Source organism: Staurois parvus, unplaced genomic scaffold, assembly GCF_062004578.1.
Source record: "Staurois parvus isolate SC_StPar_1 unplaced genomic scaffold, SC_StPar_1.0 ptg000130l, whole genome shotgun sequence".
Taxonomy (NCBI): Eukaryota; Metazoa; Chordata; class Amphibia; order Anura; family Ranidae; genus Staurois; species Staurois parvus.
In genome coordinates this window covers 3,135,131-4,217,500 of record NW_028317926.1, presented here as the reverse complement: position 1 = coordinate 4,217,500, position 1,082,370 = coordinate 3,135,131, and the positions used below count along the sequence as shown (strand labels likewise).

The 1,082,370-nt window shown below is 41.9% G+C and overlaps 3 protein-coding genes, 2 long non-coding RNA genes and 1 pseudogene across 13 annotated transcripts; 2 read left to right on the top strand and 4 right to left on the bottom strand.

Annotated features, from left to right (window-relative positions):
- Positions 1-123,674: 123,674 nt before the first annotated feature.
- MYRIP (myosin VIIA and Rab interacting protein) lies at positions 123,675-733,105 on the top strand. The gene is given in 18 exon segments (XM_089672529.1): positions 123,675-124,036; positions 238,345-238,467; positions 397,552-397,773; positions 546,587-546,723; positions 551,519-551,599; positions 552,534-552,631; positions 599,277-599,357; positions 601,660-601,800; positions 629,408-629,585; positions 632,072-632,727; positions 650,787-651,023; positions 693,303-693,491; positions 709,484-709,645; positions 712,290-712,394; positions 715,906-715,966; positions 724,090-724,211; positions 726,844-726,867; positions 726,869-733,105. Coding segments are annotated over 17 exon segments (2,838 nt in total). The 5' UTR covers positions 123,675-124,036; positions 238,345-238,357; the 3' UTR covers positions 727,103-733,105.
- LOC149466426 (uncharacterized) lies at positions 203,042-203,721 on the bottom strand. Its single transcript, XR_016312074.1, has 3 exons — positions 203,618-203,721; positions 203,429-203,524; positions 203,042-203,315 (listed from the first exon to the last, which is right to left on the bottom strand). It is a non-coding gene; the product is annotated as an uncharacterized LOC149466426 (long non-coding RNA).
- A 21,805-nt stretch (positions 733,106-754,910) lies between the features above and the next one.
- On the bottom strand, positions 754,911-789,718 carry LOC149466424 (uncharacterized). Of its 2 annotated transcripts, XR_016312073.1 has the most exons (4): positions 789,424-789,718; positions 786,695-786,865; positions 774,790-774,900; positions 754,911-757,615 (listed from the first exon to the last, which is right to left on the bottom strand). It is a non-coding gene; the product is annotated as an uncharacterized LOC149466424 (long non-coding RNA). The 2 variants fall into 2 exon arrangements; XR_016312072.1 differs by lacking the exon at positions 774,790-774,900.
- Positions 789,719-836,909: 47,191 nt separating this feature from the next.
- CMBL (carboxymethylenebutenolidase homolog) lies at positions 836,910-877,256 on the top strand. Of its 8 annotated transcripts, none has more exons than XM_089672523.1 (9): positions 836,911-837,107; positions 841,624-841,878; positions 842,421-842,488; positions 843,988-844,083; positions 852,348-852,569; positions 866,298-866,405; positions 868,649-868,791; positions 873,700-873,791; positions 876,714-877,256. In XM_089672523.1, exons 5-9 carry the CDS (start codon positions 852,355-852,357, stop codon positions 876,894-876,896), a joined length of 741 nt encoding a protein of 246 aa, XP_089528649.1. In that variant the 5' UTR covers positions 836,911-837,107; positions 841,624-841,878; positions 842,421-842,488; positions 843,988-844,083; positions 852,348-852,354; the 3' UTR covers positions 876,897-877,256. The 8 variants fall into 8 exon arrangements, with proteins under 8 accessions (XP_089528654.1, XP_089528649.1, XP_089528648.1 ...); XM_089672522.1 differs by having other exon boundaries at positions 841,624-841,914; XM_089672524.1 differs by lacking the exon at positions 842,421-842,488.
- A 33,895-nt stretch (positions 877,257-911,151) lies between these two features.
- LOC149466422 (uncharacterized) lies at positions 911,152-917,904 on the bottom strand (annotated as a pseudogene).
- Positions 917,905-922,315: 4,411 nt separating this feature from the next.
- EIF1B (eukaryotic translation initiation factor 1B) lies at positions 922,316-935,551 on the bottom strand. The gene is made up of 4 exons (XM_089672520.1): positions 935,267-935,551; positions 925,950-926,113; positions 924,451-924,552; positions 922,316-922,655 (listed from the first exon to the last, which is right to left on the bottom strand). The coding sequence occupies exons 1-4, from the start codon at positions 935,295-935,297 to the stop codon at positions 922,611-922,613; spliced, it is 342 nt and encodes a 113-aa protein (XP_089528646.1). The 5' UTR covers positions 935,298-935,551; the 3' UTR covers positions 922,316-922,610.
- Positions 935,552-1,082,370: the final 146,819 nt, after the last annotated feature.

Genomic DNA, 1,082,370 nt, shown 5'->3' with positions numbered 1-1,082,370 from the left:
GCATATATTCAAAAACAGCAAAACAAATACAAACATGGATTAAAGCCTTGCCACACTCGGCATCTAACTGCAAACACAGGTTCCTATCTACCTGTCTGGATACAGCCTATCGCTGCCCAGACACAGGGGGTTCACACAGAGCGTCTCCCAGTCCAAAATCATACTGATTTACTCTCATGCAGTATTGTTTGGTTGCTCCCCAGTCTGTCCTGCATAGCAAACTGGTTCCAGGTTGGAGCATTCTCTCTAAGCAACCTGGGAGTTTTATAGAGCCCTTATCCTACTACAGCTGAGCTCATGAAATCATCAGTGAGCCAAACAGGCTGACTACACAGCGCAAAAGGAGAAACAGTCAGTGTAGAGCATGAACCTGGGACAAATATACCTCCCATCCTGGACACATCCCTTAGTTCTTCCTGCCTTCCTGTCATATACCCCCCCTCTTGTTTCAACCTTGGGGTTGGAACACAGGTTGCTAAGCATGCGTGCACTCGGGACAGGGCATCTGCATTCCCCATTCTAGCACCGGGGCGGTGCTGTATGATGAAACAAAATTCTTGAAGGGCCAGGAACCACCTATTCACTCTCCTATTGGTCTCTTTGTTCTGTGCCATCCACTTTAAGGGAGCATGATCTGTTACTAGTTCAAATTGTCTACCCAAGAGATAGTAGCAGAGAGAATCTAGAGCCCACTTTATTGCTAAGCATTCTTTCTCAATAGTGGCATAATTTTCTTCATGGGACCTTAATTTCCGGCTGAAATATATGACGGTGTATTCTTCCCCTTTTAAAACTTGAGACAACACAGCTCCTAACCCAACATCTGATGCATCAGTCTGGACCACAAATCCCTTGAAAAATCAGGGGAGTACAACACTGGCTGTCTACATAAGGCCCGCTTTAAGGCTTTAAAAGCTGCTTCTGCTTCAGGGGTCCATTTGACCATGACAGACTCCTTCCCTTTTGTCAAATTTGTCAGGGGAGTAGCCTGTGAGACAAAATGAGGAATAAACCTCAGGTAAAAACCAGCAATTCCCAAAAACGCTCCTACCTGCTTCTTGTTGGTGGGGCGTGACCAGCTTTGTGTGGCTTCAACTTTGTTGACCTGGGGCTTTATCAGACTTCTCCCAATGGTATATCTCAGATACTTGGCTTCCTCTAGCTCAATGGTACATTTTTTTCGATTGGCCGTAAACCCAGTTTTCCAGATAGAATCTAGCACTGCCTGGACTTTCGGCAAATGTGAGTCCCAATCTTCACTATGGATGACCACATCATCTAAGTATGCTGCAGGGGCTGGAGGGTCTTCTCCATCACCTGTTGAAATGTGGCAGGAGCATTCTGCAACCCAAAAAGCCTCCTCCAATACTGGAAAGAACCCACTGGAGTTACAAATGCCGTCTTTTCCTTAGCTGATTCCGAATCTGCCAATCTCCAGTGTTGTCATATACCGGGCTGTCCCTAGGCGATCAATCAGTTCGTCTATACGGGGCATGGGATAGGTGTCAAACTTAGTGACTTTATTCAGTTGGCGAAAGTCATTACAACACCACTAACTTCCATCTGGTTTGGGCAATAACACAATAGGACTGGACCAGTTGCTAATTGACTCCTCTATAACCCCCAGTTCAAGCTTATTTTTTATTTCTTGGCGAATTGCTGAGCTTCTGGAATACGGTAGTGTTTCAACTTGACCCTTTCCCCTGGAGGGGTAATAATATCATACTCAATCCGACACCCAGCCAGGGAATGCTGAGAATTTTTCCTTATTGCGGAGCACAAATTCTCTAGCTTCCTGTTGCTGCGTTTGTGATAGAGTCTCTGCTACCCCGACCTCTGGGACTTCCAAGGTAGGCGGAGCAGGAATCGGGGAAGTTTCAGCGACCAAGGATTCAATATCCTTCCAGGGTTTTAATAAATTCACATGGTACACCAGCTCAGGTTTTCACCTTCCTGGTTGGCTAATTTTATAATTCACATCCCCCATTTTTTCCAACACTCCATATGGGCCCTGCCATTTGGCCAGGAATTTACTTTCAACCGAGGGGACCAACACCCTATCACCAGGTGAAAAAGAACGGTTCCAAGCTCCACGGTTGTAAATTCTTTGTTGAGCCAACTGGGCTTGAGCCATATGTTCCTTCACAATAGGCATTACTTGTGTTATTCTGTCTTGCATTCGGGCCACATGTTCAATTACACTTCTAGGAGGGGAACTCTCACTCTCCCATGTTTCCCTTGCAATGTGCAAGGGAAACATGGGGTGTCTCCCATACAGTAGCTCAAAGGGAGAGAACCCTGTGGATGATTGGGGAACCTCTCTGATTGCAAACATTAAATAAGGTAGTAGACAATCCCAATTTTTTCCATCTTTATCGACCACCTCCTTCAACATTTGTTTTAACGTTTTGTTAAACCTCTCTACCAACCCTTCTGTCTGAGGGTGATACACTGAAGTACAGAGTTGGGTCACCTTCAGAAGTTTGCAAAGTTCTTTCGTTACCCTAGACATAAACGGGGTGCCCTGATCAGTTAGTACTTCTTTGGGAAGGCCTACCCAGCTGAAAACCTGAAAAGGCTCTTTGGCAGTTGTTTTGGCAGAGGTGTTTTGGAGAGGAATTGCCTCTGGGTAACGGGTGACATAGTCCATTATCACCAAGATGTGTTGGTGCCCTCTAGCGGACTTTAGCAAGTGGCCAACCAAATCCATGGCGATTCTCTCAAAAGGGACCTGAATGATGGGCAGGGGAACCAAAGGACTGCGGAAATCTGGCATTGGGGCAGAAATCTGACACACTGGACAGGAAGAAAAGTACATTTCTACTTCCTTAGTGATCCCAGGCCAATAGAACCTCTGTACGATTCTCTCTCGGGTTTTTTCAGCTCCTAAATGTCCCCCTAGAATGTGCCCATGGGCCAGTTCTAAGACCAATTTGAGGTAAGATTTAGGCACCAGTTGTTCTATGGTTTCCTCCGCCCTCTGTGACACCTGGTATAATAGGTCCCTTTCTATGATGACGTATGGGAGGCCAAGCCTCTCATCGGGATTCACAAATTCCCTGTCTATTTTTACAACATTCTCTCGGGCCCTTAGTAATGTAAGTTACTTCAATTGTTCAGTGGCAAAACTTTCTCTATGTACTTCTAAGTCATTAAATACTAGAGGTTGCTGTTCCACTTCTGAGGTTGTAGGCTCCTCCCTATGTCCTGTTTCCCTGCTAATACTGACAAGGGAAGCTCAGGCGAATCCTCACCCTCAGAGGTTTCCCTAGGAGAACCTTCAGGCTCTGAAGGACCGTTTAATGGGAAATCTGGGCCATTCCAGAACTTCCAGAATTTTGGGAAATCCCTTCCCACAATGGCATCATGTGGTAGTTGGGGAACCAGACCCACCTGATGGTACAGGTTACCCAGGGAGGTCTCAAAGGACACTGTTGCCACAGGATACTCTTGAGTGTCCCCATGAACGCAAATGTCTGCCGGTTTTCTAGGGTGCAAGGTTTTTTCTGTTACCAGTTCAGTTTTGACCAAGGTAACCAGGCTACCTGAATCCAACAACACAACATTTTTACCATTGATACACATTTTGCATAAAGGTTTCTCATTTCCCTTTACAGCAATGCCAGTAATAGTTGCAAATAGGGACTGCCGTCTCTCTGTAAGAAAGTCACAGTGCATTGGTTCATCAGTACTTGGGCAATCTACTGCTATATGACCCTCTTCCCGACAGCGGTAACAAATTATCCTTCTGCTAACTTCCTGCGGGCTTTGCCTTCCAGGCCGCTCTCGCCAGACATTAGAAAAAGCTCCCAAAGTACCTTCAGTTCCCCCTTTTCCATTCTCTCCACCCCCATCCCTTGGTGTAATCTTACCAATAGCCAGGGATAATCTGGCCTTGGGGTGGAAAGTCCGTGAGGGAAGAAGTAAGATTTTCAGTTGCTAGGTACCTCTCCACAAGGTCCACAAGCTTGTCCGCTGTTTCCAGATCTCCATGACTTACCCATTTCTTCAAGGTAGTAGGAAGAGACCTGTCCATAACCACCCATTCCACTATCTTTGGTCCAGACAGTGTATCGGGTTGCAACCATTTCCTGGTCAAATGAATCAGGTCATACATTTGGGATCGGGGTGGTTTTCCCAGTCAATAAGTCCAGTTGTGTACCCGGTTACACCCAACCGTGCCAAAATTTCCATTTTCAAATGATCATAGTTCTTGGCTTCCTCAGGCTCGAGGTCAAAATAAGCCTTTTGGGACTCACCAGATAGCAGGGGGCCACTAGTCCAGCCCACTGTTCTTTAGGCCAACTTTCTTTTTCCTTTCAAAAGTGGTCAGAAACATCTCAGGGTCATCATCTGCAGTCTTCTTTGGCAGCAGGTGACTTACACAGAAAGATGGTATGGTAGTAGATTCACTCCCAGCCTCAGTCTGCTGCCTCTGCTGAAGCGGTTTCATGATGGCTGCAATTTGCTATTGGAGTATCTGTTCCTGCCGTTCCAAGAATTCCCTATGGCGGGCCTCCATCTGTTCCAGGGCTTGCTGCTGGACTGCAAGGCTCTGTTGTGAACTTGTATTTGTTTGCTTCTGATTTGCATTTGCTTGCTGCTGATTTGCGTTTGCCAAAGCAAGCTGTCTTAGGATCTCTTCCATGCTGGCCTTACTTCACCTGTCTCGTAAACCTCGCACACACACACTCTCACACACTATATTTCCAAAAGTATTGGGATGCCTGCCTTTACATGAACATGAAATTTGATGGCATCTCAGTCTTAGTCCATAGAGTTAATTATTGAGTTGGCCAACCCTTTGCAGCTATAACAGCTTCAACTCCTCTGTGAAGGCTGTCCACAAGTTTTAGGAATGTGTCTATGGGAATGTTTGACCATTCTTCCAGAAGCGCATTTGTGAGGTCAGGCAATGATGTCGGATGAGAAGGCCTGGCTTGCAGTCTCAACTCTAATTCATCCCAAAGGTGTTCTATCGGGTTGAGGTGCAGGCCAGTCAAGTTTCTCCACCCCATACTCACTCATCCATGTCTTTATGGACCTTGCTTTGTGCAGTGGGGCACAGTTATGTTGGAACAGGAAGGAGCCATTCTCAAACTGTTCTCCCAAAGTTGGGAGCATGAAATTGTCCAAAATGTCTTGGTATGTTGATGACTTAAGAGTTCCCTTCACTGGAACTAAGGGGCCAAGCCCAACCCCTGAAAAACAACACCACACCAAAATCCCTTCCCTCCAAACTTTACACTTGGCACAATACAGTCAGGCAAGAACCGTTCTCCAAATAATAAATATATGCAGCGCTAAAGATAAATAAGTCAAATCCCCATTGTTAAAAAGTCCAATAGATTACACAGTTTCTAGGTTTAACATATCGCATTAACGTGACTTCTGTGATATATCAAAATCTGGGAGACTGTAATGTTCGTGACTCTTGTGATAATACACTGAGAGTAGATTGCACTAACCGGATATATATGCAAATGAAGCATGGAGTAATTAAGACCTACTCCTAGTACTCTGGAAGTAGATCACTTGGAAGGGTAGTTGTCATCTCCAAACTTGCCACTAGGTGTCATATCTTACAGGACAGGCAGAGGTAGAAAATCCACAGACAGCAGCAGCAGCCAGATGAGGAGTTTAACCAGGGATATCAGCCAGCCGAAATACAGGATATATATAGAGCCACCCTCAATGAAGGAAAGGAGCCACAGGCCAGAATCTTTGATAGTGTAGCAAGGGTTTTATTGGTAAAATACAAAACATACGTAGAAACCACTTACAAAGTGAGAGAAAAGGTCCACAGCCGTCCAGCAATGGCCATGCAATTGTAGAAGATATCTGGGGGGCACCGTTCTCCAGCCAACTGCTGAACCCAGACATGTCCATCGAATTGCCAGAGAAGTGTGATTCATCACTCCAGAGAACACAGCTTCATTACTCTAGAGTCCAGAGGTGGCGTGCTTTACACCACTGCATCAGACGCTTTGCACTGCACTTGATGATGTAAGGCTTGGATGCAGCTGCTCAGCCATGGAAACCCATTCCATGAAGCTCTCTATGTGCTGTTGTTGTGCTAATTTGAAGGACACATGAAGTTTGGACGTCTTTAGCTATTGAATCTGCAGGCAGTTGACGACATCTGCACACTGTGCACTGACCCCGCCCTGTCATTTTATGCAGCCTACCACTTTGTAACTGAGTTGCTGTTGTTCCCAGTTGCTTCCACTTTGTTATAATACCAGCTGACCATTGAATATTTAGTAGCAAGGAAATTTCACAGATGGAAACCTATCACGGTACCATGCTTGAATTCACTGAGCTCCTGAGAACGACCCATATGATCACTCGATGTAGTAACACATTGAAGTCTCCTTCCTAAAGAGATCCTATGTTCTAACTAAATTCAAAAACTGTAACTATCAAACATTAACTGCAGCACCACCTGCTGGTAAAATCTTGTAGCGTGCTATAATAGTGTACTTTTATGGTAGGACATCCGACTGCCAAGTGTGTAAGTTTGGTTCTACTGTAGGTTGGGAAATGTATAGAGCCCTCTATTATACTACAGGAAGAAATCCCAAGTAGTATCAGTAGTTCTTGAGAATCTCTATTAATCCTCTTTCTCATTTGTTATTATATGTTTAGTTTAAATTGCCCAGGTTTTTGACAGGGTTACCATAAGTCTTTATTTAGATAATGGTACTACTTTTTTTTACTAATGTGATATGTAATTAATATTTTGCCAACATGAAACTATAACTGATACATTGGGGCATGCCTACCTAATTGCATTGCATCTCTACTTTGAGACAAAGATGTCTCAAAGTAAATTACGCTTTAACCATATTTGAGAATAGGATCTATGCATTTCTTCAAAGTGTGACTTACATTTGCTGTCATGATGCAATACTATGGGTGAGAATGAAAAAAAATTGCATTATCACATATTTGTAGCTAGTAAAATAACCTAGTGAGAAATACAGATACAAGCCCACCAAGATACATCACTTAAATAAATAGTTAAAATAAGGATAATACATTCAATAATACAATACAAAAGACATAGCTCAAATTATACAACAAAGAGGGGTGCCTGATTTTCATTTTATTTGTTTGGTTTCTGGTTCACCCAGCTCCGAAATTATTATTTAAAATGAATTAATTGTACAGAGATAAATATTTGTGAACTGATAATGAGAAGATTGAAAACAACTTTAAATTTACATAGACAGGGTTTCAAACAAATATAATGCAAATAATGAATAATGCAAATTATACCATTATTAAAGGCATTCACTAATACCTATGATAACATACTGTTTACTGTGGACCTGAACTCAAAACATGAAGATTTGCTTTTTTATATGGAACATTTAGAAGTATTATTTATGCATAGGAAAAAATATACCAGCACACTTTCTGGTATGTGACAGTGCCTAGTGTCCTGTGTCTATAGCTTCAAAGTTTTATATCTTCAGTGTGAGATACAGTCAGGTCTATAAATATTGGGACATCGACACAATTCTAATATTTTTGGCTCTATACACCACCACAATGGATTTGAAATGAAATTAACAAGATGTGCTTTAACTACAGACTGTCAGCTTTAATTTGAGGGTATTTACATCCAAATTAGGTGAACGGTGTAGGAATTACAACAGTTTGCATATGTGCCTCCCACTTGTTAAGGGACCAAAAATAATGGGACAGTTGGCTTCTCAGCTGTTCCATGGCCAGGTGTGTGTTATTCCCTCATTATCCCAATTACAATGAGCAGATAAAAGGTCCAGAGTTCATTTCAAGTGTGCTATTTACATTTGGATTCTGTTGCTGTCAACTCTCAAGATGAGATCCAAAGAGCTGTCACTATCAGTGAAGCAAGCTATCATTAGGCTGAAAAAACAAAACAAACCCATCAGAGAGATAGCAAAAACATTAGGCATGGCCAAAACAACTGTTTGGAACATTCTTAAAAAGAAGGAACGCACCGGTGAGCTCAGCAACACCAAAAGACCTGGAAGACCACGGAAAACAACTGTGGTGGATGACCGAAGAATTCTTTCCCTGGTGAAGAAAACACCCTTCACAACAGTTGGCCAGATCAAGAACACTCTCCAGGAGGTAGGTGTATGTGTGTCAAAGTCAACAATCAAGAGAAGACTTCACCAGAGTGAATACAGAGGGTTCACCACAAGATGTAAACCATTGGTGAGCCTCAAAAACAGGAAGGCCAGATTAGAGTTTGTCAAACGACATCTAAAAAATCCTTCACAGTTCTGGAACAACATCCTATGGACAGATGAGACCAAGATCAACTTGTACCAGAGTGATGGGAAGAGAAGAGTATGGAGAAGGAAAGGAACTGCTCATGATCCTAAGCATACCACCTCATCAGTGAAGCATGGTAGTGGTAGTGTCATGGCGTGGGCATGTATGGCTGCCAATGGAACTGGTTCTCTTGTATTTATTGATGATGTGACTGCTGACAAATGCAGCAGGGTGAATTCTGAAGTGTTTCGGGCAATATTGTCTGTTCATATTCCGGCAAATGCTTCAGAACTCATTGGACGCCGCTTCACAGTGCAGATAGACAATGACCCAAAGCATACTGCAAAAGCAACCAAAGAGTTTTTTAGGGGAAAGAAGTGGAATGTTATGCAATGGCCAAGTCAATCACCTGACCTGAATCCGATTGAGCATGCATTTCACTTGCTGAAGACAAAACTGAAGGGAAAATGCCCCAAGAACAAGCAGGAACTGAAGACAGTTGCAGTAGAGGCCTGGCAGAGCATCACCAGGGAAGAAACCCAGCGTCTGGTGATGTCTATGCGTTCCAGATTTCAGGCTGTAATTGACTGCAAAGGATTTGTAACCAAGTATTAAAAAGTGAAAGTTTGATTTATGATTATTATTCTGTCCCATTATTTTTGGTCCCTTAACAAGTGGGAGGCACATATGCAAACTGTTGTAATTCCTACACCGTTCACCTGATTTGGATATAAATACCCTCAAATTAAAGCCGACAGTCTGCAGTTAAAGCACATCTTGTTTGTTTCATTTCAAATCCATTGTGGTGGTGTATAGAGCCAAAACTGTTAGAATTGTATCGATGTCCCAATATTTATGGACCTGACTGTATAAGACACTGTGCATCTGATTGCTGTTATTATGAGATTAGGAATGATTAGGAGATATTAGTACTGTTCTGATCACTGTTTTCCTTGCTGGAAGCTCTGACATGAAGAAGCAAACCCCGGTCTCTATTCAAATGGTCACCTCCACACAAATAAACAGTTATATGCTGCAGTGCTACATATAAACATAAATGAAAAAAATATATATAAATATACTCTCTAAATAAATATAAATGAGCCCGTGATATGATCCTCACAGGATCTAAACATAATGTGGTAAAAGTGAAAAAATGTCCTTTGCTTGGACCAAAATTATATTAATAAAATATTGGTTTGATTCATATTTGTTCACTTTTACCACGATATGTTTAGATCCTGTGAGGATCATATCACTGGCTCATTTATATTTATTTAGAGAGTATATTTATATATATATTTTAAATGTATGTTTATATTTAGCGCTGCACCATATAACTGTTTATTTGCTATCACACCTATAGGTATAGGATTGAGGTGCTAGTGGCTTATTCTATATTTTTTAGGTACATATTAAGTGCAGGGGGAACACTACCTTGATTTGTTCATCCACCTCCACACAAAGACACAGGGCAGAACAAAGCATGGCAGGTCAGTGAGCTCCTGGTCACGCTGGATGCAATCTAAAATCGCGCTTTTTGTTTGCAGCGTTTTTTGAAGATTTCCCAACGATTTCTTATGTTTTTCATTGCGTTTTTGAAGTGCAATTACTATTATAGTCTATGTGAAATTGTAACAAATTGCAAAAAAAGTAATACAAGAACTACTTTTGAAATCGCGCTGCAGCAAATCATGTATGTTAAGACACTCACATTCACATTCATTAGATCCGATTTCAGGTACGATTTCAATTCCCAAATCGCGGCAGTGTGACCCAGGGGCTAAGAGAGGAAAGATCTTCTGAAGATAGACCACAGGCAGTGTTGCAATACTAGTAACTGTCCTATGCCTATCTGACCTATGGCATTTATGGTACTGTGTTGCCATTTAGAGTTTGAAGGCAGAAATGCTTCCTTTGTAGAAATTGATGTGGTGGGAAACTGATGAAGCAAGTGGGAAGGACTACAACTGAATGTGAAGGGTTGAAAGCTTCCCAAACAAAAAGATTGCACCTAAAGCTGAAAAGAAGTCCTCAAGAGAGACTGCAAAGATCAAGAACTTTTTTTCCTGCAATCACTAGAGGTCGGGAGTCCTGTTCACTCAGGTTTTTGGTGGACTGACTACAAAGGAAGCTAAGTGACTTTCAGCGTATCCCTATGGCATGCAAACTATTGCCAATGTTCATTTGATACTACATAAATGTGTGTATGTATATATGTATGTATATTCCTAACACCCTGAATGAGCTGCGTTGTTTTCCTGTACTGGTGAGGAGTTTGAATGCCATCACTCTTGTATACGAAAACCACATTAATATTCTACTGGGTTTCCTTCTTTGAGGTTACTGCAAGAATTAGACAAACAGCTTAAAAGAAAAAGTGAATTACAAAAGCTCATCGCACACCTCCTTCAGCATTTGACCAAAGCTCTCAAGGCACCTGCTCAGGGTTCTCAGTTTTCCAGAGACTCCTTAATGACCCACATCACTGTGATGCCCAAAGATGTGAAATATCCCTTTTTATGGACCAGTTACAGGCCCATCTCCCTCTTGAACCTTAACCTAAAGATCCTCACCAAAATTGCAGCGAACAGCCTACTCCTCCCACATCACGAATATCATCAACCTGGACCAAATAGGTTTTTTGCCCAACAGAAAGGCCAGGGATAACATAATCAAAGTCCTCAATCTTATACGTGCCATCTTGTTCTCCAAAACCCCATGGATTTTCTGACTGATGCCGAAAAGGAAATTCCTATTCACTACATTGAAATACATTGGTCTGGGCCCAAAATTCCTCAACTGGTCTACACGATATATCCCATCACATCAGCAGTAGTCAAGGTGAATGGAACCCTGGCTAGCCCATTCACAATCACCAACAGAACTAGGCAGGAATGCCCCTTTCACCCCTTCTATTTCTCTACTTGGAGGCACTCTTGGTCAGAATCAGAGCGAACCCAAACATTTGTGGGATGACCATAGGAGATACACAATATAAAATCTGGATGATGACCTCCTTGTTTCTATTACCTATTAAAAGTATTGGACTTATATAGCAAACTTTCCTTTTTAAAAAGCAATGCTCACAAATCTGAAGCAATAGGAGCTGCCCTATCTTCTTCCCAAACCCTTACTCTCCAAGCAAGTTATACATTTCATTGGGCCCCCAAAGCCCAAAAGTATCTGGGCACCCATATGTCAACAGACCTGAAGAATACATTTTGACCGTAACTTCCCTCCGCTCCTTAGCAAGACTCGTCAACTTCTGCAAATATAGAATACGGTCTATTGTCTTGGTTTGTCCATTACAATATCCTCAACAATCTTCCCGAAATTTCAATACTTACTTATGACACTACCTATTCATATCCTCACCTCTTTCCTTAAATCAGTGAATTTGATTTTTGCTAAAATTGTATGGACCCAGAAACACCCCAGGCTCAAAATTAGCATGTTAGCTTCCCCCAAAAATATGGAGGCCTGGCATTCCTAGACATACAGAAATATCATACTGAAACTCACCTTACCAGAATAGTGGATTGGCACAGACATAGCAAACTAAAAGAATGGGTCATCCTAGAACAACCTACCACTACCATCCTCTTGCGCCGCTTACCGTGGTGCGCTGCTTACTGCTGCTTACCACTCATGTTCCCACTTCACTGAAATCGCACCCATTGATTGGTCCCACTATCACCCACTTGGCGAGGTAATGTAAATCTCTCCCCTGCCCCCCTCATTTATACCCAGTTATCTGCAACCCAGCATTCCCAACAGACAAGAGTCCAGGCCCCTTTACGGACCATTTTAAATGGGATTTCTTTTAAGCATCTCACTTTCTATCCACTACCCGCTGGCCCCTGACAGGGACCCTCACTAATGACACAGGCCCCTTTCCACTGGACTTCTGGAGAACATCATAACTCTGCCACTTCCTTCTTACACTACCAGCCTTGTCAGGCTTTCAAAAAACACCCACTTTGATTCTCTCTGCACCACGCAAGAACCCTCAGACATACCATCCTCGATATACTCCCTTGTTTCTCAACCAGAGGATGATTATTGTCCTTCGTTCCTAATCATATGGGAAGAGGACCTCAACTTTACATTCTTTTTACAGCAAAGACAGAGGATCCTCTACTTTGCTCAGAAATCTTCCATCTGCACACACACTCAAGAAACAAACTTCAAAATCCTCACATGATGGTATAAAACACCCACAAAACTCCAGAGGTAATTTCACAACTTCGCAGACCTATGCTGGCGGTGCAATGAGGCCACGGGCACACTCTTGCACATTTTCTGGTCTTGCCCGCGACTCTGACCTTTCTGGACAGAGGTTAGATCGATCACGCAACAATTTAACGACTTAAGGGTACCCAAATGGCAAACATTTTTGCTCCTACATCACTCCTCTATCCCTTTCAAGACATTAAAAAATCTGTACTTTGACAACTTTAAAAATGCAGCCAGAGCCCATAACCCTCCATCTGTTGCACTTTGACTTTGAAAAGTGTAGGGCACGAACCACACAGAAGACCAATAATAAACATGACATGTACAAAAAGATTTGGTTCCACTGGGACTATTATATCTTTTCAGGTGAGGGAAAGGCACGTTTAGCTGGATATCATTTCTCCTCATTGGGGGATTCTTCAACTGTTTAGACCAGGGGTCCTCAAACTACGGCCTGCGGGCCACATGCGGCCTGCTGAGGACATTTATCTGGCCCGCCGGCAGGGGCGTATTTGCCGCGAGGAAGGGACACTAAGTACAGGGGCAGGCAGGGGGCTGCTGTATCTTACCTGGCTCCGTGTCCCAGTCCCACGACGATCCAGTCCAGGAAGCGCTGCTCCTTCATTCACTCTGGCCACTCCCTTGCTTGATGTTCGCGCTGCCGCTCGGCTCCGCCTCCTCACCGGTGATTGGGCGCCAGAACTGTAGCTCAGGAAAGGCACACAGGCGGCCAATCACCTGCGAGGAGGCGGAGCCGAGCGGCCCCGCGAACATCAAGTGAGTGAAGGACAGCTGACAGGTAAGTGTGCCGTGCAGATGCTGGAACAGGGGTCAGCAAGTTAAGTGTCATTGGTGTCAGTGGGAGGAATAGTGCCCCATCATTGGTGTCACTGATACTAATGATGGGGCATTATTCCTCCCACTGACACCAATGATGGGACACTATTCCTCCCCCCACTGACACCAACAATGGGGCACTATTCCTCCCCCCACTGACACCAACGATGGGGCACTATACCTACCCCCACTGACACCAACGATGGGGCACTATCCCCCCCCCACTGACACCAACGATGGAACACTATTCCTTCCCCCACTGACACCAATGATGGGGTACTATTCCTCCCACTGATACCAATGTTGGGACACTATCCCCCCCCCCCACTGAAACCAATGACGGGGCACTATTCCCCCCCCACTGACACCAATGATGTACTATTCCTCCCACTGACACCAAAGATGGGGCACTATTCTTCCCACTGACACCAATGATGGGGTACTATTTCGCTCCATAAGACACACTTGGGGGGAAATGTCTGTGCGTCTTATGGAGCGGCCGGCCCAGTATTCCTGCCGCCGTTGTATGTCTGCAGTCTCTGGCCATCTCCTGTACTGTGTCTGCAGTCTCTGGTCATCTCCTGTACTGTGTCTGCAGTCTCTGGTCATCTCCTGTACTATGTCCGCAGTCTCTGGTCATCTCCTGTACTGTGTCCGCATTTATTCATAGTTTTTTTTTTTAAACTATAGTCCGGCCCTCCAACGGTCTGAGGGACAGTGAACTGCCCCCCTGTTTAAAATGTTTGAGGACCCCTGGTTTAGACCATCCATGCCTGAGGGAATGGGGATACCCTCCTCCACTCCTTATGCCCCTCAATACCCCTTCCCCACATTCTATTTATTTATTTATTTTCCTTTTCTTTCCCCCTCTTGCTCCTCTTACCTTCCCCCTATCACCTCCCCTATCCCTCCTCCCTGCTGTACTTTCCTTACTATAAAAACTAAAAAGAATCACTGATGCTGATGATGTAAGACTAGGTTTCCTCTCATTGTTAAGAGGGTACACCCAACAGAGGATTATTGTTCCCTTTTGTATGCTGACAAGATGTTCCCGTGTAACTAGTACTCTGTTTTTTTTTTTTGGGGGGGGGGGTTTGTACCCTGTGGGATCACCACCTCTCACACTATGCAAATGTGTTTTATGTCTGTATGTGTAAACTTCAATGTGATTCTTTATATACATAAAGAATTTTAAAAAAAGTGAAGTGGGGGTGTATTGTTAGTTTACTAAGCTTTTGAGAGAACTGGAAAACAATTGCTTTTTTATTGCTTGGGTTCAAGATTAAAGACAAACCCATGCAAACATTGAAATAAGCAGCTGAAGTAATTTAATGTAAACTATTTTACCTTCCAATGGATTTGCAATTCTGTAGCAGCCAGAGTAGCAGCACATAGGCAAGGTCATTTATGTGTTTTCATTTCCTGTAAGTATGTTCCCAGAGTTAGACCAACAACACTGAGCAAAGCAGTAAACTTACAGTGCTGACTTCCTTTGACAATGTGAGTGCTGCTGTTTAGAGTATTACAGGAAACAGTTAAAGACATACAGTACTTAGATACTTATACTAGTATAAAAATGCAATACATGTAACAATTTCTAATGAACACATAACTTGGTTAATAATGTGTTTTTACATATGCTTGAAGGCATATTATTGGAATATTGACAAAATAACTTTCTTCTAACTTCTTTTATCCAACTTTCTGGAAGAATTAACCCATTTGACTTTATAAGTTCAGTATATAAACAGTGACTAAAAAAAGTACACGTAAACAGCACTGTTTATGTGTACTTTTTTTAGTCACTGTTTATAGATTTTTTTTTCATTTAAAACGGCAGCTTGGTTTATATATTTAATTATTGGTTTAATAATTTTTATTTTATTTTTGTGTACCAATATTTTCACCATTTCTTGAGCGCGGGGATATAGACTGGTATCATCCTATATATTTTTAATTTATAACTGAAGTGTAGTCATACTTTTTGTTATAGATGAAGCCATCATACAGAACATTCATGACAATGGGATTCATCAGAATCTTCATTATATAGAAATAGTGCGTATATGGTACAAACTTCTGTAGGTTCAGGTAGTGCTAAGATCTAGGCTCCTTCTGCCCTTCTCTCTGCCATTCCCAATTTTTTCCTTGGCTGCAGAAATTCTTAGTTATCAAAAATCATTGTAGCTGCAATTTGGAAAAACAATCAGTTGAGTAACATTTGTAAGCATTTGATAATCATCAGTGACTGATGGAGATCCCACATGCCAAATAACATTATGTTGACCGCCCCATTATGCCACAAACACATTTCACAGTCAACTGAGTATAAGGGTTATTAAAAGGTTAGCACACACAAAATACAACAAAACATAGCTAACATGCTCAAAAACATACAATTTATTGTTTGTACATAATTGTCCATAAATTTAAAAGGTGCATAAAAACCCACAATATTTCCATATTAGTATAAAAGTAACCCTTAAAAACACCCAATTGTATCCTATGTGGATCCATGCACATCCTCCTATGAGAGACAACAATTTTCCAAGGAAGGGATGGAGGGAACAAGAAAATTATGGAAGAAAGGAAGGCACAGGGGGAAGAGAGGAGGAAAGCGAAAAGAAAAAGAGAAGATTAGGAGAAGGAATTTTTAATTTAAGAGATACTGTTTTAGCAGAAAATGAAATGAAAGTATTCGATTTGGGTTTAAAATATGTACCAAGGGCCAATATCAATAAAATTGATACATTTATGGATGTGCAGAAATTTGTGAGGAAATTAAATATAAAGAAATTTTTTGAGACAAACAAAGGGTCAGTAAATAACGAGAAAACACAAAATGTAAGTAATTTTCCACTTAGTAATTTAAAGAATGCTTCTGCATTCAATCCAAAAAACAAAGGCAATGAACTTCTTGAAGTATTTAAACATATGGTTGAAGATGACATTAAAGATATTCAATTTAAAAATAAAAAGAATAAAATCCCTCAAGATATTGCGATGGGTATAAAAGAACTTGAAAAAAAATAAAAATGTGGTAATTAGAGCTGCAGATAAGGGGGGCAGTATAGTGATATTAAATAAAATTGATTATGAAAATGAGATGGAGAGATTATTGAATATTAAGGATACCTATATTTTATTGATCAAAAATCCTACTAAGTTGTTAAAAAATCAATTAAAAAAGATTATTAAAAGGGGTACTGATTTAGGAATTTTGAACAAAAAAGAATCAAGAGATTTATTATTAAAAAAAACCCTAGAATTCCCATGATCTACTATCTGCCTAAATTACATAAAAATAGAATTAAACCATTAGGTAGGCCAATTGTAAGTGGCATTAACTCGATATTTGAAAGAATTGGTGAGTATATTGACCACTTTTTGCAAGAAATTGTAATTAATAATGAATGTTTTTTAAAAGACAGTGGAGATTTGATTAAATATTTGAAACCTTTGAGGAATGTAGATGACTTCTTGTTGGTAACAATAGATGTGGAGTCATTGTATACTAGTATAGATCAGAATGCTGGGATTGAGGCAGTGCAGTAGGCATTGAAACATAAAACTAAACTTAATAAAATTCACAGACTATTTATCATCAAATTATTGGAATTTGCAATGAAGGATAATTTCTTCTGGTATAATAGAACTTTCTATAAACAATGTAAGGGAGTGGCTATGGGAGCCAAGTATGCACCAAGTGTTGCTAATATACAGTTGTGGCCAAAATTATTCAACCCCCAATGCTGTAAAGGGGTTTAGGGACTATAGTGTACATTTGGAATTGTATTCAGAATCAAATCCTACAAGGACGTTGTAACTACCCAAATGCAACTAAAATGACATCAATTGTTTATGTAATACAGTAGTAAATGGTTCTTATGTGGTTTCTTCATTGCCACAATTATTCAACCCCTTAAAGACTACCACTCTGAAGAACAGAGGTTCATACAGGTGCTTTCCATCAGGTATTGAAAACACCTATGGATGTCACCGAGCAGCAATCAAGCATAATAAGCACCAATTAGGCAGCTTTAAAATGACTGTGATACTCAGCTCCTTCTAGACATTTACTGGTGTGGTTACAAACATGGTGAAGGCAAGAGAATGGTCCAGGAAGACAAGAGAAGAGGTGATTTCTCTTCACAGGAAGGGCAATGGCTATAAGAAGATTGCAAAGATGTTAAACATACCAAGAGACACCTTAGGAAGCATCATTCGCAAATTCAAGGCAAAGGGCACTGTTGAAACGCTACCTGGTCGTGGCAGAAAGAAGATGCTGACTTCGACTGCTGTGCGCTACCTGAAGCGTAGAGTGGAGAGAAGTCCCCGTGTGACTGCTGAGGAACTGAGAAAAGATTTGTCAGATGTGGGTACAGAAGTTTCAGCCCAGACAATAAGACGCACACTGCGTAATGAAGGCCTCCGTGCCAGAACTCCCAGGCGTACCCCCTTGCTGTCTCCAAAGAATAAGAAGAGTCGACTGCAGTATGCCAAAAGCCATGTGGACAAACCACAAAAGTTGTGGGATAGTGTTCTGTGGACTGATGAAACAAAATTAGAACTGTTTGGGCCCATGGATCAACGCTATGTTTGGAGGAGGAAGAACAAGGCCTATGATGAAAAGAACACCTTGCCTACTGTGAAGCATGGTGGAGGGTCAATCATGCTTTGGGGCTGTTTTGCTTCTGCAGGTACAGGGAAGCTTCAGCGTGTGCAAGGTACCATGAATTCTCTTCAGTACCAGGAGATATTGGATGGAAACGTGATGCAGTCCGTCACACACCTGAGGCTTGGGAGACGTTGGACCTTTCAACAGGACAATGATCCCAAGCATACCTCCAAGTCCACTAGAGCATGGTTGCAGAGGAAAGGCTGGAACATTTTGGAGTGGCCATCGCAGTCACCAGACTTAAATCCGATTGAGAACCTCTGGTGGGACTTAAAGAAAGCAGTTGCAGTGCGCAAGCCTAAGAATGTGACTGAACTGGAGGCCTTTGCCCATGAAGAATGGGCGAAGATACCCGTAGATCGCTGCAAGACACTTGTGTCAAGCTATGCTTCACGTTTAAAAGCTGTTATAACTGTAAAAGGATGCTGTACTAAGTACTAAGATTGAATGTCACTTGGGGGTTGAATAAAACTGATAATGCTGTGAGCACAGAAAAGACATTTGTGGTTATTTCATTATAACTGTTATGTTATATTTGTCTGACCTACAAGTGCCTCTTTAATGTAAATGTAAGCAAGATGACTGAATGATCAAAAGCAATGTCAAACTGGCCAAAACACTCAATTTCAGTGGGGGTTGAATAATTTTGGCCACAACTGTAGTAATGGCCAAATGGGAGGAAGAATTTATCTATAATAAGTAGCCAGAGATGGTATTATATAAACGATACATTGATGATATTATAATAGTATGGAAAGGCACTAAAGAAGAACTAAATCTCTTCAAAATCAACTAATATTAATAATAATAATGATTTAAAATTCACCATGACAAGTAACTTTGATCAAATAGATTTTTTGGATCTGTCCTTATTCAAATGCGAAGGTCAAATTTATACTAAAACATACTTTAAGGAAGTGGACTGAAATAGTTATATACCAGTATCTAGTTATATACCAGTATCTAGAGGCTTTATAGCACACCTAGGAGTCAATTTACTCATATTAAAAGAAACTGTAATTTAGATACTGATTTCTTGTCACAAACCGGTTTGTTGATAAAAATCTATCTCTCAACCCCCCACCTCACCCCCTTGGTCTCCGCCCGAATCACACACCTACTGAGCGACATATCAGACTGGATGTCGCTCCACTTCCTTAAACTGAACCTCTCCAAAACAGAGTTTCTTGTCTTCCCCCCAGCCCGGACACCACCCCCCATTGACTTCTCCATCACATCCAACAATGCCACCATTAAACCCGCCCCGCAGGCCAGAGTACTTGGTGTCAGTCTGGACTCCAACCTATCCTTCCAGCCCCAAGTCCAATCTTTAACAAACTCGTGCAGACTCCACCTCCGCAACATCGCCAAAATCTGCACGTTCCTAACCCCAGAAACTACTAAACAGTTCATCCACTCCCTCATCGTATCAAGACTCGACTACTGCAACTCCTCCTCACTGGCCTGCCTCGCCGCTGGCTATCCCCGCTTCAGTCCATCCTGAATACGGCTGCCAGACTCATTCACCTTTCCAACCACTCCATCTCCGCCACCCCCCTCTGCCAATCCCTCCACTGGCTTCCGATTGCGCAACAGATCAAATTCAAAATCCTAACACTGACGTACAAAGCTGTCCACCATACTGCCCCGTACTACATCACTGACCTAATATCCAAGTACCGCCCAGCACGGACACTCCGCTCCTCACGAGACCTCCTTCTCTCTAGTTCCCTGGTCTCCTCCTCCCATGCCCGCCTCCAGGACTTCTCCAGGGTGTCACCCATCCTCTGGAACTCCCTGCCCCAACCCATCAGATTATCACCTACTCTCCTCTCCTTTAGGCGCACCCTGAAAACCCATCTCTTCAGGGAAGCCTACCCCACCCCCTGCTAACTTGCCGACCTCCTCCACTCTTCCTACCACTCCATCCCCCACAGCTATCTCCTCCTGTACCACCATCCCCTCCCTCCTAGATTGTAAGCTCGAAAGAGCAGGGCCCTCGATCCCCTCATGTTTTGCATTGTATTGGGATTGTTCTGTCACATGTTCTGTCCCCCTTTGTAATGTACAGCGCTGAGCGAACCATTGGCGCTTTATAAATACTGTATAATAATAATAATAATAAAAAGATTTATAGAGAAAGGATATGATGAAACCTTTTTAAACAAAGAAAGAGATGTTATAAAATCTAAGAATAGAGATGCTTTATTAGAAAGGAAGAAAGGTGAGAGTAAGAATGTAAGAGTTGGGTTTATTACTGATTTCAGTGCTCATTACAAACATATAGAAAAAATTATTAAGAAACATTGGCCTATACTAATGAGGGATAAAGTGTTGAGGAATATTATTCCAAGTAAACCAAGCATTATATATAGAAAAAATAAATCTTTTAGAACAAGAATCATACATAACATTATCGATCCACCAAAATGCATGAGCTTGTTTCCCGGTCTGGAGGGATTCCATTATTGTAACAAATGTAAAGCATGTAAAAACACCCCTAAAAAGAGAAATAGGGTAATAAAAAATGTTAGGTCTTCTTCAACCAATCGATAATTAAAAATTAAATCATTGATATCTTGTGAATCCAAACATGTGGTATATATGCTGGAATGTCCTTGTCATTTACAGTATGTTGGAAGAACAGTTAGAACTTTAAAAACAAGAATTGAAGAATATATAAATAACATTAAGACAGGATTTGATAAACACAGTGTATCTAAACATTTTATGTATCATGATTTTCTGGGAGAGGGATGGACATGTTAAAAGAAGTTTCTAAAAAGGAAACTTTTTGGATATATAACTTAGATACCCGTAGACCACAAGGGTTAAACATTGATATTGATCTCAATTGTTTCCTCACAAATTTCTAGATGTCATGATTTTTGGATTATTAGCCTATGTGTTAAGTTAGAGTTTTTCCTTAATACATTGGACCTTTAAAAGATTGATAATAATAAAGTGTATGGTACACTACTTTGTTTATAGGAGTGGATAATATGAATTACATTTTTACTAGCTCATTTATAAATGTGTGAAGTTAGAGTTTTTCTTTAATGTGATGGCCCCTTTAAAAAGATCAATAATAGAAATTAGAAAATTCAAGCGAGCGCTCATAAAAACCAGCAGCTAGAACACTCAAAGGAATCACAATGACCTCACAAGACAAACCATAAAATATAGTGCAGCGCTGAAAATAAATACATTTTAGTTCAATACATGTTCATAGGAATCTTGTGCAGAATCATGAAAAGCTTCCTCTCCTAAGATACACTGATGACAAAAATCATATAGCAGAAATGCGCACTCACCGACCGCGCATTAGAAATGCACATATAAGTGACCATCAACCCGAATGGCTGGCAACAGGTGGTACATCCCTCAGGGGTAAATCATCAGCCTTGGGTGAAGTAATACACAGCAGGGCGCAGAGATCTCCTTAAGAGCAAATGGACAGCCTAGATGAATGGGCTCCCTCCTCTGGATAATAGATGAACTGGGAAACTGCTGCTGTGAATCTGAAACCCTCAATAAACCCTCAATAATTGTTTTTTTTCTCAATATTGTCGTTTTTTATTGATAGCGCAAAAAATAAAAAAATGCACAGGCGAGCAAATACCACCAAAAGAAAGCTCTATTTGTGGGAAAAAAAGGACTTAAAATTTTGCATGACCACGCAATTATCAGTTAAAGTAACACAGTGCAAAAAATGGCCTGATCAGGAAGGGGGGTAAATCCTCAGGAGGACAAGTGCTTAATAGACTGATTTATTTAAAAAAAAGCATACATTGAAGAAACATACATAATGAGATTATATATATAATAACAAAACGTGTCTGTGTTTTTCAGTCCTTTTCACTGCATGTTTTTAAGTCCAAGACCGATTATCCTCTCTGGGGATGTGAGCGGTGTGTGCATGTGACAACTGAAAATCTCATGAAGTAGCAATAAGCATACTGTAAATTATTGATTCTATGTGAAAAATAATAATATGCATATAGATTTGTATCTATTATATGTGTACTCTCATTATGTATGTTTATTTCATGCATGATTTCTTAAAGTGGAGTTCCACTCAAAAGTGGAAGCTCTGCTTATTTGCCTCCCCCCCCCTCCACTGCAATATTTGGCACCTTTTGGGGGGGAGCGGATACCTGTTTTTGACAGGTACCCGCTCCCACTTCAGGCTCAGTTCGCTGTGGCGAAGTGAGCCGGAAGTTCAGCACTCTCCTCCCTCCCGCAGTCTCCTGGGAACATTCACAGGACCAATTAGGAGGTGCAGCGCGACTCGCGCATGCGCAGTGGGCACCAGGCTATAAAGCCACAAGCTGTCACAACATGGTGCCCACAGTTGAGATACCAGTGCCATGTAGGAGAGAAGGGGAGAAAGGATGGTGTGGGTGTGAGCATTGCTGGACCCTGGGACAGGGTGGTCCAAGGTGTGTTTATTAAAAGTCAGCAGATACAGTTTTTGTAGCTGCTGACTTTTACTAAACACAAAAACGGCTGGAACTCTGTGGCATGTAAATTGATATTTCATATACTTTTTAACAAACATATAACTGCATTATTTTTTATTTTTTTTTAATTTCTGCCTGAACTTTCTCTATCTGACATTGCATGTCATATTTTCTTACACTAACAAAGTACATTCTGTTAGACTATTATTTCTTTTCTCATTTTCTTGTTAGAATATGTACACATTCAAATTCATAGGATACGTGACAGAGCTAGTGAATGCATACAGGCTCAGGGAGAGCTTCCTAGCGTATCACCATTGTTGCAAAACCGTTTGCTGCCATTAAAATTTAGCCCAACACATTCTTTAATAATCCCATTTGCTACAGACGCAGCAAAATTTAATATGGTGAAAAATAACTTTACAATTTCCTGTAGCCTTTAGAAACCTAGCTCAGACAGTAATTATCTGTAACTGTATTTGCACCCTGTGCTCTTACAGTCCATTTTCCATAAAACACAGAATTCAAATTAGTTCCAGCTAAATAACACCCTATCTATACAGAACCAAATGTTAAAGCACACCTTAATTTAGCATTAAAGTATGTGCTTGGCTAGTGCTGGATAAATTAAATGGAAAGATGTTATTTTTATCAGTGAAGCTTTAAAGGTGATATCCGGTTTTCAATATGTTGACTGTTTGGAATCCTTTAATGTAATAACTCTGGACAATAAACTTGTTGCTGTTTGAATTTATTTGTATGACTAAAGTTTACCCTTTTTGCAAAGAACACTCTTAAAAACGCAATACCAAGCAGAACCAGCAGGTGGCACTGCACATATTATCAAGAAATGCAAGTCCATTAAAACCAAGTGTGTGTGTTGGCTCCTGGGCTGAGGTCAAAGTTTGAAAAGATTGAAATTTGGTTTAATTAATTTACGGTAGGTCAGAAATATAATCGGCGTTGGAAAGCTAGGGTTTCTCCTAATATTTGGAGGAACTACAAAATATTTACATTTTTATAAACCCTTGCTGTTACTCACATTTCTTAGCTAAAACTCTCAAGGAGCTGAGAATTATCACTCAATAAATTGTTTTCACGTTGAATACCCAGTCAATTGCATATGAAATAAATAAACAGGATTTTGCTTTTTCCTTGATCGGATAATTAAAGTGAATCTCCTCTCTAATTTATTGAACAAATATTCTCAACTATTTTAGTAAAACAGCCTTAAGGTGATATTACCTACTTTATGTCCGGACACTTTCACCACCTTCCAGTCCAGGAAAATTTTCAGCTTTCAGCACTGTCACACTTTGAGTGACAATTACCTAGTCATGCAACACTGTACCCATATGATATTTTTATCATTTTTTTGAGACAGGTAGATTTCTTTTTGTGGCATTTGATCACAACTGGGTTTTCTATATTTTTTGCAATATCAATGGAAATATACTGAGAAGTTTGAAAAAAATCTTTTTGCTTAGTTTTTGTTAAAAAATTTTCAAATAAATACTTTTTCTTCATAACTTTAGGCCACAATGTATTCTGCTACATTTTTAGGGTAAAACCGTCAAAAGAGTGTATATTATTTAGTCTGTGTGAAAGCTAGAGAGTCTCAAAAATATAGTGGATGTATTTGATAACTGATCAGTTGAGATCCTAAAATGCCGGATGCTGGTATGACGTCTGGCAGTGATCAGGACACTGGTATGGGGTATGGAGGTGATCAGGATGTTAGCATGCGGTATGGCGGTAATCAGGATGCTGGTATGGCGGTTATCAGGATGCTGGTATGGGGTATGGCAGTGATCAGGGCACTGGTATGCTGTATGGCAGTGATCAGGATGTTGGTATGCCATACGGCGGTGATCAGGGTACTGGTTTGGCATATGGTGATGATCATGGTGCTGGTATGTGGTATGGCTGTGATCAGGATGCTGGTATGGCATATGGGGTGATCAGGATTCTGGTATGGGGCATGGTGGTTGTCAGGATCTTGGTATGGGGTAAACAGGAAGCTGGCATGGTGTAAGGCGGTGATCAGGATGGTTGTATGACATATGGCAGTGATCAGGGTACTGGTATTGGGTATGACTGTGATCAGGACGTTGGTATGGTGTATTGTGAGCACTGGGACAGGTGATAGGGGTTGACTGCATTATTTATTAGAGACTACACAGGGGCAGTGATCAGGGATACTGGGGCAGTGATCAGAGAAACTGGGGTGACTGGCATAGCAGTCTGTGAGTGTACATGCAGCCTGACAGGCTGCTGTACACTCACAGGCTGCAACATTGGCTCTCTCTGCTCTCACAGTGAGAGCAGAGAGAACTGATGCTAAGTTTCAAATTCTATGGTTTACTGTGTGATTGGTGATTGCTGTGTCCAATCACATGGTAAAACACCATGTGATCATCCGGACACAGAGGTAATGTGATCCGCTGTGTCTGGGTGACACGGATTGCTGGCTCCCATGTGCACTCTCTGCCATTGAGGAGGGGGATTCCCGGAGAGCCGAGGCTCTCTTGCGCATCACTGGACCACAATGGGGCTCAGGTAGGTATTAGGGAGGGCTGAGGGGCTGCTGCACACAGAAAAAACCTTGAGCCTTTACAGCCACTTTATTACTGTACCTAAAAATAACATAAATGCTTTACCAAACTGAATCAGTAGGCGGCACTATAATTATAATGCAGAAATACAACTCCTTTAAAATCAGGAGTGTGCATGGTCCAGAACACTGGGCAGCACTGGGCAGCACTTGAAAGCATTTGATCCCGTTTAAAATAACTAAAGCATCTAGGTGATCTAAACCAGGTATAGCAAGTGTAGTCCAAGGACATGCAGGTACGTGTAATTCTTGAAACAGTAAGTATTGCTCTCGCATATAAATGGACAGACACTGCATATCAATAGGTACTTTGTAGTGGCATCAGCGAGTGATAGTTTCATAGGTTTTCCAATGGATTTGAAATGGGAAAGAAGAGGAAGAGAGAGCACCTATATCTAAGTGTAGTAATTGTGAGGAGACCCGTAACAATATAGAAAAGGTAGGTATTGTACTCGCATATATATGGATAGGCACAGCATGTCAATAGGTACTCTATAACAGCATCAGCAGGTGGCAGCTTCAGAAATTCTCCAATGATGTGAAATGGAAAATGTGTAGTTATAGTGAGAAGGACCCGTGGTCCGTGGCCAAAAGAAAGGTAGGTATTGTTTTCAAATAAAAATGAATGAGTACAGCATATCAATGGGTATTTTATGGCATCAACCTGTGATGACTCCTTGGATTCTCCAATAAGTATGAAGTGATAGGAAAAACGGGAGAAAATATATTGTGGCGTTGCCTAATTAGTAGTAGCGGCAAAAACTGGCGAGCTAAATTGAAACAGTACGTATTGCACTCACATATAAATGAATAAATCCAGCATATCAATGAATAATCAGTTAGTGGCAACAACTGCAGTCAGCAGCTTATTAAATCCTCCCACAAATATGGAACGCTAAAAAAAATAGAAGGAGAGAGGACAAACCGCTCTCCGTGCAATACCAATAGAGAAATCGATATAGTCCTAGTGAAAGGTACACAGGCAATAAATCTCCAATTGCTATAGGCAGATGGACATAGCAGTAACTGCTGTGATCCAAACATAGATTGAAAAGCAAGAAGAACCAGTACTGCTAATCTGCAGTATGATAGGGGACCACAGTGGACAGCAAGGAAGTATTGGTGAAGATGAACAAACAGCCATGATGACATCACATGTAGGGGTGGAACAACATGAAAGCTGAGACCTGCTGACCTTGTTATAGAGTACCTATTGACATCCAAAACCCACCATTTTTATACTGTTAGCAGTCTCCGCATCATTACTACACTTAGATATTGCTCTCTTTCTCTACTTTCCCATTTCATATCCAATGTATGAAACTGTCACTTGCTGATGTCGCCACGGAGTGCCTATTGATATGCTGTGCCCATTAATTTGTATGTGAGTGCCATACCTACAGTATATTCTCAACATTGTTACCCAATACCGATTTTCTCACTAATACTACACTTGGACAGTGGCGCTTTCTCTGCCTTTCTCCTGTCTTGCATGAACTGTTGAGAAGATTACAGAGCTTATACAAAGAGATACTATTGAGTACAGCCATTATCCAGGGAACTTGTTTGTCATTTTCCTTCTACTACCAATGGAGGGACGATTTACTGGTTTTACTCTTTTTTGCAGTGGGTTATAAGTAGATCCTCCTCCAGGGGTTATAATTGTATTCAGATTTCTTTACATGTAATTCTCAGAGAACTCAAAGGTACAGGCTGCCTGTGACCTTTGGGTTTTTTACCTCTCTCTTTCAGAAAGCCCTTAACAAGAACTCCCCAAGGAGCAAGGTCCACCTTGCTTTGGCCTAGGTGCACCAAAGTACCCCACCCCTGTCAGGGGGTTTGCACCCTGGGGGAATTTAGGAGATGAGAGACCCTTCCTACCTTCAGAGGTTAATCCATTGCTGTACCCTCATGCACTTTCTTCATGAGTTGTGATTACACTATTCACTTTTCTGTTCACAGGAATTCAACAAGTACTAAACAGCAGAGTTCCATATAAAAAGGTAAGCAATTGAAATGTAATTTTTTTAGATTTAGACAGAGAAGGGTGGGGTTAAACCCCCGGCAAATTTACTCTTTGCTGTGTTGTCCCAAAAACGCAGCAGAAAGTTAGAATAAATCTCTTAAAGTGGACAGTAATTTCCCTATTAGACAGTTGCCACATTGGAAGATTTCCCCTTTCTTTTGTTCTGTGGACAACTCTAAAATCCTGGGCTGTCACCAGTACAACAGAATGATGGATATGGATCCCCCCAAAGAGGAAGCAGACAAAAATAAAAACTGACAATGGATCTAACCCCTCCAAAACTATCAAATTAAATAAAAAAACATTTTTTCCTAGAATTACAGTTTACTGTAATTTTTGTTGTTTTCCATGCAATACAGTCTTGACAGCTATATCCTTATAAATATAAAAAAAAATGTAATACTCTCATTGTATGTTTGTCTACACATTGTCATGGTTTATTACAATCTTGTGTTGCATACAGTACAATGTTTTAACATAAGTACTCTTTGTGTAGTCTTGACCCGACTACCTACCAGGGGCGGACTGACAACTCATGAGGCCCCCGGGCAATAGGGGATCCTGGGGCCCCTGTGTCCTTGCCCACACTCAAAGCACACCCAAAAAAGCCTATAAACGGTACCTGGGGCATTTAATGGGGCCCCCTACTGACCCCAGGCCCTCGGGCACTGCCCGAGTGCTCAAATGGTCAGTCCGCCCCTGCTACCTACATATCTAAGTGTATTTTAAATGCAGAAATAAAACAACTAACTGTACATTTTACCAAAATAAAAATAATATATCAAAAGGGGTCATATTAAATTTGCCTGTAACAAAATTTGTCCTAGAAAGCTAATACAAATAAAACTAACAATGTATTAAAACAATAAAATTGCAATGCTTTTAAAAGCATATTTAACAATTGGAAAGCATTTCAATGGACTCGTGTGTTTTCTATTAGATGTTCTTGGTTTCTATTAGTTTGGTCTTTTGTACCTGATTTAGGAACATTTTGTGATCTATTATCGAGGTTTGTAATGGATTGGCTTAATTAATTAGCCCTAGGCTTGCACATATCTTACATCTTTTTAATCTTGCCAACAGCTTCTGTGAGCCAACTCATCATTCAAGAATTATATGACTGCAGTTGTTGGAAACAGTGTCAAATCTCCACTAACAAAACAAAGAATGTGACAGAAAAACATATTTATTTAAAATATTATAAGACCACTATGGATATGGCATTATGTGTAATGTTATGTAGTTCCCAATGTCTTTGAAGCCTAGATGTCAAAGATTATTTTCATTTTAATTTGGTGTACTGTTCTAACCTATTCTTTTTAACATAGGTTGACATGAAGACAAACATTACCATTTTTAAATTAATGTATACATTTTAAACTATTATTATACAGGATCATTTGGAAACTCGGCAGTGCCCGAGGGCCCGGGGTCAGTAGGGGACCCAATTAGATGGCCCTGGTATCTTTTTCATAGGCTTTTTTGAGTTTGGACAAGGACACAGGGGCCCCATGAGCCCCTATTGCCCGGGGGCCCCATGAGTTGTCAGTCCGCCCCTGTACAGGGATTACGTATATAGCGCCAACAGTTTGCTCAGCACTTTACAATATGCCAGGAGACAATACAGCAACAATACAGTCCAATACAAGAGGGTTAGGAGGGCCCTGCTCCTTGGAGCTTACAATCTAAGAGATAATTATATCAGACAATTACAGCATTAAACAGAGACACACTGCTACCTGCAAGCTGCAGTGGCCTCAGAAAGCTGAAACCATTTTTTCTCTAAATTAAGCATTCAGCTGGCAAATGTTTATAGCTGACAAGGGCATCACATGACCAAGCAGGCCTCTGATTGGTTCAAAATTGTTAAATGGACTGAGGCTCTCAGCGACAGTTGGGTTTGGTAGCTAGCAGCCATGTAAAGTATTGGCTGCTACCTGTCAAAAGGATATTTATAAAGGCATCCTTTGCATGGGACATTGTGCTGAGAAGTGTTCATAAACAAATTGCAGGTAAAAAGAAGTTGAAAGGACTTTGTTAATCTGCCCATTCAAGTTAAAGTAACAGAGCCTCTTGCTCGCTCAGCCCCCAACCCACTTATACTCTACTTTTCATCTCTCAGCCACTTATGTCCTCTATTAGAATTTTAAGTCAGGCTCTGCATAAGCTCTTTGTCAGAGGATGTCAGAGCTACCACAGGGATGATGACTTCATCTCCTTCCACACAAGTAGCAAGCATGCAACTACTGTAATTCCTACTCAAAACCTGCAAACTTGTTTTGAGTAATTGACTTCTTGGCTAGCATTTTCACCACTAGGTCAGAAGAGACAACAACATAGTTCTTGCATGATGGGATCCCCCTTTACCAAAACCCACTCTTTGTTTTGTGTAGGAAGACATAAAGGTAAAGCGTTTTTTGACAGAGTAGGGACTGTTTTTTTCTTCCATCTGTGTCATATTGTGATGGTTTCCTAATTTCTATTTGGTTCCAACCCTGCAAACACAAGAGGAAATGAAAGGTAACCTCAAAGTGAGAGAAATCCCTTTTTAGACCCCTTTTGCCAAACCTGTGGCCCTTTGGGAATTTTTGCATTGCCCTCTGGGCCCCAGCAGATATTATTCTGTGTATTTCCTATTGCCCTGTTAAAGCAGTGATTTCTAGCAGTCTCAAATAACATGTCTCATGACAATGACTGTGTCAGTGCTCCCGGGTATGACCAGAGGTGTGTGACTGACGCAGGGAAACGCAGACTTCAGATATGTTATAAACAATATAATTTATTAACACTAACAATACAAACATAAACGCAGTGCAATACTAAAACATAAAACAGTGCAAACAAACCAAACCAACCACCCACAGATAACAGTACATACAATGCAAGCGTCGTCAAGCAGGCCGGGTCAATATCAGTCAGGCAGGTAGGTACAGGGGGAGCAAGCGGAGAATGGTCGGGGTCACAGGCCAGGTTCAGCAGGTAGCGGGCAGCGTAGTACAGAGGGTCAGGCAGAGGAGAATGGTCAGACAAGCCAGGGATCAGGAGCAGGAGAATGGTCAGACAAGCCAGGGATCAGAGCAGGGTCAGCAGAGAATCAGACAGGAACAGGGAGCAGGAACAGGAAACAGTCTGCAGGTCTGAATGTCCCTTAAATACACTAGTATAATTAGTTCCAGGTGTTTGACTGGCTGCAAGGTTGAGTCTCTCATTGCTGGGAGCACCCGCTGGCCAGCCCTGGTACTGCAGCTCATAAGGCAGGTGAGTCCCACTATTGCTGGCCAGTCCATTCCTGACAGTACCCCCCCCTCAAGGAGCGGCCTCAGGACACTCCAAACAGTCCTAGCTGGGCAAAATGTTCCACCGCCTGGGTCTGGTAACTGGCGGGATATCAAAGACTGGCACACCGGGCAGGACTCCGGGCAGCGGCACACCGGGCAGAGGCACATCGGGCAGGACTCCGGGCAGAGGCACATCGGCTGGACTCCGGGCAGAGGCACATCGGGCTGGACTCCGGGCAGAGGCACTCCGGGCTGGACTCCGGGCAGAGGCACATCGGCCTGGACTCCGGGCAGAGGCACATCGGGCTGGACTCTGGGCAGAGGCACATGGGGCTGGACTCCGGGCAGAGGCACATCGGGCTGGACTCCGGGCAGAGGCACATCGGATTACCAGGCGAAGCAGCAGGCAGCGGGCCACCGGGCGGAGCAGCAGGCACCGGGCCCCCAGGCGGAGCAGCAGGCACCGGGCCCCCAGACGGAGCAGCAGGCACCAGGCCCCCAGGCGGGGCGACAGGCACCGGGCCCCCCGGTGGGGCGACAGGCATCGGGCCCCCGAGCGGAGCGGCGGGCGCCGGGCCCCCAGGAGGGGCGACAGGCATCGGGCCCACAGGCGGAGCGGCGGGCGCCGGGCCCCCAGGAGGGGCGACAGGCATCGGGCCCACAGGCGGAGCGGCAGGCATCGGGCCCCCGGCGGGGCGACAGGCATCGGGCCCCCCGGCGGGGTGACGGGCATCGGGCCCCCCGGCGGGGCGGCGGGCGCCGGGCCCCCAGGAGGGGCGACAGGCATCGGGCCCCCAGGAGGGGCGACAGGCATCGGGCCCCCAGGCGGGGCGACAGGCATCGGGCCCCCAGGCGGGGCGACAGGCATCGGGCCCCCAGGCGGAGCGACAGGTCTCGGGCCCCCAGGCGGAGCGGCGGGCGCCGGACCCCCAGGCGGAGCGACAGGTCTCAGGCCCCCAGGCGGAGCGACAGGTCTCAGGCCCCCAGGCGGAGCGACAGGTCTCGGGCCCCCAGGCAGAGCGGCGGGCGCCGGACCCCCAGGCGGAGCGGCGGGCGCCGGACCCCCAGGAGGAGCGGCGGGCGCCGGACCCCCAGGCGGAGCGGCGGGCGCCGGACCCCCAGGCGGAGCGACAGGTCTCGAGCCCCCAGGCAGAGCGGCGGGCACCGAGTCACCAGGCACGACAGTGGGCTCCGAGTCAACTGGCAAGACTGCGGGCACCGAATCAACTGGCAAGACTGCGGGCACCGAGCCAACTGGCGGAACAGTGGGCTTCGAGTCGTCTGGCAAGACTGCGGGCACCGAGTCGTCTGGCAAGACTGCGGGCACCGAGTCGTCTGGCAAGACTGCGGGCACCGAGTCGTCTGGCAAGACTGCGGGCACCGAGTCAACTGGCGGAACAGCGAGCATCGAGTCAACTGGCGGAACAGCGGGCATCGAGTCAACTGGCGGAACAGCGGGCTTCGAGTCGTCTGGCAAGACTGCGGGCACCGAGTCGTCTGGCAAGACTGCGGGCACCGAGTCGTCTGGCAAGACTGCGGGCACCGAGTCGTCTGGCAAGACTGCAGGCACCGAGTCGTCTGGCAAGACTGCGGGCACCGAGTCAACTGGCGGAACAGCGGGCACCGAGTCAACTGGCGGAACAGCGGGCATCGAGTCAACTGGCGGAACAGCGGGCTTCGAGTCGTCTGGCAAGACTGCGGGCACCGAGTCGTCTGGCAAGACTGCGGGCACCGAGTCGTCTGGCGGAACAGCGGGCATCGAGTCAACTGGCGGAACAGCGGGCACCGAGTCGTCTGGCAAGACTGCGGGCACCGAGTCGTCTGGCAAGACTGCGGGCACCGAGTCGTCTGGCGGAACAGCGGGCATCGAGTCAACTGGCGGAACAGCAGGAACCGAGTCGTCTGGCAAGACTGCGGGCACCGAATCACCAGGCACGACAGTGGACTCTGACTCAATTGGCACGACAGCGGGCACCGGGTCATCAGGTACCGGATTGTCTGGCTCGACAGCGGGCATCAGGTCACCAGGTATGACAGCGGGCACTGGGTCACCAGGCATCAGGTCATTTAGCTCGCCAGCGGGCACCGCGTCATCTGGCAAGGCAGTGGGCACCGAGTCACCAGGCACGACAGCGGGCTCTGAGTCAACTGGCATGACAGCGGGCACCGGGTCATCAGGTACCGGATTGTCTGGCTCGACAGTGGGCATCGGGTCACCAGGCCTAATAGGATCGTCAGGCTGGATCAGTTCATCATGCTGGGTAAAGGCATCAGGCTGAATGCAGGCATCCGGCTGAGTAAAGGCATCAGGCTGAGTAGAGGCATCAGGCTGAGTAGAGGCTTCAGGCTGAGTAGAGGCTTCAGGCTGAGTAGAGGCATCAGGCTGAGTAGAGGCTTCAGGCTGAGTAGAGGCTTCAGGCTGAGTAGAGGCTTCAGGCTGAGTAGAGGCTTCAGGCTGAAGAGAGGCATCAGGCTGAAGAGAGGCATCAGGCTGCGTACAGGTATCAGGCTGAGTAGAGGATTCAGGCCGAGTAGAGGCTTCAGGCTGAGTACAGGCATCAGGCTGAGTAGAGGCTTCAGGCTGAACCACGGAAGGCAGGTTCACCGGTTTGGATACTGGCAGGATGGTATTGGTTGGAAAGAATTTTCGCTTTTTTCTGGTTTTAACTACTGGAGCACTGCAAGTAAACGCAGGTCTGCAAACAAATGGAGCAGCTGGAGACAGAGAAGAACTGGAGGATGGAACAGGGGAGGGAGCAGTTGCTACAGAGGGCTTTTTTACAGGGTTAAAGGCAGGATAGGTGCAGCGAGTGGGAACAGGGTACTGACATGCGGTAGATAGCAGGGCAGGAGGAGCTGTTGGGAATGCAGGAATAGAGCTTTGAGGAAATGGATTAGAAGCAGGACTGGGTTTTTGTAAGCTGACTGAGGCTGGGTGCAACAAATCTGTCCATGTCTGCAGTATGGGTTGAACAAAGCTGAGCTTACACAAAGCCTGTCTGACCAAAGACTGCACTGCGTTTATACAATCTCTTAGTGTCTGTGGTGAACATGCAGCATAATGCTCCAAGAAGCAATCCACATCATCCTCTAATAACCATACCAGGGACTCTACCTGGTCGGCACTAAATGGCGGCAAAAATTCATCCCTGCATTCAGGGGTACCAGATGAAACCAACTCCGCACAAATCTGAATCAATGGCTGCACCTCAGAGAATTCTGTGCCCTGATCTACTAGATCATGAGCGAGCCGTATACATTCTAGTAGTTGATCCCGGGTATACTCCTTCAGAGTTTGATAAGCATACTCTCTGTCATCAAACACTAGCAGATATAAATACACAACCTCATCAAGATCCATCCTTCCCATCAACAAGCCAAGATGGCTTCCCTGTGCAGCCACTTTTGGTCAGGATTGGCCTTGGTGTAATGTCAGTGCTCCCGGGTATGACCAGAGGTTTGTGACTGACACAGGGAAACGCAGACTTCAGATATGTTATAAACAATATAATTTATTAACACTAACAATACAAACATAAACGCAGTGCAATACTAAAACATAACACAGTGCAAACAAACCAAACCAACCACCCACAGATAACAGTACATACAATGCAAGCGTCGTCAGGCAGGCCGGGTCAATATCAATCGGGCAAGTAGGTACAGGGGGAGCAAGCGGAGAATGGTCGGGGTCACAAGCCAGGTTCAGCAGGTAGCGGGCAGCGTGGTACAGAGGGTCAGACAGAGGAGAATGGTCAGACAAGCCAGGGATCAGGAGCAGGAGAATGGTCAGACAAGCCAGGGATCAGAGCAGGGTCAGCAGAGAATCAGACAGGAACAGGGAGCAGGAACAGGAAACAGGGCCCAGGAGAAACACAACACCAAGGCAGAGTCTGCAGGTCTGAATGTCCCTTAAATACACCAGTATAATTAGTTCCAGGTGTTTGACTGGCTGCAAGGTTGAGTCTCTGATTGCTGGGAGCACCCGCTGTGAGGGACCGCCGAGCGGCACCACTAGCACTCCACTGGTCAGGTGTGCCCAGAGCGCGGAGTCTAAGCCCCAGGGTACTTGTTCACCAGGGCCCCTGATGGTGGGGATGGACTTGTAGTACCCCGAGACCAGGTCGCCTCTACTGAGCACACCTGTCAGTGGTAGGGGTGTTCGCCAGGGGCTCCAACCAGGGAGAGCCAGATGTGAGGAGGTCGGGTGACCCCGATGGGATGGATGGATGGATGGCTGAGCAAGTGCGTAGTCAGACAGGCCGAGTCGGTAACGTAGAGGATGGTAGGGTACAAGGGAGCAGGCAGAGGATCGTCGGGTCACACGCCAGGTCAGCAACAGGAGGTCAGATCTAATGAGGGGCATCCAGGGAGAGAGGTCAGGCAAGCAAGGGTCTGGGCAGGAGAAATCAGCAGGTCAAGAAACAATCCGGGTCAATAAACTTACTAGGCACAGGTACAGAATCACAGGAAGCAGGTAAGACCAGAAGGCAACGAAATGACAGCTCAGGGACCTTTAAATATCCCGCCCTGCGCTGCCATTGGTGCCCAGCGGGCGGCCGCGGCTTCTACTGCGCATGCGCGAACTCGAACGCCGCGGCTGGCCCGGACCTAGTGCCCGTGTACAGGGCGGAGCAGTGCGCCTGCGCCGGGACCATCGCGGGAGGGATCGAGGAGATCCCTGACACCCGCTGGCCAGCCCTGGTACTGCAGCTCATAAGGCAGGTGAGTCCCACTATTGCTGGCCAGTCCATTCCTGACAGACTGTATCCTAAAGCATGTCCTCAGTCTCCCAACAACTCCTCTAGCATGTTTACAGTCTCTGACAGTCTCCTTCAGCATGTCTGCAGTCTTTAACCATCTCTTGTATCCTGTCCACAGCCTCTGACCATCTCTCCTGTATTATGTCCTCAGTCTCTGACCATCTTTTATATAATGCATATACTCTTGGACCATATCCTGTTGTGTGGCTGCTGTCTCGGACACTGAATATTTTACATGCTGCCCTTTGGTGATGTTGAAGGCCACACTAGAAGCCTCCCATATCAAGAAAGTTGGCCACCACTCTTTTAGACAGTTGTCCTGGCAATAAGTTACTCCATTAGAAAACGTCCCTTCTATTCCTGTTCCAGTAAAAAATCTAAATTTTGCTTTTTTCTTTACATTCAATCCTGATGACAATAGTTACCAGAATATATAAAGATGGTGAATCTTCCAAACGGGAGTATAAATCGCAATAAAAACAAGGTTGCTAACACTTTCTTACTGTATACAAGAATAAAAAAAGATGGCTTTACATACTCTTTGGATATGTCAACGCTCTTCAGCACTGCCCTCTTCTATTGCTGTTCAGAAATTGTTAGTATTTTCCTCGGTTTCACACTTATGAATGTATCTAGTCCTTGGATCCTAATCATGTATGGAGGGCTGAGAACAGAGTGACATCCAGCATAGTTCAGCAAACATAAGACTTTTACGGAGAACTGCTTTCATCCAGAGAGAACTAATTAAAAAGCAGGAGCTCAGGACACCACTTAGTACAGCTAATGTAACATTTACCTATTGCTCTTTGGTGGGAGAATAGATAATGTGCAATCCAGGACATCCAGCATCTTAAAAAAATCTTATGTAATTGTACAAAACTTCCAATGCATCCTGATTGACATCACACTTATAGAAGAGGCTAAAAAAGCACCTATTGCATTATAGGAGGTAAATATTTTTAATGAGACATGGTGAAGAGTGAGGCTTGGTCACACCTTTACACTACACAATTTAAAGATCACACCTGATAGAGTGCACAGTGCAGTGGCTGTCATGCATGGCAACTCACATACATTGTCAAAAATGCTATATGTGCACTAACCAGTCCTTTGAGGTGAGTTGGCAGCCCTTCAAATGAACTGACTACCTTAACTCAAGGTGCTTACCAATTGTGAGTTAAGGCTTTCTTGATAAGTCTTAGAAACAATTGAGTACTGTCCGTGATACTTTTTTTTATTTTATTAAAACAAACAATTTTAAGGACAAGCTTCCGGGGAGTGTCCCCTTCTTCAGGTCAAAGCAGTACTGATCACAAAGGGTTAGAAGAGATGTTTTGGAGTTGGAAGGAAAAAAAAAAGAACAAATAAGATAAGACACAGCAAAAGCAAAGTCTGGGGAGGGGGGAGACTACACTCACAGAGGCAGTGATGCTTGAGGTGATAAAACTGTTGGATAATGAGTGAGGAATCCCATGTCCAAATTCAGGCCGTTATCATGTGTGTCAAATAGAATTATCATTCTTAGTTCAAAAGTTTTTCTTTCCTGGATGGATTTGAAATTTCCTTTAAGAACTAAAATATTGAGGTCTTCCATAATGTGGTCTGGTTGTGCGAAATGGTGTCCCACAGGTGTGCAAAAGTCATCTTCTTTATGTTCCTTGATGGTATGTCTGTGCAAATTCATCCTTGTTTGTAATTTCTGTCCTGTTTTGCCAACATAAGATCCTTTGTTACATTTTCTGCACTGGATAAGGTACACAACATTACTGGAGGTGCAGCTGTATGATCCGGAGATATTAAAGATCCCTTTTGAGTGTCTGACACTTTTTGATGGATTGATTTGGTTGCACAGTTTGCAGCGTATTTTATTGCAGGGTTTGCTTCCATTTTTTGTGACATCATAATCAGAAGGAAGTTTCCTCAGTTTATTTCTGAGGTTGGGGGGTTGTCTGAAGGCCAGTATTGGGGGTTGCTGGAATATTTCTTTCAGACTTCCATCCTCTGTTATGATGGGTTGTAAATCTTTGATTATTTTTCTTATTCCTTCTAGTGCTGGGTTGTATGTGGTTACTAAAGGTACACGGTTGTTTGTTTTAAGTCTTCAAAGCATAAATCTGGGTAAGACATCCTTAAAGCAGAATGTCACCCATTTTAGCAAAGTCCTCTCACCTGCCTCTACCCCTTACACATTTGCAAAAAAAACTTTTTTTTTAACTTGCTAAATCTTCCCTTAGGTAGGGATGACATTGTGGGCACCTGCACATCTACACACACCATGGGTCTCTGCTAGTTCTCTGGTGGAGACCCCTTGATGTGTCTGTGCATGCTCAAGATCTCACAAACTCTCAAAAGACAACCCAGAATGCACTTTGCTAGGTCTTCCGCAGGCATAGACACTTTGCAGGGTCTCTGCCAACATATTGAAAATCAAACATATGCGCAGAAATGGTGTGGGGTCTCTCTAAGGTGCCATAGACCAGGCAGAGGTTTTTGGATTGTCTAAGAGCGGCTAAGGGAGAGCTTCTCCTTCTAGCAAGACAATGCTGTATTCTATGGTGGTCATTTTTTTTTGAGACAGGGTCAAATGTTAGGGATTTTTATTTTTCTGGGGGCTTAGGTAGGGTAAAGTTCACTTTCAACCAGTTGCAGTCTGAGCCAAATCTGACATTCCTCTCCTACATGGAAAAATCTGTAATTTTTTGCTAGAAAACTACTGATAACCCAAAAACATTATTTATATATATATATATATATATATATATATATATATATATATATATACACTTTAATGACTTTTAATGTACAAAATACAGTATAATGCCCAATTGTTTGAGTAAATAGATACTAAACATGTCACATTTTAAAATTGCGCATGCCCGTGAAACAGTGCCAAACTACGGTGCCTAAAAATGTCCATGGGCAACGCTTTAAAAGCCTTTACAGGTAACCAGTTTAGAGTTACAAAGGAGGTCTCACATAGGATCTTTTTTCCCTGTCTGTGCCCTGTTCAAGAGATTTCCCTACATTTCCTGTCTTGTAGACTTAAAAGGATGTGAGGTAAATCTTCTCTAAGTCTCCCTGAAACAAGTGTCCCTTGCCTCCTGTTCTTGTGGCAGCTCAAAATTTCAGATTGTCCCTTCACTTTTATTCCTATTGTTAATGGACAGGATAAACAGAGGGGTGAATCTTCCTAGCTGGAACACAAATAGCAATAAAAACCTCACAGGGGTTCCAACCAGGGGCGGACTGACACCTCATGGGGCCCCCAGGCAATAGGGGATCATGGGGCCCCTGTGTCCTTGCCCAAACTCAAAAAAGCCTATGAAAAAGGTACCAGGGGCATCTCATGGGGCCCCCTACTGTGCACGATTTTCCAAATGGTTAGTCCGCCTCTGGTTCCAACCCTTCCCCATTCTATTCAAAACTAAAAAAACTTATTGTAACACTTCCTCGCTTAGAGTGGTAATGGACACTCACTGTATTGTATGGATGTAGAGAGGTGCAGTGTTGTCACTTTGGGATGATTTAGACTACATAAACCTCCCCTTTCTGCTTATCTCTATTGCAACAGGAGGAGAGATTTTTGTAGTTCACAGACTATAGCTGGGAAGGCTGATAAGGTTCTTTCAGAGTTAAGCTCAGTGCATAGGATGGTACTAGGACATTGGATTTCTGGCAGGGTCAGCTTTACTTAACCAATAAAAAGAATACTAATACAGCCAACGAATCGAAGGACTGGTAAACCGCAATATATTTTTGTTCTTAGTTTTAGATATGCTTGATAAGTGACATTTGACTAAGGGCACGGTCACACAGTTTCATTTCGGTAATGCATTTTCATCTTCAATGGCTTTTGAATGCACAGATGCATTGCAGCACACTTCAGTGCAGCTACCTTTCACTGGAGTGGGCTGTGTTGCAAAAAAAGGTGCATTCCCATTTTATCAAATGTTTTTGTGCGTTGCCAGCTCACTGACTTGCACCAGGAGACTAAAGTGTGCATATGCCTTAAATGCTGCTTCTCTGTCTGTATTTTGTCTATAGAGACCACCATCAGAAATGCTACATCAGAAATAAACTATTCTCTGTAAGAATTTTTGCCATTTTAATCCAGAATACAAAGGTCCCATAGTTTTTTTTTCTGGAGATTACAAATAACAATACAACTTCATTCTACATTTGAATAAACATGTTTTGAATTGAATAAAAACTGTACATGGAAAACTATAAGGGCCAAAAACTCTAAAAGTGGAACATCACTCTCTCAATCAGGGCTGCTGTTAGAAACCACGAGGCCCCGTACAACCAATGTAAAAAGGCCCAAAATAAACACAGTTTACTAGGCTTTGGTTATAAATGAACACAGTAATTGCAATCACTATTGTGTTCATTCAGGAAAGGAAGGGGCTGGTAAATGTGACATACAGTTGCAAGAAATAGTATGTGAACCCCTTGGGATTACGTGGAGTTTTGCATGAATTGGGCATAAAATGTGCTCTGAACATCATCTAAGTCACAACAATAGAAGAACACAGTCTGCTGAACATAATACTACACAAACATTAGATGTTGCCATGGTTTAATTGCACATAACATGTAAACTTCTTCTAGGGGGAGGTGCTGCCCCCCTGAAAAATGCCACCCTAGGCAAGTGCCTTGTTTGCCTTGTCGTAAATACCCCCCTGCATACAGGGGATCAGTTCCAGTAATTGCTCCCCCCCCCTGCTGTGCTGATCACCCTCCTTGTCCACATCTGAATCACCCTGATGCTTGGGCCTCCCTGCTGGTCTGGGCCCCGTACAGGAGGACCAGTAGTAGCCCTGCTCTCAATCAACATAGACTATTTTTAATCTTGCTGCTAGCATTAGTAAATAGATAGGAAAATATGTCATATTTACTTGTTTTCAACTTTGTTTTACATTTTTTCAGTTATATCCTGGTTTCCATGCCTAGGCAAATGATGTCATACAGCCCAGAAGTCTTCAGGAGGGAGAGTTCTCAGCTTAGCCTATCCCTGAGCTAAGGGAAGATGGATTCCAAGAGGTAAATGATACATGAATCATCTGCCCTTACTCAAGATGGCCACTGCCAGAAATGCACAAGGGGTGTTTTTCAAAATTATTTCTCAGCAAAATAAAGCATGGAGACATGGATGGACACATGAGTTTGCTTTGAATATTAAAAATGAATTAAATAGCATTTTTTGGTTTGTGTTGCTCAGACGCAGTGCAGTTCCACTTTTAAGTTAGTTGCACTTGGAAGTAAAAATCTACTGAAGTTTAGGCCGCATTCACACTTTGCATTTCCTAAATGTGCCACATAATGCACAGGAAACGTGCATTTTACAGCTCATTCAGAAACTCCTGAAGAAGTGTTGCGAATGTGCATGTGAATTGTTAATGGTACCCCAAATGCAATTAGCACATGCAAACGTGCCAAAACATGCACTGAACAAGGCTGCCCTATGTGTGACACATGGAAAAATGCATAAAGCACACATAGCTCACTACAAGAAGTGTGAATGGGGCCTCATACTCTGGATTTTTTAAATAGAAAGATCCTGAATAAAATGTTCCATAAAGACCTTGCGTATATACAGTACATGTATTAGTATACATGAGGAAAATTCTTCTTCTCCCATTTCTTCTAGTTTCCAGTGTTGCAATATTACACGTATTCGCTCGTATACATGGTTATACAGTACATTTGTATGTCATCATCCAAAAAACATTAGTGTTTTAAATAAGTAATTATAGTGTCCAAACATAAATTAGTGTCCAAAAAATATATATATATCTTCAGTGACTTGAACCAATTGTGAAAAATCCACCACCAAAGGAGATTAAATGAACTCACCAGAGCTAATGGCTGGTCAGATTATAAACCAGCAACAGCGCTTGTGCTCTGGGAGCAATGAACCCGATGTCCAAATAGATATGGTGATGTTTCAGATACTTCCAGATAATAATAATCACAGACAAACAACTTTGCAGCCCAAGCTCTTACGATGAACTTCTCCACTCTTTTAATTAGGATTATTGTTGCCAAAATTTATTTTGGGTGGGATATGCTGCTGACATTTTGGTATTTTTTGTAAGTGGCGCTTCTTTCTTTTTTAATTTGACATTTGTATGTGTGTAAATTACTAAAACAAGTTTTAGGTACTCATCTCTGTGTTTCTGATCTTTACGCAGCTCTATGCATTGTTCCATTGACAATAATACATCTATGTTCAGTTAAAAAAAAGTCAAGTTTTTTCACCCCTGTCTAAAGCTGAAGTTTAATAGCAGGTAAAGGGATACACACCGGTACAAATAATATCAGTCACAGACACAGAACAATCAAGCCATTCAGAACTTCCTTACTGCATACTTGTTCCAGGTCAGTGGTTCCCAAATATATTAAAACCATTGTATAGGAATGGCAGCCAGGCAATCTGTGTTTTCCAAATGGGAGGTCTGCCCCCATATTCTCTCAATCAGAATTTATTTTCAAGTTTTTGTTGAATTTTATGTTTCCTACAAACATCCTTAGTCTTATGAAAATTCATTGCTTTGGTTATTAAGTGAAACTGAACCAAATGAAAGTCTAATCAATGTGTATTAAATAGAGGTAGATGGAGGGAAGATCGGTATTGTTATTTGGAAGAGGTTTTGTTTGTCTGCCATTGATTTTTGTCTGACTGGTGCTGTGTTTATTGATGCTTTACACATCTTGGCATTATTCTTGCATGGCTTTTCCATTACACCAACTCCTAAAAAGTAAATGTGCTGCAAAATGCATTTAACTAAGTGGCTGCAGTAATTGGATGGCCTAATATACCAGCACAATATCATGCTGGATCACTATTACTTTTAAAAAAGGTTCTGTAAATATCTTCAAGGACCCCAGCAATCCTCTAGTCTAATGCAATATTCATATGCAGACTAATTCCTATAGAGTGGATGCAGGTGATAGCAACATCTGGTCCTTAGAGCTTCACCATTTAAACACCCAGTTGGGTTAATATGTGTTACCAGAATAAGACACTGAAGAATGAAATTACTCTTGAGGTCCCATTCACACCTGAGCGATGCTCCCATGTTGCCATTCTTAGCTTGTTTTTGAAGCAGCTCTATTCATTTGAATGGTCTTTCCACTGCTACAAAAATGTGCTTAACCAATTGCCAACCACGCTATAGCCGAATGACGGCTACAGCGCGGTTGTCCAGTTCTGGGTGGGTGTTATAAGACCTCCCACGCGCCCCCGTGGCCACGCACCCAGCGATCTCTGTGATTACTGTGTCTACGGACACAGCTGATCACGTGATGTGGTAAAAGGCCAATCACAGTGGCCTTTTACCATGTGATCAGCTGTGTCCAATGACACAGCAGATCACCGGTAAATGCAGTTGCCAGTTATCGGCTGCACTTTCCTCACACTGTCACAGCATAAGGAATGCACTGCCGATAACCGGCAATTGTTAGAGGACAGATTGGTACCGATCATCAGGGCACTGATGATCAGTGCCCTGATGAACAGTGCCCAACAGTGCCACCCACCAGTGCCGCCCACCTGTGCTAGCAGTGCTGTCTACAAGTGCGCAGCAGTGCTACCCACCTGTGCCCATCAGTGCCACCCACCTGTGCCCATCAGTGTCTAGTAGTGCCACCCAACTGTGCCCAGCAGTGCCACTCACCAGTGCCCATCAGTGCCACCCAACAATGCTGCCCAGCAGTGCCACCCATCAGTGCCACCCAACAATGCTGCCCAGCAGTGCCACCCATCAGTGCCCAGCAGTGCCACCCATCAGTGCCACCCAACAATGCTGCCCAGCAGTGCCACCCATCAGTGCCCAGCAGTGCTGCCAGTTGGTGCCACCTATCAGTGCCCATCAGTGCTGCCTATCCGTACCACCTCATCAGTGCCGCCTATCAGTGCCCATCAGTGCTGCCTATCAATGCCCATCAGTGCTACCTATCAGTGCCCATCAGTGCTGCCTATCAGTGCAGCCTCATCAACACACATCAGTGAAGGAGAAAAGTTACCTGTTTGCAAAATTTTATAATAGAAACAAAGAAACTTTTTTTTCAAATTTGTTTCCCTTTTTTGATTTATAGCACAAAAAATAAAACACCCAGTGGTGATTAAATACCACCAAAGGAAAGCTCTATTTGTGTGAAAAAATGATAAAATTTCATATGGGTACAGTGTTGCATGACCGTGCAATTGTCATTCAAAGTGCGACAGAGCTGAAAGCTTAAAATTGTTAGAGGGAGTTGGTTCCTAATTTGTTGTCTCTTAATTATAGTCAGTATTAAACTAAATGACCATCCAAGACTGCCCTATCCACAGGGAATTATGCTAGGTGCTTTCACCAGAGAATAAACAGTGTTGTCACCCTATTACAGGAAGTGTTTGAGTAACTGGTCTACTAGCAGGATCAACAGGTAATATAACTACAGTATGTTACTGGGGGAAAAACCGTTGTGTTATTGCTAGAGACAGACACTATCATATGGTATATGTCATTTTTTATTTTCCCGTAACACCACTTTAATTTGGTCTTTTAGGACATACTGTACATATAACAATTGATAAGCATTAGTAAAGGGATTCCTTAGATAGTCATATGAAGACACAAAGATTGAAATTCTGGCACAAAAAAATATGCACATAAGATTATTATAATAAAATCATGAATTGCAATCCTCAAACAAGGAACCTGAGATGTACGCAGAAAAATGCATTAGGCTACAGTGTGTATTGAGATAGATTGCAAAAAATGCAACAAGAACATAATTTTCAGGTGTTGGGTGCGTTAGCCAAGTATACAGTATATTCTCACAGCAGTATTTAAACAAAATGTATATATATATATATATATATATATATGTGTGTATATATGTGTATATATATATATATATATATATTTATATATATATACACACTAGATGGAGCTGAAGATCATAGGAATTTAGGAATTCATCTATTACAGAAATTGCACCCACAATTTGTGCAGCCTTCATGAATGTGTGTGATATTTGTCCAATTAAAGTTTTATAAATAGACCCCTTTTTGCCTTGGTGACAATGGTCCCTAGGACAACTACAGAGGATTGAGCTGTAACTTTTCCACATTCTATCCAAAACTTGATAAACACTTTGTAGTCTTACATACTGCATATATTTTAGGAGTGGGTGTTTAGTTGAATTCAATAAATGAAAATGCAGAGCTGACATTTTTGTTAGAATGCTCAGAATGTCTGTACTCACAATTTAAGATCAGTATACGAACCTATTAAAGATATCATTTTCTTTCTTTATTGTTTTTTTAATTGGCTAACAATCATTACAGTCCCTTTTACTGGTCTATCTATGTTAAAGCTGAACTCCAGCGTTACCCAGGGGCGGACTGACAACTCATGGGGCCCCCCAGGCAATAGGGGATCATGGGGCCCCTGTGTCCTTGCCCAAACTCAAAAAAGCCTATGAAAAAGGTACCAGGGGCATCTCATGGGGCCACCTTGTGACCCCGGGCCCTTGGGCAGAGCCCGAGTTTCCATATGGTCAGTCCGCCCCTGGCGTTACCTTTAGAATTGCAAAGTTGTAGAAAGCTGTAAAAGCTGCAATAAGTCAAACAGACCCCGCCTCATTTCCTGGTTAGAGGACGTCCAGCATCATCCATCTCTGTCTTCCCCAGCCTTACTGTTCCTGTCCAGATCCATTCATTCAATGGAGTTCTATTCTTTTATTCAGGGAGGCTCAGCATCACATGTAGATATTACCTAGATCAGCATGGAGCCTGTCTAAAAATGCCCACTTACCCCCAACTGATATCAACCTATTAGGGGATTTTGACATTTGTGTAACTCCTCACAAGAGTTAAAATTGAAATATCCTCCTGTGCTCAACTATGAAATTACCTAATAAATAGCCAGCTGCTATCACCTATTCCCTATACCTCAGGATGTGTAAATTATAACAAAAAATAGTGAAGCGCTATACAAGTGCCTCCTCACCTCCTAACATTGACCCTTAAGGGCCACAATACCTTGGGTAATCCTCAAACCAGACGGCTTCCCACACTATGGCTCCACCGACTCCACCAACTCCAATCCGGCTCCGATTATAACTCAGCGCATCAAATATCCCTTTCACACAATAGGCTCAGTCATGCATGACACGGGTAAAGAGAAAGACCTCCATAGTGTAATACCGCTTTATTAATGAAAAAACGCCAAATAAATGGACACTCACATTAAAATCCTATTAGTACAGCAGTTTCCCATGTCCTATGGGTGTACTAGGGGACTTGGGTGTACCAAGATGGCGTCAAAACCGGAAGTGCATCACCGCTGCAACCGGAAGTGTGTCACCGCACATGCTCTCTACGAGTTACACCACGATAGGACACGTGGCTTCCTCAGGATTTTAATGAAGTGTTACTGAATAACAAATTTTTATTTTTTTGTGAAAAGTTGACAGTCTTCTAATTCCCAAGTCTTGCTGCTTCCCCTCTCACTGATCTATGCATTTGGTTTCATTGGCTCTTATAGAAAGGTTAGAGGTGTCACTGACATGCAAGCTGTGACTGACAGCCTAGAATTTCCTTCTTCTTCTTGCCATGCAAGTGGGGAGATGGTGTTACCCAATCAGGAAATCAGGAATTCGGGAAACATATTGGAAGGATTTTCCTTCTAAATATGTTCTATATATTTAAATATTTTCCAATCGCTGATATTGATGCAACTATGTTTGCTAAATAGACAACACATTTGTACGTATCTACTGATAACTGTAGCATAAGCAGGGCTTTTTTTAAGCAGGTACAGAGTGGTATGCAGTACCAGCATCTCCAGCACTGATTGTAGGGGTACTGGAGTATGCTTGAGGGTCTATTGATGCTCACTACTAGGGAATCTATTGTTGCTGGGGGACATTTACTGTTGAAGGAGGGCCTATTGTTGCTGATTTTTGGAGGTTCTATTGATGCTGCCTGCTGTGGGGGATCTTTTCTTGCTAGCGGGGGTCTGTTGCTGCTGGTGTAGATCCATTGTTGCTGGGTAGGATATATTGCTGTTGGGGGGTCAACTGTTGCTGGGGGGAGGTCTGCCGTTGCTGGGGTAACTTTTATTGCTGCTGGGGTCTATTGTTTCAGGCTGCAAGGGATCTATTTAACAACCTTTCTTATTATTATTAACAAGTTTCATTCTAAATTATACTAAATGATATTTGGATTTGGATTCTCTAAAGATACTTGGAGATAGGTAGAGTGCAGAGACAATGAACAGTGCTCAGAGGAGGGTAGGGGTGGTGACAAGGAACCAGGGGCAGACTGACAACTCATGGGGCCCCTGGGCAATAGGGGATCATGGGGTCCCTGTGTCCTTGCCCAAACTCAAAAAAGCCTATGAAAAAGGTACCAGGGGCATCTCATAGGGCCCCCTACTGACCCCGGCCCTCGGGCAGTGCCCGAGTTTCCAAATGGTCAGTCCGCCCCTGCAAGGGACAGTGCTCATAGGTGGGGAGGGGGAGACATGGGGTGACTCGTGGGAGGGGGAATACCTGCATCTATTCTCTGAGGAAAAAAGCCCTGAACATGAGGGTTAAAATATCTAAAACCAAGCAGCAGAGATCTGCAGTGTTGGTGTACTAAACCATAGGATCCAAAATTTAATGGGAACATTCATTTACCTAAAGGGGTCAACATTCATGAAAACATGCATCCACAATGAAGAGAACCCCATTAAATGGTATGAAGATAAGTAAATGATGAATCATCGGATTTGTAAAATATCTGACTGTATGCAGCCAGTTTCCTTTGACTACGTTTTAAAGTCCTGTCTTACTTGTCTGTATTACAGTACTTGTTTCTCCTTCCAGTGATTAAATAAGAGCACCTTAAATGTCCTTTATTAACTTTCAAGTATTGGGCTTTAGAACATACAGTATATAACTTGGCAGATGCAAACGTAATTCATTTTATTCGTCTTCAGTAATTCACTTAAAGGGTCTCAATCAATTTCTTAATGCTTCATCAGGTTCAATGCAAATGAGACAATTTGTGTTATTAAGCTTTTTGCCTAATGAAGTTGAAACTGTATTTTCAAAGTCTTAACTCATTTTTTAATCATGATATCATTATCTACATTGTTTAATCAGCATCACTTAGAGCACTTTTATTTTATTCAGTAGACACTCGATACACTGTTTCATAGTTTAACAGGTATAATATAAGAATAAAAATATAACACATACAGTATAAGGGTGATAACTGATGGGAAACGATTCCATTGTTTCAGTACAATAAATTAGTATTATCGTTATACAGGATTTATTTAGTGTCAACAGTTTGTGCAGTGTGTTACCCCAAAAAAAGGGAGACAATATAGTTACAATATAATTTAAGGGCTAAGGGGCTTTATTTCTGAGAGCTTGCAATCTAAAAAGAAGGGGAAGCGTTGCTAACAGTAGTAACTGTGTGGTATGAGTTGTTCAATAAAGAAGCTGTTAGCTAGAGGCAGGATAGGTTTGCCAAAAGGGATGAGTTTTCATGGGTCACCCAAGAGCAGACAAAGTAGGAGACATACAGGTTGGAGTAGGAATTTAGAGGATGGTAGAGGCTCTGGAGATGAGCATGAACAGAGGTGATAAGGGATCCAGAAAGAAGGAGGTCTTGGGAAGAAAAAAGAAGACAGTGTAGGCAGGGGCGGACTGACAACTCATGGGGCCCCCGGGCAATAGGGGATCATGGGGCCCTTGTGTCCTCGCCCACACCCAAAAAAGCCTATGAAAAAGACAATGAAAGGTACCAAGGGCATCTCATGGGGCCCCCTACTGACCCTGGTCCCTCGGGCAGTGCCCGAGTGCTCAAATGGTCAGTCCGCCCCTGAGTGTAGGTGATATTTTGAGATGAGGTTGGTGATGTAACTGGGGATAAAGTTGTGGGTGGTTTTGTAAGTTGTTGTTAGCATTTTGATTTTTTTTTTGTTGGGTGATCGGAAGCCAGAGGAAGGAATTGGCAATGAGAAGTGGCTAACATTGAGCAGTTGGTAAAGTGGATGAGTCTGTTGGCAGCATTCATGATAAAGTATGTAAATCTGATATACAGTATACAGTCATGTCATGTAAAAGTATAGCCTTTTCACAGTGTTCATAGTTATATACAGTACTTGTGTAGCTACATAGGCTGTAGCCTCAAAACACAAACTTGTGGTTGATCCAGAAGGAGGCAAAAATCCTTAAAGTGGTTCTAAAGGCTCAAGGTTTTTTACCTTCATGCAACCCTGATGAAGTCACGACGCACGTGACGCTACGCGTCGGTTTGTCTACTTCCTGGTGACGTATGTCCGGACACAGTGGCCATATTGGATTCCCCCAGGTGCATGCATATCTACCCACAGGCTGGGAAAAACGCTTTTTTATGGAAAGGAGCATGTGAGTGGAAAACTTTGTAATTTTTAACTTTGCCTATTAAATTTACTACACTATGGAAGGCTTTCTTGTCTTTTTATGAGTTGCATAAGAGAGGAGGAGGAATAAGGAGTCTGCCAGAGGAATACACCACTGAGGTGGTAACTGCTTTGAGGCCCTGTGTGGGTCGAGGAAGGGAGGTGAGCAGGCATTGCTGCCATTTGAAGGAGAGTACTTGCACTTAGAAGTGGAGATCACGTGTGTGTTCCAGCTTAAAGCACAGTCACATGCATGGAATATTTTTTTCACCTTTGATATTGTCTTGTTCACCTATGGCATATATCATTTATGTATAATTTAGACACCATTGTATGTGGCCAATATTCTGTTTTCACGTATATATATTCTGTTCATTATATTTGATTTATGCACTATATATTTAGTTTCCTAATGTGTGTTATTTAGCTATTTTGGTTGACACTATTTTTTCTTTTCACTAGAGGGAGTCAACACACATTTATTATATATAGTGGTCACTTTGATTTATAATTACACTATATGGAGATACATGATTGTATTCATGTGATACAAGCGCTTCACTAATTTTTAATTTTATTTTGCACTTATTGGTATCAGCTAAGTGACAGCAGCTGTATTTTGTCAATTATTCCCATGAGCGCAGGAGGATCCCTTATTATTTTGCCTCCAAAGCAAGCTGTTTACTGTGGGGGCACCCGCCAGGAAGGAGGGGCCAGAAGAGCCTGCGGGGGACCAGAGAAGAGGAGGATCCAGGCTGCTTTGTTCAAAACCATGACACACAGCAGGTGAGTATAGACATATTTGTTATTTTTTCTTAAAAAAAATAAACTTTTAGAATCACTTTAATGCTCTAATATGCTCCAGTAAGGAAAATATTCATTCCTGAATTCCTGATCCCCTAAGACAATTGGATCCTCCATGGATCAACAATCTACAGTGTTAATTACCTTCTGAGGAAGTCTATTCCACATTTTCACAGCTGTTACTGCAAAAAAAATGTATCTATGTAACCTTTTTGCTCTAGGCGTAAAAAAATGCCTCCTTCTTATTTTCAATTATCTTGAAGTGAACAATTCTGCATCGTGTACTATATTGACCATTTATGTATTTATACAAGGTGATCATATCACTTTAAACTTCTCTTCATTGGGAAGAATAAATTCAGTTCAGTTAATCATTCAAGTAAATCAATTTTCTCTTTTCATTCTCCCTAGTTTCGCAATATTGTTTTTATGAATCGCATATTCAAGATTAGATCTTACTAATGCTTTATATTAGGGCAAGATTATGGAGGGGATTTTCTAAAACTGGAGAACATAGAATATGGTACAGCTTTGCATGGTAACCAATCAGCTTCTAACTTCAGCTTGTTCATTTAATCTTTGAAACTAAAACCTAGAAGCCGGTTGGTTACTATGCACAGGTTCACTACATTCTGTGAGCTCCAGTTTTAGTAAATCAACCCCTATATCTTTCTTTTGAGTGTATAACTTTTTTATACAAGAAGATATCTTTCTCACTATATGATTATCTAATGTAAACAACTTTGAATGTAAATGTTTCTATGAATAGTTTGCTAATATATACAGAAAACAGAGAAGCAATATTTTTTATTATAAATTAAGGACCTGTACTACATCATAGCTGTCAGGGCAGTGTATAAGGGTGTACCACTGCTTCTCCTATACGGGGCCTGGGCCAGCAGGGTGAATCAGATGTAGGCAGAGAGAGTGATCAGTGGTGGTGGTTGGGGGAGGGGCAATTACTGGAACCCTGTATGGTTCTTTCTGCAGAAGCTGAAAGCTAGCTTCTTCTCTCCCTCCAAGGGAGCCATACAAGGGATCAGTTCCAGTAATTGACCCCCTGCCACACTGATCACCCTCTCTCTGACCCACACATTTCCTAATGCTGCCCAGAACCCCCTGTGTGCCCATTTCCCGCAGTGCTGCCAGCTTTCCTCCTCTCCTTTCCGCCAGCAGCTGCAAGCACACAATAGGATCCTTCAGGATGGAGAGCGAGGGAAGGGTCTGGTAATTATGTCATATTTATCAGCCCCTTCCTGTCCTGAATGAACACAAGGAGTGATCAGTACCAATCACTCACTGTGCTCATTCATAACTGATTCATAGTAAACTGAGGGGGGGGCACTGTCAGGTTGGCTGTATGAGGCCCTGTGGTTTCTAAAAGCAGCCTTGATGACTGCCTTACTGCTTCTGTCTCTTAATAAAAATCTATGGGACAGGTCTGATCTTTCTATATACTGTAGATGTGAATTGACACTAGAAGGTAGTCAGCCATTTTTATACAAGGTATATTAAATTCATAACTGTGCACATGAATAAATAAGGTAACTGTTTAAGGGTTTACAAGCAATATATTCCTAATACAGTTAAAGTGTTAATAAACCCAACAGATCTAAAAATATCTTCACATACAATATTACATTATAATCATAAATACATCATTTCACATTCATTTTATGTAAAGTGTAAGAAAAAAATCTGGTTGATCCCGCTAATCACTGATGTTGCCTCCCTGGTTGTGTCCCCCTGCAGCCTCAGATTCTATGGTTTGGCCATTGCCACCGACACTGCACATGCTCCTTTATTTTCTGTGAATAGGCAGCCGATGTAGGCTGCGCACATGACTTAAGAACCCTGGTACCAAATCTGCGGTCCAATGGCCATATGCTACCCTTTGGTTTTTGAAATGCAGCCCTCAGTCCCCAACAGTCAGTAACAGGTAACAGACAGTAACAGACTGACCATTTGGAAACTCGGGCACTGCCTGAGGGCCCAGGGTCCATAGGGGGCTCGTTGAGATGCCCCTGGCACATTTTTCATCAGCTTTTTTGAGTTTGGGCAAGGACACAGGGGCCCCATGATCCCCTATTGCCGGGGGCCCCATGAGTTGTCAGTCCGCCCCTGGTCAGTAATAGTATAATTGACTTATATAACAGTATTCTCTAGTAGTTTTATGAACAGTGTCCCTAGTCTCTGACTCTTTCCTATAGCAGGACTTCAGTCCCCAACCACTCCTGTAAAACAGTCTCAGATAATTTACTTGAGTAAACCTTTAATCTATGACAGTCCCTGTAGCATTACAAATAATAAATATTGTAAGTGATCCTTTGGAGATAACAGGGGAGTTATATCACTTTAATTCTGTTAATGTGTCACACTCAGAGATACATTATAAACATAGGCAGGTCAGGTAAAATGATCAGTTAAGCAAAAGGGATACTTGGCTAATTTAGTCTTTTTAAGGAGCAGTGCCATTACAGAGGCTGTCATTGCTTAACCACTTGCCCTCCAGAGGATTTACCCCTCCCCGGCTTCCTGACCAGGCCATTTTTTGTGATATGGCACTGCGTTACTTTAACTGACAATTGTGCGGTTATGCAACACTGTACATAAATGAAATCTATGTCCTTTTTTTCCCACAAATAGAGCTTTTAGTGGTATTTGATCACCTCTGTGGTTTTTATTTTTTGCACTATAAACAAAAAAAGTGCAACATTTTAGAATAGAAACAAAGAAAAAAAAATTTTTTTCAAATTTTTTGCTAACAGGTCATTTTTCTCCTTCACTGATGTGCGTTGATGAGGCTACACAATTAGGCAGCACTGATGGGCACTGATAGGCGGCGCTGATGAGGTGGCATGGATATGCAGTACTGATGGGCACTGATAGGCGGCACTGATATGTGGAACTGATGAGCTGGCACTGATGATGCTTCACTGATGATGCTGCACTGATATGCAACAAAGATGGGCACTGATTTGCGGCACTGATAGGCAGCACTGGTGGATGGCACTGTCTGACGGCACTGACTTGCGGCACTGATGGGTGGCACTGATGGGCGGCACTGTTGGGTGGCACTGAAAAAACAATATTTTTGAATTTTTGCTATAAAACATATCCAGTAAAAAATCAAATTCCGTCATAAATTTAGGCCAAAATGTATTCTGCTACATGTCTTTGCTAAAAAAAAATCCCAATACAGGTAAATTGACTGGTTCACGTGAACGTTATAGCATCCACAAATGGCGGTATATATACTGGAATTTTTATTTTTTAATAGTAATGGCGGCAATAAGCGACTTATAGCGGGACTCCGGCAGGCATTCTGACACTGGTTGGGAACTGACTAACTGCCACTGACATCCCGATGACACTAATACAGTGATCAGTGCAAATAAAAAGCACTGAGACTGTGCTAATGACATTGGGGAGGAATGGGTTAACATCTGGGGCGATCAAAGGGTTAACTTTGCTCTGTGCTGTGTTTTACTGTGTGCTGTGTGTGTTTTACTAGGGAAACATACTGCTGTGTATTTTTCTGTTGTGCAGAGAAATACAGAGCAGCATGTTTCTGCTGGCAGGAGAGAAACTTGTGTTGTTTACACACAGGTCTCTCCCCTGTCAGTGATTAGAGATGAGCGAATCGAAGTATCCGAAGTGGAATTCGAGTCGAATATCGGAAAAATTTCGATTCGTGCCGAATCCGAAAAACAGCCTAATTCGGACGCGCGAATCGAAATTTTTCCGAAAATGGCGGCTGACATGTGCGGCGACGGAGCGGGGATGTCGGGGAAGGCGCGCAGACAAGGCGCGCTGCCCCATAATGCATTCCTCAACGACATGTGATCGCATCAGCCAATCAGCAGCCAGCCAGCCAGCACTGTGTAATGGTCGAGGTATATATAGCGGCCATTTTGGAAATCTTCATTTGCCTGCAGTCATTGAACAGAGGCAGACCGCTCTGTACTAGGGACAGGGACAGAGTTAGGGCCACAGAAACGAGAATTGGGGACAGAGAGAAGTTACTTAGGGACAGAGAACCATTACTCAGGGACACAGACTTGTTAATGAGGGCCACAGAATCGTTATTTAGGGACAAAGAAACGCTAGTTAGGGCCACAGAATTCATACTCAGGGACAGACAGAATTTTCACTCAGTGCCAGAGAATTGTTACTTAGGGCCACAGAAACGTTATTAGGGCCACAGAATTTTTACTCAGGGACAGACAGAATTGTTACTGAGTGCCAGAGAATTGTTACTCAGGGACAGACAGAATTGTTACTGAGTGCCAGAGAATTCTTACTCAGGGCCACAGAATTCATACTCAGGGACAGACAGAATTGTTACTCAGGGACAGACAGAATTGTTACTGAGTGCCAGAGAATTGTTACTCAGGGACAGACAGAATTGTTACTGAGTGCCAGAGAATTGTTACTCAGGGACAGACAGAATTGTTACTGAGTGCCAGAGAATTGTTACTCAGGGACAGACAGAATTGTTACTGAGTGCCAGAGAATTGTTACTCGCACAGACACAAAATTGTTACTTGCACAGACACAGAATTGTTACTCGCACAGACACAGAATTGTTACTCAGGGCCACAGAATTCATACTCAGGGACAGACAGAATTGTTACTGAGTGCCAGAGAATTGTTACTCAGGGACAGACAGAATTGTTACTGAGTGCCAGAGAATTGTTACTCAGGGACAGACAGAATTGTTACTGAGTGCCAGAGAATTGTTACTCGCACAGACACAAAATTGTTACTTGCACAGACACAGAATTGTTACTCGCACAGACACAGAATTGTTACTCAGGGCCACAGAATTCATACTCAGGGACAGACAGAATTGTTACTGAGTGCCAGAGAATTGTTACTCGCACAGACACAAAATTGTTACTTGCACAGACACAGAATTGTTACTCGCACAGACACAGAATTGTTACTCAGGGCCACAGAATTCATACTCAGGGACAGACAGAATTGTTACTGAGTGCCAGAGAATTGTTACTCAGGGACAGACAGAATTGTTACTGAGTGCCAGAGAATTGTTACTCAGGGACAGACAGAATTGTTACTGAGTGCCAGAGAATTGTTACTCGCACAGACACAAAATTGTTACTTGCACAGACACAGAATTGTTACTCGCACAGACACAGAATTGTTACTCAGGGCCACAGAATTCATACTCAGGGACAGACAGAATTGTTACTGAGTGCCAGAGAATTGTTACTTAGGGACAGACAGAATTGTTACTGAGTGCCAGAGAATTGTTACTCAGGGACAGACAGAATTGTTACTGAGTGCCAGAGAATTGTTACTCGCACAGACACAAAATTGTTACTTGCACAGACACAGAATTGTTACTCGCACAGACACAGAATTGTTACTCAGGGCCACAGAATTCATACTCAGGGACAGACAGAATTGTTACTGAGTGCCAGAGAATTGTTACTCAGGGACAGACAGAATTGTTACTGAGTGCCAGAGAATTGTTACTCAGGGACAGACAGAATTGTTACTGAGTGCCAGAGAATTGTTACTCGCACAGACACAAAATTGTTACTTGCACAGACACAGAATTGTTACTCGCACAGACACAGAATTGTTACTCAGGGCCACAGAATTCATACTCAGGGACAGACAGAATTGTTACTGAGTGCCAGAGAATTGTTACTCAGGGACAGACAGAATTGTTACTGAGTGCCAGAGAATTGTTACTCAGGGACAGACAGAATTGTTACTGAGTGCCAGAGAATTGTTACTCAGGGACAGACAGAATTGTTACTGAGTGCCAGAGAATTGTTACTCAGGGACAGACAGAATTGTTACTGAGTGCCAGAGAATTGTTACTCGCACAGACACAAAATTGTTACTTGCACAGACACAGAATTGTTACTCGCACAGACACAGAATTGTTACTCAGGGCCACAGAATTCATACTCAGGGACAGACAGAATTGTTACTGAGTGCCAGAGAATTGTTACTCAGGGACAGACAGAATTGTTACTGAGTGCCAGAGAATTGTTACTCAGGGACAGACAGAATTGTTACTGAGTGCCAGAGAATTGTTACTCGCACAGACACAAAATTGTTACTTGCACAGATACAGAATTGTTACTCGCACAGACACAGAATTGTTACTGAGTGCCAGAGAATTGTTACTCAGGGACAGACAGAATTGTTACTGAGTGCCAGAGAATTGTTACTCAGGGACAGACAGAATTGTTACTGAGTGCCAGAGAATTGTTACTCAGGGACAGACAGAATTGTTACTGAGTGCCAGAGAATTGTTACTCGCACAGACACAAAATTGTTACTTGCACAGACACAGAATTGTTACTCGCACAGACACAGAATTGTTACTCAGGGCCACAGAATTCATACTCAGGGACAGACAGAATTGTTACTGAGTGCCAGAGAATTGTTACTCAGGGACAGACAGAATTGTTACTGAGTGCCAGAGAATTGTTACTCGCACAGACACAAAATTGTTACTTGCACAGACACAGAATTGTTACTCGCACAGACACAGAATTGTTACTCAGGGCCACAGAATTCATACTCAGGGACAGACAGAATTGTTACTGAGTGCCAGAGAATTGTTACTCAGGGACAGACAGAATTGTTACTGAGTGCCAGAGAATTGTTACTCAGGGACAGACAGAATTGTTACTGAGTGCCAGAGAATTGTTACTCGCACAGACACAAAATTGTTACTTGCACAGACACAGAATTGTTACTCGCACAGACACAGAATTGTTACTCGCACAGACACAGAATTGTTACTCAGGGCCACAGAATTCATACTCAGGGACAGACAGAATTGTTACTGAGTGCCAGAGAATTGTTACTCAGGGACACCTAATCGTTGAATTAAATAGTATGTCAGACAACATGCAGAGGAGTGGCAGAGGAGGCAATGTTTTAGGAGCGAGCAGACGTGGCAGCAGAGGAAGGGGTCGAGGCAGCAGTATTCGCAGCCAGAGGCCAGTGCTCCCGGTGTCATCCAGCGGTCGTGTCTCCACCGACAACCCTGCCGTCATTGATTGGTTGGCTCGGTCGTCTTCCTCTTCCCAGGTCACCTCTGACACCTACAGCCAACGGTCGGTGGGTACGTCAGACACAACCGTTAGTTGGCATGGCCCGGGAGCAAGCCCACTGAAATCACGTGTCCTCTACCTGCCCCTGTCCTTTGCTGTTCCCTCACCAAGCGAAGTATCGCATGCTGTGGGCTCAGCCCCACTGTACAGTGAGGAAGAGCTAACAGAGGGCGGTCAGGAACGGGGGGAGACATCGGCCTTTTCAGCAGCCAAGCGAACAAGTACTGGCGAGGAGAGTGGCTCGGTAGCCGGTCTAGAGACAGGTCTGTCTCCTGACCCAGACGCAGCCGAGGGGGCTAGTAGTGAGGCGGAGACCCTACTTGATGATGAGGAGGTTGATCGCACTTGGCAGCCTCGTCGTCATCAGGCAATTTCTTCCGCATCATCAGGAGAAGAGGGTGGCAGCTTGGCAGCGAGCAAAACAGTCGGTGGGTTGCCCAGGAGACAGCAGCAGGGTCGCATCAGTGTCAGTGGAGCCAAACGTCCACGGAGTAGAGCACCAGCTCCACTGCAGCCTACCACCACGGCCAGTAGTGGTGCCGGTGCGCACGGAGGAAGTAGCAGTCAGCCAGTGAAGAGTAGCGGGGGCAAAGTTTCCTACTCGGTGGTGTGGCAATTTTTCCTCAAGCCGCCCGAGGAAGTAAACGTAGCCGTATGTCGACTATGTGGCCAGAAATGCAAGCGTGGCCAGGGGGCCCATGTTGGGACTACAGCGTTGCGTCAGCATATGCAGCGTCACCATTCGGTGGCCTGGGAAAACCGTGATAAACATACGGCGGTTCTGCCTGCCCCAGCCCCCGCTCCATCACCCGCTCCGTTACTTGCTCCGTCACCCGACGTCGTCAATCGCCCTCTATCAGCCAGTCAAGGCTCCAACACCTCTGCTGAGGGGAGTTGTCGCTCTTTGGCATCTTCCGCTCGTTCAGATGCTCCTTCTCCTGCTACTCCTCTTCTCGGATTCCGTCAACAGTCTTTCTTGGAATCCGTATCCAAGAGACAACAGTTTGCGAGCACGCACCCGACGGTGCAAAAGCTGAACGTCCTCCTGTCCAAGTTGCTGGTGCTGCAGTCCCTCCCTTTCCAACTGGTGGACTCAGCACCTTTCCGAGAAATGATGGCTTGTGCCGCGCCGCGGTGGAGAGTGCCAAGCCGTCATTTCTTTGCCCAAAAGGCAGTGCCAGCCCTGCATTCACATGTAGAAGAGATGGTGGGCCAGTCTTTGAGCATGTCGGTCTCTGCCAAAGTGCACGGCAGCGCCGACGTGTGGAGCTGTAACTACGGTCAGGGACAGTACATGTCATTTACGGCCCACTGGGTGAACGTGGTGCCGGCACAGCCGCACCAGCAACTTGGACAGGTCACGACGCTTTTGCCTCCACGTTTGCACGTCCTTGGTCCAGCAAGCATGTCCGCCTCTACCACCTCTTTTTCCGCCGTGTCCTCAGCCGCCACCCCCGTGCCAAGTCCCATTACCCGACCGGCATATCACATGTGCAGGGCGCAACGGTGTCACGCTGTGCTGCACCTGGTATGCCTTGGCGAACGTAGTCACACAGGGGAGGAACTGCTGAGTGTAATGAACAGAGAAATCGACAGATGGCTGTCTCCGCGCAAACTAAAAATCGGAACCATGTTGACTGACAACGGAAAGAACATGGTGTCTGCTCTGCGTCAAGGAAGGTTGTGCCATGCGCCATGCATGGCTCACGTGTTCAATCTGGTTGTCAAGCGGTTCCTAAAATCCACCATCCCACTGCAAGACATCCTTAAAATGTCACGTAAACTGTGCATGCATTTCAGCCATTCCTACACCGCAAAGAACACCCTCATTGAGCTGCAGCGGCAGAACGGAATTCCACAGCATCGCCTGATCTGCGACGTTGCAACAAGGTGGAATTCAACCCTACACATGTTAGACCGCCTTTACGAGCAGCGAAAGGCCATCACCGATTTCCTGATGTTACAAGCGGATAAAGGTACTCCCCTGTGTAACTTAGATGTCAGCCATTGGCAGCTCATGCGTGACACCTGCCGCTTGCTCAGGCCCTTTGAGGAGGCCACGCTATTCGTGAGTCGGCAGGACTATGGGATGAACGACGTCATTCCTCTGTTGCACGTCCTGGAACAAATGCTGTTAACAATGGCTGGTCAGGGTGCGGTAGACGTGGCGCACAGATCTCAACGCCACATGACCCCTGTGGGGGCAGGACAGGAAGAAGAGGAGGAGGTAGAGGAGGACATTTGTGCTCAGGAATTATTGAGTGAAATGGGTGGTTTTTCCACTCAGCGGACAGGAGTGGAGGAGCAGGAGCATCTGGTAGAGGAGGAGGAGGAGGAGACAGAGGACCCAGACGCACCGTGGCAGTATGCTGTGGAGATGGAGGCAGGGAGTCCCTCGCATTCCTTGGCACAAATGGCCCATAGCATGCTCGGTTGCTTGCGTAGCGACAGCCGAATAATAACCATCAGACAGAGGGATGACTTTTGGCTGTCCACCTTGTTGGACCCTCGCTACCGGTCCAAAATGGTGGCCTTTTTCACACCTGCTGAGAGGGAGGCCAAAATTACGTACTATAAAAACCACCTATGTAGTCAGTTGGTCTCTGCCTTTGTGCGCCAACGTCCATCCTCAGACACTGTGGGCCCTGTGCGCTCGCGTTCCGCTGGCATGGCAGCAGGGGAGGGGTGGGGTGGTAGGAGCAGTGGCAGCTCCACCAGCAGCGGCTGCCTCAGTCTGCAGTCGATGATGAGTAGCTTTCTTCACCAGCGCAGTGAGGAAACTACTAACCAGCCGCAGCAGCAGCAGCAGCATCAGGTGGACCTGGAGCAGGAGCTCAAACAACAGGCTTGGGCCTACTTGGACAGCACCCTGCCAACCGAGGTAGACAATCCCCTTGACTACTGGGCAACGAAACTTGACCTTTGGCCCCAACTAGCTGAATTTGCCCTTGAAAGGCTGTCATGCCCGGCCAGTAGCGTGGCATCGGAGCGCGTGTTTAGTGCGGCAGGAGGTATTGTAACTCCGCGGAGGACACGACTGTCCACCCAAAGTGTGGAGAGACTCACGTTTGTGAAAATGAATCAGGCGTGGATTAGTCTGGATTTCAAACCACCAGTTCCTGACACAACTGACTAAATCCGCCATGAATCATGCCTCAAACATGTGCCACTTTCAGGTCTCCTCACACTGCTGGTGTGTTTAATATTTTGACATAGGGTGCTGGCAGATTACGGGCCTCCTATAGCTGCTGCCAGGCCCCTAATCTGCCATAGGCCCCTATATACCGCCTCCTCATGCTGCTGCTAGGTCCAGAGTCTCTCATGGGTCCCTGTATGGCCTCCCATTGCTGCTGTCTCCATCGCCACACTCTGCTGCCATGTGCCACTTTCAGGTCTCTTCACACTGCTGGTGTGTTTAATTTTTTGACATAGGGTGCAGGCAGATTACGGGCCTCACATAGCTGCTGCCAGGCCCCTAATCTGCCATGGGCCCCTATATACCGCCTCCTCATGCTGCTGCCAAGTCCAGAGTCTCTCATGGGTCCCTGTACGGCCTCCCATTGCTGCTGTCTCCATCGCCACACTCTGCTGCCATGTGCCACTTTCAGGTCTCTTCACACTGCTGGTGTGTTTAATTTTTTGACATAGGGTGCAGGCAGATTACGGGCCTCACATAGCTGCTGCCAGGCCCCTAATCTGCCATGGGCCCCTATATACCGCCTCCTCATGCTGCTGCCAAGTCCAGAGTCTCTCATGGGTCCCTGTACGGCCTCCCATTGCTGCTGTCTCCATCGCCACACTCTGCTGCCATGTGCCACTTTCAGGTCTCTTCACACTGCTGGTGTGTTTAATTTTTTGACATAGGGTGCAGGCAGATTACGGGCCTCACATAGCTGCTGCCAGGCCCCTAATCTGCCATGGGCCCCTATATACCGCCTCCTCATGCTGCTGCCAAGTCCAGAGTCTCTCATGGGTCCCTGTACGGCCTCCCATTGCTGCTGTCTCCATCGCCACACTCTGCTGCCATGTGCCACTTTCAGGTCTCTTCACACTGCTGGTGTGTTTAATTTTTTGACATAGGGTGCAGGCAGATTACGGGCCTCACATAGCTGCTGCCAGGCCCCTAATCTGCCATGGGCCCCTATATACCGCCTCCTCATGCTGCTGCCAAGTCCAGAGTCTCTCATGGGTCCCTGTACGGCCTCCCATTGCTGCTGTCTCCATCGCCACACTCTGCTGCCATGTGCCACTTTCAGGTCTCTTCACACTGCTGGTGTGTTTAATTTTTTGACATAGGGTGCAGGCAGATTACGGGCCTCACATAGCTGCTGCCAGGCCCCTAATCTGCCATGGGCCCCTATATACCGCCTCCTCATGCTGCCGCCAAGTCTAGAGTCTCTCATGGGTCCCTGTACGGCCTCCCATTGCTGCTGTCTCCATCGCCACACTCTGCTGCCATGTGCCACTTTCAGGTCTCTTCACACTGCTGGTGTGTTAAATTTTTTAACATAGGGTGCAGGCAGATTACGGGCCTCACATAGCTGCTGCCAGGCCCCTAATCTGCCATGGGCCCCTATATACCGCCTCCTCATGCTGCTGCCAAGTCCAGAGTCTCTCATGGGTCCCTGTACGGCCTCCCATTGCTGCTGTCTCCATCGCCACACTCTGCTGCCATGTGCCACTTTCAGGTCTCTTCACACTGCTGGTGTGTTAAATTTTTTAACATAGGGTGCAGGCAGATTACGGGCCTCACATAGCTGCTGCCAGGCCCCTAATCTGCCATGGGCCCCTATATACCGCCTCCTCATGCTGCTGCCAAGTCTAGAGTCTCTCATGGGTCCCTGTACGGCCTCCCATTGCTGCTGTCTCCATCGCCACACTCTGCTGCCATGTGCCACTTTCAGGTCTCTTCACACTGCTGGTGTGTTTAATTTTTTGACATAGGGTGCAGGCAGATTACGGGCCTCACATAGCTGCTGCCAGGCCCCTAATCTGCCATGGGCCCCTATATACCGCCTCCTCATGCTGCTGCCAAGTCTAGAGTCTGTCATGGGTCCCTGTACGGCCTCCCATTGCTGCTGTCTCCATCGCCACACTCTGCCATGTGCCACTTTCAGGTCTCTTCACACTGCTGGTGTGTTAAATTTTTTGACATAGGGTGCAGGCAGATTACGGGCCTCACATAGCTGCTGCCAGGCCCCTAATCTGCCATGGGCCCCTATATACCGCCTCCTCATGCTGCTGCCAAGTCTAGAGTCTCTCATGGGTCCCTGTACGGCCTCCCATTGCTGCTGTCTCCATCGCCACACTCTGCTGCCATGTGCCACTTTCAGGTCTCTTCACACTGCTGGTGTGTTTAATTTTTTGACATAGGGTGCAGGCAGATTACGGGCCTCACATAGCTGCTGCCAGGCCCCTAATCTGCCATGGGCCCCTATATACCGCCTCCTCATGCTGCTGCCAAGTCTAGAGTCTGTCATGGGTCCCTGTACGGCCTCCCATTGCTGCTGTCTCCATCGCCACACTCTGCCATGTGCCACTTTCAGGTCTCTTCACACTGCTGGTGTGTTTAATTTTTTGACATAGGGTGCAGGCAGATTACGGGCCTCACATAGCTGCTGCCAGGCCCCTAATCTGCCATGGGCCCCTATATACCGCCTCCTCATGCTGCTGCCAAGTCCAGAGTCTCTCATGGGTCCCTGTACGGCCTCCCATTGCTGCTGTCTCCATCGCCACACTCTGCCATGTGCCACTTTCAGGTCTCTTCACACTGCTGGTGTGTTTAATTTTTTGACATAGGGTGCAGGCAGATTACGGGCCTCACATAGCTGCTGCCAGGCCCCTAATCTGCCATGGGCCCCTATATACCGCCTCCTCATGCTGCTGCCAAGTCCAGAGTCTCTCATGGGTCCCTGTACGGCCTCCCATTGCTGCTGTCTCCATCGCCACACTCTGCTGCCATGTGCCACTTTCAGGTCTCTTCACACTGCTGGTGTGTTTAATTTTTTGACATAGGGTGCAGGCAGATTACGGGCCTCACATAGCTGCTGCCAGGCCCCTAATCTGCCATGGGCCCCTATATACCGCCTCCTCATGCTGCTGCCAAGTCTAGAGTCTGTCATGGGTCCCTGTACGGCCTCCCATTGCTGCTGTCTCCATCGCCACACTCTGCCATGTGCCACTTTCAGGTCTCTTCACACTGCTGGTGTGTTTAATTTTTTGACATAGGGTGCAGGCAGATTACGGGCCTCACATAGCTGCTGCCAGGCCCCTAATCTGCCATGGGCCCCTATATACCGCCTCCTCATGCTGCTGCCAAGTCCAGAGTCTCTCATGGGTCCCTGTACGGCCTCCCATTGCTGCTGTCTCCATCGCCACACTCTGCCATGTGCCACTTTCAGGTCTCTTCACACTGCTGGTGTGTTTAATTTTTTGACATAGGGTGCAGGCAGATTACGGGCCTCACATAGCTGCTGCCAGGCCCCTAATCTGCCATGGGCCCCTATATACCGCCTCCTCATGCTGCTGCCAAGTCCAGAGTCTCTCATGGGTCCCTGTACGGCCTCCCATTGCTGCTGTCTCCATCGCCACACTCTGCTGCCATGTGCCACTTTCAGGTCTCTTCACACTGCTGGTGTGTTTAATTTTTTGACATAGGGTGATGGCAGATTACGGGCCTCACATAGCTGCTGCCAGGCCCCTAATCTGCCATGGGCCCCTATATACCGCCTCCTCATGCTGCTGCCAAGTCCAGAGTCTCTCATGGGTCCCTGTACGGCCTCCCATTGCTGCTGTCTCCATCGCCACACTCTGCTGCCATGTGCCACTTTCAGGTCTCTTCACACTGCTGGTGTGTTAAATTTTTTGACATAGGGTGCAGGCAGATTACGGGCCTCACATAGCTGCTGCCAGGCCCCTAATCTGCCATGGGCCCCTATATACCGCCTCCTCATGCTGCTGCCAAGTCTAGAGTCTCTCATGGGTCCCTGTACGGCCTCCCATTGCTGCTGTCTCCATCGCCACACTCTGCTGCCATGTGCCACTTTCAGGTCTCTTCACACTGCTGGTGTGTTTAATTTTTTGACATAGGGTGCTGCAAGATAACGGGCCTCACATAGCTGCTGCCAGGCCCCTAATCTGCCATGGGCCCCTATATACCGCCTCCTCATGCTGCTGCCAAGTCCAGAGTCTCTCATGGGTCCCTGTACGGCCTCCCATTGCTGCTGTCTCCATTGCCACACTCTGCTGCCATGTGCCACTTTCAGGTCTCTTCACACTGCTGGTGTGTTTAATTTTTTGACATAGGGTGCAGGCAGATTACGGGCCTCACATAGCTGCTGCCAGGCCCCTAATCTGCCATGGGCCCCTATATACCGCCTCCTCATGCTGCTGCCAAGTCTAGAGTCTGTCATGGGTCCCTGTACGGCCTCCCATTGCTGCTGTCTCCATCGCCACACTCTGCCATGTGCCACTTTCAGGTCTCTTCACACTGCTGGTGTGTTTAATTTTTTGACATAGGGTGCAGGCAGATTACGGGCCTCACATAGCTGCTGCCAGGCCCCTAATCTGCCATGGGCCCCTATATACCGCCTCCTCATGCTGCTGCCAAGTCCAGAGTCTCTCATGGGTCCCTGTACGGCCTCCCATTGCTGCTGTCTCCATCGCCACACTCTGCTGCCATGTGCCACTTTCAGGTCTCTTCACACTGCTGGTGTGTTTAATTTTTTGACATAGGGTGCAGGCAGATTACGGGCCTCACATAGCTGCTGCCAGGCCCCTAATCTGCCATGGGCCCCTATATACCGCCTCCTCATGCTGCTGCCAAGTCTAGAGTCTCTCATGGGTCCCTGTACGGCCTCCCATTGCTGCTGTCTCCATCGCCACACTCTGCTGCCATGTGCCACTTTCAGGTCTCTTCACACTGCTGGTGTGTTTAATTTTTTGACATAGGGTGATGACAGATTACGGGCCTCACATAGCTGCTGCCAGGCCCCTAATCTGCCATGGGCCCCTATATACCGCCTCCTCATGCTGCTGCCAAGTCTAGAGTCTCTCATGGGTCCCTGTACGGCCTCCCATTGCTGCTGTCTCCATCGCCACACTCTGCTGCCATGTGCCACTTTCAGGTCTCTTCACACTGCTGGTGTGTTAAATTTTTTGACATAGGGTGATGGCAGATTACGGGCCTCACATAGCTGCTGCCAGGCCCCTAATCTGCCATGGGCCCCTATATACCGCCTCCTCATGCTGCTGCCAAGTCCAGAGTCTCTCATGGGTCCCTGTACGGCCTCCCATTGCTGCTGTCTCCATCGCCACACTCTGCTGCCATGTGCCACTTTCAGGTCTCTTCACACTGCTGGTGTGTTAAATTTTTTGACATAGGGTGCAGGCAGATTACGGGCCTCACATAGCTGCTGCCAGGCCCCTAATCTGCCATGGGCCCCTATATACCGCCTCCTCATGCTGCTGCCAAGTCTAGAGTCTCTCATGGGTCCCTGTACGGCCTCCCATTGCTGCTGTCTCCATCGCCACACTCTGCTGCCATGTGCCACTTTCAGGTCTCTTCACACTGCTGGTGTGTTTAATTTTTTGACATAGGGTGCTGCAAGATAACGGGCCTCACATAGCTGCTGCCAGGCCCCTAATCTGCCATGGGCCCCTATATACCGCCTCCTCATGCTGCTGCCAAGTCCAGAGTCTCTCATGGGTCCCTGTACGGCCTCCCATTGCTGCTGTCTCCATCGCCACACTCTGCTGCCATGTGCCACTTTCAGGTCTCTTCACACTGCTGGTGTGTTACATTTTTTGACATAGGGTGCAGGCAGATTACGGGCCTCACATAGCTGCTGCCAGGCCCCTAATCTGCCATGGGCCCCTATATACCGCCTCCTCATGCTGCTGCCAAGTCTAGAGTCTGTCATGGGTCCCTGTACGGCCTCCCATTGCTGCTGTCTCCATCGCCACACTCTGCCATGTGCCACTTTCAGGTCTCTTCACACTGCTGGTGTGTTTAATTTTTTGACATAGGGTGCAGGCAGATTACGGGCCTCACATAGCTGCTGCCAGGCCCCTAATCTGCCATGGGCCCCTATATACCGCCTCCTCATGCTGCTGCCAAGTCCAGAGTCTCTCATGGGTCCCTGTACGGCCTCCCATTGCTGCTGTCTCCATCGCCACACTCTGCTGCCATGTGCCACTTTCAGGTCTCTTCACACTGCTGGTGTGTTTAATTTTTTGACATAGGGTGCAGGCAGATTACGGGCCTCACATAGCTGCTGCCAGGCCCCTAATCTGCCATGGGCCCCTATATACCGCCTCCTCATGCTGCTGCCAAGTCTAGAGTCTCTCATGGGTCCCTGTACGGCCTCCCATTGCTGCTGTCTCCATCGCCACACTCTGCTGCCATGTGCCACTTTCAGGTCTCTTCACACTGCTGGTGTGTTTAATTTTTTGACATAGGGTGCTGCAAGATAACGGGCCTCACATAGCTGCTGCCAGGCCCCTAATCTGCCATGGGCCCCTATATACCGCCTCCTCATGCTGCTGCCAAGTCCAGAGTCTCTCATGGGTCCCTGTACGGCCTCCCATTGCTGCTGTCTCCATCGCCACACTCTGCTGCCATGTGCCACTTTCAGGTCTCTTCACACTGCTGGTGTGTTAAATTTTTTGACATAGGGTGCAGGCAGATTACGGGCCTCACATAGCTGCTGCCAGGCCCCTAATCTGCCATGGGCCCCTATATACCGCCTCCTCATGCTGCTGCCAAGTCTAGAGTCTGTCATGGGTCCCTGTACGGCCTCCCATTGCTGCTGTCTCCATCGCCACACTCTGCCATGTGCCACTTTCAGGTCTCTTCACACTGCTGGTGTGTTAAATTTTTTGACATAGGGTGCAGGCAGATTACGGGCCTCACATAGCTGCTGCCAGGCCCCTAATCTGCCATGGGCCCCTATATACCGCCTCCTCATGCTGCTGCCAAGTCTAGAGTCTCTCATGGGTCCCTGTACGGCCTCCCATTGCTGCTGTCTCCATCGCCACACTCTGCTGCCATGTGCCACTTTCAGGTCTCTTCACACTGCTGGTGTGTTTAATTTTTTGACATAGGGTGCTGCAAGATAACGGGCCTCACATAGCTGCTGCCAGGCCCCTAATCTGCCATGGGCCCCTATATACCGCCTCCTCATGCTGCTGCCAAGTCCAGAGTCTCTCATGGGTCCCTGTACGGCCTCCCATTGCTGCTGTCTCCATCGCCACACTCTGCTGCCATGTGCCACTTTCAGGTCTCTTCACACTGCTGGTGTGTTAAATTTTTTGACATAGGGTGCAGGCAGATTACGGGCCTCACATAGCTGCTGCCAGGCCCCTAATCTGCCATGGGCCCCTATATACCGCCTCCTCATGCTGCTGCCAAGTCTAGAGTCTGTCATGGGTCCCTGTACGGCCTCCCATTGCTGCTGTCTCCATCGCCACACTCTGCCATGTGCCACTTTCAGGTCTCTTCACACTGCTGGTGTGTTTAATTTTTTGACATAGGGTGCAGGCAGATTACGGGCCTCACATAGCTGCTGCCAGGCCCCTAATCTGCCATGGGCCCCTATATACCGCCTCCTCATGCTGCTGCCAAGTCCAGAGTCTCTCATGGGTCCCTGTACGGCCTCCCATTGCTGCTGTCTCCATCGCCACACTCTGCTGCCATGTGCCACTTTCAGGTCTCTTCACACTGCTGGTGTGTTTAATTTTTTGACATAGGGTGCAGGCAGATTACGGGCCTCACATAGCTGCTGCCAGGCCCCTAATCTGCCATGGGCCCCTATATACCGCCTCCTCATGCTGCTGCCAAGTCTAGAGTCTCTCATGGGTCCCTGTACGGCCTCCCATTGCTGCTGTCTCCATCGCCACACTCTGCTGCCATGTGCCACTTTCAGGTCTCTTCACACTGCTGGTGTGTTTAATTTTTTGACATAGGGTGATGGCAGATTACGGGCCTCACATAGCTGCTGCCAGGCCCCTAATCTGCCATTGGCCCCTATATACCGCCTCCTCATGCTGCTGCCAAGTCCAGAGTCTCTCATGGGTCCCTGTACGGCCTCCCATTGCTGCTGTCTCCATCGCCACACTCTGCTGCCATGTGCCACTTTCAGGTCTCTTCACACTGCTGGTGTGTTAAATTTTTTGACATAGGGTGCAGGCAGATTACGGGCCTCCCATTGCTGCTGCCAGACATGTAATCTGCCATGGGCCCCCGTACCGACTCCTCATGCTGTGACGTTGCAACAAGGTGTAATTCAACCCTACATATGTTAGACCGCCTTTACGAACAGCTAAAGGCCATCACAGATTTCCTGATGTTAAAAGCGGATAAAGGTACTCCCTGTGTAACTTAGATGTCAGCCATTGTCAGCTCATGTGTGACACCTGCGCTTGCTCAGGCCCTTTGAGGAGGCCACGCTATTCGTGAGTCGGCAGGACTATGGGATGAATGAGGTCAAATCGGCCATGGGCCCCCGTACCGCCTGTTCACGCTGATGCTGGTCCCACAGTGTGACCTGGGTCCCTGTACGGCCTCCCATTGCTTCCACTCTGCCATGTACCTCTTTGAAATCTCCTCACACTCCTGCGGTTGTCCATTTTGTCATAGGTTGCTGGCAGATTAGCGGCCTTCCATAGGTGCCGCCAGGCCCCATATCGACCATGGGCCCCCGTACCTCCTGGTCACGCTGCTGCTGAGCCCACAGTGTGACCTGGGTCCCTGTACGGCCTCCCATTGCTTCCACTCTGCCATGTGCCACTTTGAAATCTCCTCACACTCCTGCGGTTGTCCATTTTGTCATAGGTTGCTGGCAGATTACAGGCCTTCCATAGGTGCCACCAAGCCCCATATCGGCCATGGGCCCCCGTACCGCCTGGTCACGCTGCTGCTGGGCCCACAGTGTGACCTGGGTCCCTGTACCGCCTCCCATTGCTCCCACTCTGCCATGTGCCACTTTCAGGTCTCCTCACGCTCCTGCTGGTTTCCATTTTGTCATAGGTTGCTGTATGGCCTCCCATTGCTGCTGCCTCCACCGCCACACTGTGGCTCCAAACACTGGTTTTGGCCCCGTGACTGGCCAAAGGAGTGAAGTGTGCAGTGATTCTAAGATCGACGGCACTCATCTGCATGTCATACTGACAGACAGTATTATTTCTCTTCCCCAGCAGACTCCAAGGGCATTTAAATTAAAGGTACAGTGTTCTGCACTAATATTAAGTCTCTCTGAAGCCTAGAAACACCCTTTTTTAAGTTAAATTCACAGCGAATTTATTCGACTCGAATCGAATATTGTCCACGAATTCGCCGAATCAGTCGAATCGAATTTTTCATTTCTTCGCTCATCTCTATCAGTGATACTCAGCGATCACAGGGTGCCGGCGGGGAATCTCTGGCCAGGACCCGGTGATTGACATCTGTAGCCGCCAATGGTGGCGCAGGTAGGGTGACACGTGAGCGCCCCCTACCCGGAAATGCTAAATCATGTATATACATGATTTTATGCAGCCCTGCTGCCCTGTAGCAGTAGTTCTGCTATATATATATAACCTGTTTAGTGATGGTTTTAAGCACTACTAAACATAATACCTAGCTTCCTACGTACCATAATTTAGCAGTTACCTGAGGTTATCGCCAAGGTAATGACAACCAGGTAGGCCATTTATGCCTAACTATTAATGCTGAAAACTTAAAGATATACAGTTTTTATATTTTATATTTTTCTTTCATTGTTAAAATTGTAGTCCAATATTGTCAAGTGAATATGATATATTTCATATGAATATAGCAGTCAGCAGGTGGTGAGTGTGAGGCTAATATAAAGGTTTTTTGGAAGGTTCATTTACTGTTATTCTGTGATACCCATACACATCCATGACTCTCCCTCCTCCTGGACTGTAGCTTTCCTATCCTCTCCTAGAAGAGAGGGTAATTTTTATTCTTCAGTAGCAGCCATCAAGTTTTTTATTTTAAATCCCAGCAGAATCTGCTATATTGTGATGCTCCAGAATCCCAATCCAGCACATTATAAACTAAAATTAAACCATCATGGGGCTGTAACAATAGCATGCAGCTTACCATTTAACACCCCTATGCTAAACAAACTAGACCAACAAGGGAACGTGCTTGAAATAATGTATACCACCTGATATGGAGGATACAATCCCATATGGGAGCGCTACCAATATCCCTAACATAGTAATTATTTTTAATATAATATGCTATTTTTATTGTAATATATTGTATTTAGCTCAAATGGGAATTTAACGGTACTCAAACACAATTTTTATGTCAATAACATTACTTTATTTGTTTATATCATAAACACATTTTCAATTAAAATATGGTGCAGCCGGTACACACACATATATATGCAATGTATATATATATATATATATATATATATACCCACCCCTAATCTGTTTTCTTTTAGATGAAAAAAATAACTGTATGGTGCAAACATATCCATCAGATATCCTCAAAAGGAGTATTTCCATATTTATCTTAAACTTTAGAAAACAGATTTGTTCTCAACACATTTTGTGGTCTTTATATGCCACTTCTTCAGCAAATAATGGGGTATAGATATGTGAATGAATAACTAGAATGTATTGAAAAGAAATCTGTTTTGTAATGTTTAAGATAAATATGAAAATGTTTCTTTCAAGGATATTTGATGTATACTATGCTTGTACCATGTGGTTATTTTTCATCTAAAAGAAAACAGATTAAGGGTGGAAATATATACACAGTATTTGGCACTATTAATACACATGTATACCAGTTGCACCATCTTTTATTAGAAAATAGGTTTACAATATAGTAAATAAAATACATTATTTATGACCCCCCCGAAAAAAAATTATGTTTGGGTGCTGGTAAATTCCTATTTCAGCTACTGTAAATATATTGTTTGTTACTTGAGAAGGATGTACTCACAGCATGAAACAATTTTCCAATGTCTGCTTCAAAGCTATTAGCAAACCTTTCTGTTTCTATAGACGGAAGTGTTACCCTTTCATTTTGCCAACTACTATGCATATTTGACCACAATCAGAACTTTTAGTTGCAACAGTTTAAGCCCTCATGCACTCCAGGCATTTAGCAGTGGAGTACTGGATATTTAGATCAACTATGCTCAACCAGGGTTCTGTGGAACCTTAGGCTCCTCCAGAGGTTGTTAGGTATTTCCTGAGCTGTGGCTGATTGATCTCCCATATAATGGTGGCTGCATAGCTCCAGGTGCACTGCAACTCGGCAAAGCTGCAGCATGACACTCATTTTTTTGTTTAGCATTCTGTAAGGCTGACCACCAATGTGAAGATTGTATTATTCCTACACCAATGTAGGAGGCAATTTTGTCCATTGACCCCTGATAAATTGGTTTTAGTAAGGGTTCCCTGAGACCTAAAAATTATTTTATGGGTTGCTCTGGTGTAAAAAAAAGTTTAGAAAGGCTGCTTTAGATCATGTTCTGTATTTGTATAACTTTTAGGTCATGGAGGTTCTGTACTGATCAGCAGGGGATCAGCTCACTGATCCCCTGCTGATGGAAAGAGCAGGTGCAAGACAAATCCAAGTCTGCTCAGTTTCTGCAGAGCAGACACAAACAGAGCCCAATCTGCTGTATGGGCAGCTGGGAGCAAACAGGCTCCACCTGTCTGTTTACAGCCAACTACCCTCTGATCTGATTCACCTAAATGGATGAGGATGGGTCCCCTTGGTCTGTCCATGGGGATGCATGGACCATCCGATCAGGTCCGGCTAAATTGCTAATAGACGGAACTGATCAGATCGCCTGGGTAAAAGGGGTCTGATTGTAGACTACGTCTTTGCTTGTGTTTTTGTATTTTGTAGCCTTTTTTGCAACTTTTTATGTTTGTACTGTCCAGATATAGCAGTGTGTGTTTGCAAAAATATTTTGTACTAGCCTGATTTCTGCTACAAAGCAGAGTATTCTGTGTGGAAGTGCCAAGGTCGTGGTCTCTCACAAGCTTGTGATTTGTGAGAGGTTGTAGCCCATGCATGTGCCAATAATGCTACTAAATATTGGAAAAACGCAACCTTTCATTCTTCTCCTCCTATACTAAGGAAGCACATTGCAAGAAATGATTTGTAAACTTTGTAAACTACGTTATTTTTTTCCCTAACAAATAATGGAAATAAATAAATAAAGTAAGTTCATAAAAATTAGATGTAAAAAAGTTTTTACAAGTTACAAAAATAATAGTTTCCTTTAAAAGGAATGTAGAAGAAAGAATAGTGTGTGGAATATAATAAGGCCTTTGTAGTTCAAAGAACACGGAATGGTGTTTATGACTACAAAAACAGTTTTGTTGTCTGAGCACTCAACACACATTTCTGTTTTTTTACAGAATGATTACAGTTCAAATGGATTTTCCACAGTACAATCAGGAAATATACAGCTCAGGAATAACCTCTTGAGCAATGAAATAATTTGTTGTATGATGTGCAATAGTTCATACTTCCAATTGGTTTTAACAAAATTTCGCTGTCATTACAAACACTATTCGCATTTATCACAAGTTTAATGTGATATTAAAAGCTACTTTTTTAATTAAAATAAATAAAGATGTTAAATTTAACTGCTCTCTGTCATGACATTGAACAGAGCGGTCCCTCACCACATCTTTGACAGTCCCCTGCTGATGCCACCTTAGCAAGCCAGGTGCTAAGGGGCACTCGTGCACACACTCCAGAGCTGGGCTGTGTGCATCCACAGACATACACTATATGATCAAAAGTTTGTGAACACCTGACCATCACACCTACAATATACAAGTTTGTTAAATATGCCAATCCAAAAACATGAGCATTGATACACAACTGATCAACACTTTGGAGCTATGACAGGTTCCACTGAAAAGAGTGTTGTGGGAATTTGGCCCATTTAGTATGAGGTGATTGTATTAGTACACTTGCGACAGAACCAATTGAGTACTGACGTGATACTTTTTTTTATTTGCACTAACATACAATTTTGAGGACAAGCTTTCAGGGTATCAACAAGGATGAATTTGCACAGACATACCATCAAGGAACATAAAGAAGATGACTTCTGCACACCTGTGGGACACCATTTTGCACAACCAGACCACACGATGGAAGACCTCAATATTTTAGTTCTTAAAGGAAATTTCAAACTATTCAGGAAAGGAAAACTTTTGAACTAAGAATGATAATTCTATTTGATACAAAAGATCATTTGGACATGGGATTCCTCACTCATTATCCAACAGTTTTACGACCCCCTCTGTGAGTGTTGTTTCCCCCCAGTCTTTGCTTTTGCTGTGTCTTATCTCTAGTCTAATCCTAGTTTTATAACCATTGCTGTGTACATTTGTTTGTGTGTTTCTTTCTGGGTTTTTTTTCTTCCCCTTTCAACATGTATTTTAACATTCTGCTAAAACTTTGTGAAGTAGTACTGCCTGGATCATTTAGTAAAAAGAGCACTTGTGAGGTCTAGAATGATGTTGAACAAGGTCTGGCACGCAATAGGCATATCCCAAAGATTTTCAATAGGGTTGAGGGCAAGACTCTGTGAAGACAACTCAGGTTCCTCCACACCAAACTCATCAAACCATATCATTTTGGTCCTGACTTTTGGGCACAGTCACGTCCTAAAACTGTACTCACAAGGTTGAAAGTACAGAGTTGTTTAACCACTTGCCTATTGGGCACTTATACTCCCTTCCTGCCCAGACAAATTTTCAGCTTTCAGCACTGTCATACTTTGCCTGACAATCACTCAGTCATGCAGCACTGTACACATATGGAATTTTTGTCTTTTATTTCACACAAATATAGCTTTCTTTTGGTTGTATTTAATCAGCTCCGGGGTTTTTTTTCTTTTGCACTATAAATGAAAGACCAAACAAATTTGAAAAAAACACATTTTTCTTAGTTTCTGTTGTAACACTTTACAAATAAGTAATTTTTCTTCATAAATGTTGGCCAAAATTTATACTACTACAATTCTTTGGTAAAAATAACCTAAATAACCTATATTATTTGGTCTATCTGAAAGTTATAGAGTTTACAAGGTATGGCACTAATCATTGAAAATTGATCACACCTAATCAAGCCTGATGTACTGATGGATATCATTTCTTGAGACACTAACAAGCCAGGACAGTACAAATACTCCCCAAATTACCCATTTTTGGAAAGTAGACAGTCCAAGGTATTTAGTAAGAGGCATAGTGAGTTTTTTAAGTTGTAATTTTTCCCACAATTCTATTGAAAATGAAGTTTTGTTTTTTTTTGTTCTCACATGGCATATGCATACTTGCAACTGCATGCCACAAACACATTCTGCTACTCCTGAGTATGGGGATACCACATGTGTTAGACTTTTCCACAGCCTGGCAACATAGAGAGACCCAACATGCAACAAACACTGTCAGATGTCCTACGGATATATATTAAACATTTAATTTCTTGACTACCTATTATACTTTTGAAGGCCCTGGAGCACCAGGACAAAGGAATAACCCACAAAATGACCCCATTTTGAGAAGCAAACACCCCAACGTATATTCTATGAGGCATAATGAGTTGTTTGAACATGTCATTGTTTTCCACAAGTTTTTGGAAAGTGTGAGAACTAGCATGAAGGGTAGAGCTTTAAAGTACACAGCAACTCACTTTCTTATTTTTAAGGGCCATTTTTCCCAATTTTACTTAAAGTCCAAAACCATAGATTTCCCTCCTAGGGGTTTTTAGCATTTTACTCTTCCAAACACAGACATTTACCCTCCTGGCTTAAACATACAATTCTGCCGCTCTGGCTTTCCACTTCAGGCTCACATCTGTCTCCTGCAGACTCTTTTCTGAACGGCTCTGTGCACACAGCTAGCAGACCCTGGTTGCTCTGGCTCCCACCTCTCCTCGGAAGAGCTCTCCTGACTCCTGGGCAATGACCTGCTCTCTGCCAGGGTGGAGCCCAGAACCCTGGTCCTGACTCTAGAAGGGACCCACACACACCTGCACAATTAGTCTCCTTGCAATCCCAAAACCTGGTCCCAGGCTTGGAGATTTCCTCCTACCCAGATCACTGTGAAATCTGCAAACAGAGTTTTACAAAGAACCGAGGCAACTGAAAACACAGTTTCCTCCAACTTAAACAAGCACCCTGGAGCCCCTCAACCTGCCTCATTGAGAATCCTGGGCGAAATATCCTTTTTACATCGTAACAGATCACCACACTCTCACAAAAGAAAATGAAAACTTATTTTTTTTACACAATGTTGTCCATTTATAAGATATTTTCAACAGATAGCACGTACATACCAAAAATACCACCCCAAAATACATTCTGCTACTCCTCCTAACTATGGAAATACCACGTGTGTGAGATCTTTCTACAGGCTACACTTCAACGTATTTTTTGTGAGGCATAATGAGTCTTTTGAACATGTCATTTTTTTCCACAAATTTTAAGAAAATGTGAAAAGAAAATGAAAATGTTTATTTTTTACACAAGGTTGTTCATTTATAAGATATTTCCAACACATAGCACCTACAAATCAAAAATTACACCCCAAAATACATTCTGCTACCTCTCCTGATTATAGCGATACCACATGTGTGAGACCTTTCCACAGCCTGGCCACATAGAGAGGCCCAACATCCAAGTAGCACCATTAGGCGTTCTAGGGGCAAAAATAAATCAAATTTCCTGACAACGTGCCATGTTTTTGAAGGCCCTGGAGGAACAGGAAAGTGGAAACACCCACAAAATGACCCCATTTTGGAAAGCAAACACCACAATGTATTTTCTAAAAGTCATAATAAGTCTTTTGAACATTTTTTAACACAAGTTTTCAGAAAATGTAGGAAAAAAATGAAAATTTATTTTTTTTTCAGACAAAGTTGTAAATCTATAAGATATTTTTAACAAACAGCATGGACATACCATGAATTACACCCAAAAATACATTCTGCTACTCCTCCTGATTATGGGGATACCACATGTGTAAGACCTTTTCAATGTTTGTACAGATTATGCGCCCAACATTGCAACAAGTGTAACACAAAAATCAACAAACACTGTATAGGAAATAATGTAAACAACAGATTACCTGTAGTATGAGGAGAGCATTAGTCCAGGTCAGTACAGGCAGCAGGCTGAGATGCATGCAGCAGGCAGGAACCAGGTCCATAAAAAGTCTTGGGTTGGTACAGGCAGTAGGCAGAGTTATTGTCAGCATAGCCAAAGTATTGGTCCAGGCAACAGGCAGGAACATCAGGCTTAGGGCCTCGGTCAGGTAGAAGCAGGGCACAGGGGTAGAGGCTTCATCCTACCCAATCTCTTCGAAACCTCTGGACAAACAGACCATGTTACGGGAATTACATAACCTGGAGAAAGCCAAAAATATTGCTTTGTATGCTGCAACAAGAACCTTCATTGTAAACACCTGCACTCAATAAGTAGGATGGGGGGGGTCACATAATTTTTGCCATATATTGTAGTATTTGAGATTATCAGGTGTCCACAAACTTTTGATCATATAGTTTATCTTAGTGCAGACTTCTGGGAAAATTAGTGAGCCATTCACACAAGCAGGAAATTATGTTTCTTTATGTAACACTTCCAGGTTACCATATTGTATTGAATTTTACAGAAAATTACAACTTTGCATATAAGAAGAAGAAAGATAACTTTTAAATCATTAAATTATAATATGATTTGTGTTGCAATAGTATGTGCTATATTATTTTTCTTAATTTGCTATATTTTTTCCCAGGAAAATAGAGTTACCCTATAACATTATTGCTATCACATAAAGGGCCAATAGCCACCTAAGTGATAGCATCTTGCTGTTTACTGGTCCTCTTTAAGGAGTTTTTTAGATCCCTAATGTCACCTATGGATCCCAATAAAGTTGATCAAGCACAGATCATGCATGATCAACTTCATACCCCACCAGGGGAATGACAGCTCTGAATCCAAGTAATGTAATACACGTTTCTTTGGGGTTTTCACTAGAAGGAGGATCAGCGAATGGATTTTTTTTTTTCAGTTAACACTGTGATTGTCTCCCAGTATGCATTTAAAGCAGCATCAAGTTAGATAAAGCTTGCTTCATTACCTGGCTGGAGGATGTCCAGCATCATCTAAAGTTCTAGACCTTTCTTCCACCTCTGACCTGTGCTTGGCATGCCTCTTTCATTTATAGGATTTCAGTCCTTTCAATCTTGAAGGCACAACATCTCATACGGGTGATAACTAGTCTGAATGTAAATACAGCCTGCCTAGAAATGTATATTCCTCCAAACTGAAATCCACCTATCAAAGCATTTTGAGATTAGCTAAACAGCTTCCAAAAGGCAGCCCACTTCTTGTACAGTATTCTGTCAGCTCCTCCATTCAATCATTTGTCAATGGATCTGAAAAAAGAAATGTAATGTCACCCACGTACAGAAGCCCGTTTTACTTAACACACTGGGGATGACTAAAACTGGTGCACACAGAATCCGTTGCAGCTGTGCATAGTAACCAATCAGGTTCTAGGTTTTATTGTCAAAACTTATTGGAACAAGCTGAAGTTAGAACCTGAGTGGTTACTATGCACAGCTGCACCAGATTTTGTGTGCGCCGATTTCATTAAATCTTCCCCACGGTTACATATAGGTTAATAGACAGCCCACTAAAATACTTACATTGATAAATATTAAGAACAGAATCACTCAAAGGCTTTTATCAGAGTTTAGCAGGAGCAGAGTTTAGGAGCAGTTAAACATCCCTCTCCCGAACGCAGAATTGTGTTCAGGAGAGAAATGTTTTGGTAAAAAACGCCAAATGCAGGAAAATAGCATGTAAACGTACCTAAGCGCTGTGTTTCTATGGCAAGTACTCTGGTGGTACTGCATTTACACGCTGCGTTTAGCATTTTTCTGCTGCCAGCAGAGTAAACGTTCCAGTGTACATGTATCCTAAGATATCTTATAGATTTCTAAGGTCCCACTCACAGCAATCACCACTAAGATCCCAGTTTTAGCTCCCTAGACACTGCACATGATGGAAACTCAATCAAATAATGCAAATTCTAAGTTTCAGTATCTCTGCCTGTACACACCCAGCTACAGATTCTGGATCCCCAGGTAGTCTGTCCTCTGATCAACATGCAAACATTGAATAAAAAAAAGAAAGATACACTCCTAGAAAAAAAATCTGATAAAGTTGTTTATTAATTGTTGCAAATGCCAAAATCCTGAACCGCCTTCCTCTAACAAGCTATGAGATTAATCACAGATAAACTGAAATGCATTAGCGGGTGGAGGTTGAAATGATTTTTCCATTTGCACGAAGTGGAATAATGAACATCATTATTGGCTGTTATCATGGAGAGCAGATTTCCTTTTCTCTACAATGTTTTCATTGTGTTAACCCAGCCATAACAAAATTGCCTTACAATATCCAGGAAAAATGGGCAATAGTGGGTCCAAGACATAAGGATCAACATCAAGTCACCTTTCCACCTTTATCTTTCTCCTCAAAATTCGTCAAAGACTTAGCCAGATATAAGAATAATCCAAGCTTCTCAATTATTGACTTCATTGCTCCTATTCCCAGCTACAAGAAAAGAAAACCTCATCACTAAATACAGAGACTTTAGAAATGTCACCATCAGAAAGATAGGAGTTAATTAGTAAAGGAGAAGTACAGCCAAAACTCTTTTGGCTGTACTCCTGTGGATCACAGGAGTGCAGTTTGTTCTGCCTTTCTGTGGCCCATTTTCAACTGAGAGAAGGCTGAAGCCCACTGTTGGTTGACCTCACTCAGCTGGTCCAGGCTTAGAAAAGATCCCAACTTTAAAGTCAGGATTTCTTACATTTAGAGCCGGCAGGGGACAGATGCAGCCTTGGACCAATGCATCCATCTAGGTAAGTATGATTTGGGGAAAAAAAAAATATATATATCATACTTCTCTTTTAAATGAAGAATTAAAAAAAAAAGAAAGAAGGGAGTTATCCCCCTCTCAGCTACGACAACAAAAAAACAGACCCAAATTCCTACTGTCTCCTTTACGACAAACCATATCCTCTAAGGAAATATCATGCATTCAAAGGCAAGTCCTTTGAAGAATGCAAGGAGTTTCCAAAGAACCATGCCATTTGTTTCAGATTTTGTGAATCCACAGAGCACTTTGACAGAGACTGCAAGGCTACAGTTAAGTATGCAACAACATGCACGTATCAGCCTTACACTAATCCCCTTTAAAAAAAGATTCTACATCTAATGAAGACCTTACAACAGCGTGTTTGTTTCTTCTTTCTGAAAACAGGAAACTTTATTTCAGAGAAAAGACATAGAGTTTACCATAGATGCAGCTACAAACCTATAAACCATCTACTGGTTGAAGAATATATCTCTACTGAATACTGATGTAGTTGTTGCAAAAAATACATGAACAATATTTCAACAGGACTCTCAGACAAAAGTAGCGCTAAAAGTACGTGTTTCTTGGAGCACAACCTAAGAAAGGTATCGGTATCTATGCTGTTTTGTATGACCAAAGCAGTCTTTCTTTTGCCTTTTCAGAGTTTTTCTATATGTATATGGAGTAGTACTGTCCTACATACTGAGCACGTGCTGGCACAGGATGCATTGCTGAAGAATTTATTATTTCAGACTTACAGAACTGAAGGAATTTATGTTCCTACATTCATCAAATGCAACCAAATGCCCTATGAAACAGAGGAGATCCCTACACATGAAGACATACATCATTCCTCTTTGATTTGACTGGTTACTTCCTACCACTTGACAACAACGCCAAAAATAATGTACAAAAATACATGAAAAGTTGAAAGAGAACATGAATATGAGGCTGATTAATTTACAAAGCCCACTAGTAAATACCAGATTAGCAAGATTCTAACATTTAGTCCAATGTAAAGTTCTGATTTTAATTGTACTGATTTGGAAGAAAGGCTTAGTTTTTATGGTTAAGGTATAAAAAAAGGAAAAAGAAAATAATTTGAAAAATAAAATTACATTATTTTAAGATCTTTGTTCTTATAAATGTTACATAAATTTGAAAAGTATGGGCAATGGCTGGCTTCTGATGATGTCTTACCAACTATAAGAGGATTCATGTTCACAAGTTTCTTATAAATTACAGTATGTTTATAGATTGTTTTACAATTAAAAAAAATCATTTTGAGTGCAGATTTCAAATGTGTACACACATGCAGAGAAACGAATACAGACATCCATGAAAACACAGCACTGTACATGCTCTTTGCATGCAAATTAAAGCTTGACACATTTTGCAGAAACCACTACAATAACATTTTTCTTTTCTAAATGACAAGACATTATTTAAACATAATTAATGCTAAGTCAGATGGAACACTCTGTATCCTTTTTTTCTGTCAAGTAACACTAAGCAGATAATAAAAGTAAATGTAACTTGTTTTATGGGGAACAAGTTAGCTATGAAATATAAATTAGTTTCACACCTTATTATTTACCTGTCTGGCTGTCAGACAAGACCAATTGGTTGGCATCATGACTTGCTTATGGGCTCAGTGTATTGCATAGATCACTTTGTAGTTCATTATTTCTTGCTGCTTTAATGAGTATTGCTTTGCCTTGAATAGAACTGCAACTGCTCTAGAGCTTAGTGAATGAGATAAAGCTTTACTTTGCAAAGAATAACCATTTACATGCAAGAAAAATAAAAAAAATTACATTTTTGCATGTACATGATTGGATGATGGAAGGCAGCAGAGCTTTTCCTCATTTACTAAGCTCTGGAAAAACTGCACTTGCAAAGTGCACAATCTAGTTCCCTTTAGTAAATCAACACCAATGTGTGTATATGCAATTGTATACTCTTGTAAACAGGATAATAACATGTGTAAGAGGAGTAGGTGAGGGGGGGAGGGCAATCCTGGGGGTATGTACATTTGCAGAAATAGAGAGTCAGAGAAGTCAAGCCCTGTTAAAGTAAATCTTCACCCTGAAAAGGGAATTGCCTCCTCTCCAACCCTCTTCATCTCTGATACGCAAATATTAAATATTGTTTTTCCTTTACCTTTTTTTTGTAGAAATATTTCGCCCCCCCCCCCCCCCCACCACCTTCTAGGGAAATGACATGTGCTGTTCTCCCTGTGCCTCCTGGGATATGCATGTCACATATCTCGGGAGGCATAGTCATCCCGATGATGTCACGCAAGAAGATAGTAGGGAAGAGGATCTCAGCAGGACAATGCTGGATCTGCTGAGTGGGTGAGTACCTTAACTGTGAAGAACTTGCAACCCAGTAAGGAGGGGTTAAAAAAATTGGGAAGCTTTAAATCAAGGCTCCAGAAGGGATGGGTCAAAACCTGAAGGGATAAAATGGTCAACCCAAGGTTGCCATAGTTTGGTGAATGCAGGAACTCTGACCTGTAGGGTGGCTTTTATTTTACTATTGATCATTGCCTGTGTCACAATATGTTTGGTTTTGATGAGGCAGTTTAAAAGTTTTCCAGGCCTTTGTTAACATTTCTTTAGCAGTGGTGGTAACCTGATGGAGAAGTTTAAATTGCAACTGAGTGGGTTCAAAGGTGTTCTTGTTAAGAAAAGCAACTATAGGTTCTATATGAGACTGGTGTACCAACAACTGTAGAGAATATCCCAAAACCTTCAGTTTAAAATGTGTGTACTAATGGGCATATCCACCATGTGTGGAGATAGGTGTTTGGCTCCCCACATCCTCTATAACAGGTGGGTGAATAAGTAGGAACAAACTTATTAACCCAAGCAGGTACCAAATATCTTATAGGAGGCTTCCATAGCAGTCACAATCTGAGAGCAGGACTTAGTTGCCATTCAGATGTCAGACCACTCCTCTAGTACTAGATTCACATTGAGGTCAGCTGCCTATTTAGGGAGATATGGTGGGAGATGAGGGTATAGATTAGTGATCAAATGTGAGAATAATCTAGAAATGAGGCCAGGTAAATGGAAATCATTGGTGCATATGCTCTCAAAACAAGAAAGATGTTCCATGGATGACCATGACTGAATAGTGGATAAAAAGAAATGTTTTACCTGAAGACACTGGAAGACCTCTGAATGGGGAAGATTGTATTTTTGAGAATAGTTTTTTTTTTTTTTATATTTTAACCACTTCACGTCCAGCCCATGTACAGTATATAAATGGCCAGGCAGGAGCAGTGCAGGAGCGGGTTGCCATTCATAAATGGCGCCCGCCATTTTGGATTGTGCGTGCTCCCTGGGACACAGCGGAACATCGATCGCTGTACGGGACCTCTGTGTGAGGTACCGATCATGTGATCACTGATTGGCCAATACAGTGATCACATGAATAGTAGTAAGCAAGATGTCACATCTGGCATCATTGCTTGCCAAGTGTGAAATCGGTAAATGATCACAGAGATCACATGGTACAAGGCTATTCACAACAGCCTTGTACCATGTGTCAAGCTGTGACCAATTACAGCTCACACAGTATTTCTCAATGGCTGCAAGAATGCAGCCAGAGAGAAGAAGAAATGATTGCTTTTACAGCCTTTCTGGGTGTCAAAGCAATCAGTGTGAAAAAAGTAAAAAAAAAATCTTCATCACCCCCTACAAGTAGTACAGTGCCACTATGGTGACACTGTACTGCTAGGGTGACAGTATGTTAAAAAAATAAAAATAAATAAATAATAATATAAAAAAATAAAATAAAAATGTAAAACAAATGTTTTGAAAAATTATGATTTTTGGTTATAAACTAATTTGGGTTATATTTTTTTACTAAAAGGATAACTGAATACATTTTGGCCAAGATTTATGATGAAACATTATTTATTTGCAAAATTTTATAAGAAAAACACTTTCTTAAAACATTTTTGAACTTTTTCATTTATATAGCAAAAACAAAAAAATTCCAGTGGTGAATAAATACAAAATAAAGTTTTATCTGTCTCAAAAAAATGCTAATAAATTCAGATGGGTACAGTGTTGCATGACAGCACAAATTGTCATTCAAAGTGTGACAGCGCTGAAAGCTGAAAATTGGCCTGGACAGGAAGGGGGTAAAAGTGTCCGGACATGAAGAGATTAATATTTAATTTTAATGCGAGAATGCAGTTAACAAAGAAAGTGGCAAATAAGACAATACAAGAACTACATTGTACAGTTTATTGAGATAGTTGAACACAGTAACAGTACTAGATCTAAAGATAACCATTAATGAGCATCTTGATGGATGGTGGTTGGTCTCGCAATTAGCAAGTGGAGGGAAGGTTAAGAGGCCTATTTTTTTTTTAATTGGTTAGACGCACAATTTACAATTATTTTCAGTGTTAAATCTGCTAAACATTACATGTTTTACAGAGTTAAAACATTTAAAAAAATATTTTCATAACAAAAACCATACATGCTGGTTGCTAATACTGACTACAGATATGAGAGGAGAGATATGCCAGTTCTCAATATGACTGTTGATGCCAGGAAGGATGGATTGTGTAGCACAAGTCACTGAAGCATTAGGGATTGTGCACTGTCCTGCATATGGGACAGAGGGCCTCCAACAATTTCAAATATACTCCAGCAAGAACTAGGGCAATAAGAAAGAGTATAGAGTGCTGCAGGATGCACAGGAACCTACTGGACCCCAGTCCAGATATGAAAGAGGGACACCTTTCAGCACAAATAGATCTAATAAAACTGGTGCACTCTATGCATAGTAGCCAATGAGCTTTTAACTTCAGCTTGTTCAATTAGGCTTTGGCAAATAAACCTGGAAGTTGACAGGTTTCTATACAGAGTTGCACTAGAGTTTTGCACTCTCCAGTTTTAGTAAATAACCCCCAGTATGTAGGCAAAAGACCCCCCCCCCCCCCGTCACTCATCATATTACACAAACCATGAAAAATTATTATGCAAAAAATGGTCGGATAAAATACCTGGAATATCCAGGTGTATTGAAAGCTTGCATTCAAGGCCAGATCTAGCCTGTCTAATCTGGGGGTGCAGTAGAAAAAGTCAGGGGGCACCATGTCAACACACTTTCAGTGCATCCTCTCCTCTCTTAGTTCCCTACATCTCCATGTGACTGCAATGAAAAGCACATGTGATAAGCCAGTGTTTTTCAACCTTTTTTATGCATGGCACCCTTTAAAGATATACAGATCCCGAGACACCCCAGTCCTAAACTGCATTAATTGGACAGAAGGATACTGACATCTGTACTGGATGATGATGTCACCCACTCCATGGTGCCACATGGGGGAAACCCCTCTTCACATCAGATTCCACTCATCACTTCAGAGTCAGCCACCTTTACGTCACAGTCATCCTCCTTGAAATCAGAGTCACCCCCATTTTAAAAGAATCCCCTCTTCCCATTGGAGCACCTGCCATTACAACAGAGCCCCCCCCCTTCACAACAGAGTCCTGATATCATAACAGAGTCCCCCCTTTTTATATAGCAACAAATGATGCCATGGATCCTGGTAAACCACTCCTGCACCGTGGAAACTAATGATGTGGTGTGGTACATAGGGTCAGGGCACTGTGTAACCATGCTGCCTTGGCAGGGGCATTTTATGAAAGCAGCAGGCCAATGTGTAAGATTATTACTTGGCCTTTCTGCCAGAGGAAATGAGAATGAAGCGTATACAGAGTGCCACAGCAAAAAGTGTTGTTTTGCGGCTTTAAGTAGCCCTTGCTGGTTTATTTAGTAGGCTGAACGAAAAAAGAAAATGAACAGATTCCCCCATCCACACAAGCAAGGTGAATAGCGGAATACTCTCTGTTGGCTTGATGTGGTTTGATGTAAGTGGGTGCCGTAAGGAACAAGCAGCTTGGTCAACGCAAGTCAAAACATATCCTTACCACACCATGGATCTTCAAAAGAACATCCAAAAGTTTATTAAAGAAATCACATCACAGCAGTAAATTGTAATGTTTCAGGGCCACACAGGAGCCCTTCATCAGACACAAGATGCCTGGGGTCCTGTGTGGCCTCTGGGTCCCTGGGTCCTGTGTGGACCTGGAATGTTGCAATTTACTTCTGTCATGTGGTCTCTTTTTTGGATGCTTTTTTGGATGCTCTTTTGAAGATCCATGGTGTGCTGACAATATGTTTTGACGTGCGTTGGCCAAGCTGCTTGTTTCTTATGGCACCCACTTACACCAAACCATATCAAGGAACATGTGCGACAGGAATATTCCACTTGATCCAAGTACCCAGCAGTGACATAGTAACAATTCACTAACATAATAATACTCTTTCTTTAGCATCAATATTTCCTTCATTTTTTTATCAAAGAAAATGCTTATATTAAAAAAGAATTAATTATAACGTGCCTTTAGTATATACAGTATATATATATATATATATATATATATATAACTGGTTTAGAGGCACTCAAGGGTCTTGCAGAGGAGTGTTTTTATTGTCAAAGATTCGATGAAGCTCAGTTTATCTTTCTCAAGACACTACAACATAGACGTCCCACTCACCTACAACACCCCCTAGAGATGACCTTACACAGTCCAAGGGTTAAAAGACACATACAGGGAAAAAGTAAAAAAAAAGATCACAAAAGGAATAAAACACAATAAATCACCAAAACATATGCAAAATCATAGCTGAAATTAAGCTATCAAAAATAGCTCCTACATGAAGATGGCAATTTGCAGAAAAAGTGGAACAAACAAAGGAGGCAATGAATACTCACAAGATGGCTGAACCTAGCACATGGCAAACACAAGGCAGGCATAGCCTATCCATAAGAAGTACCATGAAAAAAATAATAAAACTACAAGTGGTGCAAGGACAACAAAGCAATAAATGAAAAATTACCATATGGCCACAAAAATAATACCCAAGACCAAACACCCCACTTGTGCCAAAAGTAAACAGTCATAGAAGTTTGAATTGCACCCTATATAAGAGCATAAATCCACAGAAAACATCAAGAGTGCACAAAAACAGGAATGCATACAAATGTATGTACTATAAATCAATACTCCACTACAGGGGTGGACTGACCATTCGAGCACTCGGGCACTGCCCGAGGGCCCGGGGTCAGTAGGGGGCCCATGAAATGCCCCTGTTACCTTTTTATAGGCTTTTTTGGGTGTGCTTTGAGTGTGGGCAAAGACACAGGGGCCCCATGATCCCCTATTGCCCGGGGCCCCATGAGTTGTCAGTCCACCCCTGCTCCACTACCAGATAGAAGAAACCGGAGGACTCAGCTATATAAATAGTTGCAGAGGAGGAATGATGGTGAGAACCCCAAGACTAACACCACTAGGTGAAAAACATGTCATACCAAACAGAAGAAGTAAATGTGGAAAACAAGTGAGGTTTCCATGAAAAACAAGGGTCTGGACAACCAAAAGCTGTAATAGGGTTTGAGTTGCTCCTTTTAACTCTCAGCATCTGGACATATGAGATTCCATGGACTAGTGCTAGGGGGTGTGCACTGCGTGCATGAAGTAAAGTGTTTCTATCAGTTGGCTTGTGGTATAGCCGGATCCCCAAGATTGTATTATCATCGATGACTATTTTATAAATGTTGAGATCCAGGAAATTGATGTTAGTATCAGAAGCTGTAAGGGCCAACCTGATTGCGGTAGAGATATCATTGAGCTCATCAATCCTCCTTGTCAGATCTTCACCACTTCCAGAGCAAAGGAGCAAGAGGTTGTCTATATAGCAACCCAGGCAATAAAATGTTGTCTTCATATTGGTGTATGAATTTATTGGCAAAGGAGGGTGCAATACTAGAACCCACAGCAGTCCTGGAACACTGTAGGTAGAATTTTTCATCAAATTTGAAGTAATTAAAAGTGAGGATAAGCAAAGGTCAAGTAAAAAAGAGATAGGTGGTTTGACATGTTCGAGTTTCATAAGGGCTTCGTGTACTGCCTGAATCCCTTCATAGTGTGGGATGACAATATAGAGGCTTTTCACATCTAAAGTAGCCAACACACAGTTGGAATTGGGCCTAGTTCCTGGAGTAGGTTGATGACCATTCCTGAATCCCTTAAAAAGGAGGACATGTGTCTTACAAAGGGCTTCAGGGCATAATCCACAAATACCGCTAATGGTTGCAAGACTGATTCTCTAGCAGATATAATTCGGCACCCTGGAAGGTATTGTGAATCCTTGTGGATTTTATGGAGGTATATATAATTGGACATCGCGGGTGTTCTGTAGTGATATATCCAAATTCGTCTTTGGTAATCCATCCTTGGGCATAGCCCTCACTGAGTTTAGCATTGATAATATATTTGAAGCGAACAGTGGGGTCAGTGGGTAATAAAGTGTAAATCATGCTGTCCTAAAGTTGAAGCAGGATTTAATTCCGGTAATCAGATACATCCTGTATCACAATTGCATCACCATTGTCAGCAGGGTAAATCACAATGGGGGAATCAGAGGAGAAGGACTTTATAGCTTCCCTCTCAGCCCTGGTGAGATTGTTTCTGAAGACCTCCTTAGTGGTTGCAAACTAATGTTTTATTTCATGATCCACAGTCTGGCAGAACATCCTCAGGATGGGGAGGGGGTACCTCGGAGGCCTCAGTGTTGCTATGTGGTCGAAATGGAGTAGGAGACATCATTGGTGGAGAATTTTTAAATGTGTCCTGGAATGCCAGTTTTCATTCAAAACTATATGTCAATTTGGAAATCAAAATCCTTAAACTTATTAGTGGGCACAAATGAAAGTCCTTTATCCAACAAACTACAGTAACTTGATAAAGTATTCATAACCATTGAAATTTTTCACGTTTTGTCATGATACAACCAAAAACAAAAATGTATTTTATTGGAATTGTATGTGATAGACCAACACAGTGGCACATAATTGTGAAGTGGAAGGAAAATGATAAATGGTTTTCAAAATTGTTTACAAATAAATATCTGAAAATATCTGAAAAGTGTGGCATGCATTTGTATTCAGCCCCCTTTACTCTGATACCCCTGCTAAAATTTAGTGGAAACAATTGCCTTCAGAAGTCACCTAATTAGTAAATAAAGTCCACCTGCGTGTAATTTAATCTCAGTAAAAATACAGATGTTTTGTGAAGCCCTCAAGAGGCTTTTTAGAGAACATTAGTGAACAAATAGCATCATGAAAGCCAAGGAACACACCAGACAAGTCAGGGATAAAGTTGTGGAGAAGATTAATGCAGGGTTAGGTTATAAAGAAAATATCCCAAGCTTTGGATATCTCATGGAGTACTGTTCAATCCATCATCTGAAAATGGAAAGAGTACGGGACAACTGCAAACCTACCAAGACATGGCCGTCCACCTAAAGTGACAGGCCAGGCAAGGAGAGCATTAATCAGAGAAGCAGCCCATGATAACTCTGTAGGAGCTGCAGAGATCCACAGGTTAGATGGGAGAATCTCTCCACAGGAAAACTATTAGTTGTGCACTCCACAAATCTGGCCTTTATGGAAGAGTGGCAGGAAGAAAGCCATTGTTTAAAGAAAGCCATAAGAAGTCCCGTTTGCAGTTTGCAAGAATCCATGTGGGGGACACAGCAAACATGTGGACATCTGCACATCAACCTGAACACACCATCCCCACCGTGAAACATGGGGGTGGCAGCATCATGTTGGGATGGAGGAATGTAGCGCTACTCCCATAAACTACTACATATAAATATATAAAAAAAATAGTAAGTGAGAAAAAATATATATATTTTTTTATAGATTTTTTTATATATTGATATGTAGTAGTTTATGGGAGTAGCGCTACATTCCTCCATGCAACTGTTTTACATGATCATTGGTATATGATTTAATGTTAGCAGCAGCTCCCAATCAGGTTGCTTACACCATTAGTGTTTGAGCGCAGGAGGTTCACACCATCATGTTGGGATGCTATTCTTCAGCAGGGACAGAGAAGCTGGTCAGAGTTGATGGCAAGGTGGATGGAGCCAAATACAGGGCAATCTTCGAAGAAAACCTGTCTGCAAAGTCTACAAAAGACTTGAGACTGGGGCGGAGGTTCACCTTCCAGCAGAACAATGACCCGAAACATACAGCCAGAGCTACAATGGAATGGTTTAGATCAAAGCATATTCATGTGTTAGAATGGCCCAGTCAAAGTCCAGAACTAAATCAAATTGAAAATCTGTGGCAAGACTTGGAAATTACTGTTCACAGACACTCTCCATCCAATCTGACAGAGCTTGAGCTATTTTGCAAAGAAGAATGGGCAAAAATGTCCCTCTCTAGATGTGCAAAGCCAGTAGAGACCCAAAAAGACTTGCAGCTATAATTGTAGCAAAAGGTGGTTCTACAAAGCACTGACTCAGGGGGGCTGAATACAAATGCACACTTTTCAGATATTTATTTCCCTTCTACTTCACAATTATGTGCCACTTTGTGTTGGTCTATCACATAAAATCCCAATAAAATAAATTTACAATTTTGTTTGAAACATGACAAAATGTGGAAAATTTCAAGGACTATGAATACTTTTTCAAGGCATAGTATGTTAACCAGGGGTAAGCAGATGCTGGCTAAGGTTGAAAAAACAGTTTCTTTTAATCTTTGGGCCGACCTCTTCCTCTTAGTGTTGTCACCCCTCCTGATCCTGCGCCTCCACAGACTTTGCCAGTGGGAAGGGGGAGGCTGGTGTGTCCTGAAGCCTGTTGAGACCGAGTAGGGTATGGCCCTAAAAATGGCTGTGATTAGTGGTCAAGGTGTTAGCCTGTGAGGTGTTAGAGTCTGAGTCAGTGGAGGTATTCCCAGAGCTGTCATCCACAGTTGGAATGTTGGGTCAGTTGATCCTCCTGTTTCTGAGGTAGCAGTGCGTCTCCCATGAACTAGTTTCTCTTCTTTGAAAGCTACAAACATGCAGTGATAGTTATTGATGTTATCCTCAAGTTTCCTGAGCCAGTCTGTATCAGTGGCAGTGGTAAGTGCACAAGCTCCTCTTTAGCTAGGTCAGAGCAAACAGAGGTAAGTTGTTTTTCAACAAAGTCCACTGTTAACAGAATCAGGTCAAAACTGAATTTGTTTAAAACTGCACACAGCTTTGAGCAGAATTCTGTATCTGTCCTGACAAATGTGGGAATATTCTTAATCCCGAATCCTCTAGGAATTTATTTCTGATGGTGGTATTCACTGAGGTGTTGGCCGTGCAACAATAAATCTGTTAGCCGTTTCTTTAAGTGAGCCAAAATGCTATATGGGTCCTCAGGTTTAAAAGATCTGGTGGTCTGTGTAGGACCAGGAGCAAAAATAATCTTACTGGCATCTGCTACTGAAAAGGAAAGTTCCTTTGAGGTATCGCTGAATCTGCCAGAAGTTGCTGTTGTAAGGAGACATAGGCAGTCTTGCACAAAATCAAGATAATTAATAAAATCATCAAAGGTTAACATGGCAAGTATTCATAAAATGGTTCCAAAGGTAGCCATGGCACTCTATGTTTGACATAAATGCCCAGGTGCTCACCCTCAAGGAAATCTATATAAATCCAAAACTGGTTTAGAGGCACTCATGGGTCCTGCAGAGGAGGAAGATCAAAAATAGCTGTTTATTTATTGTCAACATTTCAATGAAGCTCAGTCCATCTTTCTCAAGACAGTAAAATATAGAAGTGAACAGACTAATGAACCCAAAGTCCCACACGAAAACAACACCCCCTAGTGATGACCTCACACAGTGTAATTAACTCCTTCTGTTTGGGATGACATGTTTTTCGCCTAGTGGTGTTAGCATTGGGGTTCTCAGCATCATTCCTCCTTTGCAACTATTTATATAGCTGAGTCCTCTAGTTTCTTCTATCTGGTAGTGGAGTATTGATTTATAGTACGTACATTTGTATATATTCCTGTTTTTGTGCACTCTTGGTGTTTTCTGTGGATTTATGGTTTAATATGGGGTGCTATTCACACTCCTATAACTGTTTACTTTTGACACGTGTGGGGTGTTTGGTCTTGAGTAGTATTTTTGTGGCCATTTGGTCAGTTTTCAGTTATTACTTAATCATCAGTCCTAGCATATCACGTGTTGTTTTATTATTTTTTCATGGTACTTATTATAGATGGTTCATGCCTGCCTGGTGTTTCTCATGTTCTATCTTGGGAGTATTCATTACCTGCTTTGTTTGTTCCACTTTTTCTGCAATTTGTCATCTTTATGTAGGAGATGTTTTTGATAGCATGATTTCAGCTAAGATTTTACATATTTTGCTTGTTTGATGAACTGTTGTGTTTTATTCCTTTTGTGGTTTTTTTTTTTACCTTTTCCCTGTATGTTTCTTTTAACCCTTGCACTATGTGAGGTCATCACTAGAGGGTGTTGTTCCTGGGTGCGACTTTGGGTTTATTAGTCTGTTCACTTCTATGTTGTCTGGAGAAAGATGGACTGATCTTCATCGAAATGTTGACAATAAAAAAAACCTGCTGTTTTTGATCTTCTTCCTTTGCAAGACCAATGAGTTACTCTAAACCAGTTTTGGATGTATATGGATTTCTTAGTGGGTGAGAACCTGGGCATAGAGTGTCGTGACTAACTTTGCAATTGTATATATATATATATATATATATATATATATACTGTTTATATATATTAAATATAAAGTTCTATGATACTTACAGTAGAAATATTTATTCTTTACATTCTTTTTGTATTTTACTATTCTTTTTGTGGAAGCTTTACATTTTTTATTACATTGTTGTAGCCTTGTTAAACAATAAAAACCAACATGCACTAGGGAACAGAAGGCTCAGTCATAACAAAGAATTTCAAGAAGCATAATAATAAAATGTCATTGATTACTATAAATCTCTCTCTTTTATCAGCTGTATATCATTGATCACAAGCCTCAAGTGGATTATGGGTCAATAAAATAAGCACTGACATTTTCTTTTTGTCGCTGTAGAATGGACAGCGTGATTATTGTGCTACAAGACAACCAAGTAATCTATCCATTTATCTGTAAAAATCATTTACTGGATACTTAAATGCGTCACAAAGAAGGTCAACAAGCAGTATGACAAGATGATGCAGGCATGATCACATGACTTTTATTAGGCAAGGTAGAGAAATAAATTTCAGGACAAAACCAACTGTTTATAAAGTATAAAGGCAAGCTAGAGTAAAGCTTTAGAGGGAGAGGGCATTATGAACAGCACAATTTAACCACTTGCCTATAACCCTATAGCAGATATACTGCTATAGGGCGGGCGCTCTGTGCAAAATCACATATATATACGTGAAATTGCCACTCCGGGCAGGGGGCACACTCGTGCGCCGCCCTACCCATGCTGTCATTGGTTGCACGGATGTCAATCACTGGACCCAGACGACGATTCACAGCCGGCACACGGTGATTGCCGCTAAAGCTGAGAGGAGAGAGATCTGTGTGTAACAACACAGATATCTCGCCTGTCAGCATGGACATGCTGATTTCTCTCTCTCTGCACAGCAGAGAGAGAGAAAGCAGCATATCCCCCTACTAAAACAGCACACAGTGTAAGCACAATACAACACAACACACAGCTAACCCTTTGATCGCCCCAAATATTAACCCCTTCCTGCCCAGTGTCATTAGTACAATGTCAGTGCTTTTTATTAGCACTGATCACTGTATTAGTATCACTTGAGATGTCAGTGGCCGTTAATCAGTTCCCACCCAGTGTCAGAAAGCCCGCCACAGTCCTGCTATAAGTCGCTGATCGCTGCCATAACTAGTATCAAAAAATAAATAAATAGTATAAAATCGTATAAAAAATAAATAAAAACTCCAGTATATATACCGCCATTTGTAGACACTATAGCCTTCATGTAAACCAATTAATTTACACATATTGTGATTTTTTTTTCAGCAAAAACATGTAGCCAGGGGCGGACTGACAACTCATGGGGCCCCGGGCAATAGGGGATCATGGGGCCCCTGTGTCCTTGCCCAAACTCAAAAAAAGCCTATGAAAAAGGTACCAGGAGCATCTCATGGGGCCCCCTACTGACCCCGGGCCCTCGGGCAGTGCCCGAGTTTCTGAATGGTCAGTCCGCCCCTGCATGTAGCAGAATACATTTTGGTCTAAATTTATGAAGAAATGTAATTTTGTAAAATTTTTTATTTGATATGTTTTATAACAAAAATTCAAAAATATTGTCTGTCTTTTTTTATTTATAGCGCAAAAAAAAAACTAAACACAGAGATGATCAAATACCAATGGAAAGCTCTATTTGTGGGGAAAAAATTACATAAATTTAATTTATGTACAGTGTTGCATGACCACACAATTGTCAGTTAAAGTATTGCAGCACCGTATCGCAAGAAGGGGGGTAAATCCTCTAGAGGGCAAGTGGTTATAATATTGGCAGGTCAATACCTAATTTTTTTCATGACCACATGAAAACCATAAAAAATATAGAAACAGTAAGGGTGAGTTACTAGTTTTGTTGAACTACAAGTTTAGAGCATGCATAGGACTTTTAGCTTGAAACATGTTTATCTCTTTTTCTACCATTTCATGTGGTGGTAAAAAGGTGAAAAAAAATCAAATAATCTATGTGTTTCATACATTGGTTCATTGGTTTACGATCATTTTTAAAAATCATCCACCTTAGCATAAGTTGGGGATCTAGTAAACGGACATGCTTCAAGTAAGTGCTGCACTTAAATGTAAGCACTGTTGAGATGTCTCTCCTATTGGAGGGAAGAAATTAAACCGCTCTGTACCCTGAATGGAAATTATGACATGCACTGTATATGTGTCTGAGTCATGGAGAACCTATGTCTGGTGGTCCAGTACTAGATATGGCCATGGGTCTTGTGGACAACCTGGACCTCTGGGCCTGGGTGCAGCCATGCCTATTGCCTATATGGTTTATGTGACTTTTGCAACAGTTGTGCTTTAAACCTGTCATGAAGAAAACTTGGAGGTTGCCATTACCAACCTTTTGATAATGCTAGTCTTCTAGCTCTAATGCTATGCCTATTGCTTCAATACTTTGTCACTGACGTTGAATGAGTATTTAGAGTGAAACATTTTTAAAACCTTTTCTAAAGGTATAATTGTTCTAGGTCAGTGAATCAGAAAGTACTAAAATTAGAGGGGCACCATAACTGCCAGTCATCAATAGCAGTCCCCAGTTATTTGTTATGACAGATGTATGTATGCCATTTTTCTAACGTCTTCACTCCCCCAGTTACCATCTTTCTAGAGGCCCGGCAAGCCTCCTGCCTGGTCAGAACTGGATATCCGCAATCAGCAATATTAATGCCCACTGCTGACTGGAGATTGACATGTAAGACTCCTGCAGAAGGGCTGCTTATGCCACAGCAGTGATCCTGTCTACTGCCTGGACCTTACTGTGGGAATTAATTATCCACATTAAGACATACAAATGTTAAAAATAGTATTTGGATGCACATTGGGTGTTTTTAAATTGGTTATAAAAATATTGAGCTTTAAATGTCACATACACATTTAATGTCACATACACTCACTGGCCACTTTATTAGGTACACCTTGCTAGTGCCAAGAAAATATCCCCCACACCATAACACCACCACCAGCAGCGTGAACCGTTCATACGAGGCAGGATGGATCCATGCTTTCATATTGTTTACTCCAAATTCTGACCCTGCCATCTAAATATCGCAGTTGAAATCAAATGCCCATTCTCCTCTGACCTCTGAGATCAACAAGATATATTCGGCCACAGAACTGCCGCTCATTGGATATTTTCAATTTTTTGGGCCATTCAATGTAAACCATAGAAACGTTTGTGCTTGAAAATCCCAGTGGAACAGCAGTTTTTGAAATATTCATTGCAGCCCGTCTGGCACTTACAACCATGCCACATTCAAAGTCATTTAAATCCCCTTTCTTTCCCATTATGATGCTCAGTTTTAACTTCAGCAAGTCATCTTCACCACTTCTACATGCTTAAATGCATTGAGTTGCTGTCATGTGATTGGCTGATTAGCAATTTGTATTGCCAAGCAATAAAAAGGTGTACCTAATAAAGTGGCCTTTAAGTTTATATGAGGTAGGCCTGGGACATGACAGAGTGGGGAGTAAACTGCAGCACAGTGCCTGATTGTCTCTGGCTTTAGAACATGCTCCTTTCTAGTTCAGACAAACAATATCTTCTAATATCCAATAATATATTTCCTTGAATTTATAGCCTGAGCACTGAGTTTCCATTTTCTCACGGCTTAGAGACTCTCTATCTCTGTATCCTGCAACACTAATCACATTTAAATGACTAAACCAGACTTGGATCTGATTGAGGGATAAAATAAAGTTTCCAAGTACTGATATTTTTTTAAATCAGACTTTTGGTATGGGAGAGACAGCAAGGAGCCTACAGTGGGTGTTCCATCATTATATGCATGCATGATCCAGGATCACCAGGATCCTGGAACATGCCTGCATGAAAATGTAACTACTTAGCAAAGAGACTGTTCTCCCTTTATTTCTCTCAATGTTTTCTTTTCAATTTTGGCTTGAATAAACCTTTACAATTGGGATGTCCAATTCAAAGTTCGGACCTGCACTTCTCTGGAAGGTCTATTATTTGTCAGAAGGGCTATTGCATCTGTGATTCCTCGCCTGCTGTCAATCAATAGACACTGCAGCATTATAAACGCTAAATTAATTTTAGCCTATGCATATTTCGCAGGTGTGATTTGTTACTGTGCTATTATTGACCGTAGTGCTAATGTACTGCTACCATTGTTGTACTGGACCTCATAAACATACACAAATGTAGGATGATATACTCTTTATTATGTGCCTGCTTCTTGCAACTAGTACAGCAATGTATACAGCATTGTGTAACGGCTTGGATAGCCAACCAACATCTCTATGTCCTGTTTGTACATTCATAAAAACTAGGAAAAGCCACATAAAAGCAACATTTTCACAGTTTTCTTTTTACCAGACAAATGAAATGAAAAAAAACGATAAATGTGCGGTTAGAATTATTTTAACAAAAAAAAAGTAATGCTGTGGTTTAATAACAGCTTGGCAAAATGACTTCAAACATGTGATGCAAATTCTAGCACAGTGCCAGAATACTAAACAGCAATAATGTAATCTAACTCACTGCAGTAAAGAAAGTCTAAAATTCCTTTGTTACTTGTTCACAAATTCCTCCAGCACGTGGTAATTAGTAGAATTCAGAAAGAATGTGAGCTGAAGGAAAAAAAACCCTCCGATTTTATATACCTGTAAATGCTTGCGGACACATTTACCAAATAATTTCATTTAGAATGTAACAAGAAACCTTGTAAAATATTTAAATATCTCTATACAATGAAGATATAATTATAGGGCCCACTTACAAACCTACTTACATTCCTGCTGGTCCAACCTGTAATTGTAATGCATATTTCCTCAGCCAATCATGATGCTTACAGCTAAAAACAGAGGGTTATATAAGGCAACCTATTCATAGTGTAACAAAAAAATCTTGTAAATTATTAATGAAACTATATACAACAAAGATATTGTTATAGGTCCTGCTCACAGGTTTGTTAAAAAAAAAATGTACTGATCGTATCTGTGACTGTATGATGTAAAAGAAGTAAAAGAGGAACAGTCACCATCACTTGGTTGAACATTGATGATTAAAGCGGTAGTAAAACTAAAAAAAAAACAAATGATTTTCCCCTGCAAGATAATGTCATAATGTGCTACTATGCATCACATACTAGCACATTATGAAATACTTACCTGAGATCAAAGTCCTCTAGCTGTGAGCTGTCACCGCTGCAGAGGCTTCCATCTTCACCGAGTTTTCTTTCCGGGTTCCCAGGCCACTTGAATAGCCGAAGCCACGATGACTTCACTCTCACGCTTGCACGCAGGAGCTACAGCTACGGCACAAAGCTCTGAAGGAGTGGTATGGGTATGCCATTCCTTCAGAGGGCATACGCCGGTGATGTCACCGGCTTCCACTCACTAGAATATCTCCTAAATGGTGCACGTTTAGGAGATATTAATTATACCTACAGGTAAGCTTTATTATAAGTTTACCTAAGGATAAATGTATAAAAAATTACTTTACTACCACTTGAACGTGTATTTATTTGTGAAATATCACATAGGTCAAAGACATCCAACCTTTCAAACCCACACTTCCTCAAGAAGACCACTGTATTGCCTTGAGGAAAGGGACAATATGCAGCCCCAAAACATTGACTATCTTTGACCTATATGAAGTTTCACAAATAAATACTTCATGTAAATGCTGGTGTTTAATCTTCTTTTCCATGGTTCTGCACAACGCCATCAGTTAGTGTCACTACTGTACTAGGAAGTGCAACCCGGAACTGTATCACTTTATGACTGTATGATATGTTTCTCTAGTAAACTATGATGCTGATTATTAATGTGTACGAAAAGTCAAGAAAGCACCAACTTCCCAAATGGTACCCTATAGATTGCCTAATTACTATAAGATGTTGATTTCTTTGAAATTGCCATAAACACACCTGATTTTTCACTGTTTGCTTGCACAAGACTGCTAATGGTCTATATGTTTTTTTTCCCTGTAAGTGGAGAGAATAGGAGGGAAGCTACAGATGAGTGTCTAGAATGAGTGGTGCCATAGGTCGGTCAGTGTTTTTGCACATGAGCACTGGAGAAAGCCTCTGACATGCCCAATGCTTTTAAATAAATAATGAGATGTTTCTGCTTCTGGGTACTGACAACACTGAGAAGATCAGGAATTTTACTAGCGGCTGAATTGCATTGTCGGCTCACAAAATAAGGACATATTCATGGGAATGGCAAGATCAACACAAAAACTAATGCAAGCCATAGATGGGTTGAAAACCGGCTGTTTTTTTAAATAAAAAAACTAAAAATCGGTCATTCAATAGGCCGACGTTACCACCAACGGTAAAAAAAAATCGGCTGATTTTCGTCCCGTCTACAGCCGGCATTTAATTACTTCTGTCCCTGCAGAGAGCTCCGCTATTATATTTGACATGAAAAAGTATTGCGGTTGCAACATTGTATCTATTTGTATCCATTTCAGATACAGATGTTTTTATTCGGATACAAATAGATACATTGTTGCAACCGCAATACTTTTTCATGTCAAATATAATAGCGGACTGGAATTCTTCTTTTCTTCTTCTTCTTCTTCGTTTCTTCTTCTTTTTCTTGTTCTTCTTTTTCTTCTTCTTCTTTTTCTTGCAGGTCACGGCTCATGCACAGATTTTTTATCAGTAAAAAGATCGGCTGATTTGCCCATCATTGCCGCAAAAATCGTCCGATCGGCAAAATCGAATGATTTTTTTTCCAGCTTTACCGATCAAAACAATGTGCCAAAATCCAGAAAAATGGCCAACCAATTAACCCATTAACGATGCGAAAATCGGACGGTTTTTTTTTTTCGGCCGAAAAATCAGCCGATTTTTGACACATCTATGGCCTGCATAAGCCTGTAAAAAATTAGCAACATGTGAATGTAAATATATAATGAGAACCTTGAAAATGACAATTGATCTCTTTTTTTTTTTTATTAACACTTTAAAGCAGAATCTCACTCTCTTAGTCAACACTGACTATTTTTAATCCTTAGATAAAGTACACGAAAAGGTGCGATTTGAGTGTAGTAAAATAACATTTTTATAGTGGCAAAAGGACAATTGGTAACTCACATGTAACAGTTTAAAAACTTGCTCATCAACAAAGTTGTGTCTCTGATGGTAAAGGTCTCAATGCAACAGGGAACCCAAAATCTAGTCCAGGGCTTAAACCAGACTTTTAAGCTGGATATACCTGTAAAACCGAAGAGGCACCAGTGGGCACCAAACTAAGTGCAGCAATAAGAGTAATAATATGTGTATATAAAATTGGCAACTCAAATACATGCTTATAATAAGCAGGATTTTGTCTTCATGTATGTGAGTTGCCAGTCTTGTAAACACCTAATATTACTCTTATTGCTGCACTTTATTTGGTGCCCTGTGATGTTTCATTGGTTCTACAGGTAAAGTATAGCCAGCTTACAAGCCTGGTACAAGCATTGGACTAGATTTTGAGTTTACTGTTGCACTGAGACCTTTATCATTATAGGCACATCTTTATTGATTAGAAAGGTTTTTTATTAACTGTTACATGTGAGTTGCCAATTGTCTTTTCACCACAATAAATATGCAATTTTACTACACTCAGATTGTGCCCTCTCCTGTCCTTTCTCTGTTATTCTTAGAGATACTTCAGTATTCCAGAGGCGGTGCACCGAGTGTCCTGAATCAAGCAAGAGTTTCCCGGGAAAGCCAAATTGGACTATAAGAGCTCTATTGCTGAACTCATGACATCCTAATTAGTTCACATTACACTTTGCTCCATATATCCTTACCTATTTATTTTTAATCCTTATGCTGCTAGCAGGGGCGGACTGACAACTCATGGGCAATTGGGGATCATGGGGCCCCTGTGTACTCGCCCACACTCAAACCACACCCAAAAAAGCCTATGAAACGTACCAGGGGCATCTCATGGGGCCCCCTACTGACCCCGGGGCCCTCGGGCAGTGCCTGAGTTCCCAAATGGTCAGTCCGCCCTTGGCTGCTAGCATTAGTATATCATTAGGAAAGCATATCATGTTTGTTTTAAGCTTTTTTTTTTACATTTCCTCAGTTACTTCCTAGTTTTCAGGCCAAATTATGTCATACATCCCTGGAGTCTTCAGGAGGAGAGGAGGGATTTTCTCAGCTAAGCAGGCCCTCCTGCATGCATGCCTGAATGAAGAGAAGATGGATTCCAGGAATGCTACATGAATCATCTGCCCTTACTCAAGATGGCCATGGCCATAAATTCTAGGTAGTATTTTTCAAAGTGGTTTCTCATCAAAATACATGTACCACTACTCACTTAGGGATTGATGATGAATTTGGGTCCCACTATAGTCCTGCACAGCCATTTATTCAGTATTTTCCATTCAACCTTTCATCCGAAGACAGAAATCAGTCCTTGAGCATTGGTTTTGTTGTTTATTGAGGGGTTTAGAACTTGGATACAGTAAGGGGGGGGTATAGAATGCCCAAGGGAACCGATATCTGAGGACAACTTCCTGAACTATTCATAAACTTCTCTTCTCTGTTGCAGGCTCTGTTGGAGCGATAGCCATCAGCTCCTAATTGTACCACCCTAGATGAACTCCTCTTCACTCAGCAATCTGGAGACTTTTCCTGAGCAGGAGATCCAGCTCCCGTTCCCTAAAATGGGTAACAGTCACTAGCAGGGGGCTAATCTGGTTTCCAACCAGAGTGCTCCTTCCCCTATCCACCCAGGGGGTGCAGGTGTATTCACTCAGATCCACTCCTGTACCGCTTGCAGGATGGCTGCAGCTATCAGGCCTATCAGCTGGGCTGCTCCTTCCCTGCCATACAAGTGGTCCTCTCTCAGGGGGCCAGTGAGTGCTGAGCTTTCCTCCTCTCTGACTCAAGGCTCACAGGCAGGCCCCATCCCACTAGGCCTTCTGACAGCCTTCTTCCTTCAGCCTCACATCTTCCTGCTCCACACTCCTCTCCCACCACCACACTTGATGCCACTGAGCAGGCGCCAACACTTTTAAGGGGGTCCCAGCCCCTTGCCAAGCCTTCTGTTGGGGAGTGGCTGAGGTCCCTCAAGAGTGCAGCCAGCCACTCCTCAGATCCAGCCACTGCCTTCAAGGCCCACCTCAGAGCAGGGGGAAACTTCAGAGGGGCTGGCCTGCAGAGTCTCTCAGTCCTGACCAGAATTTGACCCCTCTAGCTATCTCACCTGAGCTGCTAACCAGCTCCTAATTAACCATTAGGGTTTAGCTCGGAGGGTGCTACATACAGCATAGAGACATGGATGGATGGGTGTGTTTGCTTTTTGAATATTAAAAATTAATTATAACAAAGTTACTACCCTGCGCTATGTGTGTAAGAAAATTTCATTAAACAAATTGAACAACTGCGCTCACTCTCTCTTCTCACCAAAATACACAAACAAATAATATTAAAATAAATGTGTTGCGCTGTTCAAAATATTAATTCACTAAGGTGTATTATTAAATTCATAAAAAGTAAAAATAATTAATGACTCATTAGTGAATTGTGCTCATCAAGTGATAGCCAAAAGTGATATGTGCTTGCAATCTTCACTGCCATGCATGCCACTCAAAAGAATCTCCGTTGCCCCAGTGACAATGTACATTGGGAAGAAACGCGTTGAGTGGAGACTTAGCGTTGTCGTCATTATACCCGCTGGGGTGCTGGACACTTTTGCTTAAGATATGCCTTTTGATTTTAATCAGTTTTGAGTATAGGTCTGTGTTTTAAGTAAATGTTTTTTATACATACTGTACCACGAGCGGTCCCCTTCCTTTTCTTATGTGGGTCTGCTGATTGATTCACTTCTACAATTTGGGCTGCCGCCTGATGGTGGTGTTACGAGTGGGGTCCTTTCTGGCCTTACCAAAGGCTGATCCTCTGAGTTTCCATTGGAGCTCCAAATGCTGATCCATCCATCTGAGATTGATTTCTTCATAAAGCGCTGTTAGACCTTGATTTATAGGCCTCAGCTTTTGGTAAGAGGCTTGTATTGTTTTGAGTGGCACGTGAAGATTCCAAGCTACTGTACATTTTATTTTGTCAAATCAACCTCTGTGCACTTGGAGAGTCTCCTAATTGAGAATATACTGTAACCAGGGGCAGACTGACCATTTGGGCACTCTGGCACTGCCTGAGGGCCCAGGGTCAGTAGGGGGCCCCATGAGATGCCCCTAGTACTTTTCATAGGCTTTTTTGGGTGTGGTTTGAGTGTGGATGAGGACACAGGGGCCCCATGGTCCCCTATTGCCCACAGGGGCCCCATGAGTTGTCAGTCTGCCCCGACTGTAACTGAGATTTTGATTTCTCCAACACACTCAAATTTAGAAAACGTGGAAGCCATGATATTGCAACATGCAGTATATCAAATGAATGCAGGCTGTATCTGCATACTTTTGGAATATGTATACATGATAATGTTACAAATATATAGTTCAAAATACAAAGTAACATGTGTGTTTAGCTAATGCACATAATAAAGCTGTAAACATCTAACATTCAAGTTAGTAAGTAGAAACAATAAGGAAAAATGCACTAATCAGTATAGGGTTTCACCTATTGAAGGTTTAATGGCAATGATATTTTTTAACTGCTACAGGACCATAATTACTAGAGTAATAACTAATTAAGAAAAAAAACAATTATTTTGCCTATTGATGTTTTCAAATAAAATGCGAGACTGTAGGGTCAGCAATCAGATAATGCCTGGTATAAAGCTTTACCTACTGAAGAGAGTGTAGCTAATTAAGATGTGATACAGGAACAAAGACTAATTTGAACAATGCAACAATGCAATTGTCAATTAATGAATACCTTCACCCTTCTTAACCACTCATTTTACTCATACCCTCCCATCAAAACAATCACACATTTATTTATTTTTAAATACCACTTTTTGTTTTAGTTGTCCGCAGCCTCCTGGAATACTCATGTCACACATTCCAGGAGTCTGGGGGGTACTCTAAAGTGCATGCACTGCAGCACATTTTTAGGGGGTTCTTGCAGCCAGTCCCCTGTTGATGTGCCATGACAATGACATCAGAGAATTAGATGGTGATGCAGTGACAAGAGGAGAAGAAAATATGGTGGGGGAGAGGTGAAGTTTCTGTTTAACTCCCCATTCAACCAAAAATTAAGCTTAATACAATTTTTAGTATATAGTGTTGGATGGTAGGGATGATTCTTAAAGGTTAAGATTTATATTCTGTTTTTAGCAGCATGTAAGAATGCTATATAAATCTTCCATTAAAAAAAAAAAGCATGTCTATACAGAAGATTGTAGAGTGAGCAGCACCTCAACACCAAATCAATGTATTCTGATGTTTTCCAGGAATACATTCATGGAACCCCTTGCTTACCCCACCTATGCATGGCTGCAGAAAGATGTCTTGTGTCATTATGAATACAGTTAAGAAAACACAATCTAAACTTGAAGAAACTGGAATTCAGCTCTGTCAATGAACCCTAACTTTGGGTAAACTGTCTTGTGATCCCTGAGCAAAAAACATTAATCTCTGAGTTTGGCTAGATTTCTGAAAATGTAACAAAACAATAATAAAAAGCTTCTTTGTTCCCATGCACGTATACACAGTTCAACACAATGAAAATTAGACCTTTGACAAATCAAAATGATGTAGAGATGGAAAAAATATCAGCTAATAACTGTATTCAGTCCACATTTGAATTTGTGCTTTGTATTTTTGCCTGCCCACTTCTTGCGTCATCGTTAACATCTTCCCTCCCCTCCCTCCTTAAACTGCCTATGCCATTCAAAAACACTGGATTTCTTCATGGATTGTTCATCATACGTCTGTTGTAACAGAATAGTTTCACTGGCACTTTGCCAATTTTCACACAAAATTTGATGTTAATCCACTGCTCCAAATTCATTTCACTCATTCTCCACCAACAGAGAAATACACACATGTGTTATTTCTTCTACTACTCCGTAAAGACTGACTCAACTGGTCTATGACCCAGGCAAGTGCAAGTTAGAACATGTCAGAACATGCTCAAGTGCAAATGGCTGTGAGACTCACCACCATAGTGCTACGTCACAGGCATTACGGGAATTTAACTTCACACCTTATACATACACTATATTGCCAAAAGTATTGGGATGCCTGCCTTTCCACTCACATGAACATTAATGGCATCCCAGTCTTAGTGCACAGGATTCAATATAGAGTTGGCCCACCCTTTGCAGCTATAACAACTTCAGCTCTTCAGAGAAGGCTGTCCACTAGGTTTAGGAGTGTGTCTATGGGAATGTTTGACCATTCTTCCAGAAGCGCATTTGTGAGATCAGACACTGATGTCGGATGAGATGGCCTGGCTTGCAGTCTCCACTTTAATTCATCCCAAAGGTGTTCTATCAGGTTGAGGTCAGGACTCTGTATCGGCCAGTCAAGTTCCTCTAGCCTAAACTCGCTCATCCATGGACCTTGCTTTGTGCACTGGTGCACAGTAATGTTGGAACAGGAAGTGACCATCCCCAAACAGTTCCCACAAATTTAGGAGCATGAAATTGTCCAAAATGTCTTGGTATGCTGATGCCTTAAGAATTCCCTTCACTGGAACAAAGGGGCTAAACCCAACCCCTGAAAAACAACCCCACACCATAACCCCCTCCACCAAACTTTACACTTGGCACAATGCAGTCAGGCAAGTACCGTTCTCCTGGCAACTGCCAAACAGATTGTCCATTGGATTGCCAAACAGAGAAGCGTGATTCATCATTCCAGAGACTGTGTCTCCACTGCACTAGAGTCCAGTGGTGGCATGTTTTACACCACTGCACCCGACGCTTTGCATTGCACTTGGTGATGTAAGGTTTGGATGCAGCTACTCGGTCATGGAAACCCATTTCATCAAGCTCTCTATGCACTGTTGTGCTAATCTAAAGGCCACACAAAGCTTGGAGGTCTTTAGCTATTGACTGTGCAGACAGTTGGCGACTTCTGTGCACTGTGCACTTCAGCATATGCTGACCCTGCTCTGTCATTTTACATGGCTGAGTTGCAGTTGTTCCAAGTTGCTTCCACTTTGTTAGAATACCACTGACAGTTGATTGTGAAATATTTAGCAGCAAGGAAATTTCACAGATGGACTTATTACACAGGTGGCAACCTTTCACAGATGTTTGTAGAAGCAGTCTGCATGCCTAGGCACTTGATTTTATAAACCTGTGACTATGGAGGTGATTAGAACACCTGAATACAATGATTTGGAAGGGTGTCCCTATACTTTTGGCAATATAGTGTATGTGTATATACCTGCATACCTAAATATACACATATACACATGCTGCACATGTGCACTTGCATAGAAATGAAGAAAAAGCAATATCAGATGGTAAGTGATAATGTGTGATAAGTTCATTTCTGGAATTCTTTCTTGTACCAGGCCAATAAGTCAAGCTTTAAGCAGGTTGCAGTTGAGCTAGTTAGGTGCTACCCTGGATGGGAGCAGCATTATGGTTAATGTTGTTTGTGATCTTTTGTTTGGTGAGTTTCTTTGGGTCCGACCCAGTGGTCCTGTGATATAAAAAAGGGACAGTGGTCTGGAGCGAGTGGAGCCAAGCCAAGTTGGGAGTTGTAGAGAAAGAGTGTAAAGCTAACTTCTGGGAGCTTGTCATGATGTAGGAGGTTATTGGGACCTGAGGTTTGCCTCGAAGACACCAGCCACTGAAAATGGATCTTTTCATACATGGACTTTACCACTACAGGTATGCCAGGGCAGCATATAGCCTGAGTTAGGATTAGAGATGTAGGGTCTAGAACTGTTATTATTATGGACTTTGTATGCTCAGGATCTAGTATAGTTTTGAAACTTTGCCTTCTGCCTGGTCGCAGTTATTCAAAGAATTGTAATGCATGGTTACCAAGGAATCAGCTCTGATGAAGAAGGGATCTCCCTTCGAAACGCATCAGCTTCTTCCTGAGAATCTCCCCTCTTGATGGGATTCACACATGTCTCCTAACCCAGGGACTCGGTTTTGGGATTTGATATGTCTGTTTTATTGCTACTCTTGTGAGTATAATTCCTATATCAATAAATCTACTAATTGCGTACGGAGGTAATGCACAAGGTTGGTGCACTTTGTTCTTTGTTCCTTTCTACAGTTTATATCGAGCTTCCCCAGCTTTGTATTAGAGCTGCACAATATTTGATTGGTCCTGCAGGAACTTCTTCTACATATCATACTTTACATTGGTCCATCGGTCCTCTACTGATCTGGGTCCCTGAGTGCAGGAGGTGTTATCTGTGTTTAATGGAAGCAAAAGAGTTTGTTGAAACCGCTGGACAAGTGGATGTGGGCAAGGCTCAGTGCGTCCCTCCTAATTTCAAATCTACAGTGAGAGTGTACATTATTACAGGGACCTGAGGGTTAACTGAAGGACAGTTATGGTGCAAGTGTGCATGATGTACATCTCTAAGGGTAGAGGTCAGCCTTCAAGTTGAGCTCCCCCCCGCGAGCCTCGGCCTTGTCCCAGGGCATTGATTAAAACAGCACAGAGTAAAGGTACCTCATGTGTAAAGTAGAGATCCTGGTGCCCAATGAGGGGGAACATGGAGTAAGCACACCCACCTACCCCCAACCAGCTTGCAAAGTGGCCTATTCAGCTGCCCTGATGAACAGTGTAGATGTCCCCTCTGAGGAATGCTGATTAGAGGCTCGGACAGCGCGTGAGGCAAAGACTGCTGATAACTGGCATTTCCTTGTTTACATGCAATCAGCTGTGATTGGACACAGCTGATCACATGACAGAGCCAACTTCATTGGCTTTTTACCCTGATCAGTGATCCGCTGTGTCCCAGGGACACGGCGCACCACCGATTGCCACGCCACATCATATGATGTCCTCCCAGAATAAGAGAACTGTCGCCCACCCATCATTTTCTTATATGGCTGACGGGAGGCGGTTAAGCACCAAAAGAAGGTAAAAATAAAAAGTGCTCCCATAATCCCACCCAGGAATTTCTAAGCTTTGTATTCCTTAGTGTTTGTAACCCATTACAAATTGCAGTATTCTTCGCAATACATTGACGCACATTGACGCACATTTATTGCTTCAAATTGAAACAGATTGAATTCTATTCCATGTATTCCTTGCTTTGGTCTTGGCTGAAGCGGCAGTAATAAAGACAAATGTCTCTAGAAGGTTTATAGGAAAGAAAACAGTGGCAACCATTGTTACTCTACTAGAGGAAGCAGCTGATGCCTTATCAATTTCTGCTTTGTTTCCTTTAAGGGAACCCAAAACAAACAAGCTTATTTCTTTTACTTTTATGAGACCCACATATGGTCATATGTAGTTTTATTATATAGCTTTTGTTCTTGAAGATAGAGGATTCTCTGTACTTGTACTGTCCAGTGTACATGAGGCCCAAGGCATCAAAAGCTAAGTACTAGATATTTCGAAATTATCTTTCAGCAAACTTCAATCTAAAAGCTTGGTCAGCACTCATTCAGGTCTGTGTTCCTCAGTCCCATACTGGAGCTGCAGAGTGCTATTGAGGGTAAGTCCTCATGCACACTGGACATTTTGATAATGCTGGTAATGTTAGCTGTGTAAAGTCACGTTAAAAATGTGAGTTTTTCAGCTTTTTTTCATTAGCGTTTAGCGGAATTTTGCCACGTGTAGTGTCTTTTTTCTGCGTCTGTGTTTTTTAGCGTTTTTTTGACCCAAAGAAAAATATTTTTTTTTTGTAAAAGTCAAAAAATGCCGGTTTGCGCTGTTTTGCCATGTTTTTCAGTGTTAGAGCGTTTTTACAGCTAAAAAACTCCTCTAGAAACCCACTAGTTCTGGGGGTTTTTTCAGCCAAAAAATGTTGATTATAGTCTATGTGTGCATGTACACATAGGATAACATGCTGGGGGGTTTACTGGCTGTAGAAAAAAAATGTCAAAAGCCAAAAACAGCAGCTGTAAAAATGTCAAGTATGCATGAGGGCTGAGTGTATCTTCATTGACAACTTCCCTTCCGGCACATGTACAGAAACGGCTGGACAAGAGCAGTGCAGGAGCAGGTGGCTGTTTATAAATGGCCTCCGTATTCACTGCCTGCGCGTGCTCCCTGGGAGCGGCAGGCCCGCAATCCGGTGCCCGCTGTGTCCGATCGTTGTACGGGACCTCTGTGTGAGGTCCCTTTCATGTGATCACTGATTGGCCAGTCAGTGATCACAGGAACAGTAGTAAACAACATGTCACTTCCTGACATCATTGCTTACTATTTTGAAATGTGTGAATGATCACAGAGGTCACATGGTACAAGGCTATTCACAACAGCCTTGTACCATGTGACAAGCTGTGACCAATCACAGCTCTCACAGTATTTCTCAATGGCTGCAAGAATGCAGCCAGGGAGGAGAAATTATTGCTTTTACAGCCTTTCTGGGTGTAAAAGCAATCAGCGTAAAAAAAGAAAAAAAAATCTTCATCACCCCCCACAAGTAGTACAGTGTCACTAAAGGTACCAGGGGCATCTCATAGGGACCCCTACTGACCCCGGGCCCTCGGGCAGTGCCCAGTTTTACAAATGGTCAGTCAGGCCGTGTGTGGGAGGAAACCAGAGTACCCGGAGGAAACCCACACAGGCACAGGGAGAACATGCAAACTCCAGGCAGGTGGTGCCGTGGTTCCAAAGTAAAAAGCATATAGGCACAAGCAGGGCCGAATCTAGCCTGTCTGATGTGGTGGTGCAGAAAAAATGTCAGGGGGGCAGAGAATGGGAGATCAGAAAGGCACTGTACAAGGGGTCAGCAGGGTATAGGATAGGGTCAGCATTATGTAGGGCAGTGTACAGATGGCATTCATTTGTAGGGCAGTGTACAGGAGACAACAGAGCTGAAGACAGGGGTCACTGCTGGCAGGGCAGAGGACAGGGGTCACTACTGGCAGGGCAGAGGACAGGGGTCACTGCTGGCAGGGCAGAGGACAGGGGTCACTGCTGGCAGGGCAGAGGACAGGGGTTACTGTTGGCAGGGCAGAGGACAGGGGTCACTGCTGGCAGGACAGAGGACAGGGGTCACTGTGGGCAGGGCACTCAGAAGAGTTCCTTCTCCCATCCCTGCACTGCACACAGCCTGGGTACAGGCGGAAGAGCTCCTCTTCCAGGGGAGGACAGGGGAGTGATACAGGCAGCCTTCCCCACCCCGCTGGGCCCAAGCTGAGCAGATCATTGATTTAGCTAGGCAGTACATTTACAAAGCTCCAAGGAGAGGACAGCTGTCTGCAGTATGGTTCAGCGGGCAGGTAGAGTGTTCAGGGTGGAGTGGGGGGCAGTTGGCTTTGGGGAGGGAGCACAACTAAAATCTGGGGGGCATAGCCCATTCCAACACCCCCCTAGATCTGGCCACTGTTTCAGGGGTGTGCTTATCTATTAGGACGAATAGTATACTCATGTTTTTGGGGCTTTGGTCATTTTTTGCCAACTCAATAAAATCCTGGGGGGGATTTACTAAAACTGGAGCACTCAGAATCTAGTGCGGTTGTACATGGTAGCCAATCAGCTTTTGACTTGAGCTTGTTTAGTTACATTTTCACAAGAAAACCTGGAAGCTGATTGATTTCTATACAGAAGAAACTGGCAAATGTGAAGGGTGAGGCTGAAATAGTAGTGGTGGGATGAGGTGTATACTGTTCAATTATATGGGGGGGGTTTGCAGAGCTGCACCAGATTTTGCACTCTCCAGTTTTAGTAAATCCCCCCATGTGTGCTTTTACCAGAGTTTAAGAGCAATAGTATTCAGAGGCAGTAAAATGCTCCTCTCCTGAAAGCAGAAAAATCTTGTCCAGGAGAGGAGAATTTTGGCAGAAAAACGCTTGACACAGCAAAACAAATGTAAACACGTCTAAACATGCATTAATGCTAGGCGTGTTTAGCGCTTGAGTGTTAATTAACTTCAATGGCTAGAATAAATTATTATTCCAGCCAACAAAATGAATTAACACCCAAACACTTGACTTGGCTAAACTCTTGACTTGGCTTAATGCAGTATACACATTTACAAGTGTCGAAAGTTTTTTTGCTGCCAGGAGAAAGGTGTCTAGGTAGTTGGTCCAGTGTGCATTAACCCTTAGGGGCACTGTCCCTATAACTTTGGCCAGTCAAAAAGAGAACAACAAAATGCAACCCAAAGTGCTGGAGGATAGGGATGCACCAAAATTTCGGTGGCTGGAATGTTTTGGCCGAAAACACCCCTATTGGCCACTGGCCGTTTTGAAAATAAGCACAAATACAGGTGCTGAAAATAACCCCACCCCTCATTGCCCACCGATGCCACTGCTTGCCATCACCTGCTGCCACTCGGTAGTTCTCAGCCTTACCTGAGAAACCATTGAACAAATACATTGCTGCCCATAGAGATCAGTGAAAGAAAGATGGATTCCACTCATCTCTATGCCCTTTGGGGACTGGAGCGATGTCACTTCCAGTTCCAGCACCTTGCAAACAAGGCCTTTTTTTTTTTAAAGCACTAGATCAACACTTTTTTTCTAATGCTTTACATTGGTGAGGAGAGATGTGGGGTCTTATCGACCCCATATCTCTCCATAAAGAGGACCTGTCACTAATTATTTCTATCACAAGGGATGCATGCATTCCTTGTGATAGGAATAAAAGTGATTACAAAAACATTTTTTAAAGGGGCAGTGTAAAAAAAAAAATTAAATAACTTAAAAAAAAAGTTTAAAGTGCCCCCTTCCTCCCATACTTGCATGTAATAGTGAACGCATACGTAGGCCATGCCCACATATGTAAACAGTGTTCAAACCACACACGTGAGGTATCACCAGGAACCTCAGAGCATAATAATAATTCTAGCACTAGACCTCCTCTGTAACTTTACACTTGGTAACTTGTAGACATTTTCAAAGCGTCACCTATGGAGATTTTTAAGTACTGTAGTTTGACGCCATTCCACGAGCGTGTGCTATTTTAAAACATAACATGTTGGGTATATATTTACTCAGCGTAACATCATCTTTCATATTTTACAAACAAATTGGGGTATATATTGTTTGTTTGTTATATTGTATTGTGTTTGTCCCCTCAGAGGGGACATGTACACTGATCATCAGGGCACTGATGATCAGTGTAGTCCCAGCAGTGCCACCTGTCAGTTTCCATCAATGCCAGCTGTCAGTGCTCATCAATGCCACCTGCCAGTTCCCATCAGTGCCACATCAATGCCACATATCAGTGCCTACCAGTGCACATCAATGCCACATATCAGTGCCCATCTGAGCTGCCTTTCAGTGCCACCTATCAGTGCCAATCAGTGCCACCTATCAATGCCAGTCAGTGCCACCTATCAGTGCCCCCAATCAGTGCCATCTATCAGTGCCAGTCAGGGCCCCCTAGAATGTGCCACCTATCAGTGCACATCAGTGCCCGTTAGTGCCACCTAACAGTGCCAGTCAGTGCCACCTAACAGTGCCAGTCAGTTCCGCCTATCAGTGCCAGTCAGTGCCGCCTATCAGTGCCACCTATCAGTGCCATATATGAGTGCTGCCTGTCAATGCCCTTCAGTGCCACCTACCAGTGTCTCCTCATCAGTGCCCATCAATGCCACCTATCAGTGCCCATTAGTGCAGCCTATCAGTGCCCATTAGTGCAGCCTCATTAGCACACATCAGTGAAGGAGAAAAATCACTTATTTACAAAATTTTATAACAAAAACTAAGAAAAAAATGTTTTTGTTTTTTCTAAATTTTCAGTTGTTTTTGGTTTGTTTAGCAAAAAATAAAAACTCAGAGGTGATTAAATAACACCAAAAGAAAGCTCTATCTGTCTCAAAAGAATGTCACAAATTTCATATGGGTACTGTGTTGCATGACTGCGCAATTGTCATTCACAGTGTGACAGCGCTGAAAGCTGAAAATTGTCCTGGGCAGGAAGGGGGTATAAGTGTCCTGTAGGTAAGTGGTTAAGGAAAAATACTGAAATATAGGCACTAGATGGAGCTACCAATCAAAGGAAATCAACACATTGAGCAAAATACAGTCAGAATTTGTGACAGCTGGGTGAAGGCTTGTGACATTCACTTGTCAAATGTATTATTAATAGACCCCTAAAGAGGTATTACACCCAGAAACCAAAGTGTATTATATTGCAGCTTACCAACAAGAGTGCTGGAAAGGTGGTGTCTGCACTTGTTTTATTGTTTTTAGGCTCTTTCACCTATTGATTTGGTCAGTAGGTCTGTTATTTTTCAGCTTCCTTTAGCAGACCAAGCTGTTCGGCAAAAGTGTCAATTAGAGTGTTGAGACAAACCATTTACCACTCACAGATGTGCTTACAATGATAAGGTTTTATTCTTTCATGTAAAATCTTTATCCCAAAAGGAAGAAAAACTGTTTTCTGCACCTGCTTAAAAAGTGTTAGTTGGAATCTGGCTTTAATTTATTATTAAAGTCCATCTAAATCTCCTAGGACGCCATGCTCACAATACATGTTTGATCACTTGTATGTGTACACAATGTCTCTTTTCGTTCTGCTCTGTAAAATCTGATTCAAAACGCAATAAAGACAAATTTGCCTTTAAATCTCCTAGGACATCTAACACTACCCTCTCCCCAGATTGAGAATACTACTGTCCAAAGGTGTTTCTATTGAGAGTGGAGACCCCCTAAGACAGGAGGTGTATTACTGGCTGGATCACCAGGTGAAAATAAAGCAAAAAAGCCTAAAAAAAAGAAAATGAAAGCAGCCATCACATTTAAGGATTGGTAAATTGGAAAATATTAATTTTTTTTTTGTTTTTAAGTTTAATACTGCTTTCCCAAGCAATAGTAGTAGAAAGCTGGTGACCACTTGTTTCCTTGTTTCAGGTTATATAGCTGCGGGTTACTTTGAAGTCCACCAAAATTCACTGCACCTCAGCTGAAACTGATCTTGTTCAAATATTTTATTGAAGAAAAAGAAGAAAGTGCAACATCAGTTCAATACAGGTTTAAAGAATGACGTGAACAGGAAACAAAAGGCAACTGGGTCATAGATGGTCATATGAGTAGATGGCCGATAAATTGAGACTCTGTAGAGGATCCATTGATATGGACTATACCAGGGGTAGGCAACCTCCGGCTCTCCAGTTGTTGCAGGACTACAAGTTCCATCATTCCTCTGCAAGTCATAGCTGTATCTGTCAATTTTGTAATGTTGCAATGCCTCATGGGAAATGCAGTTCCACAACAGCTAGAGAGCCGCAGGTTGCCTACCCCTGGACTATACATATAACAGGAGTAGAGGTTTATTAATATCTATACAAAGAGTGCACAGGAGTAAATTAACAGCAAATAAAGCATGGTAATAGGTAGAGTGGGTTTAGGGGCGGACTGGGGTCAGTAGGGGGCCTGGGGTCAGTAGGGGGCCCCATGAGATGCCCCTGGTACCTTTTTCATAGGCTTTTTTGAGTTTGGGCAAGGACACAGGGGCCCCATGATCCCCTATTGCCCGGGGGCCCCATGAGTTGTCAGTCCACCCCTGAGTGGGTTAGATGACGATTAGTAGACATCACCATAAAGGTAGTTTTTATTGGTAAAGTAGGTATGCATTAGGCAATTGAAGAAGGGACGGCCCAGAGAAGTAAATAAATGCTCCCGTGCGAAGGGGGAATAGTTAAGGGATTCCAAATACATTGCTCCTGTGTAGATAGTGTTGCAAAACCCACTAGGAAATAACACCTTCAAAATAGAGAGAAGGTGGGCTGAAGGAAAAAAATAAATAGAATAAGGAAATAGAGTAATAGAGAGAAAAGAAAGTGGTGTGGGGGAATCCCCCGGTACCACTGGGGAAGATGGAGTTGACATATATTGCAAATAGCACTGTCTAGAGTCATCATTTAGAGATTCATCAAAGTTCGGTTAGAAAAAATTTGTCACCCATGGTGTCCAGAGTGCTTTGAATTTGGCTACCCTATCCAGAATGGTCGCTTCTATTTTTGCAAGTATCATAGCTTGCATTGAAATTGAATTTTTATAACAAGCATATGCATTGGTTCATTTATATGCTGTTGGATTTACAGTTACACCACATCGCATACAAAGCTTTACAATTTCAAGTTTTAGTGTGTAAACTCACACATGCACAGATGTTGCAATAATATTTATTGCACATTACCGCACTTGATTCACAAACCGACAAGTAGGAAAATTCAACAAACATACGGAAGAAAATCTGCCATGGAAGAAACATTTAGGCTGCCATTAGTGAGCTCTTCTTCTAAAGTGCATGTTCACATCTGTGTGCTGTTTTAGGTGTGTTGAATTTTAGGTACTTTGTACATGTATTTTTGCTGCATTCCCATCAAACTGGATTTTGATTAAAGTGCAAAGATGCAGCAAGCACAACGTTTTTCTAATGTACGGCACCTAAAAAACACAGAACGTACACAGGTGTGAATGAGGCCAAATATGGCAATTACCTGGCTGTTGTGCTGGTACCCTTGTTTTAATTTTAACCCCTTGACGACGAGCGCACACAAATGTGAGGCCTCTCAAAGTCTGAGCCTTGACGCTGAGCGGCCGCACGTTTGCGTGCAATTAAGAAAAACATATGCTGAGAGCATGCGCCTTGTGCACTCCCAACACACATGTCCAGTACTCTTGGAAAGGTCCCGATCTCCTCTTTCGATTGGGACCTTTCCCGATCATGTGACTGCAGTGACAGCGAATTACGGCAATCACATGACCCTAAAACCCCGCCCCGCCTCCCGGCTTCTGAATCCCTTAAAGGGCTGGGAGGCACCGGCGCCAAGGGGTTAAGAGATACTGACCAGTAATGTGTGTGTAAGCAGGTGCAGGTGGCTAATCTGCCACTAGGTGGCTCTGTCCCAGAATAGTGTGTAGTGACAGAGAATAGTGTAAACCACAGCACCACCTGCCTGGAGTTTGCATGTTCTCCCTGTGCCTGCGTGGGTTTCCTCACACCAGGACACCAGGGGTGGACTGACCATTTGGAAACTCGGGTACTGCCTGAGGGCCCGAGGTCAGTAGGGGGCCCCATGAGATGCCCCTGGTACCTTTTTCATAGGACTTTTTGAGTTTGGGCAAGGACACAGGCCCCATGGTCCCCTATTGCCCGGGGGTCCCATGAGTTGTCAGTCCGCCCCTGCCTCACACACTCCAAAGACGTGCTGGTAGGTTAATTGGATCCTGTCTAAATTGGCCCTGGTATGTGTATGTAAACACACATATAAAAGAAAAAATACACAACAAACACTAAAGAAAATGGTGAAACAATGCACATGCATCCCTTTATTAAGGGCAAAAGTGACATAAATCACAAATGGAAAGAGTGATAAATATATGGCATAAAATATGCCTGCAAAAGTGCCGTGAAAAAAGGACCCACAACTAGTGTGAATAGTACCTATAGTGATATACGGTGAGACTGTCAGGATACAAACCCGACTCAAGACAAGACTTTAGGACCACACAAAGTCCTTCCACATAAATGTGTTTCAAAAATGTGATTAGTGACCAAAATAAACAAATATAAATAATGTGCTTCAGCCCCTAATTGGGACTTATTTGTGCTAATACAAACACATCAAAAAGTGACACAAAGTGAATAACACAATGTGCTACAAAAAATATATAAAATACCCTACTAAGCCACAAAATTCCACAAAATATGTGCCGCCAAAAATAACAACAGTTAACAGAAAATGTCCCAAAGTGAAATCTTCAAACAGCTGAATAAAGTGAAAAATTCCAATGGAAAAAAATGGTGATGCAGGTGTAGTTAAATGGGCTGCATGCTGCTTTCACATCTGACTGCTGCGGATCGTCCACTTTATGTGATTGACAGTACTGTCAAGTCACCCCAAATAGTATGTCTATGTAATGTGACTGTAAATTCCATGGTGAAGTAATATAAGTAAAGTGCGGCAACTCTATCTTTTTGTGTGGACATTCTTTTCTTCGGGATATAAAAGCTAATGGCCAGAAATACAGGGTCAGGACAAGGGGTGGGTACTAATGACCCTGGGAAGGAGACAGTGTAAGGGAACATGGCTTAATAGAAATATGCTGTGTGCTGCTTTCACATCTGACTGCTGCAGATCATCCACTATATGTGATTGACAGCACTGTCAAGTCACCCCTAAATAGTATATCTATGTGATGTGACTGTAAATGCCATGTTGAAGTAATATAAGTGAAGTGCAGTAACTCTATCTTTTTGTGTGAACAATCTTCTTGCACCCTTGGCTTTCTTTCCAATCCAGTCGACTAGCTAGTCTTAGTATCAGACTAACAAAATAAAATATGCGTATTTGTTCCAGGGAAGCATCTTTGAGACAGAAGCCAGCGAGACATTATAACAGTCAGGTAACCTGCATTTCAAAAAGAGATCTGCAATAGCATCCCATTATTTCTGCCATGACAGGTTAAATTATATTGTAATTTATACAATTCTGTACCTACATGAAAGGAAATTCAATACTCCCATGGTCTATGAAACATGACAGTAAGACATGCCATAATTGTCCGCCTTGTGTTATTAATCATGTCTGAGCATCCATTGTAAATATTTCAGGAGTAATTACTAGTTTTATAAAAATGATATATATGCAATTATTTTGAAACATGATTGTTAGGGCTTATTCACGTAAGGAAAATACAAAAAGGAAGAAAAGTGTAATGTGAGGATTGGTGAGTGCATTGCAGCCTCTTTTCACCTCTACAGTAAAAAAGGATGCTCTGCCATACAGTTGTGTCCTACTAAAGTACATGGAAGTGCTGATCTGTATTCATTTACTTGACAGCTGCCCTGACTATAAAAGGACGCCAGAATACCTTCCATTAAGAGCTACATCTCATCGCCTACAAAGTCACCAGAGTGACTGTCCCCTTCAGGTTATATATATTTACAAGAAAGGGGGTGGCACATTACAGTTAAAAGCCAAGAAAACATTGACGGCTGAGTAAACATTAAGTTCAGGTTCACTGAATTTTAACAGGATTCACTGAACCCTCTGCAAATCAAACACAGACAGATTTGTTCATTCCTAATCACAATAGCAGCAGAATATTAAAAATAGCTTTATTGACATAAGAAAAGCCATGTGATATCTTTCACGTGACTTTTATATCACCACACCATTTATGACATAGAAGGGGAGAATTATTAATCACTTGCACAGTGCCCTATAGTAGAAATACTCCTACAGGGCGGCATGGGTGCGCAAAATCACGTATATATACACATGATTTTGCAGTTCTGGGTAGGGGGTGCGTGCGTGCCACGCGTGTACCCTACCTGCGCTGCCATTTGTGGCCTCGGCTGTCAATCACCGGGTCCTAGCCGTTGATCAAAAAAAGGAGGGATGTGAAAAGGGATTCACAAGAAAAGCGGTTACATCATAAACAGAAAGCAATACTATAGTATCACTTTCTGTTCATGATTTAACCACTTTTCTTGTGAATCCCTTTTCACATCCCCCCTTTTTTTGATGTACGGTTTTTGGTTACTTGGCAGGTGATATACGTTCAGCGATAAGCTAAACTTATGGTGCCTCTTCTTTTTTGTTACTGGCCTAGTCGGTGATCCCCACCAGCAGGGACACTGATAAGGGAGTTTCATTTGGGTGCAGCATTGCATGACCGCGCAATTGTCAGTTAAAGTAATGCAGCACCGCAAAAAATGGCCTGGTCAGGAAGGGGGATAAATCCTCTGGAGGGCAAGCGGTTAAATCTGGTGCACTCAGAATTATGGTAGCCAATATGCTTCTAACTTTAGCTTACTCAATTAACATTTGACAATAAAACCTGGAAGCTGATTGGTTAAAATGCAGAGCTGCACCAGATGTTGCATGCTCCAGTTTTAGTAAATCTCCCCCAACGATCACACATCACACGTTTACTACAACAAGAAGAGGGAGACCCACTGTAATCCAAGTACTCCAGCTGGAAATGTAACTCCCATTGCAGAATGTTCGATGCTTAATGCAATGCTTCACACTGCACATATAAACCCAAAGAAAGAATGCATTCATAGAATGCATGAAGGTAAAAAACCTTGAGCCTTTACATCCAATATAAATCCATAGGTAATGGTGCTTGGAAGGTTAAACAACAGATAGAAGAATCCTCCACTGTCACCCCAGTAATACAACCTCTTACCAATAGGATCTGACCACCTTAAAAATGGTCAAATAGCGCAATTTTAAGCAGCCACCCTGCTGGTTTGAAACTTATGATAAGCTGGTTTTTATTCTGATTGATGTAAGTGCAATATTTTTAATAAATTGATGTTTGCGGTTTTACTACACTATGAGATGGCTTTGCTTTCTCTTTAATGTATGTCATCTTGAGAAGAGATCTGGTCTATTAAATATTGGATTCGGATGGAGAGTACATTCACAACGAATTGACTGATGACTCTTATCTGGAGGCTTAAAACTGTGCTATTTGACCATTTTTAAGGTCGTCAGATCCTTCTGGTAAGAGACTGCATTATTGGGGCGACGGTGGAGGATTCTTCCATCTGTTTTTTCACCTTACAATCACCATTACCTATGGACTTAAAGCGGAGTTTCAGCCCCCGGGCCCACCCCCCTAAAAAAATTACAAATACTGTAGCTGCTGACTTTTAATATTAGGCCACTTACCTGGCCAGGTTTCCAGCAGTGTCCTCACCTCGACCCAATTCTTCAATAGGCTGTCGGATACTGGGGCCACCATCTCAACTAAGGGAAACTGGCAGTGAAGACTTGTGGCTTCACCAAAGGTTTCCAACTGCGCATGCGCAAAGCACGATGTACTTTGTGAATGGCTGCAGTCCTCTGGGACCTCAAAAGTGTACCAGAAAGCTGCGGGGGGGAGGGGGGGACTTCCTGCCCAGTTTTCCACAAGTAGGAGCGGGTACCTCTCAAAACCAGGTACCAGCTTACCCCTCCACCCTAAAAAGTGCCAAATATGGCAAGGGGGGGAGGAAGCAGAAAAGTGGAGCTTCCACTTTTGGGTGGAACTCCGCTTTAGGAGCAATTGCATGGACACTATATTGCCAAAAAGTATTTGGACACCCCTCCAAATCACTGGATTCAGGTGTTCCAATCACCTCCATGGCCACAGGTGTATAAAATTAAGCACCTAGGCATGCAGATGTCTTCTACAGACATTTGTGAAAGAATGGGTTGCTCTCAGGAGCTCAGTGAATCCAAGCGTGGTACCATGATAGGTTGCCACCTGTGCAATAAGTCCACCCGTTAAATTTCCTTGCTACTAAATATTCCTATTTCAACTGTTAGTGGTATTATAACAAAGTGGAAGCAACTGGGAACAACAGCAACTCAGCATGACAGAGCTAGGTCAGCGCATGCTGAAGCGCACAGTACGTAGAAGTCACCAACTGTCTGCAGAGTCAATAGCTAAAGACCTACAAACTTTGTGTGGCCTTCAGATTAGCAGAACAGTGTGCAGAGAGCTTCATGGAATGGGTTTCCATGGCCGAGCAGCTGCATCCAATCCTTACATCACCAAGTGCATATGCAAAGCACCGGATGCAGTGATGTCATGCATGCCACCACTGGCAGTGGAGACGTGTTCTCAGGAGTGACCAATCACACTTCTCTGTCTGGCAATCCGATGGACGTGTCTGGATTTGGTGGTTGCCAGGAAAATGGTACTTGCTTGACTACATTGTGCCAAGTGGAAAGTTTGGTGGAGGGGGCATTATGGTGTGCGGTTGTTTTTCAGGGTTTGGGCTTGACCCCTTAGTTCCAGTGAAGGGAACTCTTAAGGTGTCAACATACCAAGACATGGATGAGCAAGTTTGGGGTGGAGGAACTTGAGTGACCTGCACAAAATCCTGACTTCAACCTGATAGAGCACCTTTGTAATGAATTAGAGCGGAGACTACGAGTCAGGTCTTCTTGTCCGAAATCAGTACCTGACCTCACAAATGTGCTTCTGGAAGAATGGTCAAACATTCCCATAGACACACCTTGTGTACAGCCTTCTCAGAAGAGTTAAAGCTGTTATAGCTGCAAAGAGTGGGCCAACTCAATATTGAACCCCTACGGACTAAGCCTAGGATGCCATTAAAGTTCATGTGCGTTAAAGGCAGGCATCCCAATACTTTTGCCAACATAGTGTATGTTATTGATCTATCCCTTTGTGTTTTCACCAGCTTATGCTTATGTTGTATACACTTTTTCACATTTTTGTGGTGGGGCTAATTGTATTAATGTATAGCGCTGCAGTTATTATCAGGGTTTTTTTTTTTTAACGGGAACGTAGGGGAACGCAGTTCTGGCACCTCCAGCACTGGGTGCTGGGGTGTGCTAGAGGGTCTATTAATGCTTGCTGCTAGGGGATCTATTGTTGCTGGAGGAGATCTATTTTTGAATGGGGGGTCTATATTAATTCTGGTAGGTGATCTGTTGTTTCTAGGGGGTCTTATTTTTCTGGAGGGTCATTTGTTGCTGGGGGGTCTAGTGTTGAGGGAGGGGGTCTATTATTGCTGGCTGCTGGAGGGTTTAGAGATTTGATATTGCTGCCAGGGGTCTATTGTTGCTGTAGGGATCTATTGCTGTTGGGGGGGTTTATTGTTGCTGGCGGTGTATTGTTGCTGGCTGCAGGGGATCTATTTTACTGCTTTGTCTTTCCAAATCACTTAGCACAACACTATGATACTTGGTTCTGTATTATCTAAAAGGGGTGGTACTGGGAGGTGGAACCAAGTGACGATGCTCAAAGGTCGGTAGGGGGTGGGGACAGGGGTGACTCAGAAGGAGGGAGTTCCTGCATCTATTCTCTGAGAAAAAAAGCCCTGCTTATTGTTATATATTTTTAGTCCTCGTGCATACTGGATGTTTTTACAGCAGCTGTTTTTGGATTTTGGTGATTTTTTTCTAAAGCCAGTAAACTCCCCAGCATGTTATCGTATGTGTCCAAGCACACATAGACTTTAATCAGCATTTTTTGGCAGGGGTGTTTTTTTGCTGCAAAAAAACCCCCAGAACTAGTAGGTTTCTAGAGGAGTTTTTTAAGGCTCCAATGCACACTGGGAGTTTTAATAATGCTCATAGAGTTAGCTGTGCAAGTTTTTCATTTTTGCATCAGCGTTTAGCTGTGTTTTTCCGCGTTTGTGGTTTTTAGCATTTTTAAGCATTTTTTACACTCACACAAAAAATTTGCTCAAAAAAGCCCAAAAGTGCATGGACACATAGAATAACATGCTGGGGAGTTTACTGGCTGTAGAAAAAAATGCCAAAAGCCAAAAACAGGAGCTGTAAAAATGTCCAGTGTGCATGAGGACCTAAGCTATAAAAATGCTCTAACACTGAAAAACATGGTAAAACGCGGTAAAATGCGGTAAAATGCGGTAAAACACAGCAAACCAGCATTTTTGTCCTTTTTTGAGCAAATTTTTTGTGTATGTGTAAAAAAATGCTAAAAAATGCTGAACACCACAAATGCGGAAAAACACAGCTAAACGTTGATGTACAAACACTGAAAAACTCACGTTTTTAACATAACTTTACACAGCTAATGCTCAATGGTGTATCTATGTTTTGTGATGCCCTAGGCAACACAAAAATAGGCTGCCCCAACCTTTCCCGCTGAGAGAGCCTGACACCGACCAAAACATCCCCCCTCCCACTGTGGAGAGAGCTTAACACCGACCAATACCCCCCCCCCCCCCAAAGGAGAGAGCCTGACACTGACCAACACATCCCCCCTCCCACTGTGCAGCGACCAATACCGACCAATAACCTCCCCCCCAAAGGAGAGAGCCTGACACCAGCATACACCACCTGCCCACCCCCACCCCCCCCCTGGCCAAGAGAGCCTTCCACTACCACCGCCTCCCCCATACACTTGCCACCACCCCCCTCCCATCTCTGGCAAGAGAGAGAAATTCACAGGCACTCACATTCACAGCTCTGGATATCCCTGGGAATGAGAGTGGGGCTCTGCACACACCGTCAAGCAGCCCACAGGCTCTCTTGGATCCCACCTGGTCCCCATGCAGCGTGTGTTCATTCTTCTAAAGGGCAGTGCAGCCCCCCTGAAAAATGTCGCCCTAGGCAAAAGCCTTGTTTGCATTGTGGTAAATACGCCCCTGTTAACGCTACCAGCATTATTAAAACGCCCAGTGTGCATGGTGCCTAAGAAACTCCTCTAGAAACCCACTGGTTCTGGGCCAAAAAACGCTGATAAAGGCTATGTGTGCATGGACACATAGGATAACATACTGGGGAGTTTACTGGCTGTACAAAAAACCGCCAAAAACCAAAAACAGCAGCTGGAAAAACATCCAGTGTGCATTTGGATTTAGCCATAAAACCGCTCTAATGCTGAATAACATGGTAAAAAGCGGTAAAAAGCAGTAAAATGTGGTAAAACGCGGCAAACCGGCATTTTTTCACATTTTTTTAATCAAATTTTGTGTGTGTGTGTGTAAAAAAATGCCAAAAACCACAAACGCAGAAAAACATGGCTAAACACTGATGCAAAAACACTAAAAAAAGCTGAAAAACTAATGTTTTTAACGCAACTTTACACAGCTAACGCTACTAGCTGATTAAAGCCTATGTATGCATGGGCACATAGGCTAACATGCTGGTGAGTTTACTGGCTGTAGAAAAAAATGCCAAAAGCCAAAAACAGCAGCTGGGATAACATCCAGTGTGCATGCAGATTTAGCCATAAATATGCTCTAACACTGAAAACCATGGTAAAGAGCGGTAAAATGTGGTAAAAAGCGGCAAACCGGCATTTTTTCCATTTTTTTTAGCAAATTTTGTGTGTGTGTATAAAAATGCTAAAAACTACTAAAAATAACAAACGCGGAAAAACATGGCTAAACACTGATGCAAAAACACAAAAAAAAGCTGAAAAACTCACGTTTTTAATGCAACTTTACACAGCTAACGCTACTAGCGTTATTAAAACACCTAGCGTGCATAGAGCCTAAAATACTTCTCTAGAAACCCACTAGTTCTGAGGTTTTTTCCAGCCAAAAAAACACTGACTACAGTCTATGAGTGCATGGACACATAGGATAACATGCTGGTGATTTTATTGGCTGTAGAAAAAAATGCCAAAAGCCAAAAACAGCAGCTGGAAAAACATCCAGTATGCATGCGAATTTAGCCATAAAAGCGTTCTAACGCTGTAAAATGTGGTAACACGTGGTAAAATCTGGCAAAGCATAATTTTTTGGTTTTTCTTGTGAGTGTAAGACAATGTTAAAAAATGCAAACGTGGAAAAAAATGTGGCTAAACGCTGATGCAAAAATGCTAAAAAACGCTGAAAAACTCATGTTTTTAACCTCCCTGGAGGTATTCCCGAGTGTAGCTCGGGGTAAAGTTTCAGTACCACAAGCGGTAACCCCGAGCTACACTTGGGAATACACTGCAGCATTACTCCGGGATCTCTTCTGCATTTACCTTGTCCTTTGCTCCCGCGATGTCCCCCCTGCAGCGTCCCCGGCAATGTCCTCTGGCCGATGGCGGCATCTGTCTTCTGGGTTCCGTTCCCTGCGACGTCAGGACGTACGGGGACGGCACTGGCGGGAAATTTGAAAATTTTAAAGGTGACATTCACTAAATTCACTAAAATCACATAGTAAAACATTACTGTATCAAACCATTTCACATACATGTTGTCCCGAGTGCTTTGTCCTGTGCCCTGCCTACATTTTTACTGTTCTTTCTGCCTGGAAACTGAGAAAAGTCCATGGCGTCCAAAAAGCGTCCCTTTCGGTCAAAAGTGGTTTTAGACCAGCTAGAGAACAGTGATAGTAAATTAGAACCACTTGCAGAATTGAGTAATAATGATTCGTGGGGAAATTCGTCATCAGACACTGAAAACGATTTTGCGGCTTTGCTCAGTGATGTGCGAACTTGGTGCTATATTTCAAATTTCAGTGTTTTTGGTTTGATTATATTATTGAATTAAATGTATTATTACTATATTATTATTTTTTATGATTATTTATTAAATTATAATTTATGATTTCGTGTTTCAAATTTTAACATACCCGGAATGTTTACTAGACTTTTGTTCGGACAGATTTCAGTGAGTTATTCTTAAACATTACAGGCCTAGAATAAAAAAATGACATATTTCCATGCAAAAAAATGTACCGCTTTGAGCACAGAAATATGGACATAATCAGACCGCTAGAGAGGTTAAATAACCCATTTCTGTTTTCATTATATAACTTATTTTAGACCTAATGATCTACTCAATAGGTCCCTATGCTTCACTATGCAATGACTGCTGGGAGGGTCTGAAAATATCATCAGACTTGCAGCAGCTTCTAGTGCACTATGTGAGAAGCTCACAGTGTGCAGTGAAATCAGAGGTTAATGTGACTTTACACAGCATTATTAAAAATGCCCAGTGTGCACGGAGCCTTATGATGGGCCTGGCCTGCTTAAAATGCTAGCTGCTTTTTTTCTTCTTTTTTAATGATTTTTTAGAGCTGGAGCGCAAGTGATCTGTTTGTGTTTTGTATGTTCTATTTTGTATGTGTTCTGATGGGATACAAAGTAACCAGCAGATGACAGGCAGCATGCTCAGTCCACATTCCAGGCACAGCACCACCTAGGTGCCAGCAGGGACAGATCAGGAGCCTGCACGTCTGCGGAGAAGCGGGGATGCCGTATTTCTCATAAAGCCGGCTCAGCACAGAACAGTGACCCGGTCCGGAGAGCCTTCATTGGGCAGAGTGGGAGCGGCGCAGCACACACACACACTCTCACACACACATATACAATTACCGGCTGTCATCTACAAGCAGCGCTCCGCATCTTCCAGTAGCCAAGCCCGCAGGAGTCTACTGCAACCCACCACCATCCAGGCAGCTGCAATCACCGGAGCCTTTGACATCTCATCCCTGCCATAGCTCAGCAATCCCTGGCAGTACCCTGTCCTCGCTGCCCTCCAGCTAAACTGGCACACAGGTATCATTTTACCATGTACCCCTTGTATTAGGAAGGGTGTGGGCTGAGCATCCTCCCTCCATCCCAAGGGGCATACACTGCGGGTGTTCTTGGATCAGGAGTTTGGAAGCAGAGAGGTGGCAATCACCAATGCCATGAAAGAAAATTCTGCTGTGCTCTACTATAGCTCACTGTATTCCAGATGCATGCTCATAGTATTGCTGCTTGGAGGTCAGGCAGTATGTCCTAGTTTTTAAGTTACTTTCATTCTGGCAGCATGTTTCTGTTGGCAGTGGAATTATTTGGTGCACTTGGATAGAAATGGGCTTTATGGATGAGCCAGAGGGAATGGTCCAAGGAGAAGGAAGGATGAAACAGATGCAAGCCTAGTTATTTTAATGGTAAAAATAGCCTCTCTCTTAAAATGGGTTTGTATATTGATCTAGTAAAGTCGTGGAAAATCATGATTCTACTGCCCATGTATTATCAAACCATCGGTCCTTATTAAGCTGAATAAGTAGCATTAAATGGAATCAGTGCCATAGACAGTTATAAATACCTGGAGTATGGCAGGTATCAAGTATGCCACCCTTGGCAGAGCAATGGTAAGTGAAAACAGTTGATGGATATAGTGAAACATTTTTACAGTCAGTTTTGCATGCATGAACATAATAATTGAATGAATTTTAGTAAATATTTAATTAGACGGAATATATTAATTATACAAAAAGCTAATTGGGCTTTAATATTCTGGATTCATAATCATCTGCTTAAACATAGCCTTTAGTGACCAAGGTGAAGAGTTGAGGTTTCCATGAGCTGCATACTGTTAATTGAATAAACTGAAAATAATAATTAGATTGAAAGCTAGTTAGGCTTTACTGTAATGTTTTTGGTGTAAGCTATTTGTTGTAACATAGTCCTTGGTGGTCAACGTGAAGCGTCATCAAGGTTCCCATTGATGGTGTACTGTTGATTGATTGAATAAAATGCAAATAATAATTAGATGAAATGCTAATTGAGCTTTACTTCACTGTTTTAGGTTTAAATTATATGTTGTAGTATAGCCCTTGGTGGTCAATGTAAAGAGTCATCGTGGTTCCCATTGGTGGCGTACTGTTGATTTACAAAAATGAAAATAATAATTAAATAAAAAGCTAATTGAGATTAACTTTACTCTTTTAGGTTTAAACTATATGTTGTACCTTAGCCTTTGGTGGTCAATGTAAAGAGTCATCGAGGTTCACATTGGTGGTGCACTGTTGATTGATTGATTGAATAAAATGAAAATAATAATTTGATAAAAAGCTAATTGAGCTTTACTTCACTGTTTTAGGTTTAAACTATATGTTGTAAACTAATGTTGATTGACTGAAATGAAAATAATAATTAATTAAAAAGCTAATTGAGCTATACTTTACTGTTTTATGTTTAAACTAAATGTTGTATTATAGCCCTTGGTGGTCAATGTAAAGAGTCATCGAGGTTCCCATTGGTGTTGTACTGTTGATTGATTGAATAAATTAAAAAAAATTATTAGATAAAACGCTAATTGAGCTTTACTGTTTTAGGTTTAAACTATATGTTGTACCATAGCCATTGGTGGTCAACGTGTAGAGTCATCAAGGTTCCCAATGATGGAGTACTGTTGATTGATTAAAATGAAAATAGTAATTAGATAAAAAGCTAATTGGGCTTTACCTTACTATTTTGGTTTCAAAACTATATGTTGTAACTTGAACTTTGATGGTCAACGTAAAGAGCCATAGAGGATATCATTGATGGTGTACTGTTGATTGATTAAAATGAATACATGACTTAGATAAGAAAAAAAACAAATTGGGCTTTACTTTATTACTTTTGGGCCAAGAATTCTGGGATTCAGAGGGGAGCTCAAGGGCACCGCATCCCAAATGGCAACAAAAATGCAGGAAAAGGGAGAAGGGGATACAAAGAAAGATAAAGGGGAGGAGAATGAACTCCTCACTAATGAAAAGAAAGTGGGCGGAACTTTAAGGGTGACAAAGGAGTTTATTCTCCTCCACTTTATCTTTTTTTTGTATCCCCTCCTCCCTTTTCCTGCATTTTTATTACTTTTGGTTTATAACTATCTGTGGCAATATATTCTTTGGTGGTCATTGTGAAGGGTCACAGAAGTATCTGTTGATGGTGTACTGCTGATTGATTAAAATGAAAAAAAAAATGTATTAGAAGGCTAATTGGGCTTTACGTCAGTATTTTAGGTTCAAAACTTTCATAATGTGTCCTTGGTGGCCGTTGTGAAGAATAATTGAGCTTCCCATTGATGTGCTATTGTTGATTGATAAAAAAATTAAACTATTATTTAGAAAAAAAGCTGATTGGGCTTTATGTCACTATTGTAGGCTTAGAACTACCTGTTGTAACATAGCCTTTGGTGGTCCATATGAAGACTGAGGCTTACATTGATGGTGTTGTGATGATTGTTTAAAATAAAAATATGAATCAGATAAAAGGCTAATTGGGATTTGCTTAAGTGTTTTAGGTTCATAACTGTCTGCTGTAACATAAACTTTGGTGGACAATGTGAAGAACCATTGAGGTTCCCATTGGTGGTGTAATGTTGATTGATTACAATGACCTTAGGACATAGACTTGCATTTGTTATATTCACCTGTTCCTTGACTGACTGCAAATTCATAAACAGATCTAGTTGTTTGAAGTACTCTACAAAATAAGGCTCTCACCTTAACAAGCATCCTTTGTCAAGGGCATCTATTTTACTTTCTTAAACATAATCACTGTTGACAGTGAAGTGCAAATATTTTTTTGCTTTCTTTTTTTCTCCTTACCAGTTAAAAACTCCAAGAATAAAAATGAAACAGAGTGCAAGACATTGATATGTCCTTCATGCGGAGAGCACCTTGTAGGTGGTAGACTCTTGTGGTGGCCGACTTGTCTCACTGTTGTGTGTTACATTCAAGTGTTACCTGTCACTGCTGCAATGTGCACAATATATACAGTATGAGAGGGCATTGCTTGGGTAATTATTTTTTCATGTTTCTGTATTCTCAGTTGTGCAGTAAGATTATGATGGCATAAATACTTTTGAGTAAGGGAGGCATAATATAATGTACATTTGCAGAGAAAGCCATATTTTTTAGGAGCCAGTGAGAGCACATAACCACTAAAGTGGAACTAAAGTTAAAAAAGAATTGCAAACAGACAGGCTATTTATTGCAGAAGAGATGGCAATGTCTCTTCTGCAATAAAGCATACTTACCTGTCTGATAGGAATCTCCTGCAAAATGTACACTGAGCTGCGCATGCGTCACTCAGTTTACATTTCCGGCAAAGTGCCCATGTGGAAGTGAAATCATCCCATGCTAATCAAGATCGGCACCCAGAAGAAAACAGTGAGAAGATGCCGGCCCTGGTGAGAAATTTTATGGGCGTTGGAACAATGGAACAGAGGTACGTATTTTTGACTTTAGGTCCTACAGTGACCTCATTCAAGACCAGGGCATTTTTTTGCTATTCAGCACTGTGCTACTTTAACTGGCAATTGTGCGGTCATGCAACACTGTACCAACATAAAATTTCTATAAATTTTTTTCCCTCAAATTGAGCTTTCTTTTGCTGGTATTTGATCTCCGCTGGGTTTTTTATTTTCTTGCTTTATAATGGAAAAAATACTGAAAATTTTGAAAAAAACGCCTTTTCTGTCTGTTATTAAATTTTGCAAAGAAATCTTTTTTAGTAAATGTAGACCAAACTGTAGTCTGCTACATTTCTGTGGTAAAAATAACCCAAATCAGTGTATAATTTTACGTCTGTGTGAAAGTTATAGATTCCACAAACTATGGTAAATATTTTTGAAAGTTGATCAGTCCTGATGTAGTGACGGCCTTAAATGCCAGGACAGTACAAATACCTCCCAAATGACCCCTTTTTAAAAATGGTAGTCAGCCCAAGGTATTTAGTAAGAGGCGTGGGAAGTTTTTCGCACTTGTAATTTTTGTTGTAAAAATTTTGTGGAAAATGAAGTAATTAAATAAAATGCTTTTTTCACATTTTTTTAAAATCCTGTCACCAGTGCAGTAAAGCTTCATCATATGATGGGTGTAGCAGTGATCAGGGATACTTACTGGTGACAGTATGTTAAATTGTTTTTTAATAATTTTATATTCAATTTGTAAACATTTTTTGTATTGCTCATAGCCATCACAACAGTGTGTATAATAAATAAATATTAAAAGATCAAAGTTTGATATAGGTCAGTGTCAGGGTTAGTGTTTGGGTAAAGTAAAGGTCAAATGTCAGGGTCAAAGGTCAGGATCAGTATATTTTGGGCAAGATTTTAAATTATTGTCAGTGTCAGTTAGTGTCAGTGTGTTTTAGGCAGAACAAAAAAAAAGCAAAATGTGCACTATTGTTTCTGGGCTGTACTACGGGCACAAACAGCAAATAACATACATATATGTGGTATCACTGCAGTTGTCAAGAGCGCGAGAAATGATTTTGGGTTGTTCTTTGGTGGTAGGTTATGGAAGTAACAAGAAATATACTGCTAAATTTAAAAAATATATATTTTTTTTACTATTTTGGGGCAGTTTTCCTTTGATAATAAAAAGAAAAATCAGGAGATATTCATTACCATTCACCACCAAATAAAAGTCCAATTTGTCCTGAAAAAAACAAGGCATATTTCACCTGGATGCACAAAGTAGATGTGATGATATGTACGGTTTTACTAATACATGTCAAAGTTGAAAAATTGTGCTTAGGCATTAGGATTTGTTTTACCCTTAGGCGTGAAGGTGTAATGAATATTGAAGTGAGACTTCTTTTAGATGCTAAAGTAATTTCGAAAGTTGTTTTCAATATGTTTTTCTTCAGCTTTTATTAAGGCAGAACTATAGTCTGCAAAAACCTACCCCACCCCCCTTTGCTACTTCGGTGCCTCTGACATCTGTTCCTTGGCATCGTCTGGGTAGCAAGTTTTTGGTTGTCTTCATTGGCTGGTGGGAAATGTTGTAACTCCTGTGCATGAGCACAATGAGTTAATTCTTTCTGGTGTACATTCTAAAGAAGATTGTGAACAGGCAGCTAAGTTTGTTTAATTTTGGAAAAGAAATTGTATGTGTCTTCTGCAATAAAGAGTGCTTGCTAACAATTTTTAATTTTTTTCATTTTAATTCTGCTTTTAAATAATACCAGGTGATCCTGACATGTCCTGGTTCAGACTCTGTCTTCCAATTGTGCTCCTGTGTTATTACCCTGTCACCTGATGCCTGATATAAGTGGCCATGCTAACACACAATGTGTGGGCTTGGTCCAACGCTGTCACTATCAGGAGGCTGGAGGAGTTTTGCAACTCACGGGCAGCACAGTGGCTAAATGGTTAGCACTTCTGCCTGGCAGTACTAGGGTCATTGGTTGGTTTGGATTCCAACCACGGCACCACCTGCCTGGAGTTTGTGTGTTCTCCCTGTGCCTGCATGGGTTTCCTCCCACACTCCAAAGACATGCAGGTAGGTGAATTGGCTCCTGTCTAAATTGGCCCTAGTATGTGTATGTATGAATGTGTCACGTACCTGATGGGAGACTGAAATGACGAGGTCGGCCTCACTTGTGTCACCAGCCCTGACCCCACTGGAGTTGGAACAGAGGGAGTCTAGGACCCAGGGGAACAACAGTAGTTGTTGTTTGCAGCTCTTGCAGACGATGACTCTGGAAGAATGATGATCCTCTGATTCAGGCACAGTAGTAACAAGCAGAGCAGGTCTTGTAGATTGCCAGGCGTGCACCAGAGCAAGGCAGGTAGTGAGGGTAAGAGACAAGAGCAGTGTCATGGAATAGCCAGGGTCATCAACAGTCGGGCAGCACGGTACAGAATCAGAAGGAAAAGCCAAGGTCAGGAGCTGAGCCGAAGTCAGGAACCAGTATCAATCAGGAGAGCAATCAGAGTCAGGTGAGGAACAAGCCGGGTCAGCAACAAAGGAATCACACAGGAACAAGCAGGACACAGGGGAGCTGAAGACCAGTCAGCACTGAACATGAGCAGAGACACTCCTTAAATAGGCCATCTGGCGCCAATCTTCGCTGTGCGTGTGCGCGATCGCGCATCACGATTGGCCTTGCCGGAAATCCCTTACAGAATGTGAGTTAGGGACCATAGATTGTACAATATATATGTAAAGCGATGCATAAATTGATGGTGCTATCTAAGTACCTGTAATAAATAAACAAACTCTGAAATGAAAATGATCAGAATGGTAAAAAAAAAGCATTTTAAAAAACATATTATTACTTTGGCAAACAAAATGTCATGTAGTTGGGGTTTAGATTTGCTTAAAAAAGGCACAATTATTTAAGTTGACTGAATAACTTAACACGCTGTTGGAAGTTCTTCATTGAGTGAGTGAGGGTGATTATTATGGTAGTCAAGAGGGTGTTTCCCACCAATATGCTTTGTTTTGTTTTGGTGTAAACATCATCAATATATGGGTCACCTTCCTCTAAATTTTTTAAATTTTTCAGGATTTTTGGACATTTTAAGGCTTTTCAGCTGTTTAAATCCTCTCAAAAATGCCATGGGGCTTTACTTCCAAGCAGAGTCTGTTCTTGCTCCCAAGCGGTTTCCTCTGTCTCACTACATTAGAACTTTGTAATTAAAGCAAACCTTGCATGACACAGATTACATTCTAAATGTATAATCTTCTTTGCCCACTCAGCTGTCTAAAGTAATGTTATTTGTTTAAAAACATAACCTGCATTGGGTTTTGGTTCAGAAATCCCAGGCCAACGAGCTCCATGATTCTGATTCAGCTTCACGTGGCCAACTGATGCGTCCTGCTGTGCTGGTCATTCGGTTCAATGATTCTCCCTTGTACCTAGCATAGGCTACACAGCTCTTTGTGTGTTTAAAGTCTGATGAGACACTTTTGGTGAAGTGCGGAGAAAAATGAAAGCAGGAATCAAGTTCACGTAGTACTGTCTGAGGCTACACAAATATGGCAGCTGCAGAATATACTCCTAAATGGAATGGAAAAACAGGATGATTGGCCGAAAAAACAGTGATGTGGTGGATGGAATCCTTTATTGGAATCCTTTACATGCAATAGATAAAAGCATGACAGCTCCAAGACAGGGCAGAGGAGCAGTAGATGCGAGGTCAGAAAAAAGTAAACGCTACTAAAATACCGCATGAGTTATTTTATCAAGTCATGCAGTATTTTAGTAGTGAAAACCATGTGTTAATGTTGCAGCTGTCATCGGGGTTCCTCACTGACAGCTGAATGTAAAAGAATTGCCAGCAATTAAAAATGGATTTGAGGGGAATTCCCATGCCAATATGTAAAAAAAATGGCGTGGGGGTCCCCCCAAAATCCATACCAGACCCTTATCTGAGCATGCAGCCCGGCAGGTCAGAAAAGGGGGAGGGGATGAGCGAGCACCCCCCCTCTCCTGAACCATACCAGGCCACATGCCCTCAACATGGGAAGGTGCTTTGGAGCGGGGGGGGGCTCCCCCCCGAAGCACCTTGTCCCCATGTTGATGGGGACAAGGGCCTCTTCCCCACAACCCTGGCCAGTGGTTGTGGGGGTCTGCAGGCAGGGGGCTTATCAGAATCTGGAAGGGGGCCCCCAGATCCACCCCCCTCCCCCGGTTGAATGAGTATGGGGTACTTGGTACCCCTACACATTCACAAAAACAAAAAGTATAGTGTGAAAAAAGACAGGACGCGGTCTTTGACAAGTCCTTTATTAAAAGAAAAAACTAACAGAATGTCCCCCGCAGTAGCTAAACAGTGACTCTGCCCTGTCAGTTGTAGTCACTAACTGGGTATTCAGGTAGCCATTGGTGCTGATTGTCAAATTATATTAGTGGTCCGGGGATTTGAAATCCCTGCTCTTCGCCCTCTACTCTATACAACACATCCGGGACAGACCAGAGAGGTTCTAATAGGTCAGTGCTGGTGAATTGCTCTGGTCCACCCTGCAACTCTGCACAGAGGAGAGGGAGAAAAGGGGTAATTCAGATACTCTGGAACAGCTGCATGGGCACTGATAGCTCAGGATTACTGGAGTTAAGTAGAGTGGGGACTGAGTGTGCAGAGGGTATACAGTGTTAGGTTACCATTGCATTTTTTCTCTAAAGGTGTACTAACTCTTTAAAGTGGTTGTAAACCCCCCACATATACCCAGTGAAGTGACCGGCCTCAGGTGATACACAGATATGAAACAAATCCTCCTACATAAGTTGGACCTGTTTATCTGCAGTTTTCTCTTTTTACATCTGCTCAAAGTGCTGAATTTAAAAAGCTTTTCTGAAAGTTCAGAAAAAAGGGGGCATAGAGCTAAAATGACACACTGCAGAGCTCAGTGAGGAGAGCTCTGAGAGCTGATTGGGGGGAAGAGACACACACCCTACACACAGCCCACAGAAACAAAGCTGAGGCTTTTAATCTGCTGGCAGTCCCTCCCCTGCCACAATTTTTCCCTTGGTGTCAAGAAAACTTGTCAGAAGTGATTCATGCTGATAACAAATTTGAATTAAGTACACACTATAGAGGGATATGCTTTGTTCATATTTCATGTCTGGGGATTACAAACGCTTGCCAAGCCTATTCTGACACTTCTCTCCCACATGTTAAATGTATCTTTTTTTTCTAGAAAATTACTTAGAACCTCTAACATTATGTATTTTTAAGCAAAGGCCCTAAGAAATAAAATAATGGGTGTTTAAATTTTTTATGTCACATGGTATTTGTGCAGTGGTTTTTCAAATGCACTTTTTTGGGAAAAAATAACACATTAATGAGTTTTAGTAAACACAAACACAATTTATTACTAATTGCTTTGGTAGAATATAAAATATGATGTTACACCAAGTAAATATATACCAAACATGTCACAGTTTAAAATGCTCACATCATGGTGACAATCTACCTAAAATTATCCATAGGTGGCATTTTTAAAAACCTTTACAGGTTACCACTTTAGATTTACATGGGAGGTCCAGTGGTAGAATTATTGTTCTCACTCTGATGCTCACGAGATATCTCACATGTGTAGCGCAGTCACTGTTTACATATGCATGCGCCACTGCATGAGAGCACGGGGGGGCAGGGGCCCTCAATTTTTTTTGTATTATTGTATTATTTATTTTATTATAACACTGTTTATTTAAAAAAAAAAAAAAAGATCAATTTTATTGCTGTCACAAAGAGTTTGAACATCCCTTGTGACAGGAATAACAGTGACAAGTACTCTTTTCCTTTGGGCTCCAATGCAACCGGTCAGACACAGATTGGTCTGATAGACTGCTTCACTGGCTGGTAACCCGCCAGTAAACAAAGAGCCGGAACTGGAAGTGAATAAATCGTCGTCGCTTCCGGGTTCTGATGTCACACAGTGGAAGGAAGTACTTTAGGTCATCTCACTGTGTGCCAGGCTTAGGATGCCACTGGTTGCATCCTTACTGGGCTCCTCGATTTCTCAGGAGAGCCCGGTAAAGGCAGCAGTGGGAAGGGGGGTGGGACCTGTGATGATTGTGCGAAATAGAGACATAGACACTGAAAGCCATCTTGTTAGGTCGTGGCCATGTTGTCTCTCCTGTCCTCCCTCCTCCCTTTTGAATGGAATGTGGGGCTGTGGGTGGACAGAGGTCAGGAGTGCCTCTTGTCCTAGATAAACTCTTCTTTCTTTTATTTCTCTGTTGTTTTATTGCTCTCTTTATATCTTTGTTACATCTTTTTCCGTAAATATTTTAATTGCACCATTTTGACCTTTTTAGTAATAAATCCTATTTTCTGAAAAGTGTTGAACTGTCTCTAAAGTTTTTAATGCAAACTAAAAAATCCCTGTCTCTGAAGAGTGCTACTGTATGTAATAATCCTCTGAATACATCTGTCTGTGTCTGTGGTGACAGTGTGTGTTACAGATGCTTATACTAATATCATAGTGTTACTGCTAAGATTTGTGAGTTTCCTCTTTCTCTGCAAAAAGGTGGTGGTGGCAGTGTGAAGTCTGCTGGTCCTCTTTCCACACGTTCCTGAATTCCCTGCATGCTTTGAAGCTTCTCCTCTACTGTTTACTTTCATTTTCTAAGGACTGCATATTCCATGGTACCTTGCAGCCTGCAAGCAGTGATTCCTGTACTGACTTCACCTCCTGAAACTCCTCCTCTCAGTAGTATCAGGACAAAGTCAACCCGTGCCCTGAGCAAAGATGGGCAACCCACTCCCCCCAGTATTGCCCCCATTCCTTCAGTACAGTGCTCCTCCAACCCCCAGCTCCCTCTTTCTCTCACCACCCACTACAGATCTCCCCCACCCCAAGTCACCCCCATTGTACAGAACTCCATTTTCCCCCCACCCCCCAGTACATACTGTAAAGCTCTCCCCCTCCCACCCCCAGTGCAGAGCTTTCCCCCAGCCCACCAGAACAGAGCTTCCACACCCCTTAGCCCTCCAGAACAGAATTTTTTCTCCTCCCACCCCCCAGGACACAGAGTCCCCCCTCATCCCATCCCCCAATACACTTAGTTCCTCCCACTCTCCCCCAGTACACTCAGCTCCTCCCACCACATTTTCAATGTGTCAGGTAATCTGCTGCTGCAAAGTTATGCTCATTCATTTGTCGGCACCGGCCCCACTCTACTTTACTGTCCCAGCCTCTCAATGATGTCAGGACTAGAAGTCATCTGTCGGGCAGAGTAAGTTAATTGTTGCACCCGGGGCTTTTTCCCCTTCTGCCCTCCGCCTTGTCCCAGCCCTGCCTCTCAGCACCTCTCTAGTTTAGAAGACAGGCTCTATGAAATGTGTGACACATCAGTGTCTACTCACAGAACATAGAGAATATGTGTCACAGAATTCAAGGAAGTAATTGCGTGGAGATCTTCACAAAGTAAGTTTACAAACGTCATGATTTTTTTGATTTTTGGAGTGGACTAGAAATATTTGAAATACAATGTAGAGATGAATATATGATTTTACATTTTGACCAGGGATGCACTTTGAGTTGCAAAGCAGTTTTTCATTGGCATAGGGACCTGCCATACTTCATTATCTATGGCAGCCATCATGCTACAGACTTCATTATGAAATAATTGTTGAGTGCTGCTGTCTGTCTCATTTGCGGGATTTTTCTAGACCTGTTAATTTTATTACTGATCATCACTATTAAATAAGCCTGTTGCCATTTTAAAGAAACACAAGATGCTTCATTCTATCCTAAAGGAAACATAAAATGAGGAAATATACAGTATATGTGGCTATGGCTGGCCTCTGAAAATCTGTGCATGTCACTCTGATTCGTTGGTTTCAGCACTGACCTGGAACAAGTATGTAGATCAGGACTTCACTCGTAGGCACCTTTCACATGAGTGATCTGATAAGGTCCACCTGTCAGTTTTTCGGACCCTCCATTCAGCCCTATGTATTGGCGAGTGTAATCAGACTTTGGTCTGTTTACACCTGCCCCCCTCCATCTCAGCAGATCAAATCTGAGGGCAGTTGGGTGTAAATGGACAATGGAGTCTGTGCCGGTGCGGCGTCAGACCCCAGCCCTTTTCACTAACTTGTGACCGAAGCACCAGCCAATCTAAGACCGCACTGCCACTTGCGTAACAATACCACTCTCAGCTGCTCCCTGCACAAAGATTTTCCAGCTCGCTGGACCACAATCGGTCTGCCAGCAGCCTGAGAGCGATTGTTACTGGGTCAGGTTAATTACACAATTAACCCTTCACACTGCTACCACCACCTTTTTACAGAGAAGGAGGAAACTCACAAATCTTAGCAGTAACACTATGATGTTTGAATAAGCGTCTGTATACACACTGCCACTGCAGACAGATGTATGCAGAGGGTTGAAACACATGGTAGCACTCTTCAGAGACAGGGATTCTTTTAGTTTGCATTAAAAACGTTAGAGACAGTTTCAACGAGTTTCAGAATATAGGATATATTACTAAAAAGGTCAAAATGGTGCAATTAAAATATTTCCAGAAAAGATGTAACAAATATATATATAAATAGAGAGAGCAATAACACAACAGAGAGATAAAAGAAAGAAGTTTCAGAAGGTAGCATACTTGCAGAAGTCCTTGGTTTAAGCAGAGTCCAAGTGTCCGAAACAAAAGGTTGTCTTTTCTCCCAAAGATGGTTCCTGGTGTTAAAAGGGAGAATCTCTTCTTCTCTCTCCAGGCATGACAGCCTTTTTTCTAGTGTCCCAGCAGGGGGTGGCTACTGAAGCCAAGGGCCTCATTTGGGGAGGGGTGTTAGGCGGAGGACCCAGGCTATGACCAAATCCCTCCCAAGTTTATACCATAGTCAATAACCTTCAATGTGTACATGTAGCATCCTAGCCACTGGTAGATTAATATGCAGAATCATATTCTGAACGTCCAGACACTAAATATGGCATATCTTGCCATTCCAAATAAAAAGATCTGCTTTCTACTCTCTTGTAGATGCCACGTAGGGATGTAAGGTGTCACGTGACTCGTATCAAAATGACCTATCTGAATATGTGCTTTATTTTAATGTGCCCTGTTCCTGTTGAAGTTTATGAATTTGTATGAAAAAGTGATTCAAGTGGGATGTACGTTTTATGGCCACTCTGAGATAATGTTTCTTGTCAAGTGAACGACTGAGTTATAGTTTTACGACCGGGCAGATGAAAGTGTTTGTCAGACCCTCTGGCACCAGGCTTAATTGGGGTTACAACCATGAAGCTTATCCAGCTGTGCCTTATTCACTTGTGACCCCCAGTGCACACACACAGACCACATTCCATTCCAAGAGGGAGGGGGGACTGGAAGGAGTGAGAACGATAGTTGCAGAGTATAATACAAATATGTTAGTCAGTGTCCGTAACTATACGCACAATTATCACAGAGTCTGTTTACTCTCGGCCGTCCATAGAGCAGAGTGGGTTCTGTCTGGGACCACTCTGCAGAAACTAGGCAAACCTGGGCCTGTCATCTGCCCACTCTGCTCCAATCAGCATGGGAATCGGTAGATCGATCCCCTACTGAGCAAATCAGAGTCCGCCCTTTGTGAAATGGACTTTATCCTTTTATGTGCATGTTGCAGGTCAGTGGCTCACAACATGTTGACTTTAAGTCCTCATGCACATTGGACCTTTTTACAGCTGCTGTTTATGGCTTTTGACATTTTTTTTACTACAGCCAGTAAACTCCCCAGCATGTTATCCTATGTGTCCATGCACACATAGACTGTAATCAACATTTTTTTGCAGGGGCGTTTTTTGGCTGGAAAAAAACCCCCAGAACTAGTGGGTTTCTAGAGGAGCTTTTTAGTTGTAAAAATGCTCTAGAAAGGCATGGAAAAACACGGTAAAATGCGGCAAACTGGCATTTTGGACTATTTCGACCAAAAGAAAAAATTGGGGGGCTAAAAAAACCGCTGAAGAAACGCAAATGTGCAAAAACACTGCTAAACGCTAATGAAAAAACGCTGAAAAACTCACATTTTTAACATGACAGCTAACGTTACCAGCGTTATTAAAATGTCCAGTGTGCATGGAGCCTAAAGACAGCCAGATAATTGGTATTAGCAAAAGGAGTGGCAGCTGTATATCAGTTAAAGTTTGCTTTGACAGTGCCTGGCTTCCCGATGTGCTGTCACAACCCTCTGAAAAAAATGGGGAAAGTTGAACACCCTATCCCCCCTCTCCAAATGTAGTGATTGATAAGAAAGTGATCAGATCACTGGGTGTAAGCCTTGTAATTTGGGAGGTAGCAGAGATAAAGATTTTGTCTTTTAGAAAGTCAATATTTGCATAGGATGTTTGGGGACTCCAGCAATGCATTGTGAGCAATGGCTTATGCAGATGGGTGGCTGCCGATGAGATTCTGCATTTTTTGCCAACAGAGAAACTAGCCCCCTGCACACCTTGTTTAAGAAATAGCCACCCCCAGTAATTGGAGTTTATTTGCATCTGAATGTGGCAGACTAGCCTTATAGTAGAATGGGGCCACTTTGGTTGCTTACTGTAATGCTTAAGCCCTTCCCACCCACTCTTGAGTCCCTTTAAAAAGTTCTGAGCACCTGTGGGTGGAAAAGATAAATGATCAGGTGATTGGCTGTCACAGTAGTTACATGATTGGAAGCCGTTCCCACTGGCTACTGATTGTTGGTACGGACCAAGAGCTGTCTTTGACAGCTTGGTCTCTGTGCTGGGAGCACACAGTGAGAGCACTCTCAGCACAGAAACATCGGATTTATAGCAGACCCAAGGACGCTAGATGTGCAGCAACAGGTTAAAGTGTATGTATATCCAAGGCTTTTTTTCACATGGAACTTGTGGAACTCAGTTCCACCACCTCTGGGTCAGGACCTCTACCCCCTTCCCACCACGAGCACTTGTAAATACAGAAGTTCAGCTTCTGTGTTTAACAGTGATAGCTTGTCTCCCAGCGGCTCCCACAGATCTGATCTCCTGAGCGGCTCCCACTGAATGCAAGATAGGGACAAGGAAGATGCAGGTGCCTGAGGTGCAGTGCAGATCCCGACACCCCCACTGGATGAGCTCCATGCAAGTAAGTACAAATTCTCCCCCTAGACAAATGTCTCCAGAACAAGTGTCCCCATTTGAAGATTTTCCCTCTACTGCTGTTCTGAGAACAAATGTAAAATTATACATTTCCCCTCATTTTTTGTTTTGGTGCAAAAGCAAACAGGACAGTGTTGGAATCTCCACTTTAGGACACAGACAGCAATAAAAACTTGACAGGCCCTTCCTCACGCTACCAAAAACAAAATAGTTTGATGGAAATGAAAATTATCAACCTACAGACAAATGAATTCAAAGACAGCGCAAAAATCAAAGTGAAAAAAATTATGCAGCAGGATAGTCCATTTTGCTGAAATTTCATTGCAGCAGCTCAAAATGGTACTCAGTAGTTTGTATGGCCCCCAAGTGCTTGTATGCATGCCTGACAACATCGGGGCATGCTCCAAATGAGATGACGGATGGTGTCCTGGGAAATTGCCCCCCAGATCTGGACCAGGGCATTACCTTGCTCCTGGACAGTCTGAGGTGCAACCTGGTGGCATTGGATGGACCGAAACATGATATCCCAGAGTTGTTCTATTGGATTTAGGTCAAGCAAACATGGGGGCCATTCAATGGTATCAATTCCTTCATCCTCCAGAAACTGCCTGCATACTCTCACTATATGAGGCCGGGTATTGTCGTGCACCAGGAGGAACCCAGGACCATAGTGCACCATAGTAGGGTCTGACAAAGGGTCCAAAGATTCATCCGATACCTAATGGCAGTTAGGGTGCCATTGTCTAGCCCAGTGGTGGGCAAACTGCGGTTCTCCAGCTGTTGCAGGACTACAAGTTCCATCATGCCTCTGCAAGTCATAGGATTCATGCTTGTAACTTCCGGTCTTTGCAATGCCTCATGGGAAATGTAGTTCCACAACAGCTGTAGAGCTGCAGTTTGCCCACCCCTGGTCTAGCCTGTAGAGGTTTGTGCATTCCTCTATGTATATGCCTCCCCAGACCATCACTGATCCACCACCAAAACGGTCATGCTGAATGATGTTACAGGAAGCATAATGTTCTCCATGGCTTCTCCAGACCCTTTAATGTCTGTCACATGTGCTCAGGGTGAACCTGCTCTTATCTGTGAAAAGCACAGGGCACCAGTGGCGGACATGCCAATTCTGGTGTTCAATGGCAAATGCCAATCGAACTCTATGGTACTGGGCAGTAAGCACAAAGCCTACTAGAGGACATCAGGCCCTCAGGCAACCTTCATGAAATCTATTTCTGATTGTTTGGTCAGAGACATTCACACCAGTGGCTTGCTGGAGGTCCTTTTGTAGGGCTCTGGCAGTGCTCATCCTGTTCCCCCTTGCACAAAGGAGCAGATATCGGTCCTGCTGATGGGCTAAGGACCTTCTACGGCCCTGTCCAGCTCTCCTAGAGTAACTGCCTGTCTCCTGGAATCTCCTCCATGTTCTTGAGACTGTGCTGGGAGACACAGCAAACCGTCTGGCAAAGGCACGTATTGATGTGCCATCCTAGAGGAGTTTCAACCTCTGTAGGGTCTAGGTATCGCCTCATGCTACCAGTAGCGACACTGACTCTAGCCAAATGCAAAACTAGTGAAAAACAGAAAAGATGAGTAGGGAAACAAATGTCAGTGGCCTCCACCTGTAAAGCCATTCATGTTTTGGAGGTCATCTCATTGTTGCCCATCTAGTGCACCCAAGGGCGGACTGACCATTTGCAAACTCGGGCACTGCCCGAGGGCCTGGGGTCAGTGGAGGCCACATGAGATGCCCCTGGTATCTTTTTCATAGGCTTTTTTGAGTTTGGGCAAGGACACAGGGGCCCCATGATCCCCTATTGCCCGGGGGCCCCATGAGTTGTCAGTCTGCCCCTGAGTGCACCTGTTGTAAATTTCATTAACATTAAAGCAGCTGAAACTGATTAACAACCCCTTCTGCTACTTAACTGACCAGATCAATATCTCAGGAGTTTGATTGACTTGATGCTATACTCTGATTAAAAAGTGCTCCTTTAATTTTTTTGAGCAGTGTATATTCATTTATTTTCTCAAAATTCTATACATTTAAATAAGCAGTGTGACAAACCCGCTTTATGAGTCATACAGATTATTCTTTAAAATAGATTGTCAGGTATTTTGCCTTCATTCTCAATATTACAACTGAATTTCAGCCTTACCATTAATCTTACACAGTTGTAGAGGCTCCTCTTTTGTAGTAAAATTGCTTACTCGGATTTCACTGCACACTGTATCTTCCTCAAAATGTGCATTAGAAGCCGCAGCAATTCAGATAAAGCCTGCCTCATTTCCTGCTGGAAGATATCCAGCATCTTCAATCTCTTTTCTCCTCAGCCTTATGCAGGCCATAGATGGGTCAAAAACCGGCTGTTTTTTAAAAAAAAAATGAAAAATCGGTCGTTCAATTGGCCGACGTTACCAACATTGGTAGAAAAAATCGGCTGATTTTCGTACCGTCTACGGCCAGCAAATATAATAGTGAAGTGTCCCTGCAGAGAGCTCCACTATTATATTTGACATTTAAAAGTATAGCAAAGTTGCAACATTGTATCTATTTGTATCCATTTTTGGATACAGATGTTTCTATTCGGATACAAATAGATACAATGTTGCAACCGCTATACTGTTAAATGTCAAATATAATATCGGACTGAAATTCTTTTTTTCTTCTATCGCTTCTTCTTATTCATATTCTATTTCTTCTTTCGCTTCTTCTTATTCATATTCTATTTCTTCTTTCTCTTCTTCTTATTCATATTCTATTTCTTCTTTCTCTGCTTCTTATTCATATTCTATTTCTCTTTCTCCACTTCTTATTCATATTCTTTTTCTTCTTTCTCTTCTTCTTATTCATGTTCTATTTCTTCTTTCTCTTCTTCTTATTCATGTTCTATTTCTTCTTTCTCTTCTTCTTATTCATATTCTATTTCTTCCTTCTCTTCTTCTTATTCATATTCTATTTCTTCTTTTTCCTCTTCTTGCAGGTCACGGCTCATGCACATTTTTTTTATCGGTAAAAAGATCGCACGATTTGCCCATCATTGCCGTGACAATCGGCCAATCAACAAAATCGGCCATTTTTTTCCAACATAACCGATAAAAAAATGTGTCAAAATCACGAAAAACGGCCGACAAATGCACCCACTAACGATCTGAAAATCGGCCGATTATTCTTTCGGACGATTTTCGACCCATCTATGGCCTGCTTTACTGTCTTTGGCCCACCCTTTTCATCCACTGGATTTCAGTTCTTTTAATCAAAGAGGTTTGGCATCACATGTACACATTACCTAGAGAAATTATCATGCAAATGCAGTCTACATGGGAATGCTCACTTCTCCAGACTGGCGTCCACCCATCAAGGCATTTTGATATTTTCATAGGGCCACCAAGACACAGCCCATTGCTTGAATAAGGACTGTGGGATCTTGAGAGGAGTACTGGAGCAGGATGCTGTGATGTTTTCAAGAAGCTATGAACAGCACTATGCTGGTTCCTCCCATCAGTGATCTGCGTGCATTACATGGAGAAGCACAGGGAACCAGTAATGATATGATTGTATGAAGTAATGTAGTTCTGGGCTGCACTTCTTGTTGTGACCATTGTAGCTAAATGGTTTCGTGCAGCAACAAAGGAAAGAAGGCGAGTCACCGGCACTTGGTTGAAAGCTAAAGTGGAACCTCAGCCAATAATACAACTCTGTTCCGCCTGGCTCCTCCCTCTTTCTCTCCCATAATTGGATACAAATTCCAATTTTAAAAAAAAACATTTTAACCTATTTAGCTCCACATCACAGCACTTCCTTGTTTCTCGCCTAAGTGAGAATGACATTGAGACCCTTCTGGGATGACTGATCATGTCAGCCACTCCAGGAGACAGTCTTACTGTTTTACACATGCAGGATGACTCTGCAAGAATGCAGATGTACCACAGGTTTTTAGAGGGGCCTTGGCGCATTTTCCTACCCATGTGTGGATGCGCTGAAAATACTAACCACAGACACCAACAGCTTTTGCGCAAATGTGCAGAAATCCCCACATGTGTGGGCATTTGCTGCAGGTCTCTGCTGGGTCCTGAAGACCTGGCAGAGGTTTTCGGCAAATCTGTGTGTATCACCCTCCTAGTTAGGTGCTAGGATGTGTATTGTTAGATTAAGCATAGCTGTGTTTCTCTGGTTACCAGAGAGGCTGTCAGGTAAATTCAGTGTGGTGTTCTACTTAACTGAGTGTTGTGATTGATTAGTTAGGTCTGCTCATAATGCTCTGGTGCTGTTGGAGTTTGCCTGAGTTCTGTCTGCCTTCAGGAAGCTATGAGAGCCTTCCAGAACATGGGAAGGGGCTAGGCAAATGAACAGCATGGATATGGATACCAGCCTTGGCCAATTGCAAGGGAAGGCAGTCCCATTGCATGCTGGGAGTGGGATTTATGTTCTAGGAGCACATGGGTTCAGGGTCTTTCCCAGGAGTGGATTGCACCAGCCAGGCTGGAGGCAGGTTTCCCCACCTGGCAACTTCTGCCATGTGGCCTCAGGTGGGTCAACTTGAGGGCCTGAAGCAGCTTAGAGAGATACCCTGATTTTTCAGGAAGCTAACTGAGGGGAGTTGTCTGCCAAGGCTCTGTCTAGTATCACTGGAGGGTTTCCCTTGGAAGATTGGAAGGAGGCATCCACTCTATCCTTGGGCCTTGTGAGTACTGACATTGAGGAACTTGGGGATGCTGTGTGCTTGCTACCTTACCTGGTGCTTGATAGTCAGCGTGGGCCTGGAAAAAGGGAACACTGGCTAGTGTTCTGAAGAGCTGGTCTGAGTATTGCTACTGCAAAGGGACTTTGCTCAGCTATGTTACCTTTGGCCTGTCGCAGTCTGTTGTAACTGGCTTGTGCCTGAGGAGCTCAGCCCTGTAACTATTACTACTGCTAAAGGGACTTTACTCACTTCTAAAACTACTTGCTGCTATATGATACAAGGAAGTCTGCTATCTACTGTCAGCCAAGACTTTTACAGTGTTCTACTAAGAGATCAGCTGTCCTCAGTGTGAATAGTTCTGATTTGGAGTATTCTACTACAATCCCCAACTCTATCCCCAGTTCTACAGTAACCTCCAAAAACAAAACATCCCCTAGACTGGTCATTGAAGACAACGAGCGTGTGCATGAGTGTATTTGGCTGTGGAAATACACTGTGCCTGGAAACTGGGGCAACAAACCAGAGTCTCCTGTGTGGGTAGTAATACATGTGCATGTGCCAGATACCTAAGGATGGGCAGGGCTGAACTAGGCAGCTGCCTAGGGCGCATCCATGGCTGCTGATCTCCCTACCCTCCGCAAGCTTGCTAGCACTCCACTGTTCACCTGTTTTCACTCTTCGCTCAGGTGGACACCAGCTGTGCTCTGGTATTTGTCCCAGCCCGCTGGTGTTCCCAGGACAGCTGAGCCCCGCCTCCTGGTTCCCTGGTGTAGCTGTAGATCTGTATCCCGTTGCTGCAGGGGATACATAATTTCAAGGGATATGGGATCTTTCTACTACACCGATGATCATGTGACCTCACCTTGTCTAGTCTTTGAGCGGTCATGGTGATGTTTGAGGGGTGTGGAGGCGGGGTAACAGAAAATCTGCTGTGCGGTGGCATGGGGTATGGGAGGAGTCGGGGCAGGTTCCTCCCAGTGTGGTTTGTGGCAGCTGAATCTGGATGTTAATCTGAGGATGGTGAGTACTGGGGGAAGGGAGGGGTGGTTGCCGTGGGGAACAACTGACACCCACATTGCTAGACTGAGTGTACAATGGAAACAGACAGGAACACCTTTCCCCCATAGTGGAGTTATACAGGGAGGTCAGGTGATGGGAGGCGATTTTGGTGTTCCCTTAGTACACATCTGGTGTGTAGGGAGGTAAGTTGCCACCTTCATAGTCACACAATGTGCTCTGTACAGGACTCATCTCTTCTGTGCTGTGTGACTCCCGAAAAAGAGCCCCGGGGGAAATGATGGGGGGGGGGGTGACCCTATAATGGAGCACAGGGGGGGGTGAAGGTAACTGGGTCATTACCGGCCCTGGGTATGGAGGTTGATGGGCGAAGAAGCAATTCCAGGGGACTGAAGTTGCTCTTTAACACATATTTATTTTTGGACCCGGTAGGGTTCCTCTGTATTGCCTTCACTGTGTGGCCTTGAAGGAGGGACCCTGCACGACCCCCAAACATTGGCTATATGGACGTTAAATGATGAAATATGTTTGATTCTTCAAAATTCAATGCTGATGACTCTCCTTCCTTCCTTTGGGTCTAAAAGTATATAATAAAAATTGAAAGGTTTTTTTTCCTTTTGCATGTTAGTAATAAGGGAAAGAAGGAACCAGGGAAGACATATATAAACAGATTAAACTTCGGCTTTAACATACATTCAGAAGTGTGAACTGCACTGGTTTTGTAGATAACGGTGTGTTTAAAAGCATCTATGGAACAAAAAATGTTCAAATGTTATATTACATTTTACCTAATGGTAGTGTGACCAGGCTGGGCTCTGCTAGGTCTTTGATCCCTGGCATGTGCTCTCTTTTTAATCTGGAATGCTGTATGTCCTTTGACTGACTCCATTTACTGAGCTTCTTCATCGAGCAGATATATTTGAAGCATTAGCGCATTCATTCTGCTCAGGCCCAAGCTTCAAATTTTGGCATATACTGTTGTTTTTTTTTTGTGCATGAATCAGATGTATTATTTTTTGTTCTCTGCAGATTGGGTTACACATACTGTATATCAGAAACTTATAATAAATGTGGTGATGGAAATCTAGTTCTGGGACAAGTCATTTTGAAGGTGACCCAAAAAAACTGTCCTAAGTAAAGGGTTGAAAAAAAATTTTTTTTTGAAAGAACATGGAAGGATTGTAACAATTGGCAATTCGTATTGCTATCTATGTGCCTGCTTGGGTGTTTTTCCCTGTGCTGTCTTGCAACACTGTGCCCAAACAAATTTTTTTGCATTTTTATGAGACAAATAGAGCTTTCTTTTGGTGGTATGTAATCACCACTGGGGTTTTTATTTTTTGCTAAACAAATGAAAAAAATGCTGAAAATTTTGAAAAAAAAGTTTTTTCTTACTTTCTGTTATAACGTTTTGTAAATATGTGATTTTTGTCTTTCACTGATGTGCGCTGATGAGACTGCACTGATAGGCACTGATAGGCTGCACTGATGGGCACTAATAGGCAGCACTGATAGGCACTGATAGACAGCACTGATGAGGAGGCACTGACAGGTGTCACTGATGGGCACTGACAGCCAGCACTGATGGGCACTGAACTGTGGCACAGATGTGGCTGCTCTGATAATTAGGGCAGTGATTATAATTGTGGATGCCTCCTGTTTACATTTCCGCTTACTGGCTCTCCTCACCTCATGCTCTGTCAGCGTTAGGAGAACACTCTCGATAACTGGCATTTTCTGTTTACACTGTGATCAGCTGTGATTGAGCACAGCTGATCAAATCGTAAAGGGCCACTCTGATTGGTCCTTTACCGCGATCTGTGAACAGCTGTGTCTTAAGGACACAAATTGTGCGCGATGCACACGGGGGGGGCGTGGTTTTGGGAGAACACCCTCCCAGAACTAGCCGACCGCTTTGTAGCTGTCAGCTGTCTTTTGACTATAGCACAGTCAGAAAGTGGTTAAAATAACTAACATGTCCTAATTACCTGCTCTGTGTAATGGTTTTGCACAGAATATAAAAGATCCTCCTCTTCTCAGTTCCCCATTGCCGAGTGCCCCCAGATCAAGCTGCCTGTTCTGGGGGCACTGATGTGTGCTAGCTCTCGAGTCACCTCTTTGTGTCTATGGTTGGCTCCCTCTGCTGTGTCTCAGCCAATTAGGAGAACCGAAACTCTCGTGCATACTGCTGGATCGAGATGGAGCTCAGGTAAGTATTGGGGGGGAGCTGCGGGGGAAGCTGCACACAGAAGGTTTTTTACCTTAATACAAAGAGCACACAAGGGTAAAAAACACTGAGCCTTTAAAACTGCTGGTTGTAAAGGTTTAAGGTTTTTAACCTTCATGCATCATGTGTGAAGCAGCCTCCCCATCCTTTTTAATACTTAACTGAGCTTCATTGTGATTCAGTGATGTGCATGAGAGCCTCGGTTCTCTAGAGACTGTCCCACTTCATTGGTTGAGACAGCTGAGACAGCAACTGGAGCCATTTCCTGCTGTAAATCACAACCAGTGAGCAAGTGAGGAGAGAGGGGGTTGGGGCTGAGCCATGGCCATGTGTGTGAATGGACAAGCAGAGCAGGTGCTCAGGAGCAAGCCTGCTTAGGTGCCTCTATAGCAAGCTGTTTGCTGTGGGAGCACTTGGCAGGGGGGAGGAGCCAGGAGCACAGGCAGGGGATCCATGAAGAGTAGAATCAGGGCTGCTCTATGCAAAACCATTGCACAGAGCAGGTAAGTCTGACATGAGGGGATTAGAGACACTGCACACCGCTAGCTCAACTGGTGAACAGAAATATGAAGAGACAGGGCTCAGGAGGAGCTCATGGCGGAGGCCATTAATATTTCTCTTCATCTGTTGAGCTATTGATCTCTCATCCCCTCATATATTACTGCTTTCTGGATTAAGCATAAGACAGCCTGCACCTTATATTGCTGTGAGACACTGGATTTATCAGAGCACCTTGAGCAGTGCTATAAGTTCCATAGGGTATTGAAGGTAAATACAACATGTTTGTTATTATTTTTTCTATTGCCTTTAATATCATTGTAAGCTCCTTGTAGTCCATTAGAGTTAACCATCTTTTTTTCATGGTCTTTTCCCATGAGTCATTTTTGTGAATTCATAATTCGAGCGCCCTGTCTTGTAATGAAGGACAGATAATCCCAAAACAGCCTCTGAACCCTCCTTGTTGCCTCTTACATACGAAAAGCCTAATGTAGGAGAAATGGTCAGTACCAAATTTGACATACCTGAAGAACTGCAGTGTTTGAATCAGCAGAGTATCTATTGGTTTCTCTTGACTGGAAATTGCTCTTTAACTGAAAGCCTGATTCTCAGAACAAATAATTTTTTTCCCAAATTCTACACAACCAGAAAAATCGACACAGTATTATTATTATTATTATTATTATTATACAGGATTTATATAGCACCACACACGTGTACATTTCTACTAATTGCTAATGACAACTGAAACTTTTGTTTGGCTACCAATGCCCTTTGGATGTTTACAGACAAGCCCACAAATTTAATCATTCTGCTGGACTTAGCAGTATCTCGAAGCAGCTTTTGCCAAATTTAAAATTCTGAACCTCACTCCAACTGATCAGCCTTCGTAAGATCATTTCAGCTGTAGAACAAGAAACCTAATGCGTCTCTGGAAAGCTGGTACTCTATTGATTTATATAAAAACAAATATAAGCTACGGCGTAAGCCTCTACAAATGTACTGTGAGTGAACAATAGTCGGTTGTAAAATATTAATGTGCAGCACTGGCTGTTTTTAAATTTTGGTGATGTTTTCTTATGACGGTGAAAAAATATTACATCCCTTAAGGGCCTGTTTACAACTTTGCTTCTTAAAAGGTGCTTGACTTATTTATGTGTTTTTAAAGTAGAACTGTAGGTAAAACATTTTTGTTTTCATTTTGGATGGAGCAAGGGATGGTTATAACCCCTTCCAGTTTTTTTTTTCTGTGGCCCATGGGGAGATTTCCCTTTACTTCCTGTCCCATAGCCACAACAGGAAGGGAGAGGAAATCCCTCCAAAGTGAAGACAATCCCTGGTAGTCACCAGAACTAGTGACCCCATTGGAAGATTTCTTCTCTATTCCTGCACTAATGACAATTCAAAATTTAGGATTTTTTTCACTTTCATCCTTAGCGATAACATTCATCGGAACAAAGAAAGGGTTTAACTTAATTGAATTACCAGTATTCACTAATTCTTATGAGCCTCAACATAAGACTGTGGATATCACCATATCAGGAACATAAGGCCCCAACATAAGACTGTGGATATCTCCATATCAGGAACTTTAAACATCGCAGGGTTCAAGTTGCAGTTTCTTGTTAAAAGGACTTTTTCTCTTCTAAGACCATTGTTATTCAATTTAGGGTATTTATAGTAATTTATGCCATAGTATACATTTACATAATACTCTACATGCCCTGTCGTGACAGTAGCTTACTCTTTTGAACAAGTCTAATATTGTGGTCTTACTAAAGAATTGTGTCTCCTGCATTATTAAGCTATATTGTTGAAATATGTCTGAACCCACAGTGTCAGAGGTGTCAAGAAGTTTTCAAGGTCAGGAAAACCATTGGATATAAGTAATATCAAGTGGCCCCTGTGGGGGTAGAGCTACAGAAGGACTCATGATGTTACTGAACCATCCAAAAGAGTGTTGGAATTAAGATATGCTGGAAACTATAAAAACAAAAACGTTTTGGTTGGCGGTCTTTAAGGAGAGGGGTGTTGAAAAGATAAGCTAGAGGTCTGCTTTTAAGAGGAACTTCACCCACTAGGTTGTGTTTTTTCCCACATCATCCGGAGATGGCTGTTTCTTCCTGATTCAGGCAGCCACCCCCCTGATGACATGCCACTAGGTCGCTCTCCTCTGGCTGATGGGTGGATGTCGATGCAGCAGAAGCAGAGTGGTCAATGTTGTTTTTGTCTAGGTGGCAATAGAGATCGGGACAGGCTAGAGTGTGCAGAAAAAAGGTAAATAAAATGAAACGTAAACTTTTTAGATTGTGGAGGAAGAGAGATTTTATTTCCAATAAATTTTGTTTGAAAAGAGCATACAATGGACATCAACACAAGCACTTCCTACAATTTCACAAAGAATATGGTGCTCTTAGCAAATAGCCTAAAACAGGCTTACAGTATTCATAATCTATAGAGCATAGCACATCCAGCTAAACAAGCTGCAAAAAAATCTCCTCAACATTTCATGACGGGGAGAGAATTTTAATAGTGCAGAGTAATTTTTTGGAGTGAAGACCTGCTTTACAATAGAAATCCACTTCCAGGTGAAACATTTGAGAGGCTGATAGACTAGCGACAAAGAAAAATGAGAGAAAAGCTAAGTAAAGACCACTCATATCTGCTGAAAATCAGTGTCTTATTGGCTACAGTTGCATTTTAAGGAAAAGTAAGAATTGTGACTATGTAAAAACGAACGCAAGGTGAAAGGCCACATTGCTACAATTTACATGCTATTACGTGAGGCAACCTAGAAACTGTCTTGCATGACTCTTTTGAAAACAGATTTGAACAAGGCTTTTGAAATGGCACAACCTGGTGGCTTATATATTTAAAGTCTTAATTAACATTACATTAATAAAAGCAAATTATAAACTAGCACGTAGATGGTACCTGATCCCTACAAAACATTCTAAATTTAACCCAGGTATATTGTTAAAATGTTTCCAGGGATGCTCAATTGAGCTCAGTTGTGGGCACCATGTTTCTTGTATGGTGGTTGTGACTGAAAGTCCAGAGGTTTTGGGCTAGGGTTTATTCTCTTATGTACACTGTAAGCATGGTTAACCTAAAAAAAATACCCTGAAGAGGCCTTGTTGGGAGTCTGTCCTCCCCAAAATTCCTAGGGGATTGGGTAAAATGCTATTGTATGTGTTTCTAGATTCTAGAATAGCTGTAGCCATTAGCTGACAAAAGTCAGTGATCCCCTTGGAGTCAAAACTAAGCGCAATTGGATTATGGTTAATGATAGGTTGTCTAGCATTTTGTATAATACAGACCAAATCTGAAGCCATTTTGGACCCTAAATTCAGTATATCTCACCTTCATGACCTGCTGTGGTTTCTACTGTATTAAATCTATTACCTTCTCAGTTTCCTGCTCCTTTCTCCTATTTGTTAGTTGTTGAATTTTGTGACAATATGATCTCATAACATTTATCGATGTTTAATTGATGCTTAGACTTTATATATGGAGGCAAAGAAGATAGTCTTGTTGTATCCCACTTGCTTTTGTAAAATAGAACATATACACTCTCTGTACTATCAGATTTTCTATGTGTATTCATGCTCTTGTAAACTTTAATAAAAATATTGCAACAGAAAAGAAAAATGTATTTAAACATTTTTTTAATTTAGGCTATGGGGTTCTTGGTCCATTACAGCCTTCAACATGTTTTCATCAATTTGGACAGTTGCATGTCATGTGAAAATATGTCATGAGGCTTTTTGGAGAATGGTTAATCTGTGTTGTAGAATAACATAATAGGATTAAAAGAGATTTTCAGTCACAAGATAAAACTTCTCTATGTGATCATAGGATTTGCTTCTTACTTTGAATGAAGAAAAGTGGATAATTAGACTTTTTTTCTAGAAACCTCTGGTTTTAATCTAGCAATCGATTTTCATGTGCTGTTTTGAAGATGTGGCTTTTTGTAGTATACATTCACATAACATTGTATATTCACATAACTAGCCTTCATCAAATTAATCTATTTCACTTGGCGTTGTTACTGTGAATTAATATACAGTTCACCTATTTTTCATAAGTCTCCTACGTCACAAGTTTGATGATCTATATACCACAATTCTGGAACTTGGTACAATGCCCAGGTGCCACAAAAATAGGGACTTTTTCTGTAGTTGTAGATTGGGAACCTTGGGATTAGAACTTCTATTTGGTTGTTATTGTTTTCTGTGCCCCTGCTGGGGAGATTAAGGGCTCCTTAACATGGGCTTCAATACCTTGGGGGTTATTTACTAAAGCTTAAGAGTACAAAATCTGGTGCAGCTGTACATGATAGTCAATCAGCTTCTAACTTCAGCTTGTTCAACTAGGCTTTGACAAAACCTGGAAGCTGATTGGTTTCTATGCAGGGCTGCACCAGATTTCGCACCTTCAAGCTTTAGTAAGTAACCCCCCTTGTGTTTATGCAGCATTTAAGTAGTGTTTTGTTTTTAAAGCCTCATAACCACTCTATAAAGTGGTTATAAAGCCTAGACATTTTTTACCTTATTACATTCCCTTGTTTCTATCATTTCCTAACCCCTGTTTATACTTACCTGAGCCCTATCTTGATCCAACACTGTGCCTGTCTGTAGTGGCTCCTGTTCTTGTCAATCAAATCCTATGAGTAGAGACTGGGGGGCAGGGCTGAGTCACTCTGTGTGTTAATAGATGCACACAACCCAGTTCGGGATTAAGCCCAAAGGTGTACCACAATAGGAAGTGGCTTTCTGTGTTGGCACATTGAGAGGAGTAGGAGACAAGAGTGTCTGTGGTGGACCCCAGAAGAGGAGGTTTGGGGCTGCTCTGTGCATAGAGCAGATAAGTATAGCATGTTGGTATTTTTGTTAGTTTAATAAAAAAAATGATCCTTACAATTGTATTTTAATACCTGCCATGAATATTACAATGGACACCACACAGTGCAGTTGTTTTAAAAATTAGGCAGCCTATTGCTTTTAGGAGGCTCGCCTTAACCACGTCCATAGCATTTACGGCATATTAGTGAAGCATTTATAAAGTGTTAGCTGGGTGCTGGGGAAGAGGCAGTGGAGGTTCCTGTATCCCAGAATGGACTAGAAAATAGGAGAGGGCTAGGACAGAGCAGCTCCAGCCACTACCTGTTTGCACAGAGCATCCGTATGGTAATACTATTTGCTTCTGTGTGCAGGCAGCTATACCGACATTGCCAGGAAGGAGCAGAGAATTATGGTCAGTGGGAAAGCTTTTTGCTTCAGCAAAGTGTTGGTGCCATCAAGAGTCAGTGCCCATAATCGACCACAACAGCAAGTGTCGGTGCCAACAAATGACCTCTCCAGCGAACTTGGGGACCAACATCCGTAACAGTATTTTCATGATCATCTTGAGTTGGATGAAGCCAAGTTTCAAAGAGATCAAAGTATACAGTCATGGCCAAAAATATTGGCACCCCTGCATTTCTGTCAGATAATGTACCACATCGCCCAGAAAATTGTTGCAAATTTTGGAGTTTTGCATGGAATGTGTCAGATTTGGTTTTTTGTTTCTCCACTTTTTTGTGTCATACCAATACAAAACGAGAGAAATAAACATGAGAATGTCTAAACATTTGTAATTGCAACAGTTTTCTGGGTGAAATGGTGCATTATCTGACAGAAATGCAGGGGTGCTAACATTTTTGGCCATGAGTGTATGAATTCATCTTGCAGAGAATTCACAAAAATGCCTGCTATCACATCACAACCTAACCAGGCCTCAGATCATTTCCTCCACATCACTTCCATTTTAAGTATTTCCCCCTAGAAAAACAATACTTTTATGGGCATTTAAAGAGCATTCTTTTTTTTCTTTTTTATTATTTTATTAATTTAATATCATAAATACAAATACAACAGTTTTCCACACACAAAGATCATACAATCTCCATAACAGATTTTTACATAATCCCACCCCCCATTTTGTCACTTCCTACTTTAAACCTCTTTCTTCCTGTTCCAATATTTTATTCCTAACCTTTTTTTTTTTTAACTCACTCCACTCTCCTTCCCTACCTATCAAAAACTAGAAAAACCATCTTTCCTATCCTATCTGAACCCTTCTTTTACCCCCTGATCAATTCTAAATATTTCCTGGATGTTTTAAAAACTGTCCATCTGTCCCAAATATTGTTACATTTTTCAATTTTATCATCTCCAATATGATATAGTTCCTCCATCCTGTATATAAACTCCACTCTAGTGATCTAGTCCATGATTTTCGGAGTTTCCCAAGCCTTCCAGAACCTAGGGATCAATCCTTTTGGCGCATTTATTAAATGAAATATCATCGTGCTCTTATATTGTTTCACCATGAGATCAATATTATGAAATAAACAAACACAGGGATCCTTCAGTACACTAATCCCCATTATTTCCTGTATTTGTTGTATTATTCCCTGCCAAAATTGCTGTATTTTAGGGCAAGCCCACCATATGTGTGCCATTGCTCCTTTCTTCCTGCACCCCCTCCAACATAAAGGTGAATTCTCTATTTGTTGATTATGTGCCACACTGGGTGTAACATACCACTTTACTAAACATTTATAATTAATTTCTACTGTATTCATATCCATTGCACATGTGTTAAATTAAATATTTTCTTTTTTTCTTGTTCATTTAATTTTGTTCCTAATTCCTTTTCCTACTTTTCTAAAAACGGTGGAGGAACAGCTCCAGATATAGCAGTAAGACTCATATATATTTAAGTAACGTGTTTTCTCATTATAAACATACTAAAAAGTTGTTCAAATGGATACATGTCTTCAGTCATCCTTAGTGGCTGCGGGAGCGCTGTAACAAAATGTCATAATTGATAATAACGCCACTCATCTAACATAAAAAATCTTTTCTTCTTGTTTTTTAAATCTATAAAAGTGCACAATTCCCCTTTCTCAGTAATATCTTTTAAATGTGCGTTTCTATCTTTTAACCATTTACCTGCAATATTCTCTTTCTGAAAGAGCTTTGTTGATTCTTTTTTTAACGCTTCCAAAACGTGTCATAAATGCTATGAGTGCTGCTTCATAAGCAACATATGTGTAAACAAGCCCTAACTGTCTATAACCAATGTCACTGGGAATAAAAGTAAGCAAAAAGCCAACATTTTGAGTTTCCACTAGAACAGAGGGGAAATCTTCCAATGGGGACCTTGTTCTGGTGACAACCGTCTAAGATGGGATTTTGGTCACGTTGGAGAGATTTCATTCAAGGTTCCATTCTGTGTCCAGAACATGGAGTAAAAAGAAATTTCTCCAATGGGACACAGGTAGCAGAACAAAAAAACTGACAGGGTTGTTAAACAATCCACACTTTATCCAAAATGGAACAAAAGGTTCCGGATTTAGATGTCAGAATCTTGTAAAAAAATCAGGCAATTTAAATTAAGGATATGATAAAAAAATTGCATAAGAAGAGATTATCTTCACTAAACACAGAAAGTTGAAATGATCAGTATTCCACAGATATAGGCAGGAGAATTTATTTTCAAGTTTCAGCTTTGCTTGTAATAACTGATCTTGGCCCTGCACTTGCCTGCCTCCTGGGCTCACTATTAGTCAATGAGGCAACCTGTCACATATAAAGACAAATAGTGACTCCAGGCAGGAGACAGGACACACTTAACGTTATTGATCAAGATTTGCTCATGAATTCAGATGCTTACATGTATCTGTGGATTGACTGATCAATTGGAGATATGGTTTTCAGTGAGGACAACTTCTGCTTATGTGTATTCTCACAAGCTGGGGTACAGATAGCAATGAAAACTTTATAAAATGGATGGGTTGAATGACAAAACGGACCCAATTCTCCCATCTGCACATTTGAGGAGGATGGTATCCTTTTGTGCCTATGTATTTCGACATTGGGGGGACTTCTCCGCCATCAGAATACATTGATCAATGCTAAAGCCTGCAGCGCCTATCAGGCAGAATTTTTCTCAACAGGCTGGATGAACAGAAGGCTGGTAGATGCCCATTCCCAAATGTGGCCATTCCCTGCAGCCAACTGAAGGAGTGCACACAACTGGCTGACAACGCTGATGCTAATTGCTATGCAATAACTTAACATTGTCAGTCTGCAACAGGAAGTGCTGTTAATGCCAGGATCTCAAAGTAAGAAATGTTACAATAGAGAAATTATTTGCTAAAGAAATTTGTATACAGTTAGATATAAGTGAAGGGTGGAATTTACTAAAACTGGAGAGTGCAAAATCTGGTGTAGCACTGCATAGAAACCAATCAGCTTCCAGGTTTTATTGTCAAAGTTTAATCAAGCAAGCTGAAGTTAGAAGCAGATTGGCTACCATGCACCCATGCACAGCTGCACCAGATTCTGAGTATTCCAGTCTTAGTAGATCTCTTCCATGATGCCAAATACACTAAAATTTAGATTTTGGATTTACATTCACCTTGCATGATTTGCATACACAAACAATAGTTGTCTTAATTTGATGATAGACAGGAAAGCCGCCTCAGTACTTCAATACATAAATACTTAATACATAAAATACACTGGTATATAATTAGTATGCTATATAAATCAATATTTATATTCATCATTAATTTACTGTAGCACTTAAGTATTTTATTCTGCATGATTGTTCTGAGTCAGTCTGTAAGAGATTATAAAGTGACAGATAACAAACAACGTGGCACAAAGTTATTCACATTAGGTTCACTACAAAGGACAAGAAGGTAATCTTTGATACTAGAGGAAAAGAGGTTTAACCTAAGGATATAGAAAGGCTTCTTCACTGTAAGAGCTGTGAAAATGTGGAGTAGACTCGCTCAGGAACTTGCTCTGGCCAGCTCAGGTGATTGTTAAGAGAAAAAAAAAGCTAAATATGTTCCTAAATGCACAGAATATAACTGGCTATTAACTTTTTCAGTAATAACTCCAGAGTTGGTTGATCTGGAGAATATCCAATTGCCTTAAGGAATCACAAAAGAGGATTTCCCTAGGTGGAGCACATTGGACCATGTTTTAAAAGATTTTTTTTACTTTCATCTGGATCCACTGTGGGTATAGGGTTCTGTATATGGAGCTTTTCAATTTATTTATTCTTTTTTTATTAGTTAAATTCAATTAGTGTTTGTGGTTTTTTTCAGCCTGATTAACTATGTCATTCACGTAGCTATCATTTTCCAAAGCTGGTCATCAGTTGCAGCTTATTTATATAGTTTATATATTCTATATTTTATAGATTTTTTTATGGTTCAAGAGATTAGCCAGCAGCACTGATAGCTGTCCATGTGGTTCCTGTGCTCTGCAGGATACAGTGCATACAAAATACATAACAATGGAAAAGATTTATCAGCTTCACTGTTCAGAAATGTGGTGCAAAAGGAGGTGAGTTATACATTTTATATGACAAAATTCCCATAAAATTGCTGCTCGCTTAAAGAATTCCCTTCCCTGCTGCTTACAGGTAGCACAGGGCTAATATAAAACATGCCCCTGATCACGATCTTATAGTGCATGTCTTGTCTTTTAGGACAACTGAATTTGTGTTAGATAAATAACTGTTCGTGTCTTCTATTGCTTGATCAGTTACCATCAGTGTGTAGGGATCTGCTGTCTTTTACTGTATGTACTTGTAAATAGCTTTTGCTTAATAATTACCACAGAGTTAGTGGGTTGCAGACAGGTACTTCCTGTCCCTGCTAGCTGGATCAGAAACCCTGATTAGAGGACTGTGATTGTCAGGACCTGGATCACCTGCTGGTGGCACTTTTGTTCCTGGAGCTGAAGGGTGCAGTTCCAGTGGCCCCCAGCAGATGTCTCCCACCAGCCAGCAGATCCCAGTAATTGGGATCTGCCTGATTCTGGATGCTAGGAAAGTATATAATCCCTCCCTTAATTTTCCTCAATGCTTGATAGCCACATACCTGCTTGCTGATTATCCTAATTCTGACCCCTGCCTTATCTATATCCTGTTACCCCATCTCTGCAGTACCATTCCCCGTTATGCCCTGTTTATCTGTACTTCCACTTTGCTTGAATAAATTGTAGTATAATTAGCATGCTTCTGTCACTTTGTTTTACAGTACATATACTGTTCACATATATTTTTATGTTTGCCATGTACTGTATACTGTTTTTTTGTTTGTGGATGGGGTTTTGTTTCGCTATTAGTAAATCCTACTTTAATAATACTCAGTCTGAATCCAATTTCCTAAGTACAGCTACACTGATCTGGTCATCCCAGCTGCCACTGAATACCTGAATTTAGTATTCCTATACAGCGAGTCATTTCCAGGAAGTAGACACAGAACTGTGCCACATGTCCTTATATACATAGAGGCTGTTGTTACTTCTGTATTTTCACCCAGACCAGAAGCAGATACTATTAGACAAGTATTTCCATGCTCTAATAGTTTAACTGCAGCTGGCCATAGCTTGTTGAGTGTGTATATGAATCCTTGTGACAGATGTACTTCTGTTCTATTGTTATTATCTCACATGCACTGTGCCAGATAGCTAGGCCTGTGCTAATGTATGTGTGTAGTGATCACCTTCCAGTATATTAGTACATTAACCTGTTTATTGCAAAATGCAGCTCCTGCTATTTTAGTTAACCCTGTTCCTTCTGGTCTGGGATTTCATAGCTAGTTTTAGCTCAGGGCTCGATAACCAGCATAGGCTAGAACCAGGTTAGGTATCAGATAGCCACTTCTGGTAGTTAGAGGACCAGATGCATGACAGATTAGAAACTGCTAGGGACTAAGACACATGCAGGTAGAGTATGGCTGGTGGAATGGGCTCCAGTAATACTCTCAGACTTGATAAAAGCAGTGGGCTGGCTTTTGGATGGAAATATGCAAATATCAAAAAATCTTGATGGATGTCAGTCTGGAGAAATGGGCAATCCTAGACAGGGCAGACTAGACTGCCTTAGGTAATGTCCACATGTGATGCCAAACCTCCATGATTGAAAGGACTGAAATCCAATGAATGAAAGGAGCAGGCCAAGTAGAGTAAGATTGGGAGGAAAAGGCTAAATAATGTTGGATGTCCTATAGCTAGGAAATTAGATGGTTTTTTTCTGAGCTGGGCTGCTTTCATCTTGCTGCAAGTTCTAAAGCACACTGGGAGATGCTTGCAATGTGCAGTGAAACCAGAATAAGCAATTTCACTACAGGAGAAGAGCCTATACAACTGAGGATAAGATTGGAATTTACTTTTAACAAGGCAAAAAGAGACAAATAATGGACGTTTGTGCTTTTTTGATTTACAAAATGGTTTGGAGAAGGATAGAACTGAGCTACAATCATTTGAACACAATTGTTCAACATGCATGAAAATGTTTTCTCAGATAAATGAGGCATTTATCTGGATAATATATTTTTCAGCCATGCATAGCAGAGTCTTGCATAATATATATATCAACATATTTTTTACATAGATTCCACAGAGACATAAAAATGGAACTTCCACAAAGCGTCAGTTGTACTAAGTGGGTCAGCAGAGTGGTAAACCTGTAAGCATGACATACAAGATTCTCCATAGTCATCTTTCCAGTGAGTAATTATTTAAAATATGGAACAATCTAAAAAGTGCCTGAAAAACCTTGACCTATAAACCAAGTGGGCAGTTTATTATGTGTTTCTGCTCTTCCATGTAATTGCTTTCACAGTCTGTGACAACATAATACTTTCTATTTAATTCAAAGTAGAAGGGGCAGTTCAGATTAATTTTGTACGTATGCAGTTGAGAAGGAGAATGAAATAGATTTGAATTTACTTTTCTGTATTTGATATAATTCAATGGGTTATGAGTAGGATGATCCTCTGTCGTCAGTGGAAAATAATACAATGTAGCTGTAGTTATTTGCAGCACGGATTCCTAATCACCTGACTCACAACAGCTGTAGGACACGTCAAAGTTTATATGGACCTATGTACTAAACAGCTGACTATTACACCAAGGCTATAATGTTATTTGTAAATTTTATTTTAATTAAATTTCGGTTTATACGTTTTAATCAGCAGTTTCGTCATAGCCAGCGTACTTGTCAGGAGTCAACAGCTGAGATAGCCAGATCTGTGTCACAACACTTAGAAACTGGGACCAGACTTATCTGGACCAATACCAAATCCTCATCACAAAATGTAGTAGCTCTAGAAACAAACTATAAAGTATTGACTCATTGGTACCTGGTCCAGGCGAAGATACACCCCTAATTACTCCCCTGAGTGTTTCCCGAGGTTGTGCTGTGGCGGGAACCTTTTATCATATCTGGTGGGCTTGTCCGGTAGCCCAAGCTTTCTATACAGACATTTTTCATATTTTATCTAGGCTCAGTGCAAAGCCGCTCATACCCGACCCAACAGTAGCACACCTAAATTTAAGCCCTCATGGCATCACTAAATCAATTTAAACTCCTCCTACAAGTCACCACGGCTGCCAAGCAGATAATAGCCAAATCATGGAAATCTCCCTCCTTATGCACAGTAGCAGTGCATCCTTCCTTATGCATGAGCAGGTGGTGGTGGATTTACATGCCTACTTTTGTTTATTGCTTTTAACATTACGGTACATGCCTGAGGATAATTCTGTATATGTGATTTTTTTTTAAACAAACTTATTGAACAAATGTATCATAACAAACTTATTGAACAAATGTATCATGAGCTGTGGTAATAATAATTTTAGCAATGTTTGCCAAGACTTGAAAATTATTTCAAGGGCTCGTCATGGTAAAAAGTTTGAGAAAGGCTGTATGAGGTTATGCATGATGATATTATAATGTCAGTGTCATGGGCCCATGAATAAAATCAGTTTTCGAGTTCAGTTAAATATAAAACAAGATACCTAAAATGAGTTGTGTAAATTCCTATGTGGATGCTCAGCAGAGTTCATATAAAAGGTATCTCTTTTGTAGTTGGCTGAATGTTCTTGTTGACTGATTTTTCTTTTCTTGGATTTTCTTCTGCCTCAACTTCACCTATTGAAGCTGACTACAAAGACATCATGCTGTACTGTTTATGTAAATAAGACTTCTCATCCCTTCTTCTCTATCCCTTTTGTGAGAACAGCTTACAGAAAGACTTTTCAAAGTGGAGCCTTTTACTATTCTGATCAGAAAAAATGTAAAAAGGATAAATAAAGAACAGAAATAATTATAAATTGTGTTTAACTCTGAAAGGCTAATTATTCATGCTGTTAATGTCAAGAAGCTGGAGAGCTGAAATAGTTCAGAAAAGTTCATCTTAAGTCATCTCTCATCTTGCCAGCAGTGCAGAGATAACTATCCTCATTTGTAAGAATTCTGCATGCACAGCATCATGTAACGTGCTCTGATTGACCTCTGCAGAGCTCTCTTGCAGCCATCCAATAAAAGAAAGGTAAATGATGAAAGTTCCCAACTGTTAAAATTTCTATGAAAGCTAATAATCTGCTCAACCTAGCAGGCAAATTAATCCTTATGAAGTAGTTCAAAATCTTGCACAATATGCACCCTGCAGCTGCCCCGTCAAGACTAATTTTTTACATCCATCAGAAAACTTCAATTTTTTAAGGTTTTGCCTAGTCACATCCCAGGTTAAAAATATTATTCATTATACTAAGCAAAAAAAACACGTCTGAAAATTGCTACCACCACCCCTTTGTGCATATTTCAAACTAAACATGAAAGCTATAAAACTTTATTTCATGAATATGATGAACGTAACTTAGAGAACATTTTCAGCATGTATTCAAATGTTAGATCCCTTGTTTTAGTTTCTCATTTTTAAATTTACCTGTCAATGAGGGTTGCCACATTGTTTCTTTTATTTGAACAAAGCTTTGATAGAAGATATCAATGTATACAATACGCTTTACAGATGGTTTAGTTATAACCACTGGAAGGGACATCTGGTATTCAATGTATGAATGTATTTTTGATGAATGTATGACACCGTTGCCATGTAAAAATTATGAAAATCCTAGAAACAAATATTTTCTGAAACTTGAAATAACTCATAATGAGTCCTCACCCTAATTTCTCTTTCATATTTTTCGCAGTGCTGCTGGTTGTTAAAACAGCAGGCCTGTTGCAGTGAAGCTGTAAAGGTGTTTCTACGGGCATAGTTGATGGATATGTTCAAAGGTACATCAAGCTCTTGTACTGTATATACATAGTATATACTAGGGATTCAATAAAATCTCACAAACTACAAAGCCTGATAAGTCAGGTTTGTGAGTATTGTCATTAAAGTAGAACTACCGTGTTTCCCCAAAAATAAGACACTGTCTTATATTTTTTTTTTTGGTTCAAAAAAACACACTAGGCCTTATTTTCGGGGTAGATCTTATTTTTTTAATGTACAGGCGTGGACAGGGAGTGCAGAGGTGAGCTGCAGCAAGTTGTGGATGAGGGTGACTATAGAGAGAGTCCAACTGATGACAGTTATGAACTGCAGTCAGGTGTTGCAGAGGTGAATTGACAGGTGAGTTTCAGACGGTGCAGAGATGAGCCACAGACAGTGCAGGGGTGAATTGCAGACAGGGGATGTAGAGGTGAACTGTGGCTGGAAGGGTGTGTAGAGCTGAGCTGTGGCTGGGGGCAGCAGAGGTGGGTTGCAACTCTGCTCACCTCTGCACCCCCCCAGCCACGGCTCACCTATGCACCCTGTCTGCAACTTACCTGTCAATTTACCTCTGCAACACCTGACTGCAGCTCACCTTTGCACATCCCCCCTCCCCAACCACTGCCCTCATATGGTTAGCTAGCTTTGCAAAACACAGCTGTCAGCAGCCAGCCCCTCTCTATAGCAACTCCCATTTTAAGTCCCATCTTCCTATACAGTGCACCAAGCGCGCTCACTCGCTGCTCCATCTCTTCCCCACTGGCCGGCGATCACCCCTGGGGCATCGGCTTCCATGCTTTAGGCTGCAGGATGAGATGCCCCACCCCTAAACACACTGCGCCCACAGATATATGTTCCTTCTCTGTCCCACAGTGAGTACAGAGGTAGGGAGGTTCTGTGAGAGCGGATGGTGCTGTCACTTACAAGAGGGACTGTCACTTGCAAACACAAAAGCCAAGCTTCTGTTTTTGTAAGAGACAGTAGATATTGGTGTGCACAGGGCCAGTGTCAGAGGTGGCGGAGCACGTTCCAGTTGCAAAAAAGCTCTGACCACAACTAGATCTAATTTTCGGGGTAGGTCTTATACTTTAGCAATTCCCAAAAAATAGTACTAGGTCTTATTTTCGGGGTAGGTCTTGCTTTTGGGGAAACATGGTACATTCTTCTTTTTAAAAGAAAATAAGCATTGCAGCACTTTAATATTATTATAATTATTGCATCTGCACTTACATTTTCACTTAGTTTACCTTTAGAGTCTCGCAAATAACTGTTGAACCTGCCAGCTTCATTTGCTGATGTGGTAATGATGCTGCACTGCTCCTGATTTCAGAGCGACCACTCAAGTGTGCTATACATGTTTGCATCAATTTAATTGAGCCAGTTTATTATTATTATACAGTATTTATAAAGCGCCAATGGTTCGCTCGGCGCTGTACATTACAAAGGGGGACAGAACATGTGACAGAACAATACCAATACAATGCAAAACATGAGGGGATCGAGGGCCCTGCTCTTTCGAGCTTACAATCTAGGAGGGAGGGGATAGTGGTACAGGAGGAGATAGCTGTGGGGGATGGAGTGGTAGGAAGAGTGGAGGAGGTTGGCAGGTTAGCAGGGGGTGGGGTAGGCTTCCCTGAAGAGATGGGTTTTCAGGGTGCGCCTAAAGGAGAGGAGAGTAGGTGATAATCTGATGGGTTGGGGCAGGGAGTTCCAGAGGATGGGTGACACCCTGGAGAAGTCCTGGAGGCGGGCATGGGAGGAGGAGACCAGGGAACTAGAGATAAGGAGGTCTTGTGAGGATCGGAGTGTGCGTGCTGGGCGGTACTTGGATATTAGGTCAGTGATGTAGTACGGGGCAGTATGGTGGACAGCTTTGTACATCACTGTTAGGATTTTGAATTTGATCCGTTGTGCAATCGGAAGCCAGTGGAGGGATTGGCAGAGTGGGGTGGCGGAGATGGAGCAGTTGGAAAGGTGAATGAGTCTGGCAGCCATATTCAGGATCGACTGAAGCGGGGATAGCCAGCGGCGAGGCAGGCCAGTGAGGAGGGAAAAAAGGGGGGGGGGGGGAAGGGGTAGCCACCTAACATGACACGTAAATATGTGTCATATAAATATCTCCGCCTCACTAGTGTGGATTTATAAACCCAAATGCTAAACAAAAACATGACAGCATGACAAGTGCAATACTGCTCACACAGAGTGGTTATTAGAAAATCCAAGCGGAGTAATATAATAAGTATTAACAAACAAGTTTTATTCGATCACATGGATCATACTGAGGTTAGACAGAGACATGGTAAACAAGTCTTTATAAAATCACTGAATTAAAAACATTTGGCGTCTCCAGATCTAATAGTATTCGGCAATCAGGAATCCACATAAGGCAATGAAGTTCCTAACTACTAGATCAAAGGATTTCCATATTTTCCATATAATATCTGCATAAGGGGAACATTCTTCAAAAAAAGTCTTGGTGACCACCACAGTGAATAGAATGACCTCCTGAAAATGGAAAACAAGAAAGAAAGGATCATAGTAAAGGGACCAAAAAATAGGATATATGCACTAACCATATGCAATAACAAAACAACCCCATGACAGGTATATATGTTATTCCGTTACCTTCTCATAAACTGAACCATCATGAAAGGATGGATATATGGATTTCCTGGATAGCCACCCCAAATGGAAATGTATCCACAGTAGTAAGTGATGCTAAAGGTGTATAAATAAAAAACATGAATATGAAGCTACCAACAGACCTGAATGAGACTAAAATAAGGGTAAAAATCTAAAGAATATTACCATACAAAAGATCAAGGGGACTCCTCCTCACTTGAAGTAAGATCAGGTCTGGATGAAAAAGTGAATATGGGGGTGGGCAGCCATGTAGTTGATATGTAAAGTCCAGACTGGTTGATACAGTCTATGTATATATGAATATATAGACCCAAATCTGGGTTTCCAAAAATTGCTCAGTAGTGAGAAAGTAATGCGGTTCCTTAAAAATATGTATGAGACTGTAGAAGCATGCCACAGCACATATAAAGCATAGTATACAGATATTCCTCCAATAGGAGTTCAAAAAATTCTCCCAAGTGAGGTAAATAGGCACAGGGTTTAAAAAATGTGAGGGTATGTAACCCGTTTATATTGATAGCACTAAAGCCTAATTTAGCCTAACGGCTATAAACTTGCCACCAGTGGAAGTAGGCTGTGACTCAAAGTTGCCATGTGCGGGCTGCTTTGGATGATATCCTCATCATAATTAGAGTGTCTCCTGCCTTTCCAGTGTGGAGCTGAAGCAAACCGCTTCTTCCTTCCTCGTGGGCACCGCGCCCTATGGAGACGCCGAGCGTAATGATGTCATCACGTTGACGCGTTTCATCCGCCAATCACCGCAGACTTCGTCAGAACTCAGTTCTGGATTTTCCGCTTGGATTTTCTAATAACCACTCTGTGTGAGCAGTATTGCACTTGTCATACTGCTATGTTTTATGTTTTTTTTATTTTTATTTTTACAGTGAGGAGGGAGTTGCAGTAGTTGAGTCGTGATATGATGAGGGAGTGGATAAGCTGTTTAGTGGTTTCTGGGGTTAGGAACGTGCGTATTTTGGCGATGTTGCGGAGGTGGAGTCTGCATGAGTTTGTTAAAGATTGCACTTGGGGATGGAAGGATAGGTTGGAGTCCAGAATGACACCAAGTACTCTGGCCTGCAGGGCGGGTTTGATGGTGGCGTTGTTGGATGTGATGGAGAAGTCAATGGGGGGTGGTGTCCGGGCTGGGGGGAAGAAACTCGGTTTTGGAGAGGTTCAGTTTAAGGAAGTGGAGCGACATTCAGTCTGATATGTCGCTCAGTAGGTGTGTGATTCGGGCGGAGACCGAGGGGGTGAGGTGGGGGGTTGAAAGATAGATTTGTGTGTCGTCGGCATAGTTTATCTGCTACATCCTCTGGAAACTTTGAAATAGAACCTTCATTGCTACAGCCAATATGATCCTACAGCACGTTTTTGTTAGAGTCATCCACTTCTGAGAAGACTGAACAGAAATAATTGTTTAACTGGTTTACTACATTTAAAGATCAAAAGTATTATACTCAGTTTTCTTTTGTAAACCCATAAAATCTTTTCTTTCTATTGCTGATATACCTAAAACAAATTTTGGTTCTTAATGGACTATCCATTCTTTCCTCTTTACTGTGCTTTAGCAGAACTGATAATATATTTGGCTCCCTTATGTCAGTTTTTATACAATAATTGTGCAGATGTTTTCTCATCTTACCTTTGCAGTGAATCACAGCGGTTTTCTCTTCCGTTTACTTATACCAATATCTGTCTGATAGAAAATCAAGTTGCCTCCAGGATGGTAGACCTTATTCATACCCATTGAATACTGATGGCAACTTTTTAATTATTTTTTTTAAAAACCAATTTCAGCAAATATCACCTTTTGAAATCTAAAACCCTTGTTTTGAAGGTGATTATCCATATTTTGTTATACAAACAAACCAAATATATTGGTAATCACTAGAACTAGATTTTTTTCCACCTCAACATAAGACAGTCAATTACCATTTGTCAATACTAGGTCTAAGATATGTTCTCTGGTTGGATTTTTTACTGACTGTTTTAGAGAAACCTCTTTCTAAAGGCTGCCAATATATCTCTGCTAATACTTGTAAGTGCAGTAAAGTCAGGCGTGTTGAAGTCACCCATAATTAAAACCTCTCCCTTCATTGTCATTTGAGTTATCTTGTCAACCAATAGGTTATCTTAATCCTCTGACTGTCCCAGGGGCCTGTACACTACACCATTACTAATGGAAGATCCCTTTCTGGTTTGTCGGCAGAACCATTTGTTTTCTGAATTAATGTTAGTTTTATGCTCTTCTTGACATAAATACCAATTCCACCTCCTCTCTTTCCTACTGTTAGGTTCCTGTGTAGTGCATGCCCTGGTCTAGTTATTTCTTATTCATTTGAGTCCCTGAACCATATCTCTGCAATCAGAATAAAGTCCACGTTATCCCTAGACAAAATGTATTACTTAAACTATGAGCATTAGTGCACATGATGAGACAAACACTGTTGTCTACTGTTGTATACATATAACCACCTTGCTAGTGCCATGGAGTTCCAAGGTGCCAATTTGGGATACTTTTCATCAAATAAATGAAAAAAAGAGCTATAAAATCAGATAGAATAATTACATACGGAAGCTCTTAGATTTTTGGGCAGCTGCATCCAATGTAATCTCCTGATGAGGAGATAGCAGTCTTAGCAGTCTAAAAAAACTAAAGAAGGGAAATGGCTCAAAGAGTAGCTAAATTATATATATATATATAAAAATATACCCTGCAGTATGGGGCAGCATAGGAGTATCAGTCTTAAATAGTCACCCAATGTGGTATACCAGAGTACTCTCTTCTGTTACAGGACCCACTGGAAACACAGCATTAAAAATGAGCAATTCATTTCCTTACAAACCGAAATGCGGATGAAATATTCATTATTCAGAGATTCAGATGTATCACAATAGTAATGGATTTCAATGAATCCGAAATAAATTATGACAATAACAACAAATTAATTTGTATTTGTTTACAACTTCAAAGGGTTTTGTAATTTTAATAATACAATGGCCTAAGTCAAGCAAAATATTAAAGTTGCAAGCAAGTCGCATCAAAATCACAAGCAAGTTGCCTCAAAGTTCAAACTGCAAGCAAGTCGCATCAAAATCACAAGCAAGTTGCTAGCAAGTCACATCGTAGTCGCAAGCAAGTTGCAGTAATAACATAACGACATAATAAATGAATTATGACTTAAATAACTTCTGAAAATATGAATCGATTCAGAACAACGAATATACAAAATGAATCCGAACATACAAAATGAATTAAAAAAATTAATCATTTCACCATAATGAATACGATGAAATGAAATGATTGACTGATGAATCAATCCCAAAAAAACAATTTTTTTTCATCGTGCACATCATATAATGAGGGTTGGAGTGCTCAAATCACTGTTATTAGGAGTGTAACAAGAAGCAAAAGCTGGAGTGCTCAGATAGCTGTCTTCTGGTTCTGGTTTCCTCTTCGGCTTTCCTGTTAGTTGTTGCTGTGCAGCACTCAGATATACAGTAAAGTAAAATGCCAAAATAGGATGTTGAGATGCAAGGAATCAGCCTTTATTTCAACTTGTTTCAAAGCAGTTAAAGCGATTCTAAAGGAAAATTTTTTATTTTTGGAAAATAACAAACAAGCCTATACTTATGTACTGTGTGCAGTGGTTTTGCACAGTGCAGCCCTAATCCTCCTCTTCTCAGGTCCCCCGCAGGCTCTCCTGGCCCCTCCCTCCTGTCCGGTGCCCCCACAGCAAGCAGCTTGCTATGGGGGGGCACCCGCTGCTCCCTGTGTCCATTTACACACGGAGCCGTGGCTTCACCCCACTCCCTCTCTCTTCTGATTGGTTGACTGGCTGTGATTGACAACAATGGCTCCCACTTGCTGTCTCAGCCAATGAGGAGGCAGAGACCCGGGACGGCCGAGGCTGTCATGTACATCGCTGGATCACGATGGGGCTCAGGTAAGTATTGAGGGGTTGGGGGCACTGCTGCACACAGAAGGTATTTTACCTTCATGCATAGAATGCATGAAGGTAAAAAACCTTGAGCCTTTACAACCACTTTAACTTCGCTCCTTCTTCAGGAACAGTGTACAATTAAAAATCAGCTATTTACTGGTGGATTGAACCTCTAACTGTATTACCCACCCACACAAAGCCTCACATTTGTTTTTACCAACCGGGGACAGAAATGCAGTTTACCAATTAAATCACAGCTCTCATTTTTCGATATATATGCATGTCTAAAAAACTCCTGAATTCCATACTAAGTAGCTCAGTGTTGTTGTGTGAGGAATGCAGACCATCTCTTTTATACAGACCATCTTCCAACATTATAACTAACATAACCAAAACCTTCAGCTTTTTGATTATGTTAGTCATTTTAAGATGGAGCTCCCTATAACCCAGTGCAATCCCTGCTTTCTGATTAGCAAATGTCACAGACATAGGTAGTGCATTGTTTTTAATGTGTTGGCTGTCTCAAACTTCAAGTATGAGAAGCAGAAGTAATGCAAAACCATTGTATGTCATAGGCAGGGGTGTATTTACCACAAGGCAAACAAGGCATTTGCCTAGGGCGGCATTTTTTCAGGGGGCACCCCTGTAAGAAGGGATGGAAGAAAGTACATACACAGGATAGGCACAAGGTGGGATCTGAGAGATGCTGCGGGCTGCTTGATGGTGTATGCAGAGCCTGACTCTTTTTCTCAGGTATGTCCAGAGCTGTGAAGGTAACTGTCTTCTCTCTTGCCAGGGTTGGGGGGTGGTGGTAGAGGAAAGGCTCTCTCGGCTGGGGTGTTGTTGGTCAATGTCAGGCACTTATCGTGGGTGAGGGGGGTGTTTGTCAGTGCCAGGGTCTCTCCATGGAGTGGAGGGTGGGGGGGCTGGAGCCGATTTTTGTGTTGCTTAGGGCAGCAAAAAAACCTAAATACACCACTGGTCAAAGGAAAACAGTAAGCAAATGTTTAAAAAGTAAATGTTGCAGCCCCCAAATCCATATGAAATTATAAATCATGCACAGAAAAAAAGCTTAAAAAACCTGAGTAGCAATAAAAATATGACATAAAGCTGATCTATTTTCATCTGTATAAAAAAATAAAAATACTATATAGTTCTTTTAAATACTGTAGCACACACATGGTTGCCTCTGTGTTACAATGTTGCATACTTGAGACTTGTGCTAAGTTTTTTTGTTAGAAAAGCTTACTAGTATGGCTTAGTATAAAAGACTTTTTTTTACATGGGACATTTCATTTAAAGCATTCCAATGATCTGATTTTTTATGTATGCCTGACCTGTCAACTTTTATTTCAAGCACAGTACTGGCAGGCATATATATATATATATATATATATATATATATATATATATATTCTATCACATGCCTGAAATGCCGATGAATACACATAATAGAAGATTTTTCCTTCAGCCTTTAGTGCGTCAGTAAAAATTAAAATAGCGTGTTTTTCATAAACCCAAAGCATTAAGTTATGTCTGTGGCCATGCACACACATCAGCCTACTGTAGGTATTACCAGGGGAATTGTTTAGATTGGCCAAGCTGCGACAGTTATGCAAATCAGGGTTTAATTATGGTGTACATAGTGCACCGCTAATTGCTTACAAAGTATTGCCTACTAAAATGAAATTATTCAATGTGTCTATAAACTGAAGAAGCATTTTACTTGTTATAACAGATGAGTATCATAGTTTAAAATACATGTATATGTTTTGGTTCACTTTTAATTGCTTTTCATAACTTTTAATTTTAATTTTATAATTCACTTTTAAATACCATCCCAATTAAAATTGAAAATAAAGAATAAATAGTTAACTGCATCCTTTCTCAACCAGGGTTCCATAGAACCCTTCAATTCCTCTAGAGATTTCTAAGGGTTCCTTGAGCAGTGAACAATGGTGGGTATTAATCTCCCACCATCCCTGACCATCAATGTAAGGGAGAATTTTTACGAGGACACTACAATTTTCACAGTCTATGTTTATTTTTGGTCATTATTATTACCATTTATTTCATTTCATGAATATGAATGCAAATAATTATGTAATTTGGAGCTAATGCACCATAAGCTGTGGATACATTTATAGCAGGGGTTCCCAGGGGGAGATGAAAATGTTTTGAGAGGTTTCTCTAGGAATAAAATGTTGAGAAAGGCTGGTGTACTGGACGGGCAGTTTGGTTTTTCATCCAGGCATTGTTATAGAGCATATTTTCTTAACCTTTTTTCAGTCAAGGCACCCTTTAAAATTAGGGAAAATCTCAAAGCACCCTCTAACTACATGGACAGTCTCGAGGCACCCTGTTTTAAAATGTAAAAAACTATTCTAATAGTTTTACATAATGCATAATGCGTAGGACACCCAACGTTAGAGGTGATTTATTCTTCCAAATCAAATATATTTTTGCACACTGGTACTGACTAGAATTCCAAAGTTTCTCTTCTCCCTAGGTTTTTCTCCAACGCTCAGCTAATGTGACCCCAGTGGTGATGGAGAGGGGAAGGGGACGGTCAAACTAGGTAACTGTGCAGACGACCAACATCCTCCTTATCAACTGATGATGTCAATGGTTGTTGGAATGCCTGCGGCTAGAGGGTCATAATGGTACTCAATGAAAACCTGCGGCTTTGTGTAACTAGTGCTGTGCAAACTGTTGGCACTATATAAATCCTGTATAATAATAACTAAAAGGCAGCCTTGAGCCACCTCTGGCTTTTACACAGTTTTTGGGCAATTCTTAGGTATTTTACAAGACACTCCTAAAGAGACTTCAAGGCACCCCGGGGTGCCTGGGCACCCTTGTTGAAAAAGGTTGTTATAGAGCACTGGAATACCCATTTTCTTTTGTCTATAATTATTGATTTTGGATGCAATTTCTGGTGATGATAGATCTTATCCCATATTCTGCTTCTCACACACAGAAAGCCTGATGTAAAAACAAAAATGCCAGTACTAAGTCATTTCCTAGAATCACCAGCCAGATTCAAACCTGACTTGGGAATTGAAGGAAAAAAGAACATACTATAGACTTCAGGAAATAACTCCTAGTGCCATGCCACTAACTCTATAAGGTTTGTATGCTTATTCTGCAAGGGGTTACACAGAACTCAGATTAGGGTAAATCCAGTGGTTTTACTGATTTAAAGGCTCTCTGCCACTTTGCAAATTGCTCTTGGCAGGCCACCCACTGTGCATCCTGAGTCTGGTTGGCGAGATGCAATGCAATGTCTGGTTTAACCTGGCATGGTTAAAAATTTTAGTCAAATTAAAATGGTGAAATTACTTCTTTGTACTTCTGGTATACCAACAGTGAGACCTCCCCCCCATAGTTTCTCCTTCTACCCTAACCGCTTGCCCTCCACCCTATAGCAGAAGTACTGCTACAGGGCGGGAGGGCTGCACAAAATCACATAAATATATGTGATTTGCATTTCCGGGTAGCAGGTGCCGCTATTGGCTGATCGGGGTGTCAGTCACCGGGCCCTGTCCCGGTCGGGACTCGGTGATCGTCGGTAGGGCTGAGAGGGGAGAGATTTGTGTATAAACAACACAGGTCTTTCAGCAGAGAGCAGAGAGATACAAAACAGCATGTTTCCTTAGGAAAACACACACAGCACACAATATGAAACACACACAGCACACAGTTAACCCTTTGTTCCAGATGTTAACCCCTTCCTGCCCAGTGTGATCAGTACAGTGTCAGTGCTTTTTATTAACACTAATCAAAGTATTAGTGTCACTGGGGATGTCAGTGGCCGTTAGTCAGTTCCCACTCAGTTTCAAAATGCCTGCCACAGTCCCACAGTCCCTCTTTAAGTCGCTGATCACCACCATTAATAGTATAAAAAAATAAAAATACAAATTCCACTCTATATACTGCCATTTGTAGACGCTATAACTTTCACAAAAACCAATTAATATACACTTATTGGGATTTTTTTTAGCAAAGACATGTAGCAGAATACATTTTGGCCTAAGTTTATGAAGAAATTAGATTTTTTTAATTTTCTAGTCAAAAATACTGGGTTTTTTTTCAAAATTGTCAGTCTTTTTTTGTTTATAGAGCAAAAAATAAAAAACGATCACGAAACTGATCAAATACCACCGAAAGAAAACTATTTTATGGAAAAAAATATCATACATTTCATTTATGTACGACCTTGCGTGACCACGTAATTGTCAGTTAAATTAACGCAGCGCCGTATCGCAAAAAATGGCCTGGACAGAAAGGGGGGTAAATCCTCTGGTGGGCCAGTGGTTAAAGACCAATTGATCCTTCAGTTTGAATCAGCTAAATACATTCTTGGTGCATCAAAAAAAATTATGTGTGAAGTCCTACATTTTTTCTCCTTCTAAAGCTGCCACAGCATCACTAGAACAGTGACAGCTAACACCTACAGAGTGGCACCCTTGGTCTTTGTGGGGAAGCAGTGCAATCTAAAACATCCCCTAAGTCAGAGCACCAGCTCCACAATCAGCAAAACTTGTGAACCTCTGCTCTGGCTCTGATTTGGCAGGGGTGTGTCAGAACTCTGCAGAGAGGCCACTGCTTCCATATAGAGAGCAACCGTTCCACTCTGCAGCATGCTAGCAGGGGACAGACTTTTCCTTTCAAGCTGTGGCTGCTTTTTAAAGAAAATATATTGTATGACTTTGCAAAACATGTGGTTTGATATTCATAGAATGTATTTAGCTGCGTAAAAGTGATTCTACAGCCAAAACTTTCTTTACCTTAATGCATCCCCTGCATTAACCTCCTCGGCGGTATGATTCTTTCCGATTTTTTGTGCTGAAAGCAGTACCATTTTTTTGCATGGAAATATGTAGTTTTTTATTGTAGGCTGTAATTTTTAGGAATAACTCACTGAAATCTGTACGAACAAGACTCTATTAACATTCCGGATATGATAAAATTTGAAACACGAAATCATAAATTATAATTTAATAAATAATCATAAAAAATAATAATATAATAATAAATTTAATTCAATAATATAATCAAACCAAAAACACTGAAATTTGAAATACAGAGGCAAATTTGCACATCGCTGAGCAAAGTCGCAAAATCGTTTTCAGTGTCTGATGACGAATTTCCCCACATATCATTATCACTCAATTCTGCAAGTGGTTCTGATTTACTATCGCTGTTCTAAAACCGCTTTTGACGTAAAGGGACGCTTTTTGGACGCCATGGACTTTTCTAAGTTTCCAGGCAGAAACAGTCAAAATGCAGGCAGGGCACAGGACAAAGCAGTAGGGACAAAATGTATGTGAAATGCATTGAAATAGCAATGACAGCAAAAATAACATTTTTTAAAAAATTCTAATTTCCCGCTGGTTCCGGCGCCTGTACGTCCCGACGTCACAGGGACCGGAACACAGGAGCCGGATGCTGGCATCGGCCGGAGGAGATGGCCGGGGATGCTGGAGGGGACACATCGTGGGAGTGAAGGACAATGTAAGTGCTGCAGGGACCCCCAGAACAGCGCCGCATGGTAAGCCCGAGTGTAGCTCGGGGTTACCGCTTTTGGTATAGAAATTTTACCCCGAGCTACACTCGGGAACACCGCTAAGGAGGTTAAGGTATGAAGCATTTTTCAGCTTGCTGTTCCCCACCTCCCTATATGCTTACCTGAGTTCTCAATTGACCCAGCGCTGTGCACAGCTCCATCTCTTCTCTTCCCTCTCTTCCCCTTCACACACAGACTCAGGCAGCAGTAGAAGTCACCGGCTGCCGCTGCATTTTATCAAATGATGGAGGAAGAAGGGCTCAGGGCTAAGCCTCTCTTTGTGTGTCAAAGGATCTCGGCTCCATAGACACACACACATAGACACACACAGCTCAGGAGCAAGCTTGCACTGTATGCCCTATAGCAATCTGATGAGGAGTTAAGATGGCCAATGGGGGACCCCAGAAAAGGAGGGTCAGGGCCACTTTGTACAATACCATTGCACAGAGCAGGTGAGTAAAGCATGTTTATTATTTTAATTAAGAATGTTAAAAAATTACCTTTAGTAACACTTTTAAATGGGAGTCCAGTTGGTCTTTAAGTCATGAACCTATGAAGGCAACACTATTATTTCTTTTTTTATACTCCATATAATATTAAAAAGTAAACAAACCAACAGGAAAAGTGAGACCTTCTTTGTAAAAGTCACAGTACACAAACCAAACTTTAAACTTTGGTGTGGAGATCTCACCGCTTTCATTAAAAGATTGATAAAGGTCCAATCCAGAAATATTTGCCTCCCTGGATTCTTCCAATAATCTGTACATTCCCTGGCAATTTTACCTATGTTGATAATTAGTTTTTTTGTTGAGAAATGTTGTACTAGAAGAATGTCAACAATCATGTGGCCAGTAGAATGATTGGCCTGCGACGAATGTCCACCACATTTCTGGCAAACCTGCCAACCTAGCAAACCCTCTTTATTTCCAATGTCGATATGCCTGTTGTAAAATATTAGAATATTTAAGCTCAGAGTAGGTGAAATCAAATCAGAAAATCTTGTCAAATGTGACTGAGAAAAATTTAAATATTTGGGGACCAGACATCTAGGTATCTGGAAGAACCTATGTGCCAACCATGCTTGAATTGGCATGTAAACAACATTTCAGTTTTCTTTTAAGATGATATTTTAGTCTAGTTTAAATTGACAGGTGTGTGTACGGATACATGAATTATGCTGAAATCTTGACAGAATAGACAGTAGTGTAATTATTATATTCATGGATTTCTGAATTCAGAAGGACTGTGCTAGGTCTGATACAAAACACACATTTAGCATTCATTGATGGACACAGCTGACCTCTTGTGTCACCAATATGCTAATGAAAAAAAGGATTTTACATGCGAACAAAAAAAAATAATGTTTTCTAAAGCATATAATGTTATATTAATACATCTATATGAGGATACTGATAACAGCATTACTATAGAGCTTCAAAATATGGGGAAAAGGAGCTATTGGTAATTATAAACTATGGAATAGTGTTGGTAAATTGTGTTACAACTTAGATGCGCAGTAATAAAGATTTGTATGTGATGTTGAGTTTGCTTACAGAGAGACCCTTGGCAAGAATAGAACATTTACTTCCATATAATTATAATGCTATTGCAATGCACATTTATTTTCTAATTTACGAATGTACAGAAAATTAGTAGTTTAAAATTTAGTAAAAAAAAGTAATTTCTATCTTCTGATTGACATCCTTTTATTGACAGATTAAAGTGATAGAAATGTTTTTGTGCACATCAATTTAACTATAATTTTAGACATGTATGTGCCTAATATGAACATTTAAACAGCCCTCAAACTTTCCATCCACAACCATTTTCTGTGTTTCTTTCTGATAACTTACATAAGCAAAACAGCTCCAACTCTTCAGGCTTGTCAAATATGGGTAAGCCTCTGTTGAGTTATACAAGATCCAAATACCTATACTTCCAGCTTGTGTTGCCACTTAACATTTTGTCTCACAGGGGTAGTTTCAGACAATTTTTTGGAGTGCTATGTTGGAAATTTAAGGGGGGGCTAAGTCCCTGTACGCCTGAATCCGGTTTATAATGAAAACAGACATAACAGTATGAGAAATACTCTATAACAAAGCAAAATTGCAATGTTAAATAGAAACTGCTCACAGGGGTAAATGTACTAAAACTGGAATGCTCACAATCTGCTGCAGTTGTGTGGTAGCCAATCAGCTTCTAACTTCAACTTACGCTTGGGCAATAAAACCTGGAAGCTGATTGATTTCTTTGCAGAGTTGCACCAGATTTTGCACTCTCCAGTTATAGTAAATAATCCCCACAGTGTAATAAAAAAAATAAAGCTTGAGCACATGGAAATATACATGGTGCAGGGTCAGAATTATTTCTTGTTCAAATATTTTATTGAAAGGTAACATAACAAAATTGTTGGTTACAGATCTAGAGGTGACAAGTACATAAACTCAACAGGAAATAACCGCAGTACAGTAGTAATTCCACACATGCCAGGAGGGTGTTTATGAATGTCGGGGGAGCAACCCCTACCAGTGTAGATAAAAGTAATATCAGTTTCCATGAAAGGATACAAGATAAACAGGTTTAAATATTGATAAGTATGCAGAGAGCTACATCAGCTATGGGTTTGGTTAGTGATATGTGCTGGCTGGTATGGTGATTCAATAGAGGGATCCTTTGCTGATGAATTTGTTTGCTTGATCAGGCGGGAAATGAACTGTAGGCATTGCAGTTGACATGATTGGGAGTGTGCCAGTAGTGGCCAGTATGGGGACAATCATTGTGTAAAAAAGAAACAGAGGGGTAGAGAGGAGAAAGGAAAGAAGGTACAGGAGGGGAGAAGAGGGGAGGTGTGAAGGGAAGGGGAGGGCAGGGGATGAAGAGTGCAAGTGAGTTGTATGTAGAGGTGGGAAGTGGCGGGAGGGAGGTATGGTGTGGACTATAAGAGGAGAGGTATGGGGAATAGCGAGGGAGCCCCGAGGGAAGGTGCAACCTTGGCACTGGATATGAACCAAGGGCTAGCATAGATCTTAACATGGAAGAAGTAAGGATTCATCAAAGACGGGTGGATGGAAGTGATCCACCCAAGGTTTCCATAACAGTTCATATTTGCGCACTTTATCTAAAAGGACTGCTTTGATCTTAGCGTGGATCATGGCTCTAGTAATCCTGTGTTTAACCTTTAAAATGTGCAGGTGGGAAGACTTCCATGCCTTAGCAATGGTTTGTTTTGCTGCAGTCGTGACCTGCAGAAGGAGTGTGAAGTGTATGTAAGACATGTCTGGGGGTCTTTTATTGAGAAGGGCTGTAGCTGGGTCAAGAGGTAGGGAGTAGGGGAGCATGGTGGAAAGAATATGGAAAATCTAATTCCAGAAAGAGAGGGCCAAGGGGCAATCCCACCATATATGGTCATGAGTGCTGTGGTTGGCGCAGCCCCTAAAACAGGCAGAAGGGTAGAGGGGGAGATATTTAGCTATCTGAGCTGGAACCATGTACCATCTCATGAGTACTTTATAACTTGTTTCTAAAGCCACTATGTTTTGTTAAGCAGATTTAGTGTCAGCCAAATATCTTCCCAGTCGTTGGGGTCAAGGTTAAGACTGAGGTATCTCACCCATCTGGTGACGTATCATAAGGATGAGGGTGGTGGATGAGCCAATAGGTGAGAACAGAGTGTGGAAATTAGGCCTCGGGCATGTGGGTTGTTCTTGCATGTTCTTTCAAATTTGGTCTTTGCTGGCAAGGGTGGAATCAGTCCGAAGGTTAGGTGCGAGAAAGTGCTTAATTTGCAGGTATTGGAAAAGTTCAGACCCTGGAAGGCGGTATGTTTTGCATATTCATGGTAATGGCTTGAATGTATCTGGAGTTGCTAATCTATGGGCCCGAGTAAGATTGCTAGAGGACCAGTGGTAGAATGCAAAAGGGAATGTCCAAGCTGGTGCAAAGGCAGGATTGTGAAGGAAGGATAGGAGGGGATTATGGGGAGAATGTAGACTGAAGCGAGTCTTGAGTATCCCAGAGAAATAAACTGTGCTTGGTAACTGGGTTTCTGAGTGTGCAACGGTCTTTCGGGTGAAGCCACAGCAATTTTGCGACTGATAGAAAGGGGTCTTGTAGACAGAGTGGTACTTAGGGAGTTGGGCAAGGTGTGCTACTTAATATTATTTGGTGAAGTGTGGAAGGCTTAGGCCTCCTGTGGTCTTAAAGGAGAAAAGAGTTAAAATTCGAAATTCATAGTCTAGCTTTGCCCCAGACATAGGACTGAGTTTGATGTTAGAGAATCCTGAGGAAGTAGTATGGAACAGGGATGGGGAGGACACGAAAGAGGTAGAGAATTTTGGGTAAGATGGACATTTTAACAACAGTGATGCCCCCGATCCATGCCAGGGGTAAAGAGGACCAGGATGTCATAAGGTTGGTTAAGTGTGTTAACATGGGTGGGTAATTGGTGGGGAAGAGTGCGGATGGGTCGGCAGTTAGTTTGATGCCTAAAAAGGGGATATGATGCGTGGACCAAAAGAACGGGAGAGTAGCTTGGAGATGTAGGAGGGCAGAAGGGGGTACAGAAATATTAAGCGCTTTAGATTTTTGGGGGTTGACTTGCAGGCCAGAGATAGCTGAGAATTGGTCTAGTGCAGTCAAGATATTGGGGGCAGATTTTAGAGGGGTCATCATACAGAGAACTATATCATCTGCAAATAGGGTCAGTTAATGGTGGTAAGCGCCAAGCTCCAGTCCTCGGATATTGGGGTTATTATGTATCAATTGTGCTAGAGGTGCTTGTCGCATCCCGCGTTGGATGGGGAATGGGTCAGACTTGAATCCCGTCCCGCATATTTCAAATAAGCTTTTGGCGAGGCATATAGCGATGCGATCCAGGAGAGAAAGTTTGGTGCGAAGCCCCAGTTGCACAGGGTGAATTGTAAGTATGGCCAGGAGACTGTGTCAAAAGCTTTTTTAATGTGGAGAGACACGAAGCATGTGGGAACACGATGATTCCTGGCTGCGTGAGCGAGCAGAACTGCTTGGCGTACCCCGTCTCTAGCTTGTCTTAGGGGCATAAACCCACTTGATCTTTGTATATGAGAGAACCGATTACCCTGTTCAAACTTGCAGATAATATCTTAGCTAGTATCTTGATATCGATATTAAGGAGGGAGATGGGTCTATAGTTTCCCACATGGAAGAAAAATATATTTGAAATATATTTTAAAAATATTCTTCCCAGATATATTGACATATATTTGAAATACTACAATTATGGCCATATTAAATATATTTCAATAAATAAATATATATATATATATATATATATATATATATATATATATATATATACTGCATGGTGAAATGCATTTTCATTACAAAATATATCAAAAATATTTTTAAAAATACATTTCAAATATACTGTATGTCTTTAAAAATACAAATCTACATTTTTGGAATGCATTTACAAATATATGTAAAATATATGTTAAAATTACTTTTTTATATGTTAAAAAAATCTGAAGATTTTTTAAAATATATTCTTCATATTTTTTTTTAACATATAAAAAGTTTTGTGAGATCAGAGTCGACTGAGTAACTAAGTGCCCAATGTGGGCTAAACGGAGAGTCAGCAAAGGATCCGACTATGGGTCGGAGAAGAGGAAGAGCAAAAGGTCCCCAGAGTGCTATCAATCCATGGAGTTGGGTGGAGCTTGTGCTGGTGAGGCAAAGCGACCTCGCTTGTTGGTTCCACGGGGGTTGGACCCATAGGTAGAGGTGGTGGCATTCAGTGGAGAGCAAGAAACGGATCTGCGTCTTGGTCAATTATCAGCAGACGGAGATGAGGGAGTCTCTAAATGTAGTTCTTCCAGGAGAGCTTCGTGTTCTTCGGAGGACTTACAAGTGTGCTTGGTTCCCTGGTATGTAAAATGGAGACTGAACGTGAAGCCCCAGGTGTAGGCGATACGGTAGTGTTGCAGGGTCAGTAGATAAGGCTTGAGAGTTCTACGCTTGGAGATAGTCAGTTGCGAGTGGTCTGAGAACAGCTGGCATTCGTGACCTTGGAAGGAGGGTTGTCGTGCAGCTGACAGGAGTTGCTCCTTAGTGTAGCTTAGTTATGATATCTCTTGGGGGGCCCTCTGATTTGCGTGGGGTCAAAGCTTGGTGAATCCTGTCCATTTCAAGCCTCTCCATGGAAATAGAAGAAGCTAATTCCAGGAATAAGACCGTGATTGTGTATTGGAGATCAACAACGGATTCAGGGATGCCGCGTATTCTACGGTTAGAGCATCTGGCCCTATTTTTGTAGTCCTCTAACTGGGATTGTAGACTGAGGTACTTTGAGGGATTCTAATTCATCTGTGTGGTTGCTAAGTGTAGCTTCTAGGTCATCAGCCTTCATCTCTAGGTCTGAGGTATGCTGGCCTAGTTCGCAAATCTCCCTGAAGAGGTGCTCTGTGATTTGGTCAGAAGTCTGTTTGAGTGCCTTTTGCAATATCCGCTCGAGCTGCTTCAGTAGGTCTGAGTGAGGAGAGGCGGTGTGTGGTGAAGGAGAGGAGATCGGGGCATCTGCCTCCAAGTCTGTATCTGCATCTTCCCCGCTGGTGTGGGGTGTCTGTTTGGGAGAGCAGGATGTGTTCACGTGTGCAGATGGCGGAGCTGCCATTTTGGGGGAGGCCCACGCCAGCACCTCTCAGATGCTTTTCGGTTTAGCCTTATGCCCGGTGCCCCCTGAGACCATTCTGCGAGCTCCTGGGTGCTTACCAGTCATGTGGGAGAGTTGTGCTGCCAATGTGGAGGCCCAGCTGCTGTTCCATTCGGCTGTGTGAATGGCGGTGGAGCAGAGCTCTAAGATGGCTTATCCAGCTCAGGCGGCTCCCTTACATTGCTGGTCAGCAAGTGCAAAAATCTGTTCTATAATTGGTGTCAGTGGGCCTTAAAATAAACCATGGTTGCCAATGTTTTAAAAGAATTAGGAACATAACTTCAAATGGATTGAAAAGAAAAATGTAATGCACTATGTGGACTTCCTGTTGCCTGCTTTGAAGAGATTGAGAAGAAAAATGCAGCGTGCAAATGTGTAAACAAAAAGTGTCCAGCAATAACCTCCAGCATTTATCAGAGCCAGAAATGATAACCCCCAGCATGTGTCACAGTCAGCAAGGATCACCCCAGCATGTGTCAGGGCCAGCAAAGATAACTTCCAGTATGTATGGTGCCTGCAGTAATAAATCTCAGCATGTGTCCGAGCCAGCAAGGATAACCCCAGCATGTATCAGAGCCAGCAATAATAACCCTCAGCATGTGTCAAAGCTAGCAAGGATAGGCCCCAGCATGTGTCAGGGCCAGCAGTAATAAAAACCAGCATGTATTTGAGCCAGCAAGGATAACCTCAGCACATGTCAGGGCCAGTAGTAATAAATCCCAGCATGTGTCACAGCCAGAAATGTTAAACTTCAGCATGTGTCAGAAGCAGCAAGGAAAACCCCCAGCATGTGTCAGAGCCAGCAAGGATAACCCCCAGCATGTGTCAGACCCAGCAATAATAACTCCCAACAATTATAACCCCCAGCATGTGTCAAGGCCAAAAATGATAATCCTAAGCATGTGTCAGGGCCAGCAGTGAAAACCCCCAGCATGTGTCAGGGCCAGAAATGATCATTCTAAGCATGTGTCAGGGCCAGCAGTGATAACTCCCAGCATGTGTCAGTGCCAGAATTAACCTGACTTAAAAACATCTCCCACCTATATTATAGAGATGGGCAGAGGGAAAGATATTCAGTAGTTTGCAATACTTTCTATCCTATGGTTCTAATCCTGCTCTGATCATTGTGAGTGAGCAATGTGAGGACAGGAAGTAAGATACTGGCAGGATCACCAGGTGAAAGTAAGGGAGAAACACTGAAAATATAAAACCATTGCAGCTACCAATATCTGGTAAACTGCAACATATATAGTTATAAATATAGTTATGGCTTAAGTTTTATGTGAATAGCAATTCTGATTTTGCCTCATCACTGTTCATTGTGACTGTTCTCATATCGTACATAGTATATAGTTAAGCCCCAGTAGTACCGGTACTTGAATCTGTCACATTGCCTGTCAAGAGTGCACTGTGCGTAGCCAGTATGGCAGGCATGAAAACTGCTGAATAGTTTAGCAAACAGGAAAGATGAAGAATGAAGGCTGTAAGAGATGAATTGAATTATGTTATCATAAGATCAAGATATTTTATGGAAAAGGTTGAATTATATCAGTAAGGGACAAATAAAATTATTTGTAATTTGTAGATTAACTGCAATTAGAAGGCATGTAAAGTGATTTTGTATATTTTTTTCTTATTTTTTATTATTACTTCTCAAAAGAGAGCTTTGCAATCAGTAATACAATAGAGCAGCTGAAGTTTGGATCCAAAGGATATAGGGAAGACACAATATGAGCAGATAAAACGTAAAGGGGGACATTACTCTCTCAATCAACATTTACTATTTACATTTCCCCAATGAATTCCTGGTTCCCAGGTCTAGGCAAATTATGTCATACATTCAAGGAGTCTTCAAGAGAGGAAGAGGGGCTTTCTAATCTAAGCACTCCCTCCTGTCTGAATTCCTGAGCTAAGGGAAGATGGGTTCGAGGTACTAAATGCTACGTGAATCATCTGCCGTTATTCATGATGGCCACTGCAGAAATGCTGTAAGGGTGTTTTTCAAAGTGATTTGTCAGCAAAATAAAGCATGGAGACATGGGTGGATGGGTGAGTTTGCTCTGAATATTAAAAATTAATTAAATAGCATTTTTGGTTTGTGGTGCTCAGATGCAGTGCAGTTCCACTTTAAAGTCAGTTGCACTTGGAAGCAAACATTTACTGATGTTTTGACCGCATTTACACTTCACATTTCCTGAATGATGAATTATGAATAAGGTCTTTTTCTGAAACGTGTTAACGTGGATCATGCTATGAAACATTTTTCTCCTTGTTCTCAATAAAAAAGATTTTTGCTTATTTTCACTTTGTTGGTGACATTAATTTATGATTAAAAATGAATTAACTGGTTCCTGCCCAGCCTGTTTCAGAATGACAGCTGGGTGGGACTTCTTTCGTTCTGGGAGGCTGTCATGACATACTTGCCACACATGCATTCCCCTTGGGGCGTGCAGCATTACATTTGTTTATGAACTGTGTCCCTCAGATACAGCGCATCACCAATCAGAGTAAAGAGCCAATGACGTTGACTCTTTACGATGTGATCAGCTGTGTCCAATCACAGCTGATCACATGTAAACAAATGCCGTGCTGAGGAAAGGAAAGCTAGTAAGTTGTTTTCCTGTGACAGGGACATTTACACTGATAATCAGGCCACTGATCAGTGCAGTTTCATCAGTGCAGCATATCAGTGCCCAACAGTGCAGCCCTGTCAGTGCAGCATAATAGTGCCCATCAGTGAAGCATGTCAGTGCCATCTATTAGTGCCCATCAGTGCAGCCTCATCAGTGCCTCTTCAACAGTGCCCATCAGTGCAGCTTATATATTTATGTATATACATAATACTGTATGTCTATAACCTGTTTATGTATAGGCAAATATCTACATCTACAGTACATTTGACGTTCAAGCATTTTCTTAGCTATCTGCTGTAAAGCCCCAGATGTAGATCTCGGCTGTTATCTTGTCTCTCGATAATAATTTAGTAAATTGGTTGTTTAGAAACATAGGAATTAGCACCAGATAATCACTCAACTTGCTTCATTTGGCAGTTTTCCACTGGCTGCATGACTCCAGGCTTATTTAACTTTTTGTATTTCCTTATACAGTATTTGCCTTAGCTTTCATGACCCCTGCAGCTATAATTCTCAGATTTTGTTCATATGTTAGCAAAGAATAATCAAAATGAGTATGACTCATTACAGTAGGGTAATATAAAGCAGGAGTCTACTTTTAAATCCCCTGTTCTCCTCACCCATCCTAATAAACTCTGTAGTTGATTTACTAAAACTGAAGAGAGCAAAATCTGGTGCAGCTCTGCACAGGAACCAGCTTTCAGTTTTTTTTTTTTTTTGTTAAAGCTTAATTGAAAAATATGAAGTTGGAAGCTGATTGGCCACAGCTGCACCAGATTTTACACTCTCCTGGTTTAGATAATCAACCCCTCTGTGTCATTTATGACCATGGTAATCCATTGTGTTATTGGCCATTCACATGGCCCTGGACAGCTGGTGCACACTAAACTGCAGCGGGTCATCCCACTATATGTGAACAGGGCCTTACAGTGTAGCCATGCATTTCAGTATAATTGTTTAAAGAAGCCTCTTTCAACCAGGGTGCCCAGGCTCTCTGGCGTGCCTTCAGGTATCTTCAGGGGTGCCTTGGAAAATTGCCTAAAAATTGCCCAAGTATTGTATGCAAGCTAACAGGTTGATGAAGCCTGTATTTTAGTTACACAAAGCCATAGGTTTTCATTGTGCACCAATACAACTTTCTATCCACTGACGACATAAAAAATCAATGATGCCATCAGTTAATAAGAAGGACATCGGGCATTCTTGCTTGCCCCTCCCCTGCTCCTCTCTGTGAGCACTGGGGTCACATAGCTCAGTGATAGAGAGAAACTGAGGCAGAAGAGAAACAATGGAATACTAGTCAATACCCGTGTGCAAAGCTGTATTTGCTTTGGAAGAATAAATCACCTGTGACGTTGGGTGTCCCTCATGTGCAGATGTTGCTGCATTCTGTAAAACTATTAGTTTAGTTTTTTACAATTTGTAATGGGTGCCTTGAGATTGTGCAGAATTTTAAAGGGTACCTTGAGATTGTGCAGAATTTTAAAGGGTGACTCGAGATTGTGCAGAAATATAAAGGGTGCCTTGACTGAAAAAAAAGGTTGAGAAACACTGGTTTAAAGTATGACTAAAGACAAAACATTTTTTTATTTTTGGATAGAGTGGAGGGAAATTAAAACACCTGTCATGTTTTTATTATAACCCTCCCTTAATCTATCCAAAATAAAAAAAAAACACTTTCGGCTATAGTTCTACTTTAAATATTCTGCTGTGTATGACTCATGTATGGGTTGAACATTTTTTTATTATCTTTCCTTTATGTGGTGTGTGTGGTTAGTTTTTTTGTTTTTTTTATCTGATCTTTTTGCTGCATTCACAAAAAAATCCATTGAATGAAAATGTATTGAAACTGAACAATACAATTGTAATTTGGTTTGGAAAAAAAAAACCCTGAAAAATATGCCAAAAAAAATCTTTAAAAAATTATGAAAATTTCAAACAAATGTAGATGAAATACACGTAATTTTGATGTCTGTGACCTTTTAGACAGTACTATCACCCTCCCTGTGTTGTACTGGTGGAAGGCAATAGTAGGTGGTAGATATAATATTTTTAAGTCCATTGTACTTTCAGTATTTGTTAGTTAGAATGTATATGCATAGTAATTTTATATGTATTAAAGAGCAAAATTTTAAAAAATTACAACAAACAACTACAGCCAAAACGTAATTTTATTTATTTAAAATGGGGGGGAAGCAAGATCTTCTTTTAGGTTTATATTGCTGAGGAGAAATGTGGAATCTTGAATGCACAATTCCATTTCGAAGGACAAACCTCTTCTTGCTAATAATTGTGATTTTCAGCAGAGAGGTCACTTCACGGAGCCTTGTCAACCAATACATTTATCTCTGTTGGGTCTCTGATGAAATGGGTCTCAAAAGAAGTGTTATCTTCTCCTGATGCCCCCTGGTTACACATATAATCAGCCCTGATGAGAGGAGCACATAACTAACTGATTTTGGCACATGAGTTGCTGTCAAAACCAAACATGTTGTGGAAGCTTCATGAATTTGGTGCAACACATTAACAAGAGAGATTAACACCAGAAAAAGTGGCATAGCAACTTTATTAAATTCCCCCCGTAGTTACTAAGACTGCAGCAGCCAGAATCTTAAGCAGCTGTTCATGGCAACTAACTAGCTTCTAGCTTTCCTTTTCAAAGCTTTTGCCCCCTTTCACAAAGCCATTCCAATGAGGTCCGCCTGTCAGTTTTTTAGATGGACCTAATTGGAAGGTCCATTAATCCCTATGGACAGGTGGGTGTAAACAAATTTGTGTCTGTTTACACCTGCTTACCTCCAGGTCTGATCAGGTCTGCTAAAAAAACGGAAATGGATCTGTCCTCTTCCACCAGACATTTTTTAACTGTTTTTCAAATCCTACTGAATCTGCATTAAATCCGAACTGCCAGGACACCAGACATATGTGAGCACTAAGTTACTAAGACTGGAGCAGCCGGAGTCCGCACCTGAACCAGACCGCACTGCTCAGAAATCATACAGGACTCTTTTTCAAACCGTACTGAATCCACATTGCCAGTGCACCAGACATATGTGAACTCTTTTTCAAACCGTACTAAATCCACATTGAATCTACACTGCCAGTGCACCAGACATATGTGAAAACTAAGTTACTAAGACTGTAGCAGCCAGAATCTGAAGCAGCTGTTCGTGGCAACTAATTGGCTTCTAGCTTTCCCTTTCAAAGCTTTTGCCCCCTTTCACACAGCCATTCCGATGAGGTCCACCTGTCAGTTTTTTAGGTGGACATAATTGGAAGGCCCATTCATCCCCGTGGATAGGTGGGTGCACACATATTTGTGTCTGTTTACACCCACCTACCTCCAGGTCCGATCAGGTCTGCTAAAAAAATGGAAATGGATCTGTCCTCTTCCAGTTAGGGGAAGCTGATCGCAGAGTAGTCAGGTGTAAATGGACAGCATATTCTCTTTATTCCTGCCCACTCATAGAGCTGAGCAGGCTGTGTCCATGTCCACTCTGCAGAAGTTAAGTGGACATGGGTCATCCATCCCGCTCTGCTCCAATCAGCAGTGGATCAGCTCACAGATCCCTTGCTGATCAGGATGTGTGAAAGGGACCTGAAAGAACAAGGTGAAAATTGAAGATGATTGGTTGTTCTGCACAGCTGCTCCAGATTGTGTCTGCTTCTATTTTAGTAAATTCCCTGCACTGACTGATAGCGGATTCACACATGTATGGTGCGGATTGAAGCTGACTGACAGAGTAGATGTTCAGCGGTTTATGCCAAGACTGCTTCTACAAACATTTGTGAAAGAATGGGTCGCTCTCTGGAGCTCAGTGGATTCAAGCGTGGTATCGTGATAGGTTGTCACCTGTTCAATAGGTCCATCGGTGAAATTTCCTTGCTACTATATATTCCACGGTCAACTGTTAGTGGTGTTATAACAAAGTGTAAGCAACTGAGAACAGCAGCAACTCAGCCACAAAGTGGTAAGCCACATAAAATAACAAAGTGGGTTCAGCAAATGCTGGAGAGCACAGTGCGCAGAAGTCGCCAACTGTCTGCAGAGTCAATAGCTAAAGACCTCCAAACTTCATGTGGCCTTCAGATTAGCACAGCAACAGTGCATAGAGAGCTTCATGGAATGGGTTTCCATGGCCAAGCAGCTGCATCCAAGCCTTACATCACCAAGTGCAAAGCAAAGTGTCGGATGCAGTGGTGTCAAGCACACCGCCACTGGACTCTAGAGCAGTGGAGACGTGTTCTGTGGTGTGACTGATCGCGCTTCTCTGTCTGGCAATCTGATGGACATGTCTGGGTTTGGCGGTTGCCAGGAGAATGATACTTGCCCGACTGCATTGTGCCAAGTGTAAAGTTTGATGAAGGGGGGATTACGATGTGGGGTTGTTTTTCAGGGTTGAGCTTGGCCCCTTAGTTCCAGTGAAAGGAACTCCTAAAGCCTCAGCATACCAAGAGATTTTGGACAATTTCATGCTCCCAACTTTGTGGGAACAGTTTGGGGATTGCCCCTTCCTGTTCCACCATGCAGTGCAGAAAGCAAGGTCCATAAAGACATGGCTGAGTGAGTTTGGGGTGGAGGAACTTGGCTAACCTGCACAGGGTCCTGACCTCAACCTTACAGAACACCTTTGGAATGAATTAGAGCAGAGACTGCAAGCCAGGACTTCTCATCTGACATCAGTGCATGGACCTCACAAATGTGCTTCTGGAAGAATGGCCAAACATTCCCATAGACACACTCCTAGACCTTGTGGACAGCCTTCCCAGAAGAATTGAAGCTGTTATAACTGCAAAGGGTGGGCCAACTCATTATTGAACCCTATGGACTAAGACAGGGATGCCATTAAAGTTCATGTGCGTGTAAAAGCAGGGTCCCAATACTTTTGGCAATATAATGTATGTGAACTGGCACTAAGGCCTACAGATTTAAGACATAAATACATGGTTACTACATTAAGACAAATGTTATCAGATCCAGATATCGTATGTTTTCAGGGAGAAGTAAATAGTGTAAGTTTTATAAATAACAATGTTGCGGTAGCGTCTGCATATTGCTGGCTGTGTACCAAAGGCCTGTTTATGACTTATTCCCAAGCCTTAGATCAGTTGTCTTTGTTCAATGAAGTCATGAAATGTAGGAGATTTGTTAATGATTGCATAATTGGCATATGGTCATTTGCTGATGGGAAATCATTACCTTGGACTGTTTTGTGTACATGAACTGGAAACTGTTTTTATTTCATTTGCTCTTGACATTTTCTCCTGCCTGTCAGTGGACACAATGGATGAGATTCTTTATTCAGCCTCTCATATTTCCAGCATGACAGACTGTTTCACAGGAGCTGATCTATTATATTTATTTGCAAGCATTTGACATTGTGATATAGTGTGCTGCATGTCAGCCCATTTATTCATTTGTACAAAGCCGGGATGATTCCAAGTAGGGTGCTCAGTTTATCAAAGTAATATACTTGTAGCAATATTGTAACATCATTATGCTCATTATGTAAGGGATGGAGGTAGCTTAATGCCCCTTGAGACAACAGGAAGCCAAGATACTGCTCAAAGAAGTAACTACTGTTATGCAGCATTGGAAATCCTAAATATCCTGAATCAAGTTCAGTAGCCAGGGCACTATTCTCATAACTAGTGCTCCTGACCACTGGACGCAATGGGGTTGGTCTTATAAACACAAATAGAATTTTTGTTTTGAAAAGGAAAATTTACCAGGGCTTAGTGAATGAGGTGCGCCTCTGCTGATTTCCATCATCCAATCATGCAAGGGAAAAATTTTTTTTTTTCTTGCACACGCACATTCACAATTAGCTCTGAAGAAAATGCATTTACAAAAACGCCCTTTTTTAGGTGGGTAGCCCTAGGGAGGGAGGTAAAAGAATAACTCAACCACCTGCTTTTAATGTGTGCCCCCCTCTTCTGGCTACCCATGTGAAAAAGCCCTTAGTATATCAACTCTGATATCTCATGAAATTCACAGGATCCTAGTGATAAAAGCAGCATGTAACATCAGCTATTATAAATCATAGTGGAATTCCTAATGCTCTTTTCTTTTACAATGTATTTTATTATAGACAACACAACAACAAAGAAACAGTCAAAAGCAAGATCACTGACACAAAAGAATAAAGTATACAATTCTTCTGATGAAGGACATAACAAGCACACTGAAGTATTGACAAGGAGAGAAACATACATAAACACAATACATATAAGGGTGGAATGAAACCTTCTAAATTGCATTAATAGCAAACAGGTAATGACCAATGTACTAGTAGGCGAAGGCCAAAGATAGTCACAAAAATCACATACAGAGGGTAGGTAAAGCTGGGCACAGAGCTGCACTGGACGCACATCAGTACTCTACACCAAGGACTCTCGAGAAAGTCCGACAGGTATAAAAAACATTACAGGTATGATTCTTTAGAAGTATTACAATCAGTGCAAATAGCATGAAGACTAACAAAAACAGGAGAGAAAGAGAAAGAAAAAAAAGAAAAGAACAGAAGGGAGAAATAAGGATAGTAAAGACAAAGAAAGGGCTCCAGGGGATCGCACCAGGAGAGTCTTATATCGACAGAAGGGTTGGGCCACATCAATCCAGGGGCACCAGATCTGTAAAAACATTGGAAGGGTGTCTAACACCATGGGCATTAGCTTCTCATTAACCATTATAAAATTCATCCGGTTCTTAACGGCCTTGAAGCTAAGAGGGGTTTTCCAAGCTCTCGCGATCATTAATTTGGTAGCCATAAATAGATGCGATGCCAGCTGCCGTTCAGGACGAAGTAGGCCTACTAATGGTTTAAATAATAGCACCTATGGGTTGCGCTTAATGTCTGTGTGTAATCCATAGTCTGCACACCTTGGGGCTAGTCCATCAAATATGAGCCATGGTGCCTATTTGTTGACAACACCGAAAGCAATTCGGAGAATATGCGGGGATAAAACGAGCTAGCCGGAAAGGCGTAAAATACCATCTGTAAAGGACCTTATAGGCATTTTCTAAAATAAGAACATTCCTCGAACATTTAGACAATGCTTGAGTCATGGTCCGCCAGTCTTGCTGATCTAGACAACCCCCGAGTTCCGATTGCCAACACTGATGATAAGAACGAACCGGGGGTGTCCAATAAGAAATAATAGCCGAGTAGACAAGAGAGATCAAGCCTGGTGCATGAGGCCTGTGCCTGCAAAGACTTTCAAAGTGAGTCAGCCTATAGGGTCCCGAATGGGCTTGTAATAATGTATTAAGACAGTGACAGAGTTGAAGGTAGCCAAAATGCTCCCTCAACGGGATGTCATAAGAAGAATGCAGAGTCTCAAAAGTTAGTTTCCGAGTATGAGAGAGCAAGGAATGCACGTCATAGAAGCCATGAGCCGGCCACCATGCAAACTGTCCAGGATTGTCAAGGCCCAGGGGAAACAATGGATTCTGGAGTAGATGCATCAAAGGTAAGTGAGCAGAAATGAGACCAGCGGGATATTTAATGGAGTCTCAAAGTCAAAGTGTGTGCATTAATGTTGGACTAAGAAGCGAAGGGCGATAAACGGGGAAGCCACGGCAAAGAAGAAAGTGGTGTCAAGTAGGAGTCCATCAGATCCACAGTAGCCCATAGGGGAATATTGCGAGACACGTGAAGATGGGCTAGTGGAGCAATATTCGCCGCTAGGTAGTAAGCATGAAGATTCCGGAGAGACAGCCCACCCTCGGTCCTTCGGGAAAATAAAATTATTGTATTAATTCTAGGGCGTGTGCAGCCCCAGATAAAAAACAGAAGTTACCGCTGATGAATGCATAATATATGCAAAGGGACAGGGACTGGTAAAACCCAAAACACATATAATAATTTAAGAAGTCATACGGATTGCATTAATTTGCATTAATTCTGCCGAACCACGAGAGCGGGTGATTAGCCCAAAAGACAACATCTCCGTCAAAGACATCCTTAAAGACAGGAGGGAAATTAGCCTGATAAAGTCCTTCATAAGACGGGGTGAGCCTAATTTCCCTAAAAAGAACAGCGAAGGAGTCCAGAACTGCCAGTAAGTTGGGCAGAGTAACCCACGGATTCATAACTGACAACAATATATCGTCCGCAAACAACGTCAACTTATACTCAGAGTCGGCTACATCCAATATCAGGATGCATACGAATAGTTTCTGTCAGGGGTTCAAAAGCCAAAATGAATGATATGGGAGAGAGCAGGCAACCCTGTCTAGTTCTTCTACCAATCAAAAACGGCGAGAACTCAAAACTATAGTATTTAAGTTTTGCTTGGGGGCACGTATATAGCAACGAAATCCAACTCAAGAACGAGGGAACAAAGCCAAAGTGGTAAAGGACCAACATGAGGTAAGGCCAAGATAAGGCGTCAAAGGCCTTATTAACGTCCAAGGATAAGAACATCATTTCAATTTTTCGGATGAGAGCCTGGTGTTGTAGCTGTAAAATTTGTCTGATCGCGTCCCCTGCTTGCCTATGGGTTCAAAGCCCACCTGATCTTTTTTGATCGGACGAGAAAGAAAAGAGTTCAAACGAGTGGCTAAAATTTTTGTAAGGATTTTCATATCGACGTTGATAAGAGAGATTGGCCGATTATTTGCCCAAGAGGAAAGGTCCCAGTCCGGTTTTGGGATCAAAATCATTAGCAGTCAGCAAGTCAGGGGAAAAGGCTGAGCCTCCTTTCACTGCATTAAACATGGCTGCAAGGTGAGGGGCCAGAACATCAGGCCCTGGACGTTTGCTTGTCTTCAAATCGGCGATACAGCTCAAGACTTCTGATATTTGAATATCACAATCCATCAAATCTCTATGAGCTTGAGACAAAGTAGGCAAGGACAGTCGAGACAAAAAGTCAGAGATAGCATGGGGTTCAGCCTGAGTTGGGTCTGTGTAGAGTTTAGCAAGGCGGTACCGAAACTCCTTCAACACCTTTGTAGGATTTCTAGTTAGGACATTATGATGAGTAAGCAGGGAAATCAGTTTAGGATTGATTGTAAAAGAACGCAACCTATGTGCTAGCATAGAATCTGGTTTTTTTGCTCTACTGTTCCACTTCTGACGCGTCCAGCGCAAGGAGCGCTCAACATCATCTGTTAAGCAGAGATCCAATTCCAGGCGAGCCTGGTCCAACAACCTACGGTTGGAGGGAGTTGGTGATTGTTTAAATTGAGATGACACAGTAGCTAACTGTGATTCACGCTGACGCTGTTTATGTTACCTCCCCCTTTTGCGCCTCACAGCTACTCAAATAATGTGACCTCACAGGACAGCCTTGTAAGCTTCCCACAGTGTCACTGAAGAAGAAACAGAGCCTGAATTGAGCTGGAAATATTCTTCAGATTTGCGCAAAAGGTCCACCTGAACCCCTGTCAGCGAAGGCAGGGAGTTGTTCATAATCCAAGAGGAGTAGGAAGGATTACAAACGAGGAATCGACAGACCACCAAAATGGGGTCATGATCAGACCACGGTACAGTAAGAATAGATATGGAGCGCAGGAGAGGAAGGTGTTTTTCTAGAGCATGGTCAGTTCTGGAATGGGAGTGATGTGGGAGAGAGTAATGGATGTAATCTTTTCACCCAGGGTGGAGCTCATGCCATAAGTCTACCAAATCATGAGTCTGTAAAGTTTGACCAAAAGATTTGGATGCAGCAGAAGGATTAGAGTCCTCTGGGGGATACTTATCAAAGATAGGATTCAGAACTAAATTCGAATTCCCCGCTACCAGAAGAGTGCCTCGTTGATGGATTGCCAAAAGGGAGCAGACATTTGATAAGAAAGGTCCAAGATTAACATTGGGAGCATAGTAGGTCAAAAGTGTAAAGTCTACATCCTGAATTGTACCCTGCAATAAAAGATACCCACCATTTGGGTCCGCAATACGCTTCACACAAACAAATGGGGTTTTCTTATGGAAAGCAATGAGGACTCCCCTTTGCTTTGTAGGGCCAGTAGCCTGAAAAACCTGAGGATAGCGAGCATCAAAATACTTAGGGCTAGAGGTAGCAGAAAAGTGAGTTTCCTGTAGGCAAGCAATATCCACATGGCGAGCCTGGAGGAGCTTAAATATCTTTACTCTCTTTTGGGGGGTGGAGTTCATACCCTGAAAATTCAGGGACAACCAATTTAGCGACATGGTAACCGAAAAAGAAGAGGAAAGCCTCCATTTCAATCCCCGGGAACCCTGAAAAAGATTTGATTAAAACACAAGATACATAAAAACAACAGACCAGGAAAAGCAAAAAAAAGACAAGAAAGAAAAAAGAAGACATAAAACCATCTCGTATACAAGCAATATACATTTGGCATAAGATCAGCACAAATAACATAACAGCCAGCTGTGGGGGATAAACCAAAATGTAGGCTGGGTAGCAGGCAGGACAACGGTCCAATCCACACACTAGCTGGAAGGGGGACGCAGTGGTCACTATAACAGAAATTTATTTAGCAAACAACACAGGCTAAGTAACTCCACTATCTAGCAATCATCAGATGGTGAATAAGGCCATATGAACTACAGTCAACGAGGGACAGAGAGGTGGGAAAAACTCAGGATAGCCATAGGCACGAGACCGCTTACGGGTCTCGCCCAATAAGCAGGGTCATACCCCTAGCAGAAAATCTACCCCCGGTGCCGCCCACTATCAGCAACAGAAGTGGGGCCAATTAAACAAAGCTAAAATGTCCACAAGGGCCTAGGCCCCAATAAAAGAGGTAATGTATCACGTGACTACTCAGGGGCTGGAAACTAACAAAAAAGAGCACTCAATGGCAGTGTCGCCCTTACTGCAAAAATGTCAGCTCACAAAGACTTCCTGGAAGCTTTGAGCCTGAAGAAATCGAAGAGCTTGAGAGCTGTTTTGACTCAAGGGAGGTGACTTGCGTGAAGATTGGCATCCCCGCAACCCTGCAGGGATAGAGACCTCCTCAGCCTGGGATTGTGGCAAGTCAGGTTTCAGTTCATGGAAGTGACAACGAAAATTCGCAGGAGAAGAAGCCTGGAACTGACAACCTTGATAGAGAAAGGAGAGCTTAAATGGAAAACCCCATCTATATTTGATATCAGCGGACTGTAGAATTTGTAGATAGGGCCTCAGGGTGTGGCATTTTGCTATTGTGACTGGAGACAAGTCAGCAAACAGCTGAAGGGAGTTACCCTGAAACTCCAGTGTTGGTCGGTTTTGAGCCGCCTGCAGGAGGCGCTCTTTAGTGCGGTAATAGTGGAACTTAATAATAATGTCCCTTGGGGGGCCCTCTGTGAATACAATTGAAATCCAAACGTGCCAGAGGGGTCTCAGAAGCCAGTTCTTGAAAAAGGGCAGTAGCAGTACCTTGTAAATCAGTTACCACTTTCAGGTACCCCACGAATGCGGAGATTATCTCTATGGGCCCTATTTTCTACATCTTCCAATTTATCCTTTAAGGTCTCCAGCTCTGCATGTAAATCCTCCACCACCTGCTCATGGCCCTTGGGGACAGTAGTCACCAGATCCATACGCTGTTCTAATTGATGAGCATGATGACCCAATTCCTTTAGACCTTTTACCACATCGGAGGACAGCTTGCGAGAGGCAATTGTAATCTCTTCCCGCACAATGGAACAAAATTTATGTAATAAAGCTTAAGGATTGTGCTCAAAAGAACTAGTTAAAACAGAGGGAAACTGGTGTTGACTATCCTCACCCAAGTCCGGATCTTCTGTGAGCCAAGTGGTGTCATCGGGCTCAGGAGGGCTGGGCGCCATCTTGTCGGGCTGCCGGAGCGGGGAGTCTTTTTGCTGGGCCCGGTGTTTGGGCTTAGTGCACAGGGTGCAATGCATCTTTGGGCGTAGGCCACGTGTTCTGCAAGCACCTCTGACCTTTTGTACCAGTGTGTGGGAATTAGAAGCCTGATATGCCAGGCCAATGGCAGGGGGAGGAACCTGACTATGGAGCCGAATGGGAGATTGTGGTAAGATCTCCCGTACCCAGGCTCCCCCAGCGTACAGCCAATAGGTTGGAATGACCTACCGAAGCCAAGCAGGACTTATTTGCTGATGACCCCCACGTGTGAGACCTGGCACCCGGGCCATCGTCCAGCAGTCCTCGGTTCACTGGGAGGACTGCGGGAATGTGCAGGAGGAGGCTGAACTGAAGGGTGGAAAGCCCTGTGAACTAAGATACGGAGGACGCTGGGTGGGCCGTGGGGAAGCCCAGGGAGGAGAGAGATTCCAGCCGGCACAGGAGAGTGCACGTGGACCTGTTCTTCCCTCTCTCTCCCCTCTCTCCCTGTCTCCCCCACCCCTCCTGAATGATTACAACTTGGGTCTGCAGTGGAAGCTGAGAGAGACAAAGTAGCAAATGCATTCCAGGGAATTCCATGCCAGATAGACTGCTGAATTGGAAGGGCCCTCTTTTGAAACCCCCCTGCCAAGGAGATAGACAGAAGCTACCCCCCCAGATGTGGAGAAGTGAACGCTTTAAGGGTGAGAAGAAACGGAATGTAATATATGTTATGTGTTAAAAGGAAAAATTAAGTAAATATGGACTGTTAAAGGAGTGGGGGTTGCATATAGGGCTCACTACGGAGACTATAGAGGGTCTTATATTCATATATTCAAATAAATAAAGAACGTTAGCTCCTATAGGGGGCCCACGTGGGAGAGAGTGGGAAAGAAGAAAGAGAAGATCTAAAAAGGAGGAGGAGATTATTAAACCCACTAGATATTTGAAATATAGAAAAATTAATCAATTAAGAAATATATCACCGGGCAGGATAAACAGACCCCTGAGAGGCAAAGTGGAATCTATGAAAAAAGTGTGATAGTAGTGGTGGGAGCCCCAGAAGATCCCTGGGAATGTCCAATATTATTGAAAAATTTGAAGAAGCAGATACAGAAAAGATAAATGTTCTGGATAACTTTGAAGATCAAGATTCACATTTACCGACTAAAATAGAAATAGCAGAAATGTTTAAAGGTCTGGAAATATCTATAAAAAAGGAGATGGGAAAGCTACACAAATATTAAGGGCATGTTCTTTCTAGAGTGGAGGAGATGGAAAAAAAAAACAAACAGGCACAAGAGATACAGGCCTTAGAAAATAAAATGGCGGAAATGAAAAAGGTACAAAGAAATCTGCTTTATAAACTGGAAGATCAGGAAAATAGGAATAGAAGCGACTTAAGGATACGCGGTTTATCAGAGACTCCCCAAGCAGAACGCTCGATATAGCTGGGGGTTCCCAGCATGTTTGATCGGCTGGAAAAATGGACGATCGGCAAGATTAAAGTTTTCTGAAGAATTGAGAGACTTCTGTGAGAGACTAGTTGCAGAAAATAGACATTCCTGGGTGGGGAAGGGGGGGGGGGGGAATGAGAGGGGGCGGGTAGTTTAGGAGAGGGATGGGGGAGGGGGGGGAGAGGTGGTGGGTTTTCTTTTTCTTTTTCCACTTTTCCTCCTTGCCCCCTCCCTCTCCCCTTCTCCTCCCTGCTCCCCTTTTTCTTCCCCTCCCCTTCTTTGTTTTTTATTTTTGTCTTGGCAGGACGTTGGGGGAGGGTAAAGGGGAAGAGGTGTTCATAATCAGAGCTCCACCCTAAAGTGGAATCAAGAGTGGGATTAGGACCACAAATGATTCAGAGGCAAAAGAATAGCCTAAAAAGGGTGGGGATGGGATGGGAGGTTGGGAGGGAGGGAGAAGGACATGAGGGGGAGTTGCTAGCCTTAGTTTATGCAGGACAGTAGGAGATATATTAGTCTGGAGAAATTCTGGAGAACGAAGGAGAAGGTATAATGAAGAGAGGGAGAGAAAGGAGATGGGAGAAGAGGGATGAGAGGAGGTAAGAAAAAGAGAAGAACGGAAGAGATTCGCTTTGTGACTTATAATGTCAGAGGTTTAAATAGCCCAGGGAAGAGATTTAGGATATTTAACCGTTTCAATACCGTGCAATTTTACACCTTCCTGCCCAGGCCATTTTTCAGGTTTCAGCGCTCTCACACTTTGAATGACAATTGCGCGGTCATACAACACTGTACCCAAACTAACATTTTATCATTTTCTTCACACAACTAGAGCTTTCTTTTGGTGGTATTTAATCACCGCTGGGGTTTTTATTTTTTGCTAAATTAACAAAAAAAGACCAAAAATTTTGAAAAAAAAACACATTTTTCTTTGTTTCTGTTATAAAAGTTTACAAATAAATAATTGTTTTTCATAAATTTAGGCCAAGATGTATTCTGCTACATGTCTTTGGTGAAAATAACCCAAATTAGGATGTATTTTTTAGTTTGTAGGAAAGTTATAGAGTTCACAAACTATGGTATAGATCTGAATATTGATCAATCCTGAAGTACTGACAGGCAATCTAATTTCTTGAGGTCCAAGAATGTCAGAATAGTACAGATATCCCCATGACCCATTTTTGCAGAGTAGACAGTCCGACGTACTTCATAAGAGGCATGGCGAGTTTTTTGAAGTTGTATTTTTTTGTCATAATTTTTTGGAAAATGAAAAAATTAAAAAAATTATTTTCACTATTTTTTTTTTTACATACTGTCACCAGTGCAGTACAGCGTCATCATATAACTGGCATGGCGGTGAACAGGGACACTGACTGGTGACAGTATGAAATATATATATATATATATATATTTTTTTTTTATTTTTTTTTTTAATTTTTTTATTATATTTAATTTTTTATTAATTTTTTTTTTTTTTTTAAGATTTTTTTTTCATATTTTACTATGACCAAAGTAGTACAATGTTACCATAGTAACATTGTACAACTTTGGGGAAGTGATCAGTATTTTTTTTTTTTTTTTTACACAATTTGCTTATAGCAAAGAATTACTTTGCTATAAGCAAGCATTTACCTGAATGAAATCGATTCATTCAGCTTTTTTTTTTTTTTTGTGCTTAGCTGTGATTTGGTCACAGCTAATGACATGACATGTGCATGTGATTAGCTGTGACCATTCACAGCTAGGCACTAGTATACAATGGATGGCATCATGAATGAAGCCATCCATTGTATACAACTGTCATGTGACCTGCTGTGATTGGTCACAGCAGGTCACATGGTACCAGCAATGGGAGCCGGTACTCGGATCTGTCATCGGCGTGTCCGAGGTGCACGGCCGGTGACAGATCGCACTGCTGCGCCGCTCTGCATTAGCGCAAACTGCGCATGTGCGGGAGCACGCCAAATGGCGTGCACCCGGAGTGCAGAGACAGTTTTGAAGTCGCCAAACGGCCATTGGCCGGGCGGCTAATGGTTAAAGAACTTCAGCATAGACTCCCTTCAGTGGTATTTCTACAAAAGACACATCTAGTACAAGAAACAAATGTGAAGCTACAATCCAGATATTATCCAGAGTGGTATTATGCAGATTCCCCAATTAAACGTGCAAAGGGAGTGGCAATAGGATTTGCGAAAATATAAGGGCTAAGTTGGATGAGAGATTGGTAGATCAGGAAGGGAGATTCCTGTTCTTGAAAGGAAAACTACAGGAAATAGAGTGCACATTAGCAAACATTTATTGCCTGAATTTGAACCTGGAGGTATTTTTAAAAAATATTCTGAGGAAATTAATGGATTTCAAAAAGGGTAATTTGATTGTGGCTGGAGATTTAAATTTTTGTATGGATCCACAGATGGATGTGGCCTTTCTGGTGCAGAGAGATAGTAGTAGGTCTCTGAAAAACTTTTAAAAAATGTTATTTCCACGTCAACTTGTAAATATTTGGAGAATTAAGCATATGAAGGAAAGAGACTACACATTTTACTCTCATGCACACGAGATGTATTCAAGACTGGATTACATACTGTTGGACCATAGACCTATTGAGTCTCTGGTTAAAGCAAACATAGAGGTTATGTCGATTTCTGATCATGCTCCTGTCACAATGCAATTACTATGGGGAAATGAGCAGAGGGGAGGAAAATTATGGAGGTTGAATGAGTCACTACTCCAGGACCAAGAGACAGACTAGAAAGTTAAGAAGGAAATAGAGCAATTTTTTGAAGAAAATGACTCTGAGGAAGTGTTGGTAGCTACAGTGTGGGAAACACATAAGGTTTATATCAGAGGGATTTTAATAGCGATAGGAACAAAAAAGAAGAGGGAAAGAAGAGAAAAAATAAACACACTTTTAAGTGAACTCTGTGACTTAGAGCTGACACATAAAAATAGAATAACAAAAGAGATCACACAGAAGATATTAAATAAAAGAGAAGAATTAAATAATTTCCTGGAAGAAGAGAAGATGAGAGTGTTTAATAAAATGATAAATGAGAGATATAGATGGGGGGGATAGACCAGGAAAGTATTTAATGAGGGCTCAGAGGAAAAACAATCTTGGAATTATATTGAAAAAATAAGAGATAATAAGGGAGAATTAGTCCACTCAACCAAAGATATAGTAAAAGTGTTTAAAGAATATTATAATAAGTTAGATAATATTAGGCCCCATGGTACCATAGGAGAAGATGAAGTAAGAAAAACAGAAAGAAGACAGGCATATTGAAAAAAGGCGGGATTACCGAAATTAAGCGAAGAACAATTAAAATCCCTGGAAACAGCAATAACTCAGGAAGAAATACATCTAGCATTAAGAAGTACGGTAGCAGGGAAAAGTCCAGGGCCCAATGGGTATACAGTGAGATATTGTAAAAAATATGAAGAAATATTACTACCTAAACTGAGAATATATATGAATGCTTTGGGAGAGAGATGGAAATGAGGAGGGAATCCCTGAAAGCTCATGTGGTTCTCATACGAAAGGAAGGCAAAGATGACACTCACTGTTCAAGCTATAGACCGATTTCTTTATTAAATACAGATACTAATCTATATGCAAAAGTACTGGCAAGTAGATTAAAGGACCTAATGCTGAAATGGATCAATATAGATCAAGTAGGGTTTGTCCCAGGGAGAGAGGGTAGAAACAATGGATTAAGATCCCTGTTCCTCATACAAAAAAGTAGGAAATAGAAAATCCCCACGTTGGTACTCTTGATTGATGCTGAAAAGGTACAAGGTGGGAAAAGTGGGTAGAATTTAAAAAGTCAGAGTTATACCTAGAATATGTGAAATAGAGAAAAGAAGATATAGGTGACAAATACAATATAATAGTATTATTCTAGAATTAGGATCTCTAGAATGAAGGGAAAAGTGCATAACCAAGGTGGGGTGGGGGGGGGGGAGGGAAGAGGGAGGGGTAAAAGGTTACCAAGATTAATGATATATTTTGAGAATGTCAGACAAATTTGTGTAACTTATTTTGTCTGTTTTATTAGCTTTTGTATATTCAATATGGCAATTTTAAAAGAAATAATAAAATATTTAAATAAAAAAAAAAAAAGAAGCCTGATATGTCGAGGTAAATGATCCAGTGGCGCAGGACAGGGAGATCAAACAACCTGCTCATGCGCATGCGTCCCCCAACGGGGGTCTTTTACATAGGAATGATCTCTACAGGGCAATCCATGCACCCCGCCATAGACTTTAAATTGTAGAAAAAATTATCACAGCTAAAAAAGCTGGGGTGGTAGATGCTGGCCGCTCCGCAGAGCCTCTGGACCAGGCCAATCCTCTTCTCCCACGGGGAGAGCACACGGGCTCTTTTAAGTACAGGCCCCAGCAGGATTCTGGCCCTGTGCACAGGATACAGGGGAAGCAGAGAGTATCACACTCCGCCTGTCAGTAGCTCACCTATCCAGGCTCCAAGCTGTGCCTGAGTGCAGTATAGAGGAGGTCCGGGCCTCGTGTAGGCCGTGGCTGACCTCATGGGCCGCAGTAGGCCCCTCGTGGGCCGGGTATAGAACAGGCCGGGTCCGGGCCTCACATAGGCCATGACGGGCCACGTAGGCCGCGACGAGCCTCGTAGACCGCGATCCATTGGAACCGCGGGCATGGGTCAATCCGACCTGGTTCCCCCCAGCAGTTGGCGGCCGATGTCCACGGGGGTCCCTTAGATCAGTGGGACCCTGCTATGTCAAGGATGGACACTGATTATAAGAAGATGCGGCGGAGCTCCCTCCTCTCCCGCCACCATCTTGGACACACCCCCCTCCTAATGCTCTTTTATGTTGGATGAAACAGAGCAGAGCCTAAGTGGTTAGGTGGCGCAAAGGTACAGTTCAAACAGTGCTTAGTAGACAGTGGTTGGGAAAAGTATATAATTCAGCAAGAATATAATAGTTGGAAAAAGGTGATTGACTGATTGACATAGTGTGAAAGCAGACATTGTAGACATTGGTGGTCCCTGGCATATGGGACTTGGTTTTAATTATTATTATTATACAGTGTTTATATAGCTCCAAAGGGTTTGCTCAGCGCTGTACATTAGCGTGGGGGATTGGTCAATAAAGTTTAAACCTTTAAGAAGAACTTTCTTAGATGTTGGTAAGTGTAAATTATATATATAGCAGAGTTCTGCTATAAATACATATCTATATTTTCCTTGAGTACACTGAACTGCAAGCACCTGAACTGCCTTTGTTTTGCTGGGTTGGGTTAATTAAACGCTAGCATAAAAATAGCTGTGATAATATATGTCACATCAGTTTTACTCATAAGGGAAAAATAATGATGTAGTTGAGTTCTAATTTATTCCAGCAATAGAAACACAGCATGGAACACTGACATATATTATATTCAATCAGGGCATTGTATTAAAGGTGTAAGTATTTAATTTGCTTACAGACTCCGTATCAAAAAAAACTCATGGAAGCTGTTGATCAATTATGAATATTTGTAGTTTTATAATGAAATATGTCATTTTTTTAGGTGACATTTCATTATGTACCTCAAAGTATTTTTTTTTTCTCTTCTGAGATATGGCATATAGTATTAAGACCTGAGTGAAGACATAAGGGTAATCCAATGTAATTGTAATCTGACTCTGTTGATAAACATATACAGTTAGGTCCATAAATATTGGGACATCGACACAATTCTAACATTTTTGGCTCTATACACCACCACAATGGATTTGAAATTAACAAGATGTGCTTTAACTGCAGACTGTCAGCTTTAATTTGAGGGTATTTACATCCAAATCAGGTGAACGGTGTAGGAATTACAACAGTTTGCATATGTGCCTCCCACTTGTTAAGGGACCAAAAGTAATGGGACAGAATAATAATCATAAATCAAACTTTCACTTTTTAATACTTGGTTGCAAATCCTTTGAAGTCAATTACAGCCTGAAGTCTGTAACGCATAGACATCACCAGACGCTGGGTTTCATCCCTGGTGATGCTCTGCCAGGCCTCTACTGCAACTGTCTTCAGTTCCTGCTTGTTCTTGGGGCATTTTCCCTTCAGTTTTGTCTTCAGCGAGTGAAATGCATGCTCAATCGGATTCAGGTCTGGTGATTGACTTGGCCATTGCATAACATTCCACTTCTTTTCCTTAAAAAACTTTTTTTTGCAGTATGCTTTGGGTCATTGTCCATCTGCACTGTGAAGCGGCATCCAATGAGTTCTGAAGCATTTGGCTGAATATGAGCAGATAATGTTGCCTTTTGATCTCATCTTGAGAGTTGACAGCAGCAGATTCCAAATGCAAATAGCACACTTGAAATGAACTGTGGACCTTTTATCTGCTCATTGTAATTGGGATAATGAGGGAATAACACCCACCTGGCCATGCAACAGCTGAGAAGCCAATTATCCCATTACTTTTGGTCCCTTAACAAGTGGGAGGCATATATGCAAACTGTTGTAATTCCTACACCGTTCACCTGACTTGGATGTAAATACCCTCAAATTAAAGCTGACAGTCTGCAGTTAAAGCACATCTTGTTCGTCTCATTTCAAATCCATTGTGGTGGTGTATAGAGCCAAAAATGTTAGAATTGTGTCGATGTCCCAATATTTATGGACCTGACTGTATATATATATATATATATATATATATACATATATATATATATATATATACATATATATATATATATATACGCACATATATATATATATATATATATAGTGGGAACTAGCATCAAATGGTAGAGCTTTTTTAAGGCACAGAGCAACTTGCTTCTTCTTTTTAAGGGCCTTTTTGCCAAATTTTATTTAAAAGAAAGTTCCATAACATAAGTTTCCCGCGCAGGGGTGTTCACCATCAAAGCAAATGCAACAATATTCAGCCTCCTGGCTCTCTTTATCAGCCCTGCTGGTTAGCAGTACCTCTCTTTATGTGAGTCTCCCAGACCCCTGGTTAGTCCCAGCACATAGCATTGGACTCCTTCCAAAATATGGCTTTTTTCACACAGCTAGCCACTAGCACACAGCTACTCTGGCTTCCACCTCTCCTAGGTGAAGCCCACCTGGCTAAGCAAAATGGTAGTGTGACAAGAACACCCCTACCTGGAAAAAGAAGGTTACTAGGTGATCCACGCGGAGTAATATAAATTCAAAAATATTCCAAACAATACTTTATTTGATCACATAGATCATAAGGAGGTTAAACATGAGCACGGTGTACATATGAAAAAATAAATAAAATCATGTTAAAAAGCACTAGGCGTCTTCAGTTTCGGGTCATCTTAGCAAATAGAGTACCATAAGGCAGAGTTATATAGTGGTGATGTAGTTATCCTGGGTTTCCATGGGTTTTCATCTAGTATTCAAATGAACCATGTATTCAGCAGATGTGTTCCCAATATATGTCAGGTATCTCCTGGTATGAAACAGCTGGAACACAGAAATACATAGTATATATATAGAAGTATGAAAACCAAAAAACCAAAATACATCCAAAGTTCACCAGACCTCCCTCTACAGTAGTCAATGGATACTACTATTACCTTCTCAATAGTGAAATTAACAGGCCAACTTCTCAAATGTAGGGACTTCCTGGATAGCCACCCCAAGTGAAACAGGGTCCACAGTACCAAATGATTCTGAGGATATATATAGAAAAATAATGATACATATAAAAATCGTGGGCATCAGGTCACCCTGAAAACAGGACACACATAAAGTGAGTATATTACCATAAATGAAGATCAAGAAGACTTCTGTCGACTTGAAATAAGATCAGGTCCTTGATGCTTTTCCAAGATACATGTGGGGGTGGGAAGCCAGGTAGTCACAATACATGGATTCCAAACACATAAACCGTGTATATAGCGTATAGCAGGCTATGCAGGCCTGAGTTTTTAGACCCAATATAGGGTTTCCAAAAATTACTCAAAATGAGAAGATTATTGCTCCATATACTATGTATATAGCATGTAACAGGCTATACAGGCCTGAGTATTTATACCCAATAAAGGGTTTCCAAAAATTACTCAAAATGAGAGGGTTATTGCGGTTTCATGAGGATATGGCTATGTCACAGCACAAACCCTGGATAGGATAGCGTATATATATATATATGTAGATCGTCCTCAAAAGAGGATTTACAAAAAATTCCCCGAGTACACAGGGTAATTTAGGCACATATAGCATGCCCTTTTAATACCATAAATGCTCTATAGATCTCAACAGCCGTAAGCTGAAATAACTTGCCACCGGTGGAAGATAAATTTCCCTGAAAGATTGCCGTTTGCGAACCGCTGCAATAGTAGCCTTATGGTAGTTTTCAGAGGGTCAAGGGCCTTCCTAGCAGAGAGCTGTGACACCGCCGTTCCTTCCCGCCTCGTGGGCGCCGCACCCAGTGAAGACGCCGAGCGTAGTGACGTCAATACGTTGACGCGTTTCGTCCGCCAATCACCGCAGACTTCGTCAGAACTGGGAGGGGACTTCAGTACTTCGCCTTATATGGTGCTCTAATTGCATACCAAAGAGTCTCCACCTCGCCATCTTGTGTTGAAAGAGTATCACTACATTGGAATAATCCAAAGTGAATTAAAACACATATATAAATTTAAATTTAAAAAGGTTGTAATTCTCCTTTCTTTTATAGAAGGAAAAATACTTAAGGAGATAATGGCCTATCAGATCAATGAGGAGATGGATGCAGAAATTAGGTCTGCGTTTACAAAGAATTTAGATCCCCAAGTAGAGGGAAATGAGGGTGACATCAAGACCAAGTTTAAATTACATAAGAAATTAACTACTAAATATTTGAATAGAAAGTGGGATATTACATCCCTTGAATCATATATAGAGAGAGGAATTGTTCCTAGGGGATTAAGAGAAAGGGTAATTCCAGCAGAACATCTTCACACCTCCAGATTTCTGGAAAAGTGGAAAGAGGTCTGTATAAAGCATGGCATAGAGATCATGCGACTAATTGTGGAAGAAGAGAAGGTTCAATTGAATGAACTCTCTAATGAAATTAATGAGAGTGCAAAATCACTTGATCCCCTGAAGAACGATGCTGAATTTGATAAACACAATGATTTTCTTAGAAAACAGATAGAAAAAATACAAAAAAATCTGAAATTTACGAAACAACAAAAATTTAGAAGAGATTTAGAGGATTGGGAGAAAGGTGAGATATTCGATCTAACAAATAGTAGAGGAAGAAGTCGATCAAAACGTAAAAAACATTTCTCTAGGAATAATAGAGGATATTCGTCAATGAGTGAAGATGATGATGAAAGTTATAAGAGATCGGTTAGTTTTTTAGAAGAAAAGACAGCTGGCGAGAACCAGGGAATATTGAAACAAACAAACAAACAAATCAATGGGACAAAGGAAGAAAGAAGTACTCTAGCTACCCTAAAACTACCCAATCAAAACCGTACCCGAAGCCACAAGAGATAAAGATCAACCTAGAGGGGGGAACCAATGATCTTAAGGTAATAAATCTTTCCAAATTTGTATTGAAAAAAAGACATTATGATCTATTGCGGAAAGGTTTAACCTTCTCCCCTACGGATAAAATGGACCTATTTGAGGTCTATAAAGACCTAAATTTGTTTCTGAGAAAGATCCTTCTGAGAATTCCATATTTATCTAGAGAAGGACAAAATCCCTACGATCTCAACTCAGAGAGGGAACAACAGGCATTGAGAGATCTTATTAACCTCTCTGAGGAGACTCTTACAGAAAGTGAGCTTGGGGAGGAGGATGTCTCTAATAAGTGGAAAAGACACACTAGACTTAAAACCCCTTCTAGAAGAATGCCCAACATTAGGGAAAACAAATGGTTAAGTACTTTTTTAGATCTAGTACACGATGACCTGGGGAAAATAGACTGGACAATGAGGAACTTTGATAATCTCACGAGGGGTGAAAGAATAGCCCTTAGGGAACTTAAGAATGCTAAAAATATTGTGATCAAAAAGAGTGATAAAGGGGGAAATGTAGTATTACTGGAGAGTGTGGAATATGAGAAGGAGGTACTTCGACAGTTGAAGAGCCAGGATACATATCGTAAACTACATAATAACCCGTTCCCAAAACTTGTGGTTGATTTAAATAAAAAAGTGGGATTGGCACATGGAGCAAATTTATTAACCAAACGGGAATGCGATATGTTGACAGTCGATGTATACAATATTCCCACCTTCTATGTAATCCCAAAAATACACAAAAACCCCTCTCAACCACCGGGACGCCCTATAGTATCGGCCATTGGTGGCCCTTTGGAACCAATAGGCAAATTTGTAGACGATTTAATCAAGGATCTGGTTTTTGAACTCAGATCTTATGTAAAAGACACGGGAGATGTACTTAAAAAGATCTTAAATGTAAAAGTGCCAAAAGGTGCACTCCTGGTCGGCATTGATGTGGAATCATTATACACCTCTATCCCACATACCTGGGGACAAAAAGCTGTGGCCCACTTTCTGGAGACACATTTTCCTGAAATGGAGGCTCAAAATGAATTTATACTGGACTTGTTGGATTTTATGCTGACCCATAACTGTTTTCAGTTTTTGGGTTCCTTTTACCAGCAAATATGTGGTACCTCCATGGGAGCACCTTGGGCCCCGGCATTTGCATGTCTGCATCTAGGTCTATGGGAAGAGGAGTTAGTATATCCCTCTACTCCCTATAACCAATACGCAATAACTTGGTTGCGATATATTGATGATGTCCTGATGGTCTGGGATGGTAGTATTGATGAGCTTAAAAGGTTTATGGAATTCTTGAACGAGAACGATAGAAACATCAAACTTACTTATACAGTAGATAGAGAGGTGATAACTTTTTTGGATTTGTCAATCTCTATCTACGGAAATAAATTGGTCACTAAAACATTTAGAAAGGAAACAGCGGCTAATACACTTCTCCATGCTAATAGCTATCACCCAAGGAGTTTAAAACAAGGAATCCCCATTGGTCAATTTCAGAGAATAAAAAGAAACTGTACAGAAGATCTGGAGTATAGATATGAATCTATTCAGCTATATAAGAGGTTCAGAGAGAGAGGCTATTCACATAGAACCTTAAGAAGAGCAAAAAGAAGAGCCCTCGGTAAAACAAGAGAGGAACTGATAAATAAACCAAAATTAAAGTTAGCTGAGAACCTTGAAAACCAACCGGTAAGATTTATAACTAAATTTGGACAACAATGGGGTGAGGTTAAGAAGGCCCTGGACTCCCATTGGTACTTATTAACTCAAAATCCGCAGATAGCCAAAGTAGTAGGAGAGAGCCCCCAAATGGTAGCAAAACGAACTCGGAATCTAAATGATATACTAGTACAATCAGAATTCCAGAGGGCACCACAAAGAAACTGGTTAACGAGGAGGACTGGGGTATATGGAATGTTCCCCTGTGGCCATTGTCAGATTTGTCCATTTGTGCATAAGTCTAATCAGTTCTTTAATAATGATAACTCTAAGATATTCCAAATACGAAGCTTCATCAGTTGCTCAAGTAGCAAAATAGTGTACATGATAGAATGTCCTTGCAAGAAGATGTATATAGGTAAAACTAAAAGAAACCTTAGGACGAGGATTGGTGAACATCTGAGAGATATCAGAAATAAAAATAGAAATGTTAGAAAGGGAGAAAAAGAAAATCCATTGGCTCAACACTTCAAAGAAGTTCATGGGGGCAAAACAGATGGTCTAAAAGTAAAAGGGATCTTTCTGTTAAATATTTCAGCTCGTCGGGGTGACTTTGATAAAGTCCTCCTACAAAAGGAAAAATTCTGGATCTATACCCTGGGAGCACTTGCCCCATACGGACTCAATACAGAACTTAACTTTGGGGTTTTTTTGAAATGAGTCTTTTGGAACCCCCTATATATCCCAAGCTATAATCTATACTGTGGTATCTTTTATGTGAATTGAATATGGACATATTTGGACAAAATATGACCCTAACCCTGTACTTGATCCTATTTCCTTTAGATAATAAAAACAAAATCTTTATAATAATTGGATTGATATTGAAGCTGAGATAACGGGATTTGGTCTTGATGTTCTCCTCTTTAGAATAAGTATTGTGCTAATATTGATCTCCTCTTTATCATTAATTCCTTTTTTTGAAGTTGATCTGACTGTTAACATTTAGGCTCCTTCCTTCTATATCCAGCAACCATTTTAAATTTAAATTTATATATGTGTTTTAATTCACTTTGGATCATTCCAATGTAGTGATACTCTTTCAACACAAGATGGCGAGGTGGAGACTCTTTGGTATGCAATTAGAGCACCATATAAGGGGAAGTACTGAAGTCCCCTCCCAGTTCTGACGAAGTCTGCGGTGATTGGCGGACGAAACGCGTCAACGTATTGACGTCACTACGCTCGGCGTCTTCACTGGGTGCGGCGCCCACGAGGCGGGAAGGAACGGCGGTGTCACAGCTCTCTGCTAGGAAGGCCCTTGACCCTCTGAAAACTACCATAAGGCTACTATTGCAGCGGTTCGCAAACGGCAATCTTTCAGGGAAATTTATCTTCCACCGGTGGCAAGTTATTTCAGCTTACGGCTGTTGAGATCTATAGAGCATTTATGGTATTAGAAGGGCATGCTATATGGGCCTAAATTACCCTGTGTACTTGGGGAATTTTTTGTAAATCCTCTTTTGAGGACGATCTACATATATATATATATACGCTATCCTATCCAGGGTTTGTGCTGTGACATAGCCATATCCTCATGAAACCACAATAACCCTCTCATTTTGAGTAATTTTTGGAAACCCTTTATTGGGTATAAATACTCAGGCCTGTATAGCCTGTTACATGCTATATACATAGTATATGGAGCAATAATCTTCTCATTTTGAGTAATTTTTGGAAACCCTATATTGGGTCTAAAAACTCAGGCCTGCATAGCCTGCTATACGCTATATACACGGTTTATGTGTTTGGAATCCATGTATTGTGACTACTTGGCTTCCCACCCCCACATGTATCTTGGAAAAGCATCAAGGACCTGATCTTATTTCAAGTCGACAGAAGTCTTCTTGATCTTCATTTATGGTAATATACCCACTTTATGTGTGTCCTGTTTTCAGGGTGACCTGATGCCCACGATTTTTATATGTATCATTATTTTTCTATATATATCCTCAGAATCATTTGGTACTGTGGACCCTGTTTCACTTGGGGTGGCTATCCAGGAAGTCCCTACATTTGAGAAGTTGGCCTGTTAATTTCACTATTGAGAAGGTAATAGTAGTATCCATTGACTACTGTAGAGGGAGGTCTGGTGAACTTTGGATGTATTTTGGTTTTTTGGTTTTCATACTTCTATATATATACTATGTATTTCTGTGTTCCAGCTGTTTCATACCAGGAGATACCTGACATATATTGGGAACACATCTGCTGAATACATGGTTCATTTGAATACTAGATGAAAACCCATGGAAACCCAGGATAACTACATCACCACTATATAACTCTGCCTTATGGTACTCTATTTGCTAAGATGACCCGAAACTGAAGATGCCTAGTGCTTTTTAACATGATTTTATTTATTTTTTCATATGTACACCGTGCTCATGTTTAACCTCCTTATGATCTATGTTATCAAATAAAGTATTGTTTGGAATATTTTTGAATTTATATTACTCCGCGTGGATCACCTAGTAACCTTCTTTTTCCAGGTAGGGGTGTTCTTGTCACACTACCATTTTGCTTAGTATGTACCTTTTGGGTTTATGGATCCACACTTATACAAGTGAGTCGGGGATAAGTCAATGACACCAGCTATACGTGTCATTCTGGGTGGCCTGTTTGTGTTTTATTGTTGTGTGAAGCCCACCTGGCTCCTGGCAATGACCTGTCTGCCTGGGTGGAGCCCAGAATTGTCGTTAGGCCTCTATCAAACGACCTGCGCACACCTGTGCAATCAGTGTGCTGGGGGTTCTGAAAACACGGACCCAAGATTGGAGATTTCATCCCTCCCAGATCACTTAGAAATCTCCAGGCTTCGGATCCCAAAACGGACTTTACGAATAAATGAGGAAACTGAAAAGCCAGTTTCCTCTGCATTACATAAACCCTCTGGAGCCTCTCAACCTGCCTGGTTGAGAATCCAGGGTTAAAAGCTTGATTTCGACCATGGCAGGATAACTCGCTGCCACTATATATATATATATATATATATATATATATATATATACAGTGGGGCAAAAAAGTATTTAGTCAGCCACCAATTGTGCAAGTTCTCCCACTTAAAAAGATGAGTGAGGCCTGTAATTGGCATCATAGGTAGACCTCAACTGTCGGGGCTCCCGGGTATGACCAGAGGTGTGTGACTGACGCAGGGAAACGCAGACTTCAGATATGTTGTAAACAATGTAATTTATTAACACTAACCATACAAACATAAACGCAGTGCAATACTAAAACATAACACAGTGCAAACAAACCAACCAACCAACCACAGATAACAGTACATACAATGCAAGCGTCGTCAGGCAGGCCGGGTCAATATCAGTCGGGCAGGTAGGTACAGGGGGAGCAAGCGGAGAATGGTCGGGGTCACAGGCCAGGTTCAGCAGGTAGCGGGCAGCGTGGTACAGAGGGTCAGGCAGAGGAGAATGGTCAGACAAGCCAGGGATCAGAGCAGGGTCAGCAGAGAATCAGACAGGAACAGAGAGCAGGAACAGGATACAGGGCCCAAGAGAAACACAACACCAAGGCAGAGTCTGCAGGTCTGAATGTCCCTTAAATACACCAGTATAATTAGTTCCAGGTGTTTGACTGGCTGCAAGGTTGAGTCTCTGATTGCTGGGAGCACCCGCTGGCCAGCCCTGGTACTGCAGCTCATAAGGCAGCTGAGTCCCACTATTGCTGGCCAGTCCATTCCTGACATCAACTATGACAGACAAAATGAGAAAAAAAATCCAGACAATCACATTGGCTGATTTGGAAAGAATTTTCTATCAAATTATGGTGGAAAATAAGTATTTGGTCACCTACAAACAAGCAAGATTTCTGGCTCTCACAGACCTGTACCTTCTTCTTTAAGAGGCTCCTCTGTCCTGCACTCATTACCTGTAGCAATGGCACCTGTTTGAACTTGTTATCAGTATAAAAGACACCTGTCCACAACCTCAAACAGTCACACTCCAAATTCCACTATGGTGAAGACCAAAGAGCTGTCGAAGGACACCAGAAACAAAATTGTAGACCTGCACCAGGCTGGGAAGACTGAATCTGCAATAGGCAAGTAGCTTGGTGTGAACAAATCAACTGTGGGAGCAATAATTAGAAAATGGAAGACATACAAGACCACTGATAATCTCCCTCGATCTGGGGCTCCACGCAAGATCTCACCCTGTGGGGTCAAAATGATCACAAGAACGGTGAGCAAAAATCCCAGGACCACACGGGGGGACCTAGTGAATGACCTGCAGAGAGCTGGGACCAACGTAACAAAAGCTACCATCAGTAACACACTACGCCGCCAGGGACTCAGATCCTGCAGTGCCAGACGTGTCCCCCTGCTTAAGCCAGTACATGTCCGGGCCCATCTGAAGTTTGCTAGAGAGCATTTGGATGATCCAGAAGAGGATTGGGAGAATGTCACATGGTCAGATGAAACCAAAATAGAACTGTTTGGTAGAAACACAACTCGTCGTGTTTGAAGGAGAGAGAATGCTGAGTTGCATCCAAAGAACACCATACCTACTGTTAAGCATGGGGGTGGCAACATCATGCTTTGGGGCTGTTTCTCCGCAAAGGGACCAGGACGACTGATCCATGTACAGGACAGAATGAATGGGGCCATGTATCGTGAGATTTTGAGTGCAAACCTCCTTCCATCAGCAAGGGCATTGAAGATGAAACGTGGCTTGGTCTTCCAACATGACAATGATCCAAAACATACCACCCGGGCAACGAAGGAGTGGCTTTGTAAGAAGCATTTCAAGGTCCTGGAGTGGCCTAGCCAGTCTCCAGATCTCAACTCCATAGAAAACCTTTGGAGGGAGTTGAAAGTCCGTGTTGCCCAGCGACAGCCCCAAAACATCACTGCTCTAGAGGAGATCTGCATGGAGGAATGGGCCAACATACCAGCAACGGTGTGTGCCAACCTTGTGAAGACTTACAGGAAACGTTTGACCTCTGTCATTGCCAACAAAGGATATATAAAAAAGTATTGAGATGAACGTTTGATATTGACCAAATACTTATTTTCCACCATAATTTGCAAATAAATTCTTTCCAAATCAGCCAATGTGATTGTCTGGATTTTTTTTCTCATTTTGTCTCTCATAGTTGAGGTCTACCTATGATGCCAATTACAGGCCTCTCTCATCTTTTTAAGTGGGAGAACTTGCACAATTGGTGGCTGACTAAATACTTTTTTGCCCCACTGTATATATATATATATATATATATATATATATATATATATATATATATAGTTGCAAGAAAAAGTATGTGAACCCCTTGGGATTACGTGGAGTTTTGCAAGAATTGGGCATAAAATGTGCTCTGAACGTCATCTAAGTCACAACAATAGAAGAGCACAGTCTGCTGAACATAATACTACACAAACATTAGATGTTGCCATGGTTTAATTGCACATAACATGTAAACATTCACAGTGCAGGGAGGAAAAAGAATGTGAGGCCCTAGCTTAATGACTTCTCCCAGAGCTAATTGGAGCCAGGAGTGAGTCAACCTTGACTCCAATCATTGTGATGATATTGGATGTGCTGCTGACAGCTGTCCTGCCCTTAAAAAACACACACCTATTTTGGGTTTACTGGTTTCAAGAAGCACTGTCTGATGTGAACCATGCCTCGCAGAAAAGAGCTCTCAGAAGACCTACGATCAAGAATTGTTGACTTGCATGAAACTGGAAAGGGTTACAAAAGTATCTCCAAAAGCTTTGATGTTCATGTGTCCACGGTAAGACAGACTGTCTACAAATGGAGAAAGTTTAGCACTGTTGCTACTCTCCCTAGGCGTGGTCATCCTGTATAAATGACTGCAAGAGCACAGCGCAGAATGCTGCATGAGGTAAAGAAGAATCCCAGAGTGTCAGCTAAAGACCTACAGAAATCTCTGGCACATGCTAACATTTTTGTTGACACATCTACAATAAGGAAAACATTAAACAAGAATGGAGTACATGGGAGGACACCACGGAGGAAGCCATTGCTGTCCAAAAAGAATATTGCAGCACGTTTGAAGTTTGCAAAAGAGCACCTGGATGTTCCACAGCACTACTGGCAAAATATACTGTGGACAGATGAAACCAAGATTGAGTTGTTTGGGAAGAACATACAACACTATGTGTGGAGAAAAAAAGGCACAGCACACCAACATCAAAACCTCATCCCCACTGTAAAACATGGCGGAGGGAGCATCATGGTTTGGGGCTGCTTTGCTGCCTCAGGGCCTGGACGGATTGTTGTCATTGATGGGAAAATGAATTCCAGAGTTTATCAAGACATTTTGCAGGAAAACGTACGACCATCTGTCCGCCAACTGAAGCTCCACAGAGGATGGGTGATGCAACAGGACAATGACCCAAAGCATACAAGTAATTCAACAAAACAATGGCAGCATACACGTAATTCAACAAAACAGAGGCTGCAACAGCACAGAATACGCCTTCTGGAGTGGCCCAGTCAGAGTCCTGACCTCAACCCGATTGAAATGCTGTGGCATGACCTTAACAGAATGATTCACACCAGGCATCCCAAGAATATTGCTACACTGAAACAGTTTTGTGAAGAGGAGTGGTCCAAAATTACTCCAGATCGTTGTGCAGGAAACGTTTGGTTGAGGTTATTGCTGCCAAAGGAGGGTCAAGCAGTTATTAATACTTTTTCCTCCCTGCACTGTGAATGTTTACATGTTATGTGCAATTAAACCATGGCAACATCTAATGTTTGAGTAGTATTATGTTCAGCAGACTGTGTTCTTCTATTGTTGTGACTTAGATGATGTTCAGAGCACATTTTATGCCCAATTCATGCTAAACTCCACGTAATCCCAAGGGGTTCACATACTTTTTCTTGCAACTGTATATACACAATATCTCACAGAAGTGAGTACACCCCTCACATTTTTGTAAATATTTTATTATATATTTTCATGTGACAACACTGAAGAAATGACACTTTGCTACAATGTAAAGTAGTGAGTGTACAGCTTGTATAACAGTGTAAATTTGCTGTCCCCTCAAAATAACTCAACACACAGCCATTAATTTCTAAACTGCTGGCAACAAAAGTGATTACACCCCTAAGTGAAAATGTCCAAATTGGGCCCAATTAGCCATTTTTCCTCCCCGGTGTCATATGACTCATTAGTGTTACAAGGTCTCAGGAGTGAATGGGGAGCAGGTGTGTTGAATTTGGTGTTATCACTCTCACTCATACTGGTCCCTTGAAGTTCAACATGGCATCTCATGGCAAAGAACTCTCTGAGGATCTGAAAAAAAGAATTGTTGCTCTACATCAAGATGGCCTAGGCTACAAGATTGCCAAGACCCTGACATTGAGCTGCAGCACGGTAGCCAAGACCATACAGTGGTTTAACAGGACATTCTACTCACAACAGGCCTCGCAATGGTCGACTGTCAAGGTCCTACCTTTTCCCAGAGGTTATGTTACTCCATGTGCTAGCATCCATCTTGGATTTCTGCTGAGCATGATGGGAATCTTTTATGCCTTCAGGTCTCTGAGGTCCATCCCCCAGAGGGGTGTGGCTGAGTACATATAAGCCTGGGATCTGCACATGCTCTTTGCACTTGTGTCTTGTGTCTTTGTCTTGCTACAGCTCTGTGTATACGCTCGTGACTCTTCTGGTATTCTGACTCGGCTTGTGACTAAGACCATTCTCTGCGTTTCCCTTTGATCTGACCTTCTGTTGCTGAACCCGGCCCGTGACCTGTGATTCTCTGTCTACTGTTCTGTACTGTTTTGTCCCGTTGTTATGGACCCGGCTTGTCTGACTACGCTATTGTCATTCTCACCAACTACACGCCATTGGCGGCGGCCATTACCGCAGCTGGGGTGTCTCGGGGGCCGCGACCTGGTCCCTGGTTGCGTCAAGTCCATCCCCACCATCAGGGGCCCTGGTGAAGGGCAGCCTGGGACTTAGACTCCGCGCCCTGAGGGACTTCAGTCTGTTGGTGGTGGTTGTCGTCAGCCAGTGCGTTACCCTGCCACTAGGCCTACCTGTCCGTTCCACGGCCCTGCCCTGACATTACACAAGTGCCATGAATCCTGACGGTGCAGGTACGCCTTCACTTCCTATGTTGGTTGCCAGACTGGATCAACAGGATCTCCTGTTGGATCAGTTCGCTCAGGCGTTGCAAACTCTGCTGGCACGCACCGCGCACCTTACTCCTGGTGTTATTAGGCCGGTTGTCACTCCGGTGGTCGCTCCCGCTGCTGTTCCGCTTGCTGTGCCTACCGCCGCGGCTGATGCGGCACCCGCGGTGTCCAGAGGTATGACCGGTTCAGCCCCTCTTCCACAGCGCTTTGGGGGTGAGCCGAGTCAGTGTCGTGGGTTCCTTAACCAGGTGGGGATTTACTTTGAATTAATCCCCTACGCTTTTCCGACTGAGAGGTCAAAGGTGGGTTTCCTCATCTCACTACTCTCAGACAAGGCCTTGGCCTGGGCGAATCCCTTATGGGAGAGGAATGACCCCGTGATTCACGAGTTTTCCGGTTTTGTCGATGCCTTCCGTAGGGTATTCGATGTACCGGCTCGCTCCGCCTCGGCTGCCAAGCTGCTCATGTCTATGCATCAGGGTTCACGGACCGTGGCCGAGTACGCCATAGAGTTTCGTACCCTGGCAGCAGAGGTGGGTTGGAACAATGAGGCTCTGGTGGCTGCGTTTTCTCAGGGTCTTTCTGATGCATTGAAGGACGAGATCGCAGCCAAGGAATTGCCTGTGGAGCTGGAAGCACTAATTTCCTTCCTGATCCTGATTGATACCAGGCTCAGGGAGAGGCCTTCACTCAAGGAATGCCTGCGGAGGCCTTCCAATCGACTGGCACCTGCGTTTTCTATCCCACCCATTCCTCCCTCTCCTCCCACGCCTCCTGGGGATAGATTGTCTGGTGGTGAGCCCATGCAGCTGGGGTTTGCTCGCCTTTCCGAGGGAGAGCGGGCCGCTCGGCGTCGGGAGGGTCGCTGCCTGTACTGTGGTCTTGGTGGGCACTTTCGGCTGTCCTGTCCGGTCCGTCCGGGAAACGCTCGCACCTGAGATCCTGTCGGGGACAGATCTTGGGTGGAGTCTCCTCGTCCCCGGCGTTCCGCAGAGATAAGCCACTGATCACCGTTGTCCTCTCTTGGGCGGAGGGCTCGGTGACGGCCCAGGCGTTGGTAGATTCTGGGGCTGGCGGGTTGTTTATGGACAGCTCGTTTGCTGCCCAGCACTCCATTCCCCTGCAGGCTCGAGTTACCCCATTGGTTCTCGAGGCGATAGATGGCAGGCCCCTGCAACCACCGCAGGTTACCCACGAGACTATGCCAGTTGAGGTAGCTATTGGGGCTGTTCACAGGGAGTTGGCCTGTTTCCAGGTGATTTCTTCTCCGCACTATTCGGTGGTTTTGGGGTATCCCTGGCTCCAGATGCACAATCCAACCTTCAATTGGCAAACTGCCGAGATTCTCTCGTGGTCTTCACAGTGTGGGGCCGGGTGCATCCGTGGGCCGGTTAAGGTGTTGTGTGCCTCCTCAGACTCTGCGTTGCCCACTGATTATGGGGAGTACCAGGACGTGTTTGATAAGGTACGCGCTGGTGCCTTACCTGCTCATCGTCCTTACGACTGCGCCATATCCTTGCAACCCGGTGCCACTCCTCCGCGTGGCAGGGTGTATCCTCTCTCGGTTGCGGAGAATAAGGCCATGGAGGAGTACGTTGCGGATGCGCTTTCCCGGGGGCACATTCGTAAGTCTACTTCCCCAGCAGGAGCGGGCTTTTTCTTTGTAAAGAAGAAGGGTGGTGAATTGAGGCCTTGCATCGATTATAGGGGTCTCAATCGAATCACCACTAAGAATGCCTACCCGATTCCCTTGATTACTGAGTTGTTCGACCGCCTTAAGGGGGCAACAGTCTTTACCAAACTTGACCTTAGGGCGGCGTACAACCTCGTACGGATCAAACAGGGGGATGAGTGGAAGACCGCGTTTAACACCAGAACCGGTCACTACGAATACCTGGTGATGCCCTTCGGGTTGTGTAACGCGCCCGCAGTTTTTCAGGAATTCATAAATGATGTCCTTCGTGACTTGTTGCAGCAGTGCGTGGTAGTTTACTTGGATGACATCCTGGTTTACTCTGCCTCCATGGAGTCCCATATCCAGGATGTCAAGCAGGTGCTGCAACGATTACGTGAGAACGAACTTTTTTGTAAACTTGAGAAGTGCGAATTCCATCGATCCCAAGTTGCCTTTTTAGGCTACATCATTTCTGCGGAGGGATTCTCCATGGACCCTCAGAAGGTTTCGGCAGTTCTGCAGTGGCCTCGTCCCAATGGCCTTCGGCCCATTCAGCGCTTTTTAGGTTTTGCCAACTACTATCGGAAATTCATCAGAAATTTCTCCACGCTGGCAAAACCTCTCTCAGACCTAACCAAGAAGGGCAGCAATCCTCACGAGTGGCCATCCGAGGCCATCGTAGCTTTTGAGGCTCTGAAATCCGCCTTCGCTTCGGCTCCGATACTGTCTCATCCCAATCCTGGATTGCCCTTCGTCCTTGAGGTTGATGCATCCGAGACAGGAGTAGGCGCTCTCCTGTCTCAACGTCGGTCGCCCGATGGACCCCTACTTCCCTGTGGGTTCTACTCCAGGAAGCTTTCCTCTGCAGAGTGCAACTACCAGATTGGAGATAGGGAGTTGTTGGCAATCATTCTGGCTCTCAAGGAATGGAGGCACCTGCTCGAGGGCTCCGCAGTTCCGGTCCTCATTCTTACCGATCATAAGAACCTGACTTATCTTTCGGAGGCCAAAAGATTGACACCCCGTCAAGCCAGATGGGCCTTGTTCTTGTCGCGGTTCAACTATGTGGTCTCCTATTTGCCTGGTTCCAAGAATGTCAGGGCTGATGCATTATCGCGGCAATACTCTGAGTTGTCCAGGGAGGACTCTGAGCCAACCTCGGTCATACCTCCGGATCATATCCTGGCTGCCATTCGTACCAGTCTGACTTCTCCCCTTGGGGAGCAGATTTTGGCGGCTCAAACTGACGCTCCTCCCGAGAGACCGGAGGGTAGATGTTTTGTACCCGAGGGGTTGCGCACCCGTCTGCTGCGTACCTACCATAACTCCAAAACTGCCGGGCATCCGGGGAGGAACCAGTTGTCTTGGGTCGTCTCTCGGTTGTTCTGGTGGCCAACTCTCCGTGCCGACATCGCCTCTTATGTAGCGGCATGTTCGATCTGTGCCCAGAATAAATCTCCACGGCATCTTCCAATGGGTCTTCTGCAACCCATTCCCAATGGGGAGCGTCCTTGGTCACACCTGGGCATGGACTTTATTGTAGACCTCCCTGTGTCTCGGGGTCATACGGTCATCCTCATGGTCGTCGATCGTTTTTCCAAAATGTGCCATTGTATTCCACTCAGGAAATTACCAACAGCGCAAGAACTGGCCACGGTCTTTTCCAGGGAGATTTTTCGCCTGCATGGGTTGCCCAAGGTGATTGTCTCGGACCGCGGGAGTCAGTTCGTGTCCAGATTCTGGCGCGCCTTCTGCTCCCAGTTGGGCATTAGTCTCTCCTTTTCTTCAGCCTACCACCCGCAGTCCAATGGGGCTGCGGAGCGTTCCAATCAGGCCTTAGAACAATTCCTTCGGTGTTATATCTCGGACCATCAGGACGATTGGGCCGATCTCCTGCCTTGGGCTGAGTTTGCCAGGAACTCAGCGGTCAACTCCTCCTCCGGGATGTCCCCCTTCATGGCCAACTATGGGTACCAACCCGCGGTATTACCTGAGAGGTTCTCACCACAGGACAGTCCGGCTGTGGAGAACCATCTTGCTGCCCTGCGTTCTTCATGGGGGCAGATCCAGAGGGCTTTGAGGGACTCGGCTCAGCGTCAGAAGTTCCAGGCTGATCGCAGACGGTTGCCCGCTCCTTCATACCAGGTCGGCGATCGGGTGTGGTTGTCTACTCGTAACCTCAATCTTCGGGTGCCCACACCCAAACTAGCTCCCCGTTTTGTCGGTCCTTTTCGCATTCTCCGCAAGGTGAATCCGGTGGCCTATGCCCTTGCCCTTCCACCTGGGATGCGGATCTCCAATATCTTTCATGTATCACTGTTGAAACCTCTGATCTGCAATCGCTTCACTACCTCTCTGCCTCGGCCCCGTCCCATTCGGGTTGACGGTCATGAGGAGTATGAGGTGAGCCGGATCCTGGACTCTCGATTGGTGCGCGGCCGATTACAGTTCCTGGTTCATTGGCGCGGTTATGGTCCCGAGGAGCGTTCCTGGGTTCCTTCCGCGGATGTCCATGCTCCTGCCCTCCTCCGCGCGTTTCATACCCGCTTTCCTCGGAAACCTTTTTGTTGAGCCGCGGAGGGGGAGGGGCCCTTGAGGAGGAGGTACTGTCAAGGTCCTACCTTTTCCCAGAGGTTATGTTACTCCATGTGCTAGCATCCATCTTGGATTTCTGCTGAGCATGATGGGAATCTTTTATGCCTTCAGGTCTCTGAGGTCCATCCCCCAGAGGGGTGTGGCTGAGTACATATAAGCCTGGGATCTGCACATGCTCTTTGCACTTGTGTCTTGTGTCTTTGTCTTGCTACAGCTCTGTGTATACGCTCGTGACTCTTCTGGTATTCTGACTCGGCTTGTGACTAAGACCATTCTCTGCGTTTCCCTTTGATCTGACCTTCTGTTGCTGAACCCGGCCCGTGACCTGTGATTCTCTGTCTACTGTTCTGTACTGTTTTGTCCCGTTGTTATTGACCCGGCTTGTCTGACTACGCTATTGTCATTCTCACCAACTACACGCCATTGGCGGCGGCCATTACCGCAGCTGGGGTGTCTCGGGGGCCGCGACCTGGTCCCTGGTTGCGTCAAGTCCATCCCCACCATCAGGGGCCCTGGTGAAGGGCAGCCTGGGACTTAGACTCCGCGCCCTGAGGGACTTCAGTCTGTTGGTGGTGGTTGTCGTCAGCCAGTGCGTTACCCTGCCACTAGGCCTACCTGTCCGTTCCACGGCCCTGCCCTGACATCGACCAAAGAAGTTGAGTGCATGTGCTCAGCATCATATCCAGAGGTTGTCTTTGGGAAATAGATGTATGACTGCAGCCAGCATTGCTGCAGAGGTTAAAGGAGTGTGGGGTCAGCCTGTCAGTGCTCAGACCATATGCCGCACACTTCATCAAATTGGTCTACATGGCTGTTGTCCCAGAAGGAAGCCTCTTCTAAAGATGATGCACAAGAAGCCTGCAAACAGTTTGCTGAAGACAAGCAGACTAAAGACATGGATTACTGGAACCATGTCCTGTGGTCTGATGAGACCAAGATAAACTTATTTGGTTCAAATGGTTTCAAGCGTGTGTGGCGGCAACCAGGTGAGGAGTACAAAGACAAGTGTGTTTTGCCTACTTTCAAGCATGGTTGTGGGAATGTCATGATCTAGGGCTGTTGAGTGCTGCTGGCACTGGGGAGCTACAGTTCATTGAGGGAACCATGAATGCCAACATGTACTGTGACTTACTGAAGTAGAGCATGATCCCCTCCCTTCGGAGACTGGGCCGCAGGGCAGTATTCCAACATGATAACGACACACCTCCAAGATGACCACTGCCTTGTTAAAGAAGAAGGGTAAAGGCGACGGACTGGCCAAGCATGTCTCCAGACCTAAACCCTATTGAGCATCTGTGGGGCATCCTCAAATGGAAGGTGAAGGAGTGCAAGGTCTCTAACATCCACCAACTCCTTGAAAACATCATGGGGAAGTGGAAGAGGACTCCAGTTGCAACCTGTGAAGCTCTGGTGAACTGCCCAAGAGGGTTAAGGCAGTGCTGTTAAATAATGGTGGCCCCACAAAATATTGCCCAATTGGGCAAGTTGATGGCTTTGGTGCATGGAATCTGTGACAGCATCGCTTAGTAACACCGCTCTGTGTGTATGTTGGCTGTTCTTGGCATTCCATGCACTGGAGCCATCAGCTTGCCATATTTGTATGATTTTATGGAAGTTTCTGTCTATTTCAATTACACCTATGCGTGCATGTGGGATAGTTGTTAAATAAATAAGAAGTTTTTTAACATACTTCACATCGGCTGGGTCTTTATTTTTACCTGCTGATGACACTTGCTACGGGCCTTATGGATCAGCTGCAATGGAGCTGGAGCTGCATATTATATATTGAGTGCAGTATGACCATTTATAATATTATGGTCCAACTGCTCTGGTAAGAGGCCCTTTTGTATAGTGGTGGAGGTGGTGGATCTTTCTTTATTGGTGGCACATTGTTTGGCAGCAAAGTTGTAGAACCGCATTGACCACTTTTACTTGTGGATTGGAACTGTCTATGAGAAGAGGAGTCTTCAATAGAGAGACACTTTACTTTGATTCTTCTATGGACACTTTTTGTGGCATTTCATTATTTAATTCTATCACGTATTCAACAGAACAAACTCTCCTTCAAAAGTAGCAGGTTCAAGTGTCAGGACAAACCATTTGCCACTGAGAGGGATGCTGTACATCTAACCCTCCCCCCAGACTGACAATGCTGCTGTCTGTTGCTCCTTCAGGCAAAGTGGGGGCACTCTAATTTAGTAGGTGTGTTACTGGCCAGATCACCAGGTGAAAAGCAGAACTAAGAAACTAAAACTAATGCAGACACCAGATCCAATGGGTAAGCTGCAATATAGTTTTGGGTTTCATACTGCTTTAAGGTGGTATTCTAAAATATTTAGAATGGGGAATCTTTTTGAGAAATAATTTTAGAAGAGAAAAGTTTAAATAAATATATAAAATATATACAGTGCATTCATAAAGTATTTGGACCCCCTTCACTTTTTTCAATTGTGTTATGTTGCAGACTGATACTACAGTTGTTTAAATTCTTTTTTCTTCTTAATCTATACTCAGTTCCCCATAATGACAAAGTGAAAATAGAATTTTAGAAATGTTTGCAAATATACAAAAAAGGAAAAACTGAAATATCACATTGGCATAAGTATGCAGACCCTTTGCAACAACACTTGAAATTTAGTTCAGGCGCCTCCCATTTCTCTTGACTGTTGCTGAGAAGTTTTTACACCTTGATTGGAGTCCAACTGTGGTAGATTAAATTCATTGGATGTGATTTGGAAAGGCACGCACCTCTCTATAAAAGGCCTCACAGCTGACAATGCATACTGTATCAGGGCAAAAGCCAAGAGGTCAAGGGAACAGCCTGCAGAGTTAACAGATAGGATTAATGCAAGACACAGATCTGGGGAAGGCTACACAAACCTTTCTGCTGCACTGAAGGTTCTCAAGAACACAGTGACATCCATAATTCTCAGGGTAGAAGGGCCTTAGTAAGAGAGGTGACCAAGAGACCAATGGTAACTCTGATTGAGCTCTATAGATCCTACGTGGAGATGAGACAATGTTCCAGAAGGCCAACCATCCATGCAGCCCTCCACCAATCTGGGCTTTATGGCAGAGTGGCTAGACCAGGGGTAGGCAACCTGCGGCTCTCTAGCTGTTGTGGAACTACATTTCCCATGAGGCACTGCAACATTACAAAACTGACAGTTACAGCTATGACTTGCAGAGGCATGATGGAACTTGTAGTCCTGCAACAGCTGGAGAGCCGCAGGTTGCCTACCCCTGGGCTAGATGGAAGCCTGTCCTCAATGAAAATACATGAAAGCCCATTTGAAGTTTGCAATGAAGAACATCAGACAGTGAACTCTCAGACTGAGAAAGATTATCTGGTCGGATAAAACCAAGATTGAACTGTTTGGCCTCAGTTCTAAATGTTATGTCTGAAGGAAACCAAACACCGATCATCACCTGCCAAGACCATTCGTGAAGCATGGTGTTGGCAGCATCATGCTGTGGGGGTGTTTTCAGCAGCAGGGACTGGGAGACTTATCAGGGTTAAGAGAAAGGTGAATGGATATCCTCAATGAAAACCTGTTCCACAGTGCTCAGGACCTCAGACTGGGCTGAAGGTTCACCTTCCAACATGACAACGATCCTAAGCACACAGCCAAAACAACAAAAGAGAGGCTTAGGGAAACTCTGTGAATGTCCTATAGTGGCACAGCAAGAGCCCTGACTTGAACCCTATTGAACATCTCTGGAGAGACCTGAAAATGGCTGTCCTCCAACGATCTCCATCGAACCTAAGCTTGAAAGGGTTTGTAAAGAAGAATGACAGAAAATCCTCCAATCCAGGTGTGAAAAACTTGCTGAGTCATACTCAAAAAGACTTGAGGCTGTAGTTGCTGCCAAAGGTGCTTCAACTAAAAAACTAAAAAAGAAAAGTTTTAAGATCCATTTTAAGCAACTCAGAATAATTTTTATACTGACTGTACACATAAAGATAACCGACTAATCACAGACTCAATTGTTTCAAGAAAAACAATGGTTGAATTTCACTGGACTTTCCACAAGGATAAATAGTTAATATTATGAAATTGATTGATTAAACTGCTACTTTAATGTGGCCAATTTCTGAAAGATATGATTCTATCATCAAAATGAACATCATTTGAACTGTCTGGCAAGCATTAATCTTGTAGATTGAGAATGTGCACTGTTGAAGAAACACACCAAAGCCAATTGGGACATTTAAAAAAATGAACTCTAACAAGTACATCCTCTATGGGAATAACATTTATATGAATAAAAGGAAAGAAACATAGCTGAACAGTAAAGTTTTAGTTATGATAAAGCATGAAAGGAAAGCATTTAAATCCCTACAGGATGATGGTACTGAGATCACATTAATGAAATATTAGGGATGTTATAAAACTTGCAAAAAAGAAATCAAGTTAGCAAGGTTTACAGCTGAAAACAAATGGGTAATGATGTTAAACTAAATCTCAAAAGGCTTTAAAAGTTTGTAAACTAAGAACAGGAAATTTGAGTATAGAGCTTCTAAAACATAGCAAAAAAGAAAATGTAAATACATGTTTTTTGGTTGATATTTGCCTTAATAAGAAATAGGTGCAGTAAGATTTAAAATATTAAGATACATAAAATATGTGTACATGCATGGGAATTTCTGAATGTAGTGGACTTGTGTACAAGAATCATAATTTGGACCCCCTTTCAGGACAAAAATAAAATGAGGTGTGCTGTGGCAGAAAGTGGTTTGCACTGAGATAAAAAATAGGCGTGGCTGAAAGTGGTGTAGTTAAATGAGTCCGAGATGACTTGCTTAGTATATAATGAGACGATGTGGAATAGGAAATGTACAGCACAACGTACTGAATGAGGCTGTGCAGAATAGGGAATGTACAGTGCAGTGTATAGTTGGGGTGTTGAGGCATAAACAATGACCAGCACAGCATACAGAATTATGCTGTGCAGGACTAGTAATGTACAACACAGTGTATAGATGGGGTGGTCTGGAATAGGAAATGCCCATCCCGGCTTACAGAATGAGTTTGTGCAGAATAGGGAATGTATAGCGCAGTATATAGATAGGGCAACGTGGAATGGACAATGTACAACACAACATACAGAATGAGGCTGTGTAGAATAGGGAATGTACAACACAGTGTATAGTTGGGGAGGTGTGGAATTGGCAATATACAGCACAGCATACAGAATGAGGCTGTGCAGAATAGAGAATGTACAGCACAATGTATAGATGGGTGGTCTAGAATAGGGAAGGTACAGCGCAGCTTTCAGAATGTGACTGTGCAGAATAGGAAATGTACACTGCAGTGTATAGTTGGGGTGGTGTGGAAAAGGGAATGTACAGCACAGCATACAGAATGAGGTTTTGTAGAATAGGTAATGTACAGTGCAGTGTATAGATAGGGCAGTGTGGAATAGGCAACGTACAGCACGGCTTACAGAATGAGGATGTGCAGAATAGGGAAAGCACAGCACTGTGCATAGATGGAGCAGAGTGGAATAGACAATGTACAGCAACAGGCATGCTGAAGAATAGGCAGTGTACAGCCCAGCGTACAGAATGTAGCTGTGCAAACTAGGGAATGTACAGCACAGTGTACAGAATGAAGCTGTGCAGAATAAGGAAAGCACAGTGCTTTGCATAGATGGGACAGTGTGCAATGCAATAGGGAACGTACAGCTCAGAGTACAGGATGAGGGTGTGCAGAATAGGGAATGTACAGCACAGAGTATAGATGGGGTGGTGTGAAGTTGGGAATGTACAGCACAGAGTACAGAAAAGAATAGAAAGTTATATTTGAGGCAAAGTTTCAGAAACAATGATCTAGTACAGAGATGTGTGCAGTGTACCATAATATACAATTTTACGGTAACCCAGCTCTATGAATATAGTGAATGTGGAAAAACCAAATGATTACAGAGTAAAAGGATCAAATAATGTATCCTTCTAACATTGTTTTTCCACAGTCACAATACTTATAGGATTGGGTTACTGTGAAGTGGTATAATCTGGTACTGGACACAGTTATAAGAGTGATAACAGTTATCATAAATGTCATCACTCGTGGTTGTCCAGCAACAGATAGAATAGATTTAAAGCAATCTTACCAGACCAAGATAAAATAGCAAATTTGAGACTTTATAGGTATTACACTTACTAACAAAATAAATAAAGTGCTCAAAATCAATTTTTCTTTATTGTACCTTAAATGTACTGTATATAAAACATTTTTTAAAAGCCAATATGTACACCTTGAATGCTGCTCCATTACATACATATATTCCATGAGTTTATTCAATACATATCCTCAGGTATACATTTCCTAACCATCAACCTTAGTTCACATACAGCTACAGTGCTCAGCATAAATGAGTACACCACTTCTGAAAAATAAGATTTTAATAAATATCTCAATGAACACAAGAACAATTTCCAAAATTTTGACAAAACTGAGTTTTATAGAATATCTGTTTAGCTCATTACATAAAAGTAAGGTAATAATATAACTTGGATTACAAAATCTTCAGTTTTACGCAAATAAGTTGATGCAAAAATGAATACACTCCACAACAAAAAACTACTACATCTAGCATTTTGTATGACCTCTATGATTTGTAAGGACAGCACCAAGTCTTCTAGGCATGGAATGAAAAAATTGGTGACATATTGCAACATATATCTTTTTCCATTCTTCAAGAACGACCTCTTTTAGAGCCAGGATGCTGGATGGAGTGTGATGGTCTACTTGTCTCTGCAGAATTCCCCATAGGTGTTGGATTGGGTTCAGAGCAGGAGACAAGCTTGGCCACTGAATCACTTTCACCCTGTTCTTCTTCAGAAATATAACAGTGGCTTTAGATGTGTGTTTTGGATCGTTGTCATATTGGAAAAGTGCACGACGACCAAGCACATGGAGTGATGGTAGCATCTTCTCATTCAAAATAGAGCAGTACATCTGTGAATTCATGATACCAGCAATGATATGTAGTTACCCAACATCAGCAGCACTCCTGCAGACAGACATTTATCCTCACTTCTGCTTTGATCACTGGCACTTTCCTGCTTTATCCAAAACATAACAAAGGTAACGTTGAGCTTGAATATGTAGAAAAATATCAAATGTCAGCTATGAGACTTGGCAAGTTAACTATCTCTAACAAGAACTGGACAACAGACAAGTCCATTGCATATTGCTGAAAGTGGAGTTTACTATTAGCTTAGGAAGGGGTTTTACAGTAAGAGTGGATAAGCTGTACAATCTCACTACCTGAGGAAGTAATAATAAAATCAATAATAATAATAATGCCATTTATAAAGGTACTGGATTTTGTTCTTGGAGCCAATGATCACTACAGCTACAATTACTAAAGGAAAGTTTAGAAATATTTTGATCTCGGAATTTGATTGGCCATTTGTATAGTTAGGCAGGACTTTTTTGACCATAGGCAAAATTAGCTACAGTTGTTGGGTAGCAGGTTTTATTTTTCTTCCTTAGTATTAAAACTACAAGTGTTGTAAGATTCGAATTTGATGACCATGATTTTTTTAACAGTCTAACACAGTTTTTGAAACAAAAAAAATAATATTGTACTTTTTCTTGTTTTCTTGTGTTTAAGTGTACTTATACCTAAAAATAATATGTTTAATTACTTAGCGGATATGTTGTATACCTGAATTGGACGAATCCCAGTGAGCAGGTTTGGCCAAAACAGGTGAAGTCCCCTGATCACCAGAATATCCTGTCCAGGACAGGTAGCCATTTCCTTCACTGCCAGTATTGTGCTTTCATCATTCACAACCCCATTGTTTCTGTTAGATTGCAAATGGGCACAGAGCAAAATAAACACACACTTGAGCTTAGAATATACCTGGAGATAGATTTTTGTGAACCTTGTAGATTATTATCTCTGTATTGACCACAGTCACCTGTTTATTGGTCTCCTGCACTTCAAGTGTCAGGTTTATCAGTAGCCATTCTTCAAGTCAGTAGCCATTCCTCAAGTCATTAGCTCCTGTCTAATAAATAGCTATTGGCACCATATAAACTAGGGTAAGGACCCTTTCAGAACAATGTGCATGGAGTAACCCATGCATATTACTACAGGAACTATATGTCAGGGATCTCCTCGATCCCTGCCGCGATGGTCCCGGCGCAGGCGCAGTGCACCGCCCTGTGCAGGGACACGGGCACTAGGTCCGGGCCGGCCGCGGCGTTCGAGTTCGCGCATGCGCAGTAGAAGCCGCGGCCGCCCGCTGGGCACCAATGGCAGCGCAGGGCGGGATATTTAAATGGCCCTGAGCTGTCATTCAGTGCCTTCTGGTCTTCCCTGCATCCTGTGAACCTGTGATCTTCTACCCCTTGTAAGTTTTGACCCGGATTGAACCTGACCTTGCTGCTTTCTCCTGCTCTGACCCTTGCTTTGCCTGACCTCTCTCCTGGATGCCCCCTATTGGATTTGACCTGCTGTTGCTGACCTGGCGTGTGACCCGACCATTCTATGCCCGCTGCCTTGTACCTTGCCGTCCTCTCTGTTACCGACCCGGCCCGTCTGACCTTGCTCATCCATCCATCCATCCCTTGCAGTGGGGTCTTCCGACCTCCTCACATCAGACTCTTCCCCGTGGGAGCCCCTTGCGCATACTACTACCACTGACGGGCGCACCCAGTAGTCACGACCTGGTCTCAGGGAGCTCCAAGTCCATCCCCACCATCAGGGGCCCTGGTGAACAAGCACCCTGGGACTTAGATTCCGTGCGCTGGGGACGCCTATTCAGTGGAGTGCTAGTAGTACCGCCGGGCGGTCCCTTACAGTACCAGAAGGCCATGACTGAGTCTAGAGGAGGTCCCTCGCCGCTTGAGGAGATCTGCAGGCACCTGTCTAATTTGACACAGGCCGTATCGGCCCTGCAGGATAGATGTCAGCAGATTGAAACCCAATTCCAGACCTGCACTATATCCGTTCCCGTCCCACAGGCCGCGGTCCCCGCACCTCCAGCCGTAGCAGCCCCTGTGCTGGTGTCTGGGGCATCCGCACCACTCCCGGCGGCCGACCCCCGAGTACCCTTACCGGAACGTTTCCACGGGGACCGCACACGCTTCAGATCATTCCGCGAGTCCTGCCTCCTCTATTTTGAGCTACAACCCCGAACCTTCGTGACTGAATCCGTGAAGGTGGGGTTCGTCATCTCCCTCCTGCAGGGTGAACCCCAAGACTGGGCCCATCGATTACGGGGAAAAAATGACCCTCACCTCAGTTCGGTTGACAGTTTTTTTGATGCAATGGCCATCCTTTATGATGACCCGCAGCGGGCAGCTTCTGCTGAAGCTACTCTGTACACGCTCCGGCAAGGCCGCCGAGCGGCGGAGGAGTACGCATCTGAGTTTAGGCGGTGGATGGGGGATACTCGCTGGAACGAGTTCGCACTCCTGCATCAGTTCCGTATAGGCCTATCAGAAGGCCTGAAAGATGAGCTCGCCCGGGTGGAGGTACCTGAGACTTTAGAGGACTTAATAGCACTGACCATTAAAATTGACCGTAGACTGCGGGAACGCAGGTTTGAGAGGTCCGGCCAGGGTCATGGAAACCCCTGGGGATCATTTCAAGGTCCCAGTCAAACACCTAGGCCAATCATCCAAAACCGGCCACCTGGAGATAACCCCGAACACATGTAACTCGGCCTGGCACGGCCTAAACTATCCATAGAGGAACATCTGCGCAGACGATCCCAGAACCTGTGCCTCTATTGTGGCGAAGCTGGTCATATGGCACGTTCCTGCCTGCAGAAACTGAGTAAGTGCACCTCTTCTTCCTTATCCATTGGCAATGTTGGTCCATCCCAATACTTAGTGGTACCCCTTTCCTTTCAGCTTCCAGAAAGGACCGTGGAAGTATCGGCCATAATTGACTCTGGGGCATGCAGCTGCTTCTTGGATATTAATTTTGCTCACCAGCAGGGTATTCCTCTCCTATTGAAACAGAAGGGGTTCAATATTTATTTGGCCGACGGTTCCCGAATAAAATCGGGGGTAGTGAACCAGGAAACCCCCTCCATCACCACTGTCATTGCCGGCCAGCACCAGGAACTCCTCCGCCTGGATGCTATAGCTTCACCCCTCTTCCCAGTCATTCTGGGGCTCCCATGGTTACGGGCCCATAACCCCCAGATTGACTGGGAGACCGGAGTAATCACGTTCCCTTCCCCATACTGTCGGGTATACTGCCGCACGTCGGGCCCGGGGGCCCCCCAAATCCTCCTGTGCTCTGAGGGGGAAGCTGAATTAAAACAAGTAATCCCTGCAGTCTACCATGGGTTTCTAGATGTGTTCAGCAAACGGGGAGCCGATACTCTACCCCCCCACCGCCCTTATGACTGTCCCATTGACCTGTTACCCGGCTCAGAAATTCCTTTTGGGCGAATCTTCCCCCTTTCAGAGCCCGAATTGGGGGCCCTAAAGGAATATATCGAGGATAGCCTCCAGAAGGGGTTCATCCGCCACTCCACTTCACCGGCGGGGGCGGGAATCTTCTTTGTTGAAAAGAAAGACAAAACCTTAAGGCCGTGTATCGATTACAGGGAATTGAACAGGGTCACGATAAAAAACCGTTACCCACTACCGTTAGTACCAGAGCTGTTCCAAAGTTTAAAGTCAGCAGTGGTTTTTACCAAGCTGGATCTGAGGGGGGCGTACAACTTGATTCGCATAAGGGAGGGGGACGAGTGGAAGACGGCCTTCCGCACCCGCTTCGGTCATTTTGAATATCTGGTCATGCCGTTCGGGTTGTGCAATGCTCCGGCCACTTTTCAACACTTTGTGAATGATATTTTTAGGGACTTTCTGGATGTCTTTGTGATCGTTTATTTAGACGACATTCTGATTTTCTCCCCGTCTTTGGGGGAACACAGAATACATGTAGCAAAAGTATTGGGGCGGTTGCGGCAGCATGGGTTGTACGCCAAGGCAGAGAAATGTTGTTTTCAACAATCCAGCATTGCCTTCTTGGGCCTGATTATCTCCACCGCGGGGGTCGCGATGGATCCCCAGAAGGTCGCTGCAATACTGGATTGGCCTGAACCCACAGACAGGAAAGGCGTCCAACGATTCATCGGCTTTGCAAATTTTTACCGGAAGTTCATCAAGAACTTCTCGGGTCTGGTCTCCCCCATTACTCAGCTAACCAAGCTGGGAACCCGATTCAGATGGACACCAGAAGCGCAGGGAGCTTTCAAAGCCTTGAAGAAGCTGTTCACTTCGGCACCCATTTTGGGTCACCCAGACGCCGCCCTGCCCTTTATCTTGGAGGTAGATGCATCGGAGAATGCGGTAGGCTCCATCCTCTCCCAACGAAAAGGCACCAAGGAACTGCTCCACCCTGTAGCGTTCTTCTTACGGAAGCTTACCCCAGCAGAGAGGAACTATGATATCGGTGATCGAGAGCTACTAGCGATCAAAACGGCGTTAGAGGAATGGAGGTACCTGCTGGAAGGTGCGGTGCACCCCATCTTAATATTTACTGACCACAAGAACTTAGAGTATCTGAGAACCGCCAAGCGTCTACGCCCGCGACAGGCGAGATGGGCACTATTCTTTTCAAGATTCAACTTCCACATTACGTACCGGCCAGGATCAAAGAACACTAAGCCGGATGCGTTATCACGGATGTACGAAGACGCCAAGGAGATCCCAGTACCCGACACCATCCTGTCCTCGGGTAACTTCTTGGTCCTTCAGTCGGACCTTCGTTCCAGGCTAATGGAGGCATCCACAAACTTCTCTACCCCAGGCGGAGGGCCGCTCCAGAACAAGGGGGGACTCCTATGGAGGGAAGATTGAATTGTGGTGCCGGAAGAAGCCCGAACCCTGGTCTTGGGGCATTGCCACGACCACCCGATGGCGGGGCACTTTGGCCCAGAAAAGACCCTGGAACTTCTCCGACGCTCATTCTGGTGGCCAGACATGGCTAAGGATTGTAAGGGCTATGTAAGGTCCTGTGTCACCTGCCAGAAGAACAAGCCATCAAGAAACAAGGTTTGGGGTCTGCTGCGACCCTTACCTATTCCTGAACGACCTTGGCAAAAGATCTCATTAGACTTTATAGTCGAGCTTCCGCCATCCCGAGACCACACGGCAATCCTGGTGGTCGTGGACCGCTTGTCCAAGATGGCCCACTTCATCCCGTTGAAGAAAACCCCCTCGGCGGCCGAGACCACGCGAGTCTTCATTCGTGAGGTAGTCAGGTTGCATGGGGTCCCCGAAGACATTGTCTCAGACCGAGGGGTCCAGTTCACGTCTAGATTCTGGAGAGCACTGTGCAAAGCCCTGGACATCAAATTATCTCTCTCCTCTGCGTTCCACCCTCAAACTAACGGTCAAACCGAAAGGACCAATCAGACCTTAGAGCAATACTTAAGATGCTATACTTCGTTTACTCAAGATGACTGGCTGCCACTTCTACCTCTAGCGGAATTTGCGTATAACAACGCCCGCCACTCAGCAACAGGGCAGTCCCCGTTCTTTGCCAACTATGGCTTTCACCCAGTCTTCCTCCCGGATTTGGTTTCGGAATGCCCAGTACCAGCAACACAAGATGTGGTAACGTTCTTCGCTGCGAACAATAAGAAGCTTCAAGAGGCCATCAGTCGGGCCCAGGAAGACTACAGGAAAGCATTCAACAGGAAACGGAGAGGAGATCTGGTATTGCGGCCTGGGGAGAAGGTTTGGCTGGCGATGTCCAATTTAAAGATGCTTTGCCCGTCAAAGAAATTGGGACCCAAATTTATAGGCCCCTTCTGCATTAAACGGATGGTTAACGAAGTAGCCTACGAACTCGTCCTCCCTGACACGCTCAAGATCCACCCGGTCTTCCATGTGTCCCTGCTGAAGCCAGTGGTCCCAGATGCCTTCCCTGACCGGGAATCTAGACCCCCGGAAGCGGTAACGGTCGAGGGAGAAGAAGAGTTTGAGGTTGAAACAATCCTGAAGTGTCGAAGGAGGGGAGGCCAGACCCAATTCCTTATCAAATGGAAGGGCTATGGCCCTGAGGACAATTCCTGGGAACCAGCCCATAATGTCCATGCACCCAGACTTGTCCGGAGGTTTTTTCGCGATCACCCGTGGTGGAGAGATCGGGTGGGCATCCGGAGGCTGCCCGTAGGGGGGGGGCCATGTCAGGGATCTCCTCGATCCCTGCCGCGATGGTCCCGGCGCAGGCGCAGTGCACCGCCCTGTGCAGGGACACGGGCACTAGGTCCGGGCCGGCCGCGGCGTTCGGGTTCGCGCATGCGCAGTAGAAGCCGCGGCCGCCCGCTGGGCACCAATGGCAGCGCAGGGCGGGATATTTAAATGGCCCTGAGCTGTCATTCAGTGCCTTCTGGTCTTCCCTGCATCCTGTGAACTTGTGATCCTCTACCCCTTGTAAGTTTTGACCCGGATTGAACCTGACCTTGCTGCTTTCTCCTGCTCTGACCCTTGCTTTGCCTGACCTCTCTCCTGGATGCCCCCTATTGCCCCCTATATTTGACCTGCTGTTGCTGACCTGGCGTGTGACCCGACCATTCTATGCCCGCTGCCTTGTACCTTGCCGTCCTCTCTGTTACCGACCCGGCCCGTCTGACCTTGCTCATCCATCCATCCCTTGCAGTGGGGTCTTCCGACCTCCTCACATCAGACTCTTCCCCGTGGGAGCCCCTTGCGCATACTACTACCACTGACGGGCGCACCCAGTAGTCACGACCTGGTCTCAGGGAGCTCCAAGTCCATCCCCACCATCAGGGGCCCTGGTGAACAAGCACCCTGGGACTTAGATTCCGTGCGCTGGGGACGCCTATTCAGTGGAGTGCTAGTAGTACCGCCGGGCGGTCCCTTACACTATAGCTGACTGTGTCCTTTCACTCAGCAGATCTAGACATGAAATTGCAATGTTTGGTAAATCTGGGATAATAAAGTTCATATTCTTTTAATCAAAAAAAGGCCATTTTGATAGTTTATATTGACTGCAATTAGCTCTATCCTTCTTTAGCGTCAAACCACAGTTTTGCCAACACTACATTTTCTGCAATCTGCACTTAAAAGTTAGAAGGTATCAATATATTTTACTATCTATATCATTCTACATTGTGCTTCCAAGTACAATAACAGTTTGTACTCTGATTTAGGGTTGCCACCTTTGTTTGGGTCAAAAACAGGCAGAGCAAGGATGGTGTTAGTACCTAATGCAATTAGCTGAATGGTGGTTGTGGCCAAATTGCAGAGGTAGGGACTTAAAGAAGTATGATTAAATAAAACTTGAGCCTACTCTGCTCTGGGCGAAGAATTATGGCTTTTCTGATGCTGCATAGCAGATTTAGCTGGACAGCACTGGCCAAGAGTGCATGGGAGGAGCCATTTCTCTCTTAGTCAGCACTTCCTGTCACATTCCACAGCACCCATAGGCTCAGGATGCAATGGAAGGCAGTGCAGCTGCCATGAGTCCCTCCCTCCCTCCTGAAAATATGGGATATACTGCATCCAATCTTGAATCAGAAAAGGACACAGCATGATATATTGACTCAGGTCATTTTGAGACATGTACTCTCTATGCACACATTTCAGCCAGTCCTGTGTTGTCTCTCTATATTTTCTTTGAGCATCTGTCTAGCTCTTTATGTGACATGATGCACAGTAAAAGTCATTGTGTGTTTAGGAGGTGCTTTCCTGCTACAGGACTCTTCATATTTATGTTCTAGCACCATGCAGTGTGGGGTCAACTAAGGCATCTTCTATCCTCCAGTTATTGTCCTGATGAGGATCTGAAAGTTAATGTGCTTTCTACAGAAGTCCATGAAAGTTTTCTGATGAGTTGAGACCATATGGTCGCCTCCTTGAACAAGGATGCCAACCCCTATCTAGATCTGATTATCTCTTTAATCCTGTCTCCTATGTTCACACAAAATTTGTATAGTTTATGGATAATTCAGGGTTTTTTTTGCCTATTTTTCATTATGTGAAAAATAGAAAAATTACACCATAGTTTTAATCAGTAATGAGATATTTATGTCTTCACAAACATCCTGGCAATGACAAATATGAAGCGATCTGCAAGTGGAAAAAAAGAGGAACGAAGCTGTAAAACAATCTTGCGTTACAATTTTTTTTTCCTACATGAGTTCATCAGCAAAGATCTTTCAGATACAGAAATAACATATCTGCCTTCAATAGAATCAAATGTTAAATTTCTACATCACAATAAATGTAGGTACATACATAACACCAATCTGCCATTGATTATAATGATGTATCAAACACACATAATGAAAGCGCACAAAGTAAAAGAAAAGTTATGACAATATATAGAAGCTGGTTAGTGGTCACACTGTAGATCGATTTAAACAAATATAAGTTACCCAATATATCATAAGTCCTGAATTCCTTTATTTCTGATGAAAAATTGAAAGTCTACACTGGAACATTCAAACTAGATACTTAAAAAAGCGTAGCCTGGCCTGTGTCTCCAACAGCATTTTTCAGCTCAGCAAGCATTGTCAGCACAGAATCTACTCCGCTATCCAATAAAAAAGTTGAAAGAAGGCAGATAAAAAATAATTGAGCAATTAAAACCAGTATCCAGTGTTCTTTTATTTTTAATGAAAAAATTAAAGTTGAGAAAGGCTACACTGGAACATTCAAATCACACACTTCAAAAAGTACAGCCTGTCCTCCTAACAATGTTTTTTAGCTCAACAAACATTATCAGCACACTTGTCCAAGCTACTCTGGTATCCAAAAGAAAACTGAAAGAAGACAGATGAAAAAATATTTGAGCACTTAAAAACAGCATCCAGTGTATCTTATATAAAGCATTAAAAAATAGCCATTTTGTGACACCAAGCAGCATCTAGTTATGGCAAGGAACTTGTTAGTAGAAGTACCGAATGAATATGGAAACCGTAAAAGATGCTAGAAGGTTATGTCACACATTGCATCTGTAATGCAAAGATTTCTTGTTAACAAGGTGAAAAACAGAAATGCTTTAGCTTGCCGCTAGATTTTTTACTGGCAGAGCTGATACAACAGAATTCATACTTTTTGTAGGGAATCTACAGGAGAAGAGCATGAGAGATATTACGTTTATAATTTCTTTCTAGGATGCTACTTCTCAGGGATATACCATCCATAGAATGAGAACTTGGCTGAGCTAGGTTAATGTACTAATTGAACTTAGATCTCCCACAAAAGGGAAACAAATGGCCCGGTAACAAATATGTTGGACAAAGCAAGCATTTGTAAAGTGTATTTAAAGTTGTTGCTTTGTTTTTAAGTTTTGGATAAAACAAGGATTGGTTAAAACTACTTTTAGTTCTTTTTAGTACTTTTTTTCACCATTGTCTGTATCTTAAAAGAGAAATTGCATTTAACTTCCTGTTTTGAAAATTCAACAGGAAGTTAGAGAAATTTTGCAAATTGAGGGGAAATTCACACTTAGTGTCTCCTTTGGGCGATTACCCTCACTTTCTGATTACCTTTACCTTCTGTTCCAGTTACAACAGTAAAATTTTCAATTTCCCATAACATTCTTTTTCAATGACAATGATCACCAAGACAAAAAGAGAGGGTGGATACAATCAGATATGAATTCTTCCTCTTCCCCACACAATCCAAATGAAAAAAAAGTTTTGGTTATAAATACACTTTTGTGATAAATACACTTTAGCACATATAATAATGGAATAATTATAACAACATGCTTTATATGCCGATCATGAGAATGTGAGGCATATAATTTTGGTGAGTGAGTGTCCTAGAGGGATATGGTGGCACTGAGCACTTTGTTGTGGAACAATTTAATTGGAGAAGACCTGAAGTTACCAATGTTTAATGAAATGTTTAGATATTAATGGGACTTTTCTTCTTTTTTTTTTTTTGCACTACTATAACACTGGGTGATTTTTTATTGACTTTTCTTACACCTTTATTCATTTTCAATGTCATTTGATTATAATATATTAGGAGTTGATTGGTCTTGATATATATTGCACATAGGATAGCACCTCTGTTCTTTTTTTTGTTTTGTTATTTAGAAGGAACTGGGTTACATAACTTTAATTTGTTATTAAGTGGCAGCTGCTCATTTAGTCTAGTGCACGGGTGTTTTCTGTGGTGCGGGGGGCGAAGCTGTTGGACATAAGAGGGAGAAGCACAATAGCTTATTGTTTTATAAAAAAAAATTTACTTACTTTACACCCTGGCTTCTGCCCACTAGGGTGAAGCAGGTCTTTTGGCAAGATACTGAGAAAGCTGAGGATCCCAAATTCTCTAGCACAATGCAGAAGCATCTTTTCTCAGGATTTTGGAGGGAGGAGCGGAATAAACTGATCTGGCATAAACAAAATATGTCAGTGTCTCTGCAGTGAACTTTGAGAATTACTTTTTTCACTGTGTCTGCAGCTATATAGATCAGGGAGGACTTGTTTTACACCTTTTCTGCCCTCAGTCTGGTGTTCAATTCACTTTAAAGGTAAACTATAATAGTATTCATAATTTATATTTACTCCTTTAACTTATAATATTTTAAACAGTTTTTTTTTACTATATTATATGTATACAATGCAATGGCAAGGGCTTCCAGAACATTTTGGATTAGTTACTGAGCCAGAACAGCAGAAACAGATTGCTTGGAAGCACATGAGTAATGTAGCTAAAGCTGTAGAGAAAAAATGTTTTTTAAGCTAAATAGCAGCTTTAAAGTGATACCAAAGCCTCATTTTTTTCAATATTAAACATGTCATACTTACCTGCTCTGTGCAGTGGTTTTGTACAGAGCAGCCACGATTCACCTCTTCTCAGGTCTCCCGCTGGCTATTCTGGCTCCTTCCCACTGAACATTGCCCCATAGCAAGCCGCTTGTTAGGAGGGCACTGGTATGTGCTCATCCCTGAGCCCTGCTCTCTGAGCCCATAAGACACAGCAGCGTGGGACTTTGTCCCATCCCTGCTCCCTCCTCACAGACTGTGATTGCCAATGACTCCCGCTGCGGCGTCTCAGCCAATGAGGAGGAAGAGACTCATGAAAGCTGATTTTCCCCATGAACATCGCTGAACCAAGATTAGGCTCAGGTGAGTATTTGGAGGGGAAAGGGGGGGGTGGGGGTGCACTTCACATGATGCATGAAGGTAAAAACTTTACGTTTTTAGATCACTTTGATGTGTTACATTACTATAGGTGATTTCCTTTGAATTATAATACCATGATTTTCTTATAACAGACTCAAGTTTAAAAACTTGAAAACACCAGCAAGTCCGATCTGATTTCATATGGGAATGAGATAACAAGCTTTGTAAATAGCATTCATTACCATTTTTTCCTGCATACCTGTACATACATTTGAAATACAAATTATGTCATTCTGAAATAGTACAATTTGTCTTCTTGTTGCCATGGTGTTCTGTCCACAAGTGCCTACGGATGACAACCAAATGTTAGCGTAAAAACATCATTCCATTCTACTTTTTTTCTGCTCTGATCAATGACTAATGTTACAATACTCTGACTGATGGTAGCAGATAAGGTGTGAGCATGTTACTATCACACATTGCTTTATGCATGGTTATGTTGTATTGCTAGGAATTTATTTTTTATTATACAAGGTAAAATACATGCATGTTATCTTGTAAATTAGATTCTCACAAACAGAGAGTAACCATTAAAGTATTTTTTTTACAGATGCTAATGGCTTTTATTGTGCATATACCTCATGTGAAATATTTATAATGCCTATAATTAGCAGAAACGTTTAGTGCCTTTCCAGGTGGGGAAGTGATGGAGGAATCTACGTGATTTACAGCTTCTTTTAATTGCTTTTAGAATCAAGAAAGACATGGGAAGGAAACTGGATCTTTCTGGTCTGACCGAGGATGAAGCAGAACATGTCCTTCAGGTTGTCCAGCGAGACTTCAGCCTCAGAAAGAAAGAAGAGGAACGGTTAAGGTAGGAAAATGTTCTCACATCTCCTTATTTTTAAAATAAATGGCAATATTATAAGACATAATAAATGCTGGACATTTTTATAGCTTAGGCACGCAAGTTGTAAAATTTTCTTTGCTTGTCAGTGCAAATATATTAGTATTCTAGTGATGCAATGTGCTTTTATGCATTTATGGGCACTGTACTGCATTCATAATGTAATAATGTTTGCATTTTTATGAAATATGAGGCTTAACCCTTTTGATCACAGAATAACTGGAAAAGGATGAAAAAAAACATTTGTTGCAATAGCATGCTACCAAACACAAAAAGGATAAAAACCTCACTATGACACTATAGTACAAGAAGATTCATTGGAAACATATTGCCTGCTAAAAAATAAAGGGTGTTTTATTGATAAAGTGTATTTTCCTTTACTCTAGATATACAGTATTTAAATAGTATCTATGTATATTAGCCCTTTTTCCAATGGATCTACAACAATATTAAACCTTTACTGAAAAAGTAGGGGTATGGGTTTTTTTGAGGGTTTTTTCCCTAAAGGGGCCCTGCCGCTATATCACATGGCAAAGTCATATCTGTAAAAGAAGAGTTTCGAATTATATCTTTCCTGCTGCCTAAGACTGCTGTACTCATGTAAAGTCAACAGGGATTTCAGGATCCACAGGAACCAACACTTCCAGAAGTTGAACTCCTTGGGTACCCTACAGCTGTCACTAATTCCTCCTGCTGACCACCATTTCCCCTGTTATGACACAAGAGGGTCACTTTAAAGAGTAACTCCACTTTTGTTGAGAAAAAAACAATCCCATTTGGCTGATCAATGAACATTGCAGGGCTTTTAACCTCCCTGGCGGTATGATTATGTCAATATTTCTGTGTTCAAAATGGTACATTTTTTTGCATAGAAATATGTTGTTTTTTTATTGTAGGCCTGCAATTTTTAGGAATAACTCACTGAAATCTGTCCGAACAAGAGTCTAGTAAACATCCCGGGTATGATAAAATTTGAAACACAAAATCATAAATTATAATATAATAAATAATCATAAATAATAATAATAAATTTAATTCAATAATATAATCAAACCGAAAGCACTGAAATTTGAAATATAGCTCATAGTTCATAGCTCATAGTTCGCACATCACTGACCTTAGTTGCAAAATCGGTTTCAGTGGCTGATGACCAATTTCCCCACAAATCATTATCACTCAATTCTGCAAGTGGTTCTGATTTACTATCGCTGTTCTCTAGCTGGTCTAAAACCACTTTTGACGTAAAGAGACGCTTCTTGGATGCCATGGACGTTTCTCATTTTCCAGGCAGAAAGAACAGTAAAAATGCAGGCAGGGCACAGGACAAAGCACTAGGGACAAAATGTATGTGAAATGCTTTGAAACAGTAATGTTTTACTATGTGATTTTAGTGCAGTTCGTGAATGTCACTTTTTAAAATTTTAAAATTTCCCGCCGATTTCCGGCCCCCGTACGTCCCGTGCGTCCCGACGCTTGCAGGGACCGGACCCCGGAAGACGGATGCTGGTATCTGCCGGAGGAGATGGCCCGGGACGCTGCAGGGGGGACATCACGGGAGCGAAGGACAAGGTAAGTGAAACAGGGATACCGGAGCAATGCTGCAGGGTAATCCCGAGTGTAGCTCGGGGTTACCACTTTTGGCACTGATAATTAACCCCGAGCTACACTCGGGAATACCGCCAGGGGGGGGTTAACAAGCTTTTTACAAATTCCTTCCTGTTTCTGCTCTGAAGAAATTGCTGTTTGTTGAGTGCAGAGTGAATCTGAATAGGTATGACTTTTTCATAATTAATTAGGTGATGCACTTGCAATGTTCTAATGTGGAAAGGTGTAGGGTCTGCATCCCTTGAAGTAATTAAGCATTTGGGAGATGATATTTTTTGCAGAGGCTGCCTAAAATCTGACATATTGTATGTCTTAGTGCAAACTTCAGGGAAAATCAGTTAGACAACCACAGAAGCAGAATATTAAATTTCTGGGGAAGTTCTATACACCAACTGTGTACAGAAGGCCTCCAGGTTGCCATATTATAATATTCTCCCTGTCCCCACTCCTGGTTAAATAATTAAATACCATAATTAAATAAACATCTATATAGTTACAATTTATTATTATAATTTTTTTATGTATTATGTACAGAACGTATTTATATTACTTATAAATAAAGGGAAACACTGGAAATATAACCCTTAAAGAGTAAAAAGGAAAAGGAGAGCACCTTGACTCCAAACATAAGACTATTAAATACTACATATCAAAAGAACATTAGGTTCCTCTCCAAACATCATATTGTCTCTCCATGAAAGATCACAGTTGCACTGTGAGACCAACAGACATCATATTGTCATCAAGGTGTTAATACTTCCACCATCTCATAGTATGAATCAGAGTCCCAAAGGCATGTAAGGATTAGTCATGTCCAAGCTGTTAATAGTCTTATTTAGATGCAAGCTCTGCAAGGTATCCTCAATGCGAATGTGACTACCTTTGGTCTTTAGTTATTCTTTACTATTTGTACCATCCTAAAAAGGTGGTTATTTTGTAAATTCAGGGTCTGTCAGGAAATTTGAATGATTCATTAAGTCAGCGATACTGATTATTTAAGCGGTCAATATATGACGGTTGCCTCCAATATAGAATAAATTATTAAATATAACTCAGCTGACCTATGTAATTATTTCCTGAATTCATGCTCTATGTAAATTTTTTTTTAACACAGTAAAATTGTGTGAAAGTACAGACAATGTAAGTTTATTTAACAATTAAGTCATTAACATTCACGTATAGCAACAGGATTCATAGCATGACATAGACACACAAAATTCATATTCCACAATGCAAATCATGACTTATTTAGGGATAAAACGAAATTCCCATTAATAGCATAAATTGAATAACTTACTGTTCACTTGTAGGTATCACAACCAATAATCAAACTAATCTAGCAAACAACTAGATCCACGCTTATCACACCCTTTGCTTCCTCTGCTAAAGAATAAAGGGGCCAAGTTTATCTACAGGCTGTGATGATACAGCTTGGATTTAATTATTTATTTCCTAGGGAATTGTAATAACGTGAGTGGCAGGTAATGTTAAAATCTAGCACACAATAAGGAAATATATCTAGGTAAGTTATATTCAGGAGTAAGATGGAATTTTTCAAAATGATTATCAAATTATACGTTATCCAGAAAGAGATTAGTGTTGAATTAAACACACTTTTCCAGTAGGACCTTCAGGTGCTGTTCACACTAGGGTATTTTAAATTCTGCGTTTCTGTATGTGATTTCAAAACGCTCTGCTAAAATGACAAATCACAGAAATGCATGTTCCTCCTTAATCAGCATCTTTGATTGTTGGCATTATCCTCATCATCATCTCAAATCACAGAACCACATGTTCAGGTGCCATTCATGTTAATGGGACCTCAAAATGCGATGCGGTTCTGCAGCGATTGTTGAGTGATAAATCGCACGGCAGTAGTGGAAAACCGCATCACGTGACATGTCACCCAAAAGAAGTTCAGGAACTTCTTTTGGGTGACACACATTGTGCGATGAAGTTTGCAGTGTGATTTATAGTGCGACAATCGCAGCCGCAGCAGAACTGAAATGTTTTCAGGTGCCATTAACATGAATTGCACCTGAACACATGGTTCCACGATTTGGGATAATGATGAGAATAATGATGATAATCAAAGATGCAGATTAAGGAGGATGAAACTGAAGAGATCAAGATAAATCTCTTTTCTCTCTGAATTTCCTTTTTTGTCCCCAAAAATTCCCTTATCTATCGAGTAATATTACCCATTAATTACTTGTTTGCACAGTCAGTGGTTTCACTTGCCCACCAGATGGCACTCTAAGACTAGACATTAGTGGTGCACCGAAATGAAAATTCTAGTGCCAAAACCAAAACCAAAAATTCAAGATGCACGGCCGAAAATATTGTATATTTTTCAAAATCAATTTTTTGCGAAAAATTACACTTTAATGATTAAAAAAAACACAATATATACCCCATTAATTTGTAAAATATGAAAAATGATGTTATGCTGAGTAAATAGATACCCAACATGTCATGCTTTAAAATTGTGCACGCTCGTGGAATGGCATCAAACTATGGTACTTCAAAATCTCCATGGGTGATGCTTTACAAGTTTCTACAGGTTACCAGTGTAAAGTTACAGAGGAGGTCTAGTGTTAGAATTATTGCTCTTGCTCTGACATTTGTGCTGATACCTCACATGTGTGGTTTCAACACCGTTTACATATGTGGGCGTAACCTACGTATGCGTTCACCACTACATGCGAACACGGGGGATGAGGACACTTACTTTTTTTATTATTATTATTATTTTTTTTTAAATGTCCCTTTAAAAAAAAATTGTAATCACTTTTATTCCTATCACAAGCAATGCATGCATCCCTTGTGATAGAAATAATTAGTGATAGGTCCTCTTTATGGAGAGCTATTGGGTCAATAAGATTCCACATCTCTCCTTTACAATGTAAAGCATTAGATCAAAAAAGCATTGAACTAGTGCTTTAAAAAAAATGGCTTTATTTACAAGGCTCCGGAACCGGAAGTGACATTGCTCCGGTCCTCCAAGGGCATAGAGATGAGTGGAGGCCATCTTTCCTTCACTTATCTCTATGCCCAGCTCCGGGATCATTCGGTGGTTTCTCAGGTAAGGCTGAGAACTACCGAACAGCAGTGGGTAGCAGCAGCAGCAGGCAGGGGTAAGGGATGGCAGTGGTAAGGGGGCGGGGTTATTTTTGGCACCTGTATCTGTGCTTATTTTCATATCGCCCAACAGCCGATAGGGGTGTTTTCGGCTGAAACTTTTCGGTGCATGCCTGCTAGAAATGGCTATGCTGGGAATAAAATTAGATTTTATTCAAGTTAGTCTTATAGGGGATATAATAGTTTTATTGCTAGATTGATCTAAATATATCATTTTACTTATCACATATTTTAATATGATTTGTAATATTAATCCTAATTATATTATCATCTTAATGATGTAACACTGGCTGAAAGTGTGTGATCTTATCCAGTGATCCATGTCAAGTACTAATATTCTTTAAAGCAAAACTTCACTCAAAAGGGAAAGTATTTGCCAAGGCCCCCCCCCCCCAGACATCACAGGTCCCAGGAGACAATGGAGCCATTCATGGGACACAGTGCAGCTCATGCATGTGCAGTGAAAAGCCAACTGTGAAGCCGCTGGGAGTCACAGTCAGTGCCCACAGTATTTGTAGCTGCTGACTTTTAAATTTTTGTTTACAGGGTGAAGATCTCTTTAAGGGTGTCTGCATAATACCTCATTTTCTCATCCCATTTATTATAAAATATAACTTTCATTATTATGATAATACTTGTACATGATATTATATCTCTTTGTAATTGCATCCTTTTGGATACAATGATGTCTTACACAGCCGTGGCCAAATGTTTTGAGAATGACACAAATATAAATTTTCACAAAGTCTGCTGTTTCAGTGTTTTTAGATCTTTTTGTCAGATGTTACTATGGTATACTGAAGTATAATTACAAGTATTTCATAAGTGTCAAAGGCTTTTATTGACAATTACATTAGGTTTATGCAAAGAGTCAATATTTGCACTTTTGACCCTTCTTTTTCAAGACCTCTGCAATTCGCTCCTGGCATGTTGTCAGTCAACTTCTGGGCCACATCTTGACTAATAGCAGCCCATTCTTACATAATCAATGCTTGGAGTTTGTCAGAATTTGTGGGGAGTTTTTTTTGTTCACCCGCCTCTTGAGGACTGACCACAAGTTCTCAATGGGATTAAGGTCTAGGGAGTTTCCTGGCCATGGACCCAAAACTTTGATGTTTTGCTCCCCAAGCCACTTAGTTATCACTTTTGGCAAGATGCTCCATCATGCTGGAAAAGGCATTGTTTGTCATCAAACTGTTCTTGGATGGTTGGAAAAAGGTGCTCTCGGAGGATGTTTTTGTACCATTCTTTATTCATGGCTGTGTTCTTAGGCAAAATTGTGAGTGAGCCCACTCCCTTGGCTGAGAAACAACCCCACACATGAATGGTCTCAGGATACTTTACTGTTGGCATGACACAGGACTGATGGTTGTGCTCACCTTTTCTGGGTTCCCCAAGCAATCAAAAAGGGATTTCATCAAAGAAAATTACTTTACCCCAGTCCTCTGCAGTCCAATCCCTGTCCATTTTTGTAGAATATCAGTCTGTCCCTGATATTTTTCCTGGAGAGAAGTGGATTCTTTGATTCCCTTCTTGACACCAGGCCATCCTCCAAAAGTGTCCACCTCACTATGTGTACAGATGCACTCACACCTGTCTGCTGCCATTCCTGATTACGCTCTGCACTTGTGGTGCCTTGATCCTTCAGCAGAATCAACTTTAGGAGAGGGTCCTGGTGTTTGTGGTGCTTGTGGACTTTCTTGGGTGCCCTGAAGCCTTCTTCACAATTGAACCTCTCTTCTTGAAGTTCTTGATGATCCGATAAATGGTTGATATAGATGCAATCTTATTAGCAGCAATATCCTTGCCTGTGAATCCCTTTTTGTGCATAGTAATGATGACTGCACGTGTTTCCTTGCAGGTAAGGATTTCAAGCACCACCATCCTATTAAAGATTCCAGTTTGTTATTCTAACTCAGTCAGCATGACAGAGTGATCTCCAGCCTTGTCCTCCTCAACACTGACACCTGTGTTAACGAGAGAATCACTGACATGATGTCAGCTGGTCCTTTTGTGGTAGGGCTGAAATGCAGTGGAAATGTTTTTTTGGGGGCATTAACTTCATTTTCATGGTACAAGTGGACTTTGCAATTAATAGCAATTCATCTGATCACTCTTCATAACATTCTGGAGTATATGCAAATTGCCATCATAAAAACCGAGGCAATAGACTTTGTGAAAATTAATATTTGTGTCATTCTCAAAACTTTTTGCCAGGGCTGTATATACCATATATAAAATGAAAAGTGTTCTAATATATTTTAAAGCTATGACTTGCAATAGGGTCCATGAGGTTTGAATTATTTTTTTTTCATAATAGTGAAATACAGTCAATTCACCCTAGAATTAACTTTTCTTTATATTTAAGTCCTTGTAGAAAGATTCCAGAAAGCTGTAGTTTGGTAATGGTTTTCAATTTGTTCTTCAGTTGCTAGTATTTCTCATTGGAGAAGGTGTTGTTTCTAGTCAGCTGGATAAATATTGAGTCAGAAATTGTTTTCCTCAACCATAAAACTGGTGAGTTTGCTATTTCCTTGCATAAACAGCATTTATATTGTCTGAATTAGTTTCACTTTAGAAAGAATTTCCCTTTATGCAGGTGGTGTTTGAGGACAATTAAGATCAATTGTACACTGTGTCCTTGCAACCAGGGCCATGGATAAGGGGGTACTACCAATCCTTCTGCAGGGGGCCAAGACCAGCAGGGGGCCCCAAGCAGCTGGGTGAATCGGATGTGGCCAGGGAGGGTGATCAGAACAGCGGAGGGGCGATTACTGCAACTGATCCCCTGTTTGGCTCTTTAGGCAGCAGCTGAAAGCTGCCTTCTCTCCTTCCCATCGTCGTTCAGCTGCTGCAGAGAGATCCATACAGGGGATCAGTTCCAGTAATTGCCCCTCATCACCCTACTTGTACATCATATGTTTCCACCTGCTGCCCAGGCGCCCCCACGCCCACAGTGCTTCCAGCTACCCTCCTTTCCTTCCCAGGCACTAGGACAATAGATGGAGAGTGGGGGAAGGTTCCAGTAAATATCACATTTACCAGCCCCTTCCTTTCCTGAATGAACACATTGAGTGATTGGTACTGATCACTTGCTGTGTTAATTCATAACTGAAGTATAGTAAAATGTGTGTGTGGGGGGGGTGTCAAGTTGGCTGTATGGGGCCCCACGGTTTTTCTTTTTTAATATTATACGGGACTTATATAGCGCCGACAGTTTGCTCAGCGCATTATATTATGGAGGGAGACAGTACAGTAATAGTACAGTTCAATACAAGAGGGATTAGTGGGCCTGCTCCATGGAGCTTACAATCTAGGAGGGTTTATGCAAACTTTCCATACAGCAGACTCTCAGTGTTTTTTTAGTTTTAAAATCGGTACACCTGTGGTTCACCAGAAGGTTATTTTGCATATTTTCTTTAGAATTCATATGATAATTATAATTGTATATCAGAAAAACCTTGACAGGTCACTTGGCTTCATAACTTTTTCTTCTTTTTAATTGATTTTAATTTTGAGGGGAGGTTCTAAGCATTTACCTTGAGTTATTGGCTTAAAAAAGCATTTTGAATATAGTGTTTTGGATTTCTTGAATTTGTGGAGTATGTATACTATATTTATGCAATTTTTCTTGATGTTTGGAGAGGCAAGTGAAGCTGTTTTGATATCTAGTATTTACCTACATCTTTATTATTAATGAGTTTATTCTGCATCTATAGAAAGCGAATATGTGCTGATGATTGCTTCTCATGATCACTATATTTAGTGGCAAAAACCATCAGTTAGTCAAATGAGAGTGGCAGCAATGCAATTCATGGTCAAGCATTAGCACAACTAAAATAATGACATGGTTAGCAAAGCTCCAAAATATTTTCTTGTTCTTGGGCTTACATACACTTTACAGTACCATTTTAGGCTGATAGCATCTATAGTTAAACTTCTATAACATGTGCATCAATTTCCATTATTTTCATATCCTCAGAGGTAAACAATAGGGGAGATTTACTAAAACCAATGCACACAGAATCTGGTGTAGCTGTGCATAGTAACCACTTAACTTCTAACTTCAGCTTGTTCAATTAAGCTTTGACAAAAAAAACTGGAAACTGATTGATTACTTTTCACAGCTGCACCAGATTCTGTGTGTACCAGTTTTAGTAAATCTCTGTGAGTGTCAAAGTGACCATTGAACTTCCACATCCCTGGTGGATATGGTAACATTTACAAAAATGGAGAAGTTGAGCTTCATTTTTCTCCCTAAAGACATTGTACACTTTCAAATGTTTTTGTTGTTTAGTGTGGTTATATTCCCAGTGCTGTATTTTGCCTTACCTTGTAATGATGGGCTCACATATTGTGGCTGCAGTTTGTGATCAACAACCCTATGTCCATGTATTGCTTCAGCTATCTGGTCCCTGTACATCAAAGGGACAGGACAATTCCCTTTTTTGGGTCACAAAGCTTCCATTACATGACTCCCCATCCCCTATGTGTTGCATCACAAATGTAGGAGTGCTAACATTAATGAGCATTCTGTTTTTAAATACTCTGCCTGGTGGTGTCTGTTTCAGATCTAGTTACTGTGTAGCTCCCACCTGCACCAGGACTAGGCTTAGTGAACCAGAGATTATGGGATATGTAGTTTCTTAATAGGAAGAGGCAGTTCTCACACTACAGACAGAGGTCATGCATTAACCTATGCAATGCTATGCCGCATGCCTCATGTTTCAATACAAAGTGCTGAAACGAAAGTGAAGATTTCCTCTACTCGAAGTTATGTGTACACATCAAAAAATTACACCATGAAACTATATGATCAATGCACATTTTATGTGGGTGAACAACACAAGAAGAAGGTAGGAATGTTTACCATGCCTTTTAAGTAAATCTAAATAAAAATGTATTATATTGCAGCATACCTGTCCTTAGACGTGGTGGCTGCATTATTTTACTTTTTGCTGTCTAAGTACAGAAAACAAATTGAACTTGCCACAAATGCAGTGTTCTTTTTACTGCTTGTGAGCTCACCTTAAAGTGGAAGTTTAGTAAAATCCTAGCTTTTTACCTACTCTCTGCTACAGTCTAATCCTAATCTGCTCTGTTAAGAATAAAATCACTATACACACCTGTTCTGCTGCTGCTCCAGTCCATTCCCACGCTGAGCTTTCCGAGCCAGCATCAATGTGTGTCAGTGTGCAGGAGAGGCAGCCAACAATGGAAGCCCCATAGTAAGTCCATTGGCGACATCACGTTCCAGGCATTTCACAGCCATTGTTGGTTCTCTTCTACACATAGCAGCCTCCTCTGGAGACTGGACTGGAGTGGCTGCAGAAAAGGTAAGTTTAGTGATTTTTTTCTTTACAGGGCTAGATACATTAGGCTTAGAATGTGGCAAAGAGTAGGTTTTGACTAAACTTCCACTTTAAGGTGTAAACAATGTTGTCTTTCTTTGTTAATTTTTGCAAACCACATAGGTATGGTAGGAGGGGACTCCTGTCTCTAGAGAATTGGAATTGGGATTGTGGGTTTTAAAAATGTATTTCTTGCATTTCAGACATGCATTGTTATACTGATCTCGTAGTACAAGCAGTGTGAACACATTTTCTGCCAGCATATATATTTATAGGAGCTGATGTGGAGATCTCAGGGGCGTGAGCCTGATCTCTCTCACAATGGTTGGAGCAGCAGGTGATTGTGGTACCTTGGCCTGTCTCTTGATCAGTGAATTGAGAAGTTCCTCCAGATTATTATTATTATACAGTATTTATATAGCGCCAACAGTTTGCTCAGCGCTGTACATTATAATGGGAGACAGTACACAAGACAGTACAGTAACAATACAATACAATACACGAGGGGTTCGAGGGCCCTGCTCCTTGGAGCTTACAATCTAGGAGGGAGGGGAGAGTGGTGCAGGAGGAAATAGCTGTGGGGTATGGAGTGGTGGGAAGAGCGGAGGAGATCGGCCAATTAGGTGAGGGCGGGGTAGGCTCCTCTGAAGAGATGGGTTTTCAGGGTGCGCCTGAAGGTGAGAATGGAAGGTGACAGTCTGATGGATTAGGGTAGTGAGTTCCAGAGGATGAGGAAGCCCTGGAGGAGTCCTGGAGACGGGCATGGGAAGAAGAGACCAGGGAACTGGAGAGTAGGAGGTCTTGTGAGGAGCAGAGAGTGCGTTTTGGGTGGTAGATGGATATCAGGTCGGTGATGTAGTTTGGGGCAGTGTATGTTAATGTTAATATTTTGAATTTTATGCTTTGGGCAATCGCAAGCCAGTGGAGGGATTGGCAGAGGGAGGTGGTGGATACGGAGCGGTTGGTAAGGTGGATGAGTCTGGCCGCAGAATTCAGGATAGACTGAAGCGGGGATAGTCTGTGTTGGGGTAGGCCGGCGAGGAGGGAGTTACAGTAGTCAAGTCGTGATATGATAAGGGAGTGAATGAGTTGCTTTGTAGTTTCTGGAGTTAGGAATAACTCCAGATGACATAAACATTATATGCAGAAGCATAAAGAATATTGTGGATGATCACAATATCCTGCAGCCATTTGCTGGCAGCTGTATATTGTTGCCACCTTGTCAAAATTGTCCATTTTGGTGGCGTTGTAGTCTGAGAACATTTGAGGTTTTGTATCCTATCTGTTGTTTCACGATGACTTCTTATACACAGTGCAAAACAAACTTAGAGTTCACAGGACTTCACAGGTCTTTCCACCACAGTCAATGGCATTTTGTGAAGCTCTGACTTCTTTTTTTTCTCACAGTCCATAATATGGTCAGTTTCCTCTACTTTACTTCACTACCAGTCTGTAGGATGTGAACAAATTGTCCCATGTGACACTGTAACCTTGAAGTCCTTCATACACATACAACATCACCTGAATCACCTGGTTCTTTTCAGCTGTAGTAAATATGCAAAAAGAGATGTAACACTAATACTACACCGTGTTCCAAATTATTATGCAAATGATATTTTTCTCATTTACCTAAATAATTGATGTAAATAACAGTCAGCATAATTCTCATGTTATCAACTATTAAGAGTACAATTCACATTTTATTGAACAAACCTCCTAATAACAGTATTTTTGTTAAACATAAAAAACTTACAATGCACTGTTCCATATTATTACGCACAGTAAGTTTCAAAACACTTTATAGGCTGTAAAGAACTGAAAATTGTCATTTGTTGTGTTTGCAGCATATTTACTGAAATCAAAAGCTATTTCAATCAAACTTTTAACAACATTTTAACTTTTTAAACATTTTAACAGGTCACATTGTAACATAGGACCCCTTATTTGATAGCAGCTTCACAAGTCTTGCATCTATTGAACATGTGAGATTTTGGACAGTTTCTCTTTGAATTTGTTTTCAAGATGTCAGAATAGCCTCCCAGAGCTGCTGTTTGGATGTAAACTGCCTCCCACCTCATAGATATTTTGCTTGAGGATGCGCCAAAGGTTCTCAATAGGATTGAGGTCAGGGGAGGATGGAGGCCACACCATGACCTTCTCTCCTTTTATCCCCATAACAGCCATTGATGCAGAGGTATTCTTTGCAGCATGAGATGGTGCATTGTCATGCATGAAGATGATTTTATTACGGAAAGCATAGTTCTTCCTTCTGTACCTGGGAAGAAAGTGGTCAGTCATAAACTCCACATACTTTGCAGAGGTCATCTTTACACCTTCGGGGACCCTAAAGGGGCCGACCAGCTCTTTTCTCATGATTTCGTCCCAAAACATGACTCCACCACCGCCTTGCTGACGTCGCAGCCTTGTTGGAACAGGGTGGACATCCACCAACCATCCACTACTCCATCCATCTGGACCATCCAGGGTTGCACGGCACTCATCAGTGAACAGGACTGTTTGAAAATTAATCTTCATGTATTTTTCTGCCCAATGCAGCCGTTTCTGCTTGTGAGCATTGGTTAGTGGTGGCCAAATAGAAGGTTTATGCACAGTTGCAAGACTCTGGAGGACTCTACACCTTGATGTCCGTGGGACTCCAGAGGCACCAGCAGCTTCAAATATCTGTTTGCTGCTATGTAATGGTATTTTAGCAGCTGCTCTATTTATCCTGATGCATGGATCTGGCAGAAATCTTCCTCAATGTGCCTTTATCTGCACGAACCCGTCTGTGCTCTGAATCAGTTGCAAATCTCTTAATAGTGTGATGATCACGCTTAAGTTTTTTGTAAAATATCTAATGTTTTCATACCTCGTCCAAGGCATTGAACTATTTCACTCTTTTTGGCAACAGAGAGATCCTTTTTCTATCCCATATTGCTTGAAAATGGTGCTCTGCTTAATAATGTGGAACACCCTCCTTTAGTAGTTTTTCCTTAAATTGGGCTCACTGGCCAATCTAATTATCACAGGTGTCCGAGATTGTTTTCAGTGATCAAAAGAGCCCTGACCCACAATGCCATCCATGAGTTACACTGAGAAACAAAATATTTAATCTTTGTGATACTTAAATAGAATTTGCATATTAATTTGGAACGCGGTGTAATAAAATGTGAAACACACAATTACTCAATTATAAATCACCCAATATACAATACTTATGATAACAACATACCATATATATAAGATAATAAGTGAAAAAAACATGCAAAGTGAAGAACCCTCTCAGGCACTGCCTTTATTAAGAGGTCAAATGATGAGGTGAATATACACAATGAAATCATACACATCCAATAAGTGTAAACAACACTCACACCACTGTGTATGTGATATGATCCTCCTGGGTCCAAAAGGACTAAACAATAAATGGTGTTCAGGTGCTGACTGACCCCAAAACGCACTTAATACATAAACGAATCCCCCACTCTAACAAAAATTTCTTCCAAATATAAACGCACCTACAATGACATGCATGATAGTGCAATACAAAAACATATAATGTGCTCACACAAAAGAAATATAACAGAAACAATGCATGAAGCTTCATATGCGTTTGCTTCAAATACAGATAAAAGTGTCCAATGTGGCAAAATACCACCATAAATTCCTATACAGTGAATCAAAGTGTCCAATGAGGTTAAAAAACACCATAAATGTCTATACGTTGAAAACTCCTCGTGCTGGTGAATATATAGGTATGTCAAATGACAGGAAGCTATCCAAAATCAGCTGCAATGCACGCTCACCTCCATGCCTCAACCTGTAAGGGCCAAAACACTTATAGGACCACTAACATGGATCCTCCATGCCTGGAACTCCTCTGGGATCTGGTCACTCTCGCCACAATCGTCTCCCCTCAGATACAGGCTTACTGGTAAAGGACCTCCTCTCCAAATGGATATGTAAATTGTGGCCAATTATCTCATTAAAAAAACATAAATGAACACTATGGAGTAAAAATCCTCCATAAAATGCACTCACATTTAAATTCAGCTTGGTCACAGCATTGATATAAAAATCTCATGTATCAGGTGTAGTTGCATGGGTGTACCAATATGGCGTCCAAACCGGAAGTGCGCCACCACGTGCTGACGCGTTGCGTCACGTTAATCACATGACTTCATCATGTGGACTAGACAAACCTTTCTGCTTAGTAGTATATTGATAATAATCCCAGCACATCCTACACCTGTCCTTTTCTATGGAGATGTCTCACAGTGGAGGAGTTAAAATTGTTTTTGAGCCTTACGTTTAACATGGGGCTTACAAAAAAAAAGAATTGCATGCCTACTGGTACACCAATCCCATCCATCATATGCCTATCTATTCTGCTGTAATGTCCCGGTCGTGCTATAATCTGATCATGCGATTTCTGCATTTCAGTGATAACTCACAGTGCCCTCCCCAAGATCATCCCAACTATGACAAGCTATACAAAATCAGCCCCCTAATAAATTCCTTTGCTAAGAGATTTGCAGAACTTTATGTCCCTGAGCAACAAATTTGTGTTGATGAATCCCTTGTCCACTTCACTGGCCGGCTGGGATTCAAGCAATACATCCCCAGTAAAAGGGCCAGGTATGGATTGAAGCTGAACAAGTTCTGGGAAAGAGCTACAGGATATGTGCATGCATTCCATGTGGACGAAGGCAAAGACTCCCAGCTCCAGTCCCCTGAGTGCCAAACCTACATCGGCACAAGTTGCAAAATGTTTTGGGACATGGCATTCCCACTGTTCCAAAAAGATTATCATATCTACCTTGAAAACTATTATACCAGTCTCCCTCTTTTCCGGCATCTGTACCATGAGAAAACTTTAGCCTGCAGTACCACCCGAAAAAAATAGAAAAGGCTTCTGCAAAGTTTAGTACCCAAAAGGCTACAAAGGAGGAATCCGCAAGTCTGAGAAATGAGGAAGTGTTGGCCATGAAGTGGAGGGATAAGAGAGATGTTTACATCCTATCCACTATCCACAATGACACCTCGGTGGAAATTCATGGAAGACACAGTCCCATCCAAAAACTTGAATGTATCCATGATTATAATTGGTTAATGGGGGGGAGGTGGATTTAAATGACCAGATGCTACAGCCCTATTTGTCAATAACAAATCCCTCTTCAGGTACAAATAAGTTGCAATTTATTTTTTTCATATGGCCGTTTACAATGCATTTGTCATCTATCAAAAGTCAACAGAAAGACCCACCACCTTCCTCAAATATATAGAAGAAATTATCACTGCCCTGATCTACCAGCAAGGATCCCCCCCAGAAAACATTTGCTCTGATTGTGTGAGCAGACTTCACAAGCATCATTTACCAGAAAACATTCCACCCACAGAATCAGGAAGAAGACACTAAAAAAAATGGGTATGCGGCAGAAGAGGAAAGACACCAGTGTTCATTGTCCACGATGTCCCTCCCAACCAGGCCTATGCATTGGAGACTGCTTCCGACATTATCACACATCACTAAAATATTTGTTCCCCTAATATTGGGTGGGACAAAGACTCTACCCCGTGGCCAGGGCTTACCTGACCGAGGCCTTAAGCCTGATGTTCCTTTCTGCTGCTTGGACCAATACTGTGCTGACCATATCTCTGCCTGCTGCCTGTAATGACTACCCAGGACTTTTTATGGACCATGTTCTTGCCTGCTACCTGAACCAGTACCTTGGCTCTGCTGACCATATCTCTGCCTGCTGCTTGTAATGACCCAGGAGTTTTTATGGACCATGTTCTTGCCTGCTACCTGAACTAGTACTTTGGCTGTGCTGACCATATCTCTGCCTACTGCCTGTAATGACCCAGGATTTTTTTGGACTGCTGCCTGGACTATTTGTTTGGCTATTGCTGACTGCATCTCTGCCTGCTTTCTGGACCACTGCTTTCCTCTGCAGACAACTTCTCTACTACAACCACAGGTAATCTTCTGTTTACCCTTTGTTTAGCTAGGCTGTGAAAAAGTCTTAGGCATGTGGTATCACCATACTCAGGAGGAGTAGCAGAATGTATTTTGGGGTCTAATTCTTGCTATGTCCATGCTGTGTTTTTAGAAATATCTTATAAATTGACAACTTTGGGGAAAAAAATGTTTTCACTTTCTTTCCACATTTTTAAACACTTGTGGAAAAAAATTACAATTTCAAAATACTCATGCCTCATAGAACATACTTTGGAGTGTTTGATTTCCAAAATTGGGTAATTTTGTGGGTAATTCCATTGTCCTGGTGCTTCAGGGCCTTCAGAATTGTGATAGGTAGTCAGGGAATTAGATGTGTAATTTATGCCCCTAGAACACCTGATGGTGCTACTTGAATGTTGGGCCTCTGTATGTGGCCAGACTGTGTAAAAGTCCCACACATGTAGTATCACCAAACTCAAGACAAGTAGCAGAATGTATTTTGAAGTGTAATTTTGGTATGTACATGCTATGTGTTAGAAATATTTTATGAATTGACAAATTTGTGTAAAAAAATATGTTAACTTTCTTTCCACATTTTTCAAAAACTTGTGGCAAAAATGACACATTCAAAAAAAACATTATGCCTCATAGAATTTACGTTGGGGTGTTTGCTTTCCAAAATCGGGTCATTTTGTGGGTAATTCCATTGTCCTGGTGCTCCAGGGCCTTCAAAAATATGCTAGGTAGTCAGGAAATTAAAAGTGTAATTTATGCCTCTAGAATGCCTGATGGTGCTAATTGGATCTTGGGTCTCTGTGGCCAGGCTATGAAAAAGTCTCACATATGTGGTATCGCCATACTCAGGAGGAGCAGCAGAATGTGTGTCTGGGTGTAATTGCAAGTATGCATATGCCGTGTGTTTGAAATAACGTGTTAATATGACAATTTTGTGTTTAAAAAAAAATTCTTAATATTCCCAAGAATTAATGGAAAAAATAACAACTTAAAAAAATTCACCATGCCTCTTGCTAAATAGCTTGGACTGTCTACTTTCCAAAAAGGGGTCATTTGGGCAGTATTTGTACTTTCCTGGCATGTTAGGGCCTCAAGAAATGAGATAGACCGTCAGGTGTGATAAACTTTCAATGATTGGTACCATAGCTTGTAAACTCTATAACTTTCACACAGACTAAATCATATACCTTGATTTGGGTTATTTTTACCAAAGAAATGTAGCAGTAAAGATCTGGCCTAAATTTATGAAGAAAATTTACTTATTTGCAAATTTTTTTTAAAGAAATGAAATAACTGGTGTTGGACAGAAGGCTTGGCTCGCAGTTTCCACTGTAATTCATCTCAAAGGTGTTCTATCGGGTTGAGGTCAGGACTCTGTGCAGGCCAGTCAAGTTCCTCCACCCAAACTTGCTCATCCATGTCTTTATTGACCTTGCTTCGTGCACTGGTGCACAGTCATGTTGGAACAGGAAGGGGCAATCCCTAAACTGTTCCCATAAAGTTGGGAGCATGAAATTGTCCAAAATGTCTTGGTATGCTGACACCTTAGGAGTTCCCTTCACCGGAACTAAGGGGCCAAGCCCAGCCCCTGAAAAACAACCCCACACCATAATCCCCCCTCCACCAAACTTTACACTTGGCACAATGCAGTCAGGCAAGTACCATTCTGGCAACTGCCAAACCCAGACATGTCCTTCGAATTGCCAGACAGAGAAGCATGATTTGTCACTCCAGAGAACAAATCTCCACTTCTCTAGAGTCCAGTGGTGGCGTGCTTTACACCACCGCATCCGACGCTTGCATTGCACTTGGTGACGTAAGGCTTGGATGTAGCTACTCAGCCATGGAAACCCATTCCATGAAGCTCTCTATGCACTATTGTTGTGCTAATCTGAAGGCCACACGAAATTTGGAGGTCTTTAGCTATTGACTCTGCAGACAGTTGGCGACTTCTACGAACTGTGCGCTTCAGCGTTCGCTGTCCCCACTCTGTCATTTTATGTGGCCTACAACTTCATGGCCTGAGTTGCTGTTGTTTCCAGTTGCTTTCATTTTGTTATAATAACACTAACAGTTTATCATGGGATATTTAGTAGCAAGGAACTTTCATGGATGGACTTATTGCACAGGTGGCAACCCATCATGGTACCACACTTGAATTCACTGAGCTCCTGAGAGAGACCCATTCTTTCACAAATGTTTGTAGAGGCAGTCTACATGCCTAGGTGCTTGATTTTAAACACCTATGGTCATGGAGGTGATTGGAACACCTTAATCCAATGATTTGGAGGGGTGTCCCAATACTTTTGGCAATATAATGTATTCACCATCAGAATTCTTCTTTAATTTCAGAATAAGAATCCCATTAATGTACTAGATTGCATAAATGAGCAAGGTAGTCATATTAAATACCCTAACCAAACACCCTTTAATAGAAAGATTATATTTTTAGAGTATTTTTGATAATATTTGTTAAACCAGTAGTATTCAGACTTGACCGATATACGTAGAAGACATTTAGTGAAGCTCTGCATGACCTGAGGGCATAGTATGTGACTTCTAGATGTATCATCAGTTCAGTTTCATGTGCTCCTCTGCTTTTCATTGAACTTTCACTCACATCCACATAGCCTGCACAGAGATCTACGTTTGACATTTATGCAAGCTGACATCAAGTCATTGATGTAAAAACATTTATTCCAAAACAAGTTAGTATAAAAATGTGTGTTTACTGCATTATTCTCAGACATTAAAAAAAAAGGCGATGGATATTCTTATTTGTTACCTGTCAGACCATTGTAAACTATAGCATTCGTCATATAGATTATAAAGAATCTTTTTATGTTACGATTTCCACACTTAACGTTGCGCAAAGTTCAGTGTGTAAATGGAAATCCATAGTAAATATTTTTCCACTTTTCAAGTATGAAGAGCAGAAATTGATAAAAGCAAAAATCTTGTTGGCTTGTTATAAAGAATAGTTTTAAAAACCTACTGAGAGTGATTTAAGAGAATCAGATCATAAGTAATAAGGAAAGCAATTGCTCATAGCAACTAATCTGATTTAACATTTCAGATTAAGCAACAAACCTGATTTTATTGGCAGCTGCTTCATTTTTGCTTCAGTTTTCTTTTCCTATCCAAGTACTAATTGGGCCCGACCCTGCTTAGCTTTAGAGATCAGACGAGATCAGGCACATTCAGGATAGTATGGCCGTAGGCCAGTTTTCTTTCTTTAGCTTCACTGTCCCTTTTTGCAAGAATATGAATGAGGATGATTTGCGCCTAATCTTAGAATATGTAGTAGTGCACGCATTTCATGTAAACCTGTCAGTTAAAAAGAAGAAAGTGAGCTTGCCCTTTCTTCCTTCCCTAAACATAAAAGGTCTGATTGCTATACTATAGAGTGGTATATTCAGTATAAAGACAGGCTGATTTCACGTATAATACACAGCCCCCCCCAAAAAATAAATCTTTTTTCTTGGTGCCTTGCTTTTTAGACCTGTTCTTTAGTGTGTTGATTCAGAAAGTCACATTGGCTAGAATGTATCAGCACTAGTTTCTTAGATCTGGTCAAATTTATATAATTATTTAGTCAGTTTTTGAAAAGATCTTGCTGATCAACTTGTTCATCTGTTACCTATTTTGTGTTTTGGTGCACAAGTTCGCAGATATAATGAGAGAGTTTACGTACTTCCAAATGTAATTTTACATTGGAAAAATTGGATTCTAAAGTTTAAGTTATTTACTGTTTTATAGTTATGATCATATAAGAGGGGTGTGCATATTGCTACTAATATAGTTTCATGTTTGCAGCTTGAGCATCGTAGAGGTTATGGCTACTTTTTTTATGTATTTCTTTTATGCTATGAGGAGATTAAGTAAAACACTGAATTAAAATATCCTAATTTTTGATGGGCAACCAGAGTGAAGAGTGGTATATGGCATTTATGCTGTACCTCAGAAACTAGAGCTGATAGGGAAAAATCAGCTCCATTTTTGGTCAAATATACACAGGAGCAGGTCTAACATTCGAGGCACCAAAATGTGTGTTGGGCTGTATTATCTTTGTATAATGGGATACTGAACTGCATAAAGGAATACTGGAAAAGGGTCTTCTTCCACCCTCAATGAGAAAAGCATTAATCGTGCTCTCACTAAACCAAATAAGGATCCCCTGTATGGCAAATCCCAATCACCAGTCTTATTGATCCATATAGATGTCAAAATCCTGGCTAAAATGACAGAATGTAGATTAAATTTTGTTATTCCCACTTCTGTGAACTTGGGGAACAGGGTTCATAACAGGTAGGTTCACAAACACTATTATCTGCAGTCTCTTTACTAATCTTCAAATCTTTCACCATTCTTCTTCACCAAAGGCCATTTTAGCATTAGATACTTATAAAGCTTTTAACTCCATAGAATGGCCCTATATGATTTTGTAAAAACTTTGTTTTGGGCCTACATTCATTTGTTCATTTAATCTCTAATGCCTGGCACTTTTAGTACCTTCAACTTAGGCATGTGGCTGCAGTCCAGTTGAGTTTATGAGGTAGTCATAGTAGTCATAGTCAGATATAAAGAAAAGGGAAAGCAGATTAGAGGGAGGATTAACATATTAACATCTTAAGGCATGCTTCCCATGGGGTCATAACCTAGACATGTTTTTTTTTGGGAAGAAGTTTACTGTCATGGATTCCAGACTTTTGTAGGAGAATTCCAATTTTTCATTCAATAAGGGACATAATCAGCCTCCATTTATATTATATCTGGTGACCCTGCCATGTCCCTGTCCAGCCAATTCCTGTTATAGTGAGTATACCTTGTCCCTGTCTCTCAAATTCTATTCATCATTTTCACCCTGTCACATGTGCCCTGGGTTGAGACTACAAATGGCTGTGTTGGCTGGTATAACCACCAGGGAACCCACCCTAAGAAAGGCCATGAGGTGCTTGCATGTAGACTGTAAGTGGCTTTAAAGATGTTGCAGGAGGTCAGTGGCACCAAGATGGTACAAAGGAAGGTAAAACAAGGTAAAATGAATTACTTTATTTAAAAAAGGTAATTTTTTATGATACACAGTGCTTTGGTCAACTAATTTGTTGTCCAGCTAGGGCTTAACATCTACCAAGAGTCAAGACCATATCAAAGCTGCTATGCTGATATATAATTTCACCAGTAAACAAAAGTAACTAATTTTTGTTACACCTGTCTAACAATTCATGCTTTATTTTCACTGTAATAAATTATGGTGTAACAGCATTATAACTCCTGTGGAGACGTAAATTGATTATCGCGCTCCACGGGCAACAGGAATACTGAGAAAAATATGATAGCATCATATGTCCATGAGTCATACTAGATGGGACCAAGAAACAGCTTTTGTTTTTGTAACCTCCTTTCTAAATAGATAATTAGTCTACAATTTTCCAGCTATTCGGCAAATGCAGTTCAGCCTACGTTATGAGCTCCAGCCATTCTTTTATGTTTTCAAGTATGAAGCGCTAATAAATTGGGGAAACTGCAGTATATATAATGCATACATTTATATAACTTACCTTGAGCTACGCTAACTGAAAGGATTAAACATGGACCACCTAAGGAGGGCATGAAAACCTAATATACATGTTCTGCTTTTCAGACTTTCAAAGGGACTATTTTGCTTTACATTTTTAATGTTACATGTACTAATGTAAAAAGATAAAACCGTTAAACAATATTTATGAATTATTTACATAAACATTTATTCGATGATGGCATTCTAATAGCCCAGAGTTCCTACTGAATTGGTTGAGTTACTCTCCCAGCTTTGTGTATTATGATTAGCTTTTTTCTTTGACTTGGCAAGGGGAACACATCCCCCCCCCCCAGGTTTCTAAGATGGTAATGATGAAAACTATTTAGGCCAAGGTATTTTTCATCTGATGCTACATAGATTCAAGTAGATGAAGCAAATCCACAATATCATACAAATTTTACCCCTGCTTTGAAATGCAGAACGTTGCTTTGTGAGAATCAAGCAGTTCTTTGGAATTGTTTTGGCTTTCCTATTGTATGTGCTAGTGATGTAAAGGGTAAGGGCACTTTCAAACAGATTGTAGTTATCCTTTTTACCCCTCCTCCTACCTAAACAACCCCACCCTCCTCTGATACATTCTGATCTTCATCGTTTGGCCACAGCTTTTTGGCCAAAATGTTTTTTTAATTTTTTATGTGCCAGCCACATTTGCGTAGTAGGTCCTCATAGAACTTTATGGGGCTGTGTCCCAATTCTGGAAATACAAGATAATCTCTTGGAAGGGAATAGGAAACTACATCCCAGGCATGCCCAAAGCACAGAAGATTTGCTTGTCAGATGTTAACAAATGGCGGAGGCTGAGACCATGGGAATGTAAATTAACGAGAAGCTTCAGTTAGTCAAAAAGTTAAAATACAGTTTTTGTAGCTGATGACTTTTAATAAACAGACACTCAGCTGTCCAGGGATGCAGCGCTGTCCTCACCTGGGTTGATTCCTCACTGGTCTTCAGGGTCTCCGAGGCTCCTTTTGGGCGAAGTTCTGCTTTAATATACATCCAAGGAGGGGAAAGTTAAGATAGTTTAGGTTGGGGGAGGGGTGAGCAAAGAGATTAGTGCAAGCTGTGCTGTCATACTAATGGTTAGCTGTTAGCTAACTAACAAAGCTGACAGAAGCAACGTTGTGTTTCATTCCAAAGCTGAATTTACTTCTGTGAATAGTTCTGTAAAACTGCAATACAATCACAAAGTGAAATTGCAATATGCTTGTGTACATGTGTCTCACAAATGCATACAATGAACACATTTCTTGCAAACAGCTACCTACAAATCACATTGAATATATTGAAATGCTATCTAGATATATATGTGACTTTGAAAAACACCATGAAGAACTTACAGGCATATGTGTATCAAAGGGAAGAAGGAGGCCTTCATTGGTGTTCTGGAAGCTAAACTGGTACTGGACTGATGTGTGAGTGAAACTTCCTGTTTCAGGATTTCAATAGACTGCAATTGCAGTGACTGCCCAATAGATGGCTCCCTACTCAACAGAATGATGTGAATACAGAACATGTGTTGTTTAACCTCCTCCCACTGGCCCAGTGTCAATCAATTCACATCTATGCCACATCAGTGCCTACCAGTGCACATCAATGCCACATTTCAGTTTCAGCTATCAGTGCCAGTCAGTGTCGCCTATCAGTACCAGTCAGTGATGCCTATCAGCGATGCCTATCAGTGCCGCCAATCAGTGCCAGTCAGTGCTGCCTATAAGTGCCAGTCAGTGCCACCTATCAGTGGCCATCAGTGCCGCCTATCAGTGCCTGTCAGTGCCACCTAACATTTCCAATTAATGCTGCCTTACAGTTCCAATCAGTGCCGCCCATCAGTGCCAGTCAGTACTGCCTATCAGTGCCATTCAATGCTGCCTATCAGTGTCCATCAGTTCCGCCTATCAGTGCCCATCAGTATGGCCTAACAGTTCCAACTAGTGCTGCCTAACAGCTCCAATCAGTGCTGTCTATCAGTGCCCATCAGTGCTGCCTTTCAGTGCCCATCAGTGATGCCTGTCAATGCCCACCAGTGCCACATACCAGTGCCTCCTCATCAGTGCCACCTATCAGTGCCCATCAGTGCACCCTATCAGTCCCCATCATTGCAGCCTCATTTGTGCACATCAGTGAAGGAGAAAAATTACTTATTTACAAAATGTTATAACAGAAACTAAGAAAAAACTTTTTTTCCCACAATTTTCAGTCTTTTTTTAGCTTGTTTAGCAAAAAATAAAACACTCTGTGGTGATTAAATACCACCAAAAGAAAGCTCTATATGTCTCAAAAAAAGATGAACATTTTGTTTGGGTACAGTGTTGCATAACCGCGCAATTGTCATTCAAAGTGCGACAGCACTGAAAGCTGAAAATTGGCCTGGCAGGGAGGGGGTAAAAGTGCCCGGTAGACAAGTGGTTAAAAGTATATTTATTTAGACAGATGTCCGAGTTAGCCCAACATCCCACCTTACCTATCATCTGCCAAAAAAGATTTTATATTCTGTTGGAAAATTCATTTATGATATATTTTTCTGTACATCAGTCATTTTGTAATTATTGTTGTAACTATTGTTGTAAAATAAACTAACCAACATTGATGCAAGTTTGTCTATTTTTTTGTCAGTTGAGATGAAAAAATGCTTCATCTAGGACAGGGGTCTCCAAACTCTAAATAAAGGGCCAGTTTACTGTTCTGCAAACGTTACTGTGACTGTGACCAGTGGGAGAGGAAATGTCTTTGTGTCAGTGGGAGTAAACAGTGTCCTCTTTTCGGTATTAGGGGGAGGAATAGTGCCCCATTGTTGGTGTCAGTGAGAGGAATAATGCCACATCCTTGGTGTCATTGAGAGAAATAATGCCCCATTGTAGGTGTCAAGGGCAGGAACTATGCTCCATTGTTGCTGACAGTGGAGCAAAAAGTTGCCCAAAGGTCGGAAAAAAGCAAGCAAAGGGCTGCATCTGGCTGCAGTTTAGAGACTACTGATCTAGGACAAGGCTTAGGCAGAAAACATATCCTTGCCACACCTCCTATTACTCTTTTCTTCATTTTATATAAACTATCAACACTCAACTTGATTAGATGCATTTACAGACATCTGCAAAGATATACATCAGCAAAAATATAATTGTACAAATTAAAACCCTTTGGCAATTGCTAAAAAAACATGTTTGAGCTTAGCAAGAAAATTCCTTTATGATTTTTGAGAAAGGAAAAAAAAAATAGTGACTGCTAATTTTCCTCTGGGAATGATCAACCTAACCCAAACATTTGCATTATAGGCTATATGAAAGTTAAGAATAATTCAAATGCATTTAGTAATTTTGGTATTTAAATAATGTGTCTATGTGTGTAGATCTGCACATCTGACCTAGAAGAGAAGACAAACAGTTGTGGGATATTTGTATCCAAAAAGGAACTGCGCCTTCAAAATAGGGAAAGAAGTTCTAATACCTTGTCATGCTATCCAAAAGTAAAAAAAAAGTTTCTGTGGAGTTGAGTTTTAGGCTGCTTTCACACTAATAAGATTTCAGATGCGACTTGAGTCGCACAGAATGGCATGACAATGGAAATCACATTGTTTTCAGTGGTGCCTGTTTACATCAATGTAACTTATCAATATAATCAAGCGTTCATGTACTACTTTGGTGCACTTTCAGTACGAGTTTCACCCAGGGGCGGACTGACCATATGGAAACTCGGGCAGTGCCCGAGGGCCCAGGGTCAGTAGGGGGCCCCATGAGATGCCCCTGGTACTTTTTTCATAGGCTTTTTTGAGTTTAGGCAAGGACACAGGGGCCCCATGATCCCCTAGTTGTCAGTCTGCCCCTGGTTTCACCCCAAAGAATATGCACATCTAAGCTGCATACAAGTTGCACTACATAATTGCACTGAAAATCAGATCAAAATCTGATTGCAGCTGTGTGAACCTAGCATTAAGCAGCTAAGGACTCCTGTTCAGGGTATCAGAGCTGCTATGTGCAGCTATTAAGGCTCATATACTAAAGCCCAATACACATGGTAAGTTTTTTTTGTTCCACCCAATGGTGGTAACATATTTGAGCTTCCTCGAACCTTATCAATAACTAATGTCAATACTTATAATGTAGGCATCCATACAATTACAAGAGACAGCATCCATATACATTCATTAAAATACCCCTCCCATTTTGAGCAGTTGACTCCTGACTGAGTCAAGGAGAATTTCTGATAAACGCTTAGCAACTGCTATGTAGACTTTTAGTATGTGCTTATTTACTGTTAACAGTGATATTCCCAGCTCTTGGAAATTCATTTATTATTCCAGACATACCAAAATGTTCACCTGGAAGGCCTTACTTTGACATCCAAAATATTTCTAAAAAAGACTAAACACTATGGGGTTTATTTACTAAAGCTGGAGAGTCCAAAATCAGACTCCCTTCTGCATAGAAACCAATCAGCTTCCAGGTTTCATTGCCAAAGCTTCATTGAACAAGCTGAGGTTAGAAGCTGATTGGTTTCTATGCAGAAGGGAGTCTGATTTTGGACTCTCCAGCTTTAGTAAATAAACCCCTATGGGTCTATTTTTTTTAAGTAAAAAGCTTGGAGCATGTTACCCCCATATGTAGGGTGTAAGGTGTAACATGTTCCAGCAGTCTCCCAGCACCCCCCCTGATCCCTCCTTCCCGCTGTCACTTTTCAATAACAATATGGCTGTGTGGAGCTCTGCCCACACAGATGACCCATTCATTATCAGCGATCTGTAAAAGAATGAACTACAAGTCCCGTCTGTCACTGTGGGACACAGCTTGCAGTTCTCAATGAATTACGAGGGCACTGCTAAGCGCTCTCGTAGTTCACTAACAAGCCTGCAGCTTTCAGTTAGCCCATGTAAAGGTGCAGGCTGAAAGCTGTAGGGCTTCTCTGCAGAGGACTGATGTTGCACCCATGAACCACTGATCGCAAGTGTAATACTGTGCAGGCCCCTGTGGGAAAAAATACTAAATGCAAATTTTTCCTGCAAAAATATGTGTATTTATGAATTTTCCCCCAAAGGGGAACTTATCCTTTAAGTTTTGTTTTTAAATAAAAGTCTTCAGTATTTGATCCTTTGTTAAAAATCAGATCTAGTTCATTCCTTCATTATCCCGTTCTCCTTAGATTTTTGTACAATTTTTGTTACTGTTTTATACTGTTGCTTTTACTGTTCATAAAAATATTCTTGTTTTTGCTTCTTTAACCTTTAAAATATAGGAAAAATTCATATTTAAAGAAAATATGACCCGTTTTTGTTAACCCAATAAAAAAGCAGTATGTCTCATTTCACATAGTTATTGCTGATATAAAGTATATGTATAGCCAAGCTTTTTTTCTTAGTTTTGATAGGGTTCAAATTCTTCTCTGCTCTACCCAACTGTCCTTTGCTGCCTGTGTCCCCACAGAGGGATTCACCTTCTATAATTGCCCTGATGACTATTGTTGATACAACCCAAAGTGAAATATTTTACAGTGGCAACTGTTCAAGATGAGGATTCCTCTCACTAAATAACCCTTCTCCCACCTCCTGTTGCATTCCCAGGACAGGAAGTGAATGGAAAGATCCCCAAAGGGGCATAGACAGTAAAGCATAAATGGAAGGCGGTTTTAACACTTCCTTCTATTTTTTCAAAACATTTTGGTACATTACAAGTGGACTTTCCCCTCGAAACATAAAAAAAACATAGATGCATGCCATTCATACGCAAAACAATGTTTTTTTCTTTAAACTTACATTTTGATTTTTTGAGCATGTCTCTTTCCTGAGGCATAGGTGATCTAGCCAGTGCCTCCCAGCTGCCCCCTTTGAAGGCTATGTCATTAGTATCTTCAAGGGAACACTCATAGGTAAAGTATGAGATCTTGTGAGTCTTCACAACATTTTTCTTTTTTTCCTATATAGAGCTGGAGTGGATGTCAAGGGTAGGATGGCCTTGAGAACAAGAACGAGGAAACTGCCCACCAATGATGTCTACTAGTCAGAATGGCGGTGGGGGATTATAGGAGGAGTATTAGTATGTGTGAAAACAGAAACTAAGGCAGCAAGAAAATATAGTTAGATGTGCTTGTATATATATAGTAATTACATTAATGGTGGCAGTTTTATATGAGGAGGAGAGTTCAGAAGGACTGCTTTAATAGGCCTATAGCCAAAAAGTGAAAGTGGCTCTTAAGCTCGACTGGCTAACTCTGGAGTGGATGTCATCAGTGGCCTGGCCTAGAGAACAGGGAAGAGGAAACTGCCCACCAATGATGTCAACTAGTCAAAATGGCGGTGGGGGAGTACAGGAGCAGTATTAGCTTGTGCAAAAACAGAAACCAAGGCATCAATAAATTATAGTTAAATGTGCTTATTTTTATATAGTAATTACACCAATGGTGGAAGTTTTATATGAGGAGGAAGGGGGAAAAGGTCTGTTTTAATATGCCTATAGCTGAACAGTGAAAATGGCTCTGGAACTTGATTGGCTAGATTTGGAGTGAATGTCATTGATGGGCCAGCCTAGAGAACAGGAAAAGGGAAGCCCTCCACTGATGATGTCTACTAGTCAAAATGGCAATGGGGGAATATAGGAGGAGGAGAAGGGAAGTATCAGCATGTTACCATTGAGAACCACAGCACAGCCATTGGTCTCTCCCCACATGCCAGGGTGCTAAGTGTAATCCTAGACTCTGACCTCTCCTTCGGGCCCCACATCCTATCACTGGCTAGATACTGCCACCTCAGCCTCCATAACATTTCCAGAATTCACACCTTCATGACTATTTACACCATAAAACAACTTATCCATGCCTTGGTTATATCCAACCTTGATTATGGCAACTCCCTCCTCACTGGTCTACCTTTACACAGGCTATTCCCCCTTCAGTCTTATACGAATGCTGCTGATAGATTTATATACCTTAATAACCGATCCGTGACTGCTGCCCCTCTCTGCAAATCCTTTCACTGGCCTCCACTACCCTAATGGCTCTGGAACTTGACTGGCTAGATCTGGAGTGCATGTCATTGCTGGGCTGGTCTAGAGAACAAGGAAAAGAAAGCCCTCCACTGGGGTGGATTATAGAAGGAGGGGAAGAGTAGTATTAGCATGTTTGAAAATCCTTAACAAGGCAGCAAGAAAATAAATGTCTGCTTTAATAGGCCTTAAATTTTGCAGGTAAAAGAATGTGCATTTAATATTTTTGTGCAAAGGAGCCTGTAAAGCTTTGCCCCAGTGATCAGTAGATCGCTGGTGCCATGCAAGTCTCCTGCACACGTGTCAGAATATCTGCTTGCCACACAGGATGTATGAGCAAGTAGATATAGTGACAGGAAGCTTCAGTGAACTACCACGGCGCTCCACAGGTTTGGAGGCTAATTTATTGCACATACAGTAAGGTTCTCAGTGAGTTTAATTACCACCTTAATCAGCAACAGAAATTGTGTAATTAATATGTGTTTGGTTTTAAAGGGATGAGGTGGCAGCCCTAATGGGAACATGTTACCACCCTAAAAACAGATAGAACAAATAACACGTTCCAAAGGTGACCTTATCCTTTAACTACTTAAAGTACTGCCGATTTCCAGCAATTGTCAGAGGACAGAGCGGCACCGATCATCAGGGCACTGATGATCAGTGCCCTGATGATCATTGCCCAGCAGTGCCACCCACCAGTGCCACCCACCTGTGCCCAGCACTGCTGCCCACAAGTGCCCAGCAGTGGCACCTACCTGTGCCCATCAGTGCCCAGCAGTGCCACCTACCTGTGCCCATCAGTGGCTAGTATTGCCACCCACCTGTGCCTAGCAGTGCCACCCACCAGTGTCCAGCAGTGCCACCAGTCAGTGCCGTCAGTCAGTGCCACCAATCAGTGCCCATCAGTGCCGCCTATCAGTGCCCACCAGTGCCGCTTAGCAGTGCCCATCATTGTTGCATATAAGTGCAATATCATCAGTGCTGCCTCATCAGTGCCAGCTCATTAGTACAGCCTATCAGTGCTGCCCATCAGTGCCCGTCAGTGATGCCTATACTTGCCACCTCATCAGAGCCCATCAGTGCCGCCTATCAGTGCCCATCAGTGTTGCATATCAGTGCACGTCAGTGCTATCAGTGCAGCCTCATCAACGCACATCAGTGAAGGAGAAAAATTACCTATTTGCAAAATTTTAGAAACATGAATAGAAACAAAGAAAAACTTTTTTTTTGATTTTTTGCTCATTTTTTGTTTATAGTGCAAAAAATAAAACAGCCAATGGCGAGTAAATACCACCAAAAGCTCTATGTGTGTGGGAAAAACATTCTAAAAATTAAATATGGGTACAGTGTTGCATGACCGCACAATTGTCATTTAAAGTGCAACAGTGCTGAAAGCTGAAAATTGGCCTGGGCGGGAAGGGGGTATAATTGCCCAGTAGGCAAGTGGTTAATTAAATAGAAGATGCCATTTCCATGTTACTGGGCTGCATTCTAGTTACCAGGCAGTGAAATTACAATGAGGCTAAATGAGTTCAGGTTTGCTGCCCACAACTGTTATGTGGCTTAGGAGTCAAACATTCTTCGGATTCACTTTAATTATTACACACCAGTCTAATGTTTTCTGTGCAGGGCAATCAAAAGGAGCACACACGTTTATTTTAGTATGTGATATTGGAAGGCACATATACTCACATATACGGGGCAGCACAGTGGCTAAATGGTTAGCACTTTTGCCTGCCAGTACTAGGGTCATTGGTTCAAATCCCAACCATGGCAACCTCCTGCCTGGAGTTTGCATGTACTCCCTGTGCCTGCGTGGGTTTCCTCCCACACTCCAAAGACATGCTGGTAGGTGAATTGGATCCTGTCTAAATTGTCCTTAGTATGTGTATGTATGAATGTAAACTAGGGACCTTAGATTGTACGCCCCTTGAGGATTAGGGACTGATGTGAATGTACAATATATATGTAAAATGCTGCATAAATTGACGGCGCTATATAAGTACCTGAAATAAATAAAATACTCCATTTTTTTCTTTGTGTGAATATGCCACAGTAAAATATTAGAGGATCCTGTGGTATTTTAATGGCTAGTTTAATCCAGCTTCTTATTACTTAAATGAATATTTAGTTGATAACATGTGGCCATGCCATTATTAAGCCAATTAGCTTCAACCACCACATCTTTAACCTTTAAAATCCTTCCATGGGAAGAAACACATTCAGGAGAAATGAGCTTAAACGTGTGGGCACATGGCTTAAGTAGCAGCAGCAGTAAAAATCAAATTGCTGGATTATAAACTGGGTTCACTAGGGAGGATTTATCAATGTTTTCATCAGTAACCCTCATGCACACAAGAAGTGTGTGTGTGCGCTAATACACATGAATCCCAAAATCAATACACTGCAGGCCAAGAGGCAGCTAAATTAATTACATGACGCCAGTACAATTCATAGCCATGCTGAATTATGGAGGAGGGTTAAAATGATTAGCGATGAAAATGTTACAGTTCCTATTAGGTATTATGCTATGAAAAGTTCCAGCTGTGGCAGAGAATTTTTTTTTTCACATTTATATCCATGTGCCCACAGTGCAAATAATTATTTGTTTGTAATAATAGTACACATGGGCTTGCAAAATCACCTGGGTTTTAAAGCTGATCTCTGACCTTGTACAGTTGTGCAGGTTCCTGCTTACTCTGATTTCACTGCACACTGTGAGCTTCTCACATAGTGCACTAGAAGCTGCTGCAAGTCTGATGATATTTTCAGACCCTCCCAGCAGTCATTGCATAGTGAAGCATAGGGACCTATTGAGTAGATCATTAGGTCTAAAATAAGTTATATAATGAAAACAGAAATGGGTTATTTAACCTCTCTATCGGTCTGATTATGTCAGTATTTCTGTGCTCAAAGCGGTACATTTTTTTGCTTGGAAATATGTAGTTTTTTTTATTGTAGGCCTGTAATTCTTAGGAATAACTCACTGAAATCTGTCCGAACAAGAGTCTAGTAAACATACCGGGTATGATAAAATTTGAAACATGAAATCATAAATTATAATATAATAAATATTCATAAAATATAATAATATAATAATAAAATGTTTAATTCAATAATATAATCAAACCAAAAACACTGAAATTTGAAATAGAGCTCCAAGTTCGCACATCGCTGAGCTCAGTCACAGAATTGTTTTCAGTGTCTGATGACGAATTTCCCCACGAATCATTATCACTCAATTCTGCAAGTAGTTCTAATGTACTATCGCTGTTCTCTAGCTGGTCTAAAACTGCTTTTGACCTAAAGGGACGCTATATGAACGCCATGAACATTTCTCAGTTTCCAGGCAGAAATTGCAGTAAAAATGCAGGCAAGGCACAGGACAAAGCACTAGGGACAAAATGTATGTGAAATTGTTTGATACAGTAATGTTTTACTATGTGATTTTAGTGTGTTGAGTGAATGTCACTTTTTACATTTTTGAATTTCCCGCCAGTTCCGTCCCCCCTACGTCCTGTATGTCAAGACGCTCGCAGGGAATGGAACTCGGAAGACGGATGCCGGCATCGGCTGGAGGAGATGGCCAGGGACGCTGTAGGGGGGACATCACAGGAGCGCAGGCAAGGTAAGTGCTGGAGGGATCCCTGATCAACGCTGCAGGGTAATCCCAAGTGTAGCTTGGGGTTACCACTTCTGGTACTGAAAGTTAATCCCGAGCTACACTCGTGAATACCGCCAGGGGTGTTAAGGCTTTTTTCAAATGAGGCGGACTCGTCAGTGGATCCGCTTGCTCAGTGGGGGATCTCTCCACTGATTCCCGCTGAGCTAATGGATGACAGGTCTGTGTCTGTTCTGTTACTGCAGAGCAGACACAGCCCACTGTTTTCCATGGGGCAGTCGGATAGAAACGGACCACCTGTTCTACCTGACTGTCATCCGATCCACCAGACAGATGTGGAACAGATCCCCATCCATCTGTTTTTAGTGTACTGGATCAGATCAGATGCCGTCAGTTGTCAGCTGCCACTCCATAGAGAGCTATGGATGGTCCTACCGGGTCTGACTGAAAAAGTGACTTGCTGACCCAAGTCAGTGTGAAAGGGGCCTAAAACTTACATTATCATATTGATCGGAGGGGCTAAATATAGGCGGATTAAATTTTAGCTCTCCAGTGACCTACAAATGTATATACTCTCCAGCACCTCCAGGAAATCAATGCCAAGGGAAGGCCAGGGGGACAAGGACAAAGGAAGCCTATGGATAGCATTTCAGTGATGCAGCCCTCCTCAGTTGGGGAAATCAACAACTAGAAAAAAGCAAATAGCTGGGACAAACACCTAGTGCATTATCCAAGGTTTATTAAAAGTGTAAAAAAGGACAAAAAACATACAAACATAGCATGTGTATTGATAGCTCTGAGGAAAGGGATTCATCCCTGAAATGCGTCAGAGGGCTGATCGGTTTGTTAATCGGACACTCTACCATTCGTGTGGCCATCTCCATGGTTTTATGGGCTTTATATACGTGCTATGTTTGTGTGAGTATGTTTTTTGTCCTTTTTTACACTTTTAATAAACCTTGGATAATGCACTAGGTGTTTGCACCACCTGTTTGCTTTTTTCCAGTGACGTAGTCATGATTGGGGTTATGGAAGAATCTGAGCATTGAATCTTAAAGGCATAGTACACTTTCAAACGTTTTTGTTGTTTTAAATAGGTATTAGTGTAGTTATATTCCCTTTGCTGTTTGTTTGCCTTACCTTGTAACAATGGACTTACATGTTGTTCCTAAAGTTTGTTGTATCATGGCTGATCAGTTCTCCTTTGTCCATGGTTTGCTACAGCTAGCCTGTCCCTAACTGCAACGGGCAATTCAACTTCCTGTTCTGGGCAACGCAGCATCCAATGCATATGCTGTCGTCCACTTTACATCACATCAAAAATGTGTGGATGCTGATGTAATAAAAAAACATCTGCATGGTGACCCCTCTATGTATCTGTGAATGTTCTGCCTGCTTGTGTCAAATCTAACTATTGTGTAGCTCTCACCTGCACCAGTACTAGACTGAGGGTCCAAGGGATTGTGGGATGTGGAGTTTCTTCATTGGAAATGTCAGTTCTCAGACTACAGACAGAGGTCATGAATGAAACTGTACAGTTGCATGCCGCATGATTCTACAGATATAAATTGCAGACACTGGAATGTGAAAAATTACTCTACTATAGACTCTACAAACAGAACAGCTAATTACACCATGATCAATGCACCCCTTATGCAGATAAAAAAACACAAGGTGCAGGTAGGAATGTTTATAATGCCTTTAATAATTAATTTTGCTGGCTCCTTGATAGAAGGACTCTACTCCTTCAACTGGACTTATGCCCCATACGCATGATAATAAAATAGTACGAAAAATTTTCTCTTAGTTGATGAGCAGGATGTTTTAACCAATAACGATATTGTGAACGAAAAAATCCAGTTGAACAACAGTGAAAAATGTTGTCGTTTCGCCTACGAATGACCGATTTTCTATGCGGTGGTATGACTATCACACAAAAAAAAACCTATCCAGCGCTATCACACATAAGTGGAAACAGAAGATGACCCGGATGTTTATGTCCAAGGACTCAAAAAAAAATCCAAATGTTAAAAGTAGATTGGCCTAATGAGATAATGAAACCAGAATTCTGCATATTATATTTTTATGTATCACTATTTATGTATATAGATAATGTAATAAACTATATTATACTCATTGCTGTTAATTGTGTATATCGCTCGTTCTGGCCGGAAGGGCATGGCTACAAGGTCACACGCTCACTGCATCACTTCCACTTGTACGGAAGACGTCAAGACTACGTATTGCCCGACAAGCTATTTTTTTAGATTGGTTAATGTGGGCCATGATTTTGAACAACGAACGAACGTCTCTCGGTCATTGGATGACCGATCGGTCGATTTTCTAATCATGTATTCCCACCTTTAGTGAGGAGAGGTCATCATAAGTCAGGTAGTGGAAGCTTTGCCAACTGCCATAACCAGGGGCGGACTGACAACTCATGGGGCCCCTGGGCAATAGGAGATCATGGGGCCCCTGTGTCCTTGCCCAAACTCAAAAAAGCCTATGAAAAAGGTACCAGGGGCATCTCATGGGGCCCCCTACTGACCCTGGGCCCTCGGGCAATGCCCGAGTTTCCAAACGGTCAGTCCGCCCCTGGCCATAACTCATATACTGTCTCCCAGCTTCTGAGTGTGCAGTTTGTGAGGTCAGGCATTTGACACAGCAACAAATTAGATATCTAGAGGAATTCTCTACACAGTATAGATATTTCCTCAAGATGCTGTATCCGCACAGAAAAAAATGGTTTCAGGTTTAGAATGTCATAGCTGGCTGCTGATAGAAATGAAAGAGGAATGTCTGATAATATCAAATCACAGCATGCCTTCTGTAGGCACCTTGTATATTCAGTTTCATATGAAAGCTGAAGTATTCTTTAGGCTGCTTTTGCAGTGATCTGTTATTTTTTTTCATTTTTGCTTTAAGAATAAATAAATGATCTTTAAATCCTCTGGAACTCTTAACACCCTTCTTTAGTTGTGGGTCTGATGCATTTTGCAAACTCCTGCTAGCTGTAATTTTATTGAAATGTCACAATATGACATTTCATCGCTTGCAGTGCGGTGTAATGCATCGCAACACGCTGCGCTACATTAAAATGCAGTATGTCTTATATTTTTTCTGCGTAAACCATCTCCACACAGTAGTATTAACTGAACATAAGTGGTATGAATAAGACATAAGGCAAATTGCCTTGTGTATGCATTAAGACAGCATTCAGCAATCCAGCACACATTCCCTGAAAATCATAAAGACTACCACACACAGACTTTGGGAAAGTTTCTCGCTTGTGTTCTAAAAGTTTTGCAGTGTGTGCAGGGATGGGCTGACAACTCATGGGGACCCCGGGCAATAGGGGATCATGGGGCCCCTGTGTCCTTGCCCAAACTCAAAAAAGCGTATGAAAAAGGTACCAGGGGCATCTCATGGGGCCCCCTACTGACCCCCGGCCCTCGGGCAGTGCCCGAGTTTCCAAATGGTCAGTCCGCCCCTGAGTGTGTGCCAAATTCATGTGCCTGTCTGGAACTTGTACTTGAATTAGGTGTATGCTGCACCACTTTTAGAATGCATGTGAAACACTTTCACAGAATCTGTCTCTGTATGTGAAAAGAAAGTTGGTCTCAATTAGCTCCAATTTATCAAGGTATGAACTGTCTGTACTTTATTTTGAATTTGGAGCAGGCATTGCACCACAATATAGAAGTGGAGCAAAATAGAAAGGTTGCAGGTGTTTTTTTAATTAAACATGATACATGAACAAGAGCAGTTAAAACATATGTAGACCCTCATCTTGTAAAACAACCCATTCAGTTTAAAATAGAAATTAAATGAAAAAACATTTGTGTATAGATAAAATTATTAATACCTTTTTTTCCTCTTTTATGTGTGATCACATTCCCTCTGTTCTCAGCTGCATAACGATCTTAGAGAGCTAGGGGGAGAAACAACAGAACAATGAACTTGAAATGCTGTGCAGGATTTGCGTGTCAGCAGAAGTCTGATCAATGGAGGAGAGCAGACTGAGTTCTCAACACAGTCAGAAAACTGACTACACTGACTACAAAATACATATTTTTTTTTATCAAATTTCCAGTTTTTTGGTATATATAATTTTGTATTTATGGTGTGTAATATCACAGTTTGAATCATATATATATTTAATATTGTGATATGAGGGAGCGCCACATTTATAGGTATATTTAATAGTCAGAAAACTGACTACACTGTGTTCTTCTACTTAGTGTGGTCAGTTTTTAATGGGAAAGCAGAGAGACTGGCAGAAACACCAGTAAGCAATACAAAGAGAACAGGATACTTCCTCATACAAGTACATGGTACACCAGGTACATATCAGGAATATGAAATTTTGGGTTGGCATATTCTTTAACACAGAAAAGAAATGCAGCAGCTTTATTGAATTCCCCCTTGGTGTGAATGGGCCCCATCGCAGCAAAATTGCACTGCACTTGGAGTGCCAAAAAGAATAACTGGCAAAGAAGCGTGCATTACGTGTTTTGCTGCAATTTTTGATTCGAGGGGCAGAGTTGGACAGATTGTGCCCGTGATTCCAAATCACTAGGTGTGAACGGGGCCTAATAAAGGTTTTTCCTAGTATCATTTTGTCACAAATGTTTACATCTGTCAGTACTAACATACAGTGGGTATAGAAAATAATTACCCCGCTTTAAAATAATCACATTTTGTTGCTTTGCAGCCTGAAATGAATACAGACACAGTTTTTGTTTTATCCAGCTGTATTTATCCAGTGCAACCTATAACATCCAAGTGAAAGATATAATACCAACATGTCAGAGAAAAATATAAAAAAAATCAAAAACAGGATCACTGAGTTGCAAAAGGATCACTCCCCCCCCCCTCCTAAAAATGACTCAATTAGGTGTAGCTGATCACTTTCTCAATGGCACACAAAGACATTTGACTTTCAACTGTGATCAGCTGTGGTCATCATGAAAAGAGCTTTCCGGGGTCATTTCAGTCCCTGATAGTGCAACTGAAACAAACAATCAACTATGGGTGGCAAGGCAATGTTGAAAGATCTCTGGGATAAAGTTGTGGACAGGCACAAGTCAGGAGATGGATACAAAAACATTTCAAATGCTTGAAGTACAGTGAAGTCTATTATTAAGAAGTGGAAGGTATTTGGTACAACACAGACCCTCCCTGGATCAGGAGGTTGCTCTGAACTGGATGAAAGAGCCAGGAGGAAACTGGTCAGAGAGGCTACCAAGAGGCCTACGGTAACTCTGTGGCAGTTGCAAGAATTTATGACAAAAGAGTGGTCATTGTGTGCATGTGACCACAATATCACAAATTATCCACAAATGTGGCTTGAATGAGAGGGTTGCAAGAGAAAGCCACTCCTCAAGAAAGGCCACATGCAGTCACGACTAAGCTTTGACAAAACGCACCTTGAAGATTCTCAGGTCACATGGAAAAAGGTGTTATGGTCAGATGAGACAAAAATTTAATTATTTAGCCTCAATGTCAAACGATATGTCTGGCGGAAATCCAATACAGGTCACCAACCAAATAACACCAGTCCTACAGTTAAAAATGGAGGTGGTAATATCCTGTTATTGGGGTGTTTCTCTGCAGCAGGGACTGGAGCACTTATCAGGATAGAAGGAAAAATGGATGGGGCAAAATACCATCAAATTCTTGAGGAAAATCTGCTGCCCTCTGCCAGAAAGTTGTCAATGGGAAGAATATTTACCTTCCAACATGAGAATGACCAAAAGCACACAGCAAAAATGACCACACAGTGGTTGAAGGAGAAAAAGGTGAATGTTCTTGCATGACCATTGAAAATCTGTGGACTTACCTGGAGACTGCAATCCACAAATGGTCACCATCAGACTTAACTGAACTTGAGCAGTTCTGCAAAGAAGAGTGGGCAAATATTGCAAAGTCTAGATGTGCAAAGTTAGTAGAGACAAATCCCAACAGACTAAAGGCTGTAATCAAAGCAAAAGGTGGTTCAACAAAATACTAACACAAGGGGGCAATCCTTTTTCAAACTCGGTGATTCTGTTATTGAATTTTTTTTTCTTCTCTGATACACTATATTGCCAGAAGTATCGGGACACCTGCCTTTATACACACATGAACTTTAATGGCATCCCAGTCTTAGTCCGTAGGGTTCAATATTGAGTTGGCCCACCCTTTGCAGCTATAACAGCTTCAACTCTTCTGGGAAGGCTGTCCACAAGGTTTAGGAGTGTGTCTATGGGAATGATTGACCATTCTTCCAGAAGTTTATTTGTGAGGTCAGGAATTGATGTTGCTTGCAGTCTCCACTTTAATTCATCCCAAAGGTGTTCTATCAGGTTAAGGTCAGGACTCTGAAGGCCAGTAAAGTTCCTCCACCCCAAAAACTGTCTTCATGGACCTTGCTTTGCGCACTGGTGTGCAGTCATGTTGGAACAGGAAGGGGCCATCCCCAAACTGTTCTCACAAAGTTGGAAACATGAATTTGTCCGAAATGTCTTGGTATGGACACCTTAAGAGTTCCCCTCACTAGAACTAAGGGGCCAGACCCAACCCCTGGAAAACAGCCCCACACCATAATCCCCCCTCTACCAAACTTTACACTTGGAACAATACAGTCAGGAAAGTGCCATTCTCTTGGCAACCGCCAAACCCAGACACATCCATTGAATTGAGTCCAGTGGTGGCGTGCTTTACACCACTACATCCGAAGCTTTGCATTGAACTTGGTGATGTAAAGCTTGAATACAGCTGCTTGGCCATGAAAACCCATTCCATGAAGCTCTCTGCTCACTGTTGTTGTGCTAATCTGAAGGCCACACAAAGTTTAGAGATCTTTTGCTGTTGACAGTTGGTGACATCTGCACACTGTGCATTTCAGAATGTGCTGACCCCGTTCTGTCATTTTACATCGCCTACCACTTTGTGGCAGAGTTGCTGTCATTCCCAGTTGCTTCCAAATTGTTATAATACCACTAACAGTTGACCGTGGAATATTTAGTAGCAACGAAATTTCACAGATGGACTTATTGCACAGGTGGCAACCTATCACAGTACCACGCTTGAATTCACTGAGCTCCAGAAAATGACACATTCTTTCACAAATGTTTGTAGAAGCAGTCTGCATGCCTAGGTTCTTGATTTTATACACCTGTAGCCATGGAGGTGATTGGAACACCTTAATCCAATAATTTTGAGGGGTGTCCAACACTTTTGGCAATATAGTGTATGTTGGTGTGATATCTTTCATTTGGATGTTATAGGTTGCACTGAGTGAATACAGCTGGCTAAAATATAAACTGTATCTGTCTTCATTTCAAGCTGCAAAGTAACAAATTGTGATTATTTTAAAGGGGGGGTGATTATTTTCTATACCCACTGTACATCTAACTTCTGTAACATTGTCTCGCACTGCATGATTATGGAATGCATGATTCTGCAATAATAACCCATCATAAAACATTTATTAGACCCCATATAGATTGAAATCCAAACTGTATTACAGTGCCTTTGTTCTGTATGTACCTCTGCTGCAGGCAAGGCGGCTATGCTGTGATGTGCTGGCATTCTAAGACAAACACTTGAAGCCAGGCTAACCTTCCTTGTGGAGTCACCGCCAGTCCCGCAGACGTCCAGCCCAGAGATCAGTAACAGAAAAGGAACACAGCCCACTTCCTTTAGCTTGTCATTCTCTGGGAGCGAAAGGTCGGCAGAGATTTGGCCTTGTTTTTATTCGGCAGGAAGATCGGCCTATACTGCAGCACAAAACAAAAGAGGTCTCTCAGGCTTTCAATTTTATGTTATGTGAAAATTGTGTTTGGCAGGAACCGCTCTTTGGAGATTTCAATTAGGTTTTGTTGCACTCATACATATTTGACTAGCCGTATAAAAATGTCATCCTTTATATGTTATTAAAAAGGCCTGCACTGCATTATGGACTATCTGACCTTCTCTTTGAAGCATGTATAATGGATTGTGTACGAAAGCTGCATAGCCAAGGTTTTCATTATTTGTTTTTTCTCTCTTAAAGGGAATGTATGAGTGTACAATTATTTGTTTACTTATACTATGCATGTAAAAAAAAAAATATTTGCTGTAAATAATGTTTGTTAAAGGATAAGTTCACCAACATGTTCCACCCATTTTTACGGTGGAATATGTAACATATTCCCATAGCTGTAGGTAAAGCCCACCCCCAAAAAGTCTTCCCATACTATCTGTCAGATTTGAAAACAGCGAGTGAAGGTGGGGCTCCGCCCACACGGCCGCGTCACTCATTCACAGTGTTCTGTGAATGAGTGCCTACAAGTCCCAGCAGCCTTAGTGGCTGTCAGCTGGTAGTTTTCAATGCTGTGGAGCGCCGTGGTAGCTTCCTGTCAGTATATCTGCTTGACCTGAACATCCCGTACGGCAACCAGACTTTCTGACAGGTCTGCAGGAGACCTGCATAGCATCAGCAATCTAACGCTGGTGCAATGCTTTACAGGCTCCTTTGGACAAAGGAAACAGAAAACACACATACATTGAACACCAAATGAAAAACAAAACTACCCTAAACAACACCACAAATGGGATTTTAATATGTAAAACTACTGCCGAGGTTAGCAAAAATTAAGTCTTGTTTTGTTGGCCTCATTCACAGTCTGCCCCCAGTTCCAAATTGCACTAGAATTGTGGCAAAACATGCAAAACGCATTTGGTGCCATTCATTCTTAATGGCACCCAAAACACCATGTGAGTTTGCTGTGATTTTTGCGTAACAAAATGCAAGAATGCTGCAGCAAAATGTGCCTAGCTCAGGGCCAAAATTTGGCCCCTAAGCTTCTATGCCATGGCAAATGCACATAGAGCAGCCTATTCATGTGAAGTCTGCATTGGATCAGGAAAACCCTGGACAGGTAAGTGTCTCTTTATTACAAATCAGCAGCTACAAGATTTGTAATTTTAAAAAAAACTGCCTGAAGAACCTCTTTAACCACTTCAGTATTGGATATTTTCACCCACTCCCTGTCCAAGCCACTTTTCAGCTTTCAGTGCTGTCACACTTTGAATGACAATTGCCTGGTCATGAGACAGATAGAGATTTCTTATGGTGATATTTAACCACCACTGGTATCTTTTATTTTTTGCTAAACAAACAAACAAAAAAAGACCCAAAATTGTGGAAAAAAAAGTTTTCCTAGTTTCTGTTATAAAATTTTGCAAATAAGTAATGTTCCTACCTCACCGATGTGCTCTGATGAGGCTGCACTGATGGGCATGATAGACTGTACTGATGAGCACTGATGAGGTTGCACTGATGTGCACTGATGAGGCTGCACAGATGAGGCTGCACCGATGGGCACTGATATGCTGAACTAATGGGCACTAATAGGTGCCACTGATGGGCACTGATAGGCGGCACTGATATGCTGCACTGATGGTCACTAATAATCCGCACTGATGGGCACTGATGGGGCTGCACTGATGATCAGCGCACTGATGATCAGTGCCCTGATTGTTAGTGTAAATGTGTCCTGTCAGGATTTCCGGTTATTGGCTCTCCTTTCTTCACACAGTGACAGCGCGTGAGGAAAGGAAATGCTGATAACCTGCAAGTTTCCTTACATGCGATCAGCTGTGATTGGACATAGTTAATCACATGGTAAAGGACCACTGTGATCGGCCCTTTACCTCGATCTGTGATCAGCTGAGTCTAAAGGACACAGGGGGGCATGCAGGTGGTGGGGTTCTTGGAGGACGTCTATAGACGCCCTCCCAGAACTATAAATGGAGTGGTGTATTCAGGTTTTGTGCTGCCCAAGGCAACACAAAAATCAGACGCCCCCCCTCTCTGGCAGAGAGAGCCTGGCACCAACACTAGAATCCCCCCCCCCAGAGAAAGCCTGACAGTGACCAATACCCCTGCTCCATTCCCCCCCCCCCCCCACATGAGAGAGCTTTTCACTAACACCCCCCCCACCTGACGACAGAAAAAGACACTCACCTTTACAGCTCTGTACATCCCAGGGAAAGACAGATGGGCTCTGCATACACCATCAAGCAGCCCACAACCTTTCTCAGATCCCGCCTGGTCTCCATGCCGCACATGTCCCCTCTTCTGGGTTGCACTGCTGTCCCCCTAAAAAATGCTGCCCTAGGCAAATGCCTTGTTTGCCTTGTGGTAAATACGCCCCTGGCTATATGACTGCACTGTAGCTGTCTTTCGGCTATAGCACAGTTGGAAGGTGGATAATTACTTAAAGTGACCATACACTAGCAGAATTTTATGTGCAAACTTTCAGTTCAGGAGGGTTCATTTGCTTTTCTAGTTGTCAGTGGGGTCAAATCGATATTCGTTTTTTAATGCATTGAGAAGAAAATTTAAAAGAGCAAGATGGAAACTTTTTTTCTACAAAATTGTAACAAAATTGTAACAGTGTATGTGGTTTTCATTTGAGTAATTACATTCATTCCAAAATCAAGTGTCAAAAGCAAATGAAATTCTGAAGTATGAATGTTCATATGAACATTGATTCTTAAATCTACTACTAGTCTTCTAGAGCATAGCCAACAATTGTTTTATGATGCACAAACTTCAGCAAACAAAACAACATTTGTTTAGGTGGGATAACCATGAAATTGTTCCTGACATAACCCATATATGTCCTCCACCTTAAAAAAGATCAGTGAGGTTGATCAAATTATACTCCGATATTGGGACCTGTTCACAGCTAATATTACCATTATTTGTATGTGTTGCTGATTGGTGAGAAAAGCACTAAGTAAAAGCTGGCAAGGCAAAATTAGCTATAGCGACATGAATTAAGCTGCTGAGTCACTCCTTATCCCTTGATAAATAAATGCCTTATAGTAGTGTACTTGTATCCTGCTGTTTGTGAGCTTTTAATACCTGCTGGCTTCCATTTTTAATGCAATTCAAATCCATCATTATATAAGGCTCCCCTCTGGCTTTTCCTTATTCCAACCACTAAGTCAACTCGTGCGGATCTATGAAATATGTAATATTAACGTTGTGCATACATTGTGGAAAAACAGCGTGTTCCAGAATGTGAATAAGTATTTGAAAAAAATACATTTGTATTGATTTGGACTTGTTGTGCAGGCTATTATGGCTATAAACACCTTAAATTTAAAATAAATCTATTATACATTTTTACAGGCATCAAACATTTTTTCTAGGTGTATTCGTGTTTTTATGTGAGTGGGTCTAATGACAAGTACATGCAGACATTTTACAATGGGGCATTATAGGGTCTCATGTACACAGGGCGTTTGCCCAGCTCTTCTGAACACCTTTCTCTTGGCAAGAGAAAAGCAGCACTGATAATGCACCTAAAGTCCTGTTTTTCAAAGGTGTTTAGGCACATTCAGGTGCACCAAGTGATTGGGCATTCATTCATTTCATTGGCCAGGATGTATGTATTCTTGCCATTGAAATGACGAACGCTCAAGCACTAAACACAGCTAGTATTTAGGCACGTCAGATGTTTTTTTCTCTCCAAACACTCCTCTCCTGATTGCAATTTTAGTGCCTTCAAATTTCTGCCCCTACACATATCTAAACGCCTGTAAATGCTTATGTGAGCATGAATACATAGACTAACATGAAGGAGCGTTTAGAGGCAGAACCCCCCCCCCCCCCATCAAACACCTATAAAATGGGCATTTTTTTAACTGCATTGTGCTTGAGGCCTAAATGAGCTGTATTCAGTGCTCTGAGGACAGAACTCAGAACAGAGTGCATGTAAGAAAAAATTGCAGCAGTGTCAGATCTAAACCTGACCATACACTGGTAGAATTTTATGGGAAAATTTTCATTTTTAGAACATTTCTCAAATTTTTCTGCTTATTAGTCAGGTCAAATAAATGTTAATTTTCTACCAAAGTAATGAACATTCGTTTAGAAATCTGCTAGTATAAGGCCAGTTTAAGAGGTCCAGGAATGTGCATTGTAAGACATCAGACATAACAAAACAGTGTTCAGTACAGCCCTGGCCAAAAGCATTGAGAATGACACAAATAATAATTTTCATAGTCTGATGCTTCAATGTTTTTAGATCTTTTTGTCAGATGTTACTATGGTATACTGAAGTATAATTACAAGCATTTCATAAGTGTCAAAGGCTTTTATGGACAATTACATTAAGTTTATGCAGAGTCAATATTTGCAATGTTGGCCCTTTTTTTCCAAGACCTCGGCAGTTCACCCTGGCATGCTGTCAGTCATCTTCTGGGCCACATCCTGACTAATGGCAGCCCATTCTTAATCAATGCTTGGAGTTTGTCAGAATTTGTAGGGGAATTTTTTGTTCACCTGCCTCTTGAGGATTGACTAAGAGTTCTCAATGGGATTAAGGCCTGGGGAGTTTCCTGGCCATGGACCCAAAATTTCAATGTTTTGTTCCCTTAGCCACTTAGTTATCACTTTTGCATTATGGCAAGGTGCTCCATCATGCTGGAAAAGACATTGTTTGTCACCAAACTGTTCTTGGATGGTTGCTCTTGAAGGATGTTTTTGTACCATTCTTTATTCATGGCTGTGTTCTTAGGCAGAATTGTGAGTGAGCCCACTCCCTTGGCTGAGAAGCAACCCCACACATGAATGGTCTCAGGATGCTTTACTGTGACACAGGACTGATGGTACTGCTGACCTTTTCTTCTCTGGACAAAGTGTTTTCCAGATGCCCCAAACAATCGGATTCATTAGAGAAAATGACTTTACCCCAGTTCTCAGCAATCCTTTTGCAGAATATCAGTCTGTCCCTGATGTTTTTTCCTGTAGAGAAGTGGCTTCTTTGCTGCCCTTCTTGACACTAGGCCATTGTCCAAAAGTCTTCACCTCACTGTGCGTGTAGATGTACTCACACCTGTCTGCTGCCATTCCTAAGCAAGCTCTGTACTGGTGGTGCCCCGATCCTGCAGCTGAATCAACTTTAGGAGACAATCCTGGCATTTTCTGGACTTTCTTGGGTGTCCTGAACTGAATTGTTTACAACAATTAACCCTCTGTTCTTGAAGTTCTTGATGATCAGATACATGGTTGATTTAGGTCCAATCTTAGTAGCAGCAATATCCTTGTCTGTAAATTCCTTTTTGTGCATAGCAATGATGACTGCCCGTATTTCCTTAAAGGTAAATTAATATTTGTGCTGTTCTCAAAACTTTTGGCCAGGGCTATATATCTGTCATTTGCAGACAGCACAAGTGGAACATTTTGCTAACAATTGTTCATTGACTTCAGTCAAGACATTGTGGCTATCACAGGTGAAATGTCTGTAAGAGATTAAAGTGGTTGTACAGGTTTAGTTTTTTTTTCTCTAAAATAATAAACATGTCATACTTACCTGCTCTGTACAATGGTTTTGCACAGAACAGCCCCAATCCTCCTCTTCTAGGGGCCCTCTGCCAACAGTTCTGGCTTCTCCTGCCTTTTGAGTGCCCCATAACAAGCTGCTTGTTATGGGGCACATACACGGGCTTGATCCCTAACTGCGCCACTGTGTGCATCTATTTACACACACAGTGCAGCTCAGCCCAGCTCCCTGCTCTCTGCTCAAAGGATTTGATTGACAGCAGCAGGAACCAATGGCTCCTGCTGCTTCCAAAGCCACCTTTGAGAAGAGGGAAGAATAGAGCAGCGCTGCTGCATATGGGCACAGCGCTGGATCGGGATCAAACTCATGTAAGTATTTAGGGGGGCTGGGAAGCTGACATGGAAAGGTTTTTTTACCTTAATGCAGAGAATGCATTAAAGTAAAAAAAAAACATTTACCTTTACAATCACTTTAAACATTTGGTGGTCTGTGCATCTATGGGTTCTCAAACAAAACTTCGACAATGACATTCCTATTTCTTAAAGTGACACTAAACTCAGGTTTTAAAAGAAAAATTCTATTGAAGTATGTATTGTTAACTCAAAAAAGTACATTCTGTTGCTCCTCCGAATCTCCAAATGTCTTTTTTTTTTGCTGCTATTCACTCTGCATTCACAGGACAGAGAGGCAGCAGCAGGTGCCATTGGCTTCTGCTGCTGCCAATCAAATCCTGTGAGCAGAAAGCGAGGGGTGGAGCTGAGCAGTGCTTTGTGTATTTATAGATGCACAGCCCGGCTCAGGAGTGAGCCTGTATGTAGGATCCCATAGAAAGTGGCTATCACCCCTTCACCCTAATTATACTTATCTGAGCCCTCATTCAATCCATAACTGTGTGGCTTCCCATGGTAGCACACGGAAAAGAGGAGGAGCCAAGATCTCCGGTAACGGACCCAGAAGAAGAGAATTGGTGCTGCTATATGCAATACCATTGCACAAAGCAGGAAAGTATGATTTTTTTTTATTTAAAAAAAATAAACAGCCTTTACAATAACTTTAAGCAGCCCATAGATGATTCATTTTTAGTTTTTTGGTTGTTGTTCAACCAGCGGGATGATATGGATTGGGGATCCTCCCCACTGAACTATTGAGACTTCCCTGCTGTCAAAATACACTGAGCAGTGTTTCTGGCTATGGTTGGCGGTGCTGATCGAGTGGGGAAAATCTGACAGGCTGATTGTACAGAAGTCAATAGGTAGACCGATTTCTGTACAACCAGCCTGCCCAAACATGGAATGAAATTTGGTCGGTCCCTGGTGAACAGGATGAATTTCGATCCATATATGGCCGGCTTAAGTCCATGAAAATGTTGCGTTGTCAGCCCACAACAGAACTTTAGTAGCTGAGTGCATTTCTGCACACACACTTTGGGCCACCTGTAGGTTCCAGAGATTTAAATCTGTTCCTATGCTGGACTTATAATATCCATGATACAACCTCTGCTTGTTCACAGTGTTGCAATACGAAGGAGACACCACAACCAAGGGCTAAGGAGCAGCTCAAATTTTGAATGAGGTCACTTACATCATTAGCTAAATTTTTCTACACTATACCTCTCTGTGAGACAAACTCTGGTCCAGAAATCAAAACAGTTTAAGTTATGCATTACTGGCCATCAACAAAACCAGTGATTTAAGCACACTGACCCACAAATCTATCTCTCAACCCCCCACCTCACCCCCTCGGTCTTCGCCCGAATCACACACCTGCTGAGCGACATATCAGACTGGATGTCGCTCCACTTCCTTAAACTGAACCTCTCCAAAACCGAGTTTCTTGTCTTCCCCCCAGCCCGGACACCACCCCCCATTGACTTCTCTATCACATCGAACAACGCTACCATCAAACCCGCCCCGCAGGCCAGAGTACTTGGTGTCATTCTGGACTATAACCTATCCTTCCAGCCCCAAGTCCAATCTATAACAAACTCGTGTAGACTCCACCTCCGCAACATCGCCAAAATACGCACGTTCCTAACCCCAGAAACCACTAAACAGCTCATCCACTCCCTCATCATATCACGACTCGATAACTGCAACTCCCTCCTCACTGGCCTGCCTCGCCGCTGGCTATCCCCGCTTCAGTCGATCCTGAATACGGCTGCCAGACTCATTCACCTTTCCAACCGCTCCGTCTCCGCCACCACCCTCTGCCAATCCCTCCACCTTCCGATTGCGCAACGGATCAAATTAAAAATCCTAACGCTGACATACAAAGCTGTCCACCATACTGCCCCGAACTACATCACTGACCTAATATCCAAGTACCGCCCAGCACGCACACTCCGCTCCTCACAAGACCTCCTTCTCTCTAGTTCCCTGGTCTCCTCCTCCCATGCCCGCCTCCAGGACTTCTCCAGGGTGTCACCCATCCTCTGGAACTCCCTGCCCCAACCCATCAGATTATCACCTACTCTCCTCTCCTTTAGGCGCACCCTGAAAACCTATCTCTTCAGGGAAGCCTACCCCACCCCCTGCTAACTTGCCGACCTCCTCCACTCTTCCTACCACTCCATTCCCCACAGCTATCTCCTCCTGTGCCACCATCCCCTCCCTCCTAGATTGTAAGCTCTAAAGAGCAGGGCCCTCGATCCCCTCATGTTTTGCATTGTATTGGTATTGTTCTGTCACATGTTCTGTCCCCCTTTGTAATGTACAGCGCTGAGCGAACTATTGGCGCTTTATAAATACTGTATAATAATAATAATAATGACTAATGCATTTGCAGTGAACCTACATTAATTTGCCTTATCACTATAATTGCAGGATGACTAAAAATATATAAATATTAGAAGCAGTTTTCTTTAAGAAACAACAGATCTTAGATTTTTATTCTTAATGTTCTTTATCAAAGTGCAAAATTGCATTGAGGGTAGCGTGTTTTTTGACATGAAGGTTAAACTAAAGGTTCTAGACGTAAATTAATTGATTCATGTCTAGCTGTTCCACCAGCAAATCTTGAAGTATACGAGCTGTATTACATAGGCACCAAAAATGCCATGCTTTTAGGCATTTTTTTAATGATCTGAATGCATAATATGTGTAAACTAGCACAGTATTTAGATCAATTAAAAAAAAAAAATCTGCGTTACTGGTCAGTATTTTACAGGCGTACACATCAATACACATAAACATCAGACCTTCCCTCTGGAACAGAAAATTATATTATTTGAATAATTGCCGTTTTGGGAGCTAGAGGAATTGTTATGCATGTACAGTTGTGACCAAAATTATTCAACCCCCAATGCTGTAAAGGGGTTTAGGGACTATAGTGTACATTTGGAATTGTATTCAGAATCAAATCCTACAAGGACGTTGTAACTACCCAAATGCAACTAAAATGACATCAATTGTTTATGTAATACAGTAGTAAATGGTTCTTATGTGGTTTCTTCATTGCCACAATTATTCAACCCCTTAAAGACTACCACTCTGAAGAACAGAGGTTCATACAGGTGCTTTCCATCAGGTATTGAAAACACCTGTGGATGTCACCGAGCAGCAATCAAGCATAATAAGCACCAATTAGGCAGCTTTAAAATGACTGTGATACTCAGCTCCTTCTAGACATTTACTGGTGTGGTTACAAACATGGTGAAGGCAAGAGAATGGTCCAGGAAGACAAGAGAAGAGGTGATTTCTCTTCACAGGAAGGGCAATGGCTATAAGAAGATTGCAAAGATGTTAAACATACCAAGAGACACCTTAGGAAGCATCATTCGCAAATTCAAGGCAAAGGGCACTGTTGAAACGCTACCTGGTCGTGGCAGAAAGAAGATGCTGACTTCGACTGCTGTGCGCTACCTGAAGCGTAGAGTGGAGAGAAGTCCCCGTGTGACTGCTGAGGAACTGAGAAAAGATTTGTCAGATGTGGGTACAGAAGTTTCAGCCCAGACAATAAGACGCACACTGCGTAATGAAGGCCTCCGTGCCAGAACTCCCAGGCGTACCCCCTTGCTGTCTCCAAAGAATAAGAAGAGTCGACTGCAGTATGCCAAAAGCCATGTGGACAAACCACAAAAGTTGTGGGATAGTGTTCTGTGGACTGATGAAACAAAATTAGAACTGTTTGGGCCCATGGATCAACGCTATGTTTGGAGGAGGAAGAACAAGGCCTATGATGAAAAGAACACCTTGCCTACTGTGAAGCATGGTGGAGGGTCAATCATGCTTTGGGGCTGTTTTGCTTCTGCAGGTACAGGGAAGCTTCAGCGTGTGCAAGGTACCATGAATTCTCTTCAGTACCAGGAGATATTGGATGGAAACGTGATGCAGTCCGTCACACACCTGAGGCTTGGGAGACGTTGGACCTTTCAACAGGACAATGATCCCAAGCATACCTCCAAGTCCACTAGAGCATGGTTGCAGAGGAAAGGCTGGAACATTTTGGAGTGGCCATCGCAGTCACCAGACTTAAATCCGATTGAGAACCTCTGGTGGGACTTAAAGAAAGCAGTTGCAGTGCGCAAGCCTAAGAATGTGACTGAACTGGAGGCCTTTGCCCATGAAGAATGGGCGAAGATACCCGTAGATCGCTGCAAGACACTTGTGTCAAGCTATGCTTCACGTTTAAAAGCTGTTATAACTGTAAAAGGATGCTGTACTAAGTACTAAGATTGAATGTCACTTGGGGGTTGAATAAAACTGATAATGCTGTGAGCACAGAAAAGACATTTGTGGTTATTTCATTATAACTGTTATGTTATATTTGTCTGACCTACAAGTGCCTCTTTAATGTAAATGTAAGCAAGATGACTGAATGATCAAAAGCAATGTCAAACTGGCCAAAACACTCAATTTCAGTGGGGGTTGAATAATTTTGGTCACAACTGTATAAGCGCATATATATGCGTGTACGCGTATGCACTATACAAACCAAACATATGTTTTTTGTGCAGGAACTTTCTGCCAGGAAGATCCGCCATTCATTTATCAGTACCATACATAACAACGCTAACAGTGCGCAGAACAATTGCACTTAAAATATATTTATAGCCACAACCTCTTCTTTTATTTTTGGAAGGGAAGGCTTCGGCCCTATTCATACCTGCAAGTGGTTTGAAGTTACAATCTGCAGAGCTCAGTGAGGAGAGCTGATTGAGGTAAGAGACTCAACCCCCTTCACATAATACACAGGAATAGAGCTGAGGCTCTCAATCACAGGCTGTGTGTTGGGGCTCCTCTCCATACATTTTTTCTCTTGGTGTCAGGAAAACTTCTCAGAAGTGACTTATGTAGATAGCAAAGGAATGAGGCGATCAGACAAGTACACACTACAGAGGGATATGCTTTGTTCATTTTTTATGTCAGAGGTATACAACCACTTAAAGTGGTGCATAAAAACAATCTCTTCGCTGCCTCTTTGATGCACTTTCATAAAAATGCAGGTTATGTAGAGTTCAGTGGTAACATGCCTAAAACCCTTGTTAAACACACCTAAAACGCACTGTACAGATGAACCAGATAACTGCAAAGTCCATCCAGTCAGGGGTGAATTTATCACAAGGCAAACAAGCATTTGCCTAGGATGGCATTTTTCAGGGGGGGGCAGCACTGCCCCTCGGAAGAAGAGACACATGCGACATGGGGACCTGGTGGGTTCTGAGAGAGGCTGTGGGTTTCATGATGGTGTATGCACAGCCTGACTCTTTTTCCCAGGGGATGTCGGAGCTGTGAAGGTGAGTGTCTTTTTCTGTCTTGCCGTGGCAGATGGTGGCTGGTGTATGGGGGGCAGTGGTAGTGTAAGGCTCTCCATGCAGGGGGTGGGGGGGCACTGATGCCTAAGGCAGCACAAAACCTAAATGCACCACTGCATCCAGTTGGTTCCACAAAGCTTCCTCTCTAAAATGCTCTTGGCTGCATTTGCACTCCTGTCTCCTTTGTGTATCGCCCTGCCAATGTCCTGTTTTACACATGATAATACAGAGAGACCGCCCACAGACCAAAAGTTCAGGGAGAAGCTGAGAGCACCAGAGACTGCCAGAGTGGTGAGTCAGGCCAGCTAATACAATCTGTTTCTTTACCCCCCGGATATATTGCGCATTTAACCCTTGCAGTGTGTATGGGGGGGAGGGTCCTATTGCAAGGGTAGACTTTGTGTAATTCCTGGTGTTGCACTTTAATGTTTACCATAGCAATATGAGTCTAGCCTTGGAATCATTGCTGTGATCTTCAGGACATTTGAGAATGAATTACTTACGAGTACACGCAGCTAGAGAAGTCACAGATGCTTTGTTTTAAAGATCTTATACTACTAGTCAAGAATATGTACATCATTTAATGTCATAGTTTAGACCAGTGATTCTCAACCAGGGTTCCTTCAGGTATTGCAAGGGGTTTCTTGAACTTTTACTGTCTGACCTCCTATTTAGTGGTCCCTTCATAGTTCCAGGGCCAATGCCATTTGGTAGAGCCAGCAGCATGATACCAGTGATCTTTTTAGCTGCCGGTAAGGGTGGCATTCTGACTACCACTGTATGGGCTTCAATCCTTCTACTGACCACCAGTGCAAGGGGCATTTTTTCTACTGACCCCCGATGAGTCGCTTTTAGTAAGGGTTCCCACGAGACCTGAAAAGTATTTGAGGGGTTCCTCTGGAGTAAAAAGTTTGAGAAAGGCTAGTCTAGACACAGGTGCATTTTATAATTCAAATCTTCAATAAACAGTGTGCTGTAGTCACAGGCTAGAAAGAAAGGTGCATTCCTGTAAAGATCACTGGCTATTAACCTTTGTTTGTTATCTGCTAAGTAAATGAGTCAGGTCCTGCAATGAGTGCCATATACAACCATTATCCAGCAGTAGATGAGATGTGATTATGTATAACTAGAATCAAACTCTGATTGCCTTCCTCTACTAAACACTGCGGCTACAGCACTCTTATCCTGAGAATGAGCAAAGTGCATCAACCAGCAGAGATGTTCCTACGGTGTTCTTCAATACAGAGTGATTCAAATGCTATTTATGGCAGCAAACACAGTGATTTCCAGCCCTGTGGGAATTTTCCAACCATTAGTGGCTATGACAGATTGCACTGTTTATAAAAAGAATTGTAACAACAGTTAACTTTCTTACTCTGGAATTTGAATTACAGATGGGACAGTCGATTTTGCAGTGGGCCTATTTGGGCTCTTTTGTTCTACAGCATTCAGTTTATAAAACAAATTAATATTAATGAAAGTGCTGAAATATTACCTTTTCTGTAGAAGGCGCTGTGCTGGAAAGATCAAACGACCAATACTTAGGCATTTGCTTGTGTGCCTGACACTGGAGGATGCCCAGAAGAGTTGTTTCTGCAAAAAAAAAAAAATACAAATTTCCACACTTTTATTACCATTTATTGACCTCAAAGACCCAGTTCACAAAATGTATTATCATACTATAATAACTTGACTATAAGTCTGTTTTAATGGCTAAGGCAATACTAAATAAATTATATAAATGTTATGTATAAAAATAGTATGGTAAGATAAGGCAACAGATAATTTAGTAGGCTGACTCTAAGGCACGTTCAAACTGAGGAGTTTTGAAGTGCTTTTGCGCTAAAAAAGGTGCCTGAAAAGCTCACGAAAAATGCTTCCCTATGTATATCTCAGGGGTGGAATGACCATTTGAAAACTTGGGCGCTGCCCGAGGGCCCGGGGTCAGTAAGGGGCCCCATGAGATGCCCCTGGTACCTTTTTCATAGGCTTTTTTGAGTTTCGGCAAGGACACAGAGGCCCCATGATCCCCTATTGCCCGGGGGCCCCATGAGTTGTCAGTCCGCCCCTGGTATGTCTATGTATGTTTTCACACTGCGGCGTTGCACTTCCGTTGCAGTGTAAAAACTCCTGCTTGCAGCATCTTTGGAGCACTTTTGTTCAGTTAAAAAAAAACGCCCCAAAATGCCTCTTCTCATTGAAATCAATGGAAAACGCCTCTGAGAAGCATTTTTGATGCAGTTTTTAAGTCCTTTAAAAAACGCCTATGCGTGTTTGCTGTGTTTTTGCGCAGATCAGTGAAAGTAGCCTAATATACAGTATGTTGGCTAAACAGTGGTGAAATGTCATGTTTTAACCTCAACAGCAATAATAGATAATGCATGGGTTAAACTGAAACTAATCTGGAATGAATGGATGAAGACTGTCAGTCTTTGGTCATCTAATAATTGCATGTCTGTCACTGTGCCCTGAATTTATCTTCATATCATATCAGTCTAGAGAGAGTGTCAAAGCAGTATTAAACACAAAACCAAAGATGTAATATCCCACATGGAAGAAAAATATATTTGAAATATATTTTTAAAATTTTCCTTCCCAAATATATTGACATATATTTGAAATGCTACAATTTTGGCTATATTCAATATATTTAAAAAAAAAAAAAAAAAAAAAAAATATATATATATATATATATATATATATATATATACTGCATGTTGACATGCGTATTTATTACAAAATATATGAAAAATATTATTAAAAATAAATTTCAAATATAGTGTATTTATATGCAAATCTACATTTTTGGAATGTATTTACAAATATATGTAAAAATATATGTTAAAATTACTTTTTTATATGTTAAAAAAATCCGTAGAATATTTTTTAAAAAATATATTTTTAAAAATATATATTTTTAAAATATATTCTTCCGATTTTTTTTAACATATAAAAAAGTTGTTTTAACATATATTTTTATATATCTCTCTATTACATTACATTACATTACATTGAGTTTATATAGCGCCAAAGGGTTTGCTCAGCGCTGTACAATAGAGGGGGGGACAATACATGAAACATTACAGCAGCTACGAACAGCACACGAGGGGTAAGAGGGCCCTACTCTTTCGAGCTTACAATCTGGGAGGGAGGGGGTAGTGGTACAGGAGGAAGTGGCTGTGGGGGATGGAGTGGTAGGAGGAATGAAGGAGAGCAGCAGTTAGGTGAGGGTGGGGTAGGCTTCCCTGAAGAGGTGGGTTTTCAGGGAGCGCCTGAAGGTGAGGAGGGAAGGTGACAGTCTGATGGATTGGGGTAGTGAGTTCCAGAGGATGGGGGAGGACCTGGAGAAGTCTTGCAGACGTGCGTGTGAGGAGGAGACCAGGGAGCAAGATAGAAGGAGGTCCTGTGAAGAGCGAAGGGTACGGGTAGGGTGGTACTTGGGAATCAGGTCGGTGAGGTAGTTAGGGGCAGTGTTGTGAATGGCTTTGTAGGTCAGAGTGAGTAGTTTTAATTTGATGCGTTGGGCGATAGGGAGCCAGTGGAGGGAGAGGCAGAGGGGGGTGGCAGAGGTGGAGCGGCTGTTGAGGTGGATGAGTCTGGCAGCTGAGTTCAGGATGGTCTGAAGCGGGGAGAGTTTGCACTGGGGTAGGCCGGTGAGGAGGGAGTTGCAGTAGTCAAGGCGTGAGATAATCAGGGAGTGCACAAGTAGTTTAGTGGTGTCTGGGGTAAGGAAGGTGCGTATTTTGGCGATATTGCGGAGGTGGAGCCTGCATGTGTTTGTCAGTGATTTGACATGAGGTTGGAAGGAGAGGTTAGAGTCCAGAATGACCCCAAGGACTTTGGCTTGCGGGGCGGGATTGATGGTGGTGATGTTAGTAGTGATGGATAGGATGGGGGGGGGGGCGCGGGCAGGAGGGAAGACGAGAAGCTCAGTTTTGGAGAGGTTGAGTTTGAGGAAATGGAGCGACATCCAGTCAGAGATGTCGTTTAGGAGGTGAGTGATGCGGGCGGAGAAAGTGGAGGTGAGGTGAGGGGTGGAGAGGTAAATTTGAGTGTTATCAGCATAGAGATGGTAGTTGAAGCCGTGGGAGTGTATGAGTTTGCCAAGGGAGGAGGTGTAGATGGAGAAGAGAAGGGGTCCAAGGACAGAGCCCTGGGGGACCCCAACAGAGAGGGGGAGGGAAGGGGAGGTGGCACCATTGTAGGAAACGCTGAAGGAGCGTCGGGATAGGTAAGAGGAGAACCAGGAGAGAGCGGTGTCTCTGATGCCAAGGGAGAATAGTTTATTAAGGAGGAGGGGGTGGTCAACTGTGTCGAAGGCCGCGGAGAGGTCCAGGAGGAGGAGGACAGAGTAGTCGCCTTTGGCTTTGGCGGTAAGTAGGTCGTTGGTGATTTTGAGGAGGGCGGTTTCGGTGGAGTGTAGGGGACGGAAGCCGGACTGTAGTGGATCAAGGAGGTTGTTGTCAGTTAGGTGGGCGCTTAGGCGGTTGTAGACTAAGCGCTCCAGGAGTTTGGAAGTGAGTGGCAGCAGGGAGATGGGTCTGAGGTTGTTTGGGTCAGAGGGGTCCAGGGAGGGCTTTTTGAGTATGGGGGTGATGTGCGCATGCTTTAGGGGGGAGGGGAATACGCCGGTAGAGAGGGAGAGATTGAAGATGTGGGTGAGGGAGCAGATGAGGGAAGAGGGGGGTGACTGGAGGAGTCGAGAGGGGATAGGGTCTAGGGGGCAGGTAGTGAGGCGGGCTTCAGAGAAGACCCTGGTGACTTCCTCAGTGGTAGCGGGGCTGAAGGAGTGCAGAGCTGGTGGGGTTACGGTAAGCGGGGTCTTGGGTGTGGAGGGGGCAGTGCGGTTGCGAGGTCAGAGGAGGGAAGAGATGAGGGGGAGATAGGGGGGGGAGGCTAGGTGGGGAGGTAGATTGCGAGTTGACTATGTCCTGACGGATAGCATCAATTTTATTGTGGAAATGAGTGGCAATCTCGTGGGCGGTGAGTGAGGTACTGAGTGGAGGAGGGGGGGGAGAAAGCAGGGAGTTGAAGGTGGAGAAGAGTCGGCGAGGGCAGGAGGAGAGGGTGTTAATCAGGTTTACGAAGTAAGCCTGCTTGGCGGCGTGGAGGGAGGAGGTGTAAGTGAGGAAGGCAGATTTGTAGAGGGAGAATGAACGGGGGGACCTGGTTTTGCGCCATAGTCTCTCCAGCGCACGACTGCGACGTTTGAGGCATTTAGTGTGGTCGTTCTGCCATGGTTGGAGCGGTCTGGGTTTGATGTAGCGTGTGGTTAGGGGTGCCAGAGAGTCTAGGGTAGCTGATAGTGAGTCGTTGTACGTGTTAGTGGCTAGGTCAGGACAAGACAGTGGAAGGATGCTGTCGTGTAGGCGGTCGGCAGCTGAGTGGAGGGGGGCCGGGTTCAGGTTGCGAAGGTTGCGGCTGGTGATGGTTTGGCGCTCTGGGGGGGGGGAGTTAGGGGAAGGGGAGATGGAGAACGTGAGGAGGTGGTGGTCGGAGAGAGGGAAGGGGGTGTTAGAGAACTGGTTGAGGGTACAGAGGTGGGAGAAGACGAGGTCCAGGGTGTTCCCAATGATGTGGGTGGAGGATTGAGTGTGCTGTGTGAGCGCGAAGGAGGAGGTTAGGTGGAGGAATTGGGAAGTAGCCGGGCTGTTGTCATTGATGGGGATATTGAAGTCCCCGAGGATGATGGTTGGTAGCTCAGAGGAGAGGAAGAAGGGAAGCCAGGCAGCGAAGTCATCCAGGAAGCGGGGTATGGATCCGGGAGGCCTGTAGATCACTGCGATCCTTAGGGGGGTGGGTGAGAAGAGCCGGATGCAGTGAGCCTCGAAGGAGGAGAAAGTTAGGGAGGGAGGATTAGGGAGGACCTGGAAGGTGCTCAGCGGTGATAGGAGCAGGCCGACCCCACCACCTTTGTGACCGCTCAGTCTTGGTGAATGGGACCAGACGAGACCTCCATAGGAGAGTGCCGCAGGGGAGGTGGAGTCAGTGGCCTGTACCCAGGTTTCGGTGATGGCTAGGAGGTTAAGGGAGCGGGAGATAAAGAGGTCATGGATGGCAGTAAGTTTGTTGCAGACCGAGCGGGCGTTCAGGAGTGCAACCGAGAGAGGGGGGATGGATGCGGGGAGAAGGGGCACAGATATGAGGTTGAGGGGGTTACGGCAGCTGGCGGGAGCAGGGGGGTCCCTAGAGGAGGGGTGAGGTGGCGAGGGGCCAGGGTTCGGGGAGATGTCCCCAGCAGATAGGAGAAGGAGAAGGGTGAGGAAGGTGGCATGGGAATGGGAAGTGTAGGAGCGTGTGGGTCTGATAGTGGTGGCACGTGGGTCGACGGGGGAGTGGAGTAGCAGGAGGAGGTGGTGAGTGCCGTAGTGGGGAGAGGGGAGTAGTGAAGGGGCAATGTAGAGCTGTTTTGGGGGGGTAGGCGGGTAGAGGGAGGCGATTTTTGGGATGGTGGAGAGGAAAATGAGGAGGAGGAGTGCAGGAGGCATGTTGGGGTGGGTGCGGTGACAGTTGGGTCAGGGGAGGTGAAGGGATACAGGTCAGGGCAAGGTGTGTGGGGAATCTGTGTTACCATGGGAGAGTCATTTGAGTCCTTCTGTAGGGGTAGAGTGAGGGTGGAGGGCGGCAGCTGGTTGGCAGCAGTCTGTGGGTGCAGTAAGCTGGCGACCATGGGTGCTGTGGCATGTCTTCAGTGGGTACGGTGGTTCGGCTAGTGGAGGGGTCGTAGGGTGCGATGGCTGGGGGTGATGGTAGGCACGGCGACTGGTGATGCTGGCGGCTCGGTGACTGGGGTTGTTGAGGCCAGGCGTCGGGTGCTGAGGGCTCGGCGTCATGAGGCGCTGAAGGTGTTGAAGGATCGTCATCAGAGTCGAGCGGGGCGTTGCGGTAGCGATCGTCGGCCCTGCGTGGTTTGTGCTCAACCGTGATCTGTTGCGGCCGGTAGGAGAGACCGCGGCTTCAAGGGTCGTGGTGGGCCATTAGTCGCCGGGGCGTCGCCAGAGGGAATAGCGTGCCGGAAATCAGGGTGCTGGGCGAGCGTTCCCTGGTGTGGTGGCTGGCTGGTAATCCCAGGTGGGGTGGTGGGCAGGGGATCCCCGGTGGGATGGTGGCCGTGCTATCCCTGGTGGGGTAGTAGCGATCCCTGGAGGGATAGTGGCTTAGGGTCCCTGGTGGTTTGGGGTTTCAGGTGGATGGTGGGATCCCTGAGTGAGTGAGTCCCTGGAGGCTGGCGGTGTGATGGTGGTTGGGCTCCCTGGTGGGTAGTGGGCGCCCCTGGTGAAGTACCTAGTGTCCTGGAGCGTCGGGGTGGAGGTGGATCCCTCCTGGGTTAGCAGGACCGTTGGTGGTGGTGGTAGCTTCCCGGAGCAGCGGAGGCGTCCCGCCGCGGCCGCAATTCCCGCCGCGATTCCAGCCACGGCTGGCAGGAAACACCGCGGCTTCGGGTGCCGCGGTAGGCCTCAGGCTGCTGCGAACCGCCGGAGCTCCGCTGGAGGGACGGAGTGACTGTGGGTGTTGGTGGGGACGATATCACTTACCAGCTCCGCTGGAGGGACGGAGTGACTGTGGGTGTTGGTGGGGACGATATCATTACAATATCACTTACCTTGTCCTGTGCTCCCGCGATGTCCCTCCTGCAGTGTCCCCGGCAATGTAATCCGGCGGATGCCAGCATCTGTCTTCTGGGTTCCGTCCCCTGCGAGCGTCGGGAAGTATGGCGACGGAACGGCGGGAAATTTGAAAATGATAAAAAGTGACATTCACTAAAATCACATACTAAAACATTACTGTATCAAACCATTTCACATACATTTTGTCCCTAGTGCTTTGTCCTGTGCCCTGCCTACATTTTTACTGTTCTTATTGATTGGAAACTGAGAAACGTCCATAGCGTCCAAAAAGCGTCCCTTTAGGTCAAAAGTGGTTTTAGACCAGCTAGAGAACAGCAATAGTAAATTAGAACCACTTGCAGAATTGAGTGATAGTGATTCGTGGGGAAATTCGTCATTAGACAGTGAAAATGATTTTGCGACTTGCCGCTATATTTCAAATTTTAGTGCTTTTGGTTTGATTATATTATTGAATTAAATTTATTATTATATTATTATTATTTATGATAATTTATTAAATTATAATTTATGATTTTGTGCTTCAAGTTTTATCCTACCCGGGATGTTTACTAGACTCTTGTTCGGACAGCTTTCAGTGAGTTATTCCTAAGAATTACAGGCCTACAATATAAAACACCAAACTTCCATGCAAAATATTGGTACCGCTTTCAGCACCAAAAAATCTGAAATAATCATACCGCCAGGGAGGTTAAGGTTGTACCCAGCATTCAGTAATTATTGCAGAGTGCCAGAACACCTAGTCACAAATGAAGCCTGTGTTACAGCTCTGAGGAAGGGGACTGGATCCTCGAAATGCGTCAGCGGCTTGTTGTCATCTCGTCTCCAGGTGGAGTTGGAGAGTGGATTTTTCTACATGACTTTATGCATTTTTATGTTTTTAAGCTTGCAATGTTTATGAGTATATTTATGCTTGTTTTGTACAATAAAATGTCAAGGGTAATGCGCTAGGCGTTTGTGCCCTCTCTGTTGTTTATGGTTTAAACAGTGCTGGATTTCCCCGATCTGAGGAGGGTTGTACTGCTGTTTCTCTTTCTATACCCTGGTTGTTACTAGACTGGCTATCTCAGTCATATGATGGGTGCCTCTGTTTACTTCTGAGCACTTGGGTGTCAAGTATGCTTGTTCTATTTTTCTCACAGCTGTTAGCACTAGTAATCAAGGAGTGGAAAAACATTGTGATTGAGCCACATTTTTTCTGCCCTCTAATCACTCCCCCTTTAGCTGCAGAGGCAGCCGCTGGGGAAATGTACACATGTTGTGGCAACCATGGTTTGCTTCAAAGCCGGGGCAGGATTTATACCCCCTGTTTCTACAACCTCTAAGTATTACCCATTCATGTGAATGGGACCACTCTGCAAGTGCAAGTGAGCACTAATTCAGGGCTCAAAGGGTTAAAGCAGGTGATGAGGAGGTGATACAGTGCCTCCTCACTGCCTCTCAAATGTTCTCTGAAGAGCAATGCGCAGTGCTAGGGCCTGCCTGATGGGATATAAAAATGATTGGATGGACTAACCAGGTCCTCATAATACATTGGGTCCAGGGGCGGACTGACCATTTGGAAACTCGGGCACTGCCCGAGGGCCCGGGGTCAGTAGGGGGCCCCATGAGATGCCCCTAGTACCTTTTTCATAGGCTTTTTTGAGTTTGGGCAATGACACAGGGGCCCCATGATCCCCTAAAGCCCGGGTGCCCCATGAGTTGTCAGTCCGCCCCTGATTGGGTCTATTTACTAAAACTGGAGAGTGCAAAATCGGGTACATATGTTCATAGAAACCATCTTCCAGGTTTTATTGCCAAAGCTTAATTGAACAAGATGAGGTTAGAAGCTGATTGCCTACTATGCACAGCTGCACCAGATTCTGAGTGCTCCAGTTTAGTAAATCCCCCCCATAGTTTTGGTAAATCTAAGGCCTGTAGAAGAGCTAGAAGGTCCGAGTGCATAGCCTGATTGCCTGTGGTTTCTCCATTCCTCCTCCACTTCCGGTGACATCATATCTACCTTGCATTCCACGTTGGTTGGTGTGAACAACCTGAGTTCCCCAGCCATCTCCATACCAACTACACCATCTACAGCTACGTGAATTTGGCAGGCGGTACTTGCGGAATGGAGAGGAGCGACGGACCATGCATAACAGATGAGCCCTTATTATTCTTTCTCTTGTAAGTGTTTTTAACCCTGTGTTAATAAACCGCATCTCTTAATATTACACTTAGGTGGTGTTTCCACCCTTCTTTCTCCTTTATCTTATGCATTGCTGGACAAACTCTGAGGATAGCAGCTGCCGGTGTTACAGCCATGTGTTTATTTATATGGACTCTGGACTTTTATGGATTCTTGAATACTTGTCCAGTCCCAGTACCTTGTTTGCATGTTATATGCCTGTGTGCCAGTCACCAATTTCTATTATTGTCTGCAGATTATTTGCACAGCACTATACTGTATTGCCACGTTAAATCTGTCACAGGAACTCATCAAAAATGCCCGGCTATGTCCTCACCTCCCATAGTGGGACACACTTATCTTCACATACTGCTGTAACTTTCTACTCAGTTTTCTCTTCCCAGTAATAATGTTGCACTTCATGGTTGCCATTGAAGGAGCCAGCAAATTAGGAGCCCGATGTTTGGTGTGTGTGGATAGCGGTGTAAACAGTCATGATGCAAAATATATGGGAATACAATGCAATCTTTAGAAATATAATTCAAATATAGCTAAATATATCTGTCCTTAGTTTTGGCTAGAGATGGCAATGGTTAAAAAGCATTGCCAGTTTTTACTGCCCCCTGTGTCCAATTGGGGTAAGTCTTCTCCACGCTTTGGAAACCCTCCATAGTGAGGAGACATACCTCTCATAGGAATATGGACCTTTGTTGATGGGCTTTTGCTCAGGTTAGGTGGGTTTTGCAGTCCTAAACATTTCTATAGGGTTGAAAAACCTGCTTGGAGCAGCTTAAATGCAGAAAAGTAGTTCAATTGCAGGTCAGATACCACTGACTCAAATCCCGAGTCTGTTCACATAGCCCCTAGCTGACCATTGATGATGTCAGTACAGACTCCACCCCGACATGTTTCGTCCCAGAAGACATTCTCAAGGGGTAGGACTCCTTGAGAATGTCTTCTAGGACAAAACATGTCAGGGTGGAGCCTGTGCTTACATCAACATGCTACTGGACTGATTAGTGCCTGGGTTTTTTGTTTTGCTCATATACTCTGCTACTTAGTCCTTGTTGCTAATAAAATGTAAAAATGGTTTTACACTATAGAGCTTATTATTTGTTTTCTTTGGTAAAGTCCTGACACATGTTGAGTGGAGGTCCTGGCTGCTGCTAAATCCCTTTGATCTCTGCTGGTGTGTCATGTGATTCCCAGTCATCCTAAGCCATTTCCATTGTGTGGGAACTGACCTCTGAAGCTTTGAAGTCTGTTCATCTGGTAAGAGGCTGCCATTTTATATATTGGTGATGGAGTAACATGGGATTTTGAAGAAGCTTTCCTAACACTGGATCACAATTATATGTGTTGGACATTTATACACATCAAAGGTATAGCGCATCAACGTTTGCTTATGGCTGTTTTACATGGTTTATTTTATATATGTTTAACTGCTTTCTGTCCATAGGTAATTTTTAAACGATCTTGACTTCAAGTGGTTAAAAAAAGCTCACGACTGCAAAAAAAAACTGCAAATCTGTCACCCTGCATACACACACAAATGCAAACAGATGCATAGGGTAACCATGTGTATGTAGGGCCATCATTCACAGTTACCTCCTAAATTAGAACCTGTAAAGGCTTTTAAAGCATCACCTAGGGACAGGTTTGGGTACTGCCATTTTTTGACATTTCACAGGCATATGTAATTTTAAGACTTAACATGCTGGTATCTATTTACTCAACACAACCCCTGTGTGCTAAAATGTATTTTATTCTAAAAGTAATGATTTGATAAACATTTATGCAAATATTGCATCTTATAAAAAAAATTGCAACTGCCACCATTTTATTCTAAAGGGCCGCTGCTTTCAGAAAATATATAATTGTTTGGACGTTTTAAGTAATTTTCTAGCAAAGAATGCACATTTTAACATACAGTTTGTGATTTTTTTTAAAAAATACCATAAACAGAGAGGGTTTTTCCTTTTAGGAAACTGTAATTTCAGATATACTTAACAGTTTACAATTTCTTCTTTGTTTTCCTGCCTAATTGCATCTGCCGTTGCTTAATAAAGGTGTCACTAAGATTAAGTTCAGACTGTTTTGTTAAGGCATACACTTAGGAAGTCTTCACATGTGATTGCTCAATGCACTGAGGAAATGTTGGCCTGGATGTTGAGTATGCTTTGTACTGTCATACTCCAGCATAATTTTCTGTGTAACAAGATAATGACTTCGTTATTCCGCTAGCTGTTCCTGGGAAGGAAGTCTGGCTTCAGTTTAATGAGGCAAAAAATGTTAGTAATGTCGGAATATGTGGCAAGTGCTGCAGAGCCTTTCAATATTGTTATTAGTTGAGAATGTTTTATTTTTAAATTGTGTTGGCATAGCTGTGTTGTCCAGATGGTGGCTGTAAGGCAGCCGTGTCATATAAAGCATAGGGGCATGTATGTTATTGAACTTTGCAAGGCTCAGTGGAGTAATCATTTAAAATGACTCTGTAATTATGATCTACTAAACAAGGTAATACAGCTGCTGTAAAACATATTACATAACATATAACATATTGCTGTCCATCTGCAAATTTACAGACAGTTTGTAAAAATTGGGCAATTTTTACACTGTCCACAAATATGCATTACAAACGGTGGCTGCCCAAAAAATTTTGCCACACGCCAGCCTCGGAACTGTGCATGCGCAGTTACTAAGCCAGCCAGGCTATGGTAGGGCACGTGGTGGCATCATGTCTTCTGCTTGGTGCCTTTTAGAATTTGTAGGAGGGGAAGCTGAGAGCGAGAGTGCCAAAATGGGGAAGGACTGTCTAATTGGAGTCCAGAATGAAGAGGAAGGATCAAGGAGCAAAGGAGGACCGTCACCCGGACCATTGTCTGATTGAGTCTCAGTGACAGGAGCGCCAAGATGGGCAGGAGTCCAGCTGGAGGATGAAGAAGCAGAGGGGGACCATGGCCTGACTGAGTCTGCAAGAGCAGTGGCATCTCCAGCTGCCCAGGCCACAAAATCTTTGGGGGGGGAAACACTGATGTGAAGGGGGACTCGGGGTGAATACACTAAAGTAGGGGGGGAAATTATATAAAAGGTTCCTCCTTATATCATTACTCCCCCCTTACCTTAGTGTATTCACTCTGCGGAAGGTGATTTGTGGTCACCAGAGTCCCCCCCACATCAGAGTTCCCAGTGTGCCCCCTTAAATCAGTGTCCTCAGAGCTCTCCTTTACATAAGAGTTTGCAGGATTCCCACTTACAGTGTAAAAAAGAACTCTGATGTAAAGGGGAATGCTGCAGACCATGATGTATGGGGAATGCTGCAGACTCTGTTGTAAGGGGGGCTCAGGTGATCAGAGACCACTTTTCCCCCTTACATCAGGGTCTGCAGAGTTCCCCTTTGCACTGGCAAAGGGAATCCTGAAAATTCTGATGTAACACAGAGACCAAACTAAGTGGTAGAAAAGAAAAGAGCTGGATTTTTAAACTTGACTCAATATTGACATTACTGTACTGCCTCCCCGGCTACTCCACCTGGCCTGTGTAATTGAAATGTCAGAGCCAAGGAGGAGGTGGCTGTGGTCCAGTTTTCAGTGAGTGCAGCAGGCAGGGAGAGAAATGCCTGCAGCTATAGAGATGAGGTTGCAGCTTGTGGGACAGTCGGACCCTGGGCACCCTGAAAAATGCAGTTTGCTGGGGCATTTCTGCACCCAGGGGCGGACTGACAACCCATGGGGCCCCCGGGCAATAGAGGATAATGGGGCCGCTGTGTCCTTGGCCAAACTCAAAAAAGCCTATGAAAAAGGTACCAGGGGCATCTCATGGGGCCCCCTACTGACCCCAGGCCCTCGTGTCCAAATGGTCAGTCTGCCCCTGTCTGCACCCCTCTAAATGTTGCGCCTGAAGCAACCGCACAAGCTCCCCCCCCCACACTACGCCACTGAAGGGTAAGTTCACTTTTCCAATAAAAGTTACTATGAGTTCAATCACCCCCAGAAAAACACTGTTCATCTTTAAAGGTGCTTCTTTTAACCACTTGACATCTGCACTATATGCGAAGGATGGCTACAGCGTGGTTGTCCAGTTCTGGGAGAGCGTCATATGACGTTCTCCCAGAACGTACCCCCAGCCACACGCACCCAGCGCTGTCAGTGATCGCTATGTCCTATGGAGACAGCTGATCACATGACTAGGTAAAAGGCCAATCACAGTGGCCTTTTACCACGTGATCAGCTGTGTACAATGACACAGCAGATTACAAAGTAATCAGTGCCTTGATTATCAGTGCAGATTTGCTCTGTGACAGTTGCCAGTTATCGGCAGCACTTTCCTCATGCTGTCACAGCATGAGGAAAGTACTGCCGATAACTGTAAAATGTCATAGAGCATATCTGCACTGATAATCAGGGCACTGATGATCAGTGCCCTGATCATCAGCGCCCAGCAGTGCCACCCATCAGTGCCCAGCAGTGCCACCCAGCAGTGCAACCCATCAGTGCCCATAAGTGCCACCCATCAGTGTTGCCCAGCAGTTGCGCCCATCAGTGCCACCCATCAGTGCCGCCCATAAGTGCCATCAGTCAGCACCGCCAGTCAGTGCTGTCAGTCAGTTCCACCAGTCAGTGCTGCCCATCAGTACTACCTATCAGTGCTCATCAGTGCTGCCTGTCAGTGCTGCCTATCTGTACCATCTCATCAGTGCCCACCAGTGCTGCCTATCAGAGCAGCCTCATCAATGCACATCAGTGAAGGAGAAAAATTACCTCTTTGCAAAATTTTATAATAGAAACAAAGAAAAGCTTTTTTTTCAAATTTTTTACTATTTTTTTTCTTTATAATGCAAAAAATAAAAAACTCAGTGATGATTAAATACCACCAAAAGAAAGTTTTAATTGTGTGAAAAACAATGATAAAAAAGTTCAATACAATGTTGCATGACCGTGCAATATTCATTCAAAGTGCAACAGTGTTGAAAGCTGAAAACTGGCCTGAGCAGGAAGGAGGGGAGTGGGAGGGAGCTGCTGCAAGACAAGGAAAGAGAGCACACCCCTCATATGTGGTTTTTGAACGAGGCAGAGCACGTACTCCTGCAGGGCTAGGGGTCACGGCCCAATGTATGGCATGTCCTGTCATCTAGGTAGGATGGGAAAAGTTGGTCACTCTAGGAACTTTGCTGACATGTTTGGAAAAAACTGCCCATAGCTTACAGTATATGGTTAGATTTAGATATGCGTCTAAATCTTCCTTGCCTCTAAAGTCCGATCCGCGTTTGGAATGTGCTCCATAGGCTACTGACAAGCAGTGAGGAAGTGATGCAATGTCTCCTCACCATCTCTTTTAACCTCTTTTTTCCAACAAACACGCTGCAACTGCATGCATTGTACACGGTTGTGGAGTGTTTGTGCCGCTTCCCCATTGACTTGAAAGTGTAGAGTTCAACAGGCTTGCTGTTTGCCTATTGCTATATGTTGGGTCAACCTTACCGCAGGTTCAAAGGGAAGCATCACAGCTGTGGCATGTGGGCAAAAAGGTCGCTCAATCATGCATTTTTGCCACCCCCAACCACAGGTCTAAACGAGGCCTAAAACACTTAACAAAGCTTTTTTCAAAGCTGAAAAGTGTTTTTAATCTACTGGATGCATGCATTGTAACTTTTATTGGAAAGATTTTAATTACGTGTAAATCAAATGGTAAAGATCTCAATTATAGCAAGGCTTATAGACCAGATAATTGCTTATTGCAACATCCATACATTTCTGCCAGTCTAAAAAAATATGGCTTCTTGTGTATAATAGGGCTTGTACAGTATAGTATATGATTGACTTCATTGCTTTTTATTCACGCTTATTAGAAATCCATCTATTCAGCCAGTTATGTAATATGCTTATTGTTTGCATATGATAATACCTTGCTGAAAAATTGCAGCTATTTATTATACAAGTGCCTAAGCAGCATAATATACATTGCTGATGTACATGGTATGTTGATCCATTTTTTATCCTAACAATTACAGTATCTCTCATGGGACAAAGTAATGTGAAGTTGAAGGACAAAATTGCTTTGTCAGCTGAAAGCTAAGAACTAAAATGCTAATTTTAGAGAAAAGAGAAGCAGTCAAATTGATTAGTTAAGGAAAACCTCATGAGCTGTATTTTCTAGGTTGATATGCGAATTTCATATTCTAACAGAATACCAAATGAGAAAATGTTTACAGTAGATTACAGTTTCCACCTGGCTGGTATCGTTAGCGACGTTATAAACTGGTAAACATCATTAAGAACATGTGGTTTGGGAAACAACTAGGTAAGAGGGAGATGCGTAGAGTGAGCATTGAAGCTTTGCGATTTAAAGAAACTCAGTCAGTCTCTAAAAGAAAAAATAAACAAACTTGAAGTTTTAAGAGATGGGCTTACCTCCACTCGCAGCTTAAATTAAACCCATAATGCTTCAGAATGATGACCACCCATATCCAAAGAAAGGTCTCTATGTCCCTCTCTGTGTTCCTGCTTAGAAGATTCCTTCTAACATTTTGCCCCAGTGACCAGACTGGAAGTGAAAGGAACCTTACCTTTTGACAACACAGACTGCATTTTAAATACTGATAAGTGTTCAAACCCTTATACCAGGAGTCACTAAATGGCAGGCCATGGTCCAGACATGGACCAAGTGACAGTTCTGTCTGGACCACGGCCGTACCACTTAGCAGACTGAGAGGACTTCTCTCCTGCTGCCACTGCTGCAGTTAAAACTCACATCACAGCAGATGGCTGGAGGCACAGTATGGTGGATTCCTTTTCTGTGTGTATTCACCTGCCTCCTGCCACTGCTGTTGAACTCAATCAGTGAAGAGGGCGGGAGGCTCGGAAGGCCTACACACAGAACAGGAGCTGCCCAACCTTTCAAATAAACAAGCGAGTGATGGGCTGCTGGGACATGAGGTGGCACTAGCAACCAATCACTTGCCTGTTAACAAGAAGAGTTTGGTGTTTCCCGCCCTCAGTGCAGACCTTCCGTGCCTCCCACCCTCATCCCTGCTTGAGTTTAGCAACAGCGGCATGCAAATACATACAGAAGAGGAATCCACCCTACTGTACCTCCCTCTATCTGCTGTGCTGTGGTAGAACTGTAAAGGGGTAAGAGATGTAACTGCAGTGGGGACTGAGGTTTAATGGGGGGGGGGCTGAAATTGATGTAAGTAGGAGGCGTCTGTGATGTGAAAGGGAGTTGTGATGTAAGGGGGTCTGTGATTGTAATGGGGGCTGTGATGTAAGGAGGGGGGAGGTTGTGATGTGAAAGGGGGTTGTGATGTAAGGGGGGGGACGACTGTGATGTAAGGAGGGGGGAGGTTGTGATGTGAAAGGGGGTTGTGATGTAAGGGGGGCTGTGATTGTAATGGGGGCTGTGATGTAAGGAGGGGGGAGTTTGTGATGTGAAAGGGGGTTGTGATGTAAGGGGGGCTGTGATGTGAGGAGGGGGGTCTGTGATGTGAGGAAGGGGGTCTGTGATGTGAGGAAGGGGGGGGGTCTGTGATGTGAAAAAGGGGATTGAAGACCCTGATGTAAAGAGGGTTGTGATGTAAAGGGGGGCAAGGCTGGGATGTGAAGGACCTCAGTCATAGAACAAAAATGAGATTTGAACCTCTACAGAAAGAAAATATTACTAACTGGATCTCCTTAAATTTTAATTCACTACCCCTGCCTTATACATTCTATTAAAACATAGCTTTTGTTGCTATGTGTCTCTGTGTTTTTATTTCCTCCTCAAGCGATCTCACTGGAAGTGAGGACAGCATGGACACAGTAAACAATAAAACCCCACTGTTTTGGCTAGCATTCCACTCAGGCCTGAATTTATTTTTAACCAATATCTCCCATCTCCTATAGCTGGAGGCACTGTGGAACAGATTCTTTGAAGAAATGTTGTTTTAGTTTGACAAGAATTGTCATAATAATGATTCTACAGATGCAAAATCAGGTCTCAATGGGTGGTCTTGTAAGATGCAGGAATATATTGCTGGAGGTCAGCATGTTTATTATGTTCTGCTTACAAGTAGGTATCCATCAAAAGTAGAAGTGTTGTCATGGGCCTGACTGTTGGAAGTAGCCTATTTATTATACAATGTGCAAATACAGCAGCATGTTGCTGCAGCTCACGGCATAGAATGATGTTTGGTTTGATGCTTCCCAAGTACTTCTGAGGTTCTGTATTTGTATATTGCAAAAAAACATTTTCAAACTGCAGTCAAGCAGAGGAATCGATTTCTACAGGTATAATGATTTTGGCAGCAAAGGAATAAACAAAGTGTAATGGTGGTCTAGACTTGGTGGTAAGTCTATTATAAGGCTTATTTTTCAGCCAAGGGAGTGTCTACATGTCTTGATTTAACCTCCCTAGCGGTCTGATTATGTCCATATTTCTGTGCTCAAAGCGGTACATTTTTTTGCATGGAAATATGTTTTTTATTTATTGTAGGCCTGTAATTTATAGGAATAACTCACTGAAATCTGCCCGAACAAGAGTTTAGTAAATATCCCGGGTATGATAAAACTTGAAACACGAAATCAAAAAATTATAATCTAATAAATAATCATAAAAAATAATAATATAATAATAATAAATTTAATTCAATAATATAATCAAACCAAAAACACTGAAATTTGAAATAGAGCGCCAAGTTCGCACATCACTGAGCAAAGTCGCAAAATCGTTTTCAGTGTCTGATGACGAGTTTCCCCACGAATCATTATCACTCAATTCTGCAAGTGGTTATACAGTTGTGGCCAAAATTATTCAACCCCCACTGAAATTGAGTGTTTTGGCCAGTTTGACATTGCTTTTGATCATTCAGTCATCTTGCTTACATTTACATTAAAGAGGCACTTGTAGGTCAGACAAATATAACATAACAGTTATAATGAAATAACCACAAATGTCTTTTCTGTGCTCACAGCATTATCAGTTTTATTCAACCCCCAAGTGACATTCAATCTTAGTACTTAGTACAGCATCCTTTTACAGTTATAACAGCTTTTAAACGTGAAGCATAGCTTGACACAAGTGTCTTGCAGCGATCTACGGGTATCTTCGCCCATTCTTCATGGGCAAAGGCCTCCAGTTCAGTCACATTCTTAGGCTTGCGCACTGCAACTGCTTTCTTTAAGTCCCACCAGAGGTTCTCAATCGGATTTAAGTCTGGTGACTGCGATGGCCACTCCAAAATGTTCCAGCCTTTCCTCTGCAACCATGCTCTAGTGGACTTGGAGGTATGCTTGGGATCATTGTCCTGTTGAAAGGTCCAACGTCTCCCAAGCCTCAGGTGTGTGACGGACTGCATCACGTTTCCATCCAATATCTCCTGGTACTGAAGAGAATTCATGGTACCTTGCACACGCTGAAGCTTCCCTGTACCTGCAGAAGCAAAACAGCCCCAAAGCATGATTGACCCTCCACCATGCTTCACAGTAGGCAAGGTGTTCTTTTCATCATAGGCCTTGTTCTTCCTCCTCCAAACATAGCGTTGATCCATGGGCCCAAACAGTTCTAATTTTGTTTCATCAGTCCACAGAACACTATCCCACAACTTTTGTGGTTTGTCCACATGGCTTTTGGCATACTGCAGTCGACTCTTCTTATTCTTTGGAGACAGCAAGGGGGTACGCCTGGGAGTTCTGGCACGGAGGCCTTCATTACGCAGTGTGCGTCTTATTGTCTGGGCTGAAACTTCTGTACCCACATCTGACAAATCTTTTCTCAGTTCCTCAGCAGTCACACGGGGACTTCTCTCCACTCTACGCTTCAGGTAGCGCACAGCAGTCGAAGTCAGCATCTTCTTTCTGCCACGACCAGGTAGCGTTTCAACAGTGCCCTTTGCCTTGAATTTGCGAATGATGCTTCCTAAGGTGTCTCTTGGTATGTTTAACATCTTTGCAATCTTCTTATAGCCATTGCCCTTCCTGTGAAGAGAAATCACCTCTTCTCTTGTCTTCCTGGACCATTCTCTTGCCTTCACCATGTTTGTAACCACACCAGTAAATGTCTAGAAGGAGCTGAGTATCACAGTCATTTTAAAGCTGCCTAATTGGTGCTTATTATGCTTGATTGCTGCTCGGTGACATCCACAGGTGTTTTCAATACCTGATGGAAAGCACCTGTATGAACCTCTGTTCTTCAGAGTGGTAGTCTTTAAGGGGTTGAATAATTGTGGCAATGAAGAAACCACATAAGAACCATTTACTACTGTATTACATAAACAATTGATGTCATTTTAGTTGCATTTGGGTAGTTACAACGTCCTTGTAGGATTTGATTCTGAATACAATTCCAAATGTACACTATAGTCCCTAAACCCCTTTACAGCATTGGGGGTTGAATAATTTTGGCCACAACTGTAATTTACTATCACTGTTCTCTAGCTGGTCTAAAAACGCTTTTGACCTAAAGGGACGCTTTTTGGACGCCATGGACGTTTCTCGGTTTCCAGGCAGAAAGAACAGTAAAAATGCAGGCAGGGCACAGGACAAAGCAGTAGGGACAAAATGTATGTGAAATGGTTTGATACAGTAATGTTTTACTATGTGATTTTAGTGTATTTAGTGAATGTCACTTTTTGTCATTTTCAAATTTCCCGCCGTTCCGTCCCCCGTATGTCCCGACGCTCGCAGGGGACGAAACCCAGATGACAGATGCCGGCATCCGCTGGAGGACATTGCCGGGGACACTGCAGGAGGGACATCGCGGGAGCGCAGGACAAGGTAAGTGACCGAGGGATCGCGGAGCAGCGCCACATGATAAGCCCGAGTGTAGCTCGGGGTTACCGCTTGTGGTACTGAAACTTTACCCCGAGATACACTCGGGAATACCGCCAGGGAGGTTAATGGATACAATTTTAATACATTTCATGTATTATTATGTTCAGTTATCTTTATAGTAGATGTTTTTTTTTTAATGTGGAAAGCATAGTCCACCTTTGGGACCATGTTTTATGTTACCTATATTTGGGGTGTAACATGAAACATGGTCACATTCCCCAACCCCACCCTCAAACCGCCTCACCTGCACACCTATCGGAGTCAGGTCGTGCTTCTCCATGGAGGGAATACCCTGTTGCTGCTTGAATTTAGCATCCATTCACAGGGATCTGTGAATAGAAGAACTAGAAGTCCAAGTCTTCCAAAAGAGCAGAGGGACTCACAGATCGTTCCAACACAAGTGTGGAAACATCACCGTATTTCAGTAAAGCTCCTAACTGTCCCTCATTTAGAAGGACTGCCCCTCTTTTGAGATCAGGTCCCTCTGGCCCTCTTTTCTCCTTAGTTGTTCCTCTTTTTTTGTTATTAAAAATGTGGTATTTATCAAAAGTATTGGAGCTCATTCAGTTAGGAGGCAAGAGATAGCTTCTTAGCTTACTAATTGGGCCAGTCTTGGTCAGTTAGAGTTCTTCTTTAGCCACTTTACTTTTCACTCCTGTTCACCCCCTATGGGCCAAAGCAATAACTTTGTCATTACTAAAGCTTACCAGGTTATCTTTACAGATATTATTTTTTAGGGACAAACAAGGCTTTCTTTTCATGTTGCAGCAATCATTTTTTTTCACAATCCTTTGACAATAAACCACAACAAAACTAAACAGAATGCACTTTTTTTTTTAGCAGTGTTAATTTAAAGATAAATAGTATGCACACTTTATCCTGTAATTTGTCCAGTTTAAAATGACACTAAAATTATGAATATGATACAAAGCATTGCAAGTTATTTACAAATGAAATAAAGTTGTTTTTTTTTTTTTAAAACGAAGTTTATCCGGTTCCGTGCCGCCCTATAGCAGAAATACTGCTACAGGGTGGCGCAGGTGCGTAAAATCACATGTACATATATAGGGGGTACCCGTGCCGCCATTGGCGGGTTCAGCTGTCAATCACCGGGTCCTGGCTGGTAATTACTCGCACCCGATGATCGCTGAGTATCTCCAATGGGGAGAGACCTTTGTATAAACAACATAGATCTCTCCTCTGTCAGGTCCTGCACACTGCTTTGTATGGTTCTGCATAGCAGAGCCATACAAAGCAGTGTGCTTACAGTGAATCACACACACAGTCCAAGTAGTGAAACAGCACACAGTTAGCTCTTTCATCACCCCAGATGTTAACCCCTTCCTGCCCAGTGCCATTAGTACAGTGTCAGTGCTTTTTATTAACACTGATCACTGTATTAGAGTCACTGGGGATGTCAGTGACACCAAATATGTTCCCACCAGTGTCAGAATGCCCGCCGCAGTCCCGCTGTAAGTCGCTGATCACTGCCATTACCAGTAAAAAAAAATTTTTAGTTTCTATACCACCATTTGTAAATGCTATAACTTTCACGCAAATTAATTTATACGTATTTGGATTTTTTTTTAGCAAACACATGTTGCAGAATAGATTTTGGCCTAAATGTATAACGAAATGTGATTTTTTAATTTTTTTTTACTGAACATGTTTAATAGCAAAAAGTCAAAAATATTGTTTTTTTTCTCAAAATTTTCGTTCATTTTTGTTTGTAGCGCAAAAAAATTAAAAACGCACAGGCAATCAAATACCACCAAAATAAATCTCTATTTGTGGGGAAAAAAGGACGTACATTTCATTTGGGTGCAGCGTTGCATGACCGCACAATTGTCAGTTAAAGTGACGCAGGGCCGTAGCGCAAAAAATGGCCTGGTCAGGAGGGGGGGGGGGTAAATCTTCTGGAGGGCAAGTGGATAATGAAAGAAAAACAAACAAAAATATGACCAGAAAATAATAGTTGAAGAAGGAAAGAGAATACGGAATTAATGAGGGCTTATTAGAGTAAATTAAATGTTAATAAGGGGTTAAACAAAGGCAGCAGTTATTCGCCCTGGGTGGCAATTTTCAGGGGGGGGCAGTGGTGCCCCCCCAGAAGAAGTGACACAAGTGACAAGGATGGGGACCTGGTGAGGCACTGCCTGAGCTCCGCCAGGAGGCTGCGGGCTGCTGGAGGGAGCCCGGCTGCTTCTTTCATTCCAGTGTAGTGGCAAGATATGTATTCAGTGAAGATTGGTATCCCTTGTATAAAGTATGCATGTGCTGGATTTAGGCACAAGAAGCCACACTGCTAAAGTTAACCCCTTACAGGCTACAAGCCGAGATCAGGGCACTGAGGGACACAGTGAGATTGGGGCACAGCTGGACACAGTGAGCTGCTGCAGTTTAACCCCTTACATGCTACAAACAGATCTGGAGACAGGTAGAATCATTTAACTGGTTACAGCCAAATGCTGTGCAGGGACACAGGCAGGACACAAGATTGGGCACCTTGACAAACAAGCAAGGACACTTGAATCTTCATTGTTAACAGTGCCCAGTAGTGTTTTTACCGTGTGGCAAACAAGGCGTTTGGTGGTGGTGCTGGAAGCTGGTGGGGGTTTGGGGGGTGTTGGTTGCTGGTGGAGTGGGGGCTCCTAATTTTAGTGTTGCCTAGGGCAGCACAAGGAATAACTAGGCTACTGAACAGAGGAACATTTTATTTAAAAAAAAAGACAACTTTTTTTTACTTGTTAGGTTGCTTTAACTGACACCATTTTCAGATCTAAGTTCATCCCTTTTGATCTGCAGTTGAATAAACAGAATGATACAAAAGTAACAATATGTTATATTGTATCTTTGTATAATATTGTGGCTTGGAGCAGTGTTGTTTATGAACATTGATTCAGACTGATTTTTTCACATTACATTAATGCTGGCTTTGATTAATCAAAACTGACATTTGTTGTATATTGGGAAGGAGGTCCCAGAAGCATGGCAGAGAAACTGGACATGCTACACACATCCTGTGTACAATGAAGATGTTTTTCCAGATGTGTGTAGCATACGCAAAGTCTGCAACTAGGTAAAGTAACCCAACATTGTGTCTCTTACAGAGAATATGAAGCCAGGCTGTCAGTCACAGCCAAGGTGTCAAAAGACAGCTCCGTCATCTCTGTGACAGTAACATGTCACTGCTCCCTGCACAGCAGTGACTATACATCAGGTATGGAAAGTGGTTAGAGGAAGGGATGAGGGTTTAGCTAGTGACATGCTTTGGGGAAAGAAGGAAGAAACAGCTGATAAGTATGATCATGAAGGTTATCAAATGCTACACTTGCTATTTGAAAGCAAATACATGCATTCAAATGCTAAGTTCAGAGTATAGCAATAAATGCCTATCAATGGGGCATGCTGGATTCTGAAAATGTAGAACAAGGCAAAGCAGGTCATAGGCAGCCTCTGAATTGCAGTGTGTACTTCTCAATTGAAGTCAACATGATTTTTCTGGTCTGCATTTGATTTGCAGTCAAAAGGCATGTTAAGCAGTGAAAAATAAAGACCATTGACTTGAGACCTTACCAAGTTTACAGGCTTAGGAAATAAAGAGGAGTTATTTATAAAGTAGAACCCTAATAACTTCATGACTTAATTCTTCATACACTATATTGCCAAAGGTATTGGGGCGCCTGCCTTTACAAGCACATTAAGCCTGCCCCTGAAAACCAACCCCACACCATATTCCCCCTCCATCAAACTTTACACGTGGCGTAATGCAGTCAGGCAAGTACCGTTCTCCTGGCAACTACCAAACCCAGACACGTCCATTGGATTGCCAGAAGCGTAATTCGTCACTCCAGAGAACACGTCTTCACTGCTCTAAAGTCCAGTGGTGGCGTGCTTTACACTACTGCATCCGACTCTTTGCATTGTACTTGGTGATGTAAGGCTTGGATGTAGCTGCTTGGCCTTGTAAACCCATTCCATAAAACTCTCTACCAGGGGCTGACTGACCATTTAGCCACTCGGACACTGCCCGAGGGCCCGGGGTCAGTAGGGAGCCCCATGAGATGCCCCTGGTACCTTTCATAGGCTTTTTTGAGTGTGGTTTGAGTGTGAGCGAGGACACAAGGGCCCCATGATTTCCTATTGCCCGGGGGGCCCCATGATTTGTCAGTCCACCCCTGCTCTCTACCCACTGTTGTTGTGCTAATATGAAGGCCACACGAAGTTTGGAGGTCTTTAGTTATCAACTCTCAGGCAGTTGGCGACTTCTGTGCACTGTGCACTTCAGCATGCGCTGACCCCACTCTGTCATTCAATATGGCCTACCATTTTGTGGCTGAGCTACTGGTGTTACCAGTTGTTTCCACTTTGTTATAATACGACTAACAGTTGACATTGGATATTTAGTAGCAAGGAAATTTCATGGATGGACTTATTGCACAGGTAGCAACCTATCACGGTATCATGCTTGAACTCACTGAGCTCCTGAGAGTGACTTCATTCTTTCACAAATTTTTGTAGAAGCAGTCTGCATGCCTAGGTGCTTGATTTTATACATCTGTGGCCAAGGAGGTGATTGGAACACCTGAATCCAGTGAATTGAAGGGGTGTCCCAATACTTTGGAAATATAGTGTATGTCACAATGTATTGCTTAAATATAATTTTTACAAAAGTTGTACCTTCTGTTATTAAAAGCAGTTCTTTAGGTCCAGAAGGTTCATTTTGTGAGAAAGATGTTGTTATGATCCACCAGTTGGTGCCTCCGGCTGCCCACTTGACAGACCTACCCAGAGCGTGGAGTCTAAGTCCCGGTCTGTGCTTTCACCAGGGCCCCTGATGGTGGGGATGGACTTGTAACAGACCAGGGCCAGGTCACGACCTCTGAGCAGGCCCACCAGTGGCAGAGGGAACGTCCGGGGATGTATGTAGGTACCGGGAGAGCCAGATGTGAGGAGGATGGCGGGACCTAGCAGGACGGGTCATGAGCAGTGGTCCCGTGGGGTAAGCGGGGTACAGAATCGGCAGGCGAAGAGTAGTCAGGTCACACGCAGGGTCAGCAGGAAAGGTCAGTTTGCAGATTGGTCAAACAAGCCGGGGGTCAGGAGAGGAGAAGTCAGAGTAGTCAGGGCAATCCGGGTCAAACACAGGAGAAGGCAACGTAGTCAGGACAATCCGGGTCAAAGCACAGGAGAAGGCAGTGTAGTCAGGGCAATCAGGGTGAATATGCAGGTACAGGAACTCAGGATCACAGATAGACCTTGCGGCAATCTGTGACAGTGCAGGGCATCTTTAAATATTGCGCCCTGCACTGTCATTGGCCGTCCAAGACGCGCCCCCGGGCTGTCATTGGCCGCCCGAGGCGCGCCCGCGGCTCCTACTGCGCATGCGTGGCGTCCTGTCAGCTGTGGCCCGCCGGGACCTGGTGCTTGTGTCCCGGCGTGAGCCGCCGCTAGTGTGCGTGCGCCAGGAGAGGCGCCGCACCGATCCCTGACAGATGTCAACTCTTCCATACAAAAAAAGGGTTTGAGCCTTGTAAGACACACAGCCCAGATCATAAAGGCTACTGTACAGGCACCATGGTTTACCTGTTGTGTCATCTAGGGAAAGGTTTTAAACCAGGAAAGAGAAGATGATGATGGATGCTACCTGAACAACAATGGCATTGGTCTTCTAAGAAAGGAAGAGATGACATTCTTAAGAGGATTACTTTTTTCTATCTCAGAAATAATAGGTGTGCTAAAAACCTGGTATGCATGCATACAACGTAAAATAATGTATGAGTCTAGGTCCGCTTTACAAAAATTAGCTCTCGAAAATGAATACCCTTTCTATTGAATAAGGCAATAGGTAGAACTTGAAGGCATGTTTAGAAATCACTGGTTTAAAACATTATCTAAATATATATTTTCAAATGTGGTTGTTCTATGAGGACAAATGCGGTGATTTGCTGTTGGGCTAGAAAGAGCCTGCCATTTGTCATGCAAATAAAACCTAGGAAGCAGGCTTTAGAAAATGTTTGCAGCTGAGTAATGTGGACTTTAAAGACAGAATAAAAAATGTTCTAAGTGATTTGCTATAAACTTTCATAGACTCCTTATATAGTGCTTTCACCCTCATGGAAAGGAGCGAAATCAAAAGAACAGTTGATTTTCTGCATGCAGTGCTTAGTATGGGTCACTTTGTTTTACCCTAGATTGCCCAGTTTACCTGATTTGGCCATACTTGTATGGCATTAACTTTAATCATAAATCCCTTACAATGGGCTTATGTTTTTCCTGAAATCTTCCTTCTACAAATGCCAAGCATAAAATAAAATACCGTGAAACAGTATTGTGTACTGAACTGGTATCGACACTAAAATATAGGATCAAGTGAAGAATATATATGCTGTCATTGATCCAAAATTGAAAGATTTGGGCTTGTCTGTGGGAATAGTGTTATCATATTTTCTGTCTGTATGAATGCTATGATACAGATATAAGCATATATACTGTATGTGTATATATATATATATATTTATGTATATATAGTAATATATATATAAATAAAAACGAACATACTATAGTAAAAGAGGCATTGACACATTTTGTTCTTCTTTACTTTCCTGTATATACAACATTGTTATTAAAAATAAATAAATAAATATATATATATATATATATATATTTATTTATTTATTTTTAATAACAATGTATATACAGGAAGGTAAAGAAGAACAAAATGTGTCAATGCCTCTTTTACTATAGTATGTTTGTTTTTATTGTGAAAATTATTTTTTTATAAATTCATGCTAATAAAGAATAATGTGAATATAATTCTTTAAATTCCTAGCTGTTCTGTCTTGAATTCACTCGGGTGATTTTATTATACAGTTACTAAGCAGTGCACTTCAGATTGTTCCTTTAGAAATGCCATCATTAAAATTTTATAGTTTTATTCTTAGGTCAGTTTTAGACAAGAGTTCTTTTTTTTCTCTGACCTTTGTTCAGCAACAGTTCTGATACCGATTGTCTTGTTGGCTTTCACAATAAAGTCTCCAAATAAGTCACCCAATCATCACAGGTGGCAAGTCACTGACAGATGGCTCTAGTGATCTTTTACACATCAGTTGTATGTGATGTAAACTGGATGACTTTTATTGGCTCTTGATAAATGCATTGTATAAATGTCGCATAACATTTTGTGGCATTTATTGGCACAGTAAGTACCGCATAGGATACCCTCTGCAGAAGCTTCATAGTGCAGTAGATGTCAAACTGTGTACATTGATCTTAGGTAACACAACAACACTACTCTCTATCAGCCAGCACTGAAAAAGATGCCAAGTTGAGGACTGGTCCTCATTTATTGTCTGTGGCTGGTCTGAAGATGAGAAAGTACAGGGCCGATAAATGAAAATGTTTTTGGTAGCTTCCTTAACATTGGATGGTGCACGGTTAGCAGTCACAATGATACACATATAACTTCCAGGTGAACTTCCACCAAATATTTTTATTAGATTTGGGTAGAATGGAAAAAGGATAGAACAGGGGGATTTTCTCTTAATTTTCTCTGCCTGTAACAATGACAGCCTAGTAGAATCACTAACCCATCACCATTCTGTCTAAAGTTAAAACATTTTCAGCATATGCAAGGTCGACCTCAACTCTCATTTTTGTATCAGATATCCTGGTAATCCTGTCATATGTAGATTTATATGTGCAGCAGGAGCTCAGACTCTTCCTAGGTTCTTCCTTCCTAGAAAGGAACTAGAGCAGTCAGTGATTATTTAAATAGTATGAGCAGCAACTGGTGTAATTTGTACTTGCTTGATTCTATTCAGAAGCTTCCCATTGGGGTCAGCAGTGTGTTTACCATAAAAGTTATTTGAACCGTAAAAGCAATGGACAGGATGGCCATTGCTGCATAGGCTGCATTAAGTGCAGTTTGGGGCAGCTAGAGTAGTCAGCAGCTCTCCATACACTGAATGCCACCCAGTGGGTGTAAGGGACCAATCCTGCTCCTGCTCACCCTGATCATTTTGCTAGCCTGAGAAATACATTCAAAATAAAAAAACAAACAAACAGAAGTAGGACAGGCTATGACAGGGGCTTTCTTTCCTACTAACCACCAATGTAAGTGGGCATCTCCGCCATTTATTACCAGTGTAATGAGGCTTTTCTCTACTGATCATCAATGTAACAGGACCCCTTTCCCACTGATCACTAATGTAAGGGGGCATTCCTCTGACGTCCGGCAATAAAAGGGGCATTTCTATACTGACCTCCAATGTAAGGAGGCATTTCTCCACTGATTATCACTAAAATTAGGCATTTATCCACTGACCCCCAATATAAGTGGGCTTCTATCCTACTGATCACCAATGTAAAGGGACCCCTTTCCCATTAACCACCAATGTAAGGGGGCATTCCTCTGCAGTCCACCAATAAATGGGGCATTTCTCCACTGACCTCCAATGTAAGGGGGCATTTCTCCACTGATAACCAATAAAAGGAGGCATTTCTCCACTGACCACCAATATAAGGGGCGTCTCTCCTACTCATCAGCAGTGTAAACGAGCACCTCCCCAGTGGCCACCAATGCAAGGGGCATTTCTCCACTGACCACCAATGTAGGGTAGCTTTGTACTGGCTACAAGTTGTTATTATTACAAGTTATTATTTTTTGTTTCCTTTTATGATTATTACTAAAAAATTATTTAGTTATAGCCAATTTGTATATAGCAAAGGGTGGTAAACAATGCTGTAGATGTCAAATATACTTAATATGCCACATTCTTTATTTTGTGTGTGATTTTGCCATTGGCGGCTACAGCTGTCGATCAACGGGTCCCAACAATCGCTGAGGAATAGTGAAAGGGGAGAGGTCTGCGTGTAAACAACACAGATCTCTCCTCTGTTAGCAAGAACAGGCTGCACAGCAGAGCAATACAAAGCAGCTTGTTTCCCTAGTAAAACAGCACGCAGTTAACCCTTTGATCACCCCAGATGTTAACCCCTTCCTGCCCAGTTCCATTAGTACAGTGTCAGTGGTTTTTGTTAGCACTGATCAGTGTATTAGTGTCATTGGGATGTCAGTGTCAGTTAATCAGTTTCCACCCACTGTCAGAATGCTCACTGGAGTCCCGCAATAAGTCACTAGTATATAAAAAAATTCCAGTATACAGTCAGGTCCATAAATATTGGGACATCGACACAATTCTAACATTTTTGGCTGTATACACCACCATAATGGATTTGAAATGAAACAAACAAGATGTGCTTTAACTGCAGACTGTCAGCTTTAATTTGAGGGTATTTACATCCAAATCAGGTGAACGGTGTAGGAATTACAACAGTTTGCATATGTGCATCCCACTTGTTAAGGGACCAAAAGTAATGGGACAGAATAATAATCATAAATCAAACTTTCACTTTTTAATACTTGGTTGCAAATCCTTTGCAGTCAATTACAACCTGAAGTCTGGAACGCATAGACATCACCAGACGCTGGGTTTCATCCCTGGTGATGCTCTGCCAGGCCTCTACCGCAACTGTCTTCAGTTCCTGCTTGTTCTTGGGGAATTTTCCCTTCAGTTTTGTCTTCAGCAAGTGAAATGCATGCTCAATCGGATTCAGGTCAGGTGATTGACTTGGCCATTGCACAACATTCCACTTCTTTCCCTTAAAAAACTCTTTGGTTGCTTTTGCAGTATGCTTTGGGTCATTGTCCATCTGCACTGTTAAGCGGCGTCCAATGAGTTCTGAAGCATTTGGCTGAATATGAGCAGATAATATTGCCCAAAACACTTCAGAATTCATCCTGCTGCTTTTGTCAGCAGTCACATCATCAATAAATACAAGAGAACCAGTTCCATTGGCAGCCATACATGCCCACGCCATGACACTACCACCACCATGCTTCACTGATGAGGTGGTATGCTTAGGATCATGAGCAGTTCCTTTCCTTCTCCATACTCTTCTCTTCCCATCACTCTGGTACAAGTTGATCTTGGTCTCATCTGTCCATAGGATGTTGTTCCAGAACTGTGAAGGCTTTTTTACATGTCGTTTGGCAAACTCAAATCTGACCTTCCTGCTTTTGAGGCTCACCAATGGTTTACATCTTATGGTGAACCCTCTGTATTCACTCTGGTGAAGTCTTCTCTTGATTATTGACTTTAACACACATACACCTACCTCCTGGAGAGTGTTCTTGATCTGGCCAACTGTTGTGAAGGGTGTTTTCTTCACCAGGGAAAGAATTCTTCGGTCATCCTCCACAGTTGTTTTCCGTGGTCTTCCGGGTCTTTTGGTGTTGCTGAGCTCACCGGTGCGTTCCTTCTTTTTAAGAATATTCCAAACAGTTGTTTTGGCCACACCTAAAGTTTTTGCTATCTCTCTGATGGGTTTGTTTTGTTTTTTCAGCCTAATGATGGCTTGCTTCACTGATAGTGACAGCTCTTTGGATCTCATCTTGAGAGTTGACAGCAACAGATTCCGAATGCAAATAGCACACTTGAAATGAACTCTGGACCTTTTATCTGCTCTATGTAATTGAGATAATGAGGGAATAACACACACCTAGCCATGGAACAGCTGAGAAGCCAATTGTCCCATTACTTTTAACCTCTTAACAAGTGGGAGGCACAAATGCAAACTGTTGTAATTCCTACACCGTTCACCTGATTTGGATGTAAATACCCTCAAATTAAAGCTGACAGTCTGCAGTTAAAGCACATCTTGTTCGTTTCATTTCAAATCCATTGTGGTGGTGTATAGAGCCAAAAATGTTAGAATTGTGTCGATGTCCCAATATTTATGGACCTGACTGTATATACCGCCATTTGTAGATGCAATAACTTTCACTTAAACCAATTAATTTACCCGTATTGGGATTTTTTTTTAGTGAAGACATGTAGGAGAATACATTTTGGCCTAAATTTATGATGAAATCTGACTTTTAAACATTTTTTTTACTGGATATGTTTTATGGCAAAAAGTCAAAAGTTTTTTTTTCAGAATTGTCTGTCTTTTTTTGTTTATAGCGCAAAAAATAAAAACCGCAGAGGCGACCAAATACCACTGAAAGAAAGCTCTATTTGTGGGAGAAACAAAATACATAAATTTAATTTGGTTGCAGGTTGCATGACCGTGCAATTGTCATTTAAAATAGTACAGCGCAAAAATGGCCTGGTCAGGAAGGGGGGTAAATCCTCTGGAGGGGAAGTGGTTAAATCTGAATTCTGGGCACAACTAATTTGTTACAAACATGGAGATGTCCCAGTAGCTTTGGGAAATATGCTTTTCTGCTTTCCTTCCCTTATCTGTAGATTCTCTAACTGGTGTCAGAAGGCATCTGTTTTGTGTCTATACAACCTATCACCACAGCCTGCTCCTATGTGCTGGGTGAGTGACCGTATAACTGCCCCTCTGTAACAGCTCTTAAATCATCACTAGCCAGATAAGAGCTCTAGGTGCCCACAGGATTAACGCTGCCTGTCTCTGCCTAGCACCCTCTGCTCCTCTTTGCTCTATCTCTCACTCAGCTAGTGTAAGAGGTGTAGAAAATAGGCAGCCATTCCTAATAAAGCACTTCTGGTTTCACCCGACCCATCCTTCGCACAGTGGAATTATTTACCGTATGTGCAACACTAGCATTACAGGCAGGCTCTTTCCTATAGTGACAGCAATTGGCAGAGATGATTTCTTACACTCATTGGAGCAATCTTACAGTATCCAAATCTCACAATATTAAAACAACTGTCCACTTTGGCTGTGACTCTATTCAGAATGTATTCACAACTGAACACTTTCTGTTCAGCTGTTTTAAAGTTTGCTGCAGTGCATCAAAATCTAAATGCTGTCTCAGGAGGAGACTCAACCCTCTAACCGATACATCTACAGGACAGCTTGTTCTGTTGAAAAACAACAGATGTACTGGGCAGATCACAAAGGTGAAAATAAAATAAAGTCTAAAAAAGAAATCTAATGCAGCCATCACATCTAGGAATTGGTAAGCTGCAATATAAAAAATGTATGCTTTTAGGTTTAATACCAATTTGAATGTGTAATTTTTTTTTAAATGGCTAAATGCCTACCCCTTACCCTATTAGACTTGCCAATAGCTAAGGTAGTGAAGGATGTAGATAACATGGTATCAGATACAACTGTATGCTTCACATGTATTGATCAAATGATGAGCTTCTGCTTTAGAGGTAGTCAGAACATTTTTAACTGATTGTGGCAGGTACGTTTTTGGTTACAGTATGCTACTTGAAATACTACCGCCAGAGATTCCTGAAACAAATCAGAGTGATCCATTAAATACATTAATATCATGCACTGTTATCTTCATAATTGCATTATATAGAGAGCTGCTATCCATTATTATCTACAGCTAATGGCATTTAGGACTTGGGTGATACTCTTCTGGTAGCAGTAAAAGTCAGATGATATAAATAGACATTAGCCTTCCACTTTTCACTTATAGGTAGTTATACATATATATATAAATATATATATATGTGTGTAATATGTCTGTTGAGAGAGGAGATTAAATTATCAGAGACTACCACATTTGCCGCAGTGGGGAGTTGAGATTTTGATCTTGTTACGGATTTTGCCATTACTGCGTAATATGGTAGGACATTCTACATTCTGGTTTTGTTCAATTTTATTTATTTTTTATGTTAACAAATTTATAAGATGATTTTTATTATAATGTTTCCATTACTTGGATATTTTTAAATTAATTGATATGGGGTCCTTACATAATTTTATATTTCTAATAAGACAGTGGCTTCTCGTGGTTGACTCCTTTACATCAACTCAGGTTTAAATAACACGCATATCTATTAGGTTCAACCCAATAACTTTCTAAATGAAAATCCATATGATAGTGTCCCTCCCTCTGACTCATGCACAGCTGTGTGTACTGTATGTGTTCTGAATAGTTGGTGATCAAATCACAATTTATTTACATCACATAGAAAAACCAATGTAGGAAATCTGCAGTCAGCAGACTCTACACATCCTCTGACTGCAGTTGGTAAATATGGAATATTCATATGCAATAGTTATATTTTCACATAGGATTCCTGAATATTCTATACTTTCTTACACAAGTAATATCCTTTTGTCTTTTTCATAGTCCTTGCCATTCAAATTTCAACTATCAAGTTTTGTACTGATCTTGGATATCATTATATATATATATATATATATATATATATACTGTATATATCAACTAAAATAGCCTCTAAGGCTTTTCTGTTGAAGGACCATGTTGGAAAAATGTTATAAATCAGATGTTAGCTTCAGCCGCTGATCAGTGTACTTTGAATGCGGCTGGTAAATTTGTCAGAATACTATGGCGTTGATTTACTACCACTGAAGAGTGCAAAATTTGGTGCGGCTCTGCAAAGAAAGCAATCGGCTTTCAGGGTTTTTTTTTCAAAGCCTAATTGAACAAGCTGAAATAAAGCTGGCCATACATGGGTCGAGTTCCAAAAGAATTTTCATTCAAATTTCGCACCATTAGTGGGTCACAGAAACGGACGATTTTCGTGTGACCATTGAATTTGAGTGATCGGGCATGTTGGAAATGTTTTGAATAAAGAATGAATTTCGAATCAATGATGGAAGAATCATGCTGGAAATATAAACAAAAAAGAAATGAGCTGTGACCTGGAAAGAACAGAAAATTCTTGGCCACAAAAATTCTTTTCTGTAGCAACATGAGGTGAAATTGAAGGCTTGGTTGGTTGAATTTCAAAATCAACAGTGCCACCATCAGATTACAAAATGCACAAAATTTCCGATTTTCTAAAGAAAATTTGTTCGGAATTCAACCCATATATGGCCTGCATTAGAAGCTCATTGTCTACCATGCACAGCTGCACCAGATTTTGAACTCTCCAGTTTTAGTAAATCAACTCTATTGGTTGGGCGGAGAGGAATTATTCATCCACCTTGTTTATGTGGATGGAAAACTACTAACAATGTTTATGTAGATGGAAGATTACTAACAAAAGAGGAATCTGTTACTAGCAGTGTATGACCAGCTCTTGTGAGGTTGCAGAAAATAGACAGGGATTAGCAATGTAGCAAAAAAGTGTGTTCAATTCAAATACATGTAGCGCTACCGCATAAGGAGCCACTGGATTTTGGGACCCCCTATTTCTTGCACCGCCAGGCAACAATCATTTTCAGCAAATACACAAAGTCAAGAATCTAGTACTTGGGCTTGTTTGTATTGTTTTATTTAGTTGAAAACAACTTAGATGGGGTTTAGGCCTTATGGGATGCCTAGATTGACTAGAAGAACATACTGAGGACAAACTTCCTGCATTTATGTACAAACAAATGTGATGGATCCTGAATATTACTCCAGGTGGAGTTGTATCAGTCCTTTAAAAGATCAGTAGCAAAGTGGCTTCTGTAGCAATATGACTTAAGGAGCTCTAGGTCCCCATGGATGACCTCTCACAAAGTCCTGAAAGCAGGTGAGGAAATGCCATCCCACCTGGCTGTTAGGAAGTGTCCCAGAGCAAGGGATTAGGTTAGCTGTGACACTGTCTCTGTGAAAGCATGCTGGATATTGCATCTGGTAGCCTTCTCCTTTATAGGTCCCTGGGGGTGTAGAGGAATTCACTCAGTTCCTATATCCTGCAGATTGGCATAAGACTGCTTGTTCAGGCCTTTTAGCTGTGCTAGTCTTTCATGCTGAGAAGGGTACCCTCTGGATAGGACCTGTGGTGCAAATCCCTTGGTCTAAACGTCTTCTCTTTCCTTCCTTTCTCTTCAGCTCCAGCCTGGAGGCAGAAGCCCCTTCCCCCTGGATCCCCTCCCACTCTTTATGAAATTCATCACTCCATTTTCCAACTGATCACCCGACTCCCCTGCTGCTAGGTTCTCTCATATTTATGGGCTTGTCTGCCAAGCCTTCTGCTTGAAATTGGTCAGACTCCCATGAACATTCAGATTTTGGTCTCCACCCCTCCACCCACTAGCTTCTAGAATCTTCTGGAAGACTTCAGAAGCAGGGGGAGGTACCAGAGACCTGACCTGTAGAGCCCTCTAGCCTGGATAAAGTAACCCAAACAGACATGCTCAATTTAACTCTCTAGAACCCTAGAGGCCGTTATATACAGAATGAAATGCATACATAGATGCAGTATAACCAGTATATAATGTACAGTGCTTACAGGAAGCTAGAGAATATGATGACATATTCCCCTGACATCGCCAAAGAGGCTATGCATGGTAGCCAATCAGCTTCCAGGTTTTTTTTTAATCAAAACTTAATTGAACAAGCTAAAGTTAGAAGCTGATTAGCTACCCCACACATCTGCACCATACTTTGCATTCTCCAGTTTTGGTAAATCAACCCCATCACATTTTGTAACTATATTGCTACAGAAAGCCATCAAATACTACAGGCCTCTAACAGGAGATGTTCAGAGACTGCAGACATGCAATAGGAAATGACTAGAGACTGGGAAAATGGTGCAGAGGATGTTGGAGACTTGGGACATGCTTCAGGGAAAGTCACAGACTGCAGACATGTAATGCAAGTTTGCTAGAAATCACTCCTATTACAACCCCATTATGAATCAATACTTCCACATTTGAGCTCCCTAAACTATTTGTGCCACTTTTATCTCTCCACAAGATCCAATATAAAAGATCAGAGAAAAATATTAAAAGCGAAAAGAGCCCTATATACAACATAGTAAAATAGGAATAAGAGGAGTAAACCAACCATTTATCTACTAGAAGCCAGTCCTTCATAGGTAAGGAAAACACAGACAATTCTCTGCAGGACCCCGTGGGCCACACAAGGAGTGCCAAAAGTGCTGCAGGTTGGGCACCAGGGAACAATAGTGTATAGTATACAGCAGTTTTCTCAGTTTAGTAAAGTGAACCTTTGCTTTGCCCATGCAAGTCATACCAGCAGATTTACTTAACCACCTCCTGTTTGGCCGATGTATATAAATGGCCGGACGGAGGCAGTGCAGGGGCGGGTGGCCGTTTATAAACAGCCTCCCCGCCCCCTGCTTGTGCGCGCTCCCTGGGAGTGCGCAGCACCGCGATTCGGTGCCCGCTGTGTCCTCCGGACACAGTGGAACACCGATCGTCGTACGGAACCTCTGTGCAAGGTCCCGATCATGTGATCACTGATTGGCCAATTTAGTGATCACATGCAAAGTAGTAAGCAAGATGTCACTTCTGACATCATTGCTTACTACATGTGAAATCTGTGAATGATCACAGCGGTCACATGGTACAAGGCTATTCACAACAGCCTTGTACCATGTGACAAGCTGTGACCAATCACAGCTCACACAGTATTTCTCAATGGCTGCAAGAATGCAGCCAGAGAGAATGAGACATTATTTCTTTTACAGCCTATATGGGTGTAAAAAAAAAAAAAAAAAAATCATCATCACCCCCCACAAGTAGTACAGTGTCACCATGGTGGCACTGTACTGCTAGGGTGACAGTATGTAGAAAAAAAAACATAAATAATAATATAGAAAAAAAAATAAAAATGTAAAACTTTTTTTTTAAATTATAATTTTTGGTTATAAACTAATTTGGGTTTTTTTTTTTTTACTAAAAGAAAAACTTTTTTTTTCAAAATTTTTGGACTTTTTCATTTATATAGCAAAAAAAAAAAAAATCCCATTGGTGAATAAATACCACCAAAATAAAGCTTTATCTGTCTCAAAAAATGGTAAAAAATTCATATGGGTACAGTGTTGCATGACCGCGCAATTGTCATTCAAAGTGTGATAGCCCTGAAAGCTGAAAATTGGCCTGGGCAGGAAGGGGGTAAAAGTGTCCGGACTTGAAGTGGTTAAAGCTGAACTTCAGGCAATTATAACCACAAAGGATAAAAATCCTCTCTGTGTGCACCAAATGCTTTTAAAAACTCAGTTATCATCCTATAAAAGGGATACTCAAAGAACTGCAAACTTGAGGACAATCTGTTTAGCAACAATACTGTACAAAAATGTGGATCAAAATTGCAACTGTCTTGTCAGCATAGTGGGCTGGCTTCTTCCCTGCCGCTCAGGATGTCCTCCCTTAAGAAGCGGTGGAACAGTGAAAATCCTTCTGGCCAGTAGCCAGCATGTAGGTACAGTTGTGACCAAAATTATTCAACCCCCAATGCTGTAAAGGGGTTTAGGGACTATAGTGTACATTTGGAATTGTATTCAGAATCAAATCCTACAAGGACGTTGTAACTACCCAAATGCAACTAAAATGACATCAATTGTTTATGTAATACAGTAGTAAATGGTTCTTATGTGGTTTCTTCATTGCCACAATTATTCAACCCCTTAAAGACTACCACTCTGAAGAACAGAGGTTCATACAGGTGCTTTCCATCAGGTATTGAAAACACCTGTGGATGTCACCGAGCAGCAATCAAGCATAATAAGCACCAATTAGGCAGCTTTAAAATGACTGTGATACTCAGCTCCTTCTAGACATTTACTGGTGTGGTTACAAACATGGTGAAGGCAAGAGAATGGTCCAGGAAGACAAGAGAAGAGGTGATTTCTCTTCACAGGAAGGGCAATGGCTATAAGAAGATTGCAAAGATGTTAAACATACCAAGAGACACCTTAGGAAGCATCATTCGCAAATTCAAGGCAAAGGGCACTGTTGAAACGCTACCTGGTCGTGGCAGAAAGAAGATGCTGACTTCGACTGCTGTGCGCTACCTGAAGCGTAGAGTGGAGAGAAGTCCCCGTGTGACTGCTGAGGAACTGAGAAAAGATTTGTCAGATGTGGGTACAGAAGTTTCAGCCCAGACAATAAGACGCACACTGCGTAATGAAGGCCTCCGTGCCAGAACTCCCAGGCGTACCCCCTTGCTGTCTCCAAAGAATAAGAAGAGTCGACTGCAGTATGCCAAAAGCCATGTGGACAAACCACAAAAGTTGTGGGATAGTGTTCTGTGGACTGATGAAACAAAATTAGAACTGTTTGGGCCCATGGATCAACGCTATGTTTGGAGGAGGAAGAACAAGGCCTATGATGAAAAGAACACCTTGCCTACTGTGAAGCATGGTGGAGGGTCAATCATGCTTTGGGGCTGTTTTGCTTCTGCAGGTACAGGGAAGCTTCAGCGTGTGCAAGGTACCATGAATTCTCTTCAGTACCAGGAGATATTGGATGGAAACGTGATGCAGTCCGTCACACACCTGAGGCTTGGGAGACGTTGGACCTTTCAACAGGACAATGATCCCAAGCATACCTCCAAGTCCACTAGAGCATGGTTGCAGAGGAAAGGCTGGAACATTTTGGAGTGGCCATCGCAGTCACCAGACTTAAATCCGATTGAGAACCTCTGGTGGGACTTAAAGAAAGCAGTTGCAGTGCGCAAGCCTAAGAATGTGACTGAACTGGAGGCCTTTGCCCATGAAGAATGGGCGAAGATACCCGTAGATCGCTGCAAGACACTTGTGTCAAGCTATGCTTCACGTTTAAAAGCTGTTATAACTGTAAAAGGATGCTGTACTAAGTACTAAGATTGAATGTCACTTGGGGGTTGAATAAAACTGATAATGCTGTGAGCACAGAAAAGACATTTGTGGTTATTTCATTATAACTGTTATGTTATATTTGTCTGACCTACAAGTGCCTCTTTAATGTAAATGTAAGCAAGATGACTGAATGATCAAAAGCAATGTCAAACTGGCCAAAACACTCAATTTCAGTGGGGGTTGAATAATTTTGGTCACAACTGTAGGTCCACCCCCTGGGGACCCCTCCCAGGCTCCATACTCCAGCCTTCTCTCAGTCCATCTTCCACCCGTCCTTGATAACCATGCCCCGCCTCCTGCCTGGGGATTGGTCAAGGTCCCTCAAACATGCAAATCTGGGCTTTCTCCACCCCCCTTCCAGCACGTTCTCTGAATTTCTGGAAGGGTGGAAGGGCTCCAGAAGCCCTGACCTGTAGAGCCCCCCAGCTTGTCCTGAGGTGAGATCCTGCTTCACTCCAAGGGCACTACAGTTGAAAAGAAAAAACAATAAATTTTGTCGTGGGGAAAACACTGTACAGCCTTTTTAAAAGGTTAATGTACCTAGGCCGTGTTCAAATAGGTGCGTTGGGGTTTGGGTGCAGTGCGATTATATGCACATTTTACATATGGTTTTAGGTGTGCTCCTACTGACTTCTTTCGGACTCTGTGTTTTCTGAGAGCACATCAAGGATGCAGCATACAGGACTCACTTTCATGAAAACTCATAGTCCAATAGAAGTCAAAAATATCACACCTAAAACCACGTTTAAAATGCGTATACAGTCTCACTGTGCCTAAACCACGGCTCACCGGTGTGAACTTGGCCTTACTCACAAACTGACCATTCATGGTTCAAATGTTTGCTGATTTCTGCTGGATTGGCAGAAACTGTGAGCAGTGGGTGTCCCTGTATTCACCACCAAGCCAAACAAACTTCAAATGTAAACTCAAAGGAAATGGGTGGAAAATGGTTGGCCGAACAGTGACTGTATCTAATCAGATGGTCCAATAGAAGTCCATGGCATCACACCTAAAACCACATGCATACAATTGTGCTGTGCTCAAACTGCAGCACACCATTACGAACTGGGTGGTCCTGTTGGCACCACCTAACTTGACAATCTTCGAATGAAAAATCAAATTAGCCGGGCGAAAAATGGTCAGCCGAGCAGTGACTGTATCTAATCAGATGCAATCCCTGTTTGGGTAGTCCGACAACTGCAGGTGGCGAGGCTGTCTAAATTCAATAGCTGCCAGAGGAGATTCCATTAGATTTCTCTTGGGCTGAACAAGAGAAATCTGTGCATTTTTGGCAAGCTTTAGTGGGTCCAGATTTCCTTCCCCAGCATCAGTTAAAACCCATGACCTGATAGGGAAAGGGTCTATGTTGCACAGTGACAGAATAGGTTTCAGCTTGTAGCTTGTCAGGCATGCTGGTGGACGGTCAGTAAGGAAAACAATCTGCACTACCTCCACTACTCTAAAATGTTGATTTATTATAAAGACCACAGTACATGCAGTAGGTAGGTTGGCATGTTTCAGCTTACACAACTTTAGTTATAACCCATGCGTCAACCTACTGTATCTGTGATGCATGTACTGTGCTCTTTATAATAAATCAATATTTTAGAGCAGTGGCAGTAGTGCAGATCGTTTTCTTTACTGAATTACCTGCAGCTGAGAAACTGTGGATTGAGCACCTGCTATCTCATACAACAAGCAACTGAACGGGTAGTAGCACCTTTTTTCTCTCTTCTTTCTTATGCTGGTGGACAGGGGCGGACTGACCATTTGGAAACTCGAGGGCCCGGGGTCAGTAGGTGTACCCATGAGATGCCCCCTGGTACCTTTTTCATAGGCTTTTTTGAGTTTGGACAAGGACACAGGGGCCCCATGATCCCCTATTGCCCAGGGGCCCCATGAGTTGTCAGTCCACCCCTGCTGGTGGAGGAAATCAGAGGCCACTAAAGGTTATGTTAAGCAACCTTTTGAACAGGCTTACATTGCTTGCATTGAAAAAAAATTAACAATGTAATTATGATTACATAGCTGAATTAATGTGTCTTACACCTGCCTGGAGATCAGCTTTAAGATTATCTAGCTATCAATTTTCAAATATTCAGTGACCCCATAAAATTTGTTTTGAATAAGTATATATTTTTACCATTTGGATTCTGCAATATGGTATTGTTTGACCCCAGTTTGGGTCCTGTTCACATGTTAGCCCCTCAGCCTCGGGGTTAATTGTTTCGCTTCATCTTGCCATCTAATCAACATGAAAATTTCAGGAAGGTAAGATACACTACTTTCATGAATATACTGTATATCCATAGCAGGCTGTCAAATCTCAATTGCAAGACACCTCTGTGCGGTTCACCATTAGTTCATAGGATTGCTTAGAGCATATTTCTGTATATATTCTGGGAAGGTTCACAGAAAGTGCTTTATTGTTCTTCAGTCAGATTCTTCTATTCTCGTTGGAGGTTTGGTACATTTGGTGACTTTCTACCGAAGAATAAGTAGACATAAATAATTACTTTAATATAGCTCCCTGCTGAATGAGCGTCTTCTACACTCCATATGTTTCAGTCTGGAGTAGCAAAATGTGACAGAATCTGAAGACAAAAGTGCTGCCAAAGCACAGTATTGTAATTATGTGTGTTTCATTTTGAGGGATATTGCCTTGACAGTAAAATAGATCAATTTAATTAGCGAAAGCTAGGCTGATATCCAAAAACCCTACACAGGTTTTCAGTGTGGCATTTTCTTTATCTTTTCATTGTAAAAAGAGAATATTCCTTAGGATGACCGTGTTCCTTCAAAAAAAACAAAAAAACCACACACAGCAAAAATAATATGAAACTGAATAAATAAGAAATGGTTATCTCTTGTGAACAGAACTTAGTGAGCGACTTGTGCAGTGTATAAAGAGGAGAATTTCTAAGGATGCCAAAGTCTTTCATGATGTTTTATCACTGCATAGCACAAGCTGAAGATCTTTGGCACAGCACTCGCATTCCAAATAGAACTGAAAATTTGAACTAGCAAATAATTCTAGATGGCAACGATGCAGAATACTTGTTTTCTTCTTAAAATATTATATTCTCACTATCCGACAAACTGTATTTGCTGAATTAAAGCGCAAGTCTACCAGAAATTGTTATTGGTTGTTCAGTGGACACCTGTGTGTTGAAACATCTGTGAGCTTCTTACAGGATTGGTCATCCATCTTGAAAATTTTGACATTGCCTTCTCACTGTGAAGCTGGCCATAGACATTCTTAGAACATTCTTTCTTTACTACACTGAGTCAACTAATTTCATTCATAAGTCCTTAAAATTTCACCCAGGTATTTAACTGTAAACACAGACGTAGGTCCCTGGTTTCATGTATGATTTCTCCCGAATGAAAACCACATTTACAATTAGAATTAAATTTTTTCAAGAAAATGTTTCCATCCTGTTCCTTTGAATTTTTTTTGTCAATACAGTTGAGTCAGTATGACCCCACTATCCATTAGAAAATTGAACAAATGTCTCAAAAAAACAAAAATGTTTATATGACATTCCACTAGTGTATAGTCATATTTACTGTACCTTATTCTGCTTGGCTTTTTTGTGTTGTTAAAGTAGAACTATAGGCAAAACTTTTTTTTTTCATTTTAGATAGAAGTATAACCCCTCTCAAATTCTTTCCGCCATCTAAGTCCCATTGCAAAGATTTCCCTTTACTTCCTATCCCACAGGCAAACAGGACATGGGGGGGGGGGGGAATCCCTTCAAAAAAAGGGAGTTGCTTGGGAACCCCCAGGTAACTAGAACTAGTGTCGCCATTGGAAGAGTTCCCCTTTATTACGTTTCTAGGGACAACCCAAATTTAAGGATTTTCTTTTACTTTCATTTTTTATTTTTATTTATTTTTATTTTTTATTTATAAAAAATAAAATACTTTCATTTTCAATGATAATGTTAAACAGGACAAAAGGAAAGGGTGAATCTCTTTAACAGGGACACAGACAGCAATAAAACCTGACAAACTTTCTAATCCCTCTCCACTCTATCCAAAACTAAAAAAAAAGTGTTTCTTTGGCTATTCTCCAAGACAGCCACAGTAGGCATTTCCAATTATTCTTATAACAGAGGTCAAAAAGATGGCCAAAACGTTAGCCATAGTGAGCATTAAACCAGTATCTGCTGGTGTAGCAGCATCGGTGAATTGTATTATTTTTCAACCAATTATATTTGCTTGAATGCACTTCTAGAAATTCAATTAAAGCTAACTTAAGCCAATATTGTTGAGTTCAGCCCACTACCTGCCTCCATTCTTGCCTAGGCCAGAAAAATCAGCATCATTAAACCCACCAGTTTCTTCACTAGATACCAGCTCAGTTTTAATACAGTTCTAGCATTCTTATAAATAACACAGAGAGGCAGTGTCCACTCCTGTAGGGTGGCATTCCCATCAAATAATTCAAGACTGATAGAGAATATTGCACCATAAAACATCACTTACTTCAACAATGGAAAGCAGCTCTGGAATGTGCTTGTAACATTACCAGTACATTCATAGGAAGTTTGAGTAGATGTATTTCTTACTGAGCTACCATGGGTTATCATAAATTCAGGCCTTTAGGCCCCTTTCACATGGGCCAGATTCAATTTTTCTCAGCAGGGGATCCACCTGTGGACATCCGAGTACCCATACAACAGAATAGAGGGTCTGGTCAGGTACACCTGAAAAATGGACAAGCGGACTGAACCGACGTTTGAATGGGGCCTTTGCCTGTGCAAACAAAAGCAATAGGACTGCTTTAAAGTGTACATAAAAAGCAAACTTTGTTTTGAATGATGTAGAGAACCAAAAACCTCAAGTAAAGTTCTTATTGCTGTCTGTATGCCCGCTGAGGAGATTTGCTCTTTCTATTTGTCATTGACCATGACCATTGTCACCTACACACAAAGTGAAGGAAAAATCCAAAGAGTTTTCACTACAGCAATAGATTAGAGAAAGTCCTCCACTACCCCTAATTCTATGCCGACTCTCTGTAATGGGAACGCTGTTTACATTGGAGAAATTTCCTTTCATTTCCTGTAGCAGCTCCATAAGAGGTTAAAACCCCTGTACGCTGGTGTTAGGAGACCACTTCCCTGGGTGATGCTGGTGGGTAGAGTATTGTGCCCTTTAAAATCTGGTATGGGTGGAGCTCTGGGAAGAAAGTGGATGGAAGCTCCCTACCCCTGACTTACGGTATATAGGTCTGTAATGTGAAGAGTAGTAGGTCTTCTGGACCTGGGCCCACAGAGAGACTCTAAGTAAGGACCCACTGCTGGAGGAATCATGAAAGAGCATATGGGAAGATGGTTGGACTTTAAGAATTTGAGTTGGTAACACTGATGTGTTCTCACTGCAAATGTAAAAAGGTGACGTTAGGAAGCTGTTGTGCCAGTTTCTTGACCATGCTGTTATTCAGTAATCCTTTGGAAAACATCCTGTATGGACATTCTTTGTTCAAGATCACGGGCCTTGGGCCAGGATAATGTGAGTACTATGTAAGACATGGGACTCAGATCTGAAGTATGTGAGACACAATATTGTGGAGTTTCTCCTAAAGACATGCACAGTTGTGCTCAAAAGTTTGCATACCCTGACAGAAATCATGAAATGCTGGCATTGATATTGAAAATATGACTGATCATGCCAAACAACTGTCTTTTATTTAAGGATAGTGATCATAGGAAGTCATTTGTTATCAGTTGTTTGGAACCTTTGTAAATCATAATGATAACAGAAATCACCCATCAAAAATCAGATCAGATCAAAAATCACACTGATCAAAAAGTTTACATACCCTAGAATGTCTGACTTTGGTACAGACACACAAAGTGACACACACAGGTTAAAATGACAATTAATGGTTAATTTCCCACATCTGTGGTTTTTTAACTTGCAATTAGTGTCTATGTATAAATAGTCAACGGGTTTGTTAGCTCTTATGTGGAAGCACTGAGCAGACTAGATACTGAGCCATGGGGATCAGAAAATAACTGTTAAAGACCTGCGTAGCAAGGTAATGGAACTTTACAAAGATGGACAAGAATATAAAAAAGATATCCAGAGCCTTGAATATGCCAATCTGTACTGTTAAATCACTTATTAAGACGAGGAAAATTCGGGGATCTCTTGATACTAAGCCCAGTACAGGTAGACCAAGAAAGATTGTAGCAACAACTGCCAGAAGAATTGTTCAGGATGCAAAGAAAAGACCACAGGTAACCTCAGGAGAAATAGAGACTGCTCTTGAAAAAGACAGTGTGGTTGTTTTGAAGGAGCATAATAATACAATACTTGAACAAAAAATAAGCTGCATGATCGAGTTGCCAGAAAGAAGCCTCTACTGCGCCAATGCCACAAGAAAGCCCAATGAGGCATGTCATGGTGTTGTTGGGCTTATTGTAACCAGGCTTTATTGTGGTATTGGCGCAGTAAAGGCTTCTATCTTGCAACTCGATCACACAGATCATTTTTGTTCAATTATCTTTGTATTGTGCTACTTCAAAACATCCACACTGTATTTTTCCAGAGCAACCTGTATTTCTCCTGAGGTTACTTGTTGTCTCTTCTTTGTATCCCGAACAATTATTCTGGCAGTTGTGGCTGCAATCTTTCTTGTTCTACCTGACCTTGGCTTCATATCAAAGGATCCCTGAATTTCACACCGATTTAACAGTATTGACCAGCATATTCAAGGATTTGTATATCTTTTTATATCCTTTTCTATCTATATAAAATTATATTACCTTGTTTTTTTATAGGTTTTTGACAGTTCTTTTCTGCTCTGTATGGCTTAATATCTAGCCTGCTCAGTGCATCCACAGAAGAGCTAACAATCTCATTGACTATTCATACACAGACACTAATTGCAATTTAAAAAGCCAGAGAGGTGGGAAATTAACCTTTAATTGCCATTGTATCCTCTGTGTTTCACCTTATGTGTCTGTACCAAAGCCAAACATTCCAGGGTATGCAAACTTTTGATCAGGGCCATTTGGGTTATTTGTGTTATCATTATGATTTAAAAAGGAGACAACCAACTATGTGATAATAAATGGCTTCATATGATCACTATTCTTACAGTGTTACTAAACCCACAATGTAATAACAACCGGATCCACACTTCCACAGCACAAGTCAAATATAAATGCATTTTTTTTAACAATCAGAAACCGCCATCTACCTTTTTAATATAGGTGAATGCTGAAAACACATGAACTTTCTATCTGGCTGGTTAAGCACTGCATGTGGCTGTGGGAGGAGACTTCACTCTCTGACATCTCCTGCAATCCACACTGACCCTCTTCTGGTCAGCGCTGATTGGTGCTGTGCCAGTCACATGTCCAAACAGGAAAAAAAAATGTCTAACTTCATAGAAATGCATTTTAAACATCATAAAATTATATCTATTCATTATATGTAGCAACCTGTACAACCTAAAAGTTAATATAATGCATAACTAAAGTCAGGTGCGTGGAGTTATATGTGATTGTTATCACCAAATATATACCCAAAAATACCAGGGAGCAATAGAGTGAAGGGAAAGTAAGACTGTGCAGAGGGTCAGGCATTAAAGTGAACCTGGTTCTTTGCACCGCATGAGCAAATCTCAGGTTTACCTGCAGAATGAAAAGGCAATTGTTTAGATATGAAGCAATGGTAAAAGCAAAGAGCACAAATAGTATTTTATACACTACATAAATGGAGTATAACGGAACTTAACTGCGTCCATATATATTTGAAATTCAACAAAAATATAATTGGAAAGAACAACAGGTGGTTGAAATCTGTAGAAATGTAATGCAACATATACTGTATAGCAGCAACAAAGATAGCAGCTGGATGTTTTAGTATAACTAAAGGAAAAACTTTTTAAAGATTTGGATAGAGTGGTAAGGGTTTAGAACCCGTTTTATTGCTGTTTGTGTCCCTGTTAGGAAGAATCACTGTCTCTAAATGTCTGATAACCAGTGTCACTGGGAATGACAGTGAAGATAAATGCTAAATTCTCAGTCCACAAGAAAAATAATCTTGCTATGGGGACCCTGCTCAAGGGACAGTTGTTTTTTTTTCAAGGCCAGGTGTTTACCAATTCTATCCAAATATAGCTGCAGGTACAGAATAGGCACAAAATGTGGACCTGAGGTGGAAGTGTGTCAGCAGGAGGCAGAGAAACTGCAGTACACTGATCTACTCAGTGAAGAGCTGCGCAGAGGGGGCAGGTATCAGCACAAGTCTGACCACTGGAGGACAGGGAGGTTGTGACCACACTGGAAAGGATGTGCTTAGCATTGTCTGTTTGCAATAGGAAAGCAGAGGGATTGGCAGGATCACCATAAATTTTACACAAAGAAAGCAATGCCAGGGGAACAGAATACTTTGTAACATAAGTACATGGTACAATAGACACATACCAGGAAAATTAAAGTGTCACTAAACCCAGGAACATGCATTCACTATATCTGGTCTCCCACAGTGCACACAACATGGAAATGCAAGTATTTTAGTAAATATAAATTGCTAAATACCATTTCTCATCAGCAGTTAGGGCAGCCATGTGACTTCTATCAGTGTACAACCGAGCACTGGTTACAACTTGTAGGAGTTTTCATTCTCCTCTGATTGTCCTGTGAGGCTGCAGGACCTCTGAACCTCTGTTTGGACAGTGCTTATTTGCCCTGTGCTGATCACATCTACCCTCCCAAGGAAAAAAAACCTCTAGCAATACACACCAAACTGAGCATGTGCAGCTTGCTTTCAAGACTCTGTTCTGTCATCAGATGGATTGGGGACTGTGGAAGAAGAAGGATCAGAGAAGACAGGATCAGGCTGTGGAGAAAGGGGTACAATGGCAATGGTATATGGTGGGGTTGCCCAAAAATACAGGATTACTGGAGAGAAATAATTCAATGCATTCAGGAGATATGCAGGATAACCGTACAGAGAGATCCTTGGAGGTGTTTATTCTATAACTTTGAGCCCTCAGTGAAACTATAAAAAACAGGGTACTTTATCATCTAATTAGTGCTGCTAACGGTCTGATTCCCAACTTCTGGCAGGTTCCTGAAGCACCAAAAATGAACGAATGGATAAATAGAGTTGAAAATATTTATAGGATGGAGGAGTTATGTCACATGGAGGAGGATAAAATGCAAAAATTAAGGAAAATGTGGTGTAGTTGGCAGGGGCGGACTGACCATTTGGAAACTTGGCACTGCTCGAGGGCTCGGGGTCAGTAGGGGGCCCCATGAGATGTGGTGTAGTTGGCAGAGGCGGACTGACCATTTGGAAACTTGGGCACTGCTTGAGGGCCCGGGGTCAGTAGGGGGCCCCATGAGATGCCCCTGGTACCTTTTTCATAGGCTTTTTTGAGTTGGGGCAAGGACACAGGGGCCCCATGATCCCCTATTGTCTGGGGGCCCCATGAGTTGTCAGTCCGCCCTTGGTAGTTGGTTGAAATTTAAATCCTCTGAAAGCCAGGAGAAATCCCTAATTGTGATTTTGAGGGAGAACAGTGCTGGAGATAAATAAATAAATAGATAAACATGAGAGAAGATATAGGTCAGGAAGAGGATGTGGATGGGGGGAAAGGGGACGGGGGGAGGGGGAAAGGGTGTGGGGGAAGGGTATAATGGGGTATTATGGAATGTGTATGCGTGAATTATTTTCATAAAATGTTGTTTTTTTTAAACTGGAAAATCAAATAAAAGGTAAATAAAAAAAAAAGCAGACAGGATCAAACAATTCCTTTTTACAAAATGCAGAGGATTAACCCCTTAGGTGAGTATAACAAGCATGCTTTACTGCATGTACAGACTGCTTTTACTGTTGTGGGTTTAGTAACACTTTAAGTGTTGGGATAAGAAACAATTTAACCTTTGGCTGAAAACTGACAAAGCCACCCTGCCAGTTCCTCCAACAGTGATGCATTGAGTTTGTCATTGATACCCAACAGACTGCCCAATTCTTGATGGAGCTAGAAAATTGGTATCCAGTGTCACTCACAACACATAGGGGAAGCAGGAGTCTCCTTTGCCATTTGATGTATAACCTCGTCAGCACTTATTTAATCATGAAATGGTATTAATGAGCTACATTCCCCAGCATTCCACAAAAGCCTTCAAAACTGTGTGATAAATGCTTGCATTTCATCAATTCCTGCCCTTATGTGAACTGCTTTGTAGCTAAACGTTGGTCAAGCACAAAAAAGAACCATACTGTGTCAGAAGAAATATAATCTTTCCCAGCTACATGTTAATATAGGAACAGCTGCACCCATCTTCTAATTAAATTTTTTTTATTGTGATTTCCCTTCACAAAGGTATAAGAGATTGCTCTATCCTTCCTGTGTCCGTATACATGACAGGCCCTAAGCTGTTTCACTTAGGCAAACACCGGCTTTTATCTAGCTTGTAAACTGCAATGATTAGATTTTGTTCCAAAGTTGTATCCTCCTAAGGAAATGGCTAAATCACTTCAAATCTATCACAGCACTTTAAACTGCCAAACCCTCAGAAGCTACCGTGATCCATTTATAATCTACTTTTCCAATTCAAAATAAAATATCTTCATAGTGTTCCTTTTTTCTAAATGGTGATTAGACGGAAGTCTTTTCAGCTAAGCTGGCCGCTGAACTTTTAGCAAGTAACTCTTACAAGTTGGTTGCTGGCCAGTAGTTTGTAATAAACGTCAGCTATAGAGGAAAATTGCACAACGCCTTTCAAGTGCAATGTTGGAAATACTTAAATGTCTTACAGTTTTCTTAGAAGAATATTGCAGATCTGTTTCCAATCATGGGCTGTAAAATCCAACACTAATGGTGTTTTTAGAAACATCCTTCAAATGTTTCTGCGGGGGGCAAGCAGTGCACTCTAAAAACAAATTACTTTTAAACTTTTTTACCTTTTGGGTTTTTTTTTTTGTTTCGTTTTTGGTTTAAAAAATCCTTAAGCAGGGTATACATGGATTGAACTGTCTGAATTTTGATGTATGTGTATCCCTATCGGTTCAACATGATCCCATGTTTTAAATATCAGGAAGCCATTACGAACAATGCTGTTCATCCCATACTGCACCACGCAGCAAGTGAATATAGAGAGGCAATGGAAAAACAGAATAGTTGGATGTAATGACTTAGCACGTGTTCGTGTGAAACTCGTCTACTGCTCCTCTGTCCTGTCTTGGAGCTGTCATGTTCTTATCATATTGCATGTAAAGGATCCCAATAAAGGATTTCATCCACCACATCGCTGTTTGTGCGGCCAACCATTCTGTTTTTCCATTGCATCTGTGATCATGGATCTGGCCAGCACCTTCGTGTCTGTGGAGGGGTTATGCAGATTCGGCACTCACCTGGAGTGGATATTTTGCTCTTTCAAGTGAATGTAGAGAGGAATTGTCTAAAAAAAGCTGGAGGAGATAAATCAGCATTCGTCTTATTTCATATTATACATTACCTAAAGGGGTCTTATGCATACAAGTGGGATCCCCCATAAGACAATCCAAGTCCCCTGGATAGATTACTCTTACTTGCCCTTGAAGGAAAATAGGGCCACACTTAAAATTATTTTCCAAAGTTTTCCTTGAACTTAGTAAGGCAGAAGGACAAAGGAGGTGAAATACCCCAAATTCACAAGGGGCCCCTCCATCTTCTTGGCTAGAAGTCTCCGGGTGGATCTTAGCATCCTGAAACATCACACAAAACCTTTTTTGGGGAACAGAAGCCACAGAACAAATGGTTCTATTGTATCTTTCTGAGTACTTTAGCAGAAAATCATCTTCCAGGCCCATGGCCTGCAGACAGAAGGGTAATATACTCTAGAGCAGGGGTGTCCACTGCAAGGGTGTCCCTGCAGGCCACAGGAGAGTTTAGCATGCAGTGTGATTTTGTGGTTCAAAAATGGAGCAGGAACCTTTTTTCTGCTTTAAATTTAGACACGTACCCATGCAAATGTGGCCAAGACAATTCCTCTTCTTCCAATGTGGCTTAGAACGATCAAAAGGTTGGATGCCCCTGCTGTGTGCCTTGGCTCAATACCTGGGGCCTCAAATCATGCACACAGCCTTCTCACAGAGGGAAATTCCCCTTTAGCAAGGCAAGACTTCAAAACAGAGCAATGCAGTTAGGGAACACATCCCTATGATTGCAATTGTTACAAAAAGTTTTTTAGTTATTTTAAAATTTATTTAAAAGCAAAAATTAGATATTTTACATCTTATCACTTCTTAGATATGGTGAACTTAGCAGAAAAGCAGTGTCCTTGTTACTCCCAGTGAGAGTAAGTGTTCATGCACATGTGGCTTATCCAGGCACTTTTTATGCCTAGCAATAATTTACAGGAAACTTCCCGCACTTGGGAAGAATTGGTGTTTACAAGAGCTCGGCCATGCACAGCCATTCAATTGTATGGCAGGCTGTGCATGGCACGTGTGGCTCCCCAGGTCCAGGAAAGCATTGAGAAATTATACTACACATAGAAAATGCCAGTAAAAGCCCCATTTTGTGTTTACCCTAAAAAAACAGCACAACCATACTTACAGTGAGGAACAGAAGTATTTGAACACCCTGCGATTTTGCAAGTTCTCCCACTTAGAAATCATGGAGGGGTCTGAAATTCACATTGTAGGTGCATTCCCACTCTGAGAGACTGAATTTAAAAAAAAATTCAGGAAATCACATTGTATGATTTTTAAAGAATTTATTTGTCTTGCACTGCTGAACATAAGTATTTGAACACCTAAGAAACAGCTAGAATTCTGGCTCTCAAAGACCTGTTACTGTGCCTTTAGAAAGTCCACCTCTACTCCACTCATTATCCTAACTTAGTAGCACCTGTCTGAGCTCTTTAAAGACACCTGTCCACCCTACAGTCAGTCAGACACCAACTACTACCATGGGCAAGACCAAAGAGCTGTCAAAAGACACCAGAGACAAAATTGTGGACCTCCACAAGGCTGGAAAGGGCTACGGGGCAATTGCCAAGCAGCTTGGTGAAAATAGATCAACTGTTGGAGCAATTGTTAAAAAATGGAAGAGGCTAAAGACGACTGTCAGTCTCCCTCAGATTGGGTCTCCATGCAAGATCTCACCTCATGGGGTATCACTGATGATAAGAAAGGTGAGGAATCAGCCCAGAACTACAAGGGAGGAGCTGGTCAATGACATGAAGAGAGCTGGGACCACAGTTTCAAAGGTCACTGTCGGTACAACACTACGCCGTCATGGTTTCAAATCATGCATTGCACGGAAGGTTCCCCTGCTCAAGTCATCACATGTCCAGGCCCGTCTGAAGTTTGCCAATGACCATCTGGATGATCCAGAGGAGGCATGGGAGAAAGTCATGTGGTCAGATGAGACCAAAGTAGAACTTTTTGGTCTAAACTTCATTCGTCGTGTTTGGAGGAAAAAGAAGGATGAGTTGCATCCCAAGAACACCATCCCTACTGTGAAGCATGGGGGTGGTAACATCATCCTTTGGGGGTGCTTTTCTGCGAAGGGGACAGGACGACTGCACTGTATTAAGGAGAGGATGAATGGGGCCATTTATTGTGAGACTTTGAGCAACAACCTCCTTCCCTCAGTCAGAGAATTGAAGATGGGTCGTGGCTGGGTCTTCCAACATGACAACGACCCGAAGCACACAGCCAGGATAACCAAGGAGTGGCTCCGTAAAAAGCATATCAAGGTTCTGGAGTGGCCTAGCCAGTCTCCAGACCTAAATCCAATAGAACATCTTTGGAGGGAGCTGAAACTCCGTGTTGCTCAGCGACAGCCCCGAAACCTGACAGATCTAGAGGTGATCTATGTTGAGGAGTGGGCCAAAATCCCTGTTGCAGTGTGTGCAAACCTGGTCAAGAACTACAGGAAACGTTTCACCTCTGTAATTGCAAACAAAGGCTTCTGTACCAAATATTAACACTGATTTTCTCAGGTGTTCAAATACTTATGTTCAGCAGTGCAAGACAAATAAATTCTTTAAAAATCATACAATGTGATTTCCTGAATTTTTTTTTTATTCTGTCTCTCAGAGTGGGAATGCACCTACAATGTGAATTTCAGACCCCTCCATGATTTCTAAGTGGGAGAACTTGCAAAATCGCAGGGTGTTCAAATACTTCTGTTCCTCACGTTATCTTTCTTTTGAAAACTGCTAATCCATATTTAATTGAAATGAACAATGGCAGACATGTTTGAGGTCTGGCTTGTGTGTGACATCATTTACTGCTTCTATAAATACAACTCAGAAATGAGTGTAGAAACAAAGGGAGAGGAAGTGTGTTACTTGCAGAATCAGTAGGTGCAAATATAGAGGAAAAAAACCTTATAATAAAAAACTAATGTAGAAGTTCTTATTACATATCATACTTACCAATATCTTTATCCCAGTTCCCGGGACACTGTCAATCTAGCCCGTGGTCCACACTTGATATGCCGAATCCTGTCCAAACCATGTCCACTTTCTGGGAGGTCCCACTGCCCGCTCATGGTCATGATCCCCTCAGATAATTCTCTTTTTTGAGTTACTGCACATACTCAATAAGTTCAAATAAGGGTTATGCTGGGATCTTGGGACACAACTCGTATCTATGACATACAGTTTGGAAAGTTTATAAATAATTGTGATTTACTGTGATTGTATATAGCACAGCATCCAAGACCCAAGAATAGACTTTTGTGCTCAATGATATCAGCTGCATGTTTTTTCTTTAAACTTATAAGAATGAGCTTGGCATACTTTAGTTAGGTCTTTCACCGAGCACCACATTTCAGTCTCTAAAGCCCCAGTGACTTTTCCCTTACTTCTGATGGCATCTTTCCAATGCATAGAAAATAAAGCAATCATTCCCTTTTCATTGAGAGTGAAGAAAGTCAAAATGAAAAGCTTCCTTTTTTGACCAATATGCTTCAATAGCTAGGAACAGTGCTAGATAAATTTAGTTTTACTAATGATGCTAGAGATAGTCCGGGTTTATTAAAGCGGAACAAAAGCCTCCTATGCTTTACAGTCAAGAAAGCTGCCACCTTAATCTGATCTGAGCTGATTGACTTTGATGTGAGCTGAGTGTCTATTTCATAAAAGTCAGCAGCTATAGTATTTGTATTTGTTGACTCTTAATTTTCTAAAAGTGGTTCTAAAGTCAAAAGGAATTTTGTTACCTTAATGCATTCTAAGCATTGAGGTAAAAAACTTTTCAGTTGCTGTCCAGCCCTTTTGTCTGCAGGTCTCCTGTCCTCTCTCCATGCTCTCATAAGCTTGGCTGAGAGCAGTATGGAGCCAGTGGCTCCGGCTGCTGTCAGTCAAATCCAGTAAGGAGGGTGTAGGGGGTAGGTTTAGCCCGGCTCAGAAGTGCACCCACATGTGTGCACCATAGAAAGCCACTGCCTAGGGTAGCATATGGAGAGGAGACAGAGCGGAGAGCACTGTCAAGGGACCCAGAAGAAGGTTTGGGGCCACTGTGTGCAAAACCCTTGCACAGAGCAGGTAAGTATAACATTTTTTTTATTTTACTTAACTATACAACCTCTTTAATTAGTGGATGTTTATGGATTATTTGGAGGATAAGGATATTGTTTAGTGTCACTTTAAATTGAAGAGTTTAGTTTCTCTTTAGGCCTCGCTCACACCAGTGTGCAGAGGCATGAGTTTTTCTGCATTCTCAAAGGACACAAAGAAAAAATTGTTCTGTATGAGCCTTGTTCATACCGCAACACTAGTATCATGTGCAGATTTTTTCTGCACAGGAATCTGCAATGTGTATAAAACTCACTGAAAAGTATACCTTATGGCACCACTCCAAGCTATGGATGAAAGGAAAAGGATCACCCCAACAGCAAGTGAGAAGAGGGGAGCATGAGTCCGAGCAATTTCAGTGTCAGCCAATACAAGTGAAGGGATAAACTCTGCTCAACTGACCCCAGGAGTCCAATGTTGAGGAATGGCCTCAGCTGCTGTTCTTCACTTGTATTGGCTGACACTGGAATCTTTCTGACTCATGCTCCCTTCTCACTTGTCGGTGGGGGTGATCCTTTTGCTTCCATCTATAGCTTGGAGTGGCACCATAAGGTATTGGCTAAAGCACACTGGCCTCAGCTGCTGTTCTGGCCATGCCCTCTGATGTGTTTCACCCTGCCCACCAGGGCTTGGTCACAGAGGCCATTCCTCAACATTGGACTCCTGGGGTCGGTTGAGCAGCGTCCATCCCTTCGCTTGTATTGGCTGACACTGGAATCTCTCTGGCTCATGCTCCCTTCTTCTCACTTGTCGGTGGGGGTGGGGCGATCCTTTTCCTTCTATCCATAGCTTGGAGTGGCACCATAAGGTATTGGCTAAAGCACACTGGCCTCAGCTGCTGTTCTGGCCATGCCCTCTGATGTGTTTCACCCTGCCCACCAGGGCTTGGTCACAGAGGCCATTCCTCAACATTGGACTCCTGGGGTCAGTTGAGGAGCGTCCATCCCTTCACTTGTATTGGCTGACACTGGAATCGCTCTGACTCATGCTCCCTTCTTATCACTTGGGGTGATCTTTTTCCTTCCATCCATAGCTTGGAGTGGTGCCATAAGGTATTGGCTAAAATTCACTGAAACATGCATGAAAAATGATATAAACGTGTCTGTCTGTGAAATCTGTGCAGTTTTTCCATCAGTTTTTCTGCACATATAGTCTGAAAGAGGCCGTATGTAAAGTAATACAGACAGCAAGGATGATGTGCAAAGAACGTTAGCAACTAAACATATTGTTTGTTAACTTAGGTCATTAAAAGTTGAGTTTTGATTGGTTCTTACCCTTTGATTTTTAAGAATTCCATATGTCCTTCTACAGCTACAGGGGGGTAGTAATTAATAATAAAGATACCCAGGAATAATCATGTGAAATCCTTCTCCACACTCTTTGCGTGCATGCACAGATTCACATGGAAACAGCTGGAGTTCGATGTCTAGCTTTGACGCACATCATTAATCGGTTAATCCACCCTGACTAACTGTACGTTCCTTTTCCACTCTACAATAGAGTATTTTTACACATTTACAAAAATCCTGTGTTAGCATGATTAGCTGAAGTATATTGTTCTGGGCACACTAGCAATTAACCACCTGTTTTATTGCACGTGAGTTGGTTGTAATTAGTAGCGTCCCATGTGTTGCATGTTAGAGTCTTTGTCTTGCAGCTGATAATTCATTTTACATGTTATGTATTCAGATTCCGTGCAATTGAGGACATGTAGCTGCACTTGCACGTTTCGATTGCTCTTCTTCACTATTAATCAATACCTTTGTGACAATGTCCCCAATCAGACCTGGCACACAGCAGATATATATGATTGATCACATGTCATGATCATGCACAAATATCCTGTTGTTTCTGTCTAGTAACTCTATATAGGACCCTTATAGACAGGCACCATCAGTGACAGAATTTTGATTAGGAGTAGCATAATTAAAATTTTCACATAAAGCTATTCTATATTTCTGCCATGCTGTGCTATATCCTGGCAACAGTGCAGTACTCGAAGCTGCCATGCTTCTTTACCGTGTGTTATTGTGTTAATATATTTTCTCTGTAAATAAAATTTAGTGAAGTGATTTCATTAACATTTCTTTTACTTCGTTTTAGATGCATCAGCAGTAAATCTTCATAATGATATACTCTAGAGTTTTATATTATTACATGTGATCAATTGGCTCTACCTGCTAATGTTGAAGGCAATGTCTGCTTTCTCTGCAGACTTCATCAAAATGGTGCCACCTAGTGGCCAGTTGAGGGCAACACAAAGCTAATCAAATGGCATTTTGCTTGCAGCCCAGCAAATTTACAACCGTCTCACTACAAACTATGTCAGTCCTAATTTTACATTTCTTTTGGGCAGTCCTGGGAATATTAGAATTGTTAAAATGTATGTTTTCATTTTTTTTTTAAGTTGGCACAATAATCTTATAAAACTGTTGTTTCCCATCTGTTTTATCATTGACTAAGCTATTGCCAGCCTTTTGAAATCTTGCATTGATTTGGATCACAATGACTGTGCTTGGTTTCTCTGCAGCTTTCCTGGTCACAATCATTGTCAGCATATTCATAAGTGATGTGTAAAAGTCAAATAAATATATTTTATAAATTAAAGTGTTACTAAACCCACAACAGTGAAATCAGTCTGTATATGCAGTAAACCATGCTTGTTATATTCACTGTGGAACCTAAGGGGTTAATCATCTGCATTGTGTAAAAAGGCTGTTTGATCCTTTCTTTTCTACCTTTCCTCTTGTTTACAAAATGACCACCTGATACAGACTGAACCCATGGTCACATGCACATGCTCGGTTTGGTGTGTATTGCTAGAGAGGTTTTTTTTTTCTTTGGGGGGTTCATGTGATCAGCACAGTGCCAATCAGCACTGTCCAGACAGAAGGTCAGAGGTATCACATCTTCCTAGCGCAGAAAGAAAACTCCTCCTACAAGCTTTACGCAGTGCTCTGCTGAAGTCACAAGACTGCTCTAACTGCTGATGAGAAAAGGTATTTAGCAGTTTATATTTACTAAAATAATTGCATTTCCATGTTGTGTGTACTGTGGGAGACCAGGTATAGTGAATGGTCCTGGGTTTTGTAACAACTTTTTTCAACAACAGGGCCTTTTGGCCATCCTTTTGGCCTCATACACACACAGGATGTTTGGCTATCTCTCCTAGACACTTTTCCTCCTGGCAGCAACGTTGTGACAGAAAAAAACGCTTGGCGCTTGTAAACGCATTTAATGCATTTAGGCACATTTAGGTGCATTTAGGCATGTCAAGCGCTTGGGTGTTAATTAATTTCATCAGCCATAAAATTCTGGTCATTGAAATGAATTAAAAATCACTAAACGTGCTTAGCATTAACACACATTTACACGTGTCAAGCGTTTTTTCTGCCAAAATGCTGCTACTCCTGGTTGTACTGTCAGTGTTTTTTTCTGCTTCTAAATGCTAATGTGCACATGGACACATAGGGGTTTATTTACTAAAGCTGGAGAGTGCAAAAATAGGTGCACTTCTACATAGAAACCAATCAGCTTCAAGGTTTCATTGCCAAAACTTCACTGAAGAAGTTGAAGTTAGAAGCGGATTGACTACCATGCACAGCTACTCCAGATTCTGAACAATCCAGTTTTAGTAAATCCACCCCTTAGGCTAACAAGCCGAGGACTTTAGAGGCAGAACAAAAAAATTGCCTGATACCCCTAATAGCAGCTTTAAAAATGTCCTCTGTGTATTAGGCCTTTAACTTTAAAAGCAGCCATCAAGCTCCATACTTGTGAAGTTGCCTAGGGAGTGATAAAGTAATGAGTTTTCTAAAGATAGGTGGAAGAATTGCCTAAGCCTCTTCTACACATTAATTATACTGCAACCGTGAACCTTTGTAGTAAGTCACATTGTGAAAGTCAAAAACTGCACAGGCACCAAGATTTACATGATTGTATCATCTCTGAGTCAACATCCCATTCCAGGGAGTCAATAATAAACTGAATCCTGGAAAGGAAAAATGCTCCCTTGCAGTGGGGTTGCCCCCACGCAAAATACACTTACTAAGAAAAGCTGCTGCCTACCCCAGAATGTGTTCCCACATAAAAATGATAAAGAAAAAATGTGTATAGTGTGGCGCTTCTAATAAGTGTATAAATATATAAAAAGAAATCAATTGCAGACAAATGGATGTATCAGCTAGTGCTCTACTCCGTGTAAAAAATAATCATTTTTCAACTAAAATGTATAACACAATATAGTGCATGAGCACCAAATTAGCAATGTACAATTTTCAGTGGGATGACTCTTCAAATCAAGGCAGGTATCCCAATACTTTTGGCAATATAGTGTGTGTATATATATATATATATACACACTATATTGCTAAAAGTATTGGGATGCCTGCCTCTACACGCACATGATCTTTAATGGCATCCCAGTCTTAGTCCATAGGGTTCAGTATTGAGTTGGCCCACCCTTTGCCGCTATAACAGCTTCAACTCTTCTGGGAAGCCTGTCCATAAGGTTTAGGAGCGTGTCTAGTGGAATGCTTGACCATTCTTCCAGAAGTGCATTTGTGAGGTCAGGCATTGATGTCAGACGAGAAGGCCTGTCTCACAGTCTAATTCATCCCAAAGGTGTTCTATTGGGTTGAGGTCAGGACTCTGTGCAGGCGTGTCAAGTTCCTCCACCCCAAACTCACTTATCCATGTCTTTATAGACCTTGCTTTGTGCACTGTTGCGCAGTCATGTTGGAAAAGGAAGGGGCCATCCCCAAACTGTTCCCACAAAGTTGGGAGCATGAAATAGTCCAAAATGTCTTGGTATGCTGATGCCTTAAGAGTTCCCTTCACTGGAACTAAAAGACCAAGCCCAACCCCTGAAAAACAACCCCACACCATAATCCCCCCTCCACCAAACTTTACACTTGGCACAATGCAGTCAGTCAAGTACTGTTTTCCTGGCCACCTCCAAACCCAAATAAGTCCATTGGATTGCCAGACAGAGAAGTGTGATTCGAAATCGAAATCAAATCAGTATTTGGTGTGACCACCCTCTGCCTTCAAAACAGCATCAACAATTCTTCTAGGTACACTTGCACAGTTTTTGAAGGAACTCGACTGGTAGATTGTTGCAAACATCATGGAGAACTAACCACAGATCTTCTGTGGATGTAGGCTGTCACAAATCCTTCTGTGTCTTCATTTGATCCCAGACAGAGGTAATCATGTTAAGATTGGGGCTCGGTGGGGGCTAAGCCCTTACTTCCAGGACTCCTTGTTAATAATTTTGGTGCCAATCACTCGCCTGATAATATGACATGATGGATAAATGTCTACCTATATTTCTCAGCATTGATGACTCCATTGATCCTGACCAAATCTCCAACTCCACTTGGAGAAATTTAGCCCCAAGCTTGGAAGGAACCTCCACCATGCTTCACTGTTACCTGCAGACACTCATTATTGTATCACTCTCCAGTCCTTAATGAACAAACTGCCTCCTGCTACAGCCAGATACTTTAAATTTTGACTCATCAGTCCAGAGCACCTGCTGTAATTTTTCTGCACTCTAGTTCTTATGTTTTCGTGCATAATTGAGTTACTAAGCCTTGTTTCAACATCTGAGGTATGGCTTTTTAGCTGCAATTCTTCCATGAAGACAACTTCTGGCCAGACGTCTCCGGACAGTAGATGGGTGTACCTGGGTCCCACTTGTTTCCACCAGTTCTGTGTTGATGGCACTGCTGGACATCTTCCAGTGTTGAAGAGTAGTAAGCCTGATGTGTCTTTCATCTGCTGAATTAAGTTTTCTTGGCTGACCACTACATCTACGGTCCTCAACATTGCCTGTTTCTTTGTGCTTCTTAAAAATAGTTTGAACAGCATGTCTTGAAACCCCAGTCTGCTTTGAAATATTTACTTGGGAGAGATCAAGCTGATGCTGTATAACCATAGCTTCCAACTGTCCCTGATTTTGAGGGACTGACCCTCATTTGGAACAAAGGTTTTCTGTCCCTCTTTCCTCCTCATTTGTCCCACATTTTGGTCTGATCTATATAGTTGTATAAAAAATCCACTACTTCTCTATCAAAATGTGTTTTACAGTGCTAAATCTTTCATCCAATTTATAAATCTAAATTGCTGAAATTGTAAATCCCGAAAGCCAAGATAAAGGAATAGTAGTGGTAAAAGAAGTACTTGTGGGTTTAACCAACCATTTTTTTGTACAATTCTCCTTTAAGGAAGGGTGTGAAAGGGTGTGTGTGCTATGCCTACATACTTTGGGTAATTATTCCCATCTCAGAAAGTTGGGAAGTATGGTATAACTATCTTATGTCTTGTTGCTGTGCTCAGTCTTGCCATGATACCTGTGACATGAAACTGTCTTCCACAACCTCACCTTAGTAGCAGAGTTTGGCTGTCCCTCACACAGTTTTAAGCCTCCTACACAACTCTTTCTGTTTCAGCTGATGACTGTTTCAACCTACATATGAAATTGATGATCATTGGCACCTGCTTCGTATAATTTGTTAATCCTAAACCTGACTCGAATCCTATAAATCCCTTACTTGGTGGAAGTGTGAAAGTGTAAGAATTGATGCTGGTTTGATGCCAAGGGTAGATTTAGATTTGATTTAGATTTCTTCTGTTCCCTCACTTTGCATTTTGTAAATAGATAAAAATAAACAACTAATATATATATTTTTTTCAAAGCATTCTTACTTTACTGCATTTTTTCACACCTGCCTAAAACATTTGCACAGTAGTGTATATAATATATAAATAAAATAAATAAATAAATGTGATAGAGAGAAAGAGAGAGAGAGAGAGAGAGAGAGAGAGAGAGAGAGAGAGAGAGAGAGGGAGTCAGTGGTTGCAGCACTCTGGGCATTAATTCTACAAAATCAATAACATTATTTCATGTAAGTACAAGTTTATTCCATCAGAAACACTGAACGAAAGATAATGGTTTAGAACAGGGGTGCTCAACCCTTGGCCCTTGGAGCCTACTGATGTGGCCCTTGACCACAAACCAGGGAAGCACATGCCCATGGTCAGCAACCTAATGATCATGATCTAGGCTTACCAACCCGCCATCCCAGAGCATTAGAAAGCATCCTGCTGGAGCACCACTGAAGGAGGCAGGTGGACACAGAAGTAACAGGAGCTGCATAAGCCAATGCTTCCTTTGTATTATCCTGTCTCAGGTGGAGTAATACCAAGTGCACTTCACTTGGTACCTTTCTAGCAGCCTGGAGATGGAAAGCAATGCCAGAAGAAACTGGAAGAGGAAAAGGTCGGTGTATTAAACAACACATACACTGTGCTTTTGCAATAGATATATTAGCACCTATAAAAGGGTTTACAAGTATTAGGCTACTTTTACACTGATCTGCGATAGCAGTGCAGTGCACCTGTAGCTTTACTGCTGGTTAGCTGCACTGAGCCATAGACTTCTATTATTTCCTGCGAATTTGGTGCACTTTCCGGGCACGGCATATATAGGAACCGATCCTCTCCATTTTCTTTCTGCAGCCTCTGAAAGTCGGCCTCTCCTTCTCTCCTCTCTGGCACTCAGTAGCTGCTGGAGAAGAATGTTCATTATGCTAGTCAAAATAAAATATTTGAGATTCTGAACCATTTCATTGTGGCCCGTGAACAGTTACCAAATCACTTAACTTAAAAATCTGCACATTGCAAAAGGTGCAAGGTTTAGGAATGTGTAACAAAGTAACGCACTCAGAAGTGAGGTGTGGTACATACTGTATAGCACAGAAAAAAATCAGCAAGAGGGACCGTACTTACATACCACTCTTCCCCATAGAAACCATCTATTGCTAACCTGTTCTCCCCCAGTCAACAGCTCCCCTCTTCTTCACTAGTCCACAGCTCCCCACTTCTCCACTAGTCCACAGCTCCACTCTTTCTCCCCTTATGCAGTTCCCATCTTCTCTCCCCCACTCCACAGCTCTAGTCTTCTCTCCCCCAGTCCACAGCTCTAGTCTTCTCTCCCCCAGTCCACAGCTCCCCTATTCTCTCCCCTTCCACAGTTCCCATCTTCGCTCCCCCAGTCCACAGCTCCCCTCTTCTCTCTCCCAGTCCACAGTTCTCTTCTTCTTTCCCCCAGTCCACAGCTCCCTTCTTCTCTCTCCCAGTCCACATTTCCCTTCTGATTTCCCCAGTCTACAGCTCCCTTCTTTTCTCCCCCAGTCCAAAACTCCCTTCTCTCTCCCAGCCCACACCTCCCCTCTTCTCTCCCCCAGTCCATCGCTCCCCTCTTCTCTCCCCAAGTCCACAGCTCCCCTCTTCTCACCCCCAGTACACAGCTCTACTCTTCTCTCTACCAGTCTACAGCTCCCTTCTTCTCTCCCCTTCTGCAAACCATCTTCTCTCCCCCAGTCTACAGCTCCAGTATTCTCTCCCCCACCCCAAATGCCTCAGCAGCATATACTTACCATTTTTTAATTCCACTGGCCTAGCCTTTGTAAGTTCAAATTACATCTCAGAGCTTAAACAGGGCTGACTTCTCACCCCCATGATATTGTGATGGACCAGTTATTAAGCACCAGTGCTATAATAGGAGTCTCAAGCTTACCCATTACTTCCTGGTTTGGACATTTTCTTTCCTCTTGGAATCGGAGGAGAAAAGAAAGAGTGGGCATGTGGTTTCTGAGAGACTGGGTTCTAAAGATAATCTGTTTCTGTGCCCTTCATGAGAAAAGCATAGGTTTTTTTTGTATTTTTTCTTTTTAATAAAGAATCTGTTAGGATGCTCAATCAGTAGAAAGTGATAAAGGCTGTTTAGAATACTACCCCATGACTTATCTATACTTACCTTCCCCATGCTTCCCCATTGCTCAGTTCCTCTGCTTTCCTAAACCTAGTCGCAAGGAAGGTGAGTAACTGTTTCAGAAGGTAGGGTTAACTAAGGCTCTGTCACTTCCAGTCTCTTCAAATACAACCTCATTCAAATCCTTGTAAGCCTTATTCTTTTTCCCTGTACAGTCAGGTCCATAAATATAAAACCCAAGTCAGTCAGGTCCAACAAAAAAAAAAACCCAAGGATGACACAATAATAAACCCCAGCACTGTGCAATAATTAATCCCCAATGTCACACAACAATTAACTCTTTTGCATGGCACAACAATTAATTCCCCACTTAGCACAAAAATAAACCCACAGCACAGTAACTCCTAGCACAATACAGTTATAAACACACAGGAATGTGCAGTATTAACCCACAGAACTGCATAATAATTTATCTCCAACATCTCATAATTAAGCACCCAAGAGTATAGCAGTCAACATGTCCCCTTCATTGTGCAACCTAAAACAAACCTTATAGAGTGAAAAGGTCAATACAATGTAGTGTATAGTGCCACGTGAATACTGGTTGTCAGCATGTCCCCTGTATACTGGTGGTCAGTGTGCTTCCTGTATATAGGTGGTCAGAGTTACCTCTGTATATTGGTGGTCAGTGTGCCCACTGTATACTGCTGGCCAGAGTTCCCCCTGTATATTGGTGGTCAGTGTGCCCTGGGCCCCCATATAAATCATGGGGCCCCATACAGCCTACCTGACAGGGTCCTCTTCCCGTGCTTAGCGTGACTGTCTGTAATAGTGTGTTCTGTGTGAGGCTGTAATATGTAGTGCCAGTGCAGAGCAGCATGCACAGAAAGTGAGCAGTATGCAGTGTGCGGCAATGAGCAGTAAGAAATTGTGGTGTGGAGTGTGTGGTGGTGATGGGCCGAATACCCGTGTTTGGTTTGTGGTCGAATGTTCGAACCTAATGAACATTCAACTCATATGCAAGTTATTGGCCATAAAAGGGGTATGGGGACTTGGGTATTGCCCTGAGGGACATCAGTGAAAAAAAACTGTCTTTAAAGGACCAGTCATTTTTCATTACTTAAAGTATCAAAAAAAAAAATTCCTTTAAATATCATGCCTGGGGGGTACCCTTAAACTTCCTACAAAGTTGGACATTTGTACAATGTGTAGAGCCAGCTACTGATATGTTTATTTAAGAAAAACAGCTTGGGGGTCCCCCCGCCTAATCCCTTTAGGTCTGGTATAAAGGATAGGAGGGACCCTACAGTAACTTTTTTTTTTTTAAAGTGCGTGGGGTCCCCCCTAAAAGCCATACCAGGCCCTTTAGGCTTAGTAGGACTTTTAAGTGGAACGTCACCTCCCAAAAATGCAGGGGGAGTGCATGGGGTTCACCTAAAAGCCATACTAGACCCGCCCACAAAAAATGGGGGAAAAACCATTACCATCACGTCACGTCACTGCCGATGTCACTGTTAGCTCTGCCCATTTGTTTACATGTGACTGGCAACTGTCAGACCTCTTATATTGCGGCTAGTGCTCGGAGGATGTGGACAGGTCGGTGGGTGTTTTGTTTTTTTTTTCTCAATTTCGGCGAGTCTGCATCATTGGAACAATGCTGGATGCCATGCTTGATGATGGATTACATTGATGGAACCATATTTTTTTTTTGCTTTTTTTTAATTAAAGGAATGGTGTCTTTGTTTTTCTAATTTGAACCCTTTAGTGAATGGGTAGGGGTACCCCTTACTCATTCACAAGGAGGTGCTAAATCAGGGTGTCCCGTTATTTAAAGTTGTATCCTTATTCTAATGAGTCCCCCTGCCCACACACCTCCACAACCACCAGAACAGGGTTGTGGGGAAGAGGCCCTTGTCCCCATCGTCATGGGGACACCGTCCCTATGCTGAGGGCACATGGCCTGGTAAGTCACCCCCCCCCCTTTCCTGCACTGCCAGGCCTGTGCTGTGCCAAGGGTCTGGTAGGAATTTAGAGGGGATCCCACACTTTCCCCCCCATTTTTTGGGGTGAGCTTCCCCCTAAAAGTCCTACCAGGCCTAAAGGGCCTAGTATGGCTTTTAGGGGGAACCCCACACACTTTAACAAAAAATATTCTACTGTGGGGTCCCTCCTGACCTTCCTACCAGACCTACCAGACCTAAACAGCTAAGGGATTATGGGTGGAACCCACACTGTTTTTTAATATATTTTTTGTTTTATTTTTATTTGCTTATTTAATATTATTTTTTGGACTCTGTGCAGGCCAGTCAAGTTCCTCCACGACAAACTCATCCATGTCTTTATGGACCTTGCTTTGTGCACTGGTGAGCAGTAATATTGGAACAGGAAGGGGCCATCCCCAAAGTTGGGAGCATGAAATTGTACAAAATGTTTTGGTATGCTGATGCCTTAGGAGTTCCCTTCACTGGAAATAAGGGGCCAAGCCCAACCCCTGAAAAACAGCCCCACACCATATTCCACCTCCACCAAACTTTACACTTGGCACAATGCAGTCAGGCATGTACTGTTCTGCTGGCAACCACCAAACCCAGACATGTTCATTGGATTGCCAGACAGGGAAGCATGATTGGTCACTCCAGAGAAAACATCTCCACTACTCTAGAGTCCAGTGGGGGTGTGCTTTACACCACATCTGCATCTGACCCATTGCATTGCACTTGGTGATGTAAGACTTGGATGCAGTTGCTCGCCCTTAGAAACCCATTCCATGAAACTCTCTAGGCACTGATGTGCTAATCTGAAGGCCACGTGAAGTTTGGAGGTCTTTAGCTATTGACTCTGCAGACATCAGCATGCACTGACCCCGCTCTGTCATTTTACGTGGCCTACAACTTCCTGGCCTGAGTTGCTGTTGTTTCCAGTTGCTTCCACTTTGTTATAATACCACTAACAGTTGACCATGGAATATTTTGTAGCAAGGAAATTTCATGGATGGGCTTATTGCACAGGTGGCAACCTATCACGGTACCATGCTTGAATTCACTGAGCTCCTGAGAGCGACCCATTCTTTCGCAAATGTTTGTAGAAGCAGTCTGCATGCCTAGGTGCTTGATTTTATACACCTGTGGCCATGAGTTGATTGGAACCTGAATCCAATGATTTGTAGTGGTGTCCCAATACTTTTGACAATATAGTGTATTTGTTGATTTCATTTTGTATATTTCATCCATAGCTGAAGAAAAATGAAACAATACTCTATATTCAACACAATATTCAGATTGGGGAATGTGGACTGTAACTCTTCTTTACGTACAAACTGGCTGACAGCATAGCACATAAGATCAAATTATTTTTATGTTGCCATGTCTCTTTAGAAACTAAACAGCTGGGAGGAAGAAAGCTGATGAATGTGTTTCAAGAACCTTACATTATGCCACAGACATAGGAATTATTATAATACATCATACTGCTTGACATGCTTGGCAGAATCAGACAATTTAATTAGATTGCTAGCTTAGAATACATTGCTTTTTGTATTTTAGGACTATGATAGTTAATTATATTGTACATTTGACATTTTGTACCTTTGAAATGAAGGGTATATAACTGTGTTCTTATTAAGAGAACTGACTTCATTATCTTATAAATATCAAAAATGTCCAGTCCACCTGAACATAGTTCAATGAACATGAAGTCAAGATGTGCAGATAATGTGTTGCTTCCTTACAAAGAAATTTCTGCCATAGTTTTCTGAAGGGTCTTATGTAATTTTACCAGAGGCTTATATATGTGTGCGGTATAGTTGAAACTTTTGTAGACACAACCTGACACCTGCTAAAATTTTCATTAAATTCTCAAGGTGACACATTCCCTTTCCACCTCTATTGTGAAATCATTTTGTCATGTACACTATATGCAGCAAGGCTCTGCATTGTAATGCATCTGAGTCATTGCAGTTACTACCCTGTTTACTGATATGGCTCCTGAAATGTAGGTAAAAGAAAACAGAAGACTTTTACCAAAGAGACATCATTTTGCTATTTTACAAAGCAGTAGGACCTCACCTTAATTGCTTTCCCGCCACCTTATAGCAGATAGACTGCTACAGGGCGGCAGGGCTGCGCAAAATCACGTGTATACATACGTGATTTTGCATTTTTGCATGTGTCCTACCCAGGCAGCCACTGGCAGATTCAGCTGTCGATCTCTAGGTCCTGGTCGGTGATTCCCCTATGGAACCCGGAGATGATGGGGGAGAGGTCTGTATGTAAACAATACATATCTCTCCCCTGTCAGCTCCAGCATGCTACTTTGTATTGCTCTGCATAGCTCACGGTTAACCCTCTGATCGCCCCAGATGTTAACCTCTTCTTGCCCATTGTCATTAGTACAGTGTCAGTGCTTTTTATTAGCACTGATCACTGTATTATTGTCACTGGGGTTGTCAGTAGCAGTTAGTCAGTCCCCCCCCCAGTGTCAGAATGCCTGCCACAGTCCAGCAATAAGACGCTGATCGCCACCATTACTAGTATAAAAAAAAATTCCAGTATCTATACTGCCATTTGTGTACACTATATCTTTCACGTAAACCAATGAATTTACACATATTGCTATTTTTTTTAGCAAAGACATTTTGGCATAAATCTATGATGAAATTAGATTTTTTTAATTTTTTTTACTGGACATGTTTCATAGCAAATAGTCCAAAATATAGTTTTTTTCTCAAAATTGATGGTCTTTTTTTTTTTATAGTGCAAAAAATAAAACCACAGAGGTGATCAAATACCACCGAAAGAAAGCTCCATTTGTCCCTGCTGCCATTTACCTCTAAACTCCTAGAACGCTTAGTCTACAATCGCCTGAGCTCCCACCTCACTGATAACAACCTTCTCGACCCTTTACAGTCTGGCTTTTGCCCTCTACACTCCACTGAAACTGCCCTACTAAAACTCTCTAACAGGGGCGGACTGACAACTCATGGGGCCCCCGGGCAATAGGGGATCATGGGGCCCCTGGGCAATAGGGGATCATGGGGCCGTGTCCTCGCCCACACTTAAACCACACCCAAAAAAACCTTAGAAAGGTACCAGGGGCATCTCATGGGGCCCCTTACTGACCCCGGGCCCTGGGGCAGTGCCCGAGTTTCCAAATGGTCAGTCCGCCCCTGCTCTCTAATGATCTACTGACTGCTAAAACCAACGGCCACTATTCAATACTCCTACTACTCGGCCTCTCCGCGGCTTTTGACATGGTTGACCATCCCCTCCTCCTCCAAAAACTAAACTCTCTTGGACTCAGAGACTCCGCTCTCTCGTGGTTCTCCTCCTATCTATCGCAGCGCTCCTTCAGTGTTACCTATAACGCTGCCACCTCCTCTTCACTCCTTCTCTCTGTAGGGGTCCCTCAAGGTTCTGTCCTTGGACCCCTTCTCTTCTCCATCTACACCTCCTCCCTTGGTCACTTGATAAACTCCCACAGCTTCAATTACCATCTCTATGCTGATGACACGCAAATCTATCTGTCTACCCCTCACCTCACCCCTTCAGTCTCCACCCACATCGCTAGCCTACTAAGTGACATATCGGCTTGGATGTCACTTCACTTCCTCAAACTCAAACTTTCTAAAAGTGAGCTCCTAGTTTTTCCCCCTGCCTGTGCCACCTCCACTGACTTCACCATGAATATCGATAACACTATCATCAGTCCATCCCCTCATGCCAGGGTACTAGGTGTAATCCTAGACTCCCATCTGTCCTTCCAGCCCCAGATCCAATCGCTGACAAAATCATGTAGACTTCACCTCCACAACATCTCCAAGATGATACGCCCGTTCCTAACCCCGGAAACCACTAAGCAACTTATTCACTCCCTTGTCACATCACGCCTCGACTATTGCAACTCCCTCCTCATTGGCCTACCTCATAGCAGGCTATCCCTCCTTTAGTCTATCATGAACGCTGCTGCCAGACTCATCCACCTCACTAACCATTCTGTATCTGCCACCCCTCTCTGCCAATCCCTCCACTGGCTCCCAGTTGCCCAACGGATAAAATTCAAAACACTAACTCTGACATACAAAGCCATTAACAACACTTCCCCAATTTACATCTCCGATCTTATCTCTAAATATCACCCTAATCGTACACTCCGCTCCTCGCAAGACCTCCTACTCTCTAGCTCCCTTATCTCCTCTTCCCATGCTCGTCTCCAAGACTTCTCCAGGACGTCACCCATCCTCCGGAACTCCCTGTCCCTATCTATCAGACTATCACCTACTCTACTTACCTTCAGGCGATCACTGAAAACCTATCTCTTCAGGGAAGCCTATCCCGCCCTCTGCTAATACTGGAATCCTCTACTCTTCCAACCACTCCATCCCCCACAGTTTTTACCTACTGTACCATTCACCCCTCCCTCCTAGATTGTAAGCTCCAAGGAGCAGGGCTCTCAATTCCCTCTTGTGTTGAACTGTATTGCTACTGTATTGTCTCCCACTATAATGTAAAGTGCTGAGGAAACTGTTGGCGCGATATAAATCCTGTATAATAATAATAATACAAAATTTGTGGGAAAAAAGGACATTAATGTCATTTCAGTGCAGCATTGCATGACTGCGCAATTACTAGTTAAAGTAACGAAGTAAGAAAAGATGTTGTGAAACTGGAAGGAGTGCAGAGAACAATGACTAAATTAATAAGTGACATTAGGATCATAATTATGAGGAAAGATTAGATAAATTGAATTTATTTACAGCAAAATATATGACAAGCAAGTGCACGATTATTTTCAAGCAGCTGGCATTAAGGATGAACCCCTATATCCTCAAAATGACAAAATAAATAAGTAATGCAGTGCTAAATCCATAAAGTGACAAATGCATATAAAGTGAATTGCAAGATATTAGCGCTAAAGTGACCACAACACAGATAGAGTGTATCGTCAAAATTGATCAATCAGTTTTTTATCGGCGTATTTTTAAAAAATACTACACTATCGGTACTTTCATTTGTGGCTTGTTTTTGTGAGCCATTCAAGGTGGAGAATATCCTCTTTTGACAACTGATATTCTTGGTGGAGAAGTACTAACGAAACTGTCCCTGTGTACTGTGAGGGTCCAGTGTGTGAGGTCTGGAGTTATTCTCTGTATGCTGTCAGTGTGCCAGTGGAGTCCCTTTCCTTTCCTGAGCCCAGATGTTCGCCGAGGATACAATTTATCCAATTGATATAAATCTATGCGCATTACTATTGCGCTTCTGGTGAGTGCATTCATACTACAAACCCTTATCACGGAAGTCACGTGCACGGATATTTTATGGAACACTTTGGATTTATATTATGCATCTTCATATTTTATCCATATTTATTCATCAATATTTATTAGTATATCACTAATATTATTTGTGTGAAAATATTCACTATTGTCACTATTGAAATTCCAGTCACATTGTTTTAGTCAATTTTGACGATACACTCTATATGTGTTGTGGTCACTTTAGCGCTAATATCTTGCGCTTAACTTTATATGCAGTTTTTTTTGTTCAACCCAGCGGGCATTAGTATCAAGTACCGTATTTTTCGCTATATAAGATGCTCCAGAATATAAGACGCACCCAATTTTAAAGGAGGAAAATCTAGAAAAAAAAGATTCTGAACCCAATACTGTAGTAAAATATTTTATATCAACTGTATAAAGTTAACAGCAGTTTAAGAACAATTTTATGCCAACCATGTAACAAATCCAGAAATGAAAGAACTCACGGTTCGGATCGTTCCACGGATCAGGAGTCACGGATCGGATCTTTTTCGGATCAGTAAAAAAAAACAACAAGACAAACATACCGGTACGTTTTGTCTTTTTGTTTAATACATCATCCACCATTGCCCCCACTCATCACGTAATGTCCACCATTGCCCCCACTCATCACGTAATGTCCACCATTGCCCCCACTCATCACTGTAAAGTCCACCATTGCCCCCCACTCGTCATCACCATCACTGTTCCAGTGCAACATTGCCCCCACATTAGTAATAATAGCCAGTAACATTGCCCCCACATTAGTAATAATAGCCAGTAACATTGCCCCCACATTAGTAATAATAGCCAGTAACATTGCCCCCACATTAGTAATAATAGCCAGTAACATTGCCCCCACATTAGTAATAATAGCCAGTAACATTGCCCCCAACATAGTAATAATAGCCAGTAACATTGCCCCCACATTAGTAATAATAGCCAGTAACATTGCCCCCAACATAGTAATAATAGCCAGTAACATTGCATTGCCCCGCTCCTCACCTGTTGTTGTAGATCCGCGCTATGGTAGGATCCACGAGCAGAGGGGGTGATGACGTCAGCGCGCACCGCTGGGTGTACTAAGATGGCCGACCGCTCCAGAGATAGGCCAAAGCCGCGGCCTTTCCTACGGCCGTGGCCGCGCCTCACGGATTCTCTCTCTATTCGTCGTACAAGACGCACCAACTTTCCCCCCCCCCCCCGTTTTGGGGAAGAAAAAGTGCGTCTTATACGGCGAAAAATACGGTATATTACTGAAGTTGGTGAAATTTTACCTTGGTCCATTTACTTAATTTCAAGGTAAGACATTGAGTTATCAGTAGAATCGAAGGAAGCCACTAGCATAACCTTAGTGGCTACTGGCAGAACTGGCTCCTGATAAAAAGTTGGCAGTGAAGGAAAGTTTGAAATATGCCACTTAACCATGCAGAATAGACTCTGGACATGGTCATGTCCTCTTTGTTTACTTGTTTATTATGTATGTGGTTATATTGTATCCAGCTGTGGCTGATGACTATTAAAAGTATCACCGCAGTTGGCGAAATACCATTGTCAATTTGGTTGTCAACGTAAACAATAACACAAGGCAAAGCTTTTTTTTGGTAATTTTGGATGGAGTGGAGAGGGATTAGAACACCTGTCCATTTTTATTGATGTCTGTGTCCCCATTAAGGAGATTCACCCTCACTATTTGTCCTGTTTACCATCATTAAAGTAAAAGAAATTCCTAAATTTGGGGTTGTCCCCAGAAAAGTAATAGAGGGGAAATCTTCCAATGGAGACACTGGTTCTGGTGACCTGGGGGTCTTAAAAGAATTCCCTTAATTTGAAGGGATTTCCACTCACTAACTGCTTGGCTATTGGACAGGAAGTAAAGGGAAATCTCCAAAATGGGACACAGATGGAAAAAAAAAATCTGACAAGGATTATAACCTTTCCTTTCTATATCCAAAATGGCAAAAACGTTTGGCCTATAGTTCTATGTTAAGGTGTAGGCAAACCCGTTTTTTTAATTTTTACCCTCAGGTAAGGTTATAATAAAGCTTACCTGTAGGTAAAATGAATATCTACTAAACATGCACTGTGCAGGGGACTTTTTTTTTCTTGTGGTTTACTATCACTTTAAGGCATTGTGTATGTAAGGGAAGAAGTGAACAGTGGACCAGTCATGCGTTTTTAGCAGTAAGGCCTTGTTCATACAGGGTGCACAATACCATACGTCTATGCAGAGCTGTGTTTGACTGCATTGGGATGCACAGGTGTTCCATGCATCTCTGTGCAGGCAGTTCCATTGAACTGGTCCTGCATGGATGCACGGTATTGTATGCCCTTTGTGAATGAAGCCTAAGACCTGTGAAATTGTGAAATGGTCTTCTGCAGGAGATGGTTCTACCCAATTCAGTAGATTATTTCAAAAAAGGCCGGATGTCTTTCTGTATGCACAGAATATAGCATACTTTTAATATTTATAATAAATTACATGGTAGAATGTTGGGAGTATCTGATTGCCTTTGGAGATCAGGAAGGAACTGTTTCTCTGTTAGATCATATTGGATTATGCTTTATAAAAGGTTTTGGAATCAACAGCTACTTCAGGTTTTTGAAGATGCAAGTTTTATTTAATTATTTCTGCCTTTCTGCCTAAACTCAACTCAATTTCCACTTTTTAAAACCTTTTTAGCTATATATACCTATGCAACCTTTTTTAGGTAGGTACAGTAAATAAGGAAGTTAGAGCTCAATGTTATTCCAGTGCAGCTTTTAGTGACTTAGGTGTCCTTTTATGACACAGAGATTAGCTGTGATTCAGAGGATCGCAGCTATTCTCTGGTCATTCACAGTTTATGACACTCAGGAGAACATGTTCAGCCCTTTACTGGAGATCTGTGTTCTCCCTCCAGATTCTCCAGCCCAGAGCTGGAGAATCGGAGGGACCGCAAATGAAGCAGCGATAATTTACCTCTGCTTAGTAAACTGATCTTTTACTGTAATCTCGCCAGATTATAGTAAAATCAGCCGTTTTCCAGCGTTTGTAGATTGTTCTCCAGCATTTGGAGAACTGATCTACATATGCTTCATAAACGGCATTCACAGGAGAACTGTGTTCTCCGAGAATGCCGGAGAACTGAGCAGCGATCATTTACCTCTGGTTCATAAATGGACACCTAAGTGGACTACACTACGCTGCATGTTATGCAGAGTTATACCAAAAGAGATACATTCTGATCTGCTTCTAAAAATACTAGTTCCCTGTCAGCCCATTCAGAGTGAGCCAAGCGTGTTACAATGCACAGTAACGTGTAATGTTAACACAACCTGTGTTAATGCAACAGTGTAAAAATGGTCAAACACAAACTCCATGCAGGCAGAAAGTATAGCTAGGACGCTAAATCTGCAGAGCAACTAGCTGCCCCACCACCATGGTACACATAAAGGCAATACAAAGTGACATTTTATGCTGTTTTTCAATTAGTGTTATTATTAGAACAGGCATGAGTCATGGCTTCAATGTTTTAATGAATGGTTTAGAATGTGCTGTATATATTCTGCCTTAATGGTATATAATTAAAAAAAAAAACGGATTATTTGAAGAATGTATAGCTCCAAGCTATTACTATACCATCACTTCACAGCATATTTCACTGATAGTCTCACATTTCTAATTAATAACTTTGCATGATTAGTAGCTTCACATGTTTGTGAAAATCCCACAAGATATTTTCTCGTACATCATTAATGGTAGTTTAATTCATTCATGCACAGCTGCTAAGTAAATGCTCCATTCACATATTTACAGCTTTCTATTACTCTGGGGCCCAGATTCGTTTGTTATTGGGATTTGACTTATTCATACTTGTTTCCTGTTTTAATCTGTGATGCATCATTTTAAAAAAGTACCGGAGTTGTGTACAACAGACTGAAATTATTTGCTTCTGAAATATAGAAGGTCTTTTCACACCAAACTTTTATATTTCTGGTAAGCAGTAGTGGGATAAATCAAAAGATGGTGTGGTTGTTTTTAAGCACAATACAGTGATACTTGAACAAAAATGAGCTGTTTGGTCATGCCCTTCGGACTTTGCAATGCCCCAGCCACATTCCAACATTTCATTAATGACGTATTTAGAGACTACCTGGACATTTTTGTAAATTTGTATTTCAAGGACACTAATGATGAGATTTCGCTGTCAAAGTTCAAGATTTTTCCCACACTCCTCTTTAGAGTGCCCCACCAATTTCTTCTTTTTTCTGTGTTCTCTATATTGTAAATGTAAGGAAATTAGAAGAAAATGGTAAATGCCATTGTAATGGCATCAGCAGATGGGCAGGTCGCAATTTTGTGCCACTCCAAAAAAAAATGTTAGGTACTGAAAACTGAAATATAATTGTTTTGGTAAACAAACCATTTTGTGTTGGAAGGCTCTTGGAAGTCAAGGCAGCATTGTTTTTCTAGAAAATAAATAAATGTTTCCATGTGTAGTGGGACAGGGGGTAGGGGATAGGAAAAGTTCTGTAGTCCAGAAGGCAGCAGGTTGGAAATTCAGCGGAACTAAGGAACTGTGTGGTCAACCCAAACAGGAAATTGGCAGCACACTCGATTTGTGGCAGATTAACAGGTATTTTAATGGGCTTGCAGCATTTTTGAGGGATAAAACTTGGGGAAATGTGCATGTATTGAAGATATTTATTGATATTTATTTTCTTGCCCTGGCATACACGTCACTCAAAGGGGGAAGTTCCACTTGTCTGCCTCCACCACCCCACCAATTCTTATATTTTTGGCATTTTTTTTGGGGGGGGGGGGAGTGGGAGCCTGGTTTTGACAGGCCTACGCAATCCATATGGAAGTTTGTTCCCCTCACCCCTCTCTTCACACACAGCCTTCTGGTACACATCACAGATCCCAGAACGCTGCATGACCAATTACAAAGCACACACACACATGTTCAGTGGGAAGCAAGCAGTGGAGCCACAAGAATTCACAGCCACACTAAACATTCCTGTGCTGGGGACCCAAATACCAGAAACAAGCTGGCCCGGGTGAGGACAGCACTGGATCCTTGGGCAGGTGTCCTAATATTAAAAGTCAGCAGCGACAGTGTTTTTAGCTGCTGACTTTTAATTTTTTTGTTTCCAGGGTGAAGGACATGGGACTGCATAGTGGATAAGGTCAACGTAGGAGATGGATTGTGGATGGTTGGGGAAAATGAAAAAACAGAGAAGAACACATACACTGAGGGAAAAAAGGCTTCAGCAAGGTCAAATAAAGAGAGTGGAGACAAGAGAGCACTGGGCAGAATGAACACAGAAAGTCAAGTAATAACTGCTGCTCTTTTTCCATTGTGGATAAAAATAAAACAAATAATGCCTTTATTCACTCATGCAGTGAAATTAAAACTTTATTATGGCAACATTGGGCTGCAAAGCGGAGCTAATTGACAGGACAATCTGTCTGGTGCAGTTCTGCATAGAAACCAATCAGTTTCCAGGTTTTTATTGTCAAAGCTTAATTGAACAAGCTGAAGTTAAAATCTGACTGGCAACCATACATAGCTGCACCAGATTCTGAGTGCTCCAGTTTTAATACATCTATGCCACTGTTTATACTTAAAAAGTGTTATATAATTGTCCTGTACGTGGTGAAGATGGAGCTGGAGAGGGGGTTTTCTTATGTACTTGTCCAAACCACCAGGTAGTGGTGATAGGAGATGTAAAGACACAAAACACAGATGACTGGGCCACCAAACAAGGGCCAGAGGCTGGAACACAGTGACACTTGATCAGAAAGCAAAGTCAGGACCAGGCTCGGACTGACCATTTGGAAACTCGGGCAGTGCCCGAGGGCCTGGGGTCTGTAGGGGGCCCCATGAGATGCCCCTGGTACCTTTTTCATAGGCTTTTTTGAGTTTGGGCAAGGACACAAGGGCCCCATGATCCCCTATTGCCCGGGGGCCCCATGAGTTGTCAGTCCGCCCCTGGTCAGGACACAAGCCAAAGGTCATCAACAATGAAGTACAGGAATACAAGGCAGAGTCAGGATACAAGCTAAGGTCAGTTCACAGCAAGGTACCAAATTATGAAGCAGGAGTTTAAAGCTAACACAGGGCAAGGTCACAGCAGGTAGACAGGAATCCAAGGACTGGTCAAAGGCAATCCTGGTTGTGCACGGGAAGATAGATGTAGCAGGTCAGGACACAGGTAAATCAGGAACTAGCTGAGGACAACTCAGCAGTCTGTTCATGGCACCGTCCAGGGTAAATAAGCCATTTGGCACCAGTGCCGAGCTTGCACACGTGCCTATGCACACGCTGCTTAGTGTGCTTCCTAATATGTTTACACGTGCATTGTAATAGACATTTTGCACTGAGCCTTTGCTCAAAATTATGAGCAGTGCATGTGCAAAAGCTTCTCGTTCTAGTATGTACTGGAATTTTCTTACAATAATGTGTAGTATGACTCTTTTTATATTCACCTTTTCAAATATCTGGGGGAAGCAGCATGATCAGATTTTAAAAAGGAAACACATTCAGGAAACTGTGCCCAAAATATGGCAGATGACAAGGGACTAGACATCAGTGTGGCCTCCCTGTAGCTGATCTTTCCCAGTTACTGGCTTACAATGCCTTGTTTTGCTCTGTGTCTCTGTGTGTAGGTGGACATCTTGTTAGAGACAAGGCTTTGCTTCTTTATGACAGAGTTTCAAACAAGGAAAAGTACAATAGTGAGGTCACCAAATTTTACTTAAAATCTCAAGAGATTAGCAGTCAGAGGCAGCAGTGCCTTATATCTTACAATACAGCTATGAGGATGTAGGCACAATAGTGCCTTGGCTCATACCTATAACAATAATTGTACTTTTATTTTTCAAGAGAAAATACAGATGAAACGTGAATATTGTAGGGTACCACCTAGGCATTATTATCATTTCTACTGTAGATGACCCATATAACATAGCAAATCTTCACTTTTTAATTCAGGTCTACTGTAGTTTAAGTCTAGTTATGTAATTTTTTAAGTTTTGTATAAAATAGTACACCACATTTTCTTAAATAGTTCACACTATGTATGAGTTAGTCAAGTGAAGGACAATGCAAAACTATGAATCTGAAGGTGACTCTAGAAATATAGCAATGCACCATGGTGGTGGGATAGCAATAAGGTTTTACATGTTTTTTAATTATTTTAATATATGTGATTAATAAAGTTTGTATATGTGTAGCTGACTGAGATGTTGTTTGCTTGTTTTACAGTTTATGGAAGAGTAGAGAAAATAATAAGCATTAGGGAAAGAACTTCAGATGGATTTTTTGCATATGTTTCTGTTACAAAGATTATGTCTGACTTCCTGTTCTGGTCACAGAGACAAGATGTGATGGGAATCTCTCCAACAGGCACAAAGTTAGGAACCAGGTTAAAAATGATACCTCTCACATGTTTATAAAATACATGTTGTATGCAGGTCAAGTATTAGGTTTTAAGGCTGGTATTTGCATGCAAGTTATACACTGATGTAGGCACCAAGGCCCTAGGGCTCAGGCTAGGATGCCCTCAACATCCTTTATTTCTTGTTCTCCTCTTTTTTCCTTCTTTTTCTTTCCTCCATCTTTTGTTCTCCTTTTTTTGCCCCCTCACTGTGATGGCCTATGTCAATATGTTCCTTGTCTTGTCCTTTTGTAGGGTCGACTCAACTGCTGTCTTTCACCTATGAGTGTCTTTTAGATTATTGCTGATGCTCAACTCACATTTCTTTGTGCAACCTTAACCTTCATTATTATGTTTGTATGTAAATCAGAATACTAAATACTCTCAATTCCAGTTATCTCATCTTTTCTTGAAGCTTGCTGGATATCTTTCTGGTATCTTTTTGATTGGTTGTGTTTATATACTTGTATGTGTTATGCTTTGTAATTCCAAAACAAAAAGTAAATAAAAACTTATTGAAAGTGAAAAATTATATTAAAGGTCAGGCCAACTGTTAAGATTTTGAGGTGGGATAGGGTTCAGAGTGATTGCAAGGGATAGGTAATGCTTGGTGGTACATTTGTTGTTGGTACTAACAACTCCCTGCTCAAATGTCCTGTGCCCAAAAAGCTGATATTAGCTTAGTCTAGTATATCAGTAAACGTTGTAACACTTTCCCAGCCTTCCATCCTTCTTCAAAGGTAAAAGGATATTATGTTCAATCTCTCTTCAGTCAGAAGATGAGGCATTTAGAACTCATGAGCTATTTAAGTGTCTGAATCGTTACTTTTAAGTGACAGGTAGCATTTAAAGAGGTGCTGACTCATCATAAAGAGGCGTCAGATTCTAGTTAATGGGTTTCGGTGCCAGGGCTAATTTTTATCCATAGCCCAACATTACGTCCATTTTTAATGTTTTATATGCACTTTGAAAATGATTATTGCATTTTTAATATGTCTTCTTTAAGGACACTTAGGATAAATAATTCAGGTATGGAGTACATAGCCAAGTGAAATATTGGCAAGTTACAAAAAATTTTTATAATTTCCCTTGTGGCAACATTTGGCTGTAAGTTCCAGGAGCACAACTTGCTGGTGCTGGCAGACTGATGCTTCTGTATGCACTTCATTAAACTTTCAATTCACACAGAAAGGTCAATCTGCAGATTTGGAAAAACCCACAATTTCTTGTTGTTTAAAGATTTCCAGAAATTTTACCAAGATTCCTTCCAAACCATCCATTGTATTATAACTCTATTAGGATTATGGAGATAGCGTCTAAGTGACTTTACTTTCTTTTAGTATTAATTTTAATCTCATTTACAAATTCATAGATCATGATTCCTTGGTCCCTGAGTATCACAGCTTGAACAATGGAGACCTGTTTGCAAAAGGTTTTATGTAACAAGGACACTCTCTGGTTATCTATTCCTTATAAGATGGTATCTTGCAATTTTGTTAAATATCTAAGAAGTCATTTTAACTATTTGCTACAAATTCTAGTTACCTTCAGGCACTGCCAAACCAGGTGCAGAAAGGAGCCAATTTGATTGTAACCTCTTAAGTAGAAAGATTAAGTGGGCCTTCTGATTTGGTGGAGCATTTTGAGTCAATCCAAAAACAAAATTAGGTCATTCCAATATTATATATCCAATTTATAGTTTTGTAAATTGTCTTATATTATTGGTTTTATGTCAAGATGTAATGGGTAACTTGGGGGTAATGTTAAACTGAGGTTTTGGGATTGTCAAATTTGTATTTGATTGAAGGTATTGAAGCTAATTAATTCTGATCTGTCATGGTTTAGTTAGAGACCTTTTACAATACTGAAGGAGGAGATGGTAGGATTGTTAGGATCAAAAACATGTCATCTGCAAGTAAATCCCCTGTTCTGAACCCAGCAATATGCTGACGCTGTCAGATGAATATTGCTAGAAGATCTATTCCTAATGTAAATAGGGTTGGGGGGAGAGATATCCTTCCATTATCCATAAATGAAAATGCTTGAAAGGCATGAACCCTGAGACAGATTGGGTGTTGAGTAGAGAGAGAAGAAGGCAAGAAAGGAATTCTGGATATCATGTTTTTATAATAGTGGGAACTACCCTATTTTCTTGCCCCCAATTTACCTTTACCCTCTCCAGCTAACTCCTTCCTTCCTACTCTCTTCTTTTTTCCCCTTTTATTTTCCACTTTTCCTCACTTTCTGTGCTGTGTTAAGTGTAATTAGGTCTATATTATGGCACAATGTTTTCTCACTACCTTTTCCCTGCACTCCATACATAATCAGCTCACATGCTAAAATGACTGTCACTTTGCTAGTACATGTGACCTATGTTGGCTTCACATCCTTCAACAAACAGTCAAGTATGTGTAACCTGACCTTAAAATATATTTTTGTAGCATTGTAAAACCCAATAATAACTTGTTGAAACTAATAAAATGTGGGAAATGTCTATGGCTGTTGTCAGGTGCTTGATTTTGGGGATGAATCCCACTTTTTCCTTGTATATTAGGAAAGAAAAATGTATTTAACTAGCACAGAATTGAAGATTTATAGATCTTATGTTACATAAATAAATAATTATATAATATGCCTGAGGGGGTGGCATTCTCTTCTAAGAAATATCTACACAGGACTTTAATATACCGGTAGTTAGTGTAGGAAGGAATTTATATAATACACTTTGGTAAATTCTTGACTAGCTGCTTTTCTATGTTTATGGATCTTAAGGATATCTGTCAGAGAAACATGAAAACCATCAATATTGACTTCTCACACATTCATCCATACTGACTTTGCTTCAGTACTTTGAGCCATAGACCCAAAACAACTATGCAGACAATGACTTTATTTTTCTACATACATATTTCTAGTCAGTCAGAATGTATTGAATTATATCCTCTCCCTCTGTTTTATCATGTATTTACATAGTGGGCTTGGTTACCCAAACTGTGGGCGGTAATGTGTTGCTAACATTTTCAAATGGGGGCACAAGCAAACATTTTTAAAGGTTGAAATTTTGCAATTCTGTGTCTTTTTCTTGTTGTCACCTAATACTGCTTACCTTCTTTGATGATCCAGGAAAGGAACATGTCTTCTAGGTTTCCCAAATTTTAGGCTTTCAAGGTCTTATTGATTTATACTATTACCACCTGAAGAGCGGCATGTTAAACCACCATTTTGTCTGGGCCATTTTTCAGTTTTCAGCACTGTGATACTTTGAATAATATTTACATTGTCATACAACACTGTACCAAAATGAATATCATTTGAGACAGCTAGGGCTTTCTTTTGGTTGTATTTAATCAACACTGGTTTTTATTATGATATAAGGAAAAAAGATCAAACATTAAAATAAATAAATGCTTTCCCTTAGTTTCAGAAATAAGTGTATTTTATTTAGTCTGCGTGAAAGGCAAAGAGTCTAAAAACTATGGAATATATGTTTGAAATGTATCACCCCTGCTGTACTGACTTGACTGGTAATCTTATATCCTTAGGCTCTGAAATTCCAGGACAGCACAAACACATCCCAAATAACCCATTTTTTAAATGTAGACACTGCAAGGCATTTAGTAAGAAGCATGCACATTATTGGAAGTTGGAATTTTATTTTTGCCACACTTTTTACGAAAATGAAGAAAGTAAATAACATTTGATTTGATTTTACAAATTTGTAACTTTGACAAGTTATTCTTTACACACTGCATGGGCATACTCAAAATTACACCCCCAAAACACATTCTTCCACTGCTCCCGTGTATGGGGATACCACATGAGACCTTTTAATTGCCTGGATGCATAGAGGGGCCCAGAATCCAGGGAGCACCTTCAGGCTTTCAAGGAGTATGAATTCTTTACTACCTATCAAACGTCTTGAGGCCTTGAAGTAATAAAATCACCACATTTTGTGAAGTGAACCCTCCAACGTATTTAATTGGAGGCATGGTGGGTCTTTTGAATATCACATTTTTTGACACAAGTTTTTGGAAAATGTGGAAAGAAAATGAAAATGTATATCAGTACACAGAGTTGTCAATGTAATAAGATATTTCTCACACAGAGCATGGACATACTTAGAATTTCACTCCAAAATGATTTCATTTTGCTACTTCTTCCAAGTATAGAGATACCACCTGCGTAAGACTTTTTCAATGTTTGGACTGATTATCTAACAGACATTGTATCTTGTGTGTAAGAAAAATCAACCAACATTGTATCACAAAGCAGTATACTACAATGTTCACCTTTGTACAAGCAATCAGGGAATATAGCTTAGTGTAGCTTCACCTGTAGCAGCCCCTCATTCCTATAAGCCAATCAAACCTAGCCTACTGGTACTTAGCAGCCCTTAGAGATGCCATGTTCACTGGCAGGAAGTACAGGAGTCTAAACAAAGGGTGCACAAAAGATTTCCTGTGGTTTCAGGAGTGCAGTAGTACACAGAAGATAGGTGGGAATGGTGTCTCAAATGAACATTGTGAGTGGGATGTACAGATTGTCAGTTTAGATGGCAAGCAGAAACATGGTCAATAAACAGGCAAAAAGATTGTTCCTGGCAGCAGGCATAGACGCGGTCAGCAAACAGTCAAAGGATCAGTGTAGATCTGCCAGTGCAGAAACATGGTCAATAAACAGGCTAGGGTCAGTATAGGCAGCAAGAGGCAGAGGCAACACTGTACTGTGGGGGAGTGATCATGAACCCTGTTGCTGGCTGAACTGGCCCTGGTTACACTGTACTGATGTGGCAATAACCATGGACACTGTTGATAGCTGCACTGGCTCTGATGACACTGTCACTGGTGTTGCAGCGATCAGGAACATTGTTGCTGGCTTATACTAGTCTAGTGACACTCAGACTTGTCTGGCATTGATCAGAAGCATTGCTGAGGGCTGCACTGGTCTGGTAACACTAGCACTGGTTTAGGGACAATCAATAGCACTGTTGCTAGCTTACACTGGTCTGGCAACACAGGTACTGGTGTGGCTGCTATCAGGTACACTGTTGTTGGCTTACTCCGGTTTGGTGAAACTGGGACCAGTGCCATGGTGCACAGGAATACTGTTGCTGGCTTAAACTGGTATGGTGACACTGAGAGTGTTGTGTCAGTAATCAGGGACATTGTTGCTTGCTGCACTGGCTGTTGTGACACTGGCACTTCTCTGGTTGTATTCAGGAACAGTTTCTAGCTTACACGGCTCTGCTGACACTGGGGCTTGTTTGGTTGCAATCAGTAAAATTTTTCCTGGCTGGACTGATCTGGTGACTCTGGGACTAGTATGGTAGCAGTCAAGAATGCTGGCATTAGTCTACAATGGTCTGGTGACACTGGGACTTGTGTGGTGGTGATCAGGAATACTGTTCATGGCTACGTGACGTAACCTACACGTTACGTCACGTGGTCTTGTGACTTCCTCGGGATATACCCAGAGGAAGTCACGAGACCTTGTGACGTAATGCGTAGGTACGCCGACATGCAGCTTCCGGTACGAGTAACGCACTTCTGGTGGAGGACACCATCTTAGCACACCTAGTACACCCAGGAATACCACATGGATGCAGCATACCCACACACAGCAGGAGGAAGGGACTGCATGTTCATGTGAGTGTACTTCTTTCATTTTTAATATAAAGACTGCATTAAATACTACACTATGGAGGATCTTTTTTATTATTCACCCCACAGAGCACCTGATTAAGGGCAGAGGAGGAAGTATTGGAGGAGGAACAGGAGATTGTTTATAATCCTTGGCTTTCTGGAGAGTGATCAGCCGGTGATGTGGAGGATCCAGAGTGATCCTGAATGCTTGTTTGGCCCTTTGGGGTCAAGTATAGGAGGTGAGGAGGCACTGCAGCTGGAGTGGATTTAAAGTGTGCTGGCACTTGCACAAAGCTATCACTTATCACATATGGCATGGTTTTGAGAACACTAAATATTTGTGATTTATGGACTTATAAGTGTTTGGTTTATAGGTTTTTTTGAGTATGAATAAGGACACTTAACATGAGTTTATTTATTGGATATTCTGTGTGTTTATCACCAAATTAGGTCATAAAGGTGACCCTTACACCAGTGTTGTTCACTTTTATTTGTGTTATCACATTTATAGCACTTTATTTTTTATTATATTATATTTTATGTTTAGTTATTTGTATTAGTTAGCGCTGCACCATTTACTATATTTCCTTTATTTGGTTGATTGGTTATCACTATAGGGTGTTGGCCACTATTAAGTAGGTTTTATTTCCATATCAGCGCAGGAGGATTTTTTTTTCAGTTTTTTCTTAAATCAGGAACACTGTTGCTGTCTAACACTGGTCTTGTGACACTGGGATTAGTGTGGTGACAATCAGGAACACTGGTGACCTACACAGGTCTGGTGACACTGGACCTTGTGTGTCAGCGATCAGGTACACTGTTGCTGATTATACTGGTCTGGTTTGGCAGCCATCAGGAACACTGTAGCTGGCTGAAGTGGTCTGCAGACACTGTGGCTGCTGTGGCACTGATTAAGGACACTGTGGTTGGATGCACGGGTATAATGACACTTTAATGGTTTGATGGGGATCAGGCTCAGTGGCTGGCTGTACTCCTATGGTGACACTGTGATCAGAGACATTGGCTGGCTGTGCTGGCATACAGCTTCAGAGAAGCCAGCCAATGTTCCTGATTGTAGGGTATTACTCGTCCTTTATCTATGACAACACTGATCACTAGCCACCCCAGTACAATGTCACCATAATGACACTGCGCTAGGGTGTCCAGTGATCAAGGACAGTGGCTTGCAACATGCAGCCTTTGTTTACATATGTGATCACTGTGATAGGTCACAGCGATCACAGGGGGCTACGATTCTGCATATCATAAAGTAGGGACTTAACAGTCCAATTTGGTATAGGGTTAATTTGGGGCAGAGACTAGTCACTAGTAGAGTACTATGAGGCTTTGAACTAGGTCCTCTTCTATTATATCTATATTATATGTTCTGCACATTGCACCACATTTTGTGAACTGATATCAGAGTTTGTTAATTTAACATACACACCCGCAGCGGTTCGCATGAATGGGGTGCGATTGTGCTGCGGTGCGGAATTCGCACGGAAACCGGTGTGAATTCCGCACTGCATCAGTGTGAACCCAGGCTGAATGATTTTGTAATGAATATATAACATAGGCTAAAATAGAGCTGCTTCCACAGGCTGATGGAAATTTTTTTAAAAAAAAAACATAAAAGGCCTGTATAAGCAGCATTTTTTTTTTCCCAGTGTGCATGGACCCTAACTTGCATGCAGCAAGTGTGGGGTTACTTCATCACATCTCTTTTGTGCAGGGAGAGGAAATAGAACTGTGAAAGCTCCTTGCAGTTATTCTCAGCACATGCCTGCAGTAGGGGAAGGAAAGGTAGGACTGGAATAGAAGCCTGTTCAAGGACCACAGCTCCATCTCTCCACCTCTAATCAGAAAATGCAATGTTTTCCCATCTATGCCACGTGAGCAACTATTTAAGTTAACAATACAGCAGAGCAGCAACTTGGAATGGAATCTGGAAGCTAGTGGAGATCACTGCAGTAGCTGTGTCTATTACAGTAATTTCCAGCTTCCATAGGGATCCCACAGGTATGGCACATACAGTACAAATCGACAGTATTTTGGGCCAAGCTGGTCCATTGTAACTATGTAAAAATTGCCATACCCAGAACTCCTCAGTAACCGCTTTCAGAGATAGATGTGGCTACATCACACCTGTTATTTTTATACTTAAGTGTTGAATCAGTTTGTGTGTCTCATTGTTTGATGTTATACAATAGATGTGAATGTCAAGTTTTGAGAACCATTTTACTTGTGTAAAGCCGGCCATAGATGGATCGAAATTCAACTAGTTCAGCAGGGACTGGCCCACTTTCAATCCATGGGTAGGCTGGTTGTACAGAAGTCGATCTTGCGATCAACTACTGTACAATCAGCCTGCCAGTTTCTTTTTTTTCTTGATCAGTGCTGCCGGCTACAGCTGACAACACTGATCATTATTTTCTGATGGTGGGGAACTCTTCCTGCTGTCAGAATATAGTAGCTCCATGGGAGATATTCCCCCATCAACACACTCAACGGTCCCCCCATCCATCTATGGTCTGCTTAACATTGTCCCCAGTTAGCCCCAGTTCACACTGCTGTGACTTATCGTGCAGCTTGCGACACAAAAAGTCAAAACACATTCATTTTCAATTAATTTTCATTGCAACTCGAACCACAGTGTCAAGAAAAGATTCCTGCACTATTTTTCTGCGATTTTGGTGCAGCTTGAGTGCCTTAGACTGCAATGTTAAATCACAAAAGTCACGAGGAAATCCCAAGCAAGTCATACAACTTTGGGGTCACAGCACTGTAAATCGAGCCGTATGCCCCTTTCACTTGGGCAATCCGATTTGCAATAGCCCAATTTCAACCCATGGGTAGGCTGTTTGTACAGAAGTTGATCTTGTTAACAAGGGCGGACTGACAAAACATGGGGCCCCCGGGCAAAAGGGGATCATGGGGCGCCTGTGTCCTTGCCCAAACTTAAAAAAAGCCTATGAAAAAGGTACCAGGGGCATCTCATGGGGCCCCCTACTGACCCCGGGCCCTCGGGCAGTGCCCGAGTTTCCAAATGGTCAGTCCGCCCCTGCTTGTGATCAACTACTGTACAATCAGCCTGCCAGTTTCTTTTTTTTTTTCTTGATCATTGCCACCGGCTATAGCTGACAACACTGATCATTTTTTTCTGATGGTGGGGAACTCTTCCTGCTGTCAGAATACAATTGCTCTGTGGGAGATAGTCCCTCATCAACACACTCAGTGATCCCCCCATCCACCTACTGGTTGAAGGGAAAAAAAATCATCATCTATGGCCTGCTTAACATTGTCCCCAGTTAGCCCTGGTTCACACTGGTGCGACTTATCATGCGACTTGCAACACATAAAGTCAAAATGCATTCATTTTCAATTCACTTTCAGCAACAAAAAAATGCTCCTGCACTACTTTTCTGCGACTTTGGTGCAACTTCAATGTTAAATCACAAAAGTCGCAAGGAAATATCAAGCAAGTTACACAACTTTGGGGTCACAGCACTGTAAAGCGGACCTTATGTCCTTTTCACACGGGCGATCTGTATGTCAGTTTTTCAGGCAGATTTGATCGGATGGTCCATTCATTCCTATGGACAGGCGGGTGTAACTGGACTTGTGTCCGTTTACACCCACCTACCTCCAGGTCTGATCTGGTCAACTAAAAAAAACGGAAGGGGATCCGTCCTCGTCTGTTTAGGCTAATCTGATTGGAGGAAAGCCAGGTGTAAATGGACAGCAGAGTTTGTTTATTCCTGGCTGCCCATAGAGCAGAGCGGGTTTTGTCTATGTCCGCTCTGCAGATACTGCATCCATGTCATCCTCACGCTCTACTCCAATCAGCAGGGGATCTATGAGCTGATCACATGTTGATCAGAACAGACTCTGCCCAATGTGAAAGCAGCCTTATAATAGGATTTTCCACACATCCCTAGTATTTTTTTGGCGAGCCAATGATCTTATACTCGTATTTAAGGAATCATTTGTTCAAATCTGTTCTTTGAAATATCTAAGTAAAGCTTTTTCATTAAAATGTTGCTATTATAGTCATCCAAATGGAAAATGGCATTGGCAATATTATACAGTTGTGACCAAAATTATTCAACCCCCAATGCTGTAAAGGGGTTTAGGGACTATAGTGTACATTTGGAATTGTATTCAGAATCAAATCCTACAAGGACGTTGTAACTACCCAAATGCAACTAAAATGACATCAATTGTTTATGTAATACAGTAGTAAATGGTTCTTATGTGGTTTCTTCATTGCCACAATTATTCAACCCCTTAAAGACTACCACTCTGAAGAACAGAGGTTCATACAGGTGCTTTCCATCAGGTATTGAAAACACCTGTGGATGTCACCGAGCAGCAATCAAGCATAATAAGCACCAATTAGGCAGCTTTAAAATGACTGTGATACTCAGCTCCTTCTAGACATTTACTGGTGTGGTTACAAACATGGTGAAGGCAAGAGAATGGTCCAGGAAGACAAGAGAAGAGGTGATTTCTCTTCACAGGAAGGGCAATGGCTATAAGAAGATTGCAAAGATGTTAAACATACCAAGAGACACCTTAGGAAGCATCATTCGCAAATTCAAGGCAAAGGGCACTGTTGAAACGCTACCTGGTCGTGGCAGAAAGAAGATGCTGACTTCGACTGCTGTGCGCTACCTGAAGCGTAGAGTGGAGAGAAGTCCCCGTGTGACTGCTGAGGAACTGAGAAAAGATTTGTCAGATGTGGGTACAGAAGTTTCAGCCCAGACAATAAGACGCACACTGCGTAATGAAGGCCTCCGTGCCAGAACTCCCAGGCGTACCCCCTTGCTGTCTCCAAAGAATAAGAAGAGTCGACTGCAGTATGCCAAAAGCCATGTGGACAAACCACAAAAGTTGTGGGATAGTGTTCTGTGGACTGATGAAACAAAATTAGAACTGTTTGGGCCCATGGATCAACGCTATGTTTGGAGGAGGAAGAACAAGGCCTATGATGAAAAGAACACCTTGCCTACTGTGAAGCATGGTGGAGGGTCAATCATGCTTTGGGGCTGTTTTGCTTCTGCAGGTACAGGGAAGCTTCAGCGTGTGCAAGGTACCATGAATTCTCTTCAGTACCAGGAGATATTGGATGGAAACGTGATGCAGTCCGTCACACACCTGAGGCTTGGGAGACGTTGGACCTTTCAACAGGACAATGATCCCAAGCATACCTCCAAGTCCACTAGAGCATGGTTGCAGAGGAAAGGCTGGAACATTTTGGAGTGGCCATCGCAGTCACCAGACTTAAATCCGATTGAGAACCTCTGGTGGGACTTAAAGAAAGCAGTTGCAGTGCGCAAGCCTAAGAATGTGACTGAACTGGAGGCCTTTGCCCATGAAGAATGGGCGAAGATACCCGTAGATCGCTGCAAGACACTTGTGTCAAGCTATGCTTCACGTTTAAAAGCTGTTATAACTGTAAAAGGATGCTGTACTAAGTACTAAGATTGAATGTCACTTGGGGGTTGAATAAAACTGATAATGCTGTGAGCACAGAAAAGACATTTGTGGTTATTTCATTATAACTGTTATGTTATATTTGTCTGACCTACAAGTGCCTCTTTAATGTAAATGTAAGCAAGATGACTGAATGATCAAAAGCAATGTCAAACTGGCCAAAACACTCAATTTCAGTGGGGGTTGAATAATTTTGGTCACAACTGTAAACAATTTAAATTGTTTATGTGCTGTGACTGAAACAATGAACCTGTAGTTGTTTTAGCGCATGGAAAAGAAATGACTGATTATTATCAATTAATTGTAAATGAGTATTTTCGATACAAAACAGTTGTGGCAAACGCAGATTGTTACATCTTGTTCTGGAATGCACCATTAAACATTCACTTACTGTAACTAGCTGGGTGTATTGTTGCTATGAAAATAACACAAACTGATGAATTTAGCGTGCAAACGATTCTTTGACCATGCATAGGCTTGTGATGATGTCACAGCTTGTTTAACCCATAAACTGCTGCCAAGACTCAACACTTTGTTAGAGACTGTTCATTTATCAGCCAGGCTCTAACTGATGGGTGGTGAGAGGGTGATGTGTTTGATTCATTCTGCCTTTCACAGAATCTCATTAGAACTGTGAATTATTCTGCAATCTCTGTCTACTATCGCTTTCATGCTGTGAGTGTTAGATTTATTTTATGGGCATGGGAGAATATGCATTCTAAAGAAAGAAAAAAAGCCCAGTGTCATTCAATTTTCTGTGGGAAGCTCTTAAAATGATACTTGGGCTCTGCTTGACACAAATGTAATTCCCATAGGTAAGTACTGTGACAAAATAGCTCTTAGGCTTGGGCTTTCCTACACATAGGAGGTCATTTATTGGAATCTCGCTGGCGTCCAGGCTGCACTAGGATCGTTATGTAAAAAAGGCTCGCTATGACTTCATATTAAAATGTAATTCAGGAGGCTCTTGCTGCTATGTCAAAATTATGAGATAAATTTACAAAAGTTTAACTGCATCTTTAGGTCTGGTTCACACTAGTGTGATTTCAGATGCGACTTGAGTTGCACAGAATCGCAGGATTTTTCAATGGCGTCTGTTTCCATCAATGCAACTCATCAAGGAGTGAATTTAGGCTAGGTTCACACCTATGCAGGCTGCGATTGAGCCGTTTCTGCGTTGTGTTCTGCATTTTTGCACTTGCGCTTTTGAGGTGTTTTGCAGTTGTTTGTTTGTTTTTTTCTTTCTTTTTATGTTTCTTGTTGCTAGGCAGATTTAAGAACAAAGCACAAATGCAATATATGCTTTTTTGCAGCTTTTCCATTGCAGTCTATAGCAGTGGTTCTCAACCTTCCTAATGCCGTGACCCTTTAATACAGTTCCTCGTGTTGTGGTGACCCCCAACCATAAAATTATTTACCCAGTAATTATAATTCATGAGTGTCGTTTTACCTCCAATACTGCTGCTTTCAACACAGTAGCAGCTGCTTTTAACAGAGTAGCTGCTTTCAACACAGCAGCTGCTTTCTAAACAGTAGCTGCTCTTTACACATCGGAAATATGTGTTTTCTGATGGTCTTAGGGGACCCCTGTGAAAGGGTCGTTCGACCCCCAAAGGGGTCGTGACCCACAGGTTGAGAACCACTGGCCTATAGAAACAAGAATGTTCAAAAAAGCCCCTGACCCTTTCCAAAAAATGCACCAGGTAAAAGTGCACAGGTGTGAAAATGTCCAATAGGAAATCATGTTAATTGGACTGTACTGTGTTTCTGCAAAACACTGCAGAAAATGCTTAGGTGTGAACCTAGGGTTAGAAAAGGTTCCTCTACTACTTTAGTGTGACTGCAGTGCATTTTTGGCCCCATAGAATATACAAACCTTATCAAAGTAGCATCCAAGTAGCACCACATAACCGCACTTAAAGCCAGATCAAAATCGTATTGCAGCAGTGTGGACCTAGCCTTAGACCTGATGCACACACAGAAAAAAAAACACTTATTTTAGAGTTATTTTTCTTTTTTCTTAAAAGATTCTGAATGCAGCTCTATGGGACTGTAGGCAGTATTCTTTATTCTATACAATAAAAGACCACAACTCTTATTGTTTGGTGCTAACTTGGCCGCGGCCATTTTATTATTGGTGTAAATATCATTCTTTATAATAACTATTTTTACATATTAGCTTACTAATAATTGTAAAACATTTTTACTTAAATGAATCTCACTCAAAAACCCCAGCTTAGTCACTACGGCTCAAGCTGTACTTATTAACACAACACTTACCAACCATACATATTAACCATACATCTTCTTGCAGTTAACATACTTACGTAATCTACCATCATTTAATATGATACGTACCATAGGAGGACTGACAACTCATATAGGGGATCACGGGGCCCCTGTATCCTCACCCACACTCAAAACCACACCCAAACAAGCCTATGAAAGGTACTAGTGGCATCTCATGGGGCCCCCTATTGACCCTGGGACCTCGGGCAGTGCCCGAGAGCCCGAATGGTCAGTCCACCCCTGCTTACCAATACTAATTTGCTGTAATGAAAGTGGGTGGGTTGGACGGGAGCACCACAGAGATAGCGGACCCCCTTTTTATAGCCCTCTTCTCTTTCTATTTCTTCTCTCTATTGGTCACTTTTTCTTCCAGGAATGTCTAGGGGTAGTTGGTGGCTAAAAACTCCCAATTTCTAGAATCTTCCCCATTATATTAGTATACCCTGGGGGGGCTTAAAACTGTCCAGGTGTAGTTGGCTGAAAACTCCCAATTTCTAGAATCTTCCCCATTATATTAGTATACCCGGGGGGGGGGGGGGGGGGGCTTAACACTGTCCAGGTGTAGTTGGTGACTGAAAACTCCCAATTTCTAGAATCTTCCCCATTATATTAGTATACCCTGTGGGGGCTTAAAACTGTCCAGGTGTAGTTGGCTGAAAACTCCCAATTTCTAGAATCTTCCTCATTATATTAGTATACCCTGGGGGGGGGGGGGCTTAAAACTGTCCAGATGTAGTTGGTGGCTGAAAACTCCCGATTTCTAGAATCTTCCCCATTATATTAGTATACCTTGGGGGGGGGGCTTAAAACTGTCCAGGTGCAGTTGGTGGCTGAAAACTCCCAATGTCTAGAATCTTCCCCATTATATTAGTATACCATGGGGGGACTTGAAGCTTTAAAAACATTTTTTTCTCCTCCTCACACCAATGGGGGGGGGGACTAAAAACCCTACTGACCTTCTAGAATGTTCCCCCACTGTATTTAAACAGTGGGAGGAGTTGAAACTTTATTTCCCCTGCCACAGTCCCATAAAGAAGGGGGGGCCCTAAAAATGTGCCCAGAGAGGAGCATAATTTACACACGTATGTGCGTAGAAAAACTGTTAATGTATCTGCTTATAAAGTGTTAGATGGTGTTCAGCTTTAATTTGTCAGTCAAGTCCATCTACTGTACATCTGCTAGTCTAACACTTTCCTCTCCCCAGACTGAAAATGCTGCTGTCCAAAAGTGTCTGCTTTACTTCTTCATCCAGAATGCAGACATCCTAACAGGAGAGTGTTACTGACAGGATCACCAGGTGAAATACATTTTAAAAGGCCTAAAAAAAGAACTAATGTAGCCACCATATCCAAGAATTGGTAAACATTTTTGTTTTTGCGTTTCATACCCCTTTAACCACTTGCCCTCCTGAGGATTTACCCCCCTTCCTGACCAGGTCATCTTTTGCATTATGGAACTGCGTTATTTTAATTGACAATTACGCGGTCATGCAACACTGCACCCAAATGAAAATTACGTCCTTTTTTTCCCACGAATAGAGCTTTCTTTTGGTGGTATTTGATCACCTCTGCAGTTTTTATTTTTTGTGCTTTAAAAAAAAGACCGACAATTATCAGAAAAAAACTATATTTTTGACTTTTTGCCAATAAATATGTCCAGTGAAAAAATTTGAAAAAACAAATTTCATCATAAATTTAGGTCAAAATGTATTCTGCTACATGTCTTTGCGGAAAAAAATCCTAATACGTGTAAGTTAATTGGTTTACGTGAAATGTATAGTGTTTACAAATGGCGGTGTATATATACTGGGATTTTTTTTTTAATTACTTTTACTAGTAATCAACGACTTATAGTGGGACTGCGGCGTTCTGACACTGGAGGGAACTGACCTTGTGTCACTGACATCCCCAGTGACAACAATACAGTGATCAGTGCTAATAAAAAGCACTGACTGTACTAATGGCACTGGGCAGGAAGGGGTTAACATGTGGGGCGATCAAAGGGTTAACTGTGTGCTGTTTTGCATACTGGGCTATGTTCCTGCTTCACTGTAAGCACACTGCTTTGCATGGCTGTGCTATGCACAGTCATGCAAAGCAGTGTGCAGTAGCTGACGGGGGAGAGAACTGTTTTGTTTACAGTTCGGCAATCACTGGGCACGAGCAAGTAATCACTGGCCGGGACCCGGTGATTGACAGCCGCGACCACGAATGGCAGCGCGGGTAAGGCGCCCACTACCCGGAAATGCAAAATCACGTATATACGTGATTTTGCGCACCTGTGCCACCCTGTAGCAGTACTTCTGCTATAGGGCGGACGGGAAGCGGTTAAAGTATAACTAAAGGCAATAATATATGAGATGGTTTTTTGCTTTCTAATCCTCTGTTTTTCCATACTCTTTGTAAGCAACAATAAAATTACTTTAGGGTATGTTGAGTGACTTTGGGCTTGTGAAATTGGCATCAGCTTAAAATAAATTTTCAATGCTTCTGAGATCATTCACAATTCATTGTCCGAACCTGCCTTTGACTTCAGGTGGGTTTTGTATTCCCATAGACTTGTATGGAGACCCATTGTAACCCATTTGAAGCAAGCAAATAAGTTCTTCAACATAGGCTCAAGTGGTTGTAAACCCTTACATATACCCAGTGAAGTGACTGAGCTCAGGTTATAAACAGAGATGAAACAGATCCTCCTACATACAGTAAGTACAGGTACACTTATCTGCAGCCATCTCTTCTCTACAGCCACTCAAAGGGTAGAATTTATGCAGCTTGCCTGAGCTTCCAGAAAACAGAGGGCAGGGAGCTGAAGTTACACTCTGCAGAGCTCAGTGAAAGCTGATTAGAGGGAAGGAACAAGCCCCCCCCCCTTCACACAGCACACAGAAACAGAGCTGAGACTGTCAATCATGGGCTGTGTGCTTGATCTCCCTCTCCTGTTACCTTTTTTCCTCTTGGTGTCAGGAATGCTTCTCAGAAGCAGGGGCCGACTGACAACTCATGGGGCCCTCAGGCAATAGGGGATCATGGGGCCCCCGTGTCCTTGCCCAAACTCAAAAAAGCCTATGAAAAAGGTACCAGGGGCATCTCATGGGGCCACCTACTGACCCCGGGCCCTCGGGCAGTGCACGAGTTTCCAAATAGTCAGTCCGCCCCTGCATAGAAGTGACTCATGCAGATAGCAGAGGAATATGGCAGCAAACAGAAATTACACGGGATTGATTTACTAAAACTGGAAAGTGCAAAATACGGTGTAGCTGTGCAGGGTAGCCAATCAGCTTCTATCAGCTTGTTCAAAAAAGCTTTGAAAAATAAAATGGAAGCTGTTTGGTTTCTATGCAGAGCTTTCACTCTCCAGTTTTAGTATATCAGCCCCTTAGTGCTCTGGATTGAGAAAAGTACACACCATAGAAGGATATGCTTTGTTCATATCTGATGTCAGAGGTTTACAACCACTTTAAAGTACAGTATATAGAATTTTAATATACTAATATCCTTTTTTTTTTTCACCACCCTTTATTGTTTATGTGATACAAGCATGGCCGTGTGTGTGCACTACATCTACATAACTCAATCTATATATACATTTTCAGGAACACATTTTATATATATATATATATATATATATATATATACATATACATATATCTCATGTTTTCACACATATATAAAGCTGTGAACATCTGAATCACAATATCCCTCCATGTTCATCAGTGTATAAAAAGTAATTTCCTTTGAATGTACATTGTTCTGCATATAAGCCAAGCTGTTTATCTTCCATCTTCTGTTCTGTTTCCTTTTTGCAAATATCTCTAACAAAGATATATTTTAATTAACTAAAATTATGCAGGACATAGTACATATAAAGTATGTTGTTCTCAAACTGCTAAAATCATATTGTATATATGTCCATGAAGGTTTTCATTTAATGATGAGCCTAATTGGTATGAATTCAGTTCGAGCAGGGTTCAGCAAAATTCAGATGCCAAACCAGAACCCCATTAAAATCAATTTCAAACTGTCAAATTAAAAATACCCATTTTATGGACTAATAGGCAAAGGAAAGTTAGACCCAGAGTACAAGAAAGAAAAAACATAGATGGAGGGCCGGCATGATGGGTTAAATGGGTTTGGGTCCAGGAAGGGGGGTTGACAGTTTTAAAAGAAAATAAGTTTGCAGGGACTTACCAGATAGGTGGTCAGTTGAAGATGGGGTGATCTCAAGGGAGTGGTCAGCAGGAGGGTTCCAGGAAAACTTCAGTCGAAAGAGTTAAGTAGGGGAATACTTCCAGCCCTCCCACCATAATCATTTTGTTATCCCAATACTGGTGTTTCTGTGGTTGTTTTAGTGGTCTTTTGTACTTTGTGTGGTTCTGTCATGGCAGCTGGCGGGGTACAAGGTCTTTGGAGGTTATTATGGGGCACAAATATACATTGTAGGACCCATCTGAAGTATGGCTTCTAATATTTAGTATGGTGCACCTGCATATTGTTGTTGTCTCCAAGTTGGTGGTCTTGCGACTGAAGGCCTACTGTTAAGTGACGCATCTACTAGCTTAACTGAGGCCTACTAGGACCTTGGGGACTCCATTCATCCTGTGTTTATTGTTGACATGTTATTTATTTGTTATTTATACAGATTTGTTAATAAAGGGCTGCTGTGACCATTAAACTCCAAGTTGTTGTCATGCATGGTTATTTAAGTGGTATAAGGGTGCAGTGATGGTCAAGCAGATGGGATACAAGACATCTTTACTACTCTAGTCATGTCAAGAAACAGCAGGGTGATGGGGGGTGGCAGAGTGAGCACTACCCAGGGGAACAGGTACCAATGCAAAAAATAGTTTATAGAAATATCTATTCAACCAGGATCATTGTTTTTTTAAAGCACTGACATTTACAAGAGAAAATGTGTTTTAAATTGCCAGCAAATGACATCTTTTTTTTGCTAAGAAAAAAAGCACGCAGATCTCAAAGGTCCCCCAAAATCACAGTTTGAACTAAAGTATATAATTTTTCTTCTTTTTTAAATATCACTTTTCCTGTAGCACTCCCTACAGCCAGAATAAAAAAATGTGTGGTGTCACCCCAAAAATGCACACCAGACCCTTTTTAGTCTGGTATACAGTTTAAAGGAGTACTACTTCATTCAGAAAAAAATATATGCCTGATGCCACCCTATAAATCCATATAAATAAATACCAGACCTTTAATCTATGTATACAACATGGCTGGCCAGGAAAAGGGGTTTGGCAAGCTCCTCCAAACTGTACTAGGCACATGCCCTCAACATGGGGATCATGTGAACTGGGTACATGTTCCCCTACAAAAAAAAGATGTTACCTAGATGTTAAAAAAAACTGTCAAACATTTGACAAGTCCTTTATTAAAAAAGCAAAACAAAAATGTCCTCCATAAATGCATCACCAATCACGATTCCTGTTGCTCGCATTATCTCCATACCATTAGCTCATCCCTATTTTCAGTTTGCCATGTCCTGGGATATCTGGAGGTAGAACATTCAATTCATTCAGCTTACTGAATATACTTGTGAGGTTTTGCCTTTTATTCTGATTATCTGATGGTAGGGAATATCACACATTTACACTCATTCGCCGTAATACAGTTACCATAATGCCATGCACATAAACTAGGTATGAACTGGAATTGCTTGTCAACAGCAACAGCAGTTGTCAACAGCAGTTATATACATGGATTTTTGAAACAACCAGGTTAAAGATGTTAAAGCAATAAATGTTGCTGATAGGTGGTGTGCTGAGAGGAGAACAAGGTACAGATTTTGGAGTTAGAGGACAACAGTCTTGAGAAAGAGCCAAGGCATGATGGGGAAAGAGTGGCTGAACCATTATGGCAAAGAGATGCTGAATGATAGTGCTCCCACTCTGACACCTAACTCAATCTGACTGTCTTCTCTCATTGAATTAGACGAAACACAACAGATACCTGTAGACAGATCGGACCATGAAGGAGCTTTGCTCTATTGAGAAAGTAGCGAGCTGCTACTACTGGGTGCTCTCGCTCCTCCACCCTGCCTAGTATGTAGGAACACAGACAATAGGCCTGACACACAGCAAAGATCCTCTCAAGGCTCTGGGGACCCCATAAACTCTTCCAGGTACCAAAAAGAAACATAGGGAGGAAGGAAGCATAGGAAACTTCCCCTACCTCCTCAGCCACAGAAAAATGGAGCACCATGAGGTAGTATCATACTGAAGAAGCCTGCAACTCATCAAGGAGGCATGATTCACAGTTGACATCTGCTGCAGGAGACCAGCAGAAAGAGTGAGGGAAGTGCAGCAATTCTCCACACAGCTTTCCCAGGGCAAGATCTAAGAGAATGGATGCATGCCTATGACTCCAGGGAAGAAGAGGAAAAAGTAGGCAACAGCAGCCATTTCCTTTAAACTGGAACTACACTGCACCTGAGCACCACAAACCAAAAATGCTATGTAATTAATTGTTAATATACAAAGCAAATTTCCCCATCCGTCCATATTTCCATACTTTATTTTGCTGAGAAAGCCCTTTGAAAAAAGGCCCCTGGCATTTTTAGCCATGTCCATCTTGAGTTAGGGCAGATGATTCATGTAGCATTTACTCCCTGGAATCCATCTGCATTGACTGGGCTGAGAACCCTCCCTCTCCACCTGAAGACTTCTGGGATGTCTGACATCATTTGCCTAGGCATGGAAACCAGGATGTGACTGAAGAAATGTAAAAAAAAGTTTAAAACAAGTAAATATGATATACTTTCCTATCCATTTAGTAATGCTAGCAGCATAAGGATTACAAATACAAATAGTGTTGATTGAGAGGGTGAGGTTTAACTCCTATTCTTGAGATTGAGAAACATCTTCCAATTCAACTTTGTTGGTTCCAAACAGACCAAGTTGTGTCTGTTCAAGGGAGTTAAATACATGATAATTCCCTTGGATGATACTAATTACATAGTACACTTCAATTATAACGTAGCATCCATGCACATAGGACAAACTGTCCTTAAACTGTCCACCTTTGGAGGTGATGGTTTTAATCAGTTCCCGCCTGGCCAATACCAATATGACGTTGTCCTGGATCTCTGCCTCGAACGCACCCGTGGGGCCGCGCTGAGGCAAGATTTCTCGCCAGCTTTGTCCCTCAGACACAGCCGATGACAGATCTGTGTACCAGCCCAGTACCATGTGACCGCTGAGACCAATCACAGCAGGTCACATGACAATTGTAAACAACGGACAGCTTACTTTCATGCCACCCAATGTATCCAATTGTGTTGCTAGCTGTGATTGGTTACAGTGGTCACATGGTACAGACTGGGCCAATCACAGCCATCTGTGTCATAAATAGAACACTGAATGAATCAGCTTCATTCAGTTAAATGCTTGCCTATAGCAGTGAAATCCACTGCTATAGACAATGGTAAACTGTAAAAAAAAAAAAATACTGATCACTTCCCCAGAGTAGTACAATGTTACTATGGTAACATTATATTACTCTGATCACAGTGTTTTATAAAAAAAAATTTAAGAAAAAGAAAAAAATGTAAGAAAAAATAAAAAAAAATTAAACTTTTTTAAAAAATATATATGATTTTTTTCATACTGTCTGGCACAAGTTAGCTTTCAGCTTCTTGTTTCTTACCTCCTTGCTGCTCCTGATTCCTTCACATGTGTGTTTGTCTGTGCTCCTCTATGGGCGTCGTCTGCTGTCTTCTGGGTTTTATTTCCTTCCCTTCCATCACTTCCTGCCCCGCCTCCTTGTCTGCCTGTCTATATAAGATGTGCTCAGACTAGGCCACATTGCCTGAGCAACTTCATGTTATTGGAGCTCCCTTGTGTTTCCGTTGTGAATCCTATATTGTCTATCTGTGTACTGACCCCGGATTTGTTCCTGACCTTGCTTGTTTTCCGCCTGTCCTGACCTCGGCTTGCCTGTTGGATTACCTGTGTCTTCTCCCGTTGTACCCTGCTCCTGCTAGCGGTCTCCTCCACCTCAGCTGGGTGTACCTGGGGGCCGTGACCTGGTCCCAGCCTGCCGCAAGTCCATCCCCACCATCAGGGGCCCTGGCGAACAGGCAGGCTGGGGCATAGACTCCGCGCCCTGGAGAACCCCAAGCTGTGGATCTATAGAGCTCACTACCATAGGTATTGACACTGTCTCCAGTCAGTGTCCCTGATCACTGCCACACAACTTATATGACAATGCTGTACTACACTGGTGACAGCATGTAAAAAAAAAATGAAAACATTTTATTTTCATTTCTTTATTTTCCAAAAAATGATGACAAAAAAATTACAACGTCAAAAAACTTGCCTCTTACTAAACACCGCAGACTGTCTACTTTCCAAAAGGGGTAATTTGGGGGATATCTGTACCTACATTTATGAAGAACAGTTTTTACAGATGTTTATAACAGAAACAAAGAAAAACTTATCTTTTTTAGTTTTTGGTCTTTTTTCGTTTATTTAACACAAAATAAAAAACCCAGTGGTGATTAAATGCCACCAAAAGAAAGCTCTAGTTGTGTACACAAAATGATAAAAAATCTAGTTTGGGTACAGTGTTGCATGACCTCGGAATTGTCATTCATGCTGTGAAAGCGCTGAAAGCTGAAAATTGGCCTGGGCAGGAAGGGGGTAAAAGTGCCCAGTATTGAAGTGGTTAATCATTGTGGACAGATGACTGGTTGAATACAGGTCATATTACAACAGCTGGCCTAGTTTATTGCATAGAATTTAATCTCTCTCTCTACCCTTTGCGTTTCCTTAGTTTTGTGATTATATGTACTTTTTGAAAAGTTATTTTTCTTGTTTACCTCAGGACTGAATGAATTGATTTCATTCAGTTAAATGCTTGCCTATAGCAGTGAAATCCACTGCTATAGACAATGGTAAACTGTAAAAAAAAAAACAAATACTGATCACTTTCCAAGAGTAGTACAATGTTACTATGGTAACATTATATTACTCTGATAACAGTGTTTTCTAAAAAAAATTGTAAGAAAAAGAAGAAATGAAAACATATATGAATTTTTTTTTAATACTGTCTCCAGTCAGTGTCCCTGATCATTGCCACACAACATATATAACAATGCTGTACTGCACTGGTGACAGCATGTAAAATAAATGATGAAAAATTTTATTTTCATTTCTTTATTTTCCACAAAATTATGACAAAACAATTACGTCAAAAAACTTGCCATGCCTTTTACTAAATACTGCAGAATATCTACTTTCCAAAAAGGGGTAATTTGGGGGAAATCTGTACCTATATTTATGAAGAATAGTTTTTACAGACGTTTATAACAGAAACAAAAAAAAGTTGTTTTTTTTTCAGTCTTTTTTTGTTTATTTAACACAAAATAAAAAACCCAGTGGTGATTAAATACCACCAAAAGACAGCTCTAGTTGTGTGAACAAAATGATAAAAAAAATCTAGCTTGGGTACAGTGTTGCATGACCGTGCAGGTCATATTACAACAGCTGGCCTAGCTTATCGCATAGAATTTAATTTCTTTCTCTACCCTTTGCGTTTCCTTTGTTTTGTGATTATATGTACCGTATTTGCCGGCATATAAGACGACTGGGCGTATAAGACGACCCCCAACATTTCCACTCAAAATATAGAGTTTGTTATATACTCGCCGTATAAGACTACCCCCTCTTCCGCACACCTTCCACACACCAAATAAAACGTAAAAGAACATCAGATTTGATTTCAACATCTTAATTTATATTCGCAGTATACCCCTGTGTGCATTTATTGTTACCGGTTTCACATGAGTGCCATTAGTATTAGTGCCACTACAGTACCTGTCATTGTCACCATTGTACGCGACCGCAGCGCCTCCGGCCAGTCCCTGCATCTCCCTGTAATTGGCACTAGTGCGCATGTGCGAGCTCTGGATAGACAAGGGGCGGGCCGGAGCGCCGCTGCTTCCCGCCGAGCAGAAAAGGTTGGCACCCCTGTATCGCTGCTGATGCTCGCCGCAGCCACGCTGATGACCCGCTGCGGCCGCACTGGATGGTATGTAGAATGAGGTGGGCGGGCGGGCATCGGGAGGCCACTATGGCAGCTATATCTATCCCAACTGAAGTGCTCCCGGCGTATAAGACGACCCCCCCACTTGGAGGCATGTTTTTCAGGGCAAAAAAGTCGTCTTATACGCTGGCAAATACGGTACTTTTTTGAAAAATTGTTTTTCTTGTTTACCTCAGGACACTCATGAAAGCTGTTCCACTGCATTATTCTGTTTACAAAATACAAACATACGCAGACTTTTGAAATACCTATAGAAGTTACACTGCATTTTGACTGTATCATATATTGTATTGCTGAACATGCAGTTGTTTTACATTTTTGTCCTGTTTCTTTATAGGCACAAAACTGATAAAACTTTATTTAAAAAAAATGGAGACATGAAGATGACCAGTTATGTAGATATGGCACAGGCTTGTAACAGCATCTATTAGCAGTATACAATGTTGCCCTAACATTTTTGCAAGTAGTCAGAAGAAACAGAAATACTACAAATGGACTTTATAGGCACAAGGACTAGATACACGTATTAATAAAATCTATATTGCTTTATTTGACATTAAGTCACATATAGATCATAGTATTATAAAACTTATAAACTACAAATAGCCCCTGAGGAAGCAACTGCTGTTGCGAAACATGTCGGGCAAACTCTCCAGTGCTAAAATGTCCCTCAACCCCCCAATAGGATCATCCTGGTGGTCTTCTCCATGCCTCATCATTGGTTGTGCTCCCTTTTTGTACATTGGGACATTCATTGATGGGATACTATTAAACAAGTTTTATAATAATATGATCTATATGTGACTTAATGTCAAATAAAGCAATATTGATTTCATTAATACGTGTATCTAGTCCTTGTGCCTATAAAGTCCATTTGCAGTATTTCAGTTTCTTCTGACTAGTCTAAATTAGGACGTGGCACTAGTGTATATATTGAGAGTGACCCTTCACCCGAGGCCACCCCATCCTCTGTTCATTTAATTTTTGCAAGTAGTTTCACAGTTTATTATTATACTGGATTTATTATCATACAGGATTTATATGGTGGCAACAGTTTGGACAGCGCTTTAGAAAATTAAGGTAGACATTACAGTTATAATACAATTTGGTACGAGAGGACACAGAGGGCCCTGCTTGTTAGAGTTTACAATCTAGGAATTGCCTCCATTTAACACTAGCCTGCTATGGAGATACTATGGTAACTGAAAAATGGATTCATTCCAGCTGAACTGAAAGTAGAACTTCACTCTCTCAGTCAACATTGACTATTTGTAATCCTTATGCTGCTAACATTAATAAATAGATAGGAAAGTATATCATATTTACTTTGAAACTTGTTTTACATTTCTTTAGTTACAAACAAAATGTGCACTATTGTTTCTGGGCTGTACTACGGGTACAAACAACAAATAACATACACATATATGGTATCGCTGCGATCATCAAGAGCTGGAAAATTTATTTTGGGTTGTTCTTTGGTGGTAGGTTATGGTAGTAACAAGAAACACACAGTTAAATTTAAAAAATATATATATTTTTTTACTACTTTGGGCCAGTTTTCCTTTGATATTAAAAAAAAAATCAGGAGATATCCATTACCATTTACCACCAAATGAAAGCCCAATTTGTCCTGAAAAAAACAAGGTATAATTCACCTGGATGTACAAAGTAGTTGTGATGATATGTATGGTTTTACTAACACATGTCAACGTTGCAAAATTGTGCTTAGGCATTAAGATTTGTTTTACCCTTAGGCGTGAAGGGGTTAAAAAAAACTTAAATTGCATTTTTTTGGTTTGTGGTGCTCAGATGCAGTGTAGTTCTACTTGAAGATGTTGCTAAGATGAGTGGTGAAATGTTTTCATTAGTATACTGCAAGCTTAAAAACTTTTGACTTACTATACTTTTGACTTACCAGAGATACTATACATAATTACAGTCTCCTGATTCCAAGTGCAGGCTTTCCCAACCTGGACTTTAACTTGCTTGAGGCTCCAGGCCAGGGGCGGACTGACCATTTGGAAACTCGGGCACTGCCCGAGGGCCCAGGGTCAGTAGGGGGCCCCATGAGATGCCCCCGCTACCTTTTTCATAGGCTTTTTTGAGCTTGGGTAAGGACACAGGGGCCCCATGATCCCCTATTGCCCGGGGCCCCATGAGTTGTCAGTCCGCGCCTGCTCCAGGCACACCCTAACAGATAAAAGACATGTGCTAAAACATTTCATTCATGTGTACACCATTGTACACTCACACTACCAGGGGCGGACTGACAACTCATGGGGCCCCGGGCAATAGGGGATCATGGGGCCCCTGTGTCCTTGCCCAAGCTCAAAAAAGCCTATGAAAAAGGTACCAGGGGCACCTCATGGGGCCCCCTACTGACCCTGGGCCCTCGGGCAGTGCCCGAGTTTCCAAATGGTCAGTCTGCCGCTGCACACTACAGCAGTTCCTGGATGCCATACTGAAGTCTGACCTCCAACACAAATGAGATGTTATAAAAGTGCTGGAGTTCTCTCGCTAAAGTAACTCCTTATTTCAGTAATGTAGCAGCTAGTATGGATAACTGCTCTGTTATTGACTATGTCAACTGCCTTTTCTTCCCACAAAAAGGAAGAATAGCAGTTCATACAAGACCCAGATGGTGAAATGCATATAAGATTATAGGCCACAAGGTAAAGACTTGAAGGTTTACTGAATGGAGCACAAATTAGAGATCAAGGTGTCCGTTTATGAACCAGTGGTAATAGATCGCTGCTCATTTCTCTGGCATTCTTGGAGAAAACAGTTCTCCTGTGAATGCCTTTTATGAAGCAGTTCTCCGAACGAAGGGAGAACGGTCTACAAACGCTGGAGAACAGTCTACAAACGCTGGAAAACAGCTGATTTTACTATAATCTTGCGAGATTACAGTAAAATATCAGTTTACTAAGCAGAGGTAAATTATTGCTGCTTAATTTGCGGTCCCTCTGATTCTCCAGCTCTGGGCTGGAGAATCTGGAGGGAGAATACAGATCTCCAGTGAAGGGCTGAACATGTTCTCCGCTGATCTCCTGAGTGTCATAAACTGTGAATGACCAGAGAATAGCTGCAATCCTCTGAATCGCAGCTATTCTCTGTGTTATAAATGGACACCTAAACTGCCTAGACATGTTCTTACCGCAGCACTTAATCATAATCATTCAGTATCAATGTTGACTATTGTTTATACATTATTAATAGGAACTATTGGAAACAATGTTGCTTCACTTGTCTTTTGTCATCTGTCGCCATCAATCATTATTCTTTGTTTGTCACTCATCAGTCATCGTCTCTAAGCTTTCTCTCACCATTCATTAAAAAATACTCTATGACCATTTATTAAAATAACAATGAGTATTTTTTAACCACTTTCCCTCCAGAGGATTTACCCCCCTTCCTGACTAGGCCAATCTTTGCGTTACGATGCTGCGTTACTTTAACTGTCAATTGTGCGGTCATGCAATGCTGCACCCAAATTAAATTTACGTCCTTTTTTTCCCACAAATAGAGCTTTCTTTTGGTGGTATTTGATCACCTGTGCTCTTTTAATTTTTTTACACTATAAACAAAAACAAACCGACAGTTTTGAGAAATAAAACATTATTTTTTAACTTTTTGCTATTAAACATGTTCAATAAAAAAATGTAAAAAGATTAAATTTCATCATAAATTTAGGCTAAAATGTATTTTGCTACATGCCAATATGTGTAAATTAATTGGTTTACGTGAAAGTTATAGCATTTTTTATTTTTTTTTTAACTAGTAATGGTGGCGATCAACGACTTACAGCTGGACTGCGGCAGGCATTCTGTCACTGGGTGGAACTGACTTGGCATCACTGACATCCCCAGTGACACCAATACAGTGATCAGTGCTAATAAAAAGCACTGTCACTGTACTAATGGCACTGGGCAGGAAAAGGTTAGCATGTGGGGCGATCAAGGGGTTAACTGTGTGCCGTGTGTGTTTTACTATGAGGCTGTGTCTGTGCTTTCCGCTGTAAACACACTGTTTTGTATAGCTCTGCTATACAGAGCCAAAGCAAGGGGCAGGAGCTGACAGGGGAGAGAACTGTATTGTCTACATACAGTTCTCTCCCCTCTTCGGTATTACTCGGCGATCACTGGGTACCGGCGAGTAAGCGCCACCCGGGACCAGCCGAGGCCGCGAATGGCGGCGTGGGTAGGGCACATGCCCCCTACCCAGAAAGGCAAAATCACGTACAGTATATATATGTGATTTTGAGCACCCCTGCCTCCCTGTAGCAGTATATAGGGAGGTGGTAAAGCTGTTAATGAGTGGTGAGAGAAAGCTTAGAGACGATGACTGATGAGGGAAAAACCCATATTATATATGTATATGTATACCCAGTGACTTAAATTGCATATACGCTCTCAACATGTTACTTTCAGAAGAAGTTTTCAATATTTTAAAATGTGCAGCTTTCAATCAAATGGCTGGTGAACCCTCCATTACAGTGGAACTTCACTCTCTCAGTCAACATCAACTATTTTGAATCCTTATGCTGTTAGCATTTGTAAATAGATAGGAAAGTGTATAATATTTACTTGTTTTCATTTTTTTTTTACATTTCTTCAGCTAGTTCTTGGTTTCCATGCCTAGGCAAAATTATGTCATACATCCATCAGTCTTCAGGAGGGGAGGGAAGGTTCTCAGCTCAACCAATGCCTGAGCTAAGGGCAAATGGATTCCAAGAAGTAAATGCTATATGAATCTTCTGCCCTTACTCAAGATGGCCACTACCCGAAATGCCAGGGGGTGTTTTTCAAAAAGATTTCTCAGAAAAAAATAAAGCATGGAGACATGGATAGATGAGGGAGTTTGCTTTGAATATTAAGCATGAATTAAACAGCATTTTTGGTTTGTGGTGCTTAGATACAGTGCAGTTCCACTTTAAGGCCCCTATTAACCTCTTCCCACCCAGTCCATTGCTGATAAATGGCCTCACATCATTGCTTGTGAACTCTGTGAATGATCACAAAGGTCACATGGTACAAGGCTATTCACAACAGCCTTGTACCATGTGAAAAGCTGTGACCAATTACAGCTCTCACAGTATTTCTCAATGGCTGCAAGAATGCAGCCAGAGAGAAGGAGAAATTATTGCTTTTACAGCCTTTATGGGTGTAAAAACAGTCAGTGTAAAAACAAAAAAAAATCTTCATCACCCCCCACAAGTAGTACAGTGTCACTATGGTGACACTGTACTGCTAGTATGACAGTATGTAAAAAAAAAACCACATAAATAATAATATTAAAAAAATGAAATAAAAATGTGAAATGTTTTATTAAAAATTAAATTTTTTATATGAACTGATTTGGGTTTTTTTTTCCAAAAAGACAACTGAATACATTTTGGCCAACATTTATGAAGAAAGATTATTTTTTTTTTTTCATTTATATAGTAAAATATAAAATTCCCAGTGGTAAATAAATACCACCAAAAGAACGTTTTATCTGTCTCCAAAAAATGCTAAAAATCTCATTTGGGTACAGTGTTGCATAACTGTGCAACTGTCATTCAAAGTGTAACAGTGCTAAAAGCTGAAAATTGGCTTAGAATGGAAGGGGGTGAAAGTGTCTAGACTTGAAGTGGTTAATGCATTTTCTCTTATAGATGACAATTTTCTCCTCATCTTCCAATTACTGTCCTGCATGTCACTTTCTTACAAGTGCCCATTCCAAAATAAATTATGGAAGCATGGTACACTTTTGTCACCACTAGGAAGACCACCCTGAGAAACTCCATGCAACCATTGCTATAGGAAAATATATAGAATAGAAGTGAATGCAAACAATATTCTGGAGATCAAGAGCACTGAGTTGCAGCAAAGTATGCATAATATGGCGGACAAGTATTTTTTTTAAGAATCATTGCTAAACTATCATTGCTATGTTTACTTTAAGTCCACACTGTTTGAAATGCTTAGTATGCTAGGATGACTGAATGTTTGATATGTTTTAAACACAATATACATAGCAGTGGATATGTTTGTTTCTTCAATAAATTGAGAACATCCCTCTTTTCTTGTCAGTGAATTAAAGCAAAAGCTGGATGAAGAAGGCAACAAGTGTTCCATTTTGTCAAAGCAACAGAAGTTCAATGAGCATTGCTGTATTCGATGCTGCTCTCCCTTTACCTTTCTCATCAATTCCAAGCGTCAGTGTCTGGACTGCAAGTTCAACATCTGCAAAAACTGCAGCTCCTACCAAAAGAAAGAGAAGGCCTGGATGTGTAATGTCTGCCAGCAAACACGGTTAGTTTCCATAAATGTATTATTAAATGCGATCAAATGTGATTTTATTTGACCAAGGTACATCAAAATGATATTTTATGAGACAGTGGAACCTTGGCAATAAAAAAATGCCTCTTATTTATGGGAAAAATGCTCATCTTTTTTAAAAAGAGACCTCATTTTATTGACATCTCCACTGGCAACTTCCCTTCACTGCCTGCCATTCCATTCTAAGCTTGGCAATTGGCTGATCAGGCACCCAGCAATGTTGCATTGGAATGGAAACAGAGTCCTTTGCCCCGTGTCAGCTCCATGTCATGACTTGGAAGATACACAGAACCAACTGGCTGATCAGGCACCCAGCCCTGTTGCATTGGAATGGAAAGAGAGTCCTTTGCCCTGTGTCATCTCCATGTCATGCCTTGGAGCATACAGAGTGCCAGTTGGCTGATCAGGCACCCAGCCCTGTTGCATTGGAATGGAAAGAGTCCTTTGCCCCATGTCAGCTCCATGTCATGACTTGGAGGATATACAGAGCCAATCAGCTGATCCGGCACCCAGCCCTGTTGCATTGGAATGGAAAGAGAGTCCTTTGCCCTGTGTCAGCTCCATGTCATGCCTTGGAGCATACAGAGAGCCAGTTGGCTGATCAGGTACCCAGCCCTGTTGCATTGGAATGGAAAGAGAGTGCTTTGCCCCATGTCAGCTCCATGTCATGACTTGGAAGATACACAGAACCAATTGGCTAATCAGGCACCCAGCCCTGTTGCATTGGAATGTAAAGAGAGTCCTTTGCCCTGTGTCATCTCCATGTCATGCCTTGGAGCATACAGAGAGCCAGTTGGCTGATCAGGCACCCAGCCCTGTTGCATTGGAATGGAAAGAGTCCTTTGCCCCCCGTCAGCTCCATGTCATGACTTGGAAGATATACAGAACCAATCGGCTGATCCGGCACCCAGCCCTGTTGCATCGGAATGGAAAGAGAGTCCTTTGCCCTGTGTCAGCTCCATGTCATGACTTGGAAGATACACAGAACCAACTGGCTGATCAGGCACCCAGCCCTGTTGCATTGGAATGGAAAAAGAGTCCTTTGCCCTGTGTCATCTCCATGTCATGCCTTGGAGCATACAGAGTGCCAGTTGGCTGATCAGGCACCCAGCCCTGTTGCATTGGAATGGAAAGAGTCCTTTGCCCCCCGTCAGCTCCATGTCATGACTTGGAAGATATACAGAGCCAAACAGCTGACCCGGCACCCAGCCCTGTTGCATTGGAATGGAAAGAGAGTCCTTTGCCCTGTGTCAGCTCCATGTCATGCCTTGGAGCATACAGAGAGCCAGTTGGCTGATCAGGTACCCAGCCCTGTTGCATTGGAATGGAAAGAGAGTGCTTTGCCCCATGTCAGCTCCATGTCATGACTTGGAAGATACACAGAACCAATTGGCTGATCAGGCACCCAGCCCTGTTGCATTGGAATGGAAAGAGAGTCCTTTGCCCTGCGTCATCTCCATGTCATGCCTTGGAGCATACAGAGTGCCAGTTGGCTGATCAGGCACCCAGCCCTGTTGCATTGGAATGGAAAGAGAGTGCTTTGCCCCATGTCAGCTCCATGTCATGACTTGGAAGATATACAGAGCCAAACGGCTAATCCGGCACCCAGCCCTGTTGCATTGGAATGGAAAGAGAGTCGTTTGCCCTGTGTCAGCTCCATGTCTTGCCTTGGAGCATACAGAGAGCCATTTGGCTGATCAGGTACCCAGCCCTGTTGCATTGGAATGGAAAGAGAGTCCTTTGCCCCGTGTCAGCTCCATGTCATGACTTGGAAGATACACAGAACCAACTGGCTGATCAGGCACCCAGCCCTGTTGCATTGGAATGGAAAGAGTCCTTTGCCCCATGTCAGCTCCATGTCATGATTTGGAAGATATACAGAGCCAATTGGCTGATCAGGCACCCAGCCCTGTTGCATTCGAATAGAAAGAGAGTCTTTTGCCCCGTGTCAGCTCCATGTCATGACTTGGAAGATACACAGAGCCAACTGGCTGATCAGGCACCCAGCCCTGTTGCATTGGAATGGAAAGAGAGTCCTTTGCCCTGTGTCAGCTCCATGTCATGACTTGGAGCATTCACAGAGCCAACTCTTCACCGGAAGCTCAGGAGGGGAGGGAAGGTAACAAACTGCCAACAGGGTTTTTCATGGGTTTGTGTTAAACAATAATAGACTGTTTTATCTGGCATATGGGCAGCTATTTCCATAACAGGATACCTGTAAGTTTGATGGCCAACTGCTTTGTTGATACTGACCAGTTTGCATTTCAGCCTCAGGCTTGTGATACAAGAAAGCACTCAAAAGAAAAGTAACACATCCCAGCTTAAAACACTAATATCAAGCTGCTAGGCAATAAGCTATTTGACCCATGATGTAGAAAAGAAGTATGAGATGTCAGGGGAAAGGGGATGGGGGTATGTAGAAATTGCAGCCCTCTGCTTGGTGAACTATGCTGCTTTCAAACTATATGATGCAACTGAAATGTAAAATAAAAACGAAATATTTTAAGTGTAATCAAAATAAACATTACTCAGCTGTGGTTAATAAATAATTAAATGATGGGATTTCCATCTTCATTGCGCCTTCCTTAACTAAGTAAAACACCCCATAAATTATTCCGTTTTTTTCAATTCAGTCAATGAGCAGGGTGAATGGAAAAAACCGACTTGATTCCACCAGTCACACATGAGGTGCATAGGGGAATCACTTCTGCTGAGTTACTGTATTCTGACAGCGGGGAGACTTCCCCACCATCAGAACACACTGAGAAGCACTGCCGGCTTTGGTCTGCGGCGCTGATCAAGGGGTATTTATCTGTCAGGCTGGTTGTACAGAATTCGATCAGTTGATCCACTTCTGTACAACCACTGTCCCCATACATGGAATAAAATTCAGCTGGTCCCTGCTGGGCCGGCCAGATTTTGATCCATGTGTGGCTGGCTTTAGTGGAAGATAGTATTCTGGAAAAATTCCAACCCTCCAGCTTCACTTTCCAGTGTCATTCTTAATAATTCAATGTATTATGTTCATTTAGCAGGGACATGACACTACCTGTAGGGGCCAGTATTTTTTTTCAACAAAATAAAAATTGGCAAATCAGGACCTATTTTCAGGCTCCTCTCTGGCTGTCATAGACCATTTAAAATTGCACAACTCTATCAAAAATAAAAAGACAAAACAAAAGCCAGTTGAGTGGGTTGAACAAATAAGGAACAATTTCCAGCCAACCCATTAAATGGACTCATCTCTGACTGCCACGTACTTGTACTGTATAGTGGCAAAATTCTGTTTTAAAACCATATGAACTTTCAGATCAACTAAATATATTCCAGTTGTATCAAAAGAAAAGGTGTTGAAAGTCTTAGGTCTCATGCACACAGATGTTTATTTGCTCCAGTGTCCTTAAGTGTTCAATCCCTGTTGCATTCCAACAGTAAGGGATCTGCATGTGCCATGTACAGCCACAAATACCCCATACAAGCATGTGTGGGTAAATGCTGATGCAGATGCAATTGAGTACGGCTGCATAGAGCCATTCACTTGTTTTGGTGACTTTGGAGCTAATAAACATCTATGTGCATGAGGCCTCATATTTTGTTTTCGGAAGAAAGTAACCACATCCTGAATAGAAAAGCATGTCATCTGCCAGCATGCTGCAGAGAAAAATCCATGCTCTTTGTATGGTCGGACACACCCCCTGCTGAGCTAGAGCTTTAGCTGTGCAATCAACAAAGGATCATGAGCCTCCACCTAACAACCATACATGTATTTTCTCCATCAGCTCATCCCCCACAGTTATTACCCTTTGTATCACTTGATCCTCCCCTTTTAGATTGTAAGCTCTAACGAGCAGGTTGTTCTGATTCCTCTTGTATTGATTTGTATTGTAACTGTACTGTCTGCCCTCATATGGTAAAGCGCTGTGCAAACTGTTAGCGCTATATAAATCGTGTATAATTATAATAATAATGAGCCATGCTGATTCCAGAGCTTTAGGTTTAACTTGGACCTCTGGAAAGAGACCACTTCTTCCACACATACAGAAAAAATGCCTCTCTGCAGCATGCTGGCAGGGGACAGGTTCTATACTCTGTGGCTGATTTCTAAATAAAACAAACTATAAAACGTTGAACACATTTTGTTTTAATGTATTTGGAAATATTTAGCTGATTTAAAGTGGTTGTGAACACTTGCATATACCCAAAGTGACTGGTCTCAGATGGTACACAGAGATGAAACAAATAGTCCTACATAAGTTGTTACAACACAAAAGGGATAACAGGGTGTGGCAGTTCATGTATGTTTTTTGAGTTTCAAATGGGCAGGGGTGAAGGTAGTCCAGTAGGCACTAAGGGCAAGCTGCGTAGGAGCGAAGCATAACTCTGCAAAAGGGAAACAAAAAAACACAGCGCCTCTAAGTGTGTACTGTGAAGTTATTTAATAGAAAGATAAGTAGTAACTCACATCTTAGAATTTAAAAACAGGCTCATGGGTAAGAGGGTGAGACGTCTGTAGCCAGATGTTGTTGTGTGACTCATCCAGAGAGGAGATCGATTGAGTCCGCCAGCAGGTGGTGCTGTGCATGTGCAACATGGATGGTAAGCCCAGTGGAATCTCCAAGGTGTCTGCCAGCAGATGGTGCTGTGCATATGTAGCCTAGATGGTGAAGCCTCCAAGATGTCCGGGATCAGCACATGTGGCGTCTGACGTCATTAAAATGCAGCGCGTTTCTGAGCATGTGCAGGATGAGATGAGTCCAGGTGTGCTCTTTCATTAGGTAGGGAGGAGCTGGGGGTGAAGGAGCCTTTTATAGAGAAAGGGGAAGATGATGGACAGGGCCAGGGGTGGGGAAAGGAGAGGAAGCTGTCACAGAGCACCAGACAAGCTGTCTGTGAACAGGAAGATTAATGGCACAGGTGGAGGGATAATATACTTATATAAACAGATAAACTACATAAGTTGTACCTGGTTATCTGAAGTCTTCTGTTCTCTACATCCATTCAAAGTACTGAATTTATAAAGCTTGTTTGACAGTTCAGAAAAAAGGGGCGGAGAGCTGAAATTACACACTGCAGAGCTCAGTGAGAAGAGCTGATTGGGAGGAAGGGACACACCCCTCTTCACACACCTCAAAGGAACAGAGCTGAGGATTTCAATCTGCTGGAGGTCACTCCCTGTCACCATTTTTCTTTTGGTGTCAGAAAAACTTGTCAGAAGTGATTTATGCTGATAGCAAAGGAATGAGGCAGCAGACAGAAATGACACTTAACTGAGACAAGTACATACTATAGAGGGATATGCTTTGTTCATTGTGGTTTACAACTAATTTAAAGTGTAAGTTCAGTTGGGCTTTAGAAAGTGGCTGTGTTCTGTTATGATGCGTTGTGCACTTATGGAATTATAACTGAACAGTTATAGAAAACCAGTGAGGGGGAAACAGTTAACATACAGTATAGAACTTTACACTTTGTGCTTGGTTTTCTAAAGTTCCAGAACAAACAACAAATGTGTTATAGGTCGGAAACCTTTGCTTGGTTTCTGCATCTTGTGATGCCTCTCACCAGGCTGCATCCTATTTACTGCACCCTTATGGAGTACTTCCATCCTGAAGGTGGTGCCAGTGTATTTATGTATCCTATGGGACAGATAAGGATGTGTTTCTGCGTGTTAATCATCAAAACAAGATGCTTTTGCTAGATAACTGACAATGCACTATAAATATCTGCGACACCATGGAAACAGGAAGAAGGTAATGACAGACAGATGCTACAGTAGTGGTGTTACTAGATAATCCAGTGGTGGGCATTGCATGCTGGTTAATCTGTCTGATGGTAGATGGCTGTTCTTTATGTACCAACAGAAGCATAACATGCATACAATGAAAACTGGCAGTGATGTTAAAATACATTGTGAAACAATCAGTGTTTTCTGTAAACATATAATGCCGCCCATGCATAATTGCAATCAACTGATGTTATTATTTGCATAATATTATCACTGTAGCATTGGGCCATGGGTTCATTTACTTAATTTACTAAACAAAAATATGATCAAATCTCACTTTTAAAACCTAACTCTAGCCAGGTTTATAGTTTTAGACACAAAGGGGAAGTAATATTTTTAAGTGTTTCAGGATATTTTCTATCATGTTCTTTCCTTTTCGACATCTTTACAAGAAATAGGGGAAGTGACTGATTCTGCAAAGGTGTTTAACCAGGTGTAGCACACTTAACCATATCGGCCTAGGCAGCAGTACATATCAGTGGATTGAGGTCTAATACTGTATCCCCATCCCTCGGCCACAGTCAAAATTAGGAGGTCACTTTAGATGACTATGTAATGAAACCAGCCAAGGTTGCCCACTCTCTCCTCTTATCTTCATACTCACCTTTGAGCCCTTTTTATATCAAATACATTCAAGCCTCAGTATTCAGGACATCAAGGGATCTGATTCCCCTCACAAAGTAGTGGCATATGCAGATGAACTGTTCTTTTTATCACCCAACTGGAGACCTTTCTACCAAGTCTGATTGCTTTGGTAATCTGTTAAACTTTAAAATGAGCTACCAGAAGCCCTTAACCTGACAGTTCCTTCATTGAGACGTAATAAGATTAGTTTACCATTCAAGAAAATGAGACTGAATTCTCAAAAAAAAGAGGGGAAACACTAAAACAAGACTATATAGATTTCATGGCTAAGATGGAGGAAATCTATACATTATGTCTAATAACCCAGTCAAAAACCTAATTAGAGATCCATCTATATAATGAAAACAGCCCACAGGGAGGTCCCCTGTACCCACAAAGCCTCAGGAGGAGGCTTAAGCAGAAGTGGGTATGTGGGAGATAAACATGATCATAGCTCCATAGAACCTAGGAGGGGAACAAACACATAAAAAAGGGGGGTGACAAGGAGAAGGAAGTGGTGGCGTCCTGCTCCCCAACTAAGGCCAAGTGGGGTGATTCATTATTCCTGGCTAGCGAAGCCATGCTAGGCAGATCAGATTAGCACGTCAGATCAACAAGGTAAAATGCAGATTAGATCGAGAAATCGATGAGTACTTGCTGGAAGCCGACCACCCTGTCTCCCCACATTGCAGAGCTCCTGACCAAATGCCACACAAAGCATGCCCAGCCCATCTACTGCCACCCATCAACGGTTGTCAGTCAATACGGCCCACTACTAGAATAGATTTACATGTATTTATTCTCCAGTACAATGCCATGACCTGCTTGTACGGATCATTAGTCTTAAAATTAAGCCAACAGGCCTAAGTAATTGTAGAGGAAAACATCCTACCCTGTGCTGTCAATCACAATCACAATGTAGCCCAATCACACAAGCTCGGAGGGCATGTCACTAGCCAACAAGCCAGTAGGCACATCTGGGCTACATTAATCAACTGTAAAATCTTTTTAGATACATCAGCTGTGATTTTCTTGTGCTATGTGTTCTCCTGTCCAAAAAAAAACGAAATTGGTTGTCACCAGGAGAGTTAAACACACACAGCAATAAAAAAAAATGCTCCCCATTTTACCATAAATGTTCCCCATCAATTCTACTACAAAGACCCACATTTCCTAACTGGGACACAGAAGACAATACAAGCTTGAAAGAGGTTCCTCACTGTATCCAAATCAAAATAAAAGAAAACAAAAATTTTTGACTGGAGTTGGGCTTTAAGTAGTTGCTGTACATGTTCTGTTGCCATTATGCCACTGTTCTCTTTGCCTGTCTTAGCATTAACTGCTTATCTGTGGCTGTTGGAGGTTGAAGAGGATGAGGGAAAATAACAGGTATTTGTCTACCACATAGGCCTTGAAGATTACACTTTACTACGTGCCCAGCATTATGCTGTCACAGGTCACAGTTTTATCTCCATACACTTCATTTTGGTTCAAACAAATGCGGCCCTTCATCACCATATCATTTTCATTGTGCCTCATTTCTGAATAAGCTTTTAGCCTTTCAGTAAAAAAGCACTTAGAGCATCCTTCTGACCTTGTTCTTATTCACAAATAGATCTCTCAGATTCATGTAGGCTTGCTATTCATTCATGTTTCATAAACAGACTTGGTGTTTGAAAGGACAGCTATTGAAAGCTTAGTGGTTTTGTTTCCTACATCAATATATGTAGGATATGGTAAGAGGGTTTTTTTTTGTTTTGTTTTTTTTTGTTTTTCTTTAGTTTTATACGTTTTTAGATTATGCGTTTTTTTTACAGGTTTCATGTAGAAAAACAATGTTTATTGGTTGATCTGGCTGCAAAGTATAGGGGAAACAATATAAGTATGGGCCACCTCCAACCCATGCAGATACCCTTAACACAAACAATTTTAGAGGAAGAACTGACCATCCAGAATCTATGTTTCTGGATGTTTGCTAATGTTCCTAATGCACTATCATGTCATCTGACTTATGGCTAGAGATATAAATAAATATAATTGGCATATTGGTCTTTGAGTTAAATGGAGCTCTAGACTAGTGGTCTCCAAACTGTAGCTTGAGGGCCAGATGCGGCCCTTTACTTGCTTTTATCCGGCACTATTCCTATCACTATCCCTTATTGAGGCACTATTCCTTTCACTAATAATAATGATGAGGTACCACCAACGATGGGGCACTATTCGTCCCACTGACATAAACAATGGTGTCCTATTCCTCCCACTAGAAATTCTGAAGGACCCTCTGCACACTGGTATATACCCTTACCAGCAGACTTTGCAATAAAGAATAGGGATATTTAGTTCACACATATTGCAATACACGTTTAAGCTGACCAACTGTGTCAAAGTAATCCCTCTATGGCCAGTCCTAATCTGCTTTGCCTACGCAAATGCTACTGTGGACACAATGCCAATATAGGGGAAAACACAAAGTAGGGGAGAGCTACTAGGTTTAGGTCTGGCTACAAGCCCACTATTCCTCCCACTGACACAAACAATGGGGCACTATTCCTTCCATTGACACCAGTAGTGGGCACTGTTCCCTTCACTGACACCAGTAATGAGTCACTATTCCTTCCGCTAGTACCAATGACTATTGACCAGGTGCTATGCAATTTTTTTTTACTCCCGCTGACCACCAAGCATGAGGCATTGTTTACTCCCAGGCTGGGGTATTTTCTACACCCACTGGCCAAGGTTTAGCCCACTTAACGTTCTACATGATAGTAAACCAGTCCTTTGTTTGGAAAGTTTGGGTACCTCTGCTCTAGACAAAACAAAATGTATTTTAAAAAGTGATGTATAAGAAACTGTTACTCCTGTATCTGCTTTCACAAACATGGTCTGGAAACACAAATCTGATTGCCTGATGCAGCTAATGAAGTCTGTCTTAATGCTGTTCTATGCATTCTATATACCAACTAGCCATCAAATGTGATGCAACTCCACACAAGAGTAAACCTTCCTATCCACAAAAACCATTAGAAAAAAAAATGTATGAAAATACACTATTTACCTAGCTGTTATATGAACCTATTGGGTATTTTCTGATTCACTTATCTGGAACGAGTATGCACATCAGGAGAGTCAGAGAAGTGTCAGAAGTCCTAATGTGCATGCTTGTCCAAAGTTAGTGACTCCCATACTATTAAACCCACAATTACAGCATAACAGCCAGGAAACTAGAATTTGCAGAAAGTCAGCAAGGCAACTATAATGTATCTCTCATGACAGATTTACTAAAATTAGTTATGTGTGCCCAGCTGTGGAAACTGATTGGTATATTTTAGTGCATGGGCTACTGCAGCTTGCATTAGGCAAAAACAAATGCTAAGCATAAATTACTTGACATTATATAACTGGATTTTCTATGGAATTCAATTTAGCATTTAGAGACGTGTTAATCAGATTATATAAAATTATATCTGAACATCTCTTGTGATATATTTACTCCGTGTAAACGTGGTGAACATCTCTAAACAAAAAAAATAATCTGTTTGTTTAAAGTGATTGTAAAGGCAAACAATTTCTTTTATAAAAATTAAAAAGATGTTATACTTACAGTGGGGCAAAAAAGTATTTAGTCAGCCACCAATTGTGCAAGTTCTCCCACTTAAAAAGATGAGAGAGGCCTGTAATTGACATCATAGGTAGACCTCAACTATATGGCAAAGAGATGGCCCAATCCATAAAAGAGACATCCACATCCAGCAAAGAAACATCCCCATATAGCAAAGAGATGGCCTAATTAAGCAAAGATACATCCCCATTCAGCAAAGCGATGGCACAATCAAGCAAAGACACATCTCCATACATCAAAGAGACGGCCCAATCCAGCAACTAGACATCCCCATATGGCAAAGAGGCGACCTAATCCAGCAAAAAGATGGACAATCAAGCAAAGAGGCATCCCCATCAAGCAAAGAGACAGCCCAATCCAGCAAATAGATGGCCCAATCAAGCATAGAGACATTCCCATCCAGCAACGAGACACCCCCATATAGCAAAGAGACAGTACAATCCAGCAAAGAGGCGGCCCAATCCAACAAAGAAACATCCCCTTATGGCAATGAGATAGCCCCAATCCATCAAACAGACATCCACATCCAGCAAAGAAACACCCCCATATAGCAGAGGCGGCCCAATCCAGCAAAGACACATCCCCATCTAGCAAAGAGATGGCCCAATTCAACAAACACATCCATATACAGCAAAGAGACGGCCCAATCCAGCAAAGAGACGGCTCAAGCCAGCAAAGAGACATCCCCATATGAAAAAGAAACAGCCCAGTCTGCAGAAATGTCAGCTCATAGTTATAGGAAAGGAATTGCGCAGCAGTGTTACTTGCACTTTCATTTAATAGGCAGGCTGGTCCATGAAAGCTTCCCTAGACCCCCCCTTCTTTTTCACCGACATGATGCCACCAACCAACTAAGCTCGATCCCTGCTGGCTTTGCCAGTGTGACTGATCAATGTGTCCCTGTCCTCTTAGGCACACACTACTGGTCTGGTCCATTACGCTCTCCGTCTTCCAGACTTAGTTTGACTGAACCATGCTTTACTACTGCCGGTCATGTGACCATCGACATCCCACCCACACAAAGGAAACTGCAGTGAGAAGAGGCTCAGAAAGTACAGTGGAGTGGGCAGCGGAATACCCACAGCCCAGGCGGCTGGGCCCCTGTGGATGCTAGGGTCCCCTGCATATGACCCCCCATGATTTCAGCCCTGGGAGCTAGATAATACAAGATGTGGCTTTGCATCATCCATGGGTGCACTGTGGGTCAAAGCCCTATGTGCAGTGAACACATTCCGCCCATGAATGAAACGCCACTGGCCCCCTTTCATATCACCTCTCTTCAGATTTCTGTCCTGGGCCCCCCTTCATATCACCCCCCCTTCATATTCCTGTCCTTGGGCCCCCTTCAGATAACCCCCCTTCACCTGTCCTCATCCCCTTTATTGCACCCCTCCTTTACATTGCAGTCTGCAGTACCCTTTTCACATTCATGTCCTTGCCCCATTTTATATCACCCCTCTCCTTCACATTGCAGTCTCCAGCCCCCCTTCATATCACCCCCCACTTCACATTCCTGTCCTCACCCCCTTCACAATGCAGTCTCCCCACCCCCCGTACTTCATAGCAGGGTATAGCCCTCTTCCCTGTCCTACCTTACACAGGGTGGATAGTGGAAGACAGACCTAGCACTGACATCGAAAGGCAGGAGAGTTCTGGATGGAAAGGCGAGGTTGCACAACTTTTACTGTTAACTAGCATGTGATTGGTTGCTAGAACTGCCCTGCATCCTAGCAACCAATAAGTTAAGTGGGAAAGCTCCCGCCCTCTGCCAGCACTGTGTTGCCTTGTGATGTCAGCTCTGCAAAGCTGACAGCACTAGTGATGGCTGAGGGGAAGAACCAGTGGCTCCTAAATGGTGTGAATATGCTGGGTCTGGGTGGGATAGTGACTCGGTCCGGATCCAGACCGCGGTCCACCATTTAGTGATGCCTGCTTTTGGGAGGTTTATTAAGAGCAACTACAAAACCAGCAAGGTTATAATTTTCATTGGCTAGAGGTCAGCTTTAACTCTAAAAGGCAGAAGCACAGCACTATTTTGATATATAGAAAAACATAGAAGCTCATATTGGCTTCTTGCATGCTGTTGTGCCTAGTGTTTGTACCTAGAATGGGTTAACAAGCAGACTTGAGCTTTGTGCATCATTGCATCTGAAACATTTGAAAGTAAAATTACATCCTGTAATATGAGCTTTATATTCACATAAAAGGTCTATAAATCATTTTTATATTACAGCACCAGAAATGCGGAAATTGTACTGGCTTTTACAGTGTCATCTAATTGTATGTTTATTTTCTTTCCCCTATATTAGTTCTTCATGTGAATGCAGCAGAAGTGCCCACAATCTGCCATATAATGCTGATCTTCATTTAATGTGTGTGTTGCAGTGTGGTTGCCCTTCATCTACACAAAAGCTTGGGAGAAAAACCAAGCTGGTTTAAAAGAAAACCTGTACTGAAAGAAATGCAGAGGCTGTCATTGCTTACTACCTTCTGAAAATGCTGATTGCCTGTATCAGGCTGTCACTGCATTGCCAGTCCCAAACAGGCACTAATTGCAGGCAGAGTAAGCTCAGAGCTAATCTGCATACTTATTCTGGGTCAATGGTTTGGATAATATTGAAGCTATAAGACCAAATATACTGGGTAACTAGCATTTTTAGGTGAAGTTAGTAATGGCAGCCTACGGATTTCATTTTTTACAAATTTCTTTTAAAGGAGGGGTTCTATGAGAAGCAAATTACATCCGGCAGTATATTTCAGTGCTTGTTTTTTTTTTTTTTTAATAGATTTTGTATATTATATTAAGTAATGCTGGAAGTGTAGTATTTGCTAAAAACACCCTGTCCCCACTCTGTTAAAGCAGAACTACACTGCATCTGAACACCACAAACTGAAAAAGCTATTTAATTAATTTTTAATGATCAACACAAACTCGCCCATTTCATCCATTTCTCTATCCTTTATTTGCTGAGAAATCACTTTGAAAAACCCCCACTAGCATTTTTGGCTGTGGCCATCTTGAGTAAGGGCAGATGATTCATGTAGCATTGACTTCCTGCAATCCATCTGCCCTTAGCTCAGGCGTGCAGGCAAGAAGGTGTGTAGGGTTGCCACCTGTCTGGGATTTACCTGGGAAGTCCGGGTTTTGAATAATGTATTTGGGTTTTAGACTGCCTGAAACCCAGACACATTATTCAGACAAGGCTGTGGCTCCACTAGTAACCACCAAGTACCAACCGTGCCCCACCTTCCTGCTGTCTGGCTCGCTCTGTGTAACCCCCCTTCCCCCAGAGTAATACCAGCTTTCCTCCTCTCCTCTCCCACCGGCAGCTTCTGCAGGCACACAGAAGGATCGAGAGCGGGGAGCTGATAAATATGTCCTATTTACTGGCTCTTCCTTTCCTGCATGTACACAGTGAGTGATCAGTACTGATTGCTCCTGCATCCATTCTTTAGTGAAGCATAATAAACTGTGCTTACTATGCTTCAGTTTGTGAATGAACTAGAAGCCATTAAGCACAGAGAACATTTCATTCATTCACTGTGTAGTGAGGCTAAGACTGCAGAGAAAGGAATTTCCTTTCTCTGTCTCAAAAGGGAGACATTAGGGGTCTGTATAGACCCCTGATATTTCACCAAAACCCCCCAACAGAGCTGTTACATAATTTAAAAAAAAGTTTAAAAAAAAAAAAAAAGAAAAAAGGGCTAGTTCACATGTACTTTGCTTTCTGAAGAGCAGTCAGTATTTGGATCACTCTTCAGAGAGTATTTGATAGGCATTGAGGATGTATATCCCCTTATATCTCCTTAGATCAGAGTTCCCTTTTACACCAGAGTCCACAGCATTCGCCCTTTAAGAAAAAAATAACAATGCGCAGCAAAAGTGTTTGGTTTTGGTATAAGGAAAAGTTGGCAACCCTAAGGGTCTGCCTAGCTGAGAAAACCCCTCCTCCCCTGCTGTAGGCTCCTGGCATGTATGATATCATTTGCCTAGGTCTAGAAACCAGGAAATAACTGAAGGAATGTAAGAAAGGTTTAAAACAGGTAAATACGATATGCTTTTCTGTCTATTTAGTAATGGTAGCATCATATGGATTAAAAATAGTCAATGTTGATTGAGGCTCTATGCAGACTAGAGTTTTTTAAGCGCACAAAACGCTGGAAAAAATGCTGGATAAAAAATACTGGTAATAGCGGCTTTTAGTAGTATTTAAGAAGCGTTTAGAAGAAGTAGTGTTTTTTTTAGCATTTTTATACTACATGTAGAAAAAAAAGCTAGAAAAAGCTGTTAGGAGCGTTTTAGTAGCATTTAGTAGCTTTTGTCATTTTTTTCTGCGGGAAAAATGCTCAAATGGGCAATTTTTTTTCTGTTCCTAGATACTGAAGCTCACAAAACGCTAATAGCCTAAAGTAGTGCACATGGACATATAGGGGTTTATTTACTAAAGCTGGAGAGTCCAAAATCAGACTCCCTTCTGCATAGAAACCAATCAGCTTCCAGGTTTCATTGCCAAAGCTTCATTGAACAAGCTGAGGTTAGAAGCTGATTGGTTTCTATGCAGAAGGGAGTCTGATTTTGGACTCTCCAGCTTTAGTAAATAAACCCCATAGGATAACACTATTTAGCTTCTAGGAGCAGAAAAATGGTAATAACAGCTTCTGGGACTTTAAAAAAATGCTAGTGTGCATGGAGCCTGAGAGAGTGAAGTTGCTTTAACCATTTGGCCACTGGAAAGTTTTACCCCCTTCATGACAAGGAAAGTTTTACCCCCTTTACCTGGTCATACAACATTGTACCCAAATTACATTTTCATCATTTTTTTCATACAAATAGTGCTTTCTTTTGGTGGTATTTGAACACCAATGTTTTTTTTTCTATATAAACAAAAAAAAAAGGGAAAAAAACCTTGATATTTTCTACTTTCTGTTATAAACATATCCAATACAATTGTTTTTAAATTATATTTCTTCATTAATTTAGGCCAAAATATATTCTGCTACATGTCTATGGTAGAAAAAAAATAAGTGAAATAAGTGTATAGTAATTGTTTTGTATGAAAGTTATAGTATCTACAAACTATGGTATATATATTGGAACGTATGCAGCTATGACAGTATGCTGGTAATGCCGGTGATCAGCGACTTATAGTGGGACTGCAATAGTGTAGCGGGTAATCTGGCACTAACTGACACTGCTTGGAAGGTACACTAACACTGATATCAATAGTAACACTAATACTGTACACTGTCACTTTAATAATAACACTGAATGGGAAGGGGTTAACATCTAGGGGCAATCATAGTACACATAGTACAGGAGATGACCAGAGAGTGCAGACATAGTACTGGAGATGACCAGAGAGTGCAGACACAGTACAGGAGATGACCAGAGACTGCGCACATAATACAGGAGATGACCAGAGAGTGCAGACATAGTACAGGAGATGACCAGAGACTGAAGACCTTTGGGTAGCGGGTACCCGAAATTTGACAGGTACCCGCTCTCACTTTCGCTGCGATCACCTAGGTGAACGGACTCGGAAGTTGTCCTCCCTCCCTTCCGTGACAGGTCCCAGAAGACTACGGGCCATTCACAAAATGCAATGCTTCTCGCGCATGTGCAGTGGGCACCCGGCTGTGGTGCCGCAAGCTGCCACAGCCGGGTGCCAACACTGAAGATCCTGGGGAGAGAAGACGGCCGGTGAAACCAGCGGTGCTGAGGACACCACTGGACCGAGGAACAGGTAGGACTGAGGAGGAATTTCTTCTGCACAAAAGAGCCGAGCGGCCGGCCCAGTATTCTAACATGGCGGCGATGACGGGGGGAATACCAGGCCGGCCACTCCATGTTCGCTACATAAGATGCACAGGCATTTTTCCCCATTTTTTGCGGAGTAAAAAGTGCGTCCTATGGATAAAAAAATACGGTAATTTTCCCATAAGATAACATGTGAATTCACCTTGGTTTGTACATTTAACTCCCTTCTACTGTCTCTCGGTGGCCCTTTAAGTGAGTTTTAATGGCAGGAGGCTGAGGCGGTGTCCCAGTCAAGTGATTGCTATGATTGGTACTCACAGTGATCACATGATCAGAAGCTTGTCCCTCTGGCTCCAATCACAGAGATGGAGAGCTGTCGGTGATAGCTTGGTCAATGTTCTGGGAGTGTGCAGTAAGGACAATCTCAGCACACAACCGCAAAACCCCATGGATGCATATGTGTGGTTGATGGGTATTAAGGTCCACCCATCTTCCTGCATCCTCTGAGCTGTCAATCAAATTACTCTCTGTAGTGTTCCCTGCTATCATTGAATTATGTTTGAGGCTCATTGAACAGCCTTTCATTTATCTGAAGACAGGACAGAAAAGCTGATAACAGGAGCTCACACACAGCCAAGCACTGAATAATGCCAGCAGTGACACCTTCTCCGCTCTGCACATATTACAGTCAACACTTGTTTGGTTTATAATTTTATGCAATCCCACTCCACACTTCTGTTAATTTAGTTAATGGATGTACAGATAAATCGCTAATCTTTCCTAAAATCTTAATATTTGCTAACAAGTAGCTGCCTGCCTACATAACAGAATTGGGTTGGGGTTCGGGGCTGTCCCGGACAAGAGTTGACTCTACAAGGAAATAGTCAGATCCCTATTAAAGTTACACAGGTCACAGCATGGGTGAAAAGTGAATCCATTTGTTAGTCTTCATATGTTTTTATTTCTTTTTAACAGAGCATATCTCAGTACAATCCCAAGCTATGCAGATTTTATGAGATTTCCACTTCAAAATGTATGACGAATGTAAAGTAAACCTGTCGGAAACCAGGGCAAATCACACTAAGCATATTATGAAAAATGCATAGGCACAGGTTACCTTCAGTGAATACTGTCAACAAAATAGGTATATCCAAAACTACAGACTGCTAAAATGATATGACTTAGAAAAACTGAGCTTGGCTATATGCTTTGCTTCCTACATGCTGATTGTTTAGTGTGATGGGCTGCCTCATTGTCCAGTAGGAAGACTCGGTAGGCAAAAGGTGATGAAGCCAAGTTTGATTTTGGCAGGAAAAGTCGATTTTCATGTTCCTTCAGCCACCTATAGCTCTGGATATACTGACTGTTTTGATATGCAGTTTCTTCTGAAGATAAAATGCAAGTAATATAGGCTTGTGCACTGCTACACCCTAAGTATAATGAAGGAAGAAGGAGATTGCTGCACTCACTAGTCAAGTGTACTCTCACTTAGATTAAATAAAATTGTGATGTGCTAACTCCTCAATGTGAAACATAAACCTTAAAAACAAAAATGAATACCAGATAATGAAAAAAACTCCTGCGCTCAATGGAACACCTATTAATAAGCAGCACACACTCGCCTCAACCACAAGGAAAGAACATAAAAATACAAAAAATAGTGCAGCGCTAACAACCTATACTAAAATACAAATGAGATAAATGGAAATATCACATATAGAATGCACAATAAATATTCAGTGTTAGGTGCTCATAAAATGAATACAATGTGCAGCAGTCCATAAATGCCAATGATGGTGAAAATTCACAGCAAACTCCGTGAGGTGATCACAGTGCCACTCAGTGTGCGGTCAATCCACAGATGGCCAAGATGGCCCCTCACCTCCTTGATGCGACCCACTGGGCCAAACAGCTATGTAGGTGACCTTATACACCCAATAAGGTATCATCAAAGGATGGAACGTATGGATAGATCCCTCCAATATCTTCTCCTATCTCCTAGGTACTCAATTCCACAAAACCGTTTAAGATACCATTAAAAACAAAGAAGATCCTCCATAGTGTAATCCAGTTTTAATAATAACATGAATATAAATAAAATGCCCACTCACATGTAAAATGACAAAGATCAGCTTTTTCCCATATCATGGGTGTGTTTCCATGGTTCTCAAGCTAAGAAATGCATGCAGCTCCACTTGCTCTACAATCCCTCCAGAAATGGCGCCGACGCCGGAAATGACGTCACCGCGCCACCGGAAATGATGTCAGTGCGTACCTTAGGTACTTTAGGTATAGGTTGTTAGCGCTGCAAAAATGAATACCAATCCTCAAAAAATCAAAATGCAAAGCTATATCAGTCCAATCCAACATATAGAGTCCTAATGTTGTGCTATCATCCAAAATGTCCAAAAAACGTGCTTGGATTGTAGCCCCACTCCCTGCTCACCTTGGGGTTTGACCTACAAGTTATAATAGGCCAAATGCACTTTTAGAAGGACTGTGTAGCCTCCAATTCTGCAAGGCCAGCAGTGGAGCAGCAGAAGTCGATCATTGTTCGATAAGGCCCATCTCATGCTTTCTAGCTTTTACTTAAAGTGGGACTTCTGGATCACAGATTGCAGAAGCATTACACTCACATGAATCTAGCCCCTCTTACAAGGGCAAAACCCCTACTCAATATGGTAATTTTTTTTGCTATAAGCTGTAGTCATGCCAGGCCTAATAAGATGTACTCTCCTATGTTTATTTTCTTTACATCTGTAACATCTGTACTTGTAGATTGCTCCATCCTAATCCTGACCTGATTTCCTGATTGTTTTTAAAAATTGCTGTTACATTACGTAACTGTGTTACTAAATCAACAACAATAAAATCAGTCTGTATATACTTGTTATGCTCACTGTGGAACCTAAGGGGTAATCCCTTCTTCCAGTGTCCCCCTCATAAGACATATTGTGTGGAGTAACTCTGCACGTGCTCAGTTTGGTGTGTATTGCTAGAGAGGTTTTTTTTCTTGGGAGAGTGCATGTGATCAGCACAGGGCCAATCAGCACTGTCCAGACAGAAGTCAGGGATTTTGTATCCTCCTAGAGCAGAAAGAAAACCCCTCCTACAAGCTTTAACCAGTGCTTTGCTGGACACAGATAGAAGTTACAAGACTGCTATATACTGCTGATGAGAAAAGATATTTAGCAGTTTATATTTAGTAAAATAATTGCACTTCCATGTTCTGTGTACTGTGGGAGACCAGATATAGTGAATGCAGGGTCCTGGGTTTAGTAGCACTTTAATTGCTCTGGGAAGCCTGCTGGCATTTTTGATACTTGTATTTAATTTTTTTCTTTATGAAACTTTTTAATAAAGATTTAAAGCAAAAAAACCTGACGTGAGATCTCATGCTTTCCCTCTCTGTCCAAAACAATATAAATGTGCCTATAGATACAATTTAAGCTGTAAAATTATTTTATTTTTGTTATTTAATGATTATGTACGAAAAAAGACTAAACACCATCCAGAAGAAATAGAAAGAAATTCTGTTTCATGTATAACACGTATTCCTCATTGATACCTTTTAACTTAAATATTTTGGCATCCTTTCAAACTGTCGTCTAGTTCTTTCTCCTCTAAAGAAGAGATGTATTAGGTGATTCATCAACTCCCCATTTGTGTCTAGATATCTGAAACTTAGATTATGTGAGCATATGAACTCAAGAAACTTTATGTAAATTTAAATTCAACTGTTCTAAATGAAGGAACACCAGAATGTCAGCTTCAAAGAAATGGATTTTCTTTTAACAATGTGTCACTTTGAAACATTGCCAACTGTAAATAAATAAATTAATAAAGTAACAAAAAAAACCAGACCATATCCTATAAAACAAAGAAACAATGAGAATTTTTATACCTCTTGATTTGCTACCTGATCCATACCAGCTATTAGCTGGCTGTCATCTAGAAAAACAAGGTAGTAGATTCAGCTGAAAACAGATTCAGGCTCACATTTTGTCAAACAGGCCTAGATTTATGGAGAAGACACAAAGACCACTGTTTAGGTCAGTATTTCAGAAGATGGTAGGATGTTTTCTGCTAAGGGTTGGCAGCAGTTTAATATTATTATTCTTATACAGGATTTATATAGTGCCAACAGTTGGTGCAGCGCTTTACAACATGATGGCAGACAGTACAGTTACAATACAATTCAATACAGGAGGAAGGGCTTACAATCGAAAAGGGAGGGTCTAGGGATACAAAAGTGGATAACTGTGGAAGATGAGTTGATGGAGAAAACAAAAGTATAGTTGATAAGTGGAGGCAGGATAGGCTTCTCTAAAGAGAAGGGTTATGGACAGAATAGGAGAAAATCAAACTGAATGTTTAGGGAGTTCTATAGGATGGGGTTTGTGAAGGCGAACATTGGAGATGGTCAAAAGGGAGCTAGAGAGCAGGAAGTCTTAAGAGGAATGAAGAGAATGATTTGGTTGGTATTTTGAGACTAGGTTAGTGATGTAGCTTGAGGCTACATTTTGACTTTAATTTGTTGGAAGCCAATGGAGAGATTTGCAGAGACAGGTAGCAGACACTGAACAGTTGGTGAGGTGGATGAATCTTGCAGCAGAGTTCATGATGGACTGAGGGGGGATAGCCTATGTAAAGGTAATCCAATGAAGAGGGAGTTGCAGTAGTTGAGGCAAGAGATAACCAGAGAGTGAATTAGAAGCTTTGTGGTGTCATCGGTTAAGATGGGGCATATTTTGGATATTGTCACAATCAACTGTCAAGGTCAAAGACCAGTTGCTATAGCAGTGGAAAGGCTCACACAGAAACCAGCAGGATAGGTACACAGGCAGGTCACCCAGGCAGATAATGCAGGCTCATCTGAGGTGGGGAGTCTAAGTACTAACTGGTGTTCAACGGAGCTTCTGAATGGTGGATATGGTGTTAGCACCAGGTCACGATCCTCAGAATTGCCTCACCTGTAGGTGAGCAAGCTGGGGTCCAGTAGCGGATATAGCAAGTAAAGAGCAAACAGAAGCATAGTCAGTAAACAAGCGCAAGGTTGGTAATGAGTAGTTGCAGGTTGGAATCAGGCAGAAGCATAGTCAAAGAACAACCAAGGGTCAGTAACAAGTGGTAGCAAAGATATGTATGGCAGCAGGAAAGGCAAAAGTGAGATATCGGCTGGAGAGAGCACAATAATCTGGCAAACAGGAAGTGCAGAGACATGGCTTAAACCAGGAAGTTAATTTTTGGAGCAAAGAGTTTAAGGTTCAAGACAAGCAAGGTTCAGGACAGGATCAGTCAAGTATTTGTTCAGGAAACTGTCCAGCATTCCAGGTAGCTTACCTAGGAGAGACCTTACCCAACACAACAGAGGTTTTGGGATTCAAATTGAGGCCCCGACAGAGATGTTGTATAGGGTGAGGTGGCAAGACAGTGATTGGATGTGGGGCTAAAGAGAGAGTCCAGGATTACAGCTGGCATGCAGGGATGGGTTGCTAGTTGTGCCATTGATCTTGACAGAGAAGTCAGGCTAAGGGGCACATGGAAAAAATGAGCTTTGTTTTCGGTAAATTGAGTTTGAGGAAATGGTGTTACATCCAGACTGATATGTCCGTCAGCAAATTTTTGATGCCCGAGGAGACTGATGGAGAGAGCAGAGGGGTAAAGAGATAGATGTGCATGTCATCAGCTAGAAAAGGTATTGAAAGCCATCAGCTGGCCCAGGGAGGAGGTGTAAATCGAAAATAGGAGAGGTCCAAGAACAGAACCTTGGGGGACCCCAAAGAGGAAAAGGTAGAATTGTAAGTGACACCAAAGGTGCGATGGGTAGGTAGGTTGAGAACCAATGAGAAGTACAGTTACAGAGACCAAAGGCGTGGAGTTTTTTTTTTTTTTAAGGAGGTAGTGGTCAGCTGTATCAAAGACAGCGGAGAGGTCCAAGACTAGAAGTATAGAATAGTGACCACTGGTTTTACTGTTAGAAAATCATTTATGAGTTTTAGGAGAGTAGTTTCTGTGGAGTATTGAGGACAAAATCCAGATTGAAGGAGATCAAGAAGGTTTTCCTTACTGAGGTGGTAGCTCAGACCGGTCATTCGAGGAGTTCGGAAGTAAAGGGGAGCAAGAAGATGGGAAATAAGTTGTTAAGATTTTAGGTTCCACTTTTACACGGTATATTTTCAACACAAAATAAGATCTATTTTCTGTACAAATACAGACAAAATCATTGTTTTTTTTTTTTTTATACGAATGGTCAACTTTATTCATACTTTTATTTGTTGTTTTCCTACTTCCCAGGCCTATGGATAAACATAAACACATGGCAAAACATTCAGTAAAATCTGGTAGAAAAGCAGCAAGGCAACCTGACTTAGTTCTCAATGTCTTTATAACTAGAGACCAAATCAGCTGGCTGCTCTTGCATTAAAGGATAACTAAACTAAAGAGCAAAAATGCAATATATTGAAATTTATATTTATTAGATATGGCAGCTGTGTTAGTTTTTGTTTTCAAGCTAAGAACATTTCAGCAACAACAGAAAATATCTGCAGATCTTGCCAGAAAGGCTGTGTCTTTCACCAAATAATATCTTCCTTCTTAGCTATTTTCTGTAATCTGCATGTTGGTAGTTCATATCAGGAAAGCAGTCTAGGGTGACAACCATGGCTCCCTTTATAGATACAGCAAAAGAAGACTGAGATTGAACTCTTGTCAGGGAGCGAGGAGCCAGACACACAAGGAGGTGCAATTAAAGGTAGGTTTATTAATATAAAAATAAGACAAGAGTCTATGCAAGTCCAACAGCGGAAATCGTAGCCAAAGCCAGGGTCAAGAGCCAGGAAGAATCGTCGCCAGAGCCGGGATCAGGAGCCAGGAAGAATCGTCACCAGAGCCGGGATCAGGAGCCAGGAAGAATGGTCGCCAGAGCCGGGGTCAGAAGCCAGGAGGAGTCTTAGCCAAAGCCGAGTCGGTATCCAGGAAAGCAATGAGTAGCTAAACAGGAGCTTGCTTTTGTGCAACAGACAGGACACGAATGCAATGGACAGCCACAAACAGCAGACTTATATGTGATAAGCTGCCACCTCCTGGGGGAGGAGCCGCAGACCGCTGGAAGCATAAAGGATCCCACGATGCTTTGCAGACACCTAAGATGCATGCCAGCACATGGAGCAGCACAAGGTCTGAGGAAAGGTAGGACCTTGACAGCTCTACAGTCACTTTTGCAGCAGTTGTTTTTTTATTCCAGGTCACAATCCTGCGCAATGTCCTTTTGTCTCTTTCGTCAGTTGACAATGTCAACCGCAGTTATGCATATCAGACGATGTTTTCCCGGAAACTATATATGTCATCATAACCTTTGATACTGTACATCACAACACGGCAAATTAATTGGCAACTTCAGTCACATAGGCACCAGCTAAGCACCAACAATTTGCCTTCGGTAAGCTTTAACACGACTCCATATTACTAGCAGCACATGCAATGAATCACGAAAGTGAGGCCTCCCACCTCTTAGCTAGGTGTCTCATCACACAGCAGAAGCAAAAGACTGTTACATCATTTCCACTTTCAATGCAAAACATGTCATCACTTTCATATCTGAAAATCATGTAGTGTTTCCATTTTTTGTCTAACCCCTGCATATATACTGTATATATAGCATATATATTTTTTCCATTATAATAAATAATTAGTATTTTTGATTAAAATACGAGTATTAAATATTAGTATTTTTGAGTAGTTCACCAACATTGGTTATTGTTTGTTTGTTATTGTTTGGTTATTTGTTATAGTAGTTTGAAGCATATACAGTGGGGAAAATAATTATTTGATTCCCTGCAGATTTTGTAAGTTTGCCCACTTACAAACAAATGAAGCGTCTATAATTTTTTATCATAGGTGTATTTTAAATGATAGAGAGAGAATGTTAACCATAAATCCAGAAAAAACACATGATACAAATGTTATAAATTAAGTTGCAGTTCAGTGAGTAAAATAAGTATGTGATCCCCAAGCAAAACATGAGTTAGTACTTGGTGGAGAAACCCTTGTGGGCAAGCACAGAGGTAAGACGTTTCTTGTAGTTGGTTACCAGATTTGCACAGGAGGGATTTTGGTCCACTCTTCTTTACAGATTTGCTCTAAATCCTTAAGGTTTCTTGGCTGTTGCTTGGCAACTCGAAGTTCCAGCTCTCTTCATAAATTTTCAATAGAATTAAGGTCTGGAGACTGGCTAAGCCATTCCATGACGTTAATGCACTTCTTCTTGAGCCATTCCTTTGTTGCCTTGGTGGTAAGTTTTGGGTCCTTGTCATGCTGGAAGACCCATCCACGACCTATCTTCAGTGTTCTGGGAAGGTTCTCATCCAAGATTTTACAATACATGGCCCCGTCCATTGGCCCCTCAATGCAACAAAGTCAGCCTGTACCTTTAGCAGAGAAACAGCCCTCAAAGCATAATGTTTTAACCTCTGTGTTTGACTGTAGGGTTAGTGTTCTTAGGGTCAAAGTCAGCATTTTTCTTCCTTCAAAAACAGCGAGTCAAGTTAATGCCAAAGAGCTCAATTTTGGTTTCATCTGACCACAGCACTTTCTCCCAATCTTCTTCACTGAATCATTTAGATGTTCATTGGCAAACTTCAGACAGGCCTATACATTTTTAAATAATTACCGCACTCTAATACTATCAAAAAGTGCAAACAAAAAGTGCAAAATGCTTATGAAATAATATAAAAGTAATTAATATAATGCGACTGATGTGAATAAATAAATAAAAAAGGTATAAAAATTAAATAAATTGATACAATGATATCATATTATCAAATCACTATATGTGCAATCCTCATATAAATGTGCAAATATTCCATCTGTGAACCACAAGAGAATTAATATAATATAAAATAAAAATAAAAAGTCTGCTGTGAAGAAAGCAGCAGTACTGTCCCAAATGTATCCAGCCAAGACAGATATGCTCTCCTTCAGTATGAAAATCAGGTGTTTGCAATAATGTTGTAAACCTGTGTGACTGCATGGCTGTGAGGGATACTCCCTCCTCTGATCCACTCCTTAATCCTCTGCCTTTATGTTCCTCGTATATCTCATGAAAAAGAGAAATAAAGAATATGGTGTCTTATCCCAGAGGTAAAAACAGCTTTAATGTGCTTCCATAATGCACTCACATGTCATATGATACAATAGCGCTTTAACCTCCCTGGCGGTAATCCCGAGTGTAGCTCGGGGTAGAGTTTTAGTACCAAAAGCGGTAACCCCGAGCTACACTCGGGCTTACCATGCAGCACTTACCTTGTCCTTCGCTCCCACGATGTGTCCCCTGAAGCGTCCCCGGCCATCTCCTCCGGCTGATGCTGGCATCCGGCTTCTGTGTTCCGGTCCCCGTGACGTCGGGACGTACGGGTGGCGGCGGCGGCGGCGGCGGGAAATTTGAAAATTTAAAAAAATGTCATTTTTTTCAAAACACATTTTTCACAGTAAAACATTGCTGTTTCAACCCATTTCACATACATATTGTCCCTAGTGCTTTGTCCTGTGCCCTGCCTACATTTTGTCTGTCTTTCTGCCTGGAAACTTAGAAAAATCCATGGCGTCCAAAAAATGTCCCTTTAGGTCAAAAGCGGTTTTAGACCAGCTAGAGAACAGCGATAGTAAATCAGAACCACTTGCAGAATTGAGTGATAATGATTCGTGGGGGAAATTCGTCATCAGACACTGAAAACGATTTTGCGACTTTGCTCAGCAATGTACGAACTTGGCGCTCTATTTCAAATTTCAGTGTTTTCGGTTTGATTATATTATTGAATTAAATGTATTATTATTATATTATTATTTTTTATGATTATTTATTAAATTATAATTTATGATTTCGTGTTTCAAATTTTATCATACCCGGGATGTTTAATAGACTCTTGTTCGGACAGATTTCAGTGAGTTATTCCTAAAAATTACGGCCTACAATAAAAAAACTACATATTTCCATGCAAAATAATGGTACCGCTTTCAGCACCAAAAATCTGAAATAATCATACCGCCAGGGAGGTTAAGATATGTCAAAAATCCGCAGCTTGCAGCTAAAACAAAGCGGTGGGTGTGTGTCCACACACCTTCAATACTCGCTGTATAGTAGATAGAGTGCGCGGTGACGTCACTGCCCCTCCCCAACGCGTTGCGCTACAGGGATTTCGTAGCTTCGTCTGGGGGATGATGACATTGTACATTTGCCTTCTTGAGGAGAGGGACCTTGTTGGCGCTGCAGGATTTCAATCCCTGACAACGTATTGTGTTATCAATGGCTTGCTTGGTGAATGTGGTCCCAACTATTTTGAGATCATTCACCAGCTCCTCCCATGTAGTTCTGGGCTGATCCTTTACTTTTCTCATCCTTCTCATCTCATCCTTACACCACGAGGTGAAATCTTGAATGGAGCTCCAGACCGAGGGTAATTGAAGGTTATTTTGTATTTCTTCCATGCGCGAATAATTGCTCGAACAGTTGCCTCCTTCTCACCAAACTTCTTCATGATTTTCTTATAGCCCATTCCAGCCTTGTGCAGGTCTATAATCTTTTCCCTGTCATCCTTTGGCAGCTGTTTGCACATGATGGCAAGGTTTGAATGGAAGAAAGAGATTCTGTAGACAGGTGTCTTTTATACACATAACGAGTTGTTGTTAGCAGCACCTTAAATTGACAGCACTGATCTGTGTACCACATGAACTCATAGCCAGTCTATGGGAGCCAGAATTATTGTTGGTTGGTAGGGGATCAAATACTTATTTTACTCACTGAACTGCAACTCAGTTTATAACATTAGCATTGTGTTTTTTCTGGGTTTTTGGTTAATATTCTGTCTCTATCATTTAAAATACATCTATGATAAAACACTATAGACCCTTCATTTCTTTGTAAGTGGGCAATCTTACAAAATCTACAGGGAATCAAATAATTATTTTCCCCACTGTATATTGATTTGTTTTTATTTTTTTAAATTGCTGTCTTCTTTCTGAAGTGGCTGTATCCCAAGTCTTTAGTCTATGCAGTGAGCATGTATCAACTATAGAAGAATTATGCTGTTTCTGCTGTTGTAACACAGCTTGCTTTCAGTCTGACACTCATCCCAAAAGAAAAAGTCTTTTTCACGCTTGCTTGGTGTTATTTTTCGCAAGAAGCAATTTATTTTTGCAAGACATATTGCTTAATAGTGCATGCAAGAAACCTAATTACAACTGATAAAGTATCATGCAAAAGATCCCAAGCGAATATCTGGCGATAATGTTTACTGGTAATACATCACATATTACCTCTGACCTTTTGCAAATCAAGATCAGTATCTAGATAATGGAACTTTACTTACATTCTTGTTTCTTGCTGTTACCCTTTTCCTGAACAGTGCTGAATCAATTCTAGAGCATTACATACAAGACGTATTTCTGTTTTCTCCAATAATAGCTACTTGGCTAATGCTGGAGAAGTAATGTGATTGTTTTTTGACTATTCAGTGCTTTGCACTGCTTCCTGAATGAATCTGTTCCACTTAACCTAATGAAGACAACAAATCAATCAATCTACAGTGAGAGGTCTGAGAATCCACCTTTCATTATAATTGTGTTTCCTTTGAGCAGGTGTATATAGATCCAAAGTATTTTGTTACTTATTTATGAAACAACAGTGATTCCAAATAGGTTTTGAACAGATCTGTCTATTCCTATAGTTACACAATGGTACAGAATAAATGCAAATAATTTCCCTTTCTTTTTTTCCTCATATAAAACTTGTTTTTGTTTTTTTTATTATATTTTGCGAAAAGTTCATTGTATCTTCAGATTAAAACAGGCTCATGTTCTTTTTTTCTTCTTTAATTTGGGCTACGTTTACACTAGCCCACATAGTAGGGGTTAATTACTAAAACTTGACTAGTCATAAGAGATATGCTAGTTAACGCCTCCTACACCACTGTCTCTCTCTCTCACATACCCCCTTAACATACCAATAAAGGAAAACCATAACATCGTTGGAGTAAAATGGCCAACAGGGCCTTTTATTAACAATTCAACTTCAATACACAAAAATCATTCCTTAAAACAGAAACATACAGGAGAATTTGTTGGTCTTCGAAGGTACCAAACAAAAACCAATATCCCCCTGTGGAACCTATATTATAACTAGGCCTCCAGCCGCATTGCAATACATACCATCCGCAGCGCAGAACCACCACCTTTGCAGTTGAACCTCAGATAACCGGAATGCACCCGGGCACACCATACCACCGATGGGTCCCAACAATTAGCTTTAGCTTACAAGTATGTGCCACCTCCAAAGACCAACAACCGCACCTGGAACCAAAACAAAAAACGGGAATAGAAAAAACACCCACATAAACCCCAAGGGAGGGTGGGAAGGAAGCTCGCTCCACTGCTGTCTCCTCCTGCACTGATCTGGACAACCCCCTCAACCACACCCAAAGGTGTCGAAGACCACACCCTGCACACCTGTCACCAGTCAGGTAACTTGCCCATATTCTACCTCCCACCTTTTTTCTTAACCCTTTCCTGTCTTTCCTACCCCCCTCTTAACTAGTCATGTCTGCCCTGCGCTATTTTTCTTTTTTCTTCCTTTTCACTACGGGCATCTCTGGAGAGTGCAAAATCTGCACAAAAACCAATCTGCTCCACTAAAACAGCACTTTATCATTCAGACTAGTGACAGTGTCAGCTCCAGTGAGGGGCAGTGCAATGTGTATTTAAGCACATCAGACTGCTTACTTTTTTTTGCCAACTTTATGTGAAGGGCCATATAGTGACTCTTCATTAAGTCCCTTCATAGCAGCGCAGTGCAATGTGCAGTAACGTGGTGTTGCTCAGTGCGCAGACATGTTGCATTTTTTCGTAGCTCACCACACCGCATGTCACAGCAGTGTTGTAGTGTGAATGGGGCACATAGAAAAAAAACTTTTTCTATGCGCCCTAGCAGTAACCTGCTCTATCCAGTGCAGAAAAATGCAGGTCACCACTGATAGTGTAAATTAGCCCTTGTTGTACCTTTCAGCACTCTTGAATATAACTGGAATGTAAAAGCATGCATGGTTTCCCAAGTTATGGTCAGATTTTAAGCAAACTGAGGCTATTTAATCTCAGCAAATGATTACATAATTTTGAAATGATTTTGAGGAAAACTGCATGCCAAAATTATTAGACGTTATATATAAAGTTCAACTTTTCTTGTAAAATATAATTCTCATGTCACCTCCTGGGTCTCCCTCCACTTTGCTTCTATGACAGAAAAACGTGGCACATGAACCACTTGTTGACCTATTTTTGTTTCTGCTTCACGTAAAACTCAGACTGATGGAAAATTTTGTGAAAGCAATAAACAAAGAAAGTGAAGGTTTTCATTTTTGACACAGATGTTTCCAAGACTGAAAAACACTTGGATTTATTTAAAAGAAATGCTTTACCCAGTCTTTAACTTTATCATGCAGCTGCAGTTTTTACTAGGCTGATGAATTGGATTCATGGAATCCATGCTAAACAGTGGGTCTCCACAAAGCAGGCCATCTCCCCATATGATCTTGGCTCCTTTGGATTGACCCAACCTCTAGGCATCCGCCTTCCATCTCACCTTTTGTGTATTTGGGATAGTTTAATGTCAAGACTTTGCCTATTTTCACATACAAGCTAGATGACCACTCTCTTTTCAAACTTACACTTTCCACCTGCCCTGACTCATATCAGATTTTTAATTCGGAACAAACTTGGACACCGATGGTTGGTGCAGATTTTGCATGAGAAATCGATTTCACCAAGTTGATGGAATACTGACAACTGTTTTCCTTTCTTTAACCACTCCAAAACAAAGATATACTGACTAGGTAACCCGTGCCTATAAAAGCTCTGATTCTACAGAATTCTCCACCCAAGCATGCCCTCTCTGCTGTATACAGAGTTCTCTTATCTTGCACAAACTCTGGCCTCCCAGATTATGCTGCTAAATAGGTATACAATCTCAATGTACAGATTTCTCCAGAGGAATAGGAAAATTCTTTTGTGCACACCCATCATTATTTTGGCTAGACCAACTTTAAAATCTTTACCAAGTGGTATAGGTACCCTACCTTTTTACACTGTCTATATCCCTCTGCAACAGATTTATGTTGGCCTAGGCAACTCAGTCAAGATTTACTTGTGCATATTTGGTGTGCATATACCCCTTTCGACAATTTTAGGGATCTGATTCTTTAAGTATATGCCAACATTACAGATGTGACCATTCCAATTTCACCTTAGGTCGTTGTTCATGCTATCGGGACCATCAAGTGTTTCAAGAAAGGCATTCTACAACACTTCTTGACAGTGGCCAAGTGGTTATTCTGCACCATTGGCAGTCAACACAGGTTCCTACCCTCCTTATTTTGGTTACAGAGGTGGACTATATTGAATGCATGCAGTCACTTTTGGCACAGGAACTAGGAATATTTAATCAATGCCATCAAACCTAACTCTCTTGGAAAGAAATTGTACAACGTCAGGATCTTCTTTCAGGGTGATGCCCTGTCCATGTAGATACTGTTGTTGAGCGGTGCCCTCCCTGGGTGCTATCTCCTGACTCCCCTCCTTCCCGTTTTTCCCTTTCCACTGTCCCTCCCCTTTTCCATTTTCTCAAACCCTCCCTCCCTTCTTTTTTTTTCTATTTCTTTGTTCTTCCTCCCTTTAAGCCTGCAGGGTTTTCCCCCATGTTGTGGGCTATGGAGCTTAATTCGGATATTTCTCTAAATACCAGTTTTTGTGGTAATGATGGGGAAAGGCCTTTCTGCTTTGTCCATCTGTAACTATGGATATTATTTATATGGTATCCCACCAGGTATTTGATTGAGATGGCTACTTTACCAGTACCATACACTGTTTTTAAATACTTCATGATATTGTGATATATATAGTGGATAACCGGAATTTCACTTCAACTGTATTGTATTTATTTTTCCTTCATTAGTAGTTATTTATTTATTAATTTTTTTGCATATTATTTGTATTGGTTTAAAAACTTTTTTTCCAATAAAATTATATTAAAAAAAAAAAAAAAAAGAATATTCACAGGCAAGGCAAAAGAAAAATCATGTACGAAAAAGCCACGCAGCCCAACATGCATGTGTGATGACATCTGATCATATGCTATGCCCATGTCAAAATTGACGTAATCTGGGCAAGAGTTTCTTATAGTATTCTGCTATGTGGAGCCTTTTACTCTTTATGGCTATTACATAATCTGATGCTGTGAAGTGTATTGGCAGAGCTGAGGAACCTGCCCATGGTTGCCATTTGTTTTTATCCTATTATCTGGGGAAACGCATTAGATCTTCTATAATTAAGAGGTCATAATCTTTAGTAAGAAGTATGTTTTCTATGCTGGAGGAGAGTGTCACCAGCTGTATTACACACTTCATCTTTGAACTCTATGAAAGGACTTTTCATTATTGTAATATTGGTGAAAGTTTACATGGAAATTTTTCACTGGTCACTTTTTACACTATTTTTGCACTATTTTGCCATTTTATTATGAATTGTATGATGTATGCATGGTATTCTATGATTAGTAATCAATAATAGCACCACACAATGTTATGCTTTTTATTGTTCAATATCTGTTTGTGACTTTTTTTTTGTGGGTGCTGATATCTGTTTCACTAGCTACATATCTGATTTGATTTAATTGTTACCATCACTGCGTGTGCAGTTTGTATCATTTTTAAACAATAATGAACAATGCACTCAAAAAACAGCAAAACTGACAGATTTATCAAAATGTTGGACGCTTTCAAATAGATGACAATCCACATGATGAATAGCTATAGCTGGCAACCATAAATCACTTGAGAAATAAGTTTATGTCCCACTTGCAGTAAGGACCAACCTTAAGTGTAAATGGAAACCCACTGTGCTCCTTTTTACAGCAGCCTTCTATGGACATCTCCTCCTCTGGGTTCAGGAAATACCCTTTCAACCAGGGGAGGACTGACCATTTGGAAACTCAGGCACTGCCCGAGGGCCCAGGGTCAGTAGGGGGCCCCATGAGATGCCACTGGTAATTTTTTCATAGGCTTTTTTGACTTTGGGCAAGGACACAGGGGCCACATGATCCCCTATTGCCCGGGGTGCCCATGAGTTGTCAGTCTGCCCCTGCTTTCAACACCATCAAATAAAAAAATTAAGTTATGTTGCCATCATGAACGTCTTTAAAGTATCTGGACACATTGGATTTCTTTTTGACTACCACAGTAGGGCTACCTAATCCTAGTCTACAGATGTTGCATAATATTCTTTAGAATATGTAGTAGCAAAAGTGAGAAGACCTGTACCATATTGTTTAGTTTTTTTACGCTTTAGCTTCAGTGAATTAAATATTTCTTATTCCTTGACACAGCTTGTCTCTTCAGTTACTGATTAGCCAGTTATGCCCTCTGTGGTTTCCATATCTCACTAATTACAGTGCATATAACAATCCAATTTGCTGCTGTGAGAGATTTCTTAATGCAGACATTGGGGGCTAATTTACACCAGCTGTTTCCTTAAAACGCACCATGCAGAGGCATCCCTAGGGATAGTGTCACCCAGTGCAGTAACACTTGGTGACACCCCCTCCGACGATCCCCGCAGAATGGATTGGATCTGCGAATTGAGCATAATGGATCGGACTCTGATCCATTATGCTCAATCCACAGATCTGATCCATCCTGCGGGAATTGTCGACTTTCTTTACAACTTACCTTTTCTTGTAGCTGGTCTGGTGTTGCGGCAAGGTGTGTCTCCCATATAGATATGTCCTCCCTGAAGCAACTGCGCATGTCCCGGTTGAAACCGGGACATGCGCAGTTGCTTCAGGGGGGACATATCTACATGGGAGACACATCTTGCCGCTACACCGGTGTCACACTGTATAGGTTGCATGCTGGATCATCGGCATGCAACCTATACGGGGTGACACTGGACCCACTCCAAGAAAAGGTAAGTTGTAAAGAAAGCCGATGATCGTTCGGTGTCACCCCGTGCAGTCGGTGTCACCTGGTGCAGACCGCACTCCCCGCACCTGCCTCGGGACGCCACTGGCACCATGTAGTGTGTTATGTGGTCTGGTGGGATAAAGTTTAAAAACAAAAAATAAATGTGTCTCTAAAACATTAATCTAGAAATGTGTAGACTACTCATGACTGTGATCACGGGGTTCTGATTTATTTTAGAAATATATGTGTTAGTTCTTATATTTATTAATGCTCATGTGGGATGTATTTTGTGCAATTATATTGTACCATTATAAAATGTTAATAATAATAATAATAATAATAATAATATAGTATATTATTATAATATAATAAAAATATCTATTGATTTTATTTTTCTGTCATTCAACATTTATTTATCTCCACTACTGCAACTCCCTCCTCATTGACCTACCTTTACATAGGCTATCCCCCCTCCAGTCCACCATGAATGCTGCTGACAGGCTCATCCACCTACCAACCATTAAGTGTCTGCTACCCCTCTCTGCCAATCCCTCCACTGGCTTCCACTCACCCAACGAATAAAATTCAAAATACTAACAACTTACAAAGCCGTCCACAACTCTGCCCTCAGCTACATCACCAAACTGGTCTCAAAATATCAAACAAACTGCTCTCTTCGGTCCTCTGAAGACCTTCCGCTCTCTAGTTCTCATATCACCTCCTCCCATGCTCATCTCCAGTACTTCTCCCGAGCTAATCTCATCCTATGAAGCTACCCCAATCTGTCCGGCTATCTCCTAATCTATCCACCTTTAGACGATCCCTGAAAACCTTTCTCTTTAAAGAAGCCTATCCTGCTTCTAACTAGTAAACTGCCTTTTATTTTCACTCATCCGCCCCAGAGCTATTACCTTTTGTATCACTCAACCCTTCCTCCTAGATTGTAAGCTCTAACGAGCAAGGCCCTCTGTTTCCTCTTATACCAAATTTTGTTGTAACTATAATGTCTACCTTCATTTTTTAGAGCGCTGTGCAAACTGCTGGTGCTATATAAATCCTGTATAATAATAATTTCATGATTTCATGAGGTGCACATTTGAAATTCCCTTATAACCAGTTTTTTCGTATGCTGTCTCTTCTGGGATGGTGCCCTCATGAACATATTCACTTTAACCTTTGAGAATACACCCAATTTTTCTTGTTTTTTAGATAAAGTTTGAAAGAACTTTATTGAAATGTCACACAAACATTTCATGAATTCCAGTTGCCAGCTGCATGATGTGAGCTGGTGGACTGCCTCACATTGCACTGCAATGGCAAAAGTACTGCACGTATTACTTTTTTCAACACACACTGTCCGCACACCATCTCAACACAGTGGTGTGAACCAGGCACACCAGATACAAGGAACTTTGCCTTGTCATGCAGTGGGACTCCACTAGAATAGCCACCCAGCACAGTCCTACTGGTGTGAATATACCCTGAGGTTTTTTGTGTGTGAGAGACAGTATAACAATAATCTACCTTCTTTTTTTATTTTGTAAAAGATAGAAAGAAGCCTTATTGGATGTGTTTTGGAAATAGCTCTCCTCCATCAAAATCAGTAATCAGACCACCAGAATACCAATAGAAGGGGGTTTCAGATTCTGAGATGATAAGATGTTCTTTATTGCCTGCATATTAACTGCAGTCTTACCTGGGAAACCAAAACTGTAGTTTCGAGGAAGTCCATAGTAAAGGCATGTGGTTCTCAAATCTGACTCCACCAAAAGAGATTTTTGCAGATAACCCCTACAGAGTTATTAGTGTCTCAGATGCACAATTTAGCCACTTTTTGATTATTATTACAAAAAAATTAAACAGAAATTACAGTATATACTTAAACAGTTGTTAGAGACTGATAATCATAGCTGTAGTGATGAAATGGTTTACACTCAGTGTGACATTTAACACTTTGTAAATACATAAAAAAAAATCTATTTTACTTAATGAAGGAAGATGGCGATCATAAAAATGCATATTTCACCCTTCTTAGGAAAAAAGAAACCCTTTGGTTGCTATTTGTTACTGTATTTTGCTCTTGTTTATTGAAATTCTAAAATGTGAATATGAACAGTTGGTAAATTTAAAATATTCACAAAAGATACTGGGAAAATAAAAGAGGAAAGAGAAAATGGGGTCAGATATGGATGTATATATAATATACAAACAATAAAAATGCAATCAAATAAATCTAATAAATATGACACAAAATCATTATAATTTCCAGCTAAATGCACGTTTTCCATATGCTTTTTTACAAAGCAGCAGTGATTTTCTGTGGGTAAAGGCAACAGAATCAATGTGGAGAAAAATGGAGTGAGAAACCTTTGCATATGTCACATCTCTTTCCTTCTGCAGCTTTAGTGTAGCTGTACCTTTCTTGCCAAACACCCACAACCTAACCCCTCAATACTGTTTTATAAACATTCAGGAAGACAAAGGAAGAAAAATTACCCTACTGAGTAATATCCCTTTTCAAAAACTTACATCTCTCTGAAGTAGAGGATTGTCTAACTTTCTTATATTTTTTCAATTTGTCTTTATAAAAGTAATTAAAATACTATATGTAAATATTTGGCTAACCCTTTAACGGCATACCCGCCGTCGTATAGCAGATACACTGCTACACAACGGTACGGGTGTGCAAAATCATGTACATGAATTAGCATTTTCGGTTAGGGGGCAAGCGTGGCTGCGGATGTCAATCACCGGGACCCAGCCAGTGATTACCTGCCAGCGGCCGGTGATTACTGACAATCACCGACGGAGAGGAATACTGTTTTGTTTACAAGCAGTCTCCCTCCCTGTCAGCTCAGGCACACTGATCGTGATGGCTGTGCACAGCACAGCCATCCTGATCAGTGTCCTGACAGTGAATCAGACAGCCCCACCCCGTAGTAAAACACTCCCTACACACAGTTAACCCTTTGATCATCTTCCATGTTAACCCCTTCCTGCCCAGTGTCATTAGTACAGTGTCAGTGCTGTTTTATTTAGCACTGATCACTGTATTGGTGTCACTGAGGATATCAGTGACACCAAGTTAGTTCCCCCCAGTGTCAGAATGGCCACCGCAGTCCCGCTAAAAGTTGCTGATCGCCGCCAATACTAGTAGGAAAAAAAATATATAACACCATTTGTAAACGCTATAGCTTTCACGTAAACCAATTAATTTACATGCATTGGGATTTTTTTTTAGCAAAGACATGTAGCAGAATACATTTTGGCGTAATGTATGCCAAAATTTGATTTGTTAATTTTTGTTTACTGGATTTGTGTTTTTTCTCAAAATTGTCAGTCTGTTTTTGCTTATAACACAGAAAATAAAAAACACACAAGCAATCAAATACCACTAAAAGAAAGCTCAATTTGTGGGCAAAAAAGTATGTAAATTTCATCTGGGTACAGTGTTGCATGATTGCGCAATTGTCAGTTAAAGTAACGCAGCGCCATAATGCAAAAAATGGCTTGGTCAGGAAGGGGAGTAAATCTTTTGGAGGGTAAGTTCATGTATATAATGTAAGTGTACGTCCTTATTTTTCCACAAATAGAGCTTTCTTTCAGTGGTATTTGATTGCCTCTACATTTTTTTAATTTTTTGCACTATAAACAAAAAAAAATCAACAATTTTGAGAAAAAAACAATATTTTTGACGTTTTGCTATTTAACATATTCAGTAAAAAAAATTAAAAAAATCTAATTTCATCATAAATTTAGGCCAAAATGTATTCTGCTACATGTCTGGCTAAAAATAATCCCAATACGTGTAAATTAATTGGTTTATGTGAAACTTATAGCGTTTACAAGTGGCGTTATAGATACTGGTATTTTTTTTTCATTACTAGTAGTGGCGGCGATCAGCGACTTATAGCAGGACTGTGGTGGGCATTCTGGGGTGGAACTGACTTGGTGTCACTGACATCCCCAGTGACACCAATACAGTAATAAGCCCTAATAAAAAGCACTGACACTGTACTAATGGCACTGGGCAGGAAGGGGTTAACATCTGGGGTGATCAAAGGGTTAACTGTGTGCTGTTTCACTATTTTGTCTATGTGTGTGCTTCACTGTAAGTACACTGCTTTGTATAGCTCTATTATGCAGAGCCATACAAAGCAGTGTGCAGAAGCTGACAGGGGAGAGATCTGTGTTGTGTATACACAGGTCTCTCCCCCCCTGGAGATACTAAGCAATCACTGGGTGCTGGTGAGTAATCACCAGCCAGGACCCGGTGATAGACAGCTGAGGCTGTGAATGGCAGAGCTCGCGCTTCCTACCTAGAACTGCAAAATCACATATATGTATTTGTGATTTTGCGCACTTGTGCCACCCTGTAGCAATATTTCTGCTATAGGGTGGCGCAGAACCGGTTAAAGAATACTGCATAAATACCTGAATAAATAAATCAACACTGAATGAAGAGCATCTGTTCAACATCTTCTTTAACTAAATATGTTTGTTGTTGCTCCTGTAGTTTTTTTATAGATATAATCAATGTTGTTCATTTCAATGACTTGACTAAAGATTACAAATTGGATTCTGCCACAATAGCTGGATGTCTACAGTTCAGGTTTTCAGGATTACGACATTGACAATTTGGCCACTAATGTATTTATGTTTCAGGCTTTGCATGTTTTAGTATTTAAAAGCATGCCGATGAAACGCTGGATATTCTGGCTCCACTTTATAATTAGCGTGTCAAATGTTACTGTTTTTCCCCCACATAAGTAGAAATACTAATACGTGTCTGTTATGCTGGGCTGCATGCTTTTATCAGAGTATAAAATCCTCAGTTATTGGATAAGATAAAATGCTGCATCTAAGAAAAAAATAAACATAACTTATTACATTTTATTTGATATTTCTGTATATAATACAAAACCATTGTAGTTACTGTATACTCAAAGTAGACCTCTAGTAAATGTTGTAGCTGGCCAGCTAAGACCAGTCCTAGGTTGCTAATATGGTTCACATATATGTGTATACCAAACCTGCCAATAACCTCAGTACAGTATATATGTGCATATGTTAAAGCCAAAAGCAGAATCATTGCTGTGATTTATGTCTTTAAATGTTATATGACATTTATATATTCATTGTGTTAGCAGAAGCAGAAAAGGAAAATATGCCTTTAAGAGTTAGTATAAGGTGAGCCAATCACAGACAGCCTCACACTGTACAGAGCCTTAACCAATCCCAGCCAGTTTCACATTTGTGCCTGTGTAAAACTCCCTGCTAGATTGTTCTAGAGACACATGCTCACCAGACAGAAGAGGAAACAGACAAAGTTCCAGTCAGAGAAGCTTTATGGGAGCAGAGAAGGCCAAACAGGTATTTAATGCACTTGTGTGTTCCTCTGTTGTTTAGCAGTGCAAGTAGATCTGTGTGTAAAATCTGTTGTATGTGTTTACTTGTAGTTCCACCGAATTTACGAATTTATCAATCTACCGAAATAATCTAACAAGATAAGTAATCGAATCTATCGAAATATACAGAACAAAATAAGTTATCTATATAATCCACCGAATTAAACCACTGTAATATGAAAGAAATAAGTCACTGTAAGATAAATGAAACAAGCCATTGTAAGCAGTGTTATATGAAGAAGATTGAAGTTATTAAAGAAGTTAACTAAAGTATTCGGTGTGCTCTTTAAACCTACTGCATCCATAGAGCGGCATTGGAGGAATTACAGAGTAAAGTCAGTCTAATCAAACAAAGAAACAGCAATTGCATAATTTTTCTAATGCCACAGCGCACAAGGCACCAAAGGGTGCTGCGCCTGCCACAAATGTACTGTGTATAATATAAACTTCAGTTTCAGTTATAAAGCTTGCACCAAAAGGTACCACGTCAAACATGTTGGTGGATGGCCTTATGTTTGCATAAGCATGGCCTCTCCCTGAGTGGCAATGCTCAGACATCAGAATGCTACTCTGGCAGCATTCTAGGCAGCCAATCACAATTTTTTTCGCCACCTGAATATTTCTGCATATATCTGTCTGATGTGTTCAGAAAAATGAAATTCGGGATTTAGACAGTCGTCATTAAAGGCAAGGTTTACCTTTAAGAAAAAAATAATAAATACACATATTTTTGTGGGGAAAAATTTTGCATGTATTATTTTTTTGTGATGAACCTGGAAAGCATTGCACCCTCAAACACTAGATTGCCCCCAGCTTTCCTGCCCATATGTCCATATGGGCAGACAGTTACAAAATGCATCAGCCCCCTCAAAATTCCTTGAGAACTACAAGCCATCTGCCACGATGGCAGATGGGACTTGTAGTTCATTCATTTATAGATTGCTGTGAATGAATAATGCAGCTGTGTGTATGGAGCCCCGCACTGCCGCTCTGTTTTTGAAAAGTGACAGTGGGTCCATGGAGAGGATTCCCCACCTGCTGTTATGGAGGGTGCAGAGGGGCAGACCTGAAGCATGTTACACCCTAAATGTAGATGTAACATTCTCCAAAAGGTGAACTTATCCTTTAATAAAATTGTATAATTTTCTGAGCATTGGACAAATTTGCTTAAAGCAAACTAAATGTCTTTTATCATAACTGATCACATTTGCTGCTTCATGTCAACTACAGACCAATCAGAGACTAAGATGGCAGCTTCCTTGGATGTAAAGGAGAGTTGGGTTTAGTTATGCTTTAAATATTTTGGGGCAAATTATTTCATATTTCCTTTAAAAAAGTTAAAATATCATTTGTAATCTCTTATAAAAAGAACATAGAGCTGTAGGCACTGTGATTTCAGAGCCAGAAAAATAAACACCAGAATGGAATGAAACATCATAGACACAGAAGGAAGTTTTTGGTGCAGTAGTTCAGATAACATGGTAGGTTTTGAAGGCTAACTATTTTAGGAGCTAGGTTTTAGTTAGGCCACAAGCCAGGAATTAGATTTTAGTGTTGGCTTAGGGTTAGAGTAACAGAATTAACTGATGTACAATTTTCCTTTAGATTTACCAAAAACATAGAATATGAAGTACAAGGATTCAAGCTATGTCCGTAGCCCCTGTCCTCGTTATTTTCACCCTCAGACCTGGGATAAATAAAGCTCCAGACACCGAAGTGTGCGAGCTAAATCTCTGAAAGTTTAATGCATGACAAGAACGGTTATACAGAACTCAGTAGGCGTTGTTAAATCTCAGGATGACCAATGAAACATTCCATTCTTATAAATATAGTTACGTGAAGAACAGAAATGGCAAATAGTTGATACCCTATAAGGTAGTTCCATTTACAGAAATGAAACTAGTCTAAGAAAACGAGAGAGAAGTTACAAAACCGAAACTAACTGTTCACATGTCTAGAAATGGAGGCATTATACAAAATGGATGCTAGTTAATAAGACATATTTTCTTACATGAGGTCAATGCTAAACACTTTCAATCTGTATGCAATCAGGCAGACCCCTGCACTAAATAGTCAAAGGAAAGTCTAAAGAAAATTGAGCAAGAAAAGTGCATAATGTATGGCCAGTTTTTGATAATTCAGATTAGTTTTGGAGGGATGGGAAAGGCGTAATTGGGTAGGTGTTAGTTTATAGAAAAGTAAACTTGTTCTTTACATTTTTTGATGCATTAAGTTTTTAAAATTAGGTTAAAAGCAAAGATCCAGTGTTAGGTAAAAGGTTCATTTTAACCGGGGTGCATTAAGGTTAGGTTTTAAATTAGGGTTAAAGTGATACTAAAGGTTCAGATCTTTTTTTTAAATAACAAACATTTCATACTTACCTGCTGTGTACAATTATTTTGCACAGAGCAGCCCCAATCCTCTTCTCATGTCCCCCACCAGCACTCCTGGTTCCTCCCCTCTGCTGAGGGCATCCAGAGCAAGCAGCACTTGTACATGCTTGCTCATGAGCCGCTTCTGTGTGTCTATAAGATACACAGGGTGCGGCTTAGCTCTGCCTTCCTGCTCCTGCCTCACTGGCTGTGATTGTGTCTGAGCCAATGAGGAGGGAGAGACCTGGGAGAGCTGCTGCTCTTTTGCACACTGCTGGATCGGGATCGGGCTTGGGTAAGTATAGGGTGGGGCTGAGAGGGAATCTGCTCACTGAAAGTTTTTACCTATTTTACCTTTTACCTAAGGTAAAAACCTTCAGTCTTTACAACTACTTTACGGTTTTAGGGAAAAGTAATAGACATGGTTTCTTTCTCTAAAATTCACATCTGTTCTTGGTGCCTAAAGCTCAGTGCTCAAATATCCAGTGCCATATATCTAGTGTTTTTTTTTATTAAAAAGGCTCTGCAATCTTAGGGATAGAAAGATAATTCCTCTTAGATTGTAAGCTCTAACGAGCAGGGCCCCCCTGTATTAATTTGTATTATAGTTGTACTGTCTACCCTTATGTTGTAAAGTGCTACATAAAACCTGTATGATAATAATAATAATAGTAATAATAGTAATAAAAATATTAACAGTCTTATACAGAGTTATTCCCCCCCCCCCCTCTATATTTGAGTATTCAAGTCTTAGTGTAATGCATTTGCTTTGTTTAATAAATATTGATGATAGAACCATACATTCTTACAGCAACTTAAACTTAAAATCAGAATCTAATGAGCTCTTCCTTTTGATGCAGATATGTGAATTTAATTTTGTTTGCATTAATGGACTTTATAATAGCTGTAGATGCTTTATATGGTCTATTATTCAGTATCTCAGAGTGAACTCTGAGATGAAACAGAGAGAGAAAATGTATTCTTTTTGTTACTTTTATCTTAAGAGATAATACGTTAATACAAAAATGATTTCATTTTGCTAATCCATACTACTCTATGTGCTGATATTTTTTGTACAGGGACATAACTAGATATCATAACAATGCTCCCTTCACCAGCAAAAAAATGTTTGTACAGCATACAAACATGGTCATGTAGCACAGGCCATGAACTACAGCATTTAAATACTGTTTTACACTATGGAAATATAATAAATTACATAAATAAAATACAAAATGTAAATACATATTGTGGGGAAACGGTTTTATACTTGACAGAAGTTAATATCATATCCCCATAAGTTTAAAGTGATATTAACGTGAGGTTTTTTTCAAAAGGAATTTCACATGTTGAGAAAATCCCTTACAATTAATGTTGCTCCTTACTTCTGTGAAGTTTTTCTTTCCTGCCAAACTAATTGGTCCTTTGAACAATGGCACTGATACTCAGTTCCAGGGTGGCTCCTTTTCCTATCAGTTCCCAATGGAGCAACTCTTTGATGTGGTTTCCCCCCGATCATCATACAGGGTGATGTGCTGGTGCTGTCTTCGTCAACAGGCACAGGCAGCCCATGATAAAAAAAAGATCTTCCTTATGCTCCTCCTCCAGGGGAGGTAATTGACAGTGGTTCCCGAAGTTGGTTATTCAAATTGCCAAAACTTTATATTTGATTGTGCATGCGTGTGCATTGATGCAAGGCTGATGGGACATGTAGTCCCAAAGAATGTATTGCAGTAATTGGAGACTAAGTTATTTGTGTGTGCTCTCTGACCAGAAGTTCAGGGAGAAGCACAAAGCAAGCTGGGGACTGGAAGGTCAGAAATAGCTGATTTGTGAGTGAAAAGTACACCTTATGGCACCACTCCAAGCTAAGGATGGAAGAAAAAGGATCACCCCACCAGGAAGTGAGAAGAGGGGAGCATGAGTCCAAGAGATTCCAGTGTTAGCCAATACAAGTGAAGAGATGGATGCTGCTCAATGGACCCCAGGAGTCCAGTGTTAAGGAATAGCCTCAGCCGCCGTACTGGCCATGCCCACTGATGCGTTTCACCCTGCCTAATTGTTTTTCTGGTTTAATATCTTAAAAGGCTTATTAAAGCAGATCTGCATCTGACCCATCCCCTTTTTTTTCAGTCCCGCTCACCTTAAGGTGGTATCTGCACATTTCAGATAATCATACATCCAGGGGATCCAGTGTTGTCCATCCAGGGGATCCAGATTGGGTGCAGATCCGCTTTAATTAGACTATTAAGATATTAAACCAGAGAAACAATTAGGTCATCCTTTTTTCTGATTTCTTTTTCCACACAATTTATCTATGATGAACATTCCTAGAATAATTTTGTTCTATAAATCACTGACCTCTAACCAAGCCCCGGAGGGTGGGGTGAAACGCGTCAGTAGGCCTGGCCAGTACAGAGGCTGAGGCTATTCCTTGAGATTCACTGAGATCCTCTCTCGCGCTGGCCACAGCTCTGTCCTGCGCCACCATGTTCTTTCTGACATCATCTAGAGGCCTGCCAGCTCTTCCTGGTTCAGCGGGCAGGCCTCTCAATGATACGCTGATAGGCCCGCTCCCTCCTCCTTCCCTCTATGGAAGGCTGTGCCTCCTGGGATATGTTACATACGTATCCTGGGAGACACAGCGGGCACTGTGCACATCATTCGCCTAAGGAAATGACGTGCATGGGGAGGTGGGGTTGGACTTTTTTTTTACTAAGGTAAAAAAAAAAGTGCAATACCTGTTGAGTGGAGGAGGGTTGGAGAGGAGGAAAGTAGTGGAAGAGAGTGAAGGTCCACTTTAAACAACTATACAACTATATGCATTATGTGTGAGGTCACTTTATACAAATACTGGCGAGGTCCCTTCGACTCAACGTTTTTTTTACCCCCTTCCCTTCACAAAAACTGCAACATATTGTTTTACTTTTTAGTACACAATCCTGGTAACTCTGAAAGTAACTACTAAAAGGGGTACTTTATTCTTTGTAGGGTACTTGACGTTAAAAAATCTAATGATAGCTTACAGAAGAAGAAACCTTAACTGAATCTATTCTATTCGAAATTAAAATTTTGAAAGATTCTTTCTATTTTATTCTATTCTATTGTTTTTTTTCTGTTCTGTTACATTCTTTTCTATATTTTTCTTTTAGTTTCTATTCTGTTCTATTCTTTTCTTTTCTAATCTATTCTATTTGAATTCAAATGTATTCTATCTCAACTTTGTATTTCAGAAGATTGTTATATTTTTTCAATTTTATTCTATTGGTTTTTCTAATCTATTCCATTCTATTTTGATGTATTCTTTTACATTCTATTCTATTTTGATCTATTCAATTCTTTTGTTTTCTATTCTTCTCTATTCTATTCTGTTCTATTTGAATTTATTCTATTCAAAATTCGAATTTCAGAAGATAGTTATATTCTATTGTATTCTATTCTATTGTTTTTTCTATTCTTTTACTTTATATTTTATTATTTTCTTTTCTGTTCTTTTCTATTCATTGTTATTCTATTCTAATCTATTCTATTTAAATTCCAACAAACTGGCAAAATCTAAAAAATAAATAGCTGGTAAGAGTTTAGACTAATTGTTTGCATTTTCAATTTTATCCCAGTATTTACTGATCTCCAAAGACTTCTGTGTTCACATGGGGAACCCTTGACACATTTTCAATTACCCAATTGCATGTGCTGCACTGTGCCAATAAGTCACCTGATTAAGCAGATCACTTTCCAGTTCCTTCTGAAGCTCCAACACAAAAAAGTTTTGGATACAAAGCATTGTGAAAAAACAAAACAACAGTACAATATCATAAAACTGGAAAGGAATAGAAAAGGAATAAGGATGGTAAAATGTTAAAATGTTTCTCCACCAGTTGTCCTACATGGTTTCATGTGGTTATGTTCTAGCATCCATCCACAAAAAAATGAAATCCTAAGAAGTGATTATATACAATATAATTAGGATAAAACCCATTTAGCCATCTGTCAGTAAATAAACTTCAAGCGGGCGGCAGGTGCAGGCACATTCACATACCTATACATCTACAGCTGCTTCTGGGTTCGACGGCGCACATGCTTGTGCCTGCTGCCAACCTATGCTGTGATTGGACACATTTGATTTTGGCTGAAGTCAGCTGATTGGTGTTTACAAAAATACAGAACTCTGTGTACAGGAAACAGTGATCTGGCTGTTTCTTCTCCCTGCAAAGCAGGTATAAGAAGCAACCAGATATTACAGTAAAAGCAGCATACATTGCACATTGTTAAGCATGCATTTAAACCCTTGATTGCCCTTAGATGTTAATCCCTCCCCAGCCAGTGTCATTAGTACAATGTCAGTGTACAGTATTATCACTGATTACTATTTTACTGTCACTAGCTAAATCAGTGTCAGTTAGTGACCCTCTCAAATAGTGTCTGTAAATGCCAGATTGCTCCCACTCTAGTATAGTCCCACTATCAGTGGCTGATCACCACCTTTACAGTACAGTGTCTATAGCTGCTTAAAATCCAGTGTATATATATATATATATATATATATATATATATATATATAATATAGTTAGTCTGGCTGAAAAAAGACAAAAGTCCATCCAGTTCAACCATTAAAAAAAAAAAGTTATAATCCTAAACCCACAGTTGATCCAGAGGACGTCAACCCAGCAAAGCATGATCCAATTTGCTCCTGCAGGGAAAAAAATTCCTTCCTGATCCCCCGAGAGGCAATCGGATATTCCCTGGATCAACTTTACCTATAAATGTTAGTATCCAGTTATATTCTGTGTATCTAAGAAAGAATCCAGGCCTTTTTTAAAGCAATCCACAGAGCTGGCCAGAACCAACTCTTGAGGGAGTCTATACCACATTTTCACAGCTCTCACTGGGAAGAAACCTTTCCTTGTTTGGAGATTACATTTCTTTTCCTCCAGACGTAACCAGTGCCCCCTTGTCCTCTGTGATGACCTCAGGGTGAATAACTCTACACTGAGTTCACGATATGAACCACAAATGTATTTATACATGTTGATCATATCCCCCCTTAATCTCCTCTTCTCAAGAGAGAATACATTCAGTTCCTCTAATCCTTCCTCATAGCTGAGCTCCTCCATGCCTTTTATCAGTTTGCTTGCCCTTCTCTGTACTTTCTCCAGTTCCTCAATGTTCTTTTTGAGAATTGTGCCCAAAAACTGAACTGCATATTCCAGATGAGGTCTTACTAATGATTTGTACAGGGGTAATATGATATCTCTCTCTCTGGAGACTATACCTCTTTTAATACAATATAGGATTTTGCTCGCCTTAGAAAGCGCAGCTTGGCATTGCATGCCATTATTAAGCTTGTGATCTACCAGAACTCCCAGATCCTTCTCCACCATTGATTCCCCCAGTTGTACCCCCCTAGTATGTATGATGCATGTATATTCTTAGCCCCCAAGTGCATAACCTTACTTTTATCAACATTAAACCTCATTTGCCACATAGTTGCCCAATTAAACAGTACATTGAGGTCAGCTTGTAAATTGAAGACATCCTGTAAGGACATTATTCCATTGCACAGCTTGGTGTCAAGGGATTTTTAATCCCAAACCCTATTTCGTTTATAAATATGTTAAAAAGTAAGGATACACCACTGACAACCCTAGACCATCCATAGTATGAATCATTAACCACTACTCTTTGAATATAATCTTTTATCCAGTCTTCTATCCATTTACATATGGATTTTCCCAAGCCTGTAGACTTTACCTTACACATTAGCCATGTGTGGGGAACTGTGTCAAACGCTTTTGCAAAATCCAAGTATACCACATCCACGTATGATATATATATATATATATATATATATATATCATAATTTGTAGACTCTATTACATTCGCGCAAAACCAATTAATATAAACATATTGGTATTTTTTTTTTACCAAAGACATGTAGCAGAATAAATTATGGTTTACATTTTTGAAGAAATTACAATTTTTTAGATAATAAATTAGAAAATATTGTTTTGGTTTATTTTTCCAAAGCTTTCAGTCTTTTTTTCATTTATATAACAATATTAATATAAAAAAAAAACCATTGGTGATCAAATACCACCAAAATAAAGCTCTATTTGTGTGAAAAAAATGATAAAAATTTAATTTGCATACAGTGGTGCATGACCGCGCGATTGCCAGTTAAAATAAAGCAGTGCTGAATAGCAAAAAATGGCCTAACCATGAGTGGGGTAAATCTTCTAGTAGTCAAGTTTAAGAGATAAATTTTATAAATAAAAATTACAGTTGTAAAAAAGCAAGGGTATCTCGTTCCAAGTGGTCATGTGTCAATCCTTTCCCCGGTACACCCCGCAGAGTTTTCTCCTGTGATCATTTCCCTAATGAGTTCCACTCTCAGCCCACCTGCTTTATAGGGAAATGACCTAAGCACTAGTTCCCACCCTAGCCTACCCCCACAAAGGTTACGTTGTAGCAACAGAAACTCATTTGACACTTCAAATTAGATTAAACTGAACATTTCATACTCTATTCAATAACACATAAGCAGGATGTTACTGTTAGAACCTGTTTATTTGAACTACTACTATGTAGACTACTTTCACTGTTTATTTGACTCATTATTATGTATTGTGAAATTATGTTTGATTTATGCTGTACCATTCCCCTGTGCTGCTTTCTATAATAAGAATGTATGAAAAATGCAAAGGAAAAAAAGGTTTGGCTTTTTGTAAATTAACCAAAGAAATTGTAAACCATGGGAAAAAGCCTGTCATTTTGATTTCTTGCATTTATAAACAGGTCCTTCAGTTAGTTTCTGAAAACACATAATGGTCTATATGGTCCACTGGGAAACCTTGTGCCCACATTTAGAATAGCTGGATCCTATCCCAGTTGCATATCTACAATTATGGCTATCATAAAATTTATGGCATTGGTCCTGTCCCTCTGAGCCAAGCAGCAGCCCTGTGGGTAGTCAGCATACCGCATTGCTTTTGACATATTTATACAAGAATCTTTAACCATTTATTGACTATAAATCTTGTTCCATTTGTGTGTGTTTAATGCTAAGTGGACAACAGATGGAGAGCCAAGGGAAACACTAGCTTGTTTGTCACATTATTATTGTTTTTTATATTTTTTTTAGCATGGCTTTACATATATTTGTTTAAGACATATGGAAAGATGCATGAGTAATATTTGGACTGTTGCTATTTTTTTGGCAGTAATAAAATGTTTCAGGCAAACAGTTCCAGTATTCTTTAAATGTTTATTTAATGAGCGCCCTTATGACAAATGTGATAAGCAGTCATGCCTGCAAACTGATGAGAAATCTAATTAGATCTAAGGGGTGGGGGATGTGGCTGGCTTCTATAAAAGATAAATTAATAAGTAGATGAACTGCTGTAGTGTTAGGGAATAAATAACCTTGAAGTTTGTCATTTTTTGTAATAGAGCGAAACTGACTAAGTCATAAATGAAAAATATACTCCAGGGACTCAGAATTCCTGGAGCACAGCTTCTAGAGAAGAGTGAAAGTTAATTGATGAAACACTGAAACAGTCATAGGTATTTCCCAGTGAGCCTCTATGTCTTGTTGTTCTAGTTTCTAGAGAATAAAGAAGTGATTTGGTGATACAGTGCTTCCTTGCCTTAGTTGTCCTTGGATAGCATGAACAAACTAAAGGACTTTTCATTCCACTGAGAAAAAAAGAACCTAGTAGCTTCATTTAAAGCCTTGGGTACTTGTAACATATGCTTTTGGCCCCTTTCATGCTTTACATCCCAGGCCTCCAACTGCTGTTCCCTTTCTCATGTCAGTATTCACCTTTGGGTGTAGGGAGGTGGAACATGGAGGCAGAGAAAGGGGGTGCACAGAGTTTGGGAGGACATGAACAAATTGGATGGGGAGAAACAGGGGTGAATGGATTTAAAGATGGGTGCAAAAATTAGCAGAGGATGGTGCAAATTAGCAGATGGGTATAGGATTCAGGGAGTGTGTGCAGTGATGTACAAGGAGTCCTTATTTTGACTGTGTGTATCAGTGATGAAAATGAAGTTAGAAGCAGGGGCGGACTGACCATTTGGAAACTCGGGCACTGCCCAAGGGCCCGGGGTCAGTAGGGGGCCCCATGAGATGCCCCTGGTACCTTTTTCATAGGCATTTTTGAGTTTGGGCAAGGACACAGGGGCCCCATGATCCCCTATTGCCCGGGGGCCCCATGAGTTGTCAGTCTGCCCCTGGTTAGAAGGAGAGGTCTGGGTATCTTATCATCTGGAGCCAGGCAGTGGAGGTGTTTGAGAGAGATTGACACATATGGAACCTAACAGCAGGGTATCTTTGGCAACATGCCAAAACTGGTTTCTGGTTTTCCAAGTACCCAATGGAATAAGGTTATCCGATTTTCAAAATTGAAATCTAGGGACACCCTACTGACCATGTCCACTTTAATCCACACCCACAAAACACCCTTCCCATTTGTAGGCACACCCACCATCCACACCCCCGTTTTTTAACAAACAATTGGTCACAGATGTTTGGAACATTAGCAGCAATATAAGATATAAAGGCAAAATGAACAGAATTCAAATAAAAATTCAAATAAGAGATACAAAGATATGCATGCACAGTAGGAGGAATACCTTAAAGGTACAAAGAACAATGATAACCACAAAACATGACCAAGGGTTGTCACTTCACAGTGTATGGCTTGTAGTGTGAAAGTACACAAGGCATACACAAGATCACTGGAAAAATCTAAACTTATTCTAGCTGTTTAGCTTCAGTGAAAAACTTGGCATTCAATGTCAATCACAATTCAGGGGTCAAGAGTAAATAATGCAGAGTTCAGAGGTTCGTAAAAAAAAGACTAACGCAGAGTGATGGAGAGTTTAGAGATAAGCGTAGTAAGTAACAAAGATCTCAGGGGTTAGTAGTAAGAAATTCATAATTCAGAGGTCGGAGTAGTAGGTAAGGCGGAATGCAGGGGGTCAGGCATAAGTAACACATGGAGCAGAGGTCAAATTAGTATATAATGCAGAATTCAGTAAGTTCTATACAGTATTAGGAAATGTCAATGTGTCACGATGTTAGTGTGGCTCCTCCCCCACCTCCTTGGGCCCCGAAGCTTGGTGTCTGCAGGTGATGCTGGTGACTGGTGATTGAAAAGCCATATAAGCAGCACATCCACAGTGAGCAGACATCCCTGCAAACAGCCACCATATTTATTCATCTGATATCAGGCCTTTGAGCTCAGGAGCCACTGTGACAGGTCCCCTAAGTAACAGCTAAGCTCTGCTCTCTCTGTAATATAACCAGAGCCTCAAGCTGTAGAGTGGGGGTTGCTAAGTGGCATATTCTTCTCTAAGGTTGGGGATACTGAGAAAATAAAATGCAATGGAGGAGCAGCTTTGCTTATTTAATTGGCCTGCATTTACTGCCACCAGGGACACTGAAATTACTACATAGCTGTAACCCTTAATACTGCTGTGTCTGCTGAGATGTTGATAGCACTATGAATTCCTAGAAACACTTCGATCTGTCCTTATGGAAAAAAAAATAATTTAAAATATATTTTATAAATATTCTTCCCAAATATATTGCCATATATTTAAAATGCCACAATTGTGGCCATATTCAATTTTTTAAAAATATATTCTTCAGATTTTTTTTAACATGTAAAAAAGTCATTTTAACATATATTTTTGCATATATTTGTAAATGAATTCCAAAAATGTAGATTTGTATTTTTAAAGACATACAGTATATTTGAAATGTATTTTTAAAAATACTTTTCATATATTTTGTAATAAAGACGCATTTCAACATGCAGTGTTGCAGTGTATATATATATATATATATATATATATATATACACAGTATATATATATATATATATCAATTGTAGCATTTCAAATATATGGCAATATGTTTGGGAAGAATATTTTGAAATATATTTAAAATATATTTTTCTTCCATGTGGGCGCCCACAGCCCTTTAAAATAACAGCACATTGTTTCTTCTGCAGGAGCATAGAGAAATAATGTAAAAGCCATGCTCAAGGCCTATCAATCCCCCCTTCCCCTGCATTGTTTGGAGGGTTCAGGAGAATTCCAGCTTTTCAGCTACATTTACCATTAAAAAAGAGGTAAATTACATTCCTTTAAGACATTTAACAACTCTAAGAGGAAAAACTAGAGGGTAAAGATGTACTTTATGGTCCCATGCACACTATGGGGGAGATTTACCAAAATTGAAGCGCTCAGAATCTAGTGCAGCTGTGCATTTTAGCCAATCAGCTTCTAACTTCAGCTTGTTCAATTACGCTTTGACAAAAAACCTGGAAGCTGATTGGTTTCTATGCAGAGCTGTGCCAGATGTTGCATTCTCCAGCTTTGGTAAATAACTTCCTATGTGTTTAGCTCCACTGCATGAAACTCTGGAATTTCCAATAGTGAAAATTTAATTTGTGCATTTGCACTATAAGGTAATCATATTAGTAATTATGTTGCATGTGATCCCACTATTATCTTGGTCAACCACAGGGGGGAATCAAAGATTTAAGGTAGTTTGTTTACCAATTGATCAACAGCAAGAACTCACCCACACGGAAGAAAAATATATTTGAAATATATTTTAAAAATATTCTTCCCAAATATATTGCCATATATTTGAAATTCTACAAATTTGGCCATATTCAATGTATTTCAAAATATATATTCAATAAATATACATATATACTGCATGTTGAAATGCGTTTTTATTACATAATATATGAAAAATATTTTTAAATATACATTTCAAATATACTGTATGTGTTTAAAAATACAAATCTACATTTTTGGAATCCGTTTAGAAATATATGTAAAAATGTATGTTAAAATGACTTTTTTATATGATAAAAAAATCTGAAGAATATATTTAAAAATTATATATATTTAAAAATATATATTTTTTAAATATATTCTTCACATTTTTTTAACATATAAAAAATAAATTTTAACATACATTTTTACATATATTTGTAAATACGTTCCAAAAATGTAGATTTGTATTTTTAAAGACATACGGTATATTTGAAATGTATTTTTAAAAATATTTTTCATGTGTTTTGTAATAAAAACGCATTTCAACATGCAGTATTGTAGCAAATTGTAGCATTTCAAATATATGGCAATATATTTGGGAAGAATATTTTTAAAATATATTTCAAATATATTTTTCTTCCATATGGGCATGTTGTTCACTGTAAGAGGTAGCAACATACAATACGTCTGTCATGCAACCGTACCAGAGTCCTGAGCTGAATCTAGCTATAGGATCCCGGACAGGAAGGAACAGGATTAACTAACATAAAAAGAGATGCATATAATCTGTATTGCTGTAAACAGGTTTACCTACTAACATACAGCAAGGTGACCACAACACATGTCCACAATATTACTGGTATAGTGCATGTAAGATAACAGCAAGGGGACAGCTATCTGTACATATATTCATTAGATTTCGGCCCCATATGGATTGCATTGTTTTAATGAACCAGAAAACTCACAGACTTGCATTTTTTGAAGGTGCAGTAAAGCATAACTATTTTGTACTCTAATGAAGGCAGCAGAACCTAAATGTTCAATTTGCACATGTGGCACCTTATGTGTATACAAAGAGACAAAGTTTTTTAAACATTAAAGTCCAACTACAGGTGCAGCAAAAAATTCTGCCATTGGGGCTCCTGCACAGTGAATGTTAATTGCTTGTTATGTCTAGGGGTGCATGAATAAGCAGTAATAATTACCATACTCCTTGCTCCAGCAGTGCAGCCAGTCCCACACAGTTTGTTTTATAAGGTGCTTCTGGCTGCAGTTGCAGTCCTGCCTCCTTCACACGATGCAGGACCAGGGACTGATCATTTGGAAACTCGGGCACTGCCCGAAGGCCCGGGGTCAGTAGGGGGCCCCATGAGATGCCCCAGGTAGGCTTTTTTGAGTTTGGGCAAGGACACAGGGGCCCCATGATCCCCTATTGCCCGGGGGCCCCATGAGTTGTCAGTCCGCCCCTGTGCAGGACTAAGTGATGATGCAGAGGAACCTTCCACAGACCACTTTGGGGTGAAAGGGAGAGCACCAGAGCCTGCAAGAGCAAGGGTTAGGGTAAGTATTACTACCGTTCTATATCTCTTTGAGGTAAGGCCCCACTGGAAGGGTAGATTTTATATAATTCCCCAAGTTGGCCTTTAAGACACACTGATAAGATTATTTACATAAAGGTAAGCTACTGGGCTTTTTTGTGGCTCCTTAAAAAATATCTCTTGCTATCAAGAGATCCCAGAACTTTCCACTTCTTAATATGTGATTGAACAGTACTGACTGGCATATTCAAGGCTTTGGATATATGTTTATATACTTTCCCATTTTTATAGACTTCCATTACCTTGTTACACACTTGTTGAACTACAGAACTTGTTGACAGTTCTTTTCTGCTACCCATGGCTCAGTATCTAGCCTACTCAGTGCATCCGTGCGAGAGCTAACAATCTCATTGAGTATCTATACACAGACACTAATTGCAATTTAAAAATGTACCGATGTGGGAAATTAACCTTTAATTGCCATTTTGTGTGTCACCCTGTGCATTTGTACCAAGGCCGAACATTCCAGGGTATGTAAACATTTGATCAGGGCTATTTGGGTGATTTCTGTTATCATTATGACTTAAAAAGGAGTGAAAGTGATAATAAATGGCTTCACATGATCACTATCCTTAAATAAAAGAAAGTTTTTTGGCATAATCAGTCATATTTTCAATATAAATCAGGGTATGCAAACTTTTGAGCACAACTGTAAGAAGACATCCAATATCCTCTATTCATTTAGAACCTAAACATAAAGTGAGCCTATAAGTAGCTTTAATATATTCATGGATGCATTCCAGATATGTTACAATATACAGAAACATACATCTGAATAAAATAACATTTTTCCACTAACGAACAGTCTTTAAAGTGCACATTTAGAGCAGAATTTCAGCCAAAAACGCAACATAAGATAAAAATGAATGGTCTATTAAAAGATAAAACAACAAAACCAGCTTTTGCTGCAATATTCAAGTTCAGTCCAGAGCTTCCCCTGCAGTACTTTTTCTGCTGCTGGATATCCTCAGTCTGATGTCCAGCATTATATAACCCATTTCCTGTGGGGCCAGGTCATCCTGGACCATCCCCACTGACTGTACTCTACTCACACAGGAGCAGTTATTGTCATCCTAGGACAGGTAGGATGTTGGAACTACAGAAAAATTCCCTCTCTTTCCATCTCCATAACATTTTTCCCTCTCTATCTCCATAACATAGTTGGAGATGTTCTTTAGGGATGAGTGAATCAGCCGGTTATAAAAGCAAAGCAAGAAAAAAAAATACCATACAGTGCACAGAGGAGCCTTAAACAACGACTTCGAGGGCGACATTGGAAAAACACCAATCCTTTAATTACATGCTTGGACGATGCCTTTAAACAATATATGGTGTTACAGAACAGTAAGATTTTCACAGACAGTGTCAGCGAAATTGTATTCTGTCATCACATATTTTAAATGTGTAAATTACTTTTTTAACTTTTACATTTAACTTGGCTTAAATAAAATAGTCATAATAAGCCTGAATTAAACAGTCGAAGTAGCAATCACAACAGACCTAACAGCTATAGCAAAGTTTACTCTTGAAATAAAGATGACTTTCTCAGGCTCATACAGTATATGTCAGCCAGTGGCAAAACAATTTAATAATATAGCTTGTGAGCTCTTTTTTTTCCACATAACCACACCGCATTGTCTAAACCATTTAACAGAATGTCAAAATAGAGTACATAAAAAACTTCCAAAACACAACCCTACATTTCCTGAACCTCCACCAATTCCAATATCCCAAAGTATGCCAAACACGTTCAAAATATAGACTTCAGGTAGGTTTTTTTTTTATAGAAATTGGCTTGCTTTGAGACAACATGCAATCACTTTTTATAGGTAACAAATAGAAGGGGACAAGGCAGGTTTTATATTGAAATACAAATTAGAGTGTATTATCTGAGAGACAGCTGCTCCAGATGGCAACATTGCTATCTGCCCATATGGAAGACAAATAAATTTGAAATATATTTAAAAAATATTCTTCCCAAATATATTGCCATATATTTGAAGTGCTACAATTTTGGCCATATTTAATATATTTTAAAATATATTTCAATAAATATATATATATATTTTTATTACAAAATATATGAAAAATATTTTTTAAAATACATTTCAAATATACTGTATGTCTCTAAAAATACAAATCTACATTTTTGGAATGCATTTACAAATATATGCAAAAATATATGTTAAAATGACTTTTTATATGTTAAAAAAAATCTGAAGAATATTTAAAAAAAAATATATATATATATATTTATATATATTTTTTTTGGTGTTCATGTGGTGGTTGAGCTGCACATAGCAGAGGCCAGGCATGTCTACAGTTTCTCTGCTTTGCCAGCTTTCTGATAACAGGCATTCAGCAGCAAATTATATATTTTTTTATTAAATTATAGTCAGGGTACTGGTGAAAACATACAGCCATAGGCTGCCCACCCCTAAAAGGAGAGTTAGGGTTTTTGCTTGAAGAGGTGGAGGAGTGTTGCTGATGTATACTCTTGCTCCTCCCCGATCTTTACTTCCTTCTCCTTCACCACCTTCCCCTCCTTTACCTTTGCCTTCTCTGCCACCTTCTCCACCTTCATCTCCTTTTCCACTTCCTACCAGTCCCACCATACCCCTGCCAATATGACCAATCCAAAACTCCATGTAGAGCATCCCTTTTTGTCTTCCTCACTTCCCCTAAATCTTCTTTCAACTCTCAAACATATGAGAGAAGAGGTCTAGAGGCTGACAATGACTATCATAGACTGGAGATTTAGTTTTGTTTTTGGCAGGTTGCAGAGCAATCAGAACACTGTTGTGTCCGAATAATTGTTAGCCATAACTGGCATAATGCACTGGGTAAGTGAAGAGAATAGAATCAGGGCTCATGGTACAGTGACAGGAGAGTCTAAAGCATCTCAGAATCAAAAATAACAAAGAACTGCTACAGAAAGTCTATCACAAAGGTTTTGATGTGATCAATCAATGAAGCATTCACTGCATCTACTTCCATAATTATCACACAGCTCCTGGCTTCTGCAGCCCCAAAGTAACAAAGTTCAAGACCCTATACAATTTATTTACATATTTTGATACTTTTCATAATATTTTTAATTGTCCTTCATTGTAAGGCCATCCCTGCCCTGGTCAAGAAAACATAGGAAGGGTTGGCATCGCAAACTGGGTAAAAATGATGGCACCTGGGAAGAAGGACCCAATTCAAAGTTGTGGGGCCACAGGATTAGGTGGGGGCCTCATTTTGATCCCATGTTTTTCTCATTAGCCTTTTCCTGTGAAATCCTACAGCCATAGGCTGCCAGAATAAAGCCTTAAAAATCTAAGCCATCTTTGCCAACACCCACCCCACTGTCTCCGGTAACAACCTTCCTATGCCAGGTTCTTGCTGGTGTGAAAGAAAAAAAAATGTCCTCAAATTTCCCACATTTGGTGCTTTTATGCCAGCTTGGCACTTCAACAGATTTCATACCAGCTGATGAAAACAGACCCTTTTTTCTAGTTCATGGCCTGGGCATGTCCCATGTTATTTACAGATTTACATTTTTTAAATTTTATTAATGTACATGTTTTGTCCTTGCAAGGCTGTCTCTATCCTTGTTAAGCAACCATGGTAGGTATGGCAAGGTTTTAACTACAACACTTATAAGTGATAATATCCATGGAATACTGGATGTCAATAATGTACCACTGGTTAGAAGTTGGCTAATATATGTTTTACATACTACTATGCAACACAAGTCATATCTGAGAGGACCTTAAGCACAACAGGGGGGTTTGTGACTGAGAAGTCAACTTTTAATAAAACAAATCAGTCCTGAACCACAAACACCCACTGCATATATTATATCATAGACAAATCTCCCCCTCTAATTCATAGAGTATAGGGGTTAGGGGTATATCATGTACAGAGTGCAGTGGTCAGGAGTTTGTAATGCATAGCTGGTTATAAATATGGAAAAAAATATATTGGCCCCAGCTTCCGACTATTCTAGAAGATACAAGTGAGATGATTGTCTCTCACCACTGCGTCCTGAAATAACTGGGTACATGAAAGCACACAAGAATGCACTCCAGACATTCTAAGGGCATATATTTGTAGGATTTCGGAATCCAAGCTGTGCCAGGAGCCAGTGGCAACATCACTTGCACATTCCTGAAGCATCAGAAAATTTGGTGAAGTTTAGCTGTCTTCTTGTTTAGCAAAAGTTTTATTTTTTGTTTCCAATAGTTTTTATTCTTTTACAAAGACATGTAATACAATTAGAAATTCCAATTCCCATTTAAACCATTACAAACTCCCATTTAAGCAAGACAATGGATATTATCATAACAGTGCAAAGGTATTTTGCCAATAAAAAAACTGATGTACACTATTACAAAATACATATTAGGTACATCCACAACACAATACAGGCAATAGATCCGGTAAATGAATCCAGGAGTCTGCCATCTTGTACAGATCACTGGACAAAGGGCCCTATAGATTTCAATGCAAAGACATTTATGTCTGAGAAGGAAATGGAACAGAAAGAAAAAAGACGAAGAAAGAGAATAGGAGAACTTACTGTGCAACAACACCTTCCAGCTCCCGGGCCACAGTTTACAGACCACTGCTCTAGAGGGAGAATATAAAGATCTGTGTATAAAATACAGTTACGATGAAATGGTATATGCAAAACAGGTTAAAATGTGAACTTTTTTTTCAATGCTTTACCTTTAATATAGGAATTTAGCAAAATATTTATGTAGTGTGCAGAAAATGCAGCAATTCAGCTGGTTACATTAGGATTTAAATCTACAAGCACACAGAATTGATTTACATAATCACTTTAATATTATTTACACATAGATTTGGAAAAAAATATATATCTGTTTGTGATTTGCAAGTCATTTACATTCAAGTAGAAGCAAATAAAGTGCAACATAATCAAATCCGTCAAAGATGATTTGCAGCAGAACAGAAAGTAACAGTCAATACCGAGGAGTGAAATACAACAGCTTTCATTTTGAGGGAATGACATATTGATTTTATGGGTTCAGTAGAAGATTGCCAATGCTAGACAAAACAACAAGTTCAACTTAATGACACCCCACCTTTCCTGTCCTTGGACCTCTCCATACCTCCGTACCTCTCATTTCTTGTCGTGGTGTCATATGGATATACTGCAAGGAGGCAACTTCCTAATACAATCACAGACAGGAACAGAAAATTAAAGGGGAACTAAAGTTGAAAAAAATTGTGAACATGCAAGCTTATAATTCCAGAAGAGCATGAATGTCTCTTCTGCAATAAAATACACTTGCCTGCTTGTTCGCAATCCTCTGTTGAATGTGCTCTGAGCTGTGCATGTGCAGTTCTGTTTACATTCAAGCACACTGCCGGTGTGCTGAAATGACCATACTCCTGGGCATGCCAATCAAGGCAGCCAAAACCGGCACTCAGAAGAAGATGCTGGTGCCAGCAAGGAATCTTGCAGGCATCAGTCTGTTGGGGCAGAGGTAAGTATGTTTTATATTAAATCCACTTTAAAGATGGTTTAACCCTTTCCCACTCTATTTAAAATTTCAATAGAAATTTTAGTTGTAGTTGAATTTATTGTCAAGCAGTCGACAGAAGCATATAATGATATTAAGCAACTGTCAGGGGTCATGAGACCTAACTAATCCTGCAGAGTTATAATACCTTAAGGTGTAACCAAACATTCCTATCCTTTACAATCAAGGATGCTGCCATCTTAGCCTTTGATCTACAGTTGCCAAGGTGCTGCATATGTGTCCAGTTATGACACCAGCCATTTGATGGCTTGACAGCTGGGTTGAGAACACAAGCAAGTGTTATAGTTATTATTAATGGCATGCCTTAAATGTAACTGATTAGACAGATTTCTGAGTCCCAAACTTGGTATGTTCTCTTTTACTGTATATGTTGGCCCAAAGTGGCCAGCATTTCATAGAGAGTATTTTATATTCCATGTGCCATAAAACAGAGTCTTTTACTGTGTCAGGATATATTGATATTATTCTACACTAAAGCAGAACTAAACCCTCCTATCCTTTTCAGTCAAGGAAGCTACCATTTTAGCTTCTGTTTAATCTGAATCCATTTGATGGTTGAGAGCACAAGCAAATGTGGCTTTTAGCATTCCTGGCATGCTGGGAATGTAACTGTTTTTTGAAACCATAAATCGATGGGTTTAGTTCAGCTTTAAGTGTGATGCGCTGCCAGTGTAATTAAGGGTTCCTTCTATAAAATATACATTTTAACAGTTTAACCAGCATAGCCACTTTCCCTTTAAATGTATTTATTTTCGAAAAATGATCCATTTTTTCTGGTCCTTGCACATTTTCAGCTTTGTTTATAATCTACCAAGTAAACAGAACACCAATTTCTTTGCTGCAAATGAAAATTAACAAAGAGACGTGTAGAGAAAGAACTGTTTAATGTCCTAGACAATTGAAGTAAACTGTGATCTTGTTTTTCATTAAACAAAATAAATATGTTTTCCAAGAGAGAGTCAGTAGCATCAGTTGTAATGGGGGTTGTAATTCAAAGGATGTCAGGAAACATCACCCAGTCCTGAGTCGCGTGCAAGAAATAAACTGTGGTGCCAGAAGGTTCATTGTTCCTTGACCTGCATTGACTCAGAGACTCAGTGAACTGAAAGATAAGTATTTCTCAAGGGTACAAACACTTGTAGGAAATAAAGAAAAAATAAATTGAACCATGGATTTAAATTGTCACAACATACATTGAAGACAGAAGACCTCTCATAAAATAATATCAAATATAATTCACATTTTTTCATGGCTTCAAAACTCAAAGAATCCAGCTAGCTTGTTAATCTAAAATGACACTTTTAGCTTAACTTTAAAGCCATACTCTGGACATTTTTCTAAAATATCCCCCCTCAAAGTGTTAAAAAAAATGTCAAAATCTGGATGCAATAGGTGCTGTCCTCCACAGTAATTAATTTCCATTACTAGATGTCTCAGTATTTATTTAACCTGGAAGAATTAGGATGTCAAGTTAGTGGAGTGCATCATAGACCCATCACCATTGCACCTTTCTTTTACAGTGAAGAGATGCAGAGAATGATGTTGACATCATCACGTCAGCATGATCCTCTTTATCTTAGAAGACAGCCCATTTCCAGAAATGGGGACCCTGCACATCATGTGAACTGCCTGAAGACATCTGAATATGCTAAATACTGCCTGAAAATATATACAAAATTACAGAAGGGAGGAGGCACCTTAACTGGTAGAGGCTTGTATATAACAAGGCAAGATCTATGGGGTGCTGGTGTGGACTCCCCCCCTCCCCCAGATTTCAGTGGTGCCTCCACCCCAGGCTGCTCTGAGGAAGAGGTTCAGCCTCGAAATGCATCAGTCATTTGGAGACCTACAGTCCCCCAATAGCCACCATCTAGGGAGATTGAACAATGTTGTCTTTTTTGTGATGTGCCTTGATTTTATTCTTTTGTGAGTATACTACTTTTTATGCAATAAATCTCATTTTTAGAAGATAATGCACTAGGCCTGTGCACCCTCTGTTTGTTTATTTGCACATTGCTCTGGATGTTCTGCAGGGCTAAGCACTTGTAAGCCGTGTACCGGGGTGGGCTCCCCAGGATACAGTGAAGTCACGAACGAGGAAAGCAACCCCAACACCAGCTTTTGCCACAACAGAATTTTACTTAGATGTGGCAAATAAACACAACCACAATTGCTGAGAACATACAATAAATTTACATACACCCAGCCCAAAGGCTGAGACCCTTGTGCTGCACAGCACGGCGCCTCCTGATGGATGAAGGTAGAAGGTGTAGTAATTTACCTACTGGCGGGCACAACTAAGCTGCCACACCTTACCCGTTATTACCCTAAAAGAAACAGTGTATGGGTGTATGGTATGGGCTACCCTGTGGTGCAGCACAACAGCTTACAATCTTACACAAATCTACAGTATTCCCCATCCCATAACTGGTCCTGTAGCACATTCCTGAGTATTCTGAGAAAAACGCCAGTCTGGCTTGAGTTTGTGGGATGTTATCAGCTCTCCAATGTGAAATGTCACTTTAAGTTATGGAGTCTTTCCAATGATCAGTAATAACACTTGTGGCCTGACACAAACAGAGACCCTAACTAACTAACTATAGGCCTGGACTCAGTCTCTAGGCGCCAACACTGAAATGAGGTGCGTGCACGATCTTACCGACCCGGGTCTGCTTTTCATCCGCTGGTGACTCTGAACAGAACAAATGTCTCTCCAACAAGCATGCGGTATCGCATTGTATGTTGCTTTGTTCCTCTGCTCTCATCAGCATTCCTGGCAACAATCTTCCTTTCCCTGAACAGGATCAGGGTCTTGGACACGATCAGCTTCACCTAGCTGAAGCTCTGGTTACTGAGGGATGCTTTCACACCTGGATGCCATCAGATTCTCTGCTCACACGGCTCCTGCATTCACCATGCTCTAAACATGTCTGCTGTCTCTCTCCTTCCTGTTCTCTAAAACTCTGTGTGAAAACTCCACCTTTTCATGAATATAGAAATATCTATGCAGTCTGAGGCTGTGTTAGGAAAACAGTGGCATCTTGTGGCTAAACTGCAGAATGTCACTCCACACAATAATTTACTGCACACAAACAGTGTTCAAACAATGAGAGCTGTTTCCCCATCTCACACACTCCTCCTCCTGACCCATCCTGCTGAAAATTTCCTACACTGCACACAGCGCTCCCCCAAGATAGTGGAATTTTCCAAATAACACTGACGGCTGTCAGAAAAGTTGCAGCTGCCCTCTCCAGTTCTCTCCTGCTCTGTACACACACTGCACAGTACTTGAAAGGGCTGCTGCAGCCTTCTGGTATTCCTGGATCCCCCTCTTATCTGTGTGCCACCATAGGAAGCTGCCATTTGCATAGCATTAACACTTTGTAATATTTTTTTAAAAATCCATGCATTCACTTCCCTTTCTTCTAGATTTTTGCAAGACAACCAGAATATCCACAGCCCAACTAATGGACATTAAAGTCAATGAACCATCTAAGGCTGAATTCATTACTAGTCATGCTTGCACATGAGATTTTACTGCACTTCAGTTGTTGTGCATGTGTCCCATAAATGTAACTTGCTTACTATGAATGCAATAGTCTTTAAGGGGGCATTAAAATAATTAAGCCTTATATCTTACATAGTTACATAGTTTGTCTGGCTGAAAAAAAGACAAAATTTTATTCAGTTCAACCATAAAAAAAACAAAAGTTATTATTATTACACATTATTTATATAGGGCCAACAGTTTGCTCAGCGCTGTACATTACAGTGGGAGACAATACATGAGACAGTACAGTAACAATACAATAAAATACATGATGGGTTTGAGGACCTTGCCCCTTGGAGCTTACAATCTAGGAGGGAGGGGAGAGTGGCTGTGGGGGATGGAGTGGTGGGGAGAGCGGAGGAGATCAGCATTTAGGTGAGGGTGGGGTAGGCTTCTCTGAAGAGATGGGTTTTCAGGGTGCGTCTAAAGGTGAGGAGGGTAGGTGACAGTCTGATGGATTGGGGTAGTGAGTTCCAGAGGATGGGGGAAGCCTGGAGAAGTCCTGGAGACGACCATGGGAGGAGGAGACCAGGAACTGGAGAGTAGGAGGTCTTGTGAGGAGCGGAGAGTACGTTTTGGGTTTTAGATGAATATCAGGTCAGTGATGTAGTTTGGGGCAGTGTTATGAACAGCTTTGTACGTCAATGTTAGTATTTTGAATTGTATGCATTGGGCAATCGGAAGCCAGTGGAGGGATTGGCAGAGGGGGGTGGCGGATACAGAGTGGTTGGTAAGGTGGATGAGTCTGGCCGCAGTATTCTTGATAGACTGAAGGGGGATAGCCTGTGTTGGGGTAGGCCGGCGAGGAGGGTGTTACAGTAGTCAAGTCGTGATATGATAAGGGAGTGAATGAGTTGCTTTGTAGTTTCTGGAGTTAGGAACGTGCGTATATAGTTATAATAGGTTATAATGATAAGTTATAATCCTACATCCACAGTTGATCCAGAAGAAAGCAAAAAACCCAGCAAAGCATGATCCACTTTGCTCCTGCAGGGGAAAAAATTGCTTCTTGATCCCTTGAGAGGCAATCAGATATTCCCTGGATCAACTTTACCTATAAATGTTAGTATCCAGTTATATTCTGTGCATCCAAGAAAGAATCCAGGCCTTTTTTAAAGCAATCCACTGAGCTGACCAGAACCAACTCTTGAGGGAGTCTATTCCACATTTTCACACCTCTTACTGTGAAGAAACCTTGCCGTGTTTGGAGATTACATTTATTTTCCTCCAGACGTAAAGAGTGCCCCCTTGTCCTCTGTGATGACCTCATTGTGAATAACTCTACACCGAGTTCTCTATATGAACCACTGATGTATTTACCGTATATACTCGAGTATAAGCCGACCCGAATATAAGCCGAGGTACCTAATTTTACCACAAAAAACTGGGAAAAACTATTGACTCGAGTATAAGCCGAGGGTGGGAAATGAGGCACCTACTAGTCAATGTAAAAAATAAAGATAGAGACCAATAAAATCACATGAATATTTATTTAAACGAATACCCCATCGTTGGTGTCAGTGGGGGGAGGAATAGTGCCCCATCGTTGGTGTCAGTGGGGGGAGGAATAGTGCCCCATCGTTGGTGTCAGTGGGGGGAGGAATAGTGCCCCATCGTTGGTGTCAGTGGGGGGAGGAATAGTGCCCCATCGTTGGTGTCAGTGGGAGGAATAGTGCCCCATCATTGGTGTCAGTGGGGGGAATAGTGCCCCATCGTTGGTGTCAGTGGGAGGAATAGTGCCCCATCGTTGGTGTCAGTGGGGGGAGGAATAGTGCCCCATCGTTGGTGTCAGTGGGGGGAGGAATAGTGCCCCATCGTTGCCCCATCGTTGGTGTCAGTGGGGGGAGGAATAGTGCCCCATCGTTGGTGTCAGTGGGGGGAGGAATAGTGCCCCATCGTTGGTGTCAGTGGGGGGAGGAATAGTGCCCCATCGTTGGTGTCAGTGGGGGGAGGAATAGTGCCCCATCGTTGGTGTCAGTGGGGGGAGGAATAGTGCCCCATCGTTGGTATTAGTGACACCAATGATTGGGCACTATTCCTCCCACTGACACCAATGATACTTACCTTGCTGACCCCTGCTCCAGCCTGGGCTCGCTCGCTCCCTCCCTCTCCCATGGTACACACTTACCGGTCAGATGTCTTCCTTCTCCGGCCGCTCTCCTCCTCTTCATTCGCTCGTTCTTCGCGGTGCCGCTCGGCTCCTCCTCTCCAAGCTCCACCTCCTCGCCGGTGATTGGGCACCTGTGTGCCTCTCCTGAGCTACAGTTCCGGCGGCCAATCACCAGCGAGGATTGATCCTGGGGGTGTGTCCAGATGACAGGGACGGCATGTCATCCCGCCCACACCTGGAGACGGATAGAGGAGCGGTGTCTCGGTTCCTAAGGCAATCAGAAATATGTGTTTTCCGATGGTCTTAGGCGACCCCTGTGAAAGTGTCGTTCGACCCCCAAAGGGGTCGCGACCCACAGGTTGAGAACCGCTGCTTTAGAAGCAGCGCCCCCTGCTAGACATCTGCAGACGTTGACTCGAGTATAAGCCGAGGGGGCCGTTTTTCAGCACAAAAAATGTGCTGAAAAACTCGGCTTATACTCGAGTATATACGGTATACATGATGATCATATTTCCCCTTAATCTCCTCTTCTCAAGAGAGAATAAATTCAGTTCCTCTAATCTTTCCTCATAGCTGAGCTCCTTTATGCCTCTTATGAGTTTGGTTGCCCTTCTCTGTACTTTCTCCAGTTCCCCAATGTTCTTTTTGTGAATTGGTGCCCAAAACTGAACTGCATATTCCAGATGAGGTTTTACTAATGATTTGTACCGGGGTAATATGATATATCTCTCTCTGGAGTCTATACCTCTTTTAATGCAAGTGAAGATTTTAAAAAACCGCAGCTTGGCTTTGCAGGCCATTATTAAGCTTATAATCTACCAGAGCTGCCAGATCCTTCTCCACCATTTTTTCCCTCAGTTGTACCCCCCTAGTATGTATGATGCATGCATATTCTTAGCCCCCAAGTACAGAACCTTACATTTATCAACATTAAACCTCATTTGCCACATAGTTGCCCAATTAAACAGTGCATTGAGGTCGGTTTGTAAACTGGAGTCATCCTGTAAGGACGTTATTCCACTGCACAGCCTGGTGTCATCTGCAAAGATTGAAATGGTATTTTTAATCCCAGACCATATATCATTTATAAATATATTAAATATATTTATATATATATTCAATATTTCCTTTGGATAACAATTATCTGTTTTGTCATCTTGCTGACTGTTTACCCTTGTTACCAATATTTTGACAGCCCTAGTGGTATTTTCAAGGAAAAAATGTTATGTATCAAATTTTATTATCGTCTTGGAAAAGTTTTAACATTCATCTTTAAGCTCCACTGGTTATTTATTGCATCTGCAGCTGCTGCTTGGCAGAAAAGTCATAAGCATTCTACTCGACTTCACCTGCATCAGATTCTAAGGCTACTGAACCTGTGTTTCTAGATACAGATCCTAATAACTATCTTGCAATCTAAGGTTGTTGTGATGGTCTTTTGTAAAGAGGTTCTGCAATTTAGGGTTGAACTCCTAGCAAAACACAATACTGGGTGACATATATTTTTAAAACTCCTGGCTATTTACATATGTGTTTTATGCTTTTGGATGCACTATGCAGAAGAAAAAAATATCCTGTATATACATTACAGGGCTTATAGCAGTCTTCCCATTCCCAAACAATGCCTGTTTCTGTTATAAGGGGAGTGGTAGCTATCTGCTTTCATGTTTGTCCCACTGGTAATAGCTAACAAGCAGGCAAGGAGATGAGGCAACACTTAACAACTCATAAGCACACTCAAGAATGTGTTAAAAGAATGATATGGCAGGCAAAGGACAGGTGTAGTTGGGAAGCAATCAGGTTAGGAAAGGCAAAAGATAAAGGTAGCTGTGTACAAGGTGGAACATCATGGCAAAAAGAGGACAGATGTAGTTGAAAAGCAGGCAGAAGTTGAGCAGGTGAAGTACAGGCAAATGCCAGGGCAGACAGAGGACGAGTGTAGTTAAGAAGCAGACAGAAGGCCAGATCAGGGGAAGGATAGGTGTAGTTAGGAAGCAGACAGAAGGCCAGATTAGGGGAAGGATAGGTGTAGTTAGGAAGCCGACAGAAGGCCAGATCAGGGGAAGGATAGGTGTAGATAGGAAGCAGACAGAAGGCCAGATCAGGGGAAGGATAGGTGTAGTTAAGAAGCAGACAGAAGGCCAGATCAGGGGAAGGATAGGTGTAGATAGGAAGCAGACAGAAGGCCAGATCAGGGGAAGGATAGGTGTAGTTAGGTAGCAGACAGAAGGCAAGATCAGGGGAAGGATATGTGTAGTTAGGTAGCAGACAGAAGGCAAGATCAGGGGAAGGATATGTGTAGCTAGGAAGCAGGCAGGATAGGACAGGTGAAGGATAGGTGTAGTTAGGAAGCAGACAGAAGGCCAGATCAGGGGAAGGATAGGTGTAGTTAGGAAGCAGACAGAAGGTCAGATCAGGGGAAGGATAGGTGTAGTTAGGAAGCAGACAGAAGGCCAGATCAGGGGAAGAATAGGTGTAGTTAGGAAGCAGACAGAAGGCCAGATCAGGGGAAGGATAGGTGTAGTTAGGAAGCAGACAGAAGGTCAGATCAGGGGAAGGATAGGTGTAGATAGGAAGCAGGCAGGCCAGGACAGGTGAAGGATAGGTGTAGTTAAGAAGAAGACAGAATGCCAGATCAGGGGAAGGATAGGTGTAGATAGGAAGCAGGCAGGCCAGGACAGTGAAGGATAGGTGTAGTTAGGAAGCAGACAAAAGGCTAGATCAGGGGAAGGATAGGTGTAGTTAGGAAGCAGACAGAAGACCAGATCAGGGGAAGGATAGGTGTAGTTAGGAAGCAGGCAGGCCAGGACAGGTGAAGGATAGGTGTAGTTAAGAAGAAGACAGAAGGCAAGATCAGGGGAAGGATAGGTGTAGATAGGAAGCAGGCAGGCCAGGACAGTGAAGGATAGGTGTAGTTAGGAAGCAGACAAAAGGCTAGATCAGGGGAAGGATAGGTGTAGTTAGGAAGCAGACAGAAGACCAGATCAGGGGAAGGATAGGTGTAGTTAGGAAGCAGGCAGGCTAGGACAGGTGAAGGATAGGTGTAGTTAGGAAGCAGGCAGAAGGCAAGATCAGGGGAAGGATAGGTGTAGATAGGAAGCAGACAAAAGGCCAGATCAGGGGAAGGATAGGTGTAGTTAGGAAGCAGACAGAAGGCCAGATCAGGGGATGAATAGGTGTAGATAGGAAGTAGGCAGGCCAGAGCAGGTGAAGGATAGGTGTAGTTAGGAAGCAGACAGAAGGCCAGATCAGGGGAAGGATAGGTGTAGATAGGAAGCAGGCAGGCCAGGGCAGGTGAAGGATAGGTGTAGTTAGGAAGCAGACAGAATGCCAGATCAGAGGAAGGATAGGTGTAGATAGGAAGCAGACATGCCAGCTCAGGGGAAGAATAGACGTAGTTGGGAAACAGGCTAAAGCTTAGATCCAGGATCCAAGGAACCACAAGGTGATAAAGACATTAAATTGAAAACCAAAAAAGGTATTTGCAGGCACCACAAGGTACCAGTACATCAGCACTGTTGTTAAAATTTTATTGCCAGGCCAGGCTCACTTCAAACAATATGAATAAATGATTACTGTTGGCCCACCTGCAGGAGCCTGTTGTGTTAAAAGCCATGAAGCTGTATTGTTTATTTTCTTGTATGACTGATATGATATTGCATGTGTCAGAAATAGTTCCAGTGAAAACAGATAGTTGGTATCCGAATATTTTAGAACATAAATAACAATTATGTGATATTCCTAGTCTCCACAAAGAATGAGGGTTGCCTAGTCAGGGATGACATAGGTTAAGAAGGAGGGGATCTTTCAGCCTTGTATCTCTCTGTACCCCCTCCTTTCATGTAGTTTTATCCTTTCAACCAAGGCTCTGCCAGTCTTACCTAAAAAGGATTCAGAAGCCGAGAATGATAGTTTGCTTCAATACCTCTGTTGCTTGCCATGTTTCACAAAACTCAACAACAGCAATATTTTCTGGAGTTTTTCTTTGCAGAAAATATGCCAGACTGGTACTGCAGGAAGTGACTTAGAGAGGCGAGCAGTATATTCAGAGTCTAAGCTTGCCAGTTCATCCTATGAGTGGACAAGATTATACAATCTTTTAAATGACTTATGTTTAGTCACTACCGACTCTAAAGCTTTAGTATGTAAAAATATGTATGCCTGGGTGCTGTGTAGGTGTCGTGATACTCAGCTACTCACATTACAGACAAAGCTCTTTACAGGACCAGTACTGAACAATCTCTAGTGCTTCCACAATTTATATGGCTAACATCTACTATATGCATCTGAATGATTTACAGTATGCAGTATCCATGTGGAATTCTAGTAGGTATTGCAGGCAGAATTATTGCTCTAGGATATCAAACCCAGTCAGTGTTTTCTAATGTTACTGTTTTATATGAGGGCTCACAGGCATCAAGTAAATTGACTATTTCATCAATCCAAATCTAATTATCGCTTGTAAGAAGTCTGACTCCTATAAATAAAGTGAACGTCTACTCTTCTTTTCTTTCCAATATCTTCTAATTCAGAGCTGATAACTCCCCTTAAACATTTAATGTTAGACATATAACCATTTGCGATGCACTTGCTTTTCTAGGATGACATCTTGATGACCTTATATGCTGGAGCCCAGCATTTTCTTTCTGCGTTTGCAATTTCCTTACTGTCTCTTTTCCAGCATTACCTTTTGATCAGACAACATCTCTGTAAGCTTTATCTTATATGACATTAAACTTGTAAACTGCCTGCAAGCAATCATATTTCCTTTCTTGTATTAGTCATTTATTACCTGTTTGCTGTCATCGGAAAAGTCTATTTTATAATGTGTTCTAACACTATTACCTAGAGCTGTGGGGCTTTTCAAGAAATACAGAATAAAGCATCTACGTATAGAATTCAGGTACTTAAGCATTTGTGTGTAGACTTGTTATACATCCATTTAATGCAGTGTATAACATATCAGAGTGAGATTTACTGCACTTTTACATGTATTGTGCATGCATTGACATAGCTATAACCCACATGGAAGAAAAATATATTTGAAATATATTTTAAAAATATTCTTCCCAAATATATTGACATATATTTGAAATGCTACAAATTTGGCCATATCCAATATATTTCAAAATATATTTCAGTAAATTATATATATATATTGCATGTTGTATATATTTTGTATATTTTTCAGATTTTTTTTAACATATAAAAAATAAAAATGTATTTTTACTTTTTTATATATTGTAATGCAAAAAAAAAAACACAATGCATAACCCAATTTATGGTAAAATATAAAAGATGATGCTATGCTGAACAATTAGATACCAAACATGCACGTTTTAAAATTACGCACACAGCTGTGTTTTTATCAGCTAATATTTATTTTAGGTACTTATATAATCAATTTAAGCAGTGCTTTACATATATATATTGTACACAGGGGTGGACTGACAACTCATGGGGCCTCCAGTCTTTGTTTGGCTATGTGATCAGCAGAAGTGCAGCTGGTTGATCAGGACTCCCGGTGGGATGAGAGATCCCATTAAAGCCCTGGAAGGTTTTCCGGAGTGGAGGGATGTCCCTTCCAGCTGCTTGTAAAAGCAGTCCAGCGGCTAATTAGCGCATATATTGTGAGGCCTTAAAAATCAATAGCACCTTCTTTTTATTCTACTGATCATGTGTCTTCAGAAAATATAAGGTTTGGGGGGTCTTTTACAACTCTGAAAGCTGTAAGGGAAAAATAAAAATGCAATGGAAAAATAGTCCAGCCAATTGAGTTTAAAGGTGGAAAACAGGGCCTGGCAGCGAAAGGGTTAACAGCCTTTACAGGTTACAGGTCTGGTGCTAAAATTACTGCCCATGATCTGACGTTCTTAGTGATACCTCACATGTGTGGAACAGTCGCTGCTTGCATGTATGCGGGACCAACACGTGCGTTCACCTTTGCATGCGAGCACAGGGGGATGGGGACACTTTCAATTTAAATTTTTTTATTTTCAATTTTTACACTGTCACTTTATTTTTCTTTAATCACTTTTATTACTGTCAGAAGGAATGTAAACATCCCTTGTGACAGCAATGGGCATGTGATAGGTACCCTTTATGGAGAGATCTGAGGTCTCTAAGACCCCACATCCCTCCTCTGCCCTTAATAGCATTTGGTTACACCAAGATCAGTGTTTCAAAAATGGTGCTGTTTACATCCGGGTAAGGTAATTTCTTCCAGGTTACTATATTACATTAAACAAAGCCAATCCGGTCTTTGTTCTGCTCTGTGATCAGCCCACAGAAGAACAGATGGTTGATCAGGACTCCTGGTGGGACGGGAGATCCCATTAAAGCCCTGGAAGGTTTCAGGAGTGGAGGGATATCCCCTCCCGCTGCTTGTAAAAGCATTTCAGTGGCTAATTAGCACATATATCGTGGGGCCCTAAAAAATCAGTAGCACCTTATTTTATTCCACTGATCATGTGCTTTCAGAAAATATATGGTTTGGGTGGTCTTTTACAAACTCTGAAAGTTGTAAGGGAAAAATAAAAGCGCAATGGAAAAATGGCAGTGAATAGGGTTAACAGTCTTTACTTGTTACCACTTTAGATTTACATAAGAGGTCTGGTGCTAGAATTACTGCCCATGATCTGACAGTGATACCTCACATGTGTGGAACAGTTATTGTTTTTATGTGTGCGGGACCAACACATGTGTTCACCTTTGCTTGCGAGCACAGGGGGACAGGGGACCAACACGTGTGTTCACCTTTGCTTGTGAGCACAGGGGGACAGGGGCACTTTTAATTTTTATTTTTTTATTTTTAATTTTTACACTGTCACTTTATTTATTTTTTTTATCATTTTTATTACTGTCAGAAAGAATGTAAACATCCCTTGTGACAGCAATAGGCATGTGACAGGTACTCTTTATGGATAGATCTGAGGTCATTGCTTCCGGGCTACAATATTACAGAGCCGAACAAAGCTTTGGTCTTTGTACGGCTCTGTGATCAGCCGGCGGATGTGCCAGCTGGTCGATCAGGACTCCCGGTGGGATGGGAGATCCCATTAAAGTCCTGGAAAGGTGGAGGGAGGGGAGGTGTTATGGACCACCTGGTGTACTCTAGCAGTCCCCAGGACAGGATTCCCCAGGGCGCGGAGTCTAAGCCCCAGTCCGCTTGTTAACCAGAGCCCCTGATGGTGGGGATGGGCTTGGAGCAGACAGTGACCAGGTCGCGGCCCCTGAGTACACCCACCTGAGGTAGAGGAATCACCAGAGGTAATGACAGGTAGAGAGCCTGACGTGAAGAGGCAGACAGGTCTGGAGAGTAGCAGCTAATCCGTGCGGGTCGGATGGATGTCTGAGCAATAGTGTGGTCAAACGGGCCAGGTCGGTAACAGAGGGGTCAGCGTGGTACAAGGCAGCAGGCAGAAGAATAGTCAGGTCACTCTCCGGGGTCGGTACCAGTAGTTCAGATCAGGTAGGGATATCCAAAAGAGAGGTCAAACTTAGCCAGGGGTCAGAGCAGGAGAAGTCAGCAGAGGTCAGGTCCAGGCAGGTCAGCAACGAATCTCAAACAACGGGAACACAGGAACCAGATCAGACCATACGGCAACTTGTGTCTGTGCAGGGCTGATTTAAGTAGCCCGCCCTGCACCTGACAGGTGCAGCCTAGGTCCTAGTGCCTGCCCAGCACCGTCATAGGCGACGGGTGCGCCTGGGTCCTAGTGCCCTGATGCCTGCATGTCTTGACAGACACCTACGCATGTGCAGACCCATGCGTCGCAATGGTCCCTGACAGGAGGGATGTCCCCTCCCCTGCCTGTAAAAGCAATCCAGCGGCTAATTAGCCACTAGGATTGCTTTTACAAGAGAGCCAACTGTTGGCACTAAAAAATGGTTCCAGGCATCATCGTGGTATAATCACTTAACGTCCAGTGACCTACCAGGTACATGACTGGTCGGCAAGTGAATATTTTGTATAGCAAAAGTTTTCATCCTCGCAGTCTCATACATTGGGTAGGAATAGGAACATACCAAAGAGTTTTCTAGGAATTGCTCTAACAGTGAAACTTTTGAACTTGAGGCTATGTTTCCATATAATAGATTTAGAGCAATAGATTATAAGGCTAAGCATAACAAGTATACGTATAATAGAGCTAAGGAAATGTGTTCTGGCATCACTTCAAAATCAAAAAATGTATAATAGCCCAGGAAACTGATATTATAATATTTATCATTACGTTCAGGAAAACAATTTATTAACCTTTGAAAGATCCCTTATCAATGTTGGCATTGACTCATGGATGACCCCACTACTTGGAGATTAATTTCACCTTTGCCTTTTAATATAAGAGCCAAATATGTAGCTGATATTGTAGCTTGTAGTCATTACTAAAAACATCGGTCTAAATGTTGTCAATTCACAGTCACATATACATGCACCGCTTGCACTGTGTGCAAATATATGTATGCCAGCAACATGCTACAGCTCCTTAATGGCAAGATTTTATATTTAAAAAAATTTGTGAACTATAACACTGAGATGTGAATGTTAGAACTTCTGTGTAGGCAAGACAAAGCAAACTTTTAAAACAAGAATGTCTGATCATTTACTGAACATTGTGTCTGGAAAAATGCGATCCTCCATAGCTTGACATGTTCATTTTCAGCATAATGGATATAAAAAAAATATATTTTGAGTTCTAGACAGAAGCCATAAAAAGGAGAGAGGAAGGGACTTCAGTGAGAAATTATTACAGCTACAAAGCAAATGCATCTATAGGTTAAATTGGAGCTACACCCAAAAGGGAAGTTACACTTTACGTACTGGTCCCCACGCTTCCCATGAGGAATTGGCACCTTTGGGGAGTGGGTACCCAATATCGACAGGTACCCACTCCCATTTCCACGGCAACTGCATAGGTGATCGGAAGCAGAAGTTGCCCTCCATCCCCGCAGCCTTCTGGGACATGTGACAGGTCCCAGAAGACTACGGGACCATTCACAAGGCGCAGCGCATGCACAGTGGGCACCCGGCTGTGAAGCCGCAAGCTGTCACAGCTGGGTGCCCACACTTAAGATGCCAGTGCCGCAGAGAGAGGACGGCCTGTGACATCGGCTGTGGTGAGAACACCGCTGGATCCTAGGACAGGTCAATGGCTGGTTTTTAAGAGTCAGCAGCTACAGTTTTTGTAGCTGCTGACTTTTTTTTTCAGATTTGACTGGAACTCCACTTTAAATCTATAGATGCATTTGCTTTGTAGCTGAAAATATGTTGCTCAAGCATTAAATACCACAAATAACAATGTTTTATAAAGATCAAAACAGAATAACAAAAAAAAAATCCTTCACAAAAACAAGATAAACTGATGGAATGATTCCATCAGTTTTTCTTGTTTTTGTGAAGGATTTTTTTGTTTTGTTTTTTATTTTGTCTTGATCTTTATAAAACACTATTATGTGTGGTCTTTAATGTTTGAGCAATATATTTAGAATAATACTGTATATTTTGTTCAAGATTTTTGTTACGTGGCGTCCTTACACTTTCAGTGCCATTTTGCATTTACAGGTATATTCCCTCTGATAGGACATACCACACTGCACTGCTTGAGAACACCACAATACGGCATTTTGTGACAAAACACATTGCATGATGTGATGTGTTCACAGAATCCATAAAAAGGAGAGAGGAAGGGACTTCAGTGAGAAAATATTGCAGCTACAAAGCAAATGCATCTATAGGTTAAAGTGGAGCTACACCCAAAAGGGGAAGTTATGCTTTAAGTACTGGTCCCCACTCTTCCCATGAGGAATTGGCACCTTTGGGGAGCGGGTACCCAATATCGACAGGTACACACTCCCATTTCCACAGCATCTGCATAGGCGATCGGAAGCAGAAGTTGTCCTCCCTCCCCACAGCCTTCTGGGACATGTGACAGGTCCCAGAAGACTACCAGACCATTCACACATGGGACCTGTTTTGCTTTTCCTTTTTTAAGTATTGTTTTTCAACAAGCATCTGTGCTTGTGTCCATGGCTTTTACTTGACTGTCTATCCATGACTGTTCTCTGGACATGACAAGCAAAGGACTACAAAGAGGATAATTATTTCCCATTCTTTCATCCATTACATAGTTACATAGTTGGTAAGGTAGAAACACAGCAGTCCATCCAGTTCAACCTGTGTGGGTGTATTTGTGTGTATGTATTTATGTCTCTACCATTTGCCATGTACCTGTATGTTGCATTTGCTAAGATGCCCAACTAAAAGTTTTTTTTAAATGATCAACACTGCCCACTGACATTACCGATTGTGGAAAAGCGTTCCATATCCTTGCTACTCTAACAGTAAAGAACCCCCTACACAGTGTAAGTTTAAACTGCTTCTCATCCAACTTCATTGAGTGGCCACATGTCTTAAATGACCTGAGACTGAATAGTTTTCTCCCTGTGCTAGAATAATCATTTAGATATTTGTATATTGCTATCGTATCCCCTCTTCTCCAGGGAAAATAAGTTTAATGTTTGTAGTGGTTTCTCATAATTGAGGTCCTCCACTCCCCCTATTAGTGTTCTTGTCCTTCCCTGGACTCTCTCCAGTTCCAACACAACCTTCCTAAGGACTGGAGACTAGAAATGGATAGCATACGCAAGATGTGGCCAAACCAATTTTGTAAAAAGATAGTATTATAGTTTTATTTTTTAAGCAAATACCATTTTTAATGCATGCTAATAGTCTGCAGCTTGGCATTGCATTCTGTTGCTGAGCCTATGATTTACCAGGACCCCCAGATCCTTTTCCATCCTCAATTTCCCATGCACTCTTTTATTTTATCGAGGTATTCCTATAAAGTTGATATATTCTGTTGTCAGCAAACACAGGGATTGAACTATTTATTCCAACCTTTATGTCACTTATCTACAAGTTAAACAAAATTGGTCCCAGGACAGAGCCCTGGGGCACCCTGCTAACAGCTCCAGAGCATTCAAAAGATACACTGTTTATCACCACCTTTTGGATGCCCTCCCGTAACCAGTTTTTCTATTCAGGTCAATGCCAACAGACCACCTATTTGTAAATTAAGTGTTCTAGGGTACTGTATCAAATGCTTTGGCGAAGTCCAGATACCCCATGTCTACAGGCCTTCCTCTATTCAATTTACAGCTTACCTCTATTAAACGGTTGGTCTGGCAAGAATGAACCTTCATAAATCCATGCTGGTTACTACTAATGATACTATTTGCATCAGTAAATTCTTGGATATAGTAGCTTATCATTCCCTCCACTAGTTTACATGCTATTGATATTAGGCAGACTAGCATGTAGTTTCCAGGCATGTATGTCGGCCCTTTTTTGAGTATTGATACCATGTTAGCTTTCTGCCAGAGATTAAAGATTAGGAATAAGGCTGGGTTCACATCTGTGTGGGTGATTAGACCAGCCACATTTACCCGCACAGAAAAATGAAGATGTGTGCGGGTGCCATTAATCTTGATGGCACACTACACACACTGAAAATTGCTGTTACACTGGGAACCACACTGCACATGCAGTTTCCATGCAGGCTGAGATTCCAGAAATGTTGCAGGACCTTTTCCCTGCATTTCAGGAGGCACAGCAGCCCATTCAAATGAATGGGCTGCTGTACATGCCCTAAAAGCTGCTCGCAGAGCCACTTCAATGTGAACTTAGCGTAAACTATAACTTGCCAAAGTTGTTTCTGGACTCTTGGGTATAAGCCATCTGGTCATGGTGATTTATACACATTAGGTTTTTCAAGTCTTTGTTGGACACTGGGTTCTCTTAGCCACAAGGGAACATTCCATGCTTTGTTGCTAACAATACCAGCTTGTGTATTATACCCCTCTTTTTCCTTTATAAAAACCAAGAAGAGGAATGTATTTAACACAGTTACCTTCTCCCTGTCACTTGTAGCTAAATTCCCTGACTATACTTTATGGGGCCAATATGCTCTGGCTTTCCCTTTTTACTATTAATATATTTTTAAAAGGTTTGTGATTCTTTTTACTCACCTCCACTATTTAGTCTATTTTCACTGCCCTGATCACACTCTTACATTTCTTATTGCATTCTTTACAGTGCTGGAATGCTGACAATGGTCCCTCAGCCTTATATTTTTAAGGGATAGTTTTTTTCATGTTTAATTTTCCTTTTTATGATCGAATTTAGCCACCCAGGTTGAACTTTAGTTCTTTTATATGTGTAGCCCATTAGAATACACTGGCTGATGCTATTAATTAATGTCCCTAAAGCACTCCCACTTTTCTTTTTTGTTTCTAGGGTATTTCTCCATTTAATGTTGTAAAGTATGGAGCTCAATTTAGTAAAGTTGGCTCTCTTGAAATTTAGTGTTCTTTTCCTGCACCAATGTCTCCTTTACCTATGATTTATGGTGAACATACTGTAATTACCCTGTGATTGTTGTTTCCCTCACTTCTACATCTGCAATCAGTTCTGTGTTGTTTATAATTAATAGGCCAACCTTCTTTCTTGTTGGGGCATCCACTAAATTACACATGAAATTGTCCTGCAAAACATTCAATGCTCAATCAATATCTGGATAATTGCAATCCCACATGATAATAACTTACCCTGCTTCACCACCATTTCTACCTGTGAGAGGAGATTGGTCTCCTCTTCATATTTCAGGTCAGGGGCCTGTAACATACACCCACTGTTAATTTCCCATTTGTTTTTCTTCTTGAATCTCCAGCCACAAGGAAATCACCTCTTCCCTTGCCCCATTAGTAATGTCATCTTTCATGTCATACTCTTGACATACATGCAGCCCCACACCCTCGTCTACCTACCCTGTCCCTTTGATAAAGGAAGTTCCCCTGGACAGTCACAAACCAGTCATGAGAGCTTTCTATGTCTAAATCCTCCCCATGTATCAGTAGTTTCAGTTCTTACATTTTATTTACCAAAGTCCTAACATTTGTGAACATGCCTTTTAGTTTTGTACAGGCAGGTGCATCTAATTTTCTCCTTGTGTGTATTGAGGCTGCAATAGGATTCTGTCAGCCTACGGCGTACATTGATCTTAGGCACTCTAGCTATTCTACCAGCACTGATCACAGTAGCAACCTACAATTCTCACTCACTGCCTGGAATAGCTTTCTCTGATCCCCTCTCCCACACCAACTAGTTTAAAAGTTCCTCTAAGATTTTGGTCATCTTCACCCCAAACAGAGCTGTTCCCTCTTCATTTAGGTGCAGGCTGTCTCTGCTATATAGCCAGTACTAAAAACTCAAAGCTCAGTTCTCCAGGAACCCAAAACCCTCCTTCCTTCACCAGTTCATCAGCCACTTCTTAAGTTCCCGATCCTGCTGCATCTATGGTATGGTACAAGGCAGTAGTGTGTATTTAGGTTTTGTGCCACCCTAGGCAACAAAAAAATCCCCCTCCCACACACACATGGAGAGAGCCTGACAGCAACCAAACCCCCCCCATCCAGGAAAGCCTTCCTCTACCACCACCCTCTATACACCGGCCACCTCCAACCACTGCCCCCCCCCAAGAAAGAGAGAGAAAGACACCTTCATAGCTCCAGACATCTCCTGGGGAGAGTCAGGCTCTGTGTACAACGTCAATGAGCCCGCAGCCTCTTTTGGATCCCACCTGGTCCCCATGCCGTGTGTGTCCCTTCTTCTGTCCCTTCTTCCGGGGAGTGGTGCTACCCCCCTGATAAAATACCACCCTAGGCAAATGCCTTGTGGTAAATACACGCCTGGTTCAAGGTACAGGCAGTATTCCTGAGAATACTGCATTGAAGGCCCCTTTTTTTAATATAGCTCATAGGTTCCTGAAATCATGTTTGCGGATGCTCTATTTTCCTCCAACTTTGCCATTGGTACCAATTGTGTATCATGGCAGCTGGGTCCTCCACAGCAACACCCAACAATCTGCCTATTTGTGATGTGCCAAACCCAAGTGCCCGGGAAACAACATACTGTTCAGTGATTACCTAATGATGTATGAGCTATGACTTCTAATGTATGATCTTTTTCAGATATTTGACTTGCATATGATTTTTAATGCTTGATCTGAGAATATGTATGAACATTTCATGCCTGTGACATCTACATATTCTAAATAGGGAGCACTGACCTATGGTGGTCTTGCATGAATTGCTCTCTGGTCTGTAGATCAGTTCTAAGGCCATTCCATACACCATGTAAATGAATTTAGCTGTGGCTGGGTGACCTTTATATGTCAGAATAATGCATTACTTCCTCAATGACATAGGTCCATGTACTTTTTACTACTATCTGATATGGTTTTATGAATGTTGAACAATCTTTGAGTGGCTCTATTTTGTGTATGTGTATTATATTAGCAGCCTGAGGATTTATGCATATATCCAATAAGAGTATGCACTGCTAATTACCTATGAGCTATTCAACACTCTCCAATGAATAATCTATACTATTTTGAATAATTTGATCATCTGGACAAGCTACATTGTTGGCTCGAGGACCTGTGTTCCCTATAACATTATCTTTGCACAGCATTATGTCTAGTGAGAATTTTGAAGGGTCATGTCTAAATACTAGATACTTTACAAAAATTGTATTATTGTGCAAGCTCATACATGTTGAATAGGGACACTTTACTATTCTTGGTAATATTCTTGTCCCTATGAGGGACAAAGTTTGTATCTAGTTTCATGATATGTATTGTTTAACCTGGAAGAGGTATTCAGCTTCTCCTATATGAGCCAACTACTGTGACGCAATAAGCCCACCCAGTTCAAAACTTTGAATTTTGTGTGAAAATATTATTTTCTAAAATACTTGAGTCATTGGTCTCTGATACATAGCTAGGGTGGAAGATCCATTTGTATATAATGATCACTACATAACCAATTTATAATCTTGTTTTTCATTGCTTTCATTGTTTTTTTCATGAATGTGTTAGTCCTACGTTAAGTTAAGTCATTTTGTTTCTACATTTAATACAGATTTTTGTATGTTTCTATGAATTTTTGAATTTAGAGTATAAATACTATTTTTGTCTATTGGCTGTATATTGTTGTGTGTGTGTGTATATATATGTATATATATATATATATATATATATATATATATACATATATATATATGTATATATATATATATAGTATATGTGGTCCCATATATACAGTTGCAAGAAAAAGTATGTGAACCCCTTGGGATTACGTGGAGTTTTGCTTGAATTGGGCATAAAATGTGCTCTGAACGTCATCTAAGTCACAACAATAGAAGAACACAGTCTGCTGAACATAATACTACACAAACATTAGATGTTGCCATGGTTTAATTGCACATAACATGTAAACATTCACAGTGCAGGGAGGAAAAAGTATGTGAGGCCCTAGCTTAATGACTTCTCCCAGAGCTAATTGGAGCCAGGAGTGAGCCAACCTTGACTCCAATCAGTGTGATGATATTGGATGTGTTGCTGACAGCTGTCCTGCCCTTAAAAAACACACACCTGTTTTGGGTTTACTGGTTTCAAGAAGCACTGTCTGATGTGAACCATGCCTCACAGAAAAGAGCTCTCAGAAGACCTACGATCAAGAATTGTTGACTTGCATGAAGCTGGAAAGGGTTACAAAAGTATCTCCAAAAGCCTTGATGTTCATGTGTCCATGGTAAGACAGACTGTCTACAAATTGAGAAAGTTTAGCACTGTTGCTACTCTCCCTAGGAGTGGTCGTCCTGTAAAAATGACTGCAAGAGCACAGCGCAGAATGCTGCATGAGGTAAAGAGGAATCCCAGTGTGTCAGCTAAAGACCTACAGAAATCTCCTGCACATGCTAACATTTTTGTTGACACATCTACAATAAGGAAAACATTAAACAAGAATGGAGTACATGGGAGAACACCACGGAGGAAGCCATTGCTGTCCAAAACGAATATTGCAGCACGTTTGAAGTTTGCAAAAGAGCACCTGGATGTTCCACAGCACTACTGGCAAAATATACTGTGGACAGATGAAACCAAGATTGAGTTGTTTGGGAAGAACACACAACACTATGTGTGGAGAAAAAAAGGCACAGCACACCAACATCAAAACCTCATCCCCACTGTAAAACCTGGTGGAGGGAGCATCATGGTTTGGGGCTGCTTTGCTGCCTCAGGGCCTGGACGGATTGTTGTCATTGATGGGAAAATGAATTCCAGAGTTTATCAAGACATTTTACAGGAAAATGTACAACCATCTGTCCGCCAACTGAAGCTCTGCAGAGGATGGGTGATGCAACAGGACAATGACCCAAAGCATACAAGTAATTCAACAAAACAATGGCTGCAACAGCACAGAATATGCCTTCTGGAGTGGCCCAGTCAGAGTCCTGACCTCAACCCGATTGAAATGCTGTGGCATGACCTTAAGAGAGCGATTCACACCAGACATCCCAAGAATATTGCTACACTGAAACAGTTTTGTGAAGAGGAGTGGTCCAAAATTACTCCAGATCGTTGTGCATGTCTGATCTGCAACTACAGGAAACGTTTGGTTGAGGTTATTGCTGCCAAAGGAGGGTCAACCAGTTATTAAGTCCAAAGGTTCACATACGTTTTCCTCCCTGCACTGTGAATGTTTTCATGTTATGTGCAATTAAACCATGGCAACATCTAATGTTTGTGTAGTATTATGTTCAGCAGACTGTGTTCTTCTATTGTTGTGACTTAAATGACGTTCAGAGCACATTTTATGCCCAATTCATGCAAAACTCCTCGTAATCCCAAGGGGTTCACATACTTTTTCTTGCAACTGTAATACAATAGATTGAAAGTTTCTTAGAAACAACAGGACGTTCCTATGCACTGCTTTGGGTAAACATTAAACAGTGTCTCCTGATTTCTGATAAAAAAAATAATCTTTTATTTTCTGAGTACATGAAACTACTGAATGCTGAAATCTGATTGGTTGTTATAGGTTCCTGCAAATTGTTGCTCTTTCTTCATGGTTCATGTTATTGTTAGAAACTGGCTGTATAGAAACTGGTTGAAAAATGTCCAGCTCTACTGATCAATTTTTCTGTTGATGTTCATCTAAGATAGATTGTGTAAAAAAAAAAATCTCTTTCAGAGGAATTTTACATTTAAAGAAAAATTTCAGCAATGTAATATATCTTAACTACAAGGAGTATTTTTGCTTTACACAGGGGATGTGATATAAGACTGGGAAGGCTTTAAGGCAACTGTGTGGCATCAGGCAGATCATATATACATTCATACCTGTGTTAATCGAATGCACAAAAAATGTATGTCATGTCGTTATTAATGGCACCCCAAATACACCAAGCAAGAAGCACAAATTTCGTGTGACTAAACGAACGGCAAATGCGGCAAAACATATAAACTTGAAGCTCAAAAAAATACATCAACTTATTTGCTGTACTTGTCATGTGTAAGGCAGCCAATTGAAATGAATGCGCTATCCTACATGTGAATATCTACAGTAATTTGTATGGAGCTGAAAGTCTCCCAAGCTGTGTTTTATATAAATATATTATAGTACAAAAATTCTGAGGTGTGTCTGCGGGAAACCTAAAATAATAACTAGATCAAAAACTTACCTATACTTTAAGGAATTTGTCAGCGGAAACTGGGTTTGTGTTAATAGGCAAATGCAGCTTGTTTTTTACTTACGTTTGAGACTACTCTGAAATGATTCAAAATTCTTTTAAATTCATATTTACTGAATCAATGTAACCAGGTGAACATTCCAAAAAAAGAAATAATCCAGACCATCTTGTTCAAATTTCCAGTAAACTACATGTAGAACAGCAGTCAAAAGTGTTACAGGGTATTACAGGTGAGATGAGTCAATAGAATAGGGATGAGCATCTGGTTTGGTCTGAATCCAGGTTCAGGTGTTTGTCTGAATTCTGAACTTTTAGCACATTTTGGCTGACATCATTTAAAGTAGAGTTTTTTCCACCAAATATGATGACTTCCCTTGCAACTGGTTGTTAAGGAAACAGCGGGTACTACCACCCATTGTGTCCTTAGCAATCAATGACATCACCCAAAAATATTCTTTTTCTAGTGGGCATTGTTCATTGTGATTGAAGTGTGCCTACATTGCTGGATGATGTGATTTATGATAGAACTACAATGAAGGACAATGTTTTAGTTTTTTCTTTTATTAACATGTTACTAAACCCACAACAGTAAAATCAGTCTGAATATGCAGTAAAGCATGCTTGATATACTCACTGTAGAACCTATGGAGTTAATCCTCTACATTAAGTAAAAATGCTGTTTGATCTTGATTTCTCTGATCCTCACCTTCTTCCAGTGTCCCCCTCTTATCTCCTGATAAGCCATATTGTGTGGAGACACTCTGCACATGCTCAGTTTGGTGTGCATTGCTAGATTTTTTTTTCTTAGGAGAGTGCATGTGATCAGCATAGGGCCAATCATCACTGTCCAGACAAAGGTCAAGGGTTCTGCATCCTTCTAGAGCAGAAAGAACTCCTCCTACAAGCTTTAACTATTACTCTGCTGAACACTGATAGAAGTCAAGACTTCTATACACTGCTGACGAGAAAAGGTATTTAGCAGTCTATAATTACAAAAAATATTTACTAATATAATTGCATTTCCATGTAGTGTGTACTGTGGGAGACCAAGTTGGGAGAAAATGCAGGGTCCTGGATTTAGTAACACTTGAAAGCAGGTGTCCTGGTATGCTTCAGGAGAGTCCAGCTAGGCTTCATGTTCATCTTCATGTAGCGGCATGATGTCAGCACCCTAACTCCGCCCAACACACTTTGTGCCCTAGCACATCATCAAGAATCAGAAGATTTTAACATGCCAAATATATATACAATTGCCAGTACTAATGAATAGAGCTATATCCATCTGTCATCTTGCCGATATCTGGCAGCCATTTTCCTGTAGACATATTCAGTGTCCATGTATATGCCCACTATGTTCACTATGTCTATCTGCCATCTTTTGAAGTCCAGCAGTCATTTTGTAATAGACCCCAATATCCTTATATATAAATAAACAGCGCAAAATAGATATTAATAAATCACAAAATATCAAAATCCAATATCACTTAATGCATATTTGTATCAAAGGAATCTTCAAATAAAAAACTCCATAAAGTCCCTTGTGGTGAAAAATAAAGACCTCCAAATGAAATTTCTAGCCTTCCACCTTTCACCCGTGCACACCAACATCAAATGCACTCACCAGATTTTGGTGCATGTAAAGCCTTTAGGAATTTTATAGGGAATCCCAAGCCCTCTTTTCATCCGCTCAATGTTAGCCTCCCCAAGATCAGATCCTCTTTCAGGTCCTCACCGTGGCCTCCTCGCTTGCTCCACCATGTTGCCAAAGAAGAAAGCTTACATAGTGTAATATTGCCAAGATCAATCCTATACCAAAATGAACAGACTCCAGGCCACTCACATTTCAATAGCTCATAAAAGGCACATTTATTAGGCCCAAAACAGCCTGATGATCACAGTCAGCACATGCTCCAGGGTTCCCACATCAATGCAGTCAGATGAGGCAGAGACACAGCAAAGAACCAGCCTAAATCCTGCAAAATGGCCGCTGGAACGCATTACTCAGCGTGCGCTCCACTCACCGGAAGTGACGTCAACGCGTTTCGCCCCTCCCATCGGGCGTTCTCAAGACTTGACTAAAGACTAAATGTGCCTTTTATGAGCTATTGAAATGTGAGTGGCCTGGAGTCTGTTCATTATGGTATAGGATTGATCTTGGCAATATTACACTATGTAAGCTTTCTTCTTTGACAACATGGTGGAGCAAGCAAGGAGGCCACGGTGAGGACCTGAAAGAGAATCTGATCTTGGGGAGGCTAACATTGAGCGGATGAAAAGAGGGCTTGGGATTCCCTATAAAATTCCTAAAGGCTTTACATTCACCAAAATCTGGTGAGTGCATTTGATGTTGGTGTGCACGGGTGAAAGGTGGAAGGCTAGAAAGTTCATTTGGAGGTCTTTATTTTTCACCACAAGGGACTTTATGGAGTTTTTTATTTGAAGATTCCTTTGATACAAATATGCACTAAGTGATATGGGATTTTGATATTTTGTGATTTATTAATATCTATTTTGCGCTGTTTATTTATATATATCACTGTTTGTGTATTCACATTTTTGTACAGCAGCAATTTAGAAGGGTGATTCATTCAATTTGTATTGGCGCAGGAATATTTTTTCTTTATTCCCAATATCCTTATGGCTGTCGGTGGCAGCCCAAAACATACTTGAGTTAAAGCGGCCATATTTTAGTGGGTCACCAACGAAATTAAGGTGGCAGTATATCAACACTGGCAGCATAAGATAAAATTAATTGAAAAAATAGGCAATATAGAAATCATCACGAAAAAATAATTTTGCAGTGTCAGAACAAAACAACCAGAATATGTATTGCTGAATACTCCTACAAGGCAATAGAGTCAACATAAATAAACCAGTACATAAAGCAGTTCTACCTCCTGAATGAAAGAATAAAAAAATATCTAGATATCAAAAACAGTTCCACTCAAGGTACTAGTGTAAAATCAATAAATGTCACATAAATGGAGAAAATCACAATAATTAGCCAGTGACCTAAATCCATAACATAAACATACAAAAGCAAAAAAAAAATATGAAAAAGGTCTAAAAAATAACATATATAAAACCTGGGTTGGATCAGAAGAGAATTAACTGGTGTCAATAAAGCAAATAATATCTAGGTCTACATGGAGGACTACCAGGGGTGGATTGACACCTCATGGGGCCCCCGGGCAATAGGGGTTCATGGGGCCCCTGTGTCCTTGCCCAAACTCAAAAATGCCTATGAAAAAGGTACCTGGGGCATCTCATGGGGCCCCCTACTGACCCAGGGGCCCTCAGGCAGTGCCCGAGTTTCCAAATGGTCAGTCCGCCCCTGAGGACTACTGATTCTATATTGAGTTTATTTATTGATGAATTATCATGTAGCTCTAGTTTATCTTTGTATTTTTCTTGAGCACCACACCTATATATATTTATTTCAAGTAGGGGAAAAACTTGTAGATTGCATGCAGTGCAGCTGTTTTTACATTGTTGGGTAGATCTCTTGTTTTATGTTGACTGATGAACGATCTACGTATACATGGCCAATGGTATAATGTGCAATGGGAAAGACTATTTTTCTTTTAACTTATTCACTGTTTGTTTATCTGTCTTTATTTTTTCTCCTTATGATAATTATCACCTGCTCTTTTGAATGCCAATAAACTTGGTTCATTAATTTCTCAGACCATCTGTTTCCATTTACCAGATTAATTTGAATGTTGACAAGTTGTTTTCTGCTGGTGACATATGGATTTCTTAGCTTCCTAAAACCTATCATTTATTTTTAACTGTAAAAAAAGCAGATTGTTAGAAGGTAAAGGAAACTGCAGATAACATAATACAAATGGTATGAACCACAGCCAACAGCTGATTGGCCAATCAGTGATCACATGAATAGTAGTAAGCAAGATGTCACTTCCTGACATCATTGCTTACTACTTGTGAAATTTGTGAATGATCACAGAGATAACATGGTATAAGGCTTTTCACAACAGTCTTGTACCATGTGACAAGCTGTGACAAATCACAGCTCTCACAGTATTTATCAATGACTGCAGGAATGAAGTCAGAGAGAAGGAGAAATGATTGCTTTTACAGCCTTTATGGGTGTAAAAGCAAACAGTGTAAAAAAAAAAAAAATCTTTATCACCCCCCACAAGTATGGTGACTATGGTGACACTGTACTGCTAGGGTGACAGTATAATAAAAAAAACAAAACAAAAAAACATAAATAATAATATAAAAAAATAAAATAAAAATGTAAAAAAATGTTTGAAAAATAATTTTTGGTTATAAACTAATTTGGGTTATTTTTTTTTACTAAAAAGATAACTGAATAAATTCTGGCCAAGATTTATGAAGAAAGATTATTTATTTGCAAAATTTTAGAAGAAAAGCAAATATTTTGGACTTTTTCATTTATATAGCAAAAAAAATAAAAATCCCAGTGGTGAATAAATACCACCAAAATAAAGTTTTATCTGTCTCAAAAAAATGCTAAAAAATTTATATGGGTACAGTGTTGCATGACCGCACAATTGTCATTCAAAGTGTGATAGCGCTAAAGCTGAAAATTGACCTGGACAGGAAAGAGGTAAAAGTTTCCGGACTTGAAGTAGTTAAAAAAATGCCTCCTTCTACAGGAGTTTTGTATTTTGCCTGTAGAAGCAGCTCAATGTTATCCTATGTATCCATACATATTAGCATGTTTAGAGGTATATTTTAAGCTCAGCATTTAGAGACAGAAAAAGCCCTTCTGGATTGCATTTTTTAGAGGAGTTTTCTGGCAGAAAAAAAGCTAAATGCTCCTAAGCGCTGTACAAAACGTTCTATGTGAGCATTTTTTTCTGCTGTTTTTTAAGCCCAGTGTACATGGATGCTTGAGGAAAAATTACAGAATTCTGATTGATGTTTGCGGACTGTAATTAAAATTCTGTGCTCTCTTTTCCGGTTCTAATACATCACTACTCATTAACACACAGTATAAGGGCTTGTTCAAAACTGTGGTTCTCTCTGAAGAGTCCCTATCACTAAGGTCAAAATAAAAAACTGTGTTATCATTTATAATCCCTCAATGCTTCAAAATAAATACCTGCTTGCAGGGGCGGACTGACCATTTGGGAACTCGGGCACTGCCCGAGGGCCCTGGGTCAGTAGAGGGCTCCATGGGATGCCCCTGGTACCTTTTTCATAGGCTTTTTTGAGTGTGGGTGAGGACACAGGGGCCCCATGGTCCCCTATTGCCCGGGGGCCCCATGAGTTGTCAGTCCGCCCCTGCCTGCTTGTGTTCTGTGTCTCTAGTACATCTCAGGCTTTTGACGGTTTTTTCTACAGCTAATAAACCCACCAGCATGTTATCCTATGTGTCCATGCACACATAGACTGTAATCAACGTTTTTTGGGAGGGACGTTTTTTGGCTGGAAAAAAACCCAGGACTAGTGGGTTTCTAGGAGTGTTTTAGCTGTAAAAATGCTCTAATGCGACAAAACGTGGCAAAATGTAGTAAAATGCCGCAAACCAGCGTTTTTGGATTTTATTTACCAAAAAAAAATTTTTTTTTGGAAAAAAACACTAAAAACACAAACGCGGCAAAATGCAGCTAAACGCTAATGCAAAAATGATTTAAAAAGCTGAAAACCTCATGTTTTTAACACGACTTTACACAGCTAACGTTGCCAACGTTATCAAAATGCCCAGTGTGCATGGAGCCGATTCTTGTGAAATAACCCCTGCCTGTGCTATTTGTCTTTAGTACTTTTTTGGCCTTGTGTAACCCTATAAATTTCACCTGCTGCTGGCCAATTTTATACTGCTGAGTCGTTTGTGGTCTTTTTATACTTAATGAGAATTTGATACAAATTGGCCAGCGGCAGGACAGTTTTGCATCAGCAAGAATAGGGACAGCCTCAGTAAACTGCTGGCCAGTTTTTATCAAAATGGGCCTTGTACCACTCAATGAAAAAGCATGCGTTTCTGCTAAAACACCTTTTACTGCAGTACATATGTTAGCCAAGCTAATTTTAAAAGAAAAAAATTTAATCCACAAACAAGTAAGTACTGCCAGACTATGCTACCACCAGGGGCGGACTGACCATTTGGAAACTTGGGCACTGCCCGGGGGCCCGGGGTCAGTAGAGGGCCCCATGAGATGCCCCTGGTACCTTTTTCATAGGCTTTTTTGAGTTTGGGCAAGGAAACAGGGGCCCCATGATCCCCTATTGCCCGGGGGCCCCATGAGTTGTCAGTCCGCCCCTGGCTACCACTGAGACTGTCTATAAAAAATTGTACTGTTCATCACATATAGCTTTAAGGCACCCCCAAGCATGTGATTCAAAGGATTTGTGTATTTTCAATATTGCCCTGGAGCCTGCTTGTAAAGAACTCTCTCTCCACTGTACAGTATTAAAAAAAATGTACCATACTGTACATGTACATTAGTATATGTCCCTCATGTCCATGCATTTCTTTTTGACAATACCTTGCCTACCAGCTATTAATATAACCAGAATTTTAAAAAAGTCTCCCCCTTCCCTGCCCTTTTCTTCCCATGGATTCAGTGGGAGGGTTCACCAAATTGCAAATAGGAACTCGAGCAGATTCACTCATCCTAGTCCTCACCTTAAAGTGATTATAAACATTTATTTATTTATTTTTAATAACAAACATGTCATACTTACCTGCTATTCATAATGGTTTTGCACAGAGCAACCTCGATCCTCCTATTCTTGGGTCCCCCGCAGCAGCTCCTAGCCCCTTCCCCCTGACGAGTGCCCATCATAGCAAAATGCTTGCTATGGGGCCACTTGTGTGGGCTCCCACTGAGCTGCCTCTGTGTGTCTAGAATACACACAGAGCGTGGCTTGGCCCTGTCCCCTTGCTCCCTCCTCAGCCAATAGCTCCTACTTCTGTCTCTAAGCCACTGAGAAGTGGGAGAGCCTCAGCTCTTGTGCAGAGTGCTGGATTGAGATCGAGCTCAGGTGAGTATAGAGGCGGTGCTTGGGTGGAGGGCTCCACTCTGAAGGTTTTTTACTTTCGGCCACAGAATGCATGTAGGTGAAAAAAAAACTTTCTGCTTTTGCAACCACTTTAATTCTGAAAACTAGTTAAAGTGTATGTAAACTCTAAATCTATTTTTCAGTTTAACCTCATGTTTCTCTGTATAATGCTGTTTTAAATATTTTTTTTTCTGAGAATTAGTTGCAAAGTTTAGAACCTGCAGATTCTGCCAGTAACAGTACATCTGTTACAGGTTGACAAAACCAGGGGCGGACTGACCATTTGGAAACTCGGGCACTGCCCGAGGGCCCGGGGTCAGTAGGGGGCCCCATGAGATGCCCCTGGTACCTTTTTCATAGGCTTTTTTTTAGTTTGGGCAAGGACACAGCGGCCCCATGATCCCCTATTGCCCGGGGGCCCCATGAGTTGTCAGTTCGCCCCTGGACAAAACTAAGGCATTCACTTGCATTTAGCAGCCCAATATGATCTATATGATAGACCTTATGATGTGCAATCCAACAGCCAACTGAAAGACGCACAACAGGCTGACACTGCTGTTAATAGCAAGGCAGTGGCTTAGTGCTGTTAGCCTAAATCAAGAAGAGCTGTTACTTGCAAGAACTTCAGGTAAGAAACTTTTCTAAAGCTAGAAAAAAAAAAAATTGGGGTAAGAAAACTGTATACAGTGAGCCATGGTGAGCACATTTTAAAATAGTGCATTAAATCCATTTATAACATTTCCAAGAGAATTAAGTCTTACAAGGTACCCACTGACATTAGGTAACAGTGCCAAGTATTAGTTGTTGGACCGATCTTTCTGAATGAGCATAGAGTGGAATAACTTTTGTCTTTTAATGGAGAGAATCAACATTTGTATAGTTAGTTGCCTTTGGTAGAACAACCTCACTGCCTCAAAGTAGAGTCCAGTAGAACTAGAAAATTATCATATTTGTGAAAGGGCACACTAATATTTCTAATGTAATATCACGATAAGATCAATTATGTGATAGTTTATCCTTCATGACATAAACTACATAACTATCAGCATGAGAAATAATTGCACAAACAGAAATATGCTTTTGGTAGATACCTTTCATGAAAATGTCAAATGAGAGATTTGCCTAAGTTAAGTATTATATCAGTTTCAGGCTGCATTTCTGCATCATATCTTTGAAAAGTACTTATTTTTATGTATTGGAAATCATTCATTCAAGGATTAATGTATTTGAATTTTCAGCATCAAAAACGAAGTGATGGATTATCTTCTCACCCAGGGAGTGACCACAGTGAGAGCCCAGACTGAATGGCTTACTCACTGCTCCATGTATCTTCTGTTGTTAGGTCAGCAATCCTTTCCAGATATGAACTGCTTTATCATATCATATTAAATTTAATCCTCTCTTGCCTCATTGTCCACGAGAGGCTGGACGTTTAGAGTTATTATTTGTTATTCAATTCTTTATCAGGGTTTCTAGTATGCAGTAACTTTGCCTATATTTTTTTTTTCCTTTAAAGCCTACTGGCCAAATTTGTCAGGCTGAGTATTTAAATTAAAAATTATGGATTTTGTTTTAAAAAAGGATAATAAAATGACATTTGATTCTGTTTTAACATTTCATTTAGAGTTGATTGTATTTCATCATTAATATGCATGTTGTCCAGAGGCAAAATTAAAATGCTATAGGACTTTAGTTCAAACCATCTATGAAAACAATGGTGTTGTCCTACACATTTGTGCACCTTCTTAGATTTTCATGTATGGGTTCAGTGTGGCTGTCTTTGATTGGAGATTGCCGGAATTGTGTTCTGCAAGAAGGTTTTCCTACCTAGACACATGTAAGCAACCTGGATTTGCTGCTGCTTACCATAAAGCTTGGCCAGGGGTCCCACGTAGCTTTTTCTCGAAATGGGGCACACACATCCTTGTCTTTAGGAGAGACTCCTGCTTAAAACTGTGGGTCAAAAAGACAGTTTCAGTGACATGATGGGGTTGATTTACTAAAACTGGAGAGTGCAAAATCTGGTGCAGCTGTGCATGGTAGCTAATCAGCGTCTAACTTCAGCTTGTTCAATTAAGCTATGACAAAAAAAAAAACCTGGAAGCTGAAGGTTTCTATGCAGACCTGCACCAGATTTTGCACTCTCCACTTTTAGTAAATCAACCGTGATATGTTGTACATTGAGGCAGCCCAATAATGCAAACTGAGTAAAACACCCCCACCAGCTAAATACACAGATGAAATACGTAATACTGTAAATGGGAGCAGTTGTACCTGCCAAAGGATTAGTATTTCTTTCTATCCAGATCTGACAGCATAGCCATATCTGGCAAAATGTGAGACCTTATTTTTCTTTCGTGCTGCAGTTCAATAATACTTACAGGCCTTCTCCCTCCCTCAGTCTATGACTAGACAGTGAAAGGAGAAGCAGCAAACTGGTGATCTCATCTTCCTTTCAGTCCACTCTCTACTTTGATTAGCATGTTGCTTATTAGCACAGTAGCTCCTCTGTGTGCTGCTTTTTCGTTTCCTAGTCTGAGCCCTGCTGTACAGGGACTGCAAGAGGCTGATAAAAGGTCAAGTTAAAGTACTTATCCTGCTTGCATTTAAAAAATGTATTAATTATTACAGAACAACATAATTTGTGTCTTTTATTTATTATATATATTTTATATTTGCTTGGAGTTTAGCTTTAGAATTTAACTGTTGTATATTTACTTGTCTGTAGCTACAACATTTTAATGGCAAATATGCTTGTATTTTTTAACAAACTCAGCAATTGATTTTATTTGTGAGGACAAGTGGTAGTGCATTAGGGCTTAGCCATTCACTGAATTCTACTTTTTAAGGGCTTTTCTTGCCCATGTTTATTAAAAGAAAGTTCAACACGGTTCTAGAGATCAAACAAGTTTCCCTTGCAGGGGTTTTCAGCATTTATATTCCATCCAAAGAAATACACACTTGGCCTTTGCAGCCTACATCTGCAGTGCTGCGGCTCAGGCCTTACCCTTTAGGCCCTTTTTCTGCCTCCTACAGATAGTCTTCACTCCGGTTCGGTTCATACAACTGGCAGCTCCTTGCTGCTCTGGTCCCCACCTGTCTCTCCTAAGTGGAACCCTCCTGACTCCTGGCAGTAACCTCCTCTTTCTGCTGGGGTGGAGGCCAGCACTATGATCGGGTCTCTACAAAAAGTCCTGAACACATATGTATAGTCAGTGCGTTGGCTGTTCAGAAAATACGAACCCAGGACTGGAGATTTCATCCCTCTCAAATATCTTGGAAACCTCTGTACTCCAGGTCCTAAACTGGGTTTTACCAACTGATGAGGAAACTGGAAAAAAACAGTTTCCTCTGAATTAAGAAAACCACCTGGGGCCCCCAAATTTCCTGGATAAGAATCCTGGGTCATAACCTCTACTTACATAGTGGCAGGGCAACTGCCACAATTACATGAATAAATGCATAACTGAAAAGTGATCACCCCATATCAGTTTTATAGCTCTGTTCCCAACCATCTTTGAGTTTCTGATGTTGCTTCCCACCTGGAGTGTTCCACTCTTCCTCTTGTATTCTTCATAAAATAGAACAAAATGTTATTCTAACAGGAAGAGTGGGACCCCTTGGTACTGGCTATGGCATGTATGCAGGGGCGGACTGACAACTCATGGGGCCCCCGGGCAATAGAGGATCATGGAGCCCCTGTGTCCTTGCCCAAACTCAAAAAAGCCTATGAAAAAGGTACCAGGGGCATCTCATGGGGCCCCCTACTGATCCCGGGCCCTCGGGCAGTGCCTGAGTTTCCAAATGGTCAGGCCGCCCCTGCATGTATGCATGCAAGGACCTGAACCACAGAGGTATAAAGAAAGTGAATTCTACATGAATTATCTGCCCTTACTCAGGATGGTCACAGCCAGAAATGCTATGGGATGTTTTTCACTCTCTCAATCAACATTGACTACTTTTAATCCTTATACTGCTAGCATTAGTAAATAAATAGGAAGGTATATTATATTTTCTTGTTTTAAACTTTTTTTTACATTTCTTCAGTTGCTTCCTGGTTACTGGCCTAAGCAAAAGATGTAATACATCCTAGGAGTCTTCAGGAGATACATTCTCAGCTAAGCACACCCTCCTGTCTGCATGCCTGTGCTAAAGGCTTATGGTTTCCAGGAAGCAAATGCTACATGAATAATCTGCCATTACACAAGATGGCCATGGCTACAAAATGCTAGAGGGTGTTTTTAAAAGTGATTTTTCAACAAAATAAAGCATTGAGACATGATGGATGGATGTGCTTGCTTTCAATATTAAAAATGAATTAAATAGCGTTTTTGGTTTATGGTGTTCAGATGCAGTGTAGTTCCGCTTTAACGTCACCCTCTTTGAACCTCTCACAATACTATAACTGTCAGCTTCTTTTCTGGGGTTTCCAGAGTCATTGGAGAATAGAACCCTTTGCTCTTATCCCCTGGGTGTTCATCTGATTCTTGCGGATTTGTCTGACAAAATGGAGTATGAGCTTATATAGCTAAAATGTACATCCCTGTGCGCTTTATAGCATTATGGAACAGTCAGTCTCCCAGCGGGAAAACAGTTGTAAAGACCTTAGAAAAAATATTGTTCTAATTCTTTTCCACTTTACAAAAAAAGTTTTATTCTACTGTATCCAAAACTATCCCCCCCCTACAAAAAAAAGTTTTGACTGGACTTAGTGATCCTTGAAATCTCCTAGTTAAAATCAGCTGAACGTGAAATGGTATAATATCCAGAAAACTTAAAATCATTGGCTAAAGAAACAAGCAAAATGTAACATATTGCAGCTTACCAGTTCTAAGATATGACATCTGCATTATTATTGGTTTTTCAGCCTTTTTTTCTATACTTGCACTTGGTAATCCTGCAAATAAGGGAGCCCATAGGCGATAGTCTGATAGATTGAGGTAGAGAGTTCCAAAGGATGGGGGAGGCTTTGGAGAAATCCTGGAGATGAGCATGAGAGGAGGAGACAAGGGAACTAGAGAGCAAGAAGTCGTGGGAGAAGCGGAGAGTACAGTCTGGGTGATATTTGGAGACAAGATTGGTGATGTAATTTGGGGCAGAGTTATAAATGGCATTATATGTGATTGTTAATATTTTGAATTTTATTTGTTGGGCAATGGGAAGCCCGAGGAGGGATTGGCAGATATGGAATGGTTGGTAAGGTGGATGAGTCTGGTAGCAGCATTTATTTTATTTTATTTTTTATTTATTTTATTTATCGAGTTTATATAGCGCCAAAGGGTTTGCTCAGCGCTGTACAATAGAGGGGGGACAATACATGAAACAGTACAGTAACATCAAACAGCACACAAGGGGTAAGAGGGCCCTACTCTTTCGAGCTTACAATCTAGGAGGGAGGGGGTAGAGGTACAGGAGGAAATGGCTGTGGGGGATGGAGTGGAAGGAGGAGGGAAGGGCAGCGGCTGTTAGGTGAGGGTGGGGTAGGCTTCCCTGAAGAGGTGGGTTTTCAGGGAGCGCCTGAAGGTGAGGAGGGAAGGTGACAGTCTGATGGGTTGGGGTAGTGAGTTCCAGAGGATGGGGGAGGACCTGGAGAAGTCTTGCAGTCGTGCGTGGGAGGAGGAGACCAGGGAGCAAGATAGAAGGAGGTCCTGTGAAGAGCGAAGGGTACGGGTAGGGTGGTATCTGGGAATCAGGTCGGTGAGGTAGTTAGGGGCAGTGTTGTGAATGGCTTTATAGGTCAGAGTGAGCAGTTTGAATTTAATGCGTTGGGCAATGGGGAGCCAGTGGAGGGAGAGGCAGAGGGGGGTGGCAGAGGTGGAGCGGCTGGTGAGGTGGATGAGTCTGGCAGCTGAGTTCAGGATGGTCTGAAGCGGGGAGAGCCTGCACTGGGGTAGGCCGGTGAGGAGGGAGTTGCAGTAGTCAAGGCGTGAGATAATCAGGGAGTGAACGAGTAGTTTAGTGGTGTCTGGGGTAAGGAAGGAGCGTATCTTGGAGATGTTCCGGAGGTGGAGCCTGCATGAGTTTGTGAGAGATTTGATATGAGGTTGAAAGGAAAGGTTTGAGTCCAGAATGACGCCAAGGACCTTGGCTTGCGGGGCGGGATTGATGGTGGTGTTGTTGGTAGTGATGGAAAGGATGGGGGGGGGGGCACGGGAAGGGGGAAAGACGAGAAGCTCGGTTTTGGAGAGGTTGAGTTTGAGGAAATGGAGCGACATCCAGTCAGAGATGTCGTTTAGGAGGTGAGTGATGCGGGCGGAGAATGTGGGGGTGAGGTGAGGGGTGGATAGGTAGATTTGAGTATCATCAGCATAGAGGTGGTAGTTGAAGCCGTGGGAGTGTATGAGTTTGCCAAGGGAGGAGGTGTAGATGGAGAAGAGAAGGGGTCCAAGGACAGAGCCCTGGGGGACCCCAACAGAGAGGGGGAGGGAAGAGGAGGTGGCGCCGTTGTAGCAAACGCTGAAGGAGCGTTGGGATAGGTAGGAGGAGAACCAGGAGAGAGCGGTGTCTCTGATGCCAAGGGAGAGTAGTTTATTAAGGAGGAGGGGGTGGTCGACTGTGTCAAAGGCCGCAGAGAGGTCTAGGAGAAGGAGGACAGAGTAGTCGCCTTTGGCTTTGGCGGTTAGTAGATCGTTGGTGATTTTGAGGAGGGCAGTTTCGGTGGAGTGTAGGGGACGGAAGCCGGACTGTAGTGGGTCAAGGAGGTTGTTGTCAGTTAGGTGGGCGCTTAGGCGATCGTAGACCAAGCGCTCAAGGAGCTTGGACGTGAGTGGCAGTAGGGAAATTGGTCTGAGGTTGTTGAGGTCAGTGGAGTCCAGGGAGGGCTTTTTGAGTATGGGGGTGATGTGCGCATGTTTTAGGGGGGAGGGGAAGACGCCAGTAGCGAGGGAGAGATTGAAGATGTGGGTAAGGGAGCGGATGAGGGAAGAGGGGGGTGACCGGAGGAGTTGAGAGGGGATAGGGTCCAGGGGGCAGGTAGTGAGGCGGGCTTCTGAGAAGACTCTGGTGACTTCCTCAGTGGTAGTAGGGCTGAAGGAGTGCAGTGATGGGGGGGTTACGGTAGGCAGGGCCTTGGGTGTGGTGGGGGGCAGTGCCGTTGCAAGGTCAGAGGAGGGGAGAGATGAGAGGGTGATGGAAGGGGGGAGGCTAGATGGGGAGGTAGACTGCAAGTTGACTATGTCCTTGCGGATTGCGTCAATCTTGCTATGGAGATGAGTGGCAATCTCGTGGGCGGTAAGTGAGGTACTGAGTGGAGGAGGGGGGGGAGAGAGCAGGGAGTTGAAGGTGGAGAAGAGTCGGCGAGGGCGGTTAGAGAGGGTGTTGATCAGGTCAACAAAGTAGGCCTGCTTGGCGGCGTGGAGGGAGGAGGTGTAGGTGAGGAAGGCAGATTTGTAGAGGGAGAATGCATGAGGGGACCTGGTTTTGCGCCATAGTCTCTCCAGCGCACGACTGCGACGTTTGAGGCATTTAGTGTGGTCGTTCTGCCATGGTTGGAGCGGTCTGGGTTTGATGTTGCGTGTGGTTAGGGGTGCCAGAGAGTCTAGGGTGGCTGATAGTGAGTCGTTGTACGCGGTGGTGGCTAGGTCAGGACATGACAGTGGAAGGATGCTGTCGTGCAAGCGGTCGGCAGCCGAGTGGAGGGGGGCCGGGTGCAGGTTGCGGAGGTTGCGGCTGGTGATGGTTTGGCGCACTGGGGGGGGGGAGTTAGGGGAAGGGGAGATGGAGAACGTGAGGAGGTGGTGGTCGGAGAGAGGGAAGGGGGTGTTAGTGAAGTGGTTAAGGGTACAGAGGTGGGAGAAGACGAGGTCCAGGGTGTTCCCATTGATGTGGGTGGAGGATTGAGTGTGTTGTGTGAGCGCGAAGGAGGTGGTTAAGTGGAGGAGTCGAGAGGTAGCTGGGGTGTTGTCGTTGATGGGGATGTTGAAGTCCCCGAGGATGATGGTCGGTAGCTCAGAGGAGAGGAAGAAGGGAAGCCAGGCGGCGAAGTCATCCAGGAAGCGGGCTATGGATCCGGGGGGCCTGTAGATCACTGCGATCCTTAAGGGGGTGGGTGAGAAGAGCCGGATGCAGTGAGCCTCGAAGGAGGAGAAGGTTAGGGAGGGGGGGTTAGGGAGGACCTGGAAGGTGCTCAGCGGTGATAGGAGCAGGCCGACACCACCACCTTTGTGACCGCTCAGTCTTGGTGAATGGGACCAGATGAGACCTCCATGAGAGAGTGCCGCAGGGGAGGTAGAGTCGGTGGCCTGTACCCAGGTTTCGGTGATGGCTAGGAGGTTGAGGGAGCGGGAGATAAAGAGGTCATGGATGGCAGTTAGTTTGTTGCAAACCGAGCGGGCGTTCAGAAGTGCAACCGAGAGAGGGGGGATGGATGTGGGGAGGAGGTGCACAGGTATGAGGTTGAGGGGGTTGCGGCGGCTGGCGGGAGCAGGGGGGTCCCTGGAGGGGGGGAGAGGTGGTGAGGGGCCAGGGTTCGGGGAGATGTCCCCAGCGGATAGGAGAAGGAGAAGGGTGAGGAGGGTGGCATGGGAATGGGAGGTGCAGGAGCGTGTGGGTCTGGTAGTGGTGGCACGTGGGTCGACCGAGGAGTGGAGTACCAGGAGGAGGTGGTGAGTGCCGTAGTGGGGAGAGGGCAGAAGTGAAGGGGCAATGTAGAGCCGTTTTGGGGGGGTGGGCGGGTAGAGGGAGGCGATTTTTGGGATGGAGGAGAGGAAAACGAGGAGGAGAAGTGCAGGTGGCATGCTGGGGTGAGTGCAGTGCTGTTCGGGTCAGGGGAGGTGAAGGGATACGGGTCAGGGCGAGGTGATGTGGAGAGTCTATATCACCGTGGAGGAGTCCACTAGAGTCCTTCTGTAGGGGGAGAGTGGGAGTAGAGTCCAGCAGCTGGCTGACTGCAATCTGTGGGTGCAGTATGCTGGCGTCCGAGGGGGCATCAGTGGGTCTGGTGGATCGGCGAGTGGAGGGGACGTAGGGTGCGATGTTGGGGGGCGTTGGCAGGCAAGGCGTCTGGTGATGCTGGCGGCTCGGTGACTGGAGATTCGCTGGGTGGTCCGGGAGATTCGCTGGGCGACGTCTCGATTCGCTGGGCGACGTCTCGATTCGCTGGGCGACGTCTCGATTCGCTGGGTGGTCCGGGTGTTGGGTGACCAGAGGTGGTAGCTGGGTGCCCGGTAGCTGGGTGCTGGGTGTCCAGGGGTGGTAGCTGGGTACCCGGTAGCTGGGTGCTGGGTGTCCAGGGGTGTTAGCTGGGAGCTTAGACTTCAAGTTGCCAAGCAAAGGCCAAGAGATGGGAAGGACGGGAGAATCCTCATCAACAATGCATTGCAATATCTGGATCGGCATTAAAGACCCATGGTTTTTCGGAATCCCCTCGATGCAGGTAGCGGAGGTGCGGCGTTGTCCTGGAAAGGTTCCTGGTCTGGGGCTGGCTGGTGCAGGGTGGCCCGCAGGGTGCTGGGAGGCCTGAAGCAGTTCCCATGCAGGGTCGCCGGGTGCGAGCAGCTGGGTGCCCCGAGGTGGCGGCTGGGTGCCAGGTGGTCTGGGGTGGTCCCAGAGCTAGGGAGGGCTCCAGGGAGACCGTGAGGCCGTGCCAGTTCCTGGTGGTCCAGGGTGATCAGCAAGGACCCAGGGCTGATGGGGAGGGCCCTGGGCAGGCAGGCAGGTCGGCGGGACCCGGTGGGCAGAGCGGTGACGGTCCGGGTAGATGTCCGGCGATCCGGTCCGATCGCGGCTCGGCCGCGGCCAAAATCGAGGCCGCGGCTTCGGGTGCGCGGGTAGGCCGCGATTTCCGGGGCTCCGGGAAAAGGTCCAGAAGTGGTCCCTGGTGGTCAGGCTGGGCCGGGAGTGTCTTAGGGGCCCCGCTGGGTTCCGCTGCGGCCCGGATGGCAGCGGATTGGGGCTAGGAGCGCAGGAGCTCCTAAAGCGTGTCTGCTCCCGCCGCCATCTTGAAAAAAAAATTCATGATAGACTGAAGAGGGGATAGCCTGCGATGAGGTAGGCCAATGAGGAGGGAGTTACAATAGTCAAGGCGAGAGATAACAAGGGAGTGAATAAGTTGCTTAGTAGTTTCAGAGGTTAAGAATGGGTGTATCTTGGAGATGTTGCGGAGGTGAAGTCTACAAGATTTGGACAGCGATTGGATTTGGGGCTGAAATGACAGATGGGAGTCTAGGATTACACCGAGTACCCTGGCATGAGGGGAGGGACTGATGGTTGTACTATTGATCTTGATGGAGAAGTCAGTGGAGGGGGCATGGGTTGGAGGGAATAGTATGAGCTCAGTTTTCGAAAGATTGAGTTTTAGAAAGTGAAGCAAAGACATAGCAGAATACATTTTGGCCTAAATATATGATGAAATTGGATTTTTATAATTTTTTTATTGGATATATTTTATAGTAAAAGTAAAAAATATTGTTTTTTTTTTTAAAATTGCCGTTTTTATTGTTTATAGCGCAAAAAATAAAAAACACAGAGGCAATCAAATACCACCAAAAGAAAGCTCTATTTGTGGAAAAAAAAGAACATACATTTCATTTGAGTGCAGTGTTGTATGACCGCAATTTTCAGTTAAAGTAACACAGCGAGGTATCACAAAAAAAACCTGGTCAGGAAGGGGAGTAAATCCCCCGGAGGGCAAGTGGTTAATGATTACAGAGCTGCATTCATTTGAGCCTTTTATATCTACCTAGAGTTCATCTTTAAAGTCAAATAAGCAAATAGACGATAGTTTTATGCACCGTGAATATTGTTCACTAAGGAGCTGTGTAGGTTATGTATTCCTGCATATTGCTACACAAATTGGCCCAATGAAAAAGAAATTTCCTTTAAAAAAGAAATCACCACTCAGTGGTGATTTATAAAGCCTAAGTAGGTGACTCTTCATGGCAGAGAAGGGATCAGCATCACGCAATGCAATATGGCAAGTTAACCATCTTGGTTCTTTTCTTGTAGCTCAAGTGAACGGAATTATTATAGGTTACTATATGTAACATGTTCTGGTATAGTAATTCACCAGAGAGTAAAGGCTGTGATCTTGAAATGAAATTTATTGATACTGGTTTGCAAAAATATACTACAGTTGCCATGGTAACGCTTCCTAAAGCCTGTTTTTTTTTTTTTTTTTAGTCCCTTATAGAACAGATTTATTTTTATTTTGCAGACATATCAACTTATACAGTAAGATTCTACATTTCCCTAAACAATCAGTAATAAGAAAAGAACCTGAGCTTAAAATTCAGCATTTTTTTCTCTAGCTATTTATTAAAGCAGGTCCACGATACCACCTCATGACAGGAAATTGGCTGCCTTTCAACACATTAATTATTCTGTGCTAGTAACTGAGCAGAATGCCAATGTTTGATTATAAAAAAAAAGAGAGAACGAATGTTCCATTGATCATGCTGGTTTCAAATGAGTTTCAGGTTTTTGCAGCCTATGTGTTGGGGGTTAGTGTGATTCTTCTAGCTGCTGTTTGATCACATCTGTTTCCCAGCATCTTTTTTTTTTCCTAAAGCCAGAGGAAGGAGTGCACAGGCACATCCTCGGCAAGCTGCTCTCAATCCCCCTCCTGCTATACGTGAGTATTATCTTGTATACTTTCCTTTCACAAGCATTAAGGGGATGCCTCTTACATAGCTCAGTCTTCAGCATCTTGTTCTACAGAAAGGACATAATGTCTTCCACTTGGGGTAACTATCACACATTCATATATATTAATTTACTGCTTTACTGTACAGCAGGAACGGAATTGTAGAGTAGAATGTTTGTGGTGTTCCCAAATGTTTTATATATCCCTTTGCATTGTTAACACATTCTTTTATCTCCTTGTATATGTCTAGGTCTGTTTGTGATACTGGTGCTAATGTACTTTCAAATTATAGGTTCACATTGTATTATTATACTTTTTATTTTTGCATCCAATAGAATATCAATGGTGAGTGCCTTTAGCAGAATTGTCGGGGCTGAAAGCTGCCAGAAAATGCTGTCAAGTTAAGATTCCATAGCTAGGTTAACATGCAACTTGGCTTTTGTGATCTGGTATTAGCATTTCATATGTGTTGCCTTTGCAGAACAGATTGGGTGGTGCAAGCTTGTCATTAGGGCTAATTAGTTTTAAATGTTTCACTAAATTTAAACAAATGATTGTATGTTACAATAATAAATATTGCCTTATTGATTTAGGATGTCTAAACTTGTCTGCAGGGGTGCAACCAATGGCTTTAGAGATATGAATACAACTATTCACAGTAGATGCTTCTTTGGTGGAAATGAACAGATAAGCCATGAAGGTTACTGAACAGATTTATTGGACTTCTATGCTGGCCTTCTTTAATTTTGGAAGTAGATTAAATAATCAACCTTTGATTAATGATGCTTTTAAATGCCGAATACATGATTTATTATTAAAACAAAACATGTGTTTAATATTCTTAAAGTGATATTTAAGGCAGATTTACAAAAAAATTAAATACGTTTTAAATTTATCATAGGTTATACTTACCTGCTCTGTGCAATGGTTTTGCACAGAACAGCCCTGAACCTCCTCTTCTCGGGTCCCCCCGCTGGCGCTCCATGCTCCTCCCCCCTGCTAAGTGCCCCTAGAGCAAGTAGCTTGCTATTGGGGCAGGCTCGCCCCCGAGACGCTGCACTGTATGTCCATTTACACACAGAGCGCAGCCTGATCTCATCCCCTGCTCTCTTCTCATTGGCTCCCTGGCTGTGTTTGAAAATAAGGAGAGGAGAGAGAGAGATCCAAGAGAGACATTGCTCTTGTACACATCACTGGATTGAGATGGGGCTCATATTAGAATTAAGGGGAGCTGGAGGGGGTGTTTGTTACACACGGAATAATTTTTACCTTCATGCATAGAATGTATGAAAGTAAAAAAAAAAACCTTGAGCCTTTACAATCACTTTAATGTCACAGTATTTAAAGTAGTAGATGCAACAGTAAACATACTTTTTTTTTTTCATAAAGCATTGTGATGATGTGCAAAGGGCAGTAAATCATAGCAACCAATCAGCTTTCATCTATTGTCATTGGAGCGAAAAATGACTGGATTGTCTGCTATGGATTATAGAATTCTATACTTGCCTCCTTGCCCCTTTAAATAAGCATGTATGTGTTTAAAGTGTTTTATGTAGACTTTTGAGACCAGTCTTACCACTAGCCTGTAAGAGGATCTGCATCATTCAGACAAATATTCAGGAAATATCTAGGGAGCTGGTACATTTAGGCATTTTGGGATGGTCTACTCCAGTATTTGTCAACCCTTTTTCAGTCAAGGCACCCTTTAAAATAACGCACAAATCTCGAGGCACCACATTCCAAAATGTAAAAAATTAAACAAATAGTTTTACAAAATGCTGCAACATCCACACAAGTAGGACATCTAACATTAGAGGTTTTTGGAAGAATAAATTCTTCCAAAGCGAATACATATTTGTACATTGGTAGTATTCCTTTGTTTTTCTCTTCTCCCTTAGTTTCTCTCCCTCACTTAGCTAATGTGACCCCAGTGCTGATGCAGAGGGGTAGGGGAGGGGTGTAAAGATGAGAAACAATATGGAGTCAGATCATCATATCATTGTTATATCAAGATTCCTCTATAACTGTTTTTCTGTACTTGTTTTTCTGTTCTTGAATTCTTTTGGTATTTAATAACCTTTGTAACATATTATGTATTTTGTTGGGACATCTGTGGTTTCTCTTTTCCGAGAAATGGTTGGCTGAACAATGAGACATGGTTGGCTGAATAATCCTGATCATTTCTCAGAAATCACTATTTTGCTAAAAAGTCCTAGTCCCTGTTTGCTTAATCATAGTTTGCAAAAAAGTCCCTTAGTCCTTCTTTGCATAATCAGAGTTTGTGTTATTATGATAATTAATCTTTAATTGTGTCCAAGAGGTCAGTGTGACCGCATCTGGTATTGAGACCATCAATTAGGAATTTCTCGTGATTTGGTCTTATGCCCATGATTGAAAATCATTGTGAAAGCTTTGCTATAAAATATCCACCCATGTAACCAGTTGTATCACATTGACTCTGCATGCTCTGTGATCCAATGCACATTGTAATTCTTCAGTAAACTTATATCAGATGAATGCAACAGAATTGGCCTTGATGTCCTTCATTGAAAAGGCATACGTAACATGGGCAAACAAGGATGCTATGCAGGGGCCCAATGTCCTCATCGTTGGATGTTAGGACTCTGGTGGTTGGAAGGTTGTAATGGTGCACTATGAAAACTTGTGGCTTTGTGCAAATAAGAGGTGGGTTTCATCCATCTGTTGGCTTGTACAGAATTCTTGGGCAATTTTTAGGCATTTTGCTAAGGCACCCCTGAAGAAATGTGAAGGCACTCTGGTTGAAAATGATTGGTCTACCCAAGGCAGTGCCCTATTGCGTTTACATAAATATTAGGAAGATTAAAGTGAGCTGTGTATCAACTGTGATGTCACAATTAAAAATTATTGTGTTCCTGTGCCACAGTTATATACAGTAATATTCATACTGCGTGCTAATGCCTCTCACTTACAGAATACGGAAAGCTGCTGAAGGGTATGAACTTCAGGCACCCAGGCCTGCTCATTCCTGCAGATTCCATTGTTCTCTGCTTGGTTCAGACGGCAAGTGTTCCAAGCAGGCAAGGCTTCAGCACTTCCTCACATTACTGAAGCTTACTCACCCTTTCTGGCTCGTAATGTTTTGCTATTGGCCAGTGAGGTGGTCAGTCACAGTGATAGGCTAATGGGAATGTGGGGGGCTTAGTAGCAAGCTCCTAGTGTTGCCTGTCCAGTATGAAACTGATTTTGGGAGAAGTAGAGGATCTGGAAACTCCTCCAGGTATGTTCCAGCTCTTTATACCTATTATTGGCTTTTGGGAATCATAAAGTATCTCTGTAAATAACCAATACAATGGCTGCTTTGTTCAGCATTCTGTTTTCAAAATCGAATGTATATCTGAATAATAAAGTAGCTAATTAGGATTAAAAGTGATTGTAAACCTTATATTTTTTTAAATACCAAACATGTCATACTTACTTGCTTTGTGCAATTATTTTGCACAGAGCAACCCCGATCCACCTTTTCTAGGGTCACCCATCGGAACTTGTGGCTCTTCTCTTTTGCAAAGTGCTCCAGTAGCAAGCCACTTGCAGGCTTGCTCCCATGCTGCCTCTGTGTGTCCATTGACACACAAAGCAAGGCTTGGCCCATGCTTCCTTATCACTGGCTGTGATTGACAACAACAGAAGCCAATGTCTCCTACTGTTGTCTCTGAGCCAAAGAGAGGGGGAGAGAGCTGAGAAAGCTGCTGCTGGAGGTCGGGCTCAGGCAAGTATAGCGGGGATGGGGGAGCTGAGGATTGAAGGTTTTTTACTGTAATGCAGAGAATGCATAAAGGAAAAAAAAACCTTCAGTCCTTACAACCACTTTAATATTTTCTTGAATGGTTGTATGCTATCCAAAGTTAGGTATATAAAAAAAAACAAAAATAAACAGCGCAAATAATACCTAAACCAATTCGATATTCCAAACTGGATACATAAATGTTTAGGTATTGGGTTAGGTATTATTTGCGCTGTTTATTTTTGTTTTTTTTCTTGATTTGGTGTTTACACTAGTGCACAGCAGCATTGTATACCTGTGGCTGTAGACATTCTGTGGCGCAGGAGTGTATTTTTAAAGTTAGGTATATAACTCAAAGAAAAAATTATGCGGGAATGTGGTATCTTAATTGATTCTTGTATGTGCACATTTTATATAGACCAATAATTTTTACGAGTCAAAGACATTAAATCACATAAAGAGATGCTACTCCCTTTTTTTCTCAATTGAAAGCGCTGCCCCTCTTTCTATTGCCCAAGCCCCATTCCTGTCTTTTCTTTTCTTGTTTTTTCTCTTTAACTTTTTTGCAATCTTTATGAAACTAAAATCATAAGGACCATCCTCATATTCTCACAAAGTTACATTAACACCATTTCATTTACCTGCCTTATACCTACCAAAAAGACACGTATTTGCTATTGTTATATAAAGCTAGTCAAACAACTAAATACACAGATGAAGTACTGTATATAGAAGCTGTTATACCTGGCAAAGGATTTGTATTTCTGTTCATTAACTTCCACAGCTTGGCCACACAGTGCAGCCCTGTCTGGCAGAGAAAAAGACCTGAGTTTTCTTTAATGCAGTTAAGTAATAATTACTGATCTTGTTCCCCCTCCAACCTGTGACTAAACAGTTTATCCACTTTAGCTCCGGAAAATTTTACCCCCTTCCTGACCTGGCTTTTTTATGCAGTTCAGCAGTGTGCTACTTTAACTGGCAATTGCACAGTCATGCAGTGCTGTGCACAAATAACATTTACCGTATTTTTCACTCAATAAGACGCACCTGACCATAAGACACACCTAGGTTTTAGAGGCAGAAAACAGGAAAAAAAATATTCGGAACCAATGGACTGCAGCAATAGTACAGGAGATGACCAGAGACTGCAGACACAGTACAGGAGAGGACCAGAGACTGCGGACATAGTACAGGAGATGACCAGAGACTGCGGACATAGCACAGGAGATGACCAAAGACTGCGGACAGTACAGGGGATGACCAGAGACTGCAGATATAGTACAGGAGATGACCAGAGACTGCGGACATAGTACAGGAGATGACCAGAGACTGCAGACATAGTACAGGAGATGACCAGAGACTGCGGACATAGTACAGGAGATGACCAGAGACTGCGGACACAGTACAGGAGATGACCAGAGACTGCAGACACAGTACAGGAGATGACCAGAGACTGCGAACATAGCACAGGAGATGACCAAAGACTTCGGACACAGTACAGGAGATGACCAGAGACTGCAGACAGTACAGGAGATGACTGCTGACCTTTGGGGGGGGGGAGCAGGTACGTGAATTTGACAGGTACCCGCTCTTACTTTCGCGGAGTTGTTCTTTAGTTAATGTCCGCTCTGCAGCGGGACCTTACCTGTTCCTCTATCCAGCCGCGCGCTGTCTTCCCGGCTTCTGTAGGGTGGGCGCTCGGCTTGACAGCCGGGTGCCTAGTGCGCATGAGCGAGAAGCACTGCGCTTTGTGATTGGTCCTGCGGCTTCTGGGACCTGTCATGTGTCCCAGGTGCCACCTTACCATTCACAAAGAGCACCGCTTCTTGCGCATGCGCACTTGGCACCCAGCTGTCAAGCCGAGCGCCCACACTACAGAAGCCGGGAAGACAGCGCGATGCTGGATAGAGGAACAGGTAAGGTCCCGCTGCAGAGCTGAGCGGCCGGCCCAGTATTCTGACATGGCGGCGGTGGAAATACCGGACCGGCTGCTCCATATTCTCTCCATAAGATGCACTGACATTTTCCCCCCTTTTTTTGGGGGAAAAAAGTGCGTCTTATGGAGCGAAAAATACGGTATATATTTTTTTACACAAATAGAGCTTTCTTTTGTTGGTATTTGATCACCATTAAGTTTTTATTTTTGCATTTTTAACCAAAAATTAAAAAAAAATAAAATAAATATTTTCTGCTCTTTGTGATAAAACATATCCAATAAATGTCATTGGTAAAAAAAAAACAAAAAAACAAAAAGTGTACCGGTATATTGATTGGTTTGCATGAAAGGTATAGCATCTACAAACTATGTAATATATACTGGAATTTCTTTTTTTTTATACTAGTAATGGTGGCGATCAGCGACTTATAGCATGACTGTGATAGTGGACAATCTGACCAAAAAAATAGCAAATGTTTCTACTCCTGCGCTGGATGATAAACTCCACAGTAACTAGAACCACACATGGGATGTCTAGAAGATGCCCTCAACGGACCAGGGAAATCCAAAGGAACTGCATACAAAGAGAAAAAACAAACGGTGCACCGGCCTAGTTACATTGCCTTTAAAAATTAATTTACTGTATAAAAAATGGTAATATACTCACAAAGGATAAAATATCAAAGGCACATCATAGGAAGTACAGCAAGGTTCAGTCATGCCTGGTGTGTTTACTATTTGCTGCTTTTACTAAGGGATGTGCTAGCTATTGCTCCCTGCTTTGCAGGCAAACAAAAAAGGCACATCCCCGCTGACAGGACAGAGCTCTGTGTTGTTTACATTCACAGATCTCTGTCCTGTCATATGCTTTGCCATTCATTGGATTCAGGCCATCAATCATTGGCCGGGACCTGCTGATCATCTTACTAAGCACAGCACTGCTGGGGAGGCAGGCACGCGCATGCTTCCCTACCCGGATGTGATTCAGTGCAAGGATGCCACTTCACCACCTTACATTGAAGTGGCAGACTGGCAAATTCTTCTCTAGGTCACTCTTCTGTCTCCTGCTATCAGTATGTTCCTTGCTAGCACATACTGAGAACTGCAGCTTAACTGATTAGCTCCTGTGCTGCTTCTCCCAATCCTTGCTGGGCTCTGTTGTACAGGGCATTGTAAATGGCTGGTAAGCAGTATACATTGTGATGTATTTATGACTGAAGAAGGGCTTTTCTTTATATATTTTATATCTGCATAGAGTTCTACTGTAAATGAAACAGAACAGCTGTTATAACCAAAACCGTGTGCAGTGTTGTGCTTTTGTGTGATTTTATAAAGGGACCCTCACCTTCATTAGTTGACCCATAAATTATAATAGGTCAAAATGCACATTTTCCTGACGTCAGAGCCGGAGATTTAGCATTGTCATTGGAGCAGCGCAACACTACACATTTTTGGTTATATTCTTTTGTGAAGAACACACATAAATCGGTGGTTTGCAGCAGCTTTATTTTGTTTAATTCACATGAATATGTATTAGTGGCAGAGCACAATTTATATTTTAGGTTTTAGAACAGCTGTTATATTGAAGGAATTGTTCATTATTAATTTCACATTTGCTTTGAAGATCATTTCAGTTCAGTCAAAGTTTGTATATTAGGTAGACCCTTCACTGTTCATAACTGTTGACCCGTATTTGTTTTATGTCAGTTTCCAGCACCTCCAAAGAGAAAAATGCCTGTGTGTTTGTGTTTGGTATTAATGCTAACGACATCCTCTCTGATACATGTGCACATATAGTAGAATGAAATTTCAAATGTGTGTAGGCAAAGATCTTGGTATATCTTATGGTTATACCAACCATCATATAAAAGTATAGTTTGCATAATAATCTATAGAATAGCATCAAACATGCAATCAATTCTGTTTTCTTGTGTATTGACCCAAGTGTGAAATTTGACGTCCTACTTATAGTTGTACTCAAACCTGATCAGAATCCTATGTTTGGTGATATGTAGAAAAATTTGGTACTGATTGCTCTTATTAACTATCTTAAGTCTGGGAACTCAATCTTTTACAACACAGAACTCATTCAAGTTTCACAGCCAGGGGCTGGCAGAAGCAAATAGCCACCCTGCCCCAAAAAACATAAGGATCAAGTAAATGAAATAGCATTCTTTCAGAAAGTAGGGATTATAGTTTATATATATATAGTATGTTGCTACAGTAGGCTTTTTAGCTACATATATTAGGTGCCATCTGTAGAATTATAACATATGCCTGCGTTGAACATAAAAAGATGAATCATGTTTTGTCCCTTATTTAAAATCATATCCACATCTAATGCCAAAACATTATTTTGAACAACATATGGTACCAGTATCTATCTGACTTAATTGGATTATATTTACATAAGTTGGGGCTTCAGAGTTATGAGATATTTGAAGGATAACTTTATCTTTATTCACTTTGAATTTTTATTTTATAGCCAAATAATCAACTTTGTAACTAGCATTTGTTACATATTACATTCTATTGTTCTTCAGAATCATTAGGTTTCTTTTCGCCATGCATTCAAAATTGTTCAGATTTTGCTAGGTGCCATGTTGTAAAAATAGGTGCAATGTAATGCATTATCGATATAAACATTTCATGGTTAACTGTAGACAAACAAAATATCAACATTTCCAATTGGGCATAATGGATAATTAAAAAGCCTGTACAAAACAAAGTAAGGGAAATTATTTCCAAGATAATTAATTGCCCTCCTTCACAGTATCAGACTTATCAAATATATACTGAGTCCTTGCAACTTGATGAATAAGAGTTCTAAAAAAGAAATCTGCTTTGTGCTAGTCTTATGAGATCCTCCAGTGTCATCCCCACAGCTATGCCCAAGTAGTAGTCGGTATCCCTCTTCATCTTCCCAAACATTATTTCCTCCTCCAGTGATCTCTCACTTCTGATAGTGTGACCAAAATAGGACAACTTCATCGCAACTTCATCATTTGAGCTTATAGTAACATAGCCTGTTTGAACCCTTCCAAAATCGATCTATTAGTTCTTTGGGCTGTCCACGGCACACATAAAATCTTCTCAAACATCAAAGCTCAAATTAATCGATCATTTTTCTATCCTGTTTCCGTAGTGTCCAGCTCTCACAACCATGATTGACAACTGATAAAATGAGAACATAGACACAAGTATTATGGCATACACAACTGTGCATAGGTTACTTCAGGGCTTGAAAAAGCCACTCGCCTGCTCGCCAAATGCGAGGAGAAATTCTCTAGCGGCGAGCAGCGAGCACAGATGATGGAGCAGCTGCGCTCCAAGCCTCAATGTGAAGCCGAGTTCCAGTTCAAGTTCTGGTTTACGGCTTCTTCGGCACCGCTGCTGAGGGGACAAGTGCAGGAGAGGTCCGCTCTCCTCTGCTGAGAGGAGACACCCTCTCCACCGCCAGTGAGTATGATTGCACCCAGACACCCAGTGAGTTTGATTGCCGAATCTTACCTGTTTCAACTCCAAAGAAGCCTGTGTTTGCTGTGTTTCCAGGGACTGTCTTAACTGGTATTTAAATTACGCAAAAGCAGACTGCATGGCCTTTTTGACTTGTAAAGGCAAGGTGCAGTTTTTTTTAATATTACTAGAAAAAAGGTTTGCTGACTTACACCCAGGTCACCCCCGGTCACATCAAAGCCGATTTTGAAATCGTGCGTGTCAGGAATCCAACCGCGGTAGCCTCTAGCACTCCACAGACCGGAATCCCCCAAGGCGTGGAATCTAAGCTCCGACCTGCTTGTTCACCAGGGCCCCTGATGGTGGGGATGGACTTGGAGCAGGCCAAGACCAGGTCGCGGCCCCTGGGTTCACCCAGCTGTGGTAGAGGCACCGTAAAAGGTGTATAGCAGGAAAGAGTCTGATGTGAGGAGGTAACTAGAGCAGCGTCGGGCAGGCCGGGTCGGTAACAGTGGTGGCGGTGTAGTACAGAATCAGCAGGCAGAGGGATAAACAGGTCACAAGCCATGTTCGCCAACAGGAGGTCAGAATGTGCGGGGTTAAGCAGGAGAATGGTCAGACAAAGCCAGGGATCAGAACAGGAGACGGACAGCAAATCAGGGTCAGGCAGGGTCGGCAACAAACAATCTACTCTCAGGAACTCAGGAACACAGATAAGACCATACGGCAATTGAGCATTGCAAGAGCCGAGTTTAAATAGCCCGCCTGACTCCTGACAGGTGCTCCTGGGTCCTAGTGCTTGCCCGGCGCCGTCATTGGTGACAGGCGCACCTGGGGCCTAGTGCCCGCCTGCCTGTATGTTTTGGAGGCGGGCCTGGGCAAGGTTGGGTGGGGCAACTGGTGGAGAGTAAGGTTTGTGCCTGGCTAGTAGGTCTAGACTCAAAATTTTAAGCCCTGGGTTACTTGTTACACCCAAATGCCTACGTGGATAGGAAAAGATTCAGGAATTATAGTGGAAAAATATTACTTTTGGAGTACCAAAGACATTTAAGAAGTCAGGGAATGACTCAGCTCACCATTTTCCATAACTAAATATCACTTTGGAGTAGATGGATTCTTCATACATAATAGTAACTGATTCGATGAATGATCATTATTTCATGGTTAATGTCTTTGTTGATGGTCTTCTCTTAACTAGTATCTTTGCTAGAAAAGCCAGTGTTTTGCAGCAGTCAACTGGCATGAAAGGTCTTGAATGCAGTGTTTGCAATACTAGTAAGAGAACCTTGTAAGAAAAAGCAGCATTTAACTGTGGCCTTTCAAGACAATTTGCTGTCAACTTGAAGCATTGTGACAAACTAGATAAAACTGATGTCAAACTGATGAGTTCAATTCCACCAGAATGGAATCCATGTTAGGTTTTTTTTATCCTGCCTAGATTTGTGTGGGATTTTTTGCACTATGGTTTTTTCCCACAAATGAACACCATATGCTGGCATGTAACCAAAGTGACCCTAGATTGTCACTGTTTTGTGTGGAAATTCTACAGACAGTTATATGTTTCTATTTTTAATGTAACATTTACTTTCTACAGCAGTTTCAAATACACATACTTTTCAGGCATGTAGGAACAGATGCAGTGTAACTGATGGTTTGTACATTTCTGTAAAATCCTTTTCGGCATTGGTCCCTTTTATACACTTGCATTTTTGCCCCTTTTGTATGTCTTTTTCTGTGTCTAGCTTTGCTATACCTGCATAGGCCATTGCAGTACCTGTACATAGCTGGGCTCTGGGTTGTTAACATGTTGCTTAGCTTTTATCCTCTGTCTTTATGGTAGTTAGTCCTTGTTTTCCAGATTTGCTACACAGACCAATTTCCAGTAAATCTCTTACAATTTCCCGTCTTTATGCATCTGTGTTATGCCTCTTGTTCTTCTTGTAGTAGAAATCTACCCTAGAATTTGCTTTTCTCCTATGTCTTCCCCTTAGATTCTGACAATTTAGAGTTCCCAGGTATAAAAAAAGGTAGATTTGTTGTGCAGTATGTTCTGCTGGCATCTGAGTAGTAGAAATCTTCCCTATTCCCTACTTTTCTGCTATGTCTTCCCTTAGATTTCTTCCCTTAGATTTTGAAAATTTTGTGTGCCCAGGTATAGAAGGGAGCAGGGGTGGACTGAGAACTCATGGGCCCCCGGGCAATAGGGGATCATGGGGCCCCTGTGTCCTTGCCCAAACTCAAAAAAGCCTATGAAAAAGGTACCAGGGGCATCTTATGGGGCCCCCTACTGACCCCGGGCCCTCGAGCAGTGCCCGAGTTTCCAAATGGTCAGTCCGCCCCTGGAAGGGAGTTTGCTGTGCAATATGTCCTGTTTGGACCTTTGTATTTGTAGGTACATCTAGCCTCGAGGAGAAGATGACTGCTGTAAGTCTAAGAGCATGCCAGTTGTGTAGGCTCTTTTCCCTTTCTATTTTTTTTTCCCATGTGGCTATCTTGGCTCTAGACCCCTAGTTTGGCCAAATACACTCCTTGTTTTTTTTTTCCGATTTTATGATTCTTTAGTATGTTATGTCTTATATCAGTTTGCCTTTTTATAGTGTTAGTTACAGCCTTAGAAGATCAAATACAGGTTGTGGTGATCAGTTTTAATTTATTGTTATGCCTTATTTAGACCAGATAATTTTGTAATATAGTGGTGGTCAAAAGTTTGCATACCCTGGCAGAAATTGTGAAATTTTGGCATTGGTCTTTTATTTAAGGATAGTGATCATATGAAGACATTTATTATCACAGTTGTTTGGCTCCTTTTAAAATCATAATGGTAACAGAAATCACCCAAATGGCCCTGATCAAAAGTTTACATACCCTGGAACGTTTGGCCTTGGTACAGACACACAAGGGACACACATAGGTTAAATTGGCAATTAAAGGTTCATTTAATTAACATCTGTGGTTTTTTAAATTGCAATTAGTGTGTGTATAAATAGTCAATGAGTTTGTTACCTCTCATGTGGATGCACTAAGCAGGCTAGATGCTGAGCCATGGGGAGCAGAAAAGAACCATCAAAAGACCTGCAGAACTAGGTAATGGATCTTTATAAAGATGGAAAAGGGTATAAAAAGCTATCCAAAGCCTTGAATATGCCAGTCAGTACTGTTCAGTCACTTATTAAAAAGTGGAAAATTTGGGGATCTCTTCATACCAAGCCAAGGTCAGGTAGACCAAGAAAGATTGTTTGGGATACAAGGAAAAACCCATATGTAACCTAAGGAGAAATGCAGACTGCTCTGGAAATAGACGGAATGGTTGTTTTTAAGGAGCACAATCCGATGATATGTGAACAAAAATGAGCTGCATGGTCGAGTTGCCAGAAAGAAGCCTTTACTGTGCCAATGCCACAAAAAAGCCCGTAGTATCATGTCAAGGTGTTGTCAGGCATATTGTAACCGAGTTTTTTGGTGGGATTGGTTCTTTCTGGCAACTAGTCCATGCAGCTCATTTTTGTTTAAGTATTGTATTGTACTCCTTAAAAACAACCACAAACAACTATGTGATAATACATGGCTTCATATGATCATTATCCTTAAATAAAAGACAGTTTTTTGGCATGATCAGTCATATTTTTAATTTCAGTGCCAAAATTTCATGATTTCTGCCAAGGCTTGCAAACTTTTAATCACAACTGTGTTTGAAGACTGTCATTTTATCTTTACCTGAAGTATATTCAACAGAAGCTATTCAACAGAAGCCTGTCTAGTACTCAGAAGACCATGATATCATTTTCTCAGGTGCCATGCTATATGCACTTCAGCTGCAGGAGCTGACTACCTATGGGATCCTTTACTTTCCAAACCACTTCCACTAAAGTAAACATGAAGCTGCACACCACCAATCCATTTACAGTAGTTCAAAACAACTTTATTAGTCCATCAGCAATGAGTAAACTCTACTCATGCCTCTCTCTAATTGTTGGGCCTCAATTAAGGCAAAATACTAGAGCATGTTGTTATGTTTTTAAATAAATAAAAAAATAGTTTGCCATTAGGGGAACTTTTAAAAATGCAAAGGAATTATATTACTATTAGGCTCCATTCAGTCTATGGTATACAGTGCAAGAATAATGGGATCTGTACACAGTTTTGAGTTCAACGTATCTTGGTTTTTAGAAAAATAAGTATGTATACTAGTGTGGCGACTCCTATATAAACCTTATGCTACTACAATACAGATAAACTGGACTAAAGATTGTGTTTGGTAATCCTGTTATCCTTGCACTGTATGCTGAATGCAGATGTAAGATAAGGTGAATAATCCACCAGTCAAGAGCCTGTGAGCAGAACAGAGATTTGTGCATAGTTCTTAAGCTACTGGTATCCTTGTGACTGATCGCAGCTTCTGCATTCCACCATAGCAATGTTCAGATCAGTTTTTGAAAATTCACTTATCTTTAAAAAAAACACGGCCACTTGAGATGTAAAACTACATGCCTTGAAAGTAAATTCTTTTGTCATGTTCACTCACTCATCAAGATAACATTTTATCCATTATATTGTAAATTTAATTCAATTAATATTTAATGCCACTGAAAGAAGTGGGATATTGTGACTGTGTTTATTTAGATGAAAGTAATTACATTTTGAAAGGAAGAGTAGGAGGAAATCCAAAGCATCATCTACCCACCTCTTCCCTCCCAATAGACCTGAGTGTCTGATCCCAGATTGCGCACCTCCCCTCCCCCCACCTTCTCCATTCCACACAGATACCCCCGACCACTAGAAGCGTCCACACTCTGATTGTTCAGAGAGAGCCCAGCCAGAGAGGTCAGACCCAGCACCCCTTAGTCACCTCACCGGCCAAACTATGGGGAAGTGATTCACAAATGGCTGGAAAAGCTTTCCTTGGATTGATTATACCCTTGGTGGTATTAAGCGTGGTTTCTTTGCCATTTGGTAAGGGTATTTATTCTTTACACTGTAGAAGTGTACACTGGTATCAGCACTTGGATATTTTTGGTCACAAGAGTGATTCACTAGCAAGTAGAGTTCACTTGGTCACCTATATGGTCACGTATGATGTGAAGTGGCACATATGGTTATTTTGATTACTACTGTTCACTTTTTTAATTAAGGATAATACACTATATAGTTTTTCTTTTCTTTGAGGTTCACTTTGACGTTTGAAGCCATTTGGAAGGTTCCCCTATTGAGGATTTGGATTTGCATCATTGGAATCTATTTAGTGTATGACTTTTATCTTTGGACACAAGTGCATCATTTTTGGGATTTTTTGGAGAATTTATTTATTCATAATTTTTGGAGATATCACTTTTCACATTCATTATCCAATTTTTCACTAATTTTTGATTTGTAAATAAAGTTTGAGCATATTGAGGTATGATTTAATTAGTACACTTTCAAGGGTGAAAGTTAGACTTATATGCTTTAAGGTGTTAGTTGTATTGGTTATTTCTATTTTTGGGATACCGTATTTATTTTTGATTATTGGTGTATTGATTGTATAGGCTCATTTGCCCCAGATGTGGTTCAGGCTGTTGTCAGACTCCCTTCCTGTATTCATCACTCTTTGCTTCTAGGGAGGAGAGTAGCAGTAGGCATCTTTGATGATGTCTTGACCTTCTCCCAATTTATTGTATCCATGTGGTGTCATGCAGAAAACACCCCTATCACTTTCTGCTTGACTGGCACAAAACTATTCCTGTTTCATCTTTCTGCTAATGCTTACTTATTTAAACCACCTGAAAAGAAAAGAAGGACCCAAAGAAATGATCCTTCCACAAGTCATCTTTTTTTTTGCGGGAAAGGCCGCAGAAGAAATGTTAAGAGATCTTGAGAATAAACTATATCTAAACCAAAAACATTGTTTTTGTTTTGTGTGAAGTAGGCAAGGGTAGCCCACACATCTTTTTGTCCTGGTGACCACTATCACTGGAAAACAAAGAGCTAGGAAATTCCAAAATTTTGAGTTGCTACCAGAACAGGAATAGAGGAGAATTCTTCCTTGTTCTGGTGACAACGTTCTAAGGTTGAATTTCCCTCACTTTGGAGCATTTTCCTTTCACTACCTGTTGGGGCTACAGGAAGTGAAGGGAAACTTCCCCAATGAAACCTAAATGGTAAAAATAATATAAAAAACGACAAGGGTTTTAACTTTTCTTGCTCTATCTAAAATATCTATTTCTATTCTGGAGATGGTGATGTCTTATGGCCTTATTCATATGGGTGTATCACATCTGTGTGAAGGGTGTTTGCCCACACAGAATGCATCGGTGTCCCGTGCATCTGCATGCGGGCAGTTCCATATTTATTGGAACGGACTGGCGGCATGGACTCAGTCGCTGGTCCCAATTTTAATGAAGAAAATAGCATCTAAGAGGCACAGGAACTTTGGTGTGAGTTCATACAAAGTAGGGAGAGGACAAAAAAATTCAGAATGCTCACTGGCTTAGGTTAGGCTGCACATGACAGATGAGGCTGCCCTCAAGTCCATACCCTAACAAGTTACCAGAAAAAACATGCACTAATGGAAGGAGCGCCAGACCAAAGGATAAAATAGTTTAAATTAATATACTAGTTTATACTAAAAAACATCCAATGCATTTCAGGGGTCAGAAAAAACTCCCCCTTCATCAGGGCCAGTCCCAATTTGACATCCATGTAGGTGCATGTCCCTGAATGCAGACAGTTTGGGGTTGATTTACTAAAACTGAAGAGTGCAAAATTTGGTGCAGGTCTGCATAGAAACCAATCAGCTTCCATGTTTTATTGGCAAAGCTTAATTGAACAAGCTGAGGTTAGAAGCTGATTGGTTACAATGCACAGCTGCACCAGATATTACACGCTTCAGCTTTAGTAAATCAACCCTTTTGTGTTTAGGAACATGCACTAGAACCTGCTTGGCTGTCAGATTAGGGCCAGCGGCGCTTTACAGCCACTGCATCCCAATAGAAGTGAATGGGACTGCCTGCACACGGAGGCACGCGACCAGGGGCGGACTGACCATTTGGTAACTCGGGCACTGCCCGAGGGCCCAGGGTCAATAGGGGGCCCCATGAGATGCCCCTGGTACCTTTTTCATAGGCTTTTTTGAGTTTGGGCCAGGACACAGGGGCCCCATGATCCCCTATTGCCCAGGGGCCCCATGTGTTGTCAGTCCGCCCCTGCACGCAACACTTACACATCTTTTAGGGGCAAACTAGGCCATTCGCAAAGGTGTATGCCTAAATGCGTCTATGTGGTAAAGGTTTTAGGCTGCTTTCACACTGATTAATTTTTATTCCACTTTTGTATTAAAAAAAGCAGAAGAAAAACATGTGACCATGTAATCTTATGGAACTGAGCCATTGAGGGTCTGCTGCATTTAGTAAAATTCTGCTTGCTGCATTTTTGATGCATTTAAAAAAACACACCAAAAATGCACCTCCCCTTTGAAATGTATGGGAAATGCTGTAAAAACGCATCAAAAACATACCTATGTTGTTTTTATGCTGTTTTTGAGTTACATGTGCTGTGTTGTGTAAAACACAACGTGAACGCAGCAAAAACGCATTGCATTTTTAGCATTTTTTTGCTATGGATCAGTGTGAAAGTAGCCTTAGAGCTACAGTGATGTTTATTTTGTATATATTGACACTCATTTGTAATAGTGTTGCACAGCTGGTCATTGTTTTGTGAGTGCTGTACAAATCTACAGTTAGCCTCACTTTGGGGCTGATTAAAGCTACTTTCACATTGATCTGTAGCAAATATGTGCTAAATACGCATATTTGTTAATGCCGCATTTTTGCCATGTTTTTTCCGCGTTTGCTGTGTGTTTTACACAGAACATGTGACTCAAGAACTCAAAAAAAAATGGAACGCATTTTGGTGCATTTTTTTCTACACTTTCCATGCATTTTGATAGGGAGAGGGGTGTTATTTAAGTTTTTTTTTTACTGCACCAAACCTGGCTCAAAAATGCAGCAAGCAGAATTTTACTAAACGCAGTGGACCTGCAATAGTTCAGTGTGAAGAGCTCCATAGGATTACATGATCACACGTTTTTCTCCTGCTTTTTTTAACACAAGAGAAAAACGGATCAGTTTGAACGCAGCCTTATAAAGAAGCTGTGTGGCATTATCATAACCATATCATAAGTTAAAATATACCAGTCCATCTTTAAATTATTGTTCTGAAGCCCCATTTCTTTTTTTGAATGGGGAAAAAGATGCCAGGGGGAGGAAACCTGTCATATGACTGACAAGTCTTTCCTCTTATCCAGAGTGATTTTGCAAAGAACTCACCCTGGGGTGTCAGCGGCTCCAAAATGAACTATGCATGTTATACATAAAATGTAATATGCAGGTAGATTGTGAAGCAATTAGAGCGATGTCCTGTGGCGTGTGCAAAAAGCGTATTCCAACTTTTGTTTTAAATAGGGCCTTTGTTCTGGTTCCTTTATCCCATGGTAATAGGTATTGTATGCATATATGAATCATGTCTGTTGCAGGTAGTTTACACACATTCCTCATTCCTTGTAGCCTTTATATTAAAACTCATCTCTTGCTGTGTTTGGAACATTGATAAGATCCCAACCACAAATTAACAGCCGTTTCATTTCTGTGCAATTATTCAGTCTAATTGGATGACTTACATTCCAAGCAAAACATGACAATATTCACATTGACTGATGGTCCCACTGGCCATTCACTGGATGCATCTATTATATGCATGAATTCAGTAATGATTCACACTGTGTATATTCATATTACAGAAAAAAAAAACAATGCTCTGCAGTGCAGCAATAATTCATCATTACAGCACATTTGTGAAGTAATTATGTGTGGTGAACGTCCACAGTCTGTTGGAAATAAATGCAGTTCCCTGGCAAAGTATGGGAGATGTGTTGGTGTGTATGTGATCAGCATATTTATAAAACTTTATCTCAAGCCAATAACTTTTTAGTGACTCTTGTCTTCTTGTTAATGCAAGTTCAGCCATTCAGATTGATTCCCTACAGAAGTTGAATCTGTGTTCACCTTGAGCTCTGGTTCACACTGATGCTGTGCGGAATTCACAACCTGTTCAGTGCGAATTCCGCACCGCATCAGAATCGCACCCCGTTCATGTGAACCGCTGCAGGTGTGTATGTTAAGTTACCAACACCCCAAAAGAAGTCCTCATAACGTGGTGCTTTGTGAAGAATCAGATTGCATAGGTGTGAATACCCATGCGATCCGATTCTAGTGTGGGAATTCTGAAAGACCCTCTGCACACTGGTATATACCCTTTCAAGCAGACTATGCAATAAATAGGGATTTTTAGTTCACACATATTGCAATACATGCTTAAGCTGGCCAACTGTGTCTAAGTAATCCCTTTATGGCCAGTCCTACTCTGTTCTGCCTACGCAAATGCTACTGTGGACACAATGCTAACATTGGGGAAAAGACACAATGGGGAGAGCTACAAGGTTCAGGTCTGGCTACTGACCCAACAATACAACAAACAAGATATACCTGTGCTCAAATCCCAACAGCTAGTACATGCATTTATCCATCAGGTGCTAAAGGGGTGTAACCACATATTAACAGTAGAAATTCTGAAGAACCCTCTGCACACTGGTATATTCCCTTTCAAGCAGACTATGCAATAAATAGGGATATTTAGTTTCAATTCTAGTGTGAACCCAAAAAAGGGTTCTGCACATTTTTGGTGCGGATGCGGCACGATTAGAGCCATACAAAATGTGATTTGCTCAGGAATGCGGTTCGGTTCCTGTGCGAATCACATGCGATATATGGAGCTGCACATATGTGAACCCAGGCTTAACATCCAATCATGTGTGAAGCAGAATAAATAAACACGATTGGTTGATTTAAATTAACAGAGCTTAATTTTATTTTTTTAAGTTTGGTGAAATGCACTTTGCTAAGTTTCAGCTGTTTTTGTGTTAATTAAAAGTCTGTAGCTACAAAAATTGTAGCTGCTGACTTTTAATAAACACACACTTACCTGTCCCGGGGTCCAGCAATGTTCTCACCCATGCCATCCCTTTTCCCCTTCTCTCCTCCACTGCACCAGCATCTCAACTGAGGACCCGGGCTGTGACTGCTTGCGGCTTCACAGCCAGGTGCCCACTACGCATGCGCGAGTCATGCTGCGCCTCCTAATTGGTCCTGCAGTCTTCTGGAACCTGTGAAAGTTCCCAGGAGACTGCAGGAGGAAGGAGGGGGCCGAACTTCCGGCTCACTTCGTCATGGTGAACTGAGCTGGAAGTGGGATCGGGTACCTGTCAAAAACAGGTATCCGTCCCACCCAAGAGGTGCCAAATAGGGCAGTGGAGGCGGGGGAGGAGGCAAATAAGTGGAGCTTCCGTTTTTCAGTGGAACTCTCCTTTAACAGTATCTGTTCCTTCAGGAAATATACTTTACCATACACATGCACACTAGCAGTTTTTTTAGGCTATTAGAAGCTATTATTAGCATATTTTTTTCTGCTCCTAGAAGCTAAATTATTATTATTATACAGGATTTATATAGCACCAGTTTGCTCAGCGCTTTACAAAATGAAGGTAGACATTACAGTTACAATACAATTTGGTACAAGAGGAAACAGAGGGCCTGCTCGTTAGAGCTTACAATCTAGGAGGAAGGGTTGAGTGATACAAAAGGTAAGAAGTTTTATCCTATGTGTCCATGCACACTACTTTAGGCTATTAGCATTTTTTGAGTTTCAGAGTCTAGGAGCACAAAAAAAACATGTTTTTCTAGAGTTTTGTGGAGAGTTTTCCAGCAGAAAAAAACACTAAACTCTTCTAAACCCTGTTAAACACTACTAACACACTCCTAAAAAAAAACCCTAAGTGCTTCTGAACGCTACTAAAATGTTACTAAAAATTCTATTACCAGCGTTTTTTTTATCCAACATTTTTCCTGGTGTTTTTTTAGCTTAAAAAAAATGCTAGTGTGCATGGAACCCTACAATTTCTTACAATACATTTATAAATACATGTTCCAATTGCTTTTTTTCTTTTCCAGTAATTTTTATTGATATTTTTCAGAAATATTGACATGCAAGTAATAAAAAAGGAAAAGTAAAAAGTAGTCAATGCACCATATAAGGGATTTTAACCATTATTACTTGTTTACATTGTACAGTAAATAAAGTACTCATGGAGTTTATAGAGTAAGATAATACATTTTGCATATCAATCAATTCATGAAATCACAATTGAGCACATTGGGAGAAAAGAGGAAGGTAAGAAAAGAAAGAAAAAACAGAAAAAAGAGAGTGCTAACGAACCACTCCCGTGTTCTCCATCCATCCTGCTAGCCTCTGACCCATGTGTATTGTGTACCAGAAAAGTGCAGCACTATAAATAAACAAATATGATAAATTATCGTCAATCAAAAAATTCACTACATGTGGAAGAATACAGGTTGAAGATTCCATTGCTCGGAGTGTCACTATATGTTGCAATCTTTCACTGCCACTATTTTCTGAACATTTCCATTTTCATTTGAGAAAAAAAATGGACACTTTTGATTAATATCACTTTAATTATTATATACTGTATCATTCTCACTATATAGGTTGGTTTATGGGCATAGATATTTGTGAATTTTTTGATTGACGATATTTCATTATTATATACAGGCGTACCTCGGTTTACGAATTTAATGCGCTCTGCGGTACTTTTCGTATTGCGAAAAATTTGTGAACCGAAACACGGGTTCCCATAGAAATGCATTGAAAACCGATTAATCCATTCCGGAGGTCAGAAAAAAGTAAAAAAAAAAAGTATTTAAAGCTTTATAAAGTGCATTTAAAAGGCATAAATACTGTACAGGGACATGATTAAAAAAAAATTTGTAAATGCATTGAGAACCAATTAATCCGTTCCGGAGGTCAGAAAAAAGCCAAAAAAAGGCTTATCTGTTCAAAACGCTTTATAAAGTGCACTTGAAGGCATAAATACTGTGCAGGGACATGAGTTTAAAAAAATTTGTAAATGCATTGAAAAGCAATGAATCCGTTTGTATTGCGAAAAAAAATTGTAAACTGAGGCATTATTTTCAATGGATTTTCATTCATAAACCGAAAATTACGTTAACCAAGACGTTCGTAAACTGAGGTACACCTGTATTATAGTGATGCACTTATTTGTATAGTTCTTCTGGGTTAGTATAATAATCCTTGGTGCTGACTGCTTCTTTTATTGCTTTATTTTGTTTCTTATTAATTAATATTGCGTACCGAAAATATATTGTACCCAGGGATTCCAAATTTTTTCACATAAACTGATTTTGTTGTTCAAAATAGCAGATCATTTTTCATTTATCATTGTCCACATTAATTTAGTATTTATCAGTGTGAGCAAGATAAGCAAGGATTTCCAGGATCTAACAATAGCTATCCATGCTACCATAAAAATGAATGAGATTAAGTTTTTAATATGTCTTGGTCTCTGTGGATTGGTGCATAGCTGTGCATAGCTCTGAGGAAAGGGATTCGTCCCTGAAATGCGTTAGCAGTTTGACCACACCATCAGTCAGACACTTTGCCACCCTTGCGGTCATCTCTGTGGCCTTATAGGCTTTATATATGCACTATCTTTGTGAGTATGTCTTTTTACAGTTTTTAGTAAACCTTGGATAGTGCGCTAGGTGTTTGTGCCACTAGTTTGTTGACTTTCCCATCTGCATCTCCAGAATTTTATCCATAGGTCAGTCACACACCTGATCCCCTGACCTCCCCTAGGCATTGGCTCCCTCGAGGAGCTGGAGAGTTATCACTTCTTATCTTCCTGGGTACCCCAAGCAATTCCAACAAGTCACACCAGTTATTGGCCAGAACCTTTTCCAGCACATTGTAAGAAAATGGTCTGTTTTGCAGTTGAAATTGTGGGTACTGATACAGTCACAACCATAAAATAAAAGGGAACTGTGAATATGCATTTACATGCAAGAGTAGCTAATATTATCATTATATATGTGTGTTTATGTATAAACAATATATATATAAATATATATATATATATATATATATATATATATATATGTATATGAATAATAATAATAATAATAAAAAAAAAAATATATATATATATATATATATATATATATATATAAAACAAAATTACTGTAGGTAACCAGTATAAAAGCTCATGCTACTTTCTAGTGCCAGGTTGGTGTACAGCTGCAATATTTAGTAAGCTGTGTAATACCAGTTATCTAACTTAGTCTGTGAACATAATTGAAAAAGATGTACGTTAAAAAGTCGACTTCAAAAGTGGCTACACATTCTCCAAGGACAACTATGCTAGAATATATAACCGTGTTCTTCAAAACATTTTGGTATAAATTTTTGGAGGATAAGCAAAAATAAATAGAGGAAGAGAACCATAACAGGACTGCTAGAGAATGGGCAAACGTGGTTTCAGGGGTGTTAGGTCTAGTTAAAGTGGCTGGATGAGGCAACAGTGTATCCGTCATAGGCAGGTTAGGACTTTATAGCAGGGGTCTCCAAACTTTCTTAACAAAGAGCCAGTTTATTGTCCCTCAGACTTTAGGGGGGCCGGATTGTGGCCAGTGGGGTAGAAAATGTCCCAGCATCAGTAGCAGTAAACACTGTCTCAGGCTTTTGGGGTCAGTGGAAGGAATAGTGCCCCATCATTGGTAAAAGTGGGAGGAAAAGTGCCCCATCACTGTTGTCAGTGGGATGAATAGTGCCTTATATCAGTGGATGGAATAGTGTCCCAAAGAACAGATAATAGCTAGTAAAGGGCCATATCTGTCCTACAAGCCATAGTTTGGATACCACTGCTTTATATGGTCACACTAAGCCATTAGGAATATTTTCACTGCAATACTCTTTAGTAAAGTGAATGGGATGGGGAGCTAAGGGTATTTTTTAACACATTTTCTGTTAATAAGAGCTGTTTTAATCCCCCCCCTGCCTCTTATCCCCACCATTTGCTGCTATATATGTAGTTGCTATTTCACAATGGCATTTGTAAGGCAAGATAAGCATGACATTACACACTGACTTCCAAAAGTTGTCATGTATGTAAATTACTATTTTGTGTGCATGTGCCCCTTTCTCTCCTGTAACTCTTAGACAGTGGGGCCCCTGTTTTGTTTTGCCCCTCCCCCTTTGCTCCCCCCGTATTCCTTCCTCTTTTTTCCTACTGTCATGTTACCTATCGGCTTGGCTCTCAAACTCCATTGCTACAGCTATTTATTTTTTCCTCCTATATATTTTCTCTGAAATACTACCCTGGGAAGACGCTGTTTTATATATAATTACATACAGATGGTAAGGTTGTATAAAGACACCAGTCCATCCATTTCAACCTGTGTGGGTGTGGGTGTGTATATTTATGTCTCTACCACTACACATATCCTTGTATATTGTGCTCTCTAAGATGCCTATCTAAAAAATTTTGAAAATTATTGACATTTCCTTCTGACCCTGCTGATTGTGGAAGGGAGTTCTACATTTTTACCACTCTAATAGTAAAGAACCCCTACACAGTTTAAGGTAAAACTGCTTCTCATCTGACTACAATATGTGGACATGTGTCTTCTTAAGTGACCTGAGACTGAAAATAGTGTTCTCCTTATTCTAGAATCACCATTCATACAGTATATTTGAATATTGCAATCATGTTTACTCTTAAGCATCTCTTTTCTAGGAAGAATAAGTTGAATGTGTGTAGCCACTCCTCATAATTGAGATCCTCAAGTGCCCTTAATAGCTTTGTTGCCCTTCCGTGGACTCTTTCCCATTCCAGCGCACCTTTCCTGAGGCCTGGTAAACAGAACTGGACAGCATATGCAAGATGTGGTCAAACCAGAGTTTTGTAAAGTGGCAAAATTATAGTTTTTTTCTTTCAAGTAAATACCCCTTTTAATGCATGCTAATAGTCTTCTGGCCTTGCTTGCTTCAGCTTTGCATTGCATGCTATTGCTGAGTCTGTCATCTACTAGGATCCTCAGATCTTTTAAAATCCTCTATCCCCCTAGCATGTAACTTATTGTAGCTCTTTTTGATAGTCCCATGACCCTTAGAGCAAATATCCCTTCAACTTCAAGGTCTTTTGGTTGTATAGATTAGATTACTGTATTAATTGTATTGCTTCAACCTTAAGACTGACTGTTACTTATCCAAACCTGGCCAATTATTACATTTGTATTTTAAAGCAGTATTAAACCCAAAACCAATAATGGACAACAGCATTGTCAGTCTGGGGAGAGGGGATTGTTAGCTATACTAGCAGATTTAAATACACTAACAAACAGAAGCCAAACTCCACTTAACACTCTATATACAGCTACAGCAAACTGTTTTTTTCTTTTGGGATACAGGTTATACATGAATAAATTAAATCACCCCTGTCTGTGTTAAATGGTTTGTCTCGTCACTGTAACTAATACAATCTGCAAGAGCTTGTTATTTTGAAAAAAACAGATCTACTGGCTGGATCAGGTGGGGGGAAAAGGGAAAGAAAGCCTAAAAAAATGAATTTAATTCAAAATAAAGGAAAAAATGATTTACAAGAACTCTTAAAAGAAAAAGGTTTATATTATTTTGACAGATGAATGCTGTGCTAGAAAAACATATTCACTATATCACAAATTACTTCTATAGTGAAAAAGCTATAAAAAAAAGTTATATAATATCTAAATTAATGAGTTAATGATATTTAAAAATTGTACTTTATTGAATTTTTTTTGAGGGAGTAAGTCAAGTGACCAAATTAGCATAAAAATATATAACAGTCACAGATGATGGGGTGAAACTAACCTTTTAGGGTTCACAGTGTGCACTACAAGCTAGGCAGTTCTATGGCAGTTTAAATGAGATGTCAACTGTAAAATCTATGAAACCAATAAAGCAACCTGCTGAAACCAAGTGGGAAAGTGCCAAAAATTTATGGAAAATTGCACAATCCATGGTCAACATAAAGATCTTTAAGAAAATAGTATTAGAATTTAGAAATAAAATTAATAGTAATTATAGAAAATAACACAGTGAAGAAGATGCACATAAAGTAAACCTACTCTAGTTACAGTTTGTTCAAAGGTTTGCATGCCCTAACAGAAATCGTGAAATTTTGGCATTGATATTGAAAATAAGACTGACCGTGTCAAAAAACTGTCTTTTATCTAAGGATAGTGATTAGAGATGAGCGAAGAAATGAAAAATTCGATTCGACTGATTCGGCGAATTCGTGGACAATATTCGATTCGAGTCGAATAAATTCGCTGTGAATTTAACTTAAAAAAGGGTGTTTCTAGGCTTCAGAGAGACTTAATATTAGTGCAGAACACTGTACCTTTAATTTAAATGCCCTTGGAGTCTGCTGGGGAAGAGAAATAATACTGTCAGTCAGTATGACATGCAGATGAGTGCCGTCGATCTTAGAATCACCGCACACTTCACTCATTTGGGCAGTCACGGGGCCAAAACCAGAGTGTGGAGCCACAGTGTGGCGGTGGAGGCAGCAGCAATGGGAGGCCATACAGCACCCTATGACAAAAATGGAAACCACCAGCAGTGTGAGGAGACCTGAAAGTGGCACATGGCAGAGTGTGGCGATAGAGACAGCAGCAATGGGAGGCCGTACAGGGACCCATGACACACTCTGGACCTGGCAGCAGCATGAGGAGGCGGTACAGGGGCCCATGGCAGATTACGGGCCTGGCAGCAGCATGAGGAGTCGGTACAGGGGCCCATGGCAGATTACGGGCCTGGCAGCAGCAATGGGAGGCCGTACAGGGACCCATGACACACTCTGGACCTGGCAGCAGCATGGGGAGGCGGTACAGGGGCCCATGACAGATTACGGGCCTGGCAGCAGCATGAGGAGTCGGTACGGGGGCCCATGACACACTCTGGACCTGGCAGCAGCATGAGGAGGCGGTACAGGGGCGCATGACAGATTACGAGCCTGGCAGCAGCAACTTGGACAGGAGGACGTTCAGCTTCTGCACCGTCGGGTGCGTGCTCGCAAACTGTTGTCTCTTGGAAACGGATTCCAAGAAAGACTGCTGACGGAATCCGTGAAGAGGAGTAGCAGGAGAAGGAGCATCTGAACGAGCGGAATATGCCAACAAGCGACAACAGTGGCCCATGACAGATTACGGGCCTGGCAGCAGCATGAGGAGTCGGTACGGGGGCCCATGGCAGATTACGGGCCTGGCAGCAGCTATGGGAGGCCCGTAATCTGCCAGCACCCTATGACAAAAAATGGAACCCACCAGCAGTGTGAGGAGACCTGAAAGTGGCACATGGCAGAGTGTGGCGATGGAGACAGCAGCAATGGGAGGCCGTACAGGGACCCATGAGAGACTCTGGACCTGGCAGCAGCATGAGGAGGCGGTATAGGGGCCCATGGCAGATTAGGGGCCTGGCAGCAGCTATGGGAGGCCCGTAATCTGCCAGCACCCTATGACAAAAAATGGAACACACCAGCAGTGTGAGGAGACCTGAAAGTGGCACATGGCAGAGTGTGGCGATGGAGGCAGCAGCAATGGGAGGCCGTACAGGGACCCATGAGAGACTCTGGACTTGGCAGCAGCATGAGGAGGCGGTATAGGGGCCCATGGCAGATTAGGGGCCTGGCAGCAGCTATGGGAGGCCCGTAATCTGCCAGCACCCTATGACAAAAAATGGAACACACCAGCAGTGTGAGGAGACCTGAAAGTGGCACATGTTTGGGGCATGATTCATGGCGGATTTAGTCAGTTGTGTCAGGAACTGGTGGTTTGAAATCCAGACTAATCCACGCCTGATTCATTTTCACAAACGTGAGTCTCTCCACACTTTGGGTGGACAGTCGTGTCCTCCGCGGAGTTGCAATACCTCCTGCCGCACTAAACACGCGCTCCGATGCCACGCTACTGGCCGGGCATGACAGCCTTTCAAGGGCAAATTCAGCTAGTTGGGGCCAAAGGTCAAGTTTCGTTGCCCAGTAGTCAAGGGGATTGTCTACCTCGGTTGGCAGGGTGCTGTCCAAGTAGGCCTAAGCCTGTTGTTTGAGGTCCTGCTCCAGGTCCACCTGATGCTGCTGCTGCTGCTGCGGCTGGTTAGTAGTTTCCTCACTGCGCTGGTGAAGAAAGCTACTCATCATCGACTGCAGACTGAGGCAGCCGCTGCTGGTGGAGCTGCCACTGCTCCTACCACCCCACCCCTCCCCTGCTGCCATGGCAGCGGAACACGAGCGCACAGGGCCCACAGTGTCTGAGGATGGACGTTGGCGCAGACAGGCAGAGACCAGCTGACTACATAGGTGTTTTTTATAGTACGTTATTTTGGCCTCCCTCTCAGCAGGTGTGAAAAAGGCCACCATTTTTGAACGGTAGCGAGGGTCCAACAAGGTGGACAGCCAAAAGTCATCCCTCTGTCTGATGGTTATTATTCGGCTGTCGCTACGCAAGCAACCGAGCATGCTATGGGCCATTTGTGCCAAGGAATGCGAGGGACTCCCTGCCTCCATCTCCACAGCATACTGCCACGGTGCGTCTAGGTCCTCTGTCTCCTCTTCCTCCTCCTCTACCAGATGCTCCTGCTCCTCCACTCCTGTCCGCTGAGTGGAAAAACCACCCATTTCACTCAATAATTCCTGAGCACCAATGTCCTCCTCTACCTCCTCCTCTTCTTCCAGTCCTGCCCCCACAGGGGCCATGTGGCGTTGAGATCTGTGCGCCACGTCTACCGCACCCTGACCAGCCATTGTTAACAGCATTTGTTCCAGGACGTGCAACAGAGGAATGACGTCGTTCATCCCATAGTCCTGCCGACTCACGAATAGCGTGGCCTCCTCAAAGGGCCTGAGCAAGCGGCAGGTGTCACGCATGAGCTGCCAATGGCTGACATCTAAGTTACACAGGGAGTACCTTTATCTGCTTTTAACATCAGGAAATCTGTGATGGCCTTTTGCTGTTCGTAAAGGCGGTCTAACATATGTAGGGTTGAATTCCACCTTGTTGCAACGTCACAGCATGAGGAGTCGGTATAGGGGCCCATGGCAGATTAGGGGCCTGGCAGCAGTTATGGGAGGCCCATAATCTGCCAGCACCCTATGACAAAAAATGGAACACACCAGCAGTGTGAGGAGACCTGAAAGTGGCACATGGCAGAGTGTGGCGATGGAGACAGCAGCAATGGGAGGCCGTACAGGGACCCATGAGAGACTCTGGACCTGGCAGCAGCATGAGGAGGCGGTATATAGGGGCCTACGGCAGATTAGGGGCCTGGCAGCAGCTATAGGAGGCCCGTAATCTGCCAGCACCCTATGTCAAAAAATTCAACACACCAGCAGTGTGTGAGGAGACCTGAAAGTGGCACATGGCAGAGTGTGGCGATGGAGACAGCAGCAATGGGAGGCCGTACAGGGACCCATGACAGACTCTGGACTTGGCAGCAGCATGAGGAGGCGGTATATAGGGGCTTATGGCAGATTAGGGGCCTGGCAGCAGCTATAGGAGGCCCGTAATCTGCCAGCACCCTATGTCAAAAAATTCAACACACCAGCAGTGTGAGGAGACCTGAAAGTGGCACATGGCAGAGTGTGGCGATGGAGACAGCAGCAATGGGAGGCCGTACAGGGACCCATGACAGACTCTGAACTTGGCAGCAGCATGAGGAGGCGGTATATAGGGGCCCATGGCAGATTAGGGGCCTGGCAGCAGCTATAGGAGGCCCGTAATCTGCCAGCACCCTATGTCAAAAAATTTAACACACCAGCAGTGTGAAGAGACCTGAAAGTGGCACATGGCAGCAGAGTGTGGCGATGGAGACAGCAGCAATGGGAGGCCGTACAGGGACCCATGAGAGACTCTAGACTTGGCAGCAGCATGAGGAGGCGGTATATAGGGGCCCATGGCAGATTAGGGGCCTGGCAGCAGCTATGTGAGGCCCGTAATCTGCCTGCACCCTATGTCAAAAAATTAAACACACCAGCAGTGTGAAGAGACCTGAAAGTGGCACATGGCATGAGAGACTCTGGACCTGGCAGCAGCAGGAGGAGGCGGTATAGGGGCCCATGGCTGATTAGGGGCCTGGCAGCAGCTATGTGAGGCCCGTTATCTTGCAGCACCCTATGTCAAAAAATTTAACACACCAGCAGTGTGAAGAGACCTGAAAGTGGCACATGGCAGCAGAGTGTGGCGATGGAGACAGCAGCAATGGGAGGCCGTACAGGGACCATGACAGACTCTGGACTTGGCAGCAGCATGAGGAGGCGGTATATAGGGGCCCATGGCAGATTAGGGGCCTGGCAGCAGCTATGTGAGGCCCGTTATCTTGCAGCACCCTATGTCAAAAAATTTAACACACCAGCAGTGTGAAGAGACCTGAAAGTGGCACATGGCAGCAGAGTGTGGCGATGGAGACAGCAGCAATGGGAGGCCGTACAGGGACCCATGAGAGACTCTGGACCTGGCAGCAGCAGGAGGAGGTGGTATATAGGGGCCCATGGCAGATTAGGGGCCTGGCAGCAGCTATGTGAGGCCCGTAATCTGCCTGCACCCTATGTCAAAAAATTTAACACACCAGCAGTGTGAAGAGACCTGAAAGTGGCACATGGCAGCAGAGTGTGGCGATGGAGACAGCAGCAATGGGAGGCCGTACAGGGACCATGACAGACTCTGGACTTGGCAGCAGCATGAGGAGGCGGTATATAGGGGCCCATGGCAGATTAGGGGCCTGGCAGCAGCTATGTGAGGCCCGTTATCTTGCAGCACCCTATGTCAAAAAATTTAACACACCAGCAGTGTGAAGAGACCTGAAAGTGGCACATGGCAGCAGAGTGTGGCGATGGAGACAGCAGCAATGGGAGGCCGTACAGGGACCCATGAGAGACTCTGGACCTGGCAGCAGCAGGAGGAGGTGGTATATAGGGGCCCATGGCAGATTAGGGGCCTGGCAGCAGCTATGTGAGGCCCGTAATCTGCCTGCACCCTATGTCAAAAAATTTAACACACCAGCAGTGTGAAGAGACCTGAAAGTGGCACATGGCAGCAGAGTGTGGCGATGGAGACAGCAGCAATGGGAGGCCGTACAGGGACCATGACAGACTCTGGACTTGGCAGCAGCATGAGGAGGCGGTATATAGGGGCCCATGGCAGATTAGGGGCCTGGCAGCAGCTATGTGAGGCCCGTTATCTTGCAGCACCCTATGTCAAAAAATTTAACACACCAGCAGTGTGAAGAGACCTGAAAGTGGCACATGGCAGCAGAGTGTGGCGATGGAGACAGCAGCAATGGGAGGCCGTACAGGGACCCATGAGAGACTCTAGACTTGGCAGCAGCATGAGGAGGCGGTATATAGGGGCCCATGGCAGATTAGGGGCCTGGCAGCAGCTATGTGAGGCCCGTAATCTGCCTGCACCCTATGTCAAAAAATTAAACACACCAGCAGTGTGAAGAGACCTGAAAGTGGCACATGGCATGAGAGACTCTGGACCTGGCAGCAGCAGGAGGAGGCGGTATAGGGGCCCATGGCTGATTAGGGGCCTGGCAGCAGCTATGTGAGGCCCGTTATCTTGCAGCACCCTATGTCAAAAAATTTAACACACCAGCAGTGTGAAGAGACCTGAAAGTGGCACATGGCAGCAGAGTGTGGCGATGGAGACAGCAGCAATGGGAGGCCGTACAGGGACCATGACAGACTCTGGACTTGGCAGCAGCATGAGGAGGCGGTATATAGGGGCCCATGGCAGATTAGGGGCCTGGCAGCAGCTATGTGAGGCCCGTTATCTTGCAGCACCCTATGTCAAAAAATTTAACACACCAGCAGTGTGAAGAGACCTGAAAGTGGCACATGGCAGCAGAGTGTGGCGATGGAGACAGCAGCAATGGGAGGCCGTACAGGGACCCATGACAGACTCTGAACTTGGCAGCAGCATGAGGAGGCGGTATATAGGGGCCCATGGCAGATTAGGGGCCTGGCAGCAGCTATAGGAGGCCCGTAATCTGCCAGCACCCTATGTCAAAAAATTTAACACACCAGCAGTGTGAAGAGACCTGAAAGTGGCACATGGCAGCAGAGTGTGGCGATGGAGACAGCAGCAATGGGAGGCCGTACAGGGACCATGACAGACTCTGGACTTGGCAGCAGCATGAGGAGGCGGTATATAGGGGCCCATGGCAGATTAGGGGCCTGGCAGCAGCTATGTGAGGCCCGTTATCTTGCAGCACCCTATGTCAAAAAATTTAACACACCAGCAGTGTGAAGAGACCTGAAAGTGGCACATGGCAGCAGAGTGTGGCGATGGAGACAGCAGCAATGGGAGGCCGTACAGGGACCCATGACAGACTCTGAACTTGGCAGCAGCATGAGGAGGCGGTATATAGGGGCCCATGGCAGATTAGGGGCCTGGCAGCAGCTATAGGAGGCCCGTAATCTGCCAGCACCCTATGTCAAAAAATTTAACACACCAGCAGTGTGAAGAGACCTGAAAGTGGCACATGGCAGCAGAGTGTGGCGATGGAGACAGCAGCAATGGGAGGCCGTACAGGGACCATGACAGACTCTGGACTTGGCAGCAGCATGAGGAGGCGGTATATAGGGGCCCATGGCAGATTAGGGGCCTGGCAGCAGCTATGTGAGGCCCGTTATCTTGCAGCACCCTATGTCCAAAAATTTAACACACCAGCAGTGTGAAGAGACCTGAAAGTGGCACATGGCAGCAGAGTGTGGCGATGGAGACAGCAGCAATGGGAGGCCGTACAGGGACCCATGAGAGACTCTGGACCTGGCAGCAGCATGAGGAGGCGGTATATAGGGGCCTACGGCAGATTAGGGGCCTGGCAGCAGCTATAGGAGGCCCGTAATCTGCCAGCACCCTATGTCAAAAAATTCAACACACCAGCAGTGTGTGAGGAGACCTGAAAGTGGCACATGGCAGAGTGTGGCGATGGAGACAGCAGCAATGGGAGGCCGTACAGGGACCCATGACAGACTCTGGACTTGGCAGCAGCATGAGGAGGCGGTATATAGGGGCTTATGGCAGATTAGGGGCCTGGCAGCAGCTATAGGAGGCCCGTAATCTGCCAGCACCCTATGTCAAAAAATTCAACACACCAGCAGTGTGAGGAGACCTGAAAGTGGCACATGGCAGAGTGTGGCGATGGAGACAGCAGCAATGGGAGGCCGTACAGGGACCCATGACAGACTCTGAACTTGGCAGCAGCATGAGGAGGCGGTATATAGGGGCCCATGGCAGATTAGGGGCCTGGCAGCAGCTATAGGAGGCCCGTAATCTGCCAGCACCCTATGTCAAAAAATTTAACACACCAGCAGTGTGAAGAGACCTGAAAGTGGCACATGGCAGCAGAGTGTGGCGATGGAGACAGCAGCAATGGGAGGCCGTACAGGGACCCATGAGAGACTCTGGACCTGGCAGCAGCAGGAGGAGGTGGTATATAGGGGCCCATGGCAGATTAGGGGCCTGGCAGCAGCTATGTGAGGCCCGTAATCTGCCTGCACCCTATGTCAAAAAATTTAACACACCAGCAGTGTGAAGAGACCTGAAAGTGGCACATGGCAGCAGAGTGTGGCGATGGAGACAGCAGCAATGGGAGGCCGTACAGGGACCATGACAGACTCTGAACTTGGCAGCAGCATGAGGAGGCGGTATATAGGGGCCCATGGCAGATTAGGGGCCTGGCAGCAGCTATAGGAGGCCCGTAATCTGCCAGCACCCTATGTCCAAAAATTTAACACACCAGCAGTGTGAAGAGACCTGAAAGTGGCACATGGCAGCAGAGTGTGGCGATGGAGACAGCAGCAATGGGAGGCCGTACAGGGACCATGACAGACTCTGGACTTGGCAGCAGCATGAGGAGGCGGTATATAGGGGCCCATGGCAGATTAGGGGCCTGGCAGCAGCTATGTGAGGCCCGTTATCTTGCAGCACCCTATGTCCAAAAATTTAACACACCAGCAGTGTGAAGAGACCTGAAAGTGGCACATGGCAGCAGAGTGTGGCGATGGAGACAGCAGCAATGGGAGGCCGTACAGGGACCCATGAGAGACTCTGGACCTGGCAGCAGCATGAGGAGGCGGTATATAGGGGCCTACGGCAGATTAGGGGCCTGGCAGCAGCTATAGGAGGCCCGTAATCTGCCAGCACCCTATGTCAAAAAATTCAACACACCAGCAGTGTGTGAGGAGACCTGAAAGTGGCACATGGCAGAGTGTGGCGATGGAGACAGCAGCAATGGGAGGCCGTACAGGGACCCATGACAGACTCTGGACTTGGCAGCAGCATGAGGAGGCGGTATATAGGGGCTTATGGCAGATTAGGGGCCTGGCAGCAGCTATAGGAGGCCCGTAATCTGCCAGCACCCTATGTCAAAAAATTCAACACACCAGCAGTGTGAGGAGACCTGAAAGTGGCACATGGCAGAGTGTGGCGATGGAGACAGCAGCAATGGGAGGCCGTACAGGGACCCATGACAGACTCTGAACTTGGCAGCAGCATGAGGAGGCGGTATATAGGGGCCCATGGCAGATTAGGGGCCTGGCAGCAGCTATAGGAGGCCCGTAATCTGCCAGCACCCTATGTCAAAAAATTTAACACACCAGCAGTGTGAAGAGACCTGAAAGTGGCACATGGCAGCAGAGTGTGGCGATGGAGACAGCAGCAATGGGAGGCCGTACAGGGACCCATGAGAGACTCTGGACCTGGCAGCAGCAGGAGGAGGTGGTATATAGGGGCCCATGGCAGATTAGGGGCCTGGCAGCAGCTATGTGAGGCCCGTAATCTGCCTGCACCCTATGTCAAAAAATTTAACACACCAGCAGTGTGAAGAGACCTGAAAGTGGCACATGGCAGCAGAGTGTGGCGATGGAGACAGCAGCAATGGGAGGCCGTACAGGGACCATGACAGACTCTGGACTTGGCAGCAGCATGAGGAGGCGGTATATAGGGGCCCATGGCAGATTAGGGGCCTGGCAGCAGCTATGTGAGGCCCGTTATCTTGCAGCACCCTATGTCCAAAAATTTAACACACCAGCAGTGTGAAGAGACCTGAAAGTGGCACATGGCAGCAGAGTGTGGCGATGGAGACAGCAGCAATGGGAGGCCGTACAGGGACCCATGAGAGACTCTGGACCTGGCAGCAGCAGGAGGAGGTGGTATATAGGGGCCCATGGCAGATTAGGGGCCTGGCAGCAGCTATGTGAGGCCCGTAATCTGCCTGCACCCTATGTCAAAAAATTTAACACACCAGCAGTGTGAAGAGACCTGAAAGTGGCACATGGCAGCAGAGTGTGGCGATGGAGACAGCAGCAATGGGAGGCCGTACAGGGACCATGACAGACTCTGGACTTGGCAGCAGCATGAGGAGGCGGTATATAGGGGCCCATGGCAGATTAGGGGCCTGGCAGCAGCTATGTGAGGCCCGTTATCTTGCAGCACCCTATGTCAAAAAATTTAACACACCAGCAGTGTGAAGAGACCTGAAAGTGGCACATGGCAGCAGAGTGTGGCGATGGAGACAGCAGCAATGGGAGGCCGTACAGGGACCCATGAGAGACTCTAGACTTGGCAGCAGCATGAGGAGGCGGTATATAGGGGCCCATGGCAGATTAGGGGCCTGGCAGCAGCTATGTGAGGCCCGTAATCTGCCTGCACCCTATGTCAAAAAATTTAACACACCAGCAGTGTGAAGAGACCTGAAAGTGGCACATGGCAGCAGAGTGTGGCGATGGAGACAGCAGCAATGGGAGGCCGTACAGGGACCCATGAGAGACTCTAGACTTGGCAGCAGCATGAGGAGGCGGTATATAGGGGCCCATGGCAGATTAGGGGCCTGGCAGCAGCTATGTGAGGCCCGTTATCTTGCAGCACCCTATGTCCAAAAATTTAACACACCAGCAGTGTGAAGAGACCTGAAAGTGGCACATGGCAGCAGAGTGTGGCGATGGAGACAGCAGCAATGGGAGGCCGTACAGGGACCCATGAGAGACTCTGGACCTGGCAGCAGCAGGAGGAGGTGGTATATAGGGGCCCATGGCAGATTAGGGGCCTGGCAGCAGCTATGTGAGGCCCGTAATCTGCCTGCACCCTATGTCAAAAAATTTAACACACCAGCAGTGTGAAGAGACCTGAAAGTGGCACATGGCAGCAGAGTGTGGCGATGGAGACAGCAGCAATGGGAGGCCGTACAGGGACCATGACAGACTCTGGACTTGGCAGCAGCATGAGGAGGCGGTATATAGGGGCCCATGGCAGATTAGGGGCCTGGCAGCAGCTATGTGAGGCCCGTTATCTTGCAGCACCCTATGTCAAAAAATTTAACACACCAGCAGTGTGAAGAGACCTGAAAGTGGCACATGGCAGCAGAGTGTGGCGATGGAGACAGCAGCAATGGGAGGCCGTACAGGGACCCATGAGAGACTCTAGACTTGGCAGCAGCATGAGGAGGCGGTATATAGGGGCCCATGGCAGATTAGGGGCCTGGCAGCAGCTATGTGAGGCCCGTAATCTGCCTGCACCCTATGTCAAAAAATTTAACACACCAGCAGTGTGAAGAGACCTGAAAGTGGCACATGGCAGCAGAGTGTGGCGATGGAGACAGCAGCAATGGGAGGCCGTACAGGGACCCATGAGAGACTCTAGACTTGGCAGCAGCATGAGGAGGCGGTATATAGGGGCCCATGGCAGATTAGGGGCCTGGCAGCAGCTATGTGAGGCCCGTTATCTTGCAGCACCCTATGTCAAAAAATTTAACACACCAGCAGTGTGAAGAGACCTGAAAGTGGCACATGGCAGCAGAGTGTGGCGATGGAGACAGCAGCAATGGGAGGCCGTACAGGGACCCATGAGAGACTCTGGACCTGGCAGCAGCAGGAGGAGGTGGTATATAGGGGCCCATGGCAGATTAGGGGCCTGGCAGCAGCTATGTGAGGCCCGTAATCTGCCTGCACCCTATGTCAAAAAATTTAACACACCAGCAGTGTGAAGAGACCTGAAAGTGGCACATGGCAGCAGAGTGTGGCGATGGAGACAGCAGCAATGGGAGGCCGTACAGGGACCCATGAGAGACTCTGGACCTGGCAGCAGCAGGAGGAGGCGGTATATAGGGGCCTATGGCAGATTAGGGGCCTGGCAGCAGCTATAGGAGGCCCGTAATCTGCCAGCACCCTATGTCAAAAAATTCAACACACCAGCAGTGTGAGGAGACCTGAAAGTGGCACATGTTTGAGGCATGATTCATGGCGGATTTAGTCAGTTGTGTCAGGAACTGGTGGTTTGAAATCCAGACTAATCCACGCCTGATTCATTTTCACAAACGTGAGTCTCTCCACACTTTGGGTGGACAGTCGTGTCCTCCGCGGAGTTACAATACCTCCTGCCGCACTAAACACGCGCTCCGATGCCACGCTACTGGCCGGGCATGACAGCCTTTCAAGGGCAAATTCAGCTAGTTGGGGCCAAAGGTCAAGTTTCGTTGCCCAGTAGTCAAGGGGATTGTCTACCTCGGTTGGCAGGGTGCTGTCCAAGTAGGCCCAAGCCTGTTGTTTGAGCTCCTGCTCCAGGTCCACCTGATGCTGCTGCTGCTGCTGCGGCTGGTTAGTAGTTTCCTCACTGCGCTGGTGAAGAAAGCTACTCATCATCGACTGCAGACTGAGGCAGCCGCTGCTGGTGGAGCTGCCACTGCTCCTACCACCCCACCCCTCCCCTGCTGCCATGCCAGCGGAACGCGAGCGCACAGGGCCCACAGTGTCTGAGGATGGACGTTGGCGCACAAAGGCAGAGACCAACTGACTACATAGGTGGTTTTTATAGTACGTAATTTTGGCCTCCCTCTCAGCAGGTGTGAAAAAGGCCACCATTTTGGACCGGTAGCGAGGGTCCAACAAGGTGGACAGCCAAAAGTCATCCCTCTGTCTGATGGTTATTATTCGGCTGTCGCTACGCAAGCAACCGAGCATGCTATGGGCCATTTGTGCCAAGGAATGCGAGGGACTCCCTGCCTCCATCTCCACAGCATACTGCCACGGTGCGTCTGGGTCCTCTGTCTCCTCCTCCTCCTCCTCTACCAGATGCTCCTGCTCCTCCACTCCTGTCCGCTGAGTGGAAAAACCACCCATTTCACTCAATAATTCCTGAGCACAAATGTCCTCCTCTACCTCCTCCTCTTCTTCCTGTCCTGCCCCCACAGGGGTCATGTGGCGTTGAGATCTGTGCGCCACGTCTACCGCACCCTGACCAGCCATTGTTAACAGCATTTGTTCCAGGACGTGCAACAGAGGAATGACGTCGTTCATCCCATAGTCCTGCCGACTCACGAATAGCGTGGCCTCCTCAAAGGGCCTGAGCAAGCGGCAGGTGTCACGCATGAGCTGCCAATGGCTGACATCTAAGTTACACAGGGGAGTACCTTTATCCGCTTGTAACATCAGGAAATCGGTGATGGCCTTTCGCTGCTCGTAAAGGCGGTCTAACATGTGTAGGGTTGAATTCCACCTTGTTGCAACGTCGCAGATCAGGCGATGCTGTGGAATTCCGTTCTGCCGCTGCAGCTCAATGAGGGTGTTCTTTGCGGTGTAGGAATGGCTGAAATGCATGCACAGTTTACGTGACATTTTAAGGATGTCTTGCAGTGGGATGGTGGATTTTAGGAACCGCTTGACAACCAGATTGAACACGTGAGCCATGCATGGCGCATGGCACAACCTTCCTTGACGCAGAGCAGACACCATGTTCTTTCCGTTGTCAGTCAACATGGTTCCGATTTTTAGTTTGCGCGGAGACAGCCATCTGTCGATTTCTCTGTTCATTACACTCAGCAGTTCCTCCCCTGTGTGACTACGTTCGCCAAGGCATACCAGGTGCAGCACAGCGTGACACCGTTGCGCCCTGCACATGTGATATGCCGGTCGGGTAATGGGACTTGGCACGGGGGTGGCGGCTGAGGACACGGCGGAAAAAGAGGTGGTAGAGGCGGACATGCTTGCTGGACCAAGGACGTGCAAACGTGGAGGCAAAAGCGTCGTGACCTGTCCAAGTTGCTGGTGCGGCTGTGCCGGCACCACGTTCACCCAGTGGGCCGTAAATGACATGTACTGTCCCTGACCGTAGTTACAGCTCCACACGTCGGCGCTGCCGTGCACTTTGGCAGAGACCGACATGCTCAAAGACTGGCCCACCATCTCTTCTACATGTGAATGCAGGGCTGGCACTGCCTTTTGGGCAAAGAAATGACGGCTTGGCACTCTCCACCGCGGCGCGGCACAAGCCATCATTTCTCGGAAAGGTGCTGAGTCCACCAGTTGGAAAGGGAGGGACTGCAGCACCAGCAACTTGGACAGGAGGACGTTCAGCTTTTGCACCGTCGGGTGCGTGCTCGCAAACTGTTGTCTCTTGGATACGGATTCCAAGAAAGACTGTTGACGGAATCCGAGAAGAGGAGTAGCAGGAGAAGGAGCATCTGAACGAGCGGAAGATGCCAATGAGCGACAACTCCCCTCAGCAGAGGTGTTGGAGCCTTGACTGGCTGATAGAGGGCGATTGACGACGTCGGGTGACGGAGCAAGTAACGGAGCGGGTGATGGAGCGGGGGCTGGGGCAGGCAGAACCGCCGTATGTTTATCACGGTTTTCCCAGGCCACCGAATGGTGACGCTGCATATGCTGACGCAACGCTGTAGTCCCAACATGGGCCCCCTGGCCACGCTTGCATTTCTGGCCACATAGTCGACATACGGCTACGTTTACTTCCTCGGGCGGCTTGAGGAAAAATTGCCACACCACCGAGTAGGAAACTTTGCCCCCGCTACTCTTCACTGGCTGACTGCTACTTCCTCCGTGCGCACCGGCACCACTACTGGCCGTGGTGGTAGGCTGCAGTGGAGCTGGTGCTCTACTCCGTGGACGTTTGGCTCCACTGACACTGATGCGACCCTGCTGCTGTCTCCTGGGCAACCCACCGACTGTTTTGCTCGCTGCCAAGCTGCCACCCTCTTCTCCTGATGATGCGGAAGAAATTGCCTGATGACGACGAGGCTGCCAAGTGCGATCAACCTCCTCATCATCAAGTAGGGTCTCCGCCTCACTACTAGCCCCCTCGGCTGCGTCTGGGTCAGGAGACAGACCTGTCTCTAGACCGGCTACCGAGCCACTCTCCTCGCCAGTACTTGTTCGCTTGGCTGCTGAAAAGGCCGATGTCTCCCCCCGTTCCTGACCGCCCTCTGTTAGCTCTTCCTCACTGTACAGTGGGGCTGAGCCCACAGCATGCGATACTTCGCTTGGTGAGGGAACAGCAAAGGACAGGGGCAGGTAGAGGACACGTGATTTCAGTGGGCTTGGTCCCGGGCCATGCCAACTAACGGTTGTGTCTGACGTACCCACCGACCGTTGGCTGTAGGTGTCAGAGGTGACCTGGGAAGAGGAAGACGACCGAGCCAACCAATCAATGACGGCAGGGTTGTCGGTGGAGACACGACCGCTGGATGACACCGGGAGCACTGGCCTCTGGCTGCGAATACTGCTGCCTCGACCCCTTCCTCTGCTGCCACGTCTGCTCGCTCCTAAAACATTGCCTCCTCTGCCACTCCTCTGCATGTTGTCTGACATACTATTTAATTCAACGATTAGGTGTCCCTGAGTAACAATTCTCTGGCACTCAGTAACAATTCTGTCTGTCCCTGAGTATGAATTCTGTGGCCCTGAGTAACAATTGTGTGTCTGTGCAAGTAACAATTCTGTGTCTGTGCAAGTAACAATTTTGTGTCTGTGAGAGTAACAATTCTCTGGCACTCAGTAACAATTCTGTCTGTCCCTGAGTAACAATTCTCTGGCACTCAGTAACAATTCTGTCTGTCCCTGAGTAACAATTCTGTCTGTCCCTGAGTATGAATTCTGTGGCCCTGAGTAAGAATTCTCTGGCACTCAGTAACAATTCTGTCTGTCCCTGAGTATGAATTCTGTGGCCCTGAGTAACAATTGTGTGTCTGTGCAAGTAACAATTCTGTGTCTGTGCAAGTAACAATTTTGTGTCTGTGAGAGTAACAATTCTCTGGCACTCAGTAACAATTCTGTCTGTCCCTGAGTAACAATTCTCTGGCACTCAGTAACAATTCTGTCTGTCCCTGAGTATGAATTCTGTGGCCCTGAGTAACAATTCTGTCTCTGTGCGAGTAACAATTCTGTGTCTGTGCAAGTAACAATTTTGTGTCTGTGAGAGTAACAATTCTCTGGCACTCAGTAACAATTCTGTCTGTCCCTGAGTAACAATTCTCTGGCACTCAGTAACAATTCTGTCTGTCCCTGAGTAACAATTCTCTGGCACTCAGTAACAATTCTGTCTGTCCCTGAGTAACAATTCTCTGGCACTCAGTAACAATTGTGTGTCTGTGCAAGTAACAATTCTGTGTCTGTGCAAGTAACAATTTTGTGTCTGTGAGAGTAACAATTCTCTGGCACTCAGTAACAATTCTGTCTGTCCCTGAGTAACAATTCTCTGGCACTCAGTAACAATTCTGTCTGTCCCTGAGTATGAATTCTGTGGCCCTGAGTAACAATTCTGTCTCTGTGCGAGTAACAATTCTGTGTCTGTGCAAGTAACAATTTTGTGTCTGTGAGAGTAACAATTCTCTGGCACTCAGTAACAATTCTGTCTGTCCCTGAGTAACAATTCTATGGCACTCAGTAACAATTCTGTCTTCCCTGAGTAACAATTCTCTGGCACTCAGTAACAATTCTGTCTGTCCCTGAGTATGAATTCTGTGGCCCTGAGTAACAATTCTGTCTCTGTGCGAGTAACAATTCTGTGTCTGTGCAAGTAACAATTTTGTGTCTGTGAGAGTAACAATTCTCTGGCACTCAGTAACAATTCTGTCTGTCCCTGAGTAACAATTCTCTGGCACTCAGTAACAATTCTGTCTGTCCCTGAGTATGAATTCTGTGGCCCTGAGTAACAATTGTGTGTCTGTGCAAGTAACAATTCTGTGTCTGTGCAAGTAACAATTTTGTGTCTGTGAGAGTAACAATTCTCTGGCACTCAGTAACAATTCTGTCTGTCCCTGAGTAACAATTCTCTGGCACTCAGTAACAATTCTGTCTGTCCCTGAGTATGAATTCTGTGGCCCTGAGTAACAATTCTGTCTCTGTGCGAGTAACAATTCTGTGTCTGTGCAAGTAACAATTTTGTGTCTGTGAGAGTAACAATTCTCTGGCACTCAGTAACAATTCTGTCTGTCCCTGAGTAACAATTCTCTGGCACTCAGTAACAATTCTGTCTGTCCCTGAGTAACAATTCTCTGGCACTCAGTAACAATTCTGTCTGTCCCTGAGTATGAATTCTGTGGCCCTGAGTAACAATTGTGTGTCTGTGCAAGTAACAATTCTGTGTCTGTGCAAGTAACAATTTTGTGTCTGTGAGAGTAACAATTCTCTGGCACTCAGTAACAATTCTGTCTGTCCCTGAGTAACAATTCTCTGGCACTCAGTAACAATTCTGTCTGTCCCTGAGTATGAATTCTGTGGCCCTGAGTAACAATTCTGTCTCTGTGCGAGTAACAATTCTGTGTCTGTGCAAGTAACAATTTTGTGTCTGTGAGAGTAACAATTCTCTGGCACTCAGTAACAATTCTGTCTGTCCCTGAGTAACAATTCTCTGGCACTCAGTAACAATTCTGTCTGTCCCTGAGTAACAATTCTCTGGCACTCAGTAACAATTCTGTCTGTCCCTGAGTAACAATTCTCTGGCACTCAGTAACAATTGTGTGTCTGTGCAAGTAACAATTCTGTGTCTGTGCAAGTAACAATTTTGTGTCTGTGAGAGTAACAATTCTCTGGCACTCAGTAACAATTCTGTCTGTCCCTGAGTAACAATTCTCTGGCACTCAGTAACAATTCTGTCTGTCCCTGAGTATGAATTCTGTGGCCCTGAGTAACAATTCTGTCTCTGTGCGAGTAACAATTCTGTGTCTGTGCAAGTAACAATTTTGTGTCTGTGAGAGTAACAATTCTCTGGCACTCAGTAACAATTCTGTCTGTCCCTGAGTAACAATTCTATGGCACTCAGTAACAATTCTGTCTTCCCTGAGTAACAATTCTCTGGCACTCAGTAACAATTCTGTCTGTCCCTGAGTATGAATTCTGTGGCCCTGAGTAACAATTCTGTCTCTGTGCGAGTAACAATTCTGTGTCTGTGCAAGTAACAATTTTGTGTCTGTGAGAGTAACAATTCTCTGGCACTCAGTAACAATTCTGTCTGTCCCTGAGTAACAATTCTCTGGCACTCAGTAACAATTCTGTCTGTCCCTGAGTATGAATTCTGTGGCCCTGAGTAACAATTGTGTGTCTGTGCAAGTAACAATTCTGTGTCTGTGCAAGTAACAATTTTGTGTCTGTGAGAGTAACAATTCTCTGGCACTCAGTAACAATTCTGTCTGTCCCTGAGTAACAATTCTCTGGCACTCAGTAACAATTCTGTCTGTCCCTGAGTAACAATTCTGTCTGTCCCTGAGTATGAATTCTGTGGCCCTGAGTAACAATTGTGTGTCTGTGCAAGTAACAATTCTGTGTCTGTGCAAGTAACAATTTTGTGTCTGTGAGAGTAACAATTCTCTGGCACTCAGTAACAATTCTGTCTGTCCCTGAGTAACAATTCTCTGGCACTCAGTAACAATTCTGTCTGTCCCTGAGTATGAATTCTGTGGCCCTGAGTAACAATTCTGTCTCTGTGCGAGTAACAATTCTGTGTCTGTGCAAGTAACAATTTTGTGTCTGTGAGAGTAACAATTCTCTGGCACTCAGTAACAATTCTGTCTGTCCCTGAGTAAGAATTCTCTGGCACTCAGTAACAATTCTGTCTGTCCCTGAGTAACAATTCTCTGGCACTCAGTAACAATTCTGTCTGTCCCTGAGTAACAATTCTGTCTGTCCCTGAGTATGAATTCTGTGGCCCTGAGTAAGAATTCTCTGGCACTCAGTAACAATTCTGTCTGTCCCTGAGTATGAATTCTGTGGCCCTGAGTAACAATTGTGTGTCTGTGCAAGTAACAATTCTGTGTCTGTGCAAGTAACAATTTTGTGTCTGTGAGAGTAACAATTCTCTGGCACTCAGTAACAATTCTGTCTGTCCCTGAGTAACAATTCTCTGGCACTCAGTAACAATTCTGTCTGTCCCTGAGTAACAATTCTCTGGCACTCAGTAACAATTCTGTCTGTCCCTGAGTAACAATTCTGTCTGTCCCTGAGAATGAATTCTGTGGCCCTGAGTAAGAATTCTCTGGCACTCAGTAACAATTCTGTCTGTCCCTGAGTAACAATTCTCTGGCACTCAGTAACAATTCTGTCTGTCCCTGAGTAAAAATTCTGTGGCCCTAATAACGTTTCTGTGGCCCTAAGTAACAATTCTCTGGCACTGAGTAACAATTCTGTCTGTCCCTGAGTATGAATTCTGTGGCCCTAACTAGCGTTTCTTTGTCCCTAAATAACGATTCTGTGGCCCTCATTAACAAGTCTGTGTCCCTGAGTAATGGTTCTCTGTCCCTAAGTAACTTCTCTCTGTCCCCAATTCTCGTTTCTGTGGCCCTAACTCTGTCCCTGTCCCTAGTACAGAGCGGTCTGCCTCTGTTCAATGACTGCAGGCAAATGAAGATTTCCAAAATGGCCGCTATATATACCTCGACCATTACACAGTGCTGGCTGGCTGGCTGCTGATTGGCTGATGCGATCACATGTCGTTGAGGAATGCATTATGGGGCAGCGCGCCTTGTCTGCGCGCCTTCCCCGACATCCCCGCTCCGTCGCCGCACATGTCAGCCGCCATTTTCGGAAAAATTTCGATTCGCGCGTCCGAATTAGGCTGTTTTTCGGATTCGGCACGAATCGAAATTTTTCCGAAATTCGACTCGAATTCCACTTCGGATACTTCGATTCGCTCATCTCTAATAGTGATCATATGAAGCAATTTATTATCACATGGTTGTTTGGCTCCTTTTTAAATCACAATGATAACAGAAATCAGCCAAATGGTCCTGATCAAAAGTTTACATATCCTGGAATGTCTGGCCTTGGTACAAACACACAAGGTGACACACACAAGTTAAAATGGCAATTAAAGGTTACTTTCCCATATCTGTGGCTTTGGAAGTTGCAATTAGTGTATAAATAGTCAATTAGTTTGTTAGCCCATGCGTGGATGCACTGAGCAAGCTAGGTACTGAGCCATGGGGATCAAAAAAGAACTGTCAAAAGACCTGTGTAACAAGGTAATGGAACTTTATAAAGATTGAAGAGGATATAAAAAGATGTCCAAATTCTTGAATATGCCAGTCAATACTGTTAAATCACTAATTAAGAAGTGGAAAATTAAGGGATCTCTTGATACCAAGCCAAATACAGGTAGATTGTAGCCACAATTGCCAAAAGAATTGTTCAAGATAAAAAGAAAAACCCACAGGTAACCTCATGAAAATACAGGCTGCTGTAGAAAAAGCAGGAACTTTTGAAGGAGCGCAATAGGATGATACTTGAAGAAAAATGAGCTGCATGGTCAGGTTGCCAGAAAGAATCCTTTTCTGTGCCAACCCCACAAAAAATCCCAGTTACAGCCAGGGGTGGACTGACAACTCATGGGGCCCGCAGGCAATAGGAGATCATGGGGCCCCTGTGTCCCTGCCCAAACTCAAAAAAGCCTATGAAAAAGGTACCAGGGGCATCTTATGGGGCCCCCTACTGACCCCGGGCCCTCAGGCAGTGCCCGAGTTTCCAAATGGAAAGTCCGCCCTTGGTTACAGCATGCCTTACCAAGCTTTTTTTGGCATTGGTGCAGTAAAGGCTTCTTTCTGGCAACTTGATCATACATCTCATTTTTCTTCAAGTATTGTCGTATTGTGCTCCAAAACAACCACACCGTCTTTTTTCAGAGCAGCCTGTATTTCTCATGAGGTTACCTGTGAGTTTTTCTTTGCAGCCACATCTTTTTATATCCTTTTCCATTTTTATAAAATTCTAATACCTTGTATGCAGGCATTTTGACAGTTCTTTTCTGATCCTCATGGATCTAGCCTACTTAGTGCATCCATGTAAGAGCTACCAAACTCATTGACTATTTATACACTGACACTAATTGCAATTTAAAAAGCCACAGATGTGGGAATTTAACCTTGAATTGTTATTTTAACCTGTGTGTGTCACCTTGAGTGGCTGTACCAAGGCCAAACATTCCAGGGTATGTAAACTTTGGATCAGGGCTAATTTGGTGATTTCTGTTATCATTATGATTTATTAAAGAGCCAAGATATTATGTGATAATCAATGGCTTCATATGATAACTATGTTTAATTAAAAGCCAGTGTTTTGGCATGATCAGTCATATATTCAATATCAATGCCAACATTTCACGATTTCTGCCAGGGTATGCAAACTTCTGAGCACAACTGTATATACAGGGGAAAATTAGAATATCGTGCAAAAGTTCATTTATTTCAGTAATGCAACTTAAAAGGTGAAACTAATATATGAGATAGACTCATCACATGCAAAGCAAGATAGTTCAAGCTGTGATTTGTCATAATTGTGATGATTATGGCTTACAGCTCATGAAAACCCCAAATCCACAATCTCAGAAAACTAGAATATTACATGCAATCACTAAAACAAGGATTGCACATAGAGCAATATCGGACCTCTGAAAAGTATAAGCATGCATATGTACTCAGTACTTGATTTGGGCCCCTTTTGCAGCAATTACTGCCTCAATGCGGTGTAGCATGGAAGTTATCAGCCTGTGGCACTGCTGAGGTGTTATGGAAGACCAGGATGCTTCAATAGCGGCCTTCAGCTCTTCTGCATTGTTCGGTCTCATGTCTCTCATCTTTCTCTTGGCAATGCCCCATAGATTCTCTATGGGGTTCAGTTCATGCGAGTTTGCTGGCCAATCAAGCACAGTAATCCCACATTCATTGAACCAGGTTTTGGTGCTTTTGGCAGTGTGGACAGGTGCCAAGTCCTGCTGGAAAATGAAGTCAGCATCCCCATAAAGATGGTCTGCGGAAGGAAGCATGAAGTGCTCCAAAATCTCCTGGTAGACAGCTGCGTTGACCCTGGACTTAATGAAGCACAGTGGACCAACGCCAGCAGATGACATGGCTCCCCAAACCAACACAGACTGTGGAAACGTCACACTGGACTTCAAGCATCTTGCAGTGTGTGCCTCTCCATTCTTCCTCCATACTCTGGGTCCTTGGTTTCCAAATGAGATGCAAAACTTGCTCTCATCAGAAAAGAGGACTTTAGACCACTGAGCAACAGACCAGGTCTATTTTTCTTTAGCCCAGGTAAGAAACTTCTGACATTGTTTGTTGTTCAGGAGTGGCTTGACAAGAAGAATACAACATTTTAAGCCCATGTCCAGGATCCATCTGTGTGTGGTAGCTCTTGATGCACTGACTCCAGCCTCAGTCCACTCCTTGTTAAAGTCCCCAACACTTTTGAATGGCCTTTTCCTGAAAATCCTCTCCAGGCTGCGGTCATCCCTGCAGCTTGTGCACCTTTTTCTTCCACACTTTTCTCTTCCACATAACTTTCTATTAATGTGCTTTGATACAGCACTTTGGGGACATCCAACTTCTTTTGCAAGTACCTTTTGAGGCTTTCCCTCCTGATGAAGGGTGTCAATGATGGTTTTCTGCACAACTGTCAGGTCAGCAGTCTTTCCCATGATTGTGATTCCTACTGACCCAGACTGAGAGACCATTTAAAAGCTCAAGAACCCTTTGCAGGTGTTATGGCTTAATTAGCTGATTAGAGTGGGACACTTTGAGCCTAGAATATTGCACCTTTTCACAATATTTAAATTTTCTGAGATTGTGGATTTGGGGTTTTCATGAGCTATAAGCCATAATCATCACAATTTTGACAAATCACGGCTTGTCTATTTAAAGCCATTTCTTTTATACTATCCAGATAAACCATGCTTACTACAAACAAACATACAGATTAGAAGTAATTTGTACTGTTTAACGTTGCCATAATCTGACTTAATTTTGCCATCACCTGATGTGCCTTAACCTGACATATTCACCACCAAGTACGCATAGTTAAGGATCTGGTCCAGACGCTGGTTTAAGCTGCTTAAATTGCATCGGCATCTGAACTGGATCCTTTAACACAAGAATCAAATGTCTCTTTCTTGAAGTTATGGCAACAGTTTTTAGTTTATAGTCAGGCTTTCCATTATTTCTGATCCCTTGCACCTGTACTTATCCCAGAAGTCAGCATCTTGGAATATGGTATCCCTGACATTTCCTTGGGCTTTCTCTGCTGAAAATGTTGCTTTAGTTGTACATTTGCTTAGCCTGTATTTCTAAAAGGATTCTGGGGGTGCAGTGTATCCTATTACAACATTGCAACTGATCCTGAAATTATAGTCAAGTATAGAGCTGGCCAGGACAAAACACTTTATCTCAATACCACGTGAGCTTTGTCATTATGGTTACTATAATGTATTGCTTTATAGCAACTATTTCTTGTTTAAAAAAAAAACACCATCCTACAAAGAAAACAATACTTACCTGTGCAACACCACCCAACTCAACTATGTTACGGAGAGAAGCTTGTTGTAGGGTGTTCAGCAGCTGACACACTTCTGGGAGTGTCAGATGCTGGAATTCTCCACCACACTGTAAAGTTTTACCTGCAACCCCATGCCACTGCAGGGCAAAGTAGTGAAGTAGATGGTGGCAGAGGAAACCACAGGGTGTAGACAGATTCTGAATGCCCTTCAACAATCATCTCTCCTTATCACAGTAGAAATTGGTAATGTGGCCAACAAAACAGACAATAATTTATTGTTTGCTTTGCAGTAAGCTTTTATTTTTGTTTTTTGTTTTTTTTGTATTTTAAATAAAGAACGAGTTGTTTTAAGGGACCCCAAAGTCTGGTTTAAAGATCAAAATCTATTCAAGTATGTATTTTAAAAAAAATAGTCCCTTCTATTGCTCTCAGCCTCCTCCAAATTTTTTTTATTGCTGCTGTGATCTTACTTCCTGTCAGAGGGTGGCTATGCTCCTTCTTCACGGTCCAACTGTATGTAGGAATGTAGTCAGTCACCCTTTCTTGCTCGTTCCCCAGGCAGACTAAGGATTATGGTCTATGGACCATGGGATTTGTACTGTTTGTAGAGCAGGGCATATGACCACAACTATTGTGCACTGCTCATTTCAAACAGAAGTAAGGGGGAAAAAAACAAGAGGTTCCGAACCTCATGAAGGACCTTACAAGGAGGCAGAAAAACACAGCAAGAAAACAATTTCATGAGCAATAGATTACAGGTCCATTAAGTAGTGGATGTTTATGGATTATTTTTGGAGAATATTGATATTGTATTGCGTCACTTTAAGACTTTGAGAGTAGTCTAAATTTATTGTTCTGTGAGTACTTTAGAAATGTACAAATGTGTGGCCTTATAAATGAAAGAGAACTATGTATTATACTTATACATGTTTCAATTTTTCTTTTAGGCTACTGAGAACTCAGTCATTGGAATGGTATTACAATAATGTGAAAAGTCGCTTCAAACGTTTTGGCAGTGCCAAAGTGCTGAAGAATTTGTACAGAAAGCATAGGCTTGAAAGCGGAGCAAGTGCTGAAATTTTAGGTAAGGATATTTCTGGACAAATTTTCTATAAAACTGTTTCTCTATATTTCTCGCCTACGTATAGAGTGGCGAATTTTGTTGTTGCATTAATATTTAATAAAAATCGTCCACAAAACAGCCTAAATCTGTTCTTCCTAACTGGCATTTCTTTTATGCCATCTTTTCAGCTGTTTCAGTTAACCTTTAACAAAACTAGATTATGTCAGAATGGTCAGTAGACCCAGTGATATAGGCAGCTGATGTTGTATACAGATCTCTACTCTTCTTTTTAAAGACTAGCTTGGTAACACCCTTCCTAACCTTTGTCATTGGTCAGTAATGCTATATATCATATTGAAGTCAAATTAGGAAGACTGAAGCCAAGGGGCAAAGTTAAATATTTACAAAAAAAGTAAACATCCCTGCACTAGGATAAAGAATGCCCAATGCCTTGCCCTGGTCTTCCTGTCTGTAAGGACTTACCTGCTTTCCTGTTTGACTGCCAGTGGGTCCTCCAATCTGTACCTCTATTCTTAGCTTCCAAGTTCTACAGGCAGGTATGAAAGAGCAATAGGGCATAGGTGTAGGGGTATGGATTGTTGGCACTGTGTGTGGTTATGGATGCAACCAGCAGCGGCTGGGAGCACACATGCATTGGTGTCTGCTTAGCAGCTGACAAGTTAAGGAGGCACCTGCAAATAGGAGGGAGGTGCCTGTGGCATGGAGATCGGATACAGGAGAATGAAGAAAAAATTTAGAAAAAAAAATAAATAAAGAATCATCATATTATTAATTATGAGCCTTTCTTCAGAAAATAGAAAAAAATAGGATTTCTTATCACTTTAAAAATCAAGATACTGTATCATGTCAGATTTAGGTTTTTAAGTCATCACAAACCTTAAATGAAGTTTTTCAGTGCTCTCCTGTTATGTAGTAGCCTCATGAAAGAAAGTGCCTAGTCTTCCAACCCAGACTTTTATTAAACAAGGCTATATCTGTCACAGACACATGAATGAAGTGTCTTACAGCACTTCATTAATATCATTGCCATTGGGCATCTCACAGCACACCAGATTCTGGTACACACGTTGGTACATTTAAAATTTCACTTGATATTCCATACATTTTCCAGAGTTCTGTTTGTTCTAGGATCCACCTCTTTCCATGGAGCCCCATCTTCCCTTGTCACAGGTGTATCATGCCTGGTACATTCCCACTGCAAACACCAGAAGAGAGAATGCTCATGGATGCTGTTAAATAATACCAATAATAAATATAGGGTGCTAACATGTTATTTAGTCTTATAATCTATTTGCAGGAAAATTAAATGTAAAGCTATGTTTCATATCTATTTCCCAGTGTGATCTCTTTTTCCTATTTCACTTGTCTTCATTTATATTTTTCTTTAAATTTATATGTAGACCACTCTGTTCAGCAAAGAAGATAGTGATAGGGTTTGGATGAATTACATACAGTTATTAGGATAACTGATCAGGGTAACGTTGCATTACTGCAAAGGAAGCAGTGAATACCTTGATGCCTGCACTGCCAAACACCGTAGTTTTGAAGATCTAGGCTTGCTGATAGATCATCATCTGGCATACCAGTGGTCCCCCGTTGCACTCTTTGGTTCCATTCACTGGCTCCTATGTCACTACTGTGTCCTGGAGTGACATAGAGGCTGGTGGTTGAAACCACATAGCCCAGCAGGTTGACACTAGCATCCAACATTCTCGAAGTGTTGAATGTTGAATACTTTCCATCGTGCTTTGGATTGGATTCAGCAAAATTTGGCAGTGGCCAGCAGGGGCACTTTTTTTGAGCCCCTTTAAAGGGACTTTTGTGCAAAGCAAAACAATTGTTATTAAGGTCTCTTTCATACTGCTGTGTTAAAACACAGCTGTAATGTGCACCAAAAAGGCAATAAAAATATTTCTCTTTAAATCCTATGGAACTCTTCGCATCAGTGCGCATCAGTGTGCATTTTGAAAAGACCTGCAAGCTGCATCTTTGGTGCCCTGTTCCAAAAACACATTGCTTTCTATAGGAAACACACCAACAATGCATCACAAATGCACCCGCAGTGTGTTTTTGGTTCATTTATAATAAAATATAGCGTGTTTGTAGATCAGTATTAAATGGCCAATATCCCTAGTCAAATACAAAGTACAGAATGAATTTCCCATTGAACTTTGAGTGCCATAATATAAACAGAAAATTTTAATTTGCTGTTTGTCCAAGTCTCAATGTTACAGATATTCTAAAACACGGGTGTTACGGCCCTCCAGCTGTTACCAAACTACAATTCCCATGAGGCATTACAAGATTAACAGTGACTCCCAAAGGCAGAGTCATGATGGGACTTGAAGTTTCACAACAGCTGGAGGGCCCCCAGTTTAACACCCTTTGTTCTAAAACATACATCTAAAGAAATTGAGGCACTAAAAAGGCTGTCTTTTTTGGAGTTATGAGCCCGCTCTAGATCTAGTGACATATTGTGAGGAAGAATCTATAGATTTCTGAGGCCTGCAGTTCCAGTGGCCTCAATGTTTGCATTCTACTTGTGGCTGATGGTTGGTGAGACCGGAGCACTCAAGGCACTCTTGTCCTATGGAATGGTTTTACTTTGGCTAGTTTTTCTGTCTATATACAATTAGTGATACAGTATATGTCACACCCTTTGTACCCCTGGGGAAGGGAAAAAAAGAATATCTTGAAACATGTTGGATCTGTCCCAGTTTGGGATGAGTGTGGATATGTTTAACACTATGGATATATTATAGTTATCCCCCAATCAGGGACCGTTTTGGGTATTTTGTTACATTTTATACTGCTTAGTATACCGGCCGATATGTAATTTTATGTCTTTTAACAAACTTTGTAGACAAAAGATTGCTGTACATTTATATTGAAATTTTCTGTTTATATTATGGCCTTCAAAGTCCCATGGGAAATTCCTACTGTATTTTGTATTGGTGCATTTCTTGAGTAACATGTCCAGGTTTCTGGGTGAGTGAATCCAGAAAATGCACCAAACATGCACTGTAAGGCTACGTTCACACTAGCCTTGTGTGCAGGCGGCAGAGAGGCGTTTGGGAAGCGTTTTTACCGCTTCCCAAACTCCTCTGCCAATTCTGCACATTACAGCACATGGTGCTGTTCTAACAGGAGCGTTTGCGTCGCGTCGCGTTGCGTCGCTGCAAAACGGACGCCTCTGGTCGAGTCAGGAGGCTTTGAAGCCTCCTATTCTCGTCTATGGTGCCGCTCCGCAAACGCCCGGCCGGCGTTTGCGGTGCGGTTGCGACGCGGTTGCGGGGCGTTTGCAGAGCGGTAACACCACTCAAATGCATTATAGGCGTTTGTGGGGCGTTATTAACGCTCGGCAAACGCCTAGCAACTGCCGCTAAACCGCGCATGCGGCGTTTGCGGAGCGTTTGCCGAGCGTTAAAAACGCTTCGCAAACACCGGACCAACGCTTGCCAAACGCTATAGGGGCGTTTGGCAAGCGTTGGCAAAACAGCCTAGTGTGAACGAGCCCTAACAATGTAAAAATGCCAAATGTGTTTTTCAAAACGCATACTGCACTTTTAAGCGCACCAGTGTGAAAGGGCCCTATGTTGTAGAAGCAGACATTCCCTGACCTGTGTGCTGTGTAATAGTTCTAGGTAGGTAACTCAGTCGGGTTACATTGGTATATACTGTAGGTAAAGAATGTTCATTTTTCAAAAAGAAACTTCACATATTGAAAAAGATGTTTTCTCCCAGTCATCTGCAAGCAAAAAAATCAAATCTTTTGATTCCCTTGCATGTGTATTGAATTAAAGGATAAGTATTCAGGGAGTAGCATGTTACTTTTGCATCAGCCCTGCACCCCTCTGATCCACCGTTGTGACCAAGGGCGGACTGACAACTCATGGGGCCCCCGGGCAATTGGGGATCATGGGGCCCCTGCGTCCTTGCCCACACTCAAAACACACCCAAAAAAGCCTATAAAAGGTACCAGGGGCATTTTATGGGGCCCCCTACTGACCCCGGGCCCTCAGGCAGTGCCCGAGTGCTTGAATGTTCAGTCCGCCCCTGGTTGTGACAGCAGGACGGGGAACTTCTCCCCGCACCCGCTGTCACAATTTTTAAAAACTGCAGATACATGGGCCCCGCCCACCAGGCTGCATCATTTATTCTCTAGAGTTTTGAGAATGGAATAACTACAAATACCGACAGCCTTAGCGAATGACAGCTTGTAGCTCTCAATGAACTGCCAGGGTGCTGGTGAGCACTCTATGTAGTTCATTGATCCTTCCTGTCATTCAGTAACTGCCTGCCTGTATACAAGCAGACAGATACACTTACAGACTGCAGGAACCTGAGATTGCACCAGAGATCTGCTGATCACTGGTGCATTGCTTTACAGGCTCCATTTTAAAAAAAATGCACAGTTGTTGTCCCCTGCAAAAAGATGTGCATTTATTATGTTTTTTACAAAGGTGAACTTATCCTTTAATCACTAGGATAAGTAAACTTTTATTATATAAATGAATAGTTTTATTATTACATCAGTCAGGGAATGGCTGCTTTGTGTTGCCTAAGCACATAGGTGTTCTTCATAATTGGAAGTACACCATAAGACTGTTCAGAAAAGTTTAAATAATTATCAAATATCTTTTATTTTAGTTTTATTAGACCACCTGTCAGGACATTGATGTAACTCAGTTTGGAACATTTTACAACTAAAACTTTTTCAATTTTAACTCCTAATATTAATAGAATTACTGTGCAATTCTGTACCATAAAATCTTCTATTTTGCTCCATCAACAGAAGGAAGCTTTATTGATGAAAGCTTAGAAAATGAAGGAAGTGTGTGTGGAAGCGACTCCACATTTTACAGACAAACACAAGGTAAGGTCCAATTTTCTGTTACTGTGCTCTGGGTCAAATCTGAAATATTGTGTAGCAATAACTCTTTAGGGAGTCGCTGAAATTTTTGGTTTTCCTACTGTTTCCAGTGGTGACTCGTCTTAAGTTGGACCCGACATGAGCTCTGAAAATATAATACTGGTTAAACAGATTTGACAGCAACAAGATTATTAGACAGCAGTAGGGTTGTCATGTTATCAATCTCCTGTGAATGGTTTTGCCAGAACACACCAGCAAAGGAGCAAAGGACGACTCTACTGACAATAATAACAGCAACAACAGAGTTGAAAATCACTGAATTATCAAGGAATGTGAATTTTAATGCTTAGGCCTCATAGTGGAGTAAATAAATGCAAAGTCCGCCGGTCTTGGGGCTCTTTAACCTGGCAAGGGAGTGCTGACCTTCAAATGAAGACATTTGTCCTCTAAGGGAGAAGAAAATCTCACGATGTATCCCAGGGTGACAGAAGGTGAAAGGAGGCAGAGGACCCTTTTAATTGAGTTCCACAGACAGTAGCAAAGTCCTACAGTAATAAATAGATTCACTATACACAAAGGCCTCTCACCACTAAAAAAGTCTGACAGCAGTCAGTAGTTTATCAACTGCCTCAGCAACATGGATGGTGATGGGTGTGACACAGGACAAAAAATCCTCTAGCTGGGTGATGATGGCTATGGAACAGGTCGTTCTGTTCCTAAATGCCTCTGCACTCCTGGCTTGTCTTCTGGAAGTCAAGCAAAAGGTAGGAGAGCACATTGAGGCTTTTTTATCTAGCCTGCACTCTCCAAACTCTCTCTGAACTGGAGAGAGCTTACTCAGTAATTTGGAGAAATGTCCACATATGTTTTATCCAAATGTTAATATTTGCATTAACTATTATGGCCATCTCATATAAATGTGCATTTTTGTTTCTAGGGCACAGCATGATGGACACCCTTTCAGTGGCCTTACGTGTGGCAGAAGAGGCGGTAGAAGAAGCAATTGCCAAAGCTGAATCATACAGTGATAGCTTGGTAAGGCTGTTATCTCTTTAATGGTTAGTAAGGCAAATGACAACGTGATCTGTACAGCTTTTAAATAATGTGGTTGATTTACTAAAACTGGAGAGTACAAAATCTTGAATAGCTGTGCGTGGTAGCCAGTCAGGTTCTAACTTTAATTTGTTCAGTCAGACTTTGACAAAAAACTGGAAGCCAATTGGTTTCTATGCAGAGCTGCTCCAGATTTTGCACTCCCCAGTTTTAGTAAATCAACCCCAATATCTTTTAGGTCAGAATTATTTTAGACCTGTGTGTTATTCCTGCATCTATTGTCAATTTCACAATTTGTTTTTCTACTATTAAAAAAAATTTGTGCATTTTACCCAGCTCTGATACTGTTGTTTTAATGGGAAATTTGTCTTTATTGCATTTTGTATCAAATGTTACAGAGCAGAATGAAAAGAGACATTGTGTATACATAAAAGTGATCAAACAGGTATTGTGAGCATGGCAATGATCCAGAAAAATAATTATGACATTCTGTGCTCATCAATAAAGTCCAAGGATCAACATCAGCTGTCAAGGAAATAGTGAAAAACATATATCCCAGAAACACGTCCCAGAGGGGGACAAAAAGGACAGCATAGCGCATCTCGGCATAATTCACTATATAAGTCAAGATCAGAAAAAAAAAAAGATAAGGAAAAAAAGGAAGAAAAGAGAGAAGCAGGCATCAGAGATAGGAAGAGGCGGGGGGGAGGTAGGAAGGGGGGGGGAGGCAAGAGACAGTCTCAAGCGACACACTTCCAAAAGACCCCAATGGTAGGGCCCAGCAAATCATTTCCAAAACAGAGGCTAAACAGGCAGTTGCAGGCCTAACTGTCAAAATAGACGAGGCCTGGACCTAGTAAGACACGATAGGAGCACATAAATCCCGAAGGGTCGAGGAGGAGAAAATGTAACACCGACAGGCCAGAGAGACGTTGAAAGACACAGCCATAACCCCAGAGCAGGGCTCGAAGATCAATCTGAGATAGATCTTGTTCTACTATGCAAGAGGCTTTATGAAAGGGTCTGGGGAACCAATCAAGAAGCCGAGCCAGTAGCGTGGCTCTATAGTACAACTCAAAGTCAGGTAGAACCATGCCTCCTCCAAGCTTCGGATATGTAAGAAGCTTATACTTTAGTTTAGAAAAACCTTGATGCCAAATAAATCTGATCGATAGAGAACGCAGAGAAAGGAAAAAACTCCTAGGTACAGAGACAGGAACTGTCTGGAATATATACAATAACTATGGTAAAGCATCCATCTTGAGAGTGTTAATACGTCCAAACCAAGGCAGGGACAAGGCACCCCGCGAGGCCAAATCTTTACGTAGACAGGAGAGTAGGGGCAAATAATTAGGTGAGTAAAGAGCAGTGAGATCAGAAGAGATCAAAACACCAAGATACGAAATAGCCTTCAGGCGCCATTGCAAAGAAAAGTTTGAGCAAAGGTGTGACATCGGGTAGAGAAATATTCAATGTTTCCATTTTTGAGATATTGAGTTTGAAGTCACTAAGCATACCGAACCTTTGGAACTCATGAAGTAAACATGGGAGTGAGATGAGTGGCTGTTGTATATAAACAAGAAGGTCATGTGCATAGAGAGAACGTTTATGGTGTGATAAAGGGGTGCTGATGCCCGTTATAGAATCGTTAGCCCATATAGCCTTTGCAAGGTGTTCCATGACCAAAACAAAGAGTAGGGGAGAGAGAGGGCAACCTTGCCTAGTACTGTCCAATATAGAAAAGGACGAGGAAACCGTACCATTCACGAGGACCGACGCCAATCTTAGCAATAAAGCGCGAGCCCAAACCTATCTGCTTCAGGGTAAGATGCAAGAAACGCCAATCAACGTGATTGAATGCCTTTTCAGCATCAAATGAAAGTAGACAAGCCTTTAAGCCATGTTGTTTGATGTAAGAGATAAGGTGGATCGTTTTGGTAGTATTGTCTCTAGCTTCTCAACCAGGGACGAAACCCATCTGATCATAATGTATCAAGGCTGGGAGAAGGGGTGAAATGCAGTTCGCCAAAAGTTTCACAAAGAGCTTAACGTCCAGGTTAAGCAAAGAGATTGGGCAATAGTATTGCAGAGAGAGGGATCCTTGCCAGGTTTAGGGATGACCGCAATATTGGCAGATGGAAAAGCCGGAGAAGACAGGTGAGAGTCGTCAATAGCGTTAAAGGCTTGAGCTAAAAGCGGAGCCAGCTGGGAGATGATCTCCTATAAAATCTAGAAGTAAACCCATCAGGGCCTGGGCACTTACCATATTTAAGAGCCTTGATTTCTCTGAGAACTTCCAGAGCAGAAAAGGGCTACTTGAGAACTAAGGAGTCTTGTGCATGGAGGACCTATAACGTTGTCTCCCTAATTTATTGCAACATAGCCGGGTGACAGGAATTTGTGGGATCATCAGGATTCGCAGAGGATAAATTATAAAGTTGAAAATAATAGTGTTCAAACGCTGAGGAGATTCCTTTGTTATGGAAGATTTTGGTATTATCAGGTGCCTGAATATGTTGGATCGGGCGATGGGACGGTCGTGGATGAAGTACCCTCGCCAGGTGCTGCCCACATTTGTTAGCTAAGGAATAATAAGTGTTGCGAGCTTTGTCCCATGCAGTGAGAGAGGAGGAATCTAACAATTGTAGTAGATCTCGATGGGCATTAGACAGGTCTACTGCCAGTACTTGGTCTAACGTACATTTGTGGGAGGACTCAAGGGCCGCAATAAGAGAAACCAACCGACGCATCTCCGCTGTCTGAGCCTTCTTCAAGCGTTAACCGTGCTGAACAAATACTTCCGTAACAAGACATTTAAGGGCCTCCCATTGAGTAAGAGGGCCTGTGATATCTGATGAGTGATCAAGAACAAAGTTCTTGATAGTTTTCATGACCTCTGCAACACATAGGGAATCTTTAAGCAAAGTATCGTTCAGGCGCCAAGAAAAGTGACGTGAAGGCGTAGGTCGATTATGCACCGTGAGATGGATGGGGGCATGGTCCAACCATAAAAAGTGACCAAGAGAGGTAAAAACTTGGAATATTGAGAAAAAACAAAAAAATAGTCAATATGGCTATAAGACGCATGAGCTGCCGAATAAAAACTGTAATCTCGCTCTGAAGGGTGCTGAACACGCCAAACATCCACTAAGTGCAATCCATGTAAACGTGACTTAATTTAAGTTAATGTCGCAGGGGAGAGAGAAGATTTACTTGAGGAAGTATCCAATCCAGGGGAAAGAGCAATAATAAAGTCTCTTCCGACGATGAAACAAGGACCACCAAAGGAGGACAGTTCCAAAAGAACCACCGAGAGAAAGGGACCCTGATCTTGATTAGGAGCATAAATGTTTGCCACTGTAAAGACAAAGTCCTGATGCTTCAATTTAGGAAAAATGTAATGACCAGCTGGATCAATAAAGGAGTTCAGGACCTCAGGGCTGAAGGTATTATGAAAGGACACTGACACCCCAATAGACCTAGCCTGAGCATTAGTACTATGATATCATTGAGTGTAATAGCGATTCCGTAGGGCCGGTATACAAGCGGAAATGGGTCTGCTGAAGGAGCAAGATCTCTGATCTATGTTTGTGGAAATGATAAAGCATCTGGCTCCGCTTCTCCGGAGTAGCAGTTAACAGTGTCATACCTTTCAGAGGCACAACAAAACAAGGAAAGCAAATATCACCATTCTCGCCTCACAGCATCCACCCCAACGAAAAAAGAAGGAGGGACAGGAAAGGATGGGAAAAAAAGGAAGGGAGAGAAGATGCTAGGAGAAAATAGGTATAGAACAGAAATGAAGAAACCAAAAGAGGAAGAATAAAAGAAAGAATAAACTAATAGAAAGAAGAACTGTCTAAATAACATAGAGTCAGTGTGTCAAAAAACAGTACACTGAAGGCCTAGGTGGGGCATGTAAAAGGCACAAGGATGCGGTCCCGACCCAGACCTCCCGCAGGGAAACATAAACCATGAGGGAAGTCACCCTACAGAAACAGCAACCCCCACTTCCAAACTGTGTTTAATTAGCCCTCAAACAGATGTCAAAAAATAGGCCAGCCCCCTCTCCAAAGAAACACAAACCGTCAGCAGGAAAGCTTTTCCCCATAAAAATGGAGAGGTCGTAGAGAGGAGGGGCCCAAAACCCTCCTAACAATGACTGATGCTGTTGTTTTAACATTTTAAAATTATTTTTCCTTACAGCCATTCAATAATGTTTTTGTAAAAGCTTTTGCGACTGCTAGTAACACTCTCTGTACTCTAGGCAAACAGCTAAATATACCTGTCAAAAGGTTTGCAACTTTGTTCAGCCAGCCCTGCGATTTATAAAGTCTTGCCAGACAGCACAGCAAGATTGGTCACCTTACTTCTTTGTACTGTACTCAAGCAGTATAGCTTGGTCACTTCCTTCCCCTAGACTGTGACTGTGTAATGAAGAAGAGGCCCACTGAAATATTTCTCCACTCTTCTTTTGCCGGCATGCTCTTTTTCTGAACACCTGCATTCAGCAGAGACTGGCTGGCTAGAAGTACTGACTCTTTCTCTCCCAATCTTCTATACAGATCATTTAATTAAGCTATTATTGAGACAGATTGAGTTACTTACATTAGATGCATTACAAAAAATAAGTATAATGATTTCAAATGAATACAGACTGCTTTAAATTGTATTTTTATGGTAGTTGAGGTTCAGTTTTAAGGCCAATAGTCATAATGATGTGCAGTGTCCGGTGTAAAAAAGATGTAATGGAAACTATTTTTAGCAGAGTAAAGATAATAGTTGCCTTTATATAAGGAACAGTGCTGGGAACAACATGAAACTATACAGCAGCTAGTGAGAAAGTAGCTGCTCATTAAGCTTTTCTAAAAAGATAGAAGACGTATGGGTACTTGCCATATCTGCAGGAAAGGACTTTAAGTGAAAGCCCTACTTACTGTGTTTCATTAGGAATCACTTAACCTTTGTCATCCTAAACCCTGTGAATAGTACTGTTTGTCATATATTCAGTTCAGGTCTGGAAGTTTTGGTCAGTTAATGAAGCACTACAAGATGTTCACTGCAAAGTTACCTTTGAAAAGTATAGCTAGTAATTGGTCTCTGAGCCAATGTTCCCTACAATGTTTATGTGTTAAAATCTCTCCAAAAGGAGAAGATAGAAAGACACATGGTCCAGAAAATCAATCAGTGACAGTGTTTCCTAAATTGTTTATGCATTCAAATCTCTCCAAAAGGAGAAGATAGAAAGACACATGGTCCAGAAAATCAATCAAATCAATCAGTGGCAGTGTTTCCTAAAAGGTTTATGTATTGAAATCTCTCCAAAATGATAAGATAGAAAGACACATGGTCCAGAAAATCAATCAGTGGCAGTGTTGCCTAAAATGTTTATGATTAAAATCTCTCCAAAAGAAGAAGATAGAAAGACACGTGGTCCAGAAAATCAATCAGTGGCAGTGATCTGGATCATTCCTGCCATATAGTGGAACATGTCAGGAGTTACCTTCCAATAGCATCATAAAATAGTCTTACTTTACCTCCAGGCTTCTAGATACCACTTTGACTAGCAAGCTCCTGTATGGTTTATTAGCAATTGGTGTAATAATGACAGATCTGGTATTGATGTATGCTCTACCTTAGTTTGAACAGAAAAAGGTATTAGGTGTACTGGTGTAGGAGTGCCCAGGACGGGATTTCGTTTTGGTAAAGAGGCACAAAAATGACTGTTTCAGGTTGTCTCGCTTTCCTGTAACATAGTCACATAGTTACATAATTGGTCTAGCTGAAAAAAAGACAAAAGTCCATCCAGTTCAACCATTAAAAAAAAAAAAGTTATAATCCTATACCCAGAGTTGATCCAGAGGAAGGCAAAAAAACCCAGCAAAGCATGATCCAATTTGCTCCTGTAGGGAAAAAAATTCCTTCCTGATCCCTCGAGAGGCAATCGGATATTCCCTGGATCAACTTTACCTATAAATGTTAGTATCCAGTTATATTCTGTGTATCTAAGAAAGAATCCAGGTCTTTTTTAAAACAATCCACTGAGCTGGCCAGAACCAACTCTTGAGGGAGTCTATTCCACATTTTCACAGCTCTCACTGTAAAGATACCTTTCCTTCTGGAGTCTATACCTCTTTTAATACAAGAGAGGATTTTGCTCGCTTTAGAAACCGCAGCTTGGCATTGCATGTCATTATTAAGCTTGTGATCTACAAGTAAATGCAGTTGTGGGGCTACAGATGCAAGCCATCAGCAATATCAAGAATGTGTATGTCTGTACAGCAGCATACATGAGAAGCTGTTACAATTAACCACTTGCCCTCCAGAGGATTTACCCCCTTTCCTGACCAGGCCATTTTTTGCGTTCCGGCGCTGGTCTATTTCAACTGACGATTGCGCGGTCATGCAATACTGTACATAAATTAAATTTATGTCCTTTTTTTCACACAAATAGAGATTTCTTCTTGTGGTATTTGATCACCTCTGGGGTTTCTTATTATTTGAGCTATAAACAAAAAAAGACCGAAAATTTTGAAAAAAAAATATATTTTCTCATTTCTGTTATAAAAAATATCCAATAAACTCAAATTTTGTCATACATTAAGGCCAAAATATATTTTGCTACATGTCTTTGGTAAAAAAAATTTCAATAACTGCATATTAATTGGTTTGTGTGAAAGTTATAGTGTCTACAAATTATGGTATAGATATTGGAATTTACGTTATTTTTTGCTATATGGTGCTGTGCTAGTTTAACTGACAATTGTGCAGTCATGCAATTTTGTACATAAATGAAATTTATGTTATTTTGTTCACACAAATAGAGCTTTCTATTGGTGGTATTTGAACACCTCTGGGTTTTTCTTTGCACTATAAACAGAAGAAGACCGAAAATTTTGGAAAAAAAACTATATTTTCTCATTTCTGTTATAAAAATATCCAATAAACTCAAATTTCATCATAAAATTAGGCCAACATGTATTTTGCTACATGTCTTTGGTAAAAAAATCCCAATAACTGCATACTGGTTTTTGTGTGAAAGTTATAGAGTCTACAAACTATGGTAAAGATATTGAAATTTACACCATGTTTTGCTATACGGCGCTCCGCTAGTTTAATTGATAATTGCACAGTCATGCAATTTTGTACATAAATTAAATTTATGTCCTTTTTTCACACAAATAGAGCTTTTTTTTAGTGGTGTTTGATCACTATAAACAAAAAAAGACTGAAAATTTTGAAAAAAAGCAATAATTTCTCATTTCTGTCATATAAAATATCCATTATTTATTTTTTTGTCATTTTCCAAAACTTGTGGTAAAAAAATAAATTCTGCTGTCTACTTAAAATTCCTCTCAGCAAATAGTTTGGGGTGTCTACTTTCCAAAAATTGGTCATTTGGGGGGGGGGGGCAGTTTATGCCCAGCAATAGAAGTTTATGCCACACATCAATCTTCTAATCACCTGAAGACCAAGCCTTTTCTGACACTTTTTGTTTACATGAAAAAATCTGTATTTTTTGCTAGGAAATTACTAAATTACTTTGAACCCTCACACACTATATTTTTTTTAAAAGCAGACACCCTAGTAAATAGAATGGTGGGTGCAGCAATTTTTTGTCACATAGTACTTGCGCAGCATTTTTTGAAACAAAAATGTTTTGAAAAAAAATACACTTTTTTACTTTTAATGCACAAAAACAATATATTGGCCAATTGTTTGGTAACATATAAAAGATGATGGTATGTCAAGTATATAGATACACAACATGACATGCTTTAAACCCTGTGCACTCCCTGTGCAATGGTGACAAACTACATACATTTTTAATATCCATAGGCAATGCTTTAAAAGCCTTTACAGGCTACAATTTTAGATTTACATAGGAGGTCTAGTGCTAGAATTATTGCCCTCGATCTGACGTTTGTGGCAATACCTCACATGTTATGGTTCTATGTAAATATCCCCTGTGACTGCAATAGGCTTTGACAGGTATTCTCTTCTGAGAAATCTGGGGTCTATTAGACTCTAGATATCTACTCTACCCTTACATCATCTGATCTAACCAAGATCAGTGTGATCAAATACTTTCCCAATTTAAAAATTGTGCTGTTTATATCCTGCAAAACTGAAGTGATGAAATGCTTGTAACTTCTGATTTCTTAGACTATAGAGATGATTGGCACCATTACGGTCTCCAATCAGCTCTATGGTCAGCTGGCAGAAACACTGGTTGCATTCTCAGGTTCCCCCGATGGCACGGTACTACCCGAGAAGGCCGTGGAAGGCAGTGGGGGGGGGGGGGCATCTTTTCCCACTGCCTTGAAAAGCAATCCTGCAACTAATTAGTCACTAGGTTTGCTTTTACATGAAAGCCGATAGCCAGTTGATAAAAACTATACAAGGATGATGCCTGGTATAACCACTCAAAGTCCAGTGATGTACCAGTACGTCGCTGATCCTTGATGGGTATATTCAGTGAAGGAAATAAGTATCCCCTGCTGATTTTGAATGTTTGCCCACTCACAGAGAAATGATCAGTCTAAAAATCGAATGGTAGGTGTATTGTAACACTGAGAAACAGAATAGCAACAAAAAATTCAAAAGAAATGCATGAAGGAAATAAGTATTTGATCCCCTTCATAAAATATGACTTAGTACCTGGCAAATCCCTTGTTGGATCACAGAGATCAGACATTTCCTGTAGTTAGCCACCAGGTTTGCACACATCTCAGGAAGGATTTTGGCCTACTCCTCGTGGTAGATCCTCTCCAAGTCATTAAGGTTTGGTGGCTGACATTTGGCAACTCAAACTTTCCGCTCCCTCCACAGATTTTCAATCAGATTAAGGTCTGGAGACTGGCTAGGCCACTCCAGGACCTTAATGTGCTTCTTCTTGAGCCACTCCTTTGTTGCCTTGGCCATGTGTTTTGGGTCATTGTCATGCTGGAACACCCATCCACGACCCATTTTCAATGCCCTGGCTGAGGAAAGAAGGTTCCCACCCAAGATTTGATGGTACATTGCCCCGTCCATCGTCCCTTTGATGCGGTGCAGCTGTCCTGTCCCCTTAGCAGAAAAACACCCCCAAAGCAGAATATTTCCACCACCATGTTTGACAGTTGGGATGGTGTTCTTGGGGTCATAGGCAGCATTCCTCCTTCTCCAAACATGGCGAGTTGAGTTGATGCCAAAGAGCTCGATTTTGGTCTCATCTGACCACAACACTTTCAACCAGTCCTCCTCTGCATCATTCAGATGTTCAGTGGCAAACTTTAGATGGGCCTGGACATGTGCTTTCTTGAGTAGAAAGACCTTGCGGGCACTGCAGGATTTCAATCCTTGTTGGCGAAGTGTGTTACAAATAGTTTTCTTGGTGACTGTGGTCCCAGCTGCCTGTAGATCATTGACAAGATCCCCACGTGTAGTTCTGGGATGATTCCTCACTGTTCTCATAATCATTGACAGGCCATGAGGTTGCATGGTGCACCGGACCTAGGGAGACTAATAGCTATTTTGTGTTTCTTCCATTTGCGAATGATTGCACCAACTGTTGTCACCTTCTCACCAAGCTGCTTGGCGATAGTTTTGTAGCACAGTCCAGCCTTGTGTAGGTCTATAATCTTGTCCCTAACATCCTTGGACAGCTCATTGGTCTTTGCCATGGTGGAGAGTTTTGAATCTAATTGTTTGATTGCTCCTGTGAACAGGTGTCTTTTATACAGGTAACAAAATGAAATTAGCAGCACTCTCTTTAAGAGACTGCTTATAATCTCAGCTTGTTACCTGTATGAAAGACACCTGGTAGCCAGAAATCCTGCTGAATGATAGGGGATCAAATACTTATTTCCCTCATGAACATGCAAATAAGTGCATAATTTGTTAGACATGCATTTCTTTTGAATTTTGTTTTGCTATTCTGTCTCTCAGTGTTTCAATGCACCTACCATTTTTAGACTGATAATTTCTTTGTGAGTGGGCAAACATTCAAAATCAGCAGGGGATCAAATACTTATTTCCTTCACTGTATGCTATGTTCTTTTTTTTTATGCAGTCCATGTGCTGAATGTACAAAAGAGAAGAGATCTCTGTCAAAAAAAGTATGTGGTATGCCCACCATTAAAATATACCACCCTGCATCGACCCACTTCTAATGGTGGGCACGCATGAAATGTTCTTTATTTTTCGTTCAGCCCATAGACTGAATGAAAAAAAAGAACCTAACAGATCCCTCTATTCACATCGATGTGGATGAAGACATCTCTGCCTAAAAAAAAAATTAAAAATATATGCTGAAACATAGGGGCCACCTACCCACTGGCCACCCCAGACCCCCATGCTTGGGCACAGATCGGTGCTGCAGCTGAATGGCATTCCTGCAAAGAAAGCAGCAGCAGTTAACAATAAAAAAGTAACTTAATAAAACAATTTTTTTTATTGAAATCTGTGCCAAAAAAAATTATAAAATATATATGCTGAAGCATAGGGGCCATCCACCCACTGGCTACCCCAGGCCCCCATGCTTAGGCATATATGCTCTATTTTAACTGCGGATGAAAACTCTCATCCAACAGCGCTGCACACACTTAGGTATATTCTGAGAGCAAGACCCCCCCCCCCGTTGCTGTCAGAATAAACAGATTGGTGCTGCAGCTGAATGGCATTCCTGCAAAGAAAACAGCAATGATTACCAATAAAACAGTAACAATAAAACTGTAACAGTAATACAGTAACTCGACAACAAAAAAACAACTATTTTTAATTTGTTTAATTTTTTTTTACTTTTTATTTTTTATGTTTTTTTTTTTTACTTTTTATTTTTTTTAACTGTTAACCAGATTGTAGGGTCTCTCAAAATGCAATAGCCAGTTTCCTAACTACCTAATATCTTTCGAGACCCTGTGCATATATGTGCCCTAGACTGTGCCGTGCTGTACCCTATACTAATAGTCCACTGGTGTATGGTAGTGACAGAAGCAGTCCTTGAGGTAGAGGCCAGGTTGGCCAGGACAGGAGAGACAAAAAAAGCGGGTGTCACGCCTAATTCCGTGTCTGCTACAGACACATCTTTTTTGGGGTGCCTTTTGGGTTAGGGTACCAGGAATGGCATCAGGAATGCCTCTCATGCAGCCGGCTTACTGCATCTGTGTTGGGGGTTTGGGCCAAAGCACCTTCTGGATACGAAAGGGCCGTGATGATCTCTTCCTGGAATTTTAGGAAGGATCCACTTTGTCCAGGTTCTTTGTAAAGCACAAAAGTGTTACATAGAGCCAATTGAAATAAATAAACAGACACTTATTTGGACCAGCGTCTGGCTTTCCAGGAAACTAAGTATGGCTTCATCATCTGGTCGTTGAAGTCCAACCTTCCCATGTTAAGGTTATACGCATGTATATGGGTAGCCTAGCGAGCGCATTTCAAAGCGGCTAAATGCACAAAAAGGAACCACAAAACCTTTCTAATGAACAAATGAAAAATAAAGTGCAGCGCTAAGATGAATAATGATAATAGAATCAAAATCTTATGCAGGAATAACTAAGAAATACATAAAAAGTCCAGTGTGGTGAGTTGAAATAGATGAACAGTCCAAAGAAATGTGTGAAGACTTTGGTAAATATGAGTATTAATCCAGCATCCCGATGTAAGGTATGTAAAGATTGCCCACTCACCAGAAGCGCAATCTTAATGCGCATATAAAATCCTCAATAGGCCAAGGGTCCTAAACAGGTACTGCCTGGTACTAAGACGATCCTCAGGTGGTCCCTCAGTATGGGTGGTGGATAGTGGAAATATTGGTCTGGTCTTAGGACTTGCTTCCTAGGCCTGGACAGGTCACCTGGAATCCTGGGCTGAGGTGTGGAAGCTCAGTGCAAGGCAATAAAGATATAGGTGCTCATAGTGTAGTATTTCCAAAGGATTTATTAATAATGTATCAAATGCAAGCATATATGGATAAAATGAATAAATAAACGCACAAGGTGACTGTGAGTAGTGGTAGCATGAATAGCTGAATACACTGACCAGTGTGAACCATAAGGTGGCCGCCGGACCTCCTGATCCGGCGGTGTGACGTCAAAGGCGTGCAAGGGCTCCTCCTAGACGCATTTTGTGTAAAGACACGTCTGATGTAGGGGTGATGCTATCTATGCCAACTATGTTAAGGTTATAGTCGTGGACACAGAGGGGCTTTTCAGCAACACCAGCTGCCATGGTTGTGTCTGTGTGAATGGAAGACAGGACAAAAACATCCAATTTGTCCTTCCACTTCACTAGCAATTCATCATTTTTCAAGCAGGTATTTACAAGCCATTGGGGGAAACTTTAAATTTAGAAACCATAATAGGTTTCTATGCAAATGGTCTGGCAAGGTTTGAATCTGGGTTGGCGGTGATAAATTGTGCATATAAATTGCTTTGATCCACAATCAATGCATAAAGATCTTCCATGAAAAACAGCTCCAAAAAATCAAGGGAAGTAGTTAAATTTGCTGTTTCCACCTGAATTCCGGGTTGGGCAGTGAATGGGGAAAGTATGAGTGCTGCAGAATTTGTGGGCTGCCGATCAGGATTTGCAAGCACATCTGGAAGGACACTATGGGCTCTATGGGCTAAGTAATACTGCAGTGCTGGTATGTATAAGACCAGGATGTATTAGGCCGCTGGTGCTCGCCATTTAACCAAAAGGTTGAGTGGCACCAGTAATGGCACTCTGCTGCATATGAGAATCATCAAGCAATTGTACCACCTCAGCAACCTGGGAACGGAGTCGGGTACGCTTGACCTTAGCAGGGACCTCTTATCCATCGTCTCAGCTATCTGTCAGGGTGCCACTGCTGTCTACAGGTTCGAATTCTGAAACAGATTCTGTCATTGAGTCTTCCCCTTCATTCTCATCTGACGTGGTCAGAATCCTGTAGGCCTCTTCACTAGAGTACCTTTTGTTGGACATTTTGGCCTCTAAATTTATAGGTACCTACTGCGACTCTTGAACGGCTGCAACAAAAATGTACCTGCAAGTGCTAGCAGAGCTCAGGCTGACACTGAGATTTTCTGTGCAATGTATCATGTGACAGTGATTTACTGACACTGCACTTGCTGGGGAAGAAGGGGGGGGAGCCTAAGGGCTAAATGCAGGTGATGGCTGAATCCGGGGCTGATCCTGCTAATGTTTCATTTTTGGGGACACTATACTATTGTGAACGATGGTATAGTTCTGATCTGATCAGATATTGATCAGTTCAGATACTATACTATCAATGGAGGTTTATTGTGTATGTGAGCATGTTCCTGGCAATCAAATGGTTAAATGTGATGACTGGAATAATGATGGGCAATCTGACACTATCTGGGAGGGACGCTAACTGACGCTAACACTATCTGAAGTTGCCGGTGAGACTAATACAGTGATCAATAAAAAAATCTGTACACTGTACTAATGACACTGGTAAAAGGGCAGTGAAGGGGTTAACTGGGGGGCGATCATGGGGTTAAATGTGACCTAGCTGTGCTTTTACTGTAATCTTCTTTCTTCTCTCTCTGGAACGGAATGTGCCCAGGAAGAGAAGATTGCATCATTTCCTGTACCTGTGTAAATATAAACACAGGTACAGGAAGATCTGTGATAGGGCAGGGATCAATCAGCAGATCCAGGCGGAACATTACTGGCCTGAATCTGCTGATTGCTCGGATCACGGCACCGCCGGGTCAGCAGGCGCGTGCATGCGTGCCCCTGGCCAGCGATCACGGCGGAAGTGTGAATCACGTATATACATGATTTCGCGCAGGGAGCCCGCCCTGTAGCAGTAATTCTGCTATAGGGTGGAGCTAAAGCAGATAAACAAACAAAAAAAATCCCTCATACATATCTAAGAAGCCATATTTGTAATTTTGGTGCATGGATAATGGTGGCTCCATAAAAAATGAGGTAAAGAAAAGCCAGCACTTCTTGGGTACACTTTAAATAGTTACTCAGCTATTGATGTATTACATCCATTGACAGACAGTACCACTTTATCCATATTAAATTGTGACATCACCAAATTTCACTCCAAATCTCCTGAGACTAGTGGTCAGTGCTGCTTTAAGTGATCTCCACTGTAGTCAAACAGCTAAGAAGCACAGGAAATATATATTTTTCAAAAGTAATATAGAAATGTAGTTTTTTTACATTAACTACTTGCCCTCCAGAGGATTTACCCCCCTTCCTGGCCAGATCCTTTTTTGTGATACGACACTGCATTACTTTGACTGACAATTGTGTGGTCATGCAATGCTGCACCCATATGAAATGAATGTTTTTTTCCCCACAAATAGAGCTTTCTTTCAGTAGTATTTGATCACCTTTGCAGTTTTTATTTTTTGCGCTATAAACAAAAAAAAAGCTGACAAAAAAATATATATTTTTTTTACTTTTTGCTATAAAAAATATCCAGTAAAAATATTTAAAAAATCTAATTTCTTCATAAATTTAGGCCAAAATGTATTCTGCTACATGTCTTTGCTAAAAACAAATCACAGTACCTGTAAATTAATTGGTTTATGTGAAAGTTATAGCATCTACAAATGGCAGTATATATACTGGAAGTTTTATATTTTTTTTTTATACAAGTAATGGTGGTGATCAGCGACTTATAGCAGGACTGTGGGACTGCGCAGGTATTCTGACACTGGGGGGGGACTGATTAACTGCCACCGACATCCCAATGACAATAATACAGTGATCAGTGCCAATAAAAAGCACTGACACTGTACTAATGACACTGGGCATGCAGGGGTTAACATCTGGGGTGATCAAAGGGTTAACTGTGTGCGTTTTACTTGGGGAATATGATGCTGTGTATTTCTCTGCTGTACAGAGAAATACATAGCAGCATGTATTGCTGTTATAGCCAGGACCCGGTGATTGACATCCGTAGCCACCAATGGTGGCGCGCATGCACGCCCCCTACCCGGAAATGCAAATCACGTATATATACACGTGACTTTGCGTAGCCCTGACACCCTGTAGCAGTATTTCTGCTATAGGGCAGAGGGCAACTGGTTAAATAATATAGTAATGGTAATTGAACTATTATACGTTATATTTGGCTCCTGCTGAATTGATAAATGTTTGGGTGTTTGTCAGAACTTGTGTTTGGACCTAACCGTAAAGTAGTTCAAAAGGCAGAAGGTTTTTTTACCTTCATGCATCCTATGCATGAAGGTAAAAAACTTTCTGGGTTCAGCTCATACCTCAGCCTCCCCTTATACTTGCTTGAGCCCCATCCTTTTCCAGCAATGTGCTTGAGAGCAGTGACTCTTCCTGGTCTCTGCCTCCTAATTGGCTCACACAGTAGCAAGAGACATTGGCTCCTGCTGCTGTCAATCACAGCCATTGAGCCAATGGGGAGAGAATGGGAGGTGGGGCCAAGCTGCACTCATAGGTGGGGCAGTGTCCATTCATAGGAGCGCAGCGGAGTGAGCTTGCTTGAGTGCCCATAGCAAGAGGTTTGCTATTGGGGGAACTCTGCAGGGGGGAAGAGCCAGGACCTCCGGCAGGGGACCCAAAAAGAAGAGAATCGGGGCTGCCTTGTGCAAAACCATTGCACAGAACAGGTAAGTATAACATGATTATTATTTAAAAAAACAAAAATCAACTTTTAGAATCACTTTAAGCACATCTCTACTGTCTAAGAGGGGATATTCCCTCATTTTGGAAAGAGCTGTGTGACTGGGATGTAAAGTGAAGAGAACTCTCTTCAATGACACAGAAAGCAAAAGAAAAAAAGGATACCTGACATGGGGTCTTAACCATTCCATATTGTATTCAACACAAGGAAAAACGTTTTGGCTTTATATACAGTTTGGGGGAAATTAATAAGAAGTGTGAGACAAACTTTGTGTCAACTTTGTTTCAACTGGAGTGCAGCCAATCAGCATTTAAAATGTACATTTTCTATGTTGTGGGGAAAACCTAAGGCTAGGAAAGATCAGGACTAGAGATGAGCGAAGTATTCAAAAATTCGATTCGGCTGATTTGGTGAATTCGAGGAATAAATTCGATTCGATGCGAATATATTCGCTGCAAATTTAACTTATAAAAGGGTGTTTCTAGGCTTCAGAGAGCCTTCATATTAGTGCAGAACACTGTACCTTTAATTTAAATGCCCTTGGAGTCTGCTGGGGAAGAGAAATAATACTGTCAGTCAGTATGACATGCAGATGAGTGCCGTCGATCTTAGAATCACCGCACACTTCACTCATTTGGGCAGTCACGGGGCCAAAACCAGAGTGTGGAGCCACAGTGTGGCGGTGGAGGCAGCAGCAATGGGAGGCCATACAGCACCCTATGACAAAAATGGAACCCACCAGCAGTGTGAGGAGACCTGAAAGTGGCACATGGCAGAGTGTGGCGATGGAGACAGCAGCAATGGGAGGCCGTACAGGGACCCATGACACACTCTGGACCTGGCAGCAGCATTAGGAGGTGGTACAGGGGCCCATGGCAGATTACGGGCCTGGCAGCAGCAATGGGAGGCCCGTAATCTGCCAGCACCCTATGACAAAATGGAACACACCAGCAGTGTGAGGAGACCTGAAAGTGGCACATGGCAGAGTGTGGCGATGGAGACAGCAGCAATGGGAGGCCGTACAGGGACCCTTGAGAGACTCTGGACCTGGCAGCAGCATGAGGAGGCGGTACGGGGGCCCATGGCAGATTATGGGCCTGGCAGCAGCAATGGGAGGCCCGTAATCTGCCAGCACCCTATGACAAAAAATGGAACACACCAGCAGTGTGAGGAGACCTGAAAGTGGCACATGTTTGGGGCATGATTCATGGCGGATTTAGTCAGTTGTGTCAGGAACTGGTGGTTTGAAATCCAGACTAATCCACGCCTGATTCATTTTCACAAACGTGAGTCTCTCCACACTTTGGGTGGACAGTCGTGTCCTCCGCGGAGTTACAATACCTCCTGCCGCACTAAACACGCGCTCCGATGCCACGCTACTGGTCGGGCATGACAGCCTTTCAAGAGCAAATTCAGCTAGTTGGGGCCAAAGGTCAAGTTTCGTTGCCCAGTAGTCAAGGGGATTGTCTACCTCGGTTGGCAGGGTGCTGTCCAAGTAGGCCCAAGCCTGTTGTTTGAGGTCCTGCTCCAGGTCCACCTGATGCTGCTGCTGCTGCGGCTGGTTAGTAGTTTCCTCACTGCGCTGGTGAAGAAAGCTACTCATCATCGACTGCAGACTGAGGCAGCCGCTGCTGGTGGAGCTGCTACTGCTCCTACCACCCCACCCCTCCCCTGCTGCCATGGCAGCGGAACGCGAGCGCACAGGGCCCACAGTGTCTGAGGATGGACGTTGGCGCAGAAAGGCAGAGACCAACTGACTACATAGGTGGTTTTTATAGTACGTTATTTTGGCCTCCCTCTCAGCAGGTGTGAAAAAGGCCACCATTTTTGAACGGTAGCGAGGGTCCAACAAGGTGGACAGCCAAAAGTCATCCCTCTGTCTGATGGTTATTATTCCGCTGTCGCTACGCAAGCAACCGAGCATGCTATGGGCCATTTGTGCCAAGGAATGCGAGGGACTCCCTGCCTCCATCTCCACAGCATACTGCCACGGTGCGTCTGGGTCCTCTGTCTCCTCCTCCTCCTCCTCTACCAGATGCTCCTGCTCCTCCACTCCTGTCCGCTGAGTGGAAAAACCACCCATTTCACTCAATAATTCCTGAGCACAAATGTCCTCCTCTACCTCCTCCTCTTCTTCCTGTCCTGCCCCCACAGGGGTCATGTGGCGTTGAGATCTGTGCGCCACGTCTACCGCACCCTGACCAGCCATTGTTAACAGCATTTGTTCCAGGACGTGCAACAGAGGAATGACGTCGTTCATCCCATAGTCCTGCCGACTCACGAATAGCGTGGCCTCCTCAAAGGGCCTGAGCAAGCGGCAGGTGTCACGCATGAGCTGCCAATGGCTGACATCGAAGTTACACAGGGGAGTACCTTTATCCGCTTGTAACATCAGGAAATCGGTGATGGCCTTTCGCTGTTCGTAAAGGCGGTCTAACATGTGTAGGGTTGAATTCCACCTTGTTGCAACGTCGCAGATCAGGCGATGCTGTGGAATTCCGTTCTGCCGCTGCAGCTCAAGGAGGGTGTGCTTTGCGGTGTAGGAATGGCTGAAATGCATGCAAAGTTCACCCAGTGGGCCGTAAATGACATGTACTGTCCCTGACCGTAGTTACAGCTCCACACGTCGGCGCTGCCGTGCACTTTGGCAGAGACCGACATGCTCAAAGACTGGCCCACCATCTCTTCTACATGTGAATGCAGGGCTGGCACTGCCTTTTTGGCGAAGAAATGCCGGCTTGGCACTCTCCACCGCGGCGCGGCACAAGCCATCATTTCTCGGAAAGGTGCTGAGTCCACCACTTGGAAAGGGAGGGACTGCAGCACCAGCAACTTGGACAGGAGGACGTTCAGCTTTTGCACCGTCGGGTGCGTGCTCGCAAACTGTTGTCTCTTGGAAACGGATTCCAAGAAAGACTGCTGACGGAATCCGTGAAGAGGAGTAGCAGGAGAAGGAGCATCTGAACGAGCGGAAGATGCCAACGAGCGACAACTCCCCTCAGCAGAGGTGTTGGAGCCTTGACTGGCTGATAGAGGGCGATTGACGTCGGGTGACGGAGCAAGTAACGGAGCGGGTGATGGAGCGGGGGCTGGGGCAGGCAGAACCGCCGTATCTTTATCACGGTTTTCCCAGGCCACCAAATGGCGACGCTGCATATGCTGACGCAACGCTGTAGTCCCAACATGGGCCCCCTGGCCACGCTTGACTTTCTGGCCACATAGTCGACATACGGCTACGTTTACTTCCTCGGGCGGCTTGACGAAAAATTGCCACACCGCCGAGTAGGAAACTTTGCCCCCGATACTCCTCACTGGCTGACTGCTACTTCCTCCGTGCACACCGGCACCACTACTGGCCGTGGTGGTAGGCTGCAGTGGAGCTGGTGCTCTACTCCGTGGCCGTTTGCCTCCACTGACACTGCTGCGACCCTGCTGCCTCCTGGGCAACCCACCAACTGTTTTGCTCGCTGCCAAGCTGCCACCCTCTTCTCCTGATGATGCGGAAGCAATTGCCTGATGACGACGAGGCTGCCAAGTGCGATCAGCCTCATCATCATCAATTAGGGTCTCCGCCTCACTACTAGCCCCCTCGGCTGCGTGTGGGTTAGGAGACAGACCTGTCTCTAGACCGGCTACCGAGCCACTCTCCTCGCCAGTACTTCTTCGCCTGGCTGCTGAAGAGGCGGATGTCTCCCCCCGTTCCTGACCACCCTCTGTTAGCTCTTCCTCACTGTACAGTGGGGCTGAGCCCACAGCATGCCATACTTCGCTTGGTGAGGGAACACCAAAGGACAGGGGCAGGTAGAGGACACGTGATTTCAGTGGGCTTGCTCCCGGGCCATGCCAACTAACGGTTGTGTCTGACGTACCCACCGACCGTTGGCTGTAGGTGTCAGAGGTGACCTGGGAAGAGGAAGACGACCGAGCCAACCAATCGATGACGGCAGGGTTGTCGGTGGAGACACGACCGCTGGATGACACCGGGAGCACTGGCCTCTGGCTGCGACTAGTGCTGCCTTGACCCCTTCCTCTGCTGCCACGTCTGCTCGCTCCTAAAACATTGCCTCCTCTGCCACTCCTCTGCATGTTGTCTGACATACTCTTTAATTCAACAATTCTGTGTCCCTGAGTAACAATTCTGTGTCCCTGAGTAACAATTCTGTGTCTGTCCCTGAGTAACAATTCTGTGTCCCTCAGTAACAATTCTGTGTCCCTCAGTAACAATTCTGTGTCTGTCCCTGAGTAACAATTCTGTGTCTGTCCCTGAGTAACAATTCTGTGTCCCTCAGTAACAATTCTGTGTCCCTCAGTAACAATTCTGTGTCCCTCAGTAACAATTCTGTGTCTGTCCCTGAGTAACAATTCTGTGTCCCTCAGTAACAATTCTGTGTCCCTCAGTAACAATTCTGTGTCTGTCCCTGAGTAACAATTCTGTGTCTGTCCCTGAGTAACAATTCTGTGTCTGTCCCTCAGTAACAATTCTGTGTCCCTCAGTAACAATTCTGTGTCTGTCCCTGAGTAACAATTCTGTGTCTGTCCCTGAGTAACAATTCTGTGTCCCTGAGTAACAATTCTGTGTCCCTCAGTAACAATTCTGTGTTCCTCAGTAACAATTCTGTGTCTGTCCCTGAGTAACAATTCTGTGTCTGTCCCTGAGTAACAATTCTGTGTCCCTCAGTAACAATTCTGTGTCCCTCAGTAACAATTCTGTGTCCCTCAGTAACAATTCTGTGTCTGTCCCTGAGTAACAATTCTGTGTCCCTCAGTAACAATTCTGTGTCCCTGAGTAACAATTCTGTGTCTGTCCCTGAGTAACAATTCTGTGTCTGTCCCTGAGTAACAATTCTGTGTCTGTCCCTGAGTAACAATTCTGTGTCCCTCAGTAACAATTCTGTGTCTGTCCCTGAGTAACAATTCTGTGTCTGTCCCTGAGTAACAATTCTGTGTCTGTCCCTGAGTAACAATTCTGTGTCTGTCCCTGAGTAACAATTCTGTGTCCCTCAGTAACAATTCTGTGTCCCTCAGTAACAATTCTGTGTCTGTCCCTGAGTAACAATTCTGTGTCTGTCCCTGAGTAACAATTCTGTGTCCCTCAGTAACAATTCTGTGTCCCTCAGTAACAATTCCGTGTCTGTCCCTGAGTAACAATTCTGTGTCTGTCCCTGAGTAACAATTCTGTGTCTCTCAGTAACAATTCTGTGTCCCTCAGTAACAATTCTGTGTCCCTCAGTAACAATTCTGTGTCTGTCCCTGAGTAACAATTCTGTGTCTGTCCCTCAGTAACAATTCTGTGTCCCTCAGTAACAATTCTGTGTCCCTCAGTAACAATTCTGTGTCTGTCCCTGAGTAACAATTCTGTGTCTGTCCCTGAGTAACAATTCTGTGTCTGTCCCTGAGTAACAATTTTGTGTCCCTCAGTAACAATTCTGTGTCCCTGAGTAACAATTCTGTGTCTGTCCCTGAGTAACAATTCTGTGTCTGTCCCTGAGTAACAATTCTGTGTCCCTCAGTAACAATTCTGTGTCCCTCAGTAACAATTCTGTGTCCCTCAGTAACAATTCTGTGTCTGTCCCTGTGTAACAATTCTGTGTCCCTCAGTAACAATTCTGTGTCCCTCAGTAACAATTCTGTGTCCCTCAGTAACAATTCTGTGTCTGTCCCTGAGTAACAATTCTGTGTCTGTCCCTGAGTAACAATTCTGTGTCCCTCAGTAACAATTCTGTGTCCCTCAGTAACAATTCTGTGTCCCTGAGTAACAATTCTGTGTCTGTCCCTGAGTAACAATTCTGTGTCTGTCCCTGAGTAACAATTCTGTGTCTGTCCCTGAGTAACAATTCTGTGTCCCTCAGTAACAATTCTGTGTCTGTCCCTGAGTAACAATTCTGTGTCTGTCCCTGAGTAACAATTCTGTGTCCCTCAGTAACAATTCTGTGTCCCTCAGTAACAATTCTGTGTCCCTCAGTAACAATTCTGTGTCTGTCCCTGAGTAACAATTCTGTGTCCCTCAGTAACAATTCTGTGTCCCTCAGTAACAATTCTGTGTCCCTCAGTAACAATTCTGTGTCTGTCCCTGAGTAACAATTCTGTGTCTGTCCCTGAGTAACAATTCTGTGTCTGTCCCTGAGTAACAATTCTGTGTCTGTCCCTGAGTAACAATTCTGTGTCTGTCCCTGAGTAACAATTCTGTGTCCCTCAGTAACAATTCTGTGTCCCTCAGTAACAATTCTGTGTCTGTCCCTGAGTAACAATTCTGTGTCCCTAAGTAACGTTTCTGTGCCCCTAAGTAACGATTCTGTGGCCCTAAATAACGTTTCTGTGGCCCTAAGTAATGTTTCTGTGGCCCTAAGTAACGTTTCTGTGTCCCTAAGTAACGTTTCTGTGGCCCTAAGTAACGTTTCTGTGGCCCTAAGTAACGTTTCTGTGGCCCTAAGTAACGATTCTGTGGCCCTAAGTAACGTTTCTGTGGCCCTAAGTAACGTTTCTGTGGCCCTAAGTAACGTTTCTGTGGCCCTAACTCTCTCCCTCAATACAGCCAGGTCTGCCTCTCTTGAATGACTGGAGGCAAATGGAGAATTCTAAAATGGCTGCAATTTATAGCTCGACCATTACACAGTGCTGGCTGGCTGGCTGCTGATTGGCTAATGCGATCACATGTCATGAATGAATGCATTATGGGTCAGCGCGCCTTGTCTGCGCGCCTTCCCAGAGATCCCCGCTCCGTCGCCGCACATGTCGCCGCCATTTTTGGAAAAATTTCGATTCGCGCATCCGAAGTCTGCTAATTTTCGGATTCGTCACGAATCGAAATTTTCCTAATATTCTAAACGAATTCCACTTCGCCAAGTTCGATTCGCTCATCTCTAATCAGGACCAGATTTTTTATTAGGCACAGTAGGTATGTTCCTATAGGGGATGGAGGCAAAGTGGCAGCTTTCCTTTATATAATGTTTGACCAGATATTTTCTCCACCATTTCTAAGAATAGTCGTCTCAAGATTATTTACATTTATCCTAATATTCTAAGCAAACAAGAAAATATGTAAAAAGAAGTGATCCTATAAGCAGAGATGAAGAATCCCATTCTGGAAATTCAGCCCTGGTTAGAAGATAACAATCCTATGCTGGAAACGAAAAATTCCAATTTCCGGTAACAAACGATCCATCCTGATGCTCAGCACTGTTCACTACACATTGCCTTGCATTCAGACCAATTACCTATTCGCCTCCTACTAACAAAAATAGCCTTTGCATTCAGCCTGAAATGAACCGGTGTTATAGAGCAGACTGGTATCATTTTATGAGCATTAGGCCCTACATATGTGATGATGACACATTTGGACAATTTAGTTTCTTGTTGAGAATACATAATGTTAGCGTTTCTAATGTGTTTCTGACATTCAGCAAAATCATTATCACAGCTTCCGGATACATCTGCTTGATCATTTTGTAATAAAATTGCCATTTAGAGTAAAAGACATTCCCAGTAAATTCACTGCAAATTGCTGGGTACTTACAGGCTAGATTTTTATCATAAAGCTTTTGTGCACAAACACTGAAATGACGTACTGATGTTTTTCAGCCACACATGAGGCAAGCTTCACAGATACATTTGGATTTCTATGATGACGATATTGGTATTGAAGCATTTACACAAGAATAGAAGTACATGTTTATCTCTGCATTTGCCAAAATATCTACAAAGCATTAAAGTGCAGACTTTTTGGAATTTGTTACAGAGAGTTGTGTAGAATTAGTGACTAACACCAAGGATTGATAAGATGATCGCTACTGAAGACCAGGCCATAGATCCTCCTCTTCAGCAGAGACCACATAACTATTTCCTTAGCATTGCTCACACTGAGAGCTAGATCATTCACCAGGCAACCAAGGCAGGAGCCTTGAGCCTTGTAAATGTCTGTGGTGCTCAGCTACAACCATCATTCTTCTGTAATATATCAGGGGGATAAAAACTGTGAACATGCCTGTTACTTCACATGGGAGGTTGTATTGTAGGTGGTAGGTGTCTAACGAGACCATGCCAATATAGACAATGCAGATGGAGCTTCTCTGTACCTACTGCACCCCTTATCAAAGGGATGATCGGCCATAGGTGCTACCTTGCCCACTCTTTGCTTACTCATTCTAGGCTTGAATAGCTTACAAAGGTACATAATGTTACAGTACAAGTCCACTTAACATTCTTGATTTTCTTGTTATCCCCCATTGAAAAATCTAAAAAATAATGGTTGTTGTGGCCATAACTTCACCAATAAGTCAACACAGTTGCACAGGTTTCAGCCCATAGGAACAAGGAGGTCCTTATGGTCAGCCTAGGTGCTACTGGTCAACCTAACAAAGGAAGCTACAAAAGAGCCCTAGATTTTGTGAAACTGTCTTCCATGAGTTTTTAAAAGTGGTGCAAAATTCATGTCTAGAACTTGTACTTGAATTTGGCGCATGCTGCATGACTTTTAGAATGCATGTGAGACACTTTCACAAACTCTGCCTGTACCAGTTTCTCTCTCTTTACATCAAAGGAGCATTGGTCTTAATTAACTCCATTTTATTCAGATATGAAAGGGGAAGATTTACTAGCTTCTAACTTCAGCTTGTTCAATTAAGCTTTGGCAATAAACCTGGAAACTACTGGTTTCTATGCAGAGCTGCACAAGATTTTGCATGCTCCAGTTTTAGTAAATAACCCCCAATGTGTTGGTATTTTATTTAAAATTTGGAGCATTCATTGCATCACAATCTAAAAATGGTGCATTTTGGAAGTACGTGAATTTGGTGCATAAGTCTCTATCATAATCAAAAATTTTGCAAATGCTTCATGAATTTGGTGCAATACATTAACAGGAGGGATGACATCAGGAAAATGCTGCAGCAGCATTATTGAATTCCACCAATATTTTTGTTTTTCTTTTTTAATTTTGCCATTGGTGCATATACATCAAGGCCTTATATGCCTTTTGTTTAAAAATAGCTTGTTTATTAGCGCTACAAAGTTGCAGAATTGAATAACAATATGACTTCAGTAGGGTTTGCTGCTAAGTTTTTGAACTTTTAACACAAGAAAAACTGTGTGTGATATACTGTGTGAGCCATAGAGAGTAATTGTTCAGAACCTGAAGAGATTGATTTGATTTCATAATTCAACAGCAGTATTTTTAGAATGTAGTGTTGTTGTGGAGTACTTCTTTAAAGAATATGTTACCCCATCATTTCATATTCCTGATATGTGTCTGTTGTACCATGTACATGTGTTAAAAATTGTCCTGTTCTCTTTGTATTTATTCCTTTCTGTGAAATACCTGGTGGTCTTGTCAGTCCCCCAGCTGTCTTGTTTCAAACTGACCACAATAGGCACACCCATTCCAGCATGGTCAGTTTTCTAGCTGTGCTGGGAAAATAGCTTGTCCTCCAGTGGCCAAGACTTTGGCACAACACACCTCCCTACACAGCCATTCACTGGGAAGATCAGTATACCTCTGCTTCTCTACCCCCAGATGTCTATGCCCCTTATGTAGCTGAGAACAAAGGTCATGTGATCACTTATAAAAAAAAGAAAAAAAAGTAATTATATTTTTTTAATTTACATACACAAATGTTTTCGGCTTCCCTTTCTAATTTAAACTGAATGGGTTGTTTTACAAGGTATTTGTGCCTATATACTTGAACATATTTCTTATTCCCATTTTACCTAACTGCAGTGCTATCTGTCATATGTTACCTCCAGGCACTCAAACATGAGTTTATATAATACATTGTACACCAAAACTTATTTTCTGCTTGGTAGAAGAGTGTAAAGCCGGGAAGAGTCATATGCCATTCATAGCCTGTAAACTGTACACTAAGGATCACTGAACTGAGATTAAGCTTTATAAAAATATAATAGGCTTACTTTGGCCCAGTAATATGCTTTCTGCACATAATTAATCGTATATATATAGCAAGAGCCAGTTTAAAACACTTTATTTGCCAGATGACATGTAGTAATATCCTGAAGTTCAGCATTTAACAGAAGCCCCAAAGAATTTCATTGGTGCATATGCAGCCAAACAAAGTTCACACTTTGAATGTCAGCAATGTGGTAGTATGCAGCATATCCACTTGATGACTAGTCACGTCACCAGGGGCGGACTGACAACTCATGGGGCCCCCGGGCAATAGGGGATCATGGGGCCCCTGTGTCCTTGCCCAAACTCAAAAAAGCCTATGAAAAAGGTACTAGGGGCATCTCATGGGGCCCCCTACTGACCTCAGGCCCTCGGGCAGTGCCAGAGTTTCCAAATGGTCAATCCGCCCCTGCACGTCACTGAACTTCAAGTGGTTGTATCAGGATCATGCCTGCATGTGCAGGCATTATACCAGTACAGTTATATACAGCCGATGGTCAGATCTCTTGTAATAGCAATCCAAGCAGCTTACTAGCAGCTCGATAACTATGCAAGCAGCAGGAGGGGATATGTCCCCCTACCCCCAGTGCTTTCCATGGCTTTACCAGGATCTCTTGGCCCACCAGGAGTCCTGATCGACCAGCCGGAGCTTTCACAAACACTGGATCAGCTCTGTGATATAGGAACCCAGAAGCTATAACCTTATATCACTTCTGGTTTACTCAGAAATAAAAGATGACATTCTTAAAAATAAATAAGTAATAAATCACACAGATCTTGGCAAATGCACACGTCGCTCCCGAACACGTGCAAAACAGCAATCATCCCACACAAGTGAGGTATAGCCGCGAACGTCAAATTATGGGCAATTATTCTAGCACCAGACCTCCACTGTGAATCTAAAGTGATAATCTGTACAGGCTTTTAAAGAGTTGCCTATGGATAGTAAAATATATGTTTGTTGCTGTTGCATACTCATGCACATTATTTTTTATATTGTACCAAAAATTAGGTTATGTGTTATTTTTTTTGCATTAAAATTCCAAGAAGTGTATTTTTTACCAAAAAATTGCGTTTGAAAATACCATGTGGCATAAAAAATTGCAACGCTCACCAATTTATTCTCTAATGCCTCTGCTTTAATAATGTTTGGGGGTTCTAAGAAATTGTCTACCAAAAAAAAAACAACTGATTGTTGCATGTAAACAAAAAATGCCAGAAAAAGCCTAGTATTCAAGTGGATATTACTTAAAAAAAATGTTGTGTCATCCCACATTGATAAATCCTCTATTAATTCTACAGTATAACTGAAAGCTGATACGCAGTGTATAGTAGTGTATTTATAAAGAAATGAATGGTCAAGTGGTCTGTCTGCCAATTGTTTGATATTCATTCAGGTTTAAAGTGGGTGTAAAGGCTCAAGGTTTTTACCTTCATGCATTCTATGCATGAAGGTAAAAAACCCTCTGTGTGCAGCAGTGCCCCTAGCCCTTCAGTACTTACCTGAGCCCCATTGAGATCCAGCGATGTACAGGACAGCTTCAACTGTCCCGGGTCTCTGCCTCCTCGGTGGTTGAGACAGCAAACGGGGTCTGTCAATCACAGCCAATCAGCCAATGAGGAGAGACGGGGGTTGCGGGGGCCTCTGTGAATGGACACATGGAGCAGCGGGTGCCCCCATAGCAAGCTGCTTGCTATGGGGGCACCCGACAGAAAGGAGAAGCCAGAAGAGCCTGAGGGCAAAACGAGAAGAGGAGGAGCCAGGCACAGCAGGTAAGTATAACATATTTGTTATTTTACACAAAAAAATTAACCTTTAGCATCGCTTTAAATGCTTGGCAGATAAGTCACCATGAAAGAAAGCCCAATCGCCAACAACACATTTTCCTCTCCAAATCAAGTTCCACATATTTGGACTTTCTGGTCTCAGTAGCATTCACCATGTTTATAATGTGAAAAATATCACAAGCTTCTAGGCCTGATGTGCTTTTTCATTCATCATCTGAGGAAGGAGACTTAATGATTTTATCAGTGGTTGGCCCCAGGATAGTAAGGCTAGGTTCACATATATGGGGGTGGTGCCGCTGCAGTTCCGCACAAAAATTCATGCAGCCGCACCACCCACTCAGAAGAATGCAGACCCGCGGGCGGGTGCCATTAGTTTTAATGGCACGCCACCCACACTGGAAAACGCAACCGTTCTGGGAACCAAGGTTCTCGTGTGGGCTGCGGTTTCCAAAGAAGTGCAGAGACTTCTTCCCTACGTGTCACGGGGTACGGGAGTCCATTCAAATTAATGCTCTCGGACTCTCATGCCCGCGCAAAATGCGGACCGCAGGAACACACATATGTGAACCAGGGCTAACTCCTGGTAATGGGCACCCCTTAGCAAAATTTTGATGGGGCCCCTCCATAACCTCTCTGTGGCACTGATACTAACAACACGTGTTAGTGATCTCAACATAAAGGAGTTGATATAGCTGGATCGAACTTCAGCCTGTTCAGCAGGGAGCAGCCAAACTTCGATCCTTCTATGGGCAAGGCTGGTTGTCTCTCGATCGACTTCTGCACAACCAGTCTGATGGGTTTTTTTCACCTAATCAATGCTGGTGGCATTATGAAAAAAAAGAATTTTGTGTTGAATGCTTAGCAAATTTATGAAAGGTGTCCAGACAGTTGTGCCATGGAGATTAAAGGTGTGAGGTGTTTGAACCAATGGAAAATGTGCACCAGGTCAAAGAATTAGTGTGCATGTGGATTTCAAGAGTTCATTTTAGGAGCTAAGTATACCATAGCATGAAATATTTTATATTGCTCTTTGCTGTTTGATTATTTTACGCCCTGCAGCAGCAAGATGCTAATCTGTCTGTATTTTCACCTGATTACTAATACCTTACTCTGTTGTCATAGCAACAGCTGTCCCAGTGAATATGAATGGAAGTGATCTCTTTAACCTTCAGGCAGACAATCCATTTCAGCAACCAATACCCATGTACTGAACTTCTGATACAAGAAAGTATATTTGAATTGTAATAGTTTGTAGCGCAAAGAATGCCGTTTGTATTTCTGATACATTATTATTTAGGATGAAATGTCTGTTCAGTACAGATTGTATTATACATTTTTACAACTGTCATCTAATCTTTATTAACTGTATCTTTCCTATTGATTGTATGCAAAGGGAAATATAACAATGATCAACAAAAACAGTAAAATGCAGCATAAATAGATAATAAATAGATACCTTGCAGAATTCCTCCTCCAACTCACAGAATTATAAATAAATATTCTCTTTTATTGAAAGCAAATAGGAAAAGTCTTGCAGTCATAGAAATATATCCTTCCCTGAAGCGGAACTCAAGTCAATTTTAAAATTTTTATGAGCAGATAGGCTATTAATTGCAGATGGACAGATGTTTCTCCTGCAATAATATTAACCACTTGACCTCCAGAGGATTTAATCCCTCCCTCCTGACCAGGCCATTTCTTGCGATACAGTGCTGCGTTACTTTAACTGACAATTGCGCAGTCATGCAACGTTGTACATAAATTAAATTTATGTCCTTTTTTCCCCACAAATAGAGATTTCTTTCAGTGGTATTTGATCACCTGTGCGGTTTTTATTTTTTGCACTATAAACAAAAAAAGACCGATGATTTTGAAAAAAAAAACAATATTTTTTACTTTTTCCTATAAAACATATCCAGTAAAAAAATTTGAAAAACCTAATTTCTTCTTAAATTTAGGCCAAAATTTATTCTGCTACATGCCTTTGCTAAAAAAAATTCCCAGTACATGCAAATTAATTGGTTTACATGAAAGTTATAGCATCTACAAATGGCGGTATATATACTGGAATTTTTATTTTTTAATACTATTAATGGCGGCAATCAGTGACTTATAGCCGGACTGTGGGACTGCAACGAGCATTCTAACACTGGAGGGGGGGGGGGGAACTGACTAACTGCTACTGACATCCCAGTGACACTAATGCAGTGATCAGTGCTAATAAAAATAATTGACACTGTACTAATGACACTTGGCAGGAAGGGGTTAACATCTGGGGCGATCAAAGGGTTAACAGTGTGCTGTTTTATATAATGTGCTGTGTGTGTTTTTCTAGGGAGACATACTGCTGTGTATTTCTCTGCTGTGCAGAGAAATACACAGCAGCATGTCCTTTCTGGCAGGAGAGAGACCTGTGTTGTTTACACATAGGTCTCTCCCTTGTCAGTTCTGCACGGAGACCGCCAGGTGCCGTCAGGGAATCTCCAGCCGGGACCCGGTGAGTGACATGCATAGCCGCCAACGGCAGTGTGGGTAGGGCGATACGCACGTGCTGCCTACGCAGAGATGCAAATCAAGTATATATACATGATTTTGTGCAGCCCTGCCGCCCTGTAGCAGTAATTCTACTATAGGGCGGCGGGCAAGCGGTTAACCTACCTGCCTGATGTACACAACTCAGTTTACATTTTTGGCATGCTACCAGTCTGTCAGCATGACTAACTCCTGTGATGACCAAAAACTGGCACCTAGAAGAACCTGGACAATTCCAGCATCATTGAGGGAAGTCATTGACCATTGGAGAGGAATTGTCTGCAGCTTTAGTTCCTCTTTAAAGGAAATATGTAACCGCAGCATACACTTTCATTTATAGTTGAGTCCTGCCTGTCTGCTGGCCATCTCTTTCCTCAACTTCCTGGATTCACTGTATGCTTTGCAGCTTCTCAGCTCACTCCTTTGCTCTGATTTGGATTTCTAAGGACTACATAACCCATGCTGCCTTGTTGCCTGTCAGCATTGGTTCCTGTAATGATTGTGTTTCCCGAAAGTCCTTTTCACAGAAACTCTGTAGTTCAAAAGGCAGGCACTGTGAAATGTGTGACTCAGCAGTGAATATGTACCACAAAAGTCAAGTAAAATTTCAAACTTCAAGATCATTCAGATTAATAAATGTAGGCTAAAATTAAATTAAATAAAATGTGAAAATAAATTTTGGATTTTAAATTTTCATCACAGGTACATTTTAAAGTGATTGTAAAGGATATTTTTTAAAATAACAAACATGTCATACTTACCTGCGCTGTGCAATGGTTGGGAGCAGCTCCGACCCTGCTCTTCCTTTGTCCCCTTCTGGCGCTCCTGGCCCCTCCTCCCCGCCAAGTGCCCACCATAGCAAGTTGCTTCCTATGGGGGCACTTGTGCATGCTGGCCCCCAAGCCAGGAAACATACTGTATAGGGGTTGATTTACTAAAGGCAAATAAACTGTGCAGTTGCTCCAGAGCTTAATAAATGAGCAGAAGCTCTGCTGACTTCCATCATCCAATCATGTGCAAGCAAAAATGCTGTTTCTTTATTTTCCTTGCACATAATTGGGTATTCTATGCAAAGTGAATATTTACCTTATTTACTAAGCTCTGGAGCAACTGTCCTTGGAAGAGTGCAGCTGCACTTTTCAAAGTGCATAGTTAATTTGCCTTTAGTAAATCAACCCCACAGAGCGCAGCCTGGCCCCGCCCCCTGATTCCTTCTTGCTGGCTGTGACTGACAGCAACAGGAGCCAATGGCTCCCTCTGCTGTGTCTGAGCCAATAAGGAGGGAGACATGGTCTTGAGATCGGGCTCAGGTAAGTATAGGAAGGGGGGGGGGTGCTGGAATGAAGCTGCATACAGAAGGTTTTTTACCTTAATGTAGAGAATGTATGAAGGTAAAAAAACCTTCAAGCTTTAGAACCACTTTAATAATATGAAAAGAAAAACATCCGCACTTATGTGAAAAACACATCTACAGCTGCAAGCCTGGGCCAGTGTCAGTATAAAGCATTTACAAATCAAGAAAATCGAAAAAAAGAAAAATCAAGAAAAATGCTTTCTATTTGCACTTTAAGATTATAATGCCTAACCCTAGGTTCACACCTAAGAGTTTCTGCTGCGTTTTGTGTTTGCATAAACGCAGTACACTGTATTTAACATGATTTCCTAAGGGGCATGTTCACACCTGTGCGCTTTCACCCGGTGCGTTTTTTGGAAAGGGTTGGGGACTTTTTTGAACGCAAAAAAGTTGCGTTTTTGGTTCTATAGACTTCAATGGGAACACTGCAGAAAAGCATGTATTGCATTTTTGCTGCATTTTAAATCTGCCTAGCAACAAGGAAAATTAAAAAAATGAAATAAAAGCCCGCAAAAAACGGCAAAAACACAGCAAAAATGCATAGAAAACGCAATGCAGAAACAGCTCAAATGCAACCTGCATAGGTGTGAACCTAGCCCAAGTCAGAGTTTAATTTTAAAAGCACTGTTTTAACTTCCCATTGAGGATAACCCCCTTACATTTCATCCTCCTCCTGGTCCATCCCCTATGACATCACACCTCCAGCATACAGATTGGTCCTTCCCCAGTGACATCACACTTCCAGTATTCAGATTGGTCTTTCCCCGGTGAGATCCCATTTCCAGCATACAGATTGGTCTTTCCTCTATAAGATTCCAACACACACACTCCAGCTTCTCCTCCTTTCAGTCTGCAATCAAGCACACTGACCAGTCTGCAGTGTGTGGGCATTAACCTCTGGCCACCACAGAATACCTTTTCAAATGTTTATGCGGTGCATATGATCTGCTTCAAGAGCATATGCATCAACCCTTCAGTGATCTATATTCAATGGGTGTGTATAAACCCCTCAGAATTGTGTCCCCAAAATATAAGCGTTGACCCCCTAACACCCAGTCCCCTCCTCTGTGTTCTGCCCCCCAGCAAATGTGATAACCCCATTATATGTGATAACAACCATATGCATTATTGTCTAGCACTTGATCCCAAAGACATGCATATTAAACAATCAGCACTTTTTATCCAGCTTATGTAGGTTAAATCCTAAGCAGTACATAAGAAATGTATGTCCGTTAACCTTTTTCCACCTACTCTATTTTAAAAATATTCTTCCCAAATATATTGACATATATTTGAAATGCTACAATTTTGGCCATATTCAATATACAGTCAGGTCCATAAATATTGGGACATTGACACAATTCTAACATTTTTGGCTCTATACACCACCACAATGGATTTGAAATGAAACGAACAAGATGTAATTTAACTGCAGACTGTCAGCTTTAATTTGAGGGTATTTACATCCAAATCAGGTGAACGGTGTAGGAATTACAACAGTTTGCATATGTGCCACCACTTTTTAAGGGACCAAAAGTAATGGGACAATTGGCTTCTTAGCTGTTCCATGGCCAGGTGTGTGTTATTCCCTCATTATCCCAATTACAATGAGCAGATAAAAGGTCCAGAGTTCATTTCAAGTGTGCTATTTGCATTTGGAATCTGTTGCTGTCAACTCTCAAGATGAGATCCAAAGTGCTGTCACCATCAGTGAAGCAAGCCATCATTAGGCTGAAAAAACAAAACAAACCCATCAGAGAGATAGCAAAAACATTAGGCGTGGCCATAACAACTGTTTGGAACATTCTTAAAAAGAAGGAACGCACCAGTGAGCTCAGCAACACCAAAAGACCCGGAAGACCATGCAAAACAACTGTGGTGGATGACCGAAGAATTCTTTCCCTGGTGAAGAAAACACCCTTCACAACAGTTGGCCAGATCAGAACACTCTCCAGGAGGTAGGTGTATGTGTGTCAAAGTCAACAATCAAGAGAAGACTTCACCAGAGTGAATACAGAGGGTTCACCACAAGATGTAAACCATTGGTGAGCCTCAAAAACAGGAAGGCCAGATTAGAGTTTGCCAAACAACATCTAAAAAAGCCTTCACAGTTCTGGAACAACATCCTATGGACAGATGAGACCAAGATCAACTTGTACCAGAGTGATGGGAAGAGAAGAGTATGGAGAAGGAAAGGAACTGCTCATGATCCTAAGCATACCACCTCATCAGTGAAGCATGGTGGTGGTAGTGTCATGGCGTGGGCATGTATGGCTGCCAATGGAACTGGTTCTCTTGTATTTATTGATGATGTGACTGCTGACAAAAGCAGCAGGATGAATTCTGAAGTGTTCCGGGCAATATTATCCGCTCATATTCAGCCAAATGCTTCAGAACTCATTGGACACCACTTCACAGTGCAGATGGACAATGACCCAAAGCATACTGCAAAGGCAACCAAAGAGTTTTTTAAAGGAAAGAAGTGGAATGTTATGCAATGGCCAAGTCAATCACCTGACCTGAATCCGATTGAGCATGCATTTCACTTGCTGAAGACAAAACTGAAGGGAAAATGCCCCAAGAACAAGCAGGAACTGAAGACAGTTGCAGTAGAGGCCTGGCAGAGCATCACCAGGGATGAAACCCAGCGTCTGGTGATGTCTATGCGTTCCAGACTTCAGGCTGTAAATGACTGCAAAGGATTTGCAACCAAGTATTAAAAAGTGAAAGTTTGATTTATGATTATTATTCTGTCCCATTACTTTTGGTCCCTTAAGAAGTGGGAGGCACATAGGCAAAGTGTTGTAATTCCAACACTGTTCACCTGATTTGGATGTAAATACCCTCAAATTAAAGCTGACAGTCTGCAGTTAAAGCACATCTTGTTCGTTTCATTTCAAATCCATTGTGGTGGTGTATAGAGCCAAAAATGTTAGAATTGTGTCGATATCCCAATATTTATGGACCTGACTGTATTTCAAATTTATTTCAATAAATATATATATACTACGTGTTGAAATGCGTTTTTATTACAAAATATATGAAAAATATTTTTAAAAATACATTTCAAATATATTGTATGTCTTTAAAAATACAAATCTACAATTTTTTTAATGCATTTACAAATATATGTTAAATTGACTTTTTTATATGTTAAAAAAATCTGAAGAATACATTTAAAAAATATATATTTTTAAAATATGTATTTTTTAAATATATTCTTCAGATTTTTTTTACATATAAAAAAGTCATTTTAACATATATTTGTAAATTTGTATTTTTAAGGACCTACAGTATATTTGAAATGTATTTTTAAAAATATTTTCATATATTTTGTAATAAAAATGCATTTCAACATGCATTGTGTGTATATATATATATATATATATATATATATATATATATTGAATATGGCCAAAATTGTAGCATTTCACATATATGTCAATATATTTGGTACAAATATTTTAAAATATATTTAAAATATATTATTCTTCCATGTGGGCCAGCACAATTGTAATGAACCTTCTATGCTCAGTACATGAGTGCTAACAACCCAGTTTCCAGTGCGACTGGAAAAATCCCTGACTTTTATTCCTGCATTACACCAAATTGTAGTCTCATCGCCATTGGCTCGCCATTGAATCTCAGCTTCACTGTCCCGTTTTCTGTGAAAACATTCCCTGACACCAAAGCCTTGCCCCATTTCCCAGCAAAGGCAACCAATCCAGTGCTCCTGGACATAGGCCCTGCTATTAATTCACTCCCACCCTCTACCCTCCAGAGTAACCTGCTTCAGCTTTAGCCGACAGTTTCCTGTATACTGATTGTGACCTCTATTCCTTCTCGGTAAATCTCCTTTGTGTGAAGAGCTTGGCTCTCATGCTATTACTTAATAAATAGGTACTTTTGTGAATGGGTGCTTAAAAGCATTATAGGGAGCATTTATCTGCACCTGTCATGCACCTGTATGACTGTGACCATATCCTTTAAACCCTAAAAGAAGCAAATCAGCACAAGGTACTTTGCCATCAGTGTGATGTTTCCCTTGTGTCTATTAGTTTAGTAAAAATCTTTCTCTTCTCTACCTCCATCACTGTAATCTTTCAGTGCAGTGGGGTTAATAAAACTGAGGGAGCTGTGAGAGGCACTCATCAAAAGTGCCTGACTATGCCCACTCTTTTAGCTCATCTTCTCTGTTCATAGAAACCGTACTATAGTGTCTATGAATGAAAATTGATCTATGAATGGAGGACGGGCAGAAGAAAAGTCCGTCTCCTTCATTCATAGATCATATTCTATGCAAAGAAGCTATAGTACAGCTTCTATGAATGGAGGAGGTGAGTAATAAGGGTGGGCAAAGTTGGACATTCTTGATAAGTGCCTACCCCAGCTCCCTCAGCTCTATTAACCCTTGCCACACTTGAAGATTATGGTGAGGGGTTAGGGGAATCAGAGGAGGAAGATTTCTACTAAACCTGGAGATACATGCACAAGGGGCACATCACATTGATAGCAAGTAATGTCCCTTGTGCTGATTTTTTTTTACTCAGTGAATACAAGGCTTTCTTTGATTACTGGATTTGGAGAGGCAGGTGAATGACATCATGATTTCCATTAATAAAAAAACAAGGCTTCCCGTAAATGTCTGGAAAGTCCAACCCAATTTTGTTCCAGGAGCAGATGGGAAGCCTGCCAGGACACATTCCTGCATACGGTTTGTAGCTGATGCTACATGCAGTTTATACCGCACTGATAGTGCCCATAGCAGTTATTAAAGGAAATATAATGGGGAGCGTGTCCAAGATGGCACTGAGCGGACTATTAACGGATGTGTAAGCTCCCAATTCCGGCCATGATCCTTCTTCATATATTAGTGCAGGCTGCTTGATTTCTAGCTGACTGACTCATTTGCTGCTGACTTTGCAGGCAATGACCAGGGGCAGAAGCACCAGCCCATCTTGCCGCATGACCAATCCTGTGAATGCCAAGGCTTTGCCTAGGTCTCCCACCACCATCGACTATGATATGGAGATTGTGATATGGGGCCCAGATCCTGTCCCCTCTGATTCGGCCCACTTTGACTCCTTGTTAGAAGCAATTAATGGCTTTGAGACTGCTCCAAACTCTAAAATAGACAACATATAGGCTGACAATAGCCTCACCTGCAGAGGACTCAATCATTTTCGGGAATGCATCACTGAGGTCGAGTACAGAGTGTCATCATTGAAAGATGTGCAGCAGGACTACGGTGCTGACCTCCACACCTTGAAGATTAGGTCAAGCACCTGGAAGCAAGAGCCGAGGATACGGAGAACCATAACCGTTGGAACAACCTGCGCATTAGTGTGCTCACGGAAGGCTCTGATTCCACAAGCTTCACGGAAGCTGTCCTGAAAGCACTGGCCAAGTTTTCTCCTTTTTTCTCTGTGGAGAGAGCCCACTGCATGCCTCCAACTCATGGCCATCCAGGGGCACCTCCCTGCACCTTTATCTTTAACCTCTTTCATTTTAAGGATTGCAACATGGTGTTTTCGTGAGGCGAACATCCAAGGCGACAACAAGTATGAAAACACTCAGGTCCTTCTGTTTGCAAACTACTTTGTGGAAATGCAATGCCAGAAGAAATCCTTTGACCATGTTTGAGCTAAGTTTCACTAAGGCTTCACATACAGTATGCTGTTTCCTGGCAAGCTGCGAGTTCAAGATGGCGATTGTGTGCATTTTTTCACCTCTCGGAAAGATGCTGTCTCCTGGCATGAGACAGTCCGCAAATAACCTAACTCCTTGTTGTTGTTGTGCCTTTTCTTTTTTACCTTTGGAGCTCTGTGAGGCCATCAATGTAGTGATCCATGTGTATCTGTTTTTCCATCTATTACTTGGGTGTTGAGCAGCTGTTTATTTTTTATCCTGTAGGCCTCGCGGCCCACCTTGAATCTCTATACAACCCTGAGGTATACTACCTCCTCCTGGCTGAGCTACCAGCTCTCTTTTCCAGCGCCATTACTTCTGACATGGGACCATCTTTGTGCCTCTAGAGTCCTTCTTTATATTTTACAACCCCCCCCTTCCTACAACCCCCCTCCCTCCCCCTTCCCCTTCCCTTGCCTCTGTCCAGTTCCATCTCACAGCAGACTAGAATGTCCTACTCTTGCTTTACTATCTTGACGTAAGAGGAACGACCATGTCCTGACACATAACCAGTCTGTTATGTTATATTATCCTTTGCAGTCCATTGGACTATTGACTGCTATTTGAGGTATCCTGTAAGACCTTCTATTGTATCATGGACCCTCTTACCGATTGTACTACTTTGTTTTTGTGTCTGACAAACATTAATAAAATGTTTCTGTTAAACAAAGGATATTATTATTATTATTATTATTATTATTACTACGAGTTTATATAGCGCCAAAGGGTTTGCTCAGCGCTGTACAATTGGGGGGACAATACATGGCACAGTACAACAACAACAAACAACGTACGAGGGGTAAGAGGGCCCTACTCTTACGAGCTTACAATCTAGGAGGGAGGGGTAAAGGTACAGTAGGAAGTGGCTGAGGGGGATGAAGTGGTGGGAGGAATGAGGGAGGATGGCCGTTAGGTGAGGGTGGGGTAGACTTCCCTGAAGAGATGGGTTTTGAGGGAGCGCCTGAATGTGAATATTGAAGGCGACAGTCTGATGGATTGGGGCAGTGAGTTCCAGAGGATGGGGGAGGACCTGGAGAAGTCCTGCAGTCGTGCATGGGAGGAGGAGACCAGGGAGCAGGATAGAAGGAGGTCCTGTGAGGAGCGAAGGGTACGGGTAGGGTGGTACTTGGTGATCAGGTTGGTGAGGTAGTCAGGGGCAGTGTTGTGAACGGCTTTGTAGGTCAGGGTTAGGAGTTTAAATTTGATGCGTTGGGCAATCGGGAGCCAGTGGAGGGAGAGGCAGAGGGGGGTGGCAGAGGTGGAGCGGGTGGTGAGGTGGATGAGTCTGGCAGCTGAGTTCAGGATGGTCTGGAGCGGGGAGAGCCTGCACTTGGGTAGGCCAGTGAGGAGGGAGTTGCAGTAGTCAAGGCGTGAGATGATGAGGCAGTGTACTAGAAGTTTGGTGGTGTCTGGGGTGAGGAAGGAGCGTATCTTGGCAATGTTGCGAAGATGGAGCCTGCATGTGTTTGTGAGTGATTTGACATGCGGTTGGAGGGAGAGGTTCGCGTCAAGAATGACGCCAAGGACTTTGGCTTGCGGGGCGGGAGTGATAGTGGAGTTGTTGGTGATGATGAATAGGATGGGGGGGGGGGTGTTGGCAGGGGGAAAGATGAGGAGCTCGGTTTTGGAGAGGTTGAGCTTGAGGAAATGTAGCGACATCCAGTCTGAGATGTCATTTAGGAGGTGAGTGATGCGGGCGGAGATAGTGGGGGTGAGGTGAGGGGTGGAGAGGTAGATTTGGGTGTCGTCAGCATAGAGGTGATAGTTGAAGCCGTGAGATTGTATGAGTTTGCCCAGGGAGGAGGTGTAGATGGAGAAGAGAAGGGGTCCAAGGACAGAGCCTTGGGGGACCCCAACAGAGAGGGGGAGGGAGGGGGAGGTGGCACCATTGTAGGTGACACTGAAGGAGCGTCGGGATAGGTAGGATGAGAACCAAGAGAGAGCAGTATCTCCGATCCCAAGGGAGAGTAGTTTATTAAGGAGGAGGGGGTGGTCAACTGTGTCGAAGGCCGCAGAGAGGTCCAGGAGAAGGAGGACAGAGTAGTCGCCCTTGGCTTTGGCGTTGAGTAGGTCGTTAGTGATTTTGAGGAGGGCAGTTTCAGTGGAGTGTAGGGGACAGAAGCCGGACTGTAGAGGGTCAAGGAGGTTATTGTCTGTAAGGTGGGCGCTTAGGCGATCGTAGACTATGCTTTCAAGGAGCTTGGAGGTGAGTGGCAGCAGGGAGATGGGTCTGAGGTTGTTGGGGTCTGCGGGATCCAGGGAGGGCTTTTTGAGGATGGGGGTGATATGCGCGTGCTTTAGGGGGGAGGGGAATACGCCAGTAGAGAGGGAGAGATTGAAGATGTGGGTGAGGGAGCGGATGAGGGAAGAGGGGGGTGACCGGAGGAGTTGAGAGGGGATAGGGTCCAGGGGGCAGGTAGTGAGGCGGGCTTTTGAGAGGACTTTGGCGACTTCCTCAGTAGTGACAGGGCTGAGGGAGTGCAGTGCGGGGGGGGGTTATGGTGGGCGGGGCATTGGGAGAGGAGGGGGGCAGTGCGGTTGTGAGGGCAGAGGAGGGGGGAGATGAAGGGGTGACGGGGGCGAGGAGGCTAGGTGGGGAGGTAGATTGCAAGTTGACGATGTCCTTACGGATAGCGTCAATCTTGTTGTGGAAATGGGTGGCAATCTCGTGGGCGGTGAGAGAGGTACTGAGTGGAGGAGGGGGGGGGGGAGCAGGGAGTTGAAGGTGGAGAAGAGTCGGCGGGGGCAGGAGGAGAGGGTGTTTATTAGGTTAACAAAGTAGGCCTGCTTGGCGGCGTGGAGGGAGGAGGTGTAGATAAGAAATGCAGATTTGTAGAGGGAGAAAGTATGAGGGGACCTGGTTTTGCGCCACAGTCTCTCCAGTGCGTGACTGCGACGTTTGAGGCGTTTAGTGCTGTCGGTCTGCCAGGGTTGAAGCGGTCTGGGTTTGATGATGCGTGTGGTTAGGGGTGCCAGAGAGTCTAGGGCAGCTGACAGTGAGTCATTGTACAAGGTGGTGGCTATGTCAGGACATGACAGTGGGAGGATGCTGTCGTGTAGGCAGTCGGCGGCAGAGTGGAGGGGGGCCGGGTTCAGGTTGCGGAGGTTGCGGCTGGTGATGGTTTGGCGTTTTTGAGGGGGGGAGTTGGGGGAAGGGGAGATGGAGAAGGTGAGGAGGTGGTGGTCGGAGAGAGGGAAGGGGGTGTTCGAGAACTGGTTGAGGGTACAGAGGTGGGAGAAGACAAGGTCCAGGGTGTTCCCTCCGAAGTGGGTGGAGGATTGAGTGTGCTGTGTGAGCGCGAAGGAGGAGGTTAGGTGGAGGAATTGGGAAGTAGCCGGGGTGTTGTCGTTGATGGGGATGTTGAAGTCCCCGAGGATGATGGTCGGTAGCTCAAAGGAGAGGAAGAAGGGGAGCCAGGCGGCGAAGTCATCCAGAAAGCGGGCTATGGATCCGGGAGGCCTGTAGATCACTGCGATCCTTAGGGGGGTGGGTGAGAAGAGTCGGATGCAGTGCGCCTCAAAGGAGGGGAAGGAAAGAGAGGGTGGGTTAGGGAGGACCTGGAAGGTGCTAAGCGGTGATAGGAGCAAGCCGACACCACCACCTCTGCGATCGCTCAGTCTTGGTGAATGGGTCCAGATGAGACCTCCATGGGTGAGTGCCGCAGGGGAAGTGGAGTCAGTGGCCTGTACCCAGGTTTCGGTGACTGCTAGGAGGTTGAGGGAGCGGGAGATGAAGAGGTCATGGATGGCGGTAAGCTTATTGCAAACCGAACGGGCATTCAGGAGTGCAACCGAGAGAGGGGGGATAGATATGGGGAGGAGGGGTACATGTATGAGGTTGAGGGGGTCGCGTCGGCTGGCGTGAGCAGGGGGGGCTCTAGGGGGGGTGTGAGGTGGTGAGGGGCCAGGGTTTGGGGAGATGTCCCCAGCTGATATGAGAAGGAGGAGGGTGAGGAAGGTGGCGTGGGAACGGGAGGTGTAGGAGCGCTTGGGTCTGAAAGTGGTGGCAAGTGGGTCAGCGGGGAAGTGGAGTAGCAGGAGGAGGTGGTGGGTGCCATAGTGGGGAGAGGGGAGAAGTGAGGGGGCGATATAGAGCTGCTTAGCGGGGGTGGGTGGGTAGAGGAAGGCGGTTTTAGGGATGGAGGAGAGGAGGAGAAGGAGGAGGAGCGCGGGCGGCATGTTGGGGTGAGCGGGCTGCAGGAAGGGTCGGGGTGGGTGAGGGGGTGCTGGTCAGGGATGGTGAAGCAGTGTCCGAAACGCAGTGGGAGGTGGCTGGTAGTCCCAGGTGGGGTGGAGGGCAGGGGATCCCTGGTGGGATGGTGGCCGTGCTATCCCTGGTGGATTAGTAGCGATCCCTGGAGGGATAGTGGTTAAGGGTCCCTGGATATATTTTGTTTGGGCCAGCTTGGACCCAACAAACTATTTAAAGTGAAAGGACTATTTTTTCTAGTAATGGAAAGATCTGTAATCACCGTGTGAATCAAATGCTGAACTGTTCTGCTGGATGTCAGTCTTACATATATCTATTACACATATTTCCACCACCATATCCAACACACTTCTCTCTTGCACATACAGACCACAGTCATACCTTTCTCCAGGGCTTTTTTTTTGTCTTAAAATAGGTGCAGGAACTCAACCCTTTCACCTCCACACACACACACACACACACACACTCTAAACTGCATCAAATACTGAGTGTGGCCAAATTTCACTAACAGTGGGAGGGTCTCAAATGGGCACTAAATACTAGGAGTGCATAACGTACAGAGTACAGAATTTGGGGGGGGGGGTTACACATAGAGTGCCAAGCTCAGGGGTGCTCTACATGTAGAGTTCGGGGGTGCATTGCATTCAGAATGTAGAGTTCAGCCTCCTTCCACAACTTCTTACCTCTGCACCTTCATCCACATCTCACTTTCACCTCTCTTCAGCTCTGACCTCTGCATGCAATCCCCCCCTCCATTGTCCCCATCCTGTTTCCCCCCTCCTTATTATTATTATTACTACGGGTTTATATAGCGCCAAAGGGTTTGCTCAGCGCTGTACAATACGGGGGGACAATACATGGCACAATAGGGGGGGACAATACATGGCTCCTTAGAAGCTCCTCCCTCTTACTTTTGTTGCTGTATTAAGCTGAAGCACCCAGCTGGCTCTAGTACTTCCTGACACACTGTAGATGACTCCACCTTTCTCACTTGCAGGGAGATCATCCAGTGGGAGTGTTGGCATCCACACTGCACCTTGGGCACCTGCATCTCCCTTTTCCCCATCTGCACTGAAAGCCGCTCAGGATATCAGATCTATGGGAGCCGTTGGAAGACATACTGTAACTTGTAAGCATAGAAGCTGGACTTCTGTCTTTACAAGTGATAGTGGTGAGCAGGAGTAGAGGGCCTGAGCCTGAGGTAGTGGAACTGAGTTCCACCAAGTTTCAGCTGAAAAGAACCCTGCCTTTCACACTCCTCTCCTGCACATACTGTCCATTGTCATACCCCCTTTGAAGTCAATTGTTTTCCTAAGAACAATATGACCATTTCAGGCAGTGAGTACCTTAATGGTCATACATAGAGAAAATTGTAAAGATAATACTAATGGTATTTTAAAGGTGTTTTTTGTATATTCAATCAAACTTCGCATGTGTACACTTCCTGAAAAAGCCATAATGGTGAAACATGTAGATGATAATGTGTAAAGGATCCCTACAATTTCATATACAATGTGCAATATGTCTTCACATTTTTCTATACTGTATACACTCTTTTGTATGTATTTTTAATACTGATGTAATACAGTTGTGCTCAAAAGCTTGCATACCCTGACAGAAATTGTGAAATTGTGACATTGATATTGTAAATATGACTGATCATGCCAAAAAATGCTCTTTTATTGAAGGATGATGATCATATGAAGCCATTTAGTATCAAATAGTTGTTTGGCTTCTTTTTAAATGATAATGATAACAGAAATCACCCAAATGGCCATGATCAAAAGTTTACATACCCTGGAATGTTTGGCCTTGGTACAGACACACAAGGTGACACACACGGGTTAAAATGCCAATTAGAGCTTAATGTCCTACATCTGTGGCTTTTTAAATTGCAATTAGTGTCAGTGTATAAATAGTCAATGAGTTTGTTAGCTCTTACGTGGAAGCCCTGACTAGGCTAGATACTGAGCCATGGGGATCAGAAAATAACTGTCAAAAGTCCTGCGTAACAAGGTAATGGAACTTTATAAAGATGGAAAAGGACATAACAAGATGTCCAAAACCTTGAATATGCCAATCAGTACTGTTAAATCACCTATTAAGAGGTGGAAAGTTCGGGGACCTCTTGATACCAAGCCAAGGTCAGGTAGACCAATAAAGATTGCAGCCATAACTGACAGAAGAATTGTCCGGGATTCAAAGAAAAACCCACAGGCAACCTCAAAATAAATACAGGCTGCTCTGGAAAAAGATGTTGGGGTTGTTTTTAAGGAGTACCATACGGTGATACTTGAACAAAAATGAGCTGTTTGGTCGAGGTGCCAGAAAGAAGCTTTTACTGCACCAATGCCACAAAATAGCCCAGTTACAATATGCCTGACAACACCTTGACATGCCTAACCAGGCCTTTTGTGTCATTGATGCAGTAAAGGCTTCTTTCTGGCACCTCAACCATGCAGCTCATTTTTGTTCATGTGTCATCATATTGTGCTCCTTCAAAACAACCACACTGTCTTTTTCCAGAGCAGCCTGTATTTTTCTTGTGCTTACATATGGGTTTCCCTTTCCATTCCGAACAATTATTCTGGCAGTTGTGACTGCAATCTTTCTTGGTCTACCTGTACTTGACTTGGTATCAAGAGGTCCTTGAATTTTCTACTTCTTAGTGGAAGTGATGACTGGCATATTCAAGGCTTTAAACATCTTTTTATGTCCTTTTCCATCTTTATAAAGTTCCATTACCTTGTTACGCAGGACTTTTTTAACAGTTATTTTCTGATCCTCATGGCTCAGCATCTAGCCTAGTCAGTGCTTCCACGTAAGAGCTAAATAACTCATTGACTTTTTATACACAGACACTAATTACAATTTAAAAAGCCACAGATGTAGGACATTAACCTTGAATTGCTATTTTAACCCGTGTGTGTCACCTTGTGTTTCTGTACCAAGGCCAAACATTCCAGGGTATGTAAACTTTTGATAATAGCCATTTGGGTGATTTCTGTTATCATTATGATTTAAAAAAGAGCCACACAACTATTTGATATTAAATGGCTTCATATGATCATCATCCTTCAATAAAAGAGCATTTTTTGGCATGATCAGTCATAATTTCAATATCAATGACAAAATTTCACAATTTCTGCCAGGGTATGTAAACTTTTGAGCACAACTGTAAATACATTGTATTTTTACTGCTATTTGTCTGGCATAATTAAGGCAATTTAAAAATCCCAATCCTAATATGTACATTTTTCTCTATGCTAATTTAGGGATGTGGTGTCTACAATTAATACCTTCCACCAACCCATACAATTTGTTTAATGGTCATACACGTGTCAGTTTTGTGTTCATTTTGTAAATTTTGTGTTTTGCTTTTAACTGAAAGTAAGTGCAAACAGAATTAAATAGTCCACAACAATTTTCAATATTTTTCTAGCTTTGAGTGACCAAAGAAAGGACATTGAGCTGTAAATAAATCTAAAGTACAGCAGTGCTAGTCAAAGAGCATTATAGATTAATTTTCTCCCCAATTTGGTCTATTGATAACCAGGGAAATAAGTGAAACCTTGGGTGGCAGATTGATGTAGACCAGGGGTCTCCAAAGATTCTAAACAAGGGGCCAGTTTACTCACCTTCAGACTTTTGGAGGACCGAACTGTGGCCAGTGGAAGCAACAATGTTTCAGGCTTGGTGGCCAATTGGAGTAAAAAAAAATTACATAGTGCCTTTGGTCAGTAGGAGAAGGAACAGTACCCTGCCTGTGTTATTAGTTAAAGGAAAAGTGCCCCCCTGGTGTCCATGGGAGGAATAGTGCCCAATCGATTAGATCAGTGGGGGTATTATGTCTGATCATTGGTGTCAGCAGGAGAAATAGTTCCCCACGATTTGTGTCTGTGGGAGGAATGGTAACTCATTGTTGGTGTCAGTGGGAGAAGCAGTGCCACAAGGGCCTCATACAGGCAAACAAAGAGCCACATCTGGTCCACGGGCTGTAGTTTAGAGACCACTTATGTGGATCATAAAATTTGATGTGAATGTTTGTTTTTTTAAAAGAACTGATGGAACGTTTGTAGGATTGCCACATAATTGCCACTGGTAAGACCAGTATTGGATTTGTCAAGGTCATGTGAAACTGGTTCAGTACTACATTTGAAAACCGGAGAGCAAACCTTGATCTAACCATAAATGTATTCCAGTGTATCCAGCACGCTAGATATGCTCTACATCTTTTTCCAAGACCATTTTGATACATTGTAAACTACATGTTCTACATGTACATTTCAAAGATCATTTTGATGAATTGTAAACTACATGTAAAAGACTTATCCAGGCCATAGATGGATCGTTTATCGGCCGATTTTTCATCCGAAATTCAAAACATTGTTAGTTCTGTAAACCGATGTTGCCACCAATGATTAAACAGAGTGTGCAGAACCCATGTCTGCGACTGAATGAAGGGCGGTACATAAGGAGTCGATGCGCAGACGTCCTTACCCTTCTGAAAAAGTCAAAGGAAGTGACGAAACGCGCCAGAAACACGTGACGTCATACGCATCGACGTTGACTGGAAGTGCGATCGCGGCCATCTTGGAAGTGGGAACATGCGGTTTATGTTTCCCTGAACCTGTCCATGTGTACACTGCTTGTGAGGAGGAGCTGTTACCACGGAATTTTTATGTGAGTTACCAATAAAGAAGAATATATTTTATATTGTGACTGGTTTTCTGGAGAAAAATGGAGGAAGTGACCCTAGTCTTTGGAGAAAATTGATGAGAGGAGAGTGTAACCCAGAGTGGTTAATCTGCCCTGCTGTTTCTGCTTTAGGGTAATTACCCATCCTTATTAGAGTTGGAGAGTGGTGATCTGGGCTTTGGTTATCACCTTTTATATATATTTTTGGGTGTGGTGTTATACACTGGCAGTATTATCTGTGGAGTGGTTTTCACACATTGCATTGCTTTTCCTATGTGAATGTGCTTTCACTCATATTGTCATTTCACTTAGGTGTTTTGACACTTGGTTTGAGTATACACGTTTATTTTGCATGCTGCACAGTGAGTGGCACGTGTGTTTTATTATTTAAGGTATGACACTATGTCGAGTTTTTTTTCCTTTTTGAGGTGCACGAATATCAGGATGTGCGGGTATTAAGAAGGTTTTGGTGATGAAAGAAGAAGAAAAAGTTTAAGTTTTTGTGTTTCACTTGTGAGGATTATTTTTGGGATTTTTTGATTTTATTTTTGGACACGGTGGGACTTTGGACATAATTTTTATATATAATTTTTTATATATAATTTTTATAATTTTTATAATTTTTGGTTTTATTTCATTTAATTTGATGTATCTGCTCATAGAAAAGTCACATATATATTGTTATGTATTATTTTAATTCAGTTTTGCTATTAGCAGATTAGAAACTTATAAAATTGGTTTCTAGGAATTGTGTTATGACCTTGCGGAATCCTGTAATGTGGGTTAATCTAGTATTATACCCCAGATTTAATAAACAATTGATTTATTCACTTATATATTCTTTCTCTTTAGGATAAACAGAATGAGGCATGCTATTTGCGGGAACACAAGGAAGAACTGATTGAGGAGTTAGCTACAACCATTGTTCAGAAGGTGAGCTCTACTATCTAATTTTAAGTATTAGGGTGATGAAACAAATGAGTATTACAGGAACATGGCAAACCTGTGTTTAAATATTCAATAAGATAAAGAACATTTTTTTAATTACAACTTTGTTGCCTTAAAACTGCAGGCTTTTTATAATGTTATTATTTCTTTACATAAGGTTTTCTTTTTCAGAGGAATAAGGGTTCCAGTGGCAAAGTGTGCATTCAAAATCACTAGTTTGTCTGACCTCCTTCTAAAAATGTTAGTTGCCTTGCTGGCTCTGACCAACCATGCAGGTGGTCAGAGAAAGTCTGAACCTCCGGCTTGGATACATATTTTAAAAGACTTGGAAACCATTGTCATCATTGGAGCAGCATAAAAGCCAGGCAACTATAATTTACAAAAGTAAAGTTTAGCAATAACAGATGTACAGCACAGTCTTCATTTAAAGTACATTTATGGCATTAAATATAGCCAAATTTATTCAACTTGCATGCAGCTGTTTTAGACCCATTATTCCATATCAGTGCAAGTCATAGACACCGTGGCCTCCATGGAGTATGCTTAGGGACAATAGACATTGAAACAAAATAATGGATCAGGATATGATGGCTGGGGGCACAGAAGAAACCAAAAGAAAGGAAATACATCATGATATTGTACAATTTTACTGTGCAGATCCTTTTTTTCTGGTTTTTATTAACTAGTCGGGTATTCCCAAGAATTCCAGGTATGCTGAGCTAGAAAAACAAGAAATTATCGCCTGTTATATGGTTACATAGTTGGTAAGGTTGAATAAAGACTAAAGTATATCCAGTTAAACCCGAGAGTGTGTAAAACTACTGTTTTCATATTCCTCTACATTGTGTTTGCTAAGAAACAAATCTAAAAGTTTTCTGGACCTGTCTACACTCTCTGCTGAGATCACATTCTCTACTGAGACACTAAATGTGGAAGGGAATTTCACATCCTAACCACTCTGAGGACTCATTCACATTTAACCAGGCAGCTGCTGGAACGTAAACAGCTGTCTGTTCCGGCTGCAGTGAGTCAGCGGTAGAGGGTGATGTGGTGCGTGATTTAGCACATCACACAGCTCCCTTTTATTTTTATTTAAAAAGTGACAAAAGTGACACTTCTTTCATATTACTGTATAGCAGTGTGGTGCAGTAGGCAGTTATACAGTGACATGCGATCCTGTCCAGTGCACTGCAATATAACGTAGCATGTTTGCACATTAACGCAGGACACTGAAGTTTCAGTGTGAACAGGACACACAGAAAACAATTGTTTTGTGTTTCCTGGCAGTGACTGGCATTCTTCCATGCAGACAAATGCCGGTCACCGCACTAGGTGTGAATTGGCCCTAACAGTGAAAAAAACCCTTACGCAGTTTTGGATTGAACCATTTCTCATCCAACTTTATTTTGTGGCCACATATCTTCTTTAGAGACCTAAGATTAAAAAGTTTCCTTCCAATGCTAAAGTCCAAGGATTTGTATATTGATGGCATATCCCTTCCTAAGTGTCTCTTCTGCAGGGTGAATACATGTAATGTTTGTAGTCATCCAGACCCATTTATAGCTTTGTTGCGCTTGTCTGGAATCTCTGCAGTTCAAGCACATCCTTTCTTGAGTACTGGTGACCAAAACTGGATGTCATACTCAACTTGTGGCCAAACCAGAGTTTAGTAAAGTACTAGAATTATAGTTTTATCTCTTGAGTAAATACTCTTTTTAAAGCATGCCAATTGTCTGCTGGTCTTGCTTGCTGCACCTTGGTATTGCTTGCTATTTCTGAGTCTGTCATCTACTAAGAACCCAGATCTTTTTTCCATCCTTGATTCCCTCAAAGGTTCTCCTTCTAGTTTGCAACTTGCATTCATATGTTTAGCACCCAGCTGCATAACTTTACATTTTCTTTATTTAACCTCATCTGATATATAGCTCCCCACCCCTCTATTTTAATTTAAATAGCTGCATTATCAGCAAATACCGAGATTAAACTATTTAATATTGTTTGAACAAATTATATTGTTTGCAATTCAAACTGGGCCATCAATGGTACTATAAATTTCAGGAAGAATTTACTTAGTATAAATGATTTTTATTCCAATGTCTATACTTTAAAATACTATTTACTTTAAAATCAGTGATTAATGCTTTTCTGGCTTGGAGCAATACATGGAACTGATTACACATGTAAAGGCCATAGTTGTAGTTTGGAATTACTTATATTACTTTACCTTCCAAGTCTCAAATTCTTTAGAACATGCACTATTTTCTAATAAATGTGCTGTCACATGTAGATTATCAAGAGGAAGAAAAGCAAAGGAGAGCAAGCTGAAGGATTATATGAGTGGCAGCGGTCTAGGGCTGATGTAACTTCACCAGCTGCGTCTGAACAACATTTAATGACCCTTCAGGAGAGAGGATTAGATACACTTTGGGTAAGTGGACAATGCATGATGAATAACTTATCACTTATTACTGTAGTAGTCTTGTTATAATAACTCAGACTAGTGTCTACAGTGTGGAAAAGGCAATTTTTGAGGCAGATCTTTAACTTGCTCCTATGCACTAATATGAAAAAATATATTTATTATTGTCTATTACATAGTATATGTCACAAACTACTAAGCACTGAAGCAGGAGTCTGCCTTTTTCTATACTTGTATATTTGCAGAACTGACTCAGAGAATCTCTTTAGTAAATACAACACTGAACCAAAAATATTCCGTTTACATTACACACATATGAGTGCACATATAAGTACTTTCAAGGCTCAATTCACAAAAGCATAATGCATGTGGTAATTATATTACTGTGCATTATTTGCTTTTTTATAAATACAAATAATGTTTTATTATGATTTTATCAATTTGTGAGATATTATGATAGTAAGAGTCAATTTAATAAAGTTAATGCACATGTTATAGATCCCAAAAATCAAAATTACTATTAGTTTATTAGTTGCAGACTGGCAATGTTTATGAGTTTCAATGAGATGTCCAAATAGAATAATTTAGGTTAGTATTAAATAGCACTTCATGAACTAATATAATGATTTGTGAGAAAATTAGGCTTTCAACAGTCCATGCCCATTTCATGTGAAAAGTAACAGAACATTTTAGAAGAGGTTTGTAATGAAAAAAGTAGTGAGTTCAATAACCATCTGTGAATTGATACTATGGGATAGAATTCCTTTCAAAACTGTAAATGACTCGAGTCACCAGCATCATACAGTAACCCATGAAAGGGTTAACATCTACTCTTTTATACATCATTAGGTCTGTCACCCCACTGGTCTGACTTTTACTCTCCAATGTCACATTGCATGTCTTCTTTATTTAAGAAGAAACATCATCATACTAGGGGATATGTCATAAGCTAGTCTTATCCTTTATATTGCTTAAAATTGCAGCTGTAAAGAAATGCAAATGCAGTTATAATTTTCCACATAACAAGGCATGTGGCAGGTTAATTAGTGTCCAGATAATTTTTTTCCTAACATAAAAAGATTAAAGTGATAGTATATGGTAACTGTAAAAAAAAGAAAAATAACAAACATGGCATACTTAACTGCTCTGTGCAATGGAGTGGCCTCGAACCTCCTCTTCTTGGGTCCCCCGCCTACACTCCAGGCTCCTTCACTTCTCAGTGTGTTCCCATAGCAGGGAATGCATTAAGCTCAAAAACATCAAGGCTTTAGAGCCACCAAGTGTATGTCAAGGCAAAATAAAAAATATGCAGCATGTCTCTGCAATACATTCACATTTTCCCATGTTTTATCCCATTAAAGCCTTGCAAGTAGAAAGAAAAATCTGGAAAAAAAATCAGAAAATGCACTCAGTTCCCAAGTTTGGGTCCCCTTGTTGTAGGCTGACAACATACAGCTTTTGTGGCCTGAGTGTAGTCAGCTCTGCCCAGTGTGTTTTGCTGAACTACTCAACCATGGCAACTCTAATATCTCTACAAAAAGGGCTCATTCTGTAGTAAATGAGACCATTGAGATAACATAGGAAGTGTGCAGAGGATAGCTCTAAATTTCTGACAAGATCAACAGGTTATCAAACAGATGTATAAAAATGCTTCCAGTGATTTAGGGAAATTAACAAAGTTACTTGGTCAAAATAAGCTTTTTTTGATTGTACATATCTGCATCATTGACATGCTATGTGAATTTACACTGTAGAGCTGAGTTGGAATATACTGTAAGTACAATTATAGTCGTTATTAAAGTGCAAATGAATAAGAGGAATACCCCAATTAAGTTCTGAGCCCTAATATCACTTTATATTTTGAATACTAACTTCATCTAAGAAGGTGAAGTTTAAGGAATGCACGATGAGTCAAAAAGGCAATCTCCTAACTAGAAAGTTGGTATTTTCATAATAAAGCTCTCAAGTTTTGGAAGCTCCGGGCACTGTAATGGTAAACAATGGTATTCAATAATATTCTGCTAGGAAATTTTAGGAGTTCTGGAGTTCAATATTCTTCATTTTTATGTCTGTCACCCCTCTCTGCCAATCTCTCCACTGGCTTCTCATTGCCCAATGAATAACAATTAAAACATAAGCAATAACATACAAAGCCATTTACAACTCTGTCCTGAGCTACATTTACCAATCTTGTCTTCAAATATCAGCCAAACTGTCTTCTCCGCCTCTCCCAAGACCTCCTGCTCTCTAGCTCCCTTGTCTTTTCCTCTCATGAACATTTCCAGGACTTCTCCAGAGCCTCCCCCATCCTCTTGAACTCTCTACCCCAATCTGTCTATCTCCTACTCTGGCCACTTTTAGGCGATCCCTGAAAACCTATCTCTTCAGGGTAGCCTATCCTGCTCTCAGCTAATAACCACATTTTCTATTTCTCCCATCAGTTCATCCCCCACATTTATTACCTTTTGTTCCACCAGACCCTTCCTATTAGAGTGTAAGCTCCCAGGAGCAGGACCCTCCTAACCCTCTTGTATTGAACTGTATTGTTGCTGTATTGTCTCCCTTTATATTGTAAAGGTGCAAACTGTTGGCACTATATGAATCCTGTATTATAATAATAATAAGAAGAAGAATTTCTAAACTACATGGCCATTTTATTGAAAAAATAAAAAACATTGGATTACATTGAACTCACTATGTTTTTTACATTGCATTCATCTTCCTTATTTATTTTGAGATAATACAAATTGGCAGAAAGTTCAGGTGCTGTCCACTCCTGTCTAACAGATGTTAGTTTTTTAACCTGCAGAAAAAATCTGTTTGAATCTGACTTTTTTCACATTTTGTTAAAATCCTGAACTAGGAATTATTAGAAAACTGTATTCCCAATATTGTCACCTTGAAGATATGCTCAAGGACAACTCTTGTGGTCGATTTTTGTAATTCACATCATTCACTTATTGTCAGCTACTTTTTTGGTTTAAAGGTGAATTCCATTTATTTTATAGCAAATTGTAAGCTTTTTATATGCTACCTCCTAGCTTTAAATTATCAGAGGACTAGCTGAGGAACTGCGTGCAAATAAGAATCAATAATCCTGTGGCTTTTCTCAATTTAACATGTCTGTAGATAGATCTTGCCTTTCCTTTTGTATGGATTTTAGAACATCAAGGTTAATTTGAAATGTGTCCTTCATGACATTTTTGCAATTGTTTTAAGGAACAATGCTAAAGTCTGTTCTAGGATATGTAAAAGAGGTTATTTAAAGAGTATTTATACTTTCGATAAATGTTGCCAGACAATTGCTGATACTGTATATGAGCTAACATAAAGAGTGTGAGCTTGCCTGCGGTGTTACTGTAAACCCGATTGTTGTAGCTCCTGTGCTATTTGCGAGGGATAATTGAGGGGTCAAAGCAGTGGTGTGGGGAGTTGTACATCAATGCTACAGATCTTTTCTTTTACCTTATAGTGCTGACTGCACAGTATCATTATTAGTTTAACAATTACGAGTTTAGTTGCAGATATAAACTGCAGTAGGGTTTTAGTAAGTCTCAAGCTGCACATATGAGGAAAAACACATAAGTAATGGTCACTATCAAGGAACACCACATGCCAAACCGATAGATCGTAAAGGAAGGTACTCAGCACTCATCAACCAACATAAAAAAAAAGTCTGCTTGTGCTTTTACCTATAAAATAGAAATATAGAAAAACATATAAATATGGCACAGTGCTAAGAGTGAGACTGAATAAATATTCTAAAAACTGCAAATACACAAACATTAAAAAAAATCACAGGTTGTCTTTTGTAAGTTGGCAATTTTTGAAAGCCAAATAAAGGAATTACTGCAAAAAAAAACAATCATGGGTAAATAATTCCAAAAATAACAATCCCCACCCACTCTTTTATCACAAATTACAAAATTGTGCATACAGTATGTTGCTGTCCACCAGTTCTAAATTATGAGCTTACCAATGTCAAAATGTTCAGTTCCAATGTTCTCCTCCATGATTCCCCAGATATATACAGTATGTGTGTGTGTATGTGTATATATATATATATATATATATATATATATATATATATATATATAGTGCCTTGGAAAGTATTCACACCCTTTGATATTTTCCACATTTTGTCATGTTACAACCAAAAAAGTAAGTGTATTTTATTGGGATTTTATGTGATAGACCAACACAAAGTGGCACATAATTATTAAATGAAAGGAAAATGATAAAAGGTTTTCAAGCTTTTTTACAAATAAATAGTTGAAAAGTGTTGCGTGCATTAGTATTCAGTCCCTTTCACCCCTAACTAAAATCTAGTGAATCTAATTGCCTTCAGAGGTCACCTAATTAGTAAATGAGTCCACCTGTGTGTAATTTAATCTCAGTATAAATACAGCTGTTCTGGGAAGCCCTCAGGGGTTTGTTAAAGAACATTAGTGAACAAACATCATCATGATGACCAAGGAATACACCAGACAGGTCAGGGATAAAGTTGTGGAGATGTTTAAAGCAGCAATAGGTTATAGAAAAATATCCCAAGCTTTTAACATGTCACGGAGCACTGTTCAATCCATCATCTGAAAATGTAAAGAGTATGGCACAACTGCAAACCTACCATGGCCGTCCACCAAAACTGACAGGCTGGGCAGGGAGAGCATTGAGAAGCAGCCAAGAGGCCCATGGTAACTTTGGAGGAGTCGCAGAGATCCACAGCTCAGGTGGGAGAATCTGGCTACAAGATATCTATTGGTCATGTACTGCACAAATCTGGCCTTTATGGAAAAGTGTCAAGAAGAAAACTATTGTTGAAAGAAAGCCATAGGAAGTCTTGTTTGCAGTTTGCGAGAATCCATGTGGGGGACACTGAAAACATGTGGAAGAACGTGCTCTGGTCAGATGAGACCAAATTTGAACTTTTTGGCCTAAAAGCAAAAGCTGGTCAGAGTTGATGGGAAGATGAATGGAGACAAATACAGGACAATCTTGGAAGAAAACTTGCAAAAGACTTGAGACTATTGCAGAGGTTCACCTTCCAGCAGGGCAATGACCCTAAACATACAGCAAGAGCTACAATAGAATGGTTCAGATCAAAGTATTTTCATGTGTTAGAATGGCCCAGTTAAATTCCAGACCAAAATCCAATTTAGAATCAGTGGCAAAACTTGAAAATTGCTGTTCACAGTCGCTCTCCACCCAATCTGACAGAAATTGAGCTATTTTGCAAAGCAGAATGGGCACAAAATGTAGTCTTTAGATGTGCAAAGCTGGTAGAGACATACCAAAAAGGACTTGCAGCTGTAATTGCAGTGAAAGGTGGTTCTACAAAGTATTGACTCAGGGGGGCTGAATACAAATGAACGACACACTTTTCAGATATTTATTTGTAAAAAATTTTGAAAACCATTTATCATTTTCCTTCCACTTCACAATTACGTGCCACTTTGTTCAATATGGTTATGAGGTTTTTGGTTGCCTTTGGTGTATCAGCCGCTAGTTAATATTGGCGCTCGCTTTTTTTCCATTTTCCATACGTGCCACTTTGTGTTGGTCTATCACATAAAATCCCAATAAATTACGTTTTTAGCTGTAACATGACAAACTGGAAAATTTCAAGGGGTATGAATACTTTTTCAAGCCACAGAGTGGGGTCAGATAAGAACAACAACAGTGTGTAGAATGCTTCATGAAATGGGTTACCATGGCCAAGCAGCTGCATCCAAGCCTTACATTACCAAGTGCAATGAAAAGTGTTGGATGCAGTTGTGTAAAGAATGCCACCACTGGACTCTAGAGCAGTGGAGACGTGTTCTGTGGAGTGACAAATCAAGATTCTCTGTCTGGCAATCTGATGGATGTGTCTGGGTTTGGTGGTTGTGAGGAGAGTGGTACTTGCTTGACTGCATTGTGCCAAGTGTAAACATTGGTGGAGGGGGATCATGGTGTGGGTTTGTTTTTCAGGGGTTGGGCTTGGCCTCTTAGTTCCAATGAAGGGAACTCTTAAGGTGTCAATATACAAAGACATTTTGGACAATTTCACGCTCCCAACTTTGTGGAAACAGTTTGGGGATGGCCCCTTCCTGTTCCAACATGACTGCCTACCAGTGCACAAAGCTTGGTCCATAAAGGCATGGATGAGCGAGTATGGAGTGGAGGAACTTGACTGTAATGCACAGAGTCATGACCTCAACCTGATAGAAGACCTTTGGGATGCAGTATAGACTGTGAGCCAGGCCTTCTCGTCCGACTTCAGTGCCTGACCCCACAAATGCACTTCTGGAAGAATGGTCAAACATTCCCATAAACACTCTCCTAAACCTTGTGGACAGCCTTTCCAAAAGAGTTGACCACTATAGCTGCAAAGGGTGGGCCAACTCAATATGGAACCCTACGGACTAAAACTGGGATGCCATTAAAGTTCATGTGCATGTAAAGGCAGGCATATATATATATATATATATATGTTGCATAATTTTTGGAATATTTATTCAGGAGTTGATTTACTAAAACTGGAGAGTGCACAATCTGGTGTAGCTGTGCATGGTAGACAATCAGCTTCTAACTTCAGCTTGCTCAATTAAACTTTCAGAAAAAACTTGGAAACTGATTGGTTTCTAGATTGTGCACTTTCCAATGAACCCGTCAGTGTCACTCTTAGCACTGTGCATTATTTACATGGTTAAATCAACAGATAAGCAGGTGTTTGCAGGTGAAATCCTGTGAAATGTTTTTCTTGTAGAAGTCAAAATCCCCCCTTCCCAAACATACCTACCAAGCTTCCCTATGAGTTGATAAGGTCACCCATTAATGGAGACTCAGAAGGCAAGTAGGACTAACTTCAACTCTTGGGAGTGGTTTACACCTGTGTGTTATCATGTGCATTTTATAGTGCAAAAAAATGCATGTGTCTTGAATATATATATTGAGTCTAATGAGGTCTTTCCCATATGTGCATTGCATTGTTAAAATGGGACGTGTCTGATTTTATGTGCATTTATGTGTGTTTTCTGGCCAATTGAAGTCTATGGGAAAACACAAAATGCATATATTGTGCATTTTCATGTGTTTTTTTCATGCAGTTGTTGAGTGAGCACATGGCAGCTTATCATCCCATGGGTGCATGCACTTTCCATTGATATCTGTCATGCTCAGCCACAATGAAGACTGTGACAATAGTTGCAACAGTGTAAAATCAGCCATGGTTCCTCATCCTCAACTGAATACACTGAAAGCACATTTCCTCTTCATGTCACCACAGAAAAAACATCCTCACTGGTTAACAAAAAAATGCATAAAAAAAAAAAAAAAAAAAAACACAAGCAAAAATGCATGACAGCAGAATTGGAGAGATGGGAACAGGGCTTTACAAGAAGAGCTGAGACATTTGTATAATTTCAACTGCCTATTTATGATGATTTTTTTGTCAAAAGCTTTGGAAAAATCAGGACAAATGAGTTTTATCTCAACTGGTTAAAGTAGAAATTTAGTCAGAAAATTAAGTCCTGCTAGATCACTTCAGAGTGGCCCATTTTGCAGGTATAGCTACAGTAAGTAAAACATTAAATATAAGTGCCTATACTGTATAAAATCCAGTAATATAGTGTCTCCTCCTGCTCAGTTGATCTCTGTACTGTGCTGAAAATGTAGAATCCAATCTGCTGAAAGCCTAAAGATTTACTTCTGCTCTGGGGCTCTGGGCTTCAGCAAAATGACAGCCTCTGGCAAGAGGAAACAGGAACAGTGTCGGAGACACTTTACAGCACACACTGATTGTTAGAGATTCTGTATATTGCCCTACAAAACAGACAGTGCACGATCCACATTTGTTTATCTGCTTCTTCTCTGCAAACAGGAAACAGGAACTTTATTATAGAGAAAAATATAGCGTTTAGCCATAAATGCAGCTACAAACTTAAAAACACTGCCATCTACTGATTGAAGAATATATCTCTACTGAACACTGACACTGATGTAGTTGTACAAAAATACATAAACATTGTATTCCAACACTAATTGTGGTAGTATAATTATTCATGTGCAATGTATGTTCCTTTCTAAAGAACATAATTTTTTATCAAGTTTTTAGGGGTTAATTTCTGCTTTAATCAAATATTATGTCAAAGCTTTCTATTTTCCCAGGTAAAATCTCAATATTTAAAAAACTGCTAGTAGGATCAAACTAAAGTTCTGTAGTCACAAAGTGCGAGCAGGCAGGCATTTTGCATGTCTCTTCTGCAATAAAATGCACCTTCCTTCCTGCTCACTGTCTTTTCCAGCATGCAAAATGAGCTGCGTATGCACGTAAATGTGCAGTCCACCTTGGGGGGCAAGCAGGAGACGGTGGCTTCATTCACATACACAAGGGGGCATAAAGAAAAGACATAGCCAACCTAGAACAGGGAGTCTGAGAGCAGCAGAGAAAAACATGCTTTTGAGAGATGACATGAAGGAAGAGAGAGATAGAAGGCGTATTCTACTTATATTTAAAGATATTGCATTTATTTTAATTAACTAAAAAATGTTGAGTTTAGAGTCAATTAAGAGCCCTTAGACCTAATGCAAGAGTCCATGATTAACCCTCCTAGCGGTAATCCCGAGTGTGGCTCGGGGTTAATTTACAGTACCAAAAGCGGTACCCCCGAGCCACACTCAGGATTACAGTATAGTGCTTCTCCTGCGATCCCCGATCCTTACCTTGTCCTGCAATCCCGCGATGTCCTCCCGCTGTGTCCTCCAGCCGATGCCGGCATCCATCTTCCAGGTTCCGTTTCCTGCTAGTGTCGGTACGCAGGGGGGCGGAACTGGCATGAGATTCAAAAAAGTAAAAATATGGCATACACACAATACATTGCAATCTGTTAGTATTACATTACTGTATCGAACCATTTCATATACTTTCCCTACTGCTTTGTCCTGTGTCCTGCCTGCACTTTTACTGTTCTTTCTGCCTGGAAACTTGAGAACGTCCATGGCATGGCAAAAAACATACCTTTAGGTCAAAAGCGGTTTTATACCAGCTAGAAAACAGCGATAGTGAATTAGAATCACTTGCAGAATTGAGCGATAGTGATTCGTGGGGAAATTCGTCATCAGACACTGAAAAAGATTCTGCGACTGAGCTCAGCGATGTGCGAACTTGGCGCTCTATTTCAAATTTCAGTGTTTTTGGTTTGATTACATTATTGAATTAAATTTGTTATTATTATATTATTATTTTTTTATAATGATTTATTATATTATAATTTATGATTTCGTGTTTCAAACTTTATCATACCCGGGATGTTTACTAGACTCTTGTTTGGACAGATTGAAGTGAGTTATTCCTAAGAATTACAGGCCTACAATATAAAACAACAAATTTCCTTGCAAAACAATGTTCTGCTTTGACATTCAAAAATATTGATTAGTTAGACCGCCAGGGAGGTTAAAAAGACTGAAAGCTTAACTAAAGTCAGAGATGTTCGCCTTTCCAACAGTCCCTCCAGCATCAGTATCTTCTTCTGTGTTCCGGTTTTCAGCCATTCTCATTGGCTAGTGTGGGATGACGTGACTCCTGCACACGCATAGCTCAGTTTACAGTCCGGAGGATCACTGTTAGCAGGCAGGAAGATGTCTCTACAATAAAAAGCCTGCCTGCTCACAGTCACTTAAAGTTCAGTTCTGCTTGAAATAAAATGAATGAAAAGGGTGTGACAGGGAAAGATAGGCTGGGGCAGGGGGGAACTGACACCTCATGGGGCCCCCAGGCAATAGGGGATCATGGGGCCCCTGTGTCCTCACCTACACTTAAACCACACCCAAAAAAGCCTATGAAAGGTACCAGGGGCATTTCGTGGGGCCCCCTACTGACCCCGGGCCCTCGGGCAGTGTCCGAGTTCCAAAATGGTCAGTCTGCCCCTGGGCTGGGGTTAGAATGGGCTAGATTACTGTATACTAGACATTTTCCAGCCTGGAAATCAGATGGGCTCAATATGATTTGCTGCAGCTTCTAGAAACTCACGGTGTGCAATTAATCAAAGTAAGCAAATTTAGTTCAGGAAAGGAGCCTGTAGAACTGTGCAAGATGGAAGGTAAGGCTGGAGTAGTGTTTTACTGAATGTATCCTGTAGAGACTTTCAAGAATGCTTGAAAATCTCCGCAACATTAAGAGCTTTTATCTTAAATGAGTTCTCATCCATTTTCCAGTAGGAATACCTTACACAAAGGCCTCATTCACATAGCATTTTAACTCTAGTTGTGGCAAGAGTTTAGTAGATTCTTGTGGCTGTAGAGAGTTGTTTATTTATTACAGGTACTTATATAGTGCTTTCAATTCACACAGCACTTTACATATATATATTAGATACTCATATTCATATCTAAGGTCCCTAGCTTATATTCATACCAGGGGCAGACTGACCATTCGAAAACTTGGGCACTGCCCAAGGGCCCAGGGTCAGTAGGGGCCCCATGAAATGCCCCTGGTAACTTTTTATAGGCTTTTTTGGGTGTGGTTTGAGTGTGGGCAAGGACACAGGGGCCCCATGATCCCCTATTGCCCAGGGGTCCCATGAGTTGTCAGTCCGCCCCTGATTCATACACATACCAGGGCCAATTTAGATAGTAGCCAATTAACCTACCAACATGTCTTTGGAGTGTGGGATGAAACCAGAGTACCAGGAGGAAACCTACGCAGGCACAGGGAGAACATGCAAACTGCAGGCAGGTGGTGCTGTGGTTAGGATTTGAACCAACAACGCTAGTACTGCCAGGTGGAAGTGCTAACCATTTAGCCACTGTGCTGTTACCACACAATCTATATAAAGCAAAGACAGGTCACAGCTTTCCTCAGGTGTTCACATGTATTTGCATATGAAGCAATTACCTGTGCTTGGGGGACAGATGATTGCCCCCAGACACAAGCAGGTACTTGCTCCACATGCAACTGTCTGCAATCACCAGTGAATCCAGCTGCTGGAATCTGCTGGCTTACTTCTGCAGCTGTAGTTAAAATGCCAGGTGAATGAAGTCTAAGGCTTTCTTCAGACCTATGCTTTGTGGCAACACATGGTAAAATCCAGTTTGCACGTTGCAATGTCATTCATTTAGAATAGCACCCCAATGTAAGACTACAGTAGTAAGCATCGATCACAATGCACAACCTGTTTATTATGCTGCATTGAGAGAGAAAAAAGGGCTATGTACCTTTTTGGGTCATTGCTGTTCATTGACAGCCCATAATGGTATGTCCTAACCAGGGGCGGACTGACAACTCATGGGGTCCCAGGGCAATAGGGGATCATGGGGCCCCTGTGTCCTCGCCCACACTCAAACCACACCCAAAAAAGCCTATGAAAGGTACCAGGGACATCTCATGGGGCCCCCTACTGACCCCGGGCCCTCAGGCAGTGCCCGAGTTCCCCAATGGTCAGTCCGCCCCTTTTCCTAACTCATGTTAACAAGTGAAATACGGCATCTTAAAGTGTTGTCATACACCCCAACAGCCAGAAAGGATGGAGGGCCTTAATTATTATTATTATACAGGATTTATATAGCGCCAACAGTTTGCGCTTTACAATATGAAAGAGACAGTACAATTACAATACATTTCGGTACAGAAGGAATATGAGGGCCCTGCTCGTGGAGCTTACAAACTAATTAGTTATGGATAGCCTAGTATAGGGTGACCACACATCTCTGGTTTTTGGGGACAGTCCCCAATTTTAGGGAAAAAGTGTCCCTTATTTCATGCCCCAAACTGATTTCCACAGTTAAAAGTCCCTGATTTTTTTCTAGTTTTAATAACGGTGTTCCTGGCCTAGAGTACAGCAGTTTAATCTGTCTTAGCAACGTTTCTGTGATAGGCCTGGAGCAGGGGGAGGGCCGGGACGGTGTGTCTGCTCCCAGGTGTACCCGGGGTTATTGATAATGTCCCTTGCCAATATCACAAGGTCTATCCAGTCCCTCCCTTCTAGGCTTGAATAGACTTTGTCATTGGAGGTAAGGATATGGATTATTTGCCATCTTGCTCTTGTTTGTGATGTGACCTGCAGTGCATACCTGGACCTGGACCTGGAGCCGGTAGGTCAGCACTACACTAGGGTACAGGGCTAGGACAAGGAAGTGGGTGGGCATCCAGGAGGGGAATCAGCTCTGAGCACAGTGATTTAATGTGTGGGAAGGATGTGCCATGTGACTAAATAAACCAATGGCAGTGGACACCAATTGCAGTTTGTGCCATTGGTATACTGAACTGGATTGTAACTGGCAATTCATTTCTGAATGCAGCTTGGGACGTGACCTGTCACATGATTATGTTGGTGATTGCCTGTGCAGAGAGAAGAAGGTGTGTATGCGTGTGTATGTAGCAGCTTCCTTTAATAGTTTGTGATATTTTAGATCATATATTGTATATTTAGATATACAAGTACACTGCTCAAAAAGATTAAAGGAACACTTTTTAATCAGAGTAAAGCATCAAGTTAAATCCTGGGATATTGATCTGGTCAGTTAAGTAGCAGAGGGGGTTGTTAATCAGTTTCAGCTGCTTTGGTGTTAATGAAATTAACAACAGGTGCACTAGATGGGCAACAATGAGATGACCCTCCAAAAAAAAGGAACAGTTTTACAGGTGGAGACCACTGACGTTTTTTTCCCTATTCATCTTTTCTAACTGTTTTTTACCAGTTTTTCATTTGGCTAGGGTAGGTGTCACTACTGGTAGCATGAGGGGATACCTGGATCCTACAGAGGTTGCACAGGCAGTCCAACTCCTCCAGGATGGCACATCAATACGTGTCATTGCCAGAAGGTTTATTGTGTCTCCCAGCACAGGCTCAAGAGTATGCAAGAGATTCCAGGAGACAGGCAGTTAATCTAGGAGAGCTGGACAGGGCCGTAGAAGGTCTTTAACTCATTAGCAGGACCGGTATCTGCTCCTTTGTGCAAGGAGTAACAGGATAAGCTCTGCCAGAGCCCTACAAAATGACCTCCAGCAGGCCACTGCTGTGAATGTCTCTGACCAAACAATCAGAAACAGACTCCATGAGGGTGGCATGAGGTCCCGTCGTCCTCTAGTGGGCCCTGAGCTCACTATCCAGCACCATAGAGCTCAATTGGCATTTGCCATTGAACACCAGAATTGGCAGGTGCATCACTGGCACCATGTGCTTTTCACAGATGAGAACAGGTTCACCCTGAGCACATGTAACAGACGTGAAAGGGTCTGGAGAACCCGTGGAGAACGTTATGCTGCCTGTAACATCATTCAGCATGACCATTTTGGTGGGAGTCAGTTATGGTTTGGGGAGGCATATCCATGGAGGGACGTACAGACCTCTACAGGCTAGACAATGGCATCCTGACTGCTATTAGGTATCGGGATGGAATTCTTGGACCCATTGTCAAATCCTACGCTGGTGCAGTGGGCCCTGGGTTCCTCCTGGTGCACAACAATGCTCGACCTAATGTGGCAAGAGTATGCAGGCAGTTCCTGGAGGATGAAGGAATTGATACCATTGAATGGCCCCCACGCTCACCTGACCTAAATCCATTAGAACACCTCTGGGATATCCATCCGACACCTCCAGGTTGCACTTCAGACTGTCCAGGAACTCAGTGATGTCCTGGTCCAGATCTGGGAGGAAATATCCCAGGACACCATCCGTCGTCTCATTAGGAGCATGCCCGACATTGTCAGGCATGCATACAAGCACGTGGGGGCCATACATACTGCTGACTACCATTTTGAGTTGCTGCAATGAAATATCAGCAAAATGGACTAGCCTGCTGCATAATTTTTTCACTTTGATTTTCGGGGTGTCTTTGAATTCAGTCTTCTGTAGGTTGATCATTTTCATTTCTATCAAACAATGGGGCATTAGTACATTTTTAACACATTACCCAGTCCTTATCAGTATAGATATCCAGCATATTTTTCCCCATTGAGATCTGATGTGTTTTCAAACTGTTCCTTTAATGTTTTTGAGCAGTGTATATGGTGCATCTACAGATTTACCACTGGAGATGATGGGAGGGAACTCGCCAGCAGATGGGGAACTTTGGGGAGTCACCAGCAATGCCATGCCATGGTCCAGTGAGTTGAATTCAGGGATCGGAAAATTTGTGCTGAAGGTGGTTTTGTCATGGGTGTGTGTGTGTGTCTGGGGGGGGGGTATTGTATTGGGAGAAGGGGGAATAATTGTTTGTAAGGCACTCTGTGCTTCATTTACTTTTGGCCTCTATACTCTTGGTGCTATATATTCTTGATCCAGGGCAAAGTAGTCTCAGGTGTTATTAAACCATGAGCCTTTAAGTCCCTCTCACTGTAAGCACAATTTGATCACACCCAACATTTGGAGTAGGGTGCTTTATCCAACACTATTATCCCCATCCCCTGCTCTGTCCCACTCCCAATAAAAGTGGGCATGGTCAGTAGTTCATCTCCAGATTGCATTTTGAAAATCTTGTCAACTTTGTATAGAAATTGGACAATCTAATTTAGTTGGGACCCCATTAATGCAGTAACACAACTAGATCCCCCCCCCACCCCCACAGTATACAGGTTTTCTAAGAATATTGTGCTTCTACTAAAGCTTTCACTTGCAGAGTTTACAAGTGTTAATTCTAGTAATGTATGACTGTGGCTGCCTTGCAGCATTAAGGTCATTGGTTCACATAACAACCACAAGTCTACCTACATAGAGTTTTCATATTCTCCCTGTGCTTGTGTGGGTTTGGGTACTCCAAATACATGCTGGTAGGTTAATTGACCCTAGTATGTGCATGAATATGAAATAGGGACCTTACATAGTGAGATCTTTGAGGACAGGTACTAACGAGGTTGTACAATATATCAGGGGCTGGGAATGTTTACATGGTGATTATAGGAGGTAGGAAGTGGGGGGACCTGTCTATATATTACAGAGAGCCTCCAGTGAAATAAAGGGTTCACATTTTCCTTAATAAATACTGTAGATATTATGGGGCTCTAGTTCCCATTTTGGATTGAGGTACATTGGAAATTTGCTCCAGTGATAGCAAATGTGCTCAAAAATGTTTTAGTTTCTACAGTCATTAATATCATTTTTAAAACCATTACATTTTTTTTAAAAGAGAGCCTAAGAAACATCCAAGGTAGGTGATAGAAAGTGACTAACTAATGCCACAAAACAGTAACTCCCAACAATGTTTGTGTGTGCATAAGTCACATTTAATTATTGTGGACATTAATGCTGGAGGCATAAAACTCTGTAATTGATGTTGGATGTTTAGAATCTCAGTGAGGAAAATTGTGTTTTTGCTCAGTGAGATACAACTTCCAGCACAAAGACTGATCTTTCCTTAATAAGATCCCATCTCCAACCCACAGTTTGGTCTTTCCCAACTGTGATCACACATCCAGCCCAAAGATTGGTCTTTCCCACTATGATCACACCTCCATTACACAGATTGGTCTTTCCCCAGTAACATCCCACCTCCACCACACGTACAGTATTTGTCTTTCACCAGTAAGATCCCACCTCCAGCACACAGTTTGGTCTTTCCCCACTGAGATCCCACCTTCAGGACACAAAGTGGTCTTTCCCCAGTTGCACCCCACCTCCAGCACACATACAGCATTTGTCCTAAACCACTGAGATCCCACCTTCAGCACCCAGATTTATTTTTCCCCATTGGAATCCCTCTTGCACCACACAGATTTGTCTTTCCCCAATGAGATCCTACTTCTAGCACACAGCTTGGTCTTTCTGGTGAGTTTACACCTCTAGCAAGCAGAATGGACTTTTCCCTGTGAGATCCCATTTCCAGCACACATGTTTGTCTTTCCCCAGTGAGATCCTACTTCTAGAACACAGCTTGGTCTTTCCCGGTGAGCTCACACCTCCAGAACACAGTTTAGACTTTGTCCTGTAAGATTGCACCACATGTGAAATAGGGGATTTACATTATTCTTATTAAATAAATATCATGGGGCCCTAGTTCACATTTTGGATTGGAGTACAATGGAAGTTTCCTACTTCCCTGTTGTCAATACAAGTACTAATTACTGTGGGCATTAATGCATACACTCCATATTTAATGTTGTAAATCTGGGATCTTGCTGAGGAAAATTGGGTTTTTGCTTTGTGAGATCCTACCTCCAACACACAATTTGGTTGTTCCTCAATAAGATCCCACCTCCAGTACCCAGTTTGGTCTATCCCAATTGAGATCGCACCTCCAGCACACAGGTTGGTCTTTCCCTAGTAACATACCACCTCTAGCACACATATTTGTCTTTCCCCAGTAAGATCCAAACTCCACTACAGTTAGATCTTTCCCTACTGAGATCTCACCTCCAACACACAAATTAATCTTTCCCCAGTAACATCTCACCTCCAGCACAAATATTTGTCTGAGATTCCATCTCGGAGATCTGAGATCACACCTCCAGCACACAGATTGGTCTTTCTCTAGTAACATACCACCTCTAGCACACATATTTGTCTTTCCCCAGTAAGATCCAAACTCCAGTACAGTTAGGTCTTTCCCCACTGAGATCTCACCTCCAACGCACAAATTAATCTTTCCCCAGTAACATCCCACCTCCAGCACAAATATTTGTCTGAGATTCCATCTCAGAGATCTGAGATCACACCTCCAGCACACAGATTGGTCTTTCTCTAGTAACATACCACCTCTAGCACACATATTTGTCTTTCCCCAGTAAGATCCAAACTCCAGTACACAGTTAGGTCTTTCCCCACTGAGATCTCACCTCCAGCACACAAATTAATCTTTCCCCAGTAACATCCCACCTCCAGCACAAATTTTTGTCTGAGATTCCATCTCAGAGATCTGAGATCACACCTCCAGCACACAGACTGGTCTTTCCCTAATAACATACCACCTCTAGCACACATATTTGTCTTTCCCCAGTAAGATCCAAACTCTAGTACACAGTTAGGTCTTTCCCACTGAGATCTCACCTCCAGCACACAAATTAATCTTTCCCCAGTAACATCCCACCTCCAGCAAAAATATTTGTCTGAGGTTCCACCTCGAAGATCTGAGATCCCACCTCCAACAGATTGGTCTTTCCCAATTGGGATCCCACCTCCAACACACAGATTTGTCTTTCCCCAGTGACCTCAGATTCCTCTTCTAACACACAGTTTGGTCTTTCCCAGTAAGCTCACGACTCTAGAACACAGGTTGATCTTTTGCATGTAAGATTGCACCACTTACAGCACAGGTGAAATAGGGGATTCACTTTTTTCTTAATAAATACATATCATAGGGCCCTAGTTCACATTTTGGATTAGAGTACAGTAGAAATTTCCTACGTCCCTGTTGACAATAAATGTACTAAACAATATTATGGTTTCTACAGTTATTAACATACTTTTTAAAACAATTATATTTACTTTTAAAGACATGGCCTAAGAAACAGCCAAGGTAAATGATAGAAAGTACTAGCTAAGGTCAAAAAAGATGGCAACTCCCAACAATATTTGTGTGTGTATAAAGTACATCTGACTAATGGGAGCATTAATGCTGGAGGTATAACTCTATATTTGGTGTTGGAAGTCTTGCAGCAGTAAAGCTTTTATTCAGTGCTTGTCACTTTTCACTTTGAATTAAGCAGTGTGTCATCCATTTAGTCTGTGATACTCCAGTTGTTGTACAATGAATGGCAAACTGTCAGCTAATAGGTTATACAGGGAATCATGATGGAGAGCCAAAACTAAAACCACTAAAAGAAATTGAGTTGCTGGAGGTGTAAAAGAATTTTCTTTTTTGTCCTATTATTTCTAATAGGAAAGCAAGTAAAAAACAACAAAGGTGCAGAATAATTGTAGAGAAAGCAACTGCCATTCTTAGGTTGAAAAATATTGCCACCTACAGACAGTTCTTTAAAACTACATGGATTTTTGATATATTTAAAAAAAGATGGAAGCAGGAATGATAGACATATTTATAAAGCAGTGAATGTGATATTTAGGAAATATTCACTTACAGGAATGATAACCACCTGTGAATATTTAAAGACTGTAACATTCAGTGCACGTTTTATAAATACGAGTGCCCGAATATCACATTTTTTTATTTCAGCGGCAGATGTGAAACAAAATGTAATTTTACTGTGTCTAATACATTAGTTGTATCATTCCAAGATTTGAATTGTGTATTACTACCTTTCGAATTCATAGGTGTGATGGACACAAGAATGTCAAGCTGGGCAGTGCCTCTAGACATAATTCATAGGTCACCACTTGTTTGGAGAAACAAGATTGTTAAGCACTAAACAAGGACAGTTAAAATAATAAATGCCTTTTTAGGGACATCATCAGCAGGGCAGACCAGGCGCGGACTGACAACTCATAGGGCCCATGGGCAATAGGGGATCATGGGGCCCCTGTGTCCTTGCCCACACTCAATGCACACCCAAAAAAGCCTATAAAAAGGTACCAGGGGCATTTAATGGGGCCCCCTACTGACCCAGGGCCCTCGGGTGCTCAGTCCGCCCCTGAGACTATGGAAGCTCTATGTAAAGATTTGTAAAGTAATTGCTTTGTGCCTTGTGACACATTGCCCTATTTCAAAAGTACTAGTAAAAAGTAGTGATGAAAAAACAGTGAAATATTAAACGATGTTCTTAAAACAATTAGGGGTTTATTTACTAAAACTGTATGGTGCAAAATCTAATGCAGCTTTGCATAGAAACCGATCAACTTTCGGGCAGCATGGTGGCTAAATGGTTATCACTTCTACCTGGCAGTACTCGGGTCGTTGGTTCAAATCCAAGCCATGGCACCTCCTGCCTGGAGTTTGCATGTTCTCCCTGTGTCTATGTGGGTTTCCTCTGGGTACTCCGGTTTCCTCCCACACTCCAAAGACATGCTGGTAGGTTAATTGGCTCCTGTCTAAATTGTCCCTAGTATGTGTCTGTATGAATGTGAGTTAGGGGCCTTAGATTGTACACCCCTTGAGGGTTAGGGACTGATGTGAATGTACAATATATATGTAAAGCGCTGCATAAATTGACGGCACTATATAAGTACCTGAAATAAATAATAATAAAATAAACTTCCAGGTTTTTTTGTTTTTCAAAACTTAATTGAACATGTCAAGTTAGAAGCTGATTGGCTACCATGCACAACTGCACCAGATTCTGAGTGCACCTATTTTAGTAAATGTCCTCCTCAGACACCTTGAGTAAAGTCTACCACCTCAAATTAAAAAAAAAAACAGTTAGCTGATCTTAAAGTGGTTGTAAACCCTTACTTATTGTATACCCAGTGAAGTGACTGCCCTCCAGAGATACACATCGATTAATCACATGCCGCCCAGCCACTGTATAAATACGGCGGCAGGGTGACACGACTGGGCAAAAACATGTTTTAAAACGTGTGTTTTGAAAACAGGTAGGGGGCGCGCGAGAGGCATGCCACCGTCCTACCTGTCCCGGCGATCACAGCCGCGGATGTCAGTCGCCGGGTCACAACCGATCGTTACTGGCTATGTCCCAGCAATTGGCGGCAATCGCTGACAGAGAGCACAGCTGCAGTAGCTGTCAACCAATCCGCACGTTTCGGTATATTACTGTCTATGTAGTGTAAAAACTGTGGGAGGAGTTAGGGTGGTAAATTTGGCTATAATAATAAGAATATATATGTGAGATAACAGTAAGTGGTCTTGCCGTGCAAGAACACTTAATAAAGCGTATAATAAATGATAACCATAAGTGAAAATGTAAGGCCTCCACCAAAAATAAACCCTTTAGCAAAGTCGTAATCACACAAGAATCCACAAACAAATACAGCCTATGAAAGGTGATAGTCCCAAAAACACTCCTGTTCCAAACATGGAGAAAAATCCAAAACAATTAGATCCTCCTACTGGTAAGTGAGCCTACCCAGAGGAACTGCCTTTGGAATTTTTAAAGCTGCTTTTATTACATTTTACATCTGAGTGTAAGTTTTAATAAATAAGTTGACCATGTCAATGTACTACACTATGGCGACGTACTTTCATTTTGAGCCCTATCCTGAAGAACGTCAGCAGTGGTGCAGTGTTTTAGTAGGACATATATACCTTGTATGGGAAACGGAAAAAAAAAGAGGACTAAGGACCATCAGAATGCCTGCATTGATTTCCAGGGAAGGGAAAAGCACCTATTGACCTGTTTTTAACTAAATAAGTGAATATTGGAAGGTGAGAGTCCATCTTTAAATCACGAGTGAGGTGAGGCACATTGAGTTAAAGTTTTAGAGCTCACTTACCAGTAGGAGGATCTAATTGTTTTGGATTTTTCTCCACATTTGGAATAAGAGTGTATCACCTTTCACAGACGTTATATATTTATTTGTGGATTCGTGTGTGATTACTACTTTGCTAAATTAGTATTTTTTGGTGGATGCCTTTTATTTTCACTCATGATTATTATTTGCTTTACTGCTATTGATTTTGTGACGGCAGCGCAACACATACACTATTTTTGTTCTTAGTTTTATACTATTGTGATTGAACACACAATAATTGTGATTGCAGCAGCTGGAATACTTTTTCACTTTTTACTTGGTACACATTTTTGGCAGCACACAAATTTTCTTTTGGTTAAATTATATCTACAGTTTGGTCTTCCCCACTGAGATCCCACCTCTGGCACACAGATCTTTCCCCACTGGAATCCCACCTCCAGCATATAGCTGTGCTTTCTCCCAGTGAGATCCCAAGTTCAGCACACAGTTTGGTCTTTCTTCATTGAGATCCCACCTCCAGCACACAGGTTGGTTTTTCCCCATTGGGATCCCACATCCAGCACATATGTTTGTCTTTCCCCCCAGAGATCCCACTTTCAGCACACAGATTAGTCTTTTCCTTGTGAGATCCCACAACCCCTCAGCATCCTGTCCCAAGCAGACAGTATGTGATAACCCCTCAATGCCCAGCATTATCAATTCAGTCTCCAGGGATGTTTATTAACTCCTCAATACCCAGTACCCAGCTCAGCTCAGCTCAGCTCATGGTGGTCTTCTCTAGACTCACTCCCCCAGACCCAGTGGACAGAATGGAGGTGGAGTGGGAATCCTCCTATGCCCACAGAGCACCTGTCAGGTTCTTCACTCTCCTACCTCTCTTTCCCTCTCATCGCTTGAAGCTCACTGTGTACGTCTGTTTTCTCCAATTGCTTTAGGAATTAGTGTCATCTACCGGCCACCTGCATCGGGATCAACTTTCCTTGATGATTTCTCTGCCTGACTACTCTACTTTCTCTCTTCTGAAATTCCGACAATCATTCTTGGCAACTTCAACATCCCTGTTAATACTAACACAGCTGCTACTTATGAGCTTCTTAGTCTAGCCTCCTCATTTGACCTGAAGCAATGGGTACATGCTTCTAATCACTCTGAAGGCAACACCCTTGACCTTGTATTCTCCTACCTACGCACTCTGTCCAAGCTCTCCAACAATGCTTTTTGCTCTCTCTGATCACCATCTTATTAGTTTCACTCTCTCCCTGTCTTCCACCACCTCTCCTTCCAACCGTCTGACAATTACCCATGGAGACCTTCACCATTTTAACCTTTCTCTTCCCCACTCTGCTACTGATCACCTCTATGACAATGGCTCAGCCCTGTTCTGCCCCAATCCAGCCACTTCTGTCTACAATAGATCCCTGTTCTCCGCCCTGGATGAGCTTGCCCCTCACACTAAACACAGAATCAGGCCCTGACCCCCACAACCCTGGCAAACAGATAAAACCAGAAGTCTCAAACAATGCAGCCACTTCAACCAATATAAAAGTGCTCTTCAAAAATATAATTTTTGCCTCAACACTGCTAAGCACACCTATTTTATCATTCTCATTAACACCTTCTCATCCAGTCCCCATCAACTCTTCTCTAGCTTTAACCACTGTTTCCACCCACTAACTCCCTCATTGCCCAGGATATCACCAATCACTTAAAAAATAAGATCAATATAATTTGTGATGAAATCTCCACTCTACAGATAACTCCCCCACTTAACACCCCATATCCACAGATACCCAACACTACCCTTATTCAATCCTGCCACCACATACAAGGTTGATAAACTTTTTCCTAATGCCCTCCTAACCACCTGTCCCCTGGACCCTATTCCTTGGCAAATATTGCAGTCACCCTCTGGCTCTATCCTACACTCTCTAACTCACTTCTTTAATCTCTCCCTCTCCTCTGTCACCTTCCCCAACACTCTAAAACATGCACTAGTTACTTAAAAAGCCTTCCTTGGACCACACCAATCTTAACAACCTACGCCCCATCTCCTTGCTCCCCCTTTCCTCCAAACTCCTTCAACTCCTGTTCTACAATCAACTGATCGACCACCTCATTAATAATAACCTTCTCGATCCCCTTCAGTCTGTATTTCACCTGCAACACTCCACAGAAACTGCTCTCCTAAAACTCACAGACCATTTACTAATAGCAAAAACCAATGGACGTTATTCTGTACTTTTACTTATGGACCTTTTCGGCTGCCTTTGATATGGTTGACCACCCCCTCCTCAAAAAAAACTTTACTCCCTTGGTATCCATGGCTGTGCTCTTCATTGGTTCTCATCCTACCTATCCTAACATGCCTTCGTTGTCCCTTACAATTCTACTTCCTCCTCTCCTCTTCCTTTCTCCTTTGGGGTCCCCCCATGGTTCTGTTCTGGGACCTCTCCTATTCTCAATCTACACGTCCTCCCTGGGTCAGCTGATAGCCTCCCATGGCTTTCAATATAATTTCTGTACTGACGACACCCAAATCTATCTCTCTATCCCTCACAACATCAGTCTCCACATGCTTTACTAACTTACTAACCGACATATCAGTTTGGATGTCACACCACTTCCTCAAATTCAGTCTATCCAAAACCAAGCTCCTAATATTTTCTCCCTGACATGTCCCTTCCTCTGACTTCTCTGTCAAGATCAATGGCACAATCATCAACCCATCCCCGCATGCCAGGGTGCTAGGTGTAATCCTGGACTCTGAACACTTCTTTAGGCCCCACATCCAATCACTTTTCAAAGCCTGCCATCTCAACCTCCGCAACATGCTGTCAATCACAGTCAGTGAGCCAATGAGTAGATAGAGGGGGCTGGCCAAGCCTTGGCCCTTTGTCTGGGTGAATGGACACATGGAGCAGTGGGTTCCCCATAGCAAGCTGCTTGCTGGGGGGAACCTGACAAGAGGGAGGGGCCAGGAGCATCGGTGGGGGCCAGAGAAGAGGATCTGGGCTGCTCTGTGCAAAACCACTGCAGAAAGCAGGTAAATATGATGTTTTTTTTTTTAAAGTAAGCCTTTAATATTTCTTTAGTGCCTGTGTCTAATGTGCGCAGCATTGTCAAGACGTTGACACCACCATGGCACTGTAGCTAATCTCCCTGGACGCAGAAGAAAGAGAAAAGCTGTTCAAAGATTGCAACAAAGGATTATTTCAATGGTGGATAAAGAACCTCGAACAACTTCCAGACAATTTCAAGCTGACCTTCAGGCACAGGGTACAACTGTATTAGCTCGCACTATACAGTACTTCGCCATCTGAATGAAAAGGGATGTTATGATAGGAGACCCAGGAGGACCCCACTACTGACACAGAAGCATAAAGAAGACAGATTGGAGTTTGCCAAAACTTACCTGAGAAAGTCAAAATCCTTTTTGGAGAATATGCTGTGGAGAGACGAAACAAAATTACAGCTTTTTGGTAAAGCCCACCACTCTACTGTTTTCAGAAAAAGAAATGAGGCCCTTAAAGAAAATAATACAAAATATGGTGGATTTTCACTGGTGTTTTGGAGTTGCTTTCCTGTCAGAAAGTTGGGCCTCCGTCGGAGGTCATGGGTCTTACAGCAGGACAATGCCTCAAAGCACACATCGAAAAACACCCAGAAATGGTTTCAAACAAACGCTGTATAATACTGAACTGGACAGCAATGAGTGCAGATCACAATCCCATAAAGGACCTGTGGAGAGATCTCAAAATAGCAGTTGGGAAAAGGAACTCTTCCAATCTGAGAGACCCGTAGCAGTTGGTGACAGAAGAGTGGTCCAAAATTCCAGTAGAGAGGCGTAAGAAACTCATTGATGGTTATAGGGAGCAATTGAGTTCAGTTATTTTTTCCAAAGGGTGTGCTATCAAATATTAAATTGAAGTTGCCAATCATTTTGTCCAGTCCATTTTTGGGGTTTTATGTGGAATGTGTCAGATTTTTGTTTCTCTACTTTTTTGTGTCATACCACTACAAACAAAAGAACAGGAGCATGCCTCAACATTTGTAATTGCAACAATTTTCTGGGCGAAGTGGAGCATTATCTGACAGAAATGCGATGGTGCCAATATTTTTGGCAATGACTGTGTACCTAGATCATGGTTGAGGCTAAAACCATGATCCTGCTACTGTTTTCTTCAAGAAGCAATTTTCTTTCATGTAAAAGTGATCCGAGAGGCTATACAGCTGCTGGATCATTTATATGAGTGGAGGAAGGGGTCCCCCGCCTCTCTCCCCACAGCCACTGCCGTCTTTACTGGGCTCTCCTGTCCCATCAGGAATCCCGGTAAACATTCGAACGCCTCAACCGCATTCACTGAAAAGAGTGGCAGGAACGGAAGTTGCCGCCCCTCTCCTGTGATGTCAGAAACCAGAAGCGATGAGGATTTCACCACTTCTGGTTTTGATTCCTTGATTACTGGCCTATTACTGGCCAGTGAAGCAGCCAATCAGACCAATCTGTGTACAGCTGCACTGGAGGCCAAAGGAGAGTTATGGGGTCTCATAGACCCCAGATCTCTCTATTTAGAGGACCTGACACGGTCCAGTGTGCATCCATTGTGATAGCAATGAAGTTGAAAAAAAATGAAAGAAACAGTATTAAAAAATAAATAAATAATAATAAAAAAAAGATAAAGTGCTCCTGTCCCCCTGTGTTTACACGCAAATGTGAATGTGCTCATAAGTCCAGGACCCATATGTAAATGCCAATTTCACCACACATGTGAGGTATTACTAGGAATGTCAGAGTGAGAGCAATAATTCTAGCACCAGACCTCCCGTGTAATTCTATACTGGTAACCTGTAAAGGATTTTAAAGCATCACCTATGGATTCCATAGTTTATCGCCATTCTACTGACACAATCAATTTTAAAGCATTACATGCTTGGTATCTATTTGGCATAACATCATCTTTTATATTTTACCACAAAATTGAGTATTATATTTTTTGTGTTCATGAAAGTTCATTAAAGTGTACTTTTTTTTAAATTGGGTTTTAAAAACTACTGTGCAAATATTATGCAACATAAAAAATTACAACACCCAACCTTTTATCCTCTGCTTTAAAAAAAAAATATATATATATATATATATATATGTGTGTGTGCATATACTGTGTATATTTATATGTATAATGTTTGGTGGTTCTAAGTACTTTTCTAGCAAAAATTGCCGGTTAATTTACATGTATGAGAGAAATGTCAGAATTGGCCTGGGGTTCAAGTGGCTACATATGGCACACATGTGGTGTTATCACTTTGAAGGAGAATTTTTGCATGGATATAACAATTATACATGGACACTGTTTGATACATTTGCTTTGAGTTTGATAAGGGGATAGCGCTGTTTATGTTGTGATCAAATTGATTTTTGTAAAATCTTGTAAAATAGGAACATGTCCATTTTTGAAGGTTAATATTATATTTTTTTATGGTCACAAGCTTGATTACTTTCATTATTCAAGGTTATTATTATTATTATACAGGATTTATATAGTGCCAACGGTTTGCTCAGCGCTTTACATTATAGTGGGAGACAATACAGTAAGAATACAGTTCAAAGAGGGATTTGAGGGCCCTGCTCCTTGGAGCTTACAATCTAGGAGGGAGGGGTGAATGGTACAATAGGTAATAACTGTGGGGGATGGAGTGGTTGGAAGAGTAAAGGATTCCAGTATTAGCATAGGCTTCCCTAAAGAGACAGGTTTTCAGTGATCGCCTAAAAGTAAGTAGAGTAGGTGATAGTCTGATAGATTGGGGTAGGGAGTTCCAGAGGATGGGTGACGCCCTGGAGAAGTCTTGGAGACGAGCATGGGAGGAGGAGATAAGGGAGCTAGAGAGTAGGAGGTTTGCGAGGAGCAGAGTGTATGGTTTGGGTGATATTTAGAGGTAAGATCGGTTATGTAAATTGGGGCAGTGTTGTGAATGGCTTTATACAGTATGTCATTGTTAGTGTTTTGAATTTTATCCGTTGGGCAACTGGGAGCCAGTGGAGGGATTGGCAGAGAGGGGTGGCAGATACAGAACGGTTAGCGAGGTGGATGAGTCTGGCAGCAGCGTTCATGATAGACTGGAGGGGGGGTAGCCTGCGATGAGGTAGACCAATGAGGAGGGAGTTACAATAGTCGAGGCATGATATGACAAGGGAGTGAATAAGTTGCTTAGTGGTTTCCGGGGTTAGGAACGGGCGTATCTTGGAGAGGTTATCATTAATTATGTGGATATGTTTCTTTACTGTTATACAGGGTGTCCCTAAAGTCTGGACACATAGGTAATTGTCACTATATGTGCATGGCTTTTTTTTCAGGGAATAGGTGCAGGAACTACCCCCTTCTGAGTCACCCTTGTCTCTGCCCCCTACCCAGCTCCGAAAACAGTCTGTGGTTCCACCTCCTACCCCCCTCCCAGTACTGCCCCTTTTAGAGAATACAGAACCAAGTATCATATTGTGGTACCAAGTAATTTTTAATTTGTAATGATAAGAAGAAAAGCAGTAAAATAGATCCCTTGAAGCCAATAACAATATACCCCTCCAGCAACAATAGAGTTCCCCCAGCAACAATAGACTCCCACCAACAACAACAGATCTCTAAATCCTCCAGCAGCCAGCAATAAAAGACCCCTCCCTCAACAGCAGATCCCCCCCAGCAACAAATAACACCTGTTTAAAAATAGACCCCCTCCAGAAACAATAGATCCACTAGCAGCAAGTATCAATACCCTCCAGCACACCGCATCACCCCTTGTGATCATATACATCCAGTGCTTGAGGTGCTGGAACTAAGATTCCCCACATTCTCACTGAAAAAGCCCTGTACTGTATATGTGTATATATATATATATATATATATATATATATATGTATCATAAATTACTACACAGTATAAGCTCACAGACCTTAACCCCCATTGTCTTCTTTTTTTTGGATATGCTAAAGGAGAAGGTGTACTCAATGAAAATCACAGATAAGAATTACCTGAAGGAACATGTCATGAACGAATGTGTTCAGATTGATGTAAATGTGGAGTAACTGCATTGGGTTCATGTGAATCGTGCAAAGCACGTGGAACTTTGCATCAAAAATGGTGGAAATCACACTGAAGATGTTATTGATTAATATTCCAATTAAATAAAATATTGAAAAATGTATTGAAATTGTATTGAAAGTATACATTTTGCCTATGTGTCTAGACTTTAGGGACACCCTGAAGATCGTCCCTACGATCAATACAAGCCCTATGCAAGGTCCCTGCAGCAGTATGTTGTCTCTTGTTTCTTTTTAAAATCTTTTATGCTGTCTCACTTTAAGTTCACTACTGTTTGACTTTTTTCACTAGAGATCCCATTCGGCCTTTTCCTTGATGAATGAAGATGTAGCAAGTAGCAACACAATAGGAAAATCCAGTACACCAGAATCATGGTGTCAGCCACAAAGGAGTCACAAGAGAAGACTGAAAGAGCACAGACCTTCTGCGTTGCCAAGCTGGAAAAGTGTGGACAGTCTATATGATTCAAGTAATCTTTGTTTGTGTTCTTGATACATTGACAGATTTTGCTCTTTTAAAGTGAAAACTGACAAAGTAATTATATGGTTAAGAACTCCAGAGAAAAAAAAAAGTTACCTTTGCAGTTGGTCTTCCTCCATATTACAAGAGTTAGCTACTTATTTTGACTGGGAATGAAGAAGAAAGGTTATATACTTACCTTATTCTTCTTTCTCACAGTCTGTAAGACTGGTCCTCCAAAGCTATTTCTCTTTTCTGCCTGCCTAGCTCACTGACATCATCCTGTACAAAGCAAGACTGCTGGTCCTGTATTGTACATGAGGTCACTAAGGACCTACCTACAACCCAGTATGTGGACAGTAGAAAAGAATATTGGCTGCTGAGAAACTCCAGAGAAAAAAAAAAGTTACCTTTGCAGTTGGTCTTCCTCCATATTACAAGAGTTACCGGTAGCTACTTATTTTGACTGGGAATGAAGAAAAAAGGTGATATACTTACCTTATTCTTCTTTACCACAGGTTGTAAGACTGGTCCTCCAAAGCTATTTCTCTTTTCTGCCTGCCTAGCTTCGATGACATCATCCTGTACAAAGCAAGACTGCTGGTCCTGTATTGTACATGAGGTCACTAAGGGCCCACCTACAACCCAGTATGTTGGACAGTGGAAAAGAGTATTGGCTGCTGAGAAACAATGCTGGTATTTTATCTTTTTCATTATCACCTAGGCAAAACAAGCAGTTAAGCTTTACAATGCTGAGGAGGACCCGCTGCAAGTGTAATGGCTTTTTTAATTCTTTTATTCTTCTTGGTTTGTATGCATAGCTGTGCCAGATTTTGCATGCTTCAGTTTTAGTAAATCTCCCCAAAAGCTCAGCCCAGGTACACTGAAACAAACATTCCTCAGTTACACTTCATGACCACTCCAACTATTCATGGCAACACCTTTTAATATTAAACTTTTCCTTTCTTGAGGTATCCTAGGCTTCCTTTTACATTTTCTCTGTCAATTTCCATAAGTATACATGTATCTACTGAGATAAATAGACTAGCCTAAAATGAACACACACACAGTGGAACAAATAGACAATGAATTTTGCTAAATTCCCCTTTTTCATCTAATAATAAGGTTTTCATGAGCAAAATTTATCTTGCTCTTTATTAATTTGTTCATGGAAATAAACCTAAGGAAACCACATTGTCTTCAAGAGTGTCAACCCCCCCCCCCCCACACACACACACACACACACACCTATGTGACAACATCTGGATTTTTTATTTCACTGCTCAAGCTCTTGATATACTATGGCAAGGCGAGGAAATTTTTTTTTATTCTTATAACCAGAAGTTCAGAGCATTTCTCTGGGGTCCAGCAACAGATCATGGGTGAGTGTTGTGGAAGGTGCATAGGGCTACTTACTTTTCTAATATGTCCATCTTTCTTAGTACCAGCATGGTACGCATTCAAATGTTAAAACTTCAGGAGATGTACTAAAACTGGTGCACTCAGAATCTGGCGCAGCTGTGCATAGTAACCAATCAGCTTCTACCTGCTATAGCTGCTGGCAGTGATCTCATGCAAAAATATCAGACAGACAGTTGATGGATCCACTTCAGTACAACCAGCAAGCACATAGATGAATCGAATATTGGCTGGTCCATGCTGAATCGGCTGAGATTTAGACCATCTATGGTCTGCTAAAAGCGGAGTTCCAGCCATATTTGTGTGTATTAAAAGTCAGCGGCTACAAACACTGTAGTTGCTGACTTTTAATAAACACACACTTACCTGTCCCAGAGTCCAGCAAAGTTCTAACCTGTGCCGTCCCTTCTCCCCTTCTCTCCTCCACGGTGCCAGCATCTCAACTGTGGGCACCAGGCTGTGACAGCTTGTGGCTTCACAGACTAGTGCCAACTACGCATGAGCGCTGCACCTTCTAATTGGTCTGGCAGTCTCCTGGGACCTGTGAAAGTGTGGAAGTGAGGAGGGGCCTAACTTCTGGCTCACTTCACCACAGTGTCAAAAACAGGTATCCGCTCCGCCCTAAAAGGTGCCAAATATAGCAGTGGAGGGGGGAAGAGGCAAGTAAGTGGAGCTTCCACTTTTCAGTGGAACTCCACTTTAACTTTTAAAGAGAACACAATAGTCTCCCTGTTGATGGCTTCATCTTACTTTGTCCTCGGAGGGCATCATCCATAGTTAGCATCTTCTTCCTGGACTAAGATACCAGACCAGTGATGACACAGACATGGTGCCTGCATAGAAATAAATGTGTTGCCCCACACAGATCAGTCATCACTGCTTCCTCTCATCTTTTGAGTAATCAGAAAGATGTAGAAAGATATAAAGTAGTGACTACTTAAATAATACAAAATACAGATAATATTCTGTGTTGTATATATTAACACATCAGGGATTTACTCAATCAGACTAGCTACTTACCACTGAGAGGTTTTCTTTGAATAATTTCTCCCTAATTTTTAATTTTTTTTTCTATAGGTCCATCTCCAGTTCTGCAAAGTTCAGATGGCAATTGGGTAGCGCTACAAAGTATAACATTGCCTCCACCAAGATTGCTTGCTCAGCCAAAAAGTCAAGTGTTCAAATCTTTAGAGAATGAGTCAACAGTAGTCTCAGCCTATGATGAGATGGGTTCAGACAGTGATGAAGAAGTGGACTGGAGTTTAGCACTCAATGCCTATCGACGGAGAACAAGACATTTGTCAGACGATTCGTGCTACACAGACTCTCAATATAACACAGAATGGGCATGTGGCAATGATTATTATCAGTCTGTAACTTCCCCATCATCTGGATTGTTTACAAATACCGAAACAATGTATTCTGACTCAGAAACCTCATCAGTGAACTCTTTGAAAGAGAATAGGTTGTCTGCCAAGTCCCTTAGGCCAAGTAGAAAAGTTCCTAGTGAGCAGACACATAAAGAACACATGTATGGAAAGATGGATATTAATTTTAACCCTCAGTCCATTAGTATGGAATACTCAGACAGCAGTGAACCTGAGAAAACTCCTGCTGATGTTGAGAAAAGATCAAGAAGATGGAGAAAAAGCAAAGTAGCCCTTGAAGAGATGGGAGAGGGGAGTAATAATGCAACAAGAGTGCAGAAAAGGACGACTCTGGGCACCAATAAGGTTTTTTTCTTTTAAACTTTAAAATATACTAAAAAGTATATACCAAATGGCATTTTCAGTTTTCATTGATTTGTTAGTACTAAAGATAACCTTCTATAGACAATGCTTAGATTTACTATGTCTTAATAGCAATGTATCTTAGTGAATTATTATATTAGACAGTCTTGTATTGCACATGGCACCTAATCAGAATCTTCTGTACTTTCTGCCATATTGTATACAGGAAAGGGGATCGGTTGTGGGCAATGCAGGCTACAAGATACAGTTCACCTTTCAGACACATTGCACATTAGGCTAATTGTGAATAACTAAAAGTGAGCAAAGATAGGTGCGAGTGGTAGGTGGACTATTTTTTATATGGATAGATAAAGTAAGCTGTTACCAATACTGCACGTTATCTCCCTGGGGAATTCAGATTGGACATATTGTTGGGTGAGTCTGGAAAGGACTTAGTGGACAGGCATAGCAATTACATTTTAGTGTTAATTGTGTTGTTAGTACTGAAGAATATTGTCCATAGACTATACTGTATATTTGGAATCACTTTAATTGAATCACTAAAGCCAAATAGGTTGTCCACTTTACAAGTGAAGTTGTACTTTGCCAGAGCTTAGTGCTTGTGCTGAAATATGATTGAAGGAAGGAAGTCAGCAAAGTTTACCTCATTCACTAAGCCCTGGGGGAAATTTTCATGCAAAGTGCAACTTGCAAAATAAACAATCTATTTGCCTTTATTAAATCAATCCCCATGTGTCTCATTTAGCAATTTACCTGAATGAATTACTGTATCACACTCTGGTTGCCAATACCACCCAATCAAAATCTTGCTCTTATTATGCCATACTCTGTGTGAGAAAGGGGATCTGCTTTTGGGCAACACACGCTACATGACAAAGTTCCCCTTTCAGACACATTGAATATCGTTAAATAAATATGAATATGATTAATTAAAAGTGGTCTATATAAGCAAATACAAAACATCCCAATGACAGATTTGTGATCATTGTTTTTCAGTTCCAAATTAAATTAAATAATTTTAACTGAAACTAACTGAAACTTTTTTTAATCTAAAAAATGTCATTTAAGTAGGAGCCAAGAAAACCAACTTTTAGACAGTTTTACTTCACAGTTTGTTACCTTGGTGAGTTATGCTGTCAGCATATTTGTTCTCCTAGAGAATTTAGCATTTTATCATCTTTATTTCACATATGCAAAAAAAAATATAATAAGTTGAGAGACGTTTAGTTTTCAGACTGCTTGAAATAATAAGGTTTTCACAATTGTGTTCAAAATATACTTATGCACTGACAGTCATGGTGGTAATTCTAAAAACTGTTTTTGGCTAGATCATTCAGTACAGGTGTGGTACAGGTGCAATATACTTCATGTGATGCATCCAGTAACTCAATCCATGAACTCAGTGTGAATAATGGGCAGTGCCCTCTTGCCAGTCCCTGTGGTACGACTGTAAACTCTCTCTGTAGAAGGCCCCCTCAGTCTCTCCAAAGAATGCCTCCAGAGATGCAGCAATGGGAAGCACAGGGTGAGAGGATGCTTTGGTCTCCATGCACCAACAGTGTAGATGCTGTCGCTGTGGTCTGTGCTGCCTTGGGTACCTCTAGTGGTCTGACCTCTCAGCAGTCTGGTGTTTTGCAGCAGATGTGCTCTCATCGGTTGCCTCAGGCACAAGAGGAAAAAAACACTTGGCCAGTCTTAGAAAAGCAGCTCCCCTGCTCCTCATGTTGTTCCCTGGGGATTTCAGTTTGCTATACCTCATATCAAATCAACAAATGGATAGGTGAGTCTGGTACACACCTAGTGGTCATAAAACATCTTGGAACCAGTTAGAGCATTGGGGGAAAGTTCCTTCATTTTTTTCTGGGATGCGATAAATGCAAATCCAGGACCTTTAGTTTAGTATTACTGGTGCTACTCCTTAAAGACAGCACGAGGCTTCAGAAGGTATATACATGGTGCTGGATGGAAGACTTGGCAGAACTAAGAAGGCTGTTTAGATGACTACAGGTTCTCTTCTAGGGAAGGGCTGCATTATAATGAGCTGAGTACAGCTCTGCAGGGGGAAAGAATAGTTAAAAGGTTGGAAAATATTTTAAACTAGTATATGAATTTAATATGAGGCAAGAATACAAAAAAGTAGAGAATGGGGCAGAATTGGGGGTTAGAATTGGAGGTTAAAAGGAGCACTATCTCAGAAAGCTGTTCCAATTTTGCTTTTTTGCATGGACGTGACACACCTGAATCCTATGGTTTCTGTGTGGTTCAATAGGCAATACTGTGTAGATGTGATTCACAATAATGCAATGTTGTACATTACTGTGCAGATATGTTATAATAAAGGGTGTATTTTAATAAATTACTTATTATGATCCTCAGCTCCATTTAGTGGCCATAATGCAATATTCTCCTATGTGTATATGGGGTTTTTAAGTGTGTTTACTGTCATATTGAACTCAGAGGCTGGTGATGAGATTACCATTTAAAGAATAAGTTCACTTTTATAGGAAAAAAATAAATGCACATATTTCTGCAGAAAAAAATGTGCATTGATTATTTTTTTCTGCAAGAGCATGGAAAGCATTGCACCTGCAATAAGTAGATCACAGGTGCAATATGGGCTCCTGCAGACATACCCACACCTCTGTACGGGCTTTCTGTTTGAAAGCCGGAGGACATGTCAGTGGACTACGAGAGCACTCATCACTGCTCCCTCAGTCCATTGAAACAAGTCTGGCAGATGGTACTTGTAGTTTATTAATTCATAGGATTCTGTGAATGAATGACATGGCTGAATCGGGAGAGCCCTGCACAGCTGCGCTCATTTTATGTGACAGTGGGTGCGGGAAGGGGAACCCCCACCTGCTGTCATGGGGAGGGGGAAGAGGGAGCTGGAACATGTTACAGGTTGTCAGGGATCCCCTCGATCCCCGCCGCGATGGTTCCGGTGCAGGCGCAGTATGCCGCCCTGTGCAGGGACACGAGCTCTAGGTCCGGGCCGGCCGCGGCGCGCTAGTTCGCGTATGCACAGTAGAAGCCACGGCCACCCGCTGGGCACCAATGGCAGCGCAGGGCGCGATATTTAAACGGCCCTGAGCTGTCATTTGGTGCCTTCTGGTCTTTCCTTGTCCTGCACCCTGCACCCTGTATCCTGAATCTGAACCTGTTTCCAAGCAAGTTGCTGACCCGGATTGAACCTGACCACTGCTGTATTCTCCTGCCCAGACCCTTGCTTTGCCTGACCTCTCTCCTGAATGCCCCCTATTGGATCTGACCTGCTGTTGCTGACCTGGCATGTGACCCGACTATTCTATGCCCGCTGCCTTGTACCATACCGTCCTCCCCGTTACCGACCCGGCTTGCCTGACTCTGCACTTGCTCAGCCATCCATCCATCCATCCATCCCTCTCAACGGGGTCTCCAGACCTCCTCATATCAGGCTCTCTCCCATGGGAGCCCCTGGCGAACACCCCTACCACTGACGGGTGTCCTCAGTAGGCACGACTTGGTCCCGGGGTACTCCAAGTCCATCCCCATCATCAGGGGCCCTGGTGAACAAGTACTCTGGGGCTTAGACTCCGTGCGCTGGGGACACCTGATTAGTGGAGTGCTAGTGGTGTCGCCGGGCGGTCCCTTACAGTACCAGAAGGCCATGACTGAGCCTAGAGGAGGGCCCTCCCCGCTGGAACAAATTTGCAGGCATCTATCTAACCTGACGCAGGCCGTAGCAGCCTTGCAGGATAAATGTATGCAGCTGGAGAACCACTTCCAGACCTGCTCCATATCTGACCCAGCCCCACAGGCCCTGGTTTCTGCACCCCCGGCTGCTCTTGAGCCAGTGTCAGGGGCCTCCGCCCCGCTACCTATGGCGGAACCCCGAGTACCCTTACCGGAGCGTTTCCACGGGGACCGCACACGCTTCAGGTCATTCCGTGAATCCTGCCTCCTATTTTTTTAACTTCAACCCTGTACCTTTTTGACTGAATCAGTGAAGGTGGGATTTATAATCTCACTGTTGCAGGGCGAACCCCAAGATTGGGCCCATCGGCTAAGGGGAAACAATGACCCACACCTAGGAAAAGTCAAGGATTTCTTTGAAGCGAAGGCCATCCTATATGATGACCCGCAGCGGGCAGCCTCTGCCGAAGCAATCTTATACACACTCCGACAGGGCCGAGGCAGAGGAATACGCCTCAGAATTTAGGCGTTGGATGGGGGACACTCGCTGGAACGAGTTTGCCTTGCTGCACCAGTTCCGCATTGGGGCTATCAGAACCCCTAAAGGATGAGCTGGCCCGGGTAGAGGTTCCCGAGTCATTAGAGGATCTAATTGCCCTGACGATAAAAATTGACCGACGACTGCGGGAACGCAGGTTTGAGAGGTCCGGCCAGGGTCGTAGAAACAACTGGGGTCCATTCCTAGGCCCCAGCCAACCACCCAGACCAAGTATCCAGAATCCACTTCCAGGAGATGTTCCAGAACCCATGCAACTAGGCCTGGCTCGGCCCAAATTATCGCCAGAAGAACACCAGCGGAGACGCTCTCAGAACCTCTGCCTCTACTGTGGGGAAGCCGGTCATATGGTACGATCCTGCCCTCAGAAAATGAGTAAGTGTACCTCTTTTTCTTCTTTGTCTATTGGCAACGTCAGTCCTTCCCAATACTTAGTTGTGCCCCTCTCCTTTCAGCTTCCAGAAAGGACCGTGGAAGTGACAGCCATAATTTATTCGGGGGCATGCAGTTGTTTTCTGGATTTAGACTTTGCTCGCCAGCAGAAAATTCCCCTCCAACCCAGAAAGAGGGGTTTAAACATATTTTTGGCCGATGGCTCCCAGATAAAATCAGGAGTGGTTAATCAGGAAACTCCCCCCATTGCCACTACCATTGCCAACCAACACCGGGAATTCCTCCACCTCGATGCCATTGCGTCACCTCTTTTCCCAGTCATTTTGGGGCTCCCTTGGTTACGGGCCCATAACCCCCAAATTGACTGGGAAACCGGGTCAATCTTGTTCCCTTCCCCATACTGTCAGGAACACTGTCGCACTTCAGGCCCGGCAGGCCCCCAGGTCCTCCTATGCTCTGAGGGGGACTCTGATCTGAAACAGGTTATTCCCACAGCATATCATGAATTCCTGGACGTGTTCAGTAAACGGGGAGCAGATACCCTGCCCCCCCACCGCCCGTATGACTGTCCCATCGACCTGTTACCCGGCTCTGAGATTCCTTTTGGGCGAATTTTTCCCTATCTGAACTTGAATTGGGGGCCTTAAAGGAATATATAGAGGACAGTCTCCAGAAGGGGTTCATCCATCCCTCCACTTCACCAGCAGGGGCGGGGATCTTCTTCGTGGAAAAAAAAGACAAGTCTCTGAGACCATGTATTGACTACCGGGAGCTGAACAGGGTCACAATTAAAAATCGTTACACATTACCGTTGGTGCCAGAGTTGTTTCAGAGCCTGAAGGCTGCGGTCATTTTTACTAAACTTGATCTAAGGGGGGCGTACAACCTAGTTCGCATAAGGGAGGGGGACGAGTGGAAAACGGCGTTCCGTACCCGGTTTGGGCACTTTGAATACCTGGTCATGCCATTTGGGTTGTGCAATGCACCAGCCACATTTCAACATTTTGTAAATGATATTTTCTGGGATTACCTGGACATTTTTGTTATCGTTTACCTAGACGATATACTAATTTTCTCATCCTCCCTGAAGGATCACAGGATACACGTGGCAAGGGTGTTGGGGCGTTTGCGTCAGCATGGGTTATACGCCAAGGCCGATAAGTGTTGCTTTGAGCAACCTAGCATTACGTTCCTGGGGTTGATTATCTCCACCGCGGGGGTCGCAATGGACCCTCGGAAAGTCTCTGCGATTTTGGAATGGCCGGTACCCGTGGACAAAAAGGGCGCCCAGCGGTTTATCGGTTTTGCAAATTTTACCGGAAGTTCATTAAGAACTTCTCGGGTCTGGTCTCCCCCATAACTCAGTTAACCAAGCTTGGAACCCGGTTCAGATGGACGCCGGAGGCTCAGGAAGCCTTTGAGGCCTTGAAGAAGCTCTTTACCTCGGCACCCATTCTGGGCCACCTGGACGCTGCCCTGCCATACATCTTGGAAGTAGACGCATCGGAGAATGCGGTGGGGTCCATCCTGTCCCAGTGAAAGGGCACCAAAGAATTACTCCATCCCGTAGCGTTCTTCTCGAGGAAACTTACCCCAGCCGAGAAGAATTACGATATCGGCGATCGGGAATTGTTGGCCATCAAAACAGCACTTGAAGAATGGAGGTCCCTGCTAGAAGGTGCCTCGCATCCCATCTTGATCTTCACAGATCACAAAAATCTCGAGTACCTGAGGACCGCCAAACGTTTATGCCCATGGCAGGCGAGATGGGCACTGTTCTTCTCCAGGTTCACTTTTCACATCACGTATAGGCCCGGATCTAAAAATACAAAACCCGATGCACTATCTCACATGTTTGAAGACTCCGAAGAAGAACCAGTACCTGATACTATTCTGTCTTCAGGAAATTTCTTGGCGCTCCAGGCGGACCTTCGGTCCAAGCTATTGGAGGCATCCACGGCCGCGTCAATCCCAGTTGGTGTTTCCCTCCAGAACAAGGGGGGACTCCTATGGAAAAATGGGTTGGTCATGGTCCCTGAAGAGGTCCAAACCCTTGTCCTGGGACATTGCCATGACCACCCGATGGCGGGACACTTTGGCCCAGCCAAGACCCTGGAACTTCTCTAACGCTCTTTTTGGTGGCCAAGTATGGCCAAGGATTGTAAACTCTATGTAAGATCCTGTACCATCTGCCAGAAAAACAAGCCGTCAAGGAACAAGGCTTGGGGACTGCTGCGGCCTTTGCCGATTCCTGAACGACCTTGGCAAAGGATCGCGATGGACTTTATAGTCGAGCTCCCACCGTCTCAAGAACACACCGCGATCTTTATGGTCATCGATCGATTATCAAAGATGGCTCACTTCGTACCATTAAGAAAGACTCCGTCTGCGTCCGAGACTGCGCGAATATTCATCCAGGAAATCGTAAGACTACATGGAGTCCCGGAGGACATCGTCTCTGATTGAGGGGTCCAATTCACATCTAGATTTTGGAGGGCCCTGTGCAAGGCCCTGGATATCAGGTTATCCCTCTCCTCTGCTTTCCACCCTCAGACCAACGGACAGATCGAGAGGACCAACCAGACCCTAGAACAATACTTGCGTTGCTACACGTCCTTCCTTCAGGATAACTGGTTACCACTTTTACCATTAGCGGAATTTGCTTATAACGCAAGCCAATCAGCAACAGGGCAATCTCCGTTCTTCTCTAACTACGGATTTCACCCTGTCTTCCTCCCTGATTTGGTGTCTGAATGCCCAGTCCCGGCAACACAAGACGCATTAACCTTCTTCTCCTCGAACAACAAAGTACTACAGGAAGCCATCGCTCGAGCCCAGGAGGACAACAAGAATGCGTTCAACAAGAAACGAAGGGGGGATCTGGTGCTGAAGCCTGGAGATAAGGTATGGTTGGCAACAACCAACTTGAGAATGCTTTGTCCCTCAATGAAATTGGGACCTAAATTCGTGGGGCCTTTTTGTGTGAAGCGAATGATCAACGAGGTAACATATGAACTTATCCTTCCTGAAACATTCAAAATTCATCCTGTTTTCCACGTGTCCTTACTTAAACCTGTGATCCCGGATGCCTTCCCAGAACGAGAATCCAGACCTCCGGAGGCCATAACGGTGGAGGGACAAGAAGAATTTGAGGTGGAAACGATCCTGAAGTGCTGAAGAAGGGGGGGCCAGACCCAATTTCTTATCAAATGGAAGGGCTATGGCCCCGAGGACAATTCTTGGGAACCAACCCATAATGTCCATGCACCCAGACTTGTCCGGAGGTTTCTTCGTGACCACCCGTGGTGGAGAGATCGGGTGGGCATCCGGAGGTTGCCCGTAGGGGGGGGGCATTGTCAGGGATCCCCTCGATCCCCGCCGCGATGGTCCCGGCGCAGGCGCAGTATGCCGCCCTGTGCAGGGACGCGAGCTCTAGGTCCGGGCCGGCCGCGGCACGCGAGTTCGCGCATGCGCAGTAGAAGCCGCGGCCACCCGCTGGGCACCAATGGCAGCGCAGGGCGCGATATTTAAACGGCCCTGAGCTGTCATTTGGTGCCTTCTGGTCTTTCCTTGTCCTGCACCCTGTATCCTGAATCTGAACCTGTTTCCAAGTAAGTTGCTGACCCGGATTGAACCTGACCACTGCTGTATTCTCCTGCTCAGACCCTTGCTTTGCCTGACCTCTCTCCTGAATGCCCCCTATTGGATCTGACCTGCTGTTGCTGACCTGGCGTGTGACCCGACTATTCTATGCCCGCTGCCTTGTACCGTACCGTCCTCCCCGTTACCGACCCGGCTTGCCTGACTCTGCACTTGCTCAGCCATCCATCCATCCATCCCTCTCAACGGGGTCTCCAGACCTCCTCATATCAGGCTCACTCCCGTGGGAGCCCCTGGCGAACACCCCTACCACTGACGGGTGTCCTCAGTAGGCACGACCTGGTCCCGGGGTACTCCAAGTCCATCCCCACCATCAGGGGCCCTGGTGAACAAGTACTCTACTGGTGTCGCCGGGCGGTCCCTTACACAGGTTCCATCTTAAATACAGGTGGATCATGTAACATGTTCTAAAGAAGAAGTTAGCATTGAATAAACTGGTTAAAAAAGACTTTGCCATTTGTTACTTTGTGCCTTTTTTTACACCAGCATTTTTTTTTTAAATGATGGACATCCAAACCAACGTTACTTTTTACATTTGGACTTATAAAGTCATATTGTTGTCAAGAATTGAAATAAGAATGCTTAATTATTATGACTTAGATAAAGATCAGATAAGCACATAGGGGTATATTTATGAAGCATGGAATCTGACATACACCAAGCATTTCTGATGGTGAATCTTTCAGGTGCTGGGACAGTGGTTGATTTATCACCAGTGAATGTTTGGGGAAAGTTGCTATAAACATGCCCTATCATGTACCAATCATACACTATGTCCTTGTTTTCTCACTAGATGGCGCTCATGTTGTTTAGTTGAGTCTTGCGCACACACACATCTGCAGAATCTGAGTATGAGGATTACAGAAATATTCTAAAACGCCATTCACTTTAACTGGGTGTAACTAAATGTTTCAGAAAGTGCAAGCCACTGGCTAATACAAAATATTGTTTTTTTTTTGTAAACAAATATTAGGAAAAACATTTACCCTTAATCATAAACCAGGATGAAAAGATTGATATAGCATCCTGGAGCCAGTCAATATACTCAGGACCAGGGGCAGACTGACCATTTGGAAACTCGGGCACTGCCCGAGGGCCCGGGGTCAGTAGGGGGCCCCATGAGATGCCCCTGGTACCTTTTTCATAGGCTTTTCTGCGTTTGGGCAAGGACACAGGGGACCCATGATCCCCTATTGCCCGGGGGCCCCATGAGTTGTCAGTCTGCCCCTGCTCAGGACCCAGCAAACTGGATCAGGATAAAAATGATGATAGTTGACAGCTATTGCTTGTGGATTCTGGTGCCGGGTTCCTGCTGCAGCTGTTTTTGGCATCTGAAACAAAATTTAAAGAAGCGTTTTCTTAGGCTCGGTTCACACTGCCGTGACTTGGGATCCAACTTGTAAGACTCCAAGTCTCAGGACATGTGAAATCCCATGTTAGTCAATGAGAGCTGTCCTAATTAGCACTACTGAAGTCGCTCCGACTTTAGAAACGGTTCCTGTACTACTTCAAAGTGACTTCTATCTGACTTGTGCCCATAGATGTTAATGGAAGTCGCCTCCAAGTCGGTTCCTCATTTATATTGATGTGATTTGGATCCAGGTGCGGACTGACCATTTGGAAACTCGAGCACTGCCCGAGGACCCGGGTCAGTAGGGGGCCCCATGAGATGCTAAGATAGTTATTAAAGAGGTTATTAAATACATTAACGTGTCACCCAATATATGGTCTCCATTCAGTAGCCAAAAGAGGCATACAAAAAAGGAGGGTTGTGAAAAGAGATTCACAGAAAAGCGGCTACATAATGAACAGAACGTGACACTAAGGGAATAATTTCCAAAAATTATGCTTTATTACACACAAATGAATATGACATATGGGCATTCGCCCTGGTTTACCATCACCTCAGTATGAGACAATACACACAGACCTAAAACCATTTAAAATGACACAAAAACCGGTCTAAATGTATGTGTAGCAGGGAAAATGGCTACATGAGTCTAGTGTCCCTGCAACACAAACACACAGGTGAACACTTCCCTAGGGAGGTGTATCCAAAAATTATGCCATGGGCATACCATAATAGAGGATATGAGGGATTAAACAGTAACCATAATGGCAAATCCCTATCAAGAAATCCAAAAAATTATGCTGTAGATATATATATCACATGTATGCAATGGAGCAAGCACAATATGCGTCAAAAAGGAGAGTAGCAGGCCTCAGGCCTGTATGAAGAAAGACATAAATGTCAAATATATTATACAATACATTCCTGTGCCGGCACACTCTAGATCAATGGGAGAAACTATGTCCAGTGAAAGTGACTCTGAAAATCTTGGAAAATCTGTTTCTTTTTTAGACCAACAAAATGGAGAACTTCCTCGTACCAATCAACTACAGATGGGAAGAGGATCCAAAAAGAAAGTAGAGGAATCCTTAAAAAACAAACATCAGGAGGACAAGGGCAGAACAAGAAGTCAGAGGAGGTAGCAGTAGAAAATATCCATGATAAAAAGGTAATCAATTTGGCTAATTTTCCACTCAAAAAAGAGCATATTTCTTTATTGAATAAAGGTATGTCCTTTTCACCAGTGACCCCCATGGACGAGTTTGAGGTATTTAAAGATGTTAACTTATTTTTAAGAAAGGTGTTCTTGAGAATGATACATGGTAATCCCACTATGTTGGAGGATATGGCCTCTGACTCATCCATGGAGGATCGCAAGATGTTGGATATGTTGATATCTCTCATAGAGGAAAATGAGGAGGGTGATGAAAGTGACACTGATCTTGATAATTGTAGTGATATAATTAGAAAGGTTGATCTGAACATTAGATCAACGAAAATGCCGAAAATTCGTTCCAATATGAGGATATCAACGTTTCTAGACTTTGTTGCTGATGATTTGAAAAATCTTGAGTGGAAAATGCCAATTGGTGATAACCTTACTAAAAAAGAAAGGAAAGCCCTTAAAGAACTAAAAGAGACCAAGGATATTGTTATTAAGAGAAGTGACAAAGGGGGTAATGTAGTGATTTTGAATGAACAAAACTATGTTAGGGAAGTGAAACGCTTATTGAGTGACTCATCCACGTATAGGAAAGTGACTACGAATCCTTTTCATATGGTGGCTAAAAAACTAAATTCCATCTTAACATTAGGAAAGGAAGCTGGTCTGTTAACTAGAAAGGAATATGAGTATTTGAGAACTGAAGAATTTAATCACCCTACTTTCTACATTATCCCCAAAATACACAAAAATCAGGAAAATCCTCCGGGTAGACCTATTGTTTCAGCCATTAATGGCCCCCTAGATAAAACAGGGAAATATATAGATTTGTTTCTTAAAGACATGGTCCCTAATCTCCCCTCCTATGTAAGGGATACTAAAGATGTGTTGGCGAAAATTGAGAATATGATTATCAATGATGATGCCATTCTAGTGGGAATAGATGTGGAATCACTTTACACCTCTATCCCACATGAATGTGGTGTGAGATCAGTCTCTTATTTTCTTGACAGAACATATCCTACGTCGGGGGGACAGAATGAGTTTATCAGTGAGCTATTGGAATTTGCATTAAAACATAATTTTTTCCAATTTAATAATACCTTTTATCAACAGACTAGGGGTACCAGTATGGGAGCACCGTGGGCTCCGGCCTATGCATGTCTCCATTTAGGGTTTTGGGAGGAGCGGGTTGTATTCAGATCATCAAGATTTCTTGCAAATGTCCAGATCTGGTTAAGATATATAGATGATGTGTTCCTTGTATGGCGAGGAACATCTGAGGAATTAAAATTGTTTTTGGGAGAGCTCAATCAGAACTCCTTTAACATTGGACTTACATATATATTTGATGAAAGATGTATCTCTTTTCTAGATCTGGAGATTAGAGTTGAAAATGGAAGACTTCTTACAAAGACATATAGAAAACCCACTGCCGCCAACACCCTATTAGAGGCAAGAAGTTATCATCCGCGTTCACTGATTTCAGGGATTCCAGTGGGACAGTTTTTGAGATGCCGGAGAAATTGTTCAAATATCAATGACTTTAGGATGGAGGCCCAGGACCTCTATAGAAGATTTAGGGAAAGAGGATATTCCCATTCTCAAATTAGAAATGCTCGGAGACGGGCATATCAAACTGAACGCGAGGATTTATTATCCTCAAAAAAGGATGTGAAGGCCAAGTTGAGTGATCAACCTGTTAGAATGATAACCCAATTTGGAGCCCAATGGCAAGATGTAAAATTGATATTAGAAAAACATTGGAAGATTTTGACTCAATGCCCCAGATTGAGTAAGATTGTAGGCGAACGCCCCCAGATGGTAGCGAGAAGAGCACCAAATCTTGGTGATCTTCTCATTCACTCAGATTATCAACCATTAAAACAAACAACATGGTTAAAATCACGTACTAAAGGGATTTTTAAATGTGGAAAATGTCAAATTTGCAAATATGTGGATCGTACGGATTCCTTTCATGATTCAGGAAATAATACTCATTATAAAATTCAGAGTCTCATAAATTGCTCTACAGTAAGAGTATTATACATCTTAACCTGCCCCTGTAAAAAGATGTATGTAGGTAAGACCAAAAGACAACTTAAAGTACGAATAGGTGAACATCTTAGAGATATTAGATCTAATGAACCTGATAGTAATCTTGCCCAACATTACGTTAAATATCATGGAGGCAAACTGGATGGTACGAAAGTGAAAGGTTTCTATGCACTGCACTTTCCACAGAGGAGAGGTGACTTTGACAGAGAACTGCTTAAAAAAGAAAAATATTGGATATATAAACTTGATACATTGCACCCTAAGGGGTTAAATGTGGAATGTGATCTCCAAGTATTTTTGGAAAAATAGCTATAGCCATGTACTTTATTATTGCCATGTGGTGGTTAATTTGTGGGATTTTTGTTTTCACTAATATTTCACTTAAATCCTTAAAAAGTATGTATGTATATGGAAACAACTAAAACAATATGGATGATCTCAAGTTATGAGTTTAAATATAGCTCCAAACCATATGTATCAGGACGGTATTTTGAGCTAATTTCTTTCTTTGTACCTTTTTTCTTTAATAATAATCATACCATAGGATGGATATTTTTTTAAAAATTGGGGTATTTCTGTTGAAGTGACCCTTAATGAGAATTTTCAGGTTATATTGCCATCTTGTGGTATATTATGGTAATTCAGAGGGGTTTTTTTGATAATTTGACTCAGTGGATAGACTTGTAGATTCTCTGATTAATATCGCCACCTTCTGGTTAGAATGTGATGGGTGCTTTAGTTGACGAATATATTTAATTCATGATTTTGTGATCAATATATGCATCGTCAAAATTGCTAAAGTCTCTCCCCTCTCTGTTGTCTCCGGATATCTGTTTTTTAATTATATTCAATAATGACCAGCAGCTGTGCTAAGTATTTAGCCCTTTCTTTCTTCCATTAGGAATAACTGCAGGTTGGCTTTTTGCATAAATGGGTGGGTCTTTACCCACTATAAATAGGAAATTGAAATGTGGTTGTTTCATTGGTCCTGACGAAGCTGAGTGAGATACGCCCATCGGCGAAACGCGTTGACGTCATACGTCAGATACGTCACTTCCGGTCATGCGCACTAGGTGGAACGCACGCTGACCCATTAGGAGGAAGCCATCTTCACAAGCCATGAGGCAAGCCTAAGCAGCACAAGCGCCGAGAAGGGGCTGGAACCCGCGGTATATCGGCGGATGTCAGCGGTGGTTCCTTGGCCGCCTTGGCCCTGTATGGCAGTACCTATGAAGGATTTCTCTTTCATTCCCGTTATCCATAGCACAGGTGGTGAGTGGATTGTTGCAGGACATTAGATATATGGTCCTCTGTGATCTATATGACCTATATATCTTCTATAGAGTGTGAGCTCTGTCAGTGACTTCCCACATATTGTTTGTTTCACTACAGGATGGGGACATCATGGTGCTTTGTATAGGAAACAAGATACACCATATATATTTCAACAGGCAGAAGAGTCTTTGGGATGTGTCTTGTTTTTTCCTACAAAAAGTGGTGTATAGTCCACATGTAGTGGTGAAGAAACCATTTCAAGCAGAGTGCTGCTGTGTGCATCTTTTCTTCCATCCTGGAAATAAATGGGGCATATTCCCATCCAAGAGCTCTAGGAAACAGCTATCTATATTACAGATGAATGGGCCCCAACCACTTGTGCCGGCACAGGAATGTATTGTATAATATATTTGACATTTATGTCTTTCTTCATACAGGCCTGAGGCCTGCTACTCTCCTTTTTGACGCATATTGTGCTTGCTCCATTGCATACATGTGATATATATATCTACAGCATAATTTTTTGGATTTCTTGATAGGGATTTGCCATTATGGTTACTGTTTAATCCCTCATATCCTCTATTATGGTATGCCCATGGCATAATTTTTGGATACACCTCCCCAGGGAAGTGTTCACCTGTGTGTTTGTGTTGCAGGGACACTAGACTCATGTAGCCATTTTCCCTGCTACACATACATTTAGACCGGTTTTTGTGTCATTTTAAATGGTTTTAGGTCTGTGTGTATTGTCTCATACTGAGGTGATGGTAAACCAGGGCGAATGCCCATATGTCATATTCATTTGTGTGTAATAAAGCATAATTTTTGGAAATTATTCCCTTAGTGTCACGTTCTGTTCATTATGTAGCCGCTTTTCTGTGAATCTCTTTTCACAACCCTCCTTTTTTGTAGGCCCCATGAGATGCCCCTGGTACCTTTTTCATAGACCATTTTACGTTTGGGCAAGGACACAGGGACCCCATGATCCCCTATTGCCTGGGGGCCCCATGAGTTGTCAGTCTGCCCCTGTTTGGATCCAACATTACAGGAAGATAAGAAAAGAAAACAAGAAAAGAAAGGGGCGCACAAGCCTTTCGCATTACCTCAATAAAAACTTTATTCGTAAAAAATAGTAGACGTATACTCACAAACGACAAATGTAAACAGGTATATCATGACCAACAATGGTCCATGGTTTGAAAAAGTGCATGAGTCCCACATGTGAAAAGGACACTTGTAAATGGCTGACGCGATCTCCTCTTCATCATAGCAATCAGGCAGGTATATTTTCTGATTGAGTTTTTTTTCAGAAAAGTATATCACATTTTGGCCACTAACTGACAATTATAGGAAGTCATAGTATCACAGAAAATACAGGGAAATTGTATGCACCCTGGACAATTGACTGTGACATTTGTCCAACAAATGTTTGTATGGGTTTAGACCCTTTAATGTTTTCCTAAGTAACAGTTAATTAACCCTAAATCCTAACCTTATGTTTAACCCCTTTAACCCTAACCTTAAAGAGGGGGGAGTGGGTATCTTGTTTTGACAGTTACCCACTCCCACTTCCAGTCGGATCGCTTTGGCAATCTGAGCGGAAGTTTGCTTCCCCCCTCTTATCCCCTGTAGCCTTCTGGGATTCATCAAAGGTCCAGGAGAAAGTGGGACTATTCACAGAGCGTAGCGTGACTCAAGCATGTACAGTGGGAAACCATTTGTGAAGCCGCAAAGCTTTACTTCTGGTTTTATCTTACTTAAGAAGCCTGTGTCTGGACTAAAAACCAATTGAAGAATTGGCTTGGGTGAGGACAGGGCTGGATCCCTGGACAGGTAAATGTCCTTATATTAATAGTCAGCAGATACAGTATTTGTATCTGCTGGCTTTTAGTTTTTTTTGGGGGAAGACTGGAGAACCGCTTTAACCCTAACACCTAATCCTAACCTCCTAACACTAATTTATTCTCTGCAATACAGCTATCGGCACCAAAGGACATTTTTTGGCACTCGGATCCCAGAGTTATAACCTCTTTGCCACAAACAACTGTTTTCTGACAACTGTCATTTTTTTATACAAGAATGCTACCTGTCTCCAGCGGTGTGTAACACATCATTTGGCATAGTTCAAGTCTATATCAACACAAAATGGATATTTCAGTATTGTATTATATTATATTATATTATATTATATTATATGGCGGCACAGTGGCTAAGTGGTTAGCACTTCTGCCTGGTAGAACTAAGGTCGCCGGTTCAAATCCCAACCACAGCACCACCTGCCTGGAGTTTGCATGTTCTCCCTGTGCCTGAGTTGGTTTCCTCCAGGTACTCTGGTTTCCTCCCACACTCCAAAGACATGCTGGTAGGTTAATTGGCTCCTGTCTAAATTGGCCCTAGTATGTGTATGTATGAATGTAAGTTAGGGACCTTAGATTGTACACCCCTTGAGGGTTAGGGACTGATGTGAATGTACAATATATATGTAAATTGATTGCACTATATAAGTACCATAAATAAATATTAATGCATTTATATCTTTAAGGCTCTATAGGGATGTTTTCACACTGCTGCACTGTGGTTTACCCACACCGTGGGCGCACTGCAGTGTACCCTCAGCGTTCCTGTGGGTTTGCTGTGCTTAGCCATAGACTTCTAATATATCCCGTGAGTTTGTTGCACTTTCTGAAAGCACACCAAAATTCATGAATGTAGGAGTTTTGGATCTGTCAGAAAGTGAACCACACCTGCAGGATTTAATAGAAGTCTATGGCAAAAGAGCAGCTAACCCAGGAAAGTTGCAGATGCACTGCGCTGCACCTGGTGTGAAAGCAGCCTTATAGGGCGCTCAGAACTGTATAGGTTCATTTACATTTGCAGCTTGGGGGTGGTAAAACCCCACCCATAGTTAAGATGTGTTTTTACCACCCCAACTGCACCCTTTTTAGCTGCAGTGGCCATGGGTGTATACATGCCACAGCAGAGGTGGGTTTTACCCCAGGGTTTTACAACCCCCCAACTCCCAACCTTATGTGTAAATGAGCCCTAAGGGTGTTGCTGCCAAATGCAACTAGGGGCTCATTCACAAGTACAGCAGGCACTGCTGCTCCTCTGAAGAGCGATCTGAAGGTGTTTGACAGGTGGTGTGGAGGCGATATTGCCTTCACACCACCTGATTTAAAGCCATGATTGTTGTGCAATTCACACAATTGCGACATGGTAGTACAGCAACTAGAGGTTTAAAGCAGGTGTGCTTTAAACCACACTGTGCCTGGTGATCTTTGACTTTTCACGTTGTTGAGGATGTTGTTTAGGTAGATCTACACCTCTTTAGTTTGCCTACCCCTGGTCTAGGAAGAGATGAAAAGGCTATGTTATTTATCTTACCCCACCATTCCAGCCCTTTCCTTGTATCCCTGAAACTCCAATCTGTGGGTGATCCGTCAACATCATCATGTGCAATGCAGGGTTATTTAATTTTGCATTGAACATGGTGGGGGGAGCATGCAACTGCATCCTGAAGCACCTTACAGAGGAGGCTGCAAGGTCACATGGATGGAGGGAGCCTAAATGAGCATTTAACACTTTCATAAAGGGGAAGCAACACTTCAAGGGTTGTTTTTTTTCACATTTCTACAGCTCTAAGTGTTGACAGCAATACCACAGCTCTGAATTTTATGTGGAAATTGCTATGACAGGTGAGGAGATGGAAGTCTAGTGTCTACATATGAACAGATCTCATTTAGGATGTTTTTAGAGCTGAATATGACAAAATCCATACAGAATTGAGCTTCACTGGAAATTAACATTAATGAAGTCTTGACTAATAAAATGGATAAGCCTTATAACACTTCAGGGAATATTTTGTTAAAGCTGAGCAATGTACCTTATAATGCTCTTTCTTTTATTTATAGGGCTTTACTGATTTGTCAGAAACAGAGATGAGCAGTGGTGACCAACATCACAGAACTGAGTCTGATTGTCTCGAGCAAACGCTTAAAACACGATTAAGTGAATTAACCTCCAAGATTAGCGATAAAGAAATGTCTTCTGGGGAAGAACTGGATTCAGAACTTAGAATGGAAACTGGGAACAGTGAAATGTTGTCATCAGAGGACAATTCCAAGTGTGTACAAGAAGAGATAAAAAAGGTACAATTCTAGGAAAGTATTCAAACCTCTTATACGTCTCATAAGAATTAGACCCACGTTATATTAGTTTCCTGAAAGTAACTGATTATTCTTTGCTGAAAGATTTAATACATGGGAGATCCCTTTTTCATCTGACATGAACACCTATTATTCTGTCCATGATGAACAGGCTGTACATTGCCCCCTATGCCCCTCAACCAAATAATTGTGTCACTTGTTGAAATGTATCTATAGCCCAACCTTTTCTTTTTAGTTTTGGGTAAATAGTGAAGATTTTAAAACCATATGTATTTATTTTTTGCTGCCCTTGTCCCTTTGGCGAATTTTACCTTCACGTTCTGTGCTGGGGATACAAGAGGAAGCGAGAAGAATTCTCTCTAAAATTGGGGTACAGTTGTCATAAGAACAGCTGAACGAATTTCCCCCACCAGTTGTTCTGGTAACCGTTCTAAAATCTTGGATTTCCTATATTATCCTGTCTCAGCGATAGGGGTCAGCAAGAGAAGTAGAGTGGTTTAACCTCCACAGTGGAGACACAGAAGCAATAGAAATTTGACAGGGGATCTAACCTTACCTACCCTATCCCTGCCCTATCCAAAATAAAAGAAAAAGTTTTGGCTATACATATATAGATATGTAAGCATTGAACAGGGGTTAACTGGCTAATAACCTCAAATACAAAAGATCTCCCCCAATACCTCCCTCCCATCTTCTCCTGTTCTGTTGTGCATAATACACAGAAACATTAATAGAGGTTCAACACTTTTTCCTAATGCACTGCTCAAAAAAATTAAAGGAACACTTTGAAAACACATCGGATCTCAATGGGGAAAAATGTTGATATGGACTGGGTAATGTGTTAGGAACGTAAGGATGCCCCATCGTTTGATGGAAATTAAAATTATCAACCTAGAGAGGACTGAATTCAAAGACACCCTGAAAATCAAAGTGAAAAAAATTATGCAGCAGGGCCAGTCCATTTTGCAGACATTTCATTGCAACAACTCAAAATGGTAGTCAGTAGTTTGTATGGCCCCCATGTGCTTGTATGCATGCCTGACAATATTGGAGCATTCTCCTAATGAGACGACAGATGGTGTCCTGGGGTATTTCCTCCCAGATCTGGACTAGGGCATCACTGAGCTCCTGGTTACAGAGGTGCAACCTGGCGGAGTCAGATGGACCAAAACATGATATCCCAGAGGTGTTTTATTGGATTTAGTGTGGGGGTCATACAATGGTCCTCAAGGAATTGCCTACATACTCTCGCCCCATGAGGCTGGGCATTGTCATACACCAGGAGGAACCCAGGACCCACTGCACCAAGAGTGGGTCCAAGGATTTCATCCTGATACTTAATGGCAGTCAGGATGCCATTGTCTAGACATTATAGGCAGCATAACATTATCCATGGCTTCTCCAGACCCTTTCATGTCTGTCACATGTGATCAGGGTGAACCTGCTCTCATCTGTGAACAGATGGCGGACCTACCAATTCTGATGTTCAATGGCACATGCCAATCAAGCTCTATGGCGCCAGGCAGTGAGCACAGGGCCCACTAAAGGATGTCAGGCCCTCAGGCCACCCTCATGAAGTCTGTTTCTGATTGTTTGGTCGGAGACATTCACAGCAGTGACCTGCTGGAGGTCATTTTGTAGGGCTCTGGCAGCACTTATCCTGTTCCTCCTTGAACAAATTAGCAAATACTGGTCCTTCTACAGCCCTGTCCAGCTCTCCTGGAGTAACTGTCTGTCTCCTGGAATCTCCTCCATGCTCTTGAGCCTGTGCTGGGAAACACAGCAAACCTTCTGGCAATGGCATGTATAGATGTGCCATCCTGTAGAAGTTGGACTGCCTGTGTCAGCTCTGTAGGGTCCAGGTATCGCCTCATGCTACCAGTAGTAACACTGATCCTAGCCACATGCAAAACTAGTGAAAAAGAGTCAGAACAGATGAGTAAGGAAAAATGTTAGTGGTCATCCCTGTTTTGGGGGTCGTCTCATTGTTGCCCATCTAGTGCACTGTTGTTAATTTTATTAGCACCAAAGCAGCTGAAACTGATTAACAACCCCCTCTGCTACTTAACTGACCAGATCAATATCCCAGGAGTTAATTGACTTGATGCTATACTCTGATTAAAAAGTGTTCCTTTAATTTTTTTGAGCAGTGTACTTGTATTGGGCAGCACAGTGGCTAAATGGTTAGCACTTCCGCCTGGCAGTACTCGGGTCGTTGGTTCGAATTCCAACCACGGCACCACCTGCCTGGAGTTTGCATGTTCTCCATGTGCCTGCGTGGGTTTCCTCCGGGTACTCCGGTTTCCACCCACACTCCAAAGCCATGCTGGTAGGTTAATTGGATACTGTAAATTGGCCCAAGTATGTGTATGTATGAATATGAGTTAGGGCCCTTAGATTGTACACCCCTCAAGGGTTAGGGACTGATGTGAATGTACAATATATATGTAAAGCGCTGCGTAAAATTGACAGTGCTATATAAGTACCTGAAATAAATAAATAATAATATCTAAACATACAATATACGATCAAAATATCACAAACTATTAGATGAAGCTGCTACATAAAAGTTAAGCACTTTTATCAGTTTACATATATATAGGGTATATCACTTCCTACCCACATCTATTCATGCATTCAATGGCAAGTGTTATTTAAGAATATCAAAATGACAAAATTGAAATCAATACAAGAGATCCGCACAATGCAGCACTTGTGTTTGGCCAAAACAATATCCAATAGTCTCTTGCAATAGTCTCTTTCCAAATTTTGGAAATGTGTTCATCATTTAATTTCCTTTTCTATTATGGAAAACACTTTTGTATATATCCCTGTGTCAATACTGCTTCCAGCAAGATCACTGTCCTCTAGATTGCCACTTTTCTATATCTATATGGACTGAATGGAATCACAATCAATACTTTCTTCCAAACACTCTCCTCTTTCAAGCAGTTCTCAAACATTGCAAGGCTATGTTCACCTTAAAATAATAAACATGTTTTGGAGGTAAAAAAAATAGCTTTTATTTCTGAGGAGCCTGTAAAGAACTGCACCTATACTGAGCAGATTGCATGTGAAATATGGGGCTTCTGCAGACTGTCAAGATATCTATCTGCCCCAACTGATACAGGCAAACAGATACTTGAGAGCAGAAAGATTAATGAACTACAAGAATGCTCACCAACACCCTTTCAATTCATCGAGAACTACAAGCTGTTAGCTGTAAGAGCTAACAGTACTTGTAGTCTATAAATCCACACGAAAATGTGAATGAAGGACATAGCCATATGGGCGGAGCCCTGCATGGCTGCGCTTTTTTAAAATTTTGACAGCAGGTGTGGGGAGAAGATGCCCCGCTCACTATCATAAGGGAGAGGAGGTGGATGCTAAGCATGTTACATGTTGCTCTCTAAATATGGTGAACTTAGACTTCAAGTGGAAGAGAAGCCTTTCAGGTGGAATAGAGTATAAAAAACAAAAATTGTGTAAAATCCTTTAGTTTTTATAACACTCAAAAAAATCTGCATATATATGTACTACCAGGGTACGAGTGTTCATTAGCACTATACATAACAGCATCAATAGCAATCAGTACAGAGCTGCCTGCAAAGACATGGGATATATACCAAAGACCACAGAGCAATACACAACTGATGCTAGTATGTATAGTGCTAAGAAACACTCGTGCCATTTAAGTTCATATATGTTGATCTTTTAAGTGATATTAAGACGAAAGGATTTTACACTTTTTGCTTTTTTCATCTTCTGTTCCACTCTGGCCACTTATATGTTGGAGAACTGCTTTAAAGAGGAAAGTGTTCTTGTTCGTATTGATTATGCGCACTGTGTGGACCATTTGTATTTTCTTTGAATTTTGTCAGTTTGATATACTTAAAAACACTTGTTTCATTGCGTGGGTGAATAGTGGTGGGATATATTGCTGCATTATTTACAAAGGCTGTACTAAAAGTAATGCTTAAAGGAGAAGTGTAGCCAAAGTTATGTTGGCTATATTTCTCCTTTGGATCATAGGAGTGCAGTTAATTGGACAGCCTGCACCCCTTCTTTGTCAAGATCTCAATGACGGCATATTGCTTCTACTTGGAATCCATTATTTACCTGCAATGAAAAAGAAGTAGAAGAGTTACTATAGAGCAGGGGTATTGAATTTAAATTCAAGGAGGTCCGGGCACAAAAATTGTCTTCTGGCTGAGGTCCGAATAGGATGTGCCCATCAGCGTGTCCCCTTACATTAGGTGTCGTCATCAGAGTGCAACTTTACATCATGTACTCCCATCACATCAGGTGTGCCCATCAGAGTGCTCCTTTACATCAGTTGTCCCCATCAGAGTGCCCCTTTACATCAGGTATCCCCATCACATTACCACCTTACATCAGGTATTCCCATCAGAGTGCTCCCTTACACCCCAATGTGGTTATCGTTCAGAAATTACATGCATTTTAAAATCAAATGTTAAAAGCAAAAGTCAATTTTCAAACATCATTTACCCATTCATCGAATGTTAAAATAATTTTCGTACGAGTTTTCTTACAAATATTCTCATCTGAAAAGCCTCCAGTAAAGAGTTCAGCTATATCTGCAGGTGCTTTGTGTGGCTTCACTTAAGCATGTACAGTAGGCAGCAGTAAATTCTTATTTCCTAGGGTGACAATGCTACTCCTACATAGAATAACACTAAGATTGTGATGTCACCCTAGGACAAGAATGTAGAAGGAAGGCTCATAATAGCAGAATTACCTGGTGCAAACATAGGAAAAGGAAGCATGCAATCACAAACAAAAACAATTTTTTTTAGCATACTGGGTTTACATACACTTTATGTTATATGTTAAACATAACAATCAGAATACTCTGTTTTTTTTTCTACTTGCCAAAATTATTGTCAGTGGGTGGCTCTACCACAAGTGGCTCTACCACAAGTGAAACTTGCCATAACCTGGGCAATTCAAACTGAGCTTTTAGAGAAACATGCATAAGCAGAGATCCTTTCCATGTAAACTACGTGTCAAAACATCAGGACATCCAAAGCTACTATATGCAGGTCTTTTAGGAACTAGGAACTCCAGTAGTTAGGTTTGGGAGGTGAGTAATTCTAAGCTTAACATTTGCAGGAAAATTTGAGTTTTGCATCTTACTTCAGCAGTATGTAGGTGTGAATCAACAGGTTGTTTTGAAATGTTTGCTCTGAAGATTTACCATATTCAGTCACATGAAAAATTAAGTACACTCCATAAAAATTGTTCACCTTTTCAACATATTTAAACAGGCAAACATTAGATCTTCATTCAAACAGTGCCTACAGATAAAGGTGATATACAGTATTTGAACAAATGAAACATGACATTAACATAGGCATGGTACACACAGTCAGTTTTTTTTCCAGTGGGCTGAATGAAAAAAATTGGAGAGATCGCCATGCTAACTAAGCAGAACATCTACCAGAACACACTAATCCGTGCTAATTGGATGCTGGCTTTCCAGTATGTCCCTTCAAGAAAAGCTGGTCCGTAGGCTGCAGCTACTGCTGGGGTTAAAGCTGCTCACCACTTTGTTAGACTGGGCAAGGAGCATCGGGACGATCTGCGGGTTTGGGAGATATTTCTGGCTACCTATAATCTGAGATCCTTGTGGATGGGGTGGGCGGTGTCGAGCGGAGACCTGGACCTGTATACCGATGTGGCAGGTTCTGTGGGGTTTGCGGCCTATTTCCACAGACGTTGGTGTGCGGGGTGATGGCCCAACTCATGGAGCGTATCGGAGTTCATTCGCAACGTGGCATTGTTGGAATTGTTTCCGATCATCCTGACTATGGAATTGTGGGGCTCAAAATTTAAGAACAAACGGTTTCACTGTGACAACCTTGGTGTGGTGCATGCCATTAACTCACTCTCTGCTTCTTCCCCTCCTGTGGTGCATCTGCTTCGGCATTTTGCGCTGTCTGAGCTTTAATGTTTTTGTGTATGCTGTCCATGTTCCTGGGGTTGAGAACAATCTCGCTTGCAGTGGGACAGATTCCGTCAGTTGGTGCCGAAGGTGAATCAACTCGGAATTCAGTGCCATAGTCATTTGTGGGATGTCATCTCACCACCATCACCAATCTGATTCGTCGCTCAATTTCGGAGTCCACCTGGACAGCTTATGAACTGATCTGGTGGTAATGGCCTGAGCTGGTAAGTTTGGTAGGAGGATGCTTTGGGGATGAGTAAAGGCTACATGCCTTGCTCTATCTTATCAGAAACAACTGTGTTTCCATTTCTTCAGTGAGCTGGATAATGGTCGGCCTGGCATTTCTACTCCAGTTGCTAGGTGTCGATGATGTTACAAAGTCTCTTCTGGTGCAAATGACATTGCTGGGTTACCGTTGGGGCCGCTGGGTTGCTGATTCTTGCTGTATCTTTTTTGATGCTCAGGGTCCTGTCGGATCACTTGCCTGCAGTGTGTTGAACTTCCTTCGAGCTGTTTCGGTCAGCGTTTGTGCTGGCCTTTTCTAGGGAGCTTTCGGTGGGGGAATTGGTAAGTACTTCTTCATGTAGGGAAGGGGGATTGGCTTATTCCGATGTGGTATCTCGGAAAGATGGGATGATTTTACTTATTCGCAAGTCTAAAACGGGTCAGTTAGGTCGTGGGGCCCAGGTAGAGTTGAGTTGGGTTCCGGATTTTCCTCTGTGCCCGGTCTCTGTGGTGCTTGCTTGGCTAAAACTCCAAACTGCGAGGTCCAGGCCTTTCTTTGTCCTGTTTTCAGTTTATTGCAGTCTTCAAGAATTGCCTGGTGGCGGCGGGGTTTTTGCCATCAGATTACACTTCACATTCTTTCCTGATAAAGACAGCCACGGAGGCTGCCCAGTGGGTTCTTAGCAACCGGATTCTGAGGCGAATTGGGGTTTTGGGAATCCCAGCGTTTCCATTCATATGTTCGTCAATAACTCTTATAGCTGTTGTTGGTCGTTACATGTTGTGTTTTTTTCCTCCTGACACTGTGTTTTCTGTGACCCTTTCATTGTTTGGGGACATGTTGTCACTCAGTGTGTAGCATTTGTGTGCACTACTTGTTGGGTCTCTGTGTTGTGTCATCTTGGTTCTTTGGTATTTGTGATACTTGTTGTTTATGTTTTTAAGACACTTGCTTCATGTGGATACCCAGCCATTCACATGTGTTTTGGGGAGCTAAGATGAACGCAGTCAGACCTGATGGCAGGCAGTTGGGTTTTTCACGTGGTGAAGTCATGGTGAGGTGGATCGGGGTCCCAGTCCCGGGCACGTGGGGGCAATGATTTTGGCTTACGGTCCATGCAGGAATTGATCTGGGACACTAAGATCTTCTCCACTCTTCCTTTCCAGACACTATTTTGGTGTGGTCAGACATAATTGGTAGGGCTGCGTGGCTTATGGCCCCCTCTGTGGCTAGGCTTAACAAGGCAAGTATCAAGGTGAACGAGGAGGTGGCCAGGTTCTTTATCCACAATGGGGGTTTGGTGGTTCACCATGTAGAGATGGAGGGCAATAATTGGCTCTATTTGAGAGGGGAGGGGGTTCATTTGACTGCTGCTGGAACAGATATGTGGATTTTGAGCTTGCAGGAGGGCCTGCAATGGGCTTTGCGGTTGTGGCAGGCTTTCTGTGGCAGGGGTCTCAGGTTCTTGTAGGCCGGCATGGTCAAAGCAGTAGGTGGAGTGTGATGGGTAGGGCCCATCTCGGAATGGGTGTACCTTCCCTATGAAGTGACATCAGCAAGGGGCTATCGGTCAACGGGCTTCATCAGGTGTTAAAATGGTTAACAAATTGTCCCTGAGCTGGTGTAACTGTGGCTAGGGGCCGGAATAGGAATGTGGTGGTTGATACATCCGATGCAATAGTGAAATGGGCCTTCATTAACCTGAGACAAAGGAGATGATCAGTTAGGTACTTTTGGTTGTAAAGTTTTGTTTAAGTAAAATGGTACTAAAAGTGATTCTGTTATTTATGGTTGTTAATAAAAGTCCTGCTATGGCCATGTAAATCCAAAATGTGTTGCTGCATCATTTTTTAAATAAGCAGAATTGTGCATGGGTTATGGAAGTAGTGGGTCATAGCAGCCGCAACATCAGCAATACGTCAGTCAAGTATTTTTGTTGAATAAATGATTAAAAAGGCAAATTTTTTCTGTTTTTATTCGAGAGTATGTCCTATATCTGTAGGCACTGTATAAATGATGATATAATGTTTCAAATATGCTGAAGAAGTCAATAATTATCATGGTGTGTATTTATTTTTTTTCACATGATTTCTTTTAGATTATCGGTAATTGAGGTTGCCATACCAATATAAAAGTTGGTAGTTGTCTTTAATAGACCTTCTTAGCCTTATAGATATAAAATCTTGCTTGATCTGCAATAGTTTAGGCTGACCATTAACAGGCATAAGATTTACCAAAAAGGACATACGTAATGAGACATTTACTTGTCCTCAAATCACCGATGTGTCACTGGTGACCTGATCTTCTCAGCAAACATGTCTTAAAGATTAGCCTATGTCAATTGTCCTCCCCAGAAGTCAGGAGCTGAATAATCTTGTATGGCTATCTGGATATTTTGTTCAAACATTATCAGAATATGACAGAGTATGAACAAGGTTGAATGAGCAATTGTAAAGTGCAGGGGAATTAACAGATTCTTTATCCATTAATATGTGTGAGGATAAAAAGGGTCAGTCATATCAGAGTAAAATTCTCATATCTGTCTGATATAAAGCCCCTAACGATCACAAGTTGTATAAAACGGTGTGTGTCTGTCAATAGTGCATACATCCACAATTGTGATGTCTGGTTTGGGCTATTTTTGTACTGTGTCCCAATGAGTGTAACAATGCCTGGTGTGCAGCAAAGCTGAATCATTACTGGTGTTCATCACTGCAGCGCCTTGAGAGAAAGGAAAGAGTCTCATTAGGAGGCATTCTTCTTTCCTCAACATAGTTCCTTCCAGGGGCACACTGACAACTCATGGGACCCCCGGGCAATAGGGGATCATGGGGCCCCCTGTGTCCTTGCCCAAACTCAAAAAAGCCTATGAAAAAGGTACCGGGGCATCTCATGGGGCTCCGTACTGACCTCGGGCAGTGCCGAGTTTCCAAATGGTCAGTACGCCCCTGGTTCCTTCACATCATTGGTAGAGTAGAGAACAGTGAACTCAGCAGGGTGGCAACGTTGTAGTGATTTAACTGCAAAGACAAATTTACTTTAAAATTTTGCAGTTTGACTTAATTAAAGATATGATCATAATTCTATTTACATAAGTTGCACTAATATTGTAACAGATAACGTAAAATATTAATACAAATTTTTTTTTTTTTTCATCCTTTTTCCAGTTTAAGCAAATCAGCATTTATATAATTGTACCACTTATGTAAGGTTGTGGATTGCGTTTCAGGTTTCCATGATGACAATGTGTCCATAACAAAATATTTCAAATTCTGGTTAGCAATGTATTAGAGACAAGGTGAACTTCTAGATTATATAGTTAGTGTATGATGGCATCTACATCCTATCTGTATAATCTTTGACTTGACATTTGTTGCTTTTGCGAGAATTGTCACCACTCCACACAATTAATGTAAGCTCCCATGAGCAGGGCCCTCCTATCTTTTTTTGAGTGGTATTGTAGCTGTTTATTTTGTAACGTGCATCACAATTGTTGGCGCTTTATAATAATAATTGTGGGGAGGCCATTACATGAATAATTGTACTAATAATCAACATATAAATTATTACTTGAAATAGACTTGTATAAATGATCAAAATTGCCATGGGCAACAGCTTTGGATTTGTTCCAGCCTATTTGTTGCAGTTCTGATGAATCAGTCACTTTTGCCTACCAAAATGTAATTACGTTTTTTTTTATCTTTGATTTGGAGAAATGTAACCAAATGTGTCATGTTTCAGGTTATTCCAGTTTAAAGTGAATCTGTTTCTTGTTCCATTTAGATCAAAGTGACAGGCTGTCTTTAAAGGCCCACCCCCTCACCCACTGATGCCTACCTTTGCCTTGCTTTCCCATTGCGTTATTAGTCTGTCTGAGCCTTCAGAAAATCCTTGTGCTTCTGGGTATGAGGCAACATGTGACCTTCTCCCCTTCACCTCAAGATCTAATGCTCTAGCCTAAGGGACCAGCTGCCAGGCCTGAACACTAGAACATGGTGGGAGGGGAACAAGTAACCCTGGAGCATAGTGGGACAGGAGCAGGTAACCCTAGAGCATGGTGGAAGGGTAACAGTTAACACTGAAGAATGGGGGGAGGGGAACTGGTAACCCAGAAGCACAGTGGGAGGGGAACAGGTAACCTTGGAGCATGGTGGGAGGGGAATAATTAACCCTGGACAATGGTGGGAGAGGAACCAGTAATCCTGGAGTATGTTGGGACAGGAACAGGTAACCCTGGAGCATGGTGGGAGGGGAACTGGTAACCCTGGAGCATGGTGGGATGGGAACAGGAAACCCTGGAGCATGGTGGGAGGGGAACAGGTAACCCTGGAGAATGGTGGGAGGGGAACAAGTAACTCTAGAGCATAGTGGGAGGAGAACAGTTAACCACGAAGTATGGCAAAGGCGTGTATCAATGGGTGGAGGGTGAACTTCCAAGAGAACCTGTCACTTCATTTTGAATGGGCATTGAATATATTTACTTTAATGTGATGTATATCACAGAATAATTTTCTTGAAGTGCATCCACATAATTTCCTATTGTGATGTAGTTTTAATATATGCAATTCTGAATTTAACTGTACTGTAATTTTCTCTTTGTTTAATTGCTTTCTGAAAAATAACTAGGAAAAGCGACAGGCTTTAGAACTTCACTTAAAACTACAGTTTTTGTCCTCAGTACTGCAACAGGTGAGAATATTTCTGTATTTCACAGTCCATTCTCTTCCACATACCTGATTTCCACCAATGTTCATAAAAGCAGGCTGAGATGTTGATAGTGTAATCATTAAGACACAAACATTTTCATATCCATACATTCTGCAACCAGACTATGGCAAGTCTGCTTTTCAGCCCATAGACAAACCCAAGCTTAACAAGCTTTTACTGCATGTCCAGAACTAATTTTATAGAACACCTTCTCATATTATTGGGCATGTACTACACTCTTATCCAGTGAGCATTCAGAGTAAAGTGAATAAATGCAAACATTTGGTTCACTTTTATATTTTCTTTTTTAGACACAATGGGGTTTATTTACTAAAGCTGGAGAGTGCAAAATCAGGCTCACTTCTGCATAGAAACCAATCAGCTTCCAGGTTTTATTGCCAGAGCTCAATTGAACACACTGAGGTTAAATTCTGATTGGTCTATGCAGAAATGAGTCTGATTTTGCACTCTCCAGATTTAATAAATAAACCCCAATGTGGCTGAGTTACTAAAGAGGTAAACCATAATCAGTTTGCAAAGGAATTATCTGATATCTTTGCCAATAAGAGGAAGCCATGCTGACTTCTATCCTCCAATCATGTGCAAGCAAAAAAAAAATTCCTTGCACAAAATTGGATATTCTTTGCAAAATTAATTTTCAGTTTGAAAATTGAGCATACACTACTTCTTTAGTATGTCAGCCACATTGTCATGCAGTTATTGGAACACCATTTTGTAATGTGTTTCAGGTAACAATATTATTATTAGTAAAGCATACCTTCCAACTTTCTGAGATGAGAAAGAGGGATACCTTCTAGCACAATGTATTTAGGCAATGGACACAACCCTGATTATGCAAACTCTGTAGAATTTTTATGGCTATTATTAATGGCTAAACCCAAAATTGTTATTCTATAAAATTACTTTTCATTTATACAGGCTTTCGAATGACATAATTAAAGTGGTTGTAAACGTCAGACATGAAATATGAACAAAGCATATCGCTCTATAATGTGTGCCTGTCTCAATCCAGAGCACTAAGTATAATTTCTCTCTGCTGCCTCATTCCTCTGCTATCTGTATTAATCACTTCTGAAAAGTTTTCCCGACACCAAGAAGTAAAAAGGTGATAGGGGAGGGAGTTCCAGCACACAGCCTGTGATTGACAGTCTCAGCTCTGTTCCTGTGTGCTGTGTGAATGGGAGAGTGTCCCTTTGCTTCAATCAGCGCCCAGCTCTCCTCAAGGTCATTGCTGTCTGTGCCCCCGTTAACCACCTCCCATCCGGCCGTTGTATATAAACGTCCGGACGGTGGCAGTGCAGGGTTGAGTGGCCATTTTTAAACGGCCTCCCCGCACCCTACTTGTGTGCTCCCTGGGAGCGCGCAGCACCACGATCCGGTGCCCCCTGTGTCCTCCGGACACAGTGGAACACCGATCGTCGGACGTGACCTCTGTACGAGATCCTGATCATGTGATCACTGATTGGCCAATCAGTGATCACATGCAGAGTAGTAAGCAAGATGTCACTTGTGACATCATTGCTTACTACGTGTGAAATCTGTGAATGATCACAGAGATCACATGGTACAAGGCTATTCACAACAGCCTTGTACCATGTGACAAGCTGTGACCAATCACAGCTCACTCAGTAGTTCTCAATGGCTGCAAGAATGCAGCTAGAGAGAAGGAGAAATGATTGCTTTTACAGCCTTTATGGGTATAAAAGCAATCAGTGTAATAAAAAAAAAAAAATCTTCATCACCCCCACAAGTAGTACAGTGTCACCATGGTGACACTGTACTGCTAGGGTGACAGTATGTAAAAAAAAATAATAATAAATGAAAAATAATATAAAAAAATAAAAAAAAATGTAAAAAAAATATTTAAAGATTATAATTTTGGTTATAAACTAATTTGGGTTTTTTTTTTTACTAAAAATATAACGGAATAAATGTTGGCCAAGATTTATGATGAAATACTATTTATTTGCAAAATTTTATAAGAAAAACACTTTTTTCCAAAATTTTTGGACGTTTTAATTTACATAGCAAAAAAAATAAAAATCCCAGTGGTGAATAAATACCACCAAAATAAAGCTCTATCTGTCTCAAAAAAATGCTAAAAAATTCATATGGGTACAGTGTTGCATGACCGCGCAATTGTCATTCAAAGTGTGATAGCACTGAAAGATGAAAATTGGCTTGGACAGGAAGGGGGTAAAAGTGTCCAGACTGGAAGTGGTTAAAGAGAGTTATCCTCCTGTTTATAGTTATAAATTGTGGAAGTAAAAGAGAATCCCACATTTTCCAATAGAACAATAATAGACGGGAAATCTTCCAATGAGGGCACTCGTTCTAGGGCTTAATGGATTCCCTTAATTTGCAGGCATTTCCTCTAATTTCCTCTTTTGGCTATAGAACAGGAAGTGAAGGTATATCTCCCCAGTGGGACACAGATGGCAAAAAAAACTAACAGGGGTAGTAACCCTCCATTACACTATCCAAAATTTAAAGAAAAAAGTTTTGCCTATAGTTCTATTTTAAGTGATACAATTAAGATTTTAGAGCAGAATGATACACTTGGCAGTTAAATTGTAAATTTTATAGATATCTGTTCATTAGACCAAAAAGAGGGGCAACTAAGGAGGAAAGAGGGGCAGAGGGATTTGGTTCCAAAGGAGGGACAGTCCCTTCAAATGAAGGACAGTTGAGGGGTAAGGTAAGGAGATTACTGTAGGTGTAGCAAATATTGATCCGGCATAAACATTTACCATTATTCTAAAAAGGACATTAAATAATGCATGTTGCTTGAAAAAAAGTTTCTCTTCATCTTTTTACCTTCTATAATAGTCTTGCATGTGCACTATAATATGTTATATATCATACAAATATTACATACATACTATATTATATGTTATCTTGCATGTAGATTAATTTATCATTTTGGGAGGTAATGTGAATGCAGATGCATGATTGCTTTCAATACTAAACTGGTCTGAGTTAAGTGTACTATGATTTATTATTTAAAAGCAAAATCGGTTAATGTCACTGTTTCAGCTATTGAATTGGATTGTTCATTCTTGAGGTTACGTTTCTCCAGATCAAAGCATTTCAATGTCATAATGGCTGTACTGCATAATTAAAAGAGTTTGTAGTTCTAGATAATCAACATATTAGACCATAGGTGACAAAGCAAAGCTGAACATTTTTTTAAATACATGCAAGCAGTTTTAGCAGATGTGTTAATGTTGCTACAGGAAGGTGTCTGCTGTCATGCAGGAAATGCACCAAAATCACATGTACAGTACATTCATTTTTCACTCATTTTGTAATGCATTTCCATTGAAGTCTATGGAACCAAAAATGCAATCTGCTGTGGGCAAAGATGTCCCTAACCCTTTCCAAAAAAAAAGACCGCCCCAGTTGAATACACACAGATGTGAACGTGACCCATAGGAAATCATGCTAAATGGACAGTAAGGCATTTCTGCATATCTGAAAACACCCTGCAAAAAGCATAGGTGTGAACCTAGGATTAGAAAAGGCTGTGCTATGTGGCAGAGCTATGTATATTTCAGAATCGGATGGACAAAAATCGAAATATTTTGGCAGGAAAAACATCTCTCACATTCTGTATGTACTGTATTCCATCCAGGGGCGGACTGACAACTCATGGGGCCCCCGGGCAATAGGGGATCATGGCGCACCTGTGTCTTTGCCCAAACTCAAAAAAGCCTATGAAAAAGCTGCCAGGGGCATCTCATGGGGCCCTCTACTGACCCCAGGCCCTTGGGCAGTGCCCGAGTTTCCAAATGGTCAGTCCGCCCCTGATTCCATCTGTGTATTTAGTTATTTGCTTGGAAGTTTAAGGTACCCATATTTATGATGTGACCTTTACCCAATCCATCTGACACATGAACCTAATACAGTGGTCTCCAAACTGTGGCCCGTGGGCTAGATGTGGCCCTTTGCTTGCCTTTATCTGGCCCTTGGGGATTCTGTTTACAGATATGGAGCACTATTCCTCCTGCTGATATAAACTCCAAAACTTTATTTCTTTCACTGACAATAATGATGGGGCATTATTCATTCCACTGATACCCATGATGGGCACTACTCCTCCCATTGGCACCATTGATGAGGCACTATTTCTCCCAGTGACACCAACAATGGGGCACTACTCCTTCCACTGATGTAAATGATGCAACATTATTTCTTTTACTGATCCTAATGATGGAGCATTATTCCTTCCACTGATACCATCGGTGGAGCACTATTCCTCTCACTGACTGCAATGATGGTGCACTATTCCTCTCACTGACACATAGGATGGGGCATTATTCCTTCCACTGATACCAATGGTGGAGCACTATTCCTCTCATTGACTGAAATGATGACGCACTATACCTCTCACTGACACAAATGATGGGGCATTATTCCTTCCACTAACACCAACAATAGGGTCACAATTCCTATCACTAATACCTGGTATGGGGCACAATTCTTCTTCCTACTGACCACAGATATTATGTAATTTTTTTACTCCCCATCACCACAGTCAGGCCCCCTTATAGTTTGAAGGACAGAATACTTGCCCTTTGTTTAAAAAGTTTGGAGACTCCTGCCCTAATGTTTAGAAATACCAGCAAATGTCTGCAGACACCCCTGATGATTGTTCATAGGGTAAATAGTGATCAGCAGTGTTAAATATTTTCCTCTTATGTTATAACTCTTAACCCCTTTGATTCCACTGAAAATAAGCTGGAATTTAAGATATTTGTTCATATTATCCTACCTTTCCTCTTTTGACATAAATGTACACACTTGGATGAACTGAGTGTGTGTGTTTATGTCAGAATCTATTAAAAAGAAGCCCCAATAACTTTGGATCAGTCTTATTTAATTTTTTAACATTTACCTATTTAAATAAAAACTTTGTTTACAAATATACATTCATTATAGTGCTCATGGGACAGGATTAAGGAGTCTTTTAAAAGGCAGGGCAAATCAGAAGCTGTTTTACTTCATAATTTCTCTAAGGCCGCATGCACACTTAAGCATTCCAAAAAGATATGCAAAAACCATCATTGCTTTCTTAAAGCGATGTTTCAGCCACTGCCCCCACCAAAAATCAAAAGGATTAAAAATCACCAGCTACAAATACTGTAGCTGCTGACTTTAAATATTAGGAAACTTACCTGTCCTGGGATCCAGCACTGTCCTCACCCTGAGTTGATTATTCAGTCAGCTGTCGGGTGCAGGGGCGGACTGACCATTTGGAAACTCGGGCACTGCCCGAGGGCCCAGGATCAGTAGGGGGCCCCATGAGATGCCCCTGGTACCTTTTTCATAGGCTTTTTTGAATTTGGGCAAGGACACAGGGGCCCCATGATCCCCTATTGCCCGGGGGCCCCATGAGTTGTCAGTCTGCCCCTGGTCGGGTGCTGGTGCCGCCATCCTGACTAAGGGAAACCAGCAGTGAAGCCTTGCAGCTTCACAGCCAGTTTCCTACTGCACATGCCCAAAGCACACTGCGCTTTGTGGATGAGCTGCAGTCCTCTGGGACCTGTGAAGTGTCCCAGAGGGCTGCAGGGGGTGAACTTTGCTGCGGCAAACTGAGCTGGAAGTGGGAGCAGGTACCTCTCAAAATCAGGTACTCACTCCCCTCTCCCCCCAAATGTAGCAGTAGAAGGGGGAGGAGGCAGATAAGTGAAGCTTCCACTTTTGGGTGGAACTCCACTTTATTGGCACCCTATGTCATGCAGTCCTGCATTACATTGTGCATTTGTTGTGTGACAAAATGTGAAAATGTGGCAAAGTGCACAAAGTAAAATGTGCTTGGCCCAGTGTCAAAAAAGGTACATTGGTACTTCGGTGCATTTGTCATGCGTAGAGCAGCTTGGTGAATGGGCTGCCCTATGCTGTCCCTCAAATGTGCCAAAAAATAAGGCAATAAAAACTCAGTGCGTAGCTCTGGTGTGAGTGAAGCCTAACGGAAATTCTGTACAAAGCAGTCTCTAACAGGTGGATGGGAATGGGTATAAATAAAATAAAATGTACACCTTTCAATTAAAATATGCATGTTGTCACCTGTCTTTCCTACATCTCTTTTTACAGTGACAGGAGATACAAATGAGATTTGGGACCTATATTATTAAAGGATATGTTCATATGCCAGTTCATTAGTCATGCAATTACATTCAAATTGTACCTTATGGTATTTACTACGTGCCCACAATGCACATGGTTTGTGAACACAGGAAACAGCATTCATACAGTAAATTTATTAGGTAAATGTGGTTTGCTATGGCGTGTACGCTTCAGCTTATAAATGTACCCTGGCAAAAGTGTGCCTAAAATATAAATATGATTTTCTATAATGCTTTTGGCTCTGTCTTACCACTGTTGATATTTTAAATGCTCATACTCTGTATGCATAAAATAGCAATCTATCCTTAAAGAGGATGGTAAGAAACCCAGAATTCTAAAAGGTCTTAGTGAACTGTACACAAAAGTATTGTATTCCGCATGCACATATCTATGTACATAGAAGAAGATTATTCTGTATGCATGTCCTAACTGGCACTATTTAGCATTATGTTCCTCTTTCATATATACCCATGCGTGCACAAACTCTTATTAATGGTAAACCTTGCAGTAAAGAAATTAAGAAACTAATATTCAAGTTCAGTTTAACTACTTTTTTCACTATACCCATTCCAAGCCATTCTGCAGTTTTTATTTGTAAAAAATAAATAAATAAATGTACATAATTGGACTGATGGGTACTCATGATATCATATCCCCTATTCACAGAAACAAAACCAAAATTTACAGTATGGATTGTATAGGTGTCATAATGTCAGAAAAAAACTATTTTCTATATTTTAAAATATAGCATTTTATTGTACAAATTTTCCTAAAAGCGCAAAGAATTTCATGTGGAAAATTAAAATTATTATCAGTTGTAGTACATACACCAATTGATGTACAAGATAGATGTATGAGATCTCTAGGTTATGGGCAGCAGTGTGGCTAAATGGTTAGCATTTCTGCCTGGCTGTGCTAGGGTCACTGGTTCAAATCCCAACCATGGCACCACCTGCCTGGAGCTTGCATGCTCTCCCTGTGGCTGCATGGGTTTCCTCCAGGTACTCCAGTTTCCTCCCAAACTCCAAAGACAAAGCTAATTGGCTCCTGTCTAAATTGGCCCTAGTATGTGTATGTATGAATGTAAGTTAGGGACCCTAAATTGTACACCCCTTGAGGGTTAGGGACTGATGTGATTGTACAATATATATGTAAAGCACTGCATAAGTTGACAGCACTATATAAGTACCTGAAATAAATAAATAAATGGGAGAGAGAGTGCAGAGTATGCATGCACACAGAACCCTGCCTGGGATAACATCAAAGCCTAATTCCTCAGCCCTAACTCTTACAGCAGTGAAAACGGTGGGGGCACCAACTTTTTTAAATAGCACCAACTGGTACCAACTGTGAGATGGTGCTGCAGCATGGTGCTTCAGCCCGACCAGCCGTACTTACTAAGTGAGCTTTCAAAGACACACCAGAGGCTTTGCCACAAGTTTGGACCCTGAAAGTACTCCTTAATCCAGCACTGTACAATCAGCAAATTGCATTCAAGATATTATTCCAAGTTGTAGGCAATCCACATAATACTCAGTGCAGTGAAGTCCAAAGTGAAATCTAATGTGCCCAGGTGATGAAGATGAAATGCTTACTAGAGAAACTTGATTGACCCTCAGTCACAGAGTCGTCAGTGATACTTGTCTGATTGCTTTTGGCGCCACTCAAAGTACAGGTAAAAGCATATCCCTGTGTCCCAGAACATGGGGTGCAGGTTTGTCCTATTACCAATCCAGGGGGCTAGTAAATGTAAAAATGAAAGGATCACAGCTACTCCCGACCATCCCAGGTGAATAAACAATAACGAGTGGTCTTAGCTTGCATGTTTCCATCAAACCACACACTCTGATCAGGGTTTGTGGTTTAGTGGTGACATGTAGGCCGAAGCCAGTCTTTATTGTTTATTCACCTGGGCTGGTAGGGAGTACTGGCGATCCTTACCTCTTTATGCATGAAAAGTGAATCAGCCAGCACAGCTCATCCCAGAACTCGCAAGGATAACATGCATGAAATTATAAGGAAAAAGACGGCCATAATAGTGTAAATACAACAACACAATTTAATAAAGATTCTATTAAAAATACCCACATGTTAAAATTAAAGAAGCTTTTATCTGTATAGAAAAACAACAGTCCTGATGAGCGTTACCATCATGTGTAATGACATCAAGGCCACCTGAGCCCCTGAGGATATCAGATTGTGACGAAACATGTACGGTGAAGGCAGTGTCTTCACGCATGCCATCTCTTTCTTTATACTTTTATGTATGTTACCATTGTGAAGAGTTACAGGGGATGCCTGGGTAAGCTGTGCTGGCTGATACACATTTCTTGCTTGTTGTGACAACTGCATGACTATCTTAGATCCATCAGTGGCTGTTACTCACCTCTCAGGAGAAAGTTTTTGGAAGCCTTAACTGTTAAAGAATTAATGTGTCCCTTAATAGACGATAAAGGAAATAAGATTTTTATAGTTAACATTTTTTTTAAGTCCTGGACACAGGTCCTGCCCCTCTGAGCTGTCCTATATACTGCTTGCGCACAAAACTGAGGTTTGAAAGTTACAGGCGGGGTTATATGAGGGCTGGGCTAACGTTTTTTTTTTCTGTTTGCCAGCATTCAAACCCGTAGGTGGCAGCATATAACCCTACTGTTTTGGAATCTCTGTGTCCCTCAATGGATACAATTGTTTTTTTTAATGCCCAGAGTTAAGCTAAGAGTAAAGTAAAATATATTCAATAGTTGTCACATAGTTTGTGAACATTGAGCCATTACTGTCTGGCTCTAGGAGACATTTATTTCAAAACAAACTCTGGCTTTGTCATGTCTACTGTGATAAGAACCTGCTTATCCACAGATTTAATAAAGTCATAAAACGTGTACTAAATTCCAACATCAATACATTGTATTTGAAGAAAATCAGATCCACTAGAAATCTATTATTCTCATCAATATGTTGATGAAGACTAGTAAATAATTCTTTCCTTTGAATTTCTTGGTAACATGATATTAATAAAGATCAATATATACAGTATGTTCCCTGATTATTTCAACAAACTTTATTGACATGCTAAATAAAACATATCTTCATATATTGACAAAAAAAAATAGTCACACATTGAAAGATCTTGACTGCTAGAACAGAGCTTACTTTAGAAGATCTAAAATGTATATATTGTAAATGAAATATTCTGGTTAACTCAATTCTAAGGCTCCATGCACACTAGCGTTTTTGTTTTTTAAAGCTCAAAAAACGCTGGAAAAATGCTGGATAAATGCTGGATAAAAAACGGTGGTAATAGCATTTTTAGTAGGGTTTTAGTAATGTTTAGAAGCATTTACTGAAGCCCTCTCCACACCTTTGACCTTACTACCATCGAGGAGGTCACCAAGGTCTTTTCTGAATCCCGCCTCACCACCTGCCGCGACACCTCCCCTCACAACTCCTACGACCTCCCTCCCCCTCCATCCTACGCTCCCTCACCCACATCTTTAATCTCTCCCTCTCTTTCGGTGCATTCCCCTCCCCTCTGAAGCACGCGCACATCACTCCCATACTTAAAAAGCCCTCCCTGGACCCCAACGACCCACACAACCTCAGACCCATCTCCCTGCTCCTATTCTCATCCAAACTCCTCGAGCGCTTAGTCTACAATTGCCTAAGCTCTCACCTCAATGACAACAAACTCCTTGATCCCCTACAGTCCGGCTTCCGTCCCCTACACTCAACCAAAACTGCCTTACTCAAACTCTCCAACGACCTTCTAACCGCCAAAGCTAATGGCCACTATTCAGTGCTCCTACTCCTCGACCTCTCCGCAGCCTTTGACACAGTCGACCACCCCATCCTCCTCAAAAAACTACACTCCCTCGGCCTCAGAGATTCTGCTCTCTCCTGGCTCTCGTCCTACCTATCACAACGCTCCTTCAGCGTTACCTATAATGCTACCACCTCCCCCTTGCTCCCCCTCTCTGTTGGGGTCCCTCAAGGCTCCGTCCTCGGGCCCCTTCTCTTCTCCATCTACACCTCCTCCCTTGGCCAACTCATACACTCTCACGGCTTCAACTACCACCTCTATGCCGATGACACACAAATCTATCTCTCTACCCCTCACCTCACCCCCTGTCAGGAATGGACTTGCCAGTAATGGTGGGACTCACCTGCCTTGTGGACTGCAGTACCAGGGCTGGCCAGCGGGTGCTCTCAGCAATCAGAGACTCAAGCCTGTAGTCAGCCAAACACCTGAAGCTGATTATGCAGGTGTATTTAAGGGATGGCCAGACCTGCAGTCGGTGCCTTGGTGTGTGCTTTTCTATGGGCCCCTGTTCCTGTTCCTGTTCCTGTCTGACTGATTCGTTGCTGACCCTGCCTGATATATTATAAATTATATTGTTTATAACATATCTGAAGCCTGCATTTCCCTGCCTCAGTTCACATACCTCTGGTCATACCCTGGAGCCCTGACATTACACCAAGGCCAATCCTGACCAGAAGTGGCTGCACAGGGAAGCCATCTTGGCTTATTGTTGCTGGGAAGGATGGATCTTGATGAGGTGGTGTATTTATCTCTGCTAGTGTTTGATGACAGAGAATATGCTTATCAGACTCTGAAGGAGTATCCCAGGGATCAACTGCTAGAATGTATACGGATCGCTCATTGCCTAGTAGATCAGGGCACAGAATTCTCTGAGGTGCAGCCATTGATTCAGGTTTGTGCTGAGTTGGTTTCATCTGGTACCCCCGAATGCAGGGATGAAGTTTTGCCGCCATTTAGTGCCGACCAGGTAGAGTCCCTGGTATTGTTATTAGAGGATGATGTGGATTACTTTCTGGAGCATTATTCTGCATGTTCACCACAGGTACTAAGAGATTGTATAAACGCAGTGCAGTCATTGACCAGACAGGCTTTGTGTAAGCTGAGCTTTGTTCAACCCATACTGCAGACATGGTCAGACTTGTTGCACCCAGCCTCAGTCAGCTTACAACATCATTCCTCCACTCAAGGCACTCCTCCTGCATCCCCGACAGCACCCCCAGTGACTGCCCAGTATACTCTAACTACCACATACCAGTCCTCTGCTCCCACTCGCTGCACCTATCCTTTCTTTAACCCTGTAAAGAAGTCCTCTGTAGCAACTGCTCCCTCCTCTGTTCCATCTTCCAGCTCTTCTCTGTCCTCAGCAGCTCCATTCGTTTGCAGACCTGCGTTTACTTGCAGTGCCCCAGTAGTTAAAACCAGAAAAAAGCAGAAATTCTTTCCAACCAGTACCATCCCGCCAGTATCCAAACCGGTGAGCCTGCCGTCTGAGAACCTGCCTTCCGTGGTCCAGCCTGGTGCCTCGGCACCCGCACTTCAGCCTGATGTCTCTACCCAGCCTGATGTCTCTACCCAGCCTGATGTCTGTACCCAGCCTGATGAACTGATCCAGCCATATGATCCTATCATGCCTGATGACCCAGTGCCCGCTGTCGAGCCAGACGATCCGGTACCTGATGACCCGGTGCCCACTGTCATGCCTGGTGACCCGATGCCCACTGTCGAGCCAGACGATCCAATGCCTGATGACCCAGTGCCCGCGGTCATACCTGGTGACCCGATGCCCACTGTCGAGCCAGACGATCCAATGCCTGATGACCCAGTGCCCGCTGTCATGCCTGGTGACCCGATGCCCGCTGTCGAGCCAGACGATCCAGCGCCAGATGACCCGGTGCCCGCTGTCAATCCAGACGATCCGGTACCTGATGACCCAGTGCCTGCTGTCATGCCTGGTGACCCGATGCCCGCTGTCGAGCCAGACGATCCAGCGCCAGATGACCCGGTGCCTGCTATCGAGCCAGATGATCCCGTACCTGATGACCCGTTGCCCGCTGTCGTGCCAATTGACTCAGAGCCCACTGTCATGCCTGGTGACCCGATGCCTGCTGTCGAGCCAGACGATCCAATGCCTGATGGCCCAGTGCCCGCGGTCATACCTGGTGACCCGATGCCCGCTGTCGAGCCAGACGATCCAATGCCTGATGACCCAGTGCCCGCTGTCATGCCTGGTGACCCGATGCCCGCTGTCGAGCCAGATGATCCAGTGCCAGATGACCCGTGCCTGCTGTCGAGCCAGACGATCCGGTACCTGATGACCCGGTGCCCGCTGTCGTGCCAATTGACTCAAAGCCCACTGTTGTGCCTGGTGACTCGGTGCCCACTGCCTTGCCAGATGACGCAGTGCCCACTGTCGAGCCAAATGACCTGATGCCTGGTGACCCGATGCCCGCTGTCGAGCCAGACGATCCAGCGCCAGATGACCCGGTGCCCGCTGTCGATCCAGACGATCCGGTACCTGATGACCCAGTGCCTGCTGTCATGCCTGGTGACCCGATGCCCGCTGTTGAGCCAGACGATCCAGTGCCAGATGACCCGGTGCCTGCTGTCGAGCCAGACGATCCGGTACCTGATGACCCGGTGCCCGCTGTCGTGCCAATTGACTCAAAGCCCACTGTTGTGCCTGGTGACTCGGTGCCCACTGCCTTGCCAGATGACGCAGTGCCCACTGTCGAGCCAAATGACCTGATGCCTGGTGACCCGATGCCCGCTGTTGAGCCAGACGATCCAATGTCTGACGCAGTGCCCGCGGTCATGCCTGGTGACTCGGAGCCCACTGTCGTGCCTGGTGACTCGGTGCCCACTGCCTTGCCAGATGACGCGGTGCCCGCTGGCGAGCCAAATGACCTGATGCCTGGTGACCCAGTGCCCGCTGTCATACCTGGTGACCCGATGCCCGCTGTCGAGCCAGACAATCCAATGCCTGATGACCCAGTGCCCGCTGTCATGCCTGGTGACCCGATGCCCACTGTCAAGCCAGACGATCCAATGCCTGATGACCCAGTGCCCGCGGTCATGCCTGGTGACCCGATGCCCGCTGTCGAGCCAGACGATCCAGCGCCAGATGACCCGGTGCCTGCTGTTGAGCCAGACGATCCGGTACCTGATGACCCGGTGCCCGCTGTCGTGCCAATTGACTCAGAGCCCACTGTCGTGCCTGGTGACTCGGTGCCCACTGCCTTGCCAGATGACGTGGTGCCCGCTGTCGAGCCAAATGACCTGATGCCTGGTGACCCAATGCCCGCTGTCCAGCCAGACGATCCAATGTCTGACCCAGTGCCCGCGGTCATGCCAGTTGACTCGGAGCCCACTGTCGTGCCTGGTGACTCGGTGCCCACTGCCTTGCCAGATGACGCGGTGCCCACTGGCGAGCCAAATGACCTGATGCCTGGTGACCCGATGCCCGCTGTCGTGCCTGGGGGCCCGGTGCCTGTCACTCCGCCTGGGGGCCCGATGCCTGTCGCTCCGTCTGGGGACCCGGTGCCCGCCGCTCTGCCTGGGGGTCCGGCACCCGCCGTCCCGCCTGGGGGCCCGGCGCCCGCTGCCCCGCCTGGGGACCCGGCGCCAGCCGCTCCGCCTGGGGGCCCGGCGCCCGCCGCTCCTACTGGGGGCCCTGTGCCTGCCGCTCCTCCTGGGGGCCCTGTGCCTGCCGCTCCTCCTGGGGGCCCTGTGCCTCTGCCCAGAGTCCAGCCCGATGTGCCTCTGCCCGGATTCCAGCCCAATGTGCCTCTGCCCGGAGTCCAGCCCGATGTGCCGCTGCCCGGAGTCCAGCCCGATGTGCCGCTGCCCGGAGTCCAGCCCGATGTGCCGCTGCCCGGAGTCCAGCCCGATGTGCCGCTGCCCAGAGTCCAGCCCGATGTGCCGCTGCCCGGAGTCCAGCCCGATGTGCCTCTGCCCGGAGTCCAGCCCGATGTGCCTCTGCCCGGAGTCCAGCCCGATGTGCCTCTGCCCGGAGTCCAGCCCGATGTGCCTCTGCCCAGAGTCCAGCCCGATGTGCCTCTGTTCGGAGTCCAGCCCGATGTGCCGCTGCCCGGAGTCCAGCCCGATGTGCCAGTCTTTGATATCCCGCCAGTTACCAGACCCGGGCGGTGGAACATTTTGCCCAGCTAGGACTGTTTGGAGCATCCTGAGGCCGCTCCTTGAGGGGGGGGGGTACTGTCAGGAATGGACTTGCCAGTAATGGTGGGACTCACCTGCCTTGTGGGCTGCAGTACCAGGGCTGGCCAGCGGGTGCTCTCAGCAGTCAGAGACTCAACCCTGTAGTCAGCCAAACACCTGAAGCTGATTATGCAGGTGTATTTAAGGGATGGCCAGACCTGCAGTCTGTGCCTTGGTGTGTGCTTTTCTATGGGCCCCTGTTCCTGTTCCTGTTCCTGTCTGACTGATTCGTTGCTGACCCTGCCTGATCCGGACCTCTGCTGACTTCTCCTGTTTGATCCCTGGCTTGTGACCCCGACCACTCTCTGCCTGACCCCCTGTACCTACCTGCCCGTTAGTTGCTGTACCCGGCTCGTGACCTGACTACTCTCTGCCTGCTCCTCCTGTTCCTACCTGCCCGATTGTTATTGACCCGGCCTGCCTGACGACGCTTGCATTGAATGTATTGTTATCTGTGGGTGGTTTGGTTTGGTTCGTTTACACTATGTTATGTTTTAGTATTGCACTGCGTTTATGTATTGTCAGTGTTAATAAATTATATTGTTTATAACTTATCTGAAGCCTGCGTTTCCCTGCGTCAGTTCACATACCTCTGGTCATACCCTGGAGCCCTGACACCCCCTCTGTCTCCGCCCAAATCACAAACCTACTAAACGACATATCAGACTGGATGTCGCTCCACTTCCTTAAACTGAACCTCTCCAAAACCAAGCTCCTAGTCTTCCGCCCAGCTCGCACACCACCCCCCACTGACTTCTCCATCACGTCCAACAATGCCACTATCAGGCTCGCCCCGCAGGGCAGAGTACTTGGTGTCATTCTGGACTCCAACCTATCCTTCCAGCCCCAAGTCCAGTCACTACCAAACTCATGTAGACTCCACCTCTGCAACATCGCCAAAATCCGCACGTTCCTAACCCCAGAAACCACTAAACAGCTCATCCACTCCCTCATCATATCATGACTCGATTACTGCAACTCCCTCCTCACTGGCCTGCCTCACCACAGGCTATCCCCACTTCAGTCGATCCTGAACACGGCAACCAGACTCATTCACCTCACCAACCGCTCCATTTCCGCCACCCCCCTCTGCCAATCACTTCACTGGCTTCCGATTGCACAACGGATCAAATTCAAAATCCTAACACTGACATACAAAGCTGTCCATCATACTGCCAAAACTACATCACCGACCTAATATCCAAGTACCACCCAACACGCACACTCCGCTCCTCTCAAAACCTCCTTCTCTCTAGTTCCCTGGTCTCCTCCTCCCATGCCCGCCTCCAGGATTTCTCCAGGACATCACCTATCCTCTGGAACTCCCTACCCCAATCCATCAGACTATCACCTACTCTCCTCTCATTTAGGCGCACCCTGAAAACCCATCTCTTCAGGGAAGCCTACCCCACCCCCTGCTAATTGCCAACCTCCTCCACTCTTCTTACCACTCCATTCCCCACAGCTATCTCCTCCTGTACCACTATCCCCTCCCTCCTAGATTGTAAGCTCAAAGAGCAGGGCCCGCGAACCCCTCGTGTATCGCATTGTATTGTTATTGTACTGTCACATGTTCTGTCCCCCTTTGTAATGTACAGCGCTGAGCAAACTGTTGGCGCTTTATAAATACTGTATAATAATAATAATAATAATTTAGGAGTGTTAGAGTATTTATAACCTTTTTAACAGTACATGTAGGAAATGTAGGGGAAAAAAAGCTAGAAAAAGCTGTTAGGAGCATTTCAGTAGCATATAGGAGTGTTCAGCGTTTTTATGCTGGAAAAAACGCTCCCAAAACTCTACAAAAATGATTTTTTTTTCTGATCCTAAACGCTGAAGCTTGAAAAACACTACTAGCCTAAAACAGTGTGCATGGACACATAGGATAACACTATTTAGCTTCTAGGAGCTGATAACAGCTTCTAGAAGCTTAAAAAAATGCTAGTGTGCATGGAGCCTAAATACTCAGAAATGAAAGTATGTCTGCAATAAGCACATAGAATAAAAGTAATAATATGCCTATATGGCAGTATTTTTGGTAGCACTTATATGTTGGTGGAACAATCTTGTAGTGCTCGACTCCCTTAGCTATAGGCTCCTTATACATACTGGGGGAGATTTACTAAAACTGGTGCACTCAGAATCTAGAGCAGCTGTGCATGGTAGCAAATTCAGCTCGTTCAATTAATATATCTAAATATCATATAAATGCAACACATCTGCATGATGACATTCAATACATGTGACTAAATAAACTTCATTAATCATCTACTATTGTGCAAAACATCGACATAATATGAAAATAGTTAAAATACAGTGAAAAATGTATCCACAATAAAACAATGAGTGTATAAAGTCAAATAATTTCTTCCTTGAATTAAATCCATATAAATGTAAAACATTCACCAGAGTAAATATTTGAAATAAATCACCACCAATCAATGCATCTGCCACTTTCCAACCAGGATGCTTACCTCAGGCTTTTGACCTGTTGTATTAGGTCAATATGCACTTTGCCCTTTAAAAGGGCTCAATCTCCGTACAGCTTTGTCGGTGTCTTATCCTTACAAGCAGGGCCATGGATAAGGGTGCACCACCAGTCCTCATGTACAGAGCCCAGGTCTGCAGGGGGGCCCAGGCAGCTTGGTAAATCATATATGAGCAGGGAGGGTGATCGACACAATGGGGGGGTGCACATTTACTGGAACCTATCCCCTTTATGGCTCTTTTTGGCGCAGCTGGCTTCTTCTCCTATTTTCCGCTGTCTTTTTGCTGCTGCAGAGAGAGCCATACAGAAGATCGGTTCCTCCCACTGTACCCATCACCCTCCCTGTGCACCATATATTTCCCCCTGCTGCTCAGGACCCCCTGTGTGCCCCCATCCCAGTACTGCCAGCTTCCCTCTTCTCCTTCCCTCTGGCAACTGCAAGCACAAAATAGGATCCTTCAGGATTGAGAGTGGAGGAAGTTTCCGGGAAATATGTCACATTTATCAGCCCCTTTCAATTCTGAATGAACACAATGAGTGGCCAGTATCAATCACTGTGTTCCTTCATTACTGAAGCATAATAAACTACCATTAATTTTTTCTAGGGGGTGGAGGCCCTGTCAGGTTGGCTGTATGGGGCCCAATGGTTTCTAACAGCAGCCTTGCTTACAAGGATCACCATTCCTTCATAAATATGCTCAAGCGAATAAAGAGAACCTCAATGTGCAACATGTAAATTGCCCATTAATTGTTTATTAAAGGGTTAAAAAAAATCCACTGAGAAACTGAGCACACTACATCCAGTGCACATAGAATAGATTGCCTCTTTAAAAGGAAACCAGTTTCCCCGTTAAGGCTGGATTTTGGCTTCAGATACTTCGCCGAGCTGGCCAACTTCCAGTTCCTCTTTGCACAATGACGTCTTTCGGCCAAGCCCTTGCCCTTTTGTCATCCAATCATAACTGCTTCAGAAGGATGTTTTGCATAATAGTAGATGATTAATGAAGTTTATTTAGTCACATGTATTGAATTTCATCACTTTCATGTGTTTATATGATATCATTTTTATGTAGTCACATAGGTTCGCATTTGCAGGATTATCTGATTTCCCAGATTTCATCTGTGGTAGTGCTCTTTCGCTTACCTGAGCCTGATCTCCATCAGTGCTGTGTATAACAGCTGTGGCTCTCTCTGCTGTCTCTTTTTGTAGGCTCAAAGACAGCAGCGGGAGCCACTGTCATATTGTGAACCTAGCCTAATTGTGGAAATGACTTTAGAAAGTCTAATCAACAACACTTTAGTGAAGATCTTAAGATCAGTGTTTAATCGCTTACCTATAGTAGAACTACTGTTACAGGGTGGCAGGGCTGTGCAAAATCACAAATATATACGTGGTTTGCATTTCTGGGTAGGGAGCACGTGCGCATACCACCTAAGCATGTCAATCACCGGGTCTGGGCCAGAGATTCCCCGCCATCACCCAGCAACCACCGTGCAACGCTGACAGGGGAGAGGCCTGTGTGTAAACAACACAGGTATCTCCTGCCAGCAAGGACATGTTGCTTTGTATTTATTTGCGCAGCAGAGAAATACAAAACAGCATGTCTCCAAGATAAAACAGCACACAGCACACACAATAAAACACACACAGCACACAGTCAACCCTTTGATCGCCCACAAGTTAACCCCTTCCTGCCCAGTGTCATGAGTACAGTGTCAGTGATTTTTATTAGCACTGATCACTGTATTAGTGTCACTGGGGATGTGAGTGGCAGTTAGTCAGTTCCCACCCAGTGTCAGAATGCCTGCCACAGTCCCGCTATAAGTTGCTGATCTCTGCCATTACTAGTATTAAAAAATAAATAAAAAATTCATTTACACGTATTGGGATTTTTTTTTTTTAGGAAAGACATGTAGTAGAATACATTTTGGCCTGAATTTATGATGAAATTAGATTTTTTTAAAAATTTTTATTGGATATGTTTTATATCAGAAAGTCAAAAATATATTTTTTTTTTCAAAATTGTCGGTCTTTTTTTCGTTTATAGCACAAAAAATTAAAAACATAGAGGTGATCAAATACCACCGAAGGACAGCTCTTTTTGTGGGAAAAAAGAACATAAATTTAATTTATGCATATCATTGCATGACTGCGCAGTTGTCAGTTAAAATAATGCAGCACCGTATCGCAAAAAATGGCTTGGTCAGGAAGGGGGGGTAAATCCTCTGGAGGGCAAGTGGTTAATAAAGAAAGAGAGCGGTATGAGTCCAGTGGAAGAGGGTCTTTACCAAGCTTTAAGAGAAGGATTATAGTGCTTGGTATTGAAACTCTGGGAGAGAATCTGTTTCCATAAACTTGTTGAGAGCAGGGGCGGACTGACAACTCATGGGGCCCCCGGACAATAGGGGATCATGGAGCCCCTGTGTCCTTGCCCACACTCAAAGCACACCCAAAAAAGGCTATAAAAAAGGTACCAGGGGCATTTGAGGGGCCCCATCCTGCCCCCGGGCCCTCGGGCAGTGCCCAAGTGCTCGAATGGTCAGTCCGCCCCTTGGTGACAGTAATTAGCAAATGAGGCGATACAATTTCACTGTGTGTTTTCTGAACCTCAAATGGTAACCCGTCTGGATCAGACACTTTTCTTTTTCATTAGTGAAATTGGTTAATGTTATCTGTAGCATCTCCAGCATTATTGGGGAGTCAAGCATGACCTTTTCAGCAAAAGATAGTGAGAAAGGGCCATCTCAGAATAGGTAGCTCTGAAAGAGCATAAGGTTCCTACACCACTCTTGTTGGAGTTGAGGCAGTATCCTGAAAGTAAACATAGAAATTTGTTCAGTTCTGCTCTCAGCTAGCAAGGTCAACAATAAATCCTTACTTGTAGTAAAAGAGGTTTAGACCCCAGAGAGAGATATAATTTTGCCCATGTACAAATCATTAATAAACCCTCATTTAAAATATGCAGTTCAGTTTTAGGTACCAGTTCACAAAAAGGATTTATTCCTTGTTGAAAGGAGGAAATTAAGGAGGAGGGATATGATCAACATTTATAAATACATAAGTGGACCAAATAGTGAAATTCACTTTCAGGTTGTTACAGAGGAGAAGGGGGCACTCTTTACGTCTAGAGGAAAAGAGATTTAATCTCCACATACAGAAAGGCTTCTTCACAGTAAGGGCTGTTAAAATGTGGAATAGGCCCTCACAAGAACTGGTTCTGGCCAGCTCAGTATATTGTTTTAAAAAAGAGCTGGATGCATTCCTAAATGCACAAAATATACTGTAACTATTAATATTTAGAGGTAATAATGACAGGAGTAGTTGATCCAGGGAATATCCAGTTGCCTCATGGGTGATCAGGAAGGACTTTTTTCCCCCACTGGAGCAAATTGGATCATGGTTTATTTTTTGCCTTCCTTAGGATCAACTGTGTGTATAGGATAATAGTACAAATGCGGCGCTATAGAGTATTAACAGTACACAAATGGTATCTCAAAGTAACAAAAATATTGGATATAGTTCATGCGATATAATGTGACTGTGGGGACACAATGAGCAACAATTAGCTTTCGTGACTGCTGTGGCCAGAAGCAATGAGCATACTATGCACTAACCAGATAGCACAGATTAATGTGCGTTGGAGTATATAAGACCTACTCCTAGGTACTCTGAGGGTGGGAACTCTGCATGCGGATGTGGTCATCAGGTGGGGGTGCCTCACCAGCTGTCATCTATCCAGGGCAGGTTTCCACTTTCCATCAATGTGTGAACATCTTAGATAAGCTGTGTCCAGCAGTGCAATTTCCAGCCATCAGGGGGATCATACATTCAGATGAGAAACCAGGAAGGTACCTTCAGGAGAAGGACTCTCGGTGCCACAAAAATTGAGCCCAGAGAGAAAGAACTCCAATAGTGTAGTATGTTTAATGATCACAAAAGGAGTAACATCAAGGTACAGAAAAAAGAATCAGCACTTACATCTGAGGTAGACAGTAGGTCATGCAGTTAGTATTCCATGAGAAAGGGTACCTCCCTAACGCGTTTCATGTAACAACACATTTTCAATTGCTCATTGTGTCACCACAGTCACATTATATCGCATGAACTATATCCAATATTTTTGTTACTTTGAGATACCATTTGTGTACTGTTAATACTCTATAGCGCCGCAATTGTACTATTATTCTTGGCATATCTTGGAGGATTTGAGGTTGTTTCCTCTTCTATGCTGGCTGCTTCCTTCTGTTTTTTCCTGCTATCACCCAGCGCTCATATTTTATTGTTTATATTATTGTGTGTATAGGATAGTATACAGTATATGGAGGTATTCTATTTATGTGTGCATTGTTTTAAATTGGTTCAACTAGATTGCATAGTGTCTTTTTTCAAATTGACTAACTATGTAACTATGTAAAAATTGTAACTGTGCCCCTAGTGTTTTATACAAACTTCAAAACTGTAGCATAATTACTTTATAACATCCATTAGCTGCCACCTAAACACTAATCTTACACATAACTGTAAGCATATAACTAGCTTGAGTTTGTTACTTTAGTAGCTAGGCATATCTAGAATCTAAAGATTTGACCACTACCAATATGAACATTTTCAGGTTCCTTTAGAGCAGTGTTTCTCAACTCCAGTTCTCATGGACCCCCAACAGGTCATGTTTTCAGGATTTCCCTCAGATGAAACAGCTGTGGTAATTACTAAGGCAGTGAAACTGATCAAATCACCTGTGCAAAATAATGGAAATCCTGAAAACATGACCTGTTGGGGGTCCATGAGGACTGGAATTGAGAAACACTGCTTTAGAGTCTAGGTAAAGACATGAAAGCGATTTTATCTATTAGTAAAAATGATCTGTAGACTTTAATAGCTAAGCTAATATGATCGTTGTTTTCCATATTGAGAGCAATGAAAGCTGAAAATAACAGCCACATGGCTAAAAATAACATCCATTATGGCAAATAACTCTTGCGTTATAGTTTAGTTAATTGAGCTTGGCTGCTGATGTCACTCACATGCCATTTACTTTTCTCTTATATCTAGCCTTCCTTTTTGATAGTATGTGAAATGTTAAAAAATGTCTAAAGCCCAATATTTTTATTTACTTTTGGAAAGAGTAATGAATGGTTAAAGCAGGTTTTCTTGCTGTCTGTGCTCTATTGGAGAGATTTCCCTTTGCTTCCTGTCACAAGACCCAAAAGTAAATGAGATGAGATCACGTTAAAGAAAAATCCTTTTTTACACACTTGTCACTGGACCATACGCCCTCTTTAGAAGACTTCTCTTCCATTTCTGTTCAAATGTTTGCTCAAAATTGTACTTTTTCTTTCACTTTCAGTCTTGCGGAGAGTGGTCACAAGTACCATTAGAGAGAGGGATTTTCCCGTGGAGACACAGACAGCAGTAAAAACTTGACAAAGTTTAAAACTCTTCCCCACTCTACCTAAAATGGAACAAAAATGTTTAGATTCATTTTAAGCTTATAACCATTTTTACTGGATGTTTCTTGTAATTTGTGGTAATGCTCAGTTGGTCTTTCTGACTAAAATTGTGCTTCATTGGTATAGGGGATACAAGACACATGTTAGATACCTATGTGTTGATGTGCACTTATCCATTAAATTAAGATTACGGTCCAAAGATATTCTAGCCAGCATGAAAATAATACAAGCTTGCATCTGTAAAAAAATGACATTGTAACATGTCCAATAAATGGGCTAGTGCATATTTTTTAACTTATCCTCAAACCAGGGGCGGACTGACAACTCATGGGGCCCCCGGGCAATAGGGGATCATGGGGCCCATGTGTCCTTGCCCAAACTCAAAAAAGCCTATGAAAAACATACCAGGGGCATCTCATGGGGCCCCCTACTGACCCTGGGCCCTCAAGCAGTGCCCGAGTTTCCAAATGGTCAGTCCGCCTCTGCCTCAAACACATATATCTATTAGGTTTATACTAGAATTTCATTCTTTTCTGTAGTCTGTATGAATTTTTGGCTTCATGCACACAGAACTTTAAAAAAATTCTCCTAGAAGCCTTCCTCGGCACTGGTTTTGCAGGAAAAACGCCTCATGCTTGTAAACGTATCTAAGGCTTTTGCAAGCGTTTAGGCACGTTTACAGGCATCAAACGGTTGGGCGTCAATTCGTTTTAATTGGCCAGAATAATAATTTATTTTATACATTGAAATAAATTAAGTGCAAAACATGCCTAGCATTAAAACACATTTAGACGGGTCAAGAGTTTTCTGCCAAAATGCTGCTGCTACTGGAAGCACTGTTTTTTTTCCTGTCTGTAAATGCCCTTGCCACTAAAAGCTCCTAAAAGTCTATGTGTGCATGGACACATAGGATAACATGGAGGGCTGTTTACAAGCAGTAAAAAAAAATGCCTGACTATATGTATGTATGTAGCAAATTAAACCCCCCAAAAATGAAATCATTGTATCTTTTCACAATACATGACATGCAAAATATTATAGTTGACATTTAATGTAATTTTTTAACATGTTATAAAAATTATGCCAAATTTGTCCCAAAGTCATTTTAAAATTGCACCAGAGTCAGCGGCTCCCACAGACCTCCACTGGCTCTAGAACGAGAATCACCAACTATCAGTGACAGCCAAGACCAAGCGCTCTCCCTGGTGCTCAAACACTTTGCTCCTGGGCTTCTGATATTTCTGTGTATACTGTAGATGCATAGAAGTGAGCTGTAGAAGAACATGCAAACACCATTATTCTGAATTGTATTTTCATTGGATGTATAATGACATCTTGAAAGACATCATGGCACCTCTTTTGAGTACAGATGCTAGGGCAGAGCTGCAGCTCTCTCCACTATCACCCCATCTCTCCCTGCAGGCTTCCCATCAAGAAAACGTTTATATTATTTACATCTGTTTAACTTTTTTTTTCATGGGGGTTCTAAATCTGGTCAGTGGAGACCTGGTGCACCTCTCGCATGCAGTTCTGCAGCAACAGATCACTTCTAATAGTAATGGTCTACCGTTGCAGGAAGCAGCACTATTTTTGAAAAGTAAAATGTGATTTCTGCAAAAGCATCAAATGCTCATATAAATGAACGCAATGTCATTTGAATTGTTAGCAAAAGCAAGCCTTTGAAAAAGATGTGATAATTTGTATATTCTTCAACCCAACCTTAATAATAAACAAATCATTTATGCAAACCATTTCTTCTTCACTGCATGTCACAATGTAGTGCTGAAAGGGGAATAAAAAGTATATAATTTGGCCATTTCACTACGTTACATAAAATTTGCACTAATGTGATATAATTTTAATCAGCAGACTTTGTTGATTATACTTTGAGGGGTAAATATCACTGTCACCCACCCTCCTCACCTTCAGGCGCACCCTGAAAACCCTCCTCTTCAGGGAAGCCTACCCCAACCTTACCTAACACCTGACCTCACCTAACAACCTCCTCCATTACTCCCACCACTCCATCCCCCACAGCCATCTCCTCCTGTACCACTATCCCCTCCCTCCTAGATTGTAAGCTCGAAAGAGCAGGGCCCTCGAACCCCTTGTGTACTGTTTTGTTACTGTATTGTCTCATGTTCTGTCCCCCTTGCTACTGTACAGCACTGAGCATACCCTTTGGCACTATATAAATACTGTATAATAATAATAATAAATATATAGGGGAGTGCACATTTTTGAAATGTTGCATTGGGAAAATTACTGAGAAAAATCAGATTTTTTTCTTATTTTATACAATTTATTCCCAATAAAATAAAATTGTTTTGTGCCAAATTCTGCTACCAAATTAAGATCCTATCTGTCTCTAAAAAACAAAAAACGAAAAAGTATAATATGTTAGGGTAAAGTATAATATGTTAGAGTAGACTAAATTAAAAGGTATAATGTGTGGAACCGAGACATAACTGAAAAAAATAAAAAAAGTGGTTAAATATATCCATATTTTAATAGAGAAACAAAAGTTAATTGCAACATTTTAATTGCAACATGTGAGATTGCTACAGATGATGTATTACTCTTTACTGAGTCTTTAAATGGAGACTTAACAAGAAAATATATTGAATTTAGCTGACTTTAAAATATTTTTTTTGTGTATGGACTTCGAGAAAAAAAAATCTGAAATACTAAAAGATATTCTTTGGCCTTCATTATTGATATTAAGGGGTTTGAGATCATGAAACCCATCACAATGCTCAAGTAGCATCGATTGCCCTGCCTTATTCCATAATGTTCTTGATGGATATATTTCAATCTAATTGGCACTTGAAAGCACTAAAGCTTTGGAATATGTCTTAGGTGACTCTGTCTACTTTTTAAGAGCTTCTGATCTACAAGGAACAGCTCTCATATTCTTCATTATGACTTCTTACCTTCCTGATATGGTCACAATCCAAAGTTTATTTATAATTTGGTGACTATTATTTTGTTAATGATCCTGCAGCCTATAAACAAAGTGCCCTAAGACACCCGACTTTACTCTGATATCATACTGATATTGTAGAAGTAAAGTTTTGAAAGGGATTTCAAAACAGGATGAGATCTCGCCAGGAATGGATAATGGAGTGACACTTGTACTGTATGTCCTCTGGAACCAGTCAAGGTCCTCTGGACAATTCAATCGATATTGTGCAATTAAAATAAAAATACAAAATTGTGTCTGGAAATAAAATAAATAAATACATAAATAAATATTTTCTTTTTACTATATCAGTATTCTGTGCATGTTAATGACTGATGCATTACTATCAGCAAGCCGTTCATACTTTCTGTAACAAGAGGCCATTAGAAACACTGAACTGAAATGATTTAATTTAATCTATAGGACATATTTGTGAAGCATTATAGAAAATATTTGTGGGTGGTTGGGGGAATTCACCAGTTATTCCAAGAACCCTACCCTAAGGTGAGTGCCGCTACAAACTATCAGACTTAACCAAGCAAAGAGAAAGAAAAAGTGTCAAACACAAAATCAGCACTTGCTACTTTGTAAAAAAAAATGAGTAACAATATTTTATTTCAAACATGTACATACTACACTAGTCTAAATAGACATAGATAATACTGCATACTAGTGCAATATGTATATGTTTTATACAATTAAATAAAATACTGTTATTTTGTTTTTACAAAGTAGCAAAATTGGTGTTGTGTTTGCCACATTTTCTTTCTCTTTGCTTGGTTTAGTTACATATTCTGGTATTCACCAAAAATTTACTGCAGGGGAATTTTCAGGTTAATAGTGTTTTTAATTACATTGATTGATTCATCTGCAGTGAATTTTTGGTGAATTTCACATTCACTGCTTTTTATATCAGAAATATGTTAGTTACTTCCACTAAAGCACAATAAATACTGTATGTACTGTATATACAGGAAAAAAACAAACTATTGTGGGTTTGGGTTTATTTTCTTAAATAATTTTACATTTATGTACAGTATTTCAAATTAGAATTTAAACTGTATACTGTTATAATATTTATTTTAAACTTTGATTTACAAATAAACATTTAATTGACAGTGCACAAATGTTAAAGAATTTACAGATCTATGATCAGATTTGTTAGAAAGAGAACAACAGAAGCTAACCATCAGACAACCATCAGACTCTCTGTCAGTCCCTCTTCTGCTGAAAGGTTGTACAGAGCAGAAAGGGAGGGGGAAACAGGAATTAGTCACTGCTCTGACTCATTCATTTATGTGTGTAAATATAAGCTTGAGCTACTGACCTCTGTAAATAACTGACCTTTTTTTAAAAAAAAGAAGAAGATGCAAAGGAGAGGCTGGAAAACATGTGGAAAGTTGTTTGAGTGCTTCATCTAATGGCTGGAAATGAAAACTTCACATAGTTGCATACAACATGTGGATATTTTCTGTTCTTATATCCAGCCAGTTGGTGAAGCTCTCAGCTCTGTTTGACTTGTTTGTTTAACTTTTTTTTGTTTAATGTTGCATGATTTCTTGTGTCCTGACTATTACAATGAATTAAAGAATGGACATTTATACAAACCACATCCCTTTCAGACACATCAAAGGATTATGTAGCAGCCAGACATTGTAAAAACTATAAAGAATAGGGCATGCAGATAATGTCTTACCCACTCTTCCAGGATATGAAAGGAACATATTCCAAGCTTTGTCTTTTGGTTAACACATTGCCATATATATAGGTATGTTTGTATAGGTTTAACTTTGCATGCTGTAGGACACAGTCTGCCTGACTAGACAGGTCAATGCTGGTGTGCCATTGGCTTAGATTTACTGAAGAAAAATAGACTGTGCACTTTGCAAGTGCATTTGCACTCATTTTCCCCAGAGCTTAGTAAATGTGGTAAAGATCTGCTGATTTCCATCATCCAATAATGTGCAAGCAAAATGGTGTTTTTTCCTTGAACTTAGTTGGGTATTCTTTATAAAGTGAAGCTTTAACACATGTACTAAGCTCTGGGGAAAATTAGTGCAACTGCACTTGTAGGTGCACAGTCTATTTGTCTTTAGTAAATGAACCCTTTTGAGTTCTTTCTCAAAGAATTAAACTCAGAGTTTTAGACTCATTGGAAATAGTTTAATGTGCCACCTGTGGTTGGCAACAAGTTGATCACATTCTACCCATCAAATGCATTCATGTGATGGGTAGATGATGACTGGGTTATGATGTCTATACCACCCTCCAACAGGATGGGTGACAACAGCATCACTACTACTGTCAGATAGCAGCTGCAGTGGCTAGCTGATGCTGGAGAGGAGGAGGTGCAGGCAAAAAAACAAAACAAAACAAAAACTGCCTATGCAGGTATTGGGCCCCTGTGAATAAAAGCTAACTGCAGCTTTAACAAAAGTTAAACAATGCCCTTGCTATAGGGTTAGGCCATTTATGTACACCCTGAAGCTTGGCCAAAAACAATACCAGAAATGGCATCATCCCATCCTCCTTTACTGCTGGGACTACTGGCTAAGAAACTCCCAGCCGATCCAAACCTCCTTGCATGGGCTCATGTCGGGGTTTGAGAGCTCGCTCCTGTGATGGTGGGGGTGAGCAGTAATAGCTGGGTAGTGCCTTAGCAACATCCTAACAACAATGCAGAATGGAATTATGCCATTGCTGGGAGTTTCTTGGCAGGCATTGGGAGGGAGACCATTCATACTATCTTCAGTAGATGAACCTCACTGGAAAAGTTGCTCGTTAGAACTGGAGTTGTTGGCTCACTAATTTTTCATCAGAGAAATTCCTTATTGTATATTGAACTTTTTGTTTGCTCAAAACATTTGTCTGAGACTCTGCCAATATTTGTTCACGTTTTGAATAGGTTGACACATTTGGTAAATTATCAGGCAATGCCAGCCAATCAATATTGGTTACAATAAGACAATTTGAACCTAATTATGGATGGTAAAGACTATATTTATTATATGCCATCTTTCCATGACATTGTAGAGAATTTGTAAAGGAGAAAATATCAGTTTTACTTCTACATCAATTAATTGTTTTTTATAGATTTTATTTTGATACATTTATAAAGCCTAATCATAGAAGATTAAGTCCATCAGGCGAAGCATGTCAGACGGGTGGTCCTGGAGGCAGGACCATTTGCTGAAGCTTGTCAGCTGACTAAAGTTTTACCAGTGAAGACATCATTGTTTGCCATAAAGACCTCTTGAGGGCCCATTTATACCAGGCCAGTACCCTGTAGTGCACTTAACAAATGTGCATAAACACACATTATGATGCTTGGTAACATACATTGCATTAAGGCAACCCATTGTTATCATGCATTGTGGCGGACATAGAGAGTGTAAGTAGGTAGAGAAATGTAGGGAGAGAAGAGGCAGAAAAAAGTGGGGAGGGGAGGAAAGAGAGGAAGGGAGGGGAAAGAAATGCTTACCTGTCCAGGAATTTGAATGCCCAACAATCGGTCCGCCACTAGTCAGATGGTATATGTAGATAAGAAAGCCAAGGGTTGCAAACCTTTTTGAACAGTGTTTGCTTATCCTGAAATGTACTGACTATTTTTCGTTATTCATGGTCCAAGTGAGTTTACGTTTCTTTAAGGATAAATCAATCACAGGACTCTTACATGCCGTAGCAATTGCTATCTCCACCACCAAAAACATAAAGTAAATCAGGATTTGAGTGTGTTTAGGGATGTTTTCTGCTTGATCATTTGGGATGGCAACCCAAGCAGTCTTCGTAATGTTTACCATGGCCAGGGAGTGAACTCGCATCCAGAAACATCTAACTTTAGGGCACATCCACTACACATGCATGACTGTTCTCACCTGGCCACATCCCTGGAAACATTGGGAAGAGGATTCAGGGTACACTTTTGATAGCCGTTCTTTGACAAAATACCATCTGGAATATACTTTATATCCCGCTTCAACCAGAGCTACGTTCATAATGCCTCTGTGAATTTGAGGGGTCCAGGCCCTTCAATTTTCCTCATCTATCTCGTCCCCCAGATCCTTTTCCCAAGCCAACTTATGAGATAGTTTGGGAGATGTTCTAAGGAGTACCCTGTACAGCTCAGAGATGCCCACTCATTGAGCTGTATCTTGAAAGCATCTATTTTCAACACATGTTCTCAATGTGTGGGAAGGAGTAGAATTCTGGAGAGGTTATAAATATGGAAGGATTTTCTGAGGAGGGCATCTCCAGATTCTGAACAGAGGTAGGAGGAATGACCTTTTAAGCCTAGAAAGTGTCCTATACGATTAAGGCCTTTAATTACCCACTATTGAAAGTGGTGAGCTTGAAGGCCAGGTGGGAATAGAGGATTTATAAACAATGGTGCCAGTGGAACCATTGGAACCCACATAACAAGATCGATTGAAAACCTCTATGAAGACCTAGTGTGGTTTGTATTGGGTGGAGTGGAGCTGGGACTGTATTTCTTAAAATTAGGGGCCCCCAATCTACCCAATTCTTTGGTAGCATAGAGTGTGCGTCAGGCCATTCTAAAGCCTCTGGGACCCCAGATGCAGCCTATTCTTTTCAGAGGACTTCCATTTCACCACAGTAGACCAAACATCAGAAATGTACAGCTTTAATCCCTTAAAATAATGAACAGGTTGCTGCAGATTCTTACTGCATTTTTCAATAGTCCATCACTATGATTTGTGGTCAGTGTGTGAAAGGAGGAAGGGGCCAGCCTTCAAAACAGGAAAAGTTGCAACTGCCATCTTGCAAAGACAAGAGATCGCAAGCATTACCATTGCTGGAGGGGACATGTAAACATATTGGAATGCATAACTTGATGCCTGCATTGTACTGCTGAAATCTGTTAACGTGGTATTAAACTTTAAAAACATTTTTTTTAAATGGGCCCTCTGAATGTTTGTGCCATAATGTGCTAGTATGTACCGCATTCTAGCACATTATGACAGACATACTTTCCAAAGGCAGCCCTCCAGCTCTGAGATGTTACTCTTCCTGGTGCTCCTTCTGGGTTCGTGCTCTCTAGCCATTGAAATGGCTGGGCTGCGATGATATCGCTCCCGAGCATGTGCACAGGAGTCATAATCATGGCAAAGTGCTTTCTACATTCATTGCACAGTCATTGTATTTTAAATGCAGAGCATACTGCGCATGCACCAGTGATGTCTTTAACTGGAGCCAATGTGCATGTCTACTAATGGCGCAAGTTTAGGCCATTTCCAGGGGACCTACAGAAAATACTTATTATAAGCCTACCTGTAAGCAAAGTTTAAGATTATCATTTATTACTACTTTAAGTATCCTTATGGCGTTGACATGCTTAAATTAATACTGTTTTCATGTTTATTTACAAAACCTCTTGGATTTTTGTTGTCTCTAATATTATTATCCTCTCATTTGTGTCAGCGGTTTTGTTTCTGCTTGTACTTATCTGATTATCCAGTGTGTGTTTTTTAACATTATTATATCATATTCCCTATGTTTTTACCTGTGTGACTAATTTTAATCTGTCTAGAGTTTTTTCAGGTTTTTTCTGCATTTTATTAAATTAGGCAGTGGTTATATTGATTGGCAAATCCCTTCAAGTGCTTATTACTAAAAGACAATAAGGCTGGGACTTCTTTAGTAACTTCTCAGCTAATGCAAAGATTCACATGCAGTGGATTTTAATAGTATTAGCCCAAAAAATTATTTTGCTGGCCAGTCCAGTATCAGGGTTTCTAATTCTGATACTGATGGAAGCCAATTAGTAACTGTATTGACTGTACCTTGTTTACCCTCTATGTTGAAAACATGCTTTGTACTGTATATAAATGAGTACATGAAGGGGTACACACTTTAGAATGTATATGGAGCACTCTTTGTATATGCTATGTCCCTGACTGCATGTAACTATACTAATTGTGTGGTCAAAGTGCTAAAACGAAAATCCTGAAAATGAAGTAAATATACAGCACGTCTAAAGGTTCACTCTTTCAGGATATTTTGCAGACACTTTAATAGGAAATATATCAGCACTATAAAATCCCTGAAAATTATTACTTGGCTCTCAAAACATTAGCCAGCTACATAGTATTTGGCTCACATAAGTAGTCTATTGCCTGCCAGTCAGTATGTAAACGTTCATCAATATTCAAGCATACATACACTAGAATCGATCATTCTTTACACACCAGATGTTTCTAATTAATTTATATTCTAACATATTGCTATTTTATCCCTGTGTACTCTTCTACATAAACAGAAGTACTCTGCTGTGTCTCTCTGCAACATATCAACAGAAGTTCTTAAAGTCATCAATGCAACTGAGGAACTGATAGCAGGATCCACAGATACATGGGACTCCCCAGGAAATACTCTTGAACGGGGGACTTTTCCGGTAGTTGCTGACCCTCTCAGACTAGACGAGCAACTGACCAAACTGGAAGAAAATGTAAGAATGGTTAAAGTTACTTCAATATAATTTCCTGAATTTATTGCAGTGTAAAGTAATACATTGTGGTCTTAGTAATTACCTTCTCTAACAGTGAGAAAGTTGACCTATTGCTCTCCCTGAAGCTGTTACTTATATGTAAGCCTCTCATATAAATACAAGATCAATCCTATTTAAAATACAATAAGTTAAAGAATTAATGCACACCCAGAGGAGTCATCAGTAAGTAATGATTGACAAGCTGAGCATTAACATCATCTTCCATACATAATCATTCTTTTTAAAAAGGCTGAGCAGTTAATCAAAAAAAGTAATATTTACAATGTGGCCAGAACAAAACCAGGTTGGAATTTGAATTTAAAATGTATGTCAAGCCACAATCTTTTTTCTAGTTTTAGCATTTTTACTGCTATCCCAGATGCAGTTAGAATTATCCTTACTTTCTGTCCTACTGCAAATGATTCACAAAAAAAAAAAAGCTGACTGGCATTTTGCCTTCCCTTACCCTACTAAAGAAGAGCTTTGGAGAGTTTGCCTCACTACCTGTCTGGTAATAAGTTGTCAGCAGAACAAGAAGTGAGCTTATATCTTGGCAGGACATACACTTTATGTTTACTATAGTCCATGTGATATATAGTGTACCTAGGTTTACGAATGTATCCATAACAAGCAGATATACAATTCAGGAAAGGATTCTTAATACTTCAGATTTGGTAAGTGGTCCCTACCCTGACGTAAGTTGAGAAGCACTGCATTATAATATCACTAATATTATAGAGTTAAAATGATGAAAGGATGAGTGTGATGACCTTCTTTTCCAAAAAAGTCATGAAGAATTTTTAGCATAATTGCAGATTCTTTTTTATCAATGGCAAATACTTCAGAGCATGAGAATGGGACTTTGGGGCTGCAGGTGTGTGTAAGTTTGATATACGTAAGATAGTCTGAGTTGGAGAAAATTTTTATTTATCTAAAGGAGACCTAGGGAAGAGGGTACATAGAGCCCCCTAAACACTTCAGCAATCTGTTTGTGATTACCACTGATGCTAGTAAAGCAGAGTTCCAGCCGTTTTTGTGTTTATTAAAAGTCAGAAGCTACAAAAACTGTAGCTGCTGACTTTTAATAAACACACACTTACCTGTCCCAGATTCTAGCGATGTTCTCACCTGCACCATCCCTTCTCCCCTCTACAGCGCCGGCATCTCAACTGTGGGCACCAGGCTGTGGCAGCTTGTGGCTTCACAGCCTGGTGCCCACTCCGCGAGTTGCACTGCGTCTCCTAATCGGTCCAGCAGTCTTCTGGGACTTGTGAAAATTCCCAGGAGACTGCAGGAGGGAGGAGGGGGCCAAACTTCTGGCTCACTTCGTCATGGTGAACTGAGCTGGAAGTCAAAAACAGGTATCCGCTCCCCCCAAAAGATGCCAAATATGGACGTGGATGGGGGAGGAGGCAAATAAGCAGAGCTTCAGCTTTTCAGTGGAACGCCGCTTTAATAAGGAACCTACTGTTGTTTTTCTCCAACAAGACTGTCATGCTCATCTTTCACCTTTATCCTACACCCTGCAGAACTATCTGGTCCTAGCAGCCACAGGAGGGCTTTCTCAATGAGTGTCCTTCCAAATCCTGAGATCAGCTTCAAAATGTAGTGTTCAATACTCCTTCAACACTTAATTTATGAACAAGAGTTGGTACTTCCATACTCCTAGAATTTGGGCCACTGGGCTAGTCATGAAGAGTGTGCAGCTCATGCTTTAAAATGATTTGTTCCTATTTTCCTGATACAGTTGTCTCGCTCTGTGCAAACTTCCAGACCATACTAGGACAAAATATTTTACACAGTTTTCTTTATTTACTCTCATGTAATCACTGTGCAAGATGATTTTCCATTGCAACCTACTTTATACCTTTATTATACAAACCAATGACTATCTGCCAGGGGGAAGGGAATTCTCTCCTCGTAATTGATACACGTGTAAATGAAGTTAGCAAAATTAATTGTTCACAAAAACATTTGGAATACATTTGAGAATTGCACTCTCGAACAAGATGATAACATTTTTAAATATAGACAGATTGTGATAGCTGAGCTCTTTACCTAGTTGGGATGTTAGAATTTTTTGCTTGCAATCAGTGTGTGGGATATTCTGGTGCCAGAACAAGTTTTGATAGCCCTCTAAGATTTTGTTTACAGTAATCAAGTTGTAGCATAATCTTCCTCAAACCAAGCATTGATTCACATATATATTGATCCTAGGAATTGACCTCTCTTAAATCCATGCATAATGAAGGTACTTAGCTAAGGGAGGATTGCACTACAGCTGCGAAAAAAAATCCACTCCTGAATGCCAACGAAATCAGGCCAGATACTTGGATTTTCCAAGCCAAGTCTAATCATCCAAAGATGGACATGCTACTGTATATTATTTCTGCATTGGCTTGTATCATTAGACTGATGCCCTTCCAAATACACCAAAGAAGGGCATATTAACCTAGAGGATATACCAGACTACTGCAAGTGTAAGAAATTGCACAAAAGTAAGGTAATTTGCCTAATTTCTTTCCTAATGCTGGACTCCAGGCTCAATTTAAATGAACATGTGTGAACAATTTGCTTGCTAAAAAGATATTTAGCTCTGTTCAGCCATTTCTGTGACACAGACAGCCCAGCTAGTGCATGGACCCCCCTGCAGACTGCACAACAATAAAATAATAATGCCTGATCCAGAAACACTACAGCAAGTGATAGGATGATGAAGGAGCAACAGCACACTGATTAGGTAATGGTTAGGTACTGATTGTTTTCTCCTCTCCTGTTTACAGTGCTAGACTGACAGCCCCATGCCGCCTTTTGGCTGGTAAATGAAACCTGGAGCAAAGCAACAAATTGCTGTAGCCTATAGAAAATGATTGGGTTCCAAGTTATTTATTTACAAAATCAAATACAAGATTTTCAATCAAGAAATAATGTTTTCAATGAAATAAAATAGGTTTCTTTGAGATTATCATGCTACTTAACTCTGTAAAAAAAATACAGTAGGCTAGTATGGGGTAAACATGATTCATTCTTTTCTACCACACCTTTCACATGATAGTGCAATGCTGTAGCTTGAAGAGTAAAATGTAGCTGCCAGAGCCATTAGAAATAGAACAGTGGGTTTGAAACTGCAATTTGACAAATTGAGGAGTAGCCTGTTGCAATACATTTTCTTCTCAAAACTAAGATTCTTTTTCATGTGTGAAAAAATACTATCAAGAATGTAGAAGAATTAAGGGCACAACTCCTTAATTTTGCTGGATCTCAGGCACTGCCTCTCCAACAATAGTTGTATGCTTGTTACTTCCAATTCTCCAACTAGCTGCATTGTAAACTGGCAAATCCAAAAACTGAAAAAAAAAAAAATATATATATATATATATATATATATATATATATATCTTTGCTTTCTAATTAGGATTAAAACATATTTAAATTATATGCAAACTTGCAAAGACATTTTTAATTTTATTTCTTTTCTGTTATTTTGCATGTAATGACCCTTTTTCTGATTGACTTTTTTCCTGTTATCTTGTATGATTTTGATCCATCTCTAAGTTTTCCCATTTTCTAAAATAATAATTGTCAGCATAATTTTTCACTTTAGAGTTAAATGTGGCATAGGCTTTTATGACATAATACAAGCTGTAAACATTTATCTGTAGAATTTTTTGGCAACCCTGTTTTTGTTAGACTGATTTAACAAAGTTTTTAGGTGCACATGTACAATTAATAGATTTATACTGTATATAGAGTATCTAAATCTAGGAATTATATTTTAATACTTATTTGCTTGTATATGCTAGCAAAGTCAGCATTTTATTTTCAGGATTGAATGGGGTTAACATTCTTTTAAGTATTAAAAAATTTAGATTCATGACTATAAACACGATAAATATATTTTTGTTAGATTTGTTTTCCATGGCTGTTTGCATCAAGTTGTCTTGAAGAGGTAGCTTTTTTCAGAAACTTTTTTAGAACCGACTATACCTAGAATCTGTATTTTTGTGACTTCTAGTAATCAACTATGTACCCTTTGTTCCTGTAGTAAAAAAAATTAGTTGGGCATATGTAATTTGCTATGTCCTACCATTTGATTTCTCTCTGTTAAGAGCTGATACATGGGAACCTATGACTTGTTACATTTAGCTGTCAGAACATTCCTGCAGTTGGTGGCTCCTAGAGAGTATATAGTGTAAATTTATCCAGCAGCTGTTTTGCATAGTGAACATGGGTGTAAATGCTCATCGATAAGTTTAAGACCATTGAATTTAAGACAGAACTTCTTACATCTAAGGTGCATCTAGTGAATAATTATCCACAGAAAACATTGATTTTATTTATTTATATGCTTAAGAAATACCAAAGCAAAACAGCGGAGACATAATGTTAACATATGTCAGCCAGTACAAGATACAATAGGTGTTAGCCAACCAGTACTGCCAGCATTAATATGTTCCCCAGGGTGCCCCGGGAGAACCACAGAGAACATTTCGAAGTATCATTACTATGATCCATAATGCGAGCAATTTGCATAACTTTTTAATATTTTCTTTTCATGTTTTTCAGTTACTGTTAGCTACTTTACAGTATTCTTATCCTTTTGTGACTGAATCAGACTTCTAGATTTCACTACAGATGAAGAGGCAAAATTAAGTGGCTGTAATATTTAATCTGAATTTTTCATAAAAGCACTAGAAGAGAGGCTGCTAGTAGGAACCCATTTTAAAGATGATCAAGATACCTTAATGTCTTTGTGCTCTTATAACTGAATTTAGGCATTGCTGTAAAAAGTGGTAACATATAATTTAATTTATACAAAGTTCCCATCCTGCTAGTGTTAAAGTTTATCTAAGTAAGTGTACTGTATCCTAAAATACATAATTCAAGAATTTTTCATCTATGTTCATTTCCTCAGCTTTTTTTTTATATTTGTTACATTTAAGTAAACTTTGTTAGAAAATTCCTTATAATTTTTAAAAATATGTCTCTTTACAAAACTAGAGATATTGGAAACATATTTTAAATGTATCGGTCTTCTATCAGTCATTTTAGGCTTAGCTAGCCCTATACAAGAGCCTGAACATTTGTGTGTAAATGATCAGGTGCTTAGAACAAGGATCTCCAAACTTTCTAAACAAAGGGCCAGTTTACTGTCCTTCAGACTTTACGAGGGCCGGACTGCGGCCAGTGGGAGTAAAAAAGGTCCCGACATCAGTGGAAAAAAATAAAGCCCCCTTGTTTGGTGTCAGTGGGAGGAATTCTAGCCCATCATTGATGTCATTGGACCTTATAATTTGTGTCACTGGGAGGAATTGTGCCCCATGATTGATGTCATTGGACCCTATCAATTGTGTTATTGGGAGGAATTGTGCCCAATTGTTGGTGTCATTGTAAGGAGTTGTGCCCACTTCATTGGTGTAAGTGGGGGGAATTATACCCAATTGTTGGTATCAGTAGATGAAATAGTGCCCCAAGGGCCAGATAAAAGCAAGCAAAGGGCCACATCTGGCCCCCGGGTCACAGTTTGGAGACCACTGGCTTAGAAGAACACAGTTTCATCAGACATACACACTTACATAAAAAGTACTATAAAAGACTATAAGACTATATGTCCAAAGCTGGCCATGCATTATACAATTTTCTTGTACAATTTCCCTTTGGATTAATGAAAACCATATAATATGAGGTCATACCTAAACACTTTCAATTTGTATGTAATCAGGCAGGCCCATTGCACTATGTGGTTGAAGGTAAATCTAAAGGAAATTGAATAAGAAAATTGCATATTGTATGGCCAGCTCAAGCTAATGAACATACAAAGAAAATCCCAAGCTATCTTAAAATGATAAACACATTTACAGTTCTGCTTTAATAAAGTTCAAAGTAAAAAAAGATAACATGTTGTAATTTCCTTTTGATCGATATAATAATGCCACTAAGCTATGTTCTGAACTCCTTCTAATACTTGAGTTTCATAAGTAAATGAAAGTGTATTGACAAATTCTTCAATTAATGAAGACAATTTGCTCATTCATTTTTACATGCTTGGTGTATAGTTTGTGTGTATATACAGTTTCCACTTGAAGACCAAGCCTTTTCTGACACTCTTGTTTACATGTAAAAATCATAATCCCCAAACACCCTAGAGAATAAAATGTTGGGTGTTGCAATTTTTTATGTCACACGGTATTTATGCAGCTGTTTTTCAAATGCACTTTTTTGGAAAAAATACACTTTTTTGAATTTTAATGCACAAAAGCACAATATGATTCCTGATTGTTTGGTAAAATATAAAAGATGATGTTATCTGAGTAAAGAAATATCAAACATGCCACGCCTTAAAATTGCACACGTCTGTGCAACGGCGATAAACAACGTAATATTTATTAAACATAGACGACGCTTTAAAAGCCTTTACAGATTAACACTTCTAGTGAGGTCTAGTGCTAGATTTACTGCCCTTAATTTGATGTTTGCAGTGATTCCTCACATGTGTGGTGCAACTGCTGTTTACACATGCATGCAGGAACCAAACGTGCGTTTGCCTTTGTGCACAAGCACAGGGGGGACTGGGGGTGGGGGGGGGTGGGTTAAATTATTTATTTATTTTTTACACTGTGCCTTTAATTTTTTAAATTTTATTTTATTTTTATTACAGGGAATATAAATATCCCCATGATAACAAATATCCCGTCTTGCTGCTTGTAAAAGCAATCCAGTGGCTAATTAGCCACTAAGATTGCTTTTACAAGAAAGCTGACCACAGCTGAAAAAAAAATACCTGGATGATCCCAGTATAACTGCTTAAACTCCAGCAATGTACAGATATGTTGCTGGTCCTTAAGTGGGTATATATACTGCCAGGTATCATTTATTAAGGACTCTACAGGCAAAAAAGACAAAAACAAAACAGGGAAATGCACACCTTGTGCAGTTAAACATTTAATATATTAAAAATGTAAATCAACAGTGGTTACACTCAGATATTCTATATGAAGCTTCATGCTGAGCAATCACCAGACATCAATGACCATGATGTGAGTGGTTCTCCCACTTTAGAAAGATGGGACTGCATTCAAGGCGCTTCTAGTTGTATGGAATATATGAATGTAACTATTGTTGATTTTAATGTTTGCATTATTAAATGTTTATATTGTGCAAGGTGTGTGCTTTCCTGTTTTTTTCTTTTTTTTGTCTTTTTGCTCCTATCAGTGCTTTCCTCTGCGCATGGTGTAATCAGGTACAACTGCAGAAGACTTTGCTTCTTATTGAAGACTTGAAACTATATTTATTTATTCTTTTTTTATTTTTTATCATTATTTTTTCACTCTCTTGGTGATTTTTTTTTTTAACTGGCATGTAGTACCAATACTGTCCTGGCTACATATTTCTCTGTGTGCAACTTGACATGCAGCTAAACCCTCTATTCTGCAATAAGCTAGACTAAATGTAGTTTGATTTATTAGGAAAAACAGATAAGAAGTACATATAATCAATACATAAAATATACAAAACATGATCAAATGATTAGGCTGCAGATGGCAATAAGTCAATGCTTACCAGTGATGCTGCCTTTAGAGAATGTAGGTTTAGTCCACAACATGTGCTCCAATGGCTGGTTCCTTTACTCTCAGTTTCTGAGATGGAGTCTGAGCTCCCAGGATGCATCTGTCTCTTTTTCTCAGAATAAAGGGATTTTTTTATTAACTCTTAGCTCTTATCTAAACAATCTCTAGTTTCGGTAAAATAGTACATTTATTGCAGACTCCACCTAGTAGCGGAATTTAATATTGCATTATGAATGAACAAATAGTGTTACTTTCTATTATAAAAAGGCAACATGCTATCTTGATTTTTAATACATATTTTGCCACATTTTAGCATGCTTTTTGGTGTGTTGAAATGCAACAAAACATAAAAGCTTAGCAAATCCAGGTTGAAATGCAGTGTAATGCAACAAAACATGCTTTACCAGTTGTGGACTTTGGGTGTATGATCCTCCAAAAAACTGCTCCTCCCTACAGATTTCTGACTGCATTTGCCAGAAATTCTAAGTTGTCATTTTGACAGCCAGAATGTGTCTGCTCAGTAAGAACTAATGCAACAGTGCTATCATTGCTACATTTTATCTACTTTGGTTCATTCTTTGCAGATCAAAGGGGTAACCTATAAATGCATATGATGTCCGCTGAAGTAATCTTACATGTAAAAAATATTTCAACTCCTAATAACCCTTTGTTAACCCTAATCAGCCCTAATTAACTCATTCTTGCTCTTCCCCCCTTAGCTATGCTTTGTCAGAGAAAAAATATTTTAGTGTAATTATAAAATGGACACATTATAGAATGCAATATGCATGTTTCATCTGCAGGAACACTTGCTATTTAAAGTCGAAAGCTGGATATACACATGTCAAAATTTTATTAAAAAAGACACTTTAACAAGTAGGCAAGTGGCACATAATCAATATTCCATGCAAAAAAACTAAAGTGTATAGGAGTGAATAAAAATATTCCACAAAAAATGTATATATATAATTAAAAGTAATTGTGTATAGTCCAAATAATATCAATAAGTCTGTCCAAAAGAAGATCACCACGTGAAGAAATCTTGTGCAAAACAAGTGATAATATATATGTGTGTGTGTGTGTGGAGTGCCCCCCTCTCAGGTGTGTACTCACCAGCAAGTGTTGCCTCCCACTCTCATGGTTGGCAAAATAGGCTTTAACAGACGATCTTCAAGAGATAAATCAGACCACTATGGTATTTCAATCTCCATTCTTGGAAAAACCAGAATCCCAAGACAGGTACTCTGGAACTCCAGTATTCAAACTTAGGAAGTAAAGATCAAAGACTCCATTCTCCTCTTAATACTCCATACAACTCTGTGATTCCTGCATCAGTTTTCTTCTTAAGCCTTCCCACCTTTAATTTTCAAGTGGCGATCTGGTCAGTAAATCTGTTGTTTTTAAACAGAACAAGCTGCCCTGTTAGGGTTGCTGAAATCACGCTCCGAGACCCGAATGCGGCGGTAAACCAGCGTCATTCACTTGTTTTGCACAAGATTTCTTCACATGGTGATCTTCTTTTGGACGGACTTTATTGATATTATTTGGATTTTTTTTTGGACTATACACAGTTACTTTTAATTATATATATACATTTTTTTGTGGAATATTTTTATTCACTTCTATACACTTTATTGTTTTTTTTGCACGGATATTGATTATGCGTTATTTGAATACTTGTTAAAGTGTTTTTTTTATATGATTTATTTATTTTTAAAGTGGCAGCTCAGTTTATGTGGTTATATACAGTTCTAATTTATTTAATAATGGCATTTATCACTTGTTTATATATTCAGTGCAGTTTTTGGTAATATACCTTCTACACTTTCACATATCAAAATTTGTCCGGTTTTGGTATGTGTACAACTGTGTCTGTTCAACAGAAGCTGATCTAACGACCGACTTCCATTGAATGGTCTCGCTGGACATCCAGCATTCAATCAGCACTAGCAGCCAATGGCTGCAGTGCTGATCTGTGTTTTCTAACGGGGGGGAGAGTCCACACTGTCAGACTACAACAGTGCAGTGAGGGAGATCCCTGCATCCACATTGCTTGTGTGGATGTGGGGATCTGTGAAATGTATTTTTTTTCATTCAACCCATTGGTTGAACAATAAAAAACTCTGTGTGTATATCCTACTTAACACTTGTAAAATTAGTCCCCTTTTAACTTGTTTTTTAATGTTTCCTTATCTCCCCGGGGTAAAAAGTCTGTTGTCTACAGAGCTCAATGGTTTTCAGTAACATTTAAATTCATATGTAAAAGAGTCTGAGCTGTGACATCCCCTTTTCTCCATCATTCTATGCATATCTATTCATCTGGGTTTCAGTGAAAGACATTCTACCCTCAAAGGCAACAATTACCGATTTCTCTCAAGATAACCTATAGTGCTTTGGGAATCCTGTGTAATGTAATAAATGTTTTTGTAAAATAAAGCTTGCATGTACTGCATATAGTAATACATACAACTAAAAGCTTATAAATCTAAAAATAAAATCAATTTATGCCAAAACTAATATAGTCTATTAAAAATAGGTTGGAGTTTTTATTATTGCAAAGGGGAGAGTAGCAACACTTTAAAGCAATTTGTCTGATTCATCGTATGCCTGAATGTAATATCACTTTATTTTAAGGACATATACAGTAACTATAGTTTAGGCCAGAAGCTGTAGTTGGCATTAACAATTCTTCTCATATGTATAACAAACAATGCAGCAGTAAAGCCAAACTCCAGGATCCAGTTAACCCCCACTCCCTGGACACCCCCAGTAGTGTTTCAAGCTTTGTATGTATGTTTATACTTACCATTTTCCAAAATCTTCAGGCCATTCACATAAAGCACAGGGTCCTCTGTCATTACTCTTTAGCTGTTGGTGGCCTGCCATGATTCAGAGAGTGGCACTGATATCATAACATCAGTGCCACTCTCTGCATCATTAGATAGTGAGTGCAGAGGGCCATGGTGGTGTCCTCTCAGGGGAGTTAGGTCCATGATGCCTTGCATCCACAGGATTCTCCAACTCTGTTAGATTGAATGAGGCTGGGTGTCTTTCAAACCCAGAAGACTAATCACATCTGTTTTATTTATAACCCTCCCCCCCAACCAGGGCTTTTTTTTTATTATAAACATTTTTTTTGAGGTTCTGAAGAAAGACAGAGCTTAAAAAAAATCTTGCTACTGGAATTAAAATTATTAATAAGACAGGTGACTTAGCCCACCGCCTTCTAGAACTGAAAAAAAAAACCTCCACATGTTTTGCAGTGTGTGCTCCACTTATAACCATAGTCATGGAGCGTTGACAAGGTGACAAGGTAGTAAACTACTAGTGCTTAGCATTCAGCGTCTGTGTGGCTGTTCTGGATTATTTTCAAAGGTGGTCTGCCATGCACTAGTTGTCCCGAAACCTCCTCAGAAGGATTCGGTAAATAAGACTACATGTTTAAGCCCCTTTAGACAAGAAAACTGAATGTGTTATGCATTGATAACTGTTGTATTTAGAAACCAATGGAATGATAGTGAACTAAAGTCTCTATCTGAAATTGTTTTAAAATTCCTGGAACTATATGTGTGATCTTTAAGGGATGGACATACCAGTTCCATCTGGTAGGTGGATCAGAGAGCATGGAACCACCTGAGGTTCTTGTGCTTATTACACACACAAATGAGTTTTAAAGATGTGTTATGATACACATTCTAAGGAGGCACAGTGGACTTACATAGTTACATAGTTAGTCTGGCTGAAAAAAGACAAAAGTCCATCCAGTTCAATGATAAAAAAAATTTATAATCCTATATCCATAGTTGATCCAGAGGAAGGCAAAAAAAACAGCAAAGCATGATCCAATTTGCTCCTGCAGGGAAAACAATTCCTTCCTGATCCCCCAAGAGGCAATCAGATATTCCTTGGATCAACTTTAGTATTCAGTTATATTCTGTGTATCTAGGAAATAATCCAGGCCTTTTTTAAAGCAATCCACAGAGCTGGCAGAACCAACTCTTGAGGAGTCTATTCCACATTTTCACAGCTCTCACTGTGAAGAAACCTTTCCATGTTTGGAGATTAAATCTCTTTTCCTCCAGACGTAAAGAGTGCCCCCTTGTCCTCTGTGATGACCTCAGGGTGAATAGCTCTACACCGAGTTCACTATATGAACCACTGATGTATTTATACATGTTGATCATATCTCCCCTTAATCTCCTCTTCTCAAGAGAGAATAAATTCAGTTCCTCTAATCTTTCCTCATAGCTGAGCTCCTCCACGTCTCTTATCAGTTTGGTTGCCCTTCTCTGTACTTTCTCCAGTTCCCCAATGTTCTGCAGAGATTACTTCAAGTCTCCAAGGAAGTGCCTTCTAGTGCTGTCACACTATAGTTTACCAGCTGGGACTTGTGCTGCTTATACTAAGTTTTCCTGGGCTTGCAAGATGGTGTTCCCCTCCTATGCACCACCTGTGCTACCTGCTTGCTTCTTGTTGTTGACAGACTACTTTTAATAGGGAATGTGCATGAAAAAAACAACCTGCAAATGAATTTCATTATGCAGAGTTAAAGTATAACTAAAGGAAAAGGGTTTTTTTTAGTTTTGGATAGAGTAGAGATGGATTTTGACACCTATTGGGTTTTTAGTGCTGTTTGTGCAGATTCACCATCTCTATTTATCCTGTTTATAATCATCATTAAAAGTGAAAGTAAAGAAAACCCCAGAAAAGTAATAGAGGGGAAAGTTTTGGTGACCTGGGGGTCCCCAAGGATTTCCCTTAATTTGCGGGGATAATCTCTCACTTCCTGTTTTGGCTATGGGACAGAAAGTGAAGAGAAATCTCCCCAATGGGACACAGATGGCAAAATATAAACTGATAGGGGTCATAACTCTCCTTTACTCTATCCAAAATGAAAAAAAAAAAAGTTTTACCTATACTTCTACTTTAAGTATACTTAAAGCGACGTGCCGCATTTGTTCTTAAGTATGAGTCGTATGTACGTCTGATGTTTGTAACTTGAGGACTGCCTGTATGTATTCTTAACTCAAAAAAGTACTTTCTATTACCATTGTTCTCAACCTCCTTCATATCTCCAAATTACTTAATTTTTGCTGCTGTGACCCTGTTGGCTATGTTCGCTTTCTGTGGTCCCACTGTGTATAGGAAGGTAGCCGCCCTCTCTTGCTTCCTCCTGAGATGGACTAGGTACAATGAATTATGGATGATGGGATGTGTAGCGTGCACACAGCAGTGCACATGATAGTAACTAATGTGCACTGCTTGCTTCAAACAAATGGAATTTAACATGAAAAGAAGAGGTTTGGGAGCTCACAGAGGACATTACAAGGAGAGAGAAAAACGCAGTAAGAAAACCTTTAATAAAATATAGATTACATGGTGATTAAGTAGTGGATGTGTATGGATGTGCAATAAGACCTTTGTAATGAGGGTCAATCCATAAGGTGAACATGTGCCCAAAAGGGAATTGGTGGAGGTGTCTGCTATCGCACAATCTGTTCTCACTGGATTGAACTGTCAATGTGAACTTAATCACAATTGGTGGATTGTATCACAACTTTATTCATGGGCATTTTTAAGAAGGATTATTATATGGTGATTTTGGATCGTAATTATACACGTTTATATGTAGCACTTTTTTGATTTATATTTGCTTGGGTTGTGTTGTTTGATTTGGTTGTTGTTTTTTGGTATTTGAATCAGCGCAGCATAATTCTTTACACATATATTGGGGGATTTTTCACTTTTGTGCTTGCGACTTTAGCTTAATTTACAACTGGTGTGCAGAGTCACATTTTCCACACAGTATTAAAATATTGTTCACTTTAGGACTAGCATGCACATTGAGTAAAAGATATACAGAAATCTGCATGCATCTGCTTCCATCTAGAACTGACTCCTCTGGACAAATAAAAAGTTTTGTAAAAGTACATAAAAGTTTTGCAAAAGCAGTCTCAGTGGACAGTACAACATTCCCAGATTTGCGTCCAGTTTTTGTTGGGGGTGCTGCATATTGCTAATAATGTACAACATCATTTTTAAAGTGTATGTAAACTCTGATAACAAACTTTGCTGTGTTAAATATACAAGTAAAGGGGTTTGCTATATCTGTTCTATAAATTTTCTGCAATACCTTTTGATCCTACCAGAAATCTAGTGAACTAACAACATCCTGTGCTGTTATCAGCATTTTCCCAAGCTCTCTCTGTGGACTAAAGAACACCTCTATGTTACCCCATGTTACAGAGATGAGCATACAGCAGTGGTCTCCAAACTATGGCCCGGATCCGGCCCTTTGCTTGCCTTTATCTGGATCTTGGGGCACTTTTCCTTCCACTGATAGAAGACACTATTTCTCCCATTGGCACCAAAAATGGGGTCTAATTCCTGTTACTGACATCAACAATGGGGCACTATTCCTCCCACTGAAACCAACAATGGGGTACTATTCTTCTCACTGACACCACTAATGGGGTTCTATTTCTCCCACTGACACCAACAATGGGACACTATTCCTCCCACTAACATCAATGATGGGGTACTATTCCTTCCCCAATACCAAAGATGCACTATTTACTCCAACTGATGCCAGAACAATTTCTATTCCCAATGGCCACAGCCCAGCCCTCCTAAATTCTGAAGGACAGTAAACTGGCCCTTTGTTTAGAAAGTTTGGAGACCCCTGGCATAGAGGATGTTCTGCATTCCTAACATACTTCCTGTTCTAGAGTAGCACTGTTTCTCCATAGGTAATGATTGAACATTGTCAACCTAGCAGAAGAAGTGTGTTGCTGGCAGAATGCTCAAGTAAATATAGAGTTAAAAAGCACTAATGCAGCCAACACATGTAAAAGTCAAATGTTTGTTTTTGGGTTTAGATAAACTTTAATTAAAGTGGTACATGCAGCATCAGCAGGTCTGATATTATATGGGCATCCAGTAAAATATCTTATTTTCTGCAAGGTTTCCAGATGCCTTTCTCTATAGTGTTTGCAGTAATAAAGGCATGTAAGGATGACTAAGCAAGTGCCTTATATTCTCAAGTTATACAATCAAGAGTACACATATATCATACAAGGTAGCTTGTTATGAAAAGAATGTTCTCAAAGCAATCAATGTTTTCATTCATTCTCCAGACAATACATTAAACTGAAAACTATGATACGCCCGTTCCTAACCTCGGAAACCACTAAGCAACTTATTCACTCCCTTGTTATATCTCGCCTTGACTATTGCAACTCCCTCCTCATTGGCCTACATCATCGCAGGCTATCCCCTCTTCAGTCTATCATGAATGCTGCTGCCAGATTTATCCACCTTACTAACCGTTCTGTATCTGCTACCCCTCTCTGCCAATCTCTCTACTGGCTTCCCATTGCCCAACGGATAAAATTCAAAACATTAACAATAACATATAAAGCCATTTATAACTCTGCCCCAAATTACATCAACGATTTTGTCTCTAAATATCACCCAAACCGTACTCTCCGCTCCTCGCAAGACCTCCTGCTCTCTAGCTCCATTGTCTCCTCCTCCCATGTTCATCTCCAGGACTTTTCCAGAGCTTCCCCCATCCTCTGGAACTCTCAACCCCAATTTATCAGACTATCGCCTACTCTGCTCACTTTTAGGCGATCTCTGAAAACCTATCTCTTCAGGGAAGCCTATCCTGCCCTCAGCTAATAATGGAATCTTCTACTCTTCCAACCAGTCCATCCCCCACAGTTACTACCTTTTGTACCACTTGCCCCTTCCTCCTAGATTGTAAGCTCCAAGGAGCAGGGCCCTCCTTTCCCTCTTGTATTGAACTGTATTGTTGCTGTATTGTCTCCTGTTATATTGTAAAGCGCTAAGCAAACTGTTGGCGATATATAAATCCTGTATAATAATAATAATAATGTTAAATATATTAAAACATAAAAACCTCCATAATAATATTTCTGGATAAACGGTATATCTGAGAAAAATTATAATATATTTGAAGTATATATTGGAATATATAACATTCTATTATATTATAATATATTGGAAAGACGTTCTGCAGTTCGTACATATGTGACACTTCAGCTATAGTAGAAGACTACTAAGCTTTCTATAGTCCGCTGCACTGAACTGGATCTCTCTTGGGAAAAAATATCTATACTTATTCCTAACTGTAGGTTTCCTAAGAAGGGGAAATATATATATAATATTGTACAATTGAAGGAATGGGATACACTCGTTCTAGGCAAGGGAAAGAATTTCACTTAAATACAAATCTATCTTTATAATAGTTGAATAAGTACTTTGCGATAACTTAAACGAAAACAGACAGTAGGTGATTCCCCAGATTTGCAAACACAAAATTATTACTCAACCAAACTCTATTTGATTTATTGATTTCAGGTGTATCTCACAGCTGGCACTGTGTATGGGTTGGAAGGACAGCTGGATGAGATTGAGGACTCGGCACGCAAAATCAACAGTGTGACTACAGAAATTGAACTTGCCGATCTGGAGGATCAAGTGGCAACAGCAGCTGCCCAGGTTCATCATGCTGAGCGTCAGGTGATTTTTTTTTTGTTAATAGAGGTAGCATAAAATAGCATTTATGGAAACATATACTAGCACTATGGCAAATAACACTCTGTAGGTATAGTCAGAAAGATAGAAAAAAGACCACAGTCCATCAAGTTCAGGTTCTGATGTTTCCTGCTGCTAAACCCAGACAAAAAAAAGCAGAGCAACTGAGGCTGTATACTTTTGTTATATAGATTATTTCAGTATGTTAGAATCCAAGATATTTAGATTCAATGGATTCCACCCAGGGTTAGGAGTATTGGTGCATGCACAGTTATATTAAATTTGCCATTGACAGGTATGAACATACTGTGTTTATCTTATCAATTCTTATATAAAGTTTTGTATCAATTAAAATGGATATTGCGGCATAGCTATAATGAAACAATTAAACTATAATTAAACAAATCAATATCAATGCTGTATCATCTAGCTCTACAACTAACACAAGACATATGCATTTGATTTTGGAAATTGCACATTTTAATTGGATGGAAATACCAATGAGTGGCAATTCGTGTGGGAAGATATTCCACTTTGCTGTTGCAGTTTTATGTAGTGGTGAACAATGGTGAGCTATTGCTATTGTTTCATTTTGACACTATGTTGTTATATTTTGGTGCTGACAGTGTAGTTCAAGGAAGGTATACTACAGAAGGGTTGAAGGGAGTGTGAGGCATTGGCTTACGGGTAAAGTTCCTACTGGGGGTCAGCAGTTTGGAAGTTCACTTGAAGTGTTGGGGTTAAGGTACCATGCACGATCAGGGTTAAAGGTTATGTTTAAAGTATTTCAGAATTGTTTACAAGTTTATGTAGCTGTGTTGCTTGGTTGCATGTATTATAAGCTGACTGTTCTTATCTGTAAAAAGGTGGCTTGCCACCTATTCTTCTGCAGTCACTCCCAGAAATTTGCTGTGCAAGTTTTAGCTTACTGGTCTAAAATACAAGCTCTACTGTTGAAGTGTGCCCACCCCTCCACTTTGCTTAACCATTTACAAAAAGTAAAAAAAAATAAACCTGTAAGGGAAAAAATGTTAAATAGCATTCACACCTTTTCTCCCTCGGTTCAACACCACAGAAGCCAGTGGCAAGGTGAGTATAATACCTTTATTCCCAGTATAAGTATTTTTCTCCTAGCATTTAAGCAAGTGGGGTACAAACATCGACAGCAGAGCTTGCACTACATGCAAGTTCCAATTTTACAGCTTGCCATGTTTGTAACAAATTTTAGTAAATTTGAAATGCTTTCAAGTGACAGAAATTGCAAACATTGAAAGTAATTGGCAGAAACTGTGTGATCAAGCACCCAAGATTTCTATTGACCACCAGTCTGTGGTTGAAAGTGAAGTCAAAACTAGGCATCTGTTGATCAAATTGAAATACAATCAAAACAGGGGGAAAACTATGGCTATTTAGATTTTTCACACTGTGCTCAGAGAAACTTCACTTCCACCTCTTTGTAGTCCATTAAAACCACTATGCAAAAGCAATTCTTTGTTTGCTTTGCAGTTTTGACAACAACAACAAAAAAGAATTTACCAAATTGCCACATGTAGGGTTAATTAAGTAATGTGAAAAAATACTCCTGCGCTAGATGAACCACCTATTTTTATAAGCAGCTAACACTTGCCTTAACCACAAGGAAAAATCAATAATTACAAGAGAAATAGTGTAGCGCTAACAGCCTAAATAAAACACAGATAAATACATTTATAATAAGAGTGTCACATATAGAATGCAAGATGTATGATATCACAGTATATGAGCACATAACACCATATACTGTGATATCATACATCTTGCATTCTATATGTGATACTCTTATTATAAATGTATTTATTTATCTGTGTTTTATTTAGGCTGTTAGCGCTACACTATTTCTCTTGTAATTAGGGTTAATTAAGTGTTAGGGTTAAGTCTCAGGGTCAAACTAAGTGTTCAGTGCAGGCATTAAATTTAATAGTAAGAAAGGAAGTTAAGGGTTTGTTTTACAGGCTAGGTAAAGAGTTTTGGGGATAAAAACTTTCTTGTAACAATACTGTAAATCTAGAGCCTAATGTTAAACTTTTAGAGCCCTCTCAGATCGTCATTTTGAATGGACTCCAGAAAAAAAAACTGATTAATATATGGGCTGCCTTACTCTCCTGATCCAGCTATTATCTTCCCTAGATTCACACAGGAAAGCCCTATTTTGAAGTCATTCTCGGTTCTTATCTTAATTGAAGCCCTGATGAAGGGAGTTTTTTATGACCTCCAAAATATATTGGCTGATATTTTGTATAAACTATTAAATGAATCTAGGCTCTTTTTTTCTTTAGTTGGGTGCTCCTTCCAGTAGTGCATGTTTTTTTTCTGGTAACCTGCTGGGATACCCATTGGAGGGTAGCCTTGTCTGTTGTGAGCAGCCTAAACTAAGTCCTACTGTTTTTGTTCATTATACTGAGATGGACAGGTGTGTTGGGGTTCCATTCAGGATAAATAGAACTGCAGTGCACCACGCTTGGATACATGTGTAGTGGTTATACGCATTGAACTTTACTGTAATGCGCAGATTTGAACTGAGGCTAATACTGCAATAGTATTTTGCATGGGTCATGTAGTTTTTATACATTTATCTGAAATATTTGTTTAGATTTCAGATATTGAAAGTAGAATATCAGCTCTCAGCGTAGCTGGATTAAATGTTTCTCCATGTGTGCGGCTGACAAGAAGACATGAGCAGAAGAATACTAATCAGGTATAAGTGTTCTTCTTTTAAATGTCTAAAGAGTTGTCCTTAGGCGTATGCTACTTGTTTCACTATACTGTAATGTGACAGGTACATAATATGATAATTTGGCTATGCCTGAAGTAGGAAGAAGAACTATAGATAAAACTCTAAAACTTTGCTTCTCCTGGATTAGTAAGAAATATAGCTGGGTGTAAGGAAACGTGGAGCTGTGCTACTCTTTTGGGATAAACCTTTGGTGATTAGCACACACAGAATTAATTATAGTACACATTTCATCCATGATGTTTTTAAATTTACAGAAAGATAAACAAATACAAATAAAATTTACCAAGCAATTTTATGACCAATATTAGATAATTAAAGGAGAAGTGTAGCCAAAGCTTTTTTGGCTGTACTTCTATGAATCAAAGGAGTGCAGTTCATTCTGCACCCCTGTGACCTGTTTTCAGGAAAACCTGGAAATGATATAGCCTTGTCCAGGCAACTTTCTAAGGTTGCTCTTCAAGGAATACTTTCTTCTCTGAACTTACCTGCAAGGTTACCATTCTCATTGCTGTCATCTCTGCAATGAAAGTCTATGCGTTAGTAACCTTTTCCTGTAAAGAATTTTGTTAGTGTTACACAAAGTCAAGGTTGTCCTGAGACTTAAAAAGCCTCTTTTCTTGCTAAGGTGGTGATCTCCTTTCACGTTAACCAGGACATTGTTCTTCCCTCCTTATGTTTTGCTGCGAGACATCCCAAAGAAATCTTTCTCCACTGTTTTAGCATGGTACATGCGTACGTGGCATTTCCAAAGGGTTCCCAAGGGGGGCTCTATGCTTCTTGATCCACCATTACTAGGGACGTTAGACAAGTCATCATTCTAGCCTATGATCTAGGACAGTGGTCTCCAAACTGTGGCTCGAGAGCCAGATGCCGCCCTTTACTTTCTGTTATCTGGCCCTTGGGGCACTTTTTCATCCACTGATACCAACAATAGGCCATAATTCCCCCCACTCACACCAATGATGGTGCACAATACCTCCCAATGACACCAACAATGGGGCCCAGTGACCCCATTAATGGGGCACAATTTCTTCCACTGAAACCAATGATGGGACACAATTCTCCTGACTGACACCAATGATGGGGCACAAGTCTTCCCAATGACACCAACAATGGGGCCCAAAATGGCACAATTCTTTCCACTGAAAGCAATGATGGGGCACAATTCCTCCGACTGACACCAATGACGGGGCACAATTCCTCCAAATGACACATCAATGGGGCCCAATGAACCCACTGATGGGGCACAATTCCTTCCACTGAAACCAATGATGGGGCACAATTCCTCTGACTGATACCAATGATGGAGCAGAATTCCTCCCAATAACACCAACAATGGGGCCCAATGACCCCACTGATGAGGCACAATTCCTCCCACTGAAACCAATGATGGGGCACAATTCCTCCTAATGACACCAACAATGGGGCCCAGTGACCTCCTGATGGGGCACAATGTCTTCCACTGAAACTAATGATGGGGCAGAATTCCTCTGACTGACATCAATGATGGGGCACAATTCCTCCCACTGACACCAAAGATAGTGCATTGTTTTTTCCCCACTGACATCAGGACCTTTTCTACTCCCAATTTTCACAGTCTGGCCCCCCTACAGTCTGTAGGGCAGTCAACTGGCCCTTTTTCTAGAAAGTTTGGAGACCCCTGATCTAGGATAGCATAATGTATAGAATTCCTCCCTTCTCTGTTAAGGTACGCTCTACTAGATCTGTTGTTGCTTCATGGGTTTTTTAGCATTAGACATCTGTTTCTGAGATTTCAAGGCCCCCATCTGGTCTTCTGTTCACGCATTTGTTAAGTTTTATTCAGTGAATGTTCAGGCCTCCTCTAATGCCAGTTTCTGACTTAAGGTGCTACAAGCACCTTTCCGAATTATGCTTAGACTTTCTTGACATATTTGCTATGTGGGCCTGTTGGAGTGTGTGTGTTGTGCTGCCCAACCCTCAGTTGGACTGCTTTTGGATGTCCAATGTTTAAAGACTAAACATCCTGTGTCCTATACTATATGACTAAGAAAATAGGACTTTTTAATTTGACAGTAAAATCAGTGTCAGGACATAGGTTTCTTCATTCTGCTTCTGTTCTAATGATCCCCATAAATCTTGCTTCAAAACCGAGACTAGCTGAGAGTGGGAGGAGTTATATAGGGGATGTCCCTGCAGCTATTTTTTTGCAGGTGTCCATTCACTTGGAGATAGCTGTATTTACAGTAACATAGTTAAAGTGCTATTAAACCCAAAACAAAAAAGATGTCATATTGCAGCTTACCAATCATGTGATGTGGTGGCTGCATCTGTTTTCTTCTCTTTGGATTTTTCTGCCTCTCTTTTCACCTGGTGATCTGGCCAGTAACACATCTCCTGTATTAGTGAGACACCACCTTAGAGGAATGAGCCAAGACACAGCAGACAGCAGCATTGTCAGTCCAAGGGGGATGGATGGGACCATTAAATGTATTAGCTGGTTTGAATAACAAATTGAAGCCAACCTCCAGCTAATACGTTATAATCCATTACAGCAAACATTTTGTTTTCCTTTTGGGTTAAAGATTTTACATGAATAAATAGAAGCTGAACATTTTAATTACCCTGCCAGTGGTAAGTGGGTTGTCTCATCCATGTAAACTGATACATTCTGCTGGAGAGCTTGAACTTCTAAAAAACAGCAGACTTGCTTGCTGAATCACCAAATGTAAATAAAAGAAAGAAAGCTTAATACAGCCATCACATGTAAGAATTGGCAAGCTGCAATATAATAAATGTTTGCTTTTGTGCTTATTACTGTAGTAAATACTAAAGATCCTGTTTTCTGTACTGTACTCCAAGAAACGGATTTTTATGGTCAAATCAAAAATCCTATTTTTGTATTCACAGTTAGAGATGAGCAAAAGTGGATTCACCAACTGTTTACCCAATCTGCTCCTGCAGTTCTTTTTTCTGTTTTGATATCCACCAAACCTAAACATTCTATCTGCTGACCAACCACTTACTAATTGCTACGGTCTGGTATCCCAATGGCAGAAGCTGCAAGTGTGTAAAATCCCATCTATCTTGGTACCAGCTCAAATGACCAACTTTGTTGAGAGTGCTTTTAATGAAATCTTTGCTAGGAGTGATACAGAAGCTGTCACTATTGGCCCCTTTCATAAAAAAAATCATAGTTTCCTGGCTGGCTCTGGTCTCAATACTTTTTGTCACTGATCCAGAAGAAGCATGAAAGTAAGAAGTTAGAGGATGCTGATGTTTCAGGAGATATATCAGGAATGGTGGGGGGGGAGTGTTTTGTGCAAAACACTTCCCTCTTTCAAGATTTCCACCCATTGCCTTTTTAAATAGTATAGGCTGCTGTTTAAAGTGTTTGGATGATTTTTTTTAAATATGTATAAGATTCTGTTGTAAGCAGTGCAAGAATTGTAACCTTATTTATCTTATTATTAATTCTTATTTGCTTTGGCAGATTCAAACAATAGACACTTCAAGACAGCAACGGCGAAAACTACCAGCAACTCCTCTACATGGTAATGCAATGCACAGCACAACAATATTGACATTTAATAGAACCTTATTGAAAGCTCTATGCCAGCTCTTTACTGGCTTTCAGTCTTTAGGGGGACTGGATTGTAGCCATTGGGAGTAGAAATTGTCCTGCATCTTTAGGAGTAAACAATGCATCTTTGGCATTAGGGGGAGGAATAGTGCCCTATTGTTGGTATAAGTTGGAGAAATAGTGCCCCATCGTTGTTGTCAGTGGGAAGAATAGTGCCCCATTGTTAGTGTCAGTGGGAGGAATGGTGCCTCATGGTTTGTTTCAGTGAGATGGATAGTGCCCCATTGTAGGTGTCAATGGGAGGAATAGTGCCTGTTGTTGATGTCAGTAGCAGGAATTATGCCCCCTTGTTGGTGTCAATGAGAGGAATAGTGTCTTATATCATTGGGAGAAAAAGTGCCCCAAGGGCCCGATAAGGGCATGCAAAGGGTCCCCACGCCGTAGTTTGGAGACCACTGCTCTACACCATTAACTGGGCAACATTTTAATTCTGCTAATAAAATATAGTAATGGAACACCATCATCTGAAGCATTCAAGATTTGGGAATTACTAACGAGACAGAATTTTTTTATAATAAACTTGAGAGCAACAAAATGAGATGGTTTTATTATACTAGAGTTTTGCTGTAAAAGGTAGTGTCTAGAAAGTCCGAGTACTGAGAGATAATGTAACAGCTTGTACCTCTAAGTGTCCAACATTCAATTCTACTACTAATCTTCCTGGTTAAACTACCACGTATGCAATGGACAAATACTAGTTACAAGGGAAATTACATTATAGTGTATTTTGAGTAAACATTGACTGACTTATTATTGTAATGTTTAGCTTTAAAGTTAACATTTCACTATATTGCCCAATTACAGTGCATCCAGAAAGTATTCACAGCGGTTAACTTTTGCCACATTTTGTTATGTTACAACCTTATTCCAAATTGGATTAAATTCATTTTTTTCCTCAACATTCTAAAAACAATACACCATAATGACAACATGAAAGAAGTTTGTTTTGAAATCTTTGCAATTTATTAAAAATAAAAAACAAAAAAAAAACACATGTACATAAGTATTCACAACCTTTGCTCAATACTTTGTTGAAGCACCTGTAGCACCAATTACAGCCTCAAGTCATTTTGAGTAAGATGCTACAAGCTTGGCACACCTATTTTTGAGCAATTTCTCCCATTCTTCTTTGCAGTACCTCTCAAGCTTCATTAGGTTGGATGGGGACTGTCGGTGCACAGCCATTTTCAGATCTCTCCAGAGATGTTCAATCGGGTTCAAGTCTGGGCCACTCCTTTGTTATGTGGGCTGTATGCTTAGGGTTGTTGTCCTGTTGAAAGATGAACCGTCGCTCAAGTCTAAGGTCCAGAGCGCTCTGGAAAAGTTTTTCATCAAGGATGTCTCTGTACATTGCTGCATTCATCTTTCCTTCAATCCTGACTAGTCTCTCAGTTCCTGCCGCTGAAAAACATCTCCACAGCATGATGCTGCCACCACCATGCTTCACTATAGGGATGGTATTGGCTGGGTGGTGAGCAGTGCCTGGTTTCCTCCAAACATGACACTTGGCATTCAGGCCAAAGAGTTCAATCTTTGTTTCATCAGACCAGAGAGTTTTGTTTCTTATGGTCGGAGGGTCCCTCAGGTGCATTTTGGCAAACTCCAGGCAGCTGCCATTTGCTTTTTACTGAGGAGTGGCTTCCGTCTGGCCACTCTACCATACATGCCTAATTGGTGGAGTGCTGAAGAAATGGTTGTTCTTCTAGAAGGTTCTCCTCTCTCCACTGAGAAATGCTGGAGCTCTTTCAGAGTGATCATTGGGTGCTTGGTTACCTCCCTGGCTAAGGCCCTTCTCCCTCGGTCGCTCATTTTGGCCGGGCAACTTGCTTTAGGAAGATTCCTGGTGGTTCCAAACGGATGATGGAGGCCACTGTGCTCATTGGAACCTTCAATGCTGCAGAGATTTTTCTGTACCCTTCCCCAGATCTGTGCCTTGATACAATCCTGTCTTAGAGGTCTACGGACAATTGCTTGGACTTCATGGCTTGGTTTGTGCTCTGACATGCACTGTTAACTGTGGGACGTTATATAGACAGGTGTATGCCTTTCCTAATCATGTCCAATAAACTGAATTTCCCACAGGTGGACTCCAATCAAGTTGTGGAAACATCTCAAGGATGATCAGTGGGAACAGGATGCACCAGGGCTCAATTTTGATTGTCATGGCAAGGACTGTGAATACTTATGTACATGTGTTTTTTCATTTTTTATTTTTAATAAATTGCAAATATTTCAAAACAAGCTTCTTTCACGTTGTCATTATGGGGTATTGTTTGTAGAATGTTGAGGAAAAAAATGAATTTAATCCATTTTGGAATAACGCTGTAACAACAAAATGTGGCAAAAGTTAAGCACTGGGAATGCTTTCTGGATGCACTGTATTTTTACATGATCCATCTAATCCAGAGGTAATAAATTAAAATTCACCAAAGTGAGTCAGTACAATTTTCTTCCAGCAGAGGTTCAAATCTCATTTCAGCACCTATGGTGCACTTTTTGTGTGCGCCAAACCACATGTTGCTGCAGTCCCATGTGGCTTGGTGCAGCACAGTTTTGAAAATAAAAAGGTCAAGGACTTCTTTCTCTGTGTTTCTCACTGGTAGTGCAGCCCATTAAAATGAATGGGCTGATCTACCCATGTCGAGTGTACCAAATGCACATGCATGGATCTGAACACATTCTTACAACAGTGTCTCAATTGAACATCGCAGTCCCCTCCCTCCTTCACATTAAGATCCCCTCTTGATGAGTGTCCTCAGCTACCCCTCTTTACATCACCCCCTCCACCCCTTTCACAGAAGTGTTCTTACACTTCCCTGACATTAACCACACCAACAGTACTGTCCTCTGTTTAAATCAATACCCCACATTACACTCCTCAGCCACCCCACATTACTGTGTTAATTCCTCCCATTATATTTCTCAGCCCTCCCCCATATCACTGTCCTCAGCCCCCACATCACTGTCCTCAGCCCCCACATCATAGTCCTCAGCCCCTCCACATTACTGTCCTTAGTCCCCCACATTACAGTCCTCAGATCCCCACATTACTGTCCTTAGCCCCCCCTTTAATGTCCTCAGCCCCCCATTTTAATGTCCTCAGCCCCTCCACATGACAGTCCTCAATTCCCCCACTTTAATGTCCCCACCCCCTCACATTACAGTCCTCAGCCCCCCACTTTAATGTCCTCAGCTCCCCCCACATCACAGTCCTCAGCTACCCCCACATCAGTCTTCACCTCCCCCCCAACATCACAGTCCTCAGCTCTCCCCACATTACTCTCCTTAGCCCCCGCAACATTACAGTCCTCAACCCCCCACTTTAATGTCCTCAGCCCCACTCACCTTACAATCCTCAGCCCCCCACTTTAATGTCCTCATCTCCCACATCACAGTCCTCAGCCCCCCACTTTAATGTCCTCAGCCCCATCCATATCATAGTCCCCAGTCCCCTCACTTTTGTGTCCTCAGACCCCCCCACATTACAGTCCTCAGCCTCCTCTTTAATGTCCTCAGCTCCCCACATCACAGTCTTCAACCCTACCACTTTAATGTCTTCAGCCCCCCAAATCACAGTCCTCAGTCCCCCCATTTTAATATCCTTAGCTCTTCCCACATCACAGTCCTCAGCTTTCCCCATTACAGCTCTTGACCCCCCCCACATCCTCAGCCCCCCCCCACTTTAATACCCTAAGACCCCCCCCCACACTACAATCTTCAGTTACCCCCCCCCCCCACATTCAGTCCTCAGCTCCTTTTCACATCAGCCGCTAATTCCTTTAACTTCGTCACCCCTCACTGTCCTACCTTATACAGACAGATCAAAGGGCGGAAGCCACAGCATGTCTGGATGGAGGGCAGGAGCTGCAAGATAGTGATTGGTTGCTAAGACCATCCTTCATCCTAGCAGCCAATCACTTGCTTGTTAACCTCTGGCATCTCCTGCCCTCCATCCAGAACTGTCCTGCCTCCCACTGTCTGCTCCGTGAGGATTACAGAGCAACGGATTGGAGAAGAAAATGGCAGATCGAATAGGACAGTGATGCGGCCCACATTCAGACTGCTTCCCCCAATTTAGTGATATATCTATTAGATATCTATATTCATATTTCACTACAATCATTTACAGTATGATCCTTCCTGATAGAGCCGGATTATGATTAATAATGGTGCTAGGCAAGGTAATAAATCTGGGCTCCTATGCCGCTTACTTCTAGACAGATCTGTTATGAAAATGAGTGTAAATTGACTCCAGCCAGTCAGTGATTTTTAGCTAGTTTTTGGCTAGTGATTAAATCCAACCCAGAGCAACCAATTAGGATTCCCTTATTAGTCAGACAGGATGGTTACTACAGATTAGTGCACTTAAGAATTAGCATTCATTGCAAATTGAGTTCCTCAATTTAAGGATCCAGTACACACATTTTCATGTATTGATGGACCAAAGAAACACCTGCCCTATTTTTTTCTCAGTGTTTTGGACTTCTGTATTGGGGCACTATTTATAATGAATGGCAATACACCACGAGGTACATTCACTGATAGTACCATGCATTAACACTTACAAATACGTGCTCACAAATGTGAATGTGGCCTGAAAAATAAATATTAATTTAGCAAATGTATTTTCGTTTGAGATGCTTATTACAGTACCTTATGCAGTCTTCTTTGATGGTGTGGAAATGATGATGTGCTATGAATTTAGAACAGAGTAGCAACTCTTACTGGGTGTAGCTATTAGTCACAATTACAACTTTTTTTGCAGTGATACTTTTCTGTTTCTCTGACTATGTGAATTTATGGCTAATGTGATGTGCAAAATTGCAGTCCTGTAGTTCAGAGGCTTTCTTTCTTTCTTTCATTTTCACCTGATGATCCAGCCAGTAAATCTGTTGTTTTTCAACACAACAAGCTTTCCTGCTGATATAGAAGTTAGGGGTTGTGACAAACCATTTACCACTGACAAGGCTGCTTGTCAATGATCAGCTTTAATTAATTTATGTAAAGCCATTATCACAAAATGAACAAAAACTGTTCATAAAGTGTGTTATCTGGAGTTTCACTTCAATAAATGTGTTAGTACATCTAACGATAACCCCCCCCCCCCAAACTGACAATGCTGCTATCCAAAGGTGTCTCTGTTGTTCCTTCATCCAGAGTGCAGGAACACTAAATCAGGGGGTGTGTTACTTGCCAGATCACCAGGTAAACACTGAGTGCAAAAAAAAATGTAAAAAAGAAAACACCTAATGATTGGTAAGCTGCAATATATTACATTTTTGGTTTGGGGTTCTAAGGCCCCTTTCACACGGGCATCATTCATCCAGTCACATTTTTTCAAAGAAAAAACTGATTCAGTTCAGTTTTTACATCAGTTTTCAGTTCAGTTTATGTCAGCTTACGTAGGTTTTCACTTCCATTTATTTCAGGACTGTTTACATCAGTCTACATCCATTTTTGAATCTGTTTTTACTTAGGTCCCTTTCACACTGACGGTCCGATCGGGTCCGCCTGTCAGTTTTTCAGGCAGACCCGATCAGACCATCCATAGACCTCTATGGACCGGCGGGTGTCAATGGACAAGTGTCTGTTGACACCTGATGGCATCTGATCAAATCCTGTATGCCAAAAACAGACGGATGGGGATCCTTTCCCCAAACATCTGGTGAAAATGGACATGCGATCTGTTTCCATCTAACTGCTCCATAGAAGTCAGCGGGATATGTCTGTGTCTGTTCTGCTGCTGTCATCTGCCTACTCAGCGGGATCCATCTGAAAGGAGCTTAAGTTGTTGCAGAGACTGATCAAAGGTGATAGGTGAAGTATAAGTAAAAAATGTTCTTGCCTAAAAATGGTTATAAACGGGATAAATCTAAATGGATGGCATCTGTTTACATCCTTTCCATTCCATTTCAACAGATCTAGATGTACCCTTGTCCGTTTAAAGAAAATGGACTGGAATGGATATGAATGTAAATGGATAGTAAATGGATGATCATGCATTCCCGTTGCTCCATAGAAATACATTGCTGTTCGTTTTTCAACCATCAACAGATGGATGACAAACGGATAGATGGTCCACCTGTGTGAAAGGGGCCTAAAACTGCTTTAAGGCAAAAGCAAAGTTTGGCAACAAGATTTTCTCTTAAAGGAAACACGGTTTTAAACCCGTTAAATCCCAGCTTAAATTCCAGCCAAACATGGTGAGTTAGGTTTTTTTCCTTATTCAAATTATTTATTCATTAAGTAGAGAACATGTTACAGAATAAGTAAAGACAGGCCATCACATTACATTAGGCATGTGCAATATACAGAGGGTTTTTGAAAATGTATAATCAAAGAATAAAGACAAAAAAGGAAAAAGTAAAGCAGCTAGCACAACATGGCAAACCCTATGTCTCCACCAAAACAAAACAATATCAATGTGCACCTCTAATAAAAATGTGTGTTATAATCAATGATGACCAGTGTTATAGTAAAAGAGAAAGGAAACATAAAAAAGAAATAGAGAATAGTGAATACTCCAATGAAGAAACAAAATGGATGGTATAACAATAACAAATGAAAATATATTAGTCCTCTAAATATCATAATAGTCCTAAAAATAGTGATGTGATCAAATCAACAAAATGTAGTGACTTCTGTGACTTCCGCACTGCACCTCCACCATAATGCACTCATCAGAAGTAAATAGCAAGCAAGCCCAGAGCGGAATGACACTAAGGGGTGTTCCTGCTTGTTCCTCCTGCCGATGACCCGGTTGATGGTGGGATCTCTCCAGAAGCCAGTGATACACCAAATGAACAATCAAAAGTAGAGTAGCCAAGTCTCTATCTCCATCCAATGGTGAACCAAGGAAAGGGATTCCTCCTAGAGGGCAAGCTCATAGACCAAGCCCAGAGACAGTATCATATAGTGTAGTATGTTTTATTAAAAAGATAGCAACCACATGGAGCATAAAATCATCAATGGATAAAAAGCACTTACAAAGACATCACGTGGATGCGGCGGCGTGACTTCAGCACGTAGGCTCCTCTCTGACGCGTTTCATGTGCAAGCACGTTCTCAAAGGGATCCATCTAGTCACTACGTGCATGCGTGCATCTAACACTACCCCCCCCCCCCCACCTATCACCTATACAACATGGCACTGGGCTGTGAAGTTATACCCCAGGGACTGGTAATAAGAGGAGTATAGAGAAAAAGGTACAGATGGAGATAAAACCGCTAAGGAAGAAGATGGAAGGAAGGAGAAAACTGAAAAAAAAGAGAGAGGAGGGAAAAGAAAGAGATGACGGTAATGTGTATGTGTAGGGGGATAAGTGATGATGGTGCCCCACTGTATTGTAGGAAGTGAATAAGGTTTTTATTGTCATCCGAGCTTCTGTTGTGCAGATTTCCCTTCACTTCCTGTCAGGACAGAAATTGGTGGAAACTCTCGGCAACAGGGACACAGATAAATACAGAAAAACATTTCAGTACAGTAAGAGAGGGAAAAACTTCTTTTTTTTATCACAGTCTGTTCGTCGTGATGCCTTTAGCTACCTGGAGGACAAAAAGTGAGATAACATTTCTTCAGTGGGGTGATAAACAAAAATATAATCCTAACAAAACTGTAACCCTTCCTACTTACTCCAAAAAAAAAAAAGAAAAAGAAGTGGGACCAATGGAACTATGAAAAAATATATCATGCATGCAATTTCTATTTACCAGAGGCCAGTGTGTTATTTTGATGAAGAGAGGGAACCAGAGGAGTGCCTTGCCATCCTAGGCTACAAAGCTGTGAGTTTCTATTGATGCACACAGTGTAGAGAGAAATAGCTCTAGTCTCTGCATGCAAGTGTGACCCCACAGGATAATGCAAGAGAAAACAGCCACCCTGAAACAGGCACGAGCTTAAACAGGTACAAAGACAAAGATTAAAATATAATGAAGATGCATACTAAGTGATGAAATCACCTGCTGAAAGCGCTTAAAACAGAGGGTTTAATATCTTTAAATTTTTTTTTTTTTTCTCTTTTTATATGTGAAAAGATGAAGAACTGCCAGAACACCCAGCAGTGAACACACTAAAGGCATTCAACAGAAATTTTGTGCTGCAGGGATCTTTAACCCAAAGATCTAAAGAATGGAAGAGTACTGCTAAAGAAGTCATGGTGAGCAATATCCTTATTGGGTTTGCTATCTGTACAATGCAGGGATATTAAAGCTGAAAAACAGAAATCAGAAAACAACAATTATTTTAGTTATCTACTCATTAAAATATTAATTGTATTTTTCAATGGAACTAGTGCAAGCCCCTTAATCTGCCTTGGTATCAATCTCCTGTAACCTTTTTTGCAGTAGCGCTTGATATGTTGGCAGAAGGACAGCACTAGGAACCACTGAGGCTCTACTGCATGCACATGTGCTGACTCTGCTCTTCCATCTGACTGCCGCTCTTTTATTGTCAAGTTAAACGCAAGGACCAAGCTGTATTGCTTATCTGCAGCAGAAAGAAAAGGGAGGTAACCAAACTGGTTGCTTCCTGGCAGGGCTGTTTAATTATTAAGACTGGCTGAATGTATTTAGCTTCGTCTGGAGTTCATCTTTAAGAGTCTTTCCAGTTTTTCTAGTGCTGGAAACCACAGTCTCCAAAACACCAGCAGCAACAATGTTACCCTCCTACACCCAAAGTTGTATTTATTTTTAAAAGGCTTTAGTTTGAACAGATCTTTTAGTGTTTGGTGGATACCAATGATCCAGCCATCTACTGGTATGACCTTTCTCTGTATAGTTTTATCTGGGCCTTTTTTTCTCAGAAAATAGGTGCAGGTATTCCCTCTTCCGAGTCACTCCTTGTCTCAAACCCCTACCCACCTCTGAGCACTGTCCCTTGGTTCCACCCCCTACCCATCTCCCAGTACCACGCCTTTTAGAGGATGTAGAGCCAGGTATCATTTTGTAGTATTAAGTAATTTGTATGGAATGTGTTAATGATAACAAGAAAAGAAGTAAAATAGATCTCCTGCAGCCAGCAACAATAGACCCACCACAAAAAATACCCCCTAAGCAACAATAGACTCCCACCAGCAACAATAGGTCTCCCAGCAATCAGCATCAATAGACCCTTTAGCATCTATCAACAATAGACCCCCTCCCTCAAGACCCCCACAACAGTTGAACCCCTGGCGGCCAGAATCAATAGATGGTCCAGCACACCACAGAACCACTTGCCATTACATACATTCAGTGCTAAAGGCACTGGAACTTTGTCCCCCCCGCATTCCCAGTGAGAAAAGCCCTGGTTTTATCACTGATATTATATCACTCATTCTGGATTCTAGTGTGGTTAAGCTAAGCTAACAAAAATTTAGTTGCTGTGCAAAGGCTTGTAGAAAATTTACTCATATGCCACATTTGTTCAGCCAGCTGTTTTACTTGAGTTGATTTAAATTGTATGTATAGACTTTTTTAACTTTGGAAGAGTGTTGAAGAATTAGAACCCCATGTGAAGTTTGTCCCTGGCTTTGTCCCTGTTAGGCTCTATATGTCCTGATAACCATCTTCAATGGAGCGGAAGGTGCCAGGAAATCCAAAATTTAGAGTTGTCATCATAACTGTGCAGAGAATTAAAGGATATGTACAGTATATCCAATAACAAAAATGTAATAAACTGCTACTTGCTAGTACCTAGATGTGGCAGCTGCATTTGTTTTAATTTTCCAGTCTAAGAACAATTTCAGCAAGTACAGAAAATACCTGTTGAACTTGTTAGAAATGCAGTGCCTGTCTCCTTTTGTGAATTGAAGCTATCTTCTGTAAATTATATATTTCCCCACCCAGAATATAATTGGGTTGAAGAGAGTAAGATGTATTTGTAGTTAAGTTCAGGGGAGTGGCCTAGTATTCCTCCATAGATGCAGTGGAGTGAGTGTAACCTCCCTAGGACAGAAAGTGTTTTTATTTTGTAGGATTACTAGCTAACAATTATGGGAAAAGTGAAAAAGAAACTAATGTAGCCACCACATTTAATACAAGTGGGCCCCAGTTCAAAACCACATACCTGCACAAAAACATGAATGGAATTTAAAATACCATACAGTTGTAAAGCAAACCTGATCACTCCTCCATGTGCTTAAAAAGACAGGCTATAGTTTACACAGTTGCAGTTGCAAGTGGCAAGATGGCAGCATTGGTGAACCTGATTGGATGCTCAAGTCTAGTGACATTACTGACAAATAGCAGCACTAGAACCTAGAATCACGTTTCTGACCATGTGATACTTATTTCTGTCATGCATTTATAACTGCAGGTATTTAAACTATCAATTGTCATCAATCTATTATTTGAGAATCTGTTAAAAATGGAGAACTCCAGATTTAAAACACAAAGTATGAATTTGCATCACCATGCTGTAAATATATGCACAGATTAATGCTCTCAAAGCTTACTGGGAAATCTGACAACTATAATAATTAATTATAGGGATATCTGTATTGTTTTCTTTCTGGGGAGATTAATGGAGGTTGTTATGGGAATTCCAGCATTCCAGCTATAGGGTGCATGTCATATACTGTACTTGCTATATGCATAGTGCTATCTAATTAGTGAAGCAGAAATTCATTCTTTTATGGAAACAACGGATGAGAGTTTTTTGTATGACTTGCAATGCCTAGTAGAAAAACAGGGGCTGCTATTAAAAGGGCAGTAGAAAAAGGCAATCATTACTGCTGTGCAATATCCACCAACAATACAAAACAGCGCTTTGTTCTAACCTGTTATTCTCTTTTGAAATTTTATTTTCAGGAACCCACTAAAGGCTCAACCATAATGTATTAAAGACCCAAATATATACTGCCAAAAAGTACGATGCCTAAAGCTGTACACAAGAGTGCCTTTATCTGACAGCCATTATGTTATCCATAAAAGAAACAGATCCTTGTGTGATGTTACAATGCCTATATCATCTGGCTTTGTTCAGATACCTCACTGGGAATGGTCAACATTATGGTCTAACTGGAACTCTGCCTTAAGTTCTTCGGAGACACCAGGAAAAGGATATTGAGTTTCAAGAAAGGCTCTCTGATTTATTATGCACTTTTTTTATTTCCATCCTTGTACTACCGGTAATGTGTCCAAAACTGTTTTTGTATTTTTCATTTTTGATGTATTCATATATCAAATGAAAAGAAAAAAAAAAGGAGCAAATGTTTTTGTTGTAAAGGTGTTTTCAAAAATGTATACGGGGGTCTTATATGGATACTGTACTGTTTTCTATCAGATGCAATTTGACTACTGAAGTAAGATACTTCTAGTATGTTATTGCCTTCCATAGACACAATAAAAGTTCATGAGGAGATCTACGTGTACAGGTATGCATACAAAATATTTTTGTGCAATGTTCTCTCCAGTACCCATTAATGATATTTGTGGTAATTATAATAACATCAAACACTGGGGAAGAGTTTTAATAAAATGTAAAATAGATAAAGGGGCTATTGCCATGGTAACCATTTAGATGTTTTCTTTCTCAATGTAAACTGCCCTTTAAAATGGTAATATCTGCATTCTCTCCAATCAGCTTAATTTAGCCCCATTTTTTATATGTCAGTACAAAAATATCCCATAATATTTAGGCCTTGTGCACATGTGGTGTTTAGCCCCTGGGCAGGAGGAAAACACAGGTGCACTGCCCAGACCTGCTTCCGGCAGCCTTTAAAACTCTAGGGGAGGCTGAAAGATGGGGCAGAATGACCCAAGGGACGATTAAACACAGACTTCTTGCGTTCTGGTCATTTGTCTTTGGGTGCATACTGCTCTAAAGTATAATTTAATGCACCATTAAGCCCAATCCAGCCACAGCAGCTTTCAGCCTCTTATTTTACAGGCTGCTGGCAGTGGGGCTGGCTAGTACACCTATACCTTCAGAAGAATCCTATTCACAGGGACTGAACAACCAGGGTACATTAGGCCTTTACCCTAGGTTCACATCTAAGCGTTTTCTGCATCATTTTGCAGAAACGCAGTACAGTCCATTTAACATGATTTCCTATGGGACAGGTTCACATAACCATGTTTTCACCCAGTGTGTTTTTTGGAATAGGTCAGGGACTTTTTTGAATGCAAAACGTTGTGTTTTCGGTTCTGTAGTCTTCAATCGGAACGCTGCAGAAAAGCATGCATTGCGTTTTTGCTGCATTTCTGCCACATTTTTGATGTGTGTTGCATTCAAAATCTGCCTAGCAACAAGAAAAATTTAAAATAATGACCCCCCCCCCCGCAGAACGCATCAAAAAACATGGCAAAAAGACAAGTGCAAAAACGCAATGCAGAAACGGCTCAAACGCAACAAGCATAGGTGTGAACCTAGATTTAAGGAGTCTATTTTTAACTGCTTTTAAACAGGATGTGCAAAGCTTTTAACTAAGATTCACACAGTTTTCGAACTGTATTCCACTGGAAAAATGTGTGAATCCTGGGTGAAATTTGTGTGGATCTTGGGTGAAAACATTTATAAATGGACCCCCTAAAGTGTATGTAGAGACAAAAAAATAAGGATTATAATCCCTGCAAATTATTGTTTGCTGTCTGTGTACCATTTTTGAGATCTCTGTCAAAGAGATGTATAAAGAAATGAACGGAACCCTCCTGAAAGTTATTCCCTTAGACAATTGTCACCAGAACAGGGAACAGAAAATTGGAAGGCTTCCCTCCTTTTTTTGCTCGTTGACATTTGTAAAATTAAGGATTTCACTTAATTTTTTGTCTGAAAGAGACAATGATGAAAAGGACAAAAAGAAGGGTGGTCCACCTCAACAGGAACACAGACAGCAATAAAAAATAAAGGGGTCTAACTCTGACCCGCTCTATCCAAACATGAGGTGGTATGAGTTTTCTATCTGGTACACAAATAGATTATAAATGATAACAAATGAGATGGCATTAGCTTAGAAATGCAAATTTATACCTGTATACTCTGCTTGTGCAATGGATTGGAGTGGATGGTGTGCAAGATTTTTTGTACTGTCCTCAGTTTTGGGACATCATTAGAATATTTCAGACCTTCTTTCATAAAAATTATATACCATCATCCATTTACATTGGTTAGACTATAATCCTATTATCAAATGACAACAGACAAATGAAAATGAGCAAAGAAGCTTCTTGTAATTTATCTTTCAACTGTTCAGTAGTCTATTGTTACTTGTCATTGGTATTCATCATTCCTCCCTCATTATATGTTCAAATTAGGTGTTGAAGGACCCAAAGACAAATGTGATCTTGATTATCAATAGGATATCCCTATGGTTCCCTAGAATGATTCATTAAAAATGTTGAGAGCATCATAAGCCTAAAAATGGTCCATTAAAATGTATTAATCTTGATAAAAAGTCAGTAGGTACAGCCAACACGTTTCAGGGGCTCACAGATCTCCCTTCATTGGGGCTTGCACTGCAGGTGAAAGGAGGAAATACTGGACATTAAGTCCTAAGATGGTGGATTGTAATAACTGTGTGGGCACCAGTCTGACAGCCTGGCACCCTGGCACCCACTTTGTTGTCCAATATTTCTTCCTATCACATTCACACATTTGTTATTTGTCCATCACCTATCATCATATGCTTTTGTCTTGGATCAGCGCCCCAACCACTTTACTGACCTACTTTATTCTTACACTGATGCAGAGTGGAGTAGATGATGTTGGGTCCCTTACTGAAGAGCTGTGCAGGGATCAGACATGCTTCCCTTGCACTTAGTTGTGTGATCTCTTAAACACAGAAGAGCTAGACCAATGTAGTTATGTATTAAATATACCATGCCTGGAATTATTCCTTAATACACAGAAACAGCAGCTAGGAATACACAGTGCTCAGCATAAATGAGTACACCCCTGTTGAAAAGTAAGATTTTAATGAATATCTCAATGAACACAAGAACAATTTCCAAAATTTTACAAAACTGAGTTTTATAGAACATTTGTTTAGCTCATTACATGAAAGTAAGGTTAGTAATACAACCTAGATTACAAAATCTTCAGTTTTACTCAAATTTGTTGATGCAGAAATGAATACACCCCACAAAAAAAACTACAACATTTAGTATTTGTATGACCTCCATGATTTGTAAGGACAGCACCAAGTCTTCTAGGCATGGAACAAACAAGTTGACGATATATTGCAACATCTATATGTTTCCATTCTTTAAGAACGACCTCTTTTAGAGCCTGGTTACTGGATGGAGAGTGATGGTCAACTTGTCTCTGCAGAATTCCCCATAGGTGTTCGATTGGGTTCAGATCAGGAGATATACTTTGCCACTGAATTACTTTCACCCTATTCTTCTTAAGAAACGCAACTGTGGCCTTAGATGTGTGTTTTGGATCATTGTCATGTGGGAAAAGTGCACGATGACCAAGGGCACGGAGTGATGGTAGCATCTTCTCTTTCAAAATAGAGCAGTATATCTGTGAATTCATGATACCATCAATGAAATGCTGCTCCCCGACACCAGCAGTACTCATGCAGCCCCACAGAAGGACACTGCCACCACCATGTTTCACTGTAGGCACTATGTATTTTAATTTGTACTCCTCACCTTTGCAACCCCATACAGTTTTGAAGCCATCAGTTCCAAAAACATTTATCTTGGTCTCATCAAACCAGAGCACAGAATCCCAGTAGTCATCTTCATTTTCAGCATGGGCCCTGGCAAATTTTAAGTGGGCTTTTTTGTAAATGGGCTTTAGGAGAGGCTTCCTTCGTGGATGACACCCATACATGCCATTCCTCTGCAGTGTATTGTGTCACGGGAAACAATCACTCCAGTTTTGCTTTCTACTTCTTTAGCTAACTGCAGTGAACTTTCATGGCTATTTTCTTCGACCCGTCTCATCAGAAAACACTCCTGTCAAGGTGTTAACTTCCGTAGACAGCCTGGACATCTCTGTGAGATGGTTGCACTTCCATCTGTGTTAAGTTTTTGTATAATGTTTGCCACAGTATTCCAACTGATAAGTAAAGCTTTGCTGATCTTCTTGTAGCCTTCACCTTTATTTTATTTCTCAGGCCTTGTGACATTTCTCTTCAATGTGGTGCCATTGCTGACAGCACGAACGCCCTTTTATAATCAACTGTCTGCTGGACACCTGTTTAATGAATAATTAATTCTTGTTAATTAGGATTTTCTTGTCTAAAATTTAGCTTTGCTCCTAAGACTTTCATTGGGGTGTATTCATTTTTGCAACATGGCCTTGAATGAATTTGTTGGGAAAAATACATTTTGTGTGTTCAAATTAACAAATCTTGTTTGCAATCAATGGCAATATAGTGTCCCTTAGAAAATGTTTATGCTGAAAGGAAAGTAAAGATTTTCTGACAAATCTGTTGGGGTGTACTCATTTATGCTGAGCACTGTAAATAGCATTCCAAATTAGGAAAAAGATGGGTTTATGGGGTTAATGTCTGAAAACAAAATACTATTGTTATATTTAAATTTTTTTATTAAGAATAATGGAGTAACAACCAAAATATTATAATGATTATTATTATTATTATTATTATTATTAATAATAATAATAATAATAATAATAATAGAACCATTGTTTCCCTCATTGATACTTCAAATATTTTACACAGAATTTCGCCTCCAGGCCACCATTCAAAAAGACTGATTGAAACCCTTTACATACATTATCTTATGAATAAAGCATTAAAGACAAAACTAATGGCAAAACTTTTTTTTTAAGAGTGGAGATGTTAAATACAGACTTTTTTTTCTGTCTCCGTTTCTGTTACAAATGTTCACTCTCTCTAACTGTCCTGATCACCAATGTCACAGGGAATGAAAGTGAGCATAGATTCAAAATTTTGAGTTTCCCCTTGAGCAGAAATAGAGGGCAAATCTTCCACTGTGAACACTTGTGGCAGCTAAGAGGGGAGTTCCCTCATATTGGACATCTATCTTTTCACTTCCTTTTGGGTCTAAAAGACAGAAAGTGAAAGCACATCTCTCAAATAAGAAACAGGCAGTAAAAATGGCAGAGGTTTTAACCCTACCTAACTCTATGCAAAATAAAAAAACCTTTACCTTTAGACATATTTGCAGTTTTAAAGAGGAGCTCCATCTAAATTTTTTGTTTGTTTTGTATAGAGTAAGGATGGGTAAATCCCTTGCCAGGTTTTCTATTGCTTTCATAATTATTTCCTGTGTGGTCAGCACCGAAATTGAGAAAAATATCTTAGATGGAGGGTATGGATAGCAATTAAATCGTAACAGTGATTTAAACTTTTCCATGCTATATCTATGAAGAAAAAAATGTTTTGATTGAAATCCACAATAAAGTATTTATCATTGTCATTGTTTCACTGCTAACTGCTTCTTTGTTATTAAGGAGAAGATTTTCACTTTTGTAGGTGTATTTCTTTTTTTGAACAAAATGTGAATAAAAGTTGTTTGCCTGATTGTTAATATAAAATGCAAAATTAATGGAATGAAAAAGTACACTTTTTGCCTTTTTTATGTTGTTGTATTAAACAGTATCAAGCGTTTAATGTGCTGTGGAATGGTTCTCCATAAAAGCATGTTATGAAGCTACTGTAGTGTACTAATGTTAAACTATTCAATCTTTTGAAATGGAAATATGTACTGTGTAAGCACTGCAAAAAAAATCATTCATGTTTCTTTCTGTTAAAAAGATTTATTTGTGCCAAATAAGTGTAAAAAAATGTTTATTCAGATACTATATTGCAATGATAATTATTTTGCCATCAAGTGTTTATTTTTAGTTTTAATATTTATATCAGATTTAATTTTTTTACAAATGAAAGTATTTTAAAGGTTCTAGAATAAGACTATATGGTAAAATCTATTAAGCGGAATTGAAAAATTATAAATAAATGTTCTGTCACGTCATCTGTAGCATCTGTGTATGATGAAACTTGAAGAGAGGATATAATGAAATAAAAAGATGGGTCTAAGGATGTAATGTAACTAAAATGCATGTCAGTTAAATAAAATCAGTTGATTACAAATATAAAATTCAGAGAGATAAAAGTTATAAACCATTAAATGTGTCTCTCTTATTTATTTTTTCTGCAACAATCTTACCAGCAAATTTTATCCAAAGCCAAAACTAAATTTTTTTTTTAATAGAGAAGGAAAGAATTAAACCCTTGTTGTTTTTTTTCATCTGTTTCCATTTGGGAAGACTTCCCTTCATTCCCTACCCCACAGACACAACAGGAATTGAAAAGAATTATCACCAAATCAATAGTGATAGAATAAAGCTTCTCTGTAGGTAAAATTAATATCTCCTAAATGTACACCATTTAGGAGATATTAGCCCTTTTTGATAGCCGGTGCATGCACTCTAAAGGAACGACATACCCGTGCCATTCCTTTAAAGCAAATGAGGCTAATACACTCTGAGGTCTGGTTCACACTATAAAAATGCAGTCCAGATGCATTTCCGCATGCATGTTTTTTATGCATTTTTTATGTGTTTTTGACTTGTTCCAATGCATTTTATATACATTCCAGTTCATTTTTTCCCCTATTTTTCTTAAATTTTAATAGGGACATGTGCATTCCAGTGCGTTTTTGGTACGTTACAGTGCATTCCGGTGCAGAGAAAATGCAACATGTTCTACTTTTTTCTGCAACCAGAACTCACTGAAACTGCAAGCACTCATGTGAACTATGACATTGTAAACCATATAACCTACTTTGTGTGCGTTTTGGATGCAGAGAAAAAGCAACTGAGATGCATGTAGTGTGAACTGGCCCTGAAGGAATGTTTGTACTCAGACTGTGAAAGGGTTATCTGTTCTATCAATGAGCAGTCTCCTAGCCTTCCAGGCAAACAATCCTCATCAGAATCTTCCAAAAGAAGATTCAAGTGAGCATGACTGTATGAGCCCTGCTGGTTCAAGCAACCAGGGATAAAGAAGTTGACACCAACAATTTATCACATTCCTTGACTGTGGTCAATACATTCTAAAGGAGTTGCTTCCACTCACCTTGTGAAAGGGTCATATAGATTGCCAGATTTGTCCAAAGAACATGTGGATGAACATGACTGTATGATTCCTCTTTTGTTTAAGTAGACAGTGATTAAGATGATGGTGACCAAGTTGACACAACTTAATTAAGCATGTGGTCAAACCACTCTAAAGGATTTGCTGAATTCACTTTCTGCAAGGGTAATCTATTCTGGCAATGTCTAGTCTTCCTTGTTCGGGTCATTATAACTGGTCTCAGAGCCTTCTCAAGCCAATCAATCCATCAGTCCCTTCTAAACAAGAAGATGATGACCTTTGTCCAGGTTGTTGATTCCTCCTTTTGTAAGGTTGATGAATTCCTTTAAATAGAAGCAAAACTGTGGAAGTATTTCAAGTGCCTTCAAGTGCCTCCAGAGGACAGCTTGACAATACCCTTATGGTGACTGAATTAAGTGCCAGTTCTACAAGTTTAGAGCATGTTATCACAGCAGGATGTCAAGGGTTTTGAATCACCCCTTTGGTCAGTGTGTCCCTTATGGACTTGGCCAGATACATGACTTTACCATTAGAAGATGCTGTGGCCTTCAAGGACGTACTCAATAACTGCATTGTTCTTGATGTTGGAAGGCTAAGTCTGGTTTAATAGTGGTCAGTTTGGCTTCCTGCTTCAAGATGAATATTTGTTGAGTTAAAAGAGACTGAAGTTCAAGAGTCCGCTTCCATGCTCACTCCAGAGAAGGTACAGTTGCAAGAAAAAGTATGTGAACCCTTTGGGATTACGTGGAGTTTTGCATGAATTGGGCATAAAATGTGCTCTGAATGTCATCTAAGTCACAACAATAGAAGAACACAGTCTGCTGAACATAATACTACACAAACATTAGATGTTGCCATGGTTTAATTGCACATAACATGTAAACATTCACAGTGCAGGGAGGAAAAAGTATGTGAACCTTTGGACTTAATAACTGGTTGACCCTCCTTTGGCAGCAATAACCTCAACCAAACGTTTCCTGTAGTTGCAGATCAGACCTGCACAATGATCTGGAGTCATTTTGGACCACTCCTCTTCACAAAACTGTTTCAGTGTAGCAATATTCTTGGGATGTCTGGTGTGAATCACTCTCTTAAGGTCATGCCACAGCATTTCAATCGGGTTGAGGTCAGGACTCTGACTGGGCCACTCCAGAAGGCGTATTCTCTGCTGTTGCAGCCATTGTTTTGTTGAATTACTTGTATGCTTTGGGTCATTGTCCTGTTGCATCACCCATCCTCTGCGGAGCTTCAGTTGGCGGACAGATGGTCGTACGTTTTCCTGCAAAATGTCTTGATAAACTCTGGAATTCATTTTCCCATCAATGACAACAATCCGTCCAGGCCCTGAGGCAGCAAAGCAGCCCGAAACCATGATGCTCTCTCCGCCATGTTTTACAGTGGGGATGAGGTTTTGATGTTGGTGTGCTGTGCCTTTTTTTCTCCACACATAGTGTTGTGTGTTCTTCCCAAACAACTCAATCTTGGTTTCATCTGTCCACAGTACATTTTGCCAGTAGTGCTGTGGAACATCCAGGTGCTCTTTTGCAAACTTCAAACGTGCTGCAATATTCTTTTTGGACAGCAATGGCTTCCTCCATGGTGTCCTCCCATGTACTCCATTCTTGTTTAATGTTTTCCTTATTGTAGATGTGTCAAAAAAAATGTTAGCATGTGCCAGAGATTTCTGTAGGTCTTTAGCTGACACTCTGGGATTCTTCTTTACCTCATGCAGCATTCTGCACTGTGCTCTTGCAGTCATTTTTACAGGACGACCACGCCTAGGCAGAGTAGCAACACTGCTAAACTTTCTCCATTTGTAGACAGTCTGTCTTACCGTGGACACATGAACATCAAGGCTTTTGGAGATACTTTTGTAACCCTTTCCAGCTTCATGCAAGTCAACAATTCTTGATCGTAGGTCTTCTGAGAGCTCTTTTCTGCAAGGCATGGTTCACATCACACAGTGCTTCTTGAAACCAGTAAACCCAAAACAGGTGTGTGTTTTTTAAGGGCAGGACAGCTGTCAGCAACACATCCAATATCATCAAACTGATTGCAGTCAAGGTTGGCTCACTCCTGGCTCCAATTAGCTCTGGGAGAAGTCATTAAGCTAGGGCTTCACATACTTTTTCCTCCCTGCACTGTGAATGTTTACATGTTATGTGCAATTAAACCATGGCAACATCTAATTTTTGTGTAGTATTATGTTCAGCAGACTGTGTTCTTCTATTGTTGTGACTTAGATGACATTCAGAGCACATTTTATGCCCAATTCATGCAAAACTCCACGTAATCCCAAGGGGTTCACATACTTTTTCTTGCAACTGTAGCTTCTGCATTTCTGGCTGGGAGTCAAAGAAAAAGACAGCACATACAGTAATCCAAGAAGTCAGCGAAGAGCTTCATGTCAGGATGCTTTCTGGTATTGTGGAAATTGTGCCATCCATACATGTCTTATGGGCACTTGGTGGTTCCTCTTTGGACATAGGTACAGCTTTGGTGATGGACACATAGTCACTCAAGGCAAGCATTTCAGGACATATTTGGGAGATCTTTCATCCTACAGATCCAGCAGGTCAGGAAGACTCAGTTGAACTCTCACCCACTATCAAGTTGGGTTTCTGGACTGGTAGCAGTCAGAGGGACTTTGTCAGAAGATATGGATTTCGCCCTGTATGGAAGTGGGCCAAAACTTGTAGGTGAAGAAGCAGAATCCTCTGCGATGTCATTTCCATCTGACGACCTAGTGGCTGGTGGTGCAGTAAGACACCAGCAAAGTAGGAATTAAGAACTGAATTTCAGGCTCTCCTAGCCTTCAGTGACCTCATCCAGGGTGGACCTGTCCTGGTGAAGTTAGACAGCAAAACAAGGGGGCACTTAGTGTCTCAATACCCTGCAGCTACCTGCTGCCTATGTACTCGGTCAGAGGAATCTTTAGGCAAACAACTTGCTCAGGACAATCCTGGATGACAATGAATAGCCCGCAAGTCTTTCGAGAACTAACGGGCTTGGTAATCTCTTCCAGAGGTAGACTTGTTCACATTCTCAGTCAAAACCATGTTGCTTTCTATTCCAGGTTCCAGCATCCACAAGCAGTTGGGGTAGAGGTGCTGATCGCAGAGTGGATCTCTAGGACAGCTTATGACTTTCTGCCTCTCCCTCTGATTCACAGCTTCCTGCTGAGGCTGGGGCAGGGGAAGGTGATAGTTCTGGTGGTGATCCAAGATTGGTTGAAGGGGCCTTGGTACCCTCTGCCCCCCTCCTAATGAGTGCCAAAGATCCACTCCCTCTGCTGTTAAGATTGGATTCTCCAAAGTCACATTCATCCGATTCTCTAAAGTCACATTCATCCAACACCTGACAAGCTCGAGCTCATGGCTTGGGTCTTGAGAGGCAGAGGCTAATAGATCTCAGGGGCTCTATAAATGTTGTGAATACTCTTATGAAAGCAAAGAAGAACAGCACTAATAGTAAATATAGTGGAATATGACATAAATTCACAGGATTGCTGCTGATCAAGGTTTTACACTGGGCTCTTCACAAGTCTGTCACATTCTGAATTTTCTGTAGGTGGGGCTTGATTTAGGTTTATGCATAATGGGACCACATTTCAGCTATCTCTGCCATCACCGGCATACAATGGGCATCCAAAACGCAGTTATACTGTCCCTCAAGCTGCAACTTGGTTGAAAGCTACTTAAGGGATTGTTTGTGTAGTGGGATCTCCCATTGGTGTTGGACTTGTTTGCATCAGATGCCTTCAATCAAAATGGTCATTTGTGGCACCTCTCGCTGAAAGCTGCTTTCTTGGTTGCAATTACATCAGCCAGAAGAGTGTCAGTATTAGCGGCCCTGGGGTAAGAACCCCTTCTTACGTTTATCCTGGATAGGGTGGTACTCATGCAGATTCTCAAGATCATGCCAAAGTGGCCTTCATAGTCAATATCACACAGAAAGTTGTCCTTTTTGCATCCCTCTTGGGGAGTACCCAAGAAGTTAGCCCATTAGATGTGGGTCAAGCTTTAAAATTTAACATCAAAGCAACATCTGGCATCAGGAAGTCAGAGCACTTGTTTGTCATTCCAGGTGGAGCGTATAATGATTTTATGGCTTCCAACAAGATTATTGTCTCCTGGTTGGCAAAGCTCATTTCCTTGGCCTACAAGTTGATATACATTCATGGCTCATTGCTGTATAGAAGCAGTCTTAATGACAGTTGAGTTTGGCAGAGGCATCCTGGCTTCTGCTTTTTAGCCAGAACTGAGGAGTATGTAGCATTATCCCTCCCCTGTGTGGCTAATTAGTTCCCAGCTGTGCTGACATGGAGCTGCCAGGAAAACGGAAAATTGAATGACAGATACTTACTGTAATTTTCCTTTCCTGACAGGCTCCATGTCAGCACAATTCCCACCGAGCTTGTTAGGTCTAGTTCCAGAGCACTGCAGATGGGCTAAAATTTATGAGTTAAGTCCTGGAAGCATGGGGGGGCAGGGCCCTTACCCAGCTGTACTCATATGGAGCCCGTCAGAAAAGGAAAATTACGGCAAGTATCTGTCATTCAATTTTCCTTTATCCATGATCTTCATCGATTATAGTGTTTGAAACAATGCAGAAAAGATTTCAGTACAGCCACTCCAGGTAAACACACTCTCGTTTTGAACAGTGGGCTTTAATATTTAAAAAGTCTTATTTAGACATTTCTCTTATTCTGGGATCAGTGTTCTAAAACACATAGAGGTTGTAATAATCCATTTCTCTTAGCAATCTTTTTCAGGAATGCTCAGTGGAATAAAAATAAACAGATTGCATAATGTTTTCAAATATATAAAAAACAGATTTATTGGAACATGGATAAAACTCACACTTTACAGTACAACTCTGCTCAAAGTGTATCAAAAATGACTTCATCAGGGCATGGTTAAGAAGGCACTACCTTGCTTCCTATGTGCTAACTGGTCACCATAGCAACATGTGTCATCCAATCACTCCTTCTCACATTCTATATGCAGACAGAGTGGTCTTTATGTGCTACCAATAAGAAAGCATTAACTGGGAGTGAATAAATGTACCCATGGGCATGTAAAAAAAAAAATCTACAAAAGGAACAAAAGTCTTTGCATGCCCATATCATGGATATGCTGCCAGCCAGATATAGAGAGGTAATAAAGATTATCTGGATGAAATTTTAACAGATCTAAATAATGTTAAAAATATAAAACTGACTTGTCAATATCATTCTCTTATATATTTTGGGAGAGGGTGCAAAAATTACTGCACTTTTTATAATAATTTTTAGTTTCTGGGTCGCAAAAATCTGTTATCTCTGTTCCTAATTATACAATAATGTGTGATGTGGTACCTTCTTAATTTTAGCTCATAGTCTAAAAAGCCGGAAACATTTTTAAAATGACACTAAAATAATGTTTCTGGAGCATGCTCACTAGAGGCGGCAATGACTGGTCTACACAATCTCTGGCTGCAGCAGGAACACAGACAATAAGGGAGAGACAGTGAACAGCGGGATCAACCAGGTGTTTTTGCAGAATACAGAAAATGAACCCCAAAGTGAGCATGAACAGCACGAAATACAGCATATACTGACAGTTCTTTTCATTCAGCTAGTTCAGCAGGGATCAGTCAAATTTTGACCAGTGTGTGGCTGTATCTGTCCAACAGAGGTTGATTGTTATAATATTTGTGATTACCTGCAATCGTGGACAGCAGATTGTGACAAAATTGCATCTGTTTTCCAAATAAAACATTTCTACCCATATGAAGTGGTAAGGTACAGTACATGTCTAATACTGGAACATGCCTCAGAATCAAATCACATAGAAGTGAATCGATCTTGTAGTAATTATAGTTGATGTGACTCTCCACTGGTAGAAGAAGCTTAACTCAGACAAGATGATCTGTTTTTAAATAGAAAGAAAAAAGTCAACAAGGTCTGTGGTATTACATCACTGCTAAATATAGTCTCTCCTAAGCTCTACAGTTTTTGACACGAGTGGTACATTTTGACAATTACAGTATACAGTGCTATTATACGCTATACATGACCACAACAGGGTTTTAATGAGCACTTAAAAAAAGAAAAATAATAATTTATAGGTTATTAGGTTGTGTGATGATCACCAACAGGTTTATCGGTTTTGAAACCCAATGTGATGTCATAAATTATTTCCAAGAGTATAGAAACCCCTGGCTGTATTCCTTCAACCAAATATTAACAACTGTCATATACAGTATGACCAATATTTCCAGAAATTCACCAATAGCAGAAGCATTATTTATGTCTGCATTATGATGTTATCATGTGATATACAGTGTATATACAGTTGTGTTCAAAATAATAGCAGTGTGTTGAAAAAAGTGAATAAAGCTCAAAATCCTTCTAATAGCTTTTATTTCCATACACACAAATGCATTGGGAACACTACACATTCTATTCCAAATCAAAACATAAAGAAAAACATATCAAATTTGTGTTGTTCCTCTAAAAAAATTTAAGAAAAGTGAATATTAGACTGTTCAAAAATATAGCAGTGTTTGTATTCTTCTTTACAAACTCAAACATTCACTATATAAACTGAAAAATGTTTGAAGATTTTGCTTTCCTTTGAATCACTTAATTAATATTTAGTTGTATAAGCACTGTTTCTGAGAACTGCTGTACATCTGTGTTGCATGGAGTCAACCAACTTCTGGCACCTGTGAACAGGTATTCCAGCCCAGGATGATTGGACTACATTCCACAGTTCTTCCTTATTTCTTGGTTTTGCCTCAGAAACTGCATTTTTGATGTCACCATTTCTATTGGATTAAGATCCGGGGATTGGGCTGGCCACTCCATAACGTCAATCTTGTTGGTCTGGAACCAAGATGTTTCACGTTTACTGTTGTGTTTGGGGTCATTGTCTTGTTGGAACACCCATTTCAAGGGCATTTCCTCTTCAGCATAAGGCAGCATGACCTCTTCAAGTATTCTGATGTATTCAAACTGATCCATGGTCCCTGGTATGCGATAAATAGGCCCAACACCATAGTATGAGAAACATCCCCATATCATGATGCTTGCGCAACCATGCTTCACTGTCTTCACAGTGTACTGTGACTTGAATTCAGTGTTTGGGGGTCATCTGACAAACTGTCTCCGGCCACTAGACCCAAAAAGAACAATCTTACTTTCATCAGTCCACAAAATGTTGCGCATTTTCTCTTTTGGCCAGTCTCTTTGGCAAATTGTAACCTCTTCATCACGTCTTTTTTTCAACAGTGGGACTTTGCGGGGGCTTCTTGCAGATAGCTTGGCTTCACATAGGCGTCTTCTAATTGTAACAGTACTCACAGGTAACTTTAGACCTTCTTTGATCTTCCTGGAGCTGATTGTTGGCTGAGTCCTTGCCATTTTGGCTATTCTTTTATCCATTCGAATGGTAGTTTTCCACATCTTTCAGGTTTTGATTACCATTTTAAAGCATTTGTGATCATTTTAGCTGAGCAGCCTATCGTTTTCTGCACTTCTTTATATGTTTTCCCCTCTCCAATCAACTTTTTAATGAAGGTACACTGTTCTTCTGAACAAAGTCTGGAACAACCTATTTTCCTCAGAATTTCAGAGAGAAATGCACTGTAACCAGCATGTACAACATTTGCTGCCTTCCTTCCTTAAATAAGGGCAATAATTGCCACCTCTTTTTCAAAGAATGAATGACCTCACTAATAGAACTCCACACTGCTATTATTTTGAACATGCCCCTTTCAATGAGTGATTCAATTACACAGAATCAGCAGCATGCATGTCATGACTGTTGGGTCTGTTGGATTTCTATTACTCTACTACACCTGCTAGTAAATTATTTGCCATGTAGAAATATAATTTCCACCAAAAAGAGTGATTGATCAGGTTAGTGATGTCTGACTGCTATTATTTTGAACACAACTGTATATATATATATATATATATATATATATATATAGAATATACTGTATATACACATACAGACGAATGAAACAAATGTAGCATTTTTTATTATTATTTCTTGTGTGTAATTAAAATAAAGGTGACTTCTCCAATAGAAAAATGAGAAACACTGGTGGGGCACCACTTTGTTGAAGTAACATTTTATAATTATAACTAAACCACAGCGCAAAAAATAACAAAATAATACATAGTAAGTTTAATAAATGAAATAAATATATGTGAATATATAAAAAAATAATAAATAAAAGTCCAATGTCCCAAATTAATAGTGAAAAAATATGCTCCAATCACAAAAACAGTGCTGAAAAAAACTCCAACATGCCCACACCATAAGTGACTTCCAATATGGCCTGGACTCATCAAATGGAATGGACTCTTATACCTGTAAAACATTTTATAATTGCTTGCAAAAAATTATGAAAAGGAACATTTTAATGAAACAACTGTAGCACTACCCCCACAGAAGCTACTGTAGTTATTGCCCAGGTCTTCCCTAATTTTGCCCCGCAGACAGGCACAATATTATTTTCGCAGCCGGGTGCACACATACTTTCTCTCATTGTCTCCAATGGAACAGTCTAGTTGTTGTTTTTGATGTTTTACTATTGGACAAATTGGATAGGAATAGGGAATTTAGTAGGATACTCCAGGAGAGCACTAACTACAGTTGAGGACAGAACTTCCTTAAGTAGCAGCCTTGAGCAAAGTCCTAATGTGAGGAAGGGGTTAAACAGACAGTGATCTTCAGGACACTCCCCTTTTCAGACCCCTTTTTTCAGACCCACGCTGACTATAAAGCACCAGAGGGGTAGCAAAGCACAAGTCCCCAAGATCCCACAGGATCTGTACTCACAACACCTAAGGACAGACTGGCAGCTGCCTGCCAATCTTCCAAGCGATGCTATCCAGTGATACTAGACAGATCTTTGGCAGACAGCTCCCCTCATTCAGCGTACTGAAGAACCAGGATCACTCTTTCTCTTACTTCAGGCCCTCAGGTCACTCACCTGATGTCATATGGCAGCAGGTGCCTGGGGAGACAGTGTGCCTTCCCCCAGGCTGGTACAATCCTTTCCAGGAAAGACCCAGGGCTCAGTATGCCTAAAGAATATATACCCTCTCCTAGCACCCATCAGGGCTGCACTCCCTGTAATTGGCTGGAGTGGTATTAATATTCATAATGTGTTCTGCATGAGTTCCACCTATACATACAGAACCTTCCTAGGTTACTTGGATACAGAGGAAGCCAGGGGCAAAGCTAGCAGCACTAGAACACACTGAGCATGCAATACTAACAATTACAACTCTTCTTTAAATTTTTTGCTGTTAAGCAGAGGAACCAACTGTAAACTATTTATCCTAGCACATATCTAGGAGGGTGCTACACCAATATGGACACTGATCTGCTTCTAAAATGCTAGCTGCTTGCCAATGTTGCCAATAACTTCAAAACATTATGAGTAAGGGTTGTTTCACATATGGGCACTCCAATCAGGAGAGGATCCATGAGCATATTCCCTACTAAACAGGACAGATATCAGTTTTGTGACATCCATGCCTGTTCAGTTTTGTCTGTATTGTGACTGTAACAGACCTGTGATGGCTCTATCGGTGGTTATATGTAAATGGACTTGTGTCTATTTATATAAGGCTACTGCTGAACTATCACAGTTAGATCCCAAAAAATGAAAAACATCTTTATTTTGTACAGACTCAGAAGTAGTCAGACACCATGTACTATACATCTGACTCCCCATGGACTTGCATGGAGCTTCCAGTCGGATCCAAGTGAAAATCAGATAGGTGGACCTGATCGGAAAGCCCGTGTGAGCGGGGTTTTGCAGGAAGGGGGTAAAAGTGCCAGGTATTGAAGTGGTTAAAGAAGGATTCAAGGAACCTTCCACAAATTGAACCTGGGCGGACCCATTCATTCTTGATCATACAAAGTAAGCCGAAAAAGGAGAGGAAAAAGCAAAAAAAAATCGGAGCTGGTCCAAAGCCAAGCATTCAGGGCAGCAAGATAAAGATTATGGACCCCCTCCCCCCCCCCTCTCTTCCCTCCCAGGTTCGCTCCCATGCATATATTCCCAACCTACACGAGGTGCTGCTCAATTCCCAGGGTGCCTTGAGAGTCCAGGCTGGTATATTTCTCGTTTTCTTTTTTTTACCTGTTGTTTGAATTGTTTGCTGTTTTCACATTTTGCTTGTTATACCTTATTACACTTTCTCCAATATCTAGTGCCTTAGGTAGTTCAGGTTGCTGCATGCTCTTTCCCTAGGGAGGGTATGCGTCGCCCACATTGGCCTTGCCCGAGGCCCTTCCTCTGAGAAAGATAATTGTGTACATTCCTCCATTGCATGCCCATAACACCATACTCCTTCTCCAGACACCCAATATCGTATCCCATATCTACGCACCTCACACCCACTTCCACGCCAGTGGCACTACACTCGCTCAAAACCCTTGTGATTTATTGCTTGACTCCTATGCCTCTCATCACAAGCTACCCCTACTACACCTGACTCTAACTTCTCATTGAGTCCTGAGTGACACGCTCTAGAATGTGAGGGCTGCTCCATCACCCTCACCAGCTGGGCGCAGAAGTCCATTACCATGGTTGCCCTGTTTTTGCCCTTCCTCTCCACTTCCAGCATTCTTTAGGGTCTACTGTACGATGGGCTCCCTCTGGTTGGATCTATGTCTACCTCGTTCCCCACACAGTGGGCTCAGAGAGCTCTTACTGACTTTTTCCGGCTACTTCCAATCCCTCTTTTTTACCCTCTGTTTTCCCCCTTTTTTTTCCTCAAGCTCCCCCTCTTCCCCTCTTTCCCCCACATTGGTGAAATAACTAGTCTATTCCTCCTGCCGGTTACTTCTTGATCCTTGGTCCTACTCTCCCATCCCTCCTTTTTCTCACCCCCTCCTAACTTAATCCCTTTCCCATTCTTTCTTCCTCCCTTCATCTCTCTCCCCCTTCCGCTCTGTTCTTTTCTCCCCCCCACCTTTTTTTTTTCTTGCCCGAACCTGTTCTCCTCCCTTAGCACCCTGTTCTCCTTTTTGCCAGGCTTCCTTTACACACCCCATCAGACATAACTTCCTCCAAATCTTTGTTGGGACATCTATCCTTAAAAGTCTTATCCCTTAACGTAAAGGATCTGAACACACCTGAAAAACGCTCCCTCCTGCTTTCCTACTTACACAAACAACAAGCAGATGTAGTCTTCCTTCAAGAGATGCATTTTCACCAGGATGCCACCCCCAAGCTATTTGAAGCATGCTACCCTATAGTCTATCATGTCCCCAACACTTTGCCTAAATCTAAAGGAGTTGCCATATTGATCGCTAACCACCTTCCTCTGACTATTACAGACTCATTTCCTGATTCAGATGGCAGATACCTGTTCCTCAAAGGCATTCTTGCCAACAGACCCATCACCCTCGCAAATCTTTATGCGTCAAATGCCAAGCAGGTTCCCTTCTTCCGCTCGATCGCCACCTCCCTCTCCTTCCAGATAGGCATGTTGATCTTGGGGGGAGACCTTAATGTGCCCTTATGCCCCTTACTGGATTCCTCTTCTGGCAATTCCTTCTTACCATACAAATCCCTAAGACAGATCCGCACACAACTCCAGGACCTCCAACTCCATGACTCTTGGTGAGTCCTCCACCCAAATGTCAAAGACTATACATTCTTCCCCCCTCCACACAATAAATACTCCAGAATCAATTACTTTTTCCTCTCGCAAGTGGATCTTCCACTCCTCCACGATTCCTCTGGTTCTATCAGATCACCACCCCATAACCATGACGCTGCGCTTTCCTGAAAAACATTCCTGCACTAAGATTTGGTGACTGTTCACTTCCCTTCTGTCCGATCTAGCAAACAAAGCTGAGGCCCATTCCAAACTGGTGGATTACTTTCCGACCAACCAAACTCCAGATATCTCCTCTCTAACGCAAAGGGAGGCACATAAATGTGTGATCCATGGGGTCTTCATTGCTATGGCCATGAAACACAGACGGGATTGGCAAGCGTGCATAAAATACCTTACAGACAGTATCAAATTTCTGGAAAAAGCTCATAAACACACCCAAGCTGCTTCGACACTGGCCGAACTCACAAATACCCAGCTGTTAACCGAACTAGGCAAGGCAGCCAAACGTATATATATCCTGTCTCAGAAGCTCTTCTATGCAATTAAAAGTGGGAGATTTCTAGCCAGAGCCCTCCAAGCAAAAAAGTTGAGCTTAACAGTCCACAAAATCCAAGGTTCGGATGGCTCTTTAGCCACTTCAAATGCCGACATCGCTTCCCATTTTGAGCAGTATTATAACACATTATATAATCTCCCTCCGGAACGTCCCCACACAAAACCGATAAACCCAGAACCACTCTGATCTCTGACTTTCTTCATCTGTATAGCCCCTCTGCACTCTCTGAGGAAACAGCCCAGGAACTGATCACAAATGGACTCGTCCTCTCACCCCCTTTGAATCTATTTGCTCTAAAGCCGAACCTCAGCGGCACCTAATCCCAACAACAAACCTCCTTCTAGTTGGCAACGGAAATCCTCATTCACTCCCCGCTTGCCGAGCATGGAGGAGAGACCTGGATACAGACATATCCTCTTCGGATTGGGACCAAATATTCACATACTCTCACAAATACTCACTGAACGTATCAACACAAGAAAATGGATACAAACTGGCCTCCCCCAGTTATAACACCCCTCTAGAATTCAACTCTTTAACCCCTCTTTGTCTAACAACTGCTGGAGATGTGGAGTACCTGAGGGGTCCCTTCTTCACATATGGTGGACCTGCCCAATTGTTCAGCCCTTCTGGAAGGAAGTACACCGTATAACCTTGTCAGTTTCCACTTCACCTCTCGATTATTCCCCGGCCCAGTTTCTCCTCCACTACACCCCTCTTCCCAGATGCCTATATTTCATATCGCTGGCAATGCATTAGCTTAATGTGGCCAGACTCTGCCTACCTGTTCTTTGGGGAACTAGCCACCCCCCTTCAATACGAGATTGGTTGACACGTCTGGGAAGATTGGCGGAGATGGAGGAACTGATTGCATCATCTCAAGACAGCCCAACCAAATTCTTCCATACCTGGTCCTGTTGGATTCACTTCCAAACGACCTCCGCATACCGTTCCCTCATGAGACTCCCCAGCTTACTTTGTGCCGGATCTGGACTCCCACATTGCTTCTTTCATCACATCGACCCTTCTACCTTTCTTTGTTAACGTGAGATACTTACCTGCCCCCTACGCCTGTCGGGGCGCGACACACCCATAAGCCATGTACCAGATTGCCTGACTCTTGTCCATGCCCCTTTAGGGGCAGACTCCAAACAATTCTGCCCCTGGAGCTTCCACCCATGTAGTCTGCCTACCCCACTGCCCCCCTACCATCCTCCCCTTCTCCTTCACTCCCCCTTTTTTTCCCTTTTTCCTCCCCCCTTCCCTTTCCCTTGCCCTCCATCCCTTTACCTACCTTACCCCCCCTCTGACTCTTTCTTCACCATTCCCTTTCCCTTCCTCTTCCTCTTTTCTACATTCCATGGCTTACCTTACTCTTTTTTCCCCACCCTTGCCATTCTCTCCAATGCCCATAGGTGGCATACTTCCATATTTTTTCCAATGCCCATAGGTGACATTGCCCATATACAACCTGCAGAAGTGCTTCATTTGACTCACGAAGGCATTTCCACATACACCACTAAACGTAGCCCCCATAGTACCTTGCGGACAGCTCAGACTTCTCTACATCATTCTTACAATATAAGATGCCTAGGGCCTCTACTCATATCTTCTGCTCCTCCACCCTGCTTTTAACTTACGAAAAGCCTAAACACACGATCCTGCCCATTTTGTGGATATTTTAAGCCTTATTCTGGTTATGGTTATTATGTGCCTTCCTTCTGCCGTGATCCTATGTTGTATTCTCCAATCGAGAATCACTAATATGTGTGAAATGAGAATGTCTTTTCTATCTTGCCTATCTTGGCATCTCTCTATTCATGGTAATTGCTAATTGTTGAATATTGTGATTTTCATTGGCACACTGTATTTCTTTGCACTTTTTGTATTATTTGTGTTTTCATAAAAAACTTTGTGGAACAAAAAAAAAAAAAGATCATGGAATTTTAGAAAGGCGACGTTCTTACGTGTCATAGAAGCCTGCTGATGAATAGCTCAGGATTACCAATATTAATAAAAATGTGCCCAGCCCTTGTGGAATCTTACTTTATTATGTAATTAGGTTAATTCTTTTTTTTATTGTGAGTTAATTTGAAATTTAAAACACCAGCCGCTCCAGAATCAGGCTGCAATATTGATTACCACTGGTTAATATGACATGGCTCTGTTTTTGCCTCAGATAAAATAAATGCAGTGATTTGTGTGGTCCTAAAAATACACAGAAACCCTCACAACATTAGCAGGCCTTTGGGATTATAGTGAGCTCAAATCAGATGTAGATTATTAAATTTTATACCAAACAATACATCCATGAACACAATGCAGACATAAAAAAGAGAAAGAAAAGAGGAACTTTACTCAATAAATTAAAAGTCCCAAGCTCCCAGTGCTAATGTGTGTAGATATCTGCATAAAACTCAGAACTCAGCACAAAAAGTGTCACAGAAACTCATAACAAACACCTGTACAAATGCATTATATGTATCTTCATACACAGCACATTGTGTCCATATGTCAACTAAATTTCTCCAGTGTTCATAAATCTTCAGTGTTCTTCCAATAATACACCTTCACCATAAAAAATATGCACCCTGTGTGCTCTTATAGATAAATCTTTCACCAGACCAATATGACCTCTTTGGACAAAATAAGGTAAATATGCACTTTTGTTTTGAGATCCTTTGCAGCCCACAAGAGGATAAGGATCTGTATCTGATGGTTACTCCTCCACTCCATAATATCACCATAGGGACCAGGAAAAAAATCTATATAATGTATTTTATTGACATAGCACTAATAAAAACCATATACTAAATGCTTACATTAAAAAGTGCCAAAAAACGGCACAGATACAACCTCCCTGTATGTAGGTTTAGAACACCACAGCCCTGGAGCCGGCATGCTTTCCAACTACCGGAATTTTAGGACTGGAAGTGATGTAACCAGAAGTTCCAACTTGACAAGTGCTTCATCAGACTGACATCATCAGGAAGCAGTCCACAAATTGCATGGGTCTCCATGGAGCACCTGTTCGTACCGTAAAGGAGATGGCCACTTTGCATTGACATACGGATAGGTACAGCCATGTGAATGAGCCCTAATTGTTACATGCTTGTTCCAAGACTGCAAAACCCCACTCACACGGGCTTTTCGATCAGGTCCACCTATCCAATTTTCACTTGGATCCAACTGGAAGCTCCATGCAAGTCTATGGGGAATAGATGTAGAGTACATGGTGTCTGACTACTTCTGAGTCTGTACAAAACAAAGATATTTTTAATTTTTTTGGACTTCTGCGCCCAGCCGGTGGGGGTGATGGAGCAGCACTCACCTTCTAGAGCGTGTCACTCAGGACTCAATGAGAAGTTAGAGTTGGGTGTAGTAGGAGTAGCTTGTGATGAGAGGCATAGGATTTAAGCAATAAATCACAAGGGTTTCGAGCGAGTGTAGTGCCACTGGCGTGGAAGTGGGTGTGAGGTACGTAGAAATGGGATATGATCTTGGGTATCTGGAGAAGGAGTATGGTGTTATGGGCATGCAATGGAGGAATGTATACAATTATCTTTCTCAGAGGAAGGGCCTTGGGCAAGGCCAATGTGGGTGACCAATACCCTCCCTAGGGAAAGAGCCTGCAGCAACCCGAACTACCTAAGACATTAGATATCGGAGAAAGTGTAATAAGGTATAACAAGCAAAATGTAAAAACAGCAAACGATTCAAACAACAGATAAAAAGAAGAAAACGAGAAATATACCAGCCTGGACTCTCAAGGCACTCTGGGAATCGAGCAGCACCTCATGTAGGTTGGGAATATATGCATGAGAGCGAACCTGGGAGGGAAGAGAGGGGGGGATGGGGCCCATAATCTTTATCTTGCTGACGGTAATGCTTGGCTTTGGACCAGCTCTGATTTTTTTTATGCTTTTTCCTCTCCTTTTTCAGCTGATAAACTTCACCAATCACTTCTATGACCGGAAGTTTGTTGATGCTAGAACCTGGCCTCCTAAAGCAGTCAATGCTTTCCACAACTCAAAATGGCCATTTTTTAAGCATTTATTCTCACACGTCCTAACATTCTCCAATCCTTCTTCATGGAGTTAGATGCTTCATCCTTGCGTGAGGGAGCCATTCTTCTCCAAGTGCATAATGGCAAGCTCCATCCATGTGCCCATGAAGCTTTCAAATGCAGAAAGAATTTACACCACCAGGGACTGGGAACTTCTGGCCATTAAACTGGCACTGCAAGAAAGATGGCATCTACTGGAGGGATCTCCACGCCGTATCCTTATTTATACTGATCACCTGAATCTCCAGTACTTGTAATCCACCCAAAGCCTGAATCCCATACAAGAGTGATGGGTTCTCTTTTTCTTTTTTGCCAGGTTTAAAGATGACATTACCTTTGGGCCTGGTTGCAAAAATGGCTGCACTAATGCCCTGTCCAGATCATTTGACGTTGCTGACTAGATATGCAACCGCTTGGTAAGACTTTTGTTGTACTTACCCTTTGCTCCAAGCTTTTCAAATGGGCAAAAACTCTCTGGACATCCTGACATACAATATACTGTACCTGTGCTGTCCTGCAGAGTCACTACTGGTGCCCCTCCCTTTGTAAGGATGTTGAAGATTATGTTCTAACGTGCTACATTTGTGTGCAGTCGAAGTCTTCTGTGTCTTCTTTTACCTCTACCTATTCCAGACTAATTTTGGCATTGCATCTACATGGACTTTATCTCTGAACTACCCTCTTCAGCAGGCTTCACCATTATCTGGGTGGTTGTGGACAGGTTTTCTAAAATGTGTCACTTAACTCCACTTCTAGGATTACCTTCTGGCTTCCATTTTTATAAAGGAAATATTTAATCTTCATGGTATGCCCTTGCACATTACCTCTGATAGAGGAGTTAAATTTACAGCTCACTTCTGGTGGGCTCTGAGCAGATCCGTTGTAATCAAGTTGGACTTCTCCTTGGCCTTTCACCTGCAGTCAAATGGGCAAACAAAAGGGTCAAGTATAAAGTTAAACAGTATCTTAGTGCCTTCATTTTTGCCCATCAGGATGATTGGGTAGACCTTCTACCCTGGGCTTTTTCCCTCAATAATAACCATGCTAATACCAGCACTGGTGAGTCTCCCTTTTTCACAGTGTATGGTCATCATCCTTCAGTGCCAATTCTTGTTCCCATCTTTCCTGAAGTGCCAGCAGCTGCAGAGTCCCAAATGTCTTCCTGGTGACAAGGTTTGGCTCTCTACTAAGAATATTTGTCTCAGAGAACCCTCAATGAAATTTGCTCTTCATTTCACTGCTCCCGTTACAATCCTCTGCCAGGATAATCCTGACGCTTTCAAGCTCCATATCCCTTCACACTTAAGGATACCTAATGTCTTCCATGTTTCACTTCTGAGATCATAAATCATGAATACTTTTTCATGTCCTCCTTGTCATCCTTCTCCAAAGGTTAATACTTTGGATCAGTATGAAATCAAGCAAATCCTGGATTCTAAATACTCCAAGGGAAGGCTTTTATACTTAATTGACTGGAAGGGATATGGTCCTAAGGAAAGACGTTGGATTCCTTCTACAGATGTTTCTGCTCCCCATTTGGTGGAATGTTTTCATCTGAAATTTCCTCTCAAGCCTGGTCCTAAATGGGTGGGGAGGCCAAGTAAGGGGTGTGAGGGGGTCCTGTCTAGCCTGCAGTTTTCTGTTTGTGAAATTCTTACCTCCTTGCTACAGTAGTTCTGATAGACCTGTGATTCCATTTACAGTTGCAAGAAAAAGTATGTGAACCCCTTGGGATTACGTGGAGTTTTGCTTGAATTGGGCATAAAATGTGCTCTGAACGTCATCTAAGTCACAACAATAGAAGAACACAGTCTGCTGAACATAATACTACACAAACATTAGATGTTCCCATGGTTTAATTGCACATAACATGTAAACTTTCACAGTGCAGGGAGGAAAAAGTATGTGAGGCCCTAGCTTAATGACTTCTCCCAGAGCTAATTGGAGCCAGGAGTGAGCCAACCTTGACTCCAATCAGTGTGATGATATTGGATGTGTTGCTGACAGCTGTCCTGCCCTTAAAAAACACACACCTGTTTTGGGTTTACTGGTTTCAAGAAGCACTGTCTGATGTGAACCATGCCTCACAGAAAAGAGCTCTCAGAAGACCTACGATCAAGAATTGTTGACTTGCATGAAGCTGGAAAGGGTTACAAAAGTATCTCCAAAAGCCTTGATGTTCATGTGTCCACGGTAAGACAGACTGTCTACAAATGGAGAAAGTTTAGCACTGTTGCTACTCTCCCTAGGAGTGGTCGTCCTGTAAAAATGACTGCAAGAGCACAGCGCAGAATGCTGCATGAGGTAAAGAGGAATCCCAGTGTGTCAGCTAAAGACCTACAGAAATCTCCTGCACATGCTAACATTTTTGTTGACACATCTACAATAAGGAAAACATTAAACAAGAATGGAGTACATGGGAGGACACCACGGAGGAAGCCATTGCTGTCCAAAACGAATATTGCAGCACGTTTGAAGTTTGCAAAAGAGCACCTGGATGTTCCACAGCACTACTGGCAAAATATACTGTGGACAGATGAAACCAAGATTGAGTTGTTTGGGAAGAACACACAACACTATGTGTGGAGAAAAAAAGGCACAGCACACCAACATCAAAACCTCATCCCCACTGTAAAACCTGGTGGAGGGAGAATCATGGTTTGGGGCTGCTTTGCTGCCTCAGGGCCTGGACGGATTGTTGTCATTGATGGGAAAATGAATTCCAGAGTTTATCAAGACATTTTACAGGAAAATGTACGACCATCTGTCCGCCAACTGAAGCTCTGCAGAGGATGGGTGATGCAACAGGACAATGACCCAAAGCATACAAGTAATTCAACAAAACAATGGCTGCAACAGCACAGAATATGCCTTCTGGAGTGGCCCAGTCAGAGTCCTGACCTCAACCCGATTGAAATGCTGTGGCATGACCTTAAGAGAGCGATTCACACCAGACATCCCAAGAATATTGCTACACTGAAACAGTTTTGTGAAGAGGAGTGGTCCAAAATTACTCCAGATCGTTGTGCATGTCTGATCTGCAACTACAGGAAACGTTTGGTTGAGGTTATTGCTGCCAAAGGAGGGTCAACCAGTTATTAAGTCCAAAGGTTCACATACTTTTTCCTCCCTGCACTGTGAATGTTTTCATGTTATGTGCAATTAAACCATGGCAACATCTAATGTTTGTGTAGTATTATGTTCAGCAGACTGTGTTCTTCTATTGTTGTGACTTAAATGACGTTCAGAGCACATTTTATGCCCAATTCATGCAAAACTCCTCGTAATCCCAAGGGGTTCACATACTTTTTCTTGCAACTGTACATGTGCTGCTGGCTTCGGTGTTCACCTGCGGTATCTCCTGCTCTACTGTGGATTTATATCCTTTTCCCTTCTATCACTTCCTGCCCCACCTCCAAGTCTGCTTCCCTATATATAGACATGCTCAAGGCAGCCCATGTTGCATGAGCAACTTTCTAGTTTGTCTATGCTCCTGATTTTCCTGACTACCCGTGTACCGACCCCAGCTTCATCTACCATTTTCCTGGATCCTCTTCTGTCTCCTGTCATCTGTATTCTGCACTCGTCTCAGCCGGGCATACCTGGGGGCTACAACCTGGTTCTAGTTTGCTGAAAGTCCATCTCCATCATCAGGGGCCCTGTTGAGGAAGTAGGTTGTGGCTTAGACTCCACACCCTGGAGAACACAGAGTTGGCTTTCTTCAAGGGCTCACTGTCATAATAACCTGACAGAGAGATAATAGCCACAAATATTGTACAGTGGCTGGACAGTGCAGCTCCAGATTGCAGCAGGCATCAACTGCCATCTGAAGCTGCACAAAAAGCTATACTATATCCACCCCAATGCTGGCTTAACTTTTACTACTCATTTAACTGAGCTTTACTTTGTCCAAGCTCTTTGTGTTGCACCCCTCATATTCTGATAAACATATTCTCTCACAAGTTGTTCCAGAATTGCAGATTCCCAGCTTATTTTATTTTATATTTTTTTTTTATTATTATTATTTATATTGTATTTATATTTTTTTAATCTCCCCGTAACAGAGCATCTCATTCACAGTGCCCCTTAGGTCACACAGTACCTTATCACAGAACCCCCTAATCAGACATTCCCCTCTTCACATCAGAGCCCTACTGTTTGGCTTCAACAGAGTGTGGGGGGTAAAGGAGGTGGTCTTCCATCTTCTCCTGAATGCTGCCTGTCCTGGATCAGAGTCATGTATTGCTACCATGTGGGTGAGCTGACTGTCATCACTATAGTAACCAGTGATGCTGTACATCCTTGCCCTAGAGCCTCATTAGTTTGTATGGTGCTAGCAGCCATCTCACCAGCACCATGGCAACTTACTTTGCTGTTACTAGGCAAACTAGGTCCTGTGGTTGCAGCACACTGGGAGGCCCTAGGCATCACCAGAGGGTGCTGTGACACCCTGGCTGAGAAACACTGTTTTATCATAAAATATTAAACAAAAAAGAGTACATCCTCCTATATTTTTCAAGCTTAGCTCCTCTTATTGTTCTGTTGTCTAAAAAAAATCAAGAAAAGGGCAAAAAATGTTTTTGTATATTTAATACAAATTTGTTTAGGGGCATTCAAAGAGTTTTTTTGGATGATAATGAGCAAATTGATGTGATTTAAAAAGCACACACACAAATAAATATTCCAAAAAATTGGGAAACTGTTTACTTTTACTCTTTTTGGCGTTTTCTTATGTTAGTGTCACTTCAAAATATTTAAGGCTATCTGTTTTCATTCCTATTGCCAGTAATAAACTCCACCAATAATGTTAAAAAGTGTAATAACATAGTTACTATGTTAAATATCTGTATCATTTTTTTTTTAATGTTGATGTATGTCATAAACACAGCCATTCATGTAGTACCCCGGTGTGAAGTCTGGAATTTGGCATGAGTCAATAATACCCCCTGTTGATCTTCTCATTTAGAATATAATAAATGCTTGGTTTTCATTCAAGTCTATTCATACATAAGTCAGTTTATTAGATTATTCACAATTTAATGAATGGGAAATTTTAATGAATAATCTAGGTGAAAACAGAATTCATCCTTTAGGTTCTGAATGAGAAGCTGAAGTGAGTGGTGATAACCAGGGGCGGACTGACAACTCATGGGGCCCTCGGGCAATAGAGGATCATAGGGCCCCTGTGTCCTTGCCCAAACTCTTAAAGCCTATGAAAAAGGCACCAGGGGCATCTCATGGGGCCCCCTACTGACCCCGGGCCCTCAGGCAGTGCCCGAATTTCCAAATGGTCAGTCCACCCCTGGTGATAACTAATGCCTGGTACACACTATAAGTGACAGATTTCTGTACTAATACAAGTGATGTGTGATCTCCCCTGCAGTGCTATTGTGTTCTCACATGGGGACTGACCCCCCCCCCATCACCATGCACCCGAACACACAGGTCAGACCCTGACCCGAACACACAGGTCACAGGTCCATTTGTGATCTATTTTTAAATAAATTTATCATCACGGAAATGCACGAGGAGAGTGTGCCCTCTTGTGTTTTGTCTCGAACTGTACACATAGACTGTAAGTCGACCAGTTTCTACTGTACTGGATGATTTCGGGCTATATGCAGCCTGCATGTACCCGGCATAACATTCAATATCCCTACCTAACACCAGGGTACTACAAAAGTAAAATAAAACCTGGAAGCTGATTGGTTTCTATGTAGAGCTGCTCCATATTTTGCACTCTCCAGTTTTAGAAAATCTCCCCCTTTGTCTACTGGGCACAGTTTTTTCATTGACTGTTCCTGTTGGGGTGGGGTTACCAAACACAGGCATTTTATTAAAGTGGCAAAAAGTGGTCAGGTTTTTTTTTCTTTAATTTCACCATGCAGTGCCAAAACACACATTTTTAAAGGGCAATTTCCCAGAAGCTTTGTTGAACTCAAAATCATTTGTTTCATGGTGAAATTGCAAAATATCATGCTCATCCTGATTTCCTAGCTCAGTAAATGCTCTATTTCTGAAAATGCATAACAAAAGTATTTTAATTTGTCCTATAGAAACAACAGGTTCTGCAAATTTCTCAAAATATTTTTGTGTACAAGAACTGCCCTCTAGCAAATTCCCCTTCACAATTGTTGCAAAAGTACTCATATATGTTGCACAGTTCATAATAATTGGATACTGTATGGTCATCCTAAGAAAAATTAATAAGTCTTCTCAAATCAATGAGGTTGATTTATAATGGTGAATAGGCAAGAGAACTTTGCAAGAGAATTCTCACTTTCTCCTTAGCTTAGTGAATGTGGTGAAAATTCACTTTGCAAAGAATACCCAATCACATGCAGGGAAAATAAAATAAAAGAGTATTTTTGCTTACACATGATTGGATGATGGATGTCAGCAGAGCTTCCCCTCATTCACTAAGCTAAGGGATAATTTCCTTGACAAGTGAAAATTTTCTTGCAAAGTTAACACCCTCTTTACCTTTAAAAAATCAATCCAATTGTGCCTGAATTGGCGTTTGGGTGCCCATTCATAGGCAAGTGTAGAAGGGTAAATTTCAAGCATAACAACAATGTATGATGGCTTCTGGTGTGCCGCCACATGCTTTTGCATTATATAGTGAATCAAAGTAGTAGTGATGCCTGGCACAGTGAATGACATCAGGTCCTAATGATCCATGTTTGTTCTGTAATAAGTAACTTTTCCAGGATTCTTCACTATGTGATATGTCATGGTATACAGTGCACTGACTGCCATACTGTATTTTTAAAATATTCTTGGTGTACAGTTGTCACAAGAAGCAAAAAGTTGCAAATTAATTTCATAACTTACATTGCGTTAATGAACACTACAAAATTCTGCAACATTTTCCAGCGGATGGCATCTATTATGTAGGCGGACAAGTCATCAGAAACAATACACCATCACCTACTACCTGTTGCATACACTTTCATGTTGCTTCAGCTGTCTTGTTTTGTATGGATATAAAATATCAATATGGAGAAAAGCACAGAATATATTTAAATAACACAAAAATGCATTATTTAACATGAAGGATGGGATTGTCACTGCAGCCCAAGAGAAGTTTCACCATCTTTCCTCTTCGAGCATTGCATCTAAACTAAGTCCATTATTCTTGTCTAAGCAGCTCATGATCAATTCAAAGAGGCTGCTGATTTGAGGTTGCAGGCTGCTCCTGTTTGTCACGAGTCTCTTTCCAAACCGGCCAATTGGTCGAACTCCCCGCCCTACATACCAGTAAGGATCAATCTCTGGACCTATTAAACAAGAGAAAATGTATTCTCATTAAAGCAAACCTGTCCCTTCAAAACCAGAGAACATTACATTAATTTATGAATAGGCACAGTGCAGCTGATCAACTAAAAGAGTAAAGCATTAGCACTTTCACCTAATAGCTCTAGGCACCAACCATGGCACTACATGCCTGGAGTTTGCATGTGCCTGGGTGGGTTTTCTCCAGGTACTCCGGTTTCCTCCCACACTCCAAAGACATGATGGTAGGATATTGGCTCATGTCTAAATTGGCCATAGTATGGCTATATATGAATGTGAGTTGTAAGCTGCTTGATATCAGGGACTGATGTGAATGTACAATATATATATATAGCACTCCGTAAATTGATGGCGCTATATAAGTACCTAAATTAACAATCACTTTTTAAAGTATATGCTCACTAGCTGAGTTCACTTTGAATATCCAGCTGTACACAAAGGAAGTAACAGGACTGAATCACAGCTTCATTACATTTATTTTGCTAAATGAGCAGTCCCTGCTCCTTTGATAAATTAACCCCAGTGTATGTCAAAAAATATAAAAACTACGTATTACAACTGCATAATTTCTATATGAATCACCTTTTGAAATGTACATACAATTTGTCTAGTCACCTAAGTTTTCATAAGTAAGCAGAACGCAGAACAGACCATTTACTAAAACAGAACATTCCCATAGTTGGATATGTTACTCAACTTTACCTTCAAGATAATAGTAGATCAAAGATAACATAAGACCTCTAACCTCATGGCCAACAGATCCAGCAGGGCAAAAAAGCCAGCAAAGAAAAAACTACAGACCTGGGTGATATGATGTCCAGAAAACCCACCCAGATTTTCTCTGGCCAGACTCCAGAGACCTGATGAGACACATCTGTCTCACTGACTTATTCTGGAGCCTTATCTGATAAAATGTCGCAGTCTGGGTGAAACATCAACCCAGCCCATGACTACTTCTTGTGCCATCAAAAGTAATTTGCTACATATACTGTAAATGCAGCAAATGGCTCTGCAATGCGTCTGCACTTGTCCATATCTTTAGAGAGACTATGCCTCCTTGAGCTTGCAATTGATTTAATTCAGAATTGTCCTTAAAGAGGTTGTAAAGTCTGAAGGTTTTTTATCTTCATGCATTCTATGCATGAAGGTAAAAAACCTTCTGTGTCCTGTCCCCCCCCCCCAGCCCCCCTAATACTCACCGAAGCCCCCTCTCAATCCAGCGATGTGCACGGAAGCCTCAGCTGTCCCGGGTCTCTCTTTTTTCATTGGCTGAGACACAACAGCGAGAGCCATTGGTTCCCACTGCTGTCAATCCCAGCCACTGAGCCAATGAGAAGAGAGTGGCGGCATGGCTGAGCCTATGGACACATAGAGTGGGACTTGGGAGCAAGCATGCACCAGTGCCCCCATAGTAATCAGTTTTCCATTGGGAGCACTGGTCAAGGGGGAAGAGCCAGGAGAGCTGACAGGAGACCCAAGAAGAAGAGGATCAGGGCTGCTCTATAAAAAACCATTTCACAGAGCAGGTAAATATGATGTGTTTGTTATTTAAAAAAAAAACCTTTATAATCACTTTATTTACTCCCCTGAGGAGTTCATCAGAGCAACGTGTCAAAAGTTATAGATCCCTAGTCCACCACCCAGCTAGCCAACAGTATATATAATTCCTTGGAATCTAAGATCAAATATACTAACACATGTATCTCCTTGGAATAGGTTTAAATTCACTAATATGCCTGGTACTAGGACGTGCTAGATGGAATATACTTAATATATTATTGAGGCAACATAGCACTCATATCTAGAAGCATATATATATATCTTTCTAAATTATGTTATTGATTATTTTTCTGGTTTAACCATTTTTATTGAAGATTGTAAAAATTATCAAACAACTGGTCACCAACATAGGAGGCTCATAACAACGGAGCATATTGTAGAGGTATAAGTGGGATCTCATGCAACATAAGTTTTTGTAATACAAAATGTCAACTGTATGACCACACGGTTTGGGCCGTAGGTCTTTGAAGACTGCCTGAGTCCAATGACCCAGTGGTATACAGTGGGGAGACAGAGTTTCGGCAGGCAAAACTGATTGCCAAAGAACAGAAGAAAAAAAAAAGGTGGGGTGAGTGGTGAAGAGGTAGGGATAAGGAATGAGGTGGAAGGGAAGCAGGTAAGGTTCCCGTAGGCTCGGGTAGTATAAGTAAAGTCAGTTATAGGTTACAGTAATAGAGAGATACAGAATTACAATCCAGAGACTTATTTGTTGCTATTACCTGCAACTTTATAACCTTTAAGGTTGTGTTGGTTCTATCTCACCTATCTTCCATTATTCTGGTAGCTTGAGATGCACAAAAGCTTTTAAAATCACTTCCAATGTCTTATACAGAATAAAAAATCTCTCGGGCAGAGGCTCAGATCGCAGTACAAATCTGAACGAGGATTTTACAATTTCCCAAGTTACACTATTCAAAAAAAAATCTGAGCTGGAGTTTCATGTATTCATTCAATGTTTTTTTCTCTACTTGTACCAGTTATCTCAAAATATTCTTTGCTACTGTTAACAAAGGCAAAGCTTTAAATCACAAATATGCAGATACAGTATTTTGTTCCATTAATATTTCAGGTTCTAACAGAGTGCTGATCATCATCCTCATTCATTCTATGGGGACTGAAAATAAATGGTGTGATTTCCCACTTGAGTTAATTTTTAGTGCATTTAGCTTCAATTTGGGCGTTCTAGAAAGCCAATAGCTGTTCACAGGGTTAAGTGCTTTTACCAACAAATATGAAGCACTTGGGAATCGTAGTAAGGAAAGAGTTACAAGGTGCTTTGTGCTGTGATTTTTATTCTGTAATATATAAACACTTGCCTAGAAAACCTCATTGTCATTTTATCCCTAGCAGGTTTCTGAAATGGGTATGTTCCCCTATCACAGTGGTGGGCAACCTTTTTTTTCAACTGAGCCAAATCTCGCCAAAACCACGATTGAAATTTATTTTGAGAGCCACATTTTTAAAACTGAAAATACATCCCCCATATAGTAATTCATCCCCCATAGTAATTCATCCCCCATAGTAATTCATCCCCCATATAGTAATTCATCCCCCATACAGTAATTCTTTCCCCCCTATAGTAATTCATCCCCCATATAGTAATTCATCCCCCCTATAGTAATTCATTCCCCATATTGTGTCAATTCACTTACCTTTGCTCCGCGCGTTCCTCTCGCCGTGTTCCCGCGCCGTTCCGGTCTTCAGGGCGGACTGTGAGAGGAGAGGAGTTCGTCACGCTGCCCCGCCTACATCCTGACAGCCAATGTTTGCCATGCTCCGCGGGCCGGATTAAAAGGTCCGCCGGGCCGTATGCAGGCCGTAGTGTGTCCATTGCTGGGCTAGCTGCAGAGTCCTGACTTTTGGGGCGGCCGCCCGAGAGGAGGGAGGGGAGCGGGCGCCCGGCACACAGAAGAGCCGCATTAAAGTGTGCAAAGAGCCGCATGTGGCTCGCGAGCCGCGGCTTGCCGACCACTGCCCTATCACATCACACCTGAGCTTTTTTTTAGCTATTAGACAGATACAAAATTCAGGTGTTTTATATACAGTATGAATATACTTCAGATATCAGAATATGTGAATGTTGTAATGCACCTGGCTCTGCAGTACAGGGTAGAAAATATAATATATATTCTGCTCAATAACCAAGGGCATAGCTACAGAGGTCACAGGGGACGCAATTGCGACCCAGCCCCATGAGGAGGAAGGGACCGATCCTCTCCATTTTACTCCTGCAGCCCCTGAATGCCTGTGGGAGGGAGAGGAGGAGAAGCAGGCATTCATCCCCTCCTATCCAGCTTACCTTTGCTGCCCCCGGGCCCCTGCGCTCTCTCCTGCCCCCCATACTCTTTATGGCATGGCCAGATCTAGGGGGGTGCTGGCACTAGCATAGCGTGGGGGGCGGGGGTTGGGGGCAGGTCGCCCCAGGCACAATATTTAGGGGGGGGGGGCACAGAAATGATGGAGAGTCCAGGTTCAGTAGTGGCAGGAGCGGACCAGCAAACAGCAGTATCTTAGTGGTGCCAGCATCTATCTCAATACGCCAAGCAGGCGGGCAAACATCAAGGGCAGCTAGACCCATGAATCCTGAAGGGAGAAGACCTCCACCACCTCCCTGAAGAGTCGAGCAGCAGAGGACACAGGCTGCGCAATTTAAACCTAACTAGCCTTAAAAATTCTCCTAACCCCCCTCCTATTGCCTATGCTGGATAACCCTGTGTAGAAAAAGATGTATACATGTATTTTCAGGTTGCCCCAGTCCGGTCACGTTATCCCCTGTGTGAGCCAGTGGTGTATCCAGGGGAGAGGAGGGAGCCCCAACAACAGATTGGACATGGGAATCTACAGGTGATGTCAACACTCCAGGCTTTTCCAGTTATTGTCAAGCGCTCTCTCTTCTCCTATGCAGCCACCACTGACTGACCAGATTATGTGACCAGACTGGAGCAAGCTGAGAATAGGTAAGTCCATGCGTTAGGGGGTGCAAATTACTTGCCTTGCCACTGGGCGCTGGCAACCTATGCTACGCCACTGGGTGTGCTCTCCCCACTGTTGTCAGAATAGCGATCCTCCATATAGCAGATGACATGGGATCGCTCTCAGATCGGACTGTGCATGGACTGTACCCTCCCCTACCAACATTTCCTGCTGTGGAGAGATGAGCAGTGCTTGGAGATGATAGGGGGCAGCTAATCAAGCCATGTATAGTCTAATCTGAGAGGGATCCTTTGTTATCTACTGTATGGACTATGGAGGATCGCTGTTCTGACAGGAGTGGGGAGAGCACAGCCTAGCACACTTCCTACCAGATGTGATTTCCCACCTGTAATGCTGGGTACACGCAGGGACGTTTTCATTCAACCCAGCAGGCTGGGCAAAAAACGGAGAGGTCAACATACTAACTATGCGATGTTAGTGCGGCGATCTCCTCTGCTAAGCTCTAGTGTTCAGACGGGGGGGCTGCAAGCGTTGATCGGATGCTGGTTTTCCAGTATGCCCATTCGATAAAAGTGGTTGTGAGACCAACTTCTGTCAGATAGGTTGCTGTATACATGGGTCGAATGTCAACCGGTTTCTGTTGAACCATCTGATATTCGGCCCATGTGTACCCAGCCTCTATTTGTTCTGGGACAGATAATAGGGTTGAACAGGAGAGGTATTGAGCTAAGAGGGAGATTTGGGGGGTGATCTAGGAGGGGTGATTGGGGGGGATTTATGTTAAGAGGGCGAATTTGGGATGAGGATTTGGGTTGGAAGGGGGGATGGGGGGAATAAGGCTAAGAGGTGGAATTTGGGGGGTGAGTATTTTTGCTAGAAGGGGGGTTGGAGTTGTCCTGGGAGGGAGGATTTGTACTGGGAGGGGGTATTTGCTAGGTATATTGCGAAGACAGAACATTTGAGGGGAAAGAGGATGTGTGCTAGAAGGGGTGATTTTTGGGTGGGGGGAATTTGTGCTAGGAGGGGGGAATTGAGGGGGATTTGAGCTAGGAGGTGGGGTTGGCCTGGGTAAAATAATTTTTGCATTTTTGTTTGGGGGATTTTGTCTGTGCTGTTTTGTTTTTGTTTTTTTCAGGGGATGGAATTATGCTGAGACATGATGCTCACACATGGGGGTGGGCGTAGTTTATAGATAGATGACCTGGCACTTCCAGAATCACATAGCTCATAGCTGAGACCTGCCAGCAGTGACCCTGTACTTTTTTCTGTTGACCCCTGACCTCTACATTGCTAACCACTTGTACCCTTCTCTGGCTTACTGACCCCTGTCTCACGCCCCTTGTTCTCCTTCCTGCTGACCGCAGTCCTGTGCCCTGCTTACTCCTATCCTCTGCTCAATTGACTCATCTCTTCTCCCTCTGCCCTACTGACTGTCTGTACATTGCCCTACTGACTCTTGTACACTCCCCTGCTGATCACTCATCCTCTGCTGTGCTAACCCCTGTAGACTGCCCTGATAATCCCCTGTACACTGTCCTACAAAGTATTGGCATCTGTACACTGTCCTACAAACTGCTGACCCTATCCTCTGCTCTGATGGCCCGCTGTACACTGCCCTACAAACTCCTATACACTGCCTGGCTGACCTCACATCCTCTGCCCCGCTGACACTTTTTACTGTACCCCCACATCAGACAGGCTAGATCTAGCTCTGATCTCTGGGTCCTGTGCTCTCCTCTGGCCTCCCCTTGTCCCCTGCAGCTCTGCCAGGTTCCCCCCTCCCCTCTCCCACCAGCTGATGCAGGGGATGCTGTCAAAATGGAGAGCAGGGAAGGGGCCAGTAAATGGTGGGGTACCCCCCATCCATATCAAGCCCTTTGGGTCTGCTATGGATTTTGAGGGGAACCCCCACACCAAAATCTTTTTAAAAATGACATGGGGGCCCCCCAAAATCCATACCAGACCCTTATCCGAGTGTGCAGCCCGGCAAATCAGGAAAGGGGGGGACGAGTGAGTGCCCCCCCTCCTGAACCATACCAGGCCACATGCCCTCAACATTTGGGGTGCTTTGGGGCAGGGTGGGCTCCCCGCCAAAGCACCTTGTCCTCGTGTTGATGGGGACAAGGGCCTCTTCCCCACAACCGAGGCTGATGGTTGTGGGAGTCTGGGGACAGGGGGCTTTGTCGGAATCTGGAAGCCCTCTTTAACAAGGGGGCCCCCAGATCCCAGCCTCCCCTTATATGAATGAATATGGGGTACATTGTACCGCTACTCATTCACAAACAAAAGTGTACTGTAAAAAATGAAAGAAGGCAGTCTTTGACAAGTCCTTTATTAAAAGCAAATATAAAAAAAATGTCCCCCAAAGTAGATCCAACGTCAATCACGATGCCTGCTGCCACCGCTGACCCAAAAAAAAAGAAAAAAAGCTCCATTCTCGACACTGGCTCCCGCCGGCTGACAGCTGCGCTGGTCTGACAGTTCAAGCTCAACAATGATTCACAATCCTACAGCCCCTCCCATCCCCATACTTTGATCAACCAAGTTCACTACAACTACTAAAGGCCTGTGTCCATGGTCTTTTGTTGGCTTCAAATGGATATTGCATTCCCATACAATTCTATGTGTATGTTAAAGTATAGCTAAATGAAAAACTTTTGTTTTAGTTTTGGATAGAGTGCAGAGGGATTAGAATGCCAGTCAGTTTTCTATTGCTATCCGTGCACCCTCTTTATTAGTCCTGTTTACCAATGTCATTGAAAGTAAAAGTGGAAGAAAATTCCAAATTTTGGATTGTCCCCTGAAAAGTAATAGAGGGGAAGTGTTCCAATGGGGACATTATTTCTGGTGAATTCTGGTCCACAAGGAATTCCCTTAATTTGCAGAGATTTCCTCTCATTTCCTGCTTGGCTATGGGACAGAAAGTGAAAGGAAATCTCCGCAATGGGACACATGGCAAAAAAAAAATCTGACAGGGGTTTTAACAATCCCTTCCTCTATCCAAAAGGAAAAAAACCTACTGGAAGGTCAAATGCAGGTCTAAAGGAGGTAAACATCAGCTCATATGCATCTGTTATTGGATTCCGAATGATCTCAGAAGTGTCTTAAGCTGATATCAAACTGACGCCATTGACACACGCCAATAGCTTGTTGACACAGGGCCTAAAAGTAAAAATGGCATAGTGCATGCTTCATGAAGGTGACAACCAACAGTGTGCATGGTTTGAACACTTCAAGCACTCTTTCATAATTTTTTATAATGCTGCTTGCAAGTGGAGGTTTCTTTGATAAAAACCTGTACATACCCTGTATGAGCCAACAACATGGTGTATTGGTAGCTGCTCCTTTGCTGTATGAGCATTTCATTCCTTAGTGATCAATCACTTTGTCATATTATTGTTTTTTTGTGTTCTTTTACTTTAAAGGAAAATCTATGCTGCAAGCGGGTTAAAGTCAGAACTTGTGATGTGCAGGCTACCTCTGGGTCAGGGAAAAAGAAATTGCTAAGCCCATTTGGTCAGTATGACCGCAGTTTCCAAAGGAGAGGTCAGTGATGGGTAGCCCTAATATTTTTTTATGGCTTTCAATTAACCACCTCAGTACCAGCATGTTAAACCTTTTCCTTACTAGGCCAATTTACTGGGAAAATTGACTTGGTCATGCAACACTACTTTCCTCGTAAATTAGGCCAACATGTGTTATGTTATATTTATTTGGCAAAAAATGCACTATGCTATATTTATTTGGGTATTTCCAGAATATAATGAGCATGAAGTTCCTATGCACAAGAAGGGCTCTGTGAAGGGAGATGCTGGCCAAGGCCACTTGGTGTGGGGGTCCAGGTATACGTTAGAACACTGACCAGTTGCATTCCAGCCCTGTCAGAGTCGAGACATTTTTTTTTTTGTGACACCCTATTCAAGTGGCTAGCATTAAGAAAAAATGCAAGCAAGTTTGGAACAGAGGTACATGATAAAATTCTGTGTGAAATTGGGAAAAAAAGTGCATCAGAAACTTTGGAAATGGTGAGGAAAGCTTATGGAGAAGCAAGCTTATCATCTGCAGAAGTGTACCAAAGGCACAAGGCTGTTAAGGAAAGCCCTTGATGTCGATCAGGATGCCCCTTTTCATTAAAAATGGAACAGAATGTGAATGCAGTGAAGTCTGTTCTCAACGGTGACTGATGGCTCACTATCAGAATGATTGCAGAGGAAACGGTAATTACCAAGTCAATTGTTCATGAAATCGTGACTCAGGAATTGATCATGAGAAAAGTGTGTGCAAAACTTGTTCTAAAGAACTTGTCACCTGATCAGAAGGAACACTGTCAACTCGTTTGCCAAGACCTGCTGGCCTGCTCGGAAAGAAAGCCTGATTTTTTTGAGTCATGTGATCACGGGAGATGAATCCTGGGTGTTTGAGTATGATCCTGAGATGAAGAAACAAAGTTCAGAATGGCACACTCCCAACCTCACCTCACTTCAAGAGAGCTCAAATGAGCAAATCAAAAGTCAAATCAATGAACATTGTTTTTTTTTAACTCGCATGGAGTTGTCCATAAGGAATTTGTAGCTACTGGTCAAATTGTAAATTAAGTTTTTTTTGTCGCTTGAGACAGAGTTTTTTGTATGTGTCCTGAGATCAGTTCAACTTGGATCTTTCATCATGACAACGCACCGAGTCACAGTGCTTTTGGTTGTCAAAGAGTTTTTGGCTGAAAAAAAACATCACGGTGCTTCCCCATCCACCCTACAGCCCCAACTTGGCTCCTTGCAACTTTTTCATACTCCCAAAGATGAAAAAGGGTTTGAAAGGACACAATTTGGTAATTTAAGTGTGGATAACATCCAAAGAGCCACAATGGCTGGGAGCATTGTGTACATTCACAAGGTGCATACCTTAAAAGAGACAATGTTCAATTTTTTGCCAGACGGTTTTGGAAAATGAATTATTACACACATAAAAATCATAATTATGAATATCTTTATTAAATGTAATATCTTGAGAGCGCATGCGTGGAAGGCAGGAGCGGATGGATTTCTAAGCCGCTCTGCACACTCCCAGCACTGGCAGCTAACATTGATGGCTCCCTGCTCACTCACCTCTGCTACCCATCTGGATTGCTTGCTCATGCGCTGGTGGCCATGAAATCTCGGCTGTCGGGGAAGGCTCCCAGAGGGACCAACAACTTGAGCTGCGAGCGGGAGGAGGAGGAAAGATGGGGTCTGGCTCCAGCTCCCACTCTAGCGCAGCCATGTAGAAGGGGAAGCCATTACCACAGAGGCCCAAGGGGACCTCCTCTGATCCATGGGCCATATCGCTGGTTCCTCTTCTGGTTCTTCAGCTGTGCTGGAGCTTCCAGTGTCAGGAAAGGCTTGCTCATAGTGCAGATAAAGTTTCCCAGCACATAAGAATGTGCATGCACAGACCAGCTACTGGCTAGGCAGATGTGCTCATTAATGAGCATATGTGCGCGAGCATGCACACTTGCACATATGGGTGCATGCCTGTCACCAAGACTGACACCAAATGGCCTATTTAAACAGGACTACTGCACTGTCTAATTGCTGTTTGGTCTGCAACTTCTATGTGTTTATTATGATTCCAGTGGACCTCTGATCTTGACCTGGCTTTCTCCTCAACCCGCTTGTCTGCTACCTGCCCTGACCTTGGCTTGTTCTCCAGATTCTGTTTCTGCCTGATCTGCCTCCACCGTTACTGACATTGGCTTGTGACCTGACTCCTCTCCTGCCTGCTGTTTATGCCCGAATCTGCCTGTCTGTTGCTGACCTGGTTGCCTGACCCTGCATCCTGTCCATCCAGTCTGCTCCAGCTCTGTAGTCAGTACACTCTCATCCGATACATCTGCCTGCTGCCAGCCTGTCCATTTCCAGCCTGCCTGCTGTGGCATCTGCCTGCTACCAGTCGTCTGCTATCAGTCTGCCTGCCATGCCACTTATCTGCTGTCAGCCTGTTTACTACCAGCCTGTCTGCTGTGTCCTCTACCGGCTACTAGCCTGCCCTTTTGAGACATCTGCCTACCACCAGCTGCTTTGTTCCAGGCATCTTTTTAGCAAAGTGACACCTACTACCTAAGCAGACTAATGGACTAATCACGGCACTCATACCTCGCCGTGCTCTGGTGGTTACTGTTCCACTATCGGTGACCCCTGAGCTGGAGTTGTACAAGAGGCCTTCCTCTGCACGTCAGGCTCACAACCAGGCATGTGACATACAGTTTCTCCCTGCACCCTCCCCAGCCCTTTCAAACCCCTCCTGCAGGCTGCAGCCTCCTCACCATCTTCCTCTGCTCTGGACAAGGAGATGGCAGATATCTTCCTCATTCAATCCAGTAACCAGGAGCCTGACCTGGATAGCCCTGCGGATTCTGCAGCTTCTCTGTCCACACCACCACAATATTCAGGAGACTCAGTACTTATTGCCCGCTTTGCTGATTTACTCCAGCGGACATTAGAAAAGGCCTCTAAGCTAAAACACAATTTTCAGGAGCTGGGCCATCGCCTGGACAGTATTGAGTCTAAAGTTGATGACGCAGTCCACCGAGTGGTCCAAAATTGCAATATGATTACTGAATTACAAGATTGCCTGAAGGATGCATACTCTAAAATTGATGATCTGAAAAATAGGGCCAGGTGCTATAACTTTCATATCTGGGGCCTCCCTGAGACAGTAAAAGATGTTACTTCCATCACATATTCCCTTATGCAATCTACTGTACCAGATATTGATGAAATCCATATGGATATTGATTGCACTCATAGTGCTCTGGTCCTCTTGAAGCCAGACGGACCACTCAGAGATGTTATTGTAAAACCCCATTTCTTCAGGGTGAAGGAGATGGTTATGCATTAGGTTAGAGAACACTTGGATTTGGAAGCTGATGGCTACAAAATCCAAGTCTTTGCAGATATCTCTCAGGCTACATCCAAAAAAGAAGAGCCTTTAAACCTTTGCTTTCACCTCTTGTCCAATGGGACATTCCCTATAGATGGAACTATCCCTTACAATTGCAGCTTAACTTGGGAATATCTATTTATCACTTTAGAAGCCTTTGGGTTTGGTCCCACATTTACTTCTCTACTCAAAACTATATATATCACCACCCTAGCTGAAGTTTCCATCCAAGACTATCAGTCTTCGTCATTCTCTATCCAATGGGGTACGAGAAAGGGTCGTCCACACTCCCCTCTACTTTTTGCTCTAGCATTTGAACCATTAGCCATGGTAATCTGATTCCACCACAACATTCATAATATTCGCTGTGGTCAACAGGAACATAAATGTGCCTTATTTGCAGAAGATGTTCTCATGTATATCACTGCCCCTCAAGAAACTTTGCCCAATTTGCTTTCATTGTTGCATCACTTTTCTCAACTTTCTGTATCTGAATTCTCAAAAAACAACAGCACTTAATGTTTCTCTGCCCTCCTCATTAGTACAAACCCTTCAGAATACTTATGACTTTAAATGGGCACAGCATTCTCTTCCATATTTCGGGATTAAACAAACATCTTCCGTTGAGAAACTCTCGAGAGCCAATTATCTTCCATTGTTTCAAGGACTTCGGGAAGACCTTTGTCATTGGGCAGATTATTCCTTATCTTGGTTTGGCAGAGCCAGTTCTATCAAAATGACATTTTTACCTAGGTTACTACGTATATTACTTTCGAACACTACCAATAGCAGTCCAGAGAGGAGACCTACAATGTCTACAAGCTGAGGTCCTCTGTTTTTTCTAGGGTAATCGAAATCCCTGGATTAACAAGTTAACTTTATATGCCTTGAAACCATGCAGTAGGGATTGGCCTTCCCAATTTACAAGCCTATTTTTAAGCTGCCCAAATCGCTCAACTTGCATATATTACAGCCAAAGGGCCTAAACCCTTTTGGGTATCTATTGAAGCTCTCTCATGTCATTCCTTAGCTGTTGGCTCATTGCTGCAGCTTCCTAGACATCTATGGCCTTCTATGTTATGTCCCACTTTATCACACTCCTTTGCCGTCTGGGACAGAGCACACCATTGTACACCTTTATCATCACCACATACATCATTAGCTCCTATCTTTGGTAATCCTGAATTCCCACCAGGGTTAGTATTTGTACATACACTGTTTCAACGGTGGATTAATAAGGGGCTTTTGTGAATTGGTGATTCCCTAATGGCGACAAACCATACACCCTGCAACATTTTAAAGACAAATTACAGATGCCCCCTAGTTAAACCTTTTGATATAACCAAATTTTTTCTTTTGTATGCTCTAAACTTAACCACTTGACCTCCAGAAGATTTACCCCCCTTAATGACCAGGCCTCTTTTTGCTACTCGGCGCTGCACTAATTCAACTGATAATTGCGCGGTCATGCAATGCTGCACCCAAACGAAATTTACGTCCTTTTTTTTCACCCAAATAGAGCTTTCTTTCAGTGGTATTTGATCACCTGTGCGCTTTTTATTTTTCACGCTATAAAGAAAAAAAGGCCAAAAATTTTGAAGAAAAACAATATTTTTTACTTTTAGCTATAAAAAATATATAGTAAACTCAAAGTTGGTTATACATTTAGTACAAAATGTATTCTACTACATGTTTTTGGTAAAAAAAATCCCAATAAGTGTATATTGATTGCTTTGTGTGAAAGTTATAGCGTCTACAAACTATGGTATAGATACTGCATTTTTTTTCTATACAGCGCTGCACTAGTTTAACGGACAATTGCACAGTCATGCAATACGGTACATAAATGAAACTTACATCCTTTTTTTCCCCACAAATTGAGCTTTCTTTTGGTGGTATTTGATTGCCTGTGCGGTTTTTATTTTTTGCGCTATAAAAAAAAAGGCTAACAATTTTGAGGAAAAAAAACATTATTTTGGACTTTTTGCTATAAAACATGTATATAAAAAAAAATTTAAAAATCAAATTTAGTCATAAATTTCTGCCAAAATGCATTCTGCGACATGTCTTTGCTAAAAAAAAAAACCCCAATACGTGTAAATTAATTGGTTTACATGAAAGTTATAGCGTTTACAAATGGCGGGAAAGATACTGGGATTTTTAGTTTTTTTTTTTATACTAATAATGGCGGCGACCAGAGACTTATGGCAGCGATCAGTGACTTATGGCGGCGATCAGCGACTTATGGCAGGACTGCGGCGGACATTCCGACATTGGGGGTACTGACTTGGGGTCACTGACATCCCCAGTGACACCAATACAGTGATCAGTGCAAAAAAAAAAAAACACTGACACTGTACTAATGGCACTGGGGAGGAAGGGGTTAAGTTTATTATACAGGGAAAGGGTTAACTGTGTAAGGGGAGTGTTTTACTAGGGGGTGGGGGTGTGTATTGCAGGGAACACCGCTGATCGGGAGAGAGAAACTCTTCTGTCCCGATCAGCGTGTCCTGGAGCTGTAAGGGAACTGACAGAAAGCACAGCTACTGCAGCTGTGCTCTCTGTCAGCAATTGCCGCCGATCGCCGGGACATAGCTGGTAACAACCGGCAGTGACCCGGCGACTGACATCCGCGGCTGTGATTGGCGGGACAGGTAGGGCGGCAGGGCGCCTTGCGCGCGCCCCCTACCTGTTTTCAAATCGCACACGTTTTAAAACGTGCTTCTGCCCAGCCGTGCCGCCCTGCTGCCATATTTATACAGTGGCTGGGCGGCATGTGGTTAAATTGCTATCGGGCCCTCTTACGCTCATGACTTTTTAATTATCTTGTCAATCAGGGAATGCTTTGGAGGGTAGGGTATCTGCGGTGTATGCGTCCCTCACCGACCCAAAATTTAAGCTTTTGTATACGAACTAGTGAGAGCAAGTCCTAAATCTTATGTTTGAATTGTCTGAATGGCAACACATTGTTTACGCTCTATCTAAGGTATCTATTAATACAATATTAATAGAAACTAATTATAAAATGCATCTACGCTGGTATCTGGCTCCTACCTGGGTTGCGAAAATGCATCTGTCTTTGGCACCCACTTGCTTCCGCCATTGTGGCTAACTGGGGACTATGCATCACATCTGGTGGCAATGTCCTATAGTGACAGGAGTAAACATCCTCAGATCCCCCAAGTCAGCCCCTTAAACTTCCTGATGAGGTTCCCAAAAAGTCAGCAAAATTATTTGCATATATGTTTTTGGTGGCTAGAATTACTATTTCTAAATATTGGAAACGGTGGTCCCGCTTGACTATGTCAAGACTAAACTTAACTCGATCATGGTTAATGACAGACTCACCTGTCTTCTTCATAATAATACCAGGAAGTTTGACAGGATTTGGGATCCATGGATCCCTTATAATTCTGTCCCTTAGGAAGCAGCAGGTTGAATCTCATTCTCCCTTTCTCATTCTGCATTTTCCTTCTTCCTTTCTCATTTTTCCTTCTTTCTTTCTCTTCATGTACTTTTTCTCATTATAGGACGTTGATTGATTTAAGAGGTCATAGGGGCCTTTTGTGGCTCTGAGTTTACCTACACTCTCAGACAAACGAACAGTGCTTTTTTTCCCTTCTCCTGCCCTCCACTCCCCTTTCACCCTCCCCCCCTTTTCTCCCCACTGTGTAACTGACATAGTAATTCCATCCATTATTTGTTATCACTATCGTACTTGCGGTTAGGATTTCAAGTGCCCCTGGTCCCTTGCGGACTGGGTATGAGTTGTTTAGCTTCAGATAATATTTATCTCTCTCTGTCAGGAATCAAGGAATGACCAGAAAGGTGTGGACTGACACAGGGAAACGCAGGTCTCAGGTACAATACAATACAGGTTATTATTAGCCACCCAGATATATATATATATATATAAACGCACAGTGAACAAACTAACCTTCCACTAATCTTAGGAGGTGCAGGAACACAGGCGTAGTCAGGGCTGGAGAGGTGGAATGGTCAGGCCGGCCGTAGGGTTCTGTAACGACTGCCTGGTGGTACCTCTAGCGGTCCTCAGGGCAGGATTCCCCAGGGCGCGGAGTCTAAGCCCCAGTCTGCCTTTTCACCAGAGCCCCTGATGGTGGGGATGGACTTGGCGCAGGACTGAGACCAGGTCGCAGCCCCTGAGTACACCTGCTAGTGGTAGAGGGATCCGCCAGAGGTATGTGCAGGTATGGCTGGATCCGTGCAGGATGGATGGATGGCAGAGTAGTTAGCGTGGTCAGACAAGCCGGGTCGGTAACGGTGGAGGCAGATCAGTACAGAGCAGCAGGCAAAGAGTAAACAGGTCACAAGCCAAGGTACAGCAACAGGAGGTCAAACAGCATAGGAGTAGGCAGAAGAATAGTCAGGGATGAGCCAGTAGTCAGAACAGGAGACGGTCAACAGAGATCAGGATCAAGCCGGGTCAGCAACGAAGCAGGAACACAGGGTACAGAGGCTCATGGGAAAACATACACCAAGGCCCAGAGCACAGGCCTGGTCATGCCTTATATACACCTTTCTACAATCAGCCCCAGGTTTGGCTGATTGTGAGCTTCTGGCTGCTAAGAGCACCCGCTGGTCAGCTCTGGTACTGCAGCCCACACGGCAGGTGAGTTCCACCACCAGTGCTGAGAGCACCCGCTGGTCAGCTCTGGTACTGCAGCCCACACGGCAGGCGGGTCCCACCACCAGTGGGGTGAGTCCATTCCTGACACTCTCGTTGTTTAAGTGAGCGTCTGTCTGAGATCATTCTTTTGCCATCTTTCTTTTCGATAATTATGTTTTTTTTCTATATGTACTAACTCTTTAATATATCTCTGTTACATTGTGATATTGTCCACTTGACCTTGGACCTCTGTTTGAGTGATATCATTGTCAAGGTTCAGATACTTAAAAAAAAACATTGAAATATAAATGTAATGTCTTGAATATATTTGTGGATTGATAGACTTATGCATTGCTATTTGTGGCTTTATTGCTCATAATTGCATCTCTTCCCTGCCGCTTCACATTACCATCATACGGAAAGTCTGGTAGTCACCATGACTTCCTATATAGAGGGCCTGCATAGTAACTATGTAATAAGAGTAATGCTTCCACATTTATAACCCCCTATTAGATACAGTACAGTACACTGTACTCATGACATATGATGGGTAATATATCTACAATTTATGTGGTGTTTATGTTCATACCCTATCTGTAATGAGAAAGCAGTTTCTGTACACTATGGAAACCAATAAAATTTGAGGCTTAACTGTTCCTGGTGATGTTGAGTGATGGGGACATCCTGATTTATGATGACAACATCATTACTTTTATGGGTAAAGAGTGAAGGTTTACATCTAAATTAGTTTTTAACTTCTGTATTTTGTTAATAAAGTATTCTGAATTTTTCAGATTTGTTAGTGGAAGCTCCTTGATCCTAAATTTAAACTTTCTTATCTATGGTCTTTCCCCATAAATTCCTTTGTCAAAAGCATTTAAGTCTCTCCCACCTCACACAGCCCCATTTCTTTCCCTGGGTCTGCTGTCACTGTTTCCTTTACTGTGGTCAGGTTTACTCTCTCTTCCTGTTACATCTCTGAGAATAGAAGTAAAAGCAAATTTCATCAATGGGACACAAACAACAAAAGGAAATAAAAATGGGGGATTTGATTCCTCCCTCCTTTATCAAAAGCAAAAAAATGTTTTGGCAATACATACATTCTAAGCCTGCACTCACATCTTGGAGCATGAGTAGAGCATACTTCTGGTGATTCTGAGGTTTTTTTGCATGTCTTTGGCGCATTCCCCAAAGGTAATCGGATATTCCCTGGATCTCTGGTGTTACTACCTATAAATGTTAATATCTGGTTATACTTTATACATTTTGGAATGCATCCAACTCTTTTTTAAAACAATCCACTGAGATGGCCAGAATTAAAACTCCTGATTACATTAAAAAATAGCTCATGTACTTCTGGTGTTATATGGTGTCATGCTACAAATGACTGTATGATGAAATATGAACAGAAACAGTTACAATGTGATTTCGCATGTTGATCATAGTCAGGAATAGTGTGGCTTAGGGAAATGCTACAAAATGCTCATATGTGAGTGGGGGTCAATTGTACTAAACAAAGTAGTATAGAATTGTAGTACAGCTGAGCAGTAATTAAAGTGTTACTAAACCCAAAACAGTAAAATCAGTCTGAATATGCAGTAAAGCACACGTTATACTCACTGTGGAACCTAAGGGGTTAATACTCTACATTGTGTAAAAAGGCCATTTGATCCTGACTTCTCTGCTCCTCCTCTTGTTCAAATGTCCGCAACTTATCTCCTGATAAGACAGCCTGAACCTTAGCCATTCTACACATGTTCATTTAGTGTGTATGGCTAGAGAGGTTTTTTTTTTTTTTTGCTTGGGAGAGTGCATGTGATCAGCACAGGGCCAATCAGCACTGTCCGGACAGAGGTCAGGGGTTCTGAATCCTCCTAGAGCAGAAAGAAAACCACTGCTGCAAGCTTTAACCAGTGCTCTGATGGACACTGATAGAAGTCACAAAACTGCTCTAGCTGCTGATGAGAAAAGGTATTTAGCAGTTTACATTTACTAAAATAATTGCACTTCCATGTTCTGTGTACTGTGGGAGACCAGATATAGTGAATGCAGGGTCCTGGGTTTAGTAATACTTTAAGTGCAGGGAAAGAAAGACAGTCAATTATAGGGAAAACAATAGAGGAGAGGGATAAGAAGGTTGACAAAATATGTTGCAGTAGGTAGACTACTCTGGAGAGGAATGGGGGGGATTACTCATTGATCTTGAAGTGATACATGTGAAATAACACTATACAATATTTTTACAGTTACTTGACTACAAAGACATGTAAAAATGTTATCCTTAGTCCTAAACACAATAAAGAAAATACTTTATATGTAACTATACTATTCATTCCCAGTGGGGAATTGGGAAAAATTACATTGCAACCATGTTCCCTATAATATGGAAAAAGCATACAGAACAAACATATGAAATGTAAAGTAATACTGTAAAATAATGCATATGAGTCTGTCCTTCACTGCCCTCTGGATAGTTTGTGTCAAAAATTAACAGTGAACAACAGTATATAAAGGAAGGTTCATAATAAAGGGTAAACCATACTGTACACAAAAACAGCAACTGAACAATTGGCACTTCTGCTTTAAAGTTATTGTTATCTTGTACCATTTATTATTGGACTACAAGGGTAAATTAGCCAACAAGCTTTGGAGTTTGCTACTCTGAGAACAAGCAATCCAGAGGTTACTGTGTTGCACAAAGTAAAGGCTCAGACCCAGCATTAAAAACAACTTGCTCTAAGAGAGGAAGACCTGAGGACATTTCCTTTATCTATATAGTGTATCATGAGGTCCAATTGAAAAACAGAAGCCTTTGTATCTGTTTGATTTGAAGCTTTCAATATAATTACATAGTAACATAGTTAGTCTGGCTGAAAAAAGACAAAAGACCTTTCAGTTCAACCATTAAAAAAAAAAAAAGTTATAATCCTACACCCACAGTTGATCCAGAGGAAGGCAAAAAAACCAGCAAAGCATGATCCAAGTTGCTCCTGCAGGGGAAACAATTCCTTCCTGATCCCCCAAGAGGCAATCGGATATTCCCTGGATCAAGGTTACCTATAAATGTTAGTATCCAGTTATATTCTGTTTATCTAAGAAAGAATCCAGGCCTTTTTTAAAGCAATCCACTGAGCTGGCCAGAACCAACTCTTGAGTCTATTCCACATTTTCACAGCTCTCACTGTGAAGAAACCTTTCCATGTTTGAAGATTAAATTTCTTTTCCTCCAGACATAAAGAGTGTCCCCTTGTCCTCTGTGATGACCTCAGGGTGAATAGCTCTACACCAAGTTCACAATATGAACTACTGATGTATTTATACATGTTGATCATATCCCCCCCTTAATAAGTATGTTCAAACAGGTTTTTAAGCTGAACTCTAGGAATCCAACCACTTTGTAAAATGTGCAGGCATACTATGAGTTAAGTCCAATGAGGTGCCACCTTGTGGACTTATTTCTTTAATTTATATCTGATAGTTTCATGGAGCTTTGGGAAGATAGCTTTCAGTACACCCCTGGGGCTCTGACAGGAGAGACACTTCTCACATGCAGCAGCTTTGCTCTTCCCTCCAGGGGTAGGGGGGTCCTTCTTATTTCAGATTGAAAATTTAACCAAGCAAGAGATAGGATTTAAGTAACATAGTATGAATTCACAAACAATACTGCAAAGTGAGTTAAGCAGTGTTGTTATGATGACGTTCTTCTAAGACTGAGCTTTGGGTTCAGGTCAGCAGAGAAGTCTACCTGAACTACTTGTTTGCTGTCGGCTGAATGGGCAAACTAAATGACCACATCTGGCTTGGTTGCTCATCTGAACCTCTGGCTGCAACTGTTTCCAGATTGTGATTAATTCAGTGGCTGTATCACTACCATTGTTAAACAAATTACTTCCTAGCCCACCCACTGGCTTGTTTTATATAGTAAACAAGTCAGCAGATATCCTGGGTGATGTTAATGACAAGATATGGTCATGACCAAGCAATCCCTGAAAACTCACCTCTTCTATCCTGCCTCCACCCAATAAACTGTAGTTTTACTTTCTCCATGAGCTCAGTTTGAGAAATACTTGAGCTATCTATGTTAGAGAGGAGGGGCACTACTATCTTTCACTACTACTGCAATCAAATTATTTAAATATGGGTTTGTGAACATAAGAGAATGCAAAGAACTGTGCTGTAGGTATTTTCAGAATTCCTCTTCTTCAAAAGCAGTCATTCTCAGATCACCAATATTAAACTTTGACCAGAGTGCACATGTAAAGGCTAACCAAATTTGTATATAAAACGTGGCCTTGTACCAGACATATAACAAAGATGTTGCTTTAAATAGGGAAAGGTAGTTATATCTGAATGTGTTTTTGGACATTACATTTATATACTTGACAATTGAGGACAGAGTTAGGACATAAAGGCATAAAGGTCAGCCCAACAAGGACAGCACTACTCATTTTCCTCTAGGAAGCAGAGCCTGTCTTATTTGAGGCTATACAGAGAATGCAGAGGCATTAGGGCATTGTAGGTTGTAGACTGGGGGCCTAGGGTTCTGTATATAGCTCTTTGAGGTCTCAAACCATTCATAAGTGTGTCTCTGCACATAGGTAGCCATGTTACAGCACCATTCTTAACCAACTACAGATCTAGGACATACCTGATATGCCCAAGCTTGTACTATGTATCAGAACTTCTTTTAGCAGCTATATCAGTGCTGACTGGCAAAAACAGCGGACTCTTGTGATTACTAAAATGTATACAAACACTGATGCGTTGTATGTATTTATTGCTTTCTCAGCGTATTTTAAAAAATCCTTTTTCTCAGTGTATTTTAAAAAATCCTAATTGAGGGGAATTAGAAAAATAAAATAATTATTTAAGCTCCATGCACAGTAGTAGCTGCAAAAATTGACGGGAAAAAGCTAGATTAACCACTTGCCTACCAGGCACTTATACCCCCTTCCTTACCAGGCCAATTTTCAGCTTTCAGCGCTGCCGCATTTTGATTGACAATTGCGCGGTCATGCAACATTGTACCCATATGAAATTTTGATCATTTTTTTCTCACAAATAGAGCTTTCTTTTGGTGGTATTTAATCGCCACTGGGCGCTTTACTTTTTGCGCTATAAATTAAAAAAAGTGCAAAAAATTTGAAAAAAAAAAAAAGTTTATTTGTTTCTTTTATAAAATTTTTCAAACAGGTATTTTTTCTCCTTCACTGATTTGCGTTGATGAGGCGGCACTGATGGGCACTGATAGGCGGCACTGATGGGCACTGATAGGCAGCACTAAAGGGCACTGATAGGCAGTACTAATGAGGTGGCACGGATAGGCGGCACTGATAGACAGCACTAATTAGGGGTCACGGATAGGCGGCACTGATATGCAGCACTGATAGGCGGCACTGATAGGTGACACTGATGATGGGTACTGATAGATGGCACTGACTGGCATCACTTCTGGGCACTGACTGGCGGCACTGACTGGCACAACCCCTGGGCACTGACTGGTGGCACTGACTGGCAGCACTGCTGGGCTGCACTGGTGGGTGGGCACAGGTGGGCAGCACAGGTGGGTGGCACTGGTGGGCAGCACAGGTGGGTGGCACTGGTGGGCACAGGTGGGTGGCACTGGTGGGTGGGCACAGGTGGGTGGCACTGCTGGACACATGTAGGTGGCACAGGTAGGTGGCACTGCAGAGTGGCACAGGTGGGAGCACTGCTGGGCACAGGTGGGGGCACTGCTGGGAACGGGTGGGCGGGGCTAGTGGGCGCACTGCTGGGCAGAACTGGCGGGTGTCACTGCTGGGCACCGATCATCAGGGCACTGATCATCAGTGCCCTGATGATCGGTGCCGATCCCCGCTCTGACAACTGCCGGTTCTCGGCAGTACTTTCCTCACGATCTGACAGCGTGAGGAAAATGCAGCCGAGAACCGGCACTTGCATTTCCCTGTGATCAGCGTGTCATTGGACACCGCTGATCATGTGGTAAAAGGCCGGTGGGATCGGCCTTTCACCACATCACGTGATCAGCTGTGTCCGTAGGACACAGCGATCACGGAGATCGCCGGGTGCGCGCCCCCTGGGGCGCGCAGGAGAGCGCGTTCTGGGAGGACGTCATATGACGTCCACTCAGAACTGGCCGGCCGCGGTGAAGCCGTCATTCGGCTATGCGCGGTCGGCAAGAAGTTAAAAAAAAGGTCGATATAATGTTAATGTAATTGAGGTAAAAACAATACTAATTGAAAAACACTAACCCAGGAAATAAAATATTGCAGACTGACAACTTTAAATCTGTTTAACCACTTGCCTACAGGGCATTTTTACCTCCTCCCTGCCCAGGCCAATTTTCAGCTTTCAGCAATGTCGCACTTTGAATGGCAATTGCGCGGTCATGCAACACTGTCCCCATATGATTTTTTTCACACAAATAGAACTTTCTTTTGGTGGTATTTAATTGCCACTGGGTGTTTTATTTTTTGCACCATAAATAAAAAAAGAGCAAAAAACTTGAAAAAAATGCTTCTACAGTGGCACTGATGGGGGGCACTGCTGGGTGGTACTTGTGGGAGGCACTACTGGGCACTGGTGGGTGCCACTGCTGTGACTGTTCTGTCACATTTGCCGGTTATTGGCAGTACTTTCCTCACACTGTGATAGTGTGAGGAAAGTGCTGCCGATAACCGGCAACTGTATTTACTCAGTGATCTGCTGTGTCATTGGACACAGCTGATCACGTGGTAAAAGGCCGCTGTGATTGGCCTTTTACCTCATCACCTGATCGGCTGTGTCCGTAGGATACAGCGATCACGGAGATCGCCGAGTGCGCACAGCTGGGGGCATGCAGGAGGCCATGTTCTGGGAGGACATCATATGATGACCTCCCAGAACTGGACAACTGTGCTGTAGCTGTCATTCAGCTATAGCTTGGTTAGCAAGTGGTTAACAAACTTAAAGAGACTCTATCAAGATACTTCATATTTTGCTTTGAGCACATTATTATAAACTGCTTGCTCTCATTGGCAAGCATGCAGAAAATAGAATGCTCCATGCCCCTAGAAGTGTTGGAGTCCTATCATTACAATGGTGTTTGACTATAATACAGATTGCTTAAAGAAAGGGAGCTATACAGGTGAAACTCGAAAACTTAGAATATCCTGCAAAAGTTCATTTATTTCAGTAATGCAACTTAAAAGGTGAAACTAATATATGAGATAGACTCATCACATGCAAAGCAAGATAGTTCAAGCCGTGATTTGTCATAATTGTGATGATTATGGCTTACAGCTCATGAAAACCCCAAATCCACAATCTCAGAAAATTAGAATATTACATGCAATCAATAAAACAAAGATTGTACATAGAACAATATCGGACCTCTGAAAAGTATAAGCATGCATATGTACTCAGTACTTGGTTTGGGCCCCTTTTGCAGCAATTACTGCCTCAATGCGTTGTGGCATGGAAGCTATCAGCCTCTGGCACTGCTGAGGTGTTATGGAAGACCAGGATGCTTCAATAGCGACCTTCAGCTCTTCTGCATTGTTTGGTCTCATGTCTCTCATCTTTCTCTTGGCAATGCCCCATAGATTATCTATGGGGTTCAGGTCAGGCGAGTTTGCTGGCTAATCAAGAACAGTAATCCCACGGTCATTGAACCAGGTTTTGGTGTTTTTGGCAGTGTGGGCAGGTGCCAAGTCCTGCTGGAAAATGAAGTCAGCATCCCCACAAAGTTTGTCTGCGGAAGGAAACATGAAGTGCTCAAAAATCTCTTGGTAGACGGCTGCTTTGACTTAATGAAGCACAGTTGACCAACACCAGCAGATGACATGACTCCCCAAATCAATACAGACTGTGGAAACTTCACACTGGACTTGAAGCATCTTGCAGTGTGTGCCTCTCCATTCTTCCTCCATACTCTGGGTCCTTGGTTTCCAAATGAGATGCAAAAGTTGCTCTCATCAGAAAAGAGGACTTTGGACCACTGAGCAACAGACCAGGTCTGTTTTTCTTTACCCCAGGTAAGACGCTTCTGACGTTGTTTGTTGTTCAGGAGTGGCTTGACAAGAGGAATACGACATTTGAAGCCCATGTCCAGGATCCGTCTGTGTGTGGTAGCTCTTGATGCACTGACTCCAGCCTCAGTCCACTCCTTGTGAAAGTCCTCAACACTTTTGAATGGCCTTTTCCTGACAATCCTCTCCAGGCTGCGGTCTTCCCTGCTGCTTGTGCACCTTTTTCTTCCACACTTTTCCCTTCCACATAACTTTCTATTAATGTGCTTTCATACAGCACTTTGGGAACATCCAACTTCTTTTGCAATTACCTTTTGAGGTTTTCCCTCCTTATGGAGGGTGTCAATGATGGTTTTCTGCACAACTGTCAGGTCAGCAGTCTTTCCCATGATTGTGATTCCTACTGAACCAGACTGAGAGACAATTTAAAGGCTCAGGAACCCTTTGCAGGTGTTATGGCTTAATTAGCTGATTAGAGTGGGACACTTTGAGCCTAGAATATTGCACCTTTTTACAATATTTTAATTTTCTGAGATTGTGGATTTGGGGTTTTCATGGGCTGTAAGCCATAATCATCACAATTATGACAAATCACAGCTTGAACTATCTTGCTTTGCATGTGATTAGTCTATCTCATATATTAGTTTCACCTTTTAAGTTACATTACTGAAATAAATGAACTTTTGCACGATATTCTAATTTTTCGAGTTTCACCTGTAGTACATGCTTGAGGTGATTGTAGCCGTATTAGTGCATTTGTGACAGAAACAATTGCGTACTGTCCTTGATACTTTTTTATTTGCACTAACATACAATTTTGAGGACAAGCTTTCGGGGAGTGTCCCCTTCTTCAAGGTCCAAGCAGTACTGTCACAGAACTGCTTGGACCTTGAAGAAGGGGACACTCCCCGAAAGCTTGTCCTCAAAATTGTATGTTAGTGCAAATAAAAAAAGTATCACGGGCAGTACTCAATTGCCTGTAGTACATGTAATGGAAGTGTTTTACGTAAAGTTCTCAACAGAGATATGATTAGTATGATGAGTATGGTTAACTTGTTCTTAAAGAGAAAATAAAGGCTGTTTTGTGCATTTATTTTTATAAGATTCCTATTAAAAAAAAACAACAACTCATAATCGAAGTGGCTGTCACAAAGCAATGTGAGAAAATGTTAATAATTTATATATGTTTAAGATGTGAGAGAAAAGAAACGTTTGTATTCTTTTTACCGCTGGGAACTAAAGTCTAATCATTTATTTCTCCAGGAGGATTTTAAAAAGGAAGTGGCAAGCAATTACTATTGTATTGTCTACACGTTTCTGAGAGGCTTGAGGTTTACAATCCTCTTGGGTCAAGGACCATATATGTGCTCTTTTTATTAAGCGAACGCTTCTTTTGTGTGGGTTGCCTGATCTCTTACTAAGGCCTAGTCCTTTTTAGATTTTACTGGTTGTGTATAGCTTGAAGACATGTTAGAACAGGGGTGTCAAACTCAATTTCATTGTGGGTTGTATCAGCAGTATGGTTGCTCTCAAAGGGCCAGATGTATCTGTAAAACTATATAAATGTATCATCTCTTTATCATAATAAATAATTGCCTTTGCATTTGGTTATGACTGGTTTTGGTAATAATCTAAGACTTAAGCTATGAAGGGCAGGTGCAGACTGGCACAGAACCTACTCACTCTCCTGTAGTAGATGATGCAAGTCTGAAAAGGAGGGTCGCACATGGCTGGTATCATCCACAGGAAACTTTGAGACTGCTCAGACAAAACATAATTCTGCCATGGTGTTCTGTCTGAGGAGTCTCTCATTTTCTTCAAGTTTCTTCTGGATGATACCAGCTGCATGCAACCAGGGGCGGACTGACCATTTGGAAACTCGGGCACTACCCGAGGTCAGTAGGGGGCCCCATGAGATGCCCCTGGTACCTTTTTCATAGGCTTTTTTGAGTTTGGGCAAGGACACAGGGGCCCCATGATCCCCTATTGCCCGGGGGCCCCATGAGTTGTCAGTCTGCCCCTGCATGCAACCCTCCTTTTCAACTGGCATAGAAATTTGTATTATTCTCATAATAATTGTAAGCTGATATCCAGAGCATCCCCTCCCTTACATAAGATGTCAAGAGCCCCCCTACCATCAGAAGTCAAGAGTCCCCCCTCCCCCCTTACATCACAGTGCATCCTCGTACCTTGTGCTGTTGCTGGGAAGAAGCTGGGGGTGGAGCAGGGAAGCAGAAAGTGCAGAGTCTGGAGGAGGACCAGAGGAGGCTGGAGTGTGCTGCTGGAGTTTGCGGAATGCAGAGACTAGGGGAGGTGGAGACATGCGGGTGCTGGGGTGCTATGGCTGCACAGATAGGCACAGAATCTGTAGGAGTTCTCTCCTCTCTGCTTAGAAGGGGGGTTGGGACAGAGATGAGCCTCTCCACAGCTACACAAAGAAGCGCGGGATCTGGTGGAGCAGGTCTGTCCTCTCTGCTGCTGACTTCTGAGACAAGGTGGAGGCAGAGATGAGATGAGGGGGTGCCGCAGCTGCGGTAGAGGTGCGAGAGCCACATGGAATGGCCTGACAGGCTGGATTCAGCCCATGGGCCTTGTGTTTGAGAAACATTACTTATGGCAGTCACAACTAGAAGAGTAATGACATTATCGCCCTAAATAACTAGCAATGGTCCTCAGCAACTTAACTTTGTGGTAGATTACTCTCAGCCACACTTTATCCTGTTTAAGTACTTGGAAGATGTGGTGTTAACCTCCCTAGCGGTTTTCCCTAGTGTAGCTCGGGGTAAAATTTGAGTACCAAGAGCGGTAACCCTGAGCTACACTCGGGCTTACCATGCGGCGTTGCACAGGGGGGCCCTGCAGCACTTACCTTGTCCTTCGCTCCTGCAATGTGTCTCCTGCAGCGTCCCCGGCCATCTCCTCCGGCCAATGCCGGCATCCGGCTTCCGTGTTCCGGTCCCTGTGACGTCAGGACGTACGGGCGCCGAAACCGGCAGCAAATTTGAAATTTTTAAAAAATGTCATTTTTGCTGTCATTGCTGTTTCAATGCATTTCACATATATTTTGTCCCTACTGCTTTGTCCTGTGCCCTGCCTGCATTTTGACTGTTCTTTCTGCCTGGAAACTTAGAAAAGTCCATGGCGTCCAAAAAGCATCCCTTTACGTCAAAAGCGGTTTTAGAACAGCGATAGTAAATCAGAACCACTTGCAGAATTGAGTGATAATGATTCGTGGGGAAATTCGTCATCAGACACTGAAAACGATTTTGCGACTTTGCTCAGCAATGTGCGAATTTGCCTCTGTATTTCAAATTTCAGTGTTTTTGGTTTGATTATATTATTGAATTACATTTATTATTATATTATTATTTTTTATGATTATTTATTAAATTATAATTTATGATTTCGTGTTTCAAATTTTATCATATCCGGAATGTTTAATAGACTCTTGTTCGTACAGATTTCAGTGAGTTATTCCTAAAAATTACAGCCTACAATAAAAAACTACATATTTCCATGCAAAAAAATGGTACCGCTTTCAGCATAAAAAAATCGGAAAGAATCATACCGCTGAGGAGGTTAAAGAGGACCGTGCTTAAAAATAAAAAAATAACACTATATTCATAATCTTTTGCTCAACTTCTTAACGTATGTGAAATGTGTAAAAACATTACATGCCAGAAACACTAAGTTTTGATTGGTAATATTCATTGGTAATAAGCTTTGCATTGCATTTTACTGATCAATTATTGCTAGAAAAATCAGTATAATAATTTTATTATTCCTCTCTTTCTTCGGTTCATGCTGGAACTGTAGTTTTTGGGGTCATAACATGGATTTTAAATGGACAAAATCTACCAGAGCCTTGAATTTCCAAAAATAACAAAACTACCAGCAATGGATCTAAACTGCATATTTATAAAAATAATGATCCCTTAGAAACTTTTGGTTTAGTAGAGCTCAGATTACAAAGTGAGATTAATCTAAAACTGATATTCTAATATTAATGATTTGTAGAACTCTTATAAAATATATATAATATATTTATTCACTGAGGAGCTCCAGTGATGGCATATTCTTTTCTTGTTCTCACAGGTTTAGTGCACTCAGTGACTGGCTTCAACATTCTGTGAAAAAAAAGAACATTCGTTGCTTGATTCTAGAGTTGTTCGCTTTTTATGCATTATGGAGTTCCACCAGTAAAACTGTCACACCCACTCTTTGGCTTTTGTAATGTCTCTAGTTAGAAGGACATATTGACATTGTAGTATCCAAAGAAATGGAAAATAATGAGTCATTTACCCCACTCCTTTCAAAGATGGAAACATTGTTGAGTGCCTTCCCTAACTCATAGATTGTATATTAGTTTCAGGGTAGTGATATCACTCATAGTGAAACTGAATAGCTACTTCTATCAGAGGTTTCTTATTTAGATGTTTTCTTTATGACATATTTCTTTTAATCGCATATGGTAATACATATAATACAGTAAAAATACAGTTCATCATTCCAATATTAAAGTCTATTGTTTTGTCATATCTGTTTGAAAAGAGCAAACAAATACATATTAACCTTGCCAGAAATATTATCAGCTCATATCTCTCTGTGCTTTCTGTCTGTGCTGCGCTGTTATGAAATTACATTGTGCCCTGCTATCTCTGAGGACTACTGAATTCCTTCTCTCTAGGCTATAGAGAAGAAGAGAGGGGAGAGTGACTTGTAGTCCTGTCCTAGAGTGACATTATTGTTCCTACATAGATACAGTGTTGTGAGTGTGTTATTGGTATGACCACCAGTTGAAGACAAAAGAAAAAAAGGCCCAAAAAAGAAAAACCCGATGCAGCCACCACATCTGAGGACTGGTAAGCTTCAATATAGTACATATTAGTTTTTTTGGTTTACATGTGCTTTAAGGAGAGCCTAATTTCACATCATAGGTTGCCACAATACCTTGAAATATACTGTACGTAAAAAGGTACATTCAAAGGATGAATATATATGGATGAAAAACTTACTTCTGTTGTCAATTTGGTGGTTGAGTGATCGGCTGTGAACAGATATGACACTAAAGGAAACTAGTAATAGCAGCATGTAGATGGTACTCAGCTTGGGTCTACTTGAAAGCCGTTGTGCACTTGACCGTGAGTCTATACACAGCATTTTGGAATGATAATGATGAAGCAATCCTAGGAAAGTCAAAGAGAATAGTTAACATATATCTTTCATCCTTGTAATGACAATTATATCTTTTAATTTTAACATATAGAAATCTATTTTAATATCTTTCAGGTTTCTAAAATCATATTAATGTATTGGCCGCTAGGCATGAGCAGAAATGAGAGATTTCATTATGCCTGAAATGTTGGTGAACATCAGGCGGTCTGGGTGAAATTTCACCACTTTGATGAAAAGCATTTAAGTCAAAGCGGAGGTGTATTAAGACAACACTGTCAGGTTGACAAAAATTACATATGAAAGGTCCCTGCAATAGAAGAGCTCTTATACTCACCTCACTCATTTAGAGCGTCTCCTACCTTCCCTCCATTCCAACACTGCAGTCACCATCTGTGTTTTTGGCATTTGGCACTTAGTCGGATGCCTTTCTCCCTCTCCCTGTGCTTCCATGCTCTGACAGCTACATAAATGCAGGACTCAGCAGTGACATAGTGGTTGGAGTCCAAGCCACAGGCATCCGGAACTCCTAAAAGCTTTGAATGTTGAAGACACTGATGGAGGTTGCAGTGCAGGAACAGCAGAGAATAGGAGATCCAAGTCACTGGAGAGGTAGGTATAAGAGCTCTTCTGTTGCAGGGACCATTTATCTGTATTTTTTGCTAACATGAATTGTATTAAGGTGTTTTATTTTGGGTTTTTTTAAGGCCGAATTGGGCTTTAAAAGGCCCCTGAGGTTTATGGAAGCCCCTTTCAACTATTGTAGACCTGTTTTATGCCACAAATAGCCCCTAATTATCCTCATAATTTTAATATTTTTTCACAGAAAGAAAAATTACAGACAGTGGAAAAAAGTTAAGACACAGTACTCAAAAAACAATAGAAGAAACACGTACAATACAAAGAAAACTACTAATATATTTCAATTTACCCTAAGTACCCTAAAGCAAAACACACCCTCTAAGAAAGAAAAAAAAGGGTAACTCATTAAGTACAACTATTTTTTTCAAGCAAATTTTAGTAGTAAAAGTAGCTCAATAAGCAAAACTGAGAGTTTCTGCTTTGGTGAAATTTGGCCAAAATAGATACAATAGATTACTGTGCAGCTAAATCTATTTTGCTAAACTCACTCTGCTAATACTTACTGCCCACCTAAGAATTATATGACTACAATTACCATTGTTGGGTCAAATGAGATTTTTTTAATGCCAAGATACAGCATATAGTATTTTATGGTGATGTGAAGATACTGCTGTTTGACAAGCGTAGCATGGAAAGCTCCTATAAGTCTGCAGCATAGTGTATCATCAGTAAAACTACACAATAATAAAATGATGGAAAAAAGTGGATAACTTGGAAAAAAATAGATACAATAACACTTGCAATTTGGATCCATTTAACCTTTTGGTTGTTCTGAAAGTCTATAGAATATAAGAATTCAGTAGTTCTTGATTTGTGGCAGACAAGTGGATGCACTTTAACATAAATAATACAATAGTTTGGAACAAATGCATTAAAATGTTTTTTTTTCAGAAATATCTAGTTTAATTTTTTGTCTCTGTTTAAAAAAGAAATTTGGAATCTTTGCAAGATACTTTATTTACAGGACCTTTTACATCTTAGGCTGGTAAGCAAAGATCTCATTTATTCAAATATATATTCTCATACCAAATTTCAAAACAATAACAGATTACCCATAAATAAAATTACCACTGGGACTCATAATGGACTGCAGTGACCAAAAACTCTAAGATGCTGAGACCACAGTGCTTCCATTGATTAAAGCAAATTTAACCTTTACGGCATTAGGGATCATCTCTAACGGTAAATTAAAAGCTAAAGACTTGTCCGTGTGCTTACGAGTGAAACTACCAGTGCACTTGATAATCACATGAGTAAAAAGCATTGATAATGAGCTAAAAGAGCAACAAATGCTTTCTGAGATTTCCTGTGTGAAGAAACATAGCTGCTAAGTGCTCTGCTGTATGTCCTGGGTGAATTGCATTGATTTAGTTTATATTTTTCACACTGAATAGCCTTTAAATATTACATGAGATAAGCAGCAAAAAAAATAATCTCAAACCATTTTAGCATTTGTTCACTCTGTTTAAATTTAAAAGTTACTAGGAAACATAGTATTATATATAAAAATAATAATGATAACAATTAAAATAATTATATTTTTTTTTTATTGTTTCCTCATAATAATCTTAAGATTCATCCTTTGATTTTTAAGTGCATGCATCTGTCCACTGTCAACTAATTATATGTATTTAGAGAAAAATAGAGAATTACCAAGAAGGGGGGAACAATAACTTTTTATATTTTCTATTTACATTCTATAAAAGGGAAATTTTACATATTCATTTAGTATTTCTTTTTCTATTTTAATAGTTTCTTTTCTATAGCCTGAATAGTAGGACGCAGTTAAAAAATTAATAGAATCATCTTCACCTGAACTGATTCATATTAGATGTAAAAAAAACACAATGGACACATCCTTGTCTATCCCATATTAATGTCTCATTCATACACAGTATTAAAGATTATCTTTCTTTGTGGCTTTACTCACCTTTGTTTCTTCTCTGTTGTCTCACAAAAAGATGCTGAGGGATGAAAGAGTTTGTAAAGTCACCTTTTTTTTCTAAGGTAGGATTTTTCCTTTATATAGCTGCTTGCTCTGACTGATGACAGATTTAATGGGACGTCAGCTATAGTTCTAGAAGGTAGGGAGAGTGGAGAGAGAGAATGAGGGGAGAAAGAAGCCCCTTCAGTTCAGTTGAAAAGAAAAAAAAAAACTCATCAGTGACAGAGTGTTGCATCTGTCTCCCCAGCACGTTCCTGTACACTTTGTCAGAGTGAATCGACAGCTGTACAGCATCACTAAGCAAGTGGTTCTATGACTTTCTGATCAGAGGACCCACTTATAGGGCGGCAGTAGGAGGCTTGGGGGTGGATCTTGCGTCATCAGCATCATTAGTTACATTAATTGATTAGTCTACTTATTTATGTTTTTATATAGTTTTATACTCTATCTCTATATAGAATATATATATTTTCTGTACAAAATGTCCCTCCTTTACCTTTATACCTAGTTGTGTGTGACTTGACTAAATGTGTGACTTGTGTCAAGTAAAATATTTTTCAAAGTTTTATTCCAAAAAAGTGTAAATATAATTTCCCTGAATGGCAAAGAGTTGCTCAATTTTTTAACAGTGTCTTACAACAAATATAACTGCTACACCGCCATTTTGCAATTTACAGTTAATAAATATTTTCTTTGTAATTCAATTTAGAGCCAGCAATAATTTTCTAAACTGGCAAAAAAGTTTAAGGCAGGCCATAGACAATACAAGTATCTTTCCTGCAAACAAGGATTGCAGGAAAGAAATTTGCATGATTCATACAAAACAGATGGTGTTGGCAGAGGAATCCCTCCTGTCGAGCTATTGTCTTCTCCTGAAGGGGGGCGGGGAAAGCGGTCCCTGTCAGGAGAAGACAATTATTATTGCTGTTGGCTATAGCAGCTGCTAGCAATAATCGCAAGTGAATGCGGAAGGGTGGTTGTACCCAAGTTGAACGATCGATCAACTTGGTACTTTCAGCCTGCCCACGCACGGTTCAAACCATCTATGCGCGACCTAAGTATGGTTTCCTTATCTTTTTCTGTGTAGCCCTCTTTTGCAGGGGTTATGAGAAAAAGGATATTGCGCTACACCAGTAGGTAAATAAGAGAACCAGAACCTTCACTAATGCTAGGTACACACAGAGAGTTGAAGGTACACATGGGGAGCTAAATGAATTAAAAACTGAGATGTCGCCATACTAACTAAACAATGTTAGTGTGGCAATCTCCCCTGCTGGGCTATTGTGTTCTGACAGGTGGACTACCGGCACACTGCCAGAACACACTGCTGGTTTTCCATCATGCCTGGTCAATGAAATCCGGTCAGATGCTGCTGTGATAGGGTGCTGTACTTATGTACATACAATGTCAGCCAGTTAATTTTGAATCAGCCGATACTGGACGATATTCATCTACCAGCCTATGTAGAAGAGTGGGTTTGATAATAAACCTACCAGCCCATCCACCCGGACAAGGCCTCTGTAAATGGAGGGGATACATTTCCTGTAAAGTTAACCAGCAATCTAATAAAAGTAATTGGGAGCAGAGGAGCTACTGCAACCAGCATATATCATTAACCATATGTATATAGAAACACACCAGTATGGGAAAAAATACAAGCTCTATGTAATCAAACATTAATAATAGCACATACATCCAATGCACAAGCAGGTATTATCAGTAAAAGAGCTGACATGTGTTTGTGTGTATATATATATATATATATATATATATAATATATATATACAGGCCTCAAACTTTCCACTCGCCTGCTCGCATTTGGCGAGTGGAAAAAAAAACGTGGCGGGGAGTGTTTCCGCCAGGCCGCATGTACAAAGCAAAGCAGCTGAAGGAAGGGAGGAGCTGAAGGGGGAGGAGCTGAAAGAGACCCTATGGCTCGATGCCAGATAGATGTCACTACTCCCGTCGCAGACACCATGGGCCAGACTATAGAAAAGTAAGTGAGTGCCAGCCTACCACTGCCAGTGAACACTTACTAGTAGAACAACTTATAAGACAATTTGTATAGACACATCAGAGTTAAACTGAGTCTACACATATTGTCTTATACATTTTTCTAAACACTAAGTGAACATCACGAAAGGATGCTTTGTTGTGTTGAGCTCTATGTCTGATCCTTCATTTTACCTTCTGACATGTTGTCCTCTGTTCAGTATCACTCACTTTGTGAGAGAGTGAGAGAGAGAGAGAGAGAGAGAGAGAGAGAGAGAGAGAGAGAGAGAGAGACTGTTCTTAACAAGAATTCTCTCTCTCTCTCTCTCTCTCACACACACACAATGGGAATGAACTTCTTGGACCCAACATAGTGTCCTGTATTAAGACTGGCTCGGTTCACACTGCCATGATGCAGCATATTGTATGTGATTCGCACAGTAATCACACCACATTCTTATGCAAATCACATGCGACTTTTACAGCAGTGCGATTTGAGCCTACTCATTTTGTATGACTCAAATTGCACTGCATCCACACCAAAATGGTGCAGGAAACTCTTTTTTACCCCACCAGAATCGGAGCGCATGGGTGTCCACACCCATTCAATCTGATTTGCAAATCAAACTGCATTTTGTTAACCAATTATGGGGTGTCGTTAACGTAGCCTCCCTGGCGGTATTCCCGAGTATAGCTCGGGGTAAAGTTTCAGTACCACAAGCGGTAACTGCGAGCTATACTCGGGCTTACCATGCGGTGCTGCTCGGGGATCTGTCCTTCTCTTGCCTTGTCCTACGCTCCCGCGATGTCCCTCCTGCAGTGTCCCTGTAATGTCCTCCGGCAGATGCTGGCATCTGTCTTCTGGGTTCTGCCCCCTGCGACGTCGGGACGTACGGGGACGGAACGGCGGGAAATTTGAAAGTGACATTCACTAAATTCACTAAAATAAATAGTAAAACATTACTGTATCAAACCATTTCACATACATTTTGTCCCTACTGCTTTGTCCTGTGCCCTAACTGCATATTTACTGTTCTTTCTGCCTGGAAACTGAGAAATGTCCATAGTGTCCAAAAAGTGTCCCTTTAGGTCAAAATCAGTTTTAGACCAGCTAGAGAACAGCGATAGTAAATTAGAACCATTTGCAGAATTGAGTAATAATGATTCGTGGGGAAATTCATCATCAGACACTGAAAACGATTTTGCGACTTTGCTCAGTGATGTGTGAACTTGGCGCTATATTTCAAATTTCAGTGTTTTTGGCTTGATTATATTATTGAATTACATTTATTATTATTATATTATTATTTTTTATGATTATTTATTAAATTATAATTTATGATTTTGTGTTTCAAATTTTAACATACCCGGGATGTTTACTGGATTCTTGTTCGGACAGATTTCAGTGAGTTATTCCTAAAAATTACAGGCCTACAATAAAAAATACATATTTCCATGCAAAAAAATGTACCGCTTTGAGCACAGAAATATTGACATAATCAGACTGCTAGGGAGGTTAACATACACACCCGCAGCAGTTCACATGAGTGATTTTGATACAGTGCTGGAAATGCACAGAAATTGGCAAATTCCACACCACATCAGTGTGAACCAGGCCTACCAAATATTTAGGGGAATTGATATCTTAAAGATTTGGTACAGTGCCTTGAGAGAGGAAAATAGTCTAATTGGACAACCAAACTTTTGAGAGACATAAGGCTATCTTGGGTGAAGGAATGTTTTATATAAGGGGCCCCGCATCATTTTGGCATGCTTCTGGCAGGTAAACGTTCAAGAACAGGAAACCACTTGTAAGGGTCAGTACTAAGCAGGAGTGGAGAAGTTCCGGTTTAGAAGGTATAGCTCAAAGCAGGCTCCTTTTCCTTTTGTTACACTATGATAATAGGTACAGAGGCATGGAGCCAGTGCAAGCTACTGAATTATCCTGTACAAATTCCAAGAAGGGACACAACCCTCCCCTCTGGTAACAATCAGACTGTATTACTCTGCATTGCTATATATCTATAAGTTCCAAAGAGTGAGTATGAATGATTCCTCCCAAAAAAGGTACCCAACTTAGGCCTTGCCTACAGGTAAGCTTAGGATTTAAGTCTTCACAAGTGTGATATATGCAACCAGGGGTGGACTGACAACTTATGGGGCCCCCGGGCAATAGGGGATCATGGGGCCCCTGTGTCTTTGCCCAAACAAAAAAGCCTATGAAAAAGGTACCAGGGGCATCTCATGGGGCCCCCTACTGACCCCGGGCCCTTGGGCAGTGCCAGAATTTCCAAATGGTCAGTCCGCCCCTGTATGCAACTACACAACTCACTGGGCTTGCTCAAAGAGATTTGTAAACCAATTAGTCTGAAATAAGTGAATTTGAAAACACGGGAGTCTACAACAAAATGAGTAATCAATCTGCAAGTAATACTTTAAACTTCCAAAATGTAATATACAAATTGTAACTGGAACTGAGTGCTAGCAAGGTTGAAGGTTTTTCCTCAGTGTACAGTGAGCCACCTGTATACTGTACATAAATAGAGCAACAGCTCCAGGATGAATACCGCTGCGGCAGATGTGAGCAAGCTTCCCTTCTGGAAGCTCACATTAGAAATCTGGAGGAGCAATTGCAACAATGAGGAGAGTTGACAACCTTGAAAGGAATCTTCTTCTCACTAAGTAGGCAGTTAATGGGATTGATGGTCATGGTGGAGAGGTAAGTGAGGGTCATTAAGTAGGAACTGGGTTAGTGTAGTTAGAGAGACTGGAAGAGGCTCACAGAAAAGGAAAGACAGTTTTTTGTTTGAGCACCCAAACAAATTTGAGTAGAGATGTGCGGGTAGCAAACACACAGTTGGCAGCCATAGGCATCACTGCTATCGATCGCTAACAACCAGGAGAGCAGCCTATCTAGTAGGGGTGAGGAGGGCACAGCATGGCCTAGACCACGGGTGGAAAACTGGTGGCCCTTCAACTGTTGCCAAACTACAAGTCCCATGAGGCATTGCAAGATTTACAGTTACAAGCATGACTCCCAAAGGCAGCGGCATGATGGGAATTCTAGTTTCACAACAGCTGGAGGGCAGCCAGTTTATGTTGTGGCCTAGACCACGGGTGTAAAACTGATGGCCCTTCAGCTGTTGCCAAACTACAAGTCCCATGAGGTATTGCAAGATTTACAGTTACAAGCATGACTCCCAAAGGCAGAGGCATGATGGGACTTCTGGTTTCACAACAGCTGGAGGGCCGCCACTTTGACACCCCTGGCCTAGACAGTTGGTGGCAAAAAGCAATTCATAATCCAGATGATTGTTAGAATAATTTGGATCGCCTTAGTTATAGAAAAATAAACCCTATTATTGGTGTGAGTAAAAAAAAATGATTCCTCATTGTTGACATGTGCGGTTTGTTTTGTTCCAAATTGATTCTTGCAAAAATGAGATATAATGCTACAGTTGCAATTCCTCTGCACTTTGTTTAAATGTTGCAAACATGTTTCAATTTTAATACACAATCAACTTTAGTTTTACCATCAACTATGCAATGTGGGGACCTACTTAATGGCTTACTGTAAATTCTAACATGTAGTCTCTCACACTACACAGCTGGTAAAACGGTGACATCCTGCTAAACCTATGCTTTGGTAAATGCTTTGTCAAACATCCATTTAACACTTTGCTGTGCATGTATGAAGCTGCCATCTTGCTAAACACATGCTTTGCTAAATACTGTAACACATCTTGTTGTCTTTTAAAAAAGATAATACTGTTTTTTTTTCTCAAAATTGTGGTTTATTTTGTTTTTATTTTTATAGCGTGAAAAATAAAAAATGCACAGGTGATCAAATACCACCGAAAGAGTGGAAACAAAGGACGTAAATTTAATTTGGGTACAGCTTTGTATGACCATGCAATTGTTAAAATAACACAGTGCCCTATCACAAAAAATGGCCTGGTCAGGAAGGGGGGTAAATCCTCCGAAGGGCAAGTGGTTAATGCACAATCAACGATGCATGATACCATCTTAATGCACAATCAAGTATAGTTTTACCATCAAAGTGTACATATTGCCAAAAAGAGCTTTGGTAGATGCTGTATCAAACTTCCATTTAGCCTGTCATTTGCTGTGCCTGTATAAAGCAGCCATCTTGTTAAACATATGCTTTGGTAAATTCAGTCTTAAAAATGTATTAAATGCTTTCTGCTTTCTCTGCTGTGCACAAGTGACTTTTATTTTCCCTTTTTGCAGCTGTTTAGGAACAGTAATCCATCTGGGTGCCTATTTAAAGAAAAAAGTCAATTGAAAACTTTTCAAGTCTGTGTACTTTGTCAGTGATGCAAATAAAGCTAGGGTGAGAAAACAAAATGGTGGTCAGCTCACTATCCATAAATACTCCCATGTGTGCAGAGGAAAAACCTTTGGCCTATTGATGTGAGCACACATTTGGAAAGTTTTATGTTCTAAGGGCTGGTTCACACCAAATGTACTCCAATGCATTTTTATTCTGCATCAATGCATGGGCTGTGTTTAATATTGATTCTAATGGCCTTATTTCACAAGCAGTGTAGTTGTCAGGGCTCCCGGTAAGACCAGAGATGTGTGAACTGACACAGGGAAACGCAGGCTCAAGTATGGTGTAACAATATAATTTATTAAAGGTTATACACAAATATAACACGCACAATATAACAAAACCAAACCTCCAACTGATAACGGAATGTACACAGACAAGAGCAGTCAGGACTGGTGAGGTGGAGTGGTCAGGCAGGCCGGGTCAGGAACCATCGGCCAGACAAGACACAAAGGAGCAGGCAGAGCGTAGTCAGACGGGCCGGGTCAGGAACAATCAGGCAGACAAGGTACCAAAGGAGCAGGCTGGAGAGTGGTCAGGAATAGCCGGGGTCAGGACAGGCGGAGTTCATTCAGAGTCAGGATCAAAGCAGAATCAGGAATCAGGCAGGAAGCAGACAGGATGCAGGTACAGGGGCTCATGGGAAACATACACCAAGGCACTGACTGCAGGTCTAGCCATTCCTTAAATACACCTCCTGCAATCAGCCTCAGGTGATGGCTGACTGCAGGAGTGAGCTTCTGGTTGTTGAGAGCACCCGCTGGCCAGCCCTGGTACTGCAGCCCACACGGCAGGTGAGTCCCACCATCAGTGGTGAGTCCATTCCTGACAGTAGTCAACAAAAGAACATGTTGCGTTTTCTGTATGGAACTTGGAAAAATGCATCAAAAATGTACTGGAATGCACATGTCATCAATTGAGGAAGAAAAGAGGGGAAAAAGCACCAGAGTGTGTCAAATGTATTAACACCCAAAAATGCATCCAGAACAGTGTGGTATGAATCGGCCCTAACTTGCTAGTCCTTGCAAAAATGTAATTTAATGATTTCTACAGTGTTAACATGCCAATTCAAACCGTTTCCTGCACTTTTCTAAATGTGAACACAAGCTACAATTTTAGGGGACATACCTAATGGCTTATATTCCAACAGGTAAGTGCTCACCCTACACATCTGATAAAATAAAGTACATCTTCCTAAAAAGAGATGCTTTGGTAAATGCAGCACTTATCAGTTTAACAGTCATAGATGTGGTGGCTGAATTAGTTCTTTTACCTCTGTTTTCGTCTAGTGATCTGGCCAGTAACACCTGTTCGAGCAACCCCACTCTGGTTGAAGGAGCACAGGAGGGGGTATCTTTGGGCATCAGCATTGTTGGTATGGTGGGGGGTGTGTTGTAGATGTGCTAGCTGATTTAGATACGCTAAACAAATTAAGCCAAACTCCCAGCTAATATTTTAAAAGTAGTTACAGGCAACATTTTTGCTTAACGTATAAAAGTTTTACATGTATCGACAAAAGCTAATAACTACCCCTGTCAGTCATGAATGGTTTCTCAGCCACCTTCTACATTTTGCAGGACTGCTTGTTCTGGTAAAGATAAACAGACTTATGGGCTAGATTATTGGGTGAAAAAAAGGAAAACCTTAAAACCAATGCAGCCATCAAATGTAAGAATTGGTAAGAGGCAATATAATTGCTTTTGGTTTTAATGCCACTTTAAATTAAAGGTATATACATAAAAATTACAAACTGTTCATCTACCCTAAACAGATTGTAAGAGCAAGATATAGAAATACAGGCTCACTTACAAAGTCTGTGTCTTCTTCCTTCCACCCATGACATGAGGCCTGGCAGCAACTGCACTGTAATTCCTATTCTCATGCTCCCAAGAACCAACCCCTTCCTACACATGTGCCCCCCGGAATGCTCCTGTCTAGGATGAGCTCAGATTGGATCATAATCTTTCTATTTCAACTAATATTTGGTTGTCATTACTGAAACCTTGCATCAGGAGTTACTTTTTATCTGCCCTTTCCCATGGTGGCCTTCACTGGACTTGTTCACCTAAACCTAGTGGACCAAAGGGCAACTAAGGCTGGTACAAGTGTCACGCTTCCATGCCTGTATGGAAGAAGAAATGCTCGCTGAGCCATACACATGAAAAAAGATATCTAGGGCAACAGGATGAGATGGAAACTAATACAAAGCTGAAAAGGTTTCAGAGATGGTATCCAGGGTGCTAAAACAAGACTGTTTCCTGGGCACAAAGATTTGTCGGTTCCCAGAATGTAAAAAGATCGTATCTAGAGCGAAAAAAATGGCGATATCAAATGCACGAAAATGAGAATGTATGCGAAGCAAAATGACAAGACGGTGTCCAGGGAAGAAGGACAAGATGGGATCCAGGGCCTCTTTATGCCCTGGCACCAAGTCAATATTTTCTGTTGGTTACAATGAGCTGTTTCATCTTTTGTGCCCATTGAACCATGTTGTATGAGTAGTCAGAGAGACTATCAAGGGCAAGAAGATGAGACAGTATCCAGGGCACAAAAACAAGTTGGTTTCCAAGGAGAAAAAAATAAGACTGTTTCGAGGGCACAGAGATAAGTTGGTACTAAGCGCACAAAAGAATGGCAGTATTTGGGGCACAAAGATGCGATGGTATCCAGGAAGAAGCGATAAGAAGGAATCTGTCGCAAAGATGAGAAAAGATAAGATGCTATTAAGGATGCACACAACAGCCAGTATCGAGGACCTCCTTCTGATCTGAGGCTGAGTTGAGCACAGACAAGATGGTCCCCAGTGTGCAAATATGTGATGGTAGCCAGAGTGAAATATGAGGTGTATCCAGGACACACACAGGATGGCTATCCAGGGCACAAAGACGAGATGGTATCTGCATGAGCTGGTATCCAGGGCGGAAAGACAAGATGGTATCTAGGGCACAACGTTGAGATGGTATCTGGGGCAGAACGGCAAGATGGTATACAAAGCATCTTCACACCCAGCACAGAGTCAATATTTTCTGTTGGTTGCAATGATAAGGTGTTCCTCTGAACACACATACAACATGGTTTGAAGGGAAAGAAGATGAGATGGTATACAGGGTGCAAAAACAAATTGGTTTCTAGAGAAAAACAAATAAGACTGGTTTGTGGGCACAGAGATAAGTTGGTGTTGAGCACAGGGGCGGACTGACAACTCATGGGGCCCCCGGGCAATAGGGGATCATGGGGCCCCTGTGTCCTTGCCCAAACTCAAAAAAGCCTATGAAAAAGGTACCAGGGGCATCTCATGGGGCCCCCTACTCACCCCAGGCCCTCGGGCAGTGCCCGAGTTTCCAAATGGTCAGTCCACCCCTGGATGAGCACAAAAATGATGGTATTCAGGGCACAAAGATGTGATGGTATCCAGGAAGAAATGATAAGAAGGAATTCTAGGTCGTAAACATGAGAAAAGATAAGACTGTATTAAGGATGCACACAACAGCCAGTATCGACAGCCTCTTTATGCTCTGTTGCTTAGTTGAGATATTCTTCAAGGTGCAATAATGTATTCTTCTGAGCACACATACAAGATGGTCCCCAGGGCGCAAATAGGTGATGGTAGCCAGAATTAAAATATGTGATGTATCCGGGGCATCCACATAAGATGGTATCCAGGGTGCAAAGTTGGAATCATATTCAAGACAGAAAGACATAACTATATATAGGGCGCAAAGATGAGACGTTCTCTAGGGTAACAGGATGAGACAGAAACTAGGGCATAAAGATGAAGAGGTTTGAGAGGTGGTATTCAGCAGGGTGCAAGGACTAAAGCGTTCCAAATGCGCAACAATGATTAATTTCACAGAGAGTAAAGACAAGATAGTAGCGAGTGCCCAAAAACAAGATGGTATCAAGGGCACAAAAGGCTATATTGAGGAAACAAAAATGAGAAGGTATAAAGGGCACAACGATGAGACAGAGTTTACAAAGAAAAATGGTATCGAAAAAGAAAAATTACACCGTTTCAAGAGAACAAAGCTGAGACTGTATCTGGGACAGAAAGACAAGACTTTATCCAGAGTGCAAAAAACAAATGGTGCTAGAGGGGTTCCAAGAGTGGAAAGATGAGTTTGTTCCATGAATGTAAAGAGAATATGGTGTCCAGGGCACAAAAACATGACTGTATCGAGGGCAAAAAGATGGTCCCCAGAGCGCAAATGCGTGGTGGTGTCCAGGATGAAAATGATACATACAGTATCAAGCACACACATAGGATGGTATCTAGGGCGCATACGAGATGGCATCCAGGGCACAAAGACGAGATGGTATCTAGGGCAACAGGGTGAGACAGATACTAAGGTATTGAGAGATGGTATCCAAGGTGCAAAGATGAGACAGTAGCTAGGGCACAAAAACAAGACGGTATTGAGGGCAAAAAGTAGATGGTATCCAGGACATCTTTACACCCCGGAAATTAATCAAAATTTTTTGTTGGGCACAATGTGTTCCTCCGAACACACATAGAACATGGTTCGAAGGGTGCAAAAGAGAAGACTATCAAGGGCATGAAGAGGAGACAGTAGCCAGGGATAAAAAAAAAGTCGGCTTCTAGGGTGAATAAAAAGACAATTTTAAGGCTGCATAGATGAGATGTTTTAAGGGCACAAAATAAGTGATGGTATTTAGGGTGAAAACATGTGATGGTATCTAGGAAGAAGAGAAAAGATAAAAGCTAAGGTGTAAAAATGAGAAGGTATCAAGGGTGCAAAGACTAGACTGTATTCAGGACGTACATGAGGTGGTATCAAGGGCCTCTTTATGCTCTGTATTCAGGGCTCAAAAACATGATGGTATTAAGTGCACAAAGACGAGACAGTATCTGAAGCTAATTTGGTTCCCAGAGCAAAAAAACGGAATTGTATTGAGGGAACAAAGATGAGACGGCATCCAGAGCAGAAAGACAGAACAGAATCCAGAGGGCAAAGGACAGGTGCTATCCGGGGCATATTTACATGGCAAAGAACAGATGGTATCTAGGGCATGCACATGAGATGGTATGAAGGGTGGAAAGACAAGATGGTATTTAGGGCAAAAAAGTTGAGACGGTATCCTGGGCACAACGACAAGATGGTATCCAGAGATAAAAAAAAACAGATGGGATCCAGGGCATCTTAACACCCCGACACTGAGTCAGAATGTTCTGTTGGTTGCAATGATGAAGTGTTCCTCTGAGCACACATACAACATGGTTTGAAGGGCACAACATATGAGACTATAAAGGGCAAGAAGATGAGACAGTATCCAAGGCACAAAAACAAGTTGGTTTCCAAAGAGAAAAAATATGACGGTTTAGAGGGTACAGAGATAAATTGGTATTAACGACTTGCCTACTGGACACTTTTACCTCCTTCCTGCCCAGACCAATTTTCAGCTTTCAGTGCTCTCATACTTTGAATGACAATTGCACGGTTATGCGACACTGTACCCTAACTAAATTTTTATCATTGTTTTACAAATAGAGCTTTCTTTTGATGGTGTTTACTTACCACTAGGATTTTTATTGTTTTCTAAACAAACTAAAAAAGACCAACAATTTTGAAAATGAAGAAAGTTTTTCTTTGTTTCTGTTATAAACTTTTGTAAATAAGTAATTTTCTCCTTCACTGATGGGCATTGATAGGTGGCACTGATGGGCACTGTTAGGCCGCACTGATGGTCACTGATTCAACTGATGGGCACAGATTCAACTAATGGTCACTGATTCAACTGATGGGCATCGATTGGCAGCACAGATGGCAACTGATTGCAATCACAGATGGGCACTATTTGGCGCACTGATGGGGCTACACTAATCACCAGGACACTGATGATCAGTGCCCTGATGATCAGTGTAGATGTCCCCCTAAAAAATGCCGCTTAGAGTGAGGAGAGGACTGGCGATAACCGCCATTGCCTAGTTACCTGGTGATCAGCTGTGATTGGTCATAGCTGGACACATGGTAAAAGTGGCTGTGAATGGCCTGTTCCTTAGTCATGTGATCAGCTGTGTCTGCGTCCCAGGGGGCATGCAGGGGGTGTGGTTCTGGGAGGACATCCATGGATGCCCTACCAGAACTAGCCGATTGCGCTGTAGCAGTCTTTTGGCTATAGCATGGTCGGGAACTGGATAAGACCAAAAAACGAAATGGTGGAATGCAAGGCAAAAAGATGTGACAGTATGCAGTAAGAAGCGATAAGAAAGAATCTAGGTCGTAAAGATGAGAAAAAGATAAGACTGTATTAAGGATGCACACAAAAGATGGTATCGATGTCCTCCTTTTCTGGTGCTGATTTGAGATATTTTTCAGGGTGCAATAATGTGTTCCTCTGAGCACCCATACAAGACAGTTCCCAGAGCGCAAATATGTGACGGGATCCAGAGTGAAAACATGAGATGTATCCCGACCCACACAAGATGGTATCCAGGACATCAACATGAGAAAACGGTATCCAGGGCACAAAATCAAGTTTGTTTCCAAAGAGAAAAAATAAGACGGTTTCAAGGGCACAGAGATAAATTGGTATTAAGAGCACAAAAGAAATGGCAGTATGCAGGGCACAAAGATGTGACTGTATCCAGGAAGAAGCGATACGAAGGAATCTAGGTCTCAAAGATGAGAAAAGATAGGATGGTATTAAGGATGCACACAACAGACTGTATCGAGGGCCTCCTTATGCTCTGAGGCTGAGTTGAGCACATCACAATATGTGATATTAGCCAGAGTGAAAATATGAGATCTATCCAGGGCACACACAGGATGGCTACCCAGGGCGCAAAGACTAGATGGTATCCAGGGCATCCACATGAGATGATATTCAGCAGGGTGCAAGGACTAGATGGTTCCAAGGGCGCAAAGATGAGTCATTTCCCAGAGAGTAAAGATAAGATGGTATCGAGGGCACAAAAATGAGACGGTATAGAGGGCAGAATGATGATACGATTTACAAGGCTAAAAGAAAAATGGTATCGAAGGCAAAAAAAGACAGTATCGAGAGCACAAAGAGACTGTATCTGGGGCAGAAAGACAAGACGGTATCCAGAGGTAAAAAAACAGATGGTACTAGAGGGTTCCCAGAGTGCAAAGAATAATCCGTTTGAAGAACGAAAAGAGAAGATGGTATCCAGGGCACAAAAACATGACTGTATTGAGTGCAAAAAGATGGTCCCTAGATCATAAATATGTGAAGGTGTCCAGGATGAAAATTATACGTATCAAGTACACAGGATGGTGTCCAAGGCACACACAAGATGCTATCCAATGTGCAAAAACGAGATAGAATCCAGGGCATAAAAACCAGATGGTATCCAGGGCGCAAAGATGAGATGGCATCCAGTGTGCAAAGATGAGAGGGTATCCAGGGGGCGAAGATGAGACAGTTTCCGTCTCACCCTGTTGCCCTAGATACTACAGCATAAAGACCAAAAGGTTTGAGATTGCAAAGATGAGACCGTATTTAGGGCGACAGGGTTAGACGGAAACTAAAGCATAAAGATATAAAGGTTTCAGAGATGGTATCCAAGACACAAAGATGAGACAATATCTAGGGCGCAAAACCGGGATGCTCTCGAGGGCACAAAGTTTAGATGGTATTCAGAGGGCAAAAACAAATGATATCCAGGACATCTTTACACCACGGCAACGAGTCACTATTTTCTGTTGGGCACAATGATGAGGTGTTCCTCTGAACACACATACAACATGATTCAAAGGACACAAAAGAATAGCAAAGGCAAGAAGATGAGACGGTATCCAGGTCGCAAAAACAAGTTGGTGTCTAGGGTGAAAAAGGTGGTTTTAAGGATGTAGAGATTAGATAGTTTTAAGTGCACAAAAGAATTGATGGTATTTAGGGTGCAAAGATGGGATGGTATCTAGGAAGAATAGATAAGATGAAAGGTGTAAAAATAAGAAGGTATCAAAGACCTTCATATTTACATGGCAAAGAGCAGAAGGTATCCAGGGCATCCACATGAGATGGTATGAAAGGCAGGTAGACAAGACGGTATGTGGGGCAAAAAGATGAGTTTGTTTCCAGAGCGAAAAGACAAGATGGTATCTAGGGCAGAATGACAAGACGGTATCCAGAAGGCAAAAAAAAGATGGTGTCCAGGGCATCTTCCCCCACCCCGACACCGAGTCAATATTTTTTGTTGGTTGCAATGATGAGATGTTCCTCATCACACACACAATATGTTGGTCCAGGGAGAAAAAATAAGACGATTTTGAGAGTGCAGAGATAAGTTTGTATTCAGAGCACAAAAGAAATGGTGGTATTCAAGGCGCAAAAATGTGACAGTATCCAGAAAGAAGTGATAAGAAGGAATCTATGTTGTAAAGATGAGAAAAGATAAGACGGTATTAAGGATGCACACAACAGATAGTATAGAGGCAAAAATATGGTCTCCAAAACACAAATATGTGATGGTGTCCAGGATGAAAATTATACTTATCAAGCACACACATAGGATGGTATCTAGAGTGCACACAGGATGGTGTCCAGGGCGCACACAAGATGGTATCCAAAGAGCAAGAATGAGATGGAATCCAGGGCAAAAAGATGAGACGATACCCAGGTTGCAAAGAAGAGACGGTATCCAGGCTGCAAAGATGAGATGGTAGCCAGGGCACAAGATAAGGACGCAAAGATAAAACAGTATTTGGGGCAACAGGGTGAGATGGAAACTAAGGCATAAAAATTTAAAGGTTTGAAAGATGGTATCCAAGGCACTAAGGAGACCGTATCGAGGGCACAAAGAGACGGTATCCAGAGGGAAAAAAACAGGTGGTATCCAGGGCAGGTGTAAAAATGAGAAGGTATCAAAAACGGTATCAAGGGTGCTAAGATGAAACTGTATTTAGTATGTACATGAAATGGTATCAAGGGTCTCTTTATGCTCTGTATCCAGGGCTCAAAAACGTGATGGTAACGAGAGCCCAAAGATGAGACCATATCTGAAACTAAAAGATGAGTCAAAAAGACAGGATGGTATTGAGGGAACAAACATGACACAGTATCAAGAGCAGAAAGACAAGACATATCCAGAGGGCAAAGAACAGATGGTATCTGGGGCATATTTACATGGCAAAGAACAGATGGTATCCAGGGATTCCACAAAAGATGATATGAAGGGTGAAAAGACAAGTCCATAAATAGGGCACAAAGCTGAGACAGTATCCGGGGAAGAACGACAAGACGGTATCCACAGGGCAAGAAGATGGTAATGATTACACCCCGGCAATAAAACAGTCAATATTTTCTGTTGGTTGCAATGATGAGGTGTTCCACTGAGCACATATACAACATGGTTTGAAGAGCACAAAAGATGAGACTATCAAGGGCAAGAAGATGAGACTCTATCCAGGGAGCAAAAACAAGCTGGTTTTCAGGGCAAAAAAATAAGACGGTTTCAAAGGTGCAAAAATTAGATGGTATAAGGGGAACAAAAAAAGTGACGGTATTCAGGGTGCAAAGTTGTGATGGTATCCAGGAAATAGAGATAAGACAGGATATAAAGCCTAAAGATGAGAAGGTATCAGAGACAGTGTCCAGGGTACATACTGACTGTATTCAGGACTTACACAAGTACTGGTACTAAGAGCCTCCTTATGCTCTGTAGCTGAATTGAGATTTTCTGCAGGGTGCAATAAGGTGTTCCTCTGAGCAGTCAAACAACATGGTCCGCAGCGCATGTCAAATATGTGATTGTATCCAGAATGAAAATATGACACATATCCGGAGCACACAAACGATGGTATCCTGGGCACACAAAGATGTTATCTATGGCACAAAGATGAGATGGCATCTAGGGCAGCAGGATGAAAAGGAAAATAGGGCATAAAGATTAAAGTGTTTCAGATATTGTAGCCAGGGTTCAAGGACTAGAGGGTTTCAAGGGCGTAAACATGAGTCGATTCTCAGAGCAAAAAGACAAGATGATATCTAGGGCACAAAAATGAGACCGTATCAAGGACACAAAGATGAGATGGTATATGGGGCAAAAAGACAAGATGGTATCCAAAGGACGAATAACAGATAGTGTACAGGGTATCTTTACATCCTGTGGCAGTTCAGGGCACTGTCACTGTGAGAATCAAGGATTCTCAACTAAACAGGTTGAGGGGCTCCAGAGGGTTTATTTAATGCAGAGGAAACTGGCTTTTCAGTTTCCTCATTTGTTCGTAAAGGATCTGGAGCCTGGAGATTTCAAAGTGATCCAGGAGGGATAAAATCTCCAATCCTGGGTCCATGTTTTCTTAACCCCCAGCACACTAACTGTACAGGTGTGTGCAGGGCTTTAAATAATAACCTGACTAGGGTTCTGGGCTCCACCCCGGCAGACAGGAGGCTGTTGACCAGGAGTCAGGAGGGCTCCACCTAGGAAAGGTGGGAGCCAAAGCAGCAAGGGGCTGCTAGCTGTATACCAGAGAGAACAAGGAGGCTGAATATTTGTTTTGTTTGCATTGATGGTGGATACCCCTGCGCGGGAAACATCTTTTGTATGGAACTTTCCTTTAAAATAAAATTGAGCTAAAAGGCCCTTAATAAAGAAAGTGAGTGGCTGTATGCTGTAAAAGCTCTACCCTTGATGCTAGTTCTCACAATCCCTACAATCAGTTGATATTTTCTGTTTGGTGCAACAATGAGGTGTTCCTCTAAGCACACACAAAACGTGGTTCAAAGGTGCAAAAGATGAGACTATCAAGGGCAAGAATTGGGATGGTATCCAGGGTGCAAAAGCAAGTCAGATTTAAGGGTGAAAAAATAAGACAGTTTCAAGTGGCGCAGAGATGAGATGGTATTAAAAGGTACAAAAGAAGTGGTGATATTCAGGGCACAAATATGTGACATTATTCAGGAAGAACAGATAAAATGGGATCTAAGGCATAAAGATGAGAAGATATCAGAGACAGTATTTATTTTGCACAGAAGAGACGATATTCACGGCGCACACAAGAGATGGTGTGAAGGCCATCCTTATACTCAAGATGGTCCCCAAGGCGCAAACATGTGATGGTATCCAGAGTGAAAATATGAGACTTATCCAGGGTGCACACTCAATGGTATCCAGGGCATCCACATGAGATCGTATTAAGGGCGGAAAGAGAAGACCGTATCCAGGGCACAAAAATGAGATGGTATCTGGGGCAAAAAGATTGATTGGTTACCAGAGCGAAAATGGTATCTAGGGCACAAAGTTGAGACGGTATCCAGAGGGCAAAAAACAGATGATATCCAGGGCATCTTTACACCCTGGCAATATTTTCTGCTGGGCACAATTATGAGGTGTTCCTCCTGAGCACACATACAACATGGTTCGAAGACTGTAAAAGACAAGACTATCAAGGGCAAGAAGATGAGACCATATCCAGGGTGCAAAAGATGTGACTATCAAAGGCAAGAAGAGGAGACGGTATCGAGGGCGCAAAAATAAGTCGGTTTCTAGGGTGAAAAAAAGATGGTTTAAAGGACTCAGAAATGAGAGAGGTTTTAAGGTCACAAAAGAAGTGAATGTGCTCAGGTCGTAAAGATGTGAAGGTATCCAGGAAGAAGCAATAAGATGGAATCAAAGGTGTAAAAATGAAAAAGTATCAGAAATGGTATCCAGGGTAGAAAAAGGAGATGCATAAAAGAGATACTATCAAGGGCCTCTTTATTCTGTCTATCCAGGGCTCAAAATCATAATAGTATTGAGTGCACGATGATGAGCCGGTTCTCAGAGCAAAAAGATGAGATGATATTGAGTGCACAAAGATTAGATGGTATCCAGGGCAGAAAGACAAGACCAGGGCTTTTTTTTTTTTTAAATTGGTGCACGAACTCCCACCTTCTGTCTCCACTTTTTGTCTCCACCCCCTATCCACCTCTGAGCACCATCACTTCGTTCCACCCCCTCCCCACCAGTACCTCTCCTTTTACAGAATACAGAGCCAAATATCATTTTGTGGTGCTAAATAATTTGTATGAAATTTGATGATTAATGATAACAAGCAGAAAAAAAGATCATCTGCAGCAAAAGACCCCCACAGGAACAATAGATTTCTTCAGCAACAATTGGTGCCTTCAAAAAATACCACCCCAACAACAATAGACCCCCAGCAGTTACAACAGATCTACCAGCAGCCAGTATCAATAGACTCTCCAGCAGCTAGCAATTATAGACAATAGACCCCTCCCTCAACAGTAGATCCCTCCCAACAACAATTGACCTCCTTCAACAGTAGACCCCCCACCAGCAACAATAGATATCCCCAGCAACAATAAACCACCACACAAAAATAGATCCTCTTCAGTGAAAATAGATCTCCAAGCAGCCAGCAACAATAGATCCTCCAGCAACCCTTTCTATTACATACATTCAGTGCTGGAGGTGCCGGAACTCCGTTTCCCCAGGTTCTTGCTGAAAAAAGCTCAGGACAAGACAGTATCTAGAGGGAAAAGCACAGATGGTACCCAGGGCTTATTTACACCCTGTTACCAAGTTGATATTTTCTGCCGGGTGCAATGATGAGGAGTTCCTCTAAGTACACATACAACATGGTTTGCAGAGCTCAAAAGATGAGACTATCAAGGGCAAGAAGAGGAAATGTTTACAGGGTGCAAAACCAAGTCAGTTTCCAGGGTAAAAAATAAGATGGTTTTTAAGGGTGCAGAGGTGAGATGGTATTAAGGGTACAAATAAAAGAAGGTATTCAGGACACAAAGATGTAATGGTATCTAAGAACAAGAGCTAAGATGGGATCTAAAGCCTAAAGATGAGATGGTATCAGAGACACAATGTCCAGGGTGGAAAGAGATTGTATTCAGGGCGAACACAAGAGATGGTATCAGGGGCTTCCTTATGCCCTGTAGTTATGTTGATATTTTCTGCAGGGTGCAATAATTTGAGCCACAAAATGGTCCCCAGGGCTTGTTAAAGATGTGAGGGTATTGATAGTGAAAAATATGAAGATGTTTGCAGAGCGCAAAGATGATATAAAATCAGGGGCATCCACATGAGATGGTATCTATGGTGGAAAGAAAAGACAGTGTCCAAAATGTAAAGATGAGATGGTATCCAGAGCATTTGTATGAAATGGTATTCAGGTCAGAAAGACAAGAAGGTATCCAGGGCACGATGATGAGACAATATCCTGGGCACGAAGATGAAATGATATCCAAGGAAGAAAAGATAAGATGGAATCTAAGGCATAAAGATACACTATCAGAGTTGGTTTGATTGTGCACAGAAGAGGCGTTATTGAGGGCACACACAAGAGATGGTATCAAGAATCTAATTATGCCCTGTTGCCAAGTTGAGATTTTCTGCAGGGAGCAATGATGTGCTCCTCTGAGCACACATAAAGATGGTCCCCAAGGCGCAAATATATGATAGTATCCAGAGAGAAAATATGACTTGTATCCTGGGAACACAGGATCCAGGGAGCACAAATAAAATGGAATCCAGGGCATTCACATGAGACAATATCCATTGTGAAGAGACAGGATGGTATTCATGGCACAAGGATGAGATGGTATCCAGGGCAGCAGGATGAAAAGGAAACTAGGGCAGAAATATGAAAAGGTTTCAGAGATGGAATCCAGGATTCAAAGAGTATAGGGTTTCAAGGGTGTAAAGATGAGTCGATTGCCAGAGCAAAAAGACAAGATGGTATCTAAGGCACAAAAATGAGACAGTATCAACGGCACAAAAAAGAGACAGTATCTGTGGCAGAAAGACAAAATACTATCCACAGGGCAAACACCAGATAGTATCCAGGGTATCTTTACACCGAGTCGAGATTTTCTATTTGGTGCAACAATGAGCTGTTCCTCTGAGCACACATACAACAATGGGCAAAAGACTATTGAGGGCAAGAAGATGAAAGGCTGAACAAATAAGACAGTTACAAAGGCACAGAGATGAGATGGTATTAAGGTAAAAAAAGTAGCGATATCCAGGAAAAAGAGATCAGACAGGATCTAAGATGTAAAGATGAAAAGGTATCACATCTGGCATCAAGAGTGCAAAGGGACTGTATTCAGAGCACACACATGAGATGGCATCAAGGTCCTCCTTATACTCTGCTGCTGAGTTGAGATTTTCTGAAAGGTGCAATAATGTGTTCCCCTGGGCACACATACAAGATGGGTCCCCAGGGTGAAAATATGTGAATGTATCCAGAGTGAAAATATGAGACTTATCCAGGGTGCACACAGGATGGTATCCAGGGCATCCACATGAGTATTAAGGGCAGAAAGACAAGACGGTAACCAGGGCACAAACGAGATGGTGTCCAGGGCAAAAAGATTGCTTGGTTTCCAGAGTGAAGACAAGCTGGTATCTAGGACACAAAAACAAGACGGTATCCAGGGCAAGAAAACAAGTCTGTTTCTAGGGTGCAAAAAATACATTTTTAAGAATGCAGAGCTGAGATGGTTTTAAAGGCACAAAAGAAGTGATGGTATTCAGGGTGCAAAAATGTGACGATATCTAGGAGGACGAGATAAGATGAAAGCTAATGTGTAAATATGAGAAGGTATCAGAAACGGCATCAAGGGTACAAAGACAAGACTGTATTCTGGGCACACATGAGATGGTATCAAGGGCGTCTTTATGCTCTGTATATAGGGCTCAAAACATGATGCTATCAAGGGCACCAAGGTGAGACGGTAGCTGAAGAAAAAAGATGAGTTGGTTCCCAGAGCAAAAAGATGAGATGGTATTGAGGGAACAAAGATGAGACGGTATCCAGAGCAGAAAGTCAAGACAGTATCCAGAGGGCAAAGAACAGATAGCATCTGGGGCATATTTACATGGCAAAGAGCAGTAGGTATCCAGGGCATCCACATGAGATGGTATGAAAGGCAAGTAGACAACACAGTATCCAGGGCTAAAAGATGAGTTTGTTTCCAGAGCCAAAAGACAAGATGGTATCTAGGACACAAAGAGCAGAAGGTATCCAGGGCATCCACATAAGATGGTATGACAAGTATGACACCCAGTATGGCACTCAGATAATATTTTCTGTTGGGTACAATAATGAGGTGTTCCTCTGAGCACACATACAACATGGATTGAAGGGTGCAAAAAAGGAGACAATCAAGTGCAAGAAGATGAGATGGTATCCAGAGAATGATCCCAAACACACCACACGGGCAACGAAGGAGTGGCTTCATAAGAAGCATTTCAAGGTCCTGGAGTGGCCTAGCCAGTCTCCAGATCTCAACACCATAGAAAACCTTTGGAGGGAGTTGAAAGTCCATGTTGCCCAGCGACAGCCCTAAAACATCACTGCTCTAGAGGAGATCTGCATGGAGGAATGGGCCAACATACCAGCAACAGTGTGTGCCAACCTTGTGAAGACTTACAGGAAACGTCTGACCTCTGTCATTGCCAACAAAGGATATATAACAAAGTATTGAGATGAACTTTTGATATTGACCAAATACTTATTTTCCACCATAATTTGCAAATAAATTCTTTCCAAATCAGCCAATGTGATTGTCTGGATTTTTTTTCTCATTTTGTCTCTCATAGTTGAGGTTTACCTATGATGCCAATTACAGGCCTCTCTCATCTTTTTAAGTGGGAGAACTTCCACAATTGGTGGCTGACTAAATACTTTTTTGCCCCACTGTAACATGGTTCGAAAGGTGCAAAAGATGAGACTATCAAGGGCAAGAAAATGAGATGGTGTCCAGGCTCAAAACCAAGTTGGACATAGAGATGAGATGGTATTAAGGTCACAAAAGAAGTGATGGTAATAAGGGCACAAAGATGTGATGTTATCCTGGGAGAAGAGATAAGATAGGATATAAGGCATAAAGATAAGGAAGGTATTAGAGATGGTATTCATGGCATACACAAGAGATGGTATCAAGGGCCTCATTATGTTCTGTTGCTCTGTTGAGATTTTCTGCAGTGTGCAATAATGTGTTCCTCTGTGCACAGATCAGTTGGTTTCTGAAGAGAAAAGACAAGATGGTATCTAGGGCACAAAGTTGAGATGATATCTGGGACAAAAAACAGACTTTATCCAGGGCATCTTTACACCCCAGCACAGAGTATTTTTTTTCTGTTGGTGCAATGATGGGGTGCTCCTATGAGCATACATACAACATGATTCAAAGGGCGCAAAAGATGAGACTATCAACGGCATGAAGATGAGCCAGTATCCAGAGCGCAAAAACAAGTCAGCTTCCAGGAAGAAAAAATAGAATGGATTAAAAGGCGCAAAAATTTATGGTATTAAGCGCACAAAACAAGTGACGGTATTCAGGGTGCAAAGATCTGATGGTATCCGGGAAGAAGAGATAAGGCAGGATCTAAGGCATGAAGATGAAATTATGTCAAAGACAGTGTCCAGGGTGCAAAGAGATTGCATTCAGAGCATACACAAGAGATGGTATTAAGGACTTCCTTATGCTCTGTAGCTGAATTTAAATTTTCTGCAATGTGCAATTATGTGTTCCACTGAGTATTCGCCCAACATGGTCCCCGGGGCATGTAAAATACAGTATGTGATAGTATCCAGAATGAAAATGACGTGTATCCAGAGCACACAAACGAGGGTACCCTGGGCACACAAAGATGGTATCCAGGGCACATCAAAAAGATTGTGAAAAGACAAGATGTTATTCATGGCACAAAGACGAGACAGCATCTGGGTTACAAGGATGAGATGGTATCTAGGGCAGCAGGATGAAAAGAAAACTAGGGCATAAAGATGAAAAGGTTTCAGAGATGGTATCCAGGGTTCAAGGACTAGAGGGTTTCAAGAGCACTAAAATGAGTTGATTCCGAGAGTGAAAAGACAAGATAGTATCAAGGGCACAAAGATGAGATGGTATCTGGGGCAGAAAGACAAGATGGTATCCAGAGGGCAAACATCAGATAGTATGTATGGCATCTTTACACTCTGATTTTCTGTTGGTTGCAACAATGAGGTGTTTTTCTGAGCACACATACAGCATGATTCGAAGGTGCAAAAAATGAGACTATCAAGGGCAAGAAGATTAGATGGTATCCAGGGCACAAAAAGTTGGATTCCAGGGTGAAAAAATAAGACTGTTTCAAGGGCACAGAGATGAGATTTTATTAAAGGCACGAAAGAAGTGACGGTATTCAGGGCGCACAAATGTGACATTATTCAGGAAGAAGAGATAAGATGGGATCTAAGGCAAAAAGATGAGAAGGTATCAGAGACGGTATTCAGTGTGCACACAAGAGATGGTATCAAGGGCATCCTTACGCTCTGTTGCCAAGTTGTGATTTTCTGCAGGGTGCAATAATGTGTTCCTCTTAGAATACATACAAGATTGTCCCCAGGGTGTTAATATGTGATGATTTTCAGAGTGAAAATATGAGTTGGTTCACAGAGCAAAAACATAAAATGGTACCCAGGGCACAATACCGAGACAGTACACAATGAGGACATAATGATGAGACGCTATCCTGGGTAGAAATTCAAGATGGTATCCAGGGCATCTTTATAACCTGGCACTGAGTCAAGATTTTCTGTTGGGTGCAATGATGAGCTGTTCCTCTGAGCACACATAGAACATGGTTTGCAGGGTGCAAAAGGGATATCAAGGACAAGAAGATGAGATGGTATCTGAAAGGATGATTTTCTTATCCCCTCAGAGACCCCCGGTCTGTGGAGAGATTCCTGGTTTATCAGCAGAATTCTGGGAACACCCCTTGAACACGGAAATAACGGCAGCTTATGTTCAGAGATGTTCCAAGTTTATTAGACATTACTTAGATTATATAGGATACAGAAAAAATAAGGGAGGGGGGAGCGAGTTTCAAAACTGTAACTTGTAACTTTCCATCATGAGCTAACTACATGAAACATGACATATACATTTCTTGGTACAAATTGTTTTGGCTAGCTTTCTGAGAAACAACCAGACAAAGACATTGTCAGGGTCATGTTAGCTTCTGTTGATACATCCTTGAACAACTAAAACAGTTTAATTAAACTTCTAATATATCTGCAAAAAGCTAACTTAATACTTAAAATGGCGTACAAAAACAAAATGGAGGTTATCTAGATCCTTTCAATCCCCTCTGAGATCATGAACATGATCTCAATTCTTTACCTCATTCATCTTTATGTACATAGCCAGATAACCTTCATTTGTATTTTGCGGCTTAATAGCTCTAACAATACAATATAATAAGCATTTAAAACATAGATATAAAGATAAAACAAAAAACAATATCATGACTATGCTTACAGCGATACCTTTCATCCATGAAAAGACGGAACCAAATCCTGATCCTAGCCAATCAAAAGCAGTCCATCCATCTTTTCCTATAGCTCTAGCTTCTTCCATTAAACCATCTACCTGTTCCCTGTGTTGCTTTATTATTTCATAATAATCTGGAACAGTCATTGTGGTATTATATATCCAAGTACAACATTCATAATCCTCTGTCATCTCACACAAACCTGTCAGAGCAGCACTCATGCTTTCAATAGCTAATTCTTGCATCTCCAGCTGTTTTCTAATAGCTCTGGTCTCGGTATTTAGCAACCCTATATCCTTAGAGTTCCTCTCCAATATATCATCAATAATGTTTGTGTAATTATTTATTTTGCTCATGAGTGTTATTCCCCATCCTGTGTAGGTGGGGAACCATGACCAAACCTCATCGCCTGTAGAGAATAGATCTACCTTTCATTGTTTGGTTTTCTTTCTCTGACAATACGGTATCCTGGGCGCAAAGACGAGATGGTATCTAGGGTAAAAGGATTTGATGGAAACTAGGGCATAAAGATGAATAGGTTTGAGAGATGATATCCAGGGTGCAAAGACTAGAGGGTTAAGGGCTCAAAGATGATTAAATTCCCAGATCAAAAAAGATGTTATCCAGGGCACAAACACGAGATCATGTAGAGGACAGAATGATGAGAAGCTATCCTGGGCAGAAAGAAAAGATGGTTTCAAGTGGGCAAAGAACGAGATGGTTAAAGGGGAAAAAAGAAGTGATGGTATTCAGGGCGCAAAGATGTGACAGTATCTAGGAAGAAGAGATAAGATGAAAGACAAGATGGTATTGAGGAAACGAAGATGAGACGGTATACAGAGCAGAAAGACAAGACGGTATACAGAGCGCAAAGTACAAATGGTATCCGAGGCATATTTACATGGCATGTGCACTTTTCCATAGATGTCTATTATATCCTGCAGGTGTGGTGCACTTTCTGCATTCAGGAGTTTTGATGCGCTGTTAGAAAGTCTATGGCTAAGTGCAGCAAACCTGCAGGAAAGCTGCAGGTACACTGCACTTCACCACACCCACGGTGTGGGTAAGCTTCAGTGCATCAGTGTGAAAAAAGCCCTATATTTTTATGCCCAGTGTATTGCTTCACACTGACCTGAAGATCTCTTCTTTCCTGTTGCTGGCACCACTAAGAGGACCTCTAGCAGGTATAAATGGTGGAATGCAGTTTGTATCACTCCACATGGGACAAGACCCAGACAAGGTATCGGCTTTTATGGCTTTTGTCCCCTACTACAGACCGAACTTTACAAGTAGTCCTGATGCATTGCATTCTGTTTGATGCTCCGGGATGGCAGGTCAGCAAGCCAAGACTATGATCTACCAGTCACCTGATCTAGGTCTACTGGTATATGATGATCTACAGGTTGCTGACCCCCAATCTACAGTATCCACATTAGATGGTATCCATGACGGAAAAAAGAGACAATATCCAGGACGCAAGGAAGAGACAGTATTCAGGGCACAAATAAGAGACGGTATTCAGGACACAAAGGATAGACTCAATCCAGGGAGCAAAGAAGAGACTCTATCCAGGCCGCAAAGAAGAAACTCTATCCATGGTGCAAAGAAGAGCACAACGATGAAACACTATCCAGGGCGCAATGATGAGACAGTATCTAGAGCAACAGGATGAGATGGAAACTAGAACATAAAGATAAAAAGTTTTGGGAAATGGTGTCCACACTGCAATGACTAGAGGCTTTCAAGGGCGCAAAGATGAGTCGGTTGGCAGAGCAAAATGACAAGATGGTATCCCGTGTCCAAAAATGAGATGGTATCAAAGGCACAAAGATGAGACAGTATCCGGATCAGAAAGACAAGGCAATATCCAGAGAGCAGATTGCAGATTTTCTACTGGGCGCAATGAGAGGTGTTCCTCTGAGCACACATGCAGGGCACAAAAGGTGGGTAAGAAAGTGTCCTAGGCACAACAAAAAGACTGTTTCCGGGGTGAAAAAATAAGATGGTATCCAGGAAGTAAACATTAGACAGAATCTAAAAAAAACAACAAACAAAAAAAAAGCAACTGAACATCAAAAATGTGTTGATGAGTAAATCACCCAACCTTAAAATGTATGAAGATTACCCTACAGTAAACAGAGAAATAGAACAGAACATCAGAGGGGTCGTTATGTGTTATTAATAAACGCATTTATGTCCCACTCCACATTCCTACTGTGAGGGGAAAAAGATTTGTGGATCCACCAGGTCTCTAACTGAGAAAACCCCTGCTTATTTTTTTTTTTTTTTTTTAATTTAAATATTTATTAATTTTTCATATTATTACAAAAATCCATAAGAAGAGACACAATACATATAAATATCAATACATTTCTACTCTGTCCCTTCTATTTACCTCTTTTCCATTCCCTTCCCTCCCAACCCACCATTTCCCCCCTTCCCCCCCCCCTCCCCTCTGCAAGATCTCCAATCTCTCTAGGCCCAGTAACTTCGAGTAACTGCCTAGATTAGAGTTTTCTATATTTCTCTTTCAATCCCGATTTTTCCCATTTTTCCCATCGTGAATAGTATATTTTCATCCTATCTTCCTGAATATGATAAGATTTTTCCATTCTACTAATCTGGTTTACCCTATTGATCCAATCCTCCTCCGTTGGTATCTCTGCCTTCCGCCAAATACTTGGGGATCAACCCTTTTGCAGCGCTTAAGTAGTTCCATACACCTGATTCTTTATATTTATTTACTGTTGTCTCAACACTATGTAGGAGACACATGGTTGGGTCTAATCCTATGTCATTTCCAGTTATTTTTTCTATTAATTTGACTATTGTCTTCCAGTAAACCTGAATTTTTGGACATTGCCACCATATGTGAAACACCGTGCCCTCTTCCCCACATCCTCTCCAACACATATTTGAATTCTCCCCCCTCATCCTGTGCTCAATGCTCGGTGTAATGTGCCATCGTGTCAAACATTTATAGTTAATCTCAACGTCTCTCATACTAACATTCTCGTGAACTAGTCTAAATATCTTATTCTGTTGATCTTCATCTATCACCACCTCCATATCTCTTTCCCAATTTGTTATAAAAATTAACTTTGTGTCTGTGTCTATTTCTGTGAGTATTCTATACATTTTTCAAACATGTTCCACTCCTTTTTTAATCTCAAGGGTTTTGGGAGAGTTCCTATAAAACATTTTAAGTAATGATATTTCCACTCATCTATTGTAGTAAACATATCTCCTCCCATCTCTTTTAATTCTTTAAATGTTCTCAATTCCCCCTCTACCAATACGTCTCTCAATTGGATATCTTCCTTTTTAAACCATCTCCCTGATATCTCATCTTTTCCTGGAGGGAAAAATTCTGTGTTTGCAAGAGGCATTAATATAGAGTTGAATTCCCATTTCATGTGTTTATGTAAATTGTCCCATATCCTTAAGACAATTAAAGTGTAAGTGCTTGTGCCCTCTTTGATTCTTCTATAATGTGCTGGAACCCATATCATCTTACTCAAATTAATTCCACTCAGATCATTCTCTAATTTTACCCAACTTTTCCCCTTATGATTAAAAGTCCAGTCATAAATTCTTGCTAACATTACTGCTTTGTAGTATCTCTTGACATCAGTTAGTCCCATCCCCCCTTTCTCTTTAGTCCAACTTAGTGTTTCATATGATACTCTTGGTTTTTTATTCCTCCATATATATCTTGTTAACATTTTTCTCATTATCTTAAAAAACACCTCTGGGAGTTTGATCGGGATCATTTGAAATCTATAGAGTATTTTAGGTATAATTACCATTTTAATTAGGTTAATACATCCTGACCATGATGGATTTCCTCCTTCTAATCTTTTTAGTTCGTCCTTAATCTCATTTATCAGAGAAATATAGTTTAATCTATACAGTTGTTTATATGAGGAAGCGAGTTTTATTCCTAGGTATTTTATATCTTTTTCTCTCCAAATAAAGGGGAATTCTTTTTGTAGCCTTTCTTTTTCGCTCTTTGGTATATTAATGTTCAAAATCTCAGTTTTTGTTGGATTAATTTTTAGATTAGATAGTTCACCATATTCCTTCAGGATCTTCATTATATTTGGTAGTGTTATTCGGGGGTTGCCTACATAAAACAGTAGGTCGTCCGCAAAGGCCGCTACTTTGTGTTCTATATTTTCTATCTGGATTCCCTTTACCGCTCCACTATTCCTTATTATTGATAGCAGGGGTTCCAATGTCAATACATACAGCAAGGGGGACAATGGACATCCTTGCCTTGTTCCATTGGACATCCCAATGGATTCCGACCTCTCCTCATTTACCGTGATGATTGCGGTGGGCTCCTTAGATAGTTTACCTATCCATTCCCGCATTCTCTCTCCAATCCCCAACACTTCCAAGTTGTCCATCATAAAGCCCCAGTCCACTCTATCAAACGCCTTTTTGGCATCAATTGACAAGAGCACCACCGGGGCTTTCCCTTTTCTACTTTTCTGGATAAGCATCAGAGTTCTCAAGCCATTATCTCTACCCTCTCTCCCCTGGACAAAGCCCACCTGGTCTCCATGGATCCATTCGGGCATTAGATCTTTCAGCCTGTTTGCTAGGACCTTTGCGTACAACTTAGTATCAGTGTTTAATAGTGAAATTGGTCTGTAGCTAGAGCACTGAGAGGGATCTTTTCCCTCCTTGTTTATGAGAACAACATGGGCCTGAAGGGATTCCCTCCTCCCCTCCATCCCGTCTCCCAAGTCATTCATATATTTCTTTAACTTTGGTAACAGTACTTCACTAAATTTCTTATAGTACTTAACAGTATAACCATCTGGGCCTGGGCTTTTCCCTCCCCCTGTACTTCTTAATGCTACTTCTATTTCTTCCTGAGAGATTTCTGCATCCAGGGAGTTCAGTTGTGTTTCACTAAGCTTTGGCAATCCCGCATTTTTTAAATATATCCTCCTTTTTTCGTTAATACCTTCTCTAATTTCTTTTGATGTTCCTTGGAGGCTGATGTTATACAACTTTCTATAATACTCCGTGAATACTTTAATGATTTCTTTAGTTGAGTGGACCATCTCCCCCTTAGGGCTTTTTATCTTTTCTATATAATTCCTGTTTTTCTTCTTATTCAGGGCTCTCATTAAGTATTTTCCTGGTCTATCACCCCATCTATATCTTTCACTTAATACTTTATTATATACTCTTCTCCTCTCCTCTTCCATCAATCTCTCCAATTCGTCTTTTTTATCCCTTAACTTCTGTCTTGTTTCTATTGTTATTTTTTTCTTATGTATCTGCTACAATTCCAGGATTTCCTTTAAGAGTCCACTAACCCTCTCTCTTCTTTCTTTTTTCTTCCTTGCTCCCATCGCAAACAGGATTCCTCTTATATATACCTTATGACTTTCCCATACTGTAGCTGTCGATACTTCCTCTGTTTCATTCTCCTGGAAATATACCTTAATCTCTTCACTGATCTTCTGCACAATATCCTCATCCAAGAGAAGAGCCTCATTTAACCTCCATCCTAAACCTCCCGTCCACCTTTTTCCCCATCCCATTTTCATTACGACTGGGGCATGGTCCGAAAAAGTTCTTGTCTCTATTTCTATTTTAACCAGCATTTCAATGAGTTGATGATCTATTAAAATGTAATCCAGCCTCGAGTATATCTCGTGTGCATTAGAGAAGAAGGTATAGTCTCTGTCCTTCATATGCATTATTCTCCAGGTGTCCACCAGTTGGTACTCGTGGATCACCTTCCTCAGAGCTCTCAGGTACCTACCCCCTTCTCTCTGCACAAGGGAGGTTGCATCCATTTGTGGGTCCATACAGAGATTCAAATCTCCTGCTATTATCAAACGCCCTTTTTTAAAATCTATCAATTTTTTTTAGCAAACCCTTCAGAAAGATCTCAGGTTTCTTGTTGGGGCAATATATATTGGCTAGTGTACATTCAATTCCCTGTAGTTTACCTTTCAAAAACAGGAATCTCCCTTCCGGGTCAGTCCTTCTATCTTCCAACTCAAACCTCATATTTTTTGCCAATCCTATTGCCACCCCCTTTGCTCTTTTAATTGGAGAGTCAGCGTAATACCATCTAGGATAATATTTGGATTTTAGTTTCACATTAGATTCTATCTCAAAATGTGTCTCCTGCAAAAATACCACTGACGTTGCCCTATGATGTAACTCTTTAAACAACTTGAATCTTTTCCCAGGGCAATTCAACCCATTCACATTATATGTTATAAACTGTATTTCTTCCATCCTTCTTGATTTTGTTTATCTCTCTTCTAATTCGTCTCCTCCTATTAGGCCCAAATGACTTGCAGAATATTATCCCCACCCCCCCCTTCCCCCCACCTACCACCCCTCCCACCCTCTCTTTTTTTTCCCCTACCCATTTTTAGGCGTATAAACTGCCTACAAATCATTTGTGGATCCATTTCCACCATTGATTAAAATTTAGGGCATAAGCTCCACCTATGTACGGCTCACCTCTTCTCCGACCCCCCCGATTCCCTCTCTCTATAGTCTCGACTCAGCGAGAGTCTTTACTCTTTACCTCCCACCCTTAACCGTAGCCTCTAAGCGGATCTCGACCTCCGGAGGAGAAAGACCAATGGCGAGAGAGTGAAGTAAGAGAGAAAAAAAAAACAACTCATTCTCTACTTAATTCTCCCTCCCCCCGACGTGCTGCCAGTCCTCTTTTCTTGCATTAGTTATATTTCCTTTGTCTTCTTTTTCTTCTTTCCACCCAGCTATCTCCATTCTATGCAAGTCCAGTCTATCACAAAAATCTCTTAAATCTTCCGGAAATCACAAATACGCTGTAACCCCATTTTTCCAGCCAATTAGAAATACTGAGGAACCCCATCTATACTGCACATTCTGTTTTCTCATTTGCCCCAACAGGGGTTTCAGGGATCTCCTTCTCCTTAGGGTCTCTACTGTTAAGTCCGCATAGATTTGGATAATCAAGTCTCCAAACTTAATTAATGATCTTCCCTTGGTCTTCTTCCAAATCTCATCTTTGACCACAAAGTTTTGGAACTGGACAATTATGTCCCTCGGTCTTTCCTTCTCAGTAACCTGATTGAACTTTCCTATTCTAAATACTCCATCTAACTTGATCCCATCTGTTTCAGGTCTATCTCTTATGGAGTTTAGGATTTTTTTAACTAGTTCATATAATATTTCCCCTGTAGCAGTCTCTGGGATTCCTCGTATTCTAAGATTACACCTTCTTTCTTTATTTTCTTGGACTTCCATCCTATAGATCATTTTTTTCTGGTTATTTTCTAATTGGCTTATTTTTTTCCTTAGATTATCTATGTTCTGGGCCTGGGTTTTAACTTTCTCCTCCGTTTCTTCCATTCTTGATAGCAGATGTCTTAAATCGTTTCGAATAGCTGTCATTTCATGTTTTATCGTTTTTTCCAGATTTTGAAACATTTCAGTCATCTCCTTCTTATTTGGTACCTGTAGTTCACCTTCAGATCCTTTCCTTCCCAGGCCATCCACTATTTGTTGGCTACTGCTGCTATTCAAGCCCAATGATAATCTAGGACTACTTCCTGAACTAGTGTCCATTTCCCCCTTTGCACCTTGGGCCCTTTCTGGCGTAGTATTTCCATATGATGTATATTTCTTTATTGTTCCTGTTTGGGACCCTTTGGGCCCTGCTCCCTTGGGACCTTTATTCTTCATGTCCTCTAAATATCTTGATAGACTTGCAATTTTTCCTATATCCTTTACTCTCCTAGGACACCTGGGCCTCCTCTCTTCTTATCTTCTAACCCCTTGGAATCCTCCCCCTCCTTCACCCCTTAGTAGCCTATGTCACTCAGGGGTTCACCACACAATAAGCTCCCAGCATTCTTCACTCACCCTTCCCTTCTCAGGACGGTAACTCCATACTTGTGTGGGGGGTCTTCACTGCTGCTCAGTCCTGGGGGGGATTCCTCAGGGTTTCCGATACTATATTTCTTTCTTTCCTCCTCCTTTCTCTTTCCTTTCTTGGTCCTTAGAAGTCGACTCAGGGTGGCTCTTCTGACATTTATGGGTCTCCCTGACCCAGGATCAAACAGCCGACCAGGGGGTACAGGCAGCTATACGCCGGCAACACCCTGTCACATCAGGGCGCCAGCCAGCATCCACTTTCCCTCAATGGTCCTCCGTAGCTGGCCCCTTACTCCTGCAGCATCTCTCCTCCTCTAGCCGCACAGGTTTCCATTCATGTGGTGCCAGGGAAGCCGACTTGTCACTGCCTCTCTACGAGGGAACCGGCCGGGGTCTCTACTACCCAGTCGTCCTCTGCGGCAAGCAGCGTGCTTACACCGCCCAGCCTCGTTTCCCCAGCAACCCGGCAGCTGTCCTGGGATCTCCCCAGCAAGTCCACCTCCCGGAGGTCCGTGCAAGCTCCGCTCTCCCCTCTCCACACCCGCCTCTCTCTCCCCAGGGCCCTCCACAATCCGGTGGGGATTCACTCCGTGAGGGTCTCGGGATGGTCAGGTTTGAGATTATCGGAGAGCACTCACATCGTGCTCTCCGACGCCGCCATGTTTAGGCTCCACCCCCACCCCTGCTTATTGAGCCACTCCTCCAAGGATGAAGGGCATAGTGTTTAGGAGCACTATGTCCTTTGAACCTCTTCTTTAAATTGATGCTCATTAACACATATACTAAAGGATCCTACCCACATACTGCAAGCCACAAGGGCATTGCAAGAAATAAACAGTTTATTGCCTGTGCTTCCACAGATGTGGTCATAGAGTTAAATGTACAAGCTTTTTAGCAACCTAATCTGTTAATTTGACAAACTAAACTTTTTTTACAGGGATAAAAACTGATAAGATTCTGAAAAAAAAATGGTATTGAAGGTTTATTCAAAACATTAGGGGCAACCTTGGCTTGTAATAAAGGAGCACCCCCTAAACATCATCCCTGGTTTAGGATGGAGTAATGTGCCCACAATTTGATCATTTTTTAAATACTGCCCAATGCTTGTTAAAAATCTGTTTAATTTGCTTGTATTGTATGGTATAGTGTAGGGGGGCTCCTTTATAGGAGGTGTGTTATTGGCCCCAAATTCATTCTGCAGCAGGACAACAACTCCAAACATACAGACGATGTCATTGAGAACTATCTTCAGCGTAAAGAAGAACAAAGAGTCCTGGAAGTGATAGTGGCCCCCACAGAGCCCTGATCGCAATATCATTGAGTCTGTCTGGGATTACATGAAGGGACAGAAGGATTTGAGGCAGTCTACATCCATAGAAGATCTGTGGTTAGTTCTCCAACATGTTTGGAACAACCTACTTGCCAACTGCCTTCAAAAACTTTGTGCACAAGCACTGTGTGTACCTAGAAGAATTGATGCTGGTTTGAAGTCAAAGAGTACTCACACCAAATAATGATATTGTTTTCTCTTCTGTTCATTTACTTTCCATTTTGTAAATTGATAAAAATAAATTATTAACACCTCTATCTCTGAAGACATACTTAACGTACAGCATTTCTCCACAACTGCCTATAACGTTTGCACAGTACTGTGTCAGTGTGTATATTTATATTTTATTGATGCTAGTTTGACTTCAAACCAGCATCAATTCTTATATATATATATATATATATATATTATATGTTCTCTTAAAATAAAAAAAGGAAAAAAACAGAAATGCTAAATATGGCATGACAAGTAAAGTGATGTTAGTTTGCTTAGCCAACAGATGCTGTGTGACTTGAATAAATTAAATATTGATCATGTATTGACAAATGCAGCACTGAAAAAAATTATGGAGCAATGACTAATGTAATAGGTTACCAAGTATGCAGAATACACTGATTTCTTAACATACTGAGTTATAAATCAAGTGCACTAAGCATAAAAAAAGAATAAATAGTAACTATGTACTTACCAGAAGTTCATATATGTCTTCTAAATGTTATTTCACTATACATCTGAAATCTATCTTTCATATTAGAAACAAGAAGTTGTTTTAGTCAGTACAAACAATGAAATGGTCTCAAATGTACAAAAACTCCTCCCCTGTAAATAAATTTGAATTACCTTGTTAAAACAGAAGAAATTCTCATATATCTTTAACCAGCCAATTTTGCCTTAAAAAATAAAAGCAATTATTTGCATATTTACAGTATGATATTTTTTTATGTATGCATAAACATCACAAATGCACAGCCTGTGGGTAAAAACCCACAAATATTTTTTAAAATTTCAAGACCATCAAATATACTTTTTATTCCACTCCATCTTAGAGAATACATTGTATTTTAGGTTTGCTAACTAACTTTTTTTATTCTTGGAGTAAGCTTCCAAAGTTCCAAAAGTGCTTTGAGTATTTACTCTTAGTTTTTAGGTTCATGTCTCCTTTGTGATCTGAAGGGAAGAGACCCAGCTGTTTATTCCATTTTTGTTTAGCCTCTACTCCATTATTTTGAAGAAGAGCTTGTTTCCAGTAGACATTGCTACCTACAATATATACCTATCTGTGTTATTTGAAAGACTGCATCCTAAATATTGTTGATCACTGTCACAGTCAAGGTTGTTGCTGACAAGGCTTATTACGGAATTTAATGGTGATGGTTTGTACATGGCAATTATTGATTTTGGCAACCTGTTGAAAAGTTGGTTTGTGAACGTTTTCAGGACATGCATTTAAAATAATCTTTTGTTTCAATTGACACTTATCGCATTGACATAACCCCCATAAACCTCGTCTGTCCAGACAGTATGGTAACTTACTGAATGGCACCATTCACAGGCAGATTAACAGTTTGACATAAGAAGATACCAAATCACAATAGTAAACAAGTGTAGTTACCCTAAACTAGCACCATATGTCAGCATATAAAAACAGTAGTAGCCTTTTACAGTTTAACAACTGAAAATGTATCTTTAGTTGGAAAAAAACAGCTTTTCACTTTGCTGTTGTGCTGGTATCCTATCCATCATGGTGGTATCCCTTGGCATTCTCTGGTTTGAAAACTTGTATAAACTTGAGACTTGTTGTGTATTTGCATTGGCAGCATGTAGTATCTTTGCTTCATCCCCTCAGTAGCATCTTCTGTCATCTTTTCTGGTTAAATGCTACTACTTGGCTTAGAATTTTGATAAATGCACTGTGAGTTTGTCCCATAAGATTCTCTGCAATACACCTGACTGAATTGCTGTGTCTCTAGGGCTTCTTATTCATCTTTGGCACTTGCTGCTTTTATATTGGAAGCCTCTCTAGGGTTGTGTAGCATCCCCCTGGTACCCTAAAGACAGGATAACACCTCCAGAGGCAGGGAGCAAGCCAACATTTACCTCAGGACTGAGTCCATGGTCATAATGGGAGATCTTGAACCGAAATTGGGTGCCAGCCACTTTTTGTCTTTTTTATAATTTTAATGTTGAACTGAGGAGGTAGAGGGAGTGAGGGTTAGGGGTCCAAGATAACACAGCTGATCACTTACAGACTCTCTAGGATCCAGAACAAAGTCCAGCTTCACAGTGTCAGAACCTCTATGCCTACCCAGCAACACTACAAGCTCATTTTCAGATTTCTGTACATACTCCAAGTGAGTCTCCAAGCCCTTCTGAGAGACCAGCCTTCTTCCTGCCTTCCAGCCTTCCAAACAGGCTTCTGGGCCTAGCTACAGAGCTCTCAATAACAGCCTCTCTCTAGGCCACAGCCCAGGGGAAGAGAGTTAGCCCATGGCCTGTCCCAAATATTTATATCCTCCGCCAGCATGCAACAGTGGCCAAGAACCTCCTAGTGGGATGGCTGAAGGAAATATAAATATTCAGAACTCAGTTTGTTTGTGAAATTTCATACTGTGACCTGCAGTATATGTGACACCTACAGGCAAAAGAGAGAAATTCACAACCTAACTAAGCTTGGGGAAAAAGACAATTACGAAATGTACAATCAATCTAAGCTGGAGCTCAGCCAAAACTAAATTTACATAGTAGCCTCAGTTTATGATCATAGGGTTACAGTTGCTTCTAGGAGGGCTTTCTGCATTTCCAGGGAGGCCTCCTACCTTGATTTCTGACCCAATAGCTTTGATTTTTGCATTTTCATCTGTATTTTCTAGGATGACTATGACTAGGATCACACTATAGACAAAACTTGCAATCTGGAGGATTGTGTCACTTATAGTCTATCTAAGGTCAAAATGTAAAATCATATATTCATTTCCACATTGCATTTCAATATCTAGCCTATTCCTATTAATCTGTATGATTTGAAAGTTTGTACATTTTGTGAAGATCCCCAAACATTTAATTCCTTGAATTCTGTGACACGAATTCACTATGCCCTGTTGATAGGTTCTGAGGTGTCACAGAATTCACAGAGCCTGCCTTCTTAATTACAAAGGTGCCAAGTGGGAGAGTTTCAGGGGGTGAAGTCAGTACGGCAATCATTGCTTGCAGGTAAGCAAGGTACCATTGGATATGTAGTCTCTAGAAATTGAAAGTAAACAGCAGAGGGGAGCCTGCAAAGCATGCAGGGAATCCAGGAATTTGCTGTCTGTCTGCTGGTCCTCTTTCTACAATCACAAAAGATTTTTCAAGTATGCTTACATTGGATTGTCAGAAATAACTATTGTTTTTATTTAATGCTGATTTTCTATACAATGAAAATATGCCGGGACTACAGAAATCCTTTATGAGTAGCAAGCATTGTTAGGGGGCACTTATGGAATGCTGATCATATGATCAATAAGGTAGTCAAATAGTGGGCATGTCAGCCCATACAGACAAAAGTAGTCTCATCTATATGGGCTATTATTCCAGTTGAATTTAGATACCATTTAATCCAAGTGCATGCAAATTACATATTACAATCTAGTTTAAATAGTAAGGAAAAGATGGGAAAACATTAGATTTAATCATCAATTCAATATTTATTCTTTAGCCCTGTACGATTTTATTCCATATTGCAAACTAGACATGTGCAAAACGTAAAAATGTGTTTCGTTTCGATTCGCTGTTTGGCTAATCTCATTTCGTTCAATTTGTTTAATTTGTTTTCGGAATTCGTTTTGTTTTGTTTATTCAAATTCAACTGAATTTGAAAATAGTTCTAATGGATTTGAAAATAATTCTAATTTATTTGATTTATTGTAATTTAAAGAATTAATAATTTTACAATCCATAATCCACAATCCATATGTGTTTTTGATGCTATATGAAGAGTTGTGTGACCATAAAATTCACAGTGCTCATGTCACCATAGCATAGCTCACAAGTTTTATTGTTTTGTAAAGTATTCTGTTTTTTCCTATTCTATTTACTTATTTTCTATTCTATTCTTTTCTGTCCTGTTTATATTCTATTCTAATTCAAATTCATTCTATTTGAAATTCGAATTTTGGAAGACAGTTATATTCTTTCTATTTTATTCTATTCTATTGTTTTGCTATTCTACTTTATTTTGTTCTATTCTTTTCTAATCTACTCTTTGATGTTCTATTCTATTTTGTTCCGTTTTACTCTATTCTTTTCTTTTGTATTCCGTTATATTCTTTTATTTTCTATTCTGTTCTATTTTCCTCTAGTCTCTCCTTTTCTATTTTATTCTATTATTTTATATTCTATTCAAAATTTTAATTTCAGAAGGCAGTTTTTTTCTTTGTATTTTATTCTATTCTGTTCTGTTGTTTTTCTATTCTATTCTGTTCTTTTCTATTATCTTATTTGTTTTTCTATTATATTCTAATCTTTTCTAATTGATTCTTTTCCTTTTTTTCTATTTTATTTAGTTATTTTTTCCTCTATTCTTTTATATTCTATTCTTTTACATTCTATTCAAATCTATTCTTTTCCAATTCAAATTCAGCCTATTCGAAATTTTAATTTTGGAAGACAGTTATATTCTTTCTATTTTATTCTATTCTAATCTTTTCTATTCTATTATAATAGATTACATTCTTTTCTATTCTATTCCTTTATTTCCTATTCTCTTTTGTTTTGTTTTACCCTGTTCTTTTCTATTCTATTTTTCTTTTGTATTCTATTCTGTTCTTTTATTTTCTATTCTGTTTTAATTTTCCTATATTTTTTTCTATTCTATTCTTTTATTTTCTATTGTATTATATTCTTTTATTTTCTATTGTATTATATTCTTTTCTATTCTTGTTTTTTAATTCAAACTTGTTTTCGAATATGTTTTCAAATTTGTTTTAAATTTCACTATTGTAATTTGTATATATCCGAATCTCTGAATAACAAAAAATTTATGTGAATTTCGATTCGGAACACAACAAACCGCATATGTCTATTGCAAACAATGGTAGAGCACAACCCTTTAAGCAATCAGAAACGGGCTTCTGCTTAATGCATATCACAGAACAAAATTGCCAAGGAAATCAGGCAAAGTGATCACATCTTTGGAATGACTGCAGTTCACCTTGACCTTGCACACACTGTTTATTCTGTTCCTTTATTTCCTATTCTCTTTTGTTTTGTTTTACCCTGTTCTTTTCTATTCTATTTTTTCTTTTGTATTCTATTCTGTTCTTTTATTTTCTATTCTGTTTTAATTTTCCTATATTTTTTTCTACTCTATTCTTTTATTTTCTATTGTATTATATTCTTTTATTTTCTATTATATTATATTCTTTTCTATTCTTGTTTTTTAATTCAAACTTGTTTTCGAATATGTTTTCAAAGTTGTTTTAAATTTCACTATTGTAATTTGTATATATCCGAATCTCTGAATAACAAAAAATTAATGTGAATTTCGATTCGGAACACAACAAGCCGCATATGTCTATTGCAAACAATGGTAGAGCACGGCCCTTTAAGCAATCAGAAACGGACATCTGCTTAATGCATATCACAGAACAAAATTGCCAAGAAAATCAGGCAAAGTGATCACATCTTTGGAATGACTGCAGTTCACCTTGACCTTGCACACACTGTTTGAACTAATCCAAGGGCGAGTTGGCTGATCACTAAATTAAACCTCCAGGGCCTGTTCACACATAAACAGACAGCTGCCACACAATAAATGGCGCCGGAGCCTGGGAAATATGGAGGGACTGACACATACAGGAATGCATGGAAGCGATCCAGCAGCTGCACAGCTGTTGGATTGCTTCCTTCTGACAGCTGACAATTGGCTTGTCAGATTTGCACACTTATGGTGGGTGAACAAAGCCCCACTGCCACTGCAGTTAGGCTTGCGGTGCTGGCAGTAAATGGGTTAATCTCAGAATTCTGAAACTCTGACTTTTAATCACAAAATTCTGAGTTTCAAAGTCAGAATTCTAACTCTGAAACTCAGATTTGTTTATTAAATTTTAGAATGGCCCAGGGCTCTTCCATAGAAATGCCATACAAAGGATTCCACAAATTTAAAGTATAACAAAAGAGAAAAGTTTTTTTCCTTTTGGATAGAGTAGAGATGGGCTATAACCCCCTGTCGATTTTATTTTTGCCATCTGTGTCCCTTTGGGGAAATGTCCCTTACTTTCTGTCCCATAGTCAGTACAGAAAGTGAGAGGAAATCCCTACAAAGTGAGTGTAGCACCCTCCTTGATTGCTAGCTTGGTAGGTAAATTTAGTTGACTCCCCTATAAGAAGAGGAGCAGGGGTTCAATGCTTAGTAGGTTGTGCAGAGCTTCACATACTGTGACTTTGTTGCCTCCCCTGTCTTCTGGAACTCAGTGGATGTTTCCAGAACATAGTGGGTGTAGGGGCAGAGGTTGCAGTCTGAATATTCATATAGCTCCCACCAGTCCTTTGGAAGTTGGGCCCAGAAGGTGGGGGAAGCAGCCCATGTTCAGGAGCCTGGTAGCCTGGGCAGCAGAGTCCAGGGTCCATTCGCCTGGGTGGGATTCCTTTGCTGGGGGGGGCAGAAGGAGGAGAGAGACAGAGGAGGAAAGCTCCAGGACATCACTCAATCACAGTCTCAGCTAGGCCTAGCTGGGGACTTCAGGCCAAGCCAGAATCAGCCTGTGCAGCACAGAGGCCAGTGCAGCAACTTTTTGGATTCAAGGACCTACCTAAGAAGGGCTGAGTGAGAACATACGAACTATCACACCCAAAGCAACAGAGGGGACAGTGTAGTACAATACTACACATAACTGAGACCAAGGGGACAGCTTTAGTACAGTGCAAGACAGCCAGGAGCACCCCCAACATCTCTAGCTTGGGTCAAGAGCAGCCAGGTGCTGCATCTGTAACTTTAACGTTTAGAACTTGCATCTGTTGTTTAAGTTGCACCATCACTCCCACTGGTGTGCAGCCTAATTCAGTTTGGAGTCAGATCATAGCAGCCAGAGCCTTTAGCAGGTCCTCAACTGTTTGGTTGACGTTTGTAGTTCTTCAGTTCCGGGCAGCTCATGTATCCCCAATCCCCATCCAAGTTCATCATTCTACAATAAATCTTCAAATTAAAAACCCTAGGCTGCTTTTTGAGCCATTTGAGAGGGTATGGAAAATTCCTGTTGCCTGGCTATGGGTGCTGTGTGGGGGAATAGACCCAAAATACAGCGGCTCCTTTGGGAGTAGGGCTACATGAGAAAATCCCTGGCTGTCAACAGGGTCACCGGCAGTGCTGGATCAAGGCCACCCAACACCCAGAGTGAAGATGCCAAACTGTGCTCCCCAAGATGTAGAAGCATATTACGTAACCCTCCCCCACTCCCCTATACAAATTGAGCACTAATTGGCATGCTTAGTTCCAAGCATAAATTCCCTTTTTCCAGCCAAAATTTTCCCCAAACAAAAATCACCCCCAGTACAAATCCCCCCCTGCTGAAATCCCCCCTCCCAGCACAAATGTTTCCCCCCATTTTCAGTTCAAGTCCTCTCTCTCTCCAAATCTCCTTTGCAAGCATAATTCCCACCCCAAAGCACTCTTTTAGCACACATCCTCACCCCTCAAATTTCCCCTCCAAGCACAAATCCTCCCCCTCTCCAAATCCCATTTCCCACAAGCCCTTTCCCTCAAATTTCCCTTCCTAGCACAAATACCCCCCCCCAATTATCCCTTCTAACACAAATCCTCCTCTCTCCCCAAATACCCCTTCCTAACACAAATCCCTTCCCCCCAAAACAAACTCACCTTCTAGCACAAATCCCCCCTCCCCAATCTTCCCTTCTAGCACAACCCCCCCATACCGCTCCTCCTTGCACAAAACCTCCCAGATCACCTCTCATAGCACCCCCCCCCCCCCAATTTTCTCTCCTAGGACAAATCTCACCCCGCATCACCCCCAAAATTTCCACTCCCCTTCTCTCCTGATTTGGCTTCCGTCATCCAGTGCTAGACTGAGAATGACAGAAACTCTCCTTACAGTGCCTCTCCCACCTCACATGTTAGTGGCACCCGAGGCAGCCACCCCAGTCCCAACCCTGAGCACCAGAACTAGTTGTCCCCATTGGACGATTTCATCTTTATTTCTGTTCTGATAACAACCCAAAATGTGTAATTTCACTTTCAGTTTTAACGATAATGGTAAATAGGACAAATAGAGACGGAGACACAGACAGCAATAAAAACCCGACATGTGTTCTAATCCCTCTGCATTCTATCCAGCATTAAAAAAAAAATTTGGCCTTTTAGACTTTTCTATATTAGCTATTCTTTTTAGCAATACAACAGGTTAAAATGAAGGCAAGGAGGCAATGTTATAAACCTGTTAAACTGCAAAGAGCATGAAATGATTTACAGCTTAGCACCTAAAAGGGGAAGTTCTGCTTTAAGGCCTTATCTCTCACTCCTCTTTGACATATGGCAATTTTTTTGGGGGGAGGCGGATACCTGGACACCCACTTTGACAGGTACCCGCTCCCACTTCCACTCTGATCATCTAGGCGATCTGAGCAGAAGTTCTCCTCCCCTCCCTGCAGTTTTCTGGGACATGTCACAGGTGCCAGAAGACTGAGGGGCCATTCACAATGCACAGTGGGCATCCGGCTGTGAGGCTGCAAGCTGTCACAGCAGAGTGCCAACAGTTAAGATGCTGGACTGAACACGGTGAGCACATTGCTGGATCCTTGGTACAGGCAAGTGTCTGATTACACTGTTCAACAGGTAAAAAGATTTGGGCATAAAATTAGCTAATCTTACATCATTTTGGGGTGCTGAAAACGAAAATGACCCTAAAAAATGTTGATTGGCTCTAGTTTCCATGATATATTCACCCATCTAATGACGTAAGCCATTCAAAATTATGATGCAACTTCAGCTGCATATTGCGCAATTGATACTGGTGACCAATAGAAAATTGCATGTATACTGAGATGATGCAATATTAGCCTTTAATTGCATCACTTCACTGCATAAAAGCTGCAGTATCTGTAGCTGATTGTAGTTCGACAGCGTCTTTACATTTCGTTTTATGCTTATATAGGCTACTCAGTAATGCCTCATACTTGTGTGAATAAAGCAGATAATTTCTGCTATATCTGCGGTGAAATAACTTTTATCTCACAAAAAAGGAGGATAACAGGAATGATTAAGAAAGCCTACAACTTGTATTTGGGCTGCAAGATAGGAGACCAGGACAAGAGCTGGGCACCACATATATGCTGCAATTCTTGTGGGACGGCACTGGAGCAATGGTTGAATGGAAAAAAGGCATCTATGCCTTTCGATGTGCCAATGATTTGGAGAGAGCCAACAGATCATGTTAGTAATTGTTACTTTTGTATGGTTCCTCCAACAAAAGGGCTAAATAAGAAGAAAAAGTTATCTGTGCACTATCCAAATATTCCATTGGCAATACGTCCAGTTCCTAATGGAGAGGGGCTACCAATTCCTAAAGCACCAGAATCCTTCGTGGTTGAGTCAAGTGAGGAAAAACCTGAAGCGTGTAGTCATCAACCGTCAACCTCACATGACCCAGACTTTCTTCCATCCACACCCACTGAACCACACCTCATTACACAAGTGGAATTGAGCAATCTTATCAGAGACCTGGATCTTCCGAAGAACAAGGCAGAGCTTTTGGGGTCAAGACTACAACAGTGGAATCTCCTAGCAAGTGATGTTCGTACGTCTTTCTACCGTCATCATCAGAAAGATCTGATCTCATTCTTCGTCCAGGAAGGTGATATTGCTGTATGTAACAATGTTCATGGTTTAATCTCAGCCATCAGCGTATGCTATGATCCCGATGAGTGGAGGCTGTTCATTGATGCTTCAAAGGCGAGTCTTAAAGCTGTTTTGCTCCATAATGGCAATCAGCTGCCGTCAGTTCCAGTTGCTTACGCAGTTTCAATGAAAGAAACGTATGAAAACTTGAAAGAGCTTTTAAGGTGCATCAACTATGATGAACATCAATGGTCGATTTGTGGTGACCTGAAGGTGATTGCTATCCTACTTGGACTTCAAGGTGGATGTACTAAGTACTGCTGCTTCCTCTGTGAGTGGGACAGTCGTGCGAGAGAAATGCACTATGCCAAAAGAGACTGGCCATTACGCCAGTCATTGCAGCCTGGAGAAAAAAATGTTAACTATCCAGCACTTGTAGACAGCAATAAGATCTTATTACCTCCATTACACATCAAGTTGGGATTAATGAAAAACTTTGTTAAGGCAATGGACAAGAATAAAGCAGGTTTCAAGTACCTGATTAGCAAATTTCCAGCACTTAGTGCTGCAAAAATAAATGAAGGAGTCTTTGTTGGGCCACAGATTCGTAAACTTATTCATGATGATGAGTTTCTTTCTCTGTTGCGTGGAAAGGAAAAGGCTGCCTGGACAGCATTTGTATCAGTGACATCAAATTTTCTTGGAAACAATAAAACACCAGACTACAAGAAAGTGGTAGAAAAACTCATCCAGACTTACAGAAATCTGGGTTGCAACATGTCTCTAAAAATTCATTTTCTACATTCGCATCTGGATTTTTTCCCACCAAACTGTGGAGCAGTGAGTGATGAACACGGAGAGCGCTTCCATCAAGACATTGCAGCTATGGAAAGAAGATATCAAGGTAAATGGAGCCCATCAATGCTTGCTGACTATTGCTGGACAGTTGTAAGAGATAGCCCTTTCCTCGAATACAAGAGAAAAGCCAAGAGAAGCAAAACCGACACAAACTGAAGACAAAACTAGTGAGAATCCTAAGTATTAAAATGATTCAACTTAGCTTATGGCTATAATTTTTCTTGGTAATCCTATGCAATATATTATGCCATTTAGGCTTTGTTATGTAGTCAATATCACTTGCTTTATATTTGTGGAAAGACATCTATCTATATAATTATTGTGCATTATGTAGTCATTACGCCTATAGTAGAAAACTTTCCGTTTACAGAAAAACTAGAGCCAATTGACAAATTTCATTGTTATATTTGAACTCAGAATGTGAAATTCATTAAGAAATGGATCCTTTTGTTTCCAAAACTGGCAAAAAATAAAAATTTGTTGAACAGTGTTATCAAAGACTAAACCCACAACAGTAAAATCAGTCTGTATATGCAGTAAAGCATGCTTGTTACACTCACTGTGGAACCTAAGGGGTTATGCTCTGCATTGTGTAAAAATTATGTTTGATCCTTTCTTCTCTGCCTCTCCTCTTGTTGAAATGACCACCTGATACAGATTGAATTCGTAGTCCCATGCACATGCTCAGTTTGGTGTGTATTGCTAGAGAGTTTTTTTTTTTTCTTGGGAGAGTGCATGTGGTCAGTACAGGGCCAATCAGCACTGTCCAGACAGAGGTCAGGGGTCCTGCATCCTCCTAGAACAGAATGAAAACTCCTCCTACAAGCTTTAACCAGTGCTCTGCTGAAGTCACAAGACTGCTCTAACTGCCGATGAGAAAAGGTATCTAGCAGTTTATATTTACTAAAGTAATTGAATTTCCATGTTCTGTGTACTGTGGGAGACCGGATATAGTGAATGCAGGGTCCTGGGTTAAGTAACAGTTTTTGTAGCCGCTGACTTAATTTTCAGAAAACCGACTGAAGCTCCTCTTTAACCACTTCAAGTCTGGATACTTTCACCCTCTTCATGTCCAGGCCAATTTTCAGCTTTCATTGCTATCACACTTTGAATGACAATTGAGCAGTCATGCAACAATGTACCCATATGAAATTTTTGAGACAGATAAAACTTTATTTTGGTGGTATTTATTCACCACTGGGGTATTTATTTTTTTTGCTATATAAATGAAAAAGTCCAAACATTTTGAAAAAAAAGTTTTTCTTGTAACATTTTGCAAATAAATAATCTTTCTTCATAAATCTTGGCCAAAATGCATCTTTTTAGTGAAAAAGAAATAACCCAGATTAGTTTATAACCAAAAATTATAATTTTTCTAAAATGTTTTTTACATTTATATTTTATTTGTTATATTATTATTTATGGGTTTTTTTTAACATACTGTCACCCTAGCAGTACAGTGTCACCATAGTGACATTGTACTACTTGTGAGGGGTGAAGATTTTTTATTTTTTTACACTGATTGCTTTTACACCCATATAGGCTGTAAAAGCAATCATTTCTCCTCTCTTTGGCTGCATTCTTGCAGCCACTGAGAAATACTGTGAGAGCTGTGATTGGTCACAGCTTGTCACATGGTACAAGGCTGTTGTGAATAGCCTTGTACCATGTGACCTCTGTGATCATTCACAGATTTCACTAGTAGTAGGCAATGATGTCAGAAGTGACATCTTACTTACTACTGTTCGTGTGATCACTGATTAGCCAATCAGTGATCACATGTTCGGGACCTTACACAGAGGTCCCCGTACAGTGATCGATGTTCCGCTGTGTCTGAAAGACACAGCAGGCACCAGATCACGGTTCCACACGCTCCCAGGGAGCGCGCACAGGCAGGGAAGCGGGGAGGACATTTATAAACGGCCACCTGCTTCTGCACTGCTCCTACCTGGCTGTTTATATACATATATGGGCCGGAAGGGAAGTCAATGTAATTTAATTTAAAATGTTTTTGATTAACCTCTTCACGCCGGCCGAACATCTCCCAGCCGCACATTTGCGTTCTATTAATAAAGAACATATGTGCTGAGAGCGTGGGTCCTGTGCGCTTGCAGCCCACATGTCCGGTACTCACGGAAAGGTCCCGATCTCCTGTTTCGATCAGGACCTTTCCCGATCATTTGATCACCGTGACCCCGTGTCACGGCGGTCACATGACCCTAAACCCCGCCCCGCCTCCCGACTTCTGAAACTCTTAAAGGGCCGGTGTGAAGGGGTTAACATGAGGGGCGATCAAAGGGTCAACTGTGTGCTGGGAGTGTTTTACTAGGGGGCGTGTCAGTGTGCTTCACTGTGAGCACACTGCTTTGGATGGCTGTGCTGTGCACAGCCAACCAAAGCAGTGTGCCCGAGCTGACAAGGAGAACTGTTAGTAAACAAAACAGGCCTCCTCCCCCTCGGATATGCTCGGTAATCACCGGGCGCTGGCGAGTAATCATCGGCCGGGACCTGGTGATTGACAGCTGCGACTGTGAATAGCGGCACGGGTAGGAAGCACGTGCAAAATCACATATATATATACGTGATTTTGCGCACCCCTGCCACCATGTAGCAGTATATCTGCTGGAGGGCGGCGGGAAAGCGGTTAAAGGGATGAGCTGGCAACCCTGCGTATGGCAAGCAGATATTTTGACAGGTCTGCTGGAAACCTGCATGGCATCAGCGATCCACTGATTCCTGGTGCAATGCTTTACAGACAAAAAATAATAAATGCACATATTTTTTTTACTTGCAAAAAAATGTGCATTTATTATTTTTGTCTAAAAGGTGAATTTATCCTTTGAAGTGTACTATGCTAAAGTCTGGATGAAGTGCATTTTGGAGAAGGAAGGGTTAATGGGACCAGGGAGGGTGAATGAGGAGGAATGAGAGTGAGGCTGAGCCTGCACAAGTCACAGGGAATGCAGTATCTGTCAGAGGGGGAGCAGTGTGCACAGACTCAGACATATTGCTGAGCAGGACGGAGGAGAGCTGCTGAAAAAGTCATTGGATCCCCCGGAGAGAAGGTAGTGGTGTGGAATTTTCCCGCGTGACTTCAGAGGAAGGATCTCGAAGACTGCTTGTCTGTACTCCTGAGGTAAGGCGAACACAGTGAGTGGAGATAACAAGACCAATAGTAACACCCCTCCCTTCTCTTTAAAATGGCAACAAAGACACCTATAGAAATGTTTGGTAATGGCTATCTATGAAAGGACTCTGCAAGATAGCTGCAAGGGTTTGTTTTTTTTTATTCTTTTACATAACTTAGTTATTTTTCTTTTATTCCTTCCCATGCTTCTCACGGTGGCCATTTTTACTAAGGGCAAATGAATCCATTTCCCTTTACTTACTAGAACTCTCCCTGGAAGTCTGAGCCTGGAATATGTGACAGCACGTTCTCTAAAGGGGGAAGGCACTGGTGAAAAAGCAAAATGTTAGATTAAAACCACTTTCCTACCGTCCTATAGCAGATATACTGCTACAGGGCGCTTGCTCTGCGCAAAATCACGTGTATATATCTATGTGATTTTGCAGTTCCGGATAAGGGGCGTGCTGCCCTACCCATGCTGCCATTGGTTGCAGAGGATGTCAATCACCGGGTGTAGCGGCAAGATGTGTATCCCCATATAGATATGTCCCCCTGAAGCAACTGCGCATGTCACGGTTTTAGGCATAAGAAGCCGATCGCAGATCATAAACTGTAGCACAGAGCTGCCACAATTAACCCCTTTTATGCTGCACCGCTGATTACACACATATACGCCATGTATTTTATGTACACCGGAAATGATTCGGCCTGTATACCGTGCAGATCAGTGAGCAAATAAGTGTTAAAGGACTCATCCTGCCGATATTGTCTGTGTCCTGGCGACACGCCGATCTTTTGGCATGGAAGGGGTTACTTCACCAAAGGTACATGGTCGGATACAGTAGTTCTATAATCGATTCATCGAGCCTGAAACCATGACATGCGCAGTTGCTTCAGGTGGACATATCTACATAGGGAGACACATGTTGCTGGTACACCAGCACTCTGTGATCACCGCTAAAGCTGAGGGGAGAGATCTCTGTGTAAACAACACAGATCTCTCTCTTGTCAGCATGGACATGCTGCTTTGTATCTCTGCAAACCATGCACAGCATGTCTTCCTAGTAAAACACACACAGTGGAAGCACAAAACCACACAGTTAACCCTTTGATCACCCCAGATGTTAACCCCCTTCTTGCCCAGTGCCATTATGACAGTGTCAGTGCTTTTTATTAGCACTGATCACTGTATTCGTGTCACTGGGGATGTCAGTTCCCACCAAGTGTCAGAATGCCTCCCCCCCGCAGTCTTGCTCTAAGTCGCTGATCGCCTCCATTACTAGTATAAAAAAATAATAGAATACAAATTCCAGTATCTATACCGCCATTTGTGGACGCTATAACTTTCACGTAAAACAATTAATTTACACGTATTGGGATTTTCTTTCTAGCTAAGACATGTAGCAGAATACATTTTGGCCTAAATTTATGATGGAATTTAATTTTTTTATTGGCTATGCTATATAGCAAAAAGTCAAAAATACTGTTTGTTTTTTTCCCAAAATTTATGTTTTTTGTTGTTGTTTATAGCGCAAAAAATAAAAAACGCAGAGATTATCAAATACCACCAAAAGAAAGCTCTATTTGTGGGAAAAAAATGACATACATTTTTTTTTTTCGGGCAGCACAGTGGCTAAATGGTTAGCACTTCTGCCTGGCAGTACTAGGGTCATTGGTTCGAATCCCAGCCACGGCACCACCTGCCTGGAGTTTGCATGTTCTCCCCGTGCCTGCGTGGATTTCCTCCGGGTACTCCGGTTTCCTCCCACAATCCAAAAGACCTGCTGGTAGGTTAATTGGATCCTGTCTAAATTGGCCCTAATATGTGTATGCATGAATGTAAGTTAGGGACCTTAGATTGTATGTCCCTTGAGGGTTAGGGACTGATGTGAATGTACAATATGTATGTAAAGCGCGGCGTAAATTGACAGCACTATATAAGTACCTGAAATAAATAAATTTATGTACAGCATTGCATGACCATGCAATAGTCATTCAAAATGCGACAGCACTGAAAGCTGCAATATAGGACAGGTAAAATAGATTAGAGCAGAATAGAAAGGAACACAAGAGAATAGAAAAAAAACAGAATAGAATATAATTAATTAGAATAGAATAACATTGAAAAAATAGAATTGAATAAAACAGAGTAGAATAGAGTGAAAAAGAATACAATTAAACAGAATACATAACGAAATAGAATAAAACAGAATACAAAAGATTAGAATAGAATAAAACAGAAAGGAATAGAATAAAACCGAACAAATGCAGCCATCTTCTGAAATTCAAATGATTTTCAAATAGATTTGAAAAAAGCTGCCAAAATGAAATAACGAATCCATATATACGAAAAAATGTAGACAGAACTTTCTTTTGGTGGCATTTGATCACCACTGGGTTTTAATTATTTATTTGTTAAACATACAAAATGGACCAAAAATTTTGAAAAACAAAAAAACGTTTTTCTTAGTCTCTGTTTATAAAATTTTGTAAATAAGTAATTTTTCTCCACTGTGATTGGCCCTTTACCTCTTTCTGTGACTATATGTGTCTGAAGAACACAGCAATCACAGAGCCCTCCCGATGTACGCCCCGGGGGTGAGCAGGGGGGGTGTGGTTCTTGGAGGACGTCAATAGGCACTCTCCCAAGAACCAGCCAACCATGCTGTAGCTGTCTTTTGGCTATAGCCCAGTCAGAAAGTGGTTAGTCTGTTTTATTCTACTCTAATCTATTCTGTTTTATTCTATTCTATCCTATCCTATTCTGCTGTGTACATGAAGCCTATGAGAGGACAGGGAACTATGTTAAGCTTTGGATTTTGCTGTGGTGCATTGCATTTTTGAAGCTTGTGCATTGCATTTTTCCCCTGGATATGTGACTGGACAAAGAACCTCTCACATGTGCATTGCGTTTTCACTTTTATATTTTACTATTTCACTTTTATACTTTACTATTTCACTTTTATACTTTACTGCATTTAATGTAATGTTTTCATTTCAAATTCTAATTAATTTTTTAATTCAAATTTTCAGATTTGATTTAAAATGAATTTTCAAATTCAGATAATTTATTTTGTTACATTATTTTATTTCATTATTATTTATTTTGGACGGCAATTTCATCTGAATTTCAATTTGTAATGCAATGTGCAGCACATGTCTACTGACTGCTCCGCTGACATTTCTGGCTCCCAAGTCACCTTTATGCCATGCCCTACACATTCGTTCTTTTGTGAGCGGATTTCTATTTTTCAATAAATTGTCATTTATTTATTTTGTAATGCTACATTATGGGGCTGTGCTGTTTCTTTTGTTTTCTTCCAGTGGTTGGAAAGTGAACACCCTCTCTGGTTCTAGCTGCAGGTTTAGCACTCTGGACTATCCTAATTAATACTGTTGGTACATATCATTAGGATTGTCATTCACCGATCGTCATTTTCCACCCAAAAGAATTCTAAATTGTAAAAAAATTAAGGCTCCATTCACATCTGAGCGTTTTTTATTGCAGACACAATCGCTGCGATTCTGCCCGCAATCCCAATACACTGTGCAAAAATGAGAAATCGCATCACGCATGTTCAGATGCCATTCATTTTCAGTGGTGCCTAAAATGCAGTGCGATTCTGGCACAATTGACATGCAAAAAACTGTGCAAATCGTATTACTCCAACAGAAGCTCCTGCTTCTTTTTCAGCAACAAGATTTGCATGAGGCGGTTTGCAGTGCAATATTTTTTTTTTTTTTTTTTTTGAGCCAAAACCGCACTGCATTTTAGGTGCCATCGAAAATGTATGGCACCTGAACACGTGATGCGATTTGTCATTTTTGCACAGCATTTTCGGCACAATTCTGGCCGCGATCCCAAAACGCTGTGCAAAATGACAAAACTCCCAGATGTGAATGGAGCCAGGGCTGCTGTTAGAAATCATGGGGCACTGTACAGCCTACCTAACAGGGACCCTCACCCCCTGACAATAACAAAATTATATTTTCACTAAAAATACACGAAAATCATTATTAGTGGACACAAGCATAACATAACTTACAAAGTTCCTCCTAAATCTAAATGGTAAAACTGTACTGAGTTAATAAAATTGTGTGTGATTGAGATCTTGGGGATCATTCACTTGGGTCCTGTACAGCGTGAATCATTATTTTTTCTTTTTTTTTGTTGTTTTAATGGCTATTACTGTGTGCAGGCAGCCTATATTAGACTATAGGGATGCAGTAGCCGTATGAACACAGCCGCAGGTCCTAATTTGACAGGCATGCTGATGCAGGTGTATGGCCTCCAAACGCCCACACACTTATCAAATTAGGACCTGTGGCTGTTTTCATACAGCCACTGCATCCTCCTAGAGTAACAGGTCACACCAGCCACGCAAACACACTGTATGGGCCAGTGAACCCATATGAATGATCCCTTAATTTTTTAAATTATTCTTTAAATTTTTCAAAATAGTTTTGTTTTACAATTATTACTTTTTTACACTTTTTTTTAATTTATTATTTTTTTTTTTTACAGCACTCTTATATCAGGGGTCTAAACGGACTTCTGACATCTCACCTTTGAGACAGAGAAAGGACATCGATTTTTCAATTCCTTTCCCTGTAGCCTCAGCTGTACAGAATTTAAATGAACAGGAGACAGTGCAGAAGAGCTGAAGGCCGCTATTGAAGCATCCTGGTCTTCCATATCACCTCAGCAGTGTCACAGGCGGATAGCTTCCATTGCACGCCGCATTGAGGCAGTAATTGCTGCAAAAGGGGTCCAAACAAAGTACTGAGTACATACGCATGCTTATACTTTTCAGAGGTCCGATATGGTTCTATGTACAATCCTTGTTTTATTGATTGCATGTAATATTCTCATTTTCTGAGATTGTGGATTTGGGGTTTTCATGAGCTGTAAGCCATAATCATCACAATTATGACAAATCACGGCTTGAACTATCTTGCTTTGCATGTAATGAGTCTATCTCATATATTAGTTTCACCTTTTAAGTTGCATTACGGAAATAAATGAACTTTTGCACGATATTCTAATTTTTCAAATTTCACCTGTATGTCAGGTGGTCCTTTCAGTCGACTCCAGTCCAGACACCACTGACAGTCCCACTCCCAGTTTGCCTTGCTTCCACCCTGCATACCCACACATGAGGCTTCGGCTGCTCCACTTGGCTCCCTTGCACCATAATATCACACAACATGCTCAGGCACCGCAATTGCCAGACCCCTGCGCCACCTGAACACACTGTAGCAGGCTTGTCCTGATGATGAAACGCGTTGGGCGGAGCTAACTATGTCATTTCCGGATTCCAGTTTTCAGCTGTGGAACGCATTGGCATTCCGGTTCCTTGTATTTTAAAGTGCCCATTCATCTTATGTTTGTAAGTGTGTTTTCGGCATTTTAACTATTTAATAAAAGGTTTTATACTATGGAAGCTTCCATCTCTTTGACATACCTACTCATGGCCCATATGACGGAGGATAGATATGTCTAAGATCAAAGGGACGTGATCACAAAGAGTCCATCAAAGCAGTAGAGTGGAGAGCATCATTAAGCGTGGTGGACCCACTGGAAACGGGTCAAACATTGTGGTGGGTGCGGAGGAAAATGGGGAGCACGTGTGGGGGCACTGTTTGTTTTCATCACCTACAGTACATTTGAGCTCAAGAAAAGCTTTATTGGACTGATTTTGTGGATCACAGTTTTTAACTTTCCTGGTCCAAGCACTGTATTTAATTTGTTTAATTTTTATTGGTTTAGGGGGTTGGTGCATTACAGCATTGTGGATTTAGTTTTGGGGTTAAGTGCCAACTATTGAATTTGTATTGGAGCACTGTATTGTTTGTCTCACCTTCTGAGTATACAGATATTGTCACATTAACAGGGGGAGGTGCTTTTTAGTACTTGCCCTGCACATTTGCCATTTTTGGAATGCAGTTTTATTACTTTTGGTTAAGTGTCACCATTGATTTATGGTAGAGGGGGAAGGTGTTTTGTAGCACGGTATGGTGTCTCCTATGGGAGATAGGGGCTACATTGCATCCTAACACCAGCAGCACTTAGTGTATACATGAATGATTTATTAGCGGGGGAGGTGCACGATAGCACTCATCCGCACTTAAATATTTTGCAGATTTTTGCACAATTTACACATTAACCTTTGTAGTAAGAGCAGCGCAACATCTTTTATTTACACTGGTCCCACATATCTTTAGGGTGTGTTAGGTGTTAGCAGAAGCCCACTACCATTGCGCAGATTCACTCCACATATTCTTCACACTCCTACATACATACCCATAAGTGTAATATAGCACTGCACTATATTTTTTTGTTCCTTTTGATATTTTATTGATAATAGAAATAGAGCAGTGATATCTGTGACTGAATGTTTTATGGTCCCTGCAACCAGAAATAGATAAAAAATGGTTACAAAATATGTACTGAGTATTAAAAAACTGCTGTGTACAAAAAAAGCCACACAAAGGATTTTTACGATTGTTTATATATAAAAACATAAATCCACGGCATTCTGATAAACTATTGAATAAAAGTTTCAGATTGTGTAAAAGTATTGCTAGAAAACAGCATGAAAAGTTTCAAGTTATGTAACACATACTAAAACTTAAAAATCTGGCCTGTGCATAATAGCTACCTTTGCGTATGAAGAGTTTAATGTGTAAACCATGTACTGGTATTTAGGTGATAGCACAAAGAAATAGTGAGCTGGGGGGAAAGTTGCCAAGTCATTCTGACATGCAATATCCACTCATGCTTACTTTATTTCTGAAGCATATTTGGAATGGTTATCTTTCTGACTTATGATTGTCATGCTTTATTTGCTTTTTAACTACAATGTAGGTTTGTTTGAATTGATTGTAGGCGGGGTTTTTTAAATAAAAATGAGCAGGTTAATGCTTCATCCTCAGAAGAAGACGGATATTTTCACTAAAGGACATTGAAGGGCCAATTGAGAAGGTAAGATAGATCCTTTAAAAAAAAAATGCATATATTCATATAGTGCAGCATTAGTACATAGCATTTATGCACACTGTGGGGCTTACTATGTGATGTCTAATTTAATAGCCCAAACTAAAGTACACAGAAATAAACATAAATTAACACACAAAAATGATGCTGGAATTACTGAATTATCCTAATGGTTATCTTACTCAGAGTATGTTACTATTGATCAGAATGCAGAAATATGATCATACACAATGTTACATGATTATTTTTAACCCCTTTATGACTACCTACCAGGGGCACACTGACCATTTGGAAACTTGGGCACTGCCCGAGGGCCCGGGGTCAGTAGGGGGCCCCATGAGATGCCCCTGGTACATTTCATAGACTTTTTTGGGTGTGGTTTGAGTGTATTCAAGGACACAGGGGCCCCATGATTTCCTATTGCACAATGAGTTGTCAGTCCGCCCCTGCTGCCTACCATATGTGTGTTTATCACCACACTCTGCATATATGTGATGCTGGATGGACGATGTTTCTGTGCATATTTATTTATTTCAGGTACTTGTATAGCACCATCAATTTAAGCAGCGCTTTACATACATATTGTACATTGACATCAGTCCCTAATCCTCAAGGGGTGTACAATCTAAGGTCCCTAACTTACCTAAACATACTAGGGCCAATTTAGACAGGACAATTAACCTACCAGCATGTCTTTGGAGTGTGGGAGGAAGCCGAAACCCACGCCAAGCACAGGGAGAACATGAAAACTCCAGGCAGGTGGTGCTGTGGTTGGGATTCGAACCGACGACCCTAGTACTGCCAGGTGAAGTGCTGCCCATATTCACTGAGCACTCCCAGCACAGAGTTGTGCAAGACAGCTCTGGGTCCACGCTATTGATCGGTAGCCAGCGGGACCTGATCATGTGACCACTGTGACAACCAGTTACAGGGGTCACAAGATCGGCCAATCTCCAATCAGTGTTCAGGATTCTAGGTAAAATTTTATAAAGGCTATAGATGTTAACAGAGATCCATTACACCATGAATAAGTAATTCATGCAGAAAAGTCAAATCAAAATGAGAACACGCAGGCACAAAAGTATATTATGATTAGTTCATAATTTTTTGAAAGGTTTAATAGGTAACTGGTTTACCAACCGAGCATAACCACTTCCCGATCGCTTTAGGATTATGATTATGAACAGCAAAGTGGTGGCACTTACTTCTGCAATGCTATTTATAAGTACTGCAGAATTCATCTTCAGATGGCCAGTGTATCTGTCTTTGATGCGAGTTATCAGGGGAACAACCAAGCTTAATCCAAGCCATTCACATAGTATACACAGCCAATCCAAGCAGCATGAGGACCACCTGCACCGTTTCCAAAATCGCAGCTGCAGGGAAGGATAGCCCTGGATAGCGGAAGATTTCCCCTATCCTTGTGAGTAAGCCAGCAATGGTGAAACATGGCAAGAAAGGTTGGGTTTGGGGGAGACATTGTATGCAGTCTTTTTTGACAGTTAACTACAGGACCAATTCTGACATTTCTTTCCTACATGTAAAAATCCAATTTTTTTTGCTAGAAAATTACCGTATTTTTCGCTCCATAAGACACTTTTTTTCCCCCCCCCAAAAAGGGGGGAAAATGTCAGTGCGTCATATGGAGCGGCCAGTCCAGTATTTCCACTGCCGCCGTGTCAGAATACCGGGCCGGCCGCTCAGCTCTTCTGTGCAGCAGGACCTTACCTGTTCCTCGGTCCAGCGCTTCACAGTCTTCCCGTGCCAGCTTCATTAGTGTGGGCTCTCGGCTGTGACAGCCGGGTGCCCAGTTCGCATGTGCGAGAAGCGCTGCACTTTGTGAATTGTACGGCATCTTCTGGGACACATGACAGGTCTCAGAAGATGCCGGACCAATCACAAAGCGCAGCGCTTCTTGTGCATGCGCACTGGGTACCCGGCTGTCAGCCAGATGCCCACACTAATGGGAGGACAACTCCGCGGAAGTGGGAGCAGGTACCTGTTAAATTCAGGTACCAGCTCCCCCTCCTTCCCCAAAGGTCAGCAGTCTTAGTCATCCCCTGTACTGTCTGCAGTCTCTGGTCATCCCCTGTACTGTCTGCAGTCTCTGGTCATCCCCTGTACTGTCTGCAGTCTCTGGTCATCCCCTGTACTGTCTGCAGTCTCTGGTCATCCCCTGTACTGTCTGCAGTCTCTGGTCATCCCCTGTACTGTCTGCAGTCTCTGGTCATCCCCTGTACTGTCTGCAGTCTCTGGTCATCCCCTGTACTGTCTGCAGTCTCTGGTCATCCCCTGTACTGTCTGCAGTCTCTGGTCATCTCCTGTACTGTGCCCGCAGTCTCTGGTCATCTCCTGTACTGTGCCCGCAGTCTCTGGTCATCTCCTGTACTATGCCCGCAGTCTCTGGTCATCTCCTGTACTATGCCCGCAGTCTCTGGTCATCTCCTGTACTATGCCCGCAGTCTCTGGTCATCTCCTGTACTATGCCCGCAGTCTCTGGTCATCTCCTGTACTATGCCCGCAGTCTCTGGTCATCTCCTGTACTATGCCCGCAGTCTCTGGTTATCTCCTGTACTATGTCTGCAGTCCATTGGTTCAGAATATTTTTTTTCTTTTCCGCCTCTAAAACTTAGGTGTGTCTTATGGAGCGAAAAATACGGTACTTATAACCATCAAACATTATGTATTTTATAAGCAGAGGCCCTAGGAAATAGAATAGTGGGTTTTGCAATGTGTTTATGTTGTACAGCATTTTTTTTAAATGCAACTTTTTTGCAAAAAACACGCTTTAATGAATATTCGTACACACAAACATTATAATACCTATTTTTTGGTAAAATATAAAACATAGTGTTACACCAAGTAAATAGATATCTAACATGTCATGCTTTAAAATTGTGCACGTTCGTGGAAGCGGGTCAAACTACAGTACTTAAATTCTCCGTAGGAGACGCTTTATAAGCCTTTACAGTAGGAAAGCACCCCTTTCGGCCAATATGAAAAAAGCACCAATACAGGTGCCGAAAACACCCCACCCCTTGCCGCCGCCAGCCGCTGCCGCTTGGTAGTTCTCAGCATTACCGAGAAACCATCGAACGATTTCGGCTCTGGGCATAGAGATTAGTGAAGGAAAGATGGCCTCCACTCATCTCTATGCCCTTGGAGGACCGGAGCAATGTCACTTCCGGTTCCGGACATTTTTTTTTTTTTTTCTTAAAGCACTAGATCAATGCTTTTTTTTTATTCAGTGCTTTACGTTGCAGAGGAGAGATGTGGGGTCTTATTGACCCCATATCTCTCCTTAAAGAGGACCTGTCTCTAATTTTTTCTATCAAAAGGGATGCATGCATTTCTTGTGATAAGAATAAAAGTGATTAAAACATTTTTTTAAAGGGACAATGCAGAAAAAAAAAAAAAAATTAATAAATTAAAAAAGTTTAAAGTGCTCCTGTCCCCCCGTGCTCACACGTAGTGGTGAACGCATACGTAGGCCATGCCCACATATGTAAATGCTGTTCAAACCACGTGAGGTATCGCCACGAATGTCAGAGCAAGAGCAATAATTCTGGCACCAGACCTCCTCTGTAACTTTACACTCCTAACCTGTAGAAATGTTTAAAGCATCACCCTTGGAGAGGGTACCGCAGTTTCACGCCAGCCCACAAGCGTGCGCAATTTTAAAGCATGACATGTTCGGTATCTATTTACTCACCGTAACATCCTCTTTCATATTTTACACATAAATTGGGTTATATATTGTTTTTTTGGTTTTTTTTTTTTATATCAAAGTGTATTTTTTTCCAAAAACTATATATTCATTTTTAAAAACTCTGCGTTTCGGTTTTCGGCCAAGTGCATTTTGAATTTTCTGTTTCGGCACCCGAATTTTCATTTTGGTGCACCACTACTTTACAGGTTACTAGTTTACTAGGATTACACAGGAGGTTTGGTGCTAGAATTAGCACTCTTGCGTTTGTGGCGATACCTCACATGTGTGGTGAGAACACTGTTTATATATGCGTACGTGACCTACATATGCATTTGCCTTTGCACGGGGGGATAGGGGTGCTTTAAAAAAATTTTGTATTTATTTAATTTATTTATTTTTATTTTTACACTGTCTCATGTTTTTTTTCTTAATCAACTTTATTGATATTACAAGTGATGAACAACATCCTTTGTGGTAGCATGGGCAGTGACAAGTACTCTTTACAGAGATATTTGGGTTCTATTAGACTGCAGATCTCTTCTCTGCCCTTAAAAAAATCTGATCAAACTGAGATTGGTTTGATCAGATGCTTTCATAAGCTATAAGCAGCTTGTTTACATCCTGGCGAAACGGGAGGTGACAAACTAGTCATCGCTTCCAAATTCTTAAACCACAGCGATGACCAGGGATTTTCTTAGCCCTAGGATTGCTTTTACAATCCTCATCCCCGTATCACCACTCAGTCATATGACGTCCTTCGGGCTGGAAGTGGTTAAAAACAGAAGCGTTTTGGATTGCTGCTTACATCTTTATTTTTGAAGGGGAGTGGAGTCGGGCTGTGGTAGCCAGCACCCAGGTTTTCTGTGTGGGACAAAGAGAGCAAGTCTGGAGTGGAGCCATGGGATTGACGAACTTTAAGTATCTTTGTTTTGGCCTCATGCACACTGGAACCTTTTTCTGCTTGCAGCAGAAAAACGCTAAACGTGTCAAAAAACGTGTGTAAATATGGTACCGCATTTAGCCGCATTTATTTATTACAGGTACTTATATAGCGCCGTCAATTTACGCAGTGCTTTACATATATATTGTACATTCACATCAGTCCATAACCCTCAAGCATTCAGTGCTTAGAAGTTTATTCATTTAATTGGCCAGAGTACTGAAATTAATAAATGCCTAATCGCTAAATGTGGTTGGCTTCTTTAGACACATTTACACGCGTTTTTGCCACGTTTTGCGTTTTATGTCCAAAACGTTCCTCTCCTAAAAAAAATGATTCTTCTGCGCTCAGAAGAGATACATTTCACTGACCCTAAAGCTGCTGCTGTTAAAGGTGTGATAAATGTTTAAGTGTTCATGGACACATAGACTTTTATTGAGTTGAGTTTGGGGGCTTTGGCAAAAAAAGCGAAAAGCTCTTGAACTCACGTTCATGAGCAGCAGTGTGCATGAGACCTTTTACTTTATGCACATACAGTAATAAATATGCTTGTCATGTTATCTTATTTAATATGCTCTGCAGCAAGGGTTAAAGTACCCTGTGCTGGCAGTACTTGGAAAGTAGGACTGTTGCTGATTCAAAAGCAGAAGCCTGGCTATGCTGACATCCAAAATACCCACCCTGTACACTGCTTTGATTGAAACTGGCCGTACATGGATCAAATTTCCTCTCACACTCCAAAGAAAGAGCGAATGTGTGAGTATGAATGTGAGTTTAGGGACCTTAGATTGTAAGCTCCATGAGGGCAGGGACTGATGCGAATGTACAAAATGTATAGTGCTGCATAAATTGATGGTGCAATATAAAACCCATAAAACCATTTAATAAATCATTTGGATCAGTGTACAGTGAAGGGGGTAGCAGTGGTTCTTTTATGTGTTGCCAGCACAAGGTGTTTCAACGTATTGATAAATGCGCTTACATTTTTTCTTTTTTATGTACTGTGTATGAAGTCTGACTGCATGCTAGTATTAACTATTTAACAAGGTTCCGTTGGCTTTACATACACTTTAATACACGAAAAAGGCTTTTCAGATCAATGTGACTTAGCTAAGAGGACAAGCGGCAAAGGTTGCCTTTCTTGGCTTGATTTGTCTGACTCAAACTTCAATTTCAGCCATTTGATAAGATATTAGTTGATGTAAGTGGTGTACCTCAATCAGTTCTGTCACAAGGTTTATTTATTGTTACGTTATATGTAGTGTGCTGTTCTGGAGGCCGCTTACTACCACCATGATGTCCTGTTGGACCCTCAGAGGAGATTACTGAAACATTTGAAAAGATGGGAGCACCACACAATTTTTATCAAATATTTTATTCTGCAACATAATCCTGCATGTTTTGGCGACTCAACATTGCCCCCTCATCAAGGCAAAAATCAGGACAGTAAAAATAGAGACCATAATCTAAAAAGTCTTTGAATATGTTCAACAAATAATATATATGAATCTGTATATTTATGCAGGTATAATTACTCCAATGTCCTCTTATTGAAGCTAAGAAAACTCAATAAAGGCGTAAAAATACAATTCATATTCAATAAATAAATAATATATCCACCTGCGCTGCTAGATCTATTGAGAATAGTGCAAACAGCTGCTAACATCCAATCGTCACCTATCAGATGGATATATACATACAATTGATTAGATATTGATGTAGCGCTGAAATATTCTCAAAAGTCAATCTCAAAAAAATGGTCAGTAAATATCATATACTGTACATCCAAAACAGGTATGGTGGCTTTTAACTGTGAGCGGTGCACTATGTGTTGAGCTTAAATTCCTGCAATTCAACTATATCGTGACACACAGTGATTCACTCTATGGAATATAGGTCACCTCTTATCAGTGGTTATAGTAACAGTGATAATAAAATGTACACAATATTCAGTGTGAATTATACTATGTTGAACACACTAGAAACGATGAGAACACATGCTTCTGTGCCAGTGCAGGTTGTAAGTGATAATCCTTATGTGGCTAGCATGCCCGCTCACCTTCCCCCTGCGACCCACAGGGGCCAAAATGCCTTACGGGTCATCCCTGGACCCTGCACGCTCTCTCCGAGTGAAAGGCTCCTCCACACTCTTCAGTACTCTCTCCTCCACCATATACTACTCCTCCATGGACAGGTACCGCTGTTTTTAGGCTTTAATACTCATGGGGTAGTGATGGCCATAAAATAAGAGCACAGAGATCCTCCATTGTGCAAACTGTATACTTAATTTATTATAAAATAAAAACGCCAAGTAACAACTCATGTTGATCATCCTGACGAAGCTATGAGGGGCGTGGCGTAACGTGTAGATGTGACGTAGTGTCGTGGTGACGCACTTCCGGTCCAGCGCCATCTTGCTACATCAGAGTGCCTCAGTACACCCATGTGAGGTGTTACATGCTTTATCTGTCTCTGCTCAAAACGTGAGTTGTTACTTGGCGTTTTTATTTTATAATAAATGAAGTATACAGTTTGCACAATGGAGGATCTCTGTGCTCTTATTTTATGGCCATCACTACCCCATGAGTATTAAAGCCTAAAAACAGCGGTACCTGTCCATGGAGGAGTAGTATATGGTGGAGGAGAGGGTACTGAAGAGTGTGGAGGAACCTTTCACTCGTAGAGAGCGTGCAGGGTCCATGGGTGACCCGCAAGGCATTTTGGCCCCTGTGGGTCGCAGGGAGAAGGTGAGCGGGCATGCTAGCCACATAAGGGTTATCACCTACCACCTGCACTGGCACAGAAGCATGTGTTCTCATCATTTCTAGTCTGTTCAACAAAGTATAATTCACACTGAATATTGTGTATATTTTATTATCACTGTTACTATAACCACTGATAAGAGGTGATCTATACTCCATAGAGTGATTCACTGTGTGTCACAATATAGTTGAATTGCAGGAATTTAAGTTTAACATATAGTGCACCGCTCACGGTTAAAAGCCACCATACCTGTTTTGGATGTATATATGATATTTACTGAGCATTTTTTTGGGATTGACTTTTGAGAAAATTTCAGCGCTACATCAATATCTAATCGAATTCATATTCAATCCAGTCAATACAAAGACCGGTATTGTTACAAAAATCTCTGATATATGATTTGGAATATGTACAGCCAAAGGGGGTAATTAAAATGGATTATGAATAGATTCTCAGTGCCAGGTGTAATTTCTAAAAAGTATAGTATAAGGGATAGAATCAATATATTAAAATAAACAGGGCATTTAAGGATGACCCAACAGTAATATATTAAAGACCAATGGATACTTTAAACATTACATAGTTAGTCTGGCTGAAAAAATATTAAAAATCCAATTTTTATGATCAAAGACATCAATTAAAAACATTACATATCAATATAAAAATCAGAAGGTATAATGGCAAAAATCCATTAGAAAATGTCTGTCAACGCATTTTGTGTTCTTTACTTCATAACATTTTGAACTTTTAATGTGGATTACATCCTATACAGTACTACAACAAGTGAGCAAAATGCAATAGGGGGTCTAACAAGTCATTTTTGTGTTTTTGGTATTTTAGATTTGCAATGGCTAATGAAGCAAGTCCTTGTCCTTGTGATTTAGGAGATCAATTTGATTATAAAGGCCTTGGAGAGGAAGTACAAATTGAGCACATAAAAGCATATGTCAGAAAACCAAAGACAGCCACTGATAAGGCCATAATTGTGGTACAAGATGTCTACGGGTGGGAACTAACTAATACCAGATATTTTGTTGATCTGCTTGCTGAGCATGGATACACGTAAGATAAATGTATTCTTTTTTTATTCTTATAGTTTTGATAATGTTTGTATGTCTTTATATATACAGCATATATAGAGACACAGTGAGTACATCTGCTTTTTGTTGTTTTACTGTATATGCATAGTGTAAAGATCTGAATGCAAAGCATAACTTAAAATGCAAACATACAAGACAGTCTGTTGTTTAGGATATATTAAACTATTTTCACTATGATTTTTTTCACAGAATGATTTATAGTATGATGAAATCAATATAAACAGCAGGGATGTTAATCTCCCTAAAGGGAACAGAAGTATGCTGCATAATAAAGCCCAGAAAATGCAGTTAAGAGTCTAAGTGGAATAGAAGCAGAAAGTTAGCTAGATACAGAAGAGACAAAAATTGAATTACTAATGTAATAAGGTGGCACAATACTTAATTATGTAAATGTTACAAAAAAATACAAATTAATAATACTTTCCAATAAAATAACAGCAATAGAGAAATATATAAACAAACAGTTCCCAATAAAGAATAAGTTCACCTTCCGTAACATGTTACACCCATATTCAGGGTATAACATGTTACAGATACAGCAGACCATGCACCCCCTCCGATCCCTTCTGTGAATGTGCAAACTACAAGTACCGACAGCCTTTGTTGCTGACAGCGTGTAGTTCTCAATGCACTACTGGGGCACCGTTGAGCGCTCTAGGTAGTTCATTAATGCTTCCTGTCTGTGAGTAACTGCCTGCCTGTATGAATGTATGAGCAGATCGCTTACACTGACAGTCTGCAAGAATCGTGCATTTCACCGCAATCTGCTTATCGTGGGTGCAATGCTTTACACACTCCTACGGCAGTAAAAAAAATAAATAAATAAATGCACGTTTTTACCTGCAAAGATGTGCATTCATTTATTTTTTTTCCAAAGGTAAACTTATCCTTTAACCGCCTCCTACCCACCATATTGACAAATAACAGATGGGCGAGAGCTCTCTTGTTCTGGGGGGACATCATATGACGTCTTCCCACTCTAGGCATGTGACGCTACGGTTAGTGGTGTGCTGTGTCCCTAGGACACAGCGGATCATCAATCATGGTAAAGAGCCAATGACTTAGGCTCTTTACTATCTGATCAGCTGTGTCCATTCACAGCTGATCACATGTAAACGGGAAATGCTGGTTATCGGCAGCCCTCTCCTCACAGTGACAGCGCGTGAGGAGAGGAGACATCTACACTGATAATCAGGGCATTGATCATCAGTGCCCTGATTATCAGCGTAGCCCCATCGGTGCCCATAAGTGTTGCCTTTCAGTGTACATCAATGCTGCATCTCAGTGCCCATCAGTGTTGCCTATCCGTGATGCCTGTCAGTGCCCATCAGTGCAGCCTCATCAGCGTACATCAGTGAAGGAGAAAAAATTACTTGTTTAAAAATTTTATAGCCAAAACTAAAGAAAAACTTTTTTTTTTCCAAAATTTTCGGTCTTTTTATTTGTTTAGCAAAAAATAAAAAAACAGTGATAATCACACCAAACCACAAAAAAAAAAGTCTATTTCTGTAAAAAAAAATGATAAAAATTTCATTTGGATTGTGTTGCACGACCTCACAATAGTCATTCAAAGTGACATGAAAATTGCCTACCAGGCACTTTCACCCCCTTCCTGGCCAGGCCAAGTGGTTAAATATCCATCTCTTTTCAAATCTGATGACTTCTAAAGTGAAGACAAACATCTACGTATTATAGATGCCACCTTACATAAAAAACATGCACATGGCACTACTTTTAGAAGTTATTTGACTACCTCTATAGGCATGTTAGTTGTTACCAACATCTTCCCCCCTCTCTAACAAGAAACTAATAGGTTCTTTCATTTCTATACACATAAGACAAACCAGAAGCACTTCATAGTGTAATCCATATTTTATTAAAATTATAAAAAATATAATCTCACTAAAAACACATATATTTAATCAGTGAATAGATAGCATTATTTTTTTTTGCATGTAATCCTTAGCAGCCACCACCAGGTCTCCCCTTGGTATTTTGTTTGTTAGTGTTATTTGCATTTTATAATTTTAATAAAATATAATTACACTGTGAAGTGCCTCTATTTTGTTTGAGCTTACTACAGTGGAGAAAATAATTACTTGATTCCCTGCAGATTTTGTAAGTTTGCCCACTTACACAGAAATGAAGGGTCTGTGATTTTTATCATAAGTGTATTTTAAATGATAGACACGGAATATCAACCAAAAATCCAGAAAAACACTATACAAATGTTATAAATTGAGTTGCAATTCAGTGAATAAAATAAGTATTTGATCCCCAAGCAAAACATGACTTAGTACTTGGTGGAGAAACCCTTGTTGGCAATCACAGAGGTAAGATGTTTCTTGTAGTTGGTTACCAGGTTTGCACACATCTCAGGAGGGATTTTGGTCCACTCTTCGTTACAGATCTTCTCTAACTCCTTAAGGTATCTTAGCTGTTGCTTGGCAACTCCATGTTTCAGCTCCCTCCATAAATTTTCTATAGGATTAAGGTCTGGAGACCGGCTAGGCCACTGCATGATCTTAATAAAATTATATATAGTGCAGCGCTCAAGACTAAATCAAATACTACAATAACTGTGCTCACATGCAATAGTGTCACAAGATTAATCAAAAACAAATCATTAGGTGAGATATCTTCATTATAAAGTGCCACTCAGTATTATTCCCTATCACTTAGTGCCCACATAATCAAACAAATATATATAAAAATAAACTACCATTTGAGAAAATAATTTTTACAGTGCTCCAAGTGTAATAACGTGACCACACTTTATATACTAATCAAAAAAGTCCCAAAAAAAAAAATAAAAAAAAAATAGAAATGTCCATGAAAACTGATATTAATAAATTCATGCAATGTGCAAAACAAATGTGTTCTTATTCCGCAACCGTGTCACTCTTCACCTCCTAAGGCTAGATTGCCTCCTCACCTCCTTAAACCGACCCCTAAGGGCCAAACAGCTTTCAGGATCACTCTGGATCCTTATCCCCTGGCCACAAGCACTTCTTCTCCTGACGTTGTGGATCACTTTAGGGTACATCCATTACCCCCAATCGGAAGCCTCTAGATAACAATTGCTCACCAACCCAGTGAACAGAAAAGAAGAATCCTCTAAGTGCAGTATTAAGGCCAAAACACTTTAATGGTAATGCTCAAATAAACATAGCCACTCACATATGTCCAAAGTCTTCCTTAGCCAGTATGTGGGTGTGCTGCATGTAATCAGAAGGACTTCCTGGGTATACCAAGATGGCGGCTGGCGCCGGAAATGCGTCACCGCGTACCGGAAGTTTGCGTGCTAACGTGCCTACGCGTTACGTCACTATCACTCGTGACTTCCTCTGGGCATTCCCAGAGGAAGTCACGAGTGATAGTGACGTAACGCGTAGGCACGTTAGCACGCGTTACGTCACTATCACTCGTGACTTCCTCTGGGCATTCCCAGAGGAAGTCACGAGTGATAGTGACGTAACGCGTAGGCACGTTAGCACGCAAACTTCCGGTACGCGGTGACGCATTTCCGGCGCCAGCCGCCATCTTGGTATACCCAGGAAGTCCTTCTGATTACATGCAGCACACCCACATACTGGCTAAGGAAGACTATGGACATATGTGAGTGGCTATGTTTATTTGAGCATTACCATTAAAGTGTTTTGGACTTAATACTGCACTTAGAGGATTCTTCTTTTCTGTTCACTGGGTTGGTGAGCAATTGTTATCTAGAGGCTTCCGATTGGGGGTAATGGATGTACCCTAAAGTGATCCACAACATCAGGAGAAGTGCTTGTGGCCAGGGGATAAGGATCCAGAGTGATCCTGAAAGCTGTTTGGCCCTTAGGGGTCGGTTTAAGGAGATGAGGAGGCAATCTAGCCTTAGGAAGTGAAGAGTGACACGGTTGCGGAATAAGAACACATTTGTTTTGCACATTGCATGAATTTATTAATATCAGTTTTCATGGACATTTCTATTTTTTTTATTTTTTTTTTTATTTTTTTTTTTTTTGGGACTTTTTTGATTAGTATATAAAGTGTGGTCACATTATTACACTTGGAGCACTGTGAAAATTATTTTCTCAAATGGTAGTTTATTTATTTTTATATATATTTGTTTGATTATGTGGGCACTAAGTGATAAGGAATAATACTGAGTGGCACTTTATAATGAAGATATCTCACCTAATGATTTGTTTTTGATTAATCTTGTGACACTATTGCATGTGAGCACAGTTATTGTAGTATTTGGTTTAGTCTTGAGCGCTGCACTATATATAATTTTATTAATATTTACACTGTTTGGGTAGCAGGTTAAGTGCTGGCAGCTTCCAGTAGGTGTTATTCCCTTTTGCGCAGGAGGATCTCTGTCTGTATTTCACTGCATGATCTTAATGTGCTTCTTCTTGAGCCACTCCTTTTGTAGCCTTGGTGGTATGTTTTGGGTAATTGTCATGCAAGACCCATCCACAACCCATCTTCAGTGTTCTGACTGAGGGAAGAAGGTTCTCATCCAAGATTTTACAATACATGGCCCCTGTCCATTGGCCCCTCAATGTGGCAAATTCAGCCTGTACCTTTTTGGCAGAGAAACAGCCCCAAAGCATAATGTTTCCACCTCCATGCTTGACTGTAGGGATGGTGTTCTTAGGGTCATAGTTAGTATTTTTCTTCCTTTTAAACACAGTTAGTTGAGTTAATGTCAACGAGCTCCATATTGGTCTCATCTGATCACAGCACTTTCTCCCAATCCTTCTCTGAATCATTTGTATGTTCATTGGCAAACTTCAGATGGGTTTGTACATGCGTCTTCTTGAGGAGAGGGACCTTGCGGGCGCTGCAGGATTTCAATCCATGGTAGCGTATTGTGTTACCAATGGTTTGTTTGGTGACTGTTGTCCCAACTGCCTTTTAGATCATTCACGAGCTCCTCCTCCTGTGTAGTTCTGGGCTGATCCCTTACTTTTCTCATGATCATCCTTACCCCATGAAGCGAAATCTTGCATGGAGCTCCAGACCAAGGGTGATTGATGGCTATTTTGTATTTCTTACATTTGTGAATAATTACTCCAACTGTTGTCTCCTTCTCACCAAGTTTCTTGCTGATGGTCTTGTAGCCCATTCCAGGTCTACAATCTTGTCCTTGACATCCTTTAACAGCTCTTTGGTCTTGCCCATAATGATGGTGAAGTTTGAATGGAAGAAAGAGATTCTGTGGACAGGTATCTTTTATACACATAACGAGTTGTCGTTAGAAGCACCTTCTTAAACTGACAGGACTAATCTGTGTACCACATGAACACATAGCCAGTCTGTGAGAGCCAGAATTATTGTTGGTTGGTAGTTGATCAAATACTTATTTTACTCACTGAACTGCAACTCAATTTATAACATTTGTATTATATGTTTTTTTCTGGATTTTTGGTCGATATTCTGTCTCTATTATTTATATACACCTATGATAAAAATTATAGACCCTTAATTTCTTTGTAAGTGGGAAAACTTACAAAATCTACAGGGAATTAAATAATTATTTTCCCCACTATACGTTGTGTATGGAAATTTGAGTATCTGTTGCTCTGGTATCCAACCTGTGGCCTGAGGGCAGCATGTGGCACTTTAGCACTTTCTGTGCAGGCCTTCGGGTTCCCTGCAGACAGTGGTATGTGTCGTGGTGCTTATTTAAGCTAGTGAAAGAAAAAAATATTATTTAGATTGTCTTCTAATACTTAAATGGTTTGATTTATTTCTTTCGCACTCTTATTTTTTTGTGCTGTCTATTCCCCCCTCCTTATTTTTTGCTTATTAACCCCTTGATGCCGAAGGCACACAAATATGCGGCCTCATGGAACTGGGCTTTTTTCCGTGGGGCCGCATATTTGCGTACCTGTCTTTGTGCTGGTAATGCGCCGCACTGCGCGCTCCCAGCACAAAGACCGCGGTGTCACTGAGAGCCCCGGGTCCCGTTCTAACGATCGGGACCCGGGACTCCCGATTCCGGGTCACGTGATCGCTGTGATAGCCTCTGATTGGAAGAAGATAAATATTAAAAAACAAAGAAAAATACCTAGATCAAGGTTTGATCTAGTTCAGTGACAGGGTTAGTGTTTCGGTCAGGGTCAAATGTCAGGATTTAAAAAAAAAATTGGTGTCAGTTAGCGTTAACCGTTTCAATACCGTGCAATTTTACACCTTCCTGCCCAGGCCATTTTTCAGGTTTCAGCGCTCTCACACTTTGAATGACAATTGCGCAGTCATACAACATTGTACCCAAACTAAAATTTTATCATTTTCTTCACACAACTAGAGCTTTCTTTTGGTGGTATTTAATCACCGCTGGGGTTTTTATTTTTTGCTAAATTAACAAAAAAAGACCAAAAATTTTGAAAAAAAAACACATTTTTCTTTGTTTCTGTTATAAAAGTTTACAAATAAATAATTGTTCTTCATAAATTTAGGCCGAGATGTATTCTGCTACATGTCTTTGGTGAAAATAACCCAAATTAGGATGTATTATTTAGTTTGTAGGAAAGTTATAGAGTTCACAAACTATGGTATAGATCTGAATATTGATCAATCCTGAAGTACTGACAGCCAATCTAATTTCTTGAGGTCCAAGAATGTCAGAATAGTACAGATATCCCCAAATGACCCCTTTTTGCTGAGTAGACAGTCCGACGTACTTCATAAGAGGCATGGCGAGTTTTTTGAAGTTGTATTTTTTTGTCATAATTTTTCCGAAAATGAAAAATATTATTTTCACTATTTTTTTTTTTACATACTGTCACCAGTGCAGTACAGCGTCATCATATAACTGGCATGGCGGTGAACAGGGACACTGACTGGTGACAGTATGAAAAAAAAAAAAAATTATATTTTTTTTTAATTTTTTTTTATTTTTTTATTATATTTAATTTTTTATTACATTTTTTTTTTATTTTTTTTAAGATTTTTTTTCATATTTTACTATGACCAAAATAGTACAATGTTACCATAGTAACATTGTACTACTTTGGGGAATTGATCAGTATTTTTTTTTTTTTTTTTTTTTTTTTTACACAATTTGCTTATAGCAAAGAATTACTTTGCTATAAGCAAGCATTTAGCTGAATGAAATCGATTCATTCAGCTTTTTTTTTTTTTTTTTTTTTTTTTTGTGCTTAGCTGTGATTTGGTCACAGCTAATCACATGACATGTGCATGTGATTAGCTGTGACCATTCACAGCTAGGCACTAGTATACAATGGATGGCATCATGAATGAAGCCATCCATTGTATACAACTGTCATGTGACCTGCTGTGATTGGTCGCGGCAGGTCACATGGTACCGGCAACGGGAGCCGGTACTCGGATCTGTCATCGGCCGTGTCCGAGGTGCACGGGCGGTGACAGATCCCGCTGCTGCGCCGCTCTGCAATAGCGCAAACGGCGCATGTGCGGGAGCACGCCAAATGGCGTGGACCCGGAAAGCTGCAGCGCTTTTCAAGCCGCCAAACGGCTATTGGCCGGGCGGCTAATGGTTAATGTCAGTGTGTTTTAGGGAAAAAAAAAAAAGACAAAAACAAAATGCGTACTATTGTTTCTGGGCTGTACTACGGGTACAAACAACAAATAACATACACATATATGGTATCGCTGTGATCGTCAAGAGCTGGAGAATTTATTTTGGGTTGTTCTATGGCGGTAGGTTATGGTTGTAACAAGAAACACACAGCTAAATAAAAAAAATATTTTTTTTTTTACTATTTTGGGCAAGTTTTCCTTTGATAATAAAAAAAAATTACTAGCTATCCATTATCATTTACCACCAAATAAAAGCCCAATTTGTCCTGAAAAAAACAAGGTATAATCCACCTGGATGTACAAAGTAGTTGTGATATGTACGGTTTTATTATCACATGTCAACGTTGCAGAATTGTGCTTAGGCATTTAGATTTGTTTTACCCTTAGGCGTGAAGGGGATAAATTACAAGTATTTTTAGGGGGGTATAGGGAGCATAAATTTAGACACACACTGGTTTCTAATGGGCATATAATAGAAAGTATCTCCTTGTGTAACCTTTATACATGTCCCAAGTCTCTGACCCTCTCCTGTAGCATGACACAGCCTCTGACCATCGTTTGTAGTATGCTCATAGTCTATGACCATCTGCTGTTGCATTTGTGCAGTCTTTGACAGCTTTATGTAGCATTACATTTACTTAATATTTTGTGAAGCCCTTTGGCGGTGATAGGGGCCTTATTTGAGGCCCCTATTTGATAAGTTGACCACCACTGACCTATAGGTTTGGAACTCTAGAAGCTTGTGCTGTCTCTTGTAGGAAGGGGAAGAACTCTTGGCTATGTTTGGCCTGCCAATAACCTGGAGGTCAAATAACTTTGATGAAAGCTGCTCCCTGATTCTCTTGTTAGCCCAGGAAGTGAAGGGAAGAAGAGCTGCAGCCAGGCACAGTACTGAATCAATCAGAAAGGACAAGTAAATATTTTTAGGGTGGGGGTGGGGAAGGGGTAGGAAAGGTAACTAACTTCTGTTATCTTAATGCAGGAAATGCATTAAGGCAAAACATGTTTAGACTTTAGAACCTCTTTAATCTTTGGGATTTATCAGATTTAGGAAAAGATGGGCATTTAGGGGCATATTTGTAAAGTAATGGATGTGAATTTTACAAAACATTCATTGGTAGTGAATAAGTCGCTGTCATTTAAAACACATGCATCAGGAAGTGTTTGATAAGTTTTAGATCCATTGCTTTATAAACATAACCCATAATGTGGACTCTTTTGTTTAGATATTGCACTGTTGATTTTGTTTTCATTGAAAACTTAATTTAATATTTTTTTCATATTTACAGGATTAAGTGAAGTGGATTATTGCATTAATAATTTACATTTTGCATAATATGTTGAGGTAAATGACACTATGGTATATATATTTATATAGGAGTACCGTATGTTCACTTTTAAATTGAATTTTCACTTATTTCAGTAAATGGGTTGAAAATTAATTTTGCAAATAATACCTAATTATGTGCTCACACATTTGGATGATAGAAGCCAGCAGAACTTCACTCACCTAGCTAAGTGAAACAGTAAATGAGGTGAAGTTGTGCTTCCTTCAATCATCCAATTACTTGCAAGCAAAAATATATTTTTTTAAATTTCCCTTGCACATATTTGGCAGTCTTTGCAAAGTAAGTTTTCAATGGGGTTGATTTACTAAACAAACATACTGCAAAGCATAGTAAATGAGGTGAGGCCTCACTTGCAAAGATTACCCACTCAGATGCAAGGTAAATAAAACTGCATTTTTGCTTGCACATGATTAGATGATTGACGTCAGCAGAGCTTCCCCTCATTTACTATCATTTTACTAAGCTCTGGAGTAACTGCCCTTACAGAGTGCACACTGTATTTGCCTTTAGTTTATTAAACCCATTTTGTTTCACTGTTCATTAAAATAAGGAAAAATTCAGTTTGCAACATAAAAATTTACTTCTTGCTCTACTCTTTTAGTACGGTAAATAAACCATTTTGCAGGGAGAGAAAAAAAAAGCAGCACCTAGAAAGGTGCGGAAAGACAGTGAAAAACTAAGCATTCTGGGATTATCTTTATTCTTTATTTAGTCATCACATTACAGTGGGTAGTAACAAAGCTTTTGGGGGTACAGTCTTTTGGCAAATGCATGATAATGTGAGACACCAACCACATCCAATACATTTTTGATTATAGCCTTGCAGCTACTAAACACATTATAGCAAAAAACTGGAACACACATAGCCGCCGGCAGTGATCACGTGCAAAAAATCTGACAGTCTGTTTGTACTGAAGTCAGTTAATGAACCAACTCCAATACATCAGCCTGCCCATAGATAGATCGAATTTTGGCTGGTCCCTGCTGCACCGGTCAAGCTTAACCACATGCCGCCGAGCCACTGTAGAAATACGGCGGCAGGGCGGCACGGCTGGGCAAAACCATGTTTTAAAATGTGTTTTCAAAACGGGTAGGGGGCGCACACAAGGCGCGCCTCCGCCCTACCTGTCCCGCCGATCACGGCTGCGGATGTCAGTCGCCGGGTCACATCCGGTCGTTACTGGCTGTGTCCCGGCGATTAGCGGCAATCACTGACAGCACAGCTGCAGTAGCTGGGCTTTCTGTCAGTTCACTGACGGCTTCTGACATCCTGAGCCAGAGAGAAAAGTTTATCTCTCCCGATCAGCTTATCCCCCCCCCCTGCAGTACACACCCCGCCCCCTAGTAAAATACTCCCCTCACACAGTTAACCCTTTTACTGAATAATAAAGTTAACCCCTCCCTCCCCAGTGCCATTAGTACAGAGTCAGTGTTTTTTTTTTGCACTGATCACTGTATTGGTGTCACTGGAGATGTCAGTGACCCCAAGTCAGTCCCCCCCCCCCCCCAGTGTCAGAATGTCCGCCGCAGTCCCGCCATAAGTCGCTGATCGCCGCCATTATTAGTATAAAAAAAATAAAAAATCCCAGTATCTTTCCTGCCATTTGTAAACGCTATAACTTTCACGTAAACCAATTAATTTACACGTATTGAGGTTTTTTTTTTTAGCAGACATGTCGCAGAATGCATTTTGTCAGAAATTTATGACTAAATTTGATTTTTAATTTTTTTTTTTACTGGACATGTTTTATAGCAAAAAGTCCAAAATATTGTTTTTTTTTCCTCAAAATTGTCCGCCTTTTTTTTTATAGCACAAAAAATAAAAACCGCACAGGCGATCAAATACCACCAGAAGAAAGCTCAATTTGTGGGGAAAAAAGGATGTAAATTTCATTTATGTACCGTATTGCATGACCGCTCAATTGTCCGTTAAACTAGTGCAGCGCTGTATAGCAAAAAAATGGCGTAAATTGCAGTATCTATACCATAGTTTGTAGACGCTATAACTTTCACACAAAGCAATCAATATACACCTATTGGGATTTTTTTTTACCAAAAACATAGCAGAATATATTTTGGCCTAAATTTATAACTAACTTTGAGTTTACTATATATTTTTTAAAGGTGAAAGTAAAAAATATAGTTTTTCTTCAAAATTTTTGGTCTTTTTTTGTTTATAGCGTGAAAAATAAAAAGCGCACAGGTGATCAAATACCACCGAAAGAAAGCTCTATTTGTGTGAAAAAAAGGACGTAAATTTTGTTTGGGTGCAGCATTGCATGACTACGCAATTATCAGTTGAATTAGTGCAGCGCCGAGTATCAAAAAGAGGCCTGGTCATTAAGGGGGGTAAATCCTCAGGAGGGCAAGTGGTTAAATACATCTATGGCCAGCTTAAACCCCGCTACTAATCAGAGATGAGGTTTGGATTTACATGGGGTTTGACTGTTGGGGTCCTGTCAGATTCACTGTGGCATTTGTTTTAAAGCCCTAATGCACTGCATGGCTTTCAAACCATGGCCATCAGATGTACCAATATTAGAGGGCTTTTGGATAAGCCAGCCCCTTCACTCTAAAAGAGGGGTTTACAGCAGCCATAGTGTCAATGTGTTGGAGCTTGGGCAGAGTGCTCACAATCTGTATAGGGAGAGCTATTACTAAACAGTGGCTCAGTTCTTTGGGCTGCAGTGGTGGCGGACCACATTGTCCTCTGTATCTTCCACCTCTATTCTGTGTTTACAGTTCCTTATATAACTCCAAAAATCATTTTTTGGGTTACTTTCTGTATCAGCAACAAGTGTCTTTTGTTTGCAATCTTTTTTTCTCAAACTTAAAGGGGTCTTTTGTTTATTTAACTATGTGCTTGATATGAGAGCAATAGTCATTTAATGTTGCGGCCCCATCATTATCAAAGCTGCATGTTTCCTATTTTATTTTATGTTATTTGTTCTGCTAGGCTTTAAAAATAAGTGAGGTTGTTATTTTTGGGTTTATATATACAAGGTGGTATCAAAAAGTTTCGAAACTAGCTTTGTAACACGCCAACAGATGGCAGCACAAGGCTGCACACACCGCCACAGGCAGCAGCGACCTTCATAGGTTAGTGTGCCAAAAGTCATCATCCTGTGTACATCGAGAGCTGTACAACTGGTGCTATTCTGACCACGTGAGTTGCCATGTCTGCTATTTCATCATGGACAGCAAGTTAGAACAAGCAGCAAATGTGAAATTCTGCGTGAAACTGGGCAAATCCACCTCGTATGTAGTTTTTTTTTTTTTTTTTTTTTTTTTTCCCTGGGGGGGGGGGGGGTATATTTGGTGTTGCCAAGACCTTTTTTTAGGTTTGGGGTGCTCAAAGCACAGTGTTTACTGTTTGCTGGAGAGTTCTTGAAGCTGCCATTTTAATGCAGCATACCACTGCTTTTCTGTATGTAAACAGTGTGCACCAAAACCTGCTTGCATTTACATTGCACCCCTATTTCCATGATTAGGCATATACCGAAATAAAACATGACTGTGACAGGCAGGCTAAAAATCAGAGCAAAATGTGCTGCATGAGGAGGTAGTAGGGTACAAGCTGGTCCTGGTCCTGGTGACCAAAGCAGTGTTAGGTTCGCAACAAGTAGAGGCAAGGCAAATCAATGTTTCCTTGCAGAAAAATACTGGTCAGTCCAGCCATAGCACATATAGGAGGTAGTTAACTGCTTACAACACCTGTATTATCTACCTCTTGGATACAAGGCCCAGCTGAGCTGTGGTATCATGCTTCATTACACTTTTCAGTTTCCTTAGGCAGGATTTTTCACCTTGCAGCAATGCCGTGGGGCTGCTTTATTTATAAAAAATAGCCTGTTTGCATTGCAAGAACATTTTTCACTTTGCAAAGAATACCCAGTCCTGTGCAAGGAAATTAAAAGGAAACATGTTTGCTTGCACATGATTGGATGCTTGAATTCAGAAAAACTTCACCTCATTTACTAAACAAAAGGAAAATTCCATGGAACCGTGAGCAACCTTCTTGATTTGACTAAATCAATCCCATAAATTCCCTCTCGCTCTGTCAAGAGTCCCCCAATATTTCAATCAACCCAAAATAAAACACAAATTTATCTTAGCAATGCCACTTTTGATCCCTTTCTTATAATTCACCCTTTTCTAGTCATGTTTCCAAGTACAAACATGAGACAGAATGTGGATGAATAGAAAAGGCAACTTAAGCCAGCCGCGCATGGCTAGAATCTCTACCAATACCTAGTAAATCAGGCAAGATTCAAGTTGGGCAGAAATTTGTTGGCAAAACAGTGATTGCATCCCATGAGATGTAGTCACTGGTCAGGTATTCAGGCAGCAATGAGTGTTGTGACTATTTGAATGCAGTAGCCTGCAGAGGAGACTGTTTAGCCTGGTTGGAGGAATCAACTTATTTCTCCTATATAGTTTGTGGGCCTGAAAAAGAAAAACCTATGCGTATGACTAACATTAGCCACAAAACAACATAAAACACCATATAACGATGTATTTTACTAGTTTACCAATTTTCATTGGAAGAATGAGAAATTGCAAATCACGAGTGAATATTTCTTATATAGGTAGTGCTGCATGTCACATAATACCTATCAAGAATTAAAGTTGTAGCCAGAAGTATTCAAATAGCTTGTGGATTCCTTACATGAATGTCAAGTTGTTTTTCTGCAAAACATCAGAAGTTTTTTAAACTGAATTTTTTTCCCCTACTTTAAATGCATGCATTACATGTACTGTATGTATTGGTATTTTCACAGTGCTGTCCTTGGTGATTTTTTCGTTGGACAAGAAGCATGGAAAACGACAAATGATAGATCAACATTCTTTGCCTGGCTTGATACTCGTCCAGCTAATAAAGCATTCAAGTAAGACTCTTTATCTATCTATCTATCTATCTATCTATCTATTTATCTCCTTCTGAATTATGACCTACATTCTTGTTACCTGAGTGTTGTGTGGATGCTTTAAAACAGTATTAAGCCCAAAAGCAAACATTTTGCTATATTGCAGATTACCAATTCTTAGATGTGTTGGATGCATTAATTTTCTTATTTAGCCTTTTTTTCTTTTATTTTCATATGATAACACAGCCAGTAAGTGTTGTTTTTCAAAGCTCTCCAGCAGAGTGTATGTTACAGAGATGAGGCCAACCCATTTAATATTAGCGGGGTGTTTACAATGATCAGCTGTTATTTATATACGTATTTAAAAGGCCACTATGATCCCGGGGGAGAAGTCTCTGTCCTTTAAAGACCCAGCAGACAGGAAGGTGGAATCGGTTGCACACACGAGGCTCACTAATGTCGGCTTGGCCCTTCAGCTGGTTTCGGCGAGTGCCCTGGTGTATCAGACCCTTATGGAATGGGCCAAACTCCTTCATTATGGCCTGGGTGGGGAGCAAGTTTCCCTGGCTTATGTGGAACCGGTCCAGGGCCTTAACTTTGTGTGTGATGCGGCAGCCTTGCTCTCCAAGCTCTCTGTTCCAGTGGTGATGCTTTGGCACATGCCGTTTAAATGCTGGTCAGCAGACCAGAAGTCAAGAAGGCTTTAACGGATTTGCCCTTCCATGGTGATTTGCCTTGGTCAAAAGACCTGGGAAAACTTTCCTTCCCTAACATTGGACAGCAATCATGAGGGACGCCAGCCTGTCCGACTAGGGATGGGTGCTGGGGGCAAGCTTGACTCAGGGTCAGAGGAATCCCAGTTATCAATCAGTGTCCTGGAACTTTGGGAGTGTCCTGCAACTTTGGACTGTTCCTGGAGCAGTGGATTGGTCATCTTGGGGGGCATACTGTCCGAATCCAGTTGGACAGTGTCACAGTGGTGGCCTATGTCAACCAGGAGGTTGCACATTCCCGGCGTGGACAGTTAGCAGGCAGACTACCTCACATCAAACGTTGGACCAAGGCGAGTAGTCCCTGCATCCCAACATGTTTCATCAGATTAGCCTCTGGTGGGGCACTCCAGACATGGATCTCCTAGCATTTCAGGCATCATATGACGCCCTCCCAGAATGCGCCCTCAGCAGTAGGTGCTATAGCAGGACGGACTGCTCTCATTGGGTCACATGGTCTGATCTGGCTGTCACCTCTTTATCAGCATTATTTTGAGGCTGCTGCTAAAGGGCCTACTACTTTTACTGCTGGGATAAGATATTCAGGAAACTGTTCTCCTTGGTGCCCTGGGTATTCTGCATATTCAGTCCTCATCCTTGCATTTTTAACTGTAACCTGCAATAAATCATACTTGCGACTGGATCCTGAGTTTCTCGGTGTGCTTCTGGAACTGGAAACAGGGTGGGCAGCCTCTGAACAGATAAGGGGGACCCAGGTAATTTCCAGAGCTCCTTTTGGAGTCATCGCTACAGAAATTAAAAAAATACTGTAAGTTACAAGTTTGGGAATTCCATAAAGGATCCAGCAAGAACTTTTTTGCCTCAAGACTGCCTTAAACAACATTTTTGTTCAGATTTTAGGAAAGTGTATTTTTCTTTAGTCTAAGTATTATAGACATCTTTGTGTTGCGCTTCGTTGCCCGTCAGATAAAACTTTGTTCACAAGAACCCTAGACTATACACAACTTAAAAAAAAAAACTCTGCACTAATGGCCAGGGGTTATTGTCATTTATATTCATGCCAAGTACTGTGTCCCCCTTGCTCTGGGGAAGGCTTAATAGATAATCCTGATGGAGAGTTTCACAAAACCAGTTTATTATGCTCCAATGTTATTCTCATTACACTGTTTATCATTCCCCTGTTTATTTCCTTTTAAGAAGTTTTGAATGTAATTTTGCTATTTATTTTGCTTTATTTTATACAACTTGGAATGACTGGATTTCCTTGTACTTTTCTAATAAACATTTAGTGAAATCAAAACCTGTACTGACAAGAACATGCTGGTTGCTATCAGTGACATCTGAACGTGCAAGGTATCTAGCTGCATACAGGCTTCAAAAAATTTTGAAGCACCAAAAAGGAATAACAAACATTTTCAGAAAGAGATCAGCAATGGACACGTTTTCTATTCTCTGCACAGGATTCCCTTAATAGAAAAACTAGTATTATATATGACATATGCATAATTTAGTTATATGGTTATCTCTTTACAGGCAGGTCGATGCTGTGCTAAGATATTTAAAGGAGAAGTGCCATGCCACAAAAATCGGCATTATTGGTTTTTGCTGGGGAGGAATTGTTACTCATTATATTACGCTCAATTATCCTGAATTGAAAGCTGGAGTGGCATTCTATGGTAAGATTTTTCTTTAGTTCTGAAAAAAATATTATTTATATATACTCTTAAGAAACCAACAATAAAATACTTTAAATGGGCTACTGTTGTAATTCCTACACCGTTCACCTGATTGGATGTAAATACCCTCAAATTAAAGCTGACAGTCTGCAGTTAAAGCACATCTTGTTCGTTTCAAATCCATTGTGGTGGTGTATAGAGCCAAAAATGTTGGAATTGTGTCGATGTCCCAATATTTATGAACCTGACTGTGAATATGCCCAACAGTGTCAGGACAGACACATATAATATTATTATTATTATTATACAGGATTTATATAGCGCCAACAGTTTGCTCAGCGCTTTACAATATAAAGGGAGACAATACAGCAACAATACAGTTCAATACAAGAGGGTTAGGAGGGCCCTGCTCCTTGGAGCTTACAATCTAAGAGGGAAGGGCTGGTGGTTCAAAAGGTAATAACTATGGGGGATGAACTGATAGGAGGAATAGAAGATTCCGTTATTAGCTGAAGGCAGGATAGGCTTCCCTGAAGAGAGAGGTTTTCAGAGATCGCCTAAAGGTGGGAAGAGTAGGCGATAGTCATATTGATTGGGTAGAATGTTCCAGAGGATGGGGAAGCTCTGGAGAAGTTCTGGAGACAAGCATGGGAGGAGGAGACAAGGGAGCTAGAGAGCAGTTGTGGGAAGAGCGGAGAGAACGATTTGGGTGATATTTGGAGACAAGATTGGTGATGTAATTTTGGGCAGAATTATAAATGGCTTTATATGTTATTGTAAATGTTTTTAATTTTATTTACATTAATGGGGATGTTAAAATCTCCAAGAATAATAGTGGGTATTTCAGAGGAGAGAAAGTAGGGTTGCCAAGCAGAGAAGTCCTCAAGAAAGCGTTAAACCAGTCCAGGAGTCCTGTAGATCACTGCAATCCTCAAGGAAATGGGAGAAAAGAGCCAAATGCAGTGGGTCTCAAAAGAAGAGAAAGATAGAGAGGGAGGGTTAGGGAGGACTTGAAAGGTGCTCAGTATGGATAGAAGCAAACCAACTCCACCTCCTTTCCGAACACTGGGTCTGGGTGAGTGAGTCCACAGAAGGCCTCCATAGGAAATTGCTGCTGGAGAAGCAGAATCTGATGCTTGAAGCCAGGTTTCTGTAATTGCTAGTAGGTTAAGGGAGTGAGAGACAAAAAGGTCATGGACAGAGGTGAGCTTATTACAGACAGAGTGGCATTCCAGAGTGCACAAGAAAAAGGGAGGGTGGTTTTTAGGAGCATGGGGATTGAGATTAAATTGAGTGGATTGTGGCTATTCCTGGAGGAAGGAGGGTGCCTGGTGTGGAGGTGAGATACTGGGGGACCAGGGTTTGGGTGATATATCCCCAGAGGTTAGGAGAAGGAGGATGAGGAAAGTAACATGGAAGTGGGATGTATATGAGTGCACATGCCTTCCTGTCCTGGTGTTTGGGTCAGAAGGTGAGTAAAGTATTAGCAGACGGTGATGAGAGCAGCAGTAGTAAGATAGTAGAAGTGAGGGTGATAAGTATAAGCTTTGGAGTGGAGCAGAGGGGTAAAGAAATGAGATTTTGAGAACAGAGGATAGTAATATGAAAAGGAGTAGAGGGGGCATATTAAAATGTAGTTGGAGTGGGAGATGTTTCCCAGGCTGTTTGCTTGCAGTCCATCCAGCGTGCAGTAGAGTTCTTTTGTTGTATCATCCTGCTGCTTGAGGTATCCTGCTTTAGTTAAACTGCTGTGTTCAACTGCTGTTTTGCTTTCCAGCAGAAAATGCACTCACGCAGAACAATGCCCCGTCTGCAACTACCCCCCGTGTGTACACAAACAAAACAACATGCTGGGCTCACCAGGTAGGTGACCCTCATTCCCACCAACCTCACCAAACACAAGTAATCAAAAAAGAGGTATTTGCGGGACACAGTCTGAACACAGAAGCTATTCAAAAATATTGTTCCATGTTCCACACAGTCCTTGCAGTTCTGCATTGAAAACATCTAATGGCAAAACTGTAACCATAAAGCAAAAAAAACAAAAAAAAAACAAAGCGCACTAGTGGGTAATAACGTATTAACAATAACATTTTAAACATTTGCTATGTTTTTGAGGAGGAGCAGTAGGCAGAGGCACTACAGGCAGTGAAGCTTTGCTTTTTAAATGTAACCCAGCGCTTATCACAGCTTTACATTCTTCTGGTCCACCTCACCCTTGTGAGACTTAACAAAATGAGGGTGAGAGAAGAACCAGATGTTCTAGAGATCATATGGATTTGATTCACCTTCTGTCCAAGGTTAGCCTTGGAGAGAACCCTAAACTTTGCCTTTGGGCATCCTGCCTAACCTCCAGGTGGAAGACCCACATAAACAGGTGATTACAAGAGCCTTATTCCAAGCACGGAAAATAATTCTCAGACATTGGAAGTCAGTGGATCCACCCAGAGAGTGGCTCACTCAAATTGGTGATATGTTGCGTTTGGAAAAATATATCTATCAACACAGAAGGTGTCCTGGTAAATTCAATAATGTATGGTCCCCATGGCTAGACACACCTGGGTTATCCCCAACAGATTGTTTTATCACTACTGGTATGTTGAGTTGTTAGTATGCTGCCTTTGGTCATTACCCTAATAAAAGGCTACTGGACATATGAATAATTCTATGGATTTGAAGGTTGTTGATGCCTATCTTTGTAAATGCAATGTACTTGTTTTTGCCTATGTTTTTTTTTTTTTTTTTTCTTCAATAAAAGTTCTTTTTAGATAAAAAAAAAAAATTGCTATATGTCTACACATTTTTGGCCTATTGCAGTGTTCTGCTTTGCTTGCTGCCTATTCCAGTGCTTCATAACTGTTAAGATGCCACAAAGTTTCCCCATCTGTACTTTAGCTGACTATTTCTAATGCTTGAGACTATTGTTCTTCAGACAATACACTCTAATGTTCATTTAAAGATCCAACCTTTCAGCCTAACCAATCTGTTTGCATATTATCAAGTCACTGTACAATATTTGTGGCTATTGTCTCTGAGATAACATACACTAACATTTATTTTAGGCTAAAACTTACCTTTTTCTCTTCTGCTTACATTGCAGCCTTAACAAATTACTTCCTTACTCTTCAGCCTTTTCTGGCTATTGTCTATGAAATAACACTGTTTATTTCAAGATAAAAGCTGTCTTGTCTCTCCATCTTAAATTGTGGCCTTAATAAGCTGCTTACTTACTATTCTTCAAATTAAAAATATTTGTGGTCATTGTTTCTCAGATAATACATTCTAATGTTTATTGCAAGATAAAACCTGCATTGACTCTCCGTTTCACTGCAGCCTCACCTAGTTCCTTACATACTGTTCAGTCACTGTACAATATTTGTGGCTATTTTGTCTGAAATCCTGCTTTGTTTATTTCTGTTTGCTGCCTACTCAAACACATACCTGAAGCCTAAATTTTAAATAATATGAGAATAATTGGGTATATGGGAATGCAGATTTTGGACCAAAGTGCACAAAACACTTTGGGAAGTGTTTTTTGTGCACTCTCTTTTTCCATTTTATTGAACATTTAAGATGATACAGTGTGGTACTGCAAAAAAAAAAAAAAAAAAAAGAAAACCGCTCACAAACTATAAATTGAAACTTGCGCCACCGACCAAATTGTACAAAGCTGAGGGTTTTAGCTTTGTACACGTTCCCATAACTTAGATTTGTACAGACAACTACTTTGACCGGTTAGTTCAGGCCTATTACTGCTGGATAAATATTCAGATGTCAAATCCATACTACCTTAATTTTTTTCAAGTTGTATTGAATCAGATTGGGATATTGCTAATGCTGTGTTTGAGCCCAACAAGTAAAACAAATCTATTACGCATGCAATATATGTGATTACAGAAATGGTGTTACTGACGCCTTACATGAGAACTGTACTGTTCCGTAACACCACATACAACTTAAAGGCATCTTCCAGGCATGTAGTTAAAAGAATTGGTGGTTTTGGTGTGTCAACCTTGAAGTCACATACAAAGGAAGACTCTCCCCCCACTTTACTGTGTTTAAAAAATAACTATTTGGCATTGGTAAACCTCCCTTGTGCCAGTACCCAGCTCTCCATGCTCTTTGTTTGACATTCCCTTGGCTGTTAGCCTTGAAAATGGCCAGAATTGGTTTGCAAAATTTGCCTCTCCTTGGATTTGTATTTAATTTTGCAATTTTTGGAATTACGATATGTTGGATAAATGGCCCACAAACCAAGACCAGGACAATTTCCTCATCCCTAGTCTGAGTGTTAAGCAATCACATGGTTTTTGGCATCTTGGCAACAGGTTTTCTTATGGTGAAACTTTGTGTTGTCCCATAATGAGTTCTGTTTTAGATGAGAATTTTGTAGCCCTTCCACTTGGTCATACATCAATCTTCATGAGGGAAGTAGTTCTGTCTGCAAACTCTATATGGCAGCACAGTACTGTAAATGCAGTAGGTCAGCTATGTCTGAAGGTCAAACTATTGTTGAGTCTTATTGACACAGCTGCTATAGAGGTTAGCATTCATTTTTTACCAAAGTTTATTATTATTAATGATAGGAACAGCTGAACATGTGAATTGGTTATAGTAGATACACATACACTAAAACAATCTTATTTTCTTATTGTTTTAAAGAACATCACAACTGGCCTACAAACACTTGGTTAATTTAACAATAACAAATTAAAGAGATGTTCCCACAAAAAACTGAAGTATACCAATGATGAAATATCACAGATGTGTAAATGTCTGAAAATCAGACATGGCTATGCTGCCATGCATGTTAACAAATGTAATGAGCATTAACTTTCTTCCATGCTTTCACAACTGCCAAGATAGACTATGCATTGTGTACAATCCAATGCTCTTTTTTTATTTCAGGCCTAGTCCGCGAAGAAGGAGATAACTATGATTTGAAATGTCCAACTTTATTTATCTTTGGAGAATGTGATCCGCTTATACCACTTCAAAAGGCAAGTGTTGTCTGTATTATATATTAACTATGTATTGACAGAACACTCTACTGCTGTTTGATTTGTTGCAATAAAAGATAGAAATTGTTAGAATGACAGAAGCCCAGCCCAGAATGAGGCAACCTATATTTCACATTTTTTAGCAACTCAGGATCTGTTTGATGTTAGATTAGATTTGGTTATTTGTTAACTAAAGGCCTTGGTAGGCTAACGTGTCAAAATCAGCAGAGGTTTGTTAATACTAGCTAGTTTAATACAAAGGTCCCAATGCTGGGGCTTAGGAGATTAACCACTTCAAGTCCGAACACTTTCACCCCCTTCCTGTCCAGGCCAATTTTCAGCTTTCAGTGCTATCACACTTTGAATGACAATTGCGCTGTCATGCAACACTATACCCATTTGAATTTTTTTGCATTTTTTGAGACAAATAAAACTTTATTTTGGTGGTATTTATTCACCACTGGAATTTTTTTTGCTATTTAAATGAAAAAGTCCAAACATTTTGAAAAGTGTTTTTTTTATAAAATTTTGCACATAAATATTCTTTCTTCATAAATATTGGCAAAAATGTATTCAGCTATCTTTTTAGTAAAAAGAAAAAAAAATTTAGTATATAACCAAAAATTATAATTTTTCAAAAAAAAGTTTCCTTTTTTTATTTTATTTTTATATATTATTTGTTTTTTTGTTTTTTTTAACATACCGTCACCCTAGCAGTACAGTGTCACCATAGTGACACTGTACTACTTGTGGGGGGTGATGATTTTTTTTTTTTTCTTTTTTTACACTGATTCCTTTTACACCAATAAAGTCTGTAAAAGCAATCATTTCTCCTTCTCTCTGGCTGCATTCTTGCAGCCATTGAGAAATACTGTGAGTGCTGTGATTGGTCACAGCTTGTCACATGGTACAAGGCTGTTGTGAATAGCCTTGTACCATGTGACCTCTGTGATCATTCAAAGATTTCACAAGTAGTAAGCAATGATGTCAGGAAGAGACATCTTGTGTACTTCTATTCATGTGATCACTGATTGGCCAATCAGGGATCACATGAATCGGGACCTCACACAGAGGTCTTGTACAGCGATCGGTGTTCCGCTGTGTCATCCGGACACAGTGGGCATCGGGTCGCAGTGCCGCGCGCTCCCAAGGAGCGCGCACAGGCAGTGAATGCGGGGGCCGTTTATAAACGGCAGCCTGCTTCGGCACTGCTCCCGTGCAGCCCATGTACATAAACCCATGTACAGTGATTAAAGATAAGTACATGAAAGCCAAAGTGTGGTTTAGATGTTAAGGGATCGGTACAGACCAACAGAGATAATGTCACCAGAAGAAGGCAGGTGTCCATCAGCAAGGTGCTTGCTCTGAAGATTTTTATGAGAGCCTCTTATGGTGATGCAGACTTATTGCAGCCAAGCGACTCCTATAGTGTGGCCCTTGATATTCCATAACTGGTGAAAGCTGGGAGCACATATGGGAAATGGTGGAAACTGGAAATGAAATGAAGAAATAATTAAGGTAAAATGGTGCAAGGAGATAGGAGAGACCAACAAAAGGCAACTGCCAGTTGCAACAACTGCCAAAAAAACACTAGATTCAGTGGCAATAAATAATAAATGCCAGATTGGGTACTCAGGAATAGAACAAAATACACTAGACAGTGGTGACAACATAAATATGACAAGCAGGGACAGGGGATATGAGTTGAGTAGAAAAAAACGAAGGTGATAAAGTACTGTAGATTCTGTTACGGGAATTGTAGTTACACCTTTTAAGCAATTGTACTCATCATGAATTTTATGTTGCTGTGTAGCAGGGAAACCTGAGTAACTTGAAAGTAAAGTAAAAGGAAACCTCATGTAAAGGTTTGTTTTAGTCCTTTGATAGTTTAGTAAGGAACAGCAAGGGGTGGCAAAGAATGGCCCCAATATAGAGTACTTACCCATTAGCCTGAAGTAGCCCCCCACTGCTGCTGCACACTAAACTGTAGTGGCAGTGGGGGAAGGGGGGAGCAGCGCCTTCTTTTCATTAACTTTATTTGAAGTGCACAGAACTAACACTGCATTCATGTCATTTCACAGCAGCTCGGTGTGCTGCCCTGTTGTACAATGACATATGAACCTGTCCTGTGCGTTGCGATAAAATGCAGCATTTCTACATTTTATCACAGTTCACTTCAATAAAGCTTTGGGCTGCATTGCAGTGTGAATAAGGCACATATACAACAATTTGTTTCCTGTGTGTCCTGGCAGTGACTGTTTATAATAACAAATTTTGCATGCAACCTTGTTCAATGCAGTCTTGTATTGTTATTAATATACAGGATTCGTCTAGCACCAATAGTTTGTGCAGTGCCTGAAAAAAAAAATTACATCATTTACAAAAAAAATTCAATAGAGTTCCAAGGGCTTTGCTTAAGCGAACTTACGATCTAAAGCATGGTACACACTACAAGTTTTTGTTTTTTTTTTGTGTTTTTTTTTCATTTAACCCAGCGGCTGAATGACAGCTCAAGAGGAGCCGCTGTACTAACTTTCCAATGTTAGTACAGTGATCTCCCCTGTTACACTACTGTGTTCTGACAGTGGGGGATGCCCCCCCCCCCTCCCCGCCAGAACACTTTGGTCAGGCCACTATGGTCAGCCAATGGCTGCAAGTTCTGATTGGGAGCCAATCCGCAGATCTTTTTTCGGTCATGCCACTTCCATAAAAAACAGAATACAATATCAACCTAAATGTCCAAATTTGAAAAGCTTCTCTTTGGATTTTTATATAGATATATAATAATAAATATATATTTAGGTTATTAAGTATGTCTGGGAGCAGTGTTAAATTCACTAATGTCAACAATTGTTATCCTAAATAATGTTAGATATACCAATCCAATCATTTTTATCTTAAATTATGTATGTTGTGTTCTAGGTTGAATCACTGGATCAAAAGCTAAAAGAGCATTCAAAGGTTGACTATAAAGTAAAGGTATACCCAAAACAAATTCATGGTTTTGCACATCGGAAAAAAGAAGAGATTAGCCCTGAAGATAAACCTTACATTTTAGAAGCAAGGAAAGACATGCTGGACTGGCTGAACAAATATTTTAACTAATTGTCATAACTGTTTGCAGACACTTGATATGTTTGTATAGAATCAGTCAATCAAAGCAGAGATACCATGATGATCAAGTGTATTTTTCAAGAGTATTTATTCTGATAAAGAATAATGAAAATACATAAGTGAAATATTTTCTTTTAAAACAATCATGTTCAATCACGATATTCATGGATCTGGCTCACTATGTTCTCCGTACAAAAGCAACTTTTGGTCTAATATCTTGATGAAGCAGTGGCTAAATAATGACAAATATTACTACAAAAAAAGAAAGGCAACCAGAAAATCAATGTGATATTAATAAATAAACAATACTGAAAATAGAATGTTGTATAATAAAGATTTTGTTTTGCAGAGCATTCTTGTTCAGTCATATGATTTTCATGGATCTAGCTCATTCATTTTCCCTGGACACAAAGAATGTTTAGTCTGGTGTCTTGATGCAGCAGTTGCTAAAGCTGAAGCAAATATTATTAATACACTTCTAATAATTATACAAGAAGGAATTGCATCTAGTCAATAAGTCATAAATCGAAATAAAAAGGTGTTTTGAAATATACATCAGAAGGCAGTAATTTAAAACTAGAAAGTATAAATGTGATGTTCCTGACTAGCAAAGATGTGTTTATCGCAAGAACAGAATTTAAAATCCTTAGCCCAGGAAAATAGTAAGATGTCATTTTTGTACTTACTGTAAAATTCCTGTCTTGGAGTCCGTTAAAGGACACAGAAACGGTATACTGCCATGGGTTATATACTAGCTTTGCCTTAAGTGGAATGGACACCAAGCCAAATAAACAACAGTAGTCCAGCCCTTCCATACCAGCCAATTTTAGGTATGCAGAATGAGGAAAATAATGACTATACACATATAAGAGGGAGCTGTATCCTTCATTCAAAAAAGATTTTACGGTAAGTAAAAACTTTTTTACTCTATTATCCCATACGGGACACCGGAACAATATATTACCAAGAGAAGTTGGCACAAACAGGGATAGCTTCTTTGATTTGACAGAAGTTTACTTTGAAACCAAAAGTTTCAGGTTCAGAATATACGGTAGAGGAGGGGATGTAACTAGCTATGTCATATTTTATACAGTAAGGGCATGAACTAGGAAATCGCTATCAACTGCCTCTGGAAAGGGAAACAAAAGCCAAGACTTGACCCTAGCTAGTACTCAGTACCAGCTGGATGCTGGACTCACACCTAAAACAGACTTGCCAAGTTCTGTGGTACACCTTATGGGAAGTAGACTCACCTGCCAATTGTATAGTTGTGATAATCAAGTCTCCAGCAGGCCACTGCTGTGAACGTGTCTGACCAAACAATCAGTAACAGACTTCATGAGGGTGACCTGAGGGCCCAACGTCCTCTAGTGGGTCTTGTTCTCACTTCCTGGCACCACAGAGCTCGATTGGCATTTGCCATTGAACACTAGAATTGGCAGGTCCTCCACTGGCGCCCTGTGCTTTTCACAGATGAGAGCAAGTTCTTCCTGAGCACATGTGACAGACATGAAAGGGTCTGCAGAAGCCATGGAGAACGTTAGGCTGCCTGTAACATTGTTCAGCATGACTGTGTTGGTGGTGGGTCAGTGATGATCTGGGGAGGCATATCCATGGAGGGAGACCCAAACCTCTACAGGCTAGACAATGGCACCCTGACTGCCATTATCGGGATGAAATCCTTGGACCCATTGTCAGACCCTACGCTGGTGCAGTGAGTCCTGGGTTCCTCCTGGTGCATGAAAATGCCCAACCTCATGTGGCAAGAGTATGCAGGCAGTTCCTGGAGGATGAAGGAATTGATCCCATTGAATGGCCCACACTCTCGCCTGACCTAAATCCAATAGAACACCTTGGGGATATCATGTTTCGGTCCATCCACCACTGCCAGGTTGCACCTCAGACTGTCCAGGAGCTCACTGATGTCCGCCCTGGTCCAGATCTGGGAGGAAATACCCCAGGACACCATGGGGTTTATTTACTAAAGCTGGAGAGTCCAAAATCGGACTCCCTTCTGCATAGAAACCAATCAGCTTCTAACCTCAGCTTGTTCAATGAAGCTTTGGCAATGAAACCTGGAAGCTGATTGGTTTCTATGCAGAAGGGAGTCTGATTTTGGACTCTCCAGCTTTAGTAAATAAATCCCCATCTGTTGTCTCATTAGGAGCATGCCCCAGCATTGTCAGGCATGCATAAAAGAATGTTTGCCATTCACAGCTTATCCCTGCTGTCTCAAAGGGAGCCTGTCTTATAGACTTTTTATAATATTAATGTCCAACACTTGAGGTGAACGTGTGTCCACACGGAGGTAGTGATGATGTTTAGAAGTATGATTTCACACATTTGAAGAGTGCTTGAACAAAGTTTGAATACATAAAGATATTTTCCAATCGTGAAGTGCTCCAGTATACACTGTATGTTCAAAAAAACCAAATGTCCACAGGGGAGGTCTCTTTTAAAATAAAAAATATTTCATGATTAAATAATTTGTGGATGATTTTGATTTATGTGATTGTTATAGCGTGGTATACCGTATTTTTTTCTAAATAAGACGCACTTTTTTCCCCCCAAAAAATTGAAAATGTCTGTGCGTCTTATGGAGCGGCCAACTCGGTATTTCCCCCGTGTTTGAATACCGGGCTGGCTGCTCGGATCTTCTCTGCAGACCTCCAGCGGTCCTACCTGTTCCTTGGTCCAGCGGTGTCCTCAGTTTTCTCTCCCCGGTGCCGGCATCTGGCAGTGACAGCTTGCAGCTTCACAGCCGGGTGCCCACTGCACATGCACGAGAAGCGTGTCTGCAGACTCTGGTCATCTCTTGTACTATGTCTGCAGTCTCTGATCATCTCCTGTACTATGTCTGCAGTCTCTGGTCATCTCCTGTAGTATGTTCGCAGTCTCTGGTCATCTTCTGTACTGTGTCCGCAGTCTCTGGTCATCTCCTGTACTATGTCTGCAGTCCATTGGTTCAGAATATTTTTTTTTCCTCCTCTAAAATCTTGGTGCGTCTTATGGTCAGGTGCGTCTTATGGAGCAAAAAATATGGTAATTGTAGATTCACTGAGCGCAGTATATTTTATTTTTTTTATATTTTGGAAGGGGTTTTGTCCACTTCTGCAGGTTTTTGTAGTTTTTCAAGTTGGGCGAGCGCAAGAGTACCTCTTAAGATAAATGTACAGACCTGTTGACTCATTTTTCCTTTTTTAAATATGGCCCCCCATGTGCCCACATGGGCGATGCCATCTGTCTAGAAGTTGCTATGATTTGGCTTTGTGAATCAGGAAATAAACCCCTTTGGACTTTGAATCTGGGAGGCCACAGTGATAAGTATTCAGGTAATATTGGTTTTGGAATTTAGGGGTCTTAACATCCTTGAAATGTGTTTCTTGTGGAAAAAAAACCCTTGCACCTTAAAGCATTTTATCTCATGCTAGATGATAGATCTCAGGGGTATTCAATCACTTTGCATTTAGAGAGATGAGTTTGGAAGGGGGTATGTGATGAAGCTTTAGTCGCTCTAGACAAGCAAGAGCAGGACAAAATAGGTGGCCAAAAGAGACAGAACCAAGGGAAATAGAAGTGGAGGTGTAGGTGGTGGTGGGGTAAAAGTGGGAAAGAGAAGGTAGGGTGAAAGTGAGGTCAGGTCAGGTGGGAAGGGAAAGCTGCAGGGGGATACTAGTAAGAGTGAAAAGCTGAGAGGTAGGGTTGGGGTATCAAACTGGCGGCCCTCCCAGCTGTTGCGAAACTACAAGTCCCATCATACCTTTGCCTTTGGGAGTCATGCTTGTAACTGTCAATCTTGCAATGCCTCATGGGACTTGTAGTTTGGTAGCAGCCGGAGGGCTGCCAGTTTGACACCTGTGGGTTAGAGGAATCCGCTTGTATAGCTACCATAAAGGCAGGTTCACACTAGAACATTGAGCGGGGAATTCCATGCATGTTTCCTACATCGCAGGAGAATGCACTGCCCTTGCTATCTTCTTGCGGGTGTCAATGAATTGTTAATGGCCCTCCAAATGCAGATTGCATACACAGTGCACGTGCAAGCACCAAATCACATGGTACCGCAGTACCATGAGGTTTGGGGCAGTGAGTTTTGAAGGAGTAGTGCATGCACTACTTTTTCCATGGCTCGGTGTGTTTTGCGACCCACTCCAATGAATTGGCTGTCAAAATGCATCGCACAGGTATGCGCACATTCCTGTGCAATCCCATTGAGATTCGGACCTAGGGGTTTATATGAGTAGATAGGAAAATGTTGCTGCTGGGATCATCAATAGTTATTTCTATCATCTGTTGTAACTCACAGTGCAACAAGCAAAAGTATTATTATTAGTACATGTAGTGAAGTCTACAGATAATATACAGTGGTGGTCAGTAACCAGTACATCTCGGCCAGGTGACAGGTAGATCACGGTCAGGGCTTTCAGACCCGACATCCCACAGCATCAAACAGAGTGCAATGCTGAGGGACTACTTGTAAAGTAGGGTTGCCACCTCATCCCTTTAAACCCGAACACGTATTAATTACACAGGTTCTATGGCTGGTTAAGGTGGTAATTAAACTCACTTAGTGCCTTATCTGCATTAAATTAGCCTCAGAACCTGTGTGAATAATATGTGTTCGGGCCTAAAGGGATGAGATGTACTAGGGAGCAAGAGCCACATAAGCCGATGTCTCCTCTGTAGTGCTGGCTCCTATGCCCTGTCATGGTTGGTGGGTGTAGCATCTGCCAAGCATGACCCATTCAAATGAAGCCTGCAGCCTTGTGCAGTACAGCAAACAAGGGGTTAAACAGACAGTGATGTGTTGCTTTCTCACCAATTGCTTTAACCCTTTGGACCCTCCAGAAGCATGCGGTTGCAGGGTGCTTGCTGAGTGGCCCCATTTACTTGAATAGGTCATGATTGGCAGGTGGTAGTACCCTCCAATAGCAACAGGGGGTTTCATTCCTGCTGTGAAAACCTTTGGCTGCTGCCTCACCAGTTAAAGATGGTAGGGATTGGGGTAGTAAAACTGCATCTCAACCGCAGGGTTTTACCACCACCCAACTTTACGGGTAATCGGCATTACTCAGAGGGGACATCTACACTGATCATCAGGGCACTGATGATCAGTGTAGCCCCATCGATGCCACCTGTCAGTGCACATCAATGCCACATATCAGTGCCTACCAGTGCATATCAATGCCATATATCAGTTCCCATCTGAGCTGCCTTTCAGTGCCACCTAGCAATGCCAGTCAGTGCTGCCTATGAGTGCTGCCAATCAGTGCCTGTCAGTGCTGCTTAACAATTCCAGTCATTGCCGCCTAACAGTGCCAGTCAGTGCTGCCGATCAGTGCCATATATTACTACTGCCTTTCAGTGCCCATCAGTGATGCCTGTCAATGCCCATCTGTGCCACCTACCAGTGCCTCCTCATCAGTGCAGCCTATCAGTGCCCATCACTGCAGCCTCATTAGAGCACATCAGTGAAGGCTAAAAATTACTCATTTACAAAATTTTATAACAGAAACCAAGAAAAATAAAAGTTTCTCAAAATTTTCAGTTGTTTTTGGTTTGTCTCATAAACATCATTTCATATGGGTACAGTGTTGCATTCAAAGTGCGACAGCACTGAAAACTGAAAATTGGCCTGGGCAGGAAGGGGGTGAAAGTGCCCGGTAGACAAATGGTTAAGGTTGCCTACCCCTGACATATAGTATATAAACTGGTATTTTTTAAACCATATGGGGCTAGGGTTGCCACTACATCCTTTTAAAATAGAATACATATGAATTACACAGGTTCTGCAGCTAATTTAATACAGATAAGGCACCATGTGAGTTTAATTACCACCACAGAACCTGTGTAACTAATATGTGTTCGGTTTTAAAGGGATGAGGTGGCACCCTATATGGGGCCCTTTTCTCTCTTCTTTCCATCCATCTGCGGTTTAAGAATTTAAATTAAACGAAGCCAGAGATTATTTTATTTATTTCAGGTACTTATATAGCACCGTCCATTTACGCAGCGCTTTACACATATACAGTTGTGTTCAAAATAATAGCAGTGTGTTGAAAAAAGTGAATAAAGCGCAAAATCCTTCTAATAGCTTTTATTTCCATACACACAAATGCATTGGGAACACTACACATTCTATTCCAAATCAAAACATGAAGAGAAATATATAAAAAAAATAGCAGTGTTTGTATTCTTCTTTACAAACTCAAACATGCACTATATAAACTGAAAAATGTTTGAAGATTTTGCTTTCCTTTGAATCACTTAATGAATATTTAGTTGTATAAGCACTGTTTCTGAGAACTGCTGTACATCTGTGTTGCATGGAGTCAACCAACTTCTGGCACCTGTGAACAGGTATTCCAGCCCAGGATGATTGGACTACATTCCATAGTCCTCTATTTCTTGGTTTTGCCTCAGAAACTGCATTTTTGATGTCACCCCACAAGTTTTCTATTGGATTAAGATCCGGGGATTGGGCTGGCCACTCAATAATGTCAATCTTGTTGGTCTGGAACCAAGATGTTGCACGTTTACTGGTGTGTTTGGGGTCGTTGTCTTGTTGGAACACCCATTTCAAGGGCATTTCCTCTTCAGCATAAGGCAGCATGACCTCTTCAAGTATTCTGATGTATTCAAACTGATCCATGCTCCCTGGTATGCGATAAATAGGCCCAACACCGTAGTATGAGAAACATCCCCATATCATGATGGTTGCACAACCATGCTTCACTGTCTTCACTGTGGCTTGAATTCAGTGTTTGGGGTCGTCTGACAAACTGTCTCCGGCCACTAGACCCAAAAAGAACAATCTTACTTTCATCAGTCCACAAAATGTTGCGCCATTTCTCTTTAGGCCAGTCAATGTGCTCTTTGGCAAATTGTAACCTCTTCAGCACGTCTTTTTTTCAACAGTGGGACTTTGCGGGGGCTTCTTGCAGATAGCTTGGCTTCACATAGGTGTCTTCTAATTGTAACAGTACTCACAGGTAACTTTAGAGCTTCTTTGATCTTCCTGGAGCTGATTGTTGACTGAGTCCTTGCCATTTTGGCTATTCTTCTATCCATTCGATTGGTAGTTTTTCGCTTTCTTCCACGTCTTTCAGGTTTTGGTTGCCATTTTAAAGCATTTGCGATCATTTTAGCTGAGCAGCCTATCATTTTCTGCACTTCTTTATATGTTTTCCCCTCTCCAATCAACTTTTTAATCAAGGTACGCTGTTCTTCTGAACAATGTCTGGAACGACCCATTTTCCTCAGAATTTCAGAGAGAAATGCACTGTAACCAGCATGTACAACATTTGCTGCCTTCCTTCCTTAAATAAGGGCAATAATTGCCACCTGTTTTTCAAAGAATGAATGACCTCACTAATAGAACTCCACACTGCTATTATTTTGAACATGCCCCTTTCAATTAGTGATTCAATTACACAGAATCAGCAGCATCCATGTCATGACTGTTGGGTCTGTTGGATTTCTATTACTCTACTACACCTGCTAGTAAATTATTTGCCATCTAGAAATATCATTTCTACCAAACACAGTGGTTGATCAGGTTAGTGATGTCTGACTGCTATTATTTTGAAAACTGTATATATTGTACATTCACATCAGTCCCTAACCCTCAAGGGACGTACAATCTAAGGTCCCTATCTCACATTCATACATACACATACTAAGGCCAATTTAGACAGGAGCGAATTAACCTACCAGCATGTCTTTGGAGTGTGGGAGGAAACCAGAGTACCCGGAGGAACCCCACACAGGCACACGGAGAACATGCAAACTCCAGGCAGGTGGTGCTGTGGCTGGGATTCGAACCGATGACCCTAGTGCTGCCAGGCGGAAGTGCTAACCATTTAGCTACTGTGCTGCCCCCCATGTTGTCATCCTGTTCATAAAAGCTACTCTTCTTTATGCAATTGTGTAGCTAACAACTTCAAGAAATGTGTCCAACAGAGCAGTAAACCAGCTACCCCAATGCACCGGGCTAACATTAGCCCCCAACTAGCTGAGGAAGAGTAAACATAACATATTGACATGCAGGGCTGGCAATGGAGGGGGACCATCGGTCCTCCTGTAGGAAAACAGGGGGATGTGTCAGGACTGAGAGTGGGCCACTTCCCAGGTCTGTCGTAATGCACAGGTACCTGTGGGAACTGTCCAGGGGCCCCAAGTGCATGGGGGACCCTTGCAGTTTCCTGCCCTCAGTTCCTCCGCTTTCAGTTCAGGTCACTTTAATTATTGCGCCTCACATCAGCCACTATTTCCTCCTGTTCCCTTTCATCCTCACACAGCTCCATCCATCTCTCAGATCATTGTTAATCCTCCCTCTCTTCTCCCAGCCTAGCAGTCCTGCTAATTCACAACCTCATTTCCCAAACAGCTGAAATTCTCTTCCTGACACTTCCTCACCCCGTGTGGCAGGCACTTCACCTTCACACAGATGTGTATGTGTCCCCTTGTACAAAAACACTGCAAATGGCTGGAGTTCCCCACCCTGCATACCTCCAACACTGTCTGTATTATTCAGTGGAGATCATTCCCTCTCTCCCAGCCAGCCCTGTCTAAGCCCAGGTTCACATATATGCGGTGTGGTATATCGCATGTGATTCGCACAGGATCCATACCACATTTCTGTACAAATCACATGCAATTTGTGTGCGCTGCAATTGGAGCTGTACATTTTGTATGGCTCTAATCACACCGCACCCGCACCAAAAAGGTGCTGGACCCTTTTTTGGGTCCGCAATAGAATCGGATTGCATGGGTATTCACACCTATGCGATCCGATTCTGTACATCGCAACGCGTTTTGGAGACCAATTTCGGGGTGTTGTTAACATACACACCTGCATCGGTTCGCATGAACGGGGTGCGATTCTGATGCGGTGCGGAATTTGCACAGAACACACTGCGAATTCCGCATCACATCAGTGTAAACCAGGGCTAAAACTTGAGAGTGCAAAATCTGGTGCAGCTCTGCAAAGAAACGATTCAGCTTCCAGTTTTTCTTTTGTTAAAGTTTATCCACTTGCCTACCGGCCACTTTTACCCCCTTCCTGCTCAGGCCATTTCAGCTTTCAGTGCTCTTACACTTTGAATGACAATTGAGTAGTCATGCAACATTGTACCCATATGAACTTTTTTGCATTTTTTCCACACACATAGAGCTTTCTTTTGGTGGTATTGAATCTCTTGGCGCCGGCCGCACGCAAATGTGCGGCTTCCCAGTGTCTGGGCCTTGACACCGAGCGGCCACACATTTGCGCACAATTAAGAAAAACATATGTGCTCAAAGCACGCGCCCTGCGTGCTCCCAGCACACATGTCCGGTACTCACGGAAAGGTACGGATCTCCTCTTTTGATCGGTACCTTTCCTGATCATGTGACCGCCGTGACAGCAAATCACGGTGATCACATGGCCCTAAAACCTCGCCCCGCCTCCTGGCTTCTAAAACCCTTAAAGGGCCGGGAGGCGCTGGTGCCAAAGGGTTAATCACCACTGGGTGTTTTATTTTTTTCACTATAAACAAAAAAAAGAGCAAAAAAGTTGAAAAAAAAAAGTTTTTCTTTGTTTCTAATATACAATTTTGCAAACAGGTAATTTTTCTCCTTCACTGATGTGAGTTGATGAGGCTGCACTGATAGGCAACACTGATGGGCACTGATAGTACTGATTGGCACTGATGAGGTGGCACAGATAGGTGGCACTGATAGGCTGCACTGATGAAATGGCATTGATGAGGAGGCACTGATGATGCTGCATTGATATGCAGCAATGATGGGCACTGATAGGCAGCAATGATGGGCACTGATTTTTATGCATTCCAGTTAATTTTTTCCCCCATCTTTCTCTGCAATTTAAATAGGGACATGTGCATTCCATTGTGGTTTTGGTGCATTTTGGTGTGTTCCAGTGTGTTTTTGATGTGTTCCAGTACAGATCCGTGCAGAAAAAATGAAGCATGTGCGATTTTTTTTCTGCAACCGGAACACACTGAAACTGCAAGCACTGATGTCAAGTATGACATTGACAATCATATAATCTACTTTCTGTGCATTTTGGATGCATAAAAAAAGCTAGTGAACGCATGTAGTGTGAACTGACTCTGACTTCCTCTTTACACTTCAATGACAAAACTAAAAAGGATAGTCATTGCTCCCAGTCTGGCCATCAAGCTAATTATGTACTGATCATTGTACTGAAAGTCCTTTTGTTTATCTTGTACCTACAGGTAATAAGGTTTACCTATAGGTACTGAAAATATCTCCTGAACGTGCAGCATTTAGGAGATACAGTATTTACTTATGTAGAAACCAGAGACATCACTGGCGGCATACCATCCTTTGCGAGAGCTGTGCTGCGGCCATGACTCCATGCATGCGCAGGAATGACATCATTGCGGCTCAGTCATTCAAACGACCAGAGCAGGGGCGGACTGACAACTCATAGGGCCCCCGGGCAATAGGGGATCATGGGGCCCCTGTGTCCTCACCCAGACTCAAACCACACCCAAAAATACCTATGAAAGGTACATGGGACATCTCATGGGGCCCCCTACTGACCCCGGGACCTCGGGCAGTGCCCGAGTTCCCCAATGGTCAGTCCGCCCCTGGACCAGAGCCCGGAAGCTCTGTCAGCAGTGACAGCACACCACTGGAGGCCTTCATTTTAAGGTAATTTTCACATAATGTGCTAGAATGCAATGCATATCTGCATATTATAACATTACCTTGCAGGAGCAAAGCCTTTTTTTTCCCTTTCAATACTTTCCTACTGCTGTAATGTTCTGGGTAGTTCCATAATACATTGCTATAAACCGGTAAATGAAACAGTGATACAAAAAATAGAGCTATAGCACCACACAGTGTCTATGTGTAAGACTTACAAATGTATTGTCAGTAAGATAATGCTGTTGAATTGAACAGTAAAAAATAAAAATAAATGGACTTTTAACCACTTGACCTCCGGAAGATTTACCGCCCTTCAAGGCCAGGTCATTTGTTTCTTAACTGGTAATTGCGCTGTCATGCAACACTGTACCTAAATTAAATTTGTACAATTTTTTAAAACACAAATAGAGCTTTCTTTTGGTGGTATTTCATCACCACTGGGTTTTTTATTTTTTGCGATATAAACAAAAGGAAAACTGGAAATTTTGGGATTTTCTCATTTCTGTTATAAAAAATATCCAATAAACTCAAATTTCAACATAAATTTCCACTTTGCTATAATACAACTAACAGTTGACCGTGGAATATGTAGTAGCAAGGAAATTTCATGGATGAAATTATTGCACAGGTGGCAACCTATCGTGGTACCATGCTAGAATTCACTGAGCTCCTGAGAGTGATCCATTCTTTCACAAATGTTTGTAGAAGCGGTCTGCATGCCTAGGTGCTTGATTTTGTACACCTGTGGTCATGGAGGTGATTGGAACACCTGACACCTGAATCCAATGATTTGGAGGGGTGTCCCAATACTTTTGGCAATATAGTGTATGATGCTCTTTTTTTATGCAGCCTGTGGGCTGCGTAAATAAAGAGAAGAAATATCTGCCAGAAACATGCGTGTTAGCACGCTCCTGGGGCTCCAGGTCTCATCTCTAACATATATGCATCCCTAAATGGTTGATCATCATCAACATCCCTCTCTTATATGTCTCAAAAGGAATTGGACCTACAGTCCCACTTGGTTTTTGAAGGACTGGAGTAAGGCTTGCAAATTAGTTGCTAAATGCTCCTTTAACATAAATACACTTGAAACGGCATACAAGGTTCTACTTATGTCAGGGGCGTACTGACCATTTGGAAACTTGGGCACAGCCCGAGGGCTCGGGGTCAGTAGAGGGCCCCATGAGATGCCCCTGATACCTTTTTTCATAGGCTTTTTTGAGTTTGGGCAAGGACACAGGGGCCCCATGATCCCCTATTGCCCCATAAGTTGTCGGTCCGCAGCCGGAGTTGCACATGCTTACACTGGAAGTAGTGACATGTGCTTCCGTAACTCTGGACAGCAGGGGGACGTTTTGTATGCCTGGTGGTGGTATCCAAGACTATTGCAGTTTTCGTCCAGGGTTTCTGGCCTGCTGCAGACCCACTTCCATCTCACGGTTTGCAGGGACACAACGTTGGCCCTCTTACATGACCCAATTACCTGACTTATAGGCATCACAGCAAAAATAGTTTTCATATAAATTTGTTTCAGCTAAACAGATCATAGCGCAAGCCTGGAAGACCCAATGTGGGCTTTTCAGGGAGTAAAGACAAGATTAACCACAATGATGCCCCATGAGCAAATGTCCAGTATTTTGAATGACTTCCACGCTATATTTCTTAAGGTCTGGGAACCTTGGATCTCATATGAGTTTCCTTCACTCCACTCTGCATGCCTAGGCTTCTACTGACTACCCCTTTTGGGGCTCTCGAGTCCGAGTTCCCTGCTCCGTCTTTCCTTTCTTGACTATGATCCTTTTTCTTTCCCTTCCTTTTTCATTCTAGTCTTTTCTGGTTTATGCTCTTGCAGTTAATGCTCCATGGGATAAGTTGCAGGAGGAGAGCCTTCCCTTTGATGTCTGTGAGTACATTTTGAGACATGGCTTTATCACACTCTTAGCCAGGGGCGGACTGACAACTCATGGGGACCCCGGGCAATAGGGGATCATGGGGCCCCTGTGTCCTTGCCCAAACTCAAAAAAGCCTATGAAAAAGGTACCAGGGGCATCTCATGGGAGCCCCCTACTGACCCTGGGCACTCAGGCAGTGCCCGAGTTTCCAAATGGTCAGCCCGCCCCTGCTCTTAGCTTACTGGTATCCCAATGTTTCAGAATCCTTCTATTTTGATATTCTTGACTGTAGTTGTTATTGATCAATCTATATTGGTTGTGTATTACACAGACCCTGTGCGGGCGACTCAAATGCTTATCTTTATTGTGGTATGTCTATTGTTAAACCCAATAAACATATTGAAACAAAATATCTGCCAGAAAATGTGTGCGGTATGCCAACCATTAGAATATGCCGCCCTGCATCCACCCACTTCTAATGTTGGGCATACATGAAATGTTCTTTTTTTTCATTCAGCCCATGGGCTGAATAAAAAAAAAGAACCTAACAGAGTCCTCCATTCACATCGATCGAGTGAGATAGGAGTGATCCACCCACTGACCATCCCAGGCCCCAATGCTTGGGTATATATGTTCTTTTTTTAACTGCAAATGATAAATCTTATCCAGCAGCGGTGCACGCACTGATGTATATTCTGAAGTACATCCTGTTGCTGTCAGAATAAACAGATTGGTGCTGCAGCTAAATAGCGTTACTGCAAAGAAAACAACAACGATTAGCAATAGAACAGTAACAACAGAACAGTAACGCAATAAAATGACAACTATTTTTGGCTTTTTATTTTTTTTTTACTTTAGGTTCTCTCAAAATGCGATAGCCAGTTTCCTGACTACTGAACATCTTTTGAGACCCTGTGTAAATATGTACCCTAGACTATGCCGTGCTGTACCCTGTACTAATACTCCACTAGTGTGTGGCAGCGAGGGAAGCAGTCGTTGAGGCAGAGACCAGGTTAGCCAGGACAGAAGGGACAGGTGTCATCTCTAATTTTGTCTCTTCTACAGACACTACATCTTTTTTGGGGTGACTTTTGGGTTGAGGTACCAGGAATGGAATCAGGAAAATGCCTCTCATGCAGCCGGCTCACTGCATCTGGGTTGGGGGCTTGGGCCACAGCACCTTCTGCATACAAAAGGGCCGTGATGATCTCTTCCTGAAATTTTAGGAAGGATCTATTTCATCCAGTTGCTTTGTAAAGCATAAAAGCATTGTACAGAACCAACTGAAATAAATATACAGACACTTTTTTGTACCAGCGTCTGGCTTTACCGGAAACTAGGTACAACTTCATCATCTGGTCCACCCCTCCCATGTTAAGGTTATAGTCATGGACACAGAGGGGCTACTCAACAACACCAGTTGCTGTGCAAATTTGGACTGTCTTGTCTGTGTGACTGGAAGACAGGATGAAGACATCCTGGTTGTCCTTCCACTTCACTGCGAGCAATTCATCATTTTTCAAGCAGGCTTTCTCCCCCTTTCTAGTGAATGGTGGAAGTATGGAAGCTACAAAATTTGTGCACTAACAATAAGGCTTTGTAAGCACATCCGGAAGGACACTATGGGCTCTCTGGGCCTGTGTTTGAATTCATGGTGGCTGCTTGACACTACTTGTGCTAGCCACCACACCAGCTTGTACTGTACTTATGGGAATCACCATGTCACCAAGTGATACTGCAGTGCTGGTATATAAAAGACCAGGATGTACTAGGCCGCTGGTGTTTGCCAGTTCACCCAAAGGTAGTGCGGCACTAGTACTGGCACTCTGCTCATCATACAATTCTAACACCTCAGCAACCCGGGCATGGGATCAGGTACATCTGACCTTAGCATGGACCTCAACTCCATAGTCTAAGCTATCTGTCAGGGTGCTGCTGCTCTCTACAGGTTTGTATTCTGAGGCAGATTCTGTCAGTGAAGCTTCCCCTTCGCTCTCACCTGACATGCTCAAAATCCTGTGTCATAACACTTTAAAAGAAATCAGTTAAATTATTTAAATATCCTGAACAAGCAGTAAAAGCACTTTAAAACAAGTTCTGATTCACCTTTAAGCATTGTGGATAAATTCATCAAAGATTCCTTAACAGAAGAAATGAATCTCAACTCATTTACCTTTAATTTTCTGTGGAGCACAGAATATTGGCAGTGTGCCTATGTAAACACACAGAAGGTGTTTCTTAGCTGAAGCAGAAGGAAACCTAACTCTAGAGCGAGGGTTGGCAACCCCTCAATCACAATCTACCTGTTGATCGCAGGCAGGTGAGGGGTAGATCAGCGATCCTGCTTTGCCCACCCCTGGACTGCTCCTCCCTTATTGCAGAGTGGTGCAGAGAAGAACTAACTGCTATGCTGCATTGATAACTGCCTGCCCTTCTCTGAGTCTCCATGCCAGGCGTTTCTGTGTGACATCACGGGATGGATCAGAGAGGATCAGCGCACAAGGGGGAAATAAGGTACTGTGTCACCGGTGCTTTGCTTCTCTGCCATGGATTCCATTCTCTGCTAGTGTTTCCCTTCTGTGCACATGAGTAAAGTTTTTGTTGTCCTGTGAGTCTCTGCACACACATCACTGCTCTACTGACAGCATTCATCCTCTGCCCTACAAACTGACACCATCCACAGCCCTTCTAACTGTCACCATCCACTGCCTTACTAAATGTCACCATCCTCTGCTTTACTAACTGTCATCATCATCTGCTTTACTAACTGTCACCATCCTGTGCCTTACAAACTGTCTCCATCTACTGCCTTACTAGGGTTCGGCATGTGGTGGACCGGGTTAATAAATTACTGGGAGGGGCTGGGCATGACCCAGCTGTCTTGGTTCATGTTAGAACCAATGACAGAATACATGGAAGGTGGAGGCTCCTTAACCATTTAAATACCGGGCACTTTTACTCCTTCCTGCCCAGGCCATTTTTCAGGTTTCAGCGCTCTCACACTTTGAATGACAATTGCGCGGTCATACAACTTTGTACCCAAACTAAAATCTTATCATTTTCTTCACACAACTAGAGCTTTCTTTTGGTGGTATTTAATCACCGCTGGGATTTTTATTTTTTGCTAAATTAACAAAAAAAGACCGAAAATTTTGAAAAAAAAACCCACGTTTTTCTTTGTTTCTGTTATAAAAGTTTACAAATAAATAATTGTTCTTCATAAATTTAGGCCGAGATGTATTCAGCTACATGTCTTTTGTGAAAATAACCCAAATAAGGAAGTATTTTTTAGTTTGTAGGAAGGTTATAGAGTTTACAAACTATGGTATAGATCTGAAAATTGATCAATCCTGAAGTACTGACGGCCAATCTAATTTCTTGAGGCCCAAGAATGTAAGAACAGTACAGATATCCCCCAAATGACCCCTTTTTGCAAAGTAGACAGTCCGACGTACTTCATAAGAGGCATGGTGAGTTTTTTGAAGTTTTTCAGGAAATTAAAAAATTTTAAAAATTATTTTCACTATTTTTTTTTACATACTGTCACCAGTGCAGTACAGCATCATCATATAACTGGCATGGCGGTGATCAGGGACACTGACAGTATGAAAACAAAATATATAATTTTTTTTTAATTTTTTGTATTAATTTTAAATTTTTATTATATTTTTTTTTCTTTTTTTTAAGATTTTGTTTTCATATTTCACTATGACAAAAGTAGTACAATGTTACCATAGTGCCGTAGTAACATTGTACTACTTTGGGGAAGTGATCATTATTTTTTTTTTTTTTTTTACGCAATTTGCTTATAGCAAAGAATTACTTTGCTATAAGCAAGCATTTACCTGAATGACATTGATTCATTCAGGGGTTTTTTTTTTTGTGCTTAGCTGTGATTTGGCCACAGTTAATCACATGACATGTGCATGTGATCGCTGTGACCATTCACTGCTAGACACTAGTATACAATGGATGGCATGAATGAAGCCATCCATTGTACACAACTGTCATGTGACCTGCTGTGATTGGTCACAGCAGGTCACATGGTACCGGCAATGGGGGCCAGTACTCAGATCTATCATTGGCCGTGTCCGAGGTACACGGCCGGTGACAGATCGCGCCGCTGCGTGGCTCTGCAAGCGCGCAAACTGCGCATGCCCGGGAGTACGCCATATAGCGTCCACCCGGAAATCTAATGTATTTTTCCGGGCGCCGAATGGCTATTGGCCGGGCATCAATTGGTTAAGAATCAATTTAAAGAACTAGGCTGCAAGTTGACGGGAAGGACCTCCAAGGTAATATTCTCTGAAATATTACCTATGCCATCAGCAACTTAGGAAAGACAGGGAAAGATTAGAGAACTCAATGCATGGTTGAAGACCTGGTATAAGAGGGAAGGATTTGGGTTTCTAGAGCACTGGGCTGACTTTTTATTGGGGTGCAACCTATATGCTAGAGATGGTCTGCATCTAAATCAAAGGGGGTCTGCTGTGCTGGGGGAGAGATTTATGGGAAGGCTGGAGGAGTATTTAAACTAGGATCGAGGAGGGGGAGAATTAGTTTATAATGGGGTAGACAGATCAGACAGGAGTCAGTACTTATTGGTGGGTGGAATGGGGAAAGATGGGGGGGAAGGCTATGGCAGATGATTAGAAGGTTCCCAAGTTACAAACAACCACTGGAATTGGTACCATTTGTATGAAAATAAAAAATATGCAAAATACATGTGAACAAGGTGTCAATCAGTTGGCATTGCCACCAATGCCAGAAGTCTGCCAAGCAAAATAGGGGAGTTGGAAGCTTTGTTGCATGAAGAGAACTATGATTTAATTGGTATTGCTGAATCTTGGTTTCATTCTTCACATACATGGGCTATTAATATTCCTGGCTATGTTCTCTTTTGGAGAGACAGAGTAAATAGGAAAGGTGGTGGTGTCTGTCTCTATGTGAGAAGTGATCTCAGGGCGAGTGTAAAAGAGGCTGAAGTATTGTTTGTTATAAGCCTCCCAGTGTTAATGAGGAGGTGGAAACTCAGCTCAGATAGAAAGGGCTGCAAGGGCTGGGATTGCTTTAAAAAAGGCTGGATTATTTCTTAGATACACAGAATATAACTGGATACTAACATTTATAGGTAAAATTGATCCAGCGAATATCTGATTGCCTCTATATCTGATTGCCTCTCAGGGGATCAGGAAGGAATTTTTTTCCCAGCAGGAGCAAATTGGATCATGCTTTGCTGGGTTTCTATTGCCTTCCTCTGGATCAACTGTTGGTATAGGATTATAACTTTTTTTTATATATATGGTTGAACTGGATGGACTTTTGTCAGCCAAACTAACTATGTAACTATGTCACCATCCTCTGCACTACTGTCACCTTCCACTGCCTTACTAACTGTCCACATCCTCCGCTTCACTAACTGTCACCATCCTCTACACTACTGTCACCATTCTCTGCCTTACTAACTGTCACTAACCTCTGCACTATTATCTGTCCTTATCCACTGCTTTACTGTCACCATCCTCTGCTTTACTAACTGCCCCCATTCTCTGCCTTACTAACTGCCCCCATCCTCTGCCTTACTAGCTGTCACCATCCACTGCCTTGCTAAGTGTCACCACCCACTGCCTTACTAAATGTCACCATCCTCTGCTTTACTAATTGTCAGCATCCACTGCCTTACTAACTGTCACAATCCTCTACCTGATTCACTGTCACCAACCTCTGCTTTACTAACTGTCATCATCCTCTGCACTACCTACTGTCATCATCCACTGCCTTACTAACTGGCACCATACTCTGCTTTACAAACTGTTTCCATCCACTGCCTTACTAAATGTCACAATCCTCTGCACTACTACTGTCACCATCCACTGCCTTACTAACTGTCATCATCCACTGCCTTACTGTCATCAACCTCTGCACTACTAACTATCCTTATCCACTGCCTTACTAACTGTCACTGTCCTCTGCTTTACTAACTGTGACCATCCACAGCCCTACTGTCATCATTCACTGCGTTACAAACTGTCACCATCCTCTGCCTTACAAACTGTCTCCATCCACTGCCTTATTAACTATCACTATCCTCTGCAGTTCTACTGTCACCATACTCTGCCTTACTAAATGTCACAATCCTCTGCTTTAGCAACTGTCACCATCCACTGCCTTACTGTCACTGTCCTCTGCTTTACTAACTGTTATCATCTCCTGCACTACTACTAACTGTCACCATCCACTGCCTTACTGTCACCATCCACTGTCCTACTAACCGTCACCATCCACTGCCTTACTAACTGTCACCACCGACTGCCTTGTTAACTGTCACCATCCACTGCCTTACTAAATGTTACAATCATCTGCTTTACTAACTGTCACAATCTTCTGCACTACTGTCACCATCCACTGCCTTACTAACTGTCACCATCCTCTGCTTTACTAACTGTCATCATCATCTGCACTACTAACTGTCACCATCCACTACCTTACTATCTGTCCAAAGCCCTACTGTTAACATCATCTGTACTACTGTCACCATCCACAGTCCTACTAACTGTCACCATCCTCTTCCTTACTAACTGTCACCATCCACTGCCTTACTAACTGTCACCATCCTCTGCACTACTAACTGTCCTTATCCACTGCCTTACAAACTGTCACCATCTTCTGCTTTACTAACTGTCACCATCCACTGCCTTACTAACTGTCACCATCCACAGCCAAACTAACTGTCACCATCCACTGCCTTACAAACTGGCACCATTCACTGCCTTACAAACTGTCTCCATCCACTACCTTACTAAATGTCACAATCCTTTGCTTCACTAACTGTCACCATCCTCTGCACTACTGTCACCATAGACTGCCTTACTGTCACCATCCTCTGTACTACTAACTGTCACCATCCACAGTCCTACTAGCTGTCACCATCCTCTGCTTTACTAACTGTCACCATCCTCTGCCTTATTAACTGTCACCATCCACTGCTTTACTAACTGTCATCATCCTCTGCACTACTGTCACCATCCACTGCCTTACCAACTGTCACCATCCTCTGCTTTACTAACTGTCATCATCATCATCTGCTTTACTGTCATCATCCTCTGCCTTACAAACTGTCTCCATTCACTGATTACTAACTGTCACCATCCTCTGCTTTACTAACTGTCATCGTCATCACCTGCTTTATTAACTGTCACCATCCTCTGCCTTACAAACTGTGTGCATCAACTGCCTTACTAAATGTCACCATCCTCTGAATTACTAACTGTAACATCCTCTGCACTATTAACTGTCACTATCCTCTGCCTTACTAACTGTCACCATCCACTGCCTGTCACCAACCTCTGCCTTACTAACTGTCACCATTCACTGCATTACTATCAGTCACCATCCTCTGCACTACTGTCACCATCCTCTGCTTTACTAATTGTCACCATCCACTGCCTTACTATCTGTCACCATCCAAAGCCCTACTGTTACCATCATCTGTACTACTGTCACCATCCACAGTCCTACTAACTGTCACCATCCTCTGCCTTACTAACTGTCACCATCCACTGCCTTACTAACTGTCACCATCAACTGCCTTACTAACTGTCATCATTCTCTGTACTGTCACCATTCTCTGCTTTACTGTCACCATCCTCTGCACTACTAACTGTCCTTATCCACTGCCTTACAAACTGTCACCATCTTCTGCTTTACTAACTGTCACCATCCACTGCCTTACTAACTGTCACCATCCACTGCCTTACTATCTGTCACCATCCACAGGCCTACTAACTGTCACCTTCCTCAGCCTTACTGTCACCATCCTCTGTACTACTATCACCATCCTCTGCCTTACTAACTGACACCATTCACTGCACTACTACTGTCACCATCCTCTGCCTTACTAACTGTCACCATGCTCTGTACTACTAACTGTCACCATCCACAGTCCTACTAACTGTCACCATCCTCTGCACTACTACTGTCACCATCCACTGCCTTATTAACTGTCACCATTCTTTGTCTTACTGCCACCGCCATTCGCTTTACTAACTGTCATTATCCACTGCCTTACTAACTGGCACCATACTCTGCTTTACAAACTGTTTCCATCCACTGCCTTACTAAATGTCACAATCCTCTGTTTTACTAACTGTCAATATCCTCTGCACTACTAACTGTCCTTATCTACTGCCTTGCAAACTGTCACCGTCCTCTGCTTTACCAACTGTCACCATCCACTGCCTTACTAACTGTCAACATCCACTGCATTACTAACTGTCATCATCCACAGCCAAACTAACTAACTGTAACCATGCACAGCCTTACAAACTGGCACCATTCACTGTCTCCATCCACTGCCTTACTAAATGTCACAATCATCTGCTTTACTGTCACCATCCTCTGCACTACTAACTGTCACCATCCACTGCCTTACTTACTGTCCATATCCACTGCCTTACTGACTGTCAACATCTTCTCTACTACTAACTGTCACCATCCACAGTCCTACTAACTGTCACCATCATCTGCCTTACTAACTGTCTCCATCCACTGTCTTGTTAACTGTCACCATCCTCTTCCTTATTAACTGCTCTGCTCCTCTGCTTTACTGTCACCGTCCTCTGCACTACTAACTGTCACCATCCACAGTCCTACTAACTGTCACAATCATCTGCCTTACTAACTGTCACCATCATCTGCCTTACTAACTGTCACCATCCACTGTCTTGTTAACTGTCACCATCCTCTTCCTTACTAACTGTCCCCGTCCGCTGCCTTACTAACTGTCACCATCCACTGCCTTATTAACTCATCATCCTTTGCACTACTAACTGGCACCATCCTCTGCCTTACAAACTGTCTCCATCCACTGCCTTACTAACTGTCACAAACCTCTTCCTTACTAACTGCCACCATCCACTGCCTTACTAACTGTCACCATCCTCTGTACTACTATCACCATCCACTGCGTTACTATCTGTCATCATCCACATCCTTACTAACTGTCACCATCCTCAGCCTTATCAACTGTCACCATCCTCTGTACTACTGTCACCATCCACAGTCCTACTAACTGTCACCATCCACTGCCTTACTAACTGTCACCATCCACTGCCTTACTAACTGTCACCATCCTCTCCATTTCTGTCACCATCCTCTCCTTTTCTAACTGTCACCATCCTCTGCACTACTGTCAGCATCTACTGCCTTACTATCTGTCACCTTCCACAGCCCTACCAACTGCCACTGTCCTCAGCCTTACTAACTGCCACCATCCTCTGTACTACTAACTGCCACCATGCTCTGTACTACTAACTGTCACCATCCACAGTCCTACTAACTGTCACCATCCTCTGCACTACTACTGTCACCATCCACTGCCTTATTAACTGTCACCATTCTCTGTCTTACTGTCACCGCCATTCGCTTTACAAACTGTCATTATCCTCTGCACTACCTACTGTCATCATCCACTGCCTTACTAACTGGCACCATACTCTGCTTTAAAAACTGTTTCCATCCACTGCCTTACTAAATGTCACAATCCTCTGCTTTACTAACTGTCAATATCCTCTGCACTACTAACTGTCCTTATCTACTGCCTTGCAAACTGTCACCGTTCTCTGCTTTACCAACTGTCACCATCCACTGCCTTACTAACTGTCAACATCCACTGCATTACTAACTGTCATCATCCACAGCCAAACTAACTAATTGTAACCATCCACAGCCTTACAAACTGGCACCATTCACTGTCTCCATCCACTGCCTTACTAAATGTCACAATCCTCTGCTTTACTGTCACCATCCTCTGCACTACTAACTGTCACCATCCACTGCCTTACTTACTGTCCATATCCACTGCCTTACTGACTGTCAACATCCTCTCTACTACTAACTGTCACCATCCACAGTCCTACTAATTGTCACCATCCACTGTCTTGTTAACTGTCACCATCCTCTTCCTTATTAACTGCTCTGCCCCTCTGCTTTACTGTCACCATCCTCTGCACTACTAACTGTCACCATCCACAGTCCTACTAACTGTCACAATCATCTGCCTTACTAACTGTCACCATCATCTGTCTTACTAACTGTCACCATCCTCTTCCTTACTAACTGTCACCATCCACTGCCTTATTAACTCATCATCCTTTGCACTACTAACTGGCACCATCCTCTGCCTTACAAACTGTCTCCATCCACTGCCTTACTAACTGTCACAAACCTCTTCCTTACTAACTGCCACCATCCACTGCCTTACTAACTGTCACCATCCTCTGTACTACTAACTATCACCATCCACTGCGTTACTATCTGTCACCATCCTCTGCCTTACTGTCACCGTCCTCTGCTTTACTAACTGTCATCATTCACTACCTTACTAACTGGCACCATCCTTTGCCTTACAAACTGTCTCCATCTACTGCCTTACTAACTGTCACAAACCTCTTCCTTACTAACTGCCACCATCCACTGCCTTACTAACTGTCACCATCCTCTGTACTACTAACTATCACCATCCACTGCGTTACTATCTGTCACCATCCTCTGCCTTACTGTCACCGTCCTCTGCTTTACTAACTGTCATCATTCACTACCTTACTAACTGGCACCATCCTTTGCCTTACAAACTGTCACCATCATCTGCCTTACTAACTGTCACCATCCTTTGCACTACTAACTGTCACCATCCACTGCCTTACTAACTGTCACCATCCTCTCCATTTCTGTCACCATCCTCTCCTTTTCTAACTGTCACCATCCTCTGCACTACTGTCAACATCTACTGCCTTACTATCTGTCACCATCCACAGCCCTACCAACTGCCACTGTCCTCAGCCTTACTAACTGCCCCCATCCTCTGTACTACTAACTGTCTCCATCCACAGTCCTAATAACTGTCACCATCATCTGCCTTACTAACTGGCACCATCCTTTGCCTTACAAACTGTCTCCATCCACTGCCTTACTAAATGGCACAATACTCTGCTTTAGTAACTGTCACCATCCTCTGCACTACTAACTGTCACCATCCAATGCCTTATTAACTGTCACCATCCACTGCCTTAGTAAATGGCAAAATCCTCTGCTTTACTAACTGTCACCATCCTTTGCACTACTAACTGTCACCATCCTCTCCTTTACTAACTGTCAACATCCTCTGCACTACTAACTGTCAGCATCCAATGCCTTATTAACTGTCACCATCCCATGCCTTATTAACTGTCACCATCCACTGCCTTACTAAATGTCACAATCCTCTGCTTTACTAACTGTCATAATCCTTTGCACTACTAACTGTCACCATCCACTGCCTTACTATCTGTCACCATCCACAGCCCTATTAACTACCACCATCCTCATCCTTACTAACTGTCACCATCCACTGCCTTACTAACTGTCACCATTCTCTGTACTGTCACCATCCTCTGCCTTACTGTCACCATCCTCTGCACTACTAACTGTCCTTATCCACTGCCTTACAAACTGTCACCATCTTCTGCTTTACTAACTGTCACCATCCACTGCCATACTAACTGTCACCATCCACAGCCAAACTAACTGTCACCATCCACTGCCTTACAAACTGTCTCCATCCACTACCTTACTAAATGTCACAATCTTCTGCTTCACTAAGTATCACCATCCTCTGCACTACTGTCACCATCCACTGCCTTACTAACTGTCACCATCCTCTGCCTTACTGACTGTCCCTATCCACTGCCTTACTGACTGTCACCATCCTCTGTACTACTAACTGTCACCATCCACAGTCCTACTAGCTGTCACCATCCTCTGCTTTACTAACTGTCACCATCCTCTGCCTTATAAACAGTCACCATCCTCTGCTTTACTAACTGTCACCATCCACTGCCTTACTGTCATCATCATCATCTGCTTTACTAACTGTCACCATCCTCTGCCTTACAAACTGTCTCCATCCACTGCCTTACTAACTGTCACTATCCTCTGCTTTACTAACTGTCATCATCACCTGCTTTACTAACTGTCACCATCCTCTGAATTACTAACTGTAACATCCTCTGCACTATTAACTGTCACTATCCTCTGCCTTTCTAACTGTCACCATCCTCTGCACTACTGTCACCATCCTCTGCTTTACTAATTGTCACCATCCACTGCCTTACTATCTGTCACCATCCAAAGCCCTACTGTTACCATCATCTGTACTACTGTCACCATCCACAGTCCTACTAACTGTCACTATCCACAGTGCTACTAACTGTCACCATCCTCTGCCTTACTAACTGTCACCATCCACTGCCTTACTAACTGTCACCATTCTCTGTACTGTCACCATCCTCTGCCTTACTGTCACCATCCTCTGCACTACTAACTGTCTTTATCCACTGCCTTACAAACTGTCACCATCTTCTGCTTTACCAACTGTCACCATCCACTGCCTTACTAACTGTCACCATCCACTGCATTACTAACTGTCACCACCCACTGCCTTACAAACTGTCACCATTCACTGCCTTACAAACTGTCTCCATCCACTATCTTACTAAATGTCACAATCCTCTGCTTCACTAACTGTCACCATCCTCTGCCTTACTTACTGTCCCTATCCACTGCCTTACTGACTGTCACCATCCTCTGCCTTATTAACTGTCACCATCCTCTACTTTACTAACTGTCATCATCCTTTGCACTACTGTCACCATCCACTGCCTTACTAACTGGCACCATCCTCTGCCTTACTAAATGTCACAATCCTCTGCCTTATTAATTGTCACCATCCTCTGCCTTACTATATGCATCCATCCACTGTCTTAGGGCTCGTTCACACTAGGCTGTTTTGCCAACGCTTGCCAAACGCCCCTATAGCGTTTGGCAAGCGTTGGTCCGGCGTTTGCGGAGCGTTTTTTAACACTCGGCAAACGCTCCGCAAACGCCGCATGCGCGGTTTAGCGGCGGTTGCTAGGCGTTTGCCGAGCATTAATAACGCCCCACAAACCCCTATAATGCAGTTTGAGTGGTGTTACCGCTCCGCAAATGCCCCGCAACCGCGTCGCAACCGCACCGCAAACGCCGGCCGGGCGAGGCAACATAGACGAGAATAGGAGGCTTCAAAGCCTCCTGACTCGTCCAGAGGCGTCCGTTTTGCCGCGACGCAACGCGACGCAAAGGCTCCCGTTAGAACAGCACCATGTGCTGTAATGTGCAGAATTGGCAGAGGCGTTTGGGAAGCGGTAAAAACGCTTCCCAAACTCCTCTCTGCCGCCTGCACACAAGGCTAGTGTGAACGTAGCCTAACTGTCACCATTCTCTGTACTGCTACTGTCACCATCTTCTGCCTTATTAACTGTCACCATCCTCTGCCTTACTGTCACCGTCCTCCGCTTTACTTTCATCATCCACTGCAATACTGTCACCATCCACTGCCTTACTATCTGTCATCATCCTCTGCTTTACTAATTGTCACCATGCTCTGCTTTACTAATTGTCAGCATCCACTGCCTTACTAACTGTCACCATCCTCTGCACTGCTAACTGTCACCATCCACTGCCTATCTGTCACCATTCTCTGCTTTACTAATTGTCACCATCCACTGCCTATCTGTCACCATTCTCTGCTTTACTAATTGTCAGCATCCACTGCCTTACTATCTGTCACCATCCTCTGCACTGCTAACTGTCACCATCCACTGCCTTACTATCTGTAACCATTCTCTGTTTTACTAATTGTCACCATCCACAGGCCTACTAACTGTCACCTTCCTCAGCCTTACTGTCACCATCCTCTGTACTACTGTCACCATCCTCTGCCTTACTGACACTATTCACTGCACTACTACTATCACCATCCTCTGCCTTACTAACTGTCACCATCCACAGTCCTACTAACTGTCACCATCCTCTGCACTACTACTGTCACCATCCACTGCCTTATTAACTGTCACCATCCTCTGTCTTACTGTCACCATCCTTCGCTTTACTAACTGCCATTATCCTCTGTACTACCTACTGTCATCATCCATTGCCTTACTAACTGGCACCATACTCTGCTTTAAAAACTGTTTCCATCCACTGCCTTACTAAATGTCACAATCCTCTGTTTTACTAACTGTCAATATCCTCTGCACTACTAACTGTCCTTATCTACTGCCTTACAAACTGTCACCGTTCTCTGCTTTACCAACTGTCACCATCCACTGCCTTACTAACTGTCAACATCCACTGCATTACTAACTGTCATCATCCACAGCCAAACTAACTAACTGTAACCATCCACAGCCTTACAAATTGGCACCATTCACTGCATTACAAACGGTCTCCATCTACTGCCTTACTAAATGTCACAATCCTCTGCTTTACTGTCACCATCCTCTGCACTACTAACTGTCACCATCCACTGCCTTACTTACTGTCCATATCCACTGCCTTACTGACTGTCAACATCCTCTCTACTACTAACTGTCACCATCCACAGTCCTACTAACTGTCACCATCCTCTGCCTTACTGTCACCATCATCTGCCTTACTAACTGTCACCATCCACTGTCTTGTTAACTGTCACCATCCTCTTCCTTATTAACTGCTCTGCTCCTCTGCTTTACTGTCACCATCCTCTGCACTACTAACTGTCACCATCCACAGTCCTACTAACTGTCATCATCATCTGCCTTACTAACTGTCACCATCATCTGCCTTACTAACTGTCACCATCCACTGTCTTGTTAACTGTCACCATCCTCTTCCTTACTAACTGTCCCCGTCCGCTGCCTTACTAACTTTCACCATCCTCTGCCTTACAAACTGTCTCCATCCACTGCCTTACTAACTGTCACCAACCTCTGTACTAGTAACTATCACCATCCACTGCATTACTATCTGTCATCATCCACATCCTTACTAGCTGTCACCATCCTCAGCCTTAACAACTGTCACCATCCTCTGTACTACTACTGTCACCATCCACTGCCTTATTAACTGTCACCATCCCCAGCCGTAATAAAAATCAGCATCATCTGCCTTACTTGCTTATCCAAAGTCCTACTAACTGTCAGCATCCTCTGTCTTACTAACTGTCTCCATGCTTTGCACAAATAACTGTCACCAGCCACTGCCCTACTGACTAACCTTGTCCTCTGCACTACTAACTGACCCCGTTCTTTGCCCTACTGACTGACACCATTCACTGCTCTTTCCCCTGTACACTGTTCTTCTCACCCCGTCGTCTGCCATACTGACCCCTATAATCTGCCCTACAAACTGTTCATACCCATACTCTGCCCTACATATTACTGACCTCTATAAATCACCCTATTACTAATCTCTATACACAGCCCTGCATTCCGGCCTGAAACTAGTCGAGAAAGCCAGCCTTCAGTACCAGATTTTGTGCCTTCATGATCAACTCCTGAATCAGAAATGCAGGGGTGACTAATTACTCTACAAATCTGAAAACATTGTGAATGAAAGTGAATGAACTACTCACTGAAGCCAACTTTTAAGGTAGGCTAAGTTTATATTGTTACAGTGACATTAGTTTTATCATAATCTTTCTACATTTTCCTTGTGTCATCCTTGCTATTTAGCTATGCCTTGCTAGTTCATTTCTTTTTTTAAAAAAGGCTGTTGAACCCTGGTGATCTTTGATCTCTTTCATGTTGTTCAGGTAGATCACCACCTCTCAAAGTTGCCAACCCCTGCTCTAGAGTCTTTGTTGTGATATTTTGTGATATTTGAGAATTACTTACTTCACAGCACAATCAGCTACAGAGGTGACTGAGTTTTTGTTTTCATAAATGCTTTTATTGAAAACATGTACTGCAGGTTACAAATAAACAGGCATCCAGTATAGTCAAAATAGGTCAAGTTCAATAACAAAAATTGATGCAGATAAAAAACCAAGGATATTTGAATAGACATCGAACATGAAGAATATATAGACAAGAGGTGCTCTTATTGCATCTATAGTAGATGTCATTGTGATACAGGAGCTTGATTACATCATTATCAGGTATGAGTGGAAAGAAGGGCGGACTAGGAAACTGAATTAGGAGTGAGGATAAAGGAGGGGAGAAGAGAGCAAAAAGGAAGAAACAAAAAAGGAAGGGGGGACTAGATGGAAAGGAGGCAGGGGAAGGGATAGGGGAGAAAAAGAGAAAAGAAAGAAAAAAAAAAGAAAGAAAAGGGGGGGGGTGGCCTTGCCTCTCCCCTCAACAGCCCTATTGTCCGGCAAAAGTGAGCTGTAATAATAGAACCGTGCCCTAACGGTTTTAACATGATCGAAAAACTATACAGGACTGGAGTAGTGTATATGTGCGGATGTCACCTAATTCATATTCCCAATACTTTTCAGTGGTCTTACAATAGGTCCAGCAAGACCAGGTGACCATAAATTTAAGCAGTTGTTCCTGAGAAATGTGGGTGATTTCCTCCATTTCTTCTATTTTATTTAGTCTGCAATCTACTTACCTGTCGTCAGAACACATGTAGAGTGCCAGTGGACTGGGATACAGAGTCTTACTGCATTCACCATATGCATAGCGAGAGATTTGTGATATTCCCGTTTGGAAAGGGATGTGTGGAAGGTACCCTCAGAAGCAAGGGGTAAATAAGTGAAATTGAATGGTGCTGGAGCATCTGTTTAGTGCATAGAGATTCAAAGGGTGTAAAGGGCCTAGTTCATGTTTAATCTAAAGTCGGAGGCATCAGAAAGTGTTTGAGTTGCCTATATGTCCAGGAAGGAAAGGATCCTGTGGAGGACATAAATTCCAGTTGATTGATGGACAAAAATGTGATGGGCCAGTATTTGCCGTGAGACTACCCTCCCAATAAAAAGGCCGGGAGAAAAGTCTAGATTGCCTCACACTGTAGTTAAAGGACCTGGAGAAGATGAAAAGGAAGTAGATTTACATGCAACTCGAAAGCAGACCAAAGATGGGCCATTGAGTGAGTGTACCAGAATTTGTTTTGGAAGATGAAGGGTGGAAGCCAAGGCAAGAGGCACAACAGGAAAGTCAATTGAGCATTTTCCATGGCTACCCACACCTTTCTTTGTGAGTGGATGTGCCAATCCACAATGCAAACCAGATGGCACACCAGATTTAATTTGCAACGTGGAGTATATCCATATAGACATTGAGCAGGCATGTTTGTATGTGGAAAAGAAAGAGTTGGGCAAACTGATTGGGATAGTTTGGCTTAAATAAAATCATCTGGGGGCACATTTAGAAAGAACACCTGTTATAATCAGGGTTGCCAACCACCACAAATACTTAATTAAGAAAATTACTGATAGAGTACACTTTTACTGACAACCTTACATTTCTTAAGAATGCCTACTATGTACTACAATAGTTCTTACTAACTGGATTCTGTAGTACACTTTCCCATCAGTTCCATCATATTAGGATACTTGGAGTGTTTGATGCCTCCCCAGACACATATTCCTGATTGGCAGTTGTAGATATACAGTATAAATGTATTATTTAAGTTTGCATTTCACATACATGACCCAAAACATAGCAGCTTTGTGTTGAAGTGATGTTTTGTCTACGTTGAACTTTTGTTAATTGCAAAAACTGCAGTAACCAAGTCGACTTTTTTCATTGTGAGCACACTCATATGTGAGCATATGAGTAAGTTGACACTTGTAATATAATTCCCTGAATGCAGAACATGGGGGTTGATTTACTGAAGGTAAACAGGCTTTTCACTTTGCAAGGGAAGTTGTACTTTGCAAGGTAATTTGCCCCAGAGTGAATGAGTCACTCTGCTAAGCTTCACCATCCAGTCATGTGCAAGGAAAAATACTGTTTTTGTTATTCCCCTTGCACATGATTGGGTATTCTTTACAAAGTGAAGCTTTGCCACATTTGCTAAGCTCTGTTGCAAATTCCTTGCAAAGTGCATCTTCCTTTTCAAAGCAAACAGCCACTTTGTCTTTAGTAAATCAACCCCAGTGTCTTCTGTCTTTGAGTTTATCTCAGGGATGCAATTTCCACTGTCTCAAACCAATAATAAGAAAGTGATCCACTTATCTGTATTTTAAAAATAAATGGTAAAAATTGGTACATAGTTAGTCTGGAAGAAAAAAGACAAAAGTTCAACCAGTTCAACCATTAAAAAAAAAAAAGTTATAATCCTACGCCCACAGTTGATCCAGAGGAAGGCAAAAAAAACCCCAGAAAAGCATTATCCAATTTGCTCCTGCAGGGAAAAAAATTCCTTCCTGATCCCCCAAGAGGCAATCGGATATTCCCTGGATCAACTTTACCTATAAATGTTAGTATCCAGTTATATTCTGTGTATCCAAGAAAGAATCCAGGCCTTTTTTTAAAGCAATCCACTGAGCTGGCCAGAACCAACTCTTGAGGGAGTCTATTCCACATTTTCACAGCTCTCACTGTGAAGAAACCCTTTACATGTTTGGAGATTACATTTCTTTTTCTCCAGACGTAAAGAGCCCCCCCTTGTCCTTTTGCCAGTTCCCCTCAACTTCTTCCAAAGCAGATTCAGACCCATAGAATACCTGCCCCCCTCTCTCCCTGGCCAGCTAGGGCAGTTTCCCAGGACTTCTCCCAAATCCCAAGCCAACCCCATGGAAGCTCTGATCAGCAGCTTCACCCTAGTCAGCTTTGCCAGGTCCCTGTGACTTTCCAAAGCCCAATTCGACCCATAGAAGCCCCGCCCCCCCTCCCCCACTTTGGCATCCCTCTCTTTGGTCCTCCCCGGCCAGCTTAGCCAGGACTTTTCCCAAATCCCATAGGAGCCCCAGCCAGTCGCTTTCCCTCTCCTCAGTCCTCCCTGGATTACCTTTAGTTTACCTTTAGAAAAAAAGTGCAAAAAAAAGTGCATTTACTAATTTTATTTGTAGGAGCCTGGAAAGCTTTGCACCCACAGATCATGGGTGCAATGCAAAGCTCCTGCAAACAAGTAAGTTGTCTGCTCATACCTATTATGGCAGCACTGGTAGTGCATTGAGAACTACAAGCTGACAGCCCATTCTGCCCAGTATGTAGCCACAGCCCTGGTTGAATGAGCCATGATGACTGCTGTTACCTCCATGCCAGAAGGCACATAAGACTCCTTAATGGTCAATATAAGCCATCTCTCTATAGTACTTTTGGAAGCAGCCAACCCCCTGTGTGTTCCTGCATAAAGTATGAACAAGGAATTAGTTCTAAAGTCTTTTGTGATTTCCAAATACTGAAATAAGCATCTTTTTGCATCCAAGGTATGAAAAATGTATTACTTTGGACAAGATGGAGATGGGCAAAAAAGTAGGGAGAACTATGTCTTGAGACTGGCGAAAAGAGAATGAAACTTTAGGTAAAAATCCTGGATCCATTCTCAAAACGATACGATCCTGAAAAATCAAAAAAAAGTTCAGCAATTTGAAAAGCATGGAGCTCATCAACTCCGCAAGCTGCAGTCACTGCTAGTAGCAAAACTGTTTTTAAAAGTCCAGTCCTTGATTGTAGCATCTTCCAATGGTTCAAATGGTCTTTTAGTCAGACCCTGTAGAACCATTGACAAATCCCATTTAGGAAAACACCTTAAAGGCACTGGCCTTGATCTGGACAGAGCCTTAAAAAACCTTACAATTAATGGATCCCTGGAAAGGGATCTATCTAAAAAAACTGATAATGCCACCACATGAGCCCTCAGGGTACTAGTTACGAATCTGTTCTCCATTCCATCATGATGAAATTTGAGGCAGAAATCACTCTTTGCTGATGAAAACCTTTAGACGTACACCAGGAATTGAAACATTTCCAAGTTTTAAGATATTTAGCTCTTGTCGCATTTTTTCCTGCTGTTCAACTAAGTAGAAATTAACTCATCTGACAAACCCTTATTCCTTAGGATTTCCTCCTCTGTATCCAAGCTGCTAGCTTCAGTTGGCTTATCCCTGGATGACAAAGAAGCCCCTACATCAAAAGATCCTTCTTTAAGGGTAACATCCAAGGAGATTCTGTTGCTAGGCGAAGAAGAGTTGAGAACCATGCTTTCTTGGGCCAAAAAGCGGCCACCAGAATCAGATCTGTGCTTTCCTCCAGAAATTTTTTGAAGACTAGCAGAATCAACTGAAAAGGGGGGAAAACACAAATGGAAGGTCTAAGCTTGGGCTAAAGTATCTAGGCCTACTGATTGCTCTTCTGTGCTCGGGGAAAAATAAGTTGGTATCTTCGCATTTGATCGATTCGCAATCAGGTCCACCTGTGGGGTCCCCCATTTGCAGGTGATCATGTGAAAAATGGATTGGACGGATAAATATGATAAAAATGGTGATTGTTCCAAAAATTTTATATAAATTTCAAATGATACCAATTAAACTATCCGAGGCGTATTTTGGTACGATTAATAAATCCTGGCTAGATTTATTTGGAGGAATAGGAAGCCTAGAATTAGCTATGATATTCTAAGTAGAGACAAAGACAAAGGTGGGTTGGGTGTTCCAGATATAAAAAGATACTATAACTCAGTAATATTGGCAAGAATTTTTGACTGGACACATAACGCTCAGGAAAAAAGCTGGGTAAAAATAGAAAATACATTAAGCTGTACAGATTTATGTAGAAATATTTGGTTGCCTCCTCAGTACCATGGATTAGTAGAGTTTTTCCCTCCAGGTAAAGAAAGTATCACAGGGAAGTGGATAAAGAAGAAAGAAGTACAATTAAAAGATATAATGAAGGGAGGGGAAATATGCTCACTTAGGGAATTGGAAAGAAAGAGGGAAATTTTCACGAAAATGGATGAGTGGCGTTATTTTCAGTTGAAACACTTTATAGGAAATCTCCCAAAACCAATAAGAAAAAAAAGAGGACTGGAATCCTTGTGAGCACTTATTAGAAACACGAGGAGATGGGAAGCATGGGACTTCTAAAATATATAAGATACTCATTGGTGTAAGTAGGGATATAAGGCCACAATATATAGAAAAATGGGAGAGGGATTTAGGAGTAATAATTGACGAGAAAAAACAGGAGAAAATTTATAGTGTAATTCATGGAAATGTAAATATGAAGGAGGTAGAAATGAACTATACATTTTTGACAAGATGGTACATCACACTGAGTGTTGCACATAGGATAAGTGAAAATAATTCACCTTTATTTTGGAGGGGATGTGGGAATAGAGGCACAATGTTTCACTTGTGGTGGGAGTGTCATGAAATACAAAAGTTCTGGGGAAGCATAGTAAGCTTGGTACAGGAAATAACAGAGGTTAATGTTTCAAAGGAACCAGACTTTTGTCTCCTTTATAGTTCTGAGCTTTAAGTAAAAAAAATTAAAAACTCGGATTAGTGTACTATCTGAATGCTGCGAAGGGTTTAATACCTACGTTTTGGAAAAAACAACAAGCACCGAGTGAAAAAGATTGGATAGAAAAGGTGGAGAGGATTTATAAAATGGAAGAACTATACCACATGGAGGAAGATTGGATGGAGATTTTCCGTAGAAGATGGGAAAAGTGGGAAGAATTTAAAAGGTCAAGTTCATACCTAGAATACATGTATTAGGGAAGGAGTGGGGAGAAGAGAGGGAAGGAGGAGGGGGGAAGGAGAAGAGGAAGAAGGAAAAAGGAAAAAAAAGAGAAAGAGCCATGGAGGATAAAAACAATACTAAAATAATATTCTTCTAGAACAAGTAGAAAGAAATTAAGTAGGGCTGAGGGGGGGGGGGGGGGGCTTAAGGGCTGGGGAGGCTTGGGATATGGGAGAGGAGGGAGGGGAGGGGAGGGGAAAGGGGAAAAAAAGATACTAGGAATATTGTCAATGATTTGATATATTGATAGACAAATATGAGTATTATAATAAGATGGTTGTTTTTTAGCTTTTGTAAATTGAAATGGTATTTTTAAAAAACTATAATAAAATATTAAAAAAAAAAAAAGATCATGTGAAAAATCTCACGGTTCAGGCTCCATTCTAACTCAAATACCCTTTTTCTGCTCAGACAATCCGCCAACTGATTCAGACTGCCCTTCAGGTGCATTGCCGATATGACAAATTGTACTCTGCCCACCTCAGAATTTGAAAAGCCAAGGCCAAAAGAGTCTTGCTTCTGATACCACCCTGCTTCGACACGTAGGCTATGGTGGTCACATTGTCTGATAGAATCTGAACATGTTGGCCCTTGATGATCTCAAAAGGATAGAAGCCCTAACAGGACCTCCTTCAATTCCTTCCAGTTGGAGGATCTCCTGGCTTCTTGTTTTGACCAGAAACCCTGGGCAACCTGACCCTCGAAATGAGCTTCCCAGCCAAGAACTTGCATCTGTTGTTAGTCTCTTTGTAACTGGGAAAGACCATAACATGTCTCCCATGAGATTTATTTGATCCTACCACCACAGCTTCCTCTTGACATGCGAGGAAAGTGTGATGGGTTTTTCCAGAGACTCCCAATGACTCCAACTCTACAAGATGTTTTGTTGAAGATACCTTGAGTGAAGACATGCCCATTAGAGTGCCGAAATAGATGCTGTAAGGAGACCCAATGTTAACATAGCAGTCCGAACTGTAACTGACATGCTTGTCTGTATTTGGTTTTACTGCTTCCTGAACTTCACAATTTTTTTCCTCTGGAAGAAAAATTCTTCCCTGCACTGAATCGAGGGTGTAGCCTAAAAACTTTATGTTGTTTGCAGTTTTCAGTTGATCCCTGAAAGCTGCAAATAGCAGGAGATCATATAAATATGAATGATCGATATCCCCTGTATCCACAGGGGAGCTAAAGCTTATGCCAGGACTTTCGGGAAGATTGTGGGAGCTAATGACAGTCTGAAAGGATAGGCTGTGAACTGAAGATGAAATACCCCCCATCTGCACAGCCAGTCAAAGGCATTTTTGAGTTTTTGGCAACAGGAATGTGCAAGTATGCATCCTTCAGATCTATGGATGCCATAAAGCACCCCACAGTAAGACGCTTTCTTACCGAAAATATCGTATCCATGCGAAACATCTTATAACAGATGGATTTGTTTAACAACTTCAGGTTCAGAATTAACCAAAATTTTCCTGAAGATTTTCTGATCAGAAAAACATGAAAATAGAATCCCAGTCCCTTCTGCTCCTGGGGAACTGGGATTAAAACCCCCTGTTGTATCAGCTCCTGCAAAATAGACATCATTGCGAGGGATTTCTCCTGAAAACTGGACAGTTGGGTTAAAAAAAATCTGCTCGGCAGAATTCCCAAAAACTCCAGATTGTAGCCTTGGTCTACGATGTTTCGGACAAACAGACTGGACGTCACTTTGCTTGTGAGCCTGATGGCAGAGGAATGCATCTCATACTGCTCTGGCTCAAGGGCCACTGAAGCAGACTGGCAGCAGGATGTGCAGCGGAGCAGGCGGGCTGGCAGTATCCAGACGTCACGGCTAGACAGCCTGATGGTAGAGCAGGCTGGCAGCAGGCAGACATCACGGCTGGACAGGCTAGTAGCAGAGCAGGCTGGCAGCAGGCAGGTGTCACAGCAGAGTAAACTGGCACAGTAGAATTGACTGGCAGCAGGCAGACGTCACAGCAGAACACACAGGTAGCAGAGCAGGCTGGCTGTAGGCAGACATCACGGCAGGACAGGCTGGTAGCAGAGCAGGCTGACAGAACTGGACGCAGGGTCAGACAAGTCGGGTTGGTAACAGACAGGCAGGTTAGTCATAAACGGCAGGCAAGAGAATAGTCGGGCCACAGGCCAAGGTCAGCAATGGTAGGGGCAGATCAAGCAGATACAAAAAGGCAGAGACGGAGTCCAAGAAGCAAGCCGAGGTCAATCACAGGTATCACATACAGGAACAGGCAGAGGAATACAGGAGGAGCTGCAGACAGCATAGGCTAACAGAACTGCTGGGTTCAAATAGTCCCATTGGCACCAGCATTAGCAGCGGCGGTCGCGTGCCTCCAAATGCGTACGATTATGCACAGTAGAACGGGTATCTGCACATCTGCACCTGCGCAGCCATATATGCCCCGAGGCTTCAGCTGCACTATGGCTAGTACCTACCTGATAGTCACTCTCTCCCATTGTGGAAGGAAACAATGCAGTCTTCCCCCCACCCCTGAAAACCATCATTGATTCTTTGCTGAAGATTCCAGAGGCCTGAACAAAACCCGTTTTGCCTCTACCCTTTTGTGTGTTCCAGGGCTCTTTGTTGCCCGACTCTTTTGTACCTGGGGTCTGCTGAAAAGGACAAAAATTATTTTTCCCCAAAAGAAGCTTTCTTTTTCTTGGTGAGAAAGGCCTTATTCCCATCCGCTGTTTGATCTAAAACTGTATCTAGATCTGTATCAAATAAAAGATCTCCAGAAAAAAAAGGAATACCACAAAGCTTTACTTTGGAAGCTGAATCCCCACACCATGTCTTCAACCATAAAGCCAGCCGGGCTGAATTCACTAAGGCCAAGGGATCTGGCAGACATTCTGACAGATTCTTCAGGTGCATCTGCCATATAACCCACTGCCTTAAAACGAATTGGGAAAGCTTCCAAAAGCTCCTCATGAGCTGTTCTAGCTTCTGTGTGTTCTTTCAACTGTTCTAACCAGTGCTCCATGTTTCTGGCCACGACTGTTGAAGCCATAGCTGGCTTGAGGTTAGTTAGAGTAGAATCCCATGCCTTTTTTAATAGGGAATCTGCTCTTTTATCCATAGCATCCTTTAAAATGCTCATATCCACAAATGCCAGATCTGTATGCCTCGAAACTTGAGAAAAAGTGGCATCTAATCTAGGCTTTTTGTTCCAGACCTGAGATTCAGCCTCTTCAAAAGGGAATCTTCTTTTAAGTGATTTAGAGAAAAAAAGGTCTTTCCATTTCCTCTTAACAGCCTCTGAAAGCACTTTGTGTACTGGAAACACCCATTGTTTAACCTCATCCAGGCCCTGATACATCTTATCGTGCAATGATAACTGGACCTTACCCTCCAGAATGTCCAAGGTATCATAAAGTGTCTTCAACAAAATATTCACATCTTCTAGGGACAACTTGTATCTGAGCATCTTCTCCTCATCCTGATCCGAGCCCTGCAGAGTGTAATACATATCCTCTCTTTCTTCCTCAGAGTTGGAAATTTCCCTAGAAGCTGAGGTGGACAGCAGAGGACTGGATGGCCTAGTATGCTAGCTGCTGGATTGCTGTGCAGGATATTGTCAAGGAAAGAGTGGAAGGACTGAAAGGTCCCCGCCAGCTCTTTTAAAGAGAGAAGCTCACTGCACTGTGAGGATTCCTGCTTTACCAAATTAGCCACACAAGCTTTGCACACAGGCTTAGACCAGGACTCCCGAAGCATGGTCATGAGGGAAATTTTCTCTTGGGTGGAGGAGGATAGTGTCTGCTTTTCTATATGGCTTTGGCCTGTCAAATCATAAATGGCAGACAAAAGAAGCCATTAAAGAAAACCCTCTAAAAAAACCCAGCAGAAAAAGCCACATCCAACTACCAGTAGCCCACCTACTGGTCACCCTACTACACTCCCCAGAGAAGTAAGCTAAGGTGTGTAGTGCAGGCTTCCCAAAAAGCTCCATCTTACCTGGGCCTGGCTTGTGCTTGTGGCTCCTACTCCCGCCGCTGGTTCCACTGGCTCCATGATTGCTGAGGGCACAGCAGTATCTAGGCTGCCTTTTTTTCAAACTTCTCGGTCTCCTCGCCACTGTGAGGACCGGAAGTGTACATCAGCTGGGGGCCCACCCCTACCTCTTGTGTACCAGCTACCAGAACTGGAAATCGCCTGTGCTGAAATCCCACCTCTTCTGGAAGTGACATCACTCGCCTCAGGCACCTGTCGTGAATGGGTTCACCTGGAAGCACCACACCTGTAGCGGCCCCCAGCTCTGCTCCCTCGTTGTCACAGAGGCAGAATTTCAAGGGGCCCCAAACCCTCACCAGGCAAGAAAGATGGAAAGGACTCCTGTCTTGGGGGGGTGCTGGGATGGCCCAAAAGAGAGCAACAATAATTACCGATACAATCTTTCCCCCACACCTGGAGAAAGCGTAGCACACCCTTGGTTCCCCACAGTGCTTCCACCATGGCGGAGGAAACAATACAACTGAGGCCATGGAAGAAATATCCAGCTTTTAAAGATTGTGACCACAGCGTTTCCTGGGAAAAGGGGTGGAGTTACACTCTCTGCAGTTGCTGTCCTAAAAGACGATTTGGGAATTATTTATTCTTTTGAAGTTACACCCAAGCACATCATTTTATTCTCTAGTGTCTCTGCTTTCAGAAAATATAAGTGTAGGGGTTTTGTGTAATCTTCAGGCCTAAAATGTTTTTGACTTTTTAAACGTGCAAAAACACGCAAAAAGGGCTCCAGCAGCAAAAGGGTTAAAGGATAAGCCCAACTCTCCCCTTTCCTGACGAGCACCCAATCAGTGCTCATTACACTACAAGGTCTGGAGTCAGGCAGAGATAAAAGTTTATTATTTTTTTTAACATTGGGCCCCTTTTGTTTTTAAAAGCCCCACACATTCCTAAAAGCACCTCAGATTTAAATACGGTTGTGGAAAAATATTTTTTTTTATCTGGACAAGTAGATTGGGACACAGATTTAGTCCCTGGAAAAGTACCAGTTACACTTACTGGTAATGGCATTTCTGAAAAATCTTCCAGGATAGCACACCTGAGATGACTAGCTCTACCTTACAGGAAACACAATCAACAATTGACAGAGTTTATATTCTCCGCCCTTCCCTCCACTCCTGTTATCACCCTTTCAAGAGGTAAGCCATTAACTAAAAAAACTGCAGATTGGGGTGCAGAGTTGGCCGCTGTAAGAGTATATCCCTCCTGACTGGGAGATGCTGCAGGGTGGTGAACCAGGCTCTTCTTGGCCTCCACAGGGCTAGCAAGGTCAGGCTACAGTCAGATTGGGCCAGCTTCTGAAGTATTTGCGGGATCAGTTGCAGTGGGAAATGCATATGCCAACTCAAAATCCCATTTCTGTGCGAACGCACCCAGGCCTTCGGATCCCTGTTCCAGTGCCAACGAGAAATAACTTTTCACCTTCCTGTTTCTCCTGCACGCAAAAAGGTCTACCTCCGGGCCACCAAAGACCTGACTTATCTGAAAAAAGACCTGGAAACTGTTAGCTGAGAAATCTGGTTTCATGTTGACCGACCCCTTTATGTGGACTTCCGACACCGAAAGTACTCTGCTCATCCTAGAATCTCAGCTAGGCCCAGTAGGTTCCGGGATCTGGTGCCCCCTGATGCTTCAGATATGCCACGGTCAACATATCGTCTGACAGAATTTTGACTTCTTTTCCTCTGATCCTGACTGCAAAGGCCTTACCTACTGCCAACAGCTCTCTGCAGTTGAAGGAGGTCCCCTTTTGGTGTGACTCCCACAGGCCTTGGGCTTGTTGGTCTCCTAGATTAGCCCCCCAGCCCCATTCACGTTCATCCGTGGTTACCCAGAGTCCCCCAGATTCTGGGATCTGAGCCAGCATCCCAGTGAGGTCTTCACACCCTCAGTGAGGGAAACCCTCTCATCCAGAGACTCCTCTTTCCTGTTCCAGGATAGAAGGAAAAATTGAGGCTCCCTGGAATGTAATTGTGCTCACTCCACGGCTGTTATGCTGGCTGTCATGAGACCTAGAACTCTCATGATGTGCCTGCGGAAGAATTCTGAAACTGCTACCACTGCAGAGACTGTCCTCACTACATTTTCGGTCTTCTCTTGGGGTAAAGTTTCTGGACTATGCAGCCCACTACATACCCCAGGAACACCTTGGTTTGGGAGAGAATCAATGAGAACTTCTACCAAACAGAATCCACCCCAAAGATTCCAAGGTGAGAAACACCTTTTCCAGGTCTCTCAGGACTTTGTGCCAAGAGACTCCAAATATCAGATTGTCTAGGTAAGGAATGAGGGAAATTAGGTGTAAATAGGCTACCACCTCAGCCAAGACTTGGTACATATTCTCAGACTGGCCGATAGTCCAAAAGGGAGAGCTCAGAACTACCACTGACTGACACCCCATTCCATGAAGATGGCAAAGCATAAGAAGGCTTGGTATTCCATGGCGATGGAATTGTAGAAATAGGTGTCCCACCGATCCAGAGTGGCCATCAAGATTCCTTTGAGCAGAGGCTTCCGTACACTGTAGATACTTTCCATACAGAACTTTTGTACTGCAGGAAACCATTTAACCTTCTCAAGTTTATGATCAAGCAGAATGTCCCTGAAGGTTTCAGGACCACAAAAATGCTATCCTTCCTTAGAGGATCAGGCATCCACCTCCCTAGAGATCAGGGCTGTCTTAATGGATTGTAAGGTGGCCAACATTTGCATATGGTTTCTTTCCCTGACAACTTGTGAATACACTGATCGCAAAAGGGTCTGGCATGGTCTTGCAGGACCTTATTACAATAACAGCATTTGGGAGTGCTGGGTGGGGTTCTGGGCACTCTCCTGGGGAGCTCCACAGAGCTCTAAAAGATAAACAGGGAAACGGGTAACAATATTCCTCCCCCCCAGTACACTTATAGGAGAGTAGGTAAAGGTCTCTACCCCCCCTCCTTTCCCCATCAGACTCTCCACCTATGGACTTCACTGGCTGCAGCCCCTGCTTTGCCTTCCATCATAGCAGGGCCCTTCAGGATTGTGCTACCTCCACTGGGCTCCTCTGTCCCCACTCCCAGGGGTAATTCCTGGAGGCTCCTTACCAGCCTCAAAGGGAGAACATGCTGTCACCACCATGTTTAAACCAAAAGTAATATTGGGACTGAGGCTTGGACTGCAACCTTTCTGCTTCTACTTCCAGTCCTGCTCCCTAGGCTCTCACTGAGGAAACCAGAGTCTGACTTCACCGTGGCCACTCAACTCACCCTACAGAGGAACACTGTGCGATCCAATGCCAGTCAGACATCAGCATACCCATGAGACACATCTCACCGCCCAGTCCTCACCTGACATAGCTCCCTGCTGCATTGGAAGAGGGAGGAAGGCCCTTTAACATCAGACACACCTCTCCTGTGCCCAGGAAGCTCCACCCAAGTGGGACCCCTGGAGTCCAACTACCCCCCAGGGAAACCTCCAGCCTTAGGTCCACAAAAAAAAAAAAAACCCACACACCACAACCACACACAAAATGTTTTGCTGCCAGGGAAACCGAGTAGTGGAGGGAAGGGTGGAGACTTAACTGTCAATTGTGTTTCCTATCAGGTAGAGCTAGTTCTCAGGTGTGGCATCCTGGAATATGACTAGAGAAGTAGTTTTTATAAAACTTACACAGCCCTGCACACTGCCCCTTTTGAGCTACCACTATCATGTGTCATGCCGCAGAAGAAACCTAAAACACAGGGAACCTTGACCATATGTTCCACCAACGTCAAACCAGTCTATAACCGCAGGTCCAATCATCACCCAGCAGGCCTTCAGACAATCTACCCTGGAGAGCACTGCCCACAGGATTCAGCACTGATCAGACATTACAGGCCATCCCCACAACTGCATGCAGGGTATGGGCACAAGTTCTTGATTATGCCATAGCAACCAATCTAAATAAAGCCACTTTATACACCATTTAGGATTTAGGCTAGGTTCACTCTTGCATTTGGATAAACTGCAGTGCTTGTGGCTCACACAGATTTTAAAAAAAAAAAGTTCCTTCACCATTTTAAAACCACATCAGCTGAGAAGTCACATGGTGCTTTAACAAAAAAATGGCAGCTGTGTCTCTAAAGAGCAGCACGTTTAGGCTGCAGGTGTGGGAACTGTTGCAATTCCTGCACCCACAACCACCTGCAATAGTGTGAACCTAGCCCTTACCAGGAAAAGCTTCAGAGAGCCATCTGTAGGCACATCAGCTAAGGACACTAGCTAAACATTAAGACTTAGCTGAGCTTGGAGGAAATTCCTGCCTTTTTTGAGCCAATGTCCATTCGATTTAAGGGAGGATAGCCAAAGTAGTCATTAATTTGAACTTGTGATATACAATTAAGACTAGGGGGAGGGAAGAGAAATCTGCTATGGGAACTACCTGCAAGATTTTCTAATGAGTGCAAAGGCACAGCACCTTTCTGCCACATCATAACACCCCTTTCTTCTGGGAAGAAACTTCAGTCTGTGTTGGTCATGATCCTCTACATAATCTTTTAGGTAGCTCCAGGCAAAGCATCTTAGCGAGTCTGCTAGGACTCTTGCCATCACATACAAGATGGCACAGCAGTCAGGGTTTTTACAGGTCTAAAAAGTTTCTGGGTACCTGTCAAAACAATTTCTGTATCAGTCCATGTCCAGCATTTTGTCTCAAAAATATTGCATGTATTAGAGGTACTGAATTAATTTCCCCCCATACATTCATTTTAATGCTGATTTCTAGCTTTACTTTCATTAGTTTGAGCCAAGGGGGGACAACACCACACACCCTCCTACACTAACTGGTGCAGCCCCTGTATAGAACTATGTAGACACACTGTCCCAGGTATGTGATACAAACATCCTGTTCAACACCCAGAACAAAAAATTTAGCCTGACTAATTGACAATAGGAGTCTTTCTATTCTATGAATACACAGCCATCTCCAATTGGATGTGGTAGATCATTTGTGAAGTCAACATGCTTGTTCACTTCAGCCAAAAGAAAGCTTTTCATTTAGGAGAATAAAGTGGTCTATGAATGACTATAGACATGACAGAAATCACACCAATATATCAGATGGCAGCCAGCAGAAAGTGTACAACTTGGTATAAACTGCTGTGCCTAACCAAATTACATGAAGTGACCTAAACTCCATCCTGTATAAATATATAGGAAGGGAAGAAACCATACATACAGTCAGGTCCATAAATATTGGGACATCGACACAATTCTAACATTTTTGGCTCTATACACCACCACAATGGATTTGAACTGAAACGAACAAGATGTGCTTTAACTGCAGACTGTCAGCTTTAATTTGAGGGTATTTACATCCAAATCAGGTGAACGGTGTAGGAATTACAACAGTTTGCATATGTGCCTCCCACTTGTTAAGGGACCAAAAGCAATGGGACAGAATCATCATAAATCAAACTCTCACTTTAATACTTGGTTACAAATCCTTTGCAGTCAATTACAGCCTGAAATGCATAGACATCACCAGACGCTGGGTTTCATCCCTGGTGATGCTCTGCCAGGCCTCTACTGCAACTGTCTTCAGTTCCTGCTTGTTCTTGGGGCATTTTCCCTTCAGTTTTGTCTTGTTAGTTTCAAATCCATTGTGGTGGTGTATAGAGCCAAAAACTTTAGAATTGTGTCGATGTCCCAATATTTATGGACCTGACTGTATATAAAAAGTAATATATTGAACCATCAAAGGCCGAGTGATGTGCCACATTGGAAGATTTGAGGATGTACAAGGACTCTAACACCAAAGTGCCCTGTCACATTCGTGACAAAGTGAGGAAAAGCATTGTAAAAATGTAAATTTTAAAAATATGAATGCACTAACATGCCATGAATGAAAACACTTTTAAATAGATAATACTGGTCCTGGGAGCTGATCGGGCCATTTCCTTGTAGTAACCAACATGAAAACTTCATGAGCATAAGCTCTGCCCAACATTTGGTAAAACTGTACACGTGTTCCCTTACCTTTCTCATGTCACAAATAACATAGCTTTATTGGATGTAATCTATTGAATTTGAGAAGTGTGAAGGAAATTGCAAATAGGATGTTTTACACCCGATTACCATACATACGAAAGCTGAGTTACAAGATAGTTATATTTCAACACATGCCTTTCAAATTCATGGAGTACTTTGGCGTTTCAAAGACATGTGGATGCACAACATCACTGGGCCTTTTCTTACATATTACATTTATATATGCACCGTTTCTTCCCTTGCCATATGTTATTTATACAGGATTGAGTTCAGGTCACTTCATGTAATTTGAGCACAGCCTATGAATGTCTGACCACCACTCATTTTGTTCTGGGTGAGTAACAGGATGCTCACATCCAGTACACTGACACTATTCAGTCAATACAGCACACCCAGTGTGCACCTGTGTGTAGACTTTAGTTGTGTACAAAGCTGCCCCTAACAGTTAGGGCTCGTTCACACTAGGCTGTTTTGCCAACGCTTGCCAAACGCCCCTATAGCGTTTGGCAAGCTTTGGTCCGGTGTTTGCGGAGCGTTTAACACTCAGCAAACGCCGCATGCGCGGTTTAGCGGCGTTTGCCGAGCGTTAATAACGCCCCACAAACGCCTATAATGCATTTGAGTGGTGTTACCGTTCCGCAAACACCCCGCCACCGCGTCGCAACCGCACCGCAAACGCCGGCCGGGCGGCGCCATAGACGAGAATAGGAGGCTTCAAAGCCTCCTGACTCGACCAGAGGCGTCCGTTTTGCCACGACGCAAACGCTCCTGTTAGAACAGCACCATGTGCTGTAATGTGCAGAATTGGCAGAGGCGTTTGGGAAGCGGTAAAAACGCTTCCCAAACGCCTCTCTGCCGCCTGCACACAAGGCTAGTGTGAACGTAGCCTTTAGATGGAGATCAGCTTTACCAGTGTAGCCCAAGCATCATAACTGTCTAGTATTGAATGAGGCACAGCCAAAATGAAAAAAAAAAAAAAAAAATACCCCAATTGCAGATGCAGCTACCATTTGACCAAATACCATAAAATTCTCTAAACCACATTCCAAGAGCTAGGCAGCAGCAGAATCTTAGCTATTCCAATACTTCTGATCAGCACAAAAAGGAAAAGAAAAAAGTTCCATTCATCATATTTGGAGCATAATGTGAGCAATTCAGATGTGGTAGCATTCTGAGTGCTTAGGAAACTTCTGGGGACTGCAAGTTCATATATTTTTCCACACAGCAGCCTCTTGCTTTTAACCAAGTAAATGTACAGAAGACAGACTAGAATAGGCAGCAACATACATCTTTAATACAACAAAAACATAAAATAAAGTGGAAAAAAAAAGTTGACAATCACTAAAACACTTCCATTGGAAATGTGCTAAACTCACTACTCCAATTTACCATCTTACAGCTATTTTTTTATGTGTTACTAGCCTATTCTTTACACACTTTTGGTAATCATGCAAAAGAGGGCCTAATTTGGAACACCCAGAAAGGTTGAAAGTCCTTCTGCTGCAAAGATTCATATTTCAAAAAGTAGACAGCCTAGGCAACACAAGAAGGTTGGCTCATTCACATCTCAGAAACCATGAACTTTTAATTGTTCTTCCTTCACAATGCCAATCTGTGGGAGGGGGAAAAAAACAAAATCAATAATTCTGTCAAACATTTCAGTTGCAGAACATGTAACAAGTTTAGGCTTTCAATTTACCCACTATAGCTTTATAGCAAGAATAAGTTACCTACCTTGCTTCTCAAACATTATAAGCCACTATTGCCTTAAAGTATTAATTCCAGAAAACAGGTCTGATTTCCACTCCTTGCTATACTCAGCCACAAGTGCCTGAAGATTTATTCCACTATTCTGTTTGGGATTAAACTATAAGGCTCTGTTCACACCTATGCAGTGAACCATTTTGTTCAGCTTTGTGTTAAATTGGAATGTTTTTTGCAGGGCAGAATAAAAATGCAAACACTACCCTGCATTTCAGCAGCTTCTCCACTGAATTCTGCTGGAGCAAAAACTTTGCTTTTAGAAAGTCTGACCCTTTCCAAAAACAGCAGCTCAAAAAAGCATATCGATGTGAACATGTTCCATAGGAAACCATGTCAGACTGCAGTGCATTTCTGTAAAAGCACTAAAGCATTGGTGTGAACAGAGCCCTAATGAATGCTGCTTGCATGTAGGTTCCTGGTCTTACAATTTTAATAGCTTTTAAACACATATGCTTGCCACAGCATAACCCAAACTAAACCCCATTTTTATCTCTGTCCACAGGCAGAGTTCAACCAGCTCTTGGCAAGAACATTAAAAAGTGTATTAACCAGAAAAGAATCAGCTACCCTATGCAAGAGAACTTTACCAGAAGCTCTAGATTTTAGCCTACCAGACCAAGTCTGACATTTCTCTCCTACATGTAAAAATCAGGTTTTGCTAGAACCCCCCAGAGAATAAAATCTATGCTGCATTTTTTGTAGTATTTCAAAAATTACAACCCAAGATTTAATGTGCAAAACCACATTACCCATTTGATAAACTATAAGAAAGTTACACAGTAGATACCAAACATGTCACTTTATGTACACCTGTGGATTTGCACCAAAATACAGTACTCAAGAAACTCCAAAGGCGAGGATTTAAAAGCCTTTAGAGGTTACCAGTTTATAGTTACAAGTCTGGTGTTAGAATTGTTGCTCTCACCAACATTCACAGCCATAAATTATGTGTGTTGAGAACATTAACATGTGTGCGCAACATATGTATGCCTCCACCTTCGGGTGCGAGCATGAGACATGGGGCACTTTACATTTAAATAAGATGTTTTTTAAAACACTAATTTTTGATCTAGTTTATTGCTCACAATGGATGAGCATCTCAAGTGTGTTGGGTTGAGACAGGTCCTCTTTATGGCCTCCAAAGCAGATGATCCGATATAGATCTGTCCGATTGGCTGCTTTACAGGCTGGCACCTGGCCAATAAACACAAAGCCAAAACTGGAAGTGGAATACCTGTTGCTTTTTGTTTTAGACCACCAGTCAGATGAAGCCTAGGAACTAATTCCCCGCCGCCTGTAAAAGCAAGCCAATGGCTGCTAGGATTGCTTCTACAGAAGAAAAAAAAAAAAAAAAAAAAAATTATATATCAGCAAGATGCCTTGCTGCAGGCACCATCCCATTGTTACTGGGAGTTAAGGAGCATTGCAGACCTGCTACCCCAAAGAACAAGTAGATCATGCCTGAATGTATAACATCCCAGTACATTCTATGGACAGCCTTACATACTCTAGCCAGCTGCAAATATCTTAAGTACTACTAGCAAGGAGTCTGCATACTTTATTTACTAGGACAGTCAACACTGGCCTCAAAACCTAGGGGTCAAAGCAGACTAACAGGCAGACAGAATATAGCTAAAACATACTTCCATAAGAAATTGGCAGATGTTTTTCCTCTGATCTCCCTGAAGCTGGATGACTTCTCCGTATTCTGGATGTTCAATCACAGTACCATTACAGGCAAATTTCTGAAAAGACAACCAAAATTCTAAAAGAACGCTCAAATTGTACCATAAAAATTCCAAAAATATCATGTAGTTCCCAGTGGTAGATTATAATGGTAATGAAAAAAGGAATTTTATTCAAATGACTATAGTGCCAACACCAGTGACCCTCTGCTTGGTTTGCATGCTTTATAGAGAGCTTTTCATTACATGCCCGAAAAACTACACTAGTGTCCAGCACTCCCAACACTGCAATCTCTGAAATTCAATTAAGAACCAACACCGGCTCAAACATTTGTATTGTTGCCAGCCGTGACCTTATTGTATACATTTACTCTCACTGCTTGCCACAACAGAAAGTGGTTTATCACTAATGTGGACAAAAAGGGAAGGAGAAGAAGAACCATGCACCTCAAGTTAAACAGAACTAAACCTTAAAGTGGCATGTTAGTCAGAAAATGTATTCCTGCAAGATCACTTCAGGCAGGACCCTTTTGCAAGTATAGCTATGCAACATTAAAAATAAGTACATGAACTGTTTATAGCCCAGTAACAGTCTTACTCTGCACAAGCGCAGTTTTTTTTTAGCACTGTACCAAATTTGTAGAGGCCGATCTGCCGACAGCCTGTTCAGGGGCTCTGGGCTTTAGCAAAAGAGAAGCCACCAGCAAGGAGAAACAGGAATACTTGAGGCAATTTACAGCACACACTAATTTTGGTCACAATGTAGGTGGTCCGATTCCTGATCTTAAGTTATGAGTAAAGGTAAACATAAAAAATGCTGAGTGTTTACTACCAAGGGACTGGCATTTCTTCAACTGCTTGCCACCCACACTGCTATTGGCTGAGGATGTCAATCACTGGGTCCCATCTGATGATTTTCATCAGGAACTGATAGTTGGCAAAGCCGAGAGGGGAGAGACCTGTGTGTAAGCAAAGATCTGTCAGCATGGACATGCTGCTTTCCATCTCTGCACAGCAGAGAAAGACAGCAGCAGGTCTGCTTAGTTAAAAAGCATACACAGTCACTCCCTAACAGTTAACCCTTTGATCACCCCAGATGTTAACCCTTCCCTGCCCAGTGTCAGGGCTTTTTTTTTTTTATTAGCACTGATCACTGTATAGTGTCACTGGAGATGTCAGTTACCACCAGTGCCAGATTACCTGCCAGTCCCACTACAAGTCACTGACCACCATCACTAGTATAAAAGAATGCTAATGAAGCTATTTTTCTGGGATTTGGCTAAGACATGTAGCAGAATACATTTTGGCCTAAATTTAGGACAGTGTTCTGGAGATTTTATATGCAGTGCCCTGGCCAGGGAAAACCTTTATTAGCACTGAAAGGCAGCACTGCATGCTCTGGAAAACATCTACATATTCAAACCAAAACTGCAATTTGGATTTCACTAGTCAATTACCTTCTTAAAGGCTTTTACAAGCTTCTTTTTGTCGTAATCATCTGCAATGCCCTGTACAGTTGTCAGAGTCTTCCTTCCGTTTCGTTGTTGAATTCTTATATGGATATAATCTTCAGTCCCTGCCGGGAGTAAGTCGTCACCCTTAGTTGCATCAGCAAAGGGGTCTGCAAAAACAGAAAAGTTTAACATGTATGGTTTCATTTCAAAACCAAAAACGCCCAAGAGGGTCTATGTATAGGCAACTCAATTTCTAAAGAATACTCATTAAGATACCAAATCATACGCAAATTATCTACAATCAAAAGCAGCTTGATATGACAAACTGGTATGCCAGCAGTGAAATGTGCAATTACCCTTAGTTCAAATACATTTTCACACTTGCAAGAGTTGACATTTTTGGGATGAAGCAACTTCATAATCTGCAAAATGCATTGCAGCCACTCCAAAAATAGTAGATCACACTTGGTACACCCGATTTTACAAAACATGTAGTTTTAGGCATTTATTGTGATTTAGTTTTTTTTTCAAAGGTCAAAACCCCCCAACATTAGCTAGAGATTTGTTTGGACACCATGCATCTTTCAATCATTTGAAAAGGTTTGTTTTTTTAATTTAAAGTGAAAAGCCTGTAAAAGCATTGCACCTGCTATCAGTTTAGTTAGTCTGGCTGAAAAAGAAAAAAAACCCAGCAAAGCATGATCCAATTTGCTCCTGCTGGGAGAAAATAATTCCTTCCTGATCCCGAGAGGCAATCTGATATTCCCTGAATCAACGTTGCCTATAAATGTTAGTAACCAGTTATATTCCGTGTAACCAAAAAAGAATCCAGGCCTTTTTTTAAAGCAATCCACTGAGCTGGCCAGAACCAACTCTTTAGGGAGTCTATTCCACATTTTCACAGCTTACTGTGAAGAAACCTGTGTTTGGAGATTAAATTTATTTTCCTCCAGATGTAAAGTGTGCCCCCTTGTCCTCTGATGACCTCAGGGTGAACAACTACACTGAGTTCACTATATGCACCACTGATGTATTTATACATGATGATCATATCCCCCCTTAATCTCTTCGCAAGAGAATAAATTCAGATCCTCTAATCTCTCATAGCTGAGATCCTCCATGCCTCATCAGTTGGTTGCCCTTCTCTGTACTCTTTAGTTCCCCAATGTGCTTTGTGAATTTGTGCCCAAAACTGAACTGTATACTCCAGATGAGGTCTTACTATTGATTTGTACAGGGGTAAAATGATCTCTGGAGTCTCTCGCTAAATACAAGAGAGGATTTTGCTCGCTTTAGAAACTGCAGCTTGGCATTGCATGCCATTAAGCTTGTGATCTACCAGAGCTCCAGATCCTTCACCATTGATTCCCCCAGTTGTACCCCCCCCCCCCAGTATGTATGATGCATGTATATTCTTAGCCCCCAGTGCATAACCTTACATTTATCAACATCAAACCTCATTTGCCACATAGTTGCCCAATTAAACAGTGCATTGAGGTCGGCTTGTAAATTGAAGACATCCTTTAAGGACGTTATTCCACTGCAAAGCTTGGTGTCATCTGCAAACACTGAAATGGGATTTTTAATCCCAGACCCTATACCATTTATAAAAACATTAAAAATTAGGGGTTCCAACACTGAGCCTTGAAGTACACCACTGACAACCCTAGACTATTCAGAATATGAATCATTAAACACTATTTTGAATACAATATTTTAGCCAGTTTTCTATCCATTTACATGTACATGTAATGCAGGGCCATCGCAAACTGCTAGTGTAAGCTGCTGCCTCGTTACACACGGAAAGGAAGCATCTATGAACTACCTACAGCACAAATCAGCACCCTGGTAGTTAAAGATCTATAAACCTAGAACCACAAAGGCTGTCAGTACTTGTAGTTTTCCCATTCACAGAACTCTGAATGAGCAACGTGGCCAGGGGGACGGAGAACCACATAGCCACTTAAGTAGAAAGATCCCTGCCTTGCTGTCAGAGGCAGCAAATATGGGAGACGCAGCAGTGGGAACATGCTACAAGTTCCCTAAGGTGAACTTCTCCTTTAACCACCTGAGCTCTGAAAGATTTTACCCCCTTCATGACAGGCCTTAGAGCGCTCTTTTGGTGGTATTTTACTACAAAAAAGAAAAAAATTCCAGCAAGTATAATTATAGCATCTACAAACTATGTTGTATACACTAGAAATTTTTACATTTCTAATGGCAGTGACCTAACAGAACTGCAATGCTGCAGCAGGCAATGTGACACTGACATCACCAGTGACATTACTACTCTACACTGTCACAGTACCAATGACACTAGCTGGGAAGTGAAGGGGTAAATACATGCCTAACCATGTGTAATGTGTACACACAGCACTGCTTTTACCAACTGATTACTCAGTTTCTCATGCCTGAGTGAGATTGCTCCCTTGGTTCTGAGCTGTGTTTGCAAACAAACTCTGGGCTGTGATTGCACACAGCTGATCAAAAGGTCCTGGCCTGGAATTGCAGAAAGGCTCTGCCATGGTGCTGCCATCTAACCCCTAATGTCATCCCTGCAAGGAGAGGAGAGAAGTCTGCTGGGATTTCAAATCCCCAGACCTGTGAAGTGGCTTTTCCTTATATGATAGCATGGAATCAGAGCAGGGAGGTTTCCCACACTGCTCCTGTGTGAGCTCAAGCTATGACAAGCCTGGGTTCACACAGGAGCAGTGGAGCAAACCACATGCAATTTTGACAGGAAATTGCATGTTATTCTTTGGGGTTCAATTTACATCCACACATTTTGTATAGGCACAAATCAAACTGCAAACTATCAGTACACGAACTCGCCAATCAGAAAAAGGGAGTCTGTGCATCCCTAAACTGGATACCTCCAAGTGCCTGCATGCCACAATACTAATCAGAGCACCACAGTATTCAGAATTCTGGCACTCTACAAATCAAAATTACCAATGCAACACAAGAAGCAACTTAACTAGTACAATCTCGTCAATGGCTCCAAGATCAACACCTCTCAAAACATTTGTTCTTCATGACTGTTTGCAAAATGGTAACCAAGGGATGGTTTAAACTTTCTTTCCTCGAGGACTCCAGCATAATAGGCCCAACAAAACCCCCAATCCAGACTACATGCAGCAGCAACTAAAGGTCATTGCATTAGCAAAGCACAGGGTTATTTTAGCAGCTTCCCAACTGCCCTAAAGCAGATGGTACTACAGAGCGGCACAAAAAAAAAAAAAAAACCCCATCACATGCGATTTTACATTTCCTGGTAGGTGGCGCACGCGTGCTCTACCCACGCTGCCATTTGCGCCCGTGGTAATCACCGTGCCCAGGCCAGTGATTACTGGCTGGCGCCCGGTGATTTCCAAAGATCTCCGATGGGGAGAACTGTTTAACAATTCTCCCTGTCAGCTTGTGCACACTGCTTTGGATGGCTGTACACAGTACAGCCATCCAGAGCGGTGTGATTACAACGAAGCACACAGACACCACCCCCAAGTAACACTCCCTGCACACAGTTAACCCCTTCCTGTCCAGTGCCATTGGTAGTGTTGGTCTTGTTAGCACTGATCACTATTGGTGTCACTGGGGATGTCAGCGAGACCAAGTAAGTTCCCCCAGTGTCATTATCTCCGAAGCAGTCCTGCTATAAGTTGCTGATCGCCGCCATTACTAGGATTTGTAAACGCTATAACTTTCACGTAAACCAATTTACATGTATTGGGATTTTTTTTTTTTTTTTTAAGCAAAAACATGTAGCAGAATACATTTTGGTCTAAATTTATGACGAAATGCATTTTACTGGATGTTTAATAGCAAAAAAAGTAAAGTTTTTTTTCCCCTCAAAATAGTCTTATAAAAATAAAACACCGGCTATCAAATGCCACCAAAAGAAAGCGTTATTTTGTTTGGGAGGGCAAAAAATGGCCTGGTCAGGAAGAGCAATTTGCTGTGGATTGCTGAGCAGCGAGGTGGTGTTCTCACCTCCTTACAGCCCGTTTTGACTCCCTTGCAAAATAACATGCAGGTGGAGCATGGCCACCAAGTGAATGGGTCAAACTCAGCAGGAGCACAAGGGGGAGGGGAATAACTTGCCACATCATGCGTCAGCCTAGGCCCACAACCTTTGAAGCTTAAAGTCAACTCCAGGTACCATGAGACCTTCAATGTTCTGTTTTGTATACAGCACTGTGTTCCATCAGCAGAATGGAAACTCCACATCCGCCCTTGAAACAAAAATCAGACCAAAGTCTGGCTGAGCGTTAGGCCCCATGTACACGGGACACGTCTGAACGAATGCTGGAAAATGTAGGTTAAACAAACGTCTGTTTAGCCGCATTTGCATACCATGTTTATGAGTGTTTTTTTAAAGTTAAGCACAGGAGAACCTCCAAAATGCCCAGAATGCACTGAAAAGTGCTAAACTATTTCAGAAAAAGAGTAGAAGCAGAGAGCAGTTTGTGTTGAGATTAGCTTAGGTGTGAGTTGCTCATTAAAGGTTTCCAAGGGTGGGAAAGGTGTCTGGAGGAGTCATTAAGGCCACCTGGCAGGGGGTCTTCATGAGGGATTTGAGGTCATTCACATCTTTTGTTTCCAAGGGTGGGAGAGGACTGAGGTGTGAATTGGTCATTATAATGTGTGACAAGCTTGGTAGGAACATCCTGTGTTCAGTGTTTTGTCCATTTGAGTACCTTGAAAACACTTTGCATGCATTTTTCATGAAGAAAAGGCTCTGGACAACATTGGGAACTGGAAGAGTTAAAAAAAGGTTTTAACCACAAACACTTATAAATGCGATATTCTGCGTTTACAAGCGTTGTGTTTGATAAAAGCAACTGCTGAACACAAGTTTTCTGCGTTCAAAGAAAACTTTAAACGCAAATGCCTGTAAACAAAGATGTGTACATGGACACACAGGAAAACATAAGTGAGAGTTCAGGGGCTCCTGAAAAAAAAAAAAAAACGCTGAACAGCTCCTAAACGTGCGTTTATCAGCTGCAGTGTACATGAGTCCCAAGTCAAATGGCAAGCACTGCATTCCATCAATGAACCCAGGGCTTTTTTTTAATTGGCTGTGGTGTGGATGAGGATTGTGCTGTCCTAAATTAGTTAAATACAATGAGAGTGGCTAATCAGTGCTTAGCCTGACAATTTTGTTCTGAGTGGGACAAAGTCCCCATACCACCGCTGAAACAGAACTGTATATTGCTCTGCCACCAGGAACATCAGTTGAAGCACCAACTGTTTGAATCAGCTTAGTGCAAACGACAAAATCACAAGAAACGTAAAGATTATCTCCACCATACTTTATATAGTTTATGCAAAGTTGGCCCAAACAGACTGTCCCTCACCAACCTGTAAAACTGTTGGATGCACAGAATAAAAACTAAGTACCTGTGGCTACATACAGCATACTGCACTGTGTTCGAAACAAGACTTTCAGACTCATACCTGAAAACACAGTGAAGTATCAGCAGCACTCAGACTAAGCAATGTATTCTAACATTGAATACAAAGTTTTTGACTGGCTAAGAGGCAGGCTGATGTCACAACCTCTGACATAGCTAGAGGAAGCCTTGTATTTGATGCTGAAATACACTGCCCACTCTGAATGGCTGAGAGTCGTTGTGAGACTCCACTGTGCTCCGGGTAGGACTGCAAGTCTTGGCTGGAACCCAGAACAGTGCGGTATGCTGTATGTATAGGCCTCACGTTGGTGAGGGACATGCTTGGCCTGAATGAACCAAGTATATCAAAAAGTGGAGACCAGCTTAACAGGGAATTGATGGAAGGAGTTAAACCTCTCAATTGTGCATTCTTAATGCCCCATCCCCAAATGCAAACAAGCTCCAAGTCTGTTGTAGTTTCTGGCCTTCAACAGCCCCTGCTACCAACGTAAACTGCATGCAAAAGCACAGAAAAAGTTTTTAAATTTCTACTTGCAGCATTTTGCTTCCATATGTTTTTAATCTATACACAATTGTGTATTTGAACTTGCTAGACATGGTCTACTCAAGCAGATAGTTCCATAGTACAGCCTCCTTACTCTGTACCTTGGGTTCAGTTACATACTCTGACCGCTTGCTGAGAACATGCACAGCAACACTCGGTTTGCCCAAAAACAGGAGATGGGGCACCGTTCCTTTTCCCATCAACAAAGAGGGTCCAAACCCAGGGATAAAGCACTACCACCCCCAGTAACCACAAGCATTAAGCGTGATAATGGGGCTTGTTTTCACCTTCTACTGATGCCAAATTGGTTCACTACACCTCCCACCAAAGCCAACAAATGGGTCATGTGCTGCTGCCTCCTCACCCAGCGATGGGGCAGAACTTGAGAATTGGTAGGAACCAATTCTCAATCCATTGCTACACCCAATACCAACAGGTAACTAGGCCGTTTCCCAGCAGTAACAAACTGGGCACCACTCTACTACCCCACCCCCCTTCCCCAAGCTAATTATCCACAGGCAGTAGGCCCAAAACCCAGGGATGAGGCACTATTGCTCCTCTTACAAACACCAATCATAAGGCACTACTTCTATAGACAATTACAGGGAACTACTACTCACAGGCTTTAGGCCCACCAAAGATAGAGAATGCCTCCGCCACCTACTAACTACAGGCACTAAGCTTGCTACCAACAAAGGTTCTCAATTCTGCCAATTGGTCACTACACCTCCCACTGACACCAACATGGCACTACACCTCCTCCTACTGATAACAGTATGCATCCCTCCTCCAGCCATTTAGTCTAATATCAATATCATAACCTTCCCCTCTGACAGCAAAGACAAGGCATGATTCTTCCTACCACCAACGGTGGACTACCAACACTGACAACTAGGCAATGACAGCCACTAACGAAAAAAATAGCAGTGTGACAGATGCAGTACTGCTCAAAGTGGTTACTTGAAAATCCAAACGGAGTAATATTGTCATACAAAAAAAAAAAAAAAAAAAAGCTTTATTCGATCACATGGATCATATAGAGGTTAGACATAGATACGGTAAACAGATCATAATAAAATCACTTAAAAACATTCGGCGTCTCCAGATTAAGTGGTTGTTTGGCAATTAAGGATCCACATAAGGCAATGGAGTTCCTAACTACTAGATCAGAGAATTTTCCATACAAAGTCAGCATCGGGAGATCATTCTTCAAAAACCATTTTGGTAATAATCACAATAAGTAGAATGACTTCCTGAAATGGAAAAACCAAAAAAGAAAGATCATAGTAGGTGGATCTGAAATTACATCAGTCTGGACTTTATACATTTACTACCTGGCTTCCCACCCCTGTATTCACTTTTTTCATCAAGACCATATCGTACTTCAAGTGGGATTGAGTCCTCTTGATCTTCTATATGGTGAGATTTAGATTTTTTACCTCTATTCAGTTTATTCAGGTATATGTTTTTTTGTCATTGAGGTTTCACATCCACACTTTTTTAGAATCATCCATTACTGTGGATACACAGTCATATGGGATGGTTACCCAGGAAGGTCATATATCTATCCTTCAATGATGGTCAAGCCTTTGAGAAGGTAATGATTAAAATATACACTAGTTATGTGTCTACTGGGCTAATATATTTGCCCAGTGCATTTACCCTATTTCAGTTCCACCTACTATGATTTCTTTTTTGGTTTTTCCATTTCGGGAAGTCATTCTACTTATTGTGATTACCAAAATGGTTTTTGAAGAAGGATCTCCCTATGCTGGCTTTGTATGGAAAATTCTCTGATCTAGTAGTTAGGAACTCCATTGCCTTATGTGGATCCTTAATTGCCGAACAACCACTTAATCTGGAGACGCCGACTGTTTTTAAGTGATTTTATTATGATCGGTTTACCATATCTAACCTCTATATGATCCATGTGATCGAAGAACGTTTTTTGTATGACAATATTACTCCGCTTGGATTTTCAAGTAACCACTTTGAGCAGTACTTCATCTGTCAGACTGCTATTTTTTCATTAGGTATATATTGGGTTCATAAATCCACACTAATTATGAGTGAGACAGAGATATTAATATGACATCTTTACATGTCATATTAGGTGGCTTTTTCTCGTTTGGTTGTGTAACAATGACAGCCCCTCCCAACGATGGCGCACACCACTTACCAATACAGAGGCCATTCCTCCTGACAGGAGCTAGGCTCGATACCAATAACTACATCTCCTCCCACCAGCACCAACAGGGAACTCCTCCCTCCAGAGGAACTTGTCCCCCACACCCCCAGTTCATTTTCTATTCATTGGCCAAGGTCCAGCCCCACCCAAGGTCTGAAGAATAGTCATCCGGCCCTTTGGAGAATCTGAGGTTCCCATTTTCAGCATCAAGAAAAGCCTCCCCCATATAAACCCAACAAGCAGAGTTGGTTAGGCCTGGTTCACACTTACGCATTTCAGTGCATCTTCAGTTTTGCAGATGCACACTACAGTCCATAAGGGTTCACATACTTGCAGGGCTGACTTCAGTGCAATTTGTAACAGGAGAAGGTGCTGATTTGTCTAGCGGTTCAGGTATGAATTTCTAAAGTGTAGAACTGTGGAAATCACACCTGAACTGGACTCAAACTCATCCTGGAGTCTAGTAGTAGCACTGCAGGCAGCACTTGTGAACCAACTCCATAGAAAGCCGCTTTGGTTCATATCATGCAAAACAGACACTGTTAAAAAAAATCCCCACCACATCCAGCTAACGTGGACAAGGGCTAAGATGTCCTATGGGTCACATTCACATCTGACTTTTCCACCAGCGTGGTTTTTGGACAGGGTCAGGGAGTTTTTATTCTCATAGGTTACATTTTTTGGTTGCAGACTTCAGTAAAAACCACAAATACACAATGCTTGCGGTTTTACACTTTTGCTGGTTTCTACTGCAAAACAGACACTTCCCAAAAACAGATGAAGCTCAAAACGCCCCAGGGTACCTGATCAACTGCAACCTGCATAGGGGTGAACCAGGCCTAGGTGGTTAGTCACCCCTACCCCCACACAGGATACTGAGCCTGGGGACGAAGATAAAGAGCGGGGGGGGGGGGGGGTGCAGGCCGGAGATAAGGGAGGTGAATAGCGGTCCTCCAGCCCGGTGCTCCCTCCTCGCCGCCATTTTGTAGCAGAGATGACAAAAGATGGGTGGAGGGGAAAAAGCCCGGGGAGAGTGGGGACTTCCTGTCAGCCCTGACTGGGGAAGGGGGACCACCCTGAGCAGAAAGACCCTCAGACTCCGTGTACGGTCTCCCCAGGGAGCGCCCTCCCCCACCGCCCGGCTAGGAACACGTAACTGGCGCCGGCTGCTCACCGAAAGAGTTGAGGTTCTGGATAGAGGACATGCGATATTATTACGAGCACCAAGTGCAGAGGAAATGTCTGGCGGCAGCCGCGAATGGCGTGGAGTCCGGCGGGGTGGACGGAGTTGCTGTCCCGGGACGATAGGCGCTCACGAGAGATACCAGCAGAGTCACCTGCGCAGGAAACGCCGACGTTAAAGGCCTCCTTCACCAACTTCTCAGTAGGCCTACCAGAGCCTGAGCCTGCTCGCTGGCGGTGTAGAACAAAATGGCCGAGTTGCGGCTTTTTAGCTTCTTGCTCAGCCGCCGGACACGTGACCCCTCCCCGCTTGCACAGCTCTCTGGGAGTTGTAGGCTGTATAGGGCTGACACGCTCGTAGCAGACGAGGCGGGAACGGTGCCGGGTTAAACTACACTTCCCGTGATGCAGTGTGGCCTCTGTGGAGAAGGGGAGAGGGCGTGGTGGACGTTACTGGGAGAGGGATTGTTGCTGTTTACTGGAGTTGTGTTGTTGAGGTTGGGATTGTTTGGAGGGGGTGTAGTTGGGTGGTGTGGGCGCCATTTTATTTTAGTCTGGTGGGTGATGAAGAGACCTACAGCAGAATGAATGCTGGACGTGGTGCTTCACAATAAAGCATAATAGCTATAGGAATGGGAGGAGTTTTATTATAGTACTGAGAGGGCTGCTGGGTATGGCTGGAAAAGTTTGGTCCATTATGTTTTGAGATACAGCAGCAAACACATTCCTAATTAAATTCAAAGTACAGTAACATACAAAGCCATCTCCAACTCGGCTCTGGCTACATCACTAACCTAGTCTCAATATGCCAACTAAAACGTTCTCTTCGTTCCTCCTAAGACCCCCTGCTCTCTAACTCCATTGTTACTTCCATGCTTGCCCCCAGGACTTCTCCCGAGCCTCTCGTATCCTATGGATCTCCCTACCTCAGTCTGTTTGGCTATCTCCTACTTTGCTTTTGGGCAACCGCTGAAAACCCCTGTTCAGATTATCCTATCCCGCCTCCACCTAACAACTGTATTTCCCAATTTCTCCATCATCTCAACCGCCACAGTTATTACCTTTTGTATCACTTGACCCTCCCTTATGGATTGTAAGCACTGATGAGCAGGGCCCTCTGATTCCTACTGTATTGAATTGTATTGTAACTGTACTGTCTGCCCTCATGTTGTAAAGCGCCGTGCAAACTTGGCACTATATAAAACCTGTATAGCTATAATAGTAATCTATAATGTCCTGCAGGCTCCTGCGTCATTTCAATATCCTTCTTTTGTGCAGCTGGCTATAGCTCAAAGCAGTGATCTTGTGATGCTGAAGGGTCTTGCAGTAGCAGTTGCAAGTATGAGGAAATCCCTTAGATTGTACACTCCTTGAGGGTTAGGGACTGATGTGAAGGTACAATATACTCTGCTCAAAAAATTAAAAAGAAAGACTTTGAAAACACATCAGATCTCAATGGGGAAAAATATCATGCTGGATATCTATACTGATATGGACTGGGTAATGCCTGTCTCCTGGAATCTCCTCCATTCCTTTGTGCTGGGAGACACAGCAAACCAATGACATATATTGATGTGCAATCCTGGAGGAGTTGGACTGCCTGTGCAACCTCTGTAGGGTCCAGGTATCGCGTCATGTTACCAGTAGTGACAGTGACCCTAGCCAAATGCAAAACTAGTGAAAAACAGTCAGAAAAGATGAGTAGGGAAAATATGTCAGTGGCCTCCACCTGTAAAACCATTCCTGTTTTGGGGGTCACCTCATTGTTACCCATCTAGTGCACCTGTTGTTAATTTAATTAACACCAAAGCACCTGAAACTGATTGACAACCCCCTCTGCTACTTAACTGACCTGATCAATATCGCAGGAGTTTAATTGACTTGATGCTATACTCTGCTTCTTGGGTGCGCTACGAGTGCCCCCTGCCAAACTGTGCTGTGATTGGTCACAACACAAGTCTGTCAAGCTTTCAGTGGTAGACCTGCTGATTGGCTGTGACCAATCACAGCACACAGATCTCCTGAATTTACAAACATTACACACAGGATCTGACCGGATCTTCCGCCATGAGGTTTTTTCGTTCATGGAGTTAAGCCAGCCAGGTCCTTTGTGAGTAAATCAGCACATCTGCAATTGAAAACACTAGTTAGACACATTTAACCCCTTGATTGCCCTCCAGTTAACTCTCGAGTGCGACCTCAGATAGTGTCAGCTAGTTTCTCTCCCAGCTAGCATCAGCACTAGATTGCCCACCACACTATCAACCTCCACAGTTATCCCCTTGATTGCACCCCACACTATCACAGTCACACTGTTAGCGCATCACATTTTTGTTTAACTATTTAATTTGAGTGAGAGTACACTTGATTAGTGAGTGCAGCAATCTCCTCCTTCCTTTATTGCATTTGGGGTGTAGCAGCACACAAGCCTTTACTATTTGTACAGTCACACTATAACCACCATCACTCGTATAGTGTACGCACGGATCAGTATCTTGATCACAAATAGGACTATACTAGTGTCCCCAATAGTATAGTGTCCCAAAAACATAGTGTTAGCAGGACCAGCCTCGTTTGCTGCCAGCACTTGTGTTTAGTCAACCCCCCTTCCCCCCAAACAAGTGCAGTGTCAGTATAATTTCTCTGATCACTGCCACTTCTGGTGCATTGTACACAAAACCACAGTGTTAGCAAGATCAGGCCTTTCCCATAGTCTCACTAGATACATGTAAATTTAGTGCCCAAATTGTCCCAAAAAAAAGTACATTAGTGAAGAGGCGTAAAGTATTCTGAGCATTACAGTTGAGAGTGAAGGGGAGTCCTCATTGTCAGAATCAGGCTAAGAATATAAACCCGTAGAAATCAGTGGTACTCTGACAGGTAGCTCAGATGATGAAGAAGAGGTCCTTGCTAAGAATAGGCGTACTCAACCCCATGTTGCTGAAGTATTAAAAATGCATGATGATTTCCAGATGCATCAAAGTGCCAGTACTAGCACTGCACTACCTTTTGGTGAGCTGGCAAGCACCAGTGGTCTAGCACATCCTGCCTTTTTGACACCAGCACTGCAGTATTTCATGATGAAGTGGCGAGCACTAGAAGTGCAGTACAACCGGGTGAAGTGGCTAGCAATAGTAGTGTAGTGCAACTGCAGCCACCAAGAATTCAAGCACAGGCCCATAGTGCCCATAGTAGGCTTCCAAGGTGCTTGCAAACCCTAATTGGCTGCCCCCAGATTCAACAGCACCCATTATCCCCCCCCCCATTCACAACTCAGCCCGGTGTTCAGGTAGAAACAGCCAACTTAGGAACCCCCCTTGACTTTTTTGAGCTGTTTTTCACTGAAGATCTCTATAATTTGATTGTGGACCAATGTCATCTTTATGCACAGCAGTACATTGCCGCCAACCCAAATTCATACCTTGGCAGGCAATTCTGGTGCATACCTATAGCGGTTTGCGAATTTAGGACCTTTTGGGGATTAACCCTTAACATGGGCTTTACAAAAAAGAATGATTTGCGGTCATATTAGTCCACAAACCTGATTCATCATATGCTCGCGTTCTCTGCTGCAACGGCCAGACAGAGATATGAGGCAATAATGTGTTTTATGCATTTCAATGACAATACCCTCTGTCGTCCTTGGGGTGACCCTGACTTTCACAAAATTCAGCCTCTCAAGAAATTTTCAGATTTGCATATGCCCCAACAAAGCATCTGCATAGAAGAATCCCTCATACATTTTACTAGCTGGCTTGCATTCAAGCAGCATCTTCCCAGCAAGCGTGCCAGATATGGGGTCAAACTGTAAAAGCTCTGTGATAGGGCCACAGGCTATATATACACTGCTTTAGAATTTACAAGGAAAACTTGGAGCCCACCCAAATGCCTAGACCACATTGGGAGCAGTGGCAAGATAGTGTGGGACTTGGTGTCACTCTTGTTCCGAAGTACTATTTGTACATGGACAACTTTTATGCAAGTATGCCGCTTGTTCAATCTTGAAATTGGCTGCTGTGGCACCATGTGGCCTAATCACAGGGGCTTCCCTCAATGGTTCATAAACACCCCACTTAGAAAAGGGGAGAAAGCCTGCTTGCTCAATGAAGAACTCACAGTGAAGTGGAAGGACAGTTGGGATGTATTCATCCTGTCTTCCAATCAGGCAAAGTGTCTATATACAGTATTTATTCCAATTGGCTGTATATAACATTTTTGTAATTTATAATGCAACAGGAAGAAACGGATCCTTCTTAAAATCTCAGGAAGCTATTATCACATCCCTTTTGCATCCAGAAAGAGGCTGTAGCCCAAAGTCAGATGCAGTTAGCCTGCTGCATGAGGGGCATTTTCCAGATGTTCTTCCTGGTACCCCAACACAAAGCTTACCCCAAATAAGCTGTCATGTCTGTAGTAAACACAGAATTAGACACCCATTTTTTTTGTCCCTCCTGTTGTGGCCAACCTGGTCTCTGCATCAAGCACTGCTTCTGATGCTACCACACCATAGTGAACTATTGGCCTTTTTCAACCAGAGTGCCCAGACATCCTGCGGTGCCTTTAGCTTTCTTCAGTGGTGCCTTAGCAAAATGCCTAAAAATTGCCCAAATATTGTATAAAAGCAAGTAGTTGGATGAAGCCTGCCTTTAAGTTACAAAAAGCCACAGGTTTTTATTGTGTATCATTATAACTTTCTAGCTGTCTGCATCCTAACAACCAATGATGTTGTTGGTTGCTAAGGGTGTCGGGCACCTGCACAGCAACCTTGTTTACCCCCTCTGTCAGCACTGGAGAAAGATTGGTATACTAGTTAATATCAATGTGCAAAGGTGTAATTGATTTGGAAGAATAATTCCTGTTCTATATATGTGGATTATGCTTCCATATGTAAAGTTATTAGTTTAGTTTTTTACATTTTAGAACGGGGTGCCTTGAGATTGTGCAGAATTTTAACCACTTCAATACTGGCTCTTTTACCTCCATCCTGCCCAGGCCAATTTTCAGCTTTCAGCGCTCTCACAGTTTGAATGACAATTGCACAGTCATGCAACACTGTACCCAAACTAAATTGTTATAATTTTGTTCACATAACTAGAGCTTTCTTTTGGTGGTATTTAATCACCACTGAGTTTTTTATTTTATGTTAAATAAACTAAAAAAGACCAAAATTGTTGGAAAAAAAAAAGTTGTTTTTTGTTTCTGTTTTAAAATTTAGCAAATAAATAATAGTTCATTATAAATTTAGGCCAAAATGCATACTGCTGCATTTCTTTGGTGAAAATAACCCAAATTAGTGTGTATTATTTAGTCTGTAGGAAAGTTATAGAGTTCACAAACTATGGTATATATCTGAAAATCAATCAATCCTGATGTACGGACGGCCTAGTTCAGTTCTTGAGGCCCAAAAATGTCAGGACAGTACAGATATCCTCCAAATTAGCCATTTTGGAAAGTAGACAGTCTGCAATATTTATTAAGAGGCATGGCGAGTTTTTTTATGTTGTGGCAGTGATTAGGGACACTGATGACCGTGTGAATAAAAAAATATGTACAATATATATGAATGAAATTGATGGTAGGAGGGGAGGTCAAGGTCCTAGCAATAACTGACTCTGGCGCATGCAGTTGCTTTCTGGATATATACCCCTGGCAAAGAAATTAGAATGGATGTGCATCTGGCTGATAGTTCTATGCCCAGCTCAGGACCAGTTACACAAGAAACTGTACCCATTTTCACTTTGACTGACTCTGGCCACCAGGAGATTATCCATTTCAATGTACTGTGTTCACCAACGTTCCCAGTTATCCGGGGCATTCCGTGGCTACAGGCCCATAACCCACAAATTGGGCCAAGAAAGAGGTCTCCTTCATTCTGTTAACTGTCTACAGCACTGCTTTCCTACTGGATCCAGAAACTCCACAAGCTGCCTTACTGTCCAACCAGCACCCAATGTTAACCAGAATGTTCCAACTGTTCATCATGAGTTTCCAAAAAGCAGACTGATATTCTTCAACGTCATCATTCTTATGATTGCCCAATTGAATTGGTTCCCATTTGCCCTCTATCTGAAACTGAACTTGAAACTTTACGACAATATGTCAATGAAAACCTGGAAAAAGGATGAATTTGCCCATCTGCTGATGACAAAATCTTCTTTGTCAAGAAGAAGGATCACACCTTGAGACCTTGTGTGGACTATAGGGAGCTCAACAAAATCACCATAAAAAAATAGTTATCCATTTCCTCTCATCCCTGAACTCTTTCAGAGGTTCCGAATGGCCCGAATCGTTATCAAACTGGATTTGTGGGGTGCCTACAATCTAGTCCACATCCAAGAGGGGGGTGAATGGAAGACAGCTTTCCGAAGCCGTTTTTGGCACTTTGAATATCTCATTATGCCATTCGGTTTGTGCAATGCCACGGCTACATTTCTACACTTTGTGAATTACATTTTCTGTGAATTCCTGGATAACTTCCTGGACACTTTCACCCCTTCCTGTCCAGGCCAATTTTCAGCTTTCAGTGCTATCACACTTTGAATGAAAATTGCGCGGTCATGCAACACGGTACCCACATTGTTCTTGGAAAAAATGTGACTACACTGATGAAAAAAATGGAACGCCCATGTGATAGGGGCCTATGAGTTTAGATCATACCAGTTCAGATCATACCAGTGCCCTGTGGAACATGCTGTACTTTTTTTTCCAGCTCGGCTTGTCGTGACGCAGTATACCACATCACAAACTCCTGCAGTGAAGACAAACTAAATGTCACTTTGTGCCATTTCAGTGAAGTTGGAAAAAAGGGAAAGCAGTGCAATGTATAATTTACAACAAATCAGCACCACTCCCTTTCCAGTGCACACTAGCAAGCGCTGGTGTGAAAGAACCCTAAAGTGAATGCAAAGTCAACCTTGTAACTTTTCTTCATTTACAAACTTATTGTGCATACACCTTGTTGCTGTTATCCCCATCCTCCAAAGCATTTCTGTTCATGACATGTTGGTAAATGTTTGGCAGTGATGTCACTAATTTATGAGCAGTTCATCACACATTCTCAGAATCCAAAACATGCCGAGATGTGAAGAGCGCCTATTCCAGGATGTGGTCATCATAGGTCTTCAGCATAGCCGCTCACTTGGCTCCCTTCGGTCTGTGGATGCCCAGGATTATTTAATGACATCCATGGAAGACAGAAGAAGTGATGGAGGAAAAAAGAGAGACACACACAAGATGGCACCAGTTTCAGCAACAGTGGGGTTAGAACATCAAATTAAGGGCTCAAATAGAGTTGTTTGGAGCATTTGGTCTTTTGCACTGTGCTGTTTCCCTGAGGTTCCCGCACTTACAATTGCGCTGTAGGCTGAGATGCGTGGGGGTGCCATTCAAGATGAATGGCAGCCCCGGGTGTCTCACAAAAGCAACGTGGTTTGACTGCGGGTGGTTATGGGTGAGGGAATCAATGCGATTCCTGCTCCCACAGCCGGAATGTACAGTGTCAACCAGGCCAAAGAAAATAAGGTTCTGAGATTTTTTTGCAGCAGGCAGCTGACCTGACTTCTGCTTTAACTCTAAACATGTTTGCAATTGGATAGAGTGGGAAAAAGTGAACATTTCTGTCAGGTTTTTATATTTCCAATTATCTTTTTAGTGGACCTGAACTCAAAAAGTCAAGCTCTGCTACTGTATGTTAACCACTTAAAGTCTGGACACTTTCACCCCTTCCTGTCCAGGCCAATTTTCAGCTTTCAGTGCTATCACACTTTGAATGAAAATTGCGCGGTCATGCAACACGGTACCCATATTAATTTTTTAGCATTTTTTTGAGACAGATAAAGCTTTATTTTGGTGGTATTTATTCACCACTGGGATTTTTTTTTGCTATATAAATGAAAAAGTCCAAACATTTTGAAAAAAGAAGTGTTTTTCTTTTAAAATTTTTAAATAATCTTTCTTCATAAATCTTGGCCAAAATGTATTCATCTATCTTTTTAGTAAAAAAAAAAACAAATTAGTTTATAACCAAAAATTATAATTTTTTTTTTTAAATTTAAATTTTTTTATTTTTTTATATTATTTATGGTTTTTTTCCATTATATAAACAAAAAAAGACTGAAGATTTTGAATAAAAAAATATTTTTACTTTCTACTATAAAACATATCCAGTTACATTTGGCTTAAAAATTAAAATTTCTTCATAAATTTAGGCCAAAAATGTATACTGCTACATGTCTTTGGTAAAACAAAATCTCAATAAGTGTATATTGATTAGTTTGCTTGAAAGTCATGTCACCTTCAAACTAAGGAATATATATATATATATATATATATATATATATATATATAAAAGTGCAGCGCTTAACATGTTACAAGTCATAGGAAAACAGTGAAAAATATGTCAAGAAAATAGTCCATCCAAAAATAAAATAAAAGTCCCAGAGGCTGTGATGAAACAAAAGAAATCCAAGGACAGTTGTCTTGTCACCAACCACTACTACAGAAGGCTTACCAGAAAGGCATGACCCTCTGTTAAGAGTGGTCAATCGCGCTTTGTTAAACAATCCAGAAAGCTGGGCACTCGGATCCTCCTCCAGATCACCAAAACAGCAGATAAGGATCTTCCAAACAATGTACCTTAATTGGGGTAGCTAAACCATTCAGGATAAGGCTTGGACTCATAGTGGAAAACATGCAAAGGAAGAACGCTCCACATAGTGTAACACCATAATCACAACATTTATTTAAAGTATGGTTGCACTCATATGTAAGCAAACATCATTAGGCATTGATTGGCAAAAAAATCCAAATTTTCCAATTTCCAAAATGGCCGCCGGCTGTTTGCGCATGCGCAGTAGCGTGTGTGCGTAGCTCCACCCTACGCGTTTCATCACAGGTACTGTCATCAGGTACCATTTAAAACACCAGCACCAGTTAGGAACTATATAACACCTCCACCATTTAAGGTGTATTGGACTTCATTTTATTGGCTAGATTACTGTATATGGAGTTTATGTGATTCATTATATGTTGGGTCATTCATATACTGTATATCCTTTGGGGATTAGTTCTGGTCCATATAGCCTATGTCACTTATCCAATTATTTATTCACTTATCTCCGATTTAGGGGTCACTGTTCTGTGTTTTTCACTTCAATTTATTCATCACTATTTTGCACTTTATCCGTATGTTTTGTTTGATTATTTTCTTTAGCAACTGAGTTTTGTTGCATAAGCCCTGTCGCTTATTATCATTATACACAGTTTTTACACTGTTTTTTGTTTTTTTGTTCACTTCCATCCATTTGTCACTATTTTCTCTGATAATCCATATATCTTGTGATCATCTTGTATAGCAACGGCTTAGTTGCGTTGCAGAAGTCTTGTGGCTTATATTTCACATTATAATAAGCACTGTTCTTTTGGGATCCTATTTATGGATCATATCACTGTTTATGTTGGCACGGTTTATTGGATAATAATTAGTTTATATTTTCACCCATAGTCACCTATTTACTATCAGTGGTATACCTAGGTTGCTCCTTTTTTATGTTTGGGTGTTCTTCACGTCTATCCATGTATTCAATATTTATTTCTGATTTGGTTTATATAATCATTGTATTTTTCATTTTGGTATGAATGAGTTTATATTCATTATTAGTATATTGTGAGGAGTATTTCTCTAAGGAGTTTATATTACACTTAGATATAGCGCAGCACCAATTAGCTTTTCATTAGCATCCAATCAGTGCTCACAGCCAATGGCTGAGAGCGTCGACCGGTGAGTTCTGGTGCAGGGGCTGTACTCCCTGTTATTAGAACACAATAGTTCAGTAGGGAGATTGCTGTACTAACAGCGGATTGTTAGTACAGGATCTCCTCCCAAGCTCTTCAGTTTTTTTCATTCAGCCCACTGGCTTAAAGTGTTTCTAAAAATTTTTTTTTTTTTAAAGAAAAAACAACAAACATGTCTATACGTATCTGCTGTGTGCAGTGGTTTTGTACAGAGCAGCCCCAATCATCCTCTTCTCGGGTCCCCTGTAGACTCTCCTGACCAATCCCTCCTGTTGGGTGCCCCCACAGCAAGCAGCTTGCTATGGGGGCACCCACTGCTCCGTGTATCTTTTCACACATGGAGCTGTGGCTTAGCCCTGCCCCCTCTCTCTTTTTATTGGCTCACTGGCTGTAATTGACAATAGTGGGAGCCAATGGCTCCTGCTTCTGTCTCAGCAAATGAGAAGAGGAAGTTCCAGGAAGCCGAGACTCCAGTGCACATCACTGGATTGAAAGGGGGCTTGAGTGAGTATTGGGGGGGGCCTAGGGGGGATGCTGCACACAGAAGGTTTTTTTTACCTTCAAGTATAGAATCTATGAAAGTAAAAAACCTTGAGCCTTCCCAACCACTTTCATATCCATCAGTGTATGGACAGTGTTACATAAGGCTGAGGTTGTCTCCCTGCCTCCAGAGCTGGGCAGACCACCAGCACAATCATATACTCTGAAGTAGGTATTTTTCTTTGCTTGCAGCGGGGGAGGGTTGTAAAGGTGATTATGTAATGTTGGAGGACCAGGAATTAGTGAAAACCTGCTGATTTGTCCAGCCAGGCAAAGTACAGGTTTGCTTTAAAGAGCAATTACAGGAAAATTGCTTGTGCTCCCTGTAAAGCATTTACACTACTAATGTTTGGAAAATGACTAATTTACCTTAAAGGCAACTGATTAGTGAAACACATAGGGGAGATTTTTCTAAAACTGGTTCACACAGAATCTGGCACAGCTCCACATGGTAACCAATCATCATCGAGGTTTTATTGTCCACACGTAACTGAACAAGCTGAAGGTAGAAGCTGATTGGTTACTATGCACAGTTGCACCAGATTCTGTGTGCACCAGTTTTAGTAAATCACCCCCATAGTCTGCCATTGCTGACTTCTCTGCCTAAAATTGTTAGTGGCTTGTCATGTTGAAAAAGTTGCGAAAAGTCTATGGAAGATATATTTTCTTTCCCACACGTTTTTGATAAATGACAAAAACATTTCTTTTTTTACACAAAGTTGTCACTTAAATGATATATTGCTCACACAAGCCATGGGTATATGTAGAATTACACCCCAAAATACATTCTGCTACTTCTACCAAGTATGGGGATACCACGTGTGAGACTTTTGGTAGCCTAGCCACATACAGGAGCCTGAAATCCAATTACCACTTTGAAAGCCTGAAGGTGCATAACTTCCTCATTTCACTTCCTCACTACCTATCACAGTTTCAGAGGCACTGAAATGCCAGAATAGCACCAACCCCCCCCCCCCCCAAATGACCCCTATTTGGAAAGTAGACACTCCAAGGAATTTAAAAAGAGGCATGGTGAGTATTTTGCAGATCTAATTTTTTCTCACAAGGTTTTGAAATATAAAAAAGAAAAGAAGTTTGTGGCAACAAACGAGATCTGCAAAATACTCACCATGCTTCTTATCAAATTCCTTGGGGTGTCTACTTTCCAAAGGGTGTCATTTGGGGGGCTTTGGTGCTATCGTGACATTTCATGGCCTCCGAAACTATGATAGGTAGTCAGGAAGTGTAATGAGGAAATAAAGTCCTTTAAAAGCCTGAAGGTGCTTATTGGATTTTGGGGTCCTGTACTTGGCTAGACTGCCAAAACGTCTCTCACATGTGGTACCCCCATACTTGGGAGAAGTAGCAGAATGTATTTTGGGGAGTAATTCCACATATACCCATGGCATGTGTGAGCAGTAAATCATTTAAGTGACAATTGTTTTTTGTAACTTTCCAAAAACCTGTGGTAAAAAAATAAATTCTTCTCTTGACTCAACATGCCTCTCAGCAAATAGTTTGGGGTGTCTTCTCTCCAAAAAGGGGTCATTTTGGGGGGTGGGGGCATTTTATGCCCAGAATTAGAAGTTTATGCCACACATCACTCACTCTTCTAACCACCTGAAGACCAAGACTTTTCTGACACTGTTTGTTCACATGAAAAAAATCTGTATTTTTTGCTAGGAAATTACTTTGAACCCCCAAACATTATATTTTTTTAAAGCAGACACCCTAGTGAATAAACTGGTGGGTGCTGCAATTTTTTATGTGACATAGTACTCACGCAGCGATTTTTCAATGGCATTTTCTTTTTACTTTTAATGCACAACAACACAATATATTGGCCAATTATTTGGTAAAATATAAAAGATGATGGTATGCCGAGTAAATAGACACCAAACATGACATGCTTTAAAACTGCATACCCCATGCAATGGCGACAATATGCATACAATATAATTTAATATCCATAGGCAATGCTTTAAAAACCTTTACAAGCTACCATTTTAGATTTATAGAGGAGGTCTAGCACTGTTTACATACCGGCATGGGGTCAATGGTCACGCTCACAGGTGCGCGCACGGGGGAGGGGGGGGCGAGGGTGCTTTTTATTTCGTTATTTTGATTTTTGAAATTATTCTTACACTTTCCTTTTCATTTTTTATTTTTTTTAATCATTTTTAATGCTACCACAGGGAATGCAAATATCCCCTGTAACTTCAATGGGCATTGTCATTCTTTTTTGAGAAATCTGGGGTCTATCAGACTCTAGATATCTAGGGCAGGGCTTATCTGTGCACTGGGTTCCCATTGTTGCCTGTGCCCTCAGCCACCTCTCTGTTGAATCACCTCCCGCCGGCAGGCTACAGTCTTGCCTTTGCCCTCCACAGAGGAGAAAGGAATAATCACTCCACCAGTAAAAGGATCATTCTGCCAGTGAAGGACTGTGAGCAGTTGCAGCTGGCCCCCACTGATCAGCATTGCAAAACACAGCATGACTTTAGCTGCCTGCGCCTGAAATTAACCACTTGCCCCACTTCCTGCCATTTTTTGCGATACAGCGCTACATTACTTTAACTGACAATTGTGTGGTCATGCAGCGCTGCACCCAAATGAAATTTATGTCCTTTTTTTTCCCCACAAATAGAGCTTTCTTTGGTGGTATTTGATCGCCTGTGCATTTTTAACTTTTTGTGCTATAAACAAAAAATTACTGACAATTTTGAAAACCTATATTTTTGACTTTTTGCTATAAAACATCCAGGCCAAAATGTATTCTGCTACATGTCTTTGCTAAAAAAAAATCCCAATATGTGTAAATTAATGGGTTTACGTGAAAGTTATAGCATCTACAAATGGCGATATATATATATACTGGATTTAAAAAAAAAATTTATACTAGTAATGACGGCTATCAGCGACTTATAGAGGGACTGCGGCGGGCATTCTGACACTGGGGGGAAACTGACTAACTACCACTGACATCCCCAATGACACTAATCTAGTGATCAGTGCTAATAAAAAACACTGACACTGTACTAATGACACTGAGCAGGAAGGGGTTGACATGTGGGGTTATCAAAGGGCAGCTGCTTAGCATGGGACCCAGAAGACAGTGAGCCGCCACTACTACAGTAATTCTGCTCTTCAGCAAGAATTGGCCAAGTATGGAATATGCATACATACAATGGTCCCAGTTGGAGCAATATTACTATCCGAAATTGAGCTTTAGGGTTAATGAATCATCTTCAGAAAGTGAACTGCTATACAAAATTTATACAATGTTGCAAAGATGTGATGTTGCAGAGATTTGTTTGACAAATTTACCAGATGGAAACCCTTGACACATTACCAGATAAAACAATGGTGTTCTGTCTCTGCAACATTGTGTCTTCAGTAATTGATGGATTATGCTGCCAGTGGTTAGCACAGGAATCTCTATATATAAACAGATGTCTTCCTCATTTTAGTTCCTCTTTTGGGCAAATGTTCTTAGCCTATAGTGTTAGGCTATTTGATCTATTGGTTGAACATTCTGTACCTCTTTTGGTTGAATATATATAAGGTTTTTTGTTTTTTTTTAATGAATTTAGAACCAGTGGTACTGAACACAGTACCAGTGTACAAACGTGTGCTTCCTTTGGAAGAATAAATCACGTCTAAAGTTTAGTGCTGTACATGTGTGGCTGTTGCAGCTTTAAGTAAAGCTAGGAGAATAGGTTTTTTTACATTTTAGAATGGGGTGCCTCAAGACTGTCCATAATTTTAAAGGAGCGCCTTTATTGAAAAAAGGTTGAGAAACACTGCTCTAGAGGACTCAGAAATTTAGACCCTCTAATCAACCAGGCTTTAGATGTGGTGACTGCATTGTTTGTTTTTTAAGCATTACTGGTGTGGAGTAGTAGGAGTTGAGATTGGGCAAGTCTCTGAAAAACTGCTTGAGTGCTGAGCTCTGCTGGGAGCTGCCTAAATATGCTAGGACTGTGTTATCTCTCTGCTGCAGTTATCTCTGAGGACTACAGATCCCTTCCAATCTATGCTATGGAGAAGAGAATAGGGAAAGATAGCTGAAGTTCTGTCCTGTTTTGTTGACTTGAAAGGTGTAACTGGCTGAATCACCAGGTGAAAATAGAAAATGCTTGAAAAAAAAATTAATGTGTCATCAACACTATAGAAAACCTGGTTGGAGAGGAACTCAAAGCTTCCTGTTAATATTCTGGAACTCAAGGCCATTTGCCTGTCCTTAAAGCATTGGCCTCCACACATTTTTAGGCACCTGACAAGGACTCAGTTAGAAAATATCACAACTGTGACCTACATAAACCATTCAGGAGGCACCACAAGTTGCGCAGCTCAAAGAGAGGTGGACCTGATTCTGACATGGGCATAACAGTTTGTTTCAACCCTGAATTCCATGCTCATCCCTGCAGAGGAAAGTTGGCAGCAGACTTCCTCAGTCAGGAATGGCTGAACTCCAGAGAGTGGTCTCTTCTCCCAAAGGTATTGCAGGACCCCTTACACAGGTTGAGGATGTTGGACATACATATTCTATTGTCCAGGTGCAACAAGAAACTAGTCAGGTTTGTAGCAGCTTTCGACCCACCCAGACCTTCTCTATCAAGGACAATCCTCCATCCTGCTCCTTGGTCACTGGCTTGATGGCTTGACTGCTACAGCTCAGATCCTGAGGGTACAAAGCTATTAGTCATTCTTACACTTCCACATGCTAGGAGGTCCACTTCTCGCAAGGTTTACCATCACACCTGGAAAGCTTAGTTGTGTGGTGCAAAAGGAGAAGATTCTGTCCTAGATGTACTCTGTGGGAAGTATCCTGGACCTTTTCCAGTATAACCTGGATTAGTGTTTGGGCTTGAACACCATCAAGGGGCAAATGGCCCTGGCTGTCCTTATTCAGTAGTCCCCGGCTTCTCACTTTCTGATGCAGGTCTTTGTGCAAGGGGTCGCTCTCTTAGATCTCCTCAGATGCTCTTCAGTGATACAGCGGAATCTTAACCTGGTCTTGTCTTCCCTCTAGGAGCCTCTATTTGAGCCTATCAGGGTCATTAACTTGATGGACCTGCCAGTTCGAGCTGCTCCATTTGGGCACTCTGGCTAGGTTCACACCTGTGCAGCTCTGTGGGCTGCAATTTTCATGGGCATGAGAGCTCATTCATTTGAATGGGCTACCATGCCACAGACATGCAGGAAACAAGTCTCTGCACTATTTTTTAAATTGCAGCCTGCACAAGAACCCTCCTGGGGGTCCCGCATTTCTCTCTGTGGGTGGTTGCAGCTGCCGGTATTTGTGTGGGTCCCGCAGTGGCACCACCCTCACAGATGTGAACTGAGCCTTGCATTGTTCTGGTCCTATGAACTTAGTCTGTATAGATGTTCTCTGCATTGTCAATGATTCAAAAGGAATTGGAAATGTGCTGGTGGTGACCAACCATTTCACCCAATGCGTCCAATCTTTTCCTACCAAGGATCAAAGGGCAGTTGCGGTCACAAGAGTGCATTGGGAGAAGTATCTCATCCATTATGGCAAACCCAAGAGGTTACTGTCAGGGATCCCCTCGATCCCTGCCGCGATGGTCCCGGCGCAGGCGCACTGCTCCGCCCTGTACACGGGCACTAGGTCCGGGCCAGCCGCGGCGTTCGAGTTCGCGCATGCGCAGTAGAAGCCGCGGCCGCCCGCTGGGCACCAATGGCAGCGCAGGGCGGGATATTTAAAGGTCCCTGAGCTGTCATTTCGTTGCCTTCTGGTCTTACCTGCTTCCTGTGATTCTGTACCTGTGCCTTGTAAGTTTATTGACCCGGATTGTTCTTGACCTGCTGATTTCTCCTGCCCAGACCCTTGCTTGCCTGACCTCTCTCCCTGGATGCCCCTCATTAGATCTGACCTCCTGTTGCTGACCTGGCGTGTGACCCGACGATTCTCTGCCTGCTCCCTTGTACCTTACCGTCCTCTACGTTACCAACTCGGCCTGTCTGACTTCGCACTTGCTCAGCCATCCATCCATCCCATCGGGGTCACCCGACCTCCTCACATCTGGCTCTCCCTGGTTGGAGCCCCTGGCGAACACCCCTACCACTGACAGGTGTGCTCAGTAGTGGCGACCTGGTCTCGGGGTACTACAAGTCCATCCCCACCATCAGGGGCCCTGGTGAACAAGTACCCTGGGGCTTAGACTCCGCACTCTGGGCACGCCTGACCAGTGGAGTGCTAGTGGTGCCGCTCGGCAGTCCCTCACAGTTACACTCAGTTCAGGGCAGAGATTTTGAGTGCAAGCTAGCTTGGATTGCCCATTGATCTCCTGCTAGGAGTCTCCACTGATAGTATTAGTAATCAAACTCATTATTACCAGTATGTTGCTCACTTGAAAGATACCCTCAAGTCTGCTTGCCATTTAGCTGGATAAAACATAGTTAAAATAAACAAAGGGAACAAAAGAAGTTTTGATCTCTGTGTGATAAATAAGCATTTGAAACCAGGTGATCAAGTCTTGCTACAGAACTTGGGAGTGTCTGGAAAACATAAGCTGGCCAACCGATGGTAGGAGGAGATTTTTACATGTTGAAGAAAAATAAGGGATCCCAGAATACAAGCTAAAGGGACAAGAAAACAGAATCAAAACCTGGCAAATAAATAATTTACTGCCTATTTCTTAAGTCAGGGATAAAGACAGCTCAGTGTGTTGCCCCAGCTTTAGGCAGACCTCTCATCTGATCTTTCTGATACCCATGAGAGTGATTGAACTGTAGTTCCTGAGGCTTCTAGCCAAACAGTACTCTCTCCTCCAAGAAAGCCACTGGAACCTGAATCTCCAGAGTTTGTGCCTCAGTTAGTGAGCACGCCTAGTCAGGGTCCCGGTCTTTCTGTACAGCCAGTGCCATCCCTTCACATGACTCTTCGTCCTAGTTCAGTGCCTGAAAATGCAGAAATACCTCAGTTGGAAGTGCAGAGAGGGAAGAGAGTACATATTCACCAGCACACCACGGATCTCGATATGGTCCAAAAAGGTTTTTATTCCAAAAAGATCACATCACAAAGAAAAGTGCAATGTTTCAGAGCCGTGCAGGACCCCTTCATCAGGTATGTGATGATCACATGCCTGACAAAGGGGTCCTGCGCGGCTCCAAAATGTTGCACTTTTCTTTATGATGTGATCTTTTTGGAATAAAAACCTTTTTGGACCATGTCGCGATCCATGGTGTGCTGGCAAATATGTACATTTGCCTATGATGTTTCCAGTCCCACCTGGTAGTCGCTACAGCACCCTCTATTACTTCCAGGAATGTGTGCGAAAGGAATATAGTTATAGGGAAGAAAGTCAGACATCCTCCACCTGTTCTGACCTATGATAACTTGGGGGACTACTGGTTTATCACTCAATTACACTTGTATCATGTTTGGATAGGAGCAGTCTCTAATTTAGTCAACATGTTGCCTGTTTGCTTCACCTGGCATGTATCGCTATTAACATTCTTCACTTTTCCTCAGCAAGCCATTGTAATGGGGAGAGAACAACGTTGTTTTCTTATATTGATGTTTACTAGGCATGTTATGTTGCTTTTGACTTGATTTAATAATTTCACCAGGGGGAGTGTGTAGGGATCTGCTGATCCCTACGGTCTGAATTTGTAAATGCCTGTAAACATTTTATGTATGCACTTCCTGACACTGAGTCATTGGCTTTGAAATCCTAGAAGGAGTAAGCGGAGAGAGAGAAAGTCGCAACCACATTTCCTGTCCATGCTGCTAGTGTAAAACATACAACAGAGTGGATAAACTTAGGTATAGTTCTGTGTGTAAAACATAGAACATACAAACCAGAGAAAACAGCAGTATAGACCATGTAGAATTTGCAGAGGATGATTTCCCATATTTATATAGTGCCAACAGATTACACAACACTTTAGGGACTACCTAGAGCCATTCAAATCAATACCTGCAGGCTTTCTCATAGGGAATGCAGAGTACCACATGTAGAACAGAGCTTGAAAAGTATAGAACATACATAATCATATACACAGCAGTGCAAGATGTAAAACATAGGCTACATTTTACAGCATGAGAATCGTATATGTTTGATTTACTTCCGCCTGGCAGTACTAGGATCGTTGGTTCAAATCTCTGCCACGGCACCACCTGCCTGGAGTTTGCATGTTCTCCCTGTGCCTGCATGGGTTTCCTCCGGGTACTCCAGTTTCCTCTCACATTCCAAAGACATGCTGGTAGGTTAATTGGCTCCTGTCTAAATTGGCCCTAGTATGTGTATGTATGAATGTAAGTTAGGGACCTTAGATTGTACGCCTCTTGAGGGTTAGGGACTGATGTGAATGTACAATATATATATGTAAAGCGCTGCATAAATTGACGGCGCTATACAAGTACCTGAAATAAAATAAAATAATAATAATAAAATAATAATTTGTATAAAGTGTGTTGCAAGCATATACCATCATCTTTTTATTTCACTAGATGTCACTCTAGAACAAAGTATCTTCTCTGCTTTTCATACAGATGGAAAATGGTGTAGGAAAAAATGCATTCAAGCAATGATAAATTATCAGTACAATAGACAGCATTTTGAACAATTGATATGAGCCCGTCCAAGAAGTAGAACTTACTGTTTAATGTCCCTGCCACAGTCATTCATTTATCCACATGCTAGAGCCAAATTGGTAAAAGGTTAATTAACCTGTCAGTACATTTTTTTATTGTGCAAAGGCAACCAGTAAGCAAATACAAAACAATTGCTATACAGTTACTGCCTTGTAATGAATCTCTCTAATGCATCACCAATGTGTTTTGTTTATGTTGAAAGTACATAAGGCCTATTTACCCTTGCAAATGTACTATGTAGGCTTACCCACAGAAGACTCAGTGGGGTTTCCTGTTATAGCCTTGGAAAGCAATGGGAGCTGAACAGCACCCACAGATATTCGTATTTGTGGTTGCTGCTCATGCAGGGATTTCCTGTGGAAGAAAATCTGCATCCAGGGTGGATCATTTGCAGATAATCTCCGCAATGTGATAGAATATAAATGGCCATGAATAGCTGTGGGCACTCTCAGTCTCCCATTGTTTTCAATGGGGCTTCCCACCCGCAGCTTAACACAGGGAGCCTTGCTGAGTCTTGGTTTTTGCAAACAGCCCCATTCGCAAGTGTAAATGTGTTAAATGGTTTGTCTCTGCTCCCTAACTGCCATTTATGCTGGCAGGTTGGACTGTTACAAGAATCTGAAAAATAACAGATGTACTGGCCAGATCACTAGATAAAAATAAAGGGAAATTATCCTAAAAAAGGAAACTAATGTAGTAACCACATCTAAGAATTTGTGAGCTGCAATACATTACGTTTTTGTTTTGGGGTTTTAAAACAGTTTTAAACTGAGAAAACTATCCTAGGGGATTAAAGTTTACTAAAACTTTAAAATAAATTCAAACCCAAAAACATAAATGTGTTGGCTGCAGTAATTTTCTTTTTTCAGGCTGGGAACACTTCCCGGTAAGTAAAGAAAATCCTGTTGATCTTGTCAGAAATGTAGTGTTGTTGTCATTTCCTGAGAGATAAACTAAAAGGAATGTTGTTATCTTCCATATGTAAACTACTAATCCTCCCACCCCCATTTAATGGAGATGAAGACAAGTACACATGTTTAAAGTTTAGCCTGGATGACAACAATGACTCCCACCTTAGATAGAGTGGAGTGTGTTTATGCCACTACCATTTCCCAAATCCTGTATATTGTGGTTGCAAATATACCCATCTAAGAGTTTTTTTAAATATCAACACTCCTCATTGACACCACCAACTGTGAAAGGGAGTTCCACATCCTACACCACTCTAACAGTAAAGAACCCCTTACACAGTTTAAGATTAAACTGCTTCTAGTCCAGATTCATTGAGAGGCTATGTGTTTTCTTAAGCGACCTGAGACTGAAAAATTATCTCTATGCTAGATTCACCATTTAGATATTTGTGTATTTAGATATTCATATCTCCTCTTAAGCGTTTCTTCTCCAGGGAGAATACATTTAATGATTGTAGTTGCTCTTCATAACTGATGTCCTCCAGCCCCCTTATTAGCTTTGTTGTCTTTCCTTCTCCAGTTCCAGCACATCCTTCCTGAGGACAGGTGATAAGAACTGGATGGCATACTCAAGATGTTTTATAAAATGGTAGAACAGTTGCCTTCTCCCGTCACTTGTAATCAACTTCCCTGATCATCTTTTATGGGGTTAATATGCTTTGACCTTGCTTTTTTACTATTAATATATTTAAAACATTTTATGGGATTTGCTTTACTCTCCTCCTCTATGTGTCTCTTGTTTTCTATTTTAGCTGCCCTGATTGCACGCTTACATTTCTTATGCATTATTTCTAGTGTTGCAACGCTGACAGTGGCCCCCATTGCCTTACATTTTTTTAGGGACAGTTTTTTCTCATTAATTTTCCTTTATATGCTAGAATTTAGCCACTCAGATTAATCTTGAGTTCTGTTATATTTGTTGCCCATTGGAATGCACTGGCTAATGCCATTATTCAATATGTTCTTACTGCACTCCTATTTTTTCTCAGTGTTCTTTGTTTCTCGACTTTGATCCCATTTCATGTCATGCAGTATAGAGTGCAGTTTAGTGAAGTTGGCTTTTTTGAAAGTGTTCTTGTACAACCCTCGTGTCTCCTTTTCCTATTCTGTGTAATTCTGTGTAATTATTTTGTGATCACTGCTTCTTAAGTTATCCTTTACTTCAACATCTGCAATCAGATCTGTGTTGTGTGTAATTAGTAGATCTAGCAGAACATTATTTGAAGTTGGGGTTTCAAGCAATTGACCTATGAAATTGTCCTGCAAAACATTTAAGAAATGATGTGCCTTAGATGACTAAACAGTTATGTCTGCCCAGTCAATATCTGGATAATTGAAGTCCCCCATGATAATAAAGTTGCCTTCCCTCACTGCCATTTCAAACTGTGATAGGAGATCGGTGTGCTCTTCATCCTTGTTTCTTATCTTTGAAGCTCCATCCACAAGGATTACATCTCCTCCCTTGCCCTGTTAGCAATGTCATCCCTTATTTACTAACAAATCATTCTTGACATACAGGCACACCTCTCCCCCTCTCTTACCTTCCCTTTCCCTCCAATATAGGGAGTACCCCTGGACTGTTGCAAGCCTGTCATGTGCGCTGTTAAACCAAGTTTCTGATACTCCCATAAAGTCAAAGTCCTCCTCATGTATCAGCAGGTGTATGCTGCAGGTGTGGGAAAGCGTAAGATTACATGCAGTGTGAACCTAACCTAAGAGGGACATTGCCCATTCATACACAGTTTGAAGGACCTTTTTATGGCCAATTGGCTAAATGTAGACAACCTTTTAATAAAGTACTTGTTTGGTATTATACCTCCATGTAAAGGAAATATGAAAGCATTTTATGTATATGCTCATTTACCTTTTTATCCACCTGATACTTTATTATTTTTTTAATATGGCTAAATGAAAAAAGAAACATCTCTACTGATAAAAAGTCTATTATTTTGCAAGCCTTCACTCTTCACTACATCACTGCTTGAACTGGCCTCTGCATGGCAGCTATCTGGTGTTTCCCTATACCAAGCTGGGCTGGACATACAGGGATAGCCATTGCTGGTCAAACTGAAGCAACTACCACGCTGTTTGCACCACTGGGCACCTTTTTCAAAATGTTAGTAGCTAGAACAATTGTCTGGAGCCTTGTGCTTTGAGATGATGGCTTGATTCAAGCATCTGAGCTTGTTTCTCGCAATGGGAATAATATCCATACAGATGCTAAGATGATTTTGTCTGTGTAGTTAGTAAGCTGATACTGTATCCAAGAAGCAACAGACCCAATTAGCCTTCAAGGGCCATAATTTCTTCAGCCCTGCTCTTGACACCATGATTAACTATGCCACAGGTGGCTATAGTATGCTCTTGCCTCAATACAAGAGGCCAGTAGAAGGGGTCAGAAGAAGCCATCCTTCTCTTTTATCTGCTTTGACAGCAGTAGGATCTCTTATTCTAACTACCACTCAGCCCAAGACTTGCAGCTAGAGGTTAGCTTACTCCTCTAATAAGCCTCAAAATTATATCACATTCTCCTGCATTCCTGTAGATATAGCCATTTTCACGTAAATTCTTGGGATGATAGGTCACTTAAAATGAAACCATCATATGTACTATATCTGTGAGCTTTTAGAAAACATGTTTTGGTCTGTTGGATCAAAATATGGACAATTTTATATGAATATACGTTTTTATTATGATGGCTTTAAAACGTCGCATCAACTTGTGGAATTATTCATTTCGACTGACACTGCAAATTAATTAAAACATATCCTTTTCTAGTCGTGTGAAGCTTGGTTGAATAGGCAGTCAAGACAGTGGCATAGAAAATCAATTTGGCTGTCATCATTCCATTCTCAGAACATGGTGATAAATCTTCTAGAACAAGGAATCCATCAGTTCTAAATTGAATGCAATTGCTAATGACCTAAAAGCAACTAGAACAGTTTGTCTAGTACCTGCCTAAATAACTTAAGCTTACCAGTCAGAAAAAATGGGACTACTTAAAATGACATGATCATGCAAATATAGTCATTTGTCATTAAGAAGTGCAAATGGATTCAACTTTAAATTACCTCAGAGCTTTTCAGACCTAAGTCACTTTACTTATGTAACCTAAATTATGGACGTGTCTTTCTTTTTAATCTCTTGTACATAATAGCAGAGTATAGAGTGGATTAAAAGGAAGTCTTTAGATATTTTTCTTCAGATACACCTTGTGTCTGTTGTTTGGTATTTTCACCATAATCTTTATTGCAAAGTTTGCAATAAGGTCAAGTTGTGAATCAATTGATATCCAGTCTTTTGAAAAGGATTTTGACAACATCAGTTCTGCTACCACTATTCAGGCAATGTAGAGGAGGAAAGGAGCACAGAGATAACCTCAGTATCCACTATATTGGATTGCACATAAATTTCCAGGCTTTATAAATTAAGCCCATCCCAAGGAAAAACAAACTTCTCTCTGATTCCTCCCAGCCAACATACCTACACCCATCCAGCATCCGGACCTGCTAGCTGGTTTTGTTGCTGCTTTCAGCAGTGTGATTTCATGATTCCTAGATTGTAAGCTCCAAGGAGCAGGGCCCTCGAACCCCTTGTGTATCACACTGTATTGTTATTGTACTGTCTCATGTATTGTCCCCCATTGTAATGTACAGCGCTGAGTGAACTGTTGGCGCTTTATAAATACTGTATAATAATAATAATAATGATGCCTCCACTGGAAGTCTTTAGGACACTGCAAGAACATTGCCAGAGGCCTCCTTTGACATCCAGTGGACAGGACACACACCAACAAGAAGCAACGTGGTCATAGCAAGAAGGACCCTTCTACACTACAGACCAAAGACAAAGTATATGTCAGGTCTGCATATTATAGTTAACTGGGCTTTTAGGTACATTTTTTTCCGATAAATTCTTTAGATCAAGTAAATAGATTGGCGTAGGATAAGTAAATTTTTTGTAGACCAGAGATGCATTTTAAGTAGTTGCTGCAAAATTCATTAAGACCATTCTAATTATACTGTTGCTATAAAGTTTCTATTAGAATTTGAATAATTTTCTATATTTGTTTATATGTGGTCTGTTTATTGAGGATTCAGAAATTTTAGTAAGGCAATCTTGAGCCAGTCACCAACAAAAAGGAGGAGGTGAGACAATCTTGTAAAGACAACTCTAGAATTTCACCAGTTCTGTGTAAAATGTTATTGTTTTCCCTGTGTTTACAAAGGTGGGCTCCACTTTCTTCCTTCAGTTCAAAAACATACGTATATTATTTTTTAATACTTTAACAATGTTGCTACATTCAAAAGAGGATGTTCAGGTACAATCACTTTGGTATACTTATTTTTTCACTGTTCTTATTTATCTTGCTGCCAACTGATGCTACTCATATTCATCTAGTTGGGGGCTCAAATATCTGTGAGTTATTCTCCACTCAAAACTTTTATTATTGTAAACCTCTCATTTGGGGAACATGGAGGCTCTCATTGCTAACATCTCCTTCTGAAAATGTTGGTTGCTTGGCTGTAGCTCTGATCCTCTTGCCTTAGATCTATGGAAAAGGTATGCAGGCCACTAGCATTTTCACAAGGAAGTCAGCAAAAACAAGTTTGTATTTCCCTCCTTATCAGTTTACTTACATAAATATATACTGTATTATGCACAAACATACCGACAAGCTATGCTTCCACTATATCTCCTTAGTAGGTACGAGATTATGAGATCTTCTGGGTTCATGAACTCATTTGCACACATTAAAGCAGAACTTTACCCAAAAGGGGACGTTTTGCTTGTTTGCATCCACCTCACCTCCACTTCCACATTTGTCACTTTTTTGCTGGTTGGGGGGGGGGGCAGGTACCTGCTCTCACGTCTGGTCAGATCTCCATGGCAAAGTTTGGCCCCTTCTCCTTTCCCCTGTAGCCTTCTGGGACACATCACAGGTCCCGGATGACTGTGAGAGCATTCACAAAGCACAGTGTGGCTCGCGTATGCACAGTAGGAAACTGGCTGTAAAGCCAGAAGGCTTCACTGCTGGTTTCTCTTACCTAAGATGCCAACGCCTGCATTGAACAATTGGCTCAGGTGAGGACATTGCTGGATCCCTGGACAGGTAAGTGTCCTTATATTAAAAGTCAGCAGCTACAGTATTTGTAGCTGCTGACTTTTAATTATTTGTGTGGAGACTGGAGCTCCTCTTTAAGGGGGAGATTTCATAAAACGGGAGCACTCAAAATCTGATGCAACTGTGCATGGTAGCCAATCAGCTTCTAACTCCAGCTTGTTCAATTAAGCTTTGGCAATGAAATCTGAAAGCTGATTGGTTTCTGTGCAGAGCTGCACCAGACTTTGCAAGCTCTAGTTTAAGTAAATAACCCCCATATAGTTCTCTGTAATGCTGTGCTATTGAAAAAGTCCATTGCTGTATGCATAAATAAAATAGATAAATGTATTTAGCTCTTTGGCCAGAGGTCCAATATTAACCTAAAACATGTTCCCAGACTCTGCACATCAAAGTATTTACTTATTCTGAACAAGCAGTAAAATCACTTGAAAACAGTTCCTCACTCATGTAGCTATAGGCATTGATATATAAATTCAGTATTCACAACTGAACTCACAGCTTCTTTACTATACTTTTTAATGCTGTAAAATCTTGGCAGCCTGCCAGCCCTCTAATGTAAGCTCATAGCAGGTTAAGGCCTCTATCACATGAGCAGCTGGGGACTGTAAATACAGGCATCTGAGTCATGGTTTTACCACCCCCCTAATAGCCAACCTATAGTTAAGCAACTACTGTTGGAGGCTGTTCACATGCCGCAATGCTTTGCGTCACCGCCATGCCAAATTTAGCACAACATACCTGGTTGTCAGACAACACTGCTTGTCCAACTCAGCCATTCAAGTCAATGGGGACCCTCCACAAGTGTGGACCAAAAGCTCAGGGATGCAGTACATTAGCCCATTATAAACTGCCATTTGACAGAAGCAAAAACAGTAATTCAGGAGGTAGCAGAATTGCCGCCTGAATATATGACAGCGACTGATTAGCTGTGCTCTGAAAAATAATCCATAGTTACATAGTTGGTAAGGTAAAGATACAAGTCCATCCAGTGCAACCTGAGTGTGTGTGTATGTGTTCATGCTACTACCATTTTCAATACCTCTGTACATTGTGTTCAGTTAGAAACACATCTAAGAGTTTATTGAACTACATTCCTTGCTGATACACCAACTGTGTTGCGAGTGCCACATCCTTAGCAATTTAACAGTAAAGAACCCATTGTGCAGTTTAAGATTGAACTGCTTGTCATCCAACTTCATTGTGTGCCTGCTTGGCTTCTTTAGAGACCCAATACTAGAGTCACCATTCAAGGATTTGAAAATATCACCATCATATTCCCTCTTAAGAATAAGTTGTTCATCATAACTGTGATCCTACAGCTCCCTTATCAGCTTTGTGGCCCATCTATGTACTCTCTCAAGTTCAAGCACATCCTTTCTGAGGACTGGTTGTCAAAACTGGACAGGATACTCAAGATAATGCTAAAAAAAAGTTTTGTAAAGTGGTAGAATGATAGTTTTATCCTTTGAATAAATACCCTTTTTAATGCATGGTACTAGTCTGCTGGCCTTGATTGCAGCAGTTTGGCATTGTATGCTATTGCTGAGTTTGTGATTTACTAGGACCCCCTGATGCTTTTTCATCCTTGCTTTCCCCCTAGCGAGTATCTTACATGCATATTTTTAGCTCCCAATTACATAACTTTATATTTTTCAATATTAACCGCTTCCCACCCGGCCACTGCACATAAACGGCCAGGTGGGAGCTTCGTCATTCTGAGCGGATGTTCAGCAACGTCCTTCAGAACATGCATGCTCTCAGTATGCCTGTGTCCCTTGGGAACAGCGCAACACCACTCCGCAGAAGGGCCCTATGATTGGCCCTTCTGATCACATGACGACTGTGTCCAGTCACAGCTGTCATGTGATTTCAACAAAGCTGCCGTTCAGAGGAATGGCTCTGCCTCTCCACACACAGAGCACATCTGCCCCAGTGCCTGTGATCTACATCTGTCACATTACTTGTGATCCACATCTGTCACCATACCCGTGATCCACATCTGTCACCATGCCACTGATCTATATCTGTCACAGTACCCGTGATCCACATCTGTCACTATACCCATGATCCACATCTGTCACTGTACCCGTGATTCACATCTGTGATCAACATCTGTCACAGTGCCAGTGGTCCACATCTGTCACAGTACCCATGAGCCACATCTGTGACTGTACCTGTGATCCACATCTGTGATCCACATCTGTTACAGTGCCAGTGATCCCCATCTGTCACAGTGCCCGTGAGCCACATCTGTCACCGTACCCATGATCCACATCTGTTACCGTATCCATGATTCATATCTGTCACCGTACACGTTATCCACATCTGTGACAGTATCAGTGATCCACATCTGTCATGGTGCCAGTGATTCACATCTGCCACAGTACTCGTTATCCACATCTGTCAAAGTACAAGTGATCCACATCTGTCACAGTACCTGTTTTTCACATCTGTCACAGTACTAGAGATCCACGTCTATGATCCACATCTGTCATAGTGCCAGTGATCCACATCTGTCACAGTACCCAAGATCCACATCTGTCACTGTACCCGTGATCCACATCTGTCACCATACCCATGATCCACATCTGTGATTCACATCTGTTACAGTGCCAGTGAGCCACATCTGTCACCTTACCCGTGATCCACATCTGTCACCTTACCTGTGATCCACATCTGTCACCGTACCCGTGATCCACATCTATGATCCACATATGTCACCGTACCCGTGATCCACATCTGTCACCATACCCGTGATCCACATCTGTGATCCACATCTGTTACAGTGCCAGTGATCCCCATCTTTCAAAGTGCCTGTGAGCCACATCTGTCACCTTACCCGTGATCCACATCTGTCACCGTACCCATGATCCACATCTGTCACCGTACCTGTGATCCACATCTATGATCCACATCTGTCACCATATCCGTGATCCACATCTGTTACTGTACCTATGATCCACATCTGTCACAGTAGCCATGATCCATGTTTGTCACCGTATCCATGATCCACATCTGTGACCCACATCCGTTACAGTACCCGTGATCCACATCTGTCACAGTGCCAGTGATCCACATCTGTCACAGTACCCAAGATCCACATCTGTCACTGTACCCGTGATCCACATCTGTCACCATACCCATGATCCACATCTGTGATTCACATCTGTTACAGTGCCAGTGAGCCACATCTGTCACCTTACCCGTGATCCACATCTGTCACCTTACCTGTGATCCACATCTGTCACCGTACCCGTGATCCACATCTATGATCCACATATGTCACCGTACCCGTGATCCACATCTGTCACCATACCCGTGATCCACATCTGTGATCCACATCTGTTACAGTGCCAGTGATCCCCATCTTTCAAAGTGCCTGTGAGCCACATCTGTCACCTTACCCGTGATCCACATCTGTCACCGTACCCATGATCCACATCTGTCACCGTACCTGTGATCCACATCTATGATCCACATCTGTCACCATATCCGTGATCCACATCTGTTACTGTACCTATGATCCACATCTGTCACAGTAGCCATGATCCATGTTTGTCACCGTATCCATGATCCACATCTGTGACCCACATCCGTTACAGTACCCGTGATCCACATCTGTCACAGTGCCAGTGATCCACATCTGTCACAATACCCATGATCCACATCTGTCACAGCACCAGTGATCAACATCTGACACAGTACCAGTGATCAACATTTTTCACACAGTATCAGTGATCCACATCCATCACTGTGTACCAGTGGTCATCCTCATCTGTACCAGTGATCCACATCTGTCACGGTATACCAGTATAAAATTCACATCTGCACCAGTGATCCACATCTGTCACAGTGTACCAGTCCTCATCCACTTCTGTACCAGTGATCCACATCTGTCACAGCCTACCAGGGTCAAAGCCACATCTGTCACAGTTTACCAGTGCTCAATATCTGTAACAGTGTACCAGTGTCAAATCAACATCTATACCAGTGATAAACATCTGTACCAGTGAACATCAAAATGTCTAAAAAATTATACACCAGCAAGGAGGCTTTCTAGGTATTGAGTATGGCGGACAAGAGTAGCAGGGAACTCTCTTTGTCAGACTCAGATTTTGAGTATGAGCCAATTGAAAGCAGTGGGTCAGCAACGAATTCTGAGGAGGAGAGAGTCCAAACAAAGAGGTTCAGGAGATCTGAGGAGGAGCAGGCATCCATCAGTAGCGCAGTGACGAGTACAAACAGCGCAGCACTCCCAGAAGATAGGCAGGCATCCAAGGGTAATTCCATTGTCCTGGTGCTCCAGGGCCTTCAAAATTGTGATAGAGGTAGTCAGGAATTGAGATGTGTAATTTATGCCTCCAGAACGCCTGTAGGTCCTACGTGGATGTTGGGCTTTTGTATGTGGCCAGGCTGTGGAAAAGTCTTACACATGTGGTATCCCCATACTCAGGAGGAGTAGCAGAATGTGTTTTGGTGTGTAATTTTTGGTATGTACATACTATGTTTTAGAAATATCTTATAAATGGACAACTTTGTGTAAAAAAAAAATACATTTTCATTTTCTTTCCACATTTTCTGAAAACTTGTGGAAAAAAATTAAATGTTCAAAAGACTTATTATGCCCCATAGAATGTACATTGGAGTGTTTGCTTTTCAAAATGGGGTAATTTTGTGGGTAATTCCATTGTCCTGGTGCTCATTTATGCCTCCAGATCGCCTGTAGGTGCTACTTGACAGTTGGGCCTCAGTATGTAGCCAGGCTGTGGAAAAGTTCTGCACATGTGGTATTCCCATACTCAAGAGGAGCAGCAGAATGTATTTTGGGGTGAAGCTGCAAGTATGCATATGCTGTGTGAGAGGAATAACTTGTCAATATAACAGTTGTGTGGAAAAATAAACACATTTTATTTACTTTCTTCATTTTCCAAAGAATTGTGGGAAAAAATTACAGGTTCAAAAAATTCACCATGCATCTTAATAAATACCTTGGAATGTCTACTTTCCAAAAAGGGATAATTTGGGGGGGGGGGGGGGTATTTGTACTGTCCTGGCTTGTTAATGTCTCAAGAAATGAGATAGGCCATCAGTACATCAGGTTTGATTAGGTGTGTTCAATTTTGAATGATTGGTACCATAGCTTGTAGACTCTATAACTTCCACACAGACCAAATAATACAAACAGATTGGGATTATTTTTACCAAAGCAATGTAGCTTTTTTTTGTACATTTTGGCCCAAATTTATGAACATAAATTACTTATTGGCAAAATTTTATAACAGAAACAAAGAAAAATTTGTTATTTTCAAGTTTTTTGAAATTTTTTAATTTACAGCGCAAAAAATAAAAAACCCACTGCAAATTAAATACCACCAAAAGAAAGCTCTATTTTTGTGAAAAAAAAGACACAAATTTAAATTGGGTACAGTGTTGCATGATTGAGTAATTATCATTCAAAGTGTGAGAGCGCTGAAAGCTGAAAATTGGTTTGGGCAGGAAGGAGGTAAAAGTGCCTGGTATTGAGGTGGTTAAACTTCAACTGCCATACAGCTGCCTACACCTAATTTTTACTAGGTCTTCTTGTAAAGTTTCTATATCTGTTAAGTTATCACTTTGCTTAGCTTTTAATCATAAGCAAACACTGAACTATTTAATCTAACCTCTGTATCACAGTTGCTTTTCAAAGCATTGTCTAGTAGTGTGAACTTAGCCTAACTAAGCTGTTAAAAAACGATTGAAAACTAGTCTCTGTAGTTATCTTTGAGAACCTTTGAGAATTAGATACGTAACAGTACAAGCAGCTAGAGAGGTCAGAGATATATTATTTTCAAGCTCTTTTACTGCTTGTTAGGAATCTGCAAATTCCTAAATTTCTGAGTATTGTGCTCTTTATAGGTCTCTTCTAATTTACCTATAAATGTATCCCTTTCACTGTTAAAATTTTAGATAACTGAAGGATACAGTGGTCCATTTATTATTATTTTTACCCAAGATCCACATAACCATCACCCAAGATTTACACATTTTCTAAAATAAATTATTTATTTTACTTTTACAAAGATAACAGAGAATAGTATAGTCATGCAAATGAAACATGTATACATGCAGATGGTTCACAATTAATCAATGTCTGAAGTCAATCTGACAGTCAAGGAAACAGCAAGTACAGACAAATTCTCAAACAAAAATAGTAGTATTCCATAGCTGTAAGCCATCACAACTGCTAGGGATACTGGAACCTATGAGTGTAGCATGTTTCTATCCCATGTTTAACCAATGGCCAGGCCCGTCTTAATGAGTGGGCACCCCTGGGCACTGCCCAAGGGCCTCAGGTGCACATGGAGTGCCAACAGGGCTGGACAAATTAGTACCACGAACGGCGCTCAGGAGTCAGGCTGAGCGATCATTGGCGGTCGGGCGGACAGTGGCATCTTCTGTTCCACTTGCCAGCTGAGCTGTCACCTGTCCTGAACCTCCCTGAGTGAGTCACTGTGTCTGTGATTAGCCATTGCCAAATGTTGGCAGCTCTGCCTTCAAACTCAACCCACTGCCCAGCCGGGACTCCGTGGCTAGGAGCAAGTCGTGTGCACAGTGAACTATACTGTCTGTGGCTATGCCAATCACATCACTCAATATCTCACTCACATCTCTCTGTGTGTGTGTGTGTGTAGCTGCAGCAGCAAAAAATTCAATTGGAGGACACTAGAGGCGGCAAAATTGGTCCACAGTCCAAACAGGATGACCCACTCACACCGTGCCCTACTGCTCCCTGTAGTGTGCCCTCCTGAGCCACCCACATGGTGCCCCCTAACCCACCCACAATGTGTGTTGTGGCTGTGCCGTCCTGACCCACCCACACTGAGCCTTACATCCATCTGTACTCTGCCTTTGACAGACCCAACTGAGACAGAAACTTTTGAAGGGGACTGCAGGCTAGTCTCTAGCCTACTGACCATGGGTCCTGGCATTTGAGGAGGCTCTATTCTTTGGTTGGTGTGTGCCTGTGGGGGGCCTTTGGAGTATTTTTTTGAATTCAAGGCCATGCATCCCCCAAAACACGCAGACTCTGAGAACTGGAGGATCCAGTTACAGATTTGGGGTCTCTGTGCCAAAACCAGCATTGATTGCTTCAACACCCTCCTAGACTCAGAGCAGATGCCTTCCTGACCCACCCACACTGCACCCTACTGACCCCTGTACTGTGCGCCACTGACCACCATCCTGTGCCCTCATGACCCACCTACACTGTGCCCTACTGACCCCTGTAATGTACCCTCCTGACCCACCCACACTGTACCCCCTTGACCCACCCACACTGCGCCCTCCTGACCCACCCACATTGTAACCCTACCAACCCATGTACTGTGCCCTCCTGACTCACCCACACTGTACCTTCTTGACCCACCCACACTGTGCCCTACTGTACCCCATACTATGCCCCCCTGACCCCTGTACTGTGCCCTCCTAACCCACCCACACTGTTCCCTGCTGATCTCCGTACTGTGCTCTCATGGTCCACCCACATTGTACCCCCTGACCCCCCTACTGTGCCCTCCTAACCCACCCACACTCTGCCCTCCTAACCTACACACACTGTGGTTTACTGACTCCCATATAGTGCCTGTCAGGAATGGACTTGCCAATAGTGGTGGGACTCACCTGCCTTGTGGGCTGCAGTACCAGGGCTGGCCAGCGGGTGCTCTCAACAACCAGAGGCTCACTTCGGCAATTAGCCATCACCTGGGGCTGATTGCAGGTGGTGTATTTAAGGGATGGCCAGACCTGCAGTCAGTGCCTTGTTGTACTGTTTGCTTGGCCCTGGTTTCCTGATCCTGTTTCTGCTGTCCTGACGCTGCCTGAACTCTGCCTGTACTGACCTCGGCTAGTCCTGACCACTCTCCCGCCTGCTCCTGGTACTCCGTTTGCCCGTTTGCTACCGACCCGGCCTGCCTGACTACTCTTGTATCATATGTTTGTTATCTGTTGGAGGTTTGGTTCAGTTTGTTTGCACTGTGTTATGTTTAGTTTTGCACTGCGTTTGTATTGTTAGTCTTAATAAATTATATTATTTACTATATCTGAAGCCTACGTTTCTCTGTGTCAGTCCACACACTTCTGGTCACACCTGCATCCCTGACAGTGCCTTCCTGACCTCCTGTACTGCCCTCTACTGACCCACCTGCACTGTGCACTCCTGACCCCCTATAATGTGCCCTCCTGACCTACCCACACTGTGCCTTACTGACCCCCCTGCACTGTGCCCTACTGCCCACTTTACTGTGCCCTCTTGATCACTGTATTGTACCCTCCTAAATGTGTAAGAAGGGAAGGAAGAGATTTATTAATATATAATCCTCAATAAGTGACCCAACGTTTTAGGTATTTAGTGGGATGATTTGAGTGGATTTTATATTTATTTTATTGTATTAACTATTGCTCAGGTGAAATTTGCATTTTCACCACTAGATGTCAGTAGATGGATATAGTCTATTCTATGGCACATATTGCAGATTCACATATGTGATCCTTTTTAAGTTTTATTTAATATTCATTTAACATTTAAGTTTTAGATTCATGCATTATGTATTAATGCCCGAGGATGTCTAGTATAGTCCAGTCAAATCTTAGCGCCATAGCCCTCTTACAAGATGGAGATTTAGGGAGGAGAGAGGGCAGAGGACAGTGTATTTAAGCCGGTCGCACGTCTGACGGACACATCCTTTGACAAAGTCATAATGACGAAACGTGTCAGGGGTGATGTCAGATGCAATGCCGGAAGTTGTGCGGTGGCTATTTTGGGAGAGGTCCGGTTCTTTGATTTTGTACCAACGCTTATGTACATCCTACAATTGTAAGCGATTTTTCACTTAATAAATTCTCATTGCCTTGATATTTTACGTGTTGGCTGCCTGTTCTCTTTGATTTATATATTGTGACGGGAGAGATAAGAGTGATATTGGTTGAAGAGGAGCCCAATTGCTTACAGCCTGGTTCACTTGCAGTCGGGTAAGGTGCGTGGACTATCTATGATTTCACGAAATTGGTGCTCAGTGGTTGGGCAATAATGAAGCAGTGGCATGTTTTGGAAGTTACATATAACATTTCACTATTTGCAATTCAATCTCTTGGAGGGAATGGTTGGCTATAAGGAAGAATTTCAGAAGAAGCAATCACGTTTTGGGAATTCATTTTGAGGGAGCAATCTATACCTAGAGGGTAAGAGTAGGAATTACGGATACCACACGTGGAGTAACACTTGGTGGAGTTTTTGTTGTTTTTCTGAGCACTTTATATGAGTGTTTTGTAGTTATATTTTCACTGTGAGACAAAAGTAATGCACAATGTGCGGTCTATATATTTTCTCTGAGGCTTAAAAAGGAAGAGGAGATTATCGTTTACAAGATTTAGTAATCAAGAACATACAAGCTTCGAAGAATTAAGAAGTCACGTGGGGTCACTTATTGAGGACTTTTATTTTATTGGACGCTGAAATATATTTCTTGGCGACCAGGGTTTGTGCACAATATTTTATAAATTGTATTAATGGATTTGCATTTTGGGGCCTAGCTGGTTTCATTTTGTATACTATATAAATCCTGTAAAAATAATAATTTACTTATTTTTGACATAAGGTTCAAAACAAAAAATGTGTGACTCTAGGATGAAAGTTGTACGAATCTTTGGTGAAAACATTGATAAATTGAATTGTTTGCAGTGTAATCTACTGTTAATGATCTGGAAACAGAAGCAATGGTCCAGATGCTTATCCTCCACAGAGATACCTGGTGCCGGTCAGGGAACCTGCCTTTGTTCCTGGTTCTGTAACTGCAGCAAAGCACACACTAGTGACATTACTTTTTTGATAAAATTGTATTCAGGCACAAACAGTCAGCAGCAAGTCTCTATGTGTGAAATAGGACCTAGTTGATGGAGAGTGTGATGAGGTTGAAGCATTATGAGTGGAACTGCACATGGGGGTGCGTACTACAACGGTTATCATTGGAGTTTGTTATAGGCCACCCAGTGTTAATGAGGAAGTGGAGACTCAGCTCTTTGCACTGATCAAAATGGCTGCAAGGGCTGGGACAGTGATAATAATGGGGAATGTTATCTACCGGAAATTTATTGGAGTAATGGCACTGCAGGAACAGTTAAAAGGGCAAAAATTTATAAACCTACTACAGGACAGTTTTATGATACAATTCATAGAGGCCCCAACTAGGAATGATGCTCTGCTGAACCTGGTAATCTCAAACTATGCAGAGCTTATTACTAATGTCCATATAAAAGATCATTTACTCCTAGATTGTAAGCTTCGAGGAGCAGGGCCCTCCTATCCCTCTTGTATTGAACTGTATTGTTGCGGTATTGTCTCCCGTTATATTGTAAAGTGCTGAGCAAACTGTTGGCGCTATATAAATCCTGTATAATAATAATAATATTGCTAGCTGTAAACAACAAGCACACACGGGAAAAATAAAAGCGCTCAACTTTAAGAAAGCTAATTTTCCAAGGCTGAGAGCTGCTCTCCAAGACTTAGACTGGGAGGGAATATTGGCATCGATGAACACAACACAGAAATGGGAGTTCTTCAAAAAGACTATATATGAACACTCTGCAAAATATATTCCTATGGGCAACACATTTAAAAGGCTAAAAATAAGACCTATGTGGCTTATGGCCAAAGTTAAAAAAGCTATAAATAATAAGAAAAGAGCTTTTATTAAATATAAAAATGAAAGAATGCTATCACTGTTTAAACATTACAAGGAATATAACTTAATATGTAAAAAGGAAATCAAGACTGCAAAAATTGAAAACAAACCACAGATTGCAAAAGATAGCAGAACAAACCCCAAAAATTCTTCAAAATATATCAACAGTAAAACGGTCCTGTCCGAACATGTAGGCCATTTACACAATAATATAGAGTGGGTGACTGAGGACAAAGAGAAGGCAAGTTTGTTAAATACCTTTTTCAGCTCTGTGCATACAAAGGAGCACAGGGGAGCTCTTGTCCACAATGAGCATGATATTGACAGAGCTCTAGATGATCCACATTAGCTCACAACTGATATGATCCAGAAATATTTAGACAGAATAAAGGTGAAAAAAGCACCTGGACCGGATGGCATACACCAACAGGTCCTTAAAGAACTGAGCTCTGTCATTTGTTGTTTCTAATTTTTAGGGACTCTTTAATGACTGGCATAGTACCACTGGATTGGCGTAAGGCCAATGTGGTGCCTATATTTAAAAAGGCATCAAAATCTTTACCAAGTAACTATAGACCAGTAAGTTTAACTTCTATAGTTGGGAAGCTACTGTAGAGTTTAATAAAAGACCACATAGATGAGTTCTTGGCTAGAAAACTGGTTAAAAGATTGTATTCAGAAAGTAATGGTTAATGATTCATACTCTGAATGGTCTAGGGTTGTCAGTGGTGTACACCAAGGTTCAGTGTTGGGACCATTACTTTTTAATATATTTATAAACGATATAGGGTCTGGGATTAAAAATCCCATTTCAGTCTTTGCAGATGACACCAAGCTGTGCAGTGGAATAACGTCCTTACAGGATGTCTCCAATTTACAAGCCAACCTCAATGCACTGTTTAATTGGGCAACTATGTGGCACTTGGGGGCTAAGAATATGCATGCATCATACATACTAGGGGGAGTAGAACTGGGGGAATCAATGGTGGAGAAGGATCTGGGAGTTCTGGTAGTTTCTAGAGCGAGCAAAATCCTCTCTTGTATTAAAAGAGGTATAGACTCCAGAGAGACAGATATCATTCTACCCCTGTACAAATCATTAGTAAAACCTTATCTGGAATATGCAGTTCAGTTTTGGGCACCAATTGACAAAAAGAACATTGAGGAACTGGAGAAAGTACAGAGAAGGGCAACCAAATTGATATGAGGTATGGAGGAGCTCAGCTATGAGGAAAGATTAGAGGAACTGAATTTATTCTCTCTTGAGAAGAGGAGATTAAGGGGGGATTTGATCAACATGTATAAATACATCAGTGGTTCATATAGTGAACTCGGTGTAGAATTATTCACCCTGAGGTCATCACAGAGGACAAGGGGGCACTCTTTACGTCTGGAGGAAAAGAAATTTAATCTCCAAACACTGAAAGATTTCTTCACAGTGAGAGCTTTGAAAATGTGGAATAGACTCCCTCAAGAGTTGGTTCTGGCCAGCTCAGTGGATTGTTTTACAAAACGCCTGGATTCTTTCCTAGATACACAGAATATAACTGGGTACTAACATTTATAGGGAAAGTTGATCCAGGGAATATCCAATTGCCTCTCGGGGGATCAGGAAGGAATTTTTTTCCCTGCAGGAGCAAATTGCATCATGCTTTGCTGGGTTTTCTTGCCTTCCTCTGGATCAACTGTGTGTATAGGATTATAACTTTTTTTTTTTTTTTTTTAATGGTTGATCTGGATGGACTTTTGTCTTTTTTCAGCCAGACTAACTATGTAACTATGTAAGTCCCCACCATGGAACTGCCTTGGTGACACATTTCACCCCAATGCTCTTAACCCTCCTTCACTTTTTTGCAGCATAACCTAGTTATATCCACAGAGTAAGTATCCACATTTGCTCTTGCATGTGAGTGTATGGACAGAGCAGGAACTTCCCTGCCCTAAAATGGCCATAACAAAGCAAATTTAGGCTGGTTTCTAATGAACTGGACAAAACTGGCTCAGTGGATGGCTATGCCAATGTCCTCCTACCCGTCATCCTTTGATCAAGGGAGCTGGGAATAAAATTGTCAGCTACACTGCACCTGCATCCAATCAGTTTTGGCATTTTGCCATCTGGTGGAGCCAGCTAAACACAGCATTATAGGAATTAATGGAGCCATACATACAGCTGTGTCTAGAAACAAAAATGTGTGCCAATAGTAAGACACAGCTGCAACGAGGGCCATATATACAGTATCTGCAGATTTTACATGTGTTGGTGTACACGTGTAAAATCATTGGGCTTATTCACATATGCAGCCCAGGGGATGGTAAAAAATACACAGTTGTGCCATCATTTTACTGCCCTCATGACTGTCCCTGTAACCTGACACAGCAGCTGGAGGGGGTTGTACACATGCAGTGGCCCAGATGCTTTCCTTCATAGCTGTGGTAAAATTTACCTCTGTTGCTTTTGGCAGGCAATACCACCATTGAGCAGGGGTGCGCTGCAACTGCCCTGTTTGATACGATGGAACATTCTGAAGTCAGTAAAGCTGGCTATACCCTTACAAATTGTGGACCCCACTGGCCCACTCTATTGAACAAAAGTTGCATTCAGTCAGATGCAGCTGCTGTTTTGGTATTTTTAAAGTCTGTGGGGCCAGCTGTCAAAATACAATAGCTGAAGCAGAAAATCTGTCCATCTGTGCTATATAGCATGAATGGAGTGGCAACAAAAAAGATCAGCTAATGGGCAGCTTTATAAATTGCACACGATGAGCAAAAACAAAAGAACATACCATTAATATATGGCCAGCTTTACAAATGGAGTGCAGTGGGGTGTAATTTGCCTTTTATTGTTGTATTCTGGGGTAGTTTTGATGCTTTTGTGTTGTTTGTATACCAGATATTATATCCACTTGACTAGGTTTTACCCCCTTCATGACCAGGCCATTTTTTGCTATTTAACATTGTGCTACTTTATCCTCCTTGGCGGTATTCCTTTCAGTACCAGAAGCAGTAACCCCGAGCTACACTCAGGAATACACTGCAGCGTTGCTCTGGGATCCCTCCAGCACTTACCTTGTCCTGCGCTCCAGCGATGTCCACCCTGCAGCATCCCCAGCCATGTCCTCCAGCCGATGCCGGCATCTGTCTTCCGGGTTCCATTCCCTGCGAGCATTGGGATGTACGGGGGACGGAACCGACAGGAAATTCCAAAATTTAAAAATTTTACATTCACTCAATATACCAAAATCTGATAGTTTTACATTACTGTATGAAACCATTTCACATACATTTTGTCCCTAGTGCTTTGTCCTGTGCCCTGCCTGCATTTTTACTGTTCTTTCTGCCTGGAAACTGAGAAATGTCCATGGTGTCCAAAAAGTGTCCTTTTAGGTCAAAAGTGGTTTTAGACCAGCTAGAGAACAGCGATAGTAAATTAGAACCACTTGCAGAATTGAGTGATAATGATTTGTGGGGAAATTCATCATCAGACACTGAAAACGATTTTGTGACTAAGCTGTATTTCAAATTTCAGTGTTTTTGGTTTGATTTCATTATTGAAATAAATGTATTATTATTATATTATCATTTTTATGATTATTTATTATATTATAATTTATGATTTTGTGTTTCAAATTTTATCGTACCTGGGATGTTTACTAGACTCTTGTTCAGACAGATTTCAGTGAGTTATTCCTAAGAATTACAGGCCTACAATAAAAAAAAACACCATATTTCCATTGAAAACTTTGTACCGCTTTGAGCACAGAAATACTGACATAATCAGACCGCTAGTGAGGTTAACTGGTAATTGTGTGGTCATGCAACACTGTACCCAAATTAAATTTTTATATCATTTTTTTCACACATAATAGGGCTTTCTTTGGTGGTATTTGATCACCACTGGGTTTTTTTTATTTTTTATTATATAAATTCAAACAGACAAAACATTTTTAAAAAAATATAATATTTTTTACTTACTGTTATAAAACATACAATAAAAATACAAAAAAAAAAACAAATTTCTTAATAAATTTAGGCCAAATGTATTCTGCTACATGTCTTTGGTAAAAAAAAAAAGCCCAATACATTTATATTTATTCTTTTTTGTGAAAGCTATAGTTTCTACAATCTATAGTATGTATACTGGAATATTTATTTATTTTATACTAGTAATGGCAGTGATCAGTGACTTACAGTGGGACTGTGATAGTACGGCTGGTAATCTTACACTAACTGACACTGGGTGGGAGGTAGACTAACTGACACACCAGTAACACTAATACAGTGATAAGTGCTAATACTAAACACTGTTACTGTACTAATGACACTGGCTGAGAAGGGGTTAACATCCTGGGGTAATCAAGGTGTTGAGTGTGTGCCTAACAAGTGTTAATGTGTGTATTATGTGCTGGTTTTTACAAAAAAAATCTGTTCCTTCTCCCTGATTTGCAAGGAGAAGAAACACATAATTCCCTCTGTACAGAGCCCTGTGTGTTTGTCAACACAGAGCTCTGGGCTGTGATTGGACACAACTGATCAGCAGCCCTCAGCCATGAGTCATTGGCTGAAACTTGCTGACAAAATCCTGCTGTGTCCAATCACAGTGGGAATTGGTGGGGGGGCACGTACCCTGAACCCAGAAGAAGTAACGTTGTACAGGTACGTGATTGTGCTTGTAAGAACCACCCAACCGCGGTAAAATTACTGCAGGTGGTCGGCAAGTGGATACTTTATATGTAATACTATAATATAATAATATACTGTATGTACAAAAGTATAATGTATTATATTCCGGAATCCTGCCTTAACATTTACTGTTAGCCTCAGAGCAACCAAGCATATGTATCCAGATCTGTAGCCTGACACTATAAATACTCAGAGGACTAAGAAGAGCTTCATCTGGTGTAAATGGCATTTTATTTTGCACATCTAGGCTGTGCATTTTTGTTTTATTAGATGTTTTCAAACCTTATTGTTAGGTTGCTTTGTAATCCACAAGGGGTTTCCTTCTCTCTACAAGTTCCTCTAGGGTACTTCTTATCAGATATGTAAATAATCAATTTGCTTCCAATCTTTCTTGCATCACAAGCATACAAATATATGAAAGAAGTAATTCATGCCACAAGCGTACTTGTCAAATATGATCTGTCTGTACTTTCCAGGGATTCCGGGGATCTGCAAAGCCAGCTTATTAGTTATGCACACAGAAATGTTATATTCCATGGGATACGTGAGCTAAACAGATTGGAAAACTGACTCTGGTTCTAGGCATAGTCACAGCCTGGTTTCTGGAAAATGTTCTTATCATATTCTTCGTTTGTGCAATATCTTTTTTATTTTTTTCTATTTATTTATTTATTATTCTCCCATGTTTTGTCACTTTTCACCTTATGTGTGTGTTTTTTTCTCACAGGATGGAGGGTGTGGGTCCTCGGGCCTGCCCTGAAGTCTAGGGGGAGGATGTGTGGCCTTTTGGTTCCTTCCTCCCCTGTCCCTAGGGGGTTTCCTCTTTGGGAGAACCCCCTGGCCAAGTACTGAGTGGCTGGCTTCGGCTGGCCACAAGGAACGTTGGTCCGCCAGGCCTTTTGGCTAGGTGGACCAAATGGGAACCTTGTCCCCGTCAGGAGCTTCGTGCCCCGGGGGATCAGGTAGAGGTCCATCCCCTTCGGGGGAAGGACAAAGCACACCCCTAAGTGCACTTTTTTGTGTGGTGTTTTGCACTTGCACTTTTTTTGTGAACACTTATGGGTTTTTTCGTTATTCGCACGTTTGCGGACTTAAAAAAAAAAAAAAAAAAATATCTGTAACAGAAAATACTGTAATAGAAAATACTTAGAAATAACTTACCTATACTTATAACAGATAACATACTCAACTTTAGTTTATTAGCAGAAAGGCTATAGTGACAGACAATGTACACACGTACAGCAATCACTCATTTGAATGACACCATAAGTGTTTTCAAACAGAGCAAAAACACAGAAGGGAGTCGAGAGCAGGGGCGGACTGACAACTCATGGGGCCCTCGGCAATAGGAGATCATGGGGCCCCTGTGTCCTTGCCCAAATTCAAAATGCCAATGAAAAAGGTACCAGGGGCATCTCATGGGGCCCCCTACTGACCCCGGGCCCTCGGGCAGTGCCCGAGTTTCCAAATGGTCAGTCTGCCCCTGGTCGAGAGGTAGGGGGCTATATATGAAAGGTGTGAAAAGATTTCACCCTGAAGAATATTAAGACTTGATGTATGATTTGGATTGATGTTTGCACCTTACATGTGAATAAGATGTTTGAGCATTATTGGAGATATTGGTTAGTAGATAATATTTAAACACTTTTAAGTACTTTTTTGAACTAATAAGAGATTTGCATTGTTTTAGTCTTCATGCAGTTTTTGGATTTATTTAGTGTACAGTATGCCAGGAATAAGTCCTGGATGGGAGATATATTTCCCTATTATTTGGGTTGTAGTCCCTTTAAAGGAGAGTGAAAGGCATCTTTAGGGATCAAGGGTTTTCATTCATGAAAAGTGAGGGGGTTTCGAGATAGTCCAGTTGAACAGGAGAGGTCTGATTTCAGTACTCTCTGGATTGGTAAGTCCTCATTTGGGACCCAGAATTCAGAGGCTTGGAGAGTGGGCTTTGGACTTTGAGTGGGAAAAAGCCTCAAACTCTGTTTACAAGGACTTTGCTCCTGAATGAGTTAACCCAACTGCAAGGGATGCTTGAAAAGGGGCAGGAAGGAGTCAGCATGTGTCTATGGGGTGGAGTGAAATAGTGGACAGCTTTAAGACTGTGTGGGCTGAAATTGGTTTTCTGAGCTCTTGGGGCTTGTTTTGCACCCTTTAACAGATGGAAATCCTAAACTCAAGTCTGGAATCGAGATACTGGCAGTGAATTATTTTGTGTGGTTTCCATTATACCAGGACTATGAACTGTTTGCCTTTTTTTGCTGATGAAAATCTATTTGTGTTTGCTTGTTTTGAGAGATCAGTAAAGACTATTTCCTTTTACAAGTGGCTGGCTGGTTATCTCAGGCTCCCCATATGACCGTAGGTATTGATGCACTTTATTCTGTATATATTTTGTAGGATTCACACATTCACATCAGATGCAATGGGACTGCGCTGAGCAGTTATTTCAATGCAGTCCCACCCAATGGCAAGGCATATAGGGCAGCACAGTGGCTAAATGGTTATGTTTAGCACTTCCGCCTGGCAGTACTTAGGTCACTGGATTGAATACCAACCACGGCACTACCTGCCTGGAGTTTGCATGTTCTCCCTGTGCCTGTGTGGGTTTCCTCCAGGTACTCTGGTTTCCTCCCCCATGCCAAAGACCTGCTGGTAGGTTAACTGGATCCTGTCTAAATTGGCCCTAGTATGTGTATATATGAATGTAAGTTAGGGACCTTAGATTGTATGCCCCTTGAGGGTTAGAGACTGATGTGAATGTATAATATATATGCATGTATATATTGCATGTCAGGTAAAGGTACAGGGGAGATGACAGTCATTAAATCTTCTGTAAATGCACAAGTTTATATTGAGATTTTGGACACTTTTCTTATTCCATCAATTGAACGGATATTTGGTGATGATGACCTCATTTTTCAGGATGATAATGCATCTTGCCATAGGGGAAAAGCCATGAAAACTTTCCTTCAAAAAAGATGTATAATGTAAATAAATGGCATGGCCTGCAAATAGTCTGAACCACAATCCAATTGAAAATCTATGGTGGAAATTAAAGAAGATGGTTCATGACAAGGCTCCAACCTGCAAAGCTGATCTGGCATCTGCAATAAGAAAAAGTTGGAGCTGGTTTATTGAAGAATACTGTGTGTCGATAGGTAAATCCATGCCTCAGAGAATTCAAGCTGTTTTAAAAGCCAGAGGTAGTGTAACAAAGTACTAGTGGTGTACTGTAGTGTTTTTTTTTCATGATTTCATAATATTTTCCTCAGAATTGAGTGATTCCATACTTGTTTCCTCTGCTTGATCGGCAAAAACAGTTGCAATTGATTACAGTTTTCTTTCTTTCTAATTTTTTTAAGAATTTCTTAAAGCTAGAAGGTTGGAATGTTGAATCAAAATAGTTTTGAGGCATGTCTGTGATTGTTTTTTTTCTACACAATTAACAACTTAATGAACATTTTCCGAGAGTGGCAATTCTGTACTTTTAGCCAGGGATTGTACATATTGATTGAATCACACACAGCTAAGCTTTCATGTCCCCGCTTGTTCAAAATCAAATAGTGTTTCTGTACAGTGGTGCACTCACCAGTTTCTGAAGTTCTGTACTAGGCCAGTGCCTGTCTATAGGTACATTGCTTACACTGGCACTCAGGATATGCCCCAAGCTTCTACTGAGTGTACTGGATGTCCTTTGCAGTAATTTCTGCCATCATTTCATACGGTAAACACACTTTAGTCCTTGCTTAATTTTGGTTGTGAAACTTTAACCAGACAAATGCAGCCCCATACCAAGCTTTATCTGTTGTGCTATCTTTTTAGCTTACCATCTGATAAGGGATAGCCACTCAACTTCTGAGTCCAGACCTACTATCCTGCTATTGCAGGGAGAGGGACTAAATTAATAGCTGCCTGCTTGTGCTGTATATGATGGCTCACTACAGACCAGCATGGTCATTCATAAGCACAAGTTTATAACACAAGCTAGCAACTAGTACTCTAGTTCAACTCCTGAAATAGCAGGCAGGTGGCATTGGGCTCAGTTGTCTAAGAGTACTAGCTGCTGGCTTGGGGTGTGGGAATGTATTTTTATAAATGACTGCACTGGTCATAGAAAGAGGGGTATTAGGTAATGTTGTGCTGTAACTTCTTCAGGAGAATTCCCATAAATTGGGCTTCAGCCTGGGGTGGAACCATAGTCAGCATGAACAGAAATATCTGTGCTTTTATAGCACAATACAGCTATGGATCAGAATTGGAGAAAGTGTCCTTTCCACTTGGTCTCCTAAGTGTTCCCACAAGGACTTAAGAACTATGATGGTAGTTCTTCCTTAATACTTGTCTATGTGTAACATTAAATATACATAGATGATTCTCGGTAAGGACATTAATCCTCAAGCTGCTTAGAACTGGATTCGGTTTCATTTGAAAGTGTATACAAGCTCATTGTGGTGCCTGCTGTTACAAATTTATAATATTTATGCCTTTACATTTATACGCCAAGTTCTCATTTTTCTCCATATGGTTTAATCATACAACATGGGCATGGTGCTACATTATGCATCTATATTAAATATAATTATATGTTTATTAATATATAATAAAGAAAGGGCATAAAGTATAAAATATTCACCTTCATTATGGTTTAATGCAATCAGCACAGTGAATAAACACAACACAAATGCCCTTAGTGGGTATACACTTAAATAATAACCAAGGGTATTTTAAAATGCAAAAAAATATGCTGTGAAACAAAAATAATCATGCATTTGGGCAATTTTACATGTGCATTGTATAGAATAGCAATGAAATTACTACAAAGAGATTTGTGCATACAGACATATTTAGATAAAGTTTTATGTAAACCTTGTGCTGTGTTTCAGCTTTAGATTAGTGTTTTTGACATTTACAGGAAAATGAAAACATGTACATATAAATGTAAAGTCAAGGAGGCTGATTTACACTATAAAGCCCAAATAAAACTTTTAGGCCTCATTCACACCTGTGTGCAAAGACATCAGTTTGTCTGCATGTGTTCTTTAAGGGCACAACGAAATCAATTGTTTTTTATGCACCCTGTTCACACCATAACACTAGTATCTGGTGCATATTTTTTTCTGCAAAGGAATCTGCAATGTGTATAAAACCCACTGAAATGTGCATAAAAGCTGATGCAAACTGATGTTTCTGCAAGTGAAATCTGCACATCAGTTTCCATTGGTTTTTCTGCACGTATGGTGTGAATAAGGCCTTACTGATTGAGCACAGAGTCTACCATAACTAACTTCTTCTGAAAATGCTAGTTCCCTGACTGTTATGCTGGTTCAAAGGACTCGGGACCTGTATTCAAATCAATGTACATACTGTATTTTCCAGCATACCATGGATCTTCAAATAACGTCTGAAGGTTTTGGTCAGTGTGATCAAACCACAGTACAAGTGTGAATCCCTAAGAACGCGCTTCCCTCAAACCTTGACAAATATAAATAATTATATTAATATTAATGTAAATATGGAACTGCTCGCTAGTAAGCTCAAAAAGGCCTCAAAACATATAAACAATATATACCGCACTCCCTGAATACTGTAAATCAAAATAAGTGCAAATTATTACCTTTTTAATCATGTGCAAAACAAAAAACAATGTACATGCTTCCATATAACTATAAACAAAAGTCAATTTTTTTAAGAAACTTCATATCTGACTTGCATATTCCCAGTGTGCAAAGATAAAGACACCCAAGAAATAAGTGCTCTTCTTCTCTTCTTAAGAAAGGTAACACACCGCACTCCCCAGAGATAGATGACCTCTTCTCTCAAAGAAGTTCATAAACGCTTGAAGTACCAGAAATAGAACTTATCTTCTCATTTTAGCTGACTTGCATAGATGAACCACACCAGATGTTCCCAAAAGTATAATGCAGCAAGGGACTCTAGATAAAAAAACCTCCCTCATAGAGGGAAAGACATAGAGGACTTCCTCATAGGGTAGTAAAGGTTGTTTATTAAAGAAAAACGCTATAAAATTGCGCTTACTTTAGTTAACATCAATAAGGCATATAAATCACCAAAAGGAATGTCAGTCTGTGTTCCACTAGCCTTCCACCAACCAGAAGTGATGTATCGTGGAAGCTCCACCCAACACGTTTCGTCAGACGTCTGAGGTCATCAGGGGTCACATGACCAGATACTAACTTCCCTTATTTACAATTAAAGCCGCCATCTTGCTCCATTCAATCTGATCAAAATTTGAGCCATCCCTCATTTCAGCTGTATAGAATTAACAATCACCATATATACAGTATATCTAGATTTGTCAACCCTTATTTCAAAGATATTAGATTAAACTGACCACTATGCCAAAAATATACTCATCCAATAATTATATATAATATAATTCAACATATGTCCACAGTAGGGACATCTAGTGGTGAATTATAAATACATTCATAGTGGTTCATTAACCAAAAGTAAAATTAGAATAATACTTACAAATTCTCAACCCCCGCAAGTTAGATCACTAATTATTTAAGGTGCATTATAATCCCCAATTTCCCCTATTACTGAAATGTAATGAGTATGTCACCTGATATATCAATTGGATTGACCGGGCCCATTTTCAAAAAATTCCTTTAAAAAATAAAAACAGTAAAAAAAATTCAAAATAAAACAGTTCAAATCATTGTCTACATTCAAACCTACAGGACATAACATATTTTATTCAAAAATCCATTTAGTTTTATTCATAGAAATGGCTTGTTTTATATTAGTACCTCTCCAGTCCCGTTCAATCCTATCAATGCCACAGAATGTCAAAACTCTCGGGTCCCTATTGTGATGTGTCCTAAAATGGTTGGACGCAATATGCTGGAGAAAATCCTTTTTAATGTTGCTTATATGCTTATTTAATCTAACCCCCAATTTCCTAGTGGTACACCCTACATATTGAATCCCCCAGGGACAACTTAATTGTCTTAATTTACTCCCTTGTCCAATTGAGCACACCAAACCTTGGATTAGATCTCAAGACCTTACGCTTGCACATCTGCTGCTTTATGAACTGCACCACCTTCAGAGGTGCCCTGGGAAATAATTGCAAAGCTCCAAACGTGCAAAATAGGTTGGCCTGTAATATACCAGATCTCCCAAAAAAGTTGCACTTTTTCGGATACGATAGGTTCTTCTCCTGTGAGGGATGCAATGTTTGTAGAGCAGTTAAGAATAATGTCTGGAATAAGACTACTTTTAAATCTTTTACTACAGGGAAAGAATACAAAATTAAGAAATGTATTACTTGCCAGAGTGATCATGTGACATATTTGTTAAGTTGTCCCTGAGAGATTCAATATGTAGGGCGTATCACTAGGAAATTGGAGCTTCCGTGATACGTCACTTCTGGTTGGTGGAATGCACACCGACATTCCTTTTGGTGATTTATATGCCTGATTGATTTTAACTGATGTAATAAATAACCTTTACTACACTATGAGGAGGTCCTCTATGTCTTTCCCTCTATGAGGGAGATTTTTTTTATCCAGAGTCTCTTGCTGCATAATACTTTTGGGAAGATCTGATGTGGTCCGTATATGCAAATCAGCTAAAACGAGAAGATAAAATCTATTTGTGGTACTTCAAGCGTTTATGAACTTCTTTGAGAGAAGAGGTCATATATCTCTGGGGAGTGCGGTGTGTTACCTTTGTTGGAAAGAGAAGAAGAGCACTTTCTTGGGTGTCTTAATCTTTGCACACTGGGAACATGGAAGTCGAATAGGAAGTTTCATTAAAAAAATGGGCTTTTGTTTATAATTACATGGAAGCATTCACATTGTTATTTGTTTTGCACATGATATATAAAGGCAATAATTTGCACTTATTTTGATTTACAGTATTCAAGGAGCACGGTATATATTTTTTATACACAATAGAAGAGTGCAAAGTTTTGGGGCCATGCAGTAGCCCTTCATCAGGCATGTGATTATCACGTTAATAAATAGATCCTTAGTCTCTATGCATGCATCTGTTTGTTTCTCAAACATTTGAGGTTGTCAAGAGCGTTATACTGTGTCCGGTAATGATGCACAGCGCCATGCATTTCTATGGTTCAGGTAGGCTGCTCTCCAGCTGTATGGAAACTCTTGATGCTAATCCAGAACGGGCAGAATTCAGAGCAGCCCCAGCATTCAGAAGGGAATGGAAGTTCGCCAGCATTTAGATAGCTCCACCTCTTTCGCACCACCATGCTGCCACAGTCATGCTGTGGCGAAGATCAGAATGTAGGACTCTTGTGAAAAAGGTGCGGGGTGGGGGCTGAGGATGCTGTTGTGAAGGATGGGGGTGGGCTAAGGAATTTGATGTAGAGGTGAAACTGAGGACTCTGATTTTTAAGGGGGGTATGAGGAATCTGATGTGAAAGTAGGGAAGGGAAAAATGAGGACTGATGTTATGGGGAGGAGGAATGCGGATGTAAAAAGGAGTGACTAAAGACTTTAGTGTGAAGGGGTACTAAAAGGGGTGATTATGCTGTTAGGGGGGGACCCCATTTTAGACTAGGGTGCCTCAAGATTCTGAATCCTTTCAAAGAGTGCCATGACTAGAAAAAGGGTTTTGAGCACTGATTTAAGAGCATATCCTTAGCAGATACTATGTATGGAAATCAGAGGGAAGTGTCTGTTGTTTATGTCTTTAGCATATTCTAGCACAGATAAAACATATACTGTAATTGCATGTAAATGATTGGCATCAGTTTTGTGCTGCGGAAACAGTCACTCACCAACATATCTAATAAAGTCACGTCAAGTTATTGCCATACATACTAAAATATTTATCTTGTTTTCCATTATTGCGGTAACTATTGAAGCATTTATAGCTAGTCAATATGCTCCTGGTCAGTGTGCCCATTTAGCTGTTCTATTACACAACACAATTTATGTACATTTCAGAAATACAATTAGTTTCAGCCACTAGATGCCAGTAGGCTCATTTATCTTTATAATCTCAAAGCCGTGCCACTCGGAAACCTGTGCTTTATTGAAATTCACACAACATGTTAGTCTCTTTAAAGTAAAAAATGCGTTGTCTGTTATATTGCCAATGTACCCTTTATTCTGCAAATACGCTCTTGACGATGATGGCAGGTATTAGCTTTCTGAATCTCTGCAGAACAGGAGAAGGACAGGGAAAGTTCACAATAAAGGGCATTGTTTCTGTACATATCATCACCTAAGGGAAACGGATGAAGTGCAGATTATTTACTGTAAAAAGGTTGTTGTTTATCAGAGAAATGTATAAGAGCAATATGAAACAAAACTCTGTAGACTGAATCATTTAGATTCTTCCTGGGTGAAGGGGTTTTGATCTATTGTGTCTACCTCTAGAGATATGCATGATGAAAAAATGAGTTTCATTTCGGATTCTTTTGTTAAAAAGGTGGTAAAAGCTGTTTTTTTTTTTTTTACCTTTATGCATTCTATGCATGAAGGTAAAAAAACTTTCTTTGTGCTCCCCCCACAGCCTCTCTAATACTTACCTGAGCTCACTCTCGATCCAGCAATGTGCACAAGAGCCTTGGCTGTCCTGGGTCTCACTCTCCTCACTGGCTGAGGCAGCAGCAGGAACCATTGGCTTCCACTGCTATCAATCACAGCCAGTCAGCCAATAAGGAGAGAGCAGGGAGTGGGGCCTAAGTGTCTAACAGATGTATAGAGAGGGGCTCAGGAACGAGCATGCACCAGTGCCCCCATAGCAAGCAATTTGCTATTGGGGGGGTGCTGATCAAGGGGAAGGAGCCAGTAGTGGCGGCAGGGGACCAGTGAAGAATAGGATGGGGACAGCTCTGTGCAAAACCATTGCACAGAGCAGGTAAGTATGACATGTTTGATATAAAAAAAACATAAAACGTTAATATCACTTTAAGTCAATCATTTTGTTTCATCATATTTTTTATCAATTTCGTTTTTGGAATTTGTTTTGTATATTTGGATTTGTTTTGTATATTCATTGTTCTGAATAGATTCGTATTTTCAGGAGTTATTTTAGAAGAGTTGGATTTATTTGTTATGTCATTGTTATTTTGACAACTTGCTTGCAACTCTGATGTGACTTGCTTGAGACTTCAATGCAACATCAATGCTACTTGCTTGTGAATTTTCAATGTGACTTGCTTGCGATTTCAATGCAACTTACCAGAAACTTTGATGTTTTGCTTGACTTTGACTTGAGTGTGACAATGTTATTGAACTTACAAAACCTCCTGAAGTTACAAATGAATGAAACCAATTAATGTGAATTAATTTGTTGGGTTTTTTTGTTATAATTCATTTTGGATTTGTTGAAAATACTATTGTGATTTACTATTGTGATTAGGAGTTTCGGATACATCCGAATAGCTGAATAAGGAAAATTTAATCTGAATTCATAAACACTATCAAACAAATTAAACTCCTTGACGCTGACATAACACAAATATGTGGCCTCACAGAACTGGGCTTTTTACCGTGGGGCCATATATTTGCGTACCTGTCTTTGTGCTTAAAGCACACCCACCACAAAGACCAGAGGGTCACTGAGAGCTCTGGGTTCCGTTCTAACGATTGGGACTCGGGACTCCCGATTCCAGGTCACATGATCGCTGTGATAGCCTATAATTGGCTACCACAGTGATCAGCACTGTGAAGCCCACCCCCCTTGTTTTTTTCTCTCTCTGAATAGTGGAGAGAGATACATTGTATCTCTCTCTCTCCTTGCATAGAGGGAAACAAAAAACAACTGTGTGTTAAAAAATAAATAAATAAATAATATTTAAAAAGAAAATAAAAAAATACCTAGATCAAGGTTTGATTTAGTTCAGTGACAGGGTTAGTGTTTGGGTCAAAGGTCAGGGTCAGTGTGTTTTAGGTAAAATAAAAACAAAAAGCAAAATGCACACTATTGTGCATCCCTGTTGAAAAAGTCCAGATGTGACGAAGCGCGTCCGGGGCACGTGACGTGGTGACGTATTGACGTTTTTCTGAAAGTGCCGTTGCGGCCATTTTGGGTTCTGGAACACGCGGTTGTTCCAACCCTGGAGACTTCCACATTTGCCTGGCTCTCCTTCTGAGTGATAAGGGGATTTAAAAAGAGTTACCGCTAAGGAGTGGGGTCTTTTTGGACTATCTCACTACATGGAAGCTGTTTTCATCAAATTTCAATGTAAGTTGCTACAATAAAATATGTTTATCTTTTAATACACATACTGATCCCTGGTCTGTTTATGAGGTCTATGGGAAATGGTTGGAGAAGATGATAGAACTATGTTTGGAGGCATTCTCATCTATACTATGGATTCTATGCTGATTTTATCTATGTTGGGGTAATTATGCACTTTTTATATTGTGTGCAGTGGAGTTACTAATTGAATTATTAGCCCTGAGATCTCACGATTGCTGTGGCACTTTTTTTGTATCTGCATGTGACACGTGTGGCACTTTATTCTAATATTTGGGGTAATATACTATGTTGAGATCTTTTTCTTTGAGGTATTTGAAGATTCTCTGGAATATACCACCAATCTGATCCGGGGAGAAAGATTTATTGGGAAATCACTTGCAAAGATTTTTTTTGGACATTTGGTGTATGGGACTTTATATTTTTGTCTATTTATTTATTTAAGTTTGCTTACTATTATTATTATTATTTTTGTACTTCAGGGGAAGGAATGTTAAGTAACTTATTGGGGTTCTGGTAGAAGAAGTGAGTGCTAATTTTTGTATTCAGTAAACATTCCGGATATGATAAAACTTGAAACACAAAATCATAAATTATAATTTAATAAATAATCATAAAAAATAATATAATATCAATATATTTAATTCAATAATATAATCAAACCAAAAACACTTAAATTTCGCACATTGCTGAGCAAAGTCGCAAAATCGTTTTCAGTGTCTGATGACGAATTTCTCGAATCATTATCACTCAATTCTGCAAGTGGTTCTGATTTACTATCGCTGTTCTCTAGCTGGTCTAAAACTGCTTTTGACATAAAGGGACGCTTTTTAGACGCCATGGACTTTTCTAAGTTTCCAGGCAGAAAGAACAGTCAAAATGCAGGCAGGGCACAGGACAAAGCAGTAGGGACAAAATATATGTGAAATGCATTGAAACAGCAATGTTTTACTATATAATAATAATTAAAAAAAATGAAATTTTTTAAAAATTTCAAATTTGCTGCCGGTTCCGGCGCCCGTACGTCCCGACGTCACAGGGACCGGAACACGGAAAGAGGAGATGGCCGGGGATGCTGCAGGGGACACCTCGCGGGAGCGAAGGACAAGGTAAGTGCTGCAGTGACTCCTTGAGCAACACCACAGGGTAAGCCCAAGTATAGCTCGGGGTTTCCACTCTTGGTACTAAAATTTTACCCCAAGCTACATTTGGGAATACCGCCAAGGAGGTTAAGGGATATGTAGTTCTTAGAAATCAAAAATTAAGGAATGAGCAGAGGAAAAGCTGCAAAACATGCCAGGAATCCTGGAAGTTGTGGCAAGAGATGGCCAGCAGACAGACAGCACTCACAACATGAAAGGAGATTTTTTTTAGGTAAGCTTATATTGGATTGTTAAAAACAACTATCATTTTTATTAAGTGTTCTTGCATGGCACATCTCACATATATATTCTTATTATTATAGCCAAATTTACCACCCTAACTCCTCCCACAGTTTTTACACTACATAGACTAATATACCGAAACATGCGGATTGTTCCCAATTGGTGTGCTATTACTTTGTGGAACAATTCGCCAAATGGTTCACAAAATATCAGTGTTTTTGTGGTGAAATTGGTCCCATAGGAATGAATGGTGGAATGTTCAAAACTAGAGTGGGAGCTGACAAAAGCCAGAGTGTGAGCTGAAAAATCAGGACATGATTTCGAAACTGCCATCACTCCCTCATTTTCAAGCCCACCTACACAAATCTTATATCAAAACGTTCAGTTATCCCTGCTGCCACTAAAAATGTCCACGGCTAAGCCATAGTCCTGATAGTTTTCACAATATGACCATTTGTTTGCAACTCACGCCGCCCATTGACATTCATTGAAACTGCACTCTAGCCACCTCAAATTTGAAGGGCAATTTCTAAACTGTGACTGTGCATTCATTTTTAATATTTCAGAGACATACTATGCATCAAAATGTAGGTCTGGGTCTTGTGATTCTCACAATATAAAGCTCTTTGCTGTAGGATTTCCAGTTTTTAATCTTCGACCATTTGAAGACGCCAGTGAAGTGAGCAATTTGGAGCAGTTTGTTTTTAACCGCTCTTCTCTGCCCTATTTGAAATCTAATTTTGAATTCACAACAGTTTGGCCGGCTTCTGATTAAAGGTTTGGAAATAAGTTTTCTACAGTAGAGAGTATTTGAGGTGATAATGCTGCTAATGTTTTTATAAATGTATGTTTTAATGTAAAGCACTTTGGGAAACAACATTGCAATTAAATGTGCTATATAAATCATTAAAAGTTGAAATGCATTTCTCACTCTATCAAGCTTGTCATGTGTACTTTTTAAATTTGATCAATCAATTGGTTAGTGTAATGTTTACTATCTTTATTCACTCCAAACACTCCACACAGTTACTCTGCCCACTCCATAAAGTTACTCTGCCCAGTCCAACCTTTTCATAGTTACTCAAGCCACTCCACCCAGTTACTCCGCCCACTCCAGTTGTAGACTACTGGCGGAGGCAAGAACACTTCACACAATTTCCCCAGAAATTGTAGCTTTTCTAGTTGCTATTACAATGCTTGATATTATAAAATAAAAGTGCTTTGACTTTAGATTTCTTTTAACCTTAAAAGTCTATGATCAGCTGAAGAAATTTGACATAAACAATTCCACCTTATAATGGAAATAGCATTTAGCAATTGTGTTTAATGAGAATGGAGTTTAACAATGCAAATATCTTTGAATCAAATACAGACAGATTTAACTTGTGACTAATTTGACTAATGAGTAGAAAATGCATACTTTATGGCTGAACTTTAGGATTCTGCTAGTTTAGCTTTTTCGGATCCTCTCCCCCAGCTTTGTAAAAACACTGATAAAGTTTACATTTAAGGTCTTACTTTTCTTATAATACTTGATTAATAGTCGAGATTCTCGACTACTTGATACCCTCAAGTGATGATGATCTATTTACTTTGCATTGAAAGTTTTAGAGGGATTCACAAAAAACTGGGTAATAAAAATACAACAAAAACACATTTTTTGTACAATCTGCTCTCCCATGTCCAAACAAAAGTGAGACTGAGTTGCCTTATATTCCTCTGTTGAAACAAATCAGTAAGGTGGCAGTGGTTCAAATAATATGGCATGCAATGTTTCTGTTGTGTAAGGTTTGTTACAAAAAAATACAAAAATTTGGATACTGGAGAGCAATTGAGTATGATGAGACAAAAATTGCATTTGAAATCAAATTCACCTGAATGAACAATTGTGGGTTTTAATAACAGTGATAAGCCGACTACTAAAATGACTACTTATGTGCCATTTGAGATACCTGGATTAGTGAACCAAACATCCATGTCTGTTCAGAGAAGGTTATCAGTATATATACGTGATAAGTAAACAAGGCCTATTATCTTAAGAAATTGAATTATTTGGAAAGCTTGGTCTAGCCCCAAAATGTTAATTCATCCTTCTGTGTACAGTAATATTAGAGGAATATTTACAAAAGCTACTAATGTGTCATCACAACACAAATGGTGATAATATTGCTTTAACCGCTTGCCGCCCTGCCACTGTGTATATACGTGTGCAGGGCGGCAGTGGAGCGCAAAAGCACGTTTTAAAACGTGCTCCGCGCTCCCGACACATTCGCGGGTAGGGGGCGCGCGCTCCTGCCGACCCGCGGGTGATACGATTCGATCCAGGAGGGATCGATCATTAGATTTCAGCCAGTGATTTCTGGCTGAAATCACATGATCGGTCCCTGTCCTATCCTGTCCTGTGTTGATATTTACACAGGGCAGGATATGATGTCATTCTTCTCTGCCTGGACACATTCCGTTCCAGACAGAGAAGAAGACATCCAAAAAGTGAGTACACAAGCACTACACTACAGTTAGAACACACTAGGACACATTTAACCCCCTGATCGCCCCCCTCCCCCCCCCCAGTTAACCCCTTCACTGCCCTGTCACCAGTGTCACTGATCAGTGAAGCGATTTTTACTGATCCCTGTATCAGTGTCGTTGGCGACTTCCGATAGTGTTAGCGCCCCTCCCGGATAGCGCCAGTTTGCCCGCCAGTACACCAGTAATTCCGTTTAACCCCTTGATCGCCCCCCCCCCAGTTAACCCCTTCACTGCCCTGTCACCAGTGTCACTGATCAGTGAACCAATTTTTACTGATCACTGTTTCAGTGTCGCTGGCGACTTCCGATAGTGTTAGCGCCCCTCCCAGATAGCGCCAGATTGCCCGCCAGTACACCAGTAATCCCGTTTAACCCCTTGATCCCCCCCCCCAGTTAACCCCTTCACTGCCCTGTCACCAGTGTCACTGATCAGTGAACCAATTTTTACTGATCACTGTTTCAGTGTCGCTGGCGACTTCTGATAGTGTTAGCACCCCTCACAGATAGCGCCAGATTGCCCGCTAGTACACCAGTAATCCCATTTAACCCCTTAATCCCCCCCCCAGTTAACCCCTTCACTGCCCTGTCACCAGTGTCACTGATCAGTGAACCGATTTTTACTGATCACTGTATCAGTGTCGCTGGCGACTTCCGATAGTGTTAGCGCACCTCCCAGATAGCGCCAGATTGCCCGCTAGTACACCAGTAATCCCATTTAACCCCTTAATCTTCCCCCCCCCCAGTTAACCCCTTCACTGCCCTGTCACCAGTGTCACTGATCAGTGAACCAATTTTTACCGATCACTGTATCAGTGTCGCTGGCGACTTCCGATAGTGTTAGCGCCCCTCCCAGATAGCGCCAGATTGCCCGCTAATACACCAATAATCCCGTCTAACCCCTTGATCACCCCCCCCCCCCGAGTTGACCCCTTCACTGCCCTGTCACCAGTGTCATTGATCAGTGAACAGATTTTTACTGATCACTGTATCAGTGTCGCTGGCGACTTCCGATAGTGTTAGCGCCCCTCCCAGATAGCGCCAGTTTGCCCGCTAGTGCACCTGAAATCCCATTTAACCCCTTGATCACCCCCCTCCCCCCCCCCAGTTAACCCCTTCACTGCCCTGTCACCAGTGTCATTGATTACAGTGAACAGATTTTTACTGATCACTGTATTAGTGTCACTAGTGACTTCTGATAGTGTTAGCGCCCCTCCTAGATAGCGCCAGTTTGCCCGCTAATGCACAGGATTTTTTTTACCAAAAACATGTAGCAGAATACATTTTGGCTTAAATTTATGACTAACTTTGAGTTTACGATATATTTTTTATAGCTGAAAGTAGAAAATATTGTTTTTTTTCAAAATTTTTGTGGTTTTTTTGTTTATAGCGCAAAAAATAAAAAGCGCACAGGTGATCAAATACCACCAAAAGAAAGCTCTATTTGTGTGAAAAAAAGGACGTAAATTTCGTTTGGGTATAGCATTGCATGACCGCGCAATTATCATTTGAGTTAGTGCAGCGCTGTATAGCAAAAAAAGGCATAAATTACAGTATCTATACCATAGTTGTAGACGCTATAACTTTCACACAAAGCAATCAATATACACTTATTGGGATTTTTTTTACCAAAAACATGTAGCAGAATACATTTTGGCTTAAATTTATGACTAACTTTGAGTTTACGATATATTTTTTATAGCTGAAAGTAGAAAATATTGTTTTTTTTCAAAAGTTTCGTGGTTTTTTTTGTTTATAACGCAAAAAATAAAAAGCGCACAGGTGATAAAATACCACCAAAAGAAAGCTCTATTTGTGTGAAAAAAAGGACATAAATTTCGTTTGGGTACAGCATTGCATGACCGCGCAATTATCATTTGAATTAGTGCAGCGCCAAACAGCAAAAAAAGGCCTGGTCATTAAGGGGGGTAAATCCTCTGGGGCTCAAGTGGTTAAAGAAAGTGGCCCAAAATTTTTCTTGCTTGTGTCTAAGGATCACAAATGAGATAGGAACTTTAAAAGATGCAGAATTGAACACTGAGAGGAGATTTTCTATTCCCCAGTAACATACGAATTGCTGCTAGAATCAACTGGTCCAGTTTCAGCCATATACAAGAATTCCTCCAAGGTTTCTTAGGAAAGCAAACTCAGTTGTAAATAACTTTGTTTACCCTATAAAAAGTGCTGAAAATTCATATTTATCAGTTGATTTCAGGATGCTAAATAAATATATCCCAAAAACAAGCCTTTCTGTCCTTGATAATCCAGACACCATGTCAAAATTAATTGAATGCCAAAGACAATATACTCTCTGTGCTGGAGATTGCTAATAATCATCTTTCTATACCATTAGCTAAAAGTTTTCAATAAACGTTTGCTTTTGCCTTCCAAAATGAACATTATAAGATTGAATTACTGAAGCAAATATAGTTTTCACTTTGCAAGTACAACTCTGCAAGGAAATTTTCCCCAGAGCTTTGTGAATGTGGTGCAGCTTCACTTTTCAAAGAATATCCCATCGTGTGCAAGGAAACTTAAAAACAATACTTTTGTTTGCCCATGATTGGTGGATGGAAGTCAGCTTAGCTTCACATTATTCACTAAACTCTGGGGGATAGTCCCTTGCTAATTGAAACTATTTGCCTGTAGTAAATCAACCCCAATATGTTTACAGATGGCCATCAGAACTGGATATTAGGGAAAGTGAGGTCCATGAGCAGGGGCGGACTGACCATTTGGGAACTTGGGCACTGCCCGAGGGCCCGGGGTCAGTAGGGGGCCCCATGAAATGCCCCTGGTACCTTTCATATGCTTTTTTGGGTGTGGTTTGAGTGTGGGCGAGGATACAGGGGCCCCATGATCCCCTATTGCCCGGGGGGCCCCATGAGTTGTCAGTCCGCCCCTGTCCATGAGTATGTAGCTAACAATATATCAGAATGCTTATGTCCAGACTGTATTTCCAGCATGTGGATACATTTTTGCTAAGTATGGAAACTGAAGAGGAACCTTTAACTCTATAGTTTGAATTGTTTATTTGTTGCAAGATGCAGGGGTTAAAGTGGACACAGAAAACGTTCAGCTAATGTAAAGAGAGGTGAAATTCCTTGCAATGCTCATATGTAATAAGAAAAGACAATTATTGTAGGAACAATTTAGAATAATTTATACCATCCCAATCACAGCATCTCACAAGGCACTACATAGATTGCATCAGTAAGCCCTTGAAAATGTATTTTCCAAAAAATTTTTACTGACAAATTTTAGGTGGGATATGGGGAAAACCATACAACCTGTTACATTTATTTATTTATTTCAGGTACTTTTATAGCACTGTCAATTTACGCAGTGCTTTACACATATATATTGAACATTCACATCAGTCCCTAACCCTCAATGGGTTAGTTAATTTCTGGAAGTGTCTGAGTGAGAAATAATAACAGATCCAGCACTCTATATCTTAGTACAGTTGATTTATTTTATTTATTACAGGTACTTATATAGCACCATCAATTTACACAGCACTTTACTGGATTTACACAGCACTTTACTTTATTGGATCCTGTCTAAATTGGCCCCAGTATGTGTATGTATGAATGTAAGTTAGGGACATTAGATTGTATGCTTCTTGAGGGTTTGGGACTGATGTGAATGTGCAATATATATATATTGCACATTCACATCAGTCCCAAACCCTCAAGAAGCATACAATCTAATGTCCCTAACTTACATTCATACATACACATACTGGGGCCAATTTAGACAGGATCCAATTAACCTAGCAGCATGTCTTAGGAGTGTGGGAGGAAACCAGAGCACCTGGAGGAAACCCACCCAGGCACAGGGAGAACATGCAAACTCCATGTAGGAGGTGCCATGGTCAGGAATCGAACCCATGACCCATTTACTGCAAGGCAGACGTGCTAGCCACTGTGCCGCCCATACAGGTTGATCTCCCACAGACAAAGAATAAAAGCTAGAAAGGGGTTGATCAATGTTTGCATAATCCCCTCTCGTAGATAAAACAGTATGTACCAGGGTTTCTCTGATACCGTTTTTTATTGGCAAGTATGAATACCGATACTTGTGCTCAAGTACTTGCTGATACTCATTAGCGATACCTTTGCTGTACTGCGGTTCGCACTGCGTCCGCAGGGAAACCGTATGTGATTTGGACAGGAATATCACCATATTCTTGTTCAAATCACATGCGATTCTTTGTAGTGCGATTTGAGCCCATTCATTTTGTATGGGCTCAAACCGCACTGCAAAAATATTGGTTTCAGGTGTCGGAGGATTTGCACGAGTACGAGTGCAAATAGTTAGTATCTGCACCGATAGTGGTATTGGTGCAACCCTAGTATGAACAGTCACCATAAAATTCCAACAAGAGAGTAATACAGTTATATCATACTTTTGTGAGTCCACTATGTCATGAGACACAGTGTGCATGAGCACAGGTATCCATGCCTTTCCAACAAACTCCATAAATCTTCAATAACAGTGTAACAGATAGCCTTTGAAAATTTAAAAAGAATTTACAGACTGCTCCAGTATTTGGAACAATAGAGAGTTCTCTTCTGCTTTTGCTTTGTAAACTCATATTTCTGAGGAAGCAATTTCTGCAAGATTGTTTCAGCTAAAAAAGTTAATGAGAGAATAATATGCTATTTCTCCAGATTTCTAACACCTATGGAGAAAAAAATTGGGGTTGATTTAATAATGGCAAATAGGCAGTTCACCTTACAACAGAATTTTCTTCATATTAGTGATTGTAATAAAATGTAAAAATTTATAGTAATCACGTGCAAGGAAAATTTTTTTAAAAAGTACTGTACTTTTGTTTGCATGTGATTGAAAGATGGAAGTCAGTAGAACTGTGCCTCATTCATAAGCTAAGGCAAAATTCCCATGCAGAATGAACAGCCTATTTGCCTTTAGTAAATCAACCCCTTTGAGTCATATGTCAGATAATTGTTAGGATTTTACTTTCAAATGAAAGCAACAGAAAACATTGTGAGAACTACTTTCTTCTTGAGGAATATGGTTTAGAAAAATGTTTTAAAATGTTTTCACAGTGGTTTAATAAAGTTTTTGTTTTTCACCTAAATAGAGTCAGATATACATTATCTCACAGTAATAAATCCCAGTGGTAATTTATAGTAATAGACACTACCTGCCTGCCCGAGTTTTGCATATTCTCCCTGTGCCTGCGTGGGTTTCCTCCAGGTACTCCGGTTTCCTTGAACACTCCAAAGACATGCTGGCAAGTTAATTGGATCCTGTCTAAATTGACCCTAGTATGTGTGAATGTGAATTAAGGACCTTAGATTGTAAGCTCCTCGAGGGCAGGGACTGATGTGAATGTACAATACATATGAAAATCGCTGTGTAGATTGACAGCGCTATATAAGTATCTTGAATAAATAAAATAAAAAAAAATAAAAAAGCAACGAGAAAGACCCCTCAGTAGGTCCCTGCAAAGTCCCTTTAACTATGCAGTTGTGAAGGTACTGTATCGCCACACAGGAAAGATGATCATGAATTGAGTATGAGAAGTTTTAGCGAAAGAGTCAGCTATAGAACAATCTGACATTGACAATAGCTCCAGTACAGAGAACAAGTAGGCATGTCTCTAACTTTGTAGAATAAAAAGCAAAGGTATAATCCATTAAAACAATATGTTGCCCTCCTTCTTTGAATATTAAATCAATACAAATTTCCAATAAATATAAAAAAAATCAATATTAATAAACTTGTGAAAAACAGAAAATCATGTGAAATCAAAATGTCATCCCGTGCTCATCATACAAAATAATATATAATATGAAAAATATAATATATATAAAAATTAATCAGTCTTCAATGAAAAAAATATACAGTATGTGACTTTTCCCACTGAATCAAATCAATAATTCCAGGTGACTTCTTTAGTGAGTATAAGATGTGCGCTCACCTCCAGATTAGCTTGTAACAGACTAATAATGCTTTTTGTCCACTCAATGGGACTGATGTTTATTGCACCATATGAAGAGTGGTGGGTCCCCCTCAGGCTGCTTCCCGTCTCCTACTCCTGCTGGGATCTTACTCTTATACTGCTTATCTCCTGCTTTCCTTTCCTTGGCAGGTGCCTCCAGATTAGCCTGTAACAGGCTAATAACGCTTTTTGTCCACTCAATGGGACTGATGTTTGTTTTTTGTAGTTACATACAGTAGTTAGTCTGGTTGAAAAAAGGCAAAAGTCCATTGAGTTCAAACAAAAAAGAAAAAGTTATAATCTATACCCACTGTTGATCCAGAGGAAGGCAACCCCCCCCCCCCCTTCCCCAGCAAAGCACGATCCAATTTGCTCCTGCAGGGGAAAAAATTCCTTCATGATCCCCTGAGAGGCAATTGAATATTTCCTGGATCAACTTTACCTATAAATGTTAGTAACCAGTTATATTCTGAAAGAATCCAGGCCTTTTTTAAAGCAATCCACTGAGCTGGCCAGAACAAACTCTTGAGGGAGTCTATTCCACATTTTCACAGCTCTCACTGTGAAGAAACCTTTCCATTTTTGGAGTTTAAATTTCTTTTCCTCCAGACGTAAAGAGTGCCCCATTGTCCTCCGTGATGACTTCAGGGTGAATAGCTCTACACCGAGTTCACTATATGAACCACTGATGTATTTATACACTTTGATCATATCCCCCCTTAATCTCCTCAAGAAAGAATAAATTCAATTCCTCTAATCTTTCCTCATAGCTGAGCTCCTCCATGCCTCTTATCAGTTTGGATACCCTTCTCTGTACTTTCTCCAGTTCCCCAATGTTTGTGAATTGGTGCCTAAAACTGAACTGCATATTCCAGATGAGGTATTACTAATGATTTGCACAAAATTATATCTCTAACAGTCTTACACTCGGGCTGAGCTGCGGGACATTTTGGGGTTTATTTACTAAAGCTGGAGAGTCCAAAATCAGACTCCCTTCTGCATAGAAACCAATCAGCTTCTAACCTCAGCTTGTTCAATGAAGCTTTGGCAATGAAACCTGGAAGCTGATTGGTTTCTATGCAGAAGGGAGTCTGATTTTGGACTCTCCAGCTTTAGTAAATAAACCCCTGTATGTCCCGCAACTGTTATGTGTCTTTTGCATAGCCCTTTAAAGATGGTATCTTTGTATTTACATCTGTCTAAAGTTGCCTTTCATGACTTAAAACACCTGAAGCTCAGTTTTCAAACAGAATCCTAAAAGAAGATATTTGTCTGCATCACTCTGCATTGATGCTAACTTCTTACAACGGTCAAAGACCATTTTAAGGTCTAAAGATCAATACTGCAATAACTGATAAAGCAGTAGTGATATAGTTATTTATGAGACAGCTGGCTTGCATCTGATCTGTATTTACAACACGTGCTATGATTGCTGATTGCATTTTGAAATCAGGCATGTTTTTCATTTACAGGAGAAACTCATCAAGAGAAACCCAATAAAAAATAGGGGAATGCATATGCTCTCTATCTTTACTTGTATATCCTTACTGCAACAGGCAGTGGAGACCTGCTCAAGGGTGGTGTTAAAGGGTCAGTCCACCCAAAGGGGTATATATACACATTTTAGAAAATGTGTGATTCTTGTGTAAAAAACATTTATAAGTAAACCTTAAAGTAATATTTTAGATGTATGTGGAGCTTAGTGAGCTTGTGGGTCAGTCCCTGACTGTATTTTGGATATTCCAAAAGCTGGCTCCCCTCTGCATAATTCCTGAACCTTACCTCTGCATCCCAGTCAGTTCTTTTCCATTTTCTACAATGTAACCTAAATAAAATTATACCTGGGAGAGTTGACCCACTTCATAATGACCACAACAGGTTTGCAAACCTTACAGGCAGCCTGAAGGCTAACAGAGGAAGTGCCCATGGCAGGCTGACACCACTGCTGCTAATTGAGAGGTAGCAGCTTAGTGCTGTCAGCCTGAAACAGGAAGTGCTGTTACTGACAGGATCTCCAGGTAAGAAACTTTGCAATAGATTTAAGCCAGCCATACGGGCATCGAAATTTGTCAGGTTCAGCAGGGAACTCTGATCCATGTATGAGCGCCCTGGTTGTGCAGACCAGCCTGCCAGGTTTTTCCTGATCGATCAATGCCACCAGATATAGCTGGCAGCATTGATCATTGTATTCTGATGGTTGGGAAGGCTCCCCACCATCAGAACACAATAGCACAGTGAGGGGATTCCCCCATCCACATCAAATGTGTAGATGGAGGAATCAGATAATTTTTTTTCCATTAACCTACTGGTTGAAAGCAAAAAAAAATGATTAATGTATGAGCATCCTTAGCGTAATCAATTTGCTTAAGAAAATTGTATACAGTAAAACATTAAGCCAACATACTGAAAATACATTTAGGGTTAGAAACCTTAACTAAGCTTTGTTTGTAACTTTGTCGACTAAAATATTTTCATCAATTAAATTAACACTATTTTAGTCTATTAAAATATGACTAAAATTAAAACAATACAGATGACTAAAATATGACTAAAACTAAAATGGCATTTTAATCAAAAGACTATGACTAAAACTAAATAAAATTTTGACTTCAAAATTAACACTGGGTATATATCACAACATCTAAATCAGTGCATGTTCAAAATGTAATATCACAAATAATAACATGTTATTAGATTGAGTTTATAAATTCTAGAGAAATTCTTAAATAATGCATTACAATTTAACTAAACCCATTAAATTGTCTAAAACCCATTAGTTGACTAAAATGCACTGGAGATTTCAAATGCCTAAAACGTGACTAAAACTAAAATGGCATTTTAATTCAAAACACCATGACTAAAACTAAATCGAAATTTGACATCAAAATTAATACTGCTATACACTTGATTGTTTTTTGTTTTTTATTTTTAAAATTGGTTTTCCTTTAAATTTACATTTTTGCTTAAAAAAAATTAAAAATGACTGCCTGCAAAAGAAGTCTCCTGTTTCTCCAGCAGGCTTTGAGTTTTCACTTTACTGTCTACAGGAGCTACAGCCTCAGGCATAATCTTCAGCATTTGACACCTTCCAGTGTCACTACAGGACACAGTAGGGATGTAGGGTCTTGTGGGAGAAACCACATCATAAAGTGGAAACCAGACACTTGACGCACCTAAAAGTGTGGAAAGCTGGTGGTTCTGCCAGAAGCAATTTTTATACACAGAAAAAGGAAATGATCCTTCACCCGCTATAAATCTGCCTTCCGCACCTACACCTCCTCCCTCCATGCTGCCAAACAAGCCTACTTCTTGACCCTCATCAAGGCCCTCTCCTCCAATCCTCGCCGACTCTTCTCTGCCTTCAGCTCTCTACTCTCTCCACCCCCACCTCCACCCAGCACCTCACTCACTGCCCTTGAGATTGCCAATTACTTCAAAAACAAGATTGACACAATTCGCAAGGACATTGCCGCAACTCACACGCCCTCTCAACCCGTCCCCTCTCACACAGCTACCCCCTTATCCCCCCTCCCCCTCGACATAACCCGCATGGACTTCGTCGCTGCTCAAACTCTCTCCAACCCCCTTCACCCTCACTCAGCTACCCCCTCATCACCCCTCTCCCACGGCCCCACCACGGCTCTGACCTCTCTTCCACCCCACCCTACATTCCTCATACTGAAGCTCCACCCACACTCCGCACCTTTGACCTTACTACCATCGAGGAAGTCTCCAAGATCCTCTCTGATGCCCGCCTCACCACCTGCCCCCTCGACCCTATCCCCTCACAACTCCTACGACCTTCCTCCTCCTCCATCCTACGCTCCCTCACCCACATCTTCAATCTCTCCCTCTCCTCAGGCACTTTCCCCTCCCCTCTGAAACATGCACACATCACCCCCATACTTAAAAAGCCCTCCCTGGACCCCAATGACCCGAACAACCTCAGACCCATCTCCCTGCTCCCATTTACATCTAAACTCCTCGAGCGCCTAGTCTACACCCGCCTATGCTCTCACCTCAACGACAACAACCTCCTCGATCCCCTACAGTCCGGCTTCTGTCCCCTACACTCCACCAAAACTGCCTTACTCAAACTCTCCAACGACCTGCTAACCGCCAAAGCTAATGGCCACTATTCAGTGCTCCTACTCCTTGACCTCTCTGCGGCCTTCGACACAGTCGACCACCCCCTCCTCCTCAAAAAACTACACTCCCTTGGCCTCAGAGATTCTGCTCTCTCCTGGCTCTCATCCTACCTGTCACAACGCTCCTTCAGCGTTACCTATAATGCTACCACCTCCCCCTCACTCCCCCTCTCTGTTGGGGTCCCTCAAGGCTCTGTCCTCGGGCCCCTTCTCTTCTCCATCTATACCTCCTCCCTTGGCCAACTCATACACTCTCACGGCTTCAACTACCACCTCTATGCCGACGACACACAAATCTATCTCTCAACCCCCCACCTCACCCCCTTGGTCTCAGCCCGAATCACACACCTACTGAGCGACATATCAGACTGGATGTCGCTCCATTTCCTTAAATTGAACCTCTCCAAAACCGAGTTTCTTGTCTTCCCCCCAGCCCGGACACCACCCCCCATTGATTTCTCCGTCACGTCCAACAACGCTACCATCAAACCCGCCCTGCAGGCCAGAGTACTGGGTGTCATTCTGGACTCCAACCTATCCTTCCAGCCCCAAGTCCAATCTTTAACAAACTCGTGCAGACTCCACCTCCGCAACATCGCCAAAATCCGCATGTTCCTAACCCCAGAAACCACTAAACAGCTCATCCACTCCCTCATCATATCACGACTCGACTACTGCAACTCCCTCCTCACTGGCCTGCCTCGCCGCTGGCTATCCCCGCTTCAGTCGATCCTGAATATGACTGCCAGACTCATTCACCTTTCCAACCGCTCTGTCTCCGCCACCCCCCTCTGCCAATCCCTCCACTGGCTTCCGATTGCGCAACGGATCAAATTCAAAATCCTAACGCTGACGTACAAAGCTGTCCATCATACTGCCCCGAACTACATCACTGACCTAATATCCAAGTACCACCCAGCACGCACACTCCGCTCCTCACAAGACCTCCTTCTCTCTAGTTCCCTGGTCTCCTCCTCCCATGCCCGCCTCCAGGACTTCTCCAGGGTGTCACCCATCTTCTGGAACTCCCTGCCCCAACCCATCAGATTATAACCTACTCTCCTCTCCTTTAGGCGCACCCTGAAAACCCATCTCTTCAGGAAAGCCTACCCCACCCCCTGCTAACTTGCCGACCTCCTCCACTCTTCCTACCACTCCATCCCCCACAGCTATCTCCTCCTGTGCCACCATCCCCTCCCTCCTAGATTGTAAGCTCGAAAGAGCAGGGCCCTCGATCCCCTCATGTTTTGCATTGTATTGGTATTGTTCTGTCACATGTTCTGTCCCCCTTTGTAATGTACAGCGCTGAGCGAACTATTGGCGCTTTATAAATACTGTATAATAATAATAATAATAATAATAATTAGTTGCTGAAATGTTCGATCCTGTTAGTTGTGTATTCATTATTGCTTGATTGATACTCTGTACTTTCCCATGGGAAATCGAAATACTCAGATTGGCCTTTCCATTAACCACAATCAGGTAGGATATAATTAGTCTAAAGTGATGCATTTCAATGTAATATTTTACTTGCAAAAATGATGTGATATCCACATGTTAAGAGTAACTCTTACTGCTATAGAACAATAGCTTTTTGTTTAACTGTGTTAAGTGGTTGCCAGATTTTCAGTCCCTGTGGCTATGTGTTTGACAAGCATGTCAGAGGATGACCTATAAGAAGCATAATTATCTCTAATTCACAAGTCCTCCATTTCCTTTAGCAGCTCACTATATATAGAGTTTTTCCATCTCTGCAGTTCTGCTGATGCCATAAAAAATCATTGGTGAGTTAGCAAAAATTGAAAAGCAAATGGACTTTTTTCTGTCAACAAAAACCCTGATATTAGATCAGTGCAATACATATATAGCAAAGGCAAACAGCAAACTCTATAATTTTTTTATTTAAAATTTTCTTTAAGCTAATCTGTAAGCCATTATATGTTTTAACCAAGAGTAGACATTAAGGTGTCTGCTGTTACCTTTGATATTTAGAAAGCCCTCTTCCGTAAACCCCTTTGATCTTGGTTTTACTTTCTTAACCAACTGATTTCCCTGAGTTTACTGCAACAGAGCTTAAAGCAACTAAAATAAAGAAAATAAAGCCATATGTATAATATATTGCCAATACTGCCTAGCCAAAAAGATGAGATCTTATATGATGTTCACTGTCCTCACTTTGTCTCCTGGGATATGCATGTCATGTATCTCAGGAGGCATGGCGCCTTATTCACAAAAGAGAGGGGGGCATTCCTAGAGCTGCATCATCAGGAGGCATGCCGGCTAAACCAGGAAGAGCTAGATGGCCTCTTGATGATGTCATAACTAGAGATGAGCGAATCGAACTTGGCGAAGTGGAATTCGTTTCGAATATTAGGAAAAATTCAATTCGCGCCGAATCCGAAAATTAGCATACTTCGGATGCACGAATCGAATTTTCCCCGATCGGCCGATTTTCATCCCTTCTACAGCCGGCAAAAAGTGTCCCTGCAGAGAGCTCCGCTATTTCTGACAGTTCTCTGACAGTTCCTTCACATTTACAGCGGTTGAAACATTGTATCTATTTGTTTCCATTTAGGATACAGATGTTTTTATTCGGAAACAAATAGATACAATGTTTCAACCGCTGTAAATGTGAAGGAACTGTCAGAGAACTGTCAGAAATAGCGGAGCTCTCTGCAGATACACTTTTTGCTGTACTGGAATTCTTCTTATTTTCATCCTACTTCTTCTTATTCTTCTTCATCCTCATCCTCATCCTCTTCTTCTTCTTCATCCTCATCCTCTTCTTCTTCTTCTTCATCCTCATCCTCTTCCTCTTCTTCTTCTTCATCCTCATCCTCTTCTTCATCCTCATTCTCTTCTTCTTCATCCTAATCCTCTTCTTCTTCATCCTCATCCTCTTCTTCTTCATCATCCTCATCCTCTTCTTCTTCTTCTTCTTCTTCTTCATCCTCATCCTCCTCTTCTTCTTCTTCTTCTTCATCATCCTCATCCTCTTCTTCTTCTTCTTCTTCTTCTTCTTCTTCCTCACCATCATCCTCTTCTTCTTCATCCTCATCCTCTTCTTCATCCTCATCCTCTTCTTCTTCTTCTTCTTCTTCTTCTTCTTCTTCTTTATCATCCTCATCCTCTTCTTCTTCTTCTTCTTCCTCATCCTCATCCTCTTCTTCTTCTTCATCCTCATCCTCTTCTTCTTCTTCATCCTCATCTTCTTCTTATTCATCATCCTCATCCTCTTCTTCTTCTTCTTCTTCTTCCTCATCCTCTTCTTCTTCTTATTCATCATCCTCATCCTCTTCTTCTTCTTCTTCTTCTTCATCCTCATCCTCTTCTTCTTCTTCTTCTTCATCCTCATCCTCTTCTTCTTCTTCTTCTTCTTCATCCTTATCTTCTTCTTCATCCTCATCCTCATCCTCTTCTTCATCCTCATCTTCTCCTTCTTCATCCTCATCCTCTTCTTCTTCTTCTTCTTCTTCTTCATCATCCTCATCCTCTTCTTCTTTTTCTTCCTCATCCTCATCCTCTTCTTCTTCTTCTTCTTCATCCTCATCCTCTTCTTCTTCATCATCATCCTCATCTTCTTCTTCTTCTTCTTCATCCTCATCCTCTTCTTCTTCTTCTTCTTCTTCTTCTTCTTCTTCTTCTTCTTCTTCTTCTTCCTCCTCATTTTCTTCTTCTTCTTCCTCATCCTCTTCTTCTTCTTCTTCTTCTTCATCATCCTCATCCTCTTCTTCTTCTTCTTCTTCATCTTCATCCTCATCCTCATCCTCTTCTTCTTCATCCTCATCATCTTCTTCTTCTTCTTCATCCTCATCCTCTTCTTCTTCATCCTCATCCTCTTCTTCTTCTTCTTCCTCATCCTCATCCTCTTCTTCTTCATCATCATCCTCATCCTCTTCTTCTTCATCATCATCATCCTCATCCTCTTCTTCTTCTTCTTCTTCTTCCTCACCATCATCCTCTTCTTCTTCATCCTCATCCTCTTCTTCATCCTCATCCTCTTCTTCTTTTTCTTCTTCTTCTTCTTCTTCTTCATCCTCATCCTCTTCTTCTTCTTCTTCCTCATCCTCATCCTCTTCTTCTTCTTCTTCATCCTCATCCTCTTCTTCTTCTTCTTCTTCATCCTCATCTTCTTCTTCTTCTTCTTCATCCTCATCCTCTTCTTCTTCTTCATCATCATCTTCATCCTCAACCTCTTCTTCTTCTTCTTCTTCCTCATCCTCATCCTCTTCTTCTTCTTCTTCTTCTTCATCCTCATCCTCATCCTCTTCTTCTTCTTCTTCTTCTTCTTCTTCTTCTTCTTCATCCTCATCTTCTTCTTCTTCCTCATCCTCTTCTTCTTCTTCTTCTTCTTCATCATCTTCATCCTCATCCTCTTCTTCTTCTTCTTCATCCTCATCCTCTTCTTCTTCTTCTTCATCCTCATCTTCTTCTTCTTCTTCATCCTCCTCTTCTTCTTCTTCTTCTTCTTCTTCTTCTTCTTCTTCTTCTTCCTCATCCTCATCCTCTTCTTCTTCTTCTTCATCCTCATCCTCTTCTTCTTCTTCTTCTTCTTCATCCTCATCCTCATCCTCTTCTTCTTCTTCATCCTCATCCTCTTCTTCTTCATCCTCATCCTCTTCTTCTTCTTCTTCATCCTCATCCTCTTCTTCATCCTCATCCTCTTCTTCTTCTTCTTCCTCATCCTCATCCTCTTCTTCTTCTTCTTCTTCTTCTTCTTCATCCTCATCCTCATCCTCTTCTTCTTCTTCATCCTCATCTTCTCCTTCATCATCCTCATCCTCTTCTTCTTCTTCATCCTCATCCTCTTCTTCTTCTTCTTCTTCCTCATCCTCTTCTTCTTCTTCTTCTTCTTCATCATCATCCTCATCCTCTTCTTCTTCTTCTTCTTCTTCTTCTTCTTCATCCTCATCCTCTTATTCTTCTTCTTCTTCTTCATCCTCATCTTCTTCTTCTTCTTCTACTTCATCCTCATCCTCTTCTTCTTCAATTGAAGCTGCTTCTGCTCCGCCACTCTGCCATTGGACTCTTGATAGTCGTCTCCCCACACTGCTGCTGGGGGGACTTTTTAACATAGGCCTCTGTATGGCCTTCAATTTAAGCTGCTTACGCTTCGCCACTCTGCCATGGGCCCCTGTACCGCCTCCTCATGCTGCTGCCAGGTCCAGAGTCTCTCATGGGTCCCTGTACGGCCTCCCATTGCTGCTGTCTCCATCGCCACACTCTGCCATGTGCCACTTTCAGGTCTCCTGACACTGCTGGTGGGTTCCATTTTGTCATAGGGTGCTGTATGGCCTCCCATTGTTGCTGCCTCCACCACCACACTGTGGCTCCACACTCTGGTTTTGGCCCCGTGACTGCCCAAATGAGTGAAGTGTGCGGTGATTCTAAGATCGACGGCACTCATCTGCATGTCATACTGACTGACAGTATTATTTCTCTTCCCCAGCAGACTCCAAGGGCATTTAAATTAAAGGTACAGTGTTCTGCACTAATATAAAGGCTCTCTGAAGCCTAGAAACCCTTTTAATAAGTTAAATTCGCAGCGAATAAATTCGCATCGAATCGAATTTATTCCGCAAATTCGGCGAATCAGCCGAATCCAATTTTTGAATAATTCGCTCATCTCTAGATGCCACAGAACCAAAGAAAGGATTTTCTGCCGTCTTAGAGAAAGTTTTAAAAAAAATAATGAAAGTCTTTAAAGGGGTAGTGAGAGTGAATGAAACATAAATAATTTGTGAGCAGAGAGTGACATTAATTCCCCCAAGAACAAATACACTGATAGTAGCTGATCTCTTGGTTCCCATCAATGTTATTGTGACACAAGAGCAACATACTTGCCAACAGTCTTGGATTTGGTGGGACAGTCCCACCATTTAGTCAGCTGTCCCAACACTGTTTTGTCCAGGGCTATGTCCCGAGATCCCAGTGGCAGGGACAGCTGCACTTTCCCTGTTTTTGAAGCTATTTAGTAAATGTGGTAAATGCCCTAACCTGACACTATACTGCCCTAAACTAACAATATACAGTACTACCCTAGTCTGACACTATGCTGCCCTAAACTAACAATATACAGTACTACCCTAGCCTGACACTATGCTGCGCTAACCTGACACTATACTGCCCTAACCTAACAATATACAGTACTACCCTAGCCTGACACTATGCTGCCCGAGCTTGACAATATATTATCCTAGCCTGACACTATAATACCCTAACCTGACACTATACTGCCCTAACTTAACAATATACAGTACTACCCTAGCCTGACACTATGCTGCCCTAACCTGATACTATACTGCCCTAACCTAACAATATACAGTACTACCCTAGCCTGACACTATGCTGCCCTAGCTTGACAATATATTGTCCTAGCCTGACACTATAATACCCTAACCTGACACTATACTGCCCTAACCTAACAATATACAGTACTACCCTAGCCTGACACTATGCTGCCCTAACCTGATACTATACTGCCCTAACCTAACAATATACAGTATTACCCTAGCCTGACACTATGCTGCCCTAACCTGATACTATACTGCCCTAACCTAACAATATACAGTACTACCCTAGCCTGACACTATGCTACCCGAGCTTGACAATATATTGCCCTAGCCTGACACTATAATACCCTAACCTGACACTATACTGCCCTTGCCCGACAGTATACAGCCTTCGCCTGACATTATACTGCCCTAACCTTCCACTATACTGCCATATTCTAAAATGACACTGCCCAAGCGGTATGATCTACCTGGTTGTCAACTCTTCTAGGTACACCACTGCCTCCATATACTTGTTTGGCATATTACATTACACAGGACAACTTCATAACTTAATTTTTTCACATGTAGTTATTTTTTCACCTGATTTTCTTTACTCTTCAGTATGATTGTTTATGTAAATAACTTGCCCCCCTTCATGTCCAGGCCATTTTTTGCTATATGGCGCTGCACTATTTTTAACGGACAATTGCGCGGTCATGCAACACTACACTAATGACATTTGTATCATTTTTTTACATAAATAGAACTTTCTTTTGGTGGTATTTGATCACCACTGGGTGTTTCCATTGCTTTGCTGTAATGTTTATTATCACTACTGTAAAGTGTGACCTTGCCAAATTTGTAAGCAGTGAGTACTGCTTCCCTTTTCCATTAAAGGTACTTATTGTACTTGTTGTGTCCATGTAACCAATTGGTTTAAATGTAGTGTTTTCTTATTTGGATTGTGGGTTGCTTTCATATGCAGAGCTCTATGGGGTAGATTTACTAAAACTAGAGAGTGCAAAATCTGATGCCGCTGTTCATGGTAGCCAGTCAGCTTTTAACTTCAGCTTGTTCAATTAAAGTTTGTCAATAAAACCTGGAAGTTGATTGGTTTCTATGCAGAGCTGCACCAGATTGTGCACTCCCCAGTTTTAGTGGGAATCATCTCCTATGTGTTTAATGCAGTAGATTCTCATGTAATAAGAAATATGTATGGGACACCAAGATATTGGATCTGAACAGGAAGAATGTTTGTGACGTGAGTAAATTACAAAATCGCTACTTATACACTGACAGTACCATTGCCTATGCCCATTGATTATATTAATATTAAATGCTTATGGTTTATTGATTATGCAAACTCTGCTTTTCATGAATACACTAACCATAATATCATTGATTTAGCCCACCTGTATACTTTACTACAGAACATTCTTTTTTTTTTCCTTCAGTAGTCATAAGACAAAAGTGGAGGTTCACCACAGCACCACATGCAAGGAGAATGAAACCAACCAATAGGATGGCTGCCCCGAGTGTACAAGAGATACAAAAGCATGATCCCACGGCCCTTGGGGTGGTGTGCAGGGTAGTTAGAAAGGCACATAAATATCAGTCTTCCTTCTCTTACATTCGGATTTGATAAAGAAGCAGTTTTAGCTTTGAAACGCCTCATCCTGTGTGTGAGACAGCCCCTGGAAATCTCCAGATCTCAGCATATCTGCTTGGATCAGTGCTACCATCACTTCTGGTCACAGTTTGACCGATGACATCACCTCTGGTGTCTCCTCTAAACTCAGGACAGCCATCTTGGTGGTTGGTTTCACTCTCCTTGCATGTGGCGACCTGGGACGGCTCTCCTCTCCTGGTCAGTTGGCTGTTTTTCCCTTAACATCTTGCTGCTTTGGATGAATATGTGTTTCACCACTTTTTCAGCATATTTTTTACCACTCTGAATGCTTATGTGCCTTTCTAACTGCTCTGCACACCGCACCAAGGGCCGTGGGATTATGCTGCTGTGGGGATTATATGGGACCAGGGACTTATGTTTGCAGTTAAGTGCATCATTATTGTCACATTCCATTGCACCACTGCTCCTAATGATATTATTTCAATAAATGCCTTTTTTTACATTTAATTTACATTTTTATTTATTTGGACTGGAGAGTTTAAATCATTGATGTCAGATGTTACCAGTTAATATTTTTAATGCGCTACATTTAGTTTTTCAAGTTAGATTTTGGGCATACTCTGCCCAGAGAGACATCACATCTAAAAGAATGCAGACCAGGCAACTTCAGTTTAATCCTGCAAGTGCAATGGCAGAATGATAATTATAAAATCACTCCCATTCACATTCACTCTGCACTTAGACACAGACATGCAAACAGCTTTTTCTTAAGAATAATAAAAATAGGAATCAGCAACAAAATTTGTTAATATCCTTGCAATGTACATTGATCACCTAGAGTGGAATATTTTTTCTCAATGTAGCCAGGTGCCTGCTACTACAATGTGAATACAGAGGGCATCTTCCTCAGAACCACAAATCAGCTAGTTTCCCTCTAGTGCTTCATTCAGACTCTTACCACACTTCCTGGCTATAGCAGGGGAATTTTGCTTCCTGGATCAAGAGCAAGGGATCTTGGGACTTGTAGTCCTGTGGGTAGTCATCACTGTACTTCTGAGATCTTTTTGGACTGCACATTCCAAAAGGCGGCCAGTGAAAAGGACTGTGGGAGCATAAACATCAGCGAAAACTCCTGTCTTTCATTTGGGGTTTTTCTCAACCCAGAATTAGCAAACAAATCTTATTTGCCCGTAAGACCGAGGGTGGGTTATCTATCCCAAATCTTCAGGCTTACTATCTGGTGGCCAATATTGCCCCCTTAGCCCATCTCCATGCATCTTGCAATATTCCCTTGTGGGCTACTGTAGACTTGATGGATTCCCACCGATACCACTCTCTCCTTTGCCGTGGCTTCCTCCTATTCATCGCCCTTCATTCCTTAGTCCGACGCTGACGCTTACGCTTCGTCTTTGGGATTCTATTAAATATTCCGCTGGTCTCATTTCCGCCCACCTGCCGCTATTACGTTTGCTACATAGTCGTGACAATCCCGGACAGTTTGCTTGGTGGCTAGCCCATGGCTTCCACGATGTACATTCCTTGCTCTCTCCCACTCGGATACTCACCTTTGAAATTCTGCTCTCTTCTTATGATATCCCATTGCGGGAGCATTTTGGCTACCTTCAACTCCGCCACTTTATCAATACATTAATACAGGCACATTCGGGACCCTACAGGTTGACCCTCTTTGAAAGTCAATGCAGACATAGACCCCATGCTCCGGGCTTAATCTCGCTGGTCTACTCCTCCATTATTTCTTATAGAACGCCTCCGGTCCATTCCTATCATCAGCGTTGGCAGTCGGAACTCGGGGGCACTCTGGATCAGCAGGATTGGCGGACCATGACCCAAGCATTATCTAAATGTTGTAGGAATGTTGTCATTCTAGAAAATGCCTATAAGGTTCTTTATAGATGGTATTACACGACTGCTCGTTTGGCTCGTTTTATGCCCACATACTCCCCGACTTGCTTTCGGGATTGTCAACAAATAAGCACCATGGTCCATATTTGGTGGACTTGCCCCAAGGTTTGCAGATTGTGGATCAGTGTTTATGCCCTTCTCAGCACTATGTTTCACACATACATTAAGCGCAACCCCTATGAAGCGCTCTTATTTAAACCATTAGTGGGCCTACTTCGTCCCGAACGGCAGCTGGCATTGCATCTATTCATGGCTACCAAGCTGACGATTGTGAGGGCTTGGAAGACTCCCCTCCTCAGCTTCGAGGCTGTCAAGAATCAAATGAACTTTATAATGGTTAATGAAAAGCTGACGGCTATACTGTTAGACACCCATACAAAGTTCCTGCAGACCTGGCGTCTCTGGCTTGATATAGCCCAACCATCAGGATTCGACCAGTCCTTCTTGTCGATGTAAGATTTACATATTATTTTATTTTTATTTTTTTCCATCGTGGTCCCCCTGGAGCCCTTTTCTTAGTTTTTTTTGTTTTGTTTTTTTTTTGTCTCCTTTCTCTTCGTTCCTCTCTTTCCTTCTGTTTAATCTGTTTTTACGATATTTGTGCTGACTGTGATTTCTGTCTTGAGAACTGTACCAGCAATACTATATCCATATTCTGGACTCCATCGGGAGCCCTGAATATAGAGTACCAATATGCATTCAGTGAGGCTCCATCTTCCCCGCCTTCTGTATGCAGATATAGTGACAACTTTTTTTTTTTTTTCTTAATTTATCATGTCATTGGTCTCTAAATGTCTACCATTTTTGCAATTTATTGTTTTGTTTCCCTTTTTTAAATACGGCACTTGTGTATGACGTTTATTTTCTTGTCTTTCCATCAGTACATACTCTGTATTATTCACCAGAAAACTTGTGTGTTTTATTCCTGTCGGTCAGAGCATCTGTTTTTTGACTGATTCTCTGATGTTATCTATTCTGCAACAAAATAATGTTATCTATTCTTTGTAAAAGGAGAGCCTAAATAGGTGTCGCACCTTCCTAGTCAGCTAGGGGGAGCGAGACCTCAATTGTTAGCTAGGAGGGATGAGTAGCAACCTGGGTGTAATAGCTAGTGTTCAAATTATGGTCAGAGCTGAGAGGCTCTGCAAACCAGCTCTCTGGAATTTCCTCTTGCTCTAAGGCTTTGGAGAAAGATATAGAAGCAGTGAGTGGATCTGAGGAGTGGCTAGTCTGTACTCTTAGAGGATACTGGCCAATCCCCAACATGAGGCTTGGCAAGGGGGGGCAGGACAACCTTTAAGAGTTACTGATCCTGCTCAGCAGCAGAAGACTGGGAGTAGGAGAGTTGAGGAAGATGTGAGGCTGGAAGACAGGATCCTGTGAGGAGGCCCAGAGGGAGAGGAGCTCACCTACAGGCAGAGGACTAGAAGGAGGAAATCTCAGGACTTCACTGGTCCACTGAGAGAGGACCACCTGTTAGGCAGGGAAGGAGCAGCTAAAAGGCCTACTAGCAGCCACGGACACATCAGCAACACAGAAGGACTGAGTGAGTAGACCTGCACCTCCTAGGCCAGATAGGGGAAGGAGGCACTCTAGTGGGAAACTGGATTAACCTGCAACCCAGGACTGTTTCACCAGTCAGGAATACAGTATGTGGCAGACACTGGATCTCCTGCTCAAGGATTCACCCTGAACAGCTGCTTAAGGAGTAGCTAGGATCTGGGGTGGTACCACAAGAGACGCTGGCTAGCTCTCCAAAAGAGACTGTTTTTCTGTAAAATCTTGTAAATATTTCCAGGAAATTGTCCTTAGTTTTACAGTTCCATTGGGCATCCCATACACACCTAACCCTAACCCAGTTCAAATCCCCTAAAAATTACAAAACTAAAGCTCAAGGATTGGTTACTGACTCCTGGATGAAGGTCCTTCCCAGGACCTTCTAAAGAGCGGAGGGACCGCTGTACCTCTAGATTGTGTACAGCCTTGCCCACCACAGCCATGCAGTGAATCTGCATTGCTGGACACTTCTGGGAGGCCAATCATTGTTCCTGTTCGGCAGCCTAGGACCAGAGTGCAGATATTGACACAGATCACTGACTTCAACACGTAGCCGGCCAACCAAGTATCCATCCTCCTACTCTTCTGGATCACAGAACCTGCATTGCATTCCTTGTCTCCATGAAGGTTGTCCATTCAGCTAGGACTGGTGTGCAGGCGGATGCCCAAAAACTCTCATTCTGCTGTTCAAAGTATAGAGATACTGCATGCGGACATTATAACCTGGATTTCTTAAAGGAGCCTTTACTTTGCTACAACTATCATTCCTTTAATGATAACTTTAGCATTCTTAGGATTCATTCTTCATCCCTGAGCTTCACCGTGCCAGTGAAGATACTGCCTTTACTAGAAATCTGAACAGCCCATACATTATTATTAGTGGTGTGTGAACCCGCTCCGAAGGAGATTTCACTTTCTTACATTATAAATCAGAATTTGGTCACGCTGGTCCAGAGGGGCTGATCTACTACTAGGTCCTTCCCTCTGAACTAGTGTCATCCTTGCCATTAACATCCCTTTTCGTTTGATATCTGTCTACATTCACCCAAATTGCTCAATGTGGTCATAGCTTGATGCATATTTAGATTTACCCATTCATGACTGTTTTTTTATTGTCAATCTGATATCATCTGTTTACTTGGTGTCCATTTCAAACTATACCAGAGGCTATTTCAGAAACTGGTTAACTGCCATTTTGAACCTATTGCTTACATTTATTAATACAGGACTTACAGTGTTAAATTGAAATTGTGTCTGCTGCTCATTTAAAGAGCTGTTCAAAATGTTAGATCCTAGAGTGCCAGAAGGGCTGGGGAGTTTAAAGGGTAAGGACAACACAATAGAATGAGCATCATCTTGCAGCTCCTACGGGGTTAGCACTACATCAACAAAAGTGGAATTACTGTTTAAAACATGCACCTGGATCTGCCACCATCTTCTCACCAAATTAAAAGTTATTTTTGGTTGTGATTTTTATTTCTGACTTGTTAACCCCTATGTGAATGCTGTGTGTTCTAACTATTAAATTGCTTGCATTAGAATATAACTGTCTATCCTAAAGATGGCCACAGATCTGCTCATACCTCTGTTGTCTCACTATAAATGCTTTTTCAAGATGTCATGACAGTAAGATCACTTCCAGGACAAGTTTAGTACTCTAAGTTGCCCCAATTGCAATGAATTTATAACATAAAAAAACCCAACAGAGATGCAAATGGCATCTTACAAAAATTTCTTTCCAAGATACACAGTGTTGTTACTATGTATGCCTCTGTTCATTCACAATCCTGTCCTTTGATATAATCATCTACTTTCTATTGGAAAATCCAATAAAGATTTATTCTGTAATTGGTTGTTATTTCCTTTTTATCTATTTTGACAGCTGATTTTATATTTATTGCTCAGTATCCCATCTGCTACATGATCGAAACAGAATGTAGGAATGTTAGCAAATATCCCAAGGGACATAAAAACATACTGAAATGATTGCCAATGCGCCTTCATGCCAGAATGTCACATGTCTGCTCTGCAGATGCATCTTACGAAAATCTCTTATGTAGTACTTCATATTACGTATGCAGTTAACACAGATAAAGATAAAGGTTTTCTGGATACCTTTTTGAAGGGAATGTATAATGTTTTTGTCTATACTTTCATCTGTTTTTGCTAATGTTCGGAAACTAAAAAAGAATTGTTAAAATGTCATTTTTGACCAGATAAATTATGTATGTTATATTATAAATAAAAGTGCAGCGCTAAGTAATAAATCTGAAAATTGTCCACTGTAAGTCCAGTTCATATAAACGTGCCAGGTGACAAATGGAAATCCACAGTGGTGATCCGTGAGGAAGTAGCAGAAATGCGCACTCACCAGAAGGCGGATATATCTAAGCAGTATATATCAAAAGCTCATGGATCCTCGGTCAAGAAGAAACAGGTCTGGTCACTATGGATTGGTCTTTCCTTTCCTCAGGGTGCAAAGCAAAATTCTTCCTCCTCTTAGGTGGATGCTTGAATTCCTAATAAGGACTTCTGCAAAGAGGTACTCCTGAAATGGCTCCAGCTGTAAGCAATTGTAAGGCTCCTATGTGGCCCTGTTCATCAGCAAAGACAGATTTGCAGTGCGCATAGACAGGGAAGTAGATGGCCGAGAAGGGGATGTCTCGTAAAAAACAAGCTTTGGCACCCTTATAAAGACCAAAGAAGCCCAAATCTCTGAGCACAGAGAGGGCGCTGACTCTAGGGCCTGTTGTAATTTCTCCTGCGACCTGCAAGCGAATCTTGACAATCTCCAGCAGGTTTGTGAAAATGACTTGGGAGCCTCCTGCACAAAAAACCTTCATGTATTTTAGGTGACCTATAATGTTTTGCAACATGCATTAACGTGCTGCCAGATGTGAGTTTCCTTGGTTGCTTGTAGTAAGATTTCTTATGTGACCAGAAAAACATCTGTATGTTATATGACACAGTGGCTTAGTGGTTAGCACATCTGCCTTGCAGTAAATGGGTCATGGGTTCGATTCCTGACCATGGTGCCTCCTGCATGGAGTTTGCATGTTCTCCCTGTGCTTGCGTGGGTTTCCTCCCACACTCCAAAGACATGCTGGTAGGTTAATTGGATCCTGTCTAAATTTGTCCTAATATGTGTATGTATGAATGTAAGTTAGGGACCTTAGATTGTACACCCCTTGAAGGTTAGGGACTGATGTGAATGTTCAATATATATGTGTAAAGCACTGCGTAAATTGACGGCGCTATATAAGTACCTGAAATAAATAAAATATTACATTTAAAGAGATGAGGTTTGTATTCTCCATACAGTGGGTTTGGCACAAATCCAGGGGGTTTGGTTCTGGTTAATGTATGTAGAAATTCGCTAGACAGAATTTGAAATGACCCATAATGCTATACATCAGCGGTTCTCAACCTGGGGGTCGCGACCCCTTTGGGGGTCGAACGACCATTTCCCAGGGGTCGCCTAAGACCATCGGAAAACACATATTTCCGATGGTCTTAGGAACCGAGACACCGCTGCAGTCTCCGGCGATGTGTGGGCGGGATGATACGCTGCTGTCACCTGGCCACACCTCCGGGATCGCTCAGCAGCTCCGCCTCCTCGCCGCTGATTGGCCACCGGAACTATAGCTCAGGAGAGGCACACAGGCAGCCAATCACCGGCGAGGAGGTGGAGCTTGGAGAGGAGGAGCAGAGCGGCAGCGCGCGTACATCAAAGAAGACCGAGGGAGCTGCCGGAGCGAGTGAAGAGGAGAGCGGCCAGAGAAGGAAGACAGCTGACAGGTAAGTGAGAGAGCGAGCCCAGGCTGTCACTAATACCAACGATGGGGCACTATTCCTCCCCCCACTGACACCAACGATGGGGCACTATTCCTCCCCCCACTGACACCAACGATGGGGCACTATTCCTCCCCCCACTGACACCAACAATGGGGCACTATTCCTCCCCCCACTGACACCAACGATGGGGCACTATTTTCCCCCCCCCTGACCCCAATGATGGGGCACTATTCTCCCCTCCACCACACTGACATCAATGATGGGGCACTATTCCTCCCACTGACACCAATGATGGGGCACTATTCCTCCCCCCACTGACACCAACGATGGGACACTATTTCCCCCCCCCCCCCCTGACCCCAATGATGGGGCACTATTCTCCCCTCCACCACACTGACATCAATGATGGGGCACTATTCCTCCCACTGACACCAATGATGTGGCACTATTCCTCCCACTGACACCAGTGATGGGGCACTACTCCCACTGACACCAGTGATGGGGCACTACTCCCCCCACTGACACCAGTGATGGGGCACTATTCCTCCCACTGACACCAATGATGGGGCACTACTCCCCCCACTGACACCAATGATGGGGCACTACTCCTCCCACTGACACCAATGATGTGGCACTATTCCTCCCACTGACACCAGTGATGGAGTACTACTCCTCCCACTGACACCAGTGATGGGGCACTACTCCCCCCACTGACACCAGTGATGGAGCACTACTCCCCCCACTGACACCAATGATGGGGCACTACTCCCCCCACTGACACCAATGATGGGGCACTACTCCTCCCACTGACACCAATGATGGGGCACTACTCCTCCCACTGACACCAATGATGGGGCACTACTCCTCCCACTGACACCAATGATGGGGCACTATTCCTCCCACTGACACCAATGATGGGGCACTATTCCTCCCACTGACACCAATGATGTGGCACTATTCCTCCCACTGACACCAATGATGTGGCACTATTCCTCCCACTGACACCAGTGATGGAGCACTACTCCTCCCACTGACACCAGTGATGGGGCACTACTCCCCCCACTGACACCAGTGATGGAGCACTACTCCCCCCACTGACACCAATGATGGGGCACTACTCCCCCCACTGACACCAATGATGGGGCACTACTCCTCCCACTGACACCAATGATGGGGCACTATTCCTCCCACTGACACCAAGGATGGCGCACTATTCCTCCCACTGACTCCAACGATGGGGCACTATTCCTCCCACTGACACCAACGATGGGGCACTATTCCTCCCACTGATACCAACGATGGGGCACTATTCCTCCCACTGACACCAACGATGGGGCACTATTCCTCCCACTGACACCAACGATGGGGCACTATTCCTCCCACTGACACCAACGATGGGGCACTATTCCTCCCACTGACACCAACGATGGGGCACTATTCCTCCCACTGACACCAACGATGGGGCACTATTCCTCCCACTGACACCAACGATGGGGCACTATTCCTCCCACTGACACCAGTGATGGGGCACTATTCCTCCCACTGACACCAGTGATGGGGCACTATTCCTCCCACTGACACCAGTGATGGGGCACTATTCATCCCACTGACATCAGTGATGGGGCACTATTCCTCCCACTGATACCAACGATGGGGCACTATGCATCCCACTGACATCAGTGATGGGGCACTATTCCTCCCACTGACACCAGTGATGGGGCACTATTCATCCCACTGACATCAGTGATGGGGCACTATTCCTCCCACTGATACCAATGATGGGGCACTATTCCTCCCACTGATACCAACAATGGGGCACTATTCATCCCACTGACATCAGTGATGGGGCACTACTCCTTCCACTGACACCAATGACATGGCACTACTCCTCCCACTGCAAAATTACAGTTATGAAGTAGCAATGAAAATAATTTTATGGTTGGGGGTCACCACAACATGAGGAACTGTATTAAGGGGTCGCGGCATTAGAAAGGTTGAGAACCACTGCTATACATGAACTGAGATAAGTATGGTTAGAATGGCCAATAATGTGGGTTTTGATATGTGTCAGCACTTGTGAATACTCTTACCTGATCAGACTTCTGGCAGATGCTATGTGGAATCTTCCAGATTGTCCAGAGCTTCTGTCCCAATGAACAGTTTACCACCATGCTTCATGATCACTGGCTTTAATGTGGTAGTAAAGTATGTTTTTACACTTGTACATACAGGTGAGCCTATATATTAGGACTTACCTGTAGGTACTGTAAATATCTCCTAAACGTGCACCATTTAGGAGATATTTACCTATGTAAAGCACCGGTGTGTTTCTTTAAATATTATACCACTCCCAGCTTCTCAACTGGTGTTACTCTGACTCTTCTTACTTTAAAGCAGCGGTTCTCAACCTGGGGGTCGCGACCCCTTTGGGGGTCGAACGACCATTTCCCAGGGGTCGCCTAAGACCATCGGAAAACACATATTTCCGATGGTCTTAGGAACCGAGACACCGCTGCAGTCTCCGGCGATGTGTGGGCGGGATGATACGCTGCTGTCACCTGGCCACACCTCCGGGATCGCTCAGCAGCTCCGCCTCCTCGCCGCTGATTGGCCACCGGAACTATAGCTCAGGAGAGGCACACAGGCGGCCAATCACCGGCGAGGAGGTGGAGCTTGGAGAGGAGGAGCAGAGCGGCAGCGCGCGTACATCAAAGAAGACCGAGGGAGCTGCCGGAGCGAGTGAAGAGGAGAGCGGCCAGAGAAGGAAGACAGCTGACAGGTAAGTGAGAGAGCGAGCCCAGGCTGTCACTAATACCAACGATGGGGCACTATTCCTCCCCCCACTGACACCAACGATGGGGCACTATTCCTCCCCCCACTGACACCAACGATGGGGCACTATTCCTCCCCCCACTGACACCAACAATGGGGCACTATTCCTCCCCCCACTGACACCAACGATGGGGCACTATTTCCCCCCCCCCTGACCCCAATGATGGGGCACTATTCTCCCCTCCACCACACTGACATCAATGATGGGGCACTATTCCTCCCACTGACACCAATGATGTGGCACTATTCCTCCCACTGACACCAGTGATGGGGCACTACTCCCACTGACACCAGTGATGGGGCACTACTCCCCCCACTGACACCAGTGATGGGGCACTATTCCTCCCACTGACACCAATGATGGGGCACTACTCCCCCCACTGACACCAATGATGGGGCACTACTCCTCCCACTGACACCAATGATGTGGCACTATTCCTCCCACTGACACCAGTGATGGAGTACTACTCCTCCCACTGACACCAGTGATGGGGCACTACTCCCCCCACTGACACCAGTGATGGAGCACTACTCCCCCCACTGACACCAATGATGGGGCACTACTCCCCCCACTGACACCAATGATGGGGCACTACTCCTCCCACTGACACCAATGATGGGGCACTACTCCTCCCACTGACACCAATGATGGGGCACTACTCCTCCCACTGACACCAATGATGGGGCACTATTCCTCCCACTGACACCAATGATGGGGCACTATTCCTCCCACTGACACCAATGATGTGGCACTATTCCTCCCACTGACACCAATGATGTGGCACTATTCCTCCCACTGACACCAGTGATGGAGCACTACTCCTCCCACTGACACCAGTGATGGGGCACTACTCCCCCCACTGACACCAGTGATGGAGCACTACTCCCCCCACTGACACCAATGATGGGGCACTACTCCCCCCACTGACACCAATGATGGGGCACTACTCCTCCCACTGACACCAATGATGGGGCACTATTCCTCCCACTGACACCAAGGATGGCGCACTATTCCTCCCACTGACTCCAACGATGGGGCACTATTCCTCCCACTGACACCAACGATGGGGCACTATTCCTCCCACTGATACCAACGATGGGGCACTATTCCTCCCACTGACACCAACGATGGGGCACTATTCCTCCCACTGACACCAACGATGGGGCACTATTCCTCCCACTGACACCAACGATGGGGCACTATTCCTCCCACTGACACCAACGATGGGGCACTATTCCTCCCACTGACACCAACGATGGGGCACTATTCCTCCCACTGACACCAACGATGGGGCACTATTCCTCCCACTGACACCAACGATGGGGCACTATTCCTCCCACTGACACCAGTGATGGGGCACTATTCCTCCCACTGACACCAGTGATGGGGCACTATTCATCCCACTGACATCAGTGATGGGGCACTATTCCTCCCACTGATACCAACGATGGGGCACTATGCATCCCACTGACATCAGTGATGGGGCACTATTCCTCCCACTGACACCAGTGATGGGGCACTATTCATCCCACTGACATCAGTGATGGGGCACTATTCCTCCCACTGATACCAATGATGGGGCACTATTCCTCCCACTGATACCAACAATGGGGCACTATTCATCCCACTGACATCAGTGATGGGGCACTACTCCTTCCACTGACACCAATGACATGGCACTACTCCCACTGCAAAATTACAGTTATGAAGTAGCAATGAAAATAATTTTATGGTTGGGGGTCACCACAACATGAGGAACTGTATTAAGGGGTCGCGGCATTAGAAAGGTTGAGAACCACTGCTTTAAAGGCTTGGACATTGTTTTGTTTGCTTATCATATCTCACACAAGTTTTAAGTACAAACCTCCAGTCAGGCTGCATCCCATGTACATTTGCTAGGTGTAGTGACCAATTGGCGTACCTTACAGTATACCAGCCTTTATAAGGAGGGGGGTATAATGAATTGGAACTAAGCTGTGCTCTCTTGATGTTGGGACACAAAAACACTCAGTATGACCAGACCTGAAGGTGAACTCTACATTAACTCCATACTTGTACTATACATTGTATTGTAAATATGCTTAAGGAAGGCCAAAAATAGTGATCGGCCAAACATCTCCATGTGCGGTTTGCGGTCGAACACTCTAACATAACGAACGTTAGACTGCGAACTTCAAACTCAATGCAAGTCTATAGGACTTGAACTTGTAAATTAAAAAGTGCCCATTTTGAAGGCTTTTATGCAAGTTATTGTACATAAAAGGGGTATGGTTACTTGGGTACTGCCCTGAAAATTTTTTAAAAGTACCATTTTTAAAGGGGCTGTCATTTTTCATTGCCTAAAGTAAAAAAAATAATAATGAAAAATTCCTTTAAATATCATGCCTGGGAGGTCCCTTTAAACTATCTGAAAAGTTGCATGTCTGTACAATGTATAGAACCTGCTGCAGCAGGACTGACATTTTTTTTTTAAATAAAGAATTTTTTATTAAAAAAAAACAAAAACAGTGTGGGGTCCCCCCTCCCCAATCATTACCAGACCTTTTAGGTCTGGTAGGAAGGTTAGGAGAGACCCCTATTATAGAAGATGAAGATGAAGCTGAAGATAAAAATGGTGATGATGATCTTCTATAATAGCACATTATCCTAATTGTTGCTGCTTTACTAGATGTGGTTTTCCCTTTTTCAGATCACGTGGCCCTGGTTTGGTGAGCAACACTGCAGCCACCTTTTTTCCTGCCATCTTAGATATAATGAGCCTCTTCATCACCATTGTAGTCACTTCATAACAAGTCTTCATCCATTGAATGCCCCTTGTGTTTATATATACACCTTTGTGTTTGCTTTGTGTTTGTAGATATAGGTTTTACAATAGGCTATTGCTTTTTAATGTAAGTTCTTTTTAACATCATTAGATACAACTAAGCCCTAGGTGACTGAATCATACTGTATATATTTACAGTATTGTGCATGCAATCTTTTGTAACCATGCTTGTTGAATACAATTGTTATTTTAATCAATTATGTACCGATAAATTAATGTGCTTATTTAGATATATTTGATATATTGGCTCATTGATCAGTGCTGCCCTTCAGAGTCATACCTCTAGAGAAAACACTTTTTTCTCACATGTATTACTCTAAGGGATGATGGCAGCTTGTAGTTCCTACCACCTCAACATATTTTTGACATGTGGCCAGCTGCATTGTTTTATCCAATCATGGCTTTTACTGCACTGTGAGAGCGCAGTGTATTGTGGGGCACGGTGGGCGAACAGCCCACCAAACACCCTTACCATTCGTGTGTTCATCAAACACACGCACGAACACCCAAAGTTTGACTTGAACATCAAGACCAACGCTAGCCATAGATTATGTTTGCACGAAAGAAAATTGATTGATTCTCCATCAACACAGTAAGTGTTTATAGGGGGAATTTTTCTGACAGAGATATTGTGCTATCTTGGTGGGGGGTGCAGGGAGCTGTCTTTGCTGAAAGAACAAAATGATTATTGCCAGCGGCTATAGCCACTGGCAAAAATTACATGCTAGAAATCCGACATCGATCGATTGACTTGGGTACAATTAGCCTGCCTATAGATGGATCATATCTTGGCTAGTCCCTGATGAACTGGCCAAGATTCGATCCATCTATGGCTGGCTTTAGTGTATAATTTGTAAATATCATGTAACCCACCATACTTGTACTGTAAATTGTGTTGTAAATACTGTTTTGTGTTTTATTTGTAAATATGATGTAACCCTATCAGTAAATGTATTTTGAGGATTGAACTACTTTCCTTGTCAAATAATCTTCAGATTCAGGTGCTTTTTTGTAAATACTCTTGTAGGGCCAGTTCACACTAGAATAGAGAGAAACCCATGTTCTGTGCTCATTTCCCGAACCGCATGTAAAGGTCACTGCACTTGTAGGGGTGTCAGTGTTACCTGAAAGACTCTCCAACAGCAGTGCGTTTGCCTGCACTGGATTGATCTGGTTGCTGTGCATTTTGTAAAGTAGTACATGCACTACGTTTGGTGCAATCCGGGGCAATTTTAGCCCATTCAAATGAATGGGCTGAAATTGCACTGCACTTGGATCTCATGTGAATCACACAGAAGTGCACAGATGTTCCTGTGTGATTCATGATGTGAACTGGTCTTTTTCCTTTAGATATAGCAAAACCTTATAATATGCGGTCAAACCTAAACATTTTAAGTAATCAAGCAGGCCCAAGAAAATTGTAAAATTGTATTTCATACATACACTTAACAATACATTTTATTTAAAATGTCCTGAACAATCAATTACTGTACGTTAATTAAAACTAAAGCTATAGTAAGGCTCCATGTGCAGTTCCCTTGGCAGAAAAAAACTGTGATATAGAGCATTTATGTACACAGGTTAGGAGAATTTAAAGTTTTTCTGCCAGAAAGCTCCAATCAAAAAGGCAAACCATAAGGGTTCTTTTCCTGCCTCTAAACATTGAGCTTAAAATATGCCTCTAATTGTCCAAATGTGATGGACACATAGGGTAACATTGAGTTGCTTCTACAGGCAAAACACAAAACTCCTGTAGAAGCAGTGATTTCTAAGCCAGTGTGCATGGAGCCTAATACAACCCCTGACAAAAATATGGAATCACCGCTCTTGGAAAATGTTCATTCAATTGTTTAATTGTGTAGGAAAAAAAACAATCACAGACATGCCTCAAAACTATCTTCATTTAACATTCCAACCTTCTGGCTTTAAGGAACACCTCAAAAAATAAAAAAGAAAGAAAACTAGTCAATTGCAACTGTTTTTTGCAGATCAAGCAGAGGAAAAAAAATATGGAATCACTCAATTCTGAAGAAAATATGATGGAATCACCATGTACTTTGTAGTTCTAAAACAAACATCTGCATCAGATTACATCTGCTAATTAGTCTGCAGTTGAAAAAGAGTGCTTGCACACCTTGGTGAGCTGTTGCACCAAGCTGACTGACATGAATCATGGCTCCAACATGAGAGATGAAACAAAGGAGAGGATTATAAAACTTCTTCAAGAAGGTAGATCATCATAGAATGTTGCAAAAGATGTTAGTTGTTCCCCGTCACCTGTGTATAAAATCTGGACCAAGTACAAATCAAATGGGAAGGTTGTAAAAGAGAAATGTAGTGGTAGACCAAGGAAGACATCAAAGTGTCAAAATAGAAAACTTAAAGCAATATGCCTTGAAAATGCACAACAAAGCAAATAAGGAACATATGGGCAGAAACTGGAGTCAATGTCTACATGGCTCAGAGGAAATGGGATTTACATACAGAAAAGCCAAACAAAAACCATCATTAACACCTAAACACAAAAAAACAAGGTTACAGTGGGCTAAAGAAAAGTAGCCATGGACTGTGGATGACTGGGTGAAAGTGATATTCAGTGATGAATCACAAATCTGCATTGGGCAGGGTGATGATGCTGGAACTTTTGTTTAGTGCCCTTCCAATGAAATGTATAAAGACGACTGCCTGAAGAAAACATGCAAATTTCCACAATCATTGATGATATTGGGTTGCATGTCAGGTAAAGGTACGGGGGACATGATAGTCAAAAAAACTTTAATAAATGCACAAGGTTATATTGAGACAGGTTTTAAAGCATAGCATTTAAGTCATGCTAAAATGACTAAAATGTAGCCAGTAGATGAGAAAAAGAGACTTTGTAACCAGCTTTTAAAAATGCAGGTAAAAGCACAGCAAGTGCCGGTTCACATATATGCAGATTGGAATCAGTTTGAACCGCATCAAATCCATATGATATGTGAAAAAACATTGCTTCCTATGGTGCCTGTTCACATATGTCTGGTGCACTTGTGGTGTGGATTCAGTCCAGTTTGAAAAAGAGTCCTGTATGATTTCTGAGCAGTCTGGTCCGGTTCAGGTGCGGATTACAGGCTATTGACTTCTGTGGGAACCATTTATAAACTGCATATGTGTGGACAGGATAATCCTGAGAGCTAATCCTGTCCTGAACCTGATGTAAACCTGACAAGAACCGGTGAAAAACTACTGCATTATTAGCTGTGAAACCTGAGCTTTAATCTGCACCACACATGTGTGAATCAGCTCTAAAATAAAGTATTTTAATTGTATACTTGCAGAGACTTCCCTTTCCATAAATATTTGAATTGACTTGCAATGTGTCTCTAAAAATGCCCCAGAAAATGTCAACTACCTTACATGTCATGGCCCTCTCCTCTTCTGGGAGTTACATAGTTAATGTGGCTGAAAAAAGGCACAAGTCCATCCAGTTCAACCAATAGAAGAGGAGAAAAAAATTATATATACTGTATATGTAATCGTATATATACACAATCCTATAGCCACTGTTGATCCAGCGGAAGGCAAAAAAAAACCCAATAAAGCTTGATCCAATTTGCTCCTGTGGGGGAAAAAAATTCCTTCCTGATCCCCCAGGAGGCAATCAGATATTCTCTGGATCAACTTTACCTATAAATATTAATATCCAGTTATACTTTGCATATCTAAGAAAGAATCCAATCTATTGAGCTGGCCAACACCAGCTCTCGAGTGAGTTTTTTTTTCCCCCACATTTTCACAGCTCTTACTGTAAAGAAGCCTTTCCATATGTGGAGATTAAATCTCTTTTCCTCCAGACATAAAGAGTGGCCCCTTGCCCTCTGTGATGACCTTAATGTAAATAACTCTAAACCAAATTCACAATATGGACCACTTATGTCCGTATACAAGTTGATCATATCAACCCTTAATTTCCTCTTCTCAAGAGAGAATAAATTCAGTTCCTCTAATCTTTCCTCATAGCTGAGCTCCTCCATGCCTCTTCACAGTTTGGTTGATTTCCTCTGTACTTTCTCCAGTTCCTTTTTGTGAACTGGTGCGCAAAACTGATCTGCATATTCCAGATGAGATATTACTAATGATTTGTACAGGGGTAAAATTTATATCTCTCTCTCTGGAGTCTATACCTTTCTTAATAAAGAATGGTTTTTGCTCGGTTTAGAAACTGCAGCTTGGCATTGCATGCTATTGAAATGAGTGGTCTAGAAACAGGGTCTTTTTAACTGCATGGTGTGGAAGACATATACATTTTAGTGATTTACTGTAACTACTTTAATCTTCTGAAATAGTTTACATTTTAGCATCACCTCTAAGCCCTGGATGTTTATTATTTCTAAACTGATTTAGAACTTGAAGCATCTATGTACATTTCTTTGTTCTAAAATAAGTTATTAAATTGATATGTATGGATGAAATTGATATTGAAATGCCTGTTGGTTACATACAGTAAGTCAATATTACTCTATGAGGAAACATTGTGAATTTGAATGAAGTCTAAACATTTTATTAAGGCCTGTTTTTTCCTATCTGAAGTTTGGTTTTTTTCTAGAACTGTTTCTAAATTACAGAGGAATGTATTGATCCACATTCTGAGGTCATTTGGTCTCCCCATTAGACAGGTTTCTGAAGGGCAATGTCGCTGACAAAAAGCCATCTCACCTTACCTAATCATTCAAGTTATCTGAGAAAACTGTTAGTTGCATAGACTAAATTAAGTCAAGAGAGATTTAATTCCTCTGCTAAACTAAATTAAAATCCACCAATAGACCGACATTGAAAAAGTCTTCTTTCATAGGACATCTTAATTAGGAGTGCACGGTTCTGACTTTAGTGTCTCTTGGAAATCCGAAAGAGAGGATTGAAGAGTCAGTTTAACAAGACAATTTTCATATGCACAAAATCTTTTTCAGCTTCTTCCATCTGCCAGACCGGATTAGATGGTTGATATCAAATCACCCATTTCATGACACCATTTTGACACCTAACATAACAATTTATACTTTGAAATGAAATGATTTATGAGAGCCTGAGAAAGGTACCAGCCTGAAGCCTTCAAGAAGTGTGGATAAATAGAAGCATAACAAAAGGATGCAAAAAGACATAGAAGCAGAGGGTACCAATGAGTGTTGGCAAGACTTTACTGGTGCTGGGAAAATATTTAAAATAGATAGATATATTCATGCATATATATGTGCATATTCATTTCTGTATGCAGGACCAATGGCTATTATATAATATGTACAGTTAATGTATGTGGATCACATATTTTTAAACAGAGAAATTGAGTACGTATGTCCCAGGTGTATGATGTAACGATAATAATTTCTTTCACTTCAGGCAACAAAATAAACAGGACAGGACTTAAGAAGGTTGGGCCTTCACAATACCATAGTATGCAGTTGATAAGACTGAAAGGTAACCATATACCAGAGTTTCAGAGCCATACAGATTTCTTTATGAATCTATAAAGATGCATCAAGTTACACGTTACCTCTTTGAAAAGCCCCTTATGGAGCAGAACTTCTCTGTTTCTTTGAGTTAGCTCTTCAGCATGAATCATGCCAGAGGAGACTCCTGCTGCTATTTTAACATGAAAAGTTGCTGGAGCCTGGATTGCAGTGCTTATCTTTCTTTTCTGACTTATTTATTGGATTGCAACAAGCTGGACCAGCACTTGGGGATTTTTCAGTGGAGTCTCACCTTGACTGGTATACATATCTCCCAATAGCTACAAGTAACATTGGATTTTTGCCAGTTTAAAAAAAAAAAAGATTGAAGGTAACGGTAAATGTCAGTAAATCACAAAATACTTGTGGAGTAATTATATATGCAATATATAAACAAACATGGAGTCATCCTTTAAAGGTAAATCAAGAAAGCACATATTCATCATACCTCATAGTAATGTCTTAATCATACCTTTTATTCAGTTAGGGACATGATATATGAACAGGGGCGGACTCACAACTCATGGGGCCCCCGGGCAATAGGGGATCATGGGGCCCCTGTGTCCTTGCCCAAACTCAAAAAAGCCTATGAAAAAGGTACCAGGGGCATCTCATGGGGCCCCTACTGACCCTGGGCCCTCGGGCAGTGCCAGAGTTTCCAAATGGTCAGTCCGCCCCTATAAATGAACACCACCTTAATCAGATTGACATTGTTAGAATAGTCAATACATACAGTATTATGAATGCAGAATCATACTTATTATCTGTCAAGATATTCCTACTTTGGAAAGAAAAATCTATGGTACCAGTACCAAAATTGCAGCTGGGGCATCCAGTGCTGCACTGTGCAGAGGAATCACGTTTCTTTGGTGATATGTGCAAATGCACAGTAGACATTTGCAGAACTGTACAGTCACCCGAATTTACATTGCTGTATCATGTCTGAGCTAGTATCTCAGTTCTGGAAATAGATGCTGTCCCTGGGCAATTTTTAAACAAAGATGGAGAGAGGAGTTCCGGTGTCCAGAGTGATAACACACTTGATGGAAAGTTAGCAGTCATTTATTGAGAGTCAAAATTGTACAAATCAAACCAATGTGTTACTGGTACGACTGTAATGTTGCATCAGAGGCAACAAAATTTAGATGAGGAGAGAGGAGCACCCGTGTCCCGAATGATAACACACTTGATGTAAGCTTAACAGTCATTTATTGTGAGTCAATTGAGTACTGTCCGTGATACTTTTTTTATTTGCACTAACTTACAATTTTGAGGACAAGCTTTCGGGGTATGTCCCCTTCTTCAAGGTCTAAGCAGTACTATTACAAATCACAAAGTTTAAGCAAAATGTTACAAGGGATTGAGAAAAAAAAAAGGCTACAGATAAGATACATCAAAAGCGAGGGGGGGAGATACTACACTCACACAGAGGGGGTCAAGCTTTAGCTAATAGATAGTCATAAATCTGTCGGATAATGGTTGAGGAATCCCATGTCCAAGTTAAGGCCGTTATCTTTTGTGTCAAATAGAATTATCATTCTTAGTTCAAATGTTTTTCTTTCCTGGATAGATTTGAATTTTCCTTTCAGAACTAAAATATTGAGGTCTTCCATATTGTGGCCTGGTTGTGTGAAATGGTGTCCTACAGGTGTGCAGAGGTCATCTTCTTTATGTTCCTTGATGGTATGTCTGTGCAAATTCATCCTTGTTTGCAACTTCTGTCCTGTTTCGCCAACATAAGATCCTTTGTTGCATTTTCTGCACTGGATAAGGTATACAACATTACTGGAGGTGCAGCTGTATGATCCGGAAATATTGAAGATCCCATTGTGATCTTCAGCACAAACAAGCCAATGCGTTACTAGTACGACTATGATGTTGCATCAGTGGCAACGATATTTAGATGAGGAGAGAGAAGCACCATGTCCTGAGTGATAGCACACTTGCTGGAAGGTTAGCAGTCATTTTTTTTATAATTCTTTTATTTATACAAATGACATACAATAAAAAACACAAAGGATGTCTGCCATTGTACAGAGAATAACAGTGCAAATGTCAGAGCAGAAAATTAAATAAACAAACAAAATACATTGAGGATTATCCAGTTCACAAGAAAGGTCAACAGACCAGGGACAAATGGAATCACGGTATGCAAAAGACATGACAGGACCAGAACAAATCATAGTACAATAGTCAAAAAACATCCTAGAGAACAAGGGAATGTAACAAAACCTAGATAGGCTGGACAGATTGAAAAGTTAAGGGAATGATAAAAGCAGTGCATAAGGGATAGCAAACCTACATAGTAGGAGCCATGCCAGTATCAAAAGTAACAGGGAGGAGTGATGGGGGGAAGAGGGGGATGGAGGTAGACCCCATGAGATGACATTGCTGTGGGCCCAGGGTGTGGCAAGGAAATAATTGGGAGTATCACGTGAAGAGAGCCAATTGGAGAGAGAGGAAGCAGAGGGGGGGAAGAGAAAAAAGAGAAAGGGGGAGTAGGGCTAGGTCCCATTGATTAAATCCCCTCACGGGTTGAAAAGGCAAGACAGAAGAAGGTGATACCTTACTGAGGGGTGGTGAGTTCTGCCATATATGCATCTGTAAATACAAAGTATTGCCAGGGGTGCCAGGTGTCCTGAAAGGTCTGTTCCTTGTTGTACAAAGTGGCAGTAAGATCCTCCATGTCCCTAAGCTCGTTCATCTTGGAGAACCACAGAGTGAGAGTGGGAGAGTGGATGTCTTTCCACTGCAGTGGGATACAGGCCTTGGCCATGTTAAGTAACTGGATAGTGAGAGAGGCCTTGTATTTTTTGATGGATCTCCCCGTAAGATGCAGCAGCCAGCCCGCCAGGTTATCTCACAGCACTACAGCAGTAAGTTGTTTAATAATGTCGGTCACTCGTTGCCAAAAGGATTGGAGCCTCAGGCACTGCCAAAAGATGTGGTGAAGAGTACTGCCATCCACCCCACAGCACCAGCATACATCTGGGAACTACAATGAAATACGGTGGAGGTTGGAGGGTACCCGATACCAACGCGTGAGTTAGTTTATAGTTGGTCTCCTGGACTTTGGTGGCTAGCAAGAACATTTGGGCAAAATGCATTATCTTTTCCTGTTGTGATGCTGTAAAAGACATTCCTAGATCCATCTCCCATTTAGAGAGGAATGGAGGAGAAAAAACGTGGTCCGGATGGATGAGGTAGATGGTGGAAAGGCTGTGTCGTATTGGTTCACCCTTGTGGCACAGTCAACTTACACAACACCAGGAGATCATAAGCGAGAATAGAGATGAGTGGAGCTAAAAGCCTCCCCAAAAATTCAAAGAGGGATCTATCAGGCGAGTAAATCCATCAGCCTTTCTGGGTGTAGAAGCAATCAGTGTAAAAAAAAAAAATCTTCATCACCCCCCCAAAAGTAGTACAGTGTCACTTTTACTAAAAAGATAGTTGAATACATTTTGGCCAAGATTCATGAAGAAAGATTATTTATTTGCAAAATTGTATAAGAAAAACACTTTTTTTTTTAAAAAATGTTTGGACTTTTTCATTTATATAGCAAAAAATAAAAATCCCAGTGCGGAATAAATACCACAAAAATAAAGTTTTATCTGTCTCAAACAAAATGCTAAAAAATTCATATGGGTAAAGTGTTGCATGACCGCGCAATTGTCATTCAAAGTGTGATAGTACTGAAAGCTGAAAATTGTCCTGGACAGGAAGGGGTGAAAGTGTCCAGACATGAAGTGGTTTAGGCATGAAAAGGAGAGGTGGGATGGATCCCTGGAGATATCAAGCATAGGTTGCAAAGCAGAGTTGAGATTGCCACCAAAGATTAAAGTGCCCTCCATAATGTCTAGCAGTGCCAGAAGCAATTCTCTTAAGAAGGGTAGTAAGAGATCCAATTTTGCCTCTAACAAACAGATATTGACCCAGCGGGTCCTGCTGTACTGCTGAAAAAGATCAGAGGACTGTTCTGGCCAGCAAGATACTAACCCCTTTCGATTTGGAGAAGAAGAACATACTGTGGTAGGCCACTGGGTAGTCCCAGTTAGTTAGCCTAGGGACATGGTTTACCCAAAAATAGATTTCTTGTATGAAAGCCACTCTTTTTCAGGTGTAGGAAAAGTCTAGAGTGCTTCTCCGGGACATTCAGGCCCCTAACATTGTAAGATGCAAATTTCAGTGTACCCATTGTGTGCGGGGTAACAGGATGGGTATTCCAGAGGGAGAGGATGAGGGACACCCTGGGAGGGGAGAGTGGTAGGAAGAGCAGAGACAGGCAGACCAGAATAGAAACAGTGAACGGGAGGAATGAAGAGTGAGAGGCAGAGAGAAAATAAGTAAGGAACAGGATGGGGAGAGAGGAGAAGAAACAAAGGATGAGGTAGGAAGAGGAGAGAAAAGACAGAGAAAATAGGGTGGGGGGGGGGGGAGAAAGTAAGGGGATAAGTCAGAAAGGGAAGTAGGGGGAAGTGTGCAGTTATGTGCTCTCGGACAGCAACAGAGATCTACAATGCCTTAGAACAGGCACCAGAAGAGTCAGGAACAGCGGAGGGGGAATCAGATAGAGAGATGCTCAGATCAACCTGTCCAGACTATCAACTGTTAGCAGGCCCATAAACTACAACATTATCTGACCGGGTCTGTAGAAAAATATATATAACTATCATAGGAGATTGTACGGCAGCAATACTCAATTGAAAGAGGGACATAAATACATCTCTGACCTGCTCCCACCTGGTGAGCCCCTCCTGAGAAGAGCATCGCACCCCGCCAAATGACCATACAAGTTAGGATAAGGTCTGAACTCAGGCAGAGGGCAACGGAGCCAGGTGTGACCAAGGGACCAAGGGCATTGGAGCTGTGGGAATCCCCAAGTGGGGGAAACTTACTGCGAATGAATATGCCTAGTAGAACAGTTATATTTAAACCTAACAGCAGCAAAGCAACCTTAGTAAACAGTATATGGCAACCGAGAGGGCCCTGTTATGAGAGGCCGCCCTATCAGAGGCAGTTGTGCAAGGCACTGCAGGGCAGGAATAGACCAAAGTGGCATATCGCACCAGAAGGGGGGCGACCCACAGGTGACCGACTGCCATATCGGGATTTATGTCACCTCAGGAGGTTGGTGGTGTCCTAACGCCTGTGCGTCAGTGGGCCAGACTCGAGTGCAACACAGTAACAGATCTAGAATATGGAATGATTGAAACGCGTCAGGTTTTCTCTTTTTTCTGTGGCCCTCATGGGGGTAAGGCTTAAGGGCCATGAACCGAGCAGGCGCACCGGGTACATATGGGTGTATTATAAATGTGTGTGCTGTATTTGGCAATTGAATTGTTGGATACCTGGATGGTAGTGTATATTTATAGTTCTTGTATTGATTTTTTGTATATTAAGGTTTATGAATGTGTGGAATTTTTAATAAGTTATAAATAAAGAGTATTATTTTAAAAAAAGTAGTGGAATGGATTGAACATCAAAAATTTTGATCGGATGTAAAAGCTGATCATGATAATATTACATTAATAAAATTACATTTTTCAAAGGGAAAAAACATGATCATAACAATACTAATAGTAACACTAGTAATCATTAATTATGTATATGTGGAAAAATGCATACAGATACTAAAATGCATACAAATACAGAAGTCGAACAGTAGATTCTATGTTAAATGCAGGAGGTTGATTGCTAAAATCAGTGATATCAAAGAAGATTTATAAAAATCTATGCAGAAGTATATGGAAGAAGGATATGACGTGAACAAGTATCAAAACTATTTGGCATTTAACAATAAATTGCATTTTACTATTATATTGTATTATACTTCCGTATTTGTATGCTGTGAATGATCAAACACACATAATACTTAGCTTTTTCAATGTACTTATCACTATTATTCCTATGGGTTCACAGATCTGTATCCTTATATCATTATTATTCATCTATGCATTTATAAATGTATCAATATCACTATTAGTATTATAACGATCATGTTTTTTTTCTTTTGAAAGTTATTTTATATATGTATTATTTTCATTATCAGTTTTTACATCCAATGAAGTTTTTTTATGTCTAATCCATTTCACTATCTTTTAACCTTGTAAACTTTTTAAAAGGGTCTTAAGATCTATCAAATACATGTAATTTACTCTATATATACATTTTTTTACCATTCTGTCTTAGCCCTATAAAAAATACTGACTGTACATTTTTTATGTGTATATTTTTATGTTTTTGTTAGCCCTGAAAAAGGGTGAGGCATATTCCCCAGAAACGTGTTGGTTTGATTTGTACATTTTTGACCCTCATAAAATGATTGCTAACATTTCATCAAGTGTGGTATCACACTTGATGAAATGGGTGGTGCTCCCCTCCTCATCTAAATATCATTGCCACTGATGTGACCTCACAGTCATACCAGTAGGGCAGCATCCCAACATCCAAAGAGAGCTAACACCATCATTTATCCACAGGACCACCAAATACAGATGAGAATTAACTGAATCAATGCAGTATGGTCCTAACTCCAACTAAACAAAGATTGAATCAGCCTTCTGGAGAGAAAGACAGATGAAGACTTTGTCAAAAGGAGTACTGAGAATTCTGTGGTTGGTAATAAATATCTATAAGTGTTACATTTACAGATTACTTAGCATGTGTTCACCTAAAAGGACAAAATATATCTGCGCCCACCTTAACGCTGTATTAAACCCAAAAGCAACCAGTTACTATATTGCAGCTTACCAATTCTTAGATGAGATGGCTGCATTTATTTTCTTTTTTAGCCTTCTTTCTCTTATATTTTTACCTGCTGATCCAGCCAGTAACTCTGTTGTTTTTCAAAAGCTCAATCTCTAAATGTATCAGCTTACAAACCAAACATTAAAAATAAAAATAAGACATTAAAAGTAAAACAAACCATTTAACACTGGCAGGGGTACCTAAAATGATCACTTTTTATTTATTCATGTAAAGCCGTTATCCATTAAGGAAAAAAAAAACGCTGTAACTGATTATAACGTGTGAGCTGGAGTTTGCTGATACATTTAACACTCCCATCCCCCCCAGACTGCTGTATACTGTACCTCCTGTGCTGATTCATCCAGAGTGGGGGCAACAGGAGTTCGTGTTACTGCCCAGATCACTAGGTGAAAACAGAGTTTAAAAAGCCAAATAAAAGGAAACTGATGCAGCCACTACATCTATTAACTGGTAAGCTGAAATATATTACATTTTAGGTTTTGGGTTTAATACCACTTTAACATGTTAAGTCACTAACCCTCACATCCTAAAATTATGCATAATGTTACTACATTTTATGTAGATCTCCTATTATTGATGCCTTTGGCAGTACTCCAGCTCCACTTTTACCTGTGTGTTTCATTATTCAGAATCAGTATTTTCATATTTAAAAAGTAGAATATTAACAATTCACTAGGCTGTGTCCCAGTGGAATTTATATACAGAGCAATATTATCCAAAAAAGCACAATCTTTAATGTTGCAACTTCTTTTTTGATTGTGTTGGTGCAGGGTGTACAATGCTGTATCTAAACTAAGCTAAAAAAGCAGCTTTCTCCTCAATTAAGTCTCCACAAATAAGTTAATCAAAAATTAAAAAATGGACAATTTAGTAATGCTACAGGAGGAGTTGTTGGTATTCCAGTGAAATAAAAGCAATAAAAGCAACCAGACTTTGACTGCTGCCGCTTAATATCAAACATTTATATACACATGACACATCATGTAAAGTAACCTAAAATCTAATATACATATAAAACTGAAGCATATAAAAAAATCATTGGCCAAGGAATAACTACAGTGACAAAGATGCCTCTAAAGCAATACAAGCAGTGCACTATTCCAATTTGCCTCTGATGCAATTGGCAGGTGCCTGGTGAAACTGGCCAGGCTCTTTTGACACTGGGCCAATGGTAGCTTCATGGATGGATAAGTATATATTGTGATTCCTGCTGCTGCACTTACATATACAGTATATATATAGAAAAAAATAATTAAAAATGAAAGGAACACTTTTTAATAAGAGTATAGCATCAAGTAAACTAAACTCCTCGGATATTAATCTGGTCAGTTAAGTAGCAGAGGGGGTTGTTAATCAGTTTCAGCTGCTTTGGTGTTAATGAAATTAACAACAGGTGCATTAGATGGGCAACAATGAGATGACCCCCAAAACAGAAATGGTTTTTACAAATGGAGACTACTGACATTTTTTCCCTACTCATCTTTTAAGAGGTGATACCTGGACTCTACAGAGGTTGCACAGGCAGTCCAGCTCCTTGAGGACTGGCACATCAATACAAGCCATTGCCAGAATGTTTGCTGTGTCTCCCAGCACAGTCTCAAGAGCATGGAGGAGATTCCAGGAGACAGGCAGTCACTCTAGGAGAGCTGGACAGGGCCATAGAAGGCCCTTAACCCATCAGCAGGACCAATATCTGCTCCTTTGTGCAAAGAGGAACAGGATGAGCACAGCCAGAGCCCTACAAAATGACCTCCAGCAGGCCATTGGTGTGAATGTCTCTGACCAAACAATCAGAAACAGAATTTATGAGGGTGGCCCGAGGTTCCGACATCCTCTAATAGGCCCTGTGCTCACTACCTGTCACCATAGAACTCGATTGGCATTTGCCATTGAACACCAGAATTGGCAAATCCGCCACTGGCGCCTTGTGCTTTTCACAAATGAGAGCAGGTTCACCCCGGGCACATGTGACAGACGTGAAAGGGTCAGGAGAAGCTGTGGAGAACGTTATGCTGCCTGTAACATTGTTCAGCATGACCGTTTTGGTGGTGGGTCAGTGATGGTCTGGGTAAGCATATCCATGGAGGAACACACAGATCTCTACAGGCTAGACAATAGCACCCTGTCTGTCATTAGGTATCGGGATGAAATCCTTGGATCCATAGTCGGACCCTATGCTGGTGCACGACAATGCTCGGCCTTATGTGGCAATAGTGTGCAGGCAGTTCCTGGAGGATGAAGGAATTAATACCATTGAATGGCCCCCACACTCACCCTAACCTAAATCCAATAGAGCACCGACCCGGCCAGGTTGCACCTCAGACTGTCCAGGAGCACATTGATGCCATGGTTCAGATCTTGGAGGAAATACTCCAGGACACCATCTATTTTCTCAATAGGAGCATGTCCTTATATTGTCAGGCATGCATACAAGTACATGGGGGCCATACAAACTACTGAATACCATTTTGAGTTGCTGCAATGAAAGTTCAGCAAAATGGACTAGCCTGCTGCATAATTTTTTCACTTTGATTTTTGGGGTGCCTTTGAATTTAGTCCTCTGTAGGTTGATAATTTTCATTTCCATCAAACGATGGGGATTCCTTATGTTCCTAACACATTACCCAGTCCATATCAGTAGAGATATCCAGCATGATTTTTACCCCCATTGAGATCTGATGTGTTTTTGAAGTGTTCCTTTAATTTTTTTGAGCAGTATATACAGTATATACTATATATATATATATATATATATATACATATATATTTGCTGAGGGCTATCTTTATACTTGGGCTATATGTTATACAGCAAAACCGAGTGGAGCATTGTATTTCTATCTGTAATTGTGAATGGACTGTTTGTATGTATCACTGTTAGTGGAGTTACCAGTTGATTGATATGGCACTCAAGTCTACCTGTCTTGGTTTTTGTTGTCAGCACATCCTGAGGATTGGAATATGCTTCAGATTAATCAACTACCTGGACTGCTATCCCACTGTTCCATTTACATATATATGAGTTACCACCTCTGCTTCTGGTGGTTCTACAATCATGTCAAAAATATCGGCACCGCTGCATTTCTGTCAGATAATACACCACTTCACCCAGAAAATTGTTGCAATTACAAATGTTTAAGCATTTTCATGTTTATTTCTTTAATTTGTATTGGTATGACACAAAAAAGTGGAGAGACAAAAAGCCAAATCTGACACATTCCATGCAAAACGCCAAAAATGGACTGGACAAAATCATTGGCACCCTCAGTTTAATATTTTGTAACACACCCCTTGGAAAAATATAACTGAAATCAATCTCTCCTGTAACCATCAATGAGTTTCTTACACCTCTCTACTGGAATTTTGGACCACTTTTCCTTCACCAACTGCTTCAAGTATCTCAGATTGGAAGGATTCCTTTTCCCAACTGCTGTTCTGAGATCTCTTCACAGGTGTTCTCTGGGATTGAGATCTGGACTCGTTGCTGGCCAGTTCAGTGTTCTCCAGCACTTTGTCTGAAACCATTTCTGGGTGCTTTTTGACGTGCGCTTTAGGTGATTGTCCTTCTGTAAGACCCATGACCTCTGATGAAAACCCAACTTTCTGGCACTGTGCCCTACATTGCCCCCCAGAATTCTTTGGTAGTCTTCAGATTTCATAATGCCATACACACGTTCAAGACATCCAGTGCCTGAAGCAGCAAAACAACCCCAAAACATCAGTGAACCTCCACCATGTTTGACTGTAGAAACTGTATTCTTTTCTTCAAAGGCTTCATTTCTAGTAGAATGATGGGCTTTACCAAAAAGCTGTAATTTTGTCCACATCACATTCTTCCAAAAGGATTTTGGCTTGCTCGGGTAAGTTTTGGCAAACTCCAATCTAGCTTTTTTAAGTTTCTGTGTCAGCATATAGGATATTAGAGGATATTAGGAAGATAATGGCTAAACACTGGCATATCTTAGCAGACGATGAAATATTAGGTGAAATGGTGGACAAAGTCCCTAAAATTATCTTTCAGAAAAATAGGTCTTTTAGAGATATGGTTGTTAGAAGTCACTATGAAACAGGTGGAGCGGGTGACCCATGTATGGGATTACCACTTGGCACATTTAGATGTTGTAATTGTGGTTTTTGCAGATTTGTGGAAAAAAATTCAGAGACTATCTTACCAAATGGGAAAAGATGGAAAGGTAGACATCCTGTGTCCTGTCAGATGGTTGGAATTGTATACTTAGATGCCCATGTAATGCGTTTTACATTGGAAAAACAAAGAGGAAGTTTTGCGAACGAATTTGAGACCATGGTAATGATGTACGAGGAGGAGATTTTGTCAGTCCGGTGGTCAGACATTTTGTCAGCAAACATGACTATAATCCTAATGGCAACAACAGACCCCCACGCAAAAATAGATCTTCACCAGTGATAATAGATCCCCCAGCAGCCAGCATAAATAGACCCTCTAGCACAGCCCAGCACTCCTTGCCATTACATACATTCAGGGCTGGAGGTGCCAGAGCTGTGTTCCCCCATGTTCTCACTGACAAACAGCACTGCTTCTCGGAGTATATATTGCTGAACACCATAGCCCTGTTTGGCAAACTTCTACAATTGCATCCAGCCCTTTCTCAGCAGAATTTTGGAAATAGTGCACCACAACAGGATCACTATAGACTTCTTTACCTGCTTGAAGGTAACACTACAAGCTTTCTATGGTCTACATATGCTTATGAAATTACTTAGCTGGACTGTTTAATTATGTAATATTATATTACTGTATAATTTAATATATTATTTGTATTGCTTTAAAGGCATTGTGGCACCAGTTTTGTCACTGTAATTATTCCTTGGCCAAGAATTTTTATAAGTTTCAATTTTAATGTGTATTCATATATATGAGATTTTAAGTTACCTTATTTGACGTGTCATGTTTACATAAATGGATGATATAACGGGGTAGCAGTCAAAGGTTGCTTCTATTGCTGTTAGTATATAATGCTGTATAAACTACAAGTATATAACAAAAACAAATTATAGTCAAATCTTTTCACCAAGGCTAACACAATCATTTTCAGAACAACTAACATGAATTTGCTGCGTGTTCATTAAAAGCAGATATTCATCTAGATATATTGGCTTCAGAACCTCTAGCCAATGTTGGATTATGCCTAGCAAACATGTAGTCATTGGAAGGCTGTGTAGGAAAATTTCTAACTCTTCTGGTTCATTTTTATTGCTCTCCTTAGCAGCTGTCATTTGCCAAGAGAGCATCTGACAGTTTAAAGAAATGAGGGACGGAAGCCAAAATTAAATGATGCTCTTCTGCATCCTGCATTAGCATTGAGGGCTAACTGGCCTATATTACTTATATTTTTCAATTACACAAAAATAGTGCAAATTGTGGATGTGTTTTGGCAAAGGAATCGTGTGACTTGGCCCTTAGCATACATCCCCATGTCCCATCTCATGCGTCCCATCAATTTTCATAAGCTGCAAGTGAAAGGATTAATGGAATATAACCAAATCCATTTTGTATACACTACTGTAATACAAGATGCTTGTTTAATATACACATGTATATGAACTTTGTACACACTAACAAAACTGTCTATGCCATCTTTATGTAGAAATAAGTGTTTTTGCAAACTTTACAAAAAAAGGGGATAACCTTTACTCTAATTTCTGAAAAGTTGTAACTACAGCTTGGGCATTGGGCCAAATTATAGCCATGGTCTGGGCGTTAGACCAGATATGGTGTGAAAGATAAGGCAGAAAAGTGTAAATGCAAATCTCATACAAATAATTGTTGAGTTAAGGTAAAAATAATGTACCTGTATTTGATTGGATGGTCTGAAGTAGAGATGAGTGAATTATTCAAAAATTTGATTCGGCTGATTCGCCGAATTCGCGGAATAAATTCGATTCGAGGCGAATATATTCGCTGCGAATTTAACTTATAAAAAGGGTGTTTCTAGGCTTCAGAGAGCCTTTATATTAGTGCAGAACACTGTACCTTTAATTTAAATGCCCTTGGAGTCTGCTGGGGAAGAGAAATAATACTGTCAGTCAGTATGACATGCAGATGAGTGCCGTCGATCTTAGAATCACCGCACACTTCACTCATTTGGGCAGTCACGGGGCCAAAACCAGAGTGTGGAGCCACAGTGTGGCGGTGGAGGCAGCAGCAATGGGAGGCCATACAGCACCCTATGACAAAATGGAACCCACCAGCAGTGTGAGGAGACCTGAAAGTGGCACATGGCAGAGTGTGGCGATGGAGACAGCAGCAATGGGAGGCCGTACAGGGACCCATGACACACTCTGGACCTGGCAGCAGCATGTGGAGGCGGTACAGGGGCCCATGACAGATTACGGGCCTGGCAGCAGCATGAGGAGTCGGTACGGGGGCCCATGGCAGATTACGGGCCTGGCAGCAGCAGTGGGCAGGCGGTGGATGCAGCAGTATTCGGAAGCCAAACACAGGCCTCGGTTAAAAAGCGGAAGCCGTCAGCAGCGTGAGCAGACGACAGAGGCACATGGCGCAGGGTGGCGGTGGAGGCAGCAGTATTCGGAAGCCATACACAGGCCTAGGTTAAAAAGCGGAAGCCGTCAGCAGCGTGAGCAGACGACAGAGACACATGGCGCAGGGTGGCGGTGGATGCAGCAGTATTCGGAAGCCAAACACAGGCCTCGGTTAAAAAGCGGAAGCCGTCAGCAGCGTGAGCAGACGACAGAGGCACATGGCGCAGGGTGGCGGTGGAGGCAGCAGCAATGGAAGGCCATACAGCACCCTATCACAAAATGGAACCCACCAACAGTGTAAGGAGACCTGAAAGTGGCACATGGCGCAGGGTGGCGGTGGAGGCAGCAGTATTCGGAAGACATACACAGGACTAGTTTAAAAAGCGGAAGCCGTCAGCAGCGTGAGCAGACGACAGAGGCACATGGCGCAGGGTGGCGGTGGAGGCAGCAGTATTCGGAAGCCATACACAGGCCTAGGTTAAAAAGCGGAAGCCGTCAGCAGCGTGAGCAGACGACAGAGACACATGGCGCAGGGTGGCGGTGGAGGCAGCAGTATTCGGAAGCCATACACAGGCCTAGGTTAAAAAGCGGAAGCCGTCAGCAGCGTGAGCAGACGACAGAGACACATGGCGCAGGGTGTCGGTGGATGCAGCAGTATTCGGAAGCCAAACACAGGCCTCGGTTAAAAAGCGGAAGCCGTCAGCAGCGTGAGCAGGCGACAGAGGCACATGGCGCAGGGTGGCGGTGGAGGCAGCAGCAATGGAAGGCCATACAGCACCCTATCACAAAATGGAACCCACCAACAGTGTAAGGAGACCTGAAAGTGGCACATGGCGCAGGGTGGCGGTGGAGGCAGCAGTATTCGGAAGACATACACAGGACTAGTTTAAAAAGCGGAAGCCGTCAGCAGCGTGAGCAGACGACAGAGGCACATGTCGCAGGGTGGCGGTGGAGGCAGCAGTATTCGGAAGCCATACACAGGCCTAGGTTAAAAAGCGGAAGCCGTCAGCAGCGTGAGCAGACGACAGAGACACATGGCGCAGGGTGGCGGTGGAGGCAGCAGTATTCGGAAGCCATACATAGGCCTAGGTTAAAAAGTGGAAGCCGTCAGCAGCGTGAGCAGACGACAGAGACACATGGCGCAGGGTGGCGGTGGATGCAGCAGTATTCGGAAGCCAAACACAGGCCTCGGTTAAAAAGCGGAAGCCGTCAGCAGCGTGAGCAGACGACAGAGGCACATGGCGCAGGGTGGCGGTGGAGGCAGCAGCAATGGAAGGCCATACAGCACCCTATCACAAAATGGAACCCACCAACAGTGTAAGGAGACCTGAAAGTGGCACATGGCGCAGGGTGGCGGTGGAGGCAGCAGTATTCGGAAGCCATACACAGGCCTAGGTTAAAAAGCGGAAGCCGTCAGCAGCGTGAGCAGACGACAGAGACACATGGCGCAGGGTGGCGGTGGATGCAGCAGTATTCGGAAGCCAAACACAGGCCTCGGTTAAAAAGCGGAAGCCGTCAGCAGCGTGAGCAGATGACAGAGGCACATGGCGCAGGGTGGCGGTGGAGGCAGCAGTATTCGGAAGCCATACACAGGCCTAGGTTAAAAAGCGGAAGCCGTCAGCAGCGTGAGCAGACGACAGAGACAAATGGCGCAGGGTGGCGGTGGATGCAGCAGTATTCGGAAGCCAAACACAGGCCTCGGTTAAAAAGCGGAAGCTGTCAGCAGCGTGAGCAGACGACAGAGGCACATGGCGCAGGGTGGCGGTGGAGGCAGCAGCAATGGAAGGCCATACAGCACCCTATCACAAAATGGAACCCACCAACAGTGTAAGGAGACCTGAAAGTGGCACATGGTGCAGGGTGGCGGTGGAGGCAGCAGTAATTGGAAGACATACACAGGACTAGGTTAAAAAGCGGAAGCCGTCAGCAGCGTGAGCAGACGACAGAGGCACATGGCGCAGGGTGGCGGTGGATGCAGCAGTATTCGGAAGCCAAACACAGGCCTCGGTTAAAAAGCGGAAGCCGTCAGCAGCGTGAGCAGACGACAGGCACATGGCGCAGGGTGGCGGTGGAGGCAGCAGCAATGGGAGGCCATACAGCACCCTATGACAAAATGGAACCCACCAGCAGTGTGAGGAGACCTGAAAGTGGCACATGGCAGAGTGTGGCGATGGAGACAGCAGCAATGGGAGGCCGTACAGGGACCATGACACACTCTGGACCTGGCAGCAGCATGAGGAGGCGGTACAGGGGCCCATGACAGATTACGGGCCTGGCAGCAGCATGAGGAGTCGGTACGGGGGGCCCATGGCAGATTACAGGCCTGGCAGCAGCATGAGGAGGCAGTACAGGGGCCCATGGCAGAGTGGCGGTGTTAGGAATGGACTGGCCAGCAATGGTGGGACTCACCTGCCTTTTGATCTGCAGTACCAGGGCTGGCCAGCGGGTGTTCCCAGCAATCAGAGACTCAACTCTGCAGCCAGCTAACACCTGTAACTGATGATGCTGGGGTATTTAAGGGATGGCCAGACCCACAGACTCTGCCTTGGTGTTGTGTTTGTCCTGGGCCCTGTATCTGTCCTGCATCCTGTTTCTGTTCCTTTGCTGACTTCTCCTGCTCTGATCCTGGCTTGTGACCCTGACCATCCCTCTGTCTGACCCTCTGTACTACGCTGCTTGCTACCTGTTCTGATCCCTGGCTTGTGACCCGGACCATCCCTCTGCCTGACCCTCTGTACTATGCTGCTTGCTACCTGCTGAACCTGGCCTGTGACCCCGACCATTCTCCGCTTGCTCCCCCTGTACCTACCTGCCCAATTGATATTGACCCGGCCTGCCTGACGACGCTTGCTTGTATGTACTGTTATCTGTGGGTGGTTTGGTTTGGTTTGTTTGCACTGTATTATGTTTTAGTATTGCACTGCGTTTATGTTTGTACTGTTAGTGTTAATAAATTATATTGTTTATAACATATCTGAGGTCTGCGTTTCCCTGCTTCAGTCACACACCTCTGGTCATACCTGGGAGCCCTGACAGGCGGAGCGTAAGCAGCTAAAATTGAAGGCCATACAGAGGCCTATGTTAAAAAGTCCCCCCAGCAGCAGCGTGGGGAGACGACTAATAGTCGTCTCCCCACGCTGCTGCTGGGGGGACTTTTTAACATAGGCCTCTGTATGGCCTTCAATTTAAGCTGCTTACGCTTCGCCACTCTGCCATGGGCCCCTGTACCGCCTCCTCTTGCTGCTGCCAGGTCCAGAGTGTGTCATGGGTCCCTGTACGGCCCCCCATTGCTGCTGACTTCATCGCCAGACTCTGCCATGTGCCACTTTCAGGTCTCCTTACACTGTTGGTGGGTTCCATTTTGTGATAGGGTGCTGTATGGCCTTCCATTGCTGCTGCCTCCACCGCCACCCTGCGTAATGTGTCTCTGTCGTCTGCTCACGCTGCTGACGGCTTCCGCTTTTTAACCTAGGCCTGTGTATGGCTTCAGAATAATGCTGCCTACACCGCCACCCTGCGCCATGTGCCTCTGTCGTCTGCTCACGCTGCTGCCAGGTCCATACTGATTCATGGCCCCCTGTACCGGCTCCTCATGAACGTGGTTCAGCGGGTTTGCATCACTTAACGGCAAATCGTTGACAAACGCTGGGACGTTCAGTGTTGTGCGCATTAAGCCAGACACCAAAGGGCAGCACAGACCTGTTATTACTCGCTCAAGCATGGCTGAACAAAACCAGTCTCTACCACAAATTGGACCCAGACCTGCCCAGGGTCTCGTAAGTAGATTGCACGGAGGAGTAGAGTTCGTTATTGGAATTAACTGTGAGGGACTTTTAAACCTAGGCCTGTGTATGGCCTTCAATTGAAGCTGCTTCTGCTCCGCCACTCTGCCATTGGACTCTTGATAGTCGACGACTATCAAGAGTCCAATGGCAGAGTGGCGGAGCAGAAGCAGCTTCAATTGAAGGCCATACATAGGCCTAGGTTTAAAAGCGGAAGCCGTCAGCAGCGTGAGCAGACGACAGAGGCACATGGCGCAGGGTGGCGGTGGAGGCAGCAGCAATGGAAGGCCATACAGCACCCTATCACAAAATGGAACCCACCAACAGTGTAAGGAGACCTGAAAGTGGCACATGGCAGAGTCTGGCGATGAAGTCAGCAGCAATGGGAGGCCGTACAGGGACCCATGACACACTCTGGACCTGGCAGCAGCAAGAGGAGGCGGTACAGGGGCCCATGGCAGAGTGGCGAAGGGTAAGCAGCTTAAATTGAAGGCCATACAGAGGCCTATGTTAAAAATAATAACATGTTTGGGGCATGTTTCATGGCGGATTTAGTCAGTTGTGTCAGGAACTGGTGGTTTGAAATCCAGACTAATCCACGCCTGATTCATTTTCACAAACGTGAGTCTCTCCACACTACTGGCCGGGCATGACAGCCTTTCAAGGGGAAATTCAGCTAGTTGGGGCCAAAGGTCAAGTTTCGTTGCCCAGTAGTCAAGGGGATTGTCTACCTCGGTTGGCAGGGTGCTGTCCAAGTAGGCCCGAGCCTGTTGTTTGAGGTCCTGCTCCAGGTCCACCTGATGCTGCTGCTGCTGCGGCTGGTTAGCAGTTTCCTCACTGCGCTGGTGAAGAAAGCTACTCATCATCGACTGCAGACTGAGGCAGCCGCTGCTGGTGGAGCTGCCACTGCTCCTACCACCCCTCCCCTGCTGCCATGGCAGCGGAACGCGAGCGCACAGGGCCCACAGTGTCTGAGGATGGACGTTGGCGCAGAAAGGCAGAGACCAACTGACTACATAGGTGGTTTTTATAGTACTTTATTTTGGCCTCCCTCTCAGCAGGTGTGAAAAAGGCCACCATTTTTGAACGGTAGCGAGGGTCCAACAAGGTGGACAGCCAAAAGTCATCCCTCTGTCTGATGGTTATTATTCGGCTGTCGCTACGCAAGCAACCGAGCATGCTATGGGCCATTTGTGCCAAGGAATGCGAGGGACTCCCTGCCTCCATCTCCACAGCATACTGCCACGGTGCGTCTGGTTCCTCTGTCTCCTCCTCCTCCTCTACCAGATGCTCCTGCTCCTCCACTCCTGTCCGCTGAGTGGAAAAACCACCCATTTCACTCAATAATTCCTGAGCACCAATGTCCTCCTCTACCTCCTCCTCTTCTTCCTGTCCTGCCCCCACAGGGGTCATGTGGCGTTGAGATCTGTGCGCCACGTCTACCACACCCTGACCAGCCATTGTTAGCAGCATTTGTTCCAGGACGTGCAACAGAGGAATGACGTCGTTCATCCCATAGTCCTGCCGACTTACGAATAGCGTGGCCTCCTCAAAGGGCCTGAGCAAGCGGCAGGTGTCACGCATGAGCTGCCAATGGCTGACATCTAAGTTACACAGGGGAGTACCTTTATCCGCTTGTAACATCAGGAAATCGGTGATGGCCTTTCGCTGTTCGTAAAGGCGGTCTAACATATGTAGGGTTGAATTCCACCTTGTTGCAACGTCGCAGATCAGGCGATGCTGTGGAATTCCGTTCTGCCGCTGCAGCTCAAGGAGGGTGTGCTTTGCGGTGTAGGAATGGCTGAAATGCATGCAAAGTTTACGTGACATTTTAAGGATGTCTTGCAGTGGGATGGTGGATTTTAGGAACCGCTTGACAACCAGATTGAACACGTGAGCCATGCATGGCGCATGGCACAACCTTCCTTGACGCAGAGCAGACACCATGTTCTTTCCGTTGTCGGTCAACATGGTTCCGATTTTCAGTTTGCGCGGAGACAGCCATCTGTCGATTTCTCTGTTCATTACACTCAGAAGTTCCTCCCCTGTGTGACTACCTTCGCCAAGGCATACCAGGTGCAGCACAGCGTGACACCGTTGCACCCTGCACATGTGATATGCCGGTCGGGTAATGGGACTTGGCACGGGGGTGGTGGCTGAGGACACGGCGGAAGAAGAGGTGGTAGAGGCGGACATCTTTGCTGGACCAAGGACGTGCAAACGTGGAGGCAAAAGCGGCGTAACCTGTCCAAGTTGCTGGTGAGGCTGTGCCGGCACCACGTTCACCCAGTGGGCCGTAAATGACATGTACTGTCCCTGACCGTAGTTACAGCTCCACACGTCGGCGCTGCCGTGCACTTTGGCAGAGACCGACATGCTCAAAGACTGGCCCACCATCTCTTCTACATGTGAATGCAGGGCTGGCACTGCCTTTTTGGCGAAGAAATTCCGGCTTGGCACTCTCCACCGCGGCTCGGCACAAGCCATCATTTCTCGGAAAGGTGCTGAGTCCACCACTTGGAAAGGGAGGGACTGCAGCACCAGCAACTTGGACAGGAGGACGTTCAGCTTCTGCACCGTCGGGTGCGTGCTCGCAAACTGTTGTCTCTTGGAAACGGATTCCAAGAAAGACTGCTGACGGAATCCGTGAAGAGGAGTAGCAGGAGAAGGAGCATCTGAACGAGCGGAAGATGCCAACGAGCGACAACTCCCCTCAGCAGAGGTGTTGGAGCCTTGACTGGCTGATAGAGGGCGATTGACGTCGGGTGACGGAGCAAGTAACGGAGCGGGTGATGGAGCGGGGGCTGGGGCAGGCAGAACCGCCGTATCTTTATCACGGTTTTTCCAGGCCACCGAATGGCGACGCTGCATATGCTGACGCAACGCTGTAGTCCCAACATGGGCCCCCTGGCCACGCTTGACTTTCTGGCCACATAGTCGACATACGGCTACGTTTACTTCCTCAGGCGGCTTGACGAAAAATTGCCACACCGCCGATTAGGAAACTTTGCCCCCGCTACTCCTCACTGGCTGACTGCTACTTCCTCCGTGCACACCGGCACCACTACTGGCCGTGGTGGTAGGCTGCAGTGGAGCTGGTGCTCTACTCCGTGGCCGTTTGCCTCCACTGACACTGCTGCGACCCTGCTGCCTCCTGGGCAACCCACCGACTGTTTTGCTCGCTGGCAAGCTGGCACCCTCTTCTCCTGATGATGCGGAAGCAATAGCCTGATGACGACGAGGCTGCCAAGTGCGATCAGCCTCATCATCATCAATTAGGGTCTCCGCGTCACTACTAGCCCCCTCGGCTGCGTGTGGGTCAGGAGACAGACCTGTCTCTAGACTGGCTACCGGGCCACTCTCCTCGCCAGTACTTCTTCGCCTGGCTGCTGAAGAGGCGGATGTCTCCCCCCGTTCCTGACCGCCCTCTGTTAGCTCTTCCTCACTGTACAGTGGGGCTGAGCCCACAGCATGTGATACTTCGCTTGGTGAGGGAACACCAAAGGACAGGGGCAGGTAGAGGACACGTGATTTCAGTGGGCTTGCTCCCGGGCCATGCCAACTAACGGTTGTGTCTGACGTACCCACCGACCGTTGGCTGTAGGTGTCAGAGGTGACCTGGGAAGAGGAAGACGACCGAGTCAACCAATCGATGACGGCAGGGTTGTCGGTGGAGACACGACCACTGGATGACACTGGGAGCACTGGCCTCTGGCTGCGACTAGTGCTGCCTCGACCCCTTCCTCTGCTGCCACGTCTGCTCGCTCCTGAAACATTGCCTCCTCTGCCACTCCTCTGCGTGTTGTCTGACATACTCTTTAATTCAATAAGCACCCCAAACATAAAACAGGATTTAACTCTTTGAACGTACAATAGTGGTTGTGAAGCAGAAAGTAACGATTCTGTGTCCCTGAGTAACAATTCTGTGTCCCTGAGTAACGATTCTGTGTCCCTGAGTAACGATTCTGTGTCCCTGAGTAACGATTCTGTGTCCCTGAGTAACGATTCTGTGTCCCTCAGTAACAATTCTGTGTCCCTGAGTAACGATTCTGTGTCCCTGAGTAACGATTCTGTGTCCCTGAGTAACGATTCTGTGTCCCTGAGTAACAATTCTGTGTCTGTCCCTGAGTAACGATTCTGTGTCCCTGAGTAACAATTCTGTGTCCCTGAGTAACGATTCTGTGTCCCTGAGTAACAATTCTGTGTCCCTGAGTAACGATTCTGTGTCCCTCAGTAACAATTCTGTGTCCCTGAGTAACAATTCTGTGTCCCTGAGTAACGATTCTGTGTCCCTGAGTAACAATTCTGTGTCCCTGAGTAACGATTCTGTGTCCCTGAGTAACGATTCTGTGTCCCTGAGTAACAATTCTGTGTCTGTCCCTGAGTAACGATTCTGTGTCCCTGAGTAACAATTCTGTGTCCTTGAGTAACGATTCTGTGTCCCTGAGTAACGATTCTGTGTCCCTGAGTAACGATTCTGTGTCCCTCAGTAACGATTCTGTGTCCCTGAGTAACGATTCTGTGTCCCTGAGTAACGATTCTGTGTCCCTGAGTAACGATTCTGTGTCCCTCAGTAACGATTCTGTGTCCCTAAGTAACAATTCTGTGTCCCTGAGTAACGATTCTGTGTCCCTGAGTAACGATTCTGTGTCCCTGAGTAACAATTCTGTGTCCCTGAGTAACGATTCTGTGTCCCTGAGTAACAATTCTGTGTCCCTGAGTAACGATTCTGTGTCCCTCAGTAACGATTCTGTGTCCCTAAGTAACAATTCTGTGTCCCTGAGTAACGATTCTGTGTCCCTGAGTAACGATTCTGTGTCCCTGAGTAACAATTCTGTGTCCCTGAGTAACGATTCTGTGGCCCTAAAGTCTCTGTGGCCCTAACTCTGTCCCTAATACAGACAGGTCTGTCTCTCTTGAATGACCGGAGGCTAATGGAGAATTCTAAGATGGCCGCGATTTATAGCTCCACCATTACACAGTGCTGGCTGGCTGGCTGCTGATTGGCTAATGCGATCACATGTCATGAATGAATGCATTATGGGTCAGCGCGCCTTGTCTGCGCGCCTTCCCAGAGATCCCCGCTCCGTCGCCACACATGTCGCCGCCATTTTTGGGAAAATTCGATTCGTGCATCCGAAGTTTGCTAATTTTCGGATTCGGCGCGAATCGAATTTTTCCTAATCTTCGAAACGAATTCCACTTCGTCATGTTCGATTCGCTCATCTCTAGTCTGAAGGTATGTCTGCCCAAAGGCTACAGTATAAAAACCCTGATGTTATGCCAATAAAGTGTTTGCAATCGTAGCTGAGGTGACTTGAGTGCATTCACTTTCTGAGATTTCGTAGCTGTGTCCAGGTGTGACCTGACCCTGTGGGGGCCCCCAAGGAATAGGAAAAAGACCACCTACCTACCTGCAGCAAGGAAAAGTACAAATCTATTCTGTTTCCTAAAAATGCAGTAACATTTTAAATAAAGCTCTGCTAGGGGCATTTTTATACATGAATAGTTTAAATCGTAAAAATATATTTTATGCATACTTCAATTTTCAAGGGACAAATGTGGTGCATAGAGTTTACATTCGGAGTGTAGTGATGTCATGATAATTTTTAGCAATTACAAACCTGTGAAAAAGTTGCTGTTGTTCCAATGTTGGCCCTTGTCAAACTGAGTTGATCTGATCCTAATGTTACACTAAAAATGAACACAGTTTTTCCCTTGGATACTTTGCAATGTAGTGTTTGAAAGGAAATACAGCTCTCCTAAAATAAAACCTATACATTCACTTTGAGCTTTGATAATTATATTTTACAGTAAGTACTTGGAGGTGCACAAATTACATAAATGTTGTACTGGAGAAAAATTACAGAAAAAATCAGAAACAAACATTATGTACCAAAATTTCCTACCAAGTTAAAGTCTTGAATGTTACCCCCTCCATTGAAAAAACAATGTATAATAAGTTTATGGTAGACTATACAACCTAAAACATATAATGTGCACAACTAAAACATTATCAAAATGGAAAAAATTCTCAGGGTTTCAAGGAGATTTAGAAAGAAAAAGGTCTAGGGACTCAAGTGGTTAAACGTATTATTATGTCAGTGTTTGCTAATTGCATTTAAAAGAAAAAAAAGCAGTAATGCAGGTGTTAGATTTTATTTTCTCTTTAACTAAGGCTTACTAAATTGAAACCAAATGAGGAAATTTATTCGGGTTAATGAGCACGGAAGTATGCAGACTATGTAATTAAATGAAATATTAAAAAAAGATTGCATATATGCTCCTTAAAATCTACTGCTTTTGACAGAGTGTTTTTATGTAAAAATACCGTATATTGTATACTTGTTTACCCCAAGCTTTACAGTCTTAAAGTCTTGTCAAATTTACTTTCTGCAGGAATGGAATATATCACCTTGGCATTGCCGTATACAGTATAACCAGTGACCAGACATTTCATAGAGACTCAACCTCAGAATTGCAACTACAAAAAAAAACCTATTCACAAAGCAAAGCAAACCTTACAATCTGATAGCTACCAACTTTTCCAAGAACGTTCTCTGGGAATATGTTGGCTGATGTGAGCTCCTCTGTGCTTGTAAGTCATAAAGTACCAATAGTCATCAGGGAAAAATATGATCACAGATGAGAAGTGCCATGTGTCCAAAGAAAGTCTTAGAAATTAATCATTATTCTCCAGATAAATGGCTGAAATTTCCAAGTGTATGACATGAAACACAGTCAAGGTGTACAGGGGATTGGGGCTCTCCCTTCTTCAAGATTTTGGTAGTTTTAGACCTGTTGATCATGGGCTCCCCTTCCGCAAGATTTTGGTAATTTTAGATCTGCTGGTCATGGGCTCCCCTTCTTCAAGATTTTTATCTGTTGGTCATGGGCCTAATATGTGTCCTAATTTGACAACAGCATCACAAAACTCAGGGTTTAACTATAAATAGCAATTAAAAAAGCTTTCCCACCAAATCTAATAAATATTTTTCATGAGAAGCCCTTTAAAGTGTAGTTCCACCCAAAATTGGAAGCTTTGCTTATCTGCCTCCTCCCCCCTCCACTGCTACATTTGGTGCCTTTTGGGGGGGAGTGGGTATGTGGCTTTGACATGGCGAACTGAGCCAAACGTTCACCCCCCCCTGCGACACTTTACAGGTCCCAGAGGACTGCAGCCCATACACAAAACGCAGTGCACTTAGCGTATGTGCAGTAGGAAACCGGCTGTGAAGCTGAAAGGCTTCACTGCCAGTTTCTCTTAGTAAAGATGGTGGCCAGCACCCGACAGCTGACTGAAGAATCGGCTTGGGGTGAGGACACCGCTGGATCCCTGGACATGTAAGTGCACTAGTGTTAAAAGCCAGCAGCTACAATATTTGGCTTTTATTTATTTATTTTTTGGGGGGGGGCGGGACTCCAGTTTAATTTTGCCTCGGGGCAAGTCACGAGACCACGTGACGTAACGCGTAGGCACGCTGATACGCAACTTCCGGTTCCCGGAGTGACGCACTTCCGGTACGGGACGCCATTTTGCAAACTCCCAGGAGGTAACACATGAGTGCAGTTTACCCATACAGGGGAGAGGAAGACACTGTACACAAATGTGAGTTGCTTCTTGTTGTTTTTTTCAAATAAACACTCTGCTAAACTTGAATTACTACACTATGGAAGATCTCTTCTTTGGCTCACTATTATGCGAGTGAGAATTTGCAGAGGATCGGTTTAGAGGACCCTATAAGTCATAGAGGTGAAGGTGTGGAGGAGGCCAAATAGGAGGACTGAAAGTAGGTAGGTGGTCTTTTTCCTTTGTACCTTGGGGGCCCCCTCAAGATACCAACGGTCAAACCTGGACACAGCTACGAGATCTCGGAAAGTGATTGCACTCAAGTCACCTCAGTTGCGATTGCAAAACACTTCAGTTTTATTGGCATAACATCAGGGTTATTATACTATAGTCTTTGGGCAGACATACCTTCAGACCATCCAATCAAATACATGTACATTTTTTTTACCTTAACTCAACAATTATTTGTATGAGGTTTGCATTTTCACTGTTCTGCTTTATCTGTCACACCATATCTGGTCTAACGCCCAGACCATGGCTGTAATCTGACCCAACGCCCAATGGCGTATGTGTTAAACTAGCATCTTGTATTAGTGTATACAAAATGGATTCAGTTATATTCCATTTAATCCTTTCAAGGACAGCCTGGGAAGGAGAGTTACCAACCAGGATTGTTGAGGATCCAGGGTGATCCTAAAGGATTGTACGCCCTTAGGGGTCGCTGAAAGGAGGTGAGGAGGCACTGCAGCTGGAGTGGAAGAGTGTGTTTACACGAGTGGCACTAATGACACACTGCATGTGTATATCGCATTACCTGAATTATATTGTTTTTATTCTTCATAATTTGAACATTGGACTGTGGATTAGTATAAATTGAAGTGGCACGATCACGTTATATGCTTTTGAAGTGGCACTATCACATGATATATGTTTAGTAGTAAAATATGAAATGGCACTATCACGATATATGTTTTATAAATATAATATTGTTTATGAATTAAGTGGCACGTGTGTAGGGCACTAAGATGATTAGGTCACTGTGAGATCTATCACAGGGTTTATATATTTTATTTTCACTATACACATAATGATTCATTTGCATATGTTTTTTGATTTAGTTTACTAGCGCTACACTAGTTTATTATTGACTTAGTGTCACTGACATCCTCAGTGACACCAATACAGTGATCAGTGCTAAAAAAAAGCACTGTTTACTAACAGTCCTCCTCCCCTTCGGAGATTTTCGGAAATCAGTAATTACCAGCCGGGACCCAGTGATTGACAGCCACGAATGGTGGCGCGGGTAGAGCGATGTGCGGCTCGCGTACGCCCCTACCCAGAATTGCAAAATCACTTACATATACGTGATTTTGCACACCCGTGCCACCCTGTAGGAGTATTTCTGCTATAGGGCGGATGGGAAACGGTTAAACTGTATTTGTAAACAAAACGTTTTTCTAATTTTGGATATAATAGGGCAGGTTTTCAGGTCATATTCCTGGAATGGAATGACCTCTTCTGCAACTTCTAGAGGTCCCCTTTAGGTCTGCGGTGAGGGTCTGCAACAGGTATCTCTCCTCTGGGCCCTGGGATGGTCACCTTGGGTTCCTGGGGGATTAAGTGCTCGAAACAAAGCAAAAAATGGTGCCCATAGTGTAGTAGTTCTCATATAAAATGTTTTATTAGTAAAAAAGTGAATGAACACACATTCAAAAAAATACTCATGGGTCAAATACGAAGTAAACTATCTGCGAATAGAAGTTGCAGAATAGGTCGTTCCATTCCAGGCTGCATCTCTTCCCAGAATAGAGGGAACTTCGGGCTTATCTGATTTACATGCACAATTATATTGTGCCTCTGGTGAGTGTGCATTCTTATCATTCCTTTTGCACATCACCGGATTACAGTTACTACTGGGATTAAGAGAAGTCACTTATTCATACACCATTGTGGGACATTTTATACTTAACTATTTGATATATAATTATACGGACGTTATCCATATTTATTAATCAATATTTTTTATGGTGATTTTTATTGTGTCTCATTGTTTTAAGCGATTGAAATTAAGTTGTTTTAGCTCTGCACAACAATGGATCAAGCTTTCTCCAGAACACCCAGTATGGCACAAACAGGTTTGCCCACTCTGTATTAACCATCAGTTCATACAATGTCAGGCACCAAAGGTGGCATGTGCATAAAATAAAAGAGCTTCCCATAGTGTAAAATCATCTTAAAATGATTTATTAAACCATAAAAGTTCACTTACAAACTCCAAGGTAAGTTACAGTGCTGTATAATCAGAACAATCTACATATTCCCACTTCCATAATGGCTGCAAGCATTCACTCATGTGTAGTGACGTACGCCCAAGTTCCACTCAACGCCTTTCATTATAGGTGACGTCCTCATTGGTTCCCTATTGTAGGATGCTGATAAATAGTAATTGGGTTCAAGAGGGTTAGGGATATGGGTTGCTGGCTCCTGTTTGTGGTATTAAGCTACAGATAAATGATAGAGAGAGTCAGGCCATATCTAGCCTATCTGATCTGGGGGTGCAGTAAAAAAAAAGTCAGGGGGCATAATGTCAATAGTGTGACAGGGATGCATGGAACCAGTATTCCCTGTTCACTCGGCATACATCTGTACCACTGAGTAATCATTTGGAAGTAATGCCTGACAGGTAGTGTAGGAGTGAACTGGGAATGCCAGTATGAATTAGGCTGTCACTAGTTTAGGGTGAGTAAACAGAAAATGTGCCCCCTGATATCAGGTGCCCCTAACAAAGTCCCTCCTTATATCAGGAGTTCTCCTCATCGTTCCTCCTTACATCATGGATGCTATAAGAGTCCCTCCTTACATCAGGTGCCTTCACGAGAGTGCTTCTTACATAAAATGTCCACATCAGTGTCCTCTTACATCAATTGCCTCATCAGAGTGCCCCCTCACATCAATTGTCCCCCTCATAGTGCCCCCTTTACATCAACTGTCCCCATCAGAGTTCCCTCCTACATCAACTGTCCGCATCAGAGTGCCCCCTTACATCAACTGTCCCCATCAGATCTCATGGCTTTGTGGATGCACTCTCAGAGGGGGGGGGGGCATAGTCCATCCCAGCACTCCCCTAGATCTGGGCCTGGTGAGAGTTATCTACTCCTCACACTAGTTTTCAATAGTACATTTTGAAATTAATTTTCATCTTGTAGCTGATGCCAAACATAACAATTAGACTTAGTGTTAATTGTGTTGTATTTAGTGCATCTGACATTTCCTATTTTAGTTAGATTAATTGATTAATTACTAACTGCTTGTTTTAGTCTTTGGTATAAATTCAGGACATTAGTCTTCATGATCCCACCGCCTAATATGCAATGACTATTTTTGCCACTTACTGAAATGATTTTAGTTGCAGAAGGACGGCTGAAAATTTAACAGAACTAGCCCAGAGGACAGAAACATTAATTCAGTTTCAGGACTGTCAAGCTTTGTTGTTTGGCTGTAATATTGTAGAATTTGTTTGTAGAATACTGTTTGATAACACCAGATCAATACACAACAGAAGAGGATGAAGATCATATTTGATGCGCTCGTCAATTATATTGATTACAATGTACTAAATGAGCTGCACCAGAACCTAGATTTCTGGGATAATTGTCATATTGTCATAAAAAGATTTATCTGTGCAATTTAAAAATAAGCCCTTTCAAATGTTATTGACCTGAACTGAATGTGATATCTGTCTAAAGATAGTTTAAAAGGTTAGAGTACCCCTGCAGAGAAGATAAAGCTTTGGAGAATACACTGGCAGCATCAATTTTCATGATCCAGTTCATGTATTAGCACAGGGCTTTGGGTAACGGTTACCAGATGTCTCCAGATTATTGGAGATTAGAAATCCAGCCAAGATTTAACAGCTTTCTGAGTCTGAGTCAGATTTTAAAATGGGTAGTTTGTACTTCAACTGCTGTGGCCAAATATCCCCAATGACTTAAATGTAGGCAGTTTAAAAGAAAGAGCTGCATGTGGCACAATAAGGCGGCCAACATTTTTGTAGAAAAAAAAATGTGTATAGGAAAAATGAATATTAAATGCATTTAAATGTGTCTTCTGTTAGGGCATATGAGCATTTTTTATATTTTTTATGAATAAAACATGATATGTTATTATGTATTGCAGAGACTCTTCTAAAAGATTTAGTAAACTAATAGCACCTTAACTACCATTAACAGGATTTTATAAATGTAGAGGAGGTGTTGCTCATAGGAGCCAAACAGATCCCCTCCATTTTCTCTAGTGAAGGATAGATCATTCAAGAATAAATCAGATGGAATACTATGGGCATCATCTGCTCCAATTTTGTACCCTCGCTTTTGGAGAATAACCCTGTGAGAATTTATGGATATGGTAGTTTTCCTAGAAACAAAGATTTATGTTATTTTACTGATATCCATTAGCACCCATTATAAATCGTAACTTAACCACTAGCCGACCAGCCACTGTAGAAATATGGCGGCACGGCTGGGCAAAACCACGTTTTAAAATGTGTGTTTGCAAAACAGGTAGGGGGCGAGCGAGGCACGCCACCGCCCTACCTGTCCCGCCAATCACGGCCGCAGATGTCAGTCGCCGGGTCACAGCCAGTCATTACCGGCTGTGTGCCGCCGATTAGCGGCAATCACTGACAGAGAGCAGGGCTGCAGTAGCTCTGCTTTCTGTCAGTTCTCTGTCAGCTCCTGACATGCTGATCAGGAGAGAAGAGTTTATCTCTCTGGATCAGCCGTTTCCGTGCAGTACACACCCCCGCCCCCTAGTAAAACACTCCCCTCACACAGTTAACCCTTTCATTAAATAAAAAAGTTAACCTCTTCCTCCCCAGTGCCATTAGTACAGTGTCAGTGTTTTTTTTTGCATTGATCACTGTATTGGTGTCACTGGGGATGTCAGTGACCCCAAGTCAGTTCCACCCCAGTGTCAGAATGTCCGCCGCAGTCCCGCAGTCCCGCCATAAGTCGCTGATCACCACCATAAGTCACTGATTGCCGCCATAAGTTGCTGATCGCCGCCATTATTAGTGTAAAAAAAATAAAAATCCCAGTATCTTTCTTGCCATTTGTAAACGCTATAACTTTCACGTAAACCAATTAATTTACACGTATTGGGTTTTTTTTTTAGCAAAGACATGTCGCAGAATGCATTTTGGCCTAAATTTATGCCGAAATTTGATTTTTAAATTTTTTTTACTGGACATGTTTTATAGCAAAAAGTCCATAATATTGTTTTTTTTTCTCAAAATTGTCAGCCTTTTTTTTTATAGCGCAAAAAATAAAAAACGCACAGGCGATGAAATACCACCAAAAGAAAGCTCTATTTGTGTGAATTGTCCGTTAAACTAGCGCAGCGCTGTATAGCAAAAAAATGGTGTAAATTGCAGTATCCATACAATAGTTTGTAGACTCTATAACTTTCACACAAAGCAATCAATATACACTTTTTTTTTACCAAAAACATGTAGCAGAATACATTTTGGCCTAAATTTATAACTAACTTTGAGTTTACTATATATTTTTTATAGCTGAATGTAAAAAATATTGTTTTTCTTCAAAATTTTTGGTCTTTTTTTATTTATTGCGTGAAAAATAAAAAGCGCACAGGTGATCAAATACCACCGAAAGAAAGCTCTATTTGTGTGAAAAAAAGGGCGTAAATTTTGTTTGGGCGCAGCATTGCATGACTGCGCAATTATCAGTTGAATTAGTGCAGCGCCGAGTAGCAAAAAGAGGCCTGGTCATTAAGGGGGGTAAATCCTCAGGACGGCAAGTGGTTAAAGTGTTACTAAACCCAGGACCCTGCATTCACTATATCTGGTCTCCCACAGTACACAGAACATGGAAATGCTATTTTTTTAGTAAATATACATTTCTAAATACCTTTTCTCCTCAGCAGTTAAAGCAGTCTTGTGACTTCTATCAGTGTCTAGCAAAGCACTGGTTACAACTTGTAGGAGGAGTATTCATTCTCCTGTAGGAGGATACAGGACCCCTGGTCTTTGTCTGGATAGTGGTGATTGGCCCTGGGCTGATCACATGCATTCTCCCAGGAAAAAAAACTCCCTAGCAATACACACCAAACTGAGCATGTGCAGCCTGCCCCCGAGCCTCGGTTCTATCAGGAGATATTTAGGAGACAATGGAAGAAGAGGCGAATCAGAGAAAAGAGGATCAATCATCCTTTTTACACAATGTGGAGGATTAACCTTTTGGGTTCCACAGTGAGTATAGCAAGCATGCTTTACTGAATATACAGATTGATTTTACTTTTGTGGGTTTAGTAATACTCTAAACATACTTAAAAACAGGATAAATTACCCCTCTAAAGGATTCACAGATTATTCATGATTATCTAAAAAGATACTCTATTAATCTTTTTTTTTTTGTTTGTTTTTTTGCTAGCTTATAAATGAAACCAGCGAACTCCCCTCTTAGCAGTAGTTGGACTCTTGCATGGCAATTATTCTCCATAGTAGCCTTCTAACCAGGGGCAGACTGACCATTTGGAAACTCGGGCACTGCCCGAGGGCCCGGGGTCAGTAGGGGGCTCCAGAAGATGCCCCTGGTACCTTTTTCATAGGCTTTTTTGAGTTTGGGCAAGGACACAGGGGCCCCATGATCCCCTATTGCCCAGGTGCCCCATGAGTTGTCAGTCCGCCCCTGCTTCTAACCATTTCTGATAGCCAGTAGGTAGGTAATGCATGGAAGTAATGTTCTCTACAGTAGGTGTCATGCATCTGATTACATCTTCTATATTAGGTCAACCAATGGCTTTAATTCAAACCTGGCCTTAATTTATTAACAGATGCTTATTCAAACCAAAACAAATTTTAAATAAACAGAGCTAATACATGATATACACTAGTGGTAGTTAACTTGCTAAATACAGATATCATCAAGTACCACCCCAGACATTACCAAAGGACTGCTCATTACATTCAGTACCTGTAATTAACACATTTTCAAACACCACATGTATTCTTAAGAGAGGAATACATAACGTAAAATAAACTGGAAAAATACATACTGTATATATTTTATACTGTGTGTATATACAGAAAAGATATATATATATATATATATATATATATATATATACAGTGGGGCAAAAAAGTATTTAGTCAGCCAAGTTCTCCCACTTAAAAAGATGAGAGAGGCCTGTAATTGGCATCATAGGTAGACCTCAACTATGGGAGACAAAATGAGAAAACAAATCCAGACAATCACATTGGCTGATTTGGAAAGAATTTATTTGCAAATTATGGTGGAAAATAAGCATTTGGTCAATATGAAAAGTTCATGTCAATACTTTGTTATATATCCTTTGTTGGCAATGACAGAAGTCAAACGTTTCCTGTAAGTCTTCACAAGGTTGGCACACACTGTTGCTGGTATGTTGGCCCATTCCTCCATGCAGATCTCCTCTAGAGCAGTGATGTTTTGGGGCTGTCGCTGGGCAACACGGACTTTCAACTCCCTCCAAAGGTTTTCTATGGGGTTGAGACTGGCTAGGCCACTCCAGGACCTTGAAATGCCACTTACGAAGCCACTCCTTCGTTGCCCGGGCGGTATGTTTGCGATCATTGTCATGTTGGAAGACCCAGCCACGTTTCATCTTCAATGCCCTTGCTGATGGAAGGAGGTTTGCACTCAAAATCTCACAATACAGTTGCAAGAAAAAGTATGTGAACCCCTTGGGATTACGTGGAGTTTTGCATGAATTGGACATAAAATGTGCTCTGAACGTCATCTAAGTCACAACAATAGAAGAACACAGTCTGCTGAACATAATACTACACAAACATTAGATGTTGCCATGGTTTAATTGCACATAACATGTAAACATTCACAGTGCAGGGAGGAAAATGTATGTGAGGCCCTAGCTTAATGACTTCTCCCAGAGCTAATTGGAGCCAGGAGTGAGCCAACCTTGACTCCAATCAGTGTGATGATATTGGATGTGTTGCTGAAAGCTGTCCTGCCCTTAAAAAACACACACCTGTTTTGGGTTTACTGGTTTCAAGAAGCACTGTCTGATGTGAACCATGCCTCGCAGAAAAGAGCTCTCAGAAGACCTACAATCAAGAAATGTTGACTTGCATGAAGCTGGAAAGGGTTACAAAAATATCTCCAAAAGCCTTGATGTTCATGTGTCCATGGTGTCTACAAATGGAGAAAGTTTAGCACTGTTGCTACTCTCCCTAGGCGTGGTCGTCCTGTAAAAATGACTGCAAGAGCACAGCGCAGAATGCCGCATGAGGTAAAGAAGAATCCCAGAGTGTCAGCTAAAGACCTACAGAAATCTCTGGCACATGCTAACATTTTTGTTGACACATCTACAATAAGGAAAACATTAAACAAGAATGGAGTACATGGGAGGACACCACGGAGGAAGCCATTGCTGTCCAAAAAGAATATTGCAGCACGTTTGAAGTTTGCAAAAGAGCACCTGGATGTTCCACAGCACTACTGGCAAAATATACTGTGGACAGATGAAACCAAGATTGAGTTGTTTGGGAAGAACACACAACACTATGTGTGGAGAAAAAAAGGCACAGCACACCAACATCAAAATCTCATCCCCACTGTGAAACATGGCGGAGGGAGCATCATGGTTTGGGGCTGCTTTGCTGCCTCAGGGCCTGGACGGATTGTTGTCATTGATGGGAAAATTAATTCCAGAGTTTATCAAGACATTTTGCAGGAAAACGTCCGACCATCTGTCCGCCAACTGAAGCTCCGCAGAGGATGGGTGATGCAACAGGACAATGACCCAAAGCATACAAGTAATTCAACAAAACAATGGCTGCAACAGCACAGAATACGCCTTCTGGAGTGGCCCAGTCAGAGTCCTGACCTCAACCCGATTGAAATGCTGTGGCATGACCTTAAGAGAGCGATTCACACCAGACATCCCAAGAATATTGCTACACTGAAACAGTTTTGTGAAGAGGAGTGGTCCAAAATTACTCCAGATCGTTGTGCAGGTCTGATCTGCAACTACAGGAAACGTTTGGTTGAGGTTATTGCTGCCAAAGGAGGGTCAACCAGTTATTAAGTCCAAAGGTTCACATACTTTTTCCTCCCTGCACTGTGAATGTTTACATGTTATGTGCAATTAAACCATGGCAACATCTAATGTTTGTGTAGTATTATGTTCAGCAGACTGTGTTCTTCTATTGTTGTGACTTAGATGACGTTCAGAGCACATTTTATGCCCAATTCATGCAAAACTCCACGTAATCCCAAGGGGTTCACATACTTTTTCTTGCAACTGTACATGGCCCCATTCATTCTGTCCTGTACATGGATCAGTCGTCCTGGTCCCTTTGCAGAGAAACAGCCCCAAAGCATGATGTTACCACCCCCATTACTGGGGAATTACTGTAGTAAAAATGGCTTCCTAAAATACCAGTACCCACACACTTCCTCCGTATCTTGCAGAGATGTGCCTACTCATACATTTGGGTTTCCGTCCATCCCTGTATACCCTGCTCAACTATACATAGGTCAAAGCTCATGGGCGGTCTCGGTCTCCCGGATTTTAATAAATATTATCAAGCAGCACATCTGGCACAATTACCAAAGTACCATGCGATGCATGAGATTCCCCAATGGGTTGCTCTTGAATCAATAGACTGTGATCCTCTCTCAACTGCCAATCTACTTTGGCTCAGGTCCTGGGATCATCGAACGCTTCGTAATCCGATTATGTCCCATTACCTTTCCCTCTGGGATAAACTAAAATCTCTCTACTTTCTTTAGTCGCCGCATAATCCCCTACTCTCCTATCTCTGGAACCCGGCCTTCCCACCAGCATGGTCCTCCTGCGCTCCTTCAATTACTGGTCCTCAGCAAACCTTCGTGCCCACCACTTTTTGACTAATGGGGCTTCAAAACTTTCTCTTCTCTTTGGGAATCACACTGTATACCAGCGTCGGAAATCTTTAGATACCTTCAACTACAGCACTTTTTCACTCCATTTTCCACCCAATTACAATCCACCTGTCCAATGTCCTCTTTTGAGCTCTCTTTCTACAAGGACTCACATAGGTGAGGCCTTATCTCAGCCCTTTATAACCTTTTGTCCACTCCAGAGTTTGCTCCTACCCCTACATATGTCACCAGATGGGAGAAAGATCTAGGACTTCAATTGGGCCCTACAGATTGGTCCTCTTCACAGAATGTGGCGGCTGTAGAGACTAACTACAAAGTTTTGACACGGTGGTATTTTGTCCCGGGAAGGATCGCTAAATATACCCCCAGCTACCCTCCAGAATGCTTTAGGGGTTGTGCGATGGTCAGAATTTACATACATATTTGGTGGTTTTGTCCGGTTGCCCAAACCTTCTGGTCTGAAATTTTTCACATGCTATCCCTGCTATTTGCTAAACCGCTACCGCCAGATCTGATTGTAGCCCTCTTAAATCTTCACCCCCCTCTATTACTAAATCACAATTTAAACTTCTCCTACAAATCACCACAGCAGCTAAACAGATCATGGCCAAAGTGTGGAAGTCCCCATCTCTCAGTATCCTTGCAGTTAAGAATAAAGTTACCCAGGCAAAAATCCATGCCAAAATGGAAGCTACTGTCCTAGACTCGGTCCCCAAATTCCTGTCGATATGGACCCCATGGGTGGACCGGTTCCTTCCGCCAAACTTTGATTATACGCTGTTTCTCCCTTAGCACTGTCTAGTCCCTCCTTGCGAAGGCATTACCATTTGCTTTTGAATTATACATTAGTTTGGTCCCGGGAATACCCCTCCCCATCCGGAAGTCACACTCCTTCCCGCCCCTTCTCTGTTCCATCCTCTGATTCTTCTTATTCTCCTCCCCTTCCCTCTCTCTCCTACTTTAACCCTTTTCCCGCGGCCCTGCGTGAAACCCTCATGTAGATCAAGGAAATATTGCTCTCCTTTTTTTTTCAATCTGTTTTTTTTAATCTGAAGTGTGGTTTTAAGTATTCCCTATGTATCTTATGTAGGTTGTTGCAGCATTTTTGGCACTGTATGATGTGTGGGGCAGTGGGGTCTATTGGCCATTTGTACTTTGTAGAAGAACTGGCCACCCTCATATGCAGCGTACCTTTCTGAGCCACACACAGGGTGCCCCTAAAGTCTGGACACATAGGAAAAATGAATATTTTCAATAAATTAAAAAAAGGTCAACATTTTATTTCATTAGAATATTAATTGATAACATCTTCAATGTGATTTGCTCCATTTTGTGATGCAAAGTTTCATGCGCTTTGCAAGATTCACATGAATTCGATGCAGTAACTCCACATTTCCGTCAATTTGAGCACATATGTTCATAATACCCCCAAAAAAAAAGAAGTCAAGGGGTCTGGTGAGCTTATATACTGATATATTATACACATATGTATATACATATATAATGATATTTCCTATGTGTCCAGACTTTAAGGACAGCCTGTATATAGTGACAGGAAACATGCTCTGGTAGTAGCTTTATGGCAGGAAGGCACCGTACAACACAGTCTCCTTGAAGTATTATTGGTCCCACATTTATTTTCATGTAGGGTATTAAGCAAAACAGCTTCACGTTATCAGTAAAAACAATTAAACAAGTCCTACTTGCTTCAACATAGACACCATTTCATATAGTACGCTTTTGCACAGCCTGAACAAACTCACAATATGGTAGGTGAAACTTCCACATACTCTTGAACAGAAAAAAATCTGTTGTTTCACATTACACACATGTCATTTGCATAACCTCTTCCTGTGAATCTTCCTAGAACTATAATGAGCCCGGTATCAAGGCAGGTTGATTTGTGGACTGGGGCAGCCAGGCTGCAAACCTACCCAGTCTCATACTTAGCTCAAACTCCAGGCCCAACAAAGGTATTTTACATTTAGCCTCTTAAAGGGAGACTGGCCTTTTTGCTCACCAGGTTTCCACGCTGCCCATGACCGCCTCAATCTGCTTTCTGAGTGACAAATATCTCCCATCCACCAGCTTGTCTGACATTTTTACCTAGACTCTGTCAGAATACATGTATATACATATATACAGGGCTCTTTGTCAAATAATTTTGCAAGTACTTTTCCTGAGTCAACCCCATCTCTACTCACCCCCCAACCACTGTCACATACCTGTATGAGAAGCTCAAGATGATGAGGGTGGCCTCTTACACAATTCCCATCCGAGCACCCCTGGAATTTGGGACAGGAGCTGCTAGAGCAATAGAAGGGTGCAGGTGCTGTAAAGCTGGAACTGAATACTTGAATTTGTGAGCATTGGTGTCAGGCAAGCAGAAGCACAGTAATGTGGGTACCTGGAATTCACCAAGCCCAGTAGAGAACGCAGCTGAGTCATGAGCCGGATTTAGTAACAGTCGATCAGGAAGGCATCATATCACGTGCACAATCAAGGTTGGGGATGAGCAGAGATTGGCTATTTGCAGGCAGAGAATTACAGGATCTTTAGGCAAAACCTTGGTCAAAAGTTGGTAACAAAGGTAGGCAGTAAACACTGACAAGTAAGGCTAATTCAGAAGCAGGCCAGATGAAATCCAGGTCAATAACAGGGTCAAGAGCAGATTCATAATCAAGAATAATAGGAACTCAAACTGAAAGACCATTCAGCAATGATCTCATGTAAGGCCCTGGTTTAAATAGGCACCAGTATCTGTGCGTCCACATGCATGTTATTGTGCACACATTCCTACAGTACATGTGTGCTGATTGTTGCTCACTTTGTTAGGCTCCCATGCCTAAAAACGTGCATGTTTATTCGCATGTGCATGAGCCTTTGGGCTTGCCTTAGTTCTCTGATGGCTGACATGATGTTCCTGACACCCACCTTTCAGCACTGCCCAAGGTCACTGCCTTTTTCCCACTGGTCAGAACCACCTTTTTTGGAGAATATGGAACCAAGTATAACTTTGTGGTGATATATAAATAATCTGTATGGAATTTGAGATTATTAAAAAGAAAAGCAGCACAATATACAAAAAAGAATATTACACAGCACTAATTAAAAAGATATACCCCTCTGATTTCATCTAACAGTGGGGTGCTGTAAAGGGGGACGATTAAACAGAAAGTTTGCCTTTTCACTTTATGCACATGCTACAGTTCTTGTTCCCACAAAACACTCCTGATTACTATGTTACAAGTGACACACATAAACCTCAGGACATAGGTTTATTTAAAAAACTGAAACTCTTCCACTACACTTGTTTATCTGCACACAAAAAAAGCTATTACTTTGAGCTTTAGAGGAGAACGTCATTAAAACCAGCAACCAGTGACACAATTAATTTGGTTTTAGGATGTGTAAAGTACAACATGGTTTATAGAGGTCAGGGGTCAGGAGTGATCCACATACTTTATATCACAGAGTAGAGAGTGCAGCAAGAGGGGATGGAGGGAATAAGAAGAAGAGAGAAAAATAGAGAGAAGGAAGTAAAGGGGGAGAGAAGGAGGGGGAGAAAGAGAGTGAGGAAGAGCAAGAAATACACAGTAAAAGATGGCAGAAGCACAAGAGAGAGAAAGCTAAGAGACTGGGGGGGGGGGGAGAATGTATGTGAAAGAGAAGGAGAGATAAGAAAGGAATGAGAACATGAAGGAAGAGTGAGAAAGAGAAAGATTGAGGGAACTGGAGGAAAGGAGAGTGTGCAGTAGAGGGAAGGAAAGGGAGAGAGAAATGTGTTTTTAACTGTGGAAATGATTTTAGACTGTAATGGCTCACTGTTCAGTGAAAAGTTCTGCTGATGAAACACCAGTGCTCAGTAACTGAACAAAATAAATCAAAAAGTTGAAGCAGACCTTGGGGTTAAAGTGATAAAGGTAGAGCTGTTAATATAAATTATCAGTTAATTCAGAATGCAGAACTTGCAGTATAATGCAAGGTAAAGTAAATATAAAATTTAACTTTTACCTTTGCAGGTAGATTTTGGAAATATTATCAGACAAAAAAAATTACAGGGGGAAGGGGCCCAGACATTATAAGTGGACCACTTATAATGTCTGGGCCCCTTCCCCCTGTAATTATTATTATTATTATTATTCTGCTTGTGAGATTTTGGTGTCTGTCCAGCAATGTGGAAGTGTAAGTTAAGAGTAAATTCTAACATCTTTCATTACACAGACATTGTAGACAGCAGGGGCGGACTGTCAACTCATGGGGCCCCCGGGCAATTGGGGATCATGGGGCCCCTGTGTCCTTGCCCAAACTCAAAAAAGCCTATGAAAAAGGTACCAGGGGCATCTCATGGGGCCCCCTACTGACCCCGGGCCCTCGGGCAGTGCCCGAGTTTCCAAATGGTCAGTCCGCCCCTGGTAGACAGTTATTGTTTATTATATTGTATTAATAATAGGTTATAATAACAGCTGATTTTTAATCAGTTTTACTCCAAGGTCTGCTTGAAAAGTAAAAAAAAAATGTTTCATTTACTGAGCAATGATGTTTTATCTGCAACACTTTTCACTGAACACTAAGCCATTACAGCCTAAGGTCATTACCACAGAAATAAACACATCTATCTCTCTTTCCCTTTCCTTCTCTGTAACTAACTTCTTTCCTTCATACTAGCCAACAGTCAGTACCTCACATTGTAATATAGACTGGACAATCTATCAACAGCCTGAACAAGTGACATATCCAGCCAACCTTTCAGTTTCTAATTAGCCAGCTCAAATATGACAGTCAGTGGTTGGTATATTAGTGGCCTGTGGCCAGAGGGTATAGAGGGGCTTTACTGCAGCAGCCGAGCCACAGAGCACATTGAGTCTCGGGAGGTGGAGCCTATAGAATGCTTATTAGCTCCAAATGATTCAATAGCCACATTATATCATTATGTACAGACAAAAAGGCACATATACTTTGTATATGAGCTATGACATTAGCAACCTGAAAAGTTAATTTTTTTAATAAATGTTTTGTCGACTTAAACCCCTTTTAATTCTTAATGTACCCTAATCGGCCTAATAAACTCCTTCTTACCCTTCTACCCTTAAAGGATAAGTTCACCTTTCATAACATGTTACATGTTACACCCATATTCAGGCTTTAACATGTAACAAATTATGAATAAACCAGCCCCAGCTGCCCCACTCCCCCGCTTTGACAGCTAGTGGGGGATTTCCTCCCCCCTGTTAGCTGTCAAAAAATGTTTAAACCCCAGCCATGTGGGGCTCCGCCCACCTGGCCACATCACTCATTCACAGTCCTCTGTGAATGAGAAACTACAAGTCCCATCAGCCATTAAGGTAGTTCATTGATTCTTCCTGTCAGTACTATATCTGCTTGCCCATACATTCCATACGGGCAAGCAGATATAATGACAGGTCTGCAGGAGACCTGCGTGGCACCAGCGATCAGCAGGCTGATTTACAGGCTCTTGCTACAACAAATAATAAATGCACATTTTGTTACTTGCAAAAAAATGTGCATTTATTATTTTTTCGCAAAAGGTGAACTTATCTTTTAACTTTTTTCTAATCATTTATATATAAACATTTTATTGTTATTAGTTTTGTTAATTGTTTTTCAGTTTTGCAATATAAAAGTGAAAAATGGAAATAAAAAGCCTTTATTTCATTTGCAAATATTTTTGCAGTGCTTTGTACCATAATCATAATTTTAGTGTTATTGTCAAATAGGACAAATGATAGTATAAAAACAGGTAAAAATGTATATATTTTATCTACGGTAACACTATTTTTTTTCATATAACAATGATCAAAGTAGAAAAAAAGGGGGTTTTTTTTGTTGTATTTTTTCGGTTTTGTTAGGTTTACGTGTATGGGTTGCATTAAATGATAAAATAATTTTGGCAAGGAAATAAATAGCCTTTATTTCATTCGCAAATAGTTTTGCAATGCTTTGTATCATAATCCTAATTTTAGTGTTTTTGTCAAATAGGACAAATTATAGAATAAAAACAGGTACAAATTTATACATTTTATCTACGGTAACACTATTTTTTTTTTTCAAATAACAGTGATCAAAGTAGAAAAAAGGTTTTTTTTTTCCTTTTTGTTAGGTTTACATGTATGGGTTGCATTAAAAAAACTAAATAATTTTGGCAAGGAAATATCACCAAAAAAAAGCCATGTTTGTCCTAAAAAAAATAAGTATTACTTTGTTATCTTAGGTAATGACAAATGTATTGCTGAGCCGGTAGGCCCATAGCAGGAGTGTAAAAGCTGGTCTGGTCCATATGCATTGTACAGCTGTGAAAGCTGAAGTATTTAATCTCATGATTCCAAGAAATTTTAAAGTGTAGTGCCAGGTTTTTGACAGAGTGGGGAAGGGTTAGACTCTCGGTCTTTTATATATTGCTGTCCGTGTCTCTATTAAGGAGATTTGCCTTTCTATTTGTCCTGGTGACCAATGTCACCGAGAAAGAAAGTTATTCCAATATTTTACAGTTCTTGTTAGAACAAGAGGTAATTATAGTTGCAAATTTTCCAATGGGGACACCTATTCCAGGGACAACAGTCTAGGAGGGGAATTTCCCTTACTTGAGGAGATTTCCTCTAATTTTCTGTTGTGTCTTTAGAACAGAAAATTAAGGTAAATTTCCCCAATAGTAGAGTATTTTTTTAGGATACTTAAAATCCTCCACAGTGTATCAATTTGCTAGTAACAATAGTTTTAAATATATAGAGTAAGTACACCACATATCAAAAATGCTTTAGCAATAAAGTTGTATTAGGCATATACAGTAGGTACACTATCCAAGTATATCATATCACATCAAGCATAATACAGCATAGGTATTCGCTCCACTGTTAATTCCAACCAACAAATATACATAAACGTATCTACTGTACAGAGAGCACAACTAAGTCATGTAGCACCTGATAACATGTGATGATGATCAGAGGAGGAGAGGAGGAAAAATCCAACTGTTCAGGTGTGTAAGAAGGAAGTTCTTGAGAAAGGTGGATCTTACACCAACAGTGGAGTGAATACCTATGCTGTATTATGTTTGGTGTGATATGGCATACTTGGATATTTGTGCCTATTGTACCTTTTACCTTTGCTCAGTTGTGCAGTTGTGAATGCAGCCTTACACGTATCTTAAGAATAATTTAAGTTTATAGTGTGCCACAAGTGTAGTTATCTATCAATAAATAGCTTATTCGATGTTAGCAATATTGATTATCTTCACAAAAGTAGTACATACTGTACCTAACTGATGTGCAAAAGGGTTACATATAAGAAAATAGAGTTTCAGTGTTGGATATTTACTAGAGATTATTAGCGTATGAGATGTAAATAAAGTTTTTGGTGCATTTGCTCTGCTCTTGGAAGCTAGACTTTTTTGTTGCATGTTTGTTCAACATGAATATTTCTTTTCATCTCAGTTCCTATTAAGAGCTATGACATCATAACTCTGTTTAATTTGGCATATATTATTTTCTAATTAGCTATAGGCTCCATAAGAAAATATTCTCTTTGATTACAGTAAAACACTGGAGAAAAGCTTCCTCCGAGACTGACTCAGTTTGACGAGGCAAACTTAAAAGAACAAACTACGTTATTTACATTTTTAAAATCAAGCACTCACTTTTTGATGTTGTGTTCATCACAAATCACATTCTAGATGTGCCTGCAGCAACATATTTTACAACTATTCAGTGTTAGTAAAATCCATCTTGAGTCAGCTCCGTCTCATACAGTCATATGTTTCATTGAGAAAATATATTGGCGTTTGCTCCATCTTACAGATAGAGTTTAACCACCTCAATACCAGGCACTTTCACCACCTTTCTGTCCAGGCCAATTTTCAGCTTTCAGTGCAATTACATGGCACTGCAAAACTGTACCCATATAAACTTTTTAGCATTTTTTTGAGACAGAGCTTTCTTTTGGGGGTATTTAATCACCATTAGTTTTTTTTATTTTTTGCTAAACAAATGAAAAAAGACCGAACATTTTGAAAAAAAAAATTTTTTTTCTTCTTCACTGATGGGTACTAGTGAGGCTGCACTGATGGGCACTGATGAGACTGCACTGATGGGCATAGATGAGGCTGCACTAATGTGCACTAATGAGGCTGCACTGATGGGCATATGTAAGGTTGCACTAATGGGCAGTACTGAGGCTGCACTGATGGGCACTGATGAAGATGCACTAATGTGCACTGATGGGCACTAATTAGGCTGCACTGATGAAGCAGCACTGATAAGCACGAATGGGCACTGAAGAGACAGCACTGATGGTCACTGATAAGCTGCACTGATGGACACTGATGAGTACTGATGAGGAGGCTCTGACGAGGCTGCACTGATGGGCACTGTTAGGCAGATCTGATGAGCACTGATAGGCACTGGTAAGCTCCATTTACGGGTACTGATAAACTGCACTGCTGGGCACTGATGGGGCTGCACTGATCATCAGGGCACTGATGATCAGTGCCCTAATTATCAGTGTAAATGTGCCCTGTCAGCCTTTTCTCTTTTCCTCACACAGTGACAGTGCATGAGAAAAGGAAATGCCGATAACCGACATGTTTGTTTACATGTGATCAGCTGTGATTGGGCACAGCTGATCACATGGTAAAAGGCCTCTGTGATTGGACTTTCACCTCAATCTGTGATCAAATGTGTCCAAAGGACACAGTGGTTACATACCACGCCCAATGCGCGCCCCAGAGCGTGTGCAAGAAGCGTGTTCTGGGAGGGTGTCCACAGACTAGAATGGCTGTAGCCCTCTTTTGACTATGGCATGGTATGGCATGGTATTGAGGTGGTTAACTAATTTGTTTTTACCATATTTACTACTACGACAGTTGGTAATATTCACTTTAGGAATAGCATAAAATATACTTCTCACAAAGTACAATGGACTTCTAGATAATTAATAAAATAATTGAAAGTGCAGGCACATTCCAAACTGGCTCTGACTCTTGTTTAGCCATAGAACCCATAATTGTGCTGTTTTGCTTGTTTCTTTTCACTTTGTGCTAGCGCAAGGATTTGAAAAGCCCTGTAGTATAGTAATTTTTCTAAACAAAAATGTTGCATTTACAAGCTACTTACAGTTGTAGGAAAAAATTACAGAAAATACAGAGCATACACACACTCTAACTAGCCTTTCCTAGCAAAAAAACCCATCACCAATAGTATGTATGCAGTAAGAGTACACACAAAAATCACTTAGCTTCTATACTAGTTGGTCCACAATTCTCCATCTGAACAAGATTTCAGGCATTAGGCATTCTAAGTAAAGCGGTATGTTGAGATGGTTCTCTTATAGTGTATATTTAATGTCATCCCACGTCCACTTTGTTTTGCTGGCTTTTTTATTAGAAAGTTTCTAAGCCAGCCCCAAATGGGCATAACCCTTTCTACCTCCATTATCTTCTTACATTAGTATCTTTGAGGGGTACATTTAACTCCAACCCCTAGATGTCACTTTAGTATCATACCTGCAATGGGTCAAATATGTAAAAAAGGTCAAGCCATTGTTTATCTTTATTGACTTGGCTTGAGTCCAGTGTTGGACAGAAGTTCCTCTAAAACAGTGGCAATATCGAAAAATGTGTACATTGGCCAATAATAGAACAATAATATCTACAGTATATCCATGGTGTTGTGCAAAATGCTTCTGCTGATAGAACATTGACATGGTTATAATTGTTCCTGCCAGAAACTGATATTGTTTACTCGTGAAAAATAACAGATGTGCTTATGTAAGTTTGAAAAATGAAAGAACACACAACACACATGCATACTCTAACAGTTAGCTCTAAAGAAAGGTGACGGAGGACCACCTTGAGACAAGAAAGAGTTGATGGCAGGCACTCTTGGCACCAATTTATCAAGGAAGAAGCAATGACAATCATTCCCACAGGAGCTAATTTTCTTTGATATCTCTCAGCAGACGTAGTCTGTAGCTGCCAATAGATATAGAAAATTGTCACACAAACTGGTGTAAACTGGCAATTTTTTATTGGACTTTCTCTCTCTCTAAGGATATGATATTGTGATGAAAATTAGGTGTATTTAGACATGGACAAGACAGTCTGTTTTTGGGTGATATGTTGAATAGGGTTATACAGTGGCAATGAGAAAAGCTATCCATGTTGGAGCAGTGGTGGTGGTACACATGGTAACATTTACAATAAATACTTAGACACTCTAAAATTCTCTGTAGGAAAGAGTTCCCTTTATTTGCAAGTTTCTCTGCCCTACTGTCAATTATATACACAGATTTACATATCATTTGTAGAATTGTTATCAGTGACATACATTTATAAATGTTAATTATTCCCTGACCTTTTATGACACATCACTCAAAAATAATTAGGAAATTGGACTAATTCTCGATATTCCCATTATTAATTATGACGATCATTTGGAAATGCCCCTGACAAATGTATTTATATGCTTTGTTCATTAAACTGTTCACTTTGCAGTGTCTCTCTAATATGCCAAATTACAGTCCACATATTTAAATATGTATTTAATAAGTCATTCAGGGATTGGCAGCTCAAAACTACAATATTTTCTGATAATGAGCATCAGCATCATATAAATGTAACCACCTGGTATACCGTGTTATATATAAATGCAACAATAAGCTACTATTGAGATTCATCTCATATGTAGTTCATTAGTTATTTTACAACAAATTCTAAAAATTGGCAAGGATTTATCTTCTAACCTCCTGGGTTGTTTTGTACAGAAATTGCCGTTAGGAAACCATGAAACAGATTGCTGTGCAAAACCGGCCAAGTTACAAACTGCAAAGTAATTTTAGGCTATGAGCTTCTGTTTTGAAGGAGTTTCCTATCTAGTGGGGATTAATCATGCAGTCTGCCAGTTTTGTCACTGGCATTCTCACAATCTGGCAGTTGCATCACTAGTAGTCCTAGGGTTTTGAACATCTATTTGTAACAACATGTCTAGTTTGCTTTAATGGTAAGCATCCATCATTTTAGCCATTGTTGATGGTTTAAAATTATCAAGACTGTTGATAATGTACTTTCATTAAGGAAATGTTTGAGCAAAAGAGCCACAGAATAAAAAAGAAAAACAAAAAAGATCACAGAAGACTTTGTGATAAAAACAATTGCTGTGCAAATGCCACAGCATTCACACGTTCATTGCAAATCATCCCTGTAATGTGTCTAATAGGTGTATTTCTTGTAATTATTAGCTCCATCTACTGGACATAATGAGGTATTTTTCTGATTAGGGTATTTCATGATTTGCTGAGCAACTTTTGTAGAATTGTCTTCGTCTTTTTTTTCTCTCGTTTATTTATTCTCATCAACACCAAACCTTGCTAAAAATAACATTACAAAGAAATAACATATATGTATATTTTTTGAAAAGGTAATGTTTTTTTACATCTGAACAGAAAATTTCTTGAATATTTTATTTTCCCTTTAACTCCTTGGTGCCAACCACACACAAATTAGCGGCCTTGCAGAACTGTGCTTTTTTCCATGGGGTCACTAATTTGCTTACCTGTTTTTGTGCTGGGAGTGTGCCGCACAGTGCATTCCTAGCACAAAGACCTGGGTGTCACTGAGAGCCCCGGATCCCGTTCTAATGAACTCCTGCTTCCGGGTCACCTGATCACTGTAATAGCCTTTGATTAGTGACTGTGAAGCCCGCCCCCCTTGTTTTCTCTCTCTGAATGGAGGAGAGTGATACATTGTATCTCTCTCTGTGCTTTCAGAGAGAAAAAAATAAAAAAATAAAACTAATAATAAAAATATAAACAAAAATACCTAGATCAATGTTTGATCTAGGTCTGTGCAAGGGTTCGTGTTTGGGTCAAGGTCAGTGTCAAAGGTCAGGGTTAGGGTCAGGTTTGGTTTTTTTTTGGTCAGATTTTGTTTTTTGTTTTTTTTTAAATTAGTATTTTCAATTAGTGGCAGGATAAAAAAGAAAAGCATATTGCTCACTATTGTTTCTTGGCTGTACTGTTTCTTACAGCACTTACAAATGATGGTATATATACTGGGATTTTTTAAAATTTTGTAAATTTTTACAAGTAATGGTAGGCAGACATTCTGACACTGGGGGGAACTGACTTGGTGTCACTGACATCCCCAGTGACACCAATAGAGTGATCAGTGCTAAAAAAAGCACTGACACTGTACTAATGGAACTGGGCAAGAAGGGGTTAACATGAGGGGCGATCAAAGGGTTAACTGTGTGCTGAGAGTGTTTTACTGGGGGACGGTGTGTAGCCGACAGGGAGGAGGACTGTTAGTAAACAACGCAGCCCTCCTTCCCTTTGGAGATCCTCGGTAATCACCGGGCGCCGGCGGGGAATCACCGGGCAGCTCACGCACGGCCCTTACCCGGAGATGCAAAATCACATATATATATATATACAGTTGTGTTCAAAATAATAGCAGTCAGACATCACTAACCTGAAAAATCACTGTTTTTGGTAAAAATGATATTTCTACATTACAAATAATTTAATAGCAGGTGTAGTAGAGTAATAGAAATCCAACAGACCCAACAGTCATGACATGCATGCTGCTGATTCTGTGTAATTGAATCACTAATTGAAAGGGGCATGTTCAAAATAATAGCAGTGTGGAGTTCTATTAGTGAGGTCATTCATTCTTTGAAAAACAGGTGGCAATTATTGCCCTTATTTAAGTAAGGAAGGCAGCAAATGTTGTACATGCTGGTTACAGTGCATTTCTCTCTGAAATTCTGAGGAAAATGGGTTGTTCCAGACATTGTTCAGAAGAACAGCGTACCTTGATTAAAAAGTTGACTGGAGAGGGGAAAACATATAAAGAAGTGCAGAAAATGATAGGCTGCTCAGCTAAAATGATTGCAAATGCTTTAAAATGGCAACCAAAACCTGAAAGATGTGGAAGAAAGTGAAAAACTACCATTCGAATGGATAGAAGAATAGCCAAAATGGCAAGGACTCAGCCAACAATCAGCTCCAGGAAGATCAAAGAAGGTCTAAAGTTACCTGTGAGTACTGTTACAATTAGAAGACGCCTATGCGAAGCCAAGCTATCTGCAAGAAGCCCCCGCAAAGTCCCACTGTTGAAAAAAAGATGTGCTGAAGAGGTTACAATTTGCCAAAGAGCACATTGACTGGCCTAAAGAGAAATGGCGCAACATTTTGTGGACTGATGAAAGTAAGATTGTTCTTTCTGGGTCTAGTGGCCGGAGACAGTTTGTCAGATGACCCCCAAACACTGAATTCAAGGCACAGTACACTGTGAAGACAGTGAAGCATGGTTGCGCAAGCATCATGATATGGGGATGTTTCTCATACTACGGTGTTGGGCCTATTTATCGCATACCAGGGATCATGGATCAGTTTGAATACATCAGAATACTTGAAGAGGTCATGCTGCCTTATGCTGAAGAGGAAATGCCCTTGAAATGGGTGTTCCAACAAGACAACGACCCCAAACAAACCAGTAAACGTGCAACATCTTGGTTCCAGACCAACAAGATTGACGTTATGGAGTGGCCAGCCCAATCCCCGGATCTTAATCCAATAGAAGACTTGTGGGGTGACATCAAAAATGCAGTTTCTGAGGCAAAACCAAGAAATAGAGAAGAACTGTGGAATGTAGTCCAATCATCCTGGGCTGGAATACCTGTTCACAGGTGCCAGAAGTTGGTTGACTCCATGCAACACAGATGTACAGCAGTTCTTAGAAACAGTGCTTATACAACTAAATATTAATTAAGTGATTCAAAGGAAAGCAAAATCTTCAAACATTTTTCAGTTTATATAGTGAATGTTTGAGTTTGTATAGAAGAATACAAACACTGCTATTTTTTTGAACAGTCTAATATTCACTGTTATTCAATTTTTTTAGAGGAACAACACAAATTTGATATATTTTTCTTCGTGTTTTGATTTGGAATAGAATGTGTAGTGTTCCCAATGCATTTGTGTGTATAGAAATAAAAGCTATTAGAAGGATTTTGAGCTTTATTCACTTTTTTCAACACACTGCTATTATTTTGAACACAACTATATATATATATATATATATATATATGTGATTTTGCACACTCCTGCCGCCCTGTAATAGTATATCTGCTATAGGGCAGCGGGGAAGCGGTTAAATACCACATGCCTGGACCACTACTTATGTAACTTGTGAATTTATTTATTTACTTCCTTTAGTGAATTGACTTTAAAGCTGTTTCATGAGGTATTTATAGAGCGTTTTTGCTTTTTGAGGTAAATATCACATAATGGAGACAGCGAATTGACATTTTCAGCATCACATGCAATATTTGGAAAAAATGTGTCAGCTCACGTAAATACTGCTTGAGATCTGCCTTTGTGAATTGAGAACCCTTGTGTTTTTAGGTAGCTTCTGTTATACAGTGTTATATTAAACATCAGATAGTGAAAATAAAACAAAAATTAACAGTAAAAGAAAAAAATCTTTCTACAAAGGAACATTCCTCCAAGGAAATCTAGTTCACATGAATTCACACCTCACTCACTAGATGGAGTTAACCCCTAGTGTTTAGCAAGTGAGTCAAAAAAGCTTGTGTAAGGCCAGGAATACTATAAATGGCTGTCAGTTCCTCTATTAATCTTCTTTCAGCTCTTTGGTAAGCATACAGCTTCACCCAGTAAATTGCATCTCAAAACAGTTGCCCTCCACATAGATAATACACAGGAGATGGGCCCCACTTAATGAAAGTACTGTATGTTTATTAAAAGTACTGCACTTGCATTAAAAGAAAGTTTCACCAGACTGTAATAAACTCAGAAGTCACCCTAATCCAAGATGGCCACCACACACTTCCTGTTCCGGATGTGACACAAACCGGAAATACTGCCCAACATATTTTGTTATCACAAATTGACGTCCTCAGGAAGTACATGACCAATCCACTAGAGGTTTACAAGTGTAGGTGATAGATCACATCCCCAACACCTGCTTTAAAGCTGAAAGATTTAAAAAGCTTTGTGACCAGGAAACTTTTTGGATATACTCCTTAAACACCTGTCCCCCATGGGACTGTGTTTACCAAAGTTAGCCCTGTTTGGAGACAGATATCTCATCAGTTGAACTAGATTTGAACACTGTCTGTCCTAACCAAATGTTAAAGGTTTAGGAGTTGGCTTTTCCATTGTATTTCAATGAGAACTGCAACTCCGCAAGTCCCCAGTCCAGCTATTAAAACAGAGGGTGCTAAGATAACTGAGAAATGCTTGCAATCAGCCATGACACCTTCTCATAAACATGTAATAGGTAAGAAATATTTATTTTTAGTTTTTTGCTATGTTGTGTGAATATGAGCACTTTATATGTGTTCACTAGGTCTATTTTTTACAGTATTTAAACGCTTTTATTAGGCCTCTATATCAACAGAACCCTCACAGAGATATATTTTAATTAAAAAAACACCATTAGAGTGTACTTATATAGCTGAAAAAAGCCTAAAAAATATCAGAGTGACAATGTGCACAGTATTTACGCATGTTTACTAGACCCCATTTTGAACAGGATGGATACTAGCTACCTTTTATTCCAGAAATCAGCATTAGAGTGTTTTTATTTAATTAAAAAAAGGGATTAAAAATTGTTTGTAGTGAGTGTTTGCAAAGTATTTAAACACTTTCAATGGGCCACTTTTTAATAGGACCCACATCAGCCAGCTTTAAATAAAAATTAACATTATTTATGTTGTATTTATTTTCCTGAAAAAAAAAAACAAATATTGTACTGGGTATGTGCACAGTATTTACACAGGGCTCCACCCTGCCCAATGAAAATTGGAGTGAATCTATATCACAATATCCCCAAAATGTTGTATGGCATATGTATATAGTATTTAATCACTTTTCTAGGCTCCAGAACAGACACTAGTCAGCTTTTGATTAAAAAAAAATGTTAGAGTGTATTTATTTTAACTAAAAAGGCATCAAACTACATGAACAGTATTTAAACACTTTCACCAGGTCCTTTTTGAACAGGAAACAATAGCCAGCTTTTAATAAAAATCAACATAAGACTGTATTTATTTGAATGAAAACGTGACCAAAATATTGCAGGGAGTGCATGCACAAAATTTAACTACTTTCACTGGACTACTTTTGAACAGGACAGACACAAGCCAGCTTCAGCGTAATAGAAAAAAAATACCATTAGATTGCATTTATTTCACTGAAAAAAAATCTAAACATAATAACAAATATAAATGAAAGTAAACAGTAATATGAAAATGCAAAATAAAAATAAAGTGGGAACCCAGCAGCTAAACAGCAACTGAATTTGTTGCTGAGACGCACACAAACAGGTATCTCTCTCTTCAAACACTTTTGAATCTGTCCCTAATTTGATTCATGACTGTCCAACATAAAAAGTTCATTTAACAAAAAAAACTATTGCATAAATACTTTTCTTGCAAACTTGCTGCTACATTCCCCTCTATTTCGCCTATAGCTTGAAAGTTATTATTGCATAGAAAATAGAATGGTTCAGGAAAATATGACATTATGACTACTGTAGGTTTTCAGTCATTGAATGGTGATTCATTAAAGGAGTAATGCCTATTCACTTTGCAAAGAACGTTTCACATTTCTTAGTGAATGTGGTGAAAATTTCTTTGGAAAGAATACCCAATAACATGCAAGAAAAATTACAATAGGAGTTTGCTTGCACATGATTGGATGATAGAAGTCAGCAGAGCTTTGCCTCATTCACTAAGCTAAGTGAAAATAACTTTGCAAACTGAAAATTAAAATTTCAAAATGAACAGGCTGTACTCCTTAATAAAGCAGCTACACTGAGATCAATATAAATTACACTGAAATTAGAACAGTAAGGTACAGATTGTTGCTGAATCCTTCAACAAATTCAATTCAATTGTGACTTCTTACTAACTGTGTTATGCAAAGTGGTATCTGCGTTTTATGTACTTTACCTGTGTTAAATCAGCTAGTTCATTTTCAGGGTTTGTCTTCTTCAATAAAACCCATAAAAAATATTCTCAGAGTGTCGAAGTGTTCTGAGCATAATCGGAGGTGTCACCAGATTCAAGTGGGAGCTGAACCTACAGTATATATCTAGCCAAGTTCCACCCAAGGGTGCGCTACATGTATGTTACATGTCTTTGGTAACACAAAATCCCAATAAGTGTATAATAATTGGTTTGTGTGAGAGTTATAGCTTCTACAAACTATGGTATATATTTTAGAAAATTTATCAATCCTGATGTACCAATCTCATTTCTTGAGGCACTTAAAATTCCAGGACAGTACAAATACCCCCCAAATGGAAATTAGTCAGTCTGAGGTATTTATTAAGAGGCATGGTGAGTTTTTTGTCATTTTTTTTTGCCACAATTTTTTGGAAAAGGAATAAATTAAAATGTGTTATTTTTTTAATGTGCACGTATGTGTACCCTAATCTATTTTCTATGTAAGAATTTGTTTGTTTTTTTATTTCTCCCAGCCTACGACCACCCACCAGCATTTCATTGGTGGCAAATGAAGGGAATCAAATTGTTTAACTTCTATCTTTGAAAAGAGCAAAATCCTTCTTGAAGGAACACTGGTATCTCCCGACGTCAGAGACTTTCCCTCATCTCCAAATCTTGCATTACGTCCACAGCCTCCTTAAACATCAGGCAAGGCCCCCTAAATAGCTGAACTCCTTTAAGAACCATTGCCAGAAAGATCCACATTTGAAAGGCCTCGTTTCTGACCTCTATTGCTCCCTGGTAAATGCTTTGTTCGGTGGCAAACTTTTGTATGTGGCAAATTGGGAAACTTATTTTGGCAAGTCTCTGGATCAGACTACCTGGAATAGTATTTGGCTTGCATCTTCTAAGTTCTCTCAGAATATCCTTTCCCAGGAAAATGCATTTAAATTGCTTTCCCGGAGGTACTAGACCCCTGATTCACTCCCAGTGTGTCTCCCATGTGTTTTCAGGGCTGTAGAGACACTTTGCTGCATATTTGAAGGACCTGCCTCAAGGCAATTAGTTTTTGGACCCAGTTATACACAGTGAAGAGAACTGTACTGAATGTACACCTGGCCCATGATGCTTGGAAGGCCTTGCTTCACAAGCCTATTGTGGCTCTTTCTAGAAATCAGAGGAAGTTTGCAAGCTTTGTTTTCCTGGCAGCTCACCAGACATTGGCTAAAGCCAGGAGACAACCATTTCTTAACCCAGTGGAAGCTAAGCACCAACTCATAGGGACTATGGTGCACGAGAAGTTCACTTACATCTTGAATGACACCCACACCAACTTTCTGATGGTATGGGAAACTTGAGTTACCTACCCGGACAATTTGAATGTGGACCACTTTGCTTTTGACTTGATGGTCACTGAGCAGTGTTGAGCCGTGGACGCGTGACTGTATCCTGCTGGACTCTTTCCCCGTTCTTATCCTGCCCTTTTCTCTTTCTTCTCTTCCCTCCAGCCACTGTTGGACTCCATTTGTTGTTTTGTTTGCTGGCCTGCTAGTTAATTCTGAGGCCACTCCCACCCTAGGTTGTGGATTATATCTCTTCCACAAGGAGAGTGTCAAGATCCTACCTTTCCTCAGGGCTTGTGCTGCTCCATGTGCTGGCATCCATCTTAGGTGTCTGCAAAGCATTGTGGGATCCTTTATGCTTTCAGCCCTCTGTGGCTCCTCCCCCAGGAGGTGGCAGCTTATCACATATAAGTCTGCTGTTTGTAGCTGTCCATTGCATTCGTGTCCTGTCTGTTGCACAGCAGCAAGCTCCTGTTTAGTTTCTCATTGCTCTCCTGGATACCGACTCGGCTTTGGCAAGACTCCTTCCTGGCTTCTGACCCCGGCTCTGGCGACCATCCTTCCTTGCTTCTGACCCCGGCTCTGGCGATCATCCTTCCTGGCTTCTGACCCCGGCTCTGGCGACCATCCTTTCTGGCTTCTGACCCTGGCTCTGGCGATCATCCTTCCTGGCTTCTGACCCCGGCTCTGGCGACCATCCTTCCTGGCTACTGTTCTACCAAGTCATCCACTGTTGCTGTTGGACTTGCATAGACTCTGTCTGGTTTTTGTATAATAAACCTACCTTTAATTGCACCTCCTTGTGTGTCTGGCTCCTCGCTCCCTGACAGAGAGCAGATTGCACACAGTAGAGTTGTTTCCTTCTTAACTGCATCCCCACAGCCCCTTGTTACTCATTCTGTTAGTTGTTATGCTGATGGTGACTCTACTGTTTTCATTAGCTCTTGTGGCTAATGGCCTTTTTATGCGCTTTCTATTGCTCCCTATACAGGGAATGTTTGCATTGTTATTCTGTGCTGTTAAAACAATTGAAAACTCTAATAAGCATTTTTTTTAAAAAGAATTCTGATTTTTTTTCTGGTATTTAGTTCACATCTGCTATCCTTGTTAAAACTCAGCTTGTCCTCTGGTCCTTGATTACCATTTATCTGCCAACAACTTTGCTTGCAAGATGTTAGCAATAGCCCTTGTTCTGCATTCTGACTACATCTGAGCCCTATCCCTAATCTTAGCCTGAATATGGACTATACATACTGTACATGTATATTTGCATGACTATTCAGTACTTTCATTTCCTGTCTGCCCTCCATCTGGTACTTAGGGGTTATTGCTTGTTTTCCCAGAAAATAAAATTAATAAATAAAATATTAATCCAGATTGGTTACTCACTTTGACCAATCAGTTTCTTTCCTTTGTTTTCCATAAATAGGCTCCACATGTCTTTCATTTATATCTTAAACACCAACCCAGTTATTTTTAGGGGTTTTATTTGTGTAAGTGTATTCATTTTGGAGCTGGTAACTTGTGAAGTCACTGTTATAATGTGGCTCAGAACAAATTTATTTCAAACACCCAAGTTTCTTAAACCAGAGTTATAGTTGTAGCTGTAACAGAAGTAGAGGGGAAAAAATGCCAGTATGGACATCTGTTTTGGTGATAAATATCAAAGGTAGCATATCCTCTCAATTTGGGAAGATTAACACTTATTTCTTGTTGTGTCTCAGGATATAGAAAGTGCAGGGAACTCTCTCTAATGGAAACAAAAGCTTTATCCAAATAAAGAAAAATAAAAGTTTGACTGGCATAACACATAAAGGGAAATTTAGAAGCAGACAATTCAACTAAACAAGATTAATCCTTGCATACATAACTTAAATCCAGGTTTCTTCCAGATTGGCATGTTGGCTCCTTCCTCTTGCAGAGTGTCAGTCATGGGTCTCTAATAATGCATACAAAATTGCTTAGTGTGAGCTTTATTCTCTGCAAAATGTTATATTTTGTCCAGGTCAGTGTGATGATGCACCACCAGGAGGTGTATCCAATGACTACTGGGCCACAAGCGAGTTGAATAATGTTGGGTGTCTTTCAACCTTGAAGAGGACTAGCAGCATGACATCAGATCCAAGGAGAGTGTGAGAATTGCAACGAAAGTTTTAATTTTTTATTTACAGGTATT

Coding starts and splice junctions, on each gene's coding strand:
- EIF1B (XM_089672520.1), bottom strand. CDS start 935,297: ATGTCCTCTATCCAGAACCTCAACTCTTTCG. Junction 926,114..935,266: donor CCAGAACCTCAACTCTTTCG/GTGAGCAGCCGG, acceptor CTGTTTTTGCAG/ACCCCTTTGCTGATGCAACT. Junction 922,656..924,450: donor TCTGCCAATTTCTTATGGAA/GTATGTTTTAGC, acceptor CCCCTCCCACAG/ATTGGCATTGTGAAGGAAGA.
- CMBL (XM_089672528.1), top strand. CDS start 852,355: ATGGCTAATGAAGCAAGTCCTTGTCCTTGTGATTTAGGAGATCAATTT. Junction 852,570..866,297: donor CTTGCTGAGCATGGATACAC/GTAAGATAAATG, acceptor GTATTTTCACAG/TGCTGTCCTTGGTGATTTTT. Junction 866,406..868,648: donor CCAGCTAATAAAGCATTCAA/GTAAGACTCTTT, acceptor ATCTCTTTACAG/GCAGGTCGATGCTGTGCTAA.